Source organism: Sorex araneus, chromosome 10, assembly GCF_027595985.1.
Source record: "Sorex araneus isolate mSorAra2 chromosome 10, mSorAra2.pri, whole genome shotgun sequence".
Taxonomy (NCBI): Eukaryota; Metazoa; Chordata; class Mammalia; order Eulipotyphla; family Soricidae; genus Sorex; species Sorex araneus.
In genome coordinates, this window is record NC_073311.1 from 27,793,387 (window position 1) to 28,946,819 (window position 1,153,433).

At 36.0% G+C, this 1,153,433-nt stretch overlaps 3 protein-coding genes, 2 non-coding genes and 3 pseudogenes across 8 annotated transcripts; 5 read left to right on the plus strand and 3 right to left on the minus strand.

Annotated features, from left to right (window-relative positions):
- Positions 1-5,077: 5,077 nt before the first annotated feature.
- RASSF9 (Ras association domain family member 9) lies at positions 5,078-38,805 on the minus strand. Its single transcript, XM_004602713.3, has 3 exons — positions 38,761-38,805; positions 37,874-37,965; positions 5,078-6,547 (listed from the first exon to the last, which is right to left on the minus strand). The coding sequence occupies exons 2-3, from the start codon at positions 37,918-37,920 to the stop codon at positions 5,287-5,289; spliced, it is 1,308 nt and encodes a 435-aa protein (XP_004602770.2). The 5' UTR covers positions 37,921-37,965; positions 38,761-38,805; the 3' UTR covers positions 5,078-5,286.
- A 28,426-nt stretch (positions 38,806-67,231) lies between these two features.
- Positions 67,232-76,911, plus strand: NTS (neurotensin). 2 transcript variants are annotated; one of them, XM_055118359.1, is made up of 5 exons: positions 67,232-67,249; positions 67,354-67,555; positions 69,551-69,612; positions 73,081-73,305; positions 76,141-76,911. In XM_055118359.1, the coding sequence occupies exons 2-5, from the start codon at positions 67,483-67,485 to the stop codon at positions 76,291-76,293; spliced, it is 513 nt and encodes a 170-aa protein (XP_054974334.1). In that variant the 5' UTR covers positions 67,232-67,249; positions 67,354-67,482; the 3' UTR covers positions 76,294-76,911. The 2 variants fall into 2 exon arrangements, with proteins under 2 accessions (XP_054974334.1, XP_004602771.1); XM_004602714.2 differs by lacking the exon at positions 67,232-67,249 and having other exon boundaries at positions 67,299-67,555.
- An 85,428-nt stretch (positions 76,912-162,339) lies between these two features.
- Positions 162,340-915,904, minus strand: MGAT4C (MGAT4 family member C). Of its 3 annotated transcripts, XM_055118431.1 has the most exons (9): positions 915,601-915,904; positions 812,075-812,107; positions 762,851-762,915; positions 576,057-576,167; positions 512,401-512,454; positions 231,341-231,388; positions 179,778-179,930; positions 171,040-171,187; positions 162,340-164,199 (listed from the first exon to the last, which is right to left on the minus strand). In XM_055118431.1, the coding sequence occupies exons 6-9, from the start codon at positions 231,383-231,385 to the stop codon at positions 163,058-163,060; spliced, it is 1,488 nt and encodes a 495-aa protein (XP_054974406.1). In that variant the 5' UTR covers positions 231,386-231,388; positions 512,401-512,454; positions 576,057-576,167; positions 762,851-762,915; positions 812,075-812,107; positions 915,601-915,904; the 3' UTR covers positions 162,340-163,057. The 3 variants fall into 3 exon arrangements, with proteins under 3 accessions (XP_054974406.1, XP_054974405.1, XP_004602772.2); XM_055118430.1 differs by lacking the exon at positions 762,851-762,915; XM_004602715.2 differs by lacking the exons at positions 512,401-512,454; positions 576,057-576,167; positions 762,851-762,915; positions 812,075-812,107; positions 915,601-915,904 and adding an exon at positions 413,022-413,145.
- Positions 430,632-430,715, plus strand: LOC129399245 (U6atac minor spliceosomal RNA; annotated as a pseudogene).
- LOC101552068 (60S ribosomal protein L36a-like) lies at positions 444,995-445,398 on the plus strand (annotated as a pseudogene).
- A 104,094-nt stretch (positions 915,905-1,019,998) lies between the features above and the next one.
- LOC129399290 (U6 spliceosomal RNA) lies at positions 1,019,999-1,020,105 on the minus strand. The gene has a single exon (XR_008627041.1). It is a non-coding gene; the product is annotated as a U6 spliceosomal RNA (small nuclear RNA).
- A 42,483-nt stretch (positions 1,020,106-1,062,588) lies between these two features.
- Positions 1,062,589-1,063,061, plus strand: LOC101538695 (M-phase phosphoprotein 6-like; annotated as a pseudogene).
- Positions 1,063,062-1,094,600: 31,539 nt separating this feature from the next.
- Positions 1,094,601-1,094,736, plus strand: LOC129399251 (small nucleolar RNA SNORA47). Its single transcript, XR_008627018.1, has one exon. It is a non-coding gene; the product is annotated as a small nucleolar RNA SNORA47 (small nucleolar RNA).
- Positions 1,094,737-1,153,433: the final 58,697 nt, after the last annotated feature.

The window sequence follows — 1,153,433 nt, forward strand, 5'->3', positions numbered from 1 at the left end:
CTGAATCCTCAATTATTAATCAGCGATTGAATATGTGTTATGTGCCACACTGAACACTGCTCAGGGGCTACTCCCATCTCTATTATCAGGGGTCCTTCTCAATGTTGCTAGCAATCCATGTTTCCTGCATGCAAAATGTATCTTCTGGTCTGTTGATATTTCTCCCTGACCTATAAATTAAATTATCTCTTAATAGAATTATTTATAATATGAGTGAACAAGTTTCCTTATTATTAAAGGAAATAAAATTTAAAGCCAAATTTAAATAATTAATTTACAAAATAAGTGTAGTCACAAACAATGGTATCAAGGATTTACACCTAGTTATTTTTATAATAAAATAAACTCCATTCCAATAAACACTGGAATGGATTTTATTCCAGTAAGTAATATATCATCCCACAAAATGAGCCCTTCTGTATACATGTGCAGATATTTTTTTCACAATAAAATAAAACAAATAGCCATTAGACCTAATAAAAAGTTTTGTTAACTCTTATTCTTTATATATTTAAGAAATTATGAGATATTAGTATATTACATAAAAATATTATCTGATCTTCAAGTGTGTTAGTTTAGCAATTATGTAATTGCAAGTGATATCAAATTTATTTTAAATGTAATTGAGTAACACACCCAGAAAGTCAAACAGTTTTACATGAAAGAATACGGCTCCTCATTTTATTGTAAGTTACATTTGAAGAAATTATATATATTTTATAGTTTTAGCATCAGTTTCTTTCAATAAGGCAGGGAGCATGAAGAGGAATGGTCTAATATGTTTCAAAGATCTATAACTGGATTAAAAAGTTATATCTATTATTAAAGGACAATTTTTCTACTTTGAGAAGTTATATTATGAAGTCACAGAAATATATTTTTCATGTACAGTGGATATTTAATTTTACATAACGATAAATTTTGATGGGATAGACTAGCTTCTACCCAATACCTAGGACTTTTTCTTTTTTGGGGGAGGGGTCACACCCAGCGATGCACATGGGTTACTCCTGGCTCTGTACTCAGGAATCACTCCTGGAGGTGCTCAGGGGACCATATGGGATGCTGGGAATCGAACCCGGGTCGGCCGCATTGCAAGGCAAATGCCCTACCCGCTGTGCTATCGCTCCAGCCCCCAATACTTAGGACTTTTTCATTTAAAAGAGAAAAGTATTTAATTCAGGGAAATACTGTTATTTCTATATAATATGTAATCCAACAATGTGAAATCTTGTTTCCTCAGAAGTACACAATGTAGAGAAAAGCACCATCACTAAACCATGAGGCATAGTAAAATGACAATATTTATATTTTAAGTCAGCATTTTTGTGAATAAAAATTGATACCACATTAAATTTTAGTTCATGGTAGCATGAAAATTTAGTACCTTCCACAATAAATTTATAGACTAAACTATTGGTTATATTTAAATTCTAAAATGCATATTTATGCACAAAATACATTAATATAAGCTGCTATGTATTAAAAACAAGTGAAAAGTATGAGTTTGAAAAATTTTGCAATTTAATAAAACAAACTGAACAACAGTAGAGATTGTTTAGAGGGACTAAGGTGAACAAAGTAGTTGACAAAGTAAAAAATATCAATTAACACACATTTTGGGGAGAAGACAGATATAAATATATAAATAAATATAATCTAAGTCAACTCTTCTTCTATTAGAAGTAGAGGTGCACTATTTGTAGAATCAGAGATAAGTGTTACCATTTGCTGAATGCATCTGTAAATGTTCTATATAGGAGAAAGTCTGTTAAGAAAAACTAAACTTATAAAGGATCTAAGTGTATCACAGAGATAAAAAAGCCTTTCTATGAGAAATAAGGAATAAGGCCATAATAAGGTCATTTGTGAAAATCTAGATCTTCTAAGAAGTGTCAGTTTTGGTCTGCTACTGTTCTTATATGACAATTTCATAGTTAATCTGTGATGTTACTCACAAACTTTGTAAAGACTTTATTTATTTATTCATTTATTTATTTATTTACTTATTCTAGTTTTGGAGCACACCCAGTGATGCCTATGGCTTCACTCCTTGCTCTGAGCTCAGAAATCACTCCAGGCAAGGCTCCACAGAACACATATGGTGCCCAGGATAAAGCCTAAATATCGACCACTTGCAAGGCAAATGACTGTAGACCCACTGTACTACTGCTTGGGCCCAAAACCCTTTATTTTAAAGTCTGTAAAGAACTAAAAGATTAAAGTTTCTATGAACTTCTTTATAATTGTAATTCTCAATTTAATGCAGATTAACTGAGTATCCAGATATGAAGCACTATACTTCAGTTCTCTATTTGTATTTCTATTCTCTAAATTATAGTTTAACCATGGTAATTCACGATTTATTATAACAAGGAATAATAAGTGCAGATAAATCTCTTCCACTAAAGAGCAAAACAGCATTATAAAGTGACTTCAGAGTCAGGAATGTGACCTGGTGATAGAACACATGCCCTGCATGGGTGAGATCCTATGTTCACTGTATACTGTAGCACTGTAGCACTGTCATCCCGTTGTTCTTCGATTTGCTCAAGCGGACACTAGTAAAAACTGCACTGTGAGACTGATTGTATACTATAAACATTATTTACTGTTTGGGCCAGAGAGATAGTATAACAGGTAGCACTGTAGCACTGTCATCCCGTTGTTCATCAATTTGCTCAAGAGGGCACCTGTACCGTCTCCATTGTGAGACTAGTTGTTACTGTTTTGGGCATACTGAATACACGATGGGTAGCTCGCCAGACTCTGCCTTGCGGGCGGGATACTCTCGGTAGCTTGCTGGGATCTCCGAGAGGGACAGAGGAATCAAAGCCGGGTCAGCTGCATGCAAGGTGAACTCCCTACCCGCTGTGCTATCGCTCCTGCCCAGTATAACAGGTAGGATGCTTGTATTGCACAGAGCCAAATAGGTTCAAATCCCGGCATCTCATATGTTCCCTAGAGCATCTCCAGAAATGATTCCTGAGTGCAAAACATGGAGTAACTCTTGAGAATCTCTGGTGTGGTCTGCATTTTTTAAAAGTATATTATTTACTGTAGTTAAATAAGTTTAATTTTAATGTTCTCTGTAAATTTATTAGATTAATCCTAGAGTGCATTACTGTGCCTAACTATTGGAAAATTGAACTTAGTTCCAAAGCTACTAAAATAGAATTTATCTAAGCTAGATTCAGTAACCATCCAAAAGTATCGCTGTTATCACTGTCATCCCATTGTTCATTGATTTACTTGAGCGGGTGTCAGTAACATCTCTATTACACTCAGCCCTGAGATTTTAGCAGCCTCTCCTTACTTGTCTTCCCCAATGATTGGAAACTCTTTTAGGGTCAGGGGAATGAGACCTATCGTTACTGTTTTTGGCATATTGAATTTGCCACTGGTAGCTTGCCAGGCTCTGCTGTGCGTGCAGGATACTCTCAGTAGCTTGCCAGGATCTCCAAGAGGTATGTATATATCTGTTACTGTATTTAAGATATGAATATAGCACGGGGAGCTTGTCAGGGTTCCCGAGTGGTTAATAGACTGTCCGTAGCTTTTCAGGTTCTCCAAGAGGGAGAACTAAGCTATTAGATGTTGTGCAGCTCCTTTACTAAAAAACAAACCAAACAAAAACCCAGGGCCTGAGAGCCGGTAGAGTAAGGCTAAGCATTTGCCTTTTATGAACCCTATAGCATTACTGAGTCCTGCCAGGCGTGATCCCTGACTCAGAGCCAGGAGTAAGACCTAAGCACTGCTGGGCGTGACCCCCAAACCAAAACCAACCCAAAATAAAACAAAACATGCATTATAGTATGTGAGAACAAAAGGACAGAAAGGAAGAAACTCGAACTACTGAGACATTTAAATACTTGCTTGCTAACTAATCTAGTAAAATGTCTTCTTATGTGCAGGGACTTAAAGAATGCTGTCAAGGAAGAAAATGAACAGCAGTAAAATTCAGTTAACAATGTAATAAAGCAGTAACATCACTTTCTAATGATTTGATTAAATATGGGCTGATAGGAAGCAAAAAGTTGAGGGGCAAGATAAAAAAAAATGTTCCCAAAAGCCAAGCAGATAGTGGTAGTCTAGCTGTTAAATCAGACAAAACCTCAACAAGATATTCAGTTTAATTGATATTTGCTAACAAGTTCTGGGAGTAGAGTTAAATGTATTTTTTGGTTTGGAATTTGAAGTGCTACAAAAGATTTCTGAATTATATTAAAGCAAAGTAAAGTGCAGAAGAATAAGAAAAAATGTCCATGTGATTTGTTTAATATTCAGACAGTGGAGGTAATGCCTAGCGAGCATGAGATCTGGGATTCAATCCTCAGCTGTGTAAATGGAATGAGAACTGAAGAATCAGGCCTAGAGACTATCATTTACCTTATCCCAAATTTCTTCCCTTTTGCTTTTAGACGGGGTATAAACAGGATTGTGCCCTCTCATTTGCTGCGTAATGACACCATGCTCACTGAAAGAATGGACCTGCAAGGGCCATTACCTTGCTCTGAAGATTTGCTTTGTCAGTGCTTAGAAAAGTGGTTCAGCAGGAGAGGACAGGCTCCCATATGTAAGGCTTTGGTTTTTATCTCTGGCAAGACACAAATGCACCCACACACAAAAAGAATTCCATTGTCAGAGAAAACCTATGATGCATAACTCATAATAAGTTTAGTTTTTTTCAGAAGAATTTCAATTTTATGTAACGATACCCTATCTTCACTCATACCTACTTATGATTCTGCCCTTATTTATGCATTTTCCAAGAACAGACTTGGCTGCCTCTAATCACTTAGGCCTAAAGAGGTAAAAGGGTTCAGAAAATGACAGAGTTGATGAATTTTATGAATTAAAAGGACCGATATTTGAATTGCTATAGATACAATAGTGTAGCTATCATGTAATTTCAGACTTGGAAAAATTGCAACAATAGACTTGACAAAAGAGATATTACAGCATGTTTTAATTTTACTTTTTTGTGTGTACGTTTCAAGATACTGATTTTATCACATGACAAATTCATTTAAAGTTTGTATAAGTTATTTGCTATACTCCTTCATGCTGTGGGCACTGCGTTCCTAATAAATATTTTCACCACTTAAACTGCTAATATTTAGATCACAGTGAAAGCTCTAATCAAAAACCAACTTATACATGTCTATGTTTTATTAACTACTGAGTCTTTTTTCTTTTCTCCAGCATGGAGTATTTAAAAAAGAAAGCATCCTATTAAATTAAACAAACTAAACATTACAGTAGGTCAGCAAGAAGCCATGCAAGTTATGTTGACAAGAGCACCACATCTCCTGCATTTATCTCTGAGTCCTGACTGTGGTTAGAGCTGATGCCGGTATCTGAGTCTGTGTCATTTGTGTACATGTGAAATACTCTTTGAGTAAAGGGAGCAACTTCTTCACTGCTGTTGGAAGCCTCTGATTCCTTCCTCTGATTTTCTTTTACCTGGCACCCATCTTTGTTGCTAATATGAAAAGAACTGAATTCCTTGGCCAGAAGTTCATATTCTTTTGCTTTCATCTGAAGCAATGAGTCACTGTATTTAATCTCTTTCTGGATGCCACTCAAGTGAGAATGGATTTTTAAGCCAGCTTTCATGCTTTTCTCCAAATCATCCTTAACACTTTCTAGGTTAGAGTCTTCAAGTTCACTTGCAGCTGCCCCTTTTTCATCTTCATTTATTTCCATACAAACACTTTGTACCTCTTTTTCTATTTCAGCGGAGAGCTTGTCAATGAGCATCCTGTAATATGTGAGTCTTTCTTCTAGCTGTGAAATCCCATCACTCTCACTCAGCTCCTCAGGAATCTGGTTTTCCTCAGAAGGCAAGTCTAGCTTTTGCTCAACTTCACTAAAACTGGGCATTAAGTAGGCATCCTGGACATAATTTTCCCCATCATTTTCTACACGATCAAGATGGAACTTCGCTTCACACTTTTCAATTTCCAGATCCAGCTCTCTCATCCTCTTAACTTGCTGATGAATGGTATGGTCTTGGGAGATAATCAGGTGAACTAATGTTTCCATACTATCTCGGTCCTGGGAAGCTGTGTCCTGCTTAATTTTAGCCAGTTTCCGGAAAGTTTTTCTGACTATTCTCTTTTGTTTATCTGGTGGCAATGTCTTCATATAATTTGCTGGGCTGAGTTCCCACGACTTTTCTGTATTTTGCACCAGTTTGGCTTCTGCTGTTCTCCACAAAGGAACTGGAAGAAAAGCATCTGCTTTCACCAAAACAAACTGCATATTACACTGCTCATCACCCCATGCCTTCCAAAGCTTCAGGATTCTAGTTAGTGGAGGAAGAGCACGTTCTGATCCTCTCCACTTTTCTATGATGCAGTAATCACTGGGCTTCCCTAGAAGAAACCGCTTCTCTCCGAATGTAGTCTCATGTTCCTCAAGCAAAGCCTTAATGACATCAGCAGAGGTGGTGCGTTTAGTTAACCCACAGACAATCTTTTCTTCTTGGCAAACCCAAACCACAATTTCCTTCTCTTCTGAATCCATCTCCTTAGTTGGGGATCTGAAAGAAAAACAAAGTACATTATATCTCTGTCATCACCTATGTTAACTTAAGAAAAAGATTTAACTTTAATACCATCACTAGATTTATCTTTAGTGAGAGATGCATTTTGAAGTGGAAATTATGCAATAATCAGTTATATTGCAAGAATAGAAAGAACACTTTAAACTATGGAAATATTTTACTTTTATGTTTGAATATAAATAAAAATATGAATAAAATAGGAATGTAAAATATGAATATAAAATGTGTTTGAATAGCAAAATGAATTTTTACCAGGAGGCAGTGCTGAAGGAAGACCTCTAGAAGGACTGGACAGAAGTGCAGTTCATAAAGTATGTTACAGGAACAGAAATAACATGAATGTTATCGGAAACATGGTCATGAAGATAGGAGTTGTTGTTGGTAAAAAGGAGAGGTAAAGGGGCTGGAGTGATAGCACAGCGGGTATAGCACATGCAACAGACCCAGGTTTGATTGCCAGCATCCCATATGGCTCTTACCCTCCTCTCCCTGCCCCCTCCCCCCCTCGCCAAGAACTGCCAGAAGTAATTCTTGAGTGCAGAGCCAGAAGCAACCCCTCTGCATGGCCGGGTGTCCAGGTATGACCCAAAAATTTAAAAAAAAAATTTAAAAAAGAGAGGTCAAATCATAAACAATTAGATGATGAAGTTTAACAGAGGAACAATGTTAGCAGAATTAGAGGAGATATTTAGCTTTTGTTCCAGTGTAATGATAGTGAACTGAGAAGCTTTAAGCAGAAGAAGGAATATCAGGTAAGAATTTGAATATGAGGCAAGAATGTGATAATAATTCCCTTTGTAAAACGGATGCATTATTATGGAAACACAATTCTCAAGGGAAAAAAATGACAGAAAAAAATGTCAGTAATTAACATGATTTCTGGGCCACACTGAACAGAGAAATTTTTTGTGATCGTATTTTTATGGTTACTATAAATCAAGTTGACTTTTTCCCATAATACCTCTTTAAAAATGCTATGAATCATATGCCATAAATTCAATCTATTATAATTTATGGAGACATAAGTGATTATCTTGTTGGATATATTCAGTTAAAAATCATGAAACACAGAGTTTAACTTTATAAAGACTTCATAAAGCACATTCCAAAGACATTTTCCCTAGCTTCTAGGATCTGAGTACACAGAAGTGAAAGATTCTTATGTTTTAGTAGCAATGGTAGTTAATTTTTAGTATAATTTTTATTGTAAATGACTTCAACCCTGATTGTCCTGAGGTCATAAAGTGCCTTCTAAGGTTAAAAGAACAAATCACTGCTATCAAAGAGCATAAAAGATTAGCCTTAGTTCCTAGTATTCCCAATATTTAAATATTCAACTGTACTAAGTAAAATTTTATCAACTGTTATTCAAAAATTTTGGTTTAGTTCTCACAATTTTATTTAAAACAATTTTACAATGACTCAGTTATGAAAAATGAGAAATGTGAAATTTTGAAATAAATATATTCATAATTCACCAATTTCTCATTCTTAAAATAAAACATGGGTCAGGATTTAGAATAAAACAATTATTTTTCACATTGATCAGTACAGAATTAACATGCAAAACATTTTTAACAAAGTTTTTGCAGGCAACTTCTAACTACTCGTTACTTAGTAACTTTTAAAAAAGTAAATCATACTCAATATGTTTATTATACATTGAATAATAATTAGCTTCAATATTACCTTTTAAAAAATAATAACTAAAAGGGATTTTTTTTTTTTGGTTTTTGGGTCACACCCGGAGATGCACAGGGGTTACTCCTGGCTCTTCACTCAGGAATTACCCCTGGCAGTGCTCAGGGGACCATATGGGATGCTGGGATTAGAACCCGGGTCGGCTGCGTACAAGGCAAACGCCCTACCCGCTGTGCTATCGCTCCAGCCCCGGGATTTAATAGTAATTATATTTATCAAATTCATGAAATGATCTTATATATTATGCTAAATCTAAAGACACTTTTGCTTTGTACTTTTTAAATGTTTCTAATCTACTGCATACAAAAGTATTGATAAAGATAGTAACTAATGTTAGAACAGAAAAATTATTGCTATAAAGCCTTGATTTATATTATTTTTTCATTTATGTACATTTCTATAAGGTAATTCATAACAATATAGGTTTTCTGTTTTGTTTTGTTTGGGGGTCCATACCCAAAGGTGCTCAAGATTTATTCCTGGCTCTGTGCTCAGGCATCACTCTGATGAGGATTGGGGAGCCATAAGGAGGACAGGATTGAACCTGGGTTGAAACAAGCAAGACAAAGACCCTACCTCTTATACTATCCCTCCAACCCTTTTCTTTCTCTCCTTCCATCTCTCACTCCTCTCATCTTTCCTTCCTGCTTATCTGCCTTCCCCTACATATTATCTATCTATGCCTCTGTTATTATCCCTCTATAGTAGCTTCCATGGACTTTTCCCTGTTCTACTGTCTGGCATAGAAACATTGGTTTTAGACCTGTGGCTAAGGAAGGTGCATGAACATTCTTCAGTCCTACATACCAGACAAAAAGAAAATAAAGAAGCAAAGACAATGACTTTGTATAGTTGTGTAATGATGAAGATGATGATGATGCACATGAAATTATGCAGTACTTTTATGATTTTTTTGTCATGAAATCTTTCTTGAAGGATCACATGTTTATATTCAGTGACTTAGAGTCTGCTAGCTTCCATCTGACATAAATATGTAACACTAATGGTCACAATGCACAGTCAGAAAAGAACTTATTTTCACATTACATAAGAGAAAACGATGAAATTTTATTAATAGTCTCAGAGTCTGACTAGTTCCAAGCCTTCTTTTTAAAAAGTCTGCCTAAAATGTTCTAGGTCATTTTAATTGAGACCTATTTTCCTAGGTCAGGTATTTCTAAATATTTGAGTCATTTTTAAAACCATAATCAAAACAAATAATTTAAAAAAATTCAGCCACTTGACTGAACATGTTTAAGAGTAATAAGCATTCATGACTGAACTTTGGTCATAAATCTTCCATATCATGTATAATCTTCATCATACTTAAATTCCACTTTGTGAAAGGCTTAAGTTGTTGAAATCTACTGACATTCTATTCATTCATCTGACAAGCATTTGCTAAAACACCTCATCTGGAGATTTGCACTGTCATGGAAATGTGGATGAAATAAAGAGATACAAGGGAAACAGTGCTGGCATGAGAAGGAAACACTCTTCCCCTTTTTTGAAATGTTTTAATATTCAATTCACAATTTATGTTTCAGGCACATTTTTTTAAATTAATTTATTTTTTAATTAGTGAGTCACAGGGAGGGTACAGTTACAGATTCACACATTTTTGTGCTTGTTTTTCCCTCATGCAATATTTAAGAGCCCATCCTTCCACCAGTGTCCATTCTCCACCACCCATGAACCCAGTATCCCTCCCAACCCCCAGTCCCATCCCTCACACCCCACCCCGCCTCTGTAGTGGGGCATTCCAATTTGATATCTCTCTTTCCTTTTGGGTGTTGTGGTTCCAAATAGGGGTATTGAGTGGTCATCCTGTTCAGTCTCTAGTCTACTTTCAGCACGCATCTCCCTTCCCATGCAGGATCTCCAATCACATATTACTTGGTGTTCCCCTCTCTATTTGGGATGACTTTCCCCCAGTGTGAGAGCTCAGCTTCCAAGCTATGGAGCCAACCTCCTGGCAGGCACATGTTTTTGATGTGCCACACCAATCACCCATGTGCAAATATCCTCCACCTCTATCACTAGGTCCCTTTTCTTCTGCCCCTCCCTTCCTTTTTTTTTCATCTTTCCCCTTAATGCTAAGTTCCCCTTAATGCTAAGTTCCTTTGCTTTTTTTTTTTTGAGGGGTGTGGTGGAAGAGAAAGTTTGGGGCCACATTTAACAGTTCTCAGGAGTGACTTTTGTCTGCTTGATTGAGGGTTGCACCTTGTGGTACTTGGAGAATGACTTGGTAATAGGAACTGAACTGAGGTTAGCCACATACCAGGCAAATGCCTAAAATTTCCCTGGTCCCAGTGCTAAAATTCTTACTACGTCAGTGGTTCTCAATAGCTAATGAGTATAGCCAATGTTTCATAAAATAGTATAGAAAGGGTATCATATACTTATTCTTCAAAATTAAAGCTGCTAAGAATTTTTTTTTAATTTAACTACTTAGAAATAATGTTTTTTTCACTTGGTCACATACCCATGCGAACATATGATTGAATATACAACTTGACAATGAAAATAGGGCTAAAATGTTCCCTTCCCAAGGACTGAAAATTTGCTATTTAGTAAAATGTAGAGCATATTTATCCATGTATACAACAAATACTTAACCGTACAAAGATAAAATTGCTTTGTCATATAATATAACAGATACTTTTTACCTAAATATTGAGATACAGAATTGAGAAATGTAACCTTCAACCTTAATGCAATAAGGTGCCATTTCAAAATAAAAATACATACAATCATTACATGTCTGAGTGTTTGTTTTATTTCACCTTGCTTTTGTATATGTTTATTGAGGGTAGAAGCTAAAGAAATGTAATAACTAACTAGAGACCACACTATTGTCATTAAAAAACTAAAAAAAATCAGTCTAAATTTAAATAAATTCCTATATCTCAATAATTTAATAATTCATCTTTAATTTCTTTCTTCTCCTTACCTTCTTATCTTTAGTTTTGTTTGTTTTGTTTTGTTTTGTTTGGGGGCCACACCCAGTGGTGCTTAGGACTTATTCTTACTGGTACTCTGTGGACTATATTTGGTGCCAAGGTTTTAGCCAGAATTGGTCACATGCAAGACATGTGTTTTATCCACTATACTATCTCTTACTGTATTTTGTAATTTTTTTTTGTTTTTGCTTTTTGGGTCACACCCAGTGATGCTCAGGGGTTATTTCTGGCTTTGCACTCAAAAATCACTTCTGACAGTGCTCAGTGGACCACATGGGATGCTGGGAATCGAACCCAGGTGGGCCACGTGCAAGGCAAATGCCCTACCCGTTGTGCTATTGCTCTAGCCCCTGTATTTTGTATTTTTATCTCAGTGTTTTAGTTTCAATAATAAACAATATCCTCGGAGCCTTCTCCTACCTCTGTGCTCCAGGTTCACTCCTGTAGGTGTTCAAGGGTCATCTGGTGCCAGGAAGTTTACCTGGGTTGACCACATGCAAGGCATGAATTCCAACCCCAGTTTGGCCATATATTTTATTTATATCTTAGTGTTTTAAGTTCAATAATAAACAATTTCATCATCAATGTGATTGACGTTGCTTTGATTGATATATATTTCAGCTCCCAATGCTTTGCCCTTGTTTATGCAATAATCAAGAACAAATTAATTTTTTTCCTGTGCATTGGAAATATGTCCATTGTTACTATATTTGACTAAACTTCTTTTATTTTAGGTGTTTCTTGTCTTGCAACATCTTTGATTTTAAGAACTCTCATTTTACAAATAAGGAAACTGTGATAATGAGAGTGTACCTATTGTCTGAAATTGCACAGCTAGATAATGAAAGTGTTTCTGCTAACTTTGTCTTTAAGGAGCTATTGAGATTATGCTCCAGAATCTAAATTTTTTATTAATTCCTAAAAATAAATTACAATAACCATTGTGGTTGATAACCATTTCCCAATTTATAAACTGGTAACACATCAAAATTAATTTTAAATAGTTACCTGAAACTAAATACATTCTCCTTGTAAAATTTCACATGGAGTAAAGAAAACTTCTGGTTTGAGTGTTTTTATATAAAAGATATATTTTCCTTTTATCAGTTTATTCTTTCATTTGAACATACAGTATAATGAAAAGTATGGAGACTGACTCATGTACTTAAGTCTGCATATGAAGTAGTAGAGGCAAAAAATTTGAGAACAGATAGTAGGATTAATGTGGAATGTGAATGGGATTAATTCAAACATCTAAAATTACAAGAATTGTTCATCCCTTGAAAGAAGCAACCGATAGATGATTTCTAATAAGGTTTATATAGGAACATGTCAGGCTCGTCCTATGTCATAATTTTGAATTTTGATAAATGTATTTTTCTGTTTACATACACCCTTCACTTACTCCTATTTTTCACAGGTTGCTACAAAAATCAAATAACATATACACATATATGGGGGGAGCTACATTGCCTATAATATTACTATACTTGTTTTATTCAGAAACACTCGGGAGCTTTCCACTGCTGCACCAGCATGATCCCAGAGGCCAACTGAACTACTTTGAACACCAGCGGCTCGCAGAAATGCCTCTAGACTGTGAACTGAGCCACTGCCCCACGCGGCGCCAGGGGGGGAGGGTTTATATCTCTCAACCCTTCCTTTCCGGGCACAGCATGGCGATCACCGCATTTTGAGCACAAAATGGAGGTACCAGCCAGCTGCTGCAGGACGTGCAGGAGATTCCAGGGGGTGGGGGAGGACAGGGGTACTGGCCCTGCCCTCTGCTGAGATTTAAGCTCAGCAGCCACACGTGTGTGGCCTTTCCTCTGCTGCCCGAGCATGATCCCAGAGGCCAACTAAACTACTTTGGACACCAGCAGCTCGAAGAAATGCCTCTAGACTGTGAACTGAGCCACTGCCCCATGCAGCTCTGGGGGGCGGGGGTAGGGTTTCTCTTTCCAGGCTTTTCCATCTTATCAGCACCACAAAAGGGAAGTAAAAGCTTGCAGTGATGCAATTTCTGGCAGAATTTCCCCTGGACTTCATACAGAAATCCAAAACCTAATATCTCTTAATTGTCAGCAATGTGAAACGGTTCCTTTTTAGCAGGTCTGACTTTGGAGGGAAACTCCAAACAATGATAATGAGTTTTTTGTTGAAATATTGAAGGTAATCAAAGTAGCAGCCATGTCTCCAGACTGTGAACTAAGCCATAGCCCCATGCCGGCTGAGGAGAGGAAATATCCTTCTTTCTCAGGTTTTTTTCCCTTTTCGAGGAGAAGGTGGCGTCCGCCATATTTTGAGGAAAATTAAGCAGGCACAAACTTGGTGGTGCAGGAAGGAGAAAAAAAAAGAGTTATGTACTTGGAACAGCGGAACTTCATATCTCTTCATTCTCAGCAATGGAAAACTATCAAATGCTTCCTTGGCAGTAGGGCTGTCTGTTTTGGGGGGAAACTCCAACAACAACAGTGAGTTTTGTGTTGAAATACGGAATGTAATCAAGGTAAAGAGAAAATGAAGTCAAATTTATCAGTGATGCAGGCGGGGGTGGGAGGGTGGGGGATGGGAGGTATACTGAGATTTTTGGTGGTGGAATATGGGCACTGGTGGAGGGATGGGTGTTTGAGTATTGTATAACTGAGACATAAGCCTGAGAACTTTGTAACTTTCCACATGGTGATTCAATAAAATAAATAACATAAAAAAGAAACACTCTGGAATTTAAAACTACACCAAAATCAACATTTTTCAAATTGGCATAAAGCAACTCATGAATATGTAGCTTTCATTGCCTGTAGTTATTGAATGGAAATAGGTGCTAATAGTCTATATTTTATGAACTTTGGAGTTAAAATACTGTCACAGTATCTTTTTTTCAATGCAGTTGAATGCAGGCAAAAAGCTTTCTGGGGCCAGAGCTAGTAGAAGGGGCAGGGCATTTGCCTTGCACACTGCAGACCAGTTTAGATCCTCTGCATTCACTGAGTACAGCAAAGAGCCGGGAGTAAAAGTGGAGCATCACATTGCCGAGTGTAACCCAAAAGGCTTAAAAAAAGAAGAAGAAAGAAAAGAAAGGGATGACTGCATGCAAGTAAGTACTGTAATATCTCTCCACCCCTCTCATAATTTCTTTTACATAACACAACTAATTCCCTTCAAAAATTTGGTTAAACCTGAGAACTTTAATACCCCATTTATTTTTTACCACAATACAACTACAAACTTCAAAGTCACAGCAAAGAGCATAACCAAAATTAACACAATATAAATTATTCATTAATTTGTGTCACAAGAAATAAGTACTAGAATATTTATCCCTTGACTGTATAATTTCAGCAGTGCCTGGCAAGCTACCCGTGGCATACTCGATATGCCAAAAACAGTAACAACGACGGTTCTCATTTCCCTGATCCTGAAAGAGCCCCCAATACACCATCAGGCTACACTAGCACGTGATAGGGACAAATGGAGACATTACTGGCACCCGCTTGAACAAATTGATGAAAAATGGGATGGCAGTGACAGTGATATAGTGATTGTACAATTTACTATATATGGTACTAGTATTTTAAAACTGTCAGCAAATTACATTGGACAACGAAAAGTTCTACAGTGCAAGGTTCAAAATTATAGCTTTTAAATACCAGAGGTGATCATAGGAATGGGAGCTACAAAACAAGAAGAAACTTAATTTCAGTTACCTCAAGCAGAATATAATTCATAGTATATAAATAATACAATTTGTGAATGAATAAGAATTGCAAAGAACTAACTTGCAAAATTAAGCTCTACACAAGAAGTACCAAATTGGCATTTATTAACCCAGATCTACAGCAATTATGAACTTAAGGAGTCAAGAATGTCATACACCAATGGAAACAAACCCTGAGGTATTGACAATAAATTAAACAACTGAAACTTGTGGGACAGTGTCATGAATAGTTAGGGAAGCCTTGCAATGATAGAATGATGTTAATTTCCAATAGTTGAAGGCTGTATCAATTGTGAATTGGTATTCTGGTGATAAGTGTGATGCAACAGAACTCTCAGAAGAAAATAATAGTATTACTGCTCTTGTAAACCATTATTCCTCAAAAATATATCATTTCTTTCTGTAAATGCTGTAAAACATCAATTTGATTTCAGATTTAAATTGCATGCACGGCTATTTTCAAACCAAATTTCTTTCAAATTGAAAAGCACCTTTTCCCAACGACCAATATCATCTCAGTACAACCATATTTCTCTAAAGAATTTTTAACTTTCCCTTTACTATATAAGATAAACTTTAATATGTTTTAATTTCATTTGGTTGACTGTTGTTTGAGATTAGGCGAGATATAGCATGAAAAAATTTAGTGACAGGCCAAAATAAAATAAATCCTTAGATGTCTTTAAAAATTATATTTCAACCCAGTCTAAATTAAACTGAAAATTATATATTTTGGATTGAAATATTTGGGGATGATGAAAATAATTTTATACTTTCAATATTCATATGTCAGTGAGAATATAGTTTTAGCAATTATGAATAAATGTTGAAGACAAAAAGATAAAGATGCGATGACTTTGATGTTCAGGAACTTGTTATATACATAGGGAAAAAAAGAATACACTTAGTGAACTAGATTTAGACACATTTAAGACCACCTTGAACATTATTGGAAAATAGGAGATACATTTCTACAAATGTACTACCAAATTAACAGAGTGAAACAAACTTAATATTTAAGAAATAACTAGAAGGCAAAGAAGCTAACCTCAAAGTCTTCATTCTCAACTTTTATAATACCTGTAGAACCCAATATTAAGTAAAAAAAAAGTCTTACCGAAGTTATTTTGGGACTCATGCTACTTTGAGGAGAATTTAAGATTATGTTACAGGAAAAATACGTGAGGGGCAGTCAGCTACTGATAAAATTGTAAGGCAATTAGGGAAACAGTGGGCTGTGTGAAAATCTACAGTGGATAATAATAGAACCCATTTATGAATACTTAGTATATTAGAGGCATTGTTCCAAGTGTTTTATACATATGACCTCACTGAAGTTTCATCATAACCTTATCAGATAGGACCTATTTAAATGCACTTAGTAGATAAGAAAACACAAAAAAGATTAAAAAAAAATGTTCAGCTTTTCAGCTGCCCTACGAGCTCGACCCCGGCGGCAACTGAGCCACTATGGACACGAGCAGCTCCCGGAGAGGTCCCCAAACTGGGATGGGAACCCCTGGCCCATTCGCCACCAGCGGGGTAGGGCTTCCTCTCTCAAATCTTCCTTATTGGGCGCAGCAAGGCAACAGCCGGTTTTAGAACACAGAATTCAGGTACCAACCAGATGTCCAAGTAATCCCAGAGGGCGGGTTTGCTAGTCCTGCCCTTTACCGATATTTAAGAACAGCGCCACGCGGGCCCGGCCTTTTCAGCTGCCCTACGAGCTCGACCCCGGCGGCAACTGAGCCACTATGGACATGAGCAGCTCCCGGAGAGGCCACCAGACTGGGATGGGAGCCCCTGGCCCATTCGCCGCCAGCGGGGCAGGGTTTTTCTCTACAGGCTTCTCCATATGAGCACCACAAAAGGAAAGTAAAAGCTTGCAGGGATGCAAATACTGGCAGAATTTTCCTTGGACTTCATAGAAAAAAAAAAAAAACACAGCGCAGCCGCGTGACCTATTTTATCTTTATTGTCAGCAATGTGAAAGGTTCCTTTTTAGCAGGTCTGACTGTGGGGGTTAACTCCAAACAATGATACTGAGTTTTTTTGTTGAAATATTGAAGGTAATCAAAGTAGCAACCATTTCTCTAGACTGTAAACTAAAACATAGCCCCACGCTGGTTGACGAGAGGAAATATCCTCCTTTTTCGGTTCTTTTCCCTTTTCTGGGAGAAACGTGGTGTGGCGTCCACCATATTATGAGGTCTATGAAGCAGGCACGAACTTAGAGGCGCAGGAATTGGGGGGGGGATTAAAATTTAAAAATATTATGTACTTGGAACAGTGGGACACTTGGGGAGTCTCGGGCCAATACCAGAGCATGCTCTGCCGAGATTCGACCCCGGATGGCCACACTCTTGTGCAGCCACGTTGCTGCAGATCAACCAGAATCCGGAGGAACTACTTTTGGTTCCAGAAACTGCTTGCAGCCATGTCTCTAGACTGTGAACTAAGCTATAGCCCCATGCTGGCCGAGGTCAGGAAATATCTCTTTTTCTCATCGGGTGGTGTGGTGTCAGCCGTAATATGAAGACTGTTTATTAAGCAGGCATGAACTTGGTGGCGCGGGAAGGAGGGGGGAAAAAATTCTATGTACTTGACAGTGGAACTTCATATCTCTCCAGTCTCAGCAATGGAAAACTAATTATCAAATGCTTCATTGGCAGTAGGGCTGACTTTCTTGGGGGTAAACTCCAACAATAGTGAGTTTTGTGTTGAATTATGGAAAGTAATCAAGGTAAAGAGAAAATGAAGTGAAATTTATCAATTACGCAGGCGGGGGTGGGGGTGGGGGGTGGGTGTTGGGAGGTAGACTGGGGTCTTTGGTGGTGGAATATGGGCACGGGTGAAGGGACAGGTGTCTGAGTATTGTATAACCGAGACATAACTCTGAGAACTTAGTAACTTTCCACATGGTGATTCAATAAAATAAATTTAAAAAAATGTTCAGTAGTACCCTAGTCTAATAAGTAGGAAAAAGCAGGTTTCAATAGATGAGCTATAATTGAATCAGATCATTGCTCAACCCTAATATAATGATCAGTGTAGATTGATAGGTTTTCCCTCTTACAACAAGACACTGGTCCTTACATTGTTTATCAGTGTAATACAAAATTATTGAATCAGTTGGGAATCTTGGGGTTGTCATTTCACATACTCCAAATTATTTTAACTGCTTAAGAAGTAATTGTAAAATATTTTGTAGTCCTATGGTACATTCATGGAAAAAATTTGAATTACATATTCAATTTGCATGTTAAACAATTTTAAAAATTGGTTCCAACTTTACCTCTCCAAGAAGTAAAGTCTACACATTCTTTTAGCACTGTGAAACACTAAAAAATGTATAAGGTAGTAAAACATAAGGAATTAGGTATGCACATAGGTTCGATTACTATTTTTTCCTATACTAAGAAAATAATATTTTTCAAATGTTAAAATATACTTAACAATTTTTATTATATGTATCCCAAACTTAGCAAAACAGTTCAGATAAAATTGTAAATTATCCTAATTCCTACAACTACTAATATTTGAATAACTCCACTACCACATTCTTCTAAATTATTAGAAATTATGAATTATTTTACAAGTAATATTAACAATGACAACATTGAATGGGTCTTCAGCATGTGCAAGACCTTATTATAAAGGGTCTTATTAGCTTTAATTAACTTTATATTTTTTAATCCCAGACCAGGTAATTTAGTTATTCCCATTTATGAATAGGTAAAGAATTTTCTTGGAGGCAAACAGATCAATAGTTTGCAAGCAGCAAACCTGAATTTTAACCTGGAACAACATGGTCCTCCTGACTGGCATGGGTACAACTTTAGAGGTCCCCAAGAATGGCTGACATGAGACTAGAGGCTCCTCAATACTGCAAGGGTGGTCCAGGTCATCCCTTCACCTCAGCTCTGGTGCAGCAACACATCCTTGACCCTTGAATTTAACTTCAGGCCTCGTTGACTGAAAATCACGAGCTTAGGCTCTCAGATTCCTGAGTACCTTTTGGGATGCCCCTTTTCTCACCCTCTCCCAACCTTGCCCCTGCCACACTCTGCCAAAAAGAATAAATAAATAAACCCTCTATTTTGTTGTAGCTCCTGTTGTTGCTGCTGCTTGTGTCTGGGGGTCATGTCTTATTAATTGTTAATAATTAAATAATTGAACTTTTCCCTATGGCATTGATATTCTGGTATCCTATTTTGTTGCATAGATGAAGTGTTGCTAAATTTTAAATTCACTAGAGAAGTTTTTAAGTATAATAATCATTTTCCCCTGGATTGGATCAATAGCACAGTGGGTAGGGCATTTGCTTTGCATGCGGTCGACTCAGGTTCAATTCCTCCATCCCTCTCAGAGAGCCAAGCAAGCTACCAAGAGTATCCCGCCCACAAGGCAGAGCCTGGCAAGCTCCCTGTGGCATATCTGGTATGCCAAAAACACTAACAAGAAGTCTCACAATGGAGACATTACTGGTGCCCGCTTGAGCAAATCAATGAACAACGGGATGACAGTGATACAGTGAATAATCACTTCAGTGTTCGGGATCCCAATTACAGAGTTTATAATACATATTAAATAAGACAATTAAGTAAATTTCCTAAGCCAGTAGTGAAAATATATATAGAATTTTGCACTTGTCTAGTCTAGTTCTCTGGTGCGCTACAAAGACAAAAAAAAAAAAAAGGAAGAGAGCAATGTGGTTATAGGAAAATCACTGGAAACAGCTGAGTTTTTCTTTGTAAACATCTGCACATTATGTATATTTTTAAATGAGCAAAACTAAATGCCACAACTTGTTTGGGTAACTAAAACGGAAAAAGAAAAGATAGCTGGTTCTGTTATATTTCTATATGTATTTAGACTTGTCAGTTCAGCAGTCAATTGTGACAAGTCAGTATTTTTATGGTCAAATATATTGGGAAAACATCTGGCTAACATAGGACTGGCAAATTATAGGCACTTGTCATGTCCAGCCCTATTTGTTTCAGTATAGCCCAAGAATCAAGAGGGATTTTTACATTTTTCTTTTTAAATCAAAAGCAGGATAATTCTTTCATGACATACAACTTATATGATTCAAATTTAGGTTCCATCAAGTTTTATTGAAACACGGTCATGCTTTCTTGCTTGCACATTCTCTGTGGCTTTTCCCTGCTGGTAATAGCTAAATTCAGTAGTTGAGAAAGATCTTATGCTCACAAGTCCTCTGTTCACTCTCAAAAAAGCATGGTAGTACTTTTGTCCCATTGTTCATCGATTTGTTCTAGTGGACACCAGTAACAACTCCATTGTGAGACTTACTGTTACTGTTTTTGGCATATAGAATTTGCCACGGGTAGCTTTCCAGACACTGCCGTGCGGGCGGGACACTCTCAGTAGTTTACCAGTCTCTCCGAGAGGGACGGAGGAATTGAATCCAGGTCAGCTGTGTGCAAGGCAAATGCCCTTCCCTCTGTACTATTGCTCCAGTCCCCTCTCAAAATAAATAAATAAATAAAAAGTCTAGCTATTGCATGTGTGAAGCCCTAGGGTCAAGCCCCAGTAATGCACGGCCTGTCTGAATAAGCCCTACAGGTACAGTCCTAGTGAACAGCCAATGCTGGTTGAGCATCACTTAAGTAGCCCTGGTACCCCTCGCTGCTGAGAATGGTGGCCATGAACACACTCTAAGAGTGTTAGTAAGTTAATGATAAAGTATGTCATCCTACAAAGAAGGAAAAAAATTTAACATACAGTATAACCTGAAACTTATTTAACCATGCCATGATCAATCACCAAATCTACAAATTTCAGGAAATACATGCAATGCTCAGATTGACTTATTTTCCTTCCTAGAGAAGATAAAACATCATTTTTCTCAAAAGAAGGTGGGAGAATTATAATTCTATAAAACATGCTAATGCCTTCTCATAAAAGACATCGTAAAATTTAAAAGAATACACATCAAATAATAACCTGGGAGAGAAGTGTAATGCACCTTTAAGGCCTAGAGAACTCCCTATGACTTTGTTTGTTTCTGTTAGGGAGTCACAAGAGTAGTATTTAGGGATCATTCCTGGCAGTGGGTAGGAGACTGAAGAAGTATGTGGTGCCAGGTATCAAACCCAGACAGAACTGTGCAAGGCAAACTCCCTTCTTTCTCTGTTATCTTTCTGGCCCAATTTATAGCTCATATAACATAAAGAGAATAGTTAGATGTTTTCCTACTTATTCATTATTCCTCTAAAACTTACACCAAAATTTTAAACCTATTCTGTTTTGGCTATTTTAAAAAAAAATAATAATCCTGGGAAAAGTTGAACACAAATATGCAACTGCTGAGATTCAGCACAGATTATCTTAAACTGGCACCTTTGCATGGTGAATATTTTAGACAATAGTTTAGCAGAAACAGGAAGGTTACTTGGATCTTCCATGATACTTCTCTCCTGAAACAGGACATAAAACACTCAAGTGAGAAGACCATCCCATTCATATTTAAAAAAAAAACAAACTCAGTTCTGAAGACAAAGACTGAGAAGAATCCGAACAGATGACCTTGCTAAATTTGTCCTAGTTTTGACACTTAACTCATATTAAATCTCCTATATTTCTCCATGACAATTCACATTTGATCAAAGTCAGATTTTAAAATACTTGTATGATTCTTTAGTTTCTGTCACATAACACCCACACCTGAACCTTAGTGATGGCATTAATGAGTTCTATATAGAGAGGCTTTTGGCAGGTTCTGCAAATTAATAATGAGTCAATAAAAATGGGCAGAAAAAGGACAACAGCATGAATCAAAATCATTCTGAAAATTAATAATATAGATGCATGCAAATATCTTTACATTTCCATATCGGGGAACGATTAACTTTGTGCTATCTTATGCTGGTTTAATTTTCGTGTGTGTAGTAATTGAAGACAGTCATGTAAGGGAAGAAAATCCTCAGACATTTCATAACCTTAGGGTAGCTATAGTACATAATTCCCTTAAGCAGAGAAAGGGGAAGGGAATGTGTAAAGAATGTGTACTGGAGACTTACTGGGGTTAAGTAAACTAAGCTCATAGTTCAGATTCCGGAAATAGATTATTATCAAAATGTAAATATTTAACAACTAGTATTTACCAGATAAAATGGTGAGAAAATAGCCAATCTCATTAAAAACTCTGGAGCTGATTTCCTAGTGTTACCTGTGCCTGGTAAATATCTCAAATTTCCTTATTGATTTCTACTTTGTAGAGAAACGTTTCATAACAATCAAGTGTAAGTATATTTACTAAAGGAACATTACCGCGCCTGAATATTTTGTTTAATAATAGCTGTAGTTATGTCAATTATTAGCATTACTTACCCATTTGGCAGCTAAGTCCATAATTGGTTTTGCTCTCTTAGTGAAAGATATTTCCTAATAATGGTGATTTTAAGCTTGTGCCTGCCTGTAGCCACCTACTCTGCCCTGCCTAATGCATTCTGAGGTACAATGGCATGTTTGAATGGCACTCAGACTCGCTAAGAATTTTAATATGTAGTAGAATAGTTGACATCTCTGGTTTCCATTTCCTACACATATGCTATAGCTATAATAAGGTGTGACTTCCACTTGGGAGTTTCATATACGGTAATAAGATCTTCACATGCCACAGATACATTACTTAAAAAGCAACAACAAAATGATTTTTAGAACTGAGAACATACCAGAGCTTGTCATGCTAACTTTCTATAGGAGATACTTGTAAATACTCATAACAGGAAAAGAGTAACCAGCCATAACTAAAGTAGGGTATTTCTACTTTCTTTCCCAACATTTTAAACACTTTAGTGTGCTCTGAATTTCACTGGCTTTGCCTCTCCTTGGAATCTGCTTCATACTTTATCCCCTCTTGGCTTTGTTTCATAGTCTAGCCTTACCAGATCCTTCCTACTATCCTATCACACTATAACAACCATGCTCTGACCACATAGTCACCTCCACTATATTTTCTTCACAAAGTCAAACAGGAATCACAGTCATTCTATCTACCCAAGAACTGTCAATGAACTATCAAGGACCATTTGATACCTTCCATCCTCACCTTCATGCACGGGCACCTTTCATAGGTTTACCAGAGTTCTCCGATCTGGAAAGGCCAGTATCTGTGACTGGAACAGATCTTACTTGGCCTCTTAGTAACTTTATATGCTGTGAACTTTCTCTCTTATAGGATACTATCTTTACCTTTCTAGGTACACTTCAGCCCTTTCAGGACTTCCTTCCTCTGCATATTCAATAAATGTAGGGGTCCAGTCAGGGTGGCCGAAATTCTCGAGAGAATGAATTTCTTCCTCTGAGAAGAACTTGCGATGGCCAACTGCGTGTTGAAACCATGCTGTACAGAGGTTGCAGGTTGCAGAATCCAGACTTCAAGAAGTCTGGCACACTCTATTTATTTGTCTTAGCCTGCTGGTCTGAGACTGCGTTTGATGATAGACTAGATGGAAACAGGACACTGCCCTCACAACTGACCATCTGAGCCTAGACTTCAGCCTGCAAGAAAGCCCAATGAAACCACAGTTGAGCCACAATTGGCTCACTGACTCATGACAAATCAAATTATTCTTTTCTACCCCCTTGTTTTAGCATATTTTATTATGCAGTAATGATAACCAATGCAACCGGATACACAGGCTATTACCTGTGTATATATATGTGTATATATATATATATATATTATAGTACTTTATACATTCTTACAGGTAAACAACTTCATCAATCAATGATACAGAATTATTTGACATCATTTCCTTATAAAATAATAACTTTTAGTTCCGTGATTGTTCCAGTTATTTATGTCTTGATGAAGTTATTATTCAAGGAAACTATGTTAAATGTCGTTTCACTTAAAGTGGCAGTTTTCAACAACCTATCAATGACATTAGATGAGGACATATTGTTGTTTATAAATTGAATTATTAGCCTTCGGGTTCTACACTCAGGTTCCTCCCACTCTTATTTTTCCATTTTTAGTTCATTTTTTTATTTGGACAAGACAAAGGTATATCAGACTTGAGCCACCAGCACTATTTCAGGTCCCATATATTTATTGCAGGTTCCATATATTTATTTATCCCATATATTTATTGGCCAAATGTATGTTACCCTTGGAAGTTAATGATGTTGGGGAAACTGGTTGGTCAAATGTAAAAATGAGAACTCAGATGCTATTCTCATACCATACACAAAATTCATTTAAAATAGATGGTATCAGAATTGACTCTATAAAGCACAGTGAGAAAAATGTAGGCCAGTTCTTGCATCAAATCTAGAGGCATCTTCAGTGATTTAACATCATTGATCATGCAAATGAGATTGCAACAAATTAAGAAGATCTGCACTGCAAAAAAAAAAAAAAAAATTGACCAGGATCTAAAGATACCTCACAGACAGGGAAGAACATATTTACACACCACTCTTTTGATAACAGTTCACCTCTCTTCTAATGAAGTTTCAATATTTAATATAAAAGAAATATTTGTAAATATAAACAAATAAAAAATAGAAGAGATGAAGTTAAGGAAAATTTTTTTTAGCTAGCTGGGGTGGCAATAAATCTTGTTTATGAAAAAGATACTTTGTTGGAATATAATCAAGTCAATTTAATTACATATTGCTATGAGTCTTTACATATATTGATAATACTTGTACTTGTAATGTTATGTCTCCCTAAAACTAAAATACTAATTGAGTGACCTATTACACCACAAAAATTTTTTAACTCCTGATGTTAATGATATATCTACACTCCAAATCTAGATTTCATAAACTTTCTTTTCATTTCAATATGCACTCAAATATTTTTTTATAAAATAATAAGCCAAATGAATGTAGTCTTTAAATGAAATAAATTTGAATCCAATGATAACCACTTTTGCAAGTAATTTGAACCAAAGATAATGATTAAAGTATCACTAAAAGGATGGCAGCTGAATTCTTTATAGAGATTGAGTGGGTTTAACACAGGCTTAGTCAGCTCTGATGGGGAACCTGTATACTCTACCTTCAAAGTTTCATTCCAGGTGCAGTGTGTTCCATATTAATCAGTCCCAGAGGTTGTCAAAAAAGGTGAGAGTAGGTTGGATGAAAGGCTTCTTTCACAGTTCTATCTCAGGTGCAATGTATCCAAACACCAGGTGTTGTTTGAAGGTGGAATATTTGGAAACATTTAAATAACATCTTGATTTTTTTCCTTTCCTCTTATCTGGCCCCTTTCAAAAATTATTTCTGTCAATCTTCCTCTTTATTATGATTGATATATAATTACAGTACCAATTATGCAGACCCCAAATGGCCGTTATCAAAAATACCATGGGAACATCCTAATACTTTCAATTTTGAATTTCTATAAATTCTGACTTCATAGAGAATCACAAATGTGTCTTCCTTTATATATGTGATTTCAAATTCTCCCTTAAATGTTCCACTCAGTTTCTTCCTCTACTTACTTCAATGTTTCACATACATTTACTACAGACTAGTCTTCATGGTATATAAAAGTTATGTAATATTCTTGCTCATAGTCCATTAATTCCTCCTACTCTCCCCCAAACAAAGGATAAATAAAATCGGCTTAGCCTTTCACAAACTACATTGTTGCCATCATGACAAATATTTTGCTCATTCTCTTGTTTCTTCTACATCTGCAATGTTTCTTTTTTCTCACAAGTGTTTTTAAGTCATGTTTCTCCTTTTAGGACTGAGTTCAATGACTGTGCTATAAAATTCAGTACCTGCTCTCTCTTCACCTAATGTAACACCCTCCTATATCTTTTGTCCTGAGTTGATTACAACAATATACTACAGAACACTTTTACTTTGTTTAATAAGCATTTGTAACTTAACAAGGCCATGGCAAAAACATAAACTTACCACAAACTTTTAATCTCCAGTTATTCAGTATTTCTTCTACAAATGTCTCCATTTCTACAGTTGGAACCACTATTTGCATTTACTAGGTCCTAAAGCTTTAAAAACTTTCTTTATTTGGTTTCTTCTTCTGCTGAACATTAGAAAACCAATTAAGTTCTAGTTCCAACATGCATTCCTTTTGTCACTTCACATTTTTTATTATGACAAATTTTGGCTTGGCTTTCAAAATGAATGTTCTGCTTCTACTCAGTACTATTTCAACTACTTCTTCGTATCATAGCTAGGTAACATAATATCAAAAATACATAAATAAAATTATGTAATTCCCCTGCTTGATGATCTTATGAGGGGTTCCCTTAGATTTAAAGAACAATGAAGATCTGTGCCTGAAGAGATAGGACAAGAGAAAAAGTCACGTGCCTTGCATACAATCTGCCTGAGTTCAATCGCAAGCACCACATATAGTGTCCTGAGTATAATTAGGAGTGATTCCTGACCATAGTGCCAGAAGTAAGTACTGAGTACAGCTACATGTTGCTCATGACTCAAAAATAAAGCAATAATAATCTTATAATTCACAATATCTGACATTTCTTAACTATTTACTGTATATGCAACTGTTTCATTGAGTGCCCAATGGTACAAAACTCTATTCAGACAAAGCTGAAGTTATTATATAGCCTTCTCAGGGGAACCTCCATCATGTTTTAATAGAATCTCTCAAAGCATATAGGTAAATGCAAGGTCTTACATGCACAACTCAAACTAGCTATCCTCTGCTTCATCTTTAAAGTATTTAGAGAGCTGTGTTCTTCCTCATTAAAAGTTCTGCTAGTAGTTCCTAAATTCCTTAACCATAACTTAAGGGAATTTCAATGAGTTTGAAAGATGTCATAGTAAATGAGTAACATTAAAGTACCAAAATATGTTAATGGTGACTATAACACATATTAATCTTTGGTTGAGAACAATAAGCATACATTGTACAGCATAACAATACGCCTCAGACATTTCAACTGCTATTAATTATCCACTAAGTTAATGAGCATGAAGTTGAAGTACAGCTACTGTCTGTACTAATTAAGTCAAAATTTAAAAGTCACAAATAGAATAATTCACTTCTATGAGCAGAAAAATATGTTGTTACGGTTTCTATAGTAAACTATTGTAGACTTAAAATATCAAGTGTTAATACATAAACACATACTTATTTTTCTACTATAAAATACTGCTTTCAATCAAGCCATTCAAGATTATGGATTCTTGCCATAGTCCTGCATGATTCCTGATTCTTTTATTTGGTTACCCTGAGTCAGTATAAGGTTTTGTGTGATTCAGCCCCTTCCTACATCTTTCTGTATATCTTATTGTATTCTCTGCTCTTGTCCAAGCCTGTCACCTAACTGTGGGAGTTTAATAAACACTATGTCAATACAATGATGCTTCTCTTGTTTTTCTTTAACTCCATTTACTCCACTCATACACTTGTATTTGGAGGCCATCAAAAATATTTTTTAAGAACCTACTCACTGAAAAATTACCTTCTTACATCCCCATAGATTATGCTCTCATATCTGTTTTATTATAGTTTTATTTATCATATACAAGATAGTTCTCATGAAAGAATAATTTTTTAATGTACTTGCATGACATATGTGAATACAGACATTTTTTTCTCAGGGAATTCAATCTCTAGGAGTAAGATCATGTATATGAATATCTAATACAGTAAAAAATACAGAGTTTACAAGTACTGGTGAAATAAGCTTAAAGGATATTCATAACATCCATAGCCTGTATTACTATATGTAGAGATGTGTTTAACGAATTATAAACATTCAGCAATATTTAGACCTTATATCTTAAACAAATAGTAATATTTCATAAATATAAATAAGTACATCTGACATTACTGTTTTTGGCATATCAAATACACCACAGGTAGCTTGCCAGCCTCTCTGCCCTGTGGGTGGGATACTCTCGGTAGCTTGTCAGACTCTCTGAGAGGGGCGGAGGAATTGAACCCAAGTCAGCTGCATGCAAAGCAAACACCCTACCTGCTGTGCTATCGCTTAGATATTACTGGTGCCCGCTCGAGCAAATAGATGAACAATATGATGACAGTGCTACATTTGACATTAATCACACATACAAAGGGTTAATTTTTCTTGGAATCTTTTTGAGAGTGTATCATGATTTATGAAAAACAAAATTATAAAAAACAAAATTATAAAAATTCAAATAGTTTTACATGTTTATCTTGTGAAATTAATCAAGCTGTACAAATGAAAAAAATTATTGACACTTGAGGATAAAGGAATGGTAAGAAATTGAGCATGAATGGGAGATGAACTGGTTCAAAATCTCCTTATAATACTAAGATGACTGTCACTGTCACTGTCATCCTGTTGCTCACTGATTTGCTCGAGCGGGCACCAGTAATGTCTCCATTGTGAGACTTGCTGTTACTGTTTTTGGTATATCAAATATGTCACAGGTAGCTTGCCAGGCTCTACCGTGCGGGCAAGAAACTCTCGGTAGCTTGCCGGGCTCTCCCAGAGGGGCGGAGGAATCGAACCCAGGTTGGTTGTGTGCAAGGCAAACACCCTACCTGCTGCGCTATTGCTCCAGCCCACTAAAATGACTAAAATAATTAAATTAAGTCTTTTTCTTTTCAGTTTTTGGCCACTCCCAGTGATGTGTAAAGCCTACAGCTTGGTGCCAACGTGTCAGTCCTAGAAGTCCTCTGGGAACCATGAAGTTCAGGCAAAACCAGAGATAATCCAAGATTCCCTGCCTGCAAAGCCTTCTTTCTTGTCTATTGTGCTATCTTTCTAGTTCTGCATGCTTTATTTTGTCAAAACTATATGAAAATTATTAGGAGATATGTAAATTATTCTATGTTATACATGAAAAATTACAATTAGTCTCATAATTTGACTCAAACATGGCATAAGATTAAACTAGAAACTGTCAGAATTCAAATATTTTCAAAGATACAAGGATATTTTTTGTTTTTACAACACTGTACTCATATTCTATAATTTGCAATCTACCTCCTTGTATCTAGGTAGGAGGAAAAAATAGTGGTGAAATGAAGTTGACTTCGAAACCCAAATAATAAACCATGTTAAAGTATTAAAAACTTATATACACTTCAGCATTCTGCATCTATTAGATTTGAATAAGTAGAAAGCATTTTTTGAACATTTATAATATCCTAGCATTGTGCTTTTCTATAAAACCACATCTAGTTAAAATAGTTCATAATTTAACATTAACTCTATTTTAGAGATGAGAATATGTATCCCAAAGTACTAGGCCATGAAGAGTAACGGTTTGGAGCATGGCTTTCTGCCACTTATTAACTATTGCAGTGTCCTATGACACAGCTCCTTTATACTAGCATACAAAAATAATGGTATATTCTTCAGATCATGAAGCAAATCACTTACAGCAGTATTTCTACTTAGTATCATAAGACATGTTTTTAAAAGTAATGTAATGCAAAAGGACTGTCTCTTTGGATGACTTCCAAAGTCTCAGAATGTCCTTATAATTTTTAAAAATTAATAATAATTTCGTGTTTTTCATATAAAGATCAGTTCCCATTCTTCTGTTGTTAAAAAAATTGGTTATTGCATACTATTGTCATTGCTGTTGTCATACTGGAAATTATTCATTCGTGTTATACAATTAATAATGTCTAAAAGTTCATATGGTAAAGAATCAAAAATTCTAAATGATATTTTTCTGCATACTTCTGATAGTTTCCCTGTGTTTCATAAACTGTAACAGAATTGCAATTAAGCAAAAAAATATATTTATGTTCAAAAAGCAAGCAAGTATTTGCCAATAACACTTTCCTCTTACCTAAAAAAAAAGGAGGACATGCTCCATATCTAGTTATCTATTTGTGGGGTTTATTGAAGCCATCCAACATTATTTGCCAAATCTCTCATATATATATGTTTCTGGTATATCTAATATGCCACAGGTAGCATCTCTCATATACATATGAAAGATTTGGCAAATATATATGTTTATATTTATATTTGGCAAATATATACATAGTTGTGTTCAAAGGACAAGAAAGGAAGAACATCCTTACTGAAGAAAGAGGTGTCCTGCTTCTTTGTTTTCCCTTTGAAGCCCAATTGAGAAAAAAAAAAGCATGAAGTACATGGTAAACAGACACTATTTGAAAGCAAGAAATGTTTGAGTCCAGGAATAGAGATGATAATAGGTCACTTGGTTTTGTGGATTTGTTCAATAAACTACCTATGCACGTATTTAACACAAAATACTCTACACACTAATGCAAATATTGTATGGGCTTGGATATATTTGAAGAATGTATGTTGCACCAATTTATTTAATAACAAATATTTATTGAGTACCAACTTGCTGATTATCTAGGAACAAAGAAGATCAGTACTGCTTTTATAGTGCTTAAGTCTAGTAAGAATTTTTATAGATATATTACCTTATCTATTAAAACAGAATATTCTAACTTGATGGCATAAACCTTGGAGGATGATTTTGTTGCTTTTCAGCATATTTAATATCCATTGATTATTTGCATTCTTGAAATATGATACTTCTTACTGTTTGAGTTAATAAAGTCTTGGTAATATGTTACTCTAAAAATATAAAATACATTTTTCTTATTTATATTAGTGATTGTTTTAAACTATGATGACCAGATATGAAAATTTAGGACAGGCTCCACATGGGTGGAATCACAATTTAGTAAAAGAAAAGTAAATGATTGACTTTTAAGAACTCAATGTTGTGTGTGTAATGTGTATTGTGCCAAAAAGTTGTCATTAAAAATTCCTTAATACATTAAAATGTATTAGAACACAGAAGTGTGTTGAGCTTTTTACTTCCATATACAAAGTATAAGTAACTTATTGACTAACTTTAGGAAGCAAACACTGTAACACTTATTGACTAACTTTAGGAAGCAGACACTATAGAGATAAGATAGATGCTTTGTCAAGGACTGCTTTGAACAAATACATTATCAGTGGAATGTGTTAGCTCTACCAGGCATATATTCAAAACATGTGTATTTTGTTTTCTTTTTTTTTAATTAAATCACCATGAGATATACAGCTACAAATTTTTCATTACTGGGGTTCAGTCATACAATACCTGTCCATTCAGCAGTGGACATTTTTTACCACCAATGTCCCCAGTTTTCCTCCTTAACCCTCCAACCTCCAGCCTTCCTCTACAGCAGGCACTCTTCCTCCTTCTCTCTCTTTCTTTCTCTCTCTCTCTCCCTCTCTATCTTTCCATCTCTTTCTTTCTCTCTCTTTCTCTCTTTCTTTGGGCATATTGTTTTGCAGTACAGGTACTGAAAGGTTATCATTTATGTCATTTACCTACTTTCAGCATTCAATTATTGTCCAGAGTGATCATTTCCAACTATCATTGTCATAGTGGTCCCTTCTCTATATATTCCATTTCTAAAATAAAAGTAGTTCTATATATTTTTGAATTATTTATAATATTTTTGGGGTTTTTTTTGGGTCACACCCGGCTATGCACAGGGGTTACTCCTGGCTCTTCACTCAGGAATTACCCCTGGCGGTGCTCAGGGGACCATATGGGACGCTGGGATTAGAACCCGGGTCGGCCGCGTGCAAGGCAAATGCCCTACCCGCTGTGCTATCGCTCCAGCCCCTATTTATAATATTTTTATCAGTTTATCACTGTCATTGTATCACTGTCATCTCATTGTTCATTGATTTGCTCAAGCAAGCGCCAGTATTGTTTCCATTCATCCCAGCCCTGATATTTTAGCAGCCTCTCTTTACTCATCTTTCCCAACGATTGGAGGCTCTTTCAGGGTCATGGGAATGAGACCTGTTGTTGTTACTGTATTTGGCATATCGAATATGCCACGGGGAGCTTGCCAGGCTCTTCTGTGACTTTGAATAAATGAAAAAAAAATGAAATTGCAGAATACTATATAACTGACTTACGAAGTTCACATGGGGGTCTGGTGCTGCCAGCAGGTCAACCAGTATTTGCAGGGCAAGCACATCAGCAGCCTGATGGTGCCTCCAGGCTTCCTGATACCCCCAAACTGCCACTGTACCTCTGGCCAGACCCCAGCAACTCAGGACCAAGTTTCCCAAGAAATTAAATGGCAAAAAGTTAGGTGTATGAGAATAACACCCACAAACTACCTCCAGCTTAGCTATGTAAGCTTATTTATCGACCTTGCTTCAGAAACTCATAAATAAATGTCAAAAGAGATCAAAAGCCTCAGTTAACCATACAAGACTGAAAAGACAAGGGTAAATTGAAGAGGGGCAGGTCAATCGGGGGCAGGTCAGACCTGTGCACGTCCAAGCAAAGGCCCTGGCAGCCACTTGCTTCCACAGTCCAAAATCACCACAATGCCCTAGCTGAACTACACCATTTCAGGACGGACCTCACCGAGATATAACTTGTTGAAAACTCAGACATGCAGGTTTTGTGACTGTAGTCTCAAGGCTTTCTTGGGGTTGGGATGGGCTACCTCCCCCCACCTCTCTGCACTTAACGGAAGCCTCAACAGTCACATCCACACCCCAAAGCTGCCACCCAGTTAAAAAAGCCACTCCAGCCTTACCTTCCCAATAAAAATACTGAACACACTGAACAAACATGATGACCTCTAAGTACCTGCATTACAAACTATGATGCGCAAGGGGGAAGGGGGGGAATACCTGCCATAGAGACTGGGTGGGGGGGCGGGGGGTTGGGAGGAAAATGGGAGACATTGGTGGAGGGAAAGGTACACTGGTGGAGGAATGAGTAATTGTTTCACTGACACCCAATCACAAACAGCTTTGCTATGGAATGGTCTAACTCATGAATATTCAATAAAAATTTTTTTTAAAAAAAGTAATGTGGAGTTCATGCCAGTTTCAGTCAGCTTAATCAGTGGCTGAATAAACAGCAATTTCATGAGTGTAATTCTGAGCTTTAAAAGTATGTAGTCCATTTACTATCAGTTTATATGGAACTATATATCTTTGAAATACTACAAAAATTTTCTAAGGTATCAGCCAACTGTTAAAGATGTTGATACACAAGTGAATCAGCTATAAACATAATTTTCTCCAAAATCCATGTAAGAATACTTCTCCTTGTACTATTTCATGAGTTGCTAGAATATATATTATATCTTATATATTATATTTTTAATTAGATTATATTTATTTGAGCAACAATTCAAGATTTTACATAGAGGCCAATTTCACCATTGTCATAGATCATTGCATATGTTTTAGCCAGAGTTAAAACATTCTGGTCCTTATTCTCCATGAGCTATCTGCTACCAACTTATAAATACTTAAGTTATCAAGTATCATCAGAGAAAATCTCTTTAAGGAATTCTTTGCAACTAAGAAGATATACACACTCAAATATCTTACATCTCTCAGGAGAATTTGAATATTTATTGAAATTTTGAACAGAGTACAAGACAAATATTCACTTGATAGAACGCATAAATTATCATGCACCCATTTATAAGGAATACACTTTCATTTAACTAGCAACTTTTACCCTAACATCCATACTTAATTTTTTCCTACTGAAGACCCATTCCTGGCACACAAATGAATAACATAAAGCACATTGCTTTAGTCAAATTGGCCAGGGGCCAGGGAGATATTTCAGGTGTTAGGGTGCTTGCCTTACATGAGGCCAACCTGTTTAGATCACCAACACCGTTTATGGTCCCCTGAGCATCCCTGACTAGGACTCCAAAACCCTTAATAAATATGTGGAAATTAAAATTGAGTAAAGTCATAGATTAAAAATATAAATTGACTAGACATGTTCTAGTTAATAAAAAATAAACACTAGTAAAATTTTTACGTATTGATTATAAAACATATCTGTATTGCTACTTATAATATTTGAATTATAAATATATTGTCAAAGTATTTCCATTAAATTTTATATTATAAAAATGCCCATTTTCAACAATGATGTATATATATATATCTACTGGTATGGGTAAAACCAAGACTTGACTTAGTAATACTTAATACAAACTATAAAGGCCCAGTTAAATAGGTTTGCTTCTTTCATATTCATTGTTAAGTTTCAAATTTATTGCAACTCACCAAAATGAACAATTCTAATTATACTTTTTTGATATATATATGGAATTCTGTATGACTGTTTGCATCTAGCAGATGTTGGTAAAAGATTCAATCAATACTTTGATTTTAAATTTTATTATTAAAACATCAAGAAGTAATAGTTAATGAGTAAATGCCCCAATATTTATATTATTAGCCCAGAACTTTTAACAAATATATACTGCCATAGAGAAACACTAGCTTTTAAAATAACATTGAATTGAAAATAGAATGTATTAAAATGATAATCACATTCACAAATGGAAACCAATGCTGCAAAATGCTAATAATAGAAATACAGTCAATGAATGCCTAAGAACATCAAAAGAAGCCATGCTCTTTTGTTACTTTGACTCTTTCAATAGTTATTTAGTGACTTTTAGACATATTTTCAGAAACTTTATATTCTATTGGGAAAAAATCTAAGTACTCTATGTTGAAGAAAAATTGCTTAAGAAGGTATTCATCTACCTTTGGAATTCAGGCACAAAGCATTCTAAAATTTGCAACTCAAAATTTTGAGTTTCTTACTCAAAAACAATTTATTTGAGTAAGAAAATCCTCAAGAAACTTTACTCTTCCTATTATATATTTTTATAACCTGAAAATTTTTAAAGTATAAGGGATTCCATAGTCATTTCTTTTATTTACATAGAAGCTAAAAATGAAAAGCACAAAAAGCATTTGTAACCAAATATAATCATTTTATGACCAGGCTCAATTATCAAATGCTCTGAAGATTCCTTCCTAAATGTTTTAATCAAGTGTCTCTCAGAATTTTGAAAAGATTATGTGGTAGCAGAAGATTAATGTGATGCTCAAATCCATATAACCATTTACATATTATTTTGGGTTTAGATGAAATCAAATGTGAGCCAACACTATAAAATATTTACTTTGTGTAATAAAAATGATATAAGATAATGAATAGAGAATAAGCTAACTACTATATTCTTAGAGTACAAACTATAATTTTACTTTACATAATTATATAAAAAATTATATTCTAATTCCATCAAAATGCCAGACACTGACACTCTCATAGAACTAAGGACATAATGTATGTGACTATGAGATAAAGCACTGTGTTTTTCTAAAAGTTTTTTTTATATCATATGTTGAAATTTCATTTGTGAACCATTTATCTGAAAGCTCTCAAATGCCCTTGTATTATGAGAGTATTTTCAGAACTAGCTCATGAAGTTCAATTGTGAGTGGATAAAATAACTAACAGTGAGTAAAAATCTAAATATAGAAAAAAATATGCAGGAAAGTCTGTAAAAAAAAGTAATCTCAAACTTTTATGATATCAGATTTACAATATTCTTTCTAACAACCCATACTTTTTTTGCTAATAAAGATATAATTATCTGAAATCACTGTTATATAAATTATATGGCACCAGATATACACGTACATTACTTAAATTCCTCTTTTCCATTCTATAAATAAGTTTATGCTGTATATTTGAGGAATGTGTTGACTCATCAGATAACTGTTTTATCATCAATCACATTAGGAACCATCCCTGCAAGCAAAAGATAAACTTAATCCTGCAAATACCATCTGCAGTTTCACCTTTGACATGTGAAAAAGAGTTAAATTGGAACAAAAAAACCTGATCTAAAACACATTAAGTGCTGAGAATATGAAATGTTGTTTAATTACATTTCAATACACCATGTGGCTGTTTTACTTCTAGTTAGAATAAACCCACTTTTAAGCACTTAGTCACTACAGTGGTTTACATTTCACTTGAGATGGGAAAACACCAGTCTGAAAGGGAATATTGAATTAGTATAACAATTTCCAAATACACTTATGGTTACCACTTTGCCATTTGTTTTAAAATCCTATTGAAAAATGTCTGTATACTCACCTCCTTGAATGAAAATTGCTTACCTCGGCAGAAGAGTTGTGAAAGTAGCAGAATTTATGTAATGAAAGTTAACCAAGGGCTTTCATATGAGGAAAATTCCCAGGAGTGCAAGGACAGTTTAACTACATTCTTAGGTATACAGATAACAGAATTTTGGAATTAAACACACCAATCCAAGTACACACCCAACGCTACCAAGATGGAGACCAATAACAACATTACAAACATCACCTTGAACTATAAGTGTTAGCATTCAGAATCATCAGCATACCGCGCACTACCCAAATAATTCTTTAATATATTTGGAAGGGGGTGCATTTTAGTACATGTACTTCAAAAAATAAGTTTAATTGAGTAATCATTTAAACAGTACTAAGAATTTGACCTGGCAGGGACATCTGAAACATTTTCCCATACACTGACATCACTCAAATATGAACTATTTTTTATCATCATTGTCATTCTGATGCTCATCGATTTGCTCGAGCAGGCACCGGTAACGTCTCCATTGTGAAACTTGCTGTTACTGTTTTTGGCATATTGAATACCCCACTGGTAGCTTGCCAGGCTCTGCCATGCGCAAAATACTCCTGGTAGCTTGACAGGCTCTCCCAGAGGGGTGGAGGAATCAAACACGGGTTGACCGTGTGCAAGACAAATACCTTATCTGTTGTGCTATCGCTCCAGCCCCATTTCTTTTTTATGATCACCACTAAGAATCTTTTGTAAAGAAAAGAGGCTGTTTTACCATAAACACCCAGAGATTTCACATGTGTGGTGTGATTATCAAATCATTTGACTACCCATCCCCCGTGGCTTGGAATGTCAGAGTATTTGTTACTACTGCCTTAAGTCTTGAAAGTTACTGCAAACCAAATTATGAATACATTTGGAAAGGTTGAAGTAGAATTTTCAAGTAGACACTGACTCAGAAAATACAGTTGAATTTTATACCTAAAATTGAATCACTATAGTATTATGAAAATGATTTTAAATAATTGTATCATTTCCTACCATATAATTGTACGCTTTTAAATTTGTACTAAGTAAATTATGACAAGTCTAAACAGGAATAATTGAGAGAAAAGCTTTTGCAGAAAAGACCTTTTTTCAAAATTAATACAAAAAAGAGTAAAGTCCATGTCTGAAAGTATCCATTTGGGTTACAAAATTAAGCAATGTAACATTGGAGGTGTTAATGAAATATTTAATAGTACTGAAATACACAGGTTGGCTCAAGAAAATTGAGGTGTGTGTGTGTGTGTGTGTGTGTGTGTGTGTGTGTGTGTGTACAAGAACGAGAACAGAGTGAGGGAGAGAAAGAGAAAAATATATTTATTTACATTATAGCATTGGAGACAAACAGTAGAAGAAATCAAAGTTAATCAAGACAATATGGATTAAGGAATAAGGCTCTATCAATACCCCTTTGGTGCCTAAAACCATTTAAAGTTATCAAAGATATTCAAAAGGATTAGTTCGCAAAAGGCTCTAAGGCAATAGTTTCCCTGTGGAAACTTTCCAGGTTTCGGGAATGCCCCGCTGTTAATGGGATCAAAGCCTAGTTTTCGGATTGTATTGGCAGTTGTGTTTTTCGTGGAATTAGTAGCTAAGAAATTCCACCTTTGCCTTCGTCAGTGTCCAACTCTTTCTGTAATATACTTTGATTCTGTCTATCATGAAATGCAACGTGCCATCCCCCTACCCTGAAATAGACAGAAAAAATATAAAGAGAGATTTTAGTGATGTTTTAGAGAGAGGACTTGCCACTGTGGGGTGGGAACGGGGCTCCCTCCTTTAGCGTCCGAGGTCCTTCAACTGACCACAACAATCAATATGACTGGAGCAGTAGCTTCATCAGCTAAGCAGCCATCAAAGACCCTGGGACGTTGTGCCCCAAGAGCAATTTGCATCTGAATCCAGCTGCCAGGAGACACATTCTTTCACCGAGGCGCCCGAGTACGCGCTGAACTTTACCTGCTTTTTTGTCGAGTCTTCAACAAGTTTCTTCCAAAGGGAGCCATGGTCCTCCGGGCTGGCAAAGGGCTGGGACAGGATCTCCAAGCTATCTGGGGTGGGGGGTGGGGGATATTGGGATCACTGGGGGTAAGACTGAGACGGTCTGGAAAGTTCCCCTTCTCCTCCTCTGATGTGCCTGGCTTTCAGCTCTTGAGCAGCCGGCTAGGAGAGTTGCTGGAAGTTGTGCAACTGCTGCTTTAACTTTGAACTGCAGGATTGTTGTGGCTGCTGCACCTTTGGAGACCTGCCCAGCTCCAGCCTCCGAGAAGGCGTTTGGAAGCAGGAAAAGAAAAAAGAGAGAGAGGGGGCGAGAGAGGAAGGGAGGGGGACTCTATTGTGTTCTGTAGCTATTTGCAGAACTTGCTAAACTTTAAGAACTGCCAACCCCAGGGGCAGGGTAATACCCTTGGAATGGGAATTTCACTCCTGTTGGAAACCCCCAACCCCCGCCCTCCCACACCCCACTACGTTTCACACCCAGCCAACACACTAGGTGAACTCAACACACATAAAGAGATTAAGAGAAAATATCCCCACCTCCCAGCCAAGTCCGAAAGGAATCTGCTCGCCGCGGCCGGCGCGGGAGTGAGGGCCAAACTCTGCCTACAGTCTCCACTCCAGCAAAAATCCCCTGCCCGGGGAAGTCGGCACTGCAAAATACCTCCGGGAGGAGGGAAGCCTCAGCCTCCACGGAGATGCAGTTAATCTGCGCTTGAGCAGCTGAGCCCCAGCGCTGCTGGCCCGGAGATTAAGAACCTCCCACCCAAATCACTCTTCTACACTCTGTTCAGGAGTGCAGCTTCCAGAAAAGCTTCCAGAAGTTGAAGGTTCAAAGGGGTGATCACCTGGGCATGGGGATTGTGTCCGACTCCGCGGCGTTTTGCACCCACCGTGGCCGGGGTTCGCTCCCTGGGCCTTTGGGAATTTGGAGCAGAGCAAAAGTTCGCTCCCCACTCGGGACGGTAGGTAACGTGAGATGGGAGTTGCCTGGAGGATTTTTGTGCAATGAGAAGCTTGCTCCCGAGGCCCGCGGGAAAGCGTTGTTCTGGAGCAGGGGACTGGCAGAATTTCCCCCCCACGTTGTCATTTCTAGGATTTCACCCTCCTCCCCTTGCCCCACCCCAGCTTTCTTGGCCTCCGGTCTTCCCCCCTATTTCCACCTCGCCCCACGCTTGTTTCAAGAGTTTGGCTTCCCCAGAAAAACAGTGAAGGAGGCAAAAACCGCAGGGCCAGGCAACACCCTGAATCACGCTTCAGGCTGGTCAATCTCCAGGCCTTGACAGAGAACGTGAGCCACAACACTTTCACCAACCACAGCCAGGAAATAAGTGATTCAGAAAGTTTCTGCCATATCCATAGACACTAATCTACATGGCATCCTACAAGACTGGAAAAATATATATATATATATCATATGCATGGATGTCTAGTATGTGTAGGTATATCTCCTACATCAATAAACTAGAAAACATTACATCAGTCAGTGCTTAGTTTCTTTTTTCTTTCCAGAAAATAGATCATTTTAATAAGATACATCCTTTTAAAATGGATAGATCATTTAAAGGCACCAGAGAAAACATTTAAGCACCCCAAGTACTGAAGCCATATTTTGTTTTATGTTTATATTTAGATAGCTATCTATGTATACATCTCTCTATAATGTACTGATATGCACACTTTACAGAGCACATAAATGACATAATCTTGGCTATACTTCAGTTTCAGTTCTCGATTTTATTTTGAAAGCACATCACTCACACAGAAAAAAAAAATAAAAGCTATTATGGAACATTGCCCAATCATTCTCAATTTTTCAGAATATAATCCCCTAAAGCAATGCTGCTTACTTACTAATGCAGTTACTGCAGTCAATTCAGACACAAAATTTTACATTAACAAATGCCCCTAGGTCTCCTGAAGTTTCGGTTCTCCACCCTTATTGGCATTACTTGTACATGTAGTTTTTATATAAAACATTTTTCAATAAAATGTTTTAATAGAGAAAGAGGAAACAACATTACATCTTTATTAGCATAATCTTATGCTGAGTTTCAAGTTAGCATAAGTGAGTCTCATTTAGGATGTTGTTATTCCTCACATAAAATATTAATACTATTCATGACAAACTCTTTGATGTGTAAGACAAAGGTTTAATGTCCCTAGGATATTAAAAGCTCAAAGGAGTAAGGTAAATGGACGTTCTTATATTAGAAAAACAAATGATTTTTTAAAAAATACAAAACTATTATATATCAACTTCACTGATAACTAGATATTGTGTAAGTAAACGGAACACTTTATTTATGTATTAATCATTTATTTGTTTGGGGAATTTGAGCCATATCCAGCAGTGCTCAGGGCCTATGCTTGGTTCTGCATTCGGGGATCACATCTGGCAGTGCCGGGAGAAACATGTGGTGCTGGAGATCAAACCAAGTGAGTGAAATGCAAGGCAACAGCTTACCAGAGTACAAACCGAAAATTTTATAGTTACCAAAATAGTTTATTTTAATGTCATAACGTCCAGCCTCGTCAGTGTGGTTGTCAGATTGTACTGCATATGAGTAGTGAAGGCTGCCATACCCCTTTTTAGAAATGAATTTAGCTATGTATAGTATAACTTCAAATACTCTATTTCTTTTGTATAAATTGAGACTGATAAGATCTTCTTCCCAAGAAAATGAACAGAAATTTATAATCAGGGACTGGTGCAATAGTACAATAGATAGAGCACTTGCTTTGCCTGCAGCTGACTTCGGTGTGATGTCTGTCACCACGTAGGACCGCTAGGTGCGGTCCCTGAGCCCCACCAAGAGTGATCCCTGAGCATAGAAACAGGGGTAAGCCCTGAGCACCTTCACCATAAATTCATAATCAGCCTATGTCTTGGATAATAACCTGAGAACTAAATAAAATATTTTTGCAAGGTATTGATACAATATTACAAGAAAAAGTACTTTTGTTAACAAAAAGAGTAGTATCAGAAAAAATATTTCATTTCAAAATAAGGCAAATGAATGTGTGTGAGTCATTTCAGTGTTATAATGCAGAATTGTCTAATAGAATCCCAATGATTATGCAGTCTGTAGAAAAATTGATTTTTTATATACTTCTATACTATTGATTAGGCATAAATTGTTTTAAATCAGATGCTGTATTATAAAAAAATAAGGGTAATTAGCACATTATTTTGTCTAGTAGAAAGATAAAGAAAAATTGTTTTATTTATTTCATTATGGGACATAAGTTATATCTAACTCAAGTTAAATTTTATATAAAATTCAATTTTATTTAATTATTTTTTCTTTAAGTCACTATACACAGCGGTGCATTCTATCCTCTTGTTCTATCTTTAAATTCTACCAGATTATTCATTTATGAGTTAAGTAAATATATATTATGGACAGGCTAACCATATTTGTGTATGATCCCATATATCTTAACTTATTGAAAATTAACTATGAAAATCTGTGAGTCTGGGTCAGTTCTTTTCTGAACAAATGGGAAGTTTTCATGGGGAAAGATAGTTATCATTATAATTCCTGGTTATCTTTAATTATATTTTTAAGAAGAATTTTGTGTATAAAATAGTGTATCATTTGCTAAACTGAGAGTATAACATTGTCAATCTTAATAAAAATATATTAACTTATAATCATGGAAAATGTTCTATTTAACTAGTAATTTATTAATAAATGGATTTCTCACCAAATGCACTTATTTAAACTGTAATTGAGTTTATTTAAGTCTTCAGACCTGAGAAATTGTACAGAGGTTTTGGCCTATTCCCTGGATGGTGCCAGCTCAGTAAGATCACCAGCACCAAACATATGGTCTTTGGAGCATGACTCTGGGTAGCTATACCTGAACACTAACAACAACCCAAAATAACATACTTTAATATATATATATATATATATACATAGATATAGGTAAATAATATCTCTTCTTCCCCCACCCTCATTGTTTTTGTGTCATACTGGCAGTGATTAGGACTTACTACTGAACCCATGCCATTACTAATAGTGAATCATTAATAATGATGTTCATGGGACAAGATGTAGTGGCAGAGATTGGACGTTGGTTATGTACAAGGCAAGTGCTTTAAGCCCTGTACTTTCTCCCAACTCAAAAAAGACTTTAAAAGAGGTTAAAGAAAAATATGTTAAGAGGTGGAAGTCATACTAAAGTAGGTAAAGTACTTGCTTTGCCCCACCCAAATGAATTTCAATCTTGTCACCACCTATGGCCCACTGAATACTGCCAAAAGTAATTCCTGAGCACAGGACCAATAGCAAGTCCTGAGCACTCCTGAATGTACTGTCAATAAGCTCAGATAAAAGAATAGGGAAAAAAATGTGTTTCTTGATCTATTACATTTCTAAAGAACACTCAGAATTTTTTTCATATTAAATTCCCTTTTTGTCAACTGAATATCATAGTTGTTTAAGTTTATTTTAATTAAACAGAATAGAAAGCCCCCAAATTTGCGTCGCAGTCTTTTAACCATTTCCATCAAAGTCTCTATCATCTTTTTAATTCAAACAACTATACAACTAATCTTTCTAAAATACCACTGTCAACTCAACTCAAATCCCTTTTAGACTCTGACAATTATGTACAAACCATAGCTTGATGTTTAATGTACTTTACTACTTAAACTTTGTTGACAGCTTTGGGATACATGACCATCAAAAGGTAAAAATATAGTATTGCTTACAAGTTAAGAAAATGACTTTGAATTAACACAGTCATGTCTATAATCCTTTATCATATCATAGAGATACTGGGAAAACTGTTTAACTGTCTGAGGTTCAGTTTTGTGATCAATACATTGAAGAAGAATAATTTTTCCTCATTTTCAATAAATGTAATCTTAATTGTTTTTCTTCTTTTCTAAAAAAGATAATGTCCTGTATGAACATTGTTTTATTGTTTTCAGATATTTACTCTTGATATTTTAATGATCAGTTTTGCTTACTGGAATATCCATCATAGGCATTTGTAATGGTGGGAGAGTGAGATTTTCCTAGGTCCTGAGATTTTAGATATTAGATAGAGAAGATCCGAGATTTTAGATATTAGATTACACACAGATTTTTGACTGAAGTAATTTGTCACCACTTGTATGGAAATCTTTAAGGAAGTAACATACCACACAACTTGTTGTAATCAGTTTATCTGATTGACGTAAAACATGATCCTCAATTAAGGGGAAAAAAGCAACAAAATAGAAAACCTGTTTGGTTGGGACAACAGAGGACCTCAGAAAGTAGTAAAACTGGTCAGAGAGGTAGAATCAGAACTTAAATTAATCTTCTGCTAATCAGAAGATGTGACAAAAGATGATCACTTCAAACTATTTATAGCAGACAGTAGGAAACCCACGGTGGTTAAATGAATTCAAGACCTAGTGGTTACAGGACTGATAAGCATTAGTAGCTTGCCCAGTAGTAGTAGTAGCAGAGTAGCATTAGTACCACTACTAGTAGAAAGTAGTAGTAATAATAGTATAGTAGTGAGGTAGTAGTAGCCACAGTAACAACAGAAGCAGCAATGGCAATAGTAATAGTATGCCATTGAGTATCTATTGTTTGAAGTTCTTCCCTGTTCTATGTTTGTTTATAGTAATTGAAACCACATCTGAAAATTGCATTGGATGGTACATTTCTCACAGAATTTCTTAAGTAGTGAATGTAGGTATCAATGACTATGAACTAATATAGGATGTTTTAAATGTGAATAAAATAACTACTTAAATTTTTAAGTAAAACACAAAATGGAATGTTATATTTCGGCTTTAAGATTCTAGGGTGGCAATATTCTGTTGATACTCCAAAAGAAGTTTAGAATGTCCCTGCTAAGCTTTTGTAGGACCTGTATATAATCATGTGTTCAGTTAGTCATCCAGCTTCAATAGGCGGTTCCAAGCTTTTAATTAATTAAACTCAGTATTTGAATAGCTGACTGGTTGGGTGGTGACCAGAAACCAGTGCCCTAAATAAAAGGCCGAATTTCTTCATTTAGTAACCATGGTTTTTATTAATTCTAATAAGACAAAGTAGAAAATCCCTGAGTGGCTATTACTAGAAATTGCTCAACTTCAAAGAAAGTGTTGTGAAACATAAGTAATTTAACAGAGTTACATTTGTGTATGTAAGTATATAAATCCTCAAATATAAACACCAGCTATGTCAAATAATAGAATCATTTCTGTTTCAGTACTTTATACAATATATTTTAATATTTTTGTATCTAATATCTCATTTGATCCCCATATGAGCAGCAGGAAAGGAAGGCTTTTTAAAAATTTTTATTAGTAAGACAAGTGAGGCTCAGAGCCATATGATAATTTAACTATCACTGATAGCAAAGCATAATCAAACTGGAATCAAAGATGAATTTGAGAGTAAGCAACAAACACAGACATCTCCATTTTAAATCTCTCATTATATAAATTAATAACAGAAGATCTAGGGACAAAACTATTTGCAAAATTATACATATAATCATGGAGTAAAACAAAGAAAAGGATACCAGGATGGAGCTCAATGATAGAATACTTTTCTTGAATGCATGAACCCCTTGGTTTGAAACCTGAAACAGCAAATAAATGAACAGAACGAAAATCATTCTCGTGAGCTGTGTAAATAACCTGATTAAACTATAGCTTTTCTTCTCTTTCATGATTATTTTTTGTTTTCTTTTGTTTTGTTTTAAGGCCACACCCAGCTATATTCAGGGTTTACTCCTAACTCAGTGCTCAAGGATCTCTCCTGCTGGTGCTTGAGGCCCATGTGTTGCTCCAGGAATTGAAACTCTAGATGGATACTTGCATGGCAAGCATCTTAACCCCATACCATACCTCCGGACCCTTAAGTGCATTTGTATTAACATATAAAATCAAAGAAAATAAAATTCTAAGAACTGAAATGGACATTAAAATTCATTTATAAAAATAGTTTGCTAAGATCACTTATTTCAGAAAGAGAACACTTATATCAGAAAAGAGTAAATTATTTAACAAAATTTTCTTAAGTGTTGCTTGTGACTCAGATTTCCTCATTCTTGATTCTTTAAAATTCATCATTTTAAAATATATATATGTATATATATATATATCCTATATATAATGTACCTTTTATACTTGCAAACAGATGAATAGAGTTAAAATGTCACAGGCAAAAATCAATTCTATTTTATAGTTTTTAAAGAAATAATGTTAAGTTGTTGTAGAGGAAGTACAGTGGGAAAGGTGCTTGTCTTGATTGTGGCAGTCAAATTTGATCCCCAGCAACCTATATGGCCTTCTGAACCCACCAGAATTGAAAGCTGAACACAGAGCCAGGAGTATGCCCTGAGCACAAATAAGTGTGGCGCAAAAATAACAAATGATAATTTGGTGAAGTTGGTATCTATTAACTCACAATGCATGATCATAATATTTTCTGTAGATTTCTCTTTGAAATGTGGCATGTTTTATTCTACATTTATTTTCAAGTTTTAATGCATTTGAATGCAATCATTTTAAAGGTGATAGCAAGACTCCAATTAAGATATTAAGTAAAATTTTAAATGGTTAAAACTAAGAACTGGGCTAAAAAAGTATTTTAAGTGGAGAAAATGAAGCAAAATAAAACACGGAAGTTGCTACCATACTGTTCTGAAATTCATGAGACAGCAATGGCTTCATAGCAACTGGAGAAACATCTTTACCCAACCAGTCCTGTAAGAACTGTAGGATTTCTCCCGACGACAGCCTTGAAGTGTGCACTCTAGTCGTTCCGTGCTTATATCTGTGAATCTCAGATCCTCCCACTTTCCAAACTTCTCTTATTTCTCAATGCCAAAAGTTAAGTGAAAGTTGGCACTTGTCACTAGCTTTGCAAGAGAATCAGAAGTACAGTCTGCAGCCTTCTAACCCAGTAAGTACATAGAGAACTATGGATGGGTGTAAGATTTGTTATGGAACATAGTTAAATGATACACGGTTTAACATCAAGCAAATAATTTCCTAATGTGTGGCTACGTTAAATATTATAGAAACAAAAGACATACTTTCTCTATGAGACAAATAATTTCAGGTTTATGTTATGTAACACTCAGGGAACTAGACTGAGGATAGGCAAACCTGTATGTGCTTTAAAATGATGTGAATTAAAAACTAAAATAATAAATCCTTAAATTGTGGTCCACAATGGTAATACAGAACACCAAAATCTTTTTTTTTCTATTTTCTCCCTTAGAAAATGATCAAGTGCTCTCAGACAGCCAAAGATCTGCTATCGCTATCTTATTTTATTCCTACCAACATAAAATGTGCATCTGCAATCAAATACATCTAAATCTGAATTTGGCCTCCACTAGTTTTCCACTGGATAGTGAACTGTTTAGTCTCTTTGAACCACCGTGACTTAAAATTAATAAGATTCTTACCTGAACTGAGTGTTGGAAAATTTTCAATAAGTAAGATACATGATGTGACACATGTGATGTGACATGAAATGACTATTTCATGGTCAGTAACAGTACTTGTATTTTAAGTCACATATATTCAACGTTCAAGTGGTCATGCTTAAAATGGATACTTTCAGACAGAGTTAGGTCTACCCTTTTTCTCCTCACCCCCTCAATACTCCGACAGGAAATGGGAATACTTATTACCAGTAAGGGATAAAGCTATAGCTATTATTAACTATTTAAAAGAAATAGTATTTATATGCCAGAAAATAATTAGAATATTCTAAACTTAGAGCATGTTTAAAATATCACAAGAGATAATCAATTATAGACATAAGATCTAGGAGTGTGGTGAAATGTTATTGTTATTAGACATAAAAACTTTTTCTTCTTTGAAATAATTCATATTCATCTGTGGAAATTATAAGATAATATTATGTAATAGCAAGTGCTTATAATTTTTCAACAAAGGTTAAATTAATGACATTATAAGAATAAGACTTATTCTTAATAAATTTGCTATTTTTATTATTTATTTACATTTGGTTCATGTTCAGAGACTTAATGAATTAAAGTTAGTTTTTTAATAAAATAAGTGATCATGCCACTAATAATATCGAAAGACAATTAAAAGCCTGTTATTTATGCACAGTTCTGATATTCAAAGGGCTTCCTTTCAATGGAAAAACATTATTAAATACCCTTCTTGAGTTGTTCATTCATAAAGTATAGTGGTGATATGAGATGTGGTTAAATCTATTAGAGGGATGAGGAAATTAGTAATAAGTCTGAGAATTAGGTAGTTTTATCATCACTTTATATAGATACCAACAACAATAATTCTTTTAAGAATTATAATATTATAATTTACTTGGTCTTTGAACGTATAAACTGACTTCCATGAACTTCCATGAATTGATACTTAACATATAAGTATATTTAACATGATTTCGAATTTTTTTAATTTATTGAAGACTGTGAACAGTTTTAATTCACCATATTACCAATAATCTTATTACATGGAGACTGAAATGAAAAACAGACTTGCCTCATATATACCAAAGCATAATTTCTATAGACTGAATTATGTCTCTACCAGTTTATTTGTTGAAGCTTTAAACCCCAACTAACTGAGGGCTTATACTTAAGTCCCTTAAATGAGGTGAAATGAGATTATAAGGTTGAAGGTCTAAACCAGTGTTTCTCAACCTAGGTCAGATATCTCTCTATAGGTCAACTGGATATTCCAAGGGGCCACAGATAAAAATTAAGTAAATGGGGGTATGGCATGAGACTAGGTGGGCCAGTTTGTTAGGGGTAAGATAGGGGCCCTACAGAAGGAAGCAAGTTTAAGAAAGTGGCCACACTTGGGAAAAGAGTGAGAAACACTGATCTAAACAATAGGGCTGGTTTCCTGTAGAGAAGCCCTGGAGCTCATAACTCTTTCTCTGAGGACACAGTGACAGAAGAAAGCTCATGAAGATGACACAAGTTAATAAGAGAGTATTATTAGTAACAGACTTTTCTAGCATCTCCAATATCTCCTTGTTTCAGGAGGATGGAAATGTGAGTATCTAGTGCTTATGCTCCCCAGTAGCTCTGTTTTGAGAGTTTGAACAGATTAACAAAATAATAATATAAAACAGATAAACTTGGATTTTTTTTTCCTTTGGGGAAGAAATCATACTGAGGAGGTCATACTGGATTTAGATGCTTTCCATGTCTGCAGCAGAAAGTGGCTCCATCCTCAGCTCTGTGTATGGTTCCCTAATCCCTGTCAGAAGAGACTTCTGAGCACTGCCAGGTATGCTCTCCCCATCCAGCACCTACCCCTCAAAAAAAAAAAAAAATCTGCCTTGCCCCATGTTGCCCTGGGAAGGGAAAGGTTTTTCTCTCTCAGACTTTCCTTTCCCCGGGGCTGTGGCCACGGCCATCTCATAAGGCCCACTAAAAAGAGGTACGAGCTTGCAATGATGCGACTTCTGGCAGAAATTTCTCTGGACTTAATTACTGAAATACCAGAAACCAAAATCGGCCACACGACTCCATATGCTTTTCATTCTCAGCAATGGAAAACAAATTATCAACCAATGCCTTTTTGGCATGTCTGATTGTTGGGGGAAAATTCCAAATAATAATAGTGAGTTTTCTGTTGAAATATTGAATGTAATCAAAGTAAAGAGAAAGTAAAGTGAAAATCATCAGCCACACAGGCGGGGGGGAGATGTGGGATGGGAGGTATACTGGGGTTCTTGGTGGTAGAACATGTGCACCGGTGAAGGGATGGGTGTTTGATCATTGTATGACTGAGACTTAAGCCTGAAAGCTTTGTAACTTTTCACATGGTGATTCAATAAAAAATTTAAAAAAAAAAACTGCCTTGTTTTAATATTTCCTTGTGTCCAGGGAATTAGGTAGGTGAATGTCACCTGGATTTGACTGCATTGCAAGAAGCTCACAGATTTCAAGTACACATCTTCCCTTTGAGTTTATAAAAAAAATCAAATATCACAAAAGAATAAAAGGCTTGCTAAATGGTTTTCAACACAATGATAAGTAAAACCATAGAAGACATCTTTTTCTGTAGGTAAATACAAAAGCATTGAACAGGAGGGCTCTTTCTGGATGAAAGCCTTTTGAGACAGAGCCACTAGAGAAATTTAATATCTAATTAAATTTTTTAATTGAATCACCATGAGATAAAGTTATAAAAATTTCATGATTGAGTTTCAATCATAAAATTATCGAACACCCATCCCTCCACCAGATTACATTATCCACCACCAATGTCCCCAGTTTCTCTCCTGCCATCCCCAACACATGCTACACCCTTGCTTCTATGGCAGAAATTTCCTTCATATTCTCTCTGTCTACTTTTGGACATTATGGTTTGCAATACAGATACTGAGAGATCATCATGTTTGGTTATTGATATATTTTTTGTTGTTATCTTTGGAGGCCACACCGACTAGTGCTCAGTGCTAACTAGAGACACTCTAGAGGTGCTGAGGGATCATGCAATGCTAGAGATATAACCCAGAACTTGGCACATGCAAGGCACATGCTCTAGCACTTGAGTCATATAGCACTGTTGTCCCCATTGTTCATCGATTTGCTCAAGCAGACTCCAGTAACGTCTCCATCGTGAGGCTTGTTGTTACTGTTTTGGCATATTGAATACGCCACAGGTAGCTTGCCAGACTCTGCCGTGTGGGCAGGATACTCTTGGTAGCATGCCTAGCTCTCCAGGAGGGATGAAGAAATGAAACTTGAGTCATATAGTCAGCTAAAAAAATTTGAATTTCTAAAATATGAAATCATGGCATGCTAGATGAATGGAAGCAAGGTAATTTTCTCCTACAGTTTTCTCTGCGTTATTGCATTCATGAAACATCCCGAGGTTACAAACTGGCTTCTGGTACTTGTATGCTGAATTGTGATGCACAGGAATCACCTGGTTTCAGTGTCCATCACTCTCTGTCCCTGTGCACCAAGGGTCACACTGGTTGTGATACTGGAGATCACAGAGCCAGAGCTGATGATCACATTTGGTATTGTGGAAAGGTGCTGGTGAGTTTAATTGTGGTCTCATACCTGCAAGGTTAACTATTCACTGAGACACATACCTGGACCCAGACGTTTTGATGTTACTCAGAGTATCTGGGGTTCCCACTGATAGTTCTCATCTAAGCTGGTCAGCAGTGTAGTACAAAGGTGGAGGATGCAATTCTGATAGGACACTGCAGTGTAAAGGAGACCCAGACTACCGTGACATTTCTGAAGCCCTCCACAGCTGCACCTGGCAATGTTCTGGAGATCATGTGATGCCAGGGTCCTAAGCTTGGTCGGGGTCATGCCTGGCATGTCCCCAAACCATGATATTATCTCTTTTAAGCAAAGGAATTTTTATTGAGGAGCTGGAGTGATAGCACAACAGGTAGGGCGTTTGCTTTGCACGCGGCCGACCCGGGTTCAAATCCCAGCAACCCATATGGTCCCCTGAGCACCGCCAGGGGTGATTCCTGAGTGCATGAGCCAGGAGTGACCCCTGTGCATTGCTGGGTGTGACCCAAAAAGCAAAAAAAAACAACAAAAAAGAGTTTTTTATTGAAAGAACACTTTTTAGAAAATTCATGGGTGAGTTGGAGAAAACATGAGCTTGTACAAAAGCTCCAATAACTTTTATAATACTGAAGATAAATGCAATATTTCTGATTGCTGACCCTACTTACAGTGTCCCAAGTTGAAATACCTCACTAAATGAAGAAAAATGGATTATAGAAAATTATTCAGCTACCTGACAATTTTCACTCAAATATGATTGAATTATTTGTTATATCAAGAAAAGTAATGTTTCAGTTAAAGAAATTTACTCTTGTTGTTGAAGTATAGAAAACAGAAAGAAGTGACTCTTCTGAAGCATCTCCCTATGAGTGCTGGCCTGGCTGAGAACCTCTATCACATCTTGGCGTAATGAACTCTGCATTGACTTATAACAAAGTGGTAGGGAGGGCAGTGGATTCCGTGTATTTGAATCTTAGCTCTACCACTTACTAGTAACTCAAATTCTTTCTCAGTTTCTCTATTGGTAAAACAGTGATTACAAATATATGCGTCACATTGAAATGTGAGACACTAATGGCTCAATAAGTGTTAGCTATTATTACTGTAGAGATGAAGGGTTAGATTACTAGAATCTGGTGCCAGAAATCACTCTTCATTATCTTTGTTCTGCTTGCCTTTGCACCAAACAATTTCTAATTATAATGGCTTGTTTTCAATGGGGAAAAATGTCTTGGCCTAGAGTGTGAGGGCAGATATGGTGATAGTTAGAGATTACATAAATGAAAGAAAGAAACAAGCAAACAAAAACCCCCAACAAAGTCAGGATCGGAGAAGTTATGACCTTTTTATACCTGCTGGTATTTTCTTTTTATTTTTCACCACAAGATTTTTCTTTATGGCTTTATTCTCTATACTTAATACAACAGCTATACCTCTCTTATTCATTGTCTTAGTCTTGATCTTTATTTTAGTGCTGAAAAAAGTAAGTATTCAATATGTATTCATAAATTAATTAAAAACATGAGCACATAAAAGTCAAGTGATTAATTAGATGATTTCTGCTTTTTGGTGATCCAATTTAATTGAATACCAGTCAGCTAGATATTATAATTGGTAGGGCACTTACCTTGCATGAGGCCTATCTGAGTTTAGAATCAGGAGTACCACTGGGCATGGTCCATAAAACAAACTCCAATTGGAGTAGGAACTAAAGGGTGGAAAATGAGAAATTGGAAAGAATAGGAAAACAAACAGCTATTTGAGAAAGCATGGTTCACTCAGGGAGGGTCATAAGTTGCAATAATTATGTATATGTGCTTATATATGTATATATGTAGATATATACATATATGTGTATATGCATACATATACATATATATATGTATTGTTGATTTTGGTCATAGTAGAATAATGAGTTCAAGCATATTATCCTGCCATAAAAACTAACAAAATATGATAAAAAATATTTATTCCACATCTTTTCAGAATATAATTATTATTCTGAAGAAAGGGTAACTATTGGGTTTCACCGTCACCATGATTTTCTGCCTGAGCACCTCCCCAAAATAGAGAAGTCCAGAGAATGAGTGCAAGCAAAGCAGCTGCCTGGCTTGCAAAGAACCTAATGATCCTACTTGGAAACTGCTGAGGCAGCTGTGATCTCAGGACGTAGTAGCAAAGATAAGGAACTTACTCAGAGCATAACCCTCATAAATCTGTGCTCTTTGCAAGTACTTGGCTAAATACTAAACAGTGCATAGCCAGGTTTGACTACCAGTCCAGCACAGAATAATTGCTGGGAGGGTGTGTGTCAAACAATGGTTCTGGAAGTAGCAAGCAGCTGGAAGAAATCAGGTTTCCAAACTGCTACAGTGAAGAAATCTCGAGAGGCCACGCCCTGTGAATTAGAACCACGGTTGAGAATAGTGGTCCTTCCACTGTTTAGCATCTTGTGGGAACTGTCCAAATGTTAATTTGCTGACCCCAAACTGACCTATAGATTAGAAACCCTAAGAGTGGGGGGCTTACCACTTTTCGGATCATGTTAAAGTTCACAAAACCAGATATAGCAGGTAAGGAGCCTGCCTTGCACATGGCTGACCTGGGTTCAATCTCCAAAATCCCATATGGTCCCCCAAGCCCTGCCAGGAGTGATACCTGTGTGCAGCCAGGAGTAAGCCCAGAGCACTGCTGAGTGTGGCCCCCCAAGTAAAAACAATTAAACTTTTCACAAGGGCACTAGAAGATGTTATATTTTATTTATTATTTATTTACTTATTTATGTATTTATTTATTGAATTTCATTGTTCAAGGTGGCTCTGTGCTGAGGAATCACGGCTGGTGAGGCTTGGGGGACCATACGTGGAGACGTGCTGCAAATCTAACCCTAGGTAGGTATAAGGCAAGCTGGCCTCTGGGCAGCTATATCGGAGGTGTCATACTCCTACTCATACCATACAACGTATGTATGTATGTATGTATGTAATACTCATGTCATTCCATACAATGTCCTTGTCATTCATGATTAACTTCCAAGCAGCTTTAACCACTTGGTTTGAGTCAGCTCAAAGAATGCCCTTCACAGCAGGTGTCTCCTGCTTCACAGGGCAACGTGTCAGTATCGAGAGGAATGCTCAAGGTGCTTGGGCTGCTCACGCACCTGTGGAGCGGCCTTGACTTTGACATCGACCCCACTAACCCCCCAGCAGTTGCCAGCTCGAATGCACAGGTGCCCACTGAAAAGTATCTGTAACCATGCAGTGTGGAACTTCCTCGGCTCCATATCAGATTCTTTTTCTCACATGTATTGGTGGGACCATACTTCTGGATGTGACACAGAGAAATCCTTCTCAGCAGCTGCTGTGACCTTGGGGTCAGATCCATATGAACATGATCGGCCCACTCTCCGGTTAGCAGAAAACCAGAACTGTATTTGCACAGCTGGCTTGTCAGGAGACCTAGGTCCTTTTCTTGGAAGAGCCTACCATAACCTAGACCTTGATTGCGTGGGTGCTTTAGGGGAGGGCGTCAAGGAAAGCAAGGGCACAGGAAGTGTTTCCCCCATGATGTCGACTGAAACCAGCTGCCCACCGGAGGTGGTAGAGGATGAGAGAGTCAAATTGATGATTTGTAACAGTGTGAAAGAAACCTTAAGAACCCTGGGTGGCGCCTTGGTAAACTGACCAGGAGATTGAGCGTTCACTCATACAAATATCTTGAAAGACAAGTTTGAGTAGCTTAGAAGTCTCCTGTTTCTCCCTGGCTCCACTGGGACACAAGCTCTGGTCTGCAGTTGAAGCAGTGACTGCCATGAAACCTGCAGGCTCGTGTGGTCTTGATGTGACCCGGATGCCACTTTGATAGCTTTCTCTGATCAGAAAGACATGGCTCATTTCCTTCACAAAACAGATGACTTTGCCATCTCCTCTCTACAAATAAATGTAATCTTCACTGTGAATAGGGGGCTGGAGCAATAGTACAGCAGGTAGGGCATTCACATTGCACGTGGCCGACCCGGGTTCAATTCTTCCGCCCCTCTCAGAGAGCCCCGCAAGCTGCCGAGAGTATCTCGTCCACGTGGCCGAGCCTGGCAAGCTACTCGTGGTGTATTTGATATGCCAAAAACAGTAAGAAGTCTCACAATGGAGATGTTACTGGTGCCTGCTCGAGCAAATCGATGAGCAATGGGAGGACAATGATACAGTGAATGGGACAACAGAGATAGTGCATTTAGTAAGGGCCTTGCCTTGCATGCATGTGGCCTATGCAGGTTATATGCCTGGCACCACCCCCACCCCCTCTCTATCGACAGCACCTCCAGGATATATCCCTGAGCACAGAGCTAGGAGGAAGTCTGGATCGCCACAGACTGTGGCCCAAATATTTCCCCCAACCCATATCACCACTGCACACAAAATCATCTTTACTGTATGTTTCCACTCAAGCAAATTTATATAACAAATTGTCTTGCCAAGTCCTTAAGGTTGTTTTAGTCCACATGAAAGCTCTAGGTCTCACTCAACTCTGGGCTTTGAGTGGCGCTGTGTTTTTGTGTTGTGTTTAATGCTGGGTTACTGACCCAGATTAGAGCAGAAGGGGATTTCCTACTCAGGCTTCTTGTATGGTTAGGAACATGAGGGCAGAAAAGGAGTGGTGTTCAATTCAAATATCCCCTTATAGGGGAAATAAATAAAGGTAAAAAGTTTTGCTTAACTAAGAAGAGAAAGAAAGAAGGAGAAAGAAAAAGAGAGAGACAGAGAGAGACAGAGACAGAGAGACAGAGAGGAAGGAAGGAAGGAAGGAAGGAAGGAAGGAAGGAAGGAAGGAAGGAAGGAAGGAAGGAAGGAAGGAAGGAAGGAAGGAAGGAAGGAAGGAAGGAAGGAAGGAATAAAAAATTTGGTTTAAACTTAATGTCTTATGTCTACCCTGAGGGTGATATAAAGGTTCATTTTTAAAAGACAAAAATAAATTAAATAGGAACCATATGATAGAAAAATGTAAAATGCCAAAGTTAATTTTTTAAAAGATGAATTTTTAACATATTTAGAAAGTAAAAAATATAAATTATTTTAAACTTCAGAGAAGAAAACAGAAAGTAAAGTTCATATAGAATTCTGAGACATTGTCTAATTTAGAATTTTTAGTAGATCTTACAGAGTTTTACAAATTAATGTAGAAGATTGGAGATATGGGAAAACAGGGTGAGTGTGTAGAGATGACACATCAACATTTACTGAGTTCCTGATACATATATTTGAGATATGTGTATGTAAAAAAAGGTATTTTCGCATTACTCTTTGTATAGGTTAAATATTAATTTTAATTTAGAGATGATTTAAAAGGTCCAGAGAATTGATATCTGAAATGAAAAATTTTAAAGTAATTGATATCAGATTCAAACCAAGAAATAGAAAAATGGTGGATCTCAAAACTCAGTTCAGTCCAGAGACATTTCATTTTTCTGCTCAATATTGTAAGAACAGAATTTGAACTGAATATTTATAATGAAAGAATGTGACTTTTCATACAAATAACCTTATTTTTAAAATCCTGAAAATTTTATTATCTTCCATCTGAGATTTGTATTTCCACATGGAGGAAGATCAGGAGAAATTCAATATCAGGCTGATGGATGCCTGAAATACTAGTTAAATATATATAGCATGCCATTTGTAGTGCAAGCACTCCTATTTTATGTACATGATCATCTGACTTCGTGGTTTTCCCACTCTCGGCATTCCTTGTGCAGTCATGGAGGTGCTGAACAAGTTGATTGTATTCCTCATCAATGTTGTCAATGACGGCATCTTCCCATGTTGCTGCAATAGTGCCAAAGAGCTCCCAGTTGGTGGTCATTCTGGGAGTTGTCTTCTTAGACTTAAATTTTGCAGACTTTTCTCCCCTCTCTGTGAAGTAGAATTTTGCACGAAGGAAACAGTGGTCCGATCCTGTTTGAAATTTTGGGAAAACAGCAACATGGGTCAGGCAACACTGTTGATTGAATATGATATGGTCAGTTTTGTTGTGGAACTATCCACCGGGAGACTTCCATGTCCAATGTTTAGATTCGACCTTCTGGAACTGTGAGTTACAATGGAAGGTCTATGTCGACATGATGAACTCAGACAGCTTCTCACCCTGTTTGTCCCATTCTAGGTTATGGGTCCTGATGTGGAGTTCTTTGGGCAACCTTCTCGTTCCTATCTTGGCATTAAAATCACAGAGAGTGATCTTGTAGAAAGTGTGGTCTTCTTTATAGAACTTCTCCAGCTCCATGTAGAACTTCTCAATTTCTTCTTCATCGTAGTTGGACGTTGGTTCGTAGATGATGAAGATAGAAACTGCAGGCAATGAGCCACATCCTTCAAGCATAATCATCTGATTCAGATTGTTAGGCATTCGAATGAATCAATGCTCATGGCCAAGTTCGTGTTGACAAGGACACCAACACCACTGATGCATTTCATCTGACTTCAGATGCCTGTCTTCGGAAACTCTCGAGCTCATTCACCAACATGGTTTGGCAAGAGCCTCAGGTAATCACAAGCTAATGTCTGAGCTCACAAAGCTGTGCAGAGAAAGGAAAACCTCAAAGAGAGAAGAGCAGCAGTGTTGGCCAACATGGCAGAAGCCGGAAAAAGTATTGACAATGCTCACCTATCCTTTGCCAACTACTAGACCAAGATGACTGCCCTCAGACTTCCTGATGGATCTATCACATCTTCCAGAAGGGCGATGGAGAGGATTATTCACAACTTCTACTCAGATCTCTTTGAGAGTCACGTCAACCTGCCCACATAACAAATTCTGCAGGATGGATATGTCATTCCCAACGTTCTCCCTTCCAAAATCTGATGTGCCATTTCATTGGTAAAGACACGTACAGAGAAGGGATCACTAAGAAAATGATGGCTGGAGGAATCAGTTGGTATGAGAGATGTGTGCCGAAAGTAGATAGTGGACCAAACATGATGGCCTCTTAGTGTCTGTGTTGCAAGCCATGATGCCCAAAAGTAGATAGAGAGTATGAGGAATATTGTCCGCAATGGAGGCAGTGCAAGGGTGGGAAAGGGGACGTATGCCAGGGATATTGTTGTGGGTAATGTGCATTGGTGGAGGGTAGGGTGTTTGATCATTGTGTGGTGGTAACCCAAATATGAAAGCTTGTGACTATCTCACTGTGATTCAATAAAATTTTTTTAAAAAGATGTGTACAGCACCCGGTCCAGTTAAGGTTAGATCCGAACACCTGGAGAATCTGCCGCCAGTACTTGTCAATACACGGGCTCAGCTCTTCACATGCTACCTGTCTGAATGCAAGGTTTCATCCCAATGGAAAATCAGCAGGACCATTCTGTTGTACAAGAAGGGAGACATCCACGACATCAGTAATTATCACCCAATCTGCTTGTTGTCCATTGTCTACAACTTGTTCACTTGAGTCATACTGAACAGAATAGGCAGAACACTGGATGAAGGACAACCATGCAAGGAAGCCGGGTTTCGAAAAGGATTTAGCCCAATCGACAATATCCACATGGTGACCAACCTCATTGAGGTTTTGCAAGAGCTCAAGATGCTGCTCTGTCTAACATTCATCGATTTTAAAAAAGGCCTTTGATTCTGTTGAGACTGAAGTGGTCATCAAAGCCCTATCCAAAAAGGGCATTCAAACTCAGAACATTGGATCCTCTGTGAGCTGTATTACAGATTCACCACCAGGATCTCACCATTCTACAAGGAAGTGATCATTGACAAAAAGAGAGGGATTCAGCATTTCACAGAAACTCTTCGGTGGACCATACAAGTAATGCAATTTAATGCAACCGCTAGACTAGAGGCATTACTGACTGGATCCACGGGATGTGAAAAAACTGTGTGGCTTCCCACCTACGAGATTGTCAGACTTCTTCATCAAAATCCTGAACAAACAGTTTGAAGCACTTCACGTTTCCGGAGCGAGCAGATACCATTAGGCTACACTAGCATGTGACAGGGACAAATGGAGACATTATTGGCACCTGCTCGAGCAAATCGAAGATCAACGGGATGACATGTGACAAGTGACAAGTGATCATCTTACTTCAAGTTCAGACAGAACATAGAAAAATTGGTTATATAAACATATGAACATAAATGCCTATGAAAGATAATAATGGAAATTGATCATATCCCAAAATTCAAGATTATATCATAATAGAAAAAGAGAAAAATGTAGTAGGCTGTCCAAAATGAAAGTTCTTTGTATAGTGACTAAAACCTATTAGTTACATTCATACTTGTGGAGAAGCTGTTTTATAATAAAGGAACTTACAGGAGATAAATTCATTTCACACAATAAATTGAAAGGTTCCTTCCTCTTATGTAGTCAATTAAGTTAAACTAGAAGTGTCAGATCAATGTAATTAAGAGTTGATAGAGAGCTACTGAGAATATATGAATTGGGATTCCTTCTGCATAAATTTAAAGTGTAAGATTACTTGTTCCATAATCTTCATTTCATTTCTAATGTTCTTGGACTTTGTGACTAAGGAAGCTAAGGAAGCTATTTAAACATTGTCTTGAGCCCCAAGAGAGTCTGATATTTTGATTCTACATATACTAGTGTCTCCACCTAGTGTAACAATGAGAAATAACTTCTAGGGGCTAAGGCATCACTTTCTCTCTCTTTTATACTTTCTAATTTTCCACTCTAGTTAAATCAACTAACGCAGAGTACACTTAGCTTCCACACATTCTTTAAAGTAACAGTGAGGATTCAGAGGTTAAAAGTTTATGAATTTGTAAATATATGCAACACACACAAGTCTGGAAAGGGGGCTGGGGGTAATGACAAGATTAAAAGGATGAACCAGAATTAGTCTAAAATTAGAATCTAATCTGATTATTCTTACTAAATAAAATCATAGGTTATATGTATTAACCATATATTTATTTGACACAATATTTTCTACAGGTTAATATAAGACTCTCTTTGAATTGTATCAGATTCAATATTAATATTGCTAAGAATAGCTGTTACTTTAGAAACGAAAGCATTGTTCAGTTTTATTCAAGCTCCACTTAATAAGTTATCTTATTTTTATTCAAGCTCTCTGCAGTTCTTTTTAATTTCTTAAAACATACACAATGGGAATAATACCCTCCTATGAACTCTGTTGCACACACATTGTGTTACACAAAATCAAATTTACCTGGCATGCAGCCTCAAAGAATAATTTTCTAATAAATGAACTGCATGTACCTCTTAGGATTACTCTTTGACTTAGGGTATTGGTTACCAAAGCTGTTCCTATACTTAAATTCTAAAGTCTAGGAACATTTAAATTTGTTATAATGCTATAATCACACAATGCCAAGGTAAGACTTTTCTCATTTCAATCCAATGCTAAGCTTAAATGTTATGCTGTACTGCTATAATGTTCACTCTAGTCCTCAGGTCCTAGCATTTATCCATACCTATTATTTTTATGCATAAAAACTCAACAAATTGAAGGCACTCTTATGTGCCTTTAGGGCCATCACACTCACCTTTTCTTATTACTAACTTATAAGATATAAATTAGATTACCAAAAATTTTATGCAAGTCTCTCTTAAGGGAAATGCATTTTTTTTACCATTTGGCTAGAAATCTGTATCAAACATCTATGCATAAAACTAGGACCATAATTTAAATATTGGCACTTGCCTAGGATGTGTGAGACCCTGAACTTTAATCCTCATAGTCATGTGACTCAAAGAAGTGCTTCAGGTAGACCGTAGTTTTAAGAAAGCTATGGTTCACGGTTTTCATTGTGCACAGATTGCACAGCGTTCTCCAAGTGTGCTTTTCTCCGTGGAGCATTGCCCGCCTCCTCTAACTGCAGGCCTTCGCCCACTGAAGGGGGAGCCCATGTCTGAGGATCCAGAGGAGCACTGGGGGTCAGCGGCTGCAGCAGTACCACTCACGCTGTATTGCTCATGTCACAGAGCTGTGGAGCTGAGGACCCTGCACACCCCCAGAGGGACTGTCCAGCTTGAGTGCCCCACGGACGGCTGGGGACATGGCTTGGCACGGGGCCTGGGCCCCTGAGACCCTTCAGGAGCAGGGGATGGGGCTGGAAGGTGGTTCTGCAGACGCAAGAGCAGGATTCAGTTGGGATCGCTCTGTGCTTGCAAAGTCACCAGGTGGTAAAAGTGAGTCTCTGAAACACTTTAGAAATCACAGCTGAGCTCAGGCCCTGGCTTCACCCAGAGCTGCACCTCCAGCCCTCGGTGGCTCGCTTCCTGATTTTATCCCCCTTTCTCATCCTTATACATTGTCTTTTGTGGGTTTAGGGGCCACACCTGAGATGCTCAGGAATCACTCCTGGTGGGGCTTAGGGGTGGTTCTGGGGACGGATCCGGGGACGGCTGCGTGTTGGGCCACTTCACCTTGCTGTCCTGTGCTCTGGTCTAACTTGTTCAGATTTTGTCCTCCTGGCACTTTACGCTTCAATGGTTGTGACCAGTGAGGCCAAGTGTTTCTACACTTTCTTTTATATATATATATATATATATATATATATTTTTTTTTTTCTTAGACTGGAGTGATAGCACAGCAGGTAGGGTATTTGCCTTGCACACGGCTGACCCTGGTTCGATTCTTCCGTCCCTCTTGGAGAGCCTGGCAAGCTACCGAGAGTATCTCGCCCGCAGGGCAGAGCCTCGAAAGCTACCCATGTATTCGATATGCCAGAAACAGTAACAAGTTTCACAGTGGAGACGTTACAGGTGCCCACTTGAGCAAATCGATGAACAACGGGATGACAGTGCTACAGATTGGAGGATTAATTTTTACTGTATGGGTTATAGGAGAGATAGCTATTCTAAAAACTTGAGTCTTGGCAATTTCATTGGCTTCTTAACTTATCTAATTAATATTTGTTGTGTTGGGCATTCTCCTTTCTTGCCGCAGACCCGTGTTCGATTCCTCCGCCCCTCTCGGAGAGCCCAGCAAGCTACCAAGAGTATGGAGCCCCCAGGGCAGAGCCTGGCAAGCTACCACTGCATATTGGATATGCCAAAAACAATAACAATAAGTCTCTCAATGATTAATGTTACTGGTTCCCGCTCGAACAAATTGATGAGCAGTGGGATGACAGTGTGTATACTATGAACAAATATTATTCCATGTGATTAGAATGTAATACAGACAAACTTACTAGTTTGCTGAGGAAATATAAACACATATGGACAAATAACTATGGCAATTGAATGGGTTGTACAATTTTTATGAGTGCTTATATTAGAAATATAATATGAGCACTCATTAGTGCTTATGCTAGAAGCACTATCTTAGAAATGTATATTTCTATATGTATTAGAAATATATGACTTTATTATTAGAGATATATGTTATATTTTATATAAGAACTGTATGATGATTCTGGATATGTGTGTGCGCATACAAGAGAGAGAGAAAAAGGGAGAGAGAGACAGAGACAGAGATAGAGACAGAGACAGAGAGACAGCGAACTAGCTATTGTGGAGGTTCACTTCAGGAAAATCTGCTTCCTACTGCAGGTCTTTAAGTCAGCTGCCTCAGGGCTCCCCTATACAACTCATCCATTGTGGGAAGATCCAGGAAAATTTCTACTAGCTGTTGCAGAATTATAAGATGACAAGTCTCGAGCTTCAAACACATCACATTTTATTATTGTTTTTCTCATGTATGTTAAAATTTCCTTGAGTAAAATCAACTTCGTGGTAAAAATTAAGGATAGAGAATATTGAAGCATATTCCATTGCTCTTGAAGGAGGCAGGGGAAAAACTATTTGCTCATTAAATTTTTAAAATTTTAAATGGCATTTTCATTACAGTGTTCATTGGATATCTATGAAGAAAGTGGTTGGCACTTGTGAAGAAAATTCGGAAGTGAAAATGTACAGTCAGAAGGGTTGAATGGTCGGAAGTGATGGTGCAGAGGGTGGCAAAAGCCTACACATATAAATGACAGTCTAGAATTTTAGCAGAGTAATTTTGAGATGAGAAAAACACTTGCTTTGATATAGTGTGATGATAGCATTAAAACGGGTCATAAAGTTAGTAGGAATGCCATTCTAGTGACTGGCAAATCAGGGCAGCCTCGGAATGTAAGTTGTGATATGGTACAATGAAAAGTACTTGGGATTATGCTTGGCAGGCAGAAATTTTTCCGAGGAATGTTTTGTAGTTTAGGACTAATGGGGGGTGGGATATGTGTGACTTACAGATTTTTTAGTTTGTGAAACTCAGTGAATTATGACTTTAATACTGAACTGAGAACAGGAGAAGAGACAGATATTTCATGAAGCTCTTTGTGGGAATCAACAGTGCTGATTCTGAAAATAAGTTTGCCAGATAATCTTCCAAGCATCGTTCTCGGCTGTGATCTGAGAAACTGAGATAATAAATAGTAGGAGAAAAGTTTATTAAAGAAAAAATGATTCTCAACATTTTAAAACAACAGGATAACTAGTGAAAGATGCAAATTTTAAAGAGATGGGTTGGGGGAGGAATGTCTACAGAGATAATTCAATGGGCTGAAGTGCAGGGTTTGCCTCGAGGAGGTCCAGGGTGACTCTCAATAATGTTTGACCTCTCAGCACTGTCAGGAATGATTCCTGAGCACTAAACTGGTAGCAGCCCCTCAACAACATTGTCTATGACCCAAAACTAAGAGACACATAGGACTAATGAACTTATAAACACGTTTTCTCCAAATTCAGTATCCAATATCTTCCTAAGCAAAAGAAAAAAAAATTACTAAATCTTCTTGTAAGTGATTAAATGTGGCTTAGGTGCACCTGTTCTATTTTGAGTATTACAATTGTTACAAGAATTTTCTTATAACTAGTAAGTGGTAATAGAGGAGAAATTTTTATTTCATTGAGAACATCTCATTATAAACTATAGAAAATAACATTTATTTGTATTTTTATAACTAAAAAATTAAAAGGAGGAAATTGATGGAATTTTTTTGTTTAGTGGTTTTGTTTTGATTTTATATTAAAATGGAGACTTATCAGGCAAACACCTGAGCATTACGTGTAATAAGACGTATCTTGGGGTAGCACTGTAGCACTGTCTCCTGTTGTTCATCAATTTGCTCGAGCAGGCACCAGTAATGTCTCCATTGTGAGACTTGCTGTTACTATTTTTGGCATATTGAATACTGGGGTATCAGTATTTTATTATATATGAGCAACAAAACTGCATAAGAAATCAGCAGTGACTAAAATGTGGCACATCCTTAGTTAAATATGACAACTCATTAGCATGCAATTCCCAGGCAAAACCTGTGATAATTGAGGTTTAAGTTGCAAAATACCATTTGTCTGCAGAACTCAATCAGAAAGTTTTCCAAGTTTATTACCTATAAAAATAAAAAAGCCGAAACAGGAAGATTCAAAGAAGCAAAAAAAATAGGAAATTATAGAGATTATATTCAAAGAATGTTTCTATAGAGACTGGGAAATTAGACATTGGCTTATTGTTATCTAAATAACCAGAACTGGTTTATACACATTTTATGTGTAAGATAGTCCATGTGGGTGTGGGCGTGTACATATATCTAACTATCTGTATGTCTCTAGTAAATGGACTTTAATTGTACAGAAAAATCAATTGGGTTTACAGAGAGATTGTCATCACTGTTTGTTCAGATGAATCAGACTTACAGTTCTAGACCAGAGATTCATTTAGATAAATGGAGTAATCCCACAATTTACCCTAAATACAAAGCTAACAAATGCATATGATTCTGGTGTACCCTTAAATTATTTCTTAAAGTTGGCTTTTCTAGTTAAGGAAGAAAAATATGACTAGAAGGAAGGCTGAGAAAACTGATTCAGTTGTAGATACTTAAATAGAATATTAAAATTAGTGATAAGAAGGACTTCTAAACACTTGAGAGTAGAGATGTGTCTAAAATAAATGTTACAAATTTAAACTTGGAAAAAATGTAAACATTTAAAGTAAGTAACAATTCAGTTTAATTTAGTAAATACCTATTGGACACTGAATTATAAATCTTTAAAAAGTACGAAATACAATGATGAGTAAAAATCCTTTCCTTCCAGAAGTTTACACTTTGGTACAAGTAGATAAGCACTTAGCAGAAATTGGAAAGTCTAGGAGTAAATGAGACTGCTCTTGGAACTCAATCTTGGAAGGGCTTATATTGATCCATTCGCAAAATGCAATCCTTTAAATTGAGAGACAGTGTCAGAGAGTGAGAAATTGGAAAGTCAAAGGTATGAGGAAAAATAGACTCACAATGGTAAGTACACCACAAGGTGAATTTAAGTGTTGACATGGACAAAATCCAGGGTGCCCAGGAAATTGTTAATAAGGTAGTAAAGTTCCTCAACCAAGTAATTTCAGAGTTTCCAACTGGTCTACATACAGTTCTTTCTAACTGCCACACAGACAGCCTTGTTGATTTAAAATACAATAACAGGGTGGTTTGCTCAGACATTCAAATAAACCTGACATAAATAATTGAACAAATAAAATCTATTTGGAGTTAACTGTATTATGGTGATCTCATATTGCAAGGCCCAATTTATGAAAATAAAGGGTAATTTTCATCATCATCATCATCATCATCATCATCATCCCGTTGATTGTCGAATTTCTCGAGCAGTCTCAGTAATGTCTCCATCCGTCCTAGCCTGGAGATTTTAGCAGCCTCTCTTCACTCGTTCTTCCCAATGGTGCCACATTGGAGGCTCTTTCAGGGTCAGGGGAATGAGATCAATTTTCAAACTATATTATTTACTTTAAGAGCTAAATAAAAGAATTTTAGTATAAAGGCTCTAGAATAAAAGTTGTTTAGTCATATCCATAGGAAAAGCAGCTAAAATTCTGCTTTAAAAGCATCTTCACGTTTCTTAGAATACCATCTAAATGCAGATATTCACATATACATGTATATATATAACTTCTCAAAATAAATGGTTTCAGTGACTTTTCTGTAGCTTGAAGTCAGTAGATCTAAAAAGAAAAAGAGCACTTTTTAAAAATTTTAGTTTGATACCAAATAAAGTTTATGTAGTAATTTTATCATAAAAGTTAACTGTCCCTTCCCCAAGAAAAACATATATGCCATCAATTTTATTTTGAAGAATTTGACATTATTTAACACATTTTACACCAATTCTTTCATATTATCATATACTTGAAGCAGTCCTCACAATGATTACTAATACTACAGTATATTTACAGAAAAGAAGTTTCATTAGAATATGTACTGTATTCTAACTTATTAGAAATGAATTTTGTTAACATTTTCCTGGATTTCACTTGTAACCTCATAGGTCTGCTTCCATTGTCACTAGACAGGTGCAATCAATCAAAGGAGAGTGAGGTGATGGGCTGGAGAGAGCTTTGGGTAGGGAAGAGCCTCTAAGTTGCAAGGTGTCAGACTTAAGTCCTAGAAAATCATTTGTTTGCACACACAAATCTGCTTGAATAGGAAAATGAAAAAAAATAATTTAATTTTAGAAACGGCAGGCTTGCAGACTGGTGGGTACTGGCTTTTGGAATAACCATTTTAACCTTCTGAGTTCACCCTATACATTATTTTCCTTCTATCATTTTTTTGGGGGGCGGAGGAAAGTTAAAGAAACATTTTACATTTTTAACAGTCTAAACCAAGAGCAGTTTTCAGATTTCGATTCTAAATCCAGTTCTTTTATTTCATTAGTCCAAGTTTCACACATTCTGAAGAAATACCTCAGAAAAGTATTCAAGCTTCCTTTTTACTCTTAGGGTATTATCCTGCAATTTAAGTGATTACTCTTGTATTTGCAATGCAAAGGCAGATGGAACAACTAATTTAAATGCCATTCAAAGAATGCATAATTTCTTGGGTTCTTTATCACGGTATAATTAGCGGATTTTATCACTGATATACTCTGATGTTAAGAAGAAAGCATAATCTTCAGAATTCTAACTTTGAAAACATGACAATACCTTTGAAATTTCTCTTACACCCCCTAGTGGCTGAAGAGCAAAAATTAAGATATACAGTAATACTGGACATTAGCAATATCAAGTACGTCTAGAAGTGAGTCATAGTTGAGATTGTAGTGCATATAAATTGGTAAAAATAATTTAAGGTAATAAAAATACTAGACGTCATTAAGTTTTAAACAGTTATTAATTTCTTCCCATTTTTAAATTACTAAATTATCGTACTCTCCTTAAATTTAGGATAAAAAGAGAACTTTATCTCATAGATACATAGTAAATCTCATGTCCTCTCTTTATAAAAATCAATCCACATTTTATATCCCATCACCACTACATAATCAATATAATTAAAAGTAAACAATTCTCAGTCTCCAGCACCTTAAATCTTCACATTTCTTACAGCTTTCTTTTATCGAATCAGACCATGTATCCTAAAATATTTAAAGCAACTGCTACTGTAACTCATGCAACTTAGGAAAACAGACACTGTTTTAGATAAGACTTTGAGGATGATGGTTATTTAGGGTTCCTTTCTGAAAATTTTATTTCAGAATGACTCTAACAGGGGAAAAATCTGGACACAATTATAATAAACAAAGAGAAGAAACTTCTACAAGAATAGAATATGTAAGAGTTTGATAAAATTATGGAAAATAGGGAGAAGAGTTATACAAGAATAAAATATGCTGTTAAGTATTAATACAAAAGAATGAGAGCAAAGACTTTTCAGTCAGCGAGAGAGAAAAGTGTCTGAAAACAAATGTCAATCACATGATAACCACACATCTACCCTGTAACAAAAATTTAAATCCAGTCAGTTTTATAATCAAGCATTGTTTCTCTAGGACTTTGAACCAGAAATTCGCAAACATTATATATTTGCCCATTTGCTTAGGAAGCAAGTAAACAACAACAACAAAACCTTTCAGTGTGTTAGGAAACAGTATTTTATCTTAATAGCTTCTTAAAACCTGTCCATATTAGACCCGAAAGCGGAAAAAAGAAATTCTCAAAAGTGTGGGTAGTCAGAAAGCTAACTTTTTAAATATGAACTTCCAAATCTAAAGGTATGATTGATTCGGCACACTCAGTCTGTGAATTTGGCATTCATTATGTATCACTGATCTCATGCTTCACAAAATCAAAAAGACAAGTTCTTGAAATTGGAAAATGAAAGGATACAAAGAAAGAATCGAAGAATACTGGAAGTTTTCCCAGCATACTTAATATGGAATTGCTTTTGAATCACTCCTGTGTGCGTCAGAAATCCACAGCAGCAGCTGCAATTAAGGAAGATGTCACTATCACTCTAGGCTCAGAAGTGGGGGAGGTGAGTGGGGGACAAGAGAAAAGGGGAGGAGGAAATGGGGAGAGGAGGGCACATCCTGGAGAGATAATCCCTGCAGGCTGACAGCTTTCTCCTATATATATAAGGGAATGACCAGAGCACCTCTCAGAGTTCAGTCACTTTCAAAGTCTGCTGAAGGAAGAGGAGCTTTAGAGAGAAGCTCCTTCAGCTATCTCTGTCATTTCAAAGACTGAGTGGCGAGAAGTCTCAAGAGGATGATGGCAGGGATAAAAATTCAGCTGGTGTGCATGCTTCTCCTGGCGTTCAGCTCCTGGAGTCTGTGCTCAGGTAAGCTCAGCTGCATTTCACTACCTCCTAAAGTGATTCCACCTTTTTTGTTTTACTTCTTTCAGTGTGCTGTTATTAGAGTGTATCCTGGGAGAAGAGCTTTTCTCTTTTCTTAATTTGCTTACTTGTGCCAGCAATCAAATTCTTTCAATCCTTATAATCACAAGGCTCTTTTTTAAAAAATCTTTCAATCTGCAAAACAATAAAAGAAATCTTAATGAAATATCTCTCCTCTGTCTTTGAAATGTAAAGGGGAGAAAAGAACCACAAATCTTTAAATTAGGCTGGTCACTATGAATAGAGAAGTGCTAATGTCTTATTCTGAAAACTCATGCCTTTCAAAATGCATGAGCTCATTTTCAATCTCTTAGAGATAAAACTACAACTTCCTCTGAATAATTCAACTATGCTGAAATAACAAAACAAAATTGGTATTGGGTGGAAAATGAATTTTGAAGGTTTTTTTCCTAGAAACATATAAAATTATTGCAAGTCATTTTGGGGAATATATTTCATCTTTTTGTGTTAGAAATAGGCAGATTCTTAATTGATAGTTCTTTGAATGTCATTTAAATTGACACCATTTGTAATAGCAAAAATGGAAGTTTTATATTAATGGAAAACTGAATTTATATTGTTTTTGCCTACAATAATTAAGAAGCCATGTGTTGATCAATAACTCATCTAGGAAATAGTATTTGAAATTTAAAAAAGTAACATGAAATGTAATTATTGCAATATGCTCCTACTATTTGAAAAATCACTGATCACATAACAATGAGATAAAACTTAACTCAAACTCATACTAGAGTTTTTTACTAAAGTTATAACGTTAAATATTTTAGGACATATAATTTGTTATTTAGCAATGTCATATTTCTGCTTATCATGTGAAAAATCTAACTTTTAATTTTGCAATTTTTGTTAGCAAATCAATAGCAATGCTTTTACAATTTTGATCTCATCTCAGTTATATAATATTAAAGGGATACTTTAATCTTATGCCAGAGTATGTCAGAAAACCATTTTGATGAAGACTTTGTTTATAAACTTCAAATTTCTTGCAATGATAAGCTAACATTGGTGCAAATTTTTATATACATTTTTAACAAGTGATAGATTTTGTCATTCTTTAAAAAAAACACTGATTCTGCTATAATTAGAGAACAGGAGCTCGGGTGTTTTAATTTTATTTGTAGATAAAATTAAACATTTTTTTCCAAATGTGACTTTTTTTCAAATAGTATAAAGTTTGAGGTAGGCAGAACCATTTTAACTTCTGCTTTATGTCATGTAGATCAATGATTGAATACTCAGTTATTGGCTGTTGTCAGACTTTTTTTTTATAGTATAAAAATTTTTCTCTTTGTAAATTATTCACCAATGAAAAATTAAAAGAATATTCTTTGAAAAAACATAAATCAATTTTTAACACTATTGTGCTATTACACTGATGACAATTGCATTTTTCATTATCTTTCCTTAACTCCCTGTGATAATAATTGCTAAGTAACACAATAGTCATTCTTATTTAAAGTAGAAAAACAATTCTCTCAAAGTGTGTTTTATAAAATAACATCTCAAATTAAATAACTATGGTGTTTCTTTCTAAAATAATCAGAAAACATTTTTGTCTTGATAAAGTTCTGAATAGATATTTTATAAAATTTGGATGTTAATGTGAATATTTTCTATGTACATAATTATTAACATTTGACCACAATCTTAGATAAATCTATTTAATTGCATATATTCAGATTTTGCAGTAGAGATTTTAGTTCCAAATCAGTAATCTTGTGGCAAATAATGATGTTTTATATTATTAAAGTTCTTATTAATTTGATGTAAGCTACATATATTTTTTAAATACTGTTTTAAGCACAATATGTACATGAGAAAGATAGTATCTCTATTTTGAAATTAATCTAAAATCTGAGGTTAATGATAGTACTATATGTGATTATGTAGTAACCATGTGGTTTTGATTTTATTCAGATTCAGAAGAGGAAATGAAAGCATTAGAAGCAGATTTATTGACCAATATGCATACATCAAAGGTAACTTTCTTTTCTTCAACTGAGGACTGAAAATCATATGAATTCTCATTATAAACATAGCACCCTTCCGTGTAATAATAACTTCCCATCAAGACTGAAAAGTTCAATGAGAGGCATTTTGTTTTTTGAAAACATTTCCCTAAGTTCAAAGAAGTTTGGGGTGTTGATGTGATATGGAAAGAAATTATAGTGACTATCAATCAGTATAATGTGACCTTAATTAAGTAGCTGTGTATTATTTATGTGGCCATGTGAACATATTTAAAGGAATCTTGTTTCCATTCTTACCCTGTTATATATGGCGAGAGGGATGTTGGCCTCATTTTAAACTCATGAATGAAAACCAACAATTTTGCCTTTTTATTACATTGGTGAAAGTAAAATGGAGTTCCTCAATTAGAAATAAAATAAGATAAAAAAATTTGGCAACTCATGAAACAGTCATTTATGAGCTATCTAAATTTAAACATGTGGGCCCATCACTTTGTTTGTTTTCACTCTTTTATTTTTAAATGCCTGAGTTGGGGTTTATGATCTAGATCTAGATATTTACATTAGATCCGTGCCTGGATAAATAATTAAAGTGTTAATATGTATATGCTCATTGTTTTTCTAAACCAAGTAAGATCCCCATATTTCTCTCTTGGAGTCTTAAAGTCATTTTCTTTTATCCTAACCTGTACCTAGAAATTACCCTCATTGGAAGTCTTTTTTTTTTTTTAATCTTAACCTATACATAGAAATTACCCTCATACATCTTATTGTCAGGTTACCACATAATAATTATTTACCCAGAGAAAATCAATTAGTAAGAATTAAAAACTTGGCTTAGAACATAGCATCTGGAAATAAAAAATGGTTCTCAAAAAAAAATATTGAGGTTAGCCAGTCACCTGGTTCCAAATCTGATAATTCAAGAGTTGTTACGGTAAGAAAATAGCATTCAGAAAGTCCCATCTGATTATTGAAGCTAGTGTTCAATTCAAGTCTTGCCACCCTGGTTTTCTCTTGTCCAGTTTGAGGATTATGTTTCAAGGTACAACAACCCCTACTATGTAGGGAGAATTATATTTGATAGAGGGCATGATCAGAAAAAAATACCCATATTATAATGTACTTGAAGGTATGGGCCTATTATATGAACACTAACAAAACTGTGCACAACTAACCTCATAAGACATTTAAGGCACATATGTTTTATTTATTACTCAGATATATGAAAGTAGAATGGATTAAAATCAAAATCTACCATAGTTTTCAAGGTTTCCTGTTTAATGTCAGCAGTGATCAACTTTAGTCAGGTCATTAAATGGAATAATACTAACTTTTATTAATGACATTTTAAAAATAGCAAAAATATTTTATCATGTAACATGAATTATTACAATAGTTGTTTTGCAAAGGTTGGTTTTCAATCCAAATACAAGGAGTGAAAATGTGGATTTAAAGATAATAGCAGGATTGAGGAGTATTGATGGAAAATTACTAAGTAGAAACATTATGTGTAGGAGTATTCTTGCTAGGCAATTGAATAGAATTCTGATATTTCCATGGCAATTTTTATCAAATTTCTCTTATTTGGTTAGATATGTAGGATGATTGTCTAGAGAAGGTGAGGAATTTTTGCTGTACCACAACATTCTAGCTAACCCTGCACTAATTTATTGACAGAGCTGGAAGTCAGGGTATAATCAATTTGACCAATTTTATTTGGTCCAGCACAGCTTTTGCATTATCCAGATTGAAATATTTTAAGCCATAAAAAGGGTCTTGAACAAATATCTATGTTGAAATCCTCAGTCAAAAGCATTCTCTTTGCCATGCTTCATATGCATAGCAGGGACAAATAATTATTAATAGCTATATTGAGTAATGTAACCACATTAACTTGAATAAAGAAATAAGATGATCAGTTTCCTCATTCAAGAACTCATCAGGTAATATTATCCTTGAAAGATACATTATGAATAAATAATTTTATGGTCCAATTAATTGGACAACATTGAAAATTCTATTTAGTATCATTGAGAAGTTAAAACTGAACATTTGCAAGTAAACATTCTGACTTCATCTGGAATCAAGAAGTTTTTAAATGTCCTTAGAGCTCAGATTTTTCAATTTAATTGACAGTGAAATCTTGTTTCAAAACGTGAATGCAGAACAAAAGCTCCAAGATATACAATTTAGGCATCACAGTGATATCTAAAGAGCTTTCCAAATTAGTTAGAGTGAATAAAGTTTTATTGCTTCATAGGTGCCATGTTGCATCTAAGGTTACGGCAGCATAAAAATTTAAGTAATGATTACATATTTATTCCAACTCTTGGTATACTTTTAATGGTTTTAAAAGTATTCCTATGTAATGGCAGTAACAGTGAACACAATGATAATGTGATACTTCTGCTCATAATATATATCCAAGACTTATAGTTTTTCTTTTTGTCTTTGATTGGAGTATTCACTATTTTCTAATTTCTGGTCTCACATTGTCAAATATTGGATTTGCAACTGCATTATATTTGGAGATAATTCATAGAAAACTGATAGCTTGCCCTAATTCTACTAAGTGTTCCTTCCCATTAGGACTTTGCATTTAGACAAATATTTTATTCTTTTGAGAAAAAAATATCTTTTCTTTCATCTATAATGTTAATTTCATCTATACTATTAATTTTTCCTTATGACTTCAAACTAAGTTATGTTAATTCTTGTACTTTTGTTATTGGCATATAAAAATTGTTGATTGTGGCAATACTGATTCTAGACAAGATTGTATTACTAAAGTTTTGTAATTCAAGAAAAATTGTAAATTGAAGATAAATTTGTAAGCTGTAATGCTGTCAATAAATATTAATGTGTTGGCTATATTATTATTATCACAGTACAATAATTATCCCAAACATTAATAGCTCCATAATTCTTATTCATAAAACACTAAAATAAATGTAATAGAGAAGGGCATTTAAAAATATTTTATTCTGTTATGTATACATTAATTAAATATACTTACACATTTTACTGCTATTTACATTTCACATATTTTCATTCTTGGTTCATGCATGTATATGTGTAAATATTCTATTAAAATTTATATTATTGAGTTGGAAAGTTAAGTGAGTGAATATATAGTTGCTTGTATGCAGAAGACCAGGGTTCAATCCAGCACCCGATATGGTTTTCCATTTCATGCCTGAAATGATCCCTGAGGACAGATCCAGGAGTAATTCTTGAGTACTGCCAATAAATTAACAAATAAATAAATTACATTTTCAATATATAGTGTATGTAGTATGGGTGCTATTTAGATTTCTGATGTTGAGTTATTAAATCATAACAGGATATTGTTAGTTCGGATTTACAATAAACCTAAAATGCCTAATACAATAGAACTAAAAAGCATAAAAGCACTTTAATTCTTACATAGTGCATTTTAACTATAATATCTGTTTCTTTTTTTCTATATTTCAGACAAGTAAAGCAAGTGGTGTCTCCTGGAAAATGACCCTGCTAAATGTTTGCAGCCTCATAAATAATCTGAACAGCCAAGCTGAGGAAACAGGAGAGTTTCGTGAAGAGGAACTCAGTATAAGAAGGAAATTTCCTGTTGCCATAGATGACTTTAGCTTGGAAGCAATGTTGACAATATATCAGGTCCAAAAAATCTGTCACAGCAGGGCATTTCAACGCTGGGAGGTAACACAATTTTTTTTAAAAAAATGAATATATGCAATTATGGATATACTAGTTAGATTTCATGTGTACTAATTTGTTAAATCTCAATCATTATCATAGTGAGAAAATAATGAGGTTTGTGGATAAATAGTACACGAGACATTCAGAGTGTGCTTTTTTTTTTCTTTTTGGGTCACACCCAGCACTACTCAGGGGTTACTCCTGGCTTTGCACTCAGGAATTACTCCTGGCGGTGCTTGGGGGACCATATAGGATGCCGGGGATCGAACCCGGGTCGGCCGCGTGCAAGGCAAAAGCCCTACCCGCTGTGCTATCGCTCCGGCCCCTCAGAGTGTGCTTTAAAGATTTGGAATTAAACTCTTTTTTTTAGTTCAGAAAGAGGTGTAGAGTTTAAATCAATAGCATACATTACATGGTTTTGGTGATTTGGTGGAAAGCCAAAGGCATTTAGGAAATTCAAAAGTTTTTTTTGAATCAGTAAATTCTATGTGTTTATCTGTAAACAAACAGAAATATAAAAGGTTCATGGTGGGGAGGCAGAAATTAGTACAGGAGGTAAGGCAATTGCCTTGCATGCAGTAGACCTTAATCCCTTGCACTGACACAGATTAGAACAGTCAGGAATAGGATCCAGAACCACTGGCTACACTCCTCTCCCCTCAAATGCAACAAAAAACTTAAAAGGTTCTTTTGAATTTTATATATTAGGCAAAACATAGGTCTATATGTAGGATATACACTGCTTACTATGTGTACTCTGTGTGTACTTTTCCTAATTTTGATCATTATCTTTTTGTTGTTGTTGAAGGGGTGGGTAGAGGGTGCTACAACCTGTGTGTTGCTCAGGAATTACTCCTGGTTCTGCTCTTAGCCATCACTCCTGGTCTCAGGGAATCAGAAGTGGTTCTAGGGATCAAAACCAGCAGATCAAAGATGCACAAGGCAAGTGCCCTAACTGCTGCACTGTCTCTTGGGTTCCACAGATTTCAATCTCATGAACCTCTGTGCACAGAAAATGAACTAGTATTTGTTATTACTAATCTCTCCTGTGTCAATCTATTTTTGATCAGCTAAAGGGGCAAAGTAAGAAGTTGATGCACAAAACAATATTACCTATGATAGCACAGACAAACTCTTTGGAAAAGATGAAATATGAAGCAGGAATCTTAGTCCTTATTCTGACTTCAAAACAAAAAGATGTTTTCGTTATATGAAAAAGCAAAAAAGCTAGTTTTGATTTTGTTTTATGAACATATTTGTCCCTTAATTACAATTTCTGATAACATCTTTGGCTTTGAAATATTGTTTGTCAATAAAATATAAATTTTAGCATGTTTACAATTTAGTGATAGAGTTTAAAACATTAGCATAATGTCAACTTATCTTCAAAAAAACCCCTCAGTACCATTAAATAAACAGATCTGGTAAATATTGAATGTTGAATCTAGAAATCTAGAAATGTTGCTATTTCAATGCTCTTGATTGACTAAATATTAAAGAATAATTTCATTCACAGGGTAGTAGACATAATTACAGACTGTACACTGAGAAACAAATTATTAAGAAGGTAGAATACCTAACACTTGATTTCCATGTTAAGTAACTGTGGGTTGAAATAAAATACTTGGTGATATAACAATGCATTTTTGTTATAATTTAAAACTTAGATGACTTAGGAATACTATAGTTATTCCAAGGTTTAGGAGATAAATTTTCTTGTTGTACTACTCTTATTCAGTGTTATAAATCCAATTCATTTATCCATATATTTGTTTCTGGCTATTTGGCCACACCTAACAGTGCTCAGGGTTTACTCCCAGCTCTGAGCTTGGAGATCAATCAGTTCATTAATATGCTCACCTTATTGAGCTATTTCTTCAGCCCTAGGTTTCTTTCATTTTCCTCCCATGGATCCACAGATTTTAGGACTGTGTTTGATGGCTATATTTGGAGTTAAAACTTGTGGCCTTTAACTTGCCGGGAAAGTATACTAAGTCACAGAACTGTTTTCTGAGCCTAAAAAAAAAAATAAAAGCTGATGTAAATTATGCACAAAACTCCTAAGAATTTTTATTTTTTATGCTAACTGAATTTTTTGTGTATCCTTAGAGCACCATTATTGAAAAAGGGGGAACTAAGTCGAGAATAGGATGTAGTAGTAATTCGCTATTAGCAAGATTCTAATTAGAGATTTACTCCCTTCAGCTGAATCTGAATTAGCTTTAAATTGTTAATCATCACAATCTAAAGTGATATTTACCACTTAAATTGAGTTTATACTTAATGTATGCAACATATATTTTATACAATATATTACAATAACTGTAAGAGTAGGCATTCGGCTAAGAGAAATGAATCTTCGGAATGTTATGCTAATCAATTTCATAATTAACTGAGTATTAAACCTTTTATGTGTTTAAAATCCTTTCTAAAACCACTGAGGTTAAAGTGATTTACTGGATTAAAACTCTGCAATTATCCTAATTTATGATTTCTTCAACACATTTTTGTTTCTCCAGTACAAGCTGAACACTGCTTAAAGGTCCTTTAGCTGTATTCCTTCAATTGGAAGTACGAATATATGGCTTTGATGTATAGGGAGACATTTTAAAATATTAGCTTGATGAAGCAGGAAGAAAACCAAAGATTTAGAAAAATTATGTTTCCATGTTTTCCCAACATCTTGACGATTATAAATCATGGACAAAACACTTGATTGTATCAAACCTTATAGATTAACCCATATGTATACCCAAATAAAAAAATATACAAATATACTTGAAAGGAAGATTTTATGTTTGTAACTTTCACTTTTTCATTTTGTCTATATTTTAGGCCACCCAGGAAGATCTTCTTGATGCTGGAAATGATAAAAATGAAAAGGAGGAAGTTATTAAGAGAAAAATCCCTTACATTTTAAAACGCCAGCTATATGAGAATAAACCCAGAAGGCCCTATATACTTAAAAGAGGTTCTTACTACTACTGAGAAGATATTTGTGATCCAGAATACTTTAATTAAGCTTCAAATTATGTTTGTTTGAAAATGTGACAGAACAATTATTTTGTCTCTTCTACAGCTGTGGTTTATTGCATAATTTCTTTTCTGTGTGAATATAAATTGAGCTAAATGTTTTCAAATAAATAGATTTTGAGCATGATGTGTTGTGTACATTTGAGTAGATATTAAGTCATAGTGAGAATATTTTATAATTTTGAAGAGTTAATGGGCTGTATAGACTATAAAAATTCTGATTTTTTAAACCAAATGAGAAGAAATTATGACCAAAAAAGTCCTATTGCAAAGTGCGTTCTATAATATAGCTAGCTAAAAAAAAAAGTTTCTTAATAGGTTTCTGACAGTCTTAATTATTTGATTGAATGCTTTATTATTTTTTTCCAATACTCACTCATGAAATCTTCTGGAAATGGGGAGGCTCATAGTGGTAAAATAGAATCATTTTAACATAAATGAATTAGCTTGAATTAGCTATTGTTAATTGTGCCTGTCTTAATGAATGATGACTGATTGTCTTTTTCTGTTAAATGAAATTAGTAGCTAATAAAAGTCAATAAGCTCCCAGAAACAAGTTTTGTTGCAGGTTTACTTCCACTAGAAATAATACTATTAACTGACTTTGTTTTTCTCACAGAATCTGTGCTCTGGTTTAAATCCTGGTAGCCTTTGGGGAATATATGGTGTGCCAGGCACTGAACCCAGGGTGAATGCAAATGAGACAAGGACCCTACCTGCTGTACAATCTGTCTGGTCCCCAATACACCTGATGTTTATTAAGAAACTTTATTGTTTGGATACAGAATTTGTGTAACAGATAGGTCATTGCATTGAATATGGCCAACCACATCCCATATGGTACCCCAGGACTGCCAGAAGTAGTTCCTGAGTGCAGAGCCAAGGGTAACCCCTGAGCACTGTCGGATGTGGCTAAAAAACAAAACAAAACAAACAAACAAAATTTCTTAGGCTCAGGGAGTAGGGAGTAGACTCATGTTAGAACATCACCCTTGCATATGTGAGAATCTGAGTTTGATCCATAGCACTGAGTTAAAAACAGACTTTTCATTGGATTTACCTTGAAAATGCACCCCAAATCTATGTTCTTATACTTGCACCTACTACTAATGCCCTAAATCGTAACTCCTCCTCCTGATATTATAATAATTTCTTTCTTCATACAACTGCTACATCCATGTAACAGAATATATTTTATCTTATCTTTTAAATTTTTTGAAGCAATTTTGGTTTATAAGACTATATTTTAAGAATACAATTTGACATCAATTACTGATGTATTTTGCCACATTACAATAACAATAACTGCTTAGAACAGTTCACTTGGGACCCTCTTTCCTTCAGTCATTCATCTATTGTCACTAGATTTATCCTCACTTTTTTAGTTTGAGTCCAAGTGTTTGTTTTCCTGCAATTTGTGTCTGTTCTATCACTTTGGTTTATATCTCACATGAGTGAGAAGATTCCATATTAATATTTATCTTTCTGAGTTATTTCTCTACTCAGGACTCTTATAGTTTAATCTATATTGTTATAAATGGCAAGATTTACTCTTTTCCTATCTCATGGTAGCATTTCATCATGTGTATCTACACCAATATTATCTAAAACTATCTCATATATATCTATACAAAAATGTGTCTCACGTTTTTTTTTATCTACTCTTTGTTTCCATATTCCGACTATTTTAAGGACTGGAGCGATAACACAGAGAGCAGTGCATTTGCCTTGCACCTGGCCGACCCAGGTTCGATTCCACCGTCCCTCTCAGAGAGACTGGCAAGGTACCAAGATTATCCTGCCTGCATGGCAGATCCTGACAAGCTACCTGTGTTGTATTCGATATGCAAAAAAGCAGTAACAACAAGTCTCATAATGGAGACGTTACTGGTGCCCGCTCGAGCAAATAGATGAACAGCGGGATGATAGTGCTACAACAGTGCTACAATGACTATTTAAAATGGATATTAATATACCTGGGTGTGTATATGTCTTTTTGTACTTGTGTTTTTGCCTTATTTTCACTGTTAGAGATATCTAGTTCTGAAAAGCAGATCATACAATAAATCTGCCATTTATAATCTGAGAAAGCTATACAAGTTTTTTAGGAAGATTAAGTCAATTTCTATAACCACCAACAGTGTGCAAGGATTCTTTCTCCTGTATACCTCCACAAACACTTGCTATTTCTGGCCGTTATTGTTCCTTTGTTTTGGGTCACACCAGGATTGGCTCAGAACTCACACCTGGCTGTGGGTTCAGGCATCCATCTTGAGGGTCTTCTGGGAACCATATGCAATGCACGCGGTGATCAGACCCTGGTGAAATGCATGTGAAGCAAATGCCTTAGATATTGAACTATGTGTCTCCAGCTCCCTCTGGCCTTTTTGATAACAGCTTTTATCACAGGTATTAGGTATATGTGATTGTAGTTTTCATTTGCAAATCCTGATTATAAATGATAACAAGGATTTCTCATGTGCTTATTGAGCTTTTTTGGTAAAGTGGGGGTTTGACTTTTCTCCCAGTTTTTGTTCTTGCCAGCTTTGCAGCATCAGATGTTGGCAAGTCACATAGCAAGTCAATGCCTTACGCAGTCTCAGGGTCCTGCCTATAGTGCGGGATCTCAGTCTTGATGGAGATGGGATTGCACTCTACAATATTTTCTGAAGTTGGAGTGAGACTCAAGGCCCCACACATAGATGTAATCGCTTTAGCCCTGAGCCATACTGCTGGGCCCTCCATTTTCTTTATATTCTTAAGGAATTGGCTTTCAATTGTTGTTGTTAGATTGTGTGAATTCCTTATATATCTTAGATATTAGATATTACCCTTAATCAGACTTATGGTGTGCAAGTATTTCTTCAGATTTAGAAAAAAAGGTTATTTGTTTGTTTGTTTGTTTTAGCGATAGTTTAATGATAGTGTCTTTCTCTGACCAGAGACTTTTTGATTTTGATGTAATCCTAACTGATAATATTTGCTTTTGTTTGCCTTGACATTGGAGTAACCCCATCCCCCCCATAACACCAAAGTTAATATTAGTGTCCCACCTACATTTTCTTCATTGTATTTTATGATTTCATGTCTAATGCCAAAGTTTTTCATCCATTCTGAGTTAACATTTGTTCATGGTGTGAGGCAGTCATTCAGTTTTATTCTTTTGCTAGTGGCTATTCAGTCTTTTCAACTTTATCATTTAAGAGAGTCTTCCTTCTACATCATATGCTCATGATATCTTAGTAGCACACTGACAGTTCTAATATAGGATAACTTCACTGAATCACTGTCATCCCGTTGCTCATCGATTTGCTCAAGCAGGCACCAATAACATCTCGATTGTGAGACTTGTTGTTACTGTTTTTGGCATATTGAATACACCATGGGTAGCTTGTCAGGCTCTGTTATGGGGCGAGATACTCTTGGTAGCTTGCCGGGCTCTCTTAAAGGGGTGGAGGAATCGAACCCAGGTTGGCCACATGCAAGGCAAAGGCCCTACCTGCTGTGCTATCGCTCCAGCCCAATCATGCATACACAAACCTAATATATAGTGTAATGTGATATTACTTCAGTAAAATTATTAAAGAAAATAATTTATTTCTTTTGTAATCATTTTTGTGAGTACACTGATGAACCCAAGGCTTACTTTACTCCTGACATTACTCATGACCACAGTGGGTGTTGTGTATCTGTTTTTATTTGATCATCACGTGATTTTGATAGAACTATCCAAAGCCTTGCTAAAAGAGATAAAAAGATATAGGATTTTTCTTGACTTCAGAATACATTAAAATAAATAATTAAACTATGATACATAATCTTCTCAAAGCCTATTATGTCTTAAAATTTACACGTAGGAAAAAAATTCATCTTCTCTCTTGGAAGTTCTCAAAAACAACCTTTTTCTCTCACCCCATACATTTTCCTCTAGCTGAACTCTACTCATTATTTTTGTATTAGATCCAGCTTTCTTCTGATTCACTGAATTTAGAGTCACTGAGAACACTTTTGTGAATAATTTTGGTAGAAAAATCCTTTCCATTAGTTAACAGATGCAATTAGAGACAACCTTTCTTTTTCCTTCTTCTTCTTCTTTTTGGGTCACACCTGGCAATGCACCAGGGTTACTCCTGACTCTGCATTCAGGAATTACTCCTGGTGATGCTAGGGGGACCATATGGGATGCTGGGAATTGAACTCGGGTCAGCTGTATGCAAGGCAAATTCATACCTGCTGTGCTATCACTCCAGCCCCAGAGACAATATTTCTTACATCCTTATCACTAGGATCGGATAAATTGATTCAATCAGATATATATTGGTGTTAAGAATGTGCATAGAACTTGTATCATTAAACACTTTATTCCCTATATTTTATGTTTCTTTTAATAATTTTACTTGTAACATGAATTTAGGTCTATACAAATGAATGTCTTTATTTTGAGGAGCAGTTTAATAGAACTTAGTCCCTTAAAGACACTTTGTTCTCTTGGGGCTGGAGCGATAGCACAGTGGGTAGGGCGTTTGCCTTGCACGCGGCCGGCCCAGGTTCGATTCCCAGCGTCCCATATGGTCCCCCAGCACTGCCAGGAGTAATTCCTGAGTGTAGAGCCAGGAGTAAGCCCTGTGCATCGCTGGGTGTGACCCGAAAAGCAAAAAAAAAAAAAAAAAAAAAAAAAAAAACCCACTGTGTTCTCTTCTCCACATTTTTAAATAGGGTTAGATGTTTTTATCTTGTAAAGTTTTACCATGCCTTATATATCTATGAGAGTGATCTTTGTCAGATGAATGGGTGTAGGATAACATAGCCTCAGGTAGTTTAGGTTTATTGGGTTACTCCTGTCAAGGTGCTCCCATTCCTCTTTGTTTATTTGTAGCTTTTTTCTTAGTGTTCTGTTGACTTGTTAATACTGTTTTTCTCTTCTCCTTGAGTCCTTTGCATAGTTTATTCAGAGACATGTTCTTTTTTTAGGGCGGATCAAGATCTCCCTATAATGACAAAGAGACTCCAGAGACTGCAAACAGCAAGCAGGGTTTATTGTAAGACTGGCTAGCCAGGGTCCAGCAGCCTATGCGGACAGGCAGGTCCAGCAGGTTGGGCAAAAGACCCCAAGCTTCTCCAAAGGAGATTTTATATAGGCCTTCCCAACTGTTACATCAGAGCCCTCGAATTCCCTAGCCAATAAGTTCATAATTCGACATGCCTCTCCCTCCAATCCCGTTAGGCCAATCTGTTTGTCCAGTTTATAGATTTACAGGTCACAACTGAGTAAGCACCTGCACGGGTCCGAGGACTGAGCCCAGGCCCGGGAGGCTATCGGTTTAGATTACACCTTTATATGGTCATAGCTCAGGAGCCCGAACATTCCTCTTGGAGCAAGCAGATACCAGAGGCCTGAGTGGAAAATACATGGTTTTCATTGTCTTTGGCCCTGCCCAGGGCAGTCCTGCCCTAAAACTTTTTGTATGGAAGACTTAGCAAATGCTATGCTTTTATAACCTGGGAGTCATTTGACTCTACATGATATTTTCCTCCTGGGCATCTGTTCTCTCAACGTAAGCCTCAGCTGCCCTTACTTCCTAGCACCCCCAAAAGCAGGATCCTGACAGGGACGAGACGGACCCAGGGCAAGCGGTGAGTTGTGTGCTACCCTGGCATCGAGATGGGCCTGGCCAAAGTGCCTAATGCTTAACTATAAGAGCTTGATCATGGACAAATGTTGTCATGATCCAAACAATGATAACTAGATTTGGACGCTGCTAGGGTGAGGAATGATTAATCTGGCCTGAGTGCTGTGGTCTGAGTCTGTGGCAAGATGTTGCCAGGAGAGCTGCCTTGCAAGCCTCAATGTATCCTTGCTATGTCCATACAAAAATAACTAGTATTAAGATGTTAATAAGTGTTTGGACTAAGGAGAGGAAAAAAAAACCTTAAGAGTCAGGAAGGGCTTTGGAATTCCCTGCCCTCAGGAAGGGCTTTCTTATGTTGATTTTGCTACCTGGCTGGGTGTAGCCTAGAGGGCAAGGTGGGAGAGACAAGTAGGAGGAGAGACTAGAGAAGGAGAGAGGCTGGAGTTGATGCAGAGAGAGGCCTGAGCTGGGAGTGCGGGAGATGAGAAAGATGGAAGATTGAATAAACGATAACTAATCAGCAACCAGCTTGGTCCTCGTTCTTCTTTCGCCTGTCCTTGGCCAACGGCCGTCCCGATTCAGCCCATATACAGCAGTTCCAGAGCACCGAACGCGGGCCGTGAGACAGAGCCACCTGGAGAGCCCTGGAGTGCTCGCGCCCCTTGGCGTGCTTTAGTTTTTTACAAATGGGGAGCAAATATTTTCTCCCAATCTGTCCAATCAACTGGGTGTCTTTTAATTTTGCTACTTAATTATTTTACGGTGCATAAGTTCCTTAATTTTATGTCCTGTTTGTTTATAGTTTCTTCCTTTTGCTTGAACAATGGCATTGAATGACAGAACAGGTCTCTAGATTCAATGTAAATGAGATTTCTACCTATGTCCTATGTTTTTCTTTATATAATTTAAGAATTCAAGTATAATATAAAGGTCTTTAATTAATTTTGATTTGACTTTTGTGCATGGTATTGGAAAGGAGTCTTATTTCTTTTATTTACATTTGATCAACAAATGTTCCCAGTACCATTTTTTGGGAGGCTTTCCTTGCTCCACTCAAACTATTTGCTCCTTTGTTGAAAATAAACATCCATAAACTTACATACCTATCTCTGGACTTGAAATTCTATTCCACTGGTCTGAGAATTTGTCCTAAATCCTTTACCGAACTGCTTTAATTATATTGGTGTCCTAAAGGGATATGTAAAAATGTTCAACATCAACTGCAAATCAAAAAAACAATAAGATATGACTTCATACCAGTGAGACTGGTACACATCAAAAAGTTTAAAAATATTAAGTACTGTTAGGAATATGGGGGAAATGACCATTAATTCACCACTTGTGGGAATATCTACTATGGAAACAATATGGCCACTTCTCAAATCACTGAGAATTGATCTTTACTATACTTAAGCAATTCTACTTCTTAGCATTTATACCAGTGTCCTCAAATCCTCTTCAGAAAAGATATTTGCACTCCCAAGATCATTTCAGCACTATTTACAATAGCCAAAGTGTGGAAAACAGCTCAAATGTTTAAGAACATAAAACTGCATAATGAAACTGGTTTATAAACACAATGAAGTAGTATTTGGCTATAAGAAAAGTTAAAATCATGTAAATTGTGCCTAGAGATGGATCTGGAGATAATCAGGCTTAGTGAAGTTAGTCAGAAGAGGACTAGATATAGTATGGTCTCTTTCATATGTGGTGTAGAAAGTAATATAGTAAGGAAACACTGTCACTGTCACTGTCATCCCATTGCTCATCGATTTGCTCGAGTGGGCACCAGTAATGTCTCCATTGTGACTTGTTGATATTGTTTTTTGCATATTGAATATGCCATAGGTAGCTTGCCAGGCTCTGCTGTGTGGGTGAGATACTCTCGGTAGCTTGTGGGGCTCTCCAAGAGGGGTGGAGGAATCGAACCCGGGTCAGCTGCATGCAAGGGGAATACCTTACCTGTTGTGCTATCGCTCTAGCCAAGGAAACAATCACTGTCACTGTCACTGTCATCCCGTTGCTCATCGATTTGTTCGAGCGGGAACCAGTAACGTCTCTCATTGTGAGAATTATTGTTACTGGTTTTGGCATATCCAATATGCCCGGGTACCTTGCCAGGCTCTGCCGTGCAAGCTCCATACTCTTGGTAGCTTGCTGGGCTCTCTGAGAGGGGCAGACGAATCAAACACAGGTCAGCTGTGTGAAAAGCGAACGCCCTACCGCTGTGCTATCGCTCCAGCCACAATAAATACTAAAATACAGCAGAAATTAGAACTGGTCTTTAGTTCTATTTTAGTTCTATTAGGAACCATATTATTCTAGAGGGTTTGGGAGACAGGAAGGCGGAAGGGGCTGCGACATGGCGAGAGAAGCTGACACCCTGGTAGAGGGTATGACATTAGAATGCTTTTTGCATGAGATCCTTCAGTATTGTAAATCACAGTGCCTAAATAAAATTAAAGAAAAAAAAACACTCTGAAGCAAAGTTGTTTCACCATTCTAAGACCAGCCAAAAGATTTTTTTAAAAGACAAATAATTATTTTTTAATCTTATTTAAGACTGCCCTCCAGAGACCCTGACAAGCTACCGAGAGTCTTCCACCCACATGGCAGAGCCTGGCAAACTACCCATGGCAAATTTGATATGCCCCAAACAGTAACAACAAGTCTCAAAATGGAGACATTACTGGTTCCTGCTCGAGCAAATTGAGGAACAAACAGGTGACAGTACTACAGTGCTATTTAAGACTGAAGTATTCAACCTCATTCATACATGTCAGGCATTACTTTAACTCCAAGTCTTCCCTAAGTTTTTGTTTTTTCCTGAACATTTAGATTTTTACTTATATGACATATCTATAATGAGAACATCTTAAAACACTCTCTTAGAAATAAACTTCACTTCTGAGTCTATATCAACGTGCTTATCTTGCTTTTTTTTCATTACATTTGAATAAAACAAAATAACCAGTGATAGCAATTAGCAAGAAGCTGGCCCAATACATACAGAAAAGCCATGGTGTTTTTTCATTAAAGATAAACAACTTCATAAATTTAAAACTTCAGCTAGGTTTGCTCTAACCACAATGGCAAAATACTGTATAAAATATTCTATAATCTTGTCTAAAAGTAAAAAAATAACAAGAACTCTGAAAAATCAGCAAAATGATGAAACCCTCCTTTCCCATATGACTGTTGCTTTAACTCAGCTTCATTCATCCACTCCTGGATAAAAAAGAACTGCAATAATTATTTGATTATCCTTATATTCCCAGAACATGCAAATGAGAGCAAAACTGTACACTTATTCCACAATAAAATTGAATATTATACAAAACACAATTTCTAAATGTTGTAAAAAAAAAGTATTGAAACACCTATAATTTACCATAGATGAATATCCCTGGTACCAAAAAAAAAAATATGAGTGAACCAGCAACTGCACAACGATCATAATCACTATCACGAAATCCCATTAATCATTGATTTCTCGAGTGGGCTCGGTAACCTCTCCATTCGCCCTTTCCTTGAGATCTTAGAAGTCTCTCTCGACTCAGCCCTCCCAAGGATGTCACACTGGAGGCTCTTTCAGGTTCAGGGGAATGAGATCCAACTTGTTACTGGATTTAGCATATGAATACACCATGGGAAGCTTGCAAGGCTGTCCCAGGTGGGCAGGAAACTCTCAGAAGCTTGCCAGTTTCTCCCAGAGGGAGAAGTAGGCTAGAAGATACTGCTCAGCCGCTTTGCGGCTGCCCACTTCTGGGAGCTTGCTTTTAAGTCTCTGGATCTTGGCTGTTGATGGGATTACACACACCTGGGTTCCTCTGCCGGTACCTTCATGGGTACCTTCATGTGTGAGGCCTGTCCGAAAGTGTGGAGAGGGGCCTCGAGCATGGCTGTAGCTAGGTTCCGGTAGTCTTCGGCCGCTGGGAGCTCCTCTCAGGGTGGGGAGGGAAGCTGGAGCCCATCCCCTCTGAGGGGCCCCAGGGAAGACAGCCAGGCATGCGGGCAAGAGACTCTGCACAACACATATTCTAATATTAAATTATTAGCTCTTTTATTTGTTTACATATTTGTAGCAAATCTCACACATACAGTTTCCCCAAGACTGACCACTAGACCAGGTGTCAGTAAAATAATAGTTTCATAAATGAAATACTATTAATGTAACAACACTTTTAATTACATACATGTCAGGGATTACTTTAATTACATAAGATTGTATAATACTGCTTTAAAATAAGAATCATTGAAAGTTTTTTTTTAAAACCATAATTTAGCTTGGTCAACATGATGAACTCAGACAATCTCTCATCCTGTTAATTTCATTCTAGGCCATGAGTCTCAATGTAGAGTTCTTTGGATGACCTTCTTGTCCTATCTTGACATTAAAATCACTGACAATGACTTTATAGAAGGTGTAGTCTTCTTTATAGAACTTCTACAGCTCCATGTAGAACTTCTCAAGTTCTTCTTTGTTGTAGTTAATGTTGGTGCATAGACAATGAAGATAGAAACTGCTGGCAATGAGTCACAACTATTCAAACATAAGAGTCTAATTCGGGCTGTTAGGCATTCAAACGAGTCAATGCTCATGGCCAAGTTCATGTTGACAAGGACACCAACAACACATATGCCCCTACTGTCACATGTCCTGAGGAACAGTTCTTCTCCAGTGTAAAAAATGGCATTATGTGATTGATGCCTTCTCATCTTGGTCAATCCAATGACATAGTACTTAGTTTTCTGCGTTTGCACCATCAGGACCTCCATGGATGCTTCTGATGCCAGCATACGTGCATTAAAAGTACAGATAGTCATTTTAGTTCTTTGTTTTGGCATACTAGTTTGGCCCTGAGATTTTAGCAGCCTCTCTTTGTTCATCCATCTCAACTCTGCCTTATTGGGGGGTCTTTCAGGGTCAGGAAAATTAGACCCAGTTTTGTTACTGTTTTTGGCATATCAAATATGCCATGGGTAGCTTGCCAGGCTCTGCTGCGCGGATGGCATGTTGTTAATGATCTGTGTTGGTTTGCTCTTCACTGATTGGCACAGTTGCCTCCCTCTTATAATGATGAGGCGGTGAACTGTTGAGGTCGGTGGACATTCTTACCTTGTCTATAATAGCCGACTCCCGCCTGCCATACCTCTCCCTCATCTAAAGTAGCTGCGCCCCCCTCCCCCGACGCCCTACTCTTCCCTTAGCTGGCCCCTGCCCTGCTCCTGGAGTGAGTAGATGCCATTGGGCTACACTAGCCCCTGACAGGGACCAATGGAGTTGTTACTGGTCCCCACTCGAGCAAATCGATGAAAAACGGAATGACAAGTGATACAAGTGATACTTTAGCTGTTGCATTTCATAGACATTGATATGCAATCAATTATCTGTAAGTCTCTATTGTTATACAAAGCAACACAGGTTTTGAGATGAGAACTTTAACCTTCACTAATTAAGGGGAAACCTCGGGAGATTTATTTTTCTTCATTTTTTTGTCTTGTATATCTCTTGTGAGAAGGGATCAAACAAAAAAAATAGTCTAAATAAAATTTTTAGTAGTCAAAATTCAAGAAATGGTTTAAAAAATGAAAAAGGAGCACTGTGACTGGGAAGAGAGCTACCTTCTAGGGATCCCACACAGGCAATGGCATATGACTGTCTCCAACCAGTACCAACAGGAAGTCACTGCAGTGGCCCTCAGCTTTTCATAAGGGTATCCTGGTATCCATCAATCCAGCTCTAGTCCAAGAACCACTAGACATAATGAGCTCAAGCGTAGTCTCAAAAATTTCAGTGTCAACCTCATCTTAATAAATTAGTGGCTTTAGAGATTGATTAATCCAACTGAGTATGTCATAAATAGCAGGAATAACCTAAAAAGTGCTCCCGGCACCATGCAATCTCATCAATAGCCAAGACCCAGAGACTATTATCTAAAGAGAACAACACAGAATTTCCTAGAGCACGCGGCCGCATTTGTGGCCATACAACCTTTTACACTCTATCTCATTTACTTATCAAAAGTAGCACTATTTGTTGCTTTAACATACTTGCTTCTATTCTCTTATCTATGGACTTGAATGTCTCCAAAATGAAATACAACCTTCAAACACTTCTTTTATTTTGGTGGGAAGGTGCTCGGTGTTGAGATTGGTGTTTGAATATTATCTGTAATGAACTATTGTGAACTATTTTTATGAAAATAAAATATATATTAAAAATAGCATGAATAGTAAAATCTTCTCAGTAGAGAGAAGATCTAGCTGTCAGACATATATCCAGCAAGCATCCAAATTTGGCATGGTTGTGCAGAGCCTTGATACTCTAGTCAGCAATTGTTTCCCACTCCAGGTCTTGCTACTCTGATTAAGACCAACAACAACAAAAAAATACTTGTCATTGGTGAACAGCAACAGTTTAAATGTAGTTAAACTTCCTGTACCAAAAAACTTTTAGTGCTTTCTGGTAATTTTTGTAAATTATAGTACTTGATTTTTACTTTGTTCCCATGTAAACTGCCTCAGAGCTTTATACATAACCTCATATAAATTGCCTCAGATTCAATAGATGAACTTTCACTTCAGGAGAATTAGATGAATACTGAAAGAAAGACAAGCAAATGAACATAAATAAAAATGTTTTTTTTTTCCTGTTCTTACAAGGACTGTTTGGGGAAAAAACGATAAAGTGAGAGGATTTAAATTATTTTTTGCAATTTTATTATTGTTAACTTTAAAGGGAAGTCTAAAACAACATTTTATGTGCCTGCATTTACCATGGAGCATATTCATAAAAGAAAAGGAATCTGACATTTGCAAGAAAAGGCTTCATGTTCCTATATTTAATGTCAATGAATGTCAAGATACATTAAGCAACATCTCAATAAAAGTAATTTCTGGTACCTTAAGAACTTACTACTCTAGGAATTCAAAGCCTGCTATGAAACTGTCTTCAATGAAACAATGTAATTAATTTGCTCATTCTAACCTATTTTTCATCAAACATAAACTGCCTACAGAGGTAGAATTTTAATTTATTTTTCCCTGAAATGCTTTTTCATATCTAAACTATGCCATAATGAATCTGACAATTACTGCCAAAATATTTTTATCAGATCTCTAGTAAACAATCACCAACACTACTAGGCTGTGTTTCAGTGCTGTATTTGTTTTCTGAGAACATCATTCTTGGCTTTACATTTGAAAATTTTGCTTCATTTTCATTTAACAAGATAGATGACAGAATACAGTTATTAAAATGTATTTATTGTTTTAACTAATAGATACATCCTAAGTACCTAATCTCAGAGGTCCTTCATTATGTTTTGAATTCCAATTAAAGACATACTTCTTAATTTGTATGCAAATACTATTATGTAACTTCCAATTCACATAACGTATCTACAAGACAGAATTTTGACTCTTGATATATAAAAATAAGCATTGACATGGAAGATTCTTAGAGTTTCCTTGAACAGAGAACTGAAAAAACTACTTTGTCCCTTGTGTTTGATCTGTCCTCCCTTTCTGCAAGCTGAGACCAATAATCTACTGGAAAGTGATGTCAAAAGAAATACACAAAGTGGAAGGAGCCTATGTCTCTGAGATCAAAGTCCATCATGATCCTGATGAAAATGAACCTCCAAAACCTCTTTGCCTTATACACTCTTCAAAAACCAGACTGGGGGCATATTTACCTAGAGAAGATTCTGATCAAGACTATCAAAATCAGCTAAAGTCTAAAGTGTAAACAAATCATTCATTATGCATCATGAACACATAAAATGCATAAAAGAAGTGAAAATGAGTGGATTGAGAAATAAGAAAGCAATACAATATTTGAGGGCATTTCCAAGAGCTTATAGAAATGTTAATGATTTTCAAGAAAAATAAATTCACATAGCTAGAAAATTACTAAGTAGAGAGAACATCTTGAAGATAGAAAATAATCTCTAGCTCGAAAAAGATTCAAATCACATCTAAAAAAGTGACAATGGAAACAATAAAAATAACAAATAACAAATAAAAATAAAAATGTGTGAAATAATCCTTAGTTTAAATGTCTGTACCTAGTAATAGTTTTAAGAATAAATATAAAACAAAACTAATTTGTCCAATTTAGAGTTTAATACTATAGAAAATCATTTGTTATTTTTATATTTTGGTCAGATATATTATTTAATGTGAATTTAAATAAAATATTAATAGTCTATAAAAATGATACTAATGATGTGTGCTTTCAAGTTATATAAATAATCTGCTTCTGTGGACAGTGGTGGAGGGATAATTGCTATTTGTTAGTGAATGTGTTAGAGCAACACTGTACCCTTAAAACACACACAAATTTACATTTATGTAAAATGATGATACATCAATGAATTAGAAAAATAATATCATGGTAATTCATTCAATGAAAATATAGAAAACTTGGTTGTTAAGGGGAAGACTTGATACTGAAATTCAAGAAGCAGTTTCTTATCATTGCTATGTGGTAGAAGAGCCATTCTTCTGAATTTCTGTAGTTATTATTTATTCTTGTTTCTACCAGCTGCCTAATACAAAATTGCTATTTTAGGGTGGACTCAAAGGGTGATATCTGATCTTGCCAGACTGATGCTGGACAGTAGGAGCAGTAATATGATGCCACCAATTTCTACTTTCTTTTCCCCTTTCTGGTACTTAGGGAGGCTCCACATCTCAGATGGTAAAAAGAGACTTGTGATTCTATTTCCAGAGTTGCAGGAGAAATAGAAATGTTTCTAGGGGCTGGAGCAACAGCACAGTGGGAAGGGCGTTTGCCTTGCACGTGGCTGACCCAGGTTCGATTCCCAGCATCCCATATGGTCCCCTGAGCACTGCTAGGGGTAATTCCTGTGTGTCCAGCCAGGAATAACCCCTAAGCATCTCTCAGTGTGACCCCCAAAAAAAAAATAAAAAAGGAAATGTTTCTATACAAAATCTTGCACCCAAGAATTCAAAGCATCAGTATTCATGTGTGTTATGCCTCACAATATTGTAACATTGTACCCTGCATTAAGCAAATCAATTGAAAATAGCTATGTGTGATGTGGACAGAAATCTATTTAAGGAAGCATAACATGACAGTCACCATAACCGTGCCAGGCTGTTTCACTCGAGGGGCGGGTGAGAACCCTCCCTGATTCAAGGGACCCAGCCTCGTCAGTCAAAAACCTCTGGAACCCAGCCCACGGCCACTCTCCACACGCTTGGGCTGAGTATTACCCACAAGTGAATCTATTCCAGGACTGTGCAACTGCATTTGCAGTGATTCTTCAAACCACACAGCCTACTCCAATAGTACTGCACCACATTTGCTAGGGTTCAAAGTAGGAGAAAACCAATATTAAAGGGAAATACACATTTTTTACAGATATGTATATATATATATACACATATATACAGCACTCAAGGCTCAACCTCTAACAACACATTAGTGATCTTGTATAGAAGGGCTTACTTGTCCCTAGGTATAATACATCAACCTCCACATTCTTTCCTCTAAGAATACCTTCTTGCAGCATTTTCAGCATTTTTTCATAGCAAACAATACACAATACATGATATCAGTTCTGCTTTGAGGCAGGGATTGAGATTCCGGATGGTAACATCTGAAATATGATGGTAGGAAGGTGTAATGGTGTTGTGATTGGTGTTTGAATATTAAATGTAATGAAACATTGTGAACTACTTAAAAATAAAAAATAAGAAAATTAATAATGATAATAAAAAAGAAAATCTATTTAATTAGTGGAATAAAATAATAAAATATAATAGATTGCTGGTTGCCTAAGATTTGGGATTATGACTATGGTTTATTTTGGGTTTGAAGACAATGTTCTCAAAATATTTTAGTAGGTTTATTGCTCTTCAAATCTATAAAAATAATAAGCTACATGTTTTAAATAGGTAAAAGTTATGCCACATAAGTAACATATTTATAAAATATTATATAATATTGATATGGATTGATTAAAATGACAAGATTAAAGTAAATTAGCAATAATATAAATCAGGACAGTTGGGTTAACATGGAGGAAAAAATTGTAGAACTATAATGATAAGTGATCAGATCCATCATGAGAATTTTAATAATTTATTGTAGATTTTATCATCTTTTGTTAGCACTTGAATTGTGTTACCTCAAAATTTATATGGCACAAGCTCTACTCTTATATTTTTTTTAGGAATCACTGTGTTGCTTTTCACAGAGACTAAACCAGAAAACATTCCTACAAACTGGAAATAAAAGTTCCTGTTTCACCACATCCCCACCTGGTTGACTAAGAATAGTGGGGAACAGTTCTTAACAGGAACATTTTGGGGACACAAAAGTATGGACTTGGTGGGATACATCCCCCCACCCTCCAAAAAACTGTGAACTGAATTCTGTGAATATTTACAGAAAGTACATCTTCACTCACAAAGTGCTATTAGTAAAGAGTTCATGGGAATAGTGGAATCTAAATTAAATTACAAAGATTAATTTGTTAGTGTAAGACACGGGTTAAGAGTCTGACATTATCCGGAAGGGAGCATAACATGAGGCCCCCATAGCCATGCCACTGGACTCTGCACCAGGCTGCTTCACTGGGCACACCTCAGAGGGGGGCGGGTGAGAGCCCTACCCACCCCAAGGAATCCAGCCCTGACAGCCGACCTCCACAATCCAACTGCCTCCATGCTCAGGCCACTGACCACACACTTGGACTGAGTCATATGAGTGAACATATTCCTGGATCATGTGGTTGCTTTTGTGGCCGAGCGACACATCATAAGACACTCCCTACTCATTTTCCATAATTGCTACACCATATTTGATGGGTTTCAGACAGTAGGCAACAAATCATAGAAGGGAATATATATGCATATATACATAGTTTCATATGAATATATATATATATATGTATATCAAAGCTCACATCACCCAAACTTTAACAACATGTTAGTGATATCCTATAGAATGTCTTAGTGGCTTCTGCCAAAATAGAACAGTCTTCACACTGTTTCCTATATGAACACTTTTTAGTAACCATGTTCAGCAGTTCTTCATAACAGAAAATACAAAAAATATTCTTTTGGTTGTGTTTTGGGACAAGAATTGAGGCTTGGGATGGAAACATCCTGAATTTGATGGTGAGAAGGTGTAATGGTGGTGGAATTGGTTTTTGAACATTAAATGTAATCAAATATTGTGAACTAACTTATAAAATAAAAAAACTAAAATGAAAGAGTATGACTTTAACAAGTGTCAGATAAAAGTTAAGAGTTAAGTCCCTCAAGTGACAAATGAAGTTGAGAGATGGTATTGGGGTTAAGACTTGTGCTTTGGTCAACTCTGATTCAATTCCTGGTTTGCTTGTTCCTCCAAGCATTGCTAAAGATATCCTTGAGTCCTTTGGGGCCTCCTGAGCACCAATTGCGTAGCCTGAGTAATCCTGAAGGTCTCAGGGCCCTAGCGTCACCACATCCTCAGGCTTTTGCTGACTGGATTTGCTAAGAATTGCAGGGAGTGACCTCTTTGTTCCATGAGCAAAATTTCAGAAGCCAAAAACATTAGAAAAAGAAAAGAAGGAAAGAGTTAAAGAAAGAATGAAATAAAGAGCAAAAGAAAGACAGAAAGAAAGAAAGAAAGAAAGAAAGAAAGAAAGAAAGAAAGAAAGAAAGAAAGAAAGAAAGAAAGAAAGAAAGAAAGAAAGAAAGAAAAAAGAAAGAAAGAAAGAAAGAAAGAAAAAGAAAAAGAGAGAGAGAAAGAAAGAAAGAAAGAGAGAAAGAAAGAAAGAAAGAAAGAGAGAAAGAAAGAAAGAAAGAGAGAAAGAAAGAGGGAAAGAGAGAAAGAGAGAAGAAGGGCAGAAAGAAAGACAGAAAGAAAGAAAGACAGACAGAAAGAAAGAAAGAGAGAAAGAAAGAGAGAAAGAGAGAAGGCCTGAAAGACAGAAAGAAAGAGAGAAAGAAAGAAAAAGAAAGAGAGAGAGAAAGAAAGAAAGAGTGAGAGAAAGAAAGAGAAAGAAAGAAAAAGAGAGAGAAAGAAAGAAAGACAGAAAGAAAGAGAGGAAGAAAGAAAAAGAAAGAGAGAGAGAGAAAGAAAGAAAGAAAGAAAGAAAGAAAGAAAGAAAGAAAGAAAGGAAGGAAGGAAGGAAGGAAGGAAGGAAGGAAGAAAGAAAGAAAGAAAGAAAGAAAGAAAGAAAGAAAGAAAGAAAGAAAGAAAGAAAGAAAGAAAGAAGATAAAGGAGAAAGAAAATGAACTATGGCACATTTAGTGGACTTGGAGTTGTCAAGAATATATCCTATTCATGAAATAGCACAATAAAGATAATATAGTTTGATAAAATAATTGTTTTGTTAATATAATTATTAACTTGCTATAATAAACACTAAGAAGTTATATTAACAAATTATCTTAATTACTTTTGTAAATATAATTATAAAAGGCTAAACTCTAATGCGCTAAGAAGTTTTTAAACCTTTTTCCCCTTCAAAGAAATGAGATAACATTAGGAGTTTTGAGCAGAAAAGTGATATGACTTGACTTATAGTTACTATAATTGCAAAAAATGTGAAGAACAAATTGAGTAGAAGTCATGACAGAAAAGGAAAATATTAATTTATTAGTTGCAAATGAAGAATGGATAGCTCAAATGCACTGGTAGAATGTAGAAAAGAAAAATAAAACCAATAGGAGGGAGAGAAAAGTAGGATTTGCTAGTTGTACGGTTATGTGAGATACACTATGTGATTCCTAGATTTTAAACTTGCATAATTGGAACTATAAAGATGTAATTTCATTAGAAATAGGTAGACAATAATGTCTGATATTTTCCTGCAAAGAGCTATAATTTGGGAAATTTTTGTTGCCGATAACACAAATTATGGGTTAAAACTATGAGTCTGGAACCATTTATATAATTGCGCTACAGATGCTCCTGCATAGTTTTTTATGAATCTTTACTACTTTGCAACATTCTCTGACAGCTACCTCCTAGCTTCTGTATGAGTGACAATGCTGAAACATCAATGTACTTCTCTAATTTTCCTTTTGAGAGTTTTCTTGCTCCTTTTCCATTTGAAGTGGGGCTTGGAAGATGCCTTCTCTGAGGAAATCTTATGCAACTGTAGCCAAGCACTATCCAATAAACTTGTGTGTTACTGCCATCTTGTGGTTCTGTTTTTCTCTTATTTATTTATTTATTTATTTATTTATTTATTTATTTATTTATTTATTTATTTATTTAATTGAATCACCATGAGATAGTTACAAGCTTTCATGTTTGGGTTACAATCACACAGTGATCAAACACACATCCCTCCACCAGTGCACATTCCCCACCACCAACATCCCTGGTATAACCCCCCTTTCCCACCCTCCCCCGCCCTCCATGACAGACAATATTCCCCATACTCTCTCTACTTTTGGGCATTATGGCTTGCAACACAGACACTGAGAGTTCATCATGTTTGGACTCTGCTGGGGTTAGGAAACACTAACCTGGCCTGAGGACTGTATTCTAGGATACATAGTGATAGGTCCCCAGGAGCGCCCCCCCCCCCTTAAGCTTAATCTATCTCTTACTGTGTCCATACTAAATGACTAGAAATATTATTAAGAAGTATATTTAAGACAACTGTTAAGCAGATTTGGAATAAGGAAAGGAGAAATGCGTTCTAAGATGAAATTCTGTTCTTGGGCCAATCTCCTTGTGGGATGAGATTTTGTCCTAAAAGCATCCCCTGAGGAAAGGGTTTTTCCTATGTAGATTATGCAACCACACCCAGGTGTATTTGCCATTAGGGCCTCCTGAGCATTTCACTGTAACTAAGGCTGTGAGACTGGGCACTAAGAGACTGGAATGAAGGGCAGTGTGAGACTGAAATGGTAAGTCGGGTGAGTTTTGAATTGACGCAAGGGAGACTGGAATGGGAGGACAGAATAAGATAAAGATTGGAATAAATGGCAACTGATTACCAACCAGCCTGCCCCCTTTTTCTCTGTTTTTTTTTTGCCCATCACCTTCTGCCAGCTGGGCTCGGGAGGCAGCTCTTGACCACTGAATGCATGAAGCGGGCACCCACACTTTTTGAACTCACATATCATCTTATACAACTTTGTTATCACTGTATCACTGTCATCCCCTGCTCATAAATTTACTCGAGCAGACACCAGTAACATCTCTATTGTGAGACTTGTTGTTACTGTTTTTGGCATATCAAATATTCCACGGGTAGCTTGCCACGCTCTGCCGTGCGGACAAGATATTCTCGGTAGCTTGCTGGGGTGTCTGAGACGGATGAAGGAATCGAAACTGGGTCGGCCGAGTGCAAGGCAAATGCCCTACCTGCTGTGCTATCACTCGAGCCCTAACTATAGGGGTTATTAAAAGTTTTATTGAGAACTTACCTATAAATGCTATATATATATACACACATATATACATATATACGTATATATGTATATGTATGTGTGTATATATATACACACATACACACACATATATATGTGTATATATATATATTTTATAGTAACGACAAAACTGATGCCATGGCAGGGGGCAGAAATCAGCAAAATCAGGTAGGCCTGGGATTGAAATAGTCTCTATTTCCCAACAATGAAACAATGTGTAACTAGCCACCCTGAACCCACCTGGGAAAGTTCCTGAGCTCAGCAAGTAGGCTCCATCAATCAATCACAATGCCTGAGAAATTGCCTTTTGTTAACCCTAAAAGAATGAGTAGCATATGTAACCACAAATTGCTAGTGGAAACTGTTGTTTAACTATTGCCTGACCACTATAACCCTAGAAACTTGCCAAAACACCTTTGTTTGGTAACTAAGATTTCTTCTGAAACAATAAGGCATGTACTGCTTATGTAATCATTTCCTATATAAACTGTTTGTAACTTGGAAGTCGGGTCGCTATCAAAAAGCCATTCTGTGGTTGAGATAGTTGACCCCAGTTAACTGGAATAAAACTTCTTCTGCTTTTGCATTATTGTGTTCATATCTCTGTTCATCTTGCCACTTGGGAACCCCTAGTCCCAGACTTAAATACATATATATGTGTATATATATATATATATATATATATATACATACATATATATATGGCATTGTACTGTCCATAGCACTGTTGTCTCCTTTCTCATCGATTTGCTCGATTGGGCACCAGTAACATCTCCATTTTGAAAGTTGTTACTCTTTTTGGCATATCGAATACGCCACAGGTAGCGGGCAGGATATTCTTGGTAGCTTGCCGGGCTCTCCAAGAGGGATGGAGGAATCGAACCCAGGTCTGCCATGTGCAAAGCAAACACCCTACCCACTGTGCTATCACTCCAGTCCATATATATATGTATGTATATATATATATATATATATGGATTTTCATTTGTGATTCCTATGCTATATAGATGAACATGGGAAGAATGATGGGAGAAATATTTCTGCCTAAAGATGTTAGGCAAAAGAAAACAAGGTCCATTCTTGGTACTGGAAATGAAAAAAGACAGAAACACAATATGGGTTAGGGAAGAAGGGGAGCTCATGAAAATCTTGTTGGATAAAATATGTGAAACACAGTAGAAGAAACCTTAAAATATCACTGCCAGTCACTAGATATTAATGTAATTTACCCTATGTTGTTGTTAAGAATTCTTAGATAAAAATCAGTTAAAACAAATGCATATAGCAATGTATTCATATATATACCTTACTGCATAATTATATAGATAAAGGTTAGAGTTATAGAGGAAAATATTTGGAATGAAGCCATTTTCTATACAAACAACAAAAACCTTAGGTTGGAAAATTCTTATTTTAAACAAACTTTTTATAACCCATCACTAATGACCTCACATTTTTAGTTCAGTTTTTCAATCCTGGTTTGGAAAGTAATGTGATAAGTAAACATACTGGAGACAGAGCCAACATTTTTATGAACAAACAACCAACATGCATTTTTAGACAGTTACAGATACTACAAAGCATCTTGAGAAACTTTTTAAAAATCTATGACTTGGTGAAAAAAAACCATGGGTTTTCGGTTATATTCTTCTCAGGGAGCCAAATAGCCTTTGAAATATATATACAGTTCTGTTTGGACTTCAGCAATTCGTGAAGATGAAAAGTATACAGTACTTTGCAATCTACCTCTTTGAAAGGAATCTCTTCATCTTTCTGGAGGTTTATGCTTCCAGCTAGGTCATCCATGTGTTTCTTGGCAATAGGTGGCTTCTGAGAATAACTCTCACTGAGGCTTTTATTGAAGGCATCAGGACGTTGCATCAATCCACAGGAGTAATTGGTGATGATGTGACACCTTCTGTTGTCTCCATTATTTCTGACTAAAAAGCTGGGGAAAACAGCACCTAGTAGCATTCTATATGTCTGCACAAGGTCATGTTCATTAACTGGGAAAAAGACTAGAATTACACATTTTGCTGAATATTCTGCTCTGTGGGTCAGAAATGTTACCATAAACACGTAAAATAAAATGGCCTCTGATTTTATAATGGAGGAACAAAATTTACGGCAATTTGGAATGGAAAAAGTAATCAAAGAATTTAATATCAACATAAAAAAGTAAAATTACTATGATAAGCAAGGTTTAAGTATAAAAATGATATTTTAAAGACCTCTGTTCGATTCCTCTGCCCCTCTCAGAGAGCCCGGCAAGCTACCAAGAGTATCGAGCCCGCACAGCAGAGCCTAGCAAGCAACCCATGGCGTAGTAAATATGCCAAAAACAGTAACAACGAGTCTCACAATGAGAGACGTTACTGGTGCCCACTCAAAAAACTTTAATAATAATTAAGTTGTAAAATATTTCCTCTTATTTGAGCAGCCTAAAAGTAGGAAAATAAGGACTTTGACTATGTTAATATGGCAGCAAAGAAAAATATGTGAAAATTATAAATATTTGTGCTTGTAGTTCCAGGGCTCAAACTCATAAACTTGTACTAGCATTGAGTATTACTAGAGCCTTCACTGCTTTTTTCCATTCAAGTTTTAGAAAAAAATTTATTGATATTTATTGTATTCTTTAGTTGAGCATTTTAAAAGTAAGCATTTATGCAACATGTTTCCTTAGCTTTTTCAGTTACCTTTGTGGACTAGATCATATCAAGTTTTCAGTGGTGACTCCTTTTAAACTATTGGACATGAGGCTAGAGAAAAATAGTACAGCAGGTAGGGCACTTGTGTTGTGTGCATCTGATCTGGGTTGGATCCTTGGCATTCCATATGGGTCCCTGGACACGGCCAGGAGTAATTCCTGAGTACAGAGTCAAACAGTCATGGATATGCCCCCCCCCAACATCAAACAAACAAAAAATAATTGCACACAAACTCTCACACCGTCCTCCTCCAAGCCTGCCTTTATATCACAGTTTTCACTTTTTCTCTCTCCTCCTTTCCCCTTTTCCTCTCCCTCTCCCTCTGTCTCTGTTTCTGTCTCTGTCTCTCCTTCTAGGCTTCTAGGTATTATGGTTTGAAACTGGGGACATTTGTGCTGAAAAATATACAATGGTGAAGAAATAGGAGTTGGATTGTTATATGGTGGAAATCCGGTCATGTAGAACATTTGTGTATCTCAAAGAAATTCAATTAAAACAAGAAAGAGGTCAAAAAAATAAAGTCCTTTGCATAGTTTATTCAGAGCCATGTCCTTTTTGTATAGACACAAGAAGACAATATTACGCTTTTGTACCTTGGAACTTAATTTGCTTCAAATATTATTCATTCCCGGGCATCTGCTTTCTCCACTTAATCCACAGTTGCCCACAGTTCCTAGCACCCCAAAAGCAGGGTTCCGACGAGGGACGGGACGGATCCAGGGCAAGCAGTGAGTTATGTGTTACCCTGGCATAGAGATGGGCCTGGCCAAAGTGCCTAATTCTTAACTATAAGTTAAGAGCTTGATCATAGACAAATGCTGTCATGATCCAAAAGTAATGACAAGACTAGGACCCTGCTAGGGATAGGAAAGACTGATCTGGCCTGAGCACTGTAGTCTGAGATCGAGATGGCTCCAGGAGAGCAATTCTATAAGCTTTAATGCATTTCTTATTGTGTCCATACAAAATAATTAATATTATGAATGCTTATATGTTTGCTGGATGAGGAGAGGAGAAACACACTAATGGGACTCCGCCCTTGGGTGGATCCTCCTGCTGAGAGAGAATCAGTCCTAGGAGAAGCATCCCCTGAGGGAAAGAACTTTACCCCTATTGATTGTGACCACACCTATATGTAAGCCCCAACCCCCTCATGCTGGTGGATTTAACTAGGCTATAAGAGTGGGTTGGGGGGCGAGATCCACAGATCCAGGGAGAGATCCAGAACTGGGAGAGAAGCAGAGAGAGAGAATGAAATAAACTGAATGAGCAACCAGTTTGGCCTTCTTCCTTCCGTCGCCTGCCCTTGACCAACAGCCACACACAGCGGTTCCAGAGCACCAAACATGGGCGGTGAGACAGAGCCGCCCGGGGAGCCCTCGAGTGCACACTGTCTGTGGTTTTCTTCTAAATCTCATTGGAGATAGAAACCCACATATTTTCCTAAAATTAAGGAGGTAGCATTAAAATATTATTAGACTTTTAAAAGAAATTTGATTCTTGTCCAATTTTGCTACTAAGGCTTGCTCTTGTGTTCTCTAGTTTCTTCAGCTCTTGATAACTGGAATCTATTAGTTCTTTGGGTTGGTCAAATTTCTCATGTAGTGATTGCTTAACTTCACTAGCCAGTACTTTCTATTTGGATTGCCAAAGTAGTTGGTGTTTATTTCAGGCTCTCAGGGACCAGGCTGTAGGGTTTTAATGGGCTTCAGGATTTTTCTGTTTGTTTATTTATTTATTTATTTATTTATTTATTTATTTATTTATTGATTTATTCATTCATTCATTCATTCATTCTTTAAAGTCTGTTTGACCCAATAAGGCCAAGGTAGGAGAGGAAATCTAGGAATATTCGTTATCATCATCATCATCATCATCATCATCATCATCATCATCATCATCATCATGTTGATCATCATTTTCTCGAGCAGTCTCAGCAACGTCTCCATTCATCCTAGCCCTGAGATTTTAGAAGCCTCTTTTTACTCATCCTTCCCAACGGTGCTGCATTGGAGGATCTTTCAGGGCCGGGGGAATGAGACCCATCATTTTTACTGGTTCTGAATACGCCACGGGGAGATTTCCAAGTTCTCCCATACATGGGAATATTGGTAGATGGAAATTGACACTGTTGATGGAATTGGTGATGAAACATCAAAAACACCACTATGAATAATTTTGTAACTTACAGTACTTTAATAAAATGATTTTTTAATTATTTCATTAGTTAAGGCACTGTATAGACTATAGAGTGAAGTCTATGAGTTAGCAGGAGCAAGTAATCTGCTACCATTGACTGCATTTCTCACAGTTTGAGTATTGGGAAGATAAGTACTGCGTGTTACAGCTGCTAAAAGTCAGAGACTCTTATAGTCAGCATTTCAAATGAAAATCAGGTTTTCTTATGATATCTACACTTCATTTAAAATTGCATTTTAAACAAAATCTTTAAGAATGGCACTTTAATCTATTGGTATATAATAAAATAAATTAAAAGATGAATTCTATTGGTGCCATATAGTACAAGGGTAGGGCACTTTTCTTGGATGTGACAAGCCAGGTTCGATTCCTGGCATTCCATATGTTCCACTGAGTACTGTCAGGAGTGATCCCTTTGTACACAGCCTACAGAATGTGAGTGCCCAAAGGGGCGAAAAAAGCACAATAAATAAAGATTTACCATCAAAATGGTCATCACTAAACTGTAAGCAATCGTTTTGCTTTTTAAAATGCAAAATGTTAACGTGTACTAGGTTAGTTCAAAACTACAGAAATGATATATTTAGGCTCTGACAGCATCTGTGATTTGCTTTTTGGAGGGAACCATACCCAGAGGTGCTCAGGGCTGACTTCCTCCTCTGTATTTAGGGATTACTCCTTGTGGGGCCCTGGGCATAGTATGGGGTTCAGTAACATGCACCTCAATTACTCTACTCACTGAACTATCTCTCTAGCCCCAATTATGTGTTTATTTATGTTCTAAGTGCTTAACTGTACCAATCATTTTCCATTTCATTTAAACACAAAGAATCATATCACTGAGATCTTAAAGTCTTTGTACATGAAAGCCTATATCATTAGCCAAGTCCCATTATTTTCAATCTCTAATTTTTGTGATCTTACTTAGCATCAAGTCAATAAGACTCGAAGAGTCAATATTCGTTGCATTAAAATTATTACATTGAATCTTGTGCAGTTAAAGAGCAAACACTTTGAATATTATCCCTTCTCCCAACAGTATCCCTACAGTCACTGTCACTGTCACTGTTATCCCGTTGCTCATAGATTTGCTCAGCAGGCACCAGTAATGTCTCCATTTGTCCTAGTCCTGAGATTTTAGCAGCCTCTCTTTACTTGTCCTTCCCAATGGTGCCGCATTGGAGACTCTTCCAGGGTCATTTTCACTGGTTTTAGCATATCGAATTTGCCACGGGGAGCTTACCAGGCTCTGCCATGTGGTCAGGATACTCTTGGAAACTTGCCAAGTTCTCTGAGAGGGAGAACTAGACAATAAAAGGTCTGGAGTTTTGTTTTATAGTCTCTGGATCTTGGTCATTGATGGGATTACACGGCGCCAGGGACAGTTTGTGGGTGTGACCGCCTAGCTACTGGAAAAAGGGGAATCTGGGTGGAGGAGGCCCAGCGCCAATCCGAGCAGGCTTGGAGATCTCAGCCCTGGGTCCTGCACACCTGGGTTCCTCTGCCGGTTCCTTCATGTGTGAGGCTTGTCTGAGCATGTGGAGAGTGGCCTTGAGCATGACTGTGAGTGGGTTCCAGAGGTCTTCAGCTGCCGGGGCTCTGCTCATGGTGGGGAGGGAAACTCAATATCCCCCCACTCCACGGGGCCCCCATGAAGACAGCCAGGCGCAGGGGCAGGAGACATCATATAAACACTCAAGGGCCAGAGCGATGTACAGCGGGTAGGCGTTTGCCTTGCAATCCCCAGCATCCCATATGGTCCCCCAAGCACCGCCAGGAGTAATTCCTGAGTGCAAAGCCAGGAGTAACCCCTGAGCATCTCTGGGTGTGACCCAAAAAGCAAAGAAAAAAAATGAGCACTCAAAATGAGTATGTTTCTATGTGCCACAAAAAACTTAAGTCTTGGAATTGTTGAAGAGAACAGCAAGGTCTCAAAACAAAATCTGTCAGATGTTATTTGTAAATAGCACTTTTGAGATTCTGTTTATATATTTTTTTTGCTTCTTCTTAGAGTTTTGTTGCATTTCAGAAAATGCACACTTTGCTTTTTTAGATAGCCAATATTACTTACCATTCATCACATCATAATTTCTATAAATTTATTTCAATAATATTCTCAAGTATTTTATCTACAAATTAAAATGCTATTTCAGAAAAGAGTTTATATTTTCCTCCAAAATTATGGTAGTCCTTTTGATTATGGGCTGGCAATCTTAAGGCAGCTGTGCTTCAATGTTTTTGTCTGTTTCAATATAAATGATAAAAAGGGCTTAAGAGTCATTAATATTAAGTAAAGGAGAATATGAAACACCCTAAGATACATTGGAAACAACCTGTTATTGGTACATATATTCCTGGAGAGCTTAAATACCTCTAGAATCTACCTTGCATTATTTTATTGAATTTTTTTTGTATATGAACAACACTTTTGATTAAACTTTAAACTTAAAAAGTAATTTTGTAGCACAAAAACTGTTTGATTTCATGACAATAATAATCATTCTACATAAAAAAACAGGATATATTCAGTGTGTCATCTGCTTGATTGATGAAGTTCAGAGGGCTAAAGGAAGGCTGTATTGCCACTTCTTCTACAAAGAACTTGATGATACCCCCTGAAAACAGTTTCACAATGTTTTATTGGAAGTGCATGACTTCAAATGAATGAGAAACATAGTACTTTAGAATAACATAAAAGTGGCCAAAACCCAAACTGCACTACACATGTTCAAATTAAATTTCTCTGTTTTACCAAACTATAAAACATATCTTTATGTGTTTGAGTACTCTTTATTACATTAACTTATGTTCCATGAAAATGCATTGTTTCATACCATTCAAAATTGTTCAGCAGCAGAAGAATTAGATTATGACATATTTACAAAAGTAAAGGACCAATATTTATTTTGTATTTTTACAAATAGAGCATTTTAAAGCAAAATACCGCCAAAACACCTAAACTAAGATCATGCAATAATAGGTGAATCTATATTTCAATAGATATATAAGTTCTATTGGGTTGGTTCTGCCTGCCCGCCCCAAAGATAACCGTGATGGCAAAAAGAATCATGTTTATGAAAAAGAGAAGAAAATCATCATATTATTTTGACAATGAAAACACCATTTTCTGATATGCTGTTTTTAATTAATTTTGCTGTGGTATCCTATATGCCAAACAAAGTAACAACAAATCTCACATTGGAGATATTACTGGTGCTCGCTCGAACAAATCGATGAGCAACGGGATGACAGTGACAGTGACAGTGGGATCATAAGAGTGGTGCTCTTGGCTTAATCCTGGCTCTGTGCTTAGGGACTAATCTTGTCAGGACTAAAGGGACCATTTGGGTGAAAAAGATGGGACTTGCATCAACCATTTGCAAGGCAAAATCCCCAATGGCTGGTCTTTCTCTACAGCTCCTGATAGGCCACTATTGACTATACAAACCACCCTGCAAGAGCAGAACCAGCTATGGAATGTAGTCCTAATCATACACTAAGAAATTTCCAGAAGGAAAACATGGTCTTTCCTAAAATTATAATTTGAACATACATTTCCTAATGATAACCAAGGATCATACTGTCTATAGCATATAAGTGTAGAAACAAAGGATGCCATAATTGCCTTTTTCAAGGATGAATTTCTGATCACATGACAGGCATGGAAGCTGCTGTTTGGTCTGTTGCTGTTGATAGGAACCATATGCTATGGGAAACTAGGTACAATATTACTTCCAAACCAAGTTACCTGGTGGATATATATTGCTGCATAAATTGATTACCTGGCATTCAATTCATATAGCTTGTGTATTCTCGCCATTTGCCTGTAGAAAAGACCACACCTTTATGGGATAAATTACTTAAAATTAAAACTCCATACCTTCAACTTTATCTCATAAAGGTGAGAATTCCCAGGCCCACTGGTCTCCATATAATAAAAACATTCTGTGGTGCCAATATGCCAGATGTGTGTTATATATGCAAAGCTGGAGAATAATCAAAAACATATAGACCTCCAAAAACTGCTCTGATACTTTTTCATAGAATGAGATATTAGCCGGATTCCCTATGAATGTGGGATCATTTGCTCTTTGTTTGAGGATATGTTTATCCAGATGGCAGATATCTGACAATATTTACAATGATGAAAATTCAGATATCACCACAAGAGAAATGTAGTTGCAAAGATCTGAAATCCCAAACATAGAATGGTTCCTGTTGAATATAACAATTCCTGAATGCTTTACTTATCAAGAACATGAAAGCTGGGGCCGGAGCGATAGCACAGTGGGTAGGGCGTTCGCCTTGCACTCAGACAACCCGGGTTTGGTCCCCGGCATCCCATATGGTTTCCCATGCACCACCAGGTGTAATTCCTGAGTGCAAAACCAGGAGTAAGCCCTGGGCATTTCTGGGTGTGACCCAAAAAGCAAAAAAACCCAAAAAACAAAAAACAAAAAAACCAAGAAATTGAAGTCTGTTTTTCAATAGGAAATAAAATTGGGGTGACAAATATTCTTCTTTACCTTTTGATTCTAGCAATTTCAAATGATAATAAATGTCTGTATCATAATTGATGTCTTTTAGAGTAGAATGAAATGTTGCTTAAAAAATTTATCTTAGCGGCTAGAGAGATAGTAAGGCAAGCAAGTAGTGTGCTTGCCTTGCATGTAGCCAAGCCAGATTTGGTACCCAACACCACATACAGTCCTTCAAGTCCCTGCAGAAAAGATCACTGAATACAGAGCCAGAAGGAAGTTTTGAGCATTACCAAGTGTGGCTCTCACACCCCTGAAAAGGCAGAGCTTGACAACTGGGTTATTCTAGAATCTATGTTTTCAGGTACTTTCTTTAGTTCAACTATTTTAAGCCTATGATTTCTCAAACTAAGCACTTGCTGTTCCCCAAAGTGCAAAACTGGTTTTACCACTTTATTTCTAACACTTCTTGAATGACTTTGCAGAAAAAATGTTCCATGGGTGTGGTGTTTTCTATTCATAATCTGTCTTTTCCACATTTTATGTTTGTTTGCATATTGTTTTACCTCGTTCAAGTGGGTTATTTGTCTTTTCTAAGTATTTCTTCAGTACTTCTTAGTCCCTTAAGCCCTTCTTTTTTTTTCTTAAAGGTTTTATTATTGAATCACTGTGAAATAGATCCTTATAAAACTGTTCATAATGTGTTTAGTGATGTTGCATACTTTTATACTTTTACCATATAAATCTGTCATCGGTTAAAGTACACATATAAAATAGGATGGGAAGCTTCTATGTCCTCAACATCTAGATTTAAAATAAACATTTTGCCATTCTTTTTTTTTTGGTTAAAGTATTTTAATCCCTATCAGAGAAACTGGCAAGCTACCAAGAGCTTCCTGCCCACATGGGAGAGCCTGGCAAGCTCCCTGTGGCATATTCATATGCCAAATACAGTAACAATAATGGGTCTCATTCTCCTGACCCTGAAGGAGCCTCTAATGCAACACCATTGGGAAGAACGAGTAAAGAGAGTCTGCTAAAATCTCAGGGCTAGGATAAATGGAGATGTTACTGGGCCCGCTTGAGCAAATCAATGATCAATGGGATGATAGTGATAGTGATCACTGTCACTGTCTGTCATCCCATTGCTCATTGATTTGCCTGAGCGGGCACCAGTAGTGATAGTAATAGAGATTGAAAAGCTCTTTATTCCACTTTCAAAAATCTGAGTGATAATCTAGCTAGAATTCTTGGTTCAAGGGTTACTTTTTTCTATTTAGCACTTTATATACCCTATACCATCTCCTCTGGTTCCAATATTTCTGCTCAGCAGAGTACTGACAGTCTTATCAGGGGATACTCTTATTAGTTTATATGTGATTATTTTTTCTCTTGCTGCTTTTAGGGTTCTTCCCCATATTTTCAATATAATATGTGTCTTATATTCACCTACTATTATTTACTTTGATTGGAAGTCGTTGAGCATTCTGGATCTGAGTGTCTAACTTCTTTTCAGCTTGGGAATTCCTAAGATGTTTATTTCTTCAAGAATTCTGCTCTTTTCTCTCCTCTTCAGCATTCCTAACACAACATGGTTTCTCTTGATGTTGTCCTGTATTACTCTTATGTACTCTTCATTGTTTCTAAATATTTTTTTTTAGTGGTCCTTGAGGTGGTGTACTTTATAGTATTTTATCTTTGATCGGGGCTGGAGCGATAGCGCAGTGGTTGGGCTTTCGCTTTTCACGTGTTCGATTCCTCTGCCCCTCTTGGAGAGTCCGGCAAGCTACTGAGAGTAGCCTGGCAAGCTACCCATGAGTATTGGATATGCCAAAAACAGTAACAACAAGTCTCTCAATGAGAGACATTACTGGTGCCCGCTTGAGCAAATCAATGAGCAACAGGATGACAGTGACAGTGACCTTTGATTGTACAGGTTGAATTTTCAATTCTGCCTTTCTATTGTTGAACTCTTGTATGTTGTATATGTTTAGTCACTGTATTTTTTAAAATATTTAATGAATCACTGTGAGATACAGTTACAGACTTGCAAACTCTCATGATTGCCTTTCAGTCAAACAATGCTCAAGTACCCATCCCTCCACCAGTGCCCATTCTCCACCAGCAAAGTTACCAGCATCCCTTATCCTCCTCCCATCACCACCCCCAACACACACACACACACACACACACACACACACACACACACACTTCCAAACCCCTGCCTCCACTCTATTTTTTAACTCTGTGATTTTTGTTTGAACTTTTCTCAAACTTCTAATTGCAGATTATCTTCACTAAAATTTAAATTTTGTTGGCGTTCTCTTCCACTGATACCTTCATTTCAGTAATCACAATTAGGATTATTGCTTTTAAGTCATTTCCAAGTAGCATGTATAGTTTTGCAGTGTTAGGAGTTAAATCCATATATTGTCATGATCCATCAAAGTCACTGAGCTTCTCTGTCATGCCATTATATTTGGTGCTGCAGGTCACCCTCGGTAAAACCAGTGAATTATGTTGAGCAGGTCTGGGTGGTGACCAGGGATTAACATAGTGAAAGCCCAGGCACACGTGCACCTCAATTTAAGAGCACTTGGAAGTGACCAAAGGTGCAATGGCCAGCACATGCGTCTATGATCTTATTCTCACAAATACAGCTTGTGGCTGGAGTACCTTGTGCTTACTGGGTTAAGTTTTCCAGGATATTAGTCTCAGCTCAAAAACTAAGGGTAAAGTATATGCACTACAGAACTGGAAAGACGCAGATCCTGAGCAGCCCTTGACTTACGTAGACAATGGGGACCCCTATTGTCTGACCCCGAACTGACTACACTTTTGGAGATTCATAGAGAACTTTTTTTTTTTTCTTGTAGGGGTCTGCTTTTCTTTCTAGCAGTCAGTTATGAACTGGTAGGGTCCTAGCCAGTTACCTAGGTATAAACATTACTAATTATTACTTCTCACTTCCAAGCAACTCAGCTATTGGTTAGAAATATGTGTATCTCCTGTGAGGAATTTTCCCCGGTGGTCTGTAACTCTGTGAAGAGTGAGACACTACGTGGTTTCCTTAAACATTGCTCTCAGCAGGGAATTAGTGTTTGGTAAGATGGTGCCTTTGAATACTCTGATCCCTGTTTATGCCACACAACTTCTCACCTTCTATGCCAACTTTGAATAATAGGCTCAAAGGATTTGGTGTGTATTTTTGATGAAATCTCCCCTGCTCCCCAAGGTTAATGGCCACAACTTAGATGTGCCGTAAGTTGTTGGACAGTTGTTGCCCAGACTTTTTTTCTCCTTGGGAAGGAAATTTCTCTATCCCTAATACAACTGGGCATTGTCCTTTTGTTCCTTGCTGTAAATGTTTTGTAAGTTGGTGTCTTATGTCAGTTTCTGTATAAATTATTCTGATTTTTAGTGTAAATCCGATGTGATTTTGTAAGTGGGTATATAAACACTAGTTCTTTCTTTTTGTCCAATAAAATCAACCATATCCATTCCATATGTCACATTTTCAAGTTATTACTAACTTTGTTTTTGTAACATTAATTATAGAATTTTATTAATTGATTAAAAGTGAATTTCTGAGAACATAGTAATACTTGGCTATGTTCAAGAGTGACTATGAGGAACAGAAAATCTAGAGACAAATTTGAAACAATTTTTATTTTTTTGCATGATATTGCCATCTTGTGGATACAAGTGGTATTAAAAGAAAAGATTTTGTGACAATATCAGAAATTTTTAACTTAGTATTGAAAGAGATTGAAGACAAATATAATATCCATATTTCCATTGTAGATTACTATGATATTAAAAATAATCAAATAGTTATTATACATTATCAACTTATATTATAATTCTATAATTAATGTATTAATATTCAATTTTGTATTAATATTCAATTTCTCGCCATAGTTTAAAAGTATGTGGTATATAACAAAAATCATCCACAATATAGACATTAATATAACATTATTTCTGAGTATATAATTACAAAAACAAAGTTAGTAATAACTTGAAAATGTGACATATGGAATGGATATTTCTAATGAAATCATGTCAAAAATATTTTTGGTGGCATATTTTAATAAAGACTTTTATATAGTGTTTAAGATAGATAGCAGCTAATTTTCAGGTCCTTGCTAGACAGAGTATAAGATTATCTTGCTCAAAACCAAACATCATGTTGTAGAATTCTTTTATATGAGTATTTCATATACCCATAACTCATAGATAGGACTCTGTAGGCTGTAGCAGCTCCTAAAAATAATCCTCCATATTGGAGTCAACCTGATTGCCCTCACTCTCCTACACTCACCACTCTGCCTCTCCTCTGCTCTATTTCCCATGCTGCTTGCACATGCTCTGTCTCTCGCTGCTCGGTCTCGTTTGAGCTCTTAACCGCCTTCTGGTCACTGAGAAGTGTCTGGTCACCAGTTACTGATCTGCATTATTGTCTTCTTCTTTTGGTTTTCTCTGTGCTCTACATTTTAAATTACTTTCTTTTTGCATTGGATCTGTGCAATCTGCTTGCTGTATTGTCTTTTACACGCCATCTGCTTGCTTACATCTTCTCTTCACACTGTCTGCTGAGCCTGGACCTGATCTATGCAGTGGTCGATGTTTATATAAATTGCCTGTCTGTATCCTTTGCCATTTCTGTTATCTGACTGACTACACACCCGGTCAACAATACTTAAAATGACCAAAATAGTTAATCTAGATTGTCTGCCTACCCCTTCTTAGCAAGAGAAATATATAAAGGTGCAATTGACTTTAAGAATTAGGTGAAAATTGTCAATATTTATTCTAATAATTCCCTGTAATAGAGAATTCAAATTTCAAGACAAAAAATTTTGTTTAATTTTTGTGCCACATTCATCTGTGCTCAGGGAATACTCCTGGATTACTTGGGGGACCATATGTAGTATGAGGGGTTGAGTCCAGTTTTTCACATTTACCAGAATATACTCTGGCTCCACCCTCAGCATTGCTTATACTTTTTTACGCACCTGGAGTGACCCGTGGGCAAAGGAGCCAGGAAGAGCCCCTGAATACCACCAGCTATGACCCATGCCACCACCGCCCTTCAATAATTGAGGAATTATAGGACTTAAGTGATAGCAAAGTGGGTAAGGCTTTGCTATTGCCTTGCATGAGGCCAACGTGGGTTCGATTTCTCCGTCCCTCTCGGAGAGCCTGGCAAGCTACCGAGAGTATCCTGCTTGCACGGCAGAGCCTGGCAAGCTATCCGTGGCGTATTCGATATGCCAAAAACAGTAACAGCAAGTCTCACAAATGGAGATATTACTGGTGCCCATTCGAGCAAATTTATGGACAACAGAACGACAGTGCTACAGTGCTACCAGAACATACAATATAGTTTTAACTTCTCTTAGATACCTAGTGTCTTACACATTCAAAACATGTGTTCTAATTGTGTTTCTAGTAACACTGATGATTAAACATGGCAATCAATGTTTAATTGATGTGCTCAGGGTTTACTTCTTGATCTGAACTCAGGGATCACTCCTGAGAATACACAGACTACCTGTTGGTATGCTGGATCATTTCTGCGTAAGGCCCTACCCATCCTTGTATCAGTCAAGCCCCTCAAACAAGTATCTCAAGTAAAGTGTTTCTGTCATTGCTTCATAAGCAGGGATATGACATTGAGAGTTTATAGTACTGCTATAGCAAATTACCACAAATTTTGTGACCTAAAGTGCCATGTGTTTATTCTTCTACTGTTCTGAATATCAGATGCTTCTACTCTGTACTCAGACTCTCTATAGACAAAGGTTCCAGGGTGCTGGAGGATAAATTTTCTTCCTGTATTACAAGAAAATAAAATTTGCTTCCTGAATTATCTAGATTCCTCAGTTGTCACCCATATACTTTTCCTCAGATTTCAAAGCTCTAGATTCTGTGTCTATCATCACATCACCTCTTCCTCTGTCTCCTCCCCCTTCAGTCCTCTAATGAGGGCTGTTGCAATTGTAACAAAACTACTCATATGAAAGGGAGAGTGAATTTACCTCCCAATTATCTGCTTATTTCCATCTGCAATGTCCCTCTTATCAAATAAATTGATATTCATATTCTGGAGACTACATTGAGACATATTTGAGAGGATCCAGTCCACCAAAGACTCCATATAACCAAAATAGCCATGAATGCTACTTTCAGGGAAACTAATAATTTTGAGGTTAGTTCAAACATAAAGTCATGAACATACTGGACAACTTTCATAATTGCATCAATTTCCTATCTTAATGAAATAACAATGTCTAATGTATTGTTTACAACTCTTTTTGCTATATTTTTGTTTTACTGAATTTTATTTTCTTAAATGTTACCAAACTAATTGTTTTATCTCTTTTACACCTTAATTTTAAGCCATAAAAATTTATTGATTTAAACCAGAAATTCAAATTTAGTACACACTCATGAAGCATCTGTATTGAAAAAGTATTAGGATTAGGGAAGTAAATAATTTTGACCACTAGATGGTATTCCTAACCTACAGAACCATAATGTGACAACTTTGAAAGACTTTAGTTCTTTGGAAGTTTAGTTATTCATTATTTTGGTCATATTTATTTATTAAAGTATTAATACCAGAAATTTGACACAGGGTCTCAAACATCCAAGCAAATCCTCTTGCATATCCAAATCAGTGATATCCTCAGCCTCTGGCCTTATTTTCAAGTAAGACTTAAATTAATCTACAGTAGTTTCTGACATAAATACATTATATTGATCTCCATCTCACAAGGTGTATGCAACCCTGCTTATAAAATGTAGGAACAGAAAGTTTTTAGATGGTTATGTTACAGTGAAGTGGAAGAGAAGGAGAGAGGCACCAGGTAATCTGGTTAGTCTAACTGGTTTTCTAAAGGTGACCTGCATGTAGTAAAAATCTCAGGCAGTGGGAAATGCTCAGAGTGGAGATTAGTAAAGCAAAAGGAGAGTAGTGAGGAGACTTTGATCCCATACTTGTACCCTGGACAAATGGCAGTCAGCAGCTGAACTATCAGTTCGAACATGTGCCCACACACAGAAGAAAAAAAAGACCAGCAATGGGTAATAAGAACAAGGAGGGATAGACAACAACTACCAATAATAGACAAGTGGGTTATCAATCAAACTGGACATTGTGGACAAGGCAGACCTGGGCACTGGATTTTTACACAGAAACTGGGAATTACAATAAACAAAAGTGTACCTGCTCGAACTGTAAGCTGAGAATAAAACTATAATAGTCTTGCTTTAATTTTAAACACATTATTTCCCTAAGGACTTTTTCAGGAGTTAGTTAAAGTTTGCTGTATTACTATTTGCTGTTTGGGTTCTTTTTTTAAATCATTTTTTTTTTCATTTTGAATACCAGAAATTTAATTCAAATCACAGGACAATTATCCAGATTCTCATTTTAAATATATATATGAGCATGAGTATAGAAAATTGAACATTTCTCAATGTTTAATACCCACTTATTTAAATTTTAATTTTGTTAAACCTTTATAACACATAACAAAAGTCATTTGGTTTTTCCAAGTAGATAATTTAAAATAATGAAATAAAACATACAAATGTTTCTTCAATATTTTCAGTTTTAAAATAGTAGAAGGTTTTTATTTATAAGGGATCATTGTGAAGCTGGTAGAGCATTAGTTATCCTATTCATATGTATGTGTAAAATTTCAAAGCATACATTTACACAGAACTGCCGGAGGACTGTATTCTTCAGGCCATAGTGAATGTTAACTTCGTCAGAAGTAAATCCTTAGCAAATATAGTTGCAGGTATTTTCCATTTTACTAATTAAATAAAATGTGTTGTCTACTAGCTCACATGTATGAAAAAAAGATAATCAGGTGGAATATCCCTAATGAATAAGGGGTGAGTTCAACATATTCTCAGGAATTTTTTTTTTCTTTTAACTTAGGCAAAATCTTTAAATTTGTGAAAGGAATATCAATGAAAATTGCAGTGATTCCTGAATAAAAGCGTTATTACAGAAGGTAGTTACTTGTCTTGCAAGTGACTGGGGTTTATTTCCTGGCATCTCAGGTGGTCCTCCAAACCCCTTCAGGAGGGGGCCCCGGATGTGCAGGGTTAGGAGTAAAACATGAGCACAGCTGGAGGCGATCTCCAAAACTACAGAAACTACTACAAAAAGCCAAGCATTTTCAGAAATTCCTATTAAAACTGCAATCCTGCTGTGACTGTATTGAGAATAATGCTTTCTGTCAAAATCATGAGATATCCTGTCTGACACTTAAACAGTCTTCAAAAATATTTCCTTTCAAAATGGCTATACTTGTTTGGAAGCATGGATGAATTGCTAAAAGCATCACTAGAGTCAATTATAGAACCTAAAAATAATTGCAATACATTTCCATTTCAGAATAAATTTAAGAAAAGGCTTTGAATATTATATAAGTTAAAAACTGGATCCAAATGGTGAAACATGTGATTTAAAATATTAAATATTTAATTTTTTTTTTTCTGATTCCATTTGGTCTCTGAACAACACAGATATTTCTGGCTTAAGTGGAAAGGAAACTAGATGATTAAGATTGCTTCCACTGAAGAAAAATAGAAACAGTCTATGAGGAAAACCAAAAATATGGATGAGCTAATATTTCAGAGATTACAGAGAAAAAACAAAAGAATAAAGGAAAACTTGGGTGAGTTTTGTTTTGGAATTCTTTTATTCCAGATATTTTTGTCCTCTAGGCTCTACACTAGTAAACCCCTCAAATATTTGTTATTTACCCAAGTATGCTGCATTAATGCTTAGTTTTGAGACAGGGATTAATGCTTAGTTTTGAGACATATTAGTTCTTCTGAACCTAATTGTCACCATACCTTTACTTGCAAGCTAAAAGCTAATATATATCTGCTTTTCTGAAAAAGAAAACAAACCAAAAAAAACCCGATTTTAGGTTTCTCTGATTATTGCTGGAATATAATGTAAATTATAAAAGTATAGAAACATTTATAGTTAAATAATAATAACTAAGACAGAGATAATAGTAACAAATCTACATAGGCCCTAATAATAAAGCCATCATAAAGAGTTAAAATAAATTAGCTGAATATGTTCCAGGAAGCTAGTAAACAGTGAGACATTGAGTAGTTCTGTAGAGCTCTGTTAAAAAAACAAAACAAAAAACAGAAAAACACTAACTATATAAAACTTGAAGTACAATAGATTTAATCAGATGTTTCCAAATTTATTTCACCTACCATATGATTTAGAAAAATATATCAACAACCTCTGAAAATCTTCCTTCTTTAAGTTTGAGGGAATAAGGAGAAAGCTGAACTATGGCAAAGAATCACAGTTATTTTGATACTACTTATTTTGATACTATATCACAGTTACTTTTGATACAAAGGAGTTACTTTAGGGACTGGAGCAATAGCACAGCTGGTAGGGCTTTGGCCTTGCACTCTGCAGACCTGGGTTCAATTCCCAGCCTCCCATATGGTCCTCTGAGCACCGCCAGGTGTGATTCCTGAGTGCAGAGCCAGGAGTAACCCCTGTGCATTGCCAGGTGTGACCCCAAAAGCAAAAACAAAAAACAAATAAACAAAAAAACAAAGGAGTTACTTGATACTAGTGGATGATGCCACTGTCCAGATCCCTGTATGAAAGTCCTCTATTACCCTCTTAAAAACAACTGGTAAAATCAAGAATACAACAGAATTGGATTTATTTTAAAGATTAGAAACAAAGTTAGAGGATATTAACAAAATTGAAAACAAGGCAGAAAAAATCCCAAATGAATTACAGAAAAACAGGTGTTTCAAAATTAAGAGAAAAAAATGCAGTCAATACAGTTGATCTGTCTGAATATAGACAGAGTGGAGGAGAAATTAAAGAGCCTTGAAAAAGTATCACAGTGCTCAAAGTTACTTTCTTGAAATTTAGTTTCTGCATTATGTCTATGTCTTCAATATTGAATGCTTTCAATAATGAGACTGAGAGTAACAAAATACAGTTCCTAGGTGTTACCTCCCAAGTTAGTGTGAAGTTTGAATAAGTCATGAAGTTATATTTGCAGATTTTATTCTGAATTCTAACTTTCAAGTGAGTATGAAATGTTATCAAAAAAATAAAATCTTCAAAAGTGAACTTTCCTTTCAACCACAGAACTATTTTGGCATAGATTAACCCAGATCTGTTGTCAGTAGATAAATTACCAGAATTTACTCCATGATATGGTCATAGAACTTAACACTCACCACAATACAAAGATCCTTAATAACCAGATGATGTTTATCCCTTCATGATGTTTTCTTTAAGTAGTCACCATTACTTCCACCTTATTTTTCAGAGACTGTTCTCTACCTCTTTCCTCATTCCTTTTGATTTCTTACTGTCCATTTGTAATAATTCTATCATTCATTGTCATCTAAATTCACAGGGTAATCTCTGAAATTTGTTTACTTTTTAATTTGCTATGGCCTTCTGACTTTATTTATTTAACCTGCTATAATGAAAGTGAATATTTAAGTTATTTCTATTGAATTGATCAGATTAAATATATGCAAATAAAGTTTATAAGTTTAGGATACTCTTTACAGAAAGTAATGTCACTATTACTTTTAGGTTATTGGATGTAGATTTGTGAATGCATAAGAAGTGAAATAAATTTCTAAATATGTTTAGAAAAATTAAGATGTTACCTTTAAAAATTATAAAATGAATATAACAAAATTCAGATTTTACTTGGAATGATTGCAAAAAAGGTTTATTAGTTGTTTTAACACATTTTGTAAAATTATTGTAATTCTAATTGTGCTTGTAGAACTATTTCTATGTAACTTTCTTTGAGGATGGAATTAATAAAACAAATATGTAATAAACTCTGAGTCTAAGTACTTTTATTACTCAATATTTTCACTCTCTAAAATGTTGAATAACCTGGGACAAATAAAGACTCACTGTCATGCTGCTATATCAAGACCATAATTTACAAATATTTTTTAAACAACTAATATATGGATATGGACAACCTGTAGTGGTACCACAGGTGAAACTTAATTCAAGGCAGGACACATTTGAGATGCAATTTGTGCTCTAACTCTCCCAATGGAATGCATTGAAGCTGGTTTCTTCTTGAAATCACATATTTGCTTAAGGTTCTTTCCATGAATTAGCTCTGCTTCCTTCTCTCTCTCTCTCTCTCTCTCTCTCTCTCTCTCTCTCTCTCTCTCTCTCTCTCTCTCACCATAAGACCACTGACTCTGATATCAGTAATTCTAGAATCTCTGGCTCTGATTGAAGAGAATTGACTGAAATGAATTGAAGAGAATTGAAGAAATGAGTTCCAGGAATGATTCTAAAAACAAACTGGATAGAATTCTGTGATTAATAATTGGCAATGAGAATTCCTTAGTGGTGGTGGTAAGCAGAATTATCTGCAACCCCAGACATACTATGTCAATGAAATATTTTAAAAAAATTTGTCAGAAAATAGAATTGGTTGCAGCTATTAGTGCAACGTCATTGATAATTGAATTGAAACATGTGAAGGAAATGCCAAGAATAAAAAGTGATTATTTTTTGTTGGTTTGCTTTTGGTCCTTGAGCTACACCTGGCTGTATTCAAAGGTTACTTCTGACTCTGAGCTCAGGAAAACCTCCTGGAGGTGTTTAGAGGGCCATAAGCAGTGTAAGGGATTAAATCTGTTCAATTGTATGCAAGGCCAATGTCCCACTGGCTGTACTATCTTTCTGGTCCTAAAACCTATTATTGAGTGGATGAAATCCAAAGAGATAAAACAAATATATTTAGGTGATCAGAATTGTTATATTTAATTTTAATTTGGGAGGGATTTCCGGGGATTAAATTCAATCCTTTTCCATGCAAGAAAAGTGTTCTACACCTGAATTATATTTCTTGTTTTTTTAAAAAAAAATTTTATTAGAGAATCACTGTGATGTACAGTTACAAACTTATGAACTTTTGTGTTTGCATTTTACTCATACAGTGATCATTTACCCATCCTTCCACCAGTGCCCATTCACCTCCACCATCCACGACCAAGTAGGATTCATTCCGGGGATGCAAGGTTGGTTTAACATTTGGAAATCAATCAACATAATGCATCATATCAACAAAAGAAAAGATAAGAACCACATGATCATATCAATAGATGCAGAGAAAGCATTTGACAAGATCCAGCACCCATTTATTATGAAAACTCTGGCCAAAATGGGTATAGAAGGGACTTTTCTCAATATAGTCAAAGCCATCTACTACAAGCCTACGGCAAGCATCATCCTCAATGAGGAAAAACTAAGAGCCTTCCCTCTAAGATCAGGGATGAGAAAAGGATGCCCACTCTCTCCACTTCTGTTCAATATAGTACTGGAAGTACTTGCAATAGCGGTTAGGCAAGAAAAAGATATTAAGGGCTTTCAAGTAGGAAAGGAAGAAATAAAGCTCTCACTATTTGCAGATGATATGATACTATACTTAGAGATATCTCTTGTTTTTTATGCTAAGAAATTAAAGGAAAATTTGAGATCCAAAGAACTTTCTTCAATGCCCTGAAGTTGTCTTCTGAAGAAAAAAGTGAAGATACAATTGTGATAGTAGCAATAAGTAGCAATAAGAAAATGTGTTCTCATGTTTGTCAAGTCTCTTTGTCCAAATCAGAAAACTGATAAGGGAAGGACTTGATCCTGAATCTTTGTGGTTAGATATCACTAAAAGCTTGTCTCAGTCTTTTTCACTGGTGGAACTGTACTATAGTCTCACTGTTCTCTCTTATGTATCACTGTTGTCTCTTGCTTTTAAGAAGCTAGGGCTTACTTTCAGTGCTTGCTACGCTAACCTCTCTCCTGATCAACAAGCCCATCACTAAGTTAACAACTCAGTTAGGCATGACTAGGAAAATGCTGAGCCTGCTAAAGAGGAAGAGGGATATTATGCTAAAGGGAATGTAGGATATGACTACTGTGTTTAACTTGGAAGTAAAGATTATTTCTAGAAATAAATCCTGGAGGGCATAACATAAAGCTGTATGAGAGCTTATTATTAAGAGAAACCTCCAATGCCTCATATTTAATAGCCTGGCTGTTGTCCAAGGGTTGTCTCTAATTTGCTGCTGGGATGGCTCTTGAAAATAAGAGAAAGTAATGGCTCATATTAAACAGACCATAGACGCCAAGATTGGAGTGAACAAAAATGAAAGACTTAGAAGAAAAGTGTGTATTTAGAGTGACTCTAATAAATAAGATTGAAAAAAAACCTCACCAGATGTTATGTTCTTGAAATGGTGCTGCATTGGAAATCCAATTACCATTAGTACTCTTCGAAGTAAATAATATTCTGCAAAGGAGTAAAATTCAGCAGAGTCATTATGAAATTTTAGTATCAATTGTGTTCAATCATTTTGCCCTGGGGGTATAAAACAGCAATGCCATATCTAGGCTCATAAATAGAGATGGGAATGAGTGGGCTTAGGAATAATGGGAGTAAAGTGAAAGCACTTAAAAAGCAAAACAGTGGTGCAATTTAATTTTATTAGAAAATGTATAGTGGTAGAGGTACACACATACAATATCCATGTAAGTGAAAACATGTAATATATAGTACATCCCAGTGACCGAATAAAAAAGCTGCAAGTTAGGTGATATATCATCATCATCATCATCATCATCATCATCATCATCATCCCGTTGATTGTCGAATTTCTCGAGCAGTCTCAGTAATATCTCCATTCATCCTAGCCCTGAGATTTTAGAAGCCTTTCTTTACTCGTCCTTTCCAATGATGTCATGTTGGAGGCTCTTTCAGGGTCAGGGGAATGAGATCCAGCATTGTTACTGGTTTTGGCATATGAATACACCATGGGGAGTTTGCAAGGCTCTCCCATGTGGGTAGGAAATTATTGGTAGCTTGCCAGGTTCTCCCAGAGGGAGAACTAGGCTTTAAAATGTGGCTTCCAGGATCTTTGTTTTAAGTCTCTGGATTTTGGCCATTGTTGGGATTACAAGGCGTGGGGGGGCTGTCTTTAGGTGTGATTGCCTAGCTACTAGAAAATGGAAAATCTGGACGGAAGAGTCTCAGTCCCGATCCAAGCAGGCTTGGAGGTCTCAGCCTTGGGTCCCACACACCTGGGTTCCTCTGCCCATACCTTCATGTGTGAGGCTCGTCTGAACATGTGGAGAGGGGCCTTGAGCATGGCTGTGGCTAGACTCTGGAGGTCTTCGGCTGCGGGAGCTCTGCTCGGGGTGGGGAAGGAAGCAGAGCCCATCCGCTTCGAGTGGCCCCGGGGAAGACAGCCAGGAGCAAGGGCAAGAGACTCTCTGCATCACTCTCTTCTGGGAGCTTTATTTTTAAAGTGATATATGTGTATATATATGTTCATGTTATAGCATTGCATGCATCTGACTCAATTTCAATCCCCAGCACTACCTGTGGTTCTGTGAACACTGGTAGGTTATTTCTGAGTAGAAAGCTAATAGTGATTCCTATGTAAGTCAGGCATGGCCCCAAACCATAAATTAATAAAATTAAAATACATTCCAAAGATACTTACTAATACATAAAAGATATTCAGAAGGATGAGGTAAGTTCCACAGTAACATGCCACAATATTATTATAAGGTTTACTTGTGACCAAATGGCTGCTTGCTAATAAAATAGCAACAGATTCCTGAAATCAAAGATCACCCTGCCTGCTATATGGAAGATAGGATTTATGGACCCATGGGTGTCTGTTAGGCTCCAGGCTGTATTCCATGTTTCCTTACATTACCCCCGGTGGATAACAGGATTCCAGACCAAGTGTATCAATCCTTTGTTTCCTTCCCACCCAAGACACCATAAAAACTCCACAGTCTCATCCAGGGGACACCTACCTCACCTTATTAGAGGGGAGGAAACCCAGGGGTACACCTCAATAAAAGTCAAATGTTTCTCCACTGTACTTGTGTCTGTCCCTTATCCAGCTGTGTGAGGTCTGTGGCCTATCAGTTATATCTGGTTACCAACTATCGATACACGTCAACTATTAAACCCAGAATCTGGCAACTAAACAAGGGTCCTAAAGAATATGGCAGATACTTTCATGTTTTTCCCCTTTCTTCTCCAAAAGGTCCCATTCATTTTCTAAGATAAATATACTGTGGAAGAAGAGACATAACTTATTTTAGGACGATATGGTATTTGTTCAGATATGATTATCACTGTCACTGTAATCCCATTGCTCATCCATTTGCTCAAGTGGGCACCAGTAATGTCTCCATTTTGAGACTTATTGTTACTGTTTTTGGCATATCAAATACGCCAAGGGCAGATTGCCAGGCTTTTCCGTGTGGGCCAGATATTCTCCGTAGCTCGCCGGGCTCTCCAAGAGGGGCGGAGGAATCAAACCCAGTCAGCCACGTGCAAGGCAAATGCCCTATCACTGTGCTATCGCTTCAGCCCAGATATGGTTATATACTGTAGAAATTTAAGGCACAGTTATTCACCCCACCCTCTGGCAGGCAAATACATCTAGACATCAGGAATTATTTAAGTACTGGCCAAATATGTAATATTACAGTGGTTTTACTATTCCACAGAACTACCTGGTAATTTTTTCTAAATAATGGACAAACTTTATAATTGATAGAATTCTCACATTGTTTCCTTGTTCTATGGGATAATACCTATAATGGTAGTAATGGCCAGGTTCAAAGTCTGAAACTGCAACCTTAAGTCAAATTGAAAAATCATAAATAAAATTGCATCTCCAAAAGAATGATACAGATTAATGCCACTTTAAAAATTATGAAAAGTAGAAGGGTGATGGCTCTTAAAAAGATGCAGCATGGTAACAATTGTAGTCATAGCACTGGATGTGGACCTTTGTCAATGGTAAATATTATGCCTATGTGTAGAATACATGGAAGGCAAATTATTTTATTTTATATAAAAAGGGAAAATAAGAAGCATCTCACATTCACTTATTATGAATAACATGTACTTATAATCTGCTATTGGACTATGTCAGTTTATTAAGTATGAGTCACAGTATAATGTAATGGGATATTGGCAATCTATTACCTTTAATACTAGAAATATGAAACCAATGAACATGAAGCAGTCTCAAAAACATGAATACCAGGGCTGGAGCAATAGCACAAAGGGTAGGGCATTTGCCTTGCACATGGCCGACCCAGGTTCGATTCCCAGCAACACATATAGTCCCCTGAGCACTGCCAGGGGTAGTTCCTGAGTGCAGAGACAGGAGGAAGCCCTGTGCATCACCAGGTGTGACCCAAAAAGCAAAAAAAATAAACAAACCCCCCCCCAAAAAACCCCATGAGTACCTTGGTACACACAAATTCAGTGAGAGATAAACCTGTAGAAATACTGAAAAATATACTACTTTGAGAGTCTCTTGCCCACACTCCTGGTGGTCTTCCCCGGGGCCCCTCAGAGGGGATGGGCTCCAGCTTCCCTCCCCACCCCAAGCAGAGCTTCTGGCGGCCGAAGACCACCGGAACTTAGCTACAGCCATGCTGGAGGCCCCTCTCCACAGGTTCGGACAGGCCTCATGCATGAAGGTACTGGCAGAGGAACCCAGGTGTGTGTAATCCCATCAATGGCCAACATACAGAGAGAAACTTAAAAGCTCTCAGAAGCTGAAGATATCTTTAGCCTACTTCTCCCTCTGGGAGAAACTGGCAATCTTCTGAGAGTTTCCTGTCCACATGGGACAGCCTTGCAAGCTTCCCATGGTGTATTCATATGCAAAATCCAGTAACAGGCTGGATCTCATTCCCCTGACCCTGAAGAGCCCCCAGTGTGACATCATTAGGAGGGCCAAGTCCAGATAGACTTCTAAGATCTCAGGGAAAGGACGAAATGAGAGGTTACTGAGCCCACCCGAGAAATCGGTGATTAACGGGATTTCATGATTTCATGATGCTACTTTGACAAAATTTTAAAGGTATGATTGTCTAGGACCCTCTGAAACCTTTGGTCTAAATGATTTAAGTTGAACTATCAGGCTTGGTCTAACTGTAAAAATAAAATTGGCAGTTGGAAACTGGTTTGGTTTTTGGCTAAGCATAGGCAGGCATGCGTGTGTGTGCGCGTGCGTGCATGTGTGCATGTGAGTGTGTGTGTGTGTGTGTGTGTGTGTGTGTGTGTACATGAGGTTTTGTTTTCAGATCACATCTGCTGAACCAGGACCAGCTTAGTCCTGGCTCTGTGCTCAGGAATTGCTTCCGGCGAGGCTGGGGAACCAGATGCATGCTGGTGGCTCAACCGGGTCAGTTACATACAAGGCAAGCAGTTTAACCTCTGCACTACGCACAGCCCCTAAACATACTACTTGTCCCTGCTTATAAGATTATAGGGAAAACTAATAGTTCCAAGTTGGATCTCAAATGATAGGGGAAAAGGGAAGTTCCCTAGGAATGTAGTCTAAGCAACCTTGAACTTCCGTCATACAATTTCACAGACTCTATACTTGAAATACTTGTGAAAGAATAAATGAACAGATGTAAAAGGTTCAAATAAACTTCTAGATACATATAGACCCACTCATCAACAATAGGTTTCCTGGCTTATGTTACACATTTGTACTTCAGGGAATTTATGCTTTCCTTTTTCAGTTTAAGTGTCTTTTGGTCAAGATGTTCAATTTCCTGAGGGAGCAATGCTTCCAAGATGTAACGCAGTAAAAATGTGACTTTATTTAAAGTTCAATGCATAGCATTGGTAACTTTTGTGCCAGTATTGGTACATCAGCAAGTCAAATTATGATACTGGTAGAAATAATCGACACTAGAATTTTAAGAGGCACAGAGTCACAGTTGTAACTTAATGCAGAAAATTTGGTTCTATTTAATGCATATGCCACAGAGATGACTAGGAATATATTTTGATACTTGCTTAATGCAGCATCAGTAATCATAAACTGACAGAAGCAAAGCGATGTTGTCCTCAGACACACGGGATATGAAGGTGTTGGCCATCTCATCGGGCCAACAAGTCTACCAGTTTAGCAGACATAAAGGGTTGGAGAATTTGTAATGAGTGGGAAAGAAAGCAAACAAAATAAGTAGTGATCTATAGCTTGGATAAATAAATTGATATAGATTAACTCAAAATAGTTAACATTACTTTTTACTTAATTTTTGGACCACACCCAGTGTTGCTCAGGGGTTATTCCTGGCTCTGCACTCAGGAATTACTGCTGACTGTGCTTGGAGGACCATATGGGATGCCGAGGATTGAATCTGCCATGTGCAGATTCAATGAATGGGTTTGCCATGTGCAAAGCAAATGCCCTACCTGCTGCACTATTGCTCCGGCCCCCAAATAGTTAATATTTAACGTAATCAACATTAAAGTAGTGAGTGTGGAGAAAATAAAACATGTATTCTAATGCTGGTTGGTTTTACTTTGTAGCATGTGCCAATCTTGCTGGTGAGAGATGATATCTCATTGTTTTGATTTGCATTTCCTTAATGATAAGTGAGGTAGAGAATTTTTTCATATACCCTTTTGCCATTTGTATATCTTCTTTGGGTAGTTTCTGTTCATCTCCTCTCTCATTTTTTTTTTGGTATGATTTTTTTTTTAGCTTGTAAAGTTCTACCAGTGCTTATATATCTTGGATATGAATTTTTGTCAGATGAGTGATGGGAAAATAATTTCTCCCAGTCTGTGGGATGTCATTTTATTGCTTCCATCATTTCTTCTGTGGTGCAGAAGTTTCTTTGTGTAATATAGTCCCATGTGTTTATGTTTGATTCCCTTAACTCGGCGAATGGCATTAAATCATTAAATATACGTCTCGTTATGATGTCATGAAGTATTCTGCCTATATTATCCTTAATATAATTTATGGATTCAGGTCTAATATTGAAGTAGTTAACTTAAACATTTTGCAAAACAGCATGTCATGTCTCAAAAAATTAGGAATTGAGCTTTTATGTGACCTAGCATTTCCATACATATGTATATATATGTAGATATATATAAGCAGTCAAATGTTTTCTCTTTCTCTCTCTCTCTAAAATATATCCAGTCAAATGTTCTCTCTCTATACACACACACACACATGAATATGTATATGCCTCTGCTGTGCCACTGGAAATAAAATGTAGAGCATTTTCATTGTTCTACAAAGTGTCCTTCTCCCATATCTAGCCAGTATCTCTTTCTTGAAACCATTATGTAATGAATCCTAATAGCATTAATTTTGCCTAGCATGCATTGACCCATATTGTTGTTATGTTTGTGATGAAATAAACTGTTTTTTCCCATACTATTTGGTACAGAGACTTACTGTACCAAAGTTAAGTTTATTTTTGTGGCCAGCAAACTTGAGGATTGAAACCGCATCACTATTAGGGATAAAAAATCAAGTCCGCTTACTGCTTTCCATGAGAGCAATAAAGTTCCCAGGTTTTGGAGTTCCCCAAAGTGCATTACAAACCTACCAATTGTGAAGCTTCTTTCTGATACTTTCTTTGACATTTTCACACTCAGGCCAAGGCCAAGGGAAATTGATGTTAACCTGCTGATATTCCTGGTGCAATCTGTGTCTGGTAATAAATCCATCTTTAACCCAAGAATCTTGTACTTCTTGCCAGGATCCATCAGATAGCAATTAATAAATAAAACTGACATATTTAACTTTTAAAAACCCAAAATAAAATAGCAGCCTTGAATAACTCAAAACTATTTTATAAAGTTATTATACAGAAACATCTTTTTTTGCAATATTTGTTTAAATAGACAAGCAATTTATCATTTTTCTGAATATATCTATTGGAATAAGCAGAACTTAACTCAATACTTACCTTTTATAGCAATTACATTTGTATTTATCTCAGAATGTACAAATTATAGTACAAATCATTTCTTTACGGATAACTTATATGTAAAAGAACGACCAAAAGTAGAAATGACTACCATTTTTCTGGACAGAAAGAAAAGTGAATGGATTTTTTTTTTAATTTTCAAAATTTTATTGAATCAGCATGAGATAGTTACAAGCTTTCAAGTTTGGGTTACAATCTCACAATGATCAAACACCCATCCCTCCACCAGTGCACATTCCCCACCACCAATATCCCGGGTATAGCCCAGCTTTCCCACCCTTCCCTCCCTCCATGACAGACAATATTCCCCATATTCTCTCTCTACTTTTGGGCAGTATATCTTGCAACATGGACACTGAAAGGTCTCATGTTTTGTTCATTATCTACTTTTGGCATGCATCCCATCCCAACTGGTTCCTCTAGCCATCATTTTCTTAGTGATCCCTTCTCTATTCCATTTGCATTCTCCCCTCTGCTCATGAAGCAGTCTTTTAGCTATGGGGCAATCCCCCTGACCCTTGTATCTACCGTCCTTGGGTGTCATCCTCATGTGATGCTACCCTACACTCCACAAATGAGTGCAGTACCTCTCTGTCTGTCCCTCTCTTTCTGACTCATTTCACTTAGCATGATACTCTCCATGGTTATCATTTATAAGCAAATTTCATAACTTAATTTCTTCTAACAGCTGCATAGTATTCCATTGTGTAGATGTACCAAAGTTTCTTTAACCAGTCATCTGTTTTAGGACACTCGGGTTGTTTCCATATTCTGACTATTGTGAACAGTGCTACAATGAATGTATAGGTACAGATGTCATTTCTACTGTGCTCTTTTGCATCCTTGGGATATATTCCTAGAAGTGGTATTGCGGGGTCATATGGAAGCTTAATTTCTAGCTTTTGAAGGACTGTCCATATTGTTTTCCAGAAAGGCTGGACCAGTCGGCATTCCCACCAACAGTGAAGGAGCGTCCCTTTTTCCCCACATCCACACCAGCACTGGTTGCTTTTGTTCTTTTGAATGTGTGCCAGTCTCTTTGGTGTGAAATGATATTTCACCGTTGTTTTGAGTTTCATCTCCTTGATGAGTAGTGATGTGGAGCATTTATTCATGTGCCTTTGGGCCATTTGTATTTCTTTTTTGAGGAAACTTCTGTTCATTTCTTCTCCCCATTTTTTGATGGGGTTGGAGGATTTTTTCTTATACTATTCTACAAGTATCTTGTATATCCTGGATATTAATCCCTTATCAGATGGGTATTGGGTAAATATTCTTTCCCATTCTATGGGTTCTTTCTGTATTTTTGTCACTGTTTCTTTTGAAGTGCAGAAGCTTCTTAGTTTGATGTAGTCCCATTTGTTTATGTTTGTTTCCACTTGCATGGTCAGAGCTGTTATATAAATTTTATAAATTTATATAAATACAATTATATAAATTATTATATGAATTGTCATATAAATATATATAATATAATATATATAACTACAGAGAGACTCTTGCGCGCATGCCTGGCTGTCTTCCCCGGGGCCCCTCGGAGTGGATGGACTCCAGCTTCCCTCCGCACCTCGAGCAGAGCTCCTGGCGGCTGAAGACCTCCGGAACCTAGCTACAGCCATGCTGGAGGCCCCTCTCCACATGTTCAGACAGGCCTCATGCACGAAGGTACCAACAGAGAAATCCAGGTGTGTGTAATCCCATCAATGGCCAACATCCAGAGAGAGACTTAAAAGCAAGCTCTCAGAAGCGATATCTTGTAGCCTACTTCTCCTTCTGGGAGAAACTGGCAATCTTCTGAGAGTTTCCTGCCCACATGGGACAGCCTTGCAAGCTTCCCATGGTGTATTCATATGCTAAATCCAGTAGCAATCTGGATCACATTCCCCTGACCCTGAAAGAGCCCCCAGTGCGACATCGTTGGGAGGGCCAAGTCGAGATCGACTTCTAAGATCTCAGGGAAAGGACGAAATGAGAGGTTACTGAGCCCACCTGAGAAATTGGTGATTAACAGTATTTCGTGATTGTGATATATATATGTATATATATACATATATATACACACATACACACATACATACATACATATAATCATGTTTATATAGACATATACATGCATAGTGTTTGTATATATGTATATGCATGCATATATACACAGAGATCACTGAATATGTGAACACTCGGGTAGATAGCCTGGAAAGACAGTGGGAGACACAGTGCATATAACAACAGACAGTGGTGACAGAGAAATAGAACAATGGAATATTAGAGTTTTTGGAGAGGTACAACAAGAGATATCCAAGAAGAGGAAGAAAAACATGATTGGGGCTGCTTTCAAGATGTAGAAGCTCCTGTTTCTCAGTCTGTTGCAGAGTGCAGAGATATGCCTACATTAACCACTAAAATAAAAGTGGTATAACACTGAAGATATCTTAGGATCAGCAGGCTTATCTAACATTCTGCCCTAAAATCTTCTACTATCATGAGACGTCAAGGGAATGGTGTATCCTTTTACACTGGCTTCCTATCCATTAATGCAATGGCTCTAAATTACAAAGTATTCTGGGATTATCTCTCCAAATTGCGTGGGGGTAATGGAACAGGGAGTCACCACCCCAGCTTCCAGCCTGCCCCTGCCGCCGGAAGACATGCCCTCAACCCGCCCTCGTCGCCATCTTGCCGCACCTAACAGTGAAGAATCCTGGCCAGTGGGCAACGCAAGCTGGAGAATGCTCCGGACCCCAGACCGGGCCAACAACACTGGGGGGCCAGATGGAGAAGGTGCAGCCAACTTACCTTCTCCAGATGGAGTCCTGGCGACACTGAGCTTTTACTAACATGGCTCCACTATGTGGGACTGGAACTACCTCTCCTGACATACAAAACAAAAAACAAAAAGCAAAAACCACTCACGAGCAGCTCCACTACCCTTGAGTGGCCATTATCCCAGAGGCACAGAAACCAATCTCGAAATGCACCGGCTGCTGGCAGATATACTCCTGGACTGTGAGCTAAGGTATGGCCACGTGCAGTCCCGGGAGGGGAAGGGTTTTGTCCTTTGGCCTTTTCCCCTTTGCAGCAGGTTGACGACCGCCACTGTGTTGAGCCAGTTGGACAGAGAGGTAGGAGCTTGCAATGATGGGACACATAGGGAATCTCACAATGTGGGGGGTGGGCAGAACCAGCCCTGCTTCCTGCCCAAATGAGACCCTGAGTGGCTGCCCACGAACAGCTCCTCCGATCCTGAACAGCCATGATCCCAAAGGCACACAAACCAATCTTGGAATGCAGCGGCTGCTGGCAGAAATACCTCTGGACTTAATATCAGAATCCCAAAAATGGGGGCAGGTCACCCATTCCCAACTCTTTAAGAGCCTCAAGATTTTGGTCACAAAAGCCACACACCTGAGTTTTTCAGCAGATTCAATCTCATGTTTGAAGGACTCGTCCCAAGCCTGTGGAGATTGGACAGGAACACTGCGTTCTGGAGGTTTCTGGCCACCTGAGCTTTCTGGTGTTGGTGATGGGCTCACCCACCCCAATCTGGATGCCCAGAAGTGATGATCAGCCTGGTGTGACATCTGGAGACATTTTGTTTCAACTGTCAAGTCAACCACCTTAATTTGCTAAATAATGCAATGAGTATCTTGTCAAATATTTTGAATTGGAGGAAAACTCATTTTCTAAGGACTAAACATTGATAAGTTTTCTGAATCCTTCTAATGATCAAGAATCACATCAGCTTCAAAACATTTGTAATGTTTGATGCACATGGGGTATTACGTCTTTTTCTGTTTTTTTTTTTTTTTTGTCTTTTTCAAAGTAAACTCAGTCTTTAAAATGAGTATTCAGCTTTATCTTGGGTATTTCAGCAAGACACAAAATAGAATTATGCCTGGAACAGAGTTATCCAGTCAATTTGAAATAAATCCCTTCATGTTTTCTTGATGCAATATGCATTGAACTAGGTCACTTGAACACTCCCTAAGCAGGGTAATTCTAAGTGTTTTATGAACAGCTCCTAAATTCATTCTAACTCTGCATCTATATCAGATGAACCAACCTAATACACTCAGCAGGATACTGTTTATGTCCTTAAGATCAGAAAGGCAGACTTAAATCTAGAGAGAAATATGCTTCTTTGTAGTTTTACAAGGGGGATTGATGAATAGCTGCAAATTTTGGAGTAGTAATAACAGCTACCTTTAACTCCTCTTCTAACTTCAAATGAAAAAGATTATGTAAGTATAAAAAGTTAACTATCAGAAGGAGAATTGAATTATAAAGATTTGGGGGTATTTTGACATTTTTTTAATAAGGAAGATTATTTAAAAGTTTGACCTCTAGTTTGGCGTGTCCTAGCAAATAGTTGTGATTCACTGACAATAGTTATGGGATGGAGATGATTTTGTAAATAATATAAAATTCTACTAGATTTTGATTTATTTCTTAAAATACCTCAGAACTTTATAAAATTGAGTAAATTTCAAAATCAACAGATGACTTCACATAACATGCTTCGTATAGTCTGTTTTAAAGGGTTCTCTGATATATACCTTGAATTTACTATTCTTGAAATTATGTTTTTCTCCTTTTCTCTCCACTTTCCTCTATGCATCTCTGTATTGGTATCCATCTCTCACTATCTTAATCTCTAACCACACAATCCACACTCGTTTTACTCATATGCTATAGTCCTGCATACATACCTATTTTATATGCACATACATGCAAGCACCTACAAACATGTGCACCCAAATTCCCTGTCCATCTCTAGACAGTTCTACTGTGCTATCCTCTATGAAATTAACATAAACAATGACTTTACTTGTCCAGAGACTTGCAACATTTGCAATTGTTACTGTTTTTTTAATTTAAATTTTATTTTCTCCTTAAACTTTATATAAACACTGCAGTTTAATTATTCACAATGATTTGTTACAGATCTTCAATATTCCAACACCAATCCCACCACCATTGAATTGATGCTGCTTTAATGTGATTTAACCTGTAAAATTAACCGGTCATCACATACTGTGGTATGATCAGTGCCACTGAAGAAGAAATAACTTGAAACTTTAATCTTCTCTTAGATCCAAGTAATGTTGATTGCTATAGCTTTAGAACTTATACGAAGTAATACGAGTTTAATGGTAATATGGTTGGGGTATAGTGGAATGTATAAGGCCCTGCTGAGTTAATTCAGTTTTTCAAGACTTAGCTATGTGACATTAACCAAATAAATGATTGCATTATTTGTTTATTGGAAGAAGTTATTTTTTCCAAAATAAGAACATGTAGACTGTCTTTACCTTATAAAACTGACATATAATTGTAAATTAGCTGTGGACATCTGGTTACTTTAATAAAATAAGCATTAGATGAGACCTGAGAAAATTTCATTAATTTCTTCATCTGTCATATATAACTAGTATATTATTTTAAAAATTATATGCCAGTTATATATATTTTATAAAAATAATGTTACAAAATTAAATCAGTATCTTTGAATGATCCTGTATTAGTATCTTGAACAAAGATAAATTAAGATACAAAAATGACCAATATCTTGAACCAAGAAAAATCAGTATCATTGAATAGACAATATCAAGGAACCAGAGTGACAGTGTAGCATGTAGAGTGCTTGCCTTGCATGTAGCCAAATCCTTAGCACTCCAAATGGTCCTGCTGAAAGTGAAGCCTGAGCAAAGAGCCAGGAGTAAACTCTGAGCATCCCATGTGTTGCTCCCCCCCAACAAAAAACAGGAAATAAATAGACAATGTCAAAAGGTGAAAAACCCTTGGCTTTAACTTACAAAATTCAGATTATCAAACAGTGGGTTTGAGAATAGGGGGAGGATGGAGCAAGTTTTTAGGAGAGACTTTGGAAAAGGTGAACTACAAATGGCAAATGGGAAAAGTGCAATTATTTTGAGCATCAAAATTCTAAAAGTTAACATCAGTTACCATATTGCCTAAACTGGAAAAATAAGTGAATGAATCAAAGAATCAGAGAATCAAATCAGTCCTTTTATTTTTTTACCTAGTTTTATTGAGCTTATATGTCTATATTTATATTAAAGGAAAAGAGATCCATTTTGTCATCTCACAATTTGACGGATTTTACCTCATGTGCTATTTCTATGAAATCATGTCCTCTTGGTGGTGTCAAAAGCATAAATGTCTCTAAAAGGTCCTATTCTTTTCTGATTGCTTTCACTCACTGGACCAGTAAGAAGCCTCTCTAGATATTATTAAATGTGTTGAATTCTGAAAACAATGTTGGAGAAATGGGACTTTGTAACTGTAATGTGAAGCAGAATAAGGTAAAATCCAGTCTAGTGACCAAGACATTTTGTGACTGCACTTTTTCTCCCATCCAAATTGAAATGGGCTCTGTAGGATTAAGTAAATGCTGGTCAAAAGCTTGTTGTTTGGTTTGGTATGATAACTCCATTTGGAGAACAACTATGTTGTACACTCTTTAATTCTTGGAAACGACCCAAGACCCCTGACTGGACAGAACTGTTCAGTGGACATAACCAAAAGAAGACTTCCTGGCATCTTCTCTCATTACCATACTAAAACTACACACATAGGTTAAGGGACTTGCCTTGCATGGACTGGCAGCAGTTAAATCCCTACACTGAATATCCTCTCCCCAGCACTGCTACTAATCACTTTCCAAGCATAGAGTTAGGAGTAGCCCCTGAGCATTGCCAGATGTAGCTCAAACCCTCTTCTCCTTAAAGAAAAACACCCCAAATTGTTTCTGTTTTTTTTCATATTTTTTCTTCATGAAATGTATGCTTATGTACATTTATCATAGGTACCTAAAATACATATACTCTTAATTAGTCCTCCTCATTAATATATGATTTTTTTCATGAAAAGTGCTAAGATACATATATCTTATGTATCTTAGCACTTTTCATGAAAAGTGCACTTGAAAAGAAATGAGCACTTGCCTTGCATATAGCACACCATGGTCTGATCCTCTGATCCCTAGCACCAGATCACTCTATCACTGTCATCCCGTTGCCTATCCATTTGCTCGAGCGGACACCAGTAAAGTCTCCATTGTGAGACTTGTTACTGTTTTTGGCATATCAAATATGCCACGGGTAGCTTACCAGACTCTGCTGTGGGGGCAAAATACTCTCAGTAGCTTGCCGGGCTCTCTGGGAGGGGTGGAGGAATCGAACCTGGGTCGGCCACATGCAAGTCAAACGCCCTACCCGCTGTGCTATCGATCCAGGCACTAGCACCAGATAGAGGTTTAAAAAAAAAAAGCCATGCCTAAAATACTATTTTTATTATCTTTTTATAGATTGGTGTTATTTCACTCGAACTCTGTTTAGCATCCAGTCAGTCAGAGCTCTCCTTCCCTATCTGAATCCTGTGCTACCGCTAGTGCTGAGCAAAAACCCACTTAAAAATTGTGGGAATCCATGTTCATCGCAATCTCTCAGAGGAGATTAACTTTTAGCCCTCACACTCAAGTTATGAACTATCTTTGTGTCATTGATGATTTTGATTTATATTTACCTGTTGCTGTAATTTTTTGATTTTTGTAAAGATCAGAATGGTTGGGGAAATTTCTTTGGAGAAATGCTGGGGCATAATGTGAAAAAACATTTTGGTTTGGTCATGGAGAGTTAAATTAATTATGCTGTCGTCATTTTATTTGAAATTACATAAGATTTATAAATGAAAACCTGGTTAACATCTCTAAGGATATTTAACTTTTATTCTGTAATATTAGTGATGCAATTTAAACTTCGATTTCAAATTTAATATTTCACAAAAATTTACATTCAATTTTGTCTATCCCTTTAACTCAGATCTAATTCCAACAATAGGGGCTGGAACCATAGTACTGGGGGTAGGGTGTTCGCCTTGCATGCCACTGACCTAGGTTCTATTCCCAGCATCTTATATGGTCCCCTGAGCACTGCTAGGAGTAATTCCTGAGTGCCAACCCAGGTAACTCCTGTGCATCGCCAGGTGTGACCCAAAATGCAAAAATAAATAAATAAATAATAAAGTTTAAAAATAACTAAATAAAATAAAATAAATTCCAACAAAGTAATTTACTTTAACAAAAATTTAAAAAATACCATGTCTCCTATTTAATATTATTGATATTACTACTTAGAGAATACAATTTCATTTATTTATTTATTTATTGGTAGTAGTTAGCTTACTGTTAGCACAATTACATTTTATCAACAGCACAATAGACATTCAAGTACATTACTGCCTTCCTTTACAGTAATATTAGGATTAGCCAAAGTTTTCTTTAATTTAAGCATGCTGTTATTTTCAGCTATTCTATATTTTAATTTTTCAATAATTTTTGATTATTAATTCTAAAATTTAAAAAACTTTAACTTACATATTTTAAATTTCCCTTTAGGAAGTATGTTGCTATGGGAATAGGCTATTTGTAAGCTACTTTTTATAAAACCAATTCTGACATGATAAAATTGAAAACTGGGTAATATTGGGATATGTGTATTGGATGAGTGACGTTTGTCCGCCAGATGGTGCTCCTGATCCAATGACTTGTGACTGAATAGTCTTCACTATGCCATAACCATCTGAAAAATTTCATTTTATTAGTTTGAGTCCATTTTACTTTTTATTTCATAAAGTATTTAACTCAGCATATAGGCCACTTCTGAATATATTTTCCAAAACATCTTTCATATAGTAATGTTTTGATCTATAGCCACATGATTTAAATGAAACAGAATATCTCACATTTCAATTCACTATATTCTTTTACTGATCACCTTTAAAGTTAAACTTCAGGCAAATGACTCAATTTTTTTTTTTTTTGGGAAAAATGCAGGATTTGCTTGCAGAAAACAGATATTTATAAAAAATACATTAATCTCATTTTGTTTAGTCTTCACAATTTTGCACAATTCTTCATTTGCTGCTTTGAATGAATAATAAATAGCAAGCACAGTTACAATGACAGCAAGAATACACTTATGTTACAAACTGAAAATTCACTTGACCAACATTTACAAATATTTGTGCTATCTAACAAAAAAAAATCATCACTAGTTTTTTGTTTTTTTTCTTGTTTTGCATATTTTATAAAGTACACATTCTCAATCAGTAAATATTGACTAGGAGATCAGTATAATGACACTTGATACTGCCCAATAAACATACCTTTTAATAAAAATATTATTGGTGAAAATGTAATAGAAAGGAGAGTATTTAGAAGCATATTATATAACCAAATTCAAGAACACAAGTAAATTCTCACATCCAAATGATAAATGACCGATCAAAATGACAAGCAGTTCTAATTTAAAATATAGGCATAAGCTTCTATATTATGTGGATAACAGTAGGAAATGTAAATAATTTTATCTGAAAACTCTGAGTAAATATATAAATGTCAAATTTTCAATCAAACCAATTGGATGTCATCTACAAAACAAGTAGAAAACTGGAATATGACTGCTTTACTACTAGGTTTTATAGAAGAAACTAAATGAGCTCCATAAACTCATCTCAATAGCTTTAGTATTTTGTACTGAGACAAAAATGTGTGTATATATATGTATATATAGCATCTGCATTTAAGATATCTCAAGGTATTTTTAAAAACTGTTCAAGAAATCTGACTTACTGAAGTCTTATTTCGGAATATGAGAAATTCTGAAATAAGACTTCAGTGTGAAATTTCACATCATGTATTACACTAATTTTTTTGGAATGACTAAATTGAGTAAAATGACAATATAGAGACAAAAAAGTATCATAAATTATTTTGTTTTGAGCTTACTCTATAATACTTAATCCAGACAGGGCATAAGTTGTATGAACAGTTATGGTTTGAATCACAGTAAACAAATGATGCAAATATAAACACTGAATTAAAAAATAAAGCAAGCACAAAACTATGAGACTTAAAAATATTCAGAAGGCACAGAAATTTCTTTAGTTCTTTTAGTATTGTTCAAAACATATTTGTTGTAAGCTTTCTTCCAATGTTTTCAGTTTATACTAAAAAAAAATTACCCTAAGCAAACATCAGTCAACTTTTTAAAAATGTTACAAAACTCAGTGGAGATATATCTATCATGAATGTGATTTCATGGTTATAGGTCTTTCAAGTATGCATGGAATCATTGGTCAAGCAGGCAAAATGATGACAGAATATAGGTGAAAGCACATTGCCAGTGTCAAAGCTTAAAAGATGAAAGCTACTATTTTGTTGTCATTTACATACTCTCAAACAAGTCCATTTAAAGATAGTTTTTCAGCTAGCTTTTAAGAAATGATACCATTATACCTAGCTTAAGAGAAGGGCATGGACTATGACCATAATTTTCTTCACAAATTATTTGTGAAGGATCAAGGTTAAGAATATTGAAGGTGGGGCTGGAGCAATAGCACAGCGGGTAGGGCGTTTGCCTTGCACACGGAAGACGGAAGACCGGGGTTTGATTCCCAGCATCCCAGATGGTTGCCCGAGCACTGCCAGTAATGATTCCAGAGTGTAGAGCCAGGAGTATCCCCTGTGCATTGCTGGGTGTGATACACACACACACACACACACACACACACACACACACACACAAGTTGAAGGATTTCCTAAAATCAGGCACTGCCACTTTATTCAGTTATCTTCATGTCTTTTCAAAGAAAATGGGCCAGATAGATTGTCTGCACAGTCTTTCTCTCAACACACACATAGATTCAGCAGTAGGTAGAATTTGCAGGTTGAGTAACAGCTCTTAAGTTTAAAATATCCCATAAATATCAGTTAACCCCAATTGGAAAAAGGAAATGGACCTTTTTCTTATTATGTTTCCTCAAAATACAACTGAAAATAGCTCTGTGGTGTTAAAGATTGTGACTTTCCTTTTTATTGCAGTTGAAGAAAGCAGCTAAATTGAATAATCATGAACAGCTAAATTGAATAATCATGAACAGCCTCTTTTCTTTATCCCCCCCAACAACCTCTTGTTTTTAATATTGAAAAACCCTCATTAGTTTTTGAAGGAGGAGCAATTTAGTAATAAGTATCTTTGAAATTACTAGTCATAAATAATTTTTAATATTAATCCTAGTTTCCAACACTCACAAATAAATAGATATTACTTGTTTAACTATTAAATATGTTGGTGATATATCTCCATATAGATATATCTCCACTGAGTTTTGTAACATTTTTAAAAAGTTGACTGATGTTTGCTTAGGGTAATTTTTTTTTAGTATAAACTGAAAACATTGGAAGAAAGCTTACAACAAATATGTTTTGAACAATACTAAAAGAACAATACTAAAAGAAACCGTAAGTCATGAAGGGAGTTAAGGTCAGCTAGATTACAGACTTAAGGCATACACTCAGGCATTTCAGCTAACGGTCTCATCAGAGAACATGCAGATGATTCAATGTACTTCAAAGTAGATTCTGATTTTAAGTTATGACCTCGCTAATGGGAACCTTCATTGTTTGTGGGGTATTGTTTTTCTTTCATGTAAATTTGAAACTTCCTCATTTGGTACAAATTATTTCAATCAGATTATAAAATTCTAAGTGAGGTACTTAGGCCTAATCAATAGCAAAACCTGAATCTCACTACTTTTCTACATGAGAGGTGAATTTAAAAAATTTTAAGGATACTCGATATCATGTGATGTAAGTAATCAAATCTACTTATGTCCCAAATTAATTTAAACTACTTACATATTAATGTTCTTAGCACCACAGAGATATAAGTGATTATAATCCTTCATATTGAGTGTCTATAATTTTCTATATCCTGTGAATAATAGAATGCATGTTAGAAAGAGCTAATTGCTATTCAAAAGGAATAGGAGAGCACCAACATATTTAATAGTTAAACAAGTAATATCTATTTATTTGTGAGTGTTGGAAACTAGGATTAATATTAAAAATTATTTATGACTAGTAATTTCAAAGATACTTATTACTAAATTGCTCCTCCTTCAAAAACTAATGAGGGTTTTTCAATATTAAAAACAAGAGGTTGTTGGGGGGGATAAAGAAAAGAGGCTGTTCATGATTATTCAATTTAGCTGAACTTAATTATCTTGTATCCAAACTCATTGCATATCATTAAATTGTACGTAATTGAGCAAAATCTATGTCTTGATCTACACTTGTACCTATCCTATTTTAAACAAGGAAAATAAATAAAAATGAATGGGACTGAATAGGATGTGCAGTTCTGCTTCATTTAATTCCTGCTAACCATTGAATACAATATATGGAGACTCAGTATCTAAATACTATTCTTACTCTTAGTGTTATGCCTGGTATGGTAGATCAATAGAAACTTATCTTTTACTTTGGACAATAGCATGATTCATATCCATGTCATGGGAACAATCCTTAAACAGCTTTAAATATCAATGTAGAAGACAGAAAAAATAGCAAATGCTTTGAAAACTAGAAGATTTATACTTTGAAGAAGAATTTATTTTCATTCAATTTGTTATTTAATAAAATGGCTATGGATGCTAATGTATCTGAAACCTTTGCTTACTCAGGCTACAAATTACATATTTTTTTGCCCTTTTCCTCCTTTTCAATTTCCTTCTCTTCCTTCCAACACATGATTGTCATTTTGTCTGAGCTGTTTCTCTAATTTTAAGTCTTGAAGTTAAATGAACTCAAAGCTAAAAAATCTATATGGGCTTTAGTCTAAATTAATTTTTCTTTTTTGTTCAGATAAAACCTTGCTAAAAGTTTTCACTGAAAATATACCTTTAAAACCGACTTTGCTTTTTTGAATATATCTGGCTGCTTTCAGAGTAATTCTGTCTGTCCCTCATTTGCCTTAATTATTTTCTGTGGTTTCATAAAATTATTGAAGGGGTTTGGGCTCCACAAGGCTATTCTCAGGGCTTACTCCTGGCTCTGTGCTCAGGGATAAGTCCTAGAGGGACTCAGAAGAGCATATGGGGAGCAAGGGGTTGAACTGGGTCAGAAATGTGCAAGAGAAACCGATCCTACACTCTGTACCACCTTCTGCCCCCAGCTGAAATTGAGGTGACTTTTTTCTGACTTCATGTCTCTTAAAGTTAACTGAAATCGTTAACTTTGTTTTATGACATTGCTTTTAAGTAAAGTGTGCATGTTGATTTTTGAAAGTTTGTAATTTTGGGGGGAGGGATCGAAATCGGGGGCTACACACCAGGGATATTAGGGATGTACTCCTAGTTTTGTTCTCAAGAATCACACCTGGCCGGGCTAAGGGGACTATATGGGGTGCTAGTGATTGACACTAGGAAAGGCAGCCAAGTGTTACCTGCTGTGCTATCATTCCTGAGTCCCCAAGTTTTTTATTTTTAAATGATTAAGACAGTTCAAAACTTGTTTAAGTTGAGGCCAATATTTCAATATGTAAAATGCTTTAAAAAGTCTTGCTTTATGTTAGTTTTGAGTATCAGTGAAACATTATTACCTAAGTTGCAATTCAATATTAAAGGAAACTCATATTTACTGTGTTGATTGGTATTTAATATAGAAATACAATTTGCTTCAATTATTTCCTTGAGATGTCTCATAGCCACTGCATACAATTCTATTCCTACACAGATTTATACCAACTGGAAAATATTTTTTAGAGATTTCTTTGTCCTATCTCTTCATTACACGCAAAAATAGAGATCAAAGTGAGCTTCTGAAAAAAATGACATCTGGGATATCACTTTGTGTACATGTGATAGAGGAAGAAGAGAGAATCTTAAGGGACTCAACACCACAAGTGCAGTATGCTCATGGATAGCAGAAGAGTAACAGCATTTACTATACAAATTTGTGGTTTGAAAAAGATGAAAGAAAAAAAGGTAGAATAAGATTTATCACAAGAAAATTTTTCAGCACTTACACTCTCTACTCCTTTCTTCAATCAAATCTTTTACCCTCAAACTAATTTAGGTGTTCTTATGCAGTTTCTAAATCACATGGTGAATGAGTTATACTGTCCTATATTTAGAAATTTTTTGTATATTAATAGGAAACTATTTTAAGTTCAACAAATTGAGCATGCAGTGCTCAATAGTTGCTCTCTATCTGCCTATGACATAAATGGGCCCATAATGTGAGCACTCATTAAGTAGAATTTTTCCCGAAAAATGTTTTATTTCATTTTGACTTTTGACTTTTTATTTATTTATTTTTTTATGTTTAGAACCACATCTGGTGGTACTCAGATGGTGGTACTCAGGGATTATTCCTGGTGGTGTTCTTGTGGAGGGGGTCATATGTGATGCCGGAGATCCATCCAGAGGTTGAATACATGTAAGGCAACTGCCCTATCCTCTAGGTTATCACTTGGCTCCTAATAATATTTTATATGAAAATTATGTCATTTCCTGCCACTGTTTTTTAACTGAAGTCTTAAGCATTTATTTCATACGACTTAAAGCTTTATTTTATAAATCTACAGCTTTAATAAGTGATTTATTCACATATGTTTTCTAGGGATAGGTGCACTTTAAAATAAGACTGGAAGATTACTATTTAAAGAACAGAATCATAGTCACCTTGACAGGTTCTGATTACAAATTAGAAAAAAAAATCTTATTGTAATGTATATGCTACCAGGGCAAGAATTGGAGATGGTTTTGATACTCATTGGCAGTCAAGTCCTACTGCAGTCAGTTTAATAAACTATGACCTAGAGTGTGTAACTCCATTATTTTACAGTCTTTTGTGAGATTGCCAACTTTTTGGATATTGTGTAGCAGCCTCAAAGTGCTGAAATTTTGTTTTGTTATGGAGAAGAGCCAATTAAATCTTAAAATAAACTTTTCTGAGCTCAGAAAAAAAAACGACTGACACAAACACTTAAATATCTTTTTGTTGTCCTGGCTATTCCATTCTTAGAGAATACAAATGGTTAAGAAACAAAAGAAAACTCTTAGGGATGGTGCTAATGAATATTGAAATTTTACTCAGTTTCTAATACAGAAAAGTTGTTTTAAATTTAGTTTTACATTTTAGTCTGTTACCTACCACCAAATAATTTTTTATAATCTTTTCAAAATGCTGCCTTACAACCCAAGAGATATTACAAGGAATTGTGTCCATACAAACTTTATCGTGAGAAAATTTCAAAGCCCGATATAATAAAAACATTTGAAAAATGAAAGCTATATACAGCTTATTATATTGAATTTCTTTTTTGCTTAGGCTGGCTTTATTTACATGAGCTATCACTTCAAACTATAGACAGACATAGTTCTACACTTTTTATTGACCCTGTACATATAGTTTAATAGCAGGAAGCTCAAATTTGATAGTTTTAAATACTACTTGAAGCCTTAGGAATCCATTGTTATTCTATGATTGTGGCTTTTCTGAAAGCAACAGCTGTTTGCTCATTTTCTAAGTTAATTTATCATGCTCATAATAAAATATCAAGACTAGGTTGTGTCCAGTTTTACTGAATCTTACATAAAGGATTGAAATGTTGAGAACAAAACAGTCATGTATGTTTTCAGCATAAGTAATCACAACTTACAAAAGCAGTTCAAAGATACTAAATGTATTATTTAGAAGAGAACAATTCCCAGATTAATTTATTTGATATATTTCTTAAGAATGTATTTGATTATTTAGAAGGATTTGTTTTAATTAATATAGTATTTTAATATTTTGTCTCAAGAAAAATGTCAAGTACCTTCTGACCTATTGAATTACACATTTTGATTTAAATAGTCCACCAGATATAACTTGTTTTTTTTTCTTTTGGGGCCACACCCACCAAAACTCAGGGGTTACTCCTGGCTTTTGCACTCAGGAATCACTCCTGGTGGCTTTCAGAGGACCAAATGGGATGCCAGGAATTGAACTTGGGTCGGTCTTGTGCAAGACAACGCCATACCCGCTGTGCTATCATTTCAGCCCCAATAACTTAAGTTTTTTATATCTTCAAAGCCATGACTGTCATAATTTAAATTTGTAATCATTAAAATAACCAAAATAACTTTTTAAGTACCAATAAAAAATATAAAATAAAATAGTAACAATAATTGAATGTTCATAATTTGCTTTGTGATACAAAAATTTAACCTTATATACATTACTATTAAGTTTGATTTTCAAAGCTTTATCAAGTAATGACTGAATTTTATGAGTAAGTGAAAAAAAAGATAAAACTGATAACACTTTTTTCAATTTAAATTAACTGTAAATTATATTCAAAATATTCATGTGTGCTATCAACAAAATTTTGTGTAGGATAAAAATAAAACATCAGTTTGATTAATTTTAAGGTTCTTTATTCATAGATGGGAGTAACCTTTCCACTCTAATGACCTTTATTTTGACCAAATAATTCAATGAGAATATTTAGCTATTTATTGTATTTTTTAAGTATTGTGGAACTTTTTGTTTATTAGGTTTATCATCTTCTTCAGAAACATTGCAAAAAAAGCATGTTTTTCACTTGTTTAAAATATTGGTTCAATAATAAATATTTAATTAGAATGCAAATTCTGTATAGTTCACATTAAAATTCTATCCATATGCTGCTATATGTATACATATATATGTTGATATACATATATATTTATATGCTAAGCCTGGCTGTGTGCCCAGAGATCACTGCTGGTGGTGACCTGGGGAGAGTAGATGGTGATGGTAATAACTGGGGTTGTCCACATGCGTAATAATGATCTCATCCCGCTCTATACTATCTCTCTGGCCTAATTAACTAAACATTTTGCAATTATCATGGGACACAAAGTTATCTCTTCTGGAATATAAATGTGTTTTTATTAATATAATTATTAGATATGCTTCCAGTTATTAGATGTGCTTTTAAACTTTGTTACAAAATCAAATCCTAGGAGTATAAATGAGGATTGACTTTTCTCATAATTGTCTGAAGATTATAAATTTATATTTTACTTTTGCAATAAATATAAATTTGTTTTAGAATAGATTATTGCATCTGATATGCCAAAAACAGTAAGAGCAAGTCTCACAATAGGAGATGTTACTGGTGGCCGCTTGAGTGAATCAAAGAGCAACGGGATGACAGTGATACAGAGATACATGATCAAAGCACACTTAGTGGTTCTTAATCTTTCTTGTGGGTCTGAGACTTTGATAATATTGTAAATATTCAGATGTTTTAGGTAAAAAATCTCTCATGTCTACACATAAACTTATACAAAGTTTGTTCTACATTTCAGACACAGTTTCATTGAAGATAAGATTGAGGTATCTTGAGTCCCAAACATTATGTAACTCTTTGGATTTGATTTTCAACAAATAAAAAAAAACGTTCCGAATGAACATGATGATAAAACTCTTGTTATATCACAAAAAGTTTTCTCAGAAACCTTTTTAGATTGTAAAATTGTCTACAAAATATCTTGCCTACTAAATAATTTGTAATACAAATGTATATTGTCACATGGTCTAAATAAAAAAGATAATAGTCACATTTTACTGGTATTACAAGGTTCAACTGAACAGTTTTACTGATTAAAACTATACCACGATTAATTAAAAACAATATCAGTAATAATTAAAAACTAAAATTATCACTGTAGTTTGGAACCCAAGCAACTCATCAGGGCAAATATATTTATTGATGAAGAGAACACTATATATTAATGGAAGATAATTAACTTTATATTTTATATATATACATATATGTGGGCTGGAGTGATAGCACAGCGGGTAGGGCGTTTGCCTTGCATGTGGCCGACTCAGGTTCGATTCCTCTGTCCCTCTCGAGAGCCCAGCAAGCTGACGAGAGTTTCTCGCCCACAGGGCAGAGCCTGGCAATTTACCTGTGGTGTATTCGATATGCCAAAAACAGTAACAAGTAGTCTCACAAAGGAGATGTTACTGGTGCCTGCTCGAGCAAATCGATGAGCAATGGGATGACTGTGATACTGTGATACATATATATATATATACACACACATAATATATATATACTCATATATACTCTCAAGACTATAAAAATTGCTGCCTCTCTGAAAACCTAGAATGCTTTCCCTATTTTAAAAATAGGTTTTTAAAATTTTCCAACTACTGTACCTCTGTCACTTCTATTGTAAAGAAGAAACCATTAGCATCAATATAGTTTTCTATACTCAGCCATATGGGGAAGTGGAATTATTTGCCACCTAAGTAATATGATTTGTTTAAAGTCCTCCTTCTAGAATAGATTTCCCATCTGTGATTTTATTCCTGAGATTTCTATTTTAAACTCACTTTTCAGGTAATATAGAGAGGCTCCACAAAGCCCTTGGGAGATTCAAATAAGCTATCTCTGATCTTCCTTGGATTATTTTGTAGACCTTGGAGCCCCTTACTTGCTGCAAGTACAGAGATCATAAATCTTTCCTGGTGTAAGCTTATGAAGTGAGCATTAACCTCTGAAGACATTTTATTTCAATTAAAGGGAGTTGTTGAAAGTCGAGAGAGGATTCTTCATAAAATCTACTCCTTTTAGCATTTAATGTTGCTTTTAATATTATGAAAATCTATTGGGAAACATGATGGTCTGAAGCAGCTACAAGGAACCAGGAGGAAAGTCAAGGAAGAAATAATTATCAGTAAATGTAAACTTCATGAAGTAAAAACTTGATTCTGATGCAAAAATTGTCATATATTATTCACATATAGGACTTTAGCAACTTTTATTCTCTTAGAGTTCATAAATTGTATACTGTGTTTGAGTTGTTTCATGTTAAACCTCCACACCAAAGTCCCAATTTATCCAAATAATTTCTGTATTCCAATATAAGCATCACTGCTTCACACTGTATCACTGTCGTCCTGTTGTTCATCGATTTGCTTGCGCGGGCACCAGTAACATCTTCATTGTGAGACTTGTTACTGTTTTTGTCATATCGAATAAACCACGGATAGCTTGCCAGGCTCTGCGGTGAGGGCAAGATACTCTCGGTAGCTTGCCGGGCTCTCTGAGAGGGACAGAGGAATCAAACCCAGGTTAGCCGTGTGCAAGCCAAACGCCCTACCCACAGTGCTATCTCTCCAGCCCATCAGATAAAGATATAACTATATATTTATATATAGTGTAAGATACTAAAGTTATTCCATAATTTCCAAAATAAGTCATAAAGCACTCATTTTTATATATTGAGATATATTACAATCATACCAAGATAGGAAAAATTTATCATCATATTTAATTATTAATTTGAAAGTCATTATAACTTTGGTCATTTATGTGAAACTTTGTCTGATATGTACACTTGTTTTCATTTTATTAAGCCAAAAGATAAGTTGATTTATATCTGTTTAAATAAGTAGCTATTAAAAATCAAAGCAAACTTTTTGTTTTAAATTTTTATCTGAGGTTCACTTCTAGCCTTATTGCATGTCCACTGCAGGAGCCGAGAGCGGTGATGCTGTTTTGGCCCTGTGATGCTCGGGATTACATGGGCCAACAGAATGATGCTCAGGTGACCATGAGGCCTGTGCAATCTTACAATTCCTAAGCAAAGTAATCTTTTCAAAAATATCATTCTCATTAAAAAATAAAATATTTCATTCTATAATGGTGCTGAGGATTAAACTCAGGATACCAAACATGCAAAGTCAGTGTTCTAATCTGAGCTGTGTCCCAGTGCTTGGTAGTGAACATTTTGAAACCAATTGTTTCCTTTTTGCCACTTTGCCCAATCAAGGATAGTTTGGCAAAATAGTGCCTTAGGTATTACGTATTTAATTTACAAGTGATAAATTACAGACAGGGCACCATCTTAGAGAGAAATTTTCATTTTGGTTTTTGATAACATTTAAATAAAATTGTTAAACTTTTTAGCATTTCAGATTAATAATCTGTTAATTCACTGCATTCAATTTTAAATCCTTTTTAAAAATAAATAGAGGGCACATCAGGAGCTACCAGGACAATTCTTAGCATATAAGCAGGAATATGCAGTGCCTACAATCAAAATTCAGGGCTTTCATAGTTACTGGTATAAATTTATTATTTTAAGCCCTCTAGTCAGTCCCTATAAACATTTTGAAGTAAATGTTGCTGTCACTGTCACTGTCATCCCGTTGCTCATCGATTTGTTCGAGCGGGCACCAGTAACGCCTCTCATTGTGAGACTTATTGTTACTGTTTTTGGCACATACAATACACCACAGGTAGCTTGCCAGGCTCTGACGTGTGGGCGTGATACTCTCGTTAGCTTGCTGGGCTCTCCGAGAGGGGACGGAGGAATCGAATATGAGTCAGCCATGTGAAAGACGAATGCCCTACCACTATGCTATTGCTCCAGCCCAAATGTTGCTAAGATATTAAAATTATAAATCAGTTATGAATCTGAGAAGGAAAAGTGACTAGAAATTATTCTGGAAGTATTTGTAATTGGGTAGACATTTTGTCTTTGGTCATATCATGTGAATTTGTCAGAAGATTTAGCCAGCTTGTTAGAATATGTGTAATAATATGCGTGGGCACATAACTTATTTTACTCATTAACTTTTTTTTTTTACTGGGGGGTTGTTGGTCCACACCTGGCAGTGCTCAGGGCCTAATCCTGGTTTTAAGCTCAGGGATCACTCCTCAAGCTGTTCGTGGTGCCATATGGGGTGACAGGCATGCAGTACAGGTTGGCACGTGCTGGAGAAACAGCCTGGCCACTGCACTACCTCTCCAGATTCTGCGCTCTCTTCTTTGTTACCATGCCCACCCCAATAGGCCCAGACTTTGTATAAGAGGATCCTTCTGGTCAGGGCTTACAGGATCATAAGTGGTGCCATGGATCTAACCTGGGTTGGTTGTATGCAAAGCAAGAGCCTGACTCAATCTCTTATCTCTGCCTTGCTTATATACTTTGACTTAAATAGCCATCAAAAGGTATTTGATACTTATTTATGTGAGCTTTTTAATACATTTACTGAATATATATAGTTTTAATGTTTTCAGTATATAGTATGTGTATATATGTGTATATATTTCTATATAGATATATACACATATATACCTCCACTACCCAACCACCGCCATGCTCCAGGCTGCTCTCCAGGCATTCGGGCCACGCTTCACACCTGAGTGAAGTCTCACAAAAGCAGGTAGAGCAGAACTTGTGACCTTGGATTCCAGGCTAAACAGGATGTGGAAACAGAGATCCTCTGCCTGCATCCTCCAATCTCCAGCACCCTAGGGATCACACCCAGATGATCCACCCTACCAGTGCCAGATAAACACCTAATCAGCCAACCTCCAATACCTCCACTACCCAGCCACCACCACACTCCAGGCCGCTTTCCAGACCACGCAACTGTGAAGCATCATAAGACACTTAATACCCATTTTCCATAATTACCGCACCATATTTGATGGGATTCAGATATGTTGTGAACCATGGGAACACCTGTAAAGGTGATTAGAGGCCGCCCTAAAAGCCTCCATCACTCTTGGAGAGTGGCAAGCTACTGAGAGTATCTCGCCCACATGGCAGAGCCTGGCCAGGTACCCATGGCATACTCGATAAGCCAAAAACAGTAACAACAATGGGCCTAATTTTCCTGACCCTGGAAGAGCCCACAGTATGGCATCATTAAGAAGGACAAACAAAAGGAGGTTGAAAAAGTCTCAGGGCCAAACTAGACTGCCAAAACAAAGAAGGACTGAAATGACTGCCTCTACTTTCAAGGCAAGTATGCTGTCATCGAAAGCATCCATCCAGGACCTAATGGTATAAGCACAGAAGATCAAGTATCACATCATTCGTCTGACTGAGATGAGAAGGCATCGATCACATCATGCCATTTTCGACACTAGAAGAACTGTTCCTTGGAACATTTGACAATCAAGGCGTCAGTGGCGTTGGTGTCCTTGTCAACACAAACTTGCCATGAGCAATGATTCATTCGAATGTCTAACAACCCGAATCAGATGATTATGCTTGAATAGTTGTGGCTCAGTGCCGGCAGTTTCTATCTTTTTCGACTACACAGCAACATCCAATTATGGCAAATAAGAAGTTGAGAAGTTTTATATGGAGCTGAAGTGGTTCTATAAAGAAAACCACACCATCTACAAGATCATATTGGTGATTTTAATTCCAAGATAGGACCGAGAAGGTCACACGAAGAACTCCACATCGGGACCCATGTCCTACAATGGAACGAGCAGGGTGAGAAATTATCTGAGTTCATCATGTCGACCAAGACCATCCATGGTAACTCACAGTTCCAGAAGGCTCTGGGCATGGGAGTCTTCCAGTGAACAGTTCCACAATGAAATTAACCACATCATATTCAATTGATGATTTTGCCTGACCAATGTTGCTGTTGTCACAAAATTCCAAATTCCAAACAAATTTTGTACACAAATTCTACTTTGTACAAAATTCTACTTCACAGAGCAGAAACAAGGACCGCAAAGTTTAAGTTTAAGAAGAGAACTCCCAGAATGACCACCAACTTGGAGCTCTTTGGCACTATTACAGAAATGTGGGAAGATGCCATCATTGACAACATCAATGAGGAATACGATGGACTGGTTCAGCACCTCCATGACTGTGCGAGGAATGCTGAGAGTGAGAACGCCACAGACAGATGCCACCTATCTTCGGAAACTCTTGAGCTCATTCGCCAACATGGTTTGGCACAAGCCTCAAGCAACCACAAGCTAACATCCAAGCTTGTAAAAATGTGCAGAGAAGCGATAAAGGAAGACCTCAAAGAGAGAACAGCAGTGTTGGTCAATGCAGCAGAATCCCAGAAAAGTATTTGCAATGCTCACCTGTCCTTTGCCAACTACAAGACCAACATGACTGCCCTCCGACGTCCTGATGGATCTATCATATCCTCCAGAAGGGCAATGGAGAGGATTATTCATGGCTTCTACTTGGATCTCTTCAATAGCCACGTCCACCTGCCCACATACCAAATTCTGCAGGTTGGATATGTTGTTTCCAATGTTCTTCCTTCTGAAATCCGACACACCATTTCATTGGTAAAGATGATAACAGCACCTGGTCCGGACAAGGTCAGACCCGAACACCTGAAGAATCTGCCACCAGTACTCATCAATATACTGGCGCGACTCTTCACACACTACCTGTCTGAATGCAAGGTTCCGTCTCAGTGGAGAACCAGTAGGACCGTTCTGTTGTACAAGAAGGGAGACATCCACGAGGTTGACAACTATCGCCCAATTTGCCTGTTGTCTGTTGTTTACAAGTTATTCACTTGAGTAATCTTGAATAGAATAGGCAGAACACTAGAAGAAGGACAACTGTGCGAGCAAGCTGGGTTCCACAAAGGATTCTGGACGATAGACCATATCCACAAGGTGACCAAGCTCATTGAGGTTTCATGAGAGTTCAAGTTGCTGCTCTGTCTAATGTTCATTGATTTAAAGAAGGCCTTTGATTCTGTTCAGACTGAAGCAGTCATAGAAAACCATGGTGTTCAAACTTATCAGGAACCTCCGTGAGCTGTATTATGGACTCAGCACCAGTATCTCACCATTCTACAAGGAAGTGATCATCGACGTAGAGAGGGGTTTGGCTGGGTGATGCCATTTCACCAAAACTCCTCAGTGCCACTCTTGAGAACGTCATGTGATGACTGGAATTGGAAGAAATGGGAGTGCAGATAGACAGTCACAACTAAACCACCTCCGCTTTGCTGAAGACATTGTTCTAATAACACCAAACATTAGCCAAGCGGCACAAATGCTGCTCAACTTTGACTGAGAATGTGGAAAAGTCAGACTGCAGTTGAATCTCTCCAGGACAATGTTCATGAAAAATGAACTAGTCCTTAATGTTCCATTTGCTCTCAATGGAACAAATATCTTTGAATGGAGCAGCTATTTATACCTGAGTCGAGAACTCAACATGAGGAACAACTTGGTGCCAGAACTGCAAAGGAGGAAGAGAGCATTGTGGAATACCTTGAAGAGTGTTGAAGAAGTTGCTAAGAGGATGACAAGCCTCCAGCTCTGGGCACATCTTTTTGACTCCACTGTTCTTCCTGTACTAACATATGCCTCAGAGACCTGGGCCCTACGAAAATAGGATGAGAATGCTATTCGAGTATTCCAAGAGGAATTGAAAAACTATGCTAGGATTATCACGTTTCACTCAAGTGAGAGAAGGAATCCGGAGTTATGACCTCCATTGATGGTCAAGAATCAGGGATGCTGTCTCGAAAATTAGATGGACCAGACACATAATGTGATTTAGAGACGACCACAGGACTAGACCTGTTACTGACTGGATTCCACGGGATGTCAAAAGACTGCATGGCCACCCACCTACGAGATGGTCAGACTTCTTCATCAAAATCCTGAATGAATGGTTTGAGGATCTTCATGTTCCTAAAGTGAGCAGATATCATTGGGCTACACTAGCATGTAACAGGGAAGAATAGGTATGTTACTGGAGCCCACTTGACCAAATCAAAGATCAATGGGATGACAAGTGATACAAGTGATAGATATATGCCTGTATCTATATACACATAGACACAAAGCATGGAGAATAACCTAACATTTTGAACATCCAAAGCAGGGTAGTGTTCTCTGAAATTTGAAAGCTTTACAGATACATTTTGAGCCTAAATTCCTGTGAAAACAATAATAAATTGCACGCTTGGATTTTTTAGTCTTTAACTACAGAAGGAATGTTATATATCTTGACATTTACAGGTCTTAAAGAAAAAGTATCCACTATGTAAATGTTGAAATAAAGGTAATAGTAGTTTTTTCTTTATTTCAAATAATATTACTGTATAGTGGGAGAAATATAATTCAGTTTACAAATAGTGGGTTGATACGCATGGTTATTTGCATTCTACTTTATCAACTAAATACTGGCAAAAAATTTGACTCTGTGCATTAAAATAAGAACTTCTGCTTTTCATTTCAAAAGTTTTTAAGTACAGACAAAATATTAAACAGATTGCTTATACAGTTTTCCAAAAATCAGGTCCCTCGATTTAATAAGAAGGCAGCAGGATGACCTTTAATATACTTAAGGCATATATGAAGACTTATTAAGAAAATTGGAGGTTTTCAATATTCAAACGAAGTAGTTATATAAAAATAATCCAAAATGACTGAAAACAAAGGAGAAAATTTACATCTTTTTTTCTCAAATCCTAAGACTAAAGTTCAACTTCCACTTCAGATAAATGAGGTAAGTTTAGGAGTTTACTGGTAACACTAAATCTCCAGTTAAGGGTAGATTACAGTTCTTACTGCACATTAGTATTACTTAGGTATTTCTTTTTCAACACTAGATTTTTGGAAACTCTGACGAATTATAGAACAATATCTAATAGCACAGTTCAGAGGAGAAAGATTTTCTTCTCTAACAGCGTAAACAGCAAATGGATTTAGAAACACAGAACTTGGAAAATGAGCTTAGAGAACAATAAAGTACAAAATATATACAATTGGGTTCTTACCAACTTGAGTATCCTGATCTATCTCTACCATGTTTCCTTGAGCAAATGAAAACATTTTAACGTTTAGGTACCATTATGGAGATAGTAGCTGTAATCTATGTGAATAGATTTGTTTTCAGGATGTTTTACAGTGTTTGTGAAAGATCATGTTCCAACAATATTCATGTTAACAGCATCATTGTTAACATAAAAATTGACAATTTCTAGACCTATCATAACTCTATCATAACCAACATGTAGGTGTTTCTTTGTTTAATAAATTATGATAATCATTATTTTAATGGGCCATGTAAGAGACCATTATAAGAATGGTCTTATAAGAACATTATAAGAATTATAAGAATAATTATAAGAATTATAGGCTATTATAAGAATAGTCTATATATACATACACACATATGTGTACATATATATAGATTCAATAAGTGTAGGAGATGAGATAATAAATTCAACTTTAGAGGTTGTTATTGTTTTTCAAACTCCCAACATGTTGTCTGAAAATTAAAACAAGTTAATGTGCTAAAGTATTATGGATTTTTCCAAATAATCAATTTGGCACACTTGTGGCTTCTGCTATCAGATCATTACTATTATCAGGTGCATCAATAAAACCTCTGCAGTTCTTTGAAGTAAACAAATGCATGACACGCTGTTTTTATTTTACCTAACCAAACTTTTGCATAAACCAAAATTAAAGTCCCACATTATCAATAGATGAAATAAATGTAGTAGAACTTTAGAAGTTTGTTGGTATTCATTGAAAATAAGAATTTCATATGAAGCAACTCAATTATGTAAATTTTTCTTTATACATTTAATTTTGGTTTTAACATTCATAATTTCTACATAACCATCTCGTATCTGTGCATTTAACAATAAATTCTACCATTCTAGGAGGTAATATAGCTATGGTTAGGATCATAGATTTTTTAAATTAAGTAGACATGGACAGAAGGCTATCATCAATTTTTAGTTATACTACCTCATGCAAATTATGAAATTACATATTCTTATGTTCTGCTTAGGTTTAATAGTAGCTATGATTCATGTTTTACTTATTAAAGTAGATAATAAAGTAAAGATATAGTATTTGCCCTGTTTCAGGGTTGCTCAGAACATGTTATTTACATTAAAGAACTTTTCCAGATATTGTCTTGTAGAAGTTATCTGTAAACCACAGAAGATTTTGTATGTTTGGCTGTTTTCCTATCAGTTCAAATGCCCTTTCTTTAAAATTCATTCTCACTTTCTGGTTTTCTTCTTATAGTCCTTTAGATTTTAGCTATTAAAATTATTATTAATTTTAAAGAAAATATTGTTAATTCATTAAAATTGTCAGTAGATGTAACAGAATTTCTTTTATACGTCAGTCAAATTGGTTATATGGAAATAAATTATTTTTAAATAGTTCTGTGCAAAAATTTTACTGCTTATTTTTTATGATAAATTTCTTTCATGTAGAGAGTAATGTACTTGTAGCAGTGGGGCTACATATCTCTTCATTTCCAGCAATGAAAAACTAATTATCAAATGTAGTAGGTCTGTCTCTCTTGGTTGGAAACTCCAACAACTATAGTTAGTTTTGTGTTGAATTATGGAATGTAATCAAGGTAAAGAAAAAATGAAGTGAAATTCATTAGTTATACAGTAGGGGGTACGGGGTGGGGGCGGGGGGTATACTGGGGTTTCTGGTGGTGGAATATGGGCACTGGTGAAGGGATGGGTGTTTGAATATTGTATAACTGACATTTAAACCTGAGAACCTTGTAACTTTCCACATGGTGATTTAATAAAAAGTTTTAAAAAATTTCTTTCATGCAGTTATAGGCAATATCAATAAGAAATGAGTCAAGGGGGTATGGTGCTGCCAGCAGGTCAACCTATACCTGTGGGACTAGTGTGTCAGCAAACTGATGTTGACTTCAGGCTTCCTGATACCCCCAAATTGCTACTGTGCCTTTGACTGTACCCCCAAAATTTGGGGTACAGTTAACGAAGAAATTAAATGGTCGAAAGTTAGGTATATGGGAGCCATGCCCACAGACCACCTCCGGCTCAACTATACAAGCTCATTTATTGGCTTTATTTCAGAGACCCATAATGAAATCTCGAAAGAGATCAAAAGGCATAGTTAATCACAGACCCATGCATGACTGAATAGAGCGGGGTAAATGGGAGGGGGACAGATTAGACTGGTGCCCTGTTGAATAATATTGGTTTGTCCTTTCTGCCTTGCCACAAAGAGCTTAGATTTATTGGGTTGCTCCCATCACAGTGTTCCCATTTCTCAGTATGTATTTGTAAACTCTTTCTTTGTGCTCTGCTTCCTCAACCAGTAAATCACCTTTAGCTCCTAATCAGACTGTTAAATGGCAAATATTGCTTTTCTCTTCTCCTTAAGTCCTTTGCATATTTAATTCAGAGCAATGTCCTTTCGTATAGACACAAGAAGTCCGTTAATGCTATGCTTTTGTGGCTTGGGAGTTAAATGACTCTGAATGATATTCACTCGGGAATCTTTTCTCTCAACTTAAGCCTCAATTGCCCGTACTTCCTAGCATCCCAAAAGCAGGGTCCCGACGAGGGACTGAATGGACCCAGGATAAGTGGTGGGCTACCCTGGCATTGAAGTGGGTCTGGCCAAAGTGCCATAATACTTAACTATAAGTTAAGGGCATGGTCATGGATAAATTCTGTCATGATACAAAAAGTAACAGCTGGAATAGGACCCTACTAGCATTAGGAGTGTTTAATCTGGCCTGAGCACTGTAGTTTAGAATGTATAGAGAGATGTCCCCAGAAGAGACACTCTATAGGCTTAATGTATCTCTTACTGTGTCCATATAAAATAACCAACATTGAGAAATAGAATTAAGATGTTAATTAAGATGTTAATTAAGTTATTGGACTAAGGAGAGGAGAAACACCCCTAGATGGTATTTTCACCTTTGAGTCCTTTCGATATGTTGATTATCCAACCAGATGGTGTGTAGTGTCTACCCCCAATACTGAGGAGTTGGAGAGAGACAAGAGAGAGACCAGGGCAGTGAGTCAGAGGGCAGAGAGACTAGCATAGAGCATGGAGAGATGAGTGGGAGAGAGAGAAGATAGGAATAAAGGTCAATGTAAGATTAGAATGAGGGGCTTAGTGTAACTGGAACAGGCGCGTGGAGAGAATGGAATAAATGGCAACTGATCACCAACCAGCTTGGCCCTCGTTTCCTCCTTCATCCGCCCATGGCATTGGCCATCCCTGGTGGGGAAGCAGCTCGAGATCACCAAACACAGTCAGCGAGAGAACCACCAGGGCTCTCTAGCTGTCCAGAGATAACACAGTGCCTGCCCAAGCAGATACCCCAGAAGCTGCTTGCTTTCACAATCCATATTGCTGCCATATCCCAGGCCTGACTCGGTTTCAGGATGGACCTCATCAAAATATCACTGTATCACTGTCATCCCGTTGTTCATTGATTTACTTGAGCGGGCACCAGTAATGTCTCTATTACACTCAGCCCTGAGATTTTAGCAGCCTCTCTTTACTTGTCTTTCCCAATGATTGGAGACTCTTTCAGGGTCAGGGGAATGAGACCTATTGTTGCTGCTTTTGGCATATCGAATATGCCATAGGTAGCTTGCCAGGCTCTGCCGAGTGGGCGGGATACTCTTGGTAGCTTGCTGGGCTCTTCAAGAGGTATGCATATATCTTTTAAGGTATATGGGATATGAATACGCCACGGGGAGCTTGTCAGGCTTCCTGAGCGGGTAATAGACTCTCAGTAGCTTTTCAGGTACTCCAAGAGGGAGAAATAGGCTATTAGATATCACTATATATATATGATATATAAATATATATACATATATATATCATCAAGATATAATCTGTTGAAAATTTTGGAATACAGATTTTGTGACTGAAATCTCCAGGCTTTCTTGGCGGTCTGTGGACTACCTCCCCATACCTCCTTGTACTTTCTTCTTGTACTGCCGAAGGCTCGGCAGTCATATCCACATCCCAATGCGGCTGGCTACCCAATTAAGAAGCTACTCCAGCCTTACTATCTTGATAAAAATACTGAATGCCTTGAACAAGCACCATGACCTCTTAGCACCTGTATTGCAAACCATAATGAACAAAAGGAAAAGGAGAGAGAGAGAGAGAGAGAGAGAGAGAGAGAGAGAGAGAGAGAGAGAGAGAGAGAGAGAGAAGGAATATGTCTGCCATAGAGGGAGATCAGGGGGAAGGGTGGGGGGGATGGGGGTAGGGAAACAGGGGACATTGGTGGTAGGAAATGTACACTGATAGAGGATGATAGAGGAATGGATGCTGGATCATTGTATGACTGAAAACCAATTATGAACAGCTTGGGAATGGTCTATCTCATGGATATTTAATTAAAAAATATTTTAAAAAAGTAATGTGGAGTTCTTGCACAATTCAACCAGCTTAATCAATAGCTGAATAAATAGCAGTACTTCTGCATTTTTTTAAAAAAGAAATGAGTCAATTAGTAAATATTGAGATATTTAGAATGCTCATTTACAACATTAATTTTATCAAAAATAAACCAGAATTTTAAATTCATGATTATTTGAAATATAGTTTAAATTGTTGGGTGAAGTCACTGAAAACTGTAATGAGCTCACAAGTAAAAATACATTTGTTGAAAATCTCCTAATATTCTTCAAAATGCTTAATGTATATACAGATATATTTTCCTCCACAGTGTGTCCTAATTATTATTTTCCCTTAAACACAATTAATAGAATTAGTCATATAAGTAATTTAATTTTCTGTGTTTAGACTATTTCACATTCTTTTTTTTAACAATTGAGAGATAATTTGCAATTTAATAGATATCTAGCAATGCAACTTAAATGATCACTTAAAATATTTTGTGACAAATCTAATTATTTCACTATCCAAGCATAAATATATTTAGAACACATTTTTAACTTACAGAAAATGAGGTTTTGATCTATACAGTATCTATATGTGTGACTAAGTATTAATGAGTAGAAGTAATCACATAAATTGTTCAACTAAAATAAAAGGAAAAAGGGACCAGAGAGTAGTACATCCACTACACGCTTGCCTTGCACTTGGCTGACCTGAATCCTATGTATGCCTAGCAGCATAACAGAAGTGGTTCCTGGAAGCAGAGTGAGGAGTAAGTGCTGAACACAGCTAGATCTGGTGCAAAAAATAGACCAATAAATCAATTATTAAAGTAAACAAAGGCATGGGGACACTGACACTGTTTATTTTGAAGAAAACTCTGCCCTATAGGTTCTTATTATATGGCAATGAATAAATTATATGATTTCGCTTATTTATGAAAATGAAAAGAGGTAGGTAACATGTTTTCAATGGTTTGAGCTAATAATAATTTTACATTAGAAATAAGAAATCTATTTATGATAATATATCAAAATAACCTCGTAAATGTCATCATTTTAGGGAAACAAAACACAAAATGTGAATATGAAACTACAGGAGTGCTATTTATGCTAACTACTTTCAGGAGTGCATCAGATCACCTCTTACATATGTTGCATCTATCTTTTTTACATGCTACATCCTTTATAATTCTATTTTTATATGAGCTTTCAAAATTCCTACATTTTCTCACATGATTCTCACATAATTCAACTTTCTGATAACTACTTGAAGAGATGACCAGAGTGAAATGTGATGATGACAAAATAAGTTTAAATTAAAAACTACTTAAACTCAAATGTGTTCTTTTTCAGACAAGATGATCAAACCCGATAATTTTTAAAAAATATTCTTAAATCTACCTTTAATTTTAGCATGCTAAAAATACCTAAAACATCTCAAAAAGATTTTGTGATTAAGTTTTTTCTTCGCTAGATTTAAATTAAAGTAACCATGAATAGTAGATCTGTGGAGGAAGGGAACAGAATTTTGCAAAGTGTGACCTTCTAATCTTCTAAAAGATTAGAAAGAGAATGGCTTTGTAATTAATATTTTAGCCTTTGAATACTAAGAATTGAAATAAAAAATACAAATCTGAAACTCTAAGCAGCAAGCAAATTTTTGCATGTGTGGTTTGGGATTCAGCAGGCATTGCCCAAGAACTATAATTCGCTCGAAGCTCCAGGAGGAACTTGGAGATCAAATCCAGAGATCAAATCCAGGCCTCCCACATTTAGAGCTTGTTCTACAACCCTTTTAACCAGCAACCACACTAATTCTCTTTTTACACACCAGTGGATTTCTCAGAGAACAATTAAGTTTTTTAGAAGTTAAATAATCTAAATGATTGCACCAAGACATCTAATGATACCTAATGAGTGTTATTAACATTGTGAATTTCAGAGGCTACGGTGTATAAAATATATAAAGACATAACTAAAAAAGTATTCAGAAGGAGAATACAACTGAGGATACTGTTAGAAATGTAAAAATTAGTAAATAAATTAAGTTACAAATAATGGCAATGATATACATCTCTGAATAGATGATAAAGATATGAAATTTATTTGCTTTGAAAACAGAAAATGGATGACTTTAGTTATAATTATTTGGAATGAATTGCATATAAAGTTAGAAAGTATATATTTGGATGACTAATATTTGATATATAGATACATTATCTATTTGAACTATATGTAGAAACATAAATGATGCAATTATTTTAAGCATATAAGAAGACAATAACGGGCATCTCCTTTGAGTAGATAAAAATGTAAAAAGGAATCATTCAAACAAAAAAGAACTAATCAGACCATATTTTTACATCTATTTTTCTCATAAAAATAACTCCAGAAGTAATAAGAGAAGACATTTATAAAGTTATAAAGTTAAGATTCAAATTTCAAGTAGACCAGGAGGTAAATTATAGAAAACACCTTTTCTCACAGCCAAGGTAAATTCTAGCTGAATTCACCAGTAAATTTTGTCAGTAACAGAAAAAGAGTGAACAGGAAGTTACCTAAAAACAAACATTTCTTGGGACTGGCAAACATTTAAAGACCTTATGCTCATGCCATGTAACCATGGGACATCAATTTTGTCTCCAAAATTGTACATCTTCCCCAAGCATAACTTGGTGTGGCCTTGGTAGCCCCAACCACTAATGAGGCCAAGAAACATTTTATACTTAGGCCAAAGCATGGACTGTGCTGTCCTGGTTGGTTATCACACAAGTGGCTCTCAAGCCTCATTACCATTGTTTTAGTTTCTCCCTGCAAATAAAAACAACAAACTTCAAGTTAAATAAAAAATCTGAAAATGCAGCTGAGGGCTTAATATAGATTTTTCTCATATTTTAAAAAATATTCCATGATCCTGATTTTAATTTTCAAAGGAAATAAATTTAGACTTTTTGAGAAATAAATGATCATGAATTTTTGCAATGGAAGAATAGGAAAAATGCTACAAATTATGGATAGATTTATACAGTGATAAATTAGAATGACAGAATTATAGCAGTCTTGCAAGCCATATTTTTTTAGTGATTTTTAATGACAGTTTTGCAATATATATATGCATGTATGCATATAGTCACGAAGCACAGTATATATAGATATATATATATGTATAGAGATACATATATATATGTATATACATGTATATGCATACATATAAATATCCATTGTCATTATTTGTTACCCCTTATATTTATAATGGGCATATACACACATATACGCATATAGGTATATAGGTATATGTGTATATATATATATGATAACAAAGTTATTATCAGGTCTTATAGTGTTTTGAGGAGTTCCACCTATTCATACATACATAACTTGGTAACTTGCTTGGAAAGAGCTTTCTCTTTAATGACTGGCTTATGTCATTTCTTATCTAACAGCCTATAAGTAAAAGTATTCCACATTCACAGATGAGGCATTTGAATTTTCATATCTCCTCATGTCTGAAGACTGGTAACTTCAGATTGGGTTTTAAACTCAAATTTGCATGACTCCCCCATTGTATCTCATCTGAAGTCAAAAGGAATATATATCAAATTTGTTTTACATAAAGCTGGAAGACTATATGAAAACACTGAATGACAGAATCAAGACATAAAAGTTTGGAATCCTATGTCAGAAGAAACACAATGATGTTCCCTTCATCTTGTTTGAAAAGAAATCTTCAGAAATCAATCTAACATGTACAGAATGACAAATCACGTTCTACCAATAAACATATAGGAAACATCATAGTTTCTGTGGTAAGTCTATTAGTCAGTTACAGGTGATAAATTTAAGTGCAACCTTAGCCTTTACTAATAGCTATATTGACAAGGGAAAGGAAGTAATTACACTCTTTTCTACAATTACATTGATCAAGAAACATTGATGCTGGTGTTTTTAAAACTTATCCTGAGTGCCTTATCCCAAGGAAGTTGTTGGCAAATATACTTATAATATGTATAAATATTGGGTGAATTATACCTTGTAGACACAAAAGAACACATTTTAAATATTATATACCTTATATTATAATTGATATGTGTTTGTTTCATTTATGCATCATTGTTTCATAGCATACTTTTACCATCACTCTATAAAAATTTCCTGATGCAACTGCCTTAGCGATATGTTGATTATTCATGTTTCAGAAGTGTGATTACATGAAAGAAATTTCTAAATGATACATTATAACTTCTAAGTATATATTTTATAGATTATCCAAGGTTCTAGTTTTCTGATAAGAAAGCAAAATAGCCATTAACCTCTTTTACAATTTCTTATGATCACACTTGCTGCTATGACATGTAATTTTGAAAAAATTTGCATTTATTCAGATTTTATTGTGCTTCAATGCTTTACTTTCGTGTGGACAAATGTTTAAAAAGCTTTGTAAGAGAAAATATTAATGGAAGCAAGATTATTAGTCAGTTTAAATTATTTAAGTAAAACCATTACTTAATCATAGTGTATTTTGTGCTTGAAACTTATTTTCACCACCCTATCTTCAAAGCAATCAAAACACTCAACTATTCAGGTCATATTATGCTTTGTTTTACAATGCAACTGCATTTTTAATCCTTGTTTTGAACCAGCTACATTTTTTATTATCGTTTTGAAGAATGAGATTACATAATTCTCACTAGCACTGAATAAATAAAACCTATGACTGACTTTTCATTATTTGCTCATAAGATCAATGGAACATTATTCAATACCTAAACATGGTTCAAAGAATATGTGATATTTCCCTACAAAGAAATATGTATAGTATAAAATTTAATTATGCAAAGAAAATTGGACATAAATTTTTGAATGTGAAATATTAATTTTTCTTTCTGAATTCTAATGAATCTTTCTTCATTAAAATATATTTTTAGAAAGTTGACTGATAGTCAAACTATAAAGAAAAGAGTTGACTTTTTTTTTTTTTTTGCTTTTTGGGTCACACCCAGCGATGCTCAGGGGTTACTCCTGGTTTTGCCCTCAGGAATTACTCCTGGCAGTGCTTGGGGGACCATATGGGATGCCGGGGATCGAACCCGGGTTGGCCGCATGCAAGGCAAACGCCCTACCCGCTGTGCTATCGCTCCAGCCCCAAGAGTTGACATTTTTAAGTAACTAATCAGCTCATTCATACCCAGTTTCAGTAACCTAATGATCAAATTTAAGATAAAATGTGATCTCTTTGCATCATATTTGCATTCCTAATTCTTCAATAAAAATGTAATTTCATGGTTAATCTCAGCAATCTTGAAACATTTTATGGAACCTTATGTCAGTTGCTTGTCATTAGACACATAAAATAGAAAAATGTAATAGTTTACAACTTCATTTGTGAAATCTGTCTCAATGACATCATATGATATTTTTCTCTACCTTTAATCATTGAAAGTACAACAAGGTTATAATTAGTAATTTGTGAGATATTTATAGGTTATTACAGAATTATTTTAAGTGATAAGAAATGTGAAGAGATCAGAAAATATTTAAGTAACTATAAAATTGTTTCCAAATCTAGACAAATATAAAAATTTAGTGTTATTGATTGTTTCTTATGACTTCAAGATTTAGATGGGTCACAGAACATTAATATTTATATTTTTTATATAAAATGATAGCAACAGAGCACAAAGGTTATTTGCTTTTGATGTTGTACCAATATAAGAAAACAATTTCCAGTTTAAGTTCGGGTTTCTAGTATAGTTGATTTTTATAAACTTAACAAAATATGTTTAAAAGTTTATTGGACAATATCAGAACTGTAGCACTGTTGTCCTGTTGTTCACTGATTTGCTCCTGTGGGTACCAGTAACGTCTCCATTGCGAGACTTGTTGTTACTGTTTTTGGCATATCGTATATGCCCCAGGTAGCTTTCCAGGCTCTGCTGTACAGGCAGGATATTCTCAGTAGTTTGCTGGGCTCTCTGAAGGGATGGAGGAATCGAACCCCAGTAGGCCGAGTGCAAGGCAAACGCCCTACCTGCTGTGCTCCAGTCCATCAGAACAGTGAGTACTAATTACTTTACTTCATTGTGAAAATGTAGTAGGGATTCCTTCACCATCCTCAGTATCACAAGTCTAGTCTTTAGACAAATTTATGTACACACATATGTGTTCATTTACATAAACATAGTTGAGTCTATTCATAAGAACTCAGAAATAGTCTTCATTTTCATAATTAATCCCTTCTTTGCTGTGCATTAAAAATAGAAAAGATGAAGAAAAGTATAGTATAAAAAAGTCAATGACTTTAGGATGTAATAAGGTGACCTATTTGCTTTAATTGACACAGGAGTCAAGTAACAATAGTCTGGTCATATAAAATTTTAGTCATTGGCATATTATTTTGTTGCATGTTCTTCAAGAGAACTAGTTATGCCACTTTAAGATTATTTCACAGAATAATAGTATAATTGTGGAATAAGTATCTTCACTATTTAAATGTAGCTTAATTGATTAACTGAGACTCCTATTGAGGAAACAGAAAACATCATATATGAGGAATGGTTTCTGAACAATGAAAAGACATATCTAGATATAAACGGTATGGCATGTTATTCTGTCTCTACTCTGAACCAAGTCCAGATGTAGAAAATCAATTAAGTTTCTCTCTTTTTTACCCTTAGATGATGTATATTTAAAATCTAAAAATGTATATGATAAATCACAACAAGTTCAGTCACACAAATTTTAATAAAAACATATAAAATCAATTAAAAATTTGCATATACTGAAAATGTTTCTAAGAATGAACTAATTATAAGAATTCTTCCATTTTTCCCCCATTAAGTATAGGTACCCAATGTAATCTGAAAATATTGAGCATAACTAATCCTTTATTTTTTAAATGAAACCTAGAAAATTAATGCTTCTCACAGAAAACTTGTTAACAATAGGTGTTCAATTAAATGTTTTCATACAAAAAAAACGTTCCTTTATGTATAAATAAACAAGGGAGAGGTACTTTTAATACTTTTTTCGTTCATTGCCCACACCTACATACAAATCTTTAGCAATACATAACTTCATGAGGAAGTATTCATTTTTGATGTACAGAAGTTTATGGAAACCTAAGTTAATAAGAAAAAAACACAGATTATCATTGTATCCAACTGCATATTCACACTGATGCTTAATAAAAGCTTATTATATAATGAATTATCCATTCTTGAGAAAATATATACAAATGCAACTATTTTAAAGACTTATCCAATAAAGTGAATGTTCTCATTTTATGCCTAATGTCACACTTTTGATATTCCATATAAAATTTCGAACTAATAAATTATATGAAAAATATAAATGACATTAGTACAAACTATTGGTTATATTAAACTGATGAATTAAAATAAATACAAATGTGAATTTGATTAAAATTATATTGACAATGAGTAAATCAAGTGTCTAGATGACCGAGTTTCTTAGAAATATCCATCTATTGTTTTATCTCAAAGGCCAAAGGTAGCCAAACAGGAAGTTACCAAGAAAAGGGAACAGGATCTGCTTCAGTTACTGAACAATGTGATGAAGTTGGCTAAGTAGTCCAAATGCTAATACTCCTGATAATCAGCCATTCCTTTTGTGTTTTGGTAACATATATCCTAATACATTGTATATCAAATGGAACTTTCTGATTTACATCTGATAACTCAAAGTTTCCATTTTTGAACTCTCCTAGTCTTATGAAATTAATACATTGTCTACTGTGTTTCAAAGACAAACTATTTTCCCCAACATCTAGGGCTCCATGATGTAAAATGTCATTTTGTCGATCTTCTGTTCCAGTACTTACTTTAAGTTTTTTAATTATAATTGGATTTTCAAATGCTATCACAAAGACATCTCCTGTTAAAGGTGATTTTCCCCAAAAGTATTCATCAACAGTACTATAAGCTTTGCTTGCTTCATAATTTTCAAAGACATTGATGTTAGTATAAAAACTTGCAGGCGGGTTATCAGGGATGTCAAATGACTCATCCTCAAAATCATCATCTTTCAACTTATTCTCAGTCCCTTTATATGAGGAGTAATAACCCATGTGCTGAAAAAGAGATGGTTTAAAGCGAATTACGTTTTTCTGAGCCAACAGTCCTCGGAAATGTGTCAATAGCCAATCACAAGGCATTTCTTGATAAAACATTAATAAAAAGTGTGCCAAGCGTGGGAGATCACGAGAATGATAAAGTTTTCCAATGTAACCAAGTTTAGAGAATTCAAGAGTTACCCAGTAAGTTCCTTCAAGGGATGTAATGACTTTCTTGATAGCAGTTAAGAAATTTTTTGAACATCGAACATCATCTTCAAGCATTACATAATAATCCGAAGTATTGGCACAAAAATTAAGCAGAAAGGCATAATCTACATTTTGCTTGGAACGAAATCTGACTCTATCTTCAGGATCATTGTAGTTTCTTTTAAGGCCATCCAAGATTGGATAATATTCCTCTGGAGCATGTATAACCATTAATCTTCCTGCAATAATATGGTGGGCAAATTTTTGCGTGATATCCTGCACCATGACCTCCCGCCAGGATGAATTAAAATCTGCTAGATGAACCACCACTGAAATTTCTTTTAGTTCTTCATAGCTGGATTGTTCAAAAATAGATTTAATTGTTTCAAGTAAATAGTTTCCTTTCTTTCGTTTCACTGATGAAAGTCCAATTGTAAGAAACCCTGGTAAAAGAATTCAGAAGAGAAAGAAAAGTGAATACGTTTTGAATAATATGAAATGGGAGAAATTATTTTCCTCATGACCAATCTTTTATAGTGCCAGGTTAAATATTAAAAGGTCATAATACTTTATGCATAATTTCTGTTCTTATAGAATGGGTATGTTTTATCTTAAAAATAACAGGATAAAGTATTGCTCTTAATATTTTATTTACCAAAACTGTACTTTCTGATTTACATCTGATAACTCAGAGTCTCTTGCCCCCACGCCTGGCTGTCTTCAAGGGGGCCCCTTGAAGCAGGCAGGTTGAGTTTCCCTCCCCACTTTGAGCAGAGCCCCGGCAGCCGAAGACCTCCAGAACCCAGCCGAAGCCATGCTCAAGGCCTCTCTCCACACATTCGGTCGAGCCTCACACATGAAGGAACTGGCAGAGGGACCCAGGTGTGCGGGACCCGGGGCTGAGATCTCCAAGCCTGCTGGGATCGGTACTGGGCCTCCTCCTCCTCCTCCACCCAGACCTCCCATTTTCCAGTAGCTTGGCAGCCACACCCACAAACTGCCCCCGGTGTCATGTAATCCCATCAACGGTCAAGATCCAGAGACTGTAAAACCAAACTCATTAGAGTGCAAGACTGCATTCTTGACTGTTCGACCTCTTATAGTCTAGTTCTACCTCTCAGAGAACCTGGCACGCTACCGAGAGTTTCCTACTCGTGAGAGAGCCTGGCAAGCTCTCTGTGATATAATCATATGCAAAACTAATAATAAGGATGGGTCTCATTCCCCTGACCCTGAAAGAGCCTCCAATGCAGCACCGTTGGGATGGACAAATAAAGAGAGGCTTCTAAAATCTCAGGGCTAGGACAAATGGAGACGTTACTGAGTCTGCTCAAGAAAATTGACCATAAATGGGATTATAGTGATAGTGATAGTGATGTACTTCATTTAAAGTATTAGGGATCTTAATATTTTCATATATGACCACTGGAGATTACAGATGTTTAAAACCCAAGTCATTGAAGACAAAAACCCTGATATATACAATGAGATAACCCTATTTCAGTGAATCATTAATGACAAGGGCGAACATCTGAGAGCGCAGAAATGCAAAAGACTATCAGAAATTACTTTGAAAATCTTTATGCCTTGAACTAGATGATGTAGAATATCTGAACTTATCTCCTATGGTCAGTAAAATCAAAATGGTAATTTAGTCTTCCCAAAAACAAAATCCAGGCCCAGATGGATTCAGTAGTGACTTCTTTCAAACTTTTAAAGACCTACTTCCAATCCTTTTCAGCTTTTTTTCAGAAAATTAGAGAACCAGAAATGAAACAAGATAGTTTCTATGAAGTATACATTACCCTGAAACCAAAAGCAGACAAAGACAGCACAAAAAACTTAAATTACAGACCAATATCCGTGATAAATATTGATTCTAATATTCTCAACAAAATACTAGTAAATATATTTGGGATTCAAACCTGGAATGCAGAAATGGTTTAACATATGAAAATTTACCAGCATCAATGCACTATATCAGCACAGGAAAAAATAAAATTCATATGATCAAATCAGTAGATTCAGAGAAAGTATTCAACAAGATCCAACATCCATTCATGATAAAAAAAGATATCAGTGTTCTGGGAATTGAATGAAATTTTCTCAACATAGTAAAAGTCATTTTCTATAAGCACACATTAAATATTATATTCAATTGTGATAAAAGTAAAAGCCCTTCTCCTGAGATCAAGAACAAGACAACGTTACCCACTCTCACCACTTCTGTTTAGTATAGCGTTGGTTGTTGGAATTTTTGCCATAACAATTAGGCAAGGAAAAGATATCAAGTGAAACCAGTAGGAAGGGAAGAAGCATTATTTGTAGATGACATGATACTTTATCTACAACACCATAAAGACTTGCAAAGAAAGCTCCTAGTAACAATAAATTTTTATAGTAAAGTTGGAGGCTACATAAGTAAGATATATAATTTCATGATTTTCCTATATGCAAATAATGAAAAAGCAGAGAGAGATATTTTAAAAAATCCTATTAAAAATTGTGGCTCAGAAAATCATGGACCAATGAGTCGGCTTAACTAAAGAGGTGAAAGATCCATGAAAATAAAGCTACAAAATAGTACTTAAAGAAATAAAAGAGCATATGAGGAATCGGTAACATATCCTCTGTCCATTGATTGGGAGGTAAATATGATCAAAAAGGCAATACTCCCCAAAGCATTAAACAGATTAAATGCAGTTCCTATAAAATTAACCATGACTGTTTTAAAAGAAATTGATCAGACATTACTGAAATTTGAAATTTATCTGAAATTTGCATGAGAGATCTCAATATCAGATCTGAATCTATAAGGTACATAAAGGAAAATACATGCAGAACTGTTCATGAAATTGAAGACAGAAATATCTTAAAGGATGAAATGTCAGTAACCAACCAAGCAGAAATAAATATAAACAAATATAAACAAATATTGGATCATTTAAGAAATCTCTGCACCTCAAAGGAAAGCAAAGACAGTCCACAGATTGGGAGAAACTATTTGTTTACCACTCATCCAAAGTGTTAATACTCACAATATATAAAGCACTGGCAGAATGCCGCAAGAAAAATTCATCGAAGCCCACAAAAATTGGGGAGAAGAGATGAAGAGAAACAAACCCAGACCACACAAATTACTAAAAGACATATGAAGAAATTCATTAGATCACTAAACATCAGGGAAATACAAATCTAAACAAGGATATGTCACCTCACATCAGATAGAATGGCACTCATAATTAAAGAACAACAAGTGTTGACCAGGATGTGGGAAAACAGTGTCCCTCAGTGCTGCTGGGAATACTTACTGCTTCAGTTATTTTAGAAAACAATAGAAATATTCCTCAAAAAACTAGGAATTGAAGTTCCATAGCACTATAGCACTGTTGTTCATCGATTTGCTCGAGCAGGCACCAGTAACGTCTCCATTGTGAGACTTGTTGTTACTGTTTTTGGCATATAGAATATGCCTTGGGTAGCTTTCCAGGCTCTGCCGTGTGGGTGGGATACTCTCAATAGCTTGCCTGGCTCTCTGAGAGGGACAGAGGAATCAAACCCAGGTCGGCCATGCGTGCAAAGCAAACACTCTAACCGCTATGCTATTGCTCCAGTCTGAAGTTCCATATGATCCAATAATTCCATTCCTGGATATATACCCCAAGGGTTCAAAAACACAGTGCAGAAAATACATCAGTACTATATTCTGTTCACGACTACCTAAGTATCCAAGAACAGATGATTGGATAAAGGAAATATGGCACACATACCCTATGGATATACTTGACCTAAAGAGAAGATAGTCAAAAAATTTGCTGCTATGTGGATGGATCTGCAGAGTCCTATGTTGAGTGAAATAAATCAGAAGGAGAACAGACTCAGAATAATCTCTCCTATGTAGAACACAGATTTTCTAGGGCAATATCGAATTCCCAGAGGCAAGAGGAAATAGAAACGAAGAGCAGGAAAATTAGTTTTCACCAGGATGCTTGCCACTGGGGTGGGTAGGTGGGATAAGTTTGGAAAGGGAACACTGGGACAATCATGAAGGAGAAATGTGCCTGCCTGAGGCAAGCTGAGTGGTGGGAGGGAAACTGGGAATATTGGTAGAGGGTAATGAACACTGGTGAAGGAATCAGTGTTGGAACATTTTATGCCTGATGTTCAAACACAATATTTTTGTAACTTTGTATGTCACAGTGATTCAATCAAAAATAAATTTATAAAACCTGCATAGATAATGAAAACTCTTTTTTTTTTTTTTTGCTTTTTGGGTCACACCCGCGATGCACAGGGGTTACTCCTGGCGCTGTACTCAGGAATTGCCCCTGGTGGTGTTCAGGGGACCATATGGGATGCGGGAATCGAACTCGGGTCAGCCAAGTGCAAGGCAAACGCCCTATCTGCTGTACTATCGCTCCAGCCCCTGATGAAAACTCTTATTTAAAGATGACAAACTAGTCTCAAACTTGGAAAATATTAAATACTTAATTTCTTTAACTCTGTAAAATTTCATGATTTTCATCTTGTACTAAAAAAGTCCATAACTATAGATAATTTTATAGTGAAGAAATATATCAGGTATGTGAATTAGAACGCAAACAATATCACAGGTTTTAAAAACTGCATTATTGCTCAAAGACAGGTACTGTATTCTAAGAAATAAATATTCTTGTTTATTTCAAAATGCAATTTATTTCATTTTCTTAGGGAGAAAATTTTATTTAGATGCTTAGATATCTACATTAAAAATTATATATTTAGGGAATAAATTAAATTGAAATGGCAATTCACCTCTAAAAGTGTTAGACATCCTTCTATTGAAATTTTTTCAATATTTAGAACTACACATAAGCATATGATTTTATTGATTGGGGCAATATTGGTTTTAAAGGTGTAAAGGTTTCAATATTTTAAGAGTATAATGTCACCACACCATGCCCATTACCAAAGAGCTTTTCACCCCTGTCCATGTAACTCTCTATTCTATTCATTGTTACTATGATTCACAAATAAATAAAATTTTAGAACCACCATTTGGAAAGCAGAATAATGTATAATACGATCACTGAAATCACTGTAGTAATCGAGACACCAACATGATATGATTTGGTAATAAAGAGATAATAAGATAGCCCATTCTAGGAAAAAGTCTTCTGATTTATCTATCAGACCAGTACAAATTTACACATTTCATTGAAATGTCCATGCTTACAATATAACATTTATTGAATAATACAGGCTCCTGGTACCATTAAACTTAAACCATTTTACTTAAGACTCAATAATAGGGAAGAATTACAGAAACATTTTTTACGTAAAAAGCAGGGTTGTATTCATCCACTTTATCTTTAATATATATCCTGAAAATGTACGGTAGTCTTTTGAGATATTTAATTTATATCATTACTGCTTTAAAAATGAGAAAAATAAGTCACAGCAATCAGGAAATGCATATTTTAGCAAGCAGTAGTGTGGTGCCAAAATACAAACCACTCTTTGTGTTTTACTAGTTTTTGGTTTTGTTTTTCTTTTTTTTTTAGTATTAAACAGATAGCATATATTCTAGTGCAAATCAGTAAATAAAATGGAACAGAAATTGGCTCTGTTCTCAGAAATTAAACCCAACAGTGGTTAGGTGACCTCTGGAGCTTCCAGGGATGAATCAAATCAGAAACAGTCAAAGGCAAGCACTTTACTTAGCCACTCTGCTTTCTCTCTGACTTTGCATTAACATTCTTTTTTTTTTTTAATTTTTGGATCACACCCCTCGATGCGATGCACAGGGATTAAATCCTGATTCTGCACTCAGGAATAATTCGTGGCGGTGCTCGAGGACAATGTGGGATGCTGGGAATCTAACCTGGATCGGCTGCATGCAAGGCAAATGCCCTACCTGCTGTGCTACCTTTCCAGCCCCTGCATTAACATTCTTAATAAACAATTTAATTTGTACATAATTTCTACACACAACTATTTCATGATGTTACCAAAATTGATTCCACATTCATATATCTTACATATGAGCATTCTAATATCAGAATGTGCACTGCAGTCGGTGGCCTCTTACACTTGTCACTGTCACTGTCATCCCATTGCTCATCGATTTGCTTGAGCGGGCACCAGTAACATCTCCATTGTGAGACTCGTTTCACTGTTTGTGGCATATCTAATACACCACAGGTAGCTTACCAGGCTCTGCTGTGCGGGTGAGATACTCTCAGTAGCTTGCCGGGCTCTCCGAGAGGGGCAGAGGAATCAAACCTGGGTCGGCCGTGTGCAAGGCGAATGCCCTACCCATGGTGCTATTAAAATTTATAATATTAATGACTTCTTAATGGCATATTAATTGCAGCATAATATGTTTTATCATCTGTGGTATCAAAATCCATGAAACACAGTATGTGATTTAATGTGCATAAACCATCTGCAGTGTACTGAATACACTGAAGTTTCCTGCAAAACATGTGTATACCTGGAACCTGTCAAAACATGACATTATTTGGAAACAGAATTTTCTGTTTCAATTAAAGATTGAGAGACGAACTCAGACTGAGTGTTGGGTGGACCCTAAATCAATAAAGGTGCCCTTGTACCAGAAGAAGACACAGAAATGTGGAAAAGCAGTGTGAAGGATATGTACGGATGGAGATAGGCCTTGAAGTTCAAGGAACAACTGAAGAAATCAGAGATTGAAAGAGTCAATGAAGAATTCTGTGGAACTATTACAGGAATTGTGATCCTGTCAGTACCTTTTGACTGTATAGCCTCCAGAAATGCAATAGGATAAATTTTAGTTGTTTCTAGACACCTATGCCTTAGTAATTTATACCTAATAGAATCAATACAGTAACTATGATTAGATGAAAACAAGTGGCAAGTTGTAAAACCAAGCCATTTTAGTTTTTCAGTATAAATATTTAAAAATTTTTGTATTTCCTAGCCTTTCTGCATGGTTCTATATAAAATAACTTAATCATTACAACATACATTCTATTTACTTTTTATGTCAATAGATTTGAATAAGTAATAAAGTATAATTTTTGAAAAGGCATCAAAATATTTTCCAAAGAATATGTAAGCAGCATTCTTAAATTTTTTATTGTCATACAAATAAAACTAAGTATTATTTAAAAACAGAATACTTTATGTTTTCTTTCTTTAACAGTGTAAAGTCATTGATGGGGTGCAGTGATTTCTCATATCAACATCATAACTTCAACACTACTCTAACTACCCAAACTAAAATAAACATTTAAAATAATTAATAAAAATATACTTACGCTTTCTTTGTAAAGGCGTGGCAGCTAGGTAGCGATAGGTGACATTTATGGCTCCTGAGAAATTGGACAAATCTTTAAAAGTATGAACATAGCGTTCTGAATTCAGTTGATGGGTGGATGTTTCCCTTATAAGTTGTTTGTCTCCTTCCTGAGTACGATGGAGGAGAAGGTTAACATAAATAAATAGGTGGTTGTGGATTGAATAAAGATCTATTTTCATAATAACATGTGTTTGATATATAATTTGGTCATTTTGTATTTATCACAGTTATTGGCACCATAATCTGTAGATCATAATTTTTTACCTGAATTGTTATATTAATTCTTGCACCAAGGTCAATTTTATTCTCTATTCTACACTTAGATGTGCTTGCCAATAGCATACATTAATAATGACATTGATAATGGTATTCTCTGGAGAAAAAGACCACAAAAACTCCTAAGGCCTCCTGCTGTCATCATATTAAAATTAAGTTCTTTACAATAATTAAACATAGAAATTGACAACAATCTATTTTACTCTTTCTTGTAAAACTAGTGCATGAAAAAAAATTCCACACATCTGAGTCCAATTAAGCCATTGGCTCTTCATCAAGTGCTGTTAAAGTGCAGTGAAATGAAAGACCACACATTCACATTGATGGTCAAGATTAAACGATGATCAGGAAGATTAGAGCGATTACTAGAGATTTTAAGATGTTTACACAGTAATGTAAATTGTCACTATATATGGACTAAAAGTTCCTCATGACCTGTGTTTCTTTCAGGTATAACTGAGGTTCTTCAACAAAGATACATTTGACCAAGTCTAGAAAATATGTCCAGATACTGGACTAGTTTGTCCTGTGATAGGTTTGCTTCAGTTGCGTCTCTCTCTCTCTGTCTCTCTGTCTCTCTGTCTGTCTCTCTCTCTCACTCTCTCTCTCTCTCTCCTCTCAGTGATACTCTATTGAAGGTGAAAATTATTTTATGTTTTAGGTCTTTTTTAAAATCTATTTGTTACTAGGATTCTATCAGTCATTCTTTTGGAAAAATTTTATTTAAGAAATCATTCACAGCCATTTTAAACACATCTTTTCAACTGTTTTCCTCTATATCCTTTTTTTTTTTTCTGATAAGCCTCATTTGTAATCCAGAGACCTGAGATATCTTCCAGTCATTCTATGTGAAGCCACTGGACCTGCGCCAGTGACATTCAGGACTGTGTACATTGTGCATCTCAACTGAATCAATCATAGTGAACTTTCTGCAGAACCCAGCTAATCAGAGCTGTGAGGTTCACCTGCTTAAAAATGGGATAGTAGGGAAGAGTAAGATTGCTGCAGGGAGATTCTAAACAAAGTGTGCAGCCCATAGAACTGCTACAAGGACCAGGGCACTTTCCTTTCCTGCAGTTGATTGGTGGGTGCTCCATCCCTGACATAACATATGGTCCTTCAATTTCTGCCAAAATTGATCCCTGAGTGCAGAGCAAGCAATAATCCCTGAGCACAGCTGACTGATATTCAAGTTCCAAGATAAAATAAATAAAATTACTAACTTAAATAAGAAAAGAAATGGGAAGGACAAGTCTCTGCAGACAAAAGTTGTCTGCTCTTGCCTAATGAACTGCTATGTCAGGATCCCTTGGGGCAGCTTCTTTGCTCTAGATGTTTCCTAGGCTACTAACTTGTCTTTGCTTGGTTCTGACCATCTGGAGTTTAAAAACCAAAAATCTGATTCCTCAGAACACTTATTCACAGGTGAACATTGCATTTGTTTAAGGAAACTGGTTCTGCACGGGGAGGAACTGTTGGTGGAAATATTATCTGCTGTAGTCGTATGGAAAAAAATATGGAGATCTACTCAAAGAGATAGGAATAGAATTATCAGAGAACCCAGTAACACCACTTATTGTTATCTATGTTCAAAGCACAGAAACATTAAATCAAAAGGCTACATGTACTATGTTCATTGCTACACTTAGTACAATAGCCAAGATATGGAAACAACCCAAATGCCCAACTACAGATGAATGTATCAAGGAGTTATAGTATATATACAACAAAGAAATGTTATCAACTCTAGGAAAGAACAAAATCATGCAATTTGCAACAACATGCATCGAACTAGAAGACATCCATCATGCTGAGTGAAGTCAGAAACAAAGGAATAGATACAGAATGGTCTGTCTCATATGTAAAGCTTAAAGATACACAGAAAGGTGACAAGAAAGGACCAAAAGCAACATTATGAGATAGTTGATCTATCAACTGAATTATCAGTGGTAGGGATGGAGTTTGAGAAGGAGGGACATTGAGGTGTTCGGAAGAGAGATAAGAGGTACACTGGTGATGGGTATGGCCTTTGTATTATGTACATGAGAAATCAATGTTAATGGTATATTAAACAGAACCACAATCAAGTACAAAAAAAAACCCAGATTATAGAGAAAATGAAAGCATTAAATATTTTGGTCTTCAAAAGCTAAAGAGATAATTACACTTGAATGATGCCTCGGTAACACTGAGCCAGATCTCAGAGTAGCCCTTGAGCATTGCTATACTTTCCCCCAAACAATAATAATAATAATAATTTGATCTTTGTATTGTGTAGTAATGGAAAAAGTGAACTTTAATTAAATACCTGTCCTGAAAAATTTAGTGATTCAAATTTAAATATTACCTCGATTCAAACATTAGTACTTTGTATCAATTTCAGAGATCAAGGGGAAAAACGGATAAGATAAATCTATAGTCAGGTTGAAATCATCTTTGAATAAAATTGAGAAAACGAGATATCACCAAGAAGCTTCTTGAATCTGTTTTGTTGGATATCATTGGTTTGTCCTTTCTCCCTTGCCACAGAGTTTGGGTTTATCTGGTAATAATCTCTAAACAATTCTAGACTACATTGGTATGTCCTGCTCCCCTTGCCACTAGGAGCTTAGGTATATCAGTCACGCCCATCAAGGTGCTCCCGAGTCACTCCCATGCCTTTGTTTATCTGTAGCCACTTCTACCAGTTTATCTGCTCTTCCTCTAATCAAAGTCTGTTAATTTGTAAGGTCACACCTTGCTAGGACAGTGTACTTGTATTGTAAGTTAATACTGTCTTTCTCCTCTCTTATGTCTTTTGAATAGTTTTCTTTAAAACAATATTCTTTTTGTATGGACAAAGAAAGACATTTATTAATATGCTTTGGTAACATGGGATTTAATTGGCTTCAAATATTATTTATTCCTGGGCATCTGCTTTCTGGACTTAAGCTTCAACTGCCCTTGCTTCCTAGCACCCCCAAAAGCAGGGTACCGACGAGGGACGGGACGGGACGGACCCAGGACAAGTGGTGAGTTATGTGCTACCCTGGCATTGAGATGGGCCTGGCCAAAGCGCCTATATGTTAAGAGCTTGGTCATGGGCATGTCATGTCATGATCCAAAAGCAACGACGAGACTAGGGCCCTGCTAGGGCTAGGAAAGACTAATCTGGCCTGAGCACTGTAGTCTGAGATCGAGGTGACCCCTGGAGAGCAATTCTATAAGCTTAATGCGTCTATTGCTATGTCCATACAAAATGATTTATAATATGAATACTGATATGTTACTTGGACAAAGAGAGGAAAAACACACCCATGGGATTCTGCTCTTGGGCGGATGTCCTGCTGAGAGAGATTATCCTAGTGAAAGCATCCCCTAAGGGATAGAACTTTACCCCCTATTGATTGTAACCACACCTATGCATAAGCCCCAGCCCACCACATCCAGAGCTGGATGGGGGGTGGATTTAAGGTGGCTGGATGAGGGGGCTGGGGGCGAGTCCCAGGGCAGTTCCAGTGGAAGCAGAGAGAGAATTAAGTAGGATGGGGGAGGAAGAAGCAGGAGGAAAATCAGAGGAGAATGGAGAGAGGACATTGGAATAAACTGCGATTGAGACCAACCATCTTGGCTCCGTTCCTTCCTTCACCTGCCTCTTCATCACCATCAATCTCCCCGGTGCGGTATCGCCTTTGCCCTTTTCTTTTTCTTTTTTGTGTTTTTATACATGTTTGAAAAATCATATGCAGACAAAATATATTTCCTGTATACTCAATTATGCTAATAAAGCTATATTTGGTTTTTAATACTATTTTTTTACGTTTAAAAATATGTTAGTAATTTGGACAAAAGAACGTTAGACATTTACAGGGTTTTTAATGCAATTGACATCCAACTTCTTATTTTCTAAACATATAAAATAAAACGTTGCATAATAAACTCCTGCAAATATACCAATTGAATATCTATTTAGTTCTTATTATTTTAAATTATTTATAATAATCTTTATATTTCTGAAAACTGACAGTCTCATTAAAGTATTAAAATAAACAATTAAAATAAACAATTTAATAAATAAAAATATTGTTTTATTTATTAAATAACTGAAGTACCCTTATAGAATCAGATACTTTCACAATATAATAGTGATAACATCCCGTAACCAACAGGGCCTAGAATAAATATTGAAGAAAAAATATTAAAGAAATATTAGCAATAAACTTGTCATTCCATCCTTATGTGATTTGAATCTAATGGAAGTAGAGGATATTGAATATCATTTTCATTCATTCCGATTAAAGGACATAAACAAATATAAAATAAAGTAGAACTTATATGAAAATAGTTTATCAAATTCCCTAGAACACAGATCTTAACACTTTTCAGCATAAATAAGTAATGCAGCTTTCACATGAGTTAGTTTTGTTGGCTGCTTTCCAGAGTTATCTACCTGAGCAGTCAGACTCTCCCTGGATACCTTCTTCCTGTAGCTACAAGGCTATAGTGTATTTCTCAGTAATAGGACAAGGCTTTATGACAATCGTTTTCTGTATAGGAATGCAATTGAACAGACTAGCTACAGACTAAACGTATACCCTAGTGGCTATTTTGAAGACTTTCACGATGGAGAGGCTAAGTTGATTGGTCATGCAGTAGCTCTTCTATTTAGTTTGTCTTGTAAAAGTACTCCTCTCTTGTTTTAAACTCAGCTTGGTTTCCCACTGAAAGGTGCAGCTGCCCCTAATATTTAAGCAATACATTAAACTGTCATATGCTCAAGATTCTATGTCACAATTTATTTTCTAACAAAAAGAGTGAAATAGAATGTACTAATGCCAGAAATCTTAGTATATCTAATTGTTTGCTTGATTTCTTTGAATTATTACTATTACTTCCCTGAAACAAGAAAGACTAGAGATAAACATTCTAATTTCTGTTCTTAGAAAACTTCATGCATGTGGCATTTCTGAGAAAGAAATTAGAGAAATCCAAAACACTAAATAAATAAGCCACTATAAGACAAAAAAAAGTGGTGTACAGGAGAAAAACAGGAGAGGGAATTGATTTATCTGGAATACGGTGCCAATCGTAGGGTGAAGGATAGAAACTGAACTTTGTAAAGTGAAAGTAAAGTGAAATTTATAATTTACACAGGTGGGGTGGGGGGCTGGGGAGGCAGGGGGGTGGGGGAAAGGTATACTGTGATTCTTGGTGGTAGAATATGTGCACTGGTGAAGGGATGGGTGTTCGAGCATTGTAAAACTGAGACTTAAACCTGAAAGCTTTGTAACTTTCCACGTGGTGATTCAATAAAATAATAAATTAAAAGAAAAAGTAACTGAACTTTGGGTGAACCACTGTGTGTGTGTGTGTGTGGTGTGTGTGTGTGTGTGTGTGTGTGTGTGTGTGTGTGTTTGAGTGGCACATCCAGCAGCACCCAAGGCTTACTCTTGGCTCTCCACTCAGGAACCATACCTGGTGGTGGGGAATGGAGTACCATGTGGGTGCCAGGTATTGAACTTGGATTGAACCTGCATACAGAACAGGTACCCTATCTGCTGTACACTGTTCTGGAATAGAACCTTATGTGAACTTGCTGCAGCATGTACACACACTAATTTCTACCTAAAAATTACATAAATGCAATAACAACAGTGCTAGAAAATTGAAATATGTTGATAAGCATTTTATATAGTTCATGCTAGAAATGCTTAATTTGAGATGGTGAATTTGAATAGCTGAGAGGGAACTGGAGTAATAATTTGTTTCCTGAGAAGGTGAGAAAGAACTGACCCAAAGAGAATTAATAAAAACCTTTAAGAGAGACACACAATTAAGCTCATAAAAGGTAAAATATAAAAGTAGAAAATGAATGAGATAATCTAACGTAAAGTGGAACAAATAGGTGAAACAATCAAAGTGGAAAAGCACTGAAAAAAATGCATTATAACCTAGTAGGGGGCCAGTTTTCTTTGAACAGTAAACATTTCAATTTTTCTGCTGTTGTTTTGTTAAGTTTTTGGCTCCCAGCAGGTTTTACTCAGGGCTTACTCACTGCTCTGCACTCAGGCATCACTGTTGGCAGGCTCAGAGGTCTATATGGAATGTCAAGTTGACCTCATCCAAGGCAAACACTCTGCTCACTGTACTATTGCTCTATCCACATGGATATTAAACATTGCAGAAGAAAAGTTTGAACATAATTTTACATTAGAGGTTTAAATAATGTGTTTAAAATATCTGTATAGATTAAACTTGAGAACAAGATTTATTTAACTAAAATGCAATTTAGATAGGACAAAAGTAGTAGTAAAATCAAACAAAAAATATTGTCATTAACTATACAGTATAAAGGGTATATCATTTTACTTGTATGTTAAATTATTTTAATGCACTTTTCCACATTTATTTTACTTTTTTTTTAAACTACGAAATATCTTCCCAATTGTGGTTGAACATTAATCAAACATATATCTAACATATATCAAACATTTATAGCTGGAGAAAATATCACTTCTGAGAAAGTTCTCTTTAGGAAGAGTTACTTCATTAAATCATACCACTTACATTAGTTAGCAAAGAGGCTTCTCTAATAATGTGTAAAAAATAACAAAATAGGGCAATATGCTATTTGGTCACCTAAAAGGGAGACATATTCTATTCTTTTAAATTTTATAGTAAGGTTCTATTCCCAAAATATAGAAGGGCTGGCGAGCTAGTACAGCAGGTAGGCACTTGCGCAGCATGCATCTAACCTGGGTTTTATCCCAGGAACTCCACTTGGCCCTCCAAGCCCTGCCATGAATTATCTGAGTGCAGAGCCAGGAACACTGAGTGTGACCAAAAATCAGCCAAGCAAGTAAACAAGCAAACAAAAATTATATATAGGAATGCTTATTCTATAAAATGGTCTATTGTTTTTTAAACAAGAGTCAGTGGAATTGTACTCATACATGTCCCATGAATGCAGCGTTTCACTATGTGCAAATTATAAGAAAATTTAGTACAAGGATGTACAAGAGAAAATAAGCAAATAAGAAAATAAACAAAATCAAACACAATTTTTGATGAATGTTTTACTAAATTTATAATTTTGTATTCAATCAGGTTCTGCAGAACATATCACTAATCTGAAAAGCATATTTTTAAAAATCCAAAATTGCATATTATAGGTAAGTTCTTCTGTTTGCCGTGTTTTCTATACCATCACTGTTCAAAGTCCAAGAACTATAGCTAATACTTACTTATTGTGATCTATGGATGGAAAAATGAGGGTGTATGAGATTAAAACCTAATTTAAGATTAAATACCTAAGCAGTGTCAAGATCTAAGAACCTGGCAGAATTTCACAAGGAAACAACAACAAAAAAACAGTACTAAAGAAAGCAAGATGCTTTCGAGAGAAGATTCCATAAGTGGCTCTGTACCAAATAAGATCACAGGATCTAGAGAAGTATCTGAAGTGTAGTAACTAGTTAATAAATTGTGCTCATTTACTAGTCATACATTTCATTGAAAAATGTGAAGCAAAGTTTTAGATTATTTTTCTAAAATAATAATTAAAAATACCTTCCGTAATGTGAACATTATGAAAATTGCAGTCTAATTTCTGTGTTCAAATGTTTAAACTTTTAAAAACAAACAAAAAGTCAGAGTTGCATAAATATTAGACAATTTCCAAATATTTTATTTTCAATTCAAATAGGGAAAAGTGAATAAATGATAGAATCAATTTTATTCTAATCAGGCATGAAATTATGTGATAATTATAAGAACATAAATTGTAGAAATAGATATATTTCTCATAATTAGCCAGACTGAGTCATTTTGTATATATTTTATAATTATTTAAATTTGAGTGTTTACTAGTCTCATTATATTTTAAAATTTACGGAACTTTTCTAATTAATAACTATAATTCTTGAGGTTCTATATTATTTTCTGGTGAATATAAATATATAACATTGTGATCACTTAAGCTATTCAAAATTCCAATAGGGTGTTATCTATTATAATAACATATTGTTTCTGAATAAAATAGCAGTTTGTATCATTACACAAAGAATTTTGAAAATTTTGACAATTAATAAGAAATAGAGATTATAACATTTGATGCAGATTTTATTTATTCTTATAATATGAATTAAATGGTTTTGCATATTCATTCTTCAGAACAATGATATATAAACTAATTTCATACTAATCATATGTACCTATTTTAACCAAAACATATGTTATTAAAGAAGACATTGGAGCATTAATTCTAGTATTTTCAATATGGTAACTTTAAACATACATTAGTTAGAAATCCCAAAGTTATAATTTTGCTCAAACTAAAGATGTTACAATAGATTAAGATTAAATATTTGGCACAGTTAGGCTAAATCTAGTTTTATTTAGGCCTTATTTTGAACAAAAAGTCAGTCAACCTCATTAACTTACCAGCACATAGCTATCTTCAATGTATAAGTTCATAAATAGAAGGAAAATGACAAGAACTCCTAAGAATGACACTGTTGAACGTTTTCGCAGGCATCTCATTTTATCCAGTATTTCAAAAAAATGTTTCACTTGATAAAATTTAAACATTCTCTCCTGTGGAAAAGATGTAAAGAATTACTATATATATATGCATATATTTTTTTCCTGCAGGTATTCCATCATTTTTAAAAGTCAGATGTTTATAGGACCATCAACTAAAACTTGAACTAAAACCTGTTTGAAGTAAAACTTGCTTCCAAATTTACACAAAATATTTGCAACACATTTATGTATTAATATAAAACCAGTAAGTGGTATATTTTTGTGGAGTAAAGTGAAATAAAAAGCAAGTCCTAGGTAATTCTCAAGAAATAAATAGTGGTAACAATACTGTAAGATGAAAGAAATCTTAGGAGAAAGAGTAAAAGTGGATGTAAATGCTTATAAGGCAATTCTCACCTCTCCCTTTTGTATTGTAATGAAAATGGGGGAAACTAGAAGTATGGGCTGCTATTGATCTTGCAGAATAGATGTGCTGGCAGGACATATTCCATGGTTTGAACTCAACTATCACTCCTAACAGGGATCTGGAAAGGATATGGGTGCCAAGGATACAACCCAGGTCAGTGTGGTCAAGGCAATCACCCTGCCATAATAATGTATTATCTCTCTGGTACCAAAACTGGAGTAATATGGAGCTAAGTATGATGTCACTCAGTAATAAAATACTTTGTATGTGATACCAGACATTATGGTTGATTCTTGACACCCTGAACTTTGGGTGGGGGGAAGAAAAAAAAAGAAAACAAAATTACCAAAAGAATAGACGTTATTGGTCGTAGTGAATGGGCACTGATGGAGGGATGGGTACTCGATTATTGTATGACTGAAATATAATCACGAACGTTTTTAAGTCTGTAACTCTACTTCAAGGTGATTCATAAAGAAAGAAAGAAAGAAAGAAAGAAAGAAAGAAAGAAAGAAAGAAAGAAAGAAAGAAAGAAAGAAAGAAAGAAAGAAAGAAAGAAAGAAAGAAAGAAAGAATAGATGTTCTGGAAGTGCTACTGAGGTAAAACCTACATTAAAAAATTCAAAGTTACTGAGGAAGTCAAAATTTTGTTGATAACTCCACATGTGACTTTGATAACTTGAGGTTTTATCACATTATTCATTAATTTTTACAGCAACTATTAAATATTATCTTGGATGCTAATATCTGACATGGGAATATTTACATTATCTTATACTTTGTACTAACTAGAAGTGTTTATTTATGATAACTTATAAATAGTAAAAAGTTAAATCAGAGTCAGAAAGATCAGTGGAGACCTACTTTTACTTTATTACATTCTATCACATTTTGTGACACCCTTAAAACACAGAAAAAGGTTACTGTCTTTTAAAGTAACAAACAAGAATGGAACAATAATCTATAATGAATTTTTAAAGAATTTATTCATTTCCTTTGGCCAAACTTTTCTCTACTTTTAGATTATTGATTTAATGCCACTTTATGAATATGTCTAGATATATATGTAATGTAAACTCAAACTGGATACATGCATATCTAGACACATATTAAATTATAGATATACTAATATGTTTATGCTGAATGTATTTTCACAAGTATTTCTTGTCCTTTATTCTATATTTTCTTTTGTTTTCTGTTCATTCTTTGGTGCCACATTCAGCTGTGCTCAATACTTACTCCTGACTCTGCGTTCCATCACTCTTGGGCAGGCTCAGGGGACCATATTAGGTGCCAGAAATGGAATAAGTGACAATCAAAGTGACAATCCCCTGCATACTCTGGCTCCTTGTCTTTTATTCTTTTTGATATTTTATATAGCATAATTTTAATGATAAATTCTCTATATACATATTTTTCATATTAAAAGTTTGTAGCATTGTCATCCCCTTGTTCATCGATTTGCTGCACTTAAAATATTTTCTTTTCTCTCAAAAAATACTCAAGGTGCCCTGGACCACTTTCAGCCATAATTGACCATCTGAGCCAGGATATTAAATGCCAGGGCCTGAAGTTGTCTAACTGGTAAGACTATTACCATCTGTGGACACTCTGTCTACAGATGACACCTTGCAGGTGTTTTGGGATCTCCAAAACTGGATGACTTTGTGTAGGGCACACTATATGTTTGAAATTTTGATGTTATATCCAAATAATTTTCCTCAAGATCAATGTCAAGGAGTTTCATCTCTTTGTTTCAAGAGTTTAGTGAGTCTGGCCTAATGCTTAAATTCTGTGCTTATTTTAAATTTATTTTGGTATAAGACTTGCCATCAGTATAATTTTATTTTTCTTCACATACTTATTCGGCGCTCTTTACAACAATGTTCCAGAAATTATGCTTCTGGATATAGAACCAAATTATATTAGACAGGGTATTGTAAATATGTGCACAACTGTAGTTATCACAGCATTATTCAAAATAGACAATACATGGAAACAATATTAGTGGCAAAATGAATTTAGAATATTGATAAATATTTTGTCAAAAGAAAGAAGAAAATAGTGATTTTTATAACTACATGAATATATAGTTGTATAACTACATACTACATGAACATGTAACTACATAACTACTTGGGGGCTTTTATGCTAAGTGAGATATGTTAGGCAGATAATAAAAAGACTGAATGGTATTATTCTGATTGGAATATGTAAAAGTTCATATAGAAACAGGTAAAATGGTGTCTGTCCAGTACTTGGAATGAAAAACTAGAAGTGATAGTGTTTAATGCTACAAATTTGCAACTAGGAGACAAATAACTATACTGTCTGGAGTTCTAATGAATTATACAGTGATCTAATGAATTGTACAGTGAAGGTAAACAAGAATATATCACAACCATAAAAGATATTAAGAAAGTAGACCTTATTTATTCGTATCACAAAAAACAGTGATTTGACATCATAGACATATTAACTATTCTAATAATAATATTAAATATGCAAATATAGCAAGTATAAAATATACTGCATATTTTGAATGTGTATATTACATGTCAAACATCGCAGCAAAATAAAGATATAGAAGGAAAAAATGTTACCACTGTCATTTGATAAGTTGTTTTTAATGTTGGTAATGTTTAATTCATCAATTATGTTCTTAAATTTTGGTTGGACATAGAAAAGCATTCTAAGATATATTCTCCTATATTTTACCCTGTAAGTTTTATAGTTTACTTTACAATTTAGGTCTATCAATCACCTGAAATTTATTTTCATGTATCTATGAGGACAAAAATAATATTATTTTTAGCCCTGTATACCCATTTACTTGAGTATCATTTACATGAAACTTATATTTTATGTATTTGTTGAATACCAGTGGACAGTTATCTAACTAAACTTTCTCTATGGTATATAAATTTATTTGTAATAATGTCAAGCATACATTATCTGAGTATTTTTTTTTATGTAGGACTTGAAATAAGATAATCTGAGTATTCTAACTTCACTTTTTTAAAAGATTTGGTTCTTTTAGTTCTTTGTATTTTAGTGTGAGACAATAAATTGGTGCCAGCTCACTAAATCCAGTGTATCATACATGTAAGGTGTGCGCTTTGTTTGATGGATCTGTTAAAAAATTATCTTATAATTCACCCCAATTTTTACAAAGAACCATTTTTAGAATTTGGAAATTTTATCAACATACAAATTTGGGCAATATATCAATCTTTTTTTAATACATTATTTACTTTAGCTTTTATAGATCACTGATTTTCATGACAAATGGCTTTACTTCAGGCGAAATTGATGTTCATATGTTTTAAATTTTTATTCTTAATGATTTTACATTTTTTTATATTGATGAAAGAGGAAGCGTCAGTTTACCCTTGCAAGTTACTGTGAGCAGTCCAGCTTTTGATTGGCCCATTCTTCATTTTTCACTTCTTCCTTGCAAATTCCTGGAGTTTTTCTGATAAATAGGAGTTAATGATTGTTCATCATGAAATTCTGCCTCAGAGCTTCGGCTCACAGGGAGACTAAGATAACGGACAATGCCAGAAAGACAAACCCGCCAGACTACCCTGTAGATTCCCTGCATTCTCTGTCACACAGAGACCTGGTTTTGCTACAAAAATCTCACAAGAAGAGCCATAGTTAACTTAGTCCTATACGAAGTTGCTCCCCACTTGGGGAGCAACTTTTCTCTTCTCCTTTCCCAACTCTGAGTCTGAACATCTTTATTATTATTCTTTACAAGAACCTGGGACTCTCAAACGACACAGAGACCCGCCTCACCTGCATCGTTATTACAAAAGTTTTTTTTATGAACTTTATATTGATTTTCATTCAGCTTTGTAGAAAAATGGTACTTTAATAAAGACATCTTATATTATGTGATATTGTGGAATTAAAACCAGTCCATCCATAAATGACAGTTTTAATACTTCTTTTCAACCTGATAGTTATTAACATTGATTGCTGTTGCTCATCTTACTAGTATGCTAATTTTTATTTTTTTTACTGAATGAGCCTCCTATAAAATATTAAATGAAAGTAGTTGCTAGAGGAGACTTCCAGGTGATTTATGTAAAGTGGGGAGGAGAGAACAGGTGCCCTCAGGAAGGAAATCTGTGGCTTTCTTGCTCCCCACCAGACACCAGACACATAAGATGTAGGAGCTTTAGGACGGATAACGTTTACAGGGATCTCCTGTGCAGCCTAAACTTTAAGTCCTACCAGTCTCAGGGGCCATCAAATTACATTTGAAACCCCGATTTTCTGTGCAGTTTAGGAGTTGATTCCTACCATTTGATTTCTCTTGGAGCCAGGGACTCAGAACGGAACAAGGAATTGCTCTTTTCAAGAAAGGAAAGTTAGTCCTGGCCCCTACTCAAACCTTTTCCCAGGGGGTGACAAACAACGAAGTACAACATGCTTATTGGGAAATAAAGGAGGTAAGGTAAGATGCTCAAGAGAGAACAAGGGCTTTGCCATAGTGGAGGGAGCCCAAAGTACACAGCTCCAGTGGGAGTGGGGAGGGCAGCATTTGCGCCCTCAGCAGCACAGGTCACTGTCACTGTCATCCCGTTGCTCATCATCAATTTGTTTGAGCAGGCACCAGTAACATCTCTCATTGTGAGACTTATTGTTCCTGTTTTGGCATATCCAATACAATACTCATTGTGAGACTTATTGTTACTGTTTTTGGCATATCCAATACACCATGGGTAGGTTGCCAGGCTCTGCCATGCAGGCTCTATACTCTCGGTAACTGGCCGGGCTCTCCGAGAGGGATGGAGGAATTGAAACAGGTGGGCCACATAGAAAGGCGAACGCCCTACCGCTGTGCTATCGCTCCAGCCCAGCAGCACAGGTACTCACAGAAAAACTTACACCTAGGCAGCACCAGGGCTTGCTTCATTGTGTTATCCCTGGTTTTTTATAGTCTTCTGCCAATAGTTCCCAAACCACTCTCCCTCCCCCCTCTCAGCCCCTCCTCAGTGAGGTCTGCCTCTCTCTCAGAAACTCTCAGACACCAGGCTGGGAGTTCTGCATCTCAATGGCTTTCCAGGCTCCAGAGATAGGTCCTTTGTTCAAAAGCGGCTATGCCTGCAGGCTAATTCAGGTTTCAGATTGTGTCCCCCCTCCCCCCCTCCCCCAACACCCAAGCCTGAGACAAAAGGGACAAGTCAAAAACCTATTCTAACATTGAGATACACCTTATTTCACTGAGATATTCCCTTCTGTTTCTAAATTGTTCATTCGGTCAAGAATGAGCATGGAATTTAATTAAATATTTTACCATTTATAGAGTCATAAATAGTTCTCTGCCACTATTCTTTTAATATTATAGATTACATTGGTTGATTTTTGCAATGTAATTTAGATTTAATTATACGGTATATTATCAAATACTTATTTGTATTATTATTAGATTAATTTTGAAATTTGAGTTTTGTATTATTATCTGGGAATGCTGATCTTTATTTATAAATTTTATTACTTTATGATCTTTTAAAGCAGAGTGCTGGCCCCAGAGATGCCATAATTGTGGGGTAATTTTGCCTTAAGGCTAATGCACTATCATTCTGCGCATTTACAGTGATTTTTCAACCACTGGTATGTATACTGGTGCCAGTCCACAGCAATTGCCTGCTACTCTGTGATAATGACTTTGCCAATTAACAACAGTAGTTTTCAACTCTTGGTCTGCAGACATGAGAGTCTGCAAGCTTAAAGATGATTATTCTATCAATTTCTATATATATATACATATATATATAATAGTTTTTTCTTTTACTCTGAATGATAAAAATATGAATCATCCCTGTCTGGTTTTTCTAAAATTGTTGCATCAATTCCTTTACAGTGATCCTTTATTGCCATGAATAGCTTACTCCCCCCATTATTTTCTCATACATATGAATCAGTGAGCAAGATGAAGATATGGGATATTTGGAGGTCTTTAACTCTTGTTGTGCATTGGTCCTTTTCATGTATCTGTCTTTTCACTGATACTCTGAATTCTAGCCACATCAAAATTTTAAAATGTCTATCATGTCCTTCTACATGGAGATCACAAGTTTCATGGTCTTCTTGTCTTGCAGGGTAGACATTCTAGGAAATAAGCTGTGAGAGTCTCTTTATTTGCTTCTCTTTCATCAGCAATCTTTGCCCATTTCTGTTTGTTAATGAGTATTCTAAGTATTTAATTTAAATCTTTAAAGTTGTTTAAAGTGAAAGGGTACATCTGTTCCTTATGCCTCTATCATGATTAAAAAAACTACTTTGCCAGTGAAAGACTTTCTGTCCCTATTTTGTTTGTTTCCTTAAAACTAAGTGTAGATTTTTTCTTCCTTTTAACATTACCATTGAGTCATCTAATACATCCGACCTATTTTTGTTTCCATATAAATTAATTTGCAAACATAAATGAACGATTTGTGCTGCAAAGAGACTTGATGGTTTTTATTTTATCCAGTGTGAAATAAGTCCAGTACATCTTGAAACTATCCAATATGTTTGGACATTTACTGAAACTGACAGAATTCTTGAAGAAGCATTAGCAAAAGACCTTTTTAAATCATATAAATGTATAACTAGCTTTTTGTCTGTATAGTTTTATTATGTTTACAGAACTAGTAGTGCTCAGGGATTACTTCTGAATCTGTTTTGAGGATTACTTATTCCTGGTCTCCCTCTGGGAGAAACTGGCAATCTTCTGAGAGTTTCTTGCCCACCTGGGACAGCCTTGCAAGCTTCCCATGGTGTATTCATATGCAAAATCCAGTAACAAGCTGGATCTCATTCCTCTGACCCTGAAGAGCCCCCAGTGCAACATCATTAGGAGGGCTGAGTCAAGATGGACTTCTAAGATCTCAGGGAAAGGACGAAATGAGATGTTACTGAGCCCGCCCGAGAAATCGGTGATTAACGGGATTTTGTGATTCGTGATTCGTGACTTACTCCTGGTAGTGCTTAGAGGAACAAAAATGGTTTAAGAGGACAAACCCAGGTAAGCCAAGTTCAAGGCAAGCACCTTACCTACTGTACTATCTCTGTGACCCTAATTAGCTCTAACTTTTAATATAGGTAGAGAATATATATGAGCAACAATACATAAACATTACATTTTCTGATAATGAAATATATCACTATAGTACTATCGTCCTGTTGTTCATCGATTTGCTCGATCAGGCACCAGTAATGTCTCCATAGTGAGACTTGTTGTTACTATTTTGGGCATATCAAATATGCCACAGGGAGCTTGCCAGGCTCTGCCGTGTGGGCGGGATACTCTCGGTAGCTGGCCAGGCTCTCGGACAAGGACGGAGAAATTGAACTGGGGTTGGTCACATGCAAGGCAAAAGCCCTACCAGCTGTGCTATTGCTCTAGTCCATTAGCCAACTGAAAATGAAAACTAAAGGAAAGAAGAATAAACTATTCTTTATACAACATAGATAGGTAGCGAGTCACAGTCTAATACCTGATTTAACACAGAGAAAACAGAAAGGTCTTGAGGGATATAATGAAGATGACCAAAAAGGAAAATAATTGAGAGCATTCCTGCTCCAACACAAAGTAATCATAAATCCCAAATCAAAAACAAAATTGAATACACATACAGGCAAATTAGTGTGGAGGTCTCACTGAGAATATCCTCTGAAGAACCCAGCCAACTTCTCGGTGAGGGTGTGATTTCCTGATGTGAGACATAGAGCTATAGCTAATTTCATAGTGAAGATGCAGATCCCCAGAGATGGGTGAGGGTGGATGTAGGGTGGGGGGGGACACCAAAATCTGGAACTCTGAATTGAGAAAGGGGATAAATTAGCATATTCCCCAAAGAGATAGAAATCTGCATGCTAAGAGTATGCCAGGGATTTACAGTTCAGATTTGTATTTTCACTACTGTGTGGAAAAGAGTTTAGGAGCTGACAAGAGGGTTACAAATAATGTTCTTGCTACTACAGGAGGTGGTTGGGAGCTGCTGCTCTTAGAGTAAGCTCCAGGTCATTGCTCAGTCTAGCTCAGACTCTGGTCACCACTCCCAGCCCTTTAATTGTAACTTGTGTTTGGTTCAAATGGGCATTCAGGTGAGCCAATGGATGGGATAAAAAAAATCTAGAAAAGTCTTCAAACACACCAGAATATCTTAGTGTACAAGGAAAATTTAAAAGCAGTAATATTATTTATTTTAATGTTAATTAAGAGAACATACATAAGCTCAGAAAACAATTGAAAGAAAGTATACAAAATCTTACTCAAACAAATGAATGCACTAAAGACCAAAGGAAATACTTGGCAGCAGAATGGAAAACGTTGAAACTCAAATGAACTGCAGGATAATGTAGGGATTAGTATTAATAAAAAAGAAGAAAAAGACAAAAATATTTGGAAAAAGGAACCATTAGAAATATATGGGATTGCATGCAGATGAATAAATTCCATATCTTTGGGATCCCAGAAAAGAAAAGGAGAGATTGCTGGTGGAGTATATAATAGCCAAGGAACACTCTAATAGGTGAACGAAGATGTATAACATTTAAGAAGCCTGTTCACCCTTGCCAGTTGCTGTGAATAATCTCATTTGTTGCTGATACAGTGTACATTTTTGACCTCCTGCAAATTCCTCGATTTTTCTGATAAACAGAAAAGGGGACTAACTATTGTCCATCATAAAATATCCATTATCTTAGGGAGACTAAGATAATGGACAATACCTGAGGCAGATGGCAGAAAGACTCCAACCAATCAGAATCCCTGGAAGACTCCCTGTATTCTCTATACTTGATGATTAATAAGAAATGCATAGGGACTTTAAAAAGTCCTACACAATACTTTTACTTTTATCTTAGTCCTATACTAAGCTCCTCTCCCATGGGGAGTTTTTTTTCCTTTCTCTTCTACATTCCAATAAACTTTATACTTCCCAACTCTGAGTCTGAGCATCTCTTTTGCTCAACATTTTTGATTTTCAAAATATTAAAGAAGCGGGAATAATGAAACAATAGAGACCCACTGTCACTGCTCTATCATCATCTGCAACACCATAATACAGGCCAATCCAATTTTTCCTAACATCTTGTGCAGAACACTAAGACAAACTCTAAACAAAATTGAAAGAACCCAAAAGAGAAATATACTCCTAAAAGCAGCAAGGAAGAGCAATATCTCATGTAAAATAACTCCCATTAGCCTCAAATTGGATTTTTTTTAAAAAATTATATTTTATAGGTCACAGAGAATGACAAGAAACTTCCCAAGTCTTCAGTGAAAAGAACCTTTAATCAATAATCCTCCACTCTTCCAGGATTTTATTAATCATTGAGGAATGATTAAAAGATTGCTAAAAGCGATCCATCTCTGCTAAATAAAAAGTCATGAAATGGTAGGAATGAGTAAAAATTGTAAAAATAGGTGCTAGAATGAACTTTAGATTTATTTTAAATTCAAAAGAGGAAATAAGCGTAAGACTTCATATATAAACTACATAGTTACCTAAAATTAATAATGTTTAGGGAAAATAATTACAGGGAATAGGAAGCATAGAACCAAATAAAAGACCACTTTCAAAATGCATACTGACTTCATAGAAAGAAGAAAAAAAAGTCATATTGCAAAACATCCAAATTTTTCATGAAAAATTATGCACACAATGGCACGAAGGAGAAGGAAATGAAATTCAGACATCAGCTATTACCAGTGATAACTTGAAATTCTCATAATAAGAACAAGTAATAGGTAGGGATAGACAGGGGCAAGAGCAATAGTACAATTTGTAGGCACTTGCCTTGCATGCAGCTGATACAGGTTCAATCCATGACATCTTATAGAACTTAGACAATAGACAATAGCACTGTAGCACAGTAGCACTGTCCTCCCATTGTTCATCAATTTGCTTGAGCAGGCACCAGCAATGTCTCCATTGTGAGACTCGTTACTGTTTTTAGCATATCGGAAAATCCACAGGGAGCTTGCCAGGCTCTGCTGTGCAGGCACAATAGTCTCGGTAACTTGGCTGGGCTCTCTGAGAGGGACAGAGGAATCGAACCCAGGTCTGCCTTGTGCAAGGCAAATGCCCTACCCACTGTGCTAACACTCCAGCCTGTGACAATAGATAATAGGGTTAACAATAATCTAGCCCCCTACTAGGAGTAACCCCTGAACACAAAGGAGTAAACCCTGAGATTCTTTGGGCATGCCTCAAAAATAAAAATGGATATTACATAGGGATGGGTATTTCATAGGGACAGATATCATATATTGAATAGGGATCAATACATCAATTTGACTTAACCTTAAAACATACTTTCACTGAACACACGAGGAACAAAATAAACAACTAAGACAATGAGTAAAATCAATTTTAACATTCTGCTCTCTCCACTGGACAGATCAGTGAAGAAACAACAAATAAAATAGGAAGCAAGAATGCTAAGCATAGAATTGAAAGAACTGTATTTGACAGATACAACATGGCTCTCCAACCTTTCCAATTGAATACATATTATCCACTGTTACACATAAAATATTCTATAGGTATACTATTTTCTTGAAACAAAAGTGTTTAGAAAGTCATAAAAATATAAATTATACTGAGTCTCTTCTCAGACCAGAATGATCTGATGGTAGAAATTCACCATAAAATGAAAGCCAGAAAATGTTCAAACATTTAGAAAATAAGCAAGGTAATTTTTATTCAAAAATGTGTTAAAAGAAAAAATAAAATAATTACTTAAAATTAAGAAAAGTAAATATATATGATAACAGAACCTATGGAGCTATGCAAAATAGTACAAAAATTGGAAATTCATATCAATACAGATTTACCTCAGGAAACAGGAAAAAATTAAATTCATAACCGAAATACATATCTGTAGAAATTAGAAAAGGACTGACCATAAAACCCAAAATAAGCAGAAGGGATGACATAATAAAATTAGAGAAAAAAATCAATGATTTTTATATTAGTTTAGCAGAATAATAAATATAAAAGGTCAATGAAACATAGGGTGTTCTTCAAGAGAAAATACAACTTGAACCATGGAGAGGGCTAAAAAAAGAATAAAGTTTGCTTTATGTATGCAGGATGTTTGACTTCATACCCTACAATCTCATGGTCACCTGAGCACAACCATGAGTTACCAGAAGCACTGAGCTGAAAGCAGACCCTGAGCAGTATTGTGTATGGTCCATAAACCAAAAGCAAAAATAAGAATGAGTATACAAGATTGGAAAACATTTATCTATAATAATGAGAAATAAATGAGAGAAAATCTCTACTAAATTTGATCAGAAATTAAAGGCAAGGTCTTAAAGCAGATGTCTAGGAATTAAAAAAAAGATCATTGAGCTAGAGAACCTAAAACTGAGAAATTTTTAGTCTTAGAATCTCAGAAGATTGACTAAGTGGAAAGTATGAAACTGCAATAGATCAATTGCTAATAAGGAAATGAAAACTGTAATTTAAAAAAAAAAATCCCTGAAAAGAAAGGCCTCAGTTCAAATGGGTTCACTCTCGAGTTCTATTGAACATTTCAAGAATACCTAATACCCATACTTCCCAAATTTCCATAAAATAAAAGATGCTGGAATCATTTCTAGTTTTTGTTTTGTTTGTTTGGGGGTCCACACTTGGCAATACTAAGATTAACTCCTGGCTCTGCTCTGAAAAATTATTCCTGGCAGTGCTCAGGGAACCACACTGGATGCCAGAGATCTAACCCAGGCCAGTCATAAACAAAGCAAGTGCCCTACCTCCTGTAATATCACTCCAGCCCCTATTTCTAACATTCCTATAATGCCAACGTTAACCTTAATTCCGAAGGTAGACTAACATTATTAAAAAACATAACTATGGATCAATATTCCTGGTAAGATGATGACGAATGTTCTTAACAAAAAAATAGCAAATTTTAGGCAATATGCATAAAGGGGAACAGTAAGTGTGATATGATCATGTTAATAGATGCAGAGAAAGCTTTTGATAAGAATTAATATCCATTCATGATAAAAATTAAAAAAATAAGGACAGAAGGAAGTTACCATTTCAAACTAAAAGGTATATGCAATAACTCAATGCTAACATCCTATTCCAATGTCAGAAAACTGAAACTCTTCCCACTAAATTCAGGCATAAAAAAAGGCTGTCCACTCTCAACACTGTTATACAGCATAATACTGGAAATCCTAGTCACAGAAGGGAAGAACATAAGATGAACCAAAGACATTGGAATAGGAAAAGAAACTTTAAACTGAAACTCTTTGAAATGTATATATATGTAAAAATAATTTATATGTGGATTATGTTTACATGTATATAGAAGAACAAACCACATTCTACAAAAATATGTTATACATGCATATGTTTATGTTTGTGTGTTTATATATGTACATGAGTGCCCTAAAGATTCCACCAAAGAAATTTAAGAAAAAATAACCAATACGGCAAATACTAGGTCTTGAAATTAACATAAATATTTGTTGCATTTATAGTGCAAACAAAAAACTAGAAGAGTAAAAAAAGAAATAAAAAATAAATCCATTGAAAAGTTGTGTCCCCTTGGGGGCTGGAGTTATAGCTGGTAGGGTGTTTACCTTGCACACAGTCGACCTGGATTCAATTCCCAGCATCCCATATGGTCCCCCAATCACCGTCAGAAGTAATTCCTGAGTGCAGAGCCAGGAGTAACCCCTGAACATTGCTGGGTATGACCCCCCCAAAAAATTGTGCCCCAAAACATCAAACACATAAAATCAACTTTTAAAAGCATATGAAAGATTTTAGCTAAGACAAATGCTAGAAATAAAAAAAAAATGAACAAAAGGTAACTTAAAAATATTCCATGCTTATGCTGGGAAGAATTATCATTATTATAAAAAAAAAAGTTCTACCCAGAACACTACAGATTCAATGCAAATTCCTGTCAAAATGAACATTATTTAAGAACACAAAACAAATGGCAGTAAAATTTGATGAATCAGACTACTCACCAATTGTCAAAACAATTAAAAAAAAGATGGGAGGCCTTGTAGAGTCTGACTCTGAAGTATGCTACAAAGCTCTGCCAATGAAGAGTATAGAACTGAGAAAACAGGTGAATCACTAGAATTTTAAAGTACAAAACTAAATTCTCTGATACATGGACAGTTAATGATAAACAAGTTAGTTTCATAAGTGGAGGAAAAAACCTCTTGAACTTTCAGTAAACTCTGATAATACAGAACTTTATAGCTTCCTGAAAAAATTAAATCAGGCCTCTATCTCATAACATACCCAAACATTAATTCAAATTGAATTAAAGGTTTCATTATTATACATGGCTGTGGCTGGATTCTGGAGGTCTTCGGCTGCCGGGGCAATGCTCAGGGCAGGGAGGGAAACTCAACCTGCCCCCATCCAAGGGGCCCAGTGAAGACAGCCTGGTGCAGGGGCAGGAGACTCTGCGAGATAGATCTCTGGTACCCAGCCACAGACATGCTCAAGGCTACTCTCCACATGCTCGTGCGAGCCTTAAGCATGAAGGAAACGGCAGAGGAACCCAGGTGTGCGGGACCTGGGGCAGAGATCTCCAACCCTGCTCAGATCGGGACTGAGCCTCATACACCCAGATCACTCACTTTCCAGTAGCTTAGCAGTCACACCCACAAACTGCCCCTGGTGCCGCCGTGTAATTCCATCAATGGCCAAGATCCAGAGACTATAAAACAAAGCTCTTGGAAGTCTAGTTCTCCCTCTCAAAGAACCTAGAAAGCTACAGAGAGTATCCTGCCCACATGGCAGAGCCTGGCAAGCTCCCCAGGGTGTATTCAATATGCCAAAAACAGTAACAATGATGGGTCTCATTCCCTTGAACATGAAAGAGCCTCCTATGCGGCACCGTTTGGAAGGACAGTAAGGAGAGGCTGCTAAAATCTCAGGGCTAGGACGAATGGAGATGTTACTGGTGTCTGCTCGAGTAAATCGATGAACAACGGGATGACAGTGACACAGTGATTTATTATACATAGAACCATCAAGGATATCATAGCTGCACTCTAAGATATGCATATCAGGGGGTAATCCAATGATTTCTTTTCATTGTTAGGTAAAACAAAAGAAAAAATATACAGAAGGAACTTCATCAAATAAAATATTTGTTCATTAGGGAAAAATATATGGGGATTGAGTAGTACTTGAAAGTCCAACTTTTTTTTTTTTCCACGCGATTGGTTATCCAGCCAACCATCTCCCAGGTGAATCTAAAAGACATCATCATCAGGACCTGAGAGTTAGCACAAGAGTTATGGTGCTTGCCATCACTCAGCAAAGCAGTACCCAGAAATACACATGGTCCCCCAAACAACTCTGGGAGTGATCTCTGAGCACAATAGATCTCTGAGCCAGGAGTAAGCCCAGAGCATTTCTGGGTGTGGCCCAACTTGTGCCCCATCATCTCTTAAGCAAAATCTATACTTTAATACTTTTCCACACTCAAGAATTACTTAGGATTTGGGAGATAAAGAGTCAGGAACCCTGGAACAACACAAATGTGTCAAATATATTTGATGATCATAATTGCTAAATATACATTTTTTTTATAATTCAAATGTCATTAAATGTCTCATAGAGGTTAATGATAAAAGGACAACACAATTTTACGTAAATAAAAACAAGGTGATTCTATAATTTATATTTAAATCATCCACATATAACAAGTTGTTGTATGTGGATGATTTAAATATAAATTATAAACATAAATCATAAACATAAACCACATAAGCTAGACATCTACCTAATTATTACCCATTCAATTTTTTTTATCAACATTCTCAGTAAAATATGAACAAGTAGGAAAACTCGTATATTAGAATATTCAGGAACTCAAAACCTTAGTACACACAGTTTAAGACAGGTGAGTAAAACAAAAATTGTCAAATATAATGATAGAAAATTTCTATAAGCTAAAGTTTTAGAAATATAAATATATATTGATAAGTATGGAAACACAGTGAAGAATATTTATTTTCTTCTCTCAAAATGGAATCTTAAATTGTTCAAAAACTAGCAGCAATAAAATCTGAATATCCCAGAGTTATTGATTAATGTTTAAAATTTTTGTGTTTTGCTCAACAGCATAATTGAGATAAAAACTTTAAAGCTCATATTCTATCATCATGAAACAATACATGCTTTATTAATTTATCAAAGGAAGAGTTATATTCTACAAAACTGATGCTGGTGGCCTAAAAATGTAAGGTAGGACAAGATATCTAAAAACACGATAACTCATATATTGCTAGGTAGTTTTAGGGTAGCCATGTAAACTTTAATTCATAGATTTGTGGACACAAAATGTCTTTCAGGTTCACATTCTAAAAGAAAGCATACTAATAAAAGTCACCATTAATTTGATTATCTGCTGAAAACTATTAACTCCAATAAGGCAGATGAAATCTCACCATTATTTTTAAGTAGAAATAATAAATAAAGTTTACGTTTGGTTTCAGATTTTTAAACTGATGGATGAGCACATCCCAGTATTCCAAGTTAGATGAACTAACTTGAAAATATAAATCACGTAAGTGAGAATTAAGTATTTGAACAATACTTGGTTTCAATTTCAAATAGCAGCTTGCTAGGAATTTTGACAGCCCTGAAATAATTTTAGAAAGAGTAAAATATGTTTTCAGTTGATTACCAAAAATGTGAATTTTTGAATAAAATGTTAACTAAAAGTATCATAGTTTGAGTTGCTTTCTGGAGTTGATAAATTGTCTTTATATACTCTAAATGTCACCAAGTGATTCATTTACTATAACATACACTGAAGAATAGTTATTTTAAATTTTGTACTACCAATGGGAAGTATTTGAGCATGCTTTGTTTAACAGTTGTTACTGCAAGAGTTTTTGAAAATCTCTGATTTGTCAAAAGCTTATCAACCAACAAATAATTGTGAATCCACTTATAAAAATAGGAATGCATTATAGCTCCATTCACTCACCCACAAAATATGTAAGTTTAGCATATCTGGTTCAATTAGCTTTCTTTAGTTTCAATAATGAGAGAATCACATTTTCTTTTAAAGACCCAAATACCAAATGTATACACATGCACACACACACACACACACACACTAACAATAACCAAACATATAGATACAGCTATTTAAAATAATTTTGATGTGACATCATACCAAATAAAAGATGATCTTTATCCTCGAGTTCCTTTCTTAAAGACTTAGGAAATAAACATCCCCAACCAGAGCTCCCTATGGACTTAGTTCCAATTACCGTATTTTGTTTTTTGGGGAGAAGGGTAAATACTCAGTTTCTCAGGATTTACTACCACCTCTAAGCTCAGAGAGTACTCCTGGAGAGACTTGGGGGGATAGATATGGTGCAGGGCATTGAGCTTGAGTGTTCTGCATTCAAGCCAACCACCACAACTGCTGTAATATGTCTCTGGTACCATAATAATTATTTGTAATAACGATGATCTCTTTAGATATCTTGGTTACCTCTCAAACACAATGGAGCTAAAATTATGGGATGATTTTTTCACCTTGAATACAGAGAATTTATTCTGGGTCTTATTTTCAGCTGATCTAGATTTCTAATTGTCTGGTTAAATAATTTTCATAAATATTAGCATGCTCTCTAATAGTCAGAAGCATTCTGGGCTCCCCTGTCTTCCTTTATATTTTCCTCAATCTTCCTTTATATTTTCCCACCAGGTCCTTGGTCTTTGTTAGAATGCAGGCTAGTATTTGTTCTAATATTGCAATAGATTAAGAAAATTTACCCACTTTTTAAAGAGGTCATATTTCTAGTCCAGAAGTGTTCATAACATGTCTGATTTGTGAGATTCCTATAGAAAACATCATAGAGTCCAGTGTATTGTTTGCAGAATGGATGAGTAGGTTAAGAGAATTATTTAGGGGCTGAAGTGATAGTACAATGAGTACGCACTTGACTTGCTCCTTTCTGAGCCAGGTTCAATCTCCAGCATTGCACATGGTCCCCGAGCCAACCAGGATTAATTCCTGAGGGCAGAGCCAGGAGTAATCCCTGAGTATGCATGGGTGTGGTCCAAAAATGATTTTTAAAAAAGAGGTTGGAATAAATCTTCAGCACTGCCAGGTCTGACCCCAAGAAACAAACAAATAAAATCTAACATCGCAGCATACATCTAGCATACATCTAGGCTAATATATATTTTTAAGATGATTTAACCAGACAATTAGAAAGACTGACCCTGTTATAAAGAAGAACTGTTTGCCATGCACAGAGTTCAACAAGATGAACCATTCAGACCCTGCCTTCAACTGCAACCCTGGCAAGATTTATGAGCAAAAATTTCGGGGCTGGAGCAATAGCAGAGCTGGTAGAGCGTTTGCCTTGCATGAGGCTAACTTGGGTTCGATTCCCAGCATCCCACATGGTCCCCCAAGCACACCAGGAGTAATTTCTGAGTGCATGAGTCAGGAGTAACCCCTGTACATCGCCGGATGTGACCCCAAAAGCAAAAATAAAAAAATAAAAATTAAATTGTACAGCATCCAAATCTAGTGTTAATGTTTCACTCCTGTATGTTTCAAAAACAATGAACTAAAATTAATGCTTCCTTGTGAATATTTTATTTGTTAAGTTCTAGAATTAGTTGAACTTTTTATTCACACTTTTCATCCTATGAGCAAATGACTAATTTTGAATGGTAGAGGCAGAGGATTTGAGCAAGGCTTGAATCCTAATCACATTTTTTTCATCTTGTGTCCTACTTCTCTCCACTCTAGTCTAATAACCAAAGCTTGTTCAGTTTTGTGATATTACGGGTAGATTGATATTAATTTTTAAAAATTATTACAGGACATAAAATTGTCCTTTAAGAAAACAATTCTTACTAAAAATAGACCTGGGCTCACTGTGTTCAAGCTCCAGAGATTCAGATGTTTTCTCCACTTGCTGCTCTTTCACCAGCTACTTTCTGGGGCACAGTCAAGATATATGTGCTGCTCATAAGCTCTGTGATGACCTTTAGCAAAGGTCTTTCCATTTGAGACCATATGGGGTGCAGGGGATCATTATACTCATTAATGGATGTCTATGAAACAATGTAATGTGTTTTAACTGGTTTTCTATTCCATTGCAAATAATTTTTAATTTCAAGGTCCATCTAAATAATTAATTCCCCTGCCCTTCTCCTTACTTCCTACTGCATGATATTTCCCAGAAGTTATTTTGTTTCAAAAAGTAAAATCTCTCTAATTTGACTTACATATCACATAGCTCTGGCACCACATATGATTCTCCATATGCCAGGAGTGAGCCCTGAACAGAGTCAAGAGTAAGACTTGAGTGCTGCCTCAAAAGAAAAGACAGCAAACAAATAGTGGTGTGTGTGTGTAGATATCTTGGACTTGAAATATAGGAAAGAGTCTTAAACTTCCAGAAAACACTGTCATTTCAGATTTATTTCAACCCTTCTCAATCTTTCCACGAAGCACAAAGCACTCAAGAGGCTAATATCTGGGATCAGGGTCAGGGGTCAGGGATCTTGACCATGTAGGTTGTGTGAGGAGATGTGCATATATATATATATATATATATAGAGAGAGAGAGAGAGAGAGAGAGAGAGAGAGAGTTGATAGAGAAATGGATAGATAGATAGATACATAAATATATATGTATCTGTATACATATATATATATATATATATCACTGTCATTGTCATTCCATAGCTCAGTGATTTGCTCGAACGGGCACCAGTAATGTCTCTATTGTGATACTTGTTGTTACCATTTTTGGCATATTGAATACACCACAGGTAGCTTGCCAGGCTCTGCCGTGCAGGCGAGATAATCTCGGTAGCTTGCTGGGCTCTCTGAGAGGGGAGGAAGAATCAAACCTGGGTCAGCCATGTGCAAGGTAAACGCCCTACCCGCTATGCTATTGCTCCACACACACTTATACACACACATTTATGTGTATATGTATGTCTCAAAATGACAGAGTCAATTATTCTGTAAGCATGAGGCCTAACAAGTTCTAAAATGTGCCTGTAAAACAGGTGGGAAGAAACTCAGGCACATTGCTGGAAGGAAGTCAACGCTGGTGGTGGGATTGTTGTTGGAATTTATGGGACTGAAATACTATGATTAACCTTGTAAATCACAGTGCCTTAATAATAAAATGCAATTCAATAAAAGCAAGCCCAAGAACATCTTTGCTATAACCCAGATCTACAATGTGATATTTTATTTCTTCATAAGCACATCAAAAGCAACTGCAAATTACCAGAGCATCATGGACTCTCTTTATCTCTTTCGTTGTTTATGTGTGGAGAGAAGATAATTCTATTTGTTAGTTTTATTTAGTATATCAAAACTTTTATAACCAGGTAAACCAAAATCTCTTAGGAAATTTAAAATGTGCAGTGGAAAAAATTAATAATGACATTCAGAAAACTAGTAACCAAATCATTAGTTTGTATCTTAGGCAAATAAAATCTGTAGTATATCACAAGATATATATATATATATGTTTCAAAGTTTTAACAACTATATAATTTACCCACAAATCCAGGTAAGCAGAACTTTGTGACCTTGAGCTCTAGGTTCAAGGAGACCTGTAAACAAGATCCTCTGTCTGCCTCCTCCAATCTCCGGCATCTGAGGGAGGGGTCCAATCCAGATGCCTCACCCTACCCAAGCCAGATAAATACCTCACTGGCCGACCCTCATTACATCCACTGCCCAGCCACCGCCATGCTCCAGGCTGCTCTCCAGACCATAAAACACTTAATACCTATTATTCCCGCACTATATTTGATAGGGTTCAAATTTGGTGTGAACCATGGTAACACCTCTAAGGGCTATTGGAGGCTGCCCTAAAAGCCTCCATCCCTCTCAGAGAGCCTGGCAAGCTACTGAAAGTATCCCGCCCACACAGCAGAGCCTAGCAAGCTACCCATCACGTATTCGATATGCCAACAACAGTAACAACAATTGGCCTCATTCACCTGTCACCGAAAGAGCCCCCAATACGGCAGCGTTAAGAAAGACGAGCAAAGAGAGGTTGAAAAAATCTCAGGGACGAACTAGACTGCCAAAACGAAGAAAGACTAAAATGATTGTCTGTACTTTCAATGCATGGACACTGGCATTGGAAGCATCCATCGAGGACCTGATAGTGCAAGCGCAGAAGATCAAGTACCACATCATTGGTCTGACCGAAATGAGGAGATATCAATCACATCACGCCATTTTCGACACTGGAGATGAATTGTTCCTTGGAACATGCGACAACAGAGGCGCTGGTGGCCTTGGTGTCCTTGTCAACAGGAACTTGGCCAAGAGCATCGATTCATTAGAATGCCTAACAATCTGAATTGAAAGATTACACTTGAATAGATGTGGCTTGCTGCCTGCAGTTTCTATCTTAATTGTCTATGCACCAACTTCCAACTACGATGAAGAAGAAATTGAGAGGTTCTACATGGAACTGGAGAAGTTCTATAAAGAAGATTACACCTTCTACAAGATCATTGTTGGTGATTTTAATGCCAAGATAGGTCCGAGAAGGTCGCCCGAAGAACTCCACATTGGGACACATGACCTAGAATGGAACGATCAATGTGAGAGACTGTCTGAATTCATCATGTCTACCAAGACCATCCATGGTAATTCACGGTTCCAGAAGGCTGAATCTAAACGCTGGACATGGGAGTTTCCCAGTGGACAGTTCCACAATGAAATTGACCACATCATATTCAATCGAAGGTTTTGTCTGACTGGTGTCGCTGTTGTCCCAAAATTCCAAATGGGATCAGACCACCATCTCCTTTGTGTGAAATTCTACTTCACAGAGAGGGGAGAAAAGTCTGCAAAATTTAAGTTTAAGAAGGCAACTCCCAGAATGACCACCAACTGGGAGCTCTTTGGCACTATTGCAGCAACGTGGGAAGATGCTCTCCTTGACAACATCAATGAGGAATATGATCGACTGGTTCAGCACCTCCATGTCTGTTCGAAGAATGCTGAGAGTGAGAAAGCCACAAACAGACGTCTGTCTTTGGAAACTCTCGAGCTCATTCATCAATGTGGTTTGGTGGGAGCCTCAGGCAACTACAAGCTAATGTCCAAGCTCACAAAGCTGTGCAGAGATGCAATAAAAGAAGACCTCAAAGAGAGAGGAGCAGCAGTGTTGGCCAGTGCAGCAGAAACCTGAAAAGTATTCGCAATGCTCGCCTGTCCTTTGCCAACTACAAGACCAAAATGACTGCCCTCTGACATCCCAATGGATCTATCACATCCTCCAGAAAGACAATGGAGAGGATTATTCACGACTTCTAATCAGATCCCTTTGACAGCCATGTCCACCTGTGCACATACCAAATTCCGCAGGATGGATATGTTGTTCCCAATGTTCTTCCTTCTGAAATCCGACACACCATTTCATTGGTAAAGACGATAACAGCACCTGGTCCAGACAAGGTCAGACCCGAACACCTGAAGAATCTGCCACCAGTACTCATCAATACACTGGCTCGACTCTTCACACACTACCTGTCTGAATGCAAGGTTCCGTCTCAGCGGAGAACCAGTAGGACCGTTCTGTTGTACAAGAAGGGAGACATCCACAACATTGGCAACTATCACCCAATCTGCCTGCCGTCTGTTGTCTACAAGTTGTTCACTTGTGTCATCCTGAATAGAATAGGCAGAACACTAGATGAAGGACAATCATGCGAGCAAGCCGGGTTCCGAAGAGGATTCATCACGATAGACCATATCCACACAGTGACCAAGCTCATTGAAGTTTCACAAGAGTTCAAGATGCTGCTCTGTCTAACGTTCATTGACGTAAAGAAGACCTTCGATTCTGTTGAGACTGAGGCAGTCATCGAAGCCGTGGCCAAACAGGGCGTTCAAACTCAGTATATCAAAATCCTCTGTGAGCTGTATTGTGGATTCACCACCAGGATCTCACCATTCTACCAGGAAGTGATCATTGATGTAAAGAGAGGGGTGCAGCAGGGTGATAGCATTTCACCGAAACTCTCAAGTGCCACCCTCGAGAACATCATGCGACGACTAGAATGGGAAGGAATGGGAGTGAAGATAGATGGTCGGCAATTACACCAACTCTGCTTTGCTGATGACATCGTTCTCAAAACACCAAACATTGGCCAAGTGGCACAAATGCTGGCCAACTTCGACCATGAGTGTAGAAAGATTGCATTGCAGCTAAATCTCAACAAGACGATGTTCATGAAAAACGAACTGGTCCCTGAAGCTCCATTTGCTCTTAATGGAACTAACATCTCTGAATGCAGCAGCTATGTGTACCTGGGTCGAGAAATCAACATGAGGAAAGACTTGGTGCCAGAACTGCGCAGGAGGAAGAGAGCAGCGTGGAATGCCTTCAAGAGCATCAAAGAATAGTGTAGTGTTTTTGGCATATCGTATACGCCATGGGTACCTTGCCTGGCTCTTCCGTGCTGGAGTGATACTCTCAGTAGCTTACTGGGCTCTCTGAGAAGGGTGAAAGAGTCGAACATGGGTTGGCCGCATGCAAGGTGAACGTCCTATAGCTGTGCTATTGCTCCAGCCCTATCTATATAAAACACATATTTTAATGTTCAGCCTATGAATATGAGCTCTGTATGTCTAAGGAAGCCATGAATATAATTTATTTCAAATAATTTCACACGGTGGCAGATAATTTATTAGTTTAACATATTTTCATTGCATGTTTTCTTAGACAGTTATTGTTGGAAATTTACATACTGGCGTTACTCACAAACGCTAACTTATTAATAAGCTAATACTGATATTAAGTGACAAGTGCATATTAAAGTTGAAATTCTCTTTGAAATGCATATAACTCATAGTTATTACACTATAACATGTGCATCGTTATAGTGTACATTGATTTCCTTCAGTGGGCACCAGTAACGTCTCCATTGTGAGACTTCTTGTTAATATCGAATACGCCATGGGTAGCTTGTCAGGCTCTGCTGTGTAGGTGGGATACTCTCGGCAGTTTGCCAGGCTTTTTGAGAGGGATGGAGAAATCGAACCCGGCCAGCCACATGCAAGGCAAATGCCCTATCCGCTGTGCTATCATACCAGTTATTGCAAATTGTTATTATTCATGGACTTATATTTGGACTCTACGCAAGAAACTACTAAATGTAACTGAGCTCAATTTTCTCTTTGTAACTTTTTTGAGGTAAAATTCACATTTCCCAAGTGAAAATATTTCTGTAACCTTATAATGGTGAGAAAAAACAGCAAGACCCCTCTCTTCCTCATCTAAGCTAATGTGGATATACTAATCTACCATATCGCACTGAATAATATATTTTATTTAATAGTATATTTTGAACACAATGCGTAGGGCGTTTGCCTTGCATGCAGCCGACCTGAGTTCGATTTTTCCGTCCCTCTCGGAGAGCCCAGCAAGCTGCCGAGAGTATCCCGCCTGCACGACAGAGCCTGGCAAGCTACCTGTGGCATATTCGATATGCCAAAAACAGTAACAAGTCTCACATGGAGATGTTACTGGTGCCCGCTCAAGCAAATCGATGAGCAACAGGATTACAGTGATACAGTATATTTTGAAATCAATAAATACAATTCAGAGGTAAACTACCTTCCCCAAATCACATTGGGTTGTATCCAATACTTAACTCACATCGGGAAACATGAAAGAAGTCTTGCAATCAACTCTATCTTTCTGACACGTGCCACTATGTCTATCTGACTTGCTTGGCTTGCCTTTTTTAATGCTTGTCCAATTTGTTTTTCATTTTGCTGTTTGGAAAGCTGCACACATACCCTGAGGGCAGATCCTAGTAATTGTCATGAACATAAAAATTGTTGCTGACACAGCAAAAAATTCAGGACTTCAAAAAAGTAAAAGAAGTGTTTTCTAAAATATGATTGTCTCTACATTTTTATACAAGTCTCAGGTATTGATAAGGATAAATGTGTTCTAACTATATATATATATTTTATTTCCAGTTCCACAATATATTGTATATTTGTAGTTATAGGTGTTAGTGAAGTGGAAAATTATAGGGACTAAACTATTCTATAGGCTTCACAGTGATGACCAGAAAGATTTATTTTCTCGTTTACTTTAAGCTTCAATGCAGATAGAGAATGTGCAACACTGACAATCTGAAGGTTTCCTGCTACTATAAATATAGCACACTGGAGATGAGAAATGGAAAGAAGGAGCATTCTTTTTAAACTTTGATACTAAGACAAGAAATGCACTTTATTTACCAAATCTTCTCTTAGAATGTTATTCTCTTTTAGACTTTTTAGTTTCTTTTCAGTGATGTGGAAAAAAAAATGTCTCACTAATGTGAAGCCAATAACATTGAACTGCCTACTGCAGCAAGAATATAATATTAAATGATAACAAAAGTTGTATCTATAAATTACTTTCAGTTATAGGAGGAAGAAAGAAATAATGATGATGATGGTGATGATGGTGATGATGATGATGATGATATACCCAATTCCTTCATTCTTAGATATAAAAGCATTTTGTTAAGTTTTATATAAATCTGATGTAGTAGATAACAATAAATTTAACATTTTCTTCAGATTACAAGTGACACTGAAGATCAAATGGCCTAAATGACATGTCCAAGTATTTAGTGCAGGTGCTAATATAGCAAGTGTGCTATATAGATACAATAAAAGGCAGAGATTTTTTTTAATCTCTCAATTTTAATACATCTACAATCAACTCAGTTTATTAGAGATAGTAAAGAATAACTGTTTCCAAATCAAGCAAAAAATTATTAAGGCAATAATACTGGATAGCATTATTAATCTCATATCATGCATTAATTTTATGCCACTAATAAGAAGTGCTCATATATAGATAATTATTTTCCTTAAAGGGATTATGTCTGCACTTATGTACAAATGCTGAAATAGTGCAAAAGTGTATAATATACAGTCTCATTCATATTACCTCACATTCTCCTCAGAAACAGTTCAGATAAACACTAGCTAAAAATTAAGTTTATTCAATACCAATCTGAATAGAAAAATGTATGTTTATATATAATTTGCTCATTAATATATTTTTTAAATTCTACCTTAGATGAACATGGTTTTTCTTTTTCTTGTGACTAAGTTCTAAAAAAAAAGAATGTATTACAGATCACTCATTAACATTTAGTTGTCCTTCAACATATATGGACTTCATGATAAGTACATGGCATTAGTTAGGCACAATAATTGCAATTTTATATAAAAATTAGCTAGACTCAAACAAAGTAATTTAAAGAATGTCTCACAAAGAAATAAAATCACATATCATTATTTAAAATAATTTTCTGGTATCTGTCATTAAGAATTTTAAGATCTATCATAATTGAATGCCAATAGCACTAGTTCTGAAATTTCAGATTTTTGCTTATGAAAAACAAAAATATATGTTATAATAAAAAAGAATGTGCTCAAGTACTATACATAAGAATTATATGTATAAAAAAAGAACTTTCCCAAATAGTAGGTATTTGTAATTTATTTATGAGCGTATGTAAATATATATACACACACTATATAACATATAATACACAATATATACTATATAAATATATTAGAGTTATAGAATATCCTGCCCCATCAGTTCCATCCATAGTTTTATCAGTGCACACACACACACACACACACACACACACACACACACACACACTAGAGGGATACACAGGAGTTTGAGATGTGACCATAATGAATATTGTTCTTTAGATTTAGAATGTGCCAGGTTCTGAGTTCTTTTCCTGGCAATGCAAGATCCCTGGAACATAGCTGAGTCAGCCCCGATGGGCCTAGATTAGGGTGTCTCTGGTGATGCCAAGCTCTACAGCACAGGCTGAGCACTGAATTAGAGTAGGCTCATTTTGCTGGGTCAACTATTACTGGAGTTTCCCCAAACTGCCTGCTTTTCACGAAATTGAATATGACTCCTGTGAAAAAATAGAAGTGGGAAGGAATGGGAGTGAAGATAGACGGTCGGCAACTATACCACCTCCACTTCACTGATGACATAGTTCTCATAATGGCAAACATTAGCCAAGCGGCACAAATGCTGGCCGACTTCGACCGAGAGTGTGGAAAGGTCGGACTGCAGCTGAACCTTAACAAGATAATGCTCATGAAAAACGAACTAGTCCCTGATGCTCCATTTGCTCTATTTAGGACGAACATCTCCAAATGCAGCAGCTATTTGTACCTGGGTCAAGAACTCAACATGAGGAACAACTTTGTGCCATATCTGTGCAGGAGGAAGAGAGCAGTGTGGAACGCCTTCAAGAGCATCAAAGAAGTGGTTAAGAGGACGAAGGACCTCTGACTCCGGGCACATCTTTTCGATTCCACTGTTCTTCCTGCACTAACATACGCCTCAGACACCTGGGCCCTAAGCAAACAGGATGAGAACACTATTAGGGTGTCCCAAAGAGGAATTGAAAGAGCTATGCCAGGAGCATCACATCTCACTCAAGTGAGAGAAGGAATCCGGAGTTCCAACCTCCATCGACAGTCAAGAATCAGGGACACTGTCTTGTTTGCCAAGGCAACAAAAATCAGATGGGCCGGACATGTAATTTGATTCAGAGATGACCGCTGGACTAGAGCTGCTACTGACTGGGTTCCATGGGACTTCAGAAGACAGCATGGCCACCCACCAACGAGATGGTCAGACCTCTTCATCAAAACCCTGAATGAACGGTTTGAGGTTCTTCCTGTTCCTGCAGTGAGCAGATATCATTGGGCTACACTAGCACGCGACAGGGGCAAATGGAGACGTTATTGGTGCCTGATCGAGCAAATCGAAGATCAAGGGGAAGAAAGTGATATATGTGAAAAATTAAGTGCCGCTGGAGAGATAGTACAGCTGATAAGGAGCTAGCCTTGCTTCACCCAGCCCAGGTTCCAGTTACAGTCCTGAAGTGACTACCCAGCCAGGAATGATCCTTGAGTACAGATCCAGGAGCAAATCCTAAGAATGGCTGGGTGTGACCCCAAACCAAAACCCATCAAAAAAACAAAATAAATAGGTACAATAAAATTAGACAAACACATTGAACCACTAATCATAATTTTATGCCTTTGGCATATGCTGAAAATCTTTCCATATCTGTATAAACAGAATATATTGCTCTCTTAGATTGCTTAATATTCTAGTTGGATCACTTATTTGAACCTACCCAATTCTTTTGATATGTGGTTTTTAAAGTATAAGTATTTCTTAAACATGCTCCAATGAAATTTCTTGTAACATGTTATAGATTTTAATTTCTTGATATAATACTATCAGTTAGGTTAGGAGGCCAAAGGATAGGTATATTTATGATAGCTGCTGCTGCATCCTTAACCTTATTCCTGAGCATTACATGCAACACTTAGAAATACTCTTGTGTTTACTCTCAGCATCTCAAATAGATATCCCCGCCACCCAGTAAATCTAAGCAGATCTGAGAGATTGTGGTTGACAGCTTAGTTAAATAAGCTTTCTTAGCTCTCCTGATCTGAGTTTATAATTCCTCCAGAGTCAGAAATATTACTTAGAGGAATCCTTTATAATTAAAGCAGCATCAACAATGCTATTGTGTATATAGCCATTTATTAAATAGAAGGCACGTCTTTATATAAAATATGCACATTTCAGTCTGCACTAAATATAATTTCTAAAATAATTATTAACCTACTCGGTATGTTGTAAATTTTTATGTCCATTTTCTACAAAGAAAACAATAACAAAACCAAGCTATAGTGAAGCACTATTACAAAAATTTCAGGAGTTTTTTGTTTTACTCTGACACTACGCCTCACTTTATAAGCAAAATGAATATAAAGGATTATAATAGGTAAAAGGGGTTGTATAAAGAAACTAGATATACAAGCCATTTTCTTCTTTTGGCCTGTTTGATTATGTGCAATAAATGAAGACATTGCCTAGTTTTTTTTTTTTTCTCTTTGGGTCACACCTGGTGACGCACAGGGGTTACTCCTGGCTCTGCACTCAGGAATTACTCCTGGCAGTGCTCAGGGGACCACACGGGATGCTGGGGATCAAACCCGGGTCAGCCACATGCAAGGCAAACGCCCTACCCGCTGTGCTATCGCTCCAGCCCTAGGTTTTGTTTTTATGTATACTAAAAGTAGTACTCAAACAGGCAAGTGAAGAAAATTCTCAGCATAATTTATTATTAGAGGTTTGCAAACAACAATGAGATTTCACTTCACAGCTGTGAGAATGAGCTATATTAAAACAAAAACAAAAGCAAAAAGCAAAAATCCTCTAAGCATTGGTAATGCTTTGGATACAGGAGGCCAGTTTCAATCTCTGGCACTGCATAATTCCCCAAGCTATTACCAAGAGCGACTGTCCAGTGTGGATCAGGGAGTATCCTCTGAGCAGTGCTACCCAGAAATAGAAAAAAAAAAGACTAACACATAAAGTGCAGAACCAAGTGTAGAGAAAAATAACCCTCTTTCAATGTTGTTGAGTATGTACACTGGTTTCAAACCTCTGAGAAATAGTGCAAATATTTTTTTAACATATTAATAATAGATCAACCATATGATCCTATAATCCATTTATTTATTTCTATCTAAATTATCCAAAAATACTAATATGAAAAGATAAATATACACCATGCTCATTGCAGAACCATTATTTAAAAAATAGCCAAAATATAGCTATAAGAAAGGATGAAACTCTGCCTTTTGTGCAAATATGAGTGGAGGGGGTGTTCTGCAAAGTGAAGTAGCTGAGTAGGAAACGTGAAATACCAGAAAACCTTACATTATGTATAACAATGAGAAAGCAAGGGATTATACAAAACTGAATGAATGACAGATGACTACCATATGGTACCATCTGTTGAAGGCAAGTATATCTACACCCAAAATTATTAACACATACTAGTAAGACTATTCTATTAACTGCTATCTATGAAGAATATTTTTCATCTTTTAAATACATCTGCCATATTATATCGGCTTGGTATTTTTTAAAATAAATCTACAGCATGACTCCTGAGCACCAGAAAATCTGAGTTTCCTCTTCAAGCCTTAAACACGAATCTCTCTTGGTTGTCTCCGTGTTTCTCTGCTTGCTTATTTTCATTCCAAAGAAGGCCATTTTGACTCTAAAACATACATTTCTCCCTTTCTTTCCTCTCACACCTTTCTAAATACATTTCAACTGGTAGATGAAGTGGAGTAAAGACAGACTCTTCAACACATGATATTTAGAAAATTGAAAAAATTGAAGCTACATTCATTTTTTGCATCTTAAAAAAAGTCAATTCAATGAGGGTCAAAGACCTTGAGATCGCATCAAACTCTATAAAATACAATGAGAAAAATATAGACAGTGTAATATAGACAGCTCAAAGATTTTCACCTCAAAGATGTATTCAATTATATGATTCCATTGGCAAAATTAACAGAAACAAAAATAAACAAATTGAACATCAACATAAATAGGTCTGCACTGAAAATGAAACACAGGATAAAACTGAAAGAATTTGGTATAACATATTAGGTGAATAAAGTGCTCTCAAAGATCAACAAAAATAATTCAAAAACCCTATGGAGAAATGAAAGAACAGATTCTACACTGACGCAGATGGCCAAATGGCCTGTGTGCACGTGCGTGCACATACACATGTTAAGTTTCAATTTAAAAAGATTATTCTGTAATTTTATCAATTTTAAGCACAAAGTTTGAATTCTTAGGGGGAAAAGAAAGCTTCCCATCTTCTTTCTTCCTATGATACCTTTTGCTTTCTGGGGTCTGGGGCAATTTTCAAAACAACACAGTCCATATCTCTAAAAATTGCCATGAGTATTTTCATAGGGACTGTACTAATTTTTTATATTTTTGAGAAGGATAGTTATTTTGATACTATAATCCTTTCAAATCCCTAAATAGGGAATTCATTTTCATTTAGTTCTGTTTCCTATTTTTTTCAATACTGAATAATAGGGTTTTTTTCTCTTGTTTTTTTTTTTTTGTTTGTTCATTTTTAATTTGGTATGTCTTTCACAGTCTATCAAACTGATTCCAAAGTCCTTGACTTTTTGAGGCACAATTTTAAATTTTATGTTTTCTTCTCTCTTTTCTACTTCAGTGTTTGCATACAGGAATGCTATGGAATTCTGCGTGTTCATTTTGTAGCCTTGGTACTATAATATACAGTTTATCATTTCTAGGAGCTTTTGTAGACTCCTTAGGGTTTTTTTATGTATAGTTTCATGTGTTCTGTAAATAGTGATAAGCTTGACTTCTTTTTTTCTAATCCAGAACTCCCTAATATATTTCTTGTCTAATTGTTGCAGCAAAGACTTCAAATAAACACTGTGTTAAATAACATTAGGGAGATTGGCCAGTCTTTTCTTGTCTTAATTTTTACCACTGAGTATGCTGTGAGATTTGGGATTGTGGCAAATGCTTTATAAAGTATATCTTTAACTACATCACAGCACTATTCACAATAGCCAAGTTCTGGGAACAACACAAGAGCAGGTTAATGTATTAAGAAGGCGTGATATGTACATAAAATGGAATACAACTCCACTATAAAAAAAAAAAGGTGAAATCATGCAACTCGTCACTATGTGGCTATGTGCCACTATGTAGGAACTGAAGAAAATCCTGCTGAGAGAAGTCATTCATAAATAAAGGGGTACATGCACACTGATTTATAGCATATATGAAATATAAGAAACATATCATTGGCAATGATAAATGGTCAAAACAGCAAGACATAAAAATTGATATAGATAATTGAATTTATCAAGAAGAGTAGATGTGGGATGAGAGGTGGGTGGATGGGGACCCTGGGGTCATTGTTAGAGGAGAGCTGTCATTCTGGTGGTAAATACAGTATTATATCACTGTATGCCTGAAACTCTGGAAAAATAATTTTTTGAATAGTGTCAACATTCTGTCACTTTCTCTCTCCATAGAAGATATCAAACTATACCTAAAGCCACAACCTATGCTAACTCAAATACCCCACACTCCTCTTGTCTGGTATTTGCTCCTCATGAAACCTGCCTGATACTTCATTCTTCCTGCTAGAAATGATCAACCACTGAGTATGCTGTGAGCTTTCAGATTGTGGAAAATGACTTTAACTACACTACAAATCTATTCACAATTAGCAGTGTTCTAGAAACAATCCAATGGTACAGGAACAAATTAAAGTATTAAGAAGGTGTCCATGACATTCATCACATCACCTTCAACATTTTACTGCAATTTTCCCTTACACAATATTTGATTGTTTTCTTTTGGACTCCTTAAGGGCCAGTGAATTGTATTCATATTTATTTTATTTTTCAAAGAAAGGTATACATCAGAGTACTACTGAACATTTTTACTAGATATTTAATTAAAAAATTTGCAATTTGAATAAATTTTAAAAACTTATTTCTTTAAAATTTGAGAAACTCTTAGTCAAGGTAAATGTTTCTAATTATAAAGCACTACATTATTTGATAGGATGTATGCGGAAGTCTTGGTGTGACTGTGATCATGCCAAGAATCGAGAGGCAAGAGAAAGATCACAGCCTTTAAAAATTCCTCTGTTGAAAGAAATAGGAGAAAATGACTTTCCAGGACCTCTCATTATATACCCTCATTTATCCATAGATACACTCCACAAGTAATTAGTGGGGACCTTACACTATCATTTATTTTAACTTTGATCATTCAAACTGGAATATCAAACACTGTATTTTCAATTTTCTAATTATTGGCTGCAGTTCTTAACATAGTGATAATCATGACTGGCATGACTATGATGATACTGAGGACTGCATGTTCAGAAGACTACTTAAAAGACTCAGCTTAATTAAATATGAGACATGTAAAATTTCCTTGGAGTTGGATAATGGTATAAGCATTAGAAGCAGATAATGCATAGTCATCACATTACATTTTTAGTACGTGAGAGTAAGTGTTAAGAATTTTATGTGCTATAAAACTTTAGGAAAAACTTGTGAGTTAGGAATCATTACTACACTAATTTTATGCAGTGTAAAAACAAGGTTGGCTATTGATTTATATATTAAGTATATACCTAGTAGGATTTGAAACCCAGAGGTTTCACAGTGCACAAATTTACCACCCAAATTTGTCCTTTAAAGTTACGATTGAAGGAATTTTCTGGTCATTTCTACCTAGATTTTCATGAATTAAAATAGTTTTGTTTACACATATTTTTGATATTTCAGATATTGATTTGGAAAAGGGCTGGAGCGATAGCACAACGGTAGGGCATTTGCCTTGTACAAGGCCGACCTGGGTTCGGTTCCTCTGCCCCTCTCACAGAGCCCAGGCAAGCTACCAAGAGTATCTTGCCCGCATGACAGCCTGGCAAGCTCCCCATAGCGTATTTGATATGTCAAACACAGTAACAACAATTCTCACAATGGACAAGTTACTGGTGCCCGCTCGAGCAAATCGATGAGCAACGGGATGACAGTGACAGAGTTGGAAAAGGAAAAATGAATTAAAATTAGAAACCAAGAGGGGCTGGAGCAATAGCACAGTGGGTAGGGCATTTGCCTTGCATGTGACCAACCCAGGTTCAATTCCCAGCATTCCATATGGTCCCCCAAGCACCGCTAAGAGTGATTCCTGAGTGCATGAGCCAGGAGTAACCCCTATACATTGCCAGGTGTGACCCAAAGAGCAAAAAATAAATAAATAAAAGAACCCAAGAGTTTATCAGGGACACCCAGAGCCACAGTTGAAGGTCCAATGAACCTCCAAGGTTACTCTTGTCAATGTTTAGAGATTACAAAATGCCAGAGATTGGACTGGGAATAGTTGCATTCAAGACACAAACCTTAACTCCTGTACTATATTTCTAGTCCTCGGGACCCCATATGTCCCCTAAGCTCTATCAGATGCAATTTTTGAGCTCAGACACAGAACCCCGAGAACTGCTGAGTATGACCCAAACAAAACATAATATAACAATGGCAAGCAAAAGATTAGTTATCTGTTATGCAAATATTTCTGATTTAGAGTTTTTCTTAAATTCATAGATGAATGTGTACAATAATCATTAACTTTAGAAAGAACAGTGAGAGGGTGATAACTGCAGGTTAGGCTATATATAGGGATTAAATTTAATTGCACATAACATTTGTATAGACAGTCTGGATAACCATTTAATATGAATGACTAAATTTATTAATTATAGGAAGTAATTTGACTTATAAAAATGTTCTGTTTACACTAATGTGTAACACATTGGAAATCAGAGTTTTTTTCCAATTTAAATATCATCTTTCATGACAATAACTTGTAAAGATGAGAAGAAATACGGCAATAGATGTAAGCCATGTGATTTGTAGATTATGCAAAGGGTGATTGGTGATTAAATAATTTGTACACATTTAGACAAGTACAGAGTTAAAGAATAATAACAATAATAATTTGGTTTGTACATTCTAAGATCCCATTCCAGGAGTCAGAGAGACAATCTAGGTGTTAAGATATTTTTTCGTGCATGTAGGTGACTTTTCTTTTTATCTCAGTACCAGGGATGGTCCCCTAGGACTTCCAGGCTAGGCTGTTCCGTAGAGAATTAAGGAGTAAGCCCTGACCAGTGCCACGTAGGACCAAGCCAAAACAAATCAAAGTAAATCTCATTTGTTGAAAAGGAAAATTTGTGGCGAATACATTTTCTGACGTTTATGTGCTGGTGGTCATATTTTTGTGTTATAGTTTCTTCGAACAGAATTATGTTGAAGATGAAAGCCCAGAGACAAAGGATCGAGTCAGCTTTTAATATACTGTCGGGTTATGTGGAGCTTCAGTTACCTGGGTCCTGAGAGCCCAAGGGATTCCATCTTCAAGTTGGGAGGCCTCCCTCTTCCCTCACTTGGAAATTGCAAGCGATTCAAGCCCCAAGAGAAATTGCAAGTGATTCAAACGAGCAAGCGATTCAAGCAATCAAGGCAGCAAAACTACAGGATTCTGGAGCTGTGGCGCCCGGAGAAACATGAGTGTAAAGTTACCGCAGAGTATGGACAGGAAAGTTTGCTCTGGTGTTTTTTTTCCAAACCCTAAGGAAGGCCGGGCTTTGCATGTTTATAAATGGTGGCAAGAGAAAGGTCCGAGTGGGCTGTGGGATTTGGTCTAAGAGCTTGCATGCTGCTGCTAATGCCCTTTTGTGTCCCTGTTCAAAATGTATCTCTTGACGCAGTGGAGATTTTCTGTTGTTGTTGGGCTTCCACCCACCCCACCCCCCTCCCGCAACAGCGCAAACAGCAATAGCTTCCAGCTGCCTTTGACTTTTGCCAGGCTGGAGGCTGAATTTGAGTCCCTAACCGGTCTGCCTAGGGGTTGGGAGGCTGGACCTTAGCCTGGTCATGTGATGCCTACTGGAAGGATTGGGACCAGCTTTAGGTGTAGGAACTGTAGGGTTGTGGACCTTCTTTAGACTGGTGGTTATAGAAGGATGGGGCTGAGTGGATCCCCTTTCCAAAAAGAGGATATTCTTGGCCTGAATAATGGGATAGAAAGACCCTTTGCACCCATGTTGTTTTGGATTTTTATCAGTATCTGAAATGGACTTAAAAATGCTACAGTAGAATTTCTCTCTTTCTCTTTCTTCTTTCTTTTTGTTTTGGGGCCACATCCAGCAGTGCTCAGGGGTTACTCCTGGAGGTGCTCAGGGGACCATATCGTCAGGTGTTGAACCTGATTGGCCATGCAAGGCAAACATCCTACCTGCTGTACTATCACTTCAGCTCCCCATAGTAGAATCTTTTCCTCTCCAGTACATAGTTAACTTGATCCGTGCTAGTCTAGGTTTAGTCGTCTGAGATGGTTTTTAAGAAGTTTGCCTGGGGAATGGTCTTCCCTCTGCAGGTGACCTTTAGGAGTTGCTCAGGGCTCTGAGTTCTGATGGGGAGAGGTAGTGCCCATTAATAGTCAGCTTGCAGGATTGTCCCATCTTCCTAGCAGGCCACCTCTCCTTGGTGACACTAACAGTTTGACTTGGCAAGGTGTTTGCCTTCTTCTGCCTCAGTTTTCTCCTCGAAAATCTTGAGAGAGGGTGATTTCGTGGGTGCCACACAAATCCTGGCTTAACAGCTGTGTGATTTGAAGACCAACCAAGTAGATGAAAAAATTATTGAAGAGCTAGAGAAGAATATTTGCAGGGAAGCAATTGATTTCTCTGTGTCCAGATAACCTTCTACTGTTTGAGATAATAATTTCTTCCTAGCTGTGGAAAGTAGCCTAAATGCAGACGATCTCTCCCAATCACTAATCTCTGTATTGCTTTGCAGTGCTTTTTTAGATTAGTTCAGCATTCCCCACATGGAGATCCAACATGGCTGTGGAGAGCAGAATAAGAACGCAGAGGACAGAAAAGGCAATGGGTAGTTCCAGACTCTGTCCCTTCTCCTTCCTGTTGGTTGCTGTATTTTGCCTCTTGTGCAGGGAGATCGGAGGTGTGTCAAAACAGTGGACATGGTTAGTTACATGGCTTCCTTTTCTGTTTATCCCGATGGAGTGTGGAATTAGCACACTTACCTTTTGGAGTGGAGTGGAAACAGCCTCTGGCATGGAGTCTGGTGTCATGGTTATGGAAGCCTCAATTTCCACTCGGGGCACCTCAAAGGGGGGTGGGTAAGAGCCCTCTCCACCCCAAGGGACCCAGCCCCGGCAGCCGACCTCCACTACCCAACTGCTGCTACTCTCCAGGCCGCTTTCCACATGCTCGGGTCAAGCCTCACACATGAGTGAACATATTCCTGGACCACGCAGCCATTATGCGGCCGTGCAACACATCATCATAGAGGGAAATAAATATATATGCCTCTCAGAGAGCCTGTCAAGTTACTGAGAATATCCCGCCCACACAGCAGAGCCTGGGAAGCTCCCCATGGAGTATTTGATATGCCAAAAACAGTAACAATAACAGGTCTCATTCCCCTGACCCTGAAAGAGCCTCCAATCATTGGGAAAGAGGAGTAAGGAGAGACTGCTGAAATCTCAGGGAAGGGACGAATGGAGATGTTACTGGCTTCTGCTCAAGTAAATCGATGAACAATGTGATAATGGTGATACAATGATGTGTAAAAATAAAAATAAAAAGAAAGGACGCACAGGCGGCGAGGCAGGCGAAGGAAGGAAGAAGGCCAAACTGGTTGCTCGATCAGTTTATTTCATGTCCATCTCCACTCTCCTCTGATTCTCCTCCTGCTTCTTTCTCCCCCATCCTACTTCATTCTCTCTCTCTCTCTGCCTCTCTCCCGGCTCTCGGTCTCTCTCTCGATCTGTGGATCTGGCCCCCGTGGATCTGGCCCCCGTGGATCTGGCCCCCAACCCACTCTTACAGCCTAGTTAAATCTCCACAGCATGAGGGGGTTGGGGCATACACATAGGTGTGGTCAGCAATAGGGTAAGGTTCTTTTCCCTCAGGGGATGCATCTCCTAGGACTTAATTCTCTTTCAGCAGGAGGATCCATCCAAGGGCAGAGTCCCATGAATGTGTTTCTCTTCTCCTCAGCCAGCAAACATATAAGAATTCATAATATTAATTATTTTGTATGGACACAATAAGAGATGCATTAAAGCTTATAGAATTGCTCTCCTGGGGCCATCTCAATCTCAGACTACAGTGCTCAGGCCAGATCAGTCTTTCCTATCTGAAAGACTGGCAGGGTCCCAGTCTCATAATTACTATTGGATCATGACAGCATTTGTCTATGATCAAGCTCTTAACTTATAGTTAAGAATTAGGCACTTTGGCCAGGCCCATCTCGATGCCAGGGTAGCACATAACTCACCGCTTGCCCTGGATCCTTCCCGTCCCACGTCGGGGACCCTACTTTGGGGTGTTAGGAACTGAGGGCAACTGAGGCTTAAGTGGAGAAAGCAGATGCCCAGGAGGGAATAATATTCGAGGCCAATTAAGTCTTAAGTTATAAAAACATAATATTGTCTTCTTGTGTCTATACAAAAAAGACATAGCTTTAAAGTAAATTATTCAAAAGGCATAAAGAGGAGAGAAAGGCAATGTTATAATATTCAGTGTCCTAGGAAGTTCTGACCTTACCAATTAACAGAGTTTGATTAAGGGAAGAGCAGATAAACTGGTAGAAATGGTTACAGATAAACAAAGGAATGGGAGTGACTCGGGAGCACTTTGATGGGTGTGACTGATAAACCTAAGCTCCTAGTGGCAAGGGGGAAAGGACAAACCAATGATATCCAACACAATGATACAGTGATATGTGTTAGGTGATGTGAATAGAGTCTTTCTAAATGCAATTACAAACTGCTGCTCTATTTGCTGCTCCACTTGAGGATATGACCAGAAGTTTATGAAACCAAAAGCACCCTTAACTATCAACACTGGCACTTTGAATCGGAGTTTCAGCTTCCAGATTGTCAGATATAAATATTATTTAAAAATTATGAAATATGTGGTATTTTGCTATAGGTCTGAACATGCTGAGTCATTGTGTCCATAAATTTTAAATGAAGATTAAATTAGTATTATTGTGGAGTGAAAAAAAATGATAGTATATTTGTGCAACACACAGGTGTACTCACTGCTTATTTGTGACTCTGCATTTGGGTATAACTGTGGGGTTTGGAAGAATATATGAGGTACTGGGGATAAAATCCTTGTAGGATGGTAAGCAATTTAACTACCCTACTGGTATATTCTCTCTGGTCTGTTTTAAAATGTTTTAATATTATCAGTGAGTGTTACTACTGCACAGATGTTAAGAGGATACTAATGAAAAACTTCACCAGTGTCAATAATCAATCAATACATGTGGAGAATTCCACTATGTACAAAAACACTGCGTGGTTTCTTCTAAAATAATATCAAAGAAGAAAAAACAAAACTTTGATCAATGGGGCTGGAGCGATAGCAGAGTGGGTAGGGCTTTTGCTTTGCATGCAGCTGATCTGGGTTCTATTTCCAGCATCCCATATGGTCCCCTGAGCACCGCCAGGGGTAATACCTGAGTGCAGAGCCAGGAGTGACCCCTGTGCATCGCCGGGTGTGACCCAAAAAGCAAAAAAAAAAAAAAGCACACACACAAATTGGATCAATGCAATAAATATTCATGCACTGATTTTAATAGGACATTATACCGAATTGAAGGGAGATATTGATTCTTAGTGATTTAAAGCATACCTTTTTCTGTTAAATTATGAAAAATATTTAAAAGTTAAACTGAAAAACACAGAATAGTCAGGCTACAAGTATATGCATCATTAATTTAACTGACACTTTATGTAGAAAAACAGAAGGTCAAATTTTGTAATGCTCTATCTCACGGTGATTCAATAAAAAAAAGGTCAACAAACTTGCTTTTGATAGGCTCAAGACCATCCAAAGTTTTTCTGACTTTCGAAATTAATAAAATTGGAAAGACTGAAACAGTTTCTTAGATTCTCAGATAATGGTGGCTTACTTAGGCATTGAATTCATAATCATCATTGAAAATGTAAAACATGGGTAACAAACTATGAAAATGTGTAACTTTAATCTCATGCTTAAGACTGATATTTTACATAAAATTGGACTCTCAATACTTGCTGTTTTTTTCCTGTAATAATGATTCTTTAGTTTTCCTAGTGTTTTGTTTTTGTATTTTTCTGCAGAGGTTGGGTGGCAGTGCTCAGAGCTTACTTCTGGCTATGTACTTAGGGATCACTCTTGGTGGCGCTTGGTGGACCATATTTGGTGCTAAAACCCCGGGCAGCAGCATGCAAGGTACATCTTCTACTTTCTGTACTATTGCTCTGGCCTGTATATTTTTCGATTGTTTACTAAATGTGTTTTATTTTAACAGGTATCATGTGTGAAATGCAATCATTTTTATTACTTGACTCACATTCTTTTAGATGAGAAAAATGCTTACACATAAGGATTAACAATATTTTTACTATTATTATTGTGAACAACAAATTTATTTTTCCTATTACATTGTCAAGTTTACAGTGAATTTTATCAACTGAAATGATAGGTATGACTGGCTATGTGAAAATTTATATATATCTCCATTTATCTCCTTGTAATTCTGTCTGTGGTTTTTGCAAAAGCTTTAAGTTTGTTGTTTTGTTGATTTTGCTGTTGTCTGGGGAAGAAGGTCTCCAAAGCAGTGGTCAGGAAGTCATAAAGACTTCTAGCGACTCTCAGCAAATCAGATGTTAAATCAAGAACAAAATACTGCTCAGGTCTATTAATGTCAGTGATTCCCCAAGTCATACTGGTGGTGCAAGGGGCATCCAGGGCCATATCTGGCAGCATTGAGACCTCCAGGAATCCTTCTAATGATGGTCTAAAGATCATGTGGTTCCAGGAGATGCAATAGGGGTCAGTTGAATGACAAACATATCCCTTAACCTCTCCTCTCTTCTTTTCATTTTTTTTGGCTTTCAATGCTTTAATTTTACTTACTTGACTTGAGTTTGGTTAAACTTGTAATATACTCCTAAACAAATGCATAAGAAGAAAAGGTTGTACATATATTTGGAGTGATTACATTATAAATATGAATGAACATTGATATTTATGACACAATATCAATATGTCTGAACATCAATTACAAAATAATATATCAGTAAAATAGTATTAGGAAAATGGAAATTTTATTTTCAATGTTTAAACAATGTTGAATTATTGGTGATAGCAACATAAGAAATAATCCTTATTAAGCACAAGTTTTTAAAGTGTTGGCTTGGTCATTGCAATGTGTGAAAGGAAGTATTTCAGACAAATATCTAAATTCTTTTAAAGTTAGAATATGCAGCAGTAGTGTTATTACTCCCAAGTTAAAGCAACTGACCAGCCTAATTAAGTAGTTAATTTCATTTTTTGAACAGAAAATTCATTCAGGTTTCATAAAATCTCCTCTACCCTAAAGTATTAAGCAGTGTGTTTCCACTAAATTCAATCAATAATTTATATGACCTGTATTACTTAACTATAAATATTTGATCCAAAAAAAAAGAGAGCCCAGACTATAAAGCTATTTGTATTTTTGTCTTTGATGGTGCAATTATCATTGTGGCAGACAGAGATACAGTATACACTATTTTCCCTCCAGTTGTAAAAGATAAACGGACAATGAAGATTACTCTTGTTATTAAATCTGACTCTTTTTGTGTGCTATCATTCAGACTGTCTTTTGTATATTTTTATAATCATCAAAAATTTCTATTTTTATTTTCTGCTCATAGAAGCAAATCTGAAACAATTATGATTCTTGCGACTTCTTATTGCTCTGAATGTCATAATGGCTATGTATGGCTATTACAAAATGTATTTCAGATGCCAAAGATACAGCACGTCAGTTAAAGTCATTGCCTTCCAGGCAGTAGACTTGAATTTTATCCCTCGCAACACATATGATACACCAAGTCCCAAAAGGAATGATCTCTGAGCACAGATCCAGGAATAAATTTGAGCACAGTCAAGTGTAGTCCCCAAACAAAACAATCAACATAAAAACATACTGTAGATTACACTTACAGTGGTACAGTACATATATAGTATAGTTACTGTTACTTAAATATAGTATTTAATGATTATTCCCCTATATTTTTATTCACAGCATTAGTCATATTATATGTTCATATCAATTTACATTTACATCATTTATATCAGATATACACAATATCTTATACATGTATTTTACTTTATATTAGTCATCCTTCAGGAATTATTGTATCTGAAACCTTGAATACAACTAGGCATTTCTGGTATAAGGTCAAAACTATTGAATTTTGATTATAATATAATTTATTTTAAATATACCCATAGATTCTTATACATTATATACAACAGAGTAAAGTTTGTTGAAAATAAGGGAAAATAAAGTAAAAATCCTGTGTGTTAGTTGTGGATCTAGAATAATAAGATTGAGTGACAAAGTATCCTAAATTCTTCAACTTTTCTTCTGAAGCACTCTTTTTCCAATATAACTAGTAATTTCTATGAGCAAGAGGTAGAGTTTATTTTCACAGCTATAGCTAGTTGACTACTCAATATATTTTAATTAAAATAAGGCAATTTAGTTTCCAATTCACGCTGAAGTCACGCCCTTGACCCGCCCTCAGCGCCATCTTGCCACAACCAGCAGTGAAGAACTTGGGCCGCTCTGGCAGGCACTGCAAGCCAGAGATTGCTCTGGACCCCAGACCAGGCCCACAACACCTGGGTGCCAGACAGAGAAAGTACAGCCAGCACACCTTCTCCAGATGGAGCCGCGGCGACACTGAACTTCTACTAACATGGCTCCGATATGCAGGACTGGGACAACTCCAAACCATGCAGCTGCATAAGCGGCCGCACAACCTCTCCTAATATACAAAATACATGCTCAGGAATGGCTCCGCCACTCCTGAGTGTCCATTATCCCAGAGGCACAGAAACCAATCTCAGAATGCAGTGGCTGCTGGCAGTTATACTCCTGGACTCTGAACTAAGATATGGCCCTGTGCAGCCCCAGGAGGGGAAGGGTTTCTGTCCATTGGCCTTATCCCCCCTTGACAGCATGGCGAGCATCACTGTTCAGAACCAACTGGACAGAGAGGTAGGTGTTTGCAGTAATGAGATGGGGTGCATGGGGAATCTTGCAATGGGGGAGGCAGAACCAGCCCTGCCTCCTGCTCAAATGAGACTCCCAGCGATCGCCCATGTACAGCTCCATAGCTCCTGAAAGGCATGATCCCAGCGCCACAGAAACCAATCTCGGAATGCAGTGGCTGCTGGCAGAAATACCTCTGGACTTAATACCAGAATTCTATTTCCAGTAGGCCGCTTTTGAGACCGTGCAACATCTTATGCTCTTTGTTACCAACAATAGAAAACATCCAATCTAATGATGCCATTCTGACAGGTCTGACCGTTGGGAGAAAAACTCCAAATAATGATAGTGAGTTTCCTGTCAAAAATTGAATGTAATCAAAGTAACGAAAGAGTAAAGTGAAAATCATCTGCCACACAGGCAACAGGGAGTGGGGAGGGGGATATGCTGGGGTTATTGGTGGTGGAACATGTGCACTGGTGAAGGCATGGGTGTTTGAGCATATTATGACTGAGACTTGATCCTAAAAGCCCTGTAACTGTTCTCATGGTGACTCAATTAAATAAATAAATAAAAAAAAACCTAAAAAATTTAAAAAATAAAATAAAATAAGGTGGTATAAGTTATAGTCTAGTTACATTTAGATCTTGCTTCATCTCTACAGAAGCTCACATGCATGAGAACAGGACCATCATAACTTGATAGAGGTTCAAAGACTGCATGGATAAACGTCACTGTCATTACAGACAACGCTATCCCATAGCATAAAGGTTCCAGATCCCAGGAAGTGATTTCAAACTCCTAAGAAAACAAAGAGGGTACACTCATCCCAAGCCCTGATTTGCAGAATTGCCTAGGAAACTTATAGATTTCTGGGAGAAAAATCTAGTTTGAAGCCTATAGGTCAGCACTTTCAAAGTGGGTCTAAAGTCACTTGGGATTCTGGGGAATTTCAAAATCAATACCACTACCAAGAGATATGAAGTCTCTGTTTTTCTTCTATTTCTCATTCTATCAAGGACAGAGAGTAGAGTTTTCCAGAGAAAGTATGTTTGATATCAAAATAGAGTGAATGCAAAGATAGATTTGAGAATCCAGTAGTTATTTAGTAAAAATTAAAAAAAAAAGAAATATAGAACTACAATACATTTCTTAAATTTTGTTGTTGTTGTTGTTTTCTTTTTGGGTCACACCCAGCGATGCACAGGGGTTACTCCTGGCTCATGCACTCAGGAAATTACTCCTGGTGGTGTTTAGGGACCATATGGGATGCTGGGAATCGAACTTGGGTCGGCTGTGTGCAAGGCAAATGACCTACCCACTGTGCTATCTCTCCAGCCCCAATTCTCTATAAATTTTGGGTTACATAATTAAATGTCTTTCTTTTCTTCCCTTTTCTTTTCTTTTCTTTTCTTTTCTTTTCTTTTCTTTTCTTTTCTTTTCTTTTCTTTTCTTTTCTTTTCTTTTTTCTTTTCTTTCCTTTCCTTTTCTTTTCTTTCCTTTTCTTTTCCTTCCCTTTCTCTTCTCTTCTCTTCTCTTCTCTTCTCTTCTCTTCTCTTCTCTTCTCTTCTCTTCTCTTCTCTTCTCTTCTCTTCTCTTTTCTTCTTATTTATTTATTTTTTAGAGGGGCAATGCCTAGAAGTTCTCAGGGGTTACTTCTGTCTCTGCTGTTAGAGCGGGTTGAGGGGAATCTATGGGGTGCAAAGTTCTAACCTGGGTCATCTACATGCAAGGTAAGTGCCTTTCCCTATTATATTGTGGCCCGGCTCCCCGCAATACATTATTTTTTCATAAAATGATATTTATGCTTCAAGAGATTTATTGTTGATCTGAAATGAAGTGACACATAACTTCAAATTCATGTTTTAATTATTAATATGGCAAATAAAAACAAAAAACAAAACATAACTTTTTGATTTACAAATAATTTAAAATAAAGGCTAATGAAAATAAAAGTCTAAAAGTTGTATGCCTTTTTATTTCTATAGAATTTTTCTACTTTAAGACTACAAATTGTTTTAAGTAAAGACATGAACATAAACCAAAAAACAAAACAAAACAGTGCCCTGTCCCTCCTAATTTTCCCAGTACATTTTGGCAATCCAAGAATGTAAAAGCCATAGGCTGTAGAAGTGGTTTAATTTCTTGATGCTTATTTCTTTTCTCAAGCACATGGAGAAATATTGACCAAAAATGATTTATCTAATTTATGCCAAATGTTCACTTGCTGAGTTGCTGAGTTTATAAATAGCAATGATTCCCATGGAATATGGAAGTTGAGAATTTTATCTAAGAGAAAATACATTTAAAGTTTCACCACATGTAGCTTAAGGTTGAAGACTGAAGAATACTAGTGGAGTTGTGATAATGATGCCCTTGGGGAGGATAAGTTTCTCATAAATTTTATCATAGTAAGATAAAAACTAAGGCATTTTGAACTGAAAACATCCTTGTACTCTAATGTTATGTACAGAAATGATATAAGTGAGAGGATGACTGCTCAATTCCTGAGAAGTCATATTTATCAGGAATGTAGATGGGTAATATGGGGACATTTATCTGCAGTGATGAAAGGATTGTGAAGAACTAAAATTCGTTGTGCAGTTAATATTTCATATTACAACTTATAACAACTCACTAAAATATCTCATGTGACTGGCTAGCTCAATTACGTATAAAAAATAGCTTTTCTGTGTCTATCTTCTAAGCCCTTTTTGTTAACAACTTTTTGGCATAGGTAGCTGGAATAATGGATATTCAGGAAGTAGAAAATGTGAACTGGTAAAACTCTACACCTTAATACACTAAAAAAGAAAAATCAGCTACATATAATACAGATGATTTGAAGGCAAAGATTGCTGACTCTTAATTGCTACCAAATAGGAAAAACAATCGCACAAGAGTCCAGGTAGTTAGAGGTCAGTGGTTTAGGGCATATGCCTTATATGATCAGGGGCCCAAGTTTGAATCCTCCCCTTGAACACACCAGATATATCTCCAGAGGTGCATTGAGTATTAGTAGGGGTTCTAGTAATACTGAAAATAAGCTAATATGGATTTATTAAAATTTATGCTTAAATTCTCTTCTTCCCTCCCTAAGAGACAACCTGTTATAAACAGAGTGCTCTTGCTTGGCTTTCATATTGCCTTTGTCAAAATAAAAATTTAAACTGAGAAAAAAACATAAGCAGTTTTTAAAGATAAAATAAATTTATATTAAAATACATAAACATTGTAATGCTATTTTATACAAATAAAATGATCTAATTTAAACCATTGAGAAAGTGCAAGCCTCCAAAGAGTGTATATTAAACTTAGAAGTTTCTGCACCGCAAAAGACACAGTGACCAGAATACAAAGGCAATCTACAGAATGGGAAAGGATATTCACCCAATACCCATCTGATAAGGGGTTGATATCAAGGGCATATAAAGCACTGGTTGAACTCTACAAGAAGAAAACATCCAGCCCCATCAGAAAATGGGGCGAAGAAATGAACAGAAACTTTCTCAAGGGAGAAATACAAATGGCCAGAAGGCATACAAAAAAATGCTCTTCATCAATAACCATCAGGGAGATGCAGATCAAAATAACTATGAGGTACCACCTCACACCACAGAGAATAGCACACATCCAAAAGAACAAAAGCAACCGCTGTTGGCGTGGATGAGGGGAGAAAGGATCCCTTCTACACTGCTGGTGGGAATGCCAACTGGTTCAACCATTCTGGAAAACAATAAGGTCACTCCGCACACAATTATAAATTGAGCTCCTATTTGACCCAGCAATACCACTTCTGGGAATATATCCAGGAGAGGCAAAAAGGTATAGTTGAGGGATGGAGCGATAGCACAGCGGGTAGGGCATTTGCTTACATGCAGCCAACCCAGTTTTGATTCCCAGCATCCCATATGGTCCCCCAAGCACTGCCAGGAGTAATTCCTGAGTGCATAAGCCAGGAGTAACCCCTGTGCATCGCTGCGTGTGAACTCAAAAGAAAAAAGAAAGGTATAGTCAAAATGACATCTGCACTTGTATGTTCATCGCAGCACTGTTTACAATAGCCAAAATCTGGGAAAAAAACCGAGTGCCTGAGAACAGATGACTGACTAAAGAAACTTTGGTACATATACACAATGGAATACTAGGCAGCTATCAGAAAAGACAAAGTCATGAACTTTGCATACAAGTGGATCAACATTGAAAGCATCATGCTAAGCGAAATGAGCCAGAAAGAGAGAGACAGACATAGAAGATTGCACTCATCTGCGGAATATAAAACAACAGAATGGGAGACTAACACGCAAGAATAGCAGAAATAAGTACCATATTTGCTCCATGGCTTGGAAGCTGGCCTCACATCCTGGGGGAAAGAGCAGCTCAGATAGAGAAGGGAACACCAAGTAAAAATGTGCTGGGAGGACTCACTCAGGATGGGAGAGGCGTGCTCAAAGCAGACTATAGACCAAACATGATGGCCACCCAATACCTCCATTACTAATCACAACACCCAAAAGAAGAGAGAACAAAAGGAAATGGCCTGCCACAGAGGCCGGATGGGGGAGATGGGGTGGGGGTGGGAGGGATGATGGAGTCATCAGGGGAGAAAGGGCACTGGTGGAGGGATGGATACTCAAGCTGTGTATGACTGAAACACAATCACATGAATATGTAAATCTGTATCTGTACCCTCGCAGTGATCCATTAATTAAAAAAAAAAGGAGAGAACAAAATGGAGTGCCCTGCCACAGAGACGAGGTGGGGTGGGGGGTTGGGGTTGGGGGGTGGGTGAGATACTGGGTTCATTGGTGGTGGAAAATGGACACTGGTGGAGGGATGGGCTCACAAACACTGTATGAGGGAAACACAAGCACAAAACTATGTAAATCTGTAACTGTACCCTCACGGTGACTCACTAATTGAAAAATAAAAATTAAAAAAAATCATTACAAAATTGGGCTGTTATGAAAGAAAAGATTAATTCATTCTATGTCCCTGTTTAGGCTTTTTGCCCTTAGGAGATTATAAAGGCTCCAGAAGCTTCTTAAACACCTAAATATAAATGTTTTTAAATAAATAAATAAATAAATAAATAAATAAAGGCTTCAACTGCCACAGCTTGGGGTTACTTTGGTGCCACTTGTGTAAAACCACAAGAACCTGAAGTATCTGCATTGCAAACCATAATGCCCGAAAATAGTGAGAGAGTATGGGGACTATTGTCTGCCATGGAGGCAGGGGAAGGGTGGGAAAAAGGGGTATACCGGGGGATATTGGTGGTGGGGAATGTGCACTGATGGAGGGATGGGTGTTTGATCATTGTGTGATTGCAACCCAAACATGAAAGCTTGTAACTATATATCACGGTGAACAAATGAAATAATTAAAAACAAAAACAAAAACAAAAAGTGTAAAAAGCTTAAAATTGTGTGTACAAGTTAAAACCCTGTAAGAAGTGCCTTTACCTTTAGTATATCTTTCCTATGTGTAAAAAGACATATATAGAAAAAAAAAGAATTTCTATATATATTCTGTCCATCTTTAGCCCATTTTACAAGTAAAAGAGAATGTAAATAGAAATTTTATACAACAAACATTGTTTATTACAATAATCCAAAGGCTTTGTTGGGTTGTATGTGTGATGGGTCTAAGAGATTAGAAAAATAAATTATGCTCCTTTATTTTCATCAAAGGCACAGTAAAACAAAGACTATACCTATTTTCTCTGTGACAACGTTTCAAAGTTTAGCAAGATTAAGTGATGAAGTCCTCCCTTTAGGTAAGAGTAATAAGTAATTAGATGAATATAGAAACTATGGCCAAAAAAATGGTTGGTGACTCGGCGATAAGAAATTAATCTGAATTATGGTTTCAGCAGAGGTTAATTATTTAAGTTGAGTCAAAAAGTATGTCAATATTTATATCGCTGGCATTGGTAAGAGCAATTAGCACCTTTATAGACTGAAAACACTTTATTTTTGCTTTAAGCCAGTATATTGGTTATCTAAAGCTGAAGTAAATGCCTTAACGAAAATATGATGGCAAATAAGATAAAATCATATACCCAGATACATACAGGTATTTTTAGATCTATTATGAAAGGAAGAAAAATATAGGGACTACCAGGAAAATAGAAGCCAAACTGGACCACTGAGCAGTGAGTAATCAACAAAGCCAGGTTTCAGTATGAGAACTCATAGATACCCTTGGAAAGTTTGTGATTTCCTTCTAAGTGATTCATGAGGAACAGAGTGGAAAGTCATAATAAAAAACCCTCTCTCGGGGGCTGGAGCAATAGCACAGCGGGTGGGGCATTTGCCTTGCACGTGGCCGACCCGGGTTCGATTCCCAGCGTCCCATATGGTCCCCTGAGCACCACCAGGAGTGATTCCTGAGTGCAGAGCCAGGAGGAACCCCTGTACATTGCCAGGTGTGACCCAAAAAGAAAAAAAAATCCCTCTCTCATCTTAAAATGAGAAAAACCTTATAGAGGGAATGTTCTGAAATAAATGGTATGGACTTAATACTGAACAGTGTGTGTGCATGTGGGGGGAGGGGGATAAGTTCTCATCATTTATTTGTTATCTAAATTCATAATATAATTTTGGTAAAAACATCAAACAAACCATTTCAGCTTAAAAAACACTATGTGATAAGGCCCGTGGGAATAGCTTAGTGGCAAAATGCTTGCTTTGCAAGAGTGAGGTTGCCACACTTGCAATATTTAAGTTCTTTGTGATGCTTACAGATGGTGAGCGCAGTTCCCATGACTCTTCTGTCTACCATTCACTCATCCACAACAGTGTAAACCCATCAGAGTACAACAGGAAGTTGTATGTGCATACTACAGCTAGGTGCATTACGCCTTATGACCACCACAACTACTGATATGCAAGCAACTCTTCCAGAAGCATTGCACTCAACAGGCATATATGCCAGCACGGTATCGAGTCCTGGCAAGCACTAAATTCAGAATGTTACGCAAGCAACCTACCTGACTTTGACAGCCTAGAAAGCATGTGTGAAACCCTTGCATGTCCTGTGTGAACCAGGACAAATATCATGACTGAGTGTGAAAGTTCAGTCAGATGTGCAGCCCCAGTTGGTAATATAAGCAAAGGTGAGACCCAGTTAGTAACATAAGCAAAGGTGAGATCACAAGACTATATATGGTCTCCAGTTAAAGGAAAGCAAGAACTAACCTAAAGGATTGGAGGAAGCAAATACCATCCTGGTTAATCACTGACCAGGATCATTGTAGCCCTGTATTATGAGAAGAATCAAATGTTGTGAGGATAAAACTCATTCTAGCCTGAAAACTTTGCATAAACAACATCTCATACTCAAGTCCCCCAAATATAAGGAAATTACAATTTATATGTGTAAATAGTACTATCGTCACTGTAGCACTGTCATCCCATTGTTCATTAATTTATTCCAGAGGGCACCAGTAACGTCCCAATTGTAAGACTTGTTACTCTTTTTGGCATATCGAATATACCACAGGTAGCTTGCCAGGCTCTTTGAGAGGGATGAGGAATTAAACCTGGGTCGGCCGCGTGCAAGGCAAATGCCCTACCCACTGTACTATGGCTCCAGTCTGCTTGTACGTAAATAAGCAGAATCAAATGGAGTGCAATCAGACATACAATTAATATAAAGGCTTGAATTGAACATAAGAAAAAATAGAAGAGATAATTAAGTTAGTGAAATAATGAGGGGTCAGAGACATAGTCCAGTGTATAGGGGGCTTGCCTTGCATGCAGCAAACCTAGTGTCACCCCCTGCATCCCATATGCATGGTCCCCAGATCACTGCCTGGAGTAATTCCTACATGCAGAGCCAAGGGAAACCCCTGAGCATCGACAGGTGTGTTACTCTTCACCAATTTTTTTGAAAAAAAAATTAGTAAAATAATTAAATGAAAGTTCTTAATACAAATATTATAAACATTCAGAAAAGCAAATTAAAAATAATGTGCAAATGCAGATGAAATTTTTGAACTTGAGTAAAAGAATGAATATGGTGATAAAAAACTATATAATTCCAGAAAATTGTTAAAAATTCTTCAAAAACTATCCAAAATATGTAAAACATAACTGCATATTTACAATTTATCTACTTTAGCATGAAAGATAAGCATAAAAACTTTAATTAAAAAGAACTAGCAAACTAAACACACAGATGTAGCAAGTAGGCATTTTATGAAATTCAATTAATATGAGAAATACAGAAACTAATAAAACACAATCTTGAATGGAATCAGAAAAATTGCTGACAATGTAGATTTATAATCTTGGAGGATTATTTTTCAAGAACAAGAGCAAAATGCAGATGCTTTAACACAAAACCAGCAATATTCACTAAATGACAATATAAAGAGTTTATTTCAAGCAGACAAGGTGGAAGGTTTGATAAGAAACACTGTAAAAAGTGGTAAGTATGAGAATAAGACTAATTTTAATTTAAGCATAGTAATAATTATTTCTAGAAGCTTTTGGGATGAAAGAGAAAATAAATACCTGAAAAATTAATGCTGAGATTTTGTGGCTCATGAAAATTGAACTAATGTAAAAAAAAAAGGTTGTGTTTCAGGAGGAATTTTAAATGTAACAATGCCCTAAGAATGGTTGTAAATATATGTGCATGTATGGATTTCTTCCAGGAAATATATTTACCATATTGGTTGTATAAAATATATTTATTTTTATTTTATAACTTGCTTCTTTTTGCTACGTTAAGTTTTTGTGTCATTGTCACTGTCATCCCATTGCTCATCGATTTGTTCGAGCGGGCACCAGTAACGTCTCTCATTGAGAGACTTATTGTTACTGTTTTTGGCATATCCAACATGCACGGGTAGCTTGCCAGGCTCTGCCAAGTGGGCTCGATACTCTCAGTAGCTTACCAGGATCTCCGAGAGGGGCAGAGGAATCAAACTCGGGTCGGCCGCGTGAAAGGCGAATGCTCAACCGCTCCAGCCGAAGTTTTTGTGTATTAATAAAAACTTCAAGTTGACTTTTTTGTAAATAAACATCCAATAAACATTTTCCATATTTTTGTTTGTTTTGCTGTTTTTGTTTTGGGGTTGCGACGGTCTTTCACCTAACTTAGTGCTCAAGGATCACCCCTGGCAGTCCTCAGGGAACTAGATGAGGTACTGAGGATTGATCCTAGCCTGGCTGTGCGCAAATTGAGGCCACCATACCTCCAGGTATACTATTTCTCCAGCTCCAATAGTCTCCAGATCTTAGAGTTAAAGGAAATACTTCGAAAGAGACAGAACTGATCCACATAAAATTAATGAGACAAAGTTCTCAGTTAAGGCATGCAAAGCCGCTCTTAGATAATTTGACTTGTAGGATATCTATGATATTTTATATTTTCATATATGTCCTGACAATTCTAATGTGAACAAAAAAAGTCTCACCTTAAGAAAGAAGTTGTCATAATCTGTCCTGTACAGAATGTTCATACACTGAAAAAAAGAAAATTCCATGTTACTTATAACTTTTTGGCTTGTCATTAGTAAAAGGAAAATTAAATATAAGTGTGATAATTTTGTATAATTTTGTATTCCCTGCAATTGTAATATGAACATATGTGTACATATGTATATACATTTGTATTCTTAATTGAAATGAAATATAGAACATTTTAATATACTTTATATATGTATACATGCATTAGTTTGCCCATTTATATGAAGTTAAATTATTACTAGTAGTGAAACTAAATCAGATAGCATATATTTTATATTAAATATATACATATATACCTTTTAACATGACTATTGACTGTATTTGGGTAAGTAAAACAATTATGTTTCATACTATTCTACTAAAACACAGAATTACTTGCCCTTAGAAAGCAACTTTAGCACTTATTATCTGACTTCATTCACACAGGCTAGCTTGTTACATGTTTTTCCATGTTATTGATTTTTCCATCATATAAAAAGACTTACAACGTTGACGAGATTGCTCCTGCTACCACATTATAAATTCATTGCCTGGAACACAGTTTACTATTGAACGTTTGCCAGACTATGTTAACAAAGATATTTAGAAGAAAATTGTGCAGCTATAACACAATGAATACAAGAATAAGGGTTTCTAAAGTCAATTTTAAAGGTTTGTGTGAATCTCTGGGTAAAGATAGATTTAAGAAATGCATCTTACTTTGTATTCCTTTTCTCTGTGATACTTAAAAGTATTGTATTTTTAAATATCCAGTTCTACTATGGGTCAGGTAGAGACCTCAAAAGAGCTAATAATGCCATTTTCTTAAGTTTGATGCAGTGTTTCTTAAGTTTGGTGCACATTTTTAAGATAATGGTTGAATGTAAAAATTCACATTATTAAGACACAAGTTGGTCTATCTCTCCTAACATCTCCATCAAGTTTCTTTATGTCTATATGTGCCATGGCCAGCTTATGTGATCAACAACACCCCAAAATTCTACTGTAATTACCATATAATTCTCTATTTGTTCTTATGTAGCCCCCACCTTCAACAAGAACAATTGCAAATATAGATATCTATTTTTATATTTTATAATTAATCTGGTCACTTTCACTGTCATCCTGTTGCTCATCAATTTGTTTGAGCGGGCACCAGTAATGTCTCTCATTGAGAGACTTATTGTTACTGTTTTTGGCATATCCAATACACACGGGTAGCTTGCCAGGCTCTGCCGTGCAGGCTCGATGCTCTCGGTAGCTTGCCAGGCTCTCCGAGAGGGACGGAGGAATCGAACTTGGGTCAGCCGCGTGAAAGGCGAACGCCCAACCGCTGTGCTATTGCTCCAGCCCATAATTAATCTACTTAAAATTAATTTATTTTTATATCAAGGCATCATGATTTGCAATGTTATTTATGATAGTTTCAGGTATGCAATATTCCAGCACTAATCCTTTTACCAGTGTCCACTTCTCTCTATCAATGATCTATCAAGGAACTCAGTTTCCCTCCCACATAAACCTACCACCCTCTCAACCTGTCTCTAATAGGCACGGTATTTATTTATTAGGCACTGTGCTTTACAATACTGCTATTTATAGTATTTCACACATGACATATTCCAACTCTATAGCTTCTGCAGCCTGATTACCTCCTTCCACTATTATCACAGTATATGTGTCCTTTTTCCTGTTCTACCCCCATCCCATTCCATCCCACTTAACTCCCCTGTGGTCTGCATCCTACTGAAGACCTGTTTTTAGTTTCTGTTGCTTTTAGATATTTGTTATTCCCCCACTATTTTTCTTTAGATCCTGCAACAGAGAGATTATTCTGTGTCAGAGGGAGTAAACAGAAATAATTATAAATGTTAAGAGACACAGATTTTCAAGATGATAAAACCTAAGCTAATGAAGAGTGTCTGTGACTTGTTTTTCTGAACATATAATAATAATTTCAATATATTTGAAAACACATTCAAGACAACCTTAATTTTTGGATAACTTTATCCAATAATATAATGTCAGCTATTTCTATAATGTATGTTAAATTAAAAAAATTGTTTTCTTCAATATTCCAAAACAATTCCTTCATGAGCACATTAAACATCTTAAGGAATCAAATCAAATACACTATACCATTCAGTGAAATTTACTGCTTATCACAAACACAAACCATGAGGGAAAATGAAAGACAGGAAATTTATCTTTCTTCAAAAAAATCGATGTTCATCTGAATCTACATGTATTCCTTTTCCTTCAGATCATTGTTGATGGGAATTTTACAGGGGGAAAAATGGGTTAAAATGACTGTACTTCACTGTCAAGAGAAACCTATGGTCAAGGATATGTCTAATTCTCAAGGCTTTCATCATGAATATTTTATGAGCCTCACTGATCTGTCGTATGTAGAAGAAAAATTTATCTTTCATCTGAGCAAACGCCGGCTGCCTAGTAATGGATTATATTTCTGTAAGCTGAGTGGTGAAATGCAAAAGGCAGCAAAGCTAAGAGGAGGCGAAGTGTTCATTTCTTTTACTGGAGTCTTGCTGCACTTTACTAAAGAGGTAGAGTCAGCCAAACAAAGAGAAAGATCTTTGGGGAACTATGAAGATTTTGACTTCTGTGCCAATATGCTTTGGTCTACCCAAGAGAACACCCATGTTTATGCTGACTTCTCCATGAGAAGATAGCTACAGTGACTATTTCTAAAAGTAAAGCATTTGCAAGAAAGTTTGGAACGTTGCAAAATCATTAGCTCAAATATGATTATTTCCTTAAAACTAAAGAACGGATTGATAACCTTATAAATTTCAAACTGAAAGGCTGAAGTTGTGCCCCTTAGCTGAGTGTGGTTCAATTTCTCTGCGCTAAGGATGACATATAGGCCTGCTTGTACACTTGAGATTTTCAAATGGATGAAAAATTAATTACTTGTGAAACGTATTTAATGAATAATCATAAAAAGTGTCTTCCAATAACTTTTAATTAGAAATACAGAATTTAAAAATATCTGTAACAAAAGTGTATTTTTTATTCAATACTTTTTTTAAACAAAAATCTTAAGTTGGTCTTTTTAGTTAACATCTTCCTGATATCTTCGAACATGAAATGGCTCCTATTTGAGGGCTGCACAATTGATTTCTGGCTGCAAAATTGTGTATCCTGCAAAATTTGAATATAGTAGATATTTAATGAGGCTGGAGCGATAGCACAGCAGTAGGGCATTTGCCTTACACAAGGCCAACCCAGGTTCAATTCCTCCGCCACTCTCGGAGAACCCAGCAAGCTACTGAGAGTATCTCACCCTCATGGCAGAAACTGGCAAGCTACCCATGGCATATTCAATATGCCAAAAACAGTAACAAACAAATCTCACAAGGGAGATGTTCCTGGTGCCTGCTCGAGAAAATCGATGAGCAACAAGATGACAGCGACAGTGACAGTGACAGGTATTTAAGTTTTTTTTTTTAATATTTACAATTAAAAAAGTTCTTCAATGCTTGTTGGGATGTCCTAATTAGCCAGATAATGATTAATAATTCTCAATGTTTGTATTAAAAATATTTTACTAAGAAGTAAAAACTTGCAAGAAGTAGGGAATGAAGACTATGGCAGGTAGGACACTTGTATGTAGTCAACCTAGGTTCAATTCCTCACAGCCCTATAGTCCCATGAGCCCACCAGGGTTCATTCTTGAGTACAAAGCCAGAAGTAACCTCATGCACAGTGCTGGGTGTGGCCACCAAACAAAGCAAAACACCATTGCATTACTTTTAGAAAGTGGGTGATACTAAAATGTCTAATATTAATTGGGGGCCTCAAAGAGTTCGCTAACTAATTGAATGGATAAATGCATGTGTAAAAATACTATAAAACATTTATGATGATAGAACTATAAAAACAGATGCATTGCAGGGGGGAGCAGAATAACAGTATAGCAGTTAGGGCACTTGTCTTGCATAGTCTACTCACGTTCAATCCCAGGCATCCCATATGGCCTCCCAGCCTACCAGGATTGATACCAGAGTACATAGCCAGGTGTAACCCTGAGGACTACTTGTGTGACCCCAAAACTAAAGTTAAAAAAAAAAGAAAAAGAAAAGACTATATACGTTGGACAAGTGTAGATGAATATCAGTTCATGAAATATCTGGCTAAGAAGGCTTAGAACAGCTGAGAAGAAAGAAAGCCTGTTTATAAGAAATATGAAATCTAGTTCTCACATCCATCTATTTTTTTCATGGAAATGAAGAAGATTCTCTTTTCATGAATAAAAAGGATTAAAAAATCAACACTCATATTAATATAGAAGTATAAACATTGATATGGGAATGTATATAAAATTGATATGTATCAATATTTCTTTTCTTTCATTTTAGTTATGTCTTGTCTGTCAGCCTTAAGAAGTCAGGGAGTTTATGGTGAAACTGAATAGGGATAGACAGGGTAACATCTAACATCTCTCTTTTTTTGGGGGATCAGTACACCCGGCGATGCTCAGGGGTTACTCCTGGCTCTGCACTCAGGAATTACTCCTGGCGGTACTCGGGGGACCATATGGGATGCTGGGAATCGAACCCGAGTCGGCCTCTTGCAAGGCAAATGCTCTACCCGCTGCGCTATCGCTCCTGCCCCTAACACTACTCTTTCATTTGCATGTTAGTTTATTTTAGAAGGCCGCCCCCAGGGGTGCTAAGGGCTTCCTCTAGGCTCTGTGCTCAGGTATCAATCCAAATAGTGCTTAGGACACCATACTTGGTTACCAGGGATTGAACCCAGGTGAGCTTCACTGCAAGGCAAATGCCTACTGGTTGTTGCTCAGCTGCAAACATTATTCCCTTGTTACACAGTTGCATACATCAAAATCATTGGGAACCCCTTTGAATTACAGCAAATATTTCCTAAAGCACATGTTTTAGAACTGACTTTACTGCATGTAAATTCCAAGAAATGTTCATGCTCTCAACAGCTGCACTTTAAATTTTTCAGTACATCATTATAAAAAATTTGTTGTTTATTCCAGCCAATAAGATAAAAATCTAGATAACACTGATTTTAAAATAATGTCCTAAAATGCATATCTGGCTAGATTCATCTTGCCTCTGATTTGCTTTTAGAGTTTCATGGTCTGTTTGCTAAATAAATTTTATAGCCATATATTTTATTTCCATCAAGAAGCCTTGCATCAGCCACCCTAAACTACCTGCTATTTTTCAAACACATTTCATATGAACTTTCATGCTTGAGTGCTTTGAACATATATTCCATTTTCCTAGGCAAAAACCTTCATCAACTGTAACTTCTCTTAGAAGACCTGTAACCCTCTAAAATAATGATGGCCTCATTTATTGAGGATGCAATTAGAGGAATAGTTACATCTCACTGCAATCATTCTGGGATGCCTTATTTTTCCTATAACTGTAAATTCAAGGGCAGGAATCATACCACTTCATATCTGTGCTTGGAATATAATGATTATCACTGTATCACTGTATCAACTGTCATCCCATTGTTCATTGATTTTCTCGAGTGGGCACCAGTAATGTCTCCATTCTCCCAGCCCTGAGATTTCACCAGCCTCTCCTTATTCATCTTTCCCAATGAATGGAGGCTTCTTTCAGGGTCAGGGGAATGAGACCTATTATTGTTACTGTTTTTTGACATATTGAATATAATTGTTAAATGATGAATACAATGCATTAATATGGCTTTTTTCCAACTAAAATGTGATTTTCAGGGAAAATAGTTTAACAGTAATGGTTGATTAGAGAAAATATTTAATTCTATGCACTATTTGAAGTAATATATTTGATCTGATAGTTCTTCAGGGATTTCTTGATTTTTAAAATATTTTACTTAAAAGTAAGGAATTTAAAATCTACTTTCACTTAATTACCTCATTTTTTTCCTAAGTGATTACTAAAACTTTGCTTAAATACATATTTTGAATTAAAGAGGTTATAAATGAAACATACTTTTAATTAAGAGTAGATATATTTATATATGCAACTTATTATGAACAGTAACCATGGGTCTAAATGATCCAGAAAATTATAGCATTTTTTCATAATAACTTCTACTTTAAAATGCTCTAACAAATACACTAGAGTTCAATCAAACTAAGAAATCTCAATAGAAAGATAACATTCCTTTGAGTGATTTGTGTAAATAATATAAATCTTCATGTAATCTGCACAAGTAATTTTGTCTCAAGACAAATTAAATGTTCAAACTTTTTATAAATTCAGAAAGAAAAATAAATAGCAATTTCTTAATAGGAATATTAACTCCCATAATTCAAATGTATTCTACATAAAGCTTAAAATCAAATTTGCTTTAAATTTAATAGCTTGAAATATAAATTCAATACATAGAAAATTTTACATATATTATTGCCATGGGCACTTCCATTGTATAAATAAAGCATAAGTTGTTTTATGTTTACATTTGTCTGAGAGCTGGAAGTTTTGCTAGCATATATTTGTATATGTACACATATGTGTGCATATATGTATGCATACAAATGCTTATACACATATGCATGCATGGCACATATGTATTTATTTATATTATACACATATGTAAATCTCATACAAGTTTCATGGACTGGAGCGATAGCACAATGGGTAGAGCATTTGCTTTGCATGTAGCCAACCTCGGTTTGATTCCTCTGTCCCTCTTGGAGAGTCTGGCAAGCTACCGAGAGTATCCCGCCCGCAAGGCAGAGCCTGGCAAGCTACCCGTGGTGTATTTGATATGCCATAAACAGTAACAAGTCTCACAATGGAGATGTTACAGTTGCCCGATCGAGCAAATTGATGAACGATGGGATTACAGTGTTACAGTAGTACAGGTTCCATGTGATTGGCCAACTCTGTGTGATAAACAAAACACATATGTAGGCTCATAATAGCAAATTGGCGACCAGTTGATGACTACTGGTTTAAACTTGTTTTAGAAAGTAATTGGGTTGGGGCTGGAGCGATAGTACAGGGGGTAGGACACTTGCCTTGCATTAACGGCTGACCCGGGTTTGATTCCCAGTATCCCTATGGTTCCCTGAGCACCACCAGGAATAATTCCTGAATGAAAAGCCAGGATTAACCCCTGTGCATCACTGGGTGTGACCCAAAAAACCAAAAAGCAAAACCAAAACAAAGAAATTGGATTATCTGTTATCTTTGCTATGATTATGTCTTCAGATGTTATTTTGATTTACATCCCCCTCCTCTCCTTTTAAAGGTTTTGCAACAGCATGGGGGAAATACCTCTAGAAATGTTTTATTTACCACATCTGGCTACCTCTTATATAACTTTTTATTTGAGGCAATTATAAATCCTTTTAAGAAGGAAACTATACTAATTTTATTAAATGTTTTTTTTATGTGAGTATGTGTGTGCATGCTGACACATGTGCACAGACGCAATACTGTGTTTTGAGCTGCACCTGGTAGCAGCATTCAGGGCTGACTCAGCTCAAGAGTAGTACTGGGGATGAAATCAATACTGGTCACAAACAAGGTTAGTGCCTTAACCTATACACTCACTTATGTACTCAGTCCCTTTTATTTATTCTAGTCTTCATTCTCTCCATGCACTTCTCAAGGTAACCATATTTCTTCCTCTATACTATTCCTTCCCTTTGCAATTACTTACACAGGGAAAGTAAATTTTGCTTAGTTTTGCTGTTTACCAATGATTTATTTCTAATTTTAACACTTCATCATATAGTTCTGTCATTAATTTAAATTTCTTATGTTGATTTGAGCTGCACTTAGGTTTCTTTTATTTTTGAAATTACCAATACTATGGGGTATTGGTTTGAAGTTAAATTTTTGTTTTGTGTTGTTTTTCGTACTATATATATAACCTAGGGCCATCACACTTGCAAGGCATGCTCTTTTGCAGTGAGATACAATTATTTTTTTCATTTTATCATTCAAAATTTAAATTTAAATGTAAAAATACAGCTAATTCCTTTATCCTTTCTGATGAAATCTACACCAGGTATGCATGCACACATCATGTACACACACATCCATGACAAGCTTGCTTTTCCCTTTTTCTTCCTGACCATGAAGACCTTTAGTTAATCTAGGATTCTGACTTGTAGGTTAAGGAGACAGTAAATTTTGTTGACTTTTTTTCCCTTTGCCGCCCAAGTGGATGAGCTCCGGTCTTATTTTTGATTCTGTACTCAGGTATAACTCTTGATGGTAATTGGAGAACCATATGGGGAGCCAAGGGTGAAACCTGGGTTGGCTATGAGAAAGGAAGCCCCCTGACCACTCTGCAGTCTCTTAAAAAACTTCATCAAGTGCATTTGGCTCAGAAACTCTCTCCACTCGGCTGTGCTGACTGCAGTCAGCTATAGAAACACAGTAGAAAGCATGAAAGCCCTTTGGGGCATATTGTTTTTTTCTTCCTCTTTTAATTAAAAAAATATTGACTATGTGATAAAGACCATTACAAAGCTGTTCATGACTGCATTTTAGTCATGCAATGACCCAATACCCATCCCTTTACAGTGTACATTTCCCACAGTCAATGTCTCCCATTGCTGACCCAACATCCCCCATTACCCTGACCCCATCCCCCAGCCTGCCTCTATGGAATGCACTTTTTTCTTTATTATTATTATTATTATTATTATTATTATTATTTATTATTATTATTATTATGCGCCACGTGATCTCCCTGCTGCCGACTCAGGACATCCCTCTCTGCTGTCACCTCCCCATGGGATCGGGAGAGTCCCTTGAGCTCTGTGTACTCCTGCCTGGTGGCCAGCAGCATCTTCAGAGAGTCTCTTGCCCAAACACCTGGCTGTCTTCCCCAGGGCCCCTCGGAGGGGATGGGCTCCAGCTTCCCTCCCCACCCCGAGCAGAGCTCCCGGCAGCCGAAGACCACTGGAACCTAGCTACAGCCATGCTGAAGGCACCTCTCCACATGTTTGGACAGGCCTCATGCATGAAGGTACATGCAGAGGAACCCAGATGTGTGTAATACCATCAATGGCCAACATCCAGAGACTTAAAAGCAAGCCCCCAGAGAAGCGGCAAAGTGGCCGCGCGATATCTTATAACCTACTTCTCCCTCTGGGAAAAACTAGCAAGCTACTGAGAGTCTCCTGCCCACATGGGACAGCCTTGCAAGCTTCCCATGGTGTAGTTATATGCTAAATCCAGTAGCAAGCTGGATCCCATTTCCCTGACCCTGAAAGAGCCCCCAGTGCGACATCACTGGGAGGGCTGAGCCGAGAGAGACTTCTAAGATCTCAGGGAAAGGACTAATGGAGAGGTTACTGAGCCCGCTGGAGAAATCGACGATTAACGGGGATTTCGTGATTCGTGATTATTATTATTATTATTATTATTATTATTATTTGCTTTTTTGGGTCAGATCTGGTGATGCACAGGGTTTACTCTTGGCTTTGCACTCAAGCATTACTCCTGGTGGTGCTCAGGGGACCATATGGGATGCTGGTGATCGTCGAGGCACTATATTTTTTTTCTCTCTATCCTTTTCGAATTATGGTTGGCTATACAGGTACTAAGAGGTCAACATATTTGTTCAGGGCATTCATTCTATTCTCTCCATTTTTGTTCCATTTTTACTCAAAACAAAGCTTTGTATCTGGCAAACCCCTGTCAAGAATTTAGTCAATGCTATGCTTTTTTTTTCACAATGAAGATCTTTGGGTTTCTATTTGATCACTCTAAATATATGACAATAAATAGCTTATAAAAATTAGGCTGATTTCTCCTCATTTTCAAGAGAAATAATCATCCCTTGTCCCTTTGTTGTAGTGTGCTTAAAAAATGAAATCAGTTCTGAGATGTTTTTTTACTCTGGGTAAAGTTCATTCAGTTTTGGAATTTAATTATCTGATTCTGCGTCCTTAGTTCTTGGAGTAACTAAGATTGTAATAGTTATAGCTTACCTGGCTAATTATCAAGTATTCTTTAAATAATTTCTTCACTAATCTCTGTAAAACTTTATACTAAATTTTTACATTTTACTTACCCATTTTTCTCCCTGAAATCTAATACCAATACTAGAAACATCTGATTTCAATATTCTTCATTATAACACAGCACTTTAGGCATTAAGAATAGTTTAGTTTCTAGGGTGCTTGCTTTGCACGTGGTAGACTCAGATTCCAACCCAGGAATGATCCCCATATGATCCCCAAGTCCCTTGAGCACTGCAAGGAGGTATCTCTGAGCACAGAGCCAGAAAGAAGCCTAGTATCACTGAGTGTGCCCTCCTCCCATGCCCCCTCCCCTGAAAAAAAAAAAACAAACAAAAAACAACTTTAGTTTGAACTGCAGATTTTGAAGAAACAAATGTATATACAAATGTATATACAATGTTCTTATTTTCAATCTTCTATTTTGTTTTGTTTTTGTTTTAGGGCAGCACCTTGTGGTGCTCAGAGCTTACTCCTGGCTCTGAGGTCAGGGACCATTCCTGGAGATGTTCTGGAACCTTGAGGGAAACGAAGATCGAACCTGGGTCTGCTGCATTCAGAGGCTATATCTGGCCCCGTATTCTCATTATTACTGACTCTTCCTTTCAAGTTATCCAAGGTAAATTCAAATAATTTAAAACTCAGTCTCAAAATCCATATCATTTTCATCAGAAAAAAACCTTCTATTTGTCTTTTAAAAAAAACCAGTTAAAAATATTGGGGGGTGGGGGGCAGGAAATCTATAGAGTGCTGGAGTCTCTTCTCCTAGAGATGCTAACCTAATGGTCCCTGATATATCTATGGATTATTGCCTGGACCAGGCAATTTAGGAAGCTGCTAGGGCCATATATATGATTTTTAGCAAAATGAGCTGATTGAATGTGATGGGTTTCTTATTCAAAGCATGTATTCCAAATTTCTCAGCTATTTCTCTAACCCCTGGCCTCAGTGTTCTTATGATATAACTCATGCAAGGCAGTACTCCAGCCCTCTCACAACTATCTATCTGACCCTGGCCTAAATATTAGAATAATATAATCATGACTCACTAGAAATACTGGTGTTAGCTTGGCACAATTTGTATGCTTTCATGCATGGATATAATTATGATTTTAACTTATATCTATACTTTCACTTTTGCAACCTTGCTTTCATTTCTACTTCTCTAACCTATACTATGGTAATTATAGTAACCTTACTAAAAATTAGAGTCAGATAATCTAATGCCATTACACAAATTTTTATAACACTTTCCAATTTCCTTTGAAATACATGCTCATTAAGTGATTTCACTGGCCTGGCCCTCTCCTTGACCTTAGCTCCTTCCTATTCCTCACCTCCATTTCCTTCACCAGCAGCCTTCCTACTTTCCTCATTGGATTGTGCATATGTTTATAAGGCTCTAACTATAAGAAATTTGCAGTGAATGATTTAATTTTCAAAAGAAATACTGTAATAACTAACATTTAGAGTTAATTTATTGCTTATTTTTCTTTCCTTCAGATGATTCAAAACCTGAAAACAGTATTTTTCTTCTTTGCATGTAACTGATAAATAATAGATACAATATTTGTGAAAGAATAAATATAACAAGATGAAAATTAGCCAATCTATTTTCTGGTTAAAGTTTTTTTTTTTTCTGGTTAAAGATTTAATCAAAATATCCATCAGGTTGGGGTGGAGAGATAGTATGTTGGATAAGAAGCTTGAATACACTGAATCTGTGTTCAGTTCCCAGCATATGGTCCTACCTAGCCCACCAGGAATGATTCCAGAGTGAAGAGCCAGGAATAATCCCTGAGTGCCCCTCCCCCCAAAGAAAGATGACCATCAGGTAATTTTTCCCATTTCAATCTTAGCATAAATTGATTATTTATAGAAAAAAACCCTTACTAAATATTTATATAGATGGCAATGACTTTTAAGGGTTATCACTTGTATCACTTGTCATCCCATTGATCTTCAATTTGCTCAAGTGGGCGCCAGTAATGTCTCCATTTGTCCCTGTCGTGTGCTAATGTAGCCCAATGGTATCTGCTTGCTCCAGGAACATGAAAATCCTGAAAGGGAAAGAGTCTCAAACCGTTTGTTCAGGGTTTTGATAAAGAAGTCTAACGGCCACGCGGTTTTTTAACGTCCTGTGGAATCCAGTCAGTAACAGTTCAAGTCCAGTGGTCATCTCTAAGTCACATTTAACACAGTGAGTTGTTTTTCTCAACATCAGTTTATCTATTAACAATGTCACTATGTATTAGATATTTGTATGCTCACTAAATACAAATAATTTTATCAGTTGTAATCTTCCTTCTTTCCTTCCTTCCTTCCTTCCTTCCTTCCTTCCTTCCTTCCTTCCTTCCTTCCTTCCTTCCTTCCTTCCTTCCTTCCTTCCTTCCTTTTTTTCTTTCTTTCTATTTATTTCTTACAAATGACTTATTCTAGTCTTCTCAGGGATTACTCCAGGAGGTATTTGAAGGACTATATGTAATTTAAGAGATCAAACTCAGGTCAGTTGTGTGCAAGGCAGAAACACAAACATCACTCATTGTTCTCTTACTACTACTATCATTTTTATTGTTATCATTAATATTATTATCATTACCCATCTTTGATTAATTTCTCTACAGAAAGGAGATTTCTGGGGCACACAGCAGGTGTTTCTTACAAAAAGTAAAAACCTATAATTACTGGAAAGAAAAGGTGAAAAATGAGAAAAATAGAGATGAGAAAGAGAGATATTATATCAGGAGTTAAATCATTTTTATAAAAATTGAAAATTCCCTATTTGCAAACTATACACCAAGGGAAAACTCATGAATTTTACTGAGTCCAGAGACCTATGAACAAGAGACTCAACAGCAGAAATCCTGTTCTGAAAGTGTGAGAATGCATATGCCTTGTTCAAGCCATTAGGTGCAGTGGACAGACTCTCCTTGTTCACTATTTTTCTTTTCATGTCATCAGTTGCTTAATGATGCGAACCATATTGGGAAGGGGAATCCATTTTATTTATAAGATTCTTATTTGGAAATATTCTCACAGATACAACTAAAAATAGATGGTTAGAAAAATATCTGAAAATCATCTTTTTCCATCAAAGTGATAAAAATTTAGCCATCATGTACCCCCTCCCCCCAGGCCCCATTTTACTTTTTTTGGGGGGTCACACCTGGTGATGCACAGGGTTTACTCCTGGTTCTGCACTCAGGAATCACCACTGGCAGTGCTAAGGGGACAATATGGGATTCTGGGAATTGAACCTGGGTCAGCTGTGTGCAAGGCAAACACCTTACCCGCTGTGCTACTACTCCAGTCCATTACACATTTGAGAACTAAAAAAAACAGTTAAATATTTTGTACAGTGGAAAATAATTTTGGACTCTTGATTTTAATACATGAATCTGAATTTTCATATAAGAAATATATCTTTGAAATCATTATTTTTTAATTTGGGGTGAGAGAAATTTGGCCGCACCTAGTAGCAGTAGGATTATTCCTGCTTCTGTGCTCAAGGATCACTCCTGGTATTATTCAGAGGACCATATGTGGTGCCCAGAAGAAAAACTTAGTTTGATGGAAGCAAGGGAAGTTGGTAAACCCTGTAATATCTCTCTTGCTCCAGTCTTAGCTAAAACCTATACTTCTTCAAAATAATTTTATTGAATGCCTTCAATGTTTAGGGCAATGATTTTAGTGCTAAAAAATAGCAGAAGGTAATTATCTTATGCTCTGAGGCTTTCATTTATTTTTTAAGGGTAGTCACAAATTAACCCATGAGTTTTTATTGTATACAAAAGACTGTTCAAAACTCTTTATACAAGTATTAATACACTCAGTCTACAGAAATGTTATGAAATAATTATAATTCTTGTTATCTTTTACAGAATATATAACTACAAAAAACAAATCGGGTGATTTATTACAGTTTTAGTTATATTATAGTTTAGCAAAACTCATGCCACTAAACTATTTACAAAACATTTTTAAATGATACTTCAATTTATTCAATAGGGCTACAATAGTGTTAAGGTTGATGACATTGATATACAAACTTACTGCACCCATTCTACCATCAAAATGTCCATGAATCTCTAGCACTTACTCCTTTATCTGATCTATTTATAACTGATATGGTCTTTATTATATCCTGATTCACATCCCCCACTGCTTTTTAATCAGTTTCATAATCCAAGCATAAGAATTTGCCATTACTGGACATTGATCCTCCCTTTTTGTCTCAATTTCATAGATAAACAAAATATTCTGCTATTTATTCTCTCACTGACTTATTTTGCTTATGCATGGTCCCTTCCAGCTCCTATAAAGTTGCAACAAAATATATGGCTTCTTTAACTACAGTGGATTCATTTTCCATTTGTAAGTGCCACACTTCTTTATACATTCATTTGCCTTTAAACATTTGGGCTCTTTCCAAATCCTGACTATGTATACAGAGTAGCACAATGAACATAGATGTGCATATTATCTTTCAAATGAATGTTTATGTGTTTGGGGAGTAAATACCAATAAGTGAAATCACAATGCAAATAAATTCAAAACTTTTCTAAAACCTGCTAGTTATCTGATATTTTTCTAACCATTCTTAAAAATCCAAGATCAAACCCCCACTCTTGCTTTACCTATTGTTCACATTAGATAATCAAAGTATAGGATGAGAAATGAATAAAATTAAAATGCAAATATTTGGCAGTGTATAATATATTTCATTATATATTTATATTTATCTCCACATAGATTCAGTTATAAATGAAGTATTTTCTTTCTCACCTCATACACTTAGAGCAACAAAGCAAAGTATAGATAGAAGGATGTTAGGAGACAGAAATGGAGACCAAAGAATATAGAATAGAAAATTAATAACTACATATATTAATAGATTATATTAAATAATAGTACTATTGAGCATTATTTGAAGTGGTTGGGATTTGTGTTTTATTTATTCAAGGGGGTTGGGGTCACACTCAGCAATGCTCAATGCTTACTTCTCGCTCTATACTCAGGAATAATTCAGGTGGTGCTCAAGGGACCAAATAGGATGACAGGATGGAACTTGGGTCATTCTCTATCTTCTATACTATGTATACTGTACTCATAGTTGGATTTTAAACAGAGAATATTTTTCCAACATATAATTTTCACTTTTGTTTTCATATAAAGTAATAGGAGATCTGCAAATTAAAAAAATCTCTATGAGTTTTATTTTCTGGAAAAGAAACTATATAAGACCTCTTAGCCTGTCTTAAGTCTTCTATTCTTAAGGGTATTATGTTATTGAAAAGTCTAAGAGAACTAGGAGTTATATTTTTATTCCTTTATGTATGTCACATTTCAAAACATGTCCATAGGAAGAGATTTAAAAATACAGTCTTTAAACACTGTGAAAAGTCTTAAAAGACGCACATAGTGTACCCAGATTTTAAAAATGCAATGCTGACTTAAAAGAATACGAATTATTCAACAAAGTATGGATTTCAAGTGCTTATTGATTCCAATATATTACTCAGTAATGAATATGGGAAAAAACAATTATTTCTAATAGATAATTGCACTAATGAAGTTCTTGAAATTTATCTGAATCAAGTTTATCTTTGTCCTACTTAGAAAAAAATTCCTTTAGTTTGTTGAGAAGGTCACATTCTACTTACAGAAGAAAACATTTATTCAGATGAGAAGATAATGGATCTTTGAGACTACGTATTTGTATCATCATTCTGTCTAACATTATAAAGAAATAAATTCTCTTGGGTACTAAAGTTTCTAATTATGAGAATATGTGTCTGTTTAGCTCAAGTGTTCAAATCATATTTCATAACAAATGCCAGTGTGATCTATATTTTCTAACTTAAATTAATAAATGAATCAAGAAAACACATGAAATAAATGTGTCCTATGCCTATCAAGAAGGTGAATGCAGGGACCCTGGCAAGACTGGTAGTGGAATTTGTATTATAACATTGTATGTGAAAAACTACTCTATTATGAACAAGTCTGTAAATCATTGAGTCTAATTAGAAATAAGTAAATAGACATTGAAAATACCACAAAAGAAAGTGAAGACAAGGTCAAATTTCTTGTGAAAAAGAGTTACTTGGACTAGAAGTCTGTCAGTTAATCTTAAAAACATGAATAAACAAACAAACAAGAAAACCCCATAAATCACCCACCCCCAATTGTTGCTATGAGGACTAGGTATAGGGGATTGAATTTGGGGGTCTCATGCCTGTAAGGCAAGAGCTCTACCTTTGAGTCATATTCATGGTAAAGTAAAAAAAAAATTTTACTGATAACTTAATGAGAAAGAACTTTGCAATGACCATAAATGCTGTCTTACATTTTATTTCTGAAGGCTAAAGAGTCCCCAAAGAAACTCAATCAGGCATCAGCAGTTCACTGGTCATCAACTTAATCATCTTATTGTTCTTAGGTTTTTCAATGCTTCCAATGTTGTGTCTGACAAAACAGTAAGGTTGATTGTATCAGCTTTCCAAAACACTTCCTGAAAACTATTTCCCACATAACACTGAATACTTTATATTGTTATATTGAGCTACTAAGGACACTACTTTTCAAACTTTTCCCACCCCAAGATATTTGAAAATTGGTACATAAATCCATAATTCTCTCACTACTACTGGTAATGAGTGAATAATATATATATACATATACATATATATGTTTATAAAGCCCCAAGGTAAATTTCAGATATGTGTTATCCATTGTTTATAAATACTTCTATATGTAGGATCTGGATGAGAGAGATGTACAGGGGTTACGATGCTTGCCTTGCTGCTAACCCTGCTACTACAGCCAGGAGTCATGCCTGAGCATCACTGTGACTGTCATGCTGTTGTTCGTCGATTAATTTGAGCGGGCACAAGAAATGTCTCTATTCCTCCCAGCCCTGATATTTTAGCAGCCTCTCCTTACTCATCTTTCCCAACAATTGGAAGCTCTTTCAGGGTCAGAGGAATGAGACCTATCTTTACTGTTTTTTGGCATATCAAATATGCTATGGGTAGCTTATCAGGCTCAGCCTGTGCGGTCAGGATATTCTCATTAGCTTGCCAGGCTCTCCAAGAGGTACATGTGTGTGTGTATATATATATTATATATATGCATATATATGTATTTATATACATATATACACATATATGTATGTGTGTATATATATGCATATATATATATACACAAATTGCTCTCTATGATTTGTTGCCTACTGTCTGAACTCCATCAAATATGGTGTAGTGATTATGGAAAATGGGTAGGAAGTGTCTTATAAAGTGTTCCGGCCTCACAGTCCAGAAAGCATCCTGGAGCATGGTCACGGTTGGGTAGTGGAGATTGGCTGCCGGGGCTGGATCCCTTGGGGCAGGGAGGGTTCTCACTCACGCACCCCGCTCTGGGGCACCTCAAGTGAAAACAGCCTGGCTCAGAGTCAGGCTGAGCATAGAATCAGGAATAATCTCTGAGCATTTGATGTGGCCCCCAAACTTCAATAAAACAAAAATATAGGCCATGTTTTTAAGGACAAGTAAAATACATCGCATTTTAAATGACTATCTTCCTAAACTAATCCTCAGGTTACAGGGCTCAGGAAAAAAAAAACTTACATGATGGAAGAGTTTTAGTGGGGAAAATGTTAAGATATAAAAGCACTGTTTTCCCTACCAAAGGGATTTATGTTAATTCAGTAGGATGGATCAGAGGAATTCCCTAGCTGACAACTAAAGAATTTGTATATTAGAAATCTAGTCAAGTCATGGCATTGCGATGGTACTTAAGAATTTTCTAAATGAAAGGAATTGGGAAGAGTCAACTCAAGGGAATGAAAGAACACACATAAACTTAAGAACCTGAATATCGGGTATAATTATAAAGCACCCCACAATGTCTATCTCTCCTGCTATTCTATTTAACAATTTTATGTAAGTATAATCACAGTAAGATACTGGTGAATGGTTCATAGCCAATTTTCTCTGAGGTCAAGTAGCAACTTCATATGCTGATCTACGATAGTTAAAAGAGGTCAAACTGTGACTAAAGAATGACCTTGGTCTCTTTTCAAGCAATTTAAGGATGACACCCTGCAGTTGTCATTAAATATCACTATAGGGTATAGTCTTGTCTCATGGAAGGAAAGGGGAAAGATAAAGCAGAAAGGAAGAAAATCAGAATTTTTGTGAAAATTTAATTTGGAACTTTTGTATTTACTACTAAATAAAAAAAACCCAAAATTAAGTAGACAAAGTATGTAATATAAACACAACAATGCAAAAATAAAAATTTTCATGAAAAATCACTTTGAAATATTCCTATTTACTACTATAAAAGCAAATTATAATGGTATAAATACATGCATAATGCATACATACAAAACTAAATAATAACCAGCACTATGTATAAAATGTAATGCATATTCACATTATATAGATATAATTCACATTGTGATTATAATCACATATCTGCAACTTTAAACCCCCAAAACATTTCAAAATTTGATACTAAATTAATATGGAGACTCTTTTGGGGCACTAGATAATCTAGTAAAGAAACTTGGTCTTTATTAATCAATAGTACATTGAGTGGCTAGTCATTTAGGTAAACAACGGAGATAGATAAGTGACAGAGATAGAAACCTAGACCAAGGCATAGATTAGACTACTTCCTTATTGATCCCTCATTGATGTTAGGGGAAGTGGACAGGAAAGCAACAACAGTACAATTTTCCCCCACCACAGAACCCCCTGGCCTGAGAACCAAGGAAAACCAAAGTGACATAGAGTCTCAGGGCATTCCACGCTAAGATATAGGCATCAGAGTCCCAATGACTGACCAGAAGCAATCAAGGACTGAATATATAGCAACCAGATATAAACCCGTAAGCCGCTATGTAGAACTTTAGGGAATCCAAAAGTAGCTTCTTAGACCAGTTAAAGAAAAAAAAAATTAATATCATAAAAAATTAGGAGTTTTATTTAGTTTTGTTTGGGGTTTGAGAGCCATAATCAGGAGCAAGTACAGGGCTTACTCTTGGCTCTGCATTCAGGGATCTCCCCCAGCAATCTTTAGAGGTCCACATGTGGTGCCCTATTAAACTGGGATTGCAAGAGATGTCCTATACCCCACGTTGTCTCGCAGGCTCCACGAATGCTAAAATCTCCACTGTGCTAATTTCACAAACTAAATTCAAAGTACACTCAAGAGTTGGCCAGTTTCATGGTAACAGAGCTACTGTGAGGAAGTTCATAGTTTCTGAACATTCTCACTCTGAGAGTGTGCTCATTAAATTCAATAGCTAAAACATCAGTTGTCTCCTCAGCCCCATTTTCTTTTTGTAGTTGACCCCTTTCTTGTTGATCACTCCCTCCAGATTCTCTGAAGTACTTGTTTTATTCCCCGTTCTGGGTCTAGTCAGAAATAACTAAGACACTCTATGCTGCTATCCTTGGGTAAAAGCTCACCTTCCACCTCCAAAGGTGACTAGAAGGATTGACTCACAGAGCTGATGCCACTATTGATTATTGCTTGATTCCTCTTTGGTGGATTCTTTACTTATTTTAATTTTATATTTATCAGTAATTTTAAAAAAATGTTGAATCACGGTGAATTATAGAGTTTCAAAGTTATTTGTGATTGAGTTTTAGGAATACAATCTTCCAACACCAAGGCCCTTCACCAGTGGGGTGTCCCTGGTTTCCATCCACTCCTGGCCTGCCTCTATGATAGGTAATTGTTTTCTTTCTCTGTTTTTCTTTTTTCCTCTCCCTCTTTGAAGCACTATGATTTACAATATTGTTATAGATAGGCTATTATGCATGACACTTCACCTCCTTTCAACACCTAGTCCTGCTCCAGACTGACCACTTCTTTTTTATTTTATTTTTATTATTTTTTAAATTTTATAAATTAGCACTGTCTGTAGCACTGTAGCACTGTCTTCCCATTGTTGATCTATTTGCTCAATTGGGCACCAGTAACGTCTCCATTTTGAGACTTGTTACTATTGTTGGCATATCGAATATACCACGGGTAGCTTGCCAGTCTCTGCTGTGCTATTGCTCCACTAATTTTATAAATTATTTCACAATATTTGATTAAATTTAACATTCCAACACCAATCCCACCCAATGCCATTACACCTTCCCACCACAAAATTCGAGATGTTTCTATCCCAAGCCTATCCTAAAACACAAACAAAATAATATATTTTGTATGTCTGCTATGAAGAACTGCTGAACAGCTTACAATAAAGTGTTCATATAGGAAAAAGTGTGAAGATTGTTCCATTCTGGCAGGAGTCATTAAGACATTCTATAGGGTATCACTAACAGGTTGTTAAAGTTTTGGTTATGTGAGCTTTGGTATATATATATCTTAAAACGTGTATATATGCATATATATATATTTCCTCTATGATTTGTTGCCTACTATCTGAACCCCATCAAATATGGTGTGGCAATTATGGAGAATGGGTAGGGAGTGTCTTATGATGTGTTGCGGCCTCATGGTCCAGGACTATGTTCGCTCCTATGTGAGGCTCTGCCTGAGCATGTGGGGAGTGGCCTGGAGTTTGGCGGTGGTCAGGTTGTGGATGTTTTTGGCTGCCAGGGCTGGGTCCCTTGGGGTGGGGAGGACTCTCACACACCTCCCTCTGGGGTTCCCCGAGTGAAACAGCTTGCCTCAGAGTCCAGTGGCATAGCTATGGTGGCCTCATGTTATACTCTTGGTGCATTCTATATACAGGTTATACATTCCTTCTTATCAGAGTCTGAGCAGCATTCCTTACCACCCCAATTTTTCTTCGTATATCAAATTTCAGAAAAGCATTTTTTCCTACCTGCTGTATCTAAATACTCTTAGTCATTGTTGTGCTTTACTTTAACTTACCCCCTTTACTTTGACCCGGAAGGATATTATAGAGATCTAAGTGATGCCTGGGGACTAACTTCCCCCAATTTGACTCAGTCTTTTAGTATTTACTTTCATGTTGAAATGGACCAAAGAGGACAGTGAAAAGTTTGATAATATAAACGCTATTACAGCAGTAACAGAAAGGGAATTAAAGGATTGACAACATGTCTAAGCCTCAATACTGTTACAAAAATTATTCATCACACACACACATGTAGACATAACATTGATATATCTTAAATCAAAAGAAATTAAGACATAAGAATCAGATACTCATATCTGCTAAAATATATAATGTCAGGATCTTAGAGTTATATATCTGTGGGCTTCAACTACTCTTCCATAGTTATAGAAAGGTTGAAAACCACTGCTCTATAACTTTGGTAATAACTGTGGCCTGTGTATATATATGCAGATCAAATACTAATTTGCCATTGTAAAACTGTAGTTTATTGAATACTGTGATATTATACATTGAAGTAAAAATAAGTATAAAGAGAAAAATATATTAACAGGAGTTTGGACATTCAAATAAGTATCTTTCCTTATATAGCAAGCTTCCCGGTATGCCTAAAAATGCAATTATATTTTTTATTACTGTGGAAATTTTAGGGTATCACAATTACAGTTTTTTAAAATGTTATTCAATACTTGACTCATTAATGAGAACATAAATGTCTATATGTTTAGGGTTACTATATTATTACAATTTTACCATAGGAATATCACTATTTCTCCAAACTACAGTTTATATTTTCTCCAACTTCCTTTAATAAACTTAGCTTTGCTCTCAGAATGTAAAGGCATGTTTTCACTGGACATTATCTTGTATTTTTTTCTTTATATACCACAAATGTAGTTGTACCACATTCTGCATTTCTTTGTCATTCGTATATTGCTCAGCCTTCCAGTTCCAACCACATTATAGCAAGAATAAATATTTAATATTTTCTTATTTTTGAGCAGTAATCCATTGTGAGTGTGTGTGCGTATGTGCATGCATCTCTTTTAAGTACTCAGGTTGTTTCCACGTGTTAGTGACATAGTAAATAGAAATGAACATAGATCTTCATGTATATTCTCTACTAGTGTTTTTGTGTTTTGTTTCTAGAGTCTTAGTGATGGAGTGGCCAAATTATATGATTATACTTATGCAAAGTATTTTTGAAATGTCCGTCCGCTGTAGAGGTTGATCTAATTTACATTCCCAACAACAACAAAAAAATAGATAATCTACTGTGAGAAAATAATCCTACACCAAGCAATTGACATAGATTATTACCCAGAATAAAAATTTAAAATGTGTAGGATTGTTTTCAACATAGAAATATCTTTTAAAAATAAATATTAAATGAATACTAGGCTAAAAGTGGACCTCATATTTTAGTACTCTACTAAAAAAATTGACTTCTTTTAAAACTATATTATCATTTAGAGCAAACCATGGGCTGGAGCGATAGCACAGCTGGCAGGGCGTTTGCCTTGCCAACCCAGGTTCCATCCTGCCGCTCCTCTCAGAGAGCCCGGCAAGCTACTGAGAGTATCTCGCCCCCACGGCAGAGCCTGGCAACTTACCCGTGGCATATTCGATATGCCAATAACAGTAATAAGTCTCACAATGGAGACATTACTGGTGTCCGCTAGAGCAAATCGATGAGCAACGGGATGACAGTGGCAGTGACAGTGACACAGCAAACCACAGCTTCCCTCAGGTAATATTTACTACCTGATTCCAACTTCATATTTACATATGTCTAATTTTAGTATCTGGTTATTTGATCTTATACCCATCTCTTAGGGCTTCCCCAGTTACGCTTATTTATGCTTAAACCCACTCCTGTTCATACTGTGCCTGGCTATGTGGGCCTGAGGACTTGAGAATGGGCCTGATGATGTGACACCACTAATCTAGCCCAGCACCAGGACTACACCCAGAAGAGCTTGAGAGGTCAAGAGGTCATCTGGTGCTTGGAATTGAATTTTTTTTTTTTTTTTGCTTTTTGGGTCACACCCAGTGATGCTCAGGGGTTACTCCTGGCTTTGCACTCAGGAATTACTCCTGGCGGTGCTTGGGGTACCATATGGGATGCCGGGGGTCGAACCCGGTTCGGCCGCGTGCAAGGCAAATGCCCTACCTGCTGTGCTATCGCTCCGGCCCCAGCTTGGAATTGAATTTGAGGACTCAATATGCCCCAGGTCTTTGGATTGTTCCCTGGTCCCTATTTTAATATATTAATGTGACAGCTGGACGAGAGCAATAGTACAGAAGGTAGGGTGTTTGCCTTGCACATGGCCGACCCGGGTTCGATTCTTTCGTCCCCCTCGGAGAGCCTGGCAAGCTACAGAGAGTATCCCACCTGCATGGCAGAGCCTGGCAAGCTACCCATGGCATATTCATATGCCAAAAACATAAACAAGTATCACAATGGAGACGTTACTGGTGCCCATGCTAGCAAATCGATGAATAATGGGAAGACAGTGCTACTGTGCTACTAAGAAAAATATAACCATTAGTTTGATTAGAAGTCATTATTTTTTCTTTTATGCAATAAAATATGAACAGAGGGTGTATGTGCTGTAATTTAATGTAGCACTCCATGCCAAGAATATATGTATATATACAAACATATACATATACATATATATGTATATATATGGTTATTTTGAGGAAGCAAATAATAATAGTTGAATATTTAAAAAATTAAAAAATTGAAAATGACCTGAATGTTGCATTATGTTCCAAAAAAGATATCCCAATCAGTGAAGATTGATGTTAAAGCACAATAATGAACTTTCTTTCATTGTCACTGATTTGTCGCCATGGTCAATTTTTGGATCATGAGATTGCAACACAGAAAAATGATTAAAAGTTGAGAGAATCTGATTAAGATCAGAGAAAAATGTTTATTATAGATATATTAGTGGAAACATTTTAATATTCCATACATGCTATTTGTCATATTGTAATTTTTATTTTGATGGTTTTGTTTCATAAACATCTTATAAGATCACAGTGTATTCAAAAAACTATATTACTCAAAGTAAACAATAACAATTTAGATTCTTTGCAAAAAAAAGTCCCAGTATTTTTTTGGATTTTTTTTTTTAAATCCATTAACTATATTACACTTAGCCTTACTTTTGATAGAGAAAGTCAAAAAAGTATATAATTAGTATATGATTTAATGTCCATCTTAGATTCTTCATAAGTACCTGTTGCAATTTCTAGTAGCAGCAAGTAATCATTTAATTTTTCATGGGAAGATAAAAATTCAGAATACTTTAACATTTTTACTTTTGGCAATGATTTACTTCAAAAATTTAAGTATGCATCATCCTTTGTCTTTTTTCTCTCTCTCTCTATATATAACATACATATGTTTTCTCTCTATATATGACATATAAATGACACATTATAAATTTACTAAACCAAACAGAAGATTTTAAGTCAATAATAATTTAATTAAGAAATTAAAATGCTGATATTAAATACTACTATGCTTATTGATCTTAAATTTAAAGAATATTTTAGTTTTTAATGTTATCTCAGGATCAAATAGATAGTACAGTTGGTTAAAGAGTAGCCTAGCACATGCTGGACCCAGATTCAATCCCTACTATCAGTCCTGAACCCAGTAAGAAGTGATCCTTGAGTGCAGAGCCATGAGTAAGCCCTAGCCCAGCTAGGAGTGACTCCTTTCAAACAATAACAAAAAAAATCTCTTTTCTTTTTTTTTCTTTTGCCTTTTGGGTCACACCCGGTGATACTCAGTGGTTACTCCTGGCTCATGCACTCAGGAATTACTCCTGGCAGTTCTCAGGGCACCATATGGGATGCTGGGGATCAAACCTGGGTAGGCCGCTTGCAAGGCAAATGCCCTATGCTATCACTCCAGCCCCCTTTATTTCCTTTTTTTTAAAAAAAGAAATTTTGTAGAAAAGAAAGAACAAAAGCATTAACCATGAATAAAAGCTACTTCCAGAAAATTGAGGAAATGAGGCAGAAACAAAAAAAAAACCTTGACATATAATTGTCAATGTTTCTTAATACGAATACAGTGATGGGTTGTTAACCATTTTCCCTTCAGTGGATCTAGATATTAATGTTAGAACAGAATTCCTCAGGATATTTTGTTGTATGTGATGCATTAATGCATTTTGATATCACTATCCAAATGCAAAAGAAAGCAGAGCATAAAATGGCTAATCAAGTTGGGGGAATTTAAGTATAAATGCCAGTATCCAGATACTAGTAGACCTTGACTTTAAATGCATAAAAATCTTAAGTAGATAATAAACAGAATACTCAAAGAAATTATGAAACCTGGAAAAACTGGAACCTCACAGTTTTACAGATCTTCTCTTATTTTATGTGACTCTTATAAAAAATATAACAGATATAGAATTGTGGAAGAAAATAAAGTGTTGTTCCTAGACACAAAGGCATGTTTCCACGTAGTTCTGAACTAGGTGTGGAGAGCCCTTGAAGTATAATATGCTACGACGAATGATTCACATAACCTGTAAGTGCCTGCTTCTGGCATTCACCAGACACTCAAAGACTAGTATGAGAGGGAAGTTAGCTTTCCTTCATCTAATAAAAGGTCTTCCGAGAGCATCCCAAAGGTACTAATGCATGTTCACTTGTATCACAGGAAGAACTGGGCTTTGTTTTGTCTTTTCTTATTGAACTCCATCCTCTGATGTAAGGTGTGTGTGTGTGTGTGTGTGTGTGTGTGTGTGTGTGTGTGTACTTATAATAACTGTTCTCTGGTTTTATCTGATATATGGCACACTGCTATTTGCTTGTTAGACTATGCTGTTTCTATAATTTTCCTTCCTTTGTGACTGATTCCTGAGGTTTCTATCACACAATGCTTCCTTGAAATTAATTTTGTGTTCACTAGTATGGTAGAGCTGAACTAACACAAATATGTTTTTTCCTAAACTTTCTTATTAATCCTAATTGTTTATTTGGAGTAGATTTTGTGAAAATACTTTGCAAAGTCTCACAAATTATATACACTCTTTAATAGAAAGGGAATTGCATTATGTGGTTAATGCAAAGTAAGGAATTGGATATACAGATAATAAATATCTCTTGGTTCTCCAGGATTATTATATTTGGATTCATATTTGGATATAATTTATATATTGAATGTACTAGTCCTACAACTTCTAGATTATCACTTTATTTTGAAATACATTGTTTTATCAGTCCTTTAGAAATGTATTTCTCTAGTTGGAGAGATAATGTGGGGGTTGCCTTGCACGTGGTAGGCACTAGTTCAGTCTTCTGCAACCATATGTAATCTCCAGAACATTGCCAAGAGTGAGTGCTTAGCAGGGAATTTTGAATAAACCAGAAGCACAGACAGGTGTGCCCCCTTACCTCAAATTCACTAACTGCTCTCTGTTCTCTGACACTGCATCTTGGTTACATATAGGAAATATTCCCTTTTATGTTTTCTATAGAGGATTAACCAATTTCTAATTTTACCAACAGACTATGGAGGCTTATTTTTTTCAACACACTTCTGCTAGAACTTGCGGTCTCTGATTTTTCTGAAGTAGACTATTCTAAGGGCATAGGATGATAATTTGTGTTTATTTTGATTTATTAAACCAATTTAAAATGTGATAACATTTCTAACATGCCTAGTGACCGCTGTACATCTTCTGAAGTGTTTGTTCTTTTTTCCATGTCTAAATTGAGTCTTTAGTTATTTTTTAGTTAAGTTTTTCTTTTTAATTTATAAATTTAATTTTTATATTTATTGTCATTTGAGCAAAGTGGTTACAGCTGTATATTTTTTAAGGATTCTATATAAGTAGTTACTGCACTTCACATCATCACATATCCAAAATATTCCATGACTCTTCTTCTGTTTCTCATCTCCCCTTTCTTTCCTCCCTCACCTTTATTTCCTGTCCTTGGTAATCTCAGTTCTATAAAGGGCTGGAAGTTTTCATCATTGAGTATTGTTATTCCTTTGTTTTATTTCTCTTCACATCACTGATGAATTAGGTCATACATATTTGTTTTCCTTCTGATTTATTTCTCTTAATTGTGTCTTCCAAGTTCATCCAAATTGTAGCAAACCATATCATCTTTTCTTATAGCTCTGGAGTATTCCATTGCATAAGTATGCCAAAACTTACCTAGCTATCTGTCACTGAATATTTGTGTTCTCTCCATATCCTAGCTTTTAAAGTTAATGCCTCTATGAACACCGTGTGTGTGCATATACCTTTTCAAATTAAAGTTTGTGTGCTGTTGTGACACAATCAGTAGATGATATGTAATCACTCGTCTTACTTATTTGACGAGTCTTCATAATAATTTCCATAGAGCAGAACCAGAGGACAATTCCACCATTAAAAGAAGGGTTCATTTTCACCACAGTCCCATCACCAATGATTATTTTCAGTGCTTTTGATATATGCCATTTTCCTTGCTAGGAGATTTTGCTGTCATTTTAACTTCTTTTTCCTTGATAATAAGTGACAATACATACATATGCCTAATGGACATCCATATGTTCTATTTGTTGAATTGTCTGTTCTATTCTCATTTTTTTTATGTGTTTTTTTTCTGTTGCTGTTGCTGGGATTTAGCAGTGATTTGTAAATCTTTGATATTAACCATTTATTTGATGTGTAGTGTGCATATACTTTCTCTCACTCAGGGAGGAATTTTTTATTTTAACCAGAATGTCTTTTTTTCTTCCTGTAATGCATAACTTTATATTTTATGCAGTCAAATTTGTTTGTGCTTTTGTGATCTTTGGCAATAGATAACCTTGGACTATTGAAGACTGTTTCTTGCTCCAATTCATGTACCTCGTTCCTTTGACATAAATTAACTTTTCAGGTATCAAAGGATTTATCCCTGGTGTCTCAATTCTGTAAGTTTTGGGAGGTTTTTATCTATCTGATGTTATCTTTGTCAAATGTATGATGCAGGAATATTTTATCTAATTCAGTAATCCTACTGAACAAATATTTTTAACTTGTTTTTTTAAAAGTTAATGCAATTCAACTTTTTAAAAATACTTTCATTTCTTCTCATTGTCAATAGAGCTGATTAAAGACATACTGGCCCAAAATGAGAAAGGGTTTTGCCTACATTTTCATTGTGAGATAATGTACCAATTTCTTTTTTTTATATGTCTATGGACGGGAGCGATAGCACAGTAGGTAGGGCGTTGCCTTGCATGGAGCCAATCCGAGATCGATTCCTCCATCCCTCTCAGAGAGCCTGGCATGCTACTGAGAGTATCTTGCCCGCAGGGCAGAGCCTGGCAAGCTACCTGTGCTGTATTTGATATGCCAAAAACAGTAACAACAAGTCTCACAATGGAGACGTTCCTGGTGCCCACTTGAGCAAATCGTTGAGCAACCAGCTGACAGTTACAGTGATACAGTGATATGTCTATCCAGTTTATTCAACATACTTTGTTGAAGAGATTTTTCCACTCTTCATTTCTTACTCTTTTTCATATAGTGAGGTTTTCTTTCTGTACTCTCAATTGTATTCTGCAATTTTTTCTTTCTGTTTTCATTCCGGACTCCATTTCTATTCCATTTGTTGTTAGTTTTTATTCTAATACCACGTATTTTGATTACTTTTGATTTATTATATAGTTTAAAAGTTCATACTGTGATGCTACACATTTTGTTTTACTTTGCATTCTTGACATTTGAGGGTGTTTTGTGATTTTCTATAAGATTTAGTTATTTATGTTCTATTTATACCATTGGAAATTTGGATTTCACTGAATAAATATACAATATTTTAAAATGCTCTAAATTGTGTAAAATGGAAATTAATATGCATAATATGATATTGTTATTCACTATTAAAATATACTTGACAAGGACTACCATTTTTGTAATTATAAAATATATCTGAAGCAAATATTGAATAAACATGTACAGTTGATATTAGTATGTATTTCTATCTGCTGATATGCATTTTAAATACTCTATGTTTCTAGAAATAAAAATATTAAATACATAATAGCTTTGAAATAAACTATTCACTTAATGCACTGGTAGATATTTCAATCTTTTTCATTCATTTATAATAAATAGAATTGCAACAAGCTGCTTGCTCTGCTGAATTTTTACAAAGATTGCATTTTCTTTAGTGTAATTTTTCTTTTTTTGAGTCTAATTTTCATAAAGTAACTGTCATTTTCCTTTTTTTCTCTTCTAGATTGAAATTCACTGTCATTATTTGGAAATATATTAAACTCTTTGCCCCTGTGAAGAATTAAAGGGATTTGTTCTCCATCTCAAGGCTCAATTAGTTACTACTTACAATTTTCTTAAAATTTCCTTGTACATTAAGCTGTAGATTGAAGGATTAAAGAGCCAATCCTTCCTTTATGTAGAGGAAGAGGAGAAATTTAATTCTGTTCCTCTTGGAGAGCACTTAATCAACAACAAAAATGTGGTAGAGTAGAAGAGAATGTTAATTAGAATCAGGATTTATTCTACTATTCTTAATTTTTAAAGCTCCAATTTGAGGTGAGGGTAGTGAATAAATGATCAGCTAAGACTAAAATGAATTATTTAGATTTATGTGCCAATGAATGCTGGCGTTATGGTTAAACATATATATGGAGAGAGACATATATAATGCATTGTATATATTTATCTATAATTTTTTTTTCAGATCAGTTTTGCAAAAAGTGTTTTCAAACTAGGGACTACTCCTAGTTTTGTCCTCAATGTTTTTTCCTAATACTATGTAATACTGGAGATCAAATCAGGCCTCTTGGTTACAAAATCTGTGCTCAGTGCTTCCCCATCTGAATATCTTTGTTTTAAATGTTTGGTTTAATTTTAAAACTCACATTAGAAATTTCACTTGAATTCTCAATGGCAAGTGTCTTTCAGTGATTGGAGAGGTTTTGAAACACAGGAAAGTTCCGATTGGACCTGTGTGGCATTGTCTGCTCAGGAAGTCTTCAAGATTAGGACCCAGTTTACTCACACAGTACTCGTTCAAAGTTTGGACAAGCTTTCAGATGAACCCTGGTGGAAACAGGTGTGAGGACCAGTCATCATATGGGAGGATATTGTGGATAATCTCGGTCTCTACCTTTTCTATGAAGCACGTTTCTGCATATTTGTGTGTCTGTGGCCTTGTTGGAGTGGATACAAGGTGCGTGGCCTTTCAGGTTCCCTTTGGTTTGCCAGTAATTCCTCCCTAGTATTATGGCCCTTGAAGCACACATTGCTGAAACAGGAGCAAAACTGCTTCATAAACCGCCATGAATGAGAGGCAGAAAGGTGGTATTTTTTTGCTGATCCTTCTATTAAGATAAGAGAAATTAAACACAATTTTGACTTATTTCAAGCATAACCCCATAATAAAGACACTCAAACTTGAAATAACTTTGAAGGGGCAAGGAGCAAGCTCAACAGAGTGGGCATACATGCCTTGGATGCATGAGTCTCAGAGTTCAAACTCCAGCATAGCTGTGTCCCTTAGTATCTCCAGGATATAGCCCTGGTGTTTCCCCCATCTTACGCCCCTGCCAGAACTGCTAAGAAGGCCTTATTAAAAAGAGTGAAAAATTAATTAAAATGTCCTTAAAATTGCAAGTAAAAAAATCCTTTAAGGGCTCAGAATTTTATAATATTTGTTTAACAGAAACTGTTATACCATGAATATTTTAATTTTGCAGGAAAATTTCTATACTAAACATCATTGAATGGAAAGTATACGTTTCAGATATATTGCTTGCCATGGATTCATATAGTTGTTATATTTACATATTTAACTTGTCAGAGATATTTATTATTTAACAAGAATAGAAACTGAATAGACAGGGTTAAATAATTTCAGTTCATGTGAAATTTGTCCATTATTTCAGGTATTATTGTATTACATTAGTTTCTGCAACAGTGGAAAATTCCACTACCAGTTATAGAGTAAATATTCTCTACTTCACAATCTACTTGTCCTATATGTCCTTAATACATCTATTCCTCCAGACCCCTTGCTTTTCAACCAAATAATAGTTAATCTAATTCAAATTCATTAAAATAGATAATAGCAACCTATCATCTGACACTTCTACTAATTAAAGAAACATCTGCTTGAGTTATATTTAGTTTATTAATGATAACTAATTAATATTAAAATTTTTAGTATCATGCTAATAGTTTTATTTGGCTATTAATTAATAGGCTATTTTTTATACTTCTCAACTGGTTTCATTTAGATACTCATTTCCTCAACACATACTCCCTGTATTTAAGTCGTTTTTTAGGTAACACATAAACTTTAACTTACAACATATTCTAAGAGATAAAAGTACTTATGAAAAAGTTAATTTCACTTATTTGTCTTCAATCCTCCTTTTCCACATTCTATCTTTACTAAGTTTTCTTTCCTAAATTTACATACTGGACATGAATACAAAAGAGTTGTGTTTTCAAAGTAAATAATTGCTAAAGTTTTAAAATTTTCCCAAATAGTTTAACCACATACTATTTAAAAAGTTGTGATACAGCTTCTTTGAAGTTTACCTGCAGTTGGAACCATTGAGGCACGAGTGACTGAGAGCAGTGGATAAGGTGCTGAAAGTCATATATTGTCTCTATTTCTTGTGTGGTTTCACTTAGGTTTGTTCTGCCCCTACAGTTATGAATAGTCATTGGCTATAGGTATTATTTGTAATCCCACACTTTTTATTACTGCTTGAGTTTACATATAAAATACTTAACCTTCTTTTATTTAATGACTAGCTTATCCATAATCAATCATTCAAGTACATTTCCTGCACAAGATAACACATATATTTTCAAATATAAATATGTATATATGTATATAGATAGATAACAGGCATTTATATCCTTATCTTTCCATAAGTTTTTATGATATTAAACCTGAAAAAGTTGCATTATTTTTCTCAGTAGCAATTTTTACATAATTTTGCATGAATATATGCACTGAAGATTAATATATTTTTTCTATTTAGTAATTATTATGTATTACACTTTCATAGAAAATTTTATTAAAAAATCTATGCAAAAATACTAGAAATAGTATTTCTAGAGTATTTCTATAGTGTTTTTGTAGAGTATTCTAGTAACATTTGTAGAGTGTTTTAGAAAACTAGACTACTGAAATGTTCTTAATAAAAAGAAAATTATCATTAGGACTAGAGCGATAGCACAGTAGGTAGGATGTCTTGCATGCGGCCGACCTGGTTCGATTCCTCTGTCCCTCTTGGAGAGCCTAGCAAGCTACCAAGAGTATCCCACCCACAGGGCAGAGCCTGGAAGCTACCCGTGGCATCTTCGATATGCCAAAAATAGTAACAACTAGTCTCACAATGGAGACTTTACTTGTGCCTCCTTGAGCAAACGGAAAAACAATGGGAAGACAGTGCTATGGTGCAGTGCTTGCCTCATTAAAACCATTTATAGAACAAAATTTATTGGAATTGTGCACCTATTAACCATATTCTATTATATTTTATACTATCTTATATATTGATCCTTATCTTTAATAACTAGTCTCACAAAGGAGACATTACTGGTGCCCGCTTGAGCAAATTGATGAGAAATGGGATGACAGTAATACAGTGACAGTGATCATTAATAAATGCATTTGTCAATAATACATTTACTGTTTCTGTTTCATTTGTAGGTAGATTTTTAAAACAAAAAAAAATACACATAAGGCACCTGCTTCACCTGCTTTATTGTTGAGCTGAATCATTGGTCCCAGTTATAAACAAATATCCTATTCTTAGAGAAAACTTATATAAAGTTCATCATGTCCTTTGTATTAGGTTTTAATGAAAAATGGAATCTCGTTCGTCTATTATCAAAGTATTAGAGAATTTCCATTTGGTTCCAAAGAATAATTTGTTAAATAGGGCCCTTTTGAATTGCTAAAATGAAATTAACATCTTGCATTGCTGTTTAGGTTGGTTGGGACTGTTTATTTTAGAACTTTTAGGTTGCATATTTGACCCTTGTCCTAGGTATAATTTGTTAACTCGGGCCAAAACATAATTGATGCCCAGGGAAAACTGGATTCCTTGTACTAAGGGAAATCTCTGGAAATCACAGCAATGTTTAGAATGTAGGATGGAAAGAGCACAAATGGAGTCACATTCAGCAGCCAGTGAGGTGATAAGAAACTGAGGCTTCTTTCATTCCATTCCCCCTCTCCCGCACCCTGACACACACACACACACACACACACACACACACACACACACACACACACACCATATCAAAGATGAAACTCTGATGATGTCAGGAGATTGTTCATAGGACAAGTCAGGGTACTTCCTGTGGAGTTTGAGGCTAAGGGGAAGTGGTTTTAGTGCACTTAAGGTCTCTTAGAAGGAAAGCTATCCAGGTCTGTAATATCATGCCTCAATTGCCACATCTGCAATTCCAGACTGTCTCCATGTCTGAGGGCCTCAAGCTCAGAATAAACAAATCGGACAAAATGGTTAAAATACACCAGTTCCTATCAATAATAATGGAACACACTGGGATGAATGAAGAAGCCCAGGAGAGTCAAGACAAAGGATTTTTCATGGAAGAGATAAAAACATTTTATCTGAGAAGTTGGTCCCAGGGATTAGGTTAGGTTAAGACTGTCTGCTCTGGATTTGTCTAGATTTATTAGCATAGAAACGGCATTTCTCTTTAGTCATAGCACATTCAAGGAGGGCTGAAAATAACTCATGTCTAGGGAACAGGTTTAATATTTGTAGTTTGAAGGCCAATTTTGTTTCAAGTATGCATCTTGCTATAGATTTTTAAAGTGACATATTATAGCAGTGAAGCATTTTTGCTGCTGCTGTCTTTATTTTTTGGGGGGACCCACTCATGATTCTTGCGGCTTACTCCTGGCTCTATGCTCAAGGATCAATCCTGGTGGTGCTATGGGGATCGAATACAGTATGGGAATTGAAACTGACATTGGCTGCATACAATTTAAGGCCCTTAATCCTTCTACTAACTCCTCAGCCTAAAATAAAGCACTTTTAATCCATGTTTTATTTAAGGCACACACCTTTCCTTGAATTTTTTTTTCTCAACTATTTATGGTTGATTAAATTCTGTGGGACTTCTTGTTTAACAGCTTTTACCTTTAAATTTTGCAGAGCTTGCTATGTTAGTTTCTTCATTATCTTGCTCTGAAAATATAAAAGGAATAATTTATGTACTTCAGGATATGTTTCAGCAATTTTTGAACTCAGTATACAGACCATTTTTATAAATATTTTAAAATACATTTAATACAGGACTGGAGCAATAGCACAGCGGGTAGAGCATTTGCCTTACAAGCAGCCTATCCGGGTTCGATTCCTCTGTCTCTTTCAGAGAGCCCGGCAAGCTAGTGAGAGTATTCTGCCCACAGAGCAGAGCCTGACAAGCTACCCGTGGCATATTTGATATGCCAAAAACAGTAACAACAAGTCTCACAATGAGACATTACTGGTGCCCGCTCAAGCAAATCGATGAACAACTGGACAACAGTGCTACAGTGCTATAGTGCTGTTTCCTGATATCTTTTTCCTTTTTGCCTTCATCTGCTCATTTTGATGGGATTATTTATTGTTTCTATTAGAAGTTTTTAATTTACCTAGTATTTCAAGTTTTTACTTGCATTTGTATTAGTGTTTGCTTTCTACATTTTAAAGCTACATTGAAAGAAGTATTACAGTTTAAGTAATTTGTTTATATACTAACATGTGTTTAAAATCCCTCTACTGCACCACTACCAAATTGTCCCATACCCTTCACTAGTCTTCTTTGCTACCTTTAGTCTTTTTTAGGCAAGGAAACCTCTTGGTAGGTTCTTGAAGTGGTTTTTCTTAAGCCCCCTCAACGATGTCTAACCTAATTCACATATCTAAAATCCCTGACAGGTGGCATCTGCCCTGCTAACATATTCAGCTGTGCTGTGCCTGCTATCATACTCAGTTGTTTTCAGGAGTCTCTAGAAGTCTTTCACTGTGGCCTAGTTCTGCGGCTCAGTTCCAAGAATTGGCATAGCCATTCTCTTCCCAGAAGCTCAAACATTTTACATACATCAAATTCTTTCTTCATGATTGCCTTGGCATATTTTATATGCAACTCAACAGAGTATACACAACTCACTCCATTCCCCAAAGTTGGCTACAAGTCTTTTGCTCACCCACCTCTCCAAGTGAAATGTGAAAGCAGATGCTTTCTGCCTAAACAGTCCGAAGACATATAAGAGGCCCCATCACTGTGCCAACTGGATCTCTCTCTTGGGAGGCCTCCACTGTCTCATTTTGGTCACTGAACTCTCAATAAACTTACTTTGTTCCTAGGTAAGCCATCTCACTTTTATTGTAAGTTATTTTACTTCTCTGCCGTTTGGACACAGCTGGCCTGGGTTTGAGCTCCTCTTCTTCATTTCTGACATTGAACTCTCTTCTGTAATATTCTATTCTTTTTCTTTAATTTTCAATTTTGAGGTCTCATCATTTCATGATTTTCTTTAGGACAAAGAAGAATAAATCATAAAGTTTTAATCATAAAATTTTAAAGACATTTATCTATATGCTACATTATGGTTATAAGCTAAGCAATGACATCTAGTTTTCTAAGGATTTATGTGCTCTTTGCTGTAATTTTCTTTCATATTTACTGGATTGAAAAAAAATTTAAGATATTTCTTCTGACTTAAATAATTCAGAGTTTCTAAACACAATCTTATATTTATAAGAGGTAATACTTCCTTTTACTTAAATAACTTCAAACTTTTAAATACAGCCTTATATTTTTGAGATGCTAATAATAATTAAAGCTACATCACTAATCATCAGGGAGATGCAGATCAAAACAACCATGAGATACCACCTCACACCACAGAGACTGGGACACATCCAAACTAACAAAAGCAATCTCTGTCGGAGAGGATGTGGGGAGAAAGGGACCCTTCTACACTGCTGGTGGGAATGCTGACTGGTTCAGCCCTTTTGGAAAACAGTATGGATGCTTCTCAAAAAATTAGAAATTGAGCTCCCATTTGACCCAGCAATAACACACTACTGGGAATATACCCCGAAGAAGCAAAAAAGTATAGTCAAAATGACATCTGCACTTATATGTTAATCGCAGCACTTTCTACAATAGCCAGAATCTGGAAAAAACCCGAGTGCCTGAGAACAGATGACTGGTTAAAGAAACTCTGATACATCTATACAATGGAATACTATGCAGTGTTAGAAAAAATGAAGTCATGAACTTTGCATATAAGTGGATCAACATGGAAAGTATCATGCTAAGTGAAATGAGTCAGAGAGAGAGAGACAGACATAGAAAGATTGCACTCATCTGTGGAATATAAAATATCCAAAATAGTAGAAATAAGTACTAGGAGGTTGGCTCTGTGTCTTGGAAACTGGTCTTACATGCTAGGGAAAAAGGCAGCTCAGATAGAGAAGGGAACACCAAGTAAAATGTGGTTGGAGATCCCTCCTGGGAAGGGAGATGCATGCTGAAAGTAGACTAGAGACTGAACACAATGGCCACTCAATACCCCTATTGCAAACCACAACACCCAATTGGAGAGAGAGAGAGAGAGATCAAAAGGGAATACCCTACCACAGAGGCATGGGGTGGGGGGGGGAGATGGGATTGGGGGGTGGGAGGAATACGGAGTTTATTGGTGGTGGGGAATGGGCACTGATAGAGGGATGTGTTTGTGAGCATTGTATGAGGGAAAAACAAGCTCGAAAATGTGTAAATCTGTATCTGTGCCCTCATTAAAGAATAAAAAATAAATGAATAAATAAAATATAAAATTTAAGTTCAAGATCAAATATTAGGCCAGAGAGGTAGTATAGAGGTAAGTTTGCTTTTCATATGGCAAATCATTATTTGATTCCCCACACCAGATGGTTCACCAAGAATAAGAAATAGATCCTCTTGAGCACAGAGCCTGGAGTAACCCCTGAGCACTAGTTGGTGTGAAACAAAACAAAATTACTACTTTTTTATTGACCTCTTTCCAATGATGATATATTCCCTACATTTTTCCCTAATGTCTGTCACTCTTTTCCATGTAAAGGAAAACTATACTTTTCAAAATTTTGAATAATGTCACAGTTACTTTGAAATGTATCAACATAAAATGATTGACTATTCTTCACTCATTTTTTTTGGTGATGCAAGATAGTTTTTATTGAAGGGAAATTATTTATAAAACTGTGATGGGTATAAAAGGGTGAAACTGGGGCTGTGGTGATAGCACAGTGGGTAGGGCGTTTGCCTTGCACATGGCCGACCCAGGTTCAATTCCCAGCACCCCATATGGTCCCCTGAACACCGCCAGGAGTAATTCCTGAGTGCAGAGCCAGGAACGACCCCTGTATATCGCCGGGTGTGACCCAAAAAGCAAAATAAATAAATAAATAAATAAATAAATAAATAAATAAATAAATAAATAAATAAATAAAAGAAAGGGAGAAACTTATGTTCAAGTGAGAACAAAGGCTTCTCCAGAGTGGAAATACAAAAGCTAAGAAGAGACAGAGACAAGTTAGATACGTGTTCAAGGGAGAGTGAAGAGTGAACCTCTTCACTCATTCTTGCACTTTTTTTTTAATCAATAGAAACCATTTCTCATGATAGATAGTACAGTGTTTACAGCACTTGCCTCGCATACATGCAGTCTCAGTTCAACCCCACATATCGCCTATGCCCCATGAGTGCTGCCAGTTGTGATTCCTGAACTTAACGCCAAGAGCAGGCCCTGAGCAACATTGGTATGGACTAAACCCCTCCCCAAATAAATAACTGTATCTGTATCACTGTCATCCCATTGCTCATCGATTTGTTCGAGTGGGCACCAGTAAAGTCTCCATCGTGAGACTTGTTGTTACTGTTTTTGGCATATCGAATGTGCCACAGGTAGCTTGCCAGGCTCTGCCGTGGGGGCGAGATACTCTCCATAGCTTGCCAAGCTCTCGAAAGGGGCAGAGGAATTGAACCTGGGTGGGCTGTGTGCAAGGCAAATGCCCTAGCCAATGTGCTATCCTTCTAGCCACAAATAAAGAATTAAAATATTTCTAATGGATAGAATTTTAATCCATACACACTAAACAGTTTACTAAGTGTATTTATATTTGGTGACATAAATTCTAAACATGTGACATAAATTCTAAACAATGTTAGAAATAATGTAATAATTTTGTTAATAACTTGGCCAAATAAAAATTTAAATTGTTTCTACTTCTTTCTTGACTTAAGTATTGCTCCTGTTATTGGCATTACAGTTGAATGTTAGAGTAAAGGAGAAATAAAATAGAGACTACAATTTCAAAATACTTGTGCTATGCAGAATTATAAGATAGTTCTAAATATTTCTGCATTCAAGCTCTAAACTAGTGAATGAATTCTTAATTATTGCTGGACCAGTAGTAACTACTGACGTGGAAATGTGTTGTCTTTTCTATTTATATATCCACAGTGATGCAGAAAATACTTTATATTATTTTCTAATTCTTAATAAGACATCTGTTTATATTTTTCCCTTCAGCAACTCTTTCCTGAGAAATATGCAGTGAGTACCTAAACTACTATAATTCTGGAATACTCTGTTGCTAACATCAAGATACTTAGACTTCATTGATGAAATGAAACTTTTGAAAGTTATTAAGCAGAGGATTGTGCTTATTGGAACATCAATGACAAAAAGCAATGTAGACTTCAATAACTTACTGACCTCTGTTTGTTACATAGATTGTGAGTATTAGTGGAGTTCAAAAGAGGGCAAGTCAATTGTACCCAGGAGAATAAGAGAGTTGGTAGCAAAATTTCAAACTGAACCTTAAAATATAGTACTGGAGGGCAAGACTTCTTTCATTGTGTGTGAGTTGATACAGCAGAAGTAGAGAAATAGAACAGTTCAGAGAAAAAAACTAAATCTCATAGGTTTCCAATGAAAATTTAGATTTTAAAGTTGTAATTTTCACCATTGGGAGATAGAGCTTATTGTTCATAGCTGAGATGAAGAGTCAACGTGACTCTTCCAGTCAGACTAAACCATAGTGGGTACCATAAAACAGTCTATTTAAGTAACCAAAATTGCAGTACCTTAAATATTGCAATTAATTTAGGGTGTTTGTGCATGTCAGATATCTATATGATCTGATTTACTGTAAATCCTCGGAAATAAATAATCTCTGCACAGTCTAATTGCTGACCTTTGTTTGAAGGAGAATGGAGGTGAATTTAGCTCCAATGTTGTATGTATATTATACGTTTTAATATTTTTGAACCAAAAGTAGTGGAAATAGTGTTCTAAACTGCAAAACTGCAAACTTGCAACTAAATTTTATCATTAAACAATACCTTTTGCTATCTTTTCTGTTAGAATTTATTTCTAGAGATAGTTACTAACATATGTGCTCTCAACAGTGTGATTTATTATAAAATGACACAGGAAAACAATTTAATAAATATTTCAATTACTTTAAACTTTATAAAAATTTAATTATTTCTCTAGTCTGCAATAAGAGGAGGAGACAAATTTTGATACAAATATGAGCAATATAGCACAAGAAAGAAAGAAACATGCTTCTTCATGTAGAAATGGATTGGAGTAAACAGTTTTGCTTTATTAAAAATTAAATTTTCTTGTACTATAAAGTTAGTACAAGGATAGGGCACTTATGTTACACTCAGTTGGCCCAGGTTCAATTCCCAGCTCTGCATGTGGTTCTCCAAGCCACACCAGGATTGTTCTCGAAGCACGGAGCCAGGTGTAAGGCTGAGCATTGCAGTTCCAGTCAACTTCTCCCTCCCATAGTCAAACTACCCGCTCCCAAATTAAAATTTCTTTAAAGTTTAAGGAGATGATGTAGGCAACTTATGTAGCAAAATAATATTAACCAGTTTCCTAGTTCTCTCATTCTCCCTCTCCCTCTGTCTGTCTGTCTGTCTGTCTGTCTGTCTCTCTCTCTCTCTCTCTCTCTCTCTCTCTCTCTCTCTCTCTCTCTCTCTCTCTCTCCTGTAGGACCACTGCTTTTATTCAGCCATTGATTAAGCACATTGAATTTGGCATGAACTCCACATTGCTTTTTTCTTTAATTTTTTAAAAATCTTATAAATTAGTTCACAATGTTTGATTACATTCAATAGTCACACACCAATCCCACCACCATTACACCTACCCACCACCAAATTTGGGATGTTTCCATCCCAAACCCCAATTTCCATCCCCAAACACAATCAAAATCATATATTAATTATTGTCTGTGGGGCTGGAGCGATAGCACAGTGGGTAGGGCATTTGCCTTGCATGTAGCCAACCCGGGTTTGATTCCCAGCATTTCATATGGTCCTCTGAGCACCACCAGGGGTGATTCCTGAGTGCGGAACCAGGAGTAATGCCTGCGCATTGCCAAGTATGACCCAAAAAGCAAAAAAAAAAAAAAAAAAAAGAAAAGAAAAGTATTGTCTGTTATGAAGAACTGCTGAACATGCTTACAAAAAAAGTGTTCATATAGAAAATAGTGTGAAGATCGCTCTATTTTATCAGGAGCCATTAAGATATTCTATTAGATATCTCTAACATGTTGTTAACGTTTGGGTGATGTGAGCTTTTGTATATATACCTGAAAATATGTATATATGCATATATATATGTATTTCCCTCTATGATTTGTTGCCTACTATCTGAACGCCATCAAATATGGTGTGGTGATTATGGAGAATTGGTAGGGAGTATTTTATGATGCTTCGCAGTCGCTTTCAGAGTTGCGTGGTCCAGAAATATGTTTACTCTTATGTGAGGCCTGGCCCAAGCCGCGTGGGGAGTGGCCTTGCGTGTGGTGGCAGTTGGATTGTGGAGGTTTTTGGCTGTCAGAACTGGGTCCGTTGGGGTGGGTAGGGTGCTCACTCGTCCCCTTCTGGGGCTCCCTTGTGAAGACAGCCTGGAGCGGGTTCAGAACATTTTGTTTCTAAAACTTTCCAGAGTTTTAGTTTATAGTCCCTGGGTCTTGGCTGTTGATGAGATTACATGGCGCCTGGGGCAGATTGTGGGTGTGACTGCCAAGCTACTGGAAAACTGGGAACCTGCGGGGAGAAGGCCCAGTCCAGATCCAAGTGGGCCTGGAGCTCTTAGTCATGGGTTCTAGCCTACCTCTGTGCTACAGGCCCTAACTGCATCTTTTGATCTCTTTTGAGATTTATGGGTCTCTGAAATAAGGCCAATAAATGAGCTTATATAGCTGAGCCAGAAGTGGTTTGTGGGTGTGTCTCCCACATACCTAACTTTTGGCCGTTTAATATCTTGGTAAACTTGAACCCAAGTTGTTGGGGTTTGGCCAAAGGAACAGGAACAATTTGGGGTATCTGAAAGTTTGAAGGCACCATCAGGCTGCTGATGCTCTCGCCCTGCAGTTACAAGTTGACCTGCTGATGTCACCATACACCCAGCCTAGTTCTCTTTTAAGCTTTTCTATTTTCTATTTACCTAAGAAGCATATTGAACCACTGTAATAGATGTTATATAAAGTAAAATTATGTTATAGAAAGGCATAAAACAGATTCACCTTAACAATAATTTAAGAAAATTTAAACAAAAATCTACTAAAATGGAAAAAATAATTTATGGATTGAGGTATGAAATTGATGTATTTAATTCATTTTAAATTACCTTTTGTGTATGGTATTAGATTGGGGTCTGAGGTTTTTGTTTTCTCCGTATAACTAACTGGTTTTCCCATCGCCATTTGTTAAAGAGGCTTTACTTGCTCTACTTTATAGCCTTAGTTCCTTTATCAAAGATTAGATGAGCATGATGCTTGATAGTCTAAATCTTGCTCTCTATCCTAGTCTACTAGTCTCAAATCCTGTCTTTATTTTAGTGCCACACTCACACTGTCTTGATTGCTATAGTTTTACAGTGTAAATCAGAGCTGGGCAAAGGAAAGCCGCTGGGAGCCATAGAGATAGTACGATGGGTAGGGTCTTTACTTTGCATGTGTCTGACAGGGCCTTAATCCCCAGCACCACATATGGCCCTCCAAACACTGCTAGTATCAATCTTTAAGTGCAGAGCCTGGAAAAAATCATGAGCACTGATAGGTATGACCCCAAAACCAATGGAAAAAAAAGAAATAAGAAGCCTCCCATCTTTTTTTTTTTTTTAAACATGCTTTGGACATTCTGGGTTTGATTCACGATCACGATCACGATCACGAAATCCCAATAATCATCTATTTCTTGAGCAGGCTCAGTAACCTCTCGATTCGTCCTTTCCAGAGATCTTAGAAGTCTCTCTTGACTCTGCCCTCCCAACGATATCACACTGGAGGCTCTTTCAGGGTCAGGGGAATGAGATCCAGCTTGTTACTGGATTTAGCATATGAGTACACCATGGGGAGCCTGCAAGGCTGTCCCATGTGGGCAGGAAACTCTCAGAAGATTGCCAGTTTCTTCCAGAGGGAGAAGTAGGATACAGGATATCTCTTCTGGGAGCTTGCTTTTAAGTCTCTCTCTGGATGTTGGCCGTTGATGGGATTACACACACCCGGGTTCCTCTGCCTTTATGCATGAGGCCTGTCCGAACGTGTGTAGAGGGGCCTCGAGCATGGCTGTGGCTAGATCGGTGGTCTTCGGCTGCTGGGAGCTCTGCTCGGGTAAGGAGGGAAGCTGGAGCCCATACCTTCCGAGGGGCCCTGGGGATGACAGCCAGGCATGCAGGCAAGAGACTCTCTTGGGTTTGATTACTGTACATAAATTTCAGCAAAATTTGGTCTATGCATTTAAAAAAATGTCATGGATGTTTTTATAAGAACTTTAGAGAGTATTTGTATTGCCTAGGCAGAACCCATCTTAATATGACTCTAGAATATCTTCAAAGATTATAACTTCAAAAGACTTGTACACCGTTGGTCAAACAAGTGGAAGCAAGTATATACATACAGAAATAAATCAAATTAAACTCTGAAAAAGAAATTATCAGAATCAAAAGACACCCCACATATTGGGTATTTTCCCTGTATTCTTTTGAAAAAGAGTATGCTAGGTACATAGAGCACTTCTATACTTAGCAAGAAATATAATAATAAATTGAGTCAAAAAAAGGGAGAAGAGATGAGGAGAAGATATACGGATGACCAAAAGACATATGAAACAAAGTTCTGTATTGCTGATCACCAGGAAGTACTAACCAAAACAACAATGAGATATTACCTTATAGCAGTGAGACGGGCACACATCAAAAAGAACAAAAACAACCAATATTAGTATAGATTTTGGGGAAAAGAACCTTCATCTACTGATGGTTATAATATCAATTGGCTTAACCTTCCTTCAAAACAATATGAACACTCCTCAAACACCTAAAAATCAAGTATGGGGATTAAGGCACGTGTCAATGATTGTGATTTGATTTCCCACAAAGTATAGGCACAGAGCATGGCCAGGAGTAATTCCTGAGTGCAGAACCAGAAATAACTCCTGAGATCATCGGGTGTGACCCAAGAAGGAAAAGAAGAAGAAGAAGAATTTTGAGAAGGACTCATGAGAAATAGTACACAGAATAAGGTCTTAAACTGAAACACTTATAACCCAGATATTTTCCGGGCATCACAAAAAAATTTCCTTATGACTGATACCTCAGCACAGTCAGAAAGCAGTAAGACAGATAAGATGCCCCACCCTCCCAAAAATCAAAATGATATAAAAAAATAAAGTAAAAACAATTAAATATTCTGAGACAGAAATCACCCTATATTTTCAAGAGAGCCCTAACAATTAAAAATATACTTATAACCGAAGGTTTTTTGGGAAACAACACACAATACACAGAGATAAAAATAAGTCAAGGGCCATGAAACTCAGATTTTCAAGCAACACCAGTAGCTACTACAAGTTAACAGAGGCAAACAATGATTCCTAAAACCTCTTTAAGGAATCGATTCTACCAAATTCTGGGATTCTCTATTAGATTCTTTAGTATCTAGAACAGTAAAAATTTATCTAGGTTGCTCTAAGGTACTCATTATAAAATAATTTGTTACAGCAGTTGAAGGAAAGTATTTGAGTATCTGCCTTCCAACTCCCTGACCTCTGTCTCTTTTTTGGTTCATTATGCTTTATACTTCTATAGCAAGTTATCAGTTTAATTTTTATTTAGGGGAGTTTAGTGGTGGGGCTATATATATGTGGTTGAGCTTATGCCTGGTTCTCTGTTCAGGGAAGAGTCCTGGAAGGAGACTCAAAATCTTATTGTTGTATTGAATTTCTGTTAGATACAGTTACAAAGCTTCCATGTTTGGATTTTAGTCATGCAGTGATCAAATACCCTTCCCTAGTGCACATTTTCCACCACCAATGTCCCTATCCCACACTTTCCCCTGCATCTATGGCAGACAATCCCCTTATACTCTCTCTCTCTCTCTACTTTTGGATATCATGGTTTGCAATACAGATACTAAGAGGCTATTGCATTTGGTCCTTTCCGCATTCTGCACACAACTCCCATCCTGAACTATCCCTCCAACAATCATTGGCTTAGTAATCCCTTTTCTATTTCAGCTGCCTTCTCCTCCAGGTTATGAGGCAGGCTACCAACCATGGAGCAATATTCCTGGCCCTGTCTCTACTGTCTTTGGGTGTCAGTCTGATATTATGCTATTTTATATTCCACAAATAAAGACTCAAAATCTTATGTGCAGTCAGGGTATAACTGTGGATGGCAAGCACCTTACCTGCTATGCTATCTCTCCAAAACAAGTTGTCATATTTAATAGACTAAAGAGATAAGCAGGAAAAGGGCAAATTATTCTGAAAGTCCCAATAGTAACAGTCTTTCTTCCTCATCCAATTTATGTATAGGTGATTAATCAGCAAGCAAGCTTGCCAAAAGCTGAGACAAGTATAATATTTGTAGCTGATTACTTTCTTACTTTTACCAACTTTCTATTTGCTTACCCCAGAATAAATTTAAACCAGTAATTACAAAATTTCTTCTGTCCATTCTTAGAGAATTCTAAAATTCAAGGGTATATATAAAATCATGGTAATGAGGTATGACATTTTAGCCGTTTAAAATAATTAGCTTCTATTAATAAATGTATTGGAAATTCCCTAGTATGTGATTTGCATTAATGACTTTATTAAGAAAATTTGGTTGGTTTTTGTCAGGAATCAGAAATGATTATCCATTTCATAAGTGTAATTCTAACTAAAATTCAGGTAAGTTAGCAGTGTCCACACCACAATAAATACAAAACCAGGTAAACATAAGATGTCAGATTTTTGTTCTCAAGTGAAAAAATGTCAAATCAGGACTGGAATGATAGCACAGTGGGTAGGGCGTTTGCCTTGCACTTGGTCTACCAGGTTTGACTCCCAGCATCCCATGTGGTTCCCTGAGCACCGCCAGGAGTAATTCCTTAGTGCAGCGCCAGGAGTAAGCCCTGTGCATCGCTAGGTGTGACCCAAGAAAAGCAGAAAATAAAAAGTAAAATCACATATCAAAGAAAGAAAAAATACATCTTGCTACACTAAACAACATGAATTAAAAAGTTAGTATAAGCTATTATAAAAGATAAAATCTTGCTTTTGATTAAAGCATGGATGGAACAGAAGCAGATCACATTAAATTAGCAGTCAGAAGGGGAAGAAGCAATATCCAGTGATCTGACTCATACATGATACACATACAATGCAAGGCAAAAAAAGACAACTAATGAAAAGAAATCTAAGACCCTAAGCTACACGTCAGCCATTGGTGATAAATAGAGTTAACATTAAATCCTTAAAACATTTATTCATACTCATAAAAATGAATATGCATTTTGTTCTATTCCATGATGTTTACTGTAAATAACATCATTAAATTATGTCTTTTCTATAGATCTAAAACTATGGCAATGATTGTTGAACATGATCACTCTTGTCAAGAACTGACTGCTGAAAATAGGGAAACGGATATACACTATAACTTGTGAGTACCTGTATTGCAAGCTACAATACCCAGAAAAGAGAGTGAGTTAGACATACAGACAGAATCAGAGACTCAGAGAAAAGCAGGGACAGACAGAGAGACTGTCCTTATACATGTACTGCATAACCAGCTCTTGGAAGCAAAAGAAACCAGCAAGTTGGTTAATTACAATAGCACTGGGAGATTAATTGGGTGTTCTGAGTATACTAACAGGATAATTTAACTGAGTTTGAGTCAGAGAGGCTCTTTTAGAAGTGTTAAACTGATTATAGGGGAATAAAGAAAGAAAGAAGAAGTGATTGCATGATTAAAGAACTAAGCAAGAGTTCTACTACTTAAAATTGAAATTTGATGAAGGCCACTATGTATTTTCTTGTTATGGACACATATGGCAAGGCTCTCAGGACTTACTCCTGGTTCTGAGTTCAGGGATGACTCTTGGTGAAGCTCAGGGAAACATACATGGTTCAGAGGACTGAACCTGGATTCAACAGGCTGTAAAGCAAGCACACTCCCCACTATGTCACAATTCTAGTCCGTAAGCAAGTCCTTAGTAAAATATAAGAATGTGATAATGTAAGTGAAAACATAAGTGTGTATGCCACTAGACCCCGCTCCAGGCTGTTTCATCCAGGCTCCCCGAAGGGGGGCGTGTGAGACCCAACCCCACCCGCCTCAAGGGATGCAGCCCCAAGAGCTGAAAATCTCCAGAACTCAACAGATGCCATGCTCACAGCCGCTCGGTGAGCCTCACTCTTGAGTGAACCTATTCCTGGGCCTCATGGCCTCGACACTTCATACCACATACCATACCCATACTCCAAGAGTACCCCACCACATTTCATGGGTTCAAAGTAGGAGGCAACCAATCTTAGAGGGAAATAATTTTTTTACATATATATCAATATATATACAGATATGCATACATATACATATACACACATACATATAAGTGCACAAGGCTCAACTTTTAACAACATGTTAGTGCTCTCTTATAGAAGGGTTTAATGACCCTGGGTGAAATACAACAATCTTCACACTCTTTCCTCTAAGGAAACATTTTTGTAGCATTTTCAGCAGTTTTTCATAACAAACAACACAAAATATACTATTTTGGTTTTGCTTTGGGGCAGGGATTAGGGTCTGGGATGGAAATATCTGAAATATGTTGGTGTAATGGTGGTGAGATTGGTGTTTGAATATTAAATGTAACTAAATATTGTGAACTACTTTATAAAATTAAAAAATATGCAAGTGTGTAACGTAAATGTGATATAAGGATCCAGCTTTATTTTTTTACATGTGGTTATCCAATTTTCCAGCAACATTTGTTGAAAGCTATCTTGACTCCATTTCATGTTCGAAGGTCCTTTGTCAAAAATTAATAGAAAGCGAAGTACTAAAGACAAACAGCATGTACATGATTATTTGGACTTATTATAATTGTAGAATATGTAAATAGGTTAAAATGAATGCAGAAAATCATGTTAAAAAGAATTCTGATGCAGTAATCCTGGAGTATAGGTAGAGAATTTGGTTTGAAGTACATTTGATAGTGTTCAAAATAGGAGGCAACCAATCTTAGAGGGAAATATACATTTTTTACACACACACACACATATATACATGTACATATATGTATATATACACAAAACACACAAGGTTTAACCTTTAACAGCATGTTAATGATGCCTATAGAAGGACTTAATGGCCCCTGGGTGAAATACAACAATACTCACACTTTTTCTTCTAAGGATACTTTATTTTAGCTTTTTCAGCAGATTTTCATAACAAGCAATAAAAAATATATTATTTTGGTCCTGCTTCAGGGCAGGGATTGGGGTTTGGGATGGAAGTACCTGAAATATCGTGATGGGAAGGTGTAATGGTGGTGAGATTGATGTTTTGAATATTAAATGTAATCAAATGTTGTGAACCACTTTAAAAAATAAAAAAAAAGAATTTTGAAAAATGTATTTTTAAAACAGAAAACAATGCATTCTGCTCTATGTGACTACAACTGTTCTATCATATATATATACTTGATTAATAATAATAGCTTGAGAAAATTAAATATTTATTTAAAATTTTGAAATCCTGTCTGTAGGCATTAAGTTTATCCTGAGGATGCAAAAGAGCACAGTAGAAATGACATCTGTACCTATGTATTCATTGCAGCACTGTTCACAGTAGCCAAAATATGGAAAAAACCCAAGTGCCCTAAAACAGATGACTGATTAAAGAAATTTTGGTACATCTACACAATGGAATACTATGCAGCTGTTAGGAGAGATGAAGTCATGAAATTTGCTTATAAATGGATAAACATGGAGAGTATCATGCTAAGTGAAATGAGCCAGAAAGAGAGGGACAGACATAGAGGGACTGCACTTATTTGTGTAGTGTAGGGTAGCATCACATGAAGCTGACACCCAAGGACAGTAGATACAAGGGCCAGGGGGATTGCCCCATAGCCGGAGACTGCTTTATGAGTGGAGGGGAGAAGGCAGATGGAATAGAGAAGGGATCACTAAGAAAATGATGACTGGAGGAACGACTTGGGATCGGAGATGCATGCCAAAAGTAGATAATGGACCAAACATGATGATCTCTCAGTTTCCATGTTGCAAGCCCTAATGCCCAAAAGTAGAGAGAGAGTATGGGGAATGCCGTCTGCCATAGAGGCAGGGGGAGGGTGGGGAAGGGGGAGTATACCCGGGATATTGGTGGTGGGGAATGTGCACTGGTGGAGGGATGGGTGTTTGATCATTGTGAAATTGTAACCCAAACATGAAAGCTTGTCATTATCTCATGGTGATTCAATAAAATTTAAAAATATATTAATATTAAAAAATAAATAAAAATAAACACAGTGCAGATATGGGTTTTATTACGCGTGTCTTTTGGTTAAGCCTGGTGCAAACATGTGCATGACATGCGATTGCATGCTGCATTAAATACCAAGAGTCAGGCTGGGGAGATGGTTTACCCTGACAAAGTTTTACACCTCTGAATTTAAATTTTAAGTACAAGTTCAACCTCTGTGACAGATTTTTTTTTAACTCTTTGATGCAACATGTATGTACATTGTACCAATGTACCAATATAGTCACGACAAGTATAACAATAAAATAAAACATTTTAAGAAAAAAAGAGAGATTCCAATGAATAATACTTTCTATTACAAAATCCCTAAGTCTGACCACCTAATTTTTAGTTTATCTTTTGTTTACTCTGTTAATCTTTTGTTTCTGATTTTGTGCTATAGACAGCTATCTGCAGGGCTTACTCATGGCTCTGCATTCAGGGATTTGCCAAATATTTGACAGGGCATGTAAGACTGTATTTGCAGCTATGAAGATAACATTGAATTTTACTTTACTCATATAGTTTCAATATGATATTCGTTAATATATATTTATGTGCATAATAAGAGTATAGAATAATAATTTATTTCCTTGCATTTTAGCTTATGTTCTAGATTTTCCAGAAATATAGTTCTAGTAATAGTTTTCTAAATTTTTAGACGCAAAGGATTTTAGAAAATCTTTGAAACAAAAGAACATAAGATTAGCATTCCTTGTGTATATGCATTGTATTTTTTTCAAATTAGTGGGAGTTATATGTGCACATTAAAGTCCATAACCTCAGCCTCAATTTTAAACATTTCCTAAAAGCACTTTTTGAAAGCTTAACTAAAGTGGCTACATATTTATCACCCACGCTTATGCACAAACACTTCCAAAGGGACAGCACTTTAAAAATCAAAAATCACAGAACCGTGTTACATTAACCAAGTTCAATAAAAGACAACCACAAATGGAATGCAAAATATCTTTCCAATCTTTCTTTAATCGCTTCTGAATGAATGGAGTGCCACCTGGGGCACAGATCCTACTACCAGCCATTTTATTAATGCTGTTATTTGAAAAATATAACTACTGAAAAATGTCACTGACACAAATTAGTATATATATTAATATACATGCATGTATGATACAAGTATATAAAAGTAGAATATAAAACTCGAACATATTGAGTATTGTCTAAATACATTGTAAGAGAGCTGTGTACAGTACTTCCCTATATCTCACACAAGGAAAATCATATAATCAGTGATAATAGTAAAGTAAGATTCGGGTTTATGGCACTACTTACTTCCCTAACTAAAATCTTTATCACCTTGAAAGGATAGGAGCCATTTCATCATTCCCAAAATGGTACTATGTAATCTTTTCACTGCCTTCTTTCTTCCTAACTTTCAGTATTTCTCGGATATTTTTACTACTATAGATATCCTTGATGGTCCTGTAGTGCCCATCTTTCATTATAGAATATTTCTATAGAAAATGCTGAGAGCATCTTGAGAAAGTTGAAAATAGTTAACCCTTTCTTCTTCACATTTACAGAGGATACTTAAACTGATTAGTTTGCCTAAAGTTTTTATTATACACTTATCATTTTCTTCTACTATGACTGCAAGATTTATTACATAATTTCTGTTGCTTGCTATTTATTTGTAGTAAACTAATTTTCCAATTAAAGAATAACCTGGACATCAACAACTAAAGCAAAATAAGTAAAAAAATATCTTGACAACACTATGGAGATATTTATGGCCTTCATTATACTTGAAATAATTCAATAACTAGACAAGTCTCTTCAAATAGAATTTAGAGTAATATTTTGAGGGGAAAAAGAAACAGTGAATTACAATAGATTTTTTTGTTTTGAAAGAATGTTCTAAGAAATATCATGCTTCAAATACAGAGAAAAGCAAAGATAGTAATGATAGATGAACCTCGAATATAAAAAATATTTGTCATGAAATAGAAATCAATGAAAACACATTGCATTGTGCTTTTTAGCTATCCATTAATGAGTATAATGAAATATATAGCTGAAAAAGGGCATATCTAAAAATAAGAAAAGCAAGACCACTATAATTATCTAGGCAATTAATAACTACCAGAAAAAAAAAAGTCTTTAGTTGAGTGCCAGTTGACTTCTTTAACCACCTTGATGGACATTTTAGACACAAAAAATCACGTGGTCAACCTAGGTTCGACTCCTCCGTCCCTCTCGGAGAGCTTGGCAAGCTACCGAGAGTATCCCACCTGCACGGCAGAGCCTGGCAAGCTACCCGTGGTGTATTCCATATGCCAAAAACAGTAACAACAAGTCTCACAATGGAGATGTTACTGGTGCCCGCTTGAGCAAATCAATGAACGATGATATGACAGTGAGACCGTGCTACATATGGAAGCATGGTAAAATAAATTAATCTATAAGCTTCCACAGTATTCTCAAAACTGAACCCTATATTATCTAAAGCCTTAAGCAGTATATCTGATATCTGCTAGTGTTTTCACAAAGTCTAGGTATTGTTCAAATTTGTGTTATTTTCTGAGATGCTTTATACTCACAATTACTGAAGATAAGTTATTATTTTGATGAGAAAAATTTTGATTTTATTCAAATTAAATTTTCATGGAAGAATAAATTCATTTCAGAAAATATGAAAAAAAAAGTTACACAAAGTGTATTAAAGAAACGTCAGGAGAGATATTATAGTGGATAGGACATTTACCATGAATGTGGCCTCTTTGAAATTGCTTCCTAGCACTCTGAGCAATCATCTCAGCCCAAGATGAGTGATCCCTGAACACAGAGTCAGGAGAAAGCCTTGAGCATGACTACTTGTTCCCTCCTCAAAAATAAAGAATAAAGGTCCAGAATAATAGTACAATGGATAAGTCACTTGCCTTGAACATGGCTTATCTGAGTTCAATTGCTGGCACCCCTTATGGTGCCCTGATTACACCAGAAATGATCTCTGAGCTCAGAGCCAGGAGTAATGCTTGAGAACAGCCTGCCTGGACCCCAAGAGAAAAATAAATAAATAAATATAAGAATAGATTGTTATCACTGTCACTATCATCCCACCGTTCGCCGATTTACTCGAGCAGTTACCAGTAATGTCTCTATTTCTCCCAGCCTTGAGATGCTTCTCCTTACTCATCTTTCCCAATGATTGGAGGCTCTTTCAGGGTCAGGGGAATGAGACCTATCATTACTATTTTTGGCATATCAAATATGCCACAGGTAGCTTGCCAGGCTCTGCCTGGGTGGGCAGGATACTCTGGGAAGCTTGTCAGGCTCTAAGATATATATGATTTGTTGCCTACTGTCTGAACTCTATCAAACATGGTGTGGTAATTATGGAAAATGGGTGGTAAGTGTCATAATATGTTGCGTGGTTGCGTGGCCGCTTTGTGCGCTGTCCGGAAAGCAACCTGGAGCATGGCAGCGGTCGGGTAGCGAAGGTCCACAGGTCCGCTGCCGGGGCTAGGTCCCTGAGGGCTGGGAGGGTTCTCACCCATCCCCCTCTGGGGCACCCTGAGTGAAAACAGCCTGTCACAGAGTCCAGTGGCATGGCTATGGGAGCCTCATTTTATACTCCCCTCTGATGCTCACAGGGTGTGGCAGGGTGTGGCTTATGGGTGTACCCCTGGGTCACAGGAGATTGGAATAGCAGGCAGAGGATCTCTGGTTCAGGGTCCTACTGAGTCCAGAGTCCAAGGTCACAATGTTCTCCATTATGTGGGTTCCATGGGACTTCACTCATGCATGAGGCTCAGCCAAAGCATGTGAAAAGCAGCCTGGAGTGTGGCTGCAGTTGAGTAGAGGAGGTGGGGTGGCAGGGCTGGGTCTCTTGGGACAGGGAGGGTTCTTACCCGCCCCCTCTGGGGCGCCCCAAGTTAAAACAGCCTGGCATGGAGGCCCATAAAAAATAATATTTTTATAAAAATATTAAAATGGTATTTTTATTTTTTACCCTACTGATAAAAATAGACAACTAAATTAAAATAAACAAGTGACTGAATTGGCAACAGTAAGGGCACTGCTCATAAGTATACTAAGAATCTTACTTTGCCAACTTCTAACTGTCCTATTTTTATTAGACCTATCAAATTGCACAAAACAGAAATTCGGGTTAGTCAGATAATGAATTTTTGTTAAATGCTCAGGGAAGTTAGAGAGACATGAAAAATCTCCAACAGATTCAGCTCATCAGCATTCAAGTTTAAATAAATTGTACTAGTCTAAAACATGATGTTGACTCTTAATCAAGGCAGTGTGTTGCTAAGCATGAGTTAGCCTCTGTGTCTAATTCTGTTTACCTATTTTTTTTGCACTGTATGAGCAACTTAATTCCACAGGTCCTTACTTTTTAAGATGGTGAATTCTGCCAAATCATGTCTTCAGTTTTATATATTCATTCAGTCACCTAATGCTACATACATAAATATATTATCTACAACTTATCAATAGCACTGTAGCTCTGTCATTCCATTGTTCATTAGTTTGAGTGGGCACCAGTAACGTCTCTATTGTGAGACTTGTTACTGTTTTTGGCATATCGAATAGGCCATGGGTAGCTTGCCAGGCTCTGCCTGTGGGGGCGAGATACTCTTGGTAGCTTGTCAGGCTCTCCGAGGGGGGGGGGATGAATTGAACCCGGGTCACCTGCGTGCAAGGCAAATGCCCTACCTTCTATGCTATCGCTCCAGCACAACAAATCTATACAAATAAATATAATATCTCTTAATGTGCTTTGCATTTCTTTGAAGTTTAATGTAGATTTCCCGTTCTTTTGTTATTTCTGGGTTTTGAAATACAGAATAGAGTTGCAAAGTTTGGTCAGTCATCATGATTCATTATAAAGTAATCTAAGGAAATCTGCTCTAGCACACAAATTGGTGGGTCAGCTTATGAATCCATTCTATGAATTATTGCAAGAACGGAGAGTCACATACTAAAATAATGCCAAACATGATGTGAAAACTCTCTAATAGAGATTTATGATCATAAACTACAATGTGTATTTTATAAGAAAGGTGCAGCTCTAACAATTGAGTGCACTATATTAGCTATCTACTATCAATTGCTTTAGTTTGATTTAGAATTTTTTAAAAAATCATATCATTTACAATGTATGGGACAATTTTTTCACAAATTATGATAAATGTTTCAGTTATATTTGTGTAATCACAAAAGGAGCAATGGCACTCTATCTTTCCTGTCACCTGCTTTCGGTAGCTTCACGCTGCTTCCCCCACCCCAGGGGGGTTGATGGCACTGGGCAGGCGAAGGAAGGAATGAGGGTCAGGCTGGTTGGTCTTAGTTGCAGTTTATTCTATTCTCATCTCCATTCTCCTCTGATTCTCCTCCTGCTTCTCCCTCCCCTAAGCAACTTCATTCTCCTTCTCGATCTCTCCTCAATCTCCTTCTGCTTCTCTCCTTCTCCTTCTCCTCTGGATCTGGATATCCCCAGCCCACTCTTACAGCCTAGTTAAATCCTAAAACATGAGGGGTTGGGACTTACACATAGGTGTGGTCACAATCAACAGGGGTAAAGTTCTTTCCCTCAGGGGATGCTTCTTCTAGGACAGATACACTCATTCAGCAGGACAACTCTTCCAAGACTGAAATTCCAACTATGGGTGTGTTTCTCCTCTCCTTAGTCCAACAAACATATAAACATTCATAAAATAAATCATTTTGTATGGACACAGTAACAGATACACTAAGCTTATAGAATTGCTCTCCTCGGGTCATCCCAATCTCAGACTACAGTGCTCAGGCCAGATTAGTCTTTCCTATCCCTAGCAAGGTCCTACTCTCGTCGCTACTTTTGGATCATGACAGCATTTGCCCATGACCAAGCTCTTAAGTTAAGAATCGTGGTGCTTTGGCCTGGCCCATTTCAACACCAGAGTAGCTCACAGATTGCCCTGGGTCCACTCAGTCCCTCATGGACCTTGCTTTTGGGGTGCTAGGAACTAAGGGCAACTGAGGCTTAAATCAAGAAAGCAGATGCCCGGGAGGGAATAATTTCGAAGCCAATTAAATCCCAAGTTACAAAAGCATAATATTAACTGCCTTCCTGTGTCTATACAAAAAGGACACTGCTTTAAACTAAACTATTCAAAAGACATAAGAAGAGGAGAAAGACAATATTAACTAACAATACAAGTTCAAGTTCAGTGTCCTAGAAGGTTCTGACCCTACAAATTAAGTCTGATTAGGGGAAAAAGCTGATTAACTGATTGAGGAAGAGAGCATAGAAAGGAGTTTACAGATAAATACAGTAGAATGGAAATGCCTCAGTAGCACTGTGATGGGTGTAACCTGATAAACCTAAACTCCTTGTGGCAAGGGAGAAAGGACAATGCAATGTTATCCTACATATATTATGTATAATATCAATAGTAAGCATATATGTTTATTTTATTTATTTTATGTTTAAAATACAGAAACGGTTTTATAGTGGTTTCTTAGTTACTTAAGATTTAAAAAAATCTTGGTATTAGATATAGTTGAGATTTGAACATCTATTGCTCTGATCCTTAGGATCTACTTTTTCTCTCCTCTGTGATTTCCACTACCCCTTATTTTTCTCTGACTTTATCATGGTTTTAAAGACACCAGTTCAAGTTATAAAGACTGTTATATACACTAAATCAATATTGTGATTTTTGGTGACAAGAAAACTACTGAGATTTATGAAGGTAGTTGAGAATAACCAGACATTATAAATCATCTTTGAGACCTCTCCAGGAGCTAGCAGATAACCTCACAGAATTCATCTATTTTACTATTGCTCACTCTACTGTTTTATGAAAAAATGATACAATCAGAAAATAGGGATATCTATAGTAGAATTAAAAATTTGTACAAAAGGTGGCATTTCAGCAAAACTTTTATAGGAAACAGTGGACAAAGAGTGAAAAACACATTTAGCATAGAGTGTCCATGTTTAGTGCTGAATATAGAGTTAATTGAGTTATCTATTCTAAATATAATTTAAAGGAGATATTATTGAGTATGGCAGCTTGGAAATATGTATACTTAATGTAAAAGAAAGATCCATTATTAAATAAGATAAAAAATAAAATGAGGAGCAGAAGTTAAATAACATTTTGTTAATTGTTATATATCCTTTTCATTTATTTTCATTGAAGTAGCATAGGATTACAAAACTATAAATGTTTTATTTGTACTTCTTGGGGTACAATACCTAGAAAGCTATTAATCAGGTCAAATACTTAACACTTGGGTAAAATTAAATTTGCACACAAATGTCCTATATATATAATATATAGTATGCATATAGAAAACATACAAATATAAATTTTAAATCTAAAAACATTTCAAATTATAATTCCAAAGGCTATATATTTTTAGGTTGTATAAAAAAAAACTATGGCATAAACAGTTACTTAAATAGTTACATAAATGTTAAGTAGTGTTAATAAACCTACTCAATAAATAAAAGGATTAATAGTTTCAGTGATTGTTAAAGAAAATTCAGAACAATGATTTTAATTTATTATTTAAAAAAATGTGAACAAGAAACAGACTGTTGGATGAAGTGTCCTAATGAAGCAGAATATGTTGCACTAGGCAAGGAGGCAAGAGAAATGATAGGACCAAGGGCAGAGCAGTGACTAATGTAGCATTTATTCAAAAAATATTCAGAGTAAGCAACTTTCTCAAAGTTTTTTTTTTTTATTTTTTGAGGCCACTTACTTTACAACAATTTCCACATTGTTATTTTATACATTTCAACAGCCATCCCACTAGCCTGTCAGTATCCCTTCACCTTTGTTCTAAGTTTTCTTCTTAACTTTCCCCCACTTTCTCATCACAGATCACTGCTCTGTTGTTAGCACTAGCTCAGAATGTTTCCACTGGGGCCTTGCCTTGAGATTCTCAGAGTACATATATATATGTACATATACATGCATGCATATATATACATATATGTGTATATATGTATATATGTATGTATACATATATGTATATGTATATGTGTATATATAACATTATCAAAGAAATCTGGATAATGAAAATATTAGTGAATAGAGTGCATGGCTACATTGACAGCTATGTTTTAATATAGGCCTTTGTGAAGAGATATTTGTTATGACATTGAAAACAAGTCTACAGATGCATTCATTTCCTAGTATCATGCAATATCAGAGACTCTTGATCACAAATAACCTAGTTTTATTTCCTTAGGGCTGAAGAGGTGAGTACAAAATGTCAAGACTTGGTTTCTTTTGAGGCCTCCCTTCTTTCAGATGACTGCATTCTCCAAGTGTCTTCACATGAACTTTACTTTATGCATGCTAGTGTTTCATCTCCTCTTATTTGGAGGACACAAACATAAGAATAAGTATATCTTAATTATGATTCCATTTAAACTAAGTAACTTCTTTGGAGATCTATCTCTAAATACACTGCAACATATGCTTTGTAGGGAGGTGAATTTTAATCCTAAATAGCAGTTATACTAAGGGTTGGGTGACAGTATTCCAAGCAACCAAATATTACTGAAAGCGAAATGCTCATTATGTCAAAATGAAAAGTTAGATAGTTGCTATGATCAAACCATAGTAGGCTGATATTGAGTTGGCAGCCAGGACCCAATTTACATTTACATTGGATCCTGGGGATATATAAAAAAAATTGCATTCCACTTTATTTATAATGGGAATCAAAATAGGCATAAAAGCAGGAAATATGAAATTTGCATTAATGGACACTTTGATTTTTGTATGCAATGAAGTATAGATTGACAAAAAATAACAATCACATGATTTAGAAGATGCTACAGTAAGAACTGTAAGAAAATTATCTTGAGTTAAGTTTCAGAAAAATTGGAGAGAAAGAAGTATTTATTATTTAAATTCATCATTTAAAATTTTTGATAGGTTTACCAATTATAAGATATAATGAATTTTGGCAAAAGGAAATGAAAGAATTAAAATTATTATTTTGCCTCAACTTTTAAACTGGAGACAGATAAGATGATCTGGATTTTTCCTTTAAATCGTTAGGACAATTACTTTGCATCATATACAAGCTTAGTAAAATTTTCAACTGGAATTTTTCAACAATACAATGGTTTTTCTTGTATGAAAATAAGTATCTGTCATAAGTTGAGCAAACTGAGTACAGAGGAAGTTTAGATGAAATCTAATTCTTTCACAGTTTAAACTATATGAATAAAAAATCTTTCTTGAAATAATATTATAACATACTATATAATAAAATATTTTATACTAATTTTAAGAAACATTCTACATGTACTTTAGGGAATAATTCCAATGGATAAATATTAACACAATTGAATTTCAGAGATTATGATGTTTAATATCTAAAATGTATAATGAAATATAAGTTTAAATTCTGTAATTATTGATTAAATGAACCTTATATCAATGTAAAAAAAGTGTTCATAAAATTAAACATTAACATTGGATTATTTATTTAGAGCAATGAGGCTGCATGTACTATGTTACATTTATCAGTATAAAAACCATACAGAATGTTACACTTGTGATACAGTTAATTACTGAATTTCTATTTTGTCACCAGAATGAAATTTTACAAGTTTATTAATACTTGAAATTCAAGACTGGATTAAACTATGCAGCCAACATAAAATCAAATATTAATAACACAATGGAGTCTATTTAGTAGACATAATAGAAATAAAGTATGTACTATACACATCATCAAAGAAAATTAGACAATTAGCTTCTCTCTGTAAAAAGAAAATAGTAAAAATCACAAATGTAATTCTGATTTTCTTCCTAGACAGTGTTCTAGTTACCTCTGCAGAATTCTCTCTCCTGAATTAAACTATAGTTGCCTAGTGCAAATACGAAGTTAATTGCATATTGATATTAACTTTCCTGGCTTCATTTTGCTTTAGTTACTTCCAGTCTTATCTTAGGATAAATTCTTAAATAAATTAGCTTCTTAGAAATACGTTTTGTATGAGGGTGGTGTGGTGGTAAAAAGATGACACGTTTAAGCTAAGGAATATGGTATTAGACATGACTATAGAAAACCAATTTTCAAAACAGATCTCTGGAATTGAATTACTCATCCTACAGCAGCAGTATGGAGCTTATAGTAGTGGAAACAGTGTTAACCCCTTCAATATTAGACCCCCGATGTCCAAGGAAAATAGCAAGACACAAGTAGATGAAGTATAACACAATGATTGTGTGGTGGCTGTTTCACTAAAGTATTATGAAGCTGAGGATACAACTATGACGATCAAGTGGGTTATATTGTTAACTGATTATAAGAATTAATTATAATTTAGGAAATATAACAGATAGTCTATCAACATTATGAAAATTAAAAGCATTTTTAAAGAAAACACTCTAATTTCTAAAGGTTTAAGAATATCAGAATTTGAAATATAATTTTCTGTTATATTAGAATAAATATTAAACATGATTATAGAATACATCATGTTTGGCAAGGTGAACAAATTACCTTGGAAGACTATTAACCCCCAAAACAAGAGATATAGAAAAATTTGTTGGGTAGATTTATTATACAAAATAGAAGCACAATTACTTGATTATATCTCCTAAAGGGCCTATTGAAAAATCCTATCAGCAAAACAGTAAGGAATGTACTGGTAATAAAATGAATGGCACCATTGAGAAACTCAAGTATCAGATCACTAAAAATCAAGGTTGAGAGTATAAGAATCTAGTATCAATGAGAATTGGTAAAATATTAAAATGCAGCAGTCATGTTTTTTTTTCTATCAGAGATAAAGTGGACTTAAGGACTTTAGTTAGCATCAATTCAGAATGATAATCAAATCAAAAAAATAAATGAATAAAATAAAAATTAAAAAAATAAAAATCAGATAAAAATAAATCACTCTCTGTATCACTGTCATCACTGTTCATTGATTTGCTCAAGCGGGTGCCAGTAATGTCTCCATTCACTCCTGTCACATGCTAACATAGCCTGATGGCATATTGGGGGCTCTTTCAGGGTCAGGGGAATGAGGACCATTATTGTTACTGTTTTTGACATATCGAGTACGCCAAGGGTAGCTTGCCAGGCTCTGCCATGCGGGCAGGATATTCTCGGTAGCTTGCCAGGCTCTCCAAGAGGGACATAGAAATTTGGGGCAGGGGCAGCCTTTAATTGCCTTTACAGGTGTTCTCAGTGAGGCATATATATATATATATATATATATATATGTGTGTGTGTGTTATTGCATATATATATATACATGTGTGTATATATATATTTCCCTCTATGATTTGTTGCCTACTGTCTGAACCCCATTAAATATTATGTGGTAATTATGGAAAATGAGTAGGGTGTCTTATGATGTGTCATGGCCGCGCAGTTCAGGAATATGTTCACTCATATGTGAGGCTTGACCTGAGTGTGTGGAAAGCAGCCTGGAGCATGGCGGCAGTAGGGTTGTGAAGGTGGGCTGTCTGGGCTGGGTGCCTTGGGGCGGGGAGGGCTCTCACCCTCCCATCTCTGGGGCACCCCTGGTGTTGGTTTAAAGTATCATTAATACACTATTAAATATATATCACTATAGTCACCATATGTCACAAACATGAAATCATACCAAATAAGAGTTTTTGTCATGTTTGCAAAATCATTTAAATAGAAGGTAACTTGAACACAATATAATTGAGATATAGGCCTCTGGTAAGAATACAGCTATTTTCCCTAATATTTTTTGCAGGTAATTGATACATTAGTCAAAAGGGTACACAAATTTAATTACTAGATAATTTATATGACATAGTAGATCACTTTCTATCCATTATATTACTTTATTCAATTTATTATTACGGACTTTCAGATATATGCTGAATTAAAGGAAATTCAAAATAAAAGATACAATAATATATAATTTGCATGTCAAAAACATCACTTTTATTACAGTTTTGTTATTGACAAAACTTAGGCTGAAAAGAACTTTTCCCTTTGTTTTTTTGGGTCACACCCAACAATGCTCAGGGGTTACTCTTTTTAGCTCTGCACTCAGGAATTATTCCTGTCAGTTCTTGGGGGACCATATGGAATGCCAGGAATTAAAAGCTGCTTGGCTGCTTGGCTGCGTGCAAGGAAAATGACCTACCCGCTGTACTATCACTCTGGTCCCTAGAGCTTTTCTGTTTTTTACTTTCACTTTTCACATTTTTACTTACATAAAAGTCAAAAAAAGTCATTGAAAAGTTATTAGTGAGGGGCTGGAGGATAGTACAGTGGATAGGGTGTTTTCCTTGCACGTGGCTGACCCGGTTCGATTCCCAGCATCCAAATATGGTCCCCTGAGCACCGCCAGGAGTAATTCCTGAGTGCAGAGACAGGAGTAACCCCTATGCATCGCCAAAAAAAAATACAAAAACAAAAAGAAAACAGATCAAAAAAGCTACTAGTGAAATCATGAATGAGAAAAAAATTCTTCTACATCAGCAAACTATAAAATCTACAAAAGTGAGAACAGGTGCTTGGGTATCCATAATAAAAGTTTACTATCCAGAGAAAAATTATCCATGGCTAATATTTTGGTGATAGTGGACTTTGTTTTAGAACAATTTCCAAAACACTTCATAATATTTGCAAATTTTAGTAGTATTTTGTAACTTTGATTATAAACACTGTGTTTAATAGCAAATAAGGGCTAAAAAGGTAGTATGTAAGATGCTTGCCTTGCAACTTCTGACTCAGTTTCTTTGGTTATGACTCCGTATGATTCCAGAAGCAATTCCTGAGTGTAGAGCCAAGAGTTGGTAGGCCCTGAGAACAGCCAGGTGTGCCCCAAAATTAAAAATGAAAACAAAAAATTATAATAAAATCACATGAATAATAAGCCATGATGCTGAAGAGACTATTACAAATACATTTCTTTTATTTCTTTGCAGGTTAATTTCATTGAAATTGCTCAGAAATAATAAAATGTAGTAAAATAAATTTAGCCTGCAATTATAGTTGCTGTTATAATTCACAAATGATAAGTGAAGTGAAATGAGTCAGAAAGAGAGGGACAGACATAGAAAGATTGCACTCATCTGTGGAATATAAAATAACAGAGTAGGAGACTAACACCTAAGAATAGTAATATATAATACAAGGAGATTGGCTCCATGGCGTGAAGCTGGTCTCACATGCTGGGGGAAAGGCAGCCCAGATAGAGAAGGGCACACCTAGTAAAATGTGGTTGGAGACCCCACGCAAGAAGGGGGATGTGTACTGAAAGTAGATTAGAGACTGAACACGATGGCCACTCAATACCCCTATCACAAACCACAACACCCAAAAGGAGAGAGAGAACAAAATGGAATACCAATACCCTGCCACAGAGGTGAGGTGGGGTGGGGTGGGGTGGGGTGGGGGGACAGGATTGGAGGGTGGGAGGGATACTGAGTTCATTGTTGGTGAAAAATGGACGCTGATAGAGGAATGGGTTCTCAAACATGGTATGAGGGAAACACAAGCATGAAGATGGGTAAATTTGTAACTGTACCCTCACAGTGACTAATTAAAAAATAAATAAAATTTAAAAATAAGGTAGAAGGCAAATAATCTTGATATATGTATATAAATATATATATATGTATATTAGTACACAGGACTTAACCTATAACAACATTTTAGTGATCTCTTAATGGCTCTCCAAAGAGAGATACAACAGTTTTCACAAACTTTCCTCTAAGGAAACCTTTTGATCATTTTTAGTGGATTATTTGTAACAAGCAATATAAATTAAATTATTTAGCATCTGCCTTTGGGGCAGGCTTGGATGGTGGTGGGAAAATCCAAAATAATGGTGGTGGGAAGGTGTAATGGTGGTGGGATTTGTGTTGAAATATTGAATATAATAAATTATTGTGAACAACTTTATAAAAATAAATTTTAAAAAAAGATAAGGTATCATGTCACTACTCATAGCTATTAGAATTTCAGCTCTGTATTTACCAGAAGAAAATATAAAATTTAGAAAATCAAGATTATAAGTTTAGAACACAAATACCTAATTAAATTTATATATATATGTATATATATATATATATATATTTTGGGGGGGTCACACCCGGCAATGCTCAGGGGTTACTCCTGGCTTTGCACTCAGGAATCACTCCTGGTGGTGCTCGGGGCACCATATGGGATGCTGGGAATCAAACCCAGGTCAGCCGCATGCAAGGCAAATGCCCTATCCGCTGTCATATCTCTCCAGCCCTATAAATAAATATATTTTTAAGAAATGATTCATTAGTAAAGGATAGCACTGTAGCAATGTCGTACTATTGTTCATCGGTTTGCTCGAGTGGGCACCAGTAACATCTCTATTGTTAGACTGCTTATTACTGTTTTTGGCATGTTGAATAAGCCAGGGGTAGCTTGCCAGCCTCTGCCGTGCGGGTGGGATACTCTTGGTCGCTTGCCAGGCTCTCTAAGAGGGATGGAGAAATTGAATCCGGGTTGGCCTCATGCAAGGCCGAGTGCATGTGCTATCACTCCAGCCCAAGCAAAGGATATTTCACATAAAATATATTATGCATTTAATATAATTCTACAGAAAAAACTTTGTTCTTATTTTTAGAATACTTACACATAAAGTTGAATAATTTGTTGTCTTTTTCTTTTAGTTTTGGAGTTATATCTATATGTGCCAAGGGCTTACTCTTGGCTTTCTGCTCTGGGGATACTTATGGCTATGCTCAGGAGACTGTATGGGGTGATGTTCATCAAACCTAAGTTAGTCACATGCAAGACAAACACCATAACTGATGCACTACCACTCTGACCACTTTGTCATTACTATTATTGTCTATTATTTATAATATTTCAAAGTTACATCTCCAAATTTCCCAACTACATTTTTATAGCATTAAAAAAGTTGTAACTGAAGTAGTTAAATTATAAGACAGTTTCATTTTATTGAGTTCTAACTAATTAAATAAGGAATTAATCCATAACATCTCTAAAGTAGCATGCAAGCATTTCATCTAAGTTAATTACATAAATTAAGATAGTAAACATTATACTACAGAAATATAAACATTGCAAGATGAGCTAGTCAGATGGAAGTGGCTTCCATTAAGCTTATAATTAATCTGCTAGGAGCTGCTCTAAGTGTGTAAGAGAGAAATAAAAGACTAAATGGAAACACAAAATTTTGAATATTTGTATTGAGTCTATGCATTTATATAAAATATAGCAATTTTATTCAGAAATATCTCTCTTTATTATAATTATACCAGAAGAATTATGAGTTCAAATATAAAAATAGTAATCAGAAAGAAAATCCTCACTGAAACCTATGTCAATACAATGTTAAATTAAAGCCAATCTTTTATATTTCTCACGCTATTATATACACACAATGGTACCAATTGTGATCATCAACCTTCAAAGATTTTTTTGTGTAAACAAATTTTGCTAATGTTCAATAATAAGAAAACATTTACTTCACAGCACTCATACTATATATGGAAAAATTGCAAAATACAGTAGTATGATCTTGAAATATGGGAATAGAAAAATAATGATAATGAGTGTAGAATATTTTGTTATTATTATGTCAGGAGAGAAATATTATGAGTCACTACTAAATGCAAGAGCATCATTAAGAAATAAGTCTCATAAAAGAATTCTAGTTTGTAGGGAGATAGCTAATGGCCAGTAGAACAGATGTGGCTCATAAAACTTAAATGCATATTCCTTGCTTATTGCTTTTTGAAAATAACAGCCTCTATAGTTTTATAAAAGATACAATGCTCAGAAAATTGGAAAACATTGCTTCAAGATAAAGTTTGGAAACCCTTTTTTTTTTATAAAAAGCTGGTGTAAAACAAGGTTATAGAGCAAAATTGCTGTAGACTTCCCTTAGTGCAATGTCTTTACCAAATATGAAGATGATATAATGCTGAAGCATATTTCCCTTTGAAAGTAAATGCATATCACTATAAACATTTAAATTCTCCTTAAGTTTTTGGAAAATGTACTGTTCTAAAATCTAGAAAAAGACAATATTAAATAGCCTGTATACTTTCAGAAACTTCTACAAGAGAATATAGGTGTGATTCAGAGTAACAAATGAATGTATCTCCATCTATATACTTAATTTCATTAGACATGTGGGAAAGATTTGAACCAAATTTCAATAACTACCCAAATTTGAAGGTTGAAGGCCAATAAGGCTTTTTTGGAGTATGATCAGAGGAGTTAGAGGAGCAAAGGTAGTATCAAATAATATATCTGAATGTCATATTAACATCTGAAGCAAAATTAGTTATATATTGTACCCAATATATATAATACATATATATATCACACTTTGTATATTAGACATAGACAAATGCACCTATTAAAAGCACAAATAAAATTTAACCATAGTAATTTTAGGCTGTCATATTTTACCCAGAGAATTTTACAGCAAAATTTGAAAGATTGTTGTGGTGCATGTGGATTTCATTGATTGTCTCATTGCTGAATCTCTGAATTGGAAAAATTCCATCAAATAAAGTAACCATTCCTAAGTTTTTCTTTCCAAGACAACATAGTATGTCAATACTATGTCAAAAGTTTACTTAATATGCAAAGAGAAGAAAAAAACAAATGGTAAAATTATCATGTATTTAAACAAAGGAACTGCACTAAGGAAGGATAATTGATCTATTCTATAGAATAGAAGGAACTCTGAGAAAGCAGCTAATTTGTTTTTGGAAATGTGATTGAAAATGACAAAATGACAAAAAGTAAGAGAAACTAATTCATAAAGAACTAGAATGCTGAAATGAAAAACTGCGTACACAAATAAAAAGTAAGACCAATGTTTTAAGTCCAAAAGGGTTAATGAATAACAGTACATTGATTTACAAAAGCAGTGGACTATAAATCAAAGTCTTGAGATGTCTTGGCAAATCATTGTATCAGTGAGGATAGGAGATGGTTAATTAAATTAAATAAGCATGAGTTCACTAGGAGAACTGAAAATACAGATAATGGCCTGGAAAGGAGTTCTGTAGCATGGAATCAGAGTATTTTTATTATGAGAAAAAAGGCAATGCTCAGGAGATATGAAAACTGGTGATACATGTTATATTTAGGTTAAAGTCACTACTGACATTTGCTGGTTGTGACAAAATTGTATTATTCCCAAGTCACAGAGAACATTTCGTTTTATTCTTTTAGCCCAAGGGATTGCAGATCTCTGAGCTTGGATGTTTCCTAATGACTAATTTCTTATCAAAAGTGACAAACACAAGATATTTGTCTGTCATATGATTAATTTTGTCAGTTTTATTTCTGGTGAGAAAATATAAAATGATTTTGTAAAAAGTAATGAAAACCGAAATACATCTATATTCATTATGAAGAATGAGAAATATGGAAAATTTCATTTTCAGGAAAAGTGCAACAAAATGATTTACAATGAATTGGAGGAAGGGGCAGTTCGGATCACACGCTGTGGTGCTCTGGGCTCACTCCTAACACTGTGCTCAGGGATCACTCCAAGAGGTGCTAAGTGATCAACCTGGTGTGCTATAGGCAAGGCAGCTGTCCCAAGTCCTGTATTATATCTTCAGCCCATTTATAACAAAATTTTAAAACAAAAACCAGCATTTGGGGCTGGAGCAATAGCACAGCGGGTAGGGCGTTTGCCTTGCACGCGGCTGACCCGGGTTCAATTCCCAGCATCCCATATGGTCCCCTGAGCACCACCAGGAGTAATACTTGAGTGCAGAGCCAGGAGTGACCCAAAAACCAAAAAATAAAAAATAAATAAAATTAAAAATACAGCATTTTTTATTTTTATATTTTAATCATTGAATCCCCATGTGGATGACAAAATTGCTCATGATTGAGTTTCAGGCAATAGTCTAACATCAACTCCTTCATTAGTGTCCACTTTTTTTCATCAGTGTCTGCATTTTCTCTCCAACCCTGACCCTGACTCAATGGCAGAAAACTTTTTTTTCCCCTTCAAGCATGGTAGTTTATCTGACTGGAATCTAATCATGAACAACTTTGCAAATGTGTATGTCACTGTGATTCAATTAAAAAGTAAATAAATGGGAAAAAAAGGAAAGAAGAAAACAAACAAGCAAAATACTGTTAGGCTATCTATCACGCCTAACACTTTACCTTCTTTCGGCACCCACTTCTCCAGAGTGACGACTTCCCTCACTTTATAGCTAAATACATTTTTAGAACTCTGCATTTCTTTTTTAAAAATATTTTTATCAAATAACTGTGATTTACAAAGTTACTGATAGTTGTGTTTTAGACAGATATTTCAATACCATCTCACCACCAGTGTCAACTTCCTTCCACAAGTTTACCCATTCTCCCCCTATTCCTATCTAACCATTCCCACCCAATCCCTACCTCCCACCCTACTGCCCCCTTAACAGGCACATTACAAAGTTCTGTGGCTGAAACTTAAATCTCATGTTTTCAGTGTTGCTGAGTTTGTACTCTGTATATATAGCTATCCCACTCTCTCAACTAGCAGGATAACTGAAGCCCTATTCCTATTGCCAAAATGCTTCTCGTTCTAGTAATTCTTCCTTTCTACCTTGATTTCTTTCCTTCTCTTTCCTCCTCTCTAAGCTCTGGTGTCAAGGGTGATCTGCGTGTCACCCCTCACTACATCACATTTGCCTATCCAGTTTTATTATACACCACAGATAAGATCATCCTTTGTCTTTTGCTTGTTTACTTCACTCAATACGATATCTTCCAGTTTCAACCAGATTGCAGCTAAGTGTATGATCTCATTGTTCCTTGCAGCTGGTATATTTCACTGGGTATTATACCACAAATTCATAATCTATTCCTCTGGGACTCCTAGAATTATTCTATATTCTAGCTATTTTACTAAATGGAGCAATGAATAATGGTGTGCATACTTCCTCTTGAATGAATGTTTTTAAAATCTGGTGAGAGAACTTTTACTGAGGACTCTTAAAATTGTTTTTCATAAGGGCTGCACCAAAAAACATTCCAACCAGCAGTGGATGAGTTCCTTTTTTACCACATTCCTGCCAGCACAGATTGTTCTTACTATTTTTGACATGTGCTGTTATCACTGGTGTGAATATCTCATATCACATTGTTGTCCTGATTTGGATTTCCCTAATGACAAGTGACACTGAGCACTTTTTCAAGTGTTGTATTGGCCACCTCCTCTGAGAATTGTCTAGAATTCTTCATTTCTTAGTGTAATCATAGCAAGGAAAAATATATTTATTTTAAAAAATAAAGCTATAAAGCAAGCAATGTTGATCCTCATTTAATACAAATGATTTAAAGATGAATTTAAGGACCCTCTGCGCCTAAAGACTTTGATTCCAGAGACCTAACACTATCGGGCATCCAGCGCAGCTTCTAATAACAATGCACTGGGACTGCAAACTGGGCTTCAACTTTGGGCTGCCCGGGGGTGGATTTTTTTTTCCTCCCCACCCTGTCTTCCTGCACGGAAAACGGCGGCAGTGGTGGCAAAACGGCGGCGGTGGCAACCGCATGGCAGGTGCCATCTTAAGAATCCTAACCCAGAGGTATTCGATTTCTACATTTGGGGCTCCCAGGGACTCATGGGAAGGGGGTATAACCGGCACGCCCTCCGCCTAGATAAATTCGGAGCTACTGAGCAGGAAGCGGATCCTCTGCGCCTAAAGACTTTGATTCCAGAGACCTAACACTTTCGGGCATCCAGCGCAGCTTCTAATAACAATGCACTGGGACTGCAAACTGGTCTATGCAATTTCTGGTAGAATTTTCCGGGACTTTATACAGAAATCCAAAACCGCGCAGACGCGGTTATAAACTTAACATCTATAATTGTCAGCTATGTGAAACAGTTCCTTTTGAACAGGTCTGTCTTGGGGGAAACTCCAAATAATAACAGTAAGTTTTGGTTGAAATATTGAAGGTTATTAATGTAGCAGCCACCTCTCTGGACTGTGAACTAAGCAAAAGCCCCACGCCGGCCATTTCGACATGGCGTACACCATACTATGAGGCACGGGATGGGGGATGAGGGTAAAAAAAAAAAAAAGGGAAAAGGAAAAAGGAAAAAAAAAAGAAGAGTTATGTACTTGTAGCAGTGGGGCTCCATATCTCTTCATTCCCAGCAATGGAAAACTAATTATCAAATGCTTTCTTGGTAGTAGGTCTGTCTCTCTTGGGTAGAAACTCCAACAACTATAGTGAGTTAGGTGTTGAAATATGGAATGCAATCAAGGTAAAGAGAAAATGAAGTGAAATTCATTAGTTATACTGTAGGGGATAGGGGGTGGGGGCGGGGGGTATACTGGGGTTTTTGGTGGTGGAATATGGGCACTGGTGAAGGGATGGGTGTTTGAATATTGTATAACTGAGACATAAACCTGAGAACTGTGTAACTTTCCACATGGTGATTTAATAAAAAGTTTTAAAAAAAGATGAATTTAAATAAGGGATTTCAATGATTATGTTAATCAAGTTGACATTAATTCATACATGAGGAGTATAATAGCACAGTGAGTAGGGCATTTGTCTTGCATGTGACTGACCTGGGTTCAATTCCTCCATCCCTCTAGGAGATCCTGGCAAGCTACGAGAGTATCCCACCTGCACAGCAGAGCCTGGCAAGCTACCCGTGTTGAATTTGATATGCCAAAAACAGCTACCAAGTCTCACAATGGAGATTTTACTGGTGCCTGCTCGAGCACATCGATGAAAAATGGGAGGACAGTGCTATAGTGCTACAGAGAAGTATAATTAAGATAATTCTATTTTAGACCCTAGTTAGTATTATATGCTATTATCATGCTATTATAATGCACTTAATTTTTTGTTCTATACAGTGTTTAGGACCAGAACCAGGGTAAAGGCCATTTCCTTGCAAGCTGACTCCCGTCTATGATTCTCCCAAACACTGCAAGGAGTGATCCTTGAGCACAAAGCCAGTAATCAGCCTGGAGCACATCTCTGTGTAGTCTTCTAAATTATAGCTAGTATATTTAACAATGTATGACCACTCAATATTAAATTTTGAATTAATATCTGCATACATAATTTATTGTAAATTTTCCTCATGACTATGTCAAATTATCTTCAACTGGAATTAAGTTTATCACTGAAAAACTAAATTTGACTTAACCAGATGATAACAAAATCAGTATTTCTAATGACTATTTTACTATCATTATAATACAATCACTTTATTATATGTACTGATAGTACTTCAGCATTTACTAGTTTGCTATTACTATTTTGCAAATATTATTATAATTATAATACTATTATTATAATTAATAGTCTTCAAATATAATCTAACATTAACTATTACATGTTTAATTCAACTGTAAGTAAAAAAGCATCTGATATGTTTCCATAAGAGTAACACTGAAGGCTAAAATTACATTTGGCAAAAATTATTAAAATGAAAAGTCCTGTTATTTCCATGGCTGCAAGACCTTGATCTCTCTCTGGACAGTTTTCAAAGCTGTTATTTCAGGAGCTGCCAATCTATGGAGGCTTATGAATTTTTATTATAATGATGAAATTTTAAAATTCTATTGACTCTGAAACTAGAATTAATGTATTCAATGAATACTCAATAAATACTTGCTGATCTACTGACTGGAACATCTGAAAATACTGCATTATCTGGAAGGAAATATGATGAGTAACTTTTAATGGGCAGGGAAAAGTAGCTTCTTGCTAAGTAGAATATGAACTTTCTTGTTATCAATATAAATTGATTCTAAAATTCAATTATGTTTGGAAATTTTTGCCTAATGTTTTCTATTAAAATGTTGATATATGGTAATTCTTCTTTTCATCAGTTCTGCCACAATCTAATGAAATATTAAATAAACACTGTAGAAAATTACAACTGAAAAAAAGTGAAATTTACAGAACTTTTTACTTTTTATATTTTGAATTTTGAGAAACACAAAAGTGTATTCAGGGCTTATTTCTGGAGATGCTCAGGGGACCATATATGGGATATTTGGATATGGGTCTATTGTAAACTCCTTATAACCTGTAATAGCTCTTTGGCCTGAAAATTTACAATGAAAAATACCACTATTTCTACTTTCTAAAGGACTCCAAATAAAGTTTCAAAATTAGCCAAAATACAGACTGTTTTTTTCTTTAATTGTGGCTCAGCTAATTTGTTATATCATCCTTATCATCAGACTCAGTAAATTTATTATCTACATATTTTCTGAATTTTGAAACAAAATGACCTGTTCTCTAGAACTCTTTGCTGGCAAGAATCATTGTTTGAGTACGTGAGATTGTAATATTTTTACAAGAGCATAAAATAACTGCTTATTTTAGTGATTTTTTTCATAGTTAAGTTAGTATTATTTTGTTTAAAACAGGTTATTAAAACACTATGCCTGTAGATTTCTGTTCAAACAAAGATAAATATAATACTTTTAGTAGTGCATTGGGGGACTATATTTGACACCAAAATTAAGAATATGCTAGTTACTCTTGCAAAATAACAAATTCAATATTATTTAGTAATAGGAAACAATAAAAAAGCTGGAAGAAGAGTAATGTGAAAACACTGAATTTGAAATTTGGATTGCTAATAAACACACAAAGAAACTGTCAATACACAAATAATGAAAAACTGAAAGTTAAAATGTTAAATGCACAATTATTAAACAGTGTACAATTAAAATTTTAAAATAATACTGCATTTTGCTGTTGGTTAGAATAAGTTGATTTTATAAATTATTTGTGGTTATTCAAATTGGTATGATCGTGTTGTATAAAATTTGGTAAATTTCAGTTAAATTATGCATATGTACCTACTATGAAAAAGAAATCTGTTGTTTTTTTTTCAGGAATACTAAAACTTCTGGTATTAAATTTTATTAGGCATTGATTTTGGCACCAGAGCATAGTACTAGAATCAGCTTAAGTATTTATGTACATATAAACACAAAAAAGCATGAAAATGTGTGTACATTGTTTCTTTCAAAAAACAAACATATTATGGTCCATCAAGATAGTACAAGGAATATAGCATATATCTTGCGGGTGGCCTGATCCTCCTTTTGATCCCCAGCACTCATGTGCTTACCTAAGTCTTGTTGGCCCAGCCTAGGGGCTCCTGAGTCACGGGGTGTGCCTCTCTCTGGAGGTTCTCAGATCAACACCAGGATGTTCTCGATATTACCACAACACAGTTCCTGAACAGTACTCTTACTCAGGCCCTCACATTGAACTGCTGGTTATAGTGGCTCAAGAAGCATTAGGAGTCATTCCCAGGATTCTCGAGCACCACATGGAAGTCTTCTAAACCTAAAATCCCTTACTAGGATTTATTGATGTAATACATCCTTCAAGATGTAGAGACAGAAATTTTGCCTATCGCTGGGGGTGGGAATGGAAAGTGACTATAAATAGTATATAATTTCTTTATGATTGCTGAAAATATTCAAAATTTACACAAGGCTGATAGCTGTGCAACTTCAGTAATATACTACAATTTCTTTTTTTTTAATTAATTATTTATTTTTCGCTTTTTGGGTCACACCCAGTGATGCACAGGGGTTACTCCTGACTCATGCACTCAGGAATTACTCCTGGCAGTGCTCAGGGGACCATATGGGATGCTGGGAATCAAACCTGGATTGGCCGTGTGCAAGGCAAACGCCCTACCTGCTGTGCTATTGCTCCAGCCCTTAATTTTACTTTTAAAACTAGAAAAACAAATGTTTTTCTTTAAGAGTCAATAAAATTACCCAATCTTACCAATATCTTAGTTAACTTTACTTGGGGTGGGGCGGGGAGTGATATAGCTCTCTAAACATATCCTTATTTAGCTTACAATGAAAGATTAAATAAGCATTTTCATCTGACATTTTGAACATACTATGCCACTGTATTCTAGATCCATATGGGATGCTGGGAATCGAATGCTGGTCAGCTGCTTGCAAGGCAAATGCCCTACCCGCTATGCTATCGCTCCAGCCCCTATACTACAATTTATTGAATTTCACCATAAAATAATTTAATACATATATTAAAATTTCAAACGCTTCTGACCTATGAAATAAAAATATAATTAAATTATAGAAAATACTATTTTTGCTGAATAAAATATATGTCAGATTCATACAAAGATCATAATTCTACCCACTAATCTTAGTATATTCTTGTGGGGATATGAAAGAGATTTGTGATAAAGTTCAGAGAGTACAGAATGTCCTTGAATAACATTGTTCACTGTCTTTTCATAACAATGTTGATACAAACAAAAGGAATATTATCAAAAGACTTGTTTTTCTTATTTGTAATTTGCCGCTTTTAAGAGCTAGGGAGGACTTATTGTTCAAGCATGACATTGAAGCCTTGCATACATAAAACAGAGCGCCTGAAACTAACAGTGATTAATGGAACTTATGTCCATTGGATAAATAAAATTAATACAAATATAAAAATTTTATTTGCTGAAAACCCAAGGGAAGTTAAATTTTAGTAACATAAGATTATGAGAATTCTAAGTGCTGTACTGGTTATGAAAATTCCCAGAAAGATTTGGAAGAGAAGATAATCGTTGTGTCTACACTGAAAATAAAAATAGAATAATAGGTAAAAAAGACATAAATAAAATTTACTTTTTATTTTATGGAAACTTTTTACAAATTTGGGGATTTTGTTTTGATTTTGGTGACCACACTCACAGTGCTCAAGGCTGATGAATCACTCACAGAGATGCTTGGGGGACCCTATGTCATGCCAGGGATTCAACTGGGGTCTGCCAGGTGCAAGGCAAGCACGTAAACCTCTATCCTATTGCTCTACTCCTGAAAACTTCAGTCTTTATGTTTTGCTATGCAATCATAACGTTTCGTTTTTTTTTATGTTATCTAATTATGTTCTGTTAAAAATTCCATAAAAAACATAACAGGACTTAAATAGTTAACATTTTCATGACATGCCTTTTGTATTACTGTTTGAAAAAAATTATTTATTCATGAAGCTCCTAACAGCTACTGCTTTTAAAAAGTATACTATGATAAGAAATTGGTTTTAATCCTTAAATTCTAGGGTTTGTTTGGTATCAAAATGAAAATCATTTATATTACTTATAAATAAACTCATGGATATTATGGCATCATTTATACTCTGTAAGTGAAACGTACATATTTTAATGATATTAATTACTACTGTATACCCACACCATATATTCTGCTCCTTGTTGATTTTTCTTATGGAAACACAGGAATCTTTACCTTAGTTTCTCCATGTAATGGTTTGTACTAGAATAGATTCTATTCTTTTTTATAGAATAGACAGGTAAAAAATGTCTATTTATTCTATATTTATTATGTATTTCTTCTGTATACATTATATATTTATTACATATTTATTAACTGTTAAAATACTGAGAACATAAAAATACATAACTATTTTATTGGTTCTTTTAAATTTAATTATATGGCTCTCTAATTCTATCTAGCATGTGTAAGCAGGAAGATGTGGAATGAATATTTTAGTCTTACTGCAGTCTATCACAAAATTGAACTGCTTCTTAAACTTCAAATTTTCTTATTTGTAAATGAACATATTACTGCCATATATCTCCTAAATATTTTGGATAATTTATAACAAACCCATTTATGTGATAGAGCATTGCATCTGGAGATTACTTGCAAGATCTTCTACTAATTAGAAAACTGCAAGAGTAACGATGGCCAACTCTTTTAAACCTTATCAGCTCTTACATTCTCTAAGCACAATCATGTGACTCTAAAAGAATAATAGATATAATTAAGTCATTGTTCAGTTAAGTCATTGCAATTCAGGTTATCCATAACTATCTATGTGAATTTTCTTCTTTATAAATGAATTTAGAAACCTTATGCATAGTGATCCAAAAGCGAACCAAAATTTGCAACAAAAAGATGGTCAGGATTTTTATCAATCTTCTTTAATAAACATTCAAGTAAATAAAAAAGATAAATTCTACCAAGGAAGAAAAATACTAAGGAAATTTCTTAACAGCATTGCCCAGACTCTTTCTAAAGACACATTGTTGGAAAAGAAACAAAACCACAGCAAAACACTGTGGACACTTAGTGATTTGCTGTATAGCTTCTAAAGCTAGATTTTATTGAAAACTAGAAAGATATTATTACACATTTTAATTTTGAAGTATTTGAAAATCCAAAGACATTTAATTGCTATGTTGGAATTTTCCAGTTTTCTAAAATTTAAGGACTGAATAGCATGTAATAAAAGAACTTTATGTTTTTAAAATTTCATATATTTCACACAATTCTGACTTTTGTTTTTATATATATGGCAGTCTGACATTTATATTTAAACACTATTTTGTACATATATATTATATTTCATCTGTATGTTTCTGTTGTTGTTAGAGAGACCCATTCAGCAGCAGGACCTGGGGTCACTCCCAGGCATACTAGCTACCACTGAGAGCAAACCTTAACAGTTTCGAGCTCAGGACCAGCAGTCCCTTGGTCGGAGGTTATTAGGGCCCGCTGGGATTCCTTGGCAGTGCTGAAGACCACTAGGGCAATACTCAGAGCTGCAAGTGGCGAACCTGGGAGACCATTTAGGGCTAGGAATCAGCCCAGGGACTCATGTTAGTACTATCCTGAGTGCTATTACTCTGACCCATTTAAAAAAATGTATATTCTTGAAAAAATGACTCCTATATAATTTTTAAACTGCATTTGATCTACTAACCAGTTATTTTTGTTCTTTATCTTTACTTAAATAATAATAGACAGGTATGCTACTAAACTAATTATATGATGAAGTGAACTGGATTTTGAGTGGTGATTTTAATGTAATATATGCAGATGTTGATTTATAACGATGCAGTTCTGAAGCTTACATAAACTTATAATGTAATATGGTTTCAGTGGCAAGTTACTAAAAGGGATATTATTGAAACGCCTGTTTTTGTTATCTATAGGCCCTTCAAAATGTAATGTAAATGTAAGGTTATGTATTATATAATCCCTCAATTTTATAAGAAAAAACAAGTCATTTTTAATATATGTGGTTTTTCTAGTTGTAATTATGTTTATAAATTCAATAACCGCTTCACATTTCTCAATAAATTGCTTCTCTTCTATTTTTTTCTATCAAAGGTTTCCTGTGCCTAATAGTCATATAGCTCATTTTTCTTTTTTTTTTTTACCCTCACTAATGAAACTCGTAATAGTTTTGGACCCCATGCCATTTTGTCTTGTACTTACAGCTTGTCCTTTTATAAAAGAAAATTAGAAAACCGCTGAGTGTTATAGATATTAATGGTTGTTAGAAAAGTATAATAAAAGGCTCTCTTTCCACAGCTTTGCTAAGCTTTCATGTCATTATTCATGAGTGACTAATGCATTCAAAGGAGAAGAGTGCTGATCTCCAAGGCTAGGATGATGGACAATAGGGAGGCAGAGTGGCTAAGAGAAAGCCATTTGTCATACATGAAGATCTAATAACAACCTTGCCTACAATGAGATATTTAAGCTGAAGTTAGAAAAAGAAACTTTTATTACACATGAGGTTATCATTCATGACAACTCATATAACCAAGGACAAATCTGTTGGACACCTACTTTGGATAACTGAATATGTTTAAAGCACATTAACAAACTAAATATCCAGAAGATAATACGTAATTTAAGTATGGTTATTAAAGAGACTTCTATAATGTCCTTACCTCTGCAAAATCACTTAAACTTTTATATAACTTTGTATAGTTTTGTACACAGACACAAACGTATATATACATATATTTTTTAAGCTGGGAAAGCAGCACAATATGAATAAGGTTTATAAATATTTTGTTTTACTCTGTCTATAAGCAATGAGATCAATACTAATTACTGTTTTATTATGCCTTAGTTTATTAGAAAGCTATGGAGTAGCTCCAGAATCTCAAAAAAAGTATACTGAAGATCAGAAAATATAGAATCCAAATTTTCTAGTATCATCCTAGAAGTGATTATATTAATATAATATTAGCAGTAAGAATTAGTCCCATTATTTTTAAGATGTTACTCAAAATCTGTAGTTCAAAATTTAGGCTGTGAGAAGAGATGGCCGCATGCAAAGCAGGATAGTTATGCATGAACTTATTTGTAAAGTCACATAAAAATGCTGATAAGTGTAATTATTCAAGGGAGCATTAAGAAAATATTATTTAAAGAATATGAGGATGGTTCAGTGAAAGAAGTATCTGCCTTGCAAGTATGAGACCATATCTGAACACTGTGGCCAGCTATGTGACACTCAATGAGCACACACTATAACTATGTTAAAAGCACCACAATTACTGAGTATGATCCTAATAAACACACATAAGTATCGTAAACTTTTGTTAAACTTCAATAAAGCACCAAAACCGAAAGTATGTGCAACACCCACTCATTACAACAAATAGTAATAAAGCAAAAAAAGAAAAGATGGGATTAAAGCAATGAATTATTCCAGAAGTCAATATCTGTATATTAATTGTGAGTGTTCAGACTCTTTGCTGCTTAGGCCTTCAGTGGTACTCAGAAACCACATCCAGTGGTATTCATGGACTCAAAGCAGAGTTGGTCATATGCATTCCAAACACCTTATCCCCCCCTGCCCTCTCTATCCATCCCTTATTCAGATTAAGTTCTATTCCTCACTAAAATTGACTATAGTTTGGTACTATTGGAATGTTGATATGGTATTGGATCTAGAATTTAACTAATTTGTAGAAATACACTAATTTACTTGGATATATGAATGCTTTCAAGCTGAGTAATTTATCAATACCTATTTATCACCAAATACCAATTTATCACAGGATAATCTAAACTGAGTGTAAAATTTGGACACAAATTACAAAAGTTTAATCTTTATTCTTACTATTTGTCTTAGTGTTATAGGCCAAGTACAGAAAGATTATTAAAGAAATCAGTGTTACTCCTTGAAACTAAAATTCTGGTATGATTTCCATTGATGAATCAATTTTGACTTACTTTTTTTCCGTAGATTTGTAATGCACAGAGGGAATTTAATTTTAATTTTATTTTAACTGCATGCTGACAATAGGTAAAGTAACAAAGAGAGAGAGAGAGAGAGGAAGAGAAAGATAGTGCCTGCCATAAAGACAAGGTCAGGGGGAGGATGGCTGAAGGGAAACTGGACACATTGGTGATGGAAAATGTACACTGGTGGAGTGATGGATGTTGGAACATTGTATGTCTGAAAACCGACCATGAACAGTTTAAATCTGTACCTCATGATGATTCAATAAAAACCATAAAAATAAAAAAAAATTACAGTAAGTGAATCCAAAAGCTTTTTGACTGCAGCAGCCATCCATGCATTAATTAAGTAATTATTAAGCCATTTTTTGGTTGCTCCTTGTAGTTTTCTAAAAATTGGCTTTCTACTAGAAGTGGGAAAATCTGTCTTCATGAAGCTTCAAATCTAACAGTGAAAATACAAATGATAGGACATGATATCAACTAGATGTAAATACTATGAAGAACAAAAGGCAAAAAGAGAAATATGGACTTGAGGTGGTGATAGGGAATATTAACATTTTAGGTAGCATAATTAAGAAGGACATTTTAGAATGTGTGATTTGGGTAGATATTATAGTAAAAACCTCAGGTCAGTGTTATATCATAGTCATTATCTAACAAGAGATGGTACATATGTTAGCCAATTAATATTTAATAATGACTGTTATTCATGGGGCAGGAATGAAGGACATGCTTCCATATGGTGCTCAGCTATTTCTTGGACCACCCGCAGTGATTCTTAGCTAACCATAGGCAATTCAAATACGGCACCCAAGGATACGGTGGTGCCCCAGTATTGCATTTTTGGCAGCCATTCAGTACACTACTTAGGATCACCACGCAACATCCTGCAGTGCTTAGTGACTCTTCCATCAAATAGCACACAAATATCTTTCCCATATTTCTCTATTCACTCAGTAATCAAATGAAACTTCCATATTTGTCTATTTTATCTTCATGAGACCATACATTTTATATTTGATCTCTTGTATGGGTACTATTTAAATTAAAAAAGCAGTCCTTAACCACCCCTGTTACTTTCTGCTTTTATATGGCACTTAAAATTTTAAAAATGGTTTCAAAACGTTTTCAAAATGGTTTCTTAAGATTCTAGCAAACTCCACTCCTTGAGAAAGCTACCCACATGATTTTGTTTGCTTCTTCTTAAAAGCATTCAATGAATTGATGTGGGATTGGGGGAGAGGGTTGTTTATTACTTTGCTGGGGTTGCTCCTTGCTCTGCAACTCTTGGTGGAGCTTGGCAGACTACATTGGTGCCAGGGATCAAACTCTGATTGGGCAAATTCACAAGTGTCCTACCTACAGTCCTATTGCTCTGGCTCCTCAATGATTTGCTTTTATGTGCACTTTACCTTTACACTAGTCATGAAAAAATAATTTTCAATAAATAAATAATGATTGAGAAAACATGTTTGCTATAATGGTAATTTTTTTTAGTTTTAGGCATTGCAATGTTACTGCATTACACCCATCTCCAAGTTATCCAATCCTTCCACCAACATCACTTCTTTCTCCCTATCTTAGGCAACCTTATCCTATCAAAATGATTCCCCCAACTTTTATAGCCCTAATTCTGTTACTAGAATCTAAGTGCTTGTTTTCATTAGTCATTGTCCAGTCATTGTCTGTCTAACATTCATCAACTTAAAGAAGGCCTTTGATTCTTTTGAGACTGAAGTGGTCATCGAAGTCCTAGCCAAACAGAGCATTCAAACTCAGTACATCAAGATCCTCCTCTGGCTGTATTGCGGATTCACCACCAGGATCTCACCATTCTACAAGGAAGTGATCACTGATATAAAGAGAGGGGTTCAGCAGGGTGATAGCATTTCACAAAACTCCTCAGTGCCACCCTCGAGAACATCATGTGACGACTGGAATGGGAAGGAATGGGAGTGAAGATAGACCGTCGGTAACTACACCACCTCCACTTCACTGATGAGATTGTTCTCATAACAACAAACATTAGCCACGTGGCACAAATGCTGGCTGACTTTGACCTTGAGTGTGGAAAGGTTGGACTGCACCTGAACCTCAACAAGATGATGCTCATGAAAAACGAACTAGACTCTGATGTTCCATTTGCTATCAATGGAATGAACATCTGCGAATGCAGCAGCTATGTGTACCTGGGTCGAGAACTCAACATGAGGAACGACTTGGCGCCAGAACTGCTCAGGGGGAAGAGAGCACTGTGGAAAGCCTTTAAGAGCATCAAAGAAGTTAAGGGGACAATGGATCTCTGGCTCCAGACATATCTTTTTGATTCTACTATTATTCCTGCACTAACATATGCCTCAGAGACCTGGGCCCTACGCAAACAGGATGAGAACGCTATTCGGGTATCCCAAAGAGGAATCGAAGGAGCTATGCTAGGAGTTTCATGTCTCACTCAAGTGAGAGAAGGAATCCGGAGTTCTGACCTCCATCAACAATCAAGAATCAGGGACGCTGTCTCGTTTGCCAAGACATCAAAAATCAGATGGGCCGGACATGTACTGCGATTCAGAGATGATCACTGGACTGGAGCTGTTACCAACTGGATTCCACGGGAAGTCAAAAGACCGCGTGGCTGCCCACCAAGGAGATGGTCAGATTTCTTCGTCAAAACCCTGAATGCACGGTTTGAGGCACATCCTGTACCTAGAGTGAGCAGATATCATTGGGCTACACTAACATGCTACAGGGACAAATTGAGACGTTACTCGCACCTGCTCGAGCAAATCGAAGATCAACAGGAAGACAAATGATACAAGTGATTGTCTAGTCTTTGTATAAGTCAGAATATCCAGTATTTGTCCTCCTCATATTTTTTGTGTTATATTATTTCTCTTAATGCACATCCTCTATGTCTGTTATGCTGTAGCATAAAAAAAGGTGTTATTGCACTCATTTCTGAGTAGCATACCATCTCATATAAGTTCTGTCTTCTTATATTCTCATCTGGTGTATGGCATGAGTTGGTATCTGATCTTGGTTCTAGTATACAGTGCTAGATTATTATTATTATTATTATTATTATTATCTCAAGAAAATAGTCGAAAGAGCTCATTTGACATGATATGTCAATTACATTGACATAAATTTAATTGACAAACATTTAATCATGCTTTTGTGATAAAATATAATAAATGCTTAACACTTTGTGTTTGCATTAAATTTTCCAAAAATTAAAAATCTATATTATGCTTTGAAACTTTAAAAAAATTGATGTCATAATTAGCGGACAACTTTTAGTATTATATCCAATTCCCTCCAATGGCTTCCAGTAAATCTGTGAATCATACATCCTTCTCTTACCCTTGCTTCTAATTTTCTGCATCAGCAATTTTATTTTGAGGCCTGCCCATAGAAAATTGTAGTTCTTTGCAGAGAATAGGGAGTACCTGGAGGTCAATAACGTCATGAAGAAAGCTTTGCAGTTCAGTTCATTGGATCAAGGATAAATTATGAGGAGAAATTCATATCTAGATATTTCCTAAAGACTCATAAGGTTGCATAACACTCATTTGATTTCCTACAAATTCCTTCAGAAATTTCTGTAAGGAGTATTTTTTAATAAATCAGCAAAACATCAATTGTTATCACATGGTCAGTCAAAAATATGACTGCAATATTTCCTTTTATCATTCATACTGCCTAGCTCCTCTCCTTTCCCCCCTTGGTAACCCTTCATTAACACACCAATGATTGAATTTTATCACATTAAATTTCAGAAACTTTTCTCATTGGGTCTACCTATACCTTTTCCTTAGTTAATCTCATATATTCCTGATAGTAATAATACAAACAATTATTTTCTCACTGCCTTGACTTTCTTCAAAGTTTTAGACAAAATTGTGTCACTTAAAATATGGATGGAATATAAAAAAAGCATCAGTACACAGTCCTGTCTTTGTGCAAAGAATCTATGACTTAATGATATGAACTATTCAAAATCAGGGTTAATGGAATAACTTATTAAGGCCATCACTATATATGTATATATATATGACATATTAATCATCATCATCATCATCATCATCATCATCATCATCCAGTTGACCATCGATTTTCTCGAGTGGTCTCAGTAATGTCTCCATTTATCCTAGCCCTGAGATTTTAGCAACCTCTCTTTACTTGTCCTTCCCAATGGTGCCACATTCGAAGCTGTTTCATCATTGTTACTGGTTTTGGCATATGAATACGCCATGGGGAGCTTGCCAGGCTCTCCCATGCTGGCAGGAAACTCTCAGTAGCTTGCCAGGTTCTGCGAGAGGGAGAACTAGGCTACAAGATGTCGGGCGGCTACAAAGAGGCCGCGTGCTTCCAGGAGCTTGGTTTCATATTCTCTAGATGTTGGCCGTTGATGGGATTACACAGTGCTGGGGGCATTTTCTGTGTGTGACTGCCTAGCTACTGGAAAATAGGGGATCTGGGCGGAAGAGGCCCAGTCCAGATCGGGCAAGCTTGGAGATCTCAGCCCCAGGTCCCACACACCTGGGTTCCTCTACCGGTTCCTTCATGCGTGAGGCTCATACAAACATGTGGAGAGGGGCCTTGAGCATGGCTGTGGCTGGATACCGGAGGTCTTCAGCTACTGGGGCTCTGCTTGGATGGGAAGGGAAACTCAACCCACCCCCTCTGAGGGGCCCTGGGTGAAGACAGCAAGGCGTGGGGGCAAGAGACTCTAACAAATTATTAGCCAAACACATTCCAGTTATTCATAAAAGTACATGTTACTGTCACTTCAACAGTACAACTTTGCTATCTCAGGACAACTCAAACTCATTACGTCTAATAATATCATCATAATATCATCATAAGCTACCTCAGCTCCCATTCCACTTACCAGTTGATTACATTTTAGAAGGAATTCAACCAAATAATTGTTAGCTGTCTAAATTTGAGAATTATAATAGATTCCATAGGGATAGGCCCTGGTCCATCCAGTCAGTCATTAGGACCCTGCTTTTGGGGTGCTAGGAACTAAAGGCAACTGAGGCTTAAGTCAAGAGTATAAATGCCCAGGAGTTAATATCATTCAGAGTCAATTAACTTCCCAAGTAACAAAAGCATAGCATTAACTCTCTTCCTGTGTTCACACAAAAAGGACATTGTTCCGAATTAACTATTCAAAGGACATAAAGAGAAGAGAAAAGTGATATTTACAAACTAACAGAGTCTGATTAGGAGATAAAAGGATAGCTTGGGGGAAGCGGAGCACAAAGAAAGAGGTAACAGGTAAACAGAAAAATGGGAGTGCTTCGGCAACGGGAATAACCCAATAAACCTGAGCTCCCTATGGCAAGGCAGAAAGGAAAAACCAATGTTATCCTATAATTAGGGTTTTAGTTAATGTTTAGGGTTTAGGATTAGGGTTAAAGAGATAATATAAATGGTAAAGTAATTTTTTGCAAATGATCTACCATGACTTAATATCTGGCACCATGTATGGTCCATGACAATTAGCCAGAACTAATCTTTGAGTAAAATAGAAGTACAACTTGAACACTATTAGCTGTCATAATCCCTGCCTTGTAAAAAGAAAATAAATTATAGGTATGAGAAGACTCCAAAGAACATTCAAATTTGGGGAATCCACGTAAAAAATTATATTGGCCTGGTATCTGTAATAAACTTTTCATATGGATTATTTCCATTCTAAAACTATATTTATATCAGAAGGGATAGAAAGGAATCTACTTTATTTTTATATTAATCTATTGGTCTTTTAGTCTTTTTTTTGTTCTGCACTCAGGGTTCACTCCTGGTTATCTCAAGCGACCATATGTGGAACTGTGAACCAAACCAGGGTTGGCCATATGCAAGACAAGAACCCATCCCAGTGTTCCATGGCTTTGGCCCCAGAATATGATATATTTTTAAGAGGGTCTTGGGAGACCAGCTGAAAGGTCAACTATATGCAAATGCCTCTAATGCAAGGTTGTCTTTTAGAATCTTTCCTGCCTGCAATTAATTTTACAAGGAACATACTTCTGACTCAAAGCAGGTGAAAATTCTCTCTAAAAAAGAAAGACTAGAATTCCGGATACCTAATTAAAATTGTTGCATTTGACTTATAGTAAAATGATTTAACCAAAGCACTTTAAGTGAGCATAAGACATAAAGTCATGAGCAAAGTAGAAAATCTAGCAGACATGTGGAACCTGAAGATGGTATCCTGTCTGGGTTTTCTGAAGACCTTTATGTGAGTAAGTATATATTTTCTTACATATATATACTTTTATATATAAATAAATATAAAATATATTTTTTCTCATGTAAACGAAAGGAGGGAAGACTCAGATAATGGAGTGTCTATTGCTTGTGAAATATCAAGCAATAGACACTCCATTGTGGAGAGCCGCCACGGAACCATGCTTTGTAGATAACACCTGATAAGGAATCAGGATGTCTTGTCACGCCACGAGCTGTAACTAGTTTATCAGCTTCAGACACTTGGGCGTAAGGAGGCAGCGAGGGGTAGATAAGGAGGGAAGCTGCCTAGCGGGGGGATTCCTCCCCGTTCGTCCCTCATTCCTCTTCTTTCCCGTTTTGCTTAAGAAGATCTCTGAATAAATTGCTGCCAGAAGAATCTCCGGGTTGCGTGTTTTCTTACAGAAGACTCAGATAATGGAGTGTTTATTGCTTGTGAAATATCCCTGTTACCAAAAGAGCTCTTTCTCATCAAAATCTAACATCTGTAATCATAAAAATCAGCTGCTAGATCTTTTCTTTTAGCTGAAGGCTTCCAGTCAACAATCTAATCTTTCTCAATGGTAGATACTGTAGATTGTATAAAAATCAATGGTGATAAATGTAGGTAGAGTAAGACATTGTGATAATTCTATTTTAGGGGTAAAAGATTGAGACTTTTTTTAATTCAAGATATTGTTAAAGATTGAATTATATATATATATATATATATATATGTGTATATATATATTTTTTTCTTTTTGGGTCACACCTGGAGATGCTCAGGTGTTATTCCTGGCTCTTCACTAGGAATTATTTCTGTCAGTGCTCAGGGATCATATGGGATTCTGGGGATTGAACCCAGGTCAGCCATGTGCAAGGCAAATGACCTACTCACTGTGCTATCGCTTCAGCTCCCTTGAATTATATTTTTGAAATTTCAAAATTCATATGTTGAAACTCTTACCAAACCAATGATAATATATTGAGAGATATGACCTTGATATGAAGGCTTAGTGTCCCTATAAAAGTCCTGTTTCTCTGTCTCTCATTCTCTGTATCTTTATCTCTCTCTATCCCTCTCTCCTCTCTCCATTCATTCATAATAAAGGTCATGTAAGGAAAAGAGACAGAGACAGCCTAGAAGTCAGTAAGAAAGCTATTTCTAGAAAACGAATATGCCCTCCTCTCGACTATAGAATTTCCAACATCTAAAGTATAGGAAAATTCATTTATGTACAAAAGACTTAGAAATACCAATTGTATAGCATTTTCTTATGACTGCCTGAATTGATAAATACAAATATTTAATAAATCCCATGGTTTTATTCTTCTTCCTAGAAGGTGTATTTCTACTAGTATTCTCAAAATGCATACATATTAAAGTTTCACAACAAATAAAATTTAGATTGCTATAATTTATAGAATATAGCCACTGGGATTTATAAATTTATTTTATCATACATTAATTCCAAAGTATGTGTGAGAATGCCATATTAAATAAAATTAATATTTATTTAATACATTAATACCCAAAACTCATACTGTGTCCTCTGAAGGACATTTTTGTGAAGGAAATGAAGAAAAGACATAAACAATAGTCTAGCATTATCTAATGAATATTCTATATAGAAGAACATTCTGCTATGGTAGATCAGAATAGCAATTGAAAAATGAAATTTATACAACTAGAGCATTATTTGTTTAGGAAGAGAAATGACCCCTCTCTTACTCTAAAGTAGACCTGATAATATATTTACTTGTACTGATTTATCAGAGAGAAGGACCTAACAACACCTAAAGATAATTCAAGGAAATGGTTTGGAGTATAGTCCATTGGGTAGGGTGTATGCCTTACAATCATCTGACCTGGGTTCAATCCCTGTCATCACATATAATTCCCTGAGTACTGTCAGGAGTTATTCCTGAGAATAAAACTAGGAGTATACACCTGAGCACTGCTGGGTGTAGCCCTATAACAACAACAAAAACCAACAGCAAACAAAAAACATAATCTAAGGACAAAAGACAGCTACAAACCTGTATAGAAAAGAACAAAGTGGGGGGGGGAAAGGTGTTATTTAGTATGGTATTTCAATTAGAATTTTAACTTTAATTACAGGGGTTTGGGTACCACATATGGTCCCCCAGAGCCAAGAATAAGCACTGAACACAGTGGGTATACCCCCAAATCCCTAGAGATATAGTAAAAAAAAAAGAAGAAAAAGGAGTATCTTTATCAGGCATTTAAAACAAAAATAATAATAAAAAATTACTAGAACACATTTCCAGCATTTCAAATCACAGCAAAGGAAGACAGAAAGAGCTAGTTATAAAAAGTCGAAGAATTACAAATGATCATAGACTAAGGATCTTTTGTAACAATGATTTATGAGATTTGTATTGAGAATGACATTTTCCAGAAAGGACAGCACGTTGACTTGTCCTTTAAATCTCAAAACCTAAAACAGTGTCTGTACTTAAGATGTTTTCACTAAATCCCAGTGACAAGAACACAATAATAATAAAGTTCTACTCTGAAATTTGTGGAAGAGGAGCCAGTGAAATGCCCTGGGGTATCCCCGTGTGACAACTAAAGCGAATACAGTAAGAGACATCTTGCAAGTATTCTAGACATTCTATATCAGTCTGGATGTCCTGCCCCACATTAAGCTTTACTCATATTTTTCATATCTGTTTTAATATAAAGTCATTATGGGTCATGCTATTAAATACATTTTTATTTAAGCAAGTGAAATATTTCTCTTTTTCTCCTCCAGAAAGCTTTATGTAGTGAAAATGCTGAAAGCTTCCTCTAATTGAAACTCTAGAGCCAGTTAAACCTTCAAGTACAGCTCTTATATCTACATATTGTATGATGTTAAGAATCATGACACTATTATTGAAATAGAGACAAAATATTCTTCAGGTCAGAAGAAAATTGGTGTGTGTGACCAAGGGGATTATGCATTACATTTCATCACAGACTTGTCACTCTTTGATATACTGTAGGACACTAAAACTATTGTGTCCATGAATTATAACCCCAAATACCTTCTGTCTGAAAATTCATTTTATCAGGGATCTCAGTATTATATATCACCATAGTAATGTGCAGCATATTTTCAGTAACATATCTTGATAGTATGCCATAGGTTGGAATAGGGTAATTATCATTATAAGAAGGTTTTACCATAAATTTTATGTTTTAATTTTGATGTTTAAAGTTATGCAAGTTGTCTTTGTAACAAGAATGTTAAAAGCTACTCATAGGTTATTTTATATTATAAAATCAGTTCCAAGGGATTTTTTAATTATTTTCAATTTTAAGAGGTCTCTTATGAGAAACAAACAGTTCATTAATAATACAGTAAAAACTGAGTGAATATTCTTTATTTTACATAGCTATAGCTAGTGCTAAGTGGCTGTTTGTGGATGAAAACAAAATTAAAGAAGAAAAATACTATGAACTCAATTTCACTGCACTAAAGTAACCATGCACAAATGCAGAAACAGGAAGCTGTTTAAATGCAAAAATCTTGTTAACTTCTCTGCTGGACCATTCAACATTTAAATGGTGTCTAAATATTTTAAACATAATAAGAAATAGATCTCTATAACTTTCATGACCATCCACCTCTAACTTCTGGACTAAATTCTGGCCTGACTAGTCATTAGTGGATAATTAGCAGAGACAGGAGAGATCCAACAGCCAACACAAACTTGCTTTTTTGGACTTGAGAGCCTAGTTAACTTTATGCAAATTGGTAGGAGACCATTATCATGCAGCCTTGGCAATCAGTGTTTAATTTGTTGATAGCCTTGACAGTTGTGGCCAGACTATAATTGGCAGGGGCCTTAGTGCAAAAAATAAATAAATTGGGTTGTGCACAAAACTAAACAACATAATTACCAACAATTAGACATTAATTATGAGGTAGCAGATTCTCAAACCCTTCTGAATTTGGCCAAAGCTAGACCTAATTATATTTTAATGTTGTGAAAGCATTCATGTTCCTGAGATAATCAGGTGTTCAGAAGGTGATTCCTGCAGATTTTTTGCTTCACAATGGATTATCATGTTGGGAAATTAAAAATGTTTATTTTTGGCACACAGCTAATAATCACTAAAATATTAGTGAGGTGGGATTCATGCTAATTTGTTAGTAATTGATCTACTTTACCTATTTTATTTGATCACTTATTAGAATACTGACATACAATGAACTGTACATTATTTTACAATCACGAAAAAAGTCATATTGATGTTTTTGTTAAGAATGGAAGAACAATAAGTAATGCTCAGGGCAAAAATTAATCTCCTCTAAGTGGCTTCCACCATTACACAGAAATCCCTCTCAATATTAGTGCACAGTAGTCTTGCCACAATAAACTCTCAAGCTCAAGTCTGACTACGAGTTTTTATTACTAGGTTGAATATATTCAGATGCAAATACTTTGGTAAGGCGATCAGCTATTGTTATTAATAATAAATTCTACCACATCCCTTTGGGACAGGAACAGCATTATAGTTATTCTCTCTGCTGAGAAATGTGGGTAAATTATATTATCAAATTGAAGCAGCTTAGTAATAGCTGAATAACTATTTTTCTTACTGTTTCCTAGAATCTAAACCAGTCATACATGGTAAAATCTACCTGTTAGGTGTATATTCCAATTTCTTGTGATTGAAACAGTTTGTTCTATACTGCCTACAAATAAACATTTATGCTAGTTTGGAGAAAACCATTAGATTGTACGTTTTTTTTTCCTTTTCAAGTGCATGTGGCTTCTTCAGTTATCTTAGGATAGGTAGTTTCAGAAAAATGAAATAGCATTTTAATTTTTTACATTGCTTCCCCTAATTTACCTTGTATTCATTAATTATTTGAATTTTCTCTATAAAATCTGCATCTATATTTATTGAAGGCATTTTAAAAATTATGAGACTTGTTACCGTTTTTGGCATATCGAATATGCCACAGGTAACTTGCCAGGCTCTGCCATGAGGGGGGATACTGTCGATATCCTGACAAGTCTTGCATTGGAGATGTTACTGGTGCCCACTCGAACAAGTCAATGAACAATGGGATGACAGTACTACAGTGCAGTGCTATTTTAAAAATATTTTAAGGAGAATATTATTTTCTGACTTTTGCTGCGTGTTCTACTCTGTTTCAATCTCTGGAAGAACTTGCAAGTTATTCAACACAAAGACCCTTATTCAACCTTAATCCTGTGTGATGTGGCACTAGCTATTTCTGTGAGTTTCCTATTTTTGAAAACCATGAATTCCACACTATTTTATTCACAGTCCTTTCAGTGGTTGATAGCCTAAGTTAAAGATTATTATCGAGATCAGAAACATTAAATTTGATAGTCAACTGTGCTTGAGTCCTTAGCATATTCTAATTTTCCTGTAATTTTTCAGATTATAGGGTGCACTTCCATATCCATTTGCTTCTATTTGTTTTGTGTGCATATGTATATTTTTATTAAGAAGTTTAACAAAGTTATTGAGAGTTGAGTTTAAGCATGCAATATTTCAACACTAACTCCACCATTAGTGTTTACTTTTACCAGTGTTCCCATATCCCCCCACTCCCGATTTTCTGTTTCTATAAATACCTTAAAATTTATATATTTTCTGAAGCTATTGAGTCTTCCTTACTATACAACACTGAACGTACAGACAATTGGCTCTTCTAAACAAAAGTAAATAGATTATTTCATGTGTGTACAATGTCAAAGTAGAAAATCATAAAGTCAATGTGATTTATACTTAAATAATTGCAATACTATGCATCTTGGAATCAAGAACAGGTGGGCCTAAATTATAAGATGTCTGAGGCTGAGTAAAGTGATATTTGGCAAGTGGTAATTGAACATAATTATAACAATCTAACTGCTAAACCATTTGCTAATTCTTAAGATAATAGTTATTTCCTATTAAAGAATACCTCTGAACCAAGTATAAGCCTTAGCTATTTAAATGTGCTCAAAGAGGCTCACAGATGAAAATTTGGATACTTCAAATTTCAAGAAATCACTAAATCAGTGACTCACTAAAACAGCAGAAAGCACACAGTTCAGAATAAGCAAGTGATTATTTATATTTAAGCACATAAAATTACTTTTTATCCTATACAATTTTTAAAGTTACACTAAAATTATAGGAGGAGCAGTGTAATACTAAGCAGTGTGATTATTTTTTGGACAGCATAGAGCTAGAAAATATAAATGGATTATCTCTCTAAGACAGTATTTTATTTTCTAAATTTTGGACATATTGGCAATACTCAGAAGTTACTTCTGGCTCTGCACACAGGAACTACAACTGGTGTTGCTTGGGGGACCATATGTGGTTTTAGGGATTGCACCATTATCTCACTGTCATGGTAAGCTCAGTTCTATGGACCAGGTTTTAGCTTTTAGTTTCTGTTACTTTTGGCCAATTGTTCTTCCCTTACTATGTTTTTTCTTTTTTTAGTATTATATATATGGGAGAAATCATTCTGTACCAATATATCTACTTCCAGCTGATTTCTCCTGGCATGAGCACCTCCAGATCCATTCATATAGCAGCAAATTGCACAATTTTGTCTCTTCTTCGCATACAGATATATTCCAGTATCTTTATCCAGTCATCTGTTTTTGGATACTTGAATTGTTCCCATATTAGGGCTATATGAGAAACACGCTTCAATGAATGCAAATGTGTTTTCTGTGTTCAGTTTTTGGGATCCTGAGATAGATGACACACAGTGGAATTGCTGTCTCATATGGGAGCTCAATTCTTAGTATTTTGAGAAACGTCACATTGATTTAAAAGACCATTGAACCAGTGAATGCTTCCTCCAGCAGGTTCATTTTTAGGGTGAAGGTTCATGCCCCTCAACCCTCCCCACCACATACACACACATACACATATCTCTGTCAGGAACAGTTCTTTTGTTCTTTTTCAGGACATGTTCTTTTTTGTTCTTTGTAATGTGAGGTGAAATCACATTGTTGCTTAAATTTGCATTTCCTTGATGAGCAATGATGCAGAACATTTTTTTTTCAGATACCTAATTGCCATCTACATTTGAGAAATTTTCATCTCTTCTACCCAAATTTTGATATCGATTGTCTTATTTTGTTAAGATTTCCCATTGCTATATATATCATGCTGACTCACCCTTAATCACATAAATGGTAAATATTATCTCCCAATCTATGGGTTGAAGGCAATATTTTAGAGACAAAATTGAGATTAACCTCTGGATTTCACTCACAGCTTTGTTTCGAGTCTAGTGTTATAGTAAGAACAAAACAAGGAGAAGCTAAATATTTGAAGAACAGAATAAACAACCACAGAAAAATCCATTCTGAAGCACTTCATCTGGAACTACCAGCTTTGACATGATTAACAAAATAAAAACTAATTAATGAAAAAAAAAACATAAAACATTTCTATACACCCATAATTTGGGTATAAATTTATGCATGTGTCTCATCAAGCATTGTGCCTATAAGTTTGAGATGTGTAGCACTGACCACTTGCATTTCTATAGAAAATGTATAGAGCAACTTTAACCTGTAAGATACTAAATGTGGCCATTGTGTTTCATTCGGTGTGCAACTGCATATCTACAAATTTTCACATGTTAATTAGTGAACTTCAAAAATTGCAACTGAAGAAGAAGAGAGTATTCTCCAATAATGCAATTAGAGCTGTATAGGCGGGTGGAGCGATAGGACAGTGGGTAGGGCATTTGCCTTGCACACAGCCGACCTGGGTTCAATTCCTCCGCCCCTCTCGGAGAGCCCAACAAGCCAGCGAGAGTATCTCGCCAACACGGCAGAGCCTGGCAAGCTACCCATGGCGTATTCAATATGCCAAAATCAGTAACAAGTCTCACAACGGAGACGTTACTGGTGCCTGCTCAAGCAACTCGATGAACAATGGGAGGGCAGAGCTGTATAAGCAATAAACTTTTCTATTTAGTATGAAGTTGAGAGCACTAAATACTAAAGCAATAAATATTCACAAACACTTCATCATTATACAGAGTTAAGGAACAACCACACACTTTTAATGCACAATTCAGGCAGTCATATTACTAAATCTAATGGCATCTGAGAAGTGATGAAATGCTCACAGCCTTGAGCTCGTAATAAGATCTTGTATCCTGATCAGCTAGCATAAAGCTAATTTTATCTGAACAAAATTAATATCCAATTTTATATCTTTTCTAAAACATTGCTGAGCCCCCTTTCTGTATTATTAAAATGATAGAAAGGAAAATAAAATGTTAGTCATGACATGTCAGTAAGAGTGTCTATTATATTGTATAACTGTATCAGTCACCCCGTTGCTCATCGATTTGCTTGAGCGGGCACCAGTTAATGTCTCTGTTGTGAGACTTGTTGTTACTGATTTTGGCATATCGATTATGCCACAGGTAGCTTGCCAGGCTCTGCTGTGTGTGCTAGATACTCTCAGTAGCTTGCCGGGCTCTCTGAGAGGGGTGGGAGAATCAAACCCATGTCAGCCATGTGCAAGGCAAATGCCCTACCTGCTGTGCTATTGATAATGACATTATAAATTCTCCTTTCTGGTATTGAATGTAAGAGTTCTTTACATACTAAAGAAATCAAGTAATGCATTTTTAGTACAATGTGAAAAATCTTTAAAGGTTTTTGCTTTTGCTTAAATATGAAAATGTTTACATAATAAAATCTATTAACAGTCCAATATAATAATATATTATGTTAAAATAATAGATATTTATAGACTTAATTATGTTTTCTAAAACTTTTTCTAACCATGAATATTTCTGCAAATAATTTTAAAATTACAATTTTAAAGAAAAATTTGTCATGATAGATCTTTTCAAAATTAAAGTAGAAAAAATATATTTATTTAATTCTTATTTGTACATTTAAATTTTATATTCAGCATTTAAAATTGCAAAAGAAAGTCATTCCATTACATACTTATTTAACTGATTAAGTTGTTATAGCTTTTGCTTAGTACAGATTGCAAAGAAGCTTATAAAGGAAGTATAGAATGTCTAGTAACATTTAGTATTCAGTGCAATTGAAGAGTATCACAAAATGTCCTTTTTACTTATAACTTGCACTGGAAATGAAAATTACAAAGAAATGACCTAAAATGGAGGCTTTCATTAAGATGATATCCTTACCATAATTCTAGAGCAGGGGGTTTGAATTATATTAAATACTTCAATTTATTACTTGTTATTCATAACATCAGTAGCAAATTTTATCTCATAAAAATTTGAAGAGGTAACATAGTCATCGATAAATTACAGACTTAATTTTCCATCAATAAAATACACTATTAATAAAAATTATTTAATAAGCTATATTGAAAACAGTATCAGTTGATTTTTTGAATCAGTTGATTGTGAGATTTTAATTTCATTGCATCCATGTAGACACATTCTAAATAGCAATTAGGGCTAAATGAAGTAAATGTAAATAACATACACTATGGCTTGGTAAACAACACATGTGTAATAAGTACTTATAACCCCAAATTATCCCTGAACATCAATTCTCTCTTGTTTGGTCTGCTTGTGAGAGGTCAGATATGCAAGTTATTTGCATTGTTCTGCAATGTAAACATTTTTTAATCAAAATATCACAAATTTGAGAATGTATTCTTGTATCTCAAGAACTTCTCAGTTCTTATACTTCTTCAAAGGAAGAAAACCAAAAATTCATAGACATTGCCTCATGTCTGTGATTTATATATGAGGAGTTCCCCAATAGAATACTCAGCCTCAATAGTTCATCTGATGGACTTATCAGAAAGACACATGGGTTTCCTAAAAGCTGATGAATTCAGGACTACAATTCATGCAAAATCAACTAAAACAAGGGAATTGGTAACTGGAACAGAGGCCAAAGGAAGTCAGCCAGTAACTCCAGATGGGATCCTGTTGTATTCTGAACACACTAAATTTTCTTTCAATGATGTTTTACAATGCATAAGTAGTGCTCCCAGTAAGGGAGGCTCAGATATGTGGACTTGGAAGTTGGTATCAAGAGTTTTGACTGAAGACCTGTAATAGGCAGGTGTAGTGACTATAGAACTGACCTTGATTGCTCACACTCCAGTCTCCCTCATAGTAAAGTAAGAGCTGACTGGGAACCACATTATTAGCTTGAATTTATTTATCTACAAAATTATACAGCATGCAGTGATATTTTAGGCATGAAAAAAGAGGTAGACCTAAGCAGAGCGGTCCAAGATCTCAGGGCATGTGACTTTCAAAGTACTCTGAATAATCTCTTAAGAATCAGTAAAAAGTCAATATCAAAGATAATTTTTTTTATAAAAGTAGTATATTCAGGACTTGAGCTATACAGACTTTCTCAATTGACCATTTTTTTTTGCTCTCTAGTACAGAATGGAACTTAAATCAGTGCACTAGTGCATGAAGTTAAAATGTGTACATAAATTCTAGCACATAGAAATATCAGAGAATGGTTATGTCTATAAATTGTAATAAAATGTTAATCTATTTAATTCAAAAGTTTTAATAATAACTTGTTTTAAATTCATTTTCTGAAAAGTTGACTGTATTTCATAATTCATGAATGATTACTCACATAATTCACTCAATATAAGCACAATCAATTGTTGTAGATTATATCCTGGTTTTTGCCTTTTTGCCCAGGTTCCCTAAGTGGAAGTTCCATTTTTCTATCATTTCTAAAGCTTTTCTTTTATCTCTTTCTTTTAAAGTTATGCATAAATATGCTAGGCCTTCCCATGTCTACGCACTCACTTATATGACACAGTCTGAATTTTCAGGCACATAATTACTACTGGTTCACATATATCAAATTCAAATGACCTCCTATTTTGATGCCCTGAATTTTCCTGCCCAACTCTCCCTCAAATTTTATTCTCTCACATTCCTAAAATGCTACATGGGACTTAATTTTAATTTCTTGAAAATATTTAATTTACTATGTACTATAAAATGTTAAGTAAACTTATGTTGTATTTACATAGTAATCTTTTTTCTTGGTAAACCTCATAGGCCTACTGTGCTCAGAGAGAAAATCGCCTCTTATTGTAATAAACAAACTTGGAGCCTAGTGAGTAGCTTTAAATACCAGGCAGCTTGGGCCCAGGAAATATGGAATTATCTGGTTATAGCAAGTGAATATTTACTGTGACATGAATGTTTACATAAATGTGTATTCAAAATTTCAGTTGCTTCATTTATAGATAAAAGGCCAGCATGTAGACTCACTTTGAAACTGGTCTCTTCTCATTATTTTTCTTTCCTTTCACAGTTTTCCATGGGTCTATTACTGCTTTACTAATGTATTTAATCTAATTCAAACCATGTTTTCATCCTGCTAAAGATTTTATACCATGATCCTAAAAGAGGTACATTTTCCACTCCACATATTCTAATCAGTAGTACTTATTGTAAGATTAAAGCTTCTCTCCTCTGCATGGCGCTAATGTGATGGAAATCATAGGATCAGGACAGCTCTCTCATATTGAAAACAAAAATTTAAAACATTTGCCAAATTTAAATAAAACAGTTAGTTGTAAATCTAGCAAGTGCAGAATATCTGGTTCTTATGCTCAAGAATATGGATTAAACTCAATGATGTTTAGACCAATTGTAGGGAAGGGACTAAATTTACATAAATATATTAGCATATATAGACAAATATGACAAACTAAAATGTATAATAAAATGTTGCTGGGCTGGAGAGAAAGTACAGCACGTAAGTTGTCCTTGTTGTGTGTGGCAAAGCAGGTTTTAATTCAAAGCATCACATTTTCATGTGAGTGACCACCAGGAGTGATCCTGAGTACAGAGCCAGACTTAAGTCTTGAGTACTGGGTGGGTGTACCGGTAGAAGATCCACAGCCCTGCTAAATGTCCTACCAGCAATATCCCCGGTATACCCTCCTTTCCCACCCTCTCCCTGCCTCCATGCAGACAATATTCCCCATACTCTCTCTGCTTTTAGGCATTATGGCTAAGCATGCATATGTTTACAAAAGAATGCTTAAACTATAAAAATAAAGTTTGCATCTCATATGTTCATTTATAAATCATAAGATTGTAATATGCAAAATTGTTCCTACAATCAAAACACTTAACATGCAATCTTAATTTTGAGCAATCTTCTTTTCTTTGTAGAGGAACATTAATTAAAGAATACCTTCTAATGTAGTAGAAAAAACATATTAGTAATGTAGAATTAATAATCTACGCACTCTAAAATGAAAAATGCCAATGATAGGAATTCATATTTATACAAAACATGTGCAGTACCATGAAGGAAAACTTTTTGAATGCTTCTTAAATAAATTTTTATTCCTTTATCATAATGGTAATTGAAGAAGTGATCTATTCATTCTGAAAATATTGAATTTAGAGTATACTTTAAACCATAGCTAAAGCTAAATAATTAGTAAATAAATGCAGTGTTTTATGACTTTTCTATGAGAATCTCATTTTCATCTGTGTCACACTTTGTTCTTTCTACAAATATAGATTCTCTGATAACCACATGCCTGGCCTTAATTTGGACACTGAAGATATTGTGTAAGATCACAATAAATAATACACTTGTTCTCACTGATATTCCAGAATAAATAATACAAACTAGTAAGATGTAAGTAGTATGTTGGACTCTAAAGAACAAAAAGTGTTGGGTTCTAAAATTACCATAAGGGGTTTAAGATACAGGCATTTCTCATGATCCAGAGATACACAAACGAATTTCAGAACCTAGCAGCTTGCTGCAGAGATGCCTCTGGATTTTACACAGGCCAATTTCACCCAGGTGCCTCAGACGGGGGGTAGGTGTTGTACCTCTGGGATTCCTGGTGGCCACCATCTTCCAGAAACCAATGGAAAGCTCAGGTACTCCATGATTAGTGACAAAAACTCAAAGTCTCATGGGACAGGGGATAGGCCCGCCCTTCCCATCTCCCTGCTCCCATGGGACCCTGGAGGCCATGACCATGAGCTGCCTCCTGCAACTACTTAAGCACATTAAGGCCATGATCCAGAGACACAAAAAAGAATCTCAGAACTGAGTAGGTTGCTGCAGAAATTTCTCCAGACCTTAATTATCTACAATTTTAGATTTCTAGGAGTGTGTGGCTGAGAGCGGCCATGCAACATCCTATTCTATTCATAATGGGCAATACAAATAAATTATCTAGCATCTGCCTGTTCAGCAGGCTTGAGTGGTGGTGGGGAATTCAAAATAACAGTGGTGGAACGGTATGATGGAGGTGGTATTGGTGTAAAAATATTGAATGTAATCCATTATTGTGAACAACTTCATGAAAATGAAATAAAAATTCAGTCTACATTGATTCAATCCCTGGTGGTTTGTGGTCTCCTAATATCATTAGGGTAGTCCTGAAAGATTCTGCACTCAGCCATGCCTATTAGCACACATCAGGTGCTAAGGAGCACAGAATAATTGAGACCCCTCTATTGAACTGTTATCTTGATTTGTCAAGAATTACTGCACCTCCCCCAACCCACCCAAGCAAGGCAAAGAAGTGGTTGAGCTTTAAGATAAAATGTATGGTCAAAGATCTCTGTAAGGATATGGATTTAAAATAAAGATTTAAAGAAAGACAAATGATCTAGGTATGGCCTTAATATGAGGAGAGCTGAGGCATTATCAAGGTAGAGAAAAGATAGAATAATTCAAGAAATAACCAACTGAAGTCAAAATTGATCAGAAAACCCTTTATATAGGTCTAATCATTTTGTATGTAAGTGTAATGGGTTGCTACTGGTTAAACTAATGTAATATACATGGAAAGTTGATGTATAGAATGTTAGAAGCATTAATGACAAGTTAGACAGCTATTGCACTTACATAGGGTTTGAAAAGATAGCACTGTGAAACAGAATGGAAATGGTACAAAATGTGTACTTTAAGTACCATAAACAGGACATGCAGGTGGAATTTGGTTATAAGTATAGTGAATAAGTAATGAATTTATAACAAAAAATTTATTCATTCAATATACAGAGCCGATAGTATTATTTACAAATATGAAAAAAAAGAAATAGGTTACGGTCATACCTAACTTAGATTATTTCTAGGAACATAATTTGACCCTCAACATCAATGTGAATTAGAGAAAAATGTTTTATATATTTATATGTGCTTATATAAAGATGAACTACATATTGTGATTTGCATAGTTCTATATAGAACATAAAATGCATATTCATATACATATATGTGAAAGTAATATGTATAACTGCTGTGCTATTGATCCAGCCCATAGGGTGTTCGCCTTTCACGTGGCCAATCTGTGTTCGATTCCTCCACCCCTCTCGGAGAGCCTGGCAAGCTACCGACAGTATTGGGACCGCACAGCAAAGCCTGGCAAGCTACCCGTGGCATATTGGATATGACAAAACCAGTAGCATTAAGTCTCACAATGAGAAATGTTACTGGTGCCCGCTCGAGCAAATAGATGAGCAACGGGATGGCTGTGACTGTTACAGTGACAATATGTATAAAATCTGATGAGAAATAGGTAAGGTAATTTTCCCCAAATTGGAAAAGACAAATGAGATCTCTGTATTATTTCAGTGTGGAAATTAGCTTGGAGTCTTTAATGATTAGGCTATTTTCCAACTTTCTATGGCAGAGGGAAACTTACAGATTTGCTGCTGCTGAGTCTATAGGAATGTGATTTCTAATTAGTGAAATTTAAAAAATAACATTGATAGTCTATTTGTAATATTAGGAATTTTCCCTCTAACTCATCGGTCTTATCTTAACACTGTTAAATTTCAAATTATACATAAATACACATAAATGTAATATATAGATATTTTGTGGGTGTTCTTTATACCAACTTTAACATGTTATCATTAACAATTTAAACAGACAATTTGGCATGTATTCTATTTTGTGTGAGGTTGTTGAGTTTTTACTGTATTTTGACTGTTTTGGCTTTGGGGCCACACCTAGCTGTGCTTGGGGCTGACTCTTGGCTCTCTGCTCCAGGGTCACTGTTGGCCGTGCGTCAAGGGACCTTATGTAATATTGGGGATCAACCCTGGGTCAGCCCCTTAGAAATAAAGCACCCTACCTGCTCTATTATATGGTCTGGAGTTTAATAAATATTAATAAACATTGGAAAATTTTGATTTCAGAGTTAAAGAAATACACATACACACATGTATATATATATACACACACATACTGTTTTGTATATGTATAATGCATTTATATATATTATACACTCAGAACTTTACCATAAGTTTTGGAGATCTTTTTTTCTTCTATAAGTAAATTATACATTAGAAAACATGAATATCCAGAGACTCATAGCAAAAAAGTAAGAGACCAAATATAGTCTGGTCATCAGACTAAAAATTTAATAAGTATTTTTAATTTTTACACCAGAGCTAAATAATTTTCAGAAGAAGAAAGTTTAATATTTTTATATAGTCAAAAAAATTAGTAACCTCCCCTTCCCATCTCTTTATTTTCATCCCTTTCCTGTGTAATTGCTTAAATTCATACTCTATATACTGCAAAACTTTGTCTTAAATCATATTATCTTATCTATAGAAGTTACCTCAAAATCATAAAATAGTAAATGCAAATACTATCATAGTATCAGGGATTTTAGCAGAGGCAAAATATGAAAAATAAGCACACCAATTCAACTGACACTTTTATAATATGTGTGAAATGGAATTAGTCGACTCAGTAGAAAATTAACCTTACCTCTAAACTTTACGACTTTTAATTACTTTTAATTATATAACTGAAAGACTATGTGGGAAAAAACAATGTCAGTACAGCAGTCAGGATGTTTTTCTTGCACGTGACCGAACTGGTTGAGCCCTGACACCCCAAATGGTCTCTGAGCCCCACTAGGGGTGATCCCTGAGCACAAAGCCAGAAATAAACCCTGGCCATGGCCAATAATGCCCAGCCCACACCACCCCCAAGTACATATGAGTACTGGTCAATTTTTCTTACTTATTTGTATATTTGCTTACATTTAGTAAACCGGGAACACCTGTAAAGAAGATTAGAGGCTGCCCCATAAAACTCCATCCTTCTCGTAGAGCCCGACAAGCTACTGAGAATATCTCATCCACATGGCAGAGCCTGGCAAGCTACTCATGGTGTATTTGATATGTCAAAAACATTAACAACGATGGTCCTCATTCCCTTGACCCTGAAAGAGCCCCCAATACGCTGTCAGGCTACACTAACATGTGACAGGGACAAATGGAGATATTACTTGCACCGATTGAGCAAATCGATGAACAATGGAATGACAGTGATACAGTGATTTGTATATTTGAATAAATGTATCAATATAATATACTTGGTAGACTGCAGGGACTGTGCAAGTAATAATCCACAAACCATGAGGGGCTCGTACTGGACTCAAGATAGATTTCTGCTTAAAAGGCATACATTGCATTTCTTTGAGCAATCTTTCCAACCCATATTGCTCGTTATTAAATGTAAACTTACAAAAATTATAGTCAATGAATATAATTTTTAAAAATATAATACTTCTTCAAATTGGAACCACAGTGGTATTAAAATTATTTCATGATTTAAAATTATGTAATGCAAATTAAATGAATGTGCCTCATTGCACTTATATTTATCAATATTCATGTTCTTGTTATTCAGATGTATAAAAATAAATTTAAACTCCTTAGGAAACCTCCAGCAAGCAAGAATACTAGAAAACCAATAGGGTAAACAAGTAGAAGCACATCAGTATCATTGAGCAAAAACAATTATCACTGAAGATATAAACAACAGTAAGCCCTCACATAGTGTCCTTATGACACTAGGATTAGAATGTTCAATGAGTTCAAAGAAATGATACCACAGGTAATCAGCAAAGAGTTGAAATGAAAAAAGATATTGCTGACAGAAATGAAAGAAATGAAGAACGTGGTGATATTCTTCAAAGTCAAAGTCTATTCAAAGTCAATAGAAGTTCTGAGCAGCAGAATAACAACAACAGGAAAAAATCAAAGAGCTTCAAGATGAGGAGGAGCATGTAAGAAAACAGCAGAGGGTAGAAAATAGTTTGAAAGGAAATGAATAAACTGCATACCAGAGAAGTATGGGATGAGTTCAAGAGGAACAATATAAGTCATTGGAGTCCCTGAAGAACAGGAAGGCAAATGTGGTGAAGAAAGAATAGTCAAAGAAATAATTAATAAAAAAAAACTCCCCAGAGTTCAGGATTAATGGCACCAAGGTCCAGAAGGCCAAAAGGGTCCCAGTTAATATAGAACTGAGTGAGGAAAATTCCAAGACACATTATACTCGGGACAAAATCCAAGCATAGAAATAGAAAACTAACCACAACAAGAACAAAAAAAGACTTATACACAAAAGAAAACCCATAATGTGTATAGCAGATCTATCAAATGAGACTCTATGAGGCAGAAGAATATGGACGGATATAGTATAAACTTGACAAAATGAACATCTCACCCAGAATATCCTATCCAGCAAGATTATCATTTGGATTTCAAGAAATTATACAGAACTTTGTAAACAAGGAATAGCTTAATCATAGCCTTGGAATCTGATTTTCTTATTGTTTTTTTTTTTTTTGGCTTTTTGAGTCACACCTGGCGATGCACAGGGGTTACTCCTGGCTCTGCACTCAGGAATTACCCCTGGCCGTGCTCAGGGGACCATATGGGATGGTGGGATTTGAACCCGGGTCGGCCGCATGCAAGGCAAATGCCCTACCCGCTGTGCTATCTCTCCAGCCCCAGATTTTCAAGTGTTAAAAGTCCTCCTTTTAAGGACAGAAGAAACTTCCTGTCATGTTGCATTGAGTATGGCACTAATTAATGGTGCATATGATTATCGTCTACTAGATTAAAAAATGTTAAAAACATATAACAATTAGTCATCACAAATTGACTTTAAATATTTTCTGATAACTCTATTTGCTATCCCCTTTACATTTAATTAGACTGAGTAATATGAAATTAATTTCTTATATGCCTGCCAAGGGGGCAGACTGGCATGTAGGAGGAAACCTGGAGATACTGGTGGAGGGTAGGGAACATTGGGTGAGGGTCAGGTGCTGGAATAATGTATGCTTGAAACAGCAAGTTATTATGAATAACTGCAAATCCTGTAGTTTTCTAAAAAAATTCTGAAAATAAAAAGAAAAGAAGCCCCTAGAAAAGTGTAAAATACACTTTCAAACATTTCAATAACTTGGTAGCACTGTGGCACTCTCTTCCTGTTGTTCATTGAATTGCTCCAGCGGGTACCAGTAACAACTCCATTGTGAGACTTGTTATTACTGTTTTTGGCATATCAAACACGCCACAGGTAGCTTGCCAGGCTCTGCTGTGTGGGCGGGATACTCTCGGCAGTTTGCCGGGCTCTACAGGGAGGGAGGAATCGAAACCGGGTCGGCTGCATGTAAGGCAAAGGCCCTATATGCTGTGCTATCACTCCTCCTAATAACTTAGTAATTGTCTAAAAAAGTGGATTTTGAAGAGATAACATGAATTAGAACATAATGAAAATATTAATGCACATAGCAACTGAAAAAGCAAAGTTTCAACTATTTACTAATTTCAGTAACATTGGGATGGAGCGATAGCACAGCCGTTGGGCGTTCGCCTTTCCTGCGGCCGACCCATGTTCGATTTCTCTGCCCCTCTTGGAGAGCCTGGCAAACTACTGAGAGTATCAAGCCCAAGCGGCAGAGCCTGGCAAGCTACCTGTGTGGATTAGATATGCCAAAAACAGTAACAATAAGTCTCTCAATGAGAGATGTTACTGGTGCTCGCTCGAACAAATCGATGAGCAACGGGATGACAGTGACAGTGACAGTAACATTAGCACACTTATAGTAGATACTGGGTCACTAGCTCCTTCTAGTAAACTACAGCTGGCAATGGACAGAGACCATAATGACAGTTTCATTTCCATTTATTTATTTTTACAAGTACAAACTTGCATGATTACATTTCGGCCATACAATTCTCAGCACCCATCCCTCCAACCATTGTTTCCAGTGTCCTTCCCGCCACCCCCACTCCATCCCACTCCCTGCCTCGGTGGCAGGTATAATCCCTCTCTAATTTGGGGCATTATGATTTGCAATACAGATAGTGAGAGGTCATCATGTTTGGTTCTTGGTTTACTTTCAGCACATATCTCCCATTTCGGTTGATCCCTCAATGATCATTTATGTAGTAGTTCCTTTTCCATCCCAGTTGTCTTTTCCCCCAGCATGTGGGACCGGCCTCCAAGCTGTGGTGTGATTCTCCTGGCCCTTATCTCTACTGTCCTTAGGGATTAGTTTCATATTATGCTGCTTTATATTCCACAAATGAGTGCAGTCATTCTATGTCTGTCCCTCTCTTTCTGACTAATGTCACTTATCATGGTACTCTCCATGACCATCCACTTATATGCAAATTTCATGATTTTACCTTTCAGGAGGCTGACCCGTGTTCGATTCCTCTGCCCCTTTCAGAGAGCCTGGCAAGCTACCGAGAGTATCTTGATCACACGGCAGAGCCTGGCAAGCTACCCATGGCATATGGATATGCCAAAAACAGTAACAATAAGTCTCACAATGAGAGACGTTACTGGTGCCTGCTCAAACAAATCGATGACAGTGATAGTTACAGTGACATCTCTTCTAACAGCTGCATAGTATTCCATTGTGTAGGTGTACCAGCATTTTCTTAGCCAGTCATTTGTTCTCGGGTACTCATTTTTTAATTTTTAAATTTTTTTTAATCTGACTACACAATAACAGTTTTAAACTCTACTCTCAGCGCCAGAGTACTGGGGAGCACACATAATACACATCATTTTTTTTGTTTAGTGTCTAAGTCTTAGGTATCATGATACTTTTCTTCCAAATCTGATTAAAACTACAAAAATATCAGATTAATAATAAAAAATTAAAGGTTACCATTTTTAACTGCTTTGAGATGTCTACTAACTTAAATATTTTTTAAACAAGTATTATATATGGGTATTGAAAAGTTTTAAAGACCTTAAAACTTTGTTCCAATATTTCATTTTGAAACAAAAAGCACAGAATTAGACTCTGTTGAGGGCCTAAAGTCATCTATATCTGCTTAAGAGAACTTTAAGAAATTACTTATAGAGACTGGAGTGATAGTACAATGGGTAGGACACTTGCCTTGCACAAGGTTGACCCTGGTTTATCCCAGCATCCCTTATGTTCCCCTGAGCTCTCCAGGAGTGATCCTTGAGCACAGAGCCAAGTGTAAGCACTGAGCAATGCCAGGTGTGGCCTCACTCCCACCCCAAAACATAGAATTATATAAATATAAAATCCCTAAAATTTAATAAAAGGAAAAATATACAAAATATTCAAAAGGTATTAATATTAATATTACAATTTAAATTTTATTACCAACATTGACAAAAATGTAATTGAATATTAAAAAACCCTGAATGAATCTAAGATGCCAGGTCTATGAATATTTATAAGTAGCATATCATATGTTAAATTAATTTGGTGAACTGTCAATTTATAATAATTAAAATTAAATATTTAATTTTATTATTTTAAATAATTTAATTAAAATAATAAAATAAGATAAAATAATTAAATAAAATTAAAATAATTAAAATTAATACTGGTAAAATAAATAAGTTAATTTAAATTAATTTACATTAATAAATAGAAACTCAAATAATAATTTTTTCCTTTTCTTCCCTCCGACAAATAATTTTTAATGGTGTTTCCATACCAATTTACTTGTCATTTTACCTCTCAAATAGCTTGGGAATATTTTACTCCTCTAATACTCTAAAAATGTTCAAAGTCTCTATTAAATCTGTAAATACCAAACGGTAGGTCACTCTAAGTTTTCAGGGTAAGTTTCCTTTGGATCCAACTCGGAACAGAACTTTCAAAAATGAGATCCTTTAATATGTATAGTATTTTATCTTTAGATTGGTGGAGGCCTTACAGGTTCATAAAATACTTTTACTGCTCCCTGAAATATCTATAAATAAAGTAATTGAGATTCTTCCCAGAATTAAGATTGTTACCAGAAATAGTCATTCTGTTAGATAAATGTAACCAGCATGCCAGGACAACCATGTAAAAAACACCCGATCCGTTTTATCACATGAGCCCTTCTTTTTCTCCTTGAAGTTCTATAACCTAATCCTCACTGATCTCATTCCTTGGCTCTTGACATAAACCTTCACTTGGCTTCACTGGCTTGGGAATGCATACGTTTATGTTTATATTTAATTTAAAAAACATAGTTTAATTTGGGGCTAAAGCCATAGCACAGCAGTAGGGCATTTGCCTTGCATGCAGCCAACCCATGTTTGATTCCCCCGCCCCTCTCAGAGAGCCCGGCAAGCTACTGAGAGTATCATGCCCGCACGGAAGAGCCTGGCAAGCTACCCGTGGTGTATTCGATATGCCAAAAACAGTAACAATAAGTCTCACAATGAGAGATGTTACTGGTGCCCACTCAAACATCGATGAGCAATGGGATGACAGTGACAGTGACAATTAAATTTGTACTTTTTTCAAAAAATCTGTATGATATTAATTTTGATTCCTTGACCCTAAAGGAATCTTAAGAGTTGCTGAAAAATTCTTCTCTTTTCTAAATATAAATATATATGGTGTTTTCTAATATACATATATATTTGATGTTTTCTTGCCAATTTTCCACCAGAGAAATTCAGATTTAGATAAATGGAGAGAGGCCATAGAAGTATTATATTTCAATAGGCACCTCATAAAAACATGTTTCTGTTACTATTTGGAATATTGTGAAAGTAGCTATATCCTGCCAATTTTTCTTTGCAATGTGTTTCTCATCTCTAGACACTTTCACAATATAACTATGTTTCAATGAAATAATATCACTCTTATCTGACTTTATGTATATAGCTTTTCTCATAATATTCAAGACTGAAATTAATACCAAGCATTGTTTCTTCTAAAAAATTTGAAGACTCAGATCTTCTGATTTCACAAAAGTTCATTACATAAGCATTGATCCTTTGTCTGTAACATAACAAATGTATTAATTGAATTCAATACTTATTGAATAGTTATAAATTTATGCTATTCTAACAAACTGAAAGATCAGCATTTTATACTCTTTCTATATGAATGCTTAATGAATTACAATAAGTAAAGATAATTTCCTAAAAATCTTTATTTGTTAATCCATGCCTTTGAATAGACTAAGGAACTACATGAAAATATTGAACTTGCAGGGGCTGGAGAGATAGCACAGCGGGTAGGGCGTTTGCCTTGCACGCGGCCGACCCGGGTTCTAATCCCAGCATCCCATATGGTCCCCTGAGCACCGCCAGGGGTAATTCCTGAGTGCAGAGCCAGGAGTAACCCCTGAGCATCGCCAGGTGTGACCCAAAAAGCAAAAAAAAAGAAAAGAAAAAGAAAATATTGAACTTGCATTAATAGCAAGACTACATGTTTTAATTCTTGGCTACAAACCTATTCCTTATTTTCATACCTCAATTTATCAATTCACAAGGTATTCAAAGTCCTTGTTAGGAATGTCATTTAATATAAAATATTTAAAATATATGATTGCATGGACCAGAGAGATTATACCTTGCTTTGCCTGCATCCAACTCCTGTTCCATCCCTGGAAGCACAAGATTTGCTTACATACAATCAGGAGTTGTCTCTGAGCACAGAACCAGGGATCTGTGGGTATGCCCTCCTCAGCCGTCAAACAAATAAAAATAAAATAAAGTATAAATTCTCACACACAAAGATATGAAAGCATGCATGACTGTAAGAGTAAATTCTCACATACACACACACACACACAGTAGAAGACAATTTTCTCCTAAGGTAAGACTTTGTAAGGCTGAAGAGATATGAGTGGGTTTTAAAGAATAGGTATAAATTATATACAGACATGAAAAGGGTTTTACAGATATACTGAAATAGGAGCATGTGGGATGCATTTTGGAGATAAAGAGTAAATCAATTTGGCAATAGTAGAGTTTATAGAGAGTTAAAGTATGAAGTAAATTTTAAAGGGTAGCTTTTAAAGGGTAGCTGTGTTTTAAGAGATTTATTCTGCCAGGTCAAAGGATTTGAAATTTATCCTGTGAGCTCTGTATTAACTTGGTAATTCTGGTAAAGGTAAGAATCTGGTAGAGTGGTATGAAGTGGGTAATATCTTACGTCTTCTACATTGAAAATAAAACATTTTGGAAAGCTAAAATGCATGTTTCATGTTATTTAAGAATACTACAGAGTACATCAGTATTTTTAATCTGTAGGTATTGAAAGCACAATGCACATAGACCAGACAAAACCATACACATAAAGTTTGTTTTTGAATGGAAAATGGCATGAATGAAAAATGACACATTTATACTTACAACAAAAGTAATGACATAATCTTTGAGAGAATGCACATTTTATGAACACATATAAGGATTACTAAAGTGGTTTTGCTGGAGAAGTCATTTGACATTGATTGTTGCCAGAATTTTGTGATGGAAAAATACTATCTGGGAGAAAGGAGGATCAGTGGAGGAAAAATCATATATCCAATACTTCTGATACGTCAGGGAGTAGGGCACTTTTATATATTTGAAAGAAGTCTAGTATAGCAGAGATGAAGTTGGTAAAACAAGTCCGGTAAAAGGAAGGAGGAAAAAGGATTATTTGGGGAATTTGAATGGTTTTGGTTTGGGAAAGATAGAATGCCCTGAGGGCATTCAAAGCAATTTGGCCCCCTTGGGGTCCGCAGAGTTTACTCCAGAGTCAGCAGCTAAGTAGCGTGAAACTTCGCCAGAGATGGAAATTTCCTCATCCATATGTGGAAAACAGAGTTTCTACAGAAGAGAATAAAAGAAACTGGAATAAGATTGTGCTGGGACACAGAACTAACAGAAGAACTTGTAGTTGTTTGAATGCTCACCTCGGAGTGAGAGTGAGGGAAATGATGGTTTCTGTGAACAGGTAAGGGAGAGAAGGAGCCACCTCTAAACTCTTATCTATGTTGTACAGGTGTGTTTCTGTACTGACTTTGAAATGTATGTATATATATATATATATATATATATATGTGTGTGTGTGTGTGTGTGTGTGTGTGTAGTTTATAAAGTAGTTCCTAATATTTCATACATTTAATATTAAAACGCCAATTCCCCCCACCATAACACCTTCCCACCACCATATTTCGCTTGTTTCCATCCTGAACCCCAACCCCCTGGCCCAAAGCAGAACCAAAATAATGTATTTTGTATTGTTTGTTATGAAAAACCTCTGAAAATGCTACAAAACAGTTTCCTTAGAGTAAAAGAAGTGAAGATTGTTGTATTTCATTCAAGGACCATTAAGCTCTTCTATAAGAGTTCACTAACATGTTGATTAAAGGTTGAGCCTTGAGTGCTTTCATATACATCTGAAAAAATTTTTTTTTCTGCGATTGGTTGCCTCCTACTTTGGACTCCATTAAATGTGGCATGGTACTCTTGGAGTATGGGTTGGGTGTGTGGCATGAAATGTTCAGCAATAGGTTCAAGTATAGGTGAGGCTCAGCTTTAGTATGTGGAGAGTGGCCTTGAACATGGTGACAGTTGAATTCTGAAGGTTTTCAGCTGCTGGGGCTGGGTCCCTTGGGGCTGGGAGGGGCCAAACAATCAGAAGTGAACCCTGAAAAACCCAAGTGTGTGGGACTTTGTGACTGAGAACTCTGGGTTCAACAGGACCAGGAAGAGAGATCTTCTGCCATATCACCACCCTATCTCCTGCAACTCAGTGGTCACACCCAAAAGCCACCTCTGACTGGAGGACTGGAGCCAGATAATGTCGTCATCAGCCAGATTGCATGTCCTCTCCTGGAGGGGACCATAACATGACACTCGCCATAGCCATAACCATGTCTCTGGACCCCACCCAAGGCTGTTTTTACTGGGGCACCCTGGAGCAAGGCTGGTAAGACCACATATCAACCTTTTATCATTCACAGTAATTGTTGATGTTTGGGTATCCAGGGGTAACTTTGGTGAGTTCTCTGAGAGCAATTCACCATTGTAACTCTGTCCAGGATTTTTCTGATCAGTCTCTGTCATGACAGAAACACCCACCACTCCACTGTTTTGCTTCCCTAGGCTTTTCTAGGCTCATTTACACATAGCACCTGCCAGAATGCGAATCTGTTGGGGGATGCCTCTATTCATAGAACCTGCTGGAAATAGTCACTGGCCATTGAATTCCACCAAGATTTACTTGCATCTAGTTCCCATGCTATGTCCTATGTTAGCATTCGGAGGCTTCTCAGAAATCTGCCTGCTACAAAGATGGGAAGCACTTATAGGTCCTAGTCTACACTTATAGGTCCTAAACTCCTTCGGCATCTCAATACAGAGATTCCATTTTACAAAATCTGAGATCAGAGTGAGGCACCAGATAAGGGGTCAATTGGACATTGAAGCTTTTGGGAAAACTCCACAAGTGTTATCTCCCTTAAAATTAAAGTGACTGCAGATTCTGCTCTCTGTGACCAAGACTATGTCTTTGCAGTCTCCATGCTCTACATCTACTCAAGATCTACTATTTGGGTGGGTTCTTGGGACGCATCCCAGGCTGTTCTAGAGTTACATTATCCTTGCTGGTGACAAGGCTTCAATATACAGTAGCAAAGGCCAGATGGCTAATTCTCTGTAAGTGTCCATTCTAACACGCAGCTTACATCAGGACTGAGAAAGAAAGCTGTTAGCTTGGGAATTAGATATAAACAAAGAGCAATTAACATAATGAGTAAGCAGAGGGATTCACCTAAATAGAGCCATTCAGACAAAAGTCTTTGAAAGGATTTTGAATATAAGAGAACTGTGGAATCAATGAAGGACATCAGAACAACAATCTTAATGATATTTATTGAAATTGCAAGAACGACAGATAAGTAAAATAAAATCTACTGACAGAAAATATAAAGAATAACAAATCATTGAATGAATATTTATCATAGATGGGCCAAAAGATACAATGGAGAAGCTGAACTGTAGACTTGATGAAGCCAAGGACTTAATTAGTGAGCTGGAAGACAAAGTTGTGTAAATAATCCCCAAAGACTAGCAAACAGATCAAATGAATTTTGAAAATTTATTACATAAATTTCTTATGGAACATTATAAACTTACAAGGAGAGAACTTTTCCAAGGAGAAAAGGAGCCAGACAACTTATTTAAAGAAACATATGGGACCTGAGAAGTAGTGCAAAAGTTAGATTGCCTTGCACACAGATGACTGGGGGGTTATCTCCTGGCACTCACAAATGATCCCCAAGCACCACCAGAGTAATTCTTTAAAAGCACCACCAGCCCAGAGTCAGGAGTAAGACCTGAGCACTAAAACCACAGACAAATAAATAAAATTTATAGCTGAGAATTTGCCCAAAGTGAGGAAAGAAACAATCATATCTATTAAAACTGAAAAGGTCCAAAGTAGACTCAAACACATGCACACTGAGGCACATTACAATTAAAGTAGCAAGAATTAAAGATAAACAAAGAACTCACCTATCTGTGCTATTCTGAGAAACCAACAGAGGAACAGACTATAAAATCTGACAATGCCTTGCCTTTATTTTACAAAACTGATATGAAGCACTGGAGCACAGGGGTAGAAGAGTCAGACTACAAGTAACATCAAAATAGTCAAGGGTGTGCATATGCTGCCCGAGCCCAAGTGCTGCTAGTCCCCACGTGGACAAGCACATGTGTCACACGTGTTGTCTGCATCTCCCCTCTTGAGATATGTACTTTCATGTTTTCATGTCTAATGCTGTGATGTGTGTAGGGGCTCTTTCTGCCCTTGGAGAAACCTGTGTTCTCTCTTGAGTGCATTACTCTCTCTCTCTCTCTCTCTCTCTCTCTCTCTCTCTCTCTCTCTCTCTCTCTCTCTCTCCCCCTCCCTCCTTCCCCACCTTAAAAATACTCCAAATAAAATATATTTATTCACTTTTTTAAAGAAAGATAGTCAAGGGCATCGAGCACCGTCGGGCACTTTGGTTATTGTGAGGTAGAATAACTGTATGCTACAGCACTTAACATGTTGTAATCAAATTGTCTAAATTATAATAGCTATAAAAATGAAATACCACAATAACTCGTGATTTTACAAAAACTGTTAAGTCATAAATGATTTGATATATCAAAATTAGTTCAAAATTAAGAATTATGGGGCAGGAGCTATGGCACAGCAGGTAGAGCATTTGCCTTGCATGCTGTCAACCCTTGTTCGATTCCCGGCATCACATATGGTCCCCTGGGCACTTCCAGGAGTAATTTCTGAGTGCATGAGCCAGGAGTAACCCTATGTATTGTCAGGTGTGACTCAAAAACCAAAAAATGAAACACACACACCAATAAAATTAAATTAAGAATTAAATTATTAATTTAAACATGAAAGAATATTATGCCTATCAGAAAATAAATATGCTTAAGAAACCATAGAATAATTTTCTATCTTCATCTTCCTTATTTTAGCTACTTTTCTTACTATCACTTGTATCACTTGTCATCCCATTGCTCATTGACTTGCTTGAGTGGTGCCAGTAAGATTTCCATTTGTCCCTGTCCTGTGCTAGTGAGCCCAATGGAACATGAAGAACTTCAAACCATTCATTCAGGGTCTTGAAAAAAAAGTCTGACCATCTCATACGTGGGCAGCCAGGTGTTCTTTTGATGTCCTGTGGAATCCAGTCGATAATAGCTCTAGTCCAGCAGTTGTCTCCAAATCACATTACGTGTCCAGCCCATCTGATTTTTGACACCGTGGCAAATGAGGCAGAGTCCCTGATTCTAGGTCGTCAGTGGAAGTCGGAATTCCGGATTCCTTCTCTCAGTTGAGTGAAACATGATACTCCAAGCATAGCTCTTTCAATTCCTCTTTGGGATACCCAAATAGTGTTCTCATCCTGTTTTCGTAGGACCCAGGTCTTTTAGGCGTATGTTAGTGCAGAAGGATGGTGGAGTCTGAAAAATGTGGAGTCTAAAAAATGTGCCTGGAGTCAGAGGTTCTTTAACTTCTTCGACGCTTTTAAAGGAATTCCACACCACTCTCTTTCTCCTGCACAGGTCAGATGCCAGGTTGTTCATCATGTTGAGTTCTTGACCTAGGCACATATAACTGCTGCATTGGGAAATGTTCATTCCGTTGAGAGCAAATGGAAGATTAGGAACTAGTCTGTTTCTCACGAACATTGTCTTTGTGAGATTCAGCTGCAGATTCGACCTGCCTGTTATCCATTGTTTACAAATTGTTCATTTGAGTCATCCTGAATAGGATTGGCAGAACACTAGACGACGGACAACCATGCCTACAAGCTGGGTTCCAAAAAGGATTCACCACGATGGACCATATCCACACAGTGACCAAGCTCATTGAGATTTCTTGAGTGTTCAAGATGCCGCTCTGTCTAATGTTCACTGATTTAAAGAAGGCCTTTGATTCTGTTGAGACTGAAGCGATCATCAAAGCCCTAACCAAACAGGGTGTTCAAACTCAGTACATCAAGTACTTTCGTGAGCTGTATTACAGATTCACCACCAGGATCTCACCATTCTACAAGGAAGTGATTATCTATGTTAAGAGACGGGTTTGGCAGGGCAATGCCATTTCACTGAAACTCTTCAGTGCCACCCTGGAGACCATTATGAGATGACTGGAATGGAAAGGAATGGGAGTGAAGATAGATGGTCAGCAACTACATCACCTCTGCTTCGCTAAAGACATAGTTCTTATAACACCAAACATTAGCCAAGCGGCACGAATGCTGGCCAACTTCAATTGTGAGTGTGGAAAGGTCAAACATTTCCTACTATAGTCAAAATTATCTAAATATATTGGAGGCTGAGAATCAAGTGCTAATAGACCTAGACCTACAGTCAAATATAATGATTTAGGAGCTCAAAAGTGAATAAGTTTATCTTTTGTTAGGCTGCAAACAAATTGCAAAATTTTTAAGTAACAAAATATAATTTAAATGTATGTCTATTATCGATGTGAAATATGGTAAAACACTCATGAATAACTATACTTTTGAAGAAAATTTAGCAGTAAAACTGTATACTTGAGCTAAATTTCACTTCACTTGTATCACTTGTCTTCCCGTTGATTTTCAATTTGCTTGAGCAGGCGTCAGTAACATCTCCATTTGTCCCTGTCCTGTGCTAGTGTAGCCCAATTATATCTGCTTGCTCCCAAAACAGGAAGAGCCTCAAATCATTCATTCAGGGTTTTAGGTTTTAACAAAGAAGTCTGACCCTCTGGTTGGTGGGCGGCCACACAGTCTTTTGACATCCAGTGGAATCCAGTCGGTAACAGCTCTTGTCCAGTGGTCGTCTCTGAATAGCAGTACATGTCCAGCCCATCTGATTTTTGATGTCTTGGCAAAGGAGACAACATGCCTGACTCTTGACTGTCAACAGAGGTCAGAACTCTGGATTCTTTCTCTCACTTGAGTGAGACGTGATACTCCTAGCATAGCTCCTTTGATTCCTCTTTGGGATACCCAAATGGCGTTCTCATCCTGTTTGCGTAGGGCCAAGGTCTCTGAGACGTATGTTAGTGCAGCAAGAACAGTGGAATAGAAAAGATGTGCCCAGAGTCGGAGGTCCTTCATCCTCTTAACCAACCACTTCTTTGATGCTCTTGAAGGCATTCTATGCTGCTCTCTTCCTCCTGCACAGTTCTGTTGCCAAGTTGTTCCTCATGTTGAGTTATGACACACCATAAGAAACTTAATACCCATTTTCCATAATTCCCGCACCATAGTTGATAGGGTTCATATATGGTGTTAACCATAGGAATACCTCTAAGGGTGATTAGAGTTCGCCCCAAAACCCTCTATCCCTCTCAGAGTGCCCAGCAAGCTACCGAGAGTACCCAGCCCACAAGGCAGAGCCTGGCAAGCTACCTGTGGCATATTCGATATGCCAAAAACAGTAACAATGAGCCTCATTCACCTGACACTGAAAGAGCCTCTAATATGGCAGCACTAAGAAAGATGAGCAAGGAGAGGCTGAAAAAATCTCAGGGACGAACTAGACTGCCAAAACGAAGAAAGACTAAAATGACTGTACTTTGAACGCATGTACACTGGCATCAGAAGCATCCATCTAGGACCTGATGGTGCAAGCACAGACGATCAAGTACAATGTCATTGGTCTGACTCAAACGAGAAGACATCGATCACATCATGCCATTTTTGACACTGGAGCTAAATTTAACCATTAAAAAACTTAAAGGTATGTCCAGGGTAATAGTGCAGCTGGTAGTGTGTTGGACTTGCACATGGATGACCCAGGTTTGATTCACAGCACTCCATATGATCCCCCAGGTTTGCCAAATTTAATTCCTGAGCACAGACCCAGGGTTAAACCCTGAACACAACCAGGTGTGGTGAAAAAAAAAAAACACCAAAAACTTAAAATCCTGTTTGGTGCTTAACAAATGAACATGATACAATAAAACTTATATTGTCTGATATAAAGATTGGAGCAATAGCACAGTGGGTAGGGTGTTTGCCTTGCATGCTGCCAACCTGGGTTCATTTCCTCTGTCCCTCTCGGAGAGCTCAGCAAGCTACCAAGATTATCCCTCCTGCACTGCAGAGCCTGGCAAGATACCTGTGGCATATTCCATATATGCCAAAAACAGTAAAAAGTATCACAATGGAGACGTTACTGGTGCCTGCTAGAGCAAATCGATGAGCAACGGGAAGACAGTACTACAGTGCTAGTCTGATAAAACACTTTTACTGCCTAAAGTTACAGAAAGTATAAAAGATTGCATCATTGTGCTGTTTGTTGACAGCAGTGTTTATGGATTATTTTCCCAATGGTGACACTTTTTAACCTTGGTTCTGAACTTCTTTCTAAACCCTTTAACCTTGGTTCCCTTAACCTTTAGGTAGGCTGCTACTCTTGTTATGTTGTACCACATGCTATATTACTTTAACCTGTAGTCCAGGTAGAATATTCTAAGGGTCCACAGGGAGCTTTATTACTCCAGTTGAGGAGGTGAGGATGGGTGTTTCTAATCTAATGATTCTTGTATGACTAGAATTAACACATAATCAAGTGTTATATCTTGACTAGGCTTCAGTGTTAAACCCAGGAAGTGGATGTTACCAGAATGGTTAATTATGCTACTCGAGTCCTTATTTGAGGAGAGAAACTTCAGTGTTTATAGGTCACAAAAAAAAGCTCTTGATGTCCCAAACCATGAGATTTAAATCCAGATGATAGAAAATCTTGTACTGGAAGGTATCCCCAATGTTAAATATGCCTATTTTTTTTAAAAAGTCAATGTTTTACTGTTATTAATATTGTGGTAATAAATGAACTCTTTAGTGAATACACATTATTTCAACATAAAACTTTTTATGCAGTTACTATATGCCAGTGATTTGCTGATATTTCTTTTTTTATGAGCAATGAAAAGTCAGTGAAATTAAGGCATTTTCTCTCCCTGCTACTTATGTGTGATTTAAGCAGAACACTTTATTAAAGATCAAATATTTGTTTTTTATAGTCTTCAGGGGAAAAATCTAAGAACCAGACATCTTGTTGGGTAATTTGGGACCTTGTTTTATATATATATATATATATACACATATATATATTGTATGTATTATATATTATATGTTTTATATATACTTATATATAACACATATATATGATTATGGATATGTAAATATATATGTACGTACATGTGTGTATATACATATATATGCATATATATTTAAATATGCACTGCTTTTTTTTTTTTTTTTTTTGCTTTTTGGGTCACACCTGGCGATACACAGGGGTTACTCCTGGCTCATGCACTCAGGAATTACTCCTGGCGGTGCTCAGGAGACCATATGGGATGCTGGGAATCAAACCCAGTTCAGCCGCGTGCAAGGCAAACACCCTACCCGCTGTGCTATCGCTCCAGCCCCCTTTTCTTTTCTTTTTTTTTGCACTGCTTTTTGGAGTGTGGGGTTTTGCTTTTTAGTTTCTGGCTGTGCACTCAGAGGAAACTCCTGGCTGAATCAAGGGGCAATATGGAATTCCTGGTATAAAACCCAGGTTGACCACCTGCAAGGCAAGTGCCCTACCCACTATACTATCACTATAACTCCTCTACTAATTATTATTTTATTTTATTTTTTTCTTTTTGGGGTCACACCCAGGATGCTCAGGGGTTACTCATGGCCCTGCACTCAGGAATTACTCCTGCTCAGGGGACCATATGGGATGCTGGGAATAGAACCTGGGTCGGCCTCGTGCAAAGCAAATACCCTACCTGCTATTCTATTGCTCCAGACCTTAGGCACTATTTTAAAGAAATTGATTATATGAAATGGGAGTTAAACCTTAGCAAGTCATTAAAGACTGGCTTTACAATCCCAACTCATCAACATTATGCTATGTAACTATGCACATGTTACATATAATAACCTGTATGTCTCACTTTCCTATTTAAAATAAGTTTAGCATCTTACCTGCATCATAGATTGATAATGGAGTTATTAAGTTGATATAAATAGATAAAGACTTAGAAAAGGATCTGACACTGATATACCTCAGTCATTATATTACTGTTTTACAGTAATATTACATATAGACTTGATTTTACTTAGACAACTTTAGATACAGTATCAGTCTTTTTTTATTTTAGGTTATTGCTTTACATTTATTTTATAATTGTATATTTTGTATTACTAAACTCATTTTTTATGTATTACTGACCACATTTACAAATCAACATTCTGAAACACTAATGTGAGTTTCTGTGTCTATGTGCTGCTTGGTTGGAACCCAGATCTCTCACATTCATGACAAACCCTGAGTCCTCACATCCCTGTCTCAAAATTCTGTCTTCAATACAATATAATTTTCTAATTAAATGTTTATATAATTTTCATTTTACTTTATTTAACTAAAGCTTAGTATCTACATATTTTAGGTCTTTCATTAGTTGCTGAGGATGAAAATATTTTTTTAATAATAAAATTGTCATTCTTGATTTTTCTTTGAGCGGTCAAGAGGTGTTGCTGTACTTGTCTGTACTCAGGGCTTATTGCTCAGGAATTACTCCTGCCTTTGCTCAGGGGACCACAAGCAGCGCTGGGTATCAAACCAGAATTGGCCAAGTGAGAGGCCGATGACTGATGCCCTGCACAATTTCTCCAGTCATTTCTCATACAGTAATGAGAGATGAAGATATAATAAAGCACTTTCACAATTACGAAATTTCATAGGTGATTTCATATTCAGGAACATTCAGGTATAGATTTTTATTTAATATTAGCAAGTGGCCATTCAATTTTCTTTTAAAGTATGGAATCTATTCCTCGAGGCATAGTTTTGGGAGGTTCTGGGGCCCCCATGGTAGATCTCTGCCAATTGAGCTGGTGGTTTAATGTAAAGGCCTAAGAATGTAGTGCCACTTAATTATCAGGGAGAATTACCAGGGAATTAGCTGGGAGGCCCCAGCAGTGTTCAAGTAATTCCAGAGCTATATCTGGTAATGCTGGGATAACCATGTGGGTCTAACCAGTCATCCACCTGCAAGGTATGTTCTACAAATACTATACTATCTTAGATTTCTACATATTCTTAGAGAGAAAATGACTACCCCAGCATGTACCTGCAGGGTTTTTTTTCTTTTGGCAATTAAGACTTAATTGATTTTTTTTCTAAAATCAGTGGTGATACAGTAAATGAAAATGAGATCATCACTAACGATGCTGAGAGAAGTCTTAACCCAGGTGTTTTGACTCAATGTATTCTATATTTCTTTTTGTAATTGCTATTATGTTTTAATATATTAAAGTTATTAGAACTGTTGATGACTTTTCCAGGAATTAAATTATAGTCATTACATTTTAAAATATAATCATAAAATTATATGCATAGGGAGACATGCATATACAATTTTGAATATGAAACTGTCACTGAGAAAAATGTTAGCTAGCAAAATCTACATTAATGCAAGCATTAATGTTCTGCGGGAGACTTCCAGTTCAGGATGGGATAAATTGTGATCATGATGGCAAATTGCTTAGTATAATGAAGAGAATAACCCAAACAGGATCCCATATATTGCTTAGAAGAGTGTCCTGTTAGACCTCACATAATAGTGATTTTTATTACTGTGAACACCACTTTAACACTGTATCAGCAACTTTCATATTAGGCAACTAAAATTATCATATGTGGACATTTTTAGATTCTGTAGATTGCTAAAATAATACACAATTCTCATTAATTTTCTTACTAGGAGGATATATTTTTAGACATGTGTATGAATTTTGCAATTATCATTACAAATCAGGTAGCAATGCCCATAATAGAAAAATTAAAGATACTCTGATTAGATGCTTTTTAAATTAAAATGTAATTTTATAAAAATATATGTAACATATCAATATTAATTAGTAACCATAAGTGATAATATTTTATACAATTATACATGTTTATTTGTATTACCCAAATTACCTAATACAAAATACAAAATGCCTAAAATACAAAATAACTTCTATATTTTTCAACATAATATTTCTAAATATTATTTCTAAAAATAAACATTAGTGCATATTTTATTGAGAATATTTATATAAATGTGTGACATATATGGATACTAGGAAACTGTGCTTATGTAGCCAGCATGAAAAACAGGAGAAGGGGCACATTTCATGAATGTTGCTCATTTGTGTACATTTTCTATTGTTGACTTCTCTATATTTTAATCTTACTATGAAGGATACACTGCTTTATGATCTCTAAAATTGTATTGGTATTTGTTCATCTTCCCCCATCCCTCTTTTTGATTATGCTTTCTAATATTGTAAGGTTTTAGTTAGTGTAGACACATTGGACTTAAACCAAAGAACACAATAATTTAGAAAGAATAAAATTTTATGCTTTCTAATAATTTACTTAAATTAACAGTAGTGATGCTGAAAACAAATATTCTATTTTATAGATTGAATTTGATACTTTATGTTTCAAATATGAGAAATCCTACTGATTTTTCTCATTTCACTTAATAGTAATTCTATATAAAATTTTATGTGTTCAAAAACTACAGTATATTATATATATTATGTATACTAATTTGCAGATAATATATAATTCCATACGTAATATTAAGACTATAAATAATCCATTGCAAATATTTATACTTTATCCTATGTTATTTGGCCTGGAGCGATAGCACAGCGGGTAGGGTGTTTGCTTTGCATGAGGCCAACACTGGTTCGATTCCTCTTAGAGAGCCTAGCAAGCTACCTTGCCCCCATGGTAGAGACTCGCAAGCTCCCCATGGTGTATTCGATATGCCAAAAATAGTCACAACAAGTCTCACAATGGAGACATTACTGCTCAATCAAATTGATAAGCAAGGAGATGACAGTGATAGTGATACAGTATGTTATTCATAAATAATGATATACATATATTACAAGAGTATGTAAAGTAAAATTTTACTTATTTATTTACAGACATAAAGTCTCTTTTTATGTATTGGCTATTATAAAAGGATTATTCAAATGAACAAAAGGTACAGATGTCATATATATATAGTACACACACATATATACATATATATATATATATATATATATGGTTGGGCGTTCGCTTTTCATGCGGCCAACGGAGTTCGATTCCTCCGCCCCTCCTGGAGAGCCCGGCAAGCTACCGAGAGTATCGAGGCAGCACAGCAGAACCTGGCAAGCTACCCGTGCATATTGGATATGCCAAAAACAGTAACAAGAAGTCTCTCAATGAGAGACGTTACTGGTGCCCGCTCGAACAAATCGATGAATCATGAGCAACAGGATGGCAGTGACAGTGATATACATATATATATGTACATATGTATCAATATAATCATGTCACTGTCAATGACACTGTCATCCCGTTGCCTATCGATTTGCTTGAGCAGGCACCAATAATATCTCCATTGTGAGACTTCTTGTTACTGTTTTTAGCATATCGAATATGCCACGAGGAGCTTGCCAGGCTCTGCTGTGCAAGCGATATACTCTCGGTAGCTTGCCGGTCTGTCCGAGAGGGGCAGAGGACTTGAATCTGGTCGGCTTCGTGCAAGGCAAACACCCTACCTGCTGTGCTATCGCTCCAGCCCTTCTGAATCATATGGGAATTTTATTATTTTTTAGGAAATTCCATGCTGTTTTTCACAGTTGTGATTTATCCATGGCATTTCAAAAAATAAAGTTTCATTTTAACTTTCAGATTTAATGAATATAATTTTTAATAAAAGTAAAGATAGATTTATAGTATGCATGTTAAAAATAAGGATTAAAATTATTACAGTGATTGGCTAGGATATATCTTTTAAGTGTTTGTTTTGGGGTCATAGTCTATGGTGATTGGGGCTTATTTCTGGTTCTGTGCTCAGGGTTAACTCCTGGCAGCACTGGGGACTATATTGGGGTGTTAGGGATCAAATCCAGGTCAGTCATATGCTAGGCAAGTGCCCTATTCCTTGTACTATTGCTCTGGCCTGAGGGTAGGAAACATGTATGCGATTAGAAAAAAATAATTTCTTAACTAAGCCACTAACACTAAAATATTTTAAACAACACATATGAAAATATTTTCACTCATGCTTATAAGGATATGCTATTTGAAATATATGAAGCTGTTGCTCATAGTGTAAAAGTTAGTTTCCTTATCATTGAATTAGAATTCCATATTTATTTATGATTATTTTAGATTTATTTAATATCATTTGAAAATAAATTCTAAGGTAAGGAAACCTATTGATTGAAACAAAGAGATCAACTCCACAATTTAGAGAACTGTTATCTGGCTAGAGTGTTTGTAATCCGATTCTTTAAATGAGGACATGGGAATTCACAGTTATACTGAGAAAATAATTATGTCAGAGTATTGACTTTCCTCTCCTCGCTTTACATATATTCATGGAAAAATAAAATGACATTTCCTGACCTACCATTACATTTATAATGTTCCTGTTTTTGTTTATAGTTAAACAAATTTGGCGTATATTTCCCTCTCACTGTTCTCCCTAAACTGGTGATGCCTATTCATTCCTTTTGTGATGATTCTACCCAAGTTAGTGGCTACCTGTCTCTAGGTTTGTGATCAGAAGAAAATAAATGTGAAAATACTATTGCAATGCAAAGATTAATGATTCAATATGAAGACACCTTCATATTGAGACTAGCTCATTATTTCATTGGTAGTCGTGTTCTGAGATTTTGAGGGAAGGGGATGTGATATTTCTCAAAAATGGCTAGTTCATCTGACTCAGAAATTCTCTCTAGCTTCCTAACTAATGCTAACAAACTCATTCTGACCTTTATGATACCTCCTCTGATTTGAGCTTATTCTCTTATGTTCTCCTGGAAACAGATCAAAACTGCTTCTTTGCTTTTTTTTATCTCCCCCCCACCATTCTATACTCTGCAAATCCTAGGGAGAGATATGATTGCTTCAAGTTTGAAGGCTGTTTTAACAGCAGCTTAAAACATACACTCATAAATAACCCATTTCTGGCATTGATACAGACATCAACACAAGATTTGGAATGATGTGGAATTATGATAATACTGTGAGCCAAGGTATAACAGTTCAATAATCTGTGAATTATCACATTAAACAATATCAAAAACAAGCAGTATATTATTATAAAATTTTATTGGATATTTTAGGTGATGAATACTTAATAAATTGTAATTATGTTATATAATGTAAACTTTAACAACTGACCTAAACAGTTTTATTCCAAATAATCAAGGACTTTGCAACAATATTAGATCCATAGTGAACAATATTTAGCTAAACTTCCATTATCTAGAAATTGAATGTGGAAGAAATATTCATAAAAATCAATTTCTTGGAAATTTGCTCCTGTGTGTGCTTTGTAATAGATAAAAACTGTTTCTTTTTTGTTGTTTCAGTATTCAATATTATATTGGCTTGTATGAGTTATAATCAATGCACTATTTATATATATATTTCTTAAAATTAACATTCTTAATCATTCTATATAATTTTAAATCAATGGCATCTTTCATCACTTGCTTATATAATCTATGTATGTATGTATGTATGTATGCATGTATGTATAGATAGATAGATAGATAGATAGATAGATAGATAGATAGATAGATTATAGTAGATAATTTTTTTGTTCAGGGCCCCTACCCAGTTGTGCTCAGGGATTACCCCTAGTGAGGCTCAGGGGTCATACGTGGTTCTGGGGATGAAACCCAGATATATCATATGCCAGTTCAAGTGTCCTTCCTGTCAAGTATTCTAGTTGCTGTACTTTTGGCCCCTATTTCTAGAGTTTTTAGCAGTTACTGCTTAAAAACTTTAAAAATGAAGTTATCCTCCTATTGCACTATGGTGTAATGTTTTTATGCCCTATTTTTTAATAGCTATCCAGTATCATTCATACAATTGAATTATACTAATGATTCTCCTTGCTATGACTCTAATTTAATTTCATGTGCTTTAGGCTTACATTAGCATGAATTTAATGTTTTATAAATCTTTTTAATTTTGATTATTAATGTAATATTTATGAACACAAATTCATTTTGGCATATGATTCAATTAATTTTGATAAATTTACATAATGTAACCACCATCACAATCAAAATAAAAATAATTCCCTTACCCAGAAAGATATTTTCATTACCCTTTTTTAGACTTTATTTTACCCTACCTTCTTTAATGCTGGCAATCACTGATGTTGCTAACACTTATATAACTTTTCTTTTTCCCTTCTCTTCTCCCTTCCTCTCCTCTCCTCTCCTCTTCGCCTCCCTCACCTTTTCTCTCTTCTCCACTCCCCTCTCCTCTTTTCATCTCCTTCCCAATTTTTAGGCCATCCTGACAGTGCTCCAGGCTTACTCCTGGCTATGCATTTAGGGATCACACTTAGAGAGTTGCAGGACCACATGGTGTGCCAGGGATTAGACCTGGTTGGTTTGGCCAAGTACAAGGAAAAAGCTTTACCCACTGTACTATCACTCCAGCTTTTTTCTAGATTTTTCTATCCCAAAACCTAACAAGTATTTCAAACTTTTCATGGAGTAACTTTTTCTCTTTTTTGGAATTTCTTGTTATTTAAAATCTTACTGGACAAAAATAATGATATATATAATGTTACTACTTTGACTTTAGAAACAACTTCTTGCTTGTCAAATTTTTTTAAAATGTCACTTTTGTCTCCAAGTCTTAAAAACATTAAAAGAGATTTATTTAACTTATTAGCACCTCATTAAATTTAATTCATGAAACTTGAGAGAGAAGGATTGGTCTCTAGTTATTCAAATATATCACTGACTGGAAAAAAAACCCTGATAAATCAAATGGAAATTTATACTGAAGTTTCCAAAATGAGTAATTCAAAGCATTCATATCCAAAGTATTCTGCATTAGAAGATGATACAATCTTTTGGACTTTTGTATGTATGCACATTTCTTTATTTTATTTTATTTTTTTTTGCTTTTTGGGTCACACATGGCAATGCACAGGGGTTACTCCTGGCTCTACTCAGGAATTACTCCTGGTGGTGCTCAGGGGATCATATGGCATGCTGGGATTCGAACCTGCGTCCACTGCTTGCAAGGCAAATGCCCTACCCGCTTGTATGCACATTTATTTGAGTGAACAAAGAATAGATTTCAGCTACAACTTTTCTTCTCAACTTATATTGAATCAATATTTTCAAAGAGAAACACGAGACAACTAAGAAGATTGATAATGATTAGAAAACTCCAGTCATTTTAGGGAAATGCAATTTAAGCTGTATAATCTTGCCAAGTGATTTTTCTAGTGGGAAAAATGGGGATTTAAAATTACACATATCATGTGATAGTTTCTTAGAAGAATACAAAATTAATTTTTGAAGCATCACTTAAAATTTCCTCAGGAGCAATGTATCTTGCATGTGGGCAGCTTAGTGTATAGAATATACGCCAAATAGGGGTGACATGGTCCTCCCCTTCCTCCCTGAGATGCTTAGATTCTTACTCTATACAATCATGAATTTGACTGAAAATGCAGAATTGTGTTAGAAGGATTATCAACACATATCTCCAAAAAAATCTAAACGTTCAAGAATAAAAAAATAAATTCTGCTAAATAGGAAAAAATATTCTTTATATTTTCTACAATTAAAATAATATTGCATTCAATCATTTTCCAGTTGAAAACCTTAAACAAATTACTTGCATGTTGCAGCTCATACTTGAGAGTTTATAGAGAATTAACGAACATAATTAAAATTTTTCATTGCCAGAGCAAGGGAGGTAGACTGCATACTCATGTTTGATCCCTAGAAGTACATGGTCTTCCAAACATCACCAGATATAGCATGGATGCCCCTGAATACCATACCCCTGAGCTAGGTATGGTCCTGAAGATTCCCAAGCACATCCAGAATGGCACTGGTGGCCCCAGAACGGCATCACAAGACATAGACTTTGCTGAGCCCTCAGCACTGCATGCTCAGATCCTATCTCTCACCTGCTAGCCAGGTTGGCCTAACTTTGATGAGAGCAACAACCAAGAAATCCTAAGCACTGATTGGGAAGCCCCTTTTCAAAAAAAAAAAACAGAATTCATGGCCTGTGAAAAAAACAAGTGACAGTGAGGACATTCTGTTGACTTATTTAGAAGGGTGAAAAAGTCACCTCAAAATAATTGTTTAATGAATATTAAATATTGTAATAATCAAGCAACTATTTATTTGCTTATTTTATGATTTACTGACATAAATAATTTATAAATAACAAAAAGGCTAAAAGAAGTTATTAAAGTATTTGGATTTGGATTTGCATAGAATTTCATAGGTCTACAATGGCAATTGAGGAACATATTTTAAAAACCAAAGTCTTTAAATTTGACTCTAGTAATTATTTGTTTTCCTTCTTTTTTTATAATGACTCATATTCTATTTGTAGAATTAAGGTTGATTTTTAGATATCTTTTCTACGTGAAAAGTAACACTCGGAAAATAATTTTGAACTTGCAAGATTGTTATTCAATTTCCCGAAACATTTCAGAAAGAACTGATATTCAAAATGCTCATGAGACACAGCAAAACCTCTTTTGACATGGGCAACTCCTCACAGAATGTCTCCAGCCTGAGAACTAAGCCTCGGTCCCGTGCCCGCCCAGGAGGGGAAAGGTATCTCTCTCTCCTCTCTCCTCTCTCCCTCTCTCCTCTCTCCTCTCTCCCTCTCTCTCTCTCTCTCTCTCTCTCTCTCTCTCTCTCTCTCTCTCTCTCTCTCTCTCTCTCTCTCTCTCTCTCTCTCTCTCTCTCTCTCTCTCTCTCTCTCTCTCTCTCTCTCTCTCTCTCTCCCCAGGGAGGAAGGGCGCAGTGTCCGCCATATTAGGACGACCACAGATGGGATTTACGACAAAAACTGCAGCAAAAGGACAAGAGGGTGCTCTTAGGAAGGTGGGAGGCACCGGCTCCTCCCACTGCCGAGATGTGATCCCGGGGGCCGCACGCGTGTGTGGCCTCTCTGCAGCTGCACAAGCATGAATCCAGACCCAGCAAAACCTCATTCGGCATGGGCAACTCCTCGCAGAATGTCTCCAGCCTGAGAATTAAGCCTCGGCCCCGTGCCTGCCCAGGAGTGGAAAGGTATTTCTCTCTCTCTCTCTCTCTCTCTCTCTCTCTCTCTCTCTCTCTCTCTCTCTCTCTCTCTCTCTCTCTCTCTCTCTCTCTCTCTCTCTCTCTCTCTCGTCTTTCTCTCTGGGGAGGAAGGGCGCGGTGCCCGCCATATTATGACGACCACAGATTGGGTTTTCAAGCCTGCAATGATCCAATATCTGGAAGAAATCTCCCTGGACTTAGTTTTTAAAGTAGAGAAATTCAAAACCACACGGCCGCTACTGCGGCCGCATGACCTCATTTGTCTTCACAGTAGGTCTGAATCTAGTGGGGTACTCCTAACAATAGTGAGGTTTGTGTTGAAATATTGAATGTAACCAAAGTAAACAGAAAGTAAAATGAAACTTATCAGTTACACCGTTACAAGGCGGGGGGTGGGGGGCGAGATGGGAGGTGTACTGTTTGGGTTTTTTTTTTTTTTTTGTGGTGGTATGTGGGCACTGGTGAAGTGATGGTTGTTTCAGCATTGTATAACTGAGACCTAAGCCTGAAAGCATTGTTATCTTCCACATGGTGATTTAATAAAATAAAATTTTTATTAAAAAAAACAAAAAACAAAAAACAAAATGCTCATGAGATTGGCTAAACTATCTGCATGTGTTTGTAGAAATTGTATAATAATTACTAATCAGCAAATGCTTAGGAAGAATTCTAGTGGTAATAGGTTCTCCTTTTCCTACTCTCCATTCTTTGGTAACCTGATACCTCCAATTCTAGTTCCCTGGGTAAGCATGGATTTTACTTTTCTAGACCCAAATGACTGTACAAGACTTTGGGCAACTGCTCAGCGCCTTAAGTCTTTGTACGTATCAGTTAAGAAAAAAAAGTAGAACAAATTTTGTCTCTATTAATATACTTATCTTCCCTGTAGTATGTTTTTTATTCAAACACTATAAAGTAGATGTAGAGTATATTGAATATTGTTTAGATATAGGAAGTATAAAATATAGTTTTATAAAATATTTTTAATTTTTTATGAATTTTCTATTTGACCTACTATTATGAGATTTGATTTATGTCATTCAGTACATTTATAATGAAAATATTAGATGGATTTTGGTTGATCTAAAAATTACTTTCCTACTACTAGAAAACGTATTTTCTGTTTTTTTTTTTTTGTCCACACTAGTAGAAAGATAAAGAAATGTACCGAGTAGGTGCCAGAGCAACAAATTACAAATGGAATGAGTTACCCCCTATGTAAATCATTTCTCCGATGTATATATGCACACACACACACAAAAACACATACTAATAAGATTCATTAAAATAATAAGAGAACATCTGCTTTAAAAATTGTTTTTTTATATGAATAGAGGAAACTGTTGCAGTTTTTATACAAATATAGCATGTTCTTTTCTAGCTTTCTCATTATGCAAACATACTGCATGATATGTTTTGTAATTGTTTCTTTTATTTCATCATCAAGCACTTGAATTTTGTGTTATTTAAATGGATGAATTGACTATATTTCTATAACCTGAAAGGTTATATTTCTAGCACCTTATATAAGTCTGGAGAACTCAAAATACAAAGAACAAAATTATGATAAAATTTCTGGCAAAATATAGCATTCTCAAATATATGAACTTTTAGAATAAAGATCCAAAAATAATTTGAGTTTTTTTTTCTTTGCTTTTTGTTTTTCTGTTGGTGTTCAAGACTTAATTCTGGCTTTGCACTGAGAAATCCCTCCTCTTGGGATTCTGGGAACTATATGGAGTATTGGGAATGAAACCATGGATTAGCTGCATTCAAGACAAGTGCCCTACCAGCTGTACTACTGCTGAGGCTGCACATTTTAGTTACTTAAATCTATACATTTTGGGAATGGAGGAATAAATAACACACAGTCAGGGCATTTTCTTTCATGCAGACAACCCAGGTTTTTACCCCTGTATCCCATGTTTCCCCCAGCACTGCCAGGAAGCCTGAGCCTGAGATACAGAAGTAAACTCCGAGACTGCTGCATGTGCCCTGCAGAAACCACTAAAATAAAACAAAATAAGTTTAAGCAGTTTAACACAGGTATAATCATTGATTTTTATTGGCCATGATATTCTCTAATGTTTACAGTAATTATAAGAAATTTAGAAATAATTTGACTCACACACAATTCAGTAAAGAGAATAGTAGAGATACTCATCATTATTATGTATGCTGACAGATTATGGACTATTCTGATTAGTTCACTGTTCTATTTATATAATTGCTTCCAATTATTTTAATTCATTGAAAAATTTACTTGATTTTTAATATAATGACTCTAGATGCTCAGCTTTAGCCTTTGTGCGCCTGGATGTTTAATCAAAAGAAAGTTAGTAAAATGATGATTTGATTAAACTGTCCAATCAGTTCAATTAAATACATTCAATAGAGAAGTTTTAAACATTTTGGAAATACATTTTAGTTGTAAGGAAATTGATTATTATGCATGCTGTTGTGGGAGAGAAAGGGAATGTTTTTGTACCCTCTGGGTTTTTCTTAGATTGTTTGAGTCATCAAATTGACATTAAACATATTATAGGAATAAAAATAACACAGTTAATTGCATACATATGGGAAATCTATTTACAAATGAGGACTCCAAAACCAGAAGGCAAAATGGGGTGATTTATTCTGAGTTAATAAGCTGAAGAATTGGATAGTGACCTGAAGCTTGAAGGAGAGCAGAGGGTGATTTATGGGACTGGAAAAGATACTTATGATGAAGAATAATGCTCTGTAATTGGATGTTTACTCTTCAAGATAGATAGGCTTCCTGATACAGAGGTTATTCATTATACTAATTATTATTTTAGATAAAACTTCTGTATTCTCACTTTTTTAGTTTGTAAATGGTTATAGAGGGCTAACAGTTTCTGGAGGACCTTGATTGAATAATGTTCAAATAATCTATATAGCAAAGTGATGTGTCTTGGAGAACATCTTTTAATATTTTAATATTATCTTTTAGTTATTATCTTTTAGTGTCTGGTCCATTTGATTTTCGATGCCTTGGCAAACGAGACAGCATCCCTTGGCAAACAGAAAGCTGTTACCGACTGGATTCCACAGGACGTCAAAAGAATGCGTGGCTGCCCACCTATGAGATGATCAGACTTGTTTGTCAAGACCCTAAATGAATAGTTTGAGGCTCTTGATGTTTCTAGAGCAAGCAGATGCCATGGGGCTACTCTAGCACGCAACAGGGATTAATGGAGACAGTAATTACTGGCACCTGCTCGATCAAACTGATGAGCAACGGGATAAGTGAAACAAGTGATCTTTTAATATTATAATATTAAATATTTTAATATTTAGTTATAATATAAAAATGATTTGATATTTAATATTGAAAATAATAGTTTAAATATTATTATATTAAATCTTGTTATATTATCTTTTAATATTATTACTTAAACACCTATGCATTAATGTAATTTTGTTTTCCATAGAAGTCTGTGTCAGAGGTGATCTGGTATAAGGGGTTACACTGGGCATAACTGATCCTGGTAGTATGACCCAATGTCTGAATATTCAGGCAAAGCATTGGCATGCTTGGGAACCACCTGTGTTGGCAGGTTAGCAGTATCACCATGATAGTGCTGAGCAGCCATTAGGATCACAACTGGTGGTGCCCATATAGGCCAGAAACACAAGTGGAGGTTAAATATTCATGCAGTGTCAGGAATAAAACTCATGGTCTTGCATATACTGTGCATGTCCTCTACAACTTGAGTTATTGCCTCATTATTTTGATAAAGATTTAAACAACATATAAATTAAATTGAATGTTAGGGACTTTAAATCTGTTACTGACAGGTATTGCACCAAAAGAGAGTGATATTTGGTTCATAAACTTTTCCCCTAAATTTTAAAGCTATGTTTCCTAGCTTTAACTAATATTAAGGAAGTATACTTCAAGTTTGTTTTATGTGTGTTAGCATTCTGTTATATCACGTGCAAATTCATGCATAACCCAAATAATTGATTTATAAATATGCTCATTCTGCATAAGGAAAATCACACAGCATGTGTTGTTAATTTACAACTCAACTTTTTTTTTTTTTCTATTTGGGTCACACCCAGCAATGCTCAGGTGTTACTCTTCGCTCTGCACTCAGGAATTACTATTAGCAGTGCTTGGGGATTGAACCCGGGTTGGCTGTGAGCAAAGCAAATGCCCTACCCGCTGTACTATTGCTCTGGCCCCAGTACTCAACATTTCAGTCAAAGTGGTTTTATTTGCCAAGGAAGTTTGTATATATTCTTTCTTTGAATATTCAAAACTTGTGAAATATTTTTGTATTAAGTCTTTAGTCTTATTTCTGAAAAAATGATATATTGGTTATAACCAACATTTCATGATACTACTAATTTTAGATGAATAGATATACCATCATTTATGTAAATATAGATATATATATATAAGATAAGCTTATATATAGTCACTGCCACTGTTATCCCATTGCTCATCGATTTGTTCAAGCAGGCACCAGTAATGTCTCTCATTGAGAGACTGTTACTGTTTTTGGCATATCCAATACGCACGGGTAACTTGCCAGGCTCTGCCGTGCTGGCTGGATACTCTCGGTAGCTTGCCGGGCTCTCCGAGAGGGGCGGAGGAATTGAACTCGGGTTGGCCACGTGAAAGCCGAATGCCCAACCGCTGTGCTATCACTTTAGCCCAACCTTATATAGAGATATAGATAAATATAGATACTACTATGATTGGAGTAGAACTATTGTAATGTCTTGAACTACAAACAGGATATTAATAATAAAGTTACTGCTAAAATTGACAAAATAATTTAACGTGTCAATTAAAATGTTTTCCTGTATGAGAAAAAAGGTAAATACTAATAAAAATTTGAGAAATGCATTTTTATTCCCATTGTTTGAGAAATCATTTTAATTAATTAGTAGTTGTATCAGAACAAAAGTCAAAATAGGTAGCCTGAAGTGAATAGCTCTGTAAATGGCAAGGGTAGAGCTGTGTAAAAGAGAATCATAGCGTTCAGTGCCTAAGTCTTTAAGTTTCATTTAAAGATGATCAAATTTTATGGGAAACTATTTTAAATGAAATATGTTCAAATTATTAGCTGATACTATCTGGTCTAGTGAAATATTTTAATCCTCCCCAAAGCTTTGTCACTATGAATCACTGTAAACAAATCTCCAAGCATTTCATTGTATTATACAGTGTAAGCTGATAAACAGGCATAATCAATCACAAGATGCTGTAATGTATCTTGTTCCTTTTATTGAATAGAATAAAAGACTCTTTATGTGTCAATTTTTTTTCTTTTTTTTATTATGAAGCCCCGCTTGAACATTTTTCTGTTATTTATTTTTATTGTTCATTCCTGTTACATTTGACATGCAGATTTCTATATCTTTGTTTCTGTTTGATTTTGTTTCTTTTGAATTACTCTTTGGTTATATAGCATTATTTCACTGTAGATGAATTTCTGTTTTTTTTTTTTGTAATGTAAGAGCACTGCTATTATTCAGCCATTGATTAAGCTGATTGAGTTGGGCATAAACTTCACATTATTTTTTTATTTAATTTTTTAATTATAAGTTAGTTCACAATGGTTGATTACGCCAAACACCAATCCCACCACCATTACCAAATTTGGGACATTTCTATCCCAAACCCCAATCCCTGTCCCGAAACTCAACTAAAATAATATATTCTGTATTGTCTGTTATGAAGAACTGCTGAACATGTTTACAAAAACGTGTTTATATAGGAAACAGTGTGAAGATTGATTGTTCTAATTTGGCAGGAGCCATTAAAACATTCTATATGATAACACTAACATGTTGTTAAAGTTTGGGTGATGTGAGTTTGGATGGGGGGTGGCAGTTTCTGGGTGTGACTGCCAAGCTACTGGAAAACTGGTGACCTGGGGGAGGAGGCCCAGTCCCAATCCAAGTGGGCCTGGAGCTCTCAGTCACAGGTTCCCGCCTACCTCTGCGCTGCAGGCTGTACCTGCTTCTCTTGATCTCTTTTGAGATTTATGGGTCTCTAAAATAAGGCCAATAAATGAACTTATTGCAGTTTAAAGCTAAACTGCAGGTGATTTTTGGGTGTGTCTCCCACATACCTAACTTTTGGCTGTTTAATTTCTTGGTAAACTTGGCCCCAAGTTGTTAGGGTCTGACCAAAGGAACAGCAGCAATTTTGGGGTTTCTGGAAGTCTAAAGGCACCATCAGGCTGCTGATGCACTCGCCCCACAGGTACAGGTGGACCTGCTGGTCACGCCATATACCCTGTAGATAAATTTCTTGTGAAAATTTATATATATATATATGTGCTGTCTCCCACTCATATTTTAATTGTTTACATTAATATGTATAATTGATAATATACACATACATGCCTTATGAGTTTAGCAATTCTTATCTAATAAGGTAAATTTGAGTACATTTGAATAGCAGTACATAAATTTTTTTATCAATCATAACATCCTTGTGAATAGAATTTTAGCTTGATCAGGAATAATGATTAAAAATTGGCTGATGCTTTTATTATATAATTATAATTTGATAATTTTTCTGAGTATTAGCTCCTTTATTAGTCTCCCTATAATTCATTTTCAATATACTAGCACATATTCATTCTCAGGTTAAAGTTTCCTGTTTCTAAGGCACCTTACAGAATAAGCAACAAAGAATATTGTTTTTTTTTCCCTAAGTGTGGGTTTCACATATGGCTCAACATTACACAAAGACAGCTACACGAAGGAAATTCTCTATTCTGTGCCAGGATCTGCTCATTTTACTTCACTGGGACTTTCAAAGAACAAAAGCCATCTGTGTGAAATAAAAGCACTATTGGAAGATTTAATAGTATTACTCATAATTGTTACATCTCGATGAAGTTGCCAAGTTGATCTATTCCAATGTCCATTCAGGATTATAACATCCTCCTAGACTACTGATGTTGCTTTTATTAAATCTCCAGTGTTTACTTCATGTAACTATTTATTTTTGATATGCCAAAGGATGCATATTATTAAAAGTGAAATGAGAATGCAGAGAGTAAGAGTTTGATAATCAAGGTTTCTGAATTAGCCTGTAGGATGTGAAAAGATATAGGGAGATGAAGAGGCCAGGTAAGTGAAGGATTGGTTTCAGAAACAATAAATTTAAAACCTAATTTAGGATATAAGGGTAAAATTTTGTCCTTAATAAGGTTCATGTTATAATTTCGTTGCTGTGTTAACCATAGTTTTCCTGTTTTAAAAGATTTTACAAGCAATCATTCAGTTTTTTGAGTAAAAATTATAATTGATTTTTAAAAAATTTGGGGGACATACCAGCAGTGCCCATGGCTTATTCTTGACTCTGAACTCAGGGATCACTCCTGAGAGGGCTCAGTGGATCATTTCAGGTGCCAGGTATGTCATAATCCATGAAAAATTGCAAAAATAGTTACACTGACACAAATAAAAATGTTCATCTTTGTACATATTGCATTTGCTAAATCTATTTTATTAAAAAAATACCACCACGACTTATGTATATTTTATATAAACATAACTTTATAATTTTAAATTTTATTTGAGAGAGTTCTCTATGCCATGTTCATAGGACCCAGGGGAAAATCTCAGCAAAAAACTGTTTCAGATGCTTCAAAGCATCTGAAGATGTGGAGCTGCTAAGATCTTTTACTATTTGTGATCAGCAGGGACATATCTGGTGGTTCTCAGAAGCAAATAAGGATATAGGTAGTGATACTTGGGGTTTATGCACTATTAGGGATCAAACTCTTGGCCTTGGGAAAAGCATGCACTCCTAATAATCCCCTTGGCCCCCATAACAATTCATTGAAATGGTTATTTTTTAACAACAGACATAGGGAAATCACTAAAAACTAAGTAGAGGCTACCCTTTTGTGTGATTGGAAAAGCTATTTACATTTTAAGGCAAATATCTGTTTTTCTGGAATATCTCCCTCATACTATCACTCAAAGGGCCAAGCAAAGTATTATCAGAGAGAAGCTAATGAAAATTTGCTTGATAACCGTATCCTTTTCTAGATTTATATTAATCAACTTCCTAAACTTGTTTTCCACATCTTTTTTATTTCCTGCTCCAAATCTGTTAAATATAAAAATTCACAAAATATGAAACCTTAAAACAGAAGACACAAAAACTTAGCTTTGGCTGTAGATCATGTGGTCAAGTATACATATATGTGATATATCGGTTTGCTTCATCACACTTAGTAGTGTGAAGGTCACATTTAAAGTGGTGGTTTGGACCATATCAAAAGTTAGCTTTGCTGGGTCTTTAACATCTTTGAAAATTGTATACATTTTATAAAACTTTTTTGTTTTATCTTCCCAAATGAAGAAATATTTTATTAGAAGGATAGTTCACCTAAAAATCTAGAAGAATAAGTATCACTTCACTTCACATGTAGTCCTGTTGATCTTCGATTTGCTCGAGCAGGCACCAGTAAAGTCGCCATTTGTCCTTGTCGCATGCTAGTGCATCTCAATACCTGCTTGCTCCAGGAACAGGAAGAGCCTCAAATCATTCATTCAGGGATTTGACCAAGAAATCTGACCATATAGTTGGTGGGCAGCCACACGGTCTTCTGACATCCCATGGAATCCAGTCGGTAACAGCTCTTGTCCAGCGGTCGTCTCTGAATTGCATTACATGACCAGTCCATCTGATTTTTGATGCCTTGGCAAACGAGACAGCATCCCTGATTCTTGATTGTTGATGGAGGTCAGAACTCCAGGTTCCTTCTCTCACTTGAGTGAGATGTGATACTCCTAGTATAGCTCTTTTGATTCCTCTTTGGGATATCCGAATAGTGTTCTCATCCTGTTTACGTAGGGCCCAGGTCTCTGAGGCGTATGTTAGTGCAGGAAGAATGGTGGAATAGAAAAGATATGCCTGGAGTCGGAGGTTCTTTGTCCTCTTATCCACTTCGTAGACACTCTTGAAAGGCATTCCGCGTTGCTCTCTTCCTCCTGCGCAGTTCTGGAGCCAAGTCGTTCTTCATGTTGATTTCTCGTCCCAGGTACACATAGTTGCTACATTCGGAGATGTTTGTTCCATTGAGAGCAAATGGAACTTCAGGGACTAGTTCGTTTTTCATGAGTATCATCTTGTTGAGAATCAGCTGCAATCCAACCTTTCCACACTCCTGGTCGAAATTGGCCAGCATTTGTGCTGCTTGGCTAATGTTTGGTGTTATGAGAATGATGTCATCAGTGAAGCCGACCATCTATCTTCACTGCCATTCATTCCCATTCCAGTTGTCGCATGATGTTCTTGAGGGTGGCACTGAAGACTTTTGGTTAAATGGTATTGCCCTGCCCCACCCCTCTCCTTACATCGATGATCACTTTCTTGTAGAATGGTGAGATCCTGGTGGTAAATCCACAATACAGCTTGAGGAGGATTTTGATATACTGAGTTTGAACACCTTGTTTGGCTAGGGCTTCAATGAATAGAGTAAAATTATTTTTGTTACTTGAAGCTGGAATCATAGTGGGTAGTGTGCTTTCCTTGCATGTGGTGTGGCTGTTATGTGTTTGCTCCTGGCATCCCATATGGTTCCCTGAGCCCACCAGACATGATTGCTAAGTGCCAAGCCAGGAGTAAACCCTAAATACTGCAAGGATGATTTTAAAACGACAACAAAACATTGTTTCTAATATCTCCAATTCCAACTATATACTACACACTACACAATTTTAGTAGTAATTGAATACTCTGTGAACTAACTTAAAGTTATTAATCTGTGACAAGAGTATAAAATAAACTGGACAATTACCTAAACATTTGTTATTTGCTTTTAAATAACTTAATATTTTGAAATTCCTTTAAATTTTAAACTCATAGAACTTTAAGTACAAACTTGCATTTAAATATAGCTGTTCAATAGGAATGTTACTATATAACTCTAAGTAAAAGCTTCTAGAAACAATAGATTTGTATAGTAAAGTGGAAGGCTACAAAATTAACACCCAAAAGTCCATGGCTTTCCTATATACAAATAATGAAACAGAAGATTTGAAAAAAAAAAAAACTGTTCACAATAGTGCCTCAGAAAATCAAGTACTTCAGAATCAGCTTAACTAAAGAGGCAAAGGTCCTATACAAAGACAATTGCAAAACAATACCTCAAAAAATAAAAGTAGACACTAGGAAATGTAAACACATCCCCTGCTCATAGGTCAGGAGGATTAGCATTATCAAAATGGCAATAACCCCTAAAGCATTATAAAAATCCAATGCAATTCCTATAAGGATATTCATGACATTCTTAAAAATAAATAGACAAAACAATCCTGAAATTCATGTGGAACCCACAGATAGTTAAAGGAATCCTTGGTAAAAATGAGATAGTTGGTATCACCTTCCCCAATTTCAAATTGTACTACAAAGCAGTAGTAATTGAAACAGCATGATATTAGAATAGAAACAGACCTGCAGACCAATGGAACAGTGGTGGGTATTTGGTCATAGACTCTCAAATATTTGATCACTTCATCTTTGATAAAGGAGGAAGAAATCTGAAGTGAAGCAAGGAAAACCTCCACAACAAATGGTGATCGGAAAACTGAATAGCAAAAAAATGAACTCAGACCTCTAACGCCAGGCACAAAAGTCAGATCAAAGTGGATTAAAGACCTTAATATCAGACATGAAACCATAAGGTACATGGAGGAAAATGTAAGCATCACCCTCCACTGTTGTATAACACTGGGTTGTCCTTGATCTCCTGCAGAGAGCCTAGTGTTTATTGAGCCACTCCCTTAACAGTGCAACTGAGGCACACCCAATTCCACAAGGCATTGATCATTCTATATTGCTTTTTTCCTTCCTTTATGTCATTTTTATGGTTTATTTAACAATGTCCTTTTTGTGTACACAGAGGAAGACAGTGAATGCGATGTTGTATAACGTGGGAATTAATTGACTCCAAACTAATATTTACTACTGGGCATCCATATATACTTGACTTAAGCCTCAGTGGCCCTTTGTTCCTAGCACTCCATGAACAGGGTCCTTATGAGTGACTGATGGATCGAGGGCAAGCTATGAGTCTCCTGGCGTGAAAATGGGCCAGGCCTAGTGCCATAACACTTAACTATAAGTTAAGAGCATGGTTATGGACAAACTCTGCCGTGAGCCAAAAAAAGGCAACTGAATAAGGACCCTGTTGGGGTTAGGATAGACTAACCGGGCCTGAGGACTGTGGTCTGGAATATGTAGTGAGATGTCCCCAGGAAGAGTCAAACTTTAAGCTTAATATATTTCCTACTGTGCTCATACAAAATAACACTGCTAGAAATATTCATCACTGTCATCATCACTGTCATCCTGTTGTTCATCAATTTGCTTGATTGCGCGCCAGTAATGTCTCCATTCATCCTTGTCATGTGTTAGTGTAGCCCAATGTGTCTGGTCTCTCCAAGAACATGAAGAGCCTGAGTCTTTAGCAGCCTCTCCTTGCTCGTCCTTCCCAACGCTGCCACATTCGGGGCTCTTTCAGAGCCTGGGAATGAGGCTTGTTATTGTTACTGTTTTGGACATACTGAATATGCCAGGGAGAGCTTGTAAGGCTCTGCCATGTGGATAGGATACTTTTGGTAGCTTGCCAGGCTCTTCTAGAGGAAAAACTGCATCGATCTCTTCTGGAAACTTTGTTTTATAGTCTCTGGATCTTGGCCGTTGATGAAATTACATGGCACTCAGGGGGAGTGGTTTGTGGATGTGGCTGCCAAGCTACTGAAAAGATGGGGATCTGGGTGGAGGAGACCCAGTCCTGATCTAAACAGGCTTGGAGATCTCAGCCACGGGTTCTGCATACCTGGGTTCCTTTGCCATTCCTACATGTGTGAGGGCTAGAAATATTATAAGAAGTAAATTTATAATTACTGTTTAAATGGGTTTCTAGCTGAGGAAAGGAGAAAGCAATACACCCTTAATGGAATTCACCCCTTGGTGGATCTCCTAGTAATCTTGAGTAATCTCCTTAGATGAGATTTTGTACTTGAGTTGATCTCCCAAAGTACTGGCCTTTACTGCTCTTTGTTGTTATGATAATGTTCAACCCCACCTTTATATCACCACCCTACATGATTCCCATAATAAATACGCTGGAAGGGGTAAGAAACATAACCACACTGGCAGAAGACAGGGCTGGCAGAATAACTCTGCTGGCAGAGAGACTTTTAGGCTGTCAGATAGACTTGTAGGGGGTAGACTCGACTCTGGGAAGGAGATGCTGAGAGGGAGACGCTGAAGATGATATGCTGAGGACTAGATATTAAGGATGAGAAGGTCAACTGTAGGATAGCATTGGTTTGTCTTTTCTGACTTGCAGCAGGGAGCTTAGGTTTATTGGGTTACTCCCATCACAGTGCTACCATTCCTCTGTGTTTATTTATAACTTCTTTCTTTGTGCTCTGTTGACTTGTAAATATTGTTTTTCTCTTCTCCGTAAGTCCTTTGCATAGTTAATTCAGAGCAATGTCTTTTTTGTATGGACACAGGAAGACAGCTAATGCTATGCTTTTGTAACTTGGGAGTTAATAGACTCTCAGTGATATTTACCTCCTAGACATCTGTTCTATTGACTTATGCCTTAGTTGTCCTAACTTCCTAGTACCCCCCAAATCAGGGTCCTGACAAGTGACCTGATGGACCCAGGGCAAGCGGTGAGCTATGTGCTACCCTGGCATCGAGATGGGCCTGGTCAAAGTGCCATAATGTTTAACTATAAGTTAAGAGCTTGTCAATGGACGAATTCTGCATGATCCAAAAAATAATAACTAGATTTGGACCCTGTGAGGATTAGGAATGATTAAACTGCCCTGAACACTATAGTCTGAGTCTGTGGCAAGATGTTCCTAGGACAGCTGCCCTACAAGCCTCAATGTATCTCTTACTGTGTCCATACAAAAATAACCAATATTAAGATGTTAATTAAGATGTTAGGAGAAGAGAAAGGCCCCTGGATGTGTTTCCACTCTTGAGCCTGATGGTCCTTTAGGTAGGGCTTTCTAATGTTGATTATTCTATTGCACCAGACTGGGTGTAGTGTTGGCCCAGAGTGCTAGGGCTGGAGAGATGAGTTGGGGAGATACTAGAGAGCTGGAGGTGTTGGGAGAGAGAGAAGGGGGCAAGATGGAGCGCAGAGAGATGAGTGGAAGAGGCAGGAGTAGAAGGGAATGAGGGGCAGTGTGAGACTAGAATGCGGGGAGACTGGAACAGGTGCGTGCGGAGAATGGAATAAATGGCAACTGATCAACCAACCACCTTGGCCCTAATTTTCTTCTCCATCTACCCCATGACTCTGGCCACTCTGGCTAGACAAGCAGCCAGAGACACCCCCCCCCCCCAATCCAGGTGAGAGAGAGAAGCATCGGGGCCTCCCCTGACTGCCCGGAGTTTATATAGTCAAGACAACACATTGAAGATGAGGAGGAGAACTGAGACTTTGAGACTTTGAGGTCTGTGAGGAGACTAAAATGATGGAAAGAGTTGACTGGGACTATGACCAAAATGACACTTATGACTCCACCATAAAAGGAGAGATTGGCAACGCTGGGGAGGAGAGAGAAATAAACTAATTGCCAACCAGCCTACAGCCGTATTCCTGTTCCTCCATCCATCGCCCACCATTCTTAGTCCATCTGCCTGTAGAGGTGGCTCTTGGCCACCAAACTCTTGATTCCTGCATGTTCAGCCTATTTGGGCCCACCATTTTCCTACTCCATGACATTGAAGCTAATATTATCTTTAAGGATGAAAAACCACTGGCCTAGCAAATGGAAACAAAAGAAACTAATGGGACTACATTAAACTAAGAACTTTCTGCACCTCAAAAGAAAGTGACCAAAATACAGAGAAAGCCAAATAAGGGGAAAATTACACAATACCATCCAATAAAGGATTAATATCTAGGTTATAAAAGACACTAGTAGAACTGTGCAAGAAAAAAACAAAACCTCCAACCAACCCCATCAAAAAGTGGAGAGAAATGAACAGAAACTTCCTCAAAAAAAGAAATACAAGTAGTCAAAAGGCACATAAAAATGCTCTAAATCATAAATCATCACGGAGATGCAAATCAAAACAACAATGAAAGATCATCCTATAACACAAAGATGGCACACATCAAAACGGGCAAAAACAACCAGTACTGGCATGGATGTGGAGAGAATGGGACTCTCTTTCATTGTTGGTGAAATGCCGGCTGGTCCAGCCCTTCTGGAAAGCAATAAGGGTTTTCATCAAAAAGCAAGAAATTGAGCTTCCATATGACACAGCGTACTACTTCTGGGAACATCCTGGGTGTGCAAAAAAAATAAAAGTAGAAACGACATCTGCACCTGTATGTTCATTGAAGCACTGTTCACTATTTGCAGAATCTGAAAACAACCCTAGTGTCCTAGAACAGATGACTGGTTGAAGAAACTATGATGCATCTACACAATGGAATTCTATACAGCTGTTAGAAAAGATAAATGTATGAAATTTGCTTATATGTGTATGGACATAGAGAATATTGTGCTCAGTGAAACGAGTCAGAAAGAGAGGAACAGGCATAGAATGATTGCACTCATTTGTGGGATATAAAATAATATATATGAGACTAACACCCAAGGACAGTAGAGATAAGGGCCAGGAAGATTGCTTCATGGTTGGAAGCCGCCTCATGAGCTGAGGGAAAAGGCAGCTGGGATAGAAGAGGGATCACTAAGTCAATGATAGTTGGAGGATTGTTCAGGATGGGAGATGTGTGCTGAAAGTAGATAAAGGACCAAAGGTAATGGCCTCTAAGTAACTATATTGCAAACCAAAATGCCCAAAAGTAGAGAGAGAGTAAGAAGGAAATGTTCTGCCACAGAGGCAGAGGATGGGGTGATGTGGGTGGGTGTCTCGAGGGACACTGGGGACATTGGTGGTGGAAAATGTTCAGTGGTGGAGGGATTGGTGTTTGATCATTGTATGACTGACACTCAATCATTAAAGCTTTGTAACTATAGCTCACAGTGATTCATTAAAAACAATTAAACAAATTTAAAATAAATAAAATCAAGTAAAACATGAACAAAAAGATTACTATACATAAAAATCTTACAATAGTTTTGTTAGATCGTACTATTAAAGAAAATATGGTTTAGCAAACATTAATGATATTTTGTTTATTTAGTTCTTAGAAGAGCTCTATTTTATATCCAGCAAAACTATACAATATTAGTGACCTCTATACTTTTGAATTTTTTAGGATATAATGGAAATTGTAAGCATGATATAATTTAAAAGTATGTTGTTAGACATTCTTCAAAAATGAAGTCTATGAAGTATAGTTGTAATTTATCATAAGTAGTAATTTTAAAGTCATACTGCTATTTAGTAATTTTAGTTCTTAGAATTATTTTCTTCTGAGGATAATACAAAATAAAGAACATCCTTGACAAGTTACACTTTCATAGGATTCTCAAATTCAATCCCAAATAGAAAATTAAATAACTTCCAACATTTTAATATGTTTAGGATAAGCATTATATTTTAGTACACAGGAAATACTTTTTATTACACAAAATGGCTCATTTAATCTTAAATCAATTTTTCTCAGTTTGGTTACAATAAAAAACTATCTCTAATTTTCCACCTTTTTGTAAACAGAATATTGTAAAGCAAGGCAACACTGGTAAGAAAGAATCATGACAGTAAGAAGTCTAACTTAGCACAAATGAAGATAAGGTGCATTTTTTTCCTTCACTGTTCCACAACTACCACAAGTTCTTTGTCCTATGTTCTACCTTGAAAGATTAAGGTGAGAAGAGTTCACCTTTTTCCTTGATTTTTAAAAATTCTATAAACAATCAAAATGCATGGCAAAGTTTTGGAATCATTTCTGCATTTAAGACTGAAATTTTAACTACTTCTACCAACTGCTTCTATCTTCCCTCATAATAATCAGAGAGATCATGCTTCTTCTATTCTCTCAAAAATAAATTCTGCAATGATAGGCACAAATTCTTTACAATGTTTAAAATGAAATATTTTCTCTCTTTAATTCAAGTACCAAGCTCATTCATAATGTGGTTCTATAATCTTCACAATAGCATGAATCAAAGATTTTAAACACAGATTGAAAAAAAAACATTCAAGGTAAGTAGGGGATCTTTTTAATTCAGATATCTCTTCTTTCCTTCCATAAAAGTTTCCTAGGCAATTTGTAATGATATTGCTATTAAATGCCTGTCTTCATCATGGAACAAATAGTGTCTCGAAAGTGTAACATTCACCAACTCCCTACTGATTTTTCTAGCTTTACATATGCAGTTTTATTAGTGTCGCGCGCCGTTTCGACCAGCGAAGAAACACGCAACCCGGAGATTCTTCTTGCAGCGATTTATTCAGGGACCTTCCCATACATTGGGGAAGATGAACTACTCAGGGATACATGGGGAAGATGAACTACTCAGGGACCTTCCCATGCATTGGGGAAGATGAACTACTCAGGGATCTTCCCATGCATTGGGGAAGATGAAGAGGAATGGGAAAGAGAAGGAACGAGGAGGAGGAATGAGGGGGAACCCACAAGCTAGGCAGCTTCCCCCCTTATATACCTCTCGCTGCTTGTTTACGCCCAAGTGTCTACAGCTGATAGACTAGTTACAGTTCGTGGGCGTGACAAGACATCCTGTTTCCTTATCAGGTGTTGTCTATGAAGCACGATGCAATTAACAAGAAACAGGTGTCCACGAAGCACGGTCCCGTGGAGGCTCTCCACAAAATAGAAATATAATAAATTAATTGTGAATGACTTCAAAGTTATAAATAAACTTAAATTCTATTCCGCAAAGCTTGACATTTTTCCTGGCTGAAACTGTCATCATCTGATTTGACCTTTATTCTCACCTTTAGTCCAGGTTTAAGAACTCTCCAGACTTGGATTTCTTGAATATAAATGTCTCCAACTGAAAACTGGTAGTCAAAACTAACTATTGTGTCTTTAGAATTAGGGAGTAAAGAAGTGCAAGACTTCATATAGCTTTGTAGTTTGCTCTGAGTTTGATTAGGAAGATAGGTGAACTGACAAGTATGACTCTAAATAATAAGCCTATGGACACAATCCTATCAGCTTATAGTCCACATGCAGAAAGATGTATTAACACCATGATAATATGCCTCTTTCTTGTTTCTCTCTGGGACTGGGAGATTGTTTTGGACCACACTTAGGGATGCTCAGGGTTTATTCCTGGCTCTGTTCTCAAGGACCTCTCCTGGTCAAGCTGCTAGGAGAAAATATGATATGATGCCAGAGACTTAACAGAAGATCAGGTATGTGCAATGTGAGCATCTTAAATATATATACATGTATACATACATATATTTATACATATATATTCCATACATAGAATATATGTCACTATATATATTCTACACATAGAATATATGTCACTGTCATCCCGTTCCTCATCGATTTGTTCGAGCGGGCACCAGTAACGTCTCTCATTGAGAGACTTATTGTTACTGTTTTTGGCATATCCAATACGCACGGGTAGCTTGCCAGGCTCTGCCGTGCGGGCTCGATACTCTCGGTAGCTTGCCGGGCTCTCCGAGAGGAGCGAAGGAATGGAACTCAGGTCGGCTGAGTGAAAGGCGAACGCCTAACCGCTGTGTTATTGCTCCATATTGAATATATAGGATATATAGAATTATAGAGAGAGAATATATATAGAATTACCATGAGATACAAAGTTACAAAGTTGTTCATCGTTGAAATTTAGTTCTGTAATGTTCCAGCTTTGCCAGTGATCACTCTGGGTGAGAATTGAGTGCTGAAAAAAGGCAAAGTGATATGCAACATAAGCATCATACTCGCTGTAATCTCCCTCCAAAAGTGCTGCTTTCTTGCCATTTGGTCTTAAAAGAAAATTTCTGACAGATGTCTCTCATTTCAGCTTTCTTTTGCTACTTGTCTCTTCAATTTGTTTCAAATGCCTATAAGTTTCTTTTGCATTTCAGTCTCCCTCCAGAGGACCTGGCATAGACAATAGCTTCTTTTCTTGTAGGACTTTGCCCTAAATGAGTGTTGGTTGAAAAGTGAGCTCTACTGATGTGATCACAGACATGTTCACTGTCTAACACGATCAAATCCTTTCGGAGATTATCTCCATCTCCTTAGTTATTCCCTGAATGAGCTGCAGGTGGCATAGAGATAAAAGACTTTTTGAAAGAGTTTTTGTTCTTTCAGAATATAACTTATGCTACTAACACTTGAAGAAAAACAGTAACTACCTTACTAAATCAAGAATATTAATTCATGTATGACTAGTATGGAAGAAAAAAAAATAAAAGGAAGAATAGCCATATCATTTGCATAACCTCTAAAGCTTTTGCTGCAATTAGGTTTTGCTGTAAACAGTATTTTGTCTATGAAACAACCCCCCTAAGGGATGCGAAATAATTTTTTAAGGACAGTTGTGCAGACTGACTGACCAACCACAGGGTTACCCTGTTCTGGAATGCTTTTTCAGGTCCATGGAAACAAACTGCCTATCACCAAAAAAACACCATCTGAAAAACATGATGCAAGATCTTAACACATATCATTGTGTTATTCCTTTGCATTAAGGCTTTATAATCTCACCAGCTCATACCCCAAAGGCATATTAGTCTCTTCAATCTCATCACTGCTTTTTAACATGCCATGCAATAAATCTGTTTCATGCTTACTATTACATCAGTCGTTGGTAAATTATTTTACTGATGTGACACCAGGTAAGTCATTACTTTTAGAGGCCTGTCCACATACCATCATTTAGGTTCATTATTTGCAATTTTTTTCCCTTAATTATATGGCACAGGAGTCAAAGGGAAACTGCAGGTATCTGAACCATGATGCTCTTTGGCAGGTCTCTGCTCTATGGGACTTCCTATTATTTGTTTTTTTCTTTTTCTCCTTGGGTCACACTTAGCAGTTTTCAGGCTTACTTTCAGATATCAGCTGTCAAGGATTGCAAATGGTAAAGCTTGAGTGTTATATGGGGGCTGGGAATTGAATTAACGTAAGCCACATGCAAGACAAGCATTGTTCTTGCTGTACTGCTTCTCCAGCCCTTGTGTGGGACTTTCTTGACGCTAGAAAGACCCTCATTTTGTGGAGCCATGATAGCGCACTTAAACTAACCCACATTTTATGTCAGTCCACTCCTGCCTCTGCCTTATTTATTCCTCTTCAATACTCTTTCTGGATGGGTCTTTTAGATGGGGCAAATGTTCTAACCATTGAAAAATCAAAAACAATTGGCCTTGACAACCACAGTACCCAATGAGACCAGTTCTTTGAACCCAGATATTGGATGGGTATTCTCACTTCTGGTGGCTACTCTGACTCTCCTTCAGTAGGCATCCATTCAATGAAAAGAAAATTTGCCACTGTAGGCTAACGATTTAGACTTGGGGATACTTCATTCTGATCTTCAGGCCATCTAAATTAGTTACCCTTACCTGTAGATAGAGATAACATGGGTCAAAACAATTCCATTCCCTCAGAGTCACCCTCAACTTAGTGCTTAAAATTTGAACTAAACTAAATCCCAAACAAGAAGATTAAGCACTCAGTTTTATATATTATCAAATATGAACCCAGTAAGAACTTGAAGACCAGAAACCTTGACCAATTCATGATGTTCTGATCACAAACTCCAACCCCAAGCCATTGCTCTACTATATTACATATATTTCTTCAGAGTTATAAAACCTAGCACAATTCCCATCCATATATCCTCTTATCTTTAGTGTTTATCAAAGTGCAGTCTTTGCTCAGCAGTGCATCCATTCAAAATTAATTCCCCTTACACAAATATGCCGTCCCAATGCTAAAGAATACCTTCATGTCTGTCACATGAGCCCCCTAAAATTCTCATTTCCTTATCATAACCTTGCTCATGAATCGTTGATCTTTCTATAACTACCAACTTTATGTAGATTGTCCTACAGAACAATGCCCTATGTCATGACTTAAAACCATACATTTCATTAACTGTTCAAAGCTCATTAAATTCAGCCAAAATAATCAAAATTTACTTTTGAATAAAACAGTTTATTTTCCTTTGGAAATTTCTCACTCATAATCTCATTCATGTGAGTGACCCTGGAAACTACTTAGCCACAGGATCTCTAAAGGCAGGGTTAATCTTTTATTAGCCTTTATCCCCATCTCTGTCTCCAAAATCAGGAACTTATTTTGCTCAAGGCACTTCAGTTTATCTGTTATTCATCAGTGAAACTGAAACTGCAAACTTACATATCTCTATCCTAACATAAATATGGTTACCCCAGAAACAACCTTTCCCTAGAGTTATCTTCAAACCTTCACAAACCAAAAATATACTCACACTTACTTATCTTCTAGGGGTACTAGAAATCCAAAATGAAATATCCACTGGATAGGAGAAATTATCCCTACCACTGTATAGTAGAATCTCTATTGAATCTAGAACAAACCAATGATGATATCACTATCATGCTTCATATATTCTATGGACAAATCAATTCTCTTAGTACAGTAGTACTCCAAAATACAAGAGCCAGGATATGCTCGCCTATAGCCCTACTCAAGGGGAAGTGGCCTGATTTCAAAGTAATGCTTTGGGGTTAATCATTCTTGACGAGATCAAGGCAATTTTAAAAAATAATGAAGACAATGTGGGGTCAGATTGAGTAAACTGCTTGCCTTGCACATTACTCACCTGCGCTTTATTCCCAGTACTGCATGTGTTAGATCCTCGGAGTGCAACCAGTCAGGGGAGATACTAGAAAGCAGAGCCAAAAGTAAGCCCTGAACTCAGTGCATTTGGCAGTGCCCTAAGACAAACCAACAAAACCCCCAACTCACTGAACAAGTCACATTATTCTGGAAAAGGGTTACTAACAGTTGGCTAGCCTGGAAATTCAACTCAACCTCCTTTTTCTTTCTGGTTTATAATTCTCTAAGAAATTGTACTCAACACAATCCTAATCTTGACACTTGTTTCTTCTTTTTTGTCTTAATAACCAAATGTGTTGCAAGCCCTCAATCACTTGTGGTTCAGTCAATCAACAGCTCTGAACTACAAATCTGATGTTTTCATGTGGCCATAGCAATTGCATTGACAGAAAATTCTACATTCACAATCAGCCAGAAACCATTACAGAAGACAGACCATTTCCCCATTCTAAGATACATCCATTGCTCAGATGGCAAAATTCTAAGAAAAACTGATATTTTGAGCCGAATTATGCAGGCTAGCTGATCACAGACACACCCTCTTATCAAAAACATTCTGCTATTTCAGGAATGAGAAAATGAAACACTTCCTGCCTACCTCAAAAAACTGCTCTACTTGAAACTGCTACAAATCAGCATAAAATCATCAAAACCTACCAAGTCAAGACAATAACTTTCTTGTTCTAAGGACACATGATGCTATTAGCCACTTGCCTTTCTCTCTAAAGATAGGTTGCTCTCTACAATCTTAACCACTACCCTCTCTCACGTTCTCAATAAATCTGTTTGTTACTTGCACACTTTAGCCTTTGGCTAATCCCTGTATTCCTGTGGCACCAGCCATCCAAACCTCCCCTGCAAACCCTGAAGAATCTCATATCCACTACATTAATATACTTAACATTGACATATCAACTGACATATCAATATCAATTTATGTTGCATATAACTATATAAAGACATCCATTGCCAAGAAAGAAAAAAGATTAAGGGAAGCATTAATTATTTACTGGAAAGATGTTTATTTTCTAACTTGCGACATTGAACTGTGCCTTTAAAAGAAAGCATTAAATTGTGTCTGTGGATTCAGTTGGACATAGTTCCCCATGGACATATGAATGTGCCATCTCCTTTACCACTTAAAAGCTAACTCGTAGAACATTAGCTTTGTGTACTAAAGGGGAAGAAAAATTGTGGTTAAAGATTATCTTTCTAATTTACTTGAGATTTCCTGATAACTTTGCCTTTCTGGTTTGGGGCATCAGAAATCTAAATTGACAGATCAGTTGAAAGCAGAAACATGCCTTTGTTCAGTTCTTTCTGAAGTGAGTCAGAGACCTAATGCTGCTTCCCTGGAGCGGCTGCTGCTCTTCCCATTCAAGATAACCCCTGCTGGCAATCACTGCGATAGATTGATTAGTTCCAGATAGGGAGCAAAACGATGGCAGAGTGGTAAAGTCATGCAGCAACATATGGTCAAGGAAATAAAACTCTCCATTAGCATTTAATAAAAGAGTTTTAACCTCACAGGGATTAGAAATAGCAAGCAACCACTGTTATTTTACTGTTTATGTAAGTTTCATCATAATTTTCTAAACTTATTACTATTATAAAGATTTATGTCTAAGGATGCTCTATCAAGTTTTTAAATGATAAGTTTAATATTAAAAGACAACAAGAGGCCGCCAAGATGTGATCCCGGGGCCGCACGTATGTGGCCTCACCGCAGCTGCACGAACATGATTCCAGAGGCCAGCTAAACTACTTTTAATACCAGCAGCTCCTTGCAGAATGTCTCCAGACTGAGAACTAAGCTTCGACCCCATGCCTGCCGAGGAGGGAAAGGTTTCTCTCTCTTCTCTCTCTCACTCTCCTTTTCCTTGCGGGGGGGGGGGCGAGGAAGGGCATGGCGACCACCATATTTTGAAGACCACTAACGAGAGATAAAAACTTTCAATGATCCAATTTCTGGAAGAAATTTCCCTGGACTTAGTTGCTAAAGTACAGAAATCCAAAACCTCATTCTCTTCACTGCAGGCCTGACTCTGATGGGGAACTCCCAACAGTAATAGTGAGTTTTTTGTTGAATTGCTGAATGCAACCAAATTAAAGAGAAAGTAAAGTGAAATTTATCAGTTACCCAGGCTGGGGTGAGGGGGATGGGGATGTGTGGGAGGGATGGGAGGTATACTGTTTTTTTTTTTTTTTTTTGGTGATGGAATATGGGCACTGGTGAAGGGATGCTTGTTTCAGCATTGTGTAACTGAGACTTAAGCCTGAAAGCATTGTAATTTTCCACATGGTGATTCAAGAAAATAAATAAATAAATAAATAAATAAGACAACAAGAAACCATATGTAAAATTATGTACACTAATAATCATATTTCATATGCATATTGAATTGTATGGTATGCACTTAATAATGGCTTAACTTGTACAAACCAAAACTTTATGAAAGCAAAGGAGATAATTTTAGATATGACAAAAAAATGAGAAATATAGGCAATTTATAGACAGAAAAAAATTAAACTAAAGTTTGTTTTCTCATCTCCAATGACTGCATAAAATCAATTCTCCATCACCCCCTTAACTGAGTTAGTTTAAGTTACATACCTACATCATGCACTTAATAATCCATTTAGGAGTACCAATATGCTGTTTCCAAAAATTAATCAGTTATTGCCCCTGACTTTCCCAAAGCATTTTTTAGAACTTACCTTCTTAAACTGTGTGTTCAGATCCAACTGGAGTTGTGCAACATAATGTACTCATTATGAAAGCATTTTAAAAAAATATTGAAAAATATTTTGCTTTGCAATTTATTATTGGCAAATGTTCAATTTATATACTTATTCTTTAGACCAATATACTTTTGTGTATTTTTATATGTTCTATGCTCTGTTCAACCTTTTCTTCCTGAATTACATTAGTCATTATCTGGTCATATAAGAGAAGTATTTTACTCATGATCCTCATTTAATGTCCCTAAGCTAATGAGTTTCTATTCCATTATCTTTTATTTTCTTCAAAATATTTATCACTATGTGACTTTTACTTATGTATATCTTTATGCACGTATTGAAACTGAATTTATATGATTTACTTTTTATTTTTTGTGAAGATAAGGAACGTAATATAACTCTTGTTTTATTTCCTATAGCGGGACACAAAAATGTTAAACATTTTTGTGTAGAGTATTATACTTGATGAATGGTAAATGAAAGGATTTTTATTTTTTATTTGGACACAACTTGTCTGATTTCAAAGTTATATCAAATTTATAACTTATCAGATACTTTCAATTCTATTCTCAGACCTCAATGACCCACTCCAATTTCTTTATTATCTCCACAACCCATAGTCAAATTTCTTTTTTTAATTAATAATTTTTTTAATTTTTATTGAATCACCGTGAGACAGTTACAAGCTTTCATGTGGATTACAATCACACAATGACCAAACAACCATCCCTCCACCAGTGCACATTCCCCACCACCAATATCTCGGGTATACCCTCCCTTCCCCACCCTCCCCCTGCCTCCACGGCAGACAATACTCCCCATACTCTCTCTCTACTTTGGGGCATTATGGCTTGCAACACAGACACTGAGAGGTCATCATGTTTGGCCCATTATTTACTTTCGACATACATTTCCCATCCCGACTGACTCCAGCCATCATTTTTTTAGTGATCCCTTCTCTATCCATCTGCCTTCTCCCCTCTGCCTGTTAAGCAACAGTCCTCCAAAAACTAGAAATTGACCTTTCAAATGAACCCACAATCCCACTTCTGGAAATATATCCTGAGAATGAGAAAAGCACAGTAGAAATGACATCTGTACCTATATATTCATTGCAGCACTGTTCACAACAGCCAAAGTCTGGAAACAACCCAAGTGCCCTAGAACAGATGACTGGTTAAAGAAACTTTGGTACATCGACACAATGGAATACTATGCAGCTGTTAGGAGAGATGAAGTCCTGAAATTTGCTTATAAATGGATAGACATGGAAAGTATCATGCTAAGTCAAATGAGTCAGAAAGAGAGGGACAGATATAGGACTGCACTCATTTGTGGAGAATAGAATAACATCACATGAGGCTGACACCCAAGGACAGTAGATACAAGATCCAGATGGACTGCCTTATCCCTATTTCTAATCTTGGAAAATACCTATGCTAGATTTGAGGCTGTAGGATAGAGATTGTTTTCAGTGAGAATGGTGTATTCTTTAAAGTTTTCCATATAATGTATTTTGGAATATGTAGGGCATAAATATATTTCAAATTTAAAGTGATCCACAAATATATGGATGTTGCCAGTCTTATTCCAACATACTTTCCTTTTCCAACATATTTTACTTGTGAGTTTATCTGATTTACTTTTTAGGTCTTAATTATTTTTATTTGAGGCCAGACCCAAAATAAAATATAATAAAACTGAGGAAGACTCAGTCCCTAGTGTGGTGCAGGGGCCCATATGTGGTGCTGGGAATCAAACCTGGGAAGAAAGTGCCTTATTCAAGGTAAACTTTCTCCCCAGTCCTGATTTCTAAGTTTGTAAAAATCAATATCTGGAGACTTGAGCAATAGTACAGCTGTATATCACTGGTTATATGTGCCTCAATTAAAGAAAGAATAAGCTAGATTTTTAAGGAAACATGCAGTGCAAATTATGAACAAATAGAAGTATTTTTAAAAATCAGAACTGGTGTTTTCAATGTATCTTTCTGTACACATATAAAAACAAATTAGAAAACTTTTAAATTATTCACTGAGCTTTGGGAAGCTGAAAGTTAAACTAAAACAAATGCTCCAAATATAAATTATACTAGGCTCTTCATCAAAAAGGGTATTTTTCTATTATATTTTCCTGAATAGAAAAAGTTGTTATATTTTATTGAACAAAAGTGTGTTTGCTAGCATTCAAATTAGACATATTTGCATTTGTATACAATTTACATTTGTATACAATTTGTATATGATTCAAAGTTTAAGTAATATGTTTGAGTCAATTATGAAAACACCATAATTATACTAATACAAAGTTAAAAAGCTTTAATCTCCTTGGAAATAATAAATAAAATTTTATGATTTTATAATCTTATTATATTTATTATTCTTTATTCTTTTATCACTATTATATTTTTATTATTTATTATTATATTGTCATATTATTATATAATGTATTTATATTATTGTATTTTAATACCATCTTATAACTTTTATATTTTATCTTTTATATTTTCAGTTTATAAAGTCTATAAAATGTCACAATGGAAATTTACATACTTGAATTACAATTTCTAACTACATTCTTATTTGAGCAGATGTTAATCTAAAGTTTAAGTAAAAATTTTTCTATCATTTTTTTATTCTAAATACAACGTGCATTTAAACACAAATTTCTTATGAAGATTGTCAATTGTTCACTGAAGGATAGGCTCATCTCATTAAATTTTGATGGAAGAGAGTAAATTAAAGAAAATAAAATCACCTGTAAATATTAAGAGATCCATGCAGTTTGACATAATACACAGTATACTCCTAAAAACTGAAAATAGAATTTCATCATGTGAAGAAAACAAATTATGTGCATAAAGGGGAAAAAGAGGTGTAGAAAATATAATAAATGTTACTACAGAAGATATTTAAGAGTAGCAACACTTCCGAAAACAAAAATTGAGTTTGAAGAAATGATTAAAAAATTATATAGTACTATACAGTGCAGGTATTATTGATACTAGAAAAAATTAAATAGCTCATGGATGAATTATAGTTAAAGCATAATAAAAATAGTGATTATTACTTGGATATTGAGTATGAAGATCGTTTTCTAAGAAATATATAATGCTGATGGAGGACTCTGTATCAACATCTTTGCATTGCTTAACCCACTTTTTTTCTAATATATGAAATTATTCAATTCTGGCTAAAGTAAATTTCTATACCATTATGTCTGTGATATTTCATCTGTCTCATTTTTATCTTGAAATAAATCATAAAGAGAACTTTTAGTTTCCACTCATATAAACCTAAATAGACAAAATTACTAATGTACCTATATACTCAATGACATATATCAACCCTTATACTTCTGTTTAAACTAAAGGAGACATATGCTGAAATAAAATTATCTACTTAGTAGTTTGTACTATTAATTCTTTTCATTATACACCTGGACATCAATTTTTGCAATTAGTCACATTTTTGCAATGTCACCGGTAATTTTTTATATTGATGCAATTATATGTATATATGGTTATTTTACACATAATGCATATGTAATAGAGCCAATGAAAGCAGATATATGAGATACAAACTACAACAACATAACTCAAAAATCAAGCCTGAGGTTGGGGTAGATGGACCGGGTGATGTTTATTTGTTCAGGAAATTGACACTGGTGATGGGCTTAATGTTGGAATATCATATGCCTGAAATCATGTAGGAATAGCTTTGTGAATATTTGTGCTTTAATAAATATTAACTTAGAATATTTGTCAATCCCAAGTTTTTTACATATTATTTTGTATATATACATATATTATGTAAAATATTACTTTGGATATATATATTCATACATACATACACACATAAATATAGGTACATGTGTAGGGTCCATACTCAGTATTTCTTAGTGGATACAGGGAGGCATCTGATAACAGAGACTGAACTCAAGGTCTTACACCTGGTAATTATGTGCACAAACACTTAAATCATCTGTTCGGTACCAGTGCATGCAATCTTTTAAATAAGTAAAAATAGTGACTGTACAGAATATTTCCAAAATTAAAAATTACATATAGTCAATACCATGGCATAAGCAGCTGTTTTAGGGTAATTAGTTCTAATAATTTCCATGCATTTTAACAAAATATCACATCTTTACTTTTATTATGCATATATATATACGTATATATATATACACACACCAAAAGGTAATTCTCAGGGTCACGTTTATTTGCTCATTTTTGGACCCTTAGTTACCTTGAATTCCTTCCTTACCACTTTACTTTTCTTTTCCCAGAAAACAGGGGTTAAGTGACTTTCCTTGCCTATAGCCATGTGTATTTATGAATGTCTTATGTGCATTTCTTACTCCAATATTAGATCATAATTTTTATCACTTCAGAGGGTGCTATTGCCATTGTTCTTTCTCTTCCTGTGGTTACAGAAGCCTGCATCTGTCACTAGTGCAGTTGAGATGCTGCTGTGATGACCTTTCTCACTGCCAGGATCCATCTCTCAGTTCAGTGTCTATTTAATATTCAAATGAGCACCAATAGTAATTCTGGGTAGAAGTACTGGTCTGATCTCCTCTACCACCACTGCCATCTCTTTTAATTATGAATATTTGTTTCTGATGCTACATAGAATATTTTCTAAGCAAACATTTTATAATAGTACATTTTTTTTGAACCCAGTAGAGAATATTTGTTATCCAACTGAGTGACAAGCTGCAAATAAATTCTTCGGGGGTCCAGTATGATAACACAACAATGATACATTTGATTCCAGTATTTTTGCATGTATATATTTAAAATTTCAATTCTTTTAAAAACATTTGTTTGTAAGGATATGTTGATACCTTTTATTTAAAATTATCTTGTATTTTAAATCGTTATTTGAATATAAACTTTATAATTTTAATAGTTCAGAATATTTATTTAAAATATATACAAGGCCAAAAATAGGGGTTAAGACCCTTGCGTTTTCTATAGTCAATCTAAGGTAAATATTCTGCCCCAAACAGTCCCCTGAGCACTGCTGAGAACAATGTCTGAGTACAGAGGCAGATGTAGACCCTATAGATTGATAGGAGTAACTAAATTGTTCCAAATAAAATAATATAATGTTGTACGGAAGTTGGTTTACTGGATCTAACATATTCTTATTCCTATTTATTTTTTGTGTTAGGCATTATTTTGTGTGTTAGGTAAGAAAAATGAATACTATAATAGATATTTTGTTGCTAATATTTTCTGATGAAATTATACAAGATTTTAGTACAGATAGAAATATAAGCCAGAATCTTGCCTCATTTATTAGGCCAGAACTTACTGTTCTAAACTTCTGGCTTGTGACTCTACACCCCCTACATCTCTCTTTCTTAAAACACAATAACATGTTGTTCCATTAGATTTTGACCATTATCCCCTGGTACAGATTGATCTTCTCAACAAACACTTGCTACACTGTGCAACAACCATGATTAGATTTTAAGGGAACAAAGGATGAAGTATGAACAAAGGGATCCTTTCAATGAATAACATATCCCATTTTTTTTTAGTAATGCACATCTACAATCATCACTCCTGTCTACTAAACTTCCTGAAGAAAAGGAAATGGAAATCTAATTGAAAAGGAGGGTTATAACAAAGGGGAGAAAAATTAAATATCCCAGGGGAGCTTGTGTAGATAAAATAAAAGAGTATCAAAATAATGGGTAGCTTAAAATTTTACCTTATTGCACTGCTAGTCTTTCTATTGATGACTTGAAATTAAGATATTTTTACGTCTATTTTATACAATATAAAATAAATACAATAAATGCATTATTATAAAACTATTTCATTGAACCAACATTTAATGTGAATTAAGAATTTCAATTCATCAGAAGAAACGTTTACAATCAATCTTAGGTGTGTGGCAGGGAAATAAAGCTATCATAGATTTACAGGAGTTGTCTGCACTCTTATAGAACAGATTTTTTTGTTATTTCCCAAATTTTCTCTATGAAACAGAAAAATGTAAGGGATTCATTTTTTTATAAAGAATTATATTTTTAAATTTTTATACATTTTATTATCATAAAGTAGTTCACTCAATAAAGAATTCATTTCTTTTTGCTTTTTGGGTCACACTCAGAGATGCACAGGGGTTACTCCTGGATGTACACTCAGGAATTACTCCTGGAGGTGCTCAGGCGACCATATGGGATTCTGGGAATTGAACCTGGGTTGCCGAGTGCAAGGCAAATGCCCTACCTGCTGTGCTACTGCTCCAGCCAAGGGATTCATTTTTTTAAATTATTTATGCCAATAAATTTTAATGACACCTATTTGTGTGTACAAGACTCTAATTAAAAAATTACACAGACATATATAGCTACATAGATCACAAGGAAATTCAAGATAAATATTATTGGATACTCATATATTCACCACCAATAGGAATACTATTTATTAAGATAAGTAAAGTCAAATTAAGAAAATGTAGCTGTCAAATGGCTAAATCCTTGAGTAATAAATATTTTCAAACTAGTTAGTGTTATCAGGGATTATCAAAGCCACAGTAGGGAAACTATGAACTCTTTCCTTAGATCTAGAGGGATCATGAAATTAATATATATTTGAAAAGAGAAAATTATTTTTAATGTTTCTATTTTTACCTATTTAATTGATAATATCTATAAATTAATGCACACTTTGGATATTAATGGTCATATAAATTAAATATATTAGGAATCTAATGAATAATTAAGTAATTCATTTTTATATTCATATAACTATGGGGCCTATGTCTTCACAAAATATAATAATTTAGATAAGTTTGAAAATGCATAATATTAAGATGTGATTATAAGATTATATATTTAAAATATTTATAGAGCAAAGCACAGGAATTAGGCACTTGCCTTGTACAATGCTGACTCAGTTTAATTCATAGCACTAACTCTGGTTTCCTGAATCCTGCCAGGAGTAATCCATGAACACAAAGCCAGGAATAATAGCTGAGAATCACAGAGTGTGGCCCCAAACATAATATTTATATAATATTTATATAAATAAATATTATATATTTATTTATAATATTTATATAAATAAAATTAATATATATAAATTAATACTATTTTTTCAGAACAATTTTTCTTACGTAAAACTCAAACTATAGCTTTACATGGAATATATTTGGAGAATATAATAAAAGATATTTATTTGGAAACAACACATATATGCTTCAATATTGTGCTAAAATTCAAGTAGAATATTGAAGATGAAGGTCTCTTATTATGTGTGTTCTTTGTTAGTTAAACATATATAGTTCTAAATATGTTTAATTTTGACCCAACATAGTAAATTATTATTCAGTAGGAGTAATAAACAAGATTTGGATCTCATAAACAATGGAAAGATGACTACTACATATAACTCTTGATCTAGAAATGTAAGGACACACATATAAAAATATCTTAAAGGTCATCATAAAAGAGATTTTCTAGAAAAGGCAGAATAAAGTCGATCTTTTTAGGAACAATTAAATGGAAAAGGTTTGTGATGCAAGAGATAAAGGACAATTTTGTTTGTGCTAGAAAACAGTACTTTTGGTTGCTTTTGTGTCACACTAGGCAATATTCAGGCATTGTTCTGCATTCTCCTTGTTTTGCATTCAGGGACCACTTCTGGCTGTGCTCAGGGGACCACATGGCAAGCTGGGGATTAAATCTGGGTCAACCATGTGCAAAACAAACACCCTACCTAACTACTATATTCTCTCTCCAACCAGTACTATATAAACAGAATATAAGATTTATGTGGAGTTGCAAAAAAGTACAGTATTCGTAAGGCAATATATGATTTGACAAAAGTATTTTAAACATGACCAACATAAAATATTTTTGTTATTTCAGAGGATGGACTTGGAGCGATAGCACAGTGGTAGGGTGTTTACCTTGCACATGGGTGACCCGGGTTCAATTCCTTCATCCCTCTCGGAGAGCCCGGCAAGCTACTGAGAGTATCTCGCCTGCACGGCAGATACTGACAAGCTACCATGGAGTATTCTATATGCCAAAAACAGTAACAACAAGTCTCAAAATGGAGACGTTACTGGTGCCCGCTCAAGCAAATCAATGAGCAACGGGATGACAGTGACAGTGATTTCAGAGGATATATACTTCCATGATTTAAACCGCTTCAGCCAATCTATGCCAGTGAAAATTTTAATCAGAAGATCTTCTTGCCCTGATATATTAGTATTATTCTTTAGAATCTAGAACATTATAATTGCTTCTTGTTCATGTCAGATCAACTGGTATATTATAGGTTTTATTCATAAACATGTAAATAGTACACTGAAATAGTGCCTGGTATGTAATAACTGTCATAGACGTGTTTTGGATGACTGAAGAGCACTAACAGTGGTGACTATTGAAGTTTATAAGGTATTATCACCATATACTTGATTTTTTGAAGATAAAATTATCTCCTAATTGACTTTTATAAACATTGATGTAATGGGAAATATTTACTGTTTCAGAATAAATAAACGACAGGAAAAATATCATGGAAAGACCCACCATCTACATGAAAAGGGTAAATGTCCTGACATTTCCAATAGAATAAATTTAAGTAAACAAGCTATCAAACATTTAAGATAAGTCAAATAGGTTTTGACCTTTTCAATTGCATTTGTTCTTTAACTCAATGTTACTATTATCACAAATTAAAAAGGTTTGTGTAAATTAATTTCAGATTTTTGGGAGAAAACAAAACGTTACAGTTATACATTAATCATGTAGTAGAAAACCAAAATTTGTCACAGGGACAATTTGATATTATAAAGTATTTTTATTTTGATGAAGAAAATAAATTGAGAGTAGAATAAGAAATTTCACTTTCATATGTTTTTATAGAAGCATCCAAAGCAAGAAAACTTCCCATATAAAGAGAATTTTACCTCTGCCATTCATGGAATGAAATAAAGGATTTTAAATAATTTTCTTCCCCATCCACATTGCAACAATGTCTCTGGAAATTTGACTTTTAACAGATGACTCTTTACTTCAAATTCAAATATATGTACCAAATGGGAAAGGTAATTTTCATTCCATTATGATCCGATCATTCCCTCCATAGGTACATTCTCTCAGTTTCGTCAAAATCATGAGCAGTAATGGCTGTCTATTATAGTTGAGTTGGTAGAAAAGTAAGCTCAAATTTAAATAAAATGCTATGTACAAATACATGCCTGAAGTTTTAATATCATTAATGGCATTAATAATAAGATATAATGTGGTAGATATCTATAGAGATAATAAATCTGATTTTTTCCACTAACAGAAACTTTCTACAATATTCCCTTTAGAAAATAATTTGCTTAAAAAGTGGCAAAGATATAATTTTCCACATAGTAGAAAAGGGAATGTTTCTGGTTTCGTGCAATTTTTTTTTTTTTTGCTTTTTGGGTCACACCCAGCGATGCTCAGGGGTTACTCCTGGCTTTGCACTCAGAAATTACTCCTGGCAGTGCTTGGGGGACCATATGGGATGCCGGGGATCGAACCCGGGTCGGCCGCGTGCAAGGCAAACGCCCTACCCGCTGTGCTATTGCTCCGGCCCCTAGTTTCGTGCAATTTTTAAGCTAAAAGGCCTAATTTATCCTTAGGCTTGAATCACTGAAATACATCACTATATCACTGTATCACTGTCATCCCATTGTTCATCTATTTACTTGAGTGGGTGCCAGTAATGTCTCTATTTGTCCCAGCCCTGAGCTTTTAGCAGCCTCTCCTTACTCGTCTTTCCCAAGGATTGGAGACTCTTTTGGGGTCAGGGGAATGAGACCTGTTATTGTTACTCTATTTGGCAAATCAGATATGCCATAGAGAGCTGGCCAGGCTCTACTGAAATACATATACTTTTTTATTTGGGGGATATATATCCACAAGTTCTTTGTTAATGTACAAAACTCTGTGCTTTATTCTAAACATATATTTAACTGGTGAGTTTCTGCCTTTCTAATCCACTTGTTATTAATTGATAATGTAAAATTTAGTGGGAAATGGATTATTTTGAAATCAAGTACTTAGTAACCAAAGAGTGTACTCTATAAATCAAATTTGTACAAAATATGTATAAACTAAATATTAGTATGTAGTGTTTCATTTTTTCATAGACTGAAAAAAATCTAAGAATCTAAGCATTTGACTTATAACGAACATGAAATAAGTGATTCAAAAGACATCTACAGATCTCATTCAATTTCCCAATTCATATAGTTTGTATAATTCTAATTTTCATATTGGTAGAGTAATGAAAATATTCTACCTTTATAGAGGCATCTGTAGTTGACAATGAGGGAACATATAAATGTGTTATTAAAATTGAAACAGAAATCTTTCTTTGAGAACTTTATTAGAAGAAAATCAAAACTAAAAATAGTTAAATGACTACCATTAGTCTTTTCCATCAAGGCAGTCCCTGTACTCTAGTTGTTTTTCTACTTAGAAAAAAATTAAAGAATTCTGTATGTGCATTTAACATGACGGCTACTCAATATCCATTTTTCTAAATTTATTTACCCTTTTGGTGTATTGGTTAAAAAAAGAGTTAAATGTTTTCTTCTCAGATTAACATATCTTATCATCAAATGTCATCATATTTGAAAAGAAAGCAGTAAAGTAGGACCAGGAACTATATTTCAGGGGTTGAGATATTGGTAGAGGAAAATGGACACTAGTAAGGGGATTGGAGTTTGGGCCTGAATGCCAGTCATGAATAACTTTAATTTTGCAAACCTTGGTGATTTGATTTAAAAAGTTAAATATGCTTCTCTTGTATGTATCTGACCCTGGTTACATCCATGGTGCCTCTGGTGGGGCCCTGGAGACACTCTGAACACCAAAGATATGGTCTAGATGTGGTCTTGGTTTATAGAGCTAGAACAGCTCTGCACTAAAAAGCAATTCAGGTCCATGCATTGAACTTCTGGATCAAATGGCTCTGGGAGGGCACCCCAGGTCATCTGAAAGCACCACTTGAGTAACCTGCCGCCTTTCAAATAATAAAGTGATGAGTTGAACTCAGATCTGAGGTCCGTGAGCCTTGATTTGAAAACCAAGTAAGCTACTACTATGTTCTTGTACTATTTATTCAACTATTCACCACTTTTTTTTTCACATTAACATGGAGAAAATCACACCAGCCTCAAAGAACTGTGACGTGTATAAATGAAACTCACTTTAATATATAATATATAATGAATTTCATAAGTGAAAAAGTCAAGACTCTTTTGGAAGATCCAATCATTCACAAAATAATTCATTTAAATATTTGTGTGGGATTATTTGTTTTCACTGTATCACTGTCATCCTGTTGCTCATCGATTTGCTGGAGCGGGCACCAGTAATGTCTTCATTATTGAGACTTGTTATTACTGTTTTTGCCATATTGAACACGAGACGGGGAGCTTTCCAGGCTCTGCCGTGAGGGCGGGATATTCTTGATAGCTTGTCAGGCTCTCCGAGAGGAACGGAGGAATCAAATCTGGGTCGGCCTCCTGCAAGGTAGCCTTACCCACTGTGCTATTGTGCCAGCCTTTTTTCTGTTTATTGGAAAAAAAAACCATTTTGATCCTATATAATAGCTATATGGTGCAATGCTCATAAAATTAAATAAGGGTTTAAAAACTGTGGGGGCAGTGAGTTTGCTATCATAAAGTGGTGGAATAGGGACATAAAGCAGTAACAAAATGAGCAAAGAATTTTGGTTATTCTGTTCTAATTTTATGGGGAGAATGGCATGGTATGTACAGCACTAGGTAATGCTTATGGTTATTTTTTGCTCTCTGCTCAGGAGTTAATTGTGAAGGTGCTCAGAAGCCCAAATGCAGTGCCAGGTATTGAACCAAGATCAGACACGTAAAAGCGAGTACCTTAACTTCTATATTATCTATCCAGCCTGACTGTTCTCAATTTTCTGATGCAGAATTTTACTTTGTTGTATCATATGTGGTATACTCAGGAATTTTGCATAACTAGTGTCCTGGCTGCTCAATGTGAATTAAAACTATTTTAGAAATCATTTTGCAAGAAGCAAATTTCTATATAAGCTTCTTATACACAATTCTGTTTTCAAAGAACTAAGTTTCTGTTATAAAGTTTCAGTTCTTACCCCATAAGCAACTAAAAACCTGGAAGAAAGCCAGGTGGTTAGCACTTGAAATGCATAAAGCAAAGCCATTATTGGAGCCTGGCAGACACTTTGATGTTAATGACATATTATATTAATCCTAGACCTTTATTACCAGGAATCCAAGGTGCAACCTTTGATAGGTGATAATCTTGCTGTGCACTTCAAGAGGGAGAACCTTTAATCTCCCTCTGAATTGTTGGTTTTCACAGTTTTATCACCATGGCTTGCTGTTTTTTGGTAAATTCCATGAAGATTTCATTCTACTATGACTAGAAAAAGTGTGAACTAAATATCTTTGATAATTGTAAAGTAGAAAACACAACTTTATTTTAAAATTTGCTACTTTGGGGTTCTTACTAATTCCTTTTCTAAACTTGTATGATAAAAGCCTCTTATCATATTAATAAATTTTGCTTAATTCCTGAAAAGCCTAATATTTTCCACCTGAACTTCGGTCTCTATGGGTATTGGCATATTTATAAATTTTCTGCTAAAGGTAGTAAATAATAGCCTATGTCCTTTTATATTTAATTATTCAAAGGTTTATGATATGTTCTAATACATATATTTGCAATATGTTGTATAATGGGTAAAGTAAATATTTTATTTATTTATTCTTTGCTATTCTTGGATTGAACCTTGGGGGTCCTCCATGTATGACCCATGTTCTTTAGCACTGAGATCCACCTATAGATCCCTAAATGCTAAATTCTCTAATCAGAAATGCCACCCTCATTTGATACTTGACAGAAAACATTTGCTTCATTCCAAATGTGTGTGATCATATTTGTAACTATAACTACAATATAAGGATAACAGAATTTGATAAGATGTAAATGTCTTATTTTATGCATATGACTTTACTTAAAAATCCTTCTAGTTCAGTTCTTATTTTTACAATGTGGGTACATTTCTCTAAAGGTAAAGTATAAAAGAGTATCTGAAAATGTTGACAAGTTGAAATAGAATGCGATATGCACTCAAACAGAACCAGCATTTGGGGGTAAAGTTACAAGCAAAGAAAAGTAAGGGTTGGAACTGATTATCACAAAGTGATAAGCAACCCAGGATTAATAGACCCAATCCTTTAACCACGTCATGCGGATGCTTATTGAAGAATGACTGTAAGCCTAATACTGCACTTTGCATGCACACTTGAGAGAAACTCTCCATCAAGTATGAATCACTCTGCTGAGTCAGCATCCGGCTGTGGTTTAAGTATCATTCTAAATGCAAAATAGTAACAATCTGTGTCTGGTAAACAGTATATGTAAGCATCCGTCCCAGTTTTCATTGACAGTTCCTGGGTACAAAGTCAGACTTCTTGACAACTCATACATCAGTACAGAGCTCCTGGCCCACACTCGTTGTCCCCTCTACTTAATGCCATCTCTTTCTTCCTTCACTTTAGTTGTTTGAGTTTTGTCTTCCCTAATTTACCTCTAATTCTTTCCCAAACCAATGCTAATTTGTATTCTACCCACACTTCTCCACTGAAACTGCTATTCCCAAAGTCACCAATGACCTCCTTTTTTTCTGCTAAAACTGATGGACACTTCAGAGTTTGTTTTCTCTCACATGAAATGCCTCCGACTATATTGCTGCCTCTCTCCTTCTCTTTACTCTTATAACTCCTCAGTTTTTCTATCTTATTTAGTTTGTTTTTATTTTCTTTTGGCTTTCTGAGTTATTGATATTTTTTAAAAACTAGTTTTACTCTACACAAGAACAAAAAACTTTCCATTCTTCTTCTTCTCTCTTTCTTTCTCTTTGTTTCTTTCTTTGTTTCTTTGTTTCTTTGTTTCTTTCTTTCTTTCTTTCTTTCTTTCTTTTTCTTTCTCTCTCTCTGTCTTTTTTTTTTTTAGGTTTTTGGCCATAGCTAGTAGTGCTCAGGGGTTACTCCTGGTTCTATAAATTACTCCTGGCAATGCGTGGGGACCATATAGGATGCCTGAGATACAATCAGGTTGGTTGTGCACTGGACAAGGGCTTGACTGTATTATCGCTCTGGCCCTTTGCATTCATCTTTGGAGAGTAAATTTCATTCTTGCTGGGGAGATGGGGTTGGACCAAACCCAGTGATGCTCAGGGATTATTCCTGGTTCTGCACAAAGAAATAACTTCTTGTGGTGCTTGAGAAATGATATAGGGTGCCAGATAGTCACATACAAAGCAACCACCCTACCCACTGTACTATCTCCCCAGTAACTTGCTTTGTTTGATTTTTAGGATTATTTATAACCCCATGATTCAGGGTGGCCTTTTCTGATGAAACCCAGGTTTTTACATACAAGTTACATAAAACACATTTTTTGAACTGCACTTGCCGGAATTCACCTGATCATCCTCTGGCAAATACCACCATTCCTATTCAAGCCAAATAATCTTTTTCCATGAGCGTAGTGCATTAAGTAGGGCACTTGCCTTGCATAAAGACAGACGGGTTTGATCCCAGGTTTCCCATCTGTCCCTTGAACCCTATCATGAATGTTTCTGGAGTGTAGAACCAGGAAAAACTTCTGAATACCACTGAGTGTGACCATAAAATTAAAAAAAAAAAAACAACAAACTATTGCAGCAATGTCATTTCACAAAATTGCATATACTTCAGGGGTACAAATTTAGACTTCTAATTATTTAGCCAACTACAAGCAAAACCAAAGTAAACCAAAGTTAAGGATACTTAACTGACAACCTATTCTAAATTGCTGGTTTTCACTGTATCAACAGGAAATTAATGGAGTCATTTTGCTAAAACAAGAATAAATATTATTTGTTTAACAAAAAATTAAATTCTCCAGTGAGAATTAGTCCTTCATATATGTGAAAATACAAACCCCAGAAATAGGCTTTTCAAGATTCATTTTGTAACAGTTATCACATGTATCACTTATCATCCCTTTGGTCTTCAATTTGCTCGAGCAGCGCCAGTAACATCTCCATTCATCCCTGTCACATGTTAGTGTAGCCCAATGATATCTGCTCACTCCAGGAACATGAAGAGCCTGAAATCATTCATTCAGGGTCTTGACAAAGAAGTCTGACCACCTCGTAGATGGGCAGCCATGCGGTCTTTTGACGTCTGGTGGATTCCAGTTGGTAACAGCTCTAGTCCAGCGGACATCTCTAAATTGCATTACATGTCTAGCCCATCTGATTTTTGATGCCTTGGCAAATGAGACAGTGTCCCTGATTCAATGGGGGTGAGAATTCTGGATTCCTTCTCTCACTTGAGTGAAACGTGATACTCCAAGCATCTCTCTTTCAATTACTCTTTGGGATAACTGAATAGCATTCTCATCCTGTTTTCTTAGGACCCAGGTCTCTAAGATGTATGTTAGTGCAGGAAGAATGGTGGAATCGAAAAGATGTGCCTGTAGCCAGAGGTTCTTTGTCCTCTTAACCACTTCTTTGACACTCTTAAAGGCATTCCGTGATGCTCTCTTCCTCCTGTGCAGATCTGGCGCTAAGTCATTCCTCCTGTTGAGAATGTTGGTTGTTCCTTTGACAGCAAATGGAACCTCAGGGGCTAGTTCATTTTTCATGAACATTGTCTTGGTGAGATTTAGCTGCAGTCCGACCTTTCCACATTCATGGTCAAAGTTGGCCAGCATTTGTGCCATTTGGCTAATGCTTGGTGTTATTAGAATGATGTAAACAGCGAAGCAGAGGTGGTGTATTTGTTTCAGGAAAGCAGCCTGGAGCGTGGCTATAGCTGGGTAGTGGCAGTAGTGAAGGTTAGCTGATGAGGTATTTATCTAGCACCGGTAGGGTGGGTCATCTGGGTGTGATCCCAGGGGCACTGGACATTCCGGGAAGCAACTGCCTCTAGCAAAATTTTCAGCTTTAAATTTTCCCTTTTATTTTTCTTTATAGACATTATCATCGAACTCTATCCAATCCAAATCTCTCCCTCTGTATCTCCGTCTTTTTCTCTCCCTCTATATCTCCGTATTTCCGTATGTCCCTACTTCTCCTCCACACTCCCTCTTTCTCACTATATATCTATTTATATATATGCACATATATGATAGATAGATAGATAGATGAAGAATGAATAGATAGATAGATAGATAGATAGATAGATAGATAGATAGATAGATAGATTTTATTTGTTTGGGGGGCCACCCTTATGGTATTCAGAATTTACTCCTGGCGCGTCAGAGTTTCATTTGTGGTATGGTGGGTCTTTTGTATGCAAAGCAAGCCTCTACCAGGGTGCTGTCTCTGGCCCCTAACTTTATATATAGACCTTTCAGATCAATCAATATGGATGGATATTACTTAGTGTATTTCAGATGTGCTATTAAAAATTCCATATCATTTTAGATGCCTAATATTTTTACTTGTTTTGCTCAGTCCAAACTTAGAAAGCCCTTCTCTTAGAAAACATAATGCTCTAGACTGTACTTACATTTTACACTCATGGTACTTTACACTTATTACTTAAGCATATGCTTCACTAATGTGATTCTGAAAGACCAGTGTTGGATCTTATTTATTGTTATTTTATTCAAAGTTTAACACTTAGATTAAAGGTGAGGTGAATAGAAAAAAAAAAAACATTTCAACTACTATACAAGTCCATAGAACTAAGTGTAAATAAAACCTCCTTTGCAGCAGAATCAAGGGCTTAATTTAAAATGAGTCCATGAGTGGAGTGATAGCACAATAGATAAGGTGTCTGCCTTGAATGCTGCTAAACTAGGTTGGAACCTAAAACAACATATAGTGTCTCAAGCCGGGCCATGATTCCTAATCACAGATCCCTAATCCAGAAAGACCTAAGCACTGCCTGGAGAGGCCCAAACTCCCTACCACAAAGAAAAGCTACATGATTAAATTAAATATAAAAGTTAATCAATAAATAATTTCATATGAAAATTTCAACAAGTGAGCCTTTTGGTTAATTCTTCTATATTTTTGTCTATATGGCATATTATGTAAATGAGGCAAAATATTTAATCTGTGGCTGTCATTATTTATGAAAATAACTTCATTTGAAAAATTCAATTATCACTAATTACAAAATTCAGTATTTAGGTGCTAATAAAACATTGCTTTTACACTATTTACTCCTCCTTACATTATGAAAAGGTATGTAAATTACAAGATGATTATTAGATGTACTAGTGGTTTTTATTCTGCAATGACAATTTCTAATGGAAAGATCAGTAAATGCTAAATAGTAGTATTGATGATGCTGTAGTCTGCAAGGTAATTTTATAGTTAATACAAAAGTCTGAGCACACAGAATATTTGAAATGTTTGCAAAGAATGGCCTATGAATGAAATAATTTCATTCTCTTGGGTATTATCTTGCTTTATTTTAACATTATCATAGTTTTCTTATAAATCATGCTAACATATTTGATGTTTTCTATTACAATATTCATGTTTATAAAATTATGGAGAAAAAGACATTATTGTTCAAATGTGGCTTCAGGCATCTTTGCTGTTACAGATTTTATTAGAATTCAGTTTATATAATTTAAGGGTCAAAGGCTACAAAGCTATTGCTAAAGGGACTGCTCTAATGTACCAGAAAATCTGGACAATACAGATATAACTGTAACATCTCTAAGATTGTCCTAAAACCTTCAAGTTATTTTAATCTTTTTTACTTAGTAATCAATACATCCTGTGGTGAAATTGTAAAACATAGAATTGTTTATAGTTACAATTAAAATATGTTTCCCAATCACAAATAGCAATAAAATAATACTAGATTGATGCTTTGATTTCACAAAGACACTAAAAGATTCCTCCCACTCCCCTCAGCCCCCTTTTTTTATTTTTCAGACAACACTAAGTAGCTCTCAGGGATTACTTATGGCTCTGTGCTCAGACATCACTTCGACTGAGCTCAGGGGACCATATCATGTTGGGTGCCCAGGATTTAACCCAGGTCAGTTGGAAGGCAAGCGCCTTCCCCTGCTATTCTATAGGTCTGACCGATAAGCTCTTAAATGAGATAATACATGTGAGAACCTTTTAAAATATACAAAATACAAGGAAAACAAATTTAATATTTAAAACATAAAATGGTTATGTGTAGCATAAAGTATGTGTTCTAAAATATGAGAGTAAGATTTTAAAATTATTCAAGACTCAAGTAATATATAGTGCCATGGGAAAATGTTAGATCTCATTTCAACTTTTAAACTTGGAATTTATTGCTTTTGTGATCTTAAAGTTGAACCTTAACACCCTTTCTACACAGTCTTTTAACTTTGTTTTTTTCTAGTAGGATTCTGCTGATGTTCTTATCTTTTTCCTTTAGGAAATGTTCCACAGCATTATTAAAACTGGACATGTTCCAAAGGCGATGTCAGAAACCATGACAAACTTTGATTCAATCTCAGTGGAATAACTGCAAGGTAATTGTCCCAAAGTCATCGCTTTTCAGATGTCTCAGTAAATATGGTTTTGATAACATAAAAACTTGCCTTTTGGAAGACTGTTAAAGAAGGATCTTTTGCTGTAAAATTCTAAGTTACACAGAAATTTCAGAGGGCTAGTGAAAGCCAACAACTGACATTAATAATAACATCTGTTTGTGTTTATTTTATACCCATTCCAAGTGATGTTCAGAAGCTTCATAAAAATAAAAAGATTTTATCAATCCTCTAACACCTTTAGCATAGATTATGAGTTCCACTTAGAAACAACATAAGTGAGTTTGAAATCCAGTAATCAAATCTAGTGCACCCAATATATGTCCTTTACTGTTAATATTAATTTTGAAAAGTAAAATAACAGTTAATGTGATATCTGATTTTCCTCTACAGTGATTCTTTATGTTCTCTTTTGCAATCAATAAGCAGTCTCTGAGAGGGTGAAGGTGTTCATTTGCAATAAATAATCCTCTTTACATTACAATATTGTCCTCTGTGGGACCAGAGATAGTACTCTAGGGAAGGGAATTTCAAGGCAAAGATTCAATCCTTGGCAATCCATATGGTTCCCCAAATCCACCAAGATTGATTTGTGAGTGCAGACCCAATAATCTCTGAGCACAGTTGGATGTAGCCCAAAAAACAAGACAAACAAACAAACAAACAAAAAAGTCCCCTTAATTTAGTTTATTAGCAGGTATCACTAGAGCAAATTTTTGTTATAATGTAACTAATGGGACAATTTGCCTTTCTCCACTAGTTCTCTGCATTATAAAGCAAACAGAAGCAATAACTTCTCCTCTGATACATATTTTAAAATTGTTATTTTGGACATTTTTCACTTATTCTTGCCCTCTAACTTTTCCAACTTGGGTGAAAACTCTGTTTTCATAAAGGCTGGGAAGTCTCTCTTGAGGAACAAAACTCTTCCAAGGAGGCAAAGCAGCAAAATGGATGTGTGGCAGTGGATGCAGGGCTGGCCTCTGATATATGCCTACTTGATTGCTCAGTATTTAAAAATATTTAATAGAGGGCCATCCCGCTGCCAAAATCCCTTTCTCTGTGTCAGTGCTAGAAGTTTGCCAAATGTTGAAGCAGCTTCTTCTGATAAACCTCCCAAGACCTCTGGTGCAATATGATTTGGTCTTGCTGAGACATGGTCCTAAGCTTCACCTGACAGCAAACCTAGCCCTGGAGTTGAGGAAGGGCAGACATTTAGAAGATAACATTCAAGTTAGAGACAGTGGTCTCAGGTGCTTCAGAAGTTCACTATTCTGTTTGTTTCCCACCCTCCTTTCAATTTCTCTGAGGTCTGCCATTGACTCTTTTTCAGTGTGCGGAAACATTTGGAAGACCATTTAAGAGCCACTGGGTTTGACTTGAATCCCCCCCTCTCCACCACCCCCAGGGTCTGAGCCTCACTTAGATCTATGTTTCCACTATGGTGTAAACAAGCCAAGACCTGATCACAAAAATATCCTCATTTCTTTCATGAGCAAAGTTTGCCCACAGCAGAAATCTGCAAAAGGATACAGGGGCAGCTGACTGGGAAGTTGTTTTTGCTAAATATCAGTGCTACCTGGATTCAAACTCTCATCTTTCACTTTTATTTATATAACTGCAATGAAATCCCATCTTTATGGCATTTTAGGTGCTACCCAGGTTTATTCTTGTCTCTATGTTTAGGGATTACTCTGACTGTGGGACTATATGTCATACTGGGGATGAATCCAGAGTTAGCCTCTTTCACGACAAGCGTCTTAGTGCATTGTCTTTTAAGCTCAGCTTCCCAGCTGTCTATCTTTGTTCTCACAGGAAAAAGAAGGGAAAGTATGGGCCTTACTTTTTCAAATTGTAAAAATATTTCCTTGTGCATTGACTTTGTCACTAACTGTGAATTCTGTACACTTGAACAAGAGGTTTTAAGAAGTTTCAAGAGTCTACTGATTTGACATATTTACTGAGAAGTGCTTTATGGTATAACACTAGCCACTTTTTCATCCTATAGAAAGAAGAAAGTGGAAAGCAAGATGTCTGAAAGATTAGCTGTTGTCCCACCTAGCTTCATTTTAGCAGGGTCTTCTACAGACCAGTGTTCTCCCAAACTTTCTAAACACACTCACACTTTCCAACTCCATGCTAATCTCTAGGATCCTCGGGAATTTTGCTGGATTTAGAGGTCTTAGAAATACAAGGAATGCAAGCTTCTAATGGTCGCTGGGATCTGGAGAACTCTCATTTTGACATTAGTGGTTTCCAGTAATGATAGCAACAATGTGATTATCAGTATTTTACTGATTGATAATGAGTTAAAAATATAAAACCCTAATGAAAAATTAATAGTGTCAAACACAGCAACCGTTGCCCAAATCTCAGGAGCTTCAATAAATACATGTAAGTACAGTCTCCCTGTAGGCAACAGAATGAGAGAACTTGCCATCTCTCTGGCTTCAATTATCACTTTTTCTTAGCTACAACTTTTCTCATTCATAATATTCACTGCCCTGTTGGACTCTTTCATTTGCAAGTGTAGAAAGATTTGTAGGAAATCTCTAAAATGGTTGGGCTATGGTGGTTGCGGTCAATTAGAGATCTTAGAATAGCCCATGACTGTTCCCTCTGGTAGACACCCCCAAAAGTGATCCTCAGTGAGTCACATCCTTATATAATTCTCTCCCCTGGTGTTGGGTTGACAAAATCCGTGACTTTCTTATGGCAAAAAATATGGTAAAAGTCATGGGATATTACCTCCATGATTATAGGGTTAAAAGACTCCATATTCCTTAAGACTATTTAAGAGACTTCCCTGCTGGGTTGGAAGAAATAAGCTCCTGTCCTGGAAAAAGGCCCATGGCAGAGCCTGCTGGTAAGAAGCTGAGAGCAGTCTCAGCTGATGGCATTAAAGAAAAAGGATACCTAAGTTTATAGTCACAAGGAACAGAATTCTGTAAAATATCTGGACATGAAAGAAAATTCACATTTCACAAAGAAACACAACTGGTAGTGTCCTCCATGGTACTCTCCTGAGTCTGCAAGAAAAAATATGTTGTGACCATGTCACTGACCCATAAGAACTATGACGCATTGGCTGCTATTTTAAAAATCTAAGTTGATGGCAATTTGTCATATGGCACAGTAATTGAAAATTAATAGATTTTCCAAAGAGGAATAAGAGCCCAGAAAGAGAAAAGAGTAGCTATGATGAATGACTTCTGAGTCCATCTCTTCAAATCCCCGTAATTTTTGAAGAACAAAACCTATTTTGCAGGCACTGTTACGAAGACCGTTTTTTCTTTTTAATTTTCTTAACGAAGACAAAGAAGTTAGTTAACAGACTGGAACTGTAAGAGAAGAGCTCCTGAATGCTCACAGAATAGCCTTGTATAAGGCATGCCAACTTGCCCACAGGCTGCCATAGATGGTTCTGCCTAGAATCCATTGCTCCATTGGCTACTGAGGGCTGCCAGTGATTCACAAGTCTTTAGGCACATATGTTTATACCAATGCAAACTGAGAAGACAGTAACTGCCATTGAAACTCGAGAGCAACAATGAAGGGTACCACAGACACTAGTGTGCAGACAGACAGGGACAAGCAGACAGTTTTCCCCACAGATTTCAGATAATGGCTCTCCAAAGGTATGTGATTATGAAGTCTATCCCCATATATTCACTTAATCAACCAACTCTATAATGGCCCTGCAGATACAGCAAGGATAGAACATGGGATTCCTCAAACATATGGAGCCTTAAATCTAATGGGATACTCAAAGTAGGTACCAGAAATAAAAATTACATAATAGGGAAAGGGCAGGTGCTATATGAGCATAAAAGTCAAACACCTTAGTCACTGAAGATGGTTTGGCAGGGAATTCCCATATCCTACCAATGATGACATATGAGAGACTGACACTTGTAAAGAATATATTACGTTTACACAGCAATGTTCTAAGCAACAAGAACATGTACCAACAACAAGAAGTGAGTTGACTTGTTTGACTAAAGAATGAAGTATGTATTATTGCAAACCACAACACCCAAAAGGAGAGAGGGAGAAAAAGGGAACACCCTGACACAAAGGCAGGGTGTGGTAGAGGGGACGGGGTGTGGGTGGTGGAAGGGATGCTGGGACCATAGGTGGTGGAAAATGATCACAGGTGGAGGGATGTGTACTCGATCATTGTATAACTGAAACGCAAGCACGAAAGTTTGTAAGCCTGTAACTGTACCTCATGGTTATTCACTAATTAAAAAAATAAAAGAATGGAGTATGTAGACTGGTCCCAATAATGTATAGTGCTTCAGTATATACTTGATGTGAGAAAAACATAAAATCAATGAAATAATTGTATTTGATTCTTATAAACATTCCTTATATGAGAGAACTGAGACAAAGAGAAATTCAGTCCATAGAAGTCTTGTCCATACTCAAAACTAGTGGCTAGTGGTGGACTTAGAACTTAAAACCCAGTTGATTGGCTTGACTCCCATTCTAATATCACAGAGTATATCTCAAATAAACCAATGAATGGGACTTCTACTCAGACTTTTGTATCTCACTTAGTAGAATCACCAAAACAACCTATTATGGCAAAATATTGTTCTCTGAAACTTTGCCTACTCAGTCAATTATTGTCAATAATTGGGACCAAATCAGTTCTCTCCTAAATTCCAGGTTCCAAGAACATGAATGAATTTTTACATGGAAGCTTACCTTCCTAGATTTTCTAGAAAAAACCTTTCTGAATCCAGACTCCTTGTAATATTTCACTTTCTGACTAAAAACACCATGTTTTGCCTCTTTTACTTCATAATTTGGTACTCTGAAAATAGTGATTGGTCTTTGGCATCTATGCCTTGTTTCTGTGTTCAGTGTAGACTGACCATGCAAAATGCTGAGAACCTCTTGATCTAAGGATGTGACAATTAAGTTTCCTAGGAACTTCGCTGTACCTACTCTCCAAATTTCAAAACTCCCTCTAACCTCACTTTTCAATCAACTCCATGGTACATCACAGTCTTCCAAGTTAGCTCCTAGAATTAGCTACCAAAACTTTTCTTTTTCAAATTATTTTGAGAGAAGAGATAGCAAACTCTTTCCTGACTAGAGTATTCAAACATGTCCAATCATTCATAAAAACAAGAAAAAATAAATTAATGTGCACTTTTCCAAGAAAACAAATATTGGCTTGCTCTTCAGGCCCATGTTCTCCATTGAACACATATTTTGCTTTCTTATTTCTATGTCACTCTGCTTGCTTTTTAGGACTCATGTTTTCTCAAACACATATATTCCTTGCCTTTTATCTATCTGAATCTAAGTAGATTTTATTAAAAAAACTACCTTGATTTACTGGAAAAATAAGAAAAAGAAATATTGAATATAATTTAGTACCACACTATTGATTACTACACCCTTATAGTATAGTGTGAAGTTAGGGAAAATATGCCTCTCATCTTTTTTTTTCCATAGGACTCATCTGGGTGTGTAAGGTGGTAGTTTTTTATATGAATTACAAGAGAGTTTGGTCTATGCCTCAAAAATTGTCATTGGTCAGGTCAGAATAATAGTTCAGAAGATAGGGTGCTTGCCTTGTACATGGCAAACCCCAATCAATTCCAGTATCTCATAGATTCCCCTGAGTCCTGCCAGGTGTGACTCCAAAGCCAGTTGTAAGATGTGGCCAAAAGAAAAATAACAGCAAGAAGATATCATGGCTATATTATAGGAAATGCATCAAATCTATAAAATACTTCATGCAACTAATTAGTTTTACAATATTAATCCTTCCAATACGTGAATAAGGAATATATTCCCATTTTCTCTTATTCCTTGTTATGAGGTGTGTTTTAACAGTTTTCTTTGTATAAAACAGTCACATATTTTGGCAACCTTATTTCCAGGGACTTATTTTTTTGAGACACAATTTTGAACAAAACTGTCTTTACAAAGAACAGAAGAACAACAACAAAAATCAGCACTGGCATGAATGGTCAGATAAAAGGAACTTTCATTTGCTGGTGAAAATTATGACTCATCCAGCTATACTGATAAACAGTAATGACACTTCCCCAAAAAATGAGAAATCAAACTCCCATATATAACGCAGAATTTCCAATTCTTGGAATTTACTCCAAAGTCTCAAGAACACTATTAAGAAAAAACATTTGGAAGGTTCTATGTGGGAAACCCTACCATTAGCCATTTTCCCTCACCCCCATTAAGTTTTATAAACCGCCGTGGCTAAAATTAAATGTAAATCGTGGTATAGACATGGTAGTGTTACAAGTAGAACTCAATGTATAAACACTATTGAAAGCACAATTTTCTATCAACATTAGTATATTTTATAAGTAAATAAAATTTGATATGTGCACATTAATTTAGTACCCGTGTTTCTATAGAATGTGCTTTCATCACAGAATTTAACATGTTCATTACATAATATCTCTCTTTGAGGAAACTTTCAGTTCTCTAATCTGTAGAGGAGTTTTCCTCAGTACACCACGTCCAGATGCAGCTGGTTTCTGCGGTTTTCTGTTTGGTCAGAAGAAGACTTATTCATGTGTTTGATGATAGGAAAGAGATTTTTTTAATCTATGGAAATGATTATAAATGAGAATAAATTATGGTATAAATAATCCCTATACTTTTGCACATTTTTGCTTTTTAACTGTCCTTTTTCACCATGAAAATACTTAAACATAGATTGAATATTGAATGACATTTATGTCCTTTGGTACAAGTTCTGTATCTCACACTTCTAGCTATTCAACAGTTATGCACTTTGGAAAGAGTCAGCTGCTGCTTCTACCACCTCGAAATAGTAGAATTTTCTAAAACTGCTTTTTCTGGTTAATAGTCTTCAATCACATTGCTTTTGTAGGTCAACCATTTGAAGATCATTACTAAATCTCTTCAACCCTAGTTGGATATTTGATAGGTACAAAGTATGTCATTTTTGTTATTTAATGGAGCTAGGTAGCAAAGCATACACAAAGTACAAAAAGTGGGGAAAAAAAACTAGCTTTACTCTTGCTTTATCCTGGCAATCAGGCAGTTACGCTTTGATTTAGAAGAGAATTGCAGGACTATTTTCCAGGTCATGTACATTCAGAGACAATATAGGAAGAATATCAGTTTAAAATGTTTTCTTTTGTTGTTGGAGTTATGAGGGGGCTGACCCCAGGTCCCACACAATAATGTCTATTGCTCTACAGCCAAGCCACATTTTTGGTCCTTACTGTTCTTTTACTGCCTTTAAAGTGTTTACCTTCCTGAATTATACCCGTTCAATGCTTAAAAGGTTATACCTATTTTCAACCACTCTATATGTGAAGAAGCATAATAATATTCTAAAGACTGTGATAAAACTATGAAAAATGTTAAGTAAATTTAAAGGGGTTACACAATGTACAAGCAATTAAAAATAAAGTTTACATACACCAAATAAAAATATGTTTTGGACCTTCCAGCTGACCCTGTGCCAATATTGAAATAATTAAGAAATAGGCAAGTTTAAGAATACTTAAGGAAACTTTCTCAAACCCTGATATCTCATCAATTGTTTATAGTGGATCATATTTTATATTCTTAAGTAGTTAGGCATCCCACTGGAGTTCACATATTGAATGAACAGAATGTATAATCTAATAGGAATATCTGAAATAAAATGAAGTGACTTTCATGGCATCCCTGTTCCTTTGATGGGTCAAGCAAACTTACTGTTTGTTACTTACTGTTCGTCACTTTTTAAAAAAAAAAACATTCCTCTTTTACTAAAAATCACAGTGGAATATATCATCACAAACCTTATATTTAATATTACAAGGTAGAAAAATCAAATTTAATCATATCGCTAAGTCTTATATTTATGCAGCTTTTGCAAAGATTTTTACAACCCATTTTATATATATTCTGATATTTTGTTATCAATTTTAAGTTTCCCTCACCCTTATTTTCAGTTATCCTAAGCAATTGGTCATGACCTTAATGTTACTTTGTCTCATTTTGACTTATAGTGGCCTCTTAATCTAAAACATCTTTTACCCTACTTGAGCTAGGAAACTTAGTCATTCAAACACACAATTATGCCAGCATAGTTCAGAAATATTTTATGTTTCTTGAAGGGGAGAGGGTTATTGGTCAACACTGGTGGTACTCTCTGACTTACTCCTGTATCTGTGCTCGGATTTCAATCCTGGTGGATCATCTGCAGTGAAGATGACCAAAACAGGTTCACATACAAGGAAAGCAACTTACTCCCTTTACTATTTCTCTGACCCATTTTTAAAAATATATTAAGTTGTTCTTTGTCAGTATTCTTCACACACCAGCAACAACAACAACACAGATATATATGCTTCATCAAGAAAAAATACTTTGCACAATCCAATCCAATTATTTATGTTCAATCTTTTGTCGACTTCCAGAGTTGAGAGGTTAGTGCTTAAATCCCTAAAATGTACCAGTGGATAGAAATGATGTTAACTGATTTTTCAATGGGTAGCAATTTTATGTATTGTTAGTATGTAAAATGCTCAAAGTTGTGTATTTACCAGGGCTCTAAATATTTTGTGGAATGACTGAAAACATTAAAAATTACATAAACATTTTCAGTAAAATGATTGAATTGTTCTTCCATGCTTAACATATAGGTTAACATATTGATTCAACAAGCTTGTGAATTGTGGCTTAAAAAAATAATTTAAACTTTTATTAGTATATCTCTTGATGTGTCCACGTGGCAGAGACTGGCAAGCTACCCGTGGCATTTTCAATATACCAAAACAGTAAAAAGAAGTCTCACAACGGAGACATTACTGGTGCCCGCTCGAGCAAATCAATGAACAATGGGACGACAGTACTGCAGTGCTACAGTTCTCCCTTGATGTGACTGACTATAGTGTATAAGCTCTATTAAGTTAAATAAAATATGGTGAAAATGTAATGCATATTTTATTTTATTGGTCCATGTGGGGAAGGGGCTGCATATGATTCTCTTCAGTCCTTGGGAGCCTCCTGATGGTTCTTGGCTAATCCCTGATTCCTCAGGGCCTGAGCAAAATTCAAGCATGTCAAGGATTAGCCAGGGCACTGTAGTTGCGTGCTTGAGGGTGTGCAGGTCCACACTACTGGTACTTAGGTTTTTTGTGGTGCTGAAGATTAAAGATGGCTTAGATACAGCAAGGCAAGCCTCTTAATCATTGAATTTTACCCAGTCCTCTATACACACAGATTTATAAAAGCAAAACACATGCATTATCCTTTCACGCTAGTGATAAAGAATGAAAGGAATAAGAGATGAAGTTTAGCCTAGTTCTATTTCTTCTTTGTCATACACTTTATATCATCAACTATTAGATAACAGAAGTGTTCACCTCTACATATATGAAAACAAATAAAATCTAATAATTTTAGAATTAAATTACAGGATGAGACATAAAAGTGAAACCTCTTTAAGTAAAATCTTCTGACTGACTAGAAATCAAATTTTATATATCAGATGAAATTTACAGTTATGACCTTATTTATTACTGCCACTTAACTCCTTAATTCTGCACATCTTAAAATACATTAGCATAGTGACTAAATTTAGGGTTACATAGCTTTATAATGCAATATCCAAAAAGTACATCCTTTTTAGCTAAATCAAGTGTGTGTAGGAAACTCAATTCTTTCACAATTTATCTATCTGTCACAAGATAGATTCTTCTTAGCTAATTAAATGATACCATCTAAAAATGGTTTATCTTCAATGTTTATGTACAGATTGATTTTCTCTGAGGATAGATTTTAGTTTTCTTTGCTTTACTTTTGAATTATTTGCCATCCATAAATAAATTCAAGAAGCAGTGAATATAACTTTTATTTCACTCTCCTAGGAACCAGTAATAATATATACCAAACTTGTGAAAATAGATACTGAACAGTAGATTATATTGTGTATATTATTCAAAAACTACTATCATTTAGAAATTTTTAATAATTAAAAGAAAATATGATATTTTATCCTTTATATGTATTCTCTAAGCCCTTTCTAAAGCCAAATAACTATAAAATATAAATAAGCTATTAAGGAGTTTTAAAAAAGAGTGAGTTAAACATTAACTTATAGATATTTCACAAGACTCAAAATATGAAATATTTACAAATCGATTTTATACAGAACATTTGAGGGGAAAAAAGACACATAAGAACGTAAGTGAAAGTAAGCCTACCCCTCAACTTTCCTATTTCCTATTTCCTAGCATGATGTCTATTTTAGTCAGTAATCTTGAAATATGTGCTTTAGTAATTTAAAGATGAGAATATGCCAGTTAGAAAAAAATGTATATGCACAGAAGCAAGAATCTATTATATAGTTCATTTATTAGTTCTAAGTACCTGATAAAGAGTAGACAATAGATAATAACTGGATGCCTAGTCAGATAGGAAGAGAGAGAAAGAGAGAGAGAGAGAGAGAGATACCAAGACAGAGACACAGAGACACACACAGAGAGAAGAGGGGTGTTTGTGTGAGGAGAGGGGGAGAGATAAAATAGAAGATAGAGCGTGGAGAGTGAAATGGGAAAGTATTGAATATGAAATCCTATTTTTGATTACTGCCTTTTTCCTTACTGACTTACCTGTTGTGCTATAGCAATAATGAATTAAAAATTATTATATATGTTTTTCTTGTGGTGTGACAAATTTATCAGTGTCTTACCAGTTCACTATATTGTATACATAAAAACAACTTTAAAAGTTTAAAACCTTAAAGCACAATATATTTATGCACATAAGACTCATGATGCATTAATCTCAGCACAAAATACCAAAATGGTATCGTAATTACAATACCATTTTGCTTCTCTTGAAAGTCAAGGATGAAAGTTTGTTAAGACAAGAATTCAGTTTGGCTGGAGTACAAGAACAGTGGGTAGGCACTTTACCTTGCACACAAAGCAATCTAGGTACAATTGCCAGTACCACATCTAGTCTCCTAGCACAGTCAGGAGTGATCCCTGAGCCCAGCCAGGTATGTCCCCCAAACACACAACAACAAAAGAGTAGAAGTAGAAATCTTGCCTTGCTCTTCAAGCCCGTGGTCTCTCTTGAACACATATGTCACATACTTTTCTGTTTCTTTGCTTATTTCTACTCCGCAGAAGCCTGTGTTCTCTCTTAAACATATACTTCCCCATTTTTTCCCTCACATCTTCTAAATAACTTTCAAGAAAAAATTCCTGTGCTTTTCATACACACAAAAACACAAACACACACACACAGAACAAGAATTCAGGCTTTATCTAAGTGCTTGATTGGATAGCAAAAAACAAATGGTATTAAGCATGTAATATTAAAGGAAGCTCATGAAGAGGCTTAATATAAGCTAAGTTGTTGGAGAGGATGAAAGCAAATGAGAGGAAAGAAGTTTATCTTGGATTAGATAAAAACAGAAATTGAGGAATAATTTTCAAAAGAAAACAATGTCCAAGCTCAAACTCAGAGCTGTGCAAAGAACTTCAGAAAGAATAATAGGAATCATTATTTCACTATGCACTTTTTTTCCATCCCAACTCCAACACCTATAAAACATGGTATTTATTAATATTTAACCTGGCATACCAACCATACGGAACTGGATGAGCTTATATAAAGAATAAATGCAAAAAAATGACAGGAAAAATAAAAAGATAGTTATTTAATTCAGACAAAAGATAGTTGTATAAGAAAGTAGGCAAAAAGCACAACATGCGTGCAACATGATCATCTCTGACCTATGGCTCCCTATTCCAAAATTCTTCCTAAGCATTTTCTGGCATGAAAAAAGTGCATTGATGTCCACGCAAAAAATTCTAAAGGCAAAATCTTTTATCCAGTAAATTTTACCAGCTGCCAAATCATACCTTTATATGCATCTTTAAAAATATTGAAAGAAAAATAGACTAGCAATTTTAACACTCCGATCTCTATGAAAGCAGTTTGTGATAAGAAATGGTGAAAATAAGAGAAGCATGGATATGGAACAGAAAACACAATTTTGAATGTCTAGGCTGTTCATTGGTTGAATAAGATTTTCTTCAGAGTTGACAGAATAGATTTTCTGAGAATTAATTGTTAGGAAACAAATGCTTTCCTTGGTCAAGATTGATCACCTGTGAAAATGACAGAGTCAATACCTTTGGGTTATTCAACTGCACTTTAAAGTACTTCAAGGAAAAAAATCATTTCCAAGCAGTGAATCAGTGTGCTTTTAAGTACAAATTTCAGATCCCTCCACTTAGATATTAAAATTCACAGAAGATGTCAAAAAGAAATCTTCCTACAAAAACTAGTTCCAGATGCTTTTCTGTAAGTTTTTGAGATTTGGTTCGTTATATATTGCTTTGGCTGAAACAACAAAGTCAATTCTTTAGATTCCATTAATACACATCTAACACTTTCTATAAACTCAATTTTGTTCAGACCTGAATTGACTGAAGGAGACAAATCAAACAACAGTGATGTCAAGTACTGCCAAACAGGACTGGGCTAGTAAATGATACAGAAGTGTGACATAGCTGAGAACCCCTTGCTGCCTTTTAGTACAACTTGAACAACTCCACTCTCAAGTCTGATTATCCAAATTACTACTCCACAAAGACAGAAATAGCCAATGTTAAAAAAGAGTAAAAGTAAAACTCATATGTCCAAATTTATTAAATACAGATAGACAATCATTATTCAAAAGTTTTATACTGTAGAAGACATGGAGCTATTACTAAGATAACATGTTAAATTATACACTTTTATGTGCCCTAATTTCATGAATTCAATAGCATGCTGCTTTAAAATATTAAGTCTGTACTTCATACTGTGCTAATATACAATATTTAAGGAATTAATTTTTTTTAATTCTTAATTTTGATAGCATGTGAACATTCTGAGTGAACTAAGTATTTCACTCTATATTGATTTCCAGAATCCCAGATCAGATTCAATCATCCATGTCCACAGCAATTGAATAGCAGTAAATAGATTTGTTTTTTTACAACATTGTATTATTCTCAGATATAAGTATCAGTACTAATAAATGATTAAGTAATGAAAATCTTTATTTTGGGTATTTAGACATACATATATACACAAAAAAGTACTTCTTATGATCCAAGCACTTTATATAATAATAACTTTAAAATTTCTGAATTCCAAAAAATATATAATAATCGTGTGTGTTTCTTTAAACTATTTGCTGTTATTACTCTCTTAGTTTAAAAATGCAATTGAATACAATGAAGTACTACAACTTCGTTTCAAAGCTAAACCTTTTAAATATTAGGCAAATCTTTTTTTTTCTGTATTAATGCAACTTTGGAAAACTGTCCCAAAGAACTAATTTAACAATTAAAAACTTTCACTCATTTTAAATTTATAGTAACTATTTGGTTGCCATTTCTCCCTCTAACTCTCAGCAAACAGAAAAAAAATACTAAGAATGAAGCAGAATGGTATTATAACTGTTCATATCTTTAAAACATTCAAAATACTTATCCAATTGGAAGTTACTTCCGTTTTTAAAGAAAAACTGAATTTATCTCCCATTCATTTCTACTGCAAATTACTTTGTCAGGTATACGATCGCATGGTTCTTTGAAATTCATTTTACTAAACCACACTTCCTTTTGAGAACACTAGACAATGCTCTGATTAAAAGCTTACCAAGTAATAACACTGTTCAGCCCTCACACGTTTCTTTCCAGTTTCCTCTGCTGGAAACATACCTTTCTTTTGAAAGAGAAGGTAAAACAGAAGCTCTTACCAGAGACAGGGAAAACAATTCGTTCAGCTAGATCCACCGGAGCTCTGTGAAGCCTGGCAGCATGAGTGATCCTTGGGCCTCACACAAAAGCGAGATAATTGGCTCTCAATGAAGAGATGTAAACATCCATCATAACGGCACTGGACTGAAACTGAACGCTACCTCAGCTGTTCTATGTACTCCGGCTGGAAGATGATGTCACAAACATCAACTGGGTGTACTCTCATTGGCTTCTGTTACCTGGAATCATATCTTAACCCTAAACTGTCAGCTGAAAATTGAAATGCTCAACTCTGGCTATAATTTTTGCTCACAGGGGGTTGAAAGTGGTGTTGAGCTACTGGAGCAGAGTAAACTGTAAGGACTCCGTCTCAAAAACGCTAGGACCAATTTTCATAATTAATTAGGATCAGTGGGGAGTTTTATTTCCAGGTACACTTATTAAATCACTATTTATACAGGGTATTTCACAGGATGAGTATTATAGAAAATAATTGATGTAAGAGCAGCATGACTTTTTAAATTTTCAGATTATGTTACACTGATTTTTCCAAAATTACTCCCTGAGAATAAGACAGCTAAGTTGAAAAAAATATGTAACAGAGTAGACAGTTGCACAGAAGAGATTTAAATCGATTTTGTCGGATCAGCTATCTGTATTTTTTAATAAAAAATAAAAATATATCTTATCCTGAATGTTAGTGTCTCCAAATATTTCTATCATAAACTTTTAATAAGGAAGTATTGAAAGAATAGCATTGCTGAAAAAAATACAAAGCAACGTTTTTTACACAGAGTAATTCATAAGTCACTGGAACTTTATACAAATCCATGACAGTAATTGAAGACTACTTTGCAATACAGTGCTATCCTGTGAGAGTACAAACAGGGAATAATTATCTGTACCTAACCCTCTATCCTGACAAAAGCCCCAGACTTCTCCCCAGGCTTAAGTCCAGTGTGAGAGAAGGATAATGGGCTAAGCTGGTTGCAGCAGCTTGCTGCCAGAGGGACAAAACTACAATCACCTTGAAATATATCCAAGCTTTTCCCACCAAAAGGAGCTGTCTCCAGCATAACTGTGAGATGCAAGAATTACCAGAGCTATTCAATGACCAGCTCCTTCTAAATCCCAGCCCAGCCATATCCTAGGGCAAGCCCTTTGAAAAGCTGTGCAGCTTAGCATGCAAACAGTACAACCACCTGGAGAGAGAGAAATTCACTCATCCACTCCCACCTTTAAGAAAGGAAGGTCACCAACAGTACCCTGGTATGCTTTTATGTTGATTCCTCTTTTAAAGAACTGAATTAAGGTGAGGAGTTGTTATAATCCCTCCAGAGAAAAAGCAGTTTATGTTATGACTCAATGGGATTTTGAGAGTTGAATGTATATTAAAAGAAACTTTACAGACCATAAATTCAAAATTTTTTATTATTACTAGCTTTCATGACCATTGATCTGATTATTTGAAGACTCAGTATGCGATTTAGGGACTAACATTCTAGAACTGAATTCAGAAGATTCATTCTCCCATTCCTGTTTCATTCCCTATTGTCTACAGTACTTTAGAAGATTAACTTTTATGTTTATGTAAATTAACATTTATGATAATGATACCTAGAGCAAAACTCAAATCAAAAAGTTGTGTATAGATTACATGATGCAATGCATGGAAGATGATAAATAAAATAATAAGTATTGTGTAAATGTAGGAGGTATATACCACTGTTGCAATTATACAAATATCAAATGTTTCATTTTTAAAGGTGTCTCAATTCAGTGCACTCCAAATAATAGGATATATTGTTCTAAACACTGAAAACTTTAAGAAATGTTATAGATAAACTGATTTATAGCACCAACTCACTCAGGGTTAAAAAAAATAAAGTAATTTTTTTGCCCATCCCTGTAGTATTTAAAATTTAATCATATTATTCAAGTACAGAAACCTGGACTTCAGACTATCTGCTAAAATGACTATGGACCAACGTGAAAGCAACTTCATTTCTGCTTGAAAACATGGTCACTTTGATTAAAATGTGTATAACAATTATTATCTTGCAAAATGACAAATTAAATTCTGATCAGAAAGATTAATTTGGACAATAAGTATGTCAACTTTATTTCTGGTGGACAAATAATAAAGTTAAAACATTGAACTTGCTAAGAAAATTTATCGTGGAGAAAACAATTATTAAAAATAAGATACCTCCATTTCTTGCATTGTAAAATAGTTCAATGTTATGACTAGCCATAGAAAAAAGTAACTTCCAAAATTATGTTGCATCTTGTTTTATGTAAAAATAGGATAAATTACTTAAGGTTTTAAGATAAATACATGTTCAAATGGTTTTAATAAGCAAGTTGCAAACCTATTTGCAATCATGGCATTGAATAAAATTTTTAAATGATTAATGAATATTTAGGGATCAGTAGAGACAAGACAGTATATAGGCATTTTCCTTGAATGTGGCCAACATGGGTTAAATCATCAGCCAACACACTTGGTTCCCAGAATACTGTAAGGAGTGATATCTGAGCACAGAGCCTAGAGAAGTCCCAGAGCAAAGTGGGTGTGGATCCCCAAAAGAAAGAAATAAAAAAAAAACAATATAAGTAGAGACCCAATTAAATTTGCCTGTTTCATTCTCAATGAATTATATTTGTGATTTTTTTCACCTAAAAAAACATGAAACTATAAAAATATTTTTGATGAATCAAATGGATTTGTGCCCATGCAAGTACATCTCAGTTTTATTACTATACTTACATACTATATATTTCCCAGGAGCTTAAATCATTGCAGTATTTAATTGCCTGACAATTATTTCTGTTACATCCATTTTGTGGTTAAACTAATTATTTATATTATCAAAACAAATCAGCACTAGAGGCTAATTAAAGTGGAGGAAGTATCCTCCCAATGTTCCCAACCTACATATTAATAAGGTTTAGGATAATATCAACTTCAGAAGAAATAAACATGTCCTCAGGTGATACTTTTAAAGGCAAAACTTAAGAATTTCTACAGGTATTAACTCTTGTGAACATTACTATTTAACTTAAGTATTACTGTGGCACTGTTGCCCCATTGTTGATCGATTTGCTTGAGCAGGCACGTCTCCATTGTGAGACTTGTTGTTACCGATTTTTGCATGTTGAATATGCCACAGGTAGCTTGACAGGCTCTGCCGTGAAGCATTACGACTTAACAGATATAACTGGTCCATTGCCAAGTTATCCACAAGATGGCAGTTTGCTTATATGGCCAGTAAAACTCTGTATAAACTTATTTTTTTTTGTAGTTTTCTCAATACTCCTATTTAAAGAAATATATGTATATTATAGTAAGAAACTTATTTGTGTAAATTCTTCTACTAATTTTCACTTTAAGAAGAAGCAATGTCTAAGAGTATGTAAGACATTGAAAAAATAGATTGGTTAAATTATCTTAAAATGTGTTACTCTAAAATTACTTGCCTACATAATGCCCATATGTTTCATAAGACATATATTTCAGGTTATTTTAAAAATTGATTTGTCTAGCTGGAAAGATAGTACAGGGATTAAGGTGCTTGCTTGCACAGAGCTAACTCTGGTTCCTTCCATGTCCCACAAATGATCACAGCCAGGAGTGATCCCTAAGCTCAGAGCCAGAAAAAAAAAACTGAAAACAGCCAGGTATGTCCCAAAACAAAAATTTTGTTTCATAAAAAAACTTAATATTGTTTTTAACAAATTCAGTGTTTAAAATAACCATGACTTGAATAAGTGGTATCACTCATACAGTAATAGATAAATAAAACTATATTTCCATCTACTAAATTCTAGATATAACTAAATCTTAAAAGATTATAAATTTATTGACCTTGTTTTGATTTCTTTTCAATACTTGGTCTCCTTACTGACATCTTTTTTCTTTTTTTTGTTTATATATGTCTATCTTAAATCTCTTATTTGGCAGCTACAGTATATTATCTAATTATTTCTATTTGCATTTTAGATATAAGTTTGAAAATATTTAGAATTATTGGGCCATATCACCTTTATATTCTGAGAAGAAATATTCCCAAGATGTTTAACTATGTTTATGTATTGGTAAATTTTACTTTGGAGAAGGAGAAAATGAGTGCAATAAGGATTAAGAAAATTCCCCACTCAAACATTAAATAAATATGAAATTTCAGACATGGAGATAAGTACTATTCAGTGATTCAAGACATTGTAAACACAAGTGGAAAATGTTGACTTATCATTAAGAATATTTTAATTTAATATGTACCTTCGTAGCGGTAGCACAGCTGGTAGGGCATTTGCCTTGCATGTGGCCAGCCCGGGTTCAATTCCTCCGTCCCTCTCAGAGAGCCTGTCAAGCTACCGAGAGTATCCCGCCTGCGTGGCAGAGCCTGGCAAGCTACCCGAGGCATACTCGATATGCCAAAAACAGTAACAAGTCTCAAAATGGAGACGTTACTGGTTCCCACTCCAGCAAATCAATGAACAACGGGAAGAGAGTGCTACAATATAAACCGTTTTTTTTACTGAGTTACTTTGAAATGACTGAATTCTGTAAAAGACCTAAAGAACAATAGGCAAAATATATAGTTTTATTTTGTTCTTTCTATAAAACTGTGCTATTAAAAAGCACTCAAAATTTTTTAATTTTATTTTTTGCTGTTTGGGTTTTTCTTTTTTTTTCCCTTAGTTGTTTGCCTTAAACTTTGTATTATCCAAATTAGATAAAATCAACACCTCCACTTTAAGATATTTGAAGCACACTGACTTTTATACTTTTTGAACTTAGATTTGAACAAGGACAAAACACACTGCTTATTTCCCTAAGGAAAACTGTTATTAATATGAACCACCCACTATACTCAAACCACTTCAGGTATGTAGATAATTATGTAAGAACGATACCAAAAACCAGGTTCTTGATCATTGGCTAGTACTTTACTTTGCCATAACTTTGTATGACACAGTTAAAGAAATTCATGTTTCTGCACAGAAGATGGAGATTGCTAAAACCTGATGGATGATAAGTGGGTCTTTCATTGGTATTAATTGCCTTATAATGAGAGACCCCTGAGTGCTACCTTCTACCTTCTGTCCTGTCATTCAAGGTTATAGTGAAAAGATAATCTATAAACCAGAAAGCCTAAATCATAGACAGTATCTCTACCAACATCTTAGTTTTGAATTTTCAGATTATAAAAATAATAAATGACAAATCGCCAGCTAAATTAGCCTCATCAGATTAAAATAGGCCTGGATCAAATATGCTTGCAGGAAAATTCCTGGAAATAGAAGGTTATCACTCTGGCATCTAGTCTGTTCCTCCCAAGATAACAGTCTCTGTGCCCAGGCTTAAAGACATTGTCTACTCCTTGGATACCGTAGTCAATGATTTTACTATGTACTTAAGATTCTATTGAAATAAATAAGAATTCTAAAAATTTAAAATTAAATTTGTAAAAGAAGTAAGGCATAGCTGTGCATCTATGTTTTGGAGAATAAATTAGGGGAAAATCTAGATTATTATGTCAGACCACAATAATAAAATATGCATAATACAGATGTCAATAAGTCTGAGGAGGTAAACGAGGTGCAAGGAAGGATAAAATACTAGAAACAGAGCAATTATGGAGGGAATCTTATTCAAAGGCTTCCCAACGGCACTGTGTCCAAGTGCTAAAATATGTCAGGACAGTATCTGCAGATCAGTTTTCTTTCAAGACATGATTTTTCTTTCACACATCTGATTTCTTTCACACATCTGGCGAGAGAGATGCCCTTTTCTTATCACAAGATCATTACGAGCCTCATGCTAAATCCCTAATATGAATGCTTTGTCATTTTGAAATGTATATATTTTCTTTATCTATATATGGGAAAAGGCTGAGGGGTAGCACAGTGGATAGGGTGTTTGCCTTGTACGTGGCTGACCTGGCCGACCTCTCAGAGAACCTGGGAAGCTACTAAGAGTATCTTACCTGCATGGCAGAGCCTGGCAAGCTCCCTGAGGAGTATTAAATATGTCAAAAACAGTAACAAGTCTCACAGTGGAGACATTACTGGTGCCTGTTCAAACAAATTGATGAGCAACAGGATGACAGTGACAGTGATACAGTGATATATGGGATAACAAGTCTCACAATGGAGATGTTACTGGTGCCCACTCGAGCAAATCGAAGAACAGTGTTGGCACGTTGACAGGGATGACAGTGCTGTGACAGTGTTACAGTGCCATATATGGAATATACGTATATATGTATCACTGTATCACTGCCATCCCGTTACTCATAGATTTGCTCCAGTGGGCACCAGTAATGTCTCCATTGTGAGTCTTGTTGTTACTGTTTTTGGCATATCAAATATGCCACGGTGAGCTTGCCAGGTTCTGCCCTGTGGGCGGGATACTCTCAGTAGCTTGCCATGCTCTTTGAGACGGAGGAATCAAACCTGGGTCGGCTATGTGCAAGGCAAACCCCCTACTTGCTGTGCTATTGCTCCAGCCATATACATATGTGTGTGTGTGTGTGTGTGTGTGTGTGTGTGTGTAATAAAATGAAACGAATGATGGTTGTATGGGATGTAAGATCCCAAGATTTGCAATTAAATAGGAATAAACAGATCCTATAAAAACCAAGTCTAATGGGGTACGGTGCTGTCTAGCAGGTCAACCTGTACCTGCAAGGCAAGTGCATCAGAAGCCTGATGGTGCCTTCAGGCTTTCTGACGCTCCAAATTTGCTGCTGAGCTCTGGCCAGACCCCAATAACTTGGGACCAAGATTCCTGAGAAATTAAATGTCCAGAAGTTAGGTATGTGAAAGTCACACCCACAAACCACCTCTGGCTTCAGCTATATAAGCTCATTTATTGGCCTTGCTTCAGAGACCCATAAATAAATCTCAAAAGATGTCAAAGTCAGGCCATTTAAGTGCATTAATGACCATGATTCAGAGACTCACAGATGAATTCTGGAGGAAAGCAAAACACCACAGAGATGTCTTTCATCCCACACTATGCTAATTTCACTGGTGTACCTTGGAGGGTGCCAGTTTTGTCCCTCCCCCTCCCCAAATAAACTCCAATGGCCAGAAATCTCCAGAAACTAAGCACCACCACACTTATGGTCAACCTTCACTGGCTTGTCCCGACCCCGAACACATGAGAATGAATTTGCAGAAAAAAACAGATATACTGGACTAGTTTATCTAGTTTCACTGCAGGTTTGTTTCACTAGGTTGGAGATGGGTGACCTCCTCCCATCCTGCCATCTCACCCTTCTGGTTTCCTGGCAGTCACACCCAAGAACTAACTGCCTCTGGGCACCATTTAAGCATATTAAAGGCCATGAATCAGAGACTCACAAATGAATCTCGGAAGAGAGCAGCAAGCCACAGAGATACCTCTAGACCTCAAATATTAAAAAAAAAAAAATAGAATTCCAAAAGCACGCAGCTCCTTTCAAGACTGCAACATATCGCATACTATTCATAGAAAGCAATACAAAATGAATTATTTAGCAGCTGCCTAGGGGGCAGGCTTGGGTGATGGTGGGACAATTCAAAATAATGGTGGTGGGAAGGTGTAATGGTGCTAAGATTGGTGTTGAAATGTTGAATGCAAGCAATCATTATGAACAACTTTACGGAAGTAAAATTTAAAATGAAAAAAGTAATGTTGAGTTCATGCCTGCTTCAATCAGCTTAATCAGTGGCTGAATAAATACCAGTACTCCTACATTTAAAAACAAAACAAAACAAAAAACAAAACAAACAAACATAAAACCTCTAAGTTAGAATAGTGGATGAATTTGTTTTATTGTTTTTATTTATTTATTTATTTTTTTTTGCTTTTTGGGTCACACCTGGCGATGCACAGGGCTTACTCCAGGCTCTGCACTCAGGAATTACCCCTGGTGGTGCTCAGGGGACCATATGGGATGCTGGGAATCGAACCCGGGTTGGCCGCATGTAAGGCAAATGCCCTACCCGCTGTGCTATTTATTGCTCCAGCCCCAATAGTGGATGAATTTGTTTTTGCTCTTCCTTTGGGGGAAACACCTGACTATGTTCGGAACTTATTACTAGCTCTGTGCTCAAAGTTACTCCAGGTGGTGCTGGAGAATCAGATGTGGTGTTAGGGAATAAACATGAGTCAGTTATATGATAAGCTCTTTTCTCTCTCAAGTCCCCAGATAAGTGTTTATAGTATTCTATAATATCAAAGAATTATATTCATAAACTAAGTTTGTGCCTGACTGTCACAAAAGTGTAAAAGCACTTGTTCAAATGTTTAGAGTGCTTATCTTAAGAATTAATCAAAAGCATAATCTGCAATCAAGTTGCCTTTAATACATTTCTGAAGATTAATGTGAGAGTATTATTCATTGTTATGGCCTAAAATGAAGAGTATGCCTTTAACTCTATGTGTGTATAATTAAATATGTGAAATAAAAAGTTTTAAATATGTGCTTAACTATTAGTAGTAAGCTACTATTAGACAGGGAAAAATCATAAAATAATCTAATATGCAATTTAGTAATATATTTATAACACATATTGTTTTATTAGATAATGTTAAAATACATATATTTCAAATAAATTATATTTCATGATAATATTTGGGGTACAGTTATTTTTCAGTCAATTCTTTTATTTTTGACATGATTTCATCTTTTGTTCAGGACTTCATTATTTTCATAAGTACGGACCTAGAACATTTTGCCTTAGTTTTGTTATTGGATCAGTCTGGTTAAGTAACATTTATAGTCACAAACATCTTAAATAATTTTTGATTCTAACTGATATTAGGAAATATATTCCTGTTACATTTTAGATGGAATAATTTAGTCATGTACTTCTACAACTACAGTCACAACAATACAGAATACTTAACTCTTCCTTTCAATAATTTTAATTAAGTCATTAAATGTCAGTCATTGTTTCAACATACTATACAGAGACCTGAAATGTGAATAAATGACACTCAGCAAGACTTTTGTTTGTTTTTCTTTTGTTTTGCGACAGCTGATCATGTTCAGGCTTACTCCTGGCTCTGGACTCAGGGACTAGTCCTGATAGGCTCAGGGGACATGGGGGGTACCAGGGATTACTCTCAGGTCAGCCACATGCAAGAATGCACTTGCCTGTACTGGATGTACCATTCCTCTAGGAGTATATTTTTCAACTTGATCTGTAAACTCATCTAAGGAAAATAATGACACAAATGGTTTCAGAGGCCCTATGTTATGTCTTTATATATATTTTCTCTCTCTCTCTCTATATATATATATTAAGCAGTATGACTTAAGTTTTTGTGATATAACTGTCTAATTTATCTAATAGTCTGTCAGACCAGGTTTGAAATTATGGACCTGAAAAATATACTATAGGTTAAGTTTTTCAAAATCTCTAAGTAGACAATATGAACATACTTAAAGTAATAAATATATAGAGACACGTTATTTCTCTGATAGAAGTCATGTGTTTGTTTTAGGCTGTAGCTAATAAAGGATGAAAACTATATTTAAGTTAGAGGGGATTGACTGCATTACCTTTAATATAGAATCAACTAAGAATATTTTGATAGAGTTGAATATCCTGACAAAGTCTCTAAAATATATGATTTTATGATCCCTTAATATTTGATAAAGGAAAAAGAATTGTGAAGTGGATCAGGGAAAGCATCTTCAACAAGTGGTGCCAGGAAAACAGGACAGCTACATAAAAAAAAAAAAAAAAAAAAAAAAAAAACTCAGCGCTCTCTCTACACCAGGCACAAAAGTTAGATGAAAATCTATTAAAGACCTCTTGGCCATTCATATTTCTTCCTTGGTAAAGTTTCTGTTCATTTCTTCGCCCCATTTTTTGATGGGGTTGGATGTTTTCTTTTTGTAGAGTTCAACCAGTGCTTTATATACCATTGATATCAATCCCTTATCTGATGGATATTGTGTAAATATCCTTTCCCATTCTGTGGATAGTCTTTGTATTCTAGTCACTGTATCTCTTGCGGTGCAGAAGCTTTTTAGTTTAATGTAGTCCCATTTGTTGATCTCTGTTTTTACTAGATTGCTTAGTTCCGTGTCACCTTTGAAGATACCTTTATCTTCAATATCGTGGAGGGTTTCGCCGACCTTGTTTGTGGTCTAATGTTGAGGTCTTTAATCCATTTTGATCTGACTTTTGTGCATGGTGTCAGGTCAAGGTCTAAACCCATTTTTTTGCATGTGGTTGTCCAGTTGTGCCAGCACCATTTGTTAAAGAGGCTTTCCTTGCTCCACTTCACATCTCTTGCTCCCTTATCAAAGATTAGATGATCATACATTTGGGGTTGTGTGTAGGGATATTCCACCCTGTTCCATTGGTCTACGGCTCTGCCTTTGTTCCAGTACCATGCTGTTTTAATTGTTACTGCTTTGTAGTAAAGATTGAGTTTGGGGAGGGTGATGCCTCCCATCATCTTTTTCCCAAGAATTGTTAAGGCACATGAAAAAGTGCTCTGCATCACTAATCATCAGAGAGATGCAGATCAAAACAACCATGAGATACCACCTCACACCACAGAGACTGGCACACATCCAAAAGAACAAAAGCAACCGCTGTTGGAGAGGATGTGGGGAGAAAGGGACCCTTCTTCACTGCTGGTGGGAATGCCGACTGGTTCAGCCCTTCTGGAAAACAATTTGGACGACTCTCAAAAAATTAGATATTGAATTCCCATTTGACCCAGCAATACCACTGCTGGGAATATATCCCAGAGAGGCAAAAAAGTACAATCGAAACAACATCTGCACATGTATGTTCATCGCAGCACTGTTTACAATAGCCAGAATCTGGAAAAAACCCGAATGCCCCAAAACGGATGACTGGTTGAGGAAACTTTGGTACATCTATACAATGGAATACTATGCAGCTGTTAGAAAAAAGGAAGTCAAGAATTTTGTAGTTAAGTAGATGGGCATGAAAAGTTTCATGCTGAGTGAAATGAGTCAGAAAGAGAGAGACAGACATAGAAAGACTGCACTCATCTATGGTATATAGAATATCAGAGTGGGAGACTAACACCCAAGAACTGTAGAAATAAGTACCAGGAGGTTGACCCCATGGCTTCGTGGCTGGCCTCACGTTCCGGGGAAAGGGCAACTCAGAGAAGCGATCACCAACTACATTGTAGTTGAAGGCCATGTGGGGGAAGGGAGTTGCGGGCTGAATGAGGGCTAGAGACTGAGCACAGCGGCCACTCAACACCTTTATTGCAAACCACAACAGCTAATTAGAGAGAGAGAACAGAAGGGAATGCCCTGCCACAGTGGCAGGGTGGGGTGGGGGGGAGATGGGATTGGGGAGGGTGGGAGGGACGCCGGGTTTACGGGTGGTGGAGAATGGGCACTGGTTAAGGGATGGGTTCCCGAACTTTGTATGAGGGAAGTATAAGCACAAAAGTGTATAAATCTGTAACTGTACCCTCACGGTGATTCTCTAATTAAAAATAAATAAATTATAAAAAAAAACAAAAAAAAAAGAAAATCTATTAAAGACCTCAATATCAGACCTAAATCCATAAGGTAAGTGGAGTAAAATATAGGTTACAACCTTCCATGACAGTGAAGCTAAAAGGCATCTTTAAAGAGGAAACCCCACTCGTGTGGTGGGAAAGATAAAACAAATAGAACTATACAAAAACAAGACGCATCTGTACCTCAAAAGAAATGGTGACCAAGATACAGGGACAGCCTACAGATTGGGAAAAAATACTTACCCAATATCATCAGATATGGGGTTAATATTCAAGATATATAAAGCACTGGTAGAATATTACAAGGAAAAAACAAATCCAACCCCATCAAAAATGGGGATATCAAATGAAAAGAAATTTCCTCAAAGAACAAAAACAAATGGCCAAATGGCACTCGAGAAAGTACTCTCAGTCATTAATTGCCAGGGAGATGTAAATCAAAACAACAATGAGTCATCATTACACACCACACAGACTGGGACATATCATCACTGTCACTGTATCACTGTCATCCTGCTGTTTGTTGAGTTACTCGAGCAGGCACCAGTAACGTCTCTATTCCTCTCAGCCCTGAGATTTCAGCACCCTCTCCTTACTCATCTTACTCAAGGACTGGAAGCTCTTTCAGGGTCAGGGAAACGAGACCTGTCTTACTATTTTTGGCATAACTAATACACCATGGTTAGCTTGCCAGGCACTTGCTGGTGGGATACTCTCGGTAACTTGCTGGGCTCTCTGAGAAGTACAGTTTATATCATATTCAACTTAAAATATCTTCTTATCCTCAACAAATGTCTATTCAATTGGCAATTTCTGGGATAATCAAGAAAAGTAAACTTGGGCAATTAACTGCATCTATCCAATAGGACAAAGTCTTTTCCTCTGTGTAATGGCAAAATGTCCCATGATTCAAGACTGAATCATTCTGACCACAAATGGAATATTAACACGCTCTCAAAGATATCAACAGTTGGTCTCTCCATTCAGAAAGAAAGCACCAGCTTTAAAAACTTTTGTACCCACAAACAAGAATGGCTGCTGGGAAATTCCATTTCCTCAAAAGTAACATTTGGCAATGATGTCCAAGGGAAAAAGTGAACTCAAAAATAAAAATAAACTCGTATACAACAGTATCCAGATTTTCTGACCATCAAAATGCTTATCTTCAAGAAGGGAAAGATGACAAGTCACTAGTTATAGAAGGTTATTAATTCACAAACTTGAGATCTTACCTAGAAGAAGACAACAAAATAAAATGAAGAATACTTATTGGCACATATCATAAAGAACAATAATAACAAGTGCTGGCATGGATGTGGGGAGAAAGGGGCTCTCCTTTATTGTTGGTGGAAATACTGACTGGTCCAGCCTTTTTGGAAAACACTATGGGTATTCCTCAAAAAACTAGAAGTTGAGCTTCCATACAACCAATACCTCTTCTAGGAAGATACGCTGGGCCACAAAAAACACAGCAGAAATGCCATCTTCACTGTGTTTATTACAGTGCTATTCACAATAGCCAGAATCTGGAAACAACCTGAGTGCTCAAGAACAGAGGGCAGGATAAGGAAAATGGTGCACCTATACAATGGAATACTACACCTTTTTTTGTAAAAATTAATCATGAAATTTTCTTATTAATGTATGGGCATGGAGAGTATCATGCTGTGTAAAATTAGTCAGAAAGGGAGAAAGGCAGGCATAGAATGATGTAGAATCATATATATAGTATATATACTACAAATGAGGATATATATATATACACACATAGTATAAGACTAATACCCAAGGACAGTAGAAACAAAGGCCAGGAGTACATGGTTGGAAGCCTGACTCAAGTACTGGAAGAAAAGTTAGGATAGAGAAGGGACCACAATGATGATACTTGTAAATGATCACTCCAGGTAAGAACTTCATGGTGAAAGTAGGTAAAGGAATGAACATGGTAACCTCTTGTACATATATTATAAATCATAGTGCCCAAAAGAGATACAGGGAAAGAAGTATATGGAATCATTTCATATAAAATATACTTATTGACCTTAAAAATAAATGTATGGGGCTGGAGAGATTGTGCAAGCATTATGGTGGTGCATGCCTTGTATGGAGGCTAGCCAGTTTGATCCCAAACACCACAATCCCTAAAGCATTCAAATACAGCTCTGAAGATCCCTCAAGAACCAGTGGGTATTTGAATAGTGATGCAATGAACATAAAAGTGCAGATAACATTTATGCTCTGTGGTTTGGGGTCCCTGGGGTATATTCCTAGAAGTGCTATTGCTGGGTCATACAGAAGCTCAATCTCTAGCTTTTTGAAGAATGTCCATCTAGTTTTCCAGAACTGCTCAATGAGTTGACATTCCCACCAATAATGAAGAGTCTTTTACTCCCTGCATCCACGACAATGTCAGTTGCTCTTATTACATTTGATGTGTGTCATTCTTTGAGGTGTGAGATGTTACTCACTGTCTTGATTTGCAACTTCCTGATAATTAGCAATATAGAGCATTTTTCTTGTGTCTTTTGGCAATTTGTGTTTCTTTGAGAAAGTTTCTGTTCATTTCTTCTCCCGATTTTTTAATGTGGATTTTTTTTGTAAAGTTCTATGTGTGCAATATATATCTTGGATATTAACCCTTATCTGATGGGTATTTGTCAAATAAGTTTTCTCAATACAAGGGCTTCTTTGTATCTCAGTCAGCATTTCTTTTGAGGTACAAGACTTCTTATTTCAATGTAGCCCATTTGTTTATCTTTGCTTCCACTTTCTTGGTCAGTGGAATTACTGAAGATGCCTTTATTTTCAGTATCATGGAGGGTTCTGCCCAGTTTTCATAACAGCTAGAATCTGGAAACTACCCAAGTACCCAAGAACAGATTAAATAGAAATGGAGATTATCATGCTGAGAGAAATGAGTTAGAAGTAGAGGCATTGGAATAGAATGATAGGACTCATTTGTGGGATGTAAAAAATCATAAAGTGAGACCAATACTCAAGCATAGTAGAAACAAGGACCAGGAGGATTGGTCCATGGTTGGAAGCCTGCCACAGTGCTGGGAGAGAAGTGAGTTGGGATAGAGGAGGAATAACTATGAGAAAATTGTTAGAAATGATCACTCTGGATAAGAAATGCATAGAAAAAATAGGTAAAGAAACAAACATAATAACCACTCAATAACTCTATCTCGAATCATAATGCCCAAAAGGGAGAGAGAGACAGAGAGACAGAAAGAGAGATAGAGAAACAGAGAGAGATACAGAGAGAGGAAGAAAGAGAGAAAGTGAGAGAGAAGGAAAGTGCCTGCCACAGAGGCAGGCTTGGGGCAGGATGGCAGGAGGGATACTGGGGTCATTAGTGATAGGAAAATTGGAACACTGACTGAAATCTGACTATGATCAACTTTGGAATCCTGTATATCACAGTGATTCAGTTTTTAAAAAATCACATTTATATTGTATAATTGCCAAATGCTCAAAAAATAATTGTGTGATAGAGAAGGAACCACCATGACAAAGATAGAAATAATCACTCTAGATAAGTATGATTGAGGTACCCTATGCAATGCCTTTCAAAGAGAGATTTTTGGGACCTGTTGTTGAACCACTGACTCAGTTGGTCAAGAATTGCTACTGTGAATTGGCCAAGAATAATTACTGTGGATAAGAATGAGTGAGGTGCCCTAGGCAATGCAACTCCCTTCCAAAATAATTCTTCCTCAAATAGAGATAGCCTTTTTATTTATTCAATGTAAACAATATATTAGAAAGTCCTAGAAGGATCCACTGTCTTTGTTGAAAAAAATCCAGTGTCCACAGCTATGGACACTAGCTATGGACATCTATCAAAAAAAGTGATAGATGACCCACACTAAATCCAGTTAGAATGGAATTTAAGATAATAAGTAAAAAAAATTCTGAAAAAAAATGAAGTGAGAAAAATACTAGTCACAAAATGAACTTGAGGTAGCAGACTGACCCTTGATTTATCAGTAGTAAAACCAAGAAAGGGAACACTGAAACAATGGAACAGTGAATATCTATCAAGTTACTTTCAAGATAGATATTTGTACCCATCCCTACTATCAATTCAATTAAGCCTGAAACAATGAAATTAGAACACTCATATAGATAGACTCATAAAATGTCACCTCTCATATCATATTTTCAAAAGTAATCACTTGATGGAATGAGCATAGCAACAAAAAAAGTAAATTCTAAAATTCAAGATATAGAGAACATGATTCTAGAGAGAGGCCTTGGCAACTTTCCCGATGACAATGATGAAAATGAATTCAGATTCAGAATGACAGGTAGCAGGCTTAACAATGATTATACAAATTCAAATTTAAGGCAAATAAATTAAAGACCATGATTAAGTGAGTTTCATTCCAGTGATGCAAGAATCGTTCAATATTTAATAATCAATGAAATATACCCTATCAACTATAACAGAAAAATTATGTCATCATACTATTTTAATTTCAAAATATGGTATATGACTCTACTAAAATGGTAGGAGATATAAAAGGTAACATTATATTCAGGATCTTAAAAAATAACAGAAGCACTTTTTTGTTTTTAGGTTTCCAGTATAGTCTGTAAGGATCTAGGAGTCACCAAAACCTGATTGAAATAAACAAAAATCAACAACCTAACATTCATCAAATTTGTTAGGTCTGAGGAAATCTGATGTTTTAGGAGACTGAGAGATGTGCAGAGAATCCCAATAGACCGGAGCTGAAATCCACAAGTTGAAATGTCTGCTAAAGGGCTCTTAAATCTGGACACTCATTGAGCATTTTTGATGCTTTAGGACACACAATTCTGGTAAATTTATACTACAGTATCATCTAACCATGGGGAATGCTGGACACTTTTGTTAACTTTACCTCCAGGTTCTCACAGTGAGAATCACAAATAAAATCTGCTTGTCCTTTCTGCAGGGGAAGGGCAGAAAAGGAAACATTTTGAAGCTCACCAGAGAAGTCTGTGTTTTTTAGTAAAGTCAGCTCTCTGCGGAGGAAATTAACCAGAACTTAACAGTGGTGATTTGCAAAAGTCTAACTCATCCTCAGGAAAAGAAATAACTAGCTCCAGCTGGCACTGTAACACCAAGCGAAGAAAAGGAAATACTTAACTCCAGCTCCCCCTAGCCATCCTGTTCCACTTAGAGGAAAAAAGACTGAGAAAAGCATGTGAAGTTGACGACCAAGAAGTATAGGTCTTTGCACATGGTTCTTGCACTGAGTTGGATTACTAGCACCACATATTCTCTCCTGAGTGATCTCAGGAGTGATCCCTGAGCACAGAATCTGGGTAAGCCCTGATCAAGCCCCCTCCCCTCCAAAATAAAATAAAATAAAATAAAATAAAGCCAAAGTGCTGGGATGAACCCAGTGCCTCCTGAGCACAATTTGTGAAATCCCTAAAATATAGAAATAAAATCATGGTATTGACAAAAATGAAACTTCAACCCCCTTCCAAAATGTTAAATTCAAACTGCAGTAACCACATCTTACTTAGATATAAGAACCAAGACCTATGAATTATAGGATGTAGGCTCACTGAAAGACTAAGACACATTAATAAAAATATAGAATTATTCTCTTGTGTGTATACATATTAACCATACTAATAAAGAATTATTTAGAGCAGTTCCACTGCAGATCATAATTAATGGGTAGAATAATAAGCACAAAAAATAAAGTTAAATGAGCAAACAAGCAAATAGATGTCTAATAAGGCAAAACCGCTATCAAAAATATAGACAAAAAGACAGTGATGTTTCCAAAACAGGAATTTAAATCAACTATGATTAACACACCAACAGCTGCAATGGATAGGTCACTGTCACTCCGTTGCTCATCGATTTTTTTGAGCGGGTACCAGTAATATCTCTCATTGAGAGACTTATTGTTACTGTTTTTGGCATATCCAATACTCGCGGGTAGCTTGCCATGCTCTGCTGCATGGGCTCGATACTCTCGGTAGCTTGCCGGGCTCTCCTAGAGGGGCGGAGGAATCAAACTCGGGTCAGCCTCGTGAAAGGCGAACGCCCAACTGCTGTGCTATCACTCAAGTGTTGTATGAAAGGAGAGAAAGTTAGCACTCCTCTTCACAAGGAATAGATAGGTACATAGCATAAAAGGAGAGACAATATTGTAAGCACAAAGTTAGAAAAAATGGATTATATTTATTCAAAAAATAATATGTTTAAAGCTGAGATGGACATATTTTGAAAATGAAAATTAGGTTTTAGTCTTAGAATAAATGTTTTACAAGAAAGAAATACATTTTTTATTTTGGGAGGATTTAAAGAATTACCAAATATGCCTATTAAAAACAGCCATTGGATTCTCAAAAATTTCTAACAATATTTTGAACAAAAAGTCATTATTTTGGGTAGCATTATCATCTATTGAAACTCACAGTGACAGTTCCTGATATATGCTTGAAGTTGGCTCTGATGTTTCTAGGGCTCTCGTTAGAGGCAATGCTTAGAAATATGACTAAATATGTGAATTTTAGTTATAAGTACTTTTTAGTCATAAGAAGAATAGTTATATTAGCTAGGGACTTACAAATTTATAAGGCAATGGGTATATTTCAAAATGACTGACTTTACTTTTACATTCAAACTTTATTTAATGTTTTAAAACTATTTTAAATTCCTCATTGACTTACAGTGGTTGAATCTTTAGAATGATAAGTTTACATCTTGTTCACCACCAAAGGGTCAATATCCCTTCTCAATATCCTTCCAAACCCCCCTCCCCATTTAGTAGCCTCAGTTCTATCAACAGTGTATACAGCTTTGTTTTTATTGAAAAATATCTATTTTTCATTTTGTTTTTAATATATCACCTACAACTATACAGCTTTTATCTTTTGACATATTTTGCTTAGCATGAAACCATCTACTTCCACCCATGTTATAATAGAGATTTTAGAATTCATATTTTATTTTTTTATTTATACAAAATCAAAATAAGTAATTGGAATTATATCAAATTAAAGAATTTCTGCAATGAGAAACTCCCACTAAAACAAAAGTACATACTATTAGAGTAAGATAATTGCACAACATGCATCTAATGACAGTTAATAACCAAGATATTTAAAGCACACATAAAAATCGACATCAACAAGAGTAATAGATTCCTTTTAAATAAGTAAAGGGGGAGTGTAGTCAAACAAGCACTTTACCAAAGAAGACATACAGTTGGTCAACAGGCACATGAACAAAAAATGCTCAGAATTGCTGAAAAGGAAATGCAAATCAAAATGTCATTGAGCTATCACCTCTACCAAGTGAGAATGGCCTATTTTGAAAAACCCAGAAACAATCAATGCTATCAGCAATGTGGAGAAAATGAACTCTCACTCACTGCAGGTGGGAATGTCAACTGGTAAATTCTCTGCAAAAACAATTTTTGAGATTCCTTAAAAAATCAAACATGGAAGTACCATCTGATCAAAAAAATCCCACTCATATTTCTATTTAAATAACCTTAAACCACTAAGTTGAAAGATAAATGTAAACCTGTGGTTATTGCAGTGCTATTTACATTAGCCATTAGCTAGAAACAGCTTAAACTCCCCACAATAGGTGAGGGCATAAAAAAAAAATTAGAATATGTACTTTGACACCTACCAATTGTGCTGATCAGATCCATTTGTCTTTTTTTTTTTCCTAAGTAGTTTTTCCTAAGATTACTATGAAGTTTACATTAAAAGTTCTGTGCTTATAAATTCTCTTCTGAATTTAAAGCAAGTAAGTTTCAGGTTTATTATTAGAGATCCCATTGTTGTTCTCTTTTCCCACATATGTTTATTAGGTATGCTACTATATCCAAGTGAAGTTTTCTGCCCTATATAAATGGCCATGTATTATTCTTTCAGAGATTTTTAGTGGTCATATATTCTTTAACTGATGTCTATTTGATCTTTCATATTTAAGTGATAACCAAGCTAGAAAGAATAGTCTTCATTGAAAGATTTTTTAATTAAATGCATTGGCTATACATACAATTATTTCCTGCCTTGTGGAGTTGTTTGATCATTTTGCTATGAGTCCTATCAGATTTTCATATTTGTGAAAATTTTATTCAGCGATCTTTGAATTCTTTAGCATAAGATCCGCCCCCCCCCACCACCAATTTTAAAATAACGCAAAACAAAACAAAATATTTAGGAGAGTGGGGATAGATCTGGCACTCCTCAGCAGCTATGCCTGTTTTATACTTAGGAGTGACTTCTGACTGTGCTCAGGGAACTATTTGAGGTACTAGGGATTCAAGCCAGAGTTTCAGTTGACATGCTAATGTATAAGGCAAGAGTCTTATTTTCTACACTATAGTTTTTGGCCCAGGATATTTTTTTTCTGCTCATCTTACTTGATTTTTAATTTTTAAAAAACACATTTATTTTTCATTGAATCACTGTGAGATACACAGTTACAAGGTTGCTCATGGTTTGGTTTCAGTCATACAAAGCTGCAACACCTTTCACCACTCCAACATTTCCCACCACCAATGACCCCAATTTTCCCTCTCTCCGCCCCAACCCTTGCCTGCCTTTATGGCAGATAATTTTCTTCTCATCAATGGTCAGAATCTTTTGCATTTTAATTATAATGTGAGAACATTATGTTGGATTGGAGCAAAAGCACAGCGAAAATAGTGTTTGCCTTGTACATGCGGTCAACCCAGGTTTGATTCCTCTGTCCCTCTCGGAGAGCCCGGCAAGCTACCGAGAGTATCCCGCCCAAACAGCAGAGCCTGGCAAGTTACCCATGGCATATTCAATATGCCAAAAACAGTAACAAGAAGTCTCACAATGGAGATGTTACTAGTGCCCGCTCAAGCCAATCGATGAACAACAGCACAACAGTGCGACAGTGCTACAGTGCTGATTGTAATGTGTTTTTTATTGCTTTCTGTGGGTTTTATTTCTTGGAACTCTCTAAGTATCCTTTGCCGTTTTCTCAATCCTCATATTGTCCTTAGCTGTTATTTCTTCTACAAATAAGTTCTTGGGTATGATTTCTTTTACCAAAACCCTCTGTCTCTCTTTCCTCTTTCTAGAGCCTTATGCTGTGAATTGTAATCCTCTTGATGCCATTCCACAAACAGTACTTTCTTTGTGATTTTAAATTAATTTTATTATTTTTGTTTTATATTTTCATTTACAACAAGTCTCACAATGAGGACATTACTGGTGCCCGCTTGAGCAAATTGATGAACAATGTGAGAACAGTGCTACAGTGCATTTTCATTTGCATATTTATTTGAATTCAGGGTTCTAACCCTCGTTTTCAGAGATTATGTTGAGTACCACCTATTAAGTATTATAACTCTCTAAGTTCAATTATTTCTTTAGGTCAACAATTTCTATTTCTAGTCTTTACATATTCTTTCTTATCTTTTGTCTTTCCTGAAATTCCCTTTAATTCTTCATTTCGGAGAAAATCTTTCAAATTGTTCCTTTGAAATTTTCAAGAGGATATTTAGAAAGCTCTACTGCACTTGTGTTCCTGCCAGAGTTTTGTCTTCAATATCAATGATGGTGGATTTGTCTCTTTCCTCAGTGACAGTTGGGTGGTACTGGAGAGTGAGGGTGATGGCTTGTTCTTGAATGATCTGGACCAATGTGGACTTTGGCTTCGTGATTTCTAATCACAGACAGAGACAGTCACTCTCAGACATCAGAGTGAATCATGTTACAAGCACCCAATTACAATTGTATACTGAGTATACATGTACAGTTTATAGGGCATTTGCATTTGCCAGCAGTTAGCAGCAGATATAGTCCCAGAATCAAGCAAAAGTAGGAAAAATCCTCTGTTGTCACTTTGCAGACATTTGGCAAGAAAGTTTGTGCAGCCCAATCCTGTAACCAATCATTCATGATCACTGTTGCCCAGATGTGAGGCATCTAGGCGGTGCATCGCCTAGAAGAAAACCTGGGTGAGGATAAGGAGCATAGAGAAACAACTATCTTGTTACAGGTACATCACCAAGCTTGAGATGTTTATTATGCTCTAGACTTCAAGACTGCAATGCTGCAATGCTGGACGTACATGTGTACCAAGATCCAGAAATTCTGAATTCAAGTTTATCAGTGCGTAGAAGTACCCAGAGTGAGCTTCTTTGATCACATAGTGATGTGACAAGCTGTAGTGGGCTGATGGGACAAGAGTAGGTGATAGAGACTCTCCTAATTACAAGTTATTATTTGGGAGGTCCACCGCATACTTTCTAACGCTAAGCATGCAATTGGAGTGCCAATTAGGCTGCTGAATTATAAGCAGTTTGTGAATTGGAATAGCTGGATTTGTCTGACTAGAGGAGCAAACGTCTTTGATCACAATAGCTGATCTGTGATTAAGTTGGGATGGGTAGAACACACCTCTTGAAAGAGTCCCCAGCATGTCGCTGTTTCTCAGAGAAATAAAAGATGTATCTCCCAGGAAGGTTGCTAGGAGCTGCTGAGATAAAGCCTGCTGCTGAGTCTGACACCTGTGTATCGTCTAGCTTCTTGCCTTCTGTTCTGCTGTTGTAAGAATAAAATCGTATGGTCGGAGTGCATAAAGCTTTTAAGCTCTTTTCAGCTTTTACTGCCCTGTTTCTCACATCGTCATTCTGTGTACCTTAGTACCTAACTTAGATCCTGGGGTGATTGTTGGTCTTTTCTTTGAACCATCCCTGTTCCACAGGACAGGATTTCACACTCTGGTCTCCTTTTTAGGCTCCTTATATTGTTTCACCATTGACCTTCTCTGCAGGGAGGATGTTTTTGTTCTCCTGTGTCCTGCCTGATGGGGACTCAAACTGGAATATGTGCACAATATCATTTTTTTCAAAATCAGATCACTATGAGCTACACATACAAAGTTTTCATGTTTGAGTTTAAATTATACAATGATTGAACACTTGTCCCTCCACCGATGTACATTTTCCACCACCAATGTCCCCAGTATCCCCCACCTGTCCCACCCCTGCCTTCATGGCAGACAATTTACTCTTACTCTCTCTCTCTCTCTCTCTCTCTCTCTCTTTCTCTCTCTACTTATGGTCATTATGGTTCGCAATACAGATAATGAGAGGAGAGGCCATCCTTTATCAACTTTCAGCACACATCTCCCATCCTTCCAATCATCATTGACTTAGTGATCCCTTTTCCATCCCAGCTGCCCTTATCCCCAGCTCACTGGGCAGACTTCTAACTCAAGCAATATACCTGGCCCTTTTCTCTACTGTCCTTGGGTGTCAGTCTCATATTATGTCATTTTATATTCCACAAATGAGTACAATTATTTTGTGTCTGCCCCTCTCTTTCTGACTCATTTCACTTAGCATGGTACTCTCCATGACCATCTACTTCTAAGCAAATTTTATGGTGTAGATTTTTGTCTTTACTATGGGATTATGTGCCAGATGCTCCCCATTCCAAGGCTATATCATTAGATGCATGAAAAATAAAATCTAGGCATTGGAGTCAGCACAAGAGTATATAGCTGAATATATTCTCATTTGGAAGCTAGACTTTCTAACTGGCACTTTCTCCTATCTTAGATTAAACTGGCACATCAACCAAATAACTGTTTACTATGTCAAAATGTTGCTCGTAAAAGCTAGGAAAAATTGTGTTCGTAATGTGCTTGATATTCAATATTTTTTTTTTACTTAGGTAAATGTTTATTCATATTTTTCCCTTTTAAACAGACATTCTTTATTCTTTTAATAGCCTTGCAACCAACATCTGTCATGCATACCATATGCAGACTGGTAGTTATAACCAAAGTTTTCTACATTTATACCCCTGGTGTACCCCTGTAGACCAGAACTGTGCTGAATACTGATAGTTGAAGCACACTGCTTTAGCCATGGATTTAGTAAGGATTCTTATAATTTTGAAGTCTCTATTAACAAAATAAAAAGACTTGGTCTTAATAAATATTTTTTTTTCTTTTTGGGTCACACCTGGTGATGCACAGGGGTTACTCCTGGCTCTTCACTCAGGAAATTACTCCTGGTGGTGCTCAGGGGACCTTATGGGATGCTGGAAAACCTGGGTCGGCCGCGTGCAAGGCAAACGCCCTACCCGCTGTGCTATTGCTCAAGCCCCTAAATCTTGTTTTCTTATTTGACATTGTTTAAATAAAAAGATGTAAACTACTGAGATGTCCCAAGAGTAATACATTATTTTTATGTTTTATTTCAATATTATAAACCCATAGTATTTTTCTAAAAATTGATATTTGATGAAAATAAAGCTATAAGTAACTTAATTATATATGTACATATATCTACCAGTATATGTGTGTGTGTTTGTGTATATGAAAGAACAAACAAGTCTTTCAGTGAGTTCAGGTTTTTCTTGTCTAGAAAATAAGTGGTGAAAACACCATATCTCCTAAGGCATCTTGTGCATATTGCCAAGCCATGTAAATTTTTAGTCACAACATGCTATTTTTCTAAAATACAATGAGTTCCTAGCATGCCTTTAATATGTTAAACTAAATTGTAAAGAAGTATACTTTTGAAACTGTGTTTTGTAAAAAAGAACGTGCTCAGAATTTTGATACAATCAAATTAAATATGATTCTTTAATAAGTTTTATTTTATATGCTTATCTTAATAAGACATAAGGCTTTTAAAAAACTTTTCTACTTAACTTTTTTCTATATTCTAAGACATATTTAAATAAGAATTTTCCTATATTATTTTCTGTTGTACACTTAGGTAAGTTTAGTTGTACACCCTAAAATCTATTGACAGTTCTTCACTGTAATCAAGAAAATTTCAATTTAACTATAGTCATAAATTGCACATTTCATCCAGGGCTACTTGGAACAAAGGCAGTTTCTCCACATTAATTATAAACTCTCCAGCTCAGATTTTGCTGATTGCCAATTGTATTAAAGCTCACCATAATTTCTTGCGTATACTTTATTTCTTACTTAGAGGAAATGTCTTGCAAAGGTTGTACCTCCTTCATGCTAATTGACCTGACCTAGCTTTCTCAAACACTCATAACCATGGGTGGTTATATACATTTGCATAAGAATTTGTGGATTCTGCTATATTAATAGGGAAAGGACTGAAATTAACATCAATGTTTTACTTGTTTTTAAAATTTGTTTGCCTTTGTTCCTAGTCTTTTTGAAAATGTTATTCAACTATTCTTCTATTTCATGTTATAGGGGCCACAATGATAGTACAGTGTGTAGGGAGTTTGCCTTACATGCAGCTAGATTTTGATCCCCAAGACCCCCTATTTTAGTCCCTAAGAGTAGAGCCAGGTATAAGCTCTGAACTCTTCTAGGTATGGCCCAAAACCAAACAAAAATACATCTGTTAGAATCAGAGTGATATGACAATATGTAGGACACTTGCCTTGCAAGTAGCCAACCTGAGTTCAATACCTGGCATACAATAGGGTCCACTGAGCCCTACCAGGAGTGATCTCTGACCCCAGAGCCAGAAGTAAGTCCTGAACATAGTCAGGTGTGTGCTTCCCCTCCCCACCAAACAAAAAGAAGAATTTCATCTTCTAAATTACAATAAATATATAACTATATTAAAGATTTTTAATTCTGTGTTTTACTAGTTTTAAGTATATCCATAGTTGCAAAATCATTATCTCCATAACAATTTAGGCTTTTTAACTCTTCCCAAAATTAAATTATACCTATTAAAAAGAACTCCCTTTCTTTTCTTTTCCAACTCTTGAAGTCACACTTCTGCATGTGTCTCTATAAATTTGATTATTCTAGACACTTCATATAAGTGGAATCACATAATATTCATTTGGCCTATTTCACATAATCAGTCTTCAATAGTTGTACATATTATAACAATTGTCAGTCTCTTTCCTTTTACACATCCCAGTATATCTATAGGCCAGAGACTTGTTACATGCATTTATTCACACAATACCCATCAGATAAGGGGTTGATATCAATGGTATATAAAGCACTGGTTGAACTCTACAATCAGAAAATGGGGTGAAGAAATGAACAGAAACTTTACCAAGGAAGAAATACGAATGGCCAAAAGGCACATGAAAAAGTGCTCTACATCACTAATCATCAGGGAGATGCAGATCAAAACAACCATGAGATACCACCTCACACCACAGAGACTAGCACACATCCAAAAGAACAAAAGCAACCGCTGTTGGAGAGGATGTGGGGAGAAAGGGACCCTTCTACACTGCTGGTGGGAATGCCGACTGGTTCAGCCCTTTTGGAAAACAATATGGACGATTCTCAAAAAATTAGATATTGAGCTCCCATTTGACTCAGCAATACCACTGCTGGGAATTTATCCCAGAGAAACTAAAAAGCATAGTTGAAATGACATCTGCACTTATATGTTCATTGCAGCACTGTTTACAATAGCCAGAATCTGGAAAAAACCCGAGTGCCCTAGAACAGATGACTGGTTGAAGAAACTTTGGTACATCTATACAATGGAATACTATGCAGCTGTTAGAAAAAAGGAGGTCATGAAATTTGCGTATAAGTGGATCGTCATGGAAAGTATCATGCTAAGTGAAATGAGTCAGAAAGAGAAAGACACACATAGAAAGATTGCACTTATTTGTGGAATATAGAATAACAGAGTAGGAGACTAACACCCAAGAATAGAAGAATAGTAGAAATATGTACCAGGAGGTTAACTCCATGGCTTGGAAGCTGGCCCCACATTCTGGGGAGAGAGCAACTTAGAGAAGGGATCACCAAGTATAATGCGGTTGGAGGCCATGCGGGGGAAGGTGATGCGGGCTGAATGTGGTCTAGAGACTGAACACAGTGGCCACTCAACAACTCTATTGTGAACCACAACATCTAATGAGAGAGAGAGAACAAAAGGAAATACCCTGTCACAGTGGCAGGGTGGGGTGGGGGGAGACGGGAATGGGGAGGGTAGAAGGGATGTTGGGTGTACCCGTGGTGGAGAATGGGCACTGGTGAAGATATAGGTTCTCAAACTTTGTATGGGTGAAACATGAGCACAAAAAGGTATAAATCTGTAACTGTACCCTCATGGTGATTCACTAATTAAAAATAAATAATTTTTTTAAAAGAATTGTTATTATAAATTCAAGTATAAATATATTATAATAATATGATATTTTACAATAATATAATATATTATGCATTCAAATGCAAATAAAATTTGTATTATAAATTCAAATTATATTATAAATTCAAATTTATATAAAATATAATTCATATATAAAAATATATATATATAAATGTTATATACTATAAAATCAAACTCCTGGAAGAGAGTGATGTAGAGTCTCTTGCCCCTGTGCCAGGCTGTTTTCAGTGGGGTCCTTCTGAGGGGTGGGTTGAGTTTCTCTCCTTGCCCCGATCAGAGCCCCGGCAGTTGAAGACCTCGGGAACCCAGACACAGCCATGCTCAAGGCCACTCTCCACATGTTCGGATGAGCCTCATGTATGAAGGAACCGCAGAGGAACCCAGGTGTGCGGGACCTGGGGGATGAGATCTCCAAAGCTGCTCAGATCAGGACTGGGCCTCTTCCACCCAGATTCCTCTTTTCCAGTAGCTAGGCAGTCACACTCAGAAACTGCCCCCGGAGCCATGTAATCCCATCAGTGGCCAACATCCAGAGACTACAAAACCAATCATGGCTGAGTGACATCTGATAGCGTAGTTCTCCCTCTTGGAGAACCTGGCAAACTAGTGAGAGTTTATTGCCCACATAGGGGAGAGCCTGACCAGCTCTCTGTGGTGTATTCATATAGCAATTACAGTAACAATGATGGGTCTCATTCCTCTAACCCTGAAGAGCCTCTAGTGCATTGAGAAGGGTGAATAAAGAGAGGCTGGTAAAATCTCAGGGCTAGGATGAATGGAGACATTATTGGGCCCACTCAAGCAAATCAATGATCAATGGGATGACAGTGATACAGTGAGGTATAATATAACTTTTCATCTGCCAAAAGCTAAATATACAAATACACATACTTCTCCAGTGCACAATGTACATGTGGCATTATCAAAGATAGACCATGTGCTGGGACACAAAAATACCTTCATAAAATCAAGAGGATAAAAATAAAATCAACTCTAAGTTCAGACCATGATGCATTGAAATAGAGGTTAATTACAAACTGAAATGAAGAAGTAACTCAAACACCTGATGATTAAATAACTTGTTAATTAACAACCAGTGGGTCTGAGAGGAAATCAAAGAGGAAATTAAAAGTTTCATGGGAACAAACACCAATGAGGGCACAAGCTACCAAAACTTGTGGGACACAGGGAAAAAAGGGTGTTAAGAGGAATGTTCATAACTCTGCAAGCTATCAGGAAGGAAGAAAGGACTCACATAAAAAACTTGACTGTACAACTCAAGAAACTGGAAAATGACTAACAGGAACACTCCCAAATGGCTTCAGTGAGGCAAACGTTACCATGATATCAAAAACAGACAGATAGATGAACATATACACACAGACACACAGGCACATACACACACATGAGAATCACAGTACAATATAACTTACGAACAGAGATGGAAAGATCCCCAACAAAATGCTAGCAAACAGAATCCAGCATTTCATCAAAAATCAACATAGACCTTGAACAAGTAGGGTTCATCCCAGGGATTCAAAGGTGGTATAACTTATGCAATTCACTACATTATTAAAAGAAAAAGATCACATTACCAAATAAATAAGGACAGAAAATATCTGACAAGATCCAACACCCATTTATGTTAAAAACTCTCAGGAAAATGGGAAGTAAAGAAACTTTCTTCAACATAGAGCTTTTGCCATATCTCACAGCGAACATTGTATTCAATGGAATAATATTGAAAGCACTACTCTAAGACCAAGAAAGGACAATGTTGCCCACCTTGCCACTTCTATTCAATATAGTGTGGGAGTATTGCTGTAGCTCTTAGGCAAGTAAAAGATATTAAGAAAAGGGGACCAGAGCAGGAGTATAGCAAGTACGGCATTTGCCTTCCTTGCGGCCAACCAGGGCTCAATCCCCAGCTTCCCATATGATTCCCCAAGCAACTTCAGGAGTAATTCCTGAGTGCATAGCCAGGAGTAATCCCTAAGCATCGACATATGTGACCCAAGAAGCCGCCTATATATATATATATATTATATAATATATATTATATATATAAAGGACATCTAGCACAGTAAAGGAAGAAATAATACATTATATATATATATATATATATATAAAGGACATCTAGCACAGTAAAAGAAGAAATAAAATTCTCACTTTTTGTGGATGATATGATTCCATATTTAGAAAATCCAAAAGACTCTTCAAAAAAAAAAAACACCTCCTAGTCACAACCAATTTGTACAGTTTGGTGGAGCAGGCTACAAAATAATATGCAAAAGTCCATGGGCTTTATACAAATAATGAAAGAGAAGAGTGCAATATATATTTTTTAATTCCCATTCATATTGGTACTCCAGAAAATCAGGTACCCAAGAATCAGCTTTAAAATAGAAGAAAAGGATCTATACAAAGAAAACTACAAAACACTATTTCAAAAAATAAAAGCAGACATAAGGAAATAGAAACATGTTCCCTACTTGTGGATTGGGAGGATTAGTATTATCAACATGGTAATACTCCCCAAATCACTGATATTCTTCTAGATATCCTTATAAGAATAGATATTCTTATAAGATATTCAATGCAGTCCTTATAAGAATATCTATGACATTTTTCAAATAAATAGATAAAATACCCCTAACTTTCATATGGAACAATTACCCTTCCCCTAAATAGCTAAAGCAACCCAGAGGAAAAAAGAAAAGATGGGAGACATCACTTTTCCTTAACTGTAAATGTACTACAAAGAGATAGTAATTAAAAAAAAAACATGGTATTGGAATAAAGACAGACCCTCAGATCATTTAACTAGAATTAAATATCCTTACAAGACCATCAGAAATATGACCAGGTAATCTTTGATAAAAGAGCAAAAAACATAAAATGGAGCAAGTAAATCCTCTTCAACAATTGGTGCTTGGAAAAGTGTTCAGCTACATTAAAATAAAAAGCAAAACAAAACAAAACAAAACTTAGACTTCTAATACCTTGCACAAAAGTCTAATCAAAATGAATTAAAACCTTAATATCAGACAGACCCCAAATCATAAGGTAGGTAGTAAGAACCCTCCATGACATGGAGGCTACACACATCTTCAAGGATGAAGCACCACTGACAAAGCAAGTGGAATAAAAAATAAACAAATGATACCATAGCAAGAAGCTTCTGCACCTCAAAGGAAGTAATAACTAGAATACAACCATACAGAATGGGAGAAGCTATTTACTCAACACTCATCAGATAAGGGATTAATACCAAGATATAAAAGGAACTGTTAAAATTTTATAAGGGAAAAATATCCCACCCCATCCAAAAATAGGGAAGAGAGGAACAGAAACTTTATTAAAGAAGAAATACAAATGACTAAGCATAAATAATCATCAGGCAGAGGCAAGTTAAAACAATAAGGTATTGGCACACATGAAAAAAGAACAAGAACAACCAGGGCTGGTGTGGATGCAGGCAGAAAGGGACTCATTCAGTGCTGCTGAGAATATTGACTAGTCCAACCCTTCTGGAAAACAATATGGATATTCTTTAAAAAATCTAGGCATTGAGCTTCCATTTGATTTATCAATCTCACTTATCAGAATATACCCCAATGGTCCAAAAATAAAATGGAGAAAAAAAAAAGAAAGAAAAAAAATGAAAAAAAAATGGAGAAAAGTCACTTGTACCTCTATAGCCCTTGCAGCATTGTCCATAATAGCCCAAATCTGAAAACAATACAAATGTCCAACAACAAAATAGTGGATAAAGAAATTATGGTATATATACACAATAGATGCCTCCAATGCAGCATCTTTGAGAAAGACGGGTAAAGAGAGGCCTCTAAAATCTCAGGGCTAGGACGAATGGAGATGTTATTGAGACTGCTCGAGAAATTTGAGAATCAAGGGGATGATGATGATGGTACACAATGGAATATTACTTGGTCATAAGAAAAGATAAAGTATTGATGTTTGCTGATACATACAGGAACTTGGGATGTATGTTGCTGAGTGAAATTAGGGCAGGAAAGAACAACACAGAAGGATCTCATGTGGAATGTCAGGAAACAATGGAGGGAAAATTGATGCCCAAAGACAATGTATACAAAGAAGATGAAAACTGGTAGTCAGCAGGAAACATATCACCAGAGGGTGCTGGGTGTTAGGGCAGAGAAAGAACCAAGACTAAACTGGATGGAAGATCAAATGGGAGGAGGAGGTAGTGCTGAAAGGCGAGAAAGTGCTCTATATGGAACCCTTTTAGCAATAGTACAGTAAACCACTATGCAAAACCATATATATATATATATATATATATATATATTTTTTTTTATTTTATTAGTTCACCATGTGGAAAGTTACAAAGCTTTCAGGTTTAAGTCTCAGTTATACAATGCTCAAACACCCATCCCTTCACCGGTGCACATATTCCACCACCAAGAATCATAATATACCTCCCCCCTTCCCCCCACCTCCCCAGCCCCCCACCCCGCATGTGTAACTGGTAAATTTCACTTTACTTTCACTTTACTTTGATTACATTCAATATTTCAATAAAAAAATTTCAATATTATTGATTTGGAGTTTGTCCCCATCAAAACCATATATTTTTAATAAGTGCCCCTTGCAGTGGCAGACTGGGAGTGGGAGACAAGAGAGGGGAGAGGGGAGAGGGGAGAAAAATTTGCAAAGGGAATAGGCACTGGTGAAAGGATTGGTGTTCAAGCAACCCAATTATGAAATTCTTTGCAATTTCATGGTGACTAATAAAAAATGAATAAAAGTTCCTTAATCTAAGATCTATTTTAATATTTTCTGAAATTAAAAATGTCCACAGGTCCCCTAATGCAATGGTGATAGGTAAAATAGATTTGTGCATTAATTTCCAAATATGGCACCCAGAGAGTCTGACACTAGGTTAGTTTGATAATGATTTTCCTGCGTATGAAAATAAAATATGTTTAAAGTAATAATTGCCAATTAATCACTTCCAATTCTCATCCAAATGAAAGGGGCAAATGAGGTGGTTTTTCTTAGTTATCCAAATGGATGTTCATAAGGTAGCATGCTGGCAATTAAGCAGCAGAAATGTTTAGAAAATAGAGATAGCAAGATTCATTTTCAGAAAAAAAGTATAGCATGCTATTAAAGGCATAAATATTTGAGATCTAAAGTATCCTGAAGTTTAAATTCTGACCATATTATTACCTGTGAGATATTGGGCAAATTAAATTTTCACTATGTTTGTGAGCTCATTCATAAATTTAGAATAATACTAGTTATCTGTCTTAAGAAGTAAGGGGCGCTTTTCCTCGCGGACGCCACTGCCGCAAGCATGGTGAACGTACCGAAAACCGCCGGACTTGCTGCAAGAAATGTGGCAAACATCAGCCCCACAAAGTCACACAGTACAAGAAGAGCAAGGATTCTCTGTACGCCCAGGGAAAGCGTCGTTATGACAGGAAGCAGAGTGGTTACGGAGGTCAGGCTAAGCCGATTTTCCGGAAAAAGGCTAAAACTACAAAGAAGATTGTGTTGAGACTTCAATGTGTGGAGCCCAACTGCGGATCTAAGGGAATGCTGGCCATTAAGAGATGCAAGCATTTTGAACTGGGAGGCGATAAAAAGAGAAAGGGACAAGTGATCCAGTTCTTAGCTTCATGTTTTATTATGAAGACAGAAATCTTGGGCTGTGACAGACTGATGGAACAATCCATGTTTTAGGAGGGAAATTAAGTAGTGTCATGAATAAACTCCCTGAGGGGAAATTTGCTTAAAAAAAAAAGAAGTAAGGGGCAAAACTCTTATAAAATTACTGAAATATAAGGATTTTTATAAGAACTATTATATAAGAACTAGATATTTAACTAACAAGAATAAGCATGTTAATATTGCTTGTAATACAGGAAAACAACTAGTAGTATCATTTTTATAAGAAACTAAAATTGATACATTTAATGTGAACACATTGAATTATACAAGTTTATGTGAGATATATAATCAGAAAATTTTCTTTGCAAACCACAATACCCAAAAGGAGAGGGAGAGAACAAATTGGAATGCCCTGCCACAGAGGCAGGGTGGGGTGGGGGATGGGATGGGGATGTGGGAGGGATACTGGGTTCATTGGTGGTGGAGAATGGACACTGGTGGAGGGATAGGCTCTTGAACATTACATGAGGGAAAAACAAGCATGAAAAGGTGTGAATCTGTAACTGTACCCTCACTGTGACTCACTAAAAAATAAAAAAAGAAAAAAAAAGAAAATTTTCTGTCACAGTCACTGTCGTCTCCTTGCTCATCAATTTGTTCGAGCGGGCATCAGTAACGTCTCTCATTGAGAGACTTACTGTTACTGTTTTTGGCATATCCAATACGTACGGGTAGCTTGCCAGGCTCTGCCCCTCGGGCTGGATACTCTCCGTAGCTTGCCGGGCTCTCCGAGAGGGGCATAGGAATCAAACTCAGGTCGGGCCACGTGCAGAAAATTTTAGTTAAAAATAATATATGAGAGGTTGGAGAGATTGCACAGAGGTTATGGTGATTGACTTGCATTCAATGAGGCCAATCCCATACCACTCACAGGCCCATTATCCCCATGAGTGTTCACGCTTGAGCACAGAATCAGAAATATCCCAAGAATACCATCATGTGTGCCTCCCACACCCATGCCTCATAATCTAATATATAAAGATAAAATTACCAGAAAAAGAATATTGGATCTTGAGTAAACATTTAGAGATTCATCATCACATACATTGTATATGAAGTCCTAGAGATAATAAATACAACACAAAAAGAATGAAAAATTCTAATAGTGATACAATAATTATACCAGTATAATCATATCATTTAAACACAGCAAATGTGTTCGGCAATTGTTTCTACTGAAGATGTTCCAGTCTATAAAAATAATTTTATCTGTGACCAGGGGGATAGTACATGAGTCTAAACACTTGCCTGGAAATGCAGTAGATCATATTTCTATTCATAGTATTACATGATCAGGGGCCACTGGTGATCACAGAGCCAAAAATAGACACTGAGCACTGCTAGCTTTGGCCCTAAGTTTCTCCCATCAAAAAAAGTGGCTTTCATCTAAATGACAAATAATACAATCCTCTCACATATAAAACATATTCTGGGAGCACAGAAAGAGTGCATATAATGGCTAGGGCATTGTCTTGCATGCAGCTGACCCTGACTTGATCACCAGCATCCCATATGGCCTCTCAAGCCTGCCAAGAAGTGATATCTGTGCACAGAGCCAGGATTCAGCTCTGAGCACTTCCAGTAAGCACTCCTCCAAAAAAGTCCTCACATTCTGCTATAAATTATAATTTTATATGAAAATTAAGTAAGTCAATTCCATACTAAGTATTAATTTCATAGAACACGCCCTTCAAAGTTTTCTTGGATACTAAAATTTTATTCTAGATACTATAAAAATATGAGTCAACCATTAATAAAGAGTTCTTGGAAGATTTACAAATTAAATATCCCTAAAGTGAGCTTTAGTGACTAATGGGAGTAAAATCTGTATTTACATAAGAATATATGACAATCCTCTCTTCCAAATATATACGCCCATACTTGTTGGAACCATTCTATCATATAAAATGAAAAATAACATTGGACATCTGTTTGTCTTTAAATTTGTCAGAGCAGAGTATATAAGTGAGCTTGAAAATAAATTAGCAATTAACGCTATACTGTGGAAAAACTAAAGATTGAGTTGTAAATTACCAAACCTTTCTTAATTGAAAATTTTTAAGTCATGAAAGAGTGGAGACAGGTCAAAGTGTAGAGCCACTGAGTGCTCACTTGCTTTTTGATTTGTTCACATGAGTATTAGATTACTAAAGTTGTTTCAAGAAGTTGAACAATGTATTCAAGGAAAACAATGCTTTCCACAGTCAACAGTCCATTCACTTTGTCATCATGGTAATGTGTGCTTCATAGGAATTTCTTAGGAATACTCTTGCTTTTTCAACTTTCTGAAAAATCCAGAAGAAGACACTGATAGTAGGTCTTCTCTAAAGCCTTTGTTTTTGGGAAAACGTTTGGTTACCATTTTCATTTATTTGATATTTATTGTCTTTGCCCTGTGCATTGTTTTCTCTTGATCAGCCATGGAAGGTTATAGGAATTTAAAAATGTATTATTTTGAAGTTCTCCAGTTCCCTGGAATAAAGATTTTCAAAGTAATCCCTGACAATCCTTTGAACTACTGTGGTATGTGTTATGATCTCTATTTTTCTGATTCACTCTCACTCTTATTTTTTTTTCTATTTTTCTGAATTATTTCAAATGATTTGACAATCTTATTCTTTCAAGGAACCAAGTCTTGCTTGTTTTTTTTTTTTTTGGCTTGTTGTTTTTATTTTAACAATGTCCCCCCATTATTTCTGGTCCATACTGCTCAATTGATAATTCTGCTCTAAATCTCAAGGAGGCACCTTTTCACGTAATTTCATTCTTTGATCTTGCAGCTTTAAATATAATCTATCCTTTCCTTTGGCTTTTGTCATTCTGATTATGATATGCCTAGGAGTATTTTTATTTGGCATCTACTTCCTGGAATTATTTAATCTGCGTGCTATTACTCCTCAGTTCTGGGAATTTCTCAGCAATGATCTGACTAATACTTCTTCGTAAACAACCCTTTCTTCCTCAGGGACTACAATGCTTCTAATGTTGTTTTTCTAAAACTTATCCCATCGTGCTTCTTTGTGTTGTTAATTTATTTTGAATTTTTTTCATCTTCTGTTGCTTTTAAGAGGTTTTCTACATCTCATCTTGGGTCTCACTAAATTTATCCTTGACTATAGTTTTCTGCTCCACAAAACTTCCATTAAGTATTTTTAATTTCATACACCAGATCTGTCACTTCTGACTGTAATTTTCTCATTTCTGCTCTCATTTCTGTTCTGTGTTTTCTTGTGCTTTTTTATTGACTAGGTTCACCACTTCCTTTGAGTCCAACAAAAATCTGCAGCATGTCACTGTCACTGTCATCCCATTCGTTGCTCATTGATTTGCTCAAGCAGGCACCAGTAATGTCTCCATTGTAAGACTTGTTGTTACTGTTTTTGGCATATCAAATACTTACTGCAGCATGTAATAGCTCTCTCCTTTTTTTTTTTTTGCTTTTTGGGCCACACCCAGTCATTTTTAGGGGATACTCCTGGCTCACACACTCAGGAATGTCTCTTGGCGGTGCTCACAGGAACATTTGGGATGCTGCGAATCAAACCTGGATCAACTGCATATAAGGCAAATGCCCTACCAGCTGTGCTATTGCTCCAGTCCAAAGCAAGTAATCTCTTAACTCCTTAACTAAGAGGTTATATAGCTGGATAGCACCAGGAGTATCTTCAGGGCTAATTTGTTCCTTCAGTGAACTTGGTGGGATTCTATGCTGCTTCCCAATCTCTTCTACTATGTCTGGTTATGAGTATTTCTCTTTACCACTCTTGCCCTTCTACCCAGAAGATCTTTGAGGAACTGAGATAATTCTTACTTCACCACCTTCCCAGATGGAACTGTCCTAGCCCATTTTGTCATTCCTAATAACGGATATTACAGAATAATTTCAATGTCCTTGGCCCTTCCTATCCTTTGGATATATTGTAGGGTTATGTGATGTCTTACTATTAATTTTGCAAATTTTTTAGATTATAATTTTTAAAATTAGGTTTACGCTGATGTGTGGTGTTGTGTGTGTGGGTAGTTAAATAGCATCCTGAAATTATGAGCTTGCTGCCAGAGTCCACATCTGCTCACTGAGAGTTATTGAGTGGGGGAGAGTCCTACTGCTACATTAGTAGGACAGTTGTTCCTGTTGTTCTTGTGGGACACAGTGCTTTGCTGGAGCTGTGGGCACTGGGTTTCAGATCCAACCACACCTTCCCTCAAGTCTTGCAGCTTCCAAGATTCCCACTGGTAGTGGCAGAACATAAGGGGCAAACTGAAGTTCCATTAATCTGGTATTATTAAAATCACTAAAACTTTTCAATGTTAGTTGCAAAGTTTTATATACATATATACACACTTATATACACTTAATACATATTTAAGGACATATGCAGTTTAATATTAAAATAATGTTACTATGTTAACTTTTTTTTATATAGTGTTTGGGATGCCAGTGGGATATATATGACTGTTGTTTGCATACATTAACATTATTTATATTTTCCTATCATACCCACTACAAGTAGGAGTCATAGGGATAATACAGTGGTTAGGGTGATTATCCTGTGTGCGGCTGACCCAGGTTCTATCTCCAACATCCCATATGGTCCCTTCAGCACTAACAGAAGTAATTTCTGAGTGCAGAGCAAGGAATAAAACCCAAGCTTTCTGGGTGTGAGTCTAAAACTATAAAAAATATATGAGTTAATATTTTGAATAATATTCTCTCTTTTGTAAACTCACCTGGATATATATGTGTATGAATATATATAATATATATAATATTTTTTATGGGGTTGGAGTATTGGACCACACTTATTCAGCACTTTTCATCAGTGCTCAGAACTCATTCTTGCTCTGTGCTCAGTGATCACTCCTTGATCCCCCTGGTGCCATACATTTATCTAGAATTGGTACATGCAAGGCAAACACATTAACTCCCACATTGTCTCTCTGATCCTGTAGTTTTCAATTCCAATATTTTTATTTAGTTATTTTCAATGGTTCTAATTGATTTTTGACATTGATTTTATCTGCTTAGCATGGTAATTACAATTTTAAAAAATATGAAGTAGTCACGAATCTGTTTATAAAAACAATGTTGAAGGGCTAGAGAGATAGTACAGTGGGTAAGGTAAATCCTTACCGTACTAACCTGAGTTTGATCAGCAGCATCCCTTTGGGTGATAAACCTCCCAGAAGAGGCTACTGAGGGTCAGATGCCAGGCACTTGGAGGTTTATTTAGCATGCAAACACTTCAACTAAGAAGCAATCATTCCCAAGACTTCCAAGGATTGAAATGTGACCAATTTGACAGAAAACTACATGAATATTTAGAATAGGAAACATTTCTAAAAAATTGTTTACATAAAGTTGTCCTGAATGAAGATTGTCATTGCCTTTCTGCCTTTCTGCCTTTCTGCCTACATAAAAGAGCTTTCCTAGGAGTTATTTGAACTTATTCTTAGCTTTGTATTCTACTAGTTGCATACTGAAGTCTCCCCAAAATGTCAGCTGCAGTACTAGCATGGTTATATGTTTGCTATTACATTCAATCTATATCATCAGAACTAATCTATATGAATTTCTTGGCCAATAGTTATATCAATATTTTTGATATCTTCTTTCATTATAGCAAAATGAAATATTATAGTACGATAGCACATCAGGTAGGGAGTTTGCCTTGCATGCAGCCAACCGAGGTTCACTTTCCCTGTCCCTCTCCGAGAGCCCAGCAAGCTACAAAGAATATGCACAGCAGAGCCTGGCAAGCTCCCCATGGCATATTCGATATGCCAAAAACAGTAACAAGTCTCACAATGGAGATGTTACTAGTGCCTACTCGAGAAAAAAAATTGACGAACAACAGGATAACAGTGCTACAGTGCAATCCTAACACATCATGTCTGTTTCTAATATTTTTAAAATTTGAGTCATATTTTCTACTATATTCTTTATACCCTTAGCAAACATTTTTATATGTTGTGCACTGTTGATACTACGTTGTTTATTTATTTTTTTGGGGGGATATCAACCCTAAGTATTTTTTATATTCTTTTTTTAATTTTTTTTTAATTGAATCACCATATGGAAAGTTACAAAGTTCTCAGGCTTATGTCTCAGTTATACAATATTCAAATACCCATCCCTTCACCAGTGCCCATATTCCACCACCAAAAACCCCAGTATAACTCCCTCCCCCCACCCCCAACCGCATAACTGATGAATTTCACTTCATTTTCTCTTTACCTTGATTACATTCCATATTTTAACACAAAACTCACTATTGTTAGAGTTTTCCCCCAAGTAAGACAGCCCTACTACCAAGGAAGCATTTGATAATTAGTTTTCCATTGCTGAGAATGAAGAGAGATGTAGCCACACTGCTCCAAGTACACAACTCTTTTTTTTTTCTTTTTCCTTTTCCTTTTTTTTTCCCCTCATCCCCCTTCCCACGCCTCATAGTACCGTGGATGCCACGCCGCGTTTCTCCCCGAAAATGGGAAACAACCAGGAAAGAGTGATATTTCCTCTTCTAGGCTGGCATGGGGCTATTGCATACTTCACAGTCTAGAGAATTGGCTGCTATTTTGATTACCTTCAATATTTTAACAAAAAACTCACTGTTATTATTTGGAGTTTCCCCCCAAAGTCAGACCTGCTAAAAAGGAACCGTTTCACATTGCTGACAATTAAGAGATGTTAAGTCGCGCGGACGCTGCTGTGTCCGCGTGGTTTTGGATTTCTGTATAAAGTCCAGGGAAAATTCTACCAGAAATTGCATAGCCCATCTCACAGTCCCAGTGCATTGCTGTAAGAAGCTGTGCTGGATGCCAAAAGGTGTTAGGTCATCTCTGGAATCAAAGTCTTTAGTTGCAGAGGGTCCGATACTACATTGTTAAGAATCAGTTTTTGTGTGCTCTCTTTCAGAATAATTAGTTCTGTTCTGGCAAGCTTTTTTTGTTTGATCTACTTTGTTTACTTTTGTTTTTTTGGTCTTTTTTATATCAAACCTGTTTTATTTTTTTGTTTGGTCCACTTTTGTTTGTTTGCTCTACTTATATAACAAACCTGTTTATTTCCAGTGTTTTTTTTGTTAGGTTCTCAAAAGCCAGATCTAGAGCCAGACTTCAACTATGACAGGCCACAGCTAATGTTGTTTTGACTAGGACTAAGTTTCTGTTTCCCAAAAACTGAAATTGTAATTTGTGGTAAGGAACTGCTAGAACATCTGACTGGTCATGTCATGAAGGGTCACTATGTCCATTTTTTTGAACAACCAGAAACCTGTTATCAAATGTTGACTAATAGCTGGTGACTGTTGTTTGATCACTGCTATCATAGTGTTTGCTCAACCTTGGAACCTATATAAACTGCTTGCACTTGAAGGTAGAGGTCACTATCAAGAGACTACTTTGTGGGTGAGATAGTTGACCCCAGTTAACTAGAATAAAACTCCTTTGCACTTGCATTACTGTTTCTCTGACTCTGTGTCCATTCACACCATCACCCGAAAACCTGGGTACAACAGTTTTCAGTTGTTTTCAGGAAGACCTATAATCTAGGATGATAGAAATCTTTCTATATTGGCCTTTCTGGATATTTTGTCTGAGATTTTGTTCGATATTTTGTCTTTTCTGAAGTCTCAGTAAGGAGACCGGATTATGCAAATAAAATATAATGTCTTAAATTCCTTTTTCTTCCCAGTTACTTGATTTTCTTTTCCAGACAAACCACTGCAGTGTGTTTCTGAGCATCTCTGGCTCAGTCTTCAGAAAAACAGACATCCTGATGAAACGTCTATAGTTCTTTCTTTCTGTACATGCATCGATTGGATAATTCTAACAACCAGCAACTTTAACATTGTTAAACTCTTATCTCTGCTTCATCAGCAATTCAGTGTCACCATGCTTTATTTGGACTCTAACTTTCTGTCCTCTGAGCAGGTTAGTTCCTTCAGGCAGAAAAATGACACGATCTGGAGGATTATCTCTTTTGTTTCTCACAGTCATGTGCTGTCTGTCCAATTCTTAGCGCTGTTGCTTCACCTGTTTTATCTTAGAGCGATTGAAATTGGGAGAGAGATCAAATATCATAAATCCTGGGGAGAAGGATAAAGTACTTATGGAGGGAAAGCAATAGATATTGAGACAGAAATTTGTAGTTAGCCTGTTTCATCACACTTTTTAGATATCACTTCTTGAAATAGCAATGAATTTTTCTGTATCTTAAAAAATGGCTATATTTATTCAAGATACAGAAAATAAATGGTAAAATAAAAAATAAGTGAAAAAAATCTTTCACAATTGTCCAAGATTACTTTCTTAACTGCTCTAACTAATTAATAATTGTTTAATATCAGATAACACTACTATTGTCTCACAAACTTATTTTAATTTTAATACAATGGCCATTAGCAACATTGTTTGTTAATTGTTTCACATTTTCAAAACTTCAAGCTACAGATGCATTCTGCTTTTAGCTATCCAACAAAGCATAAATAGCAGAGCTTAAAAATGACACCTAGCTGCATCTTTATTTGTCTGAGTAAATGTCTGTATGTGATATGTTTATAACTGTTGCAACACTCCCTTTCTTCACCCTGACAATTTTGTAGAGATACAGTATATCACTACATAAAATTCAAAGCATGTTCAACACTTTGTGCTAAGCCATTGCTGCTTCAAAACCTTTACAGTTTGATCCTCTCTGTATCTGTCGAATCAACTATAGGCAACACAACATGTTGCATTAAACTATATGCAGAATTAAGTGCAAACACAACATTTTCAAAAGATTTAAGTGGGTTTGAACAGATTTTTTTGTATAATCAAAGAAAACAACAGTGGCTTAATTATAAATATATATATATATATATATATAATTGTGCACATATATATGTATTTATACATATGGCTACAGATAGTACTTTACTTTCTTTGCACACAGCCAACTTGGGTTCAATCCCCAGCACCATATATGACCCTAGAATTCACCAGGTGTGATTCCCTAAGCAAAGACTCAGTAGTAATTGCTAAACATTGCTGGAGGTGGATGAAAACAAAGAAACAAGAAAGTTTTGTAAGTTAGGAAAAATATAACATAATAATAAATACATTATTTATTATATTTTGGGAAGCATAAACCAATGACTAAACAAATTTTAATGACTTTCTAAATAGAATATAAATAAATTATAGTTTAAAATAATAATTTCAATTATTTGCTGATTTGAAAGCTATATATTTGTGTATGCATATACTCTATAATCAGAATATTCAAAAGTAATGCAGTTCTTATAAACCTTCACTAAGGGGCTTTAAGTTTTGGTGATTTCACCTCTTTCCAACATCTAGCCCAGGAACTTCCACTATAATCTCTCCTTTCGATACTTTTTATACAACTATGAAGAGTGTTAAGTTAGAGAATCTTTGAAAAGGAATTAGGTTAACAGAACGTGTATATTTTATATTTTATGTCACTTAATCTCTCCATTGTAGGCATTTAAAGTCAGAAATTTTGACTGCCATGTTCAGAATTGTGTTGCTTGCTTGAAACAGCATACGATATGATCAGTAAATTCTCAACACTTATTTAGAACAAAAGTGTTCATCAAGTCACTGTACAACAACAAACACAGAATATAGATGATGTATCCAAAGTATTTAACACTGAATTGTTGCAAAATAAAAACAATACTTTCTGAAATATTATTATAGAATAAGCATAATTTCATATCGTCAAATGTATAAGTTGGTAAATTGATTTAGAAGGACGCAATTTTATCATGTGTCTCAAAAATCCCAAAAGCATTATTATATCCTAAATTCTTTATTTTATATTTTTAAACCAATATTATTTTTTATTTTTTTAAAGCTCTTTTTGGGCGGTCACACCAACAATGCTCAGGAGTTACTCCTGGCTCTGCACTCAGGAATTACTCCTGGCCATGCTTGAGGGACTATAGGGATGCTGGGAATTGAACCCGGGTCAGCTGCCTGCAAGGTAAATGCCCTACCCACTGTGCTATTGCTCCAGGTCCCTAAATTCTTTAAAGATGTAGGTAAAAGATTTATATATAAATATCTTTTGTTACAGATATATTCATTATCAATACAAAAGCCTATTATTTAGATATCTACTAGGAGATTGATTAAATGAATAGTGTAATATTTACATGATGGAATATTGAATGAGTAAATCATTTATTCTAAGATATCTATGTACTTGGAATATATTGAAGTCTCTTAAGGTTTATTATTATAGCCGGCCTTTAATTTCTAATTCTTTAGTGTGCATATCTGTTTACAAGTCAGGACAAACATTGCCTTAAAGGGTTTTTTGACCTCTATTAATTTGTAAAACTTTTTATTTCAAAACATTATCAGAAAACACATCTTGATTATTTAGTGTGTCAAAAAAAAAAGCTTGTGAAGTTTCAAAAACACATAAAATGTTAGCATAGCCTGACTTTTGCTTAAATTCAAAGGTGTCACATCTGATAAAATGTTAGCAGTAAAAAGAACATTAGCGATGTACTAATTAAATCTCCATCTTTTCAGTAAGTGGTGATGCTCTATTTCCACATTAAGCTTTCCATGAAAATGTGCTTCAAATTTTGCATATATTTGTACTTACTCAGGATACAAGAATTGGGATGTTGAAAATAATGCAACTAATGGACCAATATTCTATATCCTAACTAGTATTTACATTTTTAAACGTGGCGCAAAGCTGAATATAGCATGAACGCTTTATAAATTGATTAGTCATGGCAGGCTGATAATCTTTCTAAGGGAAAAGTAAATTTTTAAAAGAAAGACAAATAATAAAAATAAAATATCATTGTCAGTGAGTTAACATTTTAATTTAAAAAATATTTAATGGCATACTTCATTCCAGCAACACACCCACCACCAGGATTCATGCTTCACTCCATCATTGTTCCAAAGATCCTTCTTTTCTAGCCCTCTCCTAACTCAGGTAAGCTCAGTTCTGTGAATTAACACTTTATTTTCTCCTGTCTCTGGCTAATTTTTGTTCCACCACTACTTATTTTTATATTTCACATATGAGAGAGTTTATTCTGAACCTGACTTCACTTGGCATGATATACCATAATTTCATCCATAGAGCAGTAATTTGCATGATTCTATCCTTCCTAAAGACTATAGAGTATTCCCTTATGTATATTTATCACAAATCTTTAATCCATTTATCAGTAGTTGGAGATTTCCATTTTTTTCCATGTCCTATTACACTTAGCCCTGCAATGAACATAGCTGCATTAATTTGAAACATATATCTTTCAAATTAATGTTTTTGTATTTTGAGGGTAGATAGCCACAAGTGGTATCACTTGGAAAAGAAAAGAAAAATGAGAACAAATTCATCTCTTGTCTTTGTATTGTACTATAAAAATAATCAAAACTGTGTGATACTGGAGCTGGAGTGATAGCACAGCAGGTAGGATGTTTGCCTTGCACGCGGCTGACCCTGGTTCGATTCCCAGCAACCCATATGGTCCCCTGAGCATGGCCAGGGGTAATTCCTGAGTGCAGAGCCAGGAGTGACCCATGAGCATCGCTGGGTGTGACCCAAAAAGCAAAAAAAAAAAAAAACAAAAAACAAAAAACTGTGATACTGGAATAAAGCTAGACTTAGAGACCAATGGATTAGAATTGAGATTTCTAAAATCCTCATATTTACAAACAGCTAATATGTAATAAAGGAGTTAAGTATATGAAATGAAGCAAGGGATATTTCTTCAAATATTAATATTGGAAAAACTGGATTACACATAAACAAAAATGAAACTAGAACAACATGTCACATGATTTGTAAGAGTTAACTCAAAGTGGATTTAATAGATGTGGAGACAAGACCCAATACATAAAACATATTTTGAAAGATGTATGCATAACTCTAGGAAATGGACCTCAATAGAAGTTTTCAGTGCTTGGACTCCAGAGGTAACAAAAGCAAAAATGAATGGGTCTGCATCAAATTATTTTTATTGTTTTTTTTTTTTGTATGGCAAAAGAAACTCAGGTGAAAACATAAAGACACTGTATTGAGTGGGAGAAATCATTTGAAAACAATTTTCAACAATTGACAAAGTTCTAATACCTAAGAATTATAATGTGCTCATAAAGCTTAGGATTAACAACAACAAAAAATTGATAATCCATCCAAACGGGGAGAAATGATAAATAAGCAATAGTCCAAGAACATATGTGAATGGCTAGTAGACTAAGGAAAAGTCCTCATCATCACTTGTTATTAGGAACACGCAAATAAAAAATTACATTGAGATATCATCACATGTAAGTGAGAATAAAATATTTGAAAAAAAGTCTTAAAAAAAAACAATATTGGCAGCCATGTGGTGAAGAACCCTCATTCACTGTTGGCAGGAATGTCATCTAGTTCAACTTCTCTGGAAGGAAGTATGGAGAGTTTTCACAAGAAGTTGTTTTACTAAATTCATAACTAGTCTATCTACTGTAACCTTCTTTACAGTTACAAAGGTAACATGTGACTGAAAATGAAATATAGGATTCTAGGTCCAACTGTAAACATTTGCTTAATAATAATCTTCATTTTTTTTCTTCTTAAAAAGTCTCTGTAAGTTATAATGGCATGTTATCCTAGTCATAGCCTACTGTCCCCAAAGACCTCTAGCAGTGATCCCTGAGCCTGAAGTAAATCCAAGTAATCCCTGGTGTAGTCCCCCAACAAAAACTAACAGAACAAATAAATAATACAAAACTATTACCAAATGGAAAGAACGGAATCTTTGATATGCATTTTTTGGTGATTTTTTTGTTTTGTCTAAAAATTCCCCAGTAGAACTATGCAATCGGTAACTTTCAAAGGAACTTGAAATGGTTGAGGAATAGCACACAGATTTTGAAATTATTTATTGGAGAAGTTACATTGATTACCCTAATGCAAAGACTAGTACCTAGAAGGCAGTTGTAAGCATAATAAAATTTAAAAGATGTCACACTAACTTAGTAGTGGGTCAGTAGATGGTCAGAAAATAGATAAAGCAGGTAGAACAGCAGATTGCAATGGAAAAACACCTTAAAACTATCACCAATGATAATTTAGAATTTTAGAGAAACTTAGCTTTTTGTATCTTGGAAAACAGTATTAGTTGTACGCATTATTCTTATTGATAATTTTAACAAGGCAATTCAGGAGGTGTGCGTAGAAAATAAATGGAAGATTTTAATGTAGAATTTTTTTAAATGGACATGCTCAGAAAAATTAGTATGAGATAGCAAGAAAATTTTACAACAGGAAAACTCAGCAGGATTCCTCAGCTGCACAGAAGTGACTCAGATTTGTGCCAAAGTATCAAATGAAGTATATCTCATGCCCACCCAGGCTTTTCAGGCTAGAAATCAAATACAGATCAAGATAATAGCAAAGAAACATATTTGAGAACAAATTGTGGTAGAACTTATACTACTTGTACTCAAGACTAACTAGAAACAAAGAGTTTACTACTGTTTTTAAAGAATTATATTTCTAAATATATACAAGCCCATGTTCAAAATTACATGACTGTATTCCTTAAAACATTTTCTAGATTCCATAGTCTCATGAGCATGTGGAGGACTTGTCACTCAGACAGTCAGCAAAAGACAAAACAAACAGAAATACATATTTTTCAGTGTTTTTTATAAGACTATGGAAAATAAAAAGAAACACCTGTCACTGACCATTTTCGTTATTTGCATTTATTTTATTTGTTTATTTTTTAACAAAGGAGTTCTTTCCAGAGAAGTTATTCCGATAATATTGAGTTTTTTCTTTCCTTTTATTTTCATATAATGGGTTTGCAATATCTTCTGAGCTGGAATTCATTCATTCTAAAGTTCTAAGACATCTGTGTCTGTCATATTTTCCCATTATTTACACAGGGTTGCCTAGATTATTTATGTTAGTATGTATATCTGGAGATGAAGGTTTAAGGGTCAGAAGGCATATTGTCTAATATCATATAAATATTTGTTTATACTTTGGATTGAAGTGAATGGTTTATGACATCATCATCATCATCATCATCATCATCATCATCATCATCATCATCATCATCATTATCATCATCCTGTTGATCATAGAATTTCTCGAGTAGTCTCAGTAACATCTCCATTCTTCCTAGCCCTGAGATTTTTGAAGCCTTTCTTTACTCATCCTTCCCAGTGGTGCTACATTGGAGGCTCTTTCAGGGTCAGGGGAATGAGATCTTGTAACATTATATATGTTTTAATTCTATAACTTTATAAATGAACAGTCATATGATGTACATTATGGTTAACACTGAAACTCAGATTTTATTCTTCGTAAACATTTGACACTTTTTCCTTTACTTATCAAAAACATGGCTGTTTTCTTTTTAGATGTCAGAACCATGAATATGATTGTACTTATGGACTGTCATGATCTGAAGATTTCAAAATATAACCAGATGTTGTGCCCGGATTGTTTTTTTTTTCAATTTGGATAATTAGAGAATATGGCTGAAAGAATATTTGATTACCAATATAATAGACTATATTAGAAAAATATGTTATTTACTTATAAAATATTTTACGTAGTCCCCTGAAAACACAGTAAAACTACATATTTTTAGTACTTTTGCTCACCAATTATTTGGGGATTATGTGCTAATTTTCATTTATATACTCTCCTGCCCAATTCCATGCCCATTTTTATTCTGTTTTTGAGACCACAACAGGCTCTGTTCAAGACTTACTTTTCTGTTTTTTTGGTTTTTATTTTTTGTTTTTTGGGTTTTTTGGCCAAAAGGCATAGGGAAAAAATTCTCTAATCACTAATCGTAAGAGAAATGCAAATGTCACTAATCATTAGGGAAATATAAATCAAAACAATGAACTATTACCTCACACAAGGGAGACTAACATTCAATCAAAAAGAACACCACCAGTTTTGGCGTTGGATGTGTGTAAAAACTTTTGAATAACATTTCACTGCTGGTAGTTATATATAGATTGGTCCTGATATTTTGGAAAACAGTATAGATTTTTCTAAAAAAAAACTAGGAATTCAGCTTTCATAATACCAAGCAATTTCACTTCTTGGAATAAGTGTGTGTGTGTGTGTGTGTGTGTGTGTGTGGTGTATGTTGCCCATGTTTCTCATTTGGAGAATATTTTTTGATTGGGTTACTTATATTGTTGAATTGTTCCTTTTTCCTTTTTTAAATAATTGTGAGTAAATTTATTTTACAATAGGAATTTGGGGTTTTCATCTTATTTGGTGATTTAAAATGATATATTCCATGTTCCTTGAAAAACTTTGAATTTTAGATTCTGTGGCATTGTTGGTTTATTTTTTGTTTGTTTTGTTCTAACTGGGGAAAAGATTTACCTTCAAATTAAAATGCTAACAACTGTATCCTTTCTATTATGTTATACAAATAGTTCAGTGCTTGTGAACCCAAGTACTCCTTACACCAACACTGTCTCTCTTTAACTCATCTTGCTCTAACTTCTGGTAGGAGTTATCTGCCACCCACAGAAGTAATTCTACCAGGGTAGAGACCATGACCAATACTTCAGGGTTTAAAGGGATATGTGACCTGTAGTACTTCAAAATCAATTTATCAATGCTATAGAGCAAAGCAGTGTGAGAGCTTTCTGGACATTACTTTGTTTAGCTGACCATAACAAGTCAATCATTTTAAGAGTTGATATATTCCTTGACTTCTAGTCCGAAGGACCTTTATCATTACTTTCCTCTTTTTCCCCTTTATCATGAGGGAAATGTGCTATTCACATTCGTTAAAGTTGGGTTTCTTCCTAAACTCTTGTTTTTATCACTTTCCCATTGCAGAATTTGCTTCCAAATTTATTCTCTTCCTGTCTAGCACTACATGCCTTTACAACCCCTCATTGTCCTCAGCTTCAATATGTTCACAGGACTTGAGTATTCTGAAAAACAAAGCACAAAAGTAGCAAAGAGTACTTTATTCTACGAGAACAGAACATATTTTCTCCCAGGTGATCTGGAATTCCTTTATTCTGCAGAACATTAGAAGATTTGCAGTGGAAAATTGGCTCTCAGGGGAACAATGTTATTTACACATTCTCATTAATTATCTATATAAATTTACTCTAAGTATATCATTCTAATAAAATGAATTTCAAAATTTTGAGTGATTTCCCAATTATAAACTCACTGACAAGTATATATTTTAATTTCCTAGTTTACTTTATGCTTATTTTAACTTTATTTACTTGCTGCTAAAACTTCTTTTATTTTATAATTGTGCTATTCAGTGATTCTTTATCTTATTAACATTTTTATGCCCTTCCCTATTGGCTCATCATTCTTTTAGTTAATTCATATCAGAAAACAGTGCTCAGTGCTCTAAGTTTTTCTACTATACTTTATTTCATGTCCTTATTCCAAAGAGTTCATAGGATATTCTGGCTTTATGTGAGCAAACTTATTATTCAAATTTTCTCATCAATGTTTTTGGATCATAGTTTGTATTTCAAATAGAATTTTCCTTCCTAGAGTTGTCACATTTCAAATATGAATTTACTCAGCCAACTGGGGTTCGATTCCTTCATCCTTCTAAAAAAGCCTGGCAAGCTACACGTGGCTTATTCTATATGCCAAAAACAGTAACAAATCTCACAATGGAGATGTTACTGTTGTCCAAATCCATGAACAATAGGATGACAGTGCTACAGTGCAGTATTACTTTTTTATGCCATCATAATACTTATTACCTAGACTGAACGATTTTACCTAATCTATATCTTAGTATTTTATTTTATTTTATTTTTTGAGCCAAATCTAGTGTAGCTAAGTCTTATATTTGGCTCTGTGTTCAGGGATCACTCCCATCAGTGCTCAAGATTTATATGTAGTGTCCAGAACTGATACTGAGTCAGCCTTGTGCAAGGCAAGTACCCTATCTGCTGTATTATCTCTCTGCCCCCAAATACAAATATGCATTTAAGACAGTAACAAGTCTCACAATGGAGATATTACTGGTGCCCGCTTGAGCAAATCAATGAGCAACAGGATGACAGTGATACAGAGATAAGTATGTCATATACTAATTAAATATCAGTAAAACTATTAACCTTTCAGGTTAGCATTTTTATATGCTTAAGTATATAGATGACTTCGAGTACTATTGTTGGATCTTAAGGATATCCAGTTTTATTTTTTGTACGATTATCATCACATTTTTTTGTTACACCAAGTTATATTCTCACCAAGATGCATATTTCTTTTTTTCACATCGTTTTGAACATTGATGTTTTCAAATATTTTATGCAAAATATTCTCATTGATACAAAGTGATATTTTATTGTAGTTTTATTCCCTAATAATAAGTGATGTTGAGCAATTTCTATATGTTAATGAGACACTTTGCCAGTTATCGGTGACGTGTATAATCAGAGATTTTGCCCATTTTTCAACTTATTATTTTCCTCCTCTAGTTGTACAAACTCTTTCTTATTTAAATATACTAGAAAGTAATTTTGATACAAATATACTACTAACTCAGATGAAGAAAACAGAAGAGAGTTATGATACAGAAAAATGAATGCATAAAGTATACTCTTTGTGGACCATTTTTAAAGTAAATAATGTGGGGCTGGAGTGATAGCACAGCAGGTAGGGCGTTTGCCTTGCACACGGACGACCCGGGTTCGATTCCCAGCATCCCATATGGTCCCCTGAGCACCACCAGGAGTGGTTCCTGAGTGCAGAACCAGGAGTAACCCCTGTGCATCGCCAAGTGTGACCCAAAAAGAAAAAAAACAAAAAAAAAAACAAATAAAGTAAATAATGCTATGAAAACAATGGTTTGTTTCTTGAAGAAAAATAAAGGAAAATATATATAATTTTATGTATATTCATATATAAGCATGCATATACATATGCATGTACATATATTTATATGATAGGCTGGCAAAAATATATGCATGAATGTATAAATGCGTACATCAAAGATGAAAATGTATAGCAACATTTTTTGGGACACAGTTTAGAGGAAGAATTTCAAAGAGAAATGAATAATTTTTAAAGAGAAAAGCAGATGGGCTTAACTATATGAAAACAATGATTGCTATTCAGTGAGGGACAAAATCCTGTGAACACATAAGCAACACAAACACTGGCAAGAGCTTAGTATTTAGGACATCAGATTATCTCTAGTAAAGGAGGCACAAAAAGGAGGGAATCTAACAAAAATAGCCAAAGGTTGCAAATAATGAATTCAGAGAAATATCTTAGTAGGCTAAGCTAGAAAAATTAGAAAGTTTGAGAGAATCAAATTTTGTGAACATGTGAACAGATGGGAATTTTCATACACTGCTGGTAGGTATGTAATCTGGTGAGATTTGGCTTCACACTGTAAAGTATAAAATCACTATGATGTAGCTTACTTTCAATACACAGAAGAGGAAATATACTGGGTCATAAGGATAAGATATTCTATTTAGACATAAAATACAATGTAGATATAATTTTATCAAATATTACACAAGGATAAAATATTAAAGAAGCGCAAGTATTTTTTAAGATGGTAACTTGTCTATAGCATTTAAAGTCATACAAATTTGCACAACCTTTCTGAAAATCAAATTGCTGTTTGCCATTGATGCAAAGATTTAAGCTCAGAATTTTCTAATATATGAGAAGCATAGTCCTACCTGGAAGCTTTGTCCTTGATTCCTGAAAATCATTGTGACATTATATAACAGGAATTCTATAGGTGTGATGATTAATTTTGCACAAATAGATATCCACATTATTTTATTTTCAGGACAAGTAAATAGAGGCTTTTAAAATCTTAGGGCTTGGATGAATGGAGACATTGCTGATAAACTCGACATAGTCGATGATCAACGGAATGATGATGATGATAATGATGATTTTATTTTCAGTGTATGTGTGAAATTATATCTTTGAGAGTATCAGTATTTGAATTAGCTAATTCACTGCAGTGGATTGAAGCATTCAGTGCAACTGGACATTGATCTGTAGTTTGATGGTTTGAATAAGTAATATAAGACTTGAGAAGGGAAATGTGTCCTGATTTTTAAAACAAGCTTTGTGAATGAGTTGGGCATATAAGCTAAGCTCTCCTAGCTTTGGGGAAAATTATGTCATAGCCTCTCCTAGTTTTCAGGTCTTTGGAATTAAATCAGATTATACCTTGACTTCTATTGATTTCTATTTTTTGCAGAATGATGGCCCTGGAACTTTTAAGCATTGGTAAATAGTTTAAGCCAATTCCTCAAAATATACATATATATATGGATCTATATTTTCTGTTTTTGAGAAACAAAGTCAGGAAGAAACATCCAGATAGTTATTGATGTAGGTAGATGAGGCAGTTATAAGTGTCCATACATATCTACATAAAAAATATACATATCTTTTTCTCTTGAGAGCCCTGTCTGATACAATAACCTGAGTTCTAGGAATCCCTTTCTAAGATTCTACCATAAAGAGAACAATAACACTTATTAATTTTTTAAATGTTTTTCACATTCTAATTTTATTATAATGAAAGGTAAAGCTAATTTTTAAATGTTGTGGCAAAGGTTTTAGCATAATTTTCAATCCTGTAACTTAAAGCTATGAAAATCATGTTTTGGAGGATATTTATATAAATTTAAAATATCCTTTTATATGGATTTTTTAAAAGCATTAAGATAAATTTTTAATATGCTAGAAAGTGATACAATAAAACATCAATATTGATTATATATAGGTTCTGATAATTAGTCACCAGACTATAAGCAAAGAAAAAATACTGTATTTTGTTTACTGGTAAATGCAAATAAGTTATAATGCTTATTTAATAAGTTTTGATGCTTAAAAATAACAACCAATGAGTAAGAAATTGTTAAGAAAAGAAAAGTTAACTTTAATTTTAATTATTTGGTTCTTAACACCTAGCTTTGAAATTCTCCATAAAAATATATTACTTATATTATCATAATAGAAACATAATTTTTGAAGTACATATAACTGAACTCACATTTTCATTCCTATCAGGGCTAAGATGAAGTATCAGAAGATTTATCGAATATGTTAATTTTTGTCAATGAAGCTCTACCTGAAGAATTTTCTCCCAAATATTGGCAAATAATACAATTATTCAAAATTTAGAAATGGAAACAATTGAATGTTTGCTTTCAGTTTTGTTATAGGGGAAAAGAATTTTTAAATGCATTATTTATTGAGGGAGACACACTTGGGAGTGCTCAGATATTATTCCTGACTCTGTGCTCATGAGTTTTTCCTGCTCAGGAACCGTGGGTAGTTTAACTGCATACAAATAGACTGCCTTAACTCCCATACTATCACTCTGACCTCTACAAATTATTTTGCTATATTAACACTTATGTGCTTTGGCTTTATTAATTATATTTTTTATTAAATTGAATTTTATATTATAAAACGTCACACTATGAGCTTGAAAAAGCTCAATGTCACAACATAATGTATTTTTTTCAATTTATATCTAAGCTTTATTAAACATACAATGACATGAAAGTTATTTGCTCTGAAACAAAAATGTCCAATTATATTTTTAGTATTGAGCTGTAATTACATAGAAGAGCATATTTCACCTCTTTGTGCAAACTCCAATGAAACTGTTCAAATATTTAGCATTATGTTTTTATTCCCATTTACCTGAGCACTAATTACTATGTCAGAAGATTAAGGGGAAGGAGAAACTGGAAACAGGAAAAGAATCTCTAACGAAAATCAATATTTAATAAACTTTGCATTTTAGGGAAAAATGGAATAAAGGATGAAATGTGCCCTTTGCAGTAGATTTAACTCAAACTTTTCCATTTCAGGCTTGAATTTCAATTTGCTGAGCAAACTTTCTCTATTTGGACATGTTTCCTTCTCTTCTGGCTCAGCTCCACTTCTACTGATGCCTAAAGGATTTGTGTGAGTTGGCTCACATTTACAAAGCACCCAGTGTGAAATGGCATTTTACTCCCTGTGCATTCAATTTTTTCTATTCTTTTTCTTTGTTGTTAGTCAGGAGCTGTCAGAAATTTCATACTGAGATTCAAGTCTTTAAGAATATCTATCACTGAAGAAGAGCATATTTTATTCTATTAAAAAACGTACTACTGGAAAATCTAGGTCTCTGTTCCTGGTTATCAGAGCTTGAGCCTTAGATTATATATGTATGCATGCATGTACTTAGGCAAGTATTTATTTTTCTACATTCCCATATATTATCTCTTAAATTCAAATACTAAAGTTGAATATGACTATTTAAGTATGCTAAAATGATAGTACAAAGGCCAAAATGATAGTACAGTGGCAGAGCACTTGCCTTTCACATGGCTAACCTGGATTGGATTCCCAGAATCCCACTTATTCTCCGAGTCTGCCAGGAGTGATTCCACAGTGTAGACCTAGGGGTAGTACTCAGTACTACCAGGTGTGGCCCCCAAATAAAACAAAACAAAACACTAAATTGACTAACCAAAAATTTACCCTCAAAAGCCCACATAGTTTAGAGAGCATGTTATCAAGTAGATATGATATATTTTTAATGACAAAATAATCTGAAGTTATTGATTTATTTGAGAAAAAATAAAACTACAGAGTAATTCCAAATGTTATAAACTCAGCTTGTTAATATGTCATTTGAAAGACACTAGCTTGAATTTTACTTAAAAAAAATCATCACCCTCCATTTTATAAACAGCTTTTTCTTCCTCTTTCTGAATTTCTGAAAGATTCTATTTCACTTTTTATGGACTAAGTGAAAAATAAAGCTACACTGCTCAACACTATCAAATCAAGCCATCAATAACATTGAAGTCCCAGTTGAGATCCCTGAACAAACAATATAAGAAGTTCAAAGCAAAATAAACATTTTCAACTGGAGGGCAAGTTTTTTAGAGTATAGACACAGCCACACACCCACCTGGTTTTATCCCTGGCAGTACATGGCTCCTTGAACTACAAACATCGAAGTTTTTACCCCTGAACTTGAGCACCAAGATGTGTATCCTAGAGCCCCAGATCACCTCCAAGGTGACTCAGTGGTCCCTGGAACTTCACAGCTCATGTAGTACCGCATCCTCAGGCTCTGGCATTGAACTCTGCAAAAGTGGGGCAAGAATTTCTAGGAGTGGCTCCTGGGTTCCCTGATTAGTGCTTGTGGGGAGATTTTACCCCTAAAATTTCAGTGAGGTAACACATATGCAGGATGCAGGGAACACTTCTCCACGTTCACGACGAGTAGAGATAATATCTGTGAGAAAAACTAATGTAGTAAATACATTTTACTACCAAATTGTGCATATACATGGCCTACAATCTAAAATGGAATCTTTTTCTAAATAAAGTACAAATATTTTAAAACATTGCCAATCCTTGTTAATTTATTTTTATCATTTCAGTCTGCTTAATTTCATTAGACTAGCAAGATATCTAACCCCAAGAGAATCAACTCACTCTGCAACATTTTCCTTCCATTGGAAAAACACATCACTTAATAATTAATGAAAAAAGGAGGATTAGAGAGACAATACAGAGGTTATGGCACATGCCTTGCATGCAGTCCCATTTTATAGCTGGACCCTCATGGACCAATGAGCACTGCCGAAGTGACCACAGATACAGAGTTAGAAGTAGATGCTGACCTTTACTGGCAATCTTCCCCTGCCCCTAGTACTCCACAACAAAGTAAAGGGAAAAAACCTTCAAGTCACTTTTATACCTTTTGAATATCTCCAACATTCTAAGTTTCACAATCTATTGATTAATAAATATTGTTAACTCTGATCTTAATGAATACCTTTATAATTTAAGGAAGGAAACTTAAGAATAATCAAACCTATTGAAATCATAGGCTAATTGCTCTAAATAAAATGTATGTTATGTGCTAATCAGAGTCAGAGAACAAATCTAAGCTGGTGTGGTAAGGAGGTATACTGAGAGATATAAACTCCCTTTATTCTCCATCACCCTTTCCATTTTATCAAATTATACTGCAATGGAGTAGAACTTTAATTTTTTGTTTTTTAATATTTGGCACACCTGGCTTTTTTATGGCTTAACCCTGGCACTGCACCCAGGAGTTATTCTATGTGGCATTAAGGGAACCATATGAGACATATGAGATGCTGGGGTTGGCGTTGTGCAAGGCAAACATCCTACCCACTGTACTACCTTTCCAGCTCTAATGTAGGCCTGCTAACTCACCCGCCCTCAGAGGCATACAGTGAGAAATCTGACACAGAGACCATCTCAGAATCTCAGAACCATCACTAAAGGAAACAGATAATATCAATCTGGCCTCTGTAATTCAGGGAATTCACTGAGTACTTTTAAAGATAACAATCATTTATCATGAGCTCATTTCATTTTTAGCTGCAATGTTTCCAAATCTTGAAATAGTTATTGACCTTCATTCAAGTTGGATATAAATAATTTGTTTATTTTCATAAGCAACTTGAATGGACAACCATTTTGATTAATTGAATAGAAAATAGTATACTCCCATACAGTATACTATTATGATTTGATTTGATAATAACACTGCTTTAGAATATGTATGATTTGGTGAGTAAACTATCACTCAGAGTAGTCTTTTTTTTAATTTAAATTAAAAATATTTATTTTTTTTAAAGAAATATTTTATTGAACCACCGTGAAAACAAGAAAAAAATACAAAGCTTTCAGGTTTAAGTCACAGTCAAATACTGATTAAACCACCATCCCTTCACCAGTGCACCCGTTCCACCACCAAGAACCCCAATACACCCCCCTCCCACCCCACCCCCATCTAAGTAGCTAATGATATTCCCATTATTCTCTATATACATTGAGTACATTTCATATTTCCATACAGAACTCACTATTATTGATTGGAAATTTTCCCCAACAATCAGGCCTGCCGAATAGGCATCATCTAATAATTTCTCTTCATTGGTAAGAGTGAAGACTTTGAGTTTTGGGTTTCTAATATTTTAGCTCAGTTCACAGTCAAAATGGATGGCTGCAAGAATCCGCTCTGGTGCCAAAGTGGGTTAGGAGACCTCAGGATCACAGTCAATAGGCGCGGAGGCTCTGCTTCTCGTGCCGCAGCTCTCTGTTCATCTCTGGGCGGAAGGCGCGCCGGGAACACCCCCCCTCCCAGGACCACCTACAGGCTACGTCACTAAAGAAAGTCCTACCTCCTGGTGGAGGGGTCTTAGAGGGTGGCTCTCACCTCGTGGATGCTGCCGCTGCCGCCATTTTCGCTCAGAAAAATGGGGTGGAGAGGGAAGAAAATCCCTCCCCGGGCTGCACAAGGTTGTAGCTCAGTTCACAGTCAAAATGCATGGCTCAAGCATCCGCTCTGGTGCCAACATGGGTTAGGAGACCTCAGGATCACAGTCAATAGGCGCGGAGGCTCTGCTTCTCGTGCCGCAGCTCTCGGTTCATCTCTGGGTGGAAGCCAGAGTAGTCTTTTACTTTTACATTGTGCACTTTTAAAAAGTACATGCCTCAATTCTGCCATGAATGTATTAATGTATTTTGGTTTGTGTTACTGTTGTTGTTGGTTTGAAAGGGGGCTTGCATTTCCTAAATGGTGGTACTGAGGACCTATCCAATCCTATACTCATCCAATTGGGCTAGTGACCATTCAGTGTTAAGACTTTGTCGAGTGAGGGACAATGAAGGCTACCCTAAAGACCCAGGGCCTCTGAGGGTACACATGATACACAGGTGGCCATGGGGTGCTAAAGTTGAAACCAGGATTGGGAACCTTGCTCCTGCATGCTTTATTTCTGAACATAATTGCCCTAATTTCATCTACTATCTACCCTCTGAATTTATAAATGATGTTCATTATCACAGGATGACTATAGTATCCTGTGTAAGGTATTTGCACTTTTAAAAAGTAAAAAAAATTAAAAATTAAAAAAACACTAAAATACCACACAGACTTATTTACCTATTAAAATATCTTTTTCTCATTTCAACATATCTGAAATCAAAATTTTCCCTAAGTGTCTGTGTTCAGTATTGAATACAATTTCCACAAAAATGTTACAACTGAAGTATATGTTTTTGTAGATGAGATTTTGAATTGATCAAAACCCATATTCACTAGAAGCTATAGACTGGAGAAATAGGAGAGGTTAGGATATGTCTTGAACCCCATTTGGCTAAGTAAAAATCTTTGGGAAAAGTTCCCTGGTCCCGTGAGTACATTATGAAGCCCCTCCAAAGTTATATTAATCTACCTATCAATGGGTTTAAGGTCAACATCAACCCCCATCATCTTGTAACAAAAATTGCTTGTGCTTTGTTTATATAAAGCGAATATGATGCATCAATATATTCTAATTATTTTATTATCTATTATAGAGTTTAGGAATGAATCTACAATATATACAATATGTTTTAAAATTTTTCAATACCATTGTAATGCTAATATTCAGCCAGTGAAATCATTGTTTTTTTAATCCTGAATCAATGTTTTAATTCATTCATGAAAGCATACTTAGTTTCCAACTGGTAACAGAATGGCTTTATGTATGCAGATTTTCTAAAATGCCTTAAACAAACTAAACTTTGGCACATTTGATGAAATATTTAATTGAAATGAAAAGATAAAACAATAATATTGTAAGTAAATCTCAAGAGAATCTAATTGCCTCTGTTGTACAAGAATCTGTATTTCAGAGAAAACTGATAAGACATTGGTGTCATATATAGTCTCTTTTGTTTGTTATTTATCTTTCTAAAATTTGTTCCCATATGACATACATTTCAGCCTTAAAACATAAAATGTGAACATTTAAGGCAAGCAGTATTTTAAAATAATATAAACTATAACTGTCATATAACTGTCAATATTTAATAAATACATATTAACAGCTAGATGATTAACTAATAATAGAAAAAAGTAAATATTTAAACCATGATGATAACAATTGTTATATTAAAACTAGTACAATTGGATAAGCTACCTCAGTTTAAATGAGTAATTATGTTATGGTGAATGTAAGATCTTAGGCACCAAAATTTCTAGAAGAAATTATATTATTTTTCTAGGATATCTTTGAGGCGTGATATACCTTGAGTAAAGGAATAGAGAGTTTAATGTTCTCTTCCCTTAAAATTTTGTGTAGTTGCTACTTTTCTTCATACACAAGCTCATAAATCAAAAAATGAAGCATTTTATTCCAGTTTTGTGTTATTTCTTCCATATTTTCCACTTAATTTCCATTCCTCCCTCATATCTATTTCCAGTACTCTCATGGTAACTCTTTGTTGTTGTTGTTGCTGTTTTGCTTTTTTTTGGGGGGGGGGTAGAAATCATGATGCTCAGGGGTTCCTCCTGGCTCTGCACACAGGAATCACTCCTGGCGGTGCTCAGGGAACCATATGGGATGCTGGGATTCGAACCCGGGTCGGCCACGTGCAAGGCAAACGTCTTACCCGCTGTGCTATCGCTCCAGCCCCTGCTTTGTTTCATTTTGAGGACCATACCCAATGATCTTCAGGGGTAACTCCTGATTCTGAACTCAGGAATTACTCCTGGAAGTGTTCAGGGCACTACATGAGATGCTTGGGATGAAACCGGATCAGCCTTTTCAAAGGCAAATGCCTTACCCACTGTACTATTACTCCAACCCTCTCATGGTAACTTTTAATATATATTATTTTGGCTTTTGAGCCATTCCTGGTGTTGCTTAGGGCTTATTCCAGGCTCTGCACTCAGGGATAACTCCTGGTGGGGCTTAGCTGACATTAAGGAGGGCTGGGGATCAAACTCAGGTAGGCTGGGTGCAAGGCAAATATCCTGTCTGCAGTATTAACTCTAAGATGGATAACCAATAGGCAACCCCTTGCTTTGTTGGAACTAATTTCAGTTACATTGCTCTAACACAAAATGAAAGCAAAAGTTCTTAAATTTTAGCTTCATGTAGCTAATATTTTTGGCAAATGTTCTAGTTGTTATTTATTGTGTCTGTATTCTGTCCTTGCCATCTTCAAATCATGCTGCCTGTTATAACTTTCTAATGAAAAAAATACAAGACAAATATGAAACTTGAAACATTATAGTATTACTTGAAGGCACTTTAAAAGTTTTTAATTTAGTTGCCCCAAGGCCATAGGAATAGAGGAAATCAGAGTAATGATAGAATTACTTTTAAAGATATAAAGTAATGCTTCTTCTACCTTAAGTCACCTATACAGCTAGGATTTTAAACAAACCTGTAGCTAAACCCTGTTTTAAATTAAGAACATTTAAAAAGACAAATAAAGTTCCTAAACTCAAGAGTAGAAATTAAATAGAATTGCAGTTGTTGACCTTAAATATCTATGTGATCTAGGGCAACTTTGCCCCAGTTTCTTTCATATGGTAATGGAGGCTAACACATTTTTCATTTTCAGTACACTGAACATAAGAAAAATTGGTATTGAATTCATAACATTGCCCAGCACGTATAGCTAGTTGGTACATTTTATTTTATGTTTCCTAGACATTAGACTTTATAAGATTTAGTCCCTGAGACTTTTGTAGTTCCCACTTTCTATACTGCTTAAATCTAAACTCCTTCCACATATGTTCTCATGTGTAGTTCAAATAAATATCTCAGAACGGCACAGAATGAGAAATTTCTACTTATTTGTGAAGTTTAAAAACATTTAACAATTTCACACATGGATGCATACTGCTATTAACCTGAGGCTAGAAAGTGGGTGACTTTACTAGAACAATAACTAATAAATATTTTATTAGATTATGTATACTTTTAAATACTTATTTTCAACTATTCTAATTTATAGGGAAGGTAAATAGGATTAGGCTTTCTTTTTTATATGTGAACTTGTATGAGCTTAGTGTTTTTTATCTTTAATCTTTTCAATCTTTTTTTCCCTGTGTTTTGCTGATTTTATGGAATAAAGTGTTACGCATCTTTGGTGTCTGCCTTTACATTAGTATTTGAAGGAAATAGACTAGATGTTTATTTTGCATATGATTGATTGTTTTTAAAAGTTCACTGATAGATTAAGAATTAACAAAAAGCACCTTGCAAAACGTATACAAAAGCTTAATCCAATATTTAAATATTTTCTATTAGGTTTTGAAATACATTTAAATAGACAATAACTAAAATCTTAGACTTTTCACCATCTCACACTGATTAATATCGTTTATGTATATTTTATGGCATCCACTATGATTTCACTGTCCTTATTTAAAAAGAGCAATCTTGCAGATGCAACTAAGTTAAATGCAGTTATGAGGATGTGCCAACATAAGATAAAGGTCTTACTATAATAGCAACAACAACATTAAGATAGAGAAGAGGAAAAAATATATGTGATAAGGCAAAGATGAAAGTGTTAAAATGATATGTACTTAAAAACTGTTTACATTCTATTTTAATGCACCTTTAAAATGAACTTAATTTAATCCTAGAAGCATTTTATCATGTGATTTATTGACTTTTTATAAAAATAGATACTTTACCAAAGAATGAGAAAGAAAATTTCATTTTTCTGAATTAGAATGCAGTAAGAATATAAACAAGAGTTATAACCCACTTGATAAAATACCTGGCATGTCTTATAAACCTTGTTTTTAATAAGTAAACCTAGTATAAATCACTTATAGTTCTTTTAATGAAAGGAATAAGAACTCAGGTCTACATAGAACTTCATTTTAATGAAGTTTAAAATATAAAATTTTAAAATTTAATTTTAAAAGTTAACTTTAAATTAACTTTAAAGTTAATTTAAGAAAAGAAGTTTCATTTTAAATTAGTTCATAATTAATTTAATTTTTGTTTGTTTTTAAATGAATCACGCTGAGGTACTTACAGACTTACAAACTTTTGTACTTAAGGTTCAGTCATAATCAAGTACCCATCCCTCCACCAGTGCCAAATCTTCACCAACAATGATCCCAGTATCCTTCCCACCACCCCCACCTCTTCCCCCACCCCACCCTGCCTCTGTGGCAGGATGTTCCCTTTTCTTTCTCTCTCCTTTTGGGTGTTGTGGTTTGCAATGTAAGTATTGAGTGGTCATTATGTTCAGTCTATAGTCTACTTTCAGCAAGCATCTCCTATCCCAAGCGGGCGCTCCAAGCACTCTTTACTTGGTGGTCCCTTCTCTATCTGAGCTGCCTTTTCCCCCAGCAAGTGAGGCTGGCTTCCAAGCCGTGGAACAATATTCTTGGTACTTATCTCTACTATTCTTGGGTGTAAGTCTCCCATTCTGTTTTTATATTCCACAAATGAGTGCAATCTTTCTATGTATGTCCCTCTTTCTGACTCATTTCAGTAAACATGATACTCTCCATGTTGATCCACTTATATGTAAATTTTATGACTTCATCCTTTCTAACACCTGCATAGTATTCCATTGTGTAGATGTACCAAAGTTTCTTTAACCAGTCATCTCTTCCCGGGCACTCGGGTTTTTTTCAGATGCTGGTTATTGTAAACAGTGCTGCAATGAACATATAAGTGCAGATGTCATTTCTACTATACTTTTTTTGCATCTCTGAGATATGTTCCCAGAAATGGTATTGCTGGGTCAAATGGGAGCTCAATGTCTAATTTTTTGAGAAGTGTCCACACGGCTTTCCAAAAGGGCTGAACCAGTCGGCATTCCCACCATCAGTGAAGGAGAGTCCCTTTCTCTCACATCCTCACCAACACCAGTTGTTTTTGTTCTTTTGGATGTGTGCCAGTCTCTGTGGTGTAAGATGATATCTCACTGTTGTTTTAATCTGCATTCCTTGATGATTAGTCATCATCATCATCATAATCATCATCATCTCGTTGATCGTCAAATTTCTCGAGCGATCTCAGTAACATCTCCATTTGTCCTAGCCCTGAGATTTTAGAAGCCTCTCCTTACTCATCCTTCCCAACAAAGTCGTATTGGAGGCTCTTTCAGGGTCAGGGGAATGAGACCCATTATTGATACTGGTTTTGGCATGTGAATACACCAAGGGGAGTGTGTACGGTGCTCCCATGTGTGCAGGAAACTCTCAGTAGCCTGCTGGTTCTCCCAGAGGGAGAAGTAGGCTATAAGCTGTCGCACGGCCATGAAGCAGCTGCACAATTCCAGGAGCTTGCTTTTAAGTCTCTGGATGTTGGCCGTTGATGAGGTGGCATGGTGCCAGGGGAAATGCCTGGGTGTGATGGCCTAGCTACTAGAAAATGGGAAATTTGGGCGGAAGAGGTCCAGTTCTGATCCAAGCAGGCTGGAAGTCTCGGCCCCCTGTCCTACACACCTGGGTTCCTCTGATGGTACCTTTATGTGTGAGGCTTGTCAGAACGTGTGGAGAGGGGCCTTGAGCACAGCTGTGGCTAAGGCTCAGAGGTCTTCAACCTCAGGAGCTCTGTTTGGGGCGGGGAGGGAAGCTGGAGCCCATCACCTTCAAGGGGCACCAGGGAGGACAGCCAGGTGCGAGGGCCAGAGACTCTCTGCCGATGATTAGTGATGAAGAATATTTTTTTCATGTGCCTTTTGGCCATTCAGATTTCATCTTTGAGAAAATTTATATTCACTTAATCACCCCATTTTCTGATGGGTTTGGATGTATTCTTCTTATAGAGTTCAACCAGTACCTTGTATATCCTTGATATCAACCCCTTTTCAGATGGATATTGGGTGAATATCCTTTCCTGTTCTCTAGATTGACTTTGTGTTTTGGTCACTATCTTTTGAGGTGCAGAAGCTTCTTAGTTTAAGGTAGTCTTATTTGTTTAAGTCTGTTTCCACTTGCTTGGTCAGTGGAGTGTCATCTTTGAAGATACCTTTAGCTTCAATGTTGTACTGGAAGTACTTGCAATAGTGGTTAAGCAAGAAAAAGATATTAAGGGCCTCCAGATAGGAAAGAAAGAAATTGAGATCTTGCTATTCCCAGATGATGTGATACTATATTTAGAGAACCGTAAAGCTTCTACCAAGAAACTCCTAGAAACTATAGACTTGTATAGTAAAGCCACAGGCTATAAAATCAATACCAAAAAGTCCATGGCTTTCCTACATGCAAATAATGAAAGAGCGGAAAGCGACATGAAAAAATCAATCCCATTCACAATCATGCCTCAGATAATCAAGTACCTCAGAATCAGCTTAACTAAAAAGGTAAAGGACCTCTACAAAGAAAATTACAAAATGCTACTTCATAATTAATTTAAATATTGCCAGAATGGTGACCAAAGAGGCATATTTATATGATAAAATGTTCAGCAGTAAAAATGGAGTTATTATAAAATATGCATATATAAATCACAAAAATATAAATCTCACATGCTAAATGAATAAAACTATGCAGAATGTGTTGCATTATTTTATTCATATAGACTTATAAAAACAAAATTAAAAAGAATAAGTGCTATCTTTGGAATGAATGAGTGAACAAAATAGTATATGAAAACAAAGACTTTTCTTATATATTTGGTTTTCTTGATAATGAAATTGTTTTGAATCTTGATATAAGCTTTATTCCTCAGCAAATGCTGACAAAGTTAATTAATTAATACCCTAAAGTATACATTTTATTATATTCATTATAATATAATACATTTTATTATACAAAAGGTTTTGAATTTAAGTTACAAATGACTATTTAATTATTATGAATATGATAAAATGTTTAAAGAAAGAATAATAATATCTAGAAATATTACTTAAAATATTAAAAATAAATGATACATTATGACAAAATGGAAGGATAAATAAAGCAAGTTCAAAAAATATAATAAAATGTGGGGGCTGGAGTGATAGTATATCAGGTAAGGTACTTGCCTTGAACTCAGCCGACCTAAGTTTGATCCCTGAAACTTCATATTATTCCCAGTGCCCACGAGGAATGATGCCTGGGTATAAAGCCAATAGTAAGCCCTGACCAACGCTATGTGTGACTCCTCCAAAAGGTTGTGAATTTTAAGTATATCTTAATGATGGCATAGCAGGTAATGTAAAATAATTTTCTTCAGGATGTTTGAAAATATTCAAAATTTTGTAGAGAAAAATTCACATAAGTAACTGCAATATATACAGATCAATAGATTTTTCTAATATTGCAATGGGCTGGAGCTATAGCACAACAAGTAGGGCATTTGCTTTGTACTCAACCAATCCAGGTTCGATTCCTCCACCCCTCTCGGAGAGCCCGGTAAGCTACCTAGAGTGTCTTGCCCACAAGACGAGCTTGGCAAGCTACCCGTGGTGTATTCAATATGCCAAAAACAGTTAAAACAAGTCTCACAATGAAGACCTTACTGGTGCCCGCTCAAGCAAAACTGATGGACAATGGGACAGACAGTGCTACAGTGCTACAATATTGCAATGAAAAACGCTGCTTCTACTTTCAAAATTTGTTAATTATATTATTTTTGTGTCACTCATCGTAATCATCACACATATTATTAATTTACTCAATTAGTACAGATATCAAAAAAGAAAGCTATTTTCTAGTATAAACATGTTATCATCAAGCTGTTTTTCAGTCCTTTGAAACATGTCTTGCTTACTGGTCTCCGTTTTATTCCTTGCTTATTTCCACTCTGGAGAAGCCTGTCCCTCAAACAAATACTTAACCCTCTCCCTCTCTCTCTCCTCATTTTTCTCAGTAAGTTTTAATAAAAAATACCTTGCAGCACAAAGAAGAAAACTAAAATGTTTTCATACATAGACTCTGCCAGGATGTCTATGATAAATATCATAAGAGCAATCCACTGCTTTCGATTGAACTATTTCACATTTACATTTGTTTCATACAAATCCTAAGAAATTGATGTTAAATTTTAATTTCGTTATTTACTAGAAGCATTGGAGTAGATAACAAATAGTTTTCTTCCCTGAAAATGACAAATAAAAATTGAACTTGATATATAATATATCATAGTGTGCATTTTTAAATAAAAGTGAATTTTTAAGTGGATGGAAAGGAAAGCTAGATATACTCCATTGAAAATGATGAGAAAGATCTCAATCTAGCCTTCAGCTAGTAGTATTAAAAAAATCTCACACAGATGCAAATCAGGCTGGATAATGATGCCTAAGTTTGGGTCCCTACTTTTTAGCAATAATTTTATATTAGATAAGGGAAATACACATTTCTCAGTGGAAGGTTGCCCATTTATTTTATTCTAAAGGATTTTAAGGCAATACTTTCAATTAAGTTTGGAACATCTTCTGTTTCTTTTTAAAATACATGACAGCACAGGAATTATTTCAAAATTATTGTATGTGTATTAAGGGTATATGAATACATAAACAGCATTGAACATATTTTTGTTATGTTATTCTTAGTTTTCAAATCCAATAAAATTTATTGTATTTATTTTAAAATTTTAAAACTGTATCACTGTACCGCTGTCATCCTGTTGTTCATCAATTTACTCGAGTGGGCTCCAGTAACGTCTCCATTCATCCCGGCCCTGAGATTTTAGCAACCACCTTACTTGTCTTTCCCAATGATTGGCGGCTCTTTCAGGGTCAGGGGAATGAGAAATGTTATTTTTACTGTATTTGGCATTTCAAATATGCCATAGGGAGCTTGCAAGTCTCTCAGTAGCTTGCCGGGCTCTCGGAGAGTTTTATATATATATATATATATATATATATATATATATATATATATATATATATATATAACTTTTTTCCCTTTATGATGTCTCTCTTACTGGCCAAATACCTTCCATAATTGCCACCAAACCTTCTTTGAATGTTTGAATCTACTGAGTCTATTGTTTTGTTTGCTTGTTTGGGGTCTACACCCAGTGATGCTTAGGAGTTACTCCTAGCTCTGCACTCAGGAATTATTCCTGGTGGTGCTCAGAAAGCCATATGGGGTGCCAGGGATCAAATCTAGGTTGGCAAGGCAAACAATACCCCCTGTACTATCTCTCTGGTCCTGCACTGGGTCCATTTTTTAAACTAACATTCCTATTTTATGGAACAAAATATGTAGATTTGTCTTATGTTTCCTGTGAGCATAAGCATGTGGCAAAGACTGGGATTAGTGTGGGAATATTTTGTGGGGACTCTGGCCTCTGGGGATGGTATACATTGCATGGGGTTGTGCCCTGGTGATTATGGTAGGGACAGAGTCCTAGAAGGAAGAAGCCGGACAAAAGATCCATAGGGGTTTGGCATTTGCCTTACACACAGCTAGCTTGGGTTAACTGTGTGCAACGCAAGTGCCCTTCCCACTGTACTATCTCTCCATTCCCTTTTAGATAATTTCCATCTATGTACCTTTGTTAATTATTTATCTAGGGACTATTCATTATTGATCTAGGGGATTAGTTTCATTGAACATTAAAGACAGGAATATTGTTATCTCTTGGAATTATGTATATCTAGGAGTGGGGGGGCATGTTCCCAGGGCTCACAAGAAAATTTTAAAACATCTACTTAATTTCAAGTATTTGAAATGAAAATAATTGAATGTAATGTATACCGTATTTGAATGCATTTAAAGAACTCACATATATACTTAGAGCAATAGATTGCTGAAATTTTTGAATTTATGTAAACCTCTAACCAATTATGAGACTGCTATTAGCAAGTCTTTAACTTAAATAAGGTGAATTAGCAAAACAAATGTTTTCTTTGGCAAGGATTTTTAAAAATTTTGTTTGGGTGTCATGTCTGGCATTGATTGTGCCTTATTCCTGGCTATGTGCTCAGTTATCACTCCTGGCTGTGCTTTGGATACCATACAGGCTGCATATATGGACCAGTATCCCGTACTTGATAATATCCTTTACGAGATAGATAGTATGAAGGGCAAGTCTCACTCTCTGTCTGGCCCCTGTCAAAGTCTTTCTTTGATGTTTTTGAAACATGTTAACTTAAACAAGTATTTTTTTTTGTTGTTGTTGTTGCTGTTCTTTCAAGAAAATCATGTCTCCTTGCTTAAGAAGGATTTATCTTTAACAGTATTATTTTACCACTTTTTCCAACACCACATTCTGACCATAAGAACCTACAGAAGTAGTGTGGATGAGCTGATGGCAACTGGGGAGACTAAACAGGGCAGGAAGCTTGCCCTGCAGCCTGGCCTTTAACTTCTTTGTGATAGGATTGTAATGAAATTACAGGGACCCATTTCCCATCATGCCTCTTATTCCATGACAGAAAGATGCAGTGAAAGTGTAAAAATGGGGTGATCCTAAGGCTTTTCTTGGAAAATAATTCCTCATGAGTATCAACCCCCACGCCAAGAGATCCCCTTTAAAATATGCAGGCCTCATTGCACAGACCTGGGGGAAGCTCTTTTTTGTGTGTTTTCCTAGGCACTATTTAAATCTTCAAAAAGTTTTTTTTTTTTGTCTTCTTGAATTAATTGTTTTCTATAATAAAGACAAAGTCTACACTCCTAGTCAAATACAGAACTATTTCTTTTGACTACAACAATTATACATTCACAATTTAGGATCATGGCTCCCCGAAATATAGGTAGCAGGATTAATTCTGAAGCTGAGATCAAGTGTTTTTCAGATGCAAATTGATGGTTGCTTTAGCAGTGAGAGCAAGACCTCAGTGGCCTTTGCAGGCAGAAGCTTGCACACACTTTACCAGCTCTGACCTCTGAAGGCATCAGTCACATTGTTAAAATGGTAAGGATTAGAAAGAGTTCAGGGCAAGGCCAGAGTCTGAAGTTCCATGCTCTCTTCTGAGGTCAAATAGGTGTGAACTGAAAGAGAAAAACATTCTACATTCTCTTGGAAATGTCACTATAGCCTAGACTACAGGTCAAGGTCCCTGAAAAGGGTTACAAAACAGTCTCTGCTGTTACTTAAGAAGCCCTGTGGCGATTATGTTTATTTTATGGTGGGTCCCGGGATTTATTTAAATGTAAATTCACTTTACCAAAAAACCTAATTATTGTTTAACCTACTCTTCTGCCCAACAAATCTCTTCTCTTCTGTTTAAAATATGCAATGCATAACTAAAAAAAAAATCACTCAAAAGCTGGGAGTTTACAAAGGTTTACTTAAGAAGAATAGCAGGCAATTCATTTTAGAAACCAGAATTACTGCCTATTCTAATTCTGGGAAGTGTGAAAAGCAAGTGTCTGTGTATTATCTATCACTCTTTATAAGAACACCTACTCGCTCACTTGTTTCCTCACACATGCAGTGTGTATAAAAGGCAGAGCTGTGATGTACTCAGACTTCATTCAAATTCCAATTCTGCACTTCCTAAGTGAGTGAACTTGGGTTAAGGTTATTTAAATTTCTTTTCTAGATTCATTTTATTGGAAAATAATTAAAATAATGCATGTCCCTTTTTTAACAGGTTGAATGAAATATGAAACAATTACAACATGCCTGGCATATATGTAGAACCATCATAATTAAATTGAAAATAGAAAATCTAAAAAACATACTCTATCTTTAATATTTTAATACATGGTCAAGTGTGGGTCAAGAGTTGCAATGACAGCACATTCCTTTAAGTGACAAGCTTAAAGTTAGAAAAAGTTTTGAAACTCCTGAACCCCAAGAAAAATGTTCAGTCTTTTATGTGCCAATATGTTTTTTCTTAAATATTGAAAATTTTCTGTATTGTATTCATAGGTGAGACCCTTTTTCTCTACTTGGCTATATTGCATGCATTAAAAGTAGTAGGTGGGGGCTGGAGCAATAGCACAGCGGGTAGGGCGTTTGCCTTGCACGTGGCTGACCCGGATTCCGTTCCCAGCATCCCATATGGTCCCCTGAGCACCACCAGGGGTAATTCCTGAGTGCAGAGCGAGGAGTGACCCCTGTGCATTGCTGGGTGTGACCCAAAAAGCAAAAAAAAAAAAAAAAAGTAGTGGGTGATATCTTTTTCACATTTATTATATATAAAAATATTTATCAAATAAAAACAGTTTAAAATTCAATAACAGTAAATTGCAAACAAGTCATACTTTCCTATTGGGTACTTTCAAACAATCTCTGAGTAATGGAGGCTGTTGGCAGATGTAAATAATAATATGTTCAGTTTTGTAATAAACCTCACAACTTAGGACAGAGCTATGGAAAAATAATTTGCACAGAGACAAATTTTAATTCAAGTTAAAGTTAAATCTTTTTTATCATTGTTTTTTGGTTGATTATAAAAGCAACATATATTCCTGATAAAATATAGATAATAATGAATACTGGAAAACAGCAAAGAATCTCCAATGCATTTATTGAAATTCCATCCTTAAAAACTATTAAAGTCATGGTCTAGGGAGAGAGTACAGAGGGTAAGACACTTATCATGCACAAGGCTGAGCTGTTTTTATCCCTAGCTTCCTGTGTGGTCCCCCAAACTCATCAGGTATGAGCCCTGAGTGGAGGAGGTCTTGAAGTAATCCCTGAGCACCACCAGATCGGACTCTAAAACAAATTTTAAAAATCTAGAAAATTCAGGAGAAAATTTAATTGCATAATTCATTAACTAGTAAAGAATTATTTTGCTATTAATAGAGAATATCATTCATTTGGAGATAAGTTATCTGTATCTGCATATGACTAAGTTTCTTCTGAGCAAATGAGTACTATGATAGGTGTATTAAAAATATGTAAGTTTCTCACTTTCAGAGGCTGGAGAGATAAGTTGAGGTGCTTTCTTGCATGCAATCCACTCAGTTTAATACCTAACACAACGTGGAGCATTGCCGAAGGCAGCTCTGGAGACACCCAAATACTACCAGGTATACTCCTAGGGGACCCTAAGCACTGCCCAATGGTTCATGCAATCTCAAACACTGCAATCTTTGAGTTATACCAAACTGCCAACCCACTTGACAGATAATTGCTGTGAGCTGCCTAGAATTGTGTGTCTTGATCAACACTAGAAAGAGCACTCAGCACCTGTCCCCCACGGCCATCCAAAGAATTCTCACTTTTAGCTAATAAATTAGCCCTCTTCTGATCTTTTATAAACAACCATACTGAAGTAAATAATATTTAACATAAAATTTTGATATTGCACAAGGTGCATTTATCTGAGAAATAAAGAAAACAGTAGAATCTAGGCTTTTTGGAAGTTTCTTACTGGAAGTCCAGTGGAATATATAGCACAAAGAAGGGTGTTTAGAGAGAGACAGAGAGAAGAAGGTGGGACAGAGAGAGAGAGAAAGAGAAAGACAGAGAGAGAGACAGAGGGAGAGAGAGAGAGAGACAGAGAGAGAAGGAGCGAGAGGGAGGGAGAGAGAGAGAGAAAGGTATTGCACTGTTTTCTAAACTAGCTTCAGAGTTCAGAGACTCAAGATAAATTATCATGTGAAAAATACCTGTGCACTAAATAGCTAAATTGCTCTAGATTCTGCACCTAGGTCTGACTTAATATGTACTGTTATGCTCATCTGAGAATCAACTAAGAGAGTTAAGATACAACTACTCTGTGAAGAGCAACAAAAGGGAACAACAAACAGAACAGCTATAACAAGTCAAGTCCTTAGTTACCACAGCACCTAGAGACTTGGGTAATTCATTAGCCATAATTCCAAATCTTCGATAAGTAAGAAAAAACTGGAAAATCTAAACATTAACAAAGACAAAACAAACAAATGTATGTAACTTTAAAGGAAAGATTAATGTATAACCATATCAGCAAATTTTAAAATCAAGAGTTAAACTTATAAAACTGATGTGAAAAATATTTAATTTCCTGCCAAACAAAATTTGAAAGCCTATCAAAAAAGACAATAAAATTTAGAATTTCACAATATCTATTTGGAACCACTATAAGAATTATAGAAATTGGACTGAAACAGAAGAAAATTAGGTTTTAGAAATAGATTCCTGGGGCCAAAATGATAGAACAAAAGTTATGGCACATGCCTTGCATGTGGCTGACCCCAGTTTAATCCCCAGCTCATGGTCCAACAATCATTATTGATTACTGCCCTCGAGGCCCCACTCACTAGTGAGTGTGGCCCTGGAGATGCTCATGCACCACTTTCTAGTTTATGAATCACTGTCATGACTGGTCCAAACCCAGGGAGCAAAATCATCCTAGAACCTTGGTCTAGTAGGACAAGGAGGATCTCCGGGACTCTGAAAGAGAAAATTCCAAAGTTGTACAATAAAATAGCATTCTGAATATAATACACATACTTTATATTAGATATTGCTAGAAAAGAAAATTAATGCACAGCAAGACCTAGGAATTATAGCTATCGCTACTGAAAATAAACCAAAATGCTGTGACCTACATGCTAATATTCATCCATTTAGCAATGGTAAAAATTAGAGTTCTAGAACAGAGAAAGTGCAAAATTGACATAAATTATGGTTTCCGTATTTTAATTCAAATTATTAATTCACAAATTGTGGAGCCCAGACAACCTCCCAAGATATGCAAAACTCTCCACCAAAAGTCATATTTAGACTAATACAAAAATGCACACAAAAACCTTACATAAACACATTCTTGGAAGAAACACAACACTCAAGGACAATCATGATGATTAGCATGTTCAAAGTGCTAGTGGAAAAAGAATTGAGATAAATAGATGAAGAAGCTCATGAAAGAGGTGAAAACAATAGAGAAAGTCAATGGAAGTTACCTCACATTTGTTGATACAAACTCCTGAAGGAGAAATGTTTCTGCCCAGATATCCATATGTAGTCTCATTAATGTATTAACTACAGCTGCTATCTCACCTGATATTGGCAAAGAAAACCGATCTGATCTTCAGGAAACAGTGCTGTCATATACTAGAATTTAGACAGTGCAGGTGGGGAGAAATATGTTTGGGGAGTCAGCATTCCATACTAGTCTCCGGCTTCATGTTGCTAAGAGATGTATGTTCCAAGGTCTGGCTGAGAAAAGCATCATGTTGAAGGACTCAAACTGTGAGCAAGAAAGGTATGGTGGAAGCGACAGCAGTTTACTCAGGTCATCAGAGGTACCTCCAAAATGTGATGGAGTTTAGAATTGATAATAGAAGATTAATAATGAGGAACAGTTGCAACTTGTGTTCAGCTGCAATGGTGAGAGCTTCCTATTACAAGTTTCTTGTAGGAAAAGAAAGGATTAAAAATCTGAAAAGATTACAGGGTATACAGTATTGATCACGGGGCATATTGTATTGTGGGAAACAGGTCCCGTTTTTGAACAAGGTATTTAGGTTACTAAGTAGGAATGAACGTTGCTGGCAAAAAGCCTTTATAAATAATCTCTATTGTGATTGTTTTAGCTAAAAAATCTATAAAAGACTGTGTTCCCCTACTGGACAAGTACACATACAATAGAAAATTACTGTGAAAATATAAAGACCTGAACTCCTTTACACCAACACTGGAAGAGCGAAGGATTTTCCAAGCTGAAATATTTATTAAAACCGCATCTCCACGAACTGAGAGATAGTACACTGGGGAGGCCGTTTTCCTTACACATGGCTGACCCTGGTTCAATCCCTGGCACCTCATATGGTCCACCAAGCATCTCCCGGATAGAATTTCAAGCTTAGATCTAAGCACAACTGTCATGGCCCAATATCCAAGCCAAAATAACAACAAAAAAATCCTGATTCTCCATACAGCTGTTCTGCCATAGACACTGATTTTCTAAAAAACTCCTAAATTCTAGTCTAACCTTTAGAGACCTGTCTAACAGAGAATTAATTCAATATACATAAAGAATATGCTAAATAAGGGGTGTGTGTGTCTTGTCTGTCTGTCCATCTGTCTTTGTGTGTCTGTGTATGTCTGTGCTTGTGTGTTTGTGTGTCTGTATATCTGTGGGTGTATATGTATGTGAGAGATAGAGATTAAACTGAGAAGTTGTCTGTTAAGATAGCAAAGAAGAGGAATTTGTATACTGCCACTCATACTTATGAACTCGGTTTGCTAGGGTTTGAGAGAGTACAGATGGTAGTGCTCTTACTTAGCACATGAGTGACCTGGGTTTGATCCCAGGCATTCCATATGAGCACCACCTTAAGCACAACCAAGAGTAATTTCTGAGCAGAGTCAAGAGTAATCCCTGAGCAGCACTAAGGGTGCCCCAAAAACAAACAGAAAAGAAACTTGTCCTGATGCTTTAGATTAAAAATGTGAGAAACTATAAAGCAAAACAAATACAATTAAAAGAAAATAAGCAAAAGATAGAACACATGCAAAATAATATTTAATGTAAAAAATAAAGAAATCAAGATAAAAAGAATAGTACAATAACAATTAAAATGGTACTTGAGTGCTGAATAAATTGTGCAAGGCCAATATTTGTATCATTTTCAACTGTTATGTTTGAGAATTGTGGGAAATAAGAATTTCTGAAGATTATTTGAGTACTATGAATCTTGGAGAAACAAATACATAACTATGATGAAAACAAGAAATTAAGAAAAGATTTTTTTAAAAAAATAATAAAGTCAGCTCTTTAGAGCAAAGAGTATTCCTTATCATGTTTTTTCACCAAAAGCCTAATATAAAGACAGGTTGCCCTTTTCATAAGAAATGTTGAGTTTAGGCTTTCAGATAAGGTAAAAAGTGCTTAAGACCTACAACCAAAAATGGAACTGATCTGTTCGAAAGGCGTTTTTCTAAAAATGTGTTTCCCTCTTGTCTTTTTCCATAAAACTGTTTCTTGTGACCATGTCAGCAACATAGTCTTTAAAGACATGAGTCCACCATCTTCCAACCTCCTGTTTTGTTACCAATAAACCTCTTTTTCAACCTGTCACCATATCAAACCACTAATTTTCGATGAAAAATTAGTGGAACTGGACAGATACAGAAAGTCTGAAAAAGAAAATTGAAGGAATGGTAGCACTGTAGCTCTGTTGTCCCATTGTTTATCTATTTGCTCTGGCAGGCACCAATAGCATCTCCATTGTGAGACTTGTTACTGTTTTTGGCATATTGAATACACCACGGATAGCTTGCCAGGCTCTGCTGTATGGGCGGGATACTCTCGGTAGCTTGCTGCGAGGGGCTCTCTGAGAGGGACAGAGGAATCGAACCCGGGTTGGCCACGTGCAAGAAAAACACCCTACCTGCTGTGCTCCAGTCCATCATCACTGTGGAGAGGAATGAATTTACTAAGCAACTTCTGGAAGTCATATGATTTAAGTCAGGCAGCATGAAGAGCACACACAATTTTTTCCATTTCTCATCTTCGGCAAGAAGCTGAGAAGAGTGATTTCACTGTGTGTCTGGTAGTGACCAGAGGCCAGATGACCTTATGGCCTCCTTATTAGGACAATAGAGACTAGTCATAGACATCACCCCCGAATACCCCAGAAGGAATGATGTAGCTACAATATAATAAACTTATATTTAATAATAATCAATTTAACTTTAGAGAGCAAGATTAACAGAGTTTGAAGAAAAAAATGAAAAAAAAAAGTGGAATAAAAGATAGGTGTACATTTCTGGAATGGATAAAAAGACTGGTGAAGAAAGGTAGGACAATGTTCTCTAAAAATCATAAACAATATATGTAATTTACAAGGGATTTGAAAATATGTAAGTTTATGATAAATGTTTACTTCTGCATTAATAGAATGCAAAGTCAGAAATATGGGATTTTAAAAACAGTTGGCATATATAGGGGATCATATATAAGATGTGAATAATAAATAAAAAACTTTTTCTTTGAAGAATTTGTATTGTAGGTTTAAGTCAACCTTTGGTGAAAATTAAGGAGTCTCCCAATGAATATCATTATAGTTTTTATCAAGTCCAGTATCGAATTTCCTGCTGCTCAAAGTCAATTATGGATCAGCCAGATCGGGAATGAAAAGAGCAGGTTTATTGGGGTCCAGGAGAAAGCTCAGTAGCAGAGCACATGCCAGATCAAGGGAGATCTGTTATCTCTTTACCACTGTGGGTGTAACCTTATAAAAAAAAAAGAAAAAAGAAAAAAATTGCCCAAAAAAGCTTGTTTATTACAGTGCTCTCAATCTGAGAAGAAGTTTTTGTTGTCTCCCTACCCTATCTTACTCTCAGAGTGGGGGGTTTTATCAGGAAATTAGTAAAATAAGGATAGCTGGACAGAGAGCCATGTGTCTCCCAGTCTGGGTCAAAGATTTGATGGTACTGAGCAGCTTTTGGTAACAGCTTTGAAACTACTGCTTCTAGAGCCTTCCTGAGAAGTCATCAGAGAATTATCTTCTGCTCTGTTAATTGTTCATTCCCATTAACCCATGAATAATTCTTGGCTTGACAAATTAAAGATACATTGCATAAAAAAGCTAATTTGCATTAAAAAACACACAACACGGAAAACTGGAGTAGGTGAGTAGTTATCATAGGTACTTAGGGGGAGAACAAAATGGAGTCTTTGTTGGCTCACTTACGAATAAATCACGTGAATTTTTAATGACATCACTAAAGGATGATTCATGTATATAAAAGATATTGTTATCTGATACTTATAATCAATGTGACACTGAAAGAAAGATTTCAAATTTGCATCACATCCCCAAATGAAATTATAATAATCCACTGTACTTTCTGCAAAAATGAATCTCACCAATCTCCATTTTTTTCCATGCACATCTTATCTTAAAATAACTTCAGCTTTTAGAAATAAGACAACAAACCTAACAACTAGAGGCTACATAAAGCATGTTAAATTTCCTTTGAAGATACTTTTGCTGAGGCCTCTTACAGAAATCTAAGTAAAAAAAAACATGACTAGAAATAGCACATGATAGAGTTATGAAGAAGGGAATTGTCCTATGAGGAAAAATTTATTCAATTTAGCTTTCTCTGGGTAATATAAATGCATCTAATGCACTTTATGAGGATTTTCTTATTGCTCAAATTTAGTTCAGATTCACAGTAAAAAGAAAAATGCAATATTTGCTTTTCAAGTTTGCCTCAACTTCTTTATCAACTTTTCCCCAAATTAGTATTTTACTACTAAACAGTCTGCCTGTAATTCATGGCACAGACATAGCCACCAGATGTCCCATTCCCGCCTCTGATGTTTAACAACCTTGACAATGCAAATGGTTTCCTAGAAACGATGGTGTGAGCCCAGTCAACCTGCTTCATTTTTGGACAACTCCAATTTCATTGCAGGTATTTATTGTTTTCTTGAAAATATTATGCAATTTTTGTGCCAAGTCAATGAAGAACTTCCAGGTCTAATCCATCAAGAAAACTATTACATATATAATTTGACATTATTACTGTATCATATATTTTGCCTCTCTTGCACCACATTTAATCATCTTTTCCATGAAGCTCAGTGCATTCCCTTTAATTTGCACCTACAAAATGAAGGCACATCTTCTTCAGAAGTGGTAAAAACACCAGTGTCATAAAAATTATTCAGAATTATTCCAATTTCACTTATTAATAACTTTCTGGCTGCTGTTTTCAGTTGACCCAGAGTCCAAGGTCACAAAGTTCTGAATTACCAGGGTTCTGGATTCTGCACTCTGGGCTCAATGGGACCCCAGAGCAGAGATACTCTGCCTGCTTCCCCCGGTCTCAGGAGACCCAGAGGTCACGTCATCGGCCACCATCCAGAACTCATGGCTGCTTCTCCTGGAAGGGAGCATAAAATGAGACCCCCATAACCATGCCACTGGACTCCACACCAGGCTGTTTTCACACGGGGCACCCCGGTGGGGTGTGGGTGAAAGCCCTCCCCACCCAAAGGCACCCAGTCCTGGCAGCCAACCTCCACAACCCAACCACCTCCACACTCCAGGCCATTTCCCACACACTCGTGCCGAGCTTCACATACGACTGAACACTGAACATATTTCTGGGCCATACAGGTGCAACACATCATAAGACCTGCCCATCTCATTTTTCATACCTCTCAGAGAGCTTGTGAAGCTACCAACAATATCCTGCCCACACAGCAGAGCCTGGCAAGCTACCTGTGACAAATTTAATATGGTAAAAACATAAGAGTAACATGCTTTTTATGGTCCTGGAGTGAGCAGATGCCATTGGGCTACACTAGCATGCGACTGGGATGAATGGAGACATTACTGGTGCCCATTCAAGCAATCAATGAGCAATGGGATGACAGTTATACAGTGATAATGTTTTCAGTTGAGAATACCAGTTTTATATGTGACCTTTGTTTGCCTCTATGGTCTCATACCTCTGTCATAAAGTATCATGATCAAGACATTTTCTTGTCTGTGTTTCTTCCTATTCTCAGTTTGCCTCCGGTTTTAACTTCTATAACACAACTACTATTTTTCAAGATGCGACAAACACTCAACTTACAAAACTCAGGTTAAATGTTTTCTGCAAGGAAGCATTTTCTGACTCAATAGAGGTATAATTCACTACTCCTTTTATGTCTCCAGTGAAGCTCGCACAGATATCAAGAAGGACTTATTGCAATAGACCCCTTCCTATTTTCTACATCAAATAATTTTCGAAAATACTAGGCCTCACTTATGGTGTGCAATTCTGACTGTATAATTCCCCTTCATAATATTTTCCCAACAAATTATGATGCAATTTAAAGGATTTATTTGTGGAAAATAGTTTTTTATTTTAGTTATAGACTATTTTTTATTATTATTTTGCAGCCACTTTACCACAATGTCTATGTTCAATGCAGCAAACATCTGAATATCATACTTCTATCCTATGATTTTTCTCTTATTACTGAAATAATTTACCATATCTTTTCAATCCCTCAGTAAGGTTGTGGTTGAATTTTTATCATTTAAACTTAAGCTCATTAGTCATTTTCTCAGAGAGACATTTATTAACTGCTATGTCAAATGTCTTCTTCCATTATTTAAAACTCATATTCACTTAGAACTGCTGTCAAGAATGGTAGTTTGTTTTTTTGTCTTCCTCCATTATAAAATATGTTTCATAATAGGGAATTTCCATGTTTTCTGCTCTTTTTCCTAGCACCTAAAATAGTGTCTTTTTATGTGTGCCTAAATAAATGTCTATTCAGTGAGTAATGAATATTTCTTTTATTTTTTAACAGGGCAGACACTACTGTGTCATAATCATATAATCTTTCACATGATGTAGTCTAAAAATTACAAAGGAGCTGGAGCAAGAGCACAGCACATAGGGCATTTGCCTTGCACGTGGCAGACCCGGGTTTGATTCCCAGCATCCCATATGATTCCCCAAGCATCGTCAGGAGTAGTTCCTGAGTGCATGAGCCAGGAGTAACCCCTGTGCAATGCTGGGTGTGATCCAAAAAAGCAAAATAAATAAATAAATAAATAAAAATAAAAATTACAAAACATCAATGATTCTCTCAAACCATCCAATATTTTAAGATTCAGTGAGAAATAATTTTTTAAAAAGCTTTTTGACTCCTAGAAGAAATCAAGCTTCAATTTTTATAATATAGTAAGAATAGAACTTTATAATATATATTTACATTTTTAGATATGTCAAAATTTTGCTGCATGGTCATTATCATTTTGTTTTTGAGATGGAAAGCGCAAATCTCAGAAACTGACCAACTCCTGCAGTTCCTCTTTAGTGACATTTGAACCAGCCACTTTCAACTATTCAAGCGTCTTTTATATGAAGCCTTCTTCTAAATTCACTTTGTCTTGAGTCATTATCCCTCCACTCATCTTGTTGAATTTAATTTTATTCTATTTAAAATATTTGTCAAGTAATCTTTAGTGAAAACATTTCTTTAATACTATTAGTTTAGTATTATTGAATATTCTCACTGTAACGATATCTTCATGACAGTAAATTTTAATGTTTTAAGGTGCTCTGAAAGATACTATAATGTATATGTATACTTTTCATTAAACAAAAATTCAACGATGCTCAAATCAAACCACCCTATAAATCTAAGTTGGTCTCCTCAAGTATTTTTGATCGTGTATGCAAATAAATTTGGTCAAAGATCAATAAAGGAAGTGTGTGCACTGGGATGGTTCTAGATTTTCTTAATCATTTTGATCCATCAGTAAAGGAAGAAGAAATCATTATTTTAGGGCTTGGATATATAGTAGAGTAGGAAGATGCTTACTTTGTGCCTGGGACACAAGAATTAAATACTTGGCACACATATGATTCCCTCAGTACTGCCATGGAATGAGTACACAGCAAGTACACAGCAAGGAGTGAGACCTGAACACCACAAGAATTGCGGGAAAAGAACCCAAAACACCCAAAATTGCAAGACAAAAGAAATTACTCTTCCAGTTATCTTTGTTGGAGATATTATCCATTGTAGGTTTAATCAATGGATATGCTCTCTTTGAGAAAAGTAACTATTTTTTATATTTGATAGACAAAATTACCCCTTATTTGTATATGATTCCTCTTTCCCTCTCTTGGTGCTCTTGATCATGCTATGTCATTCCTGGTTAGTAGGCTGGCAGGAGGAGGGCAGAAACTCTTTTGCAATAAAGTGCATGAAGAATAGCATGAGATAGTTTTGGAGAGACAAAACCTGTAACACTAAACAGGGTTTAGAGACAAGACATATACTGAATGAGTCATACAGCTTTCAGCTTGTAACTCTCTCATGGTGATGATGATTCAATAAAATTTTTTTAAAAAAAAGGTCAGAAAGAAGGTCAGACCCTAGAGACAACTTATAGTCAGGACTGATAGTCTGATAAAGGTGAATGAATGAAGACACCACCAGAGCTTAAAAGCCCTTTTCTTTGATAATTCCATAGCATTGACACTACTTTTTCAAAACTAGAAAAAGGTTTATTTGATAAACTTCCATAGTAGTTCCGTTGCTTTCTTCTATACTTTTCTCCCTCCCCCTCTCTCCTCTGCTCTCTCTCTGAAGAAGCTTGGAATCCTCCTAGAATTAGTATCTTTCTTTGTGAGACTCTTTTGTTACAGTGTTTTCCCTCTAAAACTATTTTTCTGTGCCATCTGACAAAGGCCCTAAACTGAGGTTGGTAGCCATCCCATTGTTCATTGACTTCTACAAAGAGCATAATCTTAACTGTAATCTGAGAACCATATCCCCTAAAATTCTGAGAGCAGGGATAAGCTTCCATATTGTGAACATCAAGTGGGTCTCGGTGCAGTTTGAGGACTGCTTTAGTGAGGCTGGCAGGATTTTACCCTCTATACTGTACAGGAACTAAAATAGATTTTATCAGGTAAGAGAACATGCCCATAGACTACTCTTGGCTCAGAATTTAAGGTCTCTTCTGTTACCAATAGCATGACCTGCAAAATCACTGTAGTTTCCATGTACACATGTTCTTAAATGGATTTTCTCTGCTAGCCATTCAGATGATGATTTAATAAATTGATAGGAAAGGGAGGATTGAAGAGGAGTGGGGATCTTTTCCACTCTGCTCTGATCTAGCCTTCTAATTTATTTTTAATGAATTTATAAAACTTATATATAAGAATTATTTTTAGTTGCCTATTGGAAAAAATACAAAAATGATGCGTGTGTGTGCATTGTGCATGTGTTTGTGTATTTGTTTAAAATGCAAGGCCTTTTCAGTGTCATCAGCAAGCATGATCTAAGGTTTATCATATAATTGTGTGTATTATTCAACTTTATTATGGTTCCGTGTCTGGGTGCTATCAAAAATATAAATAGATTTTCTTTTACACAGAAAGTCGTTCCACATTTTACATTAGAATAATGACTAATAATAAGTTAAAATATTTGTACACTTAAATGTCTTAGGGATGCTTTCAAAGACAAGGTGATTTAATAAATGATAGAACTTATTTTTAAAATTAAAGATGCAAGCATCACTATACAATTTGTAAAACAGTCAAACCATTCCTTAATTTCTTAGATACAGTGATTTGTTAGATACACTTAGATACAGTGGTTTATTCTAAAGCAGTGCTCTTGATATTGAACTGATACAGTTACTATTCCTCTTGTGGAGTCATAATCATATCAAGAGCTGTGTTCTTTTCTTATTTTGGAAGAGATGGAAGCAAGATAATGTTGAATTTTATGTTGAGAAAAAGAATTTAGAAACAACTTTTAAAACTTTTGTTGTTGTTTTTAAACCGAAGTTCCTGCTGTGAGAGCTATAACTATTGCTATTTTTGTTGAAATTCCACGGGAATGAGCTAGAGGCCAATTCAATTGCTTGGACTTGTAACCACAAAACATGTTCTCCCAGATATTACCTACTGTCATTTTGCAAGTACAAAAAGCTGCTCATATAAGAATCCAAAATATATATACTTTGATTTTGCAAAATCGCAAGAGTATGAGATATATAAGGAATACAATTGTACTACAGATTGAATCTGTAATTACATCAGTTTAAAATTTATCTTCAGCAGTTCCTGTATATAGAGCCATTTTTCCTTTTAGAGTGAGCAGAAGAATTTAAGATCTTATTCATTATTTTAGTAATTATTGAAAAGCCCAACTCATCACAAATGTTGCTCATTTTAAATTACTTTGCAACAGAGTTTAAAATGTTATTGCAGTATTCAGCAACAACTGATTCCCATTGGTGGTATGATTTTACAGTAATTTGATAGAATTAAACTCCACTGAAAAATTCTAGTAGAATCTGTCTTTATATTTAATATACTAGTCATATATACCTATTGACAGAAGAAAGTAGGACAAAATAATTCATACAATTTTTAAATATTCCAATGAAATCCTAAATAAAATAAGTAACAAAGTTTTCTACAAACATTAAGATGAATATTCATAGAAATAATTTAATTCATCAGAACACAATTCTTCCCCTTTAATTAACTATCATATCTTTAAAAATATTTTAAGAAATTTACTTTCCATATATAATTATAGCAATAGAAGACAGTAGTTTATATGATACTGTTTTAAATAAAATCAAGAAAAATTATAATGACAAGATCTTAGAAAAATCTTCACTGTCTTCCCTAACTTCTATCCTTAAGTATCTCTTTTCTTTTTTTTATAAATTAGAGCAAAAGAGAAAATAAAAAATTAAATAGCATTAAATCTTTTTATCCAAACTTATTCATTTAAATCCATCGTATATTCACTTAATGCCTAGTGCATTCATTAAATCTCTATAACAGTCATTTAAATTCTTATTGATATATATTTTAACTTCAAATTATTGAATACCTAATTACTTTAGAAAAAGTATTTTCAGAAACAACTCCAAGAGCTTATGCTTTTTATGAAAAATCAAATCAAAGCCTGGGAAGTAGTTCACAGGGCTGGAGCATATGCTATATTTTCAAGTACTGGGTTTGATCCCTGGCAATGAAGTGTACTCTAAACACTATCAGGTATGCCTCCACACACATTCCCAAATTTAAATCAGTTAAAATTTCTGCTTTTTATTTCTGCTTTTTTTTAAAGGATCTATCTTTTCATGAAGGAGATACGTATACTGTATATATATTTTATATATGCATATGCATAGTAAAGAAATGATTTATATAATTATGAAAGTGCTAAATATTAATGAAAAAATAGCATCATTAAGGAGACCCAAAATAAAATAAATATTTTCACTTTTTATTTTAAAAATAGGTCTGGAATGTTTTCCAAAGTTATTTCTGTCACTGTCACTGTCATCCCATTGCTCATTGATTTGCTCGAGTGGGCACTAGTAACTTCTCCATTGTGAGATTTGTTACAGTAACCCACAACAAGTCTCAAAGTTATTTAGGCAAAACTTACAAATTCAGAAGTTCAGTTGTTTCTGGGGTGTGTGTGTAGAAGCTAGGGGCATGGGTGATGAATCAGTACAGGGGTTAACATGCTTTCTTGCATACAGCTGACCCTAATTCCATATCAGGCACAGCATAAAGTTTCCTGACCACTATAAGGAGTCATCTCTAAGCAGAGACACTGGCATAAATCCTGAGTCCCAGTAGAAGTAGCACTGCAGCACTGTCCTCCCATTAATCTTCGATTTGCTCGAGCGGGCACCAGTAACGTCTCCATTGTGAGATTTGTTGTTACTGCTTTTGGCATATCAAATATGCTGCAGGTAGCTTGCCAGGCTCCGCTGTGCGGGCAGGATACTCTCTGTAGCTTGCCGGGCTCTCTGAGGGACAGAGGAATTGAACCCGGGTCGGGTCGGCCTCATGCAAGGCAAACGCCATACCTGCTGTGCTATTGCTCCACTCCACTAGAGTACTTCTACAAAAATAAAAAAGATAGGGGGGTGTGCTCCACCAGTAAGTCTCAATTCTTGGCCAAACAGGCCTGTGGTTGGTTGCAAGGGCACAACATATAGTACAGGCCCTCTATGATGAGATTACCGACATGTCCCTCTCTGGGGATGCTCTGGGCCTTCATGTCTGGACCCCGTGATGTCTGTGCCACTCCGGAGGTGCTGTGGATTCCTAGGATTGCACCCTGTGATGTTTGGCAGACAATGTGGCACTGGGAATCCACATGAGCTAGGTGAATGCTAGACATAAAACCTAACTGCTCCAGCAGATTTTTAAGTAAACATATTTGGACAGAGAGAACCACTTAGTTAGAGCTTTGATGGTTCTGACTTTACTGTCTAAAAACAGGATAGATATAGGTGCTGAGTTAAGTCAGTTGGAAGTCCCGTTGAGTTAGCACCCACAGGCCAGTCTTGAGGTTTTGAAAAGAGCTATTGGAAATATTTGCTTGGGAAAGGGAACTTCACTTTCTGCGAATGGATACTGTAAAGGACTTTGGGGTTTCAAGTATCCCATATCTGCAGGTTATTATAATTATATTGCTTTACTTGTCTACTCAACTGTAATTATCTATTTTTTTTCTTTTTTTTTTTAAGTAAAAAGATTTTATTTAGGGGCTTTTGAAGAAAGGAGGAAGGGATAAGAAAGAGAGAGAGAAGTAAGAGTAATGTGTTCAAGGGTGAAGGAAGCTCTACACACATTCTAGCACTGGAAACGAAAGCATGAAAGTACACATCTCAAGGGGGGAGATGTGGGTGACACATGTGCTCGGCCACGTGGGCGCAAGCAGCACATGGGCTCAGGCAGCATATGTGCTGTAATTATCTATTTTTGTAGAGTGAATTTCCCCATTAAATTCCATTATAATTTTATATTATTAACTTCACATAGGTGAAACTTCTCCATCCAATAAAAATTAGGACTTTGAGGTCCAAAACTCATGTTTCAGTTGTTACTTTCATTACCCTGAGTCTTAGACAAACCATGTATTTGTTTTAAGTAAGAAACTTCTCACTTGTAAAAAGAAAAAAATTCTCTAAAGAAATTTCTTCAGGACACTGGATACATAGGTCTAGAACAATAACATATAAAAGGGGCAGAAAATCAGTACAGCCGTTAAGACACTTTTGTTGCACCCACCAGGCTGGGTTAGATCTCCAAGATCCCATACGGTTCCAGGAACCTCCTATTAGATACCACTGAGTAAAGAGCCTGGGGTCAACCCTAAATACGGCCCTGGGTGTCCCCAGACCCCCTCCCTCAACAAAAATGTAGGTATAAAAATCAAACATTTGCTGACAATCATAAAGATACTTATTTTAAAATAACAGTATATTCAGTTATATAATCCCACCTGTGATCATGACCCAGAGATTCAGAAACTTGTTTTAGACTAGTTGTCTGAAAATATTCCACTAACACGTGCTTACTTATTCAGATGCCAAATATGCATCTTTAATTAAAGAGAAGGAAATAATAGTTGATTTATTAGAATCAGACTTTCTCAAACCAAATTTTAATTTTTCTCTTAGCATATTGGTGAATTTGAAAAAGTTGCTTTACCTAAATATCCTCATCTATTAAATGGAAAGGATATAAAAGCTATCACAAAAATTTCATAATTCAATATTTATATCATTGGGGCTGGAGAGATAGCACAGCGGGTAGGGCGTTTGCCTTGCACGAGGCCGACCCGGGTTCAAATCCCAGCATCCCATATGGTCCCCTGAGCACCGCCAGGGGTAATTCCTGAGTGCAGAGCCAGGAGTAACCCCTGTGCATCGCCAGGTGTGACCCAAAAAAGCAAAAAAAAAATATATATGTATTTATATCATTAATATAAGTATATTGTAAAATTTGCTTAATAGCATATCTAGTCATTAAAATCTGATTAATTATGTATGTTTATATATTAATTTGTGTGAGTGGACAATAAATGTGTTAACATAATTTTATGAGAGAAATAGGAGAGTCATTATTTTCTCCACTCAATATTATACTTATTGGCTAAAAGTTTACTTTCATAAAACATTTGGTTTTGGGGCTGGAGCGATAGCACAGCGGGTAGGACGTTTGCCTTGCGTGCGGCAGACCCAGGTTCAAATCCCAGCATCCCATATGGTCCCCTGAGCACCGCCGGGAGTGATTCCTGAGTGCAAAGCCAGGAGTAACCCCTGTGCATCGCCAGGTGTGGCCCAAAAAGAAAAAAAAAAACACATTTGGTTTTATTTAGTATTTTCCATTAAAATAGTAATAGATTATAGGACAACCATAATGCTAAGTGATATTTTAAAAGTCAGCAAAACATATGTTATTTATAATAAAACAATTGCTAGTAAAATTGAGAAATATAAAATTGCATTTTATATTTTCTGAAACATATTTTTAAATACTAAGTGTATTTAATTTTAACCAATTTGATCCTAAATACATTTAATAAAATTGTATAAAATATTGGGAAAACAGATATATTATTACTTTTTTTCTCTAATCATCAGTGAATGATAAAATTAAAAGGTGATAATGTGGAAACTACATTATAGGGTTCATTATAGGCTTTATAGGTACATTATAGGTACATTTCACATTAAGCATGTGAAATAATGATACTTTTAAAAATCCATAATATGTCTTAGTAGACTTTGTACTCAAGTCATTACTCAAAGGCATTTCAAAGTTAAGGAAGTTACATAATTATACAGGCAAAATAACAATTCAAAGTATGCCTTTTTCTTTGTTAATCAGAAAGATTATTTTAGAAGCATTGATGTTTCTTTCTTTCTAACTATAATCTTATCAACTAACTTTTGAGTTTTCCACAATTTCCTTGATGCCAATTTCAATAAGGGTATAGAAATCTTGTAACTCTTTCCTATAAATGAAAATGAATCTACATTTTTTCAGTTCAAAGGAATAATTGGAGTATAAAAATAGAAATTAGTGAAAGACAAAATATTCGGATGTAAACAACTACTAATTTCTTATATAATCCTTATTAAACAAAACAGTCCTGTAATAAAATTTAGAATTTAATTAGTTTCATTCCTTATTTGATTTACCACTGGAACAGAATTTATTTCTGATTGAGTTTGGTAATGTAAATCAAGCATATTGTCACAAACTCACTGATCTCTTAACTAGCAAATTAAATTCACATTCTTAAAACCACAAGATAATTTTATCTTTTGATATTAATTATAAATTACAACACTTTTTTAGCAATCAGATATATGTTTTTGCAAATTCACATAAATTGCCAAAGAAGGACTGACAATCTATGGATTCACCATTCATATAAAATTATTCTATTTGGAATCATAAGTGAATTTATTTTTTAATGATATGATTTCTGATACAATCAACATATTTTAATATTATTTCAATCTTTTATGAATATTTTACTTACTTAACAAAATTTCTCTTACATTCATTTCATTTTGCTTTTACAAATGGGCCGAGCAATAGCACAATAGGTAGGGCATTTGACTTGCATGTGGCCAACCCGGGTTCTATTCCTCCATGCCAGCTAGTCCAGCAAGCGACCGAGAGTATCCTGCCCCATGACAGAGCCTGGAAAGCTCCCCGTGGCATATTCTATATGCCAAAAACAGTAACAAGTCTCACGATGGAGATGTTACTTGTGCCCACTCGAGCAAATCAATGAATAATGGGACAACAGTGCTATAGTGCTATTTACATACAAAATTATCTTTAAAAATTGCTTTTATGGTACACTTTATTGCTAAACTTGTGGTTTAAATGCAAAAAAATACAATAATATTTCAGATAGTATATTTTATTAAATACAGTTTTTAAAGCATAGGAACTACACAAAATGTGACATTTATAATATTCTTATTTTGTATTATAAGGTAACATTATAAGAATATACTTTCTTTTTTTTTTTTTAAAGAATATACTTTCATAACAAGTATAATTTTTTTCCTGCTATTCAAAAAAAAAAAGAGTGCAGGAGTCAATAGTTTTTAAAGAAATATTTGCTCTCTATATTAGATTTATGCCTGATACTTCTTTTGCATTTTAATCAAAAGATATGGCTTATTCAAGAATTGCTGAGATTATCATCTTAGAAATCTGATTATTTTCCCCAAGGAATAATGTTCTAATGATTATTAATAATCCATTTTAATTAAAAAACAGCTTTAGTCCTAGATGAGTTTTAAAATTTATCTGTTATTACCATACCTGCTATAGAATAAATGCCAATACTTATGACCAGTAGTATTATTTAGAAACAGATCAATAGATAAATAAATGTTGCACATATACTTCTCTGATGTTTCACCAAAATATAAAGAGCAATTTGAAAGCAATAGATCAATAAGTTATGTGTTTGTTTGCAGTTGGTATACTTTGAAAACACTGACTTTTATATCATTAGATACAATTATCCCAAATATAGTGTAGTTCACAGTAACAGCTAATCACACTAATTTTATAACCTGAAAATTGTAAACATATCGTCATTATTGATCACCATTAATGTTTTTTATATGATGTTATCATTGACCATTTTATACTCTGTGGACAACTAAAGCAATTATTTATTAAAGCTTGCTCTTGCTTTATTGGATATTTGAAGAAATACTCTTAAGTTAATTCACTAGGAAATGAAATTAGAATAATGATGAAGCACTCCAATTCTAAAACTACAATTATAAAAAAAATAAGGTTCAATCCTCTTAATAGTTTGTTTCTGGCAGTGGGCCCAATTGCTTAATTCATTTGCTATGAATAAAGTAAAGGACTCTAAAGGAAATACTGTATAAAGAACCATAAAATTAGTGTCTAGTTAGGAATTAGGAGTTAACAGTTCTCTCTGTTCTTCTGTTTGTTTTTCTTTTATGACCACACTCAGCTGTGCTGAAGGTTTACTTCTGTTTCTATGCTCAGGAATCTTCTCAGTGGTGCTCTGGGTATGGTACAAGCTGCCAGGAATCAAACTGATGTTGGCTGCAAGCAAGGCCTGCAACTCTACCATTTTACTTTCTCTCCAGGCCACAATTACATTCTTAATAATAGAATATTTTGGAGAGTATCACATGAGTTGCAAAGTTAGGAAGACTATTTTGACTTTGTTCATTAAATGTGTTAGTCCAACATATTACATACCGATTTGAGTTTTCTTATAAAATAAAATTAGGACTTTTTGTTCTACATCACAACTTTAAATAACTTAAGAATAATCTTTTTGAAATTAGTAGTAATTAAATGTTACTTTAGTCCATATTCAGTCCACTCAGCTGAGGAAAATAATTATTAAAGCTTAAACTACTTGAAGTTTACATTAAATGGTAAAACTTGTGTTATAAAAAGGACAGATGAAATTACTAATGAAAAACTTTTAAATTTATAAATACATATGGATCATATATTTCTGTCACATAAGGAAATTGGTGGTATATTTGTAGGACAGTGATCTCAATCATTTAAACAATCAAGAAAATTATTTGAACTTTAATATCTTTGGAAGTGAGCAAATACACCAAGTCTCTTCCCCAACTTTATTCATTTTACTCAAAACAAACATTTAATCAGCAGAATATGAACGGTGAATAAATTGGTTCTAGTTATTAACTCTGAAATCTTTTATTTATGACTTTTTTGGGGACCCCTCCCAGAAGAGGTTAGGGTTTACTCTTGACCCCAGTGATTACTTGGGGATCATTCCTGGGATACTCTGGGGACCATTACGTGATCACAGACTGAGCCAAATTTGGTGCCATGTAAGAAAAGCATTTTAACAGCTCTACTGTCTCTCTGTCCTCACCAGGATTTTTTAATATATGACCTTCAAAGATAATAATATAGGTTACATGGTTCAAGCTCACATTTAAAAATTCCTTGTTAAAAATCCCTTGTTAAAAATTCACATTCCTTGTTTGGTGCTCAGCTGGTCCTGGTTCAACCACCAGTACAATATAAATTCTTCCTAGCACTGCCAAGAATGATCCCTGATGAGAATCAGGAGTAAATTTTGAACATTGCCAGTTGTGACCACCAAATGAACAATAACAAAAAGATTCAATATCTGCAAGCATATCTTGTAAGTATATCTTGTGGATAATATTTACAACTATTTTTAAGAATAGAACTTCCATATAACCCTGTCATTCCATTCCCCCATAACACACACACACACATACACACACAACAGTAATATGAAAAAAAAAATAAGTGCACCTATGTTCACTTCAGTATTATTTAGAATGGCCAAGATACAGAAACATCCCAACATTATGGCAACAGACGAGTAGACAAAGAAGTTGTGATAGTATACAGGCAAAATGGAGTAGAGTAATGGAGTAGAACTTAACTAATATGAAAGATAAAATCTTGGGGTTTGTTAAAACTTGAATGAAATTTTAGGGAGTCATGTTAAGTGATTTAGAAAGAAGAAAGGCAACACAGGTGATCTCATTTATATTCAAAGTGTAAGATAACAAACACAATATTGGGTAATCTTAGGGGGAATAACCTTGAAATATAGTCAAAAGGACTGTTTTCTGAATGTTCTCAGGTTAGTGGGAGGGACCCTGAGTTACTGCTGGAGGAATCCTGGTGCTCTGGTCATAGGCATGTTATTGAAGCACTACCAGTATAAAATGATAATATTGTTACTACTGTAAACATAATCTAATATTAAAATTATAAAAAAAAATAAAAGCAGTGAACTTGAAGATAGCAGCTCCAGAGTACTCAGATAGGTATAGCCCCAAATTACTATCATCTAGACCATTGTGGTACTCTACATATTTCAGTTGATGATATCAAGCCAACTCCATTTATTAAAATAATATAAAATAATGTAGAAATTTTCTGTTATTGAAGGGTTTTATTTTTATCTTTTGTTTTCTTTTTCTTCCCTTGTACATAAATATATTTTGTGTATCAGTCAGTGTTCAATTACCTTTTCTGTTATGTCCTCTAAATTTTGTTGTTGCTGTTTATTTGTTGTTCTGCCATAGTCAGCAATGCTTAGGGACCACTACTACTAGCCTCCTCCTCAGGAGTTACTGCCACTTATTCTTGGGGAATTATGCAGTACTAAGAATCAAACCTATGGTTGCACACAGGTAAGGCAAGTGTTGAATCACTAACTGACATCTCCAGTTACTCCACATCTGTTTTGGTGTTACTATGTTTGAACCTAGAATTTTTAATTTGTATTTTGTTTTGTTTTGCTTTTTCTTTCTAAATTTTTTTGGCAAAAACAATGATCCAGATGTATCAGGAAACAAAATCAACTCTGTCCAGGAAAAACACATTTTAATGTTAATAGAAAATAGGATAAAAATAAAAGGTTTGCAAACCATGAGAGTTTAAAAAAATGTACTACAGTAATAATTTTATCAACAAAATAGATTCTCTAGATAAATAGGCAATAAAAGACAGAGACAGATCTTCTATAATGATTATCAACTCAATTAATCAAGAGCATTTAATAGAATTGACATTTATATACCAAACGAAGAGACATCAATATTATTTAAAGCAACACAACAGCTGTATGGAATTTTAATTCCTCTCTCAATAATATCAAACACATGCTAACTCAATTAGGAAGTACTTTTAAATGAGAATTTGGATTAACTGGGTTTAGGGAACATTTAAAGAACCAGTCCATCCTTTAAAAATATGTATGTATATGTTATATATTATATATATAAATCATACACATAATGTACATAATCATCATCATCATAGCTTTGATCGTCAAATTTCTCAAGTGGTCTCTTCCCTCTCTGTCCATTTGTCCTAGCCTCTCTTTACTCATCCTTTCCAATGGTGCCACATTGGAGTCTCTTTCAGGGTCAGGGGAATGAGACCCATCATTGTTAATTGGTTTTGGCATATGAACATGCCATGGGGAGCTTTTGAGGCTCTCACATGTGGGCAGGAAACCCTTGGTAGCTTGCCAGGTTCTCCCAGAGGGAGAACTAGACCATAAGATATCGCTTCCGGGAGCGTGGTTTTATAGTCTCTGGATATTGGCCATTGGTGGGATTACAGGGCGCCGGGGGCAGTCCCTGGGTGTGACCACCTTGCTACTGGAAAATGGGGGCTCTGGGTAAGAGGCCCAGTCCTGATCCCAGCAGGCTTAGATGTCTCAGCCCCGGGTCCCACACACCTGGGTTCCTCTGCCAGTACCTTCATGTGTGAGGTTTGTCCGAATGTGTGGAGAGGGGCCTTGAGCATGAGTGTGGTTAGGCTCTAGATGTCTTTTGCTGCAGAAGCTCTGGGCGGGACGGGGAGGGAAAGTGAAGCCCACTCTCTCCAAGGGGCCCCAGGGAAGATAGCCAGACTTAGGGGCAAGAGACTCTCTGCATTATCCCAGAAATTCCACCAATTTTTAAGTGAAAATTGGTAGCCAAAAGTAAGAGCACCTTGATAAAGATATCATGGCAAAGACATTTTTAACTTCCCATCATTAGAGAATTTATTTTCTTAGTTTTCGGTATAACCACAGGAGTATCACAGTGTCTGCTGATAGAACAAAGAACACTGATATTCTACATCTTAATTTCTTTTTGGGATCAAATTTTTACCATTTCACAACATCAATATTTTTTCTCCTATATTAAATAGAACACTTATCACTGATGTTCTCATATTTGATAATTTCTATATTGAGTTTTAGTTATTTATCCAGGTCTGATATTGTAGCTCATTTAATATTGCATGCTTATTATGACGCAATTCTCATCCTATAAGCTTTCAAATATCTGTCAACAAAAACTAACTGTGGAAATAAACTTTTTAATTTAATTAATATGGGTCAGCATTAAAAAATCTACTAACCACACATTGGAAAATATTTTATAAATACACACGTACATTTAATGTGTATTATAAAACTAGTAACTGGATTAGATTAGAGATACAGTATGACAGATAAGGTGCTTGCCTTGTACCTGCCAATCCTGGTTTGTTTCCTATCCCTCCAGGAATGATTCTTGAGTGCAGATACAAGAGAAAGCCCTGAGCATGGCTGCATATGCACCCCACTCCCCAAACAAAACTCTAAAAGTTAAGAACATACAATTTCTAAAAAAGCATAAACTGTCATAACTGGAAAGTATCACAAAGAGCTATTCTGTTTGCATGAGATAAATTCCATAAGTCCTATCAATTCTTTAAGAAGAAAATAATAAATGTAGATGATAGGAAAAAAGAAAAAAGAAATTCATTCAAACTCATTTTAGGTCTTAAAATCAAATGAGATAAAAATTGGAAGAAAAATTACCCAATATTTATTATGGAGATAAACACATTCAAATGATATTAGCAAGCCTAATCAAGCCATTTATATGAAATATGATACACGCTCAGCAAGTCGAATTTATTCCATGAATACAAGATAGGTTTGACATCAGAAATTAATCAATGTAAATTGTGATAGGTTCACTGTAGTGAAAACATATTAAGGTCATCCCCTAAAATTCAGAATAATTTCTGAAATTGAGCTCTTACTGTGATCAAAACTTTTACACACAATAAAATAGAGCAGAATGTACACAATTTCATTAGTAACATACAGTACTTACACAACCACACTTAAATTTTAAATTTTAATATTGAATTGTATTCTTATTATAATGAAAATTCTTGTGATATTGGACAAGAAAAGAAATAAAAATGCAAATGTTGGCATTAAAGCATTTTTTGCTAGATAATGTGGCTGTGAATATAAAAAGAGCCTATGTAGTCTAAAAAAAAGCTTGGAAATGTTCAGAGCAATATATTCTGTTTAGCAAGCCTGCAGTATAATCATCATTATAAATGTTAGTGCGTTTCTCTACACTGAAAATGAAAATAACATTTTAAATATTACCATTTATTATAGTACAAAAAAGTATGAAATATAAAAAAAATAAGAAATTATGTATGCCATTGGACTGGAGCAATAGCGCAGCGGGTAGAGCGTTCGCCTTGCACACGGCTGACCTGGGTTTGATTCCTCTGCCCCTCTCAGAGAGCCTGGCAACTACTGAGAGTATCTCGCCAGCACAGCAGAGCCTGGCAAGCTACTGGTGACATATTCGATATGCCAAAAATAGTAACAACAATTCTCACAATGAAGACATTACTGGTGCCCGCTCAAACAAATCGATGAGCAACAGGATACAGTGATATAGTGATATGTGTGCCATTACAATTAGATATATTGCTTTAGGGAAAATATGTGTTACGCCTTTCCCACTATAAGAAAATTCAATAATTTAAAGAATTTTAATTTCTCTAATTTTTAGTTTTAATGTAATTTAAGGACTGAAGCGATAGCATAGGAGGTAGGACATTTGCCTTGCACAAGGCCAATCCAATTTCGATTCCTCCATCCCTTTTGGAGAGCCCGGCAAACTACCAAGAGTATCCCGCCCACATGGCAGAGCTACCCATGGTGTATTTGATATGCTAAAAACAGTAGCAACAAGTCTCACAATGGAGACATTACTGCTACCCACTTGAGCAAATTGATGAACAATGGGACGACAGTGCTACAATGCTACAATGTAATTTAAATCAAAATTTAATAAGACTTTGATGACATGTACACTCTAAATCTTAAATAAAGTAGAAAAAAATCTATAAAATGGAAACAATTGCTGGACAAACAGCAACTCATTTTACATTTGATTTAAAACTCCACAAATGAAAACCAATCAATAACATACTTGAGTTAATTTAATAATAAACAAGTGAATAGACTATTAAAATTTATATAAAACTTATATTAATTGGTTGACATTAAAACAAATTTTCAGACATTTTAATGGGGAAAGAAAAGGATGGAAATGATGCTAGAATCAAATGATTATTTTTGAAATTACTTCTATCCTTTTAAAAGAGCAGAAAAATAAAGATTAATATTTAAATATTCCAAAATTAATAAGCAGTATATAAAATATTGAGTAAAATTGCATTAACTTTTCTACTGTAAGTACTTTTAGACAACAATATTCTAAATCTTGATCTAAGTAACATGCAAGCATAACAAAAATCAGAAATCCTTAAGAATTACCTTTTTTAGGATCAACCTTTAACAACATGTTAGTTGTTATAAAAGGGCTTAATGGCTCCAGGGTGAAATACAACACACTTTAGGAAACCTTTTGGATCATTTTTTGAGGATTATTTATAATAACAATAGAATACAAATTATTTAGGGCATGCTTCCGACGAAACAGTTTGGAAGTACGGTGGAAACATTCAAAATATGATGGTGGAGGGGGCGGGGGCGGCGACCCCCGCCCACAGCAGATAGATATTTAAACCCACCTCCCCCACGTGTGCTTCCCTTTGGATCCGGCTGCGGAGCGAACATGATGGAAGAGCCCAAGGGAGCGCCCTTGGACTCCAGGCAGCCCACTGAACTAATTCCGGCATGGGACCAGAGACCCCACGGTGCGCTGAAACAGTGGGACCCGGGCATCCCCCAATTCTTTTAACCTGTCTCTCTCTCTCAACTCCTCCTCCTGAACACAGCGCAGGACTTCTCCATCTTATGAGCACCATAAAAGGGTAAAAATTTGTAGTGATGTTATTTCTGGTTGTACTTTCCCTGGACTTTATACAGAAACCCAAAACCGCTCGGCCGCTGCCGCGGCCGCGCGACCTAATGTCATCTTAGCATCAGCAATATGTAATGGTTCGCTTTTAATGGGTCGGACTTTTGTGGGAGATCCTAACAAGAATAGTAAGTCTGTTGCTGAAATATTGAAGGCAATCAAAACGGTAGCCATCTCTCTAGACTAAACTAAGCTATATCCCCACGCCAGCTGAGAAGAAATTTTCTTCTTTCTCGGGAAGAAACGCAGCGTGTCGTCAACTACAGTGTGATGTTCATTAAGCAAACAGACCTGGTGGCGTGGGAATGGGATATAAGGGGAAAAATTATGTACATGGAACAGTGGGACGCTGGTGGAATCTCGAGCCGGAGCCGATACCAGCGCAAGACCTTCGGTTCCAGAAACTGCTTCCAGACACTCTACTAGTCTACTAGTCTATCAACTAAGCCAGAGCCCCACATCTGCTGATGACGGGAAATAACCATCCTTTTCGTTTTTTTCGTTGTTTTTTTTTTCCCTTGTCAGGCAGCGTGGCGATTACTAAACAGGCGTGAACTCGGTGGCGCGGGGCAAGGGGGAAAAAGAAAAGTTATGTAACAAACAGCGGGACTTAATATCTCTATGTTCTTAGCAGTGGAGAACTATCAAATGCCTCCTTGGCAATAGGACTGCTTTTCTTTTTTGGGGGAAACCCCAACAACGGTAGTGAGTTGTGTGTTGAAACATGGAATGTAATCGAGATAAGGCATAAATGAAGTGAAACTTATCAAGTACAAGGGTGGGGACTGGGGAGGTGGGAGGGGGCGGCAGGTATACTGGGGGGGTTGGTGATGGAGGATGGGCACTGGTGAAGGGAAGGGTGTTTGAGAATTGTATAACCGACATAATCCTGAGAACTATGTAACCCTCCACATGGTGATTCAATAAAATTAAAAAAAAAATATGATGGTGGGTTCTTGTAATGATGATGGGATCGGTGTTGTAATATTAAATATAACAGATTACTGCGAACTATTTTATAAAAACAAAATAAAATAATAAAATTTAAAACAACAAATGACCTTTTTAACTCCTTTAACAAATCCATCATTGAATTAAAAAAACAAAATTATTCATATCAGAATACTTAGTATCTTGTTTCTTTTATTGGTGCTTTTTGGCTACACTTACTGTGCTCAGGGATTACTCCTGGGTCTTTGCTTAGTGATCACTCCTGGCGGTGCCTGGTTCTTGGAACTAAACTAGAATCAGCAGCAATTTCATTAAGTTTTAAAGAGAGCTGAATAAATTCTCACAGGCACAGACAACGGCGTAAGGAAAGCCATGGCGAGTATCAATTAATTAGTTCATGGGCCAATACTGAAAATGCCAGGGATTATTCCTGGATCTGTGCTCACGTGTCACTCCAAGAAAATCATGTGTGGTGCTGTGATCAAACTAGGTAGGCTTCATGCTAGGCAAGCACCTGACCTTCCATACTCCAGCTCTCTGTGTGCATGTCATAAAGTCGATAAGATGTGAGAGATGATGACCAATTGGATGTTTATAAGAGACCTTTTGGAAGAGGTGAAATTTAAACAAATTAAGCATCTGTAATATAGAAGCAGGTCAGGTGAAGGAATTGATTAGAGGAAATTCAGATATATGAAACTACTTTTAAACTTCATTGTAATGTATTCAATAACTTAAACATCTTTAATTGTCTCTAACAAAATGAGTCTTCATCTTACTCTAAATTATGTTAATAATGATAATATGAATGTGATCTCCTTTAAAATATTTTATTAAAATTAAAAGAGATAATATTTTACCTTGAACTATGTAATAAGGCTTTATAAAGTTATGGAAATTCAAGTGTAGATAATATTAATTATAGAAAAAAGTTGGAATGAAACTTCAGAAAACAGAAAACATTAGAAATAGGAAAAAAGTGGCAATGACAAAAAAGATAAATATGTGCTTACTTATGTGTATTTTACATATGGGACAGCTCTCTGCTTTCTTGAGCTGATATTCTTTCCTCCCTTTCTATTCATCTTTATGCCTCCCTTCTTCCTTACCTCCTTTCTCACTCTTTCTCTTTTCATATAAATTCTTTCTGAAACATTTTGAAATATAAAAGCAATATGAGTAAATATATTTATTCCAAGTTTCTAAGGCTTTAAAGATCATTTTAGGATTGAAAACCACAAAGAATATCTTATGAAATTGTGAATTGAACTACAGATTCTTATAGTAATTTTCCAACTATTTATGTTTAATAAATTAGTAAGAAAATCTGGTTTATGTTTAATATTCCATATTTTCACAACTGGGACAAAGTCAGAAGACTTATCTCACATACATGTATCATAATGTTATTATTTTTTCTTTCACTTTGAAATAAAATATTTTTTGCTATTTCATGAAATTGTCAAGCTTGCCTTGCATTACAATACAAAATGTATTATAAATTTGAAAAGGGACTATTCTAAATAGGAAAGGTAAAAAAAAATCCATTTATGTGCTCATTTATCCACCTAAAAGACTGTTGTCATGCATGATAAATACATTTTAGAAGAAGTTAACTGATTGATCTCATTTAACTACCACTTTCCACTTATTGGCTTAATTATACACAAAATAGAACACACTTAAGCACAAAATAAAGTATTAGATTTTAGTTTTAAAATGCCCTACAATGAAAATAATAAAACAGGAAAATAATAAAATATTTTTTCTATTCACTAAATATTTCTGCAATAAAAGCTAAATCTTAGTAAAAGTCTCAGCACAATTTTAACATACATTCAAAAAACTACGATTTTACCTTGAAGTATGTAATAAGTATGTAATGAATTCAAAAACAGTAAGAGACACATTTGTCTCTTACTGTTAAGTTCCTTTAAAAATTAAGCCATATTTATCACACTATTCTAAGGTATGCCTTTGTCTTTCAATGCATAAAAAGTAATAAAGTGAAAGGTTTCCATAGTAGAAAATTATATTGTAAATTGGAAGACATTATTTTTTTAAAAATTTTCCTTTGGTTAGACTACTCAAAACTAGCTGTACGTTTTTTGAAGTATAAATAACACAATTACACACAAATCCCTCTGCTTAAATGAGCATAGGATGAAAATCAAGAACTAGGCCACAACTGGGGTATATGTTTAACTATCAGAATTAATGTCTTAACAGAAAATGTTTTTTTCTTTTGTTGTTACAAACACTTGCATATTAATAGTTAAGTTTTTATTGACTTATTTGTTGTTCAAATGCTGTGAGGGGTATATGGCATCAATCCAAGCTATCAGCCTTTTAATAGATAAAATTCAATAGCAAGAGGCCATATGAATCAAGCATGCACCATCTCACAGCACAGGTCTGAAGACCCCTGAATGTGACCTGCTCCCAAAGGAAAGCAATTTAATGCTCCATCGCACACAGAACAGTATGTATGAATCACAAAACCTCCAGATAAATTAGTGACAGGTACATCTGAATAGGATTCCTTCTAAGTCTCTTATCTGCACCCAGGCAAGCTTGTTCCGCCCTCACTTTCAAAGATAAAGCAGCCTGACATGTAGCCTTGGCAGATTTTCACAAAGCAAGCAGTCCCCATCATCCATTATTGAGGGTTTAAAAAAACAACAACAATAACCTTATTATTTCAAGTATTGTGACAGCAAATGGGATTAAGTGAAAACTATCTGCCAGTTGAAAATTCACCAGTCAATACGAGGCTTTATGTCTTTTCTAACTATCACAAGCTCTGTGCTTTGTATTCTTTACTTTTATTTTTGACAGTTCTAATACCTTTGAGTTGTAGCTATGGCAGAGTTCAAGAGCAAAACAGCAGGTTATCAAAGACAATTTATCAGAGGCCAAGCAGGAAAAGAGATGCCAACAATTAGCAAGTCGCTGAAAGATAGATCTATGACAGAAAGCTAAAGCATACATCTGAACCAACTACTTATTCCACCAGACACTGAAGGGAAAGATTGAGGTTCTAAGTTCATTCTCTAATTACTTAAGGATGCTGACCATAGAGAATTTATCTCTATGTGATATATTGTTTAAGCCTCTTATCACATATAACCACATCTTATCATACATGTATATGAAAATTTACATATGTGTGTAAATACATATATCTAAACACATGCTTTAAGCTAAATGTCAATGAGTAGAACAAGATTATTATTAAATTTTTAACAAACCAATAAAACAATTCTAGCTTTCTACATTTACCATAGCCTAAATATATTTAATCAGGATTTAAATTAAACACCATAATAAAGCTCGTATATATTTTTATAAGCCATGTCACATATAGAATTAAGTAACACAAATCAATGGGACTCACGTTTTAGATTCTGTTGAATGACTTTCTCATACAAATCACTCTTTCTGGGATAATCTGTTTTAAATTTAAATCAAAAAATGAGAAAAATTTAGTTTTCCATGCCACTGTCACTTACAGTGCCAAAAAATAAATGCTCAATTAGCCAAGGAGAGCGTACTACATGAAAATGTAACTTGTAAATTTGATCCTTTTAAAATGTAGATATTTATCCCTCCACCCTCGGCCCACATCATTATAAAGTATCTGTCCAAAGACCATTAAGAATAGTTATAAATAATGATATTTAGTATTGAGATTAAGATCTATAACAATTAGAACAGTGATCATCTTTAGTTGGGACTGACAAAATAATGCTAGTAAGACAATATAAAGGACCATACAGTTTAAAAGCTATACAATAAAGTAAAATTTGGAAAAAATTATTATATATGTGATTCATAATGTTGAAAGTACACTAAAATTATACTAAAAATAGCTTGAAAGTATCACTAGCCTCATATTCAGTGACAATTGGGAATATAAATATGGTTGTTAATGAAGTCTCTTTAAAATTATATAGGTTTAATTAGATTAGATACATTCTTTACAGCTGCAATAATTTAAGCAACATTAAACATCATTTAAAGTATTCAAGAACTTTCAGCAGATAATAAAATTATTATTTAATTGTATATAGCTACTATTATATTTATGTCTATATGATTCATGTACAATGACCTCATTCATTGATCATTTTCCAATAATTACAATAAATGGAAAACCAAGTTGATAAAATATTACATCATCTTGTGAAGAACCATATTACAATAATAATTTCACAGTCACTGCCATCCCATTGCGCATCGATTTGCTCGAGTGGACACCAGCAACGTCTCCATTGTGAAACTTGTTACTCTTTTTGGCATATCAAATACCCCACAAGTAGCTTGCCAGGCTTTGCCATGCGGGTGAGATACTCCTGGTAGCTTGCTGGGCTCTCTGAATGGAGGACAGAGGGCAGCAGTACGGCAAATAATGATTTATATACAAGAATTTCTAAACAGATGAAAATGTAATCAATTAATTTGAGTATTTAAAAAGTAAATATTTGCATTTACATAGCGATTGTGCAGCGGGTAGGCATTCTCCTTACACACAACTGACTCGGGTTAAATTCCTTTACCTGTCTCGGAGAGCCTGGCAAGCTACTGAGAGAATCTTGCCCGCATGGCAGAGCCTGGCAAGCCACCCGTGGTATATTCAATATGCCAAAAACAGTAACGAGAAGTCTCACGATGGAGACTTTACTGGTCCCCGCTTGTAAAAAACTAAGGCACGACGCCGGGCGCGTGTACTCTCGGGCTCTCCGGCAGGGCAGCTTTGTCTCACCGCCCGTGTCCCGTGCTCTGGAATCGCTGTGTGTGCTGTCGGTCAAGGGAAGGCGAAGGAAGGAAGAAGGCCAAACTGGTTGCTTGATCAGTTTATTTCGTAATCTCTCTCTGCTTCTTCTGAGTCTGCCCCCCACCCTTTGCCCACAGTCTTAGTTTATATAGCAAAGTACATAGGGCGGTAGCACAAAGCTTGGGTTTAACATCAACAAATCAACAAAGAAGGGTAAGACCATTTCTTGAGGAGATTAATAAAATCTCATCTAGGGAAATCTTATCTAAGGAGATCTGCACAAGGGAATGATTCCAACCAAGGGTGTGTCAGGGTGTGAGCTAGTAATCTGCTTAAATAGTTACAGTAAATCTACTTCTAATATTTCTAATATTTCTAGCAATGTCATTCTGTATGAGCACAGTAAGAGATATAAAGTTTGGTTCTTCCTGAGGACATCTCACTATACAGTCCTCAGGCCAGGTTAATCTTCCGAACCCCAGCAGGGTCCTAGTCTCGTCGTTACCTTTGGATCATGACAGCATTGTCCATGATCATGCCCTCAACATGCAGTTGAGTATTGTGGCACTTTGGCCTGGCCTATCTCGATACCAGGGTAGCACATAACTCACTGCTTGCACTGGATCCATCCTGTCCCTCGTCGGGATCCTGCTTTTGGGGTGTTAGGAGCTGAGGGCAATTGAGTTTAGAAAGCAGATGCCCAGGAGTAAATATTATTGGAGTCAATCAGCTCCCAAGTTACAAGCACAATATTGTCTTCCTGTGTCCATACAGAAAGGACATTGCTTTAAGGTAAACTATGTTCCCTAAGGCAAAGCTAAAAGGACAAACCCCATGTTATCCTACACCCGCTCGAGCAAATCAATGAGCAATGGGATGACAGTGACAGTGACAGTGAAAAACTTTTAATGATATGTAGATATGCAATGCAATCATTATTTATTGAGGGCTTTTTTTTAAAACTACATAATGAAGTGTCTACATTTATGTTTAATTAGCCACTAATTCATCAAAAAAACATCTTGATCAAGAGGGGCTTTCCTCAACTTAACTGACTTTCCTTTCCTTAGAGCACTTACTTTAATCTTAAAATTTTTGATTATTTTTCTACCCCTACTTAAGATTTCTATCGTCTACCAATTGTACTAGTTTTAAAATGCAATAATGTCTCCTCCAGAAGTTAGGAACAATACTTTTTAGATGCAATGATTAGAGTTAGTCCCTCTGTCCCCCAGTCTGTATACAAGAGTGACAATATGCACTATTAACAAACATATAATCCATCACTTTGACCAATCTCTGCCGAACATCCTCCATATTTTTCTATTAACACCATTTCTCTCATATTTTTTTCCACTTGTAATTCAATAGAATTAAGGTTGATGTTCTTTCTCACTTGGAGTAGTCTTAAATAATCTTCCGTGCATGTTTATCTATATTTGGGGTGATTATTTTCTGCTTACATTCTCAGATGACCATTATATGCTCACTGTCTCATCAATAAATCATGTGCAAGGTAGACAATATAATTTTCTTTCGTAATAAATATAATTTTCTTCCGTATAAAGTTCCATGTAAATTGACATGTAAGTTATAAGCTGATAAGTAATGAAAATAAAACTAAAAATGTGAAGTATAATAGAATAAATGTCATCATCAATCCTACCGCCGCCCAAATGATAAGTCATCATCCAGGTAAGTGGAGCAACGAATATTTCTATGGGAGAAAGTATAGCACTATAGCATTGTCGTCTCCTTGTTCATCTATTTCCTTGAGCATGCACCAGTAACATCTCTATTGTGAGACTTGTTGTTACTGTTTTTAGCATATCAAATATGCCATGCTAAGCTTGCCAGACTCTGCTGTGCGGGCAGAAAACTCTCAGTAGCTTGCCGGGCTCTCTGAAAGGGACACAGAATCGAACTGGGGTCGACCACATAGAAGGTAAATGCCCTGTCCGCTGTGCTATCACTCCAGGACTGGGAGAAAGCATAACAACATGGAGTCCCATAGGTATATTGTTTGTCAGAGCAAATGAATGATCAGAATGATGAAATCTCATAAAATAAAGCATAGAAACCGCAGGAAATGAGACATATAATAGACGGAAGATAGAGAAAGTACTTCCCCATTAAAGTGTTGTTCACCTTTTAATCAACACATTCATAAGCAGGCAATATGCTTAATGTTTTATATCAAAGACACGAGTAACCTTCCTTCTATCAGGTGTGAAATCTAATTCAACTTATGACAAACTGTACACTATTAGGCAAGTAGTCTAGCATCTCTTAAATTCATCTTATTCATTAGGTAACAGAGATCATAAAAATATTCACTGCATGAACTTTTGTAAAGATTTAAATATAACTTCCACATAAATTATTCTCCACAAAGTTCGGTACATAGAAAATGATTATAATATAAAGATATATCATGATCAAGATCACGAAATCCCGTTAATCATTGATTTCTCGAGCGGGCTCAGTAACTTCTCATTTCATCCTTTTCCTGAGACCTTGGAAGTCTATCTCGACTGGGCCCTCCCAACTCTGTCACACTGGGGGCTCTTTCAGGGTCAGGAGAATGAGTTCCAGCTTGTTACTGGATTTAGCATATGAATACATCATGGGAAGCTTGCAAGGCTGTCCCATGTGGGCAGGAAACTCTCAGAAACTTGCCAGTTTCTCCCAGAGGGAGAAGTAGACTACAAGATATCATGCAGCCGCTGCGGCCTCGAGCTTCTGAGAGCTTGCTTTTAAGTATCTCTCTGGATGTTGGCCATTGATAAGATTACACATACCTGGATTCCTCTTGTGGTACCTTCATGCATGAGGCCTGTCCGAACATGTGGAGAGGGGCCTTGAGCATGGCTATAGCTAGGTTCTGGTGGGCTTCCGCCACCAGAATTATAAAGATATATAATTATAGAAAATTTTTCGATGGAACTGAGGGCGAATATTTCCTCTACATGAGGCTACGAAAGTGATGAAAAGAGTTTTCAAGGAAATTGTGAAGTTTTTTTTTAATGCACAAAGGCTAATTTTACAAGTTTGCCCTTAATTTTAATTAGAACAATGTTTTGAAAGTTGGGAAAAGAACACTGGAATACATTCCTGAATATAGGTAGTAGTAGCTAAAGCTGGACAAATATTTGTAGGTACACTAATCAAATAGTAAATCCAGATACATTTTAGATTTCCTTCTGTTTCACATTCTAATCTTCATTTTAAAGAAACCTTTAAGAAATCTTAATAGTTAACTGTCTCTTAGCCCACACTCCAACTTTTCAATGGACATGATTCCTTGTTAGGAATCATTTCACATCCCTACCTAAGTTCACCACCACTGTCATTAGATGGCTTCCCTCTCTGTCCATTTCCAGGGCCAGGACATTAAAGGACAAGAGTGGTTTGCCCTTCCTCCCTGGCCGTTGGGAGCTTGCGTTTGTTGATTGCCTCCCAAACCTGCCAATTACTTTTGTCTCCTGATCAGACTCTGACTTATAAATATTGTTTTTCCCTTCTCCCTTACTGTCCTTCACATGGTTAGTTATTTCAGAGCAAATGCTTTGTGTATGGGTACAGGAAGACAGTTAAAAGGACAAGCCTGTAGCTTGGGAGTTGATTGACTCCAGATAATATTACCTCCTGGACATCTGCTCTCTCGACTTAAGCCTCAGTTACCCTTACTTCCTAAATCCCCCAAAGTAGGGTCCCTATGAGGAACTGGATGGACCTAGGGCAAGTGGTGAGCTACCCTGGCATCGAAATGGGCCTGGCCAAAGTGCTATAATGCTTAACTATATGTTAAGAGCTTGGTCATGAACAAATTCTGTCATGATTCAAAAAGTAATACCTAGATTTGGACCCTGCTGGGGTTAGGAATGATTGATCCGGCCTGAGCACTATAGTCTGAGTCTGTGGCAGGATGTCCCTAGGAGAGTCACCCTACAAGCCTCAAAGTGTCTATTTCTGTGTCCACACAGAATGGTAAATATTAGGAAGTAGAATGAAAGGTGATAATCAAGTTGCAGGTATAAGGAGAGGAAAAACACACCTTAAGGGCTGTTTTGCCTTTGTGGGTTGCAGGCATGGGTGGGTAGGAGATAGACAGAAAGAGAGAGACTAGAAGCGGGGGTAAATTGAGTGAGATAGAGTTCAAGAAAGATTGAGGAAGAGAGAGAGAGAGAGAGACAGAAGGAAGGAGAGACAGAGCTAGAGGAGGTGGAAGGAATCACAGAGAGAGTTATAGAGTGAGTTAGAGAGGGTTGGGGAGAGCTGGAAGAGACAGGAGGTTGAATAGGCGGCAACTAATAATCAACCAGCTTGGCCCTCATATCTCCTTCATCTGTCCAAGACAACAGCCATCCCGCTGGAGAGCCATCAAACATCCTTTAATGTGTAATACCCAAGAGAAGGAGTTTACACAACTCCGAGGGATGGGTTTTCACAACTCGAGAAATGGGATTTCACAGGACATAATTTAGTAACTGAAATGAGAAGATGGGGTTGCAGCCATTCCCTTCACCATTGGTTGTTGATCAAGACGCCAAGTTAGTAACTGGACAAGGGGAATTCCTGAAAAAAAAATAAAAACAAAAACAAAAACAAAAACAGGTAGAACTCAAGTTTGGTGGCCCTGCCCCCGCCCAGGCTACTAAATAAGTTAGCTTGTTTATTAAAAATATTTTCAAAAGAAAATAATTTTATCCAGAATTATTACTCACAGGTCTCTCAGAGAGCAGTTCATTTCAAAATAAAATTTATAATTCTACCCATTTTCCTCTTATTCCTTTAATCAGAAGTGACTATTTGATTCTTTTATTTACTAAAAGTGTATGAAAATGTTTACCTACCCAAATCACCATCTTAATCTGCAATAAGTAATATTCTAAAATATTTATACTAGAAGTAAATGAAAATATAAACTTGAAACTGCAAATAATAGCCTTTCAAATTTTCTTCCGGATCTCATGCATGGACACACATAAACACACACACACGCACAGACACACAGACACACAGACAAAGCACGCTAATAGCCCAGCTTCTTTTTCTTTGCTTAATCTTCACCTAACTTTTCATTATCTGATGTACATATTATTTTTAACTTTTTACCAGTTTTAAATTCCTTTTTAGGCAACTTGTTAATCATTTCCTTTTTTTTTTTTGGTTAAAATTACTCTACCAGCTGTTTTATTTCAGGTCTTACTATATTTCTCATCCAAGAGAAGGGGAGTATTTTATTTTACTGAATTAATTTAGTGTAATGAACCTGAGTTAGGAAGGAAAATTGCCAAAGTCGAGAACTTCGATTTTTTTTAAATGTCTGTGATATGAAGCCTGCAGTGTCTGCATATAGTATCAATGTCTCCTCTGTTCTACATCCATTAAAAAATGTATTTTATTTTTAGAGACTGAAGAGTGAGTACAGCAGGTAAGGCACATGTTGATCTGAGCTCAATCTGTGGCACTCCATATGGTAGGGAAGCATCTCCAGGAGTGATCCGTGAGCATAGAGCCAGAATTAAGCCCTGCTCACTGGTGAGTGAGCAAGAAGAAAGAAGGAAGGAAGGAAGGAAGGAAGGAAGGAAGGAAGGAAGGAAGGAAGGAAGGAAGGAAGGAAGGAAGGAAGGAAGGAAGGAAGGAAGGAAGGAAGGAAGGAAGGAAGGAAGATAAGAGGGAGGGAGGCTTGTTTTAAGTTTAAATAATAAATAATTGGCTTTCTTAAGCTGCATTTCCATTGACGTATATATAAATAACAGAGGGCTTATTTTGTTTCATGTGCTTTTATGCCCTTATTTTGTTTTGTTTTGTTTTGTTTGGGGATACACCTAATGATTATGAGGGGTAATTCCTATCTCTACACTCAGGGATCACTCATGGTGGTGCTCAAAGGACCATATGGAATTCTGCAGATCAAATCCAGGTCAGCCATGTGTAAGGCAATTATACTACATGCTGTATCATGTCTCTAGCCCCTGTCCAATGTGCTTTGAACTTATTTTAGGCATAAAATTTATACATAATTGTAGGATAACATTAGGTTTGTCCTGTTAGCCTTGCTTCAGGAAACTTAGTCTACTTAAAGCAATGTTCTTTCTGTATGGACACAGGAAGACAGTTAATATTATGCTTTGTAACTTAGGAGTCTATTGACTCCAATAATATTTACTCCTGGGCATCTGCTTTCTCAACTCATTTGCCCTTAGTTCCTAGCACCACAAAAGCAGGGTCCCAATGAGGCATGGAATGGACCCAGGGCAATCTATGAGCTAACCTGGCATTGAAATGGGCCAGGCCAAAATACCACAATACTCAAGTATAAATTGAGATCATGGTCATAGACATATGCTGTCATGATACAAAAGTAACGATGAGACTAGAACCCTGCTGGGGTTAGGAAGACTAACCTTGCCGGACGACTGTGGTCTGGAATATATAGTGAATGTCCTCAGGAAGAACCAAACTTTAAGTCTGATATATCTCTTACTGTGCTCATACAGAATGACACTGCTAGAAATATTAGAAGTAAATTTACTATAACTATTGAAGTGGATTACTAGCTGAGGAAGGAAGAAAGCGACACACACTTGTTTGGGTCCCACCCTTGAGCAGATCTCCTAGTAATCTGGAGTATCTCCTTCGATGAAATTTTGCTAATCTCTTGGAGAAATGGTTTTATCCCTCTTTATTGATTTGTTAATGTTCAACCCACCTTTGTTTCATCACCCTATGTAGTTGCGATATAAACTAAGACTGTAAGAGAAGAGACAGAGGCAAGACAGAAGCGGCAGAGGTAAGACAGAAGCAAGGAGAAGAGACAGATGCGGAGAGAGGAGACAGAGGCAAGACAGAGAACACAGGAGAAGAAACAGCAAAGAAGACACAGAAGCGGAGAGAGAAGACACAGAAGAAAGAGAGGAGACACAGAAGCTGAGACAGAGAGAGGTTGGAAGAAACCAGAGGAGAAACTACAGAGACAGAGACAGAGATAGAGAGACAGACAGAAGAGAGCACAGCAGCACACACAGAAGCAGAGCACATGGAGGAGCCATCCCCATCCGGTCCATACACAGTGGCTCGAGAGCACCGAACGTGAGTAGCGAGCTTGAAAGAGAAATGCCCCAAGAGCCTGCAAACAACAAGACACACATCATCGCACCCCTTCCCTTGAGTGCGAGTGCGAACCTTTGTAATTTTTACACATAATCCAAAAAAAATTCTCTTAAAGTGGTGTTTATAAATAGGTTTTTGTAAATATTTCATTGTGGTAAAATAAACTAACACCAAAATGTAATGATTTAATAATTTTTATAATATTAAGCATATTCACACTGCATTGTAATCTTAACCACTACTATTTCTAGAATGTTTTACAACTACTTAAAGTAAAACTTAACCCATAAATAACTGCTCATTTACTCCTTGTTCTCAATCGTGAAAACCACCATTCCTCTTTCTTTCTTGGGAATTTTGAGTATAATTAGGTAGTTTTTGTAAATAAACCGTGCTCGAGTATCTTTTTACTTCACCACTGTACTTAGCACAATGCCTAAAATTTTCAACAATGATATAAAATTTGCTGGCATTTTCCTTCTTTATTAAGACACTAATATTTCATTACATGAATATGTAACATGTCTTGTTTATTTATTTATCAACGTACATTTGGGTTGCTTCACATTTTCTTTATTGGTAATATTAATACTATGAAAAAAGTGTTTGATTTCTATAAAATCTTGATTTCAATTATTTGGGTACATATATATGTATATGTACATATATACACATAAAAAAACAGGAAAAGGCATTTCTATTTCAAATTAATAGGATCCCATGATTTTATTTTATTTTCTTCTACTCGCTTTGTAGCACTCATTGACATTTCAAATAGAGTAAAATAAAAGCTTGATTTTTTTTTTATGGAAATTTTAGTTATTTTGCTGGCACCAACTTAAATGCTTAGCAAAATATTCACATCCAACTAAAGTGATTTGGTAAATATTTCTCTAATATAAAATAGTCAATTGCATTAATTCAAGTCCATTGCATTTATACTTACACAATATAAGTATGAAGGTATCTGATCTGAAACTAGGAATAGATTTATTTTATGTCCTAGAAAATGTTAATGGCTTAAACATGGTATATTACTGATAAATACTTGTTTATTACATTTAGAATGATATAAATTTTGCAAATTTAAAAATGTAATTTTGAGCAGCTAATGCATGCACATGATTCAGATAATGGTAAAAGAATACTCAATGAAAAAAATATGCCCCCTCCCACATGATCTGCCAGGAACTTTTTCTTCCTACATATACAAATATCTATGTGCTTTATTGCTCAGTAGGCTGTTATATCTAATTTATTACAGATTGATTTTTTCTAGTTAACAATATTTCTTAGAAATCTTTTTATATTGATAGAGTTGACCTTTTTTCATTCCGTTTTATGACCACATAGAATTCCATTACATGGATATATCTATCATTATTTGCCCTAATTCATAACAGTTTTGTTATCTTATATTTTCTCTGTGTGTTTAGCTGTATGTGGGCCTACTATTAAATCTCAGAAAGCAAAATAGTGAAGCTCAATGTTTTTAAAATTTCCCCTCACACAATATCAATTACCTAGTAGTTTGTGTTTTTACTTTATATATACAACCAGCATTCAATCGATGCCCACTATTTCCACTATTATCTTTTCAACTAGATTTGCATAATTATCTCACAAATGCTCTCCCACTTTTAAAATTTCCGCATTACAGTTTAATCTCTAAGCAATAAATAGTTGGAAATGCAAGGGGTATCTTCCAGAATCAGCCAAATTAGAATAAATAAAGATCACACTGGGCCTCACATTGAGAAAAACCAAAATCCTTGGATGAAATACATAAATTATTCCAAAACTTAAAAATAAGTGGTAGCAAGTAGACTGAGTAGGAAGTCAAAGCTTATAAAAGGAGATCTTGAGTGGGGTTGAATTTGCTTTTTCATTCTCTCTCCCAATTCTTTCCAGCCTAAAGTACTGGACTGTCCAGAAGCTGCCACAGCAAGTGGTGCAATAGGTACAACAGCAAAAGCTCAAATACTTTGTAGGGGACACAAACAGGGAGAGCAGAAAGGAAATTAAAATCTTTTCACTTTTATCTTTTTGCTCCCCATCAGGTGAAGTCAAAGTCTCGAAGCTTCATTCCCATATTAGTAAGGACATTTAGAGGCAACTGAAATACTGAAAACAAATCCTGCAACAAGATAAGGAGTAAGAGATCCTTAGTCATATAAAAGTCTGGGTGGAAGACATATAAACCAACAATAAAAGAAACAGAAACAAATTTATTGATGGAAGGATCAGTAAAGTAATGACTTTACTACGTCAATTAAAAAGACATCAGGGGTTGGAGCCATAGCACAGAGGGTAGTGTGTTTGCCTTGCCCGTGGCCAACTGGGTTCGAATCCTAGCATCCCATATAGTCCCTTGTGCACCGCCAAGGGTTAATTCTTGAGTGCAGAACCAGGAGTAACCCCTGTGCATCACTGGGTGTGACCCGAAAAGAAAAGAAAAAGACATATCAAAGATTAGATTAAATCTACTTTGAATATAATTATATAAAGAAGTTTAAAAACCTAATTATAGTAATCAAAAGAAACTCGAGTGACTAGACGGATATAAGATAAATTAGATTTCAGAATGCAAAAGTTAACAACAACAAAATAGTTTAGGCAAGATAGAAATGGGTACATTTTTAAAGGAGGCATGTTGATACAAAATGCTTTTAGATATGGTGGATAGCTTATATTTGTGGAAAAACAAACTTATAATACAAATAAAATATTATGCATTTTTAGTTTGAAACTTCAAGAAAAAAATGTGCTTCGCTTTTTGGTCACACTCAACTGTGCCTAGGTCACACTCAACTGAGCACTCCTGATTCAGTGCTCAGCAATCACTCCTAGCAGGCGTGGGAGAGCATTTGGAGTATGAGATATCAAACCTTGCGTTAGCCATGTGTAAGGCTGTGAAAAATACAAAAGTGCCCGCGGAACGGGGTATGTGTCTGTGTTGTTTGCGGCTTCTCGGGGCAGCGCTCTCTCTCTTTCTCTCTCTCACCACTCAAGTTTAGTGCTCTCCAGACACTGTGTGTGAACTGGATTGGGGTGGCTCTTCCTTGTGCTCTGTTTCTCTGTGTGCTGCTGTGCTCTCTTCCGTCTGTCTCTCTATCTCTGTCTCTGCCTCTGTAGTCTCTCTTCTGGTCTCTTCCAATCTCTCTTCTTCTGATCTCTCTCCAGAGCCCTTCTCCTCTCTCTGGAGCTGCGCTCACTCTCACCTTCTGACTATGACGCTTACTTCTGACATGCTTCGTGCTCTTTCCCCTGCATCTGGCTCCGATGACTCCCTGATTCTCTTTCTCTTTGTGCTCTGCTTCTGTGTCTTCTCCTCCTACTTCTCTTACAGTTTTAATTCATACAGCAATCACATAGGATGGTGACACAAAGGTGGGTTGAACATTAACAAATCAACAAGGAGAGGCGAGACCATTCCTCCAGGGGACTAACTAAATCTCATCTAAGGAGACTACTCCAGGTTAATAGGAAATCTGCTTAAGGGCAGGATCCAATCCAGGGTGTGTTGCTTTCTTCTTTTCTCAGCTAGTAATCTGCTTAATTAGTTGTAGTAAATCTACTTCTAATATTGCTAGCAAGGTCATTCTGTATGAGCACAGTAAGATATATATTAGACTTAAAGTTTGGTTCTTCCTGAGGGCATTCACTATATATTACAGACCACAGTCCTCAGGTCAGGTTAGTCTTCCTAACCCCAGCAGGGTCCTAGTCTTGCCGTTACTTTTGGATCACGACAGCATTTCTTTTGGATCATGTTTTCAACTTATAGTTTAGTATTATGGCGCTTTGGCCTGGCCCATTTCTATGCCAGATTAGCTCAAAGCTTGCCCTGCGTCCATTCCATCCCTTGTTGGGCTCTGCTTTTGTGGTGCTAGGAACTAAGGGCAACTGAGTTGAGAAAGCAGATAGATGCCCAGGAGTAAATCTTATTGGAGTCAATTAACTCCCAAGTTACAAAGCACAATATTAACTTTCTTCCTGTGTCTATAAGGTAAACAAAGTTTTCTATGGCAAAGCTAAAAGGACAAACCTAGTGTTATCTAACACAAGGCTAATGTCGCACTACTGTACTATCTCTCCATTCCTTAGACTTCAACAACTTTACAGATATTAATCAATAGAATACACAGAAATTTAGAGTACAGATCTCACCAATCAACATTAATCAACACTTAAAATTACATTAAATAAGTACACATTATTCTCTGCAATTATACATTATTCTCAAGTATACATGGAATATTTACCAAAATAGAGTATATCTTCTGTAACAATGCAAGAGGAATATTGAAGAACTATTTCCTTTTGTTTAAGTTTTGGGGGGTCACACCTTGTCCATGTGCAGTGTTTATTCTTAACTCTGCATTCTGAAGAACCACTCCTGATGGGAATAATGGCGCCATATGCAGTTCTGGGAATCAAACTGATGTCAGCCGTGCCCAAGGCAAACAAACTACCTGATGTACTCTCTTGTCCTGAAATGTCTTTCATTCAGAAATAGTCTGCTAATTACCCTCTTGATAAAGATGTTACTTTTCTCACTATATAATATATGTTGTTGATAAAAGTTATATTTGCTGTGTTTTTTCAATTTTTTTTTCCAAACTGTTTTCTCCAGTCCTGTTCTTCATGTCCTTCCAGCTCTTTTAAGTTCCTCACTTAAACTTTGCTCACTTCCAGAAACTAATGAAATCAGCCTCTAAGCTATCAGAATAATATTCACAAACTATGAATTTATTCTTAAAATTCCTTTGATTAGAACAAAATGCTTATTAATATTCTGTTAAGAGAAAAACCCAAAACGTTGAATCCCGGACACACTGACTAGCAACATTAGTTCCTATTGTCCATTAAGATAGATAGATAGATAGATAGATAGATAGATAGATAGATAGATAGATAGAGATACAGATCTGTATCTAAATCTGCACATGCACACATATACACACATATTTGTTTGTTTGGGAGGCACATTAGTGGTGCTCAGGGCTAATTCCTGGCTCTGTACTCAGGATCACTCCTGGCAGGCGAGAGGATATGGGGTGCTGAGGATTTAACCTAGACAGCTGCATGCAAGGCAAGCAACCTAGTTATTGTATTATCTCTCCAGCTCCTAAATTGTTATATATTTTGAAAAATGCATCTTTTTTCTTTTCAAAACATCCATCTCTCGTTAAGACAGAATAGGATGATTGAATTAAAAAAGGCTACACTTTTTTTTTGGAATAAGTTATAAGTTGTTTTTATTTCTATATAGTGAATATTCAAAGTTGGTAAATAACTATACTTTTTTGAATTCTTGATACTTGTGGTGCTTTCCTTGTTCAGTTCTTGTCATGTTGAAAGCACACAATGTGTTCTTTGCTGAAATGAACAAAAATAAATTAATGTAAATCTGACAGCAATACCTAGAGTTAAATAATTCAATGAATCATGAAAAAGACATTCATCTGGAGAGCAATGCTGTTACAAATGTTCCTATAAAATATATCTGCAATTAAATACTCAATATTTGCTTTGGGTACCTGAAAATTAATCAAGAATGTTGACAATCAATTATATAATGTTTAAAAATATATAATAAATATATCAAATAGGATATAATTGTAAAAGTATCATATTATTAGGTGTTTCCAAAGTGTCAATTTAGTACAATACAGAATATTGAATATTTGCATAGCTAAACTTTTATTTGAATACTGAATATACAGTTCATGTATTTTATTATTTTAATATGACATCAAGACACTCCAGGGCACATTTCTTTATTTTGTTTATTCATGTCTAAGATACATTATGAGCTACAAACCTAAAGGTAAGTGTTTTAACTGCCCAAATTATGTATTAGTAGACCAGTAAAACGCACCCTGGAGCATCTTAATCTCATAATATGTCTCCTACTTTTATTTAAGGGAAAAAAAGTAATTATACTTCAACAAGACTCATGCTTTAAAATCACGGTATTCTTCTTTTCATATTTTATGTACTAGCAATGAAAAACAATGTCAATTTCTTGTTAGAACATTACTAGAGAAATGATAAATTATGCCACCTTTCTATTGAAAAAACAAATATGTCTGGTAGAGACTTTGTGTGTGCGTGTGTGTATGTGTGTGTGTGTGTGTGTTTGGGACACACTTGGCTGTGTGTGGAACTTAATTCTGACTGTGCTTAGAGAATATTCCAGGAGAGCTCTGGGAACCATCTGCAATGCAAGGAAAAAACCTGTGTGGATGACTCAAGACAAATACATTGTATGTTATACTATCTCTTATGCACCAAGTATTTCTACTAGGTGTTCATCTATATACAGACAACCCATGCCTATGTGAGTAACATATATTTAGGTCGAATAAGTCTCTTATGGTGGCAATCCTAAGAGAGATAATTCAAATTATTAGAAATAGAGTGTTTCACTAAGTTTAAAACATTTGATAACCTTTGATGTGCTTTGTCATATAGTTCAAATAATTTTAAATTCATCCGTAATAACATTTCATCAATTATCATTTTTGCCTTTCTGTATCATATTTACCACAATCAATATGTGAAATTGCATTTTATAATTGATCAACAAATGATAGATCTAGGTAAAGGAATGGTTATATCAAAAATAAATGTTAACTCCCATTTGGAAGAAATTGAATTAAAAAAATTGAAATACACATGCAAAAATATAATAAGAGTAAAAATGTGTCATAATAAAATTATAACACATGTCAAGGAAAGGCGACTATCATTCATATAATATCTAATGTTTTATGTAATGTTAGTTTGTTTAATTATCATATTTAAACTTAGTACAAAGTTTATTTTACCTAATAAATAATAAGTCCAAAATCACAGATATTAAGACTCTTGTTAATGTCATTAATAGCATTAAGATTGCAGGACACATCTGAAATGTGTGAGATTGAAGACATTTATTTCTTATCATTGTAATATTTTAAATCTAAATGTGTTCAGCTCTTTAAATTTTTATTAACACAACAACCAAACCTTAATGATTCAATCATCAGGTTGGGAAATTGCATATTGAATGTTTGTTATATTTAATTTTCCCCATAAATGTACTGTTTAAATTTAAACTATCTTTGGATAAATAGCATCTCAGAGCAGAAGAAATAATGGTGACTGCATTATTCTCAAATTTACACACAGATGTGTGACTGTATATAAGTGACAATATTATTTTCAAATTTATATACAGACACAAACACACACATATATTTTGGGGTCCACACTCAACTACTTACTGCTTACTCCTGATTCTATGCTCAGGGATCACTCCTGAAGGGGATGGAGACCATACATGGTGCTAGAAATTGAACAAGTTTACAAGTTACTTCTTGTAAACTTACCTGCCATAAATACTCTCGAACCCTTTCAGATAACATTTATTTTATAGAAAATAAAAAGTCACAAAAAATGAAAGTTGTGTGAATTTATGGACTCCCTTATTATTTGTAGAGTAAATAAACAATAGTAGCACCGAATTGAATATCTGAGAAACTCATTGTGTAGGAGGAAAAAAATGAACAGTTATTTCATAGGTTACAAGTATTGAATTACAACAAAGTTGTTAAGGTTCTTCTTTTGTTATCCTTTTTTACGCCATGTACAGTGACATTCCTTTAACATATTATTTGATTTTTTTAATAAAACAAATAATATGTTTGTTTAACAACTACTGGTAAATACAATTTAACTTTCGTTCATACATTCATATTTGTCATCTTGAGTATTTAGTAGGATTCAAACACTGTGTTGTGATGACATAAAATTAAGAACTCCAGAATCCTACCAGTGAGAATTTATGTTAAGGAAATATTTGTAGTTTATCTTACTTTTTAAAATTTAGAAATAATGGAAAAGAAATGACGAAGTATACCCATAAAAGAAAAGAAATTTGGGCCTGAATGATAACACAGCAGGGAGGGTATTTGCCTTGCACACACCCGACCTGGATTCAATCGCCAGCATCCCATATGGTCCCCCAAGAATAATCAGGAGTAATATCTGAGTGTAGAGCCAGGAGTAACCCCTGAATATTACCTGGTGGGACCCAAAAAGAAGCAAAAAATTAAAAAAAGAGAGATTTATTTATCATCTATTGCACAGTTTAGCAATATAAAGTGAGAATAAACAATGCATTGAAATCACATTGCAGGGATTAAATTTCATGTAAAACATTTAACCTTTAACCCAGAGATGAAATCAAAACTTGGAGTAACATAATTTTTTGGAACAGTATGCTGAAATTGAGGGTATATTAATAAAAATTAAAACAAGCTAAATTTTTATGAAACACTCTAATCACACACATATAAAATATACAACACTCAAATGACTTCATTTTATATTCAGTAGATGTGAGTCACAAGACTATGAGAAAATGCATTTCAAATCAATTAAAATTATATCATTTAATGATCTTAATAACTAACAAAAGCAGATACAATTTTTATCCTCTCCTGTAGCAAGCTACTACAGTGGTTTTATTATGTGTTAAATTTATTATTGACAATACAGGTGCATGTTAGCTTTTTCAATTTTAGAAACAAAGGCATATACTTTCTGAAGCAAATTTCTATTCTGAGTAGAGAAACAAGAGATTTATATTTCTATATCATGTTCCAACATGCGTTTGTCTTTATAAAATTTTTTAAAAAGCGCACTTCAGATTAGTTTAATTGTTCCTTATTGAAGGATCATTATTAATAGTAATAGAAAATTTAACTAGAATATTAAAATAGCATTAATTTAGTAGTCTATCTGAAATATTCTTGGCATAGTAGCCATCTTCTTTCTTTTGGTAGCAATTGTTTTTAAGAGTATGAGCATTTTAAATTGAAAATTATGCCTTCCCATGCCCACCAACCTAGGATAACTATCCTTCTAGAAATTGTGTAGACCTTTTCCCACGAACTGCCCTCCATCTTGCTAAGAAGTTTTTGGGAATTAAGGATTTTGTTTTCACTGAACCTCATCTACTCCCTTGCTTTCTTTCATAATATGCCCTATATGGGTGAGAGCATATAGTTTTTGTTCTTCTACTTTTTATCTATTTTACTAAAAATTCCATATTCCATTCCGTCTTTATTATAGCAAATCAAGATTTTATCTAACACTTGAGAAGCTCACATTACTTTATAGATTCTGTGTAGAATTCTGTATAGATTTTGTATGGATACTTTATAGAATGTGTAGGATTTGGGTAGAAATGCCATAATTCTATGCTCCTTTACCTGTTGTTCTCCAACAAGGCTTTGGGTTGTTCTTAAAATCTAGAAATTATAAATACCACTGCAATCAACAGAGGAGTGCATATATAAAATTAATTCACATTTTTACATATTTGTAGTAGATACCAAAGAATGGAATTGCTGAATCATTATGTAATTTTATTTTTTAATATTTGAGAAGACTCTATACTCTCTTGAATAGAGGCTTAAGCAATATGCAATTTTACAGTGGTAAATGAAGATCCCTTTACTTTGTATCCCATCAGTCCTATGTTTTACCTTTTTGACACACAGTGTTTTCACTGGTTTTAGGTGACATATTATAGTCACTTTGCATTTACATAATAATTCCGAATTTGAAATGTGGTGAACATTTTTTATGTTCCTGTTGGCAACCTGTTAATATTATTTAACAAAGGAGCTGAGAGCATAAAATCCATAAATAGTTCTCATAAAACTGGTCAGCTACAAGTAAAAGAATAAAATTGAACCCTCATCTCACATCACATTTTAAAAATTATCAGAGTTTCTTTCATGACTTGACAGTTCATTGCTACAGTTTCATAAGCTGTCATACTTTTAGCTCAAAATATCATCCATTTTTGATTAAAATTTGTGAAAGTATAATTTTGTGTCTTTTTTTATGTGAATATCTAATTGTTCCAGTATTATTTGTGAAAATGCCATTTCCAATGGCTATTTTTGAAAAAGGAGCATTTTGCCAAAGATAGGTTGACTATCATTATGTAGATATCTTCCCAGTAGATAATATTCTGTTATATTCTATGCCTATTCTCTACCAGATCATCATGTCTTTCCAAACTTGAATGTGGTGAGTTCTGGAGCTGGAGCAATAGCACAGCAGGTAAGGTGTTTTCCGTGCACGCGACTGACAGGGGTTTGATTCCCAGCATCCCATATGGTCCCCCAAGCACCTCCAGGAGTAATTCCTGAGTGCATGAGTCAGGACTAACCCTGCGCATTGCCAGGTGTTACCCCCTTCTAAAAAAATATAGTGAATTCTGAACAACGGTTGTGTCATTTCTTCAGCTTTCTTTTCCTTTAACACCATGTCTATTCTGAGTCTTCTGTATTTCCGTATAAACTCTAAATTTGGTTCATTAACATTCACACAATCATTTTGATTAAAATAGCATTGAAATTACAGATAGAATTGGGAAGATGTCTAAAGAATATGAACACTATTTATAAATATAAACTATGCCCCATTGTTATATGGTTAGATTAGATTTTATTAGCTACTTTTCTTGTTTTCCTCATAAAATAATATACATGTAGATTTGAATTGTACCCATCTCTTGTTTTGCTAATATAAATGGTGCAGTGTCTTAATTTTGCATACAAATAAACAGGGGATTTCTTTATTTTTGGGAACCTACCAAGACATGCTTGTGGATGCAGTGGTTCAATACAATGGCCCTGGATTGTGGTGCTGCTCATGCCAAGTGGTTCTGGAAAATATCTGGTTCACCCTAGCAATACTCTAAGACTTTCAGGGCTCAGGTGCAGTACCTTGTAATGCTTGTGGCCCCATATAATTAAAAAATGAATGAGAGCCAGTCACATGCAAGGAACATATCTTTATTATCTCTCTGGTCCCAGATAATAGGGTTAACATTAGTGTTTGCTACAAAATCCGACGTCTCTTGCTCTCATGGAAGATTATGTACTTATTTATGTTAACCCTATTTGATACATAATTTCCCCTAATAATTTCTCATAGTATAATTTCTTTTGTCTTGATTATTTCAAAATATCTACGTAGACATTCAGGGTATCAGCAATTTACCTTTCATATACCTAGTTAATTCTTCCATGTTTTTCAAATTTTAATTTGTATGAACTTACCACAGTATCCTTTTATATCTTCTATTAATATCCTATATCAACATCCTACACATGTTCTCCCTCAATTTTGTATTAACAATATCATGCCTCTTATATATTAATTCTGATTTTTGATAATCAACTATGTACCAGATGTTATGCTAGCTATTGGAGGTGCAAAGGATACAGTGTCAAGCAAGAGTTTACATTTGTTGTCTTCACAGAGCAGATTTTAGTTAAAACAAATTTATGGTTTCCTACTTCAACAATGCAATAAAATCATAAAGGTAGAACCTGCCCTTAATTGTTATATTATTAGTCTTAGTCCTTGGCATAGAATAGTGATCACTGAAGAATAAAATTCTGTCCTGCAATGGGAAAATCTTTGGCTCACTCTCAGAATTTCAATTTAAGGAAATATATTTTATTTCATTTATAAAGATTATAAATGTGAATTACAATTATATATATAATGCAATGTGAATTATAATTGTGCATGTAATATCCATAAATTCCTTAAAATTATATTATTTCAGTTTTTCAAAGTTAATTACACCTGGTGACAAAACACACACACACACACACAAAAATCCCCAATAATTTCTGAAACTCAAGTCAACACGTCAAATTACTATTCTTGGTAGAAAAAAAATACTAAAGAGTAAGATTGACACTGATTGAAAGATATATGGAGCGTATGAAATTATATTGAAAACTGAAATGCAGGGGCCAGGCTTTCAGAGTTAAAGCCTTGCATATGGATGACTCTGCTTGAGTTCCCAGCACCATGTGTTTCCTGAACACCAGGAGTGATTCCTGAGCACAAAGCCAAGATGTTGTCATGAGTACTGCCAGCTGTGAGTCCCAATACTGCCTGGAACTATTGTATATTGAAAATATTGAGAAATTTTGTCACAGTTTTTCAATGTGACATGTTAAATTTCAGTACAAACACATTCATAAAAAGTTTTTTGTTTTAGCGATTCTCTTTACACAGTGAACTAGTAAAACACCTGATATAGACTAGCAAGGCTAAGGTCCATGTAAAACTCCAAGAAAACTGTTCTAATCCATTTTATTTCTATTTTATTTTACATAAATTATCTTAAATATTGGCATAATTTTATGAATATTTGTTCTCTAGTCACAAGTTTTCAAGTACTATAATGGGTTTTTTTCTTTTAACAAATTTTTAAATAAAAATGCAGAGTTTTCATAAATAATACCTTTAAATTGATGAATTTTCAAATAATTGTCAATCCACATTCATTAAATTTATTGCCTACTTATTTATTAGTTTAAATACCCCCAGAGACAACAGCTGTGTGCTATCTACCCTGAAGATTTACCAAAATCTCTAAATGTGTATTGAATCATTACATGCATGAAAACTTTTCATGAATAGAATTGTAAATTATGGTGCTTAAAAGAAATTATCAAATTAGTTTATGAAATCCTCCTTTTTATTACTAATTTTGTACTTTATCTTTGATATATATCTATATTTTTTCATGTATGTGATGTTTATGCTAGTATTTTTCATAAAAATAATATGTAATATAAATATATATGTAACATAAATATAAAACAATGTAATATAAATACATTGTTTGTAAAATACATTTAAATAAATGCATTTGTTTAGCTCAGTAAATTAAGAAAATATTTATATGATTATTTCTTTATTTATTTATGGTAATATTATGCATTTCTATTTTCAAATTATAAATAAATCCGTGAACCACACGAAAGAAAACCAAAAGAAGGAAGCATAATAAAAATCTATTTAATGAATGTGCAAGGCATTATTTTTAAATGTTGTCAATTGCTTATTTTATCTAAAATGTACAATATAATGAGAAAATATTAAGTTAATGGATTCGATAACAAGTCCATTATTACCAGAGCTGTAGTGTGACTTCTGCAGCTCTAAAGATTATAGCTGAGCTACAGAAGGGGGGAAAAGTATATCATCCATTACATTGAGCAGTTAATGATATTTTATTGCATTATTTATCAAGTACTCTGGATATTATTTGTAGCTGCAAGTTTGACCTTAGCTAATCATAATTTGATGAATGTGTATATCATAAAGGCTTTCTGACAAAATGCCCTATTGTTTTATGAAGTAGGAACATGAACTAGTATTATGAAATTCAGGAAGAGTGTAGTTTCAAGATATTAATGCTCAGGCACTTACTGCAAGACAGAATAGATGCATGTAATTCAGACATGGCTGCTGAAATTTCTTTCTCCTTCAGTAACATAAATATTCAAACCATCTGTCTTAAATGAATTCTGCAAAACATTTTTATAAATGCAGCAGGAAGAATGAAATGATAATATATTATTAAAATATTGCGATTTTTATTCTATCAGGAAGATGTGAAAAATCAGAAGCTTTATAAATTGTTACTTATGGCTCTGTATTTAATTATATTTGAAATATATACTTGGGAAAGAAAACATGGATTTTATTTAAAAGATAACAAAACCTGTGTAATTTTAAATCCAATCATTCTTCTTTGAATGAAAACACTATGACTTGCAAATACATAATTATTCCATTATGTGTACTTTCTCAAGATTCGCTATGAGAAGTTAGCACATAATAAATTGCTTTTTTAAATGTAAAGTAATGGTGGTAGCAATACGATAATAATTTCAAGAAAATCATATTGTTTTTCGCAGTTCTTTAACATTAAACTTGGAAACTTACTTTATACATCTGACATCTATATTTAAAGAGAGGGCAATAATATGATTTAAATAAGAATTGGCTCCCAATTAAAATATATATTCTATTAAATCATGGTGACTCTCAATAAAATATGATGGTTAATAAAATACTTTAATTCATTCTGAAACAAAGGCTTATCCTCCCTCTATTATTTGGAAATAATTTGTAATCATAAGAGAAAGAAATAAAATTTTTATGCTTTACAACTTGTTATGTCTAACACTGCAGAGCTTATCCTCTCAAAATATAGCTGAAAGATAATGAAGTATGTCCTACAACTTGTTATATGTAATACTGAGGATTTTTAATTTTTTTCCAAAGAATAGTTGACCTATAAAATCTTATATTATTTGTAAATAAACATTGTAAGTGAGAAATTGAATTATTGGTCTAGCAATTATTTTTATTTTTCCTCTTTTGAAGTATAGCATATTTTCTAATAACAATGACTTGGCTGACCAGGTAACTGTTTTAACCACATATAAGAGAATAATAGTATAGAAGTTTCATATAGTTTTAATTTCATTTGACTTGTATCCTCTCTGGATTTTCTTTGGAAGAGAATGAAATTCATTAACAGCTAGACATTTAATTTGGTCCCTGATTGAAGCGTATGAAGCCAATTTAGACCAAGCTGAGCCCTAGATCATATATTACTGAATAGTAGTTGAAGTCACTAAACGTTTTACAGTAAAACACAGTAATTTGTGATGATTGACTCAAAATTCAGTTACTATTGTTATAAGCAAAGTTTGAAGTTTGGTCTGTGTTTTATTATTCAGCATTATTGTTGTATGTCTCACAAATATCTGTTATCTTTTGGAGTATTACTGTTAAAACAACTATTTTTTCTAAAATGTTATAATTAAAATTATTTTTAAATTTGTTTTGTTTTGGGGGCTGGAGCGATGGCACAGCGGTTGGTCTTCTGCCTTTCACATGGCTGACCCGAGATCAATTCCTCCGCCCCTCTCGGAGAGCCCGGCAAGCTACCCGTGCCTATTGGATATGCCAAATACGAATATCTAGAGTATCTAGAGTATCGAGCCCGCGCGGCAGAGCCTGGCAAGCTACCCGTGCGTATTGGATATGCCAAAAACAGTAACAAAAGCATCTCTAAATGAGAGATGTTACTGGTGCCTGATTGAACAAATCAATGAGCAACCGGATGACAGTGACAGTGACAATTTTGTTTTGGAGCACACCTATCTGTGCACAGAGATTATCCCTGGTTTTGTGCTCAGGGATTACTCCTGGCAAGGTGGAAATTGATTGCTGGGGGACCACATGGCATGCCTGGGATTGAAAACAGGTTGGCCACAAGCAAGGCAAGTTTCCTTCCTATTATACTATCTCTCTGGCTCCTCTAAGTTAGATTTAATTGACATAATGAAGGTCTAGTGATAGCACAGCAGGTAGGGCCTTGAATGTGGCCAACCTAAGTTTGATTCTTTCATCCCTCTCAGAGAGCCCGGCAAGCTACCGAGAGTATCTCGCCCACACAGCAGAGCCTGGCAAGCTACCCATGGCATATTTGATATGCCAAAAACAGTAACAACAAGTCTCATAATGGAGATGTTACTGGTGCCCACTCTAGAAAATCGATGAACAACGGGACAAAAGTGCTACAGTGCATATATTAAAGTTACTAGTGATTCTGGGACAGATATTTCTTCACCTCTCTAACTCACTGTAACCATACTGGTGCCCACTTGAGCAAATCAATGACAGTGACAGTAACAGTGACAATTAAGGTCCAAAGCTTTATTAGAACAACCTAAGAACAGAAACAACAGCAGAAACACCATATACTCTCAACTATAAAATTCATTTGACATTGGGAAATAAAATTATATTTTATCAATTTTCTCTTTCCCTCCCCGCCCTGAGCAGAGGTCCTGCACCCAAAGACCTCCAGAGCCTAGCCAAAGCCATGCTCAAGGCCCCTCTCCACATGTTCGGACAAGCCTCATGCATGAAGGTACTAGTAGAGGAACCCAGGTGTGTGGGACCCGGTGCTGAGACCTCCAAGACTGCTCAGATTGGGACTGTGTCTCTCCCGCCCAGATTTTCCAGTAGCTAGGTGGTCACACCCAGGGATTGCCCCCAACACTGTGTAATCCCACCAACAGCCCAAACCCAGAGACTTAAAACCAAGCGGCCGTGCAACATTTTATAGCCCAGTTTTCCCTCTGGGAGAATCTGGCTATCTACCAAGAGTTTCCTGGTCACATGGTAGAAACTCGAAAACTCCCCATGGTGTATTCATATGCCAAAACCAGTAACAATGTTGGGTCTCATTCCCTTGACCCGGAAAGAGCCTCCAACTCGGCATTGTTGGGAAGGACTAGTAAAGAGAGGCTTCTAAAATCTCAGGGCTACGCTTTTGGAAAACAGTATGGACGATTCTCAGAAAACTAGAGGTTGAGCTCCCATTTGACCCAGCAATACCACTGCTGGGAATATATCCCAGAGAGGCAAAAAAGTACAATCGAAACAACATCTGCACATGTATGTTCATCGCAGCACTGTTTACAATAGCCAGAATCTGGAAAAAACCCGAATGCCCCAAAACGGATGACTGGTTGAGGAAACTTTGGTACATCTATACAATGGAATACTATGCAGCTGTTAGAAAAAAGGAAGTCAAGAATTTTGTAGTTAAGTGGATGGGCATGAAAAGTTTCATGCTGAGTGAAATGAGTCAGAAAGAGAGAGACAGACATAGAAAGACTGCACTCATCTATGGTATATAGAATATCAGAGTGGGAGACTAATACCCAAGAACTGTAGAAATAAGTACCAGGAGGTTGACCCCATGGCTTCGCGGCTGGCCTCACGTTCCGGGGAAAGGTCAACTCAGAGAAGCGATCACCAACTACATTGTAGTTGAAGGCCATGTGGGGGAAGGGAGTTGCGGGCTGAATGAGGGCTAGAGACTGAGCACAGCGGCCACTCAACACCTTTATTGCAAACCACAACAGCTAATTAGAGAGAGAGAACAGAAGGGAATGCCCTGCCACAGTGGCAGGGTGGGGTGGAGGGAGATGGGATTGGGGAGGGTGGGAGGGACGCTGGGTTTACGGGTGGTGGAGAATGGGCACTGGTGAAGGGATGGGTTCCCGAACTTTGTATGAGGGAAGTATAAGCACAAAAGTGTATAAATCTGTAACTGTACCCTCACGGTGATTCTCTAATTAAAAATAAATAAATTATATAAAAAAAAATAAAATCTCAGGGCTACGACGAATGGAGATGTTCCTGAGACCACTCAAGAAATTTGATGATTAACGGGAATGATGATGATGATGATGATGACGATGATGATGATCAATTTACTCTATAAATGATAATTAATTTGATGACACAATATAAAATGTAGAAACAGTGCTGAAAAAATAGAAGAATAAAGCATTTTCTTTACATATAGCAGATCAGTTTTGTGTGTAGCGCAAAACTTGATCTCCTGAGTATTGCCAGAAGTGATTCCTAAGTACAGAGCCAGGGAAGTGCCCTGAACATCACCAGGGTAAAACAATTTTAGGACCTTACGCACATATGTGTTATGTGCATATATAAGTACACGTATACATGTATGTGTATGCATATATACATATATACATGTTTATGTATATGTATATATTCACTTCATCACATATCACACAATCATATATATATTTTAACTGGTAAAATTATGAATAAAGTTTTAGCACCTTTAAATTTCTGGATATAATAATAAAAATTCATTACAAAAGAAGAGTTGATGAAACTTTATCTAAGAATGTGAGCCTCAGAAAGACTTTTATCAAATATCAAACAGAATTTCATGTGTTTAGAATATATAATTTCATAGGGTAGAACTGAGTTGATTTATTTTCCACTTTCATGATCCCTTCACTATCCTGGTATTAAGCAAATGATACTATGAGTAAACATATCTACTTCATAGAAAGAATTTAAAATATTACACAATGTAAATTATTTAATTCTTGTGTTTTCCCCTTCTTTTTCATTTTATGTGGCATTGTAATAAAGCAAATTTTTACTCTAAAATATAGTATATTAGGTAACTTTCAGAAAAGCAGGCTTTTGTTCATTTGTCTTTGTTTTATTTTTAGGTCACACACAGCATTTCCTAGGGCTTACAATTTATTTTCCATGGAAATATTTTAACCTACAAATGAGAAAATATTTTCTCATTAATTTTTTTTCATATACTCACAAACATTTTAACAAGGTTTAAAAAGTAATTTGTAATTATGCTATGTATAGTTATCTTGCCAGAGTTTTTTTGAAAAAAACAGACTAAAAGGCACTAATTTGCCTTGTTTTCACTTATAATTATATCACATTGTATTTTATTGGTTATTTTTTGGTACTAATAAATGCCTTTTGTTTTCATATGTTTGGGGACCACACCCAACAGTTCTCAGGGCTCCCTTTTGGTTCTCTAATCAGAGCTCACTTCTGGCCTGACCTGGATCTTTGTGCTATACTAGAGATTCCACCTATTTTAAATGATTATTTTCTTTAACTATATAAGGCTCTTCATAACTTATTTCTGAAGAAGGAAGTATTCATGAAGAAACAAAATGGTTAAGCCAGTGACATTCAGCATTTTTTTTAAAAATCAGAATAGAAAAATAGAAACTACCTTGTGTACCTACAAATTGTGTATTACTCAGCAAGTATTAAATTTATCTGAATTATGTTATACACACCAATAATACATTCAAGGAAAGCTCCTTCAGTAAAATTTGTACTTTGCTATTCATAGTCAAACAAAGTGGTTTTTAATGTAGCACTGAGCTCTGATAGTTTAAAAGTGCAGTGACCTTTTCTATTTACAATTCAGTGAATAAGAACTATAACACCGTAATAAGTTCTCCATTTGCTTTTCCTTGAAATGTGCAGCATAGTTTTAAAGTGGGTGCCTTCACAAACAGAGCCATCCGGTTCCATTTTGTTTGTTTTGGTATGGCTGTGCCTGTGCCTCTTGATAGTGATGCAGTATAAATTTGAAGAATGGGCCAACGACAAACACCATAGTTTCAGAAAAATTCACTTGTAATATGAATAGATTATCAACAAAACATATTAAATGTATAGTTAGAACATATCCTAACAATAAATCTACATTTTCAAAGACTGTGTATTTATTTAATTAATAGAATTGTATTTCTATGGCCAGAGCAATAGTAGGTTTGTAGGGTGCTTGCCTTGCACAGTGTGGACCTGGGTTTGATCCCCAGAATCCCATACAGATCCCAGAGCACCACAAGGAGATTCATGAGTATATAACCAGGAATAACTCCTGAACATCGCTGGGTGTGCACCCACTACGCAAAAAAAGAGTTTTCTCTCTAGTTATTTTTTGCTGATATTTTTATGCATAACGAAAATATCTGATATGTTTTTAATTATCATGAGCTCTTTCTTCAAGATATCTAATATTCTGTAAGAGTATTTTGGATTCTGTAAAGACCTGATTTAAAAAAGAATTAAACATACAATTAAAATGTGTAAAAATGATAAAATATAAATCTCTATATTCAAGAGATAGATCAAAGTACTGGATGCATGTGAATCTAATTTGGCAGTTATTTTAGAAATTAATGCTTAACTCTCACTTAAAATTTTAATTAATTTTTTAAAAATGAAACATGTCTATTATTAATTTTTAAAACAATACAGATCATTTTTAGCCATGAATGAACAAAAACTAAAAAAAAATCTATGGCTATAACCTGTGCACTTTGAATTAATCATTAATAATAAATGTTCAGAACCAAAGAATATTTGAAAATTATCTTGTACCAGAAAATAAAGTTCTTTGGAACTTTAGACTAAAGTAAACTTGCATTTGCTCACAAGGAAAAAATGGATTATATTGACCATTTTCTATTTACCCATCATCAAATAGCCCCTCACATTTCTACTGGATTTTTGTTCTCTTCTGAAACATCTTTTAAAAATTATTTCAGAGGACAGCAGTTAGAAAGCAGAAAACAAGGGGTCAGGGTGATATGGTACAGCAGGGAGTTTTCCTTGCATGTGGCCGACCCAGAGATCCCTTGCATCCCACTGAGGTGCCTAAGCATAGCCAGGATTAATCCCTGAGTACAGAGCCAGGAGCAACCCTGAAATTCGCCATGTGTGATCCAAAAAGACAAAAAAACCCAAAACATAATCCAACAAAGAAAGCAGAAAATCACTATGTAGCAGAAAAGCAGGGAGTTAAAAGATACTACTTGGACCTACGTATTTTGCCTTTAATATAATTAAATATCCCAGTTAGGTGAATGAATGTACAATTAATTGGCACCATTATAAGAAAGATTAAGTACAAAGATAGTCATTTTAACCAGACTTGTGTGTTTAAATGGTATTTAAATATTCCCAAAACATATACAACAGTTTAAAGCTGCATTCCTTAACTTTTATTGCCCCCTTTTGGGGGCTACACCTGAATGTTGCTTAGCGATTACTATTGACGTCGCTTAGGTGACGTCAATAGTAATTGAATTAGGTATAGAATACTAAATTAAACACAGGTCAGCCTCATGCAAGGTAAGCACCTCAACAGTTGTACTCTCTTTTCCCATCTGATAAGTGTTTTCTTTTTTTTTATGAGAGAATGGACTTAAGGAATGAATTTTTTTTTTTTGAATTATCACTGTGACTATATCACTGTCATCCCGTTGCTCATCGATTGATTGTTTTTAGCCTATCAAATACACTATGGGTAGCTTGCCAAGCTCTGTCCTGCGGGCGAGATACTGTCGGTAGGTTGCTGGGCTCTCTGAAAGGGACGGAACAATGAAACCTGCAAGGCAAACGCCCTACCTGTTGGTCACATGCAAGACAAACGTCCTACCTGCTGTGCTAACAGTAACAAGAAGTCTCACAGTGGAGACATTAGTGGTGCCCGCTGGAACAAATAGATGAACAACAGGATGACAGTGCTGAAGGTAAATTTGGGATTAAGGCCACTAAACATCTTCACAAGTCTACCTGCTCTAATATTTTAGAAAATTTAATATTCAACTAGATGAAATCTAAAGTTTTCCTATATTGAATGGAATCATTTTCATTATAATACATAATGAAAGTATTTTATGCAACTAAATACTTAAGTTTAGACTGCATTTTTAAATAATAAAAATATACCCCATAAAATTACTTTTAATGTAAGTTTTCTATCTTATATAATAAAATGTGTTATTTATGAAAAAATAAGTGTCTTTAAGTATAGTAAAACAAAAACAGTATCATCATTATCTGAGAACAATATAAATATATAATATTTTTGTTTTTATTTCTTCCTTATTTACTAACACACTCACAAAATAGACATATTTATTTTTACTTAGAGAAATGCATCTGTTACTAACTAGGTTGGTGACAAATTTAATGGGGTTTATTTCAAAACAACAAAAAGTTTCTAACCTTTACCATTACTTTATTAAAGTCATTTATCATAATATACTTGACACTTGACATTAGATTTGAATTACAGCCAGTAATTTTATTGCTTAAAATTACCAATGAAGGAAAATAAAACAATGTCATTTTATTCTTATACAAAGAAAACATAATTTATTTATTTATATAAAATAATTTCCTTTTCATATAACATATTGTACTTGAAACCATGGCTGAATTGGAATCCCGTATTATTTGCCATTTTCATCAAATTTCATAATTCTATCATTTATTTATAAATCAATAACAACCTTAGTTCTGCTATCCAATGATATGCTTTAAGGCACATGCTAAAATATTTTTATTGATGCAAAATAGGTTTTATTAAAAGAAATTTACTTAGAAAAATGTGAGGAGAGAATAGATGCTCAAGGAAGAACACAGGCTTCTCTAGAGAGGAAAAAGTCTGAAATATCTTTTTAAAATATCCTTAATTTTGGGCTGAAGAAATAGTACAGTGGATAGGGCAGTTAGTTGCCTTGCACCAGGCTGGCCCAAATTTCATTGCTGGTATTTCATATGGTACACGATCCTGCCAGCAATGTTCCCTTAGTGCAGAGCCAGAAGTAAGCCCTGGACATCACTAAAGGTGGCCCCCAAACCCATATATATATATGTGGGACCCGGAGCTGAGACCTCCAAGACTGCTCGGATTGGGATTGGGCCTTTTTCGCCCAGATCCCCTGTTTTCCAGTAGGTAGGAGGTCACACCCAGGGACTGCCCCCGGCGCCATGATTTCCACCAATGGCCAACAGCTAGAGACTATAAAACCAAGCTCCAAGACGTCTTATAGCCTAGTTCTCCCTCTGGGAGAACCTGGAAAGATACCGAGAGTTTCTTACCCCCATGTGAGAGCCTCACAAACTCCCCATGGTGTATTCATATGTCAAAGTCATTAACAATGTTGGGTCTCATTCCCCTGACCCTGAAAGAGCCTCCAATGTGGCACTGAGAAGGATAAATAGAGAGGCGTCTAAAACCTCAGGGCTAGGATGAATGAGACGTTATTGAGACCACTCAAGAAATTCGATGATCAACGAGATGATGATGATGATACATACATGTACATACATACATGTATATATGTACACACATATATATTTATATATAATATTCTGATAGCATATATAATTATCCATCATTTCTCAGAATAGGGACTGGAGCATGGGGTATCAAATGCCAAACATACAAAAGATAACCTTTAAAAATCATAGGTATGATTAAAATATGTGAAAATAAAAATTGTTTTGTAATATTGCATATGCAGAGTTCAGTACTCAAAAAATTGATGAGAGTTTGGAATAAGTTTTTATTTGCTGAAAAATACATACCCTATTATGGCTCAGTAGGACTAATGTCATTTTAAAGTGGAGTTTACTAGGGTTGGATATTACTTTTTTTTTTCCCAAGTTTAATCAGTTTGCCATTTGGTTCAACAATTCCCTCAGGTGCAATTTGATTTAATGTCATAAAATGGTTTATACAGTATGAATTTGAGGATAAATCACATCCCTCACTACCCTATGAGGTCCATGTAATACACACTTGGTATAAAGACAATGTTTTTACAAGAAGATGAAGACATATTGTAGCTTTATGTCTGCCATAAGGTTTAAAGCCAACACAGAAATTTATGGCTAATTTTTTTTTCTTTTTAGAAGCACAGTCTAGTCAAGCATTAAATGTATAGTTAACAGATATCCAATAGTCACAAGAGAGTTGACAACTTAAATTACTTAGTTATAATGAAGATAAATAGCAAGCTAAACATGGGCATATATTGCACCCCACAATGCAATTGATTCTAATGTTGTTGCCAGGCAACTTGCCAGGACAGATTAAAAATACTTCCTGTAATTTGATGCTCTAAACACACACACACACACACACACACACACACACATTTTCACATGGTTTTAAAAGAACGATTAAAGCTCTTGTGTTTAAAAAATGAGTGTGATTGCAAAGTGTATTTTAACGTTCACATGGGTGAAATAAAAATTAAATTATCTTTTGTAAATATGTTTCCTAGCTTCATGGTGTGAGTCTTTAATAAAAATAGAACCCATCACAGATTTTCAATTATTTATAATGCATTCAAGGAGGGGAAACGTTTATTTTGGGGATAAATTGAGTGTTCTTAGTGGATTTATATCACTGTTTGAGATTTTACAAGGCAGAAATTAACTGGAAGAAAACCAGAAAGCATTTCTTGTCATTCTTGTAAATAGATTAAGTGGTATTAGTCTGTTAAGCATATTTTCTATTAAGGAATTATTAAAAATTTATTAATTACAATCATATAGATTTATCTATAGTATATATTTATTTTTAGTTTTGTTATTCTAAATTTAAATATACTTTCTTTTTGTTTTTGGTTTATATCTGGAGATGCACAGGAGTTACTCCTAGCTCACGCACTCAGGAATTAACTCCTGGCAGTGCTCAGGGGAATTGAACCCGAGTAGGCCGCATGCAAGGCAAAAGCCCTACCCGCTGTGCTGTCATTCCAGCCCCTAAATATAGCATGTATTATTGAAGGGGGAATTATAAATTTTTCTAGATAGAGATGATAAGGAGTAGATTCTATAATAATTTTCACTCAGGAAAATAAGCTTATTGTTTGCTTCTTTTTCCTGGGCTGCTTTTTTACTGTCTTTTAAGAAGTGTTTAGCTATCTATTGCAATGTAATAATTGACTTCAGAATACTTCTCTAGTTCAGACTTCACTGCATTCCATGAAGATCAGAAAAAGATTTAAGACATCTCTACTTTAACATGTTTTTTTTTATTTATGAGCACACATAAATGCATTTGTTAACTGAGTTGTAGCAGTTTAGTTGGGAAAGTCAAAGCTTATGAATGAATATATCTGACATCCAAATAACTCCAGGGAGAGACAAAGATCTATTCCACTACCACTACAATTATGAACTTTAAATTCTCAGAATTCTTTTCCTTATTTTACATTATATCTCAAAGTTGCTTGATACGAATTCACAAAATTCAACTTGCAGCTTTTTATTAGGGCAACTGAACTTTATCTAAGAAATACTATGTTGCAAGAATTGTAATAGTTGTCAAATACATTAAAATAAACATGACAAAAAAATATCCCTGAGTTGTTTAACTTGGCTTAATTAGACAAAGTCAGGTGCCATAGAATATCACTTATGTGTGGTATCTTAAAATATGTATATATAATTCACAGGTGCAGGTAAACTGAGAGTTGCCAGAATGTGTAGCAGACATGACTGAAATGACTAACGGGACTCAAAAGCACCAACCTCTCAGTACAAAATAAATAATTTCTGGAGATGTACAGCATAGTGATTGGAGCTAATAAAATTGCACTGTAATTTTTAAAATGTTATAAAAATTTCATCTTAAAAGTTATTATCAAAATTAAGGCATACTTATGTATTGATGATGTTAACTAAACCTGCTGAAGTGATGTTTAAAATATAAATAGATATAAAATCATATTGTGGGGCAGTTAACTGCATCTCAATAAAAATGTCCAGAAAATGTTCAAGTAAATTAAAAATCTCAAAGAAAAGCACCAGCAAATAATTGCTATATAAAGGCTATATAAATAGCCTCTTGACATATGTCAAAATGAGAGTGAATGCTTAAGAGCTAAAGAAAATGCATTAAGAAAGATAGTTCAGAGGAAAATTCATGAAATATAATTTTAAATAATAGAGTTAGATGTTTAAAATGGAACACAGCACTTTATACATTGGAAGATCATGAATAGTCAGAAACATAACTGTGTAAGTAAAAAAAATGGTGAAGTAATATTGTACATTAGGTTCAGAAAGAGTAAGCTCTATTGACCAAAAAATGTGTAGTTGGTTGGCTGACATGGAATGGATGTTCTTTCTTAAGATCAGTGGGACAGAAAAGAAACAGGTAAAAGTCAGGAGGAGACAAAGAAGATAGGCAACTGAGCAAAACAAAATATATAGAAAAGAGGTGTAAAATAAATTTTAATGGCAAATATACTAGTTATGTTGTAGTATACAAAGGACCAATATATGTTAGTGTTTTTGAGTTGACTGTGAAACCAATTATCAATTATTAAAGCTGTATTTCCTCCCCTGCTAATTCCAGCTTCGTATCTCTACACACGATGTTTGAATTAAGATTAATTGGAATTTAAACACATTAGTATAATGGAGTGATAGCACAGCGGGTAGGGTGGGCGTTTGCCTTGCAAGAGGCTGAACTGGATACGATTCCTCTGTCCCTATCAGAGAGCCCAGCAAACTACCTAGAGTATCTTGCCCACATGGCAGAGTTTGGCAAGCTACCTGTGGCATATTCATTATGCTAAAAACAGTAACAACAAGTCTTACAATGGAGACTTTACTCCTGCCCGCTCAAGCAAATCGATGAGCACTGAATAATGGTGACAGTGACAGTATAATGGAAACAGAGAAATTGAAAATGGAAGAAATGAAGGGGGAGAGAGAGAGGTGGGATATAGAGATGAGATTAAAAACTGATTTGTTAACTGTTTTGCTATTAATTGTGCATAATATATAATCCATTGATGGTTTTTGTTGTATAGAAAAAAGAAAGTTATCTAGAAAAGTTTGCAGTAAAGAGTTTTAATTTTCCTTTACAACTTTTTATAAGAATAATTTGAATAGTTTTCATGAAGAACAACCCAAATATTGATAAGAGATTAAAAATAAATAATTTGACAATTTCTATGTATCCAAGTTAATTTTAATAATCAAGAACTTGAAGGAAATTGACTGTTGTGGAAAATAAATGTGATTATTCTAGGAGTAGATTGTAATTAGTGTTAAATATATTCTCAAACCAGGAAATCACATGCATCAATCGATACACTGTACAGAAAAATAGATTCTTGCTTTTTCATTATTTCCCTCAGGAATATGGTGTTTACAATATCACACTTGTTCAGCAAAATGTAGCAAGGTAATATTATTCTCTTAAGAATAATTTCAAACCCAAGAGTCTCCTTAATAAAATGCTGGCACATATTAGCTACTTTGTATTGATTTGGACAATATATAACTTATTAGAAAAAATACCATGTTTTAAACCTTCAACACAATTTCTTCAACTGTAAGTGGTTTAAAATAACCATTACTTATTTTTTGAACTGAAATAGATTTAGTTTATGTTGAAGATCTATATTCCTAATTATTGTGTTTTCTCTGGATTTCCTAACTATGTATGTACCTTAATGGTTGACTGCTCAATAGGAGATTTGATGTCCTGTTACAAGTGTACTTGTTAAAGGGCTGTTTCACTTTGAACCAGATTGGGAAGAACTGCTTGTTAATTCAAGTCGCTTTCCTCAAACTGACATTTCCCTAATTTCATCAGCAGAAGTAGTAGCTGTTTGAGGCCATATTGCATGTTATAAATGATCTTGCATTTTTATAAGACTAACATTGCTTTTTTTGAAAACATTTAACCCATAATATAACTGGTATATTTGTACTGTAACCCATAGGAATTTATGAAAATTACCTCTTGCTTTAAACTTTTCTTTGGTTTTGGGGTCACACCTTGTGGTGCTCAGAAATTACTCTGAGCGTTGTTCTCATGGAACACTCCTGGTGAACTCAGGGTGTTATAGGTGATGCTGGAGATCAGTCCAGATTAGCTGCATACAAGCAAGCACTTTATCCACTAAACTATTAACCTGACCTAGATAGCAGATTTCATTTCCCAAATTACCATGAACCTTACATTTATTGACATTTATTGACATCTATAACATCAAACATGATATTATACATATAAAGATAACTACAATGCTGAGCCTGTGAAGGAAGGTGGTAAGAAAGTTTACTTTTAATTTTTGATAGTAGTCTTAATAATATTCTATAATCTTAATTTGCATATTCAATTGATACTTCAAACTAATTGGAAATGGAGTGAATGGTCGAGGCTTATGATTTTTGAACCACCAATATATATATCTCTTCTTTGCCAGGGCAATTATTGAATTGTCTGGATATTTGATAAAAGAATTGGGAAGTTATTCATTTTTTTTTGTTATTGAAAATATATTTATTGTAAATATTATGATTTATTGTAGTTAATTTTTTTTAATTGATTTATTTTTAATTAGAGAATCACCGTGAGGGTACAGTTACAGATTTATACACTTTTGTGCTTATACTTCCCTCATACAAAGTTTGGGAACCCATCCCTTCACCAGTGCCCATTCTCCACCACCCGTAAACCCAGTGTCCCTCCCACCCTCCCCAATCCCATCTCCCCCCCACCCCACCCTGCCACTGTGGCAAGGCATTCCCTTCTGTTTTCTCTCTCTAATTAGCTGTTGTGGTTTGCAATAAAGGTGTTGAGTGGCCGCTGTGTTCAGTCTCTAGCCCTCATTCAGCCCGCAACTCCATTCCCCCACATGGCCTTCGACTACAATGTAGTTGGTGATCGCTTCTCTGAGTTGACCTTTCCCCGGAACGTGAGGCCAGCCTCGAAGCCATGGAGTCAACCTCCTGGTACTTATTTCTACAGTTCTTGGGTGTTAGTCTCCCACTCTGTTATTCTATATACCATAGATGAGTGCAATCTTTCTATGTCTGTCTCTCTCTTTCTGACTCATTTCACTCAGCATGAAACTTTTCATGCCCATCCACTTAACTACAAAATTCTTGACCTCCTTTTTTCTAACAGCTGCATAGTATTCCATTGTATAGATGTACCAAAGTTTCCTCAACCAGTCATCCGTTCTGGGGCATTCGGGTTTTTTCCAGATTCTGGCTATTGTAAACAGTGCTGCGATGAACATACATGTGCAGATGTTGTTTCGATTGTACTTTTTTGCCTCTCTGGGATATATTCCCAGCAGTGGTATTGCTGGGTCAAATGGGAATTCAATATCTAATTTTTTGAGAGTCGTCCAAATTGTTTTCCAGAAGGGCTGAACCAGTCGGCATTCCCACCAGCAGTGAAGAAGGGTCCCTTTCTCCCCACATCCTCTCCAACAGCGGTTGCTTTTGTTCTTTTGGATGTGTGCTAGTCTCTGTGGTGTGAGGTGGTATCTCATGGTTGTTTTGATCTGCATCTCTCTGATGATTAGTGATGTAGAGCACTTTTTCATGTGCCTTTTGGCCATTCGTATTTCTTCCTTGGTAAAGTTTCTGTTCATTTCTTTGCCCCATTTTTTGATGGGGTTGGATGTTTTCTTCTTGTAGAGCTCAACCAGTGCTTTATATACCATTGATATCAACCCCTTATCTGATGGGTATTGTGTAAATATCCTTTCCCATTCTGTGGATAGTCTTTGTATTCTGATCACTGTATCTCTTGCGGTGCAGAAGCTTTTTAGTTTAATGTAGTCCCATTTGTTGATCTCTGTTTTTACTAGATTGCTTAGTTCCGTGTCACCTTTGAAGATACGTTTATCTTCAATATCGTGGAGGGTTTCGCCGACCTTGTCTTCAATGTACCTTATGGTTTGTGGTCTAATGTTGAGGTCTTTAATCCATTTTGATCTGACTTTTGTGCATGGTGTCAGGTCAAGGTCTAAACCCATTTTTTTGCATGTGGTTGTCCAGTTGTGCCAGCACCATTTGTTAAAGAGGCTTTCCTTGCTCCACTTCACATCTCTTGCTCCCTTATCAAAGATTAGATGATCATACATTTGGGGTTGTGTGTAGGGATATTCCACCCTGTTCCATTGGTCTACAGCTCCGCCTTTGTTCCAGTACCATGCTGTTTTAATTGTTACTGCTTTGTAGTAAAGTTTGAGGTTGGGGATGGTGATGCCTCCCATCATCTTTTTCCCAAGAATTGTTTTAGCTATCCTTGGACGTTTGTTATTCCATATGAACTTTAGGATTGCTTGATCCATTTCTTTGAAGAATGTCATGGGTATATTTATAGGGATCGCATTGAATCTGTATAATGCTTTAGGGAGTATTGCCATTTTGACAACATTGATTCTCCCTATCCACGAGCAGGGTATATGTTTCCATTTCCTCATGTCCTCTTTGATTTCATGGAGTAGCGTTATGTAGTTTTCTTTGTAAAGGTCTTTTACTTCCTTGGTTAAGCTGATTCCGAGGTACCTGATTTTCTGGGGCACGATTGTGAATGGGATTGCTTTTTTCATGTCCCTTTCCTCTGCCTCATTGTTTGCATATATGAAGGCCATGGATTTTTGGGTATTGATTTTGTAGCCTGCAACTTTACTGTATAAGTCTATTGTTTCTAAGAGTTTCTTAGTAGAGGTTTTAGGCTTCTCTAGATATAGTATCATGTCGTCTGCAAATAGTGAGAGTTTGATTTCTTCCTTTCCTATCTGGATGCCCTTAATCTCTTTTTCTTGTCTAATAGCTATCGCAAGTACTTCCAGTACTATATTGAAGAGGAGTGGTGAGAGTGGGCATCCTTGTCTTGTGCCTGATCTCAGAGGAAAGGCCCTTAGTTTTTCCCCGTTGAGGATAATGCTTGCCGTAGGCTTGTGATAGATGGCTTCGACTATCTTAAGGAAAGTTCCTCCAAACCCCATTTTGGCGAGGGTTTTCATCATGAAAGGATGTTGGATCTTGTCAAATGCTTTCTCTGCATCTATTGATATGATCATATGGTTTTTATCTTTACTTTTGTTGATATGCTGGATTATGTTGATTGATTTCCGAATGTTAAACCATCCTTGCATCCCTGGGATGAATCCCACTTGGTCGTGATGTATGATCTTTTTGATGAGTTGTTGGATCCTATTTGCTAGTATTTTGTTGAGGATCTTCGCATCGGTGTTCATCAGGGAAATTGGTCTGTAATTTTCTTTCTTAGTGGTGTCTTTGTTTGCTTTTGGTATTAGGGAGATATGTGCTTCATAGAAACTGTTTGGGAGAGTTCCTGTTTTTTCAATTTCCTGGAAAAGTTTGAGGAAAACAGGCAATAGGTCTTCTTTAAATGTTTGGAAGAATTCTCCAGTGAAACCATCTGGGCCTGGGCTTTTGTTTTTGGGGAGGTTTTTGATTACCGTTTCAATTTCCTTAACATTGATGGGTCTATTCAGGTATTCCAGGTCTTCTTTCTTCAGTCTTGGGAGATTGTAGGAATCAAGGAATCCATCCATTTCTTTTAGGTTCTCCTTTTTTGTGGCGTAAAGACTTTCAAAGTAGTCTCTAATGATCTTTTGAATCTCACTGGTTTCTGTTATGATGTCCCCCTTTTCATTTCTGATTCGATTTATTAGAGTTTTCTCTCTTTCTTTCTTTGTGAGACTTGCTAGCGGTTTATCAATCTTATTTATTTTCTCAAAGAACCAACTCTTTGTTTCATTGATCTTTCGGATTGTTTTTTTGGTTTCGATGTCATTAATTTCTGCTCTAATTTTTATTATTTCTTTCCTTCGGTCTGGTTTGGGGTCCTTTTTCTGGTCCTTTTCTAGGGTCTTGAGTCGTGAAGTCAAGCTATCTATGTGGGTCCTTTCTTCCTTCCTGAGGAATGCTTGGAGAGCTATAAATTTTCCCCTTAACACGGCTTTAGCTGCATCCCATAGGTTTTGGTAGCTCGTGTCTTCATTCTCATTTGTTTCTAAGTATCTTTTGATTTCTTCCTTGATTTCCTTCTTGACCCACTCATTGTTCAACATGGAATTGTTTAATTTCCAGGTGTTTGATTTGGTTTTCCGTATTTGTGGGTGGTTAGCTTCTATCTTCAGCGCATCGTGGTCTGAAAAGATGGTTGATACAATTTCTATTTTTCCGATTCGATTGAGGTATGTTCTGGGGCCCAGTACATGGTCTATTTTTGAAAATGTTCCATGTGCACTGGAAAAGAATGTGTATTCTTTCTTTTTGGGGTGTAAGGCCCTGTATAGGTCTATTAGGCCTCTCTCTTCAATTTCTTCATTCAGGGTCAGTGTTTCCTTGTTGAGTTTTGTTCTTGTGGATCTATCTAGAGGTGATAAGGCCGTATTGAAGTCTCCGACTACAATTGTGCTGTTAGTGATGTCCTCTTTGAAGTCTGTTAGGAGTCGTTTTAAATATTTAGCCGGTCGTTTGTTAGGAGCATATACGTTTAAGAGTGTGATTTCTTCCTGTTGTACATATCCCTTGATAAACAGAAAATGACCTTTGCTGTCCCTTTTGATCTTTTTCATCCTGAAATCTATGTTGTCGGATACCAGGATGGCCACTCCAGCTTTTTTCAGGGGGTTGTTTGCTTGGAGGATTGTTTTCCATCCTTTGACTTTGAGTCTATGTTTACTCTGTTTGTTCAGGTGTGTTTCTTGCAGGCAACAGAATGTTGGGTTTAATTTCCTGATCCATTTAGCCACTCTGTGTCTCTTGATAGGTGCATTTAGGCCATTGACATTGAGAGAGATTATTGTGATGTGGTTTTGTGTCATCTTTCTGTGGGATTTGTTGTTCTTATGGGGCTCCTCCTTGTCTTACAGTAGCCCCTTTAGACCTTCTTTCAAGATTGGTTTTGAGTCTATGAAGTTCCTGAGCTGTTGTTTATCCGAGAAATAGTGTATGGTTCCTTCGAGTTTGAGTGAGAGTTTAGCTGGATAAAGTATTCTTGGTGAGGCATTCATTTCGTTGAGTTTTTTCACTATGTCCCACCATTGCCTTCGGGCTCGGAGGGTTTCTTCTGACAGATCGGCCGTAAATCTGAGGGGTGCTCCTTTGTATGTGATTTCCCTCTTTGACCTTGCTACTTGTAGAATTGTGTCTCTATCTACAGCATCCGCCATTCTGACTATGATATGCCTTGGAGTCTTTTTATTTGGGTCTCTTTTTGCTGGCACTCTTCGGACTTCTTGTATCTGGACTCCTGCCTTGTCCAGCTCTGGGAATTTCTTAGCGATGATGTCTTTGACTATGTTTTTTTCATTGGGGTTACTTCCCTGTGGTTCTGGTACTCCAATGATTCTTATGTTGTTCCTCTTGAAGTCATCTCCCAGGGCTCTGATTCGCTCTATAGCCATTTTGAGGTCTTTGGCCATTATTTGTTGCTGTCTGTAAGCTTTCTGCAGCTCATCCTCAAGCTCGCTGATTCTGTCTTCGGCTGTAGTCATTCTGCTGTTGAGGGCATCTAGTGATATTTTTATTTCATCTACCGATTGCTTTATTTGTGAGACTTCGGTTCGAAGGTTTGAAATTTCTGCTCTCATTTCTGCTCTCATTTCTTCCTGTATTTTCTTGGTAGAGCGTTCCAGCGCTTGATTCATCTCCTCCCTTAATTTATTGGATGTCTGTTCCATAGTTGCTTGGAGTAGGTCGAGTCTCCTCCATATTTCCTCTCTGAATTGTTTATCTGAGAGGTCGTAGATGTTGGGAGACTCTTTTGAGGTTTCTAGTATCTTTTCTTCTCCCTCTCTTGGTGGAGGGGATTTTCGCTGTTTCTTCATATTGTCAGGGAAGTGCAGAGTTGGAACCTTGTAGTTATCTATTCCTCTTTCTTTTTGTGGGAAGAAGGGGCTCCGATTGTGCTGAACTTCCCTTATTCCCTGATAGCTTTTATACTGTCAGCCTAAGCTAATGGCTATTTTGTGTAAATGTTTGAGATCGCAAAAGTGAATTTTCAAAGGAATACACAGTATGGATTGAGCTGAGGTAGGAAAGAATAACTGCGGCCGCATTAGCGGCCGCCGCTCCGGAAAGAGGCCATGCCCACTTTTTAGGCCACGCCCCCTGAGATGAGGACACGCCCCTAAGCAGCAGAGTGGGGATTGGTCAGGATCCGACGGCGGCGGCGGAAAGGTGCCAGGCAGGGGCTTCAGGAGAAGCCCCGAGCCGCGGCGGGCAGGGGGCGGGGAGGGGGCTTCTCCGCGCTGAGGCAGGCTCTCCAAGGGACTGCCTGTTTACCTGCAGGGTGGAGATTGGTCAGGATCCGACGGCGGCGGCGGAAAGGTGCCAGGCAGGGGCTTCAGGAGAAGCCCCGAGCCGCGGCGGGCAGGGGGCGGGGAGGGCAAGTTATTCATTTTTTAAAAAATATGAATTAATATGTGAATTGATGTTTCAGAATTCTGTATTTAACTCATAAGCAACTGCTTTTTTAAAAAAAAACCTTAAAAGGCAATTTTTTTTAATTTTTTTTTTATTTTTAAAGAAATATTTTATTGAACCACTGTGAAAACAAGAAAAAAAAATACAAAGCTTTCAGGTTCAAGTAACAGAAAAGGCAAATTTTTATATAAATAACAAAGAAATTTTAAGTTTCAAATATAACTGGGGAAAAGAAGAAAACTGGACTAGATTCTGCCAAGAATTATTTATAATTATAAAATAATGCTGGTAGAAGGTTGAGGTAAAATGCTGAAATGACTTCTTGAAAAAAAAAAAAACACTTTTTTTTCACCTCACACAACTTTTAGACTTTTCTTTAGTTTGGCAAATTACTATGGTTATAACATAAAAATATATAGTAAGAAACAGTAAAACAAAACATTTCAGAATATTTTTTCCAATCCTGCATTGTGTTTTAATTAAATATATTCATTGTCTTCATAAGAAAACATGTGGCACGTTTTCTGTTTCTGTCTCATAGCTTCATTATCTTTTATATGATTATAATCTAAATATAAGAAATGAGATTTAATTAAACTTTATTTAAATTTAATTAATACTAAAGTCTCATTAAATCAAAGAGATTTGCTAAACCTTATTGGTTAAAAATTCCTTCTGAAACTATTTTTCTCTGTGAAAGACAATTCCAAAACTGGACACAGGGAAGATAAAATTGCAAAGGTATGGAGTTAACCAGGATAGTTGTCAGAATCAAACTATTCCCTCTCAGGTGTGAAGTGTCCTGAAGTTTAGCTCTCATCTCACTTCAGGCCCCCATTGTGGTAGCATGAGGAGGTCTATGGAAATCTAAAAGAGTTGGTTCAAAAGTATAGCTATAAAAAAAAAATCTCAGGATGGTTTTTAACTTTACGTTCAAATTTTCTGACGTCTACATCTATTTCTATATCAGGCATACTGATATCCTTGAAATCAGCCCAAATGGAATTAAGAGTTGATATCAAAATTTGAAACTATCCAACAATTCTGGACAGCGATATTCAGAATATAAAGAATATTTCTGATATTTTGCTATTCACCCAAAGTCTTAGTGCAAGGAAAATAATTATATAGATTGCACCACAATTTCTAAGAAAGTTTCAAAAGGAAATTCATTGACCACCCTGGTACCCACCAGTACATACCTCCCTTTTTTAAAAATAGACTTCCTTTCAGCTGAGAGATCATAAAGCTAGTAGGGTGCTAACTTTGAACTCTGCAGATTCTGGTTTATCCTTGGCACCATGTATAGTACCCTGAGTAACAAGAGTGATTGCAGAGCACAGAACCAGGACTAAACACTAAGCACTGCTATATGTGGCCCAAAGGCAATTAATAAATAAAATAAAACAAACAACTTTTCATGAGCAAGCAGGAGAATGGTATTCTAGGAAAGAAGTCTGCCATATGCTAATCTGTGGGGCTGCTGTTATCAGTGCATCACTGTCATCCCATTGCTCATTGATTTGCTCGAGCAGGCACCAGTAATGTCTCCATTGAGAGACTTGTTGCTACTGCTTTTGGCATATCGAATACGCCATGGGTAGTTGCTAGGCTCTTTCGTGCGGGCGGATACTCTCAGTAGCTTGCTGTGCTCTTCGAGAGGGATGGAGGAATTGAATCAGCTGCATGCAAAGCAAATGCCCTACCCACTGTGCTATCTGTTACTAAAGTCTTTTTCTGTCACCTTGTCTTTTGACTGATTGCTGCCACCACTATAGCCTGGTGATAGAGGAACTAGACCTTTGCAATTACATCATGAATTCAAGTGTAAATTTTGGGTTTAACAAGGATTTTTAAAATTACCAATTTAAGCACCCCTACCCCTTGAAGTATTTTATTACTTTAAAAGTGTTGTATAACATAAATTGTTCTTTAAAAAATAACTCCTTAGTTACAATGGTACATAAACTGAAATTTTTATTTTGGAGGCAGGGTTAAATAACTTTTAAAAATTTTGTTGCCACTTTTCTCAATGCTTTCATTCAGCAGCAACAATTTAGAAATGAAAATTTACTCTCCTTTACTTCCCTTTATATAGCAGAGGTCTGGAGCGATAGCACAGCGGTTGGGCTTTCACCTTTCACGCGGCCGACCCGTGTTCGATTCTTCTGCCCCTCTAGGAGAGCCCAGCAAGCTACCGAGAGTATCGAGCCCGCACGGCAGAGCCTGGCAAGCTACCATGTGTATTGGATATGCCCAAATCAGTAACAATAAGTCTCTCAATGAGAGACGTTACTGGTGCCCGCTCGAACAATCAATGAGCAAAGGGATGACAGTGTGACAGTGACAGTGATATATATCAGAAGTTGAAGCTGACAGCATGAAGAATAAGCCATTGATCAGAGATCTCTGTGTAGATTAGCAAGAGGGAAGCATTGACACTGCCTCAGTAACACACAACATGTCGCCAGCCCACAGGGAGCCTATTGATCACTCCACTGACCAGTAGCCGTCACTTGACCTTTAAAAAGTGCACCACCTTCTTTTACTATAAAAACCCACTCTTTTGATCCTGTATTTTGATTGATTGACCCTTTCAGCAACAGTTAAACTGCATTTTACAAAGTTAAAAAAGTAGCTATTTTTTATGTCAACAGTCTCAATCTCTATGCAATATAGATGTGTATATAAAAATAGGTTTGCACAAATATATAGAACTTGTGTATTACACAAGACCAATCTGTAAATATACATGATAAACATAAGACATGCATTTACATAAAATGATTTTAATAGATAAAATATATATCATAGATTTGGTTGATAAATAAATAGAAATTAAAATGACACTTTTTCTAGATAAGCTCATTTTCTAGTCTTCTAGATTAAGAAATAAAGAGGTTCATTCTGCTTTCTGTGAGGAAATTGGAAGAAAAGGTAACTTTTTAGTCTTGGATGAATGTACCAAAGGAAATAGAAAAAAATCAACATACACCAAATAATAGATAATAATATTTGGTTACTTATTTGGAAATGACCTCACAAAGTTCTTTTTTGGTAGTGAGTAATTATGCCTTTAATAAGCAATAAATCGATATGATTCTATATTGTAAGGGTGTGAGTAATGGTATGAGAAACAGTAAGGTCAAATTTGTCTCTTCTTATTAAATGAGGAAAAGTAACTATATCAACCCTGGTAGTTGACTTTCTTTTTTTATAATATAAGCCTTGATTGCTAAGGTATCCATTTTAGGGGCATCTGCTTCTTAAACAAGCAAATTGGACTAGAGAAACAACCGGAATGTCCTCTCCTTTCCCCCAGGCTACTTTATTTACAGATTCTGATATACAGACACTTTACACAAAAAGGCAATTTACAACACATATCCAACCCCATCCAAAAATGGGGACAAGAAATGAACAGAAATTTCCTGAATTTATTCTTTGGACAAGAGGCACATAAAAAATATACTCTACATCACTAATCATAAGGGAGATGTAAATCAAAACAACGAGATATCATCTCACACCATAGAGACTAGCTCACATCCAACTGAACAAGAACAACCAGTGTTGGCACAGATGTAGGGAAAAAGGAACCCTCATTCATTGGTGGGAATGTCAACAGGTCCAGCCATTTAGGAAAACAGTATGTACATCAAAAAAAAACTTAAAAATTGAGCTCCCATTTGACCCAGCAATATCATTTCTGGGAATATACACTGGCGATCCAAAAACACATTGTAGAAATACCACATGCACTTCTATGTTCACTGCAGCACTATTCACAATAGTAAGAATCTGGAAACAACCTGAGTACCCAAGAAGAGACAACTGGATTAAGAAACCATTGTATATCTACACAGTGGAATACTACACAGCTGTTAGGAAAAATGAAATTGTGAAATTTGCCTAAAAATGGATGAACTTGGAGAGTATCATGCTGAGTGAAATGAGTCAGAAGGAGATGGACAGATATTGAATGACTGCATTTATTTATTTATTAATTATATATTATATATATGACTGCATTTATTTATTTATATATATCTTGAAATAGTATAACACTAATATGCAAGGCCAGGGAAAATGGGCAAAGATAAATGGTCAATGGTTGAAAATTACCACAATGATCAGAGGGTGGGGGTGGAGAGTAGTTAAGATAGACAGGTTCTATTATGTCAATGTTTCTTAATGCTCATTGTGAAAGAGTGTCTTATAGTAAGTATCACAGGATAAGTTACTGGCATCTGTAACTGATACTATTATAAATAGCTGATATAGAATCAGCAGAGTCTCTTGCCTGCATGCCTGGCTTTCTTTCCCAGGGCCTCCTCGTAATGGATGGGCTTCAGCTTCCCTCCCTACCCCAAGCAGAACTCCTGGCAGCCGAAGACCTCCGGAACCTAGCCACAGCCATGCTCAAGGCCCCTCTCCACATGTTCGGAGGAGCCTCACGCATTAAGGACCAGCAGAGGAACCCAGGTGTGTGGGACTTGGGGCTGAGACCTCCAAGCCTGCTTGGATCGGGACTGGGCCTCCTCCAGCCAGATTTCCCATCTCCCAGTAGCTAGGTGGTCACACCCAGCACCATATAATCCTATGAATGGCCAGCATCCAGAGACTTAAAAGCCAGCTCCTGGAAGCATACAGCCACTTTGAGGCCGCGCAATATTTTATAGCCTACTTCTCCTTCTGGGAGAACCTGGCAAACTACTGGGAGTTTCCTGCATACAGAGAGAGCCTGGCAAGGTCCCCATGGTGTATTAATATGCCAAAACCCATAACAAGCTGGGTGTCATTTCTTTGACCCTGAAAGAGCCTCCAGTACGGCATTGTTGGAAGGATGAGTAGAGAGAGGCTTCTAAAATCTCAGGGCTTGGATGAATAGAGATGTTACTGAGACCACTCGAGAAATTCGATGATCAATGGTATGATGATAATGATATAGAATCAATGATATGCACAATGAATCAATATTAAATGACCAGAAATCATGAGATTTTCCCTTTAAACCATTTCTAGGAATAACTAGTATTTTAATAGTCCTGAAGGGGCTGTAATGTGTAATGAGTGCTACTGAGGAAAAGGTAGGGTAGACTGATAGAAGTGGTACCCTGTCTGACAAAAAAGTTAGGGGAATAGAGAAATCGATTCATATTGTCAACCAAAGCAAGAATAGAAAAAAATATGGCTGTATTAGATTTTCCCACCTAAAACAAAATTAGCAGGAGGAGGGCTAGAGGGACTGTAAAGAAGTACAGTGCTTGACTTACACCCAATCAATTCTCACCCCATCCCTGGCAACACATATGGTTCCCAGAGCACTTACAGGAGTGATGTCTGAGCATATAGCCAGGAGGAAGCCCTGAGACCAGATGGGTGTTGCTCCCAAATAAAAAAATATATAAATGAATAAATAAAATTAGTTGATGGTCCTAATATCAAACTTGTAGGACATATAAACATCAAATTGGACTGATGTCTTCTGTATCTCCATAAACACTTTATCAAGTAATTTAGCTTTTGACAGATTAAAGTAGGGTCACTGTCATTTCACTGTCATCCTGTTGCTCATCGATTTGCTTGAGCGGGCACCAGTAATGTCTCCATTGTGAGACTTGTTGTTACTGGTTTGGACATATCAAATATGCCATGGGTAGCTCGCCAGGCTCTGCAATGGGGGTGAAATACTCTTGGTAGATTTCCGGGCTCTCCGAAAGGGGCAGAAAAATTGAACCCAGGTCAGCTGCGTGCAAGGCAAACACCCTACCTGCTGCACTATCACTCCAGCCCTTAAAAATACTAGTGGTGTGCTATAAATAGAGTTTTTCTTAAATCAAAGCAGAAATAGGATTTTTTAAAAAAGAAATATATATATATATAATGAAACAAAATCATATAATGAAGAAAATCAAGAACCCACAATACTATAATCGGAGAAGGTGTTTATTCTAAACATTTTACAACCCAAACAGCAAAGTTCTCTTTCTACCATCCATATCCTCTTTTATCTTAGTCTCATGCTGGCTTTAACACAGTTAGCTGAAGTAGGAAATTCTATCATCAGATATATAACTATTGTTAAATTGGTGGAACTGTGAGAAGTCTTGGAATAACTGCCTTAGCCATTAAAAACAAAATTTAAGGGAAACCAATTCTTTTTCAAAACTTACTCACAGATCAGTTAAAAGAACATCAATATATCTGAAAGACTTCATTTGAATAAATATCATTTTTCAATGCTTGACAATCTTAAAATTGCTACAGCCTATAAACATAAACATACTGATAATTCCAATTCTAAGAGTGCAACAGAGCTTAGATCTTTAAGGCCAACATGAAACTTATGTCAAAGAGGTAGTATTTTTAAATCAATTTCTTATGCTTTTGAAAACTTCCATATTGAAATAAATAATCAAATCTGTGTTTTCTCTTCATAAAATTATATTGCTCAAATTTTCGGTAATATCTCAGTATTCAGTTCAGACACTATAATTTAATTTTATATATGCAAGTAATTAAGTTCCATTGCAACACTATTCTGAGAAATCTTTTCTTTTTGTTTAGCTCTTTGGAAAAAAAAAGCGTCTTAGTGATAGTGTCAAACCAGCTTTTCTGTAGTGAATCCCTCCAACGAAGGTCTAATATATCTGATTTGTCAAAGTCAACACTTTTTTAATCTTTTCAGCCTGTGTCAAATGCTGAGAGCTTCCATCTATTCAGTTTTGTTTTGTAATGTAGGAAGAAAGATGAACAATATCAGAATGTGATATGCACAAACACCAGAAAAACAAAGATCTTATAGGGCACATCTACAAAAGGAAATAGAAAATAAGCTGTTTTATAAGATTTCTTTTACAACTCACTTTGTACTTTATATGAATAAGTTATTCCTAGCTTATTGCATTCCTTATTGAATATTTTCTATACGTGTCATAGAGTTATATGTTTTACATCATCAGGGTAAATACAGTATCGAATATAAAATGTTGAACAAACTTTAAAGTAGAATTATTACTGTCATTTAACTTGAAATAAAACTCAAGTCAGGCTTATTTGGAGGAGAGGTTTCCTAGCTGAGCTAGGGTGCCTAGGGGGACTCCCAAAGATGCCAGCCTGACAATAATATGTTTAGTGCCCAAGTGCTGAAAGCCAGAAGATTTACCCTAGCAGTGCTCAGGCCCACAAGAGCCATACCTGCCTGTGCTCAGGGGCCAGGAAATACTAGAAATTACTTTTTAATCCTCTCATATACAAGTCATGTGTTCAAATACTATGAGCTATCATCCAAGGCATTAATCCAGATTTTTAATAATATATTAGCCTCTAAGTATTTTTAGATCACCATTTATCTTGGAAAGTATCAGAAAACACACACAGTGACTATATGTTTCTTCAATTTCACCAACACTAGTGACATTTTCTAAAAATGGAACAAGAAAGAATCCATTAACTCGGTATATTTTCCTATTGGATTCTCATGTGCATTGTATATGTACTTATATGCATGCACACAATCAGAAGTGATACACTGTCATTGAATTATGTTGTCATAAAAAATACTGAAAACAAAAAAAACAGGGGAATATTGGTGTATTAAAACAGCTAGTCATAAATATTCTAAAATATTATAAATTATGAATTGGTATAAACCTGCATTTTATCAATAATGGAAAATTAAAAATTAGAAGCTTGATTGTAAGTAATTGCCTATTTATTGAGAAAGTGAATCTAAACTAAATGCTTAAAAATGAAGTGTCAAAGAATCTAGATAAATGGAAATAATGATGTCAGTATTTTCAGAATACAAAAATTTCTATTTTAGCTCATATCCTATGGATATTATTCAGATCAAAATGATATATCTGAATAATATACAGTGTAGATTAGTAAATTATTAAAAGTTGACTTGAACATTTACATTACCATAAAATATTATTAGACTTGTTGATTAAAACAATGTATGGAGAGAAATGAATATATTTTAGGAAATGGGTTTGAGTTATAAAAAATCTAGACTTCACAACTATTTTCCCACATATTAGCACTCTTAAATCTATATTTTCTCATGTGAAAAGGGATTATTAACAGTATGTCTTGTGATTTTAAGAGGTTTAGTCCCTCTGGTTAGATTCTGTCAACTTTTTTCTCCAGCAAAGCCTGGAAGCATATGGTGTTTTCTCCAGATGGTTAGAACTTTTATGCTATGATATTTTATGGTTTCATATTGGACAAAGTTTGGGGCTTTATTTTGCTATATAAGGAGAGTTTGTGAAAAGCAATAATATTTTTGCTGTTATTGTTGTTTTTACACTCAAAAATTAGCTTTTAAGCTTGCATTTTCTCCCATTCACTTGCTGCACTAATTTTAAATAACTAACTTAGTAATGTTGAGTGCTGTATGTGGATACATTCCACTACTGAAGCATTAAAGTTGAATGAAGTATGCATGAGGATTACTATGGATGATTGTCACCACATCATTATTACAGGGGTGGATCCATAGTACAGTGCCTTAGGTGCTTGCCTTACACTTGACCAACCCAAGTTCTATCCCTGGCACCCCACATGGTTCCCCAAGCCTGGCAGGAGTGATCGCTAAATGCAGCACGAGAAGTAAAAGCTCAGGAAGATGTGACCCCAAAACAAAACAAATACAATAAAATCATAATTATAAAGACCTAACTAGAATGTAGTATCTTATCTGAGGCACCAGACATACAGATTTAATCTCTTAATTCTTATAACAACTCAATAAATCAGGGACAATTCTGTAATCAATTTTATAAGAGGGTATTCTGATATACACATATAAAGTAGACTATTCTAAGCCACAAAATCATTAAATAATAACTATCAAGTTCAAACTCAGGCAGCAAGGGTATAGTTCCAAATTACTTGATTTAAATATTGCATCCAAATTTTCATCAAAATTTACAAAGAATGAAAAGTATACTGCTTTATATTTTCTAAATTGTTATTTATGTGACACCTGTGTTTGACAATTTGGATTCCAACAGAGATGAGTTAGAATGGAATACATTCTCTTACACTTCTGTTCCAAAACTCACAGTATAATCACCAAACATAAGAGAAAATGCATAATTTTTCTTTTTGCAATAAAATATATTCAAATACTTTATGCATATAGTTTCACTAATACCTTGTGAATTCCAAAGTCTAAAATGGGTATTAAGTCTATGATTTTTTTATAAAGAGGCTCCTAAGGACAATTAAGGAAAAAAAGTTAATTATCTGTATGATTTATATAGTATTTATAAGACTCATAATAATAATCTCCCTCTAAATTATAAGCCTGTGTGCAAAGAGAATGCCTTACCCACTGCGCTATCACTCCAGCCCTTGCGCCAAACTGGATTAGATTCACCTGCCCCTCTTGAAGAGCCTGGCAAGCTACTGAGAGTGTCTCACCACCACAACAGAGTCTGGCAAGCTACTCGTGCGTATTCGATATGCCAAAAACAGTAACAACAAGTATCACAATGGAGACGTTACTGGTGCCCGCTTGAGCAAATCGATGAGCAATGGGATGACAGTGATACAGTGACAGTGAAATTATAAGCCCAGCCCAGCCCAGTCCAGGAGCAGGTAGGACGTTTGCTTTGCACGAGGCTGACCCAGGGTCGATTCCCCCATCCCTCTGGAGAGCCCAGCAAGCTACCGAGAGTATCTAGTCCACGTGGCAGAGCCTGGAAAGTTACTCATGGCATATGCGGTATGCCAAAAACAGTAACAAGGCTCACAATGGAGACGTTACTGGTGCCTGCTTGAGCAAATTGATGAGCAACGGGATGACCATGATATAGTGATAAATTATAAGACACACTTTATACTTTACTCATACTTATCTCAATTATGCAAACAATCATTTAAACCATTTCTTCTTTTCATTTCAGAAGTTAAATATGTTATTTTTTGTGTGTATAATATTATGGACGTAATAAGCCTTGCGCTTTACAGATCTGAGTTTCACTCTCGAATGTCAATGGCATCCTAAGCGTCAACTAGCAATAAGCCCTGAGCACAGCTGGGTTGAGACCTTCAAAATCAAAACAAAATTATATCCCTGTATTAAAATAAAACCACCTATGTCACATTCTTCTAGACTGGCATATACAGTGGTACCTTTCTCTTAATAATACCTGGGTTGTTCATCTCAAACAAAGAGTTTATGGATATTTTCTATTTGAGCAGTGTCTTCATTTTCATGTTTATTTGATTTTAGGGTCACACGTGATGGTACTAAGGGCTTACTCTGGTTCTTTGCTCAGGGATCACTCCTGGTTGGTTGAAGGAGTGGGGCATGTTGGGGTTTGAATCCCAGGCATGCTCTGTGCAAGGCAAAAGCCTTAGCCATGATACTATCACTCTGGGCTCTGAGAAATTTCTTTTGATCATCAGTATATCTTTTCATGTTAAGAGAAGGGAGACTAATATTTTGCTTTTTCTTCATTTTTTTCACAGAAGATTTCTATATATTATCCAATATTTAGAGTCCTAGAAAATAAACTATAATCAAGTTTAGTGATTTTTGTCCTGAAGCAGTGTTTTTTCCATGAAACAATATGTGAGTTAATGAGAACAAAATGTTCATTTAATGTCCTAGACTTCTTCAGTAAGTGGCACATTTACACGTGCCTGTAAGTCATGTGTATGTATTGGTCAAAAAATGTTAGTTAACTAAATGACATTACTGGGTGTGTCTTTTTGTATTAGCAACAATGATATAGAACACTATGCAAATAATGTCCATAATAATCAAGTTAGTAGTGTACTAATGTTTTAGCCAGGTAAGTCACATATATTATCACTACATTCTCAACATCACTGTTTTTTATGAAGATACACACACCATTGAAACAGTAAAATAGAAATATCTGTCCTATAATTTTTATTTCCTTTGGAAGGAAATGAAAATTAGTTATAGTTGTCTCTTAAGAGAAGTGTCATGATCAATATATGTTACATGAACAAATATGATATGTCTCAGATATATGCTTTATGTTATATTCTGACTACTACTCAACAGAAAATAAATGTTAATACATTGTTTACAGAAGTTAGGCATAAATTTAGACTGTGAACTGTCACTGTTATCCTGCTGCTCATTGATTTGCTCAAGCAGGCACCCATAACATTTCCATTGTGAGACTTGTTTTTACTGTTTTTGGCATATCGAATATACCACGGGTAGCTTGCTAGGCTCTGCCATGCGGGCAAGGCACTCTCCTTAGCTTTCCGGTCTCTCCAAGAAGGGCAGAGGAATCAAAACCGGGTTGGCAGTGTGCAAGGCAAATGCCCTACCCACTGTGCTATCACTCCAGCCCAAATTTAAACTGTATTACTTAAACTATATTAAATTACTATACAAAGATTGTTGTTTAGAGTGATACTTTTAAAAGAAAAAAACTTTTCTTTGGGGATAAGTTTTACATATTTTGAAATGTCCTTTTCCAGAATGGAGAGTAACATATTGAATCCCAGATGTTCAAAAGTCTCCTAATATGTGATTAGAAAAATGTTTTACTAAAGCATACACACACACACACACACACACACACACACACACACACACACACACACACACACACACACACACCCCAATGTACCTTCTTATCATTTAGTGCATACTGTTGCTGGTAGAATTTTATTTTTCCTATGTTATAAGAAACAAAGTCTTAGGTCACTGTTTTTGGAATTGTTTTTCAATTAAACACAAGGGTTTCCAGGGTGTCAACAGAGGGCCTCACACATGCAAGGCAATGTATACAAATCAGTTGCCTTGGGTTTGGAAAGTCAGTGGTGAGCCACTGAGTCTGAAACTTTGTCTCTCAGTTCAATCATTTGAGATTTTACTTGATTAAAATCTGTTATTTGTACATATAAAATGCAATGACTTAAAGAAATGCAACTATTATTTTAACCTGGTACTTTTTAACTTTGGTCATAAATCATTATCAAAGGCCGTCATTTGCATTAGTGTTTACTCTTGGTGTTGCACCGTTTTTTAGTGTCATACATAAATTCTCATGCAAATTCTTATCAGGTCTCACTCTCGATAACCCCACTGGCAACTACTGATTATTTTTAATATTTATACACCTTATTCTTTTCTATACTATTATATAATTGGAATCTTATAGTACTCTTTTTATATTGACTTATTTCACTTAGTAAATGCATTTAGTTAGTATTCCTACATGTCTTTTCCTGTTTTGCATGCTCATTATTTTTAGCTGCAATGTTTCTTTGCCTTCTAGAGATAATGTCTTGGTCATATCCTACTTTTGGAAATTATAAATAAATTTGCTAAAATATATCTGTGTATAAAGAGTCTCTTGCCTGTGTGCCTGTCTTTCCTGGGGCTCCTCATTGGGGATGGGCTCCAGCTTCTCACCCTACCCTGGGTGGAGCACCCGGTGGCCCGAAAACCTCTGAAACCTAGCTACAGTCATGCTTAAGGCCCCTATCCACTCATTCAGATGAGCCTCATACATGAAGGTAACGGCAGACGAACCCAGTCTGTGGGATCCAGGACTGAGACCTCCAAGCCTGCTCGGATCGGACCTGGGCCTCTTCCGCCCAGATTTCCCACTTTCCAATAGTAGGTGGGCACACACAGGGACTGCCCCCAGCACCCTGTAAATCCATCTACAGCCAACATCCAGAGACTTAAAAGTAAGCTCCCTGAAGCACATGGCAACTTCTTGGCCACGCAATATCTTATAGCCTACTTCTCCCTCTGGCAAGCTACGGAGAGCTTCCTGCCCACATGGGAAAGGCTTGCAAACTACCTATCACATATTCATATGCAAAAACCAGTAACAATGATGGGTCTCATCCCCCTGATCCTGAAAGAGCCTCCAGTGTGGCATCATTGTGAAGGATGAGTAGAGAGAGGCTTCTAAAATCTCAGGTCTAGGTTGAATGGAGATGTTACTGAGACTGCTCGAGAAATTCGATGATCAACGGGATGATGATGATATCTCTGTTCTAGTTTTGTGTGTACTAGGTTTTACTTTGGGTATATACCAAGAAGTATAAATTCTAGACCATAAGAATATGCTTAGTTTTGTAATCTCTCTTTCAAAGCAGCTGTACCATTTTTGCATCCCGCTTGTAATAAATGAGAGTCTCAGTTTTTCCACATTATTTTCAGAATTTTATATTATCACAATTTTGGATAGGCAATTCAATAATAATACATAATCCACTGATGATTGTGTTTCAAATGTTTATTTTCCATATTTGCATCATTTTGGTAAAATATGAGGCCATCCATATGCCCATGTTCATTGGGTTGCTAAATTTTTTAATGTTGAGCTTAAAAAATTAATTCAGGACAGGTAATATATTTCAATGGTAGAATGCTTGCCTTGCATGTATGTGTGAGGCCCTCTCTTGATATCCGGGAACCAGACAAAAAAACAAAATGAAATTTATGTGCTAATAATATAATTCTATTGTAATAGGTCAGGAGTCTTTAAAAAATGTAATTAACATTAATTGATAGTTTTTATTTTTTATTACAAATTCCACAACATTAGTCCTGGAATAGAGGCCTGATCAGAGGTAAAGTATATCTCATGCTTGAATGAAGCCCTGAATTTTATCCTGAGAACTGTCAAAAAATTTTAAAAATATATTCAAATTCTGGGGATGGGTTCCTAGGGCCAGGGAGGGGTTTCACCTGGTCCTCTCTGGGGCACCCCTATTGCAGAGTCTGGTGGCATGGTTATAAGGGCCTCATTTTATGTTCCCTTCCGGGAGAAGCAGCCGCGAGTTCTGGAGGGTGGCTGATGAGGAGATTAATCTGGCTCCAGCAGGAGGTGGCTTATAGGCCTAGCACCAGATTATCATAAAAAAGAATATATTCTTTTTATAATGATCTGGTGTGTGGTCCATATCAGAGAGTCCATCAAGCTACCGAGAGTATCTCGCCCACACAGAAGAGCTTGGTAAGCTCTCCATGGCATATTTGATATGCCAAATACAGTAACAATAACAGATCTCATTCCCATGACCCTGAAGAAAGCATCCAATCATTGGGAAAAACAAGTAAGGAGAGGTTGCTAAAATCTCAGGTCTGGGACAAATGGAGACGTTACTGGCACCAGCTCAAGTAAATTGATGAGCAATGTAATAACAGTTACAGTGATACAGTGATAAGTATATATGAAAGTGAATGCTTTTTACCTGTATGTTGTTTTTTTTTTTTTATTTTTGGTTACACTCAACATTGCTAAGAGCTTACTCCTGACTCTGGCTCAGGGATCACTCCTATTGGGAGTTGAAGGACCATACCCAGTGCTGAGGATCTAATCTAGATCAGCTGCATGCGAGACTAGTGCCCCAGCCATTCTACTATCACTACAGTCCCAGTAATTGAATTTTTATATTAATTTTATAACTGCAATCTTGTTATTATTGTTTATTGGTTCCATGATTTCTGTACTCAACTATTTTAGATAATCATGTCACATGAAAACCTAGTTTCATATATTTCTTCATAATTTTTAGATTTCTAAGCATTCTTTCTTGTTTTTTTCTTTTTGTACTATCTAGGACTTCCAGTGCAATATTTAAATAAAATTATAAAGTGGGACACCCTGACCTTTTCCTAATTTGCGTGAGAATAATATTAGTTTCACATGATTAAATATGATGATAATAGATATTTTATAAATGTTTTTGTTCAGATAAAGCAACTGAGTCATGATTGTGACAGCATATTTAAATTAACACAGCTAATATGTAAATAATAAAGCATAAGGGAAGTAGAAAATCAGTAGATGAATTTGAATTTCTTAACAACTGATCAAATGCACATGGATTTTAATAATATGATCATAATTTACAATGAGATTTGGCTGTGAAAATGCTTCTACATTGAATTTGTTCTTTATATGATTAAAAACAAGAGTCCAATCCTATCCACCTCATGCCTCAAAAGATTCATAATATATAGTACATTTATTAGAATGTATATAGAATGCAGAGAGTCTCTTGCCCGCACACCTGGCTATCTTTCCCTGTCACAAATTCCCGTTGGAGGGGATGGGCTCTAGCTTCCCTCCTCACCCCGAACAGAGCTACCAGCAGCCAAAGACCACCTGAACCTAGCTACAGCCATGCTCGAGGCCCCCTTCACACAATCGGACAGGTCTCATGCATGAAGGTACCGGCAGAGGAACCCAGGTATGTGTAATCCCATCAATGGCCAACATCCAGAGATTTAAAAGCAAGCTCCCAGATATCTTGTAGCCTACTTCTCCCTCTGGGAGAAACTTGCAATTTTCTGAGAGTTTCCTGCCCACATGGGACAGCCTTGCAAGCTTCCCATGGTGTATTTATATGCTAAATTCAGTAACAAGCTGGATCTCATTCCCCTGACCCTGAAAGAGCCCTCAGTGTGACATGGTTGGGAGGGCCTAGTTGAGATAAACTTCTAAGATCTCAGGTAAAGGACGAAATGAGAGGTTACTTAGCCCGCTCGAGAAATCGATGATTAATGGGATTTTGTGATCGTGATCGTGATATAGAATTCATATATATCTGAAACTTTAGAGTGGTTTACTATTTAGTATTTTGGTATTAAGGGTATCTGTATGTATCTGTACTTCCAGGAGATATCAGTACATTCTAAAAAGCCAACATTAAAATTCAAACCACTTACATATATCCGCAGAAATTTGTTACTTTATAAATGTTCTAGAGAAATTAGTTCATGTCAGAAATATTTCCAGAGATATTTAATATCACTCTTGTTTTCCCTCATTTGCTTAAATCATTTCAAGAAAATTTTTTATCTTCTTTTAATGATCACCTAAATATATAAGTGTTTCAATATCATATCTAATCAATGAATTACTATATATAAATAATTCATATAACTCTATTCTACATAATATTTTTCCACCAAACATTGTAAAATAGGTGAACCACACTTGAGTGAATTGTAAAATAACTGCTCTTAATAACAAAAGATATAATCTTGACTAAAATATAGCACAAATCAAATTTTCAATTTAGAATTAAGATCAGAGATAGAACACCTAAAAATTTCACCCTAAAAGCAATTTAAAATATATCACTAATGAATAGGGACACCAACCTATGAATTAAAGTACATATTACCCACATATGTATTTAAAGAATACTGATCTTTCACTGCTTTACAGTTAAAATGGGACCCTTCCTTTATCTTCTAAAACATTTTTAGCTATATTTTAGAAATAATCCACATTCTCTCTTCTATCCTGCGAGTGAATAAATTTTTTATGTCCTCTCAGTTCCCAGGGTGAAATTACCAATCTATTTTCTTGCAAATTATACTTATTAGCTAAAAGTAGTTCTTTTCTTCCTCAATAATTTCTCACTATTTTCTGCATTCGTTTAGTTTTATTGCTCTTAATTTTTAACCTAGATTAATGCTCAAGTCCAATACAGAGTGGTCCATTACATGATTATTACTATTTATATTTCTCAATAAAAATAATGTTTGTTTGTTTGTTTCCAGTGAGGGTCACCCTCCCAGCATTTCTAGTGCTCATTCTTGCCTCTGTGCTTGGAGATCATTCCTGCTCAGAGGGTCATATGTGATACCAGGGATTGTCCCTGGGTCAGCTCTGTTGAAAAAAAAAAGTGCTCTGCTTACTAGACTATCTCTCTCACCCGAAAGTGCCATTTGTCTTAAAGTGAACAATATTGTCAAATGTTTAAAAACATTATTGTCAAGCAGTATTTTCACCACAGAAACAATTGAGGTCATTTATTTTTCTCCCTGTTTGTTGTAAGTCAAAATCAAACAACTGCTCTAACTTTCACATCAATACATTTCCAGATACTTCTTTTCATCTAAATTAAAAGCTATTCATTGGAGCTAGAGAAATAGTACAGCAGGTTGGGAGCTTGTTTTGTACAGCAGCTGGCAGGTTTTCAGTGCTTGGCACTGCATATGTTTCCTCACCTTGGCAGGAGTGCTCTCTGAGTGGAGAATCAGGAGTAAGCTCTGAGCTATGCAGCATGTGCTCCCCAAAATAAAAGATAATAAAAATAAATAAAGCTTCTATTAGGTGTTCCTTTTAGTTTTAATGAAGAGACTCTTAAAATAGACCTAAGTGGAATAGTATTTGTAGCATGTCTCTCATGATTAGTCTTCATCTTTGGTGTTTAGTTTGTCAAAAGTATGGTAATTTCAGTAATTAAATGTTTAATACCTTTATATATTCTCCCCCTTTTCCAATTAATTTTCCTACCTAAGGGAATAGTTAAAAAGTAAAAAGGTAATATTACCTGAGGTAATGGTGAATTTATTAAATGATAGTCACTTCTTAGTAACATAGAAACATGGTAGAAATTGATGAAATTTTTTTATATAGAGATATTTTGATTAATTAAAACCCAAATATAACTATCACCTATATCTCTAACTCATCAGTACGCATAGTTTTTGGGACACTTCATTGTAAGATTGATGATTTAAAAATAAAAATAAAATTACAGTGATTAAACCCAAGGGAGGAGAGAGAGAGAGAGAGAGAGAGAGAGAGAGAGAGAGAGAGAGAGAGAGAGAGAGAGAGAGAGAGGTAGGGATAATGAAAGAGACAGAAAGAGTAAGTTTTAAGATAATAACTGAATTCTGGAGATTTCTTTAAATATATGTTCTAGTAAGAAAAAAAAGGAATCAAGAAATAGATGGGTCAAACAAAATGTTGAGTTTATGGAGTCAAGGAAGTAAAGGGAAAAACATTTCAAAAAGAAGTGAATAAAACTATCCTTAAAGGTTCCTAAGAAGCCATGATGAGAAGTAAAAAGTGTCAGTGAATTTTTATATTGGATTGACAGATGACAACCAGATTGAGTGTGGAAAAATAACAAAGGTAGAACAAGGTTGGTGAAAATCATAGTAAAGTTGAAAATAATGTCTAAACAAACAACAACAAAACTCCAAGAACTTTTATAAAGCAGCAAAAATATATATGGCATATAGAGGAGAACCTACAGCCTTTGTATTAGATTTGTAGAAAATGGGAAGGATTTAGATAGAAAAATTAAGTGAAGATTAGGAACGTTAAAAAAAAAATGCAGTGCCAGCAATTGCACCTTAGGCATCTGCAATACTTAAAAGTCACATCCCCACTCTCAGGAAGAAGAAAGTATAGCACAGTGGGTAGGCAGTTTGCCTTGCACATGGCCGACCTGGGTTCGATTCCTCAACCCCTCTCAGAGAGCCAGACAAGCTAACGAGATTAACTCGCCCACATGGCAGAGCCTGGCAAGCTACCTGTGGTGTATTGGATATGCCAAAAACAGTAAGATGTCTCATGTTGAAGATGTTACTGGCAACTGCTCAAGCAAATTGATGAGCAATGGGACGACAGTGACAGTGATATATATATATATACATATATATATATATAAAAAACTATAATAATTTTCAATATATCACTATAAAAACTATAATAATTTTCTCATCTTCTTTGCCATCTCAGGTATTTACACATATAGATGTGTAAATATGCATATATACATGTAAATATATATGTAAAAATTTATATATACATGTAAATACCTGAGAAGGCAGAGAAAAGGAGAAAATTATTATAGTTCAAAAGATGGAAAAAAGAGGGGATGTAGATTTGTGTTGATGGGTCAGTTTTCTTGATTTTGATGCAAAGAATACATAGCAACCTGCAGATGATTTCTCTTTGGCTAGGGCACTAGAGGGGACTCCCATAGTTATCATGGAGTAGGAGCTAACTTGAACAACTGGTTTGATGTTAGAGGTTGAATTCAAAGGACCAGCACTTAGCCTGGTACTCATGGGGTTCACATCACAAGTTATTGGAGGATCCAAGGTTACACCTGGTAGGTAGGGTGAAAGTTTTGAAAGTTATGAAAAATACTTTTTCTAAAAGGTAGCTTCCTAAATATCATAATTTCCAGTAACATCTAGAAGGAAAGAATTTATGACATGTGACAGCTCTCACTGTGCTTGTGACTATTAACTAGTAGATTTTCATGCTGCTCATAAACTTCAGTCTTGTCTTCAAATCATATTAAGAATGCTCTAAAATAAAAATATATATATATATATATTTAACTGGAGTAGGTATGAGACCTGCAGTGAAGTTGCCAGGATCCAATGTGGCTTCTAATCTGTGAGACAAAGGATAGATTGGGCCTGGTCACCTATGCAATAAAAAAAGGTAGGCTCTCAGCATGAATGACAGAAGGCAAGGCTTGAAAGTGGAAATCGCTGTGCTACCCTGCTGCTCCAAAGCCAGAAGCACTAGACTTTTCCTTTTTAATGTCTTTTTTCTGTATTCTAGTCTGTTTTTGTGTTATAACAATTTAAGTTTTGAATGAGAAAGTGTAATAATAATAATAATAATAATAATACTAAAAAATCATCATGAATTGGTGCATATAGTATATATTGGAAGAAGATGGAAGGAAGGAAAAAAAGAAAGAAGGAAGAAAGGAAGGAAGGAAGGAAGGAAGGAAGGAAGGAAGGAAGGAAGGAAGGAAGGAAGGAAGGAAGGAAGGAAGGAAGGGAGGGAGGGAGGGAGGGTGGGAGGGAGGGAGGAAAGAAGGGAACCTACTCTTTCTATTGCTTAGGTGTCCATGTCCAATCTGTCCACTTTTTCATAGGGAAAGGGGAGGGAGGGAGAGGAGGAAGGAAGGTGAGATAGAGAGGAGGAGGAGGAGTTTAAATCCATTAAAATTTACTTGAGGGACCTGACCGTACAGCTGTTAACCCATTTGCCTTACATACGGCTGACACTATTTCAATTTCTGATACCACACTTGGTCCCTTGAGCACCATCAAAAGTGATCCCTGAGCCAGGAGTAACCCCTGAGTACTGCTGATTTATCCCTCTCCTGCTAAAGAGTTTTATTTGAATGTTGAGAGATAGGAACTAAGGGAGTTTAAACTTTTTTCGCTAAAGTTCTGTCCACTGTTTCACATTATTTACTCTATAAGAAGACAAAATCAAGGAAATAGTTACTAATTTTTAAAAACGACATGGATTCTTGATGATTTAATTTCTTTTTCTAGTTTACCTCTTAGACTTAAATCTCTTGCAGGAGTAGAGACCTTTCTGTACAGTTGTTCTATTTAAATTGGCTGTAATAAATGCAGTCATAATGAAAAAAAAGAGGGTAAAAGAAGAAAAGTGACACAGTACACTTATCAGTTACATTTTTTGAATGGTAAAATTTGTTTTAAATCTGAGAAATAATAGTCATTTTATTCTTTATTACTCCTCTTTCTGTGTTTAGATATTCTTATTCCCTAACAAAATGCTCAGTATAAATTACTTCATTAAAAACAAACTGAATATTTACTAGTGACCCATTAGACTGACATTCTGAGCTGCTTATGCTTTTAAAGAGGGACTGCTTGTTAGACTCCTAAAAATATTATATTCAGAAAAGTAGAAAATCTCATGTAAATCAGTCATGTAATTGAGTTATGCAAAAGAAGAAAAGCTACAAACAAGTCTGTAATTAAAAATCTCCTTAGGGTGGGAGGGGCTGGAGCTATAGTGCAGCGGGTAGGGCGTTTGCTTTGCATTTGGCCGACCTAGGTTGCATTCCTCCGCCCCTCTTGGAGAGCCTGGAAAGCTACCAAGAGCACGTTACTGGTGCCCGCTCGAGCAAATCGGTGAGCAACGAACGGGATGATAGTGAGTGAGTGAGTGAGTGAGGGTGGGAGAGGTAGTATATCACTGGAGCATATGCTCTGTCTACAGGCAAGGTTCAGTTCCTGGCACCACACTGTCCCTCCACTTCACCAAGTGATTCCTAAAACAGCCCCTGAGCAGAGATCTGGGAAGACCCCTGAGTAGGCCAACTGTGCCCTCCCTGCAAAGTTACCTGTATTTAAGTGCAGCTGATTTGCTAATCTCGTTTTTTGATACTTTGCTTATTATACAATGAACAAAACTGTATACCTAGAAAATGAGCTCATGTAAATGCATGCTTAAAATGAAAACTCTTATGGTAATCATATTTTCATAAATATGATAAATAAATATTCCAGTCTAAAACTAATGGTGTATATTTTAAATTCATGCATATACTGTTCATATGTGTAGACATACATATATGTGCAATGGTTTGCAGTGGTTTGTAATTGTATCAAATATTCTTTGTTATTTTACAAAGATATGAAAAATAGAATTGATAATAGGTAAAGGTTTTTGAGGAAATGTTGATGCAGAATGCACCTCAAAATATTAAAAGAAAACAAAATATTGTATTTTGTAAATAGGTGCACAATTATACTTTCTAGAGCAAAAATCATATACTGGCAGATGCCCAGAATTACTATCTTCAGCTTCTCCAGTTTTCAAAATTAAAGGTTAAGTGGTCAGAAATATCTACACATAAAGCAAAGGCCAAATATGTGTTGTAATTGTTTAGCTTTATGGTGGTAAACTTCTGGGCATTAACCATATTGGTCAGGGGTTAATTTATATTTGTGGATCCACTTCCACTTCGTCCTGATGAGCGTATCAACACTAAAACCATATAAAAGCATTGTATTTCCTTCAACAGTAAAGTGATATAGGATTCCCATATGTCCAATACAAATTTCACATGTGCAATATGACTTAGTGTTTCAGTTTATTTCACTATAACACACAGGCAAAAGCATTTTGAAAAATATAGTTTAAGAGAAACGAAAACATTTTATGACTTTGAAACACATAACAGATTTTCTTCTCCCTGGTCACATTATGCTTTAAAAGGATTTCTTATCAAACTCTCACTATAGTAAAGAAAAAGAAAGCTTCTCTTACCAGAGTGGAATAAAGCTTCAACCTTGCTATACCGTTTTCTGCAGCTCTTGTTTGAAAAGACAGATCCAAAACGGCTTTGTGCATACAACTGATCTGGCTGATCTCCAGTCCCTGCACAGAAAAAAAAACAACAACAATATAATTGGCTCTCAAAAAAGTGTTGTAAACATTCATCATGATGGCACTTGCATGTTGAATCTAGTCACTGTTGCCCTAGTAGACTCTTTCCAAATAGACCAATTACATTTCAACTTCCAATACTTACTGCTCGGTTTTTCTCTATTCAAAGCTGAGCTTAATATCATTAAAGAAACTATGAATTGGTCAGTGTTAGTTTTATCACTATATCTTGACCTTTGGGCTCTGAATGTGTTTTCCAAAACTTAAAGACAAACGCTTTAAATCGAGAGATCATATGACAAATAAATGTATGTGGCATCTGTAATACTTAAGTTTGACAATTTTAAAATATGAGATTGGTTGTTAACAAGATAGCAAGAGTTTAAGTATATTTCATTCATAATTTGATAAGTTAATGGGTATTTTTACTCCAGAATCTACAGAGAAATCACATCAATGAGGTCTACTATCTACCCTACAGTCTGAGACCAACTGTAGTGGATTTTGTCTCATTAAATATTCCACTGTTCCTTTGCCCAAACCTTCAAAGAGGTCTAGACACAATCACATCCTTTAATTTTTATGGGAGCAATGAAGAGGTCATACAGCTTGAGTTTCATCCTAAGTTTTAAACATCTAGTTTTTATGAGAACATTAACCGATTATAACTGTGAACAGCTTACGCTTGTTTCTAAGAAAATGTGAACATTAGATCAAAAATAAGTCTCAATAAAAGAATAGCCAAATATATATCACTTTTTTATAATGACCTAAGTAATACATTGATTTTACAACTACATGTGGTATAGTATTTTCTTTCCATGTATGTAAATCCCTTTAACTGTTCACAGCAGTACCACTAAATGCATGGAATATTTTTTGAATTTTATATCAGACAACATATAATTTTTAGAATTTAAACAATATAACCAACAATGTATGATTGCATATCATGTTTGTAAAATCTTTCAAAGTTTAAAATTATAGCCGATTGCAAACTATGTCTAATTAAAGGAAGTGGTTAAGAACTGTTATGATACTAAAACTCAGTTCTCTGATTATTTGAGGATATAATGGAGTTATCGCTCCAGTCCAATAACTGGAGAGACAGCACAGTGGATAGGGCATTTGCTTTGCACATGGCTGACCCATGTTTGATTCCTCTGTCCCTCTCAGAGAGACTGGCAAGCTAGAGAGAGTATCCCGCCCGCATGGCATAGCCTGGCAAGCTACCCGTGGCCTATTTGATATGCCAAATACAGTAAAAATAAGTCTCAAAATGGAGATGTTACTGGTTCCTACTGAGCAAACTGATGAACAAAGGGACTGCAGTGCTTCAGTGCTACACAATTTTTTTTGATATGTGTGTATATATGTATATATATGTGTGTGTTTGTGTGTGTGTGCGTATATATATATACACACACATATATATATTCATTTTTCTGCTTGGATTGAACAAGAAAAATCTAAGTTATTAATAAGAGGTTTCACTTATCTAGATATGCATAACCCTTCAACAAAATAGTCATATGAACATACATATTAAAAGATATGCTAAAACAAAATATATGTGCAATATATAGAGAACATACATTCGAAAAGTTCTGTATATAGTTTCAAATAGAACCTGAAATGATTTTGGAAATATCACTAAAGCAACAGTCCATTTTAGTATTGCTGATGAAAACAAATCATATAAATAAGGTTAAAAAGTTCCAGTAGAAAAATAGTCATTTAAATAATTGCTTATCCTAAGAAATTTGTTCCAGATGACATTGTCAAGGTCAATAATACATTTATTTTCTCAAAATAAAGCACCATTACAACAATATTACTCTGTGTTCACATTATGTTTTCTTTCTATAAAACTTCTTGAGGGACATAACTTGGTATTTTTGTGTAGTCTTACAATATGTCTATTGCTGTACTGCTGTCATCCCATTGCTAATCGATTTGTTTGAGCGGGCACCAGCAACGTCTCTCATTGTGAGACTTTTTGTTACTGTTTTTGGAATATAAAATACTCCATGGGTAGCTTGCCAGGCTCTCCGAGAGGGGCGGAGGAATCAAACAAGAGTCGGCTGCATGAAAAATGAACGCCCTACCGCTGTGGTATTGCTCCAGCCCATATGTCTACTAAATATAATAAATAGTAATGGATAATTTTCTTATTGCTTTTTCATATATTATTAATAAATACTTGGTATTGTCTGCTATCATACCTATAATTTATATAATTAAATTAATATGACCATTAAGACTTAGAACTCTATGCAACTAATTCATCATTCAGGTATTTGGACACGGTTAAAATGTTGGAAAAAGAGTACAATCAGTCAGATTGAGAAGATTATAATATATAAGTGTATGCAAGTTATCTATTTCTTGTCTATCATTTTTCTCAACTGTATTAGACAATACACAACTTTATGACAGTGAACAGACAAATAAAATTAAGAGATATTATAACATTAACATTATAAATGGCTTATATATACATATAAATTTGTTTTCAACTAAATATTCTTCCTCTGCTAATCAAAAAAAGACAAATACTTTTATAGCTTTTAATAAGCAGAAATGGCATAAAACAAAAAATAATAAGATGAATTTGTGTGGAAATATTTCTGTGCTCCTAGGTCCCTCAATACCTCACAGACCACACCACATATTGTATAACATTTAAATGAAACTAATAAACAGTAAAAATAAGAATGGTATATAAATATATTTATATATAAATATAAGATAAAGTTTCAAGAAGTGTGGGAGGGGCTGGAGCAATAGCACAGCGGGTAGGGCGTTTGCCTTGCACGTGGCCCACCCGGGATCGATTCCCAGCATCCCATACGGTCCCCTGAGCACCACCAGGAGTAATTCCTGAGCACAGAGCCAGGAGTAGCCCCTGAACCCCTGAGCATCGCCAGGTGTGACCCAAAAAGCAAAAAATCAAGAAAAGAGAAGTGCGTGAGGCTACTCACGACATATCACTTAAGATTTTCACACATAAACTTGAATAGTTTCTGGGAGTTAAGCAAGTGAAATTGTCCTTAGTGTCATTTTTAATATATCATTTAGAAATTTCTTTTGTCTGAGATGTGCTCGTCAAATCTACACTCCTTCTTCAAGCTATCTTTTCAGACTTTGTAACTTAATAAATTTAAAATGCACTTAAATGAGCTTATATAAATTACTTATGATAATGATCTTTTGTGGAGTATAATAGACTACTGAATAATACATAAGCTTGTCTTCATATTAGATTTTTAAAATTTTACACAAACGTAAAATAAGATATAATAACATTGACTAGTACTATTAAACTTTTTAAAAAGTGGCATGCAAAGACTATGCTTACATGAAAACTGGGCTTGTATAGAGATATTCAAAATTAATAATTTTTTTCCTGGACTTTTAAAAATTTATTCTTATTCCCATTCAAAACATTCTTTCTTCTTTGTGACAAGGGGAATTGGACTGTAACCATGTGTGCTCAGGGCTTAATCTCCTCCTGGCTCTATGCTTAGGGATCATTCATAAAGTTGCTCCAGGAATTTTTTGATGCCAGGGATTGAATCCACACCAACTGTGTGCAGAAATCTTTTGATGCCAGGGATTGAATTCACCAGCTGTATGCAAGACAAACACCTTGCTGTCTTTTTTTTTTTTTTTTTTTTTTTTTTTTTGCTTTTTGGGTCACACCCTGTGATGCTCAAGGGCCACTCCTGGCTCTGCACTCAGGAATTCCTCCTGGCAGTGCTGGGGGATCATATGGGATGCTGAGACTCAAACCCAGGTCGGCCACGTGCAAGGCAAATGCTCTACCCACTGGGCTATCGCTCCAGCCCCCAACACCTTGCCATCTTGACTTTCCAGCCCTTTCTTTTCTTCTTGACTTATTTTCTTCCTTCTAATTTTTGTATTGGTTGACAGCTAATCTTTTTGAAATCCCTCCTATATGTTAGAAAATAGTTTGAGTGATTTAAATATTACATTATTTATTTTATATTTAGTATCTTCTTTTATATACATTATCATCTATTTTCCAAAACACTTATTTCATAATTTTGATTTCACTGGAAGTTACCAACCAAGATCTGTCTGAATCACTTAGAAATGAACCCTTTAGAGAGTTAGAATATTAATAATTTTTTTATCAATTAATCAACTTATGAGACCCAGCTTGTTACTGACTTTAGCATATGAATACTCCATGGGAAGCTTTCCAGGCTCTCCCATGTGGGCAGGAAACTTTCAGTAGCTTGCTAGTTTCTCCCAGAGGGAGAAGTAGAGCCTCCAACGTGTCATAGTTGGGGAGTGGAGAGAGGCTTCTAAAATCTCAGGGATAGGACTTATGGAGAGGTTACTGAGACCACTCGAGAAATTTGATGATCAATGGGATTTCATGATTCGTGAATCAACATATATTAACATTTGAAATGGATCGAGATAGCACAGCAGGTAGGGTGTTTGCCTTGCACACAGCTGACCCAGGTTCCATTCCTCTATCCCTCTTGGAGAGCCTGACAAGCCACCGAGAGTATCCTGCCCTCACAGCAGAGCCTGTCAAGCTACTCGTGGCATACGTGATATGCCAAAAACAGTAACAAGAAGTCTCACAACGGAGATGTTACTGGTGCCCGCTCAAACAAATTGATAAACAATGGGATGACAGTGCTACAGTGATTATTAACATTTGGTAGTCTCAGCATATCTTTAAAAATATAACATTTTAAAATAGAAACATATTAAGGGAACAGCAAGTGGTCAGAGTAATAAGAACTAAAGATTTTGTCTATGGAACTGAGCCTACATTTAGTCACAAACTTGTCTGGTTTTGAAATTTTTTAAGAACACTGACACTTTGCCTGTAATTTTTTTTTTTGGTTTTTGGGTCACACCCGGCGATGCACAGGGGTTACTCCTGGCTCTGCACTCAGGAATTACTCCAAACCATGCTCAGGGGACCATATGGGATGCTGGGAATCAAACCCGGGTTGGCCAAGTGCAAAGCAAATGCCCTACCCGCTGTGCTATCACTCCAGCCCCTGCATGTAATTTTATATCTAATTTATTTTTCAGAATCTTCCAAATGAACTTCCGAAGTTCCATGTAGAATCCATGAGATCATTTTATTCTTGTATACAATTGTGTGAGATGATCAATCATTTTATAATTTATACTTCTATAAATGATGAAAAATGTTGATGTTGACTATTAATAATTTTTTTTCTGTTTAATGGATATTAGCTTCTCCTTAGTAGTACTATAAAGGCTTTGAGTTAAATAGAAATAACATTTGTTATTAATAACGGTATCTTAAATTCTTTGAAAGTTACTGTGTTATACACTTAATATAATTAATTTATATTATATGAGTAAAAATGCATATTATTTTGATATCCTATTCCATATATTATTAGCTATCTTAAAATGGGTATTATTAATAAATACCATCAAGGTTTCAAGGTAGTAACTAAGTTGACCATATTCAATAAAAGAATATCTATAATTTGTATACAGTCTAATCAACAATCTGCTGTATTCCCTGCTTTAATTAGCAGGCCTCTAAAGCCAAATGATGATAAGAACCTGTGCATTAGTTTAGGATTAGTTAGTACTTATTATAGTGAAGTACATACTTTTTGCTATATATCCTTAATTTTTAAGGGTTACCTAGCAAGTTTATAGATACTATTTCTGCATTTAACCACTTAATTCAACAATGTCTTAATTTTATTGTTTTGTGGACCACATCTGGTAGTGCATGTGGTGCTGATGACCTGCTTCCCATGGTGCTCAGGGAACTGTGCAGTGCTGAAGATGAAACCCATGTTTTCACACATGCAACGCATGCGGTCTGTCCCTTGAGCTATTTATCTCCCCAGCTCTTCCTTATGTATCACAGGAGAGCATTCTGCATCTTCAGGAAATGCTCCCTGACACTTGCTCAAATTGCTAATAAACTCTTTCATTTGGTAACTTAATTTTTACCCTCTAATGGGTGAGATGCTCATTTAATATAATTCAAACCCCCATTTCTTCTTCTAATAGTCAATCAATTTTGAATCCTATTAATATTTACTTGCTTATCAAAAATCATAATTATATTTAATTTTATCTTAATGGTTTTCTTAGCATTGCTATCCTTTACATCTGGGTCTAAAGTCCCTCAGATGTAATTATATTATGTAAATTAGTGAAAAAGGGACTTTCTTGTCCCTCTTCCTTTCAATTTTGTATTTGATCTGCATATATATTTATGTATGTATATGCATTTACACAATGTATACACATGTACAAGTATACATGCATATAATATACACAAATATACATGCACATACATTTCTATCACGTACATACACAAGTACATTTGGGCACCATTGTGTAGAATTGTATGTATCAGTTAATTATATATATATATACACACACATCTGTGTCTGATAATCATGATATATGTAACAATACTTGTTTAATATTCCCAGATATTGATACTTTTCTTGGCAAACACTGAAAAATTCCTTATTTGTTGTATATCTGATGATTGTATGCTTTAGTTCAGTCAGCTGTTCGTCTTCTTTTGGTCTTTGAAGGCAGTATGTCTTTCCCTCAGTCACCCTTTTAATATTTACTTTTTCTTTCGTTTCCTATTATGGTGTATAGATTTTCCTTATATTTGGGATCCTTATAACTTCTTCAAACATTAGTATTATGTTTCTGTTTGATTTGGAAAATTATTAGTCATTATTTTTACGTTTTGCTCGTAGCTATTCTTCTCTCCAACAATCTAAATAAATGTACCTCTCTCTCTCTCTCTCTCTCTCTCTCTCTCTCTCTCTCTCTTTATAAATATTTTTGTCTGTAGTGAAGAGGTGTATTTTTCACTTAACTATATGGTTAGGTTTAAAAGTTTAGACAATATTCCTCACTTCTGGGAGGTCAACCTTTTATAACCAGCTACAAAGTTTTAAAATTTCTGTTCTGGAATTTTTCTCATTACATAGTTGCATGTCTTCCCTCATCCCCCCATCCCCTTACATGTACAAAATTCAGTTTTCTATTAAAATTTCCTATATTTTTCTCTTCAAATTTAATAATTATATTGATATTAAAGCCTGTAATTCTAAATTGTACATGGTATATGGGTCTCTCTATAGTGCATTTTTCTCTATTTTTTAATATTTTTGCTTTATCGTTTAATGGGATCAATTATTTTTGTTTCATTTATGACAGGAAGAAATGAAACATATTATTTAGTTTATTGATGTTCTTTTTTTTAATTCTCGAAGGAACTCCTCAGAAATATACATTGGAAGAGTAGGTACTAACTAGACTTTCGTCATTATTATTTCCTGACACCACTTATAAGTTCTTCATACTTTGTTACTGACAAATTTTTATTTATTTCATCCTAAGCTGCTTTTTTTGTATTTGGTTTCTTTAATTTTGCTTAGACAATAAATCAGCGTTTATGTTTGATATCTGATATTAAACGTTCTATGAGCGATTATGTCTGATATTTGTACCTCATTCAGACTGCAACTAAAAGTTTGGCAAGTTGGCCGCCTGGACTCCCCGAGACCTTCCAGCAGCCCCAGCCCGTGTCCTCTGCGCCCCGGCTCCTCCCCGGGCCCCCTAACTGCGGCCCGCCCTCGCAGGTACCGTCCCGGACCCTCGGCCACACCCTCCCGCGCCCCGCTTCCCGCCGCCTGGACTCCCCGAGACCTTCCAGCAGCCCCAGCCCGTGTCCTCTGCGCCCTGGCTCCTCCCTGGGCCCCCTAACTGCGGCCCGCCCTCGCAGGTACCGTCCCGGACCCTCGGCCACGCCCTCCAGCGCCCCGCTTCCCGCCGCCTGGACTCCCCGAGACCTTCCAGCAGCCCCAGCCCGTGTCCTCTGCGCCCCGGCTCCTCCCCGGGCCCCCTAACTGCGGCCCGCCCTCGCAGGAAGACACTGGGGGCGTGTCACGTATGTTAGTTGGCATGGTCTAAAAGTGGGCGTGGCCTCCTCTCAGAGCGGCGGCCGCTAACGCGGCCGCAGTTATTCATTATTACCTCAGCTCACTCGGTACTTGTATTTTTTTGAAAATTCACTTTTGCGATCTCAAACACGCAAAATAGCCATTAGCTTAGTCTGACACTATAAAAGCTGTCAGTTAATAAGGGAAGTTTAGCACGATCAGAAAACCTTCTTTCCACAAGAAGAAAAAGGAATAAATAACTACAAAGCTCCAACTCTATACTTCCGTAACAATATGAAGAAGCACCGAAAATCCCCTCCGAGAAAAGAGGGGGAAGAAAAGATACCAGAAACCTCAACAGGGGCTTCTCACATCTACGACCTCTCAGATAAACAATTCAGAGAGGAAATCTGGAGGAGACTCGACCTACTCCAAGCAAATATGGAACAGACATCCCATAAATTAAGAGAGGAGATGAATGAAGCGCTCGAACGGTCTACCAAGAAAATACAGGAAGAAATGAGAGCAAAAATGAGAGCAGAAATTTCAAACCTTCGAACGGAAGTCTCACAAATAAAGCAATCGGTAGATGAAATAAAAATATCACTAGATGCCCTCAACAGTAGAATGACTACAGCCGAAGACAGAATCAGTGATCTGGAAGATGAGCTTCAGAAAGCTTATAGACAACAACAAATCATGGCCAAAGACCTCAAAATGGCTATAGAGCGAATCAGAGCCCTGGGAGATGACTTCAAGAGGAACAACATAAGAATCATTGGAGTACCAGAACCGCAGGGAAGCAACCCCAATGAAAAAAACACAGTCAAAGATATCATTGCTAAGAAATTCCCAGAGCTGGACAAGGCAGGCATCCAGATACAAGGAGTCCGAAGAGTACCAGCAAAAAGAGACCCGAATAAAAAGACCCCAAGTCATATCATAGTCAGAATGACGGATACCATGGATAGAGACACAATTCTGCAAGCAGCAAGGTCAAGGAAGGAAATCACATACAAAGGAGCACCCCTCAGATTTACGGCCGATCTGTCAGAAGAAACCCTCTGAGCCCGAAGACAATGGTGGGACATAGTGAAAAAACTCAACGAAATGAATGCCTCACCAAGAATACTTTATCCGGCTAAACTCTCACTCAAACTCGAAGGAACCATACACTACTTCTCGGATAAACAACAGCTCAGGTCCTTCATAGACTCAAAACCAATCTTGAAAGAAGGTCTAAAGGGGCTACTGTAAGACAAGGAGGAGCCCCATAAGAACAACAAATCCCACAGAAAGATGACACAAAACCACATCACAATAATCTCTCTCAATGTCAATGGCCTAAATGCACCTATCAAGAGACACAGAGTGGCTAAATGGATCCGGAAATTAAACCCAACATTCTGTTGCCTGCAAGAAACACACCTGAACAAACAGAGTAAACATAGACTCAAAGTCAAAGGATGGAAAACAATCCTCCAAGCAAACAACCCCCTTAAAAAAGCTGGAGTGGCCATCCTGGTATCCAACAACATAGATTTCAGGATGAAAAAGATCAAAAGGGACAGCAAAGGTCATTTTCTGTTTATCAAGGGATATGTACAACAGGAAGAAATCACACTCTTAAACGTATATGCTCCTAACGAACGACCGGCTAAATATTTAAAACAACTCCTAACAGACTTCAAAGAGGACATCACTAACAGCACAATTGTAGTCGGAGACTTCAATACGGCCTTATCGCCTCTAGATAGATCCACAAGAACAAAACTCAACAAGGAAACACTGACTCTGAAAGAAGAAATTGAAGAGAGAGGCCTAATAGACCTATACAGGGCCTTACACCCCAAAAAGAAAGAATACACATTCTTTTTCAGTGCACATGGAACATTTTCAAAAAAAGACCATGTACTGGGCCCCAGAACATACCTCAATAGAATCGGGAAAATAGAAATTGTATCAACCATCTTTTCAGACCACGATGCGCTGAAGATAGAAGCTAACCACTCACAAACACGGAAAATCAAATCAAACACCTGGAAATTAAACAATTCCATGTTGAACAATGAGTGGGTCAGGAAGGAAATCAAGGAAGAAATCAAAAGATACTTTGAAACAAATGAGAATGAAGACACGAGCTACCAAAACCTATGGGACGCCGCTAAAGCCGTGTTAAGGGGAAAATTTATAGCTCTCCAAGCATTCCTCAGGAAGGAAGAAAGGACCCACATAGAGAGCTTGACTTCACGACTCAAGACCTTAGAAAAGGACCAGAAAAAGGACCCCAAACCAGATCGAAGGAAAGAAATAATAAAAATTAGAGCAGAAATTAATGACATCGAAACCAAAAAAACAATCCGAAAGATCAATGAAACAAAGAGTTGGTTCTTTGAGAAAATAAATAAGATTGATAAACCGCTAGCAAGACTCACAAAGAAAGAAAGAGAGAAAACTCTAATAAATCGAATCAGAAATGAAAAGGGGGACATCATAACAGAAACCAGTGAGATTCAAAAGATCATTAGAGACTACTTTGAAGGTCTCTACGCCACAAAAAATGAGAACCTAAAAGAAATGGATGGATTCCTTGATTCCTACAATCTCCCAACACTGAAGAAAGAAGACTTGGAATACCTGAATAGACCCATCAATGTTAAGGAAATTGAAACGGTAATCAAAAACCTCCCCAAAAACAAAAGCCCAGGCCCAGATGGTTTCACTGGCGAATTCTTCCAAACATTTAAAGAAGACCTATTGCCTGTTTTCCTCAAACTTTTCCAGGAAATTGAAAAAACAGGAACTCTCCCAAACAGTTTCTATGAAGCACATATCTCCCTAATACCAAAAGCAAACAAAGACACCACTAAGAAAGAAAATTACAGACCAATTTCCCTGATGAACACCGATGCGAAGATCCTCAACAAAATACTAGCAAATAGGATCCAACAACTCATCAAAAAGATCATACATCACGACCAAGTGGGATTCATCCCAGGGATGCAAGGATGGTTTAACATTCGGAAATCAATCAACATAATCCAGCATATCAACAAAAGTAAAGACAAAAACCATATGATCATATCCATAGATGCAGAGAAAGCATTTGACAAGATCCAATATCCTTTCATGATGAAAACCCTCGCCAAAATGGGGTTTGGAGGAACTTTCCTTAAGATAGTCGAAGCCATCTATCACAAGCCTACGGCAAGCATTATCCTCAACGGGGAAAAACTAAGAGCCTTTCCTCTGAGATCGGGCACAGGACAAGGATGCCCACTCTCACCACTCCTCTTCAATATAGTACTGGAAGTACTTGCGATAGCTATTAGACAAGAAAAAGAGATTAAGGGCATCCAGATAGGAAAGGAAGAAATCAAACTCTCACTATTTGCAGACGACATGATACTATATCTAGAGAAGCCTAAAACCTCTACTAAGAAACTCTTAGAAACAATAGACTTATACAGTAAAGTTGCAGGCTACAAAATCAATACCCAAAAATCCATGGCCTTCATATATGCAAACAATGAGGCAGAGGAAAGGGACATGAAAAAAGCAATCCCATTCACAATCGTGCCCCAGAAAATCAAGTACCTCGGAATCAGCTTAACCAAGGAAGTAAAAGACCTTTACAAAGAAAACTACAAAACGCTACTCCATGAAATCAAAGAGGACATGAGGAAATGGAAACATATACCCTGCTCGTGGATAGGGAGAATCAATGTTGTCAAAATGGCAATACTCCCTAAAGCATTATACAGATTCAATGCGATCCCAATATGTATACCCATGACATTCTTCAAAGAAATGGATCAAGCAATCCTAAAATTCATATGGAATAACAAACGTCCAAGGATAGCTAAAACAATTCTTGGGAAAAAGATGATGGGAGGCATCACCCTCCCCAGCCTCAATCTTTACTACAAAGCAGTAACAATTAAAACAGCATGGTACTGGAACAAAGGCAGAGCCGTAGACCAATGGAACAGGGTGGAATATCCCTACACACAACCCCAAATGTATGACCATCTAATCTTTGATAAGGGAGCAAGAGATGTGAAGTGGAGCAAGGAAAGCCTCTTTAACAAATGGTGCTGGCAAAACTGGACAACCACATGCAAAAAAATGGGTTTAGACCTTGACCTGACACCATGCACAAAAGTCAGATCAAAATGGATTAAAGACCTCAACATTAGACCACAAACCATAAGGTACATTGAAGACAAGGTCGGCGAAACCCTCCACGATATTGAAGATAAACGTATCTTCAAAGGTGACACAGAACTAAGCAATCTAGTAAAAACAGAGATCAACAAATGGGACTACATTAAACTAAAAAGCTTCTGCACCGCAAGAGATACAGTGACCAGAATCCAAAGACTATCCACAGAATGGGAAAGGATATTTACACAATACCCATCAGATAAGGGGTTGATATCAATGGTATATAAAGCACTGGTTGAACTCTACAAGAAGAAAACATCCAACCCCATCAAAAAATGGGGCGAAGAAATGAACAGAAACTTTACCAAGGAAGAAATACGAATGGCCAAAAGGCACATGAAAAAGTGCTCTGCATCACTAATCATCAGAGAGATGCAGATCAAAACAACCATGAGATACCACCTCACACCACAGAGACTAGCACACATCCAAAAGAACAAAAGCAACCACTGTTGGAGAGGATGTGGGGAGAAAGGGACCCTTCTTCACTGCTGGTGGGAATGCCGACTGGTTCAGCCCTTCTGGAAAACAATTTGGATGATTCTCAAAAAATTAGATATTGAATTCCCATTTGACCCAGCAATACCACTGCTGGGAATATATCCCAGAGAGGCAAAAAAGTACAATCGAAACAACATCTGCACATGTATTTTCATTGCAGCACTGTTTACAATAGCCAGAATCTGGAAAAAACCCGAATGCCCCAAAACGGATGACTGGTTGAGGAAACTTTGGTACATCTATACAATGGAATACTATGCAGCTGTTAGAAAAAAGGAAGTCAAGAATTTTGTAGTTAAGTGGATGGGCATGAAAAGTTTCATGCTGAGTGAAATGAGTCAGAAAGAGAGAGACAGACATAGAAAGACTGCACTCATCTATGGTATATAGAATATCAGAGTGGGAGACTAATACCCAAGAACTGTAGAAATAAGTACCAGGAGGTTGACCCCATGGCTTCGAGGCTGGCCTCACGTTCCGGGGAAAGGTCAACTCAGAGAAGCGATCACCAACTACATTGTAGTCGAAGGCCATGTGGGGGAAGGGAGTTGCGGGCTGAATGAGGGCTAGAGACTGAGCACAGCGGCCACTCAACACCTTTATTGCAAACCACAACAGCTAATTAGAGAGAGAGAACAGAAGGGAATGCCCTGCCACAGTGGCAGGGTGGGTTGGGGGGGAGATGGGATTGGGGAGGGTGGGAGGGACACTGGGTTTACGGGTGGTGGAGAATGGGCACTGGTGAAGGAATGGGTTTCCGAACTTTGTATGAGGGAAGTATAAGCACAAAAGTGTATAAATCTGTAACTGTACCCTCACGGTGATTCTCTAATTAAAAATAAATAAATTATTAAAAAAATAGTTTGGCAAGTTATTAATTTAATTCTGTCACTGTATCACTATCATCCCATTGCTCATCGATTAGCTCGAGCGGGCACCAGTAATGTCTCCATTATGAGACTTGTTGTTACTGTTTTGGGCATATCAAAAACGCCACAGGCAGCTTGCCAGGCTCTGCCCTGTCGTTGGGATACTCTCAGCAGGTTGCTGGGCTTTCTGAGAGGGACAGAGGAATCAAACCCGGGTCGGCTGCCTGAAAGGCAATGCCCTACCTGCTTGTGCTATTGCTCCAGCCCATTTATTTAATTTTATTTAATTTACTTAATTATTTTAAATAGTGTAGGAATACTGCTCTTTGTTCAGCCATTGATTAAGCTGATTGAATTGGGCATAAACTCCACATTACTAGTTTTTAAAAATTTTATTGTATCACTGTGAGATAGAGTTACAAAGCTTTCACGTTTGATATTCAGCCATGTAATTATGGAACACCCATCCTCCACCAGTGCATATTTTTCACCACCAATGTCCCCATTTTCCACCCTCACCACACGTATCCCAGCCCTCACCCTGCTTCTATGGCAATTTCCCCAACACTTTCTCTCAATTTGGGGGAATTATGTTTTACTTTAATTTTCCCACCACCATTCAATCCTTCCTGCCAGGAGCAGACACTAGATAATTTATTTTTTATTGTTCATTTTAATATCATGAGAGCTCCTGCAGCCAGGGTTGAAAATGTAAATTTCTAGATGGTAAGTGTTTTGGTTCCAGAGTCATCTCTGTATGGCATTAATCCATTTTTGGATTCAATTGGGAGTCTCTGGGCCAGAGCTGTTGGTTCGCTAAGATGGCACCCAGAGCCAAATTGTGGGTGTGACTGCCAGTCTGCTGTGTGGGCGGAGACCTGGGGAGGGACAGGCCAGGTCCTCTGCCCGCCATGAGGCCTGGAGATTTAGTCCTGGAACCTGCATACTTGGGAGGGTGGGGAGGGGACTTGCTTGTAGAAACTCTTGGTCACCAGGATTCCATTTGCATTAGGCATGGGCAAGTTATTTAAACCTGTTGTTTTTTGTCTTGCTATACTTTAAATGTGAAAAATGGAACCACTGTGAGGGCCTATTTAAATATTATCTACATATTTTTAATATTTGGTAATGAGGACATTATAGTGATTAATTTGTTGGTTAGTTCATTAACAAACAATGTGACTTATAATCACCACAGTTTTAGGCAGGTATTCCAGACTAGGCTAGGTATTTTATACATCACATTAGAAATGTGTCTTTCATAATCGTTTTTTCCTGGTTCTACCACTTATTTTGTCTTGAATTTTGCCTCCATTGGAACAGGCTAATATTGGAAGAGGCTAATATTCCTGAAGCCTTGGGTCTACACCAGAAACAAGACAGGGAAGTACTCCAGCAATGGGGTGACTCATCCTGTGTTAGACAAGCAAACACTCCTGGAATTTATGAAGAGACTTCTATTTATTGGACTCTTTCCAAAATCCTATTCATAACTAAGAAATGCTAGGAAATATAGCTATTTAATTAAGCTCATCACCTCCCCCAAACTAATTTGTCCCAGAAATATGCATCATAAAATTAATTAAATTCTAATTATCTTTATTTTTCAAAGAATGGAGGGACATTAAACAATGCATTGCCAAATATATTGAAAAATTATCCTGTGTGAAAATAATTTTATAAGAATAATAATAGATCAGAAAACTATTATAGGAAAAATTATCTTCATTTTATCACAAATTATATTTACAGAACAAGTTTTGTTTGGGGAAGATATATAAGAAAGCTACTAATCTTTAGGAGATAATTGAGAGAAACTATGATATGCCATATTTTAGATGTAACTACAAGTATATTTATATTGTTATGAATTAATATAAGGGTAGATGATTAATACATTCACACACAAAAGTGATATGGATTACATTTGTTCATAAGTTTGAATATGTATTCTATATATCAGATTTAATATGATGAACACATTCATTGAAAACATAAAGAATCTTGCACTGGGAAAATACAATATAGAAAACTCAATTTCATGGAAAATAATGTTAGAAACAAAGTAGATCAGTAATTATGAAAAGATTAAGATTCCTAGCTGTTGGAGTGACAGTACTTGGCTTACGGGATTTGGTTTTCATGTGGCTGGTCCCAGTTCAAATTCCTGAAACCAAATATGGCATCCTGAGCATTTCAAGCAATCACTATGAGCACTGGACCTTGAATAATCACTGAGTTCTGCTAGGTATGCCCCCCCACCAACAAAGAGGCAAATAAATCCAATTTCTAATATTTAAAAACAAATATGCAATATATGTTACAAGAAAAATTGAGTTCTCATAGGGACATTTTATCTAGTACATTTATGATGCTTTTTCTGTTAACAATATTTTGTCCATTTTGTCCCTTATAATTTATCACTTACATATAATCAATCTCATGATGCAAGGAAACTGGTGTTGCCTGTTAATCATAGCTGACTTATTTTATTTTGTTTGTTTTAATGCTATGTTTAGTTCCAAATTGGTAAGATTTTGTGGCATTTTATCCATTATTCAACACAGAATGCACATGTATTTTTTAAGTCTATTGCTTTATAAAAGAAATGAAATAAGGGATAATTTTTGTCTGAATAAAAAGAGATTAGTTTCTGCTATGTTCCAGAATCAAATAATCTGTCTGTATGAGCAGAACTTCCTTCAAAGTCCTGCTCCAACTATTCGACACATTTCCTTCTTTCCAACAGCCCACTGGTATATATACTAATACATCAATTGAATCACTCTTTGTGTGAGGAATTCATATTTCAGTAAAGTTTTTTTTCTCCTCTGAATGAGATTGACCCTGGTTCAGTTCCTATCATTGAATGTCTCTTTGTTAAATAACAAAGTTTTATTTCTTTCATAGTATTTTATTGGATAAAAAAGGTAACTTTTTAGACCTTATAACATTTCTGAGAGTACAAAAATAAGAAATAATGCCTAAGAGAAAGATTTTCTCTATAATTGGGTTGTAAATTTTCTTTAAACATAACTCTCTAGAAACCAGAGTTTAGGACAAGAACTTGATATATCATATAGAGTATCAAATAGAACTTCCAACTCTTACCTCTGAAAGGACATTGGATACTCTTTAAATAAAATTAAAGAAACAGTGTATCTGTAACATTAGAAATTGTGTAAATACTTATTTTGCATGCTTTTATACATTTACATACTTACAGGAAATAAACTGGTATAGAATGTACAATATAAATTTCCTGAAATAAATTATACATATACATATAATTATATATATTTCAAATCCAAGTACATTCTTATTCTTGTCTATAATGTCTAAATTTTGTTATTTTATTCAGTATTTGCTTCAATTTTTTTCAGTCACTAAAATTTTAAAAATTTGAACTTGAAGGAGAATTTGATTATGCAATGTAACTTCAGTCATTTAAAATATTCACAAAATGGAGGTAAAGGTACTTTAAAATTGGAATTAGCTGTGTGTGGTGCAGCTAAAATTGGCTCACAGCTGTGGGGAACACAGATACTATACATCTGCTAATCGGACAGCAGAGTGCTAAAATTGTACATGCCCATACTTCTGCAGGGCGGGCACTTTGAGCCCTTGTGCTGTTCTCCCAGACCCTTGTCTATCTCTCTGCTGGTCTGTTTAGTTTCCTTTTTCCTTTCCTCTGTCTTTTTTCCCTTTCCCTCTCTCCCGTCTCTCTTCCTTTTGTTGGAAATTGATGCCTTATGCATGCAAGGCAAGGCATGTGCTTTCTCTACCACTGAGCTACATCTGTGCCACTCCCCACCCTTGGCTAGGAAGGAAATGGCATCCACACACTATGAAACCTTTTGATACTACTGACTTCAACATAATGCTGAACTTGTTGGGTCTGTCACGATTTTGCTCCTTTTACTTTATTTATTGATTTATTTGCTTTTTGGGTCACACCTAGTGATCCTCAGGGGTTACTCCTGGCTCTGCCTCAGGAATTACTCCAAGTGGTGCTGGGGGGATCATATGGGATACCAGGGATCGAACCCGGGTCAGCCAAGTGTAAGGTAAATGCGCTACCAGCTGTACTATCGCTCTGGCTCCCACTTCTTTAAATCTTCAAATTTATTCCTTGTATGGTTCTACTAGGCATGGCAGAGCCTGACAAGCTCCCCGTGGTATTCGATATTGGTATTCAATATACCAAATATAGTAACAATAACGGGTATCATTCCCCTGACCCTGAAAGAGCCTCCAATATGGCACAGGAGAGGCTGCTAAAATCTCAGGGCTGGGATGAATGGAGAAGTTACTGGCACCCGCTCGAGCAATTCGATGAACAATGGGATCCTGAGCAACCAAGTGGAAACAGAGATAAACAAATGGGACAATATTAAACAAACTTCTTCTAAAATTCATTCTTGGCTTTTTCTCTTCTAGAGAAGCCATTTCCTTTTTTGAACACGTATTCCTCCTTTCCTTTTCCTTCACATCTCACATCTTTTTCTTTCATAAAAATAATTCTGCTTCACTAAAGAATATAGAAAAGCCATGAAGAAGTAAACACTGGAGAAACCATTATAGTTGCTTTGAAGATTGAATAAAACATTATAAATACAATCATCTCTTTTTTTTATAACTTTTTTGTTGTTTTTATTTTTTTAATTTGCATTTTTTTAAACAGAATCACTGTGACAGTTAAAAAGTTGTTCATGACTGGGTTTCAGTCATATAATGCTTTAAAACCCCTCACTTCAACAGTGTACATTTCCCACCACAATGTCCCCAGACTCCTGCACCCCCAACACACACAAACACACATGTCACAAACACACACATACATGCATATGGCCATGCACGTGTGCAACACTATGACAGGGACTTTTTTTTCTCTCTCTTAACATTGCTTTTTTAATAGACATTTTCATTCTGTTTCTTTAATAAAGCAAATTCTAAACTATTCATGAGTAGGATAGTTTTTTTTTAATTGAAGCATACAAAATCCAATTCATTTAACTTATTTCCAACTTAAAATAAAGTAATTCAAGAAGTAGGTGTTCAGATAAGGTTACCAACAACTTGACTTTTAATTTTTCAAACACAAAGTGCTTTCACATCATCAAAGCCTCAGTACTACTACTGTCAAATTATTTTTATAATTTTGAGTTTATTCCCAAAACATGTATACATTAATGATTTAAAAAAACTATTATATAAATGAATAAATGTGAGAAAATTATTGATTTATTGTGGTTATCACTTCAAAATATATTTATATCAAACCATTTTATTTACACTTTGAACTAATAAAATATGTCAACTATATGGAAATGCAAAAAAGGGAAAATATAAAAGAAGAGTAAAGTCCAGCAATTCCCACTTCAAATGCAGCATTGTTACTACAACATATACAATACAATACATACAAAAATCAAGAACATTGAATATCGTTAAATAAACCTTCTTGGTGGTGGAATATGAGCACTGGTGAAGGGATGGGTATTCGAGCATTGTATAACTGAGATATAACCTGAAAACTTTGTAACTTTCCACATGGTGACTCAATAAAAAATTTTAAAAAATAAATTAAAAAAAAATAAAACTAAAAAAAAAAGAAATAGCATATTGTTCTCTTAAGTATTTTTATTTTTATATTATTGTGAACTTACATAAAATAAAGGAGCTATATACAAAAAATACGATACATACAAATATAGAGAGAATATATAGGGCTGTTTTTTATTTTATTAAATTAATGAAAAATAATATAATAAAGGTGATTGCAGAGGAAAAAACAGTATTAAAAGTGTCTTCATTCTATATTTGTGTGATAAAAATGTTTCTTGAGTGATTTCTGAATCATATCTTATACATTGCATAATAACACACTTTCTTTATAGTATACATTCAAACTATCATGAGAGTAGGACTATTAAGCAGTGGTTAGGTTATAAATTAACTGATGTTGAGTTAGCCAAAATACATATTTAGGGCAGGCATAGGTTAATATGATCTTATAAAAGAAACCCAAGTGTCAGAGAAACTCCTTGGTTGCCTCAAGAGAGCAGATAGGCATATTAGAAATAGCCCAAGTGCCTCAATGGAAGAAATTGTTGGTTTGATGTAGGAACTGAGAACAGTTTCTGGCCAAGAGATAGCAGGGGATGAGAATATCAAAAATCATATGAAATGTCTTCTTCAAATAATCAAGTATATATGTATATGAGTATTGTACACACATATGTATATATATATATATATATATATATATACATATAGTCATCCCATTGATTGTCGAATTTCTCGGGTGGTCTCAGTAACATCTCCATTCATCCTAGCCCTGAGAATTTAGAAGCTTCTCTTTACACATCCTTTCCAATGGTGCTGCATTGGAGGCCCTTTCAGGGTCAGGGGAATGAGACCCACCATTGTTATTGGTTTTGGCATATGAATATGCAATAGGGAGTTTCCAAGTCTTTCCCATGTGGGCAGGAAACTCTCGGTAGCTTGCCAGGTTCTCAAAGAGGGAGAAGTAGGCTATGAGATGTTGCTTCCAGGAGTTTGATTTTATAGTCTTGGGATTTTGGCCATTGGTGGGATTACACGGCCCTGGGGGCAGTCCCTGGGTGTGACCACCTAGCTACTCGGAAATGGGGAATCTGAGCAGAAGAGGCCCAGTCCCATTCTGAGCAGGCTGGGAGGTTTCAGCCCCAGGTCCCATACACCTGGGTTCTTCTGCCAGTTCCTTTTTGCTTGAGGCTTGTCTGAATGTGCGGAGAAGGGCCTTGAGCATGGCTGTGGCTAGGCTCCGAAGGTGTTTGGCCATGGGACCTCTGCTGGGGGTGGGGAGAGAAACTGAAACCCACCCCTCTGAGGGGCCCTAGGGAAGGCAGCCAGGCACGGGGGCAAGACTCTTTCTCTCTCTCTCTCTCTCTCTCTCTCTCTATCTATATGTATATATGTGTGCATTACATATATTACATATATATTACATATATACGTAATACATCAACACACATACATGGTTACTGGGAATAAAACTAAAGTATGATTAATAATTTACTTTAAGAATTCATTAATTAACTATTATATTTCATGAAGGAGCTATTGTTCAATAGGTTCCTATTTTTAAATGCTTATTTTTATGGTTTCAAGTCATATTTAGTTATTTTTGAAGAATTATTTTGGAGTTTATAACTCAAATTATGTAATTTTAGAAACATCCTGAGCTATTAAACATCTTTGTATGAAATAAAAATAGTCTCAACATCCTATGTAGGAGTCATAGCAAGTTGGTTCCATATCAAATCAAGGCTTTCTAATTCAAATAACCAGTTTCTTCAGTGTTTTGATTATAGAACCTAGAAAATAGGCAAAATTGCTATTTTAATAGGTAAAATGCTGTATTTAAAAATCAGGAGCTGGAAAGAGAGTACAACAGATAGGGACTTTCCCTTTCAGGTGACTGAACTGTGTTCAAAGCCCACAACCACATATGGTACTTTGAACATTGCCAAGAGTGATACATGTGCACAGAGCTAGGACCACCACTGGGTATGGCACAAAAAACATTAAAAAGTAGGGGGAAAGAAAGAAATGTAGGAAAGAAGGAAGGAAAGAAAGTATCAAGGGAGGAAGGAAGGAAAGGAAGGGAGGAAGGAAGGAAGGAAGGAAGGAAGGAAGGAAGGAAGGAAGGAAGGAAGGAAGGAAGGAAGGAAGGAAGGAAGGAAGGAAGGAAGGAAGGAAGGAAGGAAGGAAGGAAGGAAGAAGAAACTTTACTGCGTCTTTATAAATTGCACATTTTTTAAAATTATTTTTATTTGGACTGGAGCGATAGCACAATGGGTAGGCCATTTGCCTTGCACGCCGCCGACCCGGGATTAATTCCTCAGTCCCTTTCAGAGAGCCCAGCAAGCTACTGAGAATGGTGATTCAATAAAATTAAAAAAAAAGAGAGAGAGTATCCCACCTGCATGGTAGAGCCTGGCAAGCTCCCACTGGCATATTCGATATGCCAAAAACAGTAACAACAAGTCTCACAATGGAGACATTACTGGTGCCTGCTCGAACAAATTGATGAATGGGATGACAGTGACAGTGACAGTGATTATTTTTGTTTATTTTTATTATTTTATTCTTTGGTAATTGTTAAAATTGCTATTAGGTAGGTCAAATAATGCCGTGTCTTATTACTGATAGTTGTATGGCTGTCTATACTTAATTCGTCTCAGTAAAAATTACTTTCCATGACTCTTACGCCTCAATTCAAAAATTACATAATAAAATCAATAAAGACTCACTTAGGACACTCAATGTTTCAATATAGATGCGTTCATTATTTGTGGACTTCAAAATTTTCCTGAATTTCTTAGGGAAATTTAAATGCACTCATGAACAGATGGTTTAACAAAACGTGGATGAGACAAATTACTTTTTATAAATGAAATTCATTACTGCAAAGAATTAATTTTTGTGCTTTGTGAAGACTTAACCTTCCTATGCCATTACAAAAAGTCATACAGCAAGGAACTCTCAGTTCAGGGATAAGTGGGCAATCTCCTTTATCATTTATGTTTGTAACATAAGGCAGTCCTATACCAGATGCATGCAGTGTTACTTCATGAGCATATAACTCTATTTAAATCATTTATATATTACATTTTACAAATGTAATAGGAAAATGTGTTCTTTTACATTCATGGGTAAGAGTTGGAACAGATGGCAAAATACTCAGTTTAAACTAATATGGGCATTAAAATAACTGATATTGCAAGCATTCCTTGATATAACAGAAGTTTTAGTTCACTATAAAATGGGCTATGGCTTTCTGGTATGTATTAAACATAATGTTTCTTTCATGGTACTTATTATACATGAGGAAGTTTGCTGTTAGAAATTACTCCTACAAATCTTTCCAAATTAAAAATAAGTAGTAGTTCATTCAACAAATATTAATTGAGCACCTGTTATTTTGAGGCATTCTAAAGTAATTTACAGATGAATAAGAGTTGGACCCTGCTTTCAAAATAGGACAGTGAACTGATAGATAAGAGAAAAAATGATTGAAAACCACAAAAGCATATGGAACATTAGGAGTAACCATATTTGCAATGATGGAGTCTGTGTTATTATCATCTCTGGAAGCTAGACCTGCAATTCTTACTATAGCAATATGCTTAGCAATGCATTGTGGTTAGGGAATAGTCAGATACTTGCCAAATTTTGTGAAACAATAAATATAAAATAAATTAATTTATGTATTTACTACATTTATGCATATTTATGTATATACATGTATATTTGTATGTATATATATATATCTGTCTCAAAGTAGTAAAGAAATCTTTAAAAAATATGACAGTGAACAATACTTTGAAAATGTATTTTCACATAGTGAAATGATGTATTAGTTTTTCTTGGGATTTTATCTTTTATGTTAGCTAGGAGAGACAATTTTTGGCTATATCTCTGAACAATTTTGTACTAGCTACAGATTCTTTTGAATGTTCTGTACTTCCTGTAACTACACAAAGAATTTTTCTTGCCTCTAGGCCCTTCTATTTCATCCCTCTCCCTTTCCCAAGGGCACTCCATTTCTAATATCCTTCTCAGCCTTTCTCTTTGCAATCTCTCTTCATCTATCAGTACTTGACATATAGATCAATTTTTCAGGCATATCTTCTAGAACCTATAAATTACATCACAGTCACCAAAATAAAATCTGCATTTAAAAGTTTTAATTGTCATTTTAAAACATCCATCTTACTTGTGTAAATATCTTGAGAAATGCCTACCTTACTTGGTTTATTTATTTATTTTTTCATTTATACCTAGGGACATTGGATAGTAAAAAGAAATAAAGATAATCTTAAGATTTAAAATGCATGCTAATTTAATTTACCAAAATCAGCACATTTATCTAAATCAACTCATTTCAATTTTTGTGTGTGATACACTACATACATTAAGTCTTTATTTCAGAAATGTTACTTAAGAAAATATCAGAGTTAATGAGCTTTTAATTTATCCAGCCTTTTCTCTGGGCATTTAAAAAATTTGCTTAATCATCCAATTTCTTCACAGGTGTTGCTGTACTGAGAGATAGTAGAACCTGAAAAGTAGCTTTACTTTTTTCCCTTTTTTGTTTCAGTAATTTTTTCCAAGAATGTTTACTAGATGATTTGAAGACTGTAGGGCAGTTTAAGCATACATAGTAACAAATAGGGCTTCTTCTAATCTAATGAAACTCTGTAATTTTAGAGGTAAATAGTTTACTTAAAACATAAAATAATCATTTTGCAGTATGTAAGTATGAAACTAGGCAATTGCAATAGAGAAAATTGCATTTGCACTCCATAAAATGGCTCTATATTGAAATCACTGAATATAAAATTCATGATCATTCAAAAATATGCACCTGCTTCTATTTGGTTGCAACATCACTCTTTTAAATAACCATAGATACTCTCTATATACACCTAATTCATCTGCACTAAAATGTTACTCTGATAATTATGAATTCAAATTTCTGTATATGTTCTTTGATAAAATGTTTATGAAAATAAACTACTTAAGATCTGATATTCAAAATTTATGATCAAATTAACCTCATCCATGTCAATATATCCACTTTTTCCAAATTAGTATTTCTTATTTCTTAATTTAATTTTCGGCAAAGATAACACATTCCAAAATATTAATGTAAAGTTGACATTTCATGACTGATATTATTTTCCTCCTATGCAAAAAAAATTGGTCAATTGTTTATTCATTACTATTGACATTTGCTTTTGGCAAGTGAAATTATAAATTTTGTGTAAGAATGAATTAATACTGCAAGTATGAATAACATATATTTAGCTCTGAAATTTTGTTAGACAAAATTAATGATAGAACAACTACAACAAGATAAAAATCTAAAATTAATTCCAACTAGAAAAAAGTAAATGATAATTGTTTTCTAATGATAATTAAGAACAGAGCCATGTGGGTACGCTCTTTTCTGCCGCGGCGCGAGATCAACCCCAGAGGCAACTGAACCACTTTGGACATGAGCAGCACCCCCAAAATGCCTCCAAACTGTGTGCTCGGAGCTACTGGCCCAGGTGCCGCCAGCGAGTGATGCAATTACCAAAAGAATTTTCCCTGGACTTCATATAGAAATCCAAAACCTAATATCTCTTGATTGTCAGCAACGTGTAAATGTTCCTTTTTAGCAGGTCTTACTGTGGGGGGAAACTCCAAACAATAGTACTGAGTTTTTTGTTGAAGGGTAAAGATTGTAGCGATAGAATATTAGGCAGAATTTTCCCTGGACTTTATATAGAAACCCAAAACCGCGCAGCCGCTACCGCGGCCACGCAACCTAATGTCATCTAATCATCAGCAATATGAAATGGTTCCTTTGTAACGGGTTGGACTTTGGGGGGACCATAATAGGGCTAAAGTTTGTAGCGACGTGTAATTTCTGGCTGTACTTTCCCTGGACTTTATACAGAAATTCAAAGCCGCGAGGCCGCTGCCATGGCCACGCGACCTAATGTCATTTAATCATCACCAATATGAAATGGCTCCTTTTTAACGGGTCGAACTTTGGTGGGAAATCCTAACAAGAATAGTAAGTCTTTTGCTGAAATATTGAAGGCAATCAAAGTGGTAGCCATCTCTATAGACTGAACTAAGCCATATCCCCACTCCGGCTGAGAAGAAATATCCTTCTTTCTCGGGAAGAAATGCGGTGTGGCGTTAACCATAGTATGATGTCCATTAAGCTGACTCGGACCTGGTGGCGTGGGAATGGGATACAAGGGAATAAATTATTATGTACTTGGAACAGCAGGACGCTGGTGGAATCTCGAGCTGGGGACGATATCAGTGTATTACTTTTGGTTCCAGAAACTGCTTGCAGACATTCTACCAGACTATCAACTAAGCCAGAGCCCCACGCCGGCTGATGACGGGAAATAACCATCTTTTTCGTTTTTTTTTTTTCCCTTTGTGAGGCACCGTGGTGATTATTAAACAGGCGTGAACTCGGTGGCACAGGACGAGGGGGGGGAAAATAGAAAAGTTATGTAACGAACAGCGGGACTTAATATCTCTACATTCTCAGCAATGGAGAGCCATCAAATGCTTCCTTGACAGTAGGACTGTCTTTTCTTTTTTGGGGGGAAACCCTAGCAACAATAGTGAGTTATGTGTTGAAACATGGAATGTAATCAAGATAAAGCGTAAACGAAGTGGAACTTATCACTTACAAGGGCGGGAACTGGGGGGGCGGGAGGGGGCGGGAGGTATAATGGGGTGGTTGGTGATGGAATATGGGCACAGGTGAAGGGAAGGGTGTTTGAGTATTGTATAACTGACATAATCCTGAGAACTATGTAACCCTCCACATGGTGATTCAATAAAATTTAAATTAAAATGGTGTTAGATGTTAGTCTCATGTTATGTTATTTTATACTCCACAAATGAGTAAAGTCCATCTATATCTTCTATATGATGCCCAAGGACAGTAGATATTAGGGCCAGGAAGATTTCTCCATAGTTGGAAGCCTGCCTCATGAGTAGTCAGGGAGAGAGCAGCTGGAATAGAGAAGGGATCACTAAGAAAATGATGGTTGGAGGAATTGGTCAGGATGGGAGATGTGTGCTGAAAGTAGATAAAGGAGCAAGCATGATAACATCTCAGTATCTGCATTGTAAACCATAATGCTCAAAAGGGGAGAGAGAGCATCGGGAATAGTATCTGCCATGGAGGTAGTGGGAAGGTGGGAAAGGGTGGATGTAGTGCGGATATTGGTGGTGGAGAATGTGCACTGATAGAGGTATGGGTGTTTGATCATTGTGAGATTGTAACTCAAACATGAAAGCTTGTAACTATATCTCACGGTGATTTAACAAAAAAGAAAAAACATAAAACATAAAAATAAAACAGTGTTAAAGAATACTGACAACTATATATAAAAATTAAACTAAATTAATTTCTAACAGCAAGTACAAAAATTAACTCAAAATTATTTAGACACTATGATAAAACCATAAAAATACATAGACAATAGATTTAGCTATATCCTTACATAAACTGCTTAGAGCGATGTTTGAAGACTTGAATCCAATGGCATGAAAACAAAATCAAAATAAACAAATGAGACTAAGCCAGATTTAAATGTCCCTTCCCTTAGACTGAAATCTACAGAAAATGCAAAAGCATCACTAAGTGGAAAAAGTTAAATCATACAACTGACAAAGTTTGAATATCAAAAGTATACACTGAACTTAGAAAATTCAATAATAACAGCGGGAAATAAAAACTATTTACAAATGAAGAGTAAATCTGATGTCTCTGATTTTCCAAAGTGGACATATCAAATGCCAAATGGCCACGTGAAAAAAATGATCATCTTATCTTAATGTTAAATAAAAGTAATGATGAAATATCATCTCTCACATAAAGGTGATTATCGTCTAACAATTTAGAAACAAGAGATGAACAAAATGAGAAGAAAAGGGAAACACTATACATTGTTTTTGTCATATAAACTGGTATAGCCACTATGAAAAGTATAATGGACATTTCTAATAAAACAGAAGTATATAAACCACAGTGTCCCTTTATCCTACTTCTCAAAAATTTACTAAAAATACTAATTTGAAAATAGTATACTTTCCCATATTTATTTTGCAAAATTATTTATGATATCAAAAAAGGAAAACACGAGCTGACCAGCAGATAGAGATGACACATATATTCTCATTGTCACTGTCACTGTCATCCCGTTGCTCATCGATTTGTTCGAGTGGGAACCAGTAACTTCTCTCATTGGGAAACTTATTGTTACTGTTTTTGGCCTATCAAATACACTATGGGTAGCTTGCCAGGCTCTAGTGGAATATAATTTAGCAACAAAATATGAATGGGTTTATAAGGTATCCAGCTAAGTGAAATAAGGCAGATGAAAAAAGACAAACACCATATTATTTCATTCATATGTGGTATATAGGGAAAATATACAGATGAACTAAATACAGCAGTAAATAAATTGTAGAACTGTAAGAGCAATCAAGAGTTTACCAAAGGAAAAGATCAGGTTAAGCCCTGGCAACAAAACTCAGAACAAATGTGAAAACATATTTATTTTCAAAGATGCACACCTGAAACATAGTTAGAAATTTATGATACTGTCGTAAAATATTTTAAAAAATAATTTATATCACTAATATTCTGCTCATTAAACAAACAAAATTGCCATTAACTCCACCTTGCAAGTAGCAAACAAATACATCATTTGTCATAAATTTAAGTAGCTGGTATTTGGGGGTTCAAGGATTAAATCAGTTTTCTTTTATTTCCACAAGTGTTATTTAGAAATATATGTAATTTCTACTTATGCTGATAAATTCCAAGTTGTAGCCTATTAACAGTCTGTAGCTGTCCATGCAAATTTGCCAAATTTGGAAAATGATCCCTACCGCTAGATTATTCTGGCAGATATGAATCCCAAGCTGGAGTGAGGAATTGTTCTCAGCAAGAAAGGAAAATTCCTTTTCAATATTACCTAGACTTTTGAGGTTCACCAAATTCCCTCACACAATATTAGGAAGTGAAAGGTCTTCATGACTCTGGGCTAGTTTAAGTCCCAGGCTTTTTTTCTTCCCAATATATATTACCAACCTCCCTTCCCCATTGCTCTTTCTGCACTACTTCCATTTTCTCATATAATCAACAAAATCTGGTGTTTATAGACTATATGACTATATAGTTCATAGACTATATAGTTCATAGATTATATAGTCTCTCTAATACCACTCCCATGATTTTTTGGTTATATGTAGGTCAAGCAGCCTAATTCAGAATGACTTTATTAAAAAAAAATAACAGCAGGGGAGGGAAAGGAATGCAGAGAAATCCTAAATTATGGGAGGGGTCTCTTGAGGAAGTATTTCAGAGAAAAACAGAAGCCTTTTCCCATTTATACTTTTTAACAAACTGGGGTGGGTCAGCTTTTCCTTATTACATTCTAAGAATGTGGGCCATAGGAATAAAGGAGAGGATGATGAATTGTGTAAATTGTATGTATGGTGGGTTGGGCCAGTCCATCCAGTTTATTAGGCCCCCCTAGGGCCCAGGGCACCCTCCTGACATTGCGTGCCTCTGATTCTCCTTCTTTAGGGCCATACTCCTAATCTTGCCTTGCCTATTCCCTTTTATGTCCAGATCATTATGAAACAAAGAAACTATGTTTGGAAACAACATTTTTATACACCTTGAAATTCAGACCACATAAATAATTCCTCCTTGTTTTTCCTCATGTTTCACATTTAAATTTGCACTGCTTTTAAATAACACCCTAATCTTTCCCCTACTTCCATACCAAATAACTGTATTTCTCAAAAAAAAAGCTTACATAAAGGACTATTGTAATATTGAGACTTATGAGAAAAGGCTTTGTTCTTAAGCAACGTGTCTCATTCCAGAGGATTCCTAAATCCTTTGAGATGAATTTTGGAATTGCGGAAATCAGCCAAAATGGGGCAAAAGGCAGGAGGAGAGTATGTACTGTGTCAGTGGAACTAAACAAGTGACCAGAGGGATGAAACATTTAGGCGCAGACCCCAAATTCTGGGGATAGGAGAAGGACTCGAGGTTAAATGAATAGCCAATAATCAATTAGCCAATCATCCTCACATAATGCAGGCTTTATTAAACACACAGCATAGATGCACCAGTGTTAAAAATGCTTCTAGGTTGGTAAAAACATGCATGTACAGAGAGTGATGCCCTTGGAAATGACACAGAAGCTCCTTGTTGCTCTGTCCCCATACCCATTCCTGTGCATCCCTCCTTCCAGACATCCGTTTGTCTCTTTAATATGACTACAAAAAAAGAAAGATGTTTCTCTAAAGTCTTTTGATAGAACTGCTCTATCAAATTAATTAATCTGAAAGGTGTTGTTGGAATCTCAGCCAGGAAGTTGGTCATGAGGAGAAAAATCAACCTGGATTTTGACTGGCATCTAAATAAAGTCTGAGGAAAAGGTTGAAGGAACATGCAATCTTCTGCTATTTGAAGGACACTTGGAGCACTGTTGTCCCATTGTTAATCAATTCGCTCTAGCGGGCACCAGTAACATCTCCATTGTGAGACTTGTTGTTACTGTTCTTGGCATATCGAATATGCCATGAGTAGCTTGTCAGGCTCTGCCATGTGGGTTGAATATTCTCGGTAGCTTGCCGGGCTCTCTGAGATGGACAGAGGAATCGAACCTGGGTCGTCTGCGTGCAAGGCAAATGCTCTACCGGCTGTGCTATCATTCCAGTCAAAGGACAATCTCAGGAAATTTGAGTCTTTTACTTTTGGAATCTGATGCTCTCAAGATAATTGGTATCTGAACTTATTCTGCAGTTCTATCAAAATACCACCAGGGACCAAAACAATTTGAATTTGGAGGAGTTTTATGACATCAGTCGGTGAACTGTTCTGCAAGATGAGAACAGCAGGCTCACAGCAGATACACTGATTTTTTATGAGGAAATAATCACATCCTGGTGCCCTAGCACTTTTGTAAGCAACTGAAAAATTAATTTAACCCAGTAGACTCAAATTCTGGTGTTCCCCGATGTAGGATACCATTGGGTTTGTCCTTTCAGTCTTGCCGAAAGGAACTTAGTTTACCTTAAAGCAATGTCCTTGCTGTATGGACACAGGAAGAGAGTTAATGTTATGCTTTGTAATTTGGGAGCTGATTGACTCCAATAATATTTACTCCCAGGAATCTGCTTTCTCAACTCAGTTGCCTTTAGTTACTAGCACCCCAAAAGCAGGGTCCCGATGAGGGACGGAATGGACCCAGGTCAAGCTGTGAGCTACCCTGTCATCAAAATGGGCCAAGCCAAAGTGCCACAATACTTAACTATAAGTTGAGAGCATGGTCATAGACAAATGCTATCATGATCCATAAGTAACAATGAGACTAGGACCCTGCTGGGGTTAGGAAGTCTAACCTGGCCTGAGGACTGTGGTCTGGAATATATAGTGAATGTCCTCAGGAAGAACCAAACTTTAAGTCTGATATATCTCTTACTGTGCTCATACAGAATGACATTGCTAGAATATTAGAAGTAAATTTACTATAACTATTTAAGCAGATTATTAGCTGAGGAAGGAAGAAAGGGACACACCCTGACACACCCTTATGTGGACCCCATTCTTGAGCAGATCTACTAGTAATCTCCTTAGATGAGATTTTTTTAATCTCTTCAAGAAATGGTTTTACCCGTCTTTGTTGATTTGTTAATATTCAAGCCACCTTTGTGTTACCGCCCTATGTGATTGCTGTATAAACTAAGACTGTGAGGGAAGAGGGGCAGACAACACAGACAAAAAAAGACACAGCAAGGAGAGGACAGAGGCAAGACAGAAGCAAGGAGAAGACACAGAAGCAGAAGCGGAGAGGAGATACAGAAGCAGAGACAGAGAGAGGTCAGAAGAGACCAGAGGAGAGACACAGAGACAGACAGATAGAGAGTCAGACAGAAGAGAGCACAGCGGCACACACAGAAGCAGAGCACAAGGAGGAGCCATCCCGATCCGTCCATACACAGCGGCTCGAGAGCACCGAATGCGAGAGGCATGAGTGAGAGAGAACTGCCCGAGAGCCTGAGGACAACAGAACACAACACACATCTCATCTCCACCCTGCAAGCGCACACCCTTGTAACTTTTTACACCCTGGTAAGTTCGCACAAGCCCTGCAAAGCAAGCATTGTTACAGAAGCCAGAAAAAGCAGTTACAGATCAAGGGCACATTAAGCAAAGCATCAGTCGTATTTACCACATCCCTTTAAGACCCTCGCCCATTGTTACTGTTTACAATTCCTGATAGACCTCTGGGTCCTCCTGGGAATTTCAGTCTACTTATGGAATAACACAGTAAAATCAGAAAAAAAATTCAAAAAAAACTTCAAAAAATACACTTTTGTTGCTCTTTTTCAGTGTCCCCTTTACAAAGAGATTAAATGCTTTCAGTACCTTCACGATGTCTAAGAATTGCTAGTTGGTGTAGGGAAGTACTTCTTACAAATTAACACTTGGTGATTAGAATTGCTTTTAAATAGAATTGAAACAGTGGAGGCAGACTATAAATTTTACCCAGGAAAATAAAATAAACATGGTTAACTCATGGAACTACTTTGTATTACTTAGATCCTGCTTTGTTTAATCCATCAACTTATTTATTTTATTATATGGAATGTAATTATCAGGGCAGGAGAGATAATACACTTCTAAAATGTTTGCCTTTAGGCAGTAGACCTGGGTTCAGTTCCCTACATTGCTTCTGGTATCTCAGGCACCAACAAGACAGATTTCTGAGTTCAGTGCCAGGGTCCTGTGTAGCTCTGGGTGTAGCCCAATAAAATAAATATCACTGTCACTATCACTGTAGTCTATTGTTCATCAATTTGCTCCAGCAGGCACCAGTAACATCTCCATTGTGAGACTTGTTGGTACTGTTTTTGGCATATCCAATATGCCACGGGTAGCTTGCCAGGCTCTGCTGTACGGGTGAGATACGCTCACTCGGTAGCTTGCCGGGCTCTCCGTGAGGGGCAGAGGAATCCAACCCGGGTCAGCTGCGTGCAAGGCAAACGCCCTACCTGCTGTGTTATCACTCTGGCCAAAATAAATATAGAAATACATAAATTACAGAATTATTTAAAAAAATATGATGGTCTCCCTGCTCCAAAATGCAGGGAGTTTTTAGATACGAGTTATAGATAAATCTTTAACTCATTTGTATCACTTATTTGATGTTTTATATTATTGATTCATTCTAAGGGGAAACGGCAGGGCCGGAGTGATAGTAAAGTGGGTATGGCATTTGCCCTGAACATGGTCGAATGTCGCTGCGTGTGACCCAAAAAGTCAAATAAATAAATAAATAAATAGAGGGATACATCATTTCTATATGTTTTAAAAACACTTTTGTCATGGGAACAAAGAGTTAAGCATAATTGGTCAGAGCACACTGCATCAATTTATAGGTGTTTGCAATTTAATTGTTTTTATTTTGTTATTATAGTTATTAATTTATTAATGATATATCATGTCATCCATAGTCATATAAAATAATATGAATTGTTTTGTTTGTCTGGTTTTCTGATTTTTCTATGCACACTTGTTTTGCTATAAAATAATATCATTAGCTATGGAGGTAGGAAATAATTTTTTTATTGACCATAAATTGCTCATTGAACGCTAAAGATAGTCAGAAGTCAATACAATAGGATCCTTAAGGTAATAAAAGAAAGCAGTAAATATGTAAGAATTTACATCTACAAAAATAGCTTTCTAGAAAAAAAATGAATTAAGGAAAACTAGAAGTATTTCTTTTCACCAGACCTATTTTCTAAGATATAACAAGAAAATCTTCAGGCGAAAAGCAAATAATTCCACAGAGGAACTGGAACACTCAGGAATTATGTTAGAACAACAGAAGTAGTAAACATATGCTCAGTGTAAAAAGATATTTTTATTCTCTGAGGTTCTTCAAATTCTTTGTAAATGTTGAAAAACATATGTGGTGGTAGTTTCAATGTAAAGGAATATAATATTTGAAATTATTATAGTTACAGAAGTTATTATATAAAAATCTCAGACATTGTCTTATAACTCCATAGTGAGAAGTACATTTACAATGTGCTTGAAATAACAAATTGTTAACTTGATACTATCATCATTTATGTATGCAAATTGTAATTTCCAGAAAACAATGAGAAACATAAAAGATGGCAGGAAGCCAACAAATTAATTAAAATAATATATTAATGTGTTCAAATAAGACAAGGGAGACAGAAAAGAATAACATAGAAAAATATAGTGTATGAAATAACCAGCAACTTTATCTAGACCCTAAAGCTAAAATAAGTGGAAAATAATATTTTAAAAATGGTGAGCTACTGAGTAGAAAAAAATTCAGTGTAGATATACAGGAATTTAATATAATATTAAAGACAACTAAGTTTGGTAAATAGCAAATTATGATAAACAGGATACTTTAACTTGCTTCTATTCATAGGCATTGCAATTTATCCACTATTTTAAAAAAATATAATGAACACAAAGTGGTATTTTTTCTACTTTTTTATTAATTTAACTTAATTGCTACATTATGACTATAATATTAAACAACATTTTTTAACATTTTAACGTATAACCAGCTTAAGTAACTTCTGTCTAGGATCAACACATTCTTGTATTTAAAACTTATTATGAGAAAATTATTTAAAAATGCACACCATTCATAGTTAAAGCTAGTTAATTTAATGTTTATATATTTAAATATATTACCATTAGTGCAATCAATTATAAACTGGGACAGAAATAAATTTATGAGCTAGGAGCTCTATGCTTTCTATGCTGTCTTTGCCCCCACTCTTTTTTTCTTCTGTATTCCTCCAGCAATAAGAAGCTTTTTGAATTTTTACTGCTATTATTCCAACATTCTATGGTATTATTCTCAATTAAAAATATAGTCACTAATAATTTTGTTTGTTTGGGGGCATCACATATATGGTGCTCAAGGCTTACTCCTGGGTCTGTACTCAGGAATCTCTCCTGGTGGACTTGGAGTATCATACATGGTGCCAGGATTGGCACCATGTTCCTTGAGTCAAAGAGAAGTTCCCTGCCCATTGAACTATTGCTCTAGTCCTATTTATTTATACTTTCATGAGGAAAATGGTCTAATTAATTTTAATCCATTAATACATAAATTGGACTGGAGCAATAGCACAGCAGGTAGGGCGTTTGCCTTGCATGCAGATGACCCGGTTCGATTCCTTCAACCCTCTCGGAGAACCAGGCAATATACCGAGAGTATCTAGCCCAAATTTCAGAGCCTTGCATGCTACCCATGACGTATTCAATATGCCAAGAATAGTAACAACAAGTCTCACAATTGAGATGTTACTGGTGCCAGCTCGAGGAAATCGATGAACAATGGGATGACAGTGCTACAGTGCAATACATATATTCCTTCCATATTTCACCATGTACCTAAACTCCTCTATTAATATATTTTTCTTATACATTAAGTCTTCTAATTGTTCCATTTTTATAATTCTAACATGATATACCCTGAAGGACATAGATCTTGTAATAACAATTTCAGGACAAATAAAATGATTGCAATTTCAAGAAGCAATTTTGAGTATACTTTCAAAAAGAATAATTGCCCCAGAGCTATACTAATATAAAATTTCAGTTGCAACATACTCAATTCCCTAATTCAAAGAGAGATAAAGAATCATGTGGGGGCCAGAGCGATAGAAGAGTGATAGGGTGTTTGCCTTGCATGCAGAGGACCTGCATACAATTTCCAACGTCCCATATGATCCCACAAGCACTGCAAGAAGTAATTCATTATTGCAGAGCCAGGAGTAACCCCTGAACATCACTGGGTGTGAGTCCCCCCAAAAAAACTCCTGTGTCTATTAGGTGAAATCAATCTTATTGTTGGACAGAAGAGATATAGTTATAATAGGGAGAAAAAGAAGAATAAGGAGGAAACTAGGGGCTGGATCTATAGTACAGTGGGTAGGGCGTTTGCCTTTCATGCAGCTGACTCGGGAATCCCATGCATCCCATATGGTCCCCTGAGCACCACCAAGAGTGATTCCTAAGCGTAGAGCAAGAAGTATCCCCTGTGCATCACTGGGTATGACCCAAAAATTAAAAAAAACAGAAGAAGAAGAAGAAGAAGAAGAAGGAGAAGGAGAAGGAGAAGGAGAAGGAGAAGGAGAAGGAGAAGGAGAAGGAGGAGGAGGAGAAGGAGAAGGAGAAGGAGAAGGAGAAGAAGAAGAAGAAGGAGAAGAAGAAGAAGAAGAAGAAGGAGAAGAAGGAGAAGAAGGAGAAGAAGGAGAAGAAGGAGAAGAAGGAGAAGAAGGAGAAGAAGGAGAAGGAGAAGAAGGAGAAGAAGGAGAAGAAGAAGAAGAAGAAGAAGAAGAAGAAGAAGAAGAAGAAGAAGAAGAAGAAGAAGAAGAAGAAGAAGAAGAAGAAGAAGAAGAAGAAGAAGAAGAAGAAGAAGAAGAAGAAGAAGAAGAAGAAGAAGAAGAAGAAGAAGAAGAAGAAGAAGAAGAAGAAGAAGAAGAAGAAGAAGAAGAAGAAGAAGAAGAAGAAGAAGAAGAAGAAGAAGAAGAAGAAGAAACTAATACTGACTAATACTGATATTTTTTTTTCATTCAAGTAGGCAGAATCTCCTGCCCCCGCTCCAGGCTGTCTTCATGCGGGACCCCTTGGAAGGGTCCGGTTGAGTTTCTCACCCCACCCCAAGCAGAGTCCCAGCAGCCAGAAATCTCCAGAACCCAGCCACAGCCATCCTCAAGGATGCTCTCTACACTCTTGGATGAGCCTAAGCTATGAAGGAACCAACAGAGAAACCCATGTATGTATGTGGGACCCATGGCTGAGATATCCAAGCCAGCTAAGATTGGGACTGGACCGCCTCCACCCAGATCACCAGTTTTCCAGTAGCATGGCATTCACACCCACAAACTGCCCCAGGAGCCATGTAATTTCATCAATGGCCAAGATCCAGAGACTATAAAACAAAGCTCCCGTAAGAGAGTTATGTGGAATCTTCCACCGCAGAGCCTCACAAGATACCCATGGTGTATTCAATATGCCCAAAACAGTAACAATAATGGGCCTCATTCCCCTGACCCTGGACTCTGGAAACATTACTGGTGCATGCTCGAGCAAATAGATGAGCAACAGCATGACAATGATACAGGGATTGTTAACTATGGCAAAGAAAACTCAGATGATCACAGATAAGAAGGAATGCCAAAGTCTCACTAAACCAATATTTCAATCTGAATATCTATTGCTCCTATGTCATTGTTGGTGAAAAGCCACGGGTTTGACTGACAGAAAATTGGACCCTTCAATTAGTTAAAACTCCTTTTTACCAGAGAGAGCACATAATAATACTCTCAGAAAATCAAACTCTTGAAAGCATGAAAGTACCCCCCAAAAGTACACCACCTTCCATGAGGGAATTAGTCATATGCACTCTGGGAGAGCCATAAAATACAATGCTATGAGTTTATCACAAAAAATGTATTGCCTCCAATGTATTTTTACAGAAAGATTCTGGTACTACGCAATAACAATGTTAGTTCCTGAGAACCTGTTTTTATACTTCTTTTATGGGGAAAAGTTTATACAGACATAAGTTTTTAAAATAGAGTGAAAATAGAAGGGTAAACTCAGTATTTCACATTTAGTACTGTGTTCATGCACACTTCTACTAGGTCATTTTCTAAGGTACCTATTATCTAATGGCTAAAATTAATGGGCAAAGATTGATGGAGATGTCAATATTACAACTAAAAAATTTATTGAACCTGTCATATGAAGGCAGACACATTTGTAATAGGAAGTTCTAAAATCTTCCATTAACAAGCTGCAGGGGAACTGAGAAATTGTGTAAGGCAGTGCTGGCAGGATTAATTAAAATGACTGAATAATGCTTAATAATATTATTTTTGAAAGATTAGGAATTTCACTTCAGCACCTACTATAAAACTCTATATTGAAATTTCCTGAATTCTTGCCCTAAGAGCTAGGACTATACCTAATCTGTTCTCTTGTAATGAATAAAATCCACCCTTGACAAGCCAATTGAGGGAGAAAAAAAGAGGAAGAAAATGCTAGACATTATAGATGTAGCAATGGGTGTCTTCATACCAAGTACACTAGAAGCATGGTGGTTCACAAATTTGCTTTAGGCTGAGAAGAATTTGTATAGTAGGGTTGATTCTGTAAAAGAAACCAGAAATTTCTATCAATAGAGAAATTGAAAAGATATTTTGTGCCATACATGTTTTTTCACTGTGATGCAATTCTATACAACGTTGTGATCTGCCAAATTCTCCCCAGGACAGACTACAATAATAAAACTTCTTTCTTGAACAAGCAGAATGTATGGCACAGAAATGTCTCATCTCTGGGTCAGAGTGATAGCACAGTGGGGAGGGCGTTTGCCTTGCACGTGCCCAGCCCGGGTTTGATCCTCAGCATCCCATATGGTCCCCTGAGCATGGCCAGGAGTGACTCCTGAGTGCAGAGCCAGGAATAACCCCTGAGCATCACTGGGTGTGACCCAAAAAGCAAAAAACAAAGAAACTAACAAACAAAAACAGAAATATCTAGTCTCCTTATTGACTAGAAATAATTATGCACCTAAATTATGAACACACATTTAGATGTCAGGAAACATTAAACTGATTTTCTGAACTAAATAAAGGACAAAAACTACATTCACTAGAGAAAATTCATACTCTCCTGTTCAGATTTTGAAAAAGCTTATACAAAGACTCACTATATAGAGGTTTTCTTCTTAGACGTATGACAACACAAATAAGTTAATGTTGAATTAAAAATTATATACAATACACCCTATAATTTTGTACATTTTGAAGATGTGGAAATTTTCCTGCGAGCATTTATTTATCTCTGTGCCGAACAAAGCAAATAGAGGGATTCACAATAATTTTATTTGTTATATTTACTGTTGTGCCTGGGACTAAATCCAATACCTCACTTATGTGAGAAACATGCTCTAGCAGGGAGGACACTGGTGGCCCTAATTTCTGTGGTCAATAATCCAAAACCTATTAATGAAAATTATGTGCACAGACACATTATATTCAATCAAATGACCTAAAATAGCATGAGCTGGAGAGATAGTAGAGTGGGTTAGGTGCTTGCCTTGCATGCAACTAACCAAGGTCAATCTCTGATCTCCCATATGATTCCGCAAGCATGGACAGCAGTGATCTCTCAGCTCAGAGCTGAAAGAAAACCCTCAGCACAGCCCACTATGACCCTAGAGAAAACGAAAGCACTTTGAATTATTATGCATAGTAAGCATTCATTGTTGCTAAATAGAATTAGAATGAAATGATCACTTATAATTAATTGTATGGCAGATTACAAGTAATCATAAAAAGGATATTACATGTACTCTCAAAGAGTTCATTTTAAATAGAAAGTTATTTTTTCTGATATAAAATTAATATATGACCCCAGAATTTTTGGTTTAATTGTAATCTCAATGATACCATGTGTTTTATTACATAGATTACATATATAAGTACATGCTGATTATAAATATGTCTATGGATATTTGACTTATAATGATTTACTCTTCAATATTTCCTTACAATTGTGATAACTCTTGTATTTGAGGAGCATGTGCATATTCTACACAATATCTCCACAACTCTAGTGTGAATAGAAGATTTCTCTCTGAATAAAGAGGTATAGCACAACTTATGAAAATTATTTTAATTGTACATAGTTCCATTGACTTCTTATAATCCCCTCAAACTTTTTATTTTGCTACAAACTTAATAAAAATAATTTTATTTTATATAGCTTAAAGGCAGAGCCTGGCAAGCTTGCCGTAGAGTATTCCATATGCCCAAAACAGTAACTACAAGTCTCACAATGGAGACATTACTGGTGCCCGCTCAAGCAAATCAATGAACAACGCATTGACAGTGATAGTGACAGTGACAGCTTAAAGTTATTCTCAGTTGCATATACTCTCGCTTTATCAAATAGTCTATCATTGAGCATTATAGTCGCTTATAATATTTCAATGATTGAAAACAATACTGCATTTATCATTGGGATTGATATAAATTTGAAGGAGGGACACACATGGCAGTACTCCGGAGTCATTCCTCACGGTTATTAGGAAACTATATGTGGAATCAGGAAAGCAAATAGGGCCACTTGGAAGGCAAACACCTTATCTCCTGCACTGCCTCTCCGGCACTGTGATATTGTTTCATATCTGTCAAACACTCATAAGTGTAACTGTCAGAGAAAATGATCATTTTATTCCTAGCTTCTTGAGAAGCTCTATGTTGTTTACCAAAATATTTGCATCAATTTACTTCCCAAACAACAATACAAAATGCTTGCTTTGTTCCACACACTGTGCAATAATTGTTATTATTGCTTTCAATATGAACCATTCACACAGATGAATTGGCATTTATCTATGGTCTTTCTTTGAATTTCTCTGATGACCTAGTGATGATTAGCAATTTTTTATGCTCCTATCTTTCACTTGTCTGTCCTCTTGGGAGAATAGATTCTTCAAATATGCTACCAATTTTGTATTGAATTTATTTTGGTTGTTGTTAAGTCCTATGGTTTCTTTTTATTTCTTGAATATTAGCCCTTTATTGCATTTATGATGCATAAATATCCTTTTCGTTTAGTAGGCTGTATTTTCATTAGGTTTAGATTTTCTCTTGCTATGTCACAGACTTTTTATTGACTTATTTGCAGTTGTTTATCTTAAATTATATTTTCTTTGCTGCTGGGATAGAGTTCCAAAAACTATTTCTTATTTTATGTCATTGACTCTTGTTTATATATTATATGCACTGTATATCAGAGTCTTGTTTATTTGAGGAACACACCTCGAAGTACTCAGGATTTGCTCCTGGATATGGGCATATCCAGGTATCACTTGTGGCAGAGTTTAGAGGATCATATAAACTGAGGTCCAAACCCAAATTCAATAGGTGCAAAGGAAGTGCTCTTTCCACTGTATTATTCCTCCAGCCAACTGTGTGGTCAGATTCTTACCTCTACATCTCTAGTCCATTCAATTTATTTTTGTATATTGTGTTAATTCTATTGTATATGTTTGTCCAAATTTTCCAACACAAGTTGAAGACTTTTTTTTATTCATGTGAAGTGTAACCAAGTTAAACAGTGGTAAGAGATAAGGAGAATGAACAAGTTAAAGAATGGGAAGAGCCTCAGCCATATGCATATATGAAAGGCGCCATAGTAAGGGCCCACAGCACAGGTCCTTCCTGACCTTCTGCTTGCCGCTCCAAGATCTCAGGTGAGTCTTGCCTCTGGCTAATATCACTGAATCTATTAAAGAACAGGAGGTATAGACCCTCTCTACTGGGAGGGTACTAGGACCCTCCACACCTAATCTGCACAATATTAAGGTTTCACACCACAGCTCTTTCTTGACCTGTTTGCTGTTCCTCCATCCCAGGATGAACAGAGAGACAGAGAGGACCCCCGAGCCTTATCCTTCAGCTTCATCCCGGTAACACAGAGACCCCACTAGCAAAACAGGAGCTCTAGAAAACCAATTGAAAAAACATGTGGAATGCTCACCAGAGTCAATGCATAAAAACAATATCACCGAAGATAGACAACAAGAGAAAATCCTCAGACAGTTTCTTCAGTGACACTCTGATGAGAATGTTCAATGATTTCAAGTAAATAATAACACACAGTCAGCAAAACACACTAAAGAAAGTATCAGATTTGAAATGAAAAAAGAAAAAAAAACTGTAATCAAAAATGACAGAAGTGAAGAACATGGTAAGTGATATTAAAAAGGAAATAGTTCTGAGAGCAGAATAACAGAAGCTGAACAAAAGGTCAAAGAACTCCAAGGTGAGGAGGAAACAGCAGAAGGTAGAAAATAATCTGAAAATAAATGAATAGCATATCAGAGAATTATGGGATGAGTTCAAGAGGAGCAATGTAAAAATCATCCAAGTCCCTGAACTACAAATAGGAAGGCAAAGGTGATGAGGAACAATAGATAGGTAAAGAAATCATCCACAAGAACATGCCAGAGTTGGGAATATGGGCACTAAGATCCAAGTTGTGCAATGTGCCCCAGTGAAAATAGAACCATTAAGAAAACTACAAGACGCATTGTACCCAAAATTTTCCTGAGAATTCAGACTTGAGGTAACGTATGGGGTGCTAGGGGTACCAACCCTAGTCAACCATGTGCAAAGCAAGTGTCCTACCAACTACAATATAATTTTGGTGCCTTGGGATCATTTCAGAAAAACCCTGTTAGTCCTATGAGTCAAATTTTTATTTTGAGATCTGTAATGTTGAAATTATCAGATAATTTGCTTTTGGACCTGCATTTTTGGTTTCATGTTTCTAATTTTAAAAAATTCTAATTATATTTCATCTTAATTGTTGTTTACCCAGAACATTATCAAACTTGAAAGGATATTTGTACCACCATTTATAAGTATTAGAACACTGTAGTATAGATTAGTTAAGGGGTCCAGTAAACATAGTTTTATATATAGTAAAATTACTATTTTAGTTATTTTACAAAATTTACAGCCCATATTTTCTTAAAATATGTATACTTTGGGATGATCCTTTTGATTTTGTTAATCACACATGTATTCAAGTTTTAAAGATGAGCTGCTGGAGAGTTTGTGCAGAAATCAGGGTGCTTGCCTTGCACACAGGCAACCAGATTGGAACTCCTGCACCCTCGAGCCTTGCCAGGTGTAATCACAGCATTGAACCAGGAGTAAACCCCAAACAAAGATAGGTTTGTCCCCCAAACAAACAGAAATATAAAAATTTTAATATTTGTTCCATATATTTACACCTATAATAACTAGGAAAGATATAAAGCATTTTGTTTGCTATGATAAATAAATACATACAGGAATGGATCTTCCTAATAGAAACCACAATTTAATAAAGAAGACTTTATTCTAAAATTACGTCCTTGAAAGTGTCATTTGATCAATATTTGGTATCCTTACTCTAGCATCAATTTTTTTAAAGAAGTATAAAAATTTCCTACAGAACCTACTAGTTATAGAAGTATGGTTTATATGGAAAGATAATTGACAGAAAAAATCTAAATGTTTTTAATATGGAAGAAATAATTATATATACTTTATTCATAATTTATGAAGTTTGAGTCCTGAATATCATTCCACGAGTCAATACACTCTGATTCTCATATTGCATGTCCTTATTTTTTTTTTTTTTTTTTTAATTTTTATTAAATCACCATGTGGAAAGTTACAAAGTTCTCAGGTTTATATGTCAGTTATACAATATTCAAACACCCATCCCTTCACCAGTGCCCATATTCCACCACCAGAAACCCCAGTATACCCCCGCCCCCACCCCCTACCCCCTACTGTATAACTAATGAATTTCACTTCGTTTTTTCTTTACCTTGATTACATTCCATAATTCAACACAAAACTCACTATAGTTGACATAACTCTCTCTCTCTCTCTCTTTTTTTTCTCTTTTTCCTTTTCCCTTTTTTTTTCCCTTTTTTTTTTTTTCTTTTTCCCCCTCATCCCCCTTCCTGCGCCTCATAGTATGGTGTACGCCACGCCACGTCGGCCAGCGTGGGGCTTTTGCTTAGTTCACAGTCCAGAGGTGGCTGCTACATTAAAAACCTTCAATATTTTCAACAAAAACTTACTGTTATTATTTGGAGTTTCCCCCCAAGTCAGACCTGTTCAAATGGAACCAATTCACATTGCTGACAATTATAAATGTTAAGTCGCGCGGACGCGGCAGCGTCCGCGCGGTTTTGGGTTTCTGTATAAAGTCCAGGGAGAATTCTGCCAGAAATTACATAGCCCAGCTCACAGTCCCAGTGCATTGCTGTAAGAAGTCTCTGAATTCAAAGTCTTTAGGCGCAGAGGGTCCGATTCGCGCTCAGCAGCTCCGGGTTTATCTGGGCCGAGGGCATGCTGGTTACGCCCCCTTCCCATGAGTTCCTGGGAGCCCCCAAAGTAAAATCCGAATACCTGTGGGTCTGGAATCAGAAGATGGCGCCTGCCACATGGTGCCGCCAGCCCGCCGCTTTCCATGCAGGAAGACAGGGTGGGGGGGGGGAAATCCACCCCCAGCAGCACCGAGTTGTAGCCCAGTTTGGTGTCCCAATGCATTGCTCTCAGGTGCTGCGCTGGATGCCCGAATGTGTTACATCTTTGGAGTCAAAGTCTTTAAGCGCCGCAGAGGGTCCTATTGGAGCTTTAGGACTGCGGCCCCCATCGACCCCGGTGCTCTTGGCAAACTGGGATGCGTTCCAGTGGGACCCTCGGGAATTCGGATCTCTGCAGATGTTACTTTTCTCTACCCTCTCTCCACCTCCCAAAGTTCCATAAAAATCTAGGGAAAATAATAAACTAAGAACAGTGGGGGGGAGGGGCAAATGCTTTGGGCCTTCTCGGTGTTTAGGTCACCCAGGGGCCCACCCTGCCCGCAACCACCGTGTCCTGGAAGCACCGGGGGGCTGACATCTAGGGGCGCAACAGGGCCAGAACAGGGAGACAGAGCTGTCTCAGGGGCCACTCCCACAGCCCCCAGAGGTGAACCTGGCAAGGAAGGGCCGGACGCGAGCTGGCCTGAGCCCCCGCCGAGCTCTCTTCAGCTGTCACATGGCGGGCGGGGGCAGAGCTCAGCCTCGGGGCTGCAGGAATCAGGAATCGCCCCTTCCCCCAGGAGCTGGCCGAGGCGTCAGTCACCCAGAAGGAGAGCAGAAAGCGCAGCGGCTCTGCAGCGCGGACCCCTTGGCGCGCACGGAACGATGGAGCCGGGCTGGGGGCTGAGAGCAGGGGGCATGTCCTTATTTTAAAGACAAAATTTCTCTGGAGCTGGAGTGATAGCACAGAGGGGAGGGCATTTGTCTTGCACGAGGCCGACCCGGGTTCTATTCCCAGCATCCCATATGTTCCGCCAAGCACCGCCAGGAGTAATTCCTGCGTGCAGAGCCAAGAGTAACTCCTGAGCATCGCTGGGTGTGACCCAAAAAAAAAGACAATATCTCTGCAGGCACTCTGAAGTTTCCTACTTCATTTTCCTTTTACTATGGTTATTCTTGTCACTATGATCATTTCTCATGGTGAAATAAGAATGATGTCTGCAAACTATAAAACTACTAAATTAATTTTTTCTACTTAAACTCTAAATAGCCTTTCCCCAACACAGAATTAAATCCCTCTGTTCTATTCTCCACTCATTTCTCTTTGGTAGGCTCTCTATGTTTATAAACAGTCCAATAAACATGCTTATAAAAACATTAGGGTTCTGTTGTCGTTGCTATTGTTTTGTAAAACAGGCTGTGCACAACACTTCAAATGCTTTTCTAGGGCTTGAGTTATGATAGTTGCTTGGGTTCAGAGCTTGCCTGACAAAAGGCCACTTAGCAATTCCAGGAGTGATCCCTAAACATAGAACCAGGAATAAGCCCTGAGTAATTTGGGGTGTGATACCCCCGACCCTATGACCCCTCAAAAAAAATCATCAATACAAAACCAAACCTTGTCTACTCTTTATCATTTTCTTGATTACCATGCTTCTCATAAGGTTTGACTAAAGTTCTATCCATTTAAAAAACAAGTCCTAAATAGATTTCCTAAATTCTTGCCATTGAATAATAATTAGCAGCTATTCCCCTAGACGTTTTTTACACTTTAAGGTAAAATTTTAAATTTTTGACCCTCTAGAATTTATTTTTCCCTATGCATATATGAGGATTTTTGTCATAACTGTCTTTGTATTCCTTTCTAATACTTTTGGGGAGATTATGAAGGCAAAAATGTCAATGAGATTAGTTTAAATGACTCAGGGCAGTCGCATGGAAATATTTGATTAAATTATTTGCTCAGATATTCAAGCCCATATGTTATGCTTCTAATCTAGCTAATAGATCTAGCTTACTATTTTTTTCAAATCATTCAGAAAATAAACATAATTAAAGTAGATTGATCACTGACATCAAATCTTTTAAAGAGCACTGGAAAAATATTGAAATTCCCATTTTTTACTAGTAGATTAAGAAATGTATTTAATGGTCATGAATGTTCAAAAAATATACAATTATAAATTTAATATTGTTGCAGGATCTGAAAAAGTATGTGGATGGTGTAAATACAAGCTGCTCACTTGAAATGTGTTGTTTTCAATAAATGGAAGCTACAGGTGTAAAAAATGATTAAAAACTGGATTGCATTGAAAATCACACAATGAATATTAGCATATACATAAAAGTAAACACAAATTATGTAGAAATACTTTTTTCAGCTAATTGATAGTTTAAATTGAGGCCATATTTAGACATTCAAAATTTTTTATCATTAAATGTTTTAAATATTTCATAATCATGTATTTGCTCTGAATAATTTTGTAGGCATTTTAGCTTACATTGTAGTTTAATAGAAAATAATAAACCTGTTACCATGAATCTAAAGACAATTGGATAAGATTTTAAAGAAATACTAGCAGGAATCTGATTTAGAGTTGATAAGCAATACATTTATTCTTTGAAGAAAAAAATCAGTTTTTCTCCTCCATTTACATTCTCAATTATATGTGAAAGGGTATCATGTTTTAAAACATTGCATTAGTTTTAAATATTACATTTTGCCAGAATTCAAATATTTGATAAAATATAGACACATATAAATATAATTGTTGAAAATTTAATTACTTGCAATTATTTTGCATGTCATTCAAAAACTAAGTTATTATCAAAAGTCATTGAAGAGCTAAGCATCAACAAAATAGATTTTTAGAACTAAATATATATGAACCATCACTGTATCACTGTTTCACTGTCATCCCATTGCTCCTCAGTTTGCTCAAATGGGCTCCAGTAATGTCTCCCTTGTGAGACTTGATGTTACTGTTTTTGGCATATTGAATATGCCACGGGTAGATCGCCAGACTCTGCTGTACAGGTGGGATACTCTTGGTATCTTGCCAGGCTCTCTGAGAGGGGCAGAGGAAACCAACCCAGGTCGGCCATGTGCAAGGCAAAACCCTACCCATTGTGCTATCATTCCAGCCCACCTATGAACCATATCATTTCAAAATTAATAGGCTCCTTTTTTTGGAAGTTTAGCCAGGAAAAGAAAAATGAATTGAAAAAGGAATGTGACTTTTTCTACTTCTGTTAATTCATTTTAGTTTTAAAATATTTTTAGTTTTGAGGTCACACCCAATGATACTCAGGGGTCTCTCCTGACTTTGCAATCAGGAGTTACTGCTAGCAGTGATCAGGGGACCCTGTGAAATGTTAGGGATTAAACTGGGTCGGGTCATGCAAGGCACATATTCAACCTGCTTTACGAACTCTCTAGCTCCTATATTCGTTAATTTATAATACCTAATACTAACATATTGAGATTTAATCAAGCAATTCTCCTTTTCACTGAAAGATAATATGATTTCCTGGTGTCAAACATATCTCTAAACAAATACTAGAAAATATTAAGTATAATATTTCAGAATATTCTCATAAATACTGGCATATTCTCATAACAGGAAACGACATCAAGGAGCTTCCAGAATACATATGATCCAAGTTTGTATTTCTTCTATAAAGGAGTGTATTTATTTTGCAAAACTTCCTTGCATTAAAATTAGCTTGCTTGTGACTCCCTTGTTAATTACCTACTTAATGGTCAAGTTTTACTATAAACATATTCACTTTCTAAAGAGTAAATAGTTCACATTTGTCTCCCTAGAAATATATTGAATGAATGAATCAAACAATCACTGACACAGAATAAATTACATTTTCTGTCATTTTCAATCTTAGCAAATATTTGATAAATTTGATAAATATTAATAAAAGTAATGTAATAGTGATTATAATAATGCAAGTTATGCTTTGTGTACCAATATTTCTTATATATGAACAAATTTGTTTCTCAGAACAATTCTATGAGAGAATCAAATATATTTTGCTAAATCAACAGAAAAACAGAAATATGGTTGGTGGATTCTTCAAAAGCAGAAAAACAGAAAAAAAATAATGTATGATGAATCTGAATCTAGAGGTAAATATAGATTTGGATTATTAGGAAAATACACACTTAGAAATAATATTGTTATTAGTAAAGAATGCAATGATTTGTATGCATGTATAAAAAATTATTGTACGTGTATCAGTGTATACAACGTATAGTAGACTAGCAATCCAAGTTTTGGCCAATACTGCCAATCCAAGTTTTGGCCGCCATATTTTTCATCATCACTATAGTTTAAGTATCTGCCTGAAAATAAATAAAAGGAAATAGAACTTATATCAAGTATTTAGAAAAACAAATTCTAGATACTTCTTGGAAAGTAACTTCTGGCCTCAAGCTACTCCTAATTGTTTGGAGAAATAAAATCTGGCTAGATGTTTACCTTTTGGCCAGTATCAAGTAATAAAAAGTCAGCCAAGATAGTGTTCAGATCCAAGAATCTTTCACACTCATTATCTGTGTCAGTGCTGGAAGATCTAATAAAGACCCAATATATTACCAGGCTAATTCCATAGACACTGTGGAATTTAATATCCACTTTCAAGCGTGGTTTGAATTTACCAACCTGAGTAAGAACAGATCTATTTTTCCTGAAATTACATTTTTCTACAAACAAGATCCAGATCTTTCTTTCCAGATTGCTACTGCACTTTAACTAAAAATGTTTTTGCTTCTCTCTCACCCTCCCTCTCTCTAGATATATGTGTGTATATATTTATAGAATATATAAGCAACTATATAACATAGTATAGGAGGCACTAAATTATTAAAGATATCTTTTATAGCTAAAGAATTAATACATTTAATTTTTTTAAAGAAATACCAGAAAAGGTCATAAAGATCTTTACCTTAATATAAAACTTCTTGAATGTGTTTGAACTTTACTGGTATACTGAAAGAAAGAAGCTTACTTTTTCATTACATTAAATGTAATATATTTCTAATTCAAGTCTAGAAGGCATTCTTAAATGCCTTCAGACTTAGAACTCTTCTTTCACTCTTCCTAGGGAGAAACCTTTGAAAATGACATACAAATTGGAACACTGAGAATGAATCCTGATTTCCAACAAAAGGTGACAGGAAAATGAAGTATAAAATGTGACTTCAGTTTTTGGAACTGCTATGCAGGATATTTGACAAATTACTCTTTGAACACTGAACAGAAAGTAGTTATAAGATGATATCTAATTTCCAGAAAATCAGTGACCACAAAGCTAGCAAAAACAAACCAAGTTGTATAATGATAGATAAAAGGAATAAACAGAATCTTTGCAATAACCAGCAGTCTTTGTTACAGTTTACTTTTGTAATAAAGTGATTCGATGAGGATCCTTTATTAGTTCGGGGATTGTGGGGCGGGGCAGACACATCTGACAGTGCTCAGAGTTTTCGCCTGGTTCTGTTCTCATGCTCTCCTGGAGGGTCTGGGAAAACAATGTGGTAGCAAGGATGGGACACTGACGGGCTGTCTGCAAGACAGGTGCCCTAACTGCTGTACTCTCACTGACCCAGGGAAGATCCATTTTATTGCAAACCACAAATAGAGTTATTCCTCTTGACGTGAAGAGAGTCCTCTTTTCTGCTAGATGAAAAGAAAAAGATAACAACTACATATAGAGATAGGTAAATTGTAGTTGTGATCATTTTTGTTTTGATTTGAATGTGACTTTTAAAGAGTTATTAAACAAAAAGAGCAGTGACATGCAATGATTGCAAATTTTCTGATAAAGGATATGATTAAGGAATACATTGTGACTCTCACATCAGAATCAAAATAAATGATTATTAAGAAAATGGACCATTTCACAAAAAGCACTTAGGAAAGTGAAGTCTATATTATAAAAATCTGACACCAAATATTTATGAAGCATAATTATAAATTTATAATGGAAAAACTTATTGTTTTAATTGTTTTCTGTATACAACTATGTAAGTTTAGGAACAGTAGAAATCTAAGTTCCAGTGACTTAAACATATATACATATATATATACATATATATATATTTCATATATAACAAAATGTCTAGAGTTAGTACCACTAGCATGTTACCAATATCCAGATTCCTTTTATTTTGGGTTAATAAACTGTGGCATACAGTTTTCAGCTTTCTTGATTCTTGATTTATACAAGTGTGCCTTTTCTGTTAATGTAAGAACAGGTTTGCCTAAAGAAAAGGGTAAATCTTTCTCATTAATTTTTCTTTAATGGATTAATACAAAATTGGTCAGAGTTTGATTGACCACAATTGCATATGAACTTTCTGATAAAGTGAACACTTTGAAGTCTAAAAATTAGAGGAATAAAGAATAAATTATGGCTGTAGATAACCCATATCAATGACCACCATATTTCAATAGTACTTTTTTAGAAATAACAATCCTAGATAATTTTTAATTTTTATTTATTTTTGATGTATTTACATAAAATAGTGAGATTTAATAAAAAAGAAATGAGCCTAGGTAGGATTTATTTACTGATTCAATGTAATGTTGACTGGAAAACACAGTACTGTATTCTTGGTTTTGTTTTACTTTTTCAGTTTAACATTAAAAGCATAAGCAGTTAAAAATACAAAATAATGGATATGTCAAAATTATATACTTTTATGATTTAAAACTAGCATCATGATGTGAAATAGCACTGCACTGTAGCACTGTGCTCCCATTGTTCATCTATTTGCTCGAGCGGGCACCAGTAATGTCTTCATTGTGAGATTTATTGTTACTGTTTTTGTCATATTGAACACGCCACGGGTAGCCTGCCAGGCTCCGCTGTGTGGGCGGTATACTCTTGGGCTTGCCGGGCTCTCACGGGGATGGACGAACCGAAACCGGGTCGGCACATGCAAGGCAAACACCCTACCCACTGTGCTAGTGCTCCAGCCCCATGATGTGAAATAAAAGGCATAAAATAAGAAAAAAATGAGGTCATCATAAATAAGACATTTAAAAACATATAAATTAGCTGCTTTAATTTAACGGTCAGAAGACAGATACAAAAGGATTAAAATAACACATCTCTAAAGATTATATAAAATTTCCCAAAGAACATAAAAATATGCTCATCAGTCATCATTATTGATCATCGTAAAAACGTGAGGGCTAGACAGGTGGTATTTGGGTAAACATTAATGTCTTGCATGTGACTGACCCTGCTTTATTCCTGACATTGCATATATGGCATGGTAAGAGTGATCCCCGAGCACAGAGTGAGTCATAAACCCTAAGCAGACCTGGATACTGTCACAAACAAACAAAAACAGAAATGTTAGTGTCTTAAAATTTACACTTGATTTTCATCAAGTTTTGCATAAATATATGTAATAAAATGAATTATAATAATTGTTATGGATGTTTATATATTAGATTTTCTATTAGAAAAATCTAGTAAAGAGTTTTGGAAAATAATTGGCAGTTTTTTTAAAAAAATTACAAATATGGAAAACACTTTGACCATATATGACTGTGCTCATGATTTATTCCTGGATCTATACTCAGGAATCACTCCTGGCATTGCTCCGGGGACTATATATGGAACCCCGGGAATTGAACCCTTAGCACCAACATGTGCTGCATACACTATTCCAGTGTTCTCATGATATATAAATAAGCAAGGTGTAGACGGGAATTATAGGACTATCTCACTCATAAGAGGCCTCTGGAGAAATAAACCAAGGATATAGACAACAATCAATAATAAATCTTGGGATACAAGTCTGACATTTCATAGTTATGGGCAACGGGTGAAGGACTTAATAGATTAACTTGATGTAACACAGATTTTCTTCAGAAACTCGGGAGACGCAGACGGCAGCGGGAAGTGGGGGAAAGGGAGGGCCTCAGGGAGTTCTTTGAAGGAATGAATTCTATTAATTGTGGCCAAAGGAGAAGGCATGGAATGGTAAAAAAAAAAAATAAATAACTGCGGCCGCGTTAGCGGCCTGTGCTCCGGAAAGAGGCCACGCCCACTTTTTAGGCCACGCCCCCTGAGATGAGGACACGCCCCTAAGCAGCAGAGTGGGGATTGGTCAGGATCGGACGGCGGCGGAAAGGTGCCAGGCAGGGGCTTCAGGAGAAGCCCCGAGCCGCAGCGGGCAGGGGGCGGGGAGGGGGGCTTCTCCGCGCTGAGGCAGGCTCTCCAAGGGATTGCCTGTTTACCTGCAGGATGGAGATTGGTCAGGATCTGACGGCGGCGGCGGAAAGGTGCCAGGCCGTAACACATATTTTCTTATTAGCATGTTCAAAAATGAGAAAAAAAGAAAAAATAGATATAAAAATATTTAAAACTTTCAAAACAAACCAAAATGGAGTCAAACTTTTTATTACACTTAGAATAGCCAAAATATTCTTAAAACAAAACCTATATATATGAATAAAGAACAAAAGTTAATAACTACTTAACTTTTCTCAGGAAATTTACCTAAGAAAAAGTGAAGGCATAAATGAATATAAGTCAAAAAGTTAGTCATGTTCAAAAACCGTTATACACAACTCAGCGATCTTCTAAAATATATACATACTTTTCATAATTCATAATTGAAATAGACACAATGCAATTCCCATTTACCCATTATAACACTTAAAATCTGAAAACACCAAAGCATGTATTTTAGATAATGTGGAGACACGCTATGCTAAAAATGTTAACTCACAATAGCTAGGGACGTACATATTAGATATAAAACAATAAATTACATTGAATAAAACATAGGAAAAACACTACATATTTGCTTCTGTGAAACATTTGATTATTTCACTCCAAATGAAAGGGGAAAAGGACAAAGGTAAACTAATATGACTATCTAAAACTAAAGGGCATCTGCACATTGTAAGAAATGATAACAAAAGCAATAAAGATATTACATGAATGGGAAAAAATTAATGCTATAAATGTGACAAAGGAACTATATTTAAAATATTTTAAAAAATCACAAAACTAAACGACAAATCAACCTCATTGGTAAAAATAAAGGTGGGTAGGGGGAACAAATATTGAAAGACATTTCACCAAGAAGTTACACGGATGGTCAGCCAAATGACATGTAAAATGCCCACTATTATTTACCAGGAAAATTCAAATCAAAATGACCGTAAAAAAATATGGGTGTGGGCATGTGGGAAAAATAGTAATACTGTTACATACTGGTAGCAATGTACTTTGTTCCAGCATATTTAGAAAACAATATAAGAACTTTGAAAATTTTTACATTAAAGAAACAATTAAAAACACTAACATAAAACATATATATATATACAGTCATGAGTATACTTAATATGTTGTTAGTGTGTATGTATACAGGCAATAAAGTGTAAACTGTATACAGGGAATTAATCTATATTAAGTGCAGTACTACTCAAAAGAGCCAATATAGGGGAACAGCGAGATAGTCCAGGGGTTAAGGTACTTGTCTTGCTGAAATTGACTGTTACTTGGCGCTGAGTATTGTATCTTGAGCCCCTCAAGGAGTAATCTCTGAGTACAGAGCCATGAGTAATACCTGAATACCTCTGGGCGTGACCCCCAAATGAACAAAATGTTAAGATATAGATACAATCAAGTGACCAAAAGCAGAATCAAATGTATCTGAAAAATGTGGTATAGATAAATATAATGCAATACTCCTCAGCTATAGAAAATGTTAAATCTTGAGCAGAGCATATATGATAGATAAACTAAGTAACATATCAGATTATTTCAGCATGTGAAAAACAGACCCAGTGGATATAAAATCAGAAACTTAGACTACAGAACAGTGGTTACAATAGAAAGAAGAAATAAAGTCAAGCTGAGGTGTTTCGGTGTCTCATATAGACACTGTAATGTAGTTGTGGTGTGGTATCATATACATGAAATAAATGTAAAATAATGCTGGTAAAGAACATGCAGTTCTACAAAAATTATGTGTTGGGTAAAATTTTGAAGGCACTGGTGATACTAAATAATGATTAGAAGGAATAAAAACTAAAGTGGCCACTTTGAAAATTTTGGAGTTTCTTATAAAGCTAAACATATAATTAAATTATTTATCTTAGTTTATACATTTTATTGAAGATAAATCACATTTCCCCATGCAGTGTTTGACAACAAATATATTTAATAACAATAAAGCCCATCTAGAAACAAATGTCATTGATACATTAATTTACACCTCATTATATTAACTCATTCAACATAATTTTACTCAGCTATTCAAATGAAACAAACTATTAGCATATCAAAAGAGAGGAATCAAAAAATTAGGGGACAGAGAGATAGTACAATAGGTGCCGGCATTGCATGCAGCCAACCAGTTGCGTCACTGGCACCAGATATGATCCCCTGAGCATCACCTGGAACAATTCCTATAGAGCCAGAAAGAAATACTGTGCATTGCTAGTACATCCAGAAATTAAAATAAAAACAACAAAAGAAAATATTATGTTGCTCACATAGGTTATCCTTCCAAAAGTATATGTGAATTTACAAGACTTTTTGTATAAAGCGATTCTAATCTAGAATGACAAAGAATGAATGGGTTGTCTAACATTTCTAGTTTTAGGGCATGCAGAGAAAGTTTGAATTCTACGGGATAAACAGGAATGTAGTGACTGCAAAAGAATATAGAAAGAAAAATTGGAATTGACAAATTATAAAAGTACATTCTAGTGATTGTTTGGATGCAAGATCTCGTCAAAAATGTTTACTAAAATGTGTGTGATTGGACACATATAAATAATTCTGTAAGTTATTAAAAATAACATTGTCTACCACACGTTTCTTTTTTGTACAGTATTTACTTTATTTCTTATATGTTATACTGAAAAAATCCATTGAAATTATTTAAAAACATAACATATAATGATATGTTTTATGGGAGAAAAATACAAGATTATTACTGTGATTATGCAATTACAGTATCTTCCAGAAATATGAATAGCAAACCAAATTATTATTAGTTTGAAAAAGAATTTCCTTCATATTACAAATTACCAGAGAGGAAATTTTATGTTTAAATATTTAAAAATTATATTATATGTAAGAGTAGTCTAAGAAGTAAATACTCAATAGGTTTAAACATTTTTTTCTATTTCTTTGAGAATATTCATGTTAAATAAGAATAACTTGTATCACTTGTCACCCAGTTGATCTTCAATTTGCATGAGTGGGCGCCAGTAATGTCTCCATTAGTTCTTCTGTCGAGTGCTAGTGTAGCCCAATGGTATCTGCTCGCTCCAGGAAAATGAAGAGCTTCAAACCATTCATTCAGGGTTTTGATGAAAAAGTCTGACCATCTCGTAGGTGGGCAGCCATGCAGTCTTTTGACATTCCGTGGAATCCATTCAGCAACAGCTCTAGTCCAGCCATCTTCTCTGAACCACATTATGTCTCTGGCCCATCTGATTTTTGATGCCTTGGCAAATGAGACAGCATCCCTGATTCTTGATCATCGATGGAGGTTGTAACTCCAGATTCCTTCTCTCACTTGAGAGAAAAGTGATACTTCAAGCATAACTCTTTCGATTCCTCTTTGGGATACTCCAATAACGTTCTCATTCATTTTGTAGGGCCCAGGTCTCTGAGGCATATGTTAGTGCAAGAAGAATGGTGGAGTTGAAAAGATGTGCCCAGAGTCAGAGTTTTTCTGTCCTCTTAACAACTTCTTTGACATTCTTGAAGGCGTCCCATGCTACTTTCTGCCTCCTGCACAGTTCTGGCTCCAAGTCATTCCTCACGTTGAGTTCTTGAACCAGGAAAACATAGCTGCTGCATTTGGAGATGTTCCTTCCATTGAGAGCAAATGGACTAGTTCATTTTTCACGAACATAGTTTTGGTGAGTTTCCGTTGTAGTCTGACCTTTGCACACTTGTAGTCAAAGTTGGCCAGCATTTGTGCTGCTGGACTAATGTTTGGCATTATGAGAACGATGTCATCAGCAAAGCAAAGGTGGTGTAGTTGCCAACCGTCTATCTTCACTTTCATTCCTTCCCATTCCAGTCATTACATGACGTTCTCAAGGGTAGACTGAAGAGTTTAGGTGAAATGGTATCATCATGTTGAACCCCTCTCTTTACATCAATAATCACTTCTTTGTAGAATGGTGAGATCCTGGTGGTGAATTCATAATATAGCTCACGAAGGATCTTGATGTAGAGTTTGAATGTCCTGTTTGGCTAGAGCTTCGATGATGACTTCAGTCTCAACAAAGTCAAAGGCCTTCATTAAATCGATGAACGTTAGACTGAGCGACATCTTGAAGTCTCTCGAAACTTCAATGAGCTTGGTCACTGTATGGAGTTGGTTGATCATGCTGAATTCTTTTTGGAACATGGCTTGCTTGCATGGTTGTCCTTTATCTAGTGTTCTGCCTCTTCTATTCAGGATGATTCGAGTAAGCAACTTGTAGACGATGGGCAACAGGCAGATTGGGTGATAGCTGCCAATATCGTGGATGTCTCCCTTCTTGTACAACAGAACAGTCCTGCTAGTTTTCCATTGGGATGGAACCTTGCATACAGACAGGTAGCGTGTGAAGAGCTGAGACAGTGTATCGACAAGTACTGGCGGCAGATTCTTCAGATGCTAGGGTTTGACCTTTTCTGGACTAGGTGCTGTACGCATCTTACCGATGGAATGGCATGTCGGATTTCTGAAGGGAGGATGTTGGATATCTGTTGGATATCACTTCTCTACACAGCTTTCTGAGCTTGGATGTTAGCTTGTGGTTGCCTGAGGCTCTGGCCAAACCACATTGTCGAATGAGCTCTAGAATTTCTGAAGACAAGCATCTGTTTATGGCTTTCCCATTCACTGCATTCTTTGCACAGTGATGGAGGTGCTGAACCAGTCGATTGTACCCATTGTTGATGTTGTCAAGGACCGCATCTTTACACGTTGCCACAATGCCACAATAGTGCCAAAGAGCTCCGAGTTGGTGGGCATTCTGGGAGTTCTCTTCTTAAAATTTGAAATCCTTTCTTTCCACTCTGTGAAGTAGAATTTTTCACGAAGGAGACAGTGGTCCTATCCTGTTTGGAATTTTTGGACAACAGCGACATCAGTCAGGCAAAACCATCAGTTGAATATGATGTGGTCAATTTCATTGTGGAACTGTCCACTGGAAGACTCCCATATCCAATGTTTAGATTCAGCCTTCTGGAACTGTGAGTTACCATGGATGGTCTTAGTCCAGATGATGAACTCAGTCTCTCACCCTGTTTGTTCCATTCTAGGCCATGGGTCCCGATGTGCAATTCTTTGGTCGACCTTCTTGGTCCGATCTTGGCATTAAAATCACTGACAATGATCTTTTGGAAGGTGTGATTTTCTTTATAGAACTTCTCCATCTCCATGTAGAACTTTTCAATTTCTTCTTCATTGTAGTTGGATGTTGGTGCGTAGATGATTAAGATAGAAACTGCTGGCAGTGAGCTACATCTATTTAAGCGTAATTGTCTGATTTAGGTTGTTAGGCATTTGAATGAATCAATACTCATGGTCAAGTTTCTGTTGACAAGGACACCGATGCCACCAATGCCTCTGTTGTCTCATGTTCTGAGGAATAGTTGTTCTCCAGTGTCGAAAACAGTGTGATTTGATCGATGCCTTGTCATTCCAATCAGACCAATGATGTCATACTTGATCTTCTGCGCTTGCACCATAAGGTCCTCACTGGATGCTTCTAATATCAGCATTCGTGTATTGAAAGTACAGTCATTTTAGTCTTTCTTCATTTTGGCAGTCTAGTTTGTCCCTGAGATTTTATCAGCCTCTCCTTGCTCATCCTTCTTAACACTGCCATATTAGGGGTTCTTTCAGTGTCTTTAAGATGAGGCCCCTTGTTGGTACTGTTTTTAGCATATCAAATATGCCATGGGTAGCTTGCCAGGCTCTGCCGTGTGGGCGGAGTACTCTTGGTAGCTTTCTAGGCTCTCTGAGAGGGATGGAGATTTTTAGGATGGCCTCCAATCACCCTTACAGGTATTCCTGTGGTTCATGCCATATTTGAACCCCATCAAATATCGTGCGAAAATTATGGAAAATGGGTATTAAGTGTCTTATGATGTGTTTTATGGTAGTCCTCCACTACCCAGCCAACGCCACGCTCCAGGACACTTTCTGGACACACCATAAATAAGAATCACTGTCACTGTCACTGTCATCCTGTTGCTCATTGATTAGCTCTATCGAACACCAGTAACATCTCCATTGTGAGACTCATTGTTACTGTTTTTGGCATATTGAATATGCCACGGGTAGCTTGGCAGGTTCTGCTGTGCAGGTGAGATACTCTCAGTAGCTTATCAGGCTCTCTGAGAGGGATGGAGGAATCAAATCCAGGTCAGGCGCATGCAAGGTGAATGTCCTACCTGCTGCACTATCGCTCCAGCCCATAAATAAGAATATCATATTAAATTGTGATTTCTCTTTAGTTAAATCATTTGAACAAATATTTATTTAATTGATCATCCTATATGTATTAAATTATTTTACATTGTTTGATAACTGGTGAAAAATTAATTTCACCAATAATATACAAAATTTAAAAAGCATGATTATGATTGTAGGAATTCTGAATTTATTGTTGTTTGAGAAATTAAATTATCTACCTTCAGTTTAAAAGAATCTCTCAATGATTTAAGAATTTGATTCATGGCTTTTTATTCATCTATTTATTTCTTTTCAATATTCATCTAGCTTCTTATGATTCTCATAATCAGCTTGTGAAAGTTCATAATGTAAACTGTCACATCAAAACAGTGTTAGCAATATCTATTATTACTAACACTAAATTCAATGGAAAATAAATAATACTCTTCTTCTGGGAGGCTGGAGAGATATTACACAGGTTAAAGACTTGCTTCGAATGTGCCACCACCCCCTGGCAATGCACCTCTGGTCCCTGAGCAAACAAACATACCTTTTCATTTACCTACTCCACTCAGAGTAACAACCAAATTATTTTCTTTCTATTAGTGTCTAAGCTATTCTAGATGATTCTGATTCAAAGGAACAGGTGCGTTTTTATAAACAAAATTTCATTTAATTATATAAAAATATATTTTCAATTCTAGATTATGTATTAGTAAAAAAATTCCCCTTGGCTGCCCATAGTTAAATATAATCTACACCGGGAGTAAATATTATTGTTATGTTGGTTAGAGATTGATTTTCTGTATCTCAAGACATTAGGACTAATCTCATAAAAGGTCAGACAGTTCCTTCCCAGTATTTCCAGAGCTTAATTGTTTTTCCACATATGTCACTCTTGTATCGGGAGCTAAGGTAAATCAAGGCTCTCTGAACCTCAGGATGTTTAACTGTCTGTGCATAAGAATACAAAACATATCAGACAGGACTTAAATTTGGTATCTTAGTTTTCTTGGTTAACAGTTTCAGTTCAGAAATAAGTTCAGTTAAAAAACAAGATGAGATAGTTTACTCAGAGGGAAAATTCTTAGAAGAGAGAAGACCTCGATGATCTAAGTGAAACTGAAAAACAATTTTTCTTAATATATTTTATTTTCAGAGATAAAGGGGAGAGAGTTTGGAAAATAGTATCAGAGTTCAAGCACTTGACATGCATGTGGCAAGCCCCTTTTAATATTTGGCACTACCAATGATACTAAGAACACTGCCAGGAGGGATCGCTAAGCACAAAGTCGGGAATAGTCCTTGATACTATTAGGTGTCCCCTCACTCCTAACTCAACAACAAAGAGACAGTGGCAGAGGCATAATGTCAATGAGTGAGAGCATGTGTGTGTGATGTGTGTGTGTGTTTATGTGTGTGTTTGTGTGCATGTGTGTGTGTTTGTGTGCGTGTGTGTGAGACAGAGACAGAGAGAGACAGAGAAAGAGAGAGTTGTATATCTGTGTAAGAGCGAGACAGACAGAGAAATAGAGGTTGGTGGGTGGGGAGCATGCTTAGTCTCAAAAATCTTAAGTTGATAGCTACATGGGTGGGATAGAGGACCTTACATAAGCACATGATCTAGCATCGTGTGTTGCCCTGCTTCTGTAGATTGAGATCTGACCTGTGCTATAAGCTTCTGAGCAGAGTTTGATTCATCCAATATGATGACTTCCTTATCTGTTTCGAAGAACTGTCACACTTGGATCTGGAAATGCACATGTTCCACTAGTCTACACATGCTTATTTGGGCACATAAGTCTATGTGATGCCAGATCCTCACTTAAGATAGAAGAGTTGCTCATTACCTCATTAAAATGGAGGTGTTTATATTATGAAGACCATAAAATTTTATAGCCTAACTGTCATCTCTTGTTGACACACAAGGAAACCATCTTGGACTTCTCTGGATATTTTACAGGCATCAAAATACATCAACCAGTGTATAAGAGCCCAGCTGGTAGGGCATTTGCCTTGCATTCGTCCAACCCGAGTTCAATTCCTCCATAATTCAAATCCAATTATGCCTCAAGAGGGGCATAAATGAATGCCCCTCTTGAAGAGACTGGCAAGCTACTGAGAGTATCCTGCCCTCAAGGCAGAGCCTGGCAAGCTACCTGTGGCATATTCAATATACCCAAAGCAGTAACAACAAGCCTCATAATGGAGACATTACTCGTGCCTGCTTGAGCAAATCGATGAGCAACAGGATGACAGTGACAGTGATTTAAAAAGTTTGTTTTTTTAAGTTTATTAATAACATGAGTATGCTGTGCATGCAGGGGAATGAACCATTGGGGCTGAATAACTCTCTTGTTCAGCTTTAAACATTATTCTCAAGCCCTTAACTAAGAGGTCAGAGAGATAGTGAATCTGGTAAGACACCACTTGGCACATGTCTGGGTTCAATCCCTGACATCATAAATGCTCCCAAGCACTGCCCGAAGTAATTTAAGTAATGCAGAACCAGTGATTTGGAGTAAGTTCTGATCATTGATGAATACACCTCTCCCCCAACACAAACACACATACACACACACTCACACACAACCTTTACAAAGACAGAGGCTCTAGAACAAAGGGGAGTTAGGACAATTATCAGATAGAAATAGTAAAGAAGGGTATTTTGGTTTAGGACTTGTACAGATACCAAGGAGATACTATTTGTAAATATACAGTTTACATGTAAATATCATTCATAAAAGGGAACTTCAACTTTCAGTGCCAGGCAATGAAATGGCACTCATACTCTACTTAAAGAATACAGATTACTATAAGTAAAGCCATTAAGGCTGAGACCATGTCTTTCTCTCAGTTCTTTGTTATTTCTTAACTAAGAAGAAATTTTTCAGGGCTTGAGTGATAGTACAGAAATAAGTCAATTTCCTTGACCACCATGACTCTCACAGTACATGTGGTCCCCTGAGAATCACACAGAAATAAAATCAAGAAAGAAAAAAAAAAAACAAACAAACAGAATAAACAGGTAATTGACTTCATGTTCAAAAACTAAGATAAAAAAATGACATTATTACTCCACTTGTGGTGAGACCACAATGCACAGTGATCACTCCTGGTTATACACAGAGAACTGCATATGGTGCTATGGAATTGAGCAAGGGTCAATATCATGCAAGGCAGGTGCACTACTGAATCTAATCTCTCTATAGCTCCAAGATGATGCTTCAAAGTTTTCTCTAATCATCCCATTTTACATCCTAGAAGTCTTTATGTACACTTTGCGGAAATAGTTTGAGATATTTTCATGGGATATGTTCATAATAATAAATGAATATATTTGTGAAAATTCATACTTTTTCTTCTCATCGTAAAGATAATGTAATTACCTCTTTTTTGCTATCTGTTTTCTGTTTCTTTTTTTTTTGTTTTGGTTTGGTTTGGGGAGTTTGGTCTTAGAAGCTCACATCTGGCATACTCATCAAAGATAAATGAATGCTATATTATTCAGTTTTAGGAATAATAAAGATACACTGAATTGCAAATACCCAGGTTTCACCATATAATAGACACATATATTATGCCGGAATGGAGTGATAGCACAGCGGTTCGGCGTTTGACTTTCACTCGGCCGACCCGTGTTCAATTCCTCGCCCCTCTGGCAAGCTACGGAGAATATGGAGCCCGCATGGCAGAGCCTGGCAAGCTACCCACGCATATTGTATATGCCAAAAACAGTAACAGTAAGTCTGCCAATGAGAGATGTTACTGGTGCCTGCTCGAACAAATCGATGAGCAACGGGATGACAGTGACATTGACAGTGATATTATGCCAATTATTATGATTTGCAACAAAACTGTGGTATGACAACAATATGTAAAACTTTTTGAAAAAAATTCTTTTTGCCTTAGTTAAAAAACAATTTTGTTTTAGTCAAAATACATATTTATTACTTTGGCCAGAAAGATAGTATAGCAGGCAAGGCACTTGACTTGCATGTTGCCAATCAGGGTCCAATTCCCAAGTACCCATGGGCCCTCCAACATCCTCCAGCACTGATCCTGGGGTGCAGAGTCAGGAGTAAGCGCTGATCACTCCTTGGTGTGACTTAGAAACAGAAGCAAAACAAACAAAACAAAATCCCAATGATTTATTACAAAATGATCTTTGGCACAACATTAAATGGATAGAAAACTCATGAATATATTAAATACATGAAGAATTATGTAATAATAACAACTTGTGGTAATATGAATTTGAGATACTATAAAAATATAACTATTCTCTTCTACATATATGGAAATAATAGTATACATCCAGAAGAAAACCAACCCAGGAAATTCAGTAGACTAACACTGCAATTACTTTCAAACTTTTTGTATTTAGGAGAATAAATGTTTAGATTTATACAGTAGAAATTTTGTGTCAAAGCATTTACTTGGATCTATATTAGTTTGACAAGACACACCTGACAAGGCACAATATTATATAGAATAATTTAGTTGACTGAACAGGTTCACATAACATTTTGATTACTTTCCCATTTCAATGATTACATCCTGAAGAGATAAAAAAAATGCTACTAAAGATTTCATGATTATATCTTTTTCAGTCCTATAAAAGAAAATAATATGTACTCTATGAGATATTAGGCCATATTACTAGTCACAGTATTTAACAAATATTTCTAACATAAGTAGAAACAGTCAGGTTCTAAACAAAAATAATGCATAATTATTACCAACTTTCAAGCACCTGTTGCAGCTATGGTAGCAATAGAAGTAGCCGTGGTAGAACTCAGGGTGAGTGTTCCTAAGAGGCAACCCACACGGGATTCAAATGCATGAAGCTCTGCAAATGCTCCACCCCTGAATAGAAAGTCAAAGGTCACGACTTTCCCAGAGAGTGGACACTAATGTGGTCATCAGTTATACTTGCCCTTGTATAGCCTGTAAGATCTGTTTCCAAAGAGTCTCCTCATAGTTACAAGGAAATTGCATAAATAAATAAATAAATAAATAAATAAATAAATAAATAAAAAGGGAATAACTTGGAAGGAGAAAGAAGAGAAAACTAACCCTAGAATACCACCGGTACATGGATATACAGCGAAGAGCTGCACCAGGAGGAGTGGAGGAAGATAGGAGCCCTGAAGCCTCAACAAGGAATACCCACATATAAATCCTCTCTGATAAAAAGTTAAGAAACAAAATGGTCAAGATGTTTAAAGAAATAGTGGAAGAGACATCCAATAAAATACAGGAGGATGAGAGAAACAGTGGAACAGACAGCCAATAAAATATAGGAGGAAATGAGAGCAGAAACAAGAAAACTAAAAATAGAAGCGCCATTAATAAAAAAATTCATAAGAAGAAATGAAAAACTCAGTGGATACCTTCAAGAGTAGAATGACAACAGCAGAAGACAGAATCAGTGAGTTTGAAGATGAGTGGTAGGAAGAATCCAGACAACCCTTTTCAGGGATGAAGGGCGTGGTGACCGCCATATTATGACGACCACAGATGGGATTTATGACAAAAACTTCAGCAAAAGGACTCGAGGGTGCTCTTGGGAAGGTGGGTGGCACCGGTCACTCCTGCCGCCAAGATGTGATCCCAGAGGCTGCACATGTGTGCGGCCTCTCCACAGCTGCAAGAGCGTGAATCCAGACCCAGCTAAACTACTTTCGACATGGGCAGCTCCTGGCAGAATGTCTCCAGCCTGAGAACTAAGCCGTGGCCCCATGCCATCCCAGGAGGGGAACGGTATTTCTCTCTTTTGCCTCTTCCTTTCTGGGGATGAAGGGCGTGGTGACCACCATATTATGATGACCACAGATGGGGTTTACAAGCTTGCAATGATCTAATATCTGGAAGAAATCTCCCTGGACCTAGTTGTTAAAGTACAGAAATCCAAAACCGACCTTATATCCTTCCACAACAGGTCTGATTCTAGTGGGGTACTCCTAACAATAATAGTGAAGTTTGTGTTGAAATATTGAATGCAACCAAAGTAAACAGAAAGTAAAGTGAAACTTATCAGTTACAAAGCGGAGGGGGGGTGCGGGAGGGGCAGGATGGGAGGTGTACTGTGTGGGTTTTATTTGTTTATTTTTTTTTGGTGGTGGGATATGGGCACTGGTGAAGGGATGGTTGTTTCAGCATTGTATAACTGAGACTTAAGCCTGAAATCATTGTAATTTTCCACATGGTGATTCAATAAAATAAAATTCTTATTTAAAAAAAAGAATCCAGACAACAACAAAAGATGGAAAGAGACCTCAAAATAACGAAAGGACACATAAGAGAACTATGGGATGAATTCAAGAAGAACAACATAAGAATCACCAGAGTCCCAGAGGGACAGAGAGGCAAAGCCAATGAGGGAGTAACAACTAAATATATCACTGAAGACTTCTCAGAGCTGTAGAATGCAGGCATCCAGATCCAAGAAACCTGAAAGATACCAGCTAAAAGAAACCCCAACATAAAGGAAATAAGGCATATTCTAATCAGAACACCAAATATTATAGAGATACAATACTGAAAGCAGCGAGAACAGAGATGGAAATTTCATATAAAGTGTTGTCCTTTAGATTTACAGCTATCTAGGCCTGTGGTCAATGGCAGCATATAATTAAAACACTTAATGAAATGAAGGCCTCACGAGAATACTTTATCTGGCTAGACTCTCCATTCAGATTTTGAGGAATGATATACAACTTCATGGCTAAACAGCTCAGGAACGTCTTAAAATCAAATCCCACCTTAAAAAAACTGAAGAGGCTACTGTAAGGCAAGACAAACCCCACAAACATACTAAATTTTTACAGAAAGACAGTAGAAAACCCCATGACAATAATCTCTCTCAATGTCAATGGCCTAACTGCACCAATTAAGAGATACAGAGTAGCAAAATGGATTTTTAAAAAACTGAATCCAACATTCTGAGAGAAATACTTTTGAATAGTGAGAGTGAGCACAGACTCAAAGTCTAAGGCTGGAAAATAATTTCTCAAGCAAACAACTCCTTCAAAAAGGCAGGGGTGGCCATACTAGTATCAGACAACATAGATTTTGGGCTAAAAATTTTTAGAAGGGACAGTGATGACCGTTTCTTAATAACCAAGGCATATGTACATCAGGAAAAAAAATTATACTCATAAACATATACACACCCAATAAAGGTCCAGCAAAATACCGTTCCTCTGAGGCAGAGTCTCCTACCCCCATGCTTCGCTGTCTTCACCGGGGCCCCTCAGAGGGGGACAGACAGCCGAAGGCCTCCAAAACTCAGTCACAACCATGCTCATGGCCATTCTCCACGGTATTGGATGAACCTCATGCATGAAGGAACCGGCAGAAAAACTCAGGTGTGTGGGACCCGGGACTGAGATCTCCAATCCTGCTTGGATCAGGACTGGGCCTCCTCCACCCAGATGCCCCATTTTCCAGTAGCTAAGCATTCACCCCCACAAACTGTCCCTTATCCCATCAATGGCCAAGATCCAGAGGCTATTAAACAAAGCTCCCGGAATCACGTGGGCACATTCACAGCCTCACAATCTCTTATTGTCTAGTTCTCCCTCTCAGACAACTGAGTAAGCTACCAAGAGTATCCTGCCTTCACGGCAGAGCCTGGCAAGCTCTCCGTGAGTATTCTATATGCCAAAAAGAGGAACAATGATGGTTCTCACTCCCCTGACCCTGAAAGAGTCTCCAAAGCAGAACCTTTCGGAAGGACGAATAAAGAGAGGCTGCTAAAATCTCAGGGCTAGGACTAATGGAGATGTTACTGGGGCCTGCTCAAGCAAATCAATGGACACAATCAGGATGACAGTGATACAGTGATACAGTCCCTCTGAGATCAGGCAAAACAATGTTGCCTACTCTCACCACTTTTATTCAATATAGTACAGGAAATACTTGTCATAGCAGTTAAACAAGCTCTATTTGCAGATGACATGATGCTATACTTAAAGAATCCTCAAGACTTTACCAAAAAGCTCCTAAAAAGAATAGGCTTGCATAGTAGAGTTGCAAGTTACAAAATCAGTACCCCTGGCTTTCCTATGTATGAGATCTTGTATTGTACAGATCTATCTACAAGAGAGAGATAGAGAGACAGAAAGAGATAGAGAGATAGAGAGATAGAAGGAGATAGGGAGACAGAGAGAGAGAAAGAGATTGGGAGAGAGAGGATAAGTACCTGCCACAGAGGCAAGAGTGGGGGAAGAAACGGGGGATATCAGTGCTGGGGATATCATTGTTGAAGGGATGGGTGCTGAACATTATGGGACTGAAAGCCCCATAAAGTTATTGAATAAAATAACCTTATTGAATAAAATTTCTATGCAATTTTTTAAATTAAAAATAATATTCAACTGCTCATATTTTGATGTTTAAAATGTTTTAAACCGATTAAGAACAGTAATTGCCATTCCAGTATTTTTTGTTTCTTTGTTTGTTTTAAATAAAGGGTGAACTTTCAAGTATTCAGGTTAGAAATAAGTTTAACTTTATAGAAAAGATAAGTACACTCAAATAGAGTTTTATATTTTTGCTATGACACATATATTACACACCATTGATTTTGTTGAAAAACAAGCATCATGAACTATTTTAGACATGCCAGTGTTATGATTGCAGCTTAAGTATCTAAGGTGTCCATCATTTTCCCTAGTTTTTTACCAACCCAAATTAGATTATTTAAATGTGCTCTCAAAGAAGTTACCCTTAGAAGCCACTCTAAGGCTTCATGGGGTACAGAATACCTTGGCTACTGATTGGTTTTAGCCTCGGGGAGTATCACACCAAGGCACAGCAGTCTCCAATGACTACCAATTTGCTTCCCAGTGTGATGCTAGGTTATTGCCTGTGGTCACTAAAGCTGTATTTGGTAAAGGGCTTCACTATTTACTGGTTGTCCTTTCCTTCATCCATAGTGAAAAGATGTTGGCAACTAACCGAGGGTTTAGCATTTAACTCTTAAACAACTTTAGTTTGAGACTTAGAGTTCAGGCTTTTTAACCTTTCACTTACGGAATTTTAGAGCTCAAACTGGAAGTATAAAAAGAAATTGAGATTTCTACCTTCACTTATGCCTAATGGGGAATGTTCCCTATTCTATTTTCTAAATTTGTCATTTTTAATTACTTGAAAGTATTTGTTATTATTTCAGTATTAGTTTTGTGACTGTTTTTGGTAACTAAAGCTTTATCTTTAAAATAAAAAAAATAAAATTCTAAAACATAATTGACAATGCACTGGCACACTGGATCTCGCACTTGTTCTTACAGATTGCTCAACAGAAGACTGAACCCTATATGATTATAAGACTATAAGAAATCGTCACTGTCACTGTCACTGTCATCTCATTGCTCATCGATTTGTTCAAGCGGGCACCAGTAACATCTCTTGTGAGACTCATTGTTACTGTTTTTGGCATATTCAATACGTCACAGGTAGCTTACCACTCTGTGCCTAATGGGCTCGATATCCTCCGTAGCTTGCTGGGCTCTCCAAGACGGGCGGAGGAATCAAACATAGGTCAGCTGTGTGAAAGGCGAACACCCTCCTCTGTGTTATCGCTCCAGCCCTAAATAAATTCTTTTAGTGCCTGATCACTTATTTAAAAATAATAATGTCAGCCAAGTTATCATAGATATTTTTACAGATTTTTTAATAAATATGGGAATAGGGTAATTTGTCACCCATTAGAATAAGAGACTGAAGTTCCTATACTTCTGATTCCATTTTTTGAGCCACATTTAGTGATGCTCAGGATTTACTCCTGGCTCTGGGCTACGGGATCACTCCTGAAAGAAGTCAGGGAACAAAATAGGGTGCTGAGAATCAAAATACAGGTCAAGTGCCTGTAAGGCAAGTGTCCTACCGCTATACTATGACTCTCGTCCTCGGTTCCTATACATTTGATGAGGATATTAACCTAAACTTCAAAGGATCATTAAATGGCAACCCACATTTATTCAGTATTGCATAAAAGCAGTATACAAATTCAAGCAGAAACCAAAAGTATGATCTGAGGAAATCAAGGAGTTAGGGTTTTAAAAAATAATAAGAGAAAAAGAGCTAAGTAATTAAAGTACACAATGTTAAAAAAACTTAACTTTGTCTGGCTTGAACTAAGAGGTAATGTAATTTTCTGTTATTAGTTCTACAGTGTTGGAAAAGAATCTGGAACTCACACATGGAAGGTAAATGCTCTATCACTGAACTGCACTGCCAGCCTGTTTTATGGAGTCTTTCTTCTTGCAGGACGTCATCAATTTTCAAAATCTGGGATGACTTCTCAAAAAGTTGTTTGTTCAGTACTGTCTGAAAACAATTGTTTTCACCCAGTTGATTTTTCCCCTTTTAATCTAGTTCAAAGAAATCAAGCAGATCAAATTCTCTGTAATAACTACCTGGTTCCACTTAAAATATTTTTTTTAAAAAAATCAAATTTTTTCAAAGATAAGGAATAAAAACAGCTACAATCTGTACTTAGAGTAATAAAACTACAATGCTAGTAGTAGCAGTTAAATGTAGTAAATGTATGTTCATTAGACAACTAGCATGTTCAGCCATACAACATTTTAATATATTGTACCAAAATGTGTACAAATTTAAAACTCAAGTGTTTAAATGTTTAACTAAATGGTAATTTTAAGAATTAGGTAATAAAAATTGTATATATTGCTGAAAATCTTCATCTTAATGATTGTCTGCCACTGGTTCACTTATTGTATTAAATATAAGTGATAATTTGTGGATTATTTTTATAAACTATTATTTGATCTTTTATCATTATTCAAATAATCATTGTATCTCTATGTTGTCAACTCACAAATTTTCTAAAATAGTGCTTTACACACACTATTTTGCATATCACTTTTGGAAAATTAATAAATAATGATAAAACACTTATAATTATAAAATAATTAACTATATGGAAGACAGCATATTAAAACTTTACAATGAACTTTCATTTTATTTTTGCAACTATTTAAAATACAATGTATTTTCTCCAAGTACTAGATAATAATAAAGCTGAATTTCAGTAAAATAATGTCACTTCTCAAAATTAAAAAAAAAATTAAAGGAAATGATTTTAGAACCCCATTCTTAAACATTCTTCTCTCTATTTCTCCTATCTGGTGGAACAAATGTTTATCTGCAATGCAATCAGAGTATAATTATTATCATTTTCACAAACCATTGAATCTCAGGATTGGAGGAGAGCTTGACAAATCTGTAGTCTAATTAACTTTATAATATCAAAGAGGCTGTCAACCAACTCCTTTTCAAAACTGCTTCCACTGCAGGTCTCACTAGCTCAATGTACAGCTTGTTTTGTGAGGAGCCATTTATTTGTACTGTTAGTAAAAGTAATTTATCATAACATTTTTTGTCTTTTCAAAGTATTTATATTTGCTTTTAAAATGGCTAAGCAGCAATTATCCAATCTCAGAATCTCTTTGAGACAAAACATACAGGTCCTGAGGACAGGATGTATTCTCTGACACAGTTTTCCATTAGTCAATGGGTGTTTGAGAGACATCACTGCTTCACATGGCAGTGCCAAAGGAAAATAACTCTAATTAAGCTATCCTGAATCATAACGAACCATTCAAACTACTGTAACAATTCAAATAGTGTCTCCAATCCAACTGATTTACTTTATCTTAATAAGTAAAACATATTGAGGAAATACATTTTTCATGGACAATAAACTTTAATTATATTTCACCATAAACTAGAAATAATTCATTAAAACAAACCAAATATGTAATAAATAAATATTTTAAATTCGTAATGGAAACATTAATTTTAAGTTAAGTAGTTCTTCAAGGTTGCTATTGAGCATTAATTTTAATACATAATTCAAAAGTATGTTATGTCACAATGATCCATGTATTTCAGATTTTATGCATAAAATGCTATTATCTATTTAACTCAATTAAAGTCATAAATTAAATTATGAAACTAATCAATATTATTGCGAAACTTGTGATACATCATAGTCATTATTTCATAGTTATCAATTATAAATTAATTTACTTAAAAGATTATGCCTCCATGATTTAATCAAAATATTCATTCAAAGATTGATGCAATTTCATGTCTTACTGAGATTGTGTCAATATATATGAAACTTTTTAAAGCCTTTGTTTAGTATCTGTATTTATAACTCATACAAAGAATTGCTGACAGTTGAATCACTTAGCATTTCTTATCTTCATATCTTGAGACAAATTTGGAATGATTTTTAGATTCAAACCATATAATTAGACAGCATAATAACTAAGATAAAATGGTACCAAGTTGTTAAAAAAAAGTTTTTGTAACTGATACAACACACTGTAAATATCATCCTTCAGGGGCCTTAGAAGAGTGGTTAAGGTACCTGCCTTACTAGCAGCCTTTCTCTGTTTGATCCTAGGAACTTATAGGGTCCCCAGGTGTGAGTTTCCAAAGAAAAAGATGAGGAGGCACACGTGGGACTCGAATATTCGGGTGGCCGAGAATCGTTCCCCTTACTGGCCCACAGCAACGAAAAGATGAAGGACGAGGGAATGGAGAAACAGGGCCCCAGTCTTGTTGGTAGTCAGTTAATTTCTACCTCCTCCCCAGATCTCTCCTTTTACAGCATAATCATAGCCATAGTTTTGGTCATAGTCACAGTCATCATACTTCCATCATCCTCGTACTCATAGTCCTCCTCTTTCCAGTCCTTGTCTAGTCCCTATCATTCTAGCTTCCTATTTCTCCTTACAGCATGGTTATACAGAAATCGTGATGGCTGGAGGTACGCATAGGTGGGGGTGAACATTGTCATAACAACAAACAGATGTAAATCCACTCCTACAAAGTAAGTTCTAGGAGATTTTCAAGGAGAAAATTTTCAAGGAGAAAATTTCATCTGAGGGTTCAGCACTCTAGATTACTAGGAGATCCTCTCAAGGGCGGGATTCCATGTAGAGTGTATTGCTTTCTCCTCTCTTCAGCTGGTAATCCATTTGAACAATCATAGTGAATTTGCTTCTTATAATATTTCTAGTCATTTTGTATGAACACAATAAGATTGAGTTTAAAGGTTATATTAAATTTAAAGGTTGGCCCTTCTTGGGGACATTTCGCTATATATTCCAGACCAGTTCTCAAGGCAGGTTAGTCTTTCCTCACTCCAGCACGGTCCTTATTCTGTTACTGCTTTATGGGTCATTAGAGAGTTCGTTCCATGACCGTGCTCATAACTTATTATACTCATGGTGCTTAGTTTGTCCTCTTTCAATGCTAGGGTAGCTTACAGCTTGCACTGGGACCATCCAGTCCCTTAGTCAGAACTCTCCTTTTGGGGTGTTAGGAAGTAAGGGCAAGTGAGGCTTAATTCAAGTAAATATGATGGATGACTAGGAGAAAATATTATTTTGGAATCAATTACTCCTTTGTTAGAAAAGCATAGCATCAACTGTCTTTCTGTGTCTCTACAAAAAGGACATTGCTAAGCCCTGCAAATAACATAAAGGAAAGAGAAAAGCAATATAGGATTATTAGTGCTTGATGGAATTGTGTGTGCCTCAGGGACACTGTTATGAGAGTAACTCAATAAATCTAAGCTCTCTGCGGGAGGAGCAAGGACAACCCAATGTTATCCAACACCCAGAGTAATAGCAAGAGTGATTCCTGAGTCTAGATCTAAGATTAAACACTAAACACTTTTTGGTTTTGTGCCAAAACACAACAAACAAAAATACTATTTGAACAGAGCTTCTAATCGTGGTTAATAAAGAAGTTATACAAAGCCAAGCAATGCAAATATACACTAAAATTTTTCTTTATGAATCAAAATTTGGGATTATCACATTTTTCTTTTCTATCCTTGTTTTGTGACTACCTCTATTCTTTTAACAATTTTATTTAAAAGAAATTTGAATTCAGAAGAGATGTGTAAAAAAATCATGTAAAATGCTAAAAATTATAAAATTGTTTTGAATATTTTAGAGCATTGTATTAAGTTATGTTTTAAAATGAATATGTAGAAATATATAAAATCATTTTCTGAATAGAAATGCAATTTATACAAATGTGATTAAGTATTTGAAACCTCAAAATGCTGGGGTTCTAAAATTCTAATAAAAGGAACATTTATTTTAATTACATACATGATGTAAAAGTGTGATTCCATGCTCCTTTTTTGATCTTTATTGCCTAAGACTTTAAGAAACTAGTTTTTCATTGCCATTATGCTGCCTGTTATAGTGAGGAAACTATTAACATAAGCAAAACACATTGCTGAATATAAACTACCAATATTTCAATTTTCCTACGAAACCTAATAATATAATTCCTCAGTTCGTGACAGTCATAGTACTTGGCTCTAAGAACTGGCTATCAAATCTTTCTATGTATAAAATGAAATGACCCAGCTCCGCAAATAGTCTTAAACAGATACCAAGCCACTGAATCTCCCAGATATACTTATGTCTGAACTGAGAACTCTGGGACCTACTCGGAATAGGGCTGAGCCCTAAAAAAACGCATAGCAGCCCCAACCATTCCCAACATTCTTAGGCATAAAAATGGCCCCACTCCACAGCTACTCTCAAAGAAAGATACCAAGCCACTGAATTATTCCAGCTCCACAGCTCCTGGATTTCCCCGCCAACACCTCCAATTTTCACAGTACCCAGTAGGAACCAATAGGAACAAAGATAATTTGATGGGAAAGTTGCATGGAAGCCCACTAAGCTCAGTGAGTGTAAACAATAACACACAAAAAAAATCCATCTAGCACCAAACATCTCAGTAAATCCTCCGAAAATGTCTTTAGTAGCACCATTGTGAAGTATTAGGATTTTCAAAATTTTTCTTTTACCTTATTATTTTTTGATAATTCCATCTTTGTAGTACTAAGCTGTTGTATATCATTGGTTTGTCTTTTCTCCCTTGCCACAGAGTTTCGGTTTATCTGGTAATAATCTCTAAACAATTCTAGACTACATTGGTATGTCCTACTCCCCTTGCCACTAGGAGTTTAGGTATATCAGTCACGCCCATCAAAGTGCTCCTGAGTCACTCCCATTCCTTTGTTTATCTGTAACCACTTCTACCAGTTTATCTGCTCTTCCTCTAATCAAACTCTGTTAATTTGTAAGGTCAGACCTTGCTAGGACAGTGAACTTGTATTGTAAGTTAATATTGTCTTTCTCCTCTCTTATGTCTTTTGAATAGTTTATTTTAAAACAATATCCTTTTTGTATGGACAAAGAAAGACATTTATTAATATGCTTTGGTAACATGGGATTTAATTGGCTTCAAATATTATTCACTCCCGGACATCTGCTTTCTGGACTTAAGCCTCAGCTGCCCTTGCTTCCTAGCACCCCCAAAAGCAGGGTCCCGAAGAGGGATGGGATGCACCCAGAGCAAGCGGTGAGTTATGTGCTACCCTGGCATCGAGATGGGCCTGGCCAATGCGCCTAATGCTTAACTATATGTTAAGAGCTTGGTCATGGACATGTCATGTCATAATCCAAAAGCAACGAAGAGACTAGGGCACTACTAGGGCTAGGAAAGACTAATCTGGCCTGAGCACTGTAGTATGAGATTGAGGTGACCCAGGGAGAGCAATTCTATAATCTTAATGTGTCTCTTGCTATATCCATACAAAATGATTCATAATATGTTAGTTGGACAAAGAGAGGAGAAACACACCCATGGGATTCCGCTTTTGGGTGGATGTCCTGCTGAGAGAGATTCTGTCCTTGTGAAAGCATCCCCTTAGGCATAGAACTTTACCCCCTATTGATTGTAACCACACCTATGAATAAGCCCAGGCCCACTGCATCTGTAGCTGGATGCGGGGGATTTAATGTGGCTGTGAGAGGGGGCTGGGGGCGAGTGCTGGTGAGTTCCAGGGCAGACCCAGAGGAGAGAGAGAATGAAGTAGGATGGGAGAGGAAGAAGCAGGAGGAGAATGGAGATGGGAATGGAATAAACTGTGATTGAGACCAACCATCTTGCCTCCGTTCCTTCCTTCACCTGCCTCATCATCGCCATCAACCTCGCCGGTGCGGTGTTGCCTTTGCCCTTTCTTTTTTCTTTTTTGTGTTTTTACACACTAAGCAATAAAAAGAAAATTATTTTCTGCTTGCTGAAGGAGCAGTCTTGAGGTTTGGGGGAATATCAGTGTGTGCAATCAAAATAATGAACAGCACAGCCACATTTAATGACACCACAGCTAATGTCTTGCAACCTCCGCCAGCAAACATGTAGAGAGAGTCAATACACATGTGCAACCTCATAAATCCAGCATGCATGTATCACTTTGTCCATCCCAGCAATAACAATAACCAAAAAGGGAAATGTTAATGCAAGAGTAATTTTATGTTTTAGTATGTATTGCAACAAGCAATATAAAGCATTTTGTGCCTGTTCAGGGGGAATGTTTGGGTGTGGTAAGTGGGAAACTGGGAACTGGTGAGACTGGTGTGGAGCACTGAATGCCTCAAACAACTATATATAGAACAACTTCGTAAATTATTATTTAAATAAAATTTAAAAAATAAAATGTTTGCCATTAAGAAATCACAGTGACCTGTTCATGGTTTCTTGATACATAATTAGAAAGAAAAAACAATATTCTCAAAGGTATGATAATATTAGTATTAAGATAATATTATTTTTAATTAGAAATAAATCTGATCTTAAGATAATTTATTATATAATAAAATTAAGGGAGATAAACCATGTATTCTGAAAAAATATAGATGTATTAAAAATCTCATTTACACATTCAGCCAGAGTGAAAGAGACTCAATAGAAAAAATTTTAAAAAAATAGCTGAGGACAATAGATTTGTAGACATTTTCAGTCATAAAAGATTGTATCACTTGTATTACTTGTCATCCTATTTCTCATCAATTTGCTGGAGCGGGTGCCAGTAATGTCTTAACGTCTCCATTCGTCCCTGTTGCATGCTAGTATAGCCCAATGGCATCTGCTTGCTCCAGGGACACGATGAGCCTCAAACCATTTATTTAGGGTCTTGAAAAAGAAGTCTGACTATCTTGTAGGTGGGCGGCCAGGCATTCTTTTGACGTCCAGTGGAATCCAGTCAGTAACAGCTCTAATCCAGTGGTTGTCTCCAAATCGCATTACGTGTCTAGCCCATCTGATTTTTGACACCTTGGCAAACGAACAGCATCCCTGATTCTTGATCATTGACAGAGGTTGGAACTCTGGACTCCTTCTCTCACTTGAGTGAAATGTGATATTCCAAGCATGGCTTTTTCAATTCCTCTTTGGGATACCCAAATAGCGTTCTTATCCTGTTTTCCCAGGGCCCAGGTCTCTGAGGCTTATGTTAGTGCAGGAAGAATGGTAGAGCTGAAAAGATGTGCCCAAAGCTGGAGCTCTTCATCCTCTTAGCAACTTATTTGAAGAGCTTGAAGTCCTTCTACATCGTTCTCTTCCTCCTGCATAGCTCTGGTGCCAATTGGTTCGTCATGTTGAGTTCTTGACTTAGGTACACATAGCTGCTGCGTTCAGTGATGTTTGTTCCATTTAGAGCAAATGGAACATCAGGAACTAGTAGTCTAGTTTCTTATGAAGACTGTCTTCTTGAGATTCAGTTGTTGTCTGACCATCCCATACTCACAGTAAAAGTCGGCCAGCATTTGTGCCACTTGGCTGATATTTGGTGTGATTAGAATGATGTCATCAGTGAAGCGGAGGTGGTGTAGTTGCCGATAGTCTATTTTAACTCCCATTCCTTCCCATTCCAGTTGTTGTATGACATTCTCAAGGGTGGCACTGAAGAATTTTGGTGAAATGGTATCACCCTGGTAGACCCCTCTATTTACGTCAATGAAAAGATTGTAATTCAATAATTTTCTTTTTATCAAGGCTGCCATTCATAGATAAGCTTACAGAAAATGCAACACTCATACTTGAGAGTAGAATCAAAATGAAAACTTAAAAATATTAAATACAGTATAGAAATATAAATTTATATTTTCTTAACTTTGGTTAATAACATTATCAAATTATTTTTCTTACATTAAATGACACATAATATATTAATTTTTAGATTAACAACAAAATATAGTGCTAATCAAAGAATAGAAATGGAATGAAAGATTTTAGTTTTGTCATTACCTGTTTCATATGCTTAGTGAAATATGTATGATTTGTAATTGGATTGTCCGTGCATCTCCACTGCCCAAGATAAATGTAATAGCACTTATCTGACTCAATAATTATTTGATGTGTGAACCTAATGTAGGAGATAAGAAACAGATTCACCTCACTCTTTACATGGACAATTTCAGAAATATACATTATGTATATACATTATATATATTATGTGTATGCCAGATAGACATGTAGCACTTCACTATAGCACTGTGGTCCCATTGTTCATCGATTTGCTCCAGTGGGCACCAGTAATTTCTCCATTGTGAGAATTATTGCTACTGTTTTTGGCATATCGAATACACCACGGGTAGCTTGCCAGGCTCTGTTGTTTGGGTGGGATACTCTTGGTAGCTTGCCAGGCTCTCCAAGAGTGAAGGAGGAATCAAACTCAGGTCAGACGCATGCAAAGCAAATGCCCTGCCCGCTGTGCTATCACTCCAGTCCCAGACAGACATGACTACTGTTTAAAGATAACTTCAGGTAGATAAAAATCATTCTTATTGAGTGCCTCATTTTAAGACAATCTTAATTTGAGTCGTAGATGAGGAATTACGTGAGCTGTTATGTATAAAAAGTTAGTAAAATATTGTGCAGATAGACAGTATGCTGTTGTTTTTTCAGAACTAAGAAGAAAATAGTTCAAGAGTCCCTGGGAAAATCCTAAACCTCCAAAATATATTACCTTGAACTGGCAGTGTTTTAAGATAGTAAGGAAAATCCTAATGGACACAGACACTCTGAGAACTTTTATAGCTGGACACCTGGCAACTTTGTCAAGAGAACCTTATTTGAAGTTTACAAAAAGAGAATAGAATTTGTAGCATTGCTCAATCATCTAAATTATGACTCTTTGAGGCTGGGTATGGAGTTTGGTATCTGTTATCACCAAAAGATATTAACACTTTTCTCATATATTTTTCTTTACTATAAATCATTACAGCACAGAATAGATGAATATTCAAAATAGTATCACTGTCATTGTCATCCCATTGCTCATCGATTTGTTCAAGTGGGCACCAGAAACGTCTTTCATTGTGAGACTTATTGTTACTGTTTTTGGCATATCGAATACACCACGTGTAACTTGCCAGGCTCTGCCATGCGAGCAAGATACTCTCGGTAGCTTGCCGGGCTCTCTGAGAGGGGTGGAGGAATCGAACTCGGGTCAGCCAAGTGCAAAGCAAATGCCCTAGTGCAGTGCTATTGCTCCAGCCCCCAAATATCATAAGTATGTAAATGCTTTATTTCTTAAAATCATTATGTTTGCATAATAATATAGATTATTAAACTATTATTTATAAATTTGAATTTGGCAACTTGTGGGTCAAACCGGCAGTGCTCAGGGCTTACTCCTGGCTATGTGCTTAGAAATCACTCTGGAAGGGCTCCAGGTACCATATGTTGCACAGACATGAAATCTAGGTTGGCCACACGCATGTCAAGCACCTTCCCTGCTGTACGATCTCTTGGACCCTGCATTTACTTTTTTTTTTTTTTTGTAGAAGTCATTTGCACTCACTCAAGTGTGTTCTGGCCTTGCATCTGGCTCCACGTTCAAGGATCACCCTTACGGTGCTCAGGACACCATATGAGGTGACAGGAACTGGGAACCAGGGTTCTCACCTTATGAAGTAAATGTCCAAACCCCTAAACTATTTCCAAAGCCCATGTCTTATTTTTATAAGGCTTAAACCAAATGGTTAATATACAGACAATTCAAATTAAAATAAAAGTTTTATTTCTCATTCAAATTCCATGTAAATCTAAACAATAAAAAAATCCAAAAATCAGTTTTGAAATAATGAAAACTTTTAAGAATTTGTTTAAATATTAAGAGCTTGAGTGGAGAATATTTATCTATTCACTTATTCTCTACCTTTTTCTCCGTCTCTTCTCATTTTCATCTGTGTAGTTTAGTGGCTACACCCTGCAGTGCTCAGCGTGTTCCATTAGTGCTCAGATATTTCTCCGGGATTTGTGCTCAGTGGTCACTCTGGTGGGCTAGAGAGACCACATGTGGTTCCAGTGATCAAACCCAAGGGCAAGTCAATTACCTTCCATTCTGTATTATCTCTCTATTCTGTTTCTTTGTATTTCTGCATTTTCTCCCTTCCTTTCTTCTTTCTTTTCTTCTAACTAATGTAATTTAGCAACTCCATATCATTTTAACACACTGAGGCTTAACAATTCCTAATGTCACAAATTACATCGGTCTCACAACATGGATACTTAGTGTAAATATAATATATATTCTGTAAACACATTTACAGAAGTGTGTTTTATTGTTTTAACTAAATCAATTAAATGATGAGAATACATTTTTTAACACATTATTTTATTTTGGTTTAAATATTAACAAAATGTGTTTGTTACTTCTGAAAGAATGTTTTCTTCAATAGTCATCTAAATATCATCTAAATATCTAAATTTGGAAGTTAGAGTTTCCTTGTGTTCAATTGCAAATTATTTTATAATTATATTATAAATTAAGTTATAATATTAAGATATAAAGAGTAAAAAGAACTGAACAGTGGAGATGAAATAATGCTTTCCATATATAATAACCTTAGACATAAATACTAATGTTCATAAATATAAAAATGACAATCTAATTATCCAGCAGTAACTACAACAACTAATCATAGGTAAAAGTTATAAATACATGATATCAGAATCAAATTTTATTGTTATTTTTATAAAATTATGTGTATTTGATGGCAACTATAAATTATTATAATGCTCTATGGTAATTTATTATTTTAACTTTGTCTTTGACTATAGAATTGTCTGAAAATGAATTATCAACTCACACTAGTGATAGTGGCCTACATAATTAAAAATAGCAGGAACAAATGTTGGTGAGTGTATGGAGGAAAGTAAAATTCTTTTCACTGTATATGAGAATATAAATTGCTTCTACCTCTAAAAAAAGAAAAGTACAAATTTTTCCTCAATTATTAAACAGAGAACTATACTATGACCCAGCAAATTCACTCATTAACTCTCTTAAAAAGAAACCAAAAGATATATTCACATCTACATTTAGTGAATCACTATTTGCAATAGTCATGATCTGTAAACAATGCAAATACCCAATGAAAATGATTGAATCAAGATGTGGTTTGTATACACACACACATATACACACACGCATATGTATATATAATCACTGTATCACTGTCATCCCATTGTTCATCGATTTACTGGAGCGGGCACCAGTAATGCCTCTATTACACTCAGCCCTGAGATTTTAGCAGCCTGTCCTTACTTGTCTTTCCAAACAATTGGAGGTGCTTTTAGGGTCATGGGAATGAGACCTATCGTTACTGTTTTTGGCAAATTGAATACACCACGGATAGCTTGCTAGACTCTGCCATGCAGGCAAGATACTCTTGGTAAATTGCCAGGTTCTCTGAGAGGTATGTATATATCCTTTACTGCATTTGGTATATGAATATGCCATGGGAGCTTGTAAGGCTCTCCCATGCAGGCAATAGGCTCTTGGTAGCTTGTCAATTCTCCAAGAGGGAGAACAAGACTATTAGATGTCATGTGACTGCTCCCGGGAGCTTGGTCTTATAGTCTCTGAAAGTTGGCCATTGCTACGATTACATGGAACTGGGAGCAGTTTGTAGGTATGGCTGCCAAGCTACTGGAAAATGGGGGGTCTGGGTGGAGAAGGCCCAGTCCCAATCTGAGCAGTCTTGGAGATCTCAGCCTTGGGTCCCGCACATCTGGGTTCCTCTGCCAGTTTCTTCATGTGTGAGGCTTGTCCGAAAATGTGGAGAATGGCCTTGAGCATGACTGTAGCTGGGTTCCAGAGGTCTTCAACTGTCAAGGCTCTGCTTGGGGCAGGGAGGGAAAGGCAACCTAACCTGTTCCCTCCGAGGGGTCCCAGTGAAGACAGCCAGGCGCAGGGGGCAAGAGACTCCGAGTTGCTCTCTTCTGGGAGCTTGGTTTTATAGTCTTTGGATGTTGGCTGTTGGTTGGATTAATGGCGCCCTGCCATGGGGACAGTTTGTGGGTGTGGCTGCCAAGCTACTGGAAAGTCGGTGGTCTGGGTGGAGAAGGCCCAGTCCCAAACTGAGTAGGCTTGGAGATCTCAGTCCTAGGTCCCACACACCTGGGTTCCTCTGCCGAACCCTTCATGTGTGAAGCTCTTCTGAATACACACACACACACACACACACACACACACACACACACACACACACATATATATGTACATATATATAAAGAATACTAGTTAGCTATTATAGGAGATAAATTATTGCCTTTTGCTAAAATAAAGATTAAAGGATCAGACTAAATGAAATGTCAGAAGGAGAAAGAAAATAAAGAAAACAAGGAAATAAACGATGCTCAATCGAAACAATACAATATTTATATCTGAGGTTAAAAAGTGTAGATGGGTAGACTGGAAAGGGTTTGATGAACTATGATGATGGCAATATATTTGCATCTCATTGGTGAGTGTGTTATGCACACAAGATACTGGTAAAAATACAAACACCAACATTCTAGCAATGTTACCAGTATAAAAATTAAGTTAATATAAATAATACAGACAAACACTTCTAACACTTTCTCCAGACACATTATAAGAGACTTATAAGACATTATAAGACACATTATAAGACACTCCTACCCATTTTTCATAACTACTACACCATATTTGATGGAGTTCAGACAGTAGACAACAAATCATATCTGTATCTATATAGATACCTAGATATAGATATATACCTCTCAGAGAGTCCGGCAAGCTACTGATAGTATCCTGCCCACATGGGCAGAGCATGGCAAGCTACATGTGGTGTATTCAATATGCCAAAAAATAATGATAGGTCTCATTCCCCTGACCCTGAAAGAGCCTCCAATCCTTGGGAAAGACAAGTAAGGAGAGGCTGCTAAAATCTCAGGGCTGGGGGGAATAGAGACATTACTGGTGCCCGCTCGAGTAAATCAACGAACAACAGGATGACAGTGATACAGTGACAGTGAAAATACACATAAGGTTGCCATATCTATAATATTGGATTCAATTTACTTAGAAGCCACTTTGTAATTGGAAAATATGCAATTTTAGAATCCCTTGATAATTTTTTAGCCTATATGTACTCTCCCATTGGAACTGAATCAAAAACATTTTTGGAGTGATAGTTTGTGGTCATTGAATAGCTGCGGATTGCCAAACATCTTCTCCCATCTTCTTTCATAACTCTTAAGTATTTCACAGTCTGAAATTATCTCCAGAATGTGTGACTGTTTTGTGTGTATTTGCATTCACTAATATTACCACAGTATTATGTATTGTTCAAATAAAATATCGCTTAATAAAAATCAGAGACTTTTAAAAGAAGAATATTAATTAGAGTCACTTATAATAAAAATCATATAAATAGCTTTGGGGCAAAAGACAAAAGTGTTTTCTTCATACAAATCAGACATAAGTAAAAGTTGATAAAAATTTATGATTATGTAGCATCCATAATTGGAAACCAAAATTTAGATAAAAAGAAAACTCCACACTATGTAGTTTGTGATTTATGATAAATATTTTCTTTGATGACTTTCAGTTTTATATTATTCTATTTATTTTCTTGCCTGGTTCCCTTATGGACTACAATTAATTTGTGCAAAAAAATATTCCAAAAAAACTAGTGTGAGTTCTTAATCTAAATGTTTAGAGTCATCTTATTTTGTCTGTGACTTCTGTTAGTTGACTTGCCTTTAGGAAAGCAGTATTCTTAAGGAGAAATCAATGTATTCATGCTGTCTCCCTGCCCATCAACTAGAAATAACTGACCAGACAAGTAAGTGAATTACATTGGAAGCACATACACCAGTTTAAGTTCAATCTTTATGTCAAAATCTTTACTGATCTCTCATAAGAAACTCTGAGCTAAAGCTATATAATTTAAAAACACTTTTAATTTTTTTGACCCAGAAAAACTGAAATGATAAAAGTTTGCTGTCATTTTTCAGTTAATTTGTTAGACAGCATTAAACAAACAAGTATTTGAATAGACTGTGGGAATAGAGGTATATAAAATATTTAAGTAAGAGCAAGAATACATTGAGAAGAAAAGCCCACATCAACAACCTAAACACATATCTCAAAAATTTGAAGAAAGAACAGCAACAAACCTGAAAAGTAGTACAAGGAAAGAAATAGTAAAAACAAGAGTACAAGTGAACATAGAAAAGGGACCACATTGAAAAGAGAAAAACAATTCAAATAATCAATAAAACTAGGAGCTGGTTATTTAAAAGAATAAACAATGTAGATAAACCTTCAGCTGACTCATGGAGAGAATTAAGAAAATGTCCAAATAAACTGGAGCAAAGACAAAACATATAACATATAACATGCATTTCAGAAATTCAAAACACAGTAAGAGGTTGCTACAAAAAATTTTATGGTCTTAAACTGGAGCATCTAGAAGAAATGAATTAAATTCTTAGTCATGTGATCTCCCAAAGCTGAATGCAAAGAAAGCAGAATGCCTGAACATGTCAATCACAGATAAGGAAATTGAAAAAGTAATTATGAATCTCTCCAACAACAAAAGTTCCAATCCAGGTAGATTCACTGGTGAATTCCATAAAACCTTTAGGGAAGACTCACTGCCCTTATTCCTTAAGCTTTAAAATATTGAACGCACAGGAATCCTTCCTAACAACTTCTGTGAAGGTAACATTAATACCCCAAACAGGCAGAAACACTTCCAGAGAAGAAAATTTCAGACCGATATTTCTGATGAATATTGATGCACAAATCCTTAACAAAATCTTAACAAAATCCTTAACAAATTCCAACAATGTATAAAAAAAAGTCATATAGCCCGATCAAGTCAGGTTCATTTGGGGGATACATGGATGGTTCAAAATATACAAATTAATCAGCAGGTTGCACCATTTTAGTAAAAGGAAATACAAAATATATATGATCATACCAATTCATGTAGAGAAAGACTTTGACAAGATCCAACATCCATTCTTGATATAAATCCTCAATTAAATGAGTGTGGAAGGAACCTCCCTCAACATAGTAACAGCCATATATATATATATATATATATGTATATATATATATATACACACTCATATATATCAAAGAAATCAGATACACAATAAATACAAAAACTTGTTCTCATTCTTCTATAAAAAGAATGAATCACAGGAGAAAGTGATCAGGGAATCCATCCCATTTAAAATTGTGTCTCAAAACATCAAGTATCTAGAATAAATTCAACAAAAGATGTTAGAAATCTATAGTATAAAACTTTAAATCACTAGAAGAGACAGAAGAAGACCTTAGGAAATCAAAAGAATATTCCATTCTCATGGATTGAAACAATCAATATAGTTAAAATACCGGTCCTACCTAAATTATTATATAGATCCAAAGTAATCTCTATCTAAGCTACATGTCATTCTTCAAGGACCTAGAAAATTCAATAATAGTGTTTGCATGAATCAGTGGAATTATAAAATAGCCAAAGTCATACTAAAATATAAAAAATTAGGAAATATTTCATTACCTAATTTGGAACTTACTATGAAACGATAGTTTTCCAAACTACATGGTACTAGAATAAAGATAGGCTCTCACATAAGTGGTTCAGAATCCAATATTCAAGGACAAGGTCCCATATTTATGGACAGTAATTTTCAATAAAGGAGTTGAGAATATGAAAAGGAGTAAAGGTAACCTCTTCAACAAATGGTATTAGGAAAACTGTGTAACCATGTGTGAATAATTAAAGGTGAATTCATATTTCACACCACACATAAAAGCAATTCATAGTATATCAAAGGCCTTGATATCTGACTGGACACTATACAATATGTTGAGGAAAATGTAGGCAGAAAACCACAAGATTGGACCTCAAATTCATCTTCAATGTATGATATTACTGGCAATGGCAGCAAAATAAAAAGTAAACATATAGGACTACATCAAGTTAAGGAGTTTATGCATGGCAAAAACAAAACAAACTAAAACTAAAAGATAGCTAACTGAACTAGAAAATTTATTTTCATTAAACATATCCAGTACATATAAAGTACTCATAATGATCAATAACAACAACAAGAAAAATCCCAAAACACTATCAAAACATAAAGAGAGAATATGCATAAACTTTTCTCAGGGGAAAACAGGTGGATGGCCAGTCGACATATGAAAAAGTATTACTAACCATTAGGATGATACAAATCAAGATGATAACACAATATCATCTCATACTAGTGAGAATGGCACATATCAAAAACAATAATAGAAACAATCTGTGTTGGCAAGGATATTGTGGAAAGGAATTCTCATCCACTGCGGTGGCAATATTATCTAGTTCAACCCATCTGGAAAACAATATGGAGTTTTCTCAGTAAATCTAGTATTGAGCTACCATATGACCCAGCAATTACACTTTTGTGCATCTACCCCCAAGACAAAAAAAGACAAAAACAAATATTTTTCATTTAAACAACATATTAACACCATTATTCATTGCAGCACTTGATAAAATAGCTAAGATAGGAAATAAAAGGAGGTACCAAATGATAGATGTATGAATTACAAAGATGTGTTATATATACACAATGGAATACTATGTAACTGCAAGAAATGATGCAACCATGCAATTGGTTGCGACCTGGTTTGAACTGAAAGATCGAATGTTGAATGAAGTTAGACAGATGGAAAAATGGAACCTCAAATATCAGTGGCTATAGCACAACTCTATGAGGAAATATAATGTAGAAAATGAGGGAAACCTAGACTACTCTTGACCCCAGATTTCAGAAACTAAGACAGAGAAGAAAAATAATTAAGGGGGAAAAGCAAGAAGATGAGAAATGAAAATCATGAGAGAACAGGGTTGAGGGGCCTCAGGTATGTAAGTGATATATGAGAGTGGTACAGTCATGTATCAAAAGCACATATACAACAACATTGGAAACATGAGATCTAAACTACAGCCATTGAACTTTGAAATGTTCCTGAAAATGTAACATGAGTGCAGGGAAAGACGGGACAGCTCGTAAAAGCATGGGGACACTAGTGGAGAAAAATGGACACTGGTGGTGGGATTGGTTTTGGAATATCCCATGCCTAACACTCATCCATAAATAACTTTGTAAATCTGACTCAAACATTTTAAAATATATTATCACTGCTACTGTCATCCCATTGCTCATTGATTTGCTCGAGCGGCACCAGTAACCTCTCCATTGTGAAAATTATTATTACTGTTTTTGGCATATCGTGTAGTTTGCCAGGCTCTGCTGTGCAGACAAGATACTCTAACCCATGTTGACTGCGTGCAAAGCAAATCCCGTATCCCTGTGGTATAGTTCCAGCTCTACAGCCATGCCACTCTGAATGTGCCCAATCTCATCATCTGATCTCTTTAAAAATATTAAATAAAATAAGTAGTCATAGATTATCTTCATATATCTTTACCTTAAATAGTCAACACAAAATTTCCATATGAAAATGGAAAGTATACAATGCACTTGTTTTAAATTTTTATAATCGACATTCAATTATTTTATTAAAAGTGTATATTAAAGAAGCCAAACTGTAGGATGGCATTGCTTTGTCCTTTCCCTTTTGCCACAAGGAACTTAGGTTTATCCCAGTCACACCCAACAAGGTGCTCCCAATTCACTCCCATTCCTTTGTCTATCTATAACCACCTCTCTATGTTCTCTTCCCCAAACAGTTAATCAGCTTTCCCCCCTAATCAGACTATGTTAATTTGTAAGGTCAGATCTTTCTAGGACACTGAACTTATGTTATAAGTTAATATTGTCTTTCTCCTCACCTTTTGTCTTTTGAATATTTTACTTTAAAGCAATGTCTCTTTTGTATAGACACAAGAAGACAATATTATGCTCTTGTAACTTGGGATTTCATTGGCTTCGAATATTATTCATTCCAAGGCATCTACTTTCTCAACTTAAGCCTCAGTTGCCCTCAGTTCCTAGCACCCCAAAAGCAGGGTCCTGACGAGGGACGAGACAGACCCAGGGCAAGCCGTGAGTTCCGTGCTACCCTGGCATCGAGATGGGCCTGGCCAAAGTGCCTAATTCTTAACTATTAGTTAAGAGCCTGATTATGGACAAATGCTGTCATGATCCAAATATAAAGGCAAGACTGGGACCCTGCTAGGGATAGAAAAGACTAATCTCGCCTGAGCACTGTTGTCTGAGATCGATATAGCCCCAGGAGAGCAATTCTATAAGCTTAATGCATCTCTTACTGTGTCCATACAAAATGATTAATATTATGAATGCTTATATGTTTTCTGGAGGAGGAGAGAAGAAACACACTCAGGGGATTCCTGCCTTGGGTGGTTCATCCTTCTGAAGGAAAATCTGTCCTAGAAGCAGCATCCCCTGAGAGAAAGAACTTTACCCCTATTGATTGTGACCACACCTATGTGTAAGCCCCAACTCCCTAATGCTGAGAAGATTTAACTAGGCTGAAAGAGTGGGTTGGGGAGAGAGCAAGAGCTGGGAGAGAAGCAGAGAGAGAGAAATGAGTGAATGAAATAAACAGCAACTAATCAATCAACCGGCTTGGCCTTTGTTTCCTCCTCCATCTGGCCCATGGCCCGGGGCGCTCCTTCTCGGCAAGCAGCCCAGGACCACCCCCTGAACATGGACGGCCACCTGGGAGAGCAACCGGGGCTCTCCCCTGGCCCCGCCCCTGCCAGAAGGTTTTTACACCAAAGTATAAGAGAAAACTAATGTAAGATATTTAAAATAAGATAACGACACTAACTTTTTTAGTTGTTTATGTTGCTTTCAATTGGAAAACCAATATATAGTGTGGGCAAAAAAAAAATGCTTCTAATAATTCTCTGATTAGCATTCAAAAAGGCATTTACGATAGTATAAATATGCTTTGAACTCAAAATTAGTTCACATATAACTAATATGAATGAAAGTCAGCCAGAATTCAGAACACCACATAAATTGAATATTATAATCAATGCAACCTATTGAAAACTGATAAACATTAGATGGAAAATTATGCAAGAGTTTGAAAACTGATTAAAAAGTTCAAAATGACTTCCCAAAGAAAGGAGTCGACTTCATTGTTATTGATTTAACCTGAAGCAATCTAAATGCAAACACTTCTCTATTTGAAACTTATGAAATAAGCAACCTCAAATTAAAAAGTAAAGAAAACTGATAAATGTGCATGCTGTCTGAGTTTTATAAGCTCAAAATTTTAATAAACCCTGTGAAACTTTATGTTAGGTAATTAGAGATTTCAAATTATGTTGTAAACTGTTTCTCTTTCTCTACATGTATTTACTTCAAAGATGCTGTAAGAAAGCATTTATTTGCAGTAAGTTAAAAATATGCCTCAGGGCTGGAGGGATCGGACAGCAGGTACAGTACTTGCTTTACAAGGCTGACATGGGTTTGATCCTGAGCAGCCCATATGATCCCCTGAGCTCCACCAGGACATATGTCTGAGTGTACAACTAGGAGTAAGTTCTGAGTACAGCCGGCTTTGTTCCAAGAAACAAAAACAAAACAAATAAGGAAGCAAATATATGCTTCAGGGCCTAGAAGGTTGTTCAGGGGGTTAAAGCACTGACCTGACAGGTCTAAGGTTCCAAGTTGAACCCCCATCCTGCCACATGGAATGAGGGAGTCTGACTGTCCCCTGTTTGTAATTCTTGGTTAGAAGAGCCCTGCAGAGGGCTCACTGGGTCTGGGGAGATATTAAAAGCCCACTTCCGAGCTATCCCCTAAGAGGAATAACAAAAACAATGAATTAAAGAAAGATTGACTCTAACAAGTTTGTCATCAGAGATCAATTCCCCAGCCTGATTCTGACTTCTACTTCAAGTTTAATGCTCTCTTATATATATATAAGAGAGCATTTTATCCATATATATATGGATAAAAACAACATTATGGATAAAAACAACATGGGGTTTTGGGCAATTACCATTTTTCCACTTTTGGTGTAACCTTTTTTTCATTTGTTCTGTTTTTCAGTTAGCAATACCTTGTAAATTATTTAAAATTGTAATTAACTGTTCCCATTGATATAGTAGGAAAGCAAGATCAATATTCTTTAATCATAACATGACATCCAAACATTACAAGCGTGAAGAAATTTACTACTGTAATTAGGGTTCTCAAAGTGTGGTTTCTGGATGTCAGGTCGAGCATCCTTGGGGAATCTTCTGTGCACATCAATCATTGAACTCCATGTGGACATCCTGATATGAAATTCCGGATGGGGCTGTGTGAATTGTCTTAGAATATATTTTTCATGTGAGTTGGACACAGAGTTAATATTTGAGGACCACTCTGAAGAAGATACTGTACTTAAGAAAACAGTAAAGACTTCCCACACATACTTGGAAAAATTACACATTCAGGAAAAAAGTAGGAGGCTTTGATTCGAATCCACTAAATGCCAGTTTCAGCAATAGAGTATCTTACCATAACAAAAACTTTAAAGTATTTCTTTTAAAAAGCAATTGTGTAGAAAGTGTCTCTGAGGCAGCCAAAATACTGTCTTCATCACTGTCCTAAAATTAACCTTCTTTCTATAAGTGTTTCGAAAGAAAATTCCTGGCAAAGGACAGCAGGGCAATGCATTATGGATTGCAAAGTGCTGCTGATGATAGTCGTGTTGATGTGGGAAAAAGAAAAATCAATACCAAAGTACACTAAATTTCTCTTGGTGGAAGACTGAAGTAGGGAAAGAAAAGTCAAATTGTATCTTCTTCCTGGGAATCAAGAGACAAAGACTGAAGGAACTGTGTTAATTTTAGAGGGGTTGGGGAAACAGTCTAGCAGGCAGAGTGTGTTGACTTACAGGAGGCTGTCCAGGTTAGATCGCCCCCAGAGCATAGAGTCAGGACTAAGCCCTTAACATCACTAGGAGTGGCCCAAAAACCAATGATGATGATAATGATGACGGTGATGATGATGATAATAGCACTGTAGCACTGTCATCCCATTGTTCATGAATTTGATTGTGTGGGCACCAGTAACGTCTCCATTGTGAGACTTGCTGTTACTGTTTTTGGCATATCGAAAGCACCACAGGTAGTTTGACAGGCTCTGACATCTGGGAGGGATACCCTTATATTCTTCATTTGACACTTTAATTATGAACCTAAAATGATCTCACACTAAATATTTTCTCATTCTGATTACAAACTTATGTGTGTTTTTCTTAAACCCTACATCTGATTGAAAAAACTTTACCTTGCTTAATTGTGATCAGTCAAGAAAGATAACTAAGTAGTAAACTCTGTTTATATAACCTATCAGTCAATTCTCTGCAGGTGAATACTCATAATGTGTAAAAAAATATTCAGTAATAAAGTAAAATTGTGTAGCACATACATTACATCCCTTCTCTATTAATGAAATAGCAATGTTATAATGTTCATGTGAACTACTCTATAGCTGTCAATATGTTTTTTGATAATGAGGCAAACTGACAAGTTCACCTTTTTTACCTTTGGCTTAGAACATATTTGACTTAGAATATACTTGACTGACAGAAAATGTAAGTAAAAATCATATTTATTTTTTAATTCTATTTTAGTTCAAAGGACATCATTTAAAGTAAGACATTACAAAATTAAATATCATGCATTTATTTTTGCTTTCTTTTGGTTCTCACTGACTCCGCAGAGCTTACTTCTGGCTTGTGTTAATGGATCACACCTGCCCACGCTAGAGGGAAAATTGAGGGGCTCAAAATGGGGAGAGCCCTATGATAGTGCATTAAACCCAGCATTATGCCTGAGGGCTACGCAAAATTTAACACTGTGAATTTAAAAATGCATATACTGTGTCCTATGCATAATAGGAAGCTGTTATGTTCACATCTAAGAATTATACTTGACTTTTGTTTCCTAAATTAATTACTCCTGATTATAAAATGAATAAATCCAAATATAAAGGTTTATTTTTATTAACATGCAAAGTTTCATAGTATTTGTGATGATTCTTTGGATGTTGGCTGAGGTTGGCTGATCTCTCTTTCCAGGCAATGACTACATAATCTAGAATAGTCTAAGCCACTGATGTGGACATTGAGAGGCTGTTCAAAATATATGAATATTTTGTCAGGCTATTTCTGATTTTTTTTCATATGATTATAGCAAAGTTCTACATTCAGCTAGAAATAAGGTCTCTCTTTTAAAGTACTTTTTAACTTGTGCTGGCAATATACTTACTAATGTTTTATTGTCCTAGACATTCATATGGTCAAGTCTAGATTCAAACAAGATAGAACTTACATTTTTAAAATGAGGTCTTAATTGTGTCCAAATAACCTCAATTGTACCTACCTACTCTAGATACAATGAAAATCTGTTTGCTTAAATGAAAAGGCGTGCCATATTCTTATGTCCAGTGATCAAAAGTTTTCAAATGCCCTCATTAGAGACACATGCACTAACCATAAATTGATTTCATCCACTCATTCAAATTTTAATAAAAATTGCAAAGTTATGCTGATACATTTTTTAACGTGTGTGGAATTTTTTGTATCCTTAAAACTGCATTACCCTTTACAGTTTATTTCTAAAATGGCTTCCTCATGCTTTAAATACTGATTTTACCCAGGTGATGAGTAATAAATATAAACCATTGTACAGTTAAAAGGATGTTTCTGAAGAGCTAGAAATAATATAAAGGGGGTATAGCTCTTGACTTGCACACTTCTGACCTGGATTCAATCCACTCTACCCTATATAGCGGCCCCTCAAGCCCAGCTCTTACTAGGTGTGAACCATGAGAGGAGAGTCAAGAGTAAGCCCTGAGCACCACTGCCTGTAGCCAAAAAGATCAACGTGTGTGAGAGAAGTTTGCTGAATAAAATAGAACAGCTACAGAAACACTTTTGTTTTGAGCCATTTGATATGCTAACACAAAATATATCTGTAAATCTTTTAACACTTTGTCTACAATGAATACAATATGATTTTCCAAGTACTGTATGTATACAATTAGAACATCATCTCTTTTAGAGAGCTAAATTACACAACCAGACAATTCAATGTACTGTGGAACTGAAAAGACAGTTTTCTATGAATAAGAAATAACAGCTTAGTCTATAATATTATGGAGAGGCTAAAGCAAATACTTATTTTATGAAACTCAGAAGTATATTCTTAATGAACAGAAGCACATGGTTAGGTAAAAATTGGCTAAGATAACACAGCTATTTCTGCTTTGAAAATCACCATGAAACACTTTCAAAATTAAAATATTACCGCTTGCATTAAGATAACTTATTGTTTTCAATCTTTTCATTCTTTTAAATAAGACTACAAATTTTGTATCTGAAGTATGCTTTGAATTAAAATTCATTGGCACAATTTTTTTTCATATGTTCCCAATGGGGATTACTTATATACTGATCATTTACTTTACAAATCAATATGTCACAATATTTCTTTCAGTAGTCATCTTCTGGCATATTAAAGTGTGAATTGATTTATAAGTTATGATTTATGTCCTTTCCTAGAGAATATTACAACTTATTGACATGTATAGTGCATTATAAAAGTCATTACATATGAAAATATGTTTTCCAAAATGATACAGCAGAAGTCTGATAACATTTTTTTCTAAAATGGTTATTATAAAATGATTAGCCCGACAACTTCAACTTAGAACTTATTTAAGTAAAGCTTAGCACTTTATAAACACAGGCATTTTCACTTCTAAATAAGGTATATATTTGATATTATATCTTCCTGCCAGATTAGATGACAGCAATATTCAAATGACAAAATCCTCCTGTATAAATTGGCTGCACTGTAGTGACAGATTATGACTTTTCAACTACCATATGTTTCTAAATATTTATTTAGGATTTTAGAAACAGTGTTATTTTTCCTACAAGCAATCAAATAAAGCAAACCCTTATTTTTTTTTAATTCTTTTATTGATTCACCATGTGGAAAGTTACAAAGCTTTCAGGTTAAAGTCTGTTATACAATGCTCAAACACCCATCCCTTCACCAGAGCACATATTCCACCACCAAGTATCACGATACGCCTCCCCCTTCCCCCCACCTCCCCAGCCCCCCACCCCGCATGTATAACTGGTAAATTTCATTTTACTTTCACTTTACTTTGATTACATTCAATATTTAAACAAATAAATTCACTATTATTGATTTGGAGTTTCTCCCCCCTAAAGTCGATCTGCTGAAAAGAAAGCATTTGGTAATTGGTTTTCCATTGCTGAGGATGAAGAGATATGAGGTCAGGATGCGGCACTAGCAGCAGCATAGTTTTGGATTTCTGTATTTTAGTAACTAAGTCCAGAGAAATGTCTGCCAGGAATTGCAACATTGTAAGCTTATACCTCTCAGCTACTTTATATTCCACATATGAGTGCGATCTTTCTATGTCTGTCTCTTTCTTTCTGACTCATTTCACTCAGCATGATACTTTCCATGTTGATCCACTTATATGCAAATTTCATGACTTCATGTTTTCTGACAGCTATGTAGTATTCCATTGTGTAAATATACCAGAGTTTCTTTAGCCAATCATCTGTTTTCGGGCACTCTGGTTTTTTTCCATATTGTGGCTATTGTAAACAGAGAGGCAATGAACATGGAAATGCAGATGTCATCTCTACTATACCTTTTTGGCTCTCCGGGATATATTCCCAGGAGTGGTAATGCTGCGTTAAATGGGAGCTGAATTTCTAACTTTTTGAGAATCGTCCATATTGTTTTCCAAAAGGGCTGAACCAGTCGGCATTCCCACCAGCAGTGAAGGAGAGTCCCTTTCTCCCCACATCCACGCCAACACCAGTTGCTTTTGTTTTTTGGGATGTGGGCCAGTCTCTGTGGTGTGAGATGATATCTCATTGTTGTTTTGATCTGCATCTCCCTGATAATTAGTGATGTTGAACATTTTCTCATGTGCCTCTCAGCCATTCGGATTTCTTCTTTGGAAAAGTTTCTGTTCATTTCATCACCCCATTTTTTGATTGGGTTGGCAGTTTTCTTCTTGTGGAGTTCAACCAGTGCATTGTATATCCTTGTTATCAACCCTTTATCGGATGGGTACTGCATAAATATCCTTTCCCATTCTGTAGACTGTCTTTGTATTTTGGTCATTGTTTCTTTTGAGTTGCAGAAGCTTCTTAGTTTGAGATAGTCCCATTTATTTATCTTTGTTTTCACTTGCTTGGCCAGTGGTGTGTCAGCTTTGAAGATTCCTTTGGCTTCAATGTCATGGAGGGTTTTGCCGACCTTATCTTCAATGTACCTTAGGGATTCTGGTCTGATGTTGAGGTCTTTAATCCATTTTGATCTGATTTTTGTACATGGTGATAGATGGAGGTCTAAGCCCATTTTTTTGCATGTAGCCGTCCAGTTTTGCCAGCACAATTTGTTAAACATGCTTTCCTTGCTCCACTTCACATTTCTTACTCCCTTATCAAAGATTAGATGATCATATATTTGGGGGTGTATGTCAGAGTATTCAACCCTATTCCATTGGTCTGCAGCTCTGCCTTTGTTCCATACCATGCTGTTTTAATGACTACCGCTTTGTAGTAGAGTTGGAAGTTGGGGATTTTGATTCCTCCCATTTTCTTTTTCCCAAGGAGTGCTTTAGCTATTCGTGGGGGCTTATTGTTCCATATGAATTTCAGGAGCGCTTGCTCCATTTCTTTGAAGAATGTCAAGGGTATTCCTATAGGGATCGCATTGAATTTGTACAATTCTTTGGGGAGAATTGCCATTTTGACAATATTAATTCTTCCAATCCATGAGCAGGGGATGTCTTTCCATTTCCTTGTGTCCTCTTTTATTTCCTGAAGTAGTGTTTTATAGTTTTCATTATACAAGTCCTTTACCTCCTTTGTTAAGCTGATTCCGAGGTACTTGATTTTTTGAGGCGCAATTGTGAACGGGATTGCTTTTCTCAAGTCACTTTATTTATTTCTCAAGTCACTCTCTCATTATTTGCATATAGGAAAACCATGGACTTTTGGGTATTGATTCTATAGCCTGCAACTTTACTATACAACTCTATTGTTTCTAGGAGTTTCTTGGTAGAGGTTTTAGGGTTCTCTAGGTATAGTATCATATCATCTGCGAATAGTGAGAGCTTGATTTCTTCCTTTCCTACCTGAATGCCCTTAATATCTTTTTCTTGCCTAATCACTATTGCAAGTACTTCCAGTACTATATTGAACAGAAGTGGAGAGAGTGGGCATCCTTGTCTCGTCCCTGTTCTCAGAGGGAAGGCTCTTAGTTTTTCCCCATTGAGGATGATGCTTGCCATAGGTTTGTGATAAATGGCTTTTACTATATTGAGGAAAGTCCCTTCAATACCCATTTTGGCGAGTGTTTTCATCATAAATGGATGCTGGATATTGTCAAATGCTTTCTCTGCATCTATTGATATGATTATATGATTTTTATCTTTTCTTTTGTTGATATGATGGATTATGTTGATTGATTTCCGGATGCTAAACCATCCTTGCATCCCCGGGATGAATCCCACTTGGTCGTGGTGTATGATGTTTTTGATGAGTTGTTGAATTCTATTTGCTAATATTTTGTTGAGGATCTTCGCATCTGTGTTCATCAGGGATATTGGCCTGTAGTTTTCTTTTTTTGTGGTGTCTTTGTTTGTTTTTGGTATTAGGGAGATATGAGCCTCATAGAAACTGTTTGGGAGGGTTTCTGTTTCTTCAATTTCATGGAAAACCTTGAGAAGGACTGGCAAAAGGTCCTCTTTAAATGTTTGGAAGAACTCGCTAGTGAATCCGTCTAGACCTGGGCTTTTGTTTTTGGGAAGACTTTTGATTACCATTTCAATTTCCTTGATGTTAATTGGACTATTCAGGTACTCCAGGTCTTCTTGGTTCAGCCTTGGGAGATTATAGAAGTCGAGGAATTTATCCATTTCTTCTAGGTTCTCTTGTTTAATGGCATAGAGATTTTCAAAGTAGTCTCTGATGATCTTTTGAATTTCATAGGTTTCTGTTGTGATGTCCCCCTTTTCATTTCTGATTCGGCTTATAAGGGTTCTCTCTCTCTCTCTTTCTTTGTGAGTCTTGCTAGTGGTTTATCAATCTTGTTTATTTTCTCGAAGAACCAGCTCTTGGTTTCATTGATCTTTCGGATTGTCTTTTGGGTTTCCATGTAGTTAATTTCTTCTCTAAGTTTTGTTATCTCTTTCCTTCTGCCTGGTTTGGGCTCCTTTTTTTGGTCCTTTTCTAAGGTCTTGAGCTGTGAAGTCAAGTTATTTATGTGGGCCCTTTATTCCTTCCTGATATATGCTTGTAGAGCTATAAATTTTCCCCTTAAAACGGCTTTAGCTGCGTCCCACAGGTTCTGGTAACTCGTGTCTTCATTCTCATTTGTTTCTAGGTACCTTTTGATTTCTTCCTTGATTTCCTTCCTGACCCACTTATTGTTCAATATCGAGCTATTTGATTTCCAGGTGTTTGATTTGGTTTTCTGCATCTGTCCACGATTAAGTTTTATCTTCAGTGCATCATGGTCTGAAAAGATAGCTGGTACAATGTCTATCTTTTTGATTCTGTTGAGGTATGCTGTGTGGCCTAGCGCATGGACTATTCTGGAAAATGTTCTATGTGCACTGGAAAAGAATGTGTATTCCTTTTTTGGGGATATAAAGCCCTGTATAGAACTATTAGCCCTCTCTCTTCTATTTCTTCCTTCAAAGCCAGTATTTCCTTGGTGAGTTTTAATCTTCTTGATCTGTCCAGAGTAGACGGTGCTGTGTTGAAGTCTCCAACTACTATTGTGTTTTTAGCTGGTCCCTCATTGGGTGCGTAGACATTTAGGAGTGTGATTTCTTCCTGATGTACACATCCCGTGATTAATAAAAAGTGGTCTTCACTATCCCTTCTAATCTTTTTCAACCTGAAGTCTATGTTGTCCGATACTAGTAACGCCACCCCAGCTTTCTTGAGGGAGTTGTTTGCTTGCAGGATTGTTTTCCATCCTTTGACTTTGAGTCTGTGTTTGTTCTGGCTATTCAGATGTGTTTCTTGCAGGCAGCAGAATGTTGGGTTGAGTCTTTGAATCCATTTTGCCAGTCTGTGTCTCTTAATTGGTGAATTCAGACCATTGACATTAAGGGAGATTATTGTTATGGGATTTTGCGCCATCTTTGTGCAAGGGCTTGTTGTGCTTGTAGTGGTTGTTCTTGTCTTACAATAGCCCTATAGTGCTTCTTTTAGGTTTGGTTTTGAGTCTATGAAGTTCCTGAGCTGTTGTTTATCCCCAAAGTAGTGTATGATTCCTTCTAGTTTGAATGAGAGTTTAGCCGGATAATGTAGCCTTGGTGAAGCGTTGATTTCATTGAGTTTTTTCACTATATCCCACCATTGCCTTCGAGCGTGGAGGGTTTCCTCTGATAGATCTGCTGTGAGTCTAAGGGGTGCTCCTTTGTATGCGATTTCCTTCTTGGACCTTGCTGCTTGCAGTATTGTGTCTCTCTGAGCGATGTACATCATTGTAACTATGATATGTCTTGGGGTTTTTCTGTTAGGATCTCTTTTAGCTGGCACTCTTCGGGCACCTTGAATCCGGATGCCCGCATTGTCCAGCTGTGGGAAGTTTTCCGCAATGATTTGTTTGACTGTGTCTTTTTCGTTGGGGTTGGTTCCCTGTGTTTCTGGTAGTCCAATGATTCTAATGTTGTTCCTCTTGAAATCATCCCCTAGGACTCTGATTCTGGCTAGAGCTCTTTTGAGGTCTCTTGCCATGGTTTGCTGTTGCCTGTAGGCCTCTTGCAGCTCATCTTCAAGTATACTGATTCTGTCTTCGGCTGCAGTCATCCTATTGTTAAGGGCAGCCAGAGAGTTTTTGATTTCATGTACCGAATCCTTCATTTCTTTTTGAAGGTTTTTTATTTCTGCTCTCATTTCTTCCCGTATTTTGTCGGCTGTCTGTTGTATTGTTTCTGCCAGGTCCTCCTTGAAGTTGTCCATCTTTGCATTGAGTTCATTGAACATGTTGAGGATTTCAACTCTGAATTCTTTATCGGAGAGGTCAAGTTTGTAGGAAGCGCCCATTGAAGTTTCCGGACTCCTTTGATCATCCTCTGCTTGCACTGGGGATTTTAGCTGTTTCTTCATGTTGTTGTTGTGGTATGAAAGAGGGCCCTTGAAGATGAGTATCCCTGTTTCCTCTTGTCGCGAAAAAGGATTGTGGATAGGCTCAGTTAATAGTGGTTGCCTTTTTACTTGTAGAACCTGGTCTCCTACTGAGATGTTTCCTTCAATTCTTATGTGAAGTCTTGTGTTTTATTGTCCTACTGCTTGCGAATAGCTAGGATGTTAGTCTTGGATAGGATGTTGAGGAAACTATGTGCCACTGCGTGAGCTTTGGCCGCCGGTAATGAGGCCACGCCCACTTTCCTTAGGCCACGCCCACTGACGATTAGGCCACGCCCCTTCCCCACAGCCCGGCAGCAGTCAACGGGGTCGGCAGTCCGGAGGGGAGGGAAGCTTGGGGTGCTCAGGGCCGCGGAGCAGGCTGGGTCCGGAAGGGCGGGTCGAGGGAGTGTCACAGACCTTTGCCGGAAGACAGAATGGTGGTGGCACTTGGGGTCGGCATGCTGGCCACTCGGCCGGCAGTCCGGAGGAGAGGGAAGCTCGGGGTGCTCAGGGCCGAGGAGCAGGCTGGGTCCGCGCAGACCCTTATTTTGATGGTATTTAAATGAGCAAAGATTAAACAGTAAAACAAACCTTAATTTTTATATCTGAACTTGATAGAATACACATGTGATATTTTGACTTGGAAAATACCTAAATTTATATCAGAGAATCACTCACAATTCACAAATCACAAAATCAGAAAATCCCATTAATCACCGATTTCTCGGACAGGCTCAGTAACATCTCATTTCATCCTTTCCCTGAGATCTTAGAAGTCCATCTCGACTCAGCCCTCCTAAGGATGTTGCACTGGGGGCTCTTCAGGGTCAGGTAAATGAGATCCAGCTAATTACTGGATTTTGCATATGAATACACCATGGGAAGCTTGCAAGGCTGTCCCATGTGGGCAGGAAACTCTCAGAAGATTGCCAGTTTCTCCCAGAGGGAGAAGAAGGCTAAAAATATCACTTGGCCGCTTCTTTTAAGTCTCTCTCTGGATGTTGGCTGTTGATGGGATTACACACACCTGGGTTCCTCTGCCGGTACCTCCATGCATGAGGCCTGTCCGAACGTGTGGAGCGGTGCCTCCAGCATGGCTGTAGCTAGGTTCTAGTGGTCTTCAGCCTCCAGGAGCTCTGCTCGGGGTGAGGAGGGAAGCTGGATCCCATCTCCTCCCAGGGGCCCTGGGAAAGACAGCCAGGAGTGCGGGCAAGAGACTCTCTGCCCACTCACAATTAACACCAACAAAATAAAGCAAGTAAGATTATTGCCACAGAAATACATTTCTATTTAACTTACTAAATGTTGGTGAAAATCAACAATATTTGAAGCTTTTAACAGTTTCATCAAAAAATGTTATTTTCAGTAGATATTTTTCAAAAGCATTGCATGAAACTGTCAGAAACACCTACATCAAGTCATATTTCATATTTGCTATGATGAACTTAATTAAATAAATATATTCCAATGTTTATACCAAACACTGTGAATCAGGTTTTAATCCATTTTTTTAATCAAATCTGAAGCATAAATTTCTGGACTTCAGAATAAAGTATAAGTCTGTAAAACTGACCTAAGTTAGAATACTGTTTGTGTAATTTTCAATTAATTTTCATCATTGACTACAAAAATATTTTTAGCATTGAAAATTGGTTTTATCACTACCTATATCACTGTATCCTAAAGTGTAGAAGAACAAATGATCAAGTATTTATGTATAATTTTATGGATCACATAGTCAATTAAATAGAATATGAAAGAAAAACAAGTCCAGATTTCCTACTGCATCTCTGCATGGGCACTACTCAAACTTGTTAGGATCAAAATTTTCCATTGCTTGCCAATGGAAAAAGAGGATCACATATCCCTATTTTTTTTAATTCACAAAAGTTTTTTTTATCATGGATTTCATGCTAAATTAGCTTTGAATTAAAGGTCAGAATATTAAGCAACAGAAAATTTTAAAAGCAATTTTAAAAGGACAATGATTAATGTTATTGAATTTGACTGTCTATGAAAAGCATATTTAACTGAAAACTTTAAAAGTTCATTTATTTTTAGTCTAAGATGTAAACCCCAATTTCTAAAAAAAAATAAGAAACTGGGGAGTATGATGTCATGGGAGCATTCATTGATCCTTTATTTTTAATTTATTTTATTTAATTTTAGACACTATGGCTTACAACACTGAAATTGATCACATTCTGTGCATAACACATTCCTGTAGGACATCCTCCACCTTCCCTCCTTTTGTTCCAGTTTGTTAACCTCTTCTCAACACTCTCCCCCTGTCCCGTGTTGTTTGTTTCCTTCTGTAAATCAGTTCTCATTCTCTGTTTTTTGCATCATTTGTTACACACCTACTATGTTTTTTATGACTCACGTAGAGAAGATTCAGCGTCAGTTCTCCTAACTAACTTCACTAAGCATGATACACTCCAGAAGCATCCACATAGCAGTAAATTGCATGATGTCATCCTTTTTAACAGCTCAGTAGTATTCCATTGTGTATATATACCATAGTTTAGTGATCCAATCATCTGTGCTTGGACATTTGGGTTGTTTCCAGATTCAGGCTATTGTGAATACTGTTGCAATGGAATACAGGGGTGCACATATTTTTTCTGCATAGTATTTTGAACCTTGGGTTAGATACCAAGCAGTGAAATTGTAAGTCATATGGAAACTCAATTCTTAGTTTTATGATGTGTACATATTGTTTTCCAAAATACTGTAGCAGTGGACACTACCAACAGCAGTGAATGAAGGCCCATGTTCACCACATCCAAACCACACCAGTTATTTTTTTTTATGATGTGTACCAAACTCATTGGTGTGAGATGATATTTTAATGTTTTGTTCTGCATTTCCCTGATAATTCAAGGAAATTATCCAAACCACATCCAAACCACACCAGTTATTTTTTTTATGATGTGTACCAAACTCATTGGTGTGAGATGATATTTTAATGTTTTGTTCTGCATTTCCCTGATAATTCAAGGACACAGACATTTTTTTTCATTTATCCATTAGCCATCTATATGTTTTCTTTGAGGCAGTTTCTGATAATCTCTTTCCCCCATTTTTTGATGGCGTAGGTTGATATTTTTGTCCTTGTAAATTTCTACCCAGGATTTATATATCTTGGATGATATCAGATGAATGATGGGCAAATGTTTTCTCCCAGTCTGTGAAGTGACTGTTTGGAAAGGTGCATACCCAGTAGTGCTCATGACTTACTTTTCTCTCTGTGTCTAATGATCATTCCTGGTTGTGCCTTACCCACTTTACTTCCCTATCTCTCTAAAACCTAAGGTGATTTTTTTGGTTCTGGTTATTTTTTTTCCTTTGAAGTGTAGATACTTCTGAGATTAATGTAGCCGAATTTTTTTACTTTTGTTTCTGCTATATTTTGTCAGAAGCATTGAAGATGCCACCATCAATCAGTGTCATGAAGTATTTTGTTAATTTCCTGAACATGATGTATGAATTTTTATATAATTTAGAGGTCTTCAATCAATTTTGATTTCACTTTGTTTTCAGTTTGGAAAGTGGTTTAAATTCATTTCCCTCCCAGTTTTCCCAGCACTGTTTTTTGAGGATACTTTTCATGATTTTCTTCATACATTTTGCTCCATTATCAAACATTAACTGATCATATCTTTAAGTATCTATATTTGGACTCTCAACTATGATACATTGATATGAGGCTCTGGCCTTTCATTTCTTTTCCCTTTTGGAGAAGTCCATGTTTTCTTTTGAACATGCATTTCTCTTTCTCTCTCTTCTCATTTTTCTAAGAAGATTTCCTTAAATAAGACTATTTTATTTTCTCAAAAAGTTATTTTCCTCTTTTACATTAACTTTTAATTAGTTCCCAATATGTCAATTATTTAGCAAATTCCTAAACAAGTAGGCAGGATTTGATCCTTGAAATGAGTCATGGCTATCTCAAAAAAGACACTGAGATATTGAACTTTACATATGAAATCTGATATACAGATTACTGGTTATAATCACATATTCTTCAACCAAATTGAATTTATTCATAGGTCAGCTATTTTTATTATTAGATATGTGATTTTGTGCAACTTATTTGATCTGTAGCTATGTCATAGTATTATACATTAAATATTATCAAATGACTCCTACTATTTTAATAAATTTAAATAACAGATTTATAGAACATTATAAATAATAATTTACATATATTACTTTCAAATAAATCTATTAAGAAGGAAGCATCTAGATATAGTTTAGTAGAAGTTAAGTTGAAGGAGGAGTCTAACTATAGCCTGACTTGACTATGTATATTTTTGAATTATTAAATTTCTTGGTAACTTAGCTATCTCACCTATGAAATTAGGATTTTAGTAGTACTTACTACCATGCAGGGATTTTTTTTTCACTTTATTTTTTTTTAAATTTTATCACCATGTGGAAAGTTACAAAGTTCTCAGGTTTATGTCTCAGTTATACCGTATTCAAACACCATCCCTTCACCAGTGCCCATATTCCACCACCAAAATCCCCGGTATACCCCCCGCCCCCTCACACCAACTGTATAACTGATGAATTTCACTTCATTTTCTCTTCACCTTGATTACGTTCCATATTTCAACACAAAACTCACTATTGTTGTGGGAGTTATACCCCCAAACAAAATAACCCTACTAAGGAAGCATTTGATAATTCGTTTTCCACTAAAAGATTTTATGTTTTCAGGTTTTAGAAAAGGTCGTGCGGCTGCGGCTCGGATGTGTCCCAGTCCCGAATCCCGGAGCCATGTTAGTTGCTGCTCAGTGTCGCCAGGGCTCCATCTGGAGAAGGTGTGCAGGCTGCACCTCCTCCTTCCAGCAGCCCGGTTTTGTTGGCCCCAATTCAGGTCCGGAGCATTTTCCGGGCCGAGTTGCTCACCAGAATGCCTGGCCGCTTCTCTGTTGAAAGTGGCAAGATCCATGCAGGGATTTAATGAGTCTCTTTTATGAAAAGTGCTTAAAACAGAGTCATGGAGATTTAAAAAAAAACACTCTAAAACAAGTTATTTTGGTAATTATCATATTGGCAGTGAAAATCCTAGAAAAGTAATATAAATATATGGCTGAATTTTAAAGGTAGCATAGTGATATATTGTCTAATTTACAAGCACCGGGAATGGATTTGTAGAGTAATTCTTTCTTCCTAAACCTGAGAGATAGCTCTACATGCTGGAGTTCCATCCAGCATGGAACACAGTCAGAATACAGTGGTGTTCAGTGACCTTCAGCACTCCCTGTCATAACCCTTATTTCATTCAGAAAATTCTATTAATTCTTATTAATATGATACAGACACAGACATAAAACTGTCAGTACCACTCTTCAAGCTCTGTAACACTGTCAATAACCGCTGACCCCCTAAACAATGTTGGTGAGGGTGCCCATATGAACTTCAATTGGGAATGAAAAAATGAAAATATTTGTTAAACATGAAATCAATATTCTGTCAATGTGGAAAGCATCATATGTTACTCATCGATACATATTAATAGATCCTTATCAGTTGCATTTATTATTAAGTCATATGACAAATTTAATTGGTTGAAATACCTGTTGGATATAGATAGAAGTAAAATAAGCTATTCTTTAAAATTGAGAGATAGTTACAGTACATTTGTTACAGTTTGAAGTTGGCATATGACTTTTTTCCCTTTTTGGAAAATTTGCTGCTTTTCATCTTCTTAAATTTTAGTGATGCTTCTAGTTAGAGCTTTAAGTGATAAATGACAACTTTAAAACAAAATAGGGTAGCTAGAAAAATTGTGAAGGGAATTATAAATTAAACCCTTTGTAAAATAAGCTATTGATTTCCTAAGGGTTGCTAAGCAACTATTATGAAGTAAATTGCATAAACACTTTCCTTCATTATAATGAGTTTATCCAAAGTATGTACAAGTATGATAGTTATTTGAGGTTTATGTTAGGCATAATCTTTACTTTTCAGTGAAAGGAGTATTGAGATCATAAACTTTTTTATAAAGATGCTGTTGTATTATCTAGGTATTCCTATAAAGTAATTTAAAAGCCTGTGTACTGGAACATAATTATTAGGAAAATTACTTAAGGTCATTTTTATATCTAATCTATAGCAGTAAAGTTAGAGCTCAGTCAGCAAAACCTTAACATAACGATTATTCCATTCAGAAAATTCTATTAATTATTATTGTTGCACTTTAATGAAAGCATGACTCAACATTCTCTAACTAACCTTTAACCACTTCTTTAAGCAGTGATCATGTGACCAATGCTACAAGTTACTTTGACTTTAGATAGCCTCACACATACTATAAATGCTAAAAAAAGGAAAGAATCAAGGTTAATGAGAACTTTATCATTGATTTTTAACAAGCCTAACTAAATACAACCATATTGGAAACTTGATTTTTATCTACTCTCTTGGCTATTTTGTGATTATTTCCCTTAAACCAGCTTCACAGTCTCTTAGAAATTAGGTTTTATTACCTTTTATATGCTTACATTTGTAGCCACCTGTTCTTTGTCTTACCTGAAAATTGCTTCTTTCTGTGACATCAGTTTGAATTCACTTAAACTATGTAGATGATTATATATTTTTGAGAAGTTATTTGCAAAGTAGAGTTTTAAGAAGCTGACTCACAAAATCTCCAAGGCATTATTCTTTATGAGAATCATAATTGTAAAAGATGCAATTTGAAGTTTTTATTCCAGTAGTAACACCTTTTTATTTTACTCATCTAAGCATAAATTTATCTAAAAACTAATAAAATTCAAGTATATAGGGAAAAAATGAAAACAGCCAGCTAGAAATTCCAGAATATCCTGGGCCTTTCATGTATAAAATAATTTCACCTGCTAGATTCCTGTTTCCATCTTTTGCTTCCATTTAGCATAGAATTTACAAGAAACATTTACCTAGATTTTATTGAGCAAGGTAATGAAAATTCATCATCAACAAATCTTTTCAATCTTTACTTTTGGGAATACTCATTATTTGTTATGTCTTCCTAATTGTAAATCTTTTCTTTATCTCTTTATCTCTTTCTTTATCTCTTTCTCTTCCTTCCTTCCTTCCTTCCTTCCTTCCTTCCTTCCTTCCTTCCTTCCTTCCTTCCTTCCTTCCTTCCTTCCTTCCTTCCTTTCTTTCTTTCTTTCTTTCTTTCTTTCTTTCTTTCTTTCTTTCTTTCTTTCTTTCTTTCTTACTTTCTTTTTTTCTTTCTCTTTTTCTTTCTATAATGCTTCTGATTCTTTATCACTTTATAAACTTTATAAGAATCCTTAAAGTCGGGCCTGGAGTGATAGCACAGCGGGTCGGGCATTTGCCTTGCATGTGGCCGACCCGGGTTCGAATCCCAGCATCCTATATGGTCCCTTGAGCACCGCCAGGGATAATTCCTGAGTGCATGAGCCAGGAATGACTCCTGTGCATTGCCAGGTGTGACCCAAAAAGCAAAAGAAAAAAAAAGAATCCTTAAAGTCACCTTATATTAATTATAAATATTTCCAGATCTTCTACTTGATCATATATATATATATTTTTTTTTCAATCATCACACAATTGATGAGGAAGATATCACTAATAGTCATAGCTTATTTATTCTGACTACAAACAAATTTGCTACCCACATCCACTGATCACTACTGAATATCTCTATTTATTGTCCATTATTGCCCAACTTAGATTCAGCGTTTCAAGAGTCTTATAAATACTGTTTCTAACTCCATTGCACCTCTCCTGCCTTTTTTGTCTTAAAGCATGTTGATCTATCAGATCTTTAGAATTTTGATTTATTGGTTGATTGTAGAAGCAACCATATAATTTGTATTATATTTTGTCTATGAATTTGAGTATAAACCATGTTTTAACATATGCTACAGGTTCATTTTTTTAGGCTAGAAATTTTGCTGTGTGCATTTCTATGTACTTTGGAAAAATGGAGACATTCAGACCTATTGAAAAATTCTAAATCCATCCATGACTTTAATAGTTTTATTATCTAATTTCAATGTTAATTTAATGCTGCTCTTCCTTGTACTATAAGTTACCAATGAGAAACAGATGAAGTTGTAACCATTAACTCCAATTTTTTGGGAAAACTTCATTATATTAGTTTTATGAATATGACAAAATTTCAAATTGACAAAACTTAATATTGACTAAACAGTATATATCTTTGCAAGGTAGTATTTTCATAGCAGGAGATTCTACCCCCACACCAGGCTGTCTTTACCTGGGGCCCCCTCAGAGTGGGGGGGCGTATTGAGTTTCCTTCCCTGCCCTAAGCAGAGCCCTGGCAGCCAAAAACCTCCAGAACCCAGCCAGAGCCATGCTCAAGGTCACTGCACACACGTGGACGAGGCTCACGCATGAACGGACCCGCAGAGAAACCCAGGTATGTGAGCCCCATGGCTGAGAACTCCAAGCATGCTCAGATCGGGACTGAGCTTCCTCCAACAAGATCCCCATTTATCCAGTAGTTTGGCAGTCACACCTACAAACTGCCCATGGTACCATGTAATCTCATCAACTGCCAAGATCCAGAGACTATAAAACAAAGCTCCGGGAAGAGAGCAACACAGAATCTTCTGGTGCCTCCATCACTCATGCAGAGCCCAGCAAGTTACCAAGAGTATCCCGCCCATATGGCAGAGCCTGACAAGCTATCTGTAGCGTATTCGATATGCCCAAAACAGTAACAATAATGGGCCTCATTCCCCTGACTCTGAAAGAAACCCAATACAGCAGTGTTGGGAAGGACGAGTAAGGAGAGGCTGCTGAAAAGGTTTGATGCTCTTAGTGTTCCTGGAGTGAGCAGATACCATTGGGCTACATTAGCACGTAAAAGGGACAGATAGAGACGTTACTGGTGCCTGCTCGAGCAAACCAATGAGCATATAGGTGATACAGTATTTTCATAATAAAATTCTCCACGCATTATAGGCATTGGTTAGCAGTAATGTCTAAACTATACTCACCCATTTTTATGTTCAATGAAACCTGTTCAAATATAATACTTAAGAAACTTTAGTCCATATTTAACTGCTTCAATTGAGTCATCCATATACTATCCCAACATTGTTTATTTAAATTTTCCTTGAACTGAGGCAGTCAATTTAACATTGCATTACTATCAATTTAACATTGCATTAATTTGTAAGTTTGATATGTTTGTTAGCATGTAATTTTCACTGAAAACATAGTATATATAAATATATATATATCCATAATGCATAATTAGGAAAATACTCCGAGTGAAACATACTTAATTCAATGTAACACTATGGAGATAACTTTGTATATGACACACAGACTACTGTCAACAGGTATTATGCACAGAAAGATATCTATATTCATATCTATCTACATTTATAATAAAAATGTCCATTTAGAGTACAACTCAGGTGACTGATTTGCTATTCAAAGTTATAATTACATATGTATATACATTTACATATATGAATCAAACACAGAGCTATCCTGTTTTATCATTTTTAACCGTACAAAAGCATGGGTGATAGAGAGTTAACTCTAAAATATTTTAAATTAACTGGAAAGGAAATTCAAAGAAAATCCCCTTATTGCTGCTAGAATGTTAAATATTCTTATGTAAGTTTAAGGTCAAAGAGATGAATTATAGATAAGGTGCTTAGATTTCTACCTAGATTTTCAGAAGCCCTTTTAAGAAGACAGTTAACATTAAATGCATAGCTATAAATCCTATTTAAAATAACCCATTTATGTTATACTTTATCTCTAGAATCATTTAACTTTTACCATTAAAATCAAAACCCTAAAAAAAACAGCTGTTATAATTTGAAATGTTTGATGGTGCAATTTAAACCATACCTGTATTTGTTTGAAAACACATACATACATACTTTCATACTGCAAATCGTATGTTCAAGTCAAATTAATTAATTTGATTTAAAATATTCCAATAAATTCTAGGGTTATTCTTTCTACTCATTCACATTGTACTTTTTATATTCTATTCTTCATCCCTCCAATTCCATTTTAACCTTATATGTTTTTCTTATTTATATATAATGCAGATTAAATTACTTTCTTGTTCAAAATAATTTAAAAATGCCACTAAAGGACAAAACTTTTCCTATCTTATCTGCCCCATTTGTATCTTAATATCCCATAAGTCACCATATGCAATCTATGCTTATGCCAACATATTACATACTATTTTCCAATGTGCCTGTTCATTCATGCAGACTTTGTCTTTGTAGTCTGTCTTCTTGAGTAAAAATGTCCTTTCCTACTTTGAATAAATATTTGTTTATTTGAGAATCACACCCGATGTTGTTTACTCCTGGCTGTATGCTTAGAGATCAATTCTTGTCTGCTCTGGACCATAGGTGGTTCCAGGGATTTGTGTGGCTCTGGACCTTATATTGTTCCTGATTCAACCATAGGAAACCATCTAAATTGCTGTATTTCCTTGGCAGTCCCAAGTTGAATAGATTTATATTATACAACCAGTCCAAAATCAGATCAGATTCTTCTGTTATTAGTAGTGTCTTTCCACCCTGAATTAAACAATATTTGATGATCTTCCTTGTGGAGCTTCAGTGAAGGTTCATAACAACAAAACATATACCATCCTTCCTCCTAACAATCAAAAACTTAAAAGCTATCAATCTTGTTTCTCTATAGCCTTGAAAGTGTGAGATTTATGCAAATATAGGTAAATGCAACTGCATTCAAGCTGGAATGTCAGTCTTGATAATTATTAAACATATTTGTATATCTTTCCCTTAGCTTAATCTTTATTATGTTTGTAGAATCGGGAGCTGGGCTATATACAGCTTTATTCAGGGATTACTTCTGTGTTTGTGCTCAAGGAAGTGGTTGAGGTACTAGGAACTGAGCCAGTTTGGGCTGCATGCAGTTAAGTGCTTTATCCACAGTGCTACTTCTCCAGTCAGTGTATAAACAGAGGCATTTACTCCTCATTTGACATATATAATTATGCTTAGATATTACAACATAATTTCACCTAACTCACTAGGCTGTTTGAATTAATGAATAAAATATCACAGAGACTGATAAATGGCAACTATGAAAGAAACACTATTTTTTATTTGCTTAGCTATTAAGAATTTTACATGTGGTCATAATACTAAATGAATTTTATATGCAAAATACAATTAGAAGGTGTGCGGCAAAATACAATAAAGCTATTTAAATCTGTAGATTTCTTTATTGGTATCTATAATAGATGAAAATATAGTTACAGTTTAGAGTTTTTGAAATTACAGTAATATTTTTGGCTATGCACTCACACATTTAGTATACAAGTATTTAACTAGCTTAGATGATTACTTATAAATATAATTTTACATTTATTTATGGGACTTTCATCCTCTCACTACCGTCACCAGCTACCATCACCAGTACTACTACTAGAAACGGGGCTTTATGAGGACACAAGTGATGTAAGTTTTCATGACTACTCATTCACTACTGCTTATTAAATATGATTGAAGAGCAATATTTATTTCAATGCTATGACAGAGTCCTTCATAGGCACAATTAAATGAGTTCCTTGGGATTTGTTATTCAGTGTTCTAATAAACTGACTTTAACATAATTTGTCTTTCAGAACGTTAGAAATGGCTTTGAATATTCAGATTAATATTCAATATGTTATCGATGGCCAGTGTTTATAAAGTAAAACACATTTTACAGTTACATATTTCTATCCACCTCCTTAAAGAGGTTACTTTAAAATCCTGTACATATTATATCTATGGGAAACCAAAAACATTCTTCTCACTTTTTCTTTTAATCAACTGCACTTAGCCGAGCACATGCTTAACAGGTATGCCACACGAAATTTCAACTGTGGCACACGATGTTCCTTCAGCATTGCTTGGATAGTTCTGGTGTCTTGGTGACTCTCAAGCACTGCTAGGTACAGAGACTATGTGCAATGATTTAAAAAAAATTGGAAAGGGCAGAAGAATAGAGTGTTGAGTAGGACACTCGTCTTGAATGTTCACGACTCAGTTTTGATCCTCAGATATCTATCCTGAACACTGCCAGGAGGATCCCTCAGCACAGAGCAAGGAATAAACCCTATATAAGATATCCTGAATATTTTTAAAAGAAACTTTAGAATCGCTTATTTTTTCATTTAATAAAATTTAAAATATATATGAAGCTTAGCATATCCTTTTTTACTTCACCTTGTCTTTTTTTCTTTCTTCCAGATCCAAAGCATAATTAGAGTATGGTCATTTATGCATCATAATTGCAGAGAAATTTATAATAAATACAAAGACACATCTATAAATACATTGATTGAAATTCACCTCATTAACCCTCAGTATATACAACTCCAGTTCCAAATTGATGTCTGTGGAAGATGTCTGTGCTTCCAAAATATCCAGTGAGAATTTCAAGCCTATCAACAATCATACTAATCAAATTGATTAATTATACTTACTAATATATTTTCATTGGTTTTATAGTGTTAGCACCTGAAATAGCTTAGCAATCACATATATACAATAGATTATTTTATTCAAATTCTAACAAAAACTTCTTAACCACATTTTTTTCTGGTATACTTAACAGTTAAATCATCCTTTCAATCATGTAATACTATCTTTACCCATAACATTTGGCCCAGCAGGGTTTCTCTATCATGCATGTTAAAATGTTTAAGTCTCCTGGTTACACATATGGATGCATGATTAAATCTTGTCTAAAATTTAATAATGCTGTAATTTGGTTCATAAATAGCAAAGTGAATGCAATTCGAAATATATGCTGCATATTTGATTAAAAACTGTTTCTCATTTAAGCTAATAATAACTGCCTTCATTGATTGAGCAATTAGTGTATGCTAGAAAAGAATATTTATAACTGCCCTGAATCTTTACCACAACATTTTTATTACCAGTTTTAATTTGTGAGGGATTTCAGGATTAAATAAGTTAGATAAGATGAATATTACTTTTTTTCCTTAAGCTCATTTTTAAGTAATGTTTTCTTATAAAGATGATAAAGTAGCTGGTTATGTATTTGACAGAAAAATACCAGTGTGCTAAATCAGTAAGCTGCTTTCTATCTCACTTTAAGTCAAAGCCTTGGGTTTAAGTAAACCCAAGGTTGTTATAGTCCCTTAGCAACATACATGCAACTACACAGATGCACAGATATATACAGACATTACTCATACATTTATTTAACCTACCTAACCCAGTATCCTATTTCTACAAAATTTTGAGCTCATGTCATGTCTGTGTCTGTGGTTTCTTTAAGGATATCCTTAAATATTCTTACATAGATTACTTTATGATACTTTGGTTATTTTCATATATAAGTAAAACTCTGTCACCTGACATATTTGATCTGTTTAAGATATGTGTTCTTTTTCTAGATAACAAACTTGATATAGATAAAGATTTGGTCTATTTGGTCTACCAATATATAATTAGGGCATAGGGGAGGTGCTCAAATCATATTTATAGAATTAATCAAATAAATGAAAATATATCAGAATTGAATGCTTTAAAAGTCCATAATACATTAGACAGAAACAATAGCTATCGGCATGGAATTGAATATAGTTAGTAGCTTCAAAATTAGCAAACAAAAGCCTTAAAAGTCAGACAAAATTGACTTTATATTTATCTTAGTTCTATCTTCCACTTACTAGGTTGGCTAGTTGTATTTTATTCAAATCTTATGCCTTGTAAGCTAAAATGTTAACAGTGACTTCACTGTTTTATTTTGGGTATTGATTATGAGATGTGTACCAGTTAGTAGAATTTCTCTCTCTCTTTTCTCTATCTTACCTTACTTTATTTGTTTTGTTGCCAATGAACCTGATATATCTTCCAAAGCAGATTTCACTTAAATATAAAAGATAGCATTATTTATTATTACAGTAAGATCACACACACACACACATACACACACACACACACACATGCACTCACCCCACACACACATATATATCTCACCCCAATCAAGTCAGAATGTAAGATATCAGTTAGTTTACATAATCTGTATATGCATATTCAGATATCAGAGTGACTTAAGGCATACCAAGTATGCTGTACATCTTTTGTATCATTTCTAAAATTTTGAAAAGCTAAAATATAAACATAAAAAATAACATTTTCCAAGGTTCTCTTTGATTTACATATCTGAGTATTCATTACGTCTTACAGTTAAGTTCAGTGTTTGGATTAGAAGGAAGACGTGGAGGAGAGATGATTTCTCTTTCATTTTAGTTCTTTCTGCATATAAGTACAATGATGTTGAGATTGTTCAAGAGTGGCTGCACCAGTTATTCCACTCATGCACAGGTGTTTTCCTGGGCCTGGATCTCAGCCACAGTGAGGATATTCTAGAAGTCAGAGTTAACAATTCTCCAGCAGGACAGTTCTGCATGGAACCATTCTGAGGTTAGCCCTGCAAGCCTTTCACATCATAGATAAACATCTAAGCTCTACTATAAAAATCTCTTTTTGCTAATGAGTATTTAGATAGCTTTCTTTTTCCTATAACTTAAAGCGCACTGCTGTACTTGACCGATCAGAGCTTCCTGAGTGATTCACAGAGTAGCTGCTCCACTTAACACTAATGTAATCTTTTCACAAGTGGTCTTCACAAAACTGCTGAAATTGCATACTAAAGAGTGTTGAAATATGTCTTCAGTCATGGATCTAGAATTATGACTAAAATTTGTTGCTACTCAGGAGATTTTACTTCAAGTACTACTGTTATAACTAAATAGTTCTGGGAGAAATGTATTACCTCTTAAGTTGCAAGAAAACAAAACAAAAGAAAATTATAAGAAAACCACATAAGTCATTAATACTTTTTAAAATAAATGTTTTGGGGCTGGAGCAATAGTACAGCAGGTAGGGCATTCACCTTGCACGTGGCCAATCCAGATTCAATTCCCAGCATCCCATATGGTCCCCTGAGCACCGCCAGGAGTATTTCCTGAGTGCAGAGCCAGGAGTAACCCCTGTGCATCACTAGGTGTGACCCCGCCAAAAAAATAAATAAAAGAGAAAAAATAAAAGAAATGTATTTTTTGCTGTTTCTGTTGATTTTTGCTTTTGGGCCACATCAACTGGTGCTCAGGACTTTCTCCTGTCTCTGTGATCAGGGCTTACTTCTGTCACACACCTGGTGGTGCTTGAGGGACCATATATGGTGCTGAGGACTGAATTAGGGTTGTCTGCATGCAAGGCAAACGGCATACCTGCTGAACTATTGCTCCAATTCTGAATATTGTACTTATGTCGTTGCTGTTATTTTTACAGAGATTTCTCCTAGCAATGCAGTGATGGTGGTTATGTGAGTTTAAGGGTTTGTCCTTGCAGTGTTTGACACTATGGTATAGGCCTGGCAGTCTTTTGCTCACACCAGTGCTGTGCTGCTCTACTGTTGGTGGTCTGGAGACACCAGCACCAGCCAGACCATGCTGGGGTCCACCAGCACTACCTCTGCTAAAGAGCAGGACATACAGTGCTGGGATATCAAACTCTGGGACTCACATCTAGGCACATGCTCTATGATTCATGTTTTCTCCTCTCTCGACAGTGCTATTCCTATTTAAGGTAATTGTTGTGATGTGAAAAATATGCAGCTACAATTTAAAGCAAGTGCTTCATAGTGAATGTGGATTTGATGCGCTGTCTTGATAAAACTTTGTTTACCTTCTAAAAACATTTGGGGGATTCAAGGGTTTCTCTCCACTACAGATATGTAAACCAGCCATTCTAATCCCTTTACTATTTGCTAGGTCCTGCTTACCTTCTAGAAGGCATTAAATATCCCCAGGAGCAATCTTTAATTAGTTTTCTTAGTCTGATATGTGTTGACCCTCTCTGTTCTCATTCACTGAAGAAGGTATCATCAACTGTGAATTCAAAAAGGTGGGCGTGTGACGTGTGCATTCAGTGGCTGACATGGGGGATTCCTGGATAGATGGTAGAAACAGCCCACTTAATGTGGAGCAGCTTGAGCATCAGGGTGTAGGACTACACATAGGTATAATTGATCCTTTACAGAGATAAAGCATTTTGGGAGAGATAATTGGAGGATTAACTCAAGGAGATACTCCTCGTGACATCTATATAGCTTTTCTCTCTTCCTTTAGTTGTACACAATTAAACAATTAAATCCACTTCTTAGTTATACTTACAGTTCTTCGGATGAACACAGTAAGAGATATAGATTCCAAAACTTAGTTCTCTGGGGGAGCTGGAGCGATAGCACAGCGGTAGCGTGTTCACTTTTCACTATGCCAACCTGTGTTTGATTCCTCCGCCCCTCTCGGAGAGCCCAGCAAGCTACTCAGAGTATCGCACCCACACGGCAGAGCCTGGCAAGCTACCCGTGCCATATTGGATATGCCAAAAACAGTAACAATAAGTCTCACAGTGAGAGACGTAACTGGTGCCCGCTCGAACAAATCAGTGAGCAACAGGATGACAGTGACAGTGACAGTTCTCAGGGCTTTGAGGACAAGCAAGCCTTTTCCCCTAAATCCCAGCCTAAATCTTTAGGCCAGTGCAGCTTGTCCTTACCCATGGGGGGAGGGGGTTCTGTCTCTTAAATCATAACAGCTTGCATCAAGTTGCATCAAGACCATAATTTTATGCTTTCTAGATTGTCCCATCTTGATGCCGGGGTAGCTGTGTGGCTCCCCCAAGGTCATCTCAGCCCCATTGCAGGACTTCCTTTTGTGGGATGTGAGGAACTACTGCAACCGAAACCTGAGTCAAGTAATTATGAGAAATGCCCAGGAGTTAATATATTTCAGGGTTAATCAACTCCCAAATATTAGGAACACGGCATTAACAATTTTTCTGTTTAAGCAAAGAACATTGCTCTATATTAAAATTTTAAAAGGGCTATAGGGGACATAGAAAAGCAAGTCATTCACTTCAAATTAAAAGTCCAGAATCTACAGAAGTTTTGGCTTATCAGTTATCAAGACTGACTTGGGAATATAACAATGTGAATTAAGCACAAGGGAAAGGTTAAAAGTAAAGTCAAAGGTCTAGGGCTGCTCAAAAGAGCACTATAAATTTCTCTGAAAGGAGGAAAAGTGGCAGTTAATTCACTGATGAAGCCTAAAACACTGACTGAGGTGCTAATATCCAGCAGTCAATGTTTTTTAGATTTTCTGTGACGATGGAGCAATAATAGCACAGTGGGTAGGGCGTTGGCCTTGCATGCGGCCAACCTGGATTTGATTTCTCTGTCTCTCTTGGAGAGCCCAGCAAGCGACCGAGAGTATCCTGCCCGCACAGCAGAGCCTGGCAAGCTACCCGTGGTGTATTCAATATGCCAAAGCAGTAACAAGTCTCACAACAGAGATGTTACTGGTGCCCGCTCGAGCAAATTGATGAACAGGATGACAGTGTTACAACAGTGCAATTTCTATAAGTCAGATGTTTTGCTTATATAATCAGCATCAATTATCATAATGCATATAAATTAAACAATTTTCTCAAATTGCAAAGCCATAAATTATGTCATATTTTATCTGAAAGGTATCCATAGATAGTTTTAATTATACTACAAAGTGATTATAAAAATAGAAAGGTTGTATCCTATATTTTCAGAATTTCTGGTTGATGCAAATGTTTGATCTAGTGATGGAAATAAAGTTCTTATCAAAATATGTATTTGTGATTTTATTAACCTTGAACTGAACTGATTATCATTACTTCTTAGTATTTAAATATTTCATAAATATTTTGAATATTTATTAACTAATTATCATAACATACTTCTTATCTAGCTGAGTCAGTGAGAACTTACTTTGCCCTATGGTAAGACTCCAGAATCAGCTAACAAAACTGTTTAGGGACAATATTTTGCTTCCGGATTGAATATAATTCTATGACAGACTTCACTCTGATTATGGATACATAAAATGTATGAGTATAAATTGACAGCAGTAAGAATGAGTAGACATATACTATAATTGTCAATAGAATAAGAGAATTTTGAATATTTTAACTATATTTTCAAGTTTATTATTGGAGCAAGATTTATAATAATAAAAATACATTACATTAAATTTTTCTCATGCTTGATCCTAGAAAATAAGTTTCCTGTTATATTAATATTTATTCTATAGCTCAGCAGCCCTTCTGATAATAGGCTCTGGTCATATCTAACCTTGTGATATCTAAGGAACATATTTAATAATAGTTACAAATAAAGAAAAAAGCTCATTGTATATTGGTGTCTATACAAAAAAAATTGCTTCCTAAACTAACTTTGTAATCTTGGAATTAATATACCCCACTAGTAGTCAAACGCTTTCAGTTTAATAAAGCAAATCTATTCATAGAAGTTATTTTAAGCTTTTAATAGATAAGAATTGCAAAAACAATAACATACCATTTTTTTCTGACATATAAACACAGATAAGAAAATGGCACAAAAGGGAAAATATGAACATTAAAATTGCATTATATTGCCGCTGGCCTACACAAACTATTTCAAAGATGCAGTGACCCCTTTCATACAAAATTTTACAGAATCAAAATCAGAATATCCTTATGAAGTTTTCAGAGAGTTTGTGTTTTAAATAGCATTATGCCTTTAGGACTACATATTTCACATAAAATACTAAGAAACTAGGAAACAAAGTAAAAGATCCCTGGGGATGTCAGTTCACTTAGATTTACTTAAAAAAATTTTTTTAAGAAAATGAGTGTCCCATAAAGGGACACTCAGGCTATCAAAACATCTACTGAAAAGAAAAGGAATAAAGTATTCCATGGCATCTCTCAATAACAAAGTAATGAAGAAAACTATTGGAAACAACTTTTAAAGGCAAAATTTCTTTCAAGCTGAACTCAGTATTTTCCCTTCTATATATTTCAACAGTAAACCTGGTATTGAATAACAAATCTATCAGGGACAACATATCTGATAAATACAACCAACATCAGTTTTCAAGTTTTGCATTTTTAAATTGACTATACATAAATACTAGTAAAATGTTTAGCTATTTCTTTCATTCTGAGGACAATTTTAGTTAAACAGCCCTATGAAAATATATTTTGTACATAATGAGTTTAATATTTCTTCATGAGCCCTCAAAATCCATAGGACAAAAAACTAAAATAAAGTTACTTCTTTGCTTCAGGGTTGCATTAGTCTGTTGACTGATGACCACAGATAAAATGTTTAAAGATGTTTTATTCGTCCAGAGCAGTAGGGCAGGCATTAGAGTGCTTGATTTGTGTACAGTATACCCTAGTTCAATCCTTGGAATCACCCTTGGACCTCTGAGCAAGGGCCAGAATTTAGCCCTATGAACCACTAGTGAGTATGTATCTTAGGTAACAAACAAAATCTAAAACAAACTGACCTTAGTGTATAGGTCAGGGTGTACCTCTGAGGGAAACCACTTTGTAAGGGCCCCAGGACCTTGGGAAACCAGAAGTGTCCAATGAAGACTGTACAGTGGAGTTCTCAACCTCTACTCAATTTCCTCTTTAATAACATTAAAAAAAAAAAACACAACCAATGACATTTCTGACATTTTCTATAAATGCAATATATTTCTCAATTGTGAAGACTCACAGTTCTCCCTCATAAATATGCATGGACTTTCTGAAAAACTCATAATATATGCAAAAGCTCTTACTTCACCCTGCTCAGCGGGGCACAAAGCTAGACCCCTACTTCCTTCTTGTCAAGCATTTTGTCCATACTGTGCTGGTGGACATCCTTCCAAATTTATGTTGTTTTTAATCCAATAAAGCTCTTTTCTATTCAGTTTGTCCCAGTGCTTTTTCAATGTGACAGTGTCATTAACATTATATATTTTTATCTTTCAAAGGGGTAGTTACTTTTAGTCCTTTAAAATTCATTGGTAGTAAATTTCTATTTTTGTGTGTGGTTATAAAATGGTTACAAGGTAAAATTATTTCATGCTTCTAGAATTAATATGATATATTGTGGTTCATTTTATTATTATTACTCCAACTTTGAAGCTATACCTGGCAATTTTTTTTTCTTTTTGGGTCACACCCAGCGATGCTCAGGAGTAACTCCTGGTTCTGCATTTAGGAATTACTCCTGACTGTGCTTGGGCGCCATATGGGATGCTGGGGATCAAACCCGGGTTGACCCTGTACAAGGTAAACACCCTATCCGCTGTATTATCACTCCAGCCCTTATCTGGCGATTCTTAATTATACCTGGCTCCAAATATTGAATCCAGGACTTATATAACATGCAAGATATGGGTTGAGCCCTTTCAGTCATCTCTCTGCCTTCATTTTTTTTATTCAAATATACAAAATACATCATTCTTAGTATTTGTTTTCCAAGGATTATAGCTCCCATACAATGTGAAATGTAAAAGGATGGCTGATTTTCAATTTACAAAACAATGATATTAAATCAAGTCATACTAATTAAAAAAAAGACTTATAATTATTTGCTCTAAAGCTTAAGCGCCATTTTCAGTGGTAAACTAGACTAGTAACACATTTCTCGTGGTACTGATATCTCATACTTCAGTGGCTCAGGTGATGACTCAATATTTAAACAAAACAAACAAACACTAAAGCTTGTGATTTGCAAGGTTAATTACTCAAGAGAGTCTCTTGCCTGCATGCCTGGCTGTCTTCCCCGGGGCCCCTCGGAGGGGATGGGCTCCAGCTTCCCTCCCTGCACCAAGCAGAGCTTCCAGCAGCCAAAGACCACTGGAACCTAGCCATAGCCATGCTCAAGGCCCCTCTCCACACGTTTGGACAGGCCTCACGCATGAAGGTACCGGCAGAGGAACCCAGATGTGTGTAATCCCATCAATGGCCAACATCCAGAAACTTAAAAGCAAGCTCCCAGAAGTGATATCTTATAACCTACTTTTCCCTCTGGGAGAAACTCGCAAGCTACTGAGAGCTTCCTGTCCACATGGGACAGCCTCGCAAGCTTCTCATGGTGTATCCATATGCCAAAGCCAGTAACAAACTGAATCTCATTCTTCTCATGACTCTGAAAGAGTGTCCAATGCAGAATCATTGGGAAGGCCGAGAAGAGGGAGGCTTCTAAAAATCTCAGGGATAGGACAAATGGAGAAGTTACTGAGACAGCTCGAGCCACTGGATGATCAATGGGATTTCATGATCATGATCGTGAATTATTCATAGTCAGTTGTAAGATGCAGTGTTCCAGCACTGATACCAGCAGCAGTCAACTTTTCTTCACCCATGCCCTTAGGTTTCTCCTGTACCTCCCCTCACTCCCCAGTCTTAGGGGAGCACCATTTTAAGTTTGTGTGTTAAAGTTTGAGTCTCATAATATCAGAGTTGTTGACTGTGTGATATGATATTTGGCTCTATCATTCCTTAACACACTGATGTACCTGAATCCCATCCATCTCCACTCCCACACCCCGCCCCTGTTGCTTCTCATCTGTCTTTTTCCCCCTCCTCTCCACTGTGTTTCTTTCCCTCTGCTCCCTATATTTTGTGTCCAAGGATAATCTGAGCAACTCCTGTTGAAACCAAGGCATTCTTTTATCCAGTTTTTCCTACATACCACATATAGGTGATGTCATCCTGTTTTTATCCTTCTTCTGGATAACTTCAATTAACATATCTTCTAGTTCCATCCTTGATGTTGTGAATTTTATGATCTATAACTCAATATCCTTTATGCTTCTGACTTAGGAAATCTTCACTAAATCTACAGTATGCTTAGATATCATTGTCACTTAAAAGGCATCAAGACCACCTCTCTATTACTCCAAAGGGCCTTTGTGTTCGAAAATAAAACCACTTGAAAATATCAAGTTTCTCAATATATTCAAAAGTCTTGGCCCAACATTGAAATGATGGTTCAATAATTCTGTATATGTCTTCATTTTTTTTCTTATTAATATTCAAATGAAAATCACAAAGAATAAGAATTATTGTAGACAATTTCTATGAGCAAAAAAAAAAAGATCCATGGCACACCTTGCAGAATAATAATTTAAGAACCTCCCTCTCTTTCCCAAGATTTAAAAGCAACTAAGCTGGAAAAAAGAGTCAAAAAATAGGCTCCGTTGCTCTGTAGCTGTAATCGCTTATAAAACAGATGCACAGACATTAATTCTGACCATTGATCAAAGTTAAAATCAAGTTTAGAGAAATTTTAAGAATTCATCTGAAACTCACAATTATTAGGCAGGAGAGTAATTCCCGTACTTATATGAATCTTTTGCAAAGCCCCTGATTTTCTGTTCCCAACCCCTCCCCCACCCCCCGGGGCAGTGATTTTCCACTGAGCTTCTGCAGTTTAAATGATTCCCACTCACTACATATGGCTTCATTTCACTCCTCTCATATTTGCTGAAAAAATGTTAGAAGAGGCAAACAACTTATTGAAGAAATGAGCCTATGGCTGTCAATGTAATTCTAAAGCTCTTGCAAAACCCTGCCAATGATTTTAGTTGTCTTGATCCCTCGATACATCGATGGTGCCATATCATTTAAAAAGAATTTAAAAACATACTTTGTCACCATTAACAGCAATATGATTATGCATATGTCCTCAACCTACATAGACACACAGGAAAATGACATAATTACAGAAACAAAAATATATATATATTGATGCACACCAGAATAGCATGTTTAATTCACCGAATTTTAACCTAAATTGGATTCACTGGTACTTTTAGCAAAACTCCCTCCTGCTTTACACCTGAAAGCAGATGGAGGCAGATTGCACCATGAGTTCAGTCCTTTCAAATTACAATAGTTTATGATGCTCATCTGCATTTTAATCAGATACAAAGAATTTACTCCTAAAATGCATTAAGAGTGCATCATGCATTCCTATCACATAAAAATGATCTGGAACATCTATAGTCAAAGGAGAAAATTTTGTGGCATATTTAACTTTGTATCTCTCAATACATGTGATGGAAGAATCACAGTTTAATTTTTAAAAAAAGCTGCTCACAATTGGATCCAAATAGAAATAACATAGTGATTTCAAAATAAAAATCATCTTTACTTTAATATTATACCTGTTTAATTGAATCTGAATTTGTTGACCGATTAATAACATAACTTCAGTTTGCTTTAATTCTTAGTATTTTGTATTACTTCTATGTTGGGAGCATTTTGATTTCATTTTCAGAGAATGCATTGAAGATTTCTAAATTTTTCTGGTTATCGAAATTATTTGCTTACCTAATTTCTTAAACAAAAATTAAATGCGTCATTGTTGACTATTTTTAGTATTTGACACTATTTTATTATGCATATATACATATATATATATATATATATAGTGTTATTTTGTGGCCACACCCAGCAGTGTTCAGGGCTTACTCTTACTCTGTGCTCAGGGATCACTACTGATTGGGCTGTGTAGTGGAACATATGTAGTGTCAGGGAACAGATGTAGTGCCAGGGCTCTGTGCCAAACCCTTGTTGGCTATGTGAAAGCAAGGCAAGTAGTGCCCTACCCAGTGTATCATCTCCCTGGTTCTAGCCACTCTACTTAAAAAAAAAAAAAGCAATAAAGGGATATTTTTCAATAAATGTATCTATGCTCTCATTCCTGGACTTAATACCAGGTTTTTCATGAATGAATTAACTTATTTTAAGCAAAACTGTGTTTGTCATTTTGTGGCAGTACAGAAGACAGGAAAAAGCTGGGAAAAGACAACATATGTTACAGAAAGCAAATTAATGCAAGTAGTATGTTTTCTAACTCTAGGTTTCAGTACTGTAAATATTAGGCATAGGAGACTTTCTTATGCTATGAAAAATTTTTTTGCAACTTTGACCCTTTTCTTTCCCTCCCAAAATTGTAGAAGGAATTTCTAAGGTGATAAAAAACTGAGAGGTTAGCCTGAAACTCGTCGTTTGGGAGAGTAATGGCAACCTTTCTCCCAGAGAAGCTTCCAGTTACAGTCCATTGGCTCTGAGTAGGTTAAAGTGGAAACTTCAGAACAGTTTTGCACTGATCTCACCCCATTCCTCTGACAAGACAGTATTGGCTAGTAGATAAGATACAGTGGAATTCATCTTGACTCTAGCTTCCTTGATCTTCATTGCAGTACTCAAATACACACCCTTGATGACATGTGTCTCTACATGTGATGTGTGTTCCTTAATTGCACTTTCTTAACATTATTACTCATGAATATGTGTGAGTTTTCTAAAAAAAAAAACTAGAATATAAATTGTCACAATACTCTAGCTCTGCCAGGCATAAAACCGGACCCAACTCCCTCTCTTTGAAGGAGTTCCCTGGTGTGTGCTGTTGCTCTTCCTTCCCAACAAGCTTCATTGAAAATAAAACCCCTCATGCCCTGTGATGCACAAGGATTACTCCTAGTTAATGCACTCAAGAATTAACTCCTGGCGGTGCTCAGGGGACGATGTGGGATTCTAGGAATCAAGAAAAAAATAATAATCTGTCTAAAACTTGGAGGCAGGGGGAGGGTGGGAAAGGAGGGTATACCTGGGTTATTGGTGGTGGGGAATGTGCCCTGGTGGAGGGAGGGATCATTGTGAGATTGTAACCCAAACATGAAAGCCTATAACTACCTCACGATTATTCAATAATTTTTTTTTTATATTAGATTTTTTTTACTTTTTCATAAACAATAACAGAAATCATGTAAAAGGCTTCATTCTCTTTTATATCTTTTCCTTTCTTTCTTTTTTTTATAATTTATTTATTTTTAATTAGAGAATCACCGTGAGGGTACAGTTACAGATTTATACACTTTTGTGCTTATACTTCCCTCATACAAAGTTCGGGAACCCATCCCTTCACCAGTGCCCATTCTCCAGCACCCGTAAACCCAGTGTCCCTCCCACCCTCCCCAATCCCATCTCCCCCCCACCCCACCCTGCCACTGTGGCAGGGCATTCCTTTCTGTTCTCTATCTCTAATTAGCTGTTGTGGTTTGCAATAAAGGTGTTCAGTGGCCGCTGTGCTCAGTCTCTAGCCCTCATTCAGCCCGCAACTCCCTTCCCCCACATGGCCTTCAACTACAATGTAGTTGGTGATCGCTTCTCTGAGTTGCCCTTTCCCCGGAACGTGAGGCCAGCCTCGAAGCCATGGGGTCAACCTCCTGGTACTTATTTCTACAGTTCTTGGGTATTAGTCTCCCACTCTGATATTCTATATAGCATAGATGAGTGCAGTCTTTCTATGTCTGTCTCTCTCTTTCTGACTCATTTCACTCAGCATGAAACTTTTCATGCCCATCCACTTAACTACAAAATTCTTGACTTCCTTTTTTCTAACAGCTGCATAGTATTCCATTGTATAGATGTACCAAAGTTTCCTCAACCAGTCATCCGTTTTGGGGCATTCGGGTTTTTTCCAGATTCTGGCTATTGTAAACAGTGCTGCGATGAACATACATGTGCAGATGTTGTTTCGATTGTACTTTTTTGCCTCTCTGGGATATATTCCCAGCAGTGGTATTGCTGGGTCAAATGGGAGCTCAACCTCTAGTTTTCTGAGAATCGTCCATACTGTTTTCCAAAAGGGCTGAACTAGCCGGCATTCCCACCAGCAGTGTAGAAGGGTCCCTTTCTCCCCACATCCTCTCCAACAGCGGTTGCTTTTGTTCTTTTGGATGTGTGCCAGTCTCTGTAGTGTGAGGTGGTATCTCATGGTTGTTTTGATCTGCATCTCTCTGATGATTAGTGATGCAGAGCACTTTTTCATGTGCCTTTTGGCCATTCGTATTTCTTCCTTGGTAAAGTTTCTGTTCATTTCTTCGCCCCATTTTTTGATGGGGTTGGATGTTTTCTTTTTGTAGAGTTCAACCAGTGCTTTATATACCATTGATATCAACCCCTTATCTGATGGGTATTGTGTAAATATCCTTTCCCATTCTGTGGATAGTCTTTGTATTCTGGTCACTGTATATCTTGCGGTGCAGAAGCTTTTTAGTTTAATGTAGTCCCATTTGTTGATCTCTGTTTTTACTAGATTGCTTAGTTCCGTGTCACCTTTGAAGATACCTTTATCTTCAATATCGTGGAGGGTTTCGCCGACCTTGTCTTCAATGTACCTTATGGTTTGTGGTCTAATGTTGAGGTCTCTAATCCATTTTGATCTGACTTTTGTGCATGGTGTCAGGTCAAGGTCTAAACCCATTTTTTTGCATGTGGTTGTCCAGTTTTGCCAGCACCATTTGTTAAAGAGGCTTTCCTTGCTCCACTTCTTTTAAAAAAATTTAAAAAAAGAAAACTCTTTTCTTTTAAGTTCTTTTGTGCTTTTATTTTTTACTAGGATGACATAAAAAATAAAATAGGGAGATTTATTCTGCCATAGAAAAAAAGCTGTGATAGAAATGATCCACATAGTTTAGTAGAGGACATGGAGTCCTCTGAAAATTTGATAAGTTACTGTTTGACTTTGGCCCCCTTTTATTTTTATCAACTCAAAATGTATAGGTAAAAATGGAATATTTTGCTCACCTCCTAAAAATTAGTTCTTTTTTATAAAGAACTAATTATAATGCATGGTAAATTAAAGTTTTATTAATTTAAATTTCACTGGAGTGCACAGCAGGTAGGTCATTTGCCTTGCACGCAGACGACCCGGGTTCGATTCCTCTGTCTCTCTCAGAGAACCCAGTGGGCTACCGGGAGTAACCTACCTGCACGGCAGAGCCTGGCAAGCTACCCATGGCGTATCTGATATGCCCAAATCAGTAACAGCAAGTCTCACAATGGAGATGTTACTGGTGTCCGCTCTAGCAAATAGATGAACAACTGGACAACAGTGCTACAGTGCTAATGCTTCCCCTCTTTCATTTAAGCTTATATGTCATAATTTGCCATAACATTTCTTTATGATTAATTTTATTTCAGCAAACTCAGCTTAATGCTCCCTGTTTAATTTTTGACTCTAGTGGAATGCTTCTCTTTGTTTCTTGTCAAATTTAGCTAAAGATCTGTAAATTTGTCAATATTTTTATTTTTTTTATTTTTTGTCAATATTTTTAAAGAAACACTTTGGGTTCCTATTTTATTCACTATTGTTTTCTATGTATTTCATTATAATTCAATGTTGATATTTGTGCATTTGGATCATATTCTATTATGTTTACTAACACAATATTGGAGATTATAAATTTCCCACTAAGTTTTAACTGCATCTATGAGTTTTTAAGTATTTTGCTTTTATTTCCACTCATATTAAAACGTCTTTTGATTTCTGGTGATTTCTTATTTGAATCATTTATTATTTGAGAGCTATTGTTTAATTTCATGATATTTTCAACTTTCCTAATTTCCCTTGTAAACAAGTGATGTTTTAAATTTTGTTATATTGCAATTGATTTACTTTTAAATTATTTCACCATTAATACCCACACACCATATATATACATATATGTAGCTAAATATGAAGTGAAAATATCAGCAATATATGGTCACCCTGGTGAATCCTCCATGTACAGAAGAGGAGACACTATATAGCATTAGTGATGATTTAACCATTCATTAAAATGTTCACTTGGCCTAGTTAGTAGCAATTGATAGTCTCTGCTCTGCATTCCTCTTTTCCCAAGCATAAAATCTGAACCAAATCTCTGATAATGGTAATAGACGGGAAAGGGGAAGAAGCATTTTCTCTCAGTGATATTTATACTTTAGAAACTGAGAATGTGACACAAAGGGAGAACACAAGTTCTGTATTTCCTCGGTTTATCTTTCTCAATAAGAGAAATCCACCAGGAAAGTTAAGGTAAATGGTTAAGATCCCAGTATATTCAGTATTCTCTTATCCAAGGAAAAGTTTTCTCCTTGGAGTAAGAAGGGTGGAAGATGAGATATGCACCCTACCCCTGGTATCTTTACCAAAGGGACCTGAGACAGCCTCAGCCATAGGGAGGACAGCGAAGGACAACAGAGATAGATGCCCTGACCTCAAAAAATATGTCCTCAAACTGAAATATGGATACTTTTGAATGGACTCCACCTTTAATTTCCATCAATCAGGAATTTTGTTTTCGTCTAGGTAATCTGGGAGGGATAGGGCTGGTATGGTTCATATTTCAAATGGCACAGAATCACAGTTCTTAGCAAACTTTAGATAATCGTGTGTAATAGTTCTTCGTTGGTATGTAATATTTCTTCATAGAGTCATAGGCTGATTGCTAGAGAAAATATCATTTTTTTGATTTATCATTTGTCTTTTTTTTCAAGGATACTGCTACTATACTGTGAGCAAAAATCTGGAATATCAAAAACAATATTAGTAAGATCAAGGATGAGATTCACGTATTTCTGCAGTGTATACATCTCCTACATCTGCAATTTTAACTGTAATTTATCTTTTCATTTATGTTCCTTTGGGTAAAATGTTATATTGTCTGTATGAGATATTATAAAAAAATTAATCAAGGGTATACAAGGCACTGGTTGAACTCTACAAGAAGAAAACATCCAACCACATCAAAAAATGGGGTGAAGAAATGAACAGAAACTTTCTCAAGGAAGAAATACAAATGGCTAAAAGGCACATGAACAAATGCTCTTCATCACTAATAATCAGGGAGATGCAGATCAAAACAACTATGAGATACCTCCTCACACCACAGAGATTGGCTCACATCCAAAAGAACAAAAGCAACTGCTATTGGCATAGATGTGGGGAGAAAGGAACCCTCCTACACTGCTGGGGAATGCCGACTGGTGCAGCTCTTTTGGAAAACAATATGGTCACTTCTCAAAAAATTAGAAGTTGAGCTCCCATTTGACCCAACAATGCCACTACTGGGAATATATCTCGGAAAGGCAAAAAAGTACAGTCAAAATGCACCTGCATCAAAGCACTGTTTACAGTAGCCAGAATCTGGAAAAAACCTGAATGCCTGAGAACAGATGACTGGTTAAAGAAACTTTGGTATATCTACACAATGGAATACTATGCAGCTGTCAGAAAGGATGAAATAATGAACTTTGCATATAAGTAGATCAACATGGAAAGCATCATGCTAAGTGAAATGAGTCAGAAAGAAAGAGACAGACATAGAAAAATTGCACTCATTTGTGGAATATAAAACAACAGAATGGGAGACTAACACCAAGATTACTAGCACTAAGTACCAGGAGGCTTGCTCCATGGCTTAGAAGCTGACCTCACATGCTGGGTGAGAGGGCAGCTCAGATAGAGAAGGGAACACCAACTAAAGTGTAGTGGAGGATCCACTCAGGATGGGAGAGGCGGGCTGAAACCAGACTATAGATTGAACATGATACCTATGCAGTACCTCCATTGCAAACCACAACACACAAAAGGAGAGAGAACACAATAAGGAATTCTCTGTCACAGTGGTGGAGTAGGGGGGAGACAATATGAGAGGGGGAGGGACCCTGGGGCCATTGGTGGAGGAGAATGGGCACTGGTGGAGGGTTGGGTACTCGAATATTGTATAACTGTAACATAGACACGAAACTGGAACTGCACCCTCACAATGACTCATTAATAAAAAAAAATTAAATAAATAAAAAACAATCACGATACTATCACTGTAAATTTTCATCTTAGAGAAACTTCTTTTGTATATTAGAAGTTTTAGTAGATGGTTCATCCACTTTTCTTACTCTCGACATTTTTAAAAGGTAAAACCTTGAATAAACAAGTTCCAAAAGAAGGTATACCAATGGCCAACAGGTATATAAAAATGTATTCAGCATCACAAATAATCAGTAGTGTTATATTCAAAACTGCAATGAACTATCTCTTCATACCTATTAGGATATTAGCACTGTAGCACTGTTGTACAGTCCTGTTGTTCATTGATTTGCTCAAGCGGGCACCAGTAACATCTCCATTGTGAGACTTGTTGTTACTGTTTTTGGCATATCAAATACAACATGGGTAGCTTGACAGGCTCTGCTATGGGGGAGGGATGATCTCAGCAGCTTGCCAGACTTTCTGAGAGAGACAGAGGAATCGAACCCAGGTCGGCCACGTGCAAAGCAAACACCCTACTCACTGTGCTATCGCTCCAGTCTCAGGCCTAAATAACATTTTAAAATAGCAGCCTATGAAATATGCCATAGAAAGTTGATGATTATAATATTAGTTATCCAAAATTTAAGACCACACGTTAGTGAGAATATGGATTAAGAAAACTCTAGTATACTGTTGGTGGGGATGTAAAATGATGTAATAATTATGGAAATCACTGTGGAGTTTTCTGAGAAATTATCAGTAGAACTAAATAAAATCCTGCAATTTAATCCTTGGGAATACATTCAAAAAAGATAAAATATCTGAGATATGTGATGTCCCATATATATGTGTGGGACAAATATGTAAGTATGTATGCATTTTATTAACATTTTGTGAGTTTGTGTCAAGCACACACACACACACACACACACACACACACACACACACTCATATGGAACTTAATCAGTGATTAAAATGAAACCCTTAGATTTCTTCCAAAGGGAAATCAAGTGAAAAGAGTTGGACATATAGAACAGTGCTTGAAAGTTGCTTTGAAGATATTGTTATATTGGAGTATTAGCCCAAACCTTTACATTTTAGATGAAAGAAACTTTAAAGATCTTATATTTAATAAGACCCTAATGATAACCAGTTAGTAATACTATATTGTAATCCTGAAATTTTCAAAAAGGAATAAATTTTTAGGATTTTTGCAAAAAGTAAATTTTATTATATGAAATAATGGATTTAAAACACCAATTTTAGTAAAGTTATGCACACATGTTTTATATTGTATATCACAAATAAATAGGTTAACTTTTTAAAGTTTTAAAATTTACTTTTAAAATTGAAAAGTAAACTTTATTAAATGACAAAATTCATGAAATTATTACTTGTGATTTTTTTCATAGACATAAATAAGGAAATTTTAAAACATTACTCTTCTCATATTTGCTACCAGAACTATATAAAAGAAATTAAATACTAGTATAGGTTAAATGATTCTGCATAAATGTAATTCAATTGTAGTTAACTCAATTACTAATTTTGGATTCTTTTTTAAATTCTGAAATAATTATATTAACTGCTTCATTTTAAAAGGAGTTAAAATTTTAAAAAGTAAATGGTTTAGTGCAATAAAAAGTTCTACAGTTGTATAAAATAGGGTGGGGAGATTGAGTATATGATTAAAAATCATTTCTTTCAGACACATAGAATACAAAAAGAAATGAACATTTATGAGACTGTCCAAATGTTCTGCCTTTACAATCTGAATGGATAGGAGCTTCAAAGGTTCTTAACATTTTGAAAGAATGTTCTGAATGTAATAATTTAAGGTTTAGTTCAAGCAAATAGAATATTTCTATAATTCATCATAATTGCTATCCACTTCTGCCTGATTGTAGAAAAATAGTTTTATGTGTTTACTTATTTCTATAAACCAATTTAAATATCTTCCATCTTGTTTTAGTAAGGATTAATAGTTTATAACAAATTTTAAAAAGAGTTAAAAAAATATGGTCTTGTCTTCAAGCTTGTGTTTTCCCTGGAATAAATATCTCATTTTCTTGTGTCATTGTCCTTTGCTTGATTATTTACTCCAGAGAAGCCTGTATTCTCTCTCAAACATGTGCTTCTCTCTTGCTGTCCTCTTACATCTTTCTAAATAAGTTTCAATAAAATCTATCTTGCTTAACCAATAAAAGGAAAAAAATGAATTTAAAATGCACATTTATTTGTTGACAAAATCACTCTCAATGTCCTTTATAGTTATGTTTTTATGTATCTATCACATAAAAATTTAATGACTAAACTTGCTACCTATATTAAAAAAACATAAACATGAATTATGATTTTTATAAGTATTAGAAAGTGACACTGTATAAGCCCAGGAAAGTTATTTAAAGCTATCAAAAGAATTGAAGATGAACAGTGCTATAGATAATTTTTACTGAAATAATCTTGATTTTGTGTTATAATTCTTTACATATATATTACTATGATTTTTCATATCATACTTATCAAAAACCCTCATTTCTTTAACTCTCCAGCCCATTTCATATAGTATTACTATAGCAAGTTTTTTTTTTCCAAATTACAAACTTAACTATGTTTCTAAACAATACTGAAACTGTTGGGCCAGGAGAGATAGAACAGCTGCCAAGGTGCTTGCCTTGAATACAGCCAATCTGACTCCCATCCCCAGCACCCCAGATGGTCCCTCAAGGCTGCCAGGAGTGGTGCCTTAACATAGAGCTAGGAGTAAGCCCTTAGCACCACTGGGTGTAAACCAAAATCAAAAAAAGAGACTGGAACTATTTTGTGCCAGGTTTACTTTGTTTCCTTGGCAGATTGTGGATAAGGCTTAAAAATCATGTACGCCATTTCTGATCGCTTCTTTTGCCTTCTTTTGTGATGTTGAAATATATGCACATAATAAAATACAGCATACTATTTATATATAGACTTTTATGTAGAGCATTTTGGTTAGCTTGGGAAGTAAATAAGTAAACACATACTTTTACTTTCAAATAAGTAAACACATACTTGCTGACAGAATGAAGCAATATATACATGGAAAAAAATCTGATGTTTCCTTCTAGGCAAAGATAATCCATTAAAATGGTCAGAATTATCTTTTTCACTGCATAGGAACTACTGTGACACGGATAGAGTATTAGCACTCAAATTTTGTCTATACGCTTCATCTTAAAATCTAATATTTACATCTACTAATATTGAAAAAAGTTGGGAAAATTGCACATGCTGGAAGTCTGCCTCAAGTGCTGGGGGAGAAGGCAGTTAGAATAGTGAAGGGACCTTTGACAAAGATAGTTGGAAATGATCACTCTGGAAAAAAACTGTGAGCTGGAAGTAAGTAAAGGAACGTGATATCCTCTCAGAATCTGTACTGAGAAGCAAATTGTCTCAAAAGACAGTGAGAGAAAGAGAGAGAGAGAGACAGAGACAGAGACAGAGAGAGAGAGAGAGACAGACAGACAGACAGAGACAGAGAGACAGAAACAGGGAAAGAAAAAGAGAGAGAAAGAGAGAGACAGACAGAGAGACTAAAGAGAGATACCTAGAGAGAGAGAGAAAGAGAGAGAGAGAGAGAGAGAGAGAAGGAATGTGCCTACCATAGAGACATGCTGAGGAGGAGGGGATTGGCGGAAAGAAACTGGGGGCATTGGTTGTGGGCAATGTACACTGGTGGAAAGATGGATGCTGTAACATTGTATGGTGGACCTGATCATGAACAGTTTTATAACTGAGTATCTCACAGTGGTTCAATTAAAGAAAATAAACTGAAGAAAAAAAAAGAATGCACATATAGTGATAAAAGTATATATATATATATGTATATGTATACCTATATATATAAGTTAGTGGTTTAAAATAAAGGTTCAAAGAGACAGATGTCACACATATTGTGTCTGGTACATTTTTTATACTGAAAAATACAGATTATTAGTATAATTTATAATTTTCATCACACTATGAACACTGTAATTTAATTTATATTCAAAGACAGAATAACTCATGTGCAGCAATACCTATCGACAAGTGTTTGATAACCTAATCCAAATTAGATCTAATCACTGTAACATTTTATACTCTTATGCATATTGTACTTAATTTGAGTTAACCTGAAAACTAATAATGATGTGAAAGATAGAGGTCTGGTTGCTATTTGACAAATAGTGAGATCTTACATTGTTCCAGTCTTTTAGAGTTCAAAGATTAGTGTCACAGATCTGAGCTCAGGGCAGAGTGAGTAGAATAAGTATTATCTCATTTGAAAACTCAACAAATTAGGACAAAAATGAGCTGAATTACTTTCTAAATTCACAGACGCAGAAAGTTATTCTATTATAGAGCATTTTAATACTGCCCTAAAATGTGGAATTAAAAGTATCAGGTGGTAGGGCTGGGATTAAATTTATGACAGTAGAACATGTTTTTTTTTAATTTATTTATTTTAATTAGTGAATCACCGTGAGGGGACAGTTACAGATTTACACATTTTTGTGCTTTTGTTTCCCTCATACAATATTTGAGAAACCATCACTCCACCAGTATCCATTCTCCACCACCAGTGAACTCAATATCCCTCCCACCCCCCACTTCCTTCCCCCCACCCCACCGCACCCCTCCTCTGTGGCAGAGTATTCCATTTTGTTTATGTTTTGCATGCTGAAAAGAACCCAGGTTTAATCCCCAATACTGCATCTGAGCTCTATCAAGAGGGAGTGGTAAGCAGGGACTAGCCACTGAGCAAAGCCAGGAATGGGTATACAAACACACACACACGTGAGAGTACATATTAGATATATATGTATATACATACATATATATAATATAATATGTATACTCTCACATATGTGTGTATCACTTTATCACTGTCACCACGTTGTTCATCAAGTTGCTCGAACGGATGCCAGTAACATTTCCATTCATCCCTGTTGTGTGCTAGTGTAGCCCGATGGAGTATTGGGGGCTCTTTCAGGATCAGGGGAATGAGGAGTGTTGTTACTGTTTCAACATATCGAGTAAGCCATGGGTAGCTTGCCAGGCTCTGCTGTGTGGATGGGATACTCTCGGTAGCTTGCCAGGCTCTCAGAGAGAGATGGAGGCTTTGGGGGTGGTCTCTAATCGCTTTTACAGGTGTTCCCAGTATACCAAATGTAAGCTTTTGGTGGACTGGCATGTTGTAAGGATCCACACACTGACAAACATGCATGTGCCTGCGTCTCTGGGCAGCACCTGGGACATCTGCGGCCTCAGGTTGATCTCCTAAAGTTGATCAAGTGTTCCCAGGGTTGTTGAGCAGCTGGCAGAGCAGGACCCTGTCTCGGAGGGTCTGTGCCAGGTCGGACACCTTCGCCGAGTCCCAGGTCAGCCAGTGGTTGGCTGACAGCACCCTACAGTGGATGAGCCACTGCTCGCACTGCTGCCAGGGCTCTTTGTCCAATGGTGATGCGACTGGGCCCAGCTGGAGCAGGCAGCTACACCCATATGTGTGTATATATAAATATATATATATATGTGTGTGTATATATAAATATATATATGTGTGTATATATATACTCTCACATATGCATGTAGATTTTATATAGACAGTCTACATATATGAGAGAGAAATTTGAATAGGATTAAAGGAAATCTATAAGGATTAAAGTCTTTTTATTTGGGGGCCACACACTGATGCACTCATTGCTTATTTCTGGCTCTATATTCAGGGATCACTCCTAGCAGATTTCAGGTACCATTATGGTGCCAGATATCAACTCTGGATTGGCAGCATGCAGGGCTAATATCCTACTCACTGTACTGATTGTTTACTATGTCTACTAAACATATTTATTTATTCGAAAATATGTAGTAAACACTATGTACTGAAATCTATGGATCCAAACACCATATAAATAACAAAAATATGTTATAGTTTCAGTTTCTGAGTACTAGAGACTGAAATTAAATAAGAAAAATAAAAATGTATGTGATCAGTTTAATAAAACCACCAAAGAAGTTGTCCAGATAAAAGAAGTATAGTTGATAAGTGGTATGTACCCTTAAAGGATGATTAAAGAATGTTATCTAATACCAGGTTTTCCTTAGATTCCTCCTACTCATTTTCATAGGCTAAATCTTTAATTGATATTTTTATTACTTTTAATGAGTTGATTTAATTAAGATCACTGTAGCTAGATCCAGGGCATGTCTAATTTAATGAAAAAAGACTTTATTGAAAATACTGTGTAGTTATTCATAAAGCTCCAGTGACAGACATTAAAAGTCAGGAAAATATACTCCAGCTATATGAGCAGAAAAAGTAGACACGTGAAGAGACTCTAGGAACTGGGAATAAAAGGCATCTTTTCAATGTTTCTACCGAAATTAAAGATTTACCATGTATAAAACTCTGATTAAAATTTTACAATCCCTATTAAAGATGTTTTGATGGTTAGGATTTGACCATATACATGAAATCACTATTATCCCATTGCTCATCGATTTGCTTGAGTGAGCACCAGTAATGTCTCCATTGTGAGACTTGTTGTTACTGTTTTTGGCATATTGAATACACCATGGGTAGCTTACCAGGCTCTGCCATGCGGGCAGATACTCTCAGTAGCTTGTCAAGCTCTCCAAGAGGAACAGAGGAATCGAACCTGGATCTGCCATGTGCAAGGCTATGCCCTACCCTCTGTGCTATTGCTCCAGCCCATACATGGAAATATTAGCTAAAAATGAAGATGTACGATTTCAAAAATAGATTAGATCTTTGAGTTGAAGTACTTTCCATGGCACATGTCTGTATTTTGTTAATCAGCTTAATTTGCATCATCTGTAAATACAAACCCCACAGAGTTCTTTATTCATACACACATACACACATATACAAATTACTTACCTTATGTGATACATAGTATTTAACACAATAAAAGCATCCAACACAACACTCTTTTTTTTTTTTTGCTTTTTGGGTCACACCCAGCGATGCTCAGGGGTTACTCCTGGCTTTGCACTCAGGAATTACTCCTGGCGGTGCTTGGGGGACCATATGGGATGCCCGGAATCGAACCCGGGTCGGCCGCGTGCAAGGCAAACGACCTACCCGCTGTGCTATTGCTCCGGCCCCACAACACTCTTTAAAAAATAGTTTTTTCTCCAATTTACAAACTTTTGTGATTATGTTTCAATCATACAATAATGGAGTACCCATTCCTCCACTGGTGCCCATTCTCCACAACCAACTTTCCCACTATTCCTCCCACCACCACCCCCCATGCCTCCCCCTGCCTCTGTGGCAGGCACATTCTCTTTTACTCTCTCTCTTCCTTTGGGTCTTATGGTTTGCAATAGAGTTACTAGGTGGCCATCTTGTTCAGTTCATAGTCTACTTTCAGCACACAATTCCCATCCCAAGCAAGCCCTCTGAGCATCATTTTTTTTTTGTCAGTCCCTTCTCTATCCCAGCTGCCTTTTCCCTCGAATGTGATTCTGGCTTCCAACCCATGAAATTATCCTCCTGACCCTTATCTCTACTATCCTTGGGTGTTAGTCTCCCATTATATTACTTTATATTCCACAGATTAGTGCAGTCATTCTGTCTGTCCCCCTCTTTCTGACTCATTTCACTTAGCATGGTAATCTGCACTATGAAAAACTATGCAGCTGTTAGAAAAGATGAAGTCATGGAATCTGAATATAAATGGATAGACATTGAGAGTACAACCACTCTTCCTCCGAAGTCAGTAGTCATATCCTGCTACTGTATTCAGAGTTGATGTAACAGTTCTCAGAGTGCTCACTGCTAAACCCATACAAATATTAAAACCCCAACACAGTGTTCAAAAACCTCCAATGCAAATGAAAACTGTAACTCCTATGTACATTGTAAATCAAACAAATATATTCTTTTATTCAAAATACAATGAAAAGATAAAAGCATATTCAACAGATAAAATTGTAGTATGTATATTTACTAATGTCTTAAGAACCCAGATTGCATATATATCTTCTCATCTTCATGGTCTCTGCTCTTAGTCTAACAGGCTAAAAGAGAAGTATTTCTCCCCTGAGAATCTCTGTCTAAGCCTTTAGTTAAGTATGTAGTCACAATAAAGAAAGTAAAAGTTTATGGACTATTAAATGTAATGTAAGAAATGTTACTACATGGATTCTGGTTCATTTATTTTGACAAAGGGATACAGTTTCAGAGAATATTCTGAATACTGAAAAATATTTGCAAAACCTAATAAGGTTTATTTTCCTTATAATTGACCATACAGCTGAATATGCAATACAACATCCCATTGTTATAGAACTCTAAGAAGAAACTTAGAAATGTAGAGTCTGCAGCCAGACAACCTCCATTTACTGGTCTTGTTCTGGAGACTCATAAATAAATCTTGAAAAAGATCAACTAGCCGAAAACATTTCTTGAATACCCATTCCCAGCTGAAACCTCCTGGGCTATCACAGAAGTAGGTGGGCCAGTTTCCAGCCGAACAAAGCCCCAGCAGTGGTTTCCACACCCCAAAGCAGCCACCATGTCTCCAGTTGGATTGTCCCATTAACTATTCTTGACTTTCGGCATCAACATCTCCAAACTCTATAACACTGGCATTAATAGTGAAGGATTAACTTGCAACAGCAGCTTAGTAAATCCTAGACAAGGATTTTAATGTCCCTATGTTGAGATGTATTAATTTTCACAAATTATTTTCAGAAATCTTCTACAGAAATATTTTTGATCATTTTGTTAAGTATTTACCATAAAAAGCAATATAAAATATATTATTGTGTGCCTGCTACGGGGCCAAGCTTGAGAGGTGGGTGGGAAAATTGGAGAACAACGATGAAGGGAAGGTGATAATGGTGGTGGGATTGGTGTTGGAATATTGAATGCCTGTAACAAATCATTATGCACATGTTTGAAAACCACAGTGTTTTTATAAAGTGTAGGAGGGAAATTTACTTAAGTATGCCTTAACGATTTCATGTAAAACCATGATGTTTATACAAAATGGGGGAATAGAAAAATTACAAAAATAAATTAATTTAATTAAATTACTTGTAAATAATGATAAATATTGTATGCATATCTTTTTAGATTATTCTTCTTCAAATAATGCACATGATGGAAAAGCATGGAAATTATTTGATGTTAAAAACATATTTCTTTATTTTGAAAACTGGTTATTTATTATTACTCATGTAACAAGTACTATAACTTACTGAATTTGATATCCTACCTATAAACTATGTATAGAAATGATGGACTGGAGCAATAGTGCAGAGGGTAGGGTGTTTGCCTTGCACGTGGCCAACCCTGGTTAGATTCCTTCGTCCTTCTCGGAAAACCCGGCAAGCTACCGAGAGCATCTCGCCTGCCCGGCAGAGCCTGGCAAGCTACCTGTGGTATATTTGATATGCCAAAAACAGTAACAAACACGTCTCACAATGGAGAACTTATTGGTGCTCGCTCGAGCAAATCGATGAGCAAGGGGATGACAGTGACAGTGATAGAATTGATATTCTTCTGATTATTAACAAAAAATCAGGTTTCCATGTTTTGTGCATAGTTTACTTCCAGAACTGATTGTTATTTTGTATTTAAACCTTACTAATGCATTTATTATCTAACATCTATTACATTGAAAGTGACATGATTTTTGTACTAGGCTATCAATATAGGAAAACAGTAGAAATATTTGACATTCCAATAAAAGAAATTATCTTCTGAACAAAACTGAGCAGTTTTTCTTTACAAAAAGTGTAGGTATAACATGAAGAATATTGTTACCATAATTGTTATATTTTTCTTTCTGTTGCCTATCTAAAGTATCAAATTCAAATTCACATTTGCTAGCTAAGAGAGTTTGTATATATGGTAAATATAGTCAAAAGTATATATGTACTTCTATACATATATGTGTATATACACATACATATGCATATACAAATGTGTATATATGCATATCAAATATATCAGTGGATATGCATATGCACATATATGTGTATATACCTATTTATGATCTTATTTATGTTTCACTGGGGTTATACCATAGAGCAAATATATATTTATTTTAACATACTTTTTTTCAGATCTTAAATACCATAAGGTATTTGTCTATAAAATATCAAAAAATTACCATGTGCTCCTTTTATTCCTTTGAAATGAACGATAAGCTATATACATTAATAACAGGAATTCTTATGACTTATGTGGATCCTTTCAGGGAGAAAAAGCAGTGTATACATATCTTGAACAGTTGTTAGAAAATTTTATGAATCCAGTCTCTATTATGTCAGAAAACACAGCTGTGCATGCTACATCTGAATATCCTCCTCAGCAAGGGGAGAGATGTATTTTTACAGTTACTTTTCTAATTCAGATTCAGTGACACATTATAAACGCAAACAACTACCAGTGCTGCTGAAAGGAAAAATTGAATGCATCACTTAGGTGAAGAAATTCTTTTCACACTGAATTTCTACCCACATAGAGATTAGTCTGACACATGGCATCTTAAAAAAAAAAAAAAACCTTTTCTACACAACATGAGCAAACAAGCATATATTATGTTTCCAATATTTTTAAATTTTTAAACATACTCACTTGTATTTATTTAGTTATTAATAACATGTTTCCACAGTAGACAAACTAAGTTTTCTTAATGCCTGTAAGGGAGAGTATGTTAACTTATAAAGAATTAGAGATAATGAAGGAGGAAGGAGGAGAAATTCTCACTGGAAACATACAGCATTGTAAAGAGCAGGGCCAAGTGTCCACAAACAAAGAGTTCTCTGAGAGGTGCTGGAGCATCAGCACAAAAAAAGCATAAAAACTAACTGAACTTGGAGTCCTGTGACTCCTCAGAGCATCAGAACTTCTGTCATTTCTTTAGGGACACTTGACTTTGCAGAAGACAGAACTGCAGACAAATTCAGAGCTAAGCAGTTGCGCCTTGCATGGGAGAGGGGAAGCAGAGAGAGAAAAAAGGAAAGGGACTGGCAACTTAGGACTAGACATGAAACACCAGTCTAAGGTGGGAGGGTATTGGCTACAAGGGATTCACAGAGCTCCTTGAGTCAAATAAATAAATAAATAAATAAATAAATAAATAAATAAATAAATAAGGCTCAGGTCATACTAGCTATTACAGGCATGATAAATTTTAGCCTGTTTACTGTAACACACTTTCTGTCCCTGGATCGAGCAGGTATCATTGAGCTACATTAGCACTCCACAGAGACAAATGGAAACATTACTGGCGCCTACTCGAGCAAATCGAAGATCAACAGGAAGACAAGTGATACAAGTGATTACTGTAAAACCATGTTGAATTCACATATGCTGGGCTGATAATTCCCAGCATGAATTGAAAGCAGCCATTTTCAAAATGAGTACCATGACAGAGGGTTCTAGTGTCAATAGAATTGTTATTTGACTGATGAGAACCCACCTCACCGAACGGGTATGTACCAGGGTGTTTAGCACACACACACACACACAAGCACATCCACACATTTATGATATGTATGTACACAGATATATATATATATATATAATATATTATATACATATATAATATAATTCTTTTTTTAAAAAATAATAGCGTTTATTTATTTATTTTTCTTTCTGGGTCACACCCGGCGATGCACAGAGGGGTTACTCCTGGCTCTGCACTCAGGAATTACTCCTGGCGGTGCTCAGGGGACCATATGGGATGCTGGGATTCGAACCCAGGTCGTGCAAGGCAAACGCCCTACCCGCTGTGCTATTGCTCCAGCCCCATATATAATATAATTCTTCTCAGAGAGCCAGGCAAGCTACTGGGAGTATCCCACCCACACAGCAGAGCCTGGCAAGCTACCTGTGACATATTCAATATGCCAAAAACAAAAATAACAAGTCTTATAATGGAGACGTTACTGCCCTCTCGAGCAAATCGATGAACAATGGGACGGCATTATGTGCTACAGTGCTACATGATATAATACAATATTATATGGGTGTATATACATATATATATGTTGAGTTAGCTGGATCTTATTAAACTTTCATATATATTTATTTCTTTTTACAAAATCTAATTTTGTATTTGAACTTACTGAGTCACAAAGAGACTTAAGTTTTATTATATTGAGAAGGGGTTCAGTCGCATATGGCCTAGATTAAGAGCAATATTTCCTGGGATGAACACCCACCGCCAGCACTTTCAAAGTCTTGGTTCTACCTATCAGGATTGTGGCCTTGGCCTTACCCTGACAAGCTTACAACTTAGACTCCACCAGATCAAGCTGCAGTACTATCTGCCCGTTTTGCAGTCACAGCTGTCTGAGGCTGCAGGAAGCTTCCCAGTGTGGGCGGACTAGACTTAGCTATCAACCTAAGAGAATGGAAATCAAGTGCCCAGGCTCTGCAGAGATCCAGTTCTGTGCCTGTGCCCACTAGTCAGAAGGAGACTGGGAAGAGGCAGTGTCCAGCACAGATGGTGGGCAACCTTCCCAAACTAGAGGTGGCAACAGTCATTTCTGAGGTCAGAACCAGAAGCTGCTACCCCAGAGACTGCAGAGGTAGTCCCTAACCTGGAGGTGGACCCAAATCACCAAGCAGTAAATTGAAGAAGCACATGTACCTCGAACAAGCTGTTCCGAGGTACATGGTCTTACTAACTCTTTAAGTTGAACTGTGACACCACATCATTAGCCTGACAACAGAACGTGGGAACTTGGCCAGGGTCCAGGACAGCTAGAACTTGGTGCTGTAGAAGCTTTGGGACACTAATGCCAAAAATCCGTTGTCCATGTGCAAAAGAATACAAAGCCACAGACAACAATTCTATCATGAAAAATCTAAACAAGGTGTCTGAGGTTTCCAGAAATTGGTAATCAGAGATACTAGCATGACATTGAAAACAGGAGCAATGTCGGGTTAGCTGGAACTTAAACTGTCTTCAAAATACTAGAATAATTGAAAAAATAAATTAATTCAGCCACATCAATCAGAAGCCTAGGGAACTCATTAGTTATAAAATAAATTTCTACACTGCCAAATTGTGATTTCAGAGAAAAAATCCTCTTGATGTTCACTGAACTGAGTAAATCAGTGTAGGAAGAGTCAATACTTGAAGAATGATTGGAATGAAAAAAAAAAAACTAACAGAAAGAAAGAGCAAAAATCATGGTAGTGGGACTCAGCAATAGAATGGAAGAAGCCAAAACTTCAATCAGTGACCTCAAGAAAAAAAAAAGTGAGAGGGAAAGAGTAAAAGCTATAATTATTTATAAAAGCAATTAAAGAACTCAACCATCTCTACTTTATGGTTCATAAAAACCTAATATATATTGACCATACTCATTACTATTTGATGTCAAGAACAATAATTACACTTGGGGGGGCTGCAGCATTACTCCAACAGGTAGGTTATTTGCCTTGCATGTGGCCAACATGGGTTTTATCTGAAGCATCCCATATTGTCCCCCTGGCACAGCCAGAAGTAATTCCTGAGCATAGAGCCAGGAACAACCCCTAAGCACCCCAGGCACAGTCTGAAAATAATAAAAAGAATTACATTTCTGATATAAATAATATCATATATAATATAAATAAATTTATATTTATAAAATATAAATACGACAAAATGTAAAACAAAATGATATACAATATATTCAAAGATCAAAGTGCTTTTTATAATTATGTCTAAGGTACATACAAATTTTGTTCATAAGAACAAAATTCCTGTGTTATAACCCCATAAAATCCCGTGTCATAACAAAACAGTTAAATTTAAGGTTCTTTACAATTAACATTGTTTACCAAATAAATAGGAAAATATTGTCTGTATTTGAATTTATTTCATGGTAAACATTATCAAATATACTGCTATATTTTGCGTCTAAAGGTTTTTGCTCCTTAACAAGACTAAACATATAATTCTTTCACTGTGAGATATAAAAGTTAACAATTTTAAATTCTATAGTTCTAAACAGTGCCATTTTAGGATAATGAAAGCTTATTCTGGGGGCTGTTGATATTTCACACCGGACCATGCCCAGGGTTTGTACACACATTGGTGGTGCTCAAGGAAACATTTGAGGAGCTAGGTATTAAAGCAGTGGTGACTGAATGTCAGGCAAGTGTTTTAACATGTATACTATCTCTCCATTTCTGATAACTGAAAGATCAAAATTAATATTTGTGGATGATTCCACCATCTTAATGTTATGTCTTCTTTCCGTAACTGTTGATTAAAAAATACAGTTAGCAAAATGCCCTAATACCATTAAAAAAAATGCACACTTACTTTATATAGTGCCTTCTAAAGTATAATTACATGCTTGTGCTTTTTCCAAATACCTAATTTTTGTTAACTTTTTCTGCTAATATCAATGTTTGGATAAGGTGGCAATGAATCTGACAAGGTGGATAACAGAACTTAATTAATCAGGAAATATTGGATGCCCTGAAGCTGTTGTATACATGTCAGAATTGGCAAACTATCCACTTTCGACAAAGAATAAGAAGTTATATTTCACAGTTATGATACAATTACATTGTTATTTCACAGCTGTCAAAAACTATAGTCTTGAAATATGGCTTCTTAAAGTGCATACTTAAAAACCCTCTATATTTTAACAAAAATATTTCAGAGACCTTACTAACATCGCAATGAAATAAGAAACATCCTCAAAAGGAAATTAGCCAATAAAATTTCTTATTTCATTTTCAGTAGAATAAAAACATAATATTATTTATATCCCCTGTTTTGTCTTTCTGTATACTAAGCAGTTGGGGTAGGGTTTTAGGAATAAAGAGGTGGACAAAAATTGACATACAGAGAGTGGTAGAAAGTATTTAGCATACTGGTGGAGGCAGAGAACAATAAACTTGTAACCCAGTGTTGGATATCATTGGTTTGTCCTGCTCCCCTTGCCACTAGGAGCTTAGGTTTATAAGTCACACCCATCAAAGTGCTCCCGAGTCACTCCCATTCCTTTGTTTATCTGTAACCACTTCGACCAGTTTATCTGCTCTTCCTCTAATCAAACTGTTAATTTGTAAGGTCAGACCTTGCTAAGACAGTGAACTCGTATTGTAAGTTAATATTGTCTTTCTCCTCTCTTATGTCTTTTGAATAGTTTACCTTAAAACAATATCCTTTTTGCATGGACAAAGAAAGACATTTATTAATATGCTTTGGTAACGTGGGATTTAATTGGCTTCAAATATTATTCATTCCTGGGCATCTGCTTTCTGGACTTAAGCCTCAGCTGGCCTTACTTCCTAGCACCCTCAAAAGCAGGGACCCAACGAGGGACGGGACTGACCCAGGGCAAGCGGTGAGTTGTGTGCTACGCTGGCATCGAGATGGGCCTGGCCAAAGTACCTAATGCTTAACTATATGTTAAGAGTTTGGTCATGGACATGTCATGTCCTGATCCAAAAGCAACGACGAGACTAGGACCCTGCTAGGGCTAGGAAAGACTAATCTGGCCTGAGTGCTGTAGTCTGAGATCAAGGTGACCCGGGAGAGCAATTCTATAAGCTTAATGTGTCTCTTGCTATGTCCATACAAAATGACTTATAATATGAATACTTATATGTTAGTTTTGAAAAAGAGGAGAAACACACCAATGGGAGGATGTCCTGCTGAAAGAGATTCTGTCCTAGTGAAAGCACCCCCTAAGGGATAGAACTTTACCTCCTATTGACTGTAACCACACCTATTGTGCAAACCCAGCCCCACCCCAAGGGAGGTGGAGGGATTTAATGAGGCTGATGAGAGGGCTGGGGGCAAGTTCCAGTGGAAGACAGAGAGAGAATGAGGTAGGATGGGGGAGGAAGAAGCAGGAGTAGAATCAGAGGAGAACGGAGAGAGGATATTGGAATAAACTGCGATTGAGACCAACCATCTTGCCTCCGTTCCTTCCTTCACCTGCCTCTTCATCGCCATCAACCTCCCCGGGGTGGGGAAGCGGCTGGAGACTACCGAATGCGGGTGGCAGGAGAGATAGCGCCATTGCCCTGTGCCCTGTACCTGGCTCAGTGCGGTGAGGCGCTCCCTGCGCCCTTTCTTTTTATTTTTGTGTTTTTTACACAACCCAGGATTACAAAATTTAGCACCATTGTAGCCATTTTATCTAAACTACATTGAAAATAATTGCCTTAGTAAAAGGTGGATGGGTGGACCAGAAGATATGTTTAATGAAATAAGTAGAATGGATAAATTTAAATATTGATTTACATATATGTGATCCATAGAAAAGCAAAATGAGTGAAATAAGTAAAGACAAAAGTGGTGGTTATCCAGAAACTTTACCAAGGAAGAAATACGAATGGCCAAAAGGCACATGAAAAAGTGCTCTGCATCACTAATCATCAGAGAGATGCAGATCAAAACAACCATGAGATACCACCTCACACCACAGAGACTAGCACACATCCAAAAGAACAAAAGCAACCGCTGTTGGAGAGGATGTGGGGAGAAAGGGACCCTTCTTCACTGCTGGTGGGAATGCCGACTGGTTCAGCCCTTCTGGAAAACAATTTGGACGACTCTCAAAAAATTAGATATTGAATTCCCATTTGACCCAGCAATACCACTGCTGGGAATATATCCCAGAGAGGCAAAAAAGTACAATCGAAACAACATCTGCACATGTATGTTCATCGCAGCACTGTTTACAATAGCCAGAATCTGGAAAAAACCCGAATGCCCCAGAACGGATGACTGGTTGAGGAAACTTTGGTACATCTATACAATGGAATACTATGCAGCTGTTAGAAAAAAGGAGGTCAAGAATTTTGTAGTCAAGTGGATGGGCATGAAAAGTTTCATGCTGAGTGAAATGAGTCAGAAAGAGAGAGACAGACATAGAAAGATTGCACTCATCTATGGTATATAGAATAACAGAGTGGGAGACTAACACTCAAGAACTGTAGAAATAAGTACCAGGAGGTTGACTCCATGGCTTCGAGGCTGGCCTCACGTTCCGGGGAAAGGTCAACTCAGAGAAGCGATCACCAACTACATTGTAGTCGAAGGCCATGTGGGGGAAGGGAGTTGCGGGCTGAATGAGGGCTAGAGACTGAGCACAGCGGCCACTCAACACCTTTATTGCAAACCACAACAGCTAATTAGAGAGAGAAAACAGAAGGGAATGCCTTGCCACAGTGGCAGGGTGGGGTGGGGGGGAGATGGGATTGGGGAGGGTGGGAGGGACACTGGGTTTACGGGTGGTGGAGAATGGGCACTGGTGAAGGGATGGGTTCCAAACTTTGTATGAGGGAAGTATAAGCACAAAAGTGTATAAATCTGTAACTGTACCCTCACGGTGATTCTCTAATTAAAAATAAATAAATTTAAAAAAAAAAGTGGTGGTTATCAAAGTTAATGGAAAAGTGAGAAAAATAAATCACGTTAAATAGGCCAACTATATGGTGAAGAATGGGATTTTATACTTTTAATGACAAGTACTGTAGTGTAATGATATAATATATATCTGAAGTATATATAATGTTATGATCCAATGTTACTTCTTTCAAAAGCTCAGTTTATAATGCCTGAATAATAGTACAAATATTCTAAATATGAGATTCAGTGGGTATCATACATATATATGTAAATCCATGTATGTATCAAAGAGTATATAAAGTGGGTTATATAATAATAGATTTTGATCCAAACAAAGTAAAACTTAAGGATAATTCTAACCAAGAAATTGAAAACACAGAAAACACTTTTTTTAACTTCCTTTCATAACTCTCAAGGTTCAGACATAGATATAGAAATACAGATATAGAAATACAATGCAGACATACATGAGGACAATGGAAAAGGATATTTGAGTATGATAATAAATAAAACCAAAAGCAATTTTGATAGACAGCATATATAATGAAACATGTTCCACAACTATTGAAAAAATTAACTGTCGACTAAATTTTAAAGTCTCATAAATAAGAGTGCTAAACAATGAACTAAAAGAGTTGCCCATTATGTAAAATTTATACCTTATTTTCAGAATCTGTACTCTTCCTGTTCCCAAATTCTGACAAAAATAATTCCAAACGTTACCCTAATAAGAGGCTCTTAATTTTCATACGTAAAATAATGCTTCAGTGATAAGCAGCCACTAAGATGCATGCAAAATAAAAAAAAAGGAAGTGAAAAAAAGTAGAAAGACAGCATGAAATTAAACCTCTTTTACTACAAGAAAATTTTTTTAAATAACATTTTTAATTTAGTCACCATAATAAAATCTCATTAAGGGATAACATTTCTCAAAATTGCAAATAAATTATTTATTAAAGACTATTGGGAAGATTGCATAGAAGACTAGCTTGCATGTCTTGTGTGTAAGAAGCTCAAGAATAATCTCTAGCACAGTATGGCCACCAAGCACGACTGAGGTGGCTCTGGCTGCTCACATGACCACAGATCCTGAGTAGCATTTTATCACTGGACCCAAGCACTGAACAACTTGAGCCAGTAACACAGAGGAAGAGTTTGCCTCAGAGACATGCAAGCATTGTTTTAGGACTCCTGCCAAAAGAATTAACAACAGAAAAGCGGTGCTAAAGCTCAATCACACATTTTTTTGCCATGCTATGTTCTTTGAAAATTTTTGCATTTTACCAAAAGGAAATTCTTAGAGAGCCTGACAAGCTACCAAGTGTCTATTGCCTACATGGGAGAGCCTGGCAAGCCCCCCCCCCCGGCGTATTCATATCCCAAATACAGTAACAGATACTTACATACCTCTCGCCAGCAAGCTACCGAGAGTATCCGCCTGCATGGCAAAGCCTGGCAAGCTACCTGTGGCATATAGGGTATGCCAAAAACAGTAACAATAGGTCTCATTCCCCTGACCCTGAAAGAGCCTCCAATCCTTGGGAAAGACAAGTAAAGAGAAGCTGCTAAAATCTCAGGGCTGAGTGTAATAGAAATGTTACTGGTGTCCACTCAAATAAATCGATGAACAATGGTATGACATTGACACAGTGATACCAAGAAGAAATTAGCTTGATATTTTTGTGTTGGAGGAATGTTCAATAATTCTATAATTCAGAGTAACAAAGTTGACTCTATTCTAAACAAAAATGGAACAAAGTGTGTTTCAATGAATACTAATTCTAAAAGATGAAATTTTGAGAAATATAAGAAAAGAACATCAAAACCATACTTCACAATCACAAACCCAAGATTATGATGTGCTGGAAAGAAGAAATTGGAAGTATTTTTCAAAGTTTTATTACTTTAGGATGATTTTAAATTAATGCAACACATTTAAACAAAACTGACATAGATTAGGAGTGGTCTGGCTAAACAGAAATATAGCTAAAGAATCAAAAATATAAGGTTTATATAATAAAGAAATATCCTGAAAAAGGTACCTATATACTGTTGGGATTACAAAATACCCCAAGATAATTTATTTCACTTGTAATTGTAAACTATAATTCAGTAATAAAGTTGTATTATGTCTACAAAATCATGGTTGAATTATTTGAATCCATAGTCTTCATTTACTTCAAGAATAGAGATGTACATAAAGTACCTGAGATAGTGATTTACTTCTCAAGTAGTATTCACAGAGAACTGTAGTAATGATCTGGCATCATTAGCATATAACATCAATGTTTACTACAAGCTTGGAAGACTTGCTACCTGATTTATAATATCAAAGTCTAGTCAATAACTCCTGCTGTACATGAAATAAATTGCTTCTTTCCCCCAATACTTGTGATTGACTATCTTTCACTTATAAATAACATTTCTTCTAAATTAGAAAAATCCAAGATTTATTAGAAAATTTAATAGGAAAGTTGTTAAACATGTAGGCAGCATAAAGATCACTACACAATTACAAAATATATAAATTCCATTGAAATAAAAATATCTAGTAATAAGAGCAAGGGAAAGAATGGGAAAGTAAACATTTGACATGTGTGTGGACATTTCACATACATAGTTTCTATAAGAGCTATTGCCTGAGAGCCAGAAAATTTAGCATTTCAACTTTGATCCTTTTGAATCACTAAAAACAAAAACAAAAAAATCTTACAAAAAATATATTTTACACAGAACATGCAACTCATTTATTTTTGTATTCTGTATGCTGTTTGTGTGAACTGACTTTTATTAGAGTTGACAGGAATTCCTTTTTCCTCTCCAAGTTCAATGAAAACAGTTTTCTTTCAAAATGTTTGTCACAACCTCTGGACATACACAAGCCCAGGGAGAGAAAAAAATAAACATGGATATACACACATCTATCAATCTTTTGATACTACAAACCATCTAGTCTGGGGAATAGATGTTTGGAAAGCGAGCAGAGACATTAGTCTTCCACTTCTAGGAACCTGCATAAAGCTTTCTTCTCAAAGACATGTACCTTGTGCCCAATTCTCAGTGACATGTCAGTGGCGAAAATAGAGTCAGCAAGAAATAATAATTTTAGCAATTAACAAAGCAAAATTCATTGCTCAGATAACTATTCATATTTGAGGTTTAAGAAAACTATGAGAACAAGTTATTAGTCATTTTTTTCTCTCTCAGTCTCAGGCTTGGCCCATTGACAAATATTCTATGACTTTTTGGTAGGCTTAGAATTTAGACAACTCTTATAATCACATACTGTTATGTTCTTAGTAGCTTGATGTTATTATGATACATCTCTCTAATTTTCACTGTGACTAACCTGATGTTTCTCCTTTAAACTTTCTGCACCTCTTGACTCCCATAATTTATTGATATCACCATTGTTATGCCAGTAGCCTTGACTATAAACTGCCATTGTCTTCTCCTATATTAGAGGGACAGTACGTTCTTTGAGATCTGTTATAAAGATTTTAGCAATATTCATGAGAGAAGAATCTCCAAAGGATTCCTGTCTCCAAACACAATCACTTTTTAGATTAGGTTTTAATACATTTGAGGTGGGGATAGGGGCAAAAACATTTAGTTAATTGGTGAGATAAAATGGCTGACATTTTTCCAAATTTGGTGAAAAACAATTAACAAATAGAGAAGTTTGAATGAGCTACACCTAGAAATGAATAGTAAAATAGGGTAAACAAAATAAAAACAGTTTTGAAAACAGGAAAATGAAAAGAATCACTGAAAATAAATCATAGGTCATAATAACTGCTGGTCTTTTATAGATATCTGAAGACATCTAACTATATACATATATAAAATATTGAAAGAGAGGTCATGAGTGAATATAGCATCACATGGTCCCCAAGCATTGCAGAGTACCGTCTCAGAGTCCTGGAGCATGTTATGTTGACACTGGTGCCACCCAGCACCTTCCTAGGTGACTTGTGTGTCTAAACAGGGAATGAATAGCATGGCCCTGAACCCCTGTTCTGAACCAATAGCACAAAAGAGACCCCAGAACCTTCTGAACAACACATTGGAGCCCCCTTCTGCACAATATATTTTTTACACAGATCATGCAACTCATTTATTTTGTACTCTGTTTCTGTGAACTGCTTTTATTAGAGTTCACATATCTCTATCTATAAGAAATTCAACTAATGTTTTACTTCAGCAAATCTATCAATCAGACATAAAGAAGAAATTAAACATTCTCAAAAAAAACAAGAGCATAGATAATAAACAAGTCTATAGAAATGTGATATATCTTAATAAAAGATGTATAGCATCCCAAAGTGTAAGAAAACCAAATTTATTAGTTAACAAATATATTAATGAAATATATGCATGTAATAGGATATTATTTGTAATTAAGGAAAATGACATTCTGCTGCATGTAAAACAAAGATGATACTTGAAAAAATCTTGACAACTGAAAATAATCTAATCATAAAAGCTCACCTATGACACCATTTAAAGATATAGTCTCGACAAACAATCTATGTAGAAAATCAATTAAATGTGATCCAGAGATATAGAGTGTGAAGAATATTAAGCCTGACTGCCTAAGTATGGGGTTTCTTTCAATCATATTGAATATATTCTAGAGTCAGTTATGACAGTTCTCCAACATTGAATAGCCAAAAATTATATATATACTTTAAGTTTAGAAGGTCCCCTCAAATAACGTTTTACTATTTTCTCCAGAGTTTGGACTCTACATTTTTAATAAATCAAAATTAGCTTTTAAATATGTTTATAGGCAATACAAATTGCTTTGAAGAGAACTCCCATTTCTATTATAAATGCAATTTTTGTTACTTGTTTCACTTATCTATATACTATCGCCACCTAATATCTTGTTATTATTATTATATATAATTTTTTAAAATATAGTTTCATTGAAAGACATTTACTCAGAGAAATTTAGGGGAGAGGTATATATTCAAGAGAGAATATAGTTTTCTCCAGAGTGAAAGAATCTCTGCTATATTCTTAAATATTTACTCTGGGGTTTGGGTTCAGCGGTAGAGAAAGTGCTATGCATGAATCAAACCCTGGGTTCCATACCCAGTACCACCACACACACACACACACACACACACACACACACACACGCGCGCGCGCACACTCACACCACTATTGGTAGGTGCTTGCCTTCCATAAGCCAAGTTTAGTTTGAACCTTAGAGCTACACATGGATCCCTGAACAACACTGGAAGTAATCTCTTAGCTCAGAGCCTAGAATAACTGCTGAGCACTGTAGAATATGGTCATCTCTCAATTGTTTCTTATTATCATGGCAACACCTACATAATATATTCAATGGGATAAATGGATTGAGAAGAAAATATATTAACTTCAAAAAATTAACTTCCTACACATTTTTAGAGAATTTCATATTGTTTAAAACCAGATTTCTTTTTTTTTTTTAGTACTCAAAGTTTTTTTTTTAATAATATATATTTTTAATTTATTCTTTTATTTTTTTATTTTTTTTTAATTCTTTTTTTTTTATTTTTAATTAGAGAATCACCGTGAGGGTACAGTTACAGATTTATACACTTTTGTGCTTATACTTCCCTCATACAAAGTTTGGGAACCCATCCCTTCACCAGTGCCCATTCTCCACCACCCGTAAACCCAGTGTCCCTCCCACCCTCCCCAATCCCATCTCCCCCCCACCCCACCCTGCCACTGTGGCAAGGCATTCCCTTCTGTTTTCTCTCTCTAATTAGCTGTTGTGGTTTGCAATAAAGGTGTTGAGTGGCCGCTGTGCTCAGTCTCTAGCCCTCATTCAGCCCGCAACTCCCTTCCCCCACATGGCCTTCGACTACAATGTAGTTGGTGATCGCTTCTCTGAGTTGACCTTTCCCCGGAACGTGAGGCCAGCCTCGAAGCCATGGAGTCAACCTCCTGGTACTTATTTCTACAGTTCTTGGGTGTTAGTCTCCCACTCTAAAACCAGATTTCTTAAACTTCTCCTATTTGTGAAAACTTTCACCTGAAAAACTTTAATACAACACTGAGTATATGACACAGGAATGAAAGAACAAACATTTGCTAATAATATATCATAAATATATTTTGAAACACATTTTCATAAACCTCATATTCCTTTATATGTTCCAATATTTAGTCACAATTCAATTTTAAAAAGTTAGGGTTTAAGTAACTGAATAATTTGTTAATCACCTTTTATATAACGATAGGTACTGCTTTTAGCAAGAAGGTTTTTGCTCATTTGTGATCTTATGTGTAATTGGAAAGTTACTTTTTCATGTATTTTGGGTAAAAATATATACTTGGATAGCCATTTCAAATTATTGATGAAATCAGTTGCACAGTCAATATAAAAAATACTTCTCTCATATGAATTCATGGTGCCCTATGTTCTATCTATAATTACAATTATAGCCTAGCATCTAAGTAATTATTTTTTACCTCTGTTCCAGATTAAGAGGACTATACTCAAGAAACCAAGTTTCAGTGATTATGTTGAAAAAAATTGCTGGGGTCATAACCACTGACAATGTAAAAGGACAGGTCTGTAAAGAAATGTGTTATAGACTAATATTTATGATTATTATTCACTGATTACCCATGGACACTAACCTCTAATATTCTCCAATTTTGATCATTTCCACTAATAATATATTTAACGTAAATATTTTTTCAGGTTACTTAAGCAGTTAGAATGCTGTACCATCCACTACACTTTTATATGTCCAAATAAGTTTTATACCTTACTCACATATTTGACATGAAAAAATAAAAAGCTTAATACTCTAGGATATCAGACTATACATTTCTAATTGAATTTCTGTGAACATAAAGTAAACCTTTCTCTGAGGGGGAAACCTAATTATTTCATGTTTGAGTTTAACCAAGTAGATTCAAATTTGGGATGAGGCTATAGTTAAACAAAACAAAAAGCTTTCTTCTCTGATCAATGAAATTGCTTCTCCAACTTCACTTCCAGAACTGAAAATCTTACAGCAGTTTTCCATACTATATGGAATATCTTTACTTTATATTTCTTATTTTCAAATGCACTATCATTTTGTGCACAACCAATTAAAATAATACCCAGATATAATTTCCTATAATTACCAGGTAAATAGTATTGAAATTTTAATTTTTTTTTTTTTTTTTTTTTGCTTTTTGGGTCACACCTGGCGATGCACAGGGGTTACTCCTGGCTCTGCACTCAGGAATTACTCCTGGTGGTGCTCAGGAGACAATATGGGATGCTGGGAATTGAACCCGGGTCGGCCGCGTGCAAGGCAAACACCCTACCCGCTGTGCTATTTCTCTAGCCCCGAAATTTATTTTTTTTTTGATAAATAATATTCACTCCTTAGGAGCAATAGCACAGGTGTTTGCTTTGCATGAAGCCCACCAAAGCTTGATTCTCTGTCCCTCCATAGAGCACTGCAAGCTACCGAGAGTATCCCACCTGCATAGCAGAGCCTGGCTAGCTACCCATGGGGTATTTGTTATGACAAAAGCAGTAATAACAAATCTCACAATGGAGTCGATACTGGTGCTCACTTGAGAAAATTGATGAACAATGAGACAACAAGTGCGACAGTGCTATAATATTCACTGAATTCAAACCTCTAAGATGTTTTAATCACTGACATTCCTTTTTGTAGAAGCAGAAAGAAAGGATAGATTTCTCACTTCTCTGGCCAAAATGTACAATGCTTCAAAACTTTCAACGACTTCTAACTTTTACTGTAGGACACAGTGATTTCTCTCTGTGTTCTTTAAAAAGAAACAAACAAAAACCTATGTGATTAACATGTTTACAATTCGTGAATAACTATATTCAGTGAAAATAGTAAACATTGGGTTTCCAGAGAGACACCATAAAGTTTGACCCTGAGTATATTTTCCTTTAACCAACAGTTTTTTTTTTTCTTTGAGAGTTAGATCATTCATTTACTTTTCATTTATATCCATTTAACATTTGACTTAAATTTGGCAAATAATTAAATGACAGGAATCACAGCTTACCCTGAGAGTTAATAATAGATATCTCTAAAGTTTTCAGATTTTTTTCCAGAGATGCCAGACATTTTCAAGATGTGTCACCTTGGGTGTCACCTTGGCATGTGAAATTAAGGTCAAAGACCTGAAGACTTTAAGAGAAACTGTTACCATTACCTTAAAAAATGAGTATGACCCAGGCTTAGGTTCAGGTTCTTAATGTCTGAATTTGTATCCAAGCATGAGAACATTAATGACACCTATCTTATGACAAAGCAAAGCAAGTGTTTCCCAAAATAAGCATTTCCATATTCCCCGGGCGGGGGTGGGTGTTGTTGCAGACCAGGGTTTGACCCCAGTAGTACCCCAAGGCTACCAGGAGTTATTAGTGAGCAAAGAGCTGGGGAAGGCTCTGAGCACAGCAGGGTGTGGCAAAAATTTGTGTATGGAGTGTGTGTTTATGTGGGGGAGTTGGGGGGGAGGAAGTGGGCTGAGGAGGGGTTATGGCACAGTCCATAGTGATTAGGGATTCCTTCTGGTTCTATGCTCAGTTGTCACTCTTGGTAGTTTGTAAGGAACCAGACATGTTGTAGTTACCTTACCTGTTAGACTATCTTTCTTATATTTTCCCCAATAAAAGGGATTTTTAAAGGGGCTATACTCAGCAATGATTGAGTAGTTCTAGTGACAAACATAGTGAGCCTCTATCTAGTATGGTAGACCTGGCACTGCGATTCTTGGGCCCTCGTGCAACCAGGCAACCTTACTTGAGCACAGTCTGTCATTTTGTGCTGTCATACTCAGGGCTTTGTGCATATTAGCATGAACTAGATCATTGTGTGTAATATTCTTGGCTCTGTAATCGTGCTTTTGGGATATACAAGAAACCTCCTATTTTATGCCTCCAATAGCTTTCTGTAAATGCCTGTTGAATTTATACTTTTGTTGATCAACAAGTTTCTGTATCATTTCTATGATATAGAATTAATCTGCAGTGCATCAAGCATTTATTTTGTTGCTTTAAAACAAAAAAGGATGCTTTTGTAACACATACTTTCAAAGTGCTCCAGATATAGTAATATCTGGGACCAAAGAGATAGTATAGTACTTGCCTTGGACGTGACTAACCTAAATTTAATCCTAGGCATCCCATATGGTCCCCTCAGTATTGACAGGAATGATCACTGAGCATAGAGCCAAAAGTGAGTCATCAGCACCACTAGGGGTGGCCCAACTCCCTTCACCCCCCAAAAAAACTCAATTAATAAATTTTTTATCAATAAGAGCATGACCTAGGTGGCCTTGGAGACATCATGGACCACAGGTATTTTTCCTCACCAAGGCACTATTTGCCCATGCAACACTCAAACCTTGGGTTCTCAGGTTCAGTTGGCTGAGAATTTACAAGAGTCGCTCTGGGACCTGGTGAGCACTTATGATAATTCTGCCCTCATGTCCTCCACCCCCGAAATAATAAGAAAGAAAAAAAACATTATCCCTTTAGAGAAGTTTATTCTTGGTGTTTTTGTTTGATGGATAGCAAAGCAAATTCTTTGCATGGGTTACCAAGATAATTTAACTGAAAAAAATGTGAAAAAAATATAATCTTCCAAAAATTTAGGGAAATATAATAAGAAACAGAGATATTACAATGATACATTTATTTGATTTGATTGATGTTTTAGTTAATTTATTTGGAAGGACCTGGGTACACCAAGCAGTGCTCTTGTTTTCCACCCACTATGTGCAAACAATACCAGATTTTCTGTCACCTTGATTGTGGACTGCCTCGCAATCTAATCTCTGAGAAATATCTCTTTGTTGCTTAAACCACCCATCAAATATTTCCATTATAATAGACCAAACTTACAAAAGCACAGAATTCATTTGTTATCTCTTGGCCTAATGGTTACTCATAACACATGTTTGTAATTTAGATGCTCATAAAAGTTCTGGAGAAAACCAACTAACATTGATTATTAGGGATCTAACAGCACTAAGCACTTCCCAACTACTTAATTTTGGTTCTCATTGTAATCAACAATTAATTTTTTTAACACGAACAGAAAAAAGATCAGAAATGTCAACACTGTATTTTTTAATTTAACATTTTATTTTATTTAAGACACCATGATTTGTAACACTGCTAATGAAATGGTTTTATGCAGACAACATTCCAGAGCTACTCTCTCTACCAGAGCATCTGCTTCCTTCCACCTTCTCTCAGTTGACCCCTTTCCACCAGCTTTGACATGGTAAACTTCCTACTGAAGACTGGCTCTCACTTTCCATTGCTTCTTGTGCAACCATTTTAGAATGGCTATATTCTTTGATCCCTTTTCTTCTAACTTACTTCTGTGCTAAGTTAGGGGTTCAATTAATGTTAAATTTGATCACTCATATAATTTCTAACATTCCATTTATTATCTTTTAGTTTAATTACACAATTGCAATTATATTTTCAAATAGATTGCTTTATGTTTAACTCAGTTTTATTCATTCCTGCATAATTTTGTCACCTTTTGTGGTAATTCAAAATCATACATTTATTCAAACGTGTAAGCATTTTATATTCCGTTACTGCTGATTTGAAAAAAAATATTAACCATTCTCAAATTAAAATCACTAACAAATGATAAAAATGATAAAATGATAAAACAGATAAAACACAAGGGATATTTTGCTTTAATTAGCTTTTACAAAAACATGTCAAAAATTTAAGTAGGAATAACCAAGTAATTTAGAAATTATCTCAAACTCTTTCTAACATTATTTTGTTTTCTGGGTTATATTTTTTTCTGTTTGCTTATTTTTTGTGTTATAGCTATCTCAATTCTTGGTGGTAAAGACTGCTCATATGCTGTGGACCAAACTCTGTATTCTTGCAAACAAAGTCTATGTTCCAGCCTTCTCAATACTATTTTTATTAATATGAAATTTTAAGAACAAAAGATAAGGTTTGATATATACAATTGATTTCATAGTAATTCATGAGGAGATATCACCGGTTTGATTGCTGTCCTCAAGCTACGTAAATGAAGGGCTAAGTTCTACTCATAATCCTGCTTAGCGGACTATAGCATTTCCACCATAAAAGAAAGACAACTATGTTTTTTAAAAAGCAGCTGATATTGGAAAAGCAAGGGAAAAAATTAATAATTTATAGATATCATGATTTTGTGAAGTCAATGTTTAAATAAGAAATATTTTCAAGGAAAATAATATACATTAAACCTGCTGATGTTTTTTCTTATGATCAATTTTAGAATTTTTGCATGTTTTAATTAAGACAATTTAAATATAACAATATGTATTAATTTGCAAAAGTTATCAGTAAGAACTCTTTGAATCAGGAAGATGTATCATGTATTCATAAGATATTTAATATTACAAGAACAAAATGAGAACAACAAAGACAGAAAATATACGTTTGTCATTATTTTGTCTGTAAGATAGAAAAACTGATATGGAATGAGAAAATTAGCACTATGAACAAAACACTTTATAGACATGATCTGAGATATGAATGAAAAGAAATTTGTTCAACCTATTAACTAAAGAATAGTTTGGGCATTTGTCTTGCAAGCCATTTCTCTTGCTGGTATGTTCATGACTAGTATAAATGACCAGTGTACATAAATCAATACTGCCTCTTCAGTCTTCTCATTTACAATATAACATGGACAGAAATTCTTAAAAGGAGAGACTTAGAAAGTTGAGCAGTTAGGAGAATACCTAATTCATCAATGTTGAAATACTTTTGGTTAGAATATAACATGATAAATACTATTCCAGTTGTTGTTGAGGTAAGGACAGCAAGCAATGACCAAACAGAGAAAAGAGAATCTTTTTTAAGTTGGAATTTATATCACTGTGACCATATACCTAGAGAGGACTGAGAAGATATAATTGTGTCCATTACTACAAAAAATTACTAAAATTACTAAAAATTATGTCCATTGATATAATTATAGTCTTGGGATGTTGATCATTATTGAGATTACATGGCGTCAGGGGAAGTTTCTGAGTGTCACTGCCTCGCTACTGTCAAATGGGGTATCTGGGTGGAAGAGGCCCAGTCCCGATCTGAGCAGCCTTGGCTCAGCCAAGCTCTATAAAACCAAGCTCCCATAAGAGAGTGATGTAGAGTTTCTTGCCCACATGTCTGGCTGTCTTCAGTGGAGCCCCTCGGAGGGGAGCAGAGCCCCGGCAATTGAAGACTTTGGGAACCTAACCACAGCCATGCTCAAGGCCACTCTCCACACTTTCAGATATGTCTCAATCATGAAGGAACCATCAGAGGAACCCAGGTGTGTGGAACCTGGGGCTGAGATCTCCAAGGATACTCAAATAGGGACTGAGCCTCTTCTACCCAGATCCCCCATTTTCCAGTAGCTAGGCAGTCACACCCAGAAATTGCCCCTGGTGCTGCGTAATCCCATCAACGACCAATATCCAGAGACTATAAAACCAAGCTTCCGGACATCTTATAGCCTAATTATCCCTCTTGGAGAATCTGAAAAGGCAAGCTACTGAGAGTTTACTGCCCTCAATGTAGAGCCTGGCAAGTTTCCAGTGGCATAGTCATATGACAAATACAGTAACAAAGATGGGTCTCATTCCCCTGACCCTGAAAGTGCCTTCAATGTGGCAACATTGGGAAGGATGAGTAAAGAAAGGTTGCTAAAATCTCAGGGCTAGGATGAATGGAGATCTTACTGCCTCCCGCTTGAGCAAATAGATGAACAACAGGATGACAGTGATACTACAAATATGACACAGTGTATGTGATTAACAATTATTAGATATGTGATCATATGATTTTGTTCTCATTTAAACTTTCTTAAGTTGCTTATCAAATCATATTGTTTTGACCTCACTAAAACTATTGTCTCTTTATATATATATGCATGTGTATTATATAAACTTTGTCACTATAGAATCTATCATCTATCTACATATCTATATCATAGTGATATATTTTATATGTCTACATAATATATAGATACCACTAATATATAGTTACTAGAATACCTACAAAATTAGAGAAAAAAATATGTCAGTATGTGTCAAATTTGAGCTTGCGTGTGTTTTTGCTAGAACATAACAAGAAGCCCCATAGCTGGAAGCCTACTTTATGAGCAGAGGGGACAAGGCACATGGAACAGAGAAGGGATCACTAAGAAAATGGTACCTGGAGAAATCAGTCGGGATGAGAGATGTGTGCTGAAAGTAGACAATAGACCAAACATGATTACCTCTCAGTGTCTGTGTTGCAAGTCATAATGCCCAAAAGTAGAGAGAGAGTATGGGGAATATTGTCTGCTGTGGAGGCAGGGAGAGGGTGGGAAAGGAGAGGTATACCGGGGATATTGGTAGTGGGGAATGTGCACTGGTGGAGGGATGAGTGTTTGAAAATTGTGTGATTGTAACCCAAACAATGATAATTACAATGAAAGCTTGTAATTATCTCTCAGTGATTCAGTAATTTTTTAAAAAAAGAACATAACAAGATGCAGAAACTTTAAAAAATGTTTTGATGATCTTTAAAAGTTAAGCAGAGAATTGCCAAGTGATCTAGCAATTCTACTCCTAGACAAATACCCAAGAGAATTAGAAAGTCTGTTGACTAAGATATACTGTTTAGTAACATATAAGTGGAAAACCACAGTGTATGCCCACATAACTGCTAATACTGAGCCACGAAAGGAGTAAAATTCTCAGACATACTATAGTATAGATAAAAACATCATCTAAATTAAAAATAAAAATATCATGTGCCACTAAATCTTAATATAAAGAATAGAAAATAACATAGAGACTAAAATTAAGTGATGTGAAAGATTTGATGGGATGAGGCGATGAGGAATCATTGCTAATGGGTAGTTAGTTTCTTTGGTTTTGTTAAAAATATTTCAGATTACATAACTTTACGGTTTTTTTTTTATGGCTATTAAAATTTGTACTTTCAAAGGTAATTTTTGTAGTTATATATTGTCTCAAATGTCAGTTAATAAAGCATTTTTAATTTAAAAATCAAATGTACATGACAAATAATTCATATCCTATATAAATATTGGTATTATTATTTAAATTTGATAATAACTTAATGATAGAAACCTGTGCTTGATTAGAGTTTAGATGTCTATTAACCATGTGTGCATAGAATATAATACCTAAATGGAGAAGGCATTCAAATGACAACTAAAATCTTGTTCACATTCAGAAATAATAGTTTCTATAATTGGACAGGAGAAACACACAACTGACTAACTTTTATAAATAGACCTGAACATCTATTCTAATGATAGGATATATATGTGTGTGTATGTATGTATATTTATATATCACTATATCATTGTCATTCCTTTGTCGATTTACTCGAGTGGGCACCAGTAATGTCTCTATTCCTCCCAGCCCTGAGATTTTTGTTGTTGTTGTTTTTTGCCTTTTGGATCATACCTGGCGATGCACAGGGGTTACTCCTGGCTCTGCACTCAGGAATCACCCCTGGCGGTGCTCAGGGGACCATATGGGGTGCTGGGAATCGAACCCGGGTCGGCCGCGTGCAAGGCAAATGCCCTACCCGTTGTGACCCAAGCCCCTGAGATTTTTGACAGCCTCTCCTTACTCGTCTTTCCCAATGATTGGAGGCTCTTTCATGGTCAGGGTAACGAGACCTATTATTACTATTTTTGTTGAGATATATATCTACACATAAAGATATATATATATTTGATATATCTATATAAATTGTCAAGAATATTTTGAAAATTTATCAATATCATTAGAAAATATTACTCATTAGGAAATTAAAACCAAAATTGTGTCTTATTATACATCAACCATAACAAAAATGATTAAAAGGCACTGTACCATAATTGTTAATTGTTAATAACATAAGCGTTAATATGTTTTCTACATTTAGGGTAGAAACTGAAAGTTTTACTACAGCTTCTGAAAATTGTCAGGCATCACATAGTGAAGATGGATATATCCATGTGTACTTCCTAAATTCTAATAATCAGTTCCAACCAACAACATCCAAAACTTTATTTACAAAACAATATGCAATAATGTTCACAGCACTTTTCTTTTGATCCAAAATTACTTACAAAATAAATTGGTGGGTTATTGTATAATTTGAATGAATTATATTAATAAAATATTGATATTTTGGATTGAATCGCATATATATTTAAGGAAAATGATCCAATATATGTAAAGTCATACAAACTTAACCTATAATATTATAACTCTGATATTGATTAGATTTACAATGAAAGGTAAATGGTTTCACTCTAAAGTGTATTATGTTGAAAGTTTCATATACACGGAATAGATCAATGCCGATTTCTGAATTCTTGTGTCTTCTACCTCAACATAGTTATTTTTAAATTAAAGGAAATCAAAGATTGTACTCCTGTGTCACTATGTGATTATTTTATACATATCTGCAGACACACATACATCCAACTTACCAATACATGGTAATAATATATTATATGTGTGTAGTTTATAATGTATTATATATATGTTAAATGTATTATATATATTTTATATAGTAAACATATTGCTAAGAAATACAAAGGAAAATATAATTCTATGAGAAGCAATCTTGCCAGTGATTAAATCTGAATATTATTCAAATATGGAGATATAAATAGGCACTCACTACTTGTGAAAAATTTTAAATTGTATTTTACTACTGCACTCATGAATTACATATATGATTAAAAATAACATTGCATGCATTTTTATAGATTAGCGTTTTCAGAACTGCAAGGTTTAAAACCTTTTGATATAAGATGGAGCCATTTCAGAAGAAATGTCCTTTGGTATGAAACAGTCAACGGTGCCAAGGCCTTTTCAGACAAAACAATATTCAGCAAGTAATAACTGAAATCTTAGTAATATTTCTATTATCTATACCTCTTTAAATTCAACCTGCAATCTTAAATTCTCTCTTTTTTTAGATATCCAAGGCATTTGAGTTAAATGGAAGAATTTCCCTCATAAATCTGTTTTAAATTTTAACAGTTCAATATTTTATGATTGTACACCAACTCTATAGGGCAATAATAACTTTCCCCATTTCATTTTACTTGACAAACATGCCCTTTTACATTTAGTTTCAAAAGTGTACTCCAACCATATCAAAAAGTTTGAAATGACATTATTTAATGAAATTCTAGATATTTTAAACTAAAAAAATGACTTAGAATAACCATGTTCTTTGACAATACCCTATAATTACCAAAATATTCTCACAAAAGTTCAGTTTGTATAGTCAGTCATATCTTTATCAGCTTTACATAAAATCACATGACAGAAATATTTAGAATATCATGATTTGGGCACATAAAGAAGATTGAAGGGCGAGGGTGGATCTTTTGGACAGAATCAACATTTTTGTAGGATTTAAAAAATAGTTAGGATAAAAAAAAGTTCCATTGATGCCATAATAATTGTAGCCAATCAAGAAAAATAGTGATGTTTGATAATATTTACCAAAATCCACTAGCCACACAGCAAAAACTAGAAAAGTACTACATCAGAAATGAGGTAAGCAGGTTTTTATTTAAATAAATCTCTAAATACTCATTAGATTGTATCATTTTTGAGGTTAATAAAGAGACTTGACAGGAGGTAGTTGAACAATAAAGAATGCATTGCTTATACTACATTTCAAGGAAATGTTTGCAAAATTTTGTTTCTGTAAAAATATCAAAAATTCACAATTACTATATCTCAATCTGAGTCTTGGTCAATTATTCCAGGTAGTAGAAAAGTCTCCAAGTACAATGAAGAAAAAAATAATCTAAGTACCAGTAATGACTTTTCATTTCTATGTATTCTTGTGAATCCTAGTAAATGACACATTCACATGCTACTTTATTTTCTGCAAATAGATTCTCTTTCTCACATCCATTATTTTCCTTAAAATAAAATGCAGGAGATTGCAAGACTTAGTAAATATTTTCCCTATCCTGTTGTGGAACAGTTATCCCCAACATGCCCGGACTCGTGCACTGGGTCCAGGCAGAAGCCTGGCTATGGGGCAAAAGAGGACAAGATCGCGGAGAAGCCCCTCTAGGAGCAGTTGACCATAGCTCACTTTATTGCCAAACATACACATTTTATAGCGGGTCTCCGCTTACAGGAGGTCCAATCACATAGGCCTTAGCACTAGTGGCCTACTGCCTTTTCTACTCTGCTTTGACTCAGGTCTAATCCTCTTCAAGGTTATATGTTGTGGTTAGAATGACTTCTAAAGGCGTACTTGACAATCTCTGCACATGATGCATACGTGGCGAGGGGGTTGAGTGAGGCTCCAGGTCTAACACATAGTGCACATACACTGTTTTGCTAACTTTGCCCCGTTAACTCCTTCTTGCGAGGTTTCGCTGCAGATGTTTGCTGCTCCAGTGCCCTTCGTCCTTCTCTACACTATCCCAATATAGTCATCCAAATTTGACTTTGCAATAATGGGGGTATATATATATATATATGTGTGTGTGTGTGTGTATACATATATATATATATATTGCTCCTCAATTTTGGAAGTTGCCATATCAATTGGGAATTTCATACTCACACACACACACTGATACACAGAATAATAAAGGATTATTTTTTGACTGAAATACGAATTAATTCTAGATAAAAAGAATTATATAATCACTATGTAAATTATATTAATCACAATTTTGTCAGTATCATAATAAAATATAATGGTGCATGACTTTGTGTCATTTCTTCTAGGAAGTTTTCTTCTCTAATCAGAAATTTTCTTCTCTAACCGGAAGTTTTCTTCTTTAAGGTCACGGACTTATTCAATCCAGTAATAGTTTATTGTTTAAACTATTTAAGAAAAATAGCATTTAGATGCCAAAAAAATAAAATTCACTAAGTGTGGGTCCATGTTTTTTAGAAGATCCAGGTTTTAGTCATTGCTCAACACAATCCCCTGGTAAGTACCTTAACTCTGAAACTATTTTTTCAGTCCCATATTGTATTTTGATGCAACAACTATACATAATTGTCTGGTTAGAGCATATAATAACCATGCTAATAATTGCTGGAAATTCATGAAACTTTCTTGTTTGTGATCAATTTTCATATGCTCCCTGAGATTAGAAAAGTTATATTTTTTTCTGAAATGCTGCATGCATTATTATCAACTGTATATAATTATACTGTATCCTTATTAGTATTCTCATGTTTTATCTCCCAATTAATTTGGAGTAATTTTTTTTTATTGGAAACAAACCCGAGGGTTATTCAGGCTCTGTTCAGGTTCACTCATGGCAGTGCTCAGGAGATCATATGGGATAATAGGGAATGGACTGTTGCAGCTCTATGCAAGACAAGCACCTTAATCTTGTACTATCTCTCTGACCCCAGCAGTGAATTTTGTATAGAGCTACACATAGTAGTGCTAGGATGGAAATGCTACTTTCAGTTGCACGTAGTCTGGTGATGAGTCGAAGAGCCATATTCATGATTGTAAGGGTGGAATGAGAAGTAATGCTTGGCAGGAATCTTGTACATGCTAGGTTGAGCTCTACCACTTATGCTATCATTGTCATTGTCATCCCGTTGCTCATCCATTTGCTCGAGTGGGCACCAGTAATGTCTCCATTGTGAGACTTCTTGTTACTGTTTTTGGCATATAGAATACGCCACAGGTAGCTTGTCAGGCTCTGACATGGGGGCGAGATACTCTCAGTAGCTTGCCGGACTCTCTGAGAAGGGCAGAGGAACCAAATGCGGGTTGGTTGCATGCAAGGCAAACGCCATACTGCTGTGATATCACTCCAGCCCTCTTAAGCTATATCTTTGTCAAAATAATAATTTGTATAAGTTTTGAGGGTTGGAGGGGTAAAGGTATGGGTTATGCCTTTATTGTGCAAGGTTCACTGCAGTGTCTGTATTCAGCAGTTAGTCCTGATGGTCACCAGGGTGTCTTACGTAGTCCTTGGGATTAAATATGATCAGTCGCATGACAGTTAAACACCTTAACCTCTCTATTAGCGCTGCAAATTTGTTTTTACTTTGATAATTTTCAATTTCTCCTATTAATGTTTTTATTTCCTAAAGAGGAATCACAGTTTTCTGTAAATGTAAATCTTATAAACTCATGCATATAATAACAAAGAATAATTTATGTGATATTAGTGCACCTAAAAATATATGTGAAAGCTGTTGACTAAAAATTACATAGTCTAAATGCTTCTGTCCAAAAGGAAGATACAGAAGAATGTATGAGGAGGAAGAGAAATAAGGCCTAGTGTTTAGCAATATCACCAGGACCTATAAATTAACACTTATATAAAAAACTTATTATTCATTTAATATTTATTAAATACTCAATCAGGTTGTTTTATTTGCACTGGGGGCATTAAAATCACTTTAAAAAATTCATTCTCTTTTTTTGTATTTTAATTTAATCTGAAGTCCTATTTGTGGTTAAGGAAATTACTTACATAATCTTTAAATTGGCTTTGGTACTGGTTAATGGCATTATGCACAATTTTTATGTGGTTGTCAGTAGAACCATTTTTTTAGTGTTGCTCTCTCTATTTTGTCTCCTATGAAAACTCTGAAATTTGGAGTTCTTTATATCAGTGCATCAGTCATATTTTTATCCATCACAAAAAATTAATTTGAGCTCTTTCTATTGTAAGTCCAAATACAGCTGTATAAGACATTAAACTCAAGTGATTTTTGCAATGGTTATTATAATAATAATAATCAATTTTCATTAAGTGATGGTTTCTAGGTAACTGGACAGATTCCACTCAGGCTCTAAGCTACTTGTGGGAGGGGCAAATAATGTTGAACCTTTCACTTCTATTCAAACCATTTATAACAGAGTTAAGCTCAGTAATTTCATTTAAATGTTAGACAATAACCCAGGAGAAATAATATACTATTTTAAATTATTTCAAGTATTCTAAAATACAAAAGATATTTCTATATATACAACCGTAAAAATAGATGCACAAGTCTCAAACTTCCTTTTTCAGTTTTCCTTACTTTGGGTTTGGGCAACATATGTTTGTGTTTAGGGAGTATTTTTTATGCTCAGGGATCACTCCTGGCAATGCTTGGGAACATATGGGGTATCATAGATCAAACCCAGGTTGGCAGTATGCAAAGCAAGGGTCCTACCTACTGTCTCTGAACCTTCAAATTTTTAAACAGAAACCAAAAAGAGATTGAGGTATGTTAATTATATTAATTAACATGCAATTTTCATAGCACTGCACTGTCGTCCCATTGTTCATCAATTTGCTCGAGTGAGCACCAGTAACATCTCCAATGTGAGACTTATTGTTACCGGTTTTGGCATATCAAATACGCCACGGGGAGCTTGCCAGGCTCTGCCCTGCGGGCAGAATACGCTCAGTAGCTTGCCAGGCTCCGGCCCTTCGAGAGGGACAGAGGAATCAAACCCGGGACTCGGGTCAGCAGCCTGCAAGGCAAATGCCCTCCCCACTGTGCTATTGCCCAGTACATATGTAAATATATATATATATATATATATATGTGTGTGTGTGTGTGTGTGTGTGTATACATATACATATTCTTTTAATAGGGATGATCTGAAATATAGAAAGTTTTTAATAATACTTGTAGACTGTGGATAATATACAAAATTATCATATACAAAAGTGCCTCCTTAGTATGTACCAAATCTTATATTTTAAATTTCTGTGCCCTTGTTGAAAATAAAAAAGCTTAAAATATATTTAAAGATGTTTAAAATATTATAAGAATTTCAAAGTCAGTAGGGCAACTTTTGCCAGACTTTCCTAATGCAATGCACCATCAGTCTGGAAAATTGAAAAAAGTCAAGGTTTGCTAAATAACTGCTGCAGACTACAATTCTTAATTAAGTCATGCTTTCAAAGTTATAAAATTTAATGTACTTTTTTTTATAGAATTCTGGATTTTACAATAGTTGATCCCACTCAAAATACATTCCCCTGACAACATTGTATATGTGGGTTGCTAATACATGGATTTATGGTGAGAAAAAGAAAAATATTCTAAATAAATTTGTAATTTTCTACATAACAAATTACATCACACAGATTAATATTCATATAAGGCGTATAGCTATACCAAGTATCTTATTTCTGGGTGTCCAAATATAATTGTGCTTCTGCTTCAGTAGAATGATATTCTCTGGGCTCTCTATGGCCTTAAAAAAACAACCTCTTTAGAACAATAGGAGCTTTATGATAAAGCAAGAATATCGCAATGTATTCCCTTTCCACAACACCACAAGAAGTATGTCTTGAGTGGTCCATTAAGTGTAAGGGAATGCAGCTGTGACACATTTAAATACAAAATGCGGCGCAGAATGTACCAGTAGCATTTCCAAGGGACTGAAATTGCATGGCTCGAATTTAAACTGTTGTTTCTCTGTGAATTATATTCCTCTTGCCCTCTAGTGGCTTCAGACGTTGAAAATGGATGTCTGATTATTATACATGATCCAAAATTCATCTGGAAACTGGACTAGAAAAGAAAAATCTTCAGTCTTCACTCCTAGCAAGGCCCTGGTTGACTTAAGAGGAATTTATCAATGTAAAGGGGTTGGTTTATTACTGCTTTAAACCCCTCATGAGTCACAAAAGGATTTGCTAAATACTTTCTTGGGGATTGCCTGGGAGCTGCCAAGGGGCTTCTGAAAGGCACTGAACCTTTAGGTGATTGAAATGTACAGTCCCACTGCAATGAATTAACATAATTGGAATCAGGACTAGATGTTTTTATAGGAGCTGATTATGTGCCTGTTCCAATAGTATCATTACTTTAGCCTGAGTTATCCTTGAGGGCATAAGAAGACTTGGAAAAAAGACTTTAAATATGATGGCTGCTCAGCAGGTGAGCAACTCTTTGGTGATAAGTGCATTAGCTGTAATTTATAAAGTGTAGTTGGTAGCATTTAACATTCTAATTATATGTACTATTAAGATATGTTAAAAGGTAAGATATTTATTCATGTTATCTACCTTAGAAAAAGTTTCAAGCTACCTATATTACTGTGACCTATTGGAGAAGCAGAGATTAGTCTTCTGAGGATATTAACTAAATAAAATGTTAGGGTGACTGAGGTCAAAATGTATGCAATTTGTCTAAACGAGTCATTGAGAGATACAACATCAACAAAGACCTAAGCATATTGAGTATGCAAACAAATAGAGCATCCAAAATAAAGGAATTTAGGTATTCATTTCTTCATTGGATTGCTTAATTTGAATTTTGGGGGGTAATGGAGACATAGAAGATTGGATAAAGCATTTGCCATGCAGCCATCAGGCCTGGGCTTGATACCCTCCACCCTACGGTGGTTCTCAGAGCCTGCCAGGAGCGATTCCTGAGCGTAAATCTAGAAATAAGTCCTGAGTTCTACTGAGTGTGACCCCGAAACAGAACAAACAAAAAAAAATGATTTTTTAAAAATTTATTTTAGCATCTAGAGGTTGGAGAAATGCTACATGGGTTAAGGGGCTTCCTGACTCAAGTTCAATCCACAGCAAAACATATGGCCCACCTAAGCACTGCTAAGAGTAATCCCTGAGCACAGAAGGGTGTGACCCCAAAGCTAAAATACACTTAAAAAAAATAAGTTTAGCATGTAAGTTTCAAAAAGATTGGTTTGCTTATTTGGAGTAAAAACATATTAAGATAAAATTAAACTAAAGCCTTGGTGTTACCTAGTATCTTTCCCTACTCATTAATGCCTAAAATTGTGCAGAATAGCTATACATCTTTACAGCCCAACAACTAATCAGCTTTTTTTTTTTTTAACGAGTTACTTTCTTACATGTTAAATGATAGTTCAAATACTGGATTTCACTTAGGTTAACATTGCAATCATTGAGCACATGAATGTTTAATTATGGAACATGATAGTATAACAACTGAGTAATTTAGATTCACAGAATAACTTTAAGCTGCTTTTTACAAAAATTGCAAGCATTATGTAAAATAAAATTGTAAAAGTAAACTAACCATTTTAGACTGCATCTCAATGTTCAGGTAAAAAAAATTGAAAATAAGCTTATCAGAAAGGCAATGTCAGAATAGTTTCCACTTCCGGACATACATAATTACTCCCAACACTTTCAAATACTTAGAATTCCTCAGTAAATATGTGTCTTAAAATTTAGTTGCAATGCTCATAAGTTTTACATCATGCATTACTTGTTCCTCTAAATATTTTCTTTGAAGCATTAATTGATCATAATTAGCACTATGGTAATGACTATATAAAGAAACTAACTTGATTCTGATTTTAAATATTATTTAATTTGAAAAATTATGAATAGAGATCATTTAAATTTACTTGTTTACTTCTGTGCTCAATAGACATATTTTATGCTCGGAATGCCTAAAAGTAACAAAAGTGTGAGTGTTTATAAACAATTTTCTTATTCAAATTTTTTTGTGGTTTTAGGCATATCCATGTTATTCAGGGTTTACTCCTGGCTCAGAACTCAGGAATCCCTCCTGGCTGGACCATATTGGATGCTGGGGATCGAACCTGGATCCATTTCATGTAAGGAAAAAGCCCTACCTGCTATACTATTACTCTAGACCCTTAACTTTCTAGCTATACATCTATCTATCTTACATACAACCTCCATAAAGGGAAAAAAAATGAAGAAGTCTGTGATGAACACCTGGTACAGTGTGAGCAAAGTATTTTCATCTTAATTTTAGACTTTGTTTAGACTTATAGTGTTTAGAGAGAGACAGCATTAATTGCAGAGATTAATGTTGAGTGTCCATATCATTAGCACTATTTCTCGTGCCAGTGAAAACGTAGACAATAAATGGTTTAAGTTAAAAAAAGAAAAATTCCTGCTGAGAAGGCAAAACTTAGAGTGAAAAGTTAAATAAATGAATATGAGACATAAGAAGAGAAATATTTTAAATCCCACAACAACACAGAAAATTGGTTTTATTTTCTTTGCAATTAATTACTTCCTATTTATCATATTACAGTATAATTCATCAAATGTTTTTGAATGATCCTTGTACAACAAAATATTACTTTTTTGCTTTTTGCTTTTTGGGTCACAGCCAGCAATGCACAGGGGTTATTCCTGGCTCTGCACTCAGGAATTACCCCTGGTGGTGATCAGGAGACCATATGGGATGCTAGGAATCAAACCTGGGTCAGCCACCTGCAAGGCAAATGCCCTACCCACTGTGCTATTGTTCCAGCCCTCAAAATATTATTTTTATCCTACATTTAAAAAGATAATTATATGTAAGGTTAAGTCAATTCTGAACACTAACAATTACTCTTCTTCGAGAGATAACTTTATATGAACTTTTACCTTCAGTTATGACATTTTCTTTTAAATTCAATATTTTGCTGTTTTATGTATGCATAATTATTTTAGAGACCAAAGAATATTGTAATACTGATCTTTAACATTTATTATTTTATCATATTCATTTGTAATAATGAGTGTTTCATTATTAATTAATTCAGAGCAATGTTCTTTTTGTATGGGCACAAGAAGACAGTTAATGCTATGCTTTTGTAACATGAGAGTTAATTGACTCCAAAAGATATTTTCCTCCGAGGCATCTGTCCTCTCAACTGAAGCCTCAGTTGCCCTTAGTTCCTAGTACCCCCGAAGCAGGGTCCCAAAACACATAGGAGAGCTGCCCTATAAGCCTCAATGTCTCTCTTACTTTGTCCATACAAAAATTACTAGTACTAAGATGTTAACTAAGTTATTGGACTAAGGAGAAGAGGAATGTCCTTGAGCCTGATGGGCAGTCAGGAAGGGCTTTCTTATTTTGATTTTGCTACCTGTCTGGTGTAACATCTACTCCCAGTGCTGGGAATGGAGAGAGGAGAGAGTTGTTGGTTAGACAAGAGCAGAGAGTAAGATGGGGTGCCAAGAGATGAGCGGAAGAGACACAAGGAGACAGGAATGAGAGGTAGTATTGATGTCGGTGGGCCCCACGGGTGACTTACGTGAAGTGGGGAGAGAAAAGACAGTCACTTTCTCCCCAACTGCCTCTACCACCTGGGACCCAGGGTTACCGGATTCTTTTCTCGATCTTGGAAAAGAATTTCAGGACTAGACAAGCAGTGATGTAAACAGATTTTATTTAGAGGCTTTTTGAGGAAAGGAGGAAGGGATTAGAGAGAAAAGTAAGAGTAAAGCACACGAGAGAGAACGCAGGCTTCTCCAAGGGTGGAGAGAGCTCTACACACATCCTAGCACTGGACACGAAAGCATGAAAGTACACATCTCAAGAGGGGAGATGCGGGCGACACATGTGCTCGGGCACCGCAAATGCTCGGCCACGTGGGCGCAAGCAGCACATGGGTTCAGGCAGCATATGCACACCCTTCCTTTATTCAAGATGTCTTTTAGAGGGTTTCTTCAACCTGCCCTCACGTGGGGGTTCTTCCCAGATAAAAGCCCATTGCTAAGGAGGTTACCAGGGAGGTTGGGAGTGGTGATGGTCTTCTTTAGGCTGGATCACATTTTAATCAGATTAAGGGAGAGGTCTGAGGGTTTGAGGAATTTCATGGGGAGGGTTCAAACTTCCTCAGGGTCTGTTGAAGGTCTTAGCAGGTCTGTTTTCTATATCCACAGGGTGGATCAGTCTTAGGATTCTCCTTCCCAGAGACTTTGCTAATCTAAATTTCATTGCCAAGGGCCTTTCCCTATCTATCTGCCCACATCAGTGTGAGGCTAGAATGCAGGACTGAGAGAGATAGAACCAGGCACGTGGGAAAAATGCAATAAATGGCAACTGATCAACCAACAAGCTTGGTCCTCGTTTCCTCCTCCATCTTCCCCTGGCCCGGGCTGCCCCGGGGCGGGGAGCAGCCTGGGACCACCCCCAACCCGTTGGACGAAGGGGAGAGCCGTAGGGGCCTTCCCTAGCTGCCTGGAGATTATACATGCTCAAAGCATCAAATGAAGACATCATGGGGTTTTGCAATGGCTTTGTGATTTTAATAGTCCATTGAAGAAGGGAGTTTGAAAGTTATTGTAAATTGTTAAGATTGTCTGTCCACGCTCTGCCTAAAATACCATAATTATTTATGAAGAGTATCTTTAATAAAGGTGAATAAAGTATGGGTTTAAAAAAACATGGTTTTAAAATAATAATTTCTACCTAGAAATATTATAATTACATGTTTGGAGTAAGGATATATATGTCTATATGTATAGATAGACATATATATTTCAAATGATATATGATTATATACTCTGGCTTTCTCTCTGGGATCTTCATTAAAGAAGCCTCATCATTGTGGATGAGTTGTGAAGTAAAGATAGGAAACCCCTCAGGATAAACAAGAGAACATCTTTTTGTATCATTAATTATTCAAAGATAGTGTGGAAGACAGGTCATCACTAATATATGAAAATATATAAATCATGGAAAAATAAGTAAAATTTTGTGCTAAGTATAAAGAAAGTAATAAATATGCAGTTGTGTTTTTAAAGAAGATTTTGCTCATGACCTACAACACATCTTACTACTACTTGGTTCTTAATTATATTTCTCTCATATCCATCTCCAACCCTGCTAAACTCCCAAAGCTCTATACCATAACTTAACTTTTACTGTATATTTCATGAGGAGAATTGAGGCATGGCACACTATAATGTTTGTTATATTTCTTTACTTTCTAAATCTTTTTATCTTTAATATTCTGCCTCGTATCTCAGCTTTTAGGTTTGCTTATTATTTCTCTCCTCATACAGTCATGATGAACCATAACTTAGCTTCACTCTCATGAAGTGTATAATACAGTTAATAACATAAGACTTCCTTTGGCAAACTCACTTTGTCTACTAATCCTCAAGCATGCTGTAATAGGAGAAGGATGTGACTTCCATAGGTAAAGTGTGTGTGTGTGTGTGTGTGTGTGTGTGTGCACTCTCAACCTAAGTGGTGAAGAGAACACGTTCTCTAGTCAAGCTGCTGATTTTAAATCCTATTTATGCCAATTATAATTACAAAGGGAAGAGGAAAATCAAGCGTCCTCTGTTACTACAGATAATCTAAGCAAAATATACAAGAAAATTGTACCAAGTAGAATTAAGGGTTGTTCACTAGGGAGGTGCTCCCAAGCAGTGTTCCACTTCAATATACCACACCTGACTATATAAAGACTATATCCAGGTGTACTTATGTGCCACCTGGACTACATTTAATGGCATTCAGAGTACCAGGTCTGCCAGGAATCAAACCCAGGACTTTGGCATACCACACATGCATTCCCAACATTTGAACTACTGCCCCAGCCATGGAGTTGAGTTTTAATTCTTGCTCTTATTCTCAATTATCTGGCTTCAGAATAATAACCTGCTATTATTGACAGTTTTTCTTTTTCCACAAAAAGTTTGGGAGGAGGCAGGAAAATAGTTCAAGTGATAAAATACACATCTACCATGTATGAGGTCCTGAGTTCAGTTCATAGTATTCCACACTGTAGGATAACATTGGTTTGTCCTTTCCAACTGGCCACAAGAAGCTTAGGTTTAATGGGTGGCTCCCATCACAGTGCTCCCATTCCTCTGTGTTTATTTCTAACTTCTTTCTTTGTGTACTGTTGGCTTCTAAATATTGATTTTCTCTTGTCCTTTAAGTCCTTTGCATAGTAAGTTCAGAGCAATGTCCTTTTAGTATGGACACAAGAAGACAGTTAATACTATGTTTTTGTAACTTGGGAGTTAATTGACTCTGAATATCTACCTGTTCTCTCAATTTAAGCCTCAGTTTCCCATACTTCCTAGCACCCCAAAAGCAGGGTCCCAGTGAGGGACTGAATGGACCCAGGACAAGCTGTGAGTTATATGCTACCCTGGCATCAAAATGGGCCTGGCCGAAGTGCCATAATGATAACTATAAGTTAAGAGCTTGGTCATAGACAAATGCTGTCATGATCCAAAAGGCAATAAATAGATTCAGACCCTGCTAGGGTTACGGATGATTAATCCAGCCTGAGCACTGTAGTCTGAGTCTGTGGCGAGATTGTCCAGGAGAGTCACTCTACAAGCTCAATGTATCTCTTACTGTGTCCATACAAAATAACTAATATTAAGAAGTAGAATTAAGATGTCAATCAAGATGTTAATTAAGTTATTGGATGAAGGAAAGGAGAAAAACACCTTAAGTGGTATTTTTACTTGTGAGCAAAGGAAGGGCTTTCTTATGTTGATTTTGCTACCAAGAGGTGTAGAGCCTCTACCACAGTGCTGGAGAGTTGGAGAGAGATGAAGTAGTTGGGGAGAGATGAGAGAGTTGGAAAAAGATGAGAGAGAGAGAGACCAGGGCAGCAAGATGGGGTGCGGAGAGACTAGCAAGTGGGACAGAGGGAGAAGAATGTAGAGGAAGAATGAGGAGCAAGCTCGTGGAGAGAGAGATAGATAGAGAGAGAGAGAGAGAGAGAGAGAGAGAGACAGAGACAGAGACAGAGACAGAGACAGAGAGACAGAGAGAGAGAGAGAGAGAGGAAACAGGAATGAGGGGCAGCATGAGGCTAAAATCAGGGACTCAGAGATTGGAACAAGTGTGTGGGGAGAATAGAATAAACAGCAACTGACCAACCAACTGACTTGGCTCTCGTTTCCTGTCTGGCCAGGACATGGGCAATCAGCTGGGGGAGCAGGCTGAGACCACCAAACGCAGGCAGTGAGAGGGAGAGCCACGGGGGCTCACCCTAGTCACCACGGAGACTATACAGCACATGACCTCTCCCACCTCCAACCCCACACCAGCACCTATGTATGTGGTCCCTAAAACATTTAAATGAGGGAAATAAAAATATATCAAACTTGTTCAGTATTAGTGATTAGACATACACAAATTAAAAATAAGTAATTATAACTACTTTTGTGTCAGTATACACTAAAGGAAAAATTAAGGAGGGTTATATCATTTTATAAAACTGTATAAAATAAAAATTAATAATTGCATTCATTAAACTTATTTCCTTTATATGCTGTTATATGCAAATTCTAACTATTAGACAATGTATTATAATAATAGACAAGATTTTCTCTTACTGATGCATGTGTGTGCTCGCTCTCTGGATGTAAATTAGAAACAGTAAAATAAAAAGGGAGGCCTTTGTATTGATTACAGAGGCAATCTGGAAAAGATATAATGAATGTTAATAGTGTAATGCAAGCCTTTTAATATGAGTTCTAGATAAACTCATCAAGAAAATCACTAGAACTGCGTAGTGGCTTAGTGAAAAATAGTAAATGACTTAGTGAAAAATGTTCTCAGATCAATTATAATATATTACTGGTGAGTTTATTGGCATATATTTCTTGTAAATAAGTCAGTATTGTGTTTCAACATGAAGATATGGAATACATTTAGATAAAAAGCATTTTGACATCTTATAACATTTTCATATGGTCGGGAGCCATAGGATCAGTGTTAAAATTTAAGTGAAAATCCTGTTATCCACAAAGAAGGGCTATATAATGGAGACCTGAGATACTAAAAAATATTTTGATTGTGTCTAACTAAATCCCTATAATTATCTATTAAGTACCTACTGTTTATACTTTATTTCTGGATTAATATACATGGTTGACACAGAAAAAAAGGTATTCAGATGAACTAAATGAGAATTATTTTCCAAAACTGTTACATTAGGGATATGTGCACAGAATTTTTTTTAATACTTTACCATTTTCTCAATTAAGTATTTATAATTGATACAATCGGTCAGTGAGAAGGCATAGGGGCTGAAGCACTTGTTATCCTTGAGAATGATTCCAGTTCTACTACAGACACCACATCTTGTCCCTTGCCACAACCCTTAACACTTCCAGCAATAACCTCTATGTATAGAGTCAGGAGAAACCATGAGCACTTCTGGGTGTAGACTAATGCCACACCCCATGAGATATAGGTAACATTGTATGAGTTTAAGAATATAGTTTGTAACTTGACAACTTAACATTTTATTGTGGACTAATGGAGAAAGCATAACTCTCACACTAAGATAAACATGCTATTAGCTAAAGGTGACTTTGTTTTTCACATTTAATACTTTAAAGGTTAATTAATTTCTACCTAATTGACTTCATAAGCAGAGATTTAGCAAAAGATCTGGGAGCACATTTGAAAATATGATTGTTTTTCTTTTAAATTTCAGTATATAAAAATATTTTAAGCATTTTTCTTTAAGACAATTTGAAGCACATTGTAATAGAGATATACATTGACCTTATATTTTTAAAATTTTGTGTGTCTCTACATATATTTACATGTGTATGTATGTATACGCATTATTGGTGCCCACTCAAGCAAATCGATGAGCAATGGGAAGGCAGTGATACAGTGATATAGTGATTTTATATAAATTAAAAATTCTCAATATATTTGTATAATTTTTATAAAGAAAATCTCTACCAATTTTGACTCATGGAAGGCAAGCAATAGAAACCTAAATTATTTGCTCTAGTCTCAAAAGTATTGCATGTTGAGAGTGGCAATGATTTAGTCAAAATAGTTACATGTCAATAAATTGGACAAATTAGAAAGAATCTGGGCCAGAGCGAGAGTACAATAGGTAGGGTTCTTGCCTTGCACATGGATGACCCAGGTTCTGTCCCAGCATGCCATATAATCTCCAAGACCCATCAGAAGTGATTCACTGAGCACAGAATCAGGTGTAAACCATGAACACCACCAGGTGTGTCTCCCAAACAAAAGATTAGAAGGAATCTGCAAACTCAAAAGATGATTTTTATTTTGTAAAACAATACATTAAACCAATTGATAACTATTTCTTTTTTGCACCATTCTTGTATCACTCTTAAGCTGAAAGGCATGGCAATGAAAATAGAAAGCCTCAAGGAACAAAGGAAAAATGTTATTTGCTCAATATGGTATATAAAAAGAGAAAATAGTGAAGAGATTAGATTGCTGGGGGAGGTCTTTGGCAATTTTCTCAAGCTTTTAACTTGAGGACATAAAAAAAATAACTGGAAAAAGTAGAGAATGGAAAAAGTTCAAACAAGAAAAATTAATTATAGATAAAACTTGGTGACTATAAAATTGACAAATAGAAGTTATCTAAAACTGACTGCATTGAATAGTTACTGTTAACATTAATCATGAAAAAATATATGAACTTTTACATGAAAGAAATTATAAGCAAAATGAAAATAATTTAATAAATGAGAATGTTATGAACAGAACCACACTACTAAGCTCATTTGGTAGTTTACAGAAAAGTTTAGTTGACAAGCATTTATCTCATAACTTTTAATATCCAAACAGCAAAAAAAAATGTACAGTGGAATATTATCATTAAAGAATCACCTTGCTCAAAATTGTTATGAGATAAAGAGCCCATATTAGCCCACAGCTGGTTTCACAGACATGGAACTGCTATAAATGGAGGTAATCTTTTTTATAAGCTTAGCCCATTTAAATTATTCTATAAAATCAAGAATCTATTTTTCCAACTAGGGAAAAGAGCTCCTATTAAAGTAATTTCTGGGCTTAGGATTGCTGGGGAAAGCCCCTATTTTAAAAATAATGATAGGTTAAACTTGGAAGGTAGTATCCTTTCAAAAGAAATAATAATATTTACTTACATTACCAAAACAGAATAAGTCAAATATGAACTTATATATATATATATTATGTTGATGAATATTTTAATTTAAACATGCATTCAATACTTTGTATATGGGGTTAGATTACATTATATAGACTCCTAATATCTGCATCTAAAATTTTAAAAAATATTTTGCAAAGTAATAAATTGAATCAGAAAGGTTAGATAAGAGTTCTGACTGAGGAGGTAGGATGTGATTCACACACAAAAACATACTTTTAGGTATTTTGTTTAAAACAGAAAACTTTCATTAAGTTTTAAAAGGGATAAGCACTTAGGAAGTGTCTATCCTCTTGTCTATTTGAAACATCATTCACTAGAGTAATTATTATTAGGAAATGTGCCTGATTCATTTTCTTCACATGCTAACTATACATGGCATGACATATCACAGCAATTACTGTCAGGAGAATTACTATTAAAAGAATCATTTTCTCTGCACTTAGTGTTTTCACTTAAAACAAAAAGAAAGAAAGTAGTCATTATGTGTCTATTATGGATGGATCTGTCCCAAGATATCCCCCAGTTACCTCTTTTGCTACTTTCTGGTCTCCCTGATCAAATACACTCTTCTTATACAAGACTTGCTTTATCACCTTCATTAGATAATTATTCACCATCCCAGAAAGATATACACTCTTAACCAGTTTACTTAAAGTTTGGTCATTTGATTTTACTTTCCTCGCACTATGTGGTAAAAACTAACATATGCTCTTAATGGTTTAAAAAAAATCAGTATTTTTAAAATTTCTTTACATTTCCCTCTGACTACATGCATGTGTTCGTCTGCATAAAAATATCCCAGGTTACCTGGACATGAGTCAATTTAACTTGAAAAAAAGCAGGAAAATAGTATAGTAGGTAGGGTGCCTGCCTTGCATGTTGCCAGCCTAGCTTCCATCCTCAGCATTTAGTGGAAACAATTTAGGAGAAAAAACAGGAAAATAGGGGCAGAACCTCTGAGTGACCCATTCTGGGAGCTTGTCCATGATGAACAAGCAATAAATCATACATCTATGACTAGAATATGCACGGAGTCAGATCAATCAAGTTGCTTTAGCGGAGCCACAGAAAACTTGTCTATGTGGAACTTAAAAAAGAATGTATTCATCTCTGATTGTACCAAGCATTAGGTGCATTAACAACCATTTTGTACATTATATGAAAAAATTGCCTCCACAGAATCAGTATGACCTTTAATAATACATACAGTTTTGTGTGAACTGTGTTCATGTTTTAACCCATTTTATTGTTGGTCAGGTCAAGTACATGTGAAGCAAACTTGACTCTTTCTAATCTCTCAAGTGCATGCATCTGATTCTTGGTCATACTTCTACAACAGGTATCCATCTGGTCCGCCAAGATCCACTATGAGTGATCCCTGAATGCATACCCAGGAGAAAGCCTTGAGTGTGGGTGTAGTCCAAAAATCAAATCAACAACAACAAAACGAGATAATTAAACTGAGATATAAGCCACAGGTTCACTTTCAATTTGCTTCATCTCTTCTCTCCTCTGTTTATTCCCATACCATCCCCCCCCCTCTGTGTGAGAGTGTGTGTGTGTGCCTTTTAACCTTGTATTATTTAAAAATATATTAGAATGCAAACATCATGAAGAGAGTCTTGGCTATTTTCATTGTTGAATTGTCAATTTCTATTTTAGTGACTATAGTGATTAGACGCAAATGTTAGGAATATGATAGGAGGAATGAATGTTAAGCTAAACTAGCAAATCAAATTCCAGAGAGAGATTAAGCTACAAACTTCAATAAAATTTACTAAGTTCCTTTTCAAGCTGAAGAGAGAAAATGAAAGTGGGAAATTCAGGAAATTGAAGTACTGGATTATTGTAATTTTCCAAGAAGTCTAGATATAATCAGAAAGAAAGACCACATAGCAATTTGGGCAGGGAAATTTTAATTTACAAATGTATTCATTATAACAAAAGTAGAGTCAGGGGAACAGATGAGTAAGACACTTCAAAAGAATATAGGAGTAGAAGATGTAAGGAGCAATATCAGTTAAAAAATACATAGAAAAAAATATAGGAGAAAGTTGCTTCAAAATATTCAGGGCAAAGCTACATAAGTGTCTCCCTGAGCACTGGCAAGAGTAATCGCTGAGCTCAGTTGGATGTGGCCCACAAAATAAACACACAAAACAAAACAAACAAATAAAAACGACATTGATCTTACTAAGAAAGTATTATTGACTCATTACAAAATAAGACGTTACCTTGCTGTTTTACCTAAACGCTGGCTGCCTCTGCTACTACTTTTAGGAATTTAATTTAAAGATATAAAAATGAAGTAATTGAATAACAAGAAGAAATTAGGAAAAACTTAAAATAAGAAATTAATGCTGAGAATAAGGAAATGTATTGTCTTAAATCCTAAGGAAACTGTTGACTTTGCAGTATCTAGCTGAAGCATTATGTTTCAAAGTGCCCAAGGAACTATGCCAAGAGAAATGATGGTCTCTAAACTGTAAAACTGAATTATGAAGACAACATCCATTTCAGCTCATCTGACATTCTTTGCTTTTCAAGAAGCAAATATCCTCTCTTCTTTAAATATCTGCCCAACATAATTTACTTAAGATGTATTAAGCAAAGCTTAAAATTATGCCGACTTGCAGAAGAAGGTACAGTAAAGACCTCAGAAACATTTTCACACATTAGGCAATAAAAGCAGCACAAATTTGGAGTTTCAAGGCAATTGATAAGTGACATGCTAGGTAAGATACTTTGCTGTTCACTCCAGCAGACTGGAAATGGAGGTATAATATCCTTGACAGATGTAAAGTCCTCAAGAAAGTAAATTTGACAGGATTTAATAGCAGATTGAATATGGGACTGAGGAGGGAGGAGTCAGAACCTTCAGATTCAACCTTGGATGATTGATACTTTGAGGTGTAGAATTCAAAATGAAGTAGTCTTCGAAGATTCAAAGTGAAAATTTTGGAGGATGGCAGTGACTAAAATTGTAGATGCATTAACTGAAAAATCTGAATCGATATCTAAGTGGAAATTTCCTCTTGATAACTGATGATAACAATCTTGAGCTCAGGAGACACAAATTATGATAGAGAGGTTCCGTTTTCTATAAGAATAATTTTTAAATACTGAGTACAACATCAATTCCCAGGCATATATTAGGCAATAACATAGAAACTATGCTATGGCAATTAAAAGTCAAGTGATAAGACTGTCAAATATTTGACATCCTAGAGAACAATAAGTCGTAATGATTCCCTCTTGTTCTCTTAGTATCGTCAGGAGGTGCATTTCCCAGTACTTCATTTAAAAGGCCACGACTTATGGAACACTTAGTTTATCCCAAGTGGACACATTCTCTATGTTATCTTCTTTTTTTCAATCAGAAGCATGGAAAAATCATAGCATATGTGCCCCTAGATCCAAAATACAATAGTTGTCACATTGTGGACAATGGAGTTTTAAAAATGATTTCTCATAAAGTGAATCAATAGTAAAAGGGATTGGGAATCAACATTGTTCTAATAAATCAAGAGAGATGTAAGCAATTTACAATCCTGGGTAGAAATAATTACTTCTTAAGGGCGAGGTTACTTGGGGAACTAATTTTTCTATGAGCTTGTATGTCCTCTGTGGATAAGCAGGCCCTCACACTTCTTTGATGGTTTCTATTTCGTTCCCTACAATCTATAGTCATCAACATGTTGTTATACGGGCAAAACTCAAAACTTTCACAGGAAAGGAAAATAAAGACAGCAAAAAATAAAAACATAAATAAATAAAATTTTAATTTAAAAATGTTAGATAAAAATTTGATCTAAATTTTGGGTAAAATTAAATATGCATGTTAAGATATATTTCATTATATGTATTTACATTGTATTTGATATTAAGTAAAATAAAGGTTAAAAGAAATAACATATACATTGAACAGTTTTTTAAATGACATATATTAAAGTATGACTCACATGAAAAACTTAAAATATTCAGGGAAAATATTAATGTGAGTTCATAAATTAATAGTCAAATAATCTTATAGTGCAACACTTTATATTGTAAAGAAAATAAAATTCACTTTAAATAAATAGAAAAACGCAATTGAAGAAATTATCAGAGATAGAGTCAACAAGCAGTCAACCAAGCTCCTGGAAGAAAGCAACACAGTCTCTTGCCCCCGAGCCTGGCTGTCTTTACTGGGGCCCCTCGGAGGGGATGGGTTGTGTTTCCCTCCCTGCCCCGAGCAGAACTTTGACAGTTGAATGTAAAAAACTAAAACTCGCCGAGGGGCATGTGCACTCGAGGGCTCTCCGGGCGGCTCTGTCTCACCACCCACGTTCGGTTCCCCGGAACCGCTGTGTGTGCTGTCGCTCAAGGGCAGGCGACGGAAGGAAGAAGGCCAAACTGGTTGCTCGATCAGTTTATTTCATTCTCTCTCCCTGCTTCTCTCCCGGCTCTCGGTCTCTCTCTGGATCTGTGGATCTGGCCCCCGTGGACCTAAGTTGCCCTCAATTCCTAGCACCGCTTGCCCTGGGTCCTTCTCATCCCACGTCGGGGACCCTACTTTGGGGTGCTAGGAACTGAGGGCAACTGAGGCTTAAGTGGAGAAAGCAGATGCCCGGGAGGGAATCATATTCGAGGCCAATTAATTCCCAAGTTATAAAAACATAATATTGTCTTCTTGTGTCTATACAAAACAGACATAGCTTCAAAGTAAATTATTCAAAAGGCACAAGAAGAGGAGAAAGGCAATATTAACTTATATAATATAAACTCAGTATCCTAGGAAGGTCTGACCTTGCAAATTAGCAGAGTCAGATTAAGGGAAAGCCACGGATTAACTTTTTCGGGGAAGAGAGCATGGAGAAGTGATTATAGCTAAACAAAGGGATGGGAGACATTCGGGAACACCTTGATGGGTGTGACTGGGGTAAGCCTAAACTCCGGGGAAAACTGGGACAAGCTACTTGTGGCAAGGAGGGAAAGGACAAAGTAATGTCGTCCTACAGTTGAAGACCTCCGGAACCCAGCCACAGCCATGCTCAAGGCCACTCTCCACACAGTAGGACAAACCTCACATTATGAAGGAACTGTCAGAGGAACGCAGGTGTGCGGGACCCAGGGTCGAGTTCTCCAAGGCTGCTCATGTTGGGACTGGGCCTTTTCCACTCAGATCCCCCATTTTCTAGTATCTAGGCAGTCACACCAATAACCACATCAATAGCCAACATCCAGAGACTCTAAAACCAAGCTCCCAGAAGCAACACCTAATAGCCTAGTTCTCCTTCTTGGAGAACCTAACAAGCTACAGAGAGTCTATTTCCTGCTTGGGAGATCCTGGCAAGCTCCCCGTGGCCTATTCATATTCTAAATACAATAACAGATATATACATACCTCTCGGAGATCCCAGCAAGCTACCAAGAGTATCCCACCTGCACGGCAAAGCTTGGCAAACTACCTGTGGCATATTTGATATGCCAAAAACAGTAACAATAGATCTTATTCTCCTGACCCTGAAAAAGCCTCCAATTGTTGGGAAAGATGAGTAAAGAGAGCTGAGTGTAATAGAGACATCACTGGTGCCCACTTGAGTTAATCGAGGAACAACGTGATGACAGTGATACAGAGTTAACAGGTTCATTTTAATGAGAGGTTATCAGGATAAGGAAAAATATTTAACCTAAACAAGGTAGAGATATGGAATCTTCATAAAGTCTTCTGTGTATCTAAATTTTAGTATATCAAAATAATCTCAAACTATTTCCGTTTCAAAGTAGCTTTCATTTCAAGTAAGAAAGATGAAAATTCCCAGTAATTCCTAGACCATTTAGTAATACATTTTGATCTTATGGAAACCACAGTACTCAAAAAAATTAATTATAGGTGCCTTAATCATACCTATCATAAACCATTAGTGTACATTAAAAGCAATCAAAATTTTATTTGAAAAATAGATAAAACATAAAGAATAAATAACCTTGACAATAATCTAGACATATTTACTGTTATATATTTTCTATATATGCTACATCTTTATCTCAAAATTAGTGGAGCAAATTCCCCCTATAACAATTTAAGTTATATTTAGAATACATATAGAGTATACGTATATTATTTGAATGCTTGATTCATACTTATATGTTATAAAAATGGTAAGGGTATTTGTCAAACAGAATGAGCAAAAAGTTTTGATAATACAAAGTATTTAGTTTGAATTTTAACTCTGCTTCTTAGATGTATTTTCCATCCGTTCTCAGTATCATAGACTTTAACATGTAATTGAGGATAGTTGTAATGTTAGAAACTTTGTTGACTATAAAACTGTGTTTACCTAGGGAAAGTGCTGAAGAATATCCAGAGACAATGTGGAATGAAGTTTACACAATGATGGTGATATAGTCTTGGCTGTTACATATATGAAACTCTATCTTAGCACTATTGTATTTCATCACACTTTAATAAAATTTGTGAAAAATGGAATGCATAAGAAATATTTAGCACAGTGCATGTAAAAAGGTGGAAAGTAATTTTGTTTTATTGGTATGCATATTGCTACTGAGTTGGAACTGCTTTGAATCAGAAACAGTCTTATATCATAAACTAAATAATCACTAGCATAGTTTTTGAAAAGCTACAGTCATTGAACTTCATTCATTTCCATTTTAAAGAACACTGCTTTATTTCCCCAGAAGTTTCAGTGATTATTTTCAATAATTTTTTTCAATTATGTGACAAGTAACTGGACAATAAAAATGTACATGTGGTCATGTGGTCATTGCAGTTTAATTTTTTTTGTTAATTTTCCCAGCACTTTTCACATTGCATATTCTTATCTGCTACTGCTGTCTTAATTAATTAGTCAAATGACTATTCACATAACAATAAAGATAACTCAGGGTCATAGCACATGTGGAACTTCGCTATTTACTACAACAAGATTTTCCTCTAAGGTAAGAAAAGTTGTTTTAAGTATTATTGATTTTTACTTGGAAAAAATGTCCTATTGATTTTTCTATCTAGACCTTTAACTATAGCTTTTAATACACTATTCTTGTCTATAATGACAATCAATGGAAAATCAAGTGCAGAAATAGAATGGATACAGGTAGGTAAAAGCTAAAAATCAGGCCTTTAGAAATTTAGTGTAGAACTCTATAACCCCACATACACATGTGGCATTATTTCAGTGTTACTTGTCAAATAGAAAAATTAGAATCTTCACTTTTTCAGTGTATTTTTCAGTTTAAAATAATGCAACTGAATATTTTGTTTTAGAGCTTTAATATTTTTTGAAATAGAATTTCTGGGTTTCTGCCACAAATGAAATTCAGATTATTTGGAAGGTTTTGAGTATATATGTCTCTTTTAACCAATGTTTTGTTTTAATTTTTTGTATGTTTGATTTTTAATTTTCCTATATAACAAGATATTAGCTGGTTCTATATTATTACCTTATAGAACTTGGCATCAAAATACATTTGGAAATATTATTATTCACTTTTAGCATTACCAATAACACCAAACGCTGCTGAATACATTATCTGACATTAAAGGTCAATAAAACAGTAACAACAAGTCTCACAATGAAGACGTTTCTGGTGCCACTGGAGCAAATCGATGAACAGGACCACAGTGCAGTGCAGTACATTCTTGGTATGAAAGAAATAGTGCAGTGAATAGGGTAATTGCTTTGAACATGGCTGACTTAGGTTTCATCTCTCTCCACATATGGTCTCCTGAGCACTACCAAAACTAATACCCTAGTAGAGAACCAGCAGTAAGCCCTGAGAACTGTAGGTAGGTATGCCAGGCCCAAACAGAACAAAACAAAAAATACAGTCCATCTTTTTCTCCAAAGACCTATTTGTACACAGCTAATCAGTAAGAAACTCTATAAACAATGTTTTAATCATCATTTTTTTCTCTCGCCACAAACCTTTCCTAGTTTTTTCACTTTTTATTTTCCAGTTTATATTCATACTCTCTCCCTCAATCTTCTGGCTTTCTTTCATTCGTCTCTCTCTCTCTCTCTCTCTCTCTCTCTCTCTCTCTCTCTGTCTCTCTCATCTTTCCTTTTCTCTTTCCTCCTTTTTCTTGAGCAACTTCAGTCTTCTTTAAAACAAAATTTTTTTTTCCAGGTAAAAGCCGGGGGACTAGGGAGGTACTCAACCAGGAGAACAATACCTACTTGTTTAACTGAGTTTGCCTCTCAGCATCAGATGGTCTTTAAATAGCTCTGATATTGCTCTTGTGGCCCCGGCGCACATCAGGCCTGAGAAGCAGAACAGTCAGTCTCCTCTGCCAGGCGAGGCCGGCATCAGGGGGAATGGCCCCAGGCCAACCAAGATTACACAATTTGCTTCCTAAAGGAACTGAAATCTTGAAAGGAACAATCCTTTAGGCAACGGTTAACATTTGTGTAAAATGACTCTATCAGACAACAATTATATATTTCTCTTTAATTGATTTTGACTACAATAAAATATTCTGATATTTGCATTAATATTTTAAGAGATAGCTACTGACTGATGAATACTACTCTATATCTTAACAGATTTTTATTTAGTTTGTGTATCACAGAACTTTCTCTGTATTAAAGCATGCATTCCTTCCCTCTCCTGATATTATTACAATGATCGAGAGTATACCAACTCTAATTTGGGTGCTCATGTATTGGCTCGTGGTGCTTCTCAGGGATCATACTCCTTTACTTGTGGGGATTCTCATGTACTTCCTGAGGATCTCATTTCATAGTTGTGGTGCCCGGGATTGCTAGGAATTTGCACTATGTGCTGTGGTCCACATCTTTTAGTTAGTTGAAATTTTTGCTGAGCCATAATCCAAAAGGGTCATAATGCTCACGCATAACTGACCAAAGTGCCTTTCTTGTGACAAATGAGATTGTAGAAAAACAACAAATCTACCAAAAGAAAAGCAGCAGAGCACCAGCACTCAGGATTCAGCTTGCAGTCTAATGCTTGTAAGACAGGAGCTTTGGCCACTAAGCCATACCCCGGTCTCCCAGAAAAATTAAGTAACATCACTTAACTACTGAAAATGTTAAGATTTATTTAGAATCCTTCAATTACCTATATGTCATATATATGTTTATATACACATATATATGCATATATATGAATGAATACACACATTACATATATATAGTGTGTTCTATAATGTATGCATTTGATTCATGAGGAATTTTATTTTCAGATATTGATCACTGCCTGAAAGAAGAAAAATAACCTAATAAATGGATGATTAATAAGCTATTCATCTGTAACATACAGAATTTGTTATCATTCATAATATCAAAAATTCTTAAGGAATAATTCAAGTGATGCCACAAATATATTGGGAAAAAAGATTTAAATTTATGCTTTAATATTTTTGTTGTTAAAACAATAAAGCTAAATTTATAATATAAAACATATGTTATATATTTTAAAAATAAGAAAACAGATATTATTAAAACTGTTATTTTATTTGTTGTATTTTAATATATATGGTTACTTTTGTCCCATTCTTATATTTGTATCTATCACTTTTACATGGTTTAAAAATTCTTTTTGTTTGTTTTGTTTTTCTTTTTGGGTCATACCTGGCGATGCACAGAGGTTACTCCTGGCTTTTGCACTCAGAAATCACTCTTGATAGTGCTTGGGGTACCATATGGAATGCTGGGAATTGAACCCGGGTCGGCCGCATGCAAGGCAAATGCCCTACTCACTGTGCTATAGCTCCACCCCCACAGCATTTAAAAATTTTAAACCCAACAGTGCTGGGTCATTCTCAGTTGTGTGAAAATGGGGCTCACGAGTTCAGTACTTGTGAACAGTGGACTATCTGATATATATTTTTTTAGGAGAGGAACATATATCATGCTATGCTGTAAATCAAACTTAGATTCCTGCATATATAAGGCATGTGCATTACCACTTTTACTACCTTTCTTGTCCACATATTATGTTTACTGATAATAAAAAGTATGTAAATTGCCAGAATTTATAGTATAGAATTATCAGTAATCAGATTCCAAGCTATATTTAATTAGTGTTACACTTTAACTTATAATGGGTTTCCAATATGTGCTTCAAGTGGTAGAAGCACGTGTTTTACATGGGAGTTCCCTGACATTGTTTGGATCTCAGGCTTTGCCAGTTATAGTTCACAAAAATAAAAATTCAATAAACTTTTTTTCGAATATATAGCATACATAATTTATGTTAATTAGCAAGCAATTTGCAAAATTAGGTAATCACAGTACAATGTGTAATTTGGAATATGATATAGTAGAAATTCAGTCTTAAGTGAGACACAAACACTTGAATGATCTTTAAAAGTATGTATCTGCTTCTCTATAATTTCCTTTTGACTAACTCAGGGAAAACAGTAAGACAACTCAGAACCCACTATAGAGTGAAGATTACATTATAACTTTTGTACAAGTTTTATCATTCTATTTGGAAACATGGTGTGGGAGGGCAAGAGAATGTCAGAAGAGATGTTAAAGGAACTTATTTTCCAAAAGCAAAGTTGTAAGTTAATAAATATATTACTTAAGTAATAATTTATTTGCTTTGCTCAAAAAAGAGAATATTACAAGTAGGCCCAAAGTAAAAAAAAAAAATTGTTAGTAGTAATCCATATCTCTGGTCATTTCCTCCCATTGTCGTCTAAGTCAATGAAACAAATACATTTTAAAAAGCATGTTGTACAAAGACAACTTTGTTTTTCACCTGGCCAGTGAAACTGAAAAAATGACAATCAGAACTACAGCTTTTCAGACAACCTTGAGGCAATTTTGGTTTCAAGCATAAAAAAAAAATAAGTTGTCTTTCTCCTATTCTGCTTCTGTTATTGCTGATAATGCCGCAAAGCTACTGTACATCAAAGATAGCCTCTAAAGGAGACTGTTAGATAGCATTCAGTGATAAAACTCCAATTTTTTTATCTATTCTTCAGAAACACAGAACTCTGGAACCACTAGCCTAGTGATTTTTATAATGTTATGACAAGTATTGTCATTTAAATTAAAATAACACTAAAAGGTTTATCTTTGAAAGCCTCATCACTAAGAATCAACCTTAAATCCCAAAATCTTCAACCTCATAAATCCTTACCTAAAGCAAAGCAGTAATCCATTCAAACTTAAAATATTATTGATTAGACATACCACTCACATAAAACCATTCTGTTTTTCCACATTACATTTTCTTTAATATATTCTGGTGCTTCATTTCCAGTTCTTTGTCAAAAGAAAAATTTTAGAAAAGAAATAAAAGAAGTATAATGAGAATCATTATTTTGTTGATCTTCATTTTCCACAGATTCTCTTCTATTCTCTGACTTGATTTTAAAATGAATATCATTTTATTAAAAAAATACATGGTAACTAGGAACACATCTGTTTTGCTACAAGTTTTGTGGTACTTAGAGACATAAAGATGGCTTTGTGCTCAAAAAATGCCTCCAAGGAAAAGATTTTCCAAAGTTTCTTGGAATGTTCAAGAATTCACCTACTGACCAATATTACAACCATATTATTTTGGGCTGTGTTTTTATTTACTTTTTGGGTGACACCTGACAAAGTTTATGGGTAACTCCAGGTTGTTCACTCAGGTATTATTCCTGAAGGATGCGGGAGACAATCTGGGATGCCAGGGATGTATCCATGATCAGCCATGGGCAAGGTAAATACCCTACCCACTGTCCAATCTCTCCAAAATCCTAAATTCCCATTAAATTATTACTTTGGATCTATCAGTTCATATTGAACCAACTTCAGCAGTCCTGGTGGGTCTGGAGCCATTCTCAATGACACTTGTCCTGGCCTGATAGATGAGACAATAAGTTCTGCCACTTAGGTCTGATGATGCGTTGGGGCCACCAGAGCAATGCCAGAGATATTTAGAGACCATCCGATATGTCTGATGGTCTCAAGCTCATGGTCTCAAATAGTTAGGTATTGCTCTTATAGTTGAGTATATTTCCAGTCCTCAAGCTATCAAATGAAAATTTTAAAGCAGACAGACCAAACTTGAACAAGAAAAAGGAAGGAAAAAAAAAGAGAGAAAACTAAATAAAGCCAGCAGAGGGGAAGAAAGAATATGCATATTAAAAAGTGGAAGAGAAGATTATGCATATAAAATAGCAAAGTAGTCAAGATGTGTGGAGGGAGGAGATGAAAAAGAAGATACAGCATTGTTTATAGAAGTTCTTACTCTGTAGCTGTTTAGAGGTTGGTCATATGAGAGAGAAAGAAAAGAAGAAAGAAAGAAAGAAAGAAAGAAAGAAAGAAAGAAAGAAAGAAAGAAAGAAAGAAAGAAAGAAAGAAAGAAAGAAAGAAAGAAAGAAAGAAAGAAAGAAAGAAAGAAAGAAAGAAAGAAAGAAGAAAGAAACAAACAGAGAAAGAGAGAGCGAGAAAGAAAAGAAAGAAAGAAAGAAAGAAAGAAAGAAAGAAAGAAAGAAAGAAACAGAGAAAGAGAGAGAGAGAAAGAAAGAAAGAAAGAAAGAAAGAAAGAAAGAAAGAAAGAAAGAAAGAAAGAAAGAAAGAAAGAAAGAAAGAAAGAAAGAAAGAAAGAAAGAAAGAAAGAAAGAAAGAAAGAAAGAAAGAAAGAAAGAAAGAGGGGGAAGGGAAGGGCCTAACGGAGTTCAGGGCTTGCCCCGAGCTCTGTACCCAGGAATCACTCCTGGTGGTGGTGGTGCCCAGAAGCAGCAGCTACCCCAGGAAGTCACATTCACATTCTAGAAAAGTTTATCGTGTAATAAACTATTAACCAGATCCTTTGCATTATACAAAAGCTTTAAAATGTTTCTCAGTTAAGATTCACTTTGACACAGCTAAAACTCATCAGTATTTCTGCTACAGGGCATGGCTGTTGTCATCAGCTACACTACCTTGTACTGTGTACTGAAGGGTTACTTAGCAGAAAAGAATGTGTGATTCAAGCTTTTCAGAAGCATTTTGATCATAAAAGATGTGGAAATTGCTCTTTGCAAATATTTGGTGTCTATTACATTTTAATAAATGCCATAGTACATGAAGGATCTGATCATTTAAGTATAGGCTCAAGATTTATGTGATGAGTAGAAATTGTATACTAAGAAAAATCTTCTTAAGAAAATTTTATATTGAGGCTGGAGCAAATAGCACAACGAGAAGGGTATTTGCTTTGAACGCAGCTAACCCGGGTTCAATTCCCAGTATGACATACGATCCCCTAAGCATCGCCAGTGGTGATTCCTGAGTGCAGAGTCAGGAGTAACCCCTGTGCATTGCCGGGTGTGACCCAAAAAGTGAAGAAAAAAATATGAGTATAGTATGTTCCAGTAAATATTTATAAATGCTGAAATCAAAACTTTTCATGGGACAAAATTTATTTTCTTTATATTTTCAATGCACTGGAGCGATAGCATAGTGGTAGAGCATTTGCCTTGCATGTGGCCATTCCGGGTTCGATTCCTCTGCCCCTCTTGGTGAGCTCAGCAGGCTACCAAGAGTATCTCGCTCACACAACAGAGCCTGGCAAGATACCCATGGTGTATTCAATATGCCAAAAACAGTAACAACAAGCCTGAAAATAGAGACATTACTGGTGCCTGCTTGAGCAAATTGATGAGCAATGGGATGACAGTGACAATAATATTTTCAATAATGTTAAATCGTAAAAATTTACCTTTGTAAAAACTAAACCCCAGGCACTAGCCAGCTTTCACTCATGGCTTGTATTTTGTTGGCTCAAGGTCTAGGGAAGAAAATGCATATTGAATGGTGAGATTATTCAAATCTACACTATGTTTTGATGAAATTTTCTAGTCTGAAAGTCATTTGTAAGAATCTCTGCCAGTCACTTGCCACATTCAAATTTAATTTTAATCAGAAGTGTTTTTTTTTCTTAATTTAGTGTCAAATAAAGGAACTTAACTATTTGACAAATTGTGCCCAGTTCCATTACTATTTTTACATGCATGACATTCTGAACTTTCTTAGATATTTGAAGAATACTTTTTAAGAACTTGAAATAGTTTTCTATGAAAACATACACATGCATTTCCAGGGTTGTAAGACAGTTGTCGAGCACTTGCATTGAATGTGTGAAACTATTTAATCCCTGACAGTGTAGAAAAATAAAGATACTTATTTATGTCTAAATATCTAAAAATAAGAGGATCATGTTACATGGTAGTTACTTTCAGGCTTTAGTAGCAAAATTTAAATATCAAATTTAAAAAATATATTTATATTTTTAAAGTGTAAATATACAGATATTTTTTAAGTATCTGTATCAGTATAGAAATTCAGCTATAGAAGCAGACATTCTGGGTAAAAATCAGTAATTTCACTGTTACTACAAGATTTTGTACAGATTACCTAAAATCTTTATATCAATATATTTATATTTCTGAATGCAGCAATTATGTGTACCTCGGTTGAGAACTCAACATGACAATCGACCTGGCACCTGAACTGCGCAGGAGGAAGAGAGTGGCATGGAATATCTTCAAGAGCTTTGAAGAAATGGTTAAGTGGAAGAAGAACCTCCAGCTTGGGGCACATGTTTTTGACTCCACCGTTCTTCCTGCACTAACATATGCCTCAGAGACCTGGGCCCTACTCAAACAAGATGAGAACGCTATTCGGGTATCCCAAAGCGGAATCGAAAGAGCTATGCTTGGAATATCATGTTTCACTCAAGTGAGAGAAGGAATCTGGAGTTCAGACCTCCATCGTCGATGATCAAGAATCAAGGACGCTGTCTTGTTTGCCAAGGCATCAAAGATCAGATGGGCCGGACACGTAATGCGATTTAGAGATGACTGCTGAACTAGAGCTGTCACCGAGTGGATTCCATGGGACATCAAAAGACCACATGGCCACCCATTTATGAGATGGTCAGACTTCTTCATCAAGACCCCGAATGAATGGTTTGAGGCTCTTCCTGTTCCTGGAGCAAGTAGATACCATTGGGCTACACTAGCACGCAACAGGAATGAGTGGAGATGTTACTGGCACCCCCTCGAACAAATTGACAACGTGATGACAAGTGATACAAGTGATTTATATCCAACTGGATATTCATAAGTTTCTTTTGAGTTGATCTATTTGAAAACCAGAAGAGGGACTAATCAAAAGGAAACATTATGAAGTTGGTTTCTTTACATTATCAGGAAGGATCCTCTCATACCGTGTTCCTTCACTACTTGCTCTGGGTAAACAAAATAACATACTCACTTCCACTGAGTCACTCCTATAATTTTTAGTTTTGAAAATGAGACTATAGAGATAAACTTGTATTCAATTGAATTTAATATGTTTTGATCAATATTGATATGCTTCATCTTAGTCATGGGAATAGTCATGCAGATAAGCTCTCATCGGCCAGCGTCCAGATCTCCCAGCTGCTTCTCCTGGAAGGGAGCATAAAAATGAGGCCCCCATAACCATGCCACTGGACTCCCTGTCAGGCTGTTTTCACTTGGGGTGCCCCAGAAAGGGGGGCAAGTGAGAGCCCTGCCCACCCCAAGGGACCCACCCCAGCAGCCGACCTCCATAATCCAACCACTGCCACACTCCAGGCTGCTTTCCACACACTCAGGCTGAACTTCACATATAAGTGAAGATATTCCTAATCCGTGCAGCCATGTGACACATCATAAGAGACTCCCTACTCATTTTCCATAATTATCACACCATATTTGATTGGAGGCAAGATGGCGCCAATGCCGCCCTAACCCCTCGAGCTCTCTCGAACTTGGCTCACAGTATCACCTTAAAAAACACCTGGCTTAGCACGCCAGGGATGGAACTCTACACGTGATGCCTGCTGGAATTCTACGCCTGATTCCTGATGGACATCGCAGGCGGTTTTGCAAGATTCAGACAGAAAGACATCACTGGGGCACAGAGAAACCACTATGGCGGCCACAGAGTCACTGCCTGCCCCGGCTGGGCTGAGTTGCAGTGCCATTGGTTATAGAGCCATGATGGCAGTGCCCACAGTGGCTCATTCACTGTGGGGGTACTTCCAGCCAACCACCGGGTGACCTGGGTCTCAGTGCAGGTGTTCAACCTGGCATAGACTCTCTGAGATAGGGTATTGTTCTGCCAGCTGCTCAACTGTAGGATAATATAGCTTCAGGTAGCTTAGGTTTATTTGGGTTACTTCCATCACAGTGCTCCCATTCTTCTGTTTATTTGTAACTTCTTTCTTTGTGTTCTATTAACATAAATATTGTTTTTCTCTTCTCCTTGAGTCCGTTGCATAGTTTATTCAGTGCAATGTCCTTTTTGTATGGGCACAGGAAGACAGTAATAAATGCTATGCTTTTGTAACCTGGGAGTCATTTGACTCTACATATTTTCTTCCTGAGCTTCTGTTCTCTTGACCTAAGCCTCAGATGCCCTTACTTCCTAGCACCCCCAAAGGCAGAGTCTCAATGAAGGGATGGGATGGACCCAGGGCAAGTGGTAAGCTATGTGCTCTGGCATCGAGATGGGCCTGGCCAAAGTGCCTAATGCTTAACTATAAATTAAGAGCTTGGTCTTGGACAGATGCTGTCATGCTCCAAAAAGGAATAACTAGATTCAGACCCTGCTAGGGTTAGGAATGGTTAATCTGGCCTGAGCTGTGGCAAGATGTTGCCAGGAGAGCTGCCCTACAAGCCTCAGTCTATTTCTTACTGTGTCCATACAAAAATGACTAGTATTAAGAGGCTGATTGAGTTTTTGGACTGAGGAAAGGAGAAAAATACCTTAAGAGGTATTTTGCCTGCAAGCAGTCAGGAAGAGCTTTGGGATACCTCTAGGTGGTGTTTCCTTTGAACCTGGTGGGCCCTCAGGAAGGGTTTTCTGATGTAGATTTTGGTGCATATAGTTTGGGGCCAGAGAGACAAGTAGAGGTGGAGAGACCAGTGAGAAGGAAGGAGAATCTATTGAGCAGGGATCAAGGAATAAGCAGCTAGGAAGGAAAACTCCTGAGAGGACACAGAGAGAGCCCTGAATATTGTTTTTAAAAACATAAGAATGTTTGGGGCTGGAGCAATAGCACAGGGGACCCGGGTTCAATTCCCAACATCCCATATGGTCTTCTGAGTGCCGCCAGGGGTAACTCATGCAGAGATAGGAGTGACCCCTGTACATCGCCGGGTGTGACCCAAAAAGCAAAAAAAAAAAAAAAAGAAAAGAAAAGGAAAGAAATAAAAGAAACTGTATCTTTAGAAGATATAAGGGAAAAAAAACTTCAATTGGATAATTAGTAATGGCTATTTCAAGTGTAGAGATAGAACAAAAGAACATTATCATCTAACTAAAACCTGTGAATTATTTGCCTGAGAGAGGATCAAAGTATTCTACTCACGGGTTATTTTAACTTTTATGCTAATGACTGTATTTCTAACATTATATGATGCACTTATAATTATAAAAGGATATAGGTATTTATTACATATAAATTCTATAGCAAGATTAAAAATAGAAATAATTTCTTTTTAAATGCCATATTTATAAACTTGTTTCATGTTAGATATTCCAATGATTTGGCTGTTGTTTCCAAATTAAAATCTTTATAAATAAAAATTTACAGCATTGCTGCTGATGTGCAAATATTCTCTATCACCTTGTCATTATGACAATTTAAAAATAAATTGTAAAATAAATCCTTGCAATTTTCACAAAATATAAAGCCCACATTTTCAAATGCAAACATTACCACCAAAAAATGTTGTGAAAATTCTGAGGCATATATATATATATATATATATATATATGTAATTAAAATATGTACATAAACATTATGCACATTTTTTTGTCTGGTTAGTTACATGCATTTTACATTATATAAATTGTAACACAATTACTTATATATGAATCATGTTTAATCTTATTTTATCTTCATTGCAGACTGCAAGCTCTTTTGTCTTTATAAGAAAAAAACTTCAAGACATAAATAATCTAAAACAAATATTATGGCAAATTTTCAGGATTATGCTACAAATATTTACAATGCTTAGTACTGAACACAGGTCTTGAAATCTAGATCCAGGCTCTTCCCATTATAAAGAATGACCTGCACTAAATTATCTTTCTGAGTAATCTGTTGATACCATTTAGTCAGGCACCACTGGGGAATCGACCTACTGAAATTTCAAAAAGTGAAAATTGATTCTATGGTCCCAAAGAAACAGTTATTTTAATAACTTTTGATAAAAATCATCAGGAAGACTATTAATACTTCCAGTCCTCTTAGAAGGAAGCCACTAGAGGGAATTTACTTTTATCTTGGTGATTCACAGGATCCATTTTGAGCATCCATTACTATACCCTGTAGTAATACCTTGCCTGTCAAACTGTCAGTTTTCAAGGTCTGACATCACCCTGCTCACATCTAAAGAGCTTCTGCTCTGATTCCTCTCAGTGACTCTGGGTCACAGCACTGATGACTGAGGCTTTTAAAGATTCTATGTAAAGTCAACTCAATTTCGTCAGCTTTAATTAAGGCTACTCTATCAGACCAGTGGTTTTCAACTCTGACTGCATTTATAAATGACTGCATATGGTCTTTCTATTTTAATTAGGTACCTGTTCTCAGGTTTCACATCAGGAAGAGATTCCGATTTACATTACCTGGATTAGGACTACAATATTGGTTTTCTTAAAATGTTCTTTAAGAGTTTTGTACTTTTCTTTGCAGAAAGATTTATAAAAGTAGGAAACAACTCTAAAGCATTATTGTTGCTGTTATTATTATTATTATTGTTATTGTTATTATTATTATTACTAGCATGAGGACGGGGAGAAAAATAAACCCAGGGATATTCTGAGGCTACTCCCTGACAGTTCAGGCAAGAGGAGAACCTTGTAGTACTGGGGATGTAACCTGGGCTCATACATACAAAACCCACTGATCACTAATAGATCTTTACATATGAAGTGTGTTATTTTCACAACTTAAAGAATAAATATGTTTCTGAATGAAGTTATAAACCCTAAAAATCAATTATTTTTTAGCTTTGTTTGTTTTTAATATATTTAACTTAATGTGTGTTAAAATATTACATTAATGTATTAATTTTCTAATTAAATATTTGTTATATAGAAACACATACACACACACTCCTCTCATAATTTGAAGTTTGCAAAAAGTTTCCCATATGCATATATATAAGATCTATGATTTTATATATATATAAAATAAAGGGAAGAACTAGAGCAGATAAATATGGAGACAGGCTATAAAGACATTTAAAACTCATTTCATAAAAAGACCATAGAGATTGAAGTTTAAGAACAGAACTTTCAGAGACGAGCATTTAATAGGCAGACAGAGGAATAGGATTCTGTAAGGAGACAAAAATAAATGGAATGTAAAAGACAAATCAAGGGAGACTGATGTTAGACACCTCCGCAGCAGAATGTTTTCAAATCATGTGTAGTCAGGAGTGTCTAATGTAGAACTGGAGGAACTGTTCAAGTGAAGTTGTAGAGGTTAGCAGCCAGACTGCAGTGCTGAGGAATAATAGCATATGAAGTTTTGGGATTTAAAAAAAAATGATTACTTGTATTCACAGGCTTTCAATCATCTAGTTTCTTTGAAGAAAGTATGCGGCCATTCTAAGAGGCCTGCTGAATAAAACAAAAATGCTTGACTCTGTTTCATTCAGATTTTATACTTAATCATCCTATTTTCTGTTGAAAAACTTTCAGTTTCTCCTTCTCTGTCACCAAGCTCCTAATGGGGTATTGTGTTTCAGATGCAAACTGGCAATTAGTACCAATTTCTTAAATTTTATATGTAAAAATCCCAATTAATATCTATATAGCTCATAATAAAAAGTTATTAAAATATGAATTATAGACTATTTTTCTTTTATTTACTTATATCATTAGAAAGTGAGATCAAATACTACTTCTTCTCATTCAGAATCACTGTCACTGTCACTGTCATCCCGTTGCTCATTCAGAATACCAGCATTTAAAATCACTGTTAATACAGGGCCAGAGCAATAATATAGTGGGTAAAGCACTTGCCTTTATGAGGCTGACCTGGGTTCCATCTCCTGAATCATTTATGGTCTCTTGTGTCTACAAAGGCAGGAGTAATCCCAGAGTACTACAAAATATGGTCCCTAAAGCATAATGAAAATAATAAATAAAATATTAAAGTATATAAATCTTTGGAAACACTGTGTAACCTACAAAAAACGTTCAAAAGTTTGTATATTTTTGTGCTCAATAGGAACAAAAGAATATTTTTTCATTTTTCATAGTGTTTTGTACAAGTATTCATTTTTATTGACTAGATCACCTACATAGGTAAAAATAGGACTGATATTGAAAAATGTAATGTTATTGTTAAATTATTTATGTTAAAAAACTTTCTTCATGTTAGAAAGTAAATGATTACAAATATAAAATACAAGATTCTTGTTCTTCTCTCAAAACTCAAGAGAGTAAAATTTTTCAATGCTTAATTATTTTTCTCCCTTCCTTAAAATAATATCATATTTTATCATATTAAATTTGTGCTGATTTCCTATCTAGTGAGTTTTCAGCTTACTCTGATACATATTTTACTTACACATTAGTCAACTGGTTTTATAAAGATGGGAATTGCAAAAATTAAAAGTGAAACACTTGGTTTCCACCTTACATACAAAAAAGTAAACAAAAGTAAACAAATGACCAATTTTCCATCTAGTAAACAAATTTCAGAAAATGACACCAACATATTTAGAAGCTAGGCAGGAAAACAAGACTCACTTTGGCTCACTGGTATGAAATCCCCCCTGTGGTCACATATGCTAAAGGATCCTACTGGCTCACCAATTCTATCATTACTGCCTAGCTATGAAGGCATAATTCATAAACTATTCAATTCACCAACAGTCATACTGCCCTGTTTACTTTTTTGCTTTAAATAATTTTTAATATTTATCCAAAGACAGTGCACTGATTGCTATTCTTTAAAACACAAAGCAAGTCTTCAGAATTCTCCCAATATTCAGCTTTGACCTTATCTGTTGACCTCTTAGTGATTCTTGAAATATGAGAATATTATTTCACTTTAGGACCCTTGAGGACTGGAGTGATAGCACAGCGGGTAGGGTTTGCCTTGCATGCAGCCAATCCGGGTTTGATTCCTCCATCCCTTTCAGAGAGCCCGGCAAGCTACCAAGAGTATCCTGCCCGCAGAGCAGAGCCTGGCAAGCTACTCATGGCATATTCCGATATGCCAAAAACAGTAACAATAATGAAGAAGTTACTGGTGCCCATTTGAGCAAATCGATAAGCAATGGGGTGACAGCGCTACAGTGCAGGACCCTTGAGATGATGTTCCTTGAGCCTTCAGTTTAATGTTCCTTTTGTGTTTCAGTGACATAAAATGTCACTAACTCTACCAAAGCTTTCTATTTTTCTATGACTATGACTTTAAGGAGATGTTTATCTCTTGCTTATGTCTATCTTTCCTTCTAAACATAGATTCTATGAAAACAGAAAATTTGAGCAAATCATAGGTTGTTTAAGATGATTTGACCTATGTTGTAGGCTAGCTATAAATATTGTTGAATAAATAAATTTGTGCTAACACACAACACGCTATATTTTTAATTTACTTTAACAACATTTCAGGGGTTGAATTATGTTATTTAAAGTTAACAACTGGAACATTATAATGTATTGATTCTTAGAAGAAATACATTCACAGATTATTTTATATGATCCTCAACACTCAAATAGATTTAAATGTACTGACTTTTACAAATGAAGAAAATGGGGATAAGAGGGGTTAAATAACTTCAGGACACTTCTCTATTTAGTTCTTGGGACCAGAAATAAATTTCAGATTTGTTGGATATTTCTATAGAGTTTTCTATATATCTAAGCTCCAAGACCAATATTTAATTGTTTTGAATTCAGTGCAATACAAAAGATACATAAAGCATAAAGGTTAGAAATATTATTATGTATTTTTCCAGAGAAGACCATATTTTTAAAAGCACATTCTTTAAATAACATTTTCTGAGTGAAAACTGACAGAGAACAACAACAATTAGTTTAGGCAATATTTCTGGTAAAGAAGAAATGCCATTTTTATTGCTACGGTACACAGAAGTTAAATTAATAACCTTGCATTTTATCCTGAATAAGATTGATATTACTGGATGTTATAGAAAACTACTGTGTATAATTTATGAATTATACAATTCTATATTATGTTACTTTCATTTCTTTCTTTTTCTGTGACTGCAAATTTAGAACTATTAGATTCCAAGACATCAGTAACAAATAAGAAAACTACCTTACTTGTTATACATGCGCAAGCACTGTTTTTCTGGTGGGTGATACATCATTCTCATGGGAGTATTTGTACATTCTGTTTTCAAGATGTTGGTAATTTATTTCAGATCTTCCTTAGCATATTTATTTAAATAAAATTATGAGAAAGGATCTATTTCTCATCAAGGAAAAAAATACACACTGCTTAGAATGTTATGTGATATATGTTGGTTCTCTCTGTATATACATATACTGCATTTATTACACAGGCAATAGTCTTGCCATGTCTTTTAGGATTTAGGATTCATTATAAATTTTTCAACTGCAACCTCTCCAAAAACTATGTCAAATCTAAATAGGTTGCTATTGATGCGATTAAAATTACACACTATGTCTAGAAATGGTACACATCAGAGAGCTTCATTTAAGTAGGCAAAAATATTATAACAATTACTTCACAGGGTATATTTCCAATTTTGGCAGAATATGAGATTCTCCTTTCTGCATGTTATATTTGAACGGAAAGCTTATATAAATTATTCTCTGACAATTGATTTAGTTAAGTTTTCTTTTAATTATAAATGATGGTTTTAAGATACCATCATGTAAATTCACTCACAAAATGCACACATACATCTTACATACTTGTCTGCTTATTGAATATTAAGCTGGGCCTAGGATCAAAGGACAAATAATGAATTATCAATCCTCTAAAGATGTCTATTGCTAGTAAGACAAGTGACAGAATAAACAACTACCATATAGCTTTGTCATCCACATAATGACTGTTAATAATAATCATAGATGTATTTTACACACATATATATTCTGCTTCATCTAATTATAGAGTTCCAGATATAAATTAGTAAATTCCCATATGCAAACATTTTTAAAGGTTAATATTAATTGAGGTATGAGAGATAAATATTCATTCACCCTTAGATCAGGGCAAAAAAGGAACTTAATACACACACTTCTTCCAAAATCTAATATATTAAAGGAACGTTTTTCTTAAAAATTCAGCCAACTTCCACTGGTTATGCCTGAATTTCACATGTGTGCTGTAGTTAAGATTTGGTTTATAAGAAGAGAATGCATATGTGAAGAGAATATAAAAATAATTCTCAGTGCATTATAAATACTGATAGCAGATTTTAAAAAATTATCTGATGACAATGAGCATGTTTTCATATACTCATTATTAGCTTTCTTTATGTAATTTTTTTCAAATACTTTACTCAATTTCTATTGAATTTTCATTTTATTATTGGATTCTGGAATCTTTACCCAAATTATATAAATATCAATTCTCTGTCAGATATTTTTGTGAATTTTTCTAGGGTTGTGGCGGGAAGGGGGCAGAGGAAGGGTCATACCTGGTATTGCTCAGGGTTTACCCCTGGCTCTATTTCAGAAATTGATTCTGGCAGATTTTAGGAACATAAGAAGTTCCAGAGACTGAATAGGAGTCATCTGTAAGCAAGGAAAGCACTCCCTTTACTGTACTATCTCTGACCCATGTTTCATATTTTTTTAAGTTTTGGTTAGTGGATCACAAGTGTCAATGCACCAGGCTTTCTCCTAATTCTGTGCTCAAAGATCACTCCTAGCAATGCTCAGGGGACCACATAGAGTATCAGGTCAGTCAAGGCAAGTCAATGTTACCCGCTGTACCATTTCTCCAGCTCATTTTTGTGTGTGTGAATGTTAAAGCCTGTCTTAGCTATTGATTTTCTTAACCTAAAAATGGATTATATATGTATGTATATAATATATATACATATATTACATATGTATGCATATAATATATACACATTTATATATACACTATACACACACATACATACATATTTCTACTAAAAGTGACTTCTAGCTAAAAACTTAAACTTTTCTCTCTGCATACCATAAAGAAGAATGAGCTTGTCTTAACTTTATGATCATGAGGTTATATGTTAAATAACACTAGTATTTTCCAAATATCTTTATAATGCATATTCTGTAACTTAGATTACTACAATTTTTCATTTTGCCATATAAGACAAGTGAGTTTTAAGCTCTAAATCATAACAGTATGTTGATACTGGACTCTGGAAATGCTTATAACTTCAGATCACTTGCAAAATATACATGTATCTCACTTTCCTGGTCCGTGAAATAGATGTAAGTTCATGCAGTTATTGTAAAAATTATATGAAGTGAACATATTTAAAAAGTCTAGAGAAGATTATTGAACACAGAGAAAAAATATATAAAAATTGCATTTCTTTGTTTACTATTTTACTCTATTTTCCAAATCACAAAGCAGGTATAGAGAAATTCCAGAGATTCTAAAATCTATATAGTCAATCAGAATGTTCGTAATTGTCTGTGCATTTCATTGATGTAAAATTCCATGCATCTTTCTAAGTACTTCATTCCACCCCTACTAAATATACTTTTCTTACCCATTCCTCTGTCAAAAACTCAACATTGGGGCTGGAGCAATAGCACAGCGGGTAGGGTGTTTGCCTTGCACGCGGCCAACCCGGGTTCTAATCCCAGCATCCCATATGGTCCCCTGAGCACCGCCAGGGGTAATTCCTGAGTGCAGAGCCAGGAGTAACCCCTGTGCATCGTCTGGTGTGACCCAAAAACCAAAAAAAAAAACAAAACTCAACATTAATGAGATCTAAATTAAATTTGATGTGTCTGTGAAGATAAATAAAGCTAGAGTCATACTCAACATCATTCTAATTTGCATGAATTTAAATTTAAGATCATAAAGGTGTGATGAACTCTAAACCCTGATACAAATATTTGATTTTTATCCCCCTAGTGAAACCACTTTCACATTCTCTTAAATACTCTCTCAGGTGAACTGTTATTCTAATATATTATTTTCTCCATTTTTACTCAGACTCTGAAAGAAGTGTCTGTTGGTTATAGGGAAAACTACAAGAAGTAACAAAGCTCTTTATATTCTTTAAACTTAACTTCAGAACACCAATTATTTCTGTAAAAACATCACTCTGAACACCAATTATTTCTATATCTGGATCTATATGTTCCTGTTAATTTTTTTTGAAGTTGGTGACCTGTCCACTAACTTATCAAAGTAAGCCTCCACTGTGTTCTGAACTTCATATTCTAGTATCAATTTATAAAATTCTCTTCTATACATGCCCTCTTTCTCATATCATTAGATTTTCCCATTGCACAGAATTATTTCCAATAAAAAAATCTTAATTGAAAAGTCTTTATGGTTTTTCAAGTTACTTCTCGATTATCTGTCACAAGAAACTATTCAAACCATTATCTGTATTTCTTTAGCTTTCATTATTGAAAATGTATCAATCATGATTCTTATCAACATTTGCTACTTTTTGAGTTTTTGGATGATACCCACTAGTGCTCTGGGCTTACTCCTGATTCTGCTCAGTTATTCTTGATAGTGCTGGTGGGACTACATGTGGTGCCAGACATCAAAGCCAGTTTGACATTTCATTCCTATTATCAGAAACTACCTTTGAATGTGTATTCGAATTTGAACTTCACCAAGTCTAACTGACATTCCTTAAACCATATGTAATTTAAAAGAGATAATTATTTAATACTTCTACTTAATTCCTTAGTAATTAACTAATTGATAAGACATCAATTTTGCTTGTGTATTTATCTCTGTAAACTTGTGGATTTTGCTTGCTCATGATATTGATCCCAAACTCTAACTTTGGAACTAGAACTACTTATTTTTATTTTATTAAATTGAAATATCCTGACCTTGATCTATAATATTATGCAAGTACAGTCATAGTACACATAATAATATACATCAGAATTTTCCATTTTATAATCTGTGTCACTGTAGCACTGTCGTCCTGTTGTTCATCAATTTGCTCGAGAAGGCACCAGTGATGTTTCTATTGTGAGACTTGTTACTGTTTTTGGCATATCAAATACACCATGGGTAGCTTACCAGGCTCTGCTGAGTGGGTGGGATACTCTTGGTAGCTTGCTGGGCTCTCACAGAGGGGTGGAAAAATCAAACCCGGGTCAGCTGCATGCAAGGCAAATGCCCTACATGCTGAGCTATCTTAAAATCAACAGCAAAAATCTTTGTATTTTTTTTTTTGCTGTGCCATGTTATAATCAACAGCAAAAATCTTTTCCCATCACCTTCTACCACACAATTATTCTCATTTACCACATTTTATTCCCTTCCCATTTGATGATCATTGTTATGTTCTCATAATATAAATGCTTGCCTTTTTGTATTGTTGTGTTCATTGTATTTACTTATTTTATAAATATTTCAGGTATGTGTTCAATAAAATTGTGTAGGCCATATGCCAAATGCATTCGGTAGCCATGAGCTGCTTTTCCACATCAGCCTGCAGTTACCTCCAACAGGAGGCATGAAGGAGGAAACAGGAACACCAAGTTCGTTGGTGATAAGTGACGGTTTATCCCAATCTCTGTCCCCATTCCAGGCTCACACGCCTCTCATCCAGTGTCCTACTGTCTCTCATGTCTCTCATGATAGTCTCCCCGTCCCCCTGTCTTGCAGCCTTAGTCATTGACCCAATCCCCCAGAGCTCAGGGTGTGATTGTACATATGTAAAGCCCTTCCTGCCAGATAAGCTCTTCTGAAACAAAGATGTCATCCTGATAGAACAGTCCCAGGGTAGAATTTCATCTGAGGGTCTCCTTTCATTAGTTCATAACCATTTAAACAATCATCATAATTCTACTTCTTAATATTAGTCATTTTGTATGGACACAGTAAGAGATATACTAAGTTTAAAGGGGGGATCTTCTGGGGACATCTGGCTACAGATTCCAGACTACAGTCCTCAGGCCAGATTAATACTTCCTAACACCAGTAGGGTACTTGTCCAATTCTTTCTTTTTGGGTCATGACAGAGTTTATCTACGACCATGCTCTTAACTTATTATAAGTTTTTATTATTATAATTTTTTTCTCTTTTTGGGTCACACCCAGCGATGCACAAGGGTTACTTCTGGCTTTTCACTCAGGAATTACTCCTGGCGGTGCTCAGGAGACCATATGGGATGCTGGGAATCGAACCCGGGTCAGCCCCATCCAAGGCAAAAGCCCTACCTGCTGTACTATCACTCCAGGACCTGTATTATAAGTTTTATGGCACTTAGCATGTTCTGTTTTGATACCAGGTAGCTTAGAGTTTTTCCTGGGTCCATTCAAATCCCTTCAACAAGACCCTCCTTTTGGGATACTAGGAACTAAGGGCAACAAAGGGCAACTTAATTTAAGTCAAGTATATATGACAGATGCTCAGGAGTAAATATTATTCAGAGTCAATTAACTCCCAAGTTACAAAAGCATAGAATTAATTTTCTGTGTCTATACAAAAAGGACATTGCTCTGAAGTAAACTATACAAAGGACAATGGAAAGAGAAAAGTGATATTTCACTTACATACACAAAATCCAGAGTTCATTATTCTACTTTTCAGGTATAAATGTGTATGCTTCAGTTTTGTGACTTGTGTTTGGGACTGTAAAATATTGTTCAACCATCTTTTCTTCTCTCAAGTGCACTGAGTATTTTTGCAATTGTAAGTTTTTTTTTCATTTTAGAGGCCACAGTGGTAGTTCTTTTTTTTTTTCTTTTGAGGGGGTTGTTGCCTGGTGCTAGGCTACCATCTGTACTATCGCTCAGGTCCCATACTGGCAGTTCTTTGGGCTTACTCATGCTTTGTACCCAGGGATCACTTCTGCCAGTACTCTGGAGACCGGTATGGGGTACTGGGGATCAAATCTAGAATGTCCCCTTGCAATGCCAGCACTCTATCCTCTATACTATCTCTCCAGCCCTAACACCTGTAATTTTTTCAACTCTTGTTAGCAATATCTCCATTTCTTTAAGACCATATTTTTCTATGGTTTTGTCTTGCTCTTGAATTTAGAACAATTTGTCTTCCACTAAAGAGAAGAGAATGGGATAGATACAATATTTGAAGAGTGTTTAAGGGGCCAGAGAGAGAGCAGAGGGGTGAGACTTTTGTCTTGCATGGGACAGATCCAGGTTGATATCAGGAATTGCATATGGTTCCCAAAGCACCACTAGGAGTAATTCCTGATTAGAGAATCAGAAATTAGCCCTGAGCACTATAGGGTAGGGTTCCCAAATAATAATTGAGTAGTTTACATATGAAAAACACATTAATGATACAAATATTATTGCAAAGGAAATAACATTTAATATATTGTAAAACTGCATGTACATATTGAGCATCTCTATGGAGAAAGAAGAAAGTGCTGAAAGTGCTGAGAAAGAAGAAACTGCACTCTAATATTTCAATTTTGAGTAGTCAGGCTTCCCAACTGTCTTAGTGTCATTGATCTTAGAGCATTGTAGGATCCAGCTATGTAAGACACCCCATGGCCACTGAGAACAGATGGCAATTTTGACTAAATGAAATTACCCAGTAGAACCTCTCCCACAACTCAGCAAGAAAAAGTTGGCAAAACCCCTATCCCTGTCTTACTCCTGGGGAGAAAAAAAGTAAATAAAGCATTATAAATTCAATATTCATAACTTTATGATAGCTTGCAGTGGAATAAATTTAGTCTTAGCAGGATGATAGGGCAGATGGTACCCTGAATATGCTAGAAACTTTAAGGCTGATGAGAATAAGGGGTCAGTCAAGATATGCATCTGTACAAGATGAAGAGCTACAACAGACAGATTAGAAACAGAAAGAGATTATATTTTTCCCATGGAATAATAAAAATAGAGCATAGCTATAATTGGAATTTTACACACACAATTCCAGGGAAGTCTCAGAGAAACTCTGATTCATACCTATGATCTTGTTGAGGACTGGTGAGACCCTCAAAAATATGGTTAATGAAGAATGAGAGAAGTTGAGCAGTTATGGAAAATTGATGTGAAGTTTTCTAAAAATTCAAAATGGATTACTCTTTGACCCATAAAGCACACAGTATTTATCCAAAAGAATAGAAAGTAGGATCTCCTAGAGACACCCCATGTTTATTTGGAGTATTAAAATATTTAAGTTATGTGAGTCATCTAAATGTTCATCATCGGATGAGTCAGTACAGAAAATATGGTATAAATATGCAATAACATTCTTTCATTTGAAAATAAATACAAATTAGTTTTTTAAAGCTAAATTTAAAAAAATATATTTAAAATAAATATAAATTCCTGGGCAAGAGAGACACTAAAGGAGTAATGTGCTTTTCTTGCATGTGACCATTGCAGCTTGATACCTAGAAATGTAATGGTCCGTAAGCAAGTCCAGGAGTTATCTCTGAGCACAGAACCAGGAGAAATTCCTGAATAATGTGTGTGTATGTTCTAAATTCCAAAACAACAACAAAAAGGAAATTATATTATGTGCAATAGCATGAATGAACATTTTGGATAACAGGTAAAATTAGTCACTCATAGAAGGAAGAAATGCATAAATTCTCCTATAAGAAGTATATTTAATATTAAACTCACAGAAGCATTGAGTAAAATTTCCACAGGCTAGGTAACTGGTGAATAACTCTTGGAGAGGTAGGAAGTTTCAGTCATAAAGTATAGATCATCTCTATGCTTGTCGTTATAGTTCACAATACAATAATATGTACTTACAAATCAATTACCAATAATAAATTATATTAATATATTTACATGTTTATCATTAAGAATAAATAAAGGATAATGATATAAGCACAATCATTTAAAAATAATACATTGGATTATCACATTCAGAAGGTAGTTCTTGATTCACGAAAAGACAAAATTTAGGGCCATGGGAACAAGGATGGTCTTTCAATAGAGTCCTGCATGGATTTCTCACCCAAGACACAATGAAGCATACAGAGTGTATATTACATGACTCTTGGAGTTAATATATATTATGGATAAAGAGGGGTATGAAATAGAATTGAACACTACAGAAAAAGAAACTGTAACATTTGTATAATACAAGTGCAATAATCACTTGTAATGACTTTCAGGTCAATCTTGGGCCCTATAGAGGGGAGATCATTGCCCCATGGCAGTGTATTGTACATCGCTGCTTTGAATTACTTCTAAATATGGTTTCCTGTGGAAGGATTGTGAGATAGAAGTAAGTCTGCAGTTGAACTATGCTCTGAAGAAATGACAGTCAAAAATGTCTGTGAACAGCCAGCAATGAAGAGTCCAGGCCTACAGGTACCGCAAGCCGGAGAATGCTCTTGACCCCAGACCGGGCCAACAACACCGAAGTGCCAGATGGAGAAGGTGGGTTTGCTGCCAACCCACCTTCTCCAGATGGAGTCCAGGCAACACTGAGCTTCTACTAACATGGCTCCGGTATGTGGGACTGGGATATCTCTCCAAACCGCACAGCTTTTCCTGATATACAAAAAATACGCTCTGGGGGCTAGAGTGATAACACAGCGGGTAGGGCATTTGCCTTGCACTTGGCCAACTCAGGTTAAATTCCCAGCATCCCATATGGTCTCCCGAGCATCACCAGTAAGGATTCCTGAGTGCAAAGCCAGGAGTAACCCCTGAGCATTGCCGGGTGTGACCCAAAAAGCAAAAAACAAAAACAAAAACAAAAAATGCTCAGGAATGGCTCCGCCCCGCCCTGAGCTGCCATTATCCAAGAGGCACAGAAACCAATCTCAGAATGCAGCAGCTGCTGGCTGGCAGATAAACTCCTGGAGTGTGAACTAAGCTACGGCCCCATGCAACCCCGGGAGGGAATGAGTTTCCGTTCCTTGGCCTTTTCCCCTTTGCAGCAGCATGGCGACTGCCACAGTTCAAAACCAATTGGACAGAGAGGTAGGAGCTTGCAGTGATGAAGCATGGGGAATCTCGAGGTGGGGGTCGGGGCAGAACCAGCCCTGCCTTTTGCCCAAATGAGACCCTGAGCCGCTGCTCCCGATCAGCTCCTCCACTCCTGACCAGCCATGATCCCAGAGGCACACAAACCAATCTCGGAATGCAGCAGCTGCTGGCAGAAATACCTCTGGACTTAATGCCAGAATCCCAGAACTGGGTGGCCACGTTCTCGACCGTTCAACATCATATGTTCTTTGTTATCAACAATAGAAAACGTACGATCTAATGATGCCATTTCGAGAGGTCTGACTATTGGGGAAAAATCTCCAAGTAATGCTAGTGAGTTTTCTGTCGAAAATTGAATGTAATCAAAGTAAGGGGAGAGTAAAGTGAAAATCATCTGCCACACAGTGGGAGGAGGGGTTTGCTGGGGTTCTTGGTAGTGGAACATGTGCACTTGTGAAGGGAAGAGTGTTTGAATATTGTGTGACTGAGACTTGATCCTGAAAGCCCTATAACTGATCTCACGGTAACTCAATTAAAAAAATAAACTATTTTTAAAAAAGTCTGTGAAAACACATATAAAAGTTTAAATGCTCACTGGAAAGAGACTTACAAGGCACATAATAAGGTTTTTCTCAATTTTCTTTGTTTCATGTACTTATTCATGTCTGACCCCCGAGTGGCGTTCAGGTGTCTACTTTCAGTGACACTTGACACGGGATTATGGGTGTGGTACTGCTCACATCATATGGTGCCACAGAACATCTGAACACCCCAGTAGTGCTCAGGGTCATCTTTCACTGCATTCAGCGATGCATTAGGGGCTTGTGGTGCCAATAATTAATCAGGGTTTGGCACATGTGTTCTAATGATTGTGCTTTATACTTGTTCCTGTTTTAAAATATGATTTGTCTATGTAGTCACATTGAGACATTAATTTATTGATACATTTAATGAAAGTAAGGAGTTCACCTTTATTTTTCTAGTAATAGTATCTGTGTCGATAATTGTTTCCCTCTAAAAACTTTTTAAATAAATCGGGTTAAAAATTTGGAGAAAAAAATCACGACAAATTTTATGAGTTAAAAAGTAAATTAATAACTGAAAAATTTTAACAAACCTCTTTTATTTGAAGGTGATATTGATTTTATCATCTATGAAGGAAATTAGGGATTGTATGTTAGAAATAGAAGTTAACCATTTTGTTGATAATATTTTGATTATATATATTGCTAATAGTAATTTTATGTAGGATGGAGCGATAGCACAGTGGGTAGGGCATTTCCCTTGCATGCAGCTGACCTGGGTTTGATTCCTCCGACCCTCTCAGAGAACCTAGCATGCTACCGAGAGTATCCCGCCCGCAAGGCAGAGCCTGGCAATACCCTTGTGATGTATTCGATATGCCAAAAACAGTAACAATGCCACACAATGGAGAAGTTACTGGTGCCCGCTTGAGCAAATCAATGAACAACAGGATGACAGCGTTACAGTGCTACATAGTAGTTTTATAAAGTAATTGGATAATAATAACACTAAAACCCAAAAAAAGTTACAAGTAATATTATAGTAAAATAAATTATTTGTTTTTTGTCAGCTTTCAATTGATTACATATGATCTAAAGACTCTATATTGGAAAGAATTAATAGAGTTTAAGTTATTTCATCCTTATATTTGAATTTTGTTTCTGACATTAAAGGTAGTGTGTTTTGACAACTTTTTTTGTTTTTCTCTTTTGACAAAATCATTAATGTTTGAGAGGCTTAGCTACCCATTACTCTTGCTATGTTTCTCAACTGGAGCTTATAAAAGTTTTTATGAGAGCAGAAGTAATATACAAACAGTGAAACAAGGAGAAACCATTAATAATGTAGCTTGTATATCCTACCAATTATTTTCAAATAAATGGGCAGAAAATCAAATTGAACACTTCACATCTTTCCACCTCTTTCTTCGTTCGTGTTAAATCTATATAATTGTTTCCATAAACAAAGATACATATATACTTCAATTATTCTATGTCAACTAGTTGTTTTTCTGCCATTATTACACCATACATTGTAGAAATAACTTTTCTTATATGTTTAAAATATATTAACATAAGAATGTGACAAATATCAAAAGCTTTATTAAAAGTCAAGATTCATCAGTAAAACATTTCTTTACAATTTTCAAATGACTAAATCTGTATAAAAGTGAGGCTACAATAATTGTAAAGATATTTTGGTGCATTATTAGAAAATTGGCACTACATCTCAGTTTTGCAATAATTATAGAAATATTTTACTACCAGTTTTTGAAAGCTTTGCGTCTTTCCCCTTCATTAATGATAAATTTAAGTGAGGTTCTACATTGAAGTTCTTTGTTCTATATATGTGCACAGTAAGTCAAAACACGGAAAGCCTGGGTCACATTAAGAAGATATTTCAAGACCAAAAAATCATGCAGATGATGAGGCCCTTGCCTTTCACACAACCATTCCTTTTCGATTTCCATACCATATACTGTTCTTCCAGAACTGCCATTGTCAGGGGTAATCCCTCAGTATAGGAACTAGCCCTGAGTGCTGAAGTTTGAAGTTCAAAAACAATCAAAAAAGTAATGTACAATAACTAGTATATAAAGTATTGTAAATTAGTAAATGCATAATATATGTTAATAAATTGTTCATAATTAGAATGATGACTATAATGGAAGAGTTCTCTCAATGACTACACACACACACACACACACACACACACACACACTCAGTCTTTAAGAGAAAGCCTTCGAGAGGAGCCTGAGCTGGTGTTTATGTTCTCACTGTGCTCCAGCACATGTTTTACCTGCACCTGCGCTCTTTACAGGTGTACCGGGGCTTTTTCTGCCTTTGGAGAAATTGGCATTCTCTCTCGAGTGAATTACTCTCTCCCTTTTTTCTCCCTCCTTCCCTTTCCTCAAAAAGTTCTCAAATGGGGCTGGAGTGATAGCACAGTGGATAGGGCATTTTTCTTGCACCCAGCCAACCCGAGTTCAATTCACAGCATCTCATATGGAGCACCACCAGGAGTAAATCCTTAGTGCAAAGCCAGGAGTAACCCCTGTACATCTCCAGTGTGACCCAAAGGAAAAAAAAAGTTCTCAAATAAAATCTTTTTCAAACCTCACTGCTCATTTCCTCCTGAAATTCTCATCTTTGAAAAGGACAAGGACCTGAAAAACTGGGTAAGTACTAAGCCTAGCTTTCTCTTCCTGCAAAGAGTAACTCCTCATTCCAGTTGAATCCACAGCTCCCCAAGAAATCAGGTGGTGGAGATTAATTCCCATGCCAAGAAGGTCAAGTGGGCATCAGGTGTGGTTTGAAGGACAGCCAGCAGGACTATCAGGACTCTGATCTGTGCCATCAAGGAGCTCATCATAGATTTTATCAGTACTAGCCTTCCCAGACTCTCCCGGAGTAGCAGAGGTGAATCAGGAGAACGTGGTCAACCCTCTGCTCTCTGCTTCACATAAGCCATCTGTGGAGGCCCACAGGCTTTATGCTTGGCGAGCCAGCCAGGAGATTGCAGTGAAAACAAAAATTACACACACACAAAAGGAAAGAGGTAATCTGTGAAAATATGTTGTGAAAATCTTAATGCTTCTCTTGACTAGGATCCACAGCAGATGTATATATTGCATTTCTTGTAAGTCATAGAGTTTTTAATAAAAATTAATTTAATAAAATTTGTAAAAAGTAAAAGCCGTTGCAAAACATGATCAAGGCAGAATAGCCATCGTTTCTTAGAGGTTAACATACAAGGCATAGTGCACACACTTTGTAAATCCCAGCGTTATATCTATATCTTTCCATTTATATAAGAGTAATGGATTAGCTTATTTTTTCTAAACCTCCATTGATTTTATATGTATTCCAAAGCTATGGTCGTCATACTGAACTCCAGTTTTAGCCTTTCCTTATTGATCTTCTGATATCTAAATAACATTGGTTATGGGGTTTCTCCTTAAATACTACAATTCTCATAAGCTTGTTTATATGAGTCTACTGTACAGAAATTACTGTTTTTAAAACTATCCACAATAAGCTAGATGTTGAGCTTAAAAAGAAGAATATTGGGGGGAGTGATAGCACAGCGGATAGGGCATTTACTTTCTATGCGTCTAACCTGAGTTCAATCTCCAGCATCCCATATTGTCCCCCAAGCACTGCCAGGAGTAATTCCTGAGTGCAGAGCCAGGAGCAACCCCTGAGCATCACTGGGTGTGACCCAAAAAGCAAAAAAAAAAAGAATATTTTATAATCAATGATATTTTCATCTAATAAATATTAGAAAACAAACTTTTTTTAACTTACATTTGTTTTCTCATATTCATTATTAATCTCCTCAAACTTTATAGCATATTAATGATAAATATTTAACTGAGTTTGATTGGCATGTGGATTAATGTATGAAATTCTGTATACAAGATGGAATACAACATTTTCTTGGAAACTGAATAAATCCTTTGAGAAGTTATGTACTCTAAATTGCCAAATGGTAACATAAGGATTTGACACTATATATATATGTATATATATATATACATATATACAGATATGTATAGAATGGATTAAAACGTTATAGAACTATTTAGTAGAGATTATTTGAAAATTTCTCTCAGTTTATAGTACCATGAAATCTTTATGAAGAATATCTTTTGGTATTGCCCTTCATATAGCTGAGCATTTTTGCAAATGGAATGAGAACAAAATCACAGGTATCCTGAAAAAATGATAATTAAATTTTACTAAATTCAATTTCTCATCAGTTTAAAAATGACTGGAATACTTGGGAGTAGAAATCAGATTTCCTGATTCCTGTCAAGAGACAAAAATCACACTTAGAAATATCACAATATTTATCTTTCGAAGAGTGATAGACATATCAAATATCATCTTCCACTCATATCTCTTACATATTTTTTCCAGTTCTTATTATCATCGAAAAATTTTTCTTTTTCAAAAATTAAGAAATTTACACATATTTAAATAAAAAATTGTTATCTTACCCTAAATAAAATTGATTCTGTACTTGGAGAATTGAAAAGAAAATGATGATCACAAGATTATAATGACAAAATAATGATAATGCAAATTTATCGTAAATAAAGTATCACTCTTTATAACACTGTTGTCCCATTGTTGATTTGCTTGAGCGGGCACCAGTTACGTTTTCATTGTGAGATTTGTTGTTACTGTTTTTGGCATATTGAATATGCCACTGGTAGCTTGCCAGGCTCTGTCGTGCGGGCTCCATACTCTCGGTAGCTTGCTGGGCTCTCCAAGAGGGAGGAGGAATAGAACTTGGGTCAGCCGTGTGCAAGGCAAATGCCCTACACTCTGTGCTATTGCTCCAGTCCAGCTAATAATAAATGCCAAGGATAGAGATGTAGTGCTTAAATTAGGCTCCTTACCTCATATGTGACCCCTGTACTATTTCTGGCACCAAATATGCTTTCCTGAGTTTCCTGATCCCTAGCACAAAGCAGGGAACAACTTCTGCACACTTACTCATGAAACTCAAAAACCAAAATTATACAGTAGTAATTAGGGTTATCTAGAAACATTTTGTAAAACTATCAGTCATGCTTCACATTTTGTCAGCTAAAAAATATGAAGCATGATTGATAGTCGTACATCTTTTATTTCCTTTCCTATTTCATTGAAAGATGCACCATAATCTATCTAATTAAAGCTCTATTCTTGATTATGGAAATCCTGGCCCTAATTTTTACTAGTAGTATAATGACTGTATCTTTACTAACTTGTCCAGTACATTGACATTATGTCCTGAAGTGGTGACTCTGCATGACAGTTGAATCTGGTTTTGTATGTGGTGGGGTAAGTCTGCGCTATGTTGACCAAAATGCTCAATTCCTTAAATGTAAATTACCTTTCACAAAGATGAAAGAATAATCCGTTTTTTAAAACAAAAGGTCATAAATCAATTGACCCACATGTCTCAGGGGAGAAAGTATGCCCTTGATTAGAAAAACATGCAAAGGAAAAGAGGCAGTAACCTTATAGTTAATGGGCAGGATAGCATTTATCAGCCATATTAATTGCTAATAAATATGTAAAAATTATTTAACCTCATTCAAAATAGATTAGTGGCATATTAAAATGATTTTTACCATATACCACTAAAACATTGTAAGTACTACGGTTCTTCTTTGTGGTTGAGAAGCATATAATAACAATATTATTGCAGTTTATATTACAGAAGCTATACATAACTATGATCACTACATTTATATTGAACTTTCTTCAAACAAAGAATATTCTTTGGAAAAATATCTAATACTTTAAAAAGCAGCTACCTCGTGAAACACATGCCAAAACTATGTACAGTTGGGATATATGCCGGGAAGTCTGTTGATTTATGTATGAGTGCCACCTAAGTTCATTTCAATCACATTTAGTTTATTCACTTGGTTTCATTCTGAAGGAATGAATTCATTCAGATCATTTTGTCTGTGGTTGAGAAAATTGAACTCTAACAGATTGCAGTCCCAGAAGAAATTGCCTAGTGTTAGAGCTGCAAGTAATTGCTAAACTCCCACGTGCCTCAGGGGAGAAAGTATGTCCTTGATTAGAAAAACATGCAAAGAAAAAGAGGCAGTAAGCTTATAGTTAATGGGCAAGATAGCATTCTCCGTTAAGTGCTTTAGAGCAACAAGGCACACTCTTCTACATTTTTACTAACTAGAGGATTAAATTATACTGCAAAGGAAGTGTTAAAATTCTAATCATTATTAAGTAGGGATTCTATAAGTCCTTATTAATATATAGCACCATTAGAGTCAAGTAACATAGATAAATAAATTAATATAAGGACTTACTTACTTTAATATAATTCTACATTATATATTTTCAACAACACTGCTACAGATTAAATACAATAGTTTATTATTAATTGTGATGGATCCCATACCTATAAAATCTATATGATGCAGTAATATAAACACTTAGATTTTTTTTTTCTTTTTTGTATTTTATTTTTTTATTTTTTATTTTTTATTTATTTTTTTTGTTTGAAAACCTATGAGAAACCTTTTATTTTATTTTATTTTATTTTTTTTTAATAATTTATTTATTTTTAATTAGAGAATCACCGTGAGGGTACAGTTACAGATTTATACACTTTTGTGCTTATACTTCCCTCATACAAAGTTCGGGAACCCATTCCTCCACCAGTGCCCATTCTCCACCACCCGTAAACCCAGCGTCCCTCCCACCCTCCCCAATCCCATCTCCCCCCCAACCCACCCTGCCACTGTGGCAGGGCATTCCCTTCTGTTCTCTCTCTCTAATTAGCTGTTGTGGTTTGCAATAAAGGTGTTGAGAAAACACTTAGATTTTTTTTTTAACCAAGGAACATCATTTCCATATCTTTTCAGTAGGAAAAATGGAAATATATTCTTATATATCCTTTAGCAATGTTTAGATTTCTGCCATAATTTCTAAATTAACTTAGGTCATAGAGAATAAATATTGGCTCAATATCACGCAATATATTGACTAAAGCAAAGTTCATTTTAGGATATATGTATATATATATTAATGCAAGTACATGTATTAGATGTGTGTTTGTGGATGTGCACACACACATGTGCTTAGATATTTATTTACAAAAGCATACTTTTTCTCTAGTCTCTTCTAAAATATTGTAACAAAACACAGTGAGGAACAAAGTAATAGAAGATAAAAACAAAACACAAAGTTCATCAACAAATGTTCCACTGTTGTTCAGATAAGTAAAACAAAACACAAAAAGTTTATTTGACATCATAAAATTATATTACCTAAGTATATGACATATATGTAGTATATTTGAATAAACTTTATAATGCATATAAATTTTCAATTAAGAAAGCACTAGGATGAAACTAGCTTTTTTTTTTTCTGTTTGGGTCACACCTGGCGATGCACAGGGGTTACTCCTGGCTCTGCACTCAGGAATCACTCCTGGCGGTGCTCAGGGGACCATATAGGATGCTGGGAATCAAACCCGGGTCGACCTCGTGCAAGGCAAACACCCTACATGCTGTACTATTGCTCCAGCCCCCAAGATGAAACTAGCTTTTCTATTATACATAGCCATGTTTACAGCAGTTTAAAAATAAATGAAGAAAACAATATTGATAATGATAGAAACTTTTCTATTATTTTTTTCTCACTTTAGTGTTTAAAGTTATTGTTTTGGGTGACCACACCCAGTGATGCTCAGGGATCACTCAGGATTGTGGCACTCTATCTATTGCTGGAGATTGATCACTGGTAGCTCAGGTGCAAGGCAAGAACCTTATGTACTGTACTATCCCCAGACTACCAAATCATGTAAGTTTTTTATATGTACATACACTAACATGTAAAAATTTGTTTAGTGGCATATATCCTTTGCCTATAAGTTAATTAAAGCATATATATACACACAGAAATTTCTGATAAAGCAAATAAACCCTGTTGGTGGTAGTGCACTATGCTCTGAAAAACTGACTTTTAACAAAACTGGATACTATTTAAATGAAATAGTCTTATGATGACATTGTTTTGAGATAGGTTAAAAAATACTGATGAAAGCATAACAATAGTTGCATATGGAGGGATTATATTTACAGTCAGTGTCAGAAGTAAAGATATTTTTGAAATAATTAGAAATTGTATCACAGTAACTCTAACCTATTTTAATAACATGTAAAGCAATAACTTTTCTCAATATCCTAATATTTTTTCAATTAATTTTGGCTAAACTGCTATTTTTATTGTAGATACAATACTTAGGATAATGCATATTTAAAGATAACATTTTAATTTTCATAAGATATAAATATTGAGTATTATTAATATTATGGAATGTTCCCAGTGGTGTACAACAGGCAAAATTACAGAATAAAATTTATCAAAGCACAATGGAAAGTCTTACAAATTTTAAATAAAAGAAGAAAATGTTAATAAAAAACATGAACATTCTATTGTTCGATAGGTTTACAGATGAGTCAAGATCAGCTGTTGTAATCTTGGATAACTTCTATCCATTTTATAAGTCATGAACATTTAACATTTTAAAGTAAAAATACATGCAATACAAAAATGAAGAATTATAGCAACTGATTAAATTTCAAAGATAAATTATTTGGTTATTTTGTGCTATATTATTTAGCTTACATACATTGAGTCCTAACTATTGTAAACCCTGCTTTAAGTACTGAGATGTAATCAATAGTTCAAATCAATAGTTACAGAATTTATGACTGATTTAGAAAAGGTAAGTACTGAGATGTTCTAGACGCAAGTGTTTCAGGAAATACTTCTGTTTGTCAACTCCAAGTGCAGTGTGGAATATGTTATAGATATGTAGAAAGGTGCAGATATTTTCTCTTGACCCACCAAATAGATTTAAGTCTGATAACTTTAATTTTGTTCTGGGATTTTATGGAATACAGCTAAAAAAAGTTGATGTTTTCTAGAATTGTTAAGTGTTCTGAAACAAGAGTTTCGCTGGCATAGACTTCAAATACTGGCACATAGGTCTTCTAAGATTTTAACTTCCTTACTGTAAACCTGTTTTGCTTACACTCTAGTGTGGATTGCATAATTTTTAATTAAAAAGTTGAATTATATCGTTTTTTAAAATTTTTGGGTCGCACCTGGCAATGCATAGAGGTTACTCCTGGCTCATGCACTCAGGAATTGCTCCTGGCAGTGCTCAGGGGACCATATGGGAAGCTGGGAATTAAACCCGGGTCGGCCACATGGAAGGCAAATACCTTACCTGCCGTGATATTGCTCCAGCCCTGAATTATATCTTGAGGAAGTATTTTTAACTACTTAAACATGATACAAACTCTGATTTACCTTGCATTAATAACTGTAATAATCCAACTCAAAACACAAAGGTACAGAATAGGTAAAAAAATTCATAAATTTAAAAATTAAAATGCATACCAATTTCAAAGAGACTGGAGCAATAGCACAGTGGGAAGGGCATTTGCCTTGCACACGGCTGACCCTGGTTCAATCCTTCCATCCCTCTTAGAGAGCCCGGCAAGCTACTGAGAATATATCTCCCACACAGCAAAGCCTGGCAAGCTACCCGTGGGGTATTCGATATGCCAAAAACAGTAACAAGTCTCAGATATGGAGACATTACTGGTGCCCGCTCGAGCAAATTGATGAACAATGGGACAAGAGTGCAGTGCAATGCTATATATATATATATATATATATATATATATATATATATAATCAATGACCTATAATATATAACATATATAATATGTAATTTTCTAAACTTTGAGAAGATGTCATGCTATAGAAAATGATAATTTTCTCAAACTATTTATATAAGAAATTAAATGGATAATTTTGAAGTGTAAAATTAAACAAAATGCATGGAAATGCAATGTTTTCTCAAATTTTGTCACCAAACATACATGCACATATTTCAAGTCTATTCATATGAAAATAGTCCATTCTTTTTATATACAAAGTGTTATCATACGTGCAATGTGCATGTGTAAGAACTTCTTTCTCTCTCTATCTACATATATCGATATTCAAGCAAACCTTAGATATCATACAGATTTAATTCCACATAAACACAATATTGTGAATGTCATACCAAAATGAGTAAAAAGATAATGTATTGATAAAAAGTGTTACCTACTCTCTGAACCACCAGCATGTTCTTTTCTTTTTATTAGTGGCAGTTCTTTCCTCAATGTTGAACCCTGACTGACCAAGAAAATTGTTGCTTCTGTTCCTGTGGTCAGACCCTAAGTAACAATGCCGTTTGTCACATTCTTTGGCTCTTTTCTCAAAAGATTTATTCATAGCATACAATGTTTGCTAGAATTTTGCCCATAGTTGAATTTCTTCTAAAGTTGGTGTCAGTCCTCTCAAAATATATTCTTGCTTTAATATTCTAAATCTATTAGTGCTACTTTAATAATGTTCACAACATCTATACAGGAACAGATTCCATTGTTTTCCTTACTCTCCATAAGAATCCCTCATCTCTTAAAGATTTGTCATGACATTGTGTGAATTAAGTCACATTTTCAAACTCCATTTCTAATTTTCCTGCCAGTCCAACTACATCTGCAGCTTACTTTATGCCTTGAACTTAAAATCTACTTCTTCTAAACTCCTGCTGTTATTTCTATCGCCTTTCAAAAGTCACAATTGTCCTTAGGTGTTTCTAGAATGGAAAAGTCCTTTCTGTGCCTTAATTTTTCTGTCCCAAATCCATGAAAACAATCATAATCTGCTGTATTCTTACAGCATGTACTATTTTTGTTTAATTGGGGCTCTCCATTGATGCTTACTAACCCAGAGATCACTCCGGATGATATCTGGCTTGGAAATGTGGGTCAGAAAATTTGGTACCCAGGTCTCGTTATGCTGCACTTGTGATAGCTAGGCTTAGCATTACTAGTAGCCGTGAGAGCCAAAACATGATATTCATGTAGTACCAAGATTGTTTATAATGGACCTCATGTGACCACACAGTTCGAAACTGATGTTTCATGTAGACTAGTATATTTTCTACTCTTTTGATATGTCTCCCCAACATTATATTTATTACATAATAAGTAAAAATTAGTTCTTGATCCAAAAGCTAATAGGAAATTGTCTTTTGTTTTTATGAGCCATAACCAGTAATGCTCATGGATTATTCCTTGTTCTGTGCTCAGGGATCACTCCTGATAATGCTCAGGGAACCATATATTGTGCCAGGAAATGGGATCACTTCATATAATGCAAATACATTACCTGCTTTACTATTTCTCTAGTCTTTGACCTATGAGTGGCTGAATAGATTCCATATTAGCAGGGTTGGAAGCAACATTAACCTCCTTTACTTCTCCATCAGAGCCTTCAAGTGACCATGTGTGCTATAAGCAAATATAGTATTCATAAAGAAATATTTTTGTCTAAGTATTAGCTCAAAGGTATAGATTGCAACCAAACACTTCTTCAAAGAAGAAACAGACATCCACACAAAAACGTGTTCATAATCACTGATTATCAGGGAGACGCAAAGCATAATGGCCATGATACATTCCTAGGAAGTCCAGAAATGGGACCCAGCATATGCCTTGTATGCATGAGGATCTGCATTTGATCACCTGCATTGCATGGCCCTTGAGCACTACCAGTTGTGACTTTGCTGTTCTCCAGCACCAGTAGGCCTGAGCTGTGTTGCTTTGCTGATACTTTAGCATTTAACAATCTGGTCCAGCTGGCTGAATGTCAGTAGGATTGGTCCTGAGGCTCTATAGTACCATAAACTTTTTCTCAATAGCCAAGATTTGGAAAAGACCACGTGCCCAATAATTGATTGTGGGAGTAACTGTGGTATGTATACATAATGAAATAATACTAAGCTACAAGAAAAGATGGAATCGAACCTATAGCTAAAACATAGATGGAGCTAGAGGGTGTACTGTTAAGGAAAATAATTCAGAAGGAGAAGGACAAGTGCCAAATAATTTCATTTGTGAAAGTTATATTAAGAAACAAATAAATCAAATGGATGATGTCCAATGAAAACTAATCTTTGGATTCTGAAAAGAGAACAGTTTATTAAGTACGGGGTGGGTTAAGAGGATTGAGGCAAACAGACATGGCATAAGGACAGAAATGAAATGTTTTTAATACTTTGGAAGTTGTAATGCAGTTAATTTTGGACAACAAAGCAGAAACAATAACCCTATTCTAACCCATCATTCTAACACCTCTTATTTCAATAGCAATTGAGATGGTAATTTTTTTGAGACAGTAATTTATTAAAGTATTTAGGAATCAGGGATTAGAGATATGTTCAAAGGATTGACCATGGTCTGATTCCAGAGAATCAGATGGCTATTTGAGCATCTATGTAGCCCTAAATATTCCCAAGCATCAGTAATTGTAGCTCTAATTATCCCTAGCATCATGAAACCAAGTAGCATCAGATCTTGGACCCTTTTCTGGGACTATCAGCCCAGCTGACTCAGTATTGTTGCAAGTGGTTTCTCTACCACCTGAGACATTCTAGCCTAAATGAACTCAACCTTATACAAATGTATGCAAATTCTGTTGTCAGTAGATGTAGGTTCTAGTATAACATTTATAGATCCAGTAAAGAAACAATGTGGCAAATTTTGGTTGTTTTTGCTTTTGGACAATATCTGACCATACTCATGGGCTAAATAAAGTTGACTGCATGAAAGGCACCTAAAGCCCAGTTCTGTATTATCTTGTTCCTATAAAATTATAAGGGCCCTGAGGTTTTCAGAATGATAATTTAACAGCAACTTAAGGTGAACAGATGCTTTAACCTTAGTAAGAGAGTAGCCTTGTTTTTTTTAAACTTAGTGAGTAGCCATTGAATTCTTCCCTGTAGCTAAAATTCTTCATAGAATCTACAATTTATCCCCTTAGATCTAGATAAGTTGCTGTAGCTTCTACAAAAGCTCTTGTTGCTGCACCTTATATGTCTATACTCCAGAAATGATTTCTTGTCTTAAATCTCATGAACCAAACTCTATTATCTTCAAACTTTTTCTCTGCAGTTTTCTTACCTTTCAGCCTTCATAGAATTATGTAAGAGTAGGCCACAGTTCTGATTTAGACTTAAGTTTTTAAAAATATTGTGGCTGAGGCAATTAAAATGTTCTTCATATTAGTGATAAGGTTATTTTGTTCTCTTAACCAATTTTCTTTTCACTTGAGTAGTACTTTGCATGTAGTCAATTTCTTCTCTTTCTCTTGAAAATTAACAAATTGGCACAGTAAATGTAGATTTTGGCTTATATTAGCTTTCGATATGTCTCCCTCCCTAAGATTAATCATTTGTATCTTTTGATTTGATGTATGTTAATTTTGATATGTGATATATTTTAACATATGATATATGTTAATTTTCTTTAGTGTCATCACTGAAAGGCCAGTGAATGTTATTGATTAGTGTAGTTTCAATATTATATATCATGTAAGAAGAGGAAAATTAAACAATACAAAAAAATAAGTCTCGCCTGTAAACAGAACATATTATTTCTGGATCTAGCTCTCCATAGCATATGGGAACAACTTGTGGTGCTCCAGAACAAACACAATGATGAATCAATACTTAAATAGATAACACTAATGATAAAGTTATAAATATTGTTATAATGACAAAAATGTGATCAAAGGCACAAAGTGAACACACACTGTAGGAAAAATTTTAACATGTCTAATGATAACATCAGTGCAAGTTTTCCATATACCTTCACATAAAAAACAAACGAACGTGAGATCTGCAAAGTATAAGAATGTAAAGCATAGGACTAGAAAGAAAATGCAGCGCTACTGTGCATGCTTTTCAAGCAACCAGTCAGGTTTGATCCCTGGCATCCCAGATCATCCCTGAGCACTACCAAGTATAATTCCTGAATGTAAAGCCAGAATTAAGCCTTGAGCACTGATAGCATGCTTCCAACAATAAAATAATAATAAAACATAGCATGACGAGTGGGCTAGAGCGATAGCACAGCGGGGAGGGTGTTTGCCTTGCATGGGGTCAACCCGGGTTTGATTCCTCTGCCCCTCTTGGAGACCCTGGTAACCTACCCAGAGTATCCCACCCCCATGGCAGAGCCTGGCAAGCTACCCATTGTGTATTCGATATGCCCAAAACAGTAACAACAAGTCTCACAATGAAGGTGTTATTGGTGTCTGCTCGAGCAAATCGATGAGCAAAGGGATGACAGTGCTACAATGCTACAGGAGCAATATTTATATATTAAATGTATAGGTTGTTGTAAATAGATAACATATGGTTTACATAATAAATATGTGTTTAAAATATTTGATAATATAATCCTCAGCGTTATACTATAATCTCTTATTTTACCTCTTCATTTTATACCTTTCCTTCAAATGACTCATTTTTAAGTTTTATTCCATTATACCAAAGAATATGTTATTATCCTATTCTCTAACATACGCCTAGGACACCTGGGCCATATGAAAACAGGATGAGAATGCTATTTGTGTATCCCAAAGAGGAATGGAAAGAGCTAGGCCTGGAGTATCACCTTTCACTCAAGTGAGAGAAGAAATCCGGAGTTCCAACCTCTGTAGATGGTCAAAAATCAGGGATGCTGTCTCGTTTTCCAAAGCATCAAAAATCAGATGGGCCAGACACGTAATGCAATTCAGAAACAACTCTGGACTAGAGCTGTTACCTAGTGGATTCCACAGGACACAAAAAGACCAAGTGGCTGCCCACCAACGAGATGGTCTGACTTCTTCGTCAAAAACCTGAATGAACGTTTTGAGGCTCTTCCTGTTCCTGGAGCAAGCACATATCATTGGGCTACACTAGCATGCGATAGGGATGAATGAAGATGTTACTGGCACCTGCTTGAGCAAATTGAAGATCAACGAGATAACAAGTGACAAGTGACAAGTGATACTATTCTCATAACTATGCATTTTTATATGTAAATATAATTTGTCTGTAGTTTGTACAATTAAGCTTCCTAAGATTCCTTATAAAGTAGATTTTTAATTCATTCATATATTTATTATTGACAATATAAAATATGGTTTTATGAAAATACAAAAAATTATCTTCAAAAGGTAAAAAAGGCATATTTATGTCTATATTGTAATTATTATATATATGTTCATATAGTATTTCAGCATCAATAATAATTTTTAATGTATTCTAGAAAAGTTCAGAAAATGTATTTTCAGGGAAATAGTCACTCTGGATTTTGGAGTGGAGTTGGAATGATGTGTATAAAAATTATTAACAGTATAGCTAATCAATTTAACCATTAAAAGAGAGACAATTATTTAAAGGAGATACTTTTTTCATTAATTTTCTAGGATGTTTTCATTTGAATATGTGCATTGAACTTGACCAAATATTTTGTCTAGGTAAAAATTGCATACCGAGTCTTAATGTCCTTGGAAAAATTTAGTGCACTGAAATAAATATTTAATATTGCTACATAAATTTGGAGGGGCTTCAACAAGCTGTGTTTAGAGATTACTCCTAGCTCTGTGCTCAGAGACTGTTCCAAGAGATTGTTGGGTGACCACCATGTGTGGTGCCAAGGATCGAATCCCAGTCTTACTCATGCAAGGCAAGTACTTTACCTCTATACTATTTTTCTGGCCTGCTATCAAATTGCTTTTGAAAATTGCAACTTTTTTCTTCATATTAGTAATCTTTTAGGTCACAGCAAGCATATAAGAAAACATTATTAGTTTTCTTATCAAACTAATTTCACACAAAAATTCTTGACATAAATATTTAGAGGGAGATGAGAAAATTTATCAGAAGATGACCAAATAGATGAAAACTAAAGACTGTGAGATGTACATAAATAAGAGAGAGGGGTGTAGTGTGGTGAGATGGAATTCAGGAAAATGATTCATATGGTTTTCATTCAGTAAGACACTCATTCTGTTTATAAAGTCATTTAACTGTTCATTGATTCATATATTGAATTCTAATTTATCAAAGATACTGTGATTTACTGTTATATGTAACAGGAGATAAGAATAAAATGTAAATCAAACATAAATGAATATAAAGCCTTTTGCATGAAATGTAATGTTAAATGATTAAGGTAGTGCAGGCTATGAAGTATAATTTGCATGTAATGAATGTTTGAACTATATCAAATGAGTCATAATTAGCACTGAAGAAATTCCATACATGGTGTAATAGACTGAAGTTTTATTAAAAATATAAAACTGGTAGGCATATATTGAACGGAGCAACAGTATCAATTGAATGCAGTGATATATCAGGGATGGAGTTATAGCAGAGTGCGTGGGGAGTTTGTTTGCCTTGAACATGGCCTACCCGGGTTTGATTCCTCTATCTACTCGGAGAACTCGGCAAGCTACTGAGAGTATCCTGCCTGCACGGCTACCCATGGTGTATTCAATATGACAAAACCAGTAACAACAAGTCTCACAATGGAGACGTTACTGGTGCCCACTTGAGCAAATTGATGATCAATGGGACAACACTGACACATCACTGAATATTTTTTAATTTTTTTTAATTTTTTAATTAGTGAGTCACAGTGAGGGTACAGTTAAAGATTCAAACATTTCATGCTTGTTTTTCCCTCATGCAGTGTTCGGAAGCCCATGATGATTAGTGATGTAGAGTATTTTCACATGTTCCTTTGACCAGTGACTTTTATAAGCCATCTTTAATATGCTAGAAGTGTTTCATATGACATAAAATATAATGATATCAAGTTAAATATATAAATATAAGTTTAAATATTTTATTATTTTTAATATTTTAATAATAATTTCAATGTAACTGTAGTTGTGACTTGATGATTTTGTTTTGAAGTTCACTTTACCTGATATACCATTTTTTTCTTATTATTGATATAACATTTATCTTTGAAAGCAAATGTGACACAATTTAGATTGTTACATTTCATTTAGCATCTTACCCCTGCACAAAAAGAAATAATGTTAAAAGAACAATCAGTTAGAGAAGGGAAACATTCTGGTTTGCCAGATGTGTCCTTTAAAATACTTTACTTCTTGAAGAGTGAAAGGAGTAAATCCATAAAGAAGAATAGTCTCAAATAAATCAGTATGTCATTGAATTATGTAAAATTTATAAAAATGGAGAAAGCACTCTTGATCTACTTGAATGTTCATGCAATGGATGTCTTATACCTCTGATAAGTGGAGGCTGTCAACCTATGACAGATATATGCCTTGTAACAGTGGCATGCCAATTACCAAGGAGAAGATAATGTCTCATATATTTGAAAGTTAAGTCCAGAATGTGATGAAGGACTAGTTTACCTAGACGCTGGTTGAAACAACATTATATTATTCTAGAGATGGGAGAATACCTGAACCATTAAATACACAGTTAATGCTTCTCATCTCCTATCAGTACATACTACCCTCTGAGCTGTTTTCATTATTCAGATGATAGATTTGCTCTGTCTAATGGTGAAGATGGATTTGTACTAATTCTCTCATAGTATTTTACTGCTTGTGAAAAGCAGACATTTGAAATAGAATTTTGAGAAAATAATGACACTGTCACTGGAACCACAATGGAAACAAAACAATGCTTCTTGCTTTCTTCCTGATTAAACAACCTCTTAAGGACTATTAAAAAAAAAAACTAAGAAAATAAAATTAGAAATTACAATTCCCAGAATAATCTTAGTTAATAAAATTTAAAATAAGCACAAAACAAATTGCACCAAACTAAACAGATTCTTAAAAGACTCAAGTGGGAATACAGATTCAACAAAAATGAAAAATTAGGGATATTTTTATATTGATCACTTAAAACATTCATGTAGAGGAAAAAAGGCAAAAATTCTTATTAAACTCAAATGTCCCCTTACTCCAATTCTTAGCCCTTTTATTCCCTTCCTATGAATAAAAATTCTGATACTGTTTCTTCTCTGAATTGTAAGTTGCTATGCAATTTTTATCAGCAGAATTTTAAAAGGTAGATTATGCTGTCAGAAATGCACAGCACATCCCATTAGTCTCAATTAGTAATTGTTTCTTGATAAGTATTTTTAAAAGCCCCCAAATGCTAAATTGTGGGGTTATCTGAGGGACAAAACTTATCTCTTAGAAAGCTTACTAATTTATAAGAGTGTTTTATTGAAACAATAGAAAATAACATAAAAATCTACTGAAGCATGAAATAATAGAAACAAAAGTGCCAGAGACAAATTAAGCAATTAGTCAAGGTGAAACTCAATAACCCTATAGCTTAATGGAAATCTAATTCCATATATTTCCAGAAGTATGGGTAATACAGGAATATTTTTGATTTTGTAAAAAGAATATCTAATTTTAGAATTGTCTCAATACAATTGCTCCTTCATTATTTCTTTGTTAGATTTCTTATACAGTTGTAGATATACAGATTAGAAGTTTTTATTCTTATCTAACATTTTCATTCTTTCTTTTCTAACATTATTTTTCTACTATCTTCTTTTCCTTAAATTCTTATCAACTAACACTTTTTTTTCCAGAAATAAAATTTTACTTCTTTATACATTTGAAAATGACTGGAAACACTTTTAAGTGAAAATATAGATAGTAGTTTTGAGAAATTCAAATCAAAACAAAAATGGTAAAATAACATAAATATTACTCATTTTTTCATTAATTTCTAAATAATAAATATAGTCTTCACATTGTAAAGAATATGGGTTTGGGGGACATGTGAGGGGTACACTCAGCAATGCTCAGGCCTTATTCCTGGTTCTGCAAAGGATGACTCCTTGTAGTGTTCAGGGGGCTATATGTGGTGCCAGGAACTAATCCAAGGTTACTGAGTGCATGACAATCACCTTACAGGCTATAATCTCCTTGAATTCAGTCTTGATATTTTAAAAACTCTTTTTCTGATTATCTATTGCTGCATTATGGCCCAAAATAGCAAAAGCAATTGTACTGTTTATTTTGCTCATGAATCCAGCTCTTGAGTAGGCTCAATCAGTACTTCCTTGGCTTGGATTTTTCCTGACATAGTTGTACTGTTTGGGAAGGTGGATACGGTTTTCTTAAAGACTTCATTAATTACACTGGACTGGTACAGGCTAGAATGACACAAAAACTTAGAGTAAAACAATTGATACAAATTAAGCATATCTTTTCTTTACAGGTAGTTTGTTTCTATCTCCACAAGTGTTAAGTTTCATCTTATCAGGTCATTTGACATATGATATATATTTTTCTTATATGTAATTCTGTTCATACTGCTCTTTCAGTACTGTTCTACACAGTTGAAAATCTTTGATCAAAATAAAATATTATATTTGCACCACACAGACAACAATATTTACAGCTCAGCTGCAAAATGACTGCCTCTACTTTCCCCATTCCAAATATCTAGGTCAAGAGCCAACACTAATTTGGGTCATTTCTAAAATCCAGTTGAGTTGATATTGTCAGTTTCTTAACAATTACATAAATGTTAATTACTGACAATACTTTCCCACAACTTTTGGGTCTGCTTCTAGATCTTGATTTAGCAGTTTGAGTTAACCTTCCTTTAAATAAGAAAGGATTGTGTTTCCTTGGCCTTTTATTTGCCCATAGAAATTCTGGAGTTCAAGGTTTCTTTTAGTTCTATGCTGTGTCTTTTCAGTTCCACCTGATACAATTCTTATAAAATGATGTGGACTTTATCCTCCAGGGCCTAATGTCATTAAAACTTGTTTAATATATCTGATTTTTTCTTTAGAACAGGCAACTCTGAAACTCAATAAACCATTTCCTAGGCCCCATTTAAAACAAAGTTAGCATGAGATTTCAGTACAATAGGCAGGTTCTGTGCCCATCTGACATAATGAAGTAGTTATCTATGATAAACACTCACCTAAGTATCCTTTAAAATTTAAGGGGGTGAAATATCTGGATGGGATATTATAATTAATGGGATCCATCAGTGGGTTTTTCAGAAAATGATAACTTTTTTTAAAATTTATTTTATTGAATCACCATATGGAAAGTTACAAAGTTCTCAGGCTTATGTCTCAGTTATACAATGTTCAAACACCCATCCCTACACCAGTGCCCATATTCCACCACCAAAACAAACAAACAAACAAAAAACCAGTACACCTCCTACCCCCCCACCCCCAACCCCACCTGCATAACTGATAAATTTCACTTCATTTTCTCTTTACCTTGATTACATTCCATATTTCAACACAAAACTCACTATTGTTGTTGGAGTTTCAACACACAACTCACTATTGTTGTTGTTGGCCCCAAAAATACGGCCCTACTGACAAGGAAGCATTTGATAATTAGTTTTCCATTGATGAAAATGAAGAGATATGAAGACACGCAGTCACAGTAGTGGCTGCGTGGTTTAGGATTTCTGTATTTTAGTAGTTAAGCCCAGAGAGCTTTATGCTGGAAATTGCATCATTTCCCTTCCTGGGGCAGCATGGGGCAAAGGCTTAGTTCACAGTCTGGAGACATGGCTGCAAGCACTTGCTGGGACCAGAAGTAGTGTAGCTGGCTTCTGGATCTTGGTCGTTCAGCAGCCAGACAGCTGTGCAAAAGCATGGCCACCCAGGTCGAATCTCGGCATCGCACGAGCCAGTATCGGCTCTAGCCCGAGACTGCCCAAGTGTCCCCCTGTTTCAAGTTCAAAACACATTTTTTTTCCCATCCTTCCTGTGCCACCAAGTTCATACCTGCTTAAAAGTTTCATAATATGGTGGATGCCATGACACTTCTTCCCACAAAGGGAAGAAAATCCGAGGAAGAAGTATATTTCCCCTTCTCGGCCGGCATGGGGCAAATGCTTAGTTCACAGTCTGGAGACATGGCTGCGAGCACTTGCTGGGACCAGAAGTAGTGTAGCTGCCTTCTGGATCCTGGTAATTCAGCAGCCAAGCAGCCATGCAAAAGCATGGCCACCAGGGTCGAATCTCGGTGGAGCGCCAGAAAATGATAACACTTAAGAAGAAATTACCTATCCCTAAAGAAGACCAACGGTGTGAAGACCACTCACTTTTAGATGCGAAACCTAAGCATTTTGAAGATGAGAAATTGAGATATCAGTCAGTTGCAAACATCTGAGGCCCCACCCAGACAAGTGTGAATCCCTCAGGAGAGAAGATGCTAATGGTCATAATGAGATTATAAAATGTTCAGAAACCATGCCAAGCCCCTCCTGCCACCACTCCTGCATCAACCCCCTTCCCTTGCACAATTTCCATATTAACTTTAATGCATGTACAGAACTCCTGGCCAAGACCATTTGGAAATTTGCGTGTACAACTTCCTCCCCAAAAGCCATTGTCGCCTTATTCTTTCAAGCAGATGTTCTCTATTGGACAGAGAACTATTTCTGTCCAAGGCTTTTGACCACTCTGGAAAAGCCCATGCTGTCCTTTGAATAAGTATTCCTTTCTCTCCTTTCAATCTAAATAAAATTATTTCAATAAAAATTATTAAATTTCACTTAAAATAAAAACCATAAAATCACCAATTCTACTAGGGAAAGTTGTTTTCAATCTTAGCCTTCTAAAACTGCCATAGAGAAAAGTTCTTACTTTTCTTCCCCCATCCCTTTTAGGGAAGTAAGATATATTATGGGAAAACTACACACTGTTTTCCAAAGATGGTGAGGCAGTGTAGGAGAGTCTTTTCCTCTGTGCCTTTGAAAGCACTTATTAATTAATTGTCTTAGTGCCTAACCAGTAGCAGTGGAGATTACTCTTAACATCTTTAGGAAAATATTTTTAAGAGATAAAGTCCAGAAAACATGGCATTATTGATCTTCCTTGATTCTTAACAAAGACTCATCTTGACTCCAATCTTTGATTCGCATTCATATCTTAATTTTATAATATTTTGCATTCCAGAGAACTTGGGTATGCAAAACATTTGCTATTTTCGTAAACTAAGCACATTCCAACTGGCTTAAACTTCCCTAAATTCTGTTTTAAAATTAAATATTTTCTTTCTTTTGCTGAAGTTTTATGAATAATTCTCAGGATGGCTAGATTACTTAGTAGTTGAAAACTCAAAGAAACATTCCTCCATGAAATCTATGAAAATACTGCATGTTTTTTGTAATCAAACCTTAGAGTTTGATTACAACATCACTCTGGCAATATATTCACTCAAAAATCTACCTAGGTTATAGGGCACTAGATATAGATTTGATCTGATGAAATAAATGTAAATGCCCTATTTAACTGTTGTAAAGTTTATAAATTCTTGGTTCTTTTTTTCAATTTTTAATTTTAATAAAAAAAATGAAAGGCCACTCATGGCCCCTCTCCACACGTTCGAATGAGCCTCATGCATGAAGAAACTGGCAGAGGAACCCAAGTGTGCGGGACCCAGGGCCGAGATCTCCAAGGCTGCTCAGATTGGGACTGGGCCTCTTCCAGCCAGATCCAGTACCCATTTTCCAGTAGCTAGGCAGTCACACCCAGAAACTGCCCCCGGGGCCATGTAATCCCAACAAGGGCCAACATCCAGAGACTATAAAACCAAGTTCCCGGAAGAGAGAGATGCAGTCTCTTGCCCACCTGCCTGCCTGTCTTTGCCATTGCCCCTCGGAGGGTTCAAGATTCATTCCCCCCCCAGCCCTAGCAGAGCCTCGACAGTAGAAGACCTCTGGAACTCAGCCACAGCCATGCTCAAGGCCACTCTCCACATGTTCAGACGAGCCTCACGAATGAAGGTAACTGGCAGGGGAACTCAGACTTGTAGGACCTGGGGCCAAAATCTCCAAAGCTGCTCAGATTAGGACTGGGCCTCTTCCACCCAGATCCCCCATTTCCAGTAGCTAGTCAGTCACACTCACAAACTGCCCCAGGTGCCGTGTAATCCCATCAATGGCCAACATCCAGAGACTATAAAACCAAGCTCCCGGAAGACATCTAATAGCCTAGTTCTCCCTCTTAGAGAACCTGACAAGTTACCAAGAGTCTATTACCCACTTGGGAAGCCTTACAAGCTCCCCATGGTGTATTCATATCCTAAATACAGTAACAGATATATGCATACCTCTCAGAGAGCCCGGCAAGCTACTGAGAGTATCCCACCTGCACAGTGAACCTGGCAAGCTACCCATGGCATATTCAACATGCCAAAAAACAGTAATGATAGGTCTCATTCTCCTGACCCTGAAAGAGCCTCCAATCATTGGGAAAGACGAGTAAAAAGAAACTGCTAAAATCTCAGGTCTGAGTGTAATAGAGACGATACTGGTGCCCACTCCAGTAAACCAACGAACAACAGGATGACATTGTATCAACATGATACATTGATAATTTTAATGAATCATCATGAGATGCATTTACAGATTTACATACTTTCATAATTGTGTTTCAGTTAAACAATATTCAAGTACCCACCCCTCCACCAGTGCCCATTCCTCAATCCCAATATTCCCAGTATCCTTCCCTTCACCCCCACGCCCTGGTTCTTTTCTCTAATAAGCCAAATTAGAAGCCATTACTCTCAATTTTATGTAATATGTTTACAATTTTCCCTGTCATGTACTGATTCCCAATTTTTTTTGTCTCTTTTAAAGGCCTGAGTCAATGATGAAATAATGTTGTCAGAAGGTTTTGTATGTTTGTTTGTTTTGCAGGAAGTCATACGTGGGGTGCTCTGAGTACTTCTGGCTCAGACCTAAGAGATCATATCTGACAAGGCTCAAAGTAAGTGCTACCTGGATTGAACCTGGGTCGCCATTGTGCAAGGCAACTGCCCTACCCACTGTGCTATTTACTATCACTCCAGCTCACTGAAAACTTTACTTTCCTTTTGATTTTTGCGCCATTCCTAGTAGTGTCCAGGGCTTATTCTTTGCTCAAAGAATAGGGGTCACTCCTGGCAGGCTCAGGGGACCACATGGGGTTCTCGTATCAAACCAGGCTGGTAGTATGTGGACAAGTACCTTTTCCCACTGTATTATCTCTCTTACCACCCCCAAATTAATAAAAGTGACTTATTTAACTTTGAAACAACTGGAAAAATAAAGACTTAGTTCATGATTTTAACATTTCTTGTATTAGTCTTAAGAATTTTTTAATAAAAAGCATAATTCTAGAACATAACTATCTTAACTACAAAAATTGGCTGTCACCAATATTTAATCAATAGGTTATCTGCAGAAATTAAAATTTTTAACGTAAAAATTTTCAGTCCTATCAAAGCCACAAATGGTTAAGAGTATAAAAATAGAGGTAAAATAAAGAGTATGTTTTTGAAGAGATCTGAACACTAACTGGTATCTACTCTTCTCCCACAGAATTCCTCTTACACCCACAATTTTAAAGTATAGTTTAAAACTCATGCCATGTTTGTAAGAAAATATTTGAAGACCAATCAGGAGATATATTTGTTACTGATAGGAGTAGGAGACTGTGGAATGGTTCTTTACATATATTAGAGAAATCCAAAGGGAAAACACTGGGAGATGATAGGTACAAAATAATACCATTTGCCTGGATGGTGGGTGAAAATGACAAGAACCTTATGTGCCATTCAGGAATCTAACATTAGGAACACTAGCATATGATAGCATATTGTCCAAATGCAAAAGTGCCACATTTCCAGGTCTATTAGTGCTACATCTTTATAAGGTCAGGAGTTAAAAGAAACATAATAAAGAGCAGCTATACCCATAAAGAATTAGGGTGTCTGCATCAAGATAGCCAGAAACACTTCACAAGAATAGAGAAAGATAAATATGTACAATATGTCTAGCCTAGAAGGCATGCATTCATCTTTAAATGGCTCTGATCTGATGTTTCTCCATTCCTTTCCTAGCTTTATGAAGAAGCGTAAAGAATTCATAAGAAGCAACCTGTGTGTGGATTCAGAAATACTGACTAGAGTGAAGTTCTTCCTGCCTTATGTTTATAAGGAGGAAGGGAAAGTATTTCATTTAAATTAAGCATAAGTATTTGATTTTTACATGGACTTGAACATTTAAATTTTACTGAATTGGTATTGTATTTTGTCTTGAACTGACCATAAGGCATTTGACATAAGATTGATACAAACAATAAATGCACATATATGGACGGGCCTGGAGAGATAGTCCAGTAGATTAGATGCTTGCCTTTCACTTGACAGATATGGTCCTTCAAGTATATGATACTTTGAAGCCCCACCAGAAATAATATCTGGCCACCAGGTGTAGCCCCCCAAACCAATCCCCTCTCCCTGTTAAAACAAAACAAAACGTACAATCATACACACCAAAAAAAAATGCATAGAGACTACGAGAACCTTACTTATAATACACAGAGTATCACCTTTTAAAAGTATACTCTACTGAATATTTATAAAGAGCACATATAAAAATGTTATGACATTTAATGTGAATAGAATCATTATCCAAAACAGTATTAATCCCATCCAATTCAATAAAGAAAGAATTATGTATATTTATTTATGTCTCTGGTCTTTTTAAATCACCATCTATGTCATGAGTGTACATTCTAGATTAAACAAATATCAACATTAATAACTAGGACAGTAAATAGAAGAATCTTATGGCTGAGTGAACACTTTAGCACTTTATAGTCATCATTCAGTAACGGTTCTCTTCTCCCATCAGTGATCTCCAGAAGGAAAGAAATGAGGTTGACAGCAGGAGGGAGGGCAATGCATACTATGTCACATGCAGTGTGTAAATGAAAAGAAAGGTCAGTCCAGCAATGCTGTTGGTATGTAAAACCTAATACAGCTCCTGTGTTAGATAACATTGGTTTGTCCTTCCGCCTTATTTCAGGGAGCTTAGGTTAACTGAGTTATTCCCATCACAGTGCTCCCATTCCTCTGTGTTTATTTGCAACATCTTTCTTTGTACTCTATTGACTTGTAAATATTGCTTTCCTCTTCTCCATAAGTCCTCTTCATAGTTAATTCAGAGCAATGTTCTTTTTGTATGGGCACAAAAAGATACTTAATGCTATGCTTTTGTAACCTGGGAGTTAATTGACTCCAGTTAATATTTCCTCTAGGGCATCTTTCTCTCGACCTAAGCCTCAGTTGCTCTTACTTCATAGCACCCCCAAAGCAGGGTCCCAACGAGGGACTGGATAGATCCAAGGCAAGCAGTGAACTATGTGCTATCCTTGCATTGAAATGGGCCTGGCCAAAGTGCCATAATGCTTAACTATAAGTTAAGAGCATGGTTATGCACAAATGCTGTCATAATCTAAAAATTAATAACTATATTTGAACTCTACTAGGTGTGGGAATAACTAATCTGACCTGAGCATTATAGTATGTGTCTGTAGTGAGATGTTCCCAGGACAGGTACCCTACAAGCTCAATGTATCTCTTACTGCGTCCATACAAAATTACTAATATTAAGAAGTAATATTAAAATGTTAGTTAAAACAGTAACAACAATGTACTCTTCACGCTCCTGGATGGAGCGTGCAGATGCCATTGGGCTACACTAGCACGTGACAGGAATGAATGGAGACATTACTGACATCCGCTCAGCAATCAATGAGCAATGGAATGACAGTGGTACAGTGATAGTTAAGATGTTCATTAAGTTATTGTACTAAGAAAAGCAAAAAACACCCCAAAGTGGTATTTGGCCCTTGAACAGTAAAAAGGCTTTGGATATGTTGATTTTGCTAACTGACTGGGTGTGTGGTGGCTACCCCCAATGCAGGGAGTTTGAGAGAGAGAGAGAGAGAGATCAGGGCAGCAAGATGGAGTGCAGAGAGACTAGCAAGGGGTCAGAGGGAGAAGAATGTAGAGGAGAATGCAGGAGCAGGCAAGAGATGCGGCTGTGAGAGGGAGCACGGAGAGATGAGCAGGGAAGACAGGAGGAGACAGGGGATGAGGGGCAGTGTGAAACTAGAATGAGGGGCTCAATGAGACTGGTGCAGGAGCGTGGGGAGAATGGAGAATGGAGTAAGAGAAAGAGAGAGCCATCGGAGCTTTCCCTAGCTGCCCAGAGAATATATACTCACGCAAATATCATTTATAAACAACTTCAAAACAAAGAGCATGTGTCTTTTGAATAGTTACAGATTGAGGTTGAGGTCCATTCTTTACACATCAACAGGACAGAAATAGAATTATACTATAGAATCTTTCTTAGAAATTGACCTACTGAAGAATTTAATACATGCTTATATTGGAGAAGTATGTACTAATTCCTCATGTCCCCTACTTTAATAACTTTTTTGAAAGATTTGCATGTTAATCATAGATTTCGGTTCAGATAACAGGCTATTCTCACAGTTTCCCCAGAGGAAGATTTGGAAATTTCAGAGTATGTTTCCAACAAAGTCATTTATTTACTGAAATTACAAAACAACAATACAATTTTTAAAGTTGCACATTTGAATTATATTACTGAGAAGATTATAGGCCTTGACATATATACTTTTAAGGTAGCTAAAGTTAGTTTTACTTATATGAATACACAATATTAAAAAAACCTGAATAGTTGAATAAGCATATACTAATACTCCAAAACCGTCACAGAAAATTGTCTGTGTCTAAATATTATGGATCCTGTGCCTGACACAGAGGCGGGGAGGGGGGGAATGTGGCTTGTGGTAGAGGGATACTGGGAACGTTGGCGGTGCAGAATGGGCACAAGTGCAGGGATGGGAACTCAATCATTATATGACTGAAACATAAGCATGAAAGTTTGTAAGTCTGTAACTGTACCTCAAGGTGATTCATTAGAAAAGTAAATAATTAAACAAATAAATAAATAAATAAAGATTATGGATCCTTCATTAAATAAAAAATAATATTCTAGTTAGTTTTTGGATTAAATATCTTTTTAATATATAACAAACTGTATATTTATATCAATTATTCAAATATATATATAATTATAAATCAATTGCAATGACAAAATAGTTAAAAAACTTATGGTGAGACCTTCTGAGGATATTGTTGTATCTTAAAATTTTCAGCTAAATGTATCAAGTTATATCATAAGAAGGCAACATGACTTTATATAGTTTGCATCTTAAAACAGAACTTTCAATAATTTAAGAAGTAAATTAATAAGTAATTTAAGATATCTGATGTGAATATCTAGACAACAGACAGATAGAAATTTAAAATTACATATGATTCAATCTGTTGTGCTCAAGTATAATATATAGTATAATTTATATTCTAATTTTATCTGTATTCCTAACAATAAAATAATATAGAATATTTAAAAAAATAATTGATTTTTTAAAATTAGACAAAGGGAATTAAAGTAAGCAGATACTTTCTCCTCACTTTTCTAATAGATTCTATTAATACTATTTTTCTCATAACCTAATCTAACCAAATTAAATCTCTATTTAATTTGATAGGGATTTTATAAAATATATACATATAAAAAGCACCTTAAATAGGTAATTTTTACTTATTATGAAATTACACTGAAAATATAAACATTGTTTAATTGAGGTAAAGTTCCAAAGATTATATTAAAACATTTTTGAGGATATTTATACTTTAATTCGATTGTAAATTCTTAAAATATTTTACATCTGGAATAAAATGTTAGTCTCTGATGATGTAGTAATGGGAATATTTTAGTTAACTCTGAATAAAATTATTGATGGGTTCCTGCAAAATCACATCTTCAAATTTACTTTTATTCATTTTCACATCTTTTGAACCCTTGAGCTTTTTTTGTCTTTTAAAGTGTTAAAACTGTTATTCTACTTCAGTAGATTCTAAATGCCTAAAACAAACTCTCAGGTATAAAACTTGACTTAGTTTCAAAATAGTATACAGTACTCACCCATCCAAGAAGGATAAAGCAGCCGCTGAGAAGCTGTCAAGGAGAAAAATGCCAGAAGGATTAATAAATCATATTGCTAGAACATGATGATGAGAATTATAAACAGCTATGTAAAAATTAGGTCACTAGCAGTCAGATGACTTGATTTTTTTAGCTTTAGTAGTCGAGTAGTTTACATTTATCTTCTGCTATGCACTAGTAAGTAGCTGGCAGACTTGGTATATATAAACATTATTTAAAGACATTATGATTGGCTTGGATACAGAAAGTGCCCTTTGACATGACCATTAGCTGTCAGAAGTTGTAAGTATTGCTGGATATGATTGGGGAAATATTGGAAAGACAGAAGTCAAGGAAAAACAATAGTAAGGAAACAAAATAATTAAAAATAAAGTAGTCACATTTTCCAATGTAAGAGTTTTAAACAAATCTCTGAAATCAAAATGTCCACTTCATTTGACACATTATTAAAAAACAAAAAGCAAGGTAATATATAAAACATGGAATTAGTGAGTGGTCTTTTGTTTTGTTTTGGGGCCAAACCTGAAAGTACCCAGTGTTTACTTCTGGTTCTGTGCTCAGGGGAGCAGATAAGGTGCTGTAATCGAACTCAGTTCAGCCACGGGCAAGGCAAGTGCTCTCTGCCCATGTATTTTCTCACCAGATCCAGTGAACACTCTTCTAAGATTTTTTTTGTTCTTTTAATGTCTAGTATAATAAAACTGACCTTCCAAGTGTATTTCCATTTTTATATACTAAAGGAAACATGCCATAATTCCATAGTCTTGATATGTAAATGTGTAAATGTACATTTATATATAATCATTACATATAGAATAAACATGAGAAGCAATACAGAAATATAATAAATGAAGTAAAATGCATACTCACATAAACTAATAATTCAGTGAGAATGTATCATATTTGTTTTGGTGATTTAAATTTAGTTTAATAATATATAAGGATCTGTGACATAATTAAATAAAATATATAAAATCTTATTACAAAGACTAAGGAATAAGATTGTTTTATAAGTGATACAAATGTTTTTATCATAAAAAAGTAACTTCTTAGTTTGAAGTTTTCCCATTTGCGTGTTGTTGTCCTTGGTAAATGGAGTTGGATCAGTAAAATCACCTCTAATCTATATCCTGAATAGTAGTGTTTATGTAATTCTCAAAGTAAGGATTTTGTTCTTTAACCTACTTTGACTTAACTTTCATATACAGTGTACAATACTAACCCAGTTTCAGTTTTTTGCTTATGGTTATACAGCTTTTCCAGCACCATTTGTTAAAGATACTTTCCTTGTTGTTTCATGCACCCCGCTGCTTTATGATAGATTGTCCATATATCTGAGAATTTATATCTGGCCTCTCAATTCTATACCATTGATCTGAGTCTGTCATTATTCCATTATTTTAGAATTACCATGTGATATGGTAATCAAATGTCAAAATTTCTTTGGCTACTATGGGAGCTTTATGATTTTATACAAACTCTAGTGGCATTTGTTTAAGCCTTTAATTAATTCCACCAATATTTTGATGGAAATTGCATTGAATATATAAGCTGCCTTGGATATAATGAAATAATTAAACAATTTAAGATTACCTATAGATCTATATCCTCAGGTTACTCATTGCTAATATGAGGACCTACGTGATTCTTGATTCTTACCTATATTTAATTTTTTAAAGAAAAAAATATCAAAGCAATGAAAATCTCTCATAACAGATATTATATTATAAAATTGAATTTTCGCTGTAATATCACTCAAGAAACAATCACTATTGGGGCTGAAGTATGTATCAAAGTAGTAGAGCATTGCCAGGTAAGCAATGGGTGTGTCTTGCTCCTGAACCATGTAATATTTCATTACTTGTCCTGCACAGCTGGCTTACTGAATATCCTTGTGAGTGACACCAGTGCCCGCAGAATACTGCTAGTGGGAGTCATTCCCCCAAAATGAAATGAGAACTGTTAGAAAGTTTGTTTTATGTATAGTTGACTACAGGTTCGAACACTTTGTGTTACTTTACACATGTAGATATTGTACACTTTTGTAATAATTAGTTTTCTTGTTGCTGGTGCTCCAAGCACAGCGGGTACGGCATTTGTCTTGCATGCAGCTGATCTGGGTTTGATTCCCAGCTTCCCATATGGTCCTCCGAACACCACCAGGAGTAATTCCTGAGTGCATGAAGCAGGAGTAACCCTTGTGCATCGCCGGGTGTGACCAAAAACGCAAAAAAAAAAAAAAAATAGTTTTCTAGTTTGTATTTTTGTCTTAACAGAATATCTTATTGCTGGTTATCTTTTATTATAAGTTCAAAGATATATAATTATTTATACAATACAGTACAAGAACTATAATATTTGATAAATGATTTTAATTTTTTGTGGTTGATATATAATTCATATTATTTACATTTAACAAAACTGCTGGTTATCAAATAAGTGTTTATACTTAAAATTAGTTTGATTTTGCAAGGAAACAAGTTTTGCTTAAATGAAGTTTAGGGAATATAAATATTGGCATAATTGTTAATGATATATGTTATAATTAAGAAAATAAATATCATAATCAGGTGAAAGACTCAGAACAAGGCCTAACAGATTTTTTCCTGGATAATATTCTGTTGATAAGAATTAGATTGATTCTAAAATAGATCTTGCTAACTTATGCTAATAACTAAAATATGTCATTTGCCAAAATGTGGAGAAAGCACTGAAACATAGGATCTATTCCAATATTTCTGAATTCTCATTTACACTAATTTACTTCTGCCAAGTTTATTATTGAGATAACTAAAATCTGTGTTAAATCATCAAAGGTTAGAAGAACTAGAAAGATTACATGCATTTGCAGAATAGAAGCTTAATCTCATAAATAAAGGTTCACTTACATATACCTAATATCCATGAAACCAGGTCTCAAAAGATTAGTAGTTTCTCTATCAGTTTCCCTTAGATGTTGACTTTTTTCTTTATAATTTAAAATATTCTTTCAACAAAAAATTTAGTAGCTGTTATACTATTGTCCTAATAGTACCTTTCAAAATTACATGCTTTTGCTGCTCAACTAATACTTGCAAAAGTAAATTACCTCTCGATTTTTTGGATATTAACCATGGTATAGTTTTTCTCTTGTTAAATCTGATTATTGAAAAATAAATAACACATACTATAAATATCCTTTGAACCATAAGCATAGCAAATTGACATTACAGTGTCAATTTTTCATTTTGACAGCTTATCATATGAGTCAAGTTGCCCCAGATTTTCTTTAAAGAAGAATGAGGTAAATCTCCTCAAACATAAAGAGTAATATAAAGTATTTTTCTTGTTTTGAAGAAATAAACATGAGTCAGATTATGTATAAATATATTCTTATTATTTATTCACAGATTTTTGAACCATAAACATAGAAATGCATATGTATATATAAATATATATATATATTTTCATTTCAAAGGAATAAACTGAACAGAACCTAATGAAACATTTATACTTCAGCTGATTTTATAGGTGGGAAACACATATAAGCACATTCACATAATTGCATATGCACACAACAAAAATTGTGGATTTTTATATGCCATGTAAAAAAATCACAAAAATCAAACACAAACATATCTGTCACTGTCACTGCAATCCTGTTGCTCATCGATTTGTTCGAGCAGGCACCAGTAACGTCTCTCATTGAGAGACTTATTGTTACTGTCTTTGGCATATCCAATACGCACGGGTAGCTTGCCAGGCTCTGATGTGTGGGCTTGATACTCTCAGTAGCTTGCTGGGCTCTCCCAGAGGGGCGGAGGAATTGAACTCCCAACTGCTGTGCTATCGCTCCAGCCCAACACAAACATATGCAATTCACAAATGTGAAAAATTATGAATATTTATACACTAAAGATTGGTAATTTTTATTTTATAAATGTATATAAAATATCAACAGTAGAGTTCAGAACATTCTGCTGATGCAGAATAATTATATTCTTGTAATGGAAAATTATTTTTCTTTCTTTGGAAGTGGCAGTTGGCCTATGCAGACATGCAGTGGTCAGAAAATGTCTCAGGGACAGTAAGTTAAAGGGCATGAGGTAGACTGGAAAAACAAAATAAGACTGTTGGGATCTATTTCTAAGTTCTGCTTGTTTGTTTTGGGTCACAACCAGCTGTGCTCAGAAGTTAGACCTGGCTTTGCCCTCAAGAATCACTCCCGGAAGTGCTCAGGAGACCATGGGGGGTGCTGGGAATCAAACTTGTGTTGGCTGCATGCAACTTCAGCACCCTACCGGTTGTACTATTGCTTCAGTTCCTGTTTCTATATTTTAAAAGTGCATATTAAGATAAAAGTAGAAAGCCATAGATTGTATCAAGGCTAGGTGATTGCCTTGTATACAGCTGACAGTGGTACAATCCTGGGCACTGAGTATATTCCCTTAAGCACCAGCTGGAGTGATTCCTCTGCACAGAGGCAGTTGTAAGCAAAGCTAAATGGACTAAAAATGAAAAATTATTGTAGAAAAAAAGAGACAGATACAAATAGATTATGAATGACTCCTATCTTTTAAAGAGTACTTTTACTGTATCAAACAGTTTAAACTACTTTATATAATAGATTCTGTGCTTATTCTTAAAATGTGTTTATCTTATCATGTACAACAATCCAACAAAGGTAGCCCTTGTTAATTTTACAATTTGGTGAAGAAATTAAGGTATAGCACAACAGTGATTTTTTTTAAAATCTACTTAGTATTGGAGTTAGTTGTTATTTGAGGTTATCTTCCTAAAGTAGCTAGAAGCTTTGCCTTCTGTTTAGATTATCATAAAGACTCAATTGTGAAAAATACCAGAAATATAAACAATATGTATTTAGAAATAATTTTCTTCTCAAGTTAGAGTTATTTTGTTTGAAAAAGACTGTAACTGTCACCAACATCCTGTTGCTCGTTGATTTGCTTGAGCGGGCACCAGTAACGTAACCTCTCCATCATGAGACTTGTTGTTACTGTTTTTGGCATATCAAATACGCCATGGATAGCTTGCCAGGCTCTGCCGTGTGTGCCAGATACTCTGTAGCTTGCCGGGCTCTCTGAGAAGGGCGGAGGAATCAAACTTGGGTCAGTCAAGTGCAAGGCAAATGCCCATCCCACTGTGCTATCGCTCTAGCCCTTGCAACAGGTATTAAAATTGTAGAGATAGTATAGCAGGTAGGGCATTTGCCTTTTATGCAGCCAACTGGGGTTGGATCCATGGCATCCCGTAAGGTCCCTCAAACACTATCATAAGTCATCCCTGGAGTCAGTCCTGAGAAATGCTGGGTATAGATAAAAAAATAAATAAATGTACAATTAGCATTTGAAGATTATAAGCAATTTGCATTGTGGGATATCTGAAGATTTAAAAATATATATCTGAAAATAAATGTTAGGAGTCTTCCTTAAAAAAAAATGTTATTCAGAGAAGGAAGCAACTTAAATGTGGTTTCCGTAGCCATTAATTAGACTTCTTTTTAAAGCTAAAACTCCAAGCAAGAGAGTTAGAATTGGGAAAATGGTACCAATGAAAAAATATCTTACAGCAGAAGCAGCAGAAGGTGAAGAGGCTTTCTCAATGAATGAAGGTAAAAAAAGATTGATGAAAAGAGAGGAAGTGGAAGGAGAGTAACACAATTTAAGTTAGTGGATGAAGTTCAGTCAGCCACTTGGTTTGTTTAATTTTATCTTTAAGAAAATGCTTCTATAACAACTCAGTGCAAATTCTCTGAATCTGATCTCAGGGGCCTACAGTATTTCTCCACAGTCTTCCTCTTTTAATTTTTTTGGTCAGGTGTAATACTTGACTCCCTTCTAAGACTTACTGCATATTAATTAGCCTATTTCTCACCACATATGTATGCATTTGTTTCTATTTATTATAGTTAATATAGAACCGTCATATACCGTTTGTCCTCTTTTTTAAAACGTACATTGGCTCCTCATACATAAAATGGTTATGTCATGCTGGACTTAACAAGGATCGGGGAACGGAGAGGGTACTGAAGGGGAGGGGGCACTGAGACAGTGATGGAGGAATCAGACACTTGGATGGTGGTGTGAAACCATATCATTAACCATACTATAAATTGCATGCCAAAACTTTTATAAAAAATTACTTAAAAAGTAAATTAAAGGTGCTGAAGTTATAGCACAGCGGGTAGGGCATTTGCCTTGCATGCAGCCAACCTGGGTTTGATTCCCAGCATCCCATATTGTCCCCAGAGCGCCGCCAGGAGTGATTCCTGAGTGCAGAGCCAGGAGTAACCCCGGGCATCGCCACCGGGTGTCTGCACATGAGCAGGACAGCTGACACAGAAACTACAACTAGGATCATTTCTTGTCCACCAGCAGCCACGAAGGAGCCAGAGGCGCTGGATCATCTTTGGGAGGGTGGGGCTGCCAGGGGCGCTACAGCATGGCTATCTGGTTGTGCTCCTCCACGCCCCCTGGCGTCAGTGCAAGGTTATGGAGGGAGTCGGCGTGCCATGCTGTTTTCACTGGGGGCAGCCCTGACGACGGGGGAGGGTGAGCCCTCTGTGCCCCAAGGGATCCAACCCCAGCAGCCAACCTCCACTACCCAACCTGCTGTCAGGCTCCAGGCTGCTTTCCAGACCTGGAAATTATAATACACTTCCTACCCATTTTCTATAATTACCACACCATACTTGATGAAGTTCAGACAATAGGCAAGAAACCATAGAGTTATATATGTGTATATACATATATATGTATATGTATATATGTACATATATATGTACATATATATATGACTCTCAGAGAGCCTGGCAAGCTTATCCGGCCCACACGGACAGAGCCTGGCAAGCTACCCATGGTGTATTAAATATGCCCAAAACAGTAATGATATGTTTCATTTCCCTGACCCTGAAAGAGACTCCAATCATTGGGAAATAGAGTAAGGAGAGGCTGCTAAAATCTCAGGGCTGGGAGGAATTGAGACATTTCTGGTGCCTGCTCCAGTAAATCGATGAACAATGGAATGTCAGAGATACAGTGAAAGTTTTCTTAAAAATATAATGCATGTGATGTGTTTTTATCTTGTAATTGTCATATTCAAGATAAATCTCTGGGGTAGCTGCTTCATTATAATGCATAAATGCTATGAAATTTTTGCATTTGCACAGTATATTTAAGAATGATTCAGTCTATGATTTAAGATAATATCAACCATGCCCATATTTCTAAATTGGAATTCCATCTCTGGGCATCTATCCAACTGACATTGTCTTGGTATGTTAAAGGTCATCTTTTACAAGGGGTGAGGTGAGGGAAGCTGGACCACATATGGTGGTGTTCAGTGACTATTCCTGCTATTCAGTTCTTTGTATTCAGGAGTTTTCTCCGGTAGTCCCGGGGAACAGTTAGAGGTTATTTCGACACCATAACACTTCCTGCAGACAAATGGACATCTCAGAGTTATTTCCAATGACCCTAACCTAGAATACTTTTCTATCAAGCAATTCTCTAGAGTTTTTCATCAATTCACTTTATTTCTTTGTTACTCTGCTAATTATTCTTTATTTGTCAACTTACATATATACCTTATATTGTACATTTGTTTTAAACATTTGAATTTAATATTTTTATTTCTGTAATTTCTAACGTATGTCATCCTTTATATTGTTTTATTTAGGTATTCTTGCTATATACATACATATCTTAAATATTTACTTGAATGGATGGTCTGTGTCTTAGATTAAAGACAGTTTCTTCCTGAGAAATATTTTTTTGGGGACTTTACCAATAGAGGACCATTTTATATTCATGTGTTTATCTATTCAACAATAAACTCTTTCTCCCCCAAAGAGGTGAGCAAAGGATCTATTCTGCTATACTTTGGATACATAAGTATCTCTCTTGAACCTGCATCAAGTATCTTTATCTTTAATACGTGGTCCTTTTATCCCACCACCACAGTCATATGAGAAAAATTAAAATACATTTGAGAACTAAGATATTAAATGCTTATATTTTAATAAAAGCTATATTACTGACATAATGGAGAAAAAGTCAAATAAATGGAAAAATTAAATTATAATATGACTAAAATTAAAAGGATAACTTGTTTCCTTTACTGAGCAACCTGTAAAAGTTTTGAAAAATCATTTAAACTTTTGGGGATTTAAAAATATTTTGATTTTGTTTTGCAATGTCTTTATAGCTAAATCAATAATATGTAAGAATTATGTACTGGTAAAAATGTGAAACATTTTGAATATTCAAGAATAAAGGATGAATTTGCTCTTAATGTATTCTGGAATACAGTATTCAAATATTAATTAAGGACTCCCTTCTATTTCAATAAAATGGTAAACCATTCCTAAACAAATATCTGAAAAGATTTGAGCCATTTATTTGTTTCTAGTAAGGGAAGGAACAGAAGGAAGACATGGATGCCTCCTGAGAGATAAAGAAATGCAAGAGAATTTCCTTTTGCACATGATAATATAACTTATTAAGTAATAGAAGGCAGGCAGATGTTTAAAGGGCCTATGGTTATGATGAGAGGAAATTATAACACAAAACACTTTAGGATGTATGTCAAGAAACCAGGTGGGAATACAGAAACCTCAACAGATGCCAATGTGGTGGGAATAAGGGATGTTATTGTACATCACAACAGATGTCAGTATAGAACAAAGGAAGGCCACAGGACAGCTGCCTCACCATCTGATATTGTTATTATATAACTTTTCCAGAAGTTAAGACCGTCTACATAGAAAGAAGGAAAATAAAAAATATTCTGATTTAACCAAACTAAAAGCTATGACAGAGACTATTTTAAAACACTTTTTTTTTTTTATAAAACTGATTTAGATGCTTTTATCCCCCTTTTGTCCCTATGAAACAGGATGAACTAATTCTGGTTATGAAAAAAAACATAAAATTAAAGATAATTATATACCATTGTCACCTCAAATCTAGACCTGCTAATAGGTATAGATATCAGGAGAAAGAGAAAACAGGAATAAAATTGTTTATGGAAGGAAGAAAATGGTGGTCAATTCTATAACATGCTGCTGACAGTTAAAATTAAGTAGAAAACTGTCGAATTTTGCCTCAAGTTACTGAAGACCCTTCAATAAGAGTCCAGAAGAGTCCGGGAGCTAGGGATATAGCACAGCAAATAGTGTGCCTTGTATTCATCTGACCCAGATTATATCAGCATCAACAAATAAATCCCCCTGAATATGTGCACCAGCAGGTGTGTCCCCCCAAAACCATAACCAAATAAAAAACAAGCAAACAAACCCAAGTATATACCTAAAATGTCAAGGGTGGAAAATCAAATGAGATTTTGTGAGGGATCAAATGATAAATAAGTCATAGATGTTGTAGAGTGAGAGGCCTAATTTATCATATATTAGATGTGGTGTTTGCCTTGCGTGATGCTGACAAGGCATCTGTACCCCATATGGAGTGCAGAGTGAGGAGTAAGCCCTGAACACTGATGGGTGCACCTTCCCCTGCAAAAAAAAAAAAAGAAGTAAAACTGCAGAATGATTTTTTAAAACCACAAGCTCCTAGAAATGAAATGTAATAGGAAAAGTGCAATAGGAAAAGTGATATAGATAAAATAGCTAAACATGTTTTCTCTTATTGAAGATTACCAGTACCAGAAACATAATTATTAAGAAGGAATACATGGCAGATAACAAAATGTTGAAAATTTGCTAGACAAATAAGCCAGGTGTGCAATGTGCAATACTTCCAGAGAAACATACAGAAGGAAATGCAATAGTATTGAAGTATCTTTTTGGGTAATGAGAAGGGGAGCATACAATAGCAAAATAAGTAAATAAATAAATAAAATAAGTAGTTACAGTCACATTCATTCCTCTGTGAGGGAAATAATCCCAAAAGTAGTGGAGGGACAATAGAAGGAGTGAAAAAATATAAAATGAAAACAGTAGAATGATAAGATGATATTCAACTTTGAAAATAAGCAGAGCAAACTGTTAGAACATCAAATTTGAATGTGCAGTGTCCATCATTTGATCTGTCAAATAAATATAAAGTGATTCTCAATTTCAGTTATTACTAAAATTGTCTCTTTTAAATTGAACATCGCTACCTCTATTTTGCTAGAATATAAAGATTGATTTTTCTGGATTTTACTTTTTTCTTCCATACTTGTATATGAGTGGGATTCGTGTTCTTTCTTAATTTGTTACTCTATGTCAAACACTCCCACTTCTCTTTCTTGTATATTTTTCTTTGCTGATATCATCTGTAATTCCCCTATAGCTCTGCCCCTTTCACTCTTTAATGATGTTATTTCCTAAATCATTGCTTCTACAATTTTAGAGCCTTTTTTTTTTTAATTTTACGGGTTGGGGTTTGGGGCCACACTCAGCAGTACATGAAGAGGCATAGTTCCGGAGACCATATATAATGTGCAGGAGATGGAACTGGGGATGGTTACATTCAAGTCAAACATCTGACTTAACCCCAGAACTTTCTCACCACTATTTCTGTTGTACGGAAATCAAAGTCCAAAACCCAGCATCTCTATTTTTCTAATGATCTTGGTCTCCAAGCTCATTCAAAACTCACTTTCTCTGATCAATCCCAGGGCTGTGGTGTTGCTAGATAGTCTCAAAGCTGCAGTTTCACTTCTCTTACTACAATTTTACTTATTTACACTCTACTAACTATAAAAGCTTAACACAAATACCAGTTTGAAGCCAGGAAGGCATTAACGATTTCATTATTTCTCACCCCTCAGCCAACATCCATACTTACCAAGATTAGATTTTATTATTAATCATTATGAACTCATTAAATACAATAGCAATTCCTTTGTTTTCCATGATACATATGTATTTTTAAATTAATTTTATTTAATTAAAATGTCTATTTTTTTAAAAAAAAATTATAGTTTAGGTAACATGGTTGCAATAATTTTAACACTTAAAGCACCAATTTTCAAAGTTGGACCACTCTGATAAAATTAAAGCATACAATATCTTCCACTAATGTCTCTATGGTACTTTTACTCCATCTCTTTGTTCTTTCCACTTCTCTGCACTCCATGGTAATCCAAGACAAGAGTTAACCATTGTACAATGCTGTTCACTTATTCATTTTGTCTCTCTACATAATATTTATGTCTTAATTAAACCACAACCATGCTTAATTCTACTCTCTCCCCACTACTTGCATATGTCTTAGCAACACGATGATTTCTAGTTTACTGCATATAGATCTGTGAGGCTTCCTTTAGTTTTACATTTTCTTTACTGTAATACACATCGTGTCCATGAAAACATATCTATTTTTCTTTCAAAATTTATCTCAGCAATTCTTGCTTTCAACTTTCAGTGTATTTTAAATAAGAAACCAGTGTTACTGAAAAATAAATAGGTTAGATCATAATTCTCCTTACTGAAAAGTCTTAGATTGCCAGCTTTGCTTCTCAAAGTGAACGTCAAAGTCTGATGTTTGATCTGCAAAAGCATTTATACTCTGACTCTCTCGTCCCTCAAGGACCTCATTTCCACAGCTCTTCTTTTGCCATCTCTATAACTCCTTCATAATTTTAAACCTAACAACTCGACACCCACCTTAATGTCTTTGCCCTTTCTGTTCCCTATGCCCGGGAAGATCTTCCCACACATTTTTTAACACTTTTGAAATATCCTTATTATTTAAAATTCATATCTTCTTGAAGACATTTCAGGTTACCCAAAGTTGCAAAAAATTTTATCCTATCTCTCATTCTATTAGTATTTTCAGTTTCTTTTAAAATTTACATATTTTTTTAAATTTACATACTTTTGTTTCCCTATTAAATAAGTGGCTAAATTAGAAAGTAACTTTAGTTTGCTTGGTCACTGATAGATTAGAGATTCTATATACACATAGAAGATGTTCTATAATTATTTATTGAATAAATAAATAAATGAATAATGTCCCGTACTCTATTTATATTTTTCTTGAAGAAATTCAGTTTACATGAATCTAACTCCTGCAACTGGTGTACTATTTTTCAATTATGATATTCCTTTTTTTTGAAATAGATTCAATACCAAAAAATATTTCAGGTTTGATGACTAGTATAATTCAAATTTAGAATGTCTTCGAGTATTATGTATGTCGGTTGTAAAACAAATTAATAATATAAGACTTAAGCATTGATTAGGTGTTTGGAATAGTTTCCTACTGTTCACAAAATTAGTGCTATGTGGATTGATTGGAGAAATCAAGGAGAGGAACTAGCACAAAATGATCTTTCTCATGTCTGGAATATAAAGAATTACAGCAAGAGAATAACAAATGTACACGGCAATAGATACTGGGTACTTGTCTAAGGAAATGAGCTTTATCATGGTGTGAGGACAGGATTTCAGTGTTTGAGGTGGCAGAGTATATTAAGCCAATGATGTACAGGACAGAATTTCTTGTAGAGAATGTGAACATTGTATACATGAGTCCCTATTATTAACATTATTATAAATCAGTACAATTTTTTAATTGATAATGAAGAAATAAAGAAAAATTGTTATGTAAAATAGTGTTTAGAGTCTTGGTCTGTAATTTAATGGAAAAGCACATATCCCAGATGTATGAGGTCCTGGCTTCAATTTCCAACGCTGCATAGGCTAACAGATAGCCACACACACACGATCACGATCACGAAATCCCGTTAATAGTCGATTTCTCAAGCGAGTTCAGTAATCTCTTTATTCGTCCTTTCCCTGAGATCTTAGAAGTCTATCTCGACTTGGCCCTCCTAATTTTGTCGCACTGGAGGCTCTTTCAGGGTCAGGGGAATGAGATCCAGCTTGTTACTGGATTTAGCATATGAGTACACCATGGGGAGCTTGCAAGGCTGACCCATGTGGGCAGGAAACTCTCAGAAGCACGCCAGTTTCTCCCAGAGGGAGAAGTAGGCTACAAGATTCTGGGAGCTTGCTTTTAAGTCTCTGGATGTTGGCCTTTGATGGGATTACACACACCTGGGTTCCTCTGCCAGTACCTTCATGCATGAGGCCTGTCCGAACGTGTGGAGAGGGGCCCTGAGCATGACTGTAGCTAAGTTCCGGTAGTCTCCAGCCACACACACGCACACAAATAATTAAAACCACATGCACACAAATAATTAAAATGAAAAGTTTATGGAATAATTTTATTCCAAAGTTATAAATCAGAAAAGAGAAAATTGCACATTAGAAATTAGAAATTAGTGTGTGGTTTCACATTAAATGTTTCTCTATATAAAGTAAGAGGAAATAATTGGCACCTGGTAAACCTGCAATACATGCAGATGTTACAGTCTAGAGGATAATTATTTTTATTCTTTTAATTCTTGTCTTATCACTATCATTAGGAGGAAAAAACTTAATTGAGCTGTGATAAAAGTATAAAAAAGGAACTATGTTGTGAGTTAAAAAAATATAAATTTCATAAAATAATATTACTTGTATCACTTGTCATCCCATTGATCTTTGATTTGCTCAAGCGGGCACCAGTAACTTCTTCATTTTTCCCTGTCACGTGCTAGTGCAGCCCAATGGTATCTGCTTGCTCCAGGCACAGGAAGAGTCTCAAATCGTTCATTCAGGGATTTGATGAAGAAATCTGACCATCTAGTTGGTGGGCAGCCACGAGGTTTTCTGACATCCAATGGAATCCAGTCGGTAACAGCTCTAGTCCAGCGGTCATCTCTGACTCACATTACATGACCGGCTCATCTGATTTTTGATGCCTTGGCAAACAAGACAGCATCCCTGATTTTTGACCGTCGAGAGGTCAGAACTCCGGATTCCTTCTCTCACTTGAGTGAGACATGATATTCCTAGCATAGCTCTTTCGATTCCTCTTTGGGATATCCGAATAGTGTTCGCATCCTGTTTGCGTAGGGCCCAGGTCTCTGAGGCATATGTTAGTGCAGGAAGAACAGTGGAATAGAAAAGATGTGCCTGGAGTCGGAGGTTCTTCGTCCTCTTAACCACTTCTTAGACACTCTTGAAAGGCATTCCGCGTTGCTCTCTTCCTCCTGCGCAGTTCTGGCGCTAAGTCATTCTTCATGTTGATTTCTCGTCCCAGGTACACGTAGTTGCTACATTCGGAGATGTTTGTTCCATTGAGAGCAAATGGAGCTTTAGGGACTAGTTTGTTTTTCATGAGTATCATCTTGTTGAGAATCAGCTGCAATCCAACCTTTCCACACTCGTGGTCGAAATCGGCCAGCATTTGTTCCTATTGGCTAATGTGTGGTGTTATGAGAACGATGTCATCAGCAAAGCGGAGGTGGTGTAATTGCCGACCATCTATCTTCACTCCCATTCCTTCCCATTCATGATGTTTTTGAGGGTGGCACTGAAGAGTTTCAGTGAAATGGTATCACCCTGCTGCACCCCTCTCTTTACATTAATGATCACTTCCTTGTAGAATGGTGAGATCCTGGTGGTGAATCCACCATACAGCTTGCATGAGTTTGAATGCCCTATTTGGCCAAACTTTTATGACTGCCTCATTCTCAACAGAATCGAAGGCCTTCTTTAAGTCGATGAACGTTAGACAGAGCGGCATCTTGAAATCTCGCAAAACTTCAATGAGTTTGGTCACTGTGTGGATATGGTCTATCGTGCTGAATCCCCTTCGGAACACGCCTTGCTCGCATGGTTGTCCTTTGTCTAGTGTTCTGCCTATTCTATTCAGGATGACACGAGTGAACAACTTGTAGACAACAGACAGCAGGCAGATTGGGCTATACTTGCCAATGTATAAATAATATACAAATAGAATAAAATTACTAGTCAACCATTTATAAATTTCAAATTTCAGAACTTTATTCTCCAAATATTTTAACAGTGGTTAAAGAAGTTTTCAAATTAAAATTTCTAATATTACTTTAAAGTGTATCCGATATATAAAAATGCTGAAACACCTGACTTAATTGCATTAAAACTGCAACCTTTATATTCTATTTTTCTAAGTTAAAATTTTAATCAGGCAATAATATTCTTTATGGAAAGTATTTAGCTAAACTGTTTTTCTAGAAGGACAATAAGAAGCATCAATTTGTATGCCCATATTCAAAACTGGTTCTGTTTCACAATGAAATTACAAAAATATTTAGAGAAAAAGGTTCATTTTTTTTTAATACAAGCCCTTTATCATTTCATTTTTCAAGGTCTTTCAATGTTGGAAACCACATTTTTAAAGATGTGGACAATAGAATTAATTTTATTTAATATTTTTCCTAAGAATAAGAAGCATTACTTTGGTGGTACTTTAAAATATGTAAAATAGCCATCATTATCAGGATACATTAATATTTTTATGACTTTTAATTATTTATTTTGTCTAGTACAAATTGTTCACTCTAAAAACTAGTGTTCTATTAATATATTTTGGCAAAGAAAACTTTTGTTAGGGGTTTTGGGGGCACACTTGACTATGCTCAGGACTTACTCAGGGATCATCACCTTGGTAGGACAGGGTGAATACATGAACTGCTGAGAACTGAACCACCAGCTGACTGCATTCACGACAAGTGCTGTATGTACTGTACTATTTTTATGACTTATTTAAAACTGTTAACTTGTCATCGTATCTAGAAAACTTTTTAATAAAGGTTACATGTGAAATGTAAGTGAGTCATGGGGCTCTCAATCGTCCAATTCACTTTTATTTATGTTTGTGGTGTGGGGATTACTCTTGTCTCTGTGCTCAGGGATCACTGCTGATGTGCACAGGGAATCATTTCTAGTTCTGCAAAACAAACCTTGACCACCTATGCTGGGGAAATGCTTCACTTGGATCAGGACCGGAAAAGTCAGCCGCTAGTATTCACAAGACACATGTTCATCCAATGTCAGCCCTAGCAAGTAGCTGTTAAACTAAATTTTGAGTCTTCTTGTCCTGTATGGGGTAAGAAATTATCCCTGACACCAGATTACTCAGGAAGTTGTGGATTTAGGGACTGTTCCTTGCAGGAAATGAAAATTAGTCCTAATCTTGCTGCTTGTGTTCACTTTTCCCTTCACAGAAAAGAATTTCAGGAGGAAATAAAATAGTGAAGCAAGATAGTTGTTTTTTTTTTTTTCTTTTTGTGTCACACCCAGCCATGCTCAGGGGTTACGCCTGGCTCTGCACTCAGGAATTACTCCTGACGGTGCTCAGGGGACCATATGGGATGCTGGGAATCAAACCTGGGTTGGCTGTGTATAAGGCAAACACCCTACCTGCTACTCTATTCCTCCAGCCCCAAGTTAAGATCTTTTTAATGGTGTTTTAAGTCATGAGGATTGAAAATCAGTATTGCTTGCTATAATCTTCCTAGTACGCCCTTTATAGAAAATGAACATTTATTCAGAGAATGTATCGCTGTATCACTGTTATCCCATTGCTCATCGATTTTTTCAAGTGGCACCAGTAATGTCTCCATTGTGAGACTTGTTGTTACTGTTTTTGGCATATACAACATGCCACTTGTAGCTTGCCAGGCACTGCCATGCAGGTGAGGATACTCTTAGTAGCTTGCCGGGCTCTCCGAGAGAGGCGGAGGAAGCGAATCCAGGTCGGCTGCGTGCAAGGCAAATGCCATACCCACTGTGCTATCACTACAGCCCAATTCAGAGAAGGTAATACGACTATAAAGAATTACTAAAATTATAAGTAAAATTAAAATAATATCAGTAACCTTAACTATTTCAACATCACTAGAGTTCACAGGATATGAGATTCTCAGAATAAATAGTGGAAAAATTTAAATATATTTTAAGAATTTCAATCTTGAGATTGTAAATTTTTACTATAGGCAATTATTCACCTAAGAAAATAGTTCAATGATATTAAAGTTACTTTACACATTAATTTAGATGTCACCTTCTGTTCCTACTCTCGATTTGAATTTATGAAAATATACAAATCACAAAATCCTGTTAATTGTCGAGTTGCTTGAGCAGTCTCAGTAACCTCTACATTCGTTCATTCCCTGAGGTTTTAGAAGCCTCTCTCTTCTCGGCCTTCCCAACAATAAATATTTACCAAGATATTTACAAAATAGTGTCATATATGTTCCAACTCCAGTCTTACCCAACTTATCCCATCCTTCCATCAATGACTCAGGTTCTATCCCAACCAACAGCCTATAACCTTGACAGGCATAATGTTGAATTTAATTACTATGTCTAGAATAGCATGTTTTTACTAGTGTTGGTTCTAACGCTTTATATAAAAACAGGAACTTTACCTGCCCATCAAGATGAGTCCCTGTTCTCTGATTTTTGGCCCTGCATTACCTCTAGACGTCTGTTTACTTAGTTCTCGCTTTTTTCTCTCCTATCAATGATTTTGCAATTTCTTTTTTTCTTTTTCATCATACGGAATCACTGTGAGATAGTTACAAGACTTCATATTTGGGTTACAATCACACAATGATCACACACCGATCCCTGCACCAGGGCACATTACTCACCACCAATATCCCTGGTATAGCCCTATTTTCCCACTCTCCCCCTGCCTCCAAAAGTAAAGAGATTTTGCAATGTCTTACATTGTAAGTTTTATATCATCATCATCATCATCATGATCCCGTTGATCGTCGATTTTCTTCAGCAGTCTCAGTAGCGTCTCCATTCGCCCTAGCCCTGAGAATTTAGAAGCCTTTCTTTCCTCGTCCTTCCCAATGGTGCCACACTGGAGGCACTTTGATGACCAGGGGAATGAGACCCATGTAAATGTTATATACCAAAGTAAAATATTCAAGGGATGGAGTGATAGTACAATGGGTAGGACATTTGCCTTGCACACGGCCGACCAGGGTTTGATCCCTGGCATCCCATATGGTTCCCTGAGCACCACCAGGAGTAATTTCTGAGAGTAGAGCCAAAAGTAACCACTAAGAAATCCCAGGTGTGATCCAAAAGCAAAAGCAAACAAACAAAAAATCAACCCACTTTATTGCATATATATATGTATTCAATATTTCCTAATAAAATAACATTTTAGTGAATTAATAATTTGTGGTGAGCTGGAGTGATAGCACAGTGGTAGGGCATTTTCCTTGCATGCAGCCAACCTGGATTCGATTCCTCTGCCCTTCGGGGAGAGCCGGGCAAGGTACTGAGAGTATCCCGCCTGCATGGCAGAGTCTGGCAAGCTACCGATAGTGTATATTGTATATGCCAAAAACAGTAACAACAAGTTTCACAATGGAGCCATTACTGGTGCTGGCTCGAGCAAATTGATGAGTGATGGGATGACAGTGACAGTGACAAAATAATTTGTGGTATATATGCCTTTTATATTTGAAGAGTTAAGACACTTGGGTCCAGAAAGATAGCTCAAGGACTGAACACATACACTGCATGAGAGAGACCCTGGTTTAATCTCTGATATGAGCACCACTTGACCTCCTAAGCACCTAACCATGAGTAGCCCTGGGGTGTGGCCAAGAAAAAGAAAGGTAAAAGAAAGAAAGAGAGGGAGAGAAGGAGAGAAACAAAGGAAGGAAGGAAGGAAGGCAGGAAGGAAGGAAGGAAGGAAGGAAGGAAGGAAGGAAGGAAGGAAGGAAGGAAGGAAGGAAGGAAGGAAGGAAGGAAGGAAGGAAGGGAGGGAGGAAGGAAGGGAGGAAGGGAGGGAGGGAAATCCTCCCTTCCTTCCTTCTTGCTGCATGCAAGGCAAAGGGAGGGAGAGAGAAAAGGAAGCAAGAAAGAAAGAAAGAAAGAAAGAAAGAAAGAAAGAAAGAAAGAAAGAAAGAAAGAAAGAAAGAAAGAAAGAAAGAAAGAAAGAAAGAAAGAAAGAAAGAAAGAAAGAAAGAAGAAAGAAAGAAAGAAGGAAAGGAAGAAAGGAAGGAAGGAAGGAAGGAAGGAAGGAAGGAAGGAAGGAAGGAAGGAAGGAAGGAAGGAAGGAAGAAAAAAAGAAAGAAAAGAAAGAAAGAAAGAAAGAAAGAAAGAGAGAAAGAGAGAGAAAGAGAGAAAGAGAATGAAAGAGAGAAAGAAAGAAAGAAAAAGAAAGAGGTAAAGAGAGAGAAAGAAAGAAAGAAAGAAAGAAAGAAAGAAAGAAAGAAAGAAAGAAAGAAAGAAAGAAAGAAAGAAAGAAAGAGAGAGAAAGAGAGAGAGATAAAGAGAGAGAGAGGGAGGGAGGGAGGAAGGGAGGGAGGGAGGGAGGAAGGAAGGAAGGAAGGAAGGAAGGAAGGAAGGAAGGAAGGAAGGAAGGAAGGAAGAAAGGAAGGGAGGGAGGGAGGGAGGGAGGGAGGGAGGGAGGGAGGGAGAAAGGAAGAAAAGAAAAGAAAAGAAAAAAGAAATGAAAAGAAGAAACATAAGTCTTAGGAAAAATTGAATTTTTCTCTTGGAGAGATTACTTTACATCTGTCTATTATTCCCTGTCATAGAAAATGAACATATATATAAAGAAATATAAAAATTAATAACCAAATTTGAATACTATGAGTAATAAAAAATTCTATATCTTAACTGTTTCATTATTACTCGTGTTCACTGGAGATGACTTTCTCAGAATAAATATTTGTGGTAAATACTTAAGTACTGAATCTAGAGATTAGTAAGGTGACTTTCTTGCATTTTTCTCATCTAGTTTTGGTCCTCACCATGCCATATGATCCCCAAGGTCTTCCAGAAATGATTCCTGCATGCAGAGTCAATAGTAATTCCTGAGCACTGCTTTGTGTGACCCCCCAAACACACAGGCACACAAATTGAAATGGAATGAAAAACATTAGCACTAGATAAGTTTTTTCTGTTTTCATGTAAATCTTACTCTAATACTTTCTTGGATTCCTTAAAATGCCTATATTTCTAATTAGCTCTGTGGTTTAGAACAAAATCTCACATGATATAACTACAAGGGAAATAAATAATAATTTACATATTTGTATGTTATTCTTCCAAAGATTGACTTTTTCCAAAACTATTAAGTTCACTTGTTCCTGAAATAAAATTTCTATCCCAGCTATGTCTTTTGACTTTCATCCCAATAGGACTACCAGTCACATATTTTATTTCTGTGATTCTCGACATATTAAATTTTGCAGATCTAAATTTGGATTCCTTTACTTTTATAACAAGTATAGACTTCATTTTTTCACCCTATTAAGTCATTGCATAGTATGAATACCAATATCACAATAACAAGAAACAATATGGTGTTTGCAATTGTAGTAATGTCAGTGATTTCAATGCAGATTACACATTTCTAAAGTATAAAGTACTTATACTTTGTAAATAATTACTTTATTAAGTACTTATACTTTATAAATATAAAGGGCAAGTTTAAAGAACAAAAAAAATGGATTGTTCAAACACCTTTACTGTAACAGCATATGATAATTCACATTACTTGATCTGTGAAGGGAGCTCATAACTAAACTGAGAAAGTTGAGTATTGCTCTAGTCAACTGTGGGTTCTGGCAGAGAAATTAGAAAATGGCAGCCAATGTCATTTTTGGCAGGTAGACAAAATTAGAGTTACCTCAATTTCACTTTCCCTTGTCATATTCATTTTCCTAATAATATCCATGAACAAGACAGAACTGGGAAACTGAAGAGGGTAGTTGCTGACAACATTAGCAAAATTTAGTCTTCAGACAAGAGGAGGGTGAATAAGGGTGAAAAAAGTAGGTCTAGAAAAATGGACCATGTATCTAACATACCTATTTCAAGACAGAAGCAGGGATCCTTTTTTGTATTTTTGCCTTCACCCCTTAACCCTGTTTGAAATAATGTTTATTCATCTAAGACCCAAATAGAATTTGCCTCTTTATGCAGTGAGCATAAAGGACAAGGGCAACCACTAGGGTTAAAGAACTCCTGCTTTAAAGGCTTTTTAAAATGATGTGCAAAGTCAAAATTGATTTTATAAAACCCAGAACATCAAATCCAGAATAAACTCTAATTACAGATTAAAGTGATTATTTTGAGGGATCCCTCTGAGGTATATGACTTTTGTGATACCCTCCTTCATTCACCACCAAGAACTGTGTAAGAGAACCACATCTGAAGACACAGGATTAGAAAATATACATTTGTATTTTTGCAATAGTTACTTGAATCTTTATAAAAAGTCAAAAAACAAAACTGACATCATTTTTGAATATGTAAAGGTTTAGTTGGCTAAAGAGACTCATAGAAATACCATGATGCAAGCAAGCACATTCTGATTGCATCAACCGATAATTTTCTTAGAACTTCAGGCAGTGATGGAATATACCTGTAGGTAATAACTTAGTTGGAGAAATATTAAGGCTGTTCACCCAACCTTCTCTTCCCTAGAGGGTAGTTAGAGCTACACCCTATGGGGCAGAGAGGAAAGGGTGTACCACCTGTGTTACACCTGTATAAAATAAAACACATTTTTACAGAGGTCCTTCAATACCTACTGAAAAGATCTTATCTTTTAAAATAGCACAATGGGTCTAGAATTCCTAAATTGTAAAATCTACATATTCAGATTCAAAATCGTCATGTAAATGAAACAACATATGGAAAATAAAGACATTTTAAATTTCTGTTTAATCAAAGTACTTTGGAAAACTAAAGAGGATATTCGTACAAGTGAAGGATCAAATTTCGAGCATCGCTTTCAGAACACATTCACATACTTATATGAGTATAATTTATGCTTTGCATTTCTACTACTGATCCTCAAGTCAAGATTGCATAATATAGTAGACATGGATTACTAAAATTGATTAGGTTTCACAAATAATAAACAGCAAGGTATTAAAATAATCCTTAGAAAAATAGTGAAAAATACGTAAATTCAAATATTTATCTATATCAAATTTAGAGCACCATTCATTTCTATCTGGGACTTACCCAATGCTTACTTTATATAGTTTATTAAAAAATGTATTAAATATTATATTGATATGAATGCCCTCATGCCTGGATTATTTTGTAAGCAAAACAGATATAAGTATTTTCATCACTATAGTTTGAATGTCAGTCTTTGTTAATGTATTAGGATCAAGATATGCCATGAAAGAATATGCTCATGAAAGTCAATTAAGATTTCTTTCGGTTGCAGAAAAGAAATTCAACTTCAGGAAGCTAGACTAAACAATGATTTAAGGTTTCTTTTTAAAAACTGTATTGTTGTACCATAATTTACAAAGTTATTCCTAGTTACATTTTAGACATATAGTATTGCAGGTATTGCATAGTACAGCGGTTGGGCGTTCACTTTTCACAAGGCTGACCCATGTTCGATTCCTCCGCCCCTCTTGAAGAGCCCGGCAAGCTACCGAGAGTGTCAAGCCCTCACGGCAGAGCCTGGCAAGCTACCCGTGCGTATTGGATATGCCAAAAACAGTAACAATAAGTCTCTCAGTGAGAGACGTTACTGGTGCCCGCTCGAACAAATCGATGAGCAATGGGATGACAGTGACAGTGACGGTATTGCAGCACAGACCCCACCGCCAGGGCCGACTTCTACAAATAGTCTTAATTTCCCTCCCATATTTCTCACCAGCATCCCATCCCCAGCCCTCCCCACTGGCCTGCCCTCTTCATAAGCACCTTTCTAAGTTTGGTTGTTAAAGTTTGGGTTTCTTGATTTCAATATCATTCACTCTGTGGTTTGCGTATTTGCCTCTGTTTAAGGTTTCTTTTTTCTCTCCTTAATAATGCAGAATTGTAGCACTTTCTCTTCCTGAGGAAATAAGCATAAGTGCTCTGGAGTGGCTTTTGTGCTAGTCTTCTGTGAGAACTATCATTTAAATGTGTTCCAACTCAATCTATTTCTTTCTCATTCACACTGCTCAAGGAAAACAGACATCCCCATTTTTAGTGGAAAGAGTCCATGAGGTTAAAGTCCCTCATCACTGACAATATTTCTTTTTCTTTACTTGTATAAGCCGTCCTGGGTTTGATTCCTCCGCCCCTCTCAGAGAGCCCAGCAAGCTACCCAGAGTATCTCACCACCATGGCAGAGCCAGTCAAGCTACCCATGGCTTATCTTATATGCCAAAAAAAAAAGAGAAAAAGAAAAAAAGAAACAGTAACAGCAAGTCTCAAGATGGAGACTGTACTAGTGCCCCCTCGAGCAAATCGGTAAGCAACAAGATGACAGTGACAGTGAGAGTATTTTTATCAAAGTTCAGCTACCACGGTAAAAATAGGGATAAAGTTTACGTGGTATTGACTTTAATAACTTCAATACATTTAAAATGCTTAACTTTAATAACTTTAATGTATGAAGTAAATGCACCTTACCACAACCAAATTGTCCAAGACCTTCTACCACTGTCCTTATGTTACCACAGGTCAAGTCTTTATTCCCCACACCCTTGCCTGTCCCCTGTTGATTATTTTTGCAATTTAAGGCCAAAGGTTTGTCATATTTATCTTGCTTTTAGGCTTGCCTGTTCCAGAAATACTAACATAACTGCCTTGTGCTTAAAGCTTGTTAGTGGCTCAGACAGTGCCTCAAAAGAAAGTTTAGGTAGGGTCTGTAGGGAAGATTTGTTATTGTGTTTCTGTAGGGAACACAGTTACCATGGGGTAGGGGATAGAAAATTACTTACTGTACCAGATTGTGCTGGTAATAAGCTTTTGTCCCACAACAGCTAAATTTGGGCAACCCTTATCCTAAATTCTCATGATAGAAAAAGTCTACACAGCTTTCAAACATAGGTAGGCAATATGGAGAATTTCTTCAGCTCATATTACTTCTCACAAAGTAACAATATCCAGTGATAAAAGTTTCAATTAGCATGCAAATTTTTCCCTTACCTCAGGTACCTGTTTTGTGATAGTTAACCACTTCTGTAATTGGGCTCTTATTTATTGATATGGCTAATTATATAATACCTACAAATATAGATACTTCCTTCTTGATATATCCCTCAAAATATAGAGAAGTCATCTTTTTTTTTTTTCTTTTTGGGTCACACCCGGCTATGCACAGGGGTTACTCCTGGTTCTGCACTCAGGAATTACTCCTAGCGGTGCTCAGGGGACCACACAGGATGCTGGGATTCAAACCTGGGTTGACCATTTGCAAGGTAAACGCCCTACCCAGTGTGCTATTGCTCCAGACCGAATGTTCTCTTAGGAAAAAAAGTATATGTTTTTCCTAAGTGGGACACAATTTCTCCTAAAATCATGTAATCTAATAACTCATGCTTCTTACCTATCACATGCAAAGCTGCTTGTAAGAAAATAACTTTATTTAGGGCCAGTTAACTCAAGTGAGGTAGCACACCCTTGCATGCTTGGGCACAGAGTTTGAAAATCAGCAGGGTGTGTCCCCAATTATAGGGATAATAGTTGTTACTGTCACTTCATCCCATTGCTCATCAATTTATTTGAGCTGGCACCAGTTACATCTCTCATTGCGAGACTTGTTGTTACTGTTTTTGGCATATCAAATATGCCACAGGTAGCTTGCCAGGCTCTGCCATGCTGGTAGGATACTCTCGGTAGCTTGTCAGGCTCTCCAAGAGGGGCGAAGGAATCAAACATGGGTTGGCTTCGTGAAAGGCGAATGCCTTACCGCTATGCTATCGCTCCAGCCCTATAATAGTTGTATCCCTGGTAATCTGACAGCAGTACTGTTTTAATATATTGACCTACTCAGAATTATTGCCAATTATTGCCAATATATAACAGAAGTTGCCAATATATTGACCTATTCAGAATTATTCCCTCAGTTTATAAAATACAATATGCATTTCTCTGTGTAACTTGGATATCTGAATATGCAAAATATATTTCTCTGGATCTTAGATAGTTGAAGTACTTAAAAATAAATTGATATTTTAATTAAATAACGAGTTTTTCTTTTGATTTGTGGCCACACACAGCTCTACCTGGGAGTTACTTCAGCTACTGCTAGAGAGACCTTCTCCTTCATGGGGGACAATGTGGTACTGGGGATCCTACCAGGGTCTGCATGCAAAGTATGAGTACATGAGTTCGGGCTTTCACCTCTCCCACAAAATAAATGCTGATTTTTAACCTGGAATGCAAGACATTTTTTTGTGATAACAGTCATGTTGCTGAACAATCCATAGTATCTTTAGATATCCTGTATTCTGCTGGATTTCAGAACAGATGGAATGAAATGGTACATGTGAAATCTCTTTGAACACTAAATTATAGCAATAATTTTAAATTCAAACTAAAGATGCTGGAGAGATAGTGCTGGGTTAAGAGGATTGCCTTCCTGCAGACATCACTGGTTAAATCTCCAGCATTGCATATGATCCTCTGAAAAGTACCAGGAGTGGCAGATAGGAATAAGCCTCAAGGCACTGGTTGAGGCTCCAAAATAAATAAATATGTAAATAAATTCAAGCTATATCTAAATGTTATTAGAAATTATATTGTCATCTTTTTCATTTCTTAAATTATTTAAACTTTTTCTAGACTTTACAGGTTGTTAGCAAATACAAATGGCTGTCTAAATAAGCACATATCATCATTTTTTCAATTATTGTATTCAGACTGCTTCTGTAGAGGTTGCCTTGTTTTCATATAAAAGTTATTTTTCATGATATTTTCAGGTACTAATCTTACAATAATTTCTACTAAAAACTACATTCTCCACACAAGTCCTGTAAAATCTTTATTTTAAAAATTGACTAGATATGATGAAAATATGAGAAATGCAATGGATTAGAGACAGCAATATGTTAATGCAGGTTTTAGGGTAATGCAAATTTTCTTCTTCCATCCTCAGAGTAAATCTTACTAAAATTTTCTTTTAATATAATTGATAACAGTTATACAAATATCTGGCATTTTAATCATGTAAAAATGTCTCTTGCTGTCTAAAGTGAAATTAAAAACTGCCACCAGTCTTTTGCTTTCAGCGGTCAATGTAAAAGGAAATTAAAGTAGACCTGTTAATAAATCGCTGATAAGTTCATTCTAAAAGATCACAGATATGCGTCATATACATGAAAGAACAGCATAAAATATATTGAAAAGTGAAGAAGAACCTCCTTTTCAAACATTGAATATAAATTCTGGTCCTAAATAATAAGCTAATACATTACTCATCACAATGGAGATCGGTACATTCATTTTGGTTAGCTAAACTTATTATGTAGATTTAATAAGAAATAGAAACCATAACCTCTATTACTTATTCTAATTAAACTTATCAATTTAACAGTAAATATTTGATTAAGGCAATATAAATATACACACAATTCCTTTATCCATGCAAAAATATTTGGAGTAGTGTCAGATATTTGAGTTTTTGAAGGCCATCAGATATTTGAGTTTTTCTTTGTATGCTTCTCTATTTGATATTTGTCTTAATAGTATACTTTCCTTTTTAATGTTCTATTTAAATTTAATATTACATAGTAGAAACTTAGAAAATATAGAAACTTTGAGTCTTTTTTTTAATAAAATGTTCACTCTTAAAAGATAGTACAATAGTTAGGGTGCATGTGTGCCTGAACTGATCTCATGTACCATGTGGGTCTATGAGCATGGCCCTCTGCAGCACTGGAGACCTGGCAGCATCTCCAGGTTGACTTTGGTAAACTCTGACACCATGAGACCTAAGTATCAGATCAGGCTTGTCTCTTTATACCTGCATATTGTCTGAGAATTTTGGTGGAATTTCAAGGGTCTCCACTTCACTGCTTGTGAGGTGACCCTATCCCATCTATCCACATAACGTTCAGTTTTTGCAAGTGAATTGAGCCTATTGTATTTTAACTGAAATTGCATAAATTGCATAAAAATGCATAGATAATTTTTTGTTAGTAAGATTTCTACTTTATTAGTTTTCTTCAAATAAAGAAATGAAATCTCTAGTTGAACGCAAAGTGCTAACTTTTCCTCTGATGTGGATTTTTCCCTTTAATAAGAGAAATCACAATCCTCAATAGATTACAAAATTGGTAACAAAAGAGGAAATCCAGTACAGCATATTATACTTTCATATGTTTCCCGATATTAAAGTGTGCCACTCTTTAAAAATTCTAAGCAATTAACTAATACAAAACAATCATGACTTCTATAGCAAACAATTCTGTTAAGTTGGGCAAACAGGCAAACATTGTTATATGGAAAATCATGCCACATCACTTTCAGAGATTATATTGTGTAAATATCAAAATTGATGAATAGCTGCACATAAAATCTAAAAGCATGTAAGTGTCTGTTGATAAATTATCTGTCCCTTTAGTAATTTGAATCCTGTTTAGCTGGAGCCAAGATTCAAATTGAAGTCAGCCTTTTTTCATCACATGTATGTTCAAAGACAATTAGAATAGATTTATTTGGGTTGAATGATGTTGATTAAAGCTTAGTCAGTTTTATTATAGGAACAACTTTCGTTGTTATGAACCACACAGAGTACCTAGTATATAATTTGAGCAAAGTTGAAATCAACAAATCTGTTGGATTCTTGATTTGTCTCCCTTGGTTACATGTGTGGAAATTGAATGCTATGTATATCTTCAAAAATTGACAAGTGGTAATGTTCTATTAAGAAATAGAGAAAAAGAACAAAAGAGATAATACAGCAGGTCAGGTAATTACATTGCACATTGCAGACCTTGACTCAATTCCTGGCAGCATATATGTAGCTTGAGATCCACGAGAGCAATCCCTGAGCACAGAGCCAGGAACTATCTCTGAGCACAGCTTGCTGGTTACCTTGCCCTCCTCCAAAAAACAAATAGGAAAACTAATTTGGTTTGTGTAGGTTTCTAATCATGTTATACAAAAGTATAGATGATCATTATAAAGGAGTTAAAGTATTATTATGCATATCACAGGATATATATGCCTTTATCAAGATAGTAATAATTTAGATAAAAAACTACAATATGTCATATACTACATAAGTATGCATAAGCATGCATATGTACATATAGTAATGTGATTGCTAATATCTTTGGTCACAAAGGAACCAATCTTAGGGAAGTAAACTGAATTCAGCTTAAAACTGTGATTTTACTTATATGTGTAATATTTTAAAAGTAAACCTGAATATGATTAGACAGGGACAATGCTCATTGATAAATTTCATATTAACGAATAAATTAAAGTATAAGGAAAAAATACAAAATAACAACACTAAACTAGCTTCCTCTAAGTTTTGTTATGAAGGTTGCTAAAATATATGTAATCATGAAAATAAATATAAAATATTATTGTAACATTAAACATAAATTCTCAAAACTTTTTTAGCCTTGGGTCTTCAGACATGGTTCAGCAGATAGGTGCTTGCCTTGTCGATGGTCAAGTGGGATTCAACTATCAGCACTGAATAATACCCTTAACTACAGAATCCAAGGTAAATTATGTGTACTTTTGGGTGTGGTGTCCCATCAAATACCTTTTAAAAAATAGATTTTTTATTCCTACTTCAATATTACCAAGTTTATCTTAGAATTTAAGGGATGAGAACTATGCATTCAATACTATTTTCATACTTCTAGTACAAATAGCATTTGTGTTGTTTCCAAAACATATATGAAAACATATATTCCATATATGTTTTGTAGAGGATAAAACAGAGCTTCCTATAAATTATTAAATTAAATCATGAAAAATAATTAAATTGAGGAAGATTAAAATAAAAATTTGGGCATAAGAAAAAGATCCGTTATCATGTGATATAATATTTAAGGCAGTTTACATTTGGCAAAATTTTCAAATTGTAGGTTTTAAATATCTGTAATTATTTTATGTCAAGTGTAGTCCAATAAACTGTTTTTTTTAAATGAAATCACACACCAGAATGGCAATTTTGTATAGGGATTTATAAAAATCAAGCTGCCACAAGAATCAGATTCTAAAAAGCAAACATTTTCTTCCTATAAGCAATCTACTTAGAAAGCCGTATTACCATATTTATTGGCAAATAGAAAACTAGGACAAGGAAAGACTGGAAAATCATTTCACAATTTTGGGTAGCAGGCTATATTAATTTGACAAGTTCTCTTCTATTTTATGGTAGAAATAGGTAGGTTTAAAAATAAATTGTCTTTGATCCAACTCCATCTCCTCTAGACAACACTGGAAGGAATATTGTCATCTTTATTTCCTTTTGTGACTCACCTTTGTTTCCATATTAATCTGAATAATTAATCTGTAAATATTTTTTAGCTATTTTAATACATCCAATTAGATTTTAGTCCTTCACAATAGTGGATCTTTTGAAAGAGATTTTAAACAACAATGAGATGGTCAGCTGTTCAAGATGGTTAGCTATTCAAGATGGTTCAAGTTAATCATGATATAATGCCCAGTTATTTATTAATATTTGTCACTTTGAAGGCACATTTTGTCCATATTATAGACAAGTATAACTAATTAACTTCAAAATGGTTTAAGTGAAAAGAGAAATAAGAAAAAAAATGATAAAGACCAATCGTTTTGGAGACAGCACTGCAACACTGTTGTCCCATTGTTCATTCATTTGGTCCAGCGGGCACCAGTAACATCTCCATTATGAGACTTGTTGTTACTGTTTTTGGCAGATAGAATACACCACAGGTACCTTGCTAACCTCTGCCATAGGGGCGGGATACTCTCAGTAGCTTCCTGGGCTCTCTGAGAGGGACAGAGAAATTGAACCCAGGCCAGTCATGTACAAGGCAAACGTCCTACCCGCTGTGCTATAGCTCCAGTGAAACAAAGTAAAAAAAAAAAAAATTGCAGTTCTTATGAAGGAAGAACTGTGACTAACATAGAATTTTGGGGAAAGGATCAAGATATAGAAGTGGTGAAATAACTGTGATAAAGAGATATCGGTACATTGTACATTGGTGGTGATATATGAGGCAATATGCATTTTTGTTTTGTTTGTTTGGGTTTTTTGTTTAGGTGTTTGCTTTGAGTTCCGGTCATGCCTGGCAATGCTCATCTATATTTCTGGTTTAATACATATTTCAAAGAGGATAATATTTGTTACATTAAATTGTAGCTATAAATAAATATAGTTGTGTAAACCAGATTTGTGTCAGTATACATTTTTAAAACAAATAGCAAAATTATTAAAACATTGCTTTGATTTTATAGTTAAAATTATAAAGAAAGAAACCATTACTCCTGAATTGAAGAGTGTGGAACTCTCAATTTTACAAAGCTTATTCATCTTGATGTTAATAACTCTATTAGGGTATTATTTATTTAAAAATCCTATTTTCTTATTTGGTTTTGGTTTGGAGGAGAGATACATAGAAGAGTTTAAGGCTCTTACCCATGGCTCTATGGTTAGGGATCAGTCCTGGCTGTATTGTGAGGATCGTATGCAGTACCAAGGGTCAAACTGAGTTAGCTTCATGCAATGACAAACTTTAGTTCCTGTACTATCTCTGCAGTTCCAAGACATTTTATTTTTTATTTAAGGAAAATTGACAACTTATTTACAAGGTTTTCTCACTATTATGATGTTAAAAATCATAAAATATATATTAATCATTTCAGATGCAAAATCAGAATATTATAGAATTCAAAATACCTAATGAAATATTGTTTCTAATTAAAAATACATTTCATAGAACCCATAGTCCCTGCCATGCTCACAGCTAACCTTCAGAGGCTCGGGACTAGCGCTTCATGCATGAAAATGAATCTGCTGAAAAACCCAGGTACTCAGGTGACTGAAATATCCAGGCTCAGGAATGGGGCCCCTGCTCCCAACTCCCTGTGATTCTGGATCCCTGGCAGTCAAACCCAGGAACTGTCTCTGGGCACCACATAAGCTCAAAAATGGCTGTGATCCAGAGGCTCACAAATAAAGCTCAGAAGAGAGTGGCACACTGCAGAGATGCCTCCAGACCCCCAAAACACTATCCAGTTAAAAAATGAACTCCAGCTCTAGCACCTTATTTAAAATTTTAGAGATTCCGGAGTATCTAATATTTTATGTCACTATATATCATTGTCCTATACCACACACTTTCAAACTATCTTCAGTTTCATAAAAAATATAATCTTTATTGTAACCATTTGCCAATGGTTACAACAAAAAATTATTGATTCTGAAATTTTCCAAATTAATTTTTATTGTATTTTAGATGGGCTGGAGCGATAGCACAGCAGTAGGGCGTTTGCCTTGAACGAGGCAGACCCGGGTTCAATTCCTCTGCCCCTCAGAGAGCCTGGCAAGCTACGGAGAGTATCTCGCCTGCACAGCAAAGCCTGGCAAGCTACCCATGGCGTATTTGATATACCAAAAAGAGTAACAACAAGTCTCAAGATGGAGATGTTACTGGTGCCCGCTAGAGCAAATCAATGAGCAACTCCATGACAGTGACAGTGACAGTGAGAGTAGTTTAGATGTCATGGTTACAATACTGTTTCCGATTTATGTTTTTGATGCATTGTTATTATTGCTCAATGGTGTCTTCAGTGATTTGAGTGTTATAAAAAAAAAAGAAACTTCACAAAATAAAAAGTAAACAGATCAAAGTACATAAAACTAAAAAGTTTCTGCATGGCAAAAGAAATTTGAGCGAAAATTGGTAGAACACACCACTGAATGGGAAAACATGATTATATAGCATTTATTAGGTAATGGATTGAAATCTAACTCTCAAAGCTAAAGAATACAAACAACAACCAAAAAAAACAAACAAAAAAACACAATTAAAAATATGTAGATATAAACAAAGTCTTTCTGTAGAGGATATCTGTGGATGGCCCAGAGGCACATAAAATAGTTTTCATCATTACATGTTCTCAGGGAAATACAAATCAAAACATGAATGCTTCTGGCATTAATATTGAATTATACTCAAAGCACTAAAAAATAAATATTTTTTTCTAAAACATAGTGTTACATTTTCAGTGAACTAAAGCTTCACTTCAATTTTAATGTAATTGTAATAGGATTTTGCAAAGTTGAAGTAAATTACATTAAAATTCATTTTTTTATTGATTTCTCTAAGAGTGAAGTTCTATACAGGTCCCCAAAACACTGTTTAGAGTTTACGCCAAAAAACACCCTAAATGTATTCTATAAATACTGTCAATATATATTTATCTTACATTAAGGGAAAATACTCTGTTATTTTTTACTTATTTTACTTGTAAATAAATACTAGAAATGACATCCAGTTTCATAAATTAGTTTAAGCAGATAGGGAAGGGACCACAATTTAACACAATTTTATCTGTATGTTTGAAACTGTAGGGATACATAATTGTAATTCATCTTTAAGGTTTACCATTTGAACTTTGCATTGCTTCATGTTACCAGAACGATCTGTAAGGCTCCCAGGTCTTAATAATGCCTTCAAATGATATCTGCATATGTTCTTAGTATATTAATATATAAAATACCAGTCATCTTGGAATAATTATGTTGAAAGTGTAAAAATCAGAATGGAGCCATACTTTATATAAAGAGACAGTGCCTACACTATAATACAATACCACAATTCTTGTCATCCTTCTGCCTCTAACCTCATGGCACTAAAAATAACCATTCTGTCTAACAGTAAGTAGTAATTCAGTTTCCAATTCAGCTAAAACCTTAGTTTCACCTCAATTTTTACAGCTAAAAATCTTATGTCCTCTATGGGTCATAGCTGGTCACTTTTAAAACCTCTTAAATTCAGTTACTATGGAACCAGTGGATATCACATATAGTATCCTTAGGGTAAAATAAAAGGTAAGTGAGAAAATGCCTTTTTCTAACAGCTTCTTTTCAAAACTGTCCAAGAAACATTTTATATTGAGCACAATTTATGGGACACTTTACATTTTTCTTATGATAGGTGGCAGAGCTGTTGATTGAGATCTTACATCATGAGCTGCTACTGAAATTCAACAAACTGCATTTCAATTACTTAGGGTTCCTTTGCTTCTTACATCGGTGTCACAAAAATAAATTGGTATAAAGCTCTGCAATCATATACACTAAAGCTTTTTCTGAACTAAGGTGGCAGATTATCAGAGAAGCGCATATTTGGATAAAAATGAATCTGAGGAATTTTGATCAGCTAAAAAACCTTCAAAAATAGCTATGCACGCGCGCTTGTGTGTGTGTGTGTGTGTGTGTGTGTGTGTGTGTTTATATTTTTTATGGGGGTTCTTCCAAGCAATGCTCAGGAGTTCCAGAGGCATCGGCAGCGATTTTTGGTGAATTAGACTAGAAGTAAAAGGACTTGAGGATGCAATACAGCTCAGGCCCTGCGGTGTCGGGGAAAGCCCGCCTATTGCCAGGGCTGCACCTAGCAGTGTTGTGGAAGACGTTGCAGTGCTGGGAATAGAATCTGATACACGCCAGCTTGGCATTTTTAGTAATAACAAGTCTCACAATGGAGACGGTACTGGTGCCCGCTCGAACAAATTGGTGAGCAATGGGATGATAGTGACAGTGACAGTGACAGTGAGTCTTTATTAAAGATACCAATCCTTGGGACCCAAGAGGGTTAAGGGTTAAGGCATTTGCCTTGCTTGTGGTGGATCCTAGAACCCCATATATTCCCAGTCTGCCTGAGTGTAAAGCCTGGAGTAATATCTGAGCATTGCCAGGTTGCCAGGTGTGGCCCAGTATGTCCTTCCAAAATGATTTTTTTTTTTGCTTTTTAGATCACACCTAGGGATGCACAGGGATTACTCCTGGCTCTGCACTCGCTCAGAAATTACTCCTGGCAGTGCTCAGGGGACCATATGGAATGTCAGGGATCAAACCCTGATCGGCTGTGTTCAAGGCAAACACCTTACCCTCTGTGCCATTGCTTCAGCCTCCAAAATTAAAACAAACAAACAAACAAAAAAACTTAACTTTTACTTCAAATAAATCCTATGTATAATTATTTATAATTTGATTAATTTCATCTTTTTACACAGCTTTTTATATAACTTCATTTGTTATGCTTTCCCTTTTATGCATATGGAAAATGAGTTAGAAAAAACTTAAATTTATTTATGTGTAAATAACAGAAACCAATATTCAGGTGCAGTCTAAATCTAGAGATATCTGTATTATTATTTACAAACAGTAAAATGCTTAAATACAAATAAATATACTGCCGCGATATCATGAATTTGAAGGACTATTTAAAATAAATGATATTTTATTAGTTAAACGTGAACAATATGTATGCCACATGAGTCACTTCCCTTACACTAACTTCATGATTTTGATATCATGATGCAAATATTCTGAACACAGACATGAACAGAATCGTAAGTTGGTGACAGATTTAGCATGAAATAAAAAATAACTTTTCTTAGCTTATGATGAGATAAAAAAGTACTTTATATGCACTGCTGATGAGAATGTTTTTAGTTCAGCCCTTATGGAAAACATTATGAAGACTTCAATAAACTAAAAACAGAGAATCATAGACACAGTGCAGAGGTGAAGTCAACATTCATTGTGCCATAATAAGTCCACTTCAATCCCTGGGATGACTTATGGTCTCCTAAGCATTACCAGAAATGATCCCTGGGCACAGAGGCTAGGGGTAAGCCCTGAACACTACTAGGTTTTCTATCCTTCTCCCCGCAAAATAGTACAAACAATGCAAAAAGAAACAAGTGTGCACTCATACGCACACATGCACGTAGACACACAAACGCACACACATACATACACAAACACAGACCAAGAGATACAATAAAATCAGTCTATCCCATTTATTGGTATTTACCCACAGACACAAAAACATTTATTTGTACAAATGCATGCATATCTATGTTAATTGGATAATTAACACTATGGTAGCACTGTAGCACTGCCGTCCAGTTGTTCATCGGTTTGCTCGAATGGGCACCAGTAACATCTCCATTGTGACACTTGTTGTTACTGTTTTTGTCATATTGAATACACCAGGGGTAGCTTGCCAGGCTCTGCCATGTGGGCAGGATACTCTCGGTAGCTTGCCAGGCTCTCCAAGAGGGATGGAGTAACTGAACCCAGGTCAGCTACATGCATTGGTTTCAACGTGGGTGGAACTAGAGAATCTTAGGTCACTTGAAGTAAGTCAGAAGAGTCTAACAGATGCTCTTTGTCTAGGAAATGGTAGGTTCAAAAGTTGAGGGGGGCACAAATTGGCTCTTGATCACAGATATAATATTGCCAAGGAAAGAGGGAAATGGAGGATAGGACTGAGAAGAAAAGATCTGCAAGTAACTTAGCGCAAGGATCTGGGTTTTGTGCACTTCTATAGTGTAGAGATAAAATAGTGGTATATATCTAAACCTATTCAGTATTTGTATCGAGTGAGGACTTTATCTAGCAAGCAAGGCTGCATCCAGCAGAGAATCAAAGATTCCATAATTTGCGACTATGTCCTTGAGTTTACTGTATTTGCTTAGAGGAAGAAACTGAATAGAAGTGCATGTCTTAAACTCAGGATTCTTACATGAACTGAATTAAGTTTCCCTAAAAGGAGTACACCATAATTTCACTTTCATAAAAAACTAGAAATACAAACTAACATTCACAGCAGATAAGTGATTGACTTAAAAGGTTCAGGTCAGACAGGATTTATTAGTCAGAATTATACAAGAGGATGAGGCAACCTCGTGGGTTGAGAGACATGTTCACTATCTTACTTTTGGCTACATTGTTATCAACACATCAAATTGTATATGTAAAATCTATGGAATTAAATTTGTTAGTTATATATCTATTTTTAGATTATTATCCTCCACCCCTCTCAGACAGCCCAGCAAGCTACTGAGAGTATCTCGCCTGCATGGCAGAGCCTGGCAAGCTACCTGTGGCTTATTCAATATGCCAAAAACAGTAACAACAAGTTTCACAATGGATATGTTGCTAGTGCCCGTTCGAGTAAATTGATGAGCAATGGGCTGTCAGTGATACAATGATATAAAACTGTAATGATTTTTGTTCTTTCATATATAAATTCATAAAAATGGGCTCTAGGATTGATCTTGTTTTGGATATGTTTGTGTCCCCCTAAGGTTCATGTGTTGAAGCTCCACCTCAGAGAGTTTGGATTTAGAAGATGGAAAATGTGGGGGGTCTTTGCCAAATAAGTAAGCCATGAGGGTAAAATCTCACAATGGGCTTACTATTATAAAACAAGACAAGCCATCTTTCTCTTTCTTCTCTTGTATCCTCTGTCTCTTCTTGTTCTTCAGGAAGACAACTAAAAGATACAGACTATGGTCTTCTGTAAGATAAAGAGTCATGAGCTTTGAACCATACTGTAAAATCTTTCTTGTATCTCCCTATGAAAAATGTTAAAAACACTTTTTCACTGTTTAATCCATCCATTTGTGGTTATTTATTAGAGCAGTGAGAACTAAGACATTCTTTATTAGATGTTGACATTTAATAAAAGTAAATGAAAGGAAGGCATAAGTTCTATCTGGTGAACGACATGAGTTGAATAACAATGCATTTTTAGAAGAATACAACTTAACTCAGATTTGAATATTACTATGGTCAATATCTAATTAGTTAATTTCTAGCAAATTGATTTAATAAGAATAAAAATTAAAGTAGTTTAGAATATTGTTCAGAGATAATTGAAAGCATTTGCATAGGCATGTGTTCCTCAGTGCTATGCAATGAGTCTAGTGGCTAAAAACAATGCACATTTATCATTTCTCAGTCTCTCTGTATAAAAAAATCTACATGAATGTATTACTTTTTCATTGCTGCTATAAGAAAGTTACCATAACTTAAAAAATGTAAATTTATTATCATATTTCTGGAGTACCAAAATGAAAATAAAGGTATTAGCATTTATGAAGCCTGGATCCTTACAAACATCCTTAAAAATATCCTGTTTTTGCCACATTTCAGAATCTAGTGACCTCCTATATTTCTTGACTTGTGGCCTATTATTCCTTTAAAGTACATTACTCCATCTGTGTTTTCACCTTCTCAGTGCCTTCTACTCTATTAACTTCTTCATCTTTCTCTTTAATGAATCTTGAATTTAGTGACTACCTGGATAATTTAGGATCCAATTATCTGGAAAAATATGTAACTGAATTACATCTGCAAAGATTCTTTTCTCAGGAAGGCACCACTCAGGAAGGTTCCAGGAATTCAGATGTGGATATCCTTGCTTAATTGATATGATTCATCTTACAATAGTGGAGCACAGCGGCTAAAGCATTTCCCTTGCATGTAGCTGACCCAGGTTCAAGTCCTCCATCCCTCTTGGAGAACCAGGCAAACTACCGAGAGTATCCCGCCCGCACAGCAGAGCCTGACAAGTTACCCATGGAATATGCGATATGCCAAAAACAGTAACAGCAAGTCTCACAATGGAGACATTACTGGTACCCACTTGAGCAAATCGATGAGCAACAGGATGACAGTGACAGTGACATTGACAATTTTGGATTATCTGAATCTTTGGCTCAGTTCCAAGGATCTAAAGTCTTGGTGATGGTTAGCTAGGCTTGCACTCTCCATTGAGGCTAGAATTTGTTTCTCAAACTCACTGCTTATTGGCAGAAACAAGATGATAATTGTATAGTTTGGCAGTTGATGGGGTCACTAGCAGATATTAGAGATCCAGGAGCCATGGCCAGTGATTCCCAGTCAGCGGGGAAGCAGTTACACATTAGGTCCCGAAGATGATGTCTGCTTAGGCAAGTCTCTCCGTTTTCTCTAGAGACAGTGTGGTGCAGGCAATCAAATCCAGGTGATCACATGTAAGGTTGCAGACATGCACCAGTACCCTAGTAATATCTCTCCTGACCCCATTTTGCTCTTGTCTATCATTCAGGTAGCTTTTTCAGACCAAACATAAAAATGAATGTTTGAGTTTAACATAATACAATTGTGATCTTGATAGTAATGTTGTATTACTCAGCATATCCTCTAGTTAAACATATTATATATTTTTTAAAATTAACCTTGAGTAATGTCATACACGTTTGTATTGTTTCCTTGCATCTGCAGGCCAGTAATTTTGGCCTCTGGAAAGAATATCACTGTCACTGTCATCCCGTTGCTCATCAATTTGTTCGAGCAGGCACCAGTAATGTCTCTCATTGAGAGACTTATTGTTACTGTTTTTGGCATATCCAATACACACGGGTAGCTTGCCAGGCTCTGCCATGCGGGCTCCATACTCTCGGTAGCTTGCCGGGCTCTCTGAGAGGGGCAGAGGAATCCAACACGGGTCCGCCACGTGAAAGGTGAACACCCAACCACTGCGCTATCGCTCCAGCCCTAGAAACAAAAATCGTTTCTGAACTGTTTGTTTGTGTTTGCACTTATTTTCCTTTGTTCTGGTTTAGTTTAGGGCCACACTGTGTGGGGATCAGACTTACTCCTGGTTCTAAGCTCAGGAGTCACTCCTCTTAGTGTTAAAAGTACCAGATGTGGTGCCAGAGATCAAACTTTGGTCACCGGAGGCAAGGCAATCACTTGACACACTATATGATCTATTTGTTTTCATTGTAAATTATTTTCAACATTTCAAGTTTTGTTTTCTGAGGTGGGGGAAAATAGTACATTGGGTAAGTCATTGGCTTTGTACATCACAGATCTAGCTTCAATCCTTAGCACTGCACATGGTCCAAAGAGCAGTGTGCTTGTGTGACTTAAAGTCTAGCATTTTGGGCTAAAGCCTATAAGTAGAATGAGTTAGTCTATATTCAGGAGCAATCCCTGAATATACAGTCAAAAATAAGCCATAAGCACTGGTATCACTGTATCACTGTCATCCCGTTGCTCAAGCAGTCTTTTGCTCAAGTGGGCACCAGTAATAACTCCATTTTGAGACTTGTTGTTACTATTTTTGCCATATCAAATATGCCACGGGTAGCTTGCCAGGGTCTGCCATGCGGGTATGACCCCCAAACCAAAATTAAATAAAATAAAGATTAATTATTTTTCTTTTCTTTTTTTATCCCTACCATGTTAGTAAAGAAACCTTTAATGAATATCCAAAGTTGGAGGGGAAAAAGTCACTTGAAAGAAGTATCAACTTTAAAGCAAGTAAGAGAGTCACATAGATATTGTTCAGTGCATATTTCTGCCACTTTTTCAAATGAAAAGCAAATTTTAAAATCTGCTTTGCAGGTGTTCAATGTAAATCAGATACTAAGTTTCAAAGTATGTTACTATTCCCTGTAGAATTTAGACTTCTTAAAGACATTTTATTACAAAGTGTGCCTTATTGAATTTTCTACTCTCTGAGTAGAATGGAACAGGATATACAAAAATAGGTTAATTGTAGTGCTTTGTCACTGGTTTAAAAAGAGTGAAGTATATCCTTCTGTTCATTCTTTATTTTAGAGGAATCACAATGAAAAATTATCAAGAGAAAAATATGAAGTACAATTCAAACAAATTTGGATATGAATGATAAGTGAGAAAAAAGTGAGGTTTACCATTTCTAAGCAAAATTATAAATATATTTATTATTACAAACTAACTTTCGCCTTTATGTCTATCAGAGTGTCTATCTAGAGTGTGTGTCTATCAGAGTCAAAGTAGAATGATAATTCTATGTGCTTCTTTCAGAATTGCATTTATACCTAGTAGTGTTTTTTTAATTTTACCACATTTGTAATTAAATGTACCTTAATTAAGTATAGAATTTATTTGATATTCCATTAACATAATCACTGAAATTTTGTTAGCTCTTTATATACATATTAAATGTTAAAGTATGAATAACTAAAGAATAATTTATCTCTTGTTTTCATACAAAAGGTTCACATATATGCTCTCAATTTTGTGAAAGCAATTTCAACATTTCTACAGATAATTTCAATAAATTTACTTGCATTATTTTGCATAAAATTTATTAATTTTGTAATTAAGGTGTATATTTTTATTAATAGTGAGTGCAAGTTGTATAGTGTGTACTGCAAAATACCTGACATAGTAATTGCTCTATAACTGGCTACTATAATTACACTTATAACTCATCTCACCTAAGATTTAGTAAAGCTTTCTAAAAACACAACAGAGTTATACCAGAGAAATTACACTATTGACTTCATGCTATTCAAACTTGTGTGACTTAAATTCTAGCATTTGGGGTTAAGACCTATAATTAGAATGAGTTAGACTATATTCAGGAGCAGAGCAAATATATCATGAGACATTAGTTTTCCATAAGTAAGTAGGGCACACAATGCTATTTTATTGCAAATATAAGCTTATAGTGATAAGAAGTGTGAATACTAGTAGTTGAATTTGTTTTCTTTCTTCTCAAATTTATACCAATATCCACATAATACTGTGAGAAAAATGTATTGCCTATAATAATAAATATTTCTATTTCCAAATATTGATGTAATTCTGGAAATGTATATCACAAAGTGATATTTATTAATGCTCTTTGGGTCTCCTGTTGATTATTTAAATTATTGAAACATTCTTTACTAATCACCATCATTTTGCTTTCTATACACTATGTTAAATTATATATATATATAGCACTGTAGCACTGTCCCCCCCGTTGTTCATCTATTTGCTCGAGCAGTCACCAGTAATGTCTCCATTGTGAGACTTGTTGTTACTGTCTTTGTCATACTGAATATGCCATGGGTAGCTTGCCAGGCTCTGCCATGAGGGCAGGATACTCTTGGTAGCTTGTCGGGCCGAGAGGACGGAGGAACCAAACCCGGGTTGGCCACATGCAAGGCAAATGCCCGCCCACAAACAAACAAAAAGAATTGCATGAAAGGGCTGGAGAAACAGTCCCGTAAGAAAGGCACTGCCGTGCACACAGGCTACCTGAGTTCAGTCCCTCACACGCCATATGATCTGAGTTCAGTTCAGGGTTCACACAGAGAGATCCCTAAGGACAGAGCCAGGTGTAAACCCTGAGAACCCCTGGTGTGTCCCAGGCCCAAAAACAAAATGAGATAATACACAAAAAGGGTGTTGAGGCACTTGTTTTGCATGCAGTTAACCCCTGTCCAAACCACTACACAATTGCCCAGTGTGGCCCAAAATGAAAAGAATAATAAATTAAAAAATAATAAAATTTTCAGGCCTGGATCCCAGGGCAATAAATGAACAATATCAAGAACAAGAAAAAATAATAATAATTATACAATGTGGGTGCCAGATTAGCCGTGGCCCAAACCCTCAACTTCCACTATTACAATAAAGTAAATAAATAAAAACCCTAAATCAAAGAAACAAACCAAAAACTTGAGAATTATTTTGAAGAGATGAACTTGTGTGAAACCCCGTGTGGTGGGGAACTAGCATGTCTTAACACTCACAAACACCTAGGCCCACAACTAGTTCATTTTTCTGCATGCAAGCTGAATGTAACAATGAATACAAAGCAACCCAATTAAGTTCAGAATACTAAAATTTAATCACTGTAGGTGCTTGAGTTTCAAACCTAAAATATACCCAGACCTACCTGGAAGTATAAGAATTACAAGGAAATAGAGATAAATAAAAAAGTCTTAATACTGGGATAGTATGAACTGAGAGCACAATTTGACAGTGTCTAATCAAGTGTGTGACAAAGTTCAAGTATAGCTATGCTGCAGCTTGGCGACTCTTAGCTAGAAGCACACTGCAGCCCAGACCTACTGAAAAGCATTTGCTGCACCCTCACCAGCATTTTAAGATCCAACAGGTGGAAGGGGACCGCTAATGCCCCAGTCCCTGGGTCTTGATGGGGCTTTTTCCAGAACTGTGGTGAACTCCAGGTAACATGGGTCGAGATGCAGCCATGCGATACCTAATAGTCTAGTTCTCACTCTTGTAGAAACTGACAAGACACCAAGAGTCTGTTGCCAGCAAGGGAGAGCCTGGCAAGCTCCCCGTGGCATATAGATATTCCAAATACGGTAACAGATATATACATACATCTCGGAGAGCCTGGCAAGCTACCTAGAATATCCCTCCTGCACAGCAGAGCCTGGCAAGCTACATGTGGTGTATTCGAAATGCCAAAAATAGTAATGATAGGTCTCATTCCCCTGACCCTGAAAGAGCCTCCAATCACTGGGAAAGATGAGTACGGAGAGGCTACTAAAATCTCAGGGCTGAGTATAATAGAGAAGTTACTGGACCTGCTTGAGTACAGGGATAAGGAACAATGGAATTACAGTGACAGTGACAGTGACAGTGGTTAACTCCGCCCATCAGGAGGCCTTAAGGAGACACCTGAGCTTAAGAGTGGTCTCATCTGATGAGCAACTTGAGTGGCTTCAGAATACACAGAGATTTCCCAGATGGGGAGAACCAAGGCAGTTTTTAAGGCCAAGTCCTTGCAGGCCTGACAAGATTTCAAGCTTGCCAGGCACCCAGTCATACCCCACTCGCTTGGGGCAAACGCTTACACACACGTGCACACTCCCCCTTCTTGCTGCCATGTGCACACTACCCCCTGTTGCTCCCATGTCCACACTCCCTCCTGCTGCTCCTACTTCTCTGCAGAACTCTGATGTGGACCTAGATTCCAGCGCTGCTTACGGTGTAGGTGTGCTTCAAAACTCCTCTGGGTGCAGATCGCCAGACTCGAATGGCCTTGTTGGATGTTTGAGTTCCCAGCTTATCAGCAGGCTTAGCATCACTTGCTGAAATTTCGTGTAGTGTCTGGTCACTTTGCTGGAGGCTAAACTGCTGCTTTGGTAAGTTCCTCCTGTCTTGCCCTCAGAGAGCCTAAGATGCTGATTCCGTCAGCAACTCTGTTGGCTCGATTTTCTCTACCCGCTCTAACATTCTGCTCTGCCAAACCTTTGAAAAGAGTTCCTTGTTTTGCTTTTTTCCTAACTTCAACACTTGTCAGATGTGCTTGGTTTTATTTTATTTATTTTTTAAAAATTTTTGAAATTGTATTGAATCACCGTGAGATAGTTACAAGCTTTCTTGTTTGGGTTACAATCTCACAATGATCAAACACACATCCCTCCACCAGTGCACATTCCCCACCACCAATATCACGGGTGTATCCCCCCTTTTCCACCCTCCCCCTGCCTCTATGGCAGACAATATTGCCCATACTCTCTCTCTACTTTTGGGCATTATAGCTTGCAACACAGATACTGAGAGGTCAGCATGTCTGGTCCATTGTCTACTTTCCGCATGCATCTCCCACCCCAAGTGGTTCCTCCAGCCATATTTTTCTTAGTGATCCCTTCTCTATTCCATCTGCCTTCTCCCCTCTGTTCATGAACAGTCTTCTAGCTATGGGGAAATCCCTCTGGCCCTTGGATCTACTGTCCTTGGGTGTGAGCCTCATGTGATGTTATTTTATACTCCACAAATGAGTGCAGTCCCTCTATGTCTGTCCCTCTCTTTCTGACTCATTTCACTTAGCATGATAGTCTCATATTTGACCATTGATAAGCAAATTTCATGACTTCATCTCTTCTAACAGCTGCATAGTATTCCATTGTGTAGATGTACCAAAGTTCCTTTAACCAGTCATCTGTTTTAGGGCAGTTTATGATTGAGTAGTTGCAATTTGCTGGAGGGACAAGGGGTACGTAGGTAGGTAGGTAGGGAAGATTTTGTATTAGGACAGTCTTGGCCTTCTGTGTTTCTTTCTTTCTTTTTCTTTTTCTTAAATTTATTTTTTGTGTGTTTTTATTTTTGAGTCACACCCAGTGGAACACGGGGCTTACTTCTGGCTCTGCTTTCAGGAATCACTCCTGGTAGGTCTCTGGGGACCATATGCAGTGCCAGGGATCTAACCTGGGTTGGCCATGTGCCAAGCAAGTGCCCTACCCGCTGTACTATCTCTCCAGCTTCACTCTCTGTATGTTTAGGATGGTGGTCAGTGGTCAGTATGCCTTGCCTATTGTCACTGTTTGCTTTTGTGGCTATTTGTGTAATAGAGTTGGGAGTAATGAGGGAGCCTTGAGCATTACCACTGTATCACTGTCATCCCATTACTCATCGATTTGCTTAAGCAGTTACCAGTAATGTCTCCATTGTGAGACTTGTTGTTAACTGTTTTTGGCATATCGAATACACCACAGATACCTTGCCAGGCTCTGCCATACGGGAGGGATACTCTAAGGTAGCTTGCCAGGGCTCTCCAAGAGGAACAGAGGAATCGAACCAGGTTGGTCGCATGCAAGACAAAGGCCCTACCTGCTGTGTTATCGCTCCAGACCACATTTCTGTAAAATTAATACACTCCAATTGTCTCTAAGATATTTGTTTCTCTTGGTTCATGGACAGAAATGGTGATTTATACTGCAATTAAAACAGTGAATGTTAAATCGGCAACATGGAAAGAAAAGTGGGTTGGGTTGGGGTTATTTTTTGGGGGGATGGTTGGTTTTGGATTTTTGGGTCACACCTGATGATGCTCAGGGGTTACTCGTGGTGAGAACAGGAGAACACAATGGATACTGGGGGTCAAACCTGGGTCGGAAAGTATAAAGGAAACTTGAGGATAACCAAGACTATTTGATAGCTGGCTCTGTGCCATGGCACCTGCCACCTCCACACCAGGCAACCCATGGTGCATAGCCCTGGAGGCTCCCATGCATGGCTGGGAAGATGAGGCACACTGCCCCCAAAACATAGGTATCATACCTATTGTTTTTAATTTATTTTCTCTTTCATCTGAATGCACATGTAATAGCTCATCCGATTTCAGTGCTGTGATTTGTAAATTATGTATGCATATGTAAAATATTTGTGTGTCCTTTAAGAATATTTACATGGATTATCAAATTAGGCAATTATGGTGACCTCATTTCAATATGATTAGAGTTTTATAAGAAAATGCAATTTGTACTGGGGAGATAGCAGAGTGGGTAAGATAATTTCTTTGCATGCAGATGGCCCAGATCCGGTCCTCAGCACCACATGTGTATCCACAGAGTTCTACTGAAAGCAGTTCTTGAATGCAGCATGGGAGTAAACCCTGAGCAACACATACTAACTGGGACCAAAAAGCCTCCAAAAATAATTAAAATTAGGCATAGATATGTAAGAACATAGGAAAAAGCAAACCAATTTTATTATTTTACTGTATAAATCTTTTAATTTAAATTCATTTTATACATTGAAATTTATTTGTATTTATATTAATTTTATAGCTGCTCACATATGATTTATATTTTGTCTTATTTGGTTATATAAGGATATAATTTATGTGTTTACCTTTTTATACTTTGTTTATACTTGGTTTTGTTTGATAATAAAGTTCATTCATATGTGTCTACATGTGAATGTAGACACATTCTATAAGAATCAATATATAAGAATCATTCTATGAGAATCAATCTATAAGAGTTGATTCTATAAGAATCAATTCATTCTTATAAATTAATTTTATGCTTTTCTGGAGAAAAAAGATTTGTAAATCATATATATGTATATATACATATATATATGATACTAGCTAAAGCCTAGCTTTTTGAACTGTGGGTCCTACCCTGTAAGAGGTAATGTATCTTATTTTAATTGGAAAAGAACAATAACTGTATAAGGATTCTGTACTCACAATGATCAAAAATTAATTTGGAATAAAATGTTTAATGACTCCATGATGTCTCTGATGTGTACTGCCTGTATTCCATCTCTTTGAGAAAAAAGATTATGAATGGAAAAGTTCAGGAATCTTTCGCATAATTTGCCCAATATATACTAGAAGTTTGGGAAACAAAACAAATTATAGATAATTTAATTTACATTAGCTAGATTTGGGTCAAAAATAGCATTTTACTATGCTCAATTTTTAAAGTAATTTATAATGTGTTCTTTATTCATATATGTAACTAAATATAAGTGAAATTAAATAATGGTAATATGATGTCCCTATTTATTTGAAAAGTTATTTGCTATTATCACAGCAGAAGCTAGATATTTTATCTTTATAGTCAATTCTATAAATGTTTACCCCAATTCAGACTGTATATGGAATAATTTGCTTCATTATAAATGTAATTGCAATTATTTTCCCTTAACTCAAAACTTAATTATCTAGTTCTATGAACTGCACTGTAGCACTGTCGTCCCATTGTTCATCGATTTGCTTGAGTGGATACCAGTAACATCTCCATTGTGAGACCTGTTGTTACTGTTTTTGGCATATTGAATACGTCATGGGTAGCTTGCCAGGCTCTACCATGTGGGCAGGCATACCGGGCTCTCCAAGAGGGACAAAGGAAATCTAAACCGGGTCGGCCGCATGCAAGGCAAACACCCTACCCTCTGTACTATTGTTCCAGTCCATGGTAACAAGTTATCTCACAATGGAGACGTTACTGGTGCCTGCTCGAGCAAATCTATGAACAGTGAGACAACAGTGTAATCTAGCACTATAAAATATTTTAATTTTTATTCTAAAGGTTTTAAACTATCTTAAAAATCATATTCAAGAAAGTAACTTTAGAAGCACCTTTGTATTGTCCCTCAATTAGAACACTAGTTTAATAATTGAAATAGAGTCAGTTCTATAATGAGGCCTCATGAGTACCATACTACAAAATATAGACAGACCCCAAAGACAACCAGTTCTAAGTAATAGAAAAGAACTATTGGCAAAAAAAAGGATCAATATAATGAATTCGCTGTATGTCAAGTGCACTTAAACAGAAATAATTGTTTAGTAGTTAATTTTTATAAATGTACCAAAGCCTAACCTTTTAAAAATCCATGCGTTTCGTTATGAATGTTGAAAGGCATTTATTAAATTATTCTATTTAATAAAAAGATTCATAAAACAGGCATCATTAATAATACTCTAAAACACTAAATGCTTTGTACATAGGTTCAGACACATACAACTCTCCTCTGGATTGGAAAAGTGGCCAGACTCTAGTCAGCCTCCTTAACTGGGAAATATTTTGAAAGCAATAGCCAATACTAAACATAGCGTAAAAGGTAAGTTTATCCATAGTTTAAAAGAAAAATCTGATATACAATTAACACGCAAAATAGTTGTAAGTATTGCATACCTAGAAATAAAAGGAATCACTATAATATACAAATGAATGTATTTTAAATCTTAACATTTATAAGTGTCAATTACAAACATAGATGCAAAATAATTGTCTTCTATCTTCAAGCTGAAAGTACCATAGAAATATGAGAATTTTTAGCACATAAACTAAAATTAAGCAAGTAACTATCAAAGGTATGCGCAAGTGATGTATGAAGACAAAGTCGAGGCTTACCTTTCAGGTGAAGTTTTTCTGTTCGGTTTGGTTTGGGTCCACACCAGACTGTGCTCAGGACTATTCCTGGCTCATTGCTCAATGATCACTCCTGGCGGGACTCATGGATCTTATGTCGTGGGGTGGAGGGGAGGGCATTTGGGTATGGGGGAGGGGTGGATGATACCCCAGATCAGCAGCTCAAGGCAATTGCCTTCTGACTATATTTCCCTGGCCCCTCCGATGACGTTTAATAGTGATTCCATAATGAGTGATATTTATTGTGTAGATGGACAATAAACATAGAACTGTCCTCTGTAGCACTGTCCTCCCATTGTTCATCAATTTGCTTGAGCGGGCACCAGTAACGTCTCAATTGTGAGACTTGTTACTGTTTTTGGCATATCGAATATGCCACGGGGAGCTTGCCAGGCTCTGCCGTGAGGGCAGGATATTCTCGGTAGCTTGCTGGGCTCTCTGAGAGAGATGGAGGAATCAAACATGGGTCAGCCACGAGCAAGGCAAATGCCCATGGTGCTATGGTTATCATATGATATACCATGTATTTTACTGTTACAAATAATTATTCTCATTTTTCTACTTTCTGGGGTTTAGAATTTTTTTGACCTTGAGATATATATAATTACAATTATTAGAGATACTCTCATATTTAATCAAGCATGAGTGTTTTCACCTCTTTTATTGCACAACAATGAAAGTAGACAGAGCAATTTATAAGAACTTGTTGAAATGGTTAATTATAACTCTTAAAAACAGAAATTTGTCTTTGAAATTAGTTTTGTATTAAGAAACAAAACACGTAACTACAGTGAGATATGAGACAAATTTGGGAGAGACTAATGCTAGAATCTGTAGTAGTAGATGAAATTAGATATAAAAATTGAGAAAAAGGAATTTCATACTCATATATGTTTAGAATTCAGACCACTTCTTAGAATAATGTTACTTTACTGATTAGAATAATACCAATTTGATGATTTTGTATATGTGTACGCATGTGTCTATATCCCTTTGTTTTTCCTTTTTTTTTTTCTTTTTGGGTCACACCCAGTGATGCTTAGGCATTCCTCCTGGCTCTGCACTCAGGAATTACTTCTGGAGCTTGGGGGATCATATCAGATGCCAGGAATCGAACTCAGGTTGACTGTGTACAAGGCAAACACCCTATTCACTGTACTATTTATTACTCCGGCCCCTCCCATATTTCACTATCACGAAATCATGAAATCCCATTGATCATCGAATTACTCAAGCGGTCTCAGTAACCTCTCCATTTGTCCTATCCCTGAGACTTTAGAAGCCTCTCTCTACTCGGCCTTCCCAATGATGCCACATTGGAGGCTCTCTCAGGATCAAAGGAATGAGATTCAGCTGGTTACTGGCTTTGGCATATTTATACACCATGGGAAGCTTGTGAGGCTGTCCCATGTGGGCAGGAAACTCTCAGTAGCGTGCAGGTTTCTCCCAGAGGGTAAAGTAGGTTATAAGATATCGTTCTGGGAGCTTGCTTTTGAGTCTCTGGATGTTGGCCATTGATGGGATTACACACACCTGGCTTCCTCTGCCCTTACCTTCATGTGTGAAGCCTGTCTGGATGTGTGGAGGGGGGTCTTGAGCATGGCTGTGGCTAGGTTCTGGTGGTCTTAGGCCACCAGGAGCTCTGCTTGGGACGGGGAGGGAAGCTGGAGCCCATCCCCTTCGAGGGACCCTAGGGAAGACAGCCAGGTGTGCAGGCAAGAGACTCTCTGCCCATATAGATAGTGTAATTATTTCCCAAATTTAAAGCAATAACTAGTCAGAAAATGTGAGTTTCTAATACAGTGTTTTATACACATTAGTTTGTTCCCTTCCCATTCTTTTCATGTGCCTATATCAAGTGATACCCATGGATACATTTTTAAAGAAAAGTTAAAATACAAGAGCAACAATACTAAGAGCACCAATTATTTAAAAGTAGAAAAAATTTGTACTAGCTCACCATTACCCCTTAGCACAAAATTATAAAAAAAATTGCTTCTGTGGTTAAGAAAAATATACAACACAGTAATATTTCATGTAGAACTCTCTAGGTGTTTATGCATTAATTTATAGAACTCATCTAATTTAATAAATATATGAAATTCAGTGGTAAAATAAAATAAATAAAATCCGACACTAAATCACAGTGTCGGATTTTATTTAATGACATGACTCAATCATTTTAATTCATTCCAACTGTAAGCTTATTTGGTGCAATGCTAGAATAATAAGTTAGAATATGTGTGATGGTGGAGCCAAGTCAAAATACAGTGGTTAGGGCACTTACCTCACATGCAGTCGACCTGTGGTGGATCCCCAGCACCCTATGATTTCCCAAATTCATCAGGAGTGAACCCTGACCAGTGTCAATTTCCTTCTGCCAATGTTCCTATATTCCCTTTCTATCCTACCCTTGGTAGAGAGTCTTTTGCCCCTGTGCTTGGCTTTCTTCCCCGGGACCCCTTGGAGTGGGTGGGCTTCAGTATCCCTCCCCTCCCTGAGCAGAGCTCCCACAGCCAAAGACCTCCAGAGCCCCTCTCCACACGTTCTGACGAGCCTCACGCATAAAGGAAGTGTCAGAGGAACCCAGGTGTATGGGACCTGGGATTGAGACCTCCAAGCCTGCTCAGATCAGGACTGGGCCTCTTCCGCCCAGATTCCCCATTTTCCAGCAGCTAGGCGGTCACAGCCAGGGACTGCCCCTTGTGCTGTGTAATGCCACCAATGGCCAACATCCAGAGACTATAAAACCAAGCTTCCAGAACACATCTTATAGCCTACTTCTCCCTCTGGGAGAACCTGGCAAGTTACCAAGAGATTCCTGCCCACATGGTAGAGCCTCACAAAATCCCCATGGCGTACTCATATGCCAAAACCAGTAACAATGATGGGTCTCATTCCCTAGCCTCGAAAGAGCCTCTAATGCGGCACCATTGGAAAGTACAAGTAAGGAGAGGCTTCTAAAATCTCAGGGCTAGGACGAATGGAGACGTTACTGAGACCACTCAATCAACAGGATGATGATGATGATGATGATGATGATGATGATGACCCTACCCTCTAAGCTGTAACTTGACAGGCACATTATAAAGTTTCAGTGGTTGCAGCTTAGATACCATGTTTTTTATTTTTATTGAGTCTGTGTTTTGGATATATGGTTATGCTACTCATATATTACTGGTATAAATGAAACCCTGACACCTGTTCATCTATTACTTATCATTCTCTTCTTCCCCTCTTGACTTCTTACTTTATCTGTCCTCCCATTATTTTTTTCTTATTCCATTTCTTCTAGAGAAGATAATATTGAATGAGTGTAGACTGTGGATCCAGGTGAGCTAAAATACAAATTTTGATCAATAGTTATCATGTGGTTTTTAGATTCTACCTTCTTCAAAACATGAAACAGGAAAACTGTAAATAATTCCATTCTCACAGAGCAGTTGAAGTATACACGCAGATACATAGACATACACACACAAGCACATGTACTCAATATCAAAGTTTCTAATGTTGACTAGTGTCAATTTTCTATCTTCACTAAAGTGTAAGTGTGTGTATAGTTGAACATGAGTGAGAGATTGAGAGGGATCTAGGTAGTGAGGAAAAGAAAAACTGTGAAAATGCACAGGGAATGTATATGCTAGAAAACTCATTTACATGCATTTTACACAAGAGCCTAAAAGACACATGGACACTTTTCTTTGGTCCCTTATACAATGTGAAATCAAATTGAGAAATGAAAGTTAATGATAGACTCAAAAATTTTAAGGAAAAAAAAAATCTTGCTCTGTTCTAACATTAGTTTTTTTGGCATCAAAATAAAGCAAAACAGCTATACATAGGTTATATTTAGGATAGTAGATGCGACCACCTCAAAAATATCTCTAAGGGTTCCAAACCATGGTTAGGGTGCTTGCCTTGAACTCCATATGACTCCCCGAGCCTGCCAGGACTGATCCCTGAGGGCAGACCGAGGAGTAAGTCCTGAGCAGCCCTGAGTGTGACCTCAAAATCAAAAAGTATCTCTGTGGTTCATTTGACAATGACTTAAGAATAATGACATCTGCTGTATTCAAAATTAGTGAAACTTATCTTTGTTTTCTTTTTTCGTATTTAACACCAATACGTCTCTGCAGTTAAGCTTGTTAATGACAAATAAGAAGGTAAACCTTATGTGATTTAAATTAGGCTCAGTTTTAAAACGATATATTTAGTAACTCTCTACTAAAGCTAAAGAAATAGATGGAGCAATCTTCATTACACCTAATGTGCTTAGGCATATACACATATGCATCATTTCACTTGAATGTGACTTTTTGATGGAGAAAACAAGCACTGTATAACTTTTTAGAGAACACAAGTCTAATAAGCAGTTTATATATCAGAACTGAATATAGTTATATTTCATCCTGAATGTCTTTCCTTCCCCCTATGCACTCTTCATTTTCATTACCTCTAACAGATTACAAATTAGAATAACAAGAGGCAAAAGAAAATTGAAGCATTCCTGAATTTATCTCAAGACTTTGGTAATGTAATATTTATCACCTGTCAAAATAGATTTTTTAAATCATAAGATATACTTGGATAAAGTATAAGTTCTATATTTATGTGTGTCCAAATTTTACAATTATTTTCATAAGAAAAATCACACAGGGGCTGGAGCGATAGCACAGCGGGTAGGGTATTTGCCTTGCACACAGCCAACCCGGGTTCGATTCCCAGCAACCCACATGGTCCCCCAAGCACTGCCAGGAGGTATTCCTCAATGCATGAGCCAGAAGTAACCCCTGTGCATCACCGGGTGCGACCAAAAAGAAAAAATAAAGAAAAATCACACAAATGTCAATTTTTAATTTGCTTCTATATTTTATGATTATAAAACTTCTAATAAATATTTTTAAAAGCATAATTTAATTTTTTCCAATATCTAGGACTTCTGTGTTTATTTTGAAATGAACATAAATGCTCTTTAATCAAAATTTTCAATAACTTCTCTCAGACATTAAGTATTGTATCAGGCTGGAGCGATAGCACAGTGGGTACAGAATTTACTTTGCATGTGGCCGACTTGGGTTTGATCCATGGCATCCCTTATGGTCCTCGGAGCACCACTAGGAAAAATCCTGAGTGCAGAGCCAGGAGTAATCCCTGAGCGTTGATTCACATATAGTCCCTAAGCGTGCCTGAAGTATTCCCTGAGCATAGATCCAGTAATAAACGCCAAGCACAGCTGGGTATGACCCATGCCCCATGAAAAAGGTTCTGTTTGAAACTTTACCATGCAGTTATCCATATTTATCCACACTTTATTTCCTTTTCCTGTTCAGAACCACTTAATGATATTATAGTCTGAAACTTTATTTTCATTTAGTTTGTCTTATCTATATAGCAAACATGAGTGACATCACAATGTGTTCGTCATTCTCTGGCTTATTATTCTAATATTCTGTGATGACATTTTATCCTTTATGGGTAAATAGTGTTCCACTATGTAAATACACCATGTCAACATCCATATATTGCTGAATGGCATTTAGGTTATTTCTAGTTTGAGGATATTTATAAATAATCCTGAAAAACATGTAGGACATATATTTCTTTAAAATGTTATTTTATTTTAAAATATATTCCCAGATGTGACATAACCATTGCATACGAAACTTCTATTTGGTTTTAAGACATTCTGGAATCTTTTGGTGTTTCTATGCATATTATCATATCATTGTCAAGTGTGATTGGTAGTTTCACTTATTTCTTTACATCTTGGATACATGTTATAAACTTTTAAAAATCTAATTGTTCTTTCTATGAATTTCAATGCCCTATTGGGTAATTATAGTGATAGTAAGCATCTTGTCCCTGATTTCAGAAGAACAACATGCAGTTGTGAAAAATTATTTAATAATGAGTGATAATTTTTAAATTGGGACTATACTATATACGATTTTGCTTTGCATGCACCTGACCCAGGTTTGATTCTTCCGCCCCTCTCGGAGAGCCCTGCAAGCTACCGAGAGTATCCAGCCCTCACAGCAGAGCCTGGCAAGCTACCTGTGGTGTAGTCAATATGCCAAAAACAGTAACAATAAGTCTCAAAATGGAGATGTTACTGGTGCCCACTCGAGCAAATCGATGAACAACAGGGACAACAGTTCTACAGTGCAACAGTGCTACTAAAAATATGTCAGTTTTCTAATTGTCATTAGTAGTATGAATATATTTTATTAATCAAAATAATGCAAAGTTTGTATTATGAGCTGAGTTTCACACTCCCAGCCATTACCAGCGCCAAAACTCGTATGTGAAGCCTTAAACCTCAATATGATTCTATTTGGAGGTAAGGCCAAAAATGTAATAAGAGACAATTAAACTTAAGTAACATTTTAAGAAATCTTATCATCTCACTGTCAGCACCTCCCTTTTTCTCCTTCCCATGGGGATACAACATAAAACAAAGTGATTATCTTACACTCGGGAAGAAATCTTCTGAGAAACCAACTTTTAAAATCCCTGTTTCCATGAATTTCATAAAATTATTTTTTGTTACTTAGATCACCAATAAAACTTGTAAAGTTTATAATAGACCAGCTAATGTTATTCCTTCTGAATAATTTCAGAACTTGATCATCTCTCTTTTATATGTAAAATAAGTATTGAGATCACGTTGTTTAAATACCAATTACAGTCTTGAGAATAATGATAACTTTTTATATACTTTAATATTCAAAGAAATCTATTCATTTATGTCTCTTTTGCTTTAATAATAAAACAGAGTTCCAGCCATTTATAATGTCTGATTCATTATATATACAGATTAAATGTAAAAGAAAGATCACAAGAGTTAAAAGAAAATAGAACTTCAAAACAGGCACGTTAAGAACATTTGAATGAGAAAGAAATCTTAGGATTGTTATGAGTTCCATACATTTTTATAGTTGAATATCATTTTAAAAGGTAGCTTTGTATGCATTATCTCAATTATACTACTAAACATAACAAAAATCACAAAAATACTGACAGAAATATTCTATTATGTAGCTAAGAGTTTCACATACCCCTTCCCTTCAAGATAATTTATTCAATTGAAATTTTATAACAATTTGCATGAAAATTTTGTCCATTGCATTCATTAGATTACATAATTCAAAAATTTTTCTATTATATACAACTATCTTTAACTTAACATTTAAATTAAATAAAAATGTTTCTAGATAGAAAACTTTATTTCTTTATTTTAAAGCACTTTATATTATACATTATTAACATTCTTTTATTAATGAAAGTAGAAATAATTTTATTCTGTAATTTTATTTATGAAATCTCTACATTATGAATTACATTACATTATGAAATACAAATAGTATTTTATAACTTTAAACATTTTATTAATTATGTGATTCACATAATATTTGCCTTGGTCTTTAAATTGTCTAGAAGTAATTTAGTAGCAATGTGTTAGAGCAATAGTACAGCTAATAGAGTGTTTTGCATGTGGCCAACACAGGTTCAATCCCTGGCATCCTACATGATCCCATGAGTGCCATCAGGAGTGGTCCCTGAACACAGAGCCAGGAATAAGCCCTGAGCACTGCCAGGTGTGGCCAAAAAAAAAAAATTTTTAAAAACTGTAGCATTGTTATACTGTCATTCCATTGTTCATCAATTTGCTCGAGCAGGCACCAGTAGCATCTCCATTGTGAGACTTGTGAGACTTGCTGTTACTGTTTTTGGAATATGGAATACGCCATGGGTAGCTTGCCAGGATCTGCAGTGTGGGTGGGATACTCTCAGTAGCTTGCTGGGCTCTCAGAGAGGGACAGAGGAATCAAACCTGGGTCAGCCACGTGCAAGGCAAACGCCCTACCCTCTGTGCTATCGCTCATAAAATTTATTCATCACAACTTTGAAAAATTCTTTTGGTATTTTATTCACTTAGATATTATAAAATTTATTTTATCACATCATTTCTAATACAAGATGTTCAATTCAGTATCATAAAAAGTTCTTGAGCCAAAACCCACTGATGAGAGAGCAGTGAAAGTTGTGTTCAACTGTTCCCAATTCTACCTAACTTAATATATTGTCTGCAAAGGTTCTTACCAGTGCCTGATAAGAATATTTATTGTAGGGTCCAGAATGATAGTACATTAAGTAGGGTGCTTGCCTTGCACACAGCATATCTGGGTTCAATATCTGGCACCCTATATTGTCCCTTAAGTACTACCTGGGGTTATCCCTGAATGTAGAGCCAGGTGTAAGTCCTTAGCACCACTCAGGGCTCACTCCTGCTCTGCACCCTGAGATCAATACTGGTGGTACTCGGGGAACAATATCAGGTATCAGAAGAAAACCAGTAAACCATGTACATGCCAAGTGCCCACTCTAAAATCTCTCCAGACTTATGTAGTAACAATTACTGTTAATTTTGGAAAAAAATTTCAATAGAGAAATACATATCACATAATGTATTATTAGATTAGAAATTATTCTTACATAACCAGTAAATAGAGGACCTGTACTCTCAAAGTGTTGCTTTATTTTGCATTGTTAAAATATACTTTATTTCATTTCATTTTTTATATTATTTTATTAGGAGGATTCCTAAATCGATCTCCTGGCAAGTCTAAGCCAAATGGTTTGAAAATTTAGTGTACGGACCTAAAAATGCATGTTGTATTTTAGGTTAACTTGAAAGACAAAAGTTGATTCTATACTACTAAATATTTGTGAAATTTTAGCTAAGATACTATTTGTGATAGGAGTAACAGAATGAAAAAAGCTTCCATTAAATAGGGAATGAATTGATGAATATCAAAATAGGCAAAAGAAAGTCAAAACAAGTAAGTCCTGCTGGAGTATATGGTGACCTCTGAGGAAGCTAAAAGAGGATACTGACTATAAAGTTATGCTAATATTTTGACCTTAGAAAAAAGATAAGAAATAATGTAGGTTAATAACTGCATCTAGACACAGTAAAGTGCCAGGGTTGGAGTAGGGATAATATTAATATTGTGGTTTGAAAAGATCACTCATGCAGCAATATACAAGGAATTGTTTGTGGAACCACTGGGGAAATATGCAAAGCTAGTTATTAGACTCATAGAATTAGAAAGATCTGTGCTTGTTGTTTAATGTATGTTATAAATTTGAAAGAATACATGTTGCCTCAAAGAAGAAATACAAATGGCCCAAAGAACATGAAAAAATGCTCTACATCACGAATCATCAGGAGAATGCAAATCAGAACAGCAATGAGAGGTCAACTCACACCTCAGAAACTGTCACATATTAAAAAGAAATAGAGCAACCAATGCTGACATGGATGTGGGGAGAAAAGTACTCTTTCTCCCCACATCTAGTTGGCAGAATGTCAACTGGTTCAGCCTTTTGGGAAAACCATATGGGCATTCCTCAAAAAGCTAGAAATTGAGCTTCCACACAACTCAGCAACATCACTTCTGGAAATATACCCTGGGAGCCCCAAAACACACAGCAGGAATGCCACATGCACTTCTGTATTAATTGCAGCACTATTCACAATAGCCAGAATCTGGAAACATACCGAGTACCCGAGAACAGATGACAGGTTAAAGAAACTATGGTACATATACATAATAGAACACTATGCAGTTAGGAAAATTTGTTATAAAATTTACTTATAAATAGATTTACATGGAGAGTATCATAGTGAGTGAAATTAATTAGATGATGAGGGATAGATATAGAATGATATGACTCTTTAGTGAGACATTTTTTAAAAAGCTCATTATATGAGACTAATATCCAAGGACAGTAGAAACAAGAGTCAGGAGAAAATTTCATGTGTGGAAGCTTGCCTTAAGTGTTGTGGGAGAAAGCAGTTGGTATAGAGAAGGACCACTATGAAAAAGATAGTTGGAAATGATCGCTCTGAGTAAGAACTGAATGCTGAATAGGTAAAGGAACAAACAGGATAATAATCTCTCAGTATCTGTATTGTAAATCATAATGCCCCAAAAGGAGTGAGAGGGATAGAGAAAGTAAAGAGAGAGAGAGAGAGAGAGAGAGAGAGAGAGAGAGAGAATAAGAGAGAAAAAGAGAGAATAAGAGAGAGGGATTAGGAAAGTGCCTGGAATAGATTCAGGCTGGGGTCAGGAGAAAGAGGGAAACTAGGGACACTGGTGGTGGTATATGTACATTGATGAAGGGTATTGAACACTATCATTGAAACCAGACCATGAGCGTCTTTGTAACTCTGCATCTTTTGGTGATTCAATTTTTAAAAGGAAGAAAGAAAGAATGAAAAGATGAAAAAGAAAGAAGGAAGGGAGGAAGGAAGGAAAGAAGGAATGAAGGAACGAAGGACGGAAGCAAGGAAGGAAGGAAGGAAGGAAGGAAAAAAGGAAGGAAGGAAAAAAGGAAGGAAGGAAGGAAGGGAAAAAGGAAGGACGGAAGGAAGAAGACTAGATGATTTTGTCCTGTGAAATAATTCATTATACTCTTCTTTTTTCACGTAAACAGCAACACTGTCTGTCAGAAATAACTATAAATACAGTGGATATATTGTGCAGCTATTTCATGCACTATTAATTATTCAGATATGAGAAAACTAAGCTATCTTAATTTTTAATTTCAAGCCATTTTTCCCTGGAAGCTCAGGGGCCACCATCTTCCAGAGGTCAATGACTGAATCTTAAACCCAAAAGCTTTGTAACTACTCTCACAATGATTCAATAAATAATTTTTAAGTGTCTATTTCAGTTATGTATATTGATTCTAAAATAATGTTACAGCAATAGAATCTTACTCTGCCATTGAAAGTATCTATTTTTTGTGCATTTTGTCTATTTAAATAACTACTAATTATGAACACTTTCAAAAAATAAGTATCTGAAGAATATTAAATGATTATGTAAATGTAATGATTGTTTCTCTCTAAAGTTCATGTTGAAACCTATTCACAATGTGGTAGTGTGTGATTAGGGGGGTTCTTTGTACAATAGTTGTCTTAAAACTGGAATCTTTAAGATTGGAAGCCTCAGGGTTGGAGTTATATTACAGTGAGGAAGGTGCTCTCCTTGCATGTGGCCAATCATTCCCCAGCATCTGCTGTTTCCATGAGCACCACGAGTAATGATCCCTGAGCCAAGAGTAAGCCCTTAGCATTACCAAGTCTGTATACAACATCCTCTTCTGCTCCCCCCCAGAAAAAAGATTAATTAGAGGCTTTGCAGTGGGATTGGCTCCTTTATTAAAATGGACTGGGAAGAGCTGATTTTCTACCAAGTGAGATTTAATAAGAAAATGACTTTCTGATTTTCAGAAAATAATTCTTACCAAATGCCAGGTCTCCAGTACACTGACCTTAAGTTTCCCAAACTCCAGAGCTGTAATATGTAAATGTTGTTTATATCCTCATCCATTGTATATTTGTGGTATACAATAGTTTGATAGCTTTTAGTCTATGAACTATTTGTGAAAGCACCCCAAATTGACAGAGCCAGTACTACTTAAACATGTTCAATAAATATTTAGAAAGATTGCATATAAAAATTAGACAATATGATAACTTACTAGCCTAAGAAAAATAAAAATCCATGCAGAAAATGTGAGAATATTATAATATAGGTAGGTTAGATAAATCCATGTTCCAGTCTATGAAGTATCAAATCTAAAAATCTGTTAAGATTATTTTATGTTTTAATATATATAATGGGCTGTAGCGATAGCACAGCTGGTAGGGCATTTGTTTTGCATGCAGCCTACCTGGGTTTGATTGCTCCATCCCACTTAGAGATCCAGGAAGCTACTGAGAGTATCCCACCCGCACGGCAGAGCCTGGCAAGCTACCCATGGTATATTCGATATGATATGCCAAAAACAGTAACAACAAGTCTCAAAATGGAGAGGTTATTGGTGCCCTCTCAAGCAAATCAGTGAGCAATGGGATGTAAGTGATACAGTGAATACATATAATATGTCTAGTAAAAAGGTAATGTCATTAAATGCAATATGATTGATCACAGTATTTACTAAAAGTATTATTACCCCAATAAGTTGATACTATTTTCTCTTCTACACAAGATAATTATAACTTAATATAAACATATCATTGTAAGTTTGTGTCAAAATCTTACAAAATTTGAGGTACTCCACAACTTATCCCCTTTTCTCTTGGAATTTCAAAGTGTGCTGCAAATTGAATAGAGGATTTTAACATTTCAGTTAAATAATAAGCATATATCACAATAACAATGAAGTAATATCTGACAACACAGACTAGCACACATCAAAAAGTATAAGAACAACCAATGCTGGAGTGTATGTGAGGAGAAGGAAACAATCATACACTACTGATGAGAATGTTGCCTGGTCCAGTCTTTCTGGAAAATAATATGGACATTCATAAAAAAAAATCTAGGAATGGAACTTCCATTTATTCCAACTCCACTTCTTGGAATATACCCCAATGTCCCAAAAGTAAAATAGAAAAAAGACATTTGCACCCCTATTTCTTTGCAGCATATCCACAATAGACAAAATCTGGAAATAATGCAAGTCCAACAATAGATGACTTGATACAGAAATTCTGGTACATATACACTACGAGTATTACTCGAGATTAAGGAAAGATAAAATTGCGTGATTTACTGCTACATGAAGAGATCTTGAGTGTGTTGTTCTGAGTGAAGTCAGAGGGAGAGAGACTGGCACAGAATGATCTCTCTAATAAGTGGGATATTAGCCGCATAATGGTGGAATAGCAGATACCCAAAAACAATGGAAACAAAGAAACATGCAAGCTGGTATTCCAGAACATGCCATTTGAAGGGACTGGGGATGACATAGGGAGGGGACAACAATTATGATGGAGAAAAGCATTCAACTGGAAGAGGGGGTAGTGCTGAAAGGTGGTAAAGCGTTATGTATGGAACTCTATCAGCAACAGGGCTATAGGCAATGGTGAAAAACATTTTAAAATTGGCTCCTCTTTGTAACCTACTGATGGGTGGGAGGCAAAAGGGGATGAAGGAAGAGCATCATTGAAGGGACCTGGACACTGGTGAAGGATTGGTGTTGAAACATTGTATGCTTGAAAACCTACCATGAATAACTGTAATTTCATGGTGACTGCATTTTAAAATTTTTATTTATTTTTTTTAATGAATCACTTTGAGATACAGTTACAAAGCTTTCCTGTTTGAATTTCAGACATACAAAGATCCAACAGCCATTTCTCCACCAGAGCACACTTTCCACTACCAATATCCCCAGTAACCCCACTCCCTGCCCCTACAGCCCAATCTTCTCCCATCCTCTATGGCAGACAATTTTCTCCATCCTCTCTCTGTATTTTTGGGCATTATGGTTTGTAATACACATACTGAGAGTCTAGGCGACTGCATTTTGTAAAAATGAAATAAGCATATAACTTAAATTCTAAATCATTTGGTCTCTTTGGGTAATTACTCAAAGATCTCCAACATGAGAAACAGCGTTTTTTCTTTATAGAATATAATTTCCCCTCTTAACCCTAAGAGATTTATTTATAATCACTCAGCATTCCCACTTTCTGCATGTCTGTTAATGTTACAGGCTATGGTTAAAAAAATGATGAATAGAACATTATCTTTGCACTTTATAAATTCACAAAAGCAGCAGGTAAAGACTGTTCAACAGTTGGGCAAATTTAGCATAGTAAATACCATGAATATCACTTGTAAACTGCTATGATAACACAAAGGAGTGACTGATTTTCTAGTGAGAGTGCCACACAGTCAAGAATGACACTGGAAGATAGAGACGCATAAGAATTGTAATTTTGTATTGAATATGTTTTCTTTTTATTCCAGGGGAAAAAAAAAACTAGGCCAAGATACCAGAGAACTAAATATGTTGGTATGATTGTAGCAATTGTTCAGATTTTTCAGTTGTTGTATTTTTCACCGAATGTGTTCAATTTAGTTTTTCTTTCCATAGGAGTTACTAATAGTGCTTCTGAGTCAGTATTGTGGGCAGGTAGTTGGTTTCTCAGGCCCTAAAGTGCTCAGCTACAGCCTGACACCGTACATTCCTTGGGTCAGAACAAGACACATGTTGCCTGGCATAGGCATCTGAATGATTCACATCTTAGGCATGTGATCTATTATTTGAGCCAGATGCTGGTCCCTACACTAAATTTTCTATTCTGCCCTCCATTTTTATCGAGATATTATTCTGGGGTCCTAGCATTGAAGTCTCAATCCAGCTGGCCAAGCATTTCCAGAAGTTACCCCTGGACCCCTCTGAAACCACACAGGGAATCCTCACAAAATCAAGAAGTAATGATTTCAAGAAATGGCTTGAGATTCTGGGAAGTTAGATTGAAGTGATTCAGTATATGATTAGCATGCCAAGAGCCTGATATTGATATGCCTCTTTATCAAAGTGCAGCCCTATGGTCAAGGAAGGAAGGGAGGCAGGGAGGAAGTGAGATAACAAGGAAGAGAGGTATGGCAGGAAGAGAGAAGCAGAGAGGAAGGAAGGAAGGAAGGAAGGAAGGAAGGAAGGAAGGAAGGAAGGAAGGAAGGAAGGAAGGAAGGAAGGAAGGAAGGAAGGAAGGAAGGAAGGAAGGAAGGAAGGAAGGGAGGGAGGGAGGGAGGGAGGGAGGGAGGGAGGGAGGAATGGAGGGAAATAGAAGGAAGGAAGGAAGGAAGGAAGGAAGGAAGGAAGGAAGGAAGGAAGGAAGGAAGGAAGGAAGGAAGGAAGGAAGGAAGGAAGGAAGGAAGGAAGGAAGAAGGGAAGAAGACCCGCTTTGTATATAGGGGAATTTGAATGTTGATTGGGAAGTGTCTATATTATGGAAAGCAACAAACTATGAATAAATATATAGCAAAACTTGGGTAGGAGTGATAGTGCAGTGGGTAGGGTGTTTGCCTTGCATATGGCCAACCTAGTTTGATCCCAGTATCCAGGATGGCCCTCTGAGTACTGCCAGGAATAACTCCTGAGTATCACTGAGTGTGGCCCAAAAATAATTGAAAATAAAGGAAAAGTAGCAGAGTAAAATTAGGCTTATAGTAGAGGAGAAAATATTGCTTTGTCTGTTGGAATGAAAGCTTTATGAAAGAAAATACTGAATGAGTCAAATAACATATTAGTAAAGATTTGATTGACTTAGTCAATGTATAATCAGGCACAGAAATTCGGGTTATATTTAGAATAGAGAAGCCTAGAAATCTGATTAGAACCAAATTCTCAATCAATAGACAGTGATTTTTTTTTTCTTTTTGTCTTGTTTTGGGGCCATACCCAAAACTCAGGGCTTATTTATGACTCTGTGGTCAAGGATCACTCTTGTCAGGCTCAAAGGACCATATGGAGTGCCAGGAATTTTTAACACACAATGGTTTTGTGCAAGACAAACATCCTCTTCACTGAATAAATCCTTGGCCATCAAAGATAGTAAAAATTTCAATAGGTTATTGTCTTTATTTAATATTATACTGTGACGAATGTATGGACCTGAAACTAATAAGATATTAAACTAGGTAAATTAGCAGATCCTGAAATGTTCAAACAAACTGAAAAATAAGATGAGATATATATTAGAGGGACTGTAATGGAAGGAATTTTTGAAGCTAGTAACTATTCTTTGGGCCTTCAGTAACAGTTTATTTTTTATTATATATCTCCTAAATACAGCACTCTTCACTATGAAAATTTTCATGTAAATTTGGATTTTGCCTTCACAAAGTTTATATTTAGGACTGGGGACAGCTCAGAAAGCCCAGGGGCATGCCTCTTCAATGACAAGGACATGAGTTCAGTAACTGGTGCCATACAACCCGAGAGTGAAGTCAGCTATGACCCTGTGACAACCAGCAACACGAGGTCCTAAGAGCTCTGCATCACTGGGCTACAGGACCTGGGCCCTGTGCAATAAATCTGACATAGTAAAAGCAGTAGTAGTCCCTGGGTGCCCTGAGTACAGCTTATTTATTCTGCAAAAATGTTTCAAAAGGAGGAAAGTAGTACAGCTGTGACTCCATAGGAATAATTTCAATAGAACAGATTGTTCAAGAAAGGAAAATCCTAGAAAAATCTACTAAAATTAGGAAGATATGTTGCAGAGATGGGGAATAATTTTTCTGCCAAGGTCCATTTGCATATTTATAACATGATTCACAAGGGCTATTCAATATAGGCAGATGGGCCCCAGGCAGCTGCTAAGCAATACGATCTGTCCCATATTGTACCAGGGCTATTTAATGCCAAGGACCTCACAGAGCTCTGGTTGACAGTATGCTCCCTGTCCCTGTTTATAGTAATGGTCTACAGGGTTGACAGAGAAGACAACTACTAATGAAGACACCTATTTATGTATAAATAGAAAAAGTGAGATTACACTTTAAAAAATGATTCAGGTTATAAAAGAATGAGATTTGACAATGTCTCAGAGAGGTTAATGTGGGTATGTCTTGACTTTAATCACTTTCATCTATTACCTGGTTTCATGTAGCTCTTATTTATTTTATGTTATAATATTTAAGGCTTTTTAAAAAAATATCCATTTACGTATGAGCCATTCTCTCCCACTCTTCCAGAAATCTGAATCTTACTCACTGCTCTAATAGAAAAAAAATGCAGAGGCAAGGCATGTGGAGGTATAGTGGAGAGATTTTCTCACTTCACAAGTTCAACATGTACTATTCTTTGGGGAAAGAAGTAGTTTTGCTCTTAATCTATTAATTACCACAAATTATTTCAATAATTCTTTGGTCACCCTAAGTAAAGCCAGAGCTAATTTCTGTTACTTATAGTCAAAGTATTTTTACTCAGAAATCAATTGAAAAACATTTCCACATAGACAGAAATAAAACATTTTACTTCACATCTGCATTTTTTCAGAGAAGAGATACAAATTTTACAAATATATGTCTATTGAAAAACTTATTATAATGCAGATGCCATTCCAAATCACCACTATGAACAAAATGCTGTGCTACCTTATGAAGGAAATAATAAGTCTCAAAGTAACTATATCTCAGAAAAATTCTTAAAAAGAATAAATTTCTTATGTTTTTGTAATCATGTCATAATATCAACAATGGTTACACCTGTAAAAAATAATTAGATCATTCCTTGAGACCTTGAAGAAGATATTTTTAATTTGACAACCTTTAGCTGATAAGAACACAATCATGTTAAAATATTTTCTGTGTATACATTTATAAGTAAATTTTATGACTTCATCTATCCTAACAACTGCATAGTATTTTATTGTGTAGGACAGTAGATACAGGGGCCAGGAAGACTGCTTCATGAGTGGAGGAGAGAATGCAGATAGAATAGAGAAGGGATCACTAAGAAAATGATGACTGGAGGAATCAGTTGGGATGGAAGATGCATGCAGAAAGTAGATATGACTATGTTTGGTCATAATGGACCAAACATGATGACCTTTCAGTATCTGTGCTGCAAGCCATAATGCCCTAAAGTAGAGAGTATGGGGAATACTGTCTGCCATCCAGGCATGGAGAGGGTGGGAAAGGAATATTGGTGGTGGGGAATGTGCACTGGTGGAGGGATAGGTGTTTGATCATTCATTGTGTGATTGTAACCCAAAAATGATAGCTTGTAACTCTCTCACGGCAATTCAATAAAATTTAAAAAAATAAAAAAATAAAGTAGAAAAAATGTATTTTCTGTGTTAAACAATAAATGGTTTTTTTTAATTTTTTTTAAAACAGGATGGGACTGTAGCACAGCGGGTAGGGCGTTTGCCTTGCATGCAGCCAACCCCAGTATGGTTCCTCTGCCCCTCTCAGAGAGCGTGGCATGCTACCAAGAGTATCTCACCCCGCAAGGCAGATCCTGGCAAGCTAGCCGTGGCATATTCGATATGCCCAAAACAGTAACAAGTCTCACAATGGAGACATTACTGGTGCCTGTTCGAGCAAATAGATGAGCAACGGGATGACAGTGATAAAGTGAAAGCAGGATGAATTTAGGATAACAACAACATAGAACAAGAAATCAATATTCACAATTTAAAATGTCATCTGATTTAAATTTCAGGTGTTTATCAAATCACTTAATAACATCAACCACCCTTTTCTGTCCATAACAGCTGAAAAGAACCAAGTGCTAGCCTAAATATGTATCGCTTTTGTTTCACAATTCTGCTATAGAATAAGCTTTCATACTAGAGCTCTTTGATCACACTGAGCAAAATCCCCAGTCACAACTGTTTAAGAATCTAGGATTTGCCTTCCTTCGTATGAAAAAAAAAAAAAAAAAAACGGGGGTGGGTGGGTGGAATGGTTATCATAAAGGCCAGCTGAATAGGCTTAGAGCTACAAACATGGTTTCTAGTTTCAGTATTTTACTTTGAATCCCTTCTTCTAATATTTGTCATTAAAAAACTCATGTCTTCAGGATAACTACAAAAATCTATTTGGAAAATCTAATATCTCAAGGTACAAAAGAAAGAGGTATCCATAATCATACATGTGTGGAAATCTCAGCTTAAATCCTTAAATCTTATTGTATCAGTCTAATATTTTTCATTCCTGACTAAATTAGGGTGACACGTATTGAATGGCTTTCATTGATTCTAAAAAAATAGTGTATAAGTATTAATAAGAATATATTTTAAAATAATATTGAATAATCCTAACTAATTTTAAGTCATAAGCTTTTAGATTAATTTAATTTGTAGACTTTTCAAAATAATCATGGTATATAATGCATGCTTACTATGTACATTATAGTGATGAAAAGACTAAGACACAGAAAGGTGAAATTTACTTCACAGTGGAAGAGTTGAGGTCTGAAAAGAAGTTCTATAGCTCTATAGTTTTTTTTGGATTAAGTATTTTCTATTACCATTCATTTCTTAAGATAATTAGGCATTTACTTTCCAGACACATATGCTGAAAATAAACAATAGTAACAGAAAAGATAAGGTTCAATAATCAGAAGAAAGAAAAACTAAAACACAAAGAAATTAAATAACAACCATATGCAATTAATAAATAAACATTATGAGAATCCAAAGTAGGTTAGTCTGGGGAAGAACAGGAATTCCTAATTTATTAAATTGCATTAATATGTGTGTACAGACAATGTAGTCAGAAATACATTTGGTGTGTATCACTGTATCGCTGTATCACTGTCATACTGTTGCTCATCTATTTGTTTGAGCAGGCACTAGTACAGTCTCTAAGTGAGACTTGTTACTGTTTTGGGCATATCAAATATGCCATGGGTAGCTTGCCAGGCTCTGCATGTGGATAAGATACTCTAAGTAGCTTACTAAGCTCTCGGAGAGAGACAGAGGAATCGAACCCTGGTCGGCTGTGTGCAAGGTAAATGCCCTACCTGCTGCTTATCACTCCAGCCCATTTGGAGTGTAAGCCTTATAAATTTTTACTTTCACCATTAGAAATATTTCCTGATAGATCATGAATTATCAAAATTTGCCCTATCATGGAAAAGAAGGAAGGTCAGTATTGCCTACAACAAGTGAGTCATTGCCTAATTTTAAATTTTCACATATAGTTTTATGTTTGCTTTGTATTTTAAAGAGTGCCATATCCACTGTACTGTTTCCAGACCCCCAAATGTTTTCTTTTACCTGTGAAAATGTGAATGATAATATGTTATTATTTTGCTTTTGTTAAAAAAAATTAGACATACATCATTATTTTTCCTGTACTTCTGCTTTTCCTTCTACCATTCAAATAAACAGCAGTTTCTTTGCTTTCCTCTCCATTTATATAGGTTGTAACTGAAAAGAAAGTAGAGTTGCTAACAATATATCTTCTCTGGTATTATTCTGGAAATCTAAATTCACGCAGAGAAGTTTGTGAAGTTCCTCTAAGGAAAAGTATAGAGCATTTCACCTTTGAAAGAAATATCAAAGGGGCAGAGATATCATCTAAGATATGAAGAGTAGTTGTCCAAATTCTAACTTGTAAAAGTAGCCGACTGTTAATGAAGAAGAAATGAAAGAGAAATTTATAGAAATCCTTATCAGCAGAGTGAATAGACAAATAAATACACCAATAGAATTAAGTTTTGCTACTTGCAACATTACTGAGAATAGCAATCTGTTTTTACAACTGTTGACTAAATATTTATGTTCATGATTGACAGAAAATATAATTCTCTTTAGACTTAATATAATTCTCAGAAGCAACCAAGAAAGTAATGTCTTCTAGTCTGATGAGATCAGAAACCAATTAAAACTAGGTCAATAAAGCTTTTCTACCAGAAATTGGTCTCCCTCCATCACCCAAGTTTACCAGTAGCTTGGCAGTCACACCCACAAACTGCCCCTCTGCCATATAATCTCATTAACAACCACGATCCAGAGACTAAGAAATAAAGCTCCCAAAAGAGAGCAACATAGGTCTCACCTATGAGTGAATCTGCTGTACAATCATATTCTAAATTTTAGATTTCCTGGAGCACAAAAAATCTCATACTCAGCATCACTGGTTTACCAAGAGTAGCAAACATTTGATTGGTTTTAACAAACATGTTAGTAATCTCATACACAGAATTAATGGTTCCAGAATAAATTACAATCTTCACACTTTCCTGTAAGAAACTTTATTGACCATTTTTAGTGGATTATTCATAACAAATAATACAATTAATTGTTTTGGTTCTGCTTCCTTCCTTCCTCCCTTCCTTACTTCCTCCCCCCTCACTTCCGCCCACCCTCCCTCCCTCCCTCCCTCCCTCCCTCCCTCCCTTCCTCCCTCCCTCCCTCCTTCCTTCCTTCCTTCCTTCCTTCCTTCCTTCCTTCCTTCCTTCCTTCCTTCCTTCCTTCCTTCCTTCCTTCCTTCCTTCCTTCCTTTCTTCTCTCTTATTTTCTATCTTTTCAATTTAATTTTTTTAACCACACCTGGTATTGTTCAGGTTGTTGAACAATGACTTTTTTTACTCAGGGATCACTCTAGAAGGCTCAGGAGACCATATGTGATGCCAGGGATCAAAACCAGGTTGGCTGTGTGCAAGTCAAGGCCCTTAGCTGCTGTACTGTCAGCCCTGTGGTAGCCAGGAATTTCAATCAGGGTCTGATACATGCAAGACATATACTATATTATCTCTTGGCTCAAGTTTGTGTATTTTTTAAAATGGTTGATGTAAAGAATTCCTCTGGCTAAAATTTTCTCTGGATAGTAATTAATTAGTACATTCTATAGATATTCCACTTTTTCCAACTTTGAAGTTGCCTTGGGTCTTACAACACCCCATTACTTATCTAACAGAAAATAATAGCATCCCATATTTGTCTTCAAACTTGGAAATCTGACATATTTAATTGCCTAGTGAAGTTTGAACTTGATTAACACTTACTTTAAAGATAATTACACAGGGGTCCATTTTTCAGTTTAATCTTGTTCATTGCTATCTGAAGATGCTACTGGTGTTCAGAAGAGTGCATCATTACTCAGAAAGAAAGTGATTTATTAAGTAATTAAGGGAAACTAAATCTATACCAGCTCAGTGAGAATTATAAGTGAATGCTAACTTTTTACCAACTCTATGTTGCTGTAACAAATGTAAAATACTATTTATATTACTGCTTTCAGTACTTTAATACAGCTATGTCTTACTAATATAGTTTTATATTTCTGAAAAAACAGGGAAAAGTACTAAAATGAATGATGTTATTGACTTTAACACAGAGTTTGTGTTGTAAAACTATTAGTAAAATAAATATTTAAAACTACACACTCATTTACTTCCATTTAACTAACATTTCTGATTACATATTTGTATTCTTGGCAGTGTTTTCTGTAAATATATAATGGTAAATTTAATTTGAAGTAATATTTAAAATCCATGATTTTTTGATTCATTAATCTGAGGATAATATAAATAATCACAAACTCTTCCATTTTTCACGATCAGTGGAGTCAGTTCTTTTTCATAGATTACATTAAATTTCTATATTAAACCATCAATATAAAATTGTGCTACAAAATTTTGTAAAACTCAGACACTCACATATCCAATAAAAGTAATGTGAAAAATACATGTAAACTAAGAAATTAGGAATCATGTAAAATATATAAGGATAGTTGCATTTAAATTATGTAATTATGCAAAATAAATTGAAATATATGTCAAATAATACATATATTTTACACACTTTTGAAAAGCTACAACATCTGGAGAAGTAAGACATTTGCCTACTTCCTTTTACGTGGCTAACTCAATTTGATTGATGACATCACATGTGGTCTCCCAAGCATTGTCAAGAGTGAACACTGGGCACAGAGCTAGGATTTAATCAGGCCACACCTGATTACTCCCAGGTGTGGCCCAAGATAAATAAAACTATGGAAAGTATGCCACTATAAAGTTATAATAAAGTGATTAGGTAAATATATGTGCAATTGTAGTAAATATCTATTGGGATCCTTAGTTATGTTACAGTATCTTAGATATTTAGAATTTTGTGCATTAATAATTAGAAATCAAAACAATTTATTTGTTGTGTGAGAATTATAACTTGAATGTCCTTTTAATATTGTAAATAAGAGTCACACAAATCTTTGCTCCTATATAACTGTATGTCTTCTCCTTTTCTTTGTTGAGCAAGTTGCCCAAGTTAGTTTTTGTTAATCTGTAAAGAAGTATTTCTTCAACTTTATAGGTAGAAAGATACATAAGTTCACATGTTTATATAAAAATCTAAATACTCTTGATTATTTTTATGTCATTATTTCATATTATGTTATCATTGAATAATATATTTACTCATATGTTTTTCCCATAAATATCGATCACACTTTTATTTTTGTCAAGGTTGAAACACATATGTTTTTGGTTTATTGAGGCTTCTATAACAATGCATCACGGCATTGGTGACTTCTCAATAACAGAAAATGTATTTCTCAAGGTTTTGAAGAGGGGCATTCTAAAATCAGGCTACAAAAATGGTTAGATAATAGCCCTTTTCAATATCCTAGAATTATTGCATGAATATATATTATATGATGAAAGGAATAGGGGATTTTTGAAAGGTCTCCTTTATAAAAGCACTGATATTATTTATGAACACTCAACTTAAAAGATATAAGATATATATTGAAAGACATAAATTTTGAGAAGATACAAATATACATACCAATATTCAAATTATAATATTTCTATGTATAGCAATTGAGTGACTATTGTGGAATGATTAACTAATCACCATTTTTTTATACTCTAAGACTTTGTTCTGTATTGTTTTACTCACTAATTTGTTTTACTCATTTTCCTTCCACACATGAATGAAAGCATATGGTACTCATCTTTTCTTTGGGCTGAATACAGCTGGTGGTGCTCAGGGGCTACTCTCAGCACTATGCTTGGGGGACCATGTGATGTTAGGGATAGAGGTGGGGTCGCTGCTTGTAAAGCATCTGGTTCAGTCCTGTGGGCTATCTCCCTAGCCTGCTATTTGTCTTCTCTGACTTATTTTTCTTAGTAAAATTCACTTAAGCTGTAAGCAGGCTGTTGAAAATAGAACATTAGAACATTTCATATTTTAGCAGATAATTATTAGTCCCTCAGGTCTACATATATTATTTTCTTGAAAAATTAATATATTATAGGAAGTTAGGCTGCTTCTAAATTTTGGCTATTACAAATAATGCTGCAGTGAGCATAGGTTTTGTTTTTCTGTCTTTGCATTAAGAAAATAAGATTATGGAATCATTTAAAAATTATTTCAAAAAATACATTTCTTGAATTGATGTTAATATTACAATCAAATTTTATTTCAAAAAATTCATGACGCATTAATTATGTGCATATAATTATTATTCATTCGGTGCAAATGGGTGAAACTTATTGCACAGTAAATGATAGGGGAAAATGACATTTGTTCACCCAATATTTATTTTCTAAAAAGCTAAAAGCAGTGCCTTCTTTCTTTATTTATTTCTTTGCTTTTTTGGGTCAGACCCGGCGATGCACAGGGGTCACTTCTGCTCTGTACTCAGAAATTACCCCTGGCGGTGCTCAGGGGTCTATATGGGATGCTGAGAATCGAACCCGGGTCTGCCGCGTGCAAGGCAAACGCCCTACCCGCTGTGCTACAGCTCCAGCCCCAAGCAGTGCCTTCTGAGGGTACACCGGTTATAATACAAAGCTAAATCTTCTTTTTAAAATCAATGAGTAAAACTTTTTATTCCTTCTAAAAGTATCCCCCTGTTTAGAGAAAGTGCGAAGCAATTTTGAAAAATAAACAGATAAATTATATACTGGTGGTGAATAAATGCTGTACAAAAAAAAAGTTAAATAAGTGAGTATGAATTATGAAGTTAGAAAATTCTTGTATTTTCCGTTTGTCTGTTTTTTTGTTTTATAGGGGACAGAGAAATAGGACATGGATTAAGGAAGTTGCTTTGCATATGGCATTCTCTGGTTCCATTTTTGGCATTTCATATAGTTCCGTAGCAGCACAGGAGTTATCCCTGAGCCAGAAGTACATTCTGATCATAGCTGGGTATAGACTGAATTTTTTTAAGACAAAATTAATTAATTTTTACATTCCATGCTTTGTCATACTGTTAATGATAAGGTTTCCTGTACACAATGTTGCAATCCTGCACCTGAGTACAGCCCCTCACCCACCACACTCCTCTTTGTTTGCTATGATAAGCTCAGTTCTATAGACCTATAGCCTCAGGTCCAATAGCCTGTGGCTATTGTTATTCACGTACTGTATTTCTGTATTTTCTACTTGTAAGAGATCATTCTGTGTCTATCCCTTCTCTTCTGAAAAACTTCACTCAGTCTGATACTCTGCATATCGTTCCCCATTGAAGAAAATCGCATGATTTCATCGTTTCTCTAGTGAAATAGCATTCCATTGTTTATATACGCCACACTATATTTTGTCATCTCTTCTTGGCTACTAGAAATGTTTACACATTTGGGGTATGGCGAATGATGTTTTAATGAACATAGGATCAAAATTTAGTTCATGAAGATGGGAGGGGTCTTGGGGACAATGTCAAAAAGTGACATCTCTGAGTCAAATGGAAGTTCAATTCTTAGTGTTTAGAGAAGTTCCCATATTGTTTTTCAAAAATGTTAAATCAGTTGACATTCCGACCAGCAGTGGTTGAAGGTTCCTTTTTTCGACATCCATGCCAACACGGATTGCTTATTATCTTTTTTGTATGTTTGGGTATCACTGGTATGAAATGATATTTCATTGAATTTTTATGCGTCTCCCTAATGACAGGTCTTGCAGAGCTGCTTTTACTGTACTATGGTGATCTGTGTATCTTCTTCGTGGGAATTTCTATTCATCTTGTCTTCTTACTTTTGTACAGATTTTTTGGGTTAAGTTTTTAAACTGCATTATATATCCTGGATATTAACCCTTTATGGATCAGCAGTGCAAAAATATTTCCTCCCATTCTGTGGGTGACTTTTTATTCTGCTCATGATTATTATTACTATTATTTTGAGCAGTGCAGACATGTCTTGATTTACTATAGTCACATTTGTTTTACCCCGAGTGATAATATAAAGTGAAGTTTCCTTGCCTTGCACACTGATTATTTGTGACTGACCCCAGCACCACAGAAGGTTTCTTAATTCTCAGAGCCCTGCCAGGAGTGATCAGTGAGCAGAACCAAGAGTAAGATCTGAGAACCACCCATAAAAACAAAATAAAAAATTTTCAAAAAATCACTGCTTTTACTTTAGCTTGGTCAATGTCATTTACCTATTGAAGATGCCTCTAGATTTTATGTTGTGAAAGATACTGCCTATGCTTCATCAGTGTAATTCACAGATTTAGATATCATGTCAAAGTCTTTAATCCATTTGCAATTGACTTCTGTGTGATAGGGGCGTGGGTTCATTATTTTTGCGTGTGAAAAAACTACTTTTGCAACACCATTTGTTGGAGAGGCTTTCCTTCCTTCATGCCACACTCTGCTTCTTTGTCAAAGATCAAAGATGAGCTATTCATATACATTTTTAGTGCCTGGGCTTTCAGTTCTGTTTCATTGGCCTGACACTCTGTCTTTTATTCCAGTATTACACTGTTGATTATTACAGGTTTATAATATAAAGTTTAGGAAAGAGAAGCAGCCTATCTATTAATTTTAAAATGTCATGAGTATTTTTATAGGACTGCTTTGAATATTTATAGTAAGTTTGCATTTTGGCAATTTTAATCCTTCTAGTCCATGAATTTATTTCTATTTTTTCTATATTTCTTTCTTTTAGTATTGACTTATGGTTTTCTTTATATGTCTTTCACCCCTTTAGTTAAGATGATTCCCTCCTACTTGATATTTTAAGGCTCAGTTGGGAATTTCCCTTTCTTCTCATTCATTGTTTGCACATAGAAATGCCATGAATTTATGCACGTTGATTTTGTGGCTTGCCACATTACACATTATTGTACAACATTGCTTATTCTAGGAGGTATTTTTTTTTTTTTGGTTTTGTAGTTGTTAGGCTATTTTAAATATACCATCATGTCACCCAACTGCAAATAGTGACTGTTTGCTTATTTCCCAGTACGGATGCCCTTAATACCTTAATATTTCATTTTCCCCTAATTGCTATGGCAAGGACTTCTAAAACTATATAATAGTTATGCAAGTGGGCAACTTTGTCTTGTATCTGATCTTAGAAGGATTTTTGCTTTTTACTGTTAGGAATAATGTTATCTGTAGGTTCCTGGTAAATGGCTTTAACAATACTGAGGGAAGTTCATTCTATCCACATTTTATTGAAAGCTTTTATCATTAATGGGTGTTGGATTTTGTCAGATACTTTCTCTGCATCTGGAGTATTTTTATTTTAAATAGGAACCAGAAAAGAAATCACTGAAAAGAAACTTTAAGAACAGATGCCAGGTATATGAGATAGCAAATCATGTTACTATTGAGAGTAGTGTTAAAACTAAAGACTGATATATCATCAATATTTGCTATGTTTGAGGAACATAAAATAGATATTATAACTAAAAGAGAGTGAAGGAAATTGAAGAATGAGATAAAGGAAGCATTCTATGTTTTAAAAGAAATTCTAAATTTGATGCTGTTTAGAGAAAAGTCAAACAATAAAATACAGTAAACAACTATATAATCTGATAAGTTTATTATGTACTAGATATAACATAACCTTCTAAATTTTAAAGGTCAGCACAAGCACTAGAAATATATCTGATATGTTGGGTAATCACTTCTATTTACTATCACCATGAATAGTAGCACAAATTTTTTTTTTTCACTGAATTTTGGTATCTGAGTCAGCAGTGAAAGCATATTGCACTGAAACACTGGAATATCGAACAATACTTAATTTTTTATTACTTACATCAAAAAAATACAAAACACACACACATCTCATATCCAGTGGTTTCTCCTGACAGTAAGTAGGAAACTGCTGGTTTCCTGTTCATCTGCCCTTTACGTCATGAGAATAATCTAATTCCTCCCAATTGAGGAACTAGTACAATCATGGGGTTGACCAGGAATCATATGTCATCAAGGCACATGTAGAATCAAAAAAAAATGCATGCTAATTCAGAAACAGGAAATGGTATTTCCATGTAAGATAAGAATCCCAATACAAGAATGATGATTCTTATCTTTTGATAAGGAAATGTTTCAAGTTTATGGCCATTATTTTATGTGATTGAGTTGTGATCTTGTATACATAATATTGCATATCTCAAAAATATAAGTGAAGTATAGCTCAAACAAAAGGCACAGTGTGATAAGTGGATGTTATAAAATCTATTTTTTAATTATTCATATATTTGCGGAATTTCCACCTGTATGAAAGAACTTCTTATGGAGTGGAGGGAAGGGGGCATCCACAGTTGTACTCAAGGCCTTACACTTGACCCTGTTGACAGGAGTTACTCCTGGCACAGCTCAGAATACCATGTGCCAGAAATTGAACTTGAGTCAGCCTCAGTCAGTATGTATACTATCTTACCCTCTATTACTAGACTATCTTTATACCTCCTGGATTTCCATTTATGATGGGATAAAATGAACTCAGGCTCACTTTATGGATTGATAAATTTGCAAACATTCGCAAAAAGTAGACTTGCCCTATTTTATATAGACTTTAAGTGTTTTTAGGATTATATTGAAAGAAAACCTTCCTAGTAGTTGCACATTAGCAGCTATATTTTCTTTTCCTTTCATGTCCTGATAAAATTAATGTCTTAATAAATTAACCGATTCTGATGATTTCATGTTAACATTTTGATCAGTGATCTGGAATTATAATCTTTATGAAAAATGTTCACTTTGTATATGGACTTGGATGTGGATTATATTTTCTCTACACTTCAATTGGCCAAAGCATTCATTCACAATTTTGTGTTATTGAAATGAAAAATGTGTAAATATTTTCACTCCTATATAATTTCTTAAATTTTCATGAACCCATCACATTTGGCAACACAAAATTGTAAATTATCCATTCAATTGTAAATTACAGTAATGCCTGAACTCAGTTCTCTATAATTTTAGAGCTCTTCCCTATAGGACTCAGCAATCAACACATGAAAATATTTCATATCCAGAAACATTTTAAGATCACAGTAAAGAAAGTATTACAAGGTTATTCATATGTAAGGGTTTTTAAACTATCTACTTAAAATATCTTTATTTTTATTACAGACTTTTTGATTGTGCTTTCATCTTGAATTATTTACCTAGGTAATTATCTTATTAAACTCTTCCTTTAGTCAGACCAACCACATAAATAAAAATAAAAGTGGAGCAGTCCATCATTATTTTAAAAAAGCTACTTATATAATATCTTTCTTTAGTCTTACAATTTTGGTCTCTGCTCATCCATAAATATTATTTAAAGGGGAAGAAAAACATTTTAGTTAAAAAAAATAAGAAAAACAATGATACCATTAAACTGATAGTCTGAAAAAAAAAAAGAAAAAAGGGTCTGGGGCAATAGCACATCAGGGAGGGCATTTGCCTTGCATGCGGCTGGCCCAGGTTTGATTCTCAGCATCTGATATGGTCCCCTGAGCAACATTAAGGATGATTCCTGAGTACAGAGCCAGGAGTAACCCCTGTGCATCACCAGGTGTGACCCAAAAGCCAATAAAAAAAAAGGTGTTGTATCAGAAACCTTTGATGGAAAATAATAAAATAAAACTAGCAGATATTTGTAACTGATTTATAAAAGGATTTTTGTTAGCAGCTACAGAAGAGTTATATTAAAGGCAACTTCTGAACTTACAGGATTCATTGAATGTCCTCTTAGTATGTACAGGTCCTTTATTTATTTATTTATTTATTTTTTTGGTTTTTGGGTCACACCTGGCGATGCACAGGGGTTACTCCTGGCTCTGCACTCAGGAATCACTCCTGGCGGTGCTCAGGGGATGTACAGGTCCTTTAGAAAAGTTCAGTAGGAGCATATACTACCGGCATCATAGAAGAGAGGAGAAGAGAGCACTGAGGTGAAATAGAGTACAGGGGTTAAAGATTGTGTTGCATGCAGCAGACCTATGTGGTCCCCAGTCACCACCAGATTCCTGAGCACAAATCCAGGAGAAATCCCAGAGTATTTATTGCCTTGCATGCCTTTCCCCCCCCCCCCATATGAACAGTAACAATAAAACAGAAAGGACTAGTTACCTATAACTATTAGTAAATAATATATTGGTGACACAATATATAAAGCAAAGTCAAAATACTAAGTGAGATTCAACAGTGAGAAACCCGGTGGGCACCACAACACCAGAGAATTCTCCGGGCCCCATATGGAGCCGATGTTTCCTGGATGTTCCAGGTGGAACAGGTGCAGTCTCCCCTCCTTCTCCAGATGGAATCCTGGTGACCATGGGCTTCTACAAGCATGGCTCTGGTATGTAGCTATAGCTATCAGGATTGTTCCTACAAAGCTTTTCTGATATGCAAATTGAGCAATGGAAAATAAATGATCTAGCGTCTGCCACTGCCCAAAACTAGAGAGAGAGCCATGACACACAGGGCCTCATGGGATGGGGGATGGACCTGGCCCTTCTCCCCACCCCAACAAGGCCCTGAGTTATCTGAACAGCTCCTGGCCCCTGAATGGCCATGATCCCAGAGGCACACAAACCAATCTGAGAATCCAGTGGCTTCTGGCAGAAATGCATCTGGACTGAGCATTAAACTATGGCACCATGTCACTGGGTGGGGAAAGGTGTTTGTCCCTTCCGCATTTTCTGCCCCTGAGGCGCAGTTGCCACCACCTTTTCAGAGCCTACTGGACAGCCAGGTATGCGAATGTAGTGACATGACAGTCAGGGCCTCACGGGATGGGGGTTGGAACCAGCCCCTCTCCCTGGCCCGATGAGGCCCAGAGTTGCTGCCCACATTCATGACCATGATCCCAGAGGCACACAAACCACTCTCGGAACCCAGAGGCTTTGGGCAGAAATTCCTCCAAACTTAGTACTAAGATATCAGAAATCCAAAATCACACAGCCTTAAAGTGGCCGTGCAACATCATATGTTCTTCATAATCAATAATAGAAAACAAATTATCTAGTGATGCCACTTTGTCAGGTCTGATTATTGGGGGAAATTACAAATAATAATTGTGGGACTTTTGTTGAAATATTGAATGTGATCAAAATGTAAAATGTAAATCATCTGCCACAAAGTCATGGGGAGGGGTGGGATGGGGGCGTATACTGGGTTCTTTGTGGTGGAAATGTGCATTGATAAAGGGATGGGTGTTTGATCATTGTATGATTGAGACTTAAACTGGAAAGCTTTGTAACTGTTCTCACAGTGATTCAATAAAAAAAAATATACAAAGTGAAATCAACTATAATATATAATGAGTATGGAAAAAGTAAGTTATCTTAATATGTCATTTTAAACTGCTATGAATAAATAATCTTACACTGCATTAATGCTATGTGTAATTTCACTTCTTGGCATGTCACAATTTTACCCCAGAAGATCAAATTTTACCTCAGAATTTTACACAGAATTTTACAGAAGATCACAATTTTACCTCAGAAGACAAAAACATTCATTCAAATGGACATCAGAACACTATTATTCATTGGAGCACTTAATAAGCTGCTAAAATATGAAGTTTAACTAGGTGTCCAATAGAAATGAATGTATCATGAAGGTGTGATTTTCTAAACACAATGAAATACTATGTGGCTGCATGGAAGAATGAGGAGGAAGGGATGTTACAGTAAGTAAGGTGTCTGACTTTGCTACAAAATGAATAGAACTTGAAGGACTTTTGATAAGCAAAAGAAGTCATGACAAGGACTTATAAGATATGGTAGGTAAAAAAAGCTAAGCAAAAGTTAGTAGATATCCTGTGTAAACAAATTCTTACACTATTACCACAGAACTGAAATTTTAAAGAAAGGATGGATAAAGGGTTGAGAAGTGTAATTGTCTGTGGTGAGGTAATATTTTCACTTTGGTAATGGCCATAATTTGAAAATATTAAGCAACTAAAGGAGAAATATGCATTCTATGAACAATTCTAGAATGATACTGCAATATAAAGTAAATGTTTAAAATTATAATAAAACATACTTTAAGAATTTAAAATAGTGGGGATGGAGCAATAGCACAGCGGGTAGGGCGTTTGCCTTGCACGTGGCCGACCTGGATTCAATTCCCAGCATCCCATATGGTCCCCTGAGCACCACCAGGAGTGATTCCTGAGTTCAGAGCCAGGAGCAACCCCTGTGCATCTACAGGTGTGACCCAAAAAGAAAAAAAAATTAAAATTGTCTTTTTCCCAAGAATTGTTTTAGGTATTCCTGGGCGTTTATTGTTCCATATGAATTTCAGGAGCATTTGATGAATTTCTTTGAAGAATTTCATGGGTATCCTTATAGGGATCGCATTGAATCTGTATAGTGCTTTGGGGGGTTTGTCATTTTGACAATGTTAACTCTTCCTCTCCATGAGCAAGAAATGTTTCCATTTCCTCATGTACTCTTTTATTTCACTGAGTAGTGTTTTGTAGTTTTCCTTGTAGAGTTCCTTACCTCAGTTAGGCTGATTCCTAGGTACTTGATCTTCTGGGGTAAAATTGTGAATGGGATTTTTTTTTTAATGTCACTTTCCTCTATCTCGCTATTTGCATATAGGAAGGCCATGGATTTTGGGGTATTGATTTTATAGCCTGCAACTTTGCTGTTCAAGTTTATTGTTTCTAGGAGTTTCTTAGTGGAGGTTTTAGGATCCTCAGGGTATAGAAATCATGTCATCTGCAAATAGTGAGAGCTTGATTTCTTCCTTTCCTATCTAAATATGCTTAATGTCTTTTTCTTGCCTAATTGCTACTGCAAGTACTTCCAGTACTATGTTGAACATAAGTGGGCATCCTTGTCTTGTCCCTGATCTTAGGGGGAAGGCCCTCAGTGTTTCTCCATTTAGGATAATGCTTGCCATGGGTTTGTGGTAGATGGCTTTGACTATCTTGAAGAAAGTTCCTTCTAAGCCTATTTTGGTGAGAGTTTTCATCATGAATGGGTGTTGGATTTTGTCAAATGCTTTCTCTGCATCTATTGAAATGATCATATGTTTTTTATTTTTACTTTTGTAGCAATAAGTACCAGGAGGCCTGCTCCATGGCTTGGTAGCTGACCTCACATGCTGGGGGAGAGGGCAGCTCAGATAGAGAAGGAAACACCATCTAAAGTTGTGTGGACAATCCACTCAGGATGGGAGAGGGGGTTGAAAACAGACTATAGATTGAACATGATAGCTACCCAGTATCTCCATTGCAAACCATAACACCCCAAAGGAGAGAGAGAACAATAAGGAATTCCCTGTCATGGGAGGGGCAGGGGGGAGACAGCTCGGGGTGGGGGGAGCGACCCTGGGACCATCAATGGAGGAGAATGGGCACTGGTGGAGGAATGGGTATTTTATAACTGTAACACAGGCACGAAACTCTGTAACTGCACCCTCATGGTGACTCATTAATAAAAGAAAATAATAAAAATAAATAAATAAATTGGTTAAAATCACTGCCACAGTAATCAAAAAAATTTAAAATATTTTATTTAATTTTACTATAAATTCAATATTTAAAACTTGGTGATTATGAGCAAAACTATTATTAATGTAAGTGTTTTAAACTTTTTAAAATGAAATATGATTTGGGGCTGGAGTGATAGCACAGCGGTTGGGCATTTGCCTTGCACACGGCCAACCCAGGTTCAAATCCCAGCATCCTATATGGTCCCCTGAGCACCGCCAGGAGTGATTTCTGAGTGCAGAGCCAGGAGTAACCCCTGTACATCGCCAGGTGTGACCCACAAAGCAAAAAAATATATGATTAATATTAAAAATTGATCACCCTTTTATCTATAGAACACTAAAAGATAGTTTTGAGTTCACTAGGATGGAGAATAGTGTTTCATATTAATTAAAGTTCTCTACCCAAAACATTCTTATACACACAAAAAAATGAAAGCTTTATTTTCAAAACTTTATTTTAGAAGATCAGACAAAACTGAAATACATTGTTTATTCTACATATACATTTACCTAAGGGAACTATTTCCTTCTTTCTAATTTACAGGAGATTGAATCTGGTTATATAACATGCAGCACAAGTTCCTTAAATCCTGTACTATTTTTCTAATCTTGAAGAAATCTTTAATCAGACCTTCAGCTAACGATATTTTAAGGACAGGTTTCAATAACAAGTTAAATTAAATTCCTTCTGATTTGTATCTAAGTTGATATCATTAATGAATTAATTTATGCATTATAATGTTAATGAATTTAGTTTCCTAAAGAAGAAAAGGGGAATTATTTGGCACACAATTCAAAGACTATTTCTTACTCATGCTCTGTGTCCACTGGCTGTTGGCCAGAGGTCCCAGTATTAATCTATTTGTAGGCCATAGAGGAGGTTCAACCTGATGTGATCAAGGCTTACTTGGGCTCTCTGTATAGGGGCTATATATGGTGTTAGTGATTGAACCTAGAAGATATCAATATAGAATGAATTTTCAGGTTTTCAGATTGGCAAAGTCTTTGTTTCTGCATATATAAGATCTCTGCATCAAAGAAAGAAAGTTTGGAATCTGACACCATCACTGAATTGCTTTCAATAAAAGTGACATATGAGACAATATGCCTGATTTCATTGACAAAAGCAAATTTAGTGGCAAGAACTGTTCTTAAGAGGCAGAAAATTTCAATTTATTCATCAGGCTGGAAGAACCATAATTTATATGAACATAATGATAAACTTTTAAGAATAGTTAATGAATATTTAAATGATATTTTGAGCTCAATATTCAAAATAAATTATCATAAATGATTTTTGATTAATTTTTCCTAAAAGTATTGCCACAGATTGATTTATGAGGAGAAATCAATAATGATGAAATGTCTTAAGTTTAATAAACTTCGTTTTATTGTTGGAAGAAGAGAATATGGCTTGGGAAATATACAGATATTTAAAAAAATAACATTCAACTGAAATTATTTTAATCACTTTAAGATGCATAAATGATTTCAATTTTATATACAAATAATTCTAATTAGTAATCTGCCATATTTGATAGTATAATAAACTAAAATTATTTAATGATGTTATATACTTTGTAAGGATTGAGTATTATAGGATATATGAAACAAGTAACTCTCATCTATTAGGGGAAACCTCTATTTAATTAATTATCTTCTCCAAGTACCGATGAAGGTAAAACATGTTAGACAATATTCTGAGCTGGAGAGATAGTACAGTATTTAAGATACTGGCTTGCATGTGGCTAAAATTTTCCAGTCTCCTGCACCACATACAGTCCCTGAGCACAGGGCCTAGTGTCAACCCTGAGCATATCCAGGTGTTGCCCCATACAAACAAGAAGAAAGAAATAATGCTTTCTAAAAATATAGATATTTTTATCTTAGTTTCAAAAGAGTCCTGTATTATTATTTTTCATCACTTGAGTCGCTTGCCCTGTGTCTGGCTTTCTTCACTGGGGCCCCTCAGAGGGGTTGGGTTGAGTTCCCCTCCCTGCCCTGATCATAGCTTTGGCAGCCAAAGACCTCCGGAACCCAGCTACAGCCATGCTCAAGCCTCCTCTCCACACATTCAGATGAGCCTCACACATGAAGAAACCGGCAGAGGAACCCAGGTGTGCAGGACTTGGGGCTGAGATCTCCAAGCCTGCTCAGATCGGGACTGGGCCACTTCCACCCAGATCCCCCATTTTTCAGTAGCTTGGTAGCAACACCCGGAAACTGCCTGCAGCACCGTGTAATACCATCAACAGCCAAGATCCAGAGACTATAAAACAAATCTCCTGCAAGCGCATGACTACATTTATGGCCGCACAACCTCTTATTGTCTAATTCTCCCTCTCAGAGATTTTGGCAAGCTACTGAGAATATCCTGCCCGCATGGCAGAGCCTGGCAAGCTCCCTGTGGTGTATTTGATATGCCAAATGCAGTAACAATGATGGGTCTCATTCCCCTTATCCTGAAAGAGCCTCCAATGTGGCACCACTGGGAAGAATGAGTAAAGGGAGGCTGCTAAAATCTCAGGGCTAGGGCGAATGGAGACGTTACTGGTGCCTACTCGAGCAAATTGATGATCAATGGGATGACAGTGATACAGTGATATCTTAGTCATTTAAAAATTAGTATATACTACTGTGGTGATTATTTCTTGTTATATGCTTACATTGGCTAATTGTGCTACATCTAAAACATGCAAGTTTATTTTACATTTATGTTGTAATCTTAAAAACTGGGGCCTAAGAGATAGTTGAACAGGTCAGGTGATTGTCTTGAATACAGCCATCACCACTTCAATCCCTGTCACTTCACATGGTATCCCAAGTTCAGACAGGAGGGATCCATTAACAGTTTCAGGTGTAAGCCTGAGCATCACCAGATTGCACCCCCCATATGACATTAATACCATATTTAGGAACTAGAGAAATAGTATAGGAGGTAGGACATTGGTCCTGTATGTGGCTCACCAGAGTTCAATCCCTCACATCCTGTGTGGTCCCCAGCACCACCAGGTGTAAATCCTGAATACAGAGCCAAGAGTAACCACTCAGGAATTACTCCTGAAAAAGAGCATATTTTAAATGCATTATGGGAAGACTGAAACAGTAAATGGAAAGTGGAAACATTTTTGAGTAGTCATAGAAACTTTTCTCTATAGGTGCCTAAAATTTAATATTTACAGGAAGAACTCAAAAATATAAACACAATAAAGAAGAAAATAAATGTTTGCTTGTAATATCTTCACGTTGCTTCCACACTTCAGCTGTCACATATGAACATAAAGAGCAGAAACAGTATGGATTATGTACAGATTAGGAGAGGCAAGTGGAACTGAGTGCTTGTAAGTAATATTTTTTACTGTATTCATAGCCAAAAACATCAGAAAAGTAGAAAGTGGTTCTGAAATACACAAACCTGATTGAATTATCTGTATATTATTTTCTGTGATGGGGTCACTGACTTGGTCAATAGGATTTTTAAGGTTCAGTAGATGTTGCTGATGATGTTGAAAATACTGTGGAATAATAAATTCATGGTTGAATCAAATTAAACTGAAAACAGAGGACAAGGTATAGCCTGGATAACTTTTGCTACAAGAAGACCTCCCAGGCATTTATATAAAACTAGTAAGAGAATGAATTTAAGAGAGTGCAATTTTCAGGTGATCAAAATCTTTCTTGTTCTCTCTTTTTTTGCTCATACCTTGTCTGTTTCTCACACTTCAATAACTTGATAGTCTTATATATAAAATATAGACATGTATGCCAGTTAAACAAGTATTTATCAAAATAGTGGTCTGTCTGTAATATTCCCCTAAATTTCTCATTCATGTATGAGATAAAACTGTATCTTGTGGTATTTCTCCTAACTATAAATATTTATTTGATATTTTTACCTAAAGATTTTTTAACATGCACTACAATTTAATAGTAGAGATTTATTGGATTCTGCTACATTTATCAATTATTTGATGATATAAAAATAAAAGGAAAGAGGTAACTAAATTTAACAAGCTTCGAGTAGAAATTTAAACCTATCCCTTTTCACAGTAAATAGTAATTTCAAAAGAATATTACCTATGTCCTCTATCATTAGTCCAAGTACCCTTGCCAAAGAAAACTTTACTGAAAAATATTTTTAACATTAAAAGGAACTTTATTGGAAAATTATTTACATCAGTGAAAAAGAGGATACAACCAAAATGAATGGTCATAATAGAAAAGGGATTATATATATATACATATATATGTACACATGCATATTACATATATCACAACATAAATGAAAAACTTTCTGGTAATTAAATGAACTACAGCTGTATGAAATTAAGAATCACTGGAAAATTGCCAATGAAAATAGGTACAATAGTTCATATATTAAAATATTTATTTATGCTAAACTGAGAAAACATAATAAATATAATACTAAATAACATTTACTTGCAACTTTGATATTCTTAGGGATCAAAGGCTGGCACAGAGAAAAAGAATATCCCCTCCCTCCTCTAAGATGATCTCTGGCATGAATGACACCATCACTGGGAATAAATGATATTTTATCATTTCCTTATCAATGATAGATTACAGAATTAAAGAAAAAATTCAGAAATAAAACAGATGGCATAAAATAATACAATTAGAAACCTTGATGTAAGTAGCACTTATAGAACCTTAGAGAACTTTTCCATTTTTGGAGAAGTCCATGTTCTCTCTTAGATATAGAGATAAGAAGATATCTTTCTCTACTCTAACATCTTCCTAAATTCTTTAATAAAAACTGTTTTGTTTCTTTAAAAAAATAAAACACAATAACCAGCCAGAGCATTATGTGTGTGTGTTTGCATGTGTGTCTGTGTGTATGAAGGAAGGTAAACATAACATTAGAGCAAATGAATCACAGTATTGCATAAAACCATTTTTCATCATTTTTAAGTGTTATTTAACCTCTAGTCTCTTATTTCTGCATTTGTGAAATAAACATAATTAAACTTTTTAACCCACACTTCTGTTTACAGATTGAGTAAATTATTATACTTAACACCTTTATCTGAAATAAAAATATTTGTTTAGAAATTATGAGAATGTGAAAACAGAGTAGGGTGGGGGAGTTAGAGAAAGACAGAGAGACACACATAGAGAGGGAGAGAGAGAGAGAGAGAGACAGAGAGACACACATAGAGAGGGAGAGAGAGAGAGAGAGAGAGAGAGAGAGAGAGAGTGAATAGTAAACACGTTTCAGAAGAAATGCAGGCTTCTCCAGAAGAGCTTTTAGATACACCCAGACTAGAAGGGTGTGGACAGCTCCAAGATGAGGTAAGCCACTTCACTTTTACATGAATACTTAGCAAATAATAAATCTTCAGGAATCCTAGTATTCAGCATGGCATACTCTTTTCTATTATATAAGACGGAACATTTTGATTAACAAAACCCATTAGGATCAGGGGCCATAGAGATATTACAGACAGTGAGGCATTTGCCTTGCATATATATGGTCAACATTGATTTGATCCCCAGCGTTCCATATGGTGCTCCAAGCACCACATGGAGTAATTGCTGAGTGCAAATCCAAGAGTATACTCTGAGCATTGCCATTTCTGGACTTACACTCTCTGTCTCTGTCCCTGTCTCTGTCTCTGTCTCTGTCTCTTTCTCTCTCTCTCACACACACAAATGCACAGCATTTGAGGATTAGAGCATTACAGATAATTTGGGAAGGAAGAGATGTTTAAAGCAAAGAGCTGATAGAAATGACATGCTTTAAACCTGTAAATATTTATTTTTATGCAGATAGGCCATTCCCAGTGATGTATTGGACTGAGAAATCATTGGTTTGTACTAACAGGCCTGATGGTTCACTGCATGCTTGGATTGCTGGTGCGTGGGGCCCTCACAGGTGATCACTTTGTGGAGATCCAATGTTTTGCTCAAGGAACACACTGGGACAGACTGAACATGCTTGACTCTGCTAAACATGGTCAGAGTAACATAAGATATCTCCCCAGCCTCATGCAAATATTCAAACTAAGTTACAGTAGACATATGGAACAAAAGTAAGACTTTTTAACTTTTATTAGAAAAATAAATAATGAAATTGGCAAATTAAGAGATCATAAGAGTGCCCCAAACTGGAGCAAACCAGTGTATTGCATGGAAGACTGGAGTTAAGACTGGAGAAGATTTGTAGGTCCAGTACATGATTGCAAAACATTTTAAAAACAACCTTTGTTTGATATAAATTTCAAGACAATTACTAGAAATCTTGGGAAATTTAACATTAGTAACATACTTTACTAAACTATGATTTTAGAAAATATCACTTTGGATATTTTAAAGAATAAACTTTTTATCTGGAAATAGAGATAAAATTAAAACAGCAAGGGGAATAAGACATCACAGATACTACTTTTAGAGAAATTTGATTATTCCCCAAACTGTAAAGTATAAAACTTTGGAAATTCAAAGCATTGCATGCAGCAGATTTAAATGAATAAACATAGAAATTTCATAAAGAGTGAATGGAGTAAGCTCTCAAGTATTTGAGCAAATATTTAAGTCATTTAAATTGTTTAATATTTACAAAAGTATGGTGGGTTACTCATTGTCAGAAGTAAGTGATGCTCTGGAACCAACTTGACTCTAAAGAGTAAAAGGGGTCATTTTAGATTATAAATCACACAGGAATGTCATAGTTTCTTACTCTACATAAAGGAGACACTTTGGTTCTTAAGGAAAGTCACTGCTATATGTGGTCATAGGTGCTTAAGGAGCTTGCTCTGATCTCAGCTGATTGGAGATAGATTCTCAACACCCTTGTATGGACTTCCTAGAATTGCCAAAAGTGATCCTTGGGCACACAAACATTAGGAAACCCTAAACAAAGTTTGATGTTAACCTCAAATTAAAACAAAACAAAACAAAACAACAAAATGCTGAAGCCATTAATACCCATAACAGGGAGAGTAAAAGAATAATTATATTCATACTCCAAATTCTAAATATTAAGTATTTAAATAGTCTGACGCATCTTCCTTGCCACTTACCTACATGGCTTTCTTGCAAGCTGTTTATTTTTAATTGGATAAAAAAAGACAGAAGATAATGATAAAAACCTATAAAAGTAAAATGTTTTAAGGGGAGAAAAACAAAATAAAAAGGGAGAAAAATAATAAACAGCCCACTATATAAAATTGTTTCATCAGAGTATACAACCAAGCATTTTTCATTAACTTTTTTACTTGTTTGGGGTTTGGATGTCACCAGGCTGTGCTTAGGGTTTACTCCTGTTTTGTGCTCAGGGCTTAATTATTTTCTCTGCTCACAGGACCATAGGCACTGTCAGGGATCAAACAGGTGTTGGCTGTGTGTGAGGTAAGTCCCAACTATGTCTCCAACCCATTTCCTATTGGTTGTATATTTAACAGCACTGTAGTACTGTTGTCCCATTGTTCATCGATTTCCTCGAGTGAGCACCAGTAACATCTCTATTGTGAGACTTGTTACTGTTTTTGGCATATAGAATATGCCATGGTTAGCTTGCCAGGCTCTGCCGTGTGGGTGGGATACTCTCGGTAGCTTGCCGGGCTCTCCGAGAGGGACAAAGGAATTGAACCCGGGTAGGCTGTGTGCAAGGCAAATGCTCTACCCACTGTGATATCTCTCTGGTCAGAATATATCATAAAGAATAAGCTAAATAAAAAAATCCTACCACTTCCAGAAAGATATTATGAGGAAATGGAAGAAGGTAAAATTTTTTTGGCTGTTTTGTTTTAGCAATGGCACTTGGCTGTATTTAGGGCTTACTCATATCTCTGTGCTCAAGGATTACTCAGAGATCATTCCTGGTGGGGCTCAGAGTGTTCTATGGTGGTCTAGAAAAACTTGAATCCAGGTTGATTGTGTGGTGGCTTTCCTGCTGTACTTTCTGTCCAGTCTTATTACTTTTTTAATGAAAAGGATTAGAAATAAAATGATAGACATAAAGATAGGTGAATATGATAGCAAAGACTCAAATTGGTAGAACAAATGCCTTGACTGTATAAGCTCATGGGTGCAATTCCCAGGGCTGCATGCTCCTTGTTCCCAGAAGCCTGGCATAATTTGGCATCCCTAGGTACCAGTGTGTATGGCCCCAGTAAAGGTCAAGCACCTTACTGGTAAGTAGTAGAGCTACTTACTGAAGAACAAAAAGTAATAAGCACAGCTAATCTTTTATAGTGCAGGGGGGGTTGAATTATAGAGTGAGAAGAGTGGTGTGATATTAAAATGGAAAATTATACCAAAGTATCCACACTATTGTATAGCAAATTTGCTTACAAGAAACATAGATTTCTATTAAAAATAGACTTTGGGTAGTCAGATAAAATAGAAAATGATTCAAATTGAGATGAATGAGAAATAAAAGAAAGTCATCTAATTTTCCTAAAAAGTTTTTATTGTGATAATGAAATGGAAAGGTGCCTTGAAAAAATGCATAAAAGTAGGAGATATGATCCAAGGAACATAAAATAAATGGGATTATCTTTCAGCTGCGGCTGAGAGATGACCCTGCAATCAGAATACATCCCTAGCACTAGAACCTGGGTTTTCTCTCTGAAATTATTTAATCCCGCAAACTTCCAAGAATGTGACTCTGAATGGCTCCAAGCGCTAGGGTGGTCCTATCTTCTCTGGTACCACATGACCAAGAAGCACCTGGCATTGAATTGACCACCTAGTTCGCTGAGAATTTCTAGCAAGTCCTTGGACATCCAAATCTTAGATCCTCTTCAAATAACAGTATTTGAACAATAAAAGCAACATATTATTTTGAATATAGAAAGTAGAATATAGAACATTCCACTATGGAATAACCAACATCGTAACATGAGGTGTGTAATTCTTTTATAAGATTCTCTTTTCTGTCTCTCCCTTCCTCTCTCTCTTTCTCTCTCTCTCTATCTTTCTATTTCTCACTCACATTCTCTTTCTCTCCTTTCTCCTACTTCCTTATACAAAGATTTGGCTGCGTGTGTGCTCACCCAAACATGCACACATGCACACACATACAAGCGCACATATTTCTGGGGACTATTTATAATATAATTACTAAAGCACATGCCACAGTCAAATTTTAAGGAAAGCCAGATGTGAGAATAGTGGATGCAATATATAAAATTACATGCAGATGTAATGATAACATAAATGAAGAATTAAAAATATGTTTAATAGAGGTTTCTTCAGTGGTGATTTGCCACTAACGTGAGCACACTTGTTGGTCTGTGAGCAGGTGGTGCTTGGGGTTGAAGTTGCATGATGGTAACATCTCTTTGAGTTTTATGTCAACCCCAAATGCAAGATTTTAGTTTAGAGCATTGAAAGTATGGTGTTCTGCCTGGACATATAAAAATGTATGTTAACATCCAACTGGCAGGATGGTGAGAAAAGAAAGCTGATTTCAAACTTCTCTAATGATAGTTGAAAAAAAATAACCTCATAAACTTTATCAAATCAGTACAATTAAATTTGTTAAAATAGTGAAACATTTGCACTGGATTACAAAAGCATTACTATCTCTTTGCTCTCTGTAAGTTACATACCTGAAGTAGATTGATTTTTTTAAATTATCTTTAATGTGCAGGGATAAAAGGAATTCAAACATTCAAAGGCACTTTGCTATATCAATGACAAACAAAGGTGAATCCAGGCTTTAACTATGACAAACCAGGACTCTTTATCATTGATACTTCAAGTATTAAGGGTATAAGAAATACTTCAGATAAAATTGTTAAAAAATAAATATTTCAAATACATGCTTCAATCTACATAAAAATACGGAGGCAGAAAATAATGGGAGGAAAATGTTACAATTAGGCAATAATTTCACATATCTGAATTTTTAATATATCACAAGATTTATTATTTAAAATAGCACTTAATCATGTAAGGCATATACATACAGTATATTGTATGTACTAGGCTTGAACTCATCATCATTGTCTTTAGAATGTATGTTCTTTATCATGTCCCTTATGTTATGGTACTGGTATGCCTCTTGGCTGAGGAAAATAAATGATTAGATCCTTTTAGATAAAGTGAGAATATTATCTGATTAAAAGAAAAGTGAAGAACCAAAGGAGGAAAATCAAAGGAGGAAAACTCCTATTACACATAGAAAGATTGTATGAATCAGGGTGAAGAATACATTGGTGGAGATTGCTTTGGTCAATGGAAATGATTCAGTGGTGCTACAATCCAACAAGCGAAAATAATTATAGTCAAAATCTCCAAAAGCTGCTCAGACAATTGCTGCATTTGACCCCAAACTCTGTGACTGCAGCTCCTGTCACCATGTCCTGACCTTTATTCTTCCCTGTTGCTCTCTGCTTTCCTTTGCTTCATTAGCTCATAGTTGATAATGGCTGCCCACTCCCTGCTATACCTGATTGCCCTTTTAAGACATAAATTAAGACTAGAATTTTGGGAACCCTATACCAGATTCCAGGAGCTTCCTTTGTATGGAAACTATAAGATCACAGTTAGTTTAATCTGTTGGGCTTCAGAGCAGAATCAAATAATATAATTTGGTGACAATTGAGTAACCCCCTAATCCACACCCATATTTACTGTATCTGTTTATTTTCCACATAGGTAAATTGTTTGTTTAATTTAAATTTGTAAATCATAACCAAATTTTTCTCGATATCTACAAGATTTTGTTGTCTACACAAACATTTTTTGTTTGTTTAAATGTTGCTTGTAAAGCAAATAATAAGAAAACTATAGATCTTTTAGCCAAATCAACATCATAATTTTATCAATGGATGTCTGGGAAATATAATAAATAGTTGTCTGTAGTGAGGAGGGCATGTGTCCAGATTGGATAGTTAATGTGAGATAGTAGGTTTGTGGTCCTCCTTAAGGTGATGTATTCCAGAACTCTTACGTTGCTTCTGTGAATCAGACACTGAATTAAATTGAAACAGAATGGAACCAGGGAATATTCTGTTAAATCTCAAGTAAAATGTCAACTTGTAGCTTTATAAATTTAGCTAGTTTCTTTTATTTCTACAGCATAAGCACTATGGACGTAATATTTTATTTCAAAAGGAATGATTGCAAATTTAAATTAAGAAACTAGCTATCTATGTGACTAATTTCATTTCTCTAAGAAAAATAGAGATAACATGTTACTTTTAAGGAGAAGAAAAGCAGTCTGCATTATGACTATTGCATTATTGCAAAAATGGAATTATTTACAGACATAAAACAAGAATAGTTCCTAGTAAGAGATATCAAAAAATGTATTTTTGTTTCTAATATTTTATGTGATTTTTCTTTTCCAAAGTAATTATCCTAGAACCACGTGTAATGTCAGAAGCAAAAAGTAACAGATTTATTTTTACAGTATCTTTGAAAACAATGATTGGGGAAATGATTTTCAATTAGATTCTAATTCTCCTGGTGTGATTATAAACATAGATCAGCCCTTTATAAATTAGGATAACGTTTACATTTTCTTAAATATATAAGAACTACTTTTATATCACATGATATAAATGTAAATATTAATATGTTTTTGAAACTACAAATTCTATTAGGTGTTTAAAAACTTAATTTTAAGGCCATAAATAAAAGAAAAAATGTCATAGAAGTCAGGTAATGCTGAATATACAGTAACAGAGAAAACTGCATAGCTGAGCATATATATGTGTGTGTGTATGTGTATATATACACACACATATAAATTTTTAAAAGACAAGTGAAAAAACTTAGAAAAATGTATATCTAAAAGATAAACAAAATTTTCTTGGAAATATATACTTTAGTCATGTAAAATTGTTCATAGAAAAAAAGTGCTGCAGTGAAAAAGTTTGAGAATGTGTTTATTTTTGATACAGTTGTATAATAGGAAAAATCTCATGTAAAATCAAGTGAATTCTGCTTTATATCTAACTGCTCATTTCTAAGAAAAGCAGAAAGGTAAATCTCACTGACAGAGAGACGTAAATGGATAAACAGAAAAATCATCGGGCTATAAAAGTTGAAAATTGTTTACAAATTGCTTAGAATATAAGGGAACCATACAGACTAAGTAAACTAACAGCTATCCTAACATAATCTACTGCTCTAGTGTTCAAATGATCTTGAATTTACAATACAAACTCTATTCATCAAATTTATAGATTAATATTAAAACCTATGTATGCATCAAGTAGTAATTTATTATAGTGGTAAAATTAGGAGTCTAGATTAATTATATTTAAATCAAGTAATTTGTAGGTTTATAAACTATAATATGCTGCTCTGTATTACCTCCATATACTTCCATAGCTAAAAAACAATACTTTTTATTATATAACTGTTTCACATAGCTTTATAAAATTCATCTTATAGTTCTCAAATAGAATAAATAAATATTAATTCCTGATTACATATTTATGCTATGAATAGGTGAAATTCTTGAACAATAAGTGTAGTCTCCACATTTTTTAGAGTAAGCAACTATGAAGGGTGAACTCAGAACCAACTCTTATATTCATTGATAGATAAATAGATGAAAAAAAAAGTTGATATGCCCAAAGAATAAAAGTGTTTGTCAATAAAAGATGCTGCAACATGGTTGAATCTCAAAAATGCTCAGCAAAAGAAATCAGACACAGAGAACTACAAAATCGCAGAACTCAATTTATATAAAACGCACAGAAAAGTAAATATTTTGTGACAGAAACAGTTTAGGGGTGGATTTGGGTCAGGTTGAAAAATGAAAATGACTCTAAACTCTGGAAATGTCTAGGATGTTCAGAGTGGAGTCTTACAACTTATGTCATTTTGGCATGTGAATTATTTTGATTTACGTTCTTTTGGGCCCTGCAAACCCAAAAGAAATTTAACAACCCTTAAATATCTAGAATATTTAAAAATGGGGAAAATATGTAGATTTAGGTTTATTTCTAGAAATAAGCTAAGAATATTGTCAATCTAGGAGGGCAAATATCTAATTATAGAACTTTATGTAAGACTCTTCTCTAAGAATCCCAACAACCCACTTTCAATACCTTACCTCTGGATTGAATCAATTGATTTTGTACCATTTACTCTAGAATTTGTATGTTTCTAGAACCTCCATAGCGATGTAATGTGTTAATGATGTTATTGTGATTCCCCCATTGGTCTGAGAAGAATTCAGTGTTCCTTTCTATCTATATTAAGTAGATATAGAATTTCTATTTGTGTAACAGAAATATTCTAAAACTACATTGTGGTATGTGTTGCACAAAATAGTTACCAGGGGCTGGAACGATAGCAGAGCAGGTAGGGCATTTGCCTTGCATGCAGCTGACCCAGGTTGATTCCCAGCATCCCATATGGTAGCCCGAGCACCACCAGGAATAATTCCTGAATGCATGAGCCAGGAGTAACCCCTGTGCCTTTCCAGGTGTAATCCAAAAATTAAAAAAAAAATAGTTGATATACCCACATTTATTGAACTGTATTTTGAAATCATGGTTTCAATAGTAGTAAATTTTATGTCTATAAGTCATTTGAAAGAGTCACAATATTTCTGTGTATGCTTTTTAACGACTTAAGACAGAAAGTACTGTCCCCTCCTAAAATGTGGACTTACAGGAAAACAAAATTTTAGGTTTTGTATTACATAATAAGAATATCAGATGCAATGTTCTTGTTAAATAGCATTTTAAAATTGTGAGCATTAGTTGAACGTTTTGAGCTGGATAATGATATATACCCATGTACCATAGAAAGAGAGAATGTTAGAATCTTATCTGCAAAGTATTTGTGTACGATAAATTAATATATTCATTCAATTATATAGTCTAAAATATTCTTTGAAACCTCTGAATGTAGTTGATAAATAAGTATATACATTTATATACATTGATATTAAAGAAACACAATTTTAAAACAATTGAAGATGCAACATAAATTATGTGTTTAAGTCTATACTCCAAAATTTCTATAAGGTTTTAAAAGTTTAAGTAGTACCCATTCAAGCTAGGAAAAACCCATTGATTCAGAGGCATATTATATTTTCCTTCATTTTTCTCAAAAAATTATTCAAGGGTATTTATGATTAGGAAGTGGTTGCACTTACCATAGTAAAATACTAGGGGTTTCAATAATTGTTTTGACATCAACAATGCTTTTGAAGCGCAAGTGTTTTTTGTTATTTTATTTGTTTGTTTTAAAATTGTTGTCAGTTCTCCTGGAGAATGAAAATTGATTATTTTCTCCTCTGAATTCTGTCTTGTCTCTTATATTACAAGGCCTAAAAAGGAACTTTAGGTAACATTTCAATAGTAACTTCAAAATAATTTGGCTATTTTTATTTACTTCTCTTACCAGTGACAGAAATACTAGATTAAGCTAAAGGAGATAACAAAATTAAAGCATATTTACACACACACACGTCAATGATTTGTTTTTACTCAATCTGTATAAGAAAAAAGTTACATTTTCTTCATGAAAACATGGGATAAATTTCTAGTCATAATTATGTACACCCACATGTATCTATATGCTAGATCATTTGTAATTGTCTGGACCTATCTATATATGTTAGAACTTGATTCTGAACCTTGATAATTTTGTCTAGTCAATAATATAAATGTATTGATAGCTGTGTGACTGTGCTTATCTGAATTTATATACATCATAATAATAAATACGATATGTGATGTGATATACATGTCATAGCATGTATACATTGTATATTACCTGTTTTTTATGCATATCATTAGTCTACAATAAAATATTAGTCTGATAACTCTTGTCAATTAAAATTTGTCTCTCAGTCTATATCCATATGTCTATCTCCATATCTGTCAGTCTACATCTATTTGCATATATGTTTGGCTATATGCATTTGTCTTTTGAACTCTGAATATACATATATGTACATGTAGATTTGTGTATGTTTATGAGTGACTCTGGTTATATATATATATATATATGTATATATATATATAGTGAAAATTAGTATTTCCCTTTAATGTAGATTAGACCTTGGTCTATGTGAGTATTTCTTAAAGGTTTGTAAATAACTAGAAGATATTAAAAATTGAAAAACTGATTTGATGATAAATTAAATATTTCCTCAGCACCATAAAAGAATATATAATAGCTCAAAAACTCTAAATAAATTTTGACTAGGTATATTTTAGTTCCCAAGTTATTTTCTGGACTCAATTCTCCCTTACTTTTATTGAAAATAAATTAAAATCTTCAGTCTTTTGGAATTCTAGCTTTAGTACTGTATTGCAAATTTCATCTATTATCTCATAGAGATTGTTTTTCCTAAAACAATGTAAAACTAATACCACAACTCTAATAACAATAAGAAAAATACTGATGAAACAATTTCTAAGCTTGTATTATTTTATGACAAGTAACATTAAGAATGAAAAGAATGGGAGAAAGTGTCATGGCAACCCAGGGTGGGATTTAATGCTGTAATTTGAATATACTTCAGGGTCTACTTGCTAGTGAGATTATAAGATACTTCTTAATATTCTGTCTGAGAACTAAAAATGTGCTTTTCATATCCTTTTTGAATACTCCTTAGAAAAAGCATAAACATACCTCACTAATAGACTATACACAAACACACTCACTTATGCATTACATGATACTCATATATTACTTAATGATCAAAAAATAAATGAAAGTAAATCTGGATTTGTAGTAACTTAATTACAGTTTGACTTGAAGCAAACAATGCTAAAACAAACGCTTGTTAATGGAATTGTCCATTTTGCCCTCTGAAAATAGCTAAGTATATTTCACCTTTGTTGACAATATTCATGAATTGTCTAGTACCTCAAATATCAGAACACTTTCTAATCATTTCCTAAACAATATTGTTTTGTTTTAACTGTACATGAACACAATCGCATACTTTCATTAACTAAATTAAATTTATAATTGCACTGTAGCACTGTCATCCCCTTGTTCATCGATTTGCTGATTTGCTCAAGGGGGCACTAGTAATGTCTCCATTGTGAGACTTGTTGTTACTGTTTTTGGCATATCAAATATGCCTCGGGTAGCTTGCCAGGCTCTGCCATGGGAGTGCGATACTCTTGGTAGCTTGCCAGGCTCTCTAAGAGGGACTGAATAATCGAGACCAGGTCGGCCATGTGCAAGGCAAGGCAAACGTCCTACCCGCTGTGCTATTGCTCCAGTCCAAAATTATAATTAGAACCTGAAGTTACCAAATATGTGTTTGAGCTGATGACTTTTTGGAAAGTGATTGAAAACCTTCCACTTTATATTTCTTAGATACGAGTCTCTGAAAACATCAAAAAGATTATACCATATAAAAGATGTAACAAAAGAATAATTTTGAAATTGGTCAATTGTCTTTCGCTATGTGGGAATACTGACCTACTTATCTTTTAAAGCATATTCTATCAAATTTTAATTTGGCTATAAAATATGTCTGAGTTTTACAAAATACCATATGTATATCACATGTATCAATTACATTATAAGGAAATCCCAGGAATTCACACAACATAAAACATATGCTTCTTAGAATTAAAAGAAAAAAGCCACCTGGCAAAGCTTCCACTCAACAAGTTGTTCTGCAAACTCATTCAAATCTACTAACTGTTTAGGACTGAAGAGATACTATACGTGATAGGGCTCTTGTTTTGCACCTGGGTTTGATCTGCCCAGCACCCCATATATTGCCCTGATAACTGTCGGGAGTGATCCCTAAGTGCAGAGCCAAGAGTAATCCTTGAGCACCACTGGTGAAGCACATATACACACAAAACACCAAATCTACAAAACTGACTAAAAGTGGAATAAATAATACCTGTTGTCAGATTGTCTATTCATTGTTTCTACATTTAATAAGATGAAAGTTATTTACACGAAAAATTAAATGCAAAATATCTGTGAGTTCCATTAATTAAAAAACTTCTATTATAAAATTAATGTTATTATCCATATTTATTCTCTATATAATATTTGAAAGGAAGAAATAGTTCTGATAAAAATCATGAACTCTATTTTTAAAAAACAAATACAAATTACATAATTACCTTGAAAATTATCATAAATACTATAGTCTCATAAAGATTTGGAGTTGAATCAAGCATTCTATCATTTCCTCTATCAAAGCTGAATTGTCACCTCATCTGCATTTAAAAATAAATTTTCACAGTGGTTCCTACAGGAAACAGAAAATATTCTATTCTGATTTGAGAGCCATTATATTAAAGTGGTTAAATGCCAGATTCTGAGCCAAAGATTCCAAATAAAACTCTTGCTAATCACCTAAGCAACCATGACAAGTAACCATGGACAGTTACTTTCTCTATGCTTCAATTTTCATGTCAGTAGAATTATCATAATACCAGGAACATTTGAGATTGTTGGTAGAATTAATATGCATGAGAAATTCATTTCCAGTCTTTAGAATAATATTGAGCCCAAAGAATATAATCAAAAGTGCAAACTGCTATTATTTTACTAAACCTTTATAGACATTACTGTAACGTTAGGACATGAAAGTGGTCATTAACGATTAAATAAACCAATATCATAGGGTATTCACCTGAGTCTTATATTTTTATAAATATTTTTACAGAAATGAAAGGTCTGATAATAATTTCAGAATATAAACTTAGTGGTATCTTCTGAAATCCTGGAAATTTAGAGCTGTCTTTGGTTAAACATTAGAAGACTTGGAACAAATGCCATGTTTAGAACATGGGTTATAAAATACGTTGAAAGATAAGACTACTAAGAACATTTAGATTTGCTCTAAATGTGCTTACGTGGTGAATGACAAGTGGTGAGAGAGGAGGAGAATCTGTTACAGCATTATGGGGTTCACACACTAATGTGTCTGCTGGATTAGTTTTCTAGGACTGTTACACTACATTATCAAGACAGCAAAAGTTTAAGACAATAGATTTTTTTTCACTAAACCAAAAGTTAGATGTCAGATTAAGGGTTTGGGAATGTTGTTTTCTCTAAGGTTCCTCTCCTAACCTCAGAAGAGACCATCGTCATTTTGTGTGTGTGGGGGGCAGGGTGTTGGGAAATTGGGCCACAACAAGGTGTGCTCAGGGCTTACTCCAGGCTCTGTGCTCACAGATCACTCATGCAGTGCTCAGGGACCATATGCAGTATCAAGGATCAAACCTTGGTCAGCTGCATGTAAGGCGAGCGTTTTTATCTCAGGTATTATCTCTCAGGCCCAAGGATATCACTTGTACTTGTATTAAGATTTATCCTAATGATCACATTTTAAGGTGATAATTTCTTTTTTTTTTAATTTTTTTTTAAATTTATTTATTTTTAATTAGAGAATCACCGTGAGGGTACAGTTACAGATTTATACACTTTTGTGCTTATACTTCCCTCATACAAAGTTTGGGAACCCATCCCTTCACCAGTGCCCATTCTCCACCACCCGTAAACCCAGTGTCCCTCCCACCCTCCCCAATCCCATCTCCCCCCCACCCCACCCTGCCACTGTGGCAAGGCATTCCCTTCTGTTTTCTCTCTCTAATTAGCTGTTGTGGTTTGCAATAAAGGTGTTGAGTGGCCGCTGTGCTCAGTCTCTAGCCCTCATTCAGCCCGCAACTCCCTTCCCCCACATGGCCTTCGACTACAATGTAGTTGGTGACTACAATGAAGTTGGTAGTGGCTTCTCTGAGTTGACCTTTCCCCGGAACGTGAGGCCAGCCTCGAAGCCATGGAGTCAACCTCCTGGTACTTATTTCTACAGTTCTTGGGTGTTAGTCTCCCACTCTGTTATTCTATATACCATAGATGAGTGCAATCTTTCTATGTCTGTCTCTCTCTTTCTGACTCATTTCACTCAGCATGAAACTTTTCATGCCCATCCACTTGACTACAAAATTCTTGACCTCCTTTTTTCTAACAGCTGCATAGTATTCCATTGTATAGATGTACCAAAGTTTCCTCAACCAGTCATCCGTTCTGGGGCATTCGGGTTTTTTCCAGATTCTGGCTATTGTAAACAGTGCTGCGATGAACATACATGTGCAGATGTTGTTTCGATTGTACTTTTTTGCCTCTCTGGGATATATTCCCAGCAGTGGTATTGCTGGGTCAAATGGTGATAATTTCTATAAAAAAAAATCTTCTCTACTTATGGTCTATATCTGAGATGGTCAGAGTTGGGATTTCATTATGTGAAATTTGGCATAGAACACAATTAAACCACCAAATTTACTCCTTAAACTATTACAGAAAGAATTTATCAAAGTTTTTGTACTTAAAGCCTGTGGAAGTCATATTGGACAAATAAATCATAGTTTTTTTGTGCCTTCTATCCTTTTGAGACTTAAGAAGACAACAAAAACATTTAGAAATTCCTGCTTCCTGTTAAGATTTTCTCAAAGAGACACTCTTGCTTAACTGTAAGTTTAGGTCAAAGTTCTAAGACTTAATAAATTCAAATATTTTCCTCAAGGCAGCCATGGAAAAAAAAAAAGAAAGTGAGTTCAACTCTGGGACCATCCTTATAGAGTTAAACCAGTAACAGGAATACAAATTAAGAGTTGGCCTGGAGATAGCAAATGTGACACAGAAACAGTTCCCTTAATTATTTTTGAATATTTACGTGAAGAAAAATATACTGTAATGGTATATTATTATATTTTATCATGAATTCCATATCACCTTAGGAAATCAGTCTCCTCCCCACTCCCTGCCACCCACAAATGAGTATACAAGTTAGGAAACTGAGAAATAGCATTTGAAGTATAATTTGGGTCTTATCCTTCTTGATTGTTAAAATCCAAAGTTGGAAAGTCAAAAGACAGTTAAGACAAGAGTCTTCTTACTAGTAAATAGTTTTCAAACAGGAATGACAGCAAATACTCACTTAAGAAAAGAACAGAATGACTTTATAGCAAGCACTTGCTAGTGTCTCCAAATTTTGATAGAATTAGAATATGCTAGAAACTTTTGCAACATAGTTGAAAATAAGTACTTGGTATTCCCTTATATAAATAAGACTCTTCCACAACTATTTTCAAATGTCAATATAAAGATCTATAAGACACTGTGCTATGATTAATTTCCCTTCCCATGTAAATCAGAATATTAAAACATGTTTTGTATGTCTTTAACCAAAAGCTAAGTAAATTGAAGAAATTCAGACTCAGAATTTTCCAGCAGTCTTGCAACCTAAGGAAAGTAGCTCTTGCTTGTATTTGCAACTGTTTTTATAAAGATTCAAACTCACAGTTAAGGTCAACATCTGGCTGGGCTTAACATTCGCATTTGACAGTTTTATTCTCATTAAGAAATGTTTATATTTTCAAAGCAAAAGCTGTCTTTTATTTTAATAAAAGTCTCCATATATTTAATTTGTTCTTTAATAGGTGGATTTGCATACTGGAACTACTCTGTGAAGTAGGAATTGAAGACTATCTCATACACATGTTATTATAGCAGCATAAAACACAAATGAAAGGAGCAAAGGCCACATTATAATGAGCATGAAAATTTTCTGTCTGGTTTTCTATTTCCTTTTTATATTTTTGAGAAAAAAAAGTGAGGAAATGGGAAATATTTCTGTCTTCTTTTTCTGCTATGCTTGATAATTCAACTATTTGATAGGTATGAAGAATATGCCGAGTAATTTCTCAAACTAATCTTATTTTCTAATTCTATCAATTTATAAGTAATGCTTGATTTAGCACCAAATAGTACTTCTATGCTTAATATATTTTAGTATAACTGTGAAGCAGATGGTTTTATGTGATACACCTCTAAAATACATACATATGTATCATAGATCATTCAGGTGGCTTCAACTGAAGCTTACTCCATGTTTACTATGACAAAATGCAATAAATATAGGAACTGTTTATGGAGCTTATGTTGTTCACAAGCTATGATTTTGTTATTTCCTGTGCATGAACTCCACCATCCACATGAACATAGACAATAAAAACTATGCAGCTGTGATTTAGAGATATGTAGGTCAACTAATTACATTACATTGTATTACAATTTTTTTAAACTTCAGTTCTATATTCTGTCTCTTTTGAGACAGAGTTAAAGAAGAGATATAAACAACTGAGGTCCTCAGTAAAGTTAAATGTAAATCCGTGAATATAGGACATTTTATGCCTTACATGCACAGAAGTAGTCTCGTTAGAGACTTAATTGTCTTAATTGCCTTCCTCTGTGGGCACCAATTAGATGTCCTGAAATATTCATAATCTGGCCAATTTAGGAGAAAATACAGTGATGTGCTTTATTCCTTCATAATGCTTTGAATCACCAAACATCATGGGCACTCAATAAATATTAAATATTTAATAGCAACTAATAAAATGAAATTATGGTAATATATTTTGCAATGAACTCATAATAAGATGAAGTAAAATGTGTTTTAGTATGAGATCTGGAAACAAAATATTTAGATAGCTGGGTAAGTAAATGAACTCTGTGGGGAGATGTGACACTACTGTGATTATGGTTGGAAAGGTTAATAGGAGGTCATAGAGATAAAAATTTATGGCACCTCGACAACGAAATTGCCCTTCCTCATGTGTATATTTGTACTGTTCATTGAATACCACAAATGTAAATTTGATAATATATTACTAAGCTCCCATCTTATCTTCCTCATGCCCAAACATGAAAGGATTACATTCCATTATTAATTGGTATTTTCTTACTTTAAAATAGTATAAAAATAATTCCTAAAGTTTTTCCTCTATTTATCTTTTTTTTCCACAGTTTGAGTTTTTTTTTCAGAAGGCAGCTGTAATAATAATAGTAATAATAATAATGCTAATCACTTTATCCTTGACACCATGTAATTTAATTATTAAATTCTGAGGAACTCAGGGGTATATGCAGATTTTAAATACTGAAGTATATTTATAGTTAATTTCTGTAGATTTAACTATTTAAATTAGTTACTGGTGGAGAAACTAGGCAGGAAGCAAGTTCACTTTTATTAAGTGAAAGTAAAATGTTTCATAATGGAAAGAGAAAGCATGCCAAATGGAGGAATCCATCGGGAACACTTGATTAAAGTCCCTACACCACGATTCTTGTTTAATTCCTGAAAGGGAAAAAAGAAGAACTCAAAATACTTTTTGAAGAGCTTTTTCTTCCTCTTTTCCATTTTTTGTCTTTCACAATCCCTCTGAGGATAAGAGAAATTGCACTTTAAGTTGCTATTTGGGTGACTCAATCCTTCTCCTCTTTCATTCTTCTAATAAGTCTCCCAAATGCTCCAAAGAAATTAGAACACATTTAAAAGTGCTCTTTGGAAGCTCAACCACTATTTTCTCTCCCAAGCGTATGATTAACCCACTGAAGGGTCCAGAAACTGTGTTCCAGTCCAAATACAGCAGCAGGTACACCTTGCTCCAAATCATACATACCTACTATTCTACCCATTCTAGTGATAGCTTTAACTTGGCAAAAATATCACCAACAGGGGAATTTTGACAAAGAGTCTTTACTCCACAATAAATCATAAATGTGTCAAAAGCTATAATCATATATAATTTTTTCCTCCAGCTTGTATAAAAGCATTGTTATGAACACTGTTTTTGCTCTATGTTTCTGACAGTATAATTCCCTACATGCACAGCTTAAACTTTTAGAATCAGAGAAGCCACTCCTTCTCACTAAAAGTATGATGAGCTAAATTTCAGTTTAGAATAAGACTTTCTCTATTGTGATTGGTTCTGTTAATATGCAGAAGTTTGTTAGCTTTTAACATTTTACTTGATAAACAGATTTTTGTACTTCTAAATATACAGTAAGGTTTTTACATAACAGAATAAAACTGAATAATACACATTATGATATATATATATTAAAATTAACACAACACACAAATAATAACTTCAGTAAGGTTTGTCTATATTAAATCACAAAACTTTTCAAAGCCAATAAATGACTGAAATAAAATATTCAAGAATTAATTCCCTGGAGTTCTTTAGAGATTTTTATCCTTTGTATATTTATATATCATAAACATTAGTGACATCAACATTAATAGCAACATTAGACACAAACTTTGTGTCTGAAAACATATGGAGAAAACAGCAGGATGATGTAGAAAAGATTAACAAACATATAGTACTGAATGAGTTTCAAAAGTATGCATTCTCTTTCATTATGCATCACATCTACAACAGAAAATCCTCAAGAGAATTAATATGAACTTATGATAATGCAGCCTGCAGCACGATTTGTTTTGGTTTTGCCTGATTTTGCTGACAATGCAATTCAAACTATACCCGACTAATCTTTAGTAAAGGAATCAGATTATTTCACTTACAAACATGCAGCCATAAAGTGTCAGTCTCCAGTCAATACCATCTACTTAACATCTTTCTCTTTTTTTTACAGCTTGGGATCCCAGCTCATTAGATCATTACCTGATAAATAGGAAAGGGTAATGAATTGAGAAAATAACTACGTACCTTCAGAGAAAACCTGCCCGATAACAATAATCCATTAGAAAACTGGCAATATCCTCTGATCTATTGCCCGCAAAGCTATGACTTGATGGAGAGTTTCATTCCCTGGGCTCAGTTCTCCAGAAGAAAATCAGCACAATTTAAATATTTCTTGGAATGTGACAGCTCTCTAGATCCCCCGTTGCATTCTGTTCCCCAGGGATGGCAATCTGGTGTTCCTGTGTGCATAGAGCAGTGAAGATGAATTGAAAACGCTTGAGATAAATTAGGAATGGCTAAGTTAAAATTGTCTCTGCTCCAGACTCTCTCATCTGCAGTCTGTAAGCCTGTTTTTCTGTGAAAAAGCTAGATGGCAGGCTGCCTCAGTAAGTTCTTCTTAAGCGACACAGAGCATTTTCAATGAAGAAAAATTCTCCCATTATCTAAGCTAATGTGACTGCTGCTAAATCTAGTTTTTTAAGTGTCTGCTGGCATGAAATACTTTTTCACTACTGCTTTCTTTCAAACTACAGTCTAGAATCCATACTATCATGCTATGTACATTTCTATCGGAGAGAAACATTTTAAGTTTTTAGCTCACAGAAAAAAAAATCTTTTTGCAGTTTTTCCAGTCACTTCTGGATAGAAATTTTTCAGTATCAGTCCGACAGTCACTTTGCTGTCTTCTATAAAATATAGAAGGTTTGGTGTCAAATTGCAGTACCTCATAGTCAATAATTATATTTTTTATTGACAGTTCACTTCTTTTCATGTAAAACGCAAAGATGTTCATTTTAAATGTCAGTTGAAATGCATATACAAGTAGAGGAGAATATATGATTCTAGTATTTGACCACAGGAGAAAATATTGACTTTCTGAATTCTATTTTAGAGAAAACATCCTTCTAGTTAATTCAAGTTCATAAATATTTTCCTTTCTAAAAAAGTGAGTCATTTTAATACTGTTTATTTCAATTGAATTATGCTGTGATACAATAATTTTCTCCACAATTTAAAATTGTAATGATTATTGAGAAGCAGTACACTCTACTTGATGTGTCAACCACACACAAGATACAGAACGTTATCAAAAAATAATGAATTACATTTCTTTAGTTGGATTTTTGTGTAACAACATTTATATTATCAGAAAGAACACTTAAAATAGTTATAAGTGTTATATAACTATAACACTTAATAGTTATATTCCAAAAGTATATGTACATATATATTTAACATATACATATGCTAAAGCAGCAGAAAAAATGAAAAATTATACTTTTATAACTTTCTACATGACATTCTGTAATATTCAATATCTGACTATTGAGAAACCCAAAGAACTACAACACTGCTTCTCTTCAGATGTAACTGTAACAACATTGTTGTAATTGGGGGTCTCTTGAGGTAGGTGTGAAGCATAAATTAGAAATAAACAACTTCAAAGTCCAGTTAGGAAGAATAGTTAACTAGCAAATTAACCAGGACCATGAAAAATGAATTAAGGAAGAAAACAACTGAGGAATGTAAGGACGTAGAAATCGGATCAAATCAAGGAAGGAGAAATTTGGCTATTCATCACTCTCAGCTGCATTTTAAGCAGTGGTTAGCACAAAAGGTAGAGTAAGTAAAAAGATAAATTTCAGTATATCTAATCACTGGCAGCCAATTGAATATCTCACTACATTGCAAAAATCTGCACTGAAATTCCCAGTTAATGTAATAGATTATTTCAGTTATGAATGAAACAAAAAATAATTCTATAAGAATCATAGATGTTTATATTCACTTAGAAATTTCCTATTTAACTACCACTGTACTTCAATGATGAATTCAGGAACATGCATTACTATATATGATTGATACTAAACTCCTCTGGATATATTAGGAATTATTTTTTATAGGAAGTGAAATTTATGTAAGGTCCAGGTAAACCCTTGGTTAAAAAGATGTGGAATAGTTCCAGGAACTAGGAACAAAGCCCTACGGGAAATATACACACATTTAGATAAATGAAAGAAGTTCAGTATGGATGGCTGCAGAACAAGGTGGAAAGGGCAAGGAAAGAACTGGGTCTGGAGAGAAAATAAAATTTTGATACTATGTAAAGAACTTTGGACTTTGAGTAGGGGATACTGGATCAACAAAGTTTCTTAAATAGAACAGAGAAATAATATTTGCATTTTATAACAAATTTCATGTCATACTAGAAATTTCATGTCATACTAGGAAAACAAAGAATAACAACTCCCCCAAACACACACACACACACACACACACACACACACACACATACACACACATCTTCACATCTTCACATGCCTATTTAGGAAAGGCAAATACATAACAATTGTCCGTTTTTTTGAGGGGTAGTCCGATTATCAATGAGGCCATATTTGGTAAGGTAAGAGATTAATCCTGGTTCTTTGCTTAGGGATCACTCCAGGTGAGACTCAGAGAACAATATGGCACCCTGATTGAACCCAGGTGGTTACATGCGAGGCAAGGACATTACCCAAAGTCCAACTGTCCTCTCTGCTCATCGCAGTATTCATAATTCATTTGTACCTTGGCTTTAATATGAAGTTTGTTGTATCTTTAAACATCTTTTAACCTTTTGCATTGCTAGCATGATTTCTTGTACTTACCATCTTTTACTATACAAGGTTCAATTTTTCTTTCATTTGCTCTCCTTGTTGCAATTAATTGTTTATTCATTAGTACTTACAACATAGCTGTCAATTGTGGGAGGTGACACTACTAGTGGGATTGGTGTCGAAATCCTGTACAATTAAAACTCAACCTTTAATAGCTTTAAATCAGTGTTCTTTAATTTAAAAAATTTTTTTTCTACAATACACATAATCACATCACTGTCCTTATTTACAGAATCTTATTACTCTTCAAAACATGGACCCAAATTTTTAAAATTACTAACAAGTATATCTGTTTTCTTTATCAAATAATCCCAATCCTAACCAGATTTCATGTTTTAGATTATATGACTATATTATTGCTCATCGATTTGTTCGAGTGGGCACCAGTAACATCTCTCATTGTGAGACTTGTTGTTACTGTTTTTGGCATACTAAATATGCCACAGGTAGCTTGCCAGGCACTGCTGTGCGGGCGCGATACTCTCAGTAGCTTGCCGGACTCTCCAAGAGGGGCGGAGGAATCAAACACGAGTCTCCCCGTGAAAGGCAAACACCCTACTGCTCTACTATCCCTTCAGCCATGTAGACACTTTTTGTTGAATATTACTAGTTTTCTGAAATAGTCCTGTGTCTGTCCTTCAGACAGATTTCTTCTTTTTTTTTCTTTAAACTTCTGAGTGATGATTTCAGTGACATTTCAATGGACTCAATTCTCAAGTAAAACACATATTCCCTTCTGGAATTTCACTTTATTTCTCTTTTCATGATTTTCCCTTTCTTTTGTCCACCTTGCTCAATTATTTACTTTTGATTTTTGCCTTCCATGTGTGTTAATATATGCTAATTTTAAGTTTTGTTTTTTTTTTTTTTTGCTTTTTGGGTCACACCCGGCGATCCACAGGGGTTACTACTGGCTCTTCACTCAGAAATTACTACTGGCGGTGCTCAGGGGACCATATGGGATGCTGGGATTAGAACCCGGGTCGGCTGTGTGCAAGGCAAATGCCCTTACCCTCTATGCTATTGCTCCAGCCCCAGAAGATTATATTCTTAAAGTGCATATTGTTGATCTTGATTCTTCTATTGCCATCTACTTGTCCTTAAATTTTCACTTATAATTTTCTCTCTTACTGTTACTATATGGACTGGAGCAATAGCACAGCTGATAGAGCATTTGCCTTGCACACAGCTGACCTGGGTTCAATTCCTCTGTCCCTCTCTTGAAGAGCCCAACAAGCTACCAAGAGTAACCCTCCCACTCCGGAGAGTATTCTGCCCAAATGGCAGAGCCTGGAAAGCTACCCATGGTGTATTCTATGTTCCAAAATAGTAACAAAAGTCTCACAATGGAGATGTTACTGGTGCCCAATGAAGCAAATGGAAGAACAATGGGATGACAGTGCTATAGTGCTACACTGCTACTGTTACTATGTAATGTATGACATTATGTTTTCAAGCCTTGGAGGAAGCCATAAGGTGAGGAAAGTTTTTCCCTGTGCCTTAATAGCTACATGATACTGAATTTGGCATTGATTTATTGTATTTGAGAATAAAGTACCCTATTTTTTAATTAATGTATAAACTGAACTAATATTTATATGCATCAAATAATATAATCTGTGGAATTAAACTGAAACTAATGGAGTGTAGAAATACATTCAAAGAATATTTCATAATGGCTTAACATATGTTATATATAAAGAACTCCTAAAAATCAACAATAACAAATATCCCAATGAAAAATAACAAAGCAGGGGCTGGAGCAATAGTATTAGACGCATGTATTAGACGCATGCAAGGGCATTTGTCTTGCATGCATCTAATGTGGGTTTGATTCCCAGCATTCCATATTGTCCCCCAAGCACCACCAGGAGTAATTCTTGAGTGCATGAGCCAGAAAAAACCCTTGTGCAACACCGGTGTAACCCAAAAAGCAAAAAATAAAAAAATAAAAAAGAAACAAACAAAGCAAATGAATAGCTATTTCCAAAAAACAGAACAAATTTTCAAATGCATAAAATGATGCTCAATGTTACTTATTATTAATAAATTCCAAATAAAAATCACAATTATAATTCACACCCAATACAGTATCTTCAGAGAAAAGGAAATGCACAAGTGTTAAGGAGGATGTAGAAAATTGTGTCCTAACATTGATGTGCAATGTTAGGAATTTAAATGGAGGAGCCATTATGGAAAACATTATGAAGAATACTGGGATAATTAAAGAGAAAATTATGATATCTAGAAATGGTTTTCTGGATATTTATTTCCCAAGTCAAATGAAATACAGCTATTTATAAATGTGCCTGTAGTAATGGGAATGGGGTTGAAGTAGTCAAAAAGTGGAAGCAACTCAAGTACATAGCAAACAATAAATAAATAAAGGGAGGAATATATATATGTCATTATATGCATTTATATATAAATTAAGTATATATTAATATACATTATATAAACATATGCACACATACAACCATACACCAGCCTTTAAAAATATATACATTTTGTTATGTGTATGAACCTAGGAGTCATTATGCTAAATGTTGTGTGATCGAATACAGCATTCTATATTTTTCTGACAAATATACATTAATTAAAGTAATGAAGACAGACAGGAAGATCATGATTTATAGGTATTGGAATTATGGAAATATGGAAAGATATTGTTTAATTGATAAGGTGTTTCAGTTTGGGAAGATGAAGCTATTCTTGAAATAGAGGTGATGATTTCAAAATGATGTTATTGTACAATATAATACCATAGAATTGCATTCTTTAAGAGTTATTTGTGAAAACTTATATAGTGAAATATCCATAACAGAATTTATTGTTTAACTATTTTAAAGAATTAAACTTTAACTATTTTAAACAATAAATTCTGTTATGGATATTTCACTATATGTTTTCACAAGTAACTCTTAATTTAATAATAGTCTCGAACAGGAAAAAGACATAAAAACCTACACATTTTTCCAAACTGTAAGGCAAGCTACTGTTTAAATAATAGCCTTACACCTATTTGCTATTTTCTTCACGACATAATAACCTCTTGGAAAAAAAATTATCATGTTTCTGACTTACAGTACACTGCCTGCTTTTACTTGTTAGTATTTTATCTTAATAATATGGAATTAAAAACATTGTTAATAAAAGTAGAGAAACGAATAGAAAATTATATTTATTATTCATTGCACAAAGAGATTACACATTAAAAAATTCGAAGGATTTGAAAAATATAAAGACTAAAGAGAAAAAAATAAAATGTGTGAAATATACTGTAGCTAGTATGCTAAGTATGCATATATCTTTCATCTGTTATTTATATGTATATAAAACTTAAAAATTATTATTTCATCAATCAATCCAAATATTTAAACTTAAACAGCTTTAGACAAAAGATATGACATTTCTTAAATTTCTTTAATCATGTGAACCTTGAAGCTGAAAAAAAAATCAATAGGATTAGCAACCTGCTATATTCTTGAAAAATAAATGTGTGTTTCACCAATCCTCTAAATTCAAACCATAAAGAGCTCAAGTAACCTTTTTATGAATTATTTCTAATTTCCAAAAGAGAGCACTTACAGTTACTTTTTTAGAATGTACTACTAATTTAATTATGATTGGCAGCTTTGATTTAAGTATTATTTTATAGCAATGGACATTTTTGCCATAATAGTATATATATTTATTAAAATAATTAAAAACATTTTCTTATTGAAGTAAATGTTGTATGATTTTGGTAAGCAGAACTTAAGAGATCCATTGAGATGTATAGCCAAACTAACATTTTTGTGTATGTACACAACCTATTAAGCAGCAAATAAAAATAAACAATCTACTTTCTCTAAAATATTTCTTTATATTACACATATAAAGAAAATTGTGACAAGATAAAGTTGCTTTTGGCCTTAAGAACTGCTGTCTGTTATATAGGAATACAGGTATATTTCTGGGTAGAATCAAAGTTGTCTAATCAATCAATATGTTATAGATGCTTTTAAATCAGTTACAAAAACATTGATGTCAATAATATGTAAATTTATTCATGACAATTAAAGTAAACAAATAAATAAATTAAAGAAAAACAGTTTTGCATATAACTCTTAAGCTCTAATATAAATCATACTCGTTTTTTGTATGTGCCTGTGGTATGTGTGTGTGTGTGATTGTGTTTGTGTGTTTTTCTCCTTATCCAGTGGTGATAAGAAAGCACACCTGACTGTGCTCAGATATCACTCCAAGAAGACTTTGGGGCATGTATGTGGTACCAGAGAAGATTGAACCCAGTCTAGTCAAGTATAAAATTAGCACCACTGTACTGCTACTATTTTAGAATTTGTATAGTCTATGCCCCTTCATGGATAAGAAAACACAAAAACATAAAAGACGAGTTTAGTTTCAAAGTTGTCTTTGTATTTTAGTCAAGATATGATCATTTCAGGCCTTGCAGTGTTTCAAGTCACATAAATGTACATTTGTGAAAGGACTTTAGCCAGGAGTAAGCCCTGAGAAGCACTAGGTATGCTCCCCCCCAAAAAAAGACAACAAAAATAGACTGAAATATAGAACATTGCATTATTATTTTTTGTCATTTTGTCCAAATTCAGTAGCCTATGAAAAATAAAAAGGTCTTTAGAAAATATTTCTAAGATTATTTTTTTTTACTTTATGAGGATAACTTTATTTTGTGATTATCATGGGTTTTAGAATGCATGATTCAATTGTCAATTTTTACCAGTACCTTGCAAAGTGATTTCAAAAAAGTTACTTAAACTTCCTATGTAAAATGAGCATACCACTACTAGGAACCAATCTCCTATGGATTATGGGAGCCCTTTGATTCTGTGTGGTTCTTCCCTTTTGATGGGCTGTGGTTGAAAGAGAATATGATAAAATCATGGACACATCCCAGTATGGGTATACAGGCTCTGCCTTGTAGAGTGGTGCCCTATAAAGGGGATAAGTGGGGATTAAAGTCTAACAAAATTGTTCATGTTGGCTTAGAATTTCATTGATCTAGATGGATTATCTTTCAAAACTTCTCAGAGAGGCCAGAGAGATAGGACAGCAGGTAGGGAACTTGCCTTGTATGTAACTGACCTGGGTTTGAGCCCAGGTACCATATACGTTTCCCTGAGCTCCCTCAGGACTGATCCCTGAGCACAGAGCCAGGGTTTAAGCCCTTAACACTATTGGATGTGCCCTCCCAAAACACTGTCACTGTCACTGTCATCCCCTTGCTCATTGATTTGCTCGAGTAGGCACCAGTAACATCTCTATTGTGAGATTTGTTGTTACTGTTTTTGGTATATTGAATATACCAAGGGTAGTTTGCCAGGTTCTACCATGTGGGCGAGATACTCTTGGTAGCTTGCCGGGCTCTCCTAGAGGGGCAGAGAAATCTAACTCAGGTCAACTGCATGGAAGGCAAATTCCCTACCCACTGTGCTATCCCAAAACACACACGCACAAAAAAAATAAATTAAAAATTGAAAGAATATAAGTTCTCACGGAGATTATATGGACTGTAAAGGGTCATGTTTCCAGCTCTTCTTTAACACATCTGGCAAATGAGTATCTAATATGAAACCAAATTCTTTCAAGGACAGAGAACTCATAAATATTCCATTACATTTTGTTTCTGCTTGATTTGCTTTGTAGTCAGCGTCATCTTTTGCTCCAAGTTTTTGTTTTATTTTTAATTTTTAAAATTTTATTGAATCACCATGAGATAGTTACAAGCTTTCATATTTGGGTTACAATCTCACAATGAACAAACACCCATCCCTCCACCAGTGCACAGTCCCCACCACCAATATCCCGGGTATACCCTCCCAATTTCCCACCTTCCCCCGTCTCCATGGCAGACAATATTCCCCATACTCTCTCTACTTTTGGGCATTATAGCTTGCAACAGACACTGAGAGGTCATCATGTTTGGTCCATTACCTACTTTTGGCATGCATCTCCCATTCCAACTAATTCCTCCAGTCATCATTTTCTTAGTGATCCCTTCTTTATTCCATCTGCCTTCTCCCCTCCGCTCATGAAGCAGTCTTCCAGCTATGGGGCAATCCCCCTGGCCCTTGTATCTGACCTCTATCTAATGCCAGGCACAAGAGTCAAATCAAAGTGGATTAGAGACCTCAATATCAGAAATGAATCTATAAGGTTCGTAGAAGAAAATGTTGGCAGAACTCTCCATGACATTGAAGCTAAAAGCATCTTTAAGGACAAAACAGCACTGACCATGCAAGTGAAAGGAAACAAACAAACGGGACTACATCAAACTAAGAAGCTTCTGCACTTCTAAAGAAACAGTGACCAAAATACAGAAAGAGCCCACAGAATGGGAAAGAATATTTGCCCAATACCCACCTGATAAGGGATTAATATCCAGGATATATAAGATACTTGTAGAATTGAATATGTAAAAATAACTTCTCACACCATCAAAAAATGGGGAGAAGAAATAAACAGAAGTTTCCTCAAAAAAGAAATACAAATGGCCAAAAGGCACATGAAAAAATGCTCCACATTTCTAGTCATCAGGGAGATGCAAATCAAAACAACAATGAGATAACATCTCACACCACAGAGTCTCACACACATTCAAAAGAACAAAAGCAATCAGTGCTGGAGTGGATGTGGGGCAAAAAGGACTCTCCTTCACTGATGTTGGTGGGAATGCCGACTGGTCCAGCCTTTCTGTAAAACAATATGGACAGTCCTTCACAAACTAGAAATTGAGCTTCCATATGACCCTGCAATACCACTTCTGGGAATATATCCCGAGGACGCAAAAGAGCACAGCAGAAATGACATCTGTACCTATATATTCATTGCAGCACTGTTCACAATAGCCAAAATCTGGAAACAACCTGAGTACCCTAAAACAGACAACTGGTTAAAGAAACTTTGGTACATCTACACAATGGAACACTATGCAGCTATGAACTCATGAAATTTGCTTATAAATGGATAAACATGGAGAGTATCATGCTAAGTGAAATGAGTCAGAAAGAGAGGGACAGACATAGAAGAACTACACTTATTTGTGGAGTATAGGGTAGCATGAGGCTGACACCCAAGAATGGTAGATATTTCTAAAGTTCTTAAAAGTAAAAGTAATATCTAAGGAGATGGCCAAGTAGACCTACCAACGACCTTGTCACTGTAGCGCTGTCATCCAGTTGTTCATCAATTTCCTCGAGGGGGCACCAGTAACGTTTCCATTGTGGACTTTTGTTACTGTTTTTGGCATATTGAATACACCACGGGTAGCTTGCCAGGCTCTGCCGTGCAGGTGAGATATTCTCGGTAGCTTGCAGTGCTCTCCAAGAGGGATGGAGGAATCGAATCTCCAAGGCATAGATTGGCTGTGCTATCACACCAGTCCACCAAGGACTCTAGAGAACATATTGCAGTTAGCACATTATCACTTAGAATCACATTGTTGGTTTAATTAAATGTGTAAAATCTGGAATCATTAAGTCCATTTCAATGTTATAAAATTAAAAAGTGATTATTAAACAGTTTTTACTCTACTGTAGTTAGGTTTTTACAGTACTTTTCATTTTTATATATAGTTATGCTACTGTCAACATTAAAGTTTTATTATGCTTATAAAATTTACATCATTAACAAATTAAATTTTGCAATAAAATACAATAAAATCATTGGTTAAATTTTCCCAAAATATATCTTAATAATGTGATTTCAATGAATAAATAATTAATCCTAAAAGAATTAAACAGCAAGTGGAAATAGCCAGAAAACGAAACTTGAGAAGATATCCATATTCAAAGACCACTTTATAAAAATCTCCAGATTAGGCATGTTATTTAATTTGTTTATACTATCTGGAAACATCCATTGCACTAAAATTACAAAATTATGTTTATAGCTGTATTAGAGATTGAGGATTTTTAGAGGTAATTTTTGTATTTAGGACAGTTTAAGATTCATTTAAAATCTCAAAAAAATCTTCATTGTAAAGAATTTAAAGAATTCCCTAGGGCCTGAGCAATAGCACAGCGGGTAGGGCATTTGCCTTGCACGCGGCCGACCAGGGTTCGATCCCTGGCATCGCATATGGTCCCCCAAGCACCGCCAGGAGTAATTCCTGAGTGCAAAACCAGGAGTAACCCCTGAGCATCGCTGGGTGTGAAGCCCCCCCAAAAGAAAATAAATAAAAAAAAGAATTTAAAGAATTCCCTATAATTTACTCAGATCTAAATTATTTTAACCTAGTATTCTTTTTCTCCTTTAGGATTCTACTTGGAACATCATATTCCATTTGAAATATCGTAGACATATATTGTTAAAGTTTTCTTAGCTTCTCTTTTGTGATTGTTTATCAGATTGTTCTTGTATTTGACTTAAAAACTGTTGATGCTAGCTGGTGTGATATGTTGATTAATGTCATTATTGTCATATGTATAATATTATTCTTCTAATTAACTATGGCTTATGGTTTTTGCGAAAAAGACTAGAGTTAAAAATAACAGTTTTGTCTTGTTGTGTCAAGAATGCATAAGACAAATGCAGCTTATCACTGTCCCTGCTTACGGATCACCTGATGGAAGCAGCATTAGATGTCCTAGCTTTAAAGTTACTTTAAATATATCATCTCACCATAGTCTCTGGATTGAAGCCACTAAGCCCAGTTGACACCGAGGAAGTAGGTTTCTATTCTTAACTTCCCTTAGGGTAGAATAGCTACTTATATTATTTGAAAATTGTCTCTTCTAAATTTCGCTTTTAGTCATTTATATTATGATTTCATTGCATTTTAAAAGAATAATTGTTGAACCGGGAGCCGAGGCACGAGAAGCAAACCCTCCGCGCCTATTGACTGTGATCCTGAGGTCTCCTAACCCATTTTGGCACCAGAGCGGATGCTTGAGGCATGCATTTTGACTGTGAACTGAGCTACAACCTCGTGCAGCCCGGGGAGGGATTTTTTTCCCTCTCCACCCCATCTTTCTGAGCGAAAATGGCGGCAGCGGCAGCAGCCACGCGGTGAGAGCCACCCTCTAAGACCCCTCCACCAGGAGGTAGAACTTTCTTTAGTGACATAGCCTGTAGGTGGTCCTGGGGGGGGGGGGCGTTCCCGGCGCGCCTTCCGCCCAGAGATGAACCGGGAGCCACCGCACGAGAAGCAAACCCTCCGCGCCTATTGACTGTGATCCTGAGGTCTCCTAACCCATTTTGGCACCAGAGCGGATGCTTGAGCCATCCATTTTGACTGTGAACTGAGCTAAAATATTAGAAACCCAAAACCCAAAGTCTTCACTCTTAGCAATGAAGAGAAATTATTAGATGATGCCTATTCAGCAGGCCTGATTGTTGGGGAAAATTTCCAATCAATAATAGTGAGTTCTGTATGGAAATATGGAATGTACTCAATATATATAGAGAATAATGGGAATATCATTAGCTACTTAGATGGGGGGTGGGGTGGGAGGAGGGTGTATTGGGGTTCTTGGTGGTGGAACGGGTGCACTGGTGAAGGGATGGTGGTTTAATCAGTATTTGACTGTGACTTAAACCTGAAAGTTTTGTATTTTTTTTCTTGTTTTCACGGTGGTTCAATAAAATATTTCTTTAAAGAAAAAAAAAAGAAAAAACCCTAAGCTGAATGTATGTTTTCCCATAATTGATAATTTTGTATATTTTTCTAAGTACATTGGGAATAAAGTTTTCTTTCTTTAAAAAAAAAAAAAGAATAACTGTTTCCCTAATAAGGGCCACCACTACGCACATAAAAAGAAAATTCAACTAATGTCTAAAGCACTTGGAATGAGTTGTTTACACTCAGTATTCAGTACACCTTGTTTTTGTTGTGCATGTTATCTCTTCGAGGGCACTGTGTGCTTTTAGATCTGTTAGTACCCTCCTGGGCATAAGAAGGATGGAGATTCAAAGACTTTAACCCACCAAATTTGGGGAGTTTGAAACTGAAGACTTATTGCTGATGACTAAGCTTATGGAGGTAATATTTTTGCACTAGTGAAAATCTCACGGAGACCAAAATGAGAAAATTAGATCAAGAAGGAAAGAAGCTCTGTCGGGGTGGCGATGGACTCACCTGCAGTCACTTCTTGCTCGCCTGCTTGCCATCTCTATTTTGCCTAGATGGAAGTTTTAAAGGAGTTAAAAAGGAGTAAACAGCAACTAATCCTCGCTCATTTTCCACACTCATTCTGAATCAGCTGCATAATAATCTTTAAATCCTTGACATTACTTGATTATGCAGTTTAATTAGCACACCACTCATGGCTGAATATTAGAGGTTTTTCAGCACCTATCTCATACCACTTTTCAAATCACATTTCTGAATGGCCTAATTTTAAATAACAATTCATTAAGCATAATGCTCATAATTTACATAAAATATCACTGTCTATTTTTAAAAGTATATTAAACATACTTCAAAATTTTACCAAATTTCTCATTCAAAATTTAAGTTGTGCAGCTCAAAAAAAGGACTTTTTAAAAAAAATTATGTTTTTTTTTGCATTTACTTTATCATCTTTTTCAAAATTACAGTTCTTTGTGGTTCACATGGACTGGAGCAAAATCACAGTGGGCAGGGCATACCCAGGTTCTATTACTCTGTCCCTCGCAGAGAGTCCAGCAAGCTACCAAGAGTATCCCGCATGCACATGCATGGCAGAGCCTGACAAGCTACCTGTGGGGTATTCAGTATGCCCAAAACAGTAACAACAAGTCTCACAATGGAAACGTTACTGGTGCCTGCTCAAGCAAATTGATGAATAACTGGACGACAGTGCTACAGTGCATGGTTCACATACATAAATATCCATGACAGATTCTATTTAATAATTCATTTTTATTATAATTTAGGTAACAATCATAATGGTTTGTTAATGTTTGAGGTATTGTTCTACAAAATTTCTATACCTTACTACCACCACAGTGCCTACAATACTCCACCACTGTCATTATGGCACACCAATTCACTTGTACATACTATAGTTTCAAATGTTTAAAGGCAACTCCACAGGAAAAACAATAATGAAACCTGTTGAAGAGTTTTTAATATGTCCTATAACTACTTTTCTGCTAAGTGCTAGATTTTATCTAGAAAGAGCATCATCATTACTTTGTTATTATTATTACATAATTTGACACTTGCATGGAGTAACTACTGATACCACATGTGTATTTGTGTGTACACATATTTAAATTATGTTGTATATTGATATGTGACTCAACAATTTGGTATACATGCTTCTTTTTTTTAAAACAAGAAATTTTGAAGTTATTAAGTTAGCTTGAGTCCATAAATAATGTCATGGGACAGGGAGGCAATGGTGTCCCAGTATTACTTAGAGTTTCGTGATACTTCTGGTACTTCTTTGTCTGGTGGTGCAGGCCTCATTACAGGGTACTTAGATCCAGTGCTGATGGGGGTCACTAAGGCTACAGCCAGTGGTTCAGGGAAAATACCCAGAGACTTGACCATGATAATTAAGTGCTGCTTTCTTTCGAAGACTCTCCCTGTCCCTGCCCAAACACTTGTATCCATCAAATAAATACCAACAACAACTTTTTTCTTCATTTATACTCTAAGTTTCTTAAATAGATTTCTATTAGCTATAATGCTAGTTTGTGTTAGGTTTAGTTTACATCTTAAATTATTACTCTCATCATAAACTTTTATGTAAAATCCTCTACTTGTAATGCTTTAAAAGTTACTAAGCCTTTTTTGTCCCCTTTGAACTGCTTTAATTAATACAATTTAAAAATATGTATTTGTGGGGAAAACCCTAATCAAATGCAATTGCTTTTTGCCTTGGAGATATTTTTCTACCTATGTTAGGAGGTTTGCCTTCTCATTGAGCCTATACGTACAGAAAAAAATCAGTTGTTTTTGCTAGGAGAACTTTAAAGTTTAAAAACACACTGATGTCCACTCAAATTGCAAACCACAAAACCCAAAAGGAGTTCCAGGTGTGCCTCTTCCTCTCACTGAGCATCCCAGCCCTCATTGTCCCAGTGCTCTGTGCCCGGCCCCCAGATCCTACCTCCAGCCAGCGTCTAGCGGGCAGGGGACTCGCCCCTCGCCGCTGCATACCCTGCGCTTCCTGCTTCCTCATCCAGGTATGCCTCTTCCCCTCACTGAGCATCCCAGCCCTCGTGCCAGCATGCACACGGCCCCTGGGCCCAATCTCAACCCAATGTCCAGTGGCCAGAAAGGTTGTGGCCTCTTTGGTAGTGGGCATGGCCCCACTGCAATGGGCATGGTCGCTGGAGGCGGCTGCAGTTATTTTCCCCTGTTCTAGTGTACTTGATAGATGTCGCAATCCCCATTAACTAACTTTGTAGAGATCTCCCCAGTTACCTCAAACACAAAAGGCTAAATTAATCACTAGCCTACTCCAATTGCACCAAAATATCAAATACTCACAAAAAGAGAGATTAGCTCTAGTGAACTGGAAGGTCCCCACCTCCATACAACCGTGACAGCATGAAGAAACAGCGCAAATCCCCACAGCAAGGAGAGGACGAAGAAAAGAGTCCAGAAGCCTCAGCAGGGGTTTCCCACAAATGTGATCTCTCTGATAAAGAATTCAGAGAAGAAATTCTGAGAATGTTCATCAAACATAAAGAAACAGTGGAGCAGTCAGCGAAGAAATTACGGGAAGAAATGAGAACAGAAATAGGAAAGCTACATTCAGAAATGTCACAAATAAAAGACACTGTAGACAAAATAAAAAAAAAAAAAACACAGTGGGAGCCCTCAACAGTAGAATGGCTACAGCTGAAGATAGAATTAGTGAGCTTGAAAATGAGCAACAGAAAGCCCACAGGCTACAATAAACAAATGGAAAACACCTTAAAATAGCTCTAGGGAGAATCAGAGACATAGGGGATGATGCCAAGAGGAATAACATAAGAACCAATGGAGTTTCAGAAATACAGGAAGGCAACCCTAATGAGAAAGCCACAGTTAAAGAAATCATTGCTGAAAAGTTCCCAAAACTGGATAATGCAGATGTTCAGATCCTAGGAGTCAGAAGGGTGCCAATCAGAAAGGACTATAATAAAAAGACTCCAAGACATATCATAGTCAGAATGATGGATGCCACAGATAGGGATGCAATATTGCAAGCAACAAGGTAAAAAAAAAATCACATACAAAGGAGCACCCCTTAGATTCACAGGAATTCACAGGATTCTTCATCAGAGGAAACCCTCCAAGCCAGAAGACAATGGTGGGATATAGTGAAAAAACTCAATGAAATGAATGCTTCACCACGAATACTTTATCCAGCTAAGCTCTCACTCAAACTCAAAGGAACCATACACAATTTCATGGATAAACAACAACTAAGGAACTTCATAGACTCAAAACCAAACTTAAAAGAAGGACTAAAGGGGCTCCTGTAAGAAAAGAAAAACCCCTACAAGCACAACAAACTCCTACCGAAAGATGGCACAAAACTCCACCACAATAATCTCTCTCAATGTCAATGGTCTAAACGTGCCCATCAAGAGACACAGAGTGGCAAAATGGATTCAGAAACTGAAGCCAGCATTGTGTTGCCTACAAGAAACACATCTGAATGGTCAGAGCAAACACAGACTCAAAGTCAAAGGATGGAAAACAATCCTTCAATCAAACAACTCCCTCAAAAAAGCAGGGGTGGCCATACTAGTATTGGACAATATAGATTTCAGGTTGAAAAAGATTAGAAGGGACAGCGAAGGCCATTTCTTACTAATTAAAGGATTTGTACAGCAGGAAGAACTCACACTCCTAAACATATAGGCACCTAATGAGGTACCAATGAAATAGTTAAAACAACTGCTAACCGATTTTAGAGAGGACATCGCTAGCAACACAATAGTAGTTGGAGACTTCAACACCACCTTATCAACTCTGGATAGATCAACAAGATCAAAACTCAGCAAGGAAGCACTGGCCTTGAAGGAAGAAATAGAAGAGAGAGAGCTAATAGATCTATACAGGTCTTTGCATCCCCATAAAAATAAAATGCACATTCTTTTCCAGTGCACACAGAACATTCTCCAAAACAGATAATGTGCTGTGCCACAAAGCATACCTCCATAGAATCAGGAAAATAGAAATTGCACCAACTATCTTCTCAGACCATGATACACTGAAGATAGAAATTAATCATGCACAGACACTGAGGACCAAACCGTACACCTGGAAATTAAACGACTCAATGTTGAACAATGAGTGGGTCAGGGAGGAAATCAAGGAAGAAATCAAAAGTTACCTGGAAACAAATGAGAATGAAGACACAAGCTACCAGAACCTGTGGGACACAGCTAAAGCTTTGTTAAGGGGAAAATTTATAGCTCTGCAAGCATATCTCAGGAAGGAAGAAGGGCTCACATAAATAACCTGACCTCATAGCTCAAGACCTTAGAAAAGGAGCCTTAAAGAAAGGGAGCCCAAACCAGGCAGAAGGAAAAAAATAATAAAACTCAGAGCAGAAATTAATGATATGGAAACCCAAAAAACAATCTGAAAGATCAATGAATCTAAGAGCTGGTTCTTTGAGAAAGTAAATAAGATTGATAAACCACTTGCAAGACTCACAAAGAAAGAGAGAGAACTCTAATAAACCAAATCAGAAATGAAAGGGGAGGCATCACAACAAATACCAAAGAAATTTAAAAGATCATCAGAGACTACTTCGAGAGTCTGTACACTATGAAACAAGAGAATCTAGAAGAAATGGGTACATTCCTGAATTTTTATAGCCTCCCAAGAGTGAACCAAGATGATTTGGAATACCTGAATAGACCCATTACTGTCAAGGAAATCGAAAATGTAATCAAAAGTCTCCCCAGAAACAAAAGTCCAGGTCCAGATGGATTCACTAGTGAATTCTTTCAAACATTTAAAGAGGACCTATTTCCAATTCTTCTCAAGCTCTTCCAGGAAATCAAGGAAACAGAAACACTCCCAGATAGTTTTTATGAGGCACATATCACCCTAATGCCTAAGCCAAACAGAGACACCACAAAAAAAAGAAAACTACAGACTGATATCTCTGATGAACACGGATGCGAAGATCTTCAACATAATACTACCAAATAGAATCCAGTAACTCATCAAAACCATCATACTCCACGACCAGACCAAGTGGGATTCATCCTGGGAATGCAAGGTTGGTTTAACATTTGGAAGTCAACCAACATAATCCACCATATCAACAAAAGAAAGGATAAAAAACATATGGTCATATCAATAGATGCAGAGAAAGTATTTGAAAAGGTCCAACACCCATTCATGATGAAAATACTCATCAAAATGGGCATAGAAGGGAACTTCTTTAATATAGTCAAAGCCATCTACCACAAGCCTATAGCAAGCATTATGCTCAATGGGGAAAAACGAAGGGCCTTTCCTCTAAGATCAGGGACAAGGCAAGGATGCCCGCTCTCACCACTTCTTTTCAATATACTACTGGAAGTACTTGCAATAGCGACTAGGCAAGAAAAAGACATTAAGGGCATCCAGATAGGAAAGGAAGAAATCAAGCTCTCACTATTCGAAGATGATATGATATTATATTTAGAGAGCCCCAAAGCCTATACCAAGAAACTCCTCGAAACAATACACTCATATAGTAAAATCGCAGGCTATAAAATCAATATACAACAGTCCGTAGCTTTCCTATATGCAAATAATGAGAGAGAAGAAAGTGATATGAAAAAAACAACCCCGTTCACAATCATGCCTCAGAAAATCAAGTACCTCAGAATCAACTTAACTAAGGAGGTGAAGGACCTGTACAGAGAAAATTACAAAATGTTACTTAACAAAATAAAAGAGGACATGATGAAATGGATGCACATCCCCTGTTCATGGATTGGGAGAATTAACATTGTCAAAATGGCAATATATCCCAAAGCATCATACAGATTCAATGTGATCCCTATAAGGATACCCATGACATTCTTCAAGGAATTGGACCAAACACTCCTAAAACTCATATGGAACAACAACCCCCCACAAATAGCTAAAGCAATTTGGGGGAAAAGGAAGATAGGGGGCATCACCTTCCCCAAACTCAAGCTCTACTACAAAGCAGTAATAATTAAAAGCACATGGTATTGAAACAAAGAAGAGCAGTAGACCGATGTAACAGGTTAGAATACCCTTACACAAAGCCTCAAATATACGATCAGCTAATCTTTGAAAAGGGAGCAAGAAATGTAAAGTGGAGCAAAGAAAGCCTCTTTAACAAATGGTGCTGGCAACACTGGACAGCTACAGGCAAAAAAACGAGCTCAGACTTACACCTAACACCATGCACAAAAGTCAGATCAAAATGAATTAAAGACCTCAACATTAGACCACAATCCATAAGGTAAATTGAAGATAAGGTCTGCAAAACCCTCCACGACATTGAAGATACAGGTATCTTCAAAGAGGACTCGCCACTGACCACGCAAGTGGAAACCGATAAACAAATGGGACTATCTTAAACTGAGAAGCTTCTGTACCTCAAAAGATAAAACGACCAGAATACAAAGACAGTGTACAGAATGAGAAGGGATATTCACCCAATACCCATTGGATAAGGGGTTGATATCAAGTATTTACAAGGCACTGGTTAAACTTCACAAGAAGAAAACATCCAACCCCATTAGAAAATGAGGCAATGAAATGAACAGAAACTTTCTCAAGGAATAAATCAGAATGGCTAAAAGACACATGAAAAAAACGCCCCTCATCACTAATCATCAGGGAGATGCAGATCAAAATGACAATGAGAAACCATCTCACACCACAGAGCTGGCCCACATCCAAAAGAACAAAAGTGGCCCATGTTGGCGCGGATGTGGGGAGAAAGGGACTCTCCTTCACTGCAGGTGGGAATGCTGACTGGTTCAGCCCTTATGGAAAACAGTATGGTCGCTTCTCAAACAATTAGAAATTGAGCTCCCACTTGATCCAGCAATACCACTTCTGGGAATATATCCCGGAGATGCCAAAAAGTATAGTAAAAGTGACATCTGCACCTGTATGTTCATTGCAGCACTGTTCACAATAGCCAGAATCTGGAAAAAATCTGAGTGCCCGAGAACAGATTATTGGCTAAAGAAATTTTGGTACATTTACACAATGGAATACTATGCAGCTGTTAGAAAAGATGAAGTCATGAAATTTGCATATAGGTGGATCAACATGGAAATTATCATGTTAAGTGAAATGAGTCAGAAAAAGAGGGACAAACATAGAAAGATAGCACTCATCTGTGGAATATAAAGTAACAGAATGGGAGACTAACACCCAGGAATAGTACAGATAAGTATCAAGAGGAGTACTCCACAGCCTTGGAGTTGACCTCACATGCTAGGTGAAGAAGCAGCTCTGACAGAGAAGGGATCACCAAGCAAAGGGTGCTATATGGACCCACTAGGGATGGGAGATACAGGCTGAAAATAGACTATAGACCAAACAAGATGCCAACTTAATACCACTGTAGCAAAACAAAACACCCAAAAAGAGAGAGTGAGCAAATGGAAATGTCCTGCCACAGAGGCAGGGTGGGGTGAAGGGAACAGGGTAGGGGTGATGGGAGGGATGTTGTGACCATTAGTGGTGTAAAATGGGCACTGGTGGAGGAATGGGCACTCGATCATTGTATGACTGAAACGTAAGCATGGAAACCTATAAGTCTGTAACTTTGTCTCACGGTGATTCACTAATAAAATAAAATAAAATTTATAAAAGAGAGAAAACAAAGGGGAATGCCCTGCCACAGAGGTGGGGTGGGGTGAGGGGGATGGAATGGGGTGTGGGAGGGATACGGGGATCATCAGTGGTGGAGAATGGGCACTGGTGGAGGGATGGGTACTCAAACGTTGTATGACTGAAACACAAGCACGAAAATCTGTAAATCTGTAATTGTACCCTCATGGTGATTCACTAATTAAAAAAAAGTGAAAATAAAACACTTAGGAAAAGGAGGTGAAAACTATGGTGCTACAAAACAGAATTTAGAATATCAGATATGCTATGTTAAATAATGCTTTAAGCAAACTATTTCTTATAAAAATATTTTATTACACTTAATATTATAAGTTTGGTGATTTTTTTTACCAAAAAGTGTTGGAAATGATACCAAGTTGCTAAATCCAAACACACTTATCATATTACATGATGCAAGTTTACTTTATTCTTCTACTGTTATCTAAGGAACAATCATTAATGAAGTTAAGCCTCATTTTCTCCACTAGTGAAATGGCAAAGGATTTCTACATTTTGAAAGTATTCTCATATAGAACCACAGATATTAACATAAAGGTTTTCAAACAATTGCTATGCATGTTTCATTCTAAAGAACTAAGACTGAAAGACTTTGTGAGTAAATGTATTCAATATTTTAATTTTATAATTAAATTTTATAATTTATACCAATCCAAAGGATTCCTTAGAATTTAGAGAATAACTTTATTTTTATGTGCTTTTTAATGAATTTTATTGAAAACACCATAGTTTCCAAAGTAACAAATTTACTTTATATTGCTTTTTCACATACACACATATAAACATATATATAAGGCAGAGGTATATCTTTTTTTTTCGGTCAGATATCTATGAGAGTAGTATCTAAAAATTTTAGGAAACTAGTTTTCCAAAGTGGTTGAACTTTAAAATTTCATCTTTAGTCAGAGAGAATACCTGCTACTTCAGATGTAGTCATTGCAAACATCTATTACCCCTAATGTGTTTAGTTGGTGGGTAGAGAGTAGCACCATATTTTTACACAGTTACATGCTACATTTCCACGATCACCAAACATTTGTATGCATTTAGCCATCTATCATCTGTTTACCTACCTAAGTATTAGGTACTTAGCAGAAGCAACATATAAATTTTCTTGGAATTTCTCTTTCTTTTACTAATTTTTCTTCTGTTTATTTTCAATTAATGCTGATTTATAGCTCCTTTTTATATTCTGTATGCAATGAATCCTTAAGTGGTCAAATTGCTTTCAGAGTTTGTGACATTTCATCTCACTTATCAACGTATTTTTGAAGTGGGGAGAACTTCAAGCTGTGCTCAAGAGGCCCACAGTATCCCTTCCAACAGTAGTAGGTCAACTAGGCCAGCAGTTCAATAAACGGACCAGAGTATGTGATGCTGCTCAAGCACTACAGTGCCCAAACTCATCTGGACCATCATGGGGCTTGTGAGGTGCATCCAGATTTTATCTGTTAATGTTCAGACGACAGTGCAGTGCTTGGGATTGAATCAGAGTTGGTCACATGGAAGACAAATGTCTTAAATCCAATACTATCACTCTGGTTCTTACCAAGTTTTCTGATACAGTTTATTATGTTGTTGACGGATTAAATTCTTAAAATTCTAGCTTTTTATATTTTATCCCATATAAGATATTCTTATAAACATTGTGACTTGAGTTTCTTGCACTTTGCTTTTAAGTATTTGATACTATTATGCATGTGTTTATTGTCTCTTAATTGTAGTGTGTAAGGATTCAATTTTTTACCTTAGAAAATCAGTAATCATCAGATACATGTAGAGATGACAATAACAACAAACTATTCTTTTTTTTTATTTTTGGGTTATACCCGACTGATGCACAGGGGTTATTCCTGGCTCATGCACTCAAGAATTACCCCTGGCGGTGCTCAGGGGACCATATGGGATACTGGGATTCGAACCTGAGTCGGACGCATGCAAAGCAAATGCCCTACCCGCTGTGCTATCACTCCAGCCCCACAAATGGGTTTTTTGTAAGTTCAGTTCTGTCTTTATGTTATTAAATGCTCATAAAGGCACTCTTTTACCAGGGAATAATTTGATTTGTATCAAAATTTTAGAAATTCCAGTACAATACCATAAAACACCACATTGTGACGTTAATGTAACTGCATATAATATTAACCATTTTATTTAACTAAATTCCATACATCTTTAGTAATATAATGCTTTGTGATTTGTAAAGTCTTTAACACATTCTCATATTTTTTTACTTTTTTATTTGTTTTTTTATCACTAGGCATTACTATGCACTGTATAGATTATAACATTCAGCAGACAGGATTTATGACAGAATGCAAGTGTACCTATTTTTCTGTTTGGAAATTCTTATGTGTCATAAGACAATGATTTATTGTATTTGAGTTTTGTGTTACACTATCAGTGTTGGTCTGATTTCATATACATTCAGTATCAAACTGATGGTACTTTGTGTTTATGTTGGAACTGGGTTGCTTGTTTTTGTTTTTTTTTGTTTCTACTCCGATTCAGCAGTCCATAGCTTGAAGGGATCTCTCAAAGGGGTTCTCTACTGATCCCCACAATTTGAAAGGTGTTAAAGAGAAGAAGAATTATACCATTCGTACCTCTAATCTTACACAGATCTGAATGCTAATGGTTTCACTTAAGTGCAATCAATTTCATATATGTAATCATAGTTAATATTTAATGAGATCACATGAGATTTTGAGGTTTTTCATAATGTAGACTCAGAAAATTTTCACTAACATGCAAAATAAATATCACCTATTTTTACTACTTTATGAAAATATAACAGGGAGAAAACTTCATAGAATGATTTTTTAAAAAATAATTTTCTTATTTCTCTTACTTTAGGCAAATAAATGAAAATTTATACTAAAAAACAAATGTCAATATTTATATGAACTGTATCAGCCTCCTGTTTTATGTAAGATAACATTTTGTAGCACAGAAAATAAAGATACAGAAGTTTCCTCAAAGAAAATAATCAGTTAATACATTAAATATTCCCATTTAAAGAATGCTCCTCAAACATAATAAACAACTGGGAGAAAACAGAACATTTGCGTAAACAAGAAAACTGTTTAACTTGCTTATAGATGATTATTCTGTTTAATTTGAACATTGAGGAATTCAAGTGAAATATTCATATCCTGTATTTTTTTAAAGGGCTATTAGCTATACTATTATCTAATTAGAAATTCAAAGACATTTTACTTTATGATATAGTTGGATGTAATATTGCCAAATGAACACTCATTAAAAAGAAGACTGATCAAAGTATTTTAGAGTCAGGACATTGTGAATATTGAATTAATTACTTCTTCAAATAAAATCCCAAAAGATGTATAAAATACTTTAAATATCTTTTCTTTCTCCATTATCAAACTGAAAATTTGAAAATGTTTCACATTTACTTGTACAGAACCAAACTATAAGCTGCTCTTTGTAATTCAAGGAGACAATTTTATTAGTTACTTCGAAGAATATAATTAATTTCAAAATAATTTATTATTTTATAAGCAGTAGAAATAAGACATGTGAATTCTTATGTTCTCAAAGATATATTTCCATAGGGCCAGAGAAAAAGGCCAATGACTAAGGTATTTGCCTTGCATGTGGCTGACCCAGTTCAAATTCTGACAATGTATCTGGTCCCTGAGTAGTCAGGAGTAAGCCTAAAATTCACTAAGAACTCCCCAGAATCCAAACAGACAAAAAGATAACTTTCAAATCCACAATTTTATTTTTATTTTTAAAAACTTTATTGATGATACTAACCACAAAACAGAACAAAATATAGCTAAAATATGCCGATGATGCTTCATGCCTATATATGTTGTCAAATATATCTCATCCTACACTTCAGATCACCGGCTAAGTAATTTGACTACAGTTACAAAGTGTTAGAGATAAAATAGCTCAAACTCAGCTAAACTGATTATGTTGTTTTCTGAATCAAGCTTTTGAAATTGGTAATTAGATATAATACAATCCTCATTGTTCCAAAATTCAGTGCTTTTCAAGAAGTGATGATAATATATAATTAGTGACCCTTGTGGTGGTCACTAATTAAGTAATCACAAAATTAAGTGATATCCATCAGTTATAATCATCCATAACACTTCCATTTACAGAAGAGAAGAAAGGGTCCTCTGAAGAAAACGTATACTTTATTATAGATATTTAATAGACAAAACTACTTTTCCATTTTTGTTACCCTTCTCTTTAGAATGCTCAATGATAGTCTTGATTATACTTCTCTATAACATTGTAAGGGTGAATAAATGCTGTTGCTTGTCCAAGGTAATAAAGGAACCAAAACATATCCTTTTATGTATCTTAGTCTCAGCACAGTTTCTTCCATGTGTGCAAAATTCCAGCAGTATTCATTAACTCATAGTTTCATCAAAATTAGCCACACTTATGGTTCAGTTCAGTTCAGAAACTTGTAAGTCACTAATGAAAAAGGAGGAGAAACAGCACAGAAATTAATAACATAACAGAAAATTCAATAAATATTTAAATAAGGAGACTGAGTAGGTCTAATTTACACAGAATTTGATGTATCAACTCAGAAGATAATGATTTTGAACAGACAATCATAAAACTAAAAGGATGATTAAGATAGGCAGCTCAAACTATAATTTTATAATAAAAAATAACTAAAATAATCTCAAATGGGTTAATGCACATTTGGTATGTGTGTTAGAGGGATTATAATTCAAAAATTTATTCAAGATAAAATATCTATTGGACTAAGTTCAGAGCATCTTATAACATATAAATAAAATTTACAACTACTATACCTTCATACAATATCTGGAAATAATAACTCATAACATGACTATCAGATTTGGAAAGGCCTTCTGAAGCTATTTATGCAATATTTTTATGTATTAATAGTGGTAAATATTTAGATACATTAAACTCTGACATGAAATCAAGTATTTTAACAAAAATAATACAACTTTTTTTAGTGTAAAAAAATATCAGAGGGAATAATGTCATAAGAGAAATAGAATCTAGGTTTCATAATTTTTTAATTTAAAATCATGTTAATATAGGTACCACTTTCTTTCAGACAAATTATGTAAAATACAAATGCATAATTAAAGATTAGATCCATCTTTTCCTAATTTTACTTGAAATGTCAAAAGGAGGAAAAGATCATCTTTCTTCTTCCTTCCTTTTTTTTCCTTTCTTTTCGTTTCTCTCTTTCTTTCTTCCTTTCTCCCTTCCTTCCATCCTCCCTCTGTCTCTTCCTTCCTTCCTTCGTTCCTTCCTTCCTTCCTTCCTTCCTTCCTTCCTTCCTTCCTTCCTTCCTTCCTTCCTTCCTTCCTCCCTTTCTCCCTTCCTTCCTCCCTTGCTTCCTCCCTTCCTTCCTCCCTTCCTTCCTCTCTTCCTTCCTCTCTTCCTTCCTCTCTTCCTTCCTCTCTTTCTCTCTCTCTTTCTCTCTCTCTTTCTCTCTTTCTTTCTCTTTCTTTCTTTCTTTCTCTATTTCTCTCTCTTTCTCTCTATCTCTTTTTCTCTCTTTCTCTTTTTCTCTCTCTATTTCTTTCTCTCTTTCTCTCATTCTTTCTTCTTTCTTTTCCATCTCTCTTTCAATTTCATTTAAAATTTGATAAATCTACATAATTAAAGACAGTCGAAGATTCTTTCTTTCCTTATCTTTGAGCTATTTCAAACATGGCATTTTCAATCTTTTGTGGCATACCTTGTATTAATTTTGTTTTATTTTATTGTTTTTCATGTAAAAAAGCACAAAATATCTCCTGTTAATAATTGAATTTGCCTAATAGAATGCAAATATTTAAAATATTTTTAAGGAATGAGTAAATTCAGTTTAGTATAATTTTCTGACCTGTAAAAGATTCAGTAGACAGCAAACTGCATAGATGATCAGATCTTGACAGAGCTAGTGAATTGTAAAGGATTAGAAAGCAAAAGAGCTTCATCAGTGGGTTCATATATGTAGGCTTCCATAGATAGCTGAATATTTTCTACCCACCAATTTCCATAACTATGTCTTGTTGTGTCAATAAGAATGCAAGATACAGACAGCACATTTTCGGACTAAAAACTTGAGTCTTACGAGTTCCATTAAGAAGCATTTTAGCTGTTAGTAATTAAATTTATGGCATTAGTTTGTTCTGGTGATTAAATTTTGAAAACTCATAACTTTTCGGAAAGTTATATTTAAGAACTATTAATAATTTTAGTACAAGGGCTGGAGTGATAGCACAGTGGGTAGGGCGTTTGCCTTCCATGCGGCCGACCCGGGTTCGATTCGCAGCGTCCCATATGATCCCCTGAGCACTGCCAGGTGTGGTTCCTGAATGCAAAACTAGGAGTAACCTCTGTGCATTGCCGGGTGTGACCCAAAAAGCAAAAAAAAAAAAAAAAAAATTTTAGTACACTTTGCTTTTATTTTTAACATGACATTTCACTGCTTTTTTTTCTTTTAAAATGCTAATAGAATACTTTGGTAGCAATGAAGTCACTGTAGTATCAATTTAACTAAATTAATATTATAGTAAATGTGAAATTGTAAGCTGTTCAATTAGAACTTAATTAAATCCATGCATGTGGCCAGTAAATTATTTTATTCTTTATTTTTCTTAAGGAAGAAGAGAGCTTGTTACATAATTATTAAAGAACAAATTGTTCCCTCACAAATTCTGTTGACATTGTGCCATGGCTTTTGATAAAATCCATTCAGAAATGGCATTTAAAAAAAAAATATGAGTTGAAAATCTCAAATAACACATTTTTGCCTAATTTCCTGTACTAACAAGAGGAAAAGAAAAATCCTACATTTGCATATTGATCCTGTTTTATTTTATGTCTACAGGAGATTAGATTCATAGTAAACAAATATGTGAGTTATGGAATTCAGTGACTAAGAACTGCCAGCGGTGGGGCTGGGGAGATGGCAGTGGTCAGGAAGACAGTCTTTCCTGGCACTAGGACAAGAATTTGAACCTTGAGGACAATACTCCCTGAGGACAATACTCCCTGACACTCTAGGTATATCCATGGAGGCTCCTAAGTATTGGTGGAATTGTCTTGGTGGTAACCGTGAAATTGAGAGTCACTATTGAACAGTCCTACTAGCTGAGCATAATTGAGAGTGTCCCCGCAGCAGCTGAACACTATATGGGAGCCCCTTCCTAATGAAAAAAATAATGTAAGTGGTTCAAAAAGCCCACAGTGGTATTTATTTTTGATATTCTAACAATATATCATGTGTCAAATACATAAATAATTTCTGAGTAGTGGGCAGTGGGGATAAAAAAATATTTGACTTGCAGTGATATTTTTCACTATATATATGTATATATGTATATTTTTTTCTCTTTAGAGATGTGTATAAATGAGAATAAATGAGTTACAGTTCTGTAGCAAGTTTTATGTACCTGAATTACTAAAGTCACTAAAAATTAACATAGATGTTAATTCTATGTTTACATATATAGATATACAGTGTGCTAATTGAATTTTAAGCGTGTTTATGAAATTCTTTTACGCACTTCTTTTGTAAGCAAGAACTCAAAAAAGAAATAATAAATAAATACACTTTCTGGCATCTTTCTCCTGACCTTTTAAATTTTCCTTTTGAGAGAAGCTAGAGATTTAAAGGAGGCATTAATTAGCTGGCATAACTGTGATTAAAAGGTGACATAAGTTGTTTTTATTCTCTGTAGTAGTGCTATTTCTCTATTCCTCTAATATTATCTCTCTACTGTATTAGGGGGTTTATTTATACTTTTCTCAGAAATTTTATGGATTTATAATCTAGGATTAAGGCTAAACTGGGTTTTAAAATCCAGGTGCTTTTCGGTCTACAAACCAGCCATTCAGTATCACTATTTTTCTATTGTAATACTTCATGGAGGAGCAACTCTGCAGTTTGCTGATGAACGTTTCATTGATGTCCAGAATGACTTACGAGATTCATTAAGGATTAATTTGTGACAGAAAAAACTGACTTTGGCCATAACACACAAATAAAAAATATCGATTCATTTATAGCACTATATATGTATATATATATAGTATCCTTAGCCATAAAAGTCCAGCTGTTGTGATTCATTTTTAATTGACTGTAGAATCAATCTTGCTCTTTAGAGATGTAAAAGAGGATAAATGAATTACAGTTCTGTAGCAAGTTTTATGCATCTGAATTACTAAAGTCACTAAAAATAAACATAGTTGATAATCCCAAAGCAGATTTTAAATAGTTTGTTAAACTATCATCTCTCTTTGTTCTTAGTTTATTATAATTTTTGTAATTAAGATAGTGATTAACACAATAAATTATTTTAGAATTACCACTGAGTGAGACAAAGAAAACATTGCTTTTCCTCCTGGTCAAAACAAGTTGTATGAGTTTTAATTTTTCTGTCATCTCTATAAACTTCCTAATTATTGTCACTGAACACTGAAAATAATTCCTTATTTATTATTTGTTCACTTAATATGTATCCATTGTATGAATGTATTTTCAGGTGCTGTCTTTACAGTGGAGGAAAAGAGGAGAGAAAAATAGAGGCCCCAGGTTCATGGGTCTTATGCACTCTTAGTAATACAACAATTAAAAAAATTGACAAATAGAAAAAATAAATATAAGAAGTAGGGTAAAAATAGGTCACATTGTAATATAAGAATAAAGCACAAAATGGTGGGAAATGATAATACAAACTTTCTGGAAGATTTTTAAATAAAAAATATTTCTAATGTATCTGAAAATGATAATGTATTTACAGAACTGCAGAGACAAGGATTACTGAAGTGTATGGAGCTAAATAAAGTAAGCTTCTGAAAATTTCAGACAATTCGAAAATCTCAACTGTAAGTTTATCTAAAATTAAACATATCCCCCCCTTGTAAGCACACACTTTAGACACATTAAAATATTCTTTGGATTCTTGCACTTCATTTTAAAAATATTTTTATTTAGAAAATTTGAGAGCCAGAGTGGGTCAGGACACAGAATGCCATAAAGTAAGAGAAATCAATACTTGTGACCTAGAAAGTTGACACTACAGAAGGGAGAGTCTCCAGTGCCTCATATTGGAGCTTCCTTTTTTATAATGATGTGATTCTAAATTAAAAAAAATACAGTTCAAAAAGATATATTTCTATAATGGAGACTTTCTTTTACTTTTTAGGGTGGAAAATGGCAAATTTTGTAGCTTCATAAAAAAGTCAGACATAAATTGTAAGAAGTTTCTGAAACAGTTGAGCAATTAAGAAAAGGTCAATATGTATTTTTAATTCACCTAATTTCAAGAAAAGTTCTTGAAGTTCAGCGAATAAATTCAGAAATGCACTGCTTCCACATAGGCGTAGACCAAGCATTCATCTCAGTGAGATTCAATGAAAACTGGACAGTTGAATGGGAGATAGGTACATAGTTAATAAGAAAATTCCATTCAACTTAACAAGAAATACAATGAAAGAATGAGTTGATACTAAAAAAAAAAATATTTCCTATATGTTATTTGATCTCAAGTTAATTAAATCAGATGAATGTCTTACAATCATGCAGAAAATGTTGGAAGGTATCATGGTAAGTACTACTTCAAAACACCTAACACGTGCCAGATACTCTACTTCTATTATTTACAACCATTGTTATCTGAAGTAGTTCAGTTGCAAGATAAAGAACTGAACTATAAACTAAAATTTAGGCAAAGTGGAAACCACCATCATCTTAAAATATAATTTCATTGGTTTAAGAAATCAGCTTACTGTTATCTATTTCCAAGATAAGAAAAAAACCTTATCTAAAACTGTGACCAATGTTTCCAATATTCCATCCCAAAGCAATGGCTTTCCATAGATACTGAGATTTTTTAAGAACAAAATAACATAAGTATATTATTCTTTAAACAAAAATTAAAAAACATACCCAACGTGTTTTTACTTTATTTCCACCTGAATAAGTGATCTTAGGGTGCTTAATATAATTTAAATTACTCAAATTACTACTGAAATTAGGATCATTAGCTATTCAGAATACCATCTCTTCTATCCCATGCCCATTTCATTCAGACCCACATACTTGTTTTTTTCTAATTCAGAATACTACCAATTTGTAAGTAACTTTTCATGCTAGGGTTTCCTAGAATGAGATAATTGCAGTCACTGGAGTAGAAGACTACTTAGTATAATTTTCTATTTTAAACTGTTAAAATAGCTTAATGTATTTATACTAAATTCTTTAGTATAACTTTTTCTTTTATTATATAATGAAACTACTTTTCGTAACTTTCTATTTTATTATGTAATGCTTAGGGCTGAAGAATCATTTTGCATAAAATTAGCATATAAGGAGTATATAATTACACATAATTTATATAAATAATGAAATTATTTTGCTATTTTTCAAAATGGAAGGATGCCTTTTAGTATTTTAATTAAAATCGAACAATTACAAACTGTAACAGCAATAAAATATTCCTAAGAAAGTGTATTGTTATTTTGTAATATTATTTTGCAGCTTGAGACTACTTAAAAAGATGTCTATCATTGAATATATATATTGACATGTATCCTTTATCAAATATTGCTTACAACTTAAATAATTTATTCAGAGAATTCCCAGTAACAATGAACAAGATACAAATTTACTTATTATAAATTATTTTCTAAAGTTAGATTTTAATAGTTAAAAACCATTTCAATTCCCTTAAGAAGGTGTCTGTCTTCAACCACTGAGGTACTACATATTACTATGTCTTAAAAGAAAATAGAAAATAATGATAGCACACATATAAAAGGAAAGTGAAACTTTAATTCTATACTAAAAATTTGTATCCCTGCTGAAAGTTTTTAATTTTAGTCTTAAAATATTAAAGTTAAATGAATCAATTATAAGAAGTACATTTTTGTTTGATAAATTCAAGTTATTTCACACATCATAGATCCTTTTAAAAAATCTATATTAAATTACATTAAATTCAGATTAATTTTTACATAGCTATATATATTAAGACAGAAAATAAATCATGAAAACAAAGGATCATCCTAGTGGAGCAATTGCATAGTTATAAAAACAGGAAATTTTAGTAACAAAGTACATTAACATTATTAAAATTAACCCAGATAAAATAATATTTTAGACTGCAATCAAAGATAAAAAATGCATGATGCTCAGTAAATATAAAATTTAAAATCAAGGGATAAAAATCAAAGGATAAAAATGCATTCAGTAAATAGAAAACTGCTGACAACATAGTTGTACTTTTTCCCGCAGGAAATTGGTGGAGTCTAAAGGCATTTGAGAAATTATTATGGAAACAAGAATGAGTCTAATTTTATCTAAGTTATGTAAAGAATTTTGAAATGAAGTACCTTTATAAATGTGAGATAACGTAATTCAAGAACTAAGATTTAAGCTTCTAAGAAATAAGCAAAGAACTAAACTGTAAGTAAAGCATTCAATGAAATAACAACTGTATGAATCTATACTGAAAAATATATATATGAATTATTGAATACAGTTTTGCAAACTTATAGTAATTTATCTTGTATATGCAAGTGTTTATGCAAGAAATATAACAATATGTAAATTATACATGATAAAATGAATTGCTTTCTCTATATGCTTTCATATTGCAGAGAAGTATTATCAAAAGAGTTTGCACTATGTGATAATAATTAAGAGATGCGTATATAGGTGAAGACTAAGACTTGAAGAAAATTTATATTACATAGAATTTTACTGCATTATAATGATGCTACTTGGTCAACATTGGTTTCAGGCAATTTAGTGTTAATATGTTAAAAGAAGTGAGCTACATCATAATAAGCATGTTGTGCAGTTGAGTGATAATGAAAAGATGGAAGTAAATCTTGTCAACTTCGTGGTTTTTATAATTTCTAACATATGGTGTGAAAGTGTTTATTATTTAAATAAGCTGTTTGAAAGTATTCTTTCTTTTATTTATTTAATGATAATAAGAAAGAAACTTAAATATCCAGTTTCATAAATGATTTTAAAAATAGATGAAGAGTGTATCCTAAAGTTGCTGGGCATATTTTATGTAAATATATATCTTCTTAAAAAACAGAAGAATTCACTGACTGAGAGTTAAGGCACTTGCCTTGAATATGGCTGATCCTACCTGAATGCCTAGAACCGCAAGTGGTCCCAGGTCCCTTGGGAGTGACTCTAGAGCACAGATTCAACCCCTGAGTATCTCAGGCATGGCCCCCAAAGTCACCCCAAATACAAAATGTGGTAACATAACAGAAAACCCTCATATACAATTATATATTAAATATTTGTAACTAAATTACCATTGGCTTAAAGAATTTCATTCTGAGTAACATATTTAATGACTGTGTTTATGTATGAATGTATACAAACATATGGCTTAGCTATTAAACCGTTTCTAGAACTCTAGCTGGATGGTATACCCTGTTTGTCCTAGGTCACAACCTCTATTTCCTGTTCTTTTCAGAATACCACAAGCAGTTGTAGCCAATGGTATAGGGGTATATAAATATCTATACATAAAAAAATATACAATAAAATCTAGTTTATTTGATTTGCCATAAATGGGGTTCTAGGAATATTATTCTGATGCATCAATGAGTAAGTTGGGAGTGAATGTGAAGACTGAGGGTATTACTAGATAGTACTGTGGACTTTTTCATGTGCTGTTGATTTATATTATACTAAATATGTGGAATATTTTTATTTCTTCATAAATGAATTAACCTTAACTGAACCTTAACATTTTTATGCTAAGGTTGATGCTTTTTTAATATCTTGTCTTCTTTCAACTTTAAATCAGCGCATTGTACCACTACAGAAAAATATTTTCTTTATAGCCTTATTCTGTAGTCTTCTATTTAAATTCTTTCCATTAAGTGTTTTTAAATTCTAATTAAAACTTACACATGACTGAGAGATAGTATAAGACACATGTTGTCTGCAAGCAGAAGCCTAGTTTTAATCCCCACCAGGAGTCATCCTAAAGCACATAGCGAGGAGTAAGCCCTAAGCACAAGTAATTGTTTGCCCTGACACCCCGTCCTCTGCACACAGATAAAATAAAATCTAAACACGCACAAGCCTAGGCATAGGCTATGCAGGCTCAGGATCAGCACCATCACCTTCTACCTCTACATTTCATCCCACTGGAAGGACTGCAGGGACATAAAGCTGCCATCTATTACAACAAAGCTATTTTATGAATTTGGTCCTAGAACAAATAATTGAGATATGTGTTGAAGGTGTTACTCCTTTCATTAAAAATAAATGTCAGAGACTGGAGCAATAATGCCATAAGTAGGGCACTTGCCTTGCATGTCCCAGGTTCAATATCCATTATGCAAAATGGTTCCTAAAGTACTTCCAGAACTCATTCCTGAGTGCACAGCCAGGAGTCTTGGTCTGAAACACTTGAGCATTGTCAGCTGTGGGCCTAAAACAGAACAAAAAATATATTTTTAGAAAGTGTTTAAATAAATATCAATGATGATACAAACAAATCAAAAGAAAGAAACAAATCAATGATGGTTTGCTTGATTTGTTTCTTTCTATGTCTAATTATACACTTGTGTATAAGCAAATAATGTAGCAGCAATAGTCATTTCTATTAATAGAAACTTCTGATGCTAGGTCCCATGTTTTCAAATATTCAAGAAGTTTTTGAGAGATTTTAAACCCTTCTGCTACATCATTGAAGGTGAATTCTGATGGATTCTTTTTTATTCTCCTACAGTTTCCTTTATCCTTCCTCTTCCTTAGCCTTCTTTAGCAATACAGTCCCATTCCAGTTTCAGCAACTCATTAGTGAACAACTGAGTGAATAGCTCTTCTTTAGTTGTTATAGTCCCAATCCATTTTCAGCAGCTCATTAATGAATAACCTTCTCCAGTCTATTTATCCATTCTTAAATTAGTTACTTGCGCTCTCAGCCACGGACTTGTTAGATTTTGAAATTTCCTTATCCTTGACAAAATCTTTGAAGTTCATGTAAATTCCAAGTGTCTTCTTTCAGATACCATCTTAAACTTTTTGACTCCTTAAACTCCAAGCCTAGTCAAAACTCTCAGAGTATTTACATTTGTCTTAATTCTTCCAGAATTTCATCAGCATCTACTCAATCCAACTCAGTTTCAGCAAGGCTTGAGCAAAGGGTCTCATCATAGAGTTATCCATCAAAGTTTTCTATCCTTTTCCTTGGTCTGTTGGTTGTAAAAGAAGTATTTGAAGGTTTAAGTAACAAATTGATATTGATATAAACATGACTAATAAAAGAAAAATGCTCAGTAGCATTATCAATAACAAACAAAATCCATAATGCATTTGAAAATCCTAAGAGATTCTCCATTTCACTGTCATAGCAATTAGCGGAGAAATCATGGATGCTTCTCCCAGAAGGGAGCATAAATGAGGCCCCCATAATCATGCCACCAGACTCTGTGCTAGGCTGTTTCACTCAGGGCGCCCCAGAGGCTGGCGGGTGAGAGCCCCAAGGCACCCGGCAACCTACCTCCACTACCCAACCTCTTCCACTCTTCAGGCAACTTTCCACAGGTTCAGGCTGAACCTCACACATGAGTGTACATATTCCTAAACTGTGCAGCCATGATGTGACACATCATTATAGAGGGAAATAAATATATATGCCTCTCGGAGATCCCGGCAAGCTACCAATAGTATTCGGCCTGCATGTCAGACCCTGGCAAGCTCCCCTTGGCATATTCAAAATGCCAAAAACAGTAACAATAACAGGTCTCATTTCCCTGACTCTGAAAGAAGCCTCCAATCGTTGGGAAAGACGAGTAATGAAAGGCTGCTTAAATCTCAGGGCTGGGATGAGTGGAGATGGTTACTGGAGCCTGCTTGAGTAAATCGAAAAATGGGATAACAGTGATACACTGATACAGTGAGCAATTAAGAAGGGTATCTTGATGGGAGGCATCACCCTCCCCAACCTCAAACTTTACTACAAAGCAGTAACAATTAAAACAGCATGGTACTGGAACAAAGGCAGAGCCGTAGACTAATGGAACAGGGTGGAATAGCCCTACACACAACCCCAAATGTATGATCATCTAATCTTTGATAAGGGAGCAAGAGATGTGAAGTGGAACAAGGAAAGTCTCTTCAACAAATGGTGCTGGAACAACTGGACAACTACATGCAAAAAAATGGGCTTAGACCTTGACCTGACACCATGCACAAAAGTCAGATCAAAATGGATTAAAGACCTCAACATTCGACCACAAACCATAAGTTACATTGAAGACAAGGTCGGCAAAACCCTCCACGATATTGAAGATAAAGGTATCTTCAAAGGTGACACAGAACTAAGCAATCTAGTAAAAACAGAGATCAACAAATGGGACTACATTAAACTAAAAAGCTTCTGCACCGCAAAAGATACAGTGACCAGAATCCAAAGACTATCCACAGAATGGGAAAGGATATTTACACAATACCCATCAGATAAGGGGTTGATATCAATGGTATATAAAGCATTGGTTGAACTCTACAAGAAGAAAACATCCAACCCCATCAAAAAATGTGGCAAAGAAATGAACAGAAACTTTACCAAGGAAGAAATACGAATGGCCAAAAGGCACATGCAAAAGTGCTCTACATCACTAATCATCAGAGAGATGCAGATCAAAACATCCACGAGATACCACCTCACACCACAGAGACTAGCACACATCCAAAAGAACAAAAGCAACCGCTGTTGGAGAGGATGTGGGGAGAAAGGGACCCTTCTACACTGCTGGTGGGAATGCCGACTGGTTCAGCCCTTCTGGAAAACAATTTGGATGACTCTCAAAAAATTAGATATTGAATTCCCATTTGACCCAGCAATACCACTGCTGGGAATATATCCCAGAGAGGCAAAAAAGTATAATCGAAACAACATCTGCACATGTATGTTCATCGCAGCACTATTTACAATAGCCAGAATCTGGAAAAAACCCGAATGCCCTAGAACGGATGATTGGCTGAGGAAACTTTGGTACATCTATACAATGGAATACTATGCAGCTGTCAGAAAAAAAGGAGGTCACGAATTTTGTATTTAAGTGGATGGGCATGAAAAGTTTCATGCTGAGTGAAATGAGTCAGAAAGAGAGAGACAGACATAGAAAGATTGCACTCATCTAGGGTATATAGAATAACAGAGTGGGAGACTAACACCCAAGAATTGTAGAAATAAGTACTAGGAGGTTGACTCCATGGCTTGGAGGCTGGCCTCACATTCTGGGGAAAGGGCAACTCAGAGAAGGGATCACCAACTATAATGTAGTCGAAGGCCATATGGGAGAAGGGAGTTGCGGGCTGAGTGAGGGCTAGAGACTGAGCACAGTGGCCACTCAACACCTTTATTGCAAACCACAACAGCTAATTAGAGAGAGAGAACAGAAGGGAATGCCCTGCCACAGTGGCAGGGTGGGGTGGGGGGAGATGGGATCGGGGAGGGTGGGAGGGATGCTGGGTTTACTGGTGGTGGAGAATGGGCACTGGTGAAGGGATGGGTTCCCGAACTTTGTATGAGGGAAGCATAAGCACAAAAGTGTATAAATCTGTAAATGTGCCCTCAGGGTGATTCACGAATTAAAAATAAATTAATTAATTAAAAAAAAACATATAAGGGTCAAAATGAAAAAAAAAAGAAGGGTATCTTGAAAGAAGATACATATGTCCATGGATGTATAACTTTCTATTGTTCTTATAGTATACTGGTAATATGGGCACATTAATATCCAAGTTGATGTTGTAGTTGTCATAGTGCCAGATTATGAAAGTTTTTTTTTTTAGATTGTAACACAATCCCTCTAGTAAGACAATTATCCTACTTTACAAGCTTTTAAAATCTGTACTGTCTGTGGAATATAAAGTTACACAGTAAGAGAATAACAAATTACCAGACAACTAACTGACCTGTGAATTAGTCTTTAGAACTGAGTTTATCAGAGATGAAGGGAATTGAGGAAATGAAGGAGACGGACCCGGAGACAGCTGTAGAGGGAGGCAGATGCTTACATAGAGAATGTGGTATTAGAACTTTGCATGCATGAAACCCTATCTTTAATAGTATTATAAATGACAGTGCCTAAAACAAAAGCAAACAAACAAATAACTCACCCTGGCATTGATTAAATATCCCTGTGAATGAAACCTTCAGCCATCCATTTTTAAATAGATAATTGTCATCTGTATTAAATATTTGCTCTAGCAAGTAATTTTCTCTACAATTTATCTAGTTTCTGAAAATATTCCATTTTCCTTTATGTAAGTGCTTATAATCATACAACCACTACCACTTTCATAGTATGCAATGAATAATTATGCCTGATTAAATTAAACCACCTATAAGTCAGAAATTCAACATAGTACCTGGGGCCAGAATTTTCTTTAAGTGAAACTCAATGAAAGGTTTTTCTTGGTGTGATTGTCATAATATAAAAAGGATTAACTTTGCGGTGGTCTTAAATCCAGTTCATTTGAAGTTTCTATTTTTTTGCTTTAGACCATTTTTTTCCTTTTTCATTTGCCTCATTTCTTTCATTGAAGCAGATGCCTTAACAGCTTTGATCACCTGTTTTTGTTCTTCTAGATCAGAACTAAGATGGACTGAGGCATGCACAATTAGAAAGCAATGACAATCACAGATTATTTATGCTCATAGTTCTAAATCACATTTTTTTGTTCGTTTCCAAGATAAACAACATATCCCTGCAAGACCAATTGCAGCAATAGATGTTATACTTTTAGGGCCTCTGAGAAAAAAAATAATATTAAAATACTACTTCAATTCATTGTCATCATTTAGTCCTCCTTCTAGTCCCAAGTCCCCCTAGTCCTCGAAGACCTCAAAGTTCCAAAGTCTCCAAAGTCTCAGTTCTCACCCTCCTCTCTTTCCCTTTACAGTATACTTATATAGAAAAATGAAGGATGGGGCACACTTAGATGGGGTTGAACATCTCCATAATAACAAACAGAGGTAAAGCCACTCCCTTAGGAGATTAACTCAAGGACAAAATCTCATCTGAGGGTTTAGCACTCCAGATTACTAGCAGATCCACTCAATTGCAAGATTTCATCCAGGGTGTATTGCTTTATCCTTTCCTCAGCTAATAATCCATTTAACTAATCATAGTAAATTTACTTCATAATATTTCTAGTCATTTTCTATGAACACAGTAAGGGATGGATTAAGCTTAAAGGTTGGCTTTTCCTGAGGACATCTTGTTATATATTCCAGACTACAGTCCTCAGGCCAGGTTAGTCTTTCCTGACCCCATTGGGGTCTCTATTCAGTCACTTATTTTTGGGTCATTAGAGCATTTGTCCCATGACCGTGTTCTTATTTTACTTACAACACTCATCTCTGTCCTTTCCATGCCAGGGTAGTTTACAGCTTGCCCTGGATCTATCCAGTCCTAACTGAGGCTTACATCAACTAAAAATTAATGCCTGGGAGTAAATATTTTATTCTGGAGTCAATTAACTCCCATGTTACAAAGTATAGCATTAACTCTCTTCCTGTATCTATACAAAAGGTATATTGCTAAATAAACCATGCAAATGACATAAAGGAAAGAGAAAAGCAATACAGGATTATTACTGCGTGATGAAATTGGGTGTGCCTCACGGGGTATTTTGGCAGGAATAACTCAATAAATCTAAGCTCCCTGTGGGAGGAGAAAGGACAACTCAGTGTTATTCAACACTGATGCATTTACCCCTCAGGTAGAGGTTGAGTTGCTGGTGGCACCATACCCCCTTTATAGTTTGGAAGATAAATGCCAGAAGAAATAAAAAGTGATGTATGTCAATTTACACCAATTAGTGTTTGAGTATCTCAATCCATTGTACTTAGAACTGAACATTACTCTAAATCAATTTATCCCATGAAGTCAATGTGCAGAAAAATTAGTTACTCTCCCCTCACAATAACATTATCATAAATCTATTTTTGTCACAAGGAATAGAACTGTATGATAAATTATCTTGTTGGCAATATTTTTATGTAGAAATATTTGAAATCTGCTAAAATCAAGCCTGAAGCAGTAAAGACAAGGACATTATGACTATGTCTATATTTAATTTTGAAAATTTCTTATGAATTTCTGCCAAAAGTTCTGTTTAAAAAATTTTTTCCCTTTGGATAACTGACATATCAAGCAAAACAAACTTGGGCCAGCGATATAGCACAGGGAATAAGGTGCTAAATTTTATAAAGTTATTTTGGTAATATGTCTAAAGATAAATATGAAGAAAGATGTTACCATATTCATGTATAATTTTTCAGAACTTATTGTTTAAAACTAAATGAATTCTCATTCATTATTGGGATAGAATATTTGCATTTGAAAGTGTGTGAAAGTTGCTTTCTTTGCAAGCTGCAGGCTCTTGGGTTTGAGTCCCTCTGCCCTTCAGGAGTAATTTCTGACCAAAGGTGGGTGTAGATGGATGTAGAACAAAAACCGAATTGGACACAACTTTTGAGGATTTTTAAAACTTTCATGAATTAATTTTAATTATTTTCAACATCACCTGTCCTCATTATTTGATTTTAAATATTTAATTTTAGTAAATCACATGATTTTCTGCCATAACTATAAGTAGAAAGCCGATGAAAGAAAACCAAATTATTTCTTTTTCCCCAGTAACAGCTATTTAACTTCATTATTATGAAAATAATTGAATTATGTAAAATAATTCACTACTACAAATAGATTGATTCTTGCAGTTTGATGTACTTATATACTCCAGCTTTTTTAATCATTGAAATAATTCATTTAAAATTACCTTTCATCAGGCATCTGTGCTCCATCTAGATTTACAAAATTATTATTTTGATTAGGTACTCTTCGTATTGGTACCCTCATACATTAGTTAATAATACTGCAGATATAAGCTCCGTGAAACCTTGTTAGGTTCGGGTGTCGATAATTTTCTCTTCTTCGAGACCACACAAAGAGTTCAGCTAGTAATGTAATACACAAGCTGAGTTTATTAATCCAGCTAGCTGGGGTCAAGCTTCTAGGCACGCAAGTCCAAGCAAAATCCTGAGCAAGGGAAAAGCTGCTAGTTTTATAGTTATTGCTTACATCATAGCTGCACTTACAGATTCAAGCACAAACGTAAGTGAAAATTGCAAGTTTCATTACTCATCTGAAACAGTACAAACAAGCAGTTACAGATAGGTGATCTAGACATGTTTTCAGAACATTCTGGCAGCTACCCACCCTGCATGTGCCTGGGTGGCTACTTTAGACAGTGAATAGCGGTTATGAAACTATTTGCCGAGGCCAAGTTTTCAGCCCAGTTGTCCTTCCCTTGCAGATGGCCAGGGAAGAGAAGCGGGGTTTTAAGAAAAAAACAAAAGGTTTAAGTAAAACAAAATGTGAAGCAGGAACCAGGCATGATGGAGTTGTTCCTGCCTCACTCTGAGTCCAGCAACCTCAAGCAGAGTTTTCATGTTTGAACCACACAGAAGAATTGAAAATGAAATCCTTCTGAGATCAATTTGGGAATGTCAGCTGGTGAGGTTACCACAATAATCTGGGAGTATATATAAGCAACTGGTGTCAGTAGGCCTAGACTGGTCTAATGGGGAAAGGATTTTGAACAGACATTCCACTGCTTTGTAGTTGGGTGTATAATTTTGAGGTTCATTCTATAGAGAACCTTTGAAGGCCCAGTGAAAATCAGTAACATGTGAGTGGGTGGCATCCAACTCAAGAACAAATTGCTCTATAGACTTCTCCTTTCCTCCTTCACTCACCCTACCTGGGAGTTCGTTTCCTCCATGAAATAACGGTCTCACAGAGGCTTTGATCCATAATCTTTTTCCAAGTTTTATTTTGAGTTGACAAAGTTTTCATATGCCATTTTAGTTGTTTTCCTTAGAAGTTAATTGCATGAATTAATCAGCATTATTCCATGAAGAAATATAAAATTCTTATATCTCTACCTCAAATAAGAGTTCTTCTTGAAACTCACATGGTTTTCCACATTTCTCTGTCCAGTTATTGACCTTAAAGTCTACCCTGTTTTCTGTGACAACTCAAACCTATAGCTGTCACAACATTAAAAAATATTGATCCTCAACTGTTATTGCTCTCAACTCTTTGCATTAAGGGGTCACATCTCAAACTTCCACGGTATTTCAGCTCCCTATAAAGGAGTCCCTCCAGTTTGCCCTTAATCTTCTTTTACCTTGTTTCTTTGTTATATGCTATGGTAGGTCTCCCACCATTTTTAGGTCTCTGAACAAGTATGATAGACAAAATGAGGCTCAGAAAAATTAAATTTAATATTTGTTACAAGCTTAGGTGAGGTTGAAAGATGGGGTTTTGGAATATTTTATTAATGGGCTTCCAAGTAATCTACCTAGTGAAAAACTTCAATAGAGAAGATAAAATAAAAGCTTAAATATCACTGTTACTGTCATCCCGTTGCTCATTGATTTGCATGAGTGGTAACTTCTCCATTATGAGACTTGTTGTTTCTGTGTTTTGGCATAATGAATGCACCATGTAGCTCGCCAGGCTTTGCCATGTGGGGTGAGATACTCTTGGTTGCCAGGCTCTCTGAGAGGGTCGGAGGAATTGAACCTGGTTTGGCCGAGTGCAAGGCAAACACCCTACCCGCTGTGCTATTGCTCCAGCCAAACTACAGAACCAATGCCAATTTTATATTCAAGGAAAAAAATATATTTTTTTATCTTACACCAATTACTATTGCTTTATCTTTTCCAATTTGAATAATTATTCCTAAAAAATAGGAGTTCATTAGTCATAGTACTATTTTTTCATATGTCAAAAATATGCTTTTTCAAATATAAAAGTTTGTTGTAAAATATAAAAGCATTTTCAAACAGCATGATTTGAGAATGTTAGGAATAGAGAATAAAACATTTGAACACAACCTGGCATTTATTTTCAAGTGATTTCTTTCTTACTTCTTTTAATACCATTTTAACCTTGATGACCTTCTATCTATAATTCATCCATTGTCTACAGGGATTTATGCAATTTTTGACATTTAAAAATCAGAATATATGGAAATAAAAATAAGACTGAACAGAAGTAAATTAATTGCAAATTGTAAGTAATTATAATCTACATCTTTAAAATACAATATCTTCTGTAAAATATGTACAAACAAGAAGCATATATTTATTTATAAGATCAGTTATTTATTTAAGTACTTAATCGGGATAACACCTGGCAGTTCTCATGACTTGCTCCTGACTCTTAGAGCATGGATCACTCCTGTCAGACTCAGGGGACAGTTTGTGTGTGTGTGTGGGGGGCTTCGGATTGACAAAGCCTGGCCCTGTGCAAGGCAAGTGCCCTATATGCTATACTATCTCTCCAGTCTCTAGAAGATCAGTTACTATGGATGAACTAGTTGGCATATATTTCCTGAAAGTAGTAGAGACATTTTGTATTGATTGACTTTATTCTTATATATATCCTTGAATTACCTATATTATTTCCCAATATTATGCTAACAATTTTTGTCTATTTAGTTTTTTCTCTTGTTTATCTCCCCCATAACCTTTTTCTTTCTCTTAAAATGGTTGCTTACCCAATTTTTGTTTTATTTATTCACTGGAGTATTCTGTGCTTTACCTCTTCTTTCATGATTGCTTTTAAAGACAAAACAATTGTGCTGAATATGAGATTTGTTTTCTCTGCACCAATAAAGTTTCATATACAAGTAATAATAGGCTTTGGCAAAAAATAAATGAAAAACAATATGGTTCAGAAAACCAAAATCATTTATTCACATATAGCTTAACTACAATATTGTGATTACTTTCCTTATTTTATATTTGCTGTTCAAAATACTCTTGCACGAAAAATGAAAGACAAAAATAACTTTACTGTTTCTTTCAGAAATTTCTGAAAATAAATAGCTTGGCAATAACTTCTAAAATATGATATTCATCATGGATTTTTTTTTCAAAACATAAACCATGTCCTTTCCAATAATCAATAATTACTGTATCATGAACCAATACTAACCCAACCTGGGCATTGAAAACATGTCTTGAAATGAGGTCGCAAATATCACACTATCAAAATTCTTTCCTTTTCTTTAAAACACTGACAAAAAATTTCAAGAGTATATTTTATTTTTATAACTATAACTTAATGCTTTGTATAATTTAGCACTGGAATGCATTTAAATTAGAGAAAATCAAATTTATATCAAAATTTCTCCTAATTTACATCTTAATGTTCCTACATTTTTATTATTCTGTTGAAAGAAATAGTATTGGTGAGTTTTTTGCTTATTCTTGCATTCTAATAGGATTGATGGTGTTTGTTTGCTTGTTTCATATCATCCTACTTTGCCCGTGTGCCAGGCTGTCTTCATCAGGGCCCCTCGGAGGGGTGGGTTGAGTTTCCCTCCCCGCCCGGAGCAGAGCCCCGACAGCCGAAGACCTCTGGAACCCAGCCACAGTCATGCTCAAGGCCACTTTCCACACTCTCAGACGAGCTTCAGGCATAAAGGAACCGGCAGAGGAACTCAGATCTTGGTCCTGATGTCTGACCATGGAGATTTGAGCCTCCCACCTGAAGAACAGGTGAGGGCTCGCTCCCTGCTGCGCAGCTCTGTGGAAGTAAATGAAGACTTTCCACCCTGCTGGTACTTCCATTTTGGAGTGGAGATGATCCGTATGGCGTCCATTCACTCAGAGGAAGGCGACATTGAACATGCCAAAAGATTCAAAAGCTATAAGGTCTATATGACCAAAGAAAACTTTAAAAGCTTTACTATCATAAAAAAATGCTAGTGATTGGAAAAAAAGATCATTAGAAGGAGGGTTTTATAACCTGGAGAGTGTTGTGTTTCTACTAGGTAAAGGAAGTTTTTCAGAACTTTAATAAAATAACACACTTCTATTCATATATTTTGAGAAAAAAATACATCTGCAACATTCTTCTGGTACCTTTTTTGGTAAGATCTATGGAAAAGATAATAGAATGAATATCCGGACTCTTGCTACAGTGCTCTTAGAGCATTTAATTCTTTAAAAATTTGCAGGAAATTAAAGTTTTTCAACATGAGATTTAATGAATTAAATATGAAGTTAAATTGCATGATGTATCCCTTCAGATTTTAATGGTTTTGCGACTAGGTCCCACAGCCAGCAAGTACATCTCATTGTAAGTCAAGTGAGAGGCTTGCTTTTCTCTTCTTTATACCTTCAGTATGTTTTTTTAATGCTTCATGGTACTATGTTTGTTTGCATGAACCCAGACAAAAAGTCTCTCCTCTCTGTAATAGGGTCCACTCCTAAAACAGACAGGAAAACCAGCTAACCAAAAGCCCTCTTCCAGAGAAAGAGCCAGGAGATAGGTCTAAATGAAAGGAACAGGTATGATAGGTACTGTTTCAAGTACCCTACAAACCTCAGGGAGACCTTGGAGGCAGGCCAGCTCAAAGAAGGAATGGGCATCATCTGTGTCATGGAAAATGAGGAACCTGGCAATGTGCAATGACTCCTCAGCCTGGGCCCTACTCTTAGCACCAAGAAAAAGAGAAACTTGGAAACCAGGAGCCCTCCTAGCCCTGAGGAAAAGATGGGATGAGCATCTTTTGGCAAAGATATTCTATGGAAAGTGAGAGGCCCAGGGCCACCTCCAGCTCAGCATGGGATCTGATTCTTCCATTTTCACTACACCTGGAGTAATCCTGCCATGAGGTAAAACATTATTGGTGTGTTTCCTGCTCTGTCTTTGGCCAATCTTTAGGAATTCTCAGTAAATGTATCCCGAATGGAGAAGTCTCCAGTCTTGCTGTGTTAATGCAAAGGAACAAGCCAAGTTTCCTTTTCATTTTTAGAGGGTTTTTTTTTTTTTTTTTTGCTTTTTGGGTCACACCCAGCGATGCTCAAGGGTTACTCCTGGCTTTGTACTCAGGAATTACTCCTGGCGGTGCTTGGGTGACCATATGGGATGCCGGGGATCGAACCCTGGTGGGCCACGTGCAAGTCAAACAGCGGTGCTATAGCTCCGGCCCACGAGCCGTGTTTCTTAAACCGTCTGGCAAAATTGAAATGAAGGTGGACAGAAACTCATATTTCTGAAAGTCTCTTTTTTTATAAGATTTAGATTCTAATTGGGCTGGAGGGTGTTTGCCTTGAATGTCAACCCAGGTTCGATTCTTCTGTACCTCTTGGACAGCCTGGCAAGCTACTGAGAGTATCGCACCGCACAGGCAGAGTCTGGCAAGCTACCCATGGCATATTTGATATGCCAAAAAACAGTAACAATAAGTCTCACCATGGAATCATTACTGGTGCCTGCTCAAGCAGATCGAGGAACAATGGGACGACAGTGCTACAGTGCATCATCCTACAAGATTGTTTAAAAAACTTCTACTTTTTAGGTTAGTGTGTGCCATTTTTAGTTACTTACTAATTGCTATTTATTAATAATGACAAAGGTTTGTTGTTTTTTCTCTAGAACAAAGGTATACGTAAATTGGTTGGAAGATTCTTTTTAAAAGATTGGAGTTTCCTAGGAACTTTTCCCATCAATACAAGATATTAGGAATTGAAAACCAACTAAACCTTATGGGATTTGTAGAAATTTGAATCCAGTAAACCAGTGCAAACGTTGTAATACTCATGCCATTATGAGCCATAAGTTGTTTCTTACCTTTAATGAAATTGCCAGTGTCATTGCTGGTACCATGCACTTAGAGACAGCTAACTTTACACACAGGGTAAGTTTCTCAGACCCTTCATAAATCTTAATGTCTGAAAGAACTATGACAGATTCAAAAATGAATTCTTTGCGCTGGTAAGCTTGTAAGTAAATCAACTGCAAAACTTACATATATCACACTGCTTCTCCCGGAAGGAAGCATAAAATGAGGCCCCCATAACCATGTCACCGGACTCCATGCCAGGTTGTTATCACACAGGGCACCACAGAGAGGGTTGAGTGAGAACCTTCCCCACCTCAATGGACCCAGTCCCTACAGCCGACCTCTGCAACCCAACCTTCTCCATGCTCAAGGCCACTTCCCGCATACTCAGGCCGAACTTCACATATGAGTGAACATATTCCTGAACTCCACAGCAACAAAAGCAGCTGTGCAACACAGCATCAGACACTCCCTACTCATTTCCCATACCTCTTGGAGAGCCTGGCAAGCTATCAAGGATATCCCGCCTGCACGGCAGAGCCTGGCAAACTACGCATGACATATTCAATATGCCAAAGACAGTAACAATAACGTGCTCTTCATGTTCCTAGAGAGAGCAGATGCCATTGGGCTACACTAGCACACGACAGGGATGAATGGAGACATTACTGGTGCCCGCTCCAGAAACAATGAGCAATGGGATGACAGTGATGACAATGACAGTGATGATGATATATATCAGTAGTAAACTACTATACCTATGATGTAGAAGATTATTTTGATAAAGTAATTGCATCACATTTTAATAAGATGTCCTATGTACTAAGTATTTTAAAATTTAACTTTAGGGATGGAGCAATCACACAGTGGGTAGTTTGCTTGCCTTTCATGCTGCCCACCTGGGATTAATTCCTGGCTATCTATTTGGTCCCCCAAGCCCACCAGGAGTCATCCCTGAGCAGAAAGCCAGGAGTTAAGTCCTGAGAACTATTGGGTGTTTTTGTTTTTTAAAACAAAAATTAAAAATATATATATATTTTAAATTGTAATTTTATTTTTGTTTGTTTTGTTTTCGGTGTTTATTTCCTATGGTGGTGTTTTCTGGTTTGTTCATTTTTGGTTTTTTACTGTTTGATGCTCAGGACTTACTCCTGGCTTTAAGCTAAGGGATGATTCCTGGAAGGCTCAAGGAACCACTGAGAATGCCTGGAATCAAACCCAGGTTAGCCTCATGCAAGGCAAATGCCCAACCCAGTTTACTATTCTCCAGTCCTTAAACTGTACTTACGGGGTATAAAATAATTTTACTTACACAAAAAAAGGGCTGGAGCGATAGCACAGCAGGTAGGGCATTTGCCTTGCACGTAGCGAACCTGGGTTAGATTCCTCCATCGCTCTTGGAGAGCCTGGCAAGCTACCGAGAGCATCTCACCCACAGGGCAGAGCCTGCAAGCTACCCGTGGTGTACTTGATATGCCAAAAACAGTAACAACAAGTCTCATAATGGACAAATTACTGGTGCCTGCTTGAGCAAATTGATGAACAACGGGATGACAGTGATACAGTGATACAGTGATACACACACCCACAAAATGGTGTGGCATGTTTAGGTAATTGGCATAGAGGTTTCAAAATTGGCACCAAATTTAAGAAGCATGTTGGAAGTTGAATAGGTGGCATTTTATAGAACGCGATTCATAACCAGATCTAATAGTAAAACCCTAAGTTCTTTCCAATAATTTGCATTTTAACTTCAGGGTTTCAGTTAAAAATATGTGCTATTTAGCTTAAAGTATCAAAAATTAACTGACATTTGACATTTCCTAAAAAAGCAAACCAACAAACAAACAAACAAAAAACACGATGAAGAGAAGGAGATATAATACAGATGTGTAGGCACTTCCCTATTGTGCAGATGACCCAAGTTTTATCCCCATCATTGTAAATTGAGTGACCTCTGGTACAGAATCACTAGCAAGCCCCAGAATGTCCTCTATCCCAATAACAAGTTTAACTTGCTGGTGTTCTGTAAGATTTGCATTCGCTTCATAACTATAGAGCATCATATGAAACCTATATTTTTACTTTTATTAGAGAAGTATCTACATAATAAAATTAGAATCAGAATAAATTTCCACTAATTGGGAAAGAGTATTCCCTTTCACTTCTTCCCTCTGATTATTTTCAGGCTAATTTTATGTGCTACCCTTACCGGTGTGAGATGATATCTTATTGTCTTTTGGAGGTGAGGGTCTGTGCGCATAACTGGTGGTGCTCAGCTGCTATTCCTGACTCTGAGTTCAGGAGTTAACTCCTGGTGGTGCTCAGGAGATTATGATTAGTTTCAGGGATCCAAATATGGTTGGCTATATGCAAAGCAAGTTCCCTTTTTTATCCCCTTCCCTATTTTTCTTTTATCTTTATTTGTGGGCTAGAGTAATAGTACTGCACAGGACCAACTCTGTTATTGCTCATGGTTAACCCAGAGATTGAACCCTGTTTGGCTAACTTGCACATGGCCAACCAAAGTTCAATCCCTGGCACCACTCTGGTTCTGTGAGCACCATCAGGAATGATTTTTGAGTACAGAGCTAAGAGTAAGCACTAAGGCTGGGTGTGGCCAAAAACAAAATAAAAAAAATCTCGATTTGGATTTCCCTGTAATAAGTTCCAATGAAGATTTTTATATGCATGATGGCCATCTCTATATCCCCTGTGTGGAAATATCTGCTTTTCTTCTCTCCCCTTTTATTGCTTTCATTATTTATTTTTTTCTCTCCCCTTTTATTGCTTTCATGATTTATTATTTTCATTTATTTAATGTTAAATCTTATAAGGGTTTTATGTATTAGTAAATATCGGGTGCTAGTTCTTCATCTGACATACAATATGCTCGTACTTTATCTTATTGAATAGGGTCTATTTATTTTAACTAAGTATGATTGTTCATGTAAAAACTGCTTGGATTCATCCAAACACAAAAACCTGAATTCAAAAAGATTTATCTATATTCATTACAGCATCTACTACAACAGCTAGTATATGGTAAAAATCAAATCTCCAGGGACAGATAAATGCATAAACAAATTATAGTTTATATACACAACATAATGCAATGAATCTATAAGAAAAATGTGAAATCTGGGGTCTCAATAGATAGTAGAGTGTAAGGTACTTGCCTTCCATGGAGCTGATGGGGGTTCAATTTCTGATACTCAGAATGGACCCCAAACTCCATCTGGAGTTTGCAAAGCTACGAGTAAATTCTGAACACAGTTTGGTGTGGCCCCCAAGCCAAAATATACATATTCTTACATAAGTTATATATTTATAAGAAAATTTAAAGAAAGGAAAGGAAGGCAGATGAAGGAAATGATGTCCTTCAGTTTGCTACAACATAGATGGAAGTAACATGTTTGAGGACAAGGAATCGGAATCAGTAGAAGAAGAAGGACCAATACCAGGTAATCTCAGTCATCTGTGATACATAAAGCAATGCAAGGGAACAGACATAATTGTATGAAATGATGACAAAGCCATGGTCTTGGATGACAAAATGGAGATTGCCAAGTAGTAAAGGAGAAGGGAAGAAGGAAGAGATGCACAACATGTAACATAAGGAAAAGCTGTGGAGGGCTTGGGCTTTTAGGTGGCCTTTAGGTGATGGTTAGAAATAGAAACTATATACATAAAAAACACAATTTTTAATAGTATTCAAACCATGTTACCTAAAGTAGCATTGTACCACTGTAGCACTTTCTTCCCTTGTTCATTGATGTGCTTCAGAAGCCAACAGTAATGTCTCCATTGTGAGATTTGTTACTGATTTTGGCATACCAAATACACCATGGGTAGCTTGCCAAGGTTGGCCTTACAGGTGGGATACTCTGGTAGCTTGCCGGGCTCTCTGAGAGGGATGGAGGAATTGAATCAGGGTCGGTCATGTGCAAGGCAATTGCCCTACCTGCTGTGCTATCGCTCCAGCCCGTTACCTAAAGTATAAGTATAAATATATAATAGTATAAAAATAAATTTACTGAGTTGGAAATAACAAATATAAATAAAAATGAAGCAAATGTCATTCTTCTATTACTCATTTTTTTAACTTCTAGAATGTTATTGGCCTGATATCAGAATTATAGCTGCTGAAGACAAAAACTGTAAAGAATTTTGAAATCCAGTGTGTTGAAATATTTTTAGAATTGTAGCGTGCTAGAGAAGAGGACCTTAAATGCCTTTGGAATTACAGCTATGGTATATCAACAGAACAAAATAGACTTTAATTAAGCAGTGATAGAAGGGAGTGAGAATTTCCATCCACCAAATCAGGCAACTTTAAAAATGTTCCCGCCTGTTTAATCAGTATCCTGGGAAGATCCCAGGGTATATGCTCAGCTCTTGTAAAGTGGTTTCAAATTTATGAATGATAAACTAACACATCAGCAGTTACAGAGAACCTACTATAACTAACAGTACAATGCTTTTTAATTTTCTACCAAGTAACCTCAGCATGCCCATTATAAAGTTAACAGTTAATTAATTTAAGTTAGAATTAACGAATCCCTGTATAAGTCAGTAATACTTTATTATAAATTTAGAATAATAATGACTCTTTAAATGGAAGCACATTTAATGTATAGATGGATATAGTATATTTAATACTTTATTTAACTTAAGGTCTCCAGAAATTTTGCTTTCTATTCACAGTATTAGGATGCTAGGGGAATATAATTTCAAGTTTATAAATATTTATGATAAATCGTAGAAAGGTTTTAGGAGATATTTTCCTGTTAGAATTTGTTTCTAGGCTCAATGTGGAAGAGGATAGGGAATTAAATTCATTCATCAATAATAATTTAATGTTTAGTAATACCTTTAGTATACTTTATATTTTAATAGAATCTCCCATTGGTTTGCAGAAAGCAAGCACCACTTCTATTAATATTCTACTAGGGGACTGGCCTCAATTTTCAATATCTGGATGCAGACATGCAATGTTATAGGGTGTTGTTATATTTGAAACCACTAGTGCTACTCTTGTGGTCAGTGGCACCCACCGGGACCACAAATAGACTTAGCCATTGTTGGTGTCACCAGAACTAGATCAGGATTACATGTGGTTCCAGAATTTGAACATACGAGACACTTATGTTCCACAATATTAAGCTGTTTCCCTAGCCAACTCATACACAGTGAACACTACCATACATGTAGTGGAATACTACTCTAATTTAAGAAGATATGAGACCTTTCAGGTTTTATTCACTGTGGATGAAGCAGAAGGTATCATGCTAAGCAAAATAAGTTTGAATAGAAAGACAAATACCAGATGAGCTAACTCATATATGACATTCCTAAAAATGTCACTGTATCACTATCATCCCGCTGTTCATTGATTTACTTGAGTGGCATCAGTAATGTCTCTATTCCTCCCAGCCTTGAGATTTTAGCAGCCTCTCCTTACTTGTCTTCCCAAGGCATCGAAAATCAGATGGGCCAAACATGTAATGAGATTTGGAGATGACCACTGGACTAGAGCCATTACAGATTGGATTCCATGGGACGTCTAAAGAATGCCTTGCCACCCACCTATGAGATGGTCAGACTTCTTCATCAAGACCATGAATGAACAGTTTGATGCTCTTCATGTTCCTGGACTGAGCAGATGCCATTGGGCTACACTAGCACACTATAGAGATGAATGGAGACGTTACTGTGCCCACTCGAGCAAGTCAGTGAGCAACGGATGACAAGTGATACCTTATGGTGCCCAGACTGTTTATTACTTTTCGTTGTACTTTGGCGCTGGAGCGATAGCATAGTGATAGGGCATTTGTCTTGCATGTAGCCAACCTGGGTTCGATTCCTCCGCCTCTCTTGGAGAGCCTGGCAAGCTACCAAAAGTATCTAGCCCACATGGCAAAGCCTGACAAACTACCCAGGCGTATCCAACATCCCAAACACAGTAACAACAAATCTCACAGTGGTGACATTACTGGTGCCCGCTTGAGCGTTGTACTTGGTTTCAGTTGGGTTAATGACAAATTCACTAATTTCTAAAAGTTTCTATCAGTATAATTCATGTTTTGTTTCATATAACTCTCACACACGCGCGTGTGGGTGCGCGCACACACACATACACACATACACAACCTAGCAATGTTGAAGGACTATTCCTAATTGTATTCTTGGGAGTGACCCCCATAGTGCTTGGGTACCATATGTAGAGCTTGCTAGAAATTGAATCCACATCAAAGATATGCAAAGGATTACTTTAGATCCTATACTATCCTTCCCACCTAATATATATTAACTTTTAGAAATTAATTTGTCTGTCTTTTCTTGATGCTTAGTACTCTTGCTTTCATTTTCCTTGTCACTTACTATTACTTCCGTCATACAGTTTGCTGAAAACTACTAAATATTTTTAGTTGATAATTAGCTTTAATTTACCTGTAAGTTACTATTAATTCTTGATGCTAATTTGTTGATAATTTATTCCATTTTTATGGTACATTTGAAATTTTGTCCCCCATTTCTATGTGTCTGAAATCAGAAACCTTCTCAGTGCTGACATAATAACAGAAAGTGATATTTAAAAGTCATACCTATACAGATATTAAATAAATGGTTGATAGTACAATCTGTTCACTCATTTCAGTTCTAAAGGATTTGCAGTGACAGTGCACTATCACATAAATCAAATATTTCTTGTACTATTTGAGATAAAATATCACAATCAAATAACCTCCATAGTAGCCTAGACTAAATTAAATACTACATCTGATACTATTCACTAGAATAAATCTATTATAGAAGGGCATATTTCTTATAAAATTAATTTCTACAGCAGTCAGAAATGTGCTGCTCAATTTAGAATTAAACATCTAATTCATATGAAACAAGTGAAAATGAGTTCAAATATTAAACAGAGAACTAGGATTCAAGTATAATTTCAGAAAACAAGTGAAGCATCAGAGAGAGTTTTCAAATGGAATACCAGTGTTCTTTCCAGCATAGAGTCAGCAAGGCTGCCCATAACTGTACTTTATCACAAAACACAGACTTGCATGGCTGAAAAAGATAGTGCTTCAATGCCAGATAGAAACTGCATGGTGAGCTTGCCAGCACGAGCGAGCAGTTTCAGCAAGAAAGCAGGCAAGGAGTGTGGCAGCCCATTCACTTCCATCGGGAATGGATAAATAGCTAGGAGACTAAAAATAGACAATGCCATGTTTTCTATTAATTGAAAATAAAATGATGCCTCTCTTCCCACTTCCTTTTGATGAATATTAATCACTTCATGCTACTCTAATTTGGGAGCTGCACTAAAATATCTATGCTACATTCAAAAGCAAGGTCATAATTTTATACAATTGTACTTTAAAATAGACTTTCATACTTTGTAAATTTTGTGTCTTTCTACTTCACTCTGTCTAAGCATGCAAGCCGATATAAGACATTACAGCATTTTATCTATTTCAATTTTAAACGTGCAAATTTAAAATATAATTTTATTAGAATATTGTTAGATGCATAAGCCAGTGAGAACATTCTAAATTATGTCTTTGCACAAATGAGAAATGGATTTTTAAAGGCATTTCTTTTCAAAGTGTGCCAATAGGTTGCTTTTTATTATTAATTTACACATATCTTCTACAAAGTAACTCAAACTTTAATTAGTATTTGTAATATTAAATAGTTGTGTGAACTGCAGCGACAGCACAGCAGTATGGCATTTGCCTTGCATGCAGTGGACCCGGGTTTGATTCCTCCACCCCTCTCAGAGAACCGGCAAGCTAACGAGAGTATTGTGCCCGATCAAGCAAATTGATGAGCAATGGGATGACAGTGACAGTGAAATAGTTGTGATGCCAATTATTTCAGTATAGTATTCAAGTTATATAAGAAATCTATTTTTCAGAACCTTAAAAAGTTCTGAAGAGTCTCCAAAATGTATTTTTAGTATTTTTAACATATTAGTCATTATCTCAATAGTATTTTCATATCTGTAGAGTATACAGTGAAATCACTGTCACTGTTACTGTTGTCCTGTTGTTCATCGATTTGCCTGACTGGGCACCAGTAATGACTCCATTGTGAGACTTCTTGTTACTGTTTTTGGCATGTCAAATATGCCATGGGTAGCTTGCCAGACTCTGCCGTGCAATCGAGATACTCTCGGTAGCTTGCCGGGCTCTCTGAGAGGGGCGGAGTAATCAAAACCAGGGTCGACTGAGTGCAAGGTGAATGCCCTACCTGCTGTGCTATCACTCCAGCCCATAGAGTGAAATAGTGACTAAAATGTACTAGAACAGATCATATCATAATACTATAAATTTTAAGTACATCATTAAAGATGATATGAAATGAAATGATTATCTTTTCAGAATGCAAATCTTTCCAATGTATTTTCAAAACACTAATTTATAGGACTATAAAACAAAATCCCAGGGCAAGGAATATGAGATTTTTGTCTTATCATTATTGAAAAATGAACTGTAACATTTTAGCACTATATTTGTCAGTATTAAATTTTCTATCTAGGGACACATGATTATAAACTGAAAAATGAAAATATGAGTTTCAGTTATATAATGTACTGTGTGTTTATAGAAAATTATAAACATCTAGAATCAGATTAATATTTTTTTAAATGTTGATAATAACTAATTCATAGATTTTTTTTTCCCCAAAAATCCTTCGATAGCTCACTAAATCACACTTTTGGGCATTAACTATAGTCTTGTATGGCCATCATAGGTTCATGTGACAAGGGCTTACTCAGAGACTCTACAGAAAGAATTATTCTGTTTCATTGTTGAAAAACAAATAGTTTCAAAGTTCATTGGTCTACCTGCCAAATTAACCTGATTTCCATTCCTGTTCCAATCTTACTTCTATTCATTTGCTTGAGTTGGAGTGCTTGGAATTACTTACCCAAGATTTAGGAGGAAGAATGCAACACTATAGTGAAAGGGGAATAAAGTATCTTTATAAATGATGCTAATACATTTTATCAACAGCTAAACCTGCTTTTCAGGTCAAAGAGCCCATTTACCCACTACACTTAAAATACTTATTTAGAGTAAATGTTAACATCTCATATTACCACAGTAGTTTTCAGTTATTGACCTTGTTCTTGCACAGAGCTGACAGTTTGACAATGATGGCCCTAATAATTACGCAAAATTACCTGAGAAAAAAAAAAGCAACAGAAAATGAAAGGCAGTAAAATAGATACAAGGTAATATAAGTTAGAACATGGGATAGTTGCCTAATGTCACTGAAACATAAAATACAATTATCATTAGTCCCATTTTACATTTGAAAGAAGGATTAGATCTGTGAAGTACATAGACCAATGTCATGCAGCTGATAAACAGCCAAACTAAATTTCAAACTCTGACATACTAAACTACTCTTAAATTCCCTCCTATGCTGCACGGGAGGTTGGAATAGGCCTGCGGTTACACTGAAGGTTTAAACCAGAATGGTCATTTAACAAAGGCCAGAATGATTTAATCTGAGATGATAAAATGTTGTTGATATATGCAAGTAGTGGAGCTGACAATTTGTGAAGAATAGGATTGTTTCTCTAGAAAAGCCACAAAATTAAAGAGTGATAAAGTTTGTAGACAGTGAGCTGGATAAAAATTAAGGATTTTGGTTGGAATCTCTGAAAATTAGGTAGTTACAAAACAAATCAATCAATTGGAAATTGATTGTACTGAGCTGAATTAAAAGAGACACAAATTAAACACTACCATAAAATGAGTTATTTCAGTAAAACAACCCTAAATAAAATATTCCAAAACCCAGAGTCTTTTATCCTGGGATTTAAGAATGACCCTTTTAGTACTTGATTATTGTGACTGAAACGCAAGCACGAAAGTTTGTAAGTCTGTAACTGTACCTTACAGTTATTCACTAAAAAAAAAAAAAAGATTATTTTAAGCAAAAGACAATATCAGCTTAGCAATTATTAATTTAAAATACAATTCTGTATCTTTGATGTCTTTTAAACTATTTATATCTCCATTAATGTTTGAGTCACAGTATTAGTTAGTATATTTACAAATTTATTTATAAAATTACAAAATTATCCATGGGCATGTTTACAGGAAAAGTTGATGGAGAAGTAATTTTATTGTCATAGAAATACTTCAATTACCTCTTAAATCATAGTGTTCAAAAAATAAGGCAAATAAACAAAAGATTGCCAGTAGTTCAATTTAATTAACCCTAATTAAATTGCACCATGTCACTAAATGTAATTACACTGCATTTTTCATGGAGTTACATTTCATAACATATTAAATGTTATTATTGGTTGTGGGAACTTGATCCTCAGCCAGCAAGCTGATATTTATTTTTTTATGAGTTAAATTAAACAACTCTAAATCTTTTTCCAACATAATTTATTTGGATAGGTTTGAAAAAGAATTTTATAGTGATATAATATCTCCAAAGGCAGAAACATCATATGAAGAAATCTTTATATTATGAGAGACAATAAAATTTGTTTCTGAAATAATTGCATCATCTAAACTCTTGAGAATCCTGTAGCTTTCCCAAATCTAATTTCACCTTACAGATATTAGGCTTTTTACAGTTTTTCACCATCACTTTTCCCCTTAGACTAGATATATGTATACCGTAGGCCAAGAGAGTTTGAACAATTCTTAAACTTTTAAAACTGCCTATATTAAATTGCTCTGTATTTTTAGACCAAGCAATATTTCATTTTTATGCTTTTATTGTATATTTATCAATTCCCTCTGAACTTTGCAACAAACTTAACTGTAACTTGTTTACGATCTTGGTGACAAAAAAGAAATCTCATATTTCAGAAAAATGGATGAAATTGCTTGGACCCAAAATGTGGTACTAAGTGTGGCCAGTCATGATACTCAGTGTGCTCATATCTGAGCTAAGGCATTACATATCCTAGCGAAAAGGCTAATATTTTTTTGTAGAAGTAATCTTCAGATTCAATGATGATAATTATATCAACACAACTTAATATAGAGTGAGAGTATCCAAGATGGCACTCAGGAGACCTGTCCTCTCTTGGCCACTCTCAGTGACGCTCACAGAATGTGGTCTTCTGGGATCCTATCATGTTGGGGATTCGGCTACAGCGGCAATATTCAGAGATCTTCAATGTTGATCCATTCAAATATGACACGTTGTCAAGTGAAATATCAATATCAACTTTTAATAAAACTGAAAACTAAGCTCAATGTTTACATAACGCTTATGAAATAAATGTATAAATTCAATGTGGCTCTAGATTCACCAGTGTGTTATTTATATATTATGCTGTCTCAAAAACTGAGCAGCATCTCACAATCTAATGACTCCAGGTCTTAGTTGCAAATATAAATATTCAAACAAATTTAGATTCTATTTATAAATTCAGCATCAATATGCTAATTGAGTATGTCACGATTACAGAGTGAGTGTAGGAAAGGGAGTGATTAACTCGGTTAGAGGATGGGCTCAAGAAAGCCTTTCAACGTCATTCTTAGAGAAAAATTTAATTTGGGTGTATAGGAAAGGTGTCATGTTCAGATAGAAAATTGGTGTGTTTTTTGGGGGGAAGGGTCAGGAGACACTTGGGCTAATTGTTGGAAATGAGTAAATAATAGGTATGAATCGATCAGAGCACAACAGGCTGCCAAGAAGGCAGCCTTCAACAAGATGATTGATGCTTTAGAGCAGAGCTGCTGAAATATATTTTCTAGACCATAACTACACTATGTCCTGTTATAGTGTTGGTGCATAAACTAAGAACTATTTTATGTTTTTAAGATTTTTTTTCTTTTTGGGTCACACCCAGCGATGCACAGGGGTTATTCCTGGCTCATGCACTCAGGAATTACTCCTGGCGGTGCTCAGGGGGACCACATGGGATGCTGGGAACCGAACCTGGGTCGGCCACATGCAAGGCAAATTCCCTACCTGCTGTGCTATTGCTCCAGCCCCCAAGATTGTTTTTAAATCAAAGAACAGAAATATCTCTGATTCACAATATAAAAAATCCTTCACTCACCATTTTTTTACAAAAAAAATGAACTTATAATTTCTACTTTATTACAAGAGAAAAGGAAATAAAGTAGTCTAAATATAATGGAAAACAAGAATTAAAATAGCAATGTCTGGAAGAGGGCCCAAGTGATATTTTGGATAAAATTAGTCTGTCGTTACTGTATTCTATGAAGACAGGAGATAAATTAATATTTTTCACATGTTAGCACAATTAGGCCAAAATGATTCGAAAGTGAAAAGTATATATTTTTTAATCAGAGATTTATTTACTTTTTATTTTACCAATAATTCTTAAGGTGTTAGTTCATTTTATTCTTACCTGAGCTTCATACATATACATTTGATTACCCATTTCAACTTCTCACAAAGATATCCACCACACTATACGTTTACAATCACAATTATACTATCTAGCTACTCACAAAACTATTTCCCTCTAATGTTTATATTTTCAATACACCAAATATTTTCATAGGCAAATAGGGGCTATACTACCTTGGCTATTACATTTTCTTAAATGGTATTTCTGCTCCTACTTGTGCATTTTTTTTTACTGGGTAGTGTAAGAAAATACTCAGACAAGGACACCAGTGAAATTGATGATGATAATGATGATGATGATGATGATGATGATGATGATGATGATGATGATGATGATGATGATAATTGAATACCCCTTGTCATTTATCAAGAGTCAATTATCCTTTCTGACTTGGTAGGTCACAGAAGATAATGTAATTGAAAATTCACTTTTGGTCTAAGGAAGCAACCTTTTCTACAAGCACAGCACAATAATGTGTTAAACAAATGAAGTTCACAAAACCAGAAACTACTAAAGACTTGAAACTTTGTCTTCTTCATTTTTCTCATTTATCTGTAGTTTCTGATAGACCTTAACTTCATTATAAGAACAAGACAACAGACTTGAATTATATCCTGAACCCATAACTGAAAAGCTATAAAATGCCATTGCTTGGACCACCACTTTAGAAATTCAGGGTTGTAGTTCATGTGGTCTGAGTTCCCCAAACAACAGTTCCCTCTTGGTTGAATGAGTGTAATAGTGTGTCCTCACTCATGTGATCTGACTGAGAAATAAAGCCCATTTGTGACGAGCACTTTCTGTGACAAAGTTTTTTGTTATATTGCAGTATACATAAGTAAGCAAATATATATGCATGTATATGTATATATAGTATACATAAGTAAGCAAAACATTATTTTTCAAGTGTATTTAAACTGTTATTTGAAGATTTCCCAAGCTGAAAAATAACATTTTGAAAAAAACAATGTCTAATAGTATGTTCAGTGATACAAACTGAGTTCTTTTCCACTAAAAATTGGGGGAAACAGACTGGAATGTCTCTTCACACCACTTTTAATCACATATCACTGGAGAACCCAATCAGTGTGATAAAGCAAGAGAAGGAAGTAATGGATATAATGATTAAAAATAAAGCAGTTGATTTATTAGTTTCCTCAACTGGAAGATTTACTATTATTGAGGCCACAATTCTCCTCTAGTTATACTATAAATTCAACAATTCCTAGCATGCTTTTGCAAAGCGATTGGAAAACTAACTTTGAAATCTATAATCAAAGATAAGGAATCCATAAAAAGAAAAAAATAATTTTGAAAAATAATAGAAATCTAAATAACTGATGTTACCTCAATTTAAGATTCACATTAAAGCTACATTGTGATTTAGAACAAAAATAGATCAGTGGAACATAGTTCAGAAAATACCCAAATCTCTGTGACTAATTGATATGATTAGTGTATTAAGTTGCTCAACTGGAAAATAATCATGATTTAATAAGTGTGCATGCATGTATAATTCATCTTCATACATTACATATCATTAAAAATAAATAAACAAAATCAACCACAAACCTAAAGTCATTAAACTTCTAGAAATAATCATAGCAAAAACTGTGACTCTGAGTTTGGAAAATATTATCAAACAAGGTGCATAAAATCATGGTATGCAAAGAAGCAATTAAAAGTTTTAACCATGACTGAAATACTTTTATCTGTAGAAAATGAAAAGATGACAACGTATTATTGTAAAATGTACTTCAAATAGAGAATTTCCATATAGAATATATAATATCTCAAAACTCATCAATAAGGAGAACACCACCAAGGTCATATAAATGTATATGCATTTATATTCTCATGTTAACATTATTATCTCTTTACAGGTTCTATATTTAATAAATTTACACTTTTAGCTGAGGCTAATGTTTTAATATACCAATGATGAACAGATGTGATTTACTCCATCATAGTGATGAATTGATTTCAAAGGAAAAGAAGAAAAGTGTTTTAACTTCAATAACAAGATTGCGGTGGAAGTTACTTGGTTGTATGCCATTATCAGGCTCAAACTGCATAGATTTATAGAAAAGTTTGATAATTTAATATGGTCTATGTGTGACATAATTCTACATAAAATAAATTTATCAAGAAGAAAGGAAAGTACGAATGGAAAGAAGGAAATAAATTTTTTGGTTGATGATTTTTAATTTAACAGTAAAGAATTAAATGCTAGTTTAAAAATGTATTAACTCCCAAGAATAGTAGAAATAAGTACCAGGAGCCTGGCTCCATGGCTTGGAGGCTGGTCTCTGATTCTGGGCAACTCAGAGAAGGGAACACCAAGTAAAATGTGGTCGGAGGTCATGTGGGGGAAGGGTGATGCGGCCCGAATATAGACGAGAGACTGAACACAATGGCCACTCAACACCTTTATTGCAAACCACAACACCTAATCAGAGAGAGAGATAAAAAGGGAATACCCTGCCATAGTGGCAGAGTGGGGTGGGGGGAGATGGGACTGGGGAGGGTGGGAGAGATGCTGGGTTTACTGGTGGTGGAGAATGGGCACTGGTGAAGGGATGGGTTCTCGAACTTTGTATGGGGGAAACATGAGCACAAAAATGTATAAATCGGTAACTGTACCATCACGTTGACTCACTAATTAAAAATAAACTATTAAAAAATTTTAAAAATAGCTGTCATATATACATATATGTATATATATTAAAAATGTATTAACTTATAATAGAGGGTTAATTAAGAGATAAGAAAGTTAACATAAGCCCATATGTATCTACTCTAGTGAACAATGTATGATTTCCTAGACAATCCCATGTATATGTACTCTAGTGAACAATGTATGATTTCCTAGACATCAGGACAGAAAAGCAAGTTGAGGAGAGTCTTTTTGAAAACAAAGGGGAATTATCAAACATCCAGAAGACAAGGAGATAGGTGTGAGAGTAAGTCAGTCTTGCCAATGATGTCTTGATCTCAGACTTTTAGCCTCCCAAATTATAAGACAAAAAATTTCTGTTGTCTTAAGTCTCCCATTTTATGGTATGCTTTAATTTTGCTTGAGTTTGATATTTTAATTTCTATATGTATATTTTTCATCGATTTGCTTGAGAGGGCACCAGTAACGTCTCCATTGTGAGACTTGTTACTGGTTTTGGCATATCAAATATACCATGGGTAGCTTGCCAGGCTCTGCCGTTTGGGCGAGATACTCTCGGTAGCTTATTGTGTTTTCCAAGAGGGATGGAGGAATCGAACCTGGGTTGGCCATGTGCAAGGCAAATGCCCTACCTGATATATACATATAAATACACATATATTTATATGTATGTATATATGTTCACAGCAGATCCTGACAAACTACCTGTGGCGTATTTGATATGCCAAAACAGTAACAAGTCTCACAATGGAGACATTACTGGTGTCTACTCGAGCAAATCAATGAACTGGATGACAGTGCTATAGTGCTATATATGTGAATGTGTGCATACATATACATATATATATATGACTATACTCTATTTTATTTTACCACTCAGTACTCTTTGTAGTTAGAACTAGGATTAAGCGACTTAAAAATGCTTAATATTGGGACTGGAGCAATAGAACAGCAAGTAGCTGCTTGCTTTGAATAGAGCAAACCCAGGTTCAATCCCAGGCATTCCATATCGTTTCTTGGACCCACCAGGAATGATTCCTGAATGCAGAGCGAGGAGTAACCATTGAGGACAACCAGGTGTGGCCCAAATAATAAAAAGCACTCAATACTTAATGGTTAAAGTTTGATAATGCATTTAAAAAATTCATTTTACTGATTATCATACATTTAAGAAACTACAAATTAAACTAAAATTTCTATCTCAGAGCTTGGTGAGAATGACTAGTATGTTTTACAAACAGTTCTCTTTCTCTCACATTCCTTGCATTCACTGTACACTGTTCTTTGAAGCCAAGGAAGAAGTAAGATAAGTATTCCAGAGCTAGCATATAACCAGGGGATCCTAGAGACACTCTTCAGTATAAATTCATGAATACAATGCAAATTTATCAAGTAAAGTTCTTCTCTCAAATTCTCTGTTTATTCTCTCTATCACAGTTTTTATAACTATTATTCTACATGACTGAGGTACCCCCTTGATTTTAAGTCTTGGCAGGGCTTTATTTTTTATTATATTATGGGCATAATTTTTGTGACATTATTTCTTCTCAGCTTAATATACATAGCTCCCACTCATAGTACTGGGGATCCCTAGATTATCTTTTGCCCCCAGAGACTCAGAGGAGACCTCTTCCAAGGATACCCCGTATCCTGATGAGGAGTAGCAGCTGCACTGCTCAATTTATAAATCTTCTTCCTATAATGCTGTCTATCTTGTTCTCTGAGTAACAGGGAGATTTTTTTTTTCTTTTTGGGTCACATGCAGCGAAGCACAGGGATTTATTCCTGGCTCTGCACTCAGGAATTACCCCTGGCGGTGTTCAGGGGACCACATGGGATGCTGGGAATCCAACCCAATTTGGCTGCTTGCAAGGCAAACACACTACCCACTGTGCTATCACTCCAGTCCCAAGGGAGATATTTTTCTGTCTTGCCCTCATTCTAGGATTTCACAATACTATCCTCTTCATTAGTAATTCTTAGTTACTCTCTCTCTGTGCGGCAGAGCTATTCAGAAACTGCATATAACATCATTGGGAATTTTAGATAATTTCACTACCCCATATATCTCACTATTCTCTGGAACCATGTCCCACTTTCTTAGAACCCTGGATGGGTTCTACTTTTAAACTTCAGAAACCGACTTTCACTATCTTCTCTACCTAGGTCCTGCTCTGTGTATCTCATGCCTCAAAACTTTAGTCATATTTTTCTCACTAATTCATTTTATAACAAGCTGTGTATTGGTTGCCTATAAAATTCCTCTAGTAGACCCATTATGACAGGATTGATTAACCAGTAACTGACCATGTTCGGTTTTCTCTTTAAGCCATTGCTCTCCCTTAAAACCGTTTCTCACTTGCTTCTTTGCTTGCTTATTCAGCTCTGAAGAGGAGCAATGTACATGTTCTCTCTCAAACACGTACGTCAAACACGTACGTCTCTCTTGCTCTTTCCTCCATCTTTCTAAATAAATTTCAATATAACTATCTTGCTTCACACACATAGAAACAAATTGAATATGTTGAAGGCAAATAACTTACAAATATTTTCATAGGCTAATAACGTAAATTTTAGGCATAATTGAGAGCTCATGATCAATATTAACTACACAAAAACAGTATAAAATTTTATCTAAGAAATATGAAAGGAGATTTTTCTTTGGGGCTATGAAAGTGATTTTAGACCAAATTCTGTGTATGTACATTTGTGGGTGTTATGTGTATATATTATACTGTGTGTGTTTGTGTGTTAGGAAGTGAACAATAAGTAATATGGATACAGATATCATGAAGTGATTCAAACTGATAAAAAATAAGATTCCTGTCACCAGGAACAAAGACCAAAATGCTCTCAAAGTATGGGGGAAAAAATTCTTACCTAAAAAAACCTGTAAAAGAAAGCAAATTCTCTGATCTCAAAGAACTAGGAAGTTGGATTTAATTTAGTCATCTCAGTTACCCTCACCCACACATTCTGAGAGAAATAATTGCTATTGTAATAGAATAAGAGTATATTATAATATCTTTAAAATAGATGGATCCTTAATTAAGACCATTTAAAAGGATTTCAAGGATGTTCTTTCACATAGACTAATAAAATTTCCATTGTTAGTGTCATATTTTTGTGTTGAAGAAAGGAATACAGGAGGATTTCTATTTAGGTACTATCTTAAAATATAATGAAATCTTTATCTAAACTGTAGCTGAGCTAAATAATTTCCTTTGAACTTTAAGTTATGTCTTCTACATCTTTTCGCTCAAACTTTAAAAAGTTTAAAAAGATGATTATTTGATCACATTCATGTCACTCTATGTTTTCCTTTCTGTGTACAAACTTCATAGCTGAATGTTCTTTCCTATGAATAAAATTTAATGTGGATCAAGTAAGTCCTTTTTAACTATTCATTTCTGTCTGATCTGAAATTTCCCTCAGATAATAAGAAAAATATAGAAGGTTAATATTTAAAATACCCATGTGCAAAAATTCTATTAGTCACTGAAGAATAAATTGCTTGTGCTTATCTGTCACTATGTTATTTGTGTAACTAAATCTTCATTAGTTTGTATCACTATATATGATATTCCCTCAACTCACCACATATTTTAAGGCTACTTTTTCACATAATACATTATAAACAAGTTTAAAACTTTAGTTCTTCTACTTCGAAGGAAGGTGCATTCAAATTACCCAGGGGTATAAAATCCTGAATCCACATAATTACTTTAAAATTATTTCTGTCAAACATGTGTTAAAAGTGAGATTATCATTTATATATTTTAAAGCATTATTATGAAATACAAAAGTTACCCAGAGTATTATTAAAACTTTTTCTATGTTCTCAAAATTTCTTCAGAATATAGACTGTAATTTATTTAATATTGACAAATACAATGTTTAAAATTTTGTATTGAAAATACAAATAAATTTAATTTCTGTTTTTATTAATAATCTTCCTTGGCCATTTTATACAATATGATATGTAGAACTAGAGAGGAGATAGGTCTCAAGAGAAATAATTAATACGATTGAGCATTTCATTTTTTACTTAAGTGTTAGGGGAACACACTGAATGTTGCTCAGGGTTTACTCCTCTCTCTGCTCAGAGATCACCCCTGGCCGTGTTCACGGGACTATATGTGGCTTTGGGATTTGAACCAGCGTCAACCACAAGCAAGATAAAGGACCTTAATGAATGTTCTGCCTTTCCAGCCCCAAATGGTCATTTTACCAAAATGAGGCAAGGCCAGACAAGTAGACAATGGAAATGACTCTGAGTAGAAATAACAATTGTGTAAGTGGGTGAACGGCATAAGTCAGGTAGTGTTTCCTTCACACTCTACTTGAATGCAGACAAATGGCAAAGGGCAACCACTCTTTGAACCTTCCCTTAGACCCAGGCTGGTACTAAAGAACGCAGTAGCCTCATGCAGAAGGTTTGAAAACAAAGGAAAATTGAAGGAACATTAAAAACATATGATACAAAAATGTTGGTGGGGCAAAACAGTTCTGTGGTCTTGAGAGGCGAGTCACAGAGCTCCAGCAGTGCACTACAGAACACCAGTGAGCCTATGATCACCGGGTGCCATAGACTCTGTAGGGCAAAATCATAAAAGGACAAGACCAGAATCAAGGTGAGAAACTGTCTGAGTTAATCATGTGAACCAAGACCATGCATGGAAAGTCACAGTTCCAGAAGGCCAAATCTGAACGTTGGACATGGGAGTCTCCCAGTGGACAGTTCCACAACAACTGACCACCTCATATTCAATCGAAGGTTATGATTGGCCGATGTTGCTATTGTCTCAAAATTTCAAACAGAATAAGACCACCATCTCCTCCGTGCAAAATTCTACTTCATGGAGCAAGGAGAAAGGGCTGCAAAATTTAAGAAGAGATCTTCCATAACGACCACCAATTGGGAGCTCTTTAGCACTACTTCAGCAATATGAGAAGATGCTATTGTTGACAAGCTAACATCCAAGCTCACAAAGCTGTACAAAGAATCAATAGGGAGAGAAGAGCAGCAATGTTGACCAATGCAGCAGAAGCCAGAAAAAGTATTCGCAACACATGCCTGTCCTTCACAAACTATAAGACCAAGATGACTGCCCTCCGATGTCTGATGGATTTATCACATCTTCCAGAAGGGCAATGGAAAACGTTATCCATGACTTCTACTTAAATCTCTTTGATAGCTATGTCAACCTGCCCATATACTAAATTCCACAGAATGGATAAATTGTTCCCAGCATTCTCCCTTTCAAAATCTGAAAAGCCATTCCCTTGGTAAAGATGTGTATTCAGCATCCAGTCCAGACAAGATCAGACCCGAACACCGGAAGAATCTGCCACCAGTACTCGTCAATACATTGGCTCAGCTCTTCACACGCTACCTGTCTGAATGCAAAGTTCCGTCCCAATGGGAAACCAGCAGGACCATTCTGTTGTACAAGAAAGGAGACATCCATGACATTGGCAACTATCTCCCAATCAGCCTCTTGTTCATCATCTATAAGTTATTAACTTGAGTCATCTAAATAGAATTGACAGAACACTAGACGAAGGACAACCATGCAAGCAAGCCAGGTTCGCAAATGGATTCATCATGACCGACCATATCCACACGGTGACCAAGCTCATTGATCATTGACCAATCAGACATTAGCCAAGCAACACATATGCTGGCCGACTTCGACCGCGAGTGTGAAAAGGTAGGACTGCAGCTGAATCTCAACAGAATAATGTTTATGAAAAACGAACTAGTCCATGATGTTCCATTTACTCTCAATGAAAAGAATATCTACAAATACAACAGCTATGTGTACCTGGGTTGAGAATTCAACATGAGGAATGACTTGGCTCCAGAACTGTGCAGGAAGAAGAGAGCAGCATGGAGTGCCTTCAAGAACGTTGAAGAAGTTGTTAAGAGAACAAAGAACCTCTGGCTCCGGGCACATATTTTCCACTCCACCATTCTCCCTGCACCAACATATGCCTCAGAGACCTGGGCCCTACGAAAGCAAGATGAAAACACTGTTTGGGTATCCCAAAGAGTAATCAAAAGAGCTATGCTTCGAGTATCATGTTCCACCCAAGTAAGAGAAAGAATCGGGAAGTTCTGACATCTGTCAACAATCGAAAATCAGGGACACTGTCTCGTTTGCCAAGGTGTCAAAAATCAGATGGGCCGGATACATAATGAGACAGAGATGACTGCTGGACTAGAGCTATTAACGACTGGATTCCAGGGGACGTCAAAAGACCACGTGGCCTCCCACCTACAAAGTGGTCAGATTTCTTCACCAGGGCCCTGAATGAATGGTTTGAGGCACTTTATGTTCTTGGAGCGAGCAGACAACATAGGGCTACACTAGCACGAGACAGGGACTAATGGAGACGTTACTGGTGCCTGCTTGAGCAAATTGATGCATAAGGGTGTGGCAGTGATATAGTGATATGATTCTAGCTATATTTGGAATATGTAAGATTCACACAATAGTAATGACACAACAATTCACACAATAGTAATAGTAATGTTTGCCAAACAGTTCTAGTAGAGTATTTTACCAAAAGCAATCTCTAGCAATAAAAACCTTACACAATAAAATGTACTGAGTTTATTTAAGTTGAGGAGAATGTTCAGAACTGAGGCTTAACACAATTTCTTGGGAAAAAAATCAGAACATAAAAGTTTTGCAAATTTATATAAGTCATCATAGGAAAATTTCAGTCAGACTAAAGATGCTAGCCAAGTCCAAGTAGTCCAGGTTTTTGATTACATAGCACTGTCCTAGCAATGTCCTCTCATTGTTCATTGATTTGCTTGAGCGGGAACCAGTAATGTCTCCATTGTGAGACTTGTTGTTACTGTGTTTGGCTTATCGAATACGCCACAGGTAGTTTGCCAGGCCCTGCCGTACAGACAGAATGCTCTCGGTAGTTCGCTGGGCTCTCTGAGAGGGACAGAGGAATCAAATCGGGTCCACTGCATGTAAGGCAAATGCCCTAACCGCTGTGCTATGGCTCTAATCCCTTGATTACATAAGAAGAATGCAAGATAGAGTCATACAGATAAAATACAGAGTCTGACAAATAAAATAAAAAAACATTCTTCCTGCTTGATTACATAGCAGAAAGAATCCAGGATATATTTAGACAAATAAAATACAGAAAGCAGTTTTTTAAAGCAAAGTATATGGTCAAGAACCACAGTGCCAGAATAACGTAAGGCGAGAAGTATTGCTTCTAAGTCAAATATTATAAGCAAGGATTTATAATTCAAGGATCAGAGTATAGGCATAGTGTAAAATCATGTTGTTAGTAAGACAAACAGTTCGCCAAAAGTTAGAGTGAGGCAGTGAGGCAGAGTTTTGACATATTCCAGAGAAGCCCTGGTTTTATGCAACTTCTAGGAAGATAGGTATGGATTGGAATATATTAGGGGTAGAGTATGTATGAGGTTTCAGTGAGATGGTAGGTTTGCGATAAGTGATTTCTCTGTCAAAGTGTTGCTGGTGGGAAATCTGGCTCTTAAAAAAAATGGAGTTCCCCAGAAGCTTTGACAAGTGGGGAGGAGAGAGGCAGCAGCCTCAAGAAGTGAATACACTGCTTCTCTCTTTAAACCTCCTCGGTCCTCCAGGACTGACGAACGTCTGTGATTAACGGAGTATTGCACGTCTGTGATGAGCATCTCCCCAGTCCTACACAGAAGATGTCAAATACACCAGGGTCCCATAGCCCTTCCCAAGATGGTAAGTGATCCCTGCCACTCAATTTCTTGGGGAGTCATGGAACCCATGCTGGACAAAGTCATTACTCTTTACAAGACAGAAAAATTAGTTTTAAATATTACTGAAGCTGTTTAGATCTGTAGCTTTTCTCTATACAAAAGAAGGTCAGGAATAGAGCTATAGTAGATTATGACAAAATTATTCAGGAAATTAAAGGAAGAAAGGGGAAAGTAGAAAATGATTGATCATGGGTTTGTCCAAAGTGGAAAAAACTCAAACACAGATTTAAAAAAATCAGAGATGTGGTAGTCATTCCCCCAGATGGTAAACAAGAGTCTGTTGTTGTTTAATAATGGAAAATTTGTGTCTTTGAAAATAGTCCTTCAGATTTAATCTTATACATATTCTATCCCATTATCTGATTTAAATATACCTTTTTTAAATATATAAATATGCTTTTGTTACAAATGAGATAACTAGATTCTTTGCTACCTCAGCTCAATCCGTACTGTGTATTCCTTTGAAAACTCACTTTTGCGATCTCAAACATTTACGCAAAATAGCCATTAGCTTAGGCTGACAGTATAAAAGCTATCAGTGAATAAGGGAAGTTTAGCACAATCGGAGCCCCTTCTTCCCACAAAAAGGAAGAGGAATAAATAACTACAAGGTTCCAACTCTGCACTTCCGTGACAATATGAAGAAACAGCGAAAATCCCCTCCACGAAGAGAGGGAGAAGAAAAGATACTAGAAACCTCAAAAGAGTCTCCCAACATCTACGACCTCTCAGATAAACAATTCAGAGAGGAAATATGGAGGAGAGTCGACCTACTCCAAGCAACTATGGAACAGACATCCAATAAATTAAGGGAGGAGATGAATGAAGCGCTGGAACGGTCTACCAAGAAAATACAGGAAGAAATGAGAGCAGAAATGAGAGCAGAAATTTCAAACCTTCGAACGGAAGTCTCACAAATAAAGCAATCGGTAGATGAAATAAAAATCTCACTAGATGCCCTCAACAGCAGAATGACTACAGCCGAAGACAGAATCAGCGAGCTTGAGGATGAGCTGCAGAAAGCTTACAGACAGCAACAAATAATGGCCAAAGACCTCAAAATGGCTATAGAGCGAATCAGAGCCCTGGGGGATGACTTCAAGAGGAACAACATAAGAATCATTGGAGAGTCGGGCCCGTGCTCGGCTCCGGCCGGCCGGGTTTTCGGCCCGGGCGCCCATGCCCCTGCAGAGCCGGTGGATGTGGAACAAGCGGGAACCAGAGACAGCTTTAGGAATTGGGGTTCCAGCAAGTGCCTGCACCCATGTATGGAGACTGTGAATTAAGCCTTTGCCCCACGCCGGCTAACGGAGGAAAGAACCTTCCTTCTTGGTCTCTCTCCCCTCCGGGAGAAGGCGTGGAGTCCGACATTTTGTGGGTCCGTTGAGAAGGTACGAACTTGGTGGCGCGGAAAAAAAAAAAAAAAAAATGTGTGCTTTGAACTTGAAACAGCCGCAGGATACAAAGCCAGCCCCAGTCGGGCCCGTGCTCGGCTCCGGCCGGCCGGGTTTTCGGCCCGGGCGCCCATGCCCCTGCAGAGCCGGTGGATGTGGAACAAGCGGGAACCAGAGACAGCTTTAGGAATTGGGGTTCCAGCAAGTGCCTGCACCCATGTATGGAGACTGTGAATTAAGCCTTTGCCCCACGCCGGCTAACGGAGGAAAGAACCTTCCTTCTTGGTCTCTCTCCCCTCCGGGAGAAGGCGTGGAGTCCGACATTTTGTGGGTCCGTTGAGAAGGTACGAACTTGGTGGCGCAGAAAAAAAAAAAAAAAATGTGTGCTTTGAACTTGAAACAGCCGCAGGATACAAAGCCAGCCCCAGTCGGGCCCGTGCTCGGCTCCGGCCGGCCGGGTTTTCGGCCCGGGCGCCCATGCCCCTGCAGAGCCGGTGGATGTGGAACAAGCGGGAACCAGAGACAGCTTTAGGAATTGGGGTTCCAGCAAGTGCCTGCACCCATGTATGGAGTCTGTGAATTAAGCCTTTGCCCCACGCCGGCTAACGGAGGAAAGAACCTTCCTTCTTGGTCTCTCTCCCCTCCGGGAGAAGGCGTGGAGTCCGACATTTTGTGGGTCCGTTGAGAAGGTACGAACTTGGTGGCGCAGAAAAAAAAAAAAAAAAAATGTGTGCTTTGAACTTGAAACAGCCGCAGGATACAAAGCCAGCCCCAGTCGGGCCCGTGCTCGGCTCCGGCCGGCCGGGTTTTCGGCCCGGGCGCCCATGCCCCTGCAGAGCCGGTGGATGTGGAACAAGCGGGAACCAGAGACAGCTTTAGGAATTGGGGTTCCAGCAAGTGCCTGCACCCATGTATGGAGACTGTGAATTAAGCCTTTGCCCCACGCCGGCTAACGGAGGAAAGAACCTTCCTTCTTGGTCTCTCTCCCCTCCGGGAGAAGGCGTGGAGTCCGACATTTTGTGGGTCCGTTGAGAAGGTACGAACTTGGTGGCGCAGAAAAAAAAAAAAAAAAAATGTGTGCTTTGAACTTGAAACAGCCGCAGGATACAAAGCCAGCCCCAGTCGGGCCCGTGCTCGGCTCCGGCCGGCCGGGTTTTCGGCCCGGGCGCCCATGCCCCTGCAGAGCCGGTGGATGTGGAACAAGCGGGAACCAGAGACAGCTTTAGGAATTGGGGTTCCAGCAAGTGCCTGCACCCATGTATGGAGACTGTGAATTAAGCCTTTGCCCCACGCCGGCTAACGGAGGAAAGAACCTTCCTTCTTGGTCTCTCTCCCCTCCGGGAGAAGGCGTGGAGTCCGACATTTTGTGGGTCCGTTGAGAAGGTACGAACTTGGTGGCGCAGAAAAAAAAAAAAAAAAAAATGTGTGCTTTGAACTTGAAACAGCCGCAGGATACAAAGCCAGCCCCAGTCGGGCCCGTGCTCGGCTCCGGCCGGCCGGGTTTTCGGCCCGGGCGCCCATGCCCCTGCAGAGCCGGTGGATGTGGAACAAGCGGGAACCAGAGACAGCTTTAGGAATTGGGGTTCCAGCAAGTGCCTGCACCCATGTATGGAGACTGTGAATTAAGCCTTTGCCCCACGCCGGCTAACGGAGGAAAGAACCTTCCTTCTTGGTCTCTCTCCCCTCCGGGAGAAGGCGTGGAGTCCGACATTTTGTGGGTCCGTTGAGAAGGTACGAACTTGGTGGCGCAGAAAAAAAAAAAAAAAAATGTGTGCTTTGAACTTGAAACAGCCGCAGGATACAAAGCCAGCCCCAGTCGGGCCCGTGCTCGGCTCCGGCCGGCCGGGTTTTCGGCCCGGGCGCCCATGCCCCTGCAGAGCCGGTGGATGTGGAACAAGCGGGAACCAGAGACAGCTTTAGGAATTGGGGTTCCAGCAAGTGCCTGCACCCATGTATGGAGACTGTGAATTAAGCCTTTGCCCCACGCCGGCTAACGGAGGAAAGAACCTTCCTTCTTGGTCTCTCTCCCCTCCGGGAGAAGGCGTGGAGTCCGACATTTTGTGGGTCCGTTGAGAAGGTACGAACTTGGTGGCGCAGAAAAAAAAAAAAAAAAATGTGTGCTTTGAACTTGAAACAGCCGCAGGATACAAAGCCAGCCCCAGTCGGGCCCGTGCTCGGCTCCGGCCGGCCGGGTTTTCGGCCCGGGCGCCCATGCCCCTGCAGAGCCGGTGGATGTGGAACAAGCGGGAACCAGAGACAGCTTTAGGAATTGGGGTTCCAGCAAGTGCCTGCACCCATGTATGGAGACTGTGAATTAAGCCTTTGCCCCACGCCGGCTAACGGAGGAAAGAACCTTCCTTCTTGGTCTCTCTCCCCTCCGGGAGAAGGCGTGGAGTCCGACATTTTGTGGGTCCGTTGAGAAGGTACGAACTTGGTGGCGCAGAAAAAAAAAAAAAAAAATGTGTGCTTTGAACTTGAAACAGCCGCAGGATACAAAGCCAGCCCCAGTCGGGCCCGTGCTCGGCTCCGGCCGGCCGGGTTTTCGGCCCGGGCGCCCATGCCCCTGCAGAGCCGGTGGATGTGGAACAAGCGGGAACCAGAGACAGCTTTAGGAATTGGGGTTCCAGCAAGTGCCTGCACCCATGTATGGAGACTGTGAATTAAGCCTTTGCCCCACGCCGGCTAACGGAGGAAAGAACCTTCCTTCTTGGTCTCTCTCCCCTCCGGGAGAAGGCGTGGAGTCCGACATTTTGTGGGTCCGTTGAGAAGGTACGAACTTGGTGGCGCAGAAAAAAAAAAAAAAAAATGTGTGCTTTGAACTTGAAACAGCCGCAGGATACAAAGCCAGCCCCAGTCGGGCCCGTGCTCGGCTCCGGCCGGCCGGGTTTTCGGCCCGGGCGCCCATGCCCCTGCAGAGCCGGTGGATGTGGAACAAGCGGGAACCAGAGACAGCTTTAGGAATTGGGGTTCCAGCAAGTGCCTGCACCCATGTATGGAGACTGTGAATTAAGCCTTTGCCCCACGCCGGCTAACGGAGGAAAGAACCTTCCTTCTTGGTCTCTCTCCCCTCCGGGAGAAGGCGTGGAGTCCGACATTTTGTGGGTCCGTTGAGAAGGTACGAACTTGGTGGCGCAGAAAAAAAAAAAAAAAAAATGTGTGCTTTGAACTTGAAACAGCCGCAGGATACAAAGCCAGCCCCAGTCGGGCCCGTGCTCGGCTCCGGCCGGCCGGGTTTTCGGCCCGGGCGCCCATGCCCCTGCAGAGCCGGTGGATGTGGAACAAGCGGGAACCAGAGACAGCTTTAGGAATTGGGGTTCCAGCAAGTGCCTGCACCCATGTATGGAGACTGTGAATTAAGCCTTTGCCCCACGCCGGCTAACGGAGGAAAGAACCTTCCTTCTTGGTCTCTCTCCCCTCCGGGAGAAGGCGTGGAGTCCGACATTTTGTGGGTCCGTTGAGAAGGTACGAACTTGGTGGCGCAGAAAAAAAAAAAAAAAAATGTGTGCTTTGAACTTGAAACAGCCGCAGGATACAAAGCCAGCCCCAGTCGGGCCCGTGCTCGGCTCCGGCCGGCCGGGTTTTCGGCCCGGGCGCCCATGCCCCTGCAGAGCCGGTGGATGTGGAACAAGCGGGAACCAGAGACAGCTTTAGGAATTGGGGTTCCAGCAAGTGCCTGCACCCATGTATGGAGACTGTGAATTAAGCCTTTGCCCCACGCCGGCTAACGGAGGAAAGAACCTTCCTTCTTGGTCTCTCTCCCCTCCGGGAGAAGGCGTGGAGTCCGACATTTTGTGGGTCCGTTGAGAAGGTACGAACTTGGTGGCGCAGAAAAAAAAAAAAAAAAAATGTGTGCTTTGAACTTGAAACAGCCGCAGGATACAAAGCCAGCCCCAGTCGGGCCCGTGCTCGGCTCCGGCCGGCCGGGTTTTCGGCCCGGGCGCCCATGCCCCTGCAGAGCCGGTGGATGTGGAACAAGCGGGAACCAGAGACAGCTTTAGGAATTGGGGTTCCAGCAAGTGCCTGCACCCATGTATGGAGACTGTGAATTAAGCCTTTGCCCCACGCCGGCTAACGGAGGAAAGAACCTTCCTTCTTGGTCTCTCTCCCCTCCGGGAGAAGGCGTGGAGTCCGACATTTTGTGGGTCCGTTGAGAAGGTACGAACTTGGTGGCGCAGAAAAAAAAAAAAAAAAAATGTGTGCTTTGAACTTGAAACAGCCGCAGGATACAAAGCCAGCCCCAGTCGGGCCCGTGCTCGGCTCCGGCCGGCCGGGTTTTCGGCCCGGGCGCCCATGCCCCTGCAGAGCCGGTGGATGTGGAACAAGCGGGAACCAGAGACAGCTTTAGGAATTGGGGTTCCAGCAAGTGCCTGCACCCATGTATGGAGACTGTGAATTAAGCCTTTGCCCCACGCCGGCTAACGGAGGAAAGAACCTTCCTTCTTGGTCTCTCTCCCCTCCGGGAGAAGGCGTGGAGTCCGACATTTTGTGGGTCCGTTGAGAAGGTACGAACTTGGTGGCGCAGAAAAAAAAAAAAAAAAAATGTGTGCTTTGAACTTGAAACAGCCGCAGGATACAAAGCCAGCCCCAGTCGGGCCCGTGCTCGGCTCCGGCCGGCCGGGTTTTCGGCCCGGGCGCCCATGCCCCTGCAGAGCCGGTGGATGTGGAACAAGCGGGAACCAGAGACAGCTTTAGGAATTGGGGTTCCAGCAAGTGCCTGCACCCATGTATGGAGACTGTGAATTAAGCCTTTGCCCCACGCCGGCTAACGGAGGAAAGAACCTTCCTTCTTGGTCTCTCTCCCCTCCGGGAGAAGGCGTGGAGTCCGACATTTTGTGGGTCCGTTGAGAAGGTACGAACTTGGTGGCGCAGAAAAAAAAAAAAAAAAATGTGTGCTTTGAACTTGAAACAGCCGCAGGATACAAAGCCAGCCCCAGTCGGGCCCGTGCTCGGCTCCGGCCGGCCGGGTTTTCGGCCCGGGCGCCCATGCCCCTGCAGAGCCGGTGGATGTGGAACAAGCGGGAACCAGAGACAGCTTTAGGAATTGGGGTTCCAGCAAGTGCCTGCACCCATGTATGGAGACTGTGAATTAAGCCTTTGCCCCACGCCGGCTAACGGAGGAAAGAACCTTCCTTCTTGGTCTCTCTCCCCTCCGGGAGAAGGCGTGGAGTCCGACATTTTGTGGGTCCGTTGAGAAGGTACGAACTTGGTGGCGCAGAAAAAAAAAAAAAAAAAATGTGTGCTTTGAACTTGAAACAGCCGCAGGATACAAAGCCAGCCCCAGTCGGGCCCGTGCTCGGCTCCGGCCGGCCGGGTTTTCGGCCCGGGCGCCCATGCCCCTGCAGAGCCGGTGGATGTGGAACAAGCGGGAACCAGAGACAGCTTTAGGAATTGGGGTTCCAGCAAGTGCCTGCACCCATGTATGGAGACTGTGAATTAAGCCTTTGCCCCACGCCGGCTAACGGAGGAAAGAACCTTCCTTCTTGGTCTCTCTCCCCTCCGGGAGAAGGCGTGGAGTCCGACATTTTGTGGGTCCGTTGAGAAGGTACGAACTTGGTGGCGCAGAAAAAAAAAAAAAAAAAATGTGTGCTTTGAACTTGAAACAGCCGCAGGATACAAAGCCAGCCCCAGTCGGGCCCGTGCTCGGCTCCGGCCGGCCGGGTTTTCGGCCCGGGCGCCCATGCCCCTGCAGAGCCGGTGGATGTGGAACAAGCGGGAACCAGAGACAGCTTTAGGAATTGGGGTTCCAGCAAGTGCCTGCACCCATGTATGGAGACTGTGAATTAAGCCTTTGCCCCACGCCGGCTAACGGAGGAAAGAACCTTCCTTCTTGGTCTCTCTCCCCTCCGGGAGAAGGCGTGGAGTCCGACATTTTGTGGGTCCGTTGAGAAGGTACGAACTTGGTGGCGCAGAAAAAAAAAAAAAAAAAATGTGTGCTTTGAACTTGAAACAGCCGCAGGATACAAAGCCAGCCCCAGTCGGGCCCGTGCTCGGCTCCGGCCGGCCGGGTTTTCGGCCCGGGCGCCCATGCCCCTGCAGAGCCGGTGGATGTGGAACAAGCGGGAACCAGAGACAGCTTTAGGAATTGGGGTTCCAGCAAGTGCCTGCACCCATGTATGGAGACTGTGAATTAAGCCTTTGCCCCACGCCGGCTAACGGAGGAAAGAACCTTCCTTCTTGGTCTCTCTCCCCTCCGGGAGAAGGCGTGGAGTCCGACATTTTGTGGGTCCGTTGAGAAGGTACGAACTTGGTGGCGCAGAAAAAAAAAAAAAAAAAATGTGTGCTTTGAACTTGAAACAGCCGCAGGATACAAAGCCAGCCCCAGTCGGGCCCGTGCTCGGCTCCGGCCGGCCGGGTTTTCGGCCCGGGCGCCCATGCCCCTGCAGAGCCGGTGGATGTGGAACAAGCGGGAACCAGAGACAGCTTTAGGAATTGGGGTTCCAGCAAGTGCCTGCACCCATGTATGGAGACTGTGAATTAAGCCTTTGCCCCACGCCGGCTAACGGAGGAAAGAACCTTCCTTCTTGGTCTCTCTCCCCTCCGGGAGAAGGCGTGGAGTCCGACATTTTGTGGGTCCGTTGAGAAGGTACGAACTTGGTGGCGCAGAAAAAAAAAAAAAAAAAATGTGTGCTTTGAACTTGAAACAGCCGCAGGATACAAAGCCAGCCCCAGTCGGGCCCGTGCTCGGCTCCGGCCGGCCGGGTTTTCGGCCCGGGCGCCCATGCCCCTGCAGAGCCGGTGGATGTGGAACAAGCGGGAACCAGAGACAGCTTTAGGAATTGGGGTTCCAGCAAGTGCCTGCACCCATGTATGGAGACTGTGAATTAAGCCTTTGCCCCACGCCGGCTAACGGAGGAAAGAACCTTCCTTCTTGGTCTCTCTCCCCTCCGGGAGAAGGCGTGGAGTCCGACATTTTGTGGGTCCGTTGAGAAGGTACGAACTTGGTGGCGCAGAAAAAAAAAAAAAAAAAATGTGTGCTTTGAACTTGAAACAGCCGCAGGATACAAAGCCAGCCCCAGTCGGGCCCGTGCTCGGCTCCGGCCGGCCGGGTTTTCGGCCCGGGCGCCCATGCCCCTGCAGAGCCGGTGGATGTGGAACAAGCGGGAACCAGAGACAGCTTTAGGAATTGGGGTTCCAGCAAGTGCCTGCACCCATGTATGGAGACTGTGAATTAAGCCTTTGCCCCACGCCGGCTAACGGAGGAAATATGTAATTTCTGGCAGAATTTTCCCAGGACTTTATACAGAAATCCAAAACCGCGCGGACGCTACCGCGTCCGCGCGACTTAACATTTATAATTGTCATCAGTGTGAAAGGGTTCCATTGGAACAGGTCAGACTTGGGGGGGAAACTCCAAATAATAACAGTAAGTTTTTGTTGAAATATTGAAGGTTCTTAATGTAACAGCCACCTCTGGACTATGAGCTAAGCAAAAGCCCCACGCTGGCCAACGTGGCGTGGAGTACACCATACTATGAGGCGCAGGAAGGGGGATGAGGGGGAAAAATTAAAAAAAAAAAAATGGAAAAGGAAAAAGAGAAAAAAAAGAGAGAGAGAGAGTTATGTCAACTATAGTGAGTTTTGTGTTGAATTATGGAATGTAATCAAGGTAAAGAAAAAATGAAGTGAAATTCATTAGTTATACAGTAGGGGGTAGGGCGTGGGGGCGGGGGGTAAACTGGGGTTCCTGGAGGTGGAATTTGGGCACTGGTGATGGGATGGGTGTTTGAATATTGTATAACTGACATATAAACCTGAGAACTTTGTAACTTTCCACATGGTGATTTAATAAAAATTAAAAAAAAAAAAAAAAAAAAAAAAAAAAAAAGAGTAGCCAGATGTGGCCTCCAAAATTAAGACACATGATGAGTTACTGAAACAAGAACTAATTATGATATTTTTTATTATTTTGTTAAGAAAGTGTGTGTACAACAGCTAATTAGAGAGAGAAAGCAGAAGGGAATGCCTTGCCACAGTGGCAGGGTGGGGTGGGGGGGAGATGGGATTGGGGAGGGTGGGAGGGACACTGGGTTTACGGGTGGTGGAGAATGGGCACTGGTGAAGGGATGGGTTCCCAAACTTTGTATGAGGGAAGTGTGAGCACAGAAGTGTATAAATCTGTAACTGTACCCTCACGGTGATTCTCTAATTAAAAATAAATAAATTAAAAAAAAAAAAAAAAAAAAAAAAAAAAAAAAAGAATCATTGGAGTACCAGAACCACAGGGAAGTAACCCCAATGAAAAAAACATAGTCAAAGACATCATCACTAAGAAATTCCCAGAGCTGGAGAAGGCAGGCGTCCAGATACAAGAAGTCCGAAGAGTGCCAGCAAAAAGAGACCCAAATAAAAAGACTCCAAGGCATATCATAGTCAGAATGGCGGATGCTGTAGATAGAGACACAATTCTACAAGTAGCAAGGTCAAAGAGGGAAATCACATACAAAGGAGCACCCCTCAGATTTACGGACGATCTGTCAGAAGAAACCCTCCGAGCCCGAAGACAATGGTGGGACATAGTGAAAAAACTCAACGAAATGAATGCCTCACCAAGAATACTTTATCCAGCTAAACTCTCACTCAAACTCGAAGGAACCATACACTATTTCTCGGATAAACAACAGCTCAGGAACTTCATAGACTCAAAACCAATCTTGAAAGAATGTCTAAAGGGGCTACTGTAAGACAAGGAGGAGCCCCATAAGAACAACAAATCCCACAGAAAGATGACACAAAACCACGTCACAATAATCTCTCTCAATGTCAATGGCCTAAATGCACCTATCAAAAGACACAGAGTGGCTAAATGGATCCGGAAATTAAACCCAACATTCTGTTGCCTGCAAGAAACACACCTGAACAAACAGAGTAAACATAGACTCAAAGTCAAAGGATGGAAAACAATCCTCCAAGCAAACAACCCCCTTAAAAAAGCTGGAGTGGCCATCCTGGTATCCGACAACATAGATTTCAGGATGAAAAAGATCAAAAGGGACAGCGAAGGTCATTTTCTGTTTATCAAGGGATATGTACAACAGGAAGAAATCACACTCTTAAACGTATATGCTCCTAACAAACGACGGGCTAAATATTTAAAACGACTCCTAACAGACTTCAAAGAGGACATCACTAACAGCACAATTGTAGTTGGAGACTTCAATATGGCCTTATCACCTCTAGATAGATCCACAAGAACAAAACTCAACAAGGAAACACTGACTCTGAATGAAGAAATTGAAGAGAGAGGCCTAATAGACCTATACAGGGCCTTACACCCCAAAAAGAAAGAATACACATTCTTTTCCAGTGCACATGAAACATTTTCAAAAATAGACCATGTACTGGGCCCCAGAACATACCTCAATAGAATCGGAAAAATAGAAATTGTATCAACCATCTTTTCAGACCACGATGCGCTGAAGATAGAAGCTAACCACCCACAAATACGGAAAATCAAATCAAACACCTGGAAATTAAACAATTCCATGTTGAACAATGAGTGGGTCAAGAAGGAAATCAAGGAAGAAATCAAAAGATACTTAGAAACAAATGAGAATGAAGACACGAGCTACCAAAACCTATGGGACGCAGCTAAAGCCGTGTTAAGGGGAAAATTTATAGCTCTCCAAGCATTCCTCAGGAAGGAAGAAAGGACCCACATAGATAGCTTGACTTCATGACTCAAGACCCTAGAAAAGGACCAGAAAAAGGACCCCAAACCAGACCGAAGGAAAGAAATAATAAAAATTAGAGCAGAAATTAATGACATCGAAACCAAAAAAACAATCCGAAAGATCAATGAAACAAAGAGTTGGTTCTTTGAGAAAATAAATAAGATTGATAAACCGCTAGCAAGTCTCACAAAGAAAGAAAGAGAGAAAACTCTAATAAATCGAATCAGAAATGAAAAGGGGGACATCATAACAGAAACCAGTGAGATTCAAAAGATCATTAGAGACTACTTTGAAAGTCTTTACGCCACAAAAAAGGAGAACCTAAAAGAAATGGATGGATTCCTTGATTCCTATAATCTCCCAAGACTGAAGAAAGAAGACCTGGAATACCTGAATAGACCCATCAATGTTAAAGAAATTGAAACGGTAATCAAAAACCTCCCCAAAAACAAAAGCCCAGGCCCAGATGGTTTCACTGGCGAATTCTTCCAAACATTTAAAGAAGACCTATTGCCTGTTTTCCTCAAACTTTTCCAGGAAATTGAAAAAACAGGAACTCTCCCAAACAGTTTCTATGAAGCACATATCTCCCTAATACCAAAAGCAAACAAAGACACCACTAAGAAAGAAAATTACAGACCAATTTCCCTGATGAACACCGATGCGAAGATCCTCAACAAAATACTAGCAAATAGGATCCAACAACTCATCAAAAAGATCATACATCACGACCAAGTGGGATTCATCCCAGGGATGCAAGGATGGTTTAACATTCGGAAATCAATCAACATAATCCAGCATATCAACAAAAGCAAAGATAAAAACCATATGATCATATCAATAGATGCAGAGAAAGCATTTGACAAGATCCAACATCCTTTCATGATGAAAACCCTCGCCAAAATGGGGTTTGGAGGAACTTTCCTCAAGATAGTCGAAGCCATCTATCACAAGCCTACGGCAAGCATTATCCTCAACGGGGAAAAACTAAGGGCCTTTCCTCTGAGATCAGGCACAAGACAAGGATGCCCACTCTCACCACTCCTCTTCAATATAGTACTGGAAGTACTTGCGATAGCTATTAGACAAGAAAAAGAGATTAAGGGCATCCAGATAGGAAGGGAAGAAATCAAACTCTCACTATTTGCAGACGACATGATACTATATCTAGAGAAGCCTAAAACCTCTACTAAGAAACTCTTAGAAACAATAGACTTATACAGTAAAGTTGCAGGCTACAAAATCAATACCCAAAAATCCATGGCCTTCATATATGCAAACAATGAGGCAGAGGAAAGGGACATGAAAAAAGCAATCCCATTCACAATCGTGCCCCAGAAAATCAGGTACCTCGGAATCAGCTTAACCAAGGAAGTAAAAGACCTTTACAAAGAAAACTACATAACGCTACTCCATGAAATCAAAGAGGACATGAGGAAATGGAAACATATACCCTGCTCGTGGATAGGGAGAATCAATGTTGTCAAAATGGCAATACTCCCTAAAGCATTATACAGATTCAATGCGATCCCTATAAGTATACCCATGACATTCTTCAAAGAAATGGATCAAGCAATCCTAAAATTCATATGGAATAACAAACGTCCAAGGATAGCTAAAACAATTCTTGGGAAAAAGATGATGGGAGGCATCACCATCCCCAACCTCAAACTTTACTACAAAGCAGTAACAATTAAAACAGCATGGTACTGGAACAAAGGCAGAGCCGTAGACCAATGGAACAGGGTGGAATATCCCTACACACAACCCCAAATGTATGACCATCTAATCTTTGATAAGGGAGCAAGAGATGTGAAGTGGAGCAAGGAAAGCCTCTTTAACAAATGGTGCTGGCACAACTGGACAACCACATGCAAAAAAATGGGTTTAGACCTTGACCTGACACCATGCACAAAAGTCAGATCAAAATGGATTAAAGACCTCAACATTAGACCACAAACCATAAGGTACATTGAAGACAAGGTCGGCGAAACCCTCCACGATATTGAAGATAAAGGTATCTTCAAAGGTGACACGGAACTAAGCAATCTAGTAAAAACAGAGATCAACAAATGGGACTACATTAAACTAAAAAGCTTCTGCACCGCAAGAGATACAGTGACCAGAATACAAAGACTATCCACAGAATGGGAAAGGATATTTACACAATACCCATCAGATAAGGGGTTGATATCAATGGTATATAAAGCACTGGTTGAACTCTACAAGAAGAAAACATCCAACCCCATCAAAAAATGGGGCGAAGAAATGAACAGAAACTTTACCAAGGAAGAAATACGAATGGCCAAAAGGCACATGAAAAAGTGCTCTGCATCACTAATCATCAGAGAGATGCAGATCAAAACAACTTTGAGATACCACCTCACACCACAGAGACTAGCACACATCCAAAAGAACAAAAGCAACCGCTGTTGGAGAGGATGTGGGGAGAAAGGGACCCTTCTTCACTGCTGGTGGGAATGCCGACTGGTTCAGCCCTTCTGGAAAACAATTTGGATGACTCTCAAAAAATTAGATATTGAATTCCCATTTGACCCAGCAATACCACTGCTGGGAATATATCCCAGAGAGGCAAAAAAGTACAATCGAAACAACATCTGCACATGTATGTTCATCGCAGCACTGTTTACAATAGCCAGAATCTGGAAAAAACCCGAATGCCCCAGAACGGATGACTGGTTGAGGAAACTTTGGTACATCTATACAATGGAATACTATGCAGCTGTTAGAAAAAAGGAGGTCAAGAATTTTGTAGTCAAGTGGATGGGCATGAAAAGTTTCATGCTGAGTGAAATGAGTCAGAAAGAGAGAGACAGACATAGAAAGATTGCACTCATCTATGGTATATAGAATAACAGAGTGGGAGACTAACACCCAAGAACTGTAGAAATAAGTACCAGGAGGTTGACTCCATGGCTTCGAGGCTGGCCTCACGTTCCGGGGAAAGGTCAACTCAGAGAAGCGATCACCAACTACATTGTAGTCGAAGGCCATGTGGGGGAAGGGAGTTGCGGGCTGAATGAGGGCTAGAGACTGAGCACAGCGGCCACTCAACACCTTTATTGCAAACCACAACAGCTAATTAGAGAGAGAAAACAGAAGGGAATGCCTTGCCACAGTGGCAGGGTGGGGTAGGGGGGAGATGGGATTGGGGAGGGTGGGAGAGACACTGGGTTTAAGGGTGGTGGAGAATGGGCACTGGTGAAGGGATGGGTTCCCAAACTTTGTATGAGGGAAGTATAAGCACAAAAGTGTATAAATCTGTAACTGTACCCTCACGGTGATTCTCTAATTAAAAATAAATAAATTTAATAAAAAAAAAAGACAATGTACTGAGAAAAGAAAGTATGATAAAAATTCTTACATTCAGAAAGAAAAAAAAAACAAAACAAATGAGATAACTAGTACCCATCATCAAGGGCAGCATATAAATATTTTATTAACTCAAATAATTATTCCGTGGTTCTTTCTAAAACTATTCTTATAACTATTCCACTTGTTCTAGCATTCCCTTTATCAAAGAAATTAGTGAACTCACTTAAGTATCTACAGAATAGTGTTGCTAATCTTGGACTTTTGTCTCAGTATACTGACCTAAAATATACTCATTTTTGTGGATAGTTTATTTTTTCTAAATGTTTTAGTCTAATATATATTATGGGGATGATTAAACTTAAATATTCACCAATGAAAAGCAATAAAACTAATTTTAAAACATTAATTCCTCAAATATGGAAAATAAGATGAACAAACTATAAGATATACTTACTAGAGTTTATAGAAATAGAATTTGTCAGCACAACTCTTTAGAGAATTGTCTATAATAATAAATAAGTCATTTCCTAAGCAAAAGTCACAGGTATCTCAGTATGAGAGTAATAGGAAAGCAGCATGGGGTTCAGTGTAGGTGAAATTGAAATTAATTTTCACAGTTTAGATGCTGGGTGGTCTCAGATGACATGACTGTTTAATCTTAGCTCATACAGGTGTGAACGTCATAATATGAAAACTGACACATTCAAATAGAAAAATAGACAATATTATAATTAGGTTTCAAACTCATAGTAAAGTGTGAAAGCAAAACACTCTTTTTACACAATGTCTGAATATGAAAACACTATGGAATTTTTGAAAAGATATACAAGGGAATTATATAGTGTCCATTCTCTATATAACTTATAACAAAAACTCTCTTTAGCAAATTTATGTAAAAGAGTTATTATTATACTAAGGCTGAAATTATTTTTTAGAGCCATACCAGTGATAAAAACATTCATCAATACTTACTGTGAAATCCTCTTTTTTTTCCTCATGGGGACTGCTGTTTGTAAATTAGAGAACATTCTGTCCTTTTATTATCTAATTTAGACACAGATACAATTAGGTCTATTCACTGAAAAATTTGTTATGAAATACATCTCAGTTATTTTAATAAGTCTTTATAAATAAGAATATACACACATTCATATTAGCAATCAACAATAAAAGATATTGAGCAATGCTTTATTTGTTCACTGTATGTGGTAGAGTTTTTATATGTCTCTTATTGATCATTCATAACATTATGGCCTGAAGTACACACACAATTGCTTTAGCTGTTTCTTTTTGTATGAAAAGTAATATTATAAATCTAAAAATATACTTTTTATTCCATTGATGACAACTATGCATATAGAATTACTGATTACAAAAAAAACCTGTGGGAAGGTTAAGTACTGATTTTTAAAACATTGTTTTCATCCATTTTTCACAGAAAAATTGCAAATATTATTCCCAATCATGAATTATGCAATTTATTGGGCAGGAGAGATTGCATATAACTTAGGTTCTTATTTATATCATATGGAAATCCAGTTCAGTATCTGGCACTACATATAGTGTTCAGGAGTAAGCCTTGAGCACGAACTGAATGTGGACTAAAGAAACAAGCACAAATGTTATGTAATTTCTTAAAACAAGACTATCTCACCAGTACCTGAAGTGTAAACTCCCCTTGATTTGTTAGTAAGACTCATCTAATTAAAAAGGGAATTTGTAGGAAAGTCAATTTGTAGGCTTAAGAAATCTTTAGGTGGGACAAGAGAAATATAATAGAGGTGAAGGTGTTTGTCTTTCATGCAGTCAACTTAAGTTCAATTCCTGACACCAAATATGGTTCCTGAGAACTGCCAAGTTCCTAAGCACAGAGTCAGTAAGATATGAATCCTACAGATATGGCTCAAAACCCTGAAGAAAGGAGAGGAGGGGAGACAAGAGTAAGAGAGGAGAGAGGTAGAGAGGAGAGGAAGGGGGAAGAAGAGGAGGAAAGGAGAGAAAATCCAAGTATACAAAATGCTACCAATTTATTTAACTATTAAAAATACTAAACTTTAAAGGTGTAATGAATATGATTATGGAAATGATGTTAAAATGTATAGATTATAAATTATTAAAATTTAAAACCATAGCAGTAAGAGAAATATTTATTTTCATCATTTATTTTATATGATCCTTAAATATAAGCAGAGCAGCAAGCTCAGACTATATTTGTCTCTGAACTATATGTTCAGACTTAAAAATGGATATAGTAATTCTGCAAATAAGCTTAAAATTAAAGTAATTTTTAAATAATTGAAATTCTACTAAAATTTTCTATAGCTATTGAATGAATGACATTATATTACAGTGTGCAAAATAGTATGTAAATTAAAAGTGATTATGTAGGATTTGTATATGTATTGCTGGTTGAAATCACTTGTATCACTGTCATCCCGTTGCTCATTGATTTGATCCAGAGGGTTCCAGTAACTTCTCCATTCATTCCTGACATGTGCTAGTGTAGCCCAATGTTGTCTGCTCGCTCCAGGAACATGAAGAGCCTCAAACCATTCATTCAAGGTCTTGACGAAGAAGTCTGACCATCTCATAGGTGGGCAGCCACGCGTTCTTTGGACGTCCCATGGAATCCAGTCCATAATGGCTCTAGTACAGCAGTCATGTCCAAATTGCATTATGTGTTCGGCCCATCTGATTTTCCATGCCTTGGCAAACAAGACAGTGTCCCTGATTCTTGATAGTCAATGGTTCCAGAGTTGGAATTCTGGATTCCTTCTCTTACTAGAGTGAAACATGATACTCCTAGCATAACTCTTTTAATTCCTCTTTGCGTCACCTGAATAAGGTTCTTATCCTGTTTTCTTAGGGCCCAGGTTTCTGAGGCGTATGTGAGTGCAGGAAGAATGGTGGAGTTGAAAAGATGTGCCCAAGCCAGAAGTTCTTCATCCTCTTAGTAACTTCTCCAAAGCTCTTGCAGGCGTTCCACGCTCTCTTCCTCCTGTGCAGTTGAAATGCCAGGTTATTTGTCATGTTGAGTTCTCAACCTAGGTACACATAACGGCTGCATCCAGAGATGTTCATTCCATTGAGAGCAAATGGAAAGGCAGGAACTAGTGCATTTCTCATGAATATTGTCTTCATGAGATTCAGCTGCAGTCCTACCTTTCCACACTCACGGTTGAAGTCGACCAGCATTCGTGCTGCTTGGCTAATGTTTGGTGTTTTAGAATGATGTCATCAGTGAAGCAGAGGCTATGTAGTTGCCAACCTTCTATCTTCACTCCCATTCCTTCCCACTGCAGTTGTCTCATGACATTCTCAAGGGTGGCACTGAAGAGATTCAGTGAAATGGTACTGCCCTGTCGAACACCTTTATTAATGTCAATGATCACTTCATTGTGGAAAGGTGAGATCCTGGTGGTGAATCTATAATACAGCTCATGGAGGATCCTGATGTACAGAGTTTGAACTCCCTGTTTTTCCAGGGCTTCAATGACTGCTTCAGTCTCAACAGAATCTAATGCCTTCTTTAAATCAATAAATGTTAGACAGAGCGGCATCTTGAACTCTTGTGAAACCTCAATGAGCTTAGTCACCATATGGATATAGTGGATTGTGCTGAATCTTTTTCACAATCCGGCTTGCTTGCATGGTTGTCCTTCATCTAGTGTTCTGCAAATCCTATTCAGAATGACTTGAGTGAACAACTTGTACACAACGGACAATAGGAAGATAGGGTGATAATTGCTGATGTTGTGGATGTCTCCCTTGTACAAGAGGATGATCCTGATGGTTTTCCATTGGAACAGAACCTTGCATTCAGAAAGGTAGCATGTAAAAAGCTGAGCCAATGTGTACTGGCCGCAGATTCTTCAACTGTTTGGGTCGGATCTTGTCTGGACCAGGTGCTGTACATTTCTTTACCTGAGGAAATGGCATGTCGGATTTCATAAGGGAGAATGTTTGGAACATATCCATCCTGTGGAATTTGGTGTGTGGGCAGGTGAATGTGGCTATTGAAGAGATATGAGTAGAAGTGGTGAATAACCTCTTCCATTGAACTTCTGGATGATGAGATAGATCCATCAGGATGTCAGAGGGCAGTCATCTTGGTCTTATAGTTGGTGAAAGACAGGCGAAAGTTGCAAATACTTTCCCCAGCTTCTGCCGCATCGGCCAACACTGCTGCTCTTCTCTCTTTAATGTCTTCCTTTATTGCTTCTCTGCACAGCTTTGTGAGCTTCGACATTGGGTTGTGAATGCCTGAGTCTCGCACCCAACCATGTTCACGAATGAGTTTAAGAGTTTCCGATGACAGTCATCTTTTTGTGGCTATCTTACTCTCAATACCCCTCGCACAATCATGAAGGTACTGAACCAGTTGATTGTATTATTTGTCGATGTTGTCAACGATGGCATCTTCCAATATTGCCACAATAGTACCAAAGAGCTCCCAGTTGGTGGTCATTCTGGGAGTTCTCTTCTTAAAATTTGCAGCCCTTTCTCCCCGATGCGTAAAGTAAACAGCGACATTGGTCAGGCAAAACCACCAATTGAATATGATGTGGCCAATTTTGTTGTGGAACTGTCCACTGGGAGGCTTCCATGTCCAATGGTTAGATTTGTCCTCCTGGAACTGCGAGTTACCGTTGGTGGTCTTGGTCAACATGATGAACTCAGACAGTCTCTCGTTCATGGGTCCCAATGTGGAGTTCTTCGGGTGATCTTCTCAGTCCTATCTTAGCATTAAAATCACTGACAATGAACTTGTAGAAGATGTGATCTTCCTTATAGAACTTCTCCAGCTCCATGTAGAACTTTTCCATTTCTTCTTCATCGTAGTTGGATGCTGGTGCATAGACCACAATGAGGTGGTGAACCATCAAGGGGGCTGGTTGAAACATTAAAAAGGAATTTTAATTGTAAGTTAATTGACATTGAATGTTGACTAATGACATTACTCAAAATTGGTATAGTTGTTGTCACAAAACCATTTTCTGTCCACTTATTTGTCAAATTCATCTCGTCTTAAATATTTTTAATTAAAGAACTGTGATTTACAAATTGTTGGTACTTGAGTTTTAGGCACATAACATCTGAACACTAATCCCACCACCAGTGTCAACTTCCCTCCACCAGTGTTTCTATATACACTCCCTTCCCCTCTTCCCCCCTACTCCCATTCCCACTCATTGCTAGCTGTCAAACTGATAGGAACATTAAAAAGATCTAGTGTTCGCAGTTTACATCTCACTTTTACAGTTTTGTTGAGTTTGTATTTTAGACATATGGTTTTACCACTCACAAATAATCAATACCATTCACCAATAACCAGTGTAATCAATACCCCATGCCAATTCAAACATTATTTTGAATACTCTTCTTTTCCCCAACCCTCTTGATTTCTTTCCTTCTCTATGCTCATCTCCAAACATTAAGATCAAGGGTAATATAGGCATACCCCCTTTACTACAATGCATTTTCTCATTCTATTTATAACAGGTAAGTGAGATCATCCTGTGTTTGTCTTCTTCTGGTTTACTTGACTCATCATGTTTTTTTGTAATGTAGCTCAAGAGATGTCAGCAATCTAAAAGATACTGAAAATGGAGTACTGTGTAAATGAGATTAAAACTCTCATTTCAGATATGGTGTATATTCCTTCTTCACACATTCTATTAACTGATATCAGCCATATCTTATAACCTACTTCCATAAGAATAAAAAATTAAAGAGTTAACCAGGAGATAAAATATGTTATGAGAAAACATTGTATTGATTCTCTCACAAACACTAACAAATAGAAGTGTCTCAAACCTATGTGCATAAAGTGTGTGCTATATTTCTCTGGGATTTTTAAGGCAGTGCTTCTTTGCAAACACTGTCTGTGTTTGGCAAGAATAACCCAAATAATATGGTTGATGAACCACAAGTATTCTAGTCATTAGGTTCCCCATATTACAGAAATCAAAATTATTTCCCTAAAAGTCAATGGTGAAAGCTCATCTTATTTTAAAATGTTGATAAACGTTCATTAATGCTACAAAATAATTCATTGTGGCAGGATGTTTTATCTCTATATTTTACTCCGCTAAATTGGTTTGTCATTTTTTTGATGAAAAAATAATCTTTTATATTGTGGGTATAATTTTCTTTTACTGAGGAACACTGCACTGTGGCACTGTAGTCCAGTTGTTCACCGATTTGCTTGAGTGGGCACCAGTAATGTGTTCATTGTGAGACTTGCTGTTAATGTTTTTGGCATATCCAATATGTCATTGGTAGCTTTCCAAGCTCTGCCATGCAGGTGGGATACTCTCGGTAGCTTGCCGGGCTCTCTGAGAGGGATGGAGGTATCAAACTTGGGTAGGCCATGTGCTATCGCTCCAGTCCATATACATATAATATACATATATAAATAACACACTGCTAATGGATGAGGTTTATAATATACTTACTAAATTCTAAAGTTACTTGAGAAGTGGGTCAATAGATAGAATTCCACAACCAATAACAATGGCAATCTCCCCAGAACTGTGTATAAAACAACCATTTTACTGAGGAAATCAGAGGAAAAATATTTCAGCAAAAAGTAAAAATGTTCTCATAAAGGACTACAAAACAATTATAGTCAGAGATCCTATTAAGCATTTTTATACAACGTACTAAAACGACACTCAACATCACTCTAAAATAAAGTTTTATTACTGAATAAGTCCAAAGATCATTTTTGAGTTAATAGTGTTCTACTTTATGAAGCAACCAGAAATAAAACTGAAATAAAACAATAACTATTAATTATTTCAAAATTATATTCTACTCTGCAATTACTTTTCCATAATTGTCCAAGCTGATTTATTCTTGACTCAGACTAGCTAGGTCTTATATTATATGGTTTTTAAATAATTTTTACAGTATTCAAAGACATGGCAATATATTTTGTCATTGTTTTAGTTACTACTTTAGTATTGTAAACTTTTGAATCTTAAAAACGTAGTAAGGTGCTGGAGCAATAGCACAGCGGGTAGGGCATTTGCCTTGCACGCGGCCAACCCGGGTTCGATTCCCAGCATCCCATATGGTCCGCTGAGCACCTCCAGGGGTAATTCCTGAGGGCAGAGCCAAGAGTAACCCCTGTGCAATGCCAGGTGTGACCCAAAAAGCAAAATAAAAAGTAAAGTAAATTGTGATATGTATATATATATATGTGTGTGTGTGTGTGTGTGTGTATGTATATATATATATATGTATATCCTGAAATCAGTATACCTAATATTAGGAATATTTCTCTAAAATAATTTAGTTTAATGATATTTTAAAGATATTTTTAAGTATCATAGACTAGCACTAAAGTAAAATTTTTCTTCCTATCATGTATCACTGTCATCCCATTGATCATCAATTTGCTCGAGTAGGCCCAGTAATGTCTCAATTCATCCCTAGCTCTAAGATTTTAGCAACCTCTCTTTAATCATCCTTCCCAATGGTGCCATATTAGAGGCTCTCAGGGTCAAGGGAATGAGACCCATCATTATTATTGTATTTGGCAAATGAATATGCCACGGGGAGCTTGCCAGGCTCTCCCCCATTTGGGCAGTAAACTCAAGATAACTTGCCAGGTTCTCCAAGAGGGAGAACTAGGCTTCCTAAAGTAAGCTAAAATTTCAAAAAAGAAAATTAAAAGATTTTTGAAATTATAAATACTGAAGCCAGGTATAAAACTTAACTATATATTTGGCTCAGTTAGAAAGATACTACAATATGTTTTATTGCACTAAGCCAAATAAGTTTGATCCCCAGCACTCAGAGCCAGGAAAAAGCCCTCTGAGTACTGAGATGTATTGTTTCCATCCCCTACTCCACAAAGAAATATATTTGGTTCATATCACTTATATATATATTTAGCATTTGTTTAACATATCCACATTGATTTTGATATGTAATTGGAAATATTACACAGCATTCTACTTCAGCCATAATATCAAAACATATATAATTGAAAAAATTACTATATCTGTCATTCAGAAGAACTTTTCTAATAACAGATAGTAAAACATATCTTAGAAAAATAACTCTCAGGATCTAAGAAAAGTGTGAATTGTTGTTGAATTAAATATGGTTACAAACATTTTCTAACTCTGAACCATATAACAGATTTTTCTCTTTTCTCTGTTATTTTGAGTGATATGCTCATATTCTGATAAAAATTGGTTATATAAAAAATGCCTTTCAGAGATTTACATTTAGCTTTTTAAATTGCAAGTACATCTCTTTTATGCTTTTTGTTGCTGAATTTTAAAGTTGATAGCTAATTTTAAAATGAGACTTTATTGCACATGAACATCAGCAATATCAATACTTTTTTTCAGAAATTTTGCTATGTATTGAGAGCCATATTTATTTTTGAAAAGAAACTATATAGTTAATAATTTGTGAAAATGTAAGACAACTTGAGTGCATTGGAAGCTTTGAAAGGTGCAGCATGAGAACATTTTATAATTTAAATCATTTATATTTGATTCATGTTATCATTAAATATCATCATCATCATCATCATCCCATTGATTGTCAAATTTCCCAAGCGGTCTCAGTTAATGTCTCCATTCATCTGAGACCTGAGATTTTAGAAGCCTCTCTTTACTCATTCATCCCACCGAGGGAGGCTCTTTGAGGGTCAGGGGAATGAAACCCAGCATTGTTAGCCGCAAAGCGGCCACATACTTCCAGGAGCTTGGTTTTGAGTCTCTGGATGCTGGCCGTTTGTGAGATTACATGGCAAAATCTGGGTAGAATAGTCCCAGTCCCTATCCGAGCAGGCTTGGAGATCTCAGCCCCGGGTCCCACACACCTGGGTTCCTTTGTCGGTATCTTCATGCATGAGGCTCATCCAAACATGTGGAGAGGAGCCTTGAGCATGCCTGCGGCTAAGGCTCCAGAGGTCTTTGGCTGCTGGAGCTCTGCTTGGGGCAGGGAGGTACGCTGGAGCCCACCCCTTCCGAGGGGCCACGGGTAAGAGAGCCATGTGCATGGGTTAGAGACTCTCTGTGTCACTCTCTTCCAGGAGCTTGGTTTTAAGTCTCTGGATGCTGGCCATTACACTGCCCCCAGTGCCATGTAATCCCACCAGCAGCCATTAAATAGAACTATCTATTTATTTTTAGATGTTTTCATGTAGCTAAAGAGAGTGAAGAGATAAAACCAATTTTTAAATGTGTCAAGTAACACGGCTCCGGGTTGCGGGACTGGAACACATCCGAGCTGAGGGGGGGCACTGGAGTGGGGCAGCACCAGCCCAAACTCCAAATGGTCCCGGCCGCCAGAAGTCCCGCCCTCGACCCACCCTCGGCGCCATCTTGCCACGTTGAACAGAGAGGAGGCCAGGTAGTCTGGTGAGCAACGCGGCTGGAGAAATGCTCCGGACCGGAATCCGGGCCAACAACACCAGGGATCCAGACGGAGGAGGTACAGCTGGGACGCCTTCTCCAAATAGAGCCCTGGCGACACTGAGCAGCAACTAACATGGCTTCGGGTTGTGGGACTGGAACATATCCGAACCGCGCGGCCGCGCGACCTTTTCTAAAAACTGAAAACATACAATCTTTTAATGGAAAACCAATTATCAAATGCTTCCTTAGTAAGGCTGTCTGTCTTGGGGGGAAACTCCAACAATAGTGAGTTTTGTTTTGCAATATGGAACGTAATCAAGGTAAAGAGAAAATGAAGTGAAATTCATCAGTTATACAGTGGGGGGTGGGGGGCGGGGGGTATACTAGGGATTCTGGTGGTGGAATATGGGCACTGGTGAAGGGATGGTGTTTAAATATTGTATAACTGAGACATAAACCTGAAAACTGTGTATATTTCCACATGGTGATATAATAAAAATAAAATAATAAAATAATAAAATAAAATAAAATAAATGTGTCAAGTAAATTTGAAGATAGTACTTTGTACAGAAGATCAATTTCTTTGGAACTTCAATAGAAGCTATATAGAAGTTTATATATATATATCCATATATATACACAGTAGGGGCTCTAGCTTGTGCAAAATGGAATTGAAAGAGAGGAATTTTAAAGAAACTAGAGGGAAGATCTATGAATACTGTTATAGAGTAGTTTTACTATCAATAACACATTATAAGTTATATAAATGTGGAATTTTTTGGTTAGAAATGTATATTTCATACTATTAGGCAGACCCTAAACAGTTTCATAAGGGATACAGACCTATTTATGCAAATAAAGTGGTAAAAGATTTATAAGATAGCAAATACACTTTGAGAGATCACAGCCAGCGGTTCTTGGAGCAACTACTATCTTAGTGCTCTTGACAGTTGCTTCCAATAGCAGTAATACCATGTGGTGCTAGAGATTAATCCTTGGTTACATTATACAAAACATACTTTACCTCTTTGAACTGTAATGCTAACCAAAATAATAAAAACCTTTAGTGGATATATACTTAAATGCGAGTCTCTTGCCCACATGCCTGGCTGTCTTCCCCGGTGCCCCTCTGAGTGGATAAGCTCCAGCTTCCCTCCCTGCCCCGAGCAGAGCTCCTGGCAGCAGACCACTGGAACCTAGCCAAAGCCATGCTCAAGGTCCCTCTCCACACATTCGGACAAGCCTCACGCATGATGCTACCGGCAGATGAACCCAGGTGTGAGTAATCCCATCAACGGCCAACATCCAGAGACTTAAAAGCAAGCTCCCAGGTATCTTATAAACTACTTCTCCCTCTGAGAGAAACTAACAAGCTACTGAGAGTTTCCTGCCCACATGGGAGAGCCTCGAAAGCTGCCCATGGTGTATCCATAGGCCAAAGCCAGTAACAAGCTAGATCTCATTCCCCTGACCATGAAAGAGCCTCCAATGCGGCTTTGTTGGGAAGGCTGAATAGAGAGAGGCTTCTAAAATCTCAGGGATAGGATGAATGGAGAGGATACTGAGATCACTTGAGCAACTCGAAAATCAATGGGATTTTGTGATTTGTGATTTGTGATACTTAAATGCAAAGAAAGAAGAAAGATGAATGATATAAAACACCAATTAAAATTACACAGAAAAAATTGTTGAAAAAATGAAAACTATAAACAAATATTAGAAAACAACTCTAAAATATGGAGAAACTAATTATTATCAAAATTATTTCTAATTTCAATAATATTAAGTTTACAAACTGAAAGAAAAATTTGGTATCTTTTTCAAACCTTGTTGTGTGATATTTATAATAAATCTCCTTTGTGATTTTTATTGTGGGATGTTCACAAAAAAATATAAATCAAAGTTAAAGCAAAGGAATGATAAAAATATGTAGTGCTAATACAATCAAAAGAAAACCCAGACATGACATTGAGTTGGGATAAATACAAAATACAGAAAGAATATAGAAGAACTCACAAAATGTTAAAATCTGAAAAGGACAAAAGTATACATAATATATCTCTGCTTAAAACAATGATAAAATTGCTTGAGAACTTAGAGTCTAGTAGTGTAAGGAGAAATAAGTTAATCTATTATTAAAATTGGGACTCAAAAGCAATATATGAGCAATTAACATATTTAGTGAATTGTCAAACATTTAGGGGCTAGTTGATGTTGACCTCATTATTACCAACTGGAATTAATGGGTATTTAAAGGCTACCTTAGCCAAAAAATTATGACTATGTTTATGTCTGAAGATCACATAATGTTTCCACAAGATAAAAAGAATTTGAGACACTAAAACATTTCCTCATGAATTAAAAAAATTGAAAGATCATAAAATGTAACTTGTAATGTAATTAGGCTAGAAATTCATAAGTGAAATATCTCGAAATTTTAGTTTTTATTTTACTGATAATAGGCAAGTTACCGAGAGTATCCCACCTGCACAGCAGAGCCTGGCAAGCTACCTGTGGCGTATTCTATATGCCAAAAACTGCAACAAGTCTCACAATGGAAATGTTATTGGTGCCCGCTCAAGCAAATCAATGAACAATGAGACAACGTACAAGAGTGATAATAAAGACTGATGAACACTTTTCCCTATATGTACTATCTATTTGTATGTCTTTGGAGAAGCACCTGTTCATTCTTCTCCCAAAGTTTTCATATAATTGCTGACTTTCTGTTGTTGCATTTTATAGGTTTTGGATATTAGCCCATTAGCTATTGCATTATGTGCAAATATAGTCTCTCATGCATTATACACATTTTTAAGAGCTCCTACAATAAGACCACAACAATAAGTGGTACTAGGAAAAATTGTGAACAGAAATGAAAGCCCAAGAGCTACAGCAATGTAGGCCAATGGTTTTTGATGATAGAAAAATAAAATTCAATGGAAAAAAAATGTTTGGAAGGAAGAATAATGATTCAACAACTGAATATACAAATGAAGTAAAAATAAATCTGAATACATTTTACATAGTTAACAAAATTCAAAGTGAATCCAGTATAAAATGTAAACCCCCTAGAAAACTTCACTTCACTTGTATCACTTGTAGACCCGTTGATCTTTGATTTGCTCGAGCGGGCACCAGTAACGTCTCCATTTGTTCCTGTCTCGAGCTAGTGCAGCCCAGTGATATATGCTCGCTCCAGGAACAGGAAGAGCCTCAACTCGTTCATTCAGAGATTTGACGAAGAAATCTGACCATCTAGTTTGTGGGCTGCCATGAGGTCTTCTGACGTCCCGTGGAATCAAGTCGGTAACTGCTCTAGTCCAGAGGTCATCTCTGAATTGCATTACATTACCGGCCCATCTGATTTTTGATGCCTTGGCAAATGAGACAGCATCCCTGATTTTTGACCATCGACGGAGGTCAGAACTCCAGATTCCTTCTCTCGCTTGAGTGAGACATGATATTCCCAGCATAGCTCTTTCAATTCCCTTTGGGATACCCTAATAGCATTCTCATCCTGTTTGCATAGGGCCCAGGTCTCTGAGGCATATGTTAGTGCAGGAAGAATGGTGGAATCAAAAAGATGTGCCCAGAGTCGGAGGTTCTTTGTTCTCTTAACCACCTCTTCGACGCTCTTGAATGTATTCCACGCTGCTCTCTTCCTCCTGCGCAGTTCTGGCACCAAGTCGTTCCTCATGTTGATTTCTCGACCCAGGTACACATAGCTGCTGCATTCAGAGATGTTCATTCCATTGAGAGCAAATGGAGCTTCAGGGACCAGTTCGTTTTTCATGAACATTGTCTTGTTGAGATCAGCTGCAATCCGAGCTTTCTACACTCCTGGTTGAATTCGGTCAGCATTTGTCCCAATTGGCTAATGTTTGGTGTTATGAAAACGATATCATCAGAGAATTGGAAGTGGTGAAATTGTCGACCCTCTGTCTTCACTCCCATTCCTTCCCATTCCAGTCTTCACATGATATTCTCGAGAGTGGCACTGAAGAGTTTCAGTGAAATGGTATCACCCTGCCGCACCCCTCTTTTTACATCAATGATCACTTCCTTGTAGAATGGTAAGATCCTGGTGGTGAATCCACAATACAGCTTGTGGAGGATTTTGATATACTGAGTTTGAACGCCCTGTTTGGCCAGGGTTTTGATGACTGCCTCAGTCTCAACAGAATTGAAGGCCTTCTTTAAGTAGATGAACATTAGACAGAGCGGCATCTTGAACTCTCATGAAACTTCAATGAGTCTGATCACTGTGTGGATATGGTCTATCATGCTGAATTCCCTTCAGAACCCGGCTTGCTCGCATGGATATCCTTTGTCTAGCGTTCAGCCTATCCTATTCAGGATGACATGAGTGAACAACTTGTAGACGACAGACAGCAGGCAGATTGGGCGATAGTTGCCTGATGTCATGGATATCTCCCGTCTTGTACAACAGAACAGTCCTACTGGTTTTCCACTGGGACAGTACCTTGCATTCTGACAGTTAGTGTGTGAAGAGTCGGGCCGGGCCAGTGATGAGTACTTGTGGCAGTTTTCCCTAGAAAACTAACAGAGGAAAATAGTTTGTTAATCTTGAGTTTGAGAATTACTTTTACATATAATACCAAAAGTGAAGTACATTAAAAAATACATAGATAGATTGACTTAATGGAAGCTAACAATAGCTCTGTAAAAGATATTGTTAAGGTAATTCAGAGACAAAGCATATATTGAGAATAGTAGTTTCTAAATACGTATCGGTAAAGGACATATTCAATGTGCAAAGAACTTTAAAAAACAACACAAAGAAAATGATGAACTAAATAATAATATAAAAAACAGGCACCTGAAAGAAACACATCTCAAACAGATATAATATCTGTTCAGCATATCAAAATATGCTTTACATGTTATTAGGAAATTGTCAATTAAAACAGCAATGAAATATTACTACATGAGTTGAAATACCTAAAATTCAAAACACTGATCTCAGTTGTTGGCATTTTGTGAGCACATAAAATTTCATATACAGATAGTAGGAAGTTAAAAAAATTACACACAGTTTTAAAAAGCTGAAGTCTTATTGTGCCAATCAGCAATCACACACCATAATATTTATCCATTTGTATACAAAAACACACTATTTTGATGTTTATTCATAACTGCTGGAACTTGGAAACAAACATGATGTCCCTCAAAATGTGATTAGATACATGGGTAAACATAATATCGTTCAGCAACAAAATTAAAAGAAAAAATCCTTAGTATAAAAAAGATAGAGGAAATTGAGTCTGGAAAGATAGTATAGAATGTAGGGGTATTGGCATTGAACATGGCTAGCCAGGGTGTAAATCCACTTACATTCTCTGAAGCCCCACTAGGAATGGCCCTCTGAGTGCAGAGACAGGAGTAACTCTGAACACCACCTGGTATAACCCTCCACCCCAAAAACTAGATTGGGAGGGGAGATTACAAAAACATTTCTACATGAAATTATTCAATCTAAAATGCCTATGGACTCCAATCATATGATCTTCAAAAAATTTATTTTGTATTACAAATTATAATTGACTTTAGATTATACGATAGTAATACATCGGCTCATTTAATAATCATGAGTCTACAACACCCATTGAATACCTTAAAAATCTAATAAAATTTTGGATAGAAGAGGCTATAAGAGAATGTTCCATCTTCACTATCCAATTTTCCTGTAAAATCAAAACTACTCTAAAACTAAAGTATAGAGAATGGAGAAATAGTACAGCAGGTAAGGCACTAACCTTTCACATAGCCAAACTGGATTCAATATCCAGCATTTCATGTGGCCCCAAGCACTGCCAGAAATGATCCCGGAGAAAAAAACCTAGATATGCCCCCAAGCCCCAAAATGAATAAATAAAAACAAATTATTAATTTTTTAATTTTCAAAATAAAGTATATTAATTCAAAACTTTGTGAGTTTGAAAACAGCAAATTTATTTCACCCACTTAAAATAGAAATTGACATATATTATAGTAGTGCTAACTCAAATATTCAACTATAATTTTTTTTTCCCGCTGGAACAATAGCACAGTGTTGTGTTTGCCTTGCACTCGGTGACCCAGGTTTAATTCCTCTGCCCTTCTCGGAGAGCCTGGCAAGCTACCGAGAATATCTCGCCTGACAGCAGAGCCTGGCAAGCTCCCTGTGATGTATTCAATATGCCAAAAACAGTAACAAGTCTCACAATGGAGATGTTACTGGTGCCTGCTCGAGCAAATTGATGAGCAACAGGATGCCAGTCATTCACTTATTTATTTAGTGTAATAGATCCTCCTGTAGTACAGTTAGAGACTTACAAACTTTCATGGTTACATTTCAGTCATACAATGTTCAATTAAACACCCCTCCAACAGTGCCTATTCTCCACCACCAATGTTCATAGTGTGCCTCCCCCTACACCCACCTTATCCCCCCACACCCTGCCCTGCTTCTGTGACAGAGTATAACCTTTTGCTCTCTAGCTCCTTTTGGGTGTTGTGGTTTGCAATTGAGGTATGAAGTAGCCATCATTTTCGGCCTATAATCTGCTTTCAGCACGCATCTCCCATCCTGAGCTGGCCGTCCAAGCACCCTTCAGTTGGTGGTCCCTTCTTTATCTGAGCTACAATTTCCCCCAGTGTGTGAGGCATGCTTCCAAGCCATGGAGAAATCCTCCTGGTGCTTATCTCTACTATCCTTGGGTGTTAGTCTCCCATTCTGTTACTTTGTATTCCACATATGAGTGCAATCTTTCTATGTCTGTTCCTCTCTTTCTGACTCATTTCACTTAACATGATACTTTCCATGTTGATCCACTTATATGCAAATTTTATGACAACATCTTTTCTAACAGCTGCATAGTATTCCATTGTGTAGAGGTAGCAGAGTTTCTTTAACCAGTCATCTGTTCTTGGGCACTTGGGCTTTTTACAGATTCTGGTTATTTTAAACAATGCAGCAATAAACCAACAAGTGCAGATGTCGTTTCTACGATACATTATTTTGCCTCTTCGGGATATATTCCCAAAAGTGGAATTGCTGGGTCAAATGGGAGCTCAATTTCTAATTTTTTTTTGGTTGCTTTATGGGTCACACCTGGCTCTTCACTCAGGAATCACCCCTGGTGGTGCTCAGAGGACCATATGGGATGCTAGGAATTGAATCCGGGTTGGCCACATGCAAGGCAAATGCCCTACTGGCTGTACTATTGCTCCAGCCCAAACAATTTCTATTTTTTTTCATAATTGCAGAACTTTATTTTCATTTTGTTCTAACTTTTCCAGTGAAATAGAACATTAAGAAAGCCTTTTTACAAACGCATAATTGCACACCACATCTCAGGATTATGAGATACTGTGTAACCTTTTCTCCTCTTTTTCTAATGTGACTGAACACCATCATAGAGTTATTCTTGCCCTTATGGGGGAAAAAGCATTTCAAGTCACTCTTCATATCTAATAGCACAATTTCATGTTTATTAACATATACTCATAAAATTTATAATTTTCAGCACCTGATGAAAATCTAGGACCATGTAGATCTGCTAACCTAAACTTCTATTTTAAAAAGTTGAAACCAAGGTCAAGAAAAGTGAAATGTCTCCTTTCAACAAAAAAATTATGGAATAAGAAAAACATATCGAATGAACAACAATGACTCCCTTTATGGAAGAAAAATGTTAAGTGAGGGAAAGAGTTTGAAAAAAAAAACAAAAGAAAGATCACAGGTGTCAAACCAAAAGCAAATCAAAATTTTACTGTGAGATGCTTGCTTGGTTCAGTTGTTTCAAAAAACTTTATTTTATACTTACATTTCTAATTTTTTGAGAAGTATCTGCACTGTTTTCCAAAAGGGCTAAACCAGTCAGCATTCCTACCAGCAGTGAAGGAGAGTCCCCTTCTCCACACATTCCCGCCAACACTGGTTGTTTTTGTTGTTCTGGATGTGTGCCAGTCTCTGTGGTGTGAGGTGGTATCTCATTGTTGTTTTGATCCACATGTTTCTGATGATTAGTTTTGAGGAGTATTTTTTCATGTGCTGTTTGGCCATTTTAATTTCTTCTTTAAGAAAGTTTCTGTTCATATTATCACCCCATTTTCTAATGGGGTTGGATGTTCTCTTCTTGTAGAGTTCAACCAGTGCCTTTTATATCCTTGATATTAACCCCTTATCAGATGGGTATTGAATAAATATCCTTTCCCATTCTGTAAGTTGTCTTTGTATTCTGGTCACTGTATCTTTTCAGACGCAGAATCTTCTTAGTTTAAGATAGTCCTATTAGTTTATCTCTGTTTCCACTTCTTTGGTCAGTGGAGTGTCATTTTTGAAGGTACCTTTAGCTTCAATGTTGCGGAGCATTTTGCCGACCTTGTCTTCAATATACCTTATGGATTCCAGTTTGATGTTGAGGTCTTTAATCCATTTTTATCTGATTTTTATGCAAAGTGTTAGGTAGATGTCTGAGCCCTTTTTTTTTTTTTTGCATGTGGCATTCCAGTTTTGCCAGAACCATTTGTTAAAGAGTCTTTCCTTGCTCCACTTCACATTTATTGCTCCCTTATCAAAGATTAGATGATCATATATTTGAGAGTATGTGTCAGGATATTCCTCCTTGTTCCATTGGTTTGTGGCTGGCTCTGTCTTTGTTCTAGTACCATGCTGTTTTAATTATTATCACTTTGTAGTATAGTTTGAGTTTTGGGATGCTGATGCCTCCCATCTTCTGTTTCCCAAGAATTGCTTTAGCTATTTGCGGGGAGTTTGTTGTTCTGTATAATTTCAGAAGTGTTTGAGCCATTTCTCTGAAAAATTTCATTGGTATCCTTATAATAATTGCATTGAATCTGTATAATGCTTTGAGGAGTGTGGCAATTTTGACACTGTTAATTCTCCCAATCCATGAGCAGGGATATCATTCCATTTCCTCGTGTCCTCTTTTATTTCATGAAGTAACTTATTGTAGTTTTCTTTGTACAGGTCCTTTACCTCCTTAATTAAGCTTATTCTGAAGTACTTGATTTTTGGGGGCATGATTGTTAACAGGGTTGCGTTTTTCATGTCATTTCCTATGTCCCATTACTTGCATAGGAAAGCCATGGACTTTTGGATATTGATTTTATAGCCTGTGACATTACTGTACAAGCCTATTGTTTTTAGGAGTTTCTTGGTAGAGGCTTTAGGGTTCTCTAAATATAGCATCATATCATCTAGGGCAGAGCCTGGCAAGCTACCCATGGCATATTTGATATGCCAAAAACAGTAACAATAATGGGCTTTATTCCCCTAACCCTGAACATGACAGGGACAAATGGAGATATTACTGGTGTCCGCTCAAGCAAAATGATGAGCAATGAGAGGACTGTGATTATTGATACAGTGATCATCTGTGAATAGTGAGAACTTGATTTCTTCCTTTCCTATCTGGATGCCTTTAATATATTTTTCTTGCTTAACTGCTATTGCAAGTACTTCCAGTACTATATTGTACAGAAGTGGTGAAAATGGGCATCCTTATCTTGTCCCTGTTCTCAGAGGAGAGAAGGCTCTTAGTTTTTCCCCATTGAGGATAATGCTTGCCCTAAGTTTGTGGTAGATGGCTTTGACTATATTGAGGTAAGTTCTTTCAAAACCAATTTTGGTGAGAGTTTTCATCATTTGTATGTGCTGGATCTTGTCAAATGCTTTCTCTGCATCTATTGATATTGTCATATAGCTTTTATGTTTTCTTTTGTTGATATGATTGATTGTGTTGATTTCCCAATGTTAAACCATCCTTGCATCCCCGGGATGAATCCCACTTAGATATGGTGTATGATCTTTTTAATGAGATGTTAGATTTTATTAGCAACTATTTCGTTGAGGATTTTCGCATCATGTTCATCATGGATATTGGCCCGTAGTTTTCTTTTTTAGGAAAAAAGTGTGTCTTTGTTTGCTTTTGGAATTAGGGAGATATGTGCATCATAGAAACTGTTTGGGAGAGTTCTTATTTCTTCAATTTCCTGAAAAAGCTTGAGAAGAACTGGCAACAGTTCCTCTTTAAAAGTTTGGAATAATTTTCTAATGAATCCATCTGGATCTGGGCTTTTGTTTTTGAATCCTTTTGGTCACAGTTTCAATTTCCTTAATGGGAATAGGTCTCTACAGGTATTCAAAATCTTCTTGGTTCAATCTTGGGTGATTACAGGAATCCAGAAATTTATCCATTTCTTCTAGGTTCTCTTGTTTCATGGCATACAGGCTTTCTAAGTAATCACTGATGATCTTTTGAATTTCTTTGGTTTCTGTTGTGATGTCTCCCTTTTCATTTCTGATTTGGTTTATTAGAGTTCTCTCTCTCTCTCTCTCTCTCTCTCTCTCTCTCTCTCTCTCTCTCTCTCTCTCTTTGTGAGTCTTCGTAGTGGTGTATCACTTGTGTCTATTTTCTCAAAGAACCAGCTCTTGGTTTTATTAATATTTTGGATTATCTGTTGGGTTTCCATGTCGTTAATTTCTGCTCTAAGTTTTGTTATTTCTTTCCGTCTACCTGGTTTGGGCTTAAAATTCCTAACATCTTGAGCTGTGAAGTCAAGTTATTAATGTGGACGCTTTCTTCCTTCCTGAGAAATGCTTGCAGAGCTCTAAATTTTCCCCTTAACAATCCTTTAGCTCCTTCCCATAGGTCCTGGTAGCTCGTGTATTCATGCTCATTTGTTTCCAGGTATCTTTTGATCTCTTCCTTCATTTCCTTCCTGACTCACTCATTGTTCAACATTGAACTGTTTAATTTCTAGGGGTTTGATTTTGTTTTCTGCATCTGTGCATGATTAACGTCTATCTTCAGTGCATTCTGGTCTGAAAAGGTAGTTTATAAAATATCGATCTTCCTGATTCTATTGAGGTATGTTTTGTGACCTAGCACATGGTCTATTTTGGAAAATATTCCATGTGCACTGGAAAAAAAAAAGTGTATCCTTTCTTTTGGGGATGTAAAGTCCTGTATACATCTATTAGCCATCTCTCTTCCATTTCTTCCTTCAAAGCCAATGTTTCCTTGGTGAGTTTTATTCTTGTTGATCTATCGAGGGGTGATAAGGCGGTGTTGAAATCTCAAACTACTATTGTGTTGCTAGCAATATCCTCCTTAAAATCTGTTAGCAGTTGTTTTAAGTATTTAGCTGGTCCCTCATTAGATGTGTATATGTTTAGGAGTGTAATTTCTTCCTGTTTTACATATCCCTTGTTTAATAAAAAATGGCCTTCACTGTCTTTTCTAATCCTTTTAAATCTGAAATCTATGCTGTCTGTTACTAGTATGGCCACCTGGGCTTTTTTGAGGGAGTTGTTTGTTTGAAAGATTGTTTTCCATCCTTTGACTTTGAGTCTGTGATTGATCTTACTGTTTAGATGTGTTTCTTGTAGGCAGCAGAATGTTGGGTTCAGTTTCTGAATCTATTTTGCCACTCTGTATCTCTTAATTGGTGCAGTTAGACCATTGACATTGAGAGAGATTATTGCCATGGAGTTTTGTGCCATCTTTCTATAGAGGTTTGCTGTGCTTGTAGGGTTTTTTTCTTGTCTTACAGTAGCCCCTTTAGTCCTTATTTTAGGTTTGGTTTTGAGTCTATGAAGTTCCTGAGCTGTTGCTTATTTACAAAAATATGGAACACTTCAAAAATTTGCATGTCATCCTTGTGCAGGGACCATGCTAATCTTCTTTGCATTGTGCCAATTTTAGTCTATGTGCTACCAAAGCTAGCACAATTATAATCTTTTTTATATTAATGTCAATGTTAGTATATAACTAGAAGAATATTCAGTATATGATAACGGATTAGTATATGATATGTATAGTGAGAAATATTCAGCATAATACACATTTAATGAATTTAAAGATACATAAATACAGATAATATATCCTAGGAAATGGAATGTTCCTGGATGCATGGATATATATATTTTGTTTTCTGTGTCAACTGTGGTTGACAATGAAAATTCATTAAAGAAACTTACAAGTAATCACAGAATTTGCCATTGTGTTGTCAAGAATAAAATTGAGGGCTGGGGCAATAGCACAGCGGGTAGGGCGTTTGCCTTGCACGTGGCCTACCCGGGTTCAGTTCCCAGCATCCTATATGGTCCCCTGAGCACCACCAGGAGTGATTCCTGAGTGCAGAGCCAGGTGTGACCCAAAAAGCAAAAAAAAAAAAAAAAAGAATAAAATTGAATTATTCAAATAGTTTAGAAAGGAGAATAAAAAGGACAATTGGTATTTGGTCAAAGAACAAATAATAAATATGTAGCTTCTTTTTTTAGTAAACAAAGTTCTTCGATTAAATGTAGGCTTCTTGCAAAGATTAAAATAAGGCCAATATCATTGATCTAATTCAATGCTTAAAATGACTGCCAGAGAAATAATATAGTGGGAACAGTGTTTTCCCTACACATGCAGGGAGGCCAGAGTTCAGTCCTTGGCACTAAATATGGTTCCTCAAATACAACAGACGTTACCTCTGAGCACAAACTAGAAGCAATCTCTGAGCTTCCTTGTGTACATCCAAACAAATAAAGAAAATATGAATTAAATCTGTGCATGAAAATCCTTTCAATAATGGTTTGGTTTGGGTCTTATACCTACACAATGACCGTATTAAGAAAACATTGCTTCAAAGTAAGCAAAATTAATAAATGACTCAAGAATCTGATACTGTGAACTGGAGGGATAAATCAGCAGAGAGGGCTTTTTCTTGGCATGCCCCTGACCTGGGTTCCATCCCAGGCATTACATATGCTCCCAAACCATTGCCAGGAGGAATCCCTGAGTTCAGAGCCAGGAGTAAACCATGAAGATTGCCGGGAGTGGTCCCGAAACAAAAGTAAACAAACACGTAAAGAATCTGACACTAACAACATATAAACTTTAGTCTGATAAGGAAAAATATGTAACCATGAATTAATGGTTTGCATTTCATTGACTGTGCATACCCATACAAATGATATACTTAATATATTTCACTTTGACAAGCGTATATCATATTACTTTCCAGTTCAATTATTAATTTACATTGCAAAGTAAAATTAATGACTTTATACAAATATTTTTAGGTAAATGAGAACTTTGAAAGGTTTTATTATTTCCTGCTAACAATGAAATGATTTCATGACCGTCTTACCACCAGATAAACGTATCAGTTAAGTTTTTAAATTACTTTTTAAGAATAAAAACATTTCTATCTGATCTGAATGTCTCTTTATGTATAATAAATCTGGATGTATCAAGGCTCTCTAATTATAGAATATTACTCAAACAGACATGGAAATTAATAAGAAATATTTAACAGCAAAACATTTGTTTGAAGTCTATGGAACAAGAGTGATAAAATCATATTTTATGTTAGAAATTTTTTTTTTTTGGGGGGGTCACACCCGGCGATGCACAGGGGTTACTCCTGTCTCTGCACTAAGGAATTACTCCTGGTGTTGCTGAGGGGACCATATGGGATGCTGGGAATTGAACCTAGATTGGGCTGCGTGCAAGGCAAATGCCCTACCCACTGTGCTATCGCTCCAGCCCAGTAGAAATGTTATTCTGATACAACAGTTTTATTTTGATTAACTTATTATAATAATACAGCAATGTAAATTTAAAATTTATATTTAAATTAAAATGATTAAAATATCTTCAAAATAAGTTTTTACTTTTTAATTTAGTAGAAATTTAAATTTTAATACTGTTTAATTGTTATAGAAATAGTTAATTTAGACAAAATAATTCATAAATAATTTTTCCTCTAACATTTTCTCTTTCCAAAGTCATTTTTCTTTTTCCTGTTCTTTTAATTTGATACCCTTGCTTTATGGTATCATAGTTTCACAACCTTATTTATTTCAGCAGGGAGCATCACATAAAAGAAATGCTTGAAAGGGTAATGGCATTCATTGCATTACTAATCTATTCTCTCAACCACTGATTAGCATTGAAATTGATTTTGAACTTCTTGTGACTAAAATGACATTAATCTAGGATTTGCTGTTAGAAACATAGCACCTATTTCATGTAGCAGGTGATGACACATCATTAATTTGATAACTTGATGTTGCAACTCTTTAAAAGTCATCAAAAATATTACTCCTAAAACTTCTATAAAAGAAAGTAACTAGATATCTCTGAATACCAAAAACCAAAAATATCACTCAATTTTGCAATGAATTTAGAATTGGTGTTTCAGCATATACTTCTAACCAGATATTTACAGTAGCATCTTCTTGTTACTATAATTCAGAAATTATCAAACCTCTGTATTTTAAAAGGTTTTTTTTTAGAATAAAGGGACTAGAGCGATAGCAGAGAGGGTAGTGCCTTGCACCAGACCAACCTGAATAAAATAAGATACTTCTTTAAAAGCACACTTTGATTGCTACCCCCGAAGTTTTGATTTATGTGGGAAGTGTGGGGAAAAGTCTTCAATATCATTTTAAATTACCATGATTAATTCTACCTGAAGTTATTAAAAAGAATGAGTAGTAACCCAACATTCAAGTACCTACAATGATGCATGTCTATAATCATGAAATCACTAGTAAGTGTTCCAAACCATTTATAATTTGGAAAGGATCTATAATTAGTAAATTATAATTATCAAATTAGTAAACCAAAATAATTAGTATTTGTTTTAATTCTATGAAGAAATTTTGTGGGAATAAAAATAAAGATGTAACTTTCCCCCTATAAGTCTGTAATTATCCTATAAAAGTTTTATTTAATGTCAAACATTTTAATTTCTTTCTAGAAAACATTCATGATGGATGGAAAAAATGAAATATTATTTTTCAACTTCTAAAAATTGTCTTAGAAGACAGGATAGCACTAAAACTACCTGAGTCTATGTTAAGATGAAATAATCATGCTTATTTCATCTGTTGCTTTTTACAACTATTCAGTTATATTTTTGTGTTAAAAACTAATAAAATATTCAACAAAGGAAGAGTCTGGGCAGGCATAAAGCTATGTCTTTTGAAGAACATTGACTCATACATAAGGTGACAAAATTCTAACATATACAGGTGACAATGATGTTTACTTGTCTGAGATTTAGATAAACCTTTAACTCTGTTTCTACCCCCACATTAGGCTAATTTTAATATTTTCTTGAGTCATTTGCCCCTTCATATCCATCTCTAGCATAGAATATTCCTAACATATATCTATATTTAAGTCAGATTTTGTTAGATTGATACTGCAAAGGTGTGCAAAAACTGTATTTGAAAAGAAGGATTAGTTCCCCTCACTCTCTGAAAGGTTTCCTAAGAAACACACTATTTCCAAAAGATATAATTTCATCTTCAGTTTCTGCTACTGTCAAACCATTGCTTTTATATGATCCTTACTAATATTCAATGATGGCTACTAAACATTGACCTTTATACATCATCCCATGAATGCTATTCCAGTAATAGCACAATTAGACTATTGTTTTAAATTATACTAAAACAGCAATAACAGCAATGATGATACCTCTTTACGTGTATTTCTCATAGATACTATCATTAGCTTATCAAAATATGAAGTGGTTTGTAATAAAGATATTTTCTGTCTCTCTGTATTTCTCTCTACTTCTGTCTCTGTCTCTGTCTCTCTTTTTCTCTCTCGCTTCCATCCCGACACCCTACCCAACTGACAAGGAAAGCAATCTTCAGGAATCAGAACAATAGTACAGAAGGTAGGTAGAATGTTTGACTTGCACATACCTGACCCAGATCCAATCCCTGGCATCCTGAGCCCCACTAGGAGTAATTCCTAAGCACATAATCAAGGGAACCCCTGAGTATTGCCAGGTGTGACAAGAAAGAAGGAAAGAAAGAAAGAAAGAAAGAAAGAAAGAAAGAAAGAAAGAAAGAAAGAAAGAAAGAAAGAAAGAAAGAAAGAAAGAAAGAAAGAAAGAAGGAAGGAAGGAAGGAAGGAAGGAAGGAAGGAAGGAAGGAAGGAAGGAAGGAAGGAAGGAAGGAAGGAAGGAAGGAAGGAAGGAAGGAAGGAAGGAAGGAAGGAAGGAAGGAAGGATGGCAGGCAAGCAATATTTATCAAGGAACTGAAGCTCTTTGCTAATATGCGAGTTAAATCTTGCTAACAACCAGGTGAGTAAACTTGGAAGCTCCATTTGATACCGTGATTAAATTCTGTGATGGATCCCAAAACATAAAAATAGCTAAGCAATTTCCAGAATACTGAAAACATAAAATAAAGAAAGAATTATTGCAGTTTTGTGATACTGTCTTATGGAATAATTTGATATGACTAAATTGATGACTAATATTTCTGATTATCTGAATGTAAGTTATAACTGCACACTAGTCCAAATTTCCTTTTCTTCTTAAAGTCTTTTTTTGTTTTGTTTTGATTTAGGGACACAGACAGCTGTGCTCAGAGATAAATCCTGCTGGTGCTTGGAGGACCATATGTCATGCTTGGGAAGGAACTAGGGTCTGGTGCATATCAGCCAAGTGCCCGAATCCCTGAACTACATCTCAAAAGTTCTCATTTCTGTGTGCCATGCATTTCATTGCTTAGATTCTCAACTTTCTTTGAATGCTCACTTTTATTATTTATATGTGACACAATGATGAAAGGTTAGATATAATGTACACAAAACAGAACTATTGTTACAATATTATACACCTTATGGTGTTAACATGAAGTATTGTTTCCAACCTCTTACCACATGAAAAAATGTTGAAAAGGACAAGCTGGATTGATTTCTTCTTACTGCCATACTTTCATCATTCTATGACCTTTGTTCAAACGGACACGATATCACTGTATGACTGTCATGCCGTTGTTCATTGATTTGCTCGAGCGGGCATCAGTAACATTTCCATTTGTCCTAGCCTTAAGATTTTTGCAGCCTCTCTTTACTTGTCCTTCCCAATGGTACCACATTTGAGGCTCTTTCAGGGTTAGGGGAATGAGAGCCATCCATCATTGTTACTGTTTTTGCCATATGGAATACACTACAGGGAGCTTGCCAGGCTCTGCTGTATGGGCAGGATACTCTTAGTAGCTTGCCGGGTTCTCCAATAGGGAGACTTAGACAATAACAGGTCTGCATCGCTCTCTTCTGAGAGATTTGTTTTATAGTCTCTGGATCTCAGTCATTGATGGGGTTACATGTGGGTGTGATTGCTAATCTACTGGAAAAAAGGGGGATCTGCGTGGAGGAGGCCCAGTCTTGGTCTGAGCAGGCTTGGAGATCTCAGCCCCGGGTCCCGCACACCTGGGTTCCTCTGCCAGTACCTTTATGAGTGAGGCTCATCTGAGTGTGTGAAGAGTTGTCTTGAGCATGGCTGTGGCTGGGTTCCAGAGATCTTAGGCTACCAGAGCTCTCCTCAGGGTGGGGAAAAAAACTCAACCTGCCCCCTCCAAGGGGCCCTCATGAAGACGGCCAGGCACGGGGACAGGAAACTCTGCTGATGGACTCTCTTGATAATAAATTTATAATTATTGCATCCTTGGTTATTAGTATTTCAGTTATTAACTATTATTCCTTAAGGAAAACTTAATTTTATGAGCATAATGGCAATCTATAATGCTTTGTTTTTGCTTTTGCTTTTTTTCGGGGGTCACATCCAGTGATGTTCAGGGGTTATTCCTGGTTCTACACTCAGGAATTACTCCTGGTGGTGCTTGGGGATCATATGGGATGCCAAGGATTGAACCCAGGTTGACTGCATGGAAGGCAAATGGCCTACCCATTGTGCTATTGCTCCCGCCCTTGCAATCTATAATGCTTAACACACACTTTTACAGAACAATTCAAAACCTTTGATAACATAAAATTGTTGGGAAAATTATATATAATTATATATATATATATATATGGTTTGTTCATTTGTTTTGTATAAAAAACGAATAAGCAAACTACTTTAACAGTAGGTTAGAATTGACTAAAATAATATATCTCATGCCCAACCAGTAGGTTACCCTGAATTCTAAGGTCAAATTAGGTTTCCACAGCAATTACTAAGTGGAAGCATAATTATTAATGGAGTCCCCAAAGAAAAAACGAGCATTGTAAATCTACATGCAAATAAAATGTTATGTTTTGAAAGGAGGTCAGAGATGAAAATAGCATTATCCATCAACTTTCTAACATTTAAACATATAGATTACCCCGAGACAGCTCCCTGACTGAGCAACAGTTCATGAAGGCAACAAGACCCCAAAGCCCTCTGAAGAAACAGGAAACTCAAGCAAATAATTGCCAAAGAAAAGGGGGTGGGAGGTGGGATGGGAGGAGGATGAAGCACGAGTGAAGGGCAAAAAAAACCACCCCAAAACAACAACATTGAAATATGTTGTTTGTTGCCCAGTAAAATCATTTGGTTAAAAGTCATTTTTCAAAAAATAGCATTTTCAGCAACTGGAAAAACAGAAGTACTAATCTTTTCGTAACTAATAATCCCTGATATACTTCATACCATTAATAGCTAGTGTATTGCATTTATTGCTGTTTCTATTTTATTTCAAATCATACATTTTTCACTCCATCTAATGTCAAACTAATCAAAGAAGAATTTAGATAGGTCTGCCTAATTCCCAGCTGTTGACACAATGTCTGTTATATTGCAGATAATAAATGCTGACTTAATGATGGATATGCACAAGTTGTTTTCACTTTTTATGCTAAAATATCACACTTCTTTTTTTTTCTGCTGAAGTGTTTATTTTGTTTTTTTTAAAAATAAAGGAATTAACATAAAGAAAATAATGAAAATAAACCAAAGAATAAAATGATTTTAGAAATATAACTCCTGAGGTCCAATTAAGAGAAGTGCGCCCTAAGGATGCAAACACTGGGAGAAGGGGATAAAGGTGGAGACATCTTGGCACTCTCTAGTTTAGCAGCCCTGAAAGTACTGGCAGGGGCCAGCCCCAGGTGAACGGGTCTGAAGCAGTGAAACATCAAGGATTAAGATAAAGACAGACATAAGAGAGGAAAGCTTGGGATCTGGGGGCTAATAACCTTGTGGACTCACAGCCTGATTCTCCATCATATGCCTATTTATTCTTTTAGACCAACAATCACACAAAGAGCAAGGAAAAACACACACAGTCTCATACACACACACACACACACATTGCATATATGTACTAATCTAACCAGGACAAACTTTTACATATCAATGGGAACTAAAGGCTATGAGTTGTAGAGGTCTCTTAAGTGTAGCGCTGTAGCATTGTCGTCCCATTGTTCCTCTCTTATTCTCCTAGAATAAACTAGTGATTTTGAAGACGTCTATTTTTGAGTCTTACGTATTTTCAGAGTGCCCATAAAAGTACTGAATAATGTTGTTTATTCCCTAAAAATAAATTCCCCGTAAATGATTTAAAGAACTCTGGTAACAGTGACCTAATTCTGAACAGCTGAGCAAAGGTGATGTCCCAGGTGTCATCTCAAAGGCACAGAAAATAAAGCAGCTGTTTTCTACTATCACCCACCTTTGCAGTATAACTATATATCTCTTTACCATTCAAAGGTCTCAGGCAGTAATTAGATACTGCATTCTTTCTCCTTTATCATAGGCAGTGCATACGAAAGTGAGGATTGACTCAGACTTGTTCAGTGTATTATTCCCGCTAAAAAAGTGGCAGTGTTCGTTTTCTGTGATGAATTATTACACATCTGGCTTTGGTAGATTAACTAAATTATAAACTCATTTGAATTTGCATGCATAAATTAGGGCCACTAATAGATGAGACTATCCCCTTAAAAATAGTTTGCAGTCATTTTTTTTCAATGAAAACTTTTCAAAAGTCACATACTGTTAATGAGTATTGATTTAAGACAGTATTACCATGTTTGCCTGCTCCAGTATTATTATTCACAGTATAATACTTTTTAAACGAAGGGGTCTCAAGTTTTTTGTATTTTTAACAATGTAAATCAAGTAGGAAATCAATGCAAAAAGTGAACTATTATGGTACAGTAACATATTTGAAAAATAAGAAAAGGAATTTGAAACTCTTTCATGAAGAGAATAGAAAACAAGATGGTCAAAAAAATCCAGTGATGAAACATTTCAATTTCCATCTAAATAAGATAATACTTAAAAAAATTTATAGGGACACCCCTGATGGCACAGTGGTACTAGGACACTCTAAGAAATGCTCTGCACAGTGGCATAGGTCTAAAAGTTGTGCATCCGATTGGCTGGAGCTACAGTACAGTGGGTAGGGCATTTGCTTTGCACATGGCTGACCTGGGTTCGATTCCCAGCATGCCATATGGCCCTCCAGCACCGCCAGGAATAATTCCTGAGTGCAGAGCCAGGAGTAACCCCTGTGCATCACTGGGTGTGACCCGAAAAGAAAAAAAAAAGCACAACCAAAACTTGCAAAATTATTTTTAAAAGAAATTCAACATTTTCCCATTCTTATAATGGTTCTTCAGACATTTGGGTAACATTTCAACATTTACTTCAAGTCCTACTCTTCTCAAACCGCTTTTTTGTTTGAGACCCAAGAAGCAAAAAAAAAAAAAAAGTTGTAGATTCGGAGGCTTTTTCAGTGCAGGTCGCCAGGGTGCTCAGGGGATATGGGGAGCTTTGCACCCGGTGGCATGTTCTCTACCATGTACAGCCACGTTGCTGAGCCCTGGACAAAATTTTAAATCAGCAACTAACTATTCAGAGTATCTTTCTTGCCCTTGCATGTTTATATTTCTATGCCTTAACCTTCATTAGAAAATCTATTGGATGCTTCATAAAATTATTATACTTACTAATTTATCAGAAATGAGATAAACAGACAACATTCAAATGAAAAATATTTTTCTATATAAAAAAATAATTCCTGTAAATAAAGGAAGTTTCTGAAAAAAAAAAGATTTTGGTATTTATGTCCCTTGAAAAGCAAAGTAATATATTGGGGACATTGGTGGTGCAAAATGTGCACTGGTAGAGGGATAAGTATTTGATCATTGTATGGCTAAAATTGGAACATGGAAAGCTTTTAAAGCGTATCTCAAGGTGATTCAATTTTTTAAAAAAATGCTAAGTAATATTTTTATTAATTTATTACTACTACACTGTGGCACCAACCAACAGTGCTTGTGTTCGCTGGTGCATTCAGGACCAAAAGCAATTTCCCCTGAGGATGGAGTGAAGAACAGGACCTGATGACTTTCACCGTCACTGTCATCCCATTGCTAATGGATTTGCTTGAGCAGGCACCAGTATCGTCTCCATTGTGAGACTTGTTACTGTTTTTGGCACACCGAATACGCCACAGGTAGCTTGCCAGACTCTGCCGTGAGGGCGAGATACTGTTGGTAGCTTGCCGGGCTCTCCGAGAGGAACAGAGGAATTGAACCTGGGTCAGCCACGTGCAAGGCAAAGGCCCTACCTGCTATGCTATCACTCCAGCCCCCTGATGACTTTATTGAGATTAAACAATGCTAATATAGGGAAAAGGAGACCTTGCTATGTGCAGGGTGAGGGGATAGGGATTGAATGGGAAACAATGCAATAAACAGTTGACAGGGTAAGATTAGGAACAAAGGAGAAATTTAAATGTAAGCACATGGGGACTGAGAGTGCCCTGGGGAACTGGGTGTGCCTCAGTAGCACTAAAGTGGGTGATAACAATGGTGACTAGGTAATGGGCAATACAACAACATAAGCTCTCTGTGAGGGAGGAAGGTCAAGTAAAAGTCAAGCCTCAGCTGCTCTATGATGAGACAATGATTCAGAAAATTCTATTATGCTGAACTACAGCAATTATAAATGATGGCGAGGCTGCACCCCTTTTGGTGCTGTCTTTCCCCATCTCTGTAGCCATGTCTCTGAAAGTCTCACCTCAAGGAGAGTCCCCATTGAATTACCCAGCAGGGTGGCACCAACCAGAGGATTTGAAACAGTGTTGCAGGGATTCCAGTATTAGTACTCCCTTTTTTGACATGAAAATATTCCCCTGTGGGCTTTTAAAAATCTCCATGTAAAAAAATTTTAATTTTCAGTTAGTATTCAAAATGTTCTATTTGGCTATGGTGAATGCATTATAACCTAATGCTTTCAAGGGGATTTTAAAAGAGCTTCATCGTGTGTGGCTCTGATTTCCAGGTAGAATATCACATGCAAAAAAATAAAATTCTATTTTTTGTTAATATTTCAGGGGCTCCATGGGTAGCACTGCAGGATAGATCGTGCAGGTGAATTATAAAAGTAATTTTCAAACAGTCAAAGGAGATAGGTAATTACAAGAACTGATCATCTTCTTTATAGTCTCCAAGAAGAAAGTCTTTTCCTTCTCTAAAATTTTGTGGAGATTCATAGCCTAAGCAAATGCAATTTGGGAGCCAGAGTGATTGTGCTGTAGGTAGGACACTTGCCTTGCACACTGCTGATCTGGGTTCAATCTCTGCCACCCCATATGGTTCCCCAAGCCTGGAGGAGTGATCCATAAGCGCAGAGTCAGGAGTAACTCCTGAGCAATGCCATGGGTGACCCCAAAATAAAATCAAAAACAAAACCAACGACAAAAATAGAAAACAAGCTGGTAAAATTCAAGACATATAGCATTTTGATACACCATTCCCTTATTATCAGAAGAAAGTTTGGGCAATATCCCAAAAATTTATAATGTCTGCCCTTTGTGAAATCAGTCACTTAATGCTGCCATCATATACTCGCAAACATATGGATTGGTGCTCAGCTCCTTAAAAGTGCAGGGACTATATTTGACTAAGCACTAAAATTGAACTCTCAGGAAGCAATAATAGGTAATATTCTGTTAAGTATAACATTGTTCTCATATCTTCCTAAGTACATGAGGGGAAGAAGAGGTAACTCCTCAATAATGAAGCTCAAAAGTTCTCAATTCATAGATGCGCTCTAGCACAAAGAAATATAATGCATTAAGGAACACTATTATTTTTCTTAAAAAATATATCACATAACTTGACAACAGAAAAGCTGAAAGTAGCAGTGCAAAATTGATATCATATCTTTTCAGGTTGGAGAAATACATGTTAAAAAATGATTGATGTCAGTTAATTGTATAAAGCATTGTAGCACTGTCATCCCCTTGTTCATCCATTTGCTCAAGAGGGCACCAGTAGCGTCTCCACTGTGACACTTGTGTTATTGTTTTTGGCATATGAAATATGCCATGGGTAGCTTGCCAGGTTCTGCTAAGCGGGTAGAATAATCTAGGTAGCTTGCCAGGCTCTCCAAGATGGATGGAGGGATCCAACCTGGGTTGGCCACGTGCAAGGCAAACGCCTTACCTGTTGTGCTATTGCTACAGTCCTATGTATATATAGCATGCATATATATTTAAAGCAGTTTTTATCTATTTGAATTATAACATGATTTTATTAATTACAATTCTGTGCATCTTAAAACACATTTATATTTATATGCACATGTATGTGTTTGACATGTATTGTTTATCAGATACTTCTTTGTCTTAAAAAAGAAGGTAGACAGTTTCTATTGAAATAGGTCAGGTATTTCCAGAACACCCAGGCTAGAAGAAGAAAAATAAAATAGATTTTTCCAGCCAAGGACTGCTTCATTATTCCAGACAACACTTTGTATTGATCCTCCTCTATTTATTTCTAATTTTGTTGCCACTGATTGAGTTGAGCTCTAAATCTTGTGACAGCTTACATGCTGTTAGGATGCCGCATTGCTACTTGAAGAACAGAGTAACAATGTTCTGATTTTAAACTCTAATTTACTCGTATTTGCAGCAAATTAAGGTGCCTGATATAGCATTTTAGCACCAAAAATGTTTTATTATACGTCTTTCTTTATTCACCCTCACAGAAAACACAGTGTATGTGGTCAATACAAATGTTTGCATTACCTATGCTGCATAACCTAATACAACAATATTTAATTAACAATATATATGGCAATATATATGTTAATATATAAATAATATATATTAGCAAGAGCTGGAGTTAAAGCACAGCGTCTAGGGCATCTGTCTTGCATGCGGCCAACCAGGGTTCAATTCCTCCACCCCTCTCGGAGAGCCCGGCAAGCTACAGAGAGTATCTTGCCTGCACAGCAGAGCTTGGCAAGCTACCCATGGTGCATTTTATATGCTAAAAACAGTAACAACAAGTCTCATAATGGAGACGTTACTGGTGCCCGCTTGAGCAAATCAATGAGCAACAGGATGACAGTGATACAGTGATATATTAACAAACCACATGTGCCTAGGTAGTTATACTTAAACCATTCTTGTTTTACTTTTGTTTTAGGTTCCAGGGTTTACAATAATTGTTTTTGATAAGGTTTCATGCACACAATGTTTCACCACCATACTATCCACCAGTTTTCCCTCAGTCAACCTATCTATTCTCTACCCCATCCCCCACAAACTACAAACACCAAACATTTTCTGTCTGTACATAATCACACTGAATAAAATGTCCCTAAATACTCTCAAATATGATTATTCCACATGTGACCCAGTCAACATGCTATTAGTCAATTCTTCTTTATTTTATTTCATTCATCTGGATAATTTTCTTAATATTGGAATGTATTCACTTTTCTTAAAAGTTGCTTTAGAAAAAAAAAACTCACTGCAACACAGGTTCCATGATAAAATGTCTTCTCATTAAAAAATGCACAACCAAATCTTGCAAACTTATTTATAAAACAAATTCAACATTTTCCAAGTCTTATCATGGTTCTTCAGACATTTGGGTAAAAATTTCAACATTTACTTCAGGTCCTACTCTTCTCAAACAGCTAGTATCCCTCTTTTAATCCAAGTGGAAAAAAAAAATGAAAGGGTCTTATTTCTTACGGCATATCCTCCTTCTCAAAGTTTCATGCTAGTTTATTAGAGTCACTTTTTAATTTTTTATATGTAGGCAACCTGATTCATTAAGCTGTTAATAAAGAGTTTCAAGCACTCACTGTTCTACCTTCATCACTGTGCCATTTCTTCACCAATGACCCAAAGTTCTTTTGTCTTCTCACCTCACCACTTTAGCAAAGTATTGTTAAAAATATTTACTTATAGTTTGGGTCACATGCTTACACTACTCTTGACTTTATGGTTTTGGTAAAATAGATTTAATAATTGACAATTTCAAGATAAGCAAAGAATAAAAGTTTAAGAAGTGACTTTTTGTAGGAGGTTGGTGGACCATATTCAGCTCTGTTCAGGCCTTCCTCCTGGCTATATGCTCAGGGATCACTCTGGTGGTGTTGAGATGACCAGGATATCATTACCTACCAGGTACTAAAATGAGATTACCCATATCATTAACCTATGTTCTATATATCCAGCATCATAAAATGCCTTTTAAAATAATTTTTATTTTATTTTATGTAAATAGTGTCTCTCTCTCTCTCTCTCTCTCTCTCTCTCTCTCTGTGTGTGTGTGTGTGTGTGTGTGTGTGGGAGGGGACTTGTCCAAGAAGGGCTCCAAATGCCTGGTGGAAGTCTCAAAGCAGTGGGTCAGAGAAAATGGTGCTGCTCAGGCCCTCTGCCACTGGGGAGTACCTTGGTCTTTGATAATTCTAGTTGATCCCCCAAAGCTGTTCCACGCGATACTGCAGGTGCCAGAGATGGATTCCTGATTGTGTTTGTGACAGTCTGTGCTATTCCCCAGCTCTTTAAACTTCACTTTTAAAAAATATTAGATGTATTATTTTTTCACAGGGTCCAATGTCTTGTGTTAAAGGAGCTATGTTTTCAGGAAGAAGATAGCAAGCTTCTGATTGCCTGGAATTCTGGCAGAGAGGCACAGATCAGATGCAGGCTTCTTGTCCAGAGGCCAGCATGTATTATTTTTGTTCTTTCAGGCACAAAATGTGCCAACACCAATCCACCACCAGTGTGTTTGTCCCTCCACTTATGTCTCCAGTTTCTCTACCACCCCAAAAGCCTTCTCATTTAGCAGACAAAAAAAAAAAATTACTTCCTATTGTTTGCTACAACAAATGGCAAGTGAGTTATCAGAAAATATATATCAATAAAAGTCAATTTTTGATGACTGGTTGTTATATCTCTCCGTGGTATTCTAAAGTCAATGTCCGGGAATTTACTTAGCTAGCTTATGCCGGTTGAATCTTCTGTGTTATTGTTGTCACCCACTGAGCTTGGTGGGCTCTATACAACTTTTACACAAAAAACACTCCGTTCCTCCTGGACTCTAAGAACTGGGAAATCAGAGGAGATGTTGTACAGCTGTGTATTCAGACACCTCAGGGACAGTGGAGCTGCGCTTCTTTAGATGATACAACAGGTCAGGTGAGGTGGCTACTGGGCCTAGCCAGATGGAAGGGGAATCTGCCACCCTCTTCCAAAAAGGCCAAAATTTCCAGCTTTTGAGATTGGTCTCCTATGTAAAAACACAAAAAAGAAATGGAAAAGGGGCGAGAAGGAGAGTGTCTCACCACACCGGGGGCACCGGGGGCACTGGGCACAGGGCAACAGTGCTCTGTCTCTCCCGCCACCCACGTTCCGTGGTCTCTTGCCGCTTCCCCCACCCCAGGGAGACTGATGGCGATAATGAGGCAGGCAAAGGAAGTATCGGAGCCAAGGCTGGTTGGTCTCAGTTGCAGTTTATTCCATTCCCATCTCCATTCTCCTCTGATTCTCCTCCTGCTTCTTCCTCCCCCATCCTACGTCATTCTCTTTCTCCTCTGGATCTGGATTTTGATCTAGTTTCTCCAGATCTGGCCCTGGGACTCGCACTGGGACTCGCCCCCAGCCCACTCTCACAGCCTAGTTAAATCCCCCAGCAAGAGAGAGTTGGGGCTTACACATAGGTGTGGTCACAAGCAATAGGGTAAAGTTCTTTCCCTTAGGGGATGCTTCTTCTAGTACAGATTCTCTTTAAGCAGGACACCCGCCCAAGAGCGGAATCCCATGGGTGTGTTTCTCCTCTCCTTGTCCAACTAACATATAAGTATTCATATTATTAATCATTTTGTATGAATATAGCAAGAGGTGAATTAAGCTTATAGAATTGCTGTCCTGAGGTCACCTAGATCTTAGACTACAGTGCTCAGGCCAGATTAGTCTTTCCTATCCCTAGCAGGGTCCTAGTCTTGTCATTGCTTTTGGATCATGACATGACAGGTCCATGACCAAGCTCTTAACATACAGTTAAGCATTAGGCGCTTTGGCCAGGCCCATCTCGATGCCAGGGTAGCACATAACTCACTGCTTGCCCTGGGTCCGTCCCGTCCCTCGTCGGGACCCTGCTTTTGGGGGTGCTAGGAAGCAAGGGCAGCTGAGGCTTAAGTCGAGAAAGCAGATGCCCGGGAGTGAATAATATTTGAAGCCAATTAAATACTACCAAAGTATATTAACAGTTGTCTTTCTTTGACATACAAAAAGGATATTGCTTTAAAGTAAACTATTCAAAAGACACAAGGATAGGAGAAAAGGCAATGTTAACTTACACTACAAGTTCACTGTCCTAGCAGAGTCTGACCTTACAAATTAACAGAGTCTGATTAGGGGAAGAGCTGAATAACTAGTTGGGGAAGGGAGCATAGAAGTGATTATGGATAAACAAAGGAATGAGAGTGACACGTGAAGCACCTTGATGGGCGTGACTGATATACCTAAGCTCGTAGTGGCAAGGGGAGCAGGACATACCAATATAGTCTAGAATTGTTTAGAGATTATTACCAGATAAGCCCAAACTCTGTGGCAAGGGAGGAAGAACAAACCAATGTTATCCTACAGTCTCCTGAAACAGTTTGACTGTCTGGCAGCTAGTTGAGAGATAAGCATCATATTTAATATTCAGTAATGAGTTACAAATCTATTACATGCATGTTACATAATTTTACAATCCTCATGTTGAAACCAAATAGGGAATATTGGAATAGTTTTAGTTATTAGAAACAGAATAAATATATAAATCTTTGCAATAAATATATAAATCTTTGCTTTTTCATTTACTTTCTTAACTGTTCTAGTAAGCTCATTATTAAAATTGACAACCTCTGTTAAGTGTCTGAAAGGTGTTCATTCACGTACCTTCACCAAATCTGGAGGATATTTTGAGTTGTTTTTTTTTTTTGGCTTTTTGGGTCACACCTGGCGATGCACAGGGGTTACTCCTGGCTCTGCACTCAGGAATTACCCCTGGCTGTGCTCAGGGGACCATATGGGATGCTGGGAATCGAACCCGGGTCGGCCACGTGCAAGGCAAACGCCCTACCCACTGTGCTATCTCTCCAGCCCCAGGAGGATATTTTGAGACATTAATTTTAGAGAAAGTCAGTCAGAAAACCAGAAATGCTAAGTAAATGAGATAATGTTAAAAGATGCTGCTTTTTTCCTCCAATCCTGCAAAGATATAAGCACTGACATTAGAAGCTAGAAAGTAAGACAAGGAGACAGGCTACCAGTTCTTTCACTTCTGTAATAAGTTTGTGGCTCTGTGACTATATTAAGTGTGGATAAAGTAAATATGGGTAAGGAAGGAAATACGTAAGAATTTAACATCTTAACATACAGTAGGGTATGCATCTCTATGTAAGTGATCACAAGCTGTTTGTTTACTCTGTTTTCCATAGTAGATTAAGCATAATTAAATATTCATAAAGCTAAAATATCCTAACTCTCTCTAAAAGTCATAGGTTCCCATTCATTTCCTAGTTTCAATAAGTGAGCAACTGTCATTTCTTTAAAGTCCTTTCTCTATTGTTTCTGTTATTATTTCATTACTTGCTATTTTTGTTATTTTGACACTCTAATCTCAACCAGAAATTTTACAAAAAATTTTAGCCAATTATATTTATGAGCAACTAGTATTTTCTTAGAAAAGTCCTTACATATGTCTTTGTTCAATTATTTATTATTTTGTCATAAATAATCATAAGGGGCAAAAGAATTATATTCAGGATTCAAAACATTCAGTGGATTGTTTCTGACTGTATCCTTGTCCAGACCAGGATAAAATAATCTCTAATTTATAATAGTGCCAAACTATTGAGATTCAGGTCTTAGGGAATGTATTTTGAGTAAACCAACATACTCAAACTGAGTTTTTGAAAGAAAAAAGAATGTAGATTAAAGTTAAAAAGAGAGTGACCTGAGTAATAAAAATGAGTTACAGTGGGAATTTCTATATGAAATATAAATTGTAGCTATTAATGATTTCATGATATAATATAAGAAATTCTCACTTGTCTTCTTTTAAAATCCAAATAAGAATCTGATATATTCTTGCATTTTTGGTGACAAGAACTTTAGATTTTGATATCACAAAATTATATAATATTTACACTGTCATTCAAGAAATATCTCTAATTTTTACAAGGGCCATTTCAAAATGTAAGGTAATAAGTTTGGATCATATTAGAAAGTGTACATATAGATTCATTTAAGCTAATTTTTTTTTCTGAAACACATTGACTGCTTTTATGTATAAAGCTATCTTTAAAGAAGGAAAAGTTATTTTTAAAGGTGGAATTACTGGTTTATGATTTTATATGAAAACAGATGAACCTCAATATTAAGTACCATATATGTGTCATAAACTTAGGGACATTTTCTTAGAGTAAATCAAATATTACCTTATTTGCAATAAGATCATTATAGATGTAAGTTCTTAGTGTACCCTAATGAAATAGGACTGGTATTCTACAATGGGAAAATTTGAACACGTATACACACACAAATATACACACAAATCTTATATGCAAATGAAGACAGAAAGGTGAATTTTGGCATATCGAGAAATACCAACAATTACTAGCATACTGCCTGAAACTAGGGAAGAGGCACAGAACATATTCTTTGATCATTTTCTTTAGAAAGAAGCAAATCTGTTAATTCCTTGATCTTAGGCTTCTTCTAGTTTCCCAGAATTGTGAGACAATTTTTTTCATCTGTTGATTAGCTCCTAGATTTTGTTTTGACAGTATCTGTGCTTTAGAAAAATATATATATATATATTTAGTAAAATAAAAATATATATATATATATGTGTGTGTGTGTGTGTGTGTGTGTGTGTGTGTGTGTGTGTGTGTGTGTGTGTGTGTGTGTGTGTATCGGCCAGCCGCCAGGAGCTCTGCTCTGGATGGGGAGGGAAGCTGGAGCCCATCCCCTTTGAGGGGCCCTGGAGAAGACAGACAGGCGCTCGAGCCAGAGACTCTCTGCCGAAGACCTCCGGAGACTAACCATAGCCATGCGTAAGGTCCCTCTCCACATGTTCAGATGAGCTTCACGCATGAAGGTATTGGCAGTGGAATCCAGGTATGTGGGACCTGGGGCTGAGACCTCCAAGCCTGTTAGGATCAGGACTGGTCCTCTGCCCAGATTTCCCATTTTCCAGTAGCTAGGTAGTCACACCAGGGACTACCCTCGACGCCCTGTAATCCCATCAACAGCCAACATCCAGAGACTTAAAAGCAAGCTCCTCGAAGTGGCCCCATGATATCTTATAGCTTACTTCTCCTTCTGGGAGAAACTGGCAAGCTACCGAGAGTTTCCTGCCCACATGGGAGAGCCTCAAAAATTCCACATGGTGTATTCTTATGCCAAAACCAGAAACAAGCTGGGTCTCATTCCCCTGACCCTGAAAGAGCCTCCAATGCAGCATCATTGAGAAGGACAAGTAGAGAGAGGCTTCTAAAATCTCAGGGTTAGGTCGACCTAACTGCTCAAGAAATTCGACCATCAACTGGATGATGATGATGATATTTATGTAATATATATTTATATTACAAAATGAACTCAGTTTCTTTTTAATTTTGTTTTATTTCAGGGCTGCATCCTGCGGTGCTCAGGACGTGCTCCTGGTCTGCCTTCAGAGATCACAGTTGAGGATGTCTGGGACCATATTGGCTATCACCGTACCTAATGTATTTTCACTCTAGCCCCTAAACCTGATCCTTCACCACAAATTTACAGATGGGAATTTTTGTTAAGTCAATTGAATATTATTTGAAATGCAAAATCCAGACACTATGCTCATAGGGTATCTTTTTCTCCTGTCTCTTACCTAACATTTGAGAACGTGATTTCAAGCAGCATAAAGATAGTAGAAATATCTTCAGAAATAACTGAAGACATGCATAGTCAGATATAATAAATGCACAAAAAAATCTTTCTAGGTGGAGAAACAATACTTTGTCTAAAGTCATATGTGTTGACATTTCAACAAAAAATTAAACAAATTTGTGGGCCCACAATTTTGACATAATTGCTCTATATATTTCTTAAGTTCAACTGCTATTTCATTTATTTTCTACTAATGAACTAAGCATTAGACTTCTTCAGTTGGTTGTTGTAGAGGTTATAGAACATTCAGGTATAGAGCACATGTCAAATGAAAAACAAAGCCAAACCATGTTCGATTCCACAAAATCAATACAAGCAACTACTGCCCAGTGCAGTGGCTATGAAGCTATCAGATGTGATAATCCATTTCTGTTGTTCAACATTGTAATAACTGTTATGCTTTATTTTTTCTTTACTATGCACACAAATATATTTGAAGGTCTTTTATGAAAGCAGTGCCTTTTGTTTCATGGAATTAATACCAATAATTATGTTCTGTCATTTCAATACTTATAAATCACTAGTCTAGTCAAACATTATTGATTGCATACAGTTTATTACAAATTGACAGTAAATTATAACTTTATAATTTATAGTATTTTTGATAAATACAAATTACCTTTTTCTCATTTAATGACAATTTTGATGATGTTACATTTTTTATTTGTTTTTGTTTTAGGGGCCATACCCATTGTTCGTTGGGGCTTACTTCTACTTCTGAGAACAGAGATCACTCCAGCAGGCTTGGGATAATCTGGTGTATGGATTGAACCACAGCCGACTGCATATAAGGCAAATGCCCTATCCTGTCTACATTGCTCCAGTCCCTGGTGTTACATTGTCTTCTGTTTGAACTGTCTGTCCTTCATTTCATTGTGTTTATGTATGAGTCATGCCTACTTATTGAATGTATCTTGTATTTTATTTGATACCTATTTAAAATAATGACATAATATACCCCAATGAGCCTGTTTCTCAAGCTAGCATCTTTGAGCTACCAATATAAATTAGTAACAAAAACTAAAATGTAGCCAAATATTATCAAATAAATAATGCATATTCAGAAATCAGTTAATGTTAATTAAAATCAGTTTTACAAAATTACACATATTATAACTCATCACTCATTAATTAGATTATAGTAGAGAATTGCACTTGATGCTAATAAAAAACATTTTAAAATTTATCATGTATTTACTTGAAAGGGAAGGAAATTTTACTTCATGGTGCTAATTTATCAATATAAGTTAGATTTATTTATGCTTTGACATACATTTTTGTAAATTTGTATCTATTAAATAATCATAATCTCTTATATTTAAAATTTACTTATGTTACTAAATGTATAAAATAAATTAAATAATCAAATTCTGTCATATTATGGAAAATTATATTTTTGTTCAGTGGAGGATGGAAAATGCAAGATATAAAGTTGTTTCCACTTTATCTATTGAGGACATCGTAAACATATTACTCACTATATTTTTTTATACATCAAAATCACAATGACAGTCTTCCAATTTTCTTATGACAGACAAAAGCAGATTTGTGAAGAGTATTGTTTTTCTTCAACAAATACAACAATCCCAAGGGTGTGATTTAGTCTTGGTCATCCTGAGGTAGCCTTTAGTGAGGGCAGGAAGAAATCTATGATAGCTTCTATTTTCCCTGGATTTTTCTTAATTACTATTTAGTGGGTTTTTTCCATATTTCCTATCACTTAAAGTTGATAGATATTTCTAATACCAACCAAAATAAAATCATGCCATTTAATAAGCATTTCTTATTAGAGTAGAATATTACCATCTTTGTGTAGACACCTATTGTATAAAACTTAAAAATTGTTAGACATACATAAATTTAAGCCTCTAGATGTTAGAACTTGTACCACTTTGCTTTAATATTCTATTAGTTGACCTGAAATTAATGGTGCAAAAAAGAACAGTCATTGTGTGACAGATATTTGGATTCTGCTAGAATCTTATTTGAATGGATCTGCCCTTATTATAAGAAAAAAGCTTAACTCTGACATTAATGAGAACTAATCATGTTAAATTTATCAGCCTACTGAAGCTTAGCACTGACCTGTTTTATCAAAGGAATTGCTATAAACAGACATCCAGCCATGAGAAACACTATGAAATTCCATGCTCTAACCAATTTTTCCGGGAGCCTGTAAGGACCCATAAGGACAATTAGAGGGTGCCCCAAAAGCCTCTATCCCTCTCAGACAACCTGATAAGCTACCGAGGCTATCCCACCCTCTCGGCAGATCCTGGCAAGCTACCCATGACATATTTGATATGCCAAAAACAGTAACTGTAACAACAATGTGCTCTTCATGTTCTTGGAGCGAGCAGATGCCATTGGGCTACACTAGCATGCGACAAGGACAAATGAAGATGTTAATAGTGCCTGCTTGAGCAATCGATGAACAACGGGATGACAGTGACAGTGAACCATCTTCTAATCAAAATGAGAAATCAAAAAATAAGAAAAAGCTTATGCAGGTTTTTAATCTTAGCAAAAATCATTGACAATGATATATACTATATGTGATCTTTGCTACCTAACAAGGCTACATAGCATTATATTTAAAAACCACTTATATTCATAGAACGATTTCTAGAATCATAATTCAATGCATAATCATATAGGAAGCTATGTAATAGCTGGTGTTTGTGAATAAGTTTTTTTTTAATAAAGAAATACAGCTGGTAATCTTTATAAAATCAGGAACCATCTAGGTTAGTATATGCATCTAGTTTGCATTCATAAAATATGAGTAGAAGTTCACAAAGTGGCCGTCACCATAAATGTTTTCTAACAATACTTTATTGATTCAGTGATATACTTTCAACCAAACACTTAATAAGTGACTATTGTGCAGTGGGCATGTTCTAGGGACTGTGGGTTTGTGGAGGAAGATACAAAAAATGTCCCAGCTTCAAAGAACTAATATTCTATATTAGATTACTAAAGAGTGAATACAGATGCCAGAAAATATACATTATTTTGTTTTAGATTGGAGGAAAATAAACAAGCCTGCATACATAGAAAATGACAGGTCTCTACCTCCAGTGGTTTAGTCAGCTTTTTTGAGGCTGCAAAAATAGATTATAATCTCAAGCTTGAAAAGAAATAAAGCTTATCAAAAGGAATAAAGCTTATTAAGGGGAGAACCTAAGCAAACAACAGGTGTTGAAGATCAATGTGAGCTTTGTATTGATATCAAGCAGGGTTTTATGTTTGCTTGTTGCCCGCATACCTTTCTAGTGATCTCCAAGCAAGGTGGAAGCTGAGCTACTTTGAAAGCAGGTGCCTAACAAGTCCAAATTTACGAATTATTGAAAAGACTTTTATGAAATTGACCAAACTCTATTTTCATGACTATAAACTTTGAAGATAATGCATTTCCCAAGAGAGAAAATAATAATTAGGTTTCGTTCTTAATAAAAATTCACACCCTGCTTCAGAAATTCCCATCCAAGTGTCTTTTCTCCCTCTCACAGACATTAAAAAATTGGCAAATATCTTGAGGGGATTTTAGTCAGGAGAAAGTGTCCTGCTGTTTCCCCACAGCGGGACTCTGCCTCTTAAACAATGCAGATTGCAGAACATTTCAGTCTACCTTTCAAAAAATTTATCTCAACTCTTTGACCTCACACATATTCCCATAGTCCCAGGACTCAGGAATGTCCTGTGGAGAGCATTGGCCAAGTATTTGTGGATTCTCAGTTTTCTGATTTGTTATTCCAGTATTGCATACTAACTAAAAAGCTACCTGAGTTTTTCCTTCTTCCAGCAGTCTCTCTTCTGAGTTAAACTGATCCATAGTGTGTGCCTGGTAACAGCAAACATCCACAAAAATCAGAAAAAAAAAATTTTAAAAAAGACTAGTTATTTTCTCAGTGGAAATTCTACTTATCTAGTTGTATTCCTCCAAAATTATCTCATGCCTTTACAAATACACTTTTTGTATTTTTTGTTTTCCTAGTTTTTACAGCAGAATAAAATGCCTGCTACTACTTATTGGAATTTACTTATTTTTTTTTTTAAATAACTCTTCAATACTGTTTGAATTTGCTATTTGAAATCAGAAGGGTGAGATTCTATTGCCCTGAACTTGATTTGTCCTTAACAATAGTTCACACAGTTAAGTTTACCAGCCAATGTGGCTACTCTGCAGCTGTCTCCTAATTCTTTCCTAATTATTCTCTAGAGTTGGGGGAAAAGACAAAGTATATTTTTGCTGACACTTCTTCTACAGTGAAATAATGAGACAAAATTCCATTTATTGACTAATTCCTACAAAAAACTTTGGTCATTTTGATTCACCAGGGATTAATACCAGATCAGGATTTATATTTCATAGTCCAACAAATCACCAGACATTTTATCTTCTCTGATGTACCACTATTCTGCCTAATGTCTTTGAATTCTTCTAGGATGAGAAAAGGAAGTACATAGTGCTTAATTCATATCTAATCATAGTTTCTCCAAATGAATTTGCAAACCCCAAATCCAGAAGCTCAATTTCTATGATCCTATCATTTCTAAACCATTGGAACTTAGATTCACTTAAACTACTAATAGCCATTTAATATGTTGTAATGTCAATGTTGTTGATAATATTTTTTACTTGTTTATTTCAAATCATGTTTTTATGTTTCATCCATTTTAAGTTTTGAACTCCTACTTTATTATATACAGTTAAAACCATATATGGGATAATCAGAATTTATATTCTGACAATCAGAATTTATACATATACTGTTATAACAAAATGTATGTGAGCTTGTACAAGAGGAAAAGAAATCACACAATTACTAAACAAAGTATTATATTACGCCAAACTGCAGGTGTGTGTGTGTGTGTGTGTGTGTGTGTGTGTGTGTGTGTGTAGAGGTGAAACATAAATCAATGGAGAGATAAAAGTATTTTTCTTTAACTTATAATATCTTGGTGAACATTGTATGGTGAACTTGGGTAGTAAAGTTCTATGAGTATTCCCACAATAACTCTGTTATTTTTCCCTGGGGAAGGTAAGAGTTTATAGCAGTATGAAAAAGCCTGATGTTACATTTCTTTCAGTTAACCTCTACTGTTTTACTATTTTAAAGACACTAGTCCTGCACCCCCAAAAAAATCTTCTAAAAGGTTGATAAAGGTTATAAAAATTTCCCAGATTCTCTTCAAGAAAATTGAGAAGTATTTGTAAGTACAGAAAAAATGTACTTCAAAATGGGAGTAAGAAAGAAACTATTTGCAAAGATAATACAAGTCTTCATTGATCTTACTCCAAAAATTACTCAAGGGAAAAACTGTTTCTAAGCTAAGGTTTATAGCAGTAAGCAATTCTATTTTAATCCATTGTTCTTTCTTTTTTTAAAAAAAAAAAAAGGTACACTTGGTTGATAAAACTGTATATGTTCTTGAATTAATTTCACATCTTTGGAATTAAATATGCCCTAATACTGCAACCACCCCCAAAGCACCAATACCTCTTCAGAATAATCAATTAGATGCTGTCTTCAGTTCTCCTGTATCCTTCTGCAATGATAATCTCATTTCTAAGGTCTGACTCAAGGGATCAGTTTGTTTCACTGTAAAAAAACTAAAGCACGCCGAGGGGCTTGTGCACTCGTGGGCTCTCCGGGCAGCTCTGTCTCACCGCCTGCGTTCGGTGCTCAGGAACCGCTGTGTACCGGCTGGATCGGGACAGCTGGTGGTCAAGGACAGGCTTAGGAAGAACGAGGACCAAGCTGGTTGCTGATTAGTTACCGTTTATTCAATCTTCCATCTTTCTCATCTCCCGCACTCCCAGCTCCGTCCTCTCTCTGGATCTCTGAAGCCTCTCTGGCTTCTCTTGTCTCTCTCCTCCCTTTTTCCTCTCTCCCCTTGCCCCCAGGTTACACACTGCTAGGTAGCAAAATCATCATAAGAAAGCACTTCCTGAGGACCAGGCATTCCAAAGTCCTTCCCTTATTCCAAACACTCATTAACATCTTAATACTAGTTATTTTTGTATGGACATGGCAAGATATACATTGAGACTTGCAAGACAGCTCTCCTGGCAACATCTTGCCAGACTCAACTCCAGCACTCAGGCCAGATTAATCATTCCTCACTCTAGCAGGGTCCAAATCTAGTTATCACTGTTTGGATCATGACAACATTTGTCCATGATCAAGCTCTTAACTTATAATTAAGCATTAGGCACTTTGGCCAGGCCCATCTCAATGCGAGGGTAGCACACAACTCACCACTTGCCCTGGGGCCTTCTCGTCCCCCGTCGGGACGCTGCCTTTGGGGGTGCTAGGAAGTAAGGGCAGCTGAGGCTTAGGTTGAGAGAATAGATGCCAAGGAGAAAAATATCACGTAGAGTCAAAGGACTCCTAGGTTACAAAAGCATAGCATTTGCTAAGTCTTCCTGTGTCCATACAAAAAGGACATGGCTCTGAATAAACTATGCAAAGGACTCAAGGAGAAGAGAAAAACAATATTTACAAGTCAAGAGAACACTAAGAAAGAAGTTACAAATAAACACAGAGGAATGGGAGCACTGTGATGGGAGTAACCCAATCAACCTAAACTATCAGAGGCTATGTTATCCTACAGTTTCACTGTCCATTCTCTGGCTTTGCCTTTCTATATCCCACATATAAATGAGATAATCCTGCATTTGTTTTTATTTATCTTTTATTTAAGTTAATATGACCCTTTCAATTATATCCATGTTGTTCCAAATGGCAATATTTCATATTTTCATTTCATTTCTTTTTTTCTCAGAAGAGGCACACCTGCTTATTCTCAGGGATTATTTTTGAGTCTGAACCCAGAGGTCACTTTCGGAAGGCTCTGAGGAGTACATGGAGTGCCCAGGACCAATCCTGGTTTCACACATGAAAGGTAAGCCCGTAACTCACTGTATTATCTCTCCAGTCCCATGATTTCACCTTTTCTTAAGCTAAGAAAAAGTTTCCAGATCTTCACTATTGCAAATATTGCTGCAATAAACAAAGGTGGTCATTTCTTTTTTTTTAAATTTGGATTTTAGGTTCATTGACTAGGTACCTAGTAGAATTTCTGGAATATATAGTGCAATTATTGAAGAATTTTAAGGGATCTCCAAATCATTCTCCACACAGGCTGAATCAATTTACATTCCAAGTTGCAGAGAATGAGAACTCCTTTTACTCCACATTCCTGCAACACTTGTTGTGTCTGGCCTTTCTGATGTAGGGCATTCTTAGAGGTGTAAGGTGATATCTTATTGTCATTTTGATATTCATTTTCCTCATAATAAGTGATAATTAGAATTTTTTTCCATGTGCTTATAAGCTGTCTCCATGTCTTCTTTGGTAACATGTAATTTTATTTTAAAATGTGTGGCTTGTCTATCTCCTTGCAGGCAGAACTGACATCAGATTCTTCTGCTCTGCATATGTATTAGGAATACATTGAGCTAAAATTTGTCTTCAAATGTTAAGGAGTTTGCATAAATGAAAACATAATATTTCCCCTGGTAAAGATTTAAACAATTTATTTATGATAGCTTAGATTATAACAATTGAATAGTTGAGGACTGATTTGTAATTTTTCATTTGCAAACAGCATATAATTTGTTAGTAAACCAAGTGAGAATATATGTATGATATACTAAATTATTACAAAATTTAATAACACTATTGTGACAGGTTGCATTGTGCTTTCCAATACAGCAAATTTCCATACATCTTCATCTTAAACATTAGAAATTGATTTCACCAATACACAATAAAATTACAATAAGTAATTTGTAACTTTATATAAAAATTTGCAATTATATATAAATTTTTCATTCAACAGACCTTCTATCTACAAGAATATAGATAGATTTTGAGGCTTTTGTGCTTAGTGAAGTCAAATAACTTGCTTTGAATATTTTTAAAATACCATAAGACCTGAACAAACTACCCTTCCTTCTGTCCTAGTTCCCTTTACTTAAAAAAATAAATAATTTATTTTAGAACAAATTTGGACTTAGAGAATAATTGAAAAGATTATATAGAAAATCAGCCTGCTTCACAATAGTTTTCCATGTTCAAAACTTAGTGGCATAATACATTTGTTTAAAATTAATGAATCAACACTGATTTCTTTTTAATAACTAGTTTGTACTTTTATTCGGACTGGAGTGATAGCCCAGCAGATAGAGTGTTTGCTTTGCACAGGGACAACCCAGTTTCAATTCCTCTGTCCCTCTCAGAGATCCCAGAAAGCTACCGAGAGTATCCTGCCCACACAGTAGAGCCTGGCAAGCTACCTGAGGCGTATTTGATATGCCAAAAACAGTAACAGCAAGTCTCACAATGGAGACATTACTGGTGCCCATTCGAGCAAATCGATGAACAGCAGGATGACAGTGACAGTGACAGTGCTACAGAAATAAATTAGATGAAGGGAGAATGCAAACACCATATGATTTCACTTATTTTTGGTATATTGAGAAATCAACTGATGAATGATTAAATAATAAAAAAAATATGAGCATAGGGTCATGGAGCACCTTAATGGTAAATAAGAAAACAATAAATTTTGGCACTAAAAGATCAATTAAAGATTTTCAAGGAAAAGTTTTAAGAATTACTAATGAATCAAATGAAAGATAATTAATTTTATGATTAAATAATTGAACTCTTTAATGGTGAAGTTAGTGCACTATATTTTAAGGAGAGAGAAAGAGAAGAGGGGAAAGAGAGAGAGAGAGAAAGAGAGAGAGAGAGAGGGAGGGAGGGAGGGAGGGAAGGAGGGAGAAAGAGAGAGAATGTTCAAGAAAGAACACATGCTTCCACAGAGTATGAAAAATAGTGTCTAATTTTTGATTTCTAATGATGCACACCTAAAAGTTAAATGTTATAATGCAATGTTGCTTCAATTTTTTTAGTGTTCTATTTACTAAGGACACATACACACACACACACCAAAGAAGCAAATGGAGAACCAGAGACAAAGAACAATTACATCCTCAGAAACAAACAGATAAATCAAGAAATGTATATTTTTAAATTTAAAAGCTTACATTTGTTAAACTATATTTTCCGTTTTATGTAAATGAGTAAAGCATAACACATACAGTAAAAATTCTTTTTTTTTAAATTTTCAATTTTCCAGACCACCTGTTTTAATCTTTGATCGGCTTTCTGAATTTCCCAAAATATGTTTCAGATAATTTTCATCTTTTAAGAAATACACATATAATTTTCTTTACATTTGATGAAGGTTATTAGATGCCAATATTTTCCTTTTTTCCTTCATATCAGCAAGAATATCAGTACAAAGATCATTTAGATTATAGATTCAACTTGACAAAACTGCTCCATTAACTCCTGATACATTTTCTATCTCAAGATTTGGAATAGTTAATACAATTTTCACAGCAGGCGTTAAGAATTTCTAAGTGGAGGCAAGACACAAGAACATTCTCTTCTATTCAAATTGAAGTATGTATTTTGATTACTGTGTTGCTTTTAAATACCTTGTTGAGAATGCCAGTGGAAAGTAGATTGTCCTTGTAGTTAGTATATATAAATTTCAAATAATTTTCAGAATTGAATTGATGTGAATATCACTATCACTATTACTATCATCCCCTTGATTGTAGATTTGCTGGAGCAGGCCAGTAACATCTCCATTCGTCCTAACCCTGAGATTTATCAGCCTCTCTTCACTGGTTCTTCCCAATGGTGCAGCTTAGAGGCTCTTTCAGGGTCAGGAGAATGAGATCCATCATTGTTACTATATTTGTTATATGAATACACCATGGCAAGCTTACCAGGCTCTCCCATGTGCACAGGAAACTCGGTAGCTTGCCAGGTTCTCTGAGAGGGAGCAATAGGCTATAAGATGTTGTGGTTTTATAGTCTTTGTATGTTGGCTGTTGATGGGATTACACAGTCTGGGAGCAATTTTTGGGTGTGACTGCCTAGCTACTGGAAAATGGGGGATTTGGGTGGAAGAGGCCCAGTCCCGATTCAAGCAGGCTTAGAGATCTCGGCCCCTGGTCCAACACACCTGTGTTCCTCTGCTGGTTCCTTCATGTGTGAAGTTTGTCCAAGCATGTGGAGAGTGGCCCTGAGCATTGCTGTGGCTGGGTTCTGGAGGTCTTTGGCTGCTGAGGCTTTTCTGTCCATCTGAAGGACCCTGACGAATGGAACAGCAGAGGCCTTTCCTCTCAGGACCCTCGGGATCAGTCCGTCCCCTCCTGGGGGTCCCTGAGGCTGTCGGGTGCTGACCACCCTCCTCTGGGACACAGGAAAGGACACTGGGCCTGGGCGGGAAATAGCCATGGGTAGCGCTGCCCACGAGGCCCCACAGTCCCAGTGTGGACACAGGGAGCCCTGGAACAGGCCCGAGTGGACACCAGCTCCCGCTGACCTGTCCAGCAGCTGCGCCCAATTGAATAATAATTAGTAAACTTGGGGAGTTTCTGAACTTGTGAGGGGAAGCCAATTTCTCCAGACTCGAGTCCTGTGATGGCAACTCACTGGCAAGTCCAAGCTAAACACACAGACCTAGTGCCATGTTCAGAACCACCAAGAGAAGCATACTGATGATTATCTTGAGTTTTGAAATGAATTTTATGCAACACCTGTGTTTCAATAGTTGACTGATTTAGTTATAAATGATTAATTCTATATTAAAGGCATGATTACTACCAGAGAACCATGAGCCTTATTTTTAAAACTAAGCCAGATAAAAGAAGATGATTGTTCAAGTTAGTAAAATCATATATGAAAATTAAAGTGTCTTCACCTAAACTCAACACTATAAAGAATGTTCTCTTTCTGGTAATCCAGAAAAAAATATGCTTAAAACTCAGCAAATCCATAAGTAAAATTTAAATCTGTATTTTTAAAACCAATCCAAACCTCTAAAAGTCATGATGAAATTATTTGTGTAAGTTTTATACTATGAAGTTTAAAAAAGAAGGCATTTGATCTATATACTTTATTCTATTATATATAAAATACATAATATCAACATATACATATGCATGCATGTCTATATAAATACATACATAAAAATATATGTGTGTTATGTGTCAATATGAAAAGTTTAAATTTAAATTGTCTTCTATTTTAAAATTCCTGGCATGGAAATTATTGGAAAATTAAATAATGACAATAATTATCTTGTTCCGTACATAATCATGATGTATAACTCAAAATCCTTTGCAACTTTATTATAAAAGTCCTCCTGTGATCATGTAATCCTTGTGAATTATGTAAAGATATTTACTCTGTCGGATAAGGTATTACATAATAAATGTATGTGATTGAACATGAAAAAAACTATTGTATATTTAATTTGCTTGTGTTTATTCTTTTAAAATAGATGCCATCTATACATTATGCTACAACAAATCATGCTTCTCTATGCAGTCTCTTAGTATGTTTTTAAATTGTAATATTTGGCATAAATTTTCTGGTTTGAATTTACCTTTGTGATTTTTTTGTGGTGCTGCTGACCGGTTTCAGATGATTAAAATTTATACATAGTGGCTGCAGTGATATTGCAGATGGTAGGATACTTGCCTTGCATGCAGCTGACCAGGGTTTGACCCATGGCACCATATATCTAAAGGGACTGAATTTTAGGGAACTTTTAATCTAAATTGACATGCAGCGCTGGTGAAATGTATACTGGATGAGATGTTTGGACTGGATTTGATTCCCAACACTGCTTATGGTACTCCAAGTAACACCTGGAGTGATTTATGAGCACAGCCAGGTGTGGCCCCCAAACAATAACAATAACAACAACAAAAATTCCAAACAACAACAAGAAAAATCCTGGGTTCTTTAGATAGTATAATAGATAAGGTGTTTGCCTAATGAGTCAAACGGAGTTCTATCCCGGGCATCACACATAGTCTCCAAATTCTGTCAGAAATTATCCCTGTATGTGGAGTCATAAGTAAGACTTCAGGGTAGTCAGGTGTGCAAAAACAAAAACAAACAAATGCACACAGAACAAATAACAACAAAATTACATGTATTTTGAACGTTGTCATTCCCCTTCACTTAAGAAAAAAGGTGAATGAAACATAAATGATGAGCATCCTTAGACCATCCACAATGACAGTTGCAGGAAAAACACCACATTAAAGGCTATAAAATGATGGCAAACGCTAAAATTTAAACTAAAATTTGTTACAACTAGTAGGATCCTTTAAATAGTAATTTTGATGCATTATTGGTGGATGAGTATAGACTACCATGAGATAACCTGTTTCATGAAAAGGATAAAAAAGATATAAATGACCCTTTGGAGGTTACAGTGCAAGGACATAGGCCCTTTCAAAGATTAAATAAACTTCCTCTCCTCCAACCTAAAGATAATGTTAGCAGAACGTCAGCATTAGCAAGGAGGACAGTTGATTATGGAGTACAAAGATGCATGTTCAGTTCCATCTGAAAGGATTTAAAGTACTGATAAAAGAGAAAACTTAAAAAATATACTAGACTAATTTGAATATTCTGTAATCTACATGCTAGAGAAACATTAAAGCAGTCCAACTCCTACAGAGTTTAACAGAAAATTGCAGAATAAGGCCTATTTAATTCTGCTAGCATTAGCTATATGTCATGGATCGTTTTCTACTAAATTCCAAGTCATGTCAAAGTACAAGAAAAAAATGGTCTGGAGACACAACACAAAAAATAGCAGAATCAGAAGTAGATATATTGGGAAATTGGGATAATCAAAACAGGAAATGCAGACACCTATGACTACTATGTAAGAGTTTTTATGGGAACAGATAGCTTATAAGAACAAACAGACAAGGGCTGGAGTGATAGCACAGCTGTTAGGGTGTTTGCCTTGCATGAGGCCGACCCGGGTTCGATTCCCAGCATCCCATATGGTCCCCCGAGCACCGCCAGGAGTAATTCCTGAGTGCAGAGCCAGGAGTAATCCCTGAGCATCGCCAGGTGTGACCCAAAAAGCAAAAAAAAAAAAAAAAAAAAGACAATGTAAACCAACAGTACAAACTCTATGAGAATCAAAGAAAATACTGGAGATTGAAATACTTTGACAGAAATGAAGAATTTCATCAAGACAATGACAAATGCAATATACTCTGCCCGCACGCCTGACTGTCTTCCCTAGGGCCCCTTTGGAGGGGATGGGCTCCAGCTTTTCTCCCCGCCCCAAGCAGAGCTCCTGGCAGCCTAAGACCACCGGAACCTAGCCACAGCCATGCTCAAGGCCCCTCTCCACACGCTCGGACAAGACTCACGCATGAAGGTATGGGCAGAGGAACCCAGATGTGTGTAATCCCATCAATGGCCAACATCCAGAGACTTTTAAAAGCAAGCTCCCAGAAGCTGATATCTTATAACCTACTTCTCCCTGTGGGAGAAATTAGCAAGCTACTGAGTGTTTCCTGACTACATGGGAGAGCCTCACAAGCTTCCCATGGTGTATTCGTATGCCAAAGCCAGTAACAAGCTGGATCTCATTCCCCTGACCTTGAAAGAGCCTTCAATGCGGCATCGTTGGGAAGGTTGAGTAGAAAGAGGCTTCTAAAATCTCAGGGATGGGACGAATGGAGACGTTACTGAGCCTCCTTGAGAAATCGAAGATCAACAGAATTTTGTGATTCATGATTCGTGTGAATCACAAATGCATAGGAAAATGATCAATTACCTTGAAAATAGGTGTATAACAAATTCCCAAGCCGAAAAATTGAACTGAAAGAATGATGATACTAATGATAATAATATATAAGATATGAAAAATAATGGTAATCTATAGTATGCTCATGCATACACATACATAACTAAAATATTAGAAAAAGAGAAGTTAGCAGAGAGAATCAAACAAATGAACTGACTGGAGGCAGCAGTGCCTGATGACTTTTCAAATTCCATGACAAAAACCAAAGTACAAATTCCTGACACAGAGAATACCATAACAAATCACTGTAGCACTTTATCACTGCTGTCCCATTGCTCATTGATTTGCTCGAGCAGGCACCAGTAACGTCCCATTGTGAAACTTGTGAAACTTGTCGTTACTGTTTTTGACATATAAAACACGCCACAGGTAGCTTTCCAGGCTCTGCTGTGCAGGTGGGATACTCTCGGTATCTTGCCAGGCTCTCTGAGAGGGACCAAGGAATCGAACCTGGGTTGGCCATGTGCAAGGCAAATGCCCTACTCGCTGTGCTATCACTCCAGTCCATCATGAAAAATAATTTTAATAAAAGTCTGTACAAAGGAAAATCTTATAACCACCCCCCCAAAAAAATAAAAAAAGAAAATGAGATAATAAAGGTACTCAGTGGGGGCAAGACAAGAATAATACCAGAACAAGACTAATGAATTTAGTAAGATTCATGGCAAAATTGTGTAAACTAATAACATTTTAATTCATTTTTTGAGGGGAGGCACACTCTGGGTTTCTCAAGGCTTATTCCTGACTCTGTGCTCAAGGATTATTCCTTGCAATGATCAGGAGATCACATACAAAGTAGTGATCAAACATGTTCTGTCTTGTGGAAGGCAAAGTCCTTATACCTTACACTATCTCCTCCTCCCATAAGGACCTAAGGTCCATAGGGACCACAATGAAAATAATTGTTGAAAATAATTACTCTGGATAAGAACTGCATGCTGAAATTAGGTAAAGGGACAAGTATGATAACCTGTACCTGTATTGCAAACTATACTGCCCCAAAGGAGAGAGACAGAGACAGAGATAGAGAGAGACAGAGATAGAGAGAGACAGAGAAAGAGAGAGAAGTGCTTACCATATAGGCAGTCTGTGGATGGGGGGTGGTAGGATGGAAACCGGGGACATTTGGTGGTGGGAAGTATTCACTGATGGAAGGATAAGTGTTGGAGCATTATATGACGGAAACCCAATCATGAACAGCTTTGTAATTGTGTATCTCATAGTCATTCACTAAAGAATAGCAATAATAAAATAAAAAGCATATATATATATACATATATTTTAAAATCTCTATTCAGGTAAGTTATCCCTCAATATTTAAGTAGGCCATTGCACAAACAAAATTGAGAGCGCTTACTCCATCAAAAGTACCTTACAATAAATGTTTAAAATAGTTATTCAGATGAGAATAGAACAGATTTGTTGATATGGGATCTACCAATGTTTCTAGAAGAGTATGGAAAATACGAGGTCCCAGAATATGTAAATGTAACCTCAGATGAAAATAGATTTTTTGCTGATATAACAAAATTAAAGTTGCTCAAATGAACTCACCCTAGATTAATTGTGGGCTCTATATCCAATGACTTTTGTTCATTTTAAGAGCATATACAGGCTGGAACAGTGTATCTATAAGCTACTGAATGAGACTTCTGGGAATTCACCAGAATCTAAGACTGAAGTATAGGAAAGATTATCCCTTAGAGACTTCAGAAAGAATCAGAGCAGCTACCATCTACTTTTGAAATTTTGACCATTAAAAGTGGGGAAAATGAAGTTTTTGTTGTTTAATCTTGAGTTGGAAAATTGTTATGACTAGCCCAGGAAACTACTGAACATTCTTCTAAAAATGCAGGATGCCGAGAGCGATGCACTGGGACACCAAACTGGGCTACAACTCGGTGCTGCCGGGGGTGGATTTTTTTTTTTTTTCCTCCCCACCCTGTCTTCCTGCACGGAAAGCGGCGGGCTGGCGGCACCCATGTGGCAGGCGCCATCTTCTGATTCCAGACCCACAGGTATTCAGATTTTACTTTGGGGGCTCCCAGGAACTCATGGGAAGGGGGCGTAACCGGCACGCCCTCGGCCCAGATAAACCCGAAGCCGCTGAGCTCGAATCGGACCCTATGCGCCTAAAGACTTTGAATTCAGAGACTTCTTACAGCAATGCACTGGGACTGTGGGCTGGGCTATGTAATTTCTGGCAGAATTTTCCCTGGACTTTATACAGAAATCCAAAACCAGACTTAACATTTATAATTGTCAGCAATGTGAATCGGTTCCATTTGAACAGGTCTGACTTGGGGGGGAAACTCCAAATAATAACAGTAAGTTTTTGTTGAAATATTGAAGGTTTTTAATGTAACAGCCACCTCTGGGCTGTGAACTAAGCAAAAGCCCCACGCTGGCCGACACGGCGTGGCGTACACCATACTATGAGGCGCAGGAAGGGGGATGAGGGGGAAAAAGAAAAAAAAAAAGGGGAAAAGGAAAAAGAGAAAAAAAAAAGAGAGAGAGAGAGTTATGTCAACTATAGTGAGTTTTGTGTTGAATTATGGAATGTAATCAAGGTAAAGGAAAAATGAAGTGAAATTCATTAGTTATACAGTAGGGGGTAGGGGGTGGGGGCGGGGGGTATACCGGGGTTTCTGGTGGTGGAATATGGGCACTGGTGAAGGGATGGGTGTTTGAATATTGTATAACTGACATATAAACCTGAGAACTTTGTAACTTTCCACATGGTGTTTTAATAAAAATTAAATAAATAAATAAATAAATAAATAAATAAATGTGTTGTAAAGTAAAAAAAAAAATGCAGGATGCTGCTAAATAAATGTCTATTCCTCAGAAAGTGGCTTTGGAACTAGATCATAACAAGACTTGAAAAATTTAGGTATACATGATAAAATTTAAAAAAAAAACCTAAATTGTTCTAAATAAATAATTAATTGAAGTACATGGGTTAAATGATATCTGGTGAGAGGCTGGAGGAGATAAAAATTTTGTTATGGGGACTAAACTAATGGAAGTCTCTGTCATAAAATGGCATTATACTCGAATCAGTTTATTCTATTCTTAAAAGGAAATTAGAATTTATAAGAGATTATATTGAGGATATTCTCTAGAAAAGTATTAGAGCAGCAGTCTGGCTTCTCAATACTGATTATATTCAACTACAAATCAGTTGAGGAAGGATTTGTTAAATAAAATGAAACAAACAGTATATAATTTGAGAAATTTTCAGTCAGTACAGATTATACAAGAAGACAAAATTTTGAAATTAATCTTATATCATAAAGGGAAAGGCAAGGGTATGGCTGGAATACCTTTTACTGAAACATTAGGTGTACAGGGCATGGATCTAATCAGTCACTTCAGTAGAAGCCATGTACAGAGTTGAGGTTTTCAAAAAAGCTGTAGGAAACTATTTGGTCCGAATGTTTTTCCTCATTGTCAAAGGGCCTCCATTATTTATGTGGAAGCCTTACAAAGTCTCTGGGAATATATATCAGCAGAAACACATCCAGAAATGGACTGGAAAAAATGATGAAAGGTTGTTGCTCCACATACCCCAACACACACTTGAGTTATGAAAGACTTATTAAGGGAATGAAAAGTGGAAAGCCATAGAGAATGAGGAAAAACATTTAGACCATATATTTGATAAAGGACAACTCTATAACCCATATTGAACATTTTAAAAATCAGTAAGAAAACAATCCCATCACTTTCAAAAAAGGTAAAATATTAGATCAGAAATCTTTGACGAATAAAAATGTGCAGTAGTCAGGAGCAATTTTCATTTTGAATTTAAAATTATAGAATGAAATATTGAATCACAACTTTTAAGAAGTTTAAAATTAAAGTTAAACCAATATTGCAATTGCTAGCAGTATGAAGAATCAAAACCCATTTATTGCAAGTGGAAATATAAATTTCAAAGGGATATAACTGAGTATGGACTTTGAATGCATGAGGTCCTGGGTTCAATCTCCAGTAATTCCACCACTTTTTTTTCTTTGGGGTAGAGAGATAGCAGAGCAAATAGAGTGCTTTCCTTGCACACGGCTGATCCGGGTTCAATCCCCGGCATCCCATATAGTTCCACAGGCACTGCCAGGAGTCATTTCTGAGTGCAGAGCCAGGAGTAACCCCCGAGTATCACCAGGTGTGACCCAAAAGGCAATAATAATAATAATAATAATAATAATAATAATAACAACAACAACAACAACAATAATAATAATAGTAATAGTAATAATGATAATTATTTTGAAAAGTTAATATACTTAGATTATTCTGACTAGGAATGCCATAGAAATTTTATATATAATATAAAGCATTGTAGCACTGTCGTCCCGTTGTCATCCCGTTGATTTGCTCGAGGGGGCACCAATAATGTCTCCATTGCGAGACTTGTTGGCATATCAAATACGCCATGGGTAGCTTGCAAGGCTCTGCCATGCAGGCGAGATACTCTCGGTAGCTTGCCATTCTCTCCGAGAAGGATGGAGGAATCGAACCGGGTTGGTCTCGTGCAAGGCAAACACCCTACCCACTGTGCTATCACTCCAGTCCATAGAAAACATAATATAAAAAGCTGGAAAAAATAATGTGGCCTTTATTGGGTCTATGTTTAAACAAATTATGATCAATATATACATACAATGGTCATTTTTCATTATATCCATACAAAGGAAATTTTTCATCATATTGATACAATGGAAATTTTTAATCAATAAAAGAAAATGAAGTATAAGACACAAGCACATTTCACAATAAAATATTAAGATCCTTTTTTAAAAGTAAAATCAAGAATATTTTGTATGACTTTATTGATATGATAGTCTTGAAAAGCAAAAGTACAGACATGATTAAAAATAAGTGGTAGCAATGATTATGAGTAGAGGAAGAAATAATGATGTGAAGGTATAACCAGAGAATTTGCAGTGGGTGTTATTAAAGCTATCCTGTATAATTTTTAAGTTTATTTTGTTTGGGGGGATCTCACTCAGCTGTCCTGAGGGTTTACTCATGGTTCTGTGCTTAGGGATTTGTGGTTCTGGGGGTCAAACCATTATGATGGTATGCAAAGAAAATGCCTTAATTCTTGTATTATTAATTCTTAATTCTCCTGGAGTCTATGTTATAAAGACTTATATGAAACACTGTGATTGTTTACTTCTTCCCTTCCTGTTTTATTTTTTTCATTGTTATGATTAGGGATAGAATTTTTTTTGTGCTCACATGCTTATTTATGGTACTTGCAGATACTTACGGTACTTCTGTTCTTGATTGCATTGTACTGAAGGTTATGACAGCAATTCTGTGTCATACTTGTCATGTTGAATGATTCTGACAATCAAACTTGCAGCATTATGAAACCACCCTAAAAGACCTAAATTTGAAATAAGTGGGTTTATGTTTTTGCAAAAGAAAAGAAGCTGTGTATAAGCACTGAATTCTGAAATTTTACTTTTCATCAGTATTCTGTGATAATATTCATGAACAGATAATACTTTTACAACATTAAAATTAAATCAGTGCAGAAATGATGATGGTGAAATATGCATTTCTTACTATTTGAAGGAGAGTTTACTGATAAGCAATAGTGGGAGAATATTTTATCCGTGTGTAAAAGACCAGAATTTGCACAGTAATCTGAACATAGTTTCAGCATAAAGTATAACAAAAGTTAATTGTAGGATAACATTGGTTTGTCCTTTCTGCCTTGCCACAGGGTTTTAGGTTTATTGGTTACTTCCAGCACAGTGCTCCCACTCCTCTGTGTTTATTTTTGACCTCTTTATTTGCTCTAGGTTAACTTGTAAATATTGCATTTCTTTTCTGCTTAAGTCTTTCACATAATTAATTCAGAGCAATGCCTTTTTTTATACGGGCACAGAATGACAGTTAATGTTATACTTTTCTAAAATAAGAGTCACAAAATTGACTCCAGGTAATATTACCTACTGGACATCTATTCTCTCGACAAGGCCTCAGTTGCCCTTACTTCCTAGCACCCCAAAAGCAGGGTTCCAACAAGACACTGAACGGACCCAAGATAAGCTGTAAACTATGTGCTAACCTGGCATCCAATGGGCCTAGCCAAAGTGTCATAATACTTAATTATAAGTTAAGAGCATGGTCATGGACCATGAGCATGATCTTGACATCAAAGTCTGTCATGATCTCAAAAGTAATAACTAGATTAGGACCCTGCTAGGGTTAGAAATGATTAATCCAGGCTAAGCACTGTAGTCTGAGTCTATGGTGAGAGGTCCCCAGGAGAGCCACCCTATAAGTTCAGTGTATCTCTTACTGTGCCCATACAAAATAACTAATATTAAGAAGTAGAATTAAGATGTAAGTTAAGATGTGAATTAAGTTATTGGACTAAGGAAAGAAGAAAAAAAAAATTAAGTGTCATTTTGCCCATGAGCAAAGGAAGGGCTTTCTTATGCTGATTTTGCTACTGGGTGAGGTGTGGTGTCTACCCTCAATGCAAAGTTGGAGTGAGATGAGAGAGACCAAGGGCAGGAAGATGGAGCGTGGAGAGACTAGCAAGGGGGCAGAGGAAGAAGAATGTAAAGGAAGAATGCAGGAGCAGGCGTGTGGAGAGATGAGAGACATGGCTGTGAGGTGGAGTGTGAAGAGATGAGCAAGAGAGACAGGAGGAGACAGGAAAGAGGGGCAGTGTGAGACTGGAATGGGAAACTTAGTGAGACTGGAACAGGAGCATGGGAGGAAGGGAATTAAAAACAGTGAGACTGAAACAGGTGCATGGGGAGAATGGAATAAATGGCAACTGATCATCAACCAGCTTGTCCCTTGTTTCCATGGCCCAAGTCTACTGAGCCCCGAGGGTGGTCCCGGGAGGAAAGAGAGAGATAGAGAGACAGACAGACAGACAGACAGACAGACAGAGACAGAGAGGGATAGATAGATAGATAGATAGATAGATAGATAGATAGATAGATAGATAGATAGATAGATAGATAGATAGAGAGAGAGAGAGAGGGAAAGAGAGAGAGGGGGCTTTCCCTTGCTGCCTGGAGATTACACAGTTAATGTCTGTATTTCTGCTTCTGTGTGTACTTATACACAATTTAGGGCATAATCATAAATGTATGTACTTCCTCTTATGACTGAGAGAGCCAAGCAATAATGATACTCCAGAAGTAATAAGACCTTCTAGATCTTGACCCACAGAAAGATTTTCCATCAAAGGAAACAACACTCTTTGGGAAAATGACTGCTTCTAGTACTGACGATGTAAATACAGAAAAGGAGTTTAGAGCATATCACAGAAAATATTGAAGTGCATAGACACAAAAGAGACAAAGAGAGAGCTACAACAGAGGGCACTGTAGCAGACAGAGAGAGCTATCTGGTGGTCGGGGAGATAGTAGAGTGTGTCATGTACTTGCTTCGTAAGTACAGGCTGATGCTGGCTTGACCCCTGGCTTCCCACATGGTTCCTAAAGCACAGCCAGAAGTGATCCCTGAACACAGAGCCAGGTATAACCCCCACTGGCCCACAAACAAACAAATAAACCAAAGCCAGAATTACCCATTGAAGGCTAAGAATAATTAATAGTGTCATATATGAGACTGTGAGTTCTATTCTGTCACCATGCCACATGCTGAGCACAGTCCTAGTGACGCTGATGTTTTTGATACCACACATAACAAAGCAGTGCAGTTTCTGGTTTACCACACCAAGTGTGGGTGCGCATTGCAGCCAAGTATATGACCCCAGCCACAGTGAAATTGACAACAATAAATGAAAGAGAATAAAATTTTTAAAAGAAAATATAGCAGCCAATGACCTACTCTGAAGTAATTTGAACAATAATCAGTATGAAATTACAAATGTGGATGAGTGTTCCACTTGCCCCAAATCTCTACTAACTCTGGTTGCTTTGAATCTTTATGACGTGTGCCAGACTCACTGATATGAGATGATATCTCATTGCTGTTTCGATTTGCAGTTCCCTGATTATAAGTGATATATTTTTGCCACTTTGTTTCTGTGTAGTTTTTTTTTTATTTTTTAAAAATCTAACCCATTCCCACCATTTAACTAATTTTACTTAACTATTAAAAAGGTCTTAATTTTGACATTTTTTTATAGTTGACAGTGAAACATTTATTTTAATTGAAAATATTTTGTTTTAGAATTCGTTTTAAAAAACATTATAATATATTTCTATTTTCTGTGATTCTGAAAAAAATATAGATTTTTTTTTCTCCAGGATAACTTTAATAAATGTTCTTATCACAAGAATTAATGTGTCCTTTCCAAATACATTTATTTCTCGTGGGAGCTAATTTTTATCAAATACAAATTAAAATACTCAAGGCATTTTAATTCATATTTAAATATAAAGTAACAAGGACAGATTTATATGAAGACTAGTCTTTGATTTTAATTTAAATGGATTTTACTGGTAAATTGGATTTAGTTATGCTTCATAAGGATATATTCTTGTTTAGCAAACTGGATTGCCTTCATTTATAAATTTATGTGAATTAAGAAAGAAACTTCATTCCATGCAAACATTTTAATATCTAGGCAGAAATGTAAAGTTTACTCTTGCAATCATCTGTGGTTTTACTGCATTAAGAATTCTATTTATTGAAGCAACAGAATTGCTTACATTTTAACATGCCTCTCTGTATTTCCTACATTACACATTAATGCAGTTAATCTGTTCAGTAGTTTCAGATATTTGAAATATAATCACATCCGTTTTGGCTAGGGTTTGAAATATAATCACATGCATTTTGGCTAGGGATTGTGCGTAACGACAACTTTTAGTCAATTTGACCTAACAGCAATAGTTTTATAATCTTTGATCTAGTAATTGCAGAGTTAATATTGTAAAAACAAATTTACATTGTTAACTCTATGTAATTTTTATATATGTTAAATGCTTCTTCCTTTTTGTTTTGGGCCACACTGAGAAGTACTCGGGGTTTATTCTTGGCTTTGCTCTGAGGGATCACTCCTGGCTGGCTCTGGGGACCAGATGGGATCCGCTGATTGAAGCCTTCAACCTATGTTGGTTCCATGCAAAGTGTATGTACTTGTACTACAGTAAGTACTTACTCTCCAGCCCCTGCTCTGTAAATACTTTTACAGTTTCTAAATTTTAATTTATTATTTCATGATAAAATCTCTCTTAAACACCTGAAAGGATAATTACTTGCTAGAAAATATATTTCCCTTTGATTGTAATTAATGCTATTGAAAGTAAGCTGACATAAAATTGATGCAATCTCAATAAATTAAAAATAAAATCATACAGGAACATTGTTGATTACTAGGCTTACCAAATAACTAGCATTTCCCTTTTCTCTAAACTCTGCTTATTGCAAAAAAATAAAATAAAATAAAATAAAATAAAATAAAATACATCAACTAGACAGGGTCCGCGCAGGCGCCGGATGGGAGCCAGCATGTTGGCCGAGCGCAAGGCCAAGTTGTCTGAGTTGCATAAAGTTCATGCAAAGGTTTTTGGACTCAGAAACCAAAAAACAGCTAGAAGAGGAAGAAAGGAAAAGAATCAGTGCAAAACATTGGTACCTGGATTTGCCAGAGCTTCAAGTGAAAGAGAGTTTCATAATTGAAGGGCAGAGTCTTTTATTATTCAAAGATCTTCTCCATGGAAGAATGTCATTCTGAGGATTTAATCCTGAAGTTGGCGAATCTGATCATGTGCCAGATGAACTCAAAGAATAAAGAAGAAGTTGAAGATGAAACGGTGGAACTCCATGTGTCTGATGAGGAAATGGCTAGAAGGTACCAGATCTTGGTGGGGACAATTGGGGAAAAAAATTGCCATGAAGAGAGACCGGGCCATTATGAAGATGACAATGGAGACACAAAACCAATTAAAACAAAGAAAATATTCTTAAAACCTCAAGACTGAAATGGACACTTTGCGATCCAGTTCAGGAATGCCTTGTGAGAATTAGCTGCCATTCTGGAGAACGTTTTCTGATGGTTTCTGTTAAGCCATTAATATTATGTTTATTTGTAAAGAAGCATAGAATATTGGAAACATGATGTTTTTGAAACAGATGTGTGAAGGATGTCATACATCTTTTGTGTAACAGTTTTCACAGAGAAAGGACTTTTATGGATGCAGGTTCTTAGACATGTGGTCGCTTCCTAAGGATTCCTGGCTTCAGATTTCTTTTTTATTCACACACTCCTGTCACTGACCTTGGGTTGAGTCATCAGACCAATGTTTAAGTTGCCCGTATATTTGGTTTTCACCTCATTAATTATGTGAAGTTCATTGACGCCCGCCTTCTGAACCCAGCCCTGGGAGTTTCTGCAGGAGACTGGCAACAGTAAGCCTGCCTCGGCACTATGCTGGATTTGTGTGCTACCCCCGGCACTAGCACCGAGGCTGAGGGGGAAAGCCAGTCATAAAAATAAAATGTTACATGATAAAAATATTTTTTCATTAAAACAAAGATGCCAACTTACCCCTCCCCACAGAATGCCAGTTCAGAGTAGTCCAAAATAGTGTAGGTGCTTTGGTGCTCAACATTAGATTTTACCAACAACCTAGTTATCTCATTGAGTTAGTTAAATGCTAGTTCCGTTTAAGTCACAATGTGCAGATAATTGCAAATTTTTCACTAACACCAAGAATGAAGTGAACTGTCTCACTCTTTTTTTTTTTTCTTTTTGGGTCACACCTGGCGATGCACAGGGGTCACTCCTGGCTCATGCGCTCAGGAATCACCCCTGACGGTGCTCAGGGGACCATATGGGATGCTGGGATTCGAACCCGGGTTGGCCGTGTGCAAGGCAAACGCCCTACCCACTGTGCTATCGCTCCAGCCCCCGTACTGTCTCACTCTTGATGTACATGATGACTCCATGTTCCTTACTCTCAGTTAGAAATGTTAGTGACTAACTCTGATACATATGTGTTTTTGCTTGTTTTTGTTTTGGGGCCACACTTGGCTGTTTTCAGGACAGACTTCTGGTTCTGCACCCAGGGAAAACTCTTGGTGGAATTTAGGAGACGATCTGTTATGCCAGGGGTTGAAGGCAAGCACCCAATCCACTGTACTATCTGTCCTGACCTGATCCATAAATGATGAGGACTATGATGTATGTAATTCTGAATTTTGAGGAGAGAGAGTGTGTGGGAAAAAGGGAAAGAGAAAGGAAGACAGAATCTTGGAAATATTGCTGTTTCTTCCATTTTGGTTTTAACAGATGTGTGTTTGTGTTTGTGTGTGTATTTCCATCATACCAGGTGGTACAAGAGCTCAATCCTAGTTCTACATTCAGGGATCACTCCTGGTAGGGTTCCTGAGATCATAGAATCCAGGATTAAACCTTCATCAGCTATCATGTGCAAGGCAAGTGCCTCTCCTGTTAGACTATCTCTCCAGCTCCTAAATTAAGATATTTTAAGATGTGATATATAATACCTAGAACTTGAACAGTTATCTTGAGGCCATGTGTAACAGACTTAGAGACAAAAAAAAAACTAATACCATTTTATTTGAAAGATATAACCTATTTATTAAAGTATTCTACCAAAATTAAATTTAACAATCAGTAAATTTTTGCTAAATTTTTATACCAGTACTATGTGTTAATCCTAATAAATATAGCTGTTTTTACTATTTCAAAGTTTTGGTTCCAAATAAATAACTGTATCACTTGTATCACTTGTGTCACTTGTCATCCCATTGCTCATTAATTTGCTTGAGCGGGTGCCAGTAATGTCTCCATTTCTCCCGGCCACGTGCTAATGTAGCCTGATGGCGTCTGCTAGCTCCAGGAACATGAAAAGCCTCAAACCATTTGTTCAGGGTCTTGACAAAGAAGTCTGAATGAATAATAATTTTGATTATCACTTGGATAATAGAAAATGTAGTGTCTTTTTTATGTAGTTGGTCCCATAATAATCACAATACTATAGTTATTTTAGAAACATGCAAAATACTATAAATGTTAGACAATTTTTAGAACTCTGTGATTTTTATGCATGTTAAATGTATATAGCTCTGTAAACACTTAGCCATAGTTCTCAAGATTCATGGATAAGGTCAGGAAATACAGTATATCTTCAATATAAGTTCTTCTAAATATGAGTAAAAGACTCACCGTGAGACAGTCTTAAATCAAATAGAGATTGCAAGTTTGCATGCACGCAGCCTAGTCTTGAGTTCCCACTTCTTGCTATTTTGGGAGAGGAGCTATCAAGTAAAATACTGGGACCAGAGAGAGAACTCAAAGAACTGGAATATATGCCTTGAATGCTCAAGGCCTCAAGTTTCATTCTCAGCACTAATCATCCCAACCCTGAGCAATGTCAGTTGTGGTTTGAAGTTCCCTTTGTACTTCAGAGTATGGCTATGGTGAACTGCACTATTTGGCCCAAACTGCATCAGCTGCAGACTGGAGAACTGAAGCTTCTGGCCTGCTTGATGGAGAGATCAACAGGAGAGGCATATGAACCATTTGAGGCATAATTGGTTGGTGAAAACACTTGTATCACTGTATCACTGTCATCCCATTGTTCATCCATTTGCTTGATAGGATGCCAGTAACATTTCCATTCATCCCTGTCGAGTGCTAGGGTAGCCCAATGGTGTTCTGCTCACTCCAGGAACACGAAGAGCCTCAAATCATTAGTTAAGGGTCTCAACGCAGACGTCTGACCATTTCGTAGGTGGGCAGCCATGCGTTCATTTCATGTCCCATGGAATCCAGTTGGTGTAATAACAGCCTTCCAAAAAAAAACTCAAAATATACACAGCTAAAGAGCTCTGGAATCACATCTCAGAATTTATATTTATGTTTTAAAAATGCATTAGTAATAAGTCTAAATGAGTGCTAGATAAAACTGGAAAATTGATGCTATTAGAAAAGTTCTGCTATTATTTCTTTATTTTTTCTTTTTAGGTCATACCCAGCAATGTACAAGAGTTACTCCTGGCTCTGCACTCAGGAGTTGCTTCTGGTGCTGCTCAGGGGACCATATGGGATGCTGGGAATCGAACCCGGGTCGGCCTCGTGCAAGGCAAACGCCCAACCTGCTGTGCTATCGCTCCAGCCCCCTCTGCTATTATTTCTTACAATGCATAAACCAAGTATACCACTACAGGTAATATAACACAGGCATAAACTTTGACTCAATAGTTAGAAATGGTACTTTCTTTTAGTATGCTCTTATCTAAAAACATTTATTTTTATTCACTGTAACTTCCTTGAACAATTGAAAAAAAATATTCCTCTCATGAAGTATATAAGAAATGTGAGTTATTTCAACACACTTATTAACTTGAATCAGTAACTCAAAGTAAGTTCATTGTCAAGATTTCAAAGCATTGCAGTTTATAATAATATATTAAAGATTTGGAATTAGATGAAAAAGCCACACATGAGTAAAAATCAATCATTAAAATACCATTTCTTGAATCGCACAAGTAAGGTTTGTTAAACAAAGTACAATTTATTAATTATTAATTGATCAACTTACTCTTAGGATAATATTTATCAAAATATCAAATTGTGATAAGTGAGAATTAAAGTTCATAAATTCAATTCATATCTAGAATTAAACATTTATTTAATATAATTTCCCAGGTTATTTTGCTATAATAAATAGCCCTTAGCTATTGATCTGTCAATATTATATCTGATCATGTAACAAATAATAACCCTCATTTATGTTTTTTATTTTATCTGAAAAAACTTGGCTATTCTTTACAGAAAATGCATATGTTGACATCATGATAATATTATCTATGTGTGTCATATAAAACCTTGCTCTTACACTTTAATGTCCATTCTAATAATATGCACTATATTGTAGACTGAATATCTAATCAAATTAATATCTAATATAGCACTAAAACAGCCGTATTGTGTCACTGATAAGTCTTAGTACCTATTTGTATTTGTTTTACATGCATAAAATATACGAAACACAAAAAAAATCTCAAAATACATTTATACATTTAATTTTTATGGTTTTTATGACTTTTAAACTGTAATTATGCTGCCACATTAGATCTTGACAGGAAAACATTCGTAGATATAGCTGTGTTTGCATATCATCTGTAGCAATTTTATCTACAAAAAACATTGTTATTTTAAGAGTGTGACTTGATGATATGATGCCTTAAAAAAGGGAAATTCGTATGCATTTTGGGACCACACAAGATTGTATTTCTGACCAACAAAAACATATTCACACTGTTGCTTAGCAACACATATGCAAGAAGAAATTTGCATCGGCACCTAAAGGATAAGGGTTTAGGATATTAAATTCTTTATCAGCGTTTCAAATTCTTTGAATTTTAACAACAGTATTAGTTTGGTGGACTTGTAATTTCATTTTTAGCTACTGGTTTACTTATTAAGTTTCAGATGAATGTATAATAAAATATATATAGCAACTTAGAGAAGAAAGAGAATAAGGGAGAAGAAGGAAGGGAGGGAGGGAAGGAGGAAAAAAGGAAGGAGGAGGGGGGAGGGAGGAAGGAGAGAGGGAGATGGAAGGAGGAAGAGGATAGGAGGGAGGAAGGAAGGAAAACAAAAGAAAGAAGACCAAAAGTGAAGACAAAGTTTCTAATATTTTTTGTGCAAACAGCCATTTTATTACACCTTAAAAAGAAAAATCCTTATAAATACTTGGAAGATACTTTTCTGGATCTACGATGTGTTAAGTACTACTGCACTGTAGCACTATCGTCCCATTGTTCATTGATTTGCTCGAGCAGGCACCAGTAATGTCTCCATTGTACTAGCCTTATGAAGTACTTCTTTATTCTAAGGAACAAAACAGATGCCAGCAGTCTCAAATATAAGATTATTAGCTGCATTCTCACACCCTGTGAAGAATTCTTCTCATTGTTTATTTCAACTTTCTTCCTATAAAACCCAGAAGTAATGCTGTTAGATAAACAGCAAACCATTTCATTTTTTAATTTTCTTTAGGGATTAAAAAATTGCAGAGACTGGGGCTGGAATGATAGCATAGCAAGTACGGTAGGGCATTTGCCTTACACACAGTCCACCTGGGTTCGATTTCCAGCATCCCATACGGTCCCCTGTGCACCTCCAGGAGTTAATTCTTGAGTGCATGAGCCAGGAGTAACCCCTGTGCATCACCGGGTGTGACACAGAACCCCCCCCCCAAAAAAAAATTGCAGAGACTAACCAACTACAACAAATGTTATTAAGAAATATAAAACTTGGAGCTGGAGTGATAGTACAACAGGTAATGCGTTTTTCTTGCACATGGTTAACTGAGGTTCTATCACAGCATCTCACATGGTCTCCTAACACCACCAGGAGTAGTTCCAAAATGCAGATCCAGGAGTAACCCTTGAGACTTGATGGATATGACTCAAAAAACAAAAAAACAAAAAAGAATATAATAAAATTAAAATAATGTATTTGTTAATGCTAATGAAGTTTACAGAAAAGATTGTCCGTATTCCACTTGCTTTTGTCACCACTATTGTTATTACTAGCACCGTAGTTATATCAATTATCTTGGTTATTCTCTAGCTTAGAAATAAGTTCATTGTTCCCCTGTTGCATATGTGTTATAAGCAAGTACATCTTACTTAATTATATATACATAATTTTTCTTCAAAAGCAAATCATCTTCTTATACTCACTGTGCTTTTTTCAATTCATTCCTTGCCTGACAAAAAGCTGATTCCAAATTGGCTTTGCATTCTACTCTTTGCTCTCTAAAGAATAGATAGTGCTTAGATTTCTCTTTATGCATCAATGACCATGTACCTGCATTAAAAAGTCAGAATATCTAGCAGGACATAACACTTGAATAAAAGGCAGCCTCTACTCCCTGAGCAGCATAGTCTCTTAGTCACTTCTCTCCTGTTAAAAGATTCATCCCTTGAAACCCAGTTTTGTTTACTCATTCCTGCAAGACTTGTAATTGCTCTCTTGTTTTCTAGTCTCATATCTTTCTGCTTATACAGTGTAGAGAGTATCTTTACACTTTTCTCCCCCAAAGACTCAAAGTGGCAAATATCCTAAGAGAAAATACTAACAATGTAAGATCACATCTCTGTAACTTTGTTCTTTTTATAGTCTAGGTGTCTTCACTCCTTGTGGATTCATACATTTTGAACAATTAAGATGAAGGAAAGGAGAATTAAGGATTTGACAAATCCAAAAGAATATATATGAAAACATCAATGGAAATATTTTATAAATGTGATTATGTTACTTATACAGTCATTTAAAATATTTAAGCTGATTTAAATTTTGCATTTATGTCACAATGTGTAGTTAAGACTAAAATCTTATCAGTTTGTGCCTGAGGAGATAGTATAGAGGATTTGACAAACTGAGTACAGAGCCAGGAGTAAGCCCTGAGCGCTGTTAGTGAAGCAAAAACACACAAGCAAAGTACATAAAATACTATCATTTACAAAAAACCTGCCTATTTATTCTTCATGTATAATAAAATGCAGTAATATTTTCATTAAAAATTATTCTTTACTACTATAATTTGAAAAACTGAAATAGAAGGATTATTACTTTAGTGTGGAATTTATGCATCAACTTTTTTCTATTCCTTTACTTTTTTTATAATTTATTTATTTTTAATTAGTGAATCACCGTGAGGGTACAGTTACAGATTTATACATTTTTGTGCTCAAGTCTCTCCCATACAAAGTTTGAGAACCCATCCCTTCAGCAGTGCCCATTCTCTACCACCAGTAAACCCAGCATCCCTCCCACCCTCCCCAATCCCATCTCCCCCCACCCCACACTGCCACTATGGCAGGGTATTCCCTTTTGTTCTCTCTCTCTAATTAGGGTTGTGGTTTGCAATAAAGGTGTTGAGTGGTCATTGTGTTCAGTCTTTAGTCTACATTCTGCACGCATCACCCTTCCCCCGCATGACCTCTGACCACATTTTACTTGGTGTTCCCTTCTCTGAGTTGCCCAGAATGAGAGACCAGCCTCCAAGCCATGGAGTCAACCTCCTGGTACTTATTTCTACTATTCTTGGGTGTTAGTCTCCTAGCCTATTATTCTATATTCCAAAGATGAGTGCAATCTTTCTATGTCTGTCTCTCTTTCTCACTCATTTCACTTAGCATGATACTTTCCATGCTGATCCACTTATATGAAAACTTCATGACCTCATTTTTTCTAACAGCTGCATAGAATTCCATTGTATAGATGTACCAAAGTTTCTTCAACCAGTCATCTGTTCTAGGGCACTTGGTTTTTTTCCAGATTCTGGCTATTGTAAACAGTGATGCAATGAACATATAAGTGCAGATATGCATCAACTTTATTAGTAAAACTTAAAAATCCTTGGTGTAAGAATCAGGCTTACATTACAACCACCTACTATTCATTTTAAGTATTTTCTTAGGAATTTTTTTTTTATATATAGTGCATAGACTATCATTAAATTGTCATTTACTAGTAAATGTATTTCTGAGATATAGTATTATTATTTTATGTATTAAAGTAATGCTATAATACAGTAATATTAAATATTATGATTCCTTCATTATCTTAGAAGAGCAAGATACATGTACATCAAAATATTATGCTGAATCAACATATAAATGTATATATTTTAAATACCCTTAAAATATTTTCAGAAGCATGTTGTCTTTATAATTATGATGATGTGGATGACAGAAAAATAACATTAAAGACAGTAGTTTTGAAGATTGGTTTATCAAATGAGTTATTAGATACAAAAGTTGTTTTCCTCTCTAAGGACAAAATATCAACATGAGAGTGGCTTCATTTTCTTCCCTTTAGTTGATAACAAAACAAAAATATATTTAGCTGAAAAGAAGTAGAGCTGCATATTTTGAAACATATAATTTTCTTCAGTGAGACAAAAATGAAAAAGCTATAATTAGCTGTAAATTTTTAATCAAACCAACATTACAAATTGATTCAATAATTAAAAAAATACTGAAATAAAACTAGTGTATTCGCCACCTAAGCGTAGTTCAACTTGCCCATTTATAATCTTTAAATGTCTGGTTAATTATGGGTCTTGCACACAATAGGTGTTTAATGTTTATTTAGATGATGGAGGTTTCTCTGTGTAGAATAACATTGGGTTTGTCCTTTTAGCCTTGCCTCAGGGAACTTAGTTTACCTTAAAGCAATGTCCTTTTTGTATGGACACAGGAAGACAGTTAATATTATGCTTTATAACTTGGGAACTGATTGACTCCAATAATATTTACTACTGGGCATCTGCTTTTTCGGCTCTGTTGCCCTTAGTTCTTAGCATCCCCAAAGCAGGGTTCCTTCGAGGGATGGAATGGACCCAGGGCAAACTGTGAGCTACCCTAGCATCAAAATGGGCCAGGTCAAAGTGCCACAATACTCAACTATAAGTTGAGAACATGGTCATAGACAAATGCTGTCATGATCTAAATGTAACAACTAGACTAGGACCCTGCTGGGTTTGGAAGACTAACCTGGCCTGAGGACTATGGTCTGGACTATATAGTGAATGTCCTCCGGAAGAACCAAACTTTAAGTCTGATATATCTCTTATTGTGCTCATACAGAATGACATTGCTAGAAATATTAGAAGTAAATTTACTACAACTATTTAAATGGATTACTAGCTGAGGAAGGAAGAAAGCGACACACCCTTGTTTGGATCCCACTCTTGAGCAGATCTCCTAGTAATCTGGAGTAATCTCCTTAGATGAGATTTTGTTAATCTCGTGGAGAAACAGTTTTACCCCTCTTTGTTGATTTGTTAATGTTCAACCCACCTTTGTGTCACGACCCTATGTAATTGCTATATGAACTAAGACTGTAAGGGGAGAAAAGGGGAGAGGTAAGACAGAAGCAAGGAAAGGGGAAGAAGGAGAGGCAAGACAGAAACTGGAGAGGTAAGAGAGAAGCAAGGAGAAGAGACAGAAATGGAAAGAAGACACAAAGGCAAGACAGAAGACACAGAAGCAGAGAGAGAAGACACAGAAGCAGAGACAGAGAGAGAGGTCAGAAGAGAACAGAGGAGAGACTATAGAAACAGAGACAGAGATAGAGAGACCGATAGAAGAGAGCATAGTGGAACACACAGAAACAGAGCACAAGGGTGAGTCATTCCGATCCAGTCCATACACAGTGACTCAAGAGCACCGAACGAGAGAGGGGGGGAGAGAGAGAGAAAGAGAGAGAGAGGGAGAGGGAGAGGGAGAGGGAGAGGGAGAGTGGGAGGGTGAGGGTGAGAGGACAGGGAGAGGTATTCTTTTGTTATTTTTAGCTCAACCCTTAAAAAGAGTATAATACAGTTGGAGCAAAACTGTTTGACATAAATTGAATTGTGACTAATAAAATAATATTATGATTAATGTGATGATAATATTGACATAATTCATAAATATAAATGTATTCAGTAGTAATTTGGTGTTAAGACATTTTGTATATAACAAAGTACCTTTGTACCTCATACTCAATCTTTTCTAACTTATGAAGTACTTATTATTGATCTAGAGTAGCCAAGCATTACATCTTTCCAAATGTTTTTAAAAATTGTACTTTCAAATTAATTGAAAGAATGATACATTAAGCTATATGTAACCTTCATTTAGATTCAGCACTGTTTAATTAATTCCACCAAGGAAACTCCCTAATGCTACCATAAGACTAATATAAGTAAAAAGTCAATGTTGTTTTCTGTTTTAAAGAACATCTAGAGACAAGTGGCGAATTTCTTAGACATTTAAACCAGAAAAGAAAGAGTATAAAGGAAATTTTACAAGAAAAGGGGAAAATTGGAAGTAAGATATTCCTTTGAAAGATTTATTGCATTAGACAGAGAGGAGAACTTGAAGATAAATTAACTTAAACTTTCCAAGTGGAAATAAGATGTAAAAGAGAAAGAGAAAATAGGAACAAAGGAGAAAAACGAGACAGAACTTGAACTTTCAGTAAAGAATGAGTAGCATGTACTAGGTTCTCATTACTTTTATAAAGATTTAAATAACAGTGTTTAATACTGTGACAAAACTTATCAGAAACTAGAAAAAAATTGGCATGGGGCAACTATTTTTGAGAAACAAAGATCAATCCAATAGAAACTTCAATATACTGCCTACTTTCAGGTTAATTATTGCCAAAAGTGGCCTTGAGACACCAGCTACCATTAGAGAAATCCCTACTAAGATAAAATTAAAAATATGGCCAAAGTACCTTTCATGCATCTGAGAGAGGTTGGCTTTCTGGCATAACATATGAATACCTGAGTCTGCCAGGGATGACCCATGAGTTCAGAGACAAGAGTAAGTCCTTAGTACACCTGAATGTGACCCCAAAGAAACAAACCAAAAATTACAAAGAGAATAAAAGGAAAAATAGTGGGTGGAGCTAACACAGTGCATAAGTTTTAGCCTTGATCCCCACCACCACACTATGTTCTCCTGAACAACTCAAGCAGTGATTCCTGAGCACTGTCACTGTTACTGTCATCCCATTGCTCATCAATTTGTTCAATTGGGCACCAGTAACATCTCCATTGTTAGACTTGTTGTTACTGTTTTTGGCATATCAAATACACCACAGATAGTTTGCCAGGCTCTGCCATGTGGGCGAGACACTCTTGGTAGCTTGCCAGGCTCTCTGAGAGGGGCGGAAGAATCGAACCTGGGTTGGCTGAGTGTAAGGCAAATGTTCTATCGGCTGTGCTATCGCTCCTGAGCACAGATATAATCCCTGATAAGAGCCAGTTGTAATTCCCCAAAATGTTTAAAATGATATAAAATCAATAATCAATGTAACTATATACCATTCCTTGACATCAATAAAATTTATCAAGACCTCATTAAATTTTTAAAAGAAATTTTGATGTAAGAAATTATGTATTTTTTTTTTATTTGGGGGGTTTTGAGGGTCCCACTTGATCAGATTCCTATTTCTACCTCTGTGCTCAAGAGTGAATCCTGGCTGTTCATGAAGAGTTTTCCCCCTATGTGCCCGAACATGTTGCGCACAGGGTCCGGGCAGACATAGGGAGAAGGGTGAAGGGCCCGCAGAGAAACACACTCCAGGAGCAGCTGATAGCTGTTAACTTAATTGCCAAATACACACATATTTTATAGAGGATCTTGGCTTACAGAAAGGTCCAATCAAAGAGAGCTTAGCATCATTGGCCTATCATCTTCCCAACTCTGCTTTGCCCCTGTCCAATCCCAATATAGGCTAGTTGCTGCAATTAGGATGACTTGCTAAGCATACATGACAGTTTCTGTGGCTTGGGCTCATGTGACTAGGAGGTTGAGTGAAGCTCAAGGCTGATCACCCGGTGCTGACACCCTGTTCTTGCCAACTTTGCCCAGATACTTTCTCTTGCGAGGCTTTGCTTCTCGGCCGCTTTGCAAGGTTGGGTCTTGCATGCTCCAGCACCCATCACCCTGCTCCACACCTGTTGGTCCCCCAGGAGATCACATGTGTTGCCAGGGACTCAAACCAAGATCAGCCATACATAAGACAAGCACCTTACATTGTGAACTGTCTCTCTGGTCTGAAGAGAAGAAATTATTGAATATGTAATGTATAGTACCTACATATATAAAAACGTACATAAAGTTAAAATTAATTTTTGGTACCAGAAGAACTACCAAAAGAGAGTGTTCTGCTTTCATTGACACATGCTGTAGAGCAGTAGATCTCTGTATGATAGTGGCTCTCTTTATAGCAGTGCACACTTCATCTACCTATCCTGTCTTGTATATAACTAGTATCTGTCTCCCTGCTTTTGCACACATGTTGGAATTCTGTAATATTTTCCATAGCAATAAATGTATAACTGTGAATTGTTGGTATAATCATTTTATTTTTTTCTGCATCCTCAATATATTGGCACTAAAGTAGATAAGCCATGGCATTACGCCTAAGGGAATAAATACATTTAAAAAAGAGTGTATTGTACAAGTAAAAGTCAAATAAATCACTTGTATCACTTGTAGTCCTGTTGATCTTCAATTTGCTGAGTGGGTGACAGTAACGTTTCCATTTGTCCCTGTGGCATGCTAGTGCAGCCCAATGATATCTGCTTGCTCCAGGAACAGGAAGAGCCTCAAATTGTTCATTCCGGGATTTGATGAAGAAATCTGACCATCTAGTTGATGGGTGGCCATGAGGTCTTCTGACATCCTGTGGAATCCAGTCGGTAACAGCTCTAGTCCAGCGGTCCTCTCGAATCTCATTACATGACTGGCCCATCTGATTTTTGATGCGTTGGCAAAGGAGACAGTATCCCTGATTTTTGACCATCGGCAGAGGTCAGAACTCCGGATTCCTTCTCACAATTGAGTGAGATATCATATTTCCAGTATAGCTCTTTCGATTCCTCTTTGGGATACCCCAATAGCGTTCTCGAAAAGATGTGCCCGGAGTCGGAGGTTCTTTGTTCTCTTAACCACCTCTTCAATGCTCTTGAATGCATTCCACACTGCTCTCTTCCTCCTGCTCAGTTCTGGCACCAAGTCATTCCTCATGTTGATTTCTCGACCCAGGTACACATAGCTGCTGCTTTCGGAGATGTTCGTTCCATTGAGAGCAAATGGAGCTTCAGGGACCAGTTCGTTTTTCATGAACATCGTCTTGTTGAGATTCTGCACAAGATTCTGTGATCTGAGCTTTCCACACTCGTAGTCAAAGTCGGCCAGCATTTGTGCTGCTTGGCTAATGTTTGTTGTTATGAGAACAATGTCATCAGCGAAGCGGAGGTGGTGTAATTCCCAACCATCTATCTTCACTCCCATTCTATCCCATTCCAGTTGTCCCATGATGTTCACGCACGAGTGCAGCCCCGCAAAGAACTTTGTGACCTTGAGCTCTATATTCAACGAGACCTGGAAATAAGATCCTCTGTCTGCCCCTCCAATCTCCGGCATCTGAGGGAGGGGTCCAACCCAGACGCCCCACCCTACTCAATATAAATACCTCACTGGCCAACCCCCACTACATCCACTACCCAGCCACCGACATGCTACAGGTTACTCTCTGGAAACACCATAAAACACTTAATACCTATTATTCCCACACCATATTTGATAAGGTTCAAAATTTGTGTGAACCATGGTAACACCTCTAAGGGCGATTGGAGGCCGCCTGAAAAGCCTCCTTCCCTTTCGGAGAGCCCGGCAAGCTACCGGGAGTATCTCGCCCGCACAGCAGGGCCTAGCAAGCTACCTGTCGCGTATTCAATATGCCAACAACAGTAACAACAATTGGCCTCATTCACCTGTCACCGAAAGAGCACCCAATATGGCAGTGTTAAGAAAGATGAGCAAAGAGAGGCTGAAAAAATTTCGGGGATGAACTAGACTGTCAAAACAAAGAAAGACTAAAACGGTTGTCTGTACTTTCAATGCACGGACACTGGCATCAGAAGCATCCATCAAGGACCTGATGGTGGAAGTGCAGAAGATCAAGTACGACATCATTGAGCTGACCAAAATGAGGAGACATCAATTACATCATGCCATTTTCGACACTGGAGAAGAATTGTTCCTCGGAACATGCGACAATAGAGGCGTTGGTGGCATCGGTGTCCTTGTCAACATGAACTTGACCATGAGCTTTGATTCATTCGAATGCCTAACAACCCGAAGTGGATGGTTACGCTTGAATAGATGTGGCTCACTGCCTGCAGTTTCTATCTTCATTTGTGTATGCCCCAACTTCCAACTATGATGAAGAACAAATTGAGAGGTTCTACATGGAACTGGAGTAGCTCTATAAATAAGACCACACCTTCTATAAGATCATTGTTGGTGATTTTAATGCCAAGATAGGTCCAAGAAGGTTGCCCAAGGAACTCCATATTGGGACACATGGCCTAGAATGGAACAATCAGGGTGAGAGACTGTCTGAATTCATCATGTCGACCAAGACCATCCATGGTAACTCACAGTAGCAGAAGGCTGAATCTAAACGCTGGACATGGGAGTCTCCCGGTGGACAGTTCTACAATGAAATTGACCATATGTTACTCATCGAAGGTTTTGCCTACCGATGTCACTGTTGTCCCAAAATTCCAAACGGGATGAGACCACCGTCTCTTTTGTGCGAAATTCTACTTCCAAGAGTGGGGAGAAAAGTCTGCAAAATTTAAGTCTAAGAAGGCAACTCCCAGAATGACCACCAACTGGGAGTTCTTTGGCACTATTGCAGCAATGTGGGAAGATGCCATCCTTAACAACATCGACAAGGAATACGATCGACTGGTTCAACACCTCCATGTCTGTGCGAAGAATGCCAAGAGTAAGAAAGCCACAAACAGACGCCTGTCTTCGGAAACTCTCGAGCTCATTTGTCAACGTGGTTTGGCGCGAGTCTCAGGCAACCACAAGCTAATGAGCTCACAAAGCTGTTCAGAGATGCGAATAAGGAAGACCTCAAAGAGAGAAGAGCAGCAGTGTCGGCCAGTGCAGCAGAAGCCGGGAAAAATATTCACAACGCTTGCCTGTCCTTCGCCAACTACTAGACCAAGATGACTGCCCTCCAACATCTCGATGGATCTATCACATCCTCCAGAAAGGCAATAGAGAAAATTATTCATGATTTCTACTCAGATCTCTTTGACAGCCCTGTCCACCTGCCCACAAAAAGCCATGGGTATGTGAATACATGAATGGCTTAGGAAAATTAGTGCATTATTTTTGTTCGTATCTGTTTGTTTGCTAGGAGGACCACACCCAGCAGTGCTCAGGACTTACCTTTAGCTCTGCATTCCAGACAGGGTGCCAGAGATTAAACCATGGTTTGCCATGTGAAAAGTAGTGCCCTACCTGTTGGATTATCACTCAGGTTTGTTTTGCTCTCCCATAAAGCTTAAAAGAGAAAGATAGCGTGAGATATGCTATAGGGGATGAGGCACTTGCATTCATATCACTGGCCATGATTCCAATCCAAAAACCACATAGACTCCCACAAGGTCTTCGAGGAGTGGTCCTTGAGCAAAGACTGGGGAAGAAGCTCTGAGCACAGCTGAGTGTGATGCTAAAACAAAAACAAATATATATGTACATATATAGTAAGTAAATAAAAAAAAGAAAGAAGTAAAGTAACCCAAGTATATTTTGGATATGGAGCTTAGAATAATTACCAAATGCTATATTATTTATAGAAAATATTGAACTATTTACAATTTTGCATACATTTTGATTATATAGATTTGAAAGTAAAATTTATAAAGGCTTATGATTTATCAGTGCTGATATAGTTAAATTTCATTATATATAATATACAACATATAAATAATTATATATTATATAGCTATATATAGTTATATATTCTATATAATTATATATTACTATATATAAGTATATATGTATATATATATGTATATACATATATATATATAAGGACTGGAGCGATAGCACAGGGGGTAGGGCATTTGCCTTGCACGCGGCTGACTCAGGTTCGATTGCTCCGTCCCTCTCGGGAAGCCTGGCAAACTACCAAGAGTATCCTGCCCGCACAGCAGAGCCTGGCAAGCTACCCCTGGCATGTTCGATATGCCAAAAACATTAACAACTCTCAAATGGAGATGTTACTGGTGCCCTCTTGAGCAAATTGATGAGCAGCGGGATAACAGTGATAGTGATATATATATATATATAAAATTTAATTTTATTAATGAGAATATTCCTGAATCATATATTTTATATCCATTTTTTTTCTTGCATAGTTTATAGTTGCCTGAGCACTGCTGGAAGGTTTCTGTGAATAGTACCTGGTATGGCCCCACTTATTACAAAAATTATCAGTGTTGATATTTTTATTAATATTGTATTCACAATGTATGTAAAGTTTCAAATCAAGTTACTGCAATTTTATAGCTGTATCATCATAAGTAAATATATAATCCCTTGGAGTCTCAGAGTTGTTGTATTTTAAAGGAGAACATCAGTAGTATATCCACAAGTTATTCTCAATTATATAGCTCATTTTGAGGATTAAAAAATTAATATATGTGATACAATAAAAATTATGCATAATTCATGCACATATTTTATACATAAACCAAATACAACAAACAGAAATATATGCACATTTTATCTTCTGCGACTGCTACTCTGGTGAGTGTATAAAATCAGGTAATAGATTATAAATCTAATAAGTTTTAAATTTAAACTATTCTTCACACCTACTTTAATTATTGGAATAGTCATGAATTTAAAATGTCTAAGTCAAGAACTTCTTGATAGAAGCTGCAGAAATTTTATGTATTTAGCTTTGCTTTTATGATTATTAAACATTTTAATTTCTTTGCATTCACATCTCATTGATGTTATTATTTTGCCATAATTTAGAAAACATTCAGTTTACATAACTATTATGATCCATGAAAGATTTTAAATAATCATAAAGTGAGCATGTGACAGATTATCTTTTGCTGATTTTTACCCAAAATTCAAAACAGTGATGTGATGTGTAAAATTACAGCTATAAAATATCTGCTTTGTGACAAAATTTTTAACATGTAGTATATTGTATACAAAGTATGTGACATAAGATATAAATTATTTTAAGCATATATGTGTGTAATTTTAATTTTACATCTTGCCTGCTAATTATTTCAAACAAATGGGAAATTAAAACTATTTTTGATAAACAACTTATCAAACTTGTAAAATAGAAAACAATTTTAAAAGTTCAGAATAAAAATTCTAAATGGGAAGAAGAAAACTTTCATATTACTATCCATAAATTAGGGATGAAATATCAGCATTCTATTTTACAGCTGGCAGTAAAACATCAAGCAGAATTATTCTTGCATACGTTGCTGTTATTTATTTCCACATCATTAATTTTTGTATTTAAATTTTCAGTGCTTGATACAACAGGAAACTGATTTAAATTTCTCTTATTATGCATTTCCAATTTTAAAAACCATTCATTAGTATTTTTGAGGCCAAGCTTGGTCATGGCAGGGTTTACTCTTGATCCCGCACTCAGGGATCACTCCAGATTGATTCAGGTGCATTTGGGGTGCCAGGATTATATCCGGGTTGGTCAAGCTCAAATTAAGTGCCCTGGCAGCTGTTGTGTCTCTCTGATCTTAAGATTGATTTTTAATCATGTCTTGACTGAGATTCTTTGAAATTTGAGGGCAGGGCATACCCGGTGATGCTCATGGGGTCTGCAGTCAGGAGTTACTGCTGGCAGTGTTTAGGGGACCACATGAGATGCTAGTGATAGAATCCTGTTGACTTTGTGGAAGGCAAACAATATTGCTTCAGGCCTCTCAATTTAAATTCCATTGTTTTTTGTCACAGCTAGTGTTTCACAGGGGTTACTCCTTGATCTGCACTCAGGAATTACCCCCGACAGTGCTCAAGGGACCATATGGAATGCTGGGAATCGAACCTGGGTCTGCCGCATATAAGACAAATGCCATACCCACTGTGCTATCACTCCAGCCCCTCAATTTAAATTCTTATCTATGGATATGGTAGTTTCTCTTTGAAATCTGTATTTTTCAGTACAACATTTTGGTTTACAGTGCTGTTTTATCAAACAAGATAACTGTTAGAACAGTATCACACATTTTTGGAATTTGCATAATTCAATATTAATGTACCTAAAGAAAAAAAATAAAATTAAAGTGATGTATTTGAGATATTATGTAAGTACAATGCATGTAGTTTAATTTTCCAAAATTTACTTTCTTACATTAGCAATAATTATATAAGTGGATCAACATGGAAAGTATCATGCTGAGTGAAATGAGTCAGAAAGAAAGAGACAGACATAGAAAGATCGCACTCATATGTGGAATATAAAGTAGCTGAGAGATACAAGCTCACAATGTTGCGATTTCTGGCAGATATTTCTCTGGACTTAGTTAGTAAAATACTGAAATACAGAAATCCAAAAGTGTGTGGCTGCTAGTGCGGCCTCCTGACCTCATATCACTTCATTCTCAGCAATGGAAAACAAATTACCAAATGCTTTCTTTTCAGCAGGTCGACTTTATGGGGGAGGAACTCCAAATCAATGATAGTGAATTTTTTGTTGAAATATTGAATGTAATCAAAGTAAAGTAAAAAAAAAAAAACATTAGCAATAATTACAAAGAAGGCCCTTATTATCAATGTGCTTTTCTATTGTAGTTATAAGGTTTTAAAATTTTGTACATACAAACTTTTTACTGTATTTTTCTTTTTCTCTAAATGTGGAGGTAATCACTTTCACATCATAAGTGATATGATCACCTTAATTTTATGTGGTCTCGCATTGTTTATAACAATTCTTTTTCTGTATGCAAAAAATTCTGGTTAAATTATATGAAATTAAAATGAAATAAATATGTCATCAGAAGCTACAAAGTGTAGCTCTACAGACTTTAAATACATTTCAATAAACTGATATACTTTGCTATTAGCCAGAACTTTTAGTTTTCTTTGATAAACAAATTTCATTTATATATGAAATTAAAGAAAAAAGATGAATTAACAACAATAGTTTCTAACATTCATAAAGAGGTTATATATAGAAGGGAGGTAATTCATTGATTCTATCCAAGCCTTTCCCACCATTTCCCGTATCACTCTGTGTAGAAAAAAAATCTTTGTTTCCCCTTTACCTCTTCTGAAAACAATATAGAAATAACAAATAAAACCTATTGTAAAAATCACTATATTTAAATGTATGTATGGCTCATTTTTTTTTTTTTGTGAGTCTAGGACCATAACACATAGTATTTTGGTCTTAATTGGCCTTAACCCAATTCTGCTAGGGGACCTTATGAAGTGTTAGGGATTCAAACAAGGCTTATCCTGATTTCGTGGTCTATCTTGATGAAGGCAACTGCTTAAACCTTGTACTATCGTCTCAATAAGCTTGGGTTATTTTGATGAATTAAACTTAAGGTGCTTTATGATTTTTTTCATTTCATATCACATATAACTGCTACTAAAAGGCATTATTTAACTTTCCACATGATCCCCTATTTATAAAAAGTATGGAATAGTACATTATGATATGTTCATAAAATAATACATACTATAATTTTAGTTTTTGCAGGCAAACAGGTTAAAATAATAGGGTTTTGCGATTACGACAGTGTGACAGAATACTACAGAAATGCATTGGACATTTCTATATATGTGGCTGAACAATGAAGAAATCAATAGAATGCGTCCTACAGATTCTTCGGAAACATGGTATCATAATAATAGTTAGGAAGATTGTTTCACTTATAGAATGCTCAAATCAATGTATTTTATGAAACACTAAAATGCTTTACATGTGTACAGTATAAACACAGTTCATGAGGCTCTATTCCAGGATGAACATCTGTTTCCCTGACCCAGCAATCTGCTATTATTTATGTCTGGGCATATTTGCTGCCATCTGAATTGTTTTATTTTTGTTTATATAATTTTGTTATTAAAATGCACTTTAATATACGATAAAACACATTTTCTTAAGGAAATATGCTTAACTTTCTATATAGGTGGGGGCATATTTAACTTTTTCATTTTTATTCTGGTGGGAGATGGGTCTCTAAATGATACTGAGAGAGCCCAGAGGCCACTCCAGGTATCATTCAGTCCAGTGGGACAGCTATTTAATGCTAGGGCCCGGCCATGTGCTGCTGTCCAGGCTTTGTGACACTTGGATCCCCCAGGTACTCTGGAAACTCAGGGCCACACAGAGAAATTGAGGTGGTATTGGGGTGAAAAGCATCTGGTGCTTCAGGGCTGTATCCACTGGTGCTCAGGAGATCATCTGGTGCCAGGAATCAAACACAGGCTGAATATGCCCTAGAATATTCTTTTCTTTGAATACTAAACTGACTTTAAGGGACTTAAGAGAAATGACAGTCGGTAGGGCACTTGTCTTGGCACATGGCTGACCCAGGTCCTTTTGGGGCCACCCTATACTGTAGCCTGAGCCGAATAGCCATGATCCCTGAAATCAGAGCCAGGAGTAAGTTCTCAGTACTGCCCGTGCCAATGTGCCCCACCCCTGGCTCCACTGAGAGTGGGAGGGAGAACGGACTAAACTATATTTTTAGAATATTTTTAGAATTCAAAAAAGCCCATGACCTTTTTGGTATTTTGTTATATTTTCTTGACTCATATCAAGACAAAAAAATTAGCGGGATTTAGAGGTAAGAAAAGGAGAGTAATGATACAATCTTTTAAAAAATCTGTTTCAATTGGTATTGTAAAATAAACAAAAAAGAGCAAGAGGTTTTCCAATGTATTTTTCTCTTTCATGTTGCCTTTTTAGTTTGTTTCTACTTTACTTTTTTATGGGGACTTTGGAATAGTGCTTTCTGCAAAGCAGAAACAATCTCTCATAGCCTGACTGGCACATCTCTAGGGGGTTACTGTTCTTGGAATATTGCCTGGAGATTATTAAACTAACAAATAAAGCATTTTCAGATATCCCATAAATTTCTGGCCCAAACCCAGGAGCCGTGCAGTGTTCCGGCCAAGCTGATTCTAAAAGACAAGTGTGAGAATTGCTCCAAGCAGAAAGAAATGGCCCTGTGGAATCCATTCATTTTGTTTTATTTTTCACCTATTCATTAGTACCATGAAAAGTGCTGCTTTCAACACAAATACATCTGTTTATACCAGTGCTTGACCTAAAGACCTTGATGAAGGAGTTTTTCTCTCTTATTTTTCAACACAAATCTTACCATTATTTTAAACACAAGGGCAAATCTTGGCATAGTACATATAAAATGTTTTAAACTTCAAATTCTCCCATTCAAATTGCCAGCATTTCCATGGTATCTATTTTTGTTTTCTTTGAAATTTTTTGTTTTGTGACCTTCTGCTTTCTGCTGCACCATCTTAGGTGAGGTTTGTCTCTGGCTGATATCACTGGGTCTAAACTGAAAGAGAGAACAGAGCACCTCCTTGCTCAGGTGGGTCCCAGCAGCCTCCACATACAACTGGTGGCATTTTAATGACTCAAACCACAGTTCCTGAAAATATATCTATGCAACAAATTACATGATGCTCATAGTTCTTCTCCTTGTCGTTCTGTGAGGATGGGCAGACAGGACAGAGAGCAGCTTTAGCTGAATATTTCAGCATCTTCCAGGAGATTTAACTACAAAGACTTTCTCCCAGCACAGCAAGATAACAGAAAACACATAGAAGCCCACCAAGCTCAATGATTGAGACAGCGTCAATGAAGATATAAGCAACACCAGTGTGTCTTCAGACGGTGTCTTTAGTGACACTATAAGAAGACGATCAATGAAACAGAGGTAGTCAGCTCAGTAAAAGAAGAAGTGAGAGTCCAAATGAAAAAAAAAACAAAAACAAAAACAAAAAAACAAAAACAATAAAAAAAATCACTAAAGCCAGAAAAGACAGAAATTAAGAATGTAGTGAGTGATTAAAAAAAAAAAAAACAAAAGTAAATAAATTTCTGAACAGCAGAAGCTGAGCAAAAGATTGAAGAGTTCCAAGATGAGAAGAAGGAAAACTGCTAGGGAACAGCAGAAGGTGGAAATTAGTCAAAGGAACATTGAACAGCACAGCAGAAAATTATAGGATAAGTTCAAGAATCCCTGAAGACAAGTGGCAAATCTGATGAAGGAAGAGTTAGTTAAAGCAATCATTGATAAGAATTTCCCAGAGTTGAGGATTGCAGTCACACAGATCCAAGAGGCATGAATTGAAATATCAGTGAAAATACACTTAATTAGGAAAACTCCAAGACACATTATACTCAAAAGGAAAAAATCAAAGGCAAAGATAGGCACAGCATATTTTATGCAGCAAGATCTAAAAAGTCATTAACATACAAAAGAAAGTCCATAAGATGTACAGAAGATCTATCAAATGAGGATTTATGTGCCAGAAGGATATAGAAAGATATTATAAAAAAAATTCAATGAAGTGAACACCTCACCAAGAATACTATATCCCCCTAGATTTTTATTCATATTTGAAGGAACTTTACAGAGATTCATGAACAGGCAATAGTTTAGGAAATTCATAGCCTTAATACCAATTTTGCAAGAAATGTTGAAAGAGCTCCATTAAAAAAAACATGAGATTATTTTCATTATGTGGCATTGAGTACGGCACTCATTAACAGTCCATATGTTCACCCTCTTCTAGATTAAGAAAGGTTAAAATCACATAGAAATTAACAATCAAAAAATGAGTTTTATCGATTTATTTTCTGTTAATTCTATTTGCTAGTCCTTTAAATTTTATTGAACCAAATGATATCAAATGTATTTATTATATGTCAGCTAAAGGGACAGGCTGGGGGGTGGGAGGGAACCTAGGAATATTGATGGAGGTAAGGGACATTGGTAGCAGGACTTGTGTTCAAACATTATATAGCTGGAATCACTCTATTATGAACAACTTTGTAAATCACAAGGTTTCAATAGACATTTTTGGAAAAACAAAACAACTTTTGTTGTCTTTTGGGGCCACATCCATTGCTGCTCAGGGCTTAATCCTGTCTTTGTGCTTAGAGATTCCCTTCTGGCAGGTCTTGGAGGACCTTATATAGTGCTGGTGATTAAATTCAGGTTGCTGTATGCAAAATAATGCGACCCACTTTCTGTATTATCACTCTGGTCCCCATTTATTGTACTATTGCATATTTTAATGATGGTAAGAAAATAGATAGTGTTAAGAGTTTCATACCCATTATTAAGTGAGAATTTGGATTTTTTATTATCAGTTTTCCTACTTCATTTTTTTCTCCCCCAGGAAACTTCACTTTTGCTTCAAGTAGAAGAGTAAAAAATAGAAACTTCTAAGTTGATCTACTTTGTAAATCTACCTTTTTAACATCAATGATTTTTGTCAAGAATTTCTCAAAACTTCTAGTAAATAAAGTGACTCTTATTTTCTATAGCACCTGAGTAATGTTTCATGTTATCACTTGTAGCATTAAGTTACGCATCTTTATATTAAATACTTTAAAATTACCTAAATCATTCTATTTTTCATTAATTCAGGCTGATAAAAAGTTAAGAAAATGAGACAAAGATAAGTATTAACACTCAAATGAGAAATATTAATTATTTGACCTTTATTTCCTATTACTTAATTTAAGAAGTAATCTTTAGAATTTCCCAATAGCTCTCTGAGGAAATGTGCATTGTCACCTCATTTTATTTATGAGAAACTGAATCAAAGAACAGTTTTATAACCTGCCCAAAGCCATATACTAAGTGAATTATTAAGCTAGAATGCAGAAGCACACAATTTAATTTTTAAAATAAATTGTCTTAGAGAGAGAAACAGAAAGACAGAAGAAAAGTGGGCTGAAGAGGGAAGGTTTAGAGGAGCAGGTGGGAAGAAATTGGGGACATGAGAGGCAGAAAATGTGCCCTAGCTGGAATATTGTATGACTGAAACTCAAAGAGAAACAACTTTGTAACTGTATATCTCAAGGTGATTCAATTTTTTTTTAAAATTAAAACATAATAATTTCTCTCTATCAAATGTTATAAGAAAATTATAGTTAACACTAGAAGTATGCTTATTCAATCAGCAGTATAATCAAAAATTAAAGCTTTATTAATATTGTTGATTATGATAAAATGTATAGAAAACACATATTTTATGTTACCCATACATTGCATATTATGTACTTTGTCTTATGCTATGTTCCATCTCACATACTTTTTCATTTATGCACGGAAGTGCAGTGACATATGTAAGTACAAAAGTAGTTCAAATATAAATATATCCATACACCTTTGTGTATATGTACATATGTTAAAAGAGAAAAACACACTATTTAATATATTCTTTTATATAACACAAAGTCTTCATCTAAAGAACATCTTAGAAAGACAAGTACATTAAGAAAAAATGTACTAAAAGTTGTTCACTTTACATATGAATAAAACAAAAACCACACTAAGCTCACTAAGAACGACTTAAATGAGGGGAATGGTATATGTTGATATTGGCCAAAAGGAATTAATCATTTAAATATATCAAATTTCCCTAGAAGTATAGCTTACTGCATTATTTACCAATGCAACACTCAGAAAACATTATTTTAATAATATAAATTCAAATAAGCATATAAAAAACTTCATTATCATATGTCACCAGGGAAATGAAAGCTACAAAAAAATGAGATGTATAAACTCATTATCGGGGCTGGAGCAATAGTCCAACAACTAAGGTGCTTGCCTTGTATATGGCTGACCGGTATTCAATCCCCAGCTTCCATATGTTATCCTGAGCATTGCCTGAATCATCCCTAAGCACAGTGCCAAGAATAAGCCCTGAGGGCATCTGTGTTTAATCCCAAAATCATAATGCAGAATACATAATGCAGAAGACTAATATCAAGTGAGTTTATGAAACAAGGAGACTTTTTTTCATTTTATATATTCACTAGTTTGTATATTTTGCTTTTAATAGCCATATAGAAATACCCCAGTTTGAAATGTGAATAAGGAATTCTTTTTTCTTTTTTAAAAATTATGTCATCTAGGCACATTGATTAAATAATATACATTTTCTCCAAAATGTTATGAGTTAGTTGTGTCTATCATATAGCATATTATGATGGATTCACTGGTAACCCAATAAATACAGTACATTTGGATATTTTAGGAATACATTTAATAACTAATGGGAAGAATATATCCCATACATTATTAAATTTAAAGCAATTTGTACAACTTAGAGTCAGTTTAGCGGTATCCATTGGATCACTTCCAATATTTTTTTTTGCAAATACATTTGTATATATGTCCAAACACAAAGGTAATAAAATTTGATATGACACAAACCAAATATATAACCTAAGACACATTATTGCCATTAAAATGCACAAAATCTATCTAGAGTAAACGAATATCATGGAACACAGTCAACTGGAAATCGTTATTTACCATGCCTTAAGAAAGAATAAGAGAATAATAAGTAGCACTGTCCTCCCTTTGTTCATAGATTTGTTCGAGTGGGCATAGTAATGTCTCCATTGTGAGACTTGTTGTTACTGTCTTTGGCATATTGAATACACTACGGGGAGCTTGCCAGGCTCTACCATGTCAGTGGGATACTCTTGGTAGCTTGCCGGGCTCTCCGAGAGGGACAGAGGAATCGAACCCGGATCAGGCACCTGCAAGGCAAACGCCCTACCAGCTGTGCTATCCTCAAACTACTTATTGTTCTTCTTTACTACTAAAGAATAATAAGTAGTTTTAATAATCTCATAGTTTTAGAAATAAATAAGTGCATATACATTCAAGGAAAAGTACAGTTTAATGCATCATTTCTGTACCCCCTTTTCTTTGGTTATTTTAACCTTGTCATTACTTAATTTTTCATACATAAAATGTACATTAATATGTTGCAGTGGAAGGTTATAAATAGACTTGTAATTTTCTAAGCTTTTATTATTTTTTAGAATATTATTTCAAATGTATAAATGTTTATGTGTTAAACATGCAATATCACGATAACACAACACTACCACAGTGCCTGAATTTCTCCTGTTTTTAAATATGTGCAACCTTTGAGTTTGATCATCCAGTATTTACCTTTCTCCTGATTATTATGAGTAAATAGGACACCTTCCAATTCAATACACATTGCAGAAAACTGTACAATTTCATCTTTTTCTATTTCTGAGCTATATTTTATATACATACAAAATACACACACATATATCATATATATGTATATATATACACATATCATCACATGAAGGAACCCAGCAGAGGAACCCAGGTGTGCGGGACCTGAGGTTAAGATCTCCAAAGCTGCTTGGATCGGGACTGGGCCTCTTACATCCAGATTCCCCATTTCCCAGTAGCTAAGCAGTCACATCCAGAAACTGCACCCAGAGCTGTGTAATCCCATCAATGGCCAACATGCAGAGACTATAAAATCAAGCTCCAGAGACTATAAAATCAAGCTCCCGGAAGCCGTGACATCCAATAGACTGGTTCTCCCTGTTGGAGAACCTGGCAAGCTACTGAAAGTTTATTTCCTACATGGGAGAGCCTGGAAAGCTTCCTGTGGCGTACTCATATCCAAAATACAGTAACAGATATATACATACCTCTCGGAGAGCCTGGCAGGATACCGAGAGTATACTGACCACATGGGCAGAGCCTGGCAAGCTACCCATGGCGTATTTGATATGCCAAATATAGTACCAATATGTCTCATTCCCTTGATTCTGAAAGAGCCTCCAATCTTTGGGAAAGACAAGTAAGGAGAGGCTGCTAAAATCTTAGGGTTAAGAGGAATAGAGACCTTACTGGTGCCTGATCAAGTAAATTGACAGACAATGGGATGACAGTGATACAGTGATACAGTGATACCATCACTTATTAACCAGCAATCTATTGAACTCTTGGCTTGTTTCCAGATCTTAGCTGTTGAAATAATGCTTCAATGAACATAGATGTGCATATATCCTTCTCGATTGTTTTTCTGTTCTTCACCTAGGTGTCCATGAGTCAAATGGAAATACTATTTCAATTATTATCTCCATACTATTTTCCAAGCAAGCTGAGCCAGGAAGCAACTTGCCAATAGTAAATGAGGATCTGTTTATACCATAAGCCTGCCATAACACAATTTTCCTGTTTGGCTGAGTTTTTTGTTTGTTTGTATGTTTGTTTAATGCATTCTCAGTATTGTGGGATTGTGTTTAATTTTAACTTGGATTTCCCTGAAAATCACTAATGATAAACACTTTTTTTTTTTTTTGCTTTTTGGGTCACACCCAGCGATGCTCAGGGGTTACTCCTGGCTTTGCACTCAGGAATTACTCCTGGCAGTGCTTGGGAGGACCATATGGGATGCCAGGGATCGAACCCGGGTCAGCCGCGTGCAAGGCAAACGCCCTACCCGCTGTGCTATCGCTCCGGGCCTGATAAACACTTTTTAACGTGTGTACTGGCCAGTTTTATGTCATCTTTGAGAAATTCTCTATTCATCTCCTCTTCCCATATTCTCATCTACAATGTGAGACTATTTCATTCCAATAAATAAGATGTCTTTCTTATTGTAGGCACCACTTCCTTTGCAACTGAAAAACATTTTAGTTTGATGTAGCTCCATTTGTTTATTTTGACTTTATTTTCTTAGCCAATGGGGAAATATCATTAAAGATACTGGTGAAAAATAAATAGATTTAAAAGGAAAGACTGAATAACAGTACAGACGGTACAATGCTTGCCTTGCAAACAGCTGACTTATCCTGAATTATATACCCACCTCTGCATGTGATCTCTAGAACCCTTCAATGAGTGATCCATGAGCACAGTGTCAGGGATAAGCCCTGAGCATAGTCAAGTGTGCCTCAAAACCAAAAATTATGCACTGTAGCACTGCCGTCCCATTATTCATTGATTTGCTTGAGCGGGCACCAGTAGCGTCTACATTGTGAGACTTGTTACTATTTTTGGCATATCAAACATGCCATGGGTAGCTTGCCAGGCTCTGTCGTGCGGGTGGAATATTCTCGGTAGCTCACTGGGCTTTCCGAGAGGGAAGGAGGAATTTAACCTGGGTTGGCTACATGCAAGGAAAATGCCTTACCAGCTGTGCTATCCGTCCAAAAATATAAAAATATAAAATAAGGACTCCTCTGGTGTGAATATCATGGAGCATCTTCATGTTTATATTTATGTTATAAATAAGATAAATATATATGTATTTATATTTATGTTTACCTAAATACATTTTATATAAACTGATTTGTTAATGAGGTCTATATCCATTTTTAATTAATCTTTGTGTCACATGAAATAGTAATCTAATTTCTACATTTCTACCCAGCCTCACCCCCACTTGCTGCTTTTCAGTTTTCTCAGCTTCTTTTCTTGAAGAAGCTTTCCTTCTTTCCTTGTTCCATTTCATGCACCTAACCCCTTAATCATAAATTAACTCCCCATATATTTCAGGGCTTGACTTTGGGATTTCAATACCATTTCCTTGATCTTAGTACTTCTGTTCCAGTACCAAGCAGTTTAGATAGGTATAGTTCTGTAGTTGTCTAGGAATGCAATGCACTCAACAGTTTGTTCTTGTAGAATTGCTTCGGCTGTATTGGGCATTTAATCATTCCATAAAAAGTTTAGACATACTTGTTTCTACATCTTCAGAAAGTTATATTAGAATTTAGGTGAGATTTATGTTGCAACAGTAAATTTCTTTGGGTCAGATAACTATTTTACTGATGCTTATACTTCAAAACCCTGAAAATTTGATTAATTTTATTTCTCTGAAAAATGATTCATAATTTTCATTAAATAAGTTTTTCACTTTTTTGTTAAATTGATTCATTGATAGGTTTTTAGACATGGTAATAAGTGGGGTAAGTTTTATTTATGTACTTATTTCTGTATCATAACTTACATATAAGAATGCACCAGTTTTTATAGCCTATAAATTTATTATATCAGCTTATTGATTTTAGGAAACTTGAGGTGATGTGGATAGGGTTTTCAATGTACAATATTATGCCATATGCAAATAATAACCATTTGCTTTATTTACCAGTTTGAATCCCTTTGATTTTCTTACCAAATTATGTGACAAGGACTTCCAATATTAAATTGAATGATAGTGGTATTAATGAAGATTCTTGTCTTACCACAACCTCTTTATCCACTCATGTTACTGGGGTGCTTTGGTTGATTCTGTAGGTTGGCAATTGGGATATCTCTGCAATGGACATATGTGTACTGGTATGTCTTCTGATCAGTTTTTGTGTTCTTTGGACAGATATCTAGAAGTGAAATTACTGGATCAATTGTTGTTCTATTCTCAATATTTTGACATATCTTTATACTGTTTTTCAAATCTGAATGAACCAGTGTACATTGTGACTCACAGGGAAATAACGGTGTCTGTCTTCTTCACAGTAGCTACTCTGTCAGACATTTTTGATAGAGGTCATTCTTGTTTGTGCGAGGTGATATCTCATTGTAATTTTGAACTACATTTCCCTTTAATCAGATATAATTAACATATTTACATATATCTGTATTATTTGGAGGAGAGTCTTGGGCTTTTATGGGGTGGTTTTGTTTTAAACTCTGATTAATTTTAATATTGTGAGTATCCAAGCCCTTTAACAGGAGTCTGTTGCAGATATTTCTTCCACTGAGTAGGATGTAATTTTATTTTAGACAGTTTCCTTAGTAGTTAAACATAGTTTGATATAGTCCTTTATTTATTTATTTTTATTTCGTTAATAATGAGGTCAAATGATAAAAAGATACCTCAAAAGTTAATATTGTGCAGTGTTTTGCCTATTTTTGATGTGTTTTATGGATATAGATATAACAAGTTCTTTTACCCATTTGAGTTAACTTTTGTTCATTATAATGACATAGTGATCCAACTTTATTGTTTTTTATGTGACTATCTAGTTGTCCCAAGACCAGTTTTTGAAGATACATTATTTCATTTTATGCTCTCAACTCCACTGTTTTATAAATCAACTGCCCATCTATCTGTGTATTATTTCTGTCCTCTCAGTTCTATTCTATTGTTCTGAATATCTGCTTTTATCCATACACCACATTGTTTTGATTAATAGACTTGATGCTTCCTTTCTTCATGTCAAGATTGTTTTGTTTATTCGGGATGATAGTGGTTCCACATATATTTATTTGTATTTAGACTATGTCTTTGAAAAATGGCATTGGAATTTTGGTAGGAATTGCATTGAAGCTCCAAAATGTTCTGATAGGATCATTATAATAATATTAATTCTTATAATCCATAAAAATGGAAGTTTTTACATTTTATGTCTTATTTTATTTATTTTAAAAGTGATTCATGCTGTATTTTATGTTTAAGCCATCCACCTCCTCTGTATAGTTGATATCTAGATACTGAAATTTAATGTAATTGTAAATAATTGTTTCCATTGTTTCATTTGTTTACTTTTGAGTTACACTTGCAATGCTAAACTTGGTTTGGCTGTGTCCAAAGCAAAAATCTTACCTGCTATCTATATCTCTAGTTCCTTATTGTTTCTTTTGAATGGTTTCTCTTCTACTTTGCTATATTCATTTAGAAAAGCAATAGTTAGTAAATTAATGTCCATATATTTTGTGATCTGCCATTTTACTCTATTGGTTTATTATTGATGATAGTTTTTTTGTGTAATGTGTAGGGGAATATATTTAATTAGTGATTTTTTTCTTATTTTTAATCTCTTATTTCTTTAACTCATCTGTAATTTATATCTTTCTGCTCTTTAGTGATCAACTTCAATTTATCTCATTTTTAATTTTTTGTTTTGTTACTTTGGTTGTTTGTTTTGATTTTTTCTGAGTATTTGTATTTGACATTGCCATAAAGTTTACAACTAAAGTTGTGGACTTATATCCTATTTGAAATGCACTCAATATCCTTTTTTCTTTTTCTTCCCGACGAACTATAGCTTTCTCAATACTTCCCTCTTCAAGGCTATTTGTTTTCACAAATAAATTCACTTTTGGTTAAAGTTAATAGTTGAGAAAATAAATGAAAATGTTTTTAGTGTTTACACACGAGTGTGTGGGTGTCACATTTGTGTGAATTTCTCAAGTAAATCACAGTCTCAGTTTACGCATATTTGTTTATAACTGCCATATTAATCCTGCTGAAGTAGTTGGCCTTAAATTGTGGGATGAGGCATGTTGGGACCACGCTCTCCTGTTTGGGGCTTACTCCTGGCTCTTTGCTAAGGATCATTCCTGAAAGTTCTAGGGGCAGAGGGAGGGAGGAAATGAAGTTGTAGGGATTGAATTGAGATTGTCAAATTTAAAGGCTTGAAAGGCAAGATTAAAAGGCAAGCATCTTATCCCTTACAATATCTCTCTGGCCAGTATCTTTTGTGTGTGTGTGGGGGGGGGGTGGAAGTAACACCCAATAGTGCTCAGTACTTTCACCTGGATCTGTGTTCAGGCATAACTCATGATTATGGATTACAGAAATCACTAAATTGCTTCGAAAAAGCTTATCGATTATCCCCAAGTGCCTCCTTTACCTGTCTCTCTTTTAGCTTTGGCTGACCAATCTCTTCAGTTTTATTAGGGTGATAGATAGAAAATGAAACCTTGTTGTTCCTTCAGTAGCTTTTCTCAGAGTGTAAGTGATGTGTGACTTCTCACAAATTTCTTGGTGATTTGATTTTGCACATTGCCTATTCATTCATAGTTCTAACCTATTGGGGTAACTATGAATAACACCAAAACATTGGGTGTTTGGGATGTCTTTTACTTATCTGTGCATTAAAAATTCTGTGTGTTAGATTTGTGGTTGAAAAGTCTTTGAGGTTTTCTTCCAAACCAAAAGGGCTGTGTAGGCGGCTCCTCTCCACCTGCGTTGAAGGTGTTGCTGAAATGAGCACAGAGTTGGCTCAAATAGTTAAGTGGCTGTTACGACTTGTAGCCACAGATTGCTGGTCATTTAAACTGGAGAGTGTCGAGCCAGAAGATCGCTGGTACAGAAGGCTGAGAAAGTGGGGCAGCTTAGTACCACGCTGCCTTTCGCTGGTTAAGACCTGTGAGAGCAAAGGTAGCCAAGGGACATCAGTTTCCACTGCTACCTTCAAAAAGGCGGCGCTGTGCTGACTGGCATCTGTGCTCCTGGGCTCCAAGGGGCGGTTTCACTAAGTAGAGGATTGAGATGCCCAAGTCAGTGATTGTCATTTATTTCCACCCTGACTCCTGTTTACATATGGCATTCCTGTGTATGGAATCCCTAAGGGAATAACAGATTTTGAAGAATCCAGGGACTTTAAGGAAGAAAAAAATGATATTTAAAAATCAGTAAAAGTCAATTTATGATGATCAATTGGTATAGGATAACATAGCCTCGGGTAGATTAGGTTTATTGGGTTACTCCCATTACAGTGCTCCTATTCCTCTTTGTTTATTTGTAGCTTTTTCTTAGTGTTCTGTTGACTTGTAAATAATGTTTTTCTCTTCTCCTTGATTCCTTTGCATAGTTTATTCATAGCAAGTCCTTTTTGTATGGACACAAGAAGACTTAACAAATATTATGCTTTTGTAACCTGGGAGTCATTTGACTCTACATGATATTTTCCTCCAGGGCATCTGTTCTCTTGACCTAAGCCTCAATTGCCCTTACTTCCTAGCACCCCCAAAGCAGGGTCCCGATGGGGAACGAGAAGGACCCAGGGCAAGTGGTGAGTTGTGTGCTACCCTGGCATCGAGATGGGCCTGGCCAAAGTGCCTAATGCTTAACTATAAGTTAAGAGCTTGATCATGGACAAATGCTGTCATGATCCAAACAGTGATAACTAGATTTGGACCCTGCTAGTGTGAGGAATGATTAATCTGGCCTGAGTGCTGTGGTCTGAGCCTGTGGCAAGATGTTGCCAGGATAGCTGCCTTGCAAACCTCAATGTATCTCTTGCTATGTCCATGCAAAAATAACTAGTATTAATATGTTAATGAGTGTTTGGAATGGGGAGAGAAGAAAAAACCCTTAAGAAGTATTTTGCCTACTGGAAGTCAGGAAGGGCTTTAAAATGCCCCTGGGTTATGTTCCTTTTAAACCTGACAGCCCTCAGGAAGGGCTTTATTATGTTGATTTTGCTACCTGGCTGGGTGTAACCTAGGGGCAAGGGCCAGAGAGGAAAAAGGGAGGAGAGAGATGGAAAGGCTCCGCAGTTGATCCAGAGAGAGGCTGGAGCAGAGCTGGGAGTGTGGCGGGAGATGAGAAAGATGAAAGATTGAATAAACGGTAACTAATCAGCAACTAGCTTGGTCCTCGTTCTTCCTTCGCCTTTCCTTGACCACCAGCCATCCCGATCCAGTCCACACACTGTGGTTCCAGGGCACCGAACGCGGGCGGTGAGACAGAGCCGCCCGGAGAGCCCGTGAGTGCACTGGCCCCTCGGCGAGCTTTAGTTTTTTACAAATTGGTAAATGTTTTCATTGTTTAAACTTATAGCTGATAGTTAATCAATAAAAGTTGATTTGTGATCATATGCGCCATTAGTGAGTGCTATCCTCTATCCCACATGTTGGGATGTTTCTTCTCTCCTTTAAAGAGGCTCAGATGTATTTTAGCACTTCGGAGTGGGAGTCATTTACTATTTTGAGAGTACCATTTTAGTATCTTTCATAGAGCTAGTTGGTGTCAATGAGTGTCTTAACAAATGTCTTTATGCCTATTCGCTTGAAAATCTTTTGGTCAACCCTAAAGGTTTTTTTATATTTGATTATATTTTGCTTACTTCTCTCAAAGGTACATCAGAATCTTTGTTTATTTACATTTTAACGACACTGCTTGGGTCTGGCTAGGTTGATTTTCTGAAGTCCCTAAGCTTTCTATAGTTGCCAATAATATCTCCCACCTCATGACAGGGAAATGAATAGCAAGCATTTACTCAGTTAATATGTTTTTTCCCTCTCAGTTCCTTGTGGTAACTTATAATGTGACTATCATTTCTCTTGTTGTTTCCCTTTCATCACCATTTTATGTTTTATTATTGTTCTTCAGGCTAATCTTTTTGATGGTACTCTCTGTATTATCATAGAGCTCACTGATTCCATATTTGACTTATTTAATAATGCTGTTGATCCACTAACCAACCACCGCTATGCGTTCAAACTCAGTATATCAAAATCCTCCTCGAGCTGTATTGTGGATTTACCACCAGGATCTCACCATTCTACAAGGAAGTGATCATTGATGTAAAGAGAGGGGTGCAGCAGGGTGATACCATTTCACCGAAACTCTTCAGTGCCACCCTCGAGAACATCATGCGACAACTGGAATGGCAAGGAATGGGAGTGAAGATAGACGGTCGGCAATGACACCACCTCTTCTTCGCTGATGACATCGTTCTCATAACACCAAACATTAGCCAAGCGGCACAAATGCTGTCCGACTTCGACCAAGAATGTGGAAATGTCGGATTGCAGCTGAACCTCAACAAGACGATGTTCATGAAAAACGAACTGGTCCCTGAAGCTCCATTTGCTCTCAATGGAATGAACATCTTCGAATGCAGCAGCTATGTGTACCTGGGTCGAGAAATCAACATGAGGAACAACTTGGTGCCAGAACTGCGCAGGAGGAAGAGAGCAGCCTGTAATGTATTCAAGAGAGTCGAAGAAGTGGTTAAGAGAACGAAGAACCTCTGACTCCGGGCACATCTTTTCCATTCCACCATTCTTCCTGCACTAACATATGCCTCAGAGACCTGTGCCCTACGCAAATAGGATGAGAATGCTATTAGGGTGTCCCAAAGAGGAATCAAAAGAGCTATGCTGCGAATATCATGTTTCACTCAAGTGAGAGAAGGAATCTGGAGTTCTGACCTCCATCAACAGTCAAAAATCAACGATGCTGTCTCGTTTGCTAAGGCATCAAAAATCCAATGGGCTGGTTATGTAATGCAATTCAGAGATGACCGCTGGACTAGAGCTGTTACCAACTGGATTCCACGAGACATCAGAAGACCTCGTGGCCGCCCACCAACTACATGGTCAGATTTCTTCGTAAAATCCCGGAATGAAAGATTTGAGCCTCTTCCTGTTCCTGGAGCAACCAGATATCATTGGGCTGCACTAGCACTTGACAAGAACAAATGGAGACGTTACTGGCGCCTGCTTGAGCAAATCAAAGATCAATGGTACTACAAGTGATACAAGTGATACATAATGCTCTTGAATTCTACATTTTTTTAGTTCATCCTATATACATATATATGTGTGTTTGAATATATATATATATATATATATCAGTGACTTCTATTTGGATTTTTCTAACACGTTCATTCATAATTCTCTGCCTCATAAACATTATTTTCCACTGTTTTCTTGTTTAATTAACACTCACTTATATTGTTGCTTTGAGTTTATCATCAGGGAGTTTAGAATATTCAGATATATTTGAAGTCTTTTGTCATCATCCATCAATGTGGGTTGTTTCATGAGTGCTAGCAGTGAGCATCTGGGTTCCAGCCAGTGATGGAGTTTCATTAGCACAAATTTCAGACAGTGGTTGTAATATGAAACTAGATACTTATGGAGAATCTGCAATCATTAATATTCTTAGTAGCTATCATACTAAGATCCAGGAGCCTAATTTCTGGTCAAGGCTTTGTACTCATTGAAACCTGACAGTGACTGTCTTATCAAAGTCTTAATGAACCTGAGTAGTGACCAGTGGTCACAGTTGCAAGTACTCAATAGCATTTTTAGAACCGAGTTTACTTTCACGGTTGTCAGTGCTTTGTATTTGCCAGCCTTTAGCAACAACTGTTATGCCAAAATCAAACAAATATGTTAGATTTAAATACAGTTATCTGTTAAACATACATTTACGAAACTGTTGCACAGTCTGAACTGGCTAGTGCTACTGCCGAATGTTCAGGATTAGGGGAGAGGGATGCTGAAAAACCTGTGTACCACAGTAGAAAAGCCCTGAATGGTGAGGCCACTGTCACAGTTGTCCACTGGCAGATCCATGTCAAGATTAAAATAGCCCACTGAGTATCTGGATATCATACTTTGGGAATATATGGGCAACTTTGTACAAAATTTCAAGTGTAAGAGAAATGATGACAGAAAATTCTATTTTGGAACTGTCAAAGGGTAGCTTCCTGTCAATTATTTTTTCAACCTAAGGGGCCTGAACATCCTGTTTGAATGTTTAACATGTCTTGGATAGAAAGATTAAGGTAAGATGTGGTAATTAATCCAGAGTTTTGACGGAAAGCTTGACTAGATCCATTGAGAATGTTGGCTAAAGAATTGCATACTTGATCTTCTTTACCTTCTCTTCCTGAGCTAGATTCCCCCCACCTTCCTGAATTCTATAACCACAGCTACTGTGGGAAGTAATAGTATTCTGGAGAAAAAGAAAACTTAGTTTTAATGTGTATGTGTGTTTGTGTGTGCGTGCATGTGTATAAATTTTATAGAATGCTTATATTTAGAGTCACCTGAGTTTAGAACTGTATCATCAGTTACATAGAATAGAGAATGGGTTGGAGCAATGGATATTATTCTTGTTCAATATGTTAAAAAGAGATTTTAAAAGAAAACACTATGTTTTTTTTTTGTTCTGACACTAATTTCATTGGCAATTTTTACAAAAGACCTAACGGTATTCATCTTTTGAAATTTATTTATCTCATCTCAGCCTCCACCTGAGTATTTTTGACTGAATGCTGATTATACTTTAGCAGAGCAATTTAGATGGAAATCTTCAGAGCAAGAGGCACTTTATTTTCTAGTTATCAAAAATAAATACTTTGAACTCTTTAGCACTGTAATAGTTTTTTTCTGAAGATGTTAACTTCTGGTTTCCAAATTTATCATGCTTCTAAAATGATGAGAAGTTTCAGCATACACAGATGACCGTCTCTGTGAACCACATTAGTAGCACATCCAGCTTGGTGACCTTCCCCTCCACAGGCTTTACTGTACAGCAATGATTAAGATGTCAAGTTCAGGTTCAGAGTTCACTATCATCAGTTTGTCTCCTCAATAGAAGAATCTAAAAACTGGTTACTAAGCTTTCTGTCAAATTGAATATCCTTGCAATCCAAAGTAATGGAATTGGTCTCTACTCCTCTCTAAATTGCTATAGCTTCTACATGCCCTCTCTAAGATACCAAGATATGACATAGATTCACGTAGCTTCCCCACCTTCTGTGTCACATCAATTTATGTCTTAAACCTTAGAAAATTCAATTGATTGTGATGTTTGGAAGAAAACATGGGAATTTTTAGACATTTTACTATAAGACAAATAATGCTATGGTAACTTAATAATTATTGTAATTTAATCATATAGCTTTATAGCATAATTTATCTTATTTTACTGTATTCTCTTTTTATTCATCACTTATTAATGTATAATAAGCTGTATAGAAGGCCTTACCTTGTACAATGAAGAATTTTGACTCCCCATGCAAATTAAAGGGCTGGAGCAATAGCACAGCGGGTAGGACGTTTGCCTTGCACGTGGCGTGGCCCACCTGGAATTCATTCCTCCATCCCTGTTGGAGACCCTGGCAAGCTACCGATAGTATCCTGCTCATATAGCAGAGCCTGGGAAGCTACCTGTGGCGTATTTGATATGCCAAAAACAGTATCAAGTCTTACAGTGGAAACGTTACTGGTGCCCGCTCAAGCAAATTGATGAACAATGGGAGGAGAGTGCTGCAGTGCTACAGTGCTATATGCAAATTAAAAGGTTACAATTATTAATTAATAGATGAGGTAATGTCAATAAAAGCTAATGACATCAATTTCCTCATTAAACCTATTGTCATATTTTATTCATTACATTTTAAAGTAATAAATTAGTGTGATAGTAATTTTTCTTCTAATCTTTATTAAACTTCTAGATTTATAAATCATAATCCATTATTTGTAGTATTTGTGAAATATTATGTCATCACGTCAATATTTTTAAAAATATACAAAATTACATATGGACAGGGTGTGGGAAAAAGCTCTTGTAATTCTAGTGCCTAGATAATAATCACTGTGTACCTAACTGTTCAGTTTCAATATTTCTTGTACAAATATCAACAAATTTATTTTTCACAATTAAATAGAATGAGTTTAGATAAAAAAAATTCATTGTTTAAAAATCAATAATATATTTTTATGTTTTCTGTTGCTGCTTCTGTTAGAAACTCTAGTTGTTATTGTTATTTAGATTTTTTTAAACAAAATAAGTCCCTACAAGTCCTCAGTCATCTATACAGCTGCAGAACTATACACATATGACGATGTTCTGCTTAGAGAAATGTGGAACATGAAGAAAAATAGAGACGAGGAAAAAATGCATGTCTTTCTCCAATACTTGAGGCCTAGCTTGATGAATTCTCAAAAAAAAAAAAAAATACCACCCAGGCCTGGAGAGAGCATAGCCCAAGAGAACATTCCTGGCCCTGCAGGGGGCAGCAGGGAGGCCTCAAAGGACTCAGTGTTACAGGCCCTGGGCAGCCCTTTGTCCTCCATCACTGCATTGAACTGCCGCTCGGCTTGTCCAAGTGTCAGCAGGAGTGGCCACGGACCCTCTGAGCCAAATGTGGTCGAGGCCTCAGATGAACTAAAATAAATTAATAGGAGAAGGGAAACGATGCCAACATTATTGAGATAGAAGCTATTTGAAATTTGGAAACAGAATCACTGTTTGGAAACCAGGATATAAATAAGTGGAAGTTCACACCAGAAAGATTTTCTTTGAACTTCTCTGAGAACTTGAAAATTTACCTTACTATCACATCCTATGATTTAATGCACTATTCTGAATTCCCACTCATGTTACACACTTGATATTTTTCATTTGGGGTTTGCTACTAAATTGTATTTATTATTGTATTATTGAAGTAATATTAGCTAGTAGTAAAAATAATTCTGCAGTTTTTCCTCCCAAAACTGAAGAAGGGATTTCCATGTGTTATTTTTATCCTAATAAATTTTTGAATGGTAATTTAACATAAAATTGTAGCACTGTAGCACTGTCCTCCCTTTGTTCATCGATTTGCTCAAGCGGGCACCAGTAATGTCTACATTGTGGGACTTGTTACTGTTTTTGGCATAATAAGCATGCCACAGGTAGCTTGCCCGGCTCTGCCATGAGGACAGGATACTCCGGTAGCTTGCCAGACTTTCTTAGAGGGATGGAGGAATGGAACCCGGGTTAAACGCCCTACCCGCTGTGCTATCACTCCAGCCAATATAATATTAAAATATAAAAATAATAAAAAATCAATTTTGTCACATTTGAGAACATAACGATAAATAAACCCTGGGCACTTCTGGCCCTCAAAAAAACCAAAAGTCAGTTAAATAGAAAGAATAAGCTGCATATAGCTACAGGTAATAGTTTTATTATAAACTCTACTCATATATATATATGTGTATATATATATATATATAACACATAACGTATATATGCAAATAAATACAAATGTAGCCTCAAATGTAATGTATGTGTAGATGTAAATACACCAAAATTTAACATGAAATTTTTCTGATCTTTCTATTTATAGAATACAAAACACTAAGGTTAATTTTCTTTTTAAACTTTTATTTTGCTCAATGTAGTCAAATCTTGTTATTTAAAATTTTTATCCACAAAATTTTATTTCATATTATTTATTTATTTGGTTTTGGGCCCACATCTGGTGGTACTCAGGAGGGACTATGGCCTGCTGGGGATTGAACCCAGATAAGCCACAAGCAAGATAGCTGCTGTATTATCACTCCATTTCTCTCCACCACAAATTTTAACTTCCTTGACAATACCATTTTATTTTGTTAAAACTCTATTCAGATAACTAAACACAATAAATTATATGGTTAGGATTGAAGTCTCCCTGGTTTTATAATTTATAACAGGGAAGGGATTTTTATGTTTTTCTAAATTGCTATCTTGTTATTATGGGTACAGTGGAGATTAAACTCTCTTACCACCTATACAAAAATTAATTAACACAGAAGACCTAACACTGTAATGCTTAAAAGAGCTTGCTCCTTTTAGCACTGCTGGAAGCAGCTAAGGGACCTTGAACAGTGCCACATGTAGCCCTACTGGCCTCCAGTATGTTGCCCCAGACATTTAACTGTCATACTTGGGTGACCAAGAAGTACTAGGAGTGACTTCCTGCCCTGTGTACTACTTGAAATCTCTTACGCCACCACTAATGAAATATCTTGTTTATAAAGTTGAATCTAGCCGGCCTCTTAGTTTTTCAGTATATGGCTAACTAAAGGTTAACTGATGAATATTTTCTCTGCTTTTAAAATAATACGATCCCTTTACTTTTTCTTCTAAGTATAGAATGTTGGTACATTCTAGGCAGTGGAAATGTGTGAAGAACTTCAAGGAAAACCTTTTCAGATGAGGTCTCTAGCTTTCTGGTAGACAATGCAGTCACATATCTTTGTTGAAGGAACTAGTGTATCTTTTAGTTGTCCAAAAATAACTTTGAAATTTTGGGCCTGATTTCCAGTGAACTGCATCCCATCAATCTTCCCCTCTTCTGAATTTGCTTCAACTGTATTCTGAGTTCTGTGCATCCATCTAGGGAAGCTCCAAGGGTAAGAGAGATCCTGGTGGAATGGGCTATGTAACTCCTGGAGTCCATTATGTTTCATTCTAGCTGGAGCATTAAATTGAGGATGTGAAACCACATTATTTCTTTCCCTCTAAGTTGATAGATGATGGTGTTCCAGACAATAAAGAGTCTGTGCAAGGTTAAAGTACGGATGACATGGGAAAAGTATCAGGTGGTAAGAGTGGAATTAACATTGTAATAAAGGAATTTTTTTGTATTTAAAATTCTACTTTATTGCTTTTAAAGCACAAGGAGGATGATTTTGACTTATACATTACTGAGTAAATTATTTAATGCTGAAAAAAAGGTTACAGAGCATGAAGGGTACTTATACTGTAGATTAATAACAATAATCTCTTGCCATGCATGGTAAATTGCATCAGCTGTCACTCATAATCAAATATTTAATAATGTAGTTTAATTCATTAGAACAGATTATTCTCTACTTCTTGTTTTTGTCATTTTGTTACAAATAATGACAACCTAGACGGAATATGTAGATTACAGTGTAACATAGTTTATAAGAAAAACTTTTATGAAGATTTCTAAGAGTTTATCATGTGTGTGATAATAATCTCTTGAGAATACTTTAATGATCTGGAACAGGAATGTATTGCCAATCACTTAAGATGATGACCTGAAAGAAATGGCATAAAAGACTGATTGACACTAAAATATGTTATTGAATACTACAGGTATACAATTGCCAAATACTGAAAACCAAGGATCTAGAAGCCAGCCAGAATCAACATTATCAACAAGATATTTCATTAGTGGTGTAGTGGGAGATCTCCTAAGTAGTACACAGGACAGGAAATCACTCCTAATGCTTCTTGGTCACCAAAGCATGAGAGTTAAATGTCTGAGTCCAACATCCTGGGGGTAGTTAGAGAAATGTCCGGACCAACTTAGGGTAGATTCTCTACAACATGATATTTGAATATAATTTATTTACATAGAAAAAGAGTCTAAGAAAATGTGAACCTAAAATGGTTACACATCTTCAAAACATGTTTAATTTTAAAGTGAGTCTATAAACATGAAATAAATGTACTGCTCATTTTGAGGGTTTACAATTGGGATATAGGGGCCTTAATATTTGGAAACTGGCCTGGAGCGATAACACAGAATGTCAGGCATTTGCCTTGCACACAGCCAACTTGCATTTGATTCCTCCATCACTCTTGGAGAGCCCAGAAAGCTACTGAGAATATCCCGCCCTCACGGGAGAGCCTGGCAAACTACCTGTGGCATATTCAATATGCCAAAAATAATAACAACCAGTCTCACAATGGAGACGTTACTGGTACCTGCTCAAGTAAATCATTGAACAACAGGACGGCAGTGCTACAATACTATTTGGAAACTAGTTTCATAAAATATTCATTCAATACAAATAATAATTAGACCATAGCATAGAATGAGCATAAAGGTTAGAAAGTAAATTATGATTCAGAATCTATTAGTATTTCTAAATACTTTGAATGTCAGCAAATGGGCAATGAGTGTAGATTAAAATAAGATTAAGATTTTGACATCCCATTGCCACCCTCATGTGAGCTCATCTACCAGCCTTGTTCTTACAGACTCATGAATATAACTCAAAAGAGATTAAGTAGCTGCAAATATTTATTAGACACTGGTCCTTGCTGAAACAGTAGAGGAAATCTCGGGAGAGGTGTGGGCCTAGTTCCCACTCTATCACACTCTATGAAACCCTGGGCAGCCATACTTACACTCCAACAACTGCCACCAGGCCTCCATACATCTCCAGACTACACAGTACTGATACACTATGTTACAATGCATCTCTAAACTCTACAATACTAACATCCCAATAAGAGCACACCAGATTAGATGGGAATGTAACATAGAATCCAATTAATCTTGACTAACAAAAACATTAACATAGAAGGCTTACCTTGCAACAATTTAGTAAACCCTCAGACAAAGACTTAATGGTGAGATACAACAATTTTCACAAATTTTCTTTTGCTGATATATGTTTTGATCATTCCATTATCTACTTGGTGGTAAACAAAAACATAAAATAAACTCTTGTGGGCCTGCTACAGGGGCCAGGTTTGAAGGTGGTTGTTAGGATGGAGACAGCGGTGGGGAGAAGTTGACAGTGGTGGTGGGTTTAGTTTTGGAATATTGAATGCCTGTAACAAATCATCATGAACAACTTTGTAAACCATGGTGTTCAGATAATGTAGGGAGCAGCTTTACAAGCCTGGCTCTTATCTCCTAGTCAGAGCCTGGCTCTCTGATTCTAACAGAGGCTTGTAGCAAGGTTGCCACTATGGTCACCATTTGTTTCTCAATAGCCTATGCCTGTAACAAAAGGACATGTCAATCTGCATTTTCTGCATTTGTATGTGGGTCCAGACACCATTTCTCCGCAGCAGAAAAGGTATAAGTAGTAGCTGCTAGTAGAATAAACTCTCTTTCTCCTTGTTGCTTTCTGGCTCTGCTTCTGCTTCTGTTCATTTGGCTGTGTCCCCTTCTCAGTCCCACAAAGGGACCTCCCTGCTGGTCAGGACATGGGATCCCACAAGATAAAGTAGAAAAAATAAAATAAAGAACTAGTCAATATTTTTAAATTGCTATAAAAATTATATATATCCCTTTAATCTATAGTCATTGTCAATCAATATAAATTTAAAAGGAACTTATAAATAACATGGTATTATGAAATAATCAAATAGATTTTTATATGTAAGTTTGAACTAATTAATAAAGCATGAATGTCTTCAGAATGAGTCAAATAGGTCATAGATAGGTGAATATAACTACCCTATAAAATCTAAATAACAAAAACATTTAATAATAATAAAACATAATGTCTTATAATGGGCAAGAGAAAAGTATATTTTTTCACAAAAGTGAAACATTTTATTATACATGTTTAAAAATCATCATATTTTTAAAAAGAAATTTTATTCAAACCAGAAAATTTTACCCTTTTCATTATTAATCCATTTAGAATTGAGAGACAGATAAAGCCTGGGGGGGGGGAGGAAGCACTTAGTTGAAAAATTATTATTTTTTTATAAAACATGAGTCATTAAATTTCTTTCTTATGAGTATTTCAGAAAGCAGAGGGGCATTACCTTTTGGTTCTGTAGTAATTCTTACACTTCAGAGATTTATTGAAATACTAGCTAGGACTCAATATAGAAAGAATAATAGAAAACAAAAATATACAGAGTTCTATTTAATATTCTGAGACAGAAAATGAGTAGTTTAAGACAATAGCAATCACAGATGAAAATTCTAATAGCTATTTGCAATTACAAAATCACATGGAAACCAAGAAGAAAAAGGGAAAAGGAATAATAAAAAACAAATCTGCTGGAGTCAGATACAAAAGATAATTACAAAGAAAAATTTTTTAAAGTTAAATATACTGAAGATCCAGTACACTGAATTGAGTACTTGCCTTGCATGCAGTCCAGATGGCCAAATCCAATTCTAATCATCCCAGGTAGTCCTCTGTGTACCCACAAGAGTGGTCTCTTAGTGCAGTGTCAGGAGCTATCTGAGATTATTGCTGGGCTTGACCTCAAAACAAAAATATACATTCAATAAAAGTTAAAAAGAATGATAATGGTGTTAAATGAGAAATATCTTAAAATCAGATTCTCTTATATTTAAGTAAGAAATCTGGAACCATATGGCTGAATGCCTGAATTTATAAATAAATAAATAAAAAGTAAATAAGGACAAAAAGACACTTCTCTATTTTTTAAATTGGAATCACTGTAAGATAGATCCTTACAAAACCGTTCATGATCAACTTTCAGTCATACAGTGTTCCAACATCTACCCCTCCACCTGTGTACATTTTCCATCACCCCAGAACTAAGGTCCCCAATTACCCTCCCATCACCCCCCACAACACCCCACCCCAGCCTGACCAGCCTGCCTCTATGATCTATGATCTATGATCTCTCTCTCTCTCTCTCTCTCTCTCTCTGTCTCCCGGCATTGTGGTTAGTAATAGTTACTGAAACATTATCATTTATATCCCTTTAATTAATTTTAGAACTCAATTCTTGTCCAATGTCTTCATTTTCAAATATTATTGTCATACTGGCCCCTTCACTATCTTACCTCGCCTCTGCCCTACACACACTTGTAGTAGATTCCAACGATTGATCAGTCCTCCTACTTCCTATCCCTTGATATATATATATATATATATGTAAAAAATATATGTATCACAAACGAATGCAATCAGTCTATATCTGCCCATCTCCTTCTGACTCATTTCACTCAACATGATAATTTCCACATCAATCCATTTACAAGCAAATTTTATGACTTCATTTTTCCTTACCACTATATAGTATTCCATTGTGTAGATGTATCATGATCTGTTCTCAGGCATTCAGGTTGTTTCCAGATTCCAGCTAATATGGATAGTGCTACAACGGGCATAGGACTGCAGACGGTGTTTCTGCTGTGTGTTTTTGGCGCCCCAGGGGATATTCCCAATAATGGTATTGCTGGGTCACATGGGAGTTCAATTTCTAGTTTTATGAGGAATGTCCATACTGTTTTCTAAAACGGCTTGACCACTGAAAGAGAGTCCCTTTCTCCCTACATATGCAACAGCACTACAACACTAGTTGTTCTTATTTTTTTAGATGTGTGACAGTCTCTGTGGTTAAAGATACCTCACTGTTGTTTTAATAAGGATACTCCTCTTAAGGTAAGTCCACATTGTCTAACTCTTTTTCCTGTTCACCAAATTTTAGAATTGTTTCTTAGGCTGAAGACATGTACAGGTAGCACCAACAATTCATAGTGATCTTGGGTAAGAATATTTCAAAATAAACCCCTAAAAATTCATGATAGTTCAAACAAGACTTGTTATGTTTTAATGTCCACTATATTCTATATAGTTCTGTCATTAGAGAAAGTTCAGAGTTTAAGATCTACTAAGAGTATACAGAGAAAAATCAGCAGGCTTTGATTTTCTGGGTCCTAATTGAAGAATAGTAGAATAACTTTGGTTTTAACTTTTTTGTTTTTCTTAATATTGGGAGACTGGATCAATAGCACAGCAGCTAGGGCATTTGTCTTGCACGCGGCCGACCTGGGTTTGATTATTCCCTCCCTCTCGGAGAGTCCAGCATGCTACCGAGAGCATCCTGCCCACATGGCAGAGCCTGGCAAGCTACCCATGGGCATATTCAGTAACAAGTCTCACAATGGTGACATTACTGGTGCTTGCTCAAGCAAATCAATGAACAATGGGACGACAGTGCTACACTGCAGTGCTACAGTAAGAAAATTCCATAAAATTTTATGTTTTACTTAAATATTCTGACACTTTCCAATATAATATATTTTTAAATTTTCTATTAATGAATCACTGTGGGGTACAGTTATATACTTACAAACTTTCGTGCTTGTGTTTCAGTCATACAATGATTGAGTACCCATCCCTCTACCAATATAAATTTTTTATATTCAAGAATTGTTTCTATTGATGAAACATATTTAATTCTATGTACTCACTATTCACATATGAATAAAAGTAGCAAATACATGACAAATGGTGATATATTAACATGATATTTACTAAAATTCATCAGGTTGGTTCAACAAACTGTCAATAAATATAACATTGTTATCTATGACATTTCAGTGGGGACTATGCATTGAATTATGATTTAACGGTTTATATTCTGCCTCATATAATGTTGAAATGCTATCACTAGTCTGAGAAGTTTATGATTTTTGTCTATTGTTGAAGAGACAGTGTAGTATTTTACTAAGTTTTTTTAAAATGAAAGTCTTTATAATGATATTCTGAATGATTATAGTTCCAGAAAATATCATTTAAAAATAAGTTTATATGGTTTCTATGTCTGAAGACAAAAACAAACAATGCTTCCCATTTAATTGAATTTATATAATATTTGAAAACAAATGTTTAATCATTTTCTAACTCTTTGTTGACCACTGATGCCTGGAATAACTTAATATCTTGAGCTTCCATTAAAACTTTATTTATGAGTGTCAGTAATTACAGTTTTGGCATTAAATTGATAAAACTTAGTCTAAACAATAAATTAGGCTTCTTACAATATCCTAACATTTAGGATATAGTAGCTTTGTTGTACAGTTTCCTTTGGTATGCATTGAATAGAAATTGCCTACAGTCCTTATTTCCCAAACTAATTGAATAGTGATTCTTGGTCACAGTAATTTGGATTTTGTATGGGCATGAGAATTTATTCGTATGAAGTTAATAAATTTTTAATTTGTTTTGTTTTTGGCTTAATATAGTGAAATATGCCATATATTCAGAAAAATATTCAACTCATATATATATGAGCCATGCTCAGGGCCACTCTCCACACGTTCCAAAGAGATTCACGCATGAAGGGACCAACAAAGGAACCCAGGTGTGTGGGACCCGAGGCTGAGGTCTCTAAGCCTGCTCAGATTGGGACTGAACCTTCTCCATCCAGATGCTTCATTTTCCAGTAGTGTGACAGTCACACTTACAAACTGCCCCCGGTGCCGTGTAATCCCACTAAAGGCCAACATCCAGAGACTATAAGACCAAGCTCCCAAAAGATATCTAATAAGACATATAAGACATCTAATAGTCTTGTTCTCCATTTTGGAGAACCTGACAAGCTACCAAGAGTCTATTGTCCGCACAGGAGAGCCTTGCAAGCTCCTCATGGCGTATTCATATCCTAAATACAGTATAAGATATATACATATGTCTCAGAGAGCCTGGCAAGCTACCGAAAGTATTCTACCCGCACGGCAGAGCCTGGCAAGCTACCCATGATGAATTCAATATGCCAAAAACAGTAACAATATGGTCTCACCCCCTTGACCCTGAAAGAGCCTCCAATCATTGTGAAAGACGAGTAAGGAGAGGCTGCTAAAATCTTGGGGCTGAGTGTAATAGAGATGTTACTGGTGCCCGCTCGAGTAAATCAACAAACAGTGGCATGACAGTGATACAGTGATATATATATATATGTACATATATATATAGTGATATATATATATACATATATCTTATTATTTCCCTAAAAACCTAAGATAGCTTAGGGCTTACTGTGCAATGGCTATAAACAACAGTGTCTGTGTCATGTGCACAGCCTGTGGCTTGTAAGAGTTATTCTAGGGATCTTAGGAATAGTCCTTTGCAGAAGACACTCATCCTTTCTCATACATTTGTTAAACTTAATCTACAATCAGATGTGCCTGATGCTTTTAGAAAGCCCAGGGCATAGTCGTCAGGCTCCTTACTGACCAAAAAAGTATGTCTGTCCTCACCAAGCAGCAGAACAAGGAGCATGTAATTGAGGCTCTGTGTGAGGACAAATTTAAGATCTCTGTCCGATGTGAACATTTACTAATTTTCATGCATCATGCAGTTCAGTTTGAAGACAAAGAGGGTAAAAAGCAACTTATCCCAAGTTTGTTTTTGTTTTAGTTTTGTTTTTTTTTAAGTTCAAAGCAGTTGTGTATTAACTGACAAGATTACAAAAATATGGTAGACACCTTGGTTCATCCATCTAATAAGCCAATTAATAGGTTGTTCTCTGTTGCCAGCATCTCTACCTTCTACAAAATGGGGGGGGGGTGTGTCTTTTTCTTCATCCCACTCGGGGGAGAGCATCATTTGAAGGGCGAGAGGAAGTTGTGTTCTTGAAGCTTTTTCAATAGTATAGATCTTCCATGCAGATGATGCAGTATTTACCATCACCCTGCCTGGCCCCTCCTGCCCTTTTCTGAGATGCCACGCTGACATCTGCCCTCTGGGTTTTATCTTCAGAGGATGGTGCTGATGATGAGGGCAAAAAGGATGATAAAAACTTATTCCTGCCCTCCTGGGGGCTCAGCCTGGAGGTCAAAGATCTCTGCATTTGAGAAAAAGAGGAGTGGAGCCTGAGAGCATGCCCAAGAGGAAGGTGAGAAGGGCAGCTTCTATTTCTTCTCTTCTGTACCCTCCATGGTTCCAGTTGGAAAAGAGCTATCCCAAGTGTTTTGGGGTCAAACATATCCCTAAACCATAGGCAGCTGAGTGAATGGTGGAGATGTTACACCCCTGAGTCCGTGCTTGCACCTCAGTCTGCATCAACCCATCCAGTTTCACCACATTAATCTGCCACTTAATGAAAACAAGTTAAATCCATGCACAGTTGGAGGCTACGGCTCAATAGAAGACTATGGGCCTTGTACTGATGAAGTCTGTGGTTCAGTCCCTAGCACAACCTGCAACTCCAAATGCCCTTTCCTGGCACCGTCATCTATACCTGAATGTTATCATGTTGGATATTTTTCCTTGGCTGTAGTAAGTCATGACTTTTGATCGCTTTTCGTAGAATCACATAGCCAGCAAATGAGTCACCAAAGAACCTCATAATACAGGTATCCTATCAGCAGCAGATATCCATGGTGTCTGGGAAGGTGTGTCCAGCTAGTCCTGTAGAAAGTGTTTCTAAGTACTGTAAAGAGCTGCCTCCACCCCTACCCCACCCTATTCTACTAGTTTACCTCTCTAGTCTATGCAATTTGCTTCCATGTATAGATTTTTACCTGCAGTCCTCTTAGAGTATCCTGGAAACCCAGAAGGAATCTTATGACTGTAAGTTCAAAAATACTGATGGAGACTATAATCCTCTGGCAAGATCATCTGAGGTCACAAACTCATGTCACCATGGATTCTTCTTTCAATATTTGGAGCAGGGAAGGGCAAGAGGGGGAACTCGAAAGAAGTGATCACTTGGCTCCCCACCCATGATTCTCAGTGAAATGGTCTGAGGGTTCATAGTTAAGAGCAAACAGATGGGATGGTACTAGGGCCCTATGGTGCTATTACCCAGGTATTAGGTGTTCAGGCTCCTGTTCTAGTAATGCTATAAGTACTGTATGATGCTGGGTATCAATAAACCGATGTTTAGTGCATGCTAGACACACTCCAACCGCTGTATTATTTTCTGTCTATTTCAGTCTCTTTATTGTTTATGCCTAATTGTGCAATGTAAACTCAGCCATTTCACTTCACTAAGCATAGCACACACACCTTGATCCCCAATTCTCACCACTGGCTCTCTAAGAAACCACCTTGGCTGCTTTATTCTACAGAATACTTGTTGTGTTTTGGAAAAATTAATGGTTACTTAAGAATATTAATCACCTTGAGATACACAGTTACAAAACTGGTCACAATTGGGTTTTAGTCATACAATGTCCCAACACCCTTTCCTTCACCAGTGTACATTTTTCACCACCAATGTCCCTCTGTGGCAGGCATTTTTCTATTTCTCTCTCTGTCTCCCTCTCAGTCTCTCTTTCTCTCTCTCTCTTTCCTTTTGGGCATTACTATTTTCAACAGAGGTATTAGAAGGTTATCATGTTTATCCTTTCACCTACTCCCAACACTCAGATCTTGACTGGAGCGATTATTTCAGCTATGGTTTTAAATCCTACTCTAGAGGCCAGAGACCTATAACAGGAGATACGGAACTTGCCTTGCAAGCAGCCATCTCATTTCAGTCTCCAGCACTACATATGGTTACTCTGAGAACCACCAGGATTGAACTCTAAGCACAGAGTTATCTCTGAGCACAGCTATGTATGGCCCAATACAAAAGAAAAAGAACTGTGCTCAATGAATTATAACTTATGTCCTGAATATTTTATTATTTGTTAACTTGTAGAAATATCCTAGTAAAGGGCTACTTGCTTTAAATATTATGTGTGAAATATAGACTTTCAAAAATATTCTCTATTTCATAACTTATAAAGTACCCTTATTTTTGTGTTGGAAAAGTAGACAAAGTTACGAAGCAGGCAAGGCATTTTGCAGTATCATGAACTGGAAAGACATTTACATGCCCTTAGAACATAGAGGTCTGTTATACTAAGTTTAATTTTCTGACAGGAAGAAACTAAGGATATTCAACTTATTATTGAATATAATAAGGTGTGTTCAAAGTGTCTCCTTGAAACTTGAGTGCGTATAGAGGTGATTTACACTACCATGGTAAGAGTGAGCATTTTCTGCACAGAAAAAAAAAATCCTATCTTATTTATAAAGCAGTATTTCTAACCTTCAGATATTTTTCTGTACCATCATTCTATTTTCAGCTTAATACAGAAAAAGTTAAGAAAATTCAAATGAAGGTTTGATGGACATAAATAGTCAAACATGACATTATTGACCTTTAACCTGTCTACAAAGTTAACACTCCACTGACCAAGCAAGTGGAAACAGAGATAAACAAATGGGACTATTTTAAGCTAAGAAGCTTCGGCATCTCAAAAGAAACAGTGACCAGAATAGAAAGACAATCTACAGAATGGGAAAAGATATTCACCCAATACCCATCTGATAAGTGGTTAATATTAAGAATATACAAGGCACTGTTTGAACTCTATAAGAAGAAAACACCCAAACCCATCAGAAAATGAGGTGATGAAATGAACAGAAACTTTCTCAAAGAAGAAATCCGAATGACCAAAAAGCACATGAAAAAATGTTTTTCATCATCAACCATCAGGGAAATGCAGATAAAAAAATGCAATGAGATTTCATCTCATACCACAGAGACTGGCCCACATCCAAAATAACAAAAGCAATCAATGTTGGTATGGATGTTGGGAGAAAGGGAAACTTCTTCACTGCTGGTAGGAATGATGACTGGTTCAGCCCTTTTGGAAAACAGTATGGATGTTTCTCAAAAAATTAGAAATAGAGCTCCCATTTGACCTAGCTATACCACTTCTGGGAATATATCCCAAAAATGTAAAAAAGTACAGTAGAAATGACATCTGCATTTGTATGTTCATTGCTGCACTGTTTACAATAGCCAGAATCAGGGAAAAAACAGAGTGCCCAAGAACAGATGACTGGTTAAAGAAACTTTGGTACATCTAGACAATGGAATACTATGAGGCTGTTAGAAAAAATGAAGTCATGAAATTTGCATATAAGTGGATCAACATGGAAAGTATCATATTAAGTGAAATGAGTCAGAAAGAGAGGGACAGACATAGAAAGATTACACACACATGTGGAATATAAAGTAATAGAATGAGAGATTAACAGCCAAAAATAGTAGAGATAAGTACCAGAAGGTTTGTTCCATGGCTTGGAAGCTGGCCTCACATGCTGGGGGAAAAGGTAGATAGAGAAGGGACCACCAATTAAAGGGTATCTGGAGGGCCCGCCCTGGATGGGTGATACATGCCGAAAGTAGACTATAGACCCAACGTGATGGCCATTCAATACTTGTGTTGCAGACCGTAACACCCTAAAAGAGCGGGAGAGTAAAATGGAATGTAATTGCCACAGAGGTGGGGGGGAGTGGGGCATGGGGGAGAATGGGAGGGATACTGCGAACATTGGTGGTGGAGAACAGGCACTGGTGGAGGAATGGGTACTCCTCGATCATTATATGACTGAAACATAAGCATAAAAGTTTGTAATCCTGTAACTGTGCCTCACGGTGATTCATTTAAAAATAAAAATTAAAGGGGCCGGAGCGATAGCACAGCAGGTAGGGCATTCGCCTTGCACACGGCCGACCAGGGTTCAATCCCCAGCATCTCATATGGTCCCCCAAGCACCTCCAGGAGTAATTCCTCAGTGCAAAGCCAGGAGTAACCCCTGAGCATCGCTGGGTGTGACCCACAAAGCAAAAAAATAAAATACAATAAAATAAATAAAATAAAAATTAAAAATAAGTAAACTGGAAAATTACTTGCACACATAAGAATGTCCATTTGAATGTCCACCATGTTTAACTTGAAAGTGCTTGATCTAAGGACTAGCTATAACATGGATATTTCAAAATAAAATACAACATAGAATTTTGTAATATGTCTTAAGCATTTAGCATCTTTATAAACAACATATATTTTAAACACACCTTATTTATGTCCTCTTAAATCCAACTATCGCTGCAGGAAAATTATTTTCAATTGCTTTTCAAATGTATTTGCCAATATTCTTAGACTCATAGTTAAAAATATCATCAATCACTATTATCCAAAACAAGATTCCTATTCAGAAGAAAGAAAGTCTGCATATAGATCCTATACTTTATGGAATATATAGCATTGTCGGACAGAGTAACAATTGATTCTTAGGGAACCTTTGTTTTAGTGACCACATAGGGGCAAAGAAAGACATCTAATTTAGAAATTTTATTTGAGGTACTTATTCAGTTATGTTATTACAAAAATTAGAAACAAAAATAAGAACGAGAACTTAATTGTTTTCTTCACTCTGAAGAAGCCATTATTCTTTCTGAAATGTGTGCTTCTGTCTCCTCACCTCTAAGTAAGTCTCATTCAATAAAAAGTAGGGCAATCTATCCTCAATTGTGAGAAGGGCAATGTTTCTGTTCGTTAAGCAGGGGGACAGTGAATTTATATGATGAAGGAAACCTTAATATACAAAGTTTCGGTTGAATACCCAAACTAGAGTTTTCCGTAATTTGATATTATAGTTGTATAATTATAGTAATGTCTTAAGTTGATTGCTTTGGAAGATGGATTATGATGTATATAATTGAGTTGAAACTTTAGTTGAATACTTTAGATAAATTCTATTAATTTTACTTGCTGAACACTGAAAGTTATTTGATATTAAGCAGCATTACTATATTGACCTTTATAATTTTCTTCAAAGCATATATTACTGCATTCACCAAGTCAAATACTAACCAGAACAGAGATCAAAGATACAATAGAACTAATTATTTTCACTTGCACACATACTAGTGAGAATATGAACAGAATAACTCTACTGCACTTCATCTCTATCCACACTGTATTACAGGGCCATAGTCATATATCTTAACTGAAGCATTGTCAGATAGTTCACACAATAAGGTCTTGTACTACCTGATAAGTTATTATGGAAACATTATAAACTTCTTACTTGAAAGATATATAGAGCAGTTCATCTCTCATATATGCTATTTTGGATTAAAATATCAGAATACATCATTATCCCTGATCTCTGGAAAGACTATTAATCATATTTTACAGATAATAGTATTTTCACATGTTGGTCAATGGAGGCTCTTTTTTCTAATCAGATATGTATTAATGAATGGAAAATATTAAAACAACATAGCATATAAATCCTTATAAAAGCATGCCCTGAAAAAGTAGGGTTTATTTTTAATGCCAATCCATAAAGATGCAAGAGCAGATTTAATCTTGAATTTAATCAAATCTGTGGGATGTCCTTAACCAGCCTTCTTCACTTGTCAAATTACAGTCTTTCTTTACTAATCTTGGAGAGCCAGGTACTTGATTCCTGTGGTTCTTAATTGTCTCTTTCAAAACTTCAAAGGAAAATTAAAGACTTTCCTATCACTTGAGAAATATAACATGTAAGTTAAATTAGCTAATAAATATTAATGCCATTAAAACACAAACAGATCAACAGGAATGAAACACTCATTAAGACTGCATTATTTAAATGAGCTCTAAATATGTGAGATTTATTACACTACAAAATTCCATATCATCTGTGAAATGTACTACATTATTCTCATATCAGAATCATAGGTTTTGTAGTTTTTCAAATACTCCCTCATTACTTAAAAATTTGCCTCCTCAAACTATAGCTATTATTTAATGCTTTACCATCATGCATGCAAGTTTTCATTCCAAAGGTGTTCAGTGTTGAATATTACTAATCCAACATTTTTATGGTCAATAATATTTTGTGTGGCCAATTATAGCTACATATTAAAGGCAATAATGGTATATATTTGAGTAATATAGTAACATACTATATACCAATGTAAAGTATAGGTTATTGTCTTTAATGTTATTATACTTTAATATTTCATCCAGTTTATTTACAATGTTATAAATTGAAGTCACTTTTGTTCTTTCACTTGACAAATGCTATTTGGTTTGTATGGCTAAATGTTTTATTTAATCTACCATTTTAATTTTTATTTTTATATACAAAATCACTCATTATTAATTAAATAATACAGTTAGTAAATAGAACATATGCTGTTTTTACTGAGCTTATATTTGGGTGAAAATTAAAGCTATAAACCACAAGATAAACAATTAAGGCAGATAATAAAAGTCTTTGAAAAATAGTAAAATGAGGGTAAGTGAATAGAGAAACTCAGAAGTAAAATAAATGCCTATTGAAAGAAAGATATTAAGATATGCTAATACGTGAGCAAAAATTTTAAAGTAAATAAATTAGGGGACCCAAGCAATAGTACAACCGGTAGGGCATTTGCCTAACACATGACTGAACTGGGTTTGATACCACATTGGTCTCTTGAGCCTGCCAGGAGTGATTCCAGAATATAGAACCAGGAGTAAAGTCTCAGAGCCACCCGGTATAGTCCCCTGCAAAAACAAAGTTAGTGAACCACACAGTACTTTAGTCTATTTATGCAGAAAAGAGACATAAATGACTGTGCAAGGTGGAAAAAACACTTAAGATGATAAAAGAATATGCAAATATGCATGCCTGTATAGTAAGAGAAACAAATAGGAAAGGAAATTAGCTATATGAAAAGAACTGATTTTCTACAATGCTATAGGCATATTAAGGAATTTGAATGACATTTTGATTGAGATAAGAAATCATTGGAAGTTTTTGAGCAAAAAGAATGACATTATATGACATGTATTAATTATACCTGCTAGCCCAGGAAAAGTTAGAGATTAAGAAAGAAATAAAGGTGGACCGAATTGATAGTCCAGTGGCTAGGTTGTTTACCTTGCATGTAACCTGTTCCATCCCAGCGCACCATAGTGTCATGGCTCTGTGATGAATATAGATAGACTGACTTCAAAGCTGACAACTTAATCATGCTCAATGACTTAGTGATGGGATCTCATGATTTAGGAGCTCTAACATCATTGAAGTTCTCACCTGAATGATTTTTATGCTTCATACAGTACTGAGTATTATTCAATAGCATCCATTCAGTTCCTTGCATGATCTAGAGTTTCAAATAGGACTTTGTATTCATAGTCCTTGCTGATGATGATGGAAATTGTGGATTTGCCACAAGCTTTCTCCCCTTTCTAATCTCCAGGACCTGTAGACGCTTTGTGAGAACTATAGAAATAGCTCAGCAACAGGAAGCAATCACAGCACCACATCCCTTTGCCATCCTCTGCCCCACAGTCCCTGCCGCCTGTTTTAAGGGTCTTGTGCAACAACAGTATTACAGGAAAGAGGAAGAGAAAGTGACTGGTTTAAGTGAGACTCCAGTGCAGCATTACTTCTGCCTACGGCATTGGTCTGACTCCAGAACCACATTTTCCTTTGGAAGGTATGAAAGAATCAGAGGAAGTCTTCAACTACTCATAAATATTCAGAAATGTTAAGTGCTTCAAGGGGGAGGAGGAAAGCTGACTACCAGGTTGTTGTTGTTGTTTTTTTTTTTTTAGGTCAGTTGAAACTGTAGCACTGTCTGTAGCACTGTCTTCCCTTTGTTCATTGATTTGCTTGAGCTGGCACCAGTAACTTCTCCATTGTGAGACTTGTTGTTATTGTTTTTGGCATATTGAATACGCAATGGGGAGCTTGCCAGGCTCTTCTGTGAGGGCGAAATACTCTCCATAGCTTGCAGGGCTCTCTAAGAGGGACGGAGGAATCGAACCCAGGTTGACCATGTGCAAGGCAAACACCCTACCTGCTGTGCTATCAATACACTCCGTCTCTAATTAATTGTGAAAGGGAATTTAGACCAATAAAATATTTATATTTCATTTCAGAAGTGAGCTTAGAATTCAGTTTTAAACTCCCTTAACACTATTATGCATAATATTTAAGTCTTCTATTTTATGGAGTACAGGAGAGAAAATTGACTACATAACAGAGAAACAAATAAGAATATTTTCAGTATATTAGTCACAAATATACAACCTGCAATAAAAATAAAAATAATTGTTATAATTGGCTATCAGATATCCACTGTCTAAATTAAATATGGTGTAGCAGATATTCATGTTAGCTAGTTTAGAAACTCATTCTGATCATTAAAAAGCTGTGTAATTTTCGATGAATTACTTAACTTTCCTAAAGTTAAATTCATGTTTAACCTTAGTACAATAGTAATATCTAAAAGGTTATAATTGATGCAATATATTTAAAGTACTAAGTCCAGTGCTTGGTTGAGGGTTCAAAAATAGTGTCTATAATTATCCACACATCTACAATCAGTTGGATAGAAAAAAACAAATCTTTGACAATAAAATTAATTTGATACAGTTATTTTAAAATCTACGATTTTGACAAAAATCTAAATCTTACCCAAAAAGGTAGTAATAATACATATATAGATATCTAAGTACCACAGAGTTCTATAGAATAAAATATACTATTTGTTTATAGTAAAGGGCCATTTTTGTTTACCATAACCCAATTTTCTCTTCTAGTAGTGATAAGAGGTAGAAAATTAGTGTATGTGCTTGAGATTATACATTGTGGACAAGAAACTCTTAAATTATAAATATAAGTGGTAAAACAGAAGAGAAACAATTGTCCTTTCTTTACTCCTGAGAAACAAATATATGCCCCCTAGAGTAAACAAATTTAATCAGGAAGAAATAGATTTTCTAAAAGACAAACTGAGTGGATGCAACTTTATAACTCAAAGCATATCCACTTGATTTTAGATCTTGTCTATACTTGGAATTTAAACAAATATTAATGGAGCTGTGAATCTTTATAGAATTCTCACTGAAAAAATGTCCACACAAAACATTATTTCTCAAACTTCTTACTTCAGGATCCAAGTTTTAATAAAACCGTTAACAAAAAAAATCTGAGCAGAAATATACGTATATCTCTTGTACATAGTAATTAACTATGGACTCTGTCATGTTTTGCAAATAAATAATTTAGTCATTCTCATATCATAAAGTGAGATTTAGTTCTTGCAATTGCAAATCAATATTATAAATTATCAGATCACTTGATTATTTTATTTTAACTTCTAAATTGCTTTCTGTAATTATTCATTTTAAATAAATAACTTTCATTTTCATTTTTTTCTCCCTTTCTCTAGAATCTTGGTGAAAGGACCTTATTAAAATAGTCAAAATGGAGTTGATAAAATTTTTTAGAATGTTATTAATTTATGCATTTTCTACATACACACATGGAGTTTTCAGCATTTCATTTAATAGTTCTTTAAATTACAGTGTATATTTAATATTTTATGCACATCATCCCATTTTAATTTTCTTAAATTGGGTAGAAAATAACTCTGATTTCAGACTCAGTTCAGCAGTCACTAATGGCAAACCACAAAAGGGTCTCTACTATCAAATGCTGACACTGTGTGCTTTAATTCACACAAATTTGAGGATCAGGAAAGGAGGAAAACTTAAATGTTTAAAAACATATTATTGATTTTATAATTAAAGGAACATTGATATTAAGATTTTTTTCAAATTGATTTATTTTTGCTTTTTTGTATACTTTCTCAGGGAAATTATTTCTACAAGGACATTATAAATAACTGAATGTGCAATTTCCATACATGTGTTTTGGCCTAAAATCCTGTTGAAATAAAATATGAATCTTAAAAATATTCATCTGAAAGCATTCTTTTAAGTATTGTTCGAGCTAACCATGTACCACGTAGTGAATGACAATGTTCATAGCCTAAGCTATTATTCATTTTATGTGTCCTATTCTGGGGTTAATGAGGCACAGTTACTGACAATGGCCTTACTGAACAACGCTCCCTATATAAATTCACACTTCATCAGATATATTATATGAAAGGTAAATCCAGTTTCTCGACTGCTAAAATAATCCATCAGTTGCTCTTGCTTGGAGCAGCTATCATAATTTCATTGATTTTTGCAAAATTTATAATACCTTGTGAATATTTTACTTTGCACTGTAAATTGTGGGTCTTTTGCCAAAACTCTTTAGCTAAGGAAGCCTAGATGCATTCCTCAGGTTAGACCTGGGCTCTAAATGAAGCTAAGAGACTTGTTTAAAGCAGAGATTATACATGCTTTATTTTCATTTTTATATATTAAGAAAGCAATTTTAATTTTTTGTTCCTTGACCCTTACTAATATGATTTTGAAATCATTTTGAAAACTCTTTTGCACAGATCTTGAGAACATATACTGTAGCTGTCAGATAACCAATTGCATGGAAAATTGAAATAGATGGGGGAAAGGGTTTCCACTGAATGATTTTGCACCAGAGTGTGGTAATCACCTTGGTAATGTTTGGCTAATGCCCTTTTTTTTCTCCATTACCTTTCATCAACTTCCATCATGCTTCGCTTCTTTTCCTAGACTTAGGATGGCTCTTACTCCTCCCTACACCAATTTCATTTGGTACCAGTCCATTTCACATCATTCCAACACTTTGTTCTCATCATGCTCACTATATTTTAAAATACTTTACATTGTAAGTGGCTATGTCTCTATTTCATTTCCTCATTTGTATAATTAAGCATCTTTAAAAGTCATGAACAAAGAGAAGAAAATAAAAAATTTTTGAGTATAAAAATAGAAATTCCCATTAAAATAAAACATCAATCAAATGTAAATATCAAAAGAAAAAAAAACTATTGTTCAAGCTAACTCTTCCAAATAAGATTATAATAGGAAATAAACGGTACCTGAATAATTATTTATATGTTTATTTGCCTACTCAGGACAGTCCCTGTATTTCAAAGGATATCTGGTTGTTTACTGTATTCCTTGGTCTAAATCTTCTAGTAGAAAGTAATTTCTAGCCTTAAAAGAGAGGCTGAAATATAGTGTTAAATTTATGTTAGCCACTTAACATGTCTTATTCACTATATTCATCCATTGGTCAACTGAAATACATCAGAAATATGTTTAACCTAACATGGTAAAAATAAAATACAATCCTTTTTCCTTACTTTTTATAACCTATTGTTGGATTTTTATTGCATTATAAATATGATGCTTCTGCATTAATTATAAACTTAAAAAGTAAACATGTCAAAGAATTGTTATGTGCATAAAACCTCCCATCTTGTCAAACTTTGCAAATAACTTTATAATGGCAGAAACTTTACAAATATAATTCTCTAAAATTTACCCCAATTTAAAATATATCATTGTAAAATTTCAAAGTCTAGGATCTTTTTTACATGGTAAGTATTAACCTGATAGCAAAAGCAAATAACCCGAGAAAAGAAAATTATAGTCAATAATTCTCAAGAATATATTTGCAAATATTCTCACCAAAAAAAAAATTAATGCTATCAAACCAAATCCAATAACATATTGAGAAAACCACACACCCTGATCAAAATAATTTAAGAATTGCAATGTAAGGATGACTAAACATAAAAATTAAAAAAATAATCTAACAAATTAAAGTTTTATAAATGATGAGATACTCTTAAGAAAGAAAGAAAAATAATTTTATGAATTAAGCATTGTAAGTATTCTCAAAATATTGAATAAAGAACCATTCCCCATAATAATGAAGTGCATACATGGTAAACCCTAAGCTTATATCATAATCCACAATGGTACAAAGAATTATAACTAATTATCATATATTTATGTAGCATAATTTTATAAATTTACCTTTCAACTTTATAGATTTATTCCTTAGTTATATTTAGCATTTTAGCTAGATTCTTTAGAAATATATATCAATACACATATATACACACATATATGTACATGTATAAACATATAAATAATTTAAGGTATTAAATATAGATTAATATAGTATGTATAATTTCATATATAAATATATACATTATATATATATAAATAGAAAGAATCATTTTTCTTTGGATGCCCTTTATTTTTCTTTCCTGAATTCTCTGGCTCAAACTTTTAATGCTGTGTTGAGTAGAAGTGGTGAGATTATCTTTTCTTGTATTTTTTCTCATTTTAGAGGAAATATTCAGCTTTCACTTTTAAATGTACTGCCAATTGAAATGCAAAAATTGTGCAACCATTTTGGGAGAGACAGATTGGCATTTTATTACTAAGCTAAACATCAACTTCCCAGAAACTAAAGTCCAAATTCTTTATGCAACTGTTTTAAAACTCACCATGAGACAAAACCTGCATGTGAACAATAAAAATATTTTATTTGTGATTGGCCCAAACTAGAAGTAACCAAATATCACTTGGTTCGTGACTATATAAACAAACTATACTACATTGATATAATGAATTATGACTGAATGAAAAAAAAATGATGAGCTATCTAGACACAAGAAGGCATAAATATAAGCATATATTTCAAAGTTAAAAATGTCTAAAATACCATATTTTGCATTATTCTAAATATTATATTACATTTAGACAAAGTGACTCTATATTTAGGATGAAAACATCACAGATTTCCAGGAGGCTAGTTAAAGAAGTGGAATTTGATAAGGATTATCAAACGTTAGAAGAAAGATAAAGTTTATGGGTGTTCTTAGTGCAATGAAACTGTGCTATGTGATACTGTAATAGTGGTAATATGACCATATAAACATATTTATATAACTTTATGGATAAAAATCTTAATAACTAACATTTAAAAATGATTTTGGAGCTTAGATATTTTTAGGATGGAATGAATAATGTGATAAATCAATATAACTGTATTATGAATTCATGAATCCCCATTTAGTGTAGTAGTTAGAGAAAGTATGTGATAGCCTAGTTATTTTTAGAAGGTAATGTGATCTATAAGGCTAGAATGATTTATATGGTACTGGATTAGTATGAGTGATGTCGGCGCTCAATTATGTTAGCTTAACATAGACAAAGATGGTTACACATAGAAACATTTTATTGATGTGTGTCCATGTACACTACTGAGATTAATTGATATGTACATTTTTTATCAACTGAGATAGCCTAGAAAGAAAAAAAAGTCAACTTCACACAGATTTTTATAATTTCATTCTCAACAAAAAGAAACTCCTTGAAAAATGACTGAATCAACCTGTGGGCAGGATCTGAAAAAGATTTGTTTAGAGCTTGAAAGTATTAAAATAAAAGAAGAAACCCCGTAATTATGGGAATATGTTCAAAGGTACATAAATTATCTGTATTGCTCCAACCACTAGTAATATCAGAAATAAATAGTATAATATAACCTTTGGACTGGAGCAATAGCACAGCGGGTAGGATGTTTGTCTTGCACGCAGCCACCCCGGGTTCAATTCCTCCATCCCACTCAAAGAGTATACTGCTACTGAGAGTATCTCGCCCACACACGGCAGAGCCTGGCAAGTTCCCTGTGGTGTATTCAATATGCCAAAAACAGTAACAAGTCTCACAATGGAGATGTTACTGGTACCTGCTCGTGCAAATTGATGAGCAATGGGATGACAGTAATACAGTGATAAGAATATAACCTATATTATACTATTTGTATAAAATAAACATATAGATGTATATAAAATGTCTTCATATTGGTATGCAGATATATAAATAAAAATGGGGGAGAAGAAACAAATCTATGCAAAATAATTTCAAATAATTGATACAGATAGTTCATCTTCAAGTACGTGGAGCATAGCTTCTCAGTCTGTAAGTGTGACTTGTGTTTGCTAACTTCTACACAAAGGGCTCCATGTGGAAACTATTAGAAAAGAATAACAGAAGAGTCCGATAAGTACTACCAAAGCTCGGTTATCAAGGTCAGTGTCATACTTGTGTTATTTTGATAGTGAACTATCAACACATAATGTGATGAAGAATACCCTTAGCATTAATCTGATAATGAATATGCCAGGCAGATGATAATGGGTACATGTTCTAAAAACTATGTGATTGGTACTCCTCAAACCTGTAAGATCATATGAAAAAGAAAATTTAGAAATCAAATGATGCATAAGGAGACATGTCTAATGTTATATATTGTATAGAATTCTGAACAGAAAAGGGCATTGGTTGAAAAGTGAAACAATGAGTAAAATATAGATCTTATTAGAGAATACATATAAATTATTGACTAGGTCCTAACAAGTTTGTCTTGCTTAACTAAGATATTATAAAAAGTAGAGCCAACTGGTAGGTTATGTAAGAATTATTTGTATTATCTTTGCAATTTTTCTTGGTATATAAAATGACTATAAATAGCATTTTATTTAAAATAGCAGAAATATTAATCTGATAAATACAACATTTAAAAGAAGATCTACTTAGGAATGGCCAAAAGGCACATGAAAAAATGCTCTGTATTACTAATCATCAGGGAGATGCAGATCAAAACAACTATGAGATACCACCTCACACCACAGAGAATGGCACACATCCAAAAGAACAAAAGCAACTGCTGTTGGAGGGGATGTGGGGAGAAAGGGACCCTTCTACACTGTTGGTGGGAATGCCGACTTGCTCAGCCCTTCTGGAAGACAATATGGACGCTGCTCAAAAAGTTAGAAATTGAGCTCCCATTTGACCCACAAATACCACTTCTGGGAGTATATCTCAGAGAAATAAAAAAGTATAGTCGAAATGATATTTGCACTCATATGTTCATTGTAGCACTGTTTACAATAGCCAGAACCTGGAAAAAATCCAAGTGCCTGAGAACAGATGACTAGTTAAAGAAATGTTGGTACATCTACACAATGGAATACTATGCAGCTGTTAGAAAAGAGGAAATCATGAATTTTGCATATAAGTAGATCAACATGGAAAGTATCATGCTAAGCAATATGAGTCAGAAAGAGAGAGACAGACATAGAAAGATTGCGCTCATCTGTGGAATATAAAATAACAGAATAGGAGACTAATGTCCAAGGAAAGTAGAAATAAGTACCAGGAGGTTGGCCCCATGGCTTAGAAGCTGGCCTCACATGCTGGGGGAAAAGGCAGTTCAGATAGAGAAGGGAACATCAAGTAAGCTCTGGTTGGAGGACCCGCTTGGGAGGGGAGATGCGTGCTGAAAGTTGACTATAGATTGAACACGGTGGACACTCAATACCCCTATTGCGGACCACAACACCCAAAAGAATTGATGTTGGGGTCTCAGCAGCCAGTCTGAGACCCTGGCCAAATCCCCTGCCCTTAGAGACAGAAACAGGCTCTCTTCAAACAGGGCCCCAAGGCCCTGTGCCAGCACTCCACCCAGAAGGGCTCCCTGGTCGAGGAGACAGTGGGATAAAACTTGAAAGTCACTGCTTGTCTGAGCTAAGCATACCCGGCCTTGGAAGGAGGGAACATAAATCATCAATTAACATCTGTAAAGGGCCTAGCAAAATGTTTTCTTCAGAGCTGATAACCAGGTGTCAATCCCACCCACTCCTTCCTAAAATTTCTTCTTTAAATATTGGTATGTGAGCTCAATAAAAGGAGAGTTGTGTTGACCTCCAACTCTCCCCTCTCTGCGTGGTTCTTTCTCGATGGCGGCGATAGGGTGGCCGCGGTGCGCAGGGGGGCAGGGCAGAGGCTTCTTCCCTTCCCACTCCCTCTCCTATAGGGAGTAAGTCCGGTGGCTGGGGGATCATACTCCAGTTTGCCGGGATCTAATGGCCAGGACCCTGACAAATTGAGAGAGAGAATAAAAGGGAATGCCCTGCCACAGAGGCAGAGGGGTGGAAGGAGGGGGGGATGGGATTGGGAGGTGGGAGGGATACTGGATTCACTGGTAGTGGAGAATGGACACTGGTAGAGGAAGGGGTGCTCGAACATTGTATGAGGGGAAACACAAGTCTGAAAATGTGTAAATCTGTTACTGTACTCTCATGGTGACTCAGTAATAAAAAATAATAAAAAAATAAATAAAAAATAAAGGAAGATCTACTTGATTTACAGTATTTTAATAGATCTTTTTATAACTAAATTGATATTGGGAAAATATGTGCTTATGCATTCTTATAACATTGACTATAATCTGAAAATAAAACAGAAGTTTACAAGTAATTTAAGCAAAAAAAAATTCTTGAAATTCTAAAAAAAAATACAAAGTGGAAAGTACATGCTATTATTCAGTATAGAATAATAGCAAACACATTAAATTAAATTAAAAAATCAAGTTATAAAACATCAATATCTAGCTGTATAACTGAATATAACTGAATATTAAAATTACTTTCTTATATTGTATATTATCTACATACATAAATTCCCATGGATTTCGAGAAGAAAAAAAAATTTGTGATTTTATATAATTAAATAATTTTAAATAAAATTGTTATATTTCATATTTTGCTTTTGGTGATCTTACATATATACTTGTTTATAAAAATTTTGATAAATTTCATCATAAAAACGCAATTGCTATATTTAACTTCATAATTAATTGCCATGAAATATAGTCATGTGAATTTGTATTGTCAGAGACCCCATAACTTTTTGGTAAAATTAATATTTTTTAATTTTTAAAAATTACATAAAATTTGCTATAAATACTGATAATATTAATTAATAATAATTAGTAATAATATTAATTAGTAACCCGGTCAAGAGTAGGTCAGACAGGAACATTTGAAGAATCTGCTGCCAGTACTCGTCAATACACTGGTTTGGCTCTTCACAGGCTACCTGTCTGGAAAACCAGCAGGACCACTCTGTTGTACAAGAAGGGAGATATCCATGACATCAGCAACTATCGCCTGATCAACCTGTTGTCCATCGTCTACAATTTATCCACTCGAGTCATCCTGAATAGGATTAGCAGAACACTAGACAAAGGACAACCATGCAAGCAAGCTGGGTTCCAAAAAGGATTCAGCATGATCGACCATATCAACACAGTGACCAAGTTCACTGAAGTTTTGCAAGAGTTCAAGATGCCACTCTGTCTAACATTCATTGATTTAAAGAAGGCCTTTGATTCTGTTGAGACTGAAGTGGTCATAAAAGCCCTAGCCAAACAGGGCATTCAAACTCAGTATATCAGGATCCTTCCTGAGCTGTATTATGGACCATTCCACAAGGAAGCAATAACCCACGTAAAGAGAGGAGTTTGGCAGGGCTATACCATTTCACCAAAACTTTTCAGTGCCACCCTCGAGAATGTCATGCAACAACTGGAATGGGAAGGAATGGGAGTGAAGACCGACAGTTGGCAACTACACCACCTCCACTTCACTGATGACTTCATTTTAATAATACCAAATATCAGCCAAGCAGCACGAATGCTGGCCGACTTCGACCATGAGTGTGAACAAGTGGGACTACAGCTAAATTACATGAAGACAATGTTCATGAGAAATGGACTAGTTCCTGACATTCTATTTGCTCTCAGTGGAATGAACAACTCTGAATACAGCAATTATGTGTACCTAGGTCAAGAACTCAACATGACAAACCTGGCACCTGAGCTGCACAGGAGAAAGAGAGCGGCGCGGAATACCTTCAAGAGTAATAAAGAAGTGGTTAAGAGGACAAAGACCCTCTGGCTCTGGGCACTTTTCAACTTCACTATTTCTCCTGCACTAACATAAGCCTCAGAGACCTGGGCCCTACAAAAACAGGATGAGAAAGTTATTCGGGTCACCCAAAGAGGAATAGAAAGAGCCATGCTTGGGATATCACATTTTACTCAAATGAGAGAAGGAATCCAGAGTTCTGACCTCTGTCAATGATTAAGAATCAGAGACACTGTTCCTTTTGCCAAGATGTTGGAAATCAGATGAGCTGGACACATAATGCGATTTGGAGACGACCACTGGACTAGAGCCATTATCAACTGAATTCCACGGGATGTCAAAAGAATGCGTGAGCGCCCATCTATGAGGTGGCCAGACCTCTTCCTCAAGACCCTGAATTAACAATTGGAGGCTCTTCAAGTTCCTGGAGCAAGCAGATGCCTTTGGGCTACAATAGCACACAACAGTGACAAATGGAGACATTATTAGCACCACTCAAGCAAATTGACGAACAATGGGATGATAAGTGATACAGTGATACATGACAATTCTTTCTGCTCTATGCCATTCCAGGTGAGATATACTCTGGCTTTACTGACATTACTGGGACTACTTCCAGCTGGGAGATAGAGCCCCTCCCTTTCTACTAGATCCCAGCAGCCTCCATTTCTAACCAGTGCCATACTAGGGTCCACAATCTCAGCTCCTGATGTGCCCAGATGTGTACTGGGCATATTGTACACTACTCACACAACTCCAATCATTCCTTGAAGACACAGAGAGAAGAAGGAGAGCAGTTTTGGCACAGGTTGTCATCAAAACACAAGAATATATGAGTTGATATGAGAAAAATATAAAATCAGAAAACAGAAATGAAGGGTACAGTAGGTAAATAAGAAAAAAAAAAACCAAAAGAGCTCTGAATAGCAGAATAAAGGCAGCTGACCCAAAGAGCTCTGAGGAGTTCCAAGATGGGAAGGAGGAAGCCATTAGGAAATAGCAGAAAGAGGAAAATAGTATAAACACAAATGAACAGAGTAACAGAGAACTATGGGATGAGTTCAAGAGGAACAATACAAGAATCATCAGAATCACTGAAAGACAGAAAGGAAAATTTGATGAAGAAACAAAATAATGGTTAAAGAAATCAATAAGAATTCTCGACAGTTGAAGAATATAGACCTCAAGATCCAAGAGGCCCAAACTGTCCCCCTGAAAATAGATCCAATTAGGAAAACTCCAAGACCCATTATACTCAAAATGACAAACCCAAACATAAAGAGGATATTGAGTGCAGCAAGACTAAAGAAAGAATTTACACACAAAGGAAAGCCCAGCAGATGTACAGATTTATCAGATGAGACTCTACAAGCCAGAGAATATGGAAGGACATAATGCAAAAACTCAACTATATGAATACCTCATCAAGAGTACTCAGGGGCTAGAGCAATAGTACAGCAGTAGGGTATTTGCCTTGCACAGGGCTGACCCGGGTTTGATTCCCAGCATCACATATGGTCCCCCAAGTACCGCCAGGAGTAATTCCTGAGTGCAAAACCAGTGGTAACCCTTGTGCATTGACGGGTGTAACCCAAAAAGCAAATAAATAGATAAATAAATAGATAGATAAATAAATACATAAAATAAAATAAACACCTCAATCCAGTGAGATTATCATTCAGATTTAAAAGAATAATATAGAATTTCATGAACAAGCTGAGGAAATGCATTGTCTTAAAACCAGTCTTTCAAAAAACACTAAATGAGCTTCTTTAAAGGACAGGACAAATTTCCCAACATGTAACATGTTGAGTAAGGTACTTACTAAGTGTGCACATAGTTACCCTCTAACAGACTAAGAAAGGTTAAAAACATATGGCAGTCAGTCATTACAAATTGACTGTCATTGATTTATTTTCTGATAATTCTGGTTCCTTATTTCTTTAATATTTTTGGAGCAAGTAGTATGAAATAAATTTATTATATTCCTGCCTAAGGGAAAAGCAAGGGGTGGGTGGGTGGGAGGGTACTTGGGGGGCATTAGTAATGAGACTGATACTGATATGCCTTATAAAACTCTATTGTGAATAACTTTGTAAATTATGTTGTTAATAAAAATAAAAATTAAATTTAAAAATATGATAAAAATAAAATGAAGGCCTGAGTGCTAGTACAGTACATATGACACTTGTCCAGTACATGGTTGTCTCAGGTTCAATTCCTTGTACCATGACCAGGAATAAATCCTAGGCATAGAGCCAGGAATAAGCCGTGAGCACTGCTGGGATGCCCTGCAAAAAACAAAAACAAACCAACCCCCCCTCAAACAAACAAATAAATAAATAAATAAATACATAAATAAGCTCAGATGCTCAGTAAAGTGACAGGCTAGAAAATCAACAGAAGAAAAATCCATCGTATTTCTATATACAAACAATAAATAGAAGAAGGCATTTAAAATAATACACAATTCCTCAACTCCTAAAAAAAAAAAACACAAGTAACTGGAATTAGCTTAACGAAAGAGGTAAAAGAGATTTAAAACAAAAATTATGTCTCTACTAAAAGAAATAGGCTATACAAGGAAATGGAAATACATCCCTTGTTCTTGATTTCTATTTTAAAAATAACTATCCTTTCTGAAGCACTACAGAATCAATGAAAACCCTATAAAACCACCCATAATATTTCTAAGAGACATATACCAAATGCTGTAAAACTTATATGAAATAATAAAGCTCCCTAAAGAGTCAAACAATCATAGGAAGAAAAGGAAATGGGTGGCTTTCCTTTTCCCAAGTTTAAATTATAACATGAATCTATAGTAATCAAAAATCGTGTGGTACTAAAATAAAGACAAACTCTCCAACAAATATAATAGGATTATGGTCCCAGAGACAGATCATCAGGTACACAGACAGCTAATCTTCAGCCAAAGAAGCTAAGACACTGAAGTGGAGCAAGGAAAAGACTTCAAAAAATATCTTTGAAAAACTGACAGATATATATTAATAAAATGAACTAAGACCTCTATCTTATACCTGTGATTGAAGTCAGTTCAAAATGAATTAAAGACCTAGATATCATACCAATTTGGAATACTACTAAGCTATAGCAAAAAATCAAGCCTCATAATTTGCTGCTTTGTGCATGGAATTAGAGTATATCATGCTTAGTAGATTCAGTTAGAAAGAGGGGACATATACAGAATTATCTCCCTCATGTGTGGATTATAAAGAAACAAAGTAAGGGAGTAACAAATGCTGGCTGAGTGATAGCACAGCAGGTAGGGTGTTTGCCTTACATGCGGCTGACCCGGGTTCAATTCCCAGCATCCCATATGGTTCCCTGAGCACTGCCAGGGGGTAATTCCTGAGCGCACAGACAGGAGTGTCCCCTGTGCATTGACAGGTGTGACCCAAAAAGAAAAAAAAAAAGTGGAGTAACAAACTGTCAAAGGCAACAGAGTTGAAGAGTTGGCCTGTGGTACTGGTTCTAAAAAGAAGTGGCTTTTGACAGAGGATAGGATGGAATTTTTCCTTAGGAAATTAATTGGTAGAGGGGAGGAGGGACCCTAGTGGTAGGAAATTGTGTTGGAACATTGTACGCATGGATTATTCACAGTATTGAAAATCATTGTACTTCAAAAAAAGGGAGGAAAATAAAAGGGAAAATCTTATATTTTCTTTAAAAAAAATGGAACTGGAAGGTATCCCACTAAGCAGAATAGATCAAGAGGGAAAGAACAGATATTAGATGATCTTATTCATAGCCCAAGCATAAAGAAACAAGCCAAAATAATTGTTTAATTGCAATGAAAACAAAACCTGATTTTTCTATCAATAAAATATACTTTTCAAAAACAATTTGGCATTATCTTGCAAAGCTAAACATGTGGTCTTTAAACTATCAGTTCAGATAAAGAGAAAATAAAGCAGAAGTGATCATAGCTAAGGAGTAGAGGAAGGAGTCAAATAATCTCAGACAATATTTTTTTTTGCATGTCTGCAAAGAAGAAGAGAAATTTTTGCACATTTGTAAACAAAGCACATTTTCAAATTATATGAAATGTAAATGATTTTAGAAACATTGTTTCCAAGAGTTAAAAAAAATACTTATGTGTAACACTCTTAAAGGTAATTTATATCAGGAACACATAAACATACCTATCTGGGTATCAGAAAATAAAATGAAAAAATATTATTATTTAGGCAAATATACATATACATTATTATTAATTTCGTGGCTGCTAGTCATAGCTGGAATAATGTCTTTTGGCACTTCAGAGGCCATGTGATTCTGGGGTTGGAACTCAGAGCCTTACACATATTAGACCTGAGCTCTATCTCTTGAACCACATACCTTATCCTTGTAATTTTTATTTAAGATAATAGATGTTCTTTAAAAAGAAATGAAAATCTAGCCAGTTGGCTAAATATTATTCTACATCTAGCAAATTGTCAAAACATTAAAAGCTGAAACCTCGGCTTCTGCCAACAACATTGAATAATTAAAACTTACCCGCAGATCTAGAGTATATCAGTCTAGAGAATAATTTGGCAAGATCCACTAAATTTTAACAATGTGCATATAGAAACTCTTGGAAAATGTCAATGAAGCATAGTATTTGAAATCTCTTTGATATATTTTATAGAATACAGCATAAAGAAAAATATAATCAAAAAATATTATGGACAACATCAAAAATGAAACTAACATTAGATATATGTATCCAGGAACCCCAATATACAATGAGTAGAGAAAAAACGTGAAGCTTTAAGATATGCTTTATATTAGCAGAGCTAGGAAAATGTGCCCCTCGGAGATGAGAACATAAAATAAAAAAATTAGTACCCTAAAGTTACTAGAAAACAAAAGGCCAATTAATGAATAATGGTACCTCAGTTTCATGAGTTTTGTACATCTTTGTTAATTTATGGGTTCAATGACAAGATTTGCATCAGTTGTCTTCTATACAAATTAGCATAAATTACCATTCCCTTCATAGTTTAAAATAGCACCAGCACAATTATTAGCTTACAGTTTCAGCTTGCAAGGAATTTGGACAAGTTTTACTTGGGTCCTTTATTAATGTTCTCAGAGTACTATTATCAATATGTTGGTGAGTTTGCATTCACATCTGCCCAAGTACTAAGGTATAAGTTTTTACAAACTTGCTTAACTTGCCAGCAAAATTCTTTTTGTTGCAGGTTGAAAACACTACCCTTGCTTCTGATGGGCTATTTCATAGAGGTTACCCAAACTCCTGCACTATGAACCTCTAATAATAAATGAAATTACTACTAGCCTGTTAATTCTTCAAAGTAAGATATGGAAGAAAACCTAAACAAGTCTGCTAGTTAGATTAAAATCTAAATGTTATAGAGGAAAGACATCCATATTTCCCCTGAAACAGCATATTGGCTAGAAGAAAGTCAAAGTTTCTGCCCACACTCAAAGAGAAAAAAGGGATTTCTTTAAAAGCAGGAGCTGGGAGAATAGGGCTGGGAATAGGAATCAAAATACTGGAGTACAGGTCCAAAATGCGAGAGCCCCAGATATCAACATAGGCACAGTATGAACCCCCAATGGCATTAACAACCCCCAGGCACATCTGCGTGTGGATCTTCAAAGAATTACAAAGGGTTTGATTATCATCCTTTGGGAATGCAGTCTGTCTTTCCAGGTTTCTGACAGAGATAAAGCAAAACTGGGTCATTCAAGAAATCTTTCAAAAAAAAAAAAAACCCACATAGAAAACAAAAGCAAATAAGCTACTGATTTGAAATTTGAAATAAACATGGAAAGTAAACCGAAAGAGAACATAGCTATGTAGTGGAAGGAGTAGTCAGAAGATTTCTGAAAATATAAACAATCTTAATTTAAATTATTAGAGAAAAAAACACACGTGCACGCGTGTGTGAAGTAAGATAAATTTTCATCGAATGGAATCTACTTAGAAGAACATGAGGGGACAAAAGAGGGGAAACAGAAGTTTAAGGGCATATCCAGAGTGGGAAAAAAAGAGGGAGATTAAGAGAGAGAGAGAGAGACAGACAGACAGACAGACAGAAAGATACAGATTTGTGTTCATGGAGAACATGAACTTGGAGAGCAAGCTTCACTGTAGCCCTGTTGTCCCATAGTTCATTGATTTGCTCAAGCGGGGACCAGTAACATCTCCATTGTGAGATTTGTTGTTACTGTTTTTGGCATATCAAATATGCCTCGGGTAGCTTGCCAGGCTATGCCATGTGGGTGTGATACTCTTGGTAGCTTCAGGGCTCTCCGAGATGGACGGAAGAATGGAACCCAGGTAGGCCACGTGGAAGACAAACACCCTACCCGCTGTGCTATTGCTCCAGCAAGCTTAGAGATGAAAAATTTTAAATAACAATTCAGGCTCTTTTAATTCATATAAAAATAATTAGGCAAATCATCAGTTAAACTTCACACCAAATCGTTATAAGACAGAAATCCATTAAGCTAAAATGCTAAAATCACTGAAAAGTCTACTGATAAAAATGATGAAATCTATAAATTAATATTTCAAATAAACCAAAATAATTGGAAAGTGATAGAATATGAAAAGAAAAATTGAATAATTATTATATTAACTAACATTGTGATAAACTGTAGGTAAACTAAAAAAATGTTTTAGAGTTAAGGCTAAAATAATATTAAAAGACAAAGAGTGTTATCTCTTTTTTAGTTTTGGGACAGGAGTGATAGCACAATGGTAGGGCATCTGCCTTCCAAGCGGCCGACCCATGTTCAATTCCTCCACCCCTCTCGGAGAACCCAGCAAGCTACTGAGAGTATCGCGCCAGCATGGCAGAGCCTGGCAAGCTACCCGTGGTGTATTGGATATACCAAAAACAGTAACAATAAGTCTCACAATGAGAGATGTTACTTGTGCCCACTGGAACAAATGGATGAGCAAGGGGATGACAGTGACCCTGGGGGCTGCTGAAGGCTTACTTCTGGCTCTGTGCTCAGGAATCCCTTCTGGGAGGCCTCAGTATGAGGGATAAAACGCAGGTCTGCAGCATTCAAGGCAAGCACTTACCTACTATAATATCTTCAGCCCCACAGAGTGTTATTTTAAGAAATTAAAAGTTAACTGAGTCATTTTTAAAAAGTGAGTGGGATAAAAGAGATTCGATGATTGAGAAATAAGTATACAAAATGGAAATATCTAAAAGAAATGTACCTTATGTAAGTAGGCACTCAAAGTATACATATTATGTGAGAGTAATATAATTCACAAAATTTAAAAGAGAAATTTAAATATCCACAACTAGACAAGGAGATTATAATATGCCTAACAACATAACAGTCAAAAAAACATACAGTAGCCACAGTAACACAGTAGATTGTAATTCATGCTATCAATGATGCATATATATATATAACAAAAATTTGTATAAAAACTACTCAATTGCATGTCTGAGAACAAACAGTAAAGATAACACTGATAAAATTATATTATATTTTGAACATTTAGCAAATATAAGCAATAGAAACTGCTTCATTTTTTTCAAATTATTTTAAATAATATTTCAAAATATTTCAAATATTACTTATGAAAAAAATGACTTAAACAAGAGTTTAATAACCAAGTAATGAGATGCACCTATTTTAATCTGAAATTAGGAGTTTCTATGTAACATATGCATCAAAGAACTACAATTTAAAATTTGAAAATTGTAGGTAAATTTTAAGTAAATGTAAAAGAGAACACAATATACTAGTACTCTGGGAATCAGTTGACGACATGCCAGGAGCAGTGATGTTTCCCAAAGGAAAATATTACCTTGGGGGCTGGGGACAGTGGTAAATTAGAATGACTCAGTGGGGCTTCAGCCTTAGGTGCAATTAGAGGCTATGTCTGTTCACTTAGAGTAAATTTCCTTGGGGATGAATTGAAATATTTTATTTTGTGGAAAAAGGGGCCAGTAATGTAGTCTTTTCACAAAATAAGTTTGAGAAACTCCGGTATAGAAAGAAATTTAGAAACTAATGACTTAGGAACCTGAGAAAAACTAAACAGCACTGATTGAAAGCTTCTATTTGGAAGAGAAATCAAACTTACTAATTAAAGACACATAACAGAATCTTTATAAAAAGGAAATAAAAGACAAATGTTTTTATGGAGAAGATTTTTTAATTTAAACAGAGCAGATTTTAAAAGCAGTTTTAAGCGTTTCATTCTTTTAAGATACAATTGTTAACTCAAAAAGTATAAAAAACTGAAGTATACCCTTTATACAGAATTACAGATACCACCAGGCATCCATTTAGAAATTTAAGCTTCACTTTCAATTTTAATTTTAGTATATTGTTTGAAGATAAATTAGTTTACAGATAGAAAACTCAGATTCTAGACATTCATATATTTTAAATTCACTCTCTAATTTTCCTAAATTATTTTAACAGTTCTATTAGCATACCTAGGCTGAATTAGCTGCGATTTTCAGATAAGTATTCAGATATTTTTTCAGATATTTTTGCTCTTATATGATCTGTATTTTATTTTGCATTGAACATTTCCTGGGATTCTATCAGGACCTCAAATAAAACTTGCCCCAAATAAAACTTCTTAGCTACCTCTCTCTCAAGTCAATCTTCCTCAGATGACTTCCTCTTCATAAGACAGGCATCATGCTTCAGTGTCTCAAGCTGGGCTTCTCTGTTCTTCTCCCATCTTCCTCATTTAAATTGACGCGAATTTCATGAGATCAGTATGTGCCTCTGCAATTTTTTATTGAGGCACCATGATTTACAGTATTATTAATAACAATTTCCTGCACACATCTTCCAATGCCACACCCACTGTGAAAGTGTTTCCTTCCACTAATGTCCCAGAGACCTCTCCCATCTTCCTCATTCTCCGGGTAAGCTCAGTTCTGAAGACCAGTTCTTGCCTTTGACCATTTGTTGTTTTCTTACATCTTTTGCATATATTAGTTGTAGTTTATCATTTATATATTATATCTGTGACTTTTTCTTTTTAAAAACTTCAGTTACCTTTTGCATGATTTTTCTTCTATAACTTTTAACCCCGGTTTTATAACTTCTATTATATAATACCTAAAAAGAGCTTTTGATCTAATCTTTCAAATACTAGTTTCATCCTACTTAGGTTCATGAACATTTTCTGTTAGCAGGAGGCTATGAATATATATGTATTTAAGACAGTGATATATATGTGTGTGTATATATATATGTATATATGTGAATATGTATGTCATCAATGCCTTTGTTCTTCCGTATTTATCATTAAAAATCAATTCTGGCTTCCCAGATCACTAGGTGAAAATTCACCTTCATTAACATTCTACCCCAATACATCTCCTTTCACACCATATCATCTGTTTATTAATAATCATCTGATTATTTTACAGTTTCAGTGATCTTATCTCTGGAACTCACACACCAAACATAATCTCTTTAATTTTTATAATTTATCTATGTACATTGGGCTGGAGCGATACAAAGTGGTAGGGCATTCGCCTTTCATGCAGCCTACCCGTGTTCAATTCCTCCTTCACTCTCAGAGAGCCCAGCAAGCTACTGAGAGTATCTCACCCGCAAGGCAGAATCTGGCAAGCTACCCGTGGCGAATTCAATATGCCAAAAACAGTAACAATAAGTCTCACAATGAGAGACGTTACTGGTGCCCGCTCAAACAAATCTATGAGCAATGGGATGACAGTGACAGTGCCAGTGATCTATACATCTCAACAGAAAATGAAGGCCTGATTTTATCAGTCTGAAGGAGAATAAACAAACAGAACACATATTGACCAAGAAGAAAAACAAGATTTTTTCAACCAAACAACATATTTTGGAGCTTATTGCCCACATATCTACTCCAGGAACGACATTGGCAGGAAGCAGACTATCCAGTCTATGCTTGAATTTTTAAAAGAATGAGATAAGTCAGAAAATTAATCATGAAATTATGTGAAAATCCCATGCTACATATATTTGTTGAGAAAATTTAAAATCAAAGCACTCATGAGATATTTAGCAAGAGATAATAAGAAGTGTCATTAATAATAGGGAAGCAATAGAGATTCCATTTTAGATCCTACAGACATCAACAAGAAACTTTTGACAATTTTGATAAAATACACATAAAAATACAAATGACAGAACAATAAAAGTCATAGTACTCGTATGCCTCTCACATAAATTGAAGTGAGGGTACAGAGAAACTGGCACTTCCGTAAATTAAGAGGGCAACTTCTGTAAAACTACCTGGAAAATTCTGTCAATTTATCAACTGAAGCATAATATAGGCATTCCCTATAATGAAGTTGTTATATGTTCTAATTCTTATACACAATATATAGAGGCAAACATATATTAACCCAAAAACATACACTTTAATAGTTTGCGAGGATCTCCCATGTGGGCAGGAAACTCTCAGTAGTCTGATGGTTCTCCCAGAGGGAGAAGTAGGCTATAACATGTCACGAGGCCTCGAAGCGACCACATGCTTCCAGGAGCTTGGTTTTATAGTCTCTGGATGTTGTTTGTTGATGGGATTACATTGCGCCCGGGGCATTCCCTGGGTATTACTGCCTAGCTACTGGAAAATGGGACATCTTGGGGGAAGAGGCCCAGTTCTGATCCAAGCTGGCTTGGAGGTCTCAGTCCCGAGTCCCATACACCTGAGTTCCTCTGCTGGTACCTTCATGCTCCTGAGGCTCGTCCGAACATGTGGAGAGGGGCCTTTGAGCATGCCTGTGGCTAAGGCTCCCAAAGTCATATTAGCTTTCATATTAATTAACTTATAAATCAAAGTAGTGGATATCTTTGGGGAAGTTGTTCCTGGAAAGATAACATGACAGGATCTTCTAAGTTTTCTATAGGGTTATGTCTAATACTATAGTTCTGAGATGTGTTATTGATATTGTGAACATAAAGTCAGTTGTATACTGTAGTTGCATGCATTTATTTGAATTATACTTTCATGAAGAGGTGAAGTTAATAGTTTAAGGGCTAAAGAGATATTTATAGTGAGTAAGACACATACCTTAAATGTTGCAGACCTGGTTATATCTATGCATCACATATGGTACTTAAAGAACTGCCAAGAATAATCCCCAAGTACAGAATCAATATCAAGCTCTGAGCACTGCCAAGTATGGCCCTTAAATTTAAAAAAAAAAAAAGCAAAACAGTAAAACTCAATTCTCCATATATAAAACTCACCATTTTAATTAAAAACATAAAATAATGTTATGGGAGAAAACATATAATTCCCTTTGTCCGTATATTTAAAATATAATGAATATATTGTGTTAACCACATATAAATTATTTTTTCCAGTTTACAGAACTTAAAAACTTTTGTGTTACCTAAAAATATATGATGCATCAACAATTTTAGCATATGTACAATTAATTCAAAAGCCCTGGAAATAATCACAATTTTTTGATGTCAGCTCCCTGGATGCACCCCAAATACTCCAGCTTGCTCAATTCATTTTGCCCTTTAAATTTTAATGAGAATTGGCTTGAATTATCATTTTATACAAAGCCAGCATTTCTAAATTTCTTTCTTTTGCTGAGTTTTATGCCACTCACTTCCTGTTTAACTTTCCTGTATATATTATAATATTAGATAGTTCTTTACTCCTTGATTTCAACATACTAATTCAATTTTAAGAATATAATTATAAGACCACAAGAATGAATTAGTGATAGATATCCTATGACATAGTTATAATCTTAATAGAATTCTATTTGGTTTAGAGAGGACAGGACATAGATAAGCAGCCACATAAAAAGACGGATTCTTATGGAATGGCCAACAACATCGATTGATTAAAGCACAGAAGCAATAAAACAGACTTATTCATACATGTAATTTTGTTTTTATGCTGAAGCAAGATTCAACAATCAGATATGAGTAAATATACTTGCTTTACATAGGTACAATTCTTACAGTGTGCTTAGATACAGTGTATGGCATATGCTTTAGACATTTGTTATAAACCATGAATCAAAGAAATGAAGCAAAGTTTATTAAATCTGAATTTCATCCCAGCAAAACCTCTGTGTTAGAGACTTAATCAAAGTCTCACAGAATATAACCTTATTTGGAAATAACTTTATTGCATTTTAATTTAGATAGATCACTTAGATGGTTTCTAAACTAATATCACTGACATTCTCAAGAAAATGAGAAATTTGAATAAAATATCACTCACAGAAAGAAAAAAAAACATGTAAAGATTGAAATTGTATTAGGAAACCCAAAAGATTAACATTATAAATCTAAAGAAATAACCTAGAATATATTTTTCTTTAACAACATTAGGATTGTGAAACCATTGACTTCTTGATCTTAGATTCCTAATATCCAATGGTGTAAGAAAATATATTTGTGCTTCTTTAAAAAACTCAGATTCCATATATTTTTAGAAAACTATTATATAATTGTATTTTTAAATTAACTTTCATGTAAAATTTAGTAGTCAAATGATAGAGAATGGGAGTGAGAGTTAATGTTTGAACGGATTCTCTCACCTTCTAGACAATTACTCTGATCTATATGGAAAATGACCAATTTTTAACTTGAAAAAAATAACTGTGTTATTGTTATTTCTCATTTTAATATCAGAGATATGCATCAAGAAGAATACTGAGAATATAGAAGCTAATGCTTCTTTCATGAAAATGAATATTGAATGGAAATAGATAAGAAAGGAGGCTTTTTGGGCTCACTGGGCTGTGCTCAGGGCTGGCACATGGCTCTGCTCTGAGGGAGTATTCCTGCCATTTTTAAGAGGATCTAAACTGGCATAGAACCTGGATAGGTCACATGCAAGGCGAGTGCCCTATTTTTATGTACCATCTCTCTAGCACCAAAATTACCTTCCTAAAGCTGTTAAGTAAATAACTATGTTATAACCATCTGGAACTTTATATAAACTCATTTTAGATATAATATTCAAAGATGTAGATACCCAGGAGTTTTGCCTACTTTCTTGATAAAAATATGACTATAAGGATTAACAGATAATGAATGCATCAGAGCAACGAGTTTTCCTCATACATAAATAATATGTATATGTTATATTATGGAATCACTTGCATCACTTGTAGTCCTGTTGATCTTCAATTTGCTCGAGCGAGCGCTAGTATCGTCTCCAATTGTCCCTGTCGTGTGCTAGTGCAGCCCAATGATATTTGCTTGCTCCAGGAACAGGAAGAGCCTCAAATTGTTCATTCAGGGATTTGACGAAGAAATCTGACCATCTAGTTGGTGGGCGGCCACGAGGTCTTCTGACGTCCCGTGGAATCAAGTCGGTAACAGCTTTAGTCCAGCAGTCATCTCCGAATCGCATTACATGACCGACCCATCTGATTTTTGATGCCTTGGCAAACGAGACAGCATCCCTGATTTTTAATCGTCGATGGAGGTCAGAACTCAGGATTCCTTCTCTCACTTGAGTGAGACATGATATTCCCAGCATAGCAATTTCGATTCCTCTTTGGGATCCCATAACAGTATTCTCATCCTCTTTGCGTAGGACCCAGGTCTCTGAGGCCTATGTTAGTGCAGGAAGAATGGTGGCATCGAAAAGATGTGCCCAGAGTCGAGGTTCTTCATTCTCTTAACCACTTCTTTGATGCTCTTGAAGGCATTCCATGCTGCTCTCTTTCTCCTGAGCAGTTCTGGCACCAAGTCATTCCTCATGTTGATTTCTCGACCCAGGTGCACATAGCTGTTGCATTCGGAGATGTTCGTTCCATTGAGAGCAAATAGAGCTTCAGGGACCAATTCGTTTTTCATGAACATCGTCTTGTTGAGATTCAGCTGCAATCCGACCATTCCACACTCAAGGTTGAAGTTGGCCAGCATTTGTGCCGCTTGGCTAATGTTTGGTGTTATGAGAACGATATCATCAGCGAAGCGGAGTGGTGTAATTTGCCAGTTGTCTACCTTTATTCCCATTCCTTCCCATTCGAGTCATTGCATGGTATTCTCGAGGATGGCACTGAAGAGTTTCAGTGAAATAGTATCACCTTGCCGCACCTCTCTCTTTGGATCAATGATCACTTCCTTGTAGAATGGTGAGATCCTGGTGGTGAATCCACAATACAGCTCACAGAGGATTTTGATATACTGAGTTTGGACACCCTGTTTGGCCAGGGCTTTGATGACCGCCTCAGTCTCAACAGAATCGAAGGCCTTTAAGTCAATGAACATTAGACAGAGCGGCATCTTGAACTCTCACAAAACTTTAATGAGTTTGGTCACTGTGTGGATATGGTCTATCATGCTGAATCCCCTTCGGATCCTGACTTGCTTGCATGGTTTTCCTTCGTCTAGTGTTCTGCCTATTCTATTCAGGATGACAGGAGCGAACAAATTGTAGACAAGAGACAGCAGGCAGATTGGGCGATAGTTGCCGATGTCATCGATGTCTCCCTTCTTGTACAACAGAACAGTCCTACTGGTTTTCCACCAAGACCGAACCTTGCATTCAGACAGGTAGCATGTGAAGAGTCGGGCCAGTGTATTGATGAGTACTGGTGGCAGATTCTTCAGGTGTTCGGGTCTGACCTTGTCCAGACCAGGTGTTGTCTCGTCTTTACCAAAGAAATGGCGTGTTGGATTTCAGAAGGGAGAACGTTGGGAACAACATATTCATCCTGCAGAATTTGGTATGTGGGCAGGTGGGCATGGCTGTCAAAGAGATTCTAGTAGAAGTCGTGAATAATCCTCTCCAGTGCCTTTCTGGAAGATGTGATAGATCTATTGGGACATTGGAGGGCAGTCATCTTGGTCTTACAGTTGGCATAGGACGGGCGAGTGTTGCAAATACTTTTCCCGGCTTCTGCTGCACTGACCAACACTGCTGCTCTTCTCTCTTTGAGGTCTTCCTTTTTCGAATCTCTGCACTGCTTTGTGAGCTCGGACATTAGCATGTGGTTGCCTGAGGCTCTCGCCAAACCATGCTGACAAATGAGCTTGAGAGTTTTCGAAGACAGGCGTCTGTTTGTAGCTTTCTCAGTCTCGGCATTCTTCGCACAGACATGGAGGTGCTGAAGCAGTCAATCGTATTCCTCGTCAATGTTGTCAAGGACGGCATCTTCCCACGTTGCTGCAATAGTGCCAAAGAGCTCCCAGTTGGTGGTCATTCTGGGAGTTGCCTTCTTAGAATTAAATTTTGCAGACTATAGAATTATGGAATACATATTATATTGAAACTATAATATGCCTTATTATAGAATAGCATTAAGAATTTTTTGTTTTCCATTTTACACAAGTTTCTACTGTAGTCTGTTAGATTGGACTGGAGCAAGAGTACAGCGGGTAGACCATTTGCTTTGCACACAGCTGACACAGGTTCAAATCCTCCATCCCTCTTGGAGAGCCTGGCAAGCTACTGAGAGTATCATGCCTACATGGCAGAGTCTGGCAAGCTACCCATGGTGTATTCATTATGCCAAAATCAGTAGCAAGTCTCACAATGGAGACATTACTGTTACCCACTTGAGCAAATTGATGAACAACAAGATGACAGTGCTACAGTGCTGTTAGATTATTAATGTCATAATAGAAGTTTTTACTCTACTTTTGCTGTTTGTTTCCTGGTCCATATCCTATTGTGATCAGGCCTTGTGCTTGGGGATAACTACTTGGCTCTGTACTTGGGGATAACTCCTAGCATTGCTCAAGGAAGATATGTGGTAGCTGGGACCAAACTGGAGTTGTACATGCGTGAGATAAGTACCTTAAGTCATTTACTAACTCTCTGGCCTCTCCACTCTAATTTTTTCAATGGGATATGAATAAAAAAATAAATAAAAGCAATTGTAAGATCATAAATTTCAGACAGCAGCTTAGTATTGGCAAATATTCTATATTCTGGAAATGCTCAATTACCTACATGTAAGATAGCCTTGTACATCCTGTACCCTGAATCATAAATACCACAAGTGTCCAAGTCTACTCAGTCAAATCACTATGTAATGAATATTTTTTTAAATAGTGGAATAGTTTTTATCCTTTCATAAAGTGATATCTTTTAAGAGGTTGGTTAAACCTAGGACGAGGGAATACATAGAATTAAGAAGGGATACCTAGGTTACCCTTGACTGTAGTGTGTAGGAAACTGAAAGACAAGAAAAGAAAGTAATCAAGGGGGATATTAAGAAGAGATGGATGGGGCAATGGCTAGGGACAGTAGGCAAATCAGTACCATAGAGGTGTGGCATATCCATATGTCTAAATCATACAATCAACACAATTAAAAACAGAAAATCTAAACTATAACTACCAAGCTAAAAAATGTGCCTGTGAAGGAAGCAAACCGTAAAGTGAGAGAGAACCTGGAGACACTGGTCGAGGGAAGGTCACACTGGTGATGGATAATTTGCTGGCAACATTTCATACCTGAAATTCAACCATGAAAACCTTTGTAAATAGTAGTACCTTAATATAAAGTTTCATTAATACAGAGAACATTGTTTAAAAATAGAAATACATTAATATCATATTTTAATAGAAGGTAAAACAATCAAATTATGCAAATTAAAACAAGTGTTACAAGAGTTTTAAGCTTTTTTGAACTGCAACATTTCCTCATGTCCTTTATTCTTCTCCTTTATTGTAAAAATGTTGGTTTTGTACATGTACATATATATGTATGCATGTATATGCATGTATGTGTTTATGCATATATATACATGTACAAAACCAGAGAGAGACACACAGAAACAGAGACAGGGAGACAAAGGAGTAATAGATGAAAGAGCAAGAAACATTAACACTCTGATTCTATTTCCTGAAAACAAATTAAATTTCCAATATGCTTATTCTGAGAGTTCAATACAATAATGTGATCACAAATATCTTAAATGATTTAGTATCCTACACACCAAAAATGATTTACAATTCCTAGTTAAAGTCTCAATTATATTAATAATGGTAGCTAGAAATTGTGGAGTGACATTTTCATTCTCTTATTTATCATCCTAAGGTGTTTGCAGATATTCTGGTTTGTACAAGATAGCCAGACAAAGTTTTCAAAGATACAAAGATATTATCCAATTAAAAACAAAAAATTAAAAAAATTAAAAACAAAACACAGAAAACAGCAGCAAAAAAATCATTGCTTTCCCCCTTTGTATTTATTCAGCAAGATCTAGAGCTTCTACCTTTAAAAGATTCATCAAAAACAACTATGCAAACAACCACTTCTGTTGATAACTTTGAATTCATAGCAGCACTATGTCTAGATTAACATATTCTTTCTCTCCATTTTAGTTTGCTTCCAATTTTATAGCTATAGGCTTAAAGCAGCAGGTATATATTTTTCTTTAGCAAGTATGATATATGTGTGTATATATACATATATTCATGATGTATTGTGTATTCATAAATTGAATAAGATGACCACACCTCTCTCTCTCCACCTGCGTTCAGTGGTCTTGGGCCACATCTTCACCCAGCATGCCCGATGAAGGAGGAAACAAGGGCCGGGCTGGTTGGTATCAATTGCAGTTTATTCCAATCTTGTCTCCATTCTCCTGTGATTCTCCTTCCCCAAATTATTTTCCTTCTCCTGGATTCCCCTTGATCCTCCTTAATCCCCGATTTTCCTCGATTCCTCTCCCCTGGCCCCTGCTCCTACATTCTTCTCTATATTGTATTCCTTTACATTCTTCTACATTTTTCTCCTCCTTTCCCCTTATTAGTCTCTCCTTCTGTCTCCCTTTCTAGTCTGTCCTCACTCTGACTCACCATGCCATCCTGCTCTCTCTAGTCTCTCACACCTTTCAAATCTTGGGGGTAACAACCACACCCAGGCCCAGTAACACAATCAACATATGAAGCCCTTCTTGATCTTCTGCACAGGAGATCCATCTGCTCAAGGGTTAAATACCACCTAAGGTGTGTTTCTCCATTCCTTAGTCCAATAGCCATTTAAACATTCATCTTCCAGTAGAGAGAGAGTATGAGGAAAATTGTCTGCCATGGAGGCAGGGGGAGGGTGGGAAAGGGGGGTATACCAGAGATATTGGTGGTGGGGAATGTGCACTGGTGGAGGGATGGTTGTTAGATCATTGTGTGATCTAACAAACATGAAAACTTGTAACTATCAGTGTTTCAATAAAATTAAAAACAACAACAACAGCATTCATCTTAATTTTACTTAATAATATTAGTCATTTTGTATGGATACAGTAAGTGATACATTAAGCTTGAAAAGTGGCTCTCATGGGGACATCTCACTATAGATCTCAGACTATAGCGCTCAGGCCAGATTAGTCTTTTTTGTTCTTTTTTTCTTTTTGGGCCACACCCAGCAATGCACAGGGTTCACTCCTGGCTCTGCACTCAGGAATTACCCCTGACAGTGCTTAAGGGACCATATGGGATGCATGGAATCTAACGGGGTCAGCCCGTGGAAGGCAAATGCCCTACCCATTGTGCTATCATTCCAGCCCCAGGCCGGGACAGATTAGTCTTTCCTAACCCTAGCAGGGTCCTAATCCAGTTGTTACTTTTTTAGATCATGACAAAATTTGTCCATGACCATGCTTTTAACTTATAGTCAAGTATTACGGCGCTTTGGCCTGGCCTATTTCGATGCCAGGGTAGCTCTCAGCTTGCCCTGAGTCCATTCAGTCCCTCGTTTGGCCCCTGATTTTGGGGTGCTAGGTACTAAGGACAACTGAGGTTTAAGTCAAGAGAAGAGACACCCAGGAGTGAATATTATTCTGAGTCAATTAACTCCTAAGTTATAAAAGCACAGCATTAACTGTCTTCCTGTGTCTTTACAACAAGGACATTGCTATGAATTGACTATGTAAAGGACATAAGGAGAAGATAAAACAATATTTACAAGTTAACAGAGTCTGATTAGGGAATATAGGTGACAGACAGGTTGGAGAAACAGAGCACAAGGAAAGAGGTTATAGATAAACACAGAGGAATGGGAGTCCTGTGTTTATAATTGGAACACTGTGATGGTTATAACCCAATAAACCTAAGCTCCCTGTAGCCTGGCAGAATGGACAAACTAATGTTATCTTACAATTTATAATATAAAACTTATGTGTGTGTGTATCTGATTTAATACCCAGCTCTGCTCAATGCTCTCTCCTGGCAGGTGTGGAGACCATATGCTGTGCTCTGGATTGAACTCAAGTCTTAATGTGCAAGACAAGCACCATACCCCTCTGCTATCTCTCTGGACTATGGTATGATATTTTTACTTCACTGCACTATAGCACTGTCAACCCATTGTTCATCGATTTGCTCGAGCAGGCACCAGTAGTGCCTCTATTGTGAGACTTGTTACTGTTTTGGCCATATTGAATATGCCACGGTTAGCTTGCCAGGCTCTGCGGTGTTGGGGACTGTTCAGGACCCTGAACAAAAGAGCGCCCCGCAACCTTTACTCTGGACAAACCGGAAAATTCCATTACCAGTGTTTGCATAACCTGAGGCACAGGTGCCCTTGTGACAAAGGAAATAACTAACCTCTAGAAGTAAAAGTAGCCCAGGGCAGTTAACCACGAGACCCCAAGAGCCCGTAGAGTAGAATACCTTCCTTTACACTAAAAGCCATACTCTAGCTTACATAACCTTGTACATTCCTCCTGACAGATGTTCCTGCCAGATAAACCCAACCGACTCTTAGAGAATATTGTAGCCCACCAGAGAACACCCCGAACTTTTCCTTATTTGGTCTAAGAAAACACTTCCCTGATGATTGACAACTCATGTACCAACCCCCTGCTAAGAAAGGTATAAAACCAGCATGACTGCTAATAAAGATGCTCTTGACCAGCATGTGTTGTCTTGAGCCTCTTTCTTTCTAACCTCACCAGTTTTATTCTCAGGTCAGGACTGCTTACAGAACGCACCCAATTAGGAGCGCTTTCCACTGTTGTCTTCAGCGGGCCGGAGAGATTTTGGGGAAACGCGCACTGCGGTGCGGGCAGGATACTCTCGATAGCTTGCCACGCTCTCGAGCAGGACGGAGGAATCAAACCCTGGTTGGCCGTGTGCAAGGCAAACGCCCTACCTGCTGTGCTATCAAATGCTCCTTTATTTTCCATACTTCATAATTAAACACAAATATTTATTTTTGAGATAAAATTCACAAATATCACAGAGCCTTTTATAATCTTTTGTCATTAAGAAGTAGGCTAATTCTATTTGATTTCTCTGACCATTCTCCTATATACTTAGTAATTCATAGAAATCTTATAAATCTTACATTTCTTACACCTAAAAAAATCATACTCCATTCTGAATTGTACCACTGTTGATTTCCTCTGTTATCTAAAAGAATAATTTTTCTAAAAGCACCATATAAGTTTAAGTGCCTAAAACAAATAAGCACCTCTCATTAACTTATATGGAAAAAAGTTTTGAGCATTTCCTGACCCCCCCCATGAAAACCCCTACCAAATTATAATAAATAGCATATAAAAACCTAAAATGCACTAACATAAAGAAAAGCAAGAGTATTGTTATAGATATACAGCCTGTATAAGTTTTACTTTCCACAAAAAATGAAAAAAGCTTGGGATGCCATTCTCATTACTCAGGAGACGTTGCAAGATGATTTTCACTTTTAACCTTTTATCTCCTTCATATTTTCTCAGCCATTAAAAATAAGTATATCTTAATGAAGTTATTTTGTAAAGTGAAGTAGAAAAGTGAGCACATTCAAACGGTAGAATTCCTGTACTTTGTTGTGTCCACTTTCCTGCACTCCGCCTGATAGTACTGAGACACATTTCAGTGTTAGTGAACTTGCAATGAGACACATATCTAGAGTTAGATCCATTTTGTTGCTGAGCAATAATCATCTGTAGGAATATAATATGCATTGTTTATTGACAACTGCATTAGAGAACATTAAGTTACCTCGCCTTACCACCATCAAAATATTCAAGACCCTCCATAATGCAAGTGCATACCTTGCAAGCCCATTTATTATCCCCATGCTCCCCTCCCAAACTTCTATTCTTAGTTCTGTAGCTCATTGCTCAGGATTTATGATCAATGGATACTGTTCGTGGCCGTGATTTGTTTCTTTATATAGCATGGATGAATGAGATCTATAGCAATTGAACGTTTCCCTCTGGCTTATTTCACTCAACATGTTCCCTTTCAGTTCTATCCAAGTTGCCGTGAGCTGTGTTATTTAATTTTTTTTTTTTACGGTTTCATAGCATTCCATTAATATATATGACAGTTTACTGTCCTTTCATCCCTTTCATCTCTTACTGGACATTGGAATTGTTTCTATATCTTGTTTATTTTGTTAGATGCTGTACATGTCATTCTCACTGTTGTGAGATACATGATTGTTGCTTTGATTTGTATTTCCTGATACAAAATGATGATGAACACTTTATTATATGCATATTGACTGTGTAAACACACACAAAATGAAATGATCCTCGGAGGCTGCTGCTGCTGCTGGACACCTGTGTGCGTTCAGTAGCCCTGATCTGCCTCCCCGCCTCCCCACCTCCCCAGGGATCCCCAACAAAGACACAGAAAGAAGGGGAGGAAGGCTAGGGATCACAGTCAGATGGTGAAAATGGCCCCTTTAATGCAGAGTTGCTAGCATACTTATAGAACATCTGAAGGGGAGTTGAGATAAGCACAGGTGTGATGGTCATTTACATAGATAAACATTTGGCAGAGGAAATTCTCTTAGGGAGATCAACTCAAGGAGACAATCTGTTTCCCAGAGGCAACTACATTGCTTTTATGTTTCCCTCTAATTGTAAAAGTTATCCATACTAGCAGTTGTTTGGATAAGCACAGTAAGAGACAAAGATCCCAACACTTAGTTCTCTGGGCTGAGAGCAAGCAAGGCTTTTACTGTAAATCCCAGACTAGGTTTTCAGGCCAGTTCAGCTAGTCCTTCCCCAGAGGGGTCCTGTTTCTTAAGTTGTAACAGTTGCATATGCTTTCTAGAATGTCCCATTCCACTGCCAGGTAGGTTTGCCACTCGCCCTGGGTCCATCCCAGTCCCACGGCGGGACCTCCCCTTTGGAGTGTTAGGAACTACAGCAACTGAAGCCTGAGTCAAGTAGTTATGACCAAGTGATTATGCCCAGGAGCAGATATATTTCAGAGTCAATCAACTCCCAAATATTAGGAGCATAGCAATAATGGTTTTTCTGTGTTTAACCAAAGAACATTGCTCTATGGTAAAGTATAAAAGGGCTATAGGAGAAACAGAAAAGCAAGTACAAATATACAGTACTTCAAATACAAAGCAGTACCAAAAGAAGTTCAAAATTACCAGAAAGTTTTGTTTTATGAGCAATCAAGATTGACATGGAGGACTGTGACAATGTGAGGTAAAATACAAGGGAAAGATTATAGATAAACCTTAACTAAGTTAGGGATGCAAGCAAGGGTAATATAAATTCCTTTAGGAGGAGGAAAGGAGACAATACACTCATAAAGCCTAAAGCACTTAGGATTAATATCCAACACAAAGGGGAGGCTGAAGATATTCTTTGACTGAATTAAGGATGTTAGCAAGGGCATGGTAAACTTCTCTGGGAGGTGCAAAGGGGCAATACTCTGATACAGACTAAAGCACTTAGTGTTGATATCCAACAATTGATCATCCGCATGTGCTCTTGATGGAATTGTCTATTCATCTCTTTTCTCCAATTTTTGATGGAGTAATTGTTTTTATTGTTGTTGCTTAGCCCTATGAGTGTTTTATATATTTTGGATTTTAGTTCTTTAATCTGATGCATTGTGCTCAAATATTTCTCCCATTGGCACGATCGCACAGCAGGTAGGGCATTTGCTTTGGAAGGGGCCGACCTGGGTTTGATTCCTCCCTCCCTCTCAGAGAGCCCAGCAAGCTACCGAGAGTATCCCGCCTGCATGGCAAAGCCTGGCAAACTATCTGTGGCGTATTCAATATGACAAAAACAGTAACAAAAAGTGTCACAATGGAGATATTACCGGTGCCCACTCGAGCAAATCAATGAGCAATGGGATGGCAGTGATACAGTGATACAGTGATTGGTATGGTCTTTAAATTTTAGTCTGAAGTTCTTTTTCATTCACATAAAAACTTGTCACATCTTGTTATTCCTCTTGTTTATTTGTGCCATCTTTTCCAATAGAATAGAGTCTTTAAAAATCACTTTTTAGTTCCAGATCCTGGAGGGCCCCAGCTATGATCCTTACTGTATTTCTGAATTCTGGTCTTATCCGTAATTTTTCTGCAAATTAATTCTTAGTTTAACTATTTCAGTTTTGCCAACAGACCTAGAATGATTTGTAGTCTTTTAAATTTTATGAGGTTTGTTTTATGGTCCAGACAGGTTACTAGTGAATGTCCTATGTGTACTTCAGAGATGTTATTGGTATTATATTGCTTCTTAATATAGAATAATGAAACGTCAAACCACACACATTTGTTTCCCCATAGTTTTTGGACTCATGTGCCTAGCGAAAGCTTAGTAGGGTCTTTTGTTGAAAGGATTTTCTAAGGCTGCTATGAAGATGCTAGTTAACTGTAGTCATTAATTTTCAACTACGGAAGTATCCATATCCAAGGCAATTTGTTGGCAGGATTGAGCACTTTGCAAGCAGTTAAACTTGAGAATTGATTTTCTTACTGGATTATGGAGAGTAGGGGCCATTAATTTCTTGCCCTATGGATATCTTCAGCGTGGCTATCTGCTTCATCAAATGAAAGTTGCCTAATAAGATACAATTTTTTTTTAACTTTTTATTAAATCACCATGTGGAAAGTTGCAAAATTCTCAGGTTTATGTCTCAGTTATACAATATTCAAACACCCATCCCTTCACCAGTGCCCATATTCCACCACCAAAAACCTCAGTATACCCCCCGCCCCTACCCCCCACCCCCTACCGTATAACTAATGAATTTCACTTCATTTTCTCTTTACCTTGATTTTGTTCCAAATTTCAACACAAAACTCACTATTGTTGTTGGAGTTTCCACCCAAGAAAGACAGACCTACTACCAAGGAAGCATTTGATAATTAGTTTTCCATTGCTGGGAATGAAGAGATATGTAGCCCCACTGCTACAGGTACATAACTCTTTTTTTTTTCCTTTTTCCTTTTCCCCCTTTTTTTTCCCCCTCATCCCCCTTCCCGCAGCATCTCATAGTATGGTGTATGCCACGCCGCATTTCTCCCTGGAAATGGGAAACAACATGGAAAGTGGGATATTTCTTCTTCTCGGCCGCCATGGGGCTTTTGCTTAGTTCACAGTCCAGAGAGGTGGCTGCTAAATTAATAACCTTCAATATTTCAACAAAAACTTACTGTTATTATTTGGAGTTTCCCCCCCAAGTCAGACCTGTTCAAAAGGAACCTTTTCACATTGCTAACAATTATAGATGTTAAGTCCGTGCGGTTTTGTATTTCTGTATAAAGTCCAGGGAAAATTCTGCCAGAAATTGCAAAGCCCAGCTCATAGTCCCAGTGCATTGCTGTAAGAAGTCTCTGGAATCAAGGTCTTTAGGCACAGAGGGTCTGCTTCACTCTCAGCAGCTCCAAATTTATCTGGGCCGAGGGCATGCCGGTTACACCCCCTTCCCATGAGTCCCTAGGAGCCCCAAGTGTAAATATCGAATACCTCTGGGTTAGGACTCTTAGAAGATGGTGCCTGCCATGTGGGTGCAGCTGCCGCCACCATTTTCCATGCAGGAAGACAGGGTGGGGAGGAAAAATCCACCCCCGGGCAGCACAGATTTGCAGCCCAGTTTGCAGTCCCAGTGCATTGCTATTAGAAGCTGTACTGGATGCCCGAATGTGTTAAGTCTCTGGAATCAAATTCTTTAGGTGCAGA

What these genes read in the sequence shown, in the direction of transcription:
- MGAT4C (XM_055118430.1), bottom strand. Translation starts at nt 231,385, where the DNA reads ATGAACATTCTGTACAGGACAGATTATGACAACTTCTTTCTTAAG. An exon ending in ATGACAACTTCTTTCTTAAG is followed by an intron (nt 179,931 to 231,340) that starts GTGAGACTTTTT and finishes TCTTTTCCACAG; the next exon opens with GAGAGAATGTTTAAATTTTA. An exon ending in TTGAAGATAGCTATGTGCTG is followed by an intron (nt 171,188 to 179,777) that starts GTAAGTTAATGA and finishes CATCGTACTCAG; the next exon opens with GAAGGAGACAAACAACTTAT.
- NTS (XM_055118359.1), top strand. Translation starts at nt 67,483, where the DNA reads ATGATGGCAGGGATAAAAATTCAGCTGGTGTGCATGCTTCTCCTGGCG. An exon ending in CTCCTGGAGTCTGTGCTCAG is followed by an intron (nt 67,556 to 69,550) that starts GTAAGCTCAGCT and finishes GATTTTATTCAG; the next exon opens with ATTCAGAAGAGGAAATGAAA. An exon ending in CCAATATGCATACATCAAAG is followed by an intron (nt 69,613 to 73,080) that starts GTAACTTTCTTT and finishes TCTATATTTCAG; the next exon opens with ACAAGTAAAGCAAGTGGTGT.
- RASSF9 (XM_004602713.3), bottom strand. Translation starts at nt 37,920, where the DNA reads ATGGCTCCCTTTGGAAGAAACTTGTTGAAGACTCGACAAAAAAGCAG. An exon ending in AAGACTCGACAAAAAAGCAG is followed by an intron (nt 6,548 to 37,873) that starts GTAAAGTTCAGC and finishes TTTTTCTTTCAG; the next exon opens with ATCCCCAACTAAGGAGATGG.